Source organism: Lissotriton helveticus, chromosome 4_2 (assembly GCF_964261635.1).
Source record: "Lissotriton helveticus chromosome 4_2, aLisHel1.1, whole genome shotgun sequence".
Lineage (NCBI taxonomy): Eukaryota > Metazoa > Chordata > Amphibia > Caudata > Salamandridae > Lissotriton > Lissotriton helveticus.
In genome coordinates this window covers 106,137,813-107,176,671 of record NC_136064.1, presented here as the reverse complement: position 1 = coordinate 107,176,671, position 1,038,859 = coordinate 106,137,813, and the positions used below count along the sequence as shown (strand labels likewise).

The window sequence follows — 1,038,859 nt, the reverse complement described above, 5'->3', positions numbered from 1 at the left end:
ATAAAATGGATCTACAAAGTGTGGAGATGTGTGTGGTGGCCCACATGTATGTAGATAAACAAAATCAGAGAAGAACTTCAGCAGGAGGTGAAGAACATGCAGGGGTGGACAAGAGGATCTAAAGAAGGGACAGCCCATAATGATATACCTAACAAAATAATAATGTGATTTATAAAGCACGTGGCTACTCCTGTGGAGTGTCCCTGCGCTAGGGGGGGCGGACACAGTGGACTAGCGGTTTCCCAGTGCGATGGACTCCAAGCCAAGAAGCCAGGTCTGTAGCTCTTTTCTGATCAGGAGCTCGGATGGGGCTTGTCGAGTTTCCACAGGTAGGACAAAGCCACCACCTTCTCTGGCCCTTTGGACAACTCAGGTAAATCAGAAAATGAAGGAAAACGTCTGGAGACTGCACATTAGGATATTTCTAAAGACGTTCATGATTAGGAGGACAGACATCATGTACATTCGGAATGAGTCGGCACTCTCATGTGGACACAAAAAGAGCAACAAATGTGATGCCCACAGGGATGCTGATTGACATCATAAAGCCACGCACACATGAGTTTGCGAATAAACAATTACAAGCCCATGGAGTAAATGTAAGCTTACTCCACTTGGAGTTTACATTCTGACAATGGGGGCCACTCTTCCACTGGATTAAGGCTGTGATTGGTGGAGTTGCATCGCGGCATCCATTTGCATTCCATTCTTAGTGAGATCTCTCCCAAGGTCTAACTTCTCTGGGTGGTTTTTGGCCATCTGAATCCCTTACCACCTGATGTCATCTTCTGTGTGGCCTTTTTCTAGGAGTTGTGTCATCAATGGAGTGGTGGTCGCCTTACATCAAACTTGCTTCCGATGTTGGGAGACATGGGTTTCCCTTGTTGGGTTGTCCTCCGTCCTACATAAATCAAGTCTCAAGGCCACCAGATGCAATATATAACATTACAGGAGATGCACTTGATTCATACTGGAAGATTGTCTTTTACTTGGTTGTGGCAAAATACTTTTGCATTAAAACTGAGCTTACACGCCATATATGTTGCACTTTGATGGTGTCGGAAAACTTCTGAGAATCTCCAGGACTTAACTATGAGATCATGCAACGTACAGCAACACGCACCAGACTAAACAATATGGTCTTTGATATTGCGTCCCCGTGTACAGTGAGTAGAACAGTGGTATTTCCAGACTGAGAGTCACCCCATGGAAGGTGGGCCAATAATTATTACCTATTTTCCACCTCTTTGTTTGTATGAAGGACAAACAGTGACACATACAAGTATTTCAGGATTTTGTTTGCCCTGGCCATCAGGAGCTGAGGTCTGGCAGAGAACCATGCCCACTTCATTGCTGCCCTTTTATTTTTGATGGGGTAACCTCTATTAAATATTGCATCAAGAATTTTGCTCCATGAAAGTAATCTTCAATACTTCAGTAATGTATTTTTTGTATTAGTTTCCTACACAGAGAAATGACTATTCTACCCTCTACATGTTTTAGGGTAAGGACAAGGAAGGCTATGGAGTTCTTGTTACACTGGCTTGTGAACTTCAAGTTCTTCTGAACATTATAGATATAACTGATCAAATTGGTGAGTGCTACAGTAGAGATTGTCCATATAAAGAAGAAATTGTTGGTATATCTCTTCCAGAGGCGTATGGAACCCAAAAAGAGGTTCTTGTTGGAAAAACAAGACTATGTTCAGAGTCATCCACAAAAAGGTTAGACAGATTGGGTGAACATTGCCCATCAGTGTCTCTTTACCCTGCAAACAGTAGCGGCCAATGAAGAAAAATAATTGTGAGTGAGCCCAGGAGCGACATAATGGAGGGAGTGGGAACCCCAACAGGTGCCAGTCTTGTATCCAGACCATTGTCAATCTCCTGTTTGGGGAATGTTCATATATAACGCCTCAATGTCCAGAGTGACCAATAATTCAGAATCATTATCAAAAGGAAGGTTTTCTATGAGGTGTACTGTCCCTGACATAGGGTGTCTATAATGGGTACACAATCTTTAATGCAAAGATCAATGTCTTCCCTCATTATTCTATATTAAAGGTTATTTCACTCACTATAAATAAGTTATTTGGCCCAGGCTATAAGTATCTCCCAGACATATTTATACCAGGTTATTTAATCCCACTCCAGGTTCTTTCTAAGGCAGTGCAACCGTAAATCCAAAAGATACCTAGCGTTAACATTCCAAATATATGTGTTGTGCATTGTATGTCTTAGTGAAGGAGGCCTGAGGGTTCCTTTCTCTAAGCTCCGGCCCTGTCCATGTGCACAAGGTTCTGGTGAGGGTGTTTTCCCAGATAGTGGAAGTGTTTTGCTGACATTCCTGAAGCTGGATGGAGAGACCCAGACATGGACGTGGGGACACAGGGGCCCTACTGACATCCAATGTGATCTTTTTACTGAGAAGGTCTGCTGAGAAGTCATCCTGTATCACAGACACTTGGTAGATGGTGGGAGTGAAGGGTGGGACTGCAGTCTCTGTCTACCAGAGTGGGAAGGGTAAAATAGATATATGAACCTCAGCACTCTAGTACAGTTATAATATCAATGCATATAGTTATGTAGCACACATCAGTTTAAAGTACCAGCAGGACATCAATTCAGGTCTTGCTGTATACATTTAATATAAATGAATCCCCAAATTTTGAATCACATGGAGGAAGCTCCCACGGAGGAGCGGGGGACGTTTTTACCAACATTGGGCTGAGGAGGGGAGCAGGCACACGTACTTTCTGTCACCTGCTGCTGGGGCCCTGACGCTGCTCGTTCCCCCTGCCGCCGTAGTTTCCAGCTCCACGGCCGCAGTTGGGGGGGGAACTACAGCTCCCAGCAAGCCTTGGGTGAAGTTCCAGTCCCGCCCACACATCCACAGGATCACCGCGCCCGGAGGCGCTCAAATTGAGGAAGCTCCCACGGAGGAGCGGGGGACGTTTTTACCAACATTGGGCTGAGGAGGGGAGCAGGCACACGTACTTTCTCTCACCTGCTGCTGGGGCCCTGACGCTGCTCGTTCCCCCTGCCGCCGTAGTTTCCAGCTCCACGGCCGCAGTTGGGGGGAACTACAGCTCCCAGCAAGCCTTGGGTGAAGTTCCGGTCCCGCCCGCACATCCACAGGATCACCGCGCCCGGAGGCGCTCAAATTGAGGAAGCTCCCACGGAGGAGCGGGGGACGTTTTTACCAACATTGGGCTGAGGAGGGGAGCAGGCATACGTACTTTCTGTCACCTGCTGCTGGGGCCCTGACGCTGCTCGTTCCCCCTGCCGCCGTAGTTTCCAGCTCCACGGCCGCAGTTGGGGGGAACTACAGCTCCCAGCAAGCCTTGGGTGAAGTTCCGGTCCCGCCCACACATCCACAGGATCACCGCGCCCGGAGGCGCTCAAATTGAGGAAGCTCCCACGGAGGAGCGGGGGACATTTTTACCAACATTGGGCTGAGGAGGGGAGCAGGCACACGTACTTTCTCTCACCTGCTGCTGGGGCCCTGACGCTGCTCGTTCCCCCTGCCGCCGTAGTTTCCAGCTCCACGGCCGCAGTTGGGGGGGGGGAACTACAGCTCCCAGCAAGCCTTGGGTGAAGTTCCGGTCCCGCCCACACATCCACAGGATCACCGCGCCCGGAGGCGCTCAAATTGAGGAAGCTCCCTCCGCGTCGCGGACGCCGGGCGAAGCCCGGGCAAAGGGCGGGCCCTCTGTGGCCCTCAGAGGACCCGAGGAGGACGGGACTGGCCACCCCACTTGGCCCCATCGAAGGAGGAGGTACAGAGACATTAAATCATTCATTCTTTTCCGCTTTGATTAGCCTATTTTCGTTTCCGGATTTTTGCTGTTCAATAACTATGTCCATCTGGGAGGAGTTGAATGCCCTGTGTGGCACAAACTATTCACCGGAGGTATCAACCCCCCCTAAAGTGGGAAGAGACACCGACCAAATAAACCGCACTTCCCTGGATGTACCTTTATCCCCCGAAAAAATCCTTCCTCAGGCCAACATACTGTCCCCGTACTTAATCAGTAAAAGGAAACATGATGAGGCTAATAACGATCAAATGTGCTGTAGCCCCTCATTATCCCCCTCCAATCCAACTCTATTAATGACGGATAAGGCTGAGACTAGAACCAATGACTCTGTGTCGCCGCTCCAATTGACCCTATTGGCTCAAATCGAACGATTGTTAAACTCTGCATTACTACCTCTGGTCACTAAAATTAACGATCTGGGGGACAGGTTGTCCAGTATTGAAAAAACAGTAAAAAGGATTTATCCATTACCTGAAAATACTGCTATACCTACATGTCCTACTTTCTCTACCAACCTCAAAAAGGCAAAGTCCGTTGCAAGCAGGAAAGTTCAAACTCTCGATTCCCCTCTTTCCACACCCACTCCAAGTGGCCGAAATGTTACTTCTAATCCTGTATATGTCCCTCACACAGCTCCTAGAATTATTCAAGAAAGAAGGCATCAAATTAATCTACCCCCTGAAGCCGCCCCTTACGTGACGGTTCTCTCCGGGGTCCCTGCACTTAAACAGGGCAAAATTGAAACACACCAGGACCTGCTGAACAAAGCCATCTTTTGGCTCCAAAATAACAGACTGTTACCACCTACTCTAGACGGTGGAATTTTGAGCGTGAGGAGGGTGGGGTGGCTAGGTAGGTTGCCTAAAGATATTCCGGGGGACTTGATATTAATTAAATTCAAACACAGGAACATTGTCCCCTATTTACGATCTTCTCAGCCCAAAATTGGAGATGGTCCCATCTGTATTTGGGACTTGCATGACTTTTATCCTAGCCCCCAACCTCTGAATTATAATACTTGGTGAAAGGGGACTGTGTGCATTTTGTGTTATTACTCTGATTAGTTGATTCTTTTTTAGTTTGTTTTAAATAGTAGGTTCTCTTTTAACTTTGTAATGAATTGTCGAGTTATTCATGTATGTATGTATTCCTCTCTGTTGCTTTTATGGTTTTAAACTTAAAAACCGAATAAAGCTTATTTGAATTTGAATCACATGTTTCAAATTTTTAAAGCACAGTAACAATGTGGTTAGGAATAGACAGCTTGATATGATAATCCTCCTTTTAGTCGTTGAACCGGCAGCCGACACGTGTTTCGTTTCCTAGAAACTTTTTCAAGGCTGCGATCATTGTGTTGCATGGACAGCGCACAAACTTGATGTAGAAAAGTGTCCAAGTTTCTCATAAGAGAATAGTCTTGCCCTGTAGAAATCTAGATGTAAAGTAGTTCTTTGTTGTAACAGAAGATCACGTTGTCTATAATACGTATTTAATCCACTGGATATTTTCTATTTGGGGTCGTCGTAAGATCGTGGGCTGTAATATGCCCCTTTTGTATTTGGAAACGCCTCACAGCACAATCTTTCCGAGTTTTCACAGAGAGGCTTGGGGTTCAGCACCAGTCTGTCTGTTGCAGTCCCCCCCCCTCTCAAGGATCACCAGGGCTTGTGAGCGGAGAGGAGGGGGCCCTCTGTAGCCCCACAGGGAGGCTTGGGGTTCAGCACCAGTCTGTCTGCTGCAGTTCCTCCCCCCCCCCCCCCCAAAGGATTATCTTACACCAGAATCAACTCTGGAACAAAGTGATTTCAGAGCCCATCTCTGTCAGGGACTCTGGAAAAGCCGCCATTACAAAAGCCGGGGCTTCTGAAAGTCACCACAGGACAACGCCACTAACAAGCATTGGGAAAGGCAACCGGTCGCCGCTGGAAGACCTGTTGACTGTGCTAAAGGAAAATAACACAAAAATGGGTCGGGCGAGGTGGAAGCGATGCAAAGGGTGAAGAGAGAAGCACACGGACGAGACGAAGGAATACTGGGAGCAGCGGTGGTAGAGAACCACACAGGCAAAAGGGATCAGTATGGGTGCTGACGCCCCCCAACACAAGCACACAGGCGAGAGACAGTAACGTGAAGCGGGACGTGCACAGAAGCCCACTGTGCTTCCAACTAACAGAGCAGAGGGGGAGAAGAGAAGCACACAAAGGAGACTGCTGGTTAGCAGTAACACTCATGAAGTGCTGGAAGAAAAAGAAAATGAGCCAATAAACTTATAGCTTTCAAAAGTGCCCACACGCAACCTTAACAGGAGCAAACAAAATCTGTCCAAGCTCTGCCTACACGCACTCCAAACATCCAAAAGAAATGTTTTCAATCAGAAGGTGGCGTCTGTGCGCTTTTTTAATAATTTTTTAATGTGCTTAAAAGCCTTCATGCTTATGGCATCAAGTTTCAAGTTTATTAGTTTAGCACAGTTACTTAAAACTATTGCTGTACAAAGTCTACTTTAGCATGAATATAAAATTTAGTTTTTAGCACATGTATCAAATAAAAACAAGGCTAAAAAGTAATTTACAAGGCTTAGTGGCCAATATGCTTATTGAGGAGCAGTATTATGGTTGCCTATGTTAGCGTTTTGCTATGCTTGGCCGGATAAAATAGTTAAGACAGAGGGTACTGGGCCAAGGGACGGAAAAAGTCTGTAATAAGTCTTTGAGAGGGAGGGGGAGGAAGCATGGCAACCAAGGGGGGTAATAAAAGATTGTCCAAAAGTCTCACAAATTTTCCAAACCTAGCAAGTGCTTGAATGTCAGTAGATGTAAAGCACAAGGCCGAGGCCTCCCAGCACGTCCTGGCGCCCCATTTTAGGAACAAGGGTTTCAAAAGGGACCTCCTAGGGGCTGCTAGTGCCGGGCAGCAGCACAGGAGATGCAGCCATGATTCGGAGTGGTATTTACACAGCCTGCATGCTCCCCCCTCGCTTGTTGGGGCCCATTTATTAAAGGCCGTCGAGCACAGGCCTAGAAGTCGCATAAACATTATGTTCTTCCTAGCCACTTTGCTTAAGTTTTCCTGGCAGTATGCTTGTGGACGCTCAAGAAGATACGAAGAGTTCAAGGGGAGCAGAATGGTTGATGCCTTTAGAGCCTGCAGATCCATGGACTGAGAAATAAGTTTGACTTGCTTATTGATGGTGCTTTTCCAGGCCGAGTATGGAATGGTGACTGAGGGGAGAGATGACTCGTCAATCTCTAACACTCTTATGGCCTTTATAATCTGGGTGTTCCAGGGATTGCCGGGGCTAGACAGGATTCCTTTTAGCTGGAATTTAAGAGTGTTATCACCTGCTTTTAGGGTCCTAATGAAGTATTTCAGGGTATCGGCCTCGCAGTAAAGAGATTGTCTTTGTAGGCCCAGCTCCAGTCGTAGTCTTGCCCGCTGAATAAAACTTGGCAGATGGAAAAGTTTTTTATAGATGGAGATTTGGGCGAGCTCAAGACTAGAGGAGCACGCTCCAGGAAAGGCCTGGTGTCCATAAGTTAATGCAGGAAGTAGAGTGGCTTTAGCCACCTTCAGGATGGCTTCTGCAGAGGGGCTGCTCAGAGTTTGGTTCAGCCGGGTCAGGGAGTATGTAATTGCGCCTGCTCTCTTTTGCAGAGTGGCTAGGTGAGCTGTAGGCCTGGACGTCTCGTTGAACCAGACTCCCAAGTAATTATATTTTACTGTTGTATTAATCCTGGCGGGTCCGATGTTCCATGCCAGCCTTTTCTTGTTCTTACATCTGCCAAATACCAGTACCTTCGTCTTTGCCTGGTTGATTTTCAGGGCATTGGCGGAGTTATATGTATGAAGCATATTTAATGCCCGTTGGAGACCCGATTTTGCTTGGTCCATTATTACAATATCATCTGCATATTGTAATATGTGAAGAGGCTTTTTGGCGGGACCCAATTTTGGCGGGAGAAGATTACTATTCTCCAAGAATGTTCCGAGGTCGGCTGTGTAGAGATTGAACAGCAGTGGGGCGAGAACACAGCCTTGCTTTAGCCCGTCTTCGACGGCAATTCTTGAGGAAAGTGTCTTTGGGCTGGTTTTGATTCGCACCCACGTGTTCTTATGCAGAGAAATTAGTGCACCTAGTAGGTCATGCGGGATCCCCCATTTGTTCAGGTTCCTCCACAAGATGTTCCGAGACACTTTGTCAAAAGCCGCGCTGTAGTCTATAAAGCAGCAATAGAGTGGAAGATGTTTTTTTGTGCAGCTTTTTGACTCAGAGCGGCTAGGGTAATGATGTTCTCTATTGTGGAGGCCGATGCCCGGAACCCAGTTTGGTAGTATGGTAGTATATTATTTTCTTCGACCCATTTTTCCAGCAACCGAAGGAGACATCGAGCGTATGCCTTTGCCTCCAGGTCTAATAAGGCAATGAGGCGGTAGTTAGCCGGTGACGCAGGGTCACCTTTCTTGAATATGGGGCATAGAGTTGAACCTAACCAAGAGTCTGGGAGCTGGCCTGTCGCAAAAACGTTGTTAAATAGGGGAGTCAGAAGGTCAGCCCACTCTTCCGGGGCGCATTTAAATATCCCAGCTGGTAGACCGTTGGGCCCTGGAGCTCCGTCTTTTTTCATGGCTCGCAGATACTTGGTGACCTCGGCTGCAGTGGTCAGTTCGAAGGTTTCTATTTGAGTGGAAGCAGCACGATCTCTTAGTTCTATCTCCGCGGTGTCGCCAGAGTCGCTGCGATATAGATCGGACACGTACAGGGCCCAGGCTTCTTCACAGACTGCATTTCCTCTCGTCTTGTTGGTGGAGCGGAGTTTATTCATATAGTTCCAAAACTGGGACTGACTTTTGCTCTTGAGAAGGGCAAAGATTTTTACCCACTCAGACTGTTCTTTGAGTCTCTTGGTCTCCCGTAAGGATTTCTTGTAGGTCGTCCGCAGCAGTGCCACCTTTTTGGCGGAGTGCACAGTTCCAATCAGATTGTGCAGTCGGACGGCCTTCCTGAGGGTCTTTCTTTGGAAGGCTAGCAGTGGGTCATGGGTTTGCTTCGGGTGTGGCCCGAATGTTCTATGATGGAGCGCGGGCCCTGCCAGAAGATCCTGTAGCTTAGCGATGGAGTTATCCCACCGGTGGTGTGATTCTATCGGGGCAATGTGACTGAAGTTACGCGTTTCGCCCTTGAGCCAGGTTCCCACCTTGGCGGATCCTTGTGAGTCCCATTTGATTCTCCTAACCATAGTGTGCAATTCAACTCGCGTTGAATGCCCCACCTCTGCCGTTTCGAGGGCGACTTGCACTTGCAGGTCCAGTGTGGCCACTATGGGGTTATGGTCACTCTCCAAACGGTAGGGAATTTCCATCCTGGCCAGACGATTACCCAGAAGCGGGGAAAGAAAGATGTAATCAATGGTAGAGATTCTCCTAAATGTTGGCAAGAAATGAGCATCCGGGAGCAGTTCCAACGAGATTTGCTGGGCCGAGCGGAAATTATGGGTTGTTAGAAAAGTGATCATCGCTTCTTGCTCTTTGTTTTTCCTAGCTAAGAGGCCGTTGGATGCGAGGTCTTTGATGTTGAAGTCTCCTAGTAGCAGTACCTCCATGGATGCAAATTCCGCTAGAAGGTCTTCCAGTTGTTTTATCATCAGGTCCGTTGCAGATGATTTTGCGGTTTTTGCTGTATAATGATAAATGTTAATTAGGAAGATAGAGCGTGTCCTGCCTGAAAAAGACAGACCGGTAATCAGAACCGTCTGCCCTGCCGTCAGGTTCCGAGTGATAGGTGTGGCCGTTAACTTGCACCTGTGGCTGATGAAAATGGAGAGGCCCCCTGAGGGTCTTCCATAAGAGTTGACTTTAGCGGCCGGTTGAAAAAGTTCATGATAGCCAAGGAGAGGCGATGGGGATAGAGACCAGGTCTCCTGAAAGCATATTATGTCGCTTTTGTTCAGGAATTCAACGGCTGATTTTGAAGCTAGGGTTGACTTTAGCCCGCTCGTGTTCCAAGTTGTGATAGTTAGTTTGGAATCGGGCCAGTTGGTGTTCTTATTAGGAGGATCGCTGTTGCTGGGCAAAGTTGATTGATGACTCTGGGACTGAGTCTCCGTAGCGCATGTCGTTGACATGGGGGACAGGGCAATTCAATTTACAGCTTATCGTACGTTGGTTTTTATAGCATGCAATGTTTAGGAGATTGTCCGCTTTCGACGCTTCTGGAAGCCAGGCATGGGTTGCGCCCCGGGACCCCTTCAGTAAGCTGGTAAGCTGTTTCGCGGAGGCCTGTGGGAGAAGGACGTGGGGGTATTTTTGTTGTGTGGGGACCCACGTTTCAATGCTCCAGTTTTCAAATTGGTTGGCTTCCTTAAAAATTGCATTCCTAATGGATTCCTGGGACCATGTTGTAATGGTGGCCTCTAAGTCCCCTCTCCCTGGTATTGTGGAGAACTTGACTGACGTAAGGTCTAAGGAGGTGACCCCGGCCAGTGCTGGAATGCAGTTGAACAGGCGGAGGAGATTGCGTCTGTTAAGAATATCATGTGGGCCCTTGTGCTCGTAGTGTGGATAAAATACTAGTTCTGCTCTCTTTTCCGGGCTCCTGGCTGTACCGGGTAAAGGAGCTATTACCGACTGAAGTTGGAAGCGAGCTTCAGGTGGGTAAATAGACCTCCCCGATTGGCTTGTCATACCCGAGGCCTGTGGCACTTGAGGCAAAAAGTACCTTTGCGGCTGTAGGTGGAGGTCACAGCAGGCTTTAGTTAAGTCTTCTAATTGATGAGGCGCACTGCGGTCTGTGGCAATGCCCACTGTTGGGCTGTGAAGAACCGTGTGTCGCGATTGAAAGCAGCGCAAGAACACGCACGCGCCACTAACCTTACTCGGAGGGCCAGCAGAGACGATAAGATGACAGTCCTCACAACTTCTCCCCACAAACACCAAACAATGGGGATTCCACCACGGTCTGCGTGTGTGAGGAAAGAGGTCGCGAGGTGGATGGGCAAAAGGACTTCTGAGGTTTCTCGAGAATCTCTGGTAAAAGGCTACACAGGAAGTCACTGGTACTGCAGCACTGCAAGGGGAGGAGAAGACAGAGGACAGGCTATTAGTACCACCAGTCGTTGTCACTTGTTCTCCAATCCCCCCTGTCACTGCACTCACCGTTTTCCCCTTCTTCTAATGCCGTGAAGGACTCTGGAAGTCTAGGTAGGAGAGGATAGTCTAAAGGTATGAGAAGTTGACTCCACTTCTCAATAGCAACATCCACCTCTTTCTGAATAATGATGCAGTAGCGGTTTATCCGACTACGAGACGTTAAAACGTCACGTCTAGTAGTAACCGCAATACTCCTTGCGGTAAATAAGAATTTCAAGGTTATTAATCCTGAACGTAAACGCCACTTATAAGGCGGAAAGAAAGACCTGCGAGACCCCGAGCAAGCCACAAAGTAAATACAGTACAGAACGGTCGGAATGCAAAACGACCAAGCAAGAAAGAACAAGAGACAAGTTTAGGAGGCGAGCCCGCACTCCTCTAAAATACTTGCATTACAGGACACGGCTTGTACCGGCAGATCCACGCCAACACTGACCACGCAGGCTCTTCGTCGACGGGCTGGACACACAGTCTCTGACCGCGCAGGCTCTTCGTCGACGGCTGGGAACACTCTCTGACCGCGCAGGCTCTTCGTCGACGGCTGGGAGCACTCTCTGACCGCGCAGGCTCTTCGTCGACGGGCTGGAAACGCAATCCCTGACCGCGCAGGCTCTTCGTCGACGGCTGGAAACACTCAGAGGGCAAAGAACTGGAAACAAGTGAAGTGCTCAGAATCAACATTGACAAGCACCGTTCTGGGATATGGGAGGGGGCTATATAGATTCCGCCCACTTCCCTGATCTCTGGCGCCGCACGGCCTTCTGGTATATGTAGTGCTTCCGTGAGGGACGCCCTACAAGGATTCTCTTTCTCATCATTGCGCCTGCATGCGTGATCGCTACACCGTGTTCGTGATTTCTGCCATTCTCTGGGGTTGAGGTGGACTATTCCGGTCTTCCATTATTGCTTCAGTGAGCTGTGCGGGGTTGTTCTGATTCCCAGCGCTGTAGTCTTTGGTACTTGTTCCTATAGATTTGTTTGGCAGTAATACATTTACTGTAGTTGAGGTGTGCACTTCTGAGGCTCTTGTGATCCCGGAGCTCCCCGGGGTTGATGACCCATGCTGTTCGCTGGTGCCCATTGAGCCAGCGGGGGACTTACTTTTCTTGTTGTGTTTTATTTCAGGTTTTACAGGTGGGTTGAAAATGGGGAAGTAGGGGAGACCCCTTGATTTATTAACTGGTAGACTGGGTGCCACTAACCCTTCATGCCCCGATCTTCTTTTCAATAAGCGTTGTTTTTTAGATTGTTTTTTTAGTTTTTTTCTTTCCCGCCTTGACAGTGAGGTTTTCGTTGGAGGCTTAGGAACGCTGTGAATCAGGTCCGTGTGGGTACTGTTGGGGCGGTCGGTGGTTGAAACTTGCGTCAATGTGGTTTCGGTAAGATCCAAACCCGCTGAGAGCGGGCCGGGGCTGGTCCTTAATGAAAGGCTGGACAAACTTTTAATAACTTGGTCGGCACAAGGGGGTGTATTTTTTCTCACAGGGCATGGGCCAGCTGGTGCGGCGGAGCGTAAAGGGTCTACAAGGATAGGTGAAGTTTGAAACTCTTGCATGAGCGTAGGCTGAGATGTTCCTTGTCTGCTGCTGTGGCACTCTACGCTGTTCAGGATTGCGCCCATGATTTCAGGGAGGGACGCGAGTTTGTTGATTATTGGGCTGCAGGGACAGGAACTCCGATTGCCCATTGTCCCCGCCAGGTCTTCGAGGGTGCGTATCCTGGAGCCCAGGTCCAACAATGTTGATGCCAAAGTTTGCATTAGATCGATCTGCAGCTCCATTTTCTGCGACTACCATAGCGTAGCCTTGGCAATCGCGTCTTGTTTGGCATGGAGGGATGTCAGTGAGACCGAAATGGAGTTTATGGGGTCTGGCAGAGTGAACACGGATGATTCCTGGTCCTCTGGAGGGTTTCTGAAGAAGTTTGAGGAGGGACTGAAGCCTGGTGAGTGGGCGAGTGATTCCTCAATTCTACAGTGATTCCTCAATTCTACATGGCTTATGGCATCAATGCACATAAAAAAACATATTTCCTTAAATGCCATTGTGCTTATACCTTACAAAGAAAGAAAAATCGGTTTTCCAAAGCGCACCTACACTAACTGGACAAAAGAAAGCGTCTGTGCACTTTTGAAACATATTTGTTTATTTCCTTAAAATGCACAACACTTGTACTTTTCAATCAAATACCTTTCCAAAGCGCACACACGCTCCCATTGCAATCGCAAACAGTTTGGTTACGCTTTGCCAACATGCACGATACCTTTAGGGTGCCATATAACCTCAACAAAACAAAAGATAAACACGCTGCCTTTCTAAAAACGCACGCTCGCTTTACGACGTAAAAAGAATATACATAAAAAAGATTTACGATGCCTTTAGGGTGCCACAAAACCTCGCCGAACAAAATGAAAGATAAACACACTGCCTTTCAAAAAAAGCACAATGCACACAAAGAGGTTAGCTTTGACAAAGACAAGCAGGAAAGAAAGAACTAAACAGTGCCCAGCCATGAACAGATAAGTACCAAAGCATAAATATACCAATCTGTATTGAAGAATGAGTGGATATATAAGTGTCTGGATGGAGGATTTAGTAGCTGTGTGACTGTCTGTTTAAGTGAGTAATTAAACATGTCTCACTAAATACAAAAGTTACTAACTAAACTGTGTGAATGTCTGTATCACTGTCTCTGTTGATGTGTAAACTGTTGCATCAGTTGGTCACTAACTACATGAGTTCCTATATTAATTATTGATTAGTTGGCTGAGTATTTGTATGGGAGACTGAGTGCGTGTGTGGTTGGGTTGGGGGTGTGTAACTGTGCATAGGTGTGCGAGTGGTTGATTGACTAGGTGCACGAGTTAAAGAGCACATGTGGAAACAGTTGTTTGGGTGAGTGAGTGTGTTTATGGGTGTGTTGGTGAGCGAATATATGTCTCAGTGGTACATCTCCAACAAAGTACAAAAATAAAAGGCAGTATATGTGAGAGTTTGTGTATATAAAAAACTATACATAAGTGTCAGTGATTGTGAGAGTGACTGTATGGATGAGTGTATACTTGTAATAGTGATTTAATAACACACTAACTATGAGTTACTATCCGTATGAATAAATGAGGTGGTGTGTGTGTATAACTGTGCACGTGACTAAATGTAAGTGTGATTGATTCTTTGCATGAGTGAGTAGGATGACTGCATATTCATAACCGACTAGGATGAGTGCTGGTGTGTCAATGTCTATATAGGTGTATGAGTGCATTTGATAGTGTTCTATTGATCAGTTACTGCATGTATGAGTGATTCTGTGGGTGAATGAGTAGATGTGTGTGTAGACCTAGGAATCAGTGAGTGGGTATGTAGTAACTGGTATTGCTGTGTCAACTTTTTAAAAAATGGTACTCTGTATTTTACAGTGAGTGATCAAAGGTTATACTAGTGTGTGATGAGTTGCATCAGATTGTCACATGGATGAAGTCATCGGTGATGTCATTTGAGATGTCATCAGTGATGTCACTGACCATGTAATGAATGATGTAATATGTGACATCATCAGCAGTGCATTGCAGGGGCGCAAGTTAAGGTTAGCTGAACTAACTATAACGGAGGAATTTCTATGGTTTGTATGAGTGAAATGTCCAACTAACTATAACGTCCCTGAAAAAGATGTTTTTTACAGTGAATTTCTAAGTTGTTTTAAATGCTAATTTCTAACTATAATGTGCCTGAAACCTATTGCAATAAAGCTGTTTCTGCTGATCTCAGAGACCATAGTATGGGGTCCATGTACAACAACAATCTGCGTTTTAATATGGATGGCATCTACAGGAGAGATGGTGTACATTTCACAGATTAGGGAAACAGAGTCCTTCTCAACAACGTAAGACTCTGCATCGGCACTTACATGTAGCTACAAAAATCTCCCAATAAATACAAAGGCTCTTTTTAGAGCCACCCAAGATCCAAGCATATAACCTAGGTTTATAATTAAAAAAATCTTATTTTTTTTTGCTGGGAGTCGCACACCCAGCGCGACTAGGAGTCACACCCCCCCACATTCACACCAGGGGGCTGCGCAGGGAGTCACGCACCCCTCGCGTTCACACCAGGGGGCCACACTGGGAGTCGCCTATCCATAATTTATATTCGCCCCGGGGACCCCCCCTTACCCCCCCCGGCCTATCCACTTTTATGGGGACCGTGGGAGGAGCCCCAATGCCCCCACGGTCCCGCCGGCTCCCCGCGTCCTGCGAGAGCCGGCATTGCTTTTCCACATGGGGAGCTGCTGACATGCAGGTCCCTGTTCGGAAAAGCAATTCTGCTTTGGATTTTGGAAGAGAGCACAGGTTTCTCTGCTCTCTCTTCCAAAATCCAAACCAGAGTTTGCTACGGTAGGGCAGGAAACGTGCTCCTGCCCTACAGTAGCAAACAGCAGTGTCTCTGGGTGAGCACCCCGGGACCCAGCAGGAGCCAGCCCTGGGGGTGGCAGTCCCCAAGGCCATCAAAGCTTCAAGAAGGGGGGCATCTCAAAAGTCAGTGCCGCAGGGAGGAGGTGGTACCCAGGGCATGTAGGGGGCTTGATTCCCCCCCCACACAGGTAATTTTATTTTAAAGAACAAAGCCCTAGGGAGGTGGCGGTCACCGGGGCTTTGGGGGCCCCAGAGGGCTCCCGCTTTAGATTTCCAAAATCCCCCAGGGACCTGACCCACCCGGAGGCCCTAAAATTATCGAAGCGAGGAAGCCCTCTCTTCGGTTTTTGGAAATTTTTTGTCTGGATCCGCGCACCCAGCGAGCATTCCGCTGTTTTTTAAAAATGTAAATACTTTTTTGGGCACTGGGGGTCCTTGTGGGACCCCCTGAGCAGGCCTAAAGGTGTTTCTACCCTGTCCCCTTTTTTTTTTTCACCTTTGTTTACCTGTTTTCTTCTGACTCGGTTCTACCGTGTCACAAAATGGCTGCCAACACTTCCTGGTTTGGAGTGTTGACAGCCAATTAGAATAATGCTCGTGGTCGGGAAGGTTTGCAGATCCACCGCGCCTCTAAATATCGAAACTTTTATTTTTTGATTTTCTCAGCAACTACTGAATGGATTTACACCATCTAAGAAAAAGAGTTCTTTCTGAAACAAGGGCTACCTTTATGCCAAATTCCGTTCAACAGTTCGAGCTGTAGCCGTGTCTAAAGTTTCCTATGGGAAATGCATTTTTCGACCTCTTTTTAAAAAAAATTCTCAGGAACTACTGAACGGATTGACACCATTTAACAAAAAGAGTTCTTTCTAAAATAAAGGTTTTGGGACCCTCCTTTTTTCTCGACCCCCCGCTTGCCAAATCACCCCGAAACTTTTAAGATAGGAGCTGACCAGAGCGGGCCATAAGTTTTGAAAATTTCACGTAGATTCGTCAACCGGCGCCAAAGTTATTAAGAAAAGAAAAAATGCTTTTTGAATAGAGAGTATTAACTACCACAAGGAAACTGCAATAAATTTGCATGGCATGCTTTTGATTTCTTTCTTCAGAACACATTACTAATCCCAATACCCAACATCATGACTGGATTAACCACTAACCTTGGGTTCTGGAGTAGTGTGCTTAACGCCTTGTTCGGGGGAGTAGTAAGCGCTATATAAATGCAATTACAATGTACTCACCTAGCAGTTCAAGAACGTCCCGCACCCTGAGTATTTGTGTGAAATTTTGGGAGTAAAAACAATACAGGAGTTCTGGGAGACTGTTTTTGAGGTACTAAAACTCATTTAAGATAAGAAAAATTCTTCCTTAACTGTTTAGTTGGTTGCAGCATTTTGGCTTGTATCTATAAAGGTGGGCTGGAGGGAATGGCTCATGGTGGTCCTGAATATTAAGTTGGCGATGGATCTCTTCCTTATGCTTCGTATTATCATGAATTACAACGCTCCTTCCCTTATTCAGTGCTTTGATTGCAATTTCTTTTAATTCAGAAGAACATGTTTGTTTGCCAAATTGATGTTGTATGGAATCCATGTTCTGATATTTTTAAGGGAGCTAAGCCTTTGAGAACCAGGTGGAAACACTGAATTAGATGGAAGAAAGGTCTTAAATCAGGTATGTACCAGTTCCAAAACAAAAACAAAAAACTTAACCTCACCCTTTTGGAAAATTGCAATCTTTCTGTTTGTAGTAAGAAAAAAAGTCCGTTTATTACTATTTGTTTTCGTTATCACATAACCGAACCTTCCTGGAAAATGGGCCAGCAAGACTGACATCCCACAGACTTTCCTTTCACTCCCTGCATCCACCTGGACACTTCCATAAACCCTCTCCCTGTGCAGTCAGAGAAAGAAAAGTAAACAGATGTTACTGAATAATCAGCAATGTGTCAGAAGAGACAGCCTGACCTCTGACCTTGGAACGCGCAGCACGTGTGACGAGATAAACAAGGCATTTAAAGGCTCCCTTGCTGCTGGTTCACCTGCTGGACTCCAGCATGGTTATTTTGGGGGGTGCTGCAGCAGCCCCCCTCCCCCCAAAGGGGGGGGAGGGCTACGTTTGGAGAAACAGCTCTTGCAGCCATGCAACAGTAAACAAATACAACATGAACTCATACACCAGAGACCCTGGATAGATTATGGCCAGATGTATCAAGCAAATTCTCATTCGCAAAGGCCGAAATTCGCAGAATTTCGGCCTTTGCGAATGCGAATTTGCTAAATGGAATGTATGAAGCAAAATCTGGTGCAAAATAAGGAATCGCAAAATTTGCGATTCCTTATTTTGCAATTGCATTTTAAGGAATCGCAAATTTTGCGATTTCTTAAATGCAATGTATGATGCAAAATAAAATTGCAAAATGCCCTTAAGGAATCGCAAATTACCACCAACTTCTAGCACATTTTTGCATTTTTCAAAGTGCCATGTGACGCACATACATGCCCTTAGGGCATGTATTTGTGCCACATGTGCACCCATGCATATTTCAGGGGTGCAACAGGGCCTCCTTTGGACACCCCTGCACCCTTGAAATTATTATCAATTTTCGATTAGCAAATTGCGAATTGCAAATTGAGAATAACTTCCCTTTCATTCCTATGAGCCTCCTGGCCCATAGAAATGAATGGGAAATTATTCCTGAATTGTGATTAGCAATTTGCTAATCGCAATTAAGGAATTTTAAGAAATCGATAAAAAATAGCGAATTTCTACATACATCCCAATTTGCAATTCCCAAATGGCGATTTCTAAAAAATCGCTATTTGGGACTCGCAAATGATGGGAATGATACATCTTCCCCATTGTTCTTAGACACAAGGGTCCTTCATTGTGATGCTGGCATAGAAGCAACAACTGAACTAATGCAAACATTCAACGAAGGGAACTTCAGTATTTCCAGCAGCGACTGAATGACACCATCTAATGGGATCAAATGAAACGAGTGGGCAACATTGCAGGAAAGTTCAGAGGAATTACATGCAATGCAAATACATCATTTCGGGCCATATGTATCAAGGAACAATTTTGCGATTCTGTAATAGCGATTTTTAAGAAATCGCTATTTCAGAATCGCAAAATGGTATGTATCAAGAAAAATGCAACTTTTTAGCGATTTCTTGATATTCCTTAATTGCGAATTCCAAAGGACACCCTGTTGCACCCCTGAAATAAGCATACGTGCACATGTGGTGCACATACATGCCCTCAGGGCATGTATGTGCGTCACATGGCACTTTGAAAAATGCAAAAATGTGCATTTTTCAAGGAATTCGCAACTTACCACCAACTAGAAGTTGGTGGTAATTTGCGATTCCTTAAGGCCATTTAGCAAATTTGTTTGCCTTCTTACATTGCATTTAAGGAATCGCAAAATTTGCGATTCCTTAAATGCAATCGCAAAATCAGGAATCGCAAATTTTGCAATTCCTTATTTTGCATCGGGATTTCCTTCATACATATCATTTTGTGAATTTGCATTCGCAAAGGCCGAAATTCTGCGAATTTCGGCCTTTGCGAATGCGAATTTAAATTATACATATGGCCCTTCGAGTTATATTTTAGCTTGAAATGCATCCTCGTGTTAATGTGTTTTAATGAGGTCAAAAACCACATTTGCAGCTAAGAGCAGAGCTGGCCACGTTTTGATCGTCCACGTGTTTCGTGAGCTGTAATTGTCATGAACGACAATATTGTAAATTATTTTGTCCACCCTAAGCGTGGAAGGGTATACTCAGATGTGAGTCCCTTGCTCATTGCACCATCAGGATTCAAGCAAGCCGGGCCGACGACGCCTGAAATGGCAGAAACCGGTCCCCGGAAGCTTGTTTCCTTCCCAGTGTAAGAATTGGCTTTTGTAGTCTGGTCTGCCCTGTTCCCATGATGCACTGGGCCAGGGACAGACTAATTTGCATACAGCCAGGTTCTGAAACTGGGATGGTGCAATGAGCTAAAAAACGGTGTTGGATCTAGCCCTGATCTCTTGACTGGGTGAGAGTACTCTGCTTAATTCAGAGACTCTGTCCATCACCACCACCCCTTGTTGTAAAGTAATTGTCATGAACAGCCTCGGAATTACGCGGTTGAATTGTGTAATTTAGGGGATTTCATGCAACGAGCGTAATGTGATATTCCCGAAGTGACACACGTGACGCTGGTGTCATTTCAGTTTCAGGGTAGCCTCAGCAAGAGTGATGTAATCGAAGATAAATTGAATATAGGTCAGTACCAAGGCAGCTGGAAAAATCCAGCGTGCACCGCGTTCCCAAAGAAAAACAACACGTTCAACGAGAATCTGCGTTTTTCAGCGGCCTCAGTGATAACCGGCAGGTGCTGTATCTATTTCAAATTGCAACAAGTTCATTAAATTCTAATTATTTATGTCATGAATTGTAAACTACAGGTAGATTAGAAAGATATCATTTCTTTTTAACTTGATATTGAACATGAAAGGGGATACTACTTTATTATTATTACAATTGTAATGACATTTATTGCGGCTAGAGAGTTAGAATAAGGTTAACTATTTTAGTTATTGAGACGTGCACAGAGTCAGGGTAAGGTGCAAGGAATGACAATATATATTAAATGGATTTAAAGAAACAGTCACAGTAATTATTTGCGTCAGAGGTACAGGGCAAAGTGAAGCTAGGGAGACCTAAAGAGGAGCACGTAGACCCGGGTGTAACCCGCCGCGCGTCATAGTTTTACGTAGTAATAAGGGAGAGTGATGCAGACACCCTTCTCCTTTGCCCAGGTTCATAGGTCACTGAAGGTTTTCCTGGCAGACAAAAAACATCCAATGATAATAAAAAAACACAAATACTTTATTAAAATTAAAAAAAAGTTACATAAGCTCTCTGTAGGAGAGTAGAGTCTGCTTCCTATGGTCACCCCCACTTTTTGCTGTGAAACTCTGGTTATTCGACTTTAGTGTGGCTCTGGGCCTGCTAATCAGACCCACAGCCCAGCTGTTCCCTCTCTAAATTGATACCATGTGCTTTAGGTACATACCTGATTGGGTATTGGGTCACCTTTGTGAGCCCCTGTATAGTGTACCCTAGGTACTCAGGGCATAGGTGCATCCAAGGTCTACCAGGGGCTGCAGCATGTATTATGCCACCCCTGACTGGCCTTCCAAACTGACACCACAGGCTGATCACTCAGCTTGGGTAAGGTGGTGTAATCACCCCCTACTTAGATTTAGTATACCTATATCTACCCATATACATAGACACATATGCACCTATAAGTCACTCCTATGGCAGGCCTTGACAATCATGAAGGCAGAGTGCTTGGTTTTATGTGAGAGGGTACTCTGGCATGAGCTGAGCCCCTCTGCAGCTTTCAGAACCATGTCCTTATAGCTGTTCTATGATATAGCCATACCATATACTCTTAAGTGCCTTATAATCCTCGTGGTTAATGCGAACTTTGGTTTGGCTTTATCAAAACATGTCGTGTAAGGTGTCAAACACTTTGGAATACTACACGCCCCACCAGTCCTGGCGGCGGGGGGAGCATTCCACCCTTCTAGAGGGAGAAGACATGTAGTTAATGGTAAACCCGGTTAAAGTTAAACAGAGCCTCAGCATCACAAAATGGATGCTGCTGCTGCCACAGACACGAGTCTGACCTCCTGCTGCTGTACGAAACTCCGGCAGGGGCGGCCTGGACAATAGGTTTCCTGTCCAGGGAGGTGCCAGCACCTCCCCAGACAGGCTGTAGTGTATTGGGGCAGGGAGGGTTGAAGGGAAAGATGCTTTTCCAGACACTGCCTGGGGCACACAAGGTGCTCCATGCATAGCCCAGTTCAAACTAGTTGCTTGGGCACTCCAGCCCCGCTCTGGCACAAAACTGGACAAAGGGAAAGGGGTGTAACCACCCCCTTCCCAGGTCCACCCATAGGAGGGACCCAGCCCCTAAAATCAGTATAAAGATAGGAGCTGTGTCCCCAGGACTTTAGATTATCCTGGAACGAAACTTTGATACAGAACTCTTGGACCTTCGATGTTCTATTTCGACTAGAAGACTGAAGACATCTCCCTTGTGGTCAAGGAGTGACCACCCTGTGCAAACAGGCACCACTAGTAACTTGCTGGTCTGCTTTGTCGATGCTCCCGCTGGAACCCGAAGACTCAGCGACACAGGAACTGGACTTCCAGAGTTCTCCGACCCACATCCACAGCAAAGCTGAGACCCGTGGCGGACACGAGAGACGTGGGACCGGACACCCTAGACATCCTGCATTTTGCTAACAGCTCAACTACCGAGGTACCCTCGCAGTTGTGCATTAGGGTACGAGAAGCCCCAGACCTGAGCACCATTTGCACTGAAGCTCAGCCCTCCACACTCTAGGAGTACCACGTGGGGCCCGCTCTTGCATTTCAGCTCGACGCGTCTTCCCGGTTGCTATCCCATTGGCTAGTTAGCCCCCTGAAGACAAACCTTTAAAACCAAACTGCTTTTATGGTTGCTCCAGCTTCCCTGCAAAGGAGAAGCTCCTCAGACCTTGCTGGTCTGACCCGAAGCCCATCTTCACTTCCTGCGTGGATTGTGTTTGCCAAGGCTTGTTGGGTCCAACCCGGATACCGATGCCGCAGTCAACTAGATCCTTTGTGGGACATCTCGAATCCAGCTCCTGGTTGTCGTTGACACCTCCTGGTCCTTGTGGCTGCAGAGACAAACATCACCTTCACCTGAGATCATCGCGACATCGCCTGGTTCCTTCCTGGTACCTTCCTGGTCACTGGCTAGTGACCCAGACTCTGTCCCTTCTGCTTTCAGGTTCTTCACTTTCCTCGATCCACCCTTGGATCCACCCGGACACTTTTCCTCTGGTCGCCTGCAGCACTTCTTTGCAGATCTCCATAGAAAATGACTACGAAACCCGACACCAAAAGGCACCTATGCACCCGGCTTCCCTGGGTGAGGTAACACGAGTACTCCGGTGCTCCCGTGGGTCTTGACTCCTGAAGTGTCCTAGTCTAAAGGGATTTTGCCGTAGTTCATCCAGAAGTGCCTTTAAACAGTAACTTTGTCACTTCTTCATTCTCCATTATAAGTCAATAGTAACTCGTGATTGTGTTTAGACACTGCACGCGTCTCCCGTGGGCCTCTTACTTCCTAACCTTTGGTTGTTTAGTGTAGACTCAGCGATTCCCTAGGCCCTAGGCCTACTCACTATTTCAGTAGTGGTTCTTATACCACTTACTTAGTATATGGTTTGTGAGGCACCTAGGGCATTACTGTATTTGTGCAACTTATCCTATGCTAATTGAGTAACTTGTGATGTACTTCGATCTCTGACCTCATAAATAAAGAGTGCAGAGGGGTTGTATTAGAAATAAATACATATATATTTGATATATACCTTGTGTGGTGTCCTTTCATTTGGTAATCAAGGGATTATAAGTGGTAAAACAGCTTGCTTCACATGCTCTCTGCAGTCTTAGCCTATGACTGCTGGTCCATGCTACCACTAGGATAGCTTGTCTATAAGGTTGACTGTACAACCACCATCAATAAGGGTCGATTAGACTGGTGCAAGGTGCCCACTAGAATAGTAGACATAATATGCCAGGCTAACTTCTCACACTCTCTAGATCTGTTCCACATGGTCCTAGAACCATTCCTAGACAGGTGGCAGCACAGAGCGAGTCAGAGCACAGTATAAATGCAGAAGGGTGATTGGAATTCAGACACCTCCGCACCCCAGCTCTAGCTTCATAGCAAACGCTTCAGTAAGAGGAAGCAGCCTTTACACCGCGGCTCGAACCACGCTGTGCCTTTACGTCAAGGCTTGAACCACAATGTGCCTTTACCCCGTGGCTCGAACCACGCTGTGCCTTTACACCGTGGCTCGAACTATGCTGTGCCTTTACACCACGGCATGAACCACGCTGTGCCTTTACACCGCGGCTCAAACCACGCTGTGCCTTTACCCCGTGGCTCGAACCACACTGTGCCTTTACACCACGGCTCGAACCAAGCTGTGCCTTTACACTGCGGCTCGAACCACACTTTGCCATTACACCGCGGCTCGAACCCCGCTGTGGCTTTACACCGCGGCTTGAACCACGCTGTGCCTTCACCCCGCGGCTCGAACCACACTGTGCCTTTACACCGTGGCTCGAACTATGCTGTGCCTTTATGCCGCGGCTCGAACCACGCTGTGCCTTTACACCGTGGCTCAAACCAGGCTGTGCCTTTACACCGCGGCTCGAATCACGCTGTGCCTTTACCGCATGGCTTGAACCACACTGTGCCTTTACCCAACGGCTTGAACCACGCTGTGCCTTTACACCGCGGCTCGAACCACGCTGTGCCTTTACACCGCGGCTTGAACCACGCTGTGCCTTTACATCGTGGCTCAAACCACTCTGTGCCTTTACACCGCGGCTCAAACCACGCTGTGCCTTTACACCGCGGCTCAAACCACGCTGTGCCTTTACACCGCGGCTCAAACCACGCTGTGCCTTCACACCGCGGCTCAAACCATGCTGTGCCTTTACACCGCGGCTCAAACCACGCTGTGCCTTTACCCCGCGGCTCGAACCACGCTGTGTCTTTACACCGCGGCTCGAACCACGCTGTGCCTTTACACCGCGGCTCGAATCACGCTGTGCCTGTACACTGCGGCTCGAACCACGCTTTGCCATTACACCGTGGCTCGAACCCCGCTGTGGCTTTACACCGTGGCTTGAACCACACTGTGCCTTTACACCGCGGCTCGAACCAGGCTGTGCCTTTACATCGCGGCTCGAACCATGCTGTGCCTTTACCCTGTGGCTCGAACCACGCTGTGCCTTTATGCCGCGGCTCAAACCACGCTGTGCCTTTACCCCGCGGCTCGAACCACGCTGTGCCTTTACGCCGCGGCTCGAACTACGCTGTGCCTTTACACTGCGGCTCGAACCACACTGTGCCTTTACCCCGTGGCTCGAACCACACTGTGCCTTTACACTGCGGCTCGAACCACGCTGTGCCTTTACACTGCAGCTCGAACCACGCTGTGCCTTTACACTGCGGCTCGAACCACGCTGTGCCTTTACATCGTGGCTCAAACCACGCTGTGCCTTTACACCGCGGCTCAAACCACGCTGTGCCTTTACACCGCGGCTCAAACCACGCTGTGCCTTTACACCGCGGCTCAAACCACGCTGTGCCTTTACACCGCGGCTCAAACCACGCTGTGCCTTTACACCGCGGCTCAAACCACGCTGTGCCTTTACACCGCGGCTCAAACCACGCTGTGCCTTTACACCGCGGCTCAAACCACGCTGTGCCTTTACACCGCGGCTCAAACCACGCTGTGCCTTTACCCCACGGCTCGAACCACGCTGTGTCTTTACACCGCGGCTCGAACCACGCTGCGCCTTTACACCACGGCTCCATCCAAGCTGTGCCTTTACACTGCGGCTCGAACCAGTCTCAGAGATCATAAAGGAGGTGCTGGATGACGGAGGCAGGGTGATGTTAGTCATGTTAGACTTATCGGCGGCCTTCAACACCGTCCCCCATGAGGATCTCCTCATAAGACTTCATAACATCGGTCTTGGGGGGACGGTGCTGAACTGGTTCTGTTCCTTCTTAGCCAACCGCCGGCAAACGGTCTGGGCCCCTCCTGGATCTGCCAAAATGCCGCCATTGGGAGTCGGAGTTCCTCAGGGCTCAGTGTTGAGCCCAACTCTATTTAACATCCTCATGACCCCTCTGGCGACCTTGGTGGAGTCCTTCGGGGCCCAGATCGTCTCATATGCTGATGACACCAAGCTTCTCTTCACCTGCCGTAAGAGCGAAGAATTCGAAGGGGAAAGTATCCGTGAGTGCCTTGGGGCTGTTTTTAATTGGTTCCATCTGAACAGCCTCAAGTGCAACTCGGACAAATCTGAGATACTTTTCTTTGGATGTCCCCTGGAACCGGACTGGCATGACTGGTGGCCTGTTGATATGTTCCCTCCGGCTCAGGCGTCCATGTGGGCTAAGAACCTGGGAATTAAAATTGATAATGGGCTTACGCTTAATTCCCAGGTGGCTACCCTTACTGGAACCTGTTTCGGCATCCTCCTGATGCTCCGAAAGTTTTTTCCTCTTTTGTCCCAGGAACACCGGAGAATAATTGTACAGGCCCTCATCGGATCCAGATTGGATTACGCCAATATTCTGTATTTGGGCCTCCCAGAATACCTTCTACAGCGCCTACAGGTGACCCAGAACGCGGCAGCACGAGCAATTTTCGGCTTGCATCGTCGAGCCAGTGCCTCAAACCTGCTGCAATCCCTCCATTGGCTTCCCATACGGAAGAGGATAAACTTTAAGGCTCTGACTTTGGCTCACAAGGCACTGCATGCCACAGGTGCTAAATACCTACAGAAAAGGTTGACCTTTTACCGGCCGACGCGATCTTTAAGATCGGAGTCTTTGGCCTTGGCCGCGATCCCGCGTATAAAGAGGGCACGCCTGGGAGGGCGATCTTTTATATACTTGGCCCCTCAGTTGTGGAACTCCCTTCCTCTGTCGTTGCGAGCCACATCTAACCTGTTGGCCTTTAGGAAGGGTCTTAAGACTTGGTTATTTTCGAACTAGAGCTCTACTGTCTCTCCTTTGTGTTTCTGGTCTGTTATGTTTTTTTTGTTGTTTTTCTTCCTTGGGCCTGGAGCATAAAAGCGCCGGGACACTCCTTTGGAGTAGCCGTTGCGCTATACAAGACCCATATATAACATATATAACATAACATAACTTTGCCATTACACGGCGGCTCGAACCCCGCTGTGGCTTTACACCGCGGCTTGAACCACGCTGTGCCTTTACACCGCAGCTCGAACCTGCTGTGCCTTCACCCCGCGGCTCGAACCACACTGTGCCTTTACACCGTGGCTCGAACTATGCTGTGCCTTTATGCCGCGGCTCGAACCACGCTGTGCCTTTACACCGCGGCTCAAACCACGCTGTGCCTTTACACCGCGGCTCGAACCACGCTGTGCCTTTACACCGCGGCTCGAACCACGCTGTGCCTTTACACCGCGGCTCGAACCACGCTGTGCCTTTACACCGCGGCTCGAACCACGCTGTGCCTTTACACCGTGGCTTGAACCACACTGTGCCTTTACCCGACGGCTTGAACCACGCTGTGCCTTTACACCGCGGCTCAAACCACGCTGTGCCTTTACACCGCGGCTCAAACCACGCTGTGCCTTTACACCGCGGCTCAAACCACGCTGTGCCTTTACACCGCGGCTCAAACCATGCTGTGCCTTTACACCGCGGCTCAAACCACGCTGTGCCTTTACCCCATGGCTCGAACCACGCTGTGCCTGTACACTGCGGCTCGAACCACGCTTTGCCATTACACCGTGGCTCGAACCCCGCTGTGGCTTTACACCGTGACTTGAACCACGCTGTGCCTTTACCCTGTGGCTCGAACCACGCTGTGCCTTTACGCCGCGGCTCAAACCACGCTGTGCCTTTACCCCGCGGCTCGAACCACGCTGTGCCTTTACGCCGCGGCTCGAACCACGCTGTGCCTTTACACTGCGGCTCGAACCACACTGTGCCTTTATACCGCGGCTTGAACCACGCTGTGCCTTTACACCGCGGCTCAAACCACGCTGTGCCTTTACACCGCGGCTCAAACCACGCTGTGCCTTTACACCGTGGCTCAAACCATGCTGTGCCTTTACACCGCGGCTCAAACCATGCTGTGCCTTTACACCGCGGCTCAAACCACGCTGTGCCTTTACCCCGTGGCTCGAACCACACTGTGCCTTTACACCACGGCTCGAACCACGCTGTGCCTTTACACTGCGGCTCGAACCACGCTTTGCCACTACACCGCCGCTCGAACCACGCTGTGCCTTTACATCGCGGCTCGAACCACGCTGTGCCTTTACATCGTGGCTCAAACCACGCTATGCCTTTACACCGCGGCTCGAACCACGCTGTGCCTTTACACCGCGGCTCAAACCATGCTGTGCCTTTACCCCGTGGCTTGAACCACACTGTGCCTTTACACTGCGGCTCGAACCACGCTGTGCCTTTACACTGTAGCTCGAACCACGCTGTGCCTTTACACTGCGGCTCGAACCACGCTGTGCCTTTACATCGAGGTCCGAACCACATATGCGTCTTTACGTTACAACGACTTACCTTTAGGAAAGCGGTGTGGGACTGGTGTTGGACTTTAGGTCCAACACTATCCCTTCTGTTGCGAAGACTGGAGTGAGAATAGTAAAATATAATATTTCGAAGTCCAGCGCTTTCCCTAAGACAAGTCGTTGTAACGACTTATGTGGTAAAGGAATGCATTGTAAAGACGCATTATTAGTTCCGATCGCATTTTGAAGAGAGGTGTAGTAAATGCCTGCGTGGTTGCAACATACAACCTTCAGTGAGTAAGGAGTTTGCGTTACGATATCAAAAGTTCCTGGTGTGGCATCACCAAAGCACTGGGCATCAAAGGACAAAGAATGTTGTGTAGTAAGTGCAGCCCAGCTTCTGATGGCCATCTCAAGCACAATGCACCCAAAGACTGAATGCCTCAGACGACTCTCAAATTTTAATAAAGAGGATATGATGAAGCAAGGTAACTTATCAAAGATTCACCTACAATAAAATCTGCAAAGTAGGTAATTTACCACAATGCTTCAAGACGGGACACAGTAAATCAACAAGGAGCTAACTCCTGATAGTACGGGTGATGTGCCCTGGTCCTAATGCTGAGAGGGGCTGCGGTTTACACCCTCATCGGTTTCCTGGGATCAGATGGAGGTAGAAGGATGTCATCGTAGCCTCAAAGGCTTGTGGTGGCTGGGCTCTCTCTAGACCTGCGAGGGCTCGGCCCCATGTCTCTAGCGGATGGCGTACAGAAGAACCAAGGAACGAGCTTCCACGCTCGACCACTGGTCTCAAGCCCTCAAAACCCGGTGTGGGAAGAACGTTACAGAAGGTGTAGGAAGAAGAAGGGGCGACCAGGTCCAGAAATAGCTTGGGAAGTCTCAATGGAAGGGAGAAAACAAGGATTCCCCCACTTTGGAGATGGCGCCAGTTGGACAAAAGTGGGGCGTTCTTTAAATGCTGGTTCAACCATTTCACCTAGCTTTTCAAACAATGGGCAAGTGTTGGATGAGATCAGGGGTGGTCACATTGACAAAGGTGAGCTGCGAGCTCCAAACATTAGCTATCTGGAAGGACACTTAAAGAGGGGGTGTGAGGTGGGCCAGCAAGGTACAGCTTAGGGGGGCTCTCATTGGTTTAGATGTAGGACTGGGTGGTCCATGACATTAGACCTATACGTGAGGTACTGAGTGGAGAGGCTCATGGAGCGTGGGAACTCTCCTGATGAATCAATACTGCAAGATGGATAGGGAAAGCAAGACGGGGTTCAAACACCGTGTTACCGGAAGAAGCCACCGATACATGGTCAAGGCAAGCGAGCGACTCAAAGGTCTCACGGATTCGCAGATCCACCACTGAAGGAAGATTGTTCTCCTACCTGGCAGCCAAAACATGGAACTCACTCCCTGCACGCCTACGACTGACCCAGGACCATCTCACATTCAGGAAACACGTCAAGACCTGGCTATTCGAGCAGTAGCAGCATTCCCCCCCCCATCAATGCCTTGAGACCCTCACAGGTGAGTAGCACGCTCTATAAATGCATTGATTGATTGATTGATGAGATGAAACAGAGTCCACCTGAAGTGATCTGGCACGGGTTGCCATAGGTGACTCCCAATTTAAAGTGTGGAACAAAACTTTAAGAATCATGAAACCACAAGCCCCCAAAGAGAACACTTTGTAGACACAGCTCCAAGTAACCTGGAGGGGAACAGGGCGCACACGACAGACTCAGCTCTTAGCTGGGATTGGGGTTCAGAAGCTCCGCTCATTTGCATATGGCTAGGAAGGTGCCAGGGACCAGCGTGTAAATTACTTGTTCGTGCCTCCAACATCACAGCGCAGTTAATACAAGCATTTGCAATGCAATTGGTCTCGCCTTTGGGACCTTATATGTATTTAGCTATGCAGCACATTAGCCTGGGTGCTGAAACATCTACTGTTCCTTAACAAGGAGGGGAAGTAAGCATCAAACTGCGAGACACCCCCGGTATGGAAATATGGAGAAATGGTATAGTCCAAAGCTCTGTTTTTAATATAAAATCAGGGCCTCAGGGTGGTCATATCAATGAAAATACAAGATTTGAAAAAAATATAATTGTCTACGGGTGCTAGTGGAAAACAATTTCTATGGACTGGAATCTAGAGAATGCTAAAGTGATTCTGGTATTTTACTGACCTCTGCTGGCCGTTTTCAAGAAAGTTAAATATAGGCAGCTGGCAGAAAAATAAAAAAATAAGAAGTCTGTCAGCAGAAAGCAATTCTGGTATTTTACTGGCCTCTGCTGGCAATTTTCAAGAAAATTAAATATAGGCAGCTGGCAAAAAATAAAAAAATAAAAAGTCTGTCAGCAGAAAGCAATTCTGGTATTTTACTGACCTCTGCTGGTCGTTTTCTACCAAGACAGTTAAATAGAGGCAGCTGAAGAGGAAAAAAGGACGCTAAATGGAAGCAGACAAGTCCTAGGGCTGATCTCCAGAGCCCACAAAGTACATACAAATAAGAATGTAATAAGTATATACTAAAACATATACAGGAGATCTTGAATGCTCAAACTAAAAAATGTAACTGAGAAGTCTGCAGTAACCAATTGTTCGTATTCACATGCGGGTGTCTCATTAACCGGAAACAGTCCATACTGCTCTCTTTGCAGCGCGTGTTGTCTGAGATGTGTCTGCTACAAGTGTTATCTGTAGAGCACGTTTCCACTATAGTTGCAATCTCACCTCTCTTTTTACATATTTGGTAGCTGCAGGCAGGAGCCTGCTTACGTTGTATGAATGGTTGCAGGCCAGATCCTGTATGAACGGTTAGAAGAGGCTGTGATTGGAGAGTAGTCTAGATGGAGAGTGGGTGTTGGACTTAGCCCTCTCTGAAGGGTCACTCCCAAACATTTTGCCTACACCGTTCTATTTTCCAAATTTCGTTTTTGTTGGCATTAGGACTCTGTGCACTTTACCACTACTAACCAATGTGAAAGTGCTTGTGCTTTCTCCCTAAAATATGACACAAATTGCTTACACATTATTGGCATATTTAATTTACTTGCGAGTCCCTAGTAATTGGTACCACATGTACCTATGGCCTGTAGGTTAAATGCTACTAGTAGATCTGAAGCACTCCTTGTGCCACTTACTAAAGTAGTCTTTTAAAACATGCCTCAGGCCTGCCACTGCGGCATGTGATCCAATTTTAAACACCCCTTTTGGCCTGGCAAAATAAACTTTTGCCAGACTGAAATCTTCCTTTTTAACACATATAAGCCACCCCTAAGGTGGGCCCTAAAAAGGCCATTGGCAAGGGTGCATTTTATTTAAAAAGTATTACATGTTTTTTTAAGTTTTACATCTGGCAGTGAAAAGCACATCAATTTGTGTTTCACTACTGCAGGCCTATCTGTCCTGTTAGATAACATTGGATTACGTTAATACATTTAGTAAGAGCCAAATATGGGTTGGGAATAGATAGGAATGTCAAGTTTGAATTCAAATGAATTGTAATATAAAGATTTTAAGCCCCAATTCTGAAAAATTACACTTTTAGAAAGTTGACACTTTCTATCCTAACCATTTGGTGCCTGCAGCCTGTGTCCTGGGGCACATGACTGTAAATAGCTTGGCAGTTGGCCTTTGTGTATTCCTCCCAGACAGAGAGGCCCGTGAGGACATGTGTTGGCAGGATGGCCCATCCTGCAAAAAACGGGTGGTGCAGAGCTGTTCCATGCCCCACTTATATTTAAAAGGGCTGCTTCAAGCGCACACACACACAAAGGGGCATGGCACTGATCTTTTGTAACCCTAGATTGCTTGGAGCTGTGACATGGGAAGGGAAGAACTTTCCAGAGCCAGATGAGAGGGTATCCAGTTTGCTCTCCCACTTCAAAGGCTGGCACCAGGTATAACTGATGGACCTCCTGAACCATCTATTCACTACACTCCTGGATCTGCGGAAATGACTGCCCTGGTACTTAAAGCCTGCCTTGTTCTTTAGGGGACTGTCCTGCTGCTGCAAGAGGACAGCCCTGCTGATTGAGGCCTAGCTTGTTCTCCAGAGACCTGCCCTGTTGCTAGAGACCTGCCCTGCTGTCTTTGAAGCAAAACAGAACCTGTTCCCTTCATCCCAAGCTAAACTGAGTGACTCCAAGGGTCGGCTGGCTGTCCTCCTGTTCTATGCTACAGGGACAAAAGCTCCAGACACCTACCGGCAACTGCCCAGTCTACCTGAGCCCTGCTTGCCTCTGGTAGAGGGAGTCCTTGATTCCTAGGAGGTTCCACCCCAGGTCCTGGCATCAGAGTGCCTTCCTCTGGAAGAAAAAAGGAAAACCTGAAGTGTTGGGCTCTTCACAACCAAGAAGACAGCCAACGTGAAGCCAGTCGAGACCTGCACTACAACTGCTAGTGACAACCGGCAATGCAAGACCTATACTTTGTGCTAAAGTAATGACAGCTCATGGCGACCATCAAAGTGAAGCTCCAGCAATGACTGTCTGCGATGCCTTGCAAGTTATTTATGCTAGAGCGATGACCGTCCACGAAGTCCGACCTGTTCTTCGTGCTACAGCAACAACCATATGCTACGCTCTCTCTTCTCCTCATGGCCTCCTCCACCCCAAACTGCACTCTTCACGCAGACTTTGAGAAGGTAACATTTTCCGCGTGACTAACCTGGTCCCTGTATCCGGCCCACACTCCTTCACGGTCGGCCTGAACCAGTCTAGCAACAAGATGACTGGGAGAGGCGCTATACTTACCTAAAAGTTCAAAATTGCACACCTCTAGTTCTACTGATTGGATTTTTGTCATTTATTGGTATCATTTTATTTATTACATTTTACTCTATATTTCTAAGTTGGTGTGGGACTTTTATTGTGTTTCTCTTTATTACTATTTGTGAGCTGCATAATTGCCTCTATGTCAAGCCTGACTGTTTTTGTGTTAAGCTACCAAACGGTGAATCACAGAAACATGTACTTTGTGGTTCACCCTGACAGGGATTGTAGTTGTTGCTTGAGAAGGGTTTGCACCCCGTTAACCAATAACCCAATTTCTTCCAGTGAGGCTCCAAGGAGTGTTGGGAGAAGTCTGCATGTCAACTGCTTTGGGACATGCTTGTGTTCTGAACAGTGTGAGCAGCACTGAATGTTGACAAACTTTCCATACATATATCCATAAAATGCAGATGTGTATCTCTTTGCATACTCATTTATAGGCTCAATTCTAGTAGTGCCTGCTGGGTAGTGTTTAGTTATTTAGTGCTCAGGCTAAGAGTGAACAGAAAAATTCCCTTTTATACTGCTCTCCTGTACTTTGGAGCTAGGCCGCTACTAAATCCAATAACTAAAACAAGTAGTAGCAAAGCCAAGCATTCTTGCCTTGGTGAGCTGGCTCAGGGGTTGCATTTATTTTATTGTGGGAAAGACATTGTCGTTGTTCAGCCTTCGTTGTAAAGGCTGTTTCCCATTTTATTTTGCGATGCAAGCATATATCACAAACATAAAAAGAAGTAAAACAAAAGCATGTGGGCACCAAACAATGGTGATTATATACTCACAGTAAAAACAGAGAAAAATTAAAGAAAAAAAGTTTCAAAAAACTTGCGCCCTCCAAAATATGGTTATTATACACTTGCAGTAAACCGTTCAAATGCAAATAACTGTTGCTTTAATTCTAATATGCGTGCTTTCTGTCAAGTTGGGGGGCTTAGAGCAGATATAAAAGCCCATTTTGCACGGAGGGGGGCAGAAGGATGGAGAAAACGGACAAGAGGGGGGCGGAAACAAAGCGAACTGACAATTGGAGGGGGCGGGAGGATGGACAACACGGACAAACGGAGGGGTGCGGGAATAAAGGAAACTCTCTTACTCACGTGATGTTTATTAAGAAGAAAAATCAGCGGTGGCGAGGTTGGAAACGAAACGGCCGTCATTGTCGCGCTGCCTCGAAAGTGAAAGTGGGCGTGGCTGCTGAATGAAGCACATGCTCGTTCAGAAGTTCAGAGAAACTCAATAAGGAAAATAGAACAGGTCCGGTGCAACAACCAAGTAAAGGGGCCAGTAGCCATGGGAGGAATCAAAGGACGACATAGACGTACTAAGGAGGGACTAACAAGCTTCATAATCAATCAGAAGACAGCATTTAGAAGGACAAGCACAAGCCAATGAAAAATATGGGTGGGGTAGTGGGCGGGGCTTCTCTCCCTTACTGAACTACCCCGGATCAATCCCAGAGCAGAGCTTGCGCGCTGGCTCAGGGCTCGACCTAAAAAGCTGCAGAAAGCACCACGGCTAACCTTAACAGTAACAACGAGGGAGAGGCTACAACTTACAACTGAGTGACTTGGTTTTAGAAAAGCAGAGCAAAAAACAGGGAAACTCTACAGGGAATTTCTTATTTGGTTCTCTTGCTTTTCAGACGTTGGCTAGTTGCACCAGGTTTTGTTGTAGACAAGAAACATACGATCGAATAATAAAAGTAATTAAAAACTAAAACACACGCAACTTTGTTACAACAGCAAACTCACACGGATTATTATGTTTTGAGGCAAAAAATGGTTTAATTCTGAGCTTTATTGATGAATTTGGATGTTTACAATCAGTTCAGAGCACAAATTACAACCAGCAAATCCCAGACCATAGACAACAGATCTTTATTGGCAGAGATGGCACAGTACCACCTCAAAGCTTAGATGGCCAACTCCTAAAACTTTCAGCGGCCTGGCATCAGAGATTCGAAAATGTAATGAATGGTTGTCTACGACACCCAACACAAACATCTAACAAAGAGATCAACTCTTGACTCTCGCTGAGTTAGCAAAATGGATCACCAAGGACCTCTCATGCCTCAAAGCCACCAGCAGATCTCTTGCATGCATTTCAAGGAAGAAACTAGACACAGGCAGCAAACCTTAATATTCCCACCTGATATGGAGTCAAGAAGAAGACACTGACTCTGCAAGTAGACTGTCAGGAGAGGAAGTGACCTTAGGTACAGGTGCAAAAAATAGTGAACCTAGTGAGGGGAGAGAAGTAGGTACAGGTAGGAGAATCAGGGAATTAGGAGGCGAGCTGGCGTGGGACATACACGCCTATGAATTGGCACATAGCCAAAAGAATACCTGGCCATGATTGTATCTGTCCTGCAGCATGGTACCTGAACATCATGCCACCAACTACACATCTGCAAAACTACCACCAGGAAGTCCAAAGAGGAATACCTCTTTGTTAGATTTGGGGGTCTCTAGTTGGCACAGGTAGGTACTTGTGACAAATAGGGACCCTCTCCTCTAGTCAGGGTAAGGGGGATTACACTCCTAAAATAACCCCTGCTCACTCTCTAAGTAGCGTGGCAAGAGCAGTCAAGGCTTTACTTCAGAGGCGTTGTAAGTTAAGCAGTTGTGACCACATACAGTAACCCAGTGAAAACACTACAAATAGACACCACACAGGTTTTATATCAAAAATAGGTATACTTTATATAGAGTTACCACAAGACCACAAATGACAAAAATACACACTATGATTACTTTAAGATAGTAGATTTAAGCTTAGTTCAGTTCAGTTCTTAGATGCGACACTCTGCGTCAATGTACCTTAGGGTGCGTTGCGCTTCCACGACAAGCAATGTCGTAGAGATGGGAAATGCGGCAAAGTTCAGGTGCAAAGAAATAAAGACGTAAAGATCTTGCAGGTGCGGCACGATTCTCGGGGATGCGAGAAGTTCTCGGTCTGATGCGTGGACTACAGCGGCAACATCCAAGATCCGACGGCAGCAGCTCCAGCGACGACACTCTTCTCCCACGATGCGTGAAGCTTCCGCTCGATGCGACAACTACAGCGGCGACATCCAAGATGCGACGGCAGCAGCTCCGACGGCGGCGCACTTCTCGGGGATGCGAGGTGCTCTTGGCCGATGCGGTGCAATGCAACAGTTCCAGCGGCGACACCCTCCTTTGGAGTTGCGACGGCAGGCACCGTGACGGCGGCACGCTCCGACCTCGTTGCGAGATTCTTCTCCTGATGCGGTGCAGTGCGACACCTCCAGCGGCGACACCCTCCTTCTTCGGAGTTGGGACGGCAGCAGCAGCAACGGCGACACGCTTCCTCTTCGTTGCGGCACGCTTCTCTCCGATGCGGTGCAGTGCGACAGTTCCAGCGGCGACAGCCTCCTGTGGAGATGCGACAGCAGGCACAGCAACAGCGACGCGCTTCTTCTCATTGAGTCAAGCTTCCAGCTCCTTGTGACACGCAGTTCCTCAGAAGGCCCAAAACAGCAGCACATACTTCCAAAAGAACTCTGGGGAGCTAGGGGTTTAAGTCTGTGGTCCCTGAGACTTCAGCATGAGGCAAGCTCTTTTCCAAGCCCTTGGAGATCCTTCACAAGTTGAAAGCAAAGTACACAAAGTTCCTTTCTCCTTCCTTCGGCAGTAAGGCAACCACTGCAGGCCAATGCCCCAAGCAGCACTTCAGTTTGGGAATAGTCTCTCCTCAGTTTCTTCAGGTTCCTCTCCTCAGTAAAGGTTTCTTCTTGTAGTCCAAAAGTGATCTAATTTCATGGGATCAGGGTCCCAATATTCATACCCCAAAATCCTCTGTTTTCTGAGCGGAGAGGGGCCTGTGCCTAGTCCAAACCAGTTCCTGAGCACTTTGTTTACCAGACTTCTCCTTTCTTTTCACAGTGTAGGGCAGAGACATCAGACGCCCCACAGGAAGTGGAGCCAGCATTGTGGAAGGCAAGTACAGTCCTGGAGCACTTGACAGGACTCCTTCTCTTCTTTCAGTGTGCAGGGCAGAGACATCAGCCGCTCTCCAGGAGGTGGAGCCAGCCTTGTGGAAGACAGGCACAGCCCTATTCAAGGTTCAGGTGCAACTCCTCCCTCCCATCTAGATGCAGATCTCTCTATTCACCACTGGGTGACTCAGCCTGTCTCTGGGAATCCCCCAGTCCTGTCACTTCATGAAACCAAAACACACAAGGTGATGGACGGAATGTTGCACAATGGCAAAACATTCACCCCCACTCACAGATCTGGGTTTAATCCATCGTTGTTTTGCTCACCAAGCCCCCCCAGTTCAGACATGGCCATATGCAAATAGGCCTTGACCCTGTGCCTCATGGGAACAGTCCATGAGGCACAGGGTCAAGACTGATTTGCATATGGCCATGTCTGAACTGGGGTGGCGTAGTGAGCAAAATAACGATGGATTTAATACAGATCTGTGACTGGGGGTGAATGTTTTGCCATTGTGCAACATTCCGTCCATCACCTTGTGTGTTTTGCACTTCATGAAACCAGACATAGGAATACACATCCTAGCAGAGGCAGGTTTGAATGGTTAGACAAGCAAAAACCTACTTTCTAAAAGTGGTATTTGCAAACACAGAATATCAAAATAAACTTCACTAAAATATGTATTTTATTAGTCCAGGCATACTAAACTCGAATTTCTACCATGTTCTCTGAGCCTGTTATGATTATAAGATGTAACAATTCTAACAGCCCATTCTGGCCTATGGAGAACAGGTAGCCTTGCAATAGTAAACAACTAAAATGGCTGTAATTCACTATTAGGACATGTCACACACATCAGGGCTTGTCCTACCTTATCCTTACAATGCACCCTGCCCTTGGGCCTACCATAGGGGTGACTGATATGAAGAAAAGGGAAGGTTTAGGGTCTGGCAAGAGGGTGCACTTGCCCAGTCAGCATGACAGTACCAGACTGCATGCAGGCTCTGCAATGGCAGACCTTAGACACATTTTACAAGGCTGCTTCTGTGGGTGGCACAACCAGTGCTGCGGGCCCAGCATTTGGATTACACGCTCTGGCACACTCAGTGCACTAGACTAGGGTCTGACAAGTAAACCAAATAGCCAAACATGGAACCACTGATTAATACATCAATTTACAATAGGGAGCACTTGCACTGTGGCTCTGGATAGCAGTGGCAGAGTGCCCAAAGCATCTAACACCAGCAAAAATACATGAGGCAACAGCAAAAATGGAAGGGAGACCCACGCCAATGGTGCCAGGTCTAAAGCTCTTCTTGCACCTATCCTTTGCAAAAGCCCTGGGAAGGACATTTTCAGAATTGAAGAAAACAGCCTACTCAGTTAAAATGTGCTGCTGTCAAATGTTTTCATACATTTGCTGTTCATTTCCTGTCGAAGGCCAAAGAACTACCCTGTCGAAGGCCAGAGAACTACAAACTACCACATCAAAGGCCAAAGAATCACTCTGAAGGCCCAAAAAAACCACCCTGTCAAAGGCCCAAAAAACAGCCTGTCAAAGGCCCAAAAAAATACCCTGTCAAAAGCCCAAAAAAACAGCCTGTCAAAGGCGTAAAAAAAAATCAAACCGGAGAAGGCCCCAAAAAAAGAAAACAACCTGGCTAAGGCCCAAAAAGCACCCCGTCAAATGCCAAACAACCATCCCAGTCAAAGGCCAAAGAACCACCCGTCAAAGGCCCAAGAACCACCCTGTCAAAAGCCAAAGAACCACCCCGTCAAAAGCCAAAGAACCACCCCATCATTTCAAAGAATCAGCCCGTTGAAGGCCAAAGAATCAGCCCGAAGGCCAAATAACTACCCTACCAAAGGCTAAAGAGCTGCCATTAAACACACTACACTCTCAATCAGAGCTGAAAACCAAAACAAGAGCCCATGGGTGCCTTAGGCCCATCTTGGAACAATCCTTTAAAGAACTTGTATATCACACAACAAAATATCTGGCCCGGCGACCGAATTGTTAAAGAAATCATAGATATTAAATCCATTCCATAACCTGCACAAACAATTATCAGTGCCACCTACACCACAGGGACAATGTGAAATGACATTAAATGTAAATAATTCCATGGCATGGCATTTTAAGAAAGGTCTGGTCAGGACACACAATCCTGCTAACTACAGACCAACTGCAAACAGATACTTCCTGGCCAAAGAGATGGAAAAGGGATCCCTCCTCATTTAGCTTCAACCAAAGTTCCTCCTTTTCTGAACCTAGCAGGGGCGATTCCTTACCCAGGACAGGGTGAATCTGATCCGTCTACTGCTCGAACTTGCTGGAGGGTGCGCATTCCAGAAATCGCGTCAAAAGATCACCTCGCTGCTTTACTTTCACGTTGGATAAGTATTTATCCCTGATATGCCATCTTCTCAGGGTTAGTAGAGAAGGACTCACATCCCAGGTGCTTACAATGTGACTGCACCAGGACAACTTCATTACGCTGCCCCCAAATTGTTCGCAGGGCGTTGAGATAGTCTGCCAGCTGTGGGTTTGTGCAAATCAGTACCCAGAACAGTATGGGTTTGAGGGCTAGCGCGTTCAAAATGTTATGTTATGTTATACTAGATTTGTAAAGCGCGCAGCTACTCAAAGTATCCCGGCGCTAAAAAAATCGATCTCATTCCCAAATCCATCCTGAGGGGTACCATTGGGATTAAAAAGCTCAACATGGCGTTCGCATATTAGGAGAGGGTAGCAGTTTTACAGTTTATTTATTAGGATTTGTTACTCCGAAGAGTTCCGCATAAAAGAAAAAGATACATCTAAATATCAACAATTCACTTCATAGAAAGCGAGACAGTGAAGCACTAAATTCATCATATCCCATCATATAAAAACAAGGAACAAGCATTGGCATAGCCAATAGGTCTCGCTTTTGGGACCTTATAAGTATCGAGTTATCCAGCACAATATCCTTGGTGCAACAACATCAACCGTTGGATGGCTAAACACTTATAAGGTCCCAAAGGCGAGACCTGTTGGCTATGTCAATGCTTGCAAACACTGTCACAATAGCCTCAATTAGTGTGGCACGATGTGATCGAAAACTAATGCACAAGATATTGTGGTGGTAAATTAACATAGCATCTTCTGAGCATGAACTCAAACACATGTCAGCAAATCTACCAGCCTTGAGAGCTGCCTTCCAAACCTGAGCCCTTACTCTATTGTCGGAAGCGAAGTATAGTCGTGGGGATGTAGCTGCCGGGCTACAAGGGAGAGAAACATGGAGGGAAAGTAAGCACCAAACTGCGTAGCACGCCATATATGGGGACACATGGAGAGAAATATTGCCTTTCAGCAGGAAATGGTATAGTCCAAAGCAGCTATTTTTAATTTAAAATCTGGGCCTTCGGTGGTCATATCACTGAAAATACAAGATTTAAAAAAATATTTTCTACAGGAAGACAATTTCTATGGACTGGAATCTAGAGAATGCTAAAGTGATTCTGGTATTTTACTGACCTCTGCTGGTCGTTTTCCATCAAGAAAGGTAAATAGAGGCGGTTGCCAGAAAAATAAAAAAAACAGAAAGTCAAGTAAATTCTGTTTCAGTCATCGATGACAACGAGCTGCAACACATATGTGTTTAGGTTTTTACCAGGTGCTACAGCCAAAATGTTATTCAATTAGTTACAACAATATTTTCTTGAAAATAGAACCAGTCAATGTTTCTTTGGAGGCATCCATTTAAAGAGTGACACCAGGGATTGTTTATCATGGCAGCGGTGCACAGGAGCGGCCACCGAAGACATCAGAATCTTGTTTGACTGAGCTCACAACAGGAAAAGGGGTTACGATTGAATGTCAAGTCAAGTTATCAAGTCAATTTAATTTTATTTGATTTAGTTCTCCACTGAGAACCACAAATATTCAGTACATAACATAACATTTTTAAACAATTTTGTTAAAAAGGAAGGTTTTTGGTTCTAATACAAAGTTAAAATAGGTTTTAAAAATGTGTATAGATTGTAGCAGACAAACTCATTTGGAGGAGCCTTACATAGTATGATCAATTCCTTTACCGAGTTAATTCTACATTTTGTATAGATTGGTTGTAAAAATCTTTTCCTTGCCTTTACCACTTTCGCATTTGGGCAAATGAACAACAAATGTTCCAAGTCCTGCTCCCCACCATTACACAAATTACAGATAGTACTTGATTGGTTATGATTGAATGCATTTATGAAGATCTAAGTAAACAACACACCAGGCTACCGTACAACATTCATAATGTGGTCGTGGTGCAGGAACAAGTTTCTCCAGTGTTTAAAGCTCTTAAAGAGACATTCATATCAGTGTTTTAGAAGGAGCCAATCAGTAGTCACACAAACCTTATTCTAACTTTAAAAAGTGTGTGGCCCAGTCTCATCCATTTAATTATGTGTTGCGTGCACATACATTTGTGTTATCATGACATGGAGACCCCATTCAAGACACTGGGGGTGACCCAGGGCTTTAAGTGGGATAAAAATAACTGGCGGGGGGGGGTTCTCTCAAAGGGACATGGGCGAAGTAATTAAGGCATGGATGTGACCTAACAGATAGGGGGGGGGTCGACCTAAAATCTGGGAAGCCGGGTACAAGTCTCTGCAACGACACTCAACATCCTGTGATTCTGGGCAAATCACTTAATATCCCCATGCCTAACAAAAAATTAATGTGTCCTAGTGTAACGCAACTGGTGCTATGTAAAGCGCTCTGATACCCGATACCTTTCGGTCAAGTGTGTGCTATATAAAACTCCAAAAAAGGGGAAAAAACATAAATGCTAAAAAACTGTGTTTAGCATAGTGTGCCGCCCGACTGGTATTTTGCTGGTTCTGTCATTGCATCCAGATATATATTACAACACGTAACATTATACCTACTACAAGCCAGCACTATTGGCTTTGTCAATGCTTGTTAGTTGCATAAGATAAATAAGCAACAACAATGTCTTTGTTGTAACGAATAGTGAAAATGCTTCCGTTCTGAAATGATTAGAATGTGAAAGAACTATAACGAGTCTCTTTGAAGTTAACTCAAAGGCAGTGAAGGGTGGTACTGCTGCAGAGTTATGGGTTTTTTGCACCTTGAGTATGAGGGCGAAAATGGAGAGGCCGATAGGGACCCGTCTGGGCACCTGCTTTTTAGTACCGGCACACCTAAAGCCCTTGGATGCCCAAGCAAAAGGAGTGTCACTACGGTATGGAGGGAGGGTGACCCCAATATGGGAAGCTTATGGCTTGTCCGAAGAGTGAAAGGGGCACAGGGAGCGAGTGTGCCACACTCCAGATCAGCTCAAGCCTTGGAGCCGCACCAGCTCACGACAGTTTCCAATGGAGAACATGTGATAGAATTGTTGAATTGTTGAAGAGGGATGGGCACACCACAGAAACTATCCCTTTGAGCAGAGGTGCACATGTAGAAGCGAACTCGCAGTAGGTGACTTTAGACAGGAGAGCGCCTTGGGACGAAGCCAGAGGTCTGGGGATGCTTCCTGAGATTAATGCAGTGACTGTTTGACAGCAGCAGGAGCTGCAGCTGTATCTCACCCCATGTTCACATGGTGCACACGCCTCAGAGTTACTAGGATCTGAGGTTTTCTTTGGTCCCCTGAAGAGTACACAAACAAGGCACACATGCATGCTGTGTAGGGGGTTATTAAGGGTCTGGGTGCGAGTTGGGGGGTGAAAGTAATCATCATTAACCACGCACTGCTCATCAGTCCAGCCCACCTTGCCTGCATTCTGCTGGGACATCCCTTCCCTGATCTCAGGGGATGGAGCTGCAGCTGCCACCCGGGAGGGGTGGCTGGGCGACTGGCCGGGCCGCAGTGACACCCCACAAGCAGCACCTCACAGTACTGCTACTATACAGGATGGAGGCTGAACCCATGCGTCAAAGCGCATGTGCAGGAGGGGGACACTGCCCTGATGTGCATGCTCAGGGCAAGATGTCAAGTTCTCTTCTGTTTCAATCCATCCTCTGTGATTAATAGTATCTGTATGATTGACTTTCAAAATGTGCACTAAAATTTGCTTTTGCATTTAAGTATGTATGTGCCCTCTTTGCTTCGCGCCAATGTGCAGTGCTCCTACGTCGACTTGATGTTGTCCTCGCGAGATAAAACCTCAATTAAATAAATACATTAAATAGCAGCATTCCCTTGCAAGTCCCAGCCCGAATTACCTCCGAGTGAGGTCAGCGTCGAGGTATCGGCGCGGGCAGCCGCCGCCGCCTGCTAATTCCTGCCGATGCGGAGCTGGCAGCCTCCATGAAGAGCTGCCCCATTAGTGCTGTGCACACGTGTTCACGGGGAGACTGTAGGCCGCTAATGGAGGTGCGCAGGAACAGAGCAGGGTAATTACATCAAATTATAACTACCCATTTCCAGGCAGCGCTACGACTCTGACTGGAGAAGGGTGCGAGAGGTGAGCGCAATGACGGCAGTGGAGGGAGAAAGAATACGCGGGGAAAAAAAGGCAGAGAGAGAAAAATAGGGGGGCAGGGAAAGAAGAGACGGCAAAATAGGAACATAAGTGCGGGAAATGGAAAGTCGAAGTTTAAAAGTGGGGAATGGTGCAGAGGAAAATAAAAGATTGGTGAGAGAGAATGGCGAGAGAGAATGGTGGGGCAAACTGAACAGAGCTCTGATTAAACAAGACGCACGGCCGCGAGACGCGCTCTGTGGCGGGAGGGGGAGCAGGAGATGAGCCTGTGAGTGGTGCGCGCGGCAATATAGGAAAGCCAGGGCGCTGAAAGCTGGCGGGTGAACGCAAGCGCTAGGCCGTGTGCCAGCACTTTTAAAATCTCTAACTAAATGTCTCGCAGACAGCGCATGCGCTGGCTCAGGCGAGACCTAAAAGCGTATATATGGGAACCATTCAATAAACTTTCAAGTGCCAAGAGGATTGATCCATAATAAATCAGATTACAATCGATGGGTTCTTAGGGGACCTTTACGAAGAATGCAATCTAAGGCCATCATAAAAACTTTCAAAATTAAAACCATATAATAAAGTGCGGGGATTTGTCAATTCACAATACAGTACAAGATAACCAGCAGCATAATAACCGTGCAAGAATATTTAAAACTTCACAGAAACATTTTCTGCATACAGTACTCGATAGCTAGCAGCAAAAAAAGGTTGGAAAAGTACGAGTGCTCAGAAACATACGTAGTAAATCAAGCAATACTGTTCTAATAAACATTTAAAAATTGTTTAAAAAAGCTAAAAATGTTATAACAAACAAGTTCAGATGGAGGTGCCAGCAAACAGTTACGGGCCTCTTCTGCTGTGGTGATTTTGTACTTTAAAAAACAATTCCTTACGTATGTGCGACGTACTGGTTGTAATGTGGGGCAAACAAATAGGACATGATTTAAGTCTTGTATACAGGAGTTACATAAGTGACAAAGTCTTTCCTGTCTAGAAATGCCCTCCCAGGATCCTGTTACGATTCTTAGAGGGAGTAAATTCAGTCTAAGCAACAGAATAACTCTACGTACTCCATGTTTAAGATTCTATAAAACATCAGGGCTAGATGTAGGTAAAGCATATTTACCGACTCTTAAATACCGAATTTTACCGATTCGGTATTTAAGAGTCGGTAAATATGAAGGAGGGACATGTAGGACAATCCAGATTTTTTTTACCAAATCGGTAAAATTCGGTATTTACCGATTCGGTAAATACCGACCGGTAATGCCCATTCATTCCTATGGGCTTTGAAGCCCATAGGAATGAATGGGCATTACCGATTCGGTATTTACCGAATCGGTAAATACCGAATTTCACAAGGGTGCAGGGGGTGTCACTTTGACACCCTCTGGCCCCCCCAAAACAGGCTTGGGTGCCATGTGGCAGGCATACATGCCCTAAGGGCAGGTCTGCCTGTCATATGGCATAGGTGTGCATGCACACATGTGCATGCACACCGGAATCGGTATTTTACCATCAAATTGGATTTGATGGTAAAATACCGATTCGGTAAGGCTTGTGGGACTCAGAAGAGTCCCACCTACATCTCAAATTTACCGAATCTGTAAAAATACCGAATCGGTATTTTACAGAATCGGTAAATTTACAGATTCTGTAAAATGAATGGCCCTACATCTCAGAATCAAATTACCGGTCGGTAACGGCCGAATTCGGCCGTTACCGACCGGTAATTGGCCACCTACATCTGGCCCATGGTTGGTTTTTTTTGTAAATACTACTCCCCATAATACAATCATTATTACTATTCTCTGCGCACATTATAACCCCTTCCATGCTCGTGACAAGCTCAGCTCATCATGCAGTACAGTGCTCCTGTGCTCATGACGAGCTGAGCTCGTCATGACCACACCCGTTTTTATTGCTGTCCAGCACAGCAGGAGAATCTCCCTAGCAGCGATGCGGTTAGTATCTCTTTCGCAAGAATCCCCATAGGTTTTTTTTATTCTGATTTTCAAAGCACGTTTACAGAGTACCGCCGCACTATCCATATCCAAGCCGAACATTGTCATGGCTTTTAAATGATTCCTAAAAAGAGCACTCTTTTCTTTTCATGCGGACAAAGATTTCCTCACATAGTGCTACCCGTAACAAATTCTCGAGCTGTTTACTAGTGCGTTGTTCCATCTTGAGCACGCAGCCATAGATAGCATGGATAGGAGAGGGTAGCCCAGAGACACTTATCGAACCTTATTCTAAATAGTCATAGTGGTTGACATATCTTAAATGTGCTCTTTACATTACTCTGATTTCTTAATTTCTTAAACTGAATCTTTTGTGTATTCATCTCATGGTGAAATAAATTTCTAACCTTTTTAGCAGCTTTTGCATTGACAACTCGGTACAAGATAGTAAAACATAGTGTCCGTGAATAAAAGAATCAGGAACTTCTCTCCCTCAATAGATGGGACTTCCAGATTTAAAGATATTGTCAATGTCACTGATAAAGAGATTAAATAAAAGTGGTGCAAGGGGGCAACCCTGCCGTGCCATGCTATATCGAAGTTGGATCCCCTCTAGATGCCAAATCTCACAGGAGCCGAGATGCCCCGATACAGTTGCCGTATTGCAGACAAGACTTGCCCGGGTGGCCCTGGTCCATCAGGGACTGCCGTAAGATGAATCTGTCGACTCAATTAAACCCTGTTTTTAGGTCTCTACAAGTCACATAGAGGCAGATTCTTCATGTGGCTGCAGATCATGGTGCTGTTATACCGTCTCATGCCCTGGTCGACTGCGTTTTGGGTCTTTTATTGGGTTGTAATCAACTGGATCACTCTGGGGGTCTTTTTTTACGAAAAGGTACAATTATCGCTGACCCCAGGATCCTGGCACTAGTTTGTGCCCCATGCAGCATTCTAGACCTTTGACAGACATTGGAGCCCAGGTTGTCCCATCTTCACGATAGATGTTGCTCGAGACTTGGTCAGCCAAGGTGCTTTCTTTGGCTTCTGGCTAAGGATTGCTGATCGGAATTCACACTGAGCAAACTCGGGGATTAGGGCCCCATTTGTACCTGCAGATGTGAATTTAGCTTGTAATCATGAGGCCCGACGATGGACCACAGTGGGGTTTTGGGAGGAAGATAACATTGCAGGGCTTTGGGTTCCTGCATGCATAGGATCACACATCGCAGAATAGTGTGTGGTCCATTTAGATGCGGTGATCACAGAATCCAGATTTTGAGATGCAGTCACTACCCCAACTGGCCAACTCCCAAAATGCCCTGCGTTTTTTCTTTTATTGACGGGTGTAAAAGAGGCCAGGATTTCAGGCCCACATACTTCTACTTTTGTTTGATTCAATGTTTGTACTCTTGCCTCGATTCATAAAGGGGGTGGTGATGGACAGAGCATCTGAATTAAGCAGAACACTCCTACCCAGTCAAGAGATCAGGGCTTGATCCATCACCGTTTTTTTGCTCACTGAACCATCCCAGTTCAGAACCTGGCTACATGCAAATTAGTCTGTCCCTGGCCCAGTGCATCATGGGAACAGGGCAGACCAAACTACCAAGCCAATTCTTTACTGGAAAGGAAACAAGCTTCCGGGGACCGGTTTCTGGCATTACAGCCGTCTTCGGCCCGGCTTGCTTGAATCCTGATGGTGCAATGAGCAAGGGACTCATGTCTGAGCATACCCTGCCACTCCTATAGTGGCCCCTTTATGAATCATTGTACTCTTGCCTCAGCAGCTTTTGCCTGCGTTACCCATTTTAGGTGTCATGCCTGCTTCTTAAAGCCGCTGCCACAGCATGCTTTCCCTTGGCGCCTTCAGGGTCGACCCAGTCTATTGCCAGCTTCCTTGGGATGATCCCTGGTCCTTGTTTGCTCTCTTGTCAAGAAGGGCCCAATCAACGAGACTGGCTCAGCGAAGCTTCTGATTGTTGTATTATTTCCGGGGATGGGAGCTCCTTTTGGGCAAGTAACTCCTTTTGCAGAGATTGAAACTACTTTACACTCATAAGAGTCTGAGGAGTTATAAAGAGCTGCAACCCCAAAGATATTATTCCTGTTAGGTTTTAAAAACAGCAGGTTCTGGAGCAGTGAGTGCTTGGTCGAGTGGAGGACTGAGAGTTCGAAGATGGCTACAATTGGGTCATGATTTGTGTTTAAATAGAGAGGCACTTTCCTATTCAATTTGTGATTTGGAACATTTATACCTTCGTTCAAGCCAATACTTATGTTTAATTGGACTTTTTTTAAAACAAGCGTGCTGTAGTGGTAGCACGGCTGACTTGACCGTACCTTCACTAAGACCTACCTAACTCGAGCCCTCAGAGCTCGACCACTGCGCACTATAGCTCTGGTGATTACCACCCTCATATAAAATGTTTTACACCTCTAATCATTACATTAAACAAATTTCTCATTCTTTCTCTCAGTTTTTAATTCGACACAAAGAAAAACTTTTCTCATGATATTTCATCGATAATCTACAATTGGGTCATGATCACTCTCGGTTCTTCTTTGGACCCGTGAATCAGCCACCAATGGCCGGAGTAGGGGGTTTGTTAAAATATAGTCAATGATGCTCTCACGCCTGTCAGAACTGAATGTGCTATGGGCCCGGGTATCTGACGGCACTCACCCGTTGAGGAAGAATAAATCAGCTGTAATCAGAAAGTCGTTAAGTTTCTTGCTCTGCTAGAGCCAAGGATCTCAATGCTTTAGTGTAAGAGTGTGGCGCCCTAGGGTCGCGGTGCAAGCAGCGGCTCAGTGGCGTTGTGAATGCGGTGCTGGCAGGTCATGGTGCAAGCAGCGGCGTCGTCGTAGCTGAAGCGCTGCTGTCGACTGACGAACTGGAGTCGATGGCGCTGGAGTCGGTAGGCCAAGGCTGCGGTGTGGGATGAGAGCACTCCGTCGTGTAACTTTACGAGCGGTGCCCTCGAACCACGATGCAAGCAGCGGCATCGATTTCAACATGGAGCGGTGTCGTCTGGGATACCAAGGTGTCGTCGTGAAGTGAGGCGGTGTGGAGTGCAGGGCTCACAGGTCGCGATGCGAGGAGTGGCTCTGTGGCGACATCGAGCAGGTGTCGTCAGTGAGACCAGGGTCGCGGTGCGACGTTGCAGGGGTGCCCTCTGCGGTGCCTTCAGGACACAAAGTTGGCTGCGGCATCGTAGATGTCGTCCAGTTGCTTTTTCTTCTGTTGCAGCACAAAATACACAGTACCCAGTGCTGAGGGCAGAAGAGCTTGAAGTCTTTGCTGTTCCTGAGACTTCTTGAACAGGGGGCAAGCTCTAACTCAAGCCCTTGGAGAAACTCACAAAAGTAGATTGCAGAAAGTCAAGTCCTTTCACTGCCCAAGTCAGAAGCAGCCACTGCAGGCCTACACAGCAAAGCACACAGCAAAGTGGTAGTTCCTCCTCACAGATTCTCCAGATTTTCTTGGCAGTCTTCTTGGTCCAAAAGAGTTCTAAAAGTCAGGGGTCCTGGGCCCCAATATTTATAACCCAAAATCCTTTGATCTCTTAGGCACAATGTCTGTGCCCAGCCAGAACCAATTCTGCCTTTACTGTTGTAACTTTCTGACAGGAGGTGGAGACGGCATGGTCAGAGGCAGACCAGGCCCTTTGCGGTGCAATGAAATCTCCTACCCCCTTCCCCGATAGCAGCCCAGGTCCAGGTCCATTCAGCCCTTTCCTGACCCACCTAGACTATCTGGAGCCACTCTTGTTCCCCAGCCTTCTGTCATCCAAAACCCAGTAAGGCAATCCATATTCCAGCAGAGGCACACGGGATGACAGAGCAATAAAATACTTCCTAAAAATGCTATTTTCAAACACAGAATATAAAAATCACTTTCACTAAAAAATGCGTCTTTAGATTCTGAGTGCAGGCATACTAAACTTTATTTTCCTACCTAATTCCCAAGGCTAGTTATGTTTATAAGATGACATAAACAAACTCCCCATTCTGTCCTATGGGGGAACAGGTAGGCTTGCGATAGCGAAAAACGAAATTGGCCGTAATTCACTATCAGGACATGCCACACACACCAGGGTATGTCCTACCTTTAACATAAACTGCACCCTGCCCACAGGGGTACCTAGGGCATACCTTGGAGGTGGCTGACATGTACGAAAAGGGAAGGTGAGGGAATGACAAGTGTGTGCACTGGCCAAGTCGACATGGCACTTACAAACTGGGAGCAGACTCTGCAATGGCGGGTCTGAGGTACCTTTTGCGGGCTACTCATGTGAGTGGCACAATCAGTGCTGCAGGCCCACGAGTAGCATTTAATTTACAGGTCCTGGCACACTCAGAGCACTTTACTAGGGACTAACAAGTAAATCAAATATCCAATCCTGGAAACACCAATCCATAACACAATTTACCACAGGAGCACTTGCACTTTACCACTGATCAGCAGTGAGAAAAGTGCAGAAACACTACGCCAGCAAAAACAGAGTCAAAACCGGGAGGTCAAAAAGCAAAAACTCAGGGGAAACACGCCAAAAGATGCCAAGTCTAACAGCCGCCCACACAAGCCAATTTGCAGAGTAAACGAATAATGAAATGAAACAAAAAAAAGTGTTATCCTAGGCTAGCCCCATGGCCTGAGAACAGGCCTGGTGTTATAAATCAGCTTAACGCATTGAGGCCTGGCTGCAGATGGAGGACATCCTTATTAAGAACTGCCAGTGACTTGCAAGAGGCATCTTAAAGTGTGTATTATGACGATGTAACAAATGAATTACAGCACAGTGAATCTTTAAGATTGGCAGGTTTTATCTGTTTCTATTGAGATAGATGATGAATCGAAGAAAAACGTGAAAATAAACTTAAAATCCAAAAACAAACTTAGGAACCTGTCTGCAATACACATAGTACCCATCCAAACTTAGGAGGTGGTAGACGTATTCGGCCACCATCTGTTGGTACAGTCCTGCAGAGTACTTTAGAAAGACCAGCCTAGCCCTGGACTGGATGTATTAGGAATGGGCCCCATATGCCTCAAACGACATACACCAGAGGCAGGGACCCCTCCTGTGGCACACTGTCCAGAGACACTCAGCAGATAAGGGGGGCTTGTACTGCTTCACATCAACCTCTCTTGCAAGGACATGCGGGGGGGGGGGCACCGCCGCCTCAAGGCCACATGCTGGAAATGAGGCAACAATCTGCTTCGCAGCAGCATCACTTGCAATTACCACCCGTCCATGGCACCACTGCCGGGTCCACTCAGCAGACACGGGGTAGGTACCCGCAGCCTCACTGCCCGACCCCTTCAGCAGACACGGGGGTAGGTACCCGCAGCCTCACTGCCCCAAGCGCACTCAGCAGACACGGGGAAGGTACCCGCAGCCTCACTGCCCCAAGCCCACTCAGCAGACACGGGGGCAGGTACCCGCAGCCTCACTGCCCCAAGCGCACTCAGCAGACACGGGGTAGGTACCCGCAGCCTCACTGCCCGACCCCTTCAGCAGACACGGGGGTAGGTACCCGCAGCCTCACTGCCCCAAGCGCACTCAGCAGACACGGGGAAGGTACCCGCAGCCTCACTGCCCCAAGCCCACTCAGCAGACACGGGGGCAGGTACCCGCAGCCTCACTGCCCCAAGCGCACTCAGCAGACACGGGGAAGGTACCCGCAGCCTCACTGCCCCAAGCGCACTCAGCAGACACGGGGAAGGTACCCGCAGCCTCACTGCCCCAAGCCCACTCAGCAGACACGGGGTAGGTACCCGCAGTCTCACTGCCCCAAGCCCACTCAGCAGACACGGGGAAGGTACCCACAGCCTCACTGCCCCAAGCCCACTCAGCAGACACGGGGAAGGTACCCGCAGCCTCACTGCCCCAAGCCCACTCAGCAGACACGGGGAGAAGGTACCCGCAGCCTCACTGCCCCAAGCGCACTCAGCAGACACGGGGGCAGGTACCTGCAGCCTCACTGCACGGTCCACTCAGCAGACACAGGTGAAGGTACCCGCAGCCTCACTGCCCCAAGCCCACTCAGCAGGCACGGGGGCAGGTACCCGCAGCCTCACTGCCCCAAGCCCACTCAGCAGACACGGGGTAGGTACCTGCAGCCTCACTGCCCCAAGCCCACTCAGCAGACACGGGGGCAGGTACCCGCAGCCTCACTGCCCGAAGCCCACTCAGCAGACACGGGGGCAGGTACCCGCAGCCTCACTGCCCCAAGCCCACTCGGCAGACACGGGGGCAGGTACCTGCAGCCTCACTGCCCCAAGCCCACTCAGCAGACACGGGGTAGGTACCCGCAGCCTCACTGCCCCAAGCCCACTCAGCAGACACGGGAGAAGGTACCCGCAGCCTCACTGCCCCAAGCCCACTCAGCAGACACGGGAGAAGGTACCCGCAGCCTCACTGCCCCAAGCCCACTCAGCAGACACGGGAGAAGGTACCCGCAGCCTCACTGCCCCAAGCCCACTCAGCAGACACGGGGGCAGGTACCTGCAGCCCCACTGCCCGGTCCACTCAGCAGACACGGGGAAGGTACCCGCAGCCTCACTGCCCCAAGCCCACTCAGCAGACACGGGGAAGGTACCCGCAGCCTCACTGCCCCAAGCGCACTCAGCAGACACGGGTGAAGGTACCCGCAGTCTCACTGCCCCAAGCCCACTCAGACACGGGGGAAGGTACCCGCAGCCTCACTGCCCCAAGATTATAAGCAGACACGGGGGCAGGTACCCACAGCCTCACTGCCCGAAGCCCACTCAGCAGACACGGGGGTAGGTACCCGCAGCCTCACTGCCCCAAGCGCACTCAGCAGACACGGGGAAGGTACCCACAGCCTCACTGCCCCAAGCGCACTCAGCAGACACGGGTGAAGGTACCCGCAGCCTCACTGCCCCAAGCCCACTCAGCAGACACGGGGGCAGGTACCTGCAGCCTCACTGCCCCAAGCCCACTCAGCAGACACGGGGTAGGTACCCGCAGCCTCACTGCCCCAAGCCCACTCAGCAGACACGGGGTAGGTACCCGCAGCCTCACTGCCCCAAGCCCACTCAGCAGACACGGGGTAGGTACCCGCAGCCTCACTGCCCCAAGCCCACTCAGCAGACACGGGAAAGGTACCCGCAGCCTCACTGCCCCAAGCCCACTCAGCAGACACGGGGTAGGTACCCGCAGCCTCACTGCCCCAAGCACACTCAGCAGACACGGGGGCAGGTACCTGCAGCCTCACTGCCCCAAGCGCACTCAGCAGACACGGGGGCAGGTACCCGCAGCCTCACTGCCCCAAGCCCACTCAGCAGACACGGGGGCAGGTACCCGCAGCCTCACTGCCCCAAGCCCACTCAGCAGACACGGGTGAAGGTACCCGCAGTCTCACTGCCCCAAGCCCACTCAGACACGGGGGCAGGTACCCGCGGCCTCACTGCCCCAAGCCTACTCAGCAGACACGGGGAAGGTACCCGCAGCCTCACTGCCCCAAGCCCACTCAGCAGACACGGGGGAAGGTACCCGCAGCCTCACTGCCCCAAGCCCACTCAGACACGGGGGCAGGTACCCGCAGCCTCACTGCCCAAAGCCCACTCAGCAGACACGGGGGAAGGTACCCGCAGCCTCACTGCCCCAAGCCCACTCAGCAGACACGGGGTAGGTACCCGCAGCCTCACTGCCCCAAGCCCACTCAGACACAGGGGAAGGTACCCGCAGCCTCACTGCCCCAAGCCTATAAGCAGACACGGGGGCAGGTACCCGCAGCCTCACTGCCCGAAGCCCACTCAGCAGACACGGGGGTAGGTACCCGCAGCCTCACTGCCCCAAGCCCACTCAGCAGACACGGGGAAGGTACCCGCAGCCTCACTGCCCCAAGCCCACTCAGCAGACACGGGGAAGGTACCCGCAGCCTCACTGCCCCAAGCCCACTCAGCAGACACGGGGAAGGTACCCGCACCCTCACTGCCCCAAGCCCACTCAGCAGACACGGGGTAGGTACCCGCAGCCTCACTGCCCCAAGCCCATTCAGCAGACACGGGGTAGGCACCCGCAGCCTCACTGCCCCAAGCCCACTCAGCAGACACGGGGTAGGTACCCGCAGCCTCACTGCCCCAAGCCCACTCAGCAGACACGGGTGAAGGTACCCGCAGCCTCACTGCCCCAAGCCCACTCAGACACGGGGGAAGGTACCTGCAGCCTCACTGCCCCAAGCCTATAAGCAGACACGGGGGCAGGTACCCGCAGCCTCACTGCCCGAAGCCCACTCAGCAGACACGGGTGAAGGTACCCGCAGCCTCACTGCCCCAAGCCCACTCAGACACGGGGGAAGGTACCCGCAGCCTCACTGCCCTAAGCCTATAAGCAGACACGGGGGCAGGTACCCGCAGCCTCATTGCCCGAAGCCCACTCAGCAGACACGGGGGTAGGTACCCGCAGCCTCACTGCCCCAAGCCCACTCAGCAGACACGGGGAAGGTACCCGCAGCCTCACTGCCCCAAGCCCACTCAGCAGACACGGGGAAGGTACCCGCAGCCTCACTGCCCCAAGCCCACTCAGCAGACACGGGGTAGGTACCCGCAGCCTCACTGCCCCAAGCCCACTCAGCAGACACGGGGTAGGTACCCGCAGCCTCACTGCCCCAAGCCCACTCAGCAGGCACGGGGGCAGGCACCCGCAGCCTCACTGCCCCAAGCCCACTCAGCAGACACGGGGTAGGTACCTGCAGCCTCACTGCCCCAAGCCCACTCAGCAGACACAGGGGCAGGTACCCGCAGCCTCACTGCCCCAAGCCCACTCAGCAGACACGGGGAAGGTACCAGCAGCCTCACTGCCCCAAGCCCACTCAGCAGGCACGTGGGCAGGTACCCGCAGCCTCACTGCCCGACCCCTTCAGCAGACACGGGGGTAGGTACCCGCAGCCTCACTGCCCCAAGCCCACTCAGCAGACACGGGGTAGGTACCCGCAGCCTCACTGCCCCGAGTCCACTCAGCAGACACGGGAGAAGGTACCCGCAGCCTCACTGCCCCAAGCCCACTCAGCAGACACGGGGTAGGTACCCACAGCCTCACTGCCCCAAGCCCACTCAGCAGACACGGGAGAAGGTACCCGCAGCCTCACTGCCCCAAGCCCACTCAGCAGACACGGGGTAGGTACCCGCAGCCTCACTGCCCCAAGCCCACTCAGCAGACACGGGGTAGGTACCCGCAGCCTCACTGCCCCAAGCCCACTCAGCAGACACGGGGTAGGTACCCGCAGCCTCACTGCCCCAAGCCCACTCAGTAGACACGGGGTAGGTACCCGCAGCCTCACTGCCCCAAGCCCACTCAGCAGACACGGGTGAAGGTACCCGCAGCCTCACTGCCCCAAGCCCACTCAGCAGACACGGGTGAAGGTACCCGCAGCCTCACTGCCCCAAGCCCACTCAGACACGGGGGAAGGTACCTGCAGCCTCACTGCACGGTCCACTCAGCAGACACGGGGGCAGGTACCCGTAGCCTCACTGCCCCAAGGGCACTCAGCAGACACGGGGAAGGTACCCACAGCCTCACTGCCCCAAGCGCACTCAGCAGACACGGGGGCAGGTACCTGCAGCCTCACTGCCCCAAGCCCACTCAGCACACACGGGGTAGGTACCCGCAGCCTCACTGCCCCAAGCCCACTCAGCAGACACGGGGTAGGTACCGGCAGCCTCACTGCCCCAAGCCCACTCAGCAGACACGGGGTAGGTACCCGCAGCCTCACTGCCCCAAGCCCACTCAGCAGACACGGGGGCAGGTACCTGCAGCCTCACTGCCCCAAGCGCACTCAGCAGACACGGGGGCAGGTACCCGCAGCCTCACTGCCCCAAGCCCACTCAGCAGACACGGGGGCAGGTACCCGCAGCCTCACTGCCCCAAGCCCACTCAGCAGACACGAGTGAAGGTACCCGCAGTCTCACTGCCCCAAGCCCACTCAGACACGGGGGCAGGTACCCGCAGCCTCACTGCCCCAAGCCTACTCAGCAGACACGGGGAAGGTACCCGCAGCCTCACTGCCCCAAGCCCACTCAGCAGACACGGGTGAAGGTACCTGTAGCCTCACTGCCCAAGTCCACTCAGCAGACATGGGTGAAGGTACCCGCAGCCTCACTGCCCCAAGCCTATAAGCAGACACGGGGGCAGGTACCCGCAGCCTCACTGCCCCAAGCCCACTCAGCAGACACGGGGAAGGTACCCGCAGCCTCACTGCCCCAAGCCCACTCAGCAGACACGGGGTAGGTACCCGCAGCCTCACTGCCCCAAGCGCACTCAGCAGACACGGGGAAGGTACCCGCAGCCTCACTGCCCCAAGCCCACTCAGCAGACACGGGGAAGGTACCCGCAGCCTCACTGCCCCAAGCCCACTCAGCAGACACGGGGTAGGTACCCGCAGCCTCACTGCCCCAAGCGCACTCAGCAGACACGGGGAAGGTACCCACAGCCTCACTGCCCCAAGCGCACTCAGCAGACACGGGGGCAGGTACCTGCAGCCTCACTGCCCCAAGCCCACTCAGCAGACACGGGTGAAGGTACCCGCAGCCTCACTGCCCAAAGCCCACTCAGCAGACACGGGGGCAGGTACCCGCAGCCTCACTGCCCCAAGCCCACTCAGCAGACACGGGGAAGGTACCCGCAGCCTCACTGCCCCAAGCCCACTCAGCAGACACGGGGGCAGGTACCTGCAGCCTCACTGCCCGGTCCACTCAACAGACACGGGGAAGGTACCCGCAGCCTCACTGCCCCAAGCGCACTCAGCAGACACGGGGAAGGTACCCACAGCCTCACTGCCCCAATCACACTCAGCAGACACGGGGGCAGGTACCTGCAGCCTCCCTGCCCCAAGCCCACTCAGCAGACACGGGGAAGGAACCCGCAGCCTCACTGCCCCAAGCCCACTCAGCAGACACAGGGTAGGTACCCGCAGCCTCACTGCCCCAAGCCCACTCAGCAGACACGGGAGCAGGTACCCGCAGCCTCACTGCCCGAAGCCCACTCAGCAGACACGGGGGTAGATACCCGTAGCCTCACTGCCTTAAGCCCACTCAGCAGAAACGGAGAAGGTACCCGCAGCCTCACTGCCCCAAGCCCACTCAGCAGACACGGGGAAGGTACCAGCAGCCTCACTGCCACAAGCCCACTCAGCAGACACGGGGAAGGTACCAGCAGCCTCACTGCCCCAAGCCCACTCAGCAGACACGGGGTAGGTACCCGCAGCCTCACTGCGCCAAGCCCACTCAGCAGACACGGGGGCAGGTACCCGCAGCCTCACTGCCCCAAGCCCACTCAGCAGACACGGGGTAGGTACCCGCAGCCTCACTGCCCCAAGCCCACTCAGCAGACACGGGTGAAGGTACCCGCAGCCTCACTGCCCCAAGCCCACTCAGCAGACACGGGTGAAGGTACCCGCAGCCCCACTGCCCCAAGCCCACTCAGACACGGGGGAAGGTACCCGCAGCCTCACTGCCCCAAGCCTATAAGCAGACACGGGGGCAGGTACCCGCAGCCTCACTGCCCCAAGCCCACTCAGCAGACACGGGTGAAGGTACCCGCAGCCTCACTGCCCCAAGCCCACTCAGACACGGGGGAAGGTACCCGCAGCCTCACTGCCCCAAGCCTATAAGCAGACACGGGGTAGGTACCCGCAGCCTCACTGCCCCAAGCCCACTCAGCAGACACGGGGAAGGTACCCGCAGCCTCACTGCCCCAAGCCCACTCAGCAGACACGGGGAAGGTACCCGCAGCCTCACTGCCCCAAGCCCACTCAGCAGACACGGGGTAGGTACCCGCAGCCTCACTGCCCCAAGCCCACTCAGCAGACACGGAGTAGGCACCCGCAGCCTCACTGCCCCAAGCCCACTCAGCAGACACGGGGTAGGTACCCGCAGCCTCACTGCCCCAAGCCCACTCAGCAGACACGGGTGAAGGTACCCGCAGCCTCACTGCCCCAAGCCCACTCAGCAGGCACGGGGCAGGTACCCGCAGCCTCACTGCCCCAAGCCCACTCAGCAGGCACGGGGGCAGGTACCCGCAGCCTCACTGCCCCAAGCCCACTCAGCAGACACGGGGTAGGTACCTGCAGCCTCACTGCCCCAAGCCCACTCAGCAGACACGGGGGTAGGTACCCGCAGCCTCACTGCCCCAAGCCCACTCAGCAGACACGGGGTAGGTACCCGCAGCCTCACTGCCCCAAGCCCACTCAGCAGACACGGGAGAAGGTACCCGCAGCCTCACTGCCCCAAGCCCACTCAGCAGACACGGGAGAAGGTACCCGCAGCCTCACTGCCCCAAGCCCACTCAGCAGACACGGGGAAGGTACCCGCAGCCTCACTGCCCCAAGCGCACTCAGCAGACACGGGGGCAGGTACCTGCAGCCTCACTGCACGGTCCACTCAGCAGACACGGGGGCAGGTACCCGCAGCCTCACTGCCCCAAGCGCACTCAGCAGACACGGGGAAGGTACCCACAGCCTCACTGCCCCAAGCGCACTCAGCAGACACGGGGGCAGGTACCTGCAGCCTCACTGCCTCAAGCGCACTCAGCAGACACGGGGGCATGTACCCCCAGCCTCACTGCCCCAAGCGCACTCAGCAGACACTGGGTAGGTACCCACAGCCTCACTGCCCCAAGCCCACTCAGCAGACACGGGGAAGGTACCCGCAGCCTCACTGCCCCAAGCCCACTCAGCAGACACGGGGTAGGTACCTGCAGCCTCACTGCCCCAGGCCCACTCAGCAGACACGGGGGTAGGTACCCGCAGCCTCACTGCCCCAAGCCCACTCAGCAGACACGGGGTAGGTACCCGCAGCCTCACTGCCCCAAGCCCACTCAGCAGACACGGGAGAAGGTACCCGCAGCCTCACTGCCCCAAGCCCACTCAGCAGACACGGGAGAAGGTACCCGCAGCCTCACTGCCCCAAGCCCACTCAGCAGACACGGGGAAGGTACCCGCAGCCTCACTGCCCCAAGCGCACTCAGCAGACACGGGGGCAGGTACCTGCAGCCTCACTGCACGGTCCACTCAGCAGACACGGGGGCAGGTACCCGCAGCCTCACTGCCCCAAGCGCACTCAGCAGACACGGGGAAGGTACCCACAGCCTCACTGCCCCAAGCGCACTCAGCAGACACGGGGGCAGGTACCTGCAGCCTCACTGCCTCAAGCGCACTCAGCAGACACGGGGGCATGTACCCCCAGCCTCACTGCCCCAAGCGCACTCAGCAGACACTGGGTAGGTACCCGCAGCCTCACTGCCCCAAGCCCACTCAGCAGACACGGGGAAGGTACCCGCAGCCTCACTGCCCCAAGCCCACTCAGCAGACACGGGGTAGGTACCCGCAGCCTCACTGCCCCAAGCCCACTCAGCAGACACGGGGTAGGTACCCGCAGCCTCACTGCCCCAAGCCCACTCAGCAGACACGGGTGAAGGTACCCGCAGCCTCACTGCCCCAAGCCCACTCAGCACACACGGGGTAGGTACCCGCAGTCTCACTGCCCCAAGCCCACTCAGCAGACACGGGGTAGGTACCCTCAGCCTCACTGCCCCAAGCCCACTCAGCAGACACGGGGGCAGGTACCTGCAGCCTCACTGCCCCAAGCGCACTCAGCAGACACGGGGGCAGGTACCCGCAGCCTCACTGCCCCAAGCCCACTCAGCAGACACGGGGGCAGGTACCCGCAGCCTCACTGGCCCAAGCCCACTCAGCAGACACGGGGTAGGTACCCTCAGCCTCACTGCCCCAAGCCCACTCAGCAGACACGGGGGCAGGTACCTGCAGCCTCACTGCCCCAAGCGCACTCAGCAGACACGGGGGCAGGTACCCGCAGTCTCATTGCCCCAAGCCCACTCAGACACGGGGGCAGGTACCCGCAGCCTCACTGCCCCAAGCCTACTCAGCAGACACCGGAAGGTACCCGCAGCCTCACTGCCCCAAGCCCACTCAGCAGACACGGGTGAAGGTACCTGCAGCCTCACTGCCCAAGTCCACTCAGCAGACACGGGGGCAGGTACCCGCAGCCTCACTGCCCGAAGCCCACTCAGCAGACACAGGGGTAGGTACCCGCAGCCTCACTGCCCCAAGCCTATAAGCAGACACGGGGGCAGGTATCCGCAGCCTCACTGCCCGAAGCCCACTCAGCAGACACGGGGTAGGTACCCGCAGCCTCACTGCCCCAAGCCCACTCAGCAGACATGGGAGAAGGTACCCGCAGCCTCACTGCCCCAAGCCCACTCAGCAGACACGGGGTAGGTACCTGCAGCCTCACTGCCCCAAGCCCACTCAGCAGACACGGGGTAGGTACCTGCAGCCTCACTGCCCCAAGCCCACTCAGCAGACACGGGGTAGGTACCTGCAGCCTCACTGCCCCAAGCCCACTCAGCAGACACGGGGTAGGTACCCGCAGCCTCACTGCCCCAAGTCCACTCAGACACGGGTGAAGGTACCCGCAGCCTCACTGCCCCAAGCCCACTCAGCACACACGGGGTAGGTACCCGCAGTCTCACTGCCCCAAGCCCACTCAGCAGACACGGGGTAGGTACCCTCAGCCTCACTGCCCCAAGCCCACTCAGCAGACACGGGGGCAGGTACCTGCAGCCTCACTGCCCCAAGCGCACTCAGCAGACACGGGGGCAGGTACCCGCAGCCTCACTGCCCCAAGCCCACTCAGCAGACACGGGGGCAGGTACCCGCAGCCTCACTGCCCCAAGCCCACACAGCAGACACGGGTGAAGGTACCCGCAGTCTCATTGCCCCAAGCCCACTCAGACACGGGGGCAGGTACCCGCAGCCTCACTGCCCCAAGCCTACTCAGCAGACACGGGGAAGGTACCCGCAGCCTCACTGCCCCAAGCCCACTCAGCAGACACGGGGGCAGGTACCCGCAGCCTCACTGCCCAAGTCCACTCAGCAGACACGGGGCAGGTACCCGCAGCCTCACTGCCCGAAGCCCACTCAGCAGACACAGGGTAGGTACCCGCAGCCTCACTGCCCCAAGCCTATAAGCAGACACGGGGGCAGGTACCCGCAGCCTCACTGCCCGAAGCCCACTCAGCAGACACGGGGTAGGTACCCGCAGCCTCACTGCCCATAGCCCACTCAGCAGACACGGGAGAAGGTACCCGCAGCCTCACTGCCCCAAGCCCACTCAGCAGACACGGGGTAGGTACCTGCAGCCTCACTGCCCCAAGCCCACTCAGCAGACACGGGGTAGGTACCTGCAGCCTCACTGCCCCAAGCCCACTCAGCAGACACGGGGTAGGTACCTGCAGCCTCACTGCCCCAAGTCCACTCAGACACGGGGGCAGGTACCCATAGCCTCACTGCCCCAAGCCCACTCAGCAGACACGGGGTAGGTACCTGCAGCCTCACTGCCCCAAGCCCACTCAGCAGACACGGGGTAGGTACCTGCAGCCTCACTGCCCCAAGCCCACTCAGCAGACACGGGGTAGGTACCTGCAGCCTCACTGCCCCAAGCCCACTCAGCAGACATGGGGTAGGTACCCGCAGCCTCACTGCCCCAAGCCCACTCAGCAGACACGGGTGACGGTACCCGCAGCCTCACTGCCCCAAGTCCACTCAGACACGGGGGCAGGTACCCATAGCCTCACTGCCCCAAGCCCACTCAGCAGACACGGGGTAGGTACCCGCAGCCTCACTGCCCCAAGTCCACTCAGACACGGGGGCAGGTACCCGCAGCCCCACTGCCCCAAGCCCACTCAGCAGACACGGGAGAAGGTACCCGCAGCCTCACTGCCCCAAGCCCACTCAGCAGACACGGGAGAAGGTACCCGCATGCTCACTGCCCCAAGCCCACTCAGCAGACACGGGTGAAGGTACCCGCAGCCTCACTGCCCCAAGCCCACTCAGACACAGGGGAAGGTACCCGCAGCCTCACTGCCCCAAGTCCACTCAGACACGGGGGCAGGTACCCGCAGCCTCACTGCCCCAAGCCCACTCAGCAGACACGGGAGAAGGTACCCGCAGCCTCACTGCCCCAAGCCCACTCAGCAGACACGGGAGAAGGTACCCGCAGCCTCACTGCCCCAAGCCCACTCAGCAGACACGGGTGAAGGTACCCGCAGCCTCACTGCCCCAAGCCCACTCAGACACAGGGGAAGGTACCCGCAGCCTCACTGCCCCAAGTCCACTCAGACACGGGGGCAGGTACCCGCAGCCTCACTGCCCCAAGCCTCCTCAGCAGACACGGGAGAAGGTACCCGCAGCCTCACTGCCCCAAGCCCACTCAGCAGACACGGGAGAAGGTACCCGCAGCCTCACTGCCCCAAGCCCACTCAGCAGACACGGGTGAAGGTACCCGCAGCCTCACTGCCCCAAGCCCACTCAGACACAGGGGAAGGTACCCGCAGCCTCACTGCCCCAAGTCCACTCAGACACGGGGGCAGGTACCCGCAGCCTCACTGCCCCAAGCCCACTCAGCAGACACGGGAGAAGGTACCCGCAGCCTCACTGCCCCAAGCCCACTCAGCAGACACGGGAGAAGGTACCCGCAGCCTCACTGCCCCAAGCCCACTCAGACACAGGGGAAGGTACCCGCAGCCTCACTGCCCCAAGTCCACTCAGACACGGGGGCAGGTACCCGCAGCCTCACTGCCCCAAGCCCACTCAGCAGACACGGGAGAAGGTACCCGCAGCCTCACTGCCCCAAGCCCACTCAGCAGACACGGGGGCAGGTACCCGCAGCCTCACTGCCCCAAGCCCACTCAGCAGACACGGGTGAAGGTACCCGCAGCCTCACTGCCCCAAGCCCACTCAGACACAGGGGAAGGTACCCGCAGCCTCACTGCCCCAAGTCCACTCAGACACGGGGGCAGGTACCCGCAGCCTCACTGCCCCAAGCCCACTCAGACACGGGGGCAGGTACCCGCAGCCTCACTGCCACAAGCCCACTCAGCTGAACTGGTGCCTCGCACCCGCCCTTGCCCGTCAGCGCCATCACCCTCATGGTGTAAGGTCAGGACACACCAGGTGTCGCACAACTTCACAGCCACCACCCTCACCGCTGGATCTCGGCTCTCGCTTCACCGTGGGACCCCACAGCCCACCCTGGAGCGCAGAGACAGAGGCCAAACACCTACATCCATTGATGCGCAAGCATCGCGGGGGACCAGAGCCCAACACGTCATTTCAACCCAAGTGCGGGCCTTCACTGGCAAGATGTGTTAAAAATTATAAAAACTGATTGATCATAGAAAGGACTAGTCGGGCATTAATTTAAAGAGTAGCTTTACATACCTCAATGTGCCACTTTCATGGCCAACACGAGCACGGTCACCAGTGCCACAACCCACCAGGCGCTATATCCGTGCGTACGCGCATTCATCATAGCCCCTGGCCACCCCAACCACCGCTTCCAACCAATTGTTACAGCGCCAAGAAGCCACAATACTAACAGTCGCGCGCTGTATACAGGGCGGAGCGCCCCAGGTCAGCAGCTCATCGGATCAGGATTTTTCTATTCATTTTAGGACCAGGAGTCCCGATTTCTAAATTAAATCAAAAGAACTACAAATCCCAGTATTTAAATTTAAATCCTAGCGCGTCCTAGGTACTCGCGCAAGGCCTGGGAGCTCCGTTTAGAAGTGTCGGATACCATGATTGCCATCACTCAGCAATAACGGACACGTATCTGCCTGCTGACCCCAGGACAAGCGCCTCACCTGCAACCGGCCAAGGGTTTCAGCCAAAAACTCTCCATAGAGTTTATAGCCTGGTTTATAATTTTAAAAGTGAAACTACAAGTCCCAAGGTGCCACGGGGTAAAAAGCCAGGCCCGTCTATGTTATGGGGATGTTAGCTTTTATCAAAACCATACTGCCCCCCCCCCCCCCCCCCCCCCGCCAAGTAATTGGTAGACACGACCGCCAAAGAACCAGGAACATAGCACTGCCCTGAAACGAGATGGGAGAAAGGGATACACAAGACATGTATCCTTTTAAAGACACTACCAAAATACCCACACATTTCAGACAATCAGTTTTCCTGTCGAGGCCTGGTCAACTCCCACAGACAGTAATGCATTTTTATTGTCATAAGAGCATCACCTGATACTGTTTAAACCGCCACGAAGCGTCCACCAAGGCACGCAGACACGCACCTTGTCTTCGCGTCACCCTCTCACACCCCGCGGGTAGAAGCAGCAGGACCGAAGGCAGCAGCTCTGTCTGGGACCCCAGAGAAGCCCCTCGGTGGCTCCGACCCCACGTAACCCTGGGACTGCCCTCCGCGAACCACGGCATTCTGGGATCTGTAGTTCAAGGACCTGTCATTGTGAACCAGAAATACAAGCCCCAGAATGCATCTGTTTGCTGATGGAACCAACAGCGCTGGGGGCGGCGCACCGGAGAGGCGGAGTCTAGGCCACGGGGTCGGACTTTAACACTATAGTATGTATTACTCTGCCGTTCAACAGAACTGCGTGCAGTGTGACGTAAACATGTAGAGATAATGTCTTCTTTAACTTAGCCCTGACCAGGCGCGCAACACCCATTGGGCTCACCGTGCTTCAGCCTCCCCCCCCTCGCCTCCTCTGCCCGGGCTAAGATCGTGCTTCAGCCTCCCCCCCCTCGCCTCCTCTGCCCGGGCTAAGATGACACACACTGAAATGATGCAAGAAGGCTGCGCATCGGAGCAGAGAATGTGATTTTTTTAATGCTTTGAGAGGCCCGGCAGCCCGAGCCAGACAGCCAGCCTCTGAACAGTTTCCTCGAGTGAACCCCCCTGCCCTCACCTCTTGTTTTCCTTTAGAGTGGCGCAGAGGAGAAATCCTTGCCTGAAGGCAGGGATTCACCTAAGCACTTGATGGGTTATAAGCATGGGGTGTGAAGTGCACAGCAGGGGGGAAGGCATGGCCAGTGCAGGTGACGCTTTTCTTTTGTATGGGAATTTCTGCTGGTGTCAAAGCCCAGGGTGTGCTGTCTGTGCACTTGTATAGATGTCTATTCCATACAAGTGCACAGACAGCAAACCCTGGGCTAAGACACCAGCAGAAATTAATTTACAAAGGAAAAGCATCACCTGCACTGCCATCCCTTTCACCCTGCTGTCTGTGCACTTGGATGGAATTCACATCCACCGCACTGCTCACCAGATAAATGGTGAACAGGGCCATGGAGCTTTCTATTTTCGCATCCAAGGGCAGCAGCGAAGAAGCAGAGGGGACCCAGGCAAGGAGAATCCAGGAGACCTATCTACTCTGAGACCTTCGAGGGGCTGGATGCCAGGACGCAGTGCTGCTGATCAGCCCGACTCCACAGTATAGTATCAGAGGAGCAGTCAGAAGTTTTTTATGTAAGTTCCAGTACCTTTAATGCATTTTTCAGCACATCATTACCTTTTGGGGGTGCTAGTGGGTAACTTTAGAGTTCAGAGTGGGTGTGGGTTTTAGGGAGCCAGTGAGTAATTTTATGGTTCATGGTGGGTTACAAATTGGGGTGCCAGGGTTTAATTTTAGGGTTCTGAGCGGGTATGGGTTTTGGGGTTCCAGGGGGCAATTTTAGGGTTTAGGGTGGGTATGGGTTTTGGGGTGCCAGGGGTCATTTTAGGGTTCAGCGTGGGTATGTGTTTTGGTGTGCCAGGGGTAATTTTAGGGTTCAGGGAAGGTGTGGGTTTTGGGGTGTCAGCGGGCAATTTTAGGGTTCAGGGTGGGTATGGGTTATGGGGTGCCGGGGGAATTTATGGTTCAGCATGGGTATGGGTTTTTGGGTGCCAGGGGTGGGGGGATACTTTTAGGGTTCAGGGTGGGTGTGGGTTTTGGGGTGCCATGCGATTAATTTTAGGGTTCAGCGTGGGTATGTGTTTTATAGTGCCAGGGGTAATTTTAGGGTTTAGGGCAGGTGTGGGTTTTGGGATGTTAGGGGGCTATTTTAGGGTTCAGTTTGGTTATGGGGTGCCAGAGGGGAATTTATGGTTCTGCATGGGTATGGGTTTTGGGGTGCCTGGGGTAATTTTAGAGTTCAGGGCGGGTATGGGTTTTAAGGTGTGAGGGGGCATTAACCGATCCTGATTATCTTCCATTTTAGCTCCGCCCCATTGATTAACATTAGCCACGCCCCTTCTTTTGCCATGTTAGCCCCCCCCCCGAAATGAAGACCTAGTTGCGCCCCTGGCCCTGACCCTATGGTAAATGGCATTAAGGTGCAGGACACTGCGGCTGCTTCTACCTCCCTGTGGGCTCCAGGCCCCTGAAGGCCCTTGTCTCTACCCCTGGGCTTTTGAGGTTCAAACACGTGCATTCTGGGAGCTGTAGTCTTGGTTCAATACAACAGAACCAATGACACTGCCAGACCGAAGCTGATGACGCTACAAGGAAAGCCCAGGGCTGGAAATGGGGTGTCCTGTCGTACCACATAGTTCATGAAGAGGCTGTAGGAAGCTGCCTCTATATAGTGGACCAAAAGAGGTAAACAGCGCAGAGAGTCCAGGCAAACCCCAAAGGAAGTACAGAGGTGCAAATGACACCTCAAATGCTCTCTTCTGTGGCAGTGAGGGCGAGCAGTTACGTATGTGAGAGGGCAGTGCTGGGCATTTATTGTATGCACAAAGGCCGTACGTACGTGAGACATAAAGAAATCCAACACCAATTTATAAAAATAACACAAACTTTTATATGAACGCAGATACCAAGATCATTGGAATCAGGTCAGCACTTTTCGAGTTATGAACTTTTACACTTTTTAAAAGTTGATAGTGCAATATTTGGGTTCAAACCCTTAACAGCGACTTACCCGACTGTTCTCCTGGACTTATGGTGAGTAGGGGGCAAGGTCTGGGGCCACACCAACAGGTCACGTCGGAGCAGGGGCGCAACTAGGTCTTAATTTCGGGGGGGGGGCTAACATGGCAAATGAAGGGGCGTGGCTAATGTTAATCAATGGGGCGGAGCTAAAATGACAGATAATCAGGATCGGTTAATGCCCCCTCACACCTTAAAACCCATACCCGCCCTGAACCCTAAAGTTACCCCTGGCACCCCAAAACCCATACCCATCCTGATCCCTAAAATTATCCCCCCCTGGCACCCCAAAACCCATACTCACCCCACACCCTAAAATTACCCCCTGGCACTCCAAAACCCATTACCACCCTGAACCCTAAAATCACCCCCCTGGAGCCCCAAAACCCATACCCGCCCTGAACCCTTAAATTACCCCTGGCACCCCAAAACCCATACCCACCCTGAACCCTAAAATTACCACTGGCACCCCAAAACCCATACCCGCAGTGATCCCTAAAACTACACCCTTGCCCCCCAAAACCCATACTCACCCTGAATCTTAAAATTACCCCAGGCACACCAAAACACATACCCACGCTGAACCCTAAAATTAACCCCCTCACACCCTAAAACCCATACCCGCCCTGAACCCTAAAATTACCCCTGGCACCCCAAAACCCATACCCATCCTGATCCCTAAAATTATCCCCCGGCACCCCAAAACCCATAACCACCCCACACCCTAAAATTACCCCCTGGGACCCCAAAACCCATTACCACCCTGAACCTTAAATTACCCCTGGCACCCCAGGAACCATACCCATGCTGAACCATAAATTCACCCCTTGCCCCCCAAAACCCATACCCACCCTGAACCTTAAAATTACCCCAGGCACCCCAAAACCCATACCCATGCAGAACCATAAATTCCCCTCTGGCACCCCATAACCCATACCCACCCTGAACCCTAAAATAGCCCCCTGACATCCCAAAACCCACCCCTGCCCTAAACCCTAAAATTACCCCTGGCACTATAGAACACATACCCACGCTGAACCCTAAAATTAATCTCATGGCACCCCAAAACCCACACCCACCCTGAACCCTAAAAGTATCCCCCCCTGGCACCCTAAAACCCATACCCACCCCACACCCTAAAATTACCCTCTGGCACCCCAAAACCCATACCCATGCTGAACCATAAATTCCCCCTGGCACCCCATAACCCATACCCACCCTGAACCCTAAAATTGCCCCCTGACACCCCAAAACCCACACCTGCCCTGAACCCTAAAATTACCCCTGGCACACCAAAACACATACCCACGCTGAACCCTAAAATGACCCCTGGCACCCCAAAACCCATACCCACCCTAAACCCTAAAATTGCCCCCTGGAACCCCAAAACCCATACCCAATCAGAACCCTAAAATTAACCCCTGGCACCCCAATTTGTAACCCACCATGAACCATAAAATTACTCACTGGCACCCTAAAACCCACACCCACCCTGAACTCTAAAGTTACCCACTAGCACCCCCAAAAAAAAAATGAACACTACAAACTTACATTACAGTTGCATATTTGGAGGGGACTGTCCTCTTTGACTTCTATGCATGTAAGTCAAGAACAACATTCACAGTAACCTAGATATGCAGGCAGTAGGTAATGCTGTGCTGAAAAATGCTTTAAAGTTACTGGAACTTACATAAAAAACTGCTGCCTGCTCTTCTAATGCTATACTGTGGAGTCTGGCTGATCAGCAGCACTGCGTCCTGGCATCCAGCCCCTCGAAGGTCTCAGAGTAGATAGGTCTCCTGGATTCTCCTTGCCTGGGTCTCCTCTGCTTCTTGGCGTCACTAGGGGGGGCGGGGGGTGCGGACCGCACCGGGTGACACCATCGCATGGGGTGACACCTTCGATGCTCTCTGGAGGGTCTCCTGCCTCGCTTACAACCCAAAACGCCTATGTACACCAACTAAAAATAGGGAGGCAGAAAAAGAATGATATCACCGGTCACCGCCATGGTCCAAATCTAGAGCTGCGGAGCTCAAGTCAAGTGTAGCACTGCGCAGCTCGCATCTGACGCTGATGCTGCATGGCTCACATCCGAGTCTGGAGGTGAAGCACCTGCTGTGGGTCTCAGGGCCGGGCCGACGTTGCAAAGCTCAGGGACAGCTCTGCATCGGGCTTTGGGCATGAGTTGTCTGTGTAACAGGCCCAGGGCTAGAAGAGGAAGAGAGAGAGCGCTAGGAAGAGACACAACAACCGGCCCGGATTAAAAGTTATACACACTTCAATTCAGCACAGCAACCTCCCCACCCATTCCTTCCTTCTCATTGTAGGGATTGCATTTAGATGTTGTTACGAGATATAAAAGTTGTGTTAAGTGTGCGTATAGTGGACTTCGATTAATTTACAGTGATTTTTTATTTTTATTTAAAGAAGATATTACTGCCTTGAGAAATGTGGTTATAACTGTTTTCTGCGCTGGAAAGCGTTTGCCTGGTATCATTAGCAAAAGATGCATACTTTTAGGAGCTCATAACTAGTTTTGACATTAATTCATTTGGAATTACCAATACCACATTATTAAGTATTTACCCATTTCCACATTACCTCATCGTTACCAGTTGGAGAGATAGAAATCGGACCTTACATGCAGTGTTGAAGTGTGCACAAAAGTTTATTACACACGTTCTACTTTCTGACCAATTTTCCTAATGCAAACGTTAAAAAAAATTCTTGCAAAATGTGCGTGGTGAAAACAATTTAGGAGTTTGGGAACTCCACAAAACTGGTAGTCCGACTCCCGCTTCAGGAGGAAACCCCTTTCCACAGGAATTGGGAATACAACGGGACACGGAATATGCCCTAAAGTCGACTCTCAAAATCCTGATTGCTAAAAGTGAAGCAACAATTACTGAATTAATAAAACGTTGTACCGCCCTAGGAATATATGTGTACACAGCTGGTGCTACAGGGGATTCACATGCCACCTGATAGTTAAGTGGCATAGCAGGGTGCCAGTGGCCCTATAGTGTGAATGCAAATGGGCCCCCAGACCAATGCATGTGTGGGAATATCCTTCATTATTCAGGATGCAGTGGGCGCCCAATGGCCCTGGTGCTACCGCACCGGCTGCGCCATTGGCAGATTTCTAGCTCATTGGAGAGGCTTATGTCAATCCTGCTCAGACAACCAGCCTCCTTATTCGTGTGGGATAATTCATGTGACATTACATTGCTCACTAGCACCTGTTTAATTGTAGTGTGTTTCAGCAAAGTTTCACACCTTGGAGAGCAATAGGCCCTACTTATTATCTATAGGGATATATTTACTCTGCCCACTGCTGCCGCCTATGCGTAACTAGTAGTTAACAGGTGCAATATACCACACCTAATCTCGCTGCTGAGTGAAGCTGAAACGACTTCATTACTTAGGCACCCTTAACACACAAACATCACAACGCACACAGGTGACAACACACGAGTGCTATTTCATTCAAAATAAGCATTTACATCTATGTATTGCCTTTGTTAATGTTTACTCATTATTTTAGTGTCCCCTCCCACGAGTTCTGTCACCTGCTGCAATGGTGCAGCAGGTGCATTGACACCGATGCTCAGTGTGTGATGGACTCAGTTTACCCTTAATTATTTATTTGTTTTTCTACCAAAACAGGTGGTGGGTGTGGTCATTTTACTTCTTACATTAGGGCACCCGGCGCCCTTGGGAGCCGCAACTCTGTTGTAAAAAGGTGGTACGCTTGGAAAACTGATTAAAACTTTCTCCTAATAGAATAAACAATACTGCTGCTGACCTCACGGGAAAGAAATCTTCAAACATACATTTCATAACTGAATGTTTTGTATGGGAAAAAGCAGATTTCAAGGCAGTGAAGTGATCGTAAAACGTGCCGCAGATCTCTAAATGGCAGCTTCTTCCACTGAACCCCCTGTGCCAATTAAGGAACCAGTGGCTCCGTAGGGAGTAGGGGGGCATTTACTTGGAATCGAGCCTGACAGCTGTGCACGCATCTAAAAACTGCCACTGACAAAATATAGCTCAACAATGGGCGTTTTCTCCTCCGCGAAGTGCAATCATTGGCACTGGTGGACTCGAAGGAGGTCCATCATGGATTTGGGATAAGTCGTGAGGGGGTGACACCATGAGTTACCCGCACTAGGTGACACCAACCCTAGTGACGCCGCTGCGCTGCTGCCCTTGGATGCGAAAATAGAAAGCTCCATGGCCCTGTTCACCATTTATCTGGTGAGCAGTGCGGTGGATGTGAATTCCATCCAAGTGCACAGACAGCAGGGTGAAAGGGATGGCAGTGCAGGTGATGCTTTTCCTTTGTAAATTAATTTCTGCTGGTGTCTTAGCCCAGGGTTTGCTGTCTGTGCACTTGTATGGAATAGACATCTATACAAGTGCACAGACAGCACACCCTGGGCTTTGACACCAGCAGAAATTCCCATACAAAAGAAAAGCGTCACCTGCACTGGCCATGCCTTCCCCCCTGCTGTGCACTTCACACCCCATACTTATAACCCATCAAGTGCTTAGGTGAATCCCTGCCTTCAGGCAAGGATTTCACCTCTGCGCCACTCTAAAGGAAAACAAGAGGTGAGGGCAGGGGGGTTCACTCGAGGAAACTGTTCAGAGGCTGGCTGTCTGGCTCGGGCTGCCGGGCCTCTCAAAGCATTAAAAAAATCACATTCTCTGCTCCGATGCGCAGCCTTCTTGCATCATTTCAGTGTGTGTCATCTTAGCCCGGGCAGAGGAGGCGAGGGGGGGGAGGCTGAAGCACGGTGAGCCCAATGGGTGTTGCGCGCCTGCGTCGGAGGCTCTGGGGCGTCCGGGGGCAGAGGGGGGTTATGGTGTCGGGTGTCCCATTCACTTCAATAGGAGGACGGTCCGTCAGAAAGCGGCTGCAAGGGGGGCCCAGTCCGGGGAAACCCCCAGAGGGGCTCGACCCTAGAGACGCTCAGGCACATAGGGACACTGCCTGCGATGTAGGTCAGTCACTCCTACTGCAGGCTTTTAGCCCTGACGTAGGGAGCACTGTATCCTGTGTGTGGGTGTATCACCATGAGGAGATCTGCCCCTACCATGTCCAGGCTATTCTGTGACGCTGTAAATGCACAGGGAAGCCATAAGGACTATACAGGCTCGATACTTGTCAACACGAGCTTCCTAGCTCCATAATGACTTCACTGATTTCTTAGGTGTTTGGTATCAAACATCTCGTCTTAATAAATCCTCACCAATGCCAGCGGCGGATTTATTAATAAATTCACACAGGAGACCCTTTAGAGGGTCGTCTGGAACCCTCCCAAGCACTGCCGTGGTTCCTGGCTTGTATTTGTCAGCCTGCCACTACAGGCAGTCTCTCACACAACTGTGTATCACACACACTCACATCACACACACCGACACAAAGGCACTACCCAGGCAGTCTCTCACACAACTGTGTATCACACACACTCACATCACACACACCGACACAAAGGCGCTACCCAGGCAGTCTCTCACACAACTGTGTATCACACACACTCACATCACACACACCGACACAAAGGCACTACCCAGGCAGTCTCTCACACAACTGTGTATCACACACACTCACATCACACACACCGACACAAAGGCAGTCTCTCACACAACTGTGTATCACACACACTCACATCACACACACCGACACAAAGGCACTACCCAGGCAGTCTCTCACACAACTGTGTATCACACACACTCACATCACACACACCGACACAAAGGCACTACCCAGGCAGTCTCTCACCCAACTGTGTATGACACACTCACATCACACACACCGACACAAAGGTACTACCCAAGCAGTCTCTCACACAACTGTGTATCACACACTCACATCACACACACCGACACAAAGGCACTACCCAGGCAGTCTCTCACACAACTGTGTATCACACACACTCACATCACACACACCGACACAAAGGCACTACCCAGGCAGTCTCTCACCCAACTGTGTATCACACACACTCACATCACACACACCGACACAAAGGCGCTACCCAGGCAGTCTCTCACACAACTGTGTATCACACACTCACATCACACACTGACACAAAGGCCCTGCTCAGGCAGTCTCTCACACAACTGTGTATGACACACTCACATCACACACACCGACACAAAGGCCCTACCCAGGCAGTCTCTCACACAACTGTGTATCACACACACTCACATCACACACACCGACACAAAGGCACTACCCAGGCAGTCTCTCACACAACTATCACACACTCACATCACACACACCGACACAAAGGCCCTACCCAGGCAGCCTCTCACACAACTGTGTATGACACACTCACATCACACACACCGACACAAAGGCACTACCCAGGCAGTCTCTCACACAACTGTGTATCACACACACTCACATCACACACACCGACACAAAGGCACTACCCAGGCAGTCTCTCACCCAACTGTGTATCACACACACTCACATCACACACACCGACACAAAGGCGCTACCCAGGCAGTCTCTCACACAACTGTGTATCACACACTCACATCACACACTGACACAAAGGCCCTGCTCAGGCAGTCTCTCACACAACTGTGTATGACACACTCACATCACACACACCGACACAAAGGCCCTACCCAGGCAGTCTCTCACACAACTGTGTATCACACACACTCACATCACACACACCGACACAAAGGCACTACCCAGGCAGTCTCTCACACAACTATCACACAGTCACATCACACACACCGACACAAAGGCCCTACCCAGGCAGCCTCTCACACAACTGTGTATGACACACTCACATCACACACACCGACACAAAGGCCCTACCCAGGCAGTCTCTCACACAACTGTGTATCACACACACTCACATCACACACACCGACACAAAGGCACTACCCAGGCAGTCTCTCACACAACTATCACACACTCACATCACACAGACCGACACAAAGGCACTACCCAGGCAGTCTCTCACACAACTGTGTATCACACACTCACATCACACACACCGACACAAAGGCACTACCCAGGCAGTCTCTCACACAACTGTTTATCACACACTCACATCACACAGACCGACACAAAGGCACTACCCAGGCAGTCTCTCACACAACTGAGTATCACACACTCACATCACACACACCGACACAAAGGCGCTACCCAGGCAGTCTCTCACACAACTGTGTATCACACACTCACATCACACACACCGACACAAAGGCACTACCCAGGCAGTCTCTCACACAACTGTGTATCACACACTCACATCACACACTGACACAAAGGCCCTACCCAGGCAGTCTCTCACACAACTGTGTATCACACACTCACATCACACACTGACACAAAGGCCCTGCCCTCTCAGTGTCTCCTGCCACCGTGTATCAAAAACTGACACCACACACTGACACAAAGGGACTGCTCAGGCAGTCTCTCACACAACTGTATATGACACACTCACACAAAGACCATGCCCAGGCTGTTACTCACACAACTGTGTATGACACACTCACATCACACACACCGACACAAAGGTACTACCCACGCAGTCTCTCACACAACTGAGTATCACACACACTAACATCACACACACCGACACAAAGGCACTACCCAGGCAGTCTCTCACACAACTGAGTATCACACACTCACATCACACACACCGACACAAAGGCACTACCCAGGCAGTCTCTCACACAACTGTGTATCACACACTCACATCACACACACCGACACAAAGGCACTACCCAGGCAGTCTCTCACACAACTGAGTATCACACACACTCACATCACACACACCGACACAAAGGCACTACCTGGCAGCCAAGACCTGGAACTCCCTCCCCACTCACCTTCGACGTACCCAAGATCATCTCTCCTTCAGGAAGCAACACAAGACCTGGCTGTTCAAGCAGTAACACACCCCCTTCCCCCAGCGCCTAGAGACCCTCCCAGGTGAGAAGCGCGCTATATAAATGCCGTGATTGATTGATTGATCGATTGATACCCAGGCAGTCTCTCACACAACTGTGTATGACACACTCACATCACACACACCGACACAAAGGCAGTCTCTCACACAACTGTGTATGACACACTCACATCACAAACACCGACACAAAGGCAGTCTCTCACACAACTGTGTATCACACACTCACATCACACACACTGACACAAAGGCACGACCCAGGCAGTCTCTCACACAACTGTGTATCACACACTCACATCACACACACTGACACAAAGGCCCTGCTCAGGCAGTCTCTCACACAACTGAGTATCACACACTCACATCACACACACCGACACAAAGGCATTACCCAGGCAGTCTCTCACACAACTGAGTATCACACACTCACATGACACACACCAACACAAAGGCCCTACCCAGGCAGTCTCTCACACAATTGAGTATCACACACTCACATCACACACTGACACAAAGGCCCTGCCCTCTCAGTGTCTCCTGCTACTGTGTATCAAAAACTGACACCACACACCGACACAAAGGCCCTGCTCAGGCAGTCTCTCACACAACTGTGTATGGCACACTCACATCACACACACCGACACAAAGGCCCTGCCCAGCCAGTCCCCCACGCCACCTTTTTTACCAGGGGCAATGATGTTCCACCGCACCCGACTAAAAGGAGGACACTCATAGCCTCCCTCACCCCCTCTGATTATCACACAGCCACTCACTGTAAGGAGGGATCCTTCCACAAACACAAAGAAACTCTAGGGCCAGATCTATCTGAAAGTGTCACACAGGACATGGGCCACCGGGCACCGCTTTTAAAGACCACAGTCCATTGGTTCATCTTATTCTGACATTAATAGGACTTATTTTTCTGTCTCGCAGTGAGATGTTACGTCTCACCCTTTCAAAATCAACATCATTTTTACTCAGGTGTGACGATGACCACACCTGAGCCTTCGAGCGACAGGTATCACACTCCTTATGAAAACGTGTATTCATTTCTCCGTTCAGAGACCCATGGCCTTCTTTCATCGCCATCGCCCCTTCTACCGCCATCCTGTCTTCCATAGTCAGGGACATAGCTTCAGGGGGTGGGTGGGCGTGGGGTATGACACACCCGATATAAATACATTCTTGGCTTGGTAGTTGGGTCTGAGGGTCTCTCCTGTCTGTGCCAGTTTTTTGTCATCCTGATTTCACACACAGCTAGATTCATCAAAGACCCGTTTTGCGAGTCTTTAATAGCGATTCATAAGGAATCGCTATTAAGGACTTGCAAAACGGGATTCATGTAGGAATTGCAAAAAATATTGCGATTCCTACATGTTCCTTATTTGCGATTAGCAAATTGCTAATCGCAAATAAGGAATAACTCCCAATTCATTCCTATGGGCCTACAGGCCCATAGGAATGCATGGGGAGTTATTCCTTATTTGCGATTAGCAATTTGTTAATCGCAAATAAGGATGCGATTTCAAGGGTGCACCCTTGTAGCACCCTGTAGCACCCCTGAAATGTGAATTTACACTGATGCTGTGCACCCACATGTCCAAAGGACATGTGTGTGTGTAACATGCAACTTAGAAAAATGCATTTAAATGCATTTTTCTAAGTTTTCGCTATTTACCACGAGGTTTGACTTCGTGGAAAACAGCGGTCCTAAATAGCGAATTCGCAATTTTTAAATGTTTCATGAATAGCATTTAAGGAATCTCTAATAGAGATTCCTTAAATGCTAATCTTCGCAAATTTGCGAATTCTTTATTAGCGATTTTTGCATTTGGGATGATGAATCCCAAATGCAAAAATTGCACTCGCAAAGGGCCAGATTCTCAGAATCTGGCCCTTTTGCGAGCGCATTTCGCTTGATGAATCTGGCTGTAAGAGATTTGAAATTGTTCATTTTTTACATCATGAACTTAAATATATTTTGGGCCAGATTTACAATGCTTTTGCCTTAGGACTGTGTCACTTTTTGACGCAACCCTGACACAATAACCTTTTGGATATTTACGAAGCCATGCAAATGTCAATTTGAGTGGCTTTATTAGAAAAAGTTACGCAACGCAGTTCATTGATCTGTGTCATGTTATTTTGCACCAAGTGAGTGTTCCATGGTGGTACATGGGTGTTCCTGTGCATCCATCCATGAATTATGACGCAAACCCATACTTACAAAGAGTTTCAAACATGGATTTGCACCACAATGGAACGCCTGCCTGAGAAAGGCATAATGAGCAGAAATATCTTTATTGCTCTTTGGTATTGCCTCTTTGATTTTGTGCTGCATTCCACAGCCCGCATGCAAAGAGGTAAGAGCCTCCAAGGATAGTTATTGTGCAGGAAGGTCACCCTAGATAGGGCTCTTCTGCCAGGTATATCATGGTTCCAGTGGCACAGGAGCATGGCATGGCATGGCACAGGAGCCTGGACCCACATCTGGGTGTACCCGCCGCACTTAGGTCATTAAATGCAAAAACAAGGTGATAGATGGAACGCTTGAAATGATGAGTTTGGACTCAGCCAGATGCGAATCAGTCTTGACCCTGCTCCTCTTGAGGTGACATGTTGTGCAAAATAAGGATGGATTGTGATGTGGCACAAGTAATTACCAATGGCTGATATTAATTCAAGCATTCCATCCATCACTTTTTTGTGTACTTTAGTGTGTCATCCTAAGAGGGACAGGTACTGCCCAGATGTCGGTCCCGTGCACACCGTGGCACTGGAACCAAGCTGTACTCGGCTGATGAGCCCATAACTAGGGTGACGCCGGTTCAGAGTTGCTTGTGTTCCTGTTCAGGGAAGACCTGGATTTGGCAGTTTGGGCTAGACGTTTCTGGTTAGGGCAGGATCAAGACTGATTTGCATATGCATGGGTCCAAACTGAGGTGACATGGTGTGCAGAATAAGTATGGATTGGGATGCGGCCCGAGTAATTACCAGTGGCTGAGATTAGTTCTAGCATTCCATCTGTAGAAAAGTAGGATCTGCTTTCATGGTCACCCCCACCTTTTGCTGGTGTCATTATATTTTACTGACTAGTCTGGCTGGGATCCTGCTGATCAGGACCCCGGTTCTGTGCTTCTTCCCTAAATTGGAAGTGGTGAGTGTGAGAAGTTAGCCTGGCATATGATGTCCACTATTCTAGTGGGCACCTTGCACCAGTCCAAACGACCCTTATTGATGGTAGGTTTAAGACAACCTTTAGAGAAAGCTATCCTAGTGGCAGCTGTGGAGAGCAGCCTTCAGGCTAAGTCTTGAAGGAATGTAAAGCAGCTTGTTTTACCAGTCTATAATCTCTTGAATAATCAAATGAAAGTACACCACACCAGGTATATATATATAAAATATATGTATTTATTCTAAACACATCCCTCTAGTCTCTTTATGAGGCTAGAGGCAAAAGTACAATACAAGAACTTAAATAGCACACAGTAAATTAGCTCAGTACATGTTTTGCCATAGGGGCTACACAAACCATATACTAAGAAAGTGGTATAAGAACCACGTAGAGCAAAGAGACAATGCCTAGAGCCTGTAGAACCACTAGGCCAAACAGGAACCACCCAAGGTAGGGACGCAGGAGACCCACGGGGGACGCGTGCAGTGTCTAAACACAGCCACTAATCACCATTGACTTCTATGGAGGAAATTCAAGTTACAGTTTAAAGTTTAAGGACGCTTAGGAGTGGACTGCGGTGGAACCCCTTTAGAACTAGACACTTTGAAAGTCAAGACTCACGGGACCACCGAAGTACTCATGTTACCTCACCCAGGGACGCCAGGTGCATAGGTGTCTTTACATGTCGGGTTTCGTCGTTGATTCCAATGGAGAGATGCGCAAAAGTGCTGCAGGCGACCAGAGGAAAAGTGTCCAGTGGATCCAAGGGTGGATCGGAGATCTGAATAACCTTTATTAATTTGTTACAAATTATTGTGTTCATGATTTTAAGACTTGTATTATATTTTTCGTATGATTGATTTTTCTTTGTTGACATAATTTATATTATATATATATATTAAAAAATATTTTAACTAGACCTACTCACACTATTTCGTTTCACATGACTATTCTATTGTGTTAAAAACAGCTGGTTGGTTTAAGTGCCTTGGTTGTTACTTCTCATGCTGAAAGCAGAGGGTACAGAGTCTGGGTCATTAGCCAGTGACCAGGATGGCGACAAGAAGATGCCCGCCGATGTCGGGTGCTTTCAAGTGAAGTAGGTGAAGCTTGACTCTTCGGCCACGAGGACCAGGGGGCGTCGACGACAACCAGGAGCTGGATTCGAGTTGTCCCACAAAGGATGTCGAGTGCTGCAGCGTCGGTATCTGGATTGGACCAAAGAAGCCTTGGCAACAGCAACCCACACAAGATGACAAGATTGGCTTTGGTGCAGACCAGCAAAGTCTGAGGGACTCACCCTTTGGAGGGGAGTCAGGGCACATCTGGAGCAACCAGGAATGCCCAAGAAACAAAGGATGGTCCTTAGTGGGGACCCACTAGCCAACGGACTAGGGATCGCAAAGGAGCCTCAAGCGGAAATGCTGAAAGCGGGCCCACGGAACACTCGAGGAGTGTAGGCCCACAATCTTCGATGCAAAAGGTGATCAGGGCTTGGACTACAATTAGCCCAATGCACAACTTCGGGAAGTCAATGCACTAGCAAATGTGCAGGATGTCCAGGAGTTCCGATCCCACGTCTCTCGTGATAGCTACAGGTCTCAGCTTTGCTGGGGACTCGTGTCAGCCTCAGAGATGTCTGGAAGTTCGTGTCCTGTGTCGCGGATTCTTCGGGATCCGGCGGGAGCCTCGAAAATACAGATCGGCAAGATGCTTCTTTGGTGCCTGTTTGAACAGGGGAGTAACTCCTTGACCCCAAGGGATATTTCTTCCATCTTCCAGTCGATATGGAACGTCAAAGGTCCAAGATTTATGTTTCAGAGTTTCGTCCAGGGTAAAAAGTCCTAGGGACTGGGTTCCTATACCTATACCAATATTAGGGGTTAGACTAACTCTCGGGTCCCACTTATTGGAGGACTTGGGGAGGGGGTGGTTACACCCCTTCTCCTTTGTCCAGTTTCGCCCCAGAGCTGGGGCTAAGTGCCCCAGCAACCGGTTTCAACTGGGAAATGCATGGGACACCTTGTGTGCCCCAGGCAGTGTCTGAAAAGCATTCACTGAATGCAACCAACCCTGCCCCAATACACTAAAGCCTGTCTGGGGAGGTTCTGGCACCTCCCTGGACAGCACACCTATTGTCCAGGCCTCCCCTGCTGGAGTTTCATCCAGCAGCAGGAGGCCAGACTCATGTCTGTGGCGGCAGCAGCATCTATTTTGTGATGCTGGGGCTCTGTTTAACTTCTACCGGGTTTACCAGTGTGTACATGTCTTCTCCCTCTAAAAGGGTGGAATGCTACCCCCACCGCCAGATCCGGCAGAGGGGTAGTATTCCAGCGTGTTTGACACCAAACACGACATGTTTTGATAAAGCCATTCCAAAGTTAGCATTAACCGCGAGGATTATAATGCACTTAAGAGCATATGGTATGGCTATATCACAAAACAGCTATAAGAAAGGGATTCCAAAAGCTGCAGAGGGGCTCAGCTCATTCTAGGGCACCCTCTCACACAAAACCAAGCACTCTGCCTTCAGGATTGTCAAGGCCTGCCATAGGAGTGACTTATAGGTTCATATGTGTCTGTTTTAAAAGGTAGGTATAGGTATACTATATCTAAGTAAGGGGTGCTTACACCACCTTACCCAGGCTGAAGTAGCAGACCTGTGGTGCCATTTTGGAAGGCCTGTGGTGCCATTTTGGAAGGCTTCCCAGGGGTGGCATACTACATGCTGCAGCTCCTGGTAGGCCTCTGGGGTACCTATGCCCTTGGTACCTAAGGTACCATATACTAGGGACTCACAAGGGTAACCCAGTAACCAATCTGGAGTGTACCTAATGTACATGCAATCAATTTATAGAGGAAGCAGCTCGGCTGGGGTCCTGGTTAGCAGGGCCACAGCCAGACTAAAGTCGATAAACCAGTGAAACACCAGCAAAAAGTGGGGGTAACCATAGTAAGCAGATCCTACTCTCCTACAGTGAGTACGTAGGTACATCCCATATTGGCACAAAGGTACCCAGGGCATAGGTACACCAAGGGTCTCCCATGGGCTGAAGCATGCATTATGCCAGCCATGGGAGGCCACTCAAATTGTAACTACAGGCCTGCCATTGCAGCCTGTGTAAGCTGGTGCTCGCACGCTTCCTTATATCTGAGGTCACTGCACTTAAAACCTATACGTCACTCCTAAGGCAGGCCTTTCAAGTCTGAAGGCAGGGTGCTCAGTTTTAAGGTTGAAGGTGGCCCTGCATGAGCAGGGCACCCCTACAAGCTTTGGAGTTCATTCTCCTGGGTTGTAAGTGCACCAGCCATTAAGATTTATAGAATGTATTACTGCCCATCAGAGGACATCAGTTTCCTTTCCCTCCCAGGTGGTTTTATTACAATTATGGCGGAAACACCATCTGAACCTAATGTTGGGGAGGATGATTCTACGTGTGGCGGAAGTTTGCGAAGACTTAATGTTCTTGACTTGTCCCGGACTGTGTTTTCTTGAACTACCTTCGAACTTTGTGTCTCCTAAGACTGAGATGGTGTTATCGGATAGAGTTCGCATGAAAGATCGGAAGGGTCAAGGATGAGACTGTCTGCCTGGGTCTTGTTCCGGAGCTTTAGAGGACACGGGATTTGCTACCGTAATGCTGGCGGGAGGTTGGGCGGTGTTTTAACGCCTCCCCTGTACTGTTTTATCGATAACTTCGAATTGCTTTTTTGGTTATTATAGGGGTTATTCGTTTCTGGCGGGGGGGAAGGGGGACCGGGGGCCTGTATGCAACTCTCCTCCTCCATGTTTACTAGATTTAGTATTAGTTCGTTGGGGCGACAGGCACACTGCTAGTTGGGGTTAGGTGATTGCCATATGCAGGGGTGCAGGGTGGGGGGATGGGTTTATTATTTTCTTTCTGTTTGTTTTGTATGGTTTTTCCTTTTTTTCAGATCTTCTCTTTAGAGTTCCCTTATTAGCAATATTGACGAATTATCCTGATTTTGTTTTACCTTCCAGTGTCTGGTTGCCATGCTTTGACTACTATTCTGATTTTATGGGTGTGGGGGTTCTGTGGGCCTGCGCTTAAATTGTTTGTTGATTATACGATCATTAATCCTGCTTCATATTCACTAGCGCGGGCGTCTCAGCGATTCTCTGTCACTTTACGATTATCCTGTTTTTGTACCTGTCCGCCTTATTACTATGTTGCATTGTATGGTACCAGATATGTCTATTTCGTTTTTCTTGTTTTAAAATAATAGAAAGATTTACAAAAAAAAAAAAAAAAAAAGATTTATAGAATGGCCATGCATCATTACACAATGGCTATCTCTAAACTAGCTGTAACAAACCCTGCCGTGTTTCGTATCAAACATGTTGGAATCATACCCCTCTACTGTAATCTGTGAGGGAGGTATGATTCCATGCACTGTATCGCTCCTCCGGGAGGCCCCAGTGCTCCCGGTACCAGCCTTCTAGACCCAGACAGCAAACTATGGCTACTGCCGTCCAGAGACACAATTCTGCCCTCCTGCTGCTGAGCCAAGCTCGAGCAGGGGAAAGTAGGACAATAGGTTTCCTGTCACAGGGAGGTGTGACCACCTCCCAGACAGGACTTAGTGTATTGGGACAGGGTGGGGGCGCCTGCCAGCACCACTAGACTGCTTTGAAGGGCACATTTGGTGCCCGCTTTGCATACTCCACCTGAAACCAGTTCAGGAAGCCGTTGGCTCCCGCTCTGGCATAAAACTGTACAATGGACAAGAGAGTATATTCCCCACTGTCCAGCCCCTCCTCTGGAAGGGACCCCAGAATCATCCCAACCCTTTCCTTAGGGTACTTTAGGGCTTACCTGGGGTGGGTCTCTACATTCATTGGGGCACAAGATTCAGATCTGAAACCACTTCTACTTCAAACATCTGGGCACTCTGGACTTCGCTTTGGGAACTAAGACTGCAACTGGGAAGACTTCTGCTGCTCCTGGTCTCGTCGTCCTGCAAGGTCTTTGCCTGTGCTCCATACAGGTTCTTCATAAGGCCTGTGGACATCCAAGACACCCAAAGGAATATCGCTTGGAGTGAAGGAGTCACTCCCCTGCATCTGAAGGCTCCGCAACAAAGCTGACCAGCCTGCTGTTCCTGAGCTCCTACGTACTCCGAAAGTTTCAGCAACATAGGTTGTGGTTCTGCAACTCCCTCAAGGGCTGCACTGTCTTCATGGCAAGTTTGAGGCCAGTATTCCTCATCGGAACAGCCAGAGCAGTACCCCTGCACACTGCGTCGACTTACTGTTGCCGAGGCTTGTTGACTCTCTCCTCCAGAGATCTTCGGGCTCCAAAAAGCTCCAGCCTCAAGCATCTCCTGCAGCCAAGATCTTCGCCTGCACCGCATCCTTTGTGTTGGACTTGGCCCTTATGGCAGGTTCACCCCTAAACTTCTTGCTTTAAATGGTGAATTGGTGATGGTGATTTTTGGTCTGCGCACTTTCACTGTGTCCCAGTGGAAAGTGCGTGCGCACTCTGAGTGCGTGGAGTGAGGTTGGCCTGCCCTCCCATAGGAATGCATGGGGAATGTATGTGTCCCTGGTAGTTCCTGATGTGTGGGGAGTGCAGGCTCGAGTTTGGTATGTGTGAACTTGTGAGAGTGAATGCTGCAAAATGGTGTATGCGGCATGTATGTGTCTAGTGGGGAAGTGCCACTTCTAGACATGGCTGTGTGTGTGCAGTGAGGGTGCTGGAGCGTGATTGGCTGGAACTGGCTGGCATGCCAGGCTCCAGGAAGGCTGGATGGGTCTGCCCGGTGGTGAGTGGGAGATTAGCATGCTGATGGCTGGGGAGGAGTGTACCTGTGTCCTGAATGAGGCTGGGTTTTCCCCTGACAATGCTGGCTCCACCCCCCCCTGTGGTGCGTCTAACGACCCTAGCCCTGCCAGTGAATAGAGTGTGCTGATGAGCACATCAAGGGTGCTCCAAAACCAGCTGCAACTGGTTTCCCTCCACCCTGTACCTACAGACAAAGGGATTTACAGTATAAGAAGGGGCTGTGTCCCCATACATTTTGTTCTCTTCCAGGATCCTGAGGGGGCTGCTGTTGTTGCTGGGCCAGAGGACCGCCACTTGGACTGTCTCCCTGCCTGGAGACCCAGTGAGCTGGCTCTGGGTCCAGCCTTGCCCCCCCGCCTGCCTAGGAGGACTTTTACTGGGCTTGTTGGCCCCTAGCACCTGGGAGCGCTTTTGATTGCCTTTTAGCGCTTGAGAGCGCTTTATTTCTCCCTAAGCGCTGGGAGCGCTTTATTTTTACTGCCCAGCGCCTGGGGGCGCTTTATCCTGGTTGCTAGCGCTGCTAGCGCTTTGTTGCCAAGCCGGTGCCCAACCGGCGTTTGCTCCTTGTTCGCTGAGCCCTTCGAGTGCCCACCTCGAGTGATTGTTTATTTTAAATGAGCCGGTGCCCACCCGGCATTGCCCCGTGTTCGCACCGCCGAGGAGAAGCCAGAAGGAGCCGTCGGCGTCTTAGCCAGGCTGCGCTGGGATTGGCCCAGCCGGCTGAGCCTCCCGCCGCGTCACCGGGGGAGGAGCCGGAAGTCAGGCAAGCTGTGGAGGGACAACGTGACGCGGACCAGGAGAGAGGAAGCCGGAAGCTGCCTGCCGGGGCTCCCATGTGAAGGGAGAGCCCCGGGGTAAATCAGCAGAGGTGCGGCCGCCGGCGAGGCCCCAGAAGAGGGGAGCCCCGCCCGCGGCACCTGAGGAGCAGCCGGAGCACCAGGGACGATCCCCGCCAGAACCTGGTGAGTGCTGGTGCTTTCAAAGAGGAGAGGGGGGCGTCGGGACACATTGCCGGTGTCCGCCCCGCCCCCTCTCAGTAGCGCGACCTCCGGGGGCATTGCATTGTCGCTTGAGCCCCGAGAGGCTCCACCCGGGCTATATTGTTTGGAGCCACGAGGCTCCTGGGGGGCATCTTTAAATTCAGAGAGCCAGGAGTGGATCACGACGCCGATTGCCCTCCGAGCCCCGAGAAGCTCAAAGCGCCGCATCTTTGTTTGATCAGCGCCACGGAGACTCGGGGCATTTCTGTGATTTATGAGCCCTGAGAGGCTCAGGGGGCACCAGTTGTTACAGAGCCTCGAGAGGCTCAAGGTGCCAGATTTGTGTCAGAGCCACGGAGGCTCTAGGGGGGGCATTTGTAAATAGGAGCCCCGAGGCCCCAGGGCCCCCTTCTTGTGTTTAGAGGCCAGAGAGGCTCTTGAGGGCCCAGTCAGTGGCGAAGAGCCTGCGAGGCTCCCAAGTTGGCCCCCCTCAGTAGACACAGCTGCCCATCACTTTGTGGGCAGCTGCCACGTTTAGGCCCCCTGACACTGGGACACAGGGCGTCCTAGCCCCAACAAGGCCAGTTGGCCTAGGGACAGTCACAGGTGGTGACTTAAGTGAGTTTGGCGCAATTGTTCTTGTTCTTACACCTCTGAATGTATTGTTGATGCATCATGTGTTTTCCTTCCTTACACCGCTGAATGTATGTTTATGCATAATGTGTTATGTGCTTACACCCCTACAGGTATTGTGATACTTAGGTGGTTGTTTTTCTCCTAGTTCAGGTGGTGCTAGTGAGGTCCTGGTTACCAGTAGTTACTGGTTGTGTGCTCTATTTTTATAATTTGTGCTACAGTGATTTTACATTCTAAGTGCTATTTCTAAAAGTGTTACTTCTAAAAGTGCTGATTCCTGACAGTGGTCCAGGTGGCCCTGTCTTGTACATATCCCCTGTAAATTCTGCCCGTGCCCCTGGCACATTGTAAAGTGTGTGTTTTATCTAATGTGTTTTGGTGTAATACAAAGGCTATTTTTATATAACCTTGTGTGGAGTTTCCTTTGTGGTGGGCCTTGGGTGTTGTTGCTGGGGTGCGTGCGCAAATACTTAACTCACATCGCCTCCAAGTTTAGCCTTGCTGCTCGCGCCACGTTACCTAGAGGGTGAGTTGGGGTTATCTTGGCGTGTAACTCCCTTGCCCTGACTTAGGAGTGGTGGTCTCTGACTGACTTTGGCGAAAGCCCTGGCCAGCCGGGGATCCCATTTCTAACACTTTGCACCGTGGGCCTTCATCCTTTGGTGAGCTGCTCGAGGTCCTCTTATGACTTCTGTGCCCCCGTCCTGTGGGTCCTCTTGAGGATTTCTTTGGCTCAAGTGGGCTCCCCTGATTGCTCAGGCCGGTTTTGACTTACCTGCTTGTGGTGAGTCACTTGGACCTTGCCGGTCCCGACACTGCATCTTTTTCTACTACTACATTGGTTACTGCTGCCAAGGCTTGTTGGGTGCCCCTGTCGGACACTGACCCCATGGCTCTTGACATCCAACATAGGACAGCTCGTGAATAGTTCCTGGTCTCCCAGGGTATCGCCTTGTCCACACAGCTGCAATTTCAAGGGCACTGTCAACTCTCTTGCAGCCCCGACATCGGTGGGCATTCGTCTTCCATGCCTCCTGGTCACTCCTGAGTGGCGTAGCCTCTGTCCGGTCCTTCTTCTTTAAAATTGCAACCGCACTTACCCATTGACTTACATTGAGCACGCTGTCGTGTTCCCACTCTGCACGCGGCCTCCGTGGGGTTCCTAGATACTCACCATGGGTGGTTCCTTGGGACCCCGGCACTTCTACGCCTTCTGGGTATAGTCTTGACTCGAGTTGCGATTCGCATCCCTCTATTTTAGTATATGGTTTGGTCTCCCCCTGGTGACCACTGTGTATTCATGCTGCTTACGTAATCTATTGACGAAGCATTGTGTGCATTGTGTTAATATATCCGGGTAGGAGATATTGCATTGTGTTAGTGAGTGTTTATAATAAATACATCTTTTTATAACTACACTGTGTGGTTCTTTTTCACTTAACCTACACCATAAGATTAAGTTCTGGTAAAACAAGCTGCTTTACACTCCTTCTTGACCAAGCCTTACGGCTGTTCTCCACAGCTACCAACTAGAGAGATTTCTACAGTTGCCTATGTCCAGTAAAATCAGCACAAGGGTTGTCTGCATTAGTGCAGAGTGCTACACTTACATAAGTGAGAACCATATGCTAAGCCAGCCTCCTACACCATCCATTACTTTTTTGTCTACGTTAGAGAGTCTCAGGCTTCCAGGCAGACTACTGACTGCTACTGGCAACGAAACACCCAGAAGGTGACGGGACAAATGCTTATTACATCATCGAACCACTGGCAATCCCTAGAGGAGGCATTCCAAACTATTGTTTTTCATCCACGGTGCCACTCGAGACAGAGGACCTGAGTTAGGATTTATCAGACAGAGTAAAGGCAGACAGGGCGGCAGGGTACTTTACTGCCCTTACTTTGCCCACATCTCTATACGTTGGGGGAAACTGCTATCATGGCGGGTCCTGTCAATGCAGGAACAGTATAACAGAAGGCTCCATCAAGCATGATAGCTGGGCGTTAAACTTTTGCAAGCTTTTATTCTTTAAAAACAGATTTCCCTTTTTTGCCATCCCTCACAGTAAAAAAATACATCTGATTGTGGGCTCTAAATAGGGCGGTCAGGCGGATGGCTTTCTTCCGATGGCACCTACTCCTTTGGGCAATGAATGACGTTTTAAACTTACAGAGCAAATTTTACTCTGTCAGCGTAAAACTTGTGGTCTACCCGACTCCATCGCCTATGTAACAGAGTACCTGTCCACCAAACTCTAAATCGGCCACAGAGGCAAACCTCATGAAAATCAGTTCTGGCCCTTCCCCTCATGGTCACAGTCCTTCCAGAATCTTGGTCACCTCACCCAATCACCCTGTGGCCCACTGCTTTTTTAGTTGGGAAATTTGAGATTCACCCCCTCCCCATACCCCTTCCCCCCTCGCCCCCAGAATTTCAATGATTAAGCTATGCCACTGCAGCTAGTTTCAGTCCAAAGGGCATGATCTCTTTATGATTTGGCCACACCTACAAAGGATTGAGCCCTCTCTTTCAGTAGGATGTGTTCAATCCCAGCGTTGCCTGCCAGTGGATGGACCCAGACCCTCCCTCTGCCAGCCAATGAATGGAGGCCAGTCTTAACAATCCACCCAATGAATGAACACCAGCCTTCACAATCCACCCAATGAATGAACACCAGCCTTCACCATCCACCCAATGAATGCACACCAGCCTTCACCATCCACCCAATGAATGAACACCCGCCTTCACAATCCACCCAATGAATGAACACCAGCCTTCACCATCCACCCAATGAATGAACACCAGCCTTCACCATCCACCCAATGAATGAACACCAGCCTTGTTTTAACACAAATGAATTCAAATGAGCCATATTCTTCCTCCCATGAATGGCCAATAAGCACAGCATGATGAAATGCAGCTGCCAGAGCCATTCTATCTGTCATGAAGACCAATGTCTATAGGATGAATGGATGCTGGAATTACTTCAAGGGACTTAAGTCTGTTTTATTTCTCATTAAATATTTGTCTGGAACAAAGTCCTCCATCTTTACAGGATAATGTCTCACCGCCCAGGGGCAGACCTCCTCCTGGGTCCAGCTCTGACCTCCTTCAGCGATTCCTCTCTTTCTTGCCCACATCACTTATCTTGGATTTCAGAGACTTCACTTCCTTCTTGATTGGTCCTTCTTGCTCATCCGCACCATACTTCACAGAGCTTCTCCCCTAGAGGAAACACAGAGGGTGTTTAATGAGAGAGTGAGAGCTGCAGCGGAGCAGTGTCCGGAGCCTGCACGCAAGCCACAGTCAGCACTGATATTATAATCTTGGGGGCCGATTCACAGAACTAACTTAAGACAAAATCCTAAACTTACTACTTTTGGTATTCACAGAAGTTAGGATTTTGTCTTAAGTTTGTCTTAAGACAAACTTAAGACAGACTTAAGACAGACTTCAGATAAACTGAAGAAAACTGAAGACAGACATAAAACAGACTTAAGACAGACTTAAGACAAAATCCTAACTTAAGTCTGCCTTAAGTCTGTCTTAAGTTTGTCTTAAGTCTGTCTTTAGTCTGTCTTAAGTCTGTCTTAAGTCTGTCTTAAGACTGTTTTAAGTCTGTCTTAAGTTTGTCTTAAGTTTGTCTTAAGTCTGTCTTAAGTCTGTCTTAAGTCTGTCTTAAGACTATTTTAAGTCTGTCTTAAGTTTGTCTTAAGTCTGTCTTAAGTTTGTCTTAAGTCTGTCTTAAGTCTGTCTTAAGTCTGTCTTAAGTCTGTCTTAAGTCTGTCTTAAGTCTGTCTTAAGTTTGTCTTAAGTCTGTCTTAAGTTTGTCTTAAGTTTGTCTTAAGTCTGTCTTAAGTCTGTCTTAAGTTTGTCTTAAGTTTGTCTTAAGTTTGTCTTAAGTTTGTCTTAAGTCTGTCTTAAGACAGAGGAAGAGGTGTGGCGCCGCGGCCAGGGCGACTGACTCCGGAATCTGGGGATCACGAGTCGATCACGGCGCCGGCGGCAGGTTAGCCCAGCACCATGTGACTCTGGGCAATAGCTCGCTTAATCTTCCCAACGGCCCCCAGCGCCTAGAGACCCTAACGGGTGATTGTGCGCTTTACAAATGTGGATATTATATTATTATTATATTAAGACTGTCTTAAGTTTGTCTTAAGTTTGTCTTAAGTCTGTCTTAAGTCTGTCTTAAGTCTGTCTTAAGTCTGTCTTAAGTCTGTAAGTCTGTCTTAAGTCTGTCTTAAGTTTGTCTTAAGACAAACTTAAGACAACATCCTAACTTCTGTGAATACCAAAAGTAGTAAGTTTAGGATTTTGTCTTAAATTAGTTCTGTGATTTGGGCCCAGTGTCCCCAAGGGCAGTGAGAGAGGGCCGGGCCCACCCAGTGCTTAGTGTGTAAAGCAAATAAGTGTCGGGGCCCTCATAGAAATGCCACTGCAGCTTGAACCACCCATTGCCCCTGCCAGCTCTGCCAATGACAGAACCAACACAACTAGAGAAGAAGTGGAGAAGTGTGGCTCACTGGTTAGAGGAGGCAGACCCGGAAGCAGAGGTCAGCCCGGGACCAGGGTTCAATTCCCGGCTCGGCGGGGTCTTGAGTCCTAAAAATGTCCATGGACTCGACAATTCTCGCTCCGGTGCCTACTCGATTCACGGGTTCACACTCTGCGACTCTGGGCAATAGCTTGCTTAATCTCCACAACGGCCCCTCGCGGCGGGATGCCTGGCTTTCACCTTGCGGATACCCTGCCGGGGTTATCTCACAGGGGAATACCAGGACGGGTTCCCTAAGCAAGCGCTTAGAAACCGCTTGGTGATTTGCGCTATATAAAATTCCTGTACATTTACATTTACAACTACTAACCATCACACTCCTACAAGTGTGACTATTCCAGGCGCCCAAAACTATAAGAATGGCCCAGGGGGTCGGTATTAGCCATCTTTAATGTACATAGAATTAATAACGAACTGTTGTTGCGCTCATCTCTAAGTTAGACAGACAGTGCCACCATGTGGCAGACTCTCATCACACCGGGGGGCGGGGGGGGGGTTTCGTCCTTTACAAACCAGGTATGGACGATAACAATACTAGTTTATGGAACAGAAAGTACCTGGTTTATATATTTAACCGCTTTTTTTTATTTTATGCAGAAATCAAAACGATGACCGAAAGGTTCATATGTTCAATGTCAACCATTTACATTTTTTTGAAAACATATAAAGAATACATTTGCACTTTTTATCTGAGAATCAATACTTCTTGCATTCACCAAAAACAATTTTTGTAAAACACACATACATGAGGCATGTGTCATTAATTACACAGTGTAAGAAATGATAATGATCCAAAAACAACAAACATCATGCAGAATTCATCCAATTAATTCTGAAGGAATACACCAGCCAATAATTTCAAAAACACAAGAACTCCATTCGCCGAACAATAGGTGATTGTCACGGAGTTACTTAAAGCTACATGGGCTATTCTTTTTAACCCCTAACGGGTGCTTGAATCATTACACACCCTAATTTTGGAGCATAGAGTTAATTACACGCCCTATGTAGCACATATATTGGAAAGGCCGACGCGTTTCTAATCCCTGCAGTTTCTTGCGGGATTATCATAAGGGCACTGGGACACGGTGTAACCTGAAACATGAAATTAAGAGGACTAATTAAAATCTTGTTACTTTTATAACCAAATATTTAGGTAACTGAAGTTCATGAGATCGCCTCACATTGGTGAATGTGGGGGACCCTCTTCCAAGTAGGATCTAAAAACTGTCAAGGACAACTCTTGTTAGTTTACAGGACACTATTTCTAATGAAATTTCATGTAAGGCATCCTCGAGGCTAAGACAGAATACTACTCAGGCAGGATACTAGCGGCGGAGTCCCAGTCCAAAGAGATCTTCGCTACCGTTCATGAACTGGTAGCATCCGACAGAGCAACGGCTAAGATTCCCCCCTCCCAACATCTGTGCAACTCGCTCAATGAGTTTTTCATCGAGAAGGTTGCGCAGATCAAAATTAACATACCACCTCCTTCGTCAACATTTGTCAATACCTCCCCCCATCAATTGCATCTAAATTGGCCAGCATTCCCCTGCTGACCAAGGACTCACTTCTTCCTCTGCTCCGACGGGTGAAGTCGGGTTCCCCCCTGGATTTTGGTCCCGCCCACGTCCTAAGAGAGATTTTCTCGGCTTGCCCTATCCCCCCAACTTACCTTCCTCAATGATTCATTAAGTAATGGTGTTGTCCCTAGCTCCCACAAATCAGCGATCATTATCCCGATTCTAAAAAAAGCTGGCGCTGATCCCCTATCCCCATCCAATTACCGCCCCATTTCCCTTTTGCCCTATTTGGGAAAGGTCCTAGAAACACATGTCACCAGCACTTTGAGCACCTATGTGGAGGCAAACCACTGCCTCTCTCCCTGTCAGGCGGGCTTTCGACCTCTGCACTCCACGGAGAAGGTAGTGATCTCAGTGATGGACGGACTCCGCGAGGGTATTGACACCAACCTTTTGCAAGCCCTTGTCCTGCTGGACCTGTCCGCCGCTTTTGACACGGTGGATCACTCCATCCTCCTCACCCGTGTCAAGGCGGTGGGCATAGAGGGGTCAGCCCTCTCTTGGCTTAAATCTTTCCTGTGCGACAGGGCACAGGCTGTCCATCTCGCTGGCTTCACTGCCTCTTCACGAAAGGTGGAGTGCGGCGTCCCCCAGGGCTCTTCTCTATCCCCTCTTCTGTTTAATTTATACATCTATCCCCTCATTTTTATGTTGCAGCAACTCGAGGTCACGGTGTTCAACTACGCCGATGACCTCCAGCTAATTTTCAATCTCTCCCACTCCCCTTCCTCTGCCCAGAACTTTCAAACTATTATGTTATTCATTCAGGACTGGATGAACTGCAACCACCTCAAACTCAACCCTGACAAGACTGAGCTGGTCTTGACAGGAGGTGGTTGCAGCCTCTGGTCCCCTTCCTTTTGGCCCCCTTCACTTGGTGTCCCCCCACTCCCAGTTCCTTAAAGTTAAAACCCTCGGGATCTTCCTCAATTCTCAACTTTCTGTACACCCCCAGGTCAGTTCGGTGGTATCCTCCTGTTTCTTCTCCCTCCGGACAATTAGGAAAATATCCCGCTTTTTCTCCCTCCCCGCACTTAAAATAATTGTGATGGCAATGGTGCTCTCGCGCCTCGATTATGGGAACATAATCTATAATGGCGCGCCGGCCTACGCTATCCACCGCCTGCAACTAGTGCAAAATCAGGCTGCCCGCCTGATCCATGGGCTGCCCAAATTCCACCGGGCTACCCCACTGCTGAAGTCGCTGCACTGGCTGCCTGTGAAAGAGCGGGCCCTATTCAAGCTAGGTTGCCTCACTTTTCAGGCCAGGATGGGCACTGCCCCTGAGTTTATTTGCTCAGCCATCAGGCCCTATTTGCCGGGCAGAGAACTCCGCTCTACCCATATGGCACTCCTGGTTACACCCCGTTTCAAGAAAAAGAAAGCTGGCGGGGCAAAATTCGCGGCCCTTGCACCTGTTTTTTGGAACTCCCTCCCTATGACACTCAGAACCTCATCCTCCTATTTGGAGTTCCGGAAAAACTTGAAAACATTCTTATTCTCCAGAGCCTTCGCTGCCTAGTTTGTCCTTCTGCTGTTGCCGCTGGTCGTAGTCCTTATGCGCCATGAAACCGCTGGGTATAAGTGCGCTCAATAAATGTTTTTAAATTCAAATTCAAATTCAAGCTGCTTTGGGTTTTAATATGAAGCACTTACTCTGCGATTGATGGTTTGGAGGTCGCCTGGGGCTCACTTTCACTTATATCGCCAGCGTGGCTTTTAGCTGCTTCATTCACTTATATTTCAATCTGCCAATAACAAACAATGCACCCCTAATTACAACTATGTTTGATGTTTTAAGGTTTAAGTTACCCCAAGGTTTCACACAGTTCGGAATAAAACTTACTCGTGTGCGAAGGCACGCAGATTCAAGTGCTCGATTTACGCGTTCATCTTGAATTTTGCTGGGCAGAGGGAGAAGGACCGGGAAAGAAGGGAAAACAAAGTCCTCGTATATACTCCGACGCTTGCCGCGCACCGCGCTTATGCTCGCTAATGTTGTGCCTTAATTAGCAAAAGTAGACTTACTTCGTTAATACGGTATCGGTTTTCATAAGCAATCCATCATCACTGCATAGCAGTCAGCCGTCGCACTGTGGGCTACTAATGTGCAAGCTACGGCCGGAAATCCACCTTAGCCCTATTCATGCAGATGACGGAACCGCTCCGTCATCAGCCGCGGTGGCGCAGTGCTGATTTCGCGCTGATCATGGCCCGGCCGCCGCGCCTGCGCGGCACTGATTTCGCGCCTGCGCGGCGCGTTCTATTAAGGAACTGCTCCGTCATGAGCACAGCTCAACCGCGGCTGGTGACGGAGCGGTTCCGTCACCCGCATTCACCCGCCACGCGGCCCCTCCGCCCCCTTAGCGCTGCGGCGGAATAGCCGCCGCAGCGATGTGGTTAATCATCTAATCTGATGGTTTGTGGGGCTTGTAGTCTTGTTCGTAATTCTGACCGGAGTTCTCCAAACGCTGCCGTTTCTAAAAGCAATGAAACCGGGCCACGATTCATTCCCCTCAAACCTGCTGAATATCAGGACGAGTTGGAAATGAAGATATAGGGTTTATTTTGTGTGTAAATTATATCGTAAGGCATACATTTATTACAGTGCACCAGTCTGACACATGGTGCTAGTTCGCCACAGGTCGGGTGCAGTCTCTGTTCCCGGCAGAAGGAGGCAAATTCCCCACTTATGATGCTCACTGTCCTTAGTGAGACTATGGGCCGCGTTTTATTTTGGCAGTCCCCATTGTTTGAAAAACGGCTATATTATAATTGCGGAAATGTGCATGAAAATTAAAGTGAGCATCCATTGTAGTGATGATGCTAGTGACGACCTCCTGTAACATGAAGTTTCACAATGAAATGAATATAATTGTCTCTAGTCTGAATAATTTATGACTTCTGTGATTTTTACACAGGGAACCCAGAGCTTCCAATTAAAGGGCCTATGGCAACTCATTCAGACCATCTGATACACAGTTGAATTTCATAATCAGATATGCTTCTTTATTATTCAGCAAAGCCTCGACGTCTCCACCCCTCGGTGGTGGTTTTATGACGGATAACACTGTGGAGAGGTGTGGCTCACTGGTTAGAGGCGGCAGACCCGGAAGCAGAGAACGGCCTGGGACCAGGGTTCAATTCCTGACGCAGCAGGGTCGTGGACCAGGGTCAGCGGACTCGATAATTCTCGCCTCGGTGCCTACTCTAACCAGGGATCACACTCAGCAACTCTGGGCATTAGCTTGCCTCATCTCTACAACGGCCCCTGAGGTTCAGTGAAAATCGTTACGGTGTTTTGGGCATTGCCGAATATGGACGAGTTTGGTATCTATGAACCGTAAATGGCGAGTTCGGTAAGTGTACGCGTTTTCACTACACTACCTGGCATGGTTCGCCTCATTTACGTGTTTCTACATCTGAACCCTTGGGTTCCATTTTGGATACGGCATTCATTTTGTTTCTTGCCCTCACGTAGTCAGTGAACAGGCAAGTGTCCGCATCGTGACCTGTTAGTTCCCAAGCCATACGGAAGACGCATATTCCTTTCATGCGTCTTTATGACCGGAGGAATGACACTGCAGAGGCAAATGGCTCAGCTTGAGGGTAATCTTGTCGTACCGGCCTATTGTTTCAGCCATGCACGTGCTGAGATCAAGCTCTTTGATCCTATGATCATGTTTCCAATATTACCCCCACACTCTTTCTTTAGGTGTGCCTGACTTCCTAGCAGCTGTTCTTGTCTCTTTACTCTTGCTCATTTACAACTCAAGTGGAATGTACCTAATGATGGGAAGATGTGCTTTTACAGTTGGAACTGGTGATGTTAATGTAATTATGTTCCGGGGTTCTGAATACATGAAAGCGATCCTTTTGAATAATTTAGTGTGGGAACTGAGCTGTAACCTTTTGCTTACATATTGTGCAATGACAAGATCTTGTATAAAAGAGAGCGAACCACAAACACAATTTGAAGCAGACTCTTGGAACCTACACTCTGTTGTACTTCCCATGACTTTTGCATCCCTGCAGTAATAAACGCTGATCTTTGACGCCGAAGGAAGTCTCCCGTGTCTCTGTCTTTAGTGCGCCAGAACAGGTATCCCACGAAGGTTTAAGGTGTTGTTCCCTGGCACCGCTGGGCCTTAAATAGTCCAGTCCTTCAGTTGGCGCCCAACACGGGGCGACATCGGCGGTACCGGTCCAAAGCCTGACGATTGTGAGGAACTTCGTGTGAAATCTCCGAGGAAAAGGTGCACCCCGCTTCATCGATCCTGTTGTCGAAATAAGTGGTCCGAAGATTTTTCCCGCGAAGATTCCCGCCTCTTGACGGCTGCGACGGACCGATGCCCTGACTGTCGACCTGTTTTCGACGCCTGGCATAGACCTTTCGTACAGCGAGACGATAGACGGGCCTTCCTGGTGACGCCATTGAAGCTCTCAGTTAAGTATTTGTGGGTCGCTCCCAGTCCTTAGTTGTTGTTTCAGCTTGTTGAAGCTTTGTTGTTTGCATGGTTCCATTGCATTTGTGGTTCTTAGTTGTTGGTCCTTAGTTTTTATTTGACAATTGCAATTGCCAAAAACCGAGGGTTTTGTGTTCCACGAAGGATTAGTGCTTCGGTAACCCTTGAAGTTTGATACTAGGTTAGTGTGCACGATGCCTAGCCATAGTGGATTTCTTGGTCTCTTTAAATGTTGCAACAAGGATTCCCGGTTGGAGGACTCGTGTCCGATACCTCCAGTTGGAACTCCGATATATGAGCTCTATAGTCGACATGGTGTGAGTCCTATTATTTATAATAAATATTGGGTCCGTTACACGAAAAAAGATGGTGTCCTTAGTTGGCCACCGCATGGAAGTTTTGAACTTACGATTTTAGATAATCTTGAAGCTAAATTATTCAAAAGGAAAGCTAGACCAGCTATGTTTGATTCTTTTCGGTTGTGGCGTAAAGAGGCCAAGCAGAAAGAAATCAAACAGCTTAAAAAGGATCGAAGAGAAGGTTTCGTTCCGATAATGCAAGTTGTACAACAATGTCAGCGAGATAAAGAAGAAAAAGAAATAGAAGTTTCCACTAGACTACATCATATGAGGATAGACAAATGTTATCCGGTTTTTCCAACTAGTCAGGATAAGAAAGAAGAGGATTCGAAGGAGGATCCCCTGTTAGCGTATTTGATGAAATCGCCACCTCCTTATGCACAGGGTGCTACGGCCCCTGTAGTTCCTCCTATAGTTCCGCCTGTTGTTCCTCCGGTTGTCCCTCCTGTTGTTCCGGCGGCTGCGGGTCAGCCCGTTGTTGGTCCCACGTTTGTCGCACCACCTGTCTCTATTCCTACTGCTCCTTTGACTGTACCCTCTCTGCCTCTTGTCCCTGCCACCCCGACTACCTTGCCTGCTTCTGCTGTGTCTGCCTTCACTTCAAACGTTGTGGCTCCTGCTCTCCTTTCTCCTTCTGTTCGTAATCGTATCCCTAACATTGTTGCTACCCTTTATTCACCGCTTTCTGGTCAGTTATTTCCATCCGATACTTCTGAAACTCCCCAAAGACGGAGTCAGATCCCTAGTGGGAGGGAAAAAGAGACGCTAGTGACAATGGCACATAGGTGGATAAGACATCCTGCCAACTACCCTCCACGCATGGTTTTTGAGACGTTTTCTTAGTTTAATGAGCCTACACAGAGATTCGTGTTCGAAGAAATGTGTAACTTTTTGAGGGAAGAATGGTATAATAACGATTTAGATAACGTACCGCCCGATATGGTTGAACTTCAGAGTCAATTTTCGAGCGGTATGATTGTAGGTGGAGATGTACGACGTGCCTTAGAGCGACTGTTAGCCCTTAGGTCGACAGTGCATTCTCGAGTGGCGTTTGATGACGACTCTGAGAATTGGAAAGCGGCTCCTGGTCAGTACCCTATGAGAGAGGTTCCGCCAGTATGGATGCCAGGTGATCCTGGTGCTGCCCCCCCGATCCCTCCGCATTTCCAAAGAGTTTGGATACACCTCCCATGGAAGCGATCAGAAGTCTTACAAGTCAAACAGTCCTTACCTGATCCACGCAAGAATCCGGCGGGTTACTACAAGGAGTTGTCTCAATTAGTAGATGCTACTATTATGAACCTTGCCGACATCGACATGCTGTTTGGAAATGTTGTACCACAGCCCGTTTGGGCGAAAATTCGTCAGGAAAATCATGCGAATGAGTTAGGCGGCGATTGGGCTGCAATAATAGCGGCTGATGGCCGACAAGTTGGTGGGGCTAAGCCAGAGCAGGTAATTTCGGATCTGCCCCAGAGAATAATTACGTTCATGAAAACGCTTATGCCGGCGATGAGGGTAAACTGGGATAAATTAGCAGCTTGTAAGCAGAAGAAGGACGAGAGTGTCTCCGGTTTCTTTACTAGATTCGAAGAGGCATTTGTCGATCATAGTGGTCAGGATATGGGCACTGAGGGAGGCCAACGGTTGTTTATTGACAAATTCGTGTTGAATTTGTTGCCAGAACTATGCAACAAATTGAAAAATTCAGAAAGTGCATGGGCTGTTTCAACCACGGAACAGATATTAGCGACGGCTCAATATTATGAGAATAGGGAAAAAGAAGAAAGTGATCGTGTAGATAAGAAAACGAAGGAGCTGAAAACGAAGGTTTTGTTGCAGCAAGCGTATCCTCCGCGTTCAAATCACACTGATTTACAACAGCAATATAGACCACAATCACAATCCTCCAGAATACAGTCACGTCCTGACTCCTCTGACTTTAGATCTATGCTTGGGTATAACCAATGTGCATATTGTAGAAGAGAGGGACATATAAAATACGACTGTCCCGCTTTGCGTGACCGTCTGAATGGTGTGTCATCACGAGGAAGCCGTGGTGGTCCTCAGCAGGCATCTCGAGGTAGAGGCCGCGGTACCATTCACAATCAGAACGATCGCCCTCAGAATTCATCAGATACGAATAATTGTTTTGACCAACGAAATGCGGGGTCAGTTAGATCTACACAATATCATGTGGACGATTACTACTTTGAACATGAGACTGTTGCAAACGATCATTACTAGGACAGCCACCGACAAAGAGAGGGAGTAGTATCAGTTCCGGTTGATCAGAGCGGGCCTTACGTCGCAGTTGCTACATCTGGCGTAGTCGAGCCTTTTCTGTTAGACACTGGTGCAACGAAAAGTTCCATCATGCATTCGAAACTCCCTGGCGCACCTTTGTCTGGCTTAACAAATGTTTCCGTTGGATTCTCTGGCGCCCCGAAATCCTGTCTCGAGCCCTTTGCCCCTCACTATCGGTCCTCGTGAGTTGGAGGCTCCATTGATTCTATCTACTGGTTGTGGTGAGAATCTTTTGGGCTTGGATTTGTTAAAACGGTTATATGCGACATTGTACTGCTCCCCTGAAGGAGTGGAGCTTACATTAGGTCGAAGAGTAATCTCTCCTATGTACTTGTCGATCGATAAACTCCCACCGGAATTGAGCTCCCTTCCTGCGTCTCTATGGGCCACAGGTCCCAATGACGTGGGTCTCTTGGACATCCCACCCTATATGATCAAGCTGAAACCAAATGTGCGACTGCCACGTATACCACAGTATCGTATCTCCATTGAGGGAGAACGGGCGCTATTAGCGATTGTACACGACCTGATCAAAAAGGATGTAGTTGAAGAAACTTGAGGAAATGTGTGTAATAGTCCTGTACTACCAATTTTAAAATGCACTGATCCATCTAAACCTCCTGTGTACCGTTTCATAATCGATTTGAGAGAGGTGAATAAAATCGTGATTCCACAATTTCCCGTGGTCCCTGATATCACCACTTTGCTAACCCTGATTCCAGCTTCTGCCTCCTGGTTCACGGTGATCGACCTAAAGAATGCTTTCTTTAGTATCCCGATTGCTGAGGAAAGCAGAGACCTATTCGGATTCTCATTAGGTGGTCGCAGTTTTAGACTGAAACGTGCACCACAGGGCTATTGTGAGAGTCCGTCTATCTACAGTCAAGCCCTTAAAAGTCAACTTGATTCATTTGTGTTACCGGCAGGCGCAGCCTTGATTCAGTACGTTGACGACCTGTTGGTAGCTGCTGATACCGAAGATATTTGTAGAACTACTACAGTATCGTTGTTGCGGCATTTATGTGACTTACATCACAAGGTGTCACCATCAAAGCTGCAATATTGTTGCCAAGAAGTAACCTACTTAGGTCACTTATTGTCAAAAGAAGGGAGAAGGTTGACCCCAGAGAGAATTGCAGCGATTTCTCGAATGACTGTGCCTAAAACTCAGCGAGATGTACGTGCCTTTCTAGGTATTACGTCATACTGCAGACAATGGATCCCAAATTTTTCACTCTTGGCGAAACCATTGTTAGCTCTCACCTGCAAGGATGTTCCGACTCCTTTGCCATGGACTGAAGAGTGTCAAAAAGGTTTTTCTGAATTACGTGATGCGTTGTGTTCAGCTCCTGTGTTAGGTACTCCTGATTACAGTAAGCCGTTTACACTGTACGTTCACGAGAGGGATGGTTGTGCGTTGAGTGTTCTGGCGCAACAATTTGGTGACAAACAGCGTCCCTGCGCATATTTTTCTTCGACCTTAGACCCAGTAGCTAGAGCTTTGCCGAGTTGTTTAAGAGCAACAGCGGCAGCTGCGGCGTCCATTCGACAGTCCGCAGGTCTGGTCATGGATAATATGCTTACGGTGATGGTTCCGCATGCAGTTGACACTCTCAACATTTGACGGGCGCAAGGTTGTCTGGGTATGAGCTGACGTTACTGGCTAGTCATATACGGATAAAAAGGTGTAATGTGTTGAATCCAGCAACATTATTGCCGATCAACACAGAGTCAAGTGATGTAGCATCACATGACTGTTATCTAAGAACTGAGGAAGAAACGAAGGGTCGTATCGACCTAAAAGATACTCCATTGGTAGATCCCGATGGTACTTTGTATGTTGACGGTTCCTGTTTTAAGTTACCGAATGGTGATGTGACGACTGCGTATGCTGTAGTGACGTTGAGTACGATTGTGGAAACTGCGAGATTGAGTCAGAACTCGGCCCAGGCAGCTGAGTTGGTCGCCTTGACAAGAGCGTGTGTGTTGTCCAGAGGAAAGCGGGTGAATGTGTTTACAGACAGCCAGTATGCTTTTGGTGTGGCACACAGTTTTGGGCGATTGTGGAAAGAAAGAGGATTCTTAACGTCGCATGGCACGAAGATTCAGCATGGACAGCTTGTGAATGACCTTTTAGGTGCACTCACATTGCCTAAGCAGGTGGCCATAATTAAATGTAGTGCGCATCGAAAAGTGACGGATGATGTTGGTCGTGGTAATGCGTTTGCAGACGAAACTGCTAAAGAGACAGCTAGAAATCTGACAAATCGAATGTACGTTGCGAATTCAGTAAGATGGCCAGCAGAAACTAGCATGTGTGAGGACACAGTGGAGAGTGTGAAGGAAATACAGAATGAGGCCACTGAAATGGAAAAGACTAAGTGGAAAGAAAGCACGGGAAAGTTAGACGAGAATGGATGTTGGGTTGACTTGTCAGAGAAACAGAGATGGATGTTACCGGATGCATACGTGCTTGCTGTTGTTACAATGGCACATGGCACAGCACATATTAGCTCGAAGGGCATATGCAAGTTGTTGTCTCCTGTATGGAAGAATGATGGGATTACTAAATGTACAGAGAGAGTGGTTAAGAATTGCATGGTATGTTTGATGCATAATCCCGGCAAGGGCACCCCCACTCCACCTGGTCATTTTGCCCCTCCTACATGTCCTTTCGAAGTTATCCAATTGGACTTCATCCATATGGAGAGATGCAACAATTTGAAGTATGTGTTGGTTGTAATATGTGCGTTCTCCAGATGGATTGAAGCTTACCCTCTTAAAGATAATACTGCTCTATCCACAGCTAAAATTCTGCTCAAAGAGTATTTCCCCAGGTACGGCATGCCTCAGATTGTATGGTCGGACAACGGAAGTGAGTTTGTGGGAAGTGTGATGAAGAGTGTGTGTCGTGGTTTGGGTATAGTACAGAAATTCCATAGTGCTAATCATCCCCAGTCAGCGTGTTTGGTGGAAGGATACAATGGCACCCTGAAACTAAAACTTGCTAAAGTTCAGGCAACAACTGGTTTATCATGGCCCGACGCTCTGCCTCTAGCTCTCTTATCGACCAGGGCTACTGTACACTCTCGAGTAGGGCTCATCCCATATGAGATTGTGTTCGGCCGTCCTGCGAACATTTGGGGGGTTCCAAGGCCTAAAGAATTGAACAGACTTGAATATCCAATGTTAATCGACTATCTATATGATCTGACTGCTAAATTGAGTTTGATTCATCAACAGGTCTTTGAGGCTCTGCCGTCACAAACAGAGGGTCCTGGTCATCGGCTGCAACCAGGGGACTGGGTCCTCACCCGTAACTTCGGACGAAAACGAAACCTTGAGCCGAGGTTTATGGGACCCTTCCAGGTGCTACTGGCAACAAGGACGGCGGTTCGGCTGGAGGGACGGAAGCATTGGGTACATGCCACCCACACCAAGAAAGTCCCGCTTCCTTTGCCGGCGGATACTTGGATAAAAAAGGGCTTTTCCTCGTCCGAGACCGACGCTCCACTACGCTTTGTCCCATTCAGCGAAGCTCAGCTCATATCTGACACCCTTGTTGACTCCCCTCAAACAATTTCCCTTCCTTCAACACTGGGAAATACAAGTACTGAACAATTGCCTGGACCATCGAACACTTGTTCGCCATCCAATCCACTGTTTGAAGATCAGACTCAACCCGGGAGAAGTCGATACTTTCTTCGACCGCGCGTTAAGGACAAATAAAAGAGTTCTGTTTTTATTCCCTTTTTGAAATTTACAGTACCCCTTACCGTTGTCATGAACACTGTGGACATTATATAGTGTATATACCTTTTCTTTTCATGCAGCAAAGAGACTATTATTGACTTTGATTCTAATTCATTTAACCTATCATCTGGGTTGACCGTAGGGCCGTGCGGGTACTTCCTCCTGTTTAGCAGCTATCGACACTAGGTCGGTTTCTTTTGTCGATTTCTGGGAACTCCTGGGAATTGGCAATCGCTACTCAGAACGAAGTGCGTCAAGAACGTCACGGACGGTTTCGTTTAGAGGATGGACTTCTCGAAGCTGTCGGAAAAAGAGAGAATGTTGGCGCAAGGATCAGAAGTGTTTCGTACAAAGTGTTTTCTATTTCAGATCTTTATGTTGTTCCTAACCGTTTCAATGCTACTGGTGGGTGGAGTATATTTTGGGATTCAATTATTATTACCTTCCATTTCACCTACTCCTCCTTTCTACAACCTGAATTTCGCTTCCACCGTTTCTCCACATTCTTTTCACTTACTGCCCCAACATGAGCAAGTCAGACGTGCGGAATTTAGAAACAATTCCTTTGTGCAACTTTTGCATCAGCATCAGTTGGTGGTAAATACTACAAATTGTTGGGTGTGTGGGCTAATGCCGCATACCATGGACAGGGGTATTCCATATTTGGTTCTCCCGTACAGCCCCCAAGGGTCAGTTCGGGCATTCCAAATCATGTTCCGTAGTGCATTAGATTCCTACCCCCATCGAGAGCCACGCTCAGCAAGCTTTGGTCCTGGCCCGTACCATAAGTCTCTGGCGACAGCGATTGCTGATCTAGATAGAGACATTTTTGATGCTACGCTCATCCCAAAGGAGGAAGTGCAGGCCTACAAGTACCTTAGTGAGGCTGAGTATAGTATATCAGTGGGTGATAGACAGCTTAAAAGCTCACCTCTAATATGGATTGTACCTCACCTAGGCCACTTTTGTCTGCAAGGTCGTGGCCGAAATCGAAGAGCCCAGCTTGGGAAGAGTGCTTGTGTGGATACTTACGTTCTACCGATGCTTTCTTCCCCTGTCCTTCTGACTGCCAAGGGTACCTATTTTGTATGTTATGACCGAGCATATACGTGGTTACCACACGACTTCTCAGGTACCTGCTATATTGCAAATCTCTTGCCCCCGACTTTCACTGTTGCCGCCGACTATCACAAAACCAGAGTTGTGAGAGGTGTCATTAGTAAAGAGGATACTTCCGGTCAAGAAGCAGGAGACTTCTTCAAGGGTTTCCTACCGTTTTGGGGCCCGATGGTCAATAGCAGGAATCTGAGACAGTTAACTCGTGTAGTAGAGTCAACTGCTAACATAACTGCAAGTGCCCTTGGTAATCTGACAGCGGAGCTTCAAGCGGACAGGCTCATGACGTTACAGAACCGTATGGTTCTAGACGTTGTTCTAGCGGATAGAGGTGGTGTGTGTAAGGTCATCCATTCGAGCTGCTGCATATTCATACCTGATAACGCTCCAACGGTTTATCAAGCCATCTCCCAGTTGCACAAAATCTCGGAGTCCATACACGTGGACGAGGGAGATTGGACGCTTCTAGGATGGTTTTGGGGTCTAATGTCAACTTGGGGTTGGAAGATTCTGATGATTATAGGGGTTGTCATGACATTTCTGTTCACGTGTTGTCTTTGTGTACAGTGTGGTCCTGCCTTATGTGGCCTTTGTGCTACAACGTGTATAAGAAGGCCATCTGTTTCCAGAGAGGCATTGATGGATAGAATAATGTTTCAGCAACACCTGAATGATCTGATGAATATCGAGATCGACTCCGATTTCGACTAGTGCTTGCCTACATGAGGGCAAAAGGAGCGTCTGAGGTTCCGTGAAAATCGTTACGGTGTTTTGGGCATTGCCGAATATGGACGAGTTTGGTATCTATGAACCGTAAATGGCGAGTTCGGTAAGTGTACGCGTTTTCACTACACTACCTGGCATGGTTCGCCTCATTTACGTGTTTCTACATCTGAACCCTTGGGTTCCATTTTGGATACGGCATTCATTTTGTTTCTTGCCCTCACGTAGTCAGTGAACAGGCAAGTGTCCGCATCGTGACCTGTTAGTTCCCAAGCCATACGGAAGACGCATATTCCTTTCATGCGTCTTTATGACCGGAGGAATGACACTGCAGAGGCAAATGGCTCAGCTTGAGGGTAATCTTGTCGTACCGGCCTATTGTTTCAGCCATGCATGTGCTGAGATCAAGCTCTTTGATCCTATAATCATGTTTCCAATATTACCCCCGCACTCTTTCTTTAGGTGTGCCTGACTTCCTAGCAGCTGTTCTTGTCTCTTTACTCTTGCTCATTTACAACTCAAGTGGAATGTACCTAATGATGGGAAGATGTGCTTTTACAGTTGGAACTGGTGATGTTAATGTAATTATGTTCCGGGGTTCTGAATACATGAAAGCGATCCTTTTGAATAATTTAGTGTGGGAACTGAGCTGTAACCTTTTGCTTACATATTGTGCAATGACAAGATCTTGTATAAAAGAGAGCGAACCACAAACACAATTTGAAGCAGACTCTTGGAACCTACACTCTGTTGTACTTCCCATGACTTTTGCATCCCTGCAGTAATAAACGCTGATCTTTGACGCCGAAGGAAGTCTCCCGTGTCTCTGTCTTTAGTGCGCCAGAACAGGTATCCCACGAAGGTTTAAGGTGTTGTTCCCTGGCACCGCTGGGCCTTAAATAGTCCAGTCCTTCACCCCCCACATTCGCCGGGGATGCCTGGTTTCACCTTGGAGATACCCAGTAGGGACCATCTCACAGGGAAAGCCAGGACGGGTTCCCCAGCGGTCTACAGCGCCACAACGCCTCAGGGCAGCAGTGCGCTTTACAAGACACATACATTACATAACACTGTCCATACAAAGTCTTTTTCAGAATGACCATTTTCAAAAAAGTGAGGAACCATCGGTGCTGTCAGAATTCTTTGTTTTATTCGTGGCTTGTGCTGTGTCATTCTCAGGTGGACTTGCTGTGTGGTTTTGCCAATATATACTTTCGGGCACGGGCATGTGATTGCATACACCACGTTGCGGGTTTTGCAGTTTGTGAATTCTGTATGTTTCCATTTTTCATTGTTGAACGCAAACAATGAGCCCTCCCTGGGGGACAAGAGCCACACTTATGGTGGTCCACTGAACTTTCTTTGGCATCTTTTTACTTGTCAGGTCATTAAGTGGAGTCACAATGGACCCATAATTCTTGACAAATTTCCTATAGTACCCAGTCAGGCCCAAGAAAGCTCGAACCTGAGTCTGGGTGGTTGGAGGAGCCCAGTCCTTGATGGCCTGTATCTTGCTCTCCAATGGTTGAACCTGGCCTCCACCTACAAGGTGGCCCAGGTACACAACCTGACTCTGCCCTATCTGGCACTTGGTGGCCTTGATAGTGAGGCCTGCCTTTTGCAGGGCCTCCAAAACTTTCCTCAGGTGGATCAGGTGATCCTCCCAGGTGGAGCTAAAGACAGCAATATCATCTAGATATGCTGCACAAAAGTCATCCAACCCAGTGAGAACTTGGTTCACCAACCTTTGAAAAGTGGCAGGTGCATTTTTCAAACCAAAGGGCATCACCACAAATTGGTAATGACCTCCTGGGGTAGAAAATGCTGTTTTGGCCTTGGCATCCTCAGCTAACCTGATCTGCCAATAACCAGCTGTTAGGTCAAATGTACTCAAGAACGCTGCAGAAGCCAACTTGTCTATAAGTTCATCTGCCCTAGGTATTGGATGGGCATCTGTCTTAGTGACAGCATTGAGACCCCTGTAGTCTACACAAAACCTCATCTCTCTCTTACCATCCTGGGTGTGAGGTTTTGGCACTAGAACTACAGGACTAGCCCAAGGGCTCTCTGAGGGTTCAATGACTCCCAATTCCAACATCTTTTGAACTTCTTTCTTTATGCAGTCCCTGACGTGGTCAGGTTGCCTGTAGATTTTACTCTTGACAGGCAGACTGTCACCAGTGTCCACCTCATAGGTGCACCAGTTTGTCTGACTGGGTGTCAGTGAGAACATTTGTCTAAAGGATTGAAGAACCTGTTTGCAATCCTCTTGTTGATGTTCAGAGAGGCTGTCAGAAAAGACTACACCATCTACTGACCCATCATCAGGGTTGTGAGTGAGCAGGTCTGGGAGAGGGTCACTCTCTTCCTCCTGCCCCTCATCTGTGTCCATGAGCAAGCCCATGTCCTCCCGGTTGACAAATGCCTTGAGCCTGTTTACATGAAGCACCCTGTGGGGGCTCCTGGGAGTTCCCATGTCCACCACGTAGGTGACTTCTCCCTTTTGTTCCATGATGATGTGGGGTCCAGACCATTTGTCTTGGAGAGCTGCTGGGGCCACTGGCTCCAACACCCACACCTTCTGTCCTGCATGATAAAAAGTTAGGACAGCCTTTTGGTCATGCCAAGCTTTTTGAAGTTCTTGGCTGGCCTCAAGGTTTTTGGATGCCTTCTCCATGTACTCTGCCATCCTGGAGCGGAGACCAAGTACATAGTCCACTATGTCAAGCTTAGGCTTTTTGAGAGGTAACTCCCATCCTTCCTTCACAAGACATAGGGGTCCTCTTACAGGACGTCCAAACAGAAGCTCAAAAGGACTGTAGGCAACCCCCTTCTGTGGGACCTCTCTGTAAGCAAACAGGAGGCAGGGTAAAAGGATGTCCCATCTTCGCCTAAGCTTTTCAGGTAACCCTTTTATCATCCCTTTCAGGGTCTTGTTGAATCTCTCAACAAGCCCATTGCACTGTGGGTGATAGGGTGAGGTCAATTTGTAATTTACTCCACACTCCTTCCACATTGCAGTCAAGTATCCTGACATGAAGTTTGCACCTCTGTCAGAGACAACCTCCTTAGGAAACCCCACTCTGGAGAAAACTCCAAGTAGGGCCCTGGCCACAGCAGGTGCTGTAGTGGTCCTTAGGGGAATAGCTTCTGGATACCTGGTGGCATGATCCACTACCACCAGTATAAATCTGTGCCCAGATGCTGTTGGGGGGTCCACTGGTCCAACAATGTCTATCCCCACTCTCTCAAAGGGTACCCCCGCCACAGGTAGTGGTATAAGGGGGGCCTTTGTTGTGCCACCTGATTTGCCACTGGCTTGGCAGGTGACACATGAGCGACAAAACTCTTTGGTGTCTTCAGACATGTGAGGCCGAGCCTGTCCTAAGTCTTGTTCTGGCCTAAGTGACCTGCAAGGGGAATCTCATGGGCTAAGGTGAGAAGGAAACCTCTAAGAGACAAGGGGATGACCAGCCTCCTGGTAGCACCAGGCTTGGGGTCTCTTGCCTCAGAGTATAGGAGTCCATCATCCCAGTATACCTTGTGGGCACCTGTAGCATTCCCTGCAGTCTCAGCAGCAGCCTGCTGTCTGAGGGATTCAAGGGAGGAACAGTCTAACTGTGCCTGTCTCAAGTCTGCCCTGGAAGGTCCCCCTGTCCCAAGAAACTCAACCTGTTCAGGTTTAAGCTCCTCTAGGACAGTTCCTTCTGGGGTCTTTGGGTAAGCCTCCTGTGAGGGCTGATCCTCAACCTGAGGCAGGGGGGGAGGCTCAGCCTTACCCCTACTGCTCTTTCTCTTGGGTAGTGTCTGGTCCATTCTTCCAGGATCCAGCACTTGTTCAGCTGGGCATTTCTTGGCCTGTGACCTGGTCACAGCAAGGACATGTGAGGAGAGACCTAGCATTTCGACATAAGTCCTGTACTCCACATCTGACCACAGTGAGGATTCCAAATCATTGCCCAAAAGACAATCTACTGGGAGGTCTGAACTAACTACAGCCCTTTTGAGGCCAGTTACCCCTCCCTAGGAGAAATTAACAACTGCCATACTGTGATTGGTAGTGACATTGCTAGCATTGGTCACTAGGTAATCTGAACCTAGCATGATCTGGTCAGGGTCCACAAATGTTGGTGTCACCATGGTGACACTGGCACATGTGTCCCTGTAGGCCAGAGCCATTTTTCCATTGATTAAAGGCGTTTGCCTGTATTTGCCAGAGTACTAGGACTTACAGTAGGGGTCATATCCATGTCCCCAGTACAAACAAGAACTGCCTGAGTAGGAATTCTGACTAAGTCAGAACCCACCTCGGTTCCCAGGGTTAACCCAACTATAGCCTTGGGAGGTACACTACCACTACTAACTGCACTAGGGGATGCAGGTGTCTTAGGGACAGTAGTGGTAGGAGTTTGGCCTTTCTTGGTGTACTCACTAAACCAGTGAGTCTTACTTTTACAGTATTGGCACCATGGTTTCTTAGGACCATCATTCTTCTTCTTTTGGGAATTCTGGGACCCACCCTCCGTAGATTGTTGGGGCCCTGTTGAAGACTTCTGGTCATTTTGCTTATTCTCATTATTACCCTTCTGGTCTGCTTTCTTCTGGCCACCACCCTAGTTCTGGTTCTGCTGCTTGACCCTGGTTCTGACCCATCTGTCTGCCTTCTTTCCCAATTCTTGGGGAGAGGTCAGATCTGAGTCAATCAGGTGCTGATGCAACAACTGGTTCTGACAATTATTTAAGATTTGCTCTCTCATAATTAGATTATACAATCCTGTGTAATCAGAAACTTTACTTCCCAGTAACCAGCCTTCCACGTTTTCTGGGTGTCTCTGAACATTAACCTGTACTGTTCAGTTGTTAAGCCAAACCCATCAATCAGTGCAGTTTTCAAGACTTGGTAATCATTAGCATCCTCATCTCTAACAGTGAGGAGATTGTCTCTACCTTTACCTTCAAAGGAGAGCCACAATATAGCTGCCCACTGACTCTGGGGTACCTGCTGTACTTTGCAGGCCCTCTCCAGAGCAGTTATCCACTTGTGGATATCATCTCCTGTCTTATAGGAGGGCACTATCTTGCTCAGGTTTCTGTTATCAAAACTCCTGTCTTTATCCCTAGGGATATTGCTGCCACTAGTGGGTGCTAACCCACTCAACTGTTGCTCTCTAGCAAAGGCAAGCTTCTCTTTGGCAAGGGCAAGTTCTTCCCTTTGGATCCTCAGATTAGCCTCCCTCATCTTTGCTTCATACTCTCTCCTCTGAGGGGAAGTCATTCTCCTCTGAGCAGATGCATGAGAGGCATGGGAGTGCACAGATCTGTTGGAGTCCCTAGAAGGAGATCTATCTCTCCTAACCCCAAAGTTAGGCCTGCTTGTGGATGGCACCGGGGCTCTCCCAGTTCCTTCCCTATGTAGGTCTAAGTTGGCCCTTGTAAGTCTGCTGACTAAAGGTTGCCCATTTTCTGCCTCATCCTCAGATACATCCCCTTCTTCCCTATCTTTATTCTCTGCTTCAGGGAGGTCGGAGTCTGGATCACCAGGTGTACCTTCTAAGGGGGGCATGCTCCCATCTGGGTTAGAGGGGCCTGTGTTAGAAGCCTTTCTAGCATCATATGTCTCTAAGAGACCTAACAGAAAAGGAGTGGTAGGGTTAGAACCCTGTTTCAATTTCCTGGAGGTACACAATTGTCTCATCTCCTGGAAACTGAGTGCTGCATATCTGGAAAGGACCTGTGCAGGGTCACTAACCACTAGGGGAGTCTCTGAAGTCTCTCCATGGGTAGACATGCTTTCTAGTGAGGTGCAAGTGATGCACCTACCTACACTATGGGTTTTCCTACTGATCCCTGGCTAAGAGTTGTAGTCAGGGTGTGCTAGGCCCTTTCTACTACAACAGCTGGTTCAGTAGAACTCAAGAGTATTTCTAAGCTTGTTATATGTACCTAGAGTACCTTATGTGATCTTTCAAATGATATTTCAAGATTATATCTGGTAAAAACAACAGCAAGCTCAAATCCCAACCGCTGCACACCAATGTGAGAAGTTGGCCTGATATATGATGCTCACTAGTTCTAGTGATCACCTTGTATCAGTCCAAACAACCCTTATGGTGATTAGTTGTGAGTCAACCTTATAGACCAGCTATCCTAATGGTAGCATGGACAAAGCATTCTTAGGCTAAACTCTTTTGGCATGTGAAGCCAGCTGTTTTACCACAATATAACTCCTTGACTACCAGATGAAAGTACACCACACAGGTTGTTATAAAAATAAACAATATATTTATTAATAACAAACACCTCTGAACTCTTTATGAGGTCAGAGGGCTAAGCACATGACAATCTCTTAGGAAAAATATGATAAGTTGCACAAAATTACAATGGTGCCCTAGGGGCACGACAAACCATATACTAAGTAAATGGTATGAGGAAGTCGATAGAAGGAATGGAGCTGTCCAGAGGCTGTAGGATCGCTGGGACTACGCTACCCTACCTTTAGGTAAGTAATAGGAGGCCCACGGAACGCGTGTGCAGAGTGTGAACTCACACGCGAGATGCGTAACAACGTCTATGGACAGTACAGTTCAAGAAAAAGGTAAGTACGGACAATCCTGACTAGTTAGGACTACAACGACTGTGGAACTGGACACTAGGAGAGTCAATCTACCCTTGAGCACTGAAATGCTCTTGTTACCTCACCCACGGGCTGCGGGTGCAAAGTCGTGTCGGGTTCCGGCGTTGAAGTCTATGGAGCCTGGAAGAAAAGATGCTGCAGGCGACCAGGAGGAAGATGTCCGGTGTGATCCAAGGGTGGATCAGAGATGCTGAAGACCTGTAAGCAGAGGGGACAATGTTCACAGTCACTAGCCTGTGACTGGAGTGGAACCAGGAAGGAACCAGATGTCGTCGTCGCGATCAAGTGAAGAGTGGACGCTTAACTCTGCAGCCACGTGGACCAGGAGGTGCCTTCGACGACCAGGATGGAGGCACGAGCTGTCCCATGCAGGCTCTCGCTGTCGGAGGTGTTGGTTCCGGATTCGGCATCAACAGGCCTTGGCAAAGGCAACCCACGCAGTGAGTGGAAAAGGCGTCTGGTGCGGACTAGGAGAGTCCGGGGTGCTTCTCTTTTGGAAGGGAGCAAGGGCCAGTCTGGAGCAACCAGACCAGCAGTGAAGATTTCAAATTTCGTCGTCTAGGAGGCCACTAGCCAGCCGGCAAGTGACCAGACAACGCTTCGAGCAGCAAACAAGCAGAAGGGCCCCACGCAGATCTCGTGGAAGCTGGAGGGCTGATCTTCGGTGCAGGTGCTGCTCGGGGCTGGGGCTTCTCAATCCCCAAAGCACTTGTTCGAGTTTACCTCGGGAGTCGTGATGGAAGCGAAGTACAGGTTCTTTCAAGATGGCCGGTCCCACGTGTCTCGTCGCACCCACGGCTCTCAGCTGTGCTGCAGATGTGAGTTGAGGTCGGAGAGGTCTGGGAATCCGGGTCTCGTCGGGCTCTTAAGTCTGGATCCTCAAGGGAAGACGACAAAGTGAAGCCGCTGGACGCTTGATGGTGCCTGCAGTTGCAGGGTGGACACTCCTTGCCCACAAGGGAGATTCTTCAGTCTTCTGTGGAGCAGAACGTCGAAGTCCAGAGTTTCTTCTTGTAAAGTTGTTCAGGATAATCTAATCTGGAATGGGACCAGCTCCTACCTTTATTCTCCTAAAGGGGGCTGCACTACTGACTAGGTCCCTCCCCTGGGTGGGACCAGGAAGGGGGGTGGCTACACCCCCTATCCTTTGTCCGGTTTCGCGCCAGAGCTGGGGCAGGGATGCCCCAGCAAATGTTTTGAACCGGTGTATGCACAGGACACCTTGTGTGCCCCAGGCATGTCTCATTCCTTTTAGGCCTGTCCTACCCAATACACAAAATCCTGTCTGGGGTGGTGCTAGCACCTCCCAAGGCAGGAAACCCTTTGTCCAAGCCTCACTCGCTGGCAGGACTCCCAGCAGCAGGAGGTCAGACTTGTGTCTGTGGTGGCAGCATCCATTTTGTGGTGCTGAGGCTCGAGTTAACTTTAACCGGGGTTCACAGTTACATACATGTCGTGTCCCTCTAGAAGGGTGGAATGCTACCCCCGTCGCCAGAATTGGCGGGGGGGTAGTATTCCAAATCATATGACACCTTACTCGACATGTTTTGATAATGTTATACCAGAGTTAGCATTTAACCGCGAGGATTATAATGCACTTAAGAGTATATGGTATAGCGTTATCATGTAACAGCTATTAGGACTTGGTACCGCAAGCTGCAGACGGGCTCAGCTCATGCCAGAGCACCATCTCACATAATTCCAAGCACTCTGCCTTCAGGATTGATAAGGCCTGCCATAGGAGTGACTGATAGGAATATATGTGTCCATTTTAAGGTTAGATATAGGTATACTATATCTACAGCAAAGGGTGATTACACCACCTTGCCCCAGCTGTCGGGCAGCCAGTTGTGTCAGTTTTGGATGGCCAGCCAGGGGTGGCATAATACATGCTGCAGGCCCTGGTAGGCCCTGGGTACACCTATGCCCTGGATACCTAAGGTACTCTGTACAGGGACTGATAAGGAGGCCCAGTACCAATTGGTAAATGCACCTAAAGTACATGGTTGTCAATTTAGAGAGAGAACAGCTAGGCTGTGGGTCTGATTAGCAGGCCCACAGCCAGGGAAAGTCGTAAACCAGTGAAGCAAAAAGCAAAAATCTGGGGTGACCATTGGATTGCAGACCCCACTCTCCTACAGACGCTAGCTCGAATGACAGATTTCATGGAAGGACGCTAGCGTGAGTGACAGATTTCATGGAAGGACGCTAGCCCTAGTGTCAGATTTCATGCAAGGACTCCAGCCCGAGTGCAGATTTCTTGGAAGGACACTAGCCCGAGGGACAGATTTCATGGTTGGACACTAGCCCGAGTGACATATTTAACGGAAGGACGCTGGGCGAGTGACAGATTTCATGTAAGGACGCTAGAGCGAGTGACAGATTTCATGGAAGGAAGCTAGTGCAAGTGACAGATTTCATGGAAGGACGCTAGCCTGAGTGCAGATTTCATGGAAGGGCACTAGAGCGAGTAACAGATTTCATGGAAGGATGCTAGCTCGAGTGACAGATTTCATGCAAGGACTCCAGCCCGAGTGCAGATTTAATGGAAGACACTAGCCCGAGTACAGATTTCATGGAAAGACGCTAGCGCCAGTGACAGATTTCATGGAAGGACGCTAGCCCTAGTGTCAGATTTCATGGAAGTACGCTAGCCTGAGTTCAGATTTAATGGAAGTACGCTAGCCAGAGTGACAGATTTCATAGAAGGACGCTAGCCCGAGTGACAGATTTCAATGAAGGACGCTAGCACGAGTGACAGATTTCATGGAAGTACGTTAGCGCAAGTGCAGATTTCATGGATGCACGCTAGTGCAAATGACAGATTTCATGCAGGGACCCCAGTGTGAGTGACAGATTTCATGGAAGGACGCTAGCCTGAGTGCAGATTTACTGGAAGGGCGCTAGACAGAGTGACAGATTTCATTGAAGGTCGCTAGCCCGAGTGACAGATTTCATGGAAGAACCCCAACTTAAGTGACCGATTTCATGCAGGGACCCCAGCGCGAGTGACAGATTTCATTGAAGGACTCTAGCCTGAGTGCAGTTTTACTGGAAGGACGCTAGCCAGAGTGACAGATTTCATAGAAGGTCGCTAGCCCGAGTGACAGATTTCACGGAAGTACCCCAGGGCGAGTGACAGATTTCATGGAAGGATGTTAGCGCGAGTGACCGATTTCATGGAAGGACGCTAGCGTGAGTACAGATTTCATGAAAGGACGCTAGCCAGAGTGACAGATTTCATGCATGGACCCCAGCCCGAGTGACAGATTTCATGGAAGGACCCCAGCGCGAGTGCATATTTCATGGAAGGACGCTAGCGTGAGTGACAGATTTCATGGAAGGACACTAGCGCGAATTACAGATTTCATAGAAGGACACTAGCACGAGTGACAGATTTCATAGAAGGACGCTAGCACGAGTGACAGATTTTATGGAAGGATGCTAGAGCGAGTGCAGATTTCATAGAAGGACACTAACACGAGTGACAGACAAAATGCAAGGACCCCAGCCCGAGTGACAGAATTGATGGAAGGACTGCAGGCTGCATGATGTTTGTGTTTCCTCACCCCATGATGAGCTAATATGGAGGTGGCTGAGAACATGGACCCCTCATTCGTCTTCTTGGTGTCGGCACGTTTACGGAATTTTTGACGAATCTTCTCCAGGCCGTCGCACTGTGCTTGCAGAGTACCTGTGAAGTGGAAAGAAGATAGAGAGAGTGTCATGGAAGGCGGGAATGGTCACTGGCAGGACAAAGAAAAACAGGATGAAAGAAGAAAAGATTGTGATACAAGATAGGAAAGAAGGAGTAAGAAAAAAAGAGGGCATGAGAGAGAAATGAAGAATACAGGAAAGTAACAGAAATTAATAGAAAGAAAGAAAGTACAGAGGCAAAGGAGAGAGTGGGAGTGAAGGGAGGAAGGTAGGAAACTCAAAGGAAGTTATAGCAGGAAGGAGGGGATATAAAACAAGGAGGAGGAAGAGAAAATGAAAGAGAAATAACAGCAAAGAAAGAAGAGAGAAGAATGACAAAGGGACAAAGGTTGAATAACAAAGGAACTGATAGAATGAAAGGTAACAGAAAACGTATGAGTGAGAGAAAAATGAGGAAGAAAAAGGAAAGGAAAAAGGAGAGAGCAGAATAAAAATAACAGAGAGAGAGAGAGAGAGAGAGAGAGAGAGAGAGAGAAAGGGAAAGCGAGAGAAATTGAGAGAGAGAGAGAGAGAGAGAGAGAGATGAAGACCAGAGAGACGAAGAGATTGAATGAACGTGGAAGAGAAGAATTGAACATGCAAGGGAGGGAGAGTGGCTAAAGAGAGGAGAAAATAGGGAGATAAGCAAAAACAAAACTGAATGAATTGTGGTGAGGATGAATCAAAAGAAAAGAGAATAAGATAAAAGTATGTCAGAGAGAGAAACAAACCAAACCAAGGAGGTGAGAAAGATGGCAAGGGTAAGGATTTTCATTCTGCAGTCAGAGTTCCAACCCAGGGTAGATCTTTGCCATTCCGGATTAGTTTCGGGCGCTGACAGCCAATAAGCAGGAAGGTGTTTTCCCACCATAAATAAAGGCAGCTAAAGTCCTTGCTTCACTTCATTTGCAGCAGACGGGAGCTTAACTAAAGAGGGTGATTTAGTGCATGATGTATTGTCTTGTGAGTTTGTAATAACAGAACAATTGTGGCTCCTGACGGACTCTGTAGAACTGTGACGTAAGCGTTAAGAGAGTAGCGAAGTGAATGCAGATTTAGAATGTTGAGTTTGAGTACATGCAATGATGGTGCCTGAGGGGGGAGGAAGAGGAATGCGTACTTGGCGCATCCTTGCCGGTATATCAGTCAGGTCCATTTGTTGATGGGAAAGTGGAAAGCAATGATTTCACTTTTCTATTGGATACTGGTGCTACCGGTTCTACTGTGAGAACAGCAGACATCCCAAACCTACCCCTCTCGGGAGATGCCATCCAAGTGGACGGAGTTACAAACCAGCAGATTAGAACCCCAATTATAAAACCTATGGAAGTCCAAATTGGAACCTTCAAAGATATGTATAAATTTGTAGTATGTGATTCAAGTCCAGTGAATTTATTAGGCAGAGATCTTTTGTGTAAAATGAACTGCACAATTTATTGCACACCAGATGGTGTTGCTTTTCAAACCCCTGACGAAGATATGATGTACAAAATAATGTTAGCTAAACAAGGCACAGAAATAGATGAAATGTATTCATTAGTGATAAACGATGACTTACTAGAAGAACTGAAAACGACTGTGAATCCAGAAATATGGGATTTTACCGGAAAAGAAATAGGTCTAATGGTAGATGTAGACCCAGTGAAAGTGACTGTGAAAGAAGGTGCAGTTTATCCTAACACCCGACAATACAAAATAAGTCCAGAAGTCAAAGCAGGAGTAGCTTCTGAGATTGATGGCATGATTAAACAAGGCATTCTAAAGGAAATAATTAGCAGTCCTTGTAATTCACATATAATAGGTATCAAAAAGCCCAGCAGGAAGTACAGGATATTGCAGGATTTAAGAAAAGTTAATAAAATTGTAGTACCATGTTGTCCTGTAGTGCCAAACCCAGCAGTGATTCTGTATCAGATCCCCTGGAATGCTGGATGATTTACTGTAATTGATTTATGCCAAGCCTTTTTCTCGATTTCTTTACATCCTGATAGCCAGTATATTTTTTCTTTTAAATTTGAGGATTGTATTTTGGCATGGAATCGAGTTCCTCAAGGGTATACAGAAAGTCATTGTATTTTTAATCAGATTTTGAACAAGTGCCTAGAAAAGTTAGTTATGCCCCGAAAACCAGTCCTAGTACAGTATATTGATGATTTACTTGTGGTAACAAAATCCAGAGACGATTGTGTCACTGATTCAATTGCATTGTTAAATCATTTGGCCGATGGGGGACACAAAGTAACTCCAGAAAAATTACAATTTTGCAAAACAGGAGTAAAATATTTAGGTCACCAAATAGAAAGAGGAGTGAGGAAAGTGACCACTGAAAGAATTAGAACAATAACACAAATGCAATTACCCAAGATGCAGACAGAGATCAGAATGTTCCTTGGAGTTGTGGGATACTGTAGACGGTATATTGAAGGGCTTTCCCTATTAGTGAAGCCCTACCAAAGAGAGTAAAAGACCCAATAGTTTGGGATGATGAAAGTGTAGAAGCATTTGTGAAATTACTAAACTGTCTGTGTGAGGCCCCAGCTCTAGGTATGCCTGACTATACAAAAGAATTTGCACTGTTCAGTTGTGTGAGAGGGGGTTGTGCACACTCAGTCTTAACACAGAGAGATGGATTAAGCTGACGTCCAGTAGCATATTTCTCTGATCCGTTCGATCCTGTGGCTTCAGCATTACCTGGCTGCTTAAAAGCAGTTGCTGCTACCTGTATGGGCATAGAACAAAGTGAGTCAATTGTGATGGGACATCCAGTGAAGGTATATGTTCCACATTCAGTCGAGATTTTGTTAACAAGAACATGAACACAGCATCTCACTCCTAGTCGGATGACTAAGTACGAAAGAATAATTCTGGGAGCAGAAAATGTGACTGTAATCAGGTGTACTTTGGTAAATCCAGCTACATTATTACCAGACTCCAGATGTGAAGAAGTGAAGGAAGAGGTAGAACATGACTGCGTAGACGTTACAGAGATGTGTACTAAGCCACGTCCTGAAATACAAGAAGAACCACTAAAAGAGCCAGAACACAAACTATTTGTTGATGGCTCATGTTTAAGGCTTGAGGAAGGCGGACTGAGTGCAGCCTATGCTGTATTCAAATTAACTGGGGTTCTTGAAGCATCCTGTTTTCCCCGAGTCAAATCTGCACAAGCAGCCAAATTGATAGCTTTAATAAAAGCATGCAAAATTGGGAAGAATTGGAAAGTGACCATATTTACTGATAGCCAATATGGTTACGGGGTTTTGCATGATTTTGCCCAGTTATGATTGCAGAGGATATTCATGACTTCTTCAGGATCTCCTATTCAAAATTTGAAATTTGTGAAAGAACTATTAGAAGCAATACAATTGCCAAAAGAACTAGCAGTGTTCCAGTGTGCTCCTCAACAGTCAGAAAATGACTATGTGACAGCTGGTAATCGTTATGCTGACCAAGTTGCTCAGTATTGTGCTAAAAACAAAATGTCAATAAACAGAAAAATGGAAACAAGTGGAATCAGCTGCCAACTTATGTCATTTTCAGCTATCGAAACATGGGAAGAGGTGAGACAGTTGCAGGATGAAGTGGAAGAAAGTGAAAAGGAAAATTGGATAAAGCAGGGTTGTGCACGAATGGAAGCAGATGGTGTATGGGTATACCATGATGGCAGACCAGGTATGCCAGATGGTTTGCTCTCACAAATGGTGAGAATCTACCATGGAGGCACTCATGTAGGCAGGAACGCTATGATACGACAAGTCAGACAAGATTGGTACAATCCCAGATTTAGGGCAGTCAGGGAGAGTCTCTACCAGAGATGTTTAATTTGACAGCAAATAAATCCAGGAAAAATGACAGCGATAAGTTGGGGAAGAATTTGGAAAATAGAAGGACCTTTCGTAAGACTACAGTTAGATTTCAAGTTATTACCACTATGCAGAGGATTAAAGTACATCCTTGTAATCATTTGTTTGTTTTCACGGTGGGTGTAAGCATACCCCACTAAAAGAAATGACAGTATAACTGTTGCCAGATTATTATTGAGGGAACTTATTCCATGCTTTGGTTTTCCAGTAACTTTGGAATCAGATAGAGGATCTCATTTTAATAATGAAATAATTTGAATAATCTGTGAAGCATTCAAAATTAAACAAAAACTGCACTGTGCATACCGCCCAGAGGCTTCCGGAGTGATAGAACAATTGAATGGCACAATAAAATCAAGACTGGCAAAGGTGTGTGCATCCACCTCAATGAGTTGGCAAGAGCCATTGCCTCTTGTTCTGATGGGACTCAGAAGTATTCCTGACAGAAACACAGAACTGAGTCCCCATGAGATTATCATGGGAAGAGCAATGAGACAAGTATTTATACCAGGACATAGATTGCTGAATATAACTGATGATCTGGTATTGAATTATTGCAAAGGATTGGCTGACCTAGTGCGTTCTATTTCTCACCAGGTTGGAGAAGACGCTGTGACAAGGCAGCTGGATCAAGCACATGATTTGAATCCCGGAGGCTGGGTGGTAGTAAAGAACCACACCAGATTGTCATGTCTAGCATCAAGGTGGGATGAACCACGGCAAATCATATTGGTCACCACCACAGCAGTGAAGTATGCAGGGTTTCCAAACTGGACTCATGCCAGTCATACCAAAAGGGTGCCAGCCCCTGATGAAGAAAGACCACAACTGACTCAAATAGTTGAGGCTGCTGAAGGTTGTGCAATCGAAGAATCTGGAGCAAGAGACTCTAGGGAGATTGACAAAGAACAACGGAGCACAAGTCAGGAGGACTGGATACCAGTGGTTGACATACCTGAGGTCTGTGTCAAAACACGGAGTAGAACAAGACTAGAGAAACAGGAGAATAGTGAGGACCAGACATGTATAGACGAACATGCTCAGGAAGAATTGAACAAAGAAACTGGAGACTCTGAGCAGGACCAGATAGCGACAGAAGAGCATACTAAGGGACATATATCAACCGAAAGACCTGAGCAGGGACAGACAGGTACAAAAGAACACGTTCAGGCGACTGAAGCCGCAACTGTAGTAAGACCTGAACAGGACCAGTTAGAAGAAGAAGAACGATTTCAGGCAGAAAAAGCCACACAGACAAGACATGAACAAGGAAAGGTAGAGAGAAACTCTGAAGACGAAGAAAATCAATTTGTGCCACAACATAACGAGAATAAAAGAGCTCTTGAAAGAGACTAAGAAGGCGAACGTGCAGTGCAAGTTAAAAGGGTCAGAAAAGGTGATAATTGACCAGGTGGAATCAAAAGGTTAAAATATCATTTGAGAAAAACAAATGAAGACCCGGAACAAGAGAATGAGGTTAGAAGTCAAACTCAGTCTGAGCAGTCAAATGCAAAAAACATCCATTGAAGTCCAAGATTAAAGGTATTGAACAATAAGTTCCAGGGACATGAGTGGCCCTATGTGATCCAGGAGGAATTTGAGAATTTAGACTTAATTGATGAATCTGATGAAGACGTAAATGCAGAAAAGATTGACGAAGGGGAAGTGAGGCCTCCTTGAAGTACTCAAAAGATTCTGATTCATAACTAAAAGAAAAAAGAGTAATCTTCTTGGGTCAAAATGGCTGAGACCAGGGTTGCAAAAAGACCAAAGTGAAGTTGTATAAAGAAATGTTGTAGGGCTTGCATATGTAGTTGATTACTAGTGAATTTAGTATGGCTATTTTTAACAATAGCAGTTCCTTATCTTATGATAATAGACAAAAAGAATGACACTAACATTAATGAAAAGACGGCTAACATGAAAGAAGAGAGAGTAGAATTAGAAGCATCAGATGAGGTAGATTTCCATCAAACAGTAACAGATAACGACACCTCTTTAAACGTTTTTACAAAGTTGTTGTTTCAGTATGTAGACACAATTTGAGATTAGTGACTGTCATGTTTGTATGAAATTACCTGCCTCAGTAGCAGAGGGGGTAACGTACCATCATTTACCATTAACATATGGAATATCTTGTTGTGTAATGTCAAGCTTATTTTATAGAACTGGAAAACTACAATATTATTATTCTAATATAGATGTAGCATTCACAGCAATACCTATTCGAAAGAATATGAATCCAGTATGTAGTAGTTTAGATGCACAGTTTAAGGGTGAATTTTTCTTAACAATGAAGTCATTAGGTGTAGAAAAGGCACATAAAGACAACCTAACATGTTCATTACGTGAAGAAGAGAAAGTGTTTTTTAATTTAGTTGAAGAGAGAAGGCACGATTTCCAAAGAAAAGCTACTGAACAGAGACATCATATTCCATCATGGCCATCAGCTGGCAAAGATCATGCTGAGATGGCCCTAGATTTTGTGAACACAGGGAAAATATGCCTCTATAGATTAAAGACAGATTACAATAACAAATGTATTGGTTCCGGTGAATGTGAATATAACTTCCTAATTTTGGGAGGCTGGGGACTAAAAGGATGAACTGATCCTGTATTTCCTGGAATTTACTGTGTGTTTGGGAATGAAGCTTATTATAAGCTGCCTGCCAAGTGGTATGGGAGTTGCTATTTTGGAATAGTTTTTCCAAAAATATATCGTGTAAAGAGAATCACTGGAAGCAATGAAAACGCTAATGAACTAACACGAAGAAAGAGAGCTAGTTTTTCAGAAATAATAGGAGACATATTTAGTACATTGATACCTTCAGTGGGAGTAGTATTATATTCACACAGAATCAGTCAATTGTCAACATTGGTTGATCGTCTTTCGACTGATACTGCTGGAGGTTTCTTGATGATTAATATAGAAATAGTTGAAATTAGGTCTATGGTTTTGCAGAATCGACTTGCGCTTGATACACTATTGGCCAAAGAGGGCAGAGTCTGTAAAATGTTGAAAGTGCAATATTGTTGCACTTACATTCCGGATAAAAGCACAGAAATTAAAGAATATTACAAAAATTCAAGAAGTATTTAAACCACTGGCGGATGCTAATGTATGGGAAAGACTAACAAAAAGTATTTCTTCAGTAGGGGCACGGTTTTCTAATATAGGGAATAGTTTCTTAGGACAAGTGGTTTTACCTTTAGTAGGTATAGCAATAATAGTTTTATCGATAGCAATACGGTGCAAGTGTTGTACAAATAAACTGAGAAGAAGGAGATATGAAATAAATGGAAAAGGAACCAAAAGAAATTATGAAGAGATACAGTTAGAGGAAATGAAAGGAAAGCTATATGAGCAAATGAAAGGGTTAAAGAATAAAGATGAGGGCAAGAACGAAGAAGGAAAAGAAGGCGAAAAATGCTAAAGCATGGCATCTGATTAGGGATGGGTAATTTTGTGATGGCTTTAAAATGCCATCAGAGAGGGGATTGATGGAGCAAGGACTCAGAGAAAAGAGGCTTGCTTGTACGCAATCCTCTCATATAACTTCTAACCCAGTACTAAACCTGCATTGTGAAAATTAATATGCACAACAGAAAAATACAAAAGAAAGTGAAGCTTGCATATGTGTTTTACTAATAAGTAACTTGAGTGAGATTCTAAAATGGCCGCCAACTGAAAAACTTTAGTGCGCATGCGTCTACTGCATCTACGTAGTATGACGTGCTGTCGCTTGGAGGGAATTTCTTGCGCTTGCGCAGTTGCCATTAAAATGGCTGCTTTGAAACTCACATGCTTGCCACCTGCTTGCTGAAAACTAAAACCAGCTATTTTACTAGTGCTAACGCGGGGAGAGCATTAATAAGTAAATGGGATTAGAGTAGAGATAGGTGGTATACAATTAAACCATTTATTTTTTATTTTAATATTTGTCTTTTTAACTATGTCAGTAGTGCTTATTATGGGTCTTTTACATGGACAATAGTCTGTTCCCTCCCGTTTTACTGCACATGCGTAGTACAATCGAGCTGGAAGAAGCGATGTCATCTTGAACACCGTCCAAGGTTAAGAAGGGATACTTTTTCTGAGAAACGAAACAACAGTCCACTGACACGGATGGGAACATGTGAACTATTATAATTTTTGACAATTATGATGTGAATACGGTTGGGAAATAAAGTTTGAATAAAAAATTAAGTGGTGAGATTTAAAACAAAGAACTGAAAGAGTATATTTGAAAATAAGCATGGTGTGATAATCACCTCCCCTTGACTCCAATCAAAGTTGGTATTTTTGTAAGTTTGAAACATTAATGGGTGTTACAAGGATACAGAGGAGTATAATTGAGGTACTTCTTAGTTAGTTAGTTAGTCAGGAGACGGAGATGCTGAAGCATGAGACCGGGATGTTGTCGGAGTGACGAGAGATGCTGAAGAAGAATCGAATTTAGAACCATTTACCTTAAACTAATTTATTTAGGAGAAGAACGCGGAAGAATCTCGAAGAGGAAGAGAGTGTCAGAGATGGGTGCTACGCAAGCGTCGGTGATAGAGATGTCATCTGTCCTGTCCTGATTCCTGAAGCTTTGTTCGCCAGATCTTTCCTGGGGACCCTTCCCAGCTCCTAGGCCAGGGAGTTGGTTTTCAAACCTTACTGGGTAATTATAATTATATCTGTGTATGCGCTTATTTACTTTTCTCTCTATCTTCTCCCTTCTATGCAGTGTCATTGCAAAGGATAAATGAATGCATTTAATTGAGAGTTTGATTGAATTTTCCTTCCTATGAAAAACAGAGCCTGTTCTGTACTTGGTAAGAGGTTCACATGAAATTGATCTAAGATTAGGATTTAAAATATTTCCCGACTGTGTGATCATTTCCAATAAGCAAATAGATTGAATTTATGTCATTTCACCATCAACTAGTTCAACTAATGGTTCATTGACCAGAGGAAAGAACTTTTTTATCAGTGAAAGGTTAGTTAGGAACCAAAGATAACTAATCTTGATATGGTAAGAAATTATAAAACATGACCCAAGCGGTTATTGCCAGTTTGTTGTGAATTAATTTATGGGCCTAGGTGATCATGTGGTGTTAGATTATCTGTTGCAGGTAAGCCGCTGGATCAGAGGCCTGCTTGAAGCCCTCTCCTACCCTCTGTCCAGGCTCCCGAAAAACACCCTGTGTAGAGCAACAGTTTGGGGCCTATCCTAAGAGTCTACCGGTGGTGGTGGAGTGGTGTCTACGGTACCCACCACTCAATCAATCAATCAATCAATCAAACATTTATAAAGTGCTGAAAATCACCCGTGAGGGTCTCAAGGCGACAGTACTTGTCCACTTCTGACCTACCCTAAGCAATGGCCCTTTATTGAAGTTATGAATGTACCGTACCCTGGAGCTCCTGACTTGGGGTGGCCAACATCGGGAGGATCGAGTGGAAAGCTTTCTCAGTGGGTGTCCCTAATGAAGTGAGAAAACAAAAGAAAACGTGTTAAATCCAGTTTTATACACTGCAGGAAGTGCAAGAAGAGCAACACAAGATAAGTTCAGATTGGAGAACCATCTCTGATACAGTGGTGGTACCACCCATAGCCACCCACATCTGAGGGGCCGAGGAGGTAAACACAAGATTTCATGCCCTGATGCTCGCAGGGGGTGTCTACACTGAACCACTAGATAGCATGAGTGCACAGGAGGGGCACCCCTTTACGACCATGGCCTACAAGGTCTGACCAAAGGGGGTGAAGTAACTGAGACCACAGGAAAGCTAAGAGAGTCAGCACACTGAAGGGTCAAGAGTAGGTCTGTGCCCTACATGTTGTTATACCGCACTTGTTGGTAAGTGGAAGACACAGATAAGTCTAAGGGTGTCATGTAGCTCCTGAATATCCTTATACCGTGTTAAGTTAGCATAGGCGCATTAGAGGTTTAAACGCCATTTTTCCTTTTTGTAACTTCTGCACACGACACTTAATTGTTGACTTAGCTTTCAACCTAGTAGTTCGCTGTGGTTTATATGAGAATAATATGTTATTGCTCTGATATTAGCTTTGCTTAATAAACTATGTCTGCACAGAGAGTGCTGAAGCTTCAGGAACAACACGATACGGAATTGTTATGAGGTCTGATCTCCACGCCTTCATAGTCATAACATAAGTGCAGCTTCTGCCAACTCTGGGCTTGAGGCGGGATTTATATTGCTTTGCTTGGGGCACAATAAACACACTTGATGCGGTTCACATGAAGAGAGAGCTGGTGTATGCTGATGTGATTCCTTCATGCTAGGAAACTAAGGTATGGGCCCGCCCTGATTCAACCCAAAGAGACCTTCTTAGCTAATAATATAATATGTGTGTTAGGGAGGGTGAGAAATAAGTGTTGTTAACTCTTATTCATTTACAGCATGTTACCATGCTGTCACCATTCGCTTTTTATGGATTAGTAACTATGCTGGTAACTTTGCTACTGATAATATGTTTACTTGTATTATCTAAGATACTGCGCCTGAGAAGACGGCATTAGTAAATAAACATTTCAAATGCTCATGTGTTCTTCTTTACTCCATGTTCTGGTTTGTAATGACAGTATAACGAAAGAGTGTTCATGAGTTCCACGTATCCTGAGGTACTGTAAGTTCATGTTCTGGTTTGTCTAAACATTGGAAGTTTGATAAGACCAATGAGACACTGTAGCTAGCTCGGTAAGGGGTAAGTTGGGTACTAAGGTGAGTTTTGGGTCACCCTAATTCGCCGAGGTTCCAATCCTCTGTGCACAGTTCTGTGTGAGAACAGAAACACTGCGACATGGCGCCCTCCCCCACTCTTTGTCCACTGCGAGGTTAGGTCCACTCTCAATTCCGGGTACTAACTGGCCTGCGTTGGGTGGTTTTACCCCGCACCCGAATCACGGGGCTTGTACCCTTGCAGAAATTCGCAGGCTACATGTAGTCTCAATTTCCGTGATTCGTGCATTGGTACAATACATAGGTCGTCATCTCCCGGGTGGTCCCCCGGGGGGTCCGGCCATTCAAACGGAACGTGGTGGTTTACGGCTCAATCCAGTTATGGTAAATTCGGTTTTTGGTCAACGCCCTGATAATAAAGATGATTTTCCTTTTTGGCTGGCCGAGAAATTTGACCAACTGGAAGCCGTGTTTCCCAATTCTACTCCTGCTGATAAACATAGAATGTTGACGATTACTTTACCTAAGGATATCACTCCCGAGCTCGTTGACTGTGAAAGTTGGGGTAAGACTTGTGCGGCTGTTTATGCGAGGTGTTTCGGCACCCCGTCTATGGCTGTACTGCCTACGATCATAAAACGTGTTCAGGATGATCACGGTCCAGAGGCAGCGGTTGAATTGGGTATGCGCCTGTGTGGTTCTTTTGAGATTGTAAGTGATCTCATACTCTCCAACATCAAGGGAGATGCTGTGAACTTCCAGGTTTTTAATGCACTGGCAGCGTTACCCGATGCCGAAAAGCCCCGCCAGTTGGCGAAGATTGTGGTGGCCGCTTATAAAACTATCGGTCGCACAAGTAAGGGTTTGAAGTACTTCGCGGTTAAGGAGAAGAAACAACCACAAGTGCAATCTGCTGCGGCAGATGTACAACCAAAGTCCAAAAAACAGAATTGGCCTCAGAAACAGAAACAGGGGAAGCAACAGCAGCAGACTCAGGAATCATATCCTGCGTCACAGGTCCCTGCGCCGGCTGAGAAAGTTTATGATTTGCGCGATCGCGCGATGATTAAATCACCTGATCGATTTCAGGTTTCTGATCAACGCTCTCCTCGTTCCTTTCAGGACTCATCGGCCCCGAAGACCGGTGGAGGAGGAGGCGGACGGGGACGTGGTGGCCAGCCCCGCCAGACAGAAGGCGCATGGAAGCAGGAGGATTCTACGCCAAAGAGACCGCAGTTTGCGAAAAAGAAAGTCGCAGCCTTAACAGCGCATCGATATGCCACAGATAGTGAGAACGCGGCTTCGGAATCTGACGTGGGCTCTGACCTTGCTGGACAGCGCGGCGGAGATAACCATAGTCAGAGAGGCGCTGCATCCACTACTGAGGGTGACAGCGACTGATGTTTACGTTGTGATAGAAACAGCGGATACGAGACTTGCTCCCCCTGAAAGACTTTATGAAATTGTCCTGTTAATTGAAGGTGACATACAGCGTACCGTTAAAGGTGTATTTTGGGAAAATCTGTCTTCTACATATGATATTTTGCTTTCGGAGGCTGACTGGCCCCCACCTTTTGTGCTCGCGGCGCCTCGAGGGGAGGAGGTAATCCTCCCCAGTTTCGCGAACACTGTCTCGTTAGAGCATGCGCAGCATTTTGCAGAAGAGTGGGCTCGGGCTCTCGCACCGGCTCTGTACCGTAACCAATGTGGTTGGGATAAATTGTCGCCTTGCCACGAGATCCCGTTGCGGTCTGAGCCGCAGCCTCAACCTCAATATCCCATACGGCGTGAAGCAAAAGCTTCCGTCGCTGAAATCCTTGTGCAATTGGAATATCAAGGAGTTATTGAAACGTGTGTGTCACCGATGAATAATCCCCTTTTTACTGTGACCAAACCTGACGGATCATATCGTTTGGTATTGGATTACCGGCATTTAAACTCGCATTGCCGTAACTGTGCGGTACAGAATACTCACGGCTCTGCCCTAGTGGATAGTCTAGTGCGTAAGCGTTTCAAAACAACGCTTGACATATCCAACGGTTTCTATGCCCATAGATTGGATAGCCTAAGCTCCCAATGGACAAGTTTTACAAGCGCTGGTGTGCAAAAACGCTTCCGGCGACTCCCAATGGGCTACAAGAATAGTCCTGGTGTTTTCACCTCCAGAATTGTTACTCTTTTGGAGAATATCGACCCGGATGCATGTTCGTATGTGGATGACATTTATCTGACGGACGACGAAATTTGGATGCATCTGTGTCGAGTGAATTCGGTTATTTGTAACTTTGCTGATATGGGTTACAAGTTTAATTTTGCAAAATCGCACATTGCAGAACATACAGTGTTGTTCCTCGGCTATGAGCTGAACAATGAAGGTAGAGGTTTGGCTCCTCACTTCTTGGAAAAATGCGCTCAATTGCGCACTCCTACAACACTGAAAAAATTACAGTCTTTACTGGGCTTTTTGAAGTTCGGAAGGACATACATTCCGGAATATGCCCAGCGTATCAAGCCGTTGTATGCATTAATACAACCTACTTTCTCAAAATCATGCTGGCTGCCTGAGCATTCAGCCATTTTGCAATCCTTGCAGGCTGATCTGCTCGCTTCTAAATATTTACTGACTCGTGATAACCACACCAACCTGGTAATAAGAATAATTCCTGGGACGGTGGGTTTCACGTACCTCACTTTTAATGAAGGAGACACAGTACCTATTGCTTACAAGTCACACTTGTACACTTCGGCTGAATTGCGGTTTCCCACTGTGGAAAAAGTTTTGACTGCTGTGCAGATGGCGATTCTTAAGGAACGAGCACTGTCACAGGGGAAACGCATGTTAGTGGTAACACCCTGTCCTCATTTGGAGGCAGTCACAAAAGCCAGTGTACCAAATTCAAAAGCTTTGCACCCTCGGTGGATTCAATGGGCTGCGTCCTTGACGTCCACAGATGTCACGTTTATTTTTGACGCCTCATTACGGTCACAGGGGTACTTGCAGTATGAGTTCGTTCATCCTGCTCCTCTATCTATGCGGCCTTTGGAGGACTTCCATTGCATCATTTACACTGATGGTTCGGCGCAGGTTGCGCATGGCTCTAAACATGCCTACGTTTCCGCATGCGCCATTGTGGTCGGTGCTATGTTGAACGAAGAGTTCATTTCCAGTGAAGTGCACACCTTGCCCCTAGGAGACTGCACCGCACAATTGGCAGAGCTTCGTGCTCTTTTACTAGCGTTGGAGTACGCAGATCCAGGTGTTTCTACTCTCGTTGTAAGTGATTCTTACTACTGTGTCCAGTCTTACAATGAAAACTTGTTCTTTTGGATTCAGAATGAATTTCGTGATTCCAAGGGTAGCACAATAAAACATAAGATGATCTGGGTTCGAGTGGCAGAACTTAAGGATAGGTTACCACTCGTTTATGTAATTCATACTCTTGGCCATCAGCGCGTGGGAGTTCACGCTGTCGGTAACTCGCTTGCAGATGAAGCGGCGAAATCAGCAGTATCTACATACTTAGTTGCAGCAGTTACTAGATCTAAAACCAAGATTGATAGCGACATCTTGGCAGCAGTTGCTGCCTCTGAGAAGGGAGATAAACATCCTTTGGGATTCCCTTCAAAGTACAAATACCACTTAAGTCCCGAAAAGGTTCCTTTTGTGACAATTCCTGATGTTGGGGAACGGCTGATTCCCAACTCGGATCGCAGGGCAGACTTGATTACAGCGGCACATGAAGGTGTGGCGTCTGCGCATGCGGGCGTCTCGGCCACTGTATCTCAATTACAACAACGTTTCTGGTGGCGGGGACTGTACAAACAGACGCGTGATTATGTTCTTCTATGTGACATTTGCCAGCAGATTAAACCTTCGACTGCTACACGTCCGCCACAGACACAGTTGTACATTTCTAATAAACCACTTGGTTGTGTTTATTTAGATCACTGCGGTCCTTTTTCATCTGATACTGCATATAAGTACATCTTAGTAGCAGTTGACTCATGCACACGCTTTGTGTGGGTATGGCCACATCGCAGCGCTAATTCACGGACTGTCATTAGAGATTTGCGTGTCTTTATAGGGATTTTTGCCTGTGGTTACTTCCATTCGGATCAGGGTCCGGCTTTCGCCTCTAAGGCGTATAAGGATGCCATGACTTCGTTGGGGGTCCAAGTCAAGTTTTCGTCTCCCTACAGACCTGAGGGTAACAGTGTAGTTGAGCGAATGAACCGTGATTTAAAGCAATCTTTGACAGCCCGAGTTATAGGCACTGGCAGAAACTGGCTGTCTCACCTCTATGGCGTGCAGCGTGCTCTTAATAATCTCCCTAGAAGGTCTCTGGGTGGGCGGACCCCATACGAAATGCTCTTTGGCATCAAGATGTACGTCCCTGACCTTGACGGTCTAGACTGTGTGGTTCGCGCCAATTCCTTTGACGCAGATGAACATTGCAATGTTTTACAGAATTTACAAAAGACCAGAGACAGTCTTGCAAAGGAACATTTGCCCTCCACGTCGGATGATGCGTTGCAGATCCCGGTAGTTGGCTGGCTACCCCAAGTTGGCGAACTGGTTCGAGAGAAGATCGATAACAAGAAAGAATTTGGTCCTTCCTATCGAGCTCCGGTTCCAGTCCTTGGAGTGAAGGGCACAAGAACAGTCATTTTACCACCACTTCCTGGTCGTAAGGAAAACAGGTTTATTTCAATTGACAATGTCAAGATACACAGAGTGGCCGATTCTTCTTAGCATGACACCGGCTGTTTCCTGTCCTTCCATTGTGAGAAATTCAGTTTTGCCCACTGCTTCTAATATTGAACCTGAAGTGGCCATCGAATTACCTGCTGTTTCCAGTCCTTTGTTAAATAATTTACCCGGAACTAACATTGATGACATAGACTATGCCTACCCCACTGATTTGTCCATGCCTGACCTGCAAGCACGTTTAGCCACGGAATCCAGATTTTCATTTGACTCTGCTTCCCTTGCCTCGAGGAAACCCTCTCGTATTGCAGTTTATGCTAGCCTGTTTAAAAAACATTTTTTGATTCCCCCTTGGACATACATTTGGCTGGTCCTTTTTTCAGTTTACCTTTTTATGTCAATTGGTTTTGTGTTTTATTTTTTTCGAATCATCAATGGACACTATGTCGAGGAAAGAACTTGCATTACTCATCTAAATGGAACTTTGGCCCCGCTTTCCTCGTCACATTCTACACACAGATTTAAAAGAGACTTAACTTTGGTTAACATCACAGCATGGCCTGTCCTTGATGGAATAGTGTGGGACGCAGTTCGGTTTCAAATTCATGGCCCAACGGAAGTCGTTAATGTTCCTAATGTGCTTAGAGTGAATATGGGGGATGTAGTGAAACAAAACATTCGTTCTGATGATTGGGATGTTAATGCAGTAGAAATGTTATTTTCTGATTTGCAATACTATGCAGCCTTTGATGCTGAAGATTTATATTTAGACTCTGCTAATTATGGTGATTTATTTTGCTACCAACATTACGGAAATCACTTCTTACATAAAACATCATCCCGGAGGGATACTGTTAATTTTACACAGTGGGAACATTGCCCAGCACCTACACAAGGCAGTTCTGAAACATTTCTGAAAAAGTATACCTATTTCACTGACTTTAACCAGTCCAATCCCGAGTCCTTTTATTTTAAATTTCTGAAAAAGCCAATGTCCAAGGTTAAACTTACCGATACTAAATTGTTGTATTCGAAGGCCTTCCTTGATCAATTAGTTACTGGAGGCTACGAGTTATGGAAAGAAACAATAGACCTTAAATCAGTTTGGGGTTCAAAAGCCTGGCAGGTACAAGGCACAGAGGCTTTGCACCGTGCATGTCTCATCCCGAATCATATGTTGTTTCTGAATGGAATAATTTCCCAGACCACATGCTTTGGATTGGCTACTTCTAAAAAATTAAACACCCCTACTATGCCGGAGCTAGAGGAATATGAAGGTTGGAGTAACTTTACTCGTTTGTCCATTAGAGAATTACAGGCCCTTGTCCGTAATTCTTCCTTTAACATTTCCAGTATGAATCCAAAAGGTTGGCTGCTTTGGCACCGTAGTGCTGACTCTTGCCAAAATCGATTTTTGGGTTTAACTGACGGTTTTATGACTGTTAGATCTAATCCCCGGTTTGACTTAGCCCACACTGTCACAACTTATTCTGTAGGCAAATTGTGTCAAAATTGGCTGAAACATTCGACGTTATCTGCAGTTAAAGGTCACCTTTCCCAACTGAATGCAGACGTGGATTTGAATGATTTCATTAAAGGCCCGGCTAGTGGCAGGTCGAAAAGGTGGATATATGCCGTTTACAATGAAATTTGGAAACTTTCTCAGATTGAGGCTGCTACCCGCCTTAGGGCTATTGATCAGGCAAATCTTGAAAAGGTGCTTGCAGTTGTTGACAATAGTATTAACGTGCTTTCATCTAGAATTTACACATTGGATAATATTGTGTCGTCAGTAGTCGATATTGTGCATGATGAAGTATCAGTATTATACCATGGTCAGAATCAATTACGATCAATCATGCAATTTGCATGGACCCTTCAGACTCTGAAAAATGGTAAAGTTCCCTGGGGGTACATGAACGTTTCTTCGCTCTTTGCACCGTTTAATTTGACTGACAAACAACGCTTGCTTTCAATGCGTGATGCTACCTTTAGTATGTTGCATATTGAGAGATTGGAATCCTTGCCCTTTTCCGTGGCAGAGGCCACTGCTGCAACGTGGCTTATCCACGGTTTAATAACGCTGCCTTTTGCTTTATATAAATTTTCGAATTGTATGAAATATGTACCAATTGGTCGTTATGAACCTTTAGGTAGTGGTTTCCTTCATGAAGTCTGGTCGCTTCCATACACATATAGATGTTTCAAAGATGATCAAGAAGTTTATCTAAATGGGGAGGAGTGCACTGAGACGCCTGATCATTCATTAATGTGTAGACACATACAGTTACACGGTTCATGCAACAAAGACCGACCAAATATGGCTTGCGTTTTGCAAGGCACGCCAGTCCCTGCTATCATCCCCACGTTTAAACTATTAGAAAATGGTAGTTATTTAATGCTCAATAATGAAGACTGTTGTGGGTTAATTAAAGGTATAGCTTTTATCGTAACAGTAAGTGAACGGGTTATTTGCTGCAGAAATGTTCTGTATCCTCCCACACATGAACATAGGGAGTATTCCATCTGGCCACAGATACCAACCTTGGGAGCAGAATTCAGCGGCATGGCAAGAATAAGGGCTCTTTTGTCCCAGAGAGAGGTGGCCTTGAGCTCGGCCCGTGAAACTTTCGTGCTTCACATTGCAAACACCCGTACAGAGGTTCAGGCTCTTTTAAATACTGATTTGCCTTTGCATTTCGGAGAGATGGTTCGTACTATCTTTAACGCATCCTCCACGAAAGGCCTGGCACTTTTTTTAAAAATTGTTAGCAGTGGTCTCGTGACTTCCTTTGAAAAGATTTTTGGAGTCATCCCTGCTTTCTTCCATTCTATTTTTTCAACGTTGTTTGGAGGGTTCCCATTTTTACTTGCGTTAGCAGCGGGCGCTCTAGTGGTTTTCGGTATTTTTAAATATGGATGTCCTTCCTGTGCAAGACCCCGCCCAGCACCTGCTGACGCTGTTCCGCAATCGCATGCTTGAATATTATGGCACACTGCCGTTAGCGATATTGAGCACGGCATATGGATTATCTTTTCGATTCTCCTATTTCACCTGTGTCCAGCCTGTATTTCACTGCCTGACCTGTGATTTCGATTGGGCCATTGATTTGTGTCTCTGCGGACCGGTTTCTCCTGACGTCGACTTTGATCAGCTAATGTGTCCTATCGTGGCTCACGAGTTGGTTTGTCCTGGCGGAAGGATTATGGCCTTAGCAGTGGTACATGGACTAATTGGTCCCTGGAATATACTGTCGGCAGCGCAACAATTCTTGGAACTGAGCTTTCTTGAAAACCCACCGAGCTGTCCTCTGATAGTGATAGAGGATCCGGTGCTTGGAGAACACGTATGTTCTTTTCAACTTTTAAATTGGATGGCTGAACTGTTTTCGGATGAAGACGGTGATTTCTTATTGGAGGCTGTTGCTGCTTATTTTGCATATACAGTTATGTCATAGACACTGCCTCAGATTGACATGCTGAGCACTAGCATTTCATTGACTTTCTTGACTTCGTGGTCAAGTTTCTTATTTTTCCTTGCCTATTGGCTTGAGCCACTATATTGTTTTTGGCTATCTTTTGGCTTATGAACCATGCTCATTTAATGTTGCATTCTGCTCTCATGTGATGGCACTTCTGTTATCCTAATTAGTCCGTTCTCGGATCATGGGGGGGTGTCATGTAGCTCCTTAATATCCTTATACCGTGTTAAGTTAGCATAGGCGCATTAGAGGTTTAAACGCCATTTTTCCTTTTTGTAACTTCTGCACACGACACTTAATTGTTGACTTAGCTTTCAACCTAGTAGTTCGCTGTGGTTTATATGAGAATAATATGTTATTGCTCTGATATCAGCTTTGCTTAATAAACTATGTCTGCACAGAGAGTGCTGAAGCTTCAGGAACAACACGATACGGAATTGTTATGAGGTCTGATCTCCACGCCTTCATAGTCATAACATAAGTGCAGCTTCTGCCAACTCTGGGCTTGAGGCGGGATTTATATTGCTTTGCTTGGGGCACAATAAACACACTTGATGCGGTTCACATGAAGAGAGAGCTGGTGTATGCTGATGTGATTCCTTCATGCTAGGAAACTAAGGTATGGGCCCGCCCTGATTCAACCCAAAGAGACCTTCTTAGCTAATAATATAATATGTGTGTTAGGGAGGGTGAGAAATAAGTGTTGTTAACTCTTATTCATTTACAGCATGTTACCATGCTGTCACCATTCGCTTTTTATGGATTAGTAACTATGCTGGTAACTTTGCTACTGATAATATGTTTACTTGTATTATCTAAGATACTGCGCCTGAGAAGACGGCATTAGTAAATAAACATTTCAAATGCTCATGTGTTCTTCTTTACTCCATGTTCTGGTTTGTAATGACAGTATAACGAAAGAGTGTTCATGAGTTCCACGTATCCTGAGGTACTGTAAGTTCATGTTCTGGTTTGTCTAAACATTGGGAGTTTGATAAGACCAATGAGACACTGTAGCTAGCTCGGTAAGGGGTAAGTTGGGTACTAAGGTGAGTTTTGGGTCACCCTAATTCGCCGAGGTTCCAATCCTCTGTGCACAGTTCTGTGTGAGAACAGAAATCCTGCGACAAGGGCCTGGCTTTGATCTTGGCGGATAGTTTACTCCATCACAACGGTGAGGGATATTCCGTCTGCTTAAATATAAATCCCACAGGATATAATGAGATTTATATGTCGGCGGTCGGGATATTTATCATCGGTGTGATGGAGTAACCCGTCCACCAAGATCAAAATCAGACCCTAAGTTCCGTGTTGTGTTGTAAATCCCCATACACTGCGGTAAGGACAAAGAATACAGTCTCCCTGAATCTTGACATAGATATTGCGCGTACACACAGATTCCACGTGGACAGACGCTGGCTCTATACATAGTGTCCTAAAAAGAAGTACACTGTGCAGAGATTCCTGAGAATCCCCAAATGGTAAACAGAGGTGCAAGCAGATGGTTCTAATGCTCTTTTTTGTGGTAGTGTGGGCGAGCAGTGAGGCCTATCAGAGGGTGGTACTAAGTGTAGGAAGCTGGCTCTGTATATACTATCCCAAAGTAAAGTACAGTGTTCACAGATTCCAGGGGGTCCCCAGAGGTTTAGCAGAGGCTAAATTAGATAACCACTAACAGCCCTCTTTGTGGTAGTGTGGGCGAGCAGTTAGGCTTATCATGAGGGTGTGTTAAGCATTTATTGTATTCACTCAATCAAGACTGATACACACACTCAGACAGAATCCAGACCAGTTTGGTAGGTATAAAAAAGGTATACTCATGTTTTATTTCTAGAACCAAGCAGGACTTGGCACAGGTAGGTAAAATGTACTGGCAATTGGAAACCTTTACAAGGGAATGCAGCTAGGAATGAATTTGCAATTGATACAGGTTTGTATTGGCTTTTAAAACAGTTTCAATTACATAGAAATTACTGGTGATTACTTTCATGTTACTTTTAGATTACATCGACTACTATGAGACATATACTTAGATATCACACTGTGGAACCTACAATACAAGGTAAGTAAGACTTTTTCGAGTTTAAAACACAGTTACTTTTCTTTCATAGAAAACACAGGTCAACACATTATTAGGAACAGAAATTCGTAAAATTGGTTCCTATGGGGAAAATAGTGTTAAAGGTTTACAGGTAAGTAATCAACCTGAAAGTACGACTTTTGGGGGTTAGGACCAGGGTTCCCTAAGGTCCAGTTAGGCACACAAATTGCACCACCAGGGGCACTGGGGCAGCCAACTGCAGAGTGCAGGGGCCCAATGTTAGGTCAGGGGCTGCTAATGAACAGGCCACTCAGGTGTGGGAGCAAAGCTCTTGGATGTAGGATCATCCCTGCAGGGGCAAACAATCAGCACAGGAGCTGCACCACCAGCGGCTTGGGCGGGCCGATGCAGAGTGTCAAGAAGACGTCAGGAGCCTTGTGGGTTGCAATGGAGATCTCCGGTTCCAAGAAAAGGCTGCTGGCATGAGAAGGGAGGCTTCCTAAAGACGACTACCAGAAGGAGAACTAAGTTGGGCTCTTTGGGGATGCTTGGACACCGTTGGTTGGGCCACCCAAGGCCATAGGGCGTCGGGTGCAGGGGTGTCTTTTGAAGTTAGTTCTTCTTACCAGTACTAGTAGGGGGGACCCTTCCGGTTGAGGCTGCAGGGGTCAGCTTGAAACTCATAGTAGGTCGGGGATCACCAGATGCCAAGTCAGGATCGTTGGGGAGACCTCCTTGTGGTGTTGGGCCACTTGTTCTCGGGCCGTGGGAGCCGGGTGAAGTTTGGTGCAGAACCGACGAGCCGCCTGGATCCGGGTTCTGTGTTAGAAGTCTTTGTCGAGCAAGACTTTTGTTCACGGGACACAGAGTCTTTAAGGTGGGTGCAGGGGAGGTCATCCCGGCTCTGGGGGGCTGCTGGCTGTTAGACACGCCGGGGATTCTGCTGTAGACAGGTCAGATTTGGGACACGCCGCTCGGACTGGGGCCAAAGCAGATGGTGTCCTCTTCTTCCTAGGTCAGCACAGCTCTTCGGTCCTTCTTTTTTCATCCTCAAATCTGCAGAGGCAAGGTTCAGGTTCGCCCCTAAATACTAAATGTAGGTGTGTTCCAGGGGTGTGCAGGTTGGGACCAATGGGTCCCTACCTTGGGATGAGTACACCCCCTATTATGCCACCGTTCAGTGGGATGGGGCATGACCCTCTTCCCAATTGGCTGGGTCTACTCATCTTCAAGATGGAGGGGACTAAGATGTGTGTTTCACCTCACCTCCCCCACCTGAGGGGTGGGGTTGGCAAAGGTGGGCACATCTCTCTTCCTAACTCGGTTTTCCCACCTATTCTGCTGCCCAAAGAGGGAGTCAGAATCGGTGGGAGTCAATTGCTGGGGGCAGCAACAGGCAAGGACACTTCTTACAAAGGCGGCAGGCCTTTGAAGCTTTCCGTTCATGGACCCAGCCCATCCTAGGGGAAGAGGCATGACACCTCTGCCCAGGATGGGCTTTGTTTCTGGACGATGAGAGCGGAGATTCCCTACCCAGGGATCCTGTCTAGGGGTGGAAAATGGCGAGAAGCCATTCAGGAACCCCACTAGGGCTGGTCGTTTTTCAGGGGCCATCTCTAAAATGCGCTCTGAATGCCTTTTACATTAAATCCTACAATGACATCAGTGCGGGTTTAATGTGCTGAGAAGATTACTACCAAACTTCCCAGTTTTTGTAACGCCATTATGGAGCAGTGGAGTCATAATGACAAACTCCTAGACCATATAATCTTTATGGCTATACTGTACTTACAATGTCTAAAAATGGACTTAGACACTGAAGGGGTACAGAGCTCATTCCACTGTACCCTCACCAGTGACATATTGCACCCAGCTAGAGGGTTGGCTTACCTATGCTAGGGCAGTAGATTGTAGGCATGGCACACAGGGATGTGTGCCATGTCGACTCTTCACTTTTCTCTTCATCAAAACACGCATCCTGTAGTGGCAGTGTGTGTGTGTTGAGGTACAGGGCCTCTAAGGAACGTATGACGTTACAATGCATACTTTTACAACGCATTTTTTACAACGCAACATCCTTTACCACGCATTCCATTACAACGCATGCCATTACAACAAATTTTCTGAAACTACCTTTACAACACATTCCATTACAACGCATACTACCTTTACAACGCATACCATTACAACGCATACCATTACATTGCATGTATGGTAAGTATTGGATAGTGTAGAGGTAAAAATTACTATTCTAACTCCAGGGGAGTGCAACAGTAGGGTAAGTGTTGGATAGTGTAGGGGTAAAAATTACTATTCTAACTCCAGGGGGTGCAACAGTAGGGTAAGTGTTGGATAGTGTAGGGGTAAAAATTACTATTCTAACTCCAGGGGGTGAAACAGTAGGGAAAGCGTTGGATAGTGCAGGGGTAAAAATTACTATTCTAACTCCAGGGGGTGAAACAGTGGGGTAAGTGTTGGATAGTGTAAGGGTACTATGCGTTGTGATGGTATGCATTGTAATGGTATGCGTTGTAATGACTGCGTTGTAATGACATGCGTTGGAGTGGTATGCGTTGGAGTGTCATGCGTAATGGTTGCGTTGTAATGGCATGCGATGTAATGGATGCTGCGTTGTAAAAGTTTCGTTGTAATGGTAGTGCGTTGTAAAAGTTGCATTGTAAAGGTGTTTCCCGCCTCTAAAGGTGGCATAATAGGTGCTGCAGCTCTTAGAGGCCTTCCCTGGACACAGTGCCCTGGGTACCCATGGTACTTTTACATTAGGCTTACCTGTGGCCAGAGATGTACCAGTTGTAGTTACAAAGGTACATCTTTGGGCAAGAACGCAAGCCCTGGAAACCTGATTGGCAGGGACCCAGGGCACACCAAGTCAAAGTTCATCCAGTGTCAGGCATACACTGGGGGCTGAACATGCAAAAAGGGGCACTTTCCTACGCTAAACATTTGTTGTATTCCACAGAGGCAATAAATGAGCCACACACTCAAGAATAAATCCTAAGACCAATTTATAAAAATATTATCGATTATTATAGACTTTTTAAGACCAAGAACACAGTTCTAAGGTAAGTACTTTCAAAGTAACGAATTTGCAAAGTTCGGAAAGGATATTACTTTTGTGCGCAAATACAAACCATAGGAAATAATGGGGGAAAAGTAGAACAATTCATATACAATCATGCAATACTTTCATAAAGTTCACCTTCTCATTTTATGTCGATGTCAGGACCAGGTCCAAAGTTCCAGCAGGAGAAGTTCGGGAGCGTCCCGGATTGGCCGGGAGCAGAGTGCTGACGGTCTTGGAAGCTAGTGTACAAAGACAAAGGGTGCCACTTGAAAATACACTGCACAGGAGCACTTACAGGTAAGTCTGGTGGGTCTCTGTGGGGAGAGGTTGCAATGGCTTGGGGACCAGAGGCGCACAGCTGGGAAGTCAGTGCCGGGGCCGCTGGGGCTGGGTGCAGAGCAAACAGGTCAGCCGGGCGTCGTACGTCTTGAGGTCCTCTTGGTCAGGAGCAGGCAACTTGGAGAGGCGATCTTGGGACAGCTGGGCCACTTGGGAAGGGGGACTCAGGTGTCTCTGTGTCCCTCGATGGGTGCTTCCTTCTGGTGCTTCGGGAGTCTGGTGTGGACTCTTCTTCTTGGTGTTTTCCGCTGGGGATCCAGTAGCCGGGTATATTGGTACGCCACGGCTCTGGTAGGTTCTGGTGTCTCCAAAATTGGTGAGGAGACAAATCTGATCTTCTGGAGCTCTTGTACCTTTTATTCCTTCGGTGCTGTGTCAAGGTCATCGGAAAGCAGCAAGTCGACAAACCACACTACACGCGATTGGTGCCTGTGGAGTGCAGGGCAGTGATACCTTCACTCCAAGGGAGCTTCTTGGTGATTTCCTGAAGGCTGGAGGTGCTGCGGGGTTCTTGGATTCCTTTCAGATTCAGGACGACACATCAAGCAGCAATTGTCGAGTCCTGGAATCTGCAGGCAGGGTTTGGCGCCTTTTTCTTCTGCAGCAGGGGCTTCAGTTCTCGTGCAGCGGGTCTTCTTTCTCCTGGCCTTCTCTTGTCCATTGAATCTGATGTTCAGGTCTCGGGGTGCCATCTAAATACTAAATGTATTCATGTTACAAGAAGAGACAGGTAGAAGTCTATGTGCTACATATATGATGGTGGCAAACAAGTCCAGGACCACACCAGTGCTTGGTAGGGTTTATGGGGACCCTCTAAAAGGGTCTTCTGTGTGAATTTATTAATAAATCCATCAGTGGCATCAGTGGGGATTTATTAAGACAAGATGTTTGGTATCAAACATCTTAGAAATCAGTGAAGCCATCATGGAGCTGGGAAACTCTTGTGGAAAGGTATCCAGCCCATGTGCTCCTTCCCTGTGCATATCTCTGAAAAGACTCGACATTGTAGGGTGAGAGGACCACTGAACCACGCTGGCTCAGACCAAAGCTGTGAAAACCTCAAAGTATAGCTTAATTTGGATCTTTCATTTGGTCATCATACCAAAGCAATAACCAAAAACACCCATCTCCATGTGATGATGCCAAGGAATCCTCGAGTTGCTCCAACATCCTCAGTGAATTGAATTGAGGCGCTTTGGTGCTATTGAAATGAGACTACTGTAAAGTGATGACTCCTAGGAGATGTTCTGCCAAAAAGGCTCTGGAGGCATTACACTGGCTGCCCATCAAAGAGCGGATCCAGTTTAAGGTGCTGTGCATCAGCCCCAGGATTGTTCAGGGGAATGGACCCAGCTTCCTGCGCAGCTTGCTTACACCGTATGTGCCTACTAGGCTTTTGAGGTTGCAGGGTGCTGCCTTGATGCATGTCCCCAAGATCAGAAGGGCGAGAATGGGAGGCAGATCATTCCGCTATCTGGCGGCGCGTAAATGGAATACTCTTCCCTTCAAGCTCCGTAGGGAGCCCGCGGAGACGGCTTTTCGGAGGGAGCTTAAAACCTTTCTGTTCCCAAAGATGTAGCTTGTCATAGGGTCAGCTTTTGGGGACTTGCTTGGGCCACTGGAAGCGCGGGGACACACTGGCTAGTGTAACCAGGTGCTATATAAGCTCAATATTATTATTATTATTATTATTATTAAAGTGGTCTCCACTGGAGCACCAAAGAAAGAGGTGCAGAACCAAGAAGCCGGATCACCTTTGCACGTTGTGTCCGTTCCACAACTGCATTGGCTGCTGATGGCACTGTCAATAAGGTTTAAAGCTCTCTGCACCATCATTAGATCTTGGTTGGGAAGGGACCCCAAATATCAGCAGTCCTTGTTTGTAAACCACACCGAGGAGAAACCTCAGCTCCTGCGAGCATGATCTGCATGGTGAGACCAAGTCCAACGTGAAAAGACACGGTGGGAGCTGAATCTAAGGCATGGGAGAAAAAACAACTCAACTTGGCACATTTAAAATAGAAACTGAAATCTTCCCTCTTTATAGATGTGTTTCAACCATCCAGGAAAAGACTGGAATTACTGCCGCCTCAAAGATGGGACTAGACCTCATGGAAGCATAAATACTCAGACTGTGCACCCACACACGCTCTCACACTGTGCACAGAAGGTGCTTCGCAGCACGGACGCTAGTCATACGTGGCCCGTGATAATGCCAAAGCGGCATCCTGCCAACCTCTTCGCCTCCCTTTGAACTGCACTCACATTCGCGAAGCACACGCGTCACACAGACTTCTACTTCAGATACTTCTCTGCCCAGTTTATATCTGCTTGCAATAGCACATGCCATTGTTTTTATACACTCTTAAAGTACTACCAAACCTTTGCATCATTTCACATTAATGCACATTTTAAATGGCTCCTCTCACAACTGAACACCATTTCTACTACCGAGCTCTTCCCAAATGTGAAAGCTGCAAATCTTCCCTTCCCACAGTCTGATCCTTCCAGCCTGAGACTTTCAAGCCTCTTGTTCTCTCCACCAGCTCCATCTGTTCACTTCTCCATTGCCTCTATCCATACTGCCATCCAATGCTTAATTTGTAAAAAACATTAAGAGCCAGGGCCATGTCAGGAGGCCACTGCAGCTGGCACCACCCACTGCGCCTGCCAGCGCTGCCAATGACAGAACTACTCACCATCACACTCCTACAAGTGTGACAATTCACACTATTCCAGGCCCCAAAGCAATAAGAATGGCTTGGGTGGCAGGTGATAGTCATTTTTTAATCTATATTGAATTACTAATTAACTGTGGAGAAGTGTGGCTCACTGGTTAGAGGAGGCAGACCTGGAAGCAGAGGTCAGCCCGGGACCAGGGTTCAATTCCCGGCTCGGCGGGGTCTTGAGTCCTAAAGTGTCCATGGACTCGACAATTCTCGCTCCGGTGCCTACTCGATTCACGGGTTCACACTCTGCGACTCTGGGCAATAGCTTGCTTAATCTCCACAACGGCCCCTCGCGGCGGGATGCCTAGCTTTCACCTTGCGGATACCCTGCCGGGGTTATCTCACAGGGGAATACCAGGACGGGTTCCCTAAGCAAGCGCTTAGAAACCGCTCGGTGATTTGCGCTATATAAATTCCTGTACATTTACATTTACATTACTGTTGTTGTGGTCATCTCTAAAGGATGTATGTCATTACCACACAACTTTCACAACGCAAGTCGTTACAACGACTTGCGTTGGGGGGTGCTGCATGGAGAAGTGTGGCTCAATGGTTAGAGCGGCAGACCCTGAAGCAGAGGTCTGGCCCGGGACCAGGGTTCAATTCCCGACGCGGCAGGGTCTTGGGTCAATGTCAGCGGACTCGATAATTCTCGCCTCGGTGCCTACGCTAACCATGGGTCCCACTCTGCAACTCTGGGCAATAGCTTGCTTAATCTCCACAACGGCCCCAGCAACGCCGGGGATGCCTGGCTTCACCTTGGGGTGCACTCTCACAGGGAAAGCCAGGACCGGTTCCCCAGCGGTATACAGCGCCAGGACACCACGTAACGAGGTAACAGTGCGCTTTACAAGTATACATACATACATACATAGTGAATAATTATGGTATGTTATGTTATGTTATGTTAACAGTTTGTGTGAGCGCGACAGCAGCCCCAGCAAAGAGGCGTCCCGGCGCTGAAGATTAACAAGTGCCATACCGAAGAGGTGAAAAGAGCTGGGGCAGGCAGTCCTAAAGAGGGGGGAACAGATGGGTCTTAACGGCTTTCCGGAAGGCAGACAGGTTCTCCATAGAGCGAATGTTCATTGGTAGGGAATTCCAGAGCTTAGCTCCCAGCACCCTGAAGGAACGACCGCCAATGCGACAGAGGTTTGTGCGGGGTACAGACACTAGGTGTTGGCCCAATGATCGTTGCCACCGCTGTGGCACATAAGGTGTCAGGAGCGGGCGTAGCAGTTCTGGGCACCTGGATTTAAGAATCTTAAACGCCAGGGTAAGAGTTTTGAACTGAATACGAGATTCAATAGGAAGCCAGTGCAGTTTCCTGATAGTGGCTCTAGCAGAACATCTGCGGGGGAGATCCACCAAAGATCTTGCTGCCGAGTTCTGAACTCGTTGTAATCGTGCTATCTCCGCTTTATTAGCGCCCAGAAGTAAAACACTGGCGTAGTCCAATCGAGAAAGGATTGTGGACTGAACAATGAGCTGCCGGACGTTTGAGTTAAAGAATTTCAGTATCGGGTTAAGACTCCTCAGCAGGCCCACCCAAGTAGCTGCAACTCTTTTAGTGTGGGTCTGGAAGCTGAGCGAGGAGTCTATCCAGACTCCTAAGTTTTTAACCAGGGATTTGGGTGGTGGGATGGTGCCCAAAGAAGAAGGCCACCAATGCTTGTTCCAGTAGACGGTATTCTTCCCGACAAGCAGCACCTCTGTCTTGCCCGCATTGAGCTCCAGGCAGTTGTCCGTCATCCACTGGGCTACTGCAGCCAGCCCCTTCCTAAATCTCAAGGCCGAAGTAGATGGTCCTTCGCTGAGAGTGATGACCAGCTGAGTGTCATCTGCATATGACACCAGCATAAGGTCCCACTCTTTGGCCACTACCGCGAGTGGCTGAACGTAGAGATTAAAAAGGGATGGACTAAGTGCAGAGCCCTGAAGGAGTGGGACTGGGAGAGATATGGGGGAGCTGACACCCTGAAGGATCTATTCTTCAACAATGAGCGAAACCATTCCAGGGCGAGACCGGTAATCCCCACTGTTGCCAGACGATGTAACAGAATGTCATGTGATACCGGATCAAAGGCCGCGCTGAGATCTAACAGAATCCGCGCAGCACTCTGACCGGCATCAAGAATCGTCCGGAGGTGTTCGGTTGTGGACAGTAGGGCAGACTCAGTGCTGTGGCCAGGTCTGAACCCGTTTTGTGATGGGTCCAGGAGGTTGTTTTGATGCATATATTGGGACAGCACGTTGTTTACATGGGCCTCCTCAAGTTTAGACACCCATGGGAGTAGAGAGATAGGCCTAAAGTTTTCTAGTTTGGAAGGATCCAGGGTAGGCTTTTTAATGATGGGAGAGACCCGTGCCTGTTTCCAAGCAGTAGGGACACTGGCCGAAGAGAAGGATAGGTTGAGTATAAAGGCCAGGGGTGGCAGGAAGTGCGCTAGAGACTCAGTAAATTGCGCCGGTCTCATGGGGTCTGCCGGAGAGCCAGACTTTACTTTCCTGCAGAGTTTAGTCAAATCATCGTATGAAATTTCTGGTACGAGCGCCAGCGTAGTGCCACCAGTATTGGGATTAGTGGGGTTGAGTGGATCCAAAGAGTGCTGCGGAAATGATCTGTATATTTTCTGCACTTTTTCTACAAAGAAAATGGCAAGATCCTCGCACTGCTGCGCGGAGATGATGCTGGAGACAGGGGTTCTATTACTCTGGAGTTCTTGCACCAGTTTGAAGATGCATTTGGTGGGATTAGGGCTGGAGTTGATTTCTTCTGCATAGAAAGAGGCACGAGTGGAGCAAATTACTTTGTGATAAAGTTTTTGTTTAGCCAGGTATAGTACTTTGTCCCTGTCTTTATAGTCTTTTCTCCAAATTCGCTCGGCCTTCTTACATTCTTTTCGCATGCATCTCAGAGTGTCATTGTACCATGGGTTGGAGGGGGATCTGCGCCCCTTGGTCCATTTAGCTGGAAGAAGGGCATCTAATCCTCTGGTAATCCATTCGTGGAAGGCTGCTTATGCCGTATCGATGTCCATATTATCCTCACAATGGAACACTCCTAGAGTAGTGTGGAGGTCTTTAGTTTTAAGTTTATGCCAAGGCCTCTTGAAGAGCCAGGTCGGCTCATCCTTATTATATATTTCCCTGACCATCATGGAGATTTTGACTAGGTAGTGATCTGTCCATCCCATAGCCTTGGGCGTATCCGTCCTAGCTTCCGGGATGTTGGTAAAGACGGGGTCTAATACATGTCCAGCCGAGTGCGTAGCAGTCTGGAGTAAGGAGTCTAGTTGTAGGGCCGCTAGATCCGCCAGGAGATTTTTGATAGTAGGGTCATGGGTCAAGTCAAAATGAAGATTTAAGTCCCTTAATATTGTAAAGTTAGCCAAGCCCACAACCAGGGAGTTGGCCACCTCAAGAAGAGATTCAATGAACTTAGAGGCAGGTCCAGGGGGTCTATAGATGTAGAGCCCTGACAATACAAAGTGTGGGCCTATAGCGATTTTAAATCGAGCGCCTTCACAGCCCCAAATATCTTCCTTGGTGAAGGAGCAAGTGTATTGATTTTTATAGATAACTGCTATGCAGCCACCCCTAGCGTCCCTATTTAAAGTCCTAATCCCATAGCCGTCTGGCAGCGTAAGATTCAGTAGACTAGCCATGTCGTCGCGAAGCCACGTTTCACATATAAAAAGAACATCAGGAGACTCATCAAGGATGAGTGTGTTTACCTCTAAGTAATGTTTTGCGAGGGACCTAACATTCAGTTGGAGAATGGTAAGAGGGACTTGTCTAGGCAAGCCTAACCTGTGTCCAGGCAGGCAAGGTCGGGGTGCTGCAAAGTCACACGACTTACATTGTAAGCATGTCTCTCCAAGGTAGCCTGGTAGCTCATCACAAGTCTGCCCAGGGTTCAGGGCGAGTAAGAGCTCCTTATCATAGTGGCGAGTTTCCCGTAGACCTTGGCCAGGGGGACAGGCGAGAGGCGATGTCTTGGCGATGACGGGCGTAGACAGGCTTGCCTTTGGCGCGCCCGCTGCGCCCGCCCGCTGCGCCGTCAGGGATTGGTATTCATTTTAAGGAGGAAAGGAGGGTGGGAGGCAGCCGCAACTAGAGCGCTACCCCTTCCTCACCCAAAATGGCGTCCACCCCACGCTCGCACCAGCGTCAAATCGGCTGTGCGGGGAGTGAGTGCAAGGTAGGAGCAGTGTCTACAAGTGCAAATTAGCAAATAATACAAGCACGAGTTGTCGAAACATTAAAATACAATTTAAAACGAGCGTGTGCAAAATGCTCTAAACAGAGGGAAATTCGTTTTTTCAAAAGAGCGCGATAAAGTAGAGTGCCCACCAAGTTTAGCGGCCCCCGGCTTCCGCCTCAGGGGTAAAATACACAAGAAATCTGTGTGGCTCGGTTTTAGGCAGCTTATGTAGTGAGGGTCAGCGGGAGGCAGCCGCAACTAGAGCGCTACCCCTTCCTCACCCAAAATGGTGTCCACCCCACGCTCGCACCAGCGTCAAATCGGCTGTGCGGGGAGTGAGTGCAAGGTAGGAGCAGTGTCTACAAGTGCAAATTAGCAAATAATACAAGCACGAGTTAGCGACACATTAAAATACAATTTAAAACGAGCGTGTGCAAAATGCTCTAAACAGAGGGAAATTCGTTTTTTTAAAAGAGCGCGATAAAGTAGAGTGCCCACCAAGTTTAGCGGCCCCCGGCTTCCGCCTCAGGGGTAAAATACACAAGTAAGTTTAATTTACTATTCCAACTCCAGTCCCCGTGGATAGTAGGGAAGGTTTTGGATAGTAAATTAACTATTCCCTATCCTAGAGCGCCCTCCAGCGCAAGTCGTTGTAACGACTTGCGTTGTAAAAGTTGCGTGGTAAAGGTACTGCGTTGTAAAAGTCGTGTTGTAAACGCTGTTCCCCAGCTCTAAATTAGTCAGACAGTTCCACCTTGTGTTAGACTGTCACATGTTCTGGTGTTTACCAATAAGTGCCGGTGCCGAGCACCTGAAACCACCAGCTCAACTTAAGCCCTGCTCCCCGGCATTACTGTTGTACCTCTCAACCGGCTATCTCCCTGTCTCTCTGACTGCTCTTTCTAGTAGCCTGCTGGTCTAGTAGCACAATCCCCACCCACTCCACTACCTGTTGTGGTGGTTCAGGGCTCAGTCTACGGCCCTCATCTGTTCCCTCTACACCTGCCCTGGTGTATCATCTCAGCATTTGGTTTCTCCCACCATCTCTATGCAGATGACACTGACAGCTCTCTCTCTCCCTCCTCCATTCATACATAGAAAGATAAGATCCTGGGTCTGACGACCTCATTTCTTTCTGACAGAGTTCAAATAGTTGCCCTGGACCAATATGTCTTCACCCCTTTCTCTCTTCCTTGCGGGGTCCCTCAAGGGTCCTCGCTCAGTCCAACTTTATTTAACATTTATGTAACAGGGCTTGTTTCATTGATTAAAACATTTGATGTCTCCCTTACCTTGTATGTCGACGAGACACAAGTTGTCGTCTCAGCCTACAACAATGACTCCAACATCTCCACCCGGTTCCATGAGTGTCTGCGGGCGATCAGTCCATGGATGAATAAACATCGCCTTAAGCTGAACTCAGGAAAGACTGAGGTCATTGTGTTTGTTGGGTGGCCGGAGGAACTAGGATCTCCCCTTATTCCCATTACTAAGGCAAAGAACTTAGGAGTTGTAATTCACAACAAACTGAATTTTGGAAGCCAGGTTAGTGCTGTTGTCTCCTCAGTTTCCTTCACCCTGAGGATGATTAAAAAAATGTCTTCCTCTTACTCCAGTTAACACAAATAAATGGTTATCACAGCCTTGGTTCTGGCTAAGCTAGACTATTGTAATGAACTAGTTGTAAATTTGCAGGAACAACGCTTAAAAAGACTTTAGGCTGTTCTTGAGTCTGCCTAAATTTCAATCAGTTTCCCTGGAAACCTACAAGCTGGTTGCAGTCAGAAGCATTCTTAAATTCAAGCCCCCTTGTGTAGCCCACAAGGTCCTACATGATACATGTCCTAAGTTTCTTAGACCTTAACTGGTACGAACACAGTAAACTCCTGCGCTCATCTGGGGCTAAGAAGATGCTGAGTCCCAGATTTCACAGGACGAACTTTGGTGGTAGGAGTTTTGTCACAGGAACGAACAAGTTTTGGAAGGACCTTCCTTCACATATTAGGGCTTTACCCTCCCTGGCTTCATTCAGAAATGAGTTTAAGACTTGGCTTTTTAAAAACTAATAGGGTCATTCCTAGTTGTGTTAGAGTGAGATTAGCGCCAAGACACCTTCGGGTATTCAAGTGCTCTACAAATCCCTTTAACATAACATAACATGACATCTAACTATCTGACTTATATTTACCACTGGGTGATTCTACAGTTCTTGCTAGAGCTGTGGTTTCCATCTTCATCTACACCTCTTACCCAATGCTTCCCAAGTCCCTCCCGATGCAAAATCCACACATTCACCTCCAACTGCCCCCCACCCCCGTTAAAGCACTGACCCCCAGAAATGAGGGATGAAACACAGAGAAATGGCTAGATAATAGAATGTGGCCCCATTCTTTTAGCTTTATAGTGGCAGAGAAGTTAAGGTCTTGAAAGGGGAACCGTTGTTATCTGTTATGTTATTCTGCTTACAATGAACAAAACTGTTTTCAGCAAATCGGTAACAAAACATCATTGAATAGTCCAGTCTAAGAGCCTGACTTAGAGTTTGGCAGACAGGGTACTCCATCACAAACATGTCCACCAGACCCTCGTGCACCAGCTCAAGTATGAGTTGGCAGACCATCAGTTTTCTGATGGTGGCACCCGTGCTGGCCCTGCCATCGAAAACATATTCTACAGCCCGACTGAGTAAGGCCCATTGGAGTAAGGACAGCAAACCACCAGCCCAACATAGAGCAGGCGGTCTATTGTTCTTTTTTAATGTCTGTCACAAACAGAAAAAAATTGTGACTTCCCAGGGTGAAGTCTCCCAGAGGGTGAGGTTTATTACTTTGTTGTTCTTCAGAAACAAACTTTTGCTCCAGCTTTGTGAATTTGTTTCTGAAAAACAAAAAAGTTCTGTGTGCGGCCATCAAAAACATGGCGGACAAGCAGGAAACTTTTTGTGCCTTCACAGGAGCCACTATGACACCGACTCTGGTGAAGGCACAAAGATCACCGCAGGAGCCATAAATAACAAGGGATTCTCCAAAGAGCCATAAATAACAAGCATTTGCAGTGCAATAGGTCTCACATTAGGAAAGTTTGAGCTATTGGTATTGCAAAAGACACATTTTTTATTTATGTGTTGGTTTTGAAAATTGCTAAATTAATAGCTTTGTAATTTACAATGCCAATAGTTATAACTTTCGCAAATGTGAGACCTATAGCATTTGTAATGCAATATGTGTTGTATATACGTGACTTAGATATATGGATATTACAAATAACAATGGCTTTTAATATTTTTAAATAATTAATACCTAAATAAAAGTGTCAGGCTTGTACTTGTCCTTTAGTGACGTAGGATAACCAATTTAGCAATGCCCAATGCAATTGCCAATCATCTTACATGTCTTGTTAGTGCAGGTAAAAATAAAACATCATGCAGCAGCGCCATGCAGGCAGGGGGCGTATGAAGGGCAGCTATCAAACAGCCCCATACCTAAAGCCAGTATTCGTCAAGTTTCGTGCCGTCCCACAGATGTGCACCATATTACTGTTGTGTTCTGCGCCTCTCCAATGTCAGAAATCATTACAAAATTTAGCCCTGCATAGTTTCTCTGGCGACCAGTGCCAGCGGCGGACAGTCTTCAAAAAGCTATATTTTAGCAAGCTTCACTGAACCCTTTGACGTAATCTGCTAGTCTGGTTTCCCACCCTCCTTCACGCAGTGTTTCCCCCCATGTGAACGGTGTGTAGGTTGGGCTGGGGAAAACACAGTGATTAATCAGGGTGGCAGATAACCTCTAGTATATGGACACAATCTGTCACCTCGCCCTTGGATTGTGTTAGCCACGAAAGACAACAAGAACAAGCCTGTTGGCTTTGCCAATGCAAGTTGGGCCCGTTCATTCCTATGGGATGTTCAAAGCAACTGTATTTTTCGATTATGCTGTTGACTGTGACTGCAATTATGTGGCTGTTTTCAATCATTCCAAACAAAAGTAAGCTAATGCACATAAACAGACTATGCAGGTGTGTATGCACAATTCAGATGTTTCATATGCACTACGTCTCACTCCTCGCACACGTGACGCTTGCTTAGGAAGTACTCTACCCGAGCCCGGCAAACACTGGTCTGTCAACAAGACACCTGAATAAGAGCACTTGAAGATACGTTCAGCGCCTCCCACACGAAGGCGGAACCCATGACAAGTGGAGCAATGGTGCGCGCCCTGGGGGGTGTTTCAAGTGCGGCTGAGAGCCGGCCTTCATTTACGCAATTAATCTTCTTCTTAGTCACGTCATGGACAAACATGGCGCTGCAGTGTGAGAACAAATACTTCACTGACTGTACGGCGATTGTTGCAAAGATAGGGAAACATTGTTAGGTGATAGAAAACTGCAGACTTCATTTATGATAATCTGCTGTGATAAAAACTGTCATATCGGCGTGGGCTCAACATCCTGTGATTGTGAGCAAATCACTTATCTCCCTGTGTCTAACCAAAAAAAAACATGTGTGTTATTTATTTATGTTTATATAGCGCAAACTTTACCCAACGATGTCAGAGCGCTTTACACTAAAATGTTACATAAGGAGATTTACAAACTTACACGTTACAGATACAAACGGGATAGTTCAAGAAGTAATAAAATAAGAGGTGGCACTGACAAAAAAAACACTCGGCATAGAATACATATTTACAGCATTGTAAGAACTTGTGTAACGTACCTGGTGCTCGTGTAAAGTGGTCCAATACATTCGGGACGCGTTCGCGCTGTATAAAACCGCAAAAGAACAAAACAAAAAAGAACTAGAAGAAAAACAAAGGAAGGAGACACAGGAAGTCAGGCGGGACTGCCCGGGACTGGCTGCTTGAGGGCGGGGTCACCAGCACAGGCAGGAAGCGGACGGGAGCCTACCCCGTGCTCCTGTGACGAGGAAGGAGCCAGCGTCTGACCCAGCGGGGCTCCCGTGCTAAGGAAGAGCCCCGCCTGCTGCTGGGCCCGGACCACTGCCGTGAGGAGTCTGGGGAGAGAAGTGGAGGGGTCTCGAGGCACATTGCCGGTGCCTTCCCCCGCTGCCTACCAAGCTCGTGCAGCCGCCACCACCGCGGGACGTGAGGAGTCCGACAGACCCGGTGAGTGGGGTGGGGGTGAGGGTGTGTGTGTGAGCCCGGTGAGTGGGGTGGGGGGGGTGTGTGCGTGTGTGTGTGTGTGTGTGTGTGTGTGCACGCGAGCGTGTGTGTCTGTGTGTATGTGTTATCCACTTGCTGCCAATGTAGGGCAGGAGATGTGCATGGCGAGTGGGTGAATGTGAACGCTCACATGGGGGATTCTCCTGCGCGGGCCCATCCCCTGTCTCACATTCCCAGGAAGTGGATGACAAAAGATGCTTTGCTGGACGCAGCACTTCGCGCTGCTTACACCAGCTCGACCTAAAAAGGGGCCCTGCAAAATCAGAAAGCTGGTGGGCCTATATCTCCCTAATAGACGTCATAGATCCAGCACTGAGCGCCTATTAAAAACAACCGGAATAAAAAGCCCGATGGGGTGGAAGATCTTTTTCCCATCTGGTACCCAAGCTATGGAATTCACTACCTCAGGAACTCAGATTGCTGGTCACAGAATCGACCGTCAGAAGAAATTTGAAGACCTGTTTGTACCACCAGTTCTGCTAATCTCCTCTCCTGCAGTCTGTACCGTATTTTATGCTTAGCGCTGGGAAGCCTTTGGGCAGCCATGAGCTCTACAAATCCCTATAAAATAACATAACGTAGGTCTGTTGGTGATCTATTAACTTGGTGGGCGGCAGTCTGGCCTGGGTGGAAGAGGAGATGACCTCCACCACTCTGATGGACATTGGGCCACCCTCCAAAGTATCAAACAGCTGCTTAGTATGTAAGACCTATTGCAGCTCAGGGCACGCGTCTATGATCATCGTACCTTGTTGAGATTTAATTTTTTGAGTTTTAGTGGTCTATAATTCCCAAACTGGGCACTTACTACTACTATAAGAAGCACACACGCACACACAGAGACACACAAGACATTTGAAATGCCGAAACTCGTAGGTTTTCTGTCGTTTGAATTCACTGTCTAAGGAACTGATAACATGAACAAGAGTGTTCAATAAAGAAGACATTTCTTGTAAATTGGGAGGAGTGCGGTGAATGTTCCCGGTAAACCGGGAGTTCTTGTTTAATATATATATATATATATATATATACATTCACTGAAAAAAACATAGGTTTCACACCAGTTATAGTTAGCTGGAAATTTTACTCGCATAAAACCATTGAAATTCCCACGTTATAGTTAGTTGGACTCACTATAACTTGCACGTCTGCAATGCACTGCTGATGACATCACATATTACATCACTCATGACAGTGTTTTTTTTTTTTAATTGAGTGGTTAACTGGCTTATTAAGTGTATCTTAGTGAATACATATATTAGGGAGTAATGTTTAAATATTTAAATATATGCATGAGTGATGTAATATGTGACATCATCAGCAGTGCATTGCAGACATGCATGTTATAGTGAGTCCAACTAACTATAACGTGGGAATTTCAATATTTTTATGCGAGTAAAATTTCCCGCTAACTATAACTGGTGTGAAACCTATGGTTTTTTCAGTGAATTTCAAAGGTTTTTTAAATGCTAATTCCTAACTATAACTGGTGTGTAACCTATGGTTTTTTCAGTGAATATATATATATATAAAATGTCTATGGCAAAATGAAACCCCTCATTTTGTTCCTTTTCAAATTAAATGTATTAAGTGTTACCACTTTATTCCAATCAAGATGACTTCAGGTGTGCCATACTTTTGCCATAAGTAAGACTGTTAGCGTTCTAGTTGTTCTTTAGAACACTCTGGGACATTCTGTCATTGGGCTATAGTTGGGCTACATCTGGCTGATATTTGGGCTAAATTTGGGCTCTTTTGTCTCTGGTGGCCATCCTGGAAGACTGCATATCAGAGGATTTGAGAAGTCACTCAAAATGTGCCCTAATTTTTCTTTCTTCAGCACTAATCATAATTTCTATGGCAAAATGAACCCCCTCATTTTGTTCCTTTGCAAATTAAATGTTTTAAGTGTTAACACTTTATTCCAATCAAGATGACTTCAGGTGTGCCATACTTTTGTCATAAGTAAGACTGTTAGCGCTCTAGTTGTTCTTTAGAACACTCTGGGACATTCTGTCATTGGGCTATAGTTGGGATACATCTGGCTGATATTTGGGCTACATTTGGTTTTTTTTGTCTCTGGTGGCCATCTTTGGGCTACATTGGGCTACATTTGGGCTCTAACATATATATAGCCCAATGTAGCCCAATATATATTTTTTCAAAGTAAATTTTCGTAAAAACCACTGGAGCATATATCTTGAGACATAGCAAAGGCACATCGGGGTACCAGTCCCTACAATTTTGCCAAGTTTGGTGGAAATCCATTCAGCCGTTCGGGCTAAAAGTGAGTCCAACCGCCCTATGGAAATTAACATGGGGAAAACACGTTTTGGGACCCCCTTTTATCTCGGCCCCCGCTTGACGGATCCCCCCGAAACTTTCAGGGAAGGAGCGGAGCGCAGCGAGGCAAAGTTAAGGAAAATTACAGGCAGATCCCTCATTCGGCGCCAAAGTTATTTCCAATAGAATGTTGCGGATTTCCTATGGAAAACAATCCTAACTATAACTACCTACTGGTGACCGCCAGTAGGTTATATATATATATATATATATATATATATATATATATATATATATATATATATATATATATATATATATATATATATATTTGCCACACAAGGTTATCCCTTATTGAAGACGCCTCACACGGAGAGTTAAAATCACCTCTTTATTTGCGGACTGCAAACAGAATGTCATTTCCTCACGGCTCCAGATGCAGCCATACGCGTTTCAGAATTTTCATTCCTTCCTCATTGGCACATTCAGGAAACAACCGCAGCTTTAGGGGGGATGATTAAATACTCATTCAGTCCCGCCCTCATGGGCGTGGGCAAACTGCCTCCTGGAACTTGTAGTTTCCCCCAAGTTATTGGGTGCTGTTGTATTCGTGAATGAAAAAGTCAATAACCCCAGTGGGTTGGCGCCGATTTTAGAACGACACTCAAGATGCATTTAAACTGTCCCGCAATGTGTGACTCTCCGTTCTTAACACACCTCGTGGTTACGAGATGCTGTGGACTACAGATCTGCATCTCGTAACCACGAGGTGTGTTAAGAACGGAGAGTCACACATTGCGGGACAGTTTAAATGCATCTTGAGTGTCGTCCTAAAATCGGCGGCAACCCACTGGGGTTATTGACTTTTTCATTCACGAATACAACAGCACCCACTTGGGAATAACTTGGGGGAAACTACAAGATCCAGGAGGCAGTTTGCCCACGCCCATGAGGGCGGGACTGAATGAGTATTTAATCATCCCCCCAAAAGCTGCGGTTGTTTCCTGAATGTGCCAATGAGGAAGGAATGAAAATTCTGAAACGCGTATGGCTGCATCTGGAGCCGTGATGAAATGACATTCTGTTTGCAGTCCGCAAATAAAGAGGTGATTTTAACTCTCAGTGTGAGGCGTCTTCAATAAGGGATAACCTTGTGTGGCAAATATATATATATATATATATATATATATATATATATATATATTCACTGAAAAAACCATAGGTTATAGACCATATATAGTTAGGAATTAGCATTTACAAAACCTTATTTTACTCACACAAAACCATTGAAATTCGCATATATAGTTAGTTGCACTAACTATATATCGCGCATCCGTAATCCACTGCTGATCATGTCACATATTACATCATTCATGACATGGTCAGTGACATCACTGATGACATCACTGATGACATCTCAAATGACATCACTGATGACATCACTGATGACATCTCAAATGACATCACTGATGACATCACTGATGACATCACTGATGACATCTCAAATGACATCACTGATGACATCTCATTTGACATTACTGATCACATCACTGATGACATCATTCATGTGATAATACAATGAACCTCTTCAGACTCTAATATAACCTTAGATACACTCAGTGTAAACAGACACTCACAGACTGTCACTCATCCATGGAGTTACTCACACACCTAGTCAGTCATGCAAAGAATCAATCACACCTCCATTTCCTCAACTATACAGTTATACACACCTTACTTATTCAAACATATACTAACACATATTTACTCTCTTATACAATCCCTGATACAAGTTCACAATGATCCATACAGCCACTCACACATTCACTGGCTCTTATGCACAGTTATTTATATATGTCAACTCTTACATGTACTGTGTTTTACATATGTACTTACTTTGACATGTAGCACTGAGATATCCATTCACTCACCAATACACTCATGCACACAGTCAACCGCCCATACAGCTGTTTCCACATGCAAATTTGAACCCATACATCTAGTGAATCAACTGCTCACACATCTATGCACAGAGTCATACACCTCCCAGCCACCCACACACACACTCAGTCTCCCATACAAATACTTGGGCAACCAATCAATAACCCATATAGTTACTCATATAGCTACTGATCAACACATGCAGCAGTTTACAGAACAACAGACATAATGATGCACAAATTAAGACAGTTTAGTCACTAACCCATGCACTCAGTGAGACACATTTAATCACTCACTCATACAGTCAGTCATGCACCTACTAAATCCTTCATCCAGACACTTATACATCCACTCATTCTTCAATATGTAAGACATATTTTAACTTTACAGAAACATACAGTCACTGGATGTTGTCATCAGTGATGTCATCAGTGATGTCATTTGAGATGTCATCAGTGATGTCACTTACCATGTCATGAATGATGTAATATGTGACATGATCAGCAGTGGATTGCGGGTGCGCGATATATAGTTAGTGCAACTAACTATATATGCGAATTTCAATGGTTTTGTGTGAGTAAAATAAGGTTTTGTAAATGCTAATTCCTAACTATATATGGTCTATGACCTATGGTTTTTTCAGTGAATTTTCAAGGTTTTGTAAATGCTAATTCCTAACTATATATGGTCTATAACCTATGGTTTTTTCAGTGAATTTCAATGGTTTTTTAATAGCAAATATCAAAAGCTGTAAAATGTATTCTTCTTTTAAAGGAAAAATATATTTTATATGTATTTAATATAATTTTTTTATGTATATACATTTTTTGAGGGAACGAATTTATCAACTATCATGCTGAAGAAGAGTGTGGGGGAAAAAAAACAAAGAGGAGGACTAAGAGGAAAGAACAATCAGTTCAAAAATACAATTGCTTTAAAGCATGAAGTGCTTTTCCACACATTGAAATGAAATGAAATGAAAAAGAAACTTGATTAAGCGCTCTGTGGCCAAGCGGCTTCCTGGCGCTGGGGGGGGGGGGGGAAATCGGATTCTACACTGCAACCAGAGGAACTAGCCGGGGAAAGCCTGGAGAAAAAGAAAAGTTTTTAAAGCTTTGCGGAAGGAAGAGTAAGTGGGGATCGATCGAATGGATAATGGAAGACTATTCCAAAACTGGGGGGCCAAAACCGAGAAACGGGTGCCGCCGATTCGGGCTTTACGGTAGCGGGGGACTTGAAGAAGGAGTAAAGATGACGAACGAAGAGTGCGAGCTGGGATGTAGGGAGTGATCAAAGAAACAATAAAAAGAGGGGCGGAATGAGTGTAGGCAAGAAAGGCTAAGCATGCTAATTTGAAAGAGGAGCGAATGCGTACAGGAAGCCAGTGAAGGGACTTGAGAACAGGCGTGATGTGAGAGAATTTGGGGAGGTGAAAAATGAGCCGGGCGGCCTGATTTTGGATGGCCTGAAGCCGGCGCATTTCAAAGGCAGGGATACCGGCATAGAGGCCGTTCCCGTAATCAAGGCGGGAGGTGATGAGGGCCGTGATGATGGATTTGAGGGCGTCGGTGGAGAAGAAACGGGAGATTTTACGGATGAGACGGAGGGATAGAAAACAAGATGAAATTACGGAGCTAACTTGGGAATGCATGGAAAGGTCATTGCTGACCTTAATGCCAAGAGTGCGAACAGAAGAAACTGGGAGAGGGGGGGTTCCAAGAGAAAGGGGCCAGTGAGTTGGGGACCAGGGATTAGAGGGACCACCTGTGAGGACAAGCTCCGTCTTGTCAGGATTCAACTTAAGGTGGTTCGTGATCATCCAGTCCGAAATAAAGACTAAAGTGGAACTGAAAAAGGAAGAAGAGTCAGGAGTAGAGAGATCAAAGATGAGCTGGAGGTCGTCAGCGTAATTATACACGGACACCCCCAGCTCACGGAGAGAAAAGATAAGGGGGTAGATATAAAGATTAAAGAGAAGAGGGGAAAGAGAGGAACCCTGGGGAACCCCACACACAAGAGGGCGGGGGGGAGCGGAAAATCCAGCAAGTTGGACTGCCTGGGACCTATCCTGGAGAAAGGACTTCAGCCAGGAGAGTGCCACTCCCCTAATGCCGGCTGCGCTGACACGGTCGAGAAGAATGGCATGGTCAACCGTGTCAAACGCAGCCGACAAATCGAGGAGTACTAACGCCTGGGGGAGATTGGAATCAGCCTTTCCCTTAAGCTCATCCAAGACAGCGGTGACAACAGTCTCGGTGGAGTGGCCCGGGCGGAAGCCCGCCTGGTGGGGGGCTAAGAGGCCATGCTCCTCAATGTGTGAGGACAGGCAGGATGTAACATAGCTTTCCACGATCTTCCCCAGATAGGGAAGGAGGGAGATGGGCCTAAAGTTGGAGGGAGAGGAAGGGTCCAAGCCAGATTTTTTTATTATGGGGAGAACGGTGGCGGTTTTGAAGGAAGAGGGAACAGAACCGAGGGCCAAGGACGAATTGAGGAGTGTAAGCGGGGGTCCAGAACAGTGAGCAAAGAGGATTTGGAGAATCCGAGCCGGAGCGCAGTCAGCTGGTGAGCCCGACTTGACCTTAGCAAGCAGAGCGGAAAATTGTGCAGCAGAGATGGGGGGGAAGTGATCTAACAAAAAAGGCGGTGGGGGGAGGAGGGGGATGATCTGGGTTAGAGAGACTGCGGGAATGTTAGCTTTAATGGTGGCGATCTTATCAATAAAATAATTGTTGAGTGAGAGACAAAACGGTAGGGATGGGGCAAAACTAATATTAGTGCGATCAGATGTGGCAAGTTGTTTTACAAGTGAAAAGATCTCTCGAGGTTTATTTAAAGAACGGGCAACTTTTTCAGAGAAGTAATCTGTTTTGGCCAAAATAATGGCTTTTTTATAACTGTTAAGCAGTGATTTGTATTTGGTTCGGAGAAGGGGACAGTAGTTGGGCCTCCAATGACGCTCCGATCGCCTAAGGTTGAGTTTAAGCTCTTTGAGTTCACTAGTGAACCATCTGTGGGCCTCGTGGGGCCGCACAGTTTTGATGTTCTTAAGAGGGGCGACGAGGTCACAGGAGGAAGAAAGCCAGGCATGAACAGCGTCGGCTTGAGCTTCAAGAGGGAGATCCGTCATGTCGGGTACTGTGGAGGCCAGAGAAGAAGAGAGAAGAGAGAGGTCTGTCTGGTTCCAACAGCGATTCAGAAAAGGGGGTGGTGAAGCGTGGAAGGGTATACTCAGATGTGAGTCCCTTGCTCATTGCACCATCAGGATTCAAGCAAGCCGGGCCGACGACGCCTGAAATGGCAGAAACCGGTCCCCGGAAGCTTGTTTCCTTCCCAGTACAAGAATTGGCTTGGTAGTTTGGTTTGCCCTGTTCCCATCATGCACTGGGACAGGAACAGACTAATTTGCATATAGCCAAGTTCTGAGCTGGGATGGTGCAGTGAGCTAAAAAACGGTGATGGATCAAGCCCTGATCTTTGGACTGGGTAAGAGTGGTCTGCTTAATTCAGGCACTCTGTTCATCACCACCCCCTTTTCTGAATCATTTTGTCCACCATAAGCGTGGAAGGGTATACTCAGATGTGAGTCCCTTGCTCATTGCACCATCAGGATTCAAGCAAGCCGGGCCGACGACGCCTGAAATGGCAGAAACCGGTCCCCGGAAGCTTGTTTCCTTCCCAGTACAAGAATTGGCTTGGTAGTTTGGTTTGCCCTGTTCCCATCATGCACTGGGACAGGAACAGACTAATTTGCATATAGCCAAGTTCTGAGCTGGGATGGTGCAGTGAGCTAAAAAACGGTGATGGATCAAGCCCTGATCTTTGGACTGGGTAAGAGTGGTCTGCTTAATTCAGGCACTCTGTTCATCACCACCCCCTTTTCTGAATCATTTTGTCCACCATAAGCGTGGAAGGGTATACTCAGATGTGAGTCCCTTGCTCATTGCACCATCAGGATTCAAGCAAGCCGGGCCGACGACGCCTGAAATGGCAGAAACCGGTCCCCGGAAGCTTGTTTCCTTCCCAGTACAAGAATTGGCTTGGTAGTTTGGTTTGCCCTGTTCCCATCATGCACTGGGACAGGAACAGACTAATTTGCATATAGCCAAGTTCTGAGCTGGGATGGTGCAGTGAGCTAAAAAACGGTGATGGATCAAGCCCTGATCTTTGGACTGGGTAAGAGTGGTCTGCTTAATTCAGGCACTCTGTTCATCACCACCCCCTTTTCTGAATCATTTTGTCCACCATAAGCGTGGAAGGGTATACTCAGATGTGAGTCCCTTGCTCATTGCACCATCAGGATTCAAGCAAGCCGGGCCGACGACGCCTGAAATGGCAGAAACCGGTCCCCGGAAGCTTGTTTCCTTCCCAGTACAAGAATTGGCTTGGTAGTTTGGTTTGCCCTGTTCCCATCATGCACTGGGACAGGAACAGACTAATTTGCATATAGCCAAGTTCTGAGCTGGGATGGTGCAGTGAGCTAAAAAACGGTGATGGATCAAGCCCTGATCTTTGGACTGGGTAAGAGTGGTCTGCTTAATTCAGGCACTCTGTTCATCACCACCCCCTTTTCTGAATCATTTTGTCCACCATAAGCGTGGAAGGGTATACTCAGATGTGAGTCCCTTGCTCATTGCACCATCAGGATTCAAGCAAGCCGGGCCGACGACGCCTGAAATGGCAGAAACCGGTCCCCGGAAGCTTGTTTCCTTCCCAGTACAAGAATTGGCTTGGTAGTTTGGTTTGCCCTGTTCCCATCATGCACTGGGACAGGAACAGACTAATTTGCATATAGCCAAGTTCTGAGCTGGGATGGTGCAGTGAGCTAAAAAACGGTGATGGATCAAGCCCTGATCTTTGGACTGGGTAAGAGTGGTCTGCTTAATTCAGGCACTCTGTTCATCACCACCCCCTTTTCTGAATCATTTTGTCCACCATAAGCGTGGAAGGGTATACTCAGATGTGAGTCCCTTGCTCATTGCACCATCAGGATTCAAGCAAGCCGGGCCGACGACGCCTGAAATGGCAGAAACCGGTCCCCGGAAGCTTGTTTCCTTCCCAGTACAAGAATTGGCTTGGTAGTTTGGTTTGCCCTGTTCCCATCATGCACTGGGACAGGAACAGACTAATTTGCATATAGCCAAGTTCTGAGCTGGGATGGTGCAGTGAGCTAAAAAACGGTGATGGATCAAGCCCTGATCTTTGGACTGGGTAAGAGTGGTCTGCTTAATTCAGGCACTCTGTTCATCACCACCCCCTTTTCTGAATCATTTTGTCCACCTTAAGCGTGGAAGGGTATACTCAGATGTGAGTCCCTTGCTCATTGCACCATCAGGATTCAAGCAAGCCGGGCCGATGACGCCTGAAATGGCAGAAACCGGTCCCCGGAAGCTTGTTTCCTTCCCAGTACAAGAATTGGCTTGGTAGTTTGGTTTGCCCTGTTCCCATCATGCACTGGGACAGGAACAGACTAATTTGCATATAGCCAAGTTCTGAGCTGGGATGGTGCAGTGAGCTAAAAAACGGTGATGGATCAAGCCCTGATCTTTGGACTGGGTAAGAGTGGTCTGCTTAATTCAGGCACTCTGTTCATCACCACCCCCTTTTCTGAATCATTTTGCCCACCTTAAGCGTGGAAGGGTATACTCAGATGTGAGTCCCTTGCTCATTGCACCATCAGGATTCAAGCAAGCCGGGCCGACGACGCCTGAAATGGCAGAAACCGGTCCCCGGAAGCTTGTTTCCTTCCCAGTACAAGAATTGGCTTGGTAGTTTGGTTTGCCCTGTTCCCATCATGCACTGGGACAGGAACAGACTAATTTGCATATAGCCAAGTTCTGAGCTGGGATGGTGCAGTGAGCTAAAAAACGGTGATGGATCAAGCCCTGATCTTTGGACTGGGTAAGAGTGGTCTGCTTAATTCAGGCACTCTGTTCATCACCACCCCCTTTTCTGAATCATTTTGTCCACCATAAGCGTGGAAGGGTATACTCAGATGTGAGTCCCTTGCTCATTGCACCATCAGGATTCAAGCAAGCCGGGCCGACGACGCCTGAAATGGCAGAAACCGGTCCCCGGAAGCTTGTTTCCTTCCCAGTACAAGAATTGGCTTGGTAGTTTGGTTTGCCCTGTTCCCATCATGCACTGGGACAGGAACAGACTAATTTGCATATAGCCAAGTTCTGAGCTGGGATGGTGCAGTGAGCTAAAAAACGGTGATGGATCAAGCCCTGATCTTTGGACTGGGTAAGAGTGGTCTGCTTAATTCAGGCACTCTGTTCATCACCACCCCCTTTTCTGAATCATTTTGTCCACCATAAGCGTGGAAGGGTATACTCAGATGTGAGTCCCTTGCTCATTGCACCATCAGGATTCAAGCAAGCCGGGCCGACGACGCCTGAAATGGCAGAAACCGGTCCCCGGAAGCTTGTTTCCTTCCCAGTACAAGAATTGGCTTGGTAGTTTGGTTTGCCCTGTTCCCATCATGCACTGGGACAGGAACAGACTAATTTGCATATAGCCAAGTTCTGAGCTGGGATGGTGCAGTGAGCTAAAAAACGGTGATGGATCAAGCCCTGATCTTTGGACTGGGTAAGAGTGGTCTGCTTAATTCAGGCACTCTGTTCATCACCACCCCCTTTTCTGAATCATTTTGTCCACCATAAGCGTGGAAGGGTATACTCAGATGTGAGTCCCTTGCTCATTGCACCATCAGGATTCAAGCAAGCCGGGCCGACGACGCCTGAAATGGCAGAAACCGGTCCCCGGAAGCTTGTTTCCTTCCCAGTACAAGAATTGGCTTGGTAGTTTGGTTTGCCCTGTTCCCATCATGCACTGGGACAGGAACAGACTAATTTGCATATAGCCAAGTTCTGAGCTGGGATGGTGCAGTGAGCTAAAAAACGGTGATGGATCAAGCCCTGATCTTTGGACTGGGTAAGAGTGGTCTGCTTAATTCAGGCACTCTGTTCATCACCACCCCCTTTTCTGAATCATGGTTCCAACAGCGGGCTGTCAGATTTTTAGAGAGAGGGGTTTTTGCATAAGAGGGGAGGGGAATATTAAAAGAAATTAAAAAGTGATCCGACCAGAGACAAGGAAGGGTGGAAAGAACGGAAAGGGGGCGACGCAGAGACCAAATTTGGTCCAAGGTGTGACCCTTAACGTGAGTGGGGGAGAAAATGTGAGGAATAAAGTTTAGTGACTGGAGAGTCGCAGAGAAGTCTTTGGAAGCTAGACTTTCTCTAGGATCATCGGGCCAGTAATTAAAGTCCCCTAGTAGGACAACTGACGAGTTGTTTACTGCCAAAGTGGCCAAGATGTCTTGTAATAGGGGAACAAATTGAGGCATGGGCAAAGGGGGCCGATAAACAAGGACAAAAGTGAGGGGGTCGATGAGATTAGTGGACCGAGCGACCAGAAAATCCACGTTGGATATTGGAGGGTGATCGAGAAGCTGAAATTTCAGCGTGGATCGGATAATCATTGCCACGCCGCCACCGGCTTTTCCGGCCGGACGGTCCATGCGGAGGGCATAATGTGTGTCAGGAAGAATAGCTAGGAGGTCGGGAAGTGAATCTATAGAAAACCAGGTCTCCGTGAGGAAAAGATAGTTGGGACAGTCTGAGGATAGGAGGTTGAAAAGTTCAATTTGGTGCTTAACTGCTGACCGGGTGTTAAGCAGTAGAGCAGAAGCTACGGGGAGTGACGGTGTGAAAGAAGGGGTTTCCTGATAAACCGCAGGGGAGGGAGTGGGGGGAAAGGAAGAGGGGGATGAAGATGGACAAGGAGACGCAGAAACACCGAGTGCATCAAGGCGTGAGGCTAACGAAGGAGGGAGGGGAATAGGAACCATGAGTGCAGATAATTGTACATTGTAAACATTTACATTTAAATAACCCATATTAGAACATACAAAATATCTACAGAGGAGATGGTGTACATTGAATTTTAGACTCTTCATTGGTATCTACATGTTGGTACTTACATCACCCACACCACACAACAGCTCTATTCAGAGCTACCCTACCTCAAAGCACTTTAAAATATTATTTTAATATTTCCCTTGGTTTTCCCCTTGTTACGCTTTCCGGAACGCTACCCGGTGCGCGGACCGGGCGCTAACCGTGCGAAAATTTGAAAAAAAAGGTTTTTTTTTAACATATATGGGCCTCCTCAACCACCCTCAGAAAACCTAGGGGGTCAGGATATGTCTCCCGTGCCCCCTTATACCCATTCCCAACATTGTTTATCCTCCATCTTGTGACTAAATTTGTCCGAAACACAAGATGGCGGACTCCCGTTACGCTACCGGTCAGCTACCCGGTTCGCGTACCGGGTAGCGCTTCCACCGTGAAAAATCGAAAAAAATGTATTTTATTTTTTTGCCCCGCGGGGCCCTTTAATAGCCCCCACATCAATCCTAGGGGGTCAGGAGGGGTCTCCCTTGCCCCCTTTCATTCATTTCCCCCTTCGTTAATTTCCACCGCTTGTCTCTCGATCCTACCGAGAGACAAGATGGCGGCCGCTCCGGACTGTTTAGAATGTTGACAGTCACCGGAGAGCCAATCCGCTTCTCCTCGCGAAGTTCCGTTACGGGTCTGGTACGCGAACCGGGGCGCTAACCGGGACGCTGTCACAGATATACTCATTGGAAAACTCAATGTTAAAAACACGTTTTGGGACCCCCCTTTTGTCTCGGCCCCCGCTTGACGAAACCCCCCAAACTTTCAGGGGACGCTCAGAAACAAAATGTGCCATTTTCCTGAAAATTTCAGCCAATTCCGTCCATCAACGCCAAAGTTATTCAACATAGAATTTTCAGAAATCCCTATTCAAAAAAATCCTAACTATATATACCTACTGGCGACCGCCAGTAGGTAAGATATATATATATATATATATATATATATATATATATATATATATATATATATATGAACAGAACCCCTCCTGAACAGAGAGCAGAGGCCACAACAGGGAAAACCTTTGGAAGCAGCTTTATTTTCTTTTACTCTCTTAGAATGGCGAATGCATTTCGGCTGCTGATACAGCCTTCCTCAGCGCCCAAATAACAGGAGGTTCTTGGCAAGCTGCTGGTAAGTCCTGCCTCCTTAGTTATAGTCTCAGGTTCACTCCGCCCCTTGTGTGTCAGCTCACCTGGTGTGATTCCGGTATCCTTGTGGACTGCATTACCCAGAATCCAACATCTTGTTACCAGGTAGGTGACGTGAGGGGTATTTGGCAATTAAATCTTGGCATTGCGCGGAGGTGCACGGTCTAAATATCCGCACATTAGAACCAATGTCCTGCTGAAAAATTCTTTTGGAGTGAGCTTCCTCCGGTCCCCGTCTGCCACTTCAACCTTACAGTCCGGACATGTGTAGAGGGGACAGCTTGCCGTTGCACGCCGTCCTGGATGAGGTCTGAATACCTCAGCACTACTATCCTCTTTAGTTCCGTGCTTCAAGGCAGACTCGGAAATTCCATTACCATGGAAGAAGACGAAGGCACAGCCGTGTCAGTTTTTTCTCCGAGTCTTTTTAGGAAGTGGAGGCCTCTGTAGAGCGTCTCTGACAGACGCTGAATTTATGAACAGAACCCCTCCTGAACAGAGAGCAGAGGCCACAACAGGGAAAACCTTTGGAAGCAGCTTTATTTTCTTTTACTCTCTTAGAATGGCGAATGCATTTCGGCTGCTGATACAGCCTTCCTCAGCGCCCAAATAACAGGAGGTTCTTGGCAAGCTGCTGGTAAGTCCTGCCTCCTTAGTTATAGTCTCAGGTTCACTCCGCCCCTTGTGTGTCAGCTCACCTGGTGTGATTCCGGTATCCTTGTGGACTGCATTACCCAGAATCCAACATCTTGTTACCAGGTAGGTGACGTGAGGGGTATTTGGCAATTAAATCTTGGCATTGCGCGGAGGTGCACGGTCTAAATATCCGCACATTAGAACCAATGTCCTGCTGAAAAATTCTTTTGGAGTGAGCTTCCTCCGGTCCCCGTCTGCCACTTCAACCTTACAGTCCGGACATGTGTAGAGGGGACAGCTTGCCGTTGCACGCCGTCCTGGATGAGGTCTGAATACCTCAGCACTACTATCCTCTTTAGTTCCGTGCTTCAAGGCAGACTCGGAAATTCCATTACCATGGAAGAAGACGAAGGCACAGCCGTGTCAGTTTTTTCTCCGAGTCTTTTTAGGAAGTGGAGGCCTCTGTAGAGCGTCTCTGACAGACGCTGAATTTATGAACAGAACCCCTCCTGAACAGAGAGCAGAGGCCACAACAGGGAAAACCTTTGGAAGCAGCTTTATTTTCTTTTACTCTCTTAGAATGGCGAATGCATTTCGGCTGCTGATACAGCCTTCCTCAGCGCCCAAATAACAGGAGGTTCTTGGCAAGCTGCTGGTAAGTCCTGCCTCCTTAGTTATAGTCTCAGGTTCACTCCGCCCCTTGTGTGTCAGCTCACCTGGTGTGATTCCGGTATCCTTGTGGACTGCATTACCCAGAATCCAACATCTTGTTACCAGGTAGGTGACGTGAGGGGTATTTGGCAATTAAATCTTGGCATTGCGCGGAGGTGCACGGTCTAAATATCCGCACATTAGAACCAATGTCCTGCTGAAAAATTCTTTTGGAGTGAGCTTCCTCCGGTCCCCGTCTGCCACTTCAACCTTACAGTCCGGACATGTGTAGAGGGGACAGCTTGCCGTTGCACGCCGTCCTGGATGAGGTCTGAATACCTCAGCACTACTATCCTCTTTAGTTCCGTGCTTCAAGGCAGACTCGGAAATTCCATTACCATGGAAGAAGACGAAGGCACAGCCGTGTCAGTTTTTTCTCCGAGTCTTTTTAGGAAGTGGAGGCCTCTGTAGAGCGTCTCTGACAGACGCTGAATTTATGAACAGAACCCCTCCTGAACAGAGAGCAGAGGCCACAACAGGGAAAACCTTTGGAAGCAGCTTTATTTTCTTTTACTCTCTTAGAATGGCGAATGCATTTCGGCTGCTGATACAGCCTTCCTCAGCGCCCAAATAACAGGAGGTTCTTGGCAAGCTGCTGGTAAGTCCTGCCTCCTTAGTTATAGTCTCAGGTTCACTCCGCCCCTTGTGTGTCAGCTCACCTGGTGTGATTCCGGTATCCTTGTGGACTGCATTACCCAGAATCCAACATCTTGTTACCAGGTAGGTGACGTGAGGGGTATTTGGCAATTAAATCTTGGCATTGCGCGGAGGTGCACGGTCTAAATATCCGCACATTAGAACCAATGTCCTGCTGAAAAATTCTTTTGGAGTGAGCTTCCTCCGGTCCCCGTCTGCCACTTCAACCTTACAGGCGGTCGCCAGTAGGTATATATAGTTAGGATTTTTTCTCTATGGGATTTTTGAAAATTCTATGTCTAATAACTTTGGCGTTTGTGGACGGAATTGGCTGAAATTGTCAGGAAAATGGCACATTTTGTTTCTGAGCAGCCCTTGAAAATTTGGGGGGGGTTCGTCAAGGGGGGGCCGAGAAAAAAGGGGGGTCCCAAAACGTGTTTTTAACATTGAGTTTTCCATAGGGCGGTTGGCCTCACTTTTAGCCCGAACGGCTGAATGGATTTGCACGAAACTTGGCAAAATTGTAGGGACTGGTAGCCCGATGTGCCTTTTGTAGGTCTCAATATATGTGCTCCAGTGGATTTTGAGAAATTAACGTTTAAAAAAAGATATATATCTGTAACAGCGGACCGGGCAGCGTCCCAGGACGCGTACTTTTCGCGCAACGGAGCTTTGTGAAGCGAAGCTGTTTGGTTCTCCGGCGTCTGTCAACATTCCAAACAGTCCGTAGCGGCCGCCATCTTGTCTCTCGGTAGGATCGAGAGACAAGAGGAGGCGAAAGCGAAGGGGCAAATGACCATAAGGGGGAATAGTAGATCCTCGCTGACCCCCTAGGTTTGATGTGGAGGTTTTAATAGGGCCCCGCGGGGCAAAAAAAATAAATAATAATAATAATCGAACGGCTGAATGGATTTGCACGAAACTTGGTAAAATATTAGGGACTGGTAGCCCGATGTGCCTTTGCTAGGTCTCAATATATGTGCTCCAGTGGATTTTGAGAAATTAACGTTCAAAAAAAGATATATATCTGTAACAGCGCTCCGCTTCGCGTACTTTTCGCGTTACGGAGCTTTGCGAAGCTGATTGGTTCTCCGGCGTCTGTCAACATTCCAAACAGTCCGTAGCGGCCGCCATCTTGTCTCTCTGTAGGATTGAGAGACAAGAGGAGGCCAAAGCGAAGGGGGAAATGACCATAAGGGGCATAGTAGATCCTTCCTGACCTCTTAGGTTTGATGTACCATTTTGCCAAGTTTGGTGTAATTCCGTTCAGCCATTCAGGCTGTAGACGTATGTAAATGTCCTATGGAAAATTGCATGGGGAAAACACATTTGAAAGTGTTGAAATTTAGAACCAATTAAAATGTTACTTTGGTTTTGTATTTGTGTGTGATGAAAGTTAATTGGTTATGTATATATGTCAAATGAGAGGAAACCACAGCCATTTTGTGATACTACTGTCTGAGGTACATTTGTGAGGAATTTTTGGTGGTGAATTTCTGGTGTTTGATTTACACAGTACTAACACTTTTCCTACTTTTAAAAAGGTGAGTTGTTAATTTGTAAGGGGAACTATGTTGTACACTTGAAGATAATTTGAAAAATGTTTTCTGTTATTTATTTGCAGTCCTTCTGTTATACTAAATACTTGATAAAGTTAGTTTTATATTATGTATTACTAAAAACGATAAATGAAAGTGATTATTTTTTTCTGCAATTTACAGCAAGCAATTTCAAAATAAAATGGCTCACAATGAAGAGACCGTGGCAATTTCTTTTGAATTGTCCACTACATTGATTGAAATTGAGAGCACCAATAATGAAATATTGTCACAAGGAGGACATGACTTGTATGATTCCATTAGATTGATTGAAATGGACAGCACCAAGAATGAAATATTGTCACAAGGAGATGACTTGAATGATTCCACTACGTTGATTGAAATTGAGAGCACCAATAATGAAATATTGTCACGAGGAGATGACTTGAATGATTCCACTACATTGATTGAAATTGACAGCACCAATAATGAAATATTGTCAGAAGGAGGAGATGACTTGAATGATTTTTTTGATCAATCTCTTGATGGCGAATTTATCGAGTGTTTGGAGACCATAGAGTTACAAGAATCATTATTGCAGACTTTTCATGAGGACATTGCTGATGAGGACATGTTACTAGTTCTTTCAAATTTAGAAAATTCTGAAGAATAAATTTATATTTAGAAATCAAAAATTGTTTGAGACATTATTCATTTTTATTTTTAATTTATGAGGTTGTAGCGAAGTGATTGTAGTATAAAATGAGACTTATAGTATAGAGTGCAACATTTTTATGTTACATGGTAAGTTTACTCATATTTACTTCCCTTCTGCCACTATATTATCTCCAATGTGTATTTGACATCTCTTCTTCATCTACGGCCTCCTTTCTCTCACTGTGTGTCTCCGATGCATCTTATCGCTGCTATTTTGTGTAATTACAGAAGAGAGTAAAATAAAATAGTTCGGAACGTGAAAAGGGGGCAAAGTAGAGTACTCCTCACCCCCTAGGCCTTTTTAGGCGGTCCCAAAAGGATCAGTTTCTGCTTTCCTGAGAGATTATGGTATGAGTTCCATATACCACAATAACTTGCATTACAACATGCAAGATATCTATCTCCTATTACCAACTTTTGGAGATATTCGCGCTAAGTGCGAATATCTCCAAAAAGTAACACCTGCCCTGAGCAGTTCTTAGCCATGTTATCCAATGGGAGGTGGATAACATGGCTAAGAGCATTAGCTCAGTAATGTATGAATATCGCTGAGTTTTTAGCGATATTCATGCATTGCGGTCGTTTATTATCGCATTTGTGATAAACCTTGATAATAGCAAGGTTTATCTTCGATAATTTCTGACGATGCTTAGCGGTAAAAAATTCGTTGGTAAGCATCGTTAGCGATAAATATCGCTTAACTTTGGTAATATGCCCCAACGTCTGTTAACGTTCGATTCGAAGGAAATGAGGAAGTGTTGAAAAACATTGTCTGCGCCATCTTGCCTTTTTTGAAATGCCACACTTTTGTCGTGCACGGCAGCCATTTTAGATGTCTTGACCAGACCCACTCTCTGCACGCTGTCGATTCGTAGCATGGCTCCTCACCCTCGCAAGCATCTTCCCCAGGCACTGGTCACCCCCGCTCTCTGTCTTATGCATGGGCAATAAACCTCCCCCCATCTGCGCTGCTCTTCCCTGAGAATCACACTCTGTGCCCGCCCGACACCTCCCTTTCGCCCTATTCACTACCGCACCCTCTGACACTCCTCTTCCTCTGTGTCCGATTGTCCAGGCTATCAGCTAGCCCTGCAGATGTAGTTTATGGCCCCAGCTGTAAAGAATCACCCCTCTTCAAAGGAGTTATAGTAGATCAAGGCCCACACCCGATGAGATCCGTCACACCACACGTGTTCCTACTATCTGAAAACTATCCTGTATTGTGATTGGGGAGGGGACCGAGCCTGAAGCGGAAGATTCCAGGAATGACTCTTTGTACATCAAAGTTTTTACAATTATGTGTCACATTAAAAATATATAGCACTCCAACAAAGTAGTAGGAATATAAAACTTTAATAACATATAAATATATACAACAAAACAAAAACAGTAAAAACATTTAAACAACGAAGAGACCGTGGCAATTTCTTTTGAATTATCCAATAGATTTATTGAAATTGACAGCACCAATAATGAAATATTCTTGTCAGTAGCGGTCTGTTGTGCGAATAGTTCCAAGGCAGCAGAACGCGCTGAAATCTAGATGGCACGAAAGTGATGTCTAGCAAGTTGCCGCCCAGCAAATAACGGCGTGGGGCGCCGCGGGGGTGAGTGAGTCCAGTAGGCACCACAGCTATTCTTACCGGCATTGCAGAATTACTGCTGGGGACAATGCCTGTGCTGTAGCAGGGTCACAGCAGAAACAAAAAGGATTCTGTTGAAGATGTTGTTGGTTTTCAATTTGAAAACAGTTCTGGTGTCAACTGCTATGCTAATGTAGTGGTTAATGTTTTGTTTTCTCTAGAAAATGTAAAAGAGGGGGAGGCAGTCCAAAGTTCCGTTAAAAGGGCAAAGGAAAGGATCGGTGGTTTGAACTATCAGTCAAAAAGGGGAGGGGGTGCAACAATTTTTCCTACCGGGTCACACTGTGCTTTCACCGGAAGTGAGGTCTGCAGGATTCTAGTAATTCAAAGTGAGGCTGGCGCCGACGTCCCGCGGATACAGTTTCGTCACTCCACGGGTGATCATGGCAGTCATTCCCCATCGGGGGTCGGAGACTCCCGCGGCTCCTCTAGAATCTTCAAGGTCGTGGAGGACTACGGTGGTGGAGTCAACCAGTGACCGGGCCATTTCTTTATGCTGGGCCCGCTCTTGCCAGGTCGACCGCCATTTTGAGAGTTCGGTAGCTACTGGCGATCGCGGGGTCAAATGAGCGGACGGGCTCCACCCTGCCGGGCGAGACGTTGCAGCATGGCCACAGTGGAAGAACTCTTTTCCGGGCGCCTGGAGCGCTGAGGGTGCAGCTGGGAAGCCTCCACTGGGGAGGCGGGAGAGGCCTGTTCGCACCGTCTCTCCCTCCCAGTGCACCCCACGGCGTCTCGCTTGAGATTTGTTATGGCCGGACCAGGCGATGAGGACGAGGGGGGGGGGGTCGGAGGCATGTGCAAGACATCCCCCCCCAGGGTTGTTGCAGCAATTATACAAGAAAGAAGAAGTGTCCCGTCCGTCTTCGGGCCGGGCTTCCGGTAGATGTCGGCCGGACGCCCCTGGCTCTGGCCCCATGAACGGGTTTCTTGGTTTATCGGCTGCAGCCGGATCCCGTCGGCCTCGGCCCCCCGACCGTTGGTGGCCGGACCGGAAGAGCATGTGGCGGGACTACCTGCAACTCTCAAGGGCCACCGCGGCCGGACTGGGAGAGAGAGGGGAGGGTCGAGGAGACATTCCCCCCCCCTGCAACTGTTCAGCGTTGTAAAGGCAATCCCCTGGCCGGGTCCCGCTGGTCTCGGCCTCTCCTCCGGCTACACCCTACGTTAGGATCTCCTGGCCGAGGCGTGGCAGCAGGACCTGCTTTATATGGGCTGCTCCCGGCTGGGCGTAGCCGGAACCCTGCCCCACCATGGAAGTTTCCAGAGTGGGGGCGGATGTTCTACTGACTTGCATTTTCCCTAGTCTATCGATTTTTTTGGCGTGGCAGGCGGTGGGACAGCGAGGGGTGATTTGGTTTCTCTTACTGTTTTTCTGGTCTCTCACCACTGGCATATTTTAACGTTTTCTTGTTTCTAGGACATTAATAGGTTTTATCATTACGTTATGTTATCGTTTCTTTGTTCGTTGTTTAATAAAAGTTCATGTTCATCAGTGGCCTACTGATTTTCGTTTTCCTATTCTTTTCTTTCCAGGTTGTTTCATGCTAAAGTTTCTGTTAACAGGATACAGTGATCACTTCGTTATTATTGCATATGTCCTTTTCACTAGGGGTGCTCTCTGGTCGGGCCAGATGACGTATGTCTAGTAAATGGTCCGGGTGAAACAGGTGCATCAATCAGTGGGGAGTAGATAGGCATGACAGATTACAACGGGGGAGAAAGGTCCGCATTACGTACCCTTTCACTACTTGCAAAGATTTTCCTACGTTTATTTGCAAACAGGGAATACCTCCAAAAAGAACTAATTCCCAAACAGTCAATGTTCGGACAATCAATCAATCAATGAGGAATGAAATAGGTACGACGTGTTAAAGGCTTGCGTTACCTACCCTTCACTATCTGCAAAGGGAGAGAGAATATTCCTATTCTTCCTCGTTTGCAGGCAGAGAAGATCCTTAAGAGAACCAACTTCGAACAATTCAATGCTCGATTCAAACAATCAACAAGGGGTACTGTGAACACAAATGAACGCCGCTTATGTACATACGCATTGCTATTTTCAACAGGTTGTTCCTAATGTTTCTATTTTAGCGAGGTCAAAAAGAGATCCCATTAGTGGCCTACTGATTTTGCTCGATTCCTTTTGTTTTTTTACACGGTTTTTCGCTATCTGCAAAGACTAAACAGAGTATTTTGACTCTGTGTTTGTTTGTAAATAGAGAATGAACCAAAGAGAACAATCAATCAAATGGAGAGAGAAGCAGGCACGACGGATTACAAAGGGGGCAAAGGGCTGCGTTAACTACCCTTCACTATCTGCAAAGAGAGAGTACTCCTAATAGAAATGAGGGGTGGGGGGCAGCATTCAAAGCAGATCAGTGTGCATAAACACGAAAATGTTTTTACTTACCACGTACTTGACATTCGACAGCTTATGATATTTGCTATTAAAAAACCATTGAAATTCACTGAAAAAACCATAGGTTATAGACCATATATAGTTAGGAATTAGCATTTAAAAAACCTTATTTTACTCACACAAAACCATTGAAATTCCATATATAGTTAGTTGCACTAACTATATATCGCGCACCCGCAATCCACTGCTGATGATGTCACATATTACATCATTCATGACATGGTCAGTGACATCACTGATGACATCACTGATGACATCTCAAATGACATCACTGATGACATCACTGATGACATCTCATTTGATATCAATGACCACATCACTGATGATATCATTCATGTGACAATACAATGCATCTCCTCACATTTTAATATAACCTCTGTTTCACCCAGTGTTAAAAAGAGTATAATTTTTGAAACCATTGACACACCAATACTAGTTACTACATACGCACTCACTGATTGCTACGTCTACACACACCTTCACTCATTGACCCATACAATCATTCATACATACAATCACTCATCTTTACAACACTATCATATGCACTCATACACCTATACAGACACTCACAGTCTGCCACTCATCCATGGAGTTACTTACACACCTAGTCAGTCCTGTAAAGAATCAATGAGACTTCCATTTTCTTGTCTATACAGTTAAACATAGAGCACCTTACATTTTCAAACATGTACTAACACATACTTACTTTCTTATACAATCATTGATACAAGTACAGATTGATCTGCACAGAGTCACACACCTCCCAGCTAGCCACACACACACTCAGTCTCCCATACAAATACTTGGGCAATCAATCAATAACCCATATAGTTACTCATATAGCTACTGATCAACACATGCAGCAGTTTACAGAACAACAGACATAATGATGCACAAATTAAGACAGTTTAGTCACTAACCCATGCACTCAGTGAGACACATTTAATCACTCACTCATACATTCAGTCATGCACCTACTAAATCCTTCGTCCAGACACTTATACATCCACTCATTCTTCAATATGTAAGACATATTTTAACTTTACAGAATTATACAGTCACTGGATGTAGTCATCAGTGATGTCATTTGAGATGTCATCAGTGATGTAATTTGAGATGTCATCAGTGATGTCATCAGTGATGTCACTGACCATGTCATGAATGATGTAATATGTGACATCATCAGCAGTGGATTGCGGGTGCGCGATATATAGTTAGTGCAACTAACTATATATGGAATTTCAATGGTTTTGTGTGAGTAAAATAAGGTTTTTTAAATGCTAATTCCTAACTATATATGGTCTATAACCTATGGTTTTTTCAGTGAATATATATATATATATATATATATATATATATATATATATATATATATATATATATATATATATATTACATTTCTATGGCAAAATGAAACCCCTCGTTTTGTTCCTTTTCAAATTAAATGTATTAAGTGTTACCACTTTATTCCAATCAAGATGACTTCAGGTGTCATAAGTAAGACTGTTAGCGCTCTAGTTGTTCTTTAGAACACTCTGGGACATTCTGTCACTGGGCTATAGTTGGGCTACATCTGGCTGATATTTGGGCTACATTTGTTTTTTTTTGTCTCTGGTGGCCATCTTTGGGCTACATTGGGCTACATTGGGCTACATTTGGGCTCTAACATATATATAGCCCAATGTAGCCCAATATATATTTTTCAAAGTAAATTTTCGTAAAAACCACTGGAGCATATATCTTGAGACATAGCAAAGGCACATCGGGCTACCAGTCCCTACAATCTTGCCACGTTTTGTGGAAATCCATTCAGCCGTTCGAGCTAAAAGTGAGTCCAACCGCCCTATGCAAAACTCAATGTTAAAAACACGTTTTGGGACCCCCCTTTTTTCTCGCCCCCCGCTTGACGAAACCCCCCAAACTTTCAGGGGACGCTCAGAAACAAAATGTGCCATTTTCCTGAAAATTTCAGCCAATTCCGTCCATCAACGCCAAAGTTATTCAACATAGAATTTTCAGAAATCCCTATTCAAAAAAATCCTAACTATATATACCTACTGGCGACTGCCAGTAGGTAATATATATATATATATATATATAACATTTCTATGGCAAAATGAAACCCCTCATTTTGTTCCTTTTCAAATTAAATGTATTAAGTGTTACCACTTTATTCCAATCAAGATGACTTCAGGTGTGCCATACTTTTGTCATAAGTAAGACTGTTAGCGTTCTAGTTGTTCTTTAGAACACTCTGGGACATTCTGTCATTGGGCTATAGTTGGGCTACATCTGGCTGATATTTAGGCTACATTTGGGCTCTTTTGTCTCTGGTGGCCATCTTGGGAGACTGCATATCAGAATTTTTTTAATGAAATATAAGAGGATTTGAGAAGTCACTCAAAATGTGCCCTAATTTTTCTTTCTTCAGCACTAATCATAATTTCTATGGCAAAATGAACCCCCTCATTTTGTTCCTTTGCAAATTAAATGTTTTAAGTGTTAACACTTTATTCCAATCAAGATGACTTCAGGTGTGCCATACTTTTGTCATAAGTAAGATTGTTAGCGCTCTAGTTGTTCTTTAGAACACTCTGGGACATTCTGTCACTGGGCTCTAGCACCCCAAGTACAGGCTTGTGTGACATGTGGCACACATACATGCCCTAAGGGCATGTCTGTGTGTCACATTGCACAGGTGTGCATGCACAGATGTGCATGCACACCTGAATTCGGTATTTTACCACACAATAGGATTGTGTGGTAAAATACCGACTCTTAAGGGCCTGTGGCACTCTTTGAAGTGCTAGCTACATCTAGAATTACACAATCGGTATAATTACCGATTCGGTAATTTACCGAATCGGTAATTTTACCGAATCGGTAAATATACCGATTCTGTAACTTTAAGCCCCCTACATCTAAAAACCCTAATACCGGTCGGAAACGGCCGAAATCGGCCGTTTCTGACCGGTATTAGGGCTCCTACATCTGGCCCATAATCCCTTAAGGATGGCTTTTCCACAGGCAGGATTATGATGTTGGTTTCCTACAGCCTTTCCATGTCGGCCGTTCCGACATGAAAAGGCTGTCAGGAAATGACATTGGGGGCCCCTAGCAGGGCCCCCTTATCCCTTGGCCCTCTGCTTCTGTGCTTGGTGGGCATCTATGGTGCCCCCCTGAACATCCCTGCACCGCATGGCAGGCACCATGAGGTGCCTGCCACACCATAGCAGCGTTGTTCACAAACTCCCATTTCTCAATGGGAGCTTGTGCTGTCTGTGGCTTCCGCCCGCTGAACAAGCTCCCATTGAGAATTGGGAGTTTGCGACCACAATTTGTGCGGCCGCATCCAAATAATGCAATGCGGTCGGAACCGCTGACCTGAGGTCAATTGGTTCCCAATTCGCAGTGATGTCAGTCGGAAACCACTCCGACCGACATCGTATTCAGGGCCTTTGTGTTTTAAAATTTGTCATTTTACAATTCTCCGTTTTGTGTGTATGTACTTTATTAATCTTTCAATATTATTTGATTTCGCGAATTGTCGAAGACACCCCTGAGCAGGTGTCATGAACCCCCAGGGGTCAGAGGGTCACAGGTTAAGAACCACTGGACCATTGAAGCTATCAACATCAGCAACAAACATCTACTGGACATAATAACACAAATATTGAAATGAAACATGTGATTAACAAGTAATTTCCATATCTCCTATAGAATGAACTAAGGATAATTCAGAGGCACATTTTAGTGTTACTCCATACCTACATACTCATAGCTTCATACTCACTGTTATGTGAATTAGGTAACAGGCTCCCAGTATTTGGGTGGGTGGTCTAACTAATTTGATCTCTGGTGGGGAGCTGCGTGTGAACTATCTAGCTTCCCTGCTAATCACCTAACAGACACAAAAGACCTCTTAGTGGTTGGTGTATGACCTACCAGGCTCCCCTCAAATCACCTAACAGACACAAAAGATCTCTTAGTGGTTGGTGTATGACCTACCTGGCTCCCCTCAAATCACCTAACAGACACAAAAGATCTCTTAGTGGTTGGTGTATGACCTACCTGGCTCCCCTCAAATCACCTAACAGACACAAAAGATCTCTTAGTGGTTGGTGTATGACCTACCTGGCTCCCCCCAAATCACCTAACAGACACAAAAGACCTCTTAGTGGTTGGTGTATGACCTACCTGGCTCCCCCCAAATCACCTAACAGACACAAAAGATCTCTTAGTGGTTGGTGTATGACCTACCTGGCTCCCCTCAAATCACCTAACAGACACAAAAGATATCTTAGTGGTTGGTGTATGACCTACCAGGCTCCCCCCAAATCACCTAACAGACACAAAAGACCTCTTAGTGGTTGGTGTATGACCTACCTGGCTCCCCCCAAATCACCTAACAGACACAAAAGATCTCTTAGTGGTTGGTGTATGACCTACCTGGCTCCCCCCAAATCACCTAACAGACACAAAATATCTCCTAGTGGTTGGTGTATGACCTACCTGGCTCCCCCCAAATCACCTAACAGACACAAAAGATCTCTTAGTGGTTGGTGTATGACCTACCTGGCTCCCCCCAAATCACCTAACAGACACAAAAGATCTCTTAGTGGTTGGTGTATGACCTACCTGGTTCTCCTCAAATCACCTAACAGAGACAAAAGATCTCCTAGTGGTTGGCTGTGGGACCTATCTGGCTCCTTGCATATCACCCAAGAGACGCAAAAGATTTCTTAGTGGTTGGCTGTGTGACCGATGAAGCAGGGTCTAGTTTTACCATATAATGCCCCAGGCCCCTTCTGTCTACCTCTGGAGCATGAGAGTCTCAAATGTCCCCGCAAGCCCATGAGAAAGGGTCATGCTAAATTGTCTACACTGCCTTGAGCGTCCACAGAGGCAGAAGGCCTTATACCTTCTGTAACTTTAGATGTATCTCTCTTGTAAAGGCCACTAACCTCAGGTCACTGCCTTTCTGATAAACACGTCTCGAGCCCCGGTACTCTACGTGCACATCTTAATGTACACCATGATGATGAAGGAATAACAGGTTGCATCTGTCATCTAGAAGAACAGGATGGGCTAAGAGCAGACGTGAGGGCTAACCGCAACTTTCTGCAACTTCTCACCTGATGTTTTGCTAGCTTTTGATACTTAAGACAGTGACATGGCTGAAAATAAACTATAAGCTTTTGATAAACTTTGTACCTTTCTGTCAGTCCTACTTTCTAAACTTTCCAAGAAGTGACGCAAATTGTTTTCAATAAAATGTCTTGCTTCTGTTATATTCTGCAGTCAAACACCTGCTAATGATTTGATTCTGCTGTCACCAGTTCCTCATTAAAACTGTATAAAAGGACTGTGCACTGACCAGCTCATTGATAGCCTCATACAGTGTCATCCAGGCTGAGGTGCTCCCAGCTAGCTGATTGATTTATTGATTGATTTAGCAATAGATAAGGTTATACTGCCTCATTGCATTTTGAAATTCAAGTTCTCTTTCTCTCTCTCTCTCTCTCTCTCTCTCTCTCTCTCTCTCTCTCTCTCTCACTCGCTCTTTGAATTGCTGTGATTTAATATTTGCAAGATTGCATGCTTTTATTATTGATTAATAATGTTTGTTTGACATTTCTTACTTGTTTGAATAAAGTGCAACTCCTGACTCGATCCCTGCTTCTCAGAGTGTATTTTGTTATTTCAGTGTTTGTTTCTGTTGGTGACAGAACCACCCTCTAACACCTACTTGGCTCCTTGCGAATCACCTAAGAACCACAAAAGATCTCTTAGTGGTTGGATGTGTGACCTACTAGGTTCCTCTCGAATCCCATGGCATACACAACAGATCTCTTAGTGGTTGGGGTGTGTGACCTACCTGGCTCCCCTCTGATCACTTGGCAGACATGGTAGACCTCTAGTGGCTGCAGGATTTTTGTGGCACTCTCAAATGGTGTCTTGGACACAAAGAGGAGCTTCAGACTTCCATGGATGTCACACAGGTCAACGGTTGCTGCAAGAAAATCAGTATCACCAAGCTTGTCAGTAACAATTGATAAAACAGTAGAGAGAAACTCTGCTTCACTACAAATCTCCTAATTTCAATAAAAAAAGATGAAAAGAGATATTCTGCAGTAAAAGAAAATGATGTCTTCCGGATAAGGTTTAATGGAAAGAACACTGGAATACTGGATGTCGTATTTGTTTTGCGTCATATACTAAACATTATGTAAGTTTGAAAGATTGAATGGGGAGGAAGTTCAGGTCCATGAGATGGGGAAGCACCATCCCACAGGAAGTAGCAAAAGCATCATCCCACAGGAAGTAGCAAAAGCATCATCCCACAGGAAGTAGCAAAAGCACCATCCCACAGGAAGTAGCAAAAGCATCATCCCACAGGAAGCTGCAAAAATATCATCCCACAGGAAGTAGCAAAAGCATCATCCCACAGGAAGTAGCAAAAGCATCATCCCACAGGAAGTAGCAAAAGCATCATCCCACAGGAAGTAGCAAAAGCACCATCCCACAGGAAGTAGCAAAAGCATCATCCCACAGGAAGCTGCAAAAATATCATCCCACAGGAAGTAGCAAAAGCATCATCCCACAGGAAGTAGCAAAAGCATCATCCCACAGGAAGTAGCAAAAGCATCATCCCACAGGAAGTAGCAAAAGCATCATCCCACAGGAAGCTGCAAAAATGTCATCCCACAGGAAGTAGCAAAAGCATCATCCCACAGGAAGTAGCAAAAGCATCATCCCACAGGAAGTAGCAAAAGCATCATCCCACAGGAAGTAGCAAAACCATCATCCGACAGGAAGTAGCAAAATCATCATCCCACAGGAAGTAGCAAAAGCATCATCCGACAGGAAGTAGCAAAAGCATCATCCCACAGGAAGTAGCAAAACCATCATCCGACAGGAAGTAGCAAAAGCATCATCCCACAGGAAGTAGCAAAAGCATCATCCCACAGGAAGTAGCAAAAGCATCATCCCACAGGAAGTAGCAAAACCATCATCCGACAGGAAGTAGCAAAAGCATCATCCCACAGGAAGCTGCAAAAATATCATCCCACAGGAAGTAGCAAAAGCATCATCCCACAGGAAGTAGCAAAAGCATCATCCCACAGGAAGTAGCAAAAGCACCATCCCACAGAAAGTATCAAAAGCATCATCCCACAGGAAGTAGCAAAAGCATCATCCCACAGGAAGTAGCAAAACCATCATCCGACAGGAAGTAGCAAAAGTATCATCCCACAGGAAGTAGCAAAAGCATCATCCCACAGGAAGTAGCAAAAGCATCATCCCACAGGAAGTAGCAAAAGCATCATCCCACAGGAAGTAGCAAAAGCATCATCCCACAGGAAGTAGCAAAACCATCATCCGACAGGAAGTAGCAAAAGCATCATCCCACAGGAAGCTGCAAAAATATCATCCCACAGGAAGTAGCAAAAGCATCATCCCACAGGAAGTAGCAAAAGCACCATCCCACAGAAAGTATCAAAAGCATCATCCCACATAAAGTATCAAAAGCATCATCCCACAGGAAGTATCAAAAGCATCATCCCACAGGAAGTAGCAAAAGCATCATCCCACAGGAAGTAGCAAAACCATCATCCCACAGGAAGTAGCAAAACCATCATCCGACAGGAAGTAGCAAAAGCATCATCCGACAGGAAGTACCAAACGCATCATCGCACATGAAATGAAATGAAAAGAGCATTTTGTAAAGCGTGGTAGCTACCCTGAGGCGTCCTAGCGCTGCGGACAAACGCATAAGAGGGGGCATAGGGAGCCTATTCTAGTTGTTAAACAGCTGGGTTTTAAGCTATTTCCTGAAGGCCAACAGATTGTGTTCCGCATGCAGGTGAAGGGGTAGGGAGTTCCAGAGTTTGGCCTTGTTGTGGGAGAAGGAGTGTCCACCACATCTGACTCTCTTGATTCTAGGTATTGTGAGAAGCTGTGAAGAGGTAGACCTTAGCTGTCTGTTTGATTGGTAGGGAGTGACCAGGGTATGATTGATGGTGGCGCCTGATTTCCAAAAGGCTCTATGTGCAATGCACAGGCCCTTGAATACGATTCTGTCTTTGACAGGGAGCCAATGAAGCTTTCTGAGGTCTGTTTGAACTGTGGTACGACGCGGGATCTGGAGCAGGGTACGTGCTGCGCAGTTCTGGATAACCTGTAGCTTGTTCAAGGTGGACTGTGGAGCCCCTAGATAGAGGGCATTTCCAAAGTCCAAACGTGATAGGATTAGGCCTTGGATCATGATCCGTCTGGCATTAAAGGGAAGGAGGGGGATGATTTTTCGGATGAGCCTGAGTAGGCCGAAGGAGGTGGCTGATAACTTTGCTGCTTGGAGGTTGAAATTGAGAGACTCGTCCGGCCAGATGCCAAGGCTCTTGATTGTGTCTTTGGGCACATGGGGGGGTCCAAGACAAGTGGGCCAGAGGTGATTGATGTTGAGATTGGGGCGGTGACCTAGTAGTATTAGCTCGGTTTTGTCTCCGATTAGTTTGAGACAGGAAGATGTCATCCAGGAGGCCACTGCCTCCAAGCGTCCCTGAGACTATTGGGGACGGTGTGAGAATGACTCAGAGCCACCACTAGCTGAGTATCGTCTGTGTAGGTGACTATTTTTATCCCGAAGGGACGGACGATTTCAGCGAGGGGGCTCATGTATATGTTGAAAAGCGTAGGACTTAAGGAGGAGCCCTGCGGTACCCCACAATCGAGAGGTTTACTAGTGGAAGCAGTGTCACCCTCAAACACTTGGAAGGAGCGCTCCTTCAGGAAGGATTCGAGCCATGAGATTGCTGTTGATGAGACTCCTAGGTTGGTGAGCCGCCGTAGTAGTATGCTGTGGTTTATCGTGTCGAAAGCGGCACTTAGTTCCAGTAGGATGATGGCTGCCGTACCTCCCTGATCCGTGATCTTTCTTGCCTCTTCTGTAACATTGATAAGGGCAGTCTCAGTTTCGTGCAAGGGTTGGAATCCTGTTTGAGTAGGGTCAAGCAGCTGGTGGGTTTCTAGGAACTCCGTCAGAGTCTTGTTGACGTGTTTCTCCAAAATCTTACTAAGCCAGGGCAACAGGGATATCGGTCGGTAGTTCCCTGGAAGGTTGGGATCTAGGCTGGTTTTTTTTAGGAGAGCTCTGACTATGGCCCGTTTCCAAGGAGGCGGGACAGTTCCGGTGGCTAGCGAGGTGTTGAGTAGTTCTAAGATGGTGGGTAGGATGTGCGTGGTAACTGCCAACCGAGAGCGTGGTGGGGCTGGGTCATTGGGAGATCCGGATTTTACTTGGAGCATGATGGATTTTAATGTGGGGGGTCAAGTGAGAGAAAGTTTGTGAGTGTCGCTGTAATGTGGGGTTGTGACTCTGAAGGGATGATTACTGGGGCTGGGGCTTGAGTGTGGGGGAAAGAGGTGTATATGGTTTGTATTTTATTGTAGAAGAATTCTGCCAGGTCGTTACAGCGGGATTGGGGATTGAGGGCGATTTGGAGTTTTTCAGGGAGTTTGAGAAGGGATTTTGCGATTTTATAGATTTCCTTGGGTTTGGAGGCAGCATCATTTATCTTACTCTCATATAAAGCTACTTGCGCAATTCTAATTCCATTTTTATAGGTTTTTATTGCGGTTCTGTACGCAGTTTTCCTGGTGAGGGAGTAATCTAAGCACCAATTTCTCTCTAGTTTTTTGCATTGGCGTTTCTTATCTTGTAGGTTCTGGGAGAACCAGGGGGCGCTCTTGGTGATGCGCTTCGGTTTCGTAACTTTAGTGGGGAGAACGGAATCTAGAGAGTTTATAATCCAATTGTTAAAGTTCTCGTTGGCTGTAGAGGGATCCGTATTGAAGGCCGGTCTGGAGGAGTCTAAAGATATTGTCCATTCTGCTTGGGGGAGTTTGGACCAGTTCCTTCCGAGTGGCTATATTGGATGCTTGATGGGGGATTGGCAGTTCGGGCTGGACGGTTCCCATGAGGCACAGGGTCAGACTGATTTGCATATGGCCATGTCTGAACTGGGGTGGCAGAGTGGGCTAAAGAACGGTGATGGATTAAACACTGATCTGTTGACTGGGTGTGAGTGTTTGATTGATTCAGATGCTCCGTCCATCACCACCCCCTTTTGTACTGATGGGGGGTTGGGCATCCCCATGAGGCAGGTATTCAAAGGTGGTCCGTCCATGGCAGGGTCAGAGGGTTTCCCACTGAGAGGTCTGGGCAGTTGGTAAAAATGGGGTCTAAGAGATGGCCCTTGGAATGAGAGGGTTTTAGCACTAATTGTTGGAGCTGTAGTGCGGCAAGACTGGAAATTAATTCTAAGGCGTTGTTATCTCGAGCATTGTCAAGGTGGATATTAAAATCTCCTAGGAGAGTGAAGTTAGATGAACTGCAGACTAGGTTGGCTATGGAGGCTGGCAGGGAGTTAAGGAACTGTCCTAGGGTCCCCGGCGGACGGTATATGAGTATCCCTGATAGGGTGCTTGTGGGTGAGATGTCTACGGCAAATGAAAGACTTTCACAGTTGGATATTGGGTGGGGGGAGCTGCGGCGGATATAGTGTTCTTTATAGATGTTAGCTAAGCCGCCTCCTCTACCAGTTGTACGGTCTTCTCGCACAATTTGGTATCCTTCGGGTAGGGCCTGGACGATGTCGGGTCTGACTCGAGATGGAGCCATGTTTCGGTTAAAAACAGGGCGTCAGGACTATATTCTTCTAATAACAGTGAAATTTCAGTGGTGTGCTTGGGGAGGGATCTACAGTTTAGCAGGAGGAAGCTTCGCTGTGTAGGTTTTGTTGGGAGGACAGTGGGGAGCTGAAATCCACAGTGAGGGATGTTTGGTTCTGATCTAGTAGATTGCACATAGTTGGGCATGGCGGCGGGGCCTTTCCTCTGAGTTTGTACAGTGAGTCGGGGCTGTATCTTCTGATTTGGATAGAAAAAGGAACAGGGGTCGTGGCCCCTGGCCCCGGTCGGCCGCGGACGGGCACAGACGGTATTGCCTTTGGTGCGCCAGCGACGCGCCCGCTGCGCACGTCCGCTGCACTTCTTGATGTGCATGGGTTGATGTAGTGGTTGGGCTGACAGCTGCAGGCAGTTGATTGGTCGCTTGGAAGTAGCATAAGCATCATCCCACAGGAAGTAGCATAAGCATCATCCCACAGGAAGTAGCAGACTCTGGAGCCCTCCTGGAGAAAAGCAGAGAGCACGAAACACACAAATTCTTGTTTTTAACATATTCCTCCTGCACAGTCCATTCAGGTCTCCAGTTAAAGCAAGTATTTAGGAGCCATGGACCGAGGGACACAGACCAATCATAATGTGTGGTGACGTACAATTCTCAGAGGCCACACCCCCTGGTGGCACTAGAACAGGGCGTGTTGCCACAGGGTCATGATGCCCTGGCCCAGGGATGGATACTCAGAGACAGGGAGGCGATATGCTGGATGGAATATATTGATGCATTCTGGCTCAAGGGTGGAATGTTCCAGAACAGAGATGGACTGGCAGTAGCATGATGTGTTGTCTCTGGATGTGGCGCTGCTTCCAGAGCGTTATTCCTAATGATAAGGCTAGTGTGACCTTTCACCTGTGACATATATTCTTGTTTCTAACATGTGACTATCCTGTCCTCCCTCCAGGGCCATGCACAAGGCCTATAATGTGTTGGATTACTTTGCGCATGTTCGTTGTTCAAATTCACTATTTGCGCTAGTGTGCCTATGATATGCCCAAACGTGACGTCAGTAGGTATTACTAATACAACTCTGCCTGCAAAGAACATACGACACGTGCATTAGGCTCGTTCTTAGGCTACGGTTCTCACCACGCGCCCCCTGACCAGGAGACCTTCTCACGCATCCTTGGTCCATCCAAGCAGAGCGAGGACCAAGGGCTTCAGGGAGCTGCTAATGCCAGGGGGTCTGACCTTGACTTTCCCACCCTGATACACTCTCCAGAGCCCCGTTGCTGGTAAGCACCATCTCTGAGCCCAGCTGCGCCATCTACAAAGCCTACCTGCCTACCTCAGAGACAAGCTCACTACCTCAGAGAAAGAAAAGAAAGGGGCTCTTGAGGGGGCTGTCCTAGCCTGCACCTCTCGGTTCCTCACACCCACCCATCAGACCATCACAGGGAAGCAAAGGTCAGCAAATAAACCCAGAGGAGAGGTTGAGCATGTCATGCTCCAGAACAAAGAGATACAGCTGCTGCAAGATTTCTACCATATGGTTTTTGATGCATGCAAAAGAAATAAAAATGAATTTTCAACCCGCATGATGTGCACTGCACTGTGTGCATGTGAGTGATACTGACCATGGCCATTTATGTAGCATCAACATACAAAAGGGGATGGGTGGAATGCGTGCAATACGTCTAGCCACGGGCAGTCGCTTGGGTCGCATGCCAAACCCTTGTTCTTTTGCGCACCATACCACCTCAGATTACACCCAGCCACAGGCAGATCAGTGCAGCCCGAACTGCCAGGCCAGGTCCTCCCTGAACCAGACGCAAGCATCCCAGGACGGGTTCACCCAAGTTATGGGTTCATCATACGGGTACAGCTTAGCTCCAGTGGCATCGTGAGCACGGTACCCACTTTTGGGTATACCCTTGCCCTTATGGGGGTACATCAAGCACAAACAAAGGTGATGGGAGGAGTTCTTACAATACGTCTAACCATTGGAAATCACTTGGAGCAACACGCCATCCCATCGTTTTTTTCCCCCATGCCACCTCAGATTAGACCCCCGAGGTGCAGTGGGCGGAATTGATATTATTGTGTCTGTTGGTTGGTTGTTGAGCTCCAGCCCCTGACAGCGGTGGCTGCTCGCCCTCACTACCCTGGGAGTCAAGTGCAGAAGGGCGTGTACTTGACATAGTTTGCAGAGCCATAATAGGACTGCCGGGTACATCAGTGGCAAGTTAGCTCCGCCCCCGGGGTGAGGCCCAGTAGCTTCTGCCTTCCCCATGGCCGCCCAATCGGAACTGACAGTGTCTTAACACCTTCAATGCTCATGACAAGGTCAGCTCGTCATGCAGCCAAGCTGACCATGTAATTTCAATGGAAATTAGAGTAAAAGTGGGAATTGCCTTAGCACCAAAGGGGTTAATACCCTGACTACTCTGCAATCAGCAAGGAGAATTGCAGTCGAAACGCTTATTGCAAGAGACATGCCAGTTAAGGAAGGATGGGTATAGGCTTCACTCCAGGCACCTCTGAGCCAATAGTCCTTGGCAACAAAAACTGCACAGGTAAGAAGAATCCCAACCTCGTGATTGGGCTACAGGGAGAATGATGGGTAAGTATTATCCGACCATTGTGATTGGGGTCCATGGAGAATGATTCCACCAATGCTAAAGAGAGGAAATGGCTTGCACTCAGTGGGCCACAAGGGGAGGCTTTGCCCGTTGCAGTTATGAAGTTCTCCAAATATGGGGAAGAAACACTTTGTAGTATCATAGAAAGTGATGATTTTAACATTTGCCCCTTACTGCTGTGAAGGGACCTGAATAAAGTGATGACTTGAGTGAGATTTGTCTGTCAGGGATGTATGACGTTACAACGCACACTTTTACAACGCATACCTTTACAACGCAGTTTTTACAACACGACATCCATTACAACACAGTCCATTACAATGCATGCCATTACAACGAAATTTTAAAAACTACATTTACAAAGCATTCCATTACAACGCATACTACCTTTACAACGCATACCATTACAACACATTACATTACATTGCATGTTTGGTAAGTATTGGATAGTGTAGGGGTAAAATTTACTATTCTAACTCCAGGGGGTGCAACAGTAGGGTAAGTGTTGGATAGTGTAGGGGTAAAATTACTATTCTAACTCCAGGGGGTGCAACAGTAGGGTAAGTGTTGGATAGTGTAGGGGTAAAAATTACTATTCTAACTCCGGGGGGTGCAACAGTAGGGTAAGTGTTGGATAGTGTAGGGGTAAAAATTACTATTCTAACTCCAGGGGTTGCAACAGTAGGGTAAGTGTTGGATGGTAATGTTATGCGTTGTAATGGTATGCGTTTTAATGACTGAGTTGTAATGACATGGGTTGTAGTGGTGTGCATTGTAGTGTCATGCGTTGTAATGGTTGCGTTGTAAATGCATGCGTTGTAATGGATGTTGCATTGTAAAAAATTTGTTGTAATGGTAGTGCGTTGTAAAAGTTGTGTTGTAAAGGTTGTTTCCCATCTGTCAGTGTTGTAGGAGAGCTGTAGCTGCAGCTCCACCAGAAAGGCTTGGATGGAAGACACAGGACCGATAGACATTTGGACAAGAGAAGTCACCTTCTCCTGCTTCACTAGACCTGCTTTTGGAGGTAATACGTGCCTCAAAACCCTTTATGGAGGAGACAAATTCCAAGCTTCAATATCTAACTGACAGATGGTCCCGAATAGATGAGAGACTTGTTGTAGTGGAGCAAAGTGTGTCTTCCTAAAGTGATGAATTGAGTGAGATTGGTCGGTCAGTGTTGTAGGGAAGCTGTAGCTACAGCTCTACCAGGAAAGGCTTGGATGGAAGACACAGGACTGATAGACGTTTGGAAGAGAAAACATCCAACTGAGACTTGAAACTCCTATTATTTAGCGGCGATCAAAACCGATGGAAAAATTCACTATCTTCAACTGGACAAGAGACTTGTGAGATCAATTAAGGAAGTAGAACTTTGCCCTACAGCTCTTCGTCATCATGGTCCCGTCATGTGTTTGGCAGCATCGTAGCTAAGACAAGAAGGCTAGAGGCTTGGGGCATCTGAACCATTCGCTACCGACAACTCCATTTGTAAACCAGGACGCCCCTTCGCTGGGGCAGCTGTGCGCGATACAAAAATTAATAACATAACATAACATAAAGTAAACCATTGGACAGAAGATTAAGGACTATCGCTAGAATAGCATCACAGATGAATCAATCCAGTTGGATCAGACTCTGGAAGCAAGACTCAAAAAGATGAGGGAAGCGGTCTACAAACCATACTAGAGTGAGTGGAGCTTCAGTGTCCACACTCAACAATCACTCACTCTACTATGTCCTATAATTAACGCCCTGTCCCATGCCCTCGCTCCATACAGGGGATCGGGAAGAGTCCACACATAGAATGGTTGGGAGGAGGCGGGCATTGGTTGTAAAAGAGGACAATAAATGTCTGGGACGACCATGAAGGGCTGGTATAGTTAGCAGCAAATGTGTGGGAGAAGAGGTGTGGAAAGGTTGGTAAAAGGTGGAAGTGGTTGAGTTAAGGCCAACAAGTGGTTGGGATCGGGGGCAGAGAATAGTTGGGGTAGGAGGCACAGAATAGTTGGGGTAGGAGGCACAGAATAGTTGGGGTAGGAGGAAGAGCATAGTTGGGGTAGGAGACAGATAATAGTTGGAGTAGGAGGCAGAGAATAGTTGGGGTAGGAGGAAGAGCATAGTTGGGGTAGGAGGCAGAGAATATTTGGGGTAGGAGGCAGAGAATAGTTGGGGTAGGCGACAGATAATAGTTGGAGTAGGCGGCAGAGAAAAGTTGGGGAGTAGGCAGAGAATAGTTGGGGTAGGAGGCAGAGGATAGTTGGGGTAGGAGGCAGAGAATAGTTGGGGTAGGAGGCAGATAGTAGTTGGGGTAGGAGACAGAGAATAGTTGGGGTAGGAGGCAGAGAATAGTTGGGGTAGGAGGCACAGAATAGTTGGGGTAGGAGGCAGAGAAAAGTTGGGGAAGGAGGCAGAGAATAGTTGGGGTAGGAGGCAGAGAATAGTTGGGGTAGGAGGCAGAGAATAGTTGGGGCAGAGGATAGTTGGGGTAGGAGGCAGAGAATAGTTGGGGAGTAGGCAGAGAATAGTTGGGGTAGGAGGCAGAGGATAGTTGGGGTAGGAGGCAGAGAAAAGTTGGGGAGTAGGCAGAGAATAGTTGGGGTAGGAGGCAGAGGATAGTTGGGGTAGGAGACAGATAGTAGTTGGGGAAGGAGGCAGAGAATAGTTGGGGTAGGAGGCAGAGAATAGTTGGGGTAGGAGGCAGAGAAAAGTTGGGGAAGGAGGCAGAGAATAGTTGGGGTAGGAGGCAGATAGTAGTTGGGGAAGGAGGCAGAGAATAGTTGGGGTAGGAGGCAGAGAATAGTTGGGGTAGGAGGCAGAGGATAGTTGGGGAAGGAGGCAGAGAATAGTTGGGGAAGGAGGCAGAGAATTGTTGGGGAAGGAGGCAGAGAATAGTTGGGGAAGGAGGCAGAGAATTGTTGGGGAAGGAGGCAGAGAATAGTTGGGGAAGGAGGCAGAGAAAAGTTGGGTAAGGAGGCAGAGAATAGTTGGGGTAGGAGGCAGAGGATAGTTGGGGTAGGAGGCAGAGAATAGTTGGGGTAGGAGGCAGAGAATAGTTGGGGTAGGAGGCAGAGAAAAGTTGGGGAAGGAGGCAGAGAATAGTTGGGGTAGGAGGCAGAGAATAGTTGGGGTAGGAGGCAGAGAATAGTTGGGTAGGAGGCAGATAGTAGTTGGGGTAGGAGGCAGATAGTAGTTGGAGTAAAAGGCAGAGAATAGTAGAGCAAGGGCAGCGCTACATCGAGGTGGGCTCCAGGTTTTAAAACATCTAGACTCTGTTTTTTCTGGCACCACACCATGTCACAATTGAAGCCACTGCAACAACATAATCAGAGGGAATCGTACCAACCATCCTTTATCCGGCAAACAAATCAAACTAAGAACTAATGCCACTTGCGATTCTATGAACCTGGTGTATCTACTGAAGTGCCCTTGCGGTTTACCATACGTAGGGAAAACGGAAAGAAAGCTCAAAGTTCGTCTAACAGAGCATAAAAGCACAATAAGGAACAAGAATCTGAAATCTCCCTTAGCTGCTCATTTCATCTCATCTCAGCACAATATCAGCCAGTTAAGATTCCTTGTACTAGAGGTTGTCCCGAAGAGACCCGGCGTTGATAACCGGAAAAAATTACTACAGCGTGAACTTTTTTGGATTAAATTGTTGGAATCGTGTCAACCGAAAGGACTCAATGAACGGATTGAATATAGTTGTTTCCAGTGAACACGCCTTCCTGTTTTTCTTACTTGCCATACCTGGTCACTACTCTTCTTTTTTCTTCACTTGCCACATCTGGTCACTATTTTTCTTTACTTGCCATATCTGTTCCTGTTACATTCCCCCTTTCTGTATTGATGATCCTTTTCCTTCACATGTCATACCTCTTCTACCTTCCATCTAAAGACCTCCTACTTTTCCCGCATGTTCTGCCTTTTGTTAAACTTTCTCTTGCATCAACTTTCTTTTTTCCACATTCGGTTTTTCACATTCTATATTTCCTGTTTACCTTTCCGCTATGAATATTTTAGTATATGGTGTACATGTCTATTGTTTCTGTTTTGTGAGTTTTGCGTTACCATCTTCTAAACATTGACTACCAGTTTATCTTAGTTTTCAATCTCCCCTATCCAAAATGGCCGACACTTGTCGTGTTACCATATATTATGAGGGTCATATACCATTGTTGATTATTTTTTATTTTTTATTTTCGTTTTCCCACTTTACTGTCATTTATATTGGTCATTTCGGTCTGTCACCCTTCACGGAGCCTCGGGGCCCTTTTGACTTTTGTAACTCACACCCGTAACTCTTGGTTCACCATAGCCTTTTTTTCACGTTCTTTGTCCGCTTTCTATGTTGCACCACCCGCTTCAATAACACTCCCTCTTTTCCGTATACTACTCTTCACGCCGACATTCGCCTCCGAGTGTGGTTACTTGAACGTTTGGGTAAGAATTGCTTACTGGAATCTCTGTTTTGGATAATTTTCCGCCACTTATACTACGAGCACAAGTCGGGTGTTTTATTGGTGATTTCTACCTGCAACTGAGATATTTATCGGTGATTTCTACCTGCAACTGAGATATTTTTTTATCGTACACATTTTTTATCGTTCATTTTATTATAATGCATGCAGAAACAAATGTGGTTTACTTTGTGGTACCTTCAGTTTAGACCTTTGCCGTCACTTAGATATACGTTTTAGCGTTCACGATCCCACTGCACTTTACCTCCTTCCGCTTTTATGTCACCCTGTCACACCAGGTTTCTACTCCTCTAGTCACCTTTATTTACTTTGAGGGTAAAGTCCCCTTCCTGAAACAGTGTTTGTTTCCCCCACAGATAAAATTGACTCCCCTGATGAAGGGACACTTGTCCCGAAATGCATTGTGATTTTGGTATTTTGAAACGTTTGTGATGGATAAAAAATCGATTATTTTCATCTGAGTCAGTATGATCATAATACATGACTTCTCTGAATAAAGTTTTGATGAACTTACTGGACCTTTGAACTAGAGTAATTTTGATAAAAAATACTAGAGGATTGTTTGACCTCTCCAGGAGCACCTTCAGGATTCAGTGTGGGAATCCCCCACACTTCCCAGCTCTAGTTTAAAACATCTAGGCCAGATCCAGGTTTAATAGGGATTCGGCTTAGTAAAGATCCTGACAAAAAAAATGTCTAATTTTTCATCTATATTTAGACCGCGTGTCCTAGTGACTTACACCCATGGAAGCCTTCCCATGCAAATAAAACAAGCACACACAAACTCTCTCATACACACACAAGCACGCAGACACACACACGTGCAGCAGGTGCATTAAACAAACAAACCTGATCAATCAGATAATACAAAGACCACAGCCGGAGGCACTCAGCTGCTTGACCTGACTCGGAGAAATGGGAGCCTGTAAGTGGCAGCAGATGACACAGTTTCCAAGTCATGTACTCAACACATCCACCTGTTTATTCACAACTTTTCTCAAAGTCCTTCTGCTCAACACACAGATGCTGGGACAGGCCTGAGGTGCTTCAAGAATGTTGCCTAGTTTTCTTCCCTTTCAGTTCCCCCTTTGTTTGTTATGCCATCTTTTTGAGTGGGGTGTGCTGCTGTGTTTGTGGCAAATCTCAGACTTACACCCCTGAATTTTGCTACCAAAGCAGCTCCCCTGCCTACCAGGCACTAGGCCCCTCCCCCACCAGTTAGTGTGGCAGGCACAGCTCTGTAACTCACCTACCTTCCCTGGGGAGCCCCACTTTCTCCTTCACATAGTCCAGAAGATGTTTAATGGCGCTGTCCGGGTTTACCAAGAACTCTTGATTCTCTGAGGAGAAAAGACATGAACATTGCACTGTTAGTATCACAGAGCTTCTTCTGGGAGAGAAGTGGTCATGTGACCCTGTCTAAGGTGCTGGCAGCGGATGTAGGCTTGGCAGTTCGGGCTGGACTGTTCCCATAAGGCACAGGGTCAGACTGATTTGCATATAGCCATGTCTGAACTGGGGTGGCTGAGTGAACTAAAGAAAGGTGATGGATTAAACCCAGATCAGTTGACTGGGGGTGAGTGTTTGATTTGTTCAAATGCTCCGTCCATCATCCCCTTTTGTATCGGCAGCGGATGTATGACATTACAACGCATGCTTTTACATCGTATGCCTTTACAACGCAAGTATTACAACGCAGTCCATTACAAAGCATAGTGCTTTGGGGTGCTGGATAGTGAATAGTTTAATTTACTATTCCAACTCCAGTCCCCGTGGACACTAGGGAAGGTTATTGGATAGTAAATTAACCTATTCCCTATCCTAGAGCGCCCCCCAGAGCAATGTGTTGTAATAGTTTGCGTTGTAATGGTTGCGTTGTAAAGGCTCTGTGATGTAAAAGTTGCGTTGTAAAGGTTGTTTACCGCTGGCAGCATCTGTCTGACTGCTAATGTACTGCGCCCTGCACTGACGTCCAGTACCTGCTGCTACTGCACAACCAAATGGAAATAAGGAAATGGGGAGTGTCCCTAACAAGGCGGAGTAGCAATTTAGATTATTATCGGGTGTGGTTGTGAGATCTCACCATGTAATATTTACGCCTGGGCTGAATTTTAATAACACAGAAGTAATCAGAGTAATTTCAGTAATTACGCATTACTCTTGTGATGCAAAATTACCAAAATTACTCAATTACACCAGCTTGAGTAATTATGCGTAATTTGGGGCAGAATTCCTACCACCGGAGCACAGAAAACACGGACTAACAGAGAGAAAACGGCTGCCGGCTTCTGCTGTCCTGTAGCCTTTAGTGCTGTCTTCCTAATAAAAAAATGCATCCTTGGACATAGTTTAGGTTGAGGGTGCATTTTGTACTAAGAAAATACCACTAAATGCTGGATTACCCTTCTCATATAATTACACATAATTACGAGTAATTTTGCAGTAATTACAAGTAATTACGCTAGAGAGAATTACGAACGTAATTCCTACCTCTATTGATATTATCATATTCTCTATTAGGTCCCGTTAGGTACTTTAACAAGATTCTCAGCTAAGTGATGGGAAGCTATGGCTCTGAGCAGTCAAGTTTAGCTAAAGGAACCAGTGTAAAGCATTTAGAAGTACCAAAACATTACTTCCCCTCAGAAATCTTTAAACGTACTCTTCGATGTTCTTACCTCATTTGGGAAGAACTCGGGTCTCGTTATTAATTGGACTAAATCCTGTGTCTACGTTTTGGCTGGTGGTCTCCCCCCATTGCCCCGTAGATTTCCGATTCAAGTAATGGAGACCGGTTTTAAGTACTTGGGGATATATGTCTCTTTGGACCCCACCGTTCGCTATGAGCGCAACTTGTTGCCCCCTCTTCAACGGCTGAAGCTGGATGTTACACGCTGGCGTCGTTTGCCACTGTCACCGCTTGGTAGTGCGGCTCTCTTTAAAATGATGTCGCTGCCTATATTTTTGTACGCACTCCAGAACTCGTTTGACCCCGTTCCCTCTCGTTATTTTCGGGAGGTGGAGAGTTTGCAACGGCAACTGATTTGGGATGGCCGTGCACGTGTTGCTCTGTCTAAGCTCACGCTTCCGTGGTACGACGGCAGCATCGCCCTTCCTGACATCAGGCGCTATTACTGGGCCTCCCAATTAAGTGCGGTCAATCACGCAACGTATGTTCCCGGTCCCGCCCACGCCTTCGTAATGGATAAACACCTTCTGCCGGGGGGGGGGGGGGAACTTCAACAGGGTGCTGTATTCCAGGAGGCTCTGTGCGGCACTGACTGGACCCACTAGAGTCGCTGTACGTGTGTGGCACGACGCGAATGCGGCCTTGGGATGGAAGGATAGATTCACTCGCGCGACCCCCTTGTATGACTCTGAATGCCTGGGTAACTTATGGCGAACGAAAGGATTTGATAAATGGGATATGATTGGAATCACTAAGGTGGGGGATCTTTGGTCTAAAGGCAATGTCAAGACCTTCGAGGCGCTTCAGACGGAATATGAACTAGGGGACAGAGAATTCTTCAGATACGTTCAGGTCCGACATGCTCTCCTGTCGCTCTTTGCGGTGGGTACAGATATCCCTGAGTCCTCACCCCTTGAGGATCGTATTCTGGATGGATATGTGCCTGACAGCACTATTTCATTAATTTACAAGAAGCTGATCTATAATAGGGCTGACCTGTTCGTGCGCCTGAGGGCCTCATGGATTGCCGACGGTCTAGAATTAGATGATGAGGATTGGCAGTCCGCTCTGTCCTCGCCAAAAGAAGTTGCCATACCCGCACGCCTTAAGATCCTTCACCGTGTGTATGTCACTGGCCCGAGTCTGGTGCGTATGGGTTACTCTTCTGATGATTTGTGTAAGCGTGGTTGCGGTATGACTGGTACCTTTCTCCACATTTTATGGGAATGCCCGGAGGTGGTTGAGTTTTGGTCCCGTGTGCATGTCGTCATGGAGAGGGTCACCGGGGTGGCGCTACTGCCCGAGGCCAGGCGCTGCCTCCTGAATGTTTGGGAGCCCAACGACTACAATACGGCACAGATCACCTGGGCGACCCTTGGTAATATGATCGCCAAAAGAGACATTGCACAGCTCTGGGGCTCCCGTAGGCCTCCGACCGTAACATTGTGGGCAGAGAATGTGGACTGGTGCATGTTTCGTGAGAAGACTGTGTATTTGTCGCGTGGAAGGCCCAGGAAGTGGGGCAGAATCTGGTCACAATGGAATGCATACCGTGGTAATATATGCACTCCCCCACGAGATTTGTCTCCTGATGATACTTTGTCTCCCTGATTGACATTCCGACTATTAATTAAATTGTATTTCTACTGGTTTCCTCGCTCCCCCCCCCCACGAGACATCGCGACTGTGTTATGTATGTTATAATGCTAAAGCGCCGGGTACATGGACTCATGGCTGTATTTCCAATTTTTTCTTGCCTTGTGTAACTTGTTATTGTTTCTGTTAATTTTCAATAAAGATTTTCAAAAAAAAAAAAGAAGTACCAAAACAGATATTACATAATACAATAAAAAATTACACCGAGTTGTAAAAATAGAGTGTATTTGTATCTTATTGTAGACATCAAAACAATAAAAATCTATTGAGTGGAACCAGAGATATGATTTTTCAAAGATAAGTGAACTCCTTTAACTTCAGTCTATTGGATGCAACGAATCATTACAAGCAGTTAGTCGCCAACGGGCTAAAACACCTGTTAGAATCGTCTTGGACCAGCCACAATGTCTTGGGGCCAGTCACCGGGGCCACTCAGGTCCAGGGGACAGTTATTATTTTGCACACAATACCACCTCAATTTGGAACCAGCCAGCTGTAAATCATCCTCCCTGAGCCAGAACACGAGCAGCCCAGGACCGGGTCTGTCCTACTTAGGGCCCATCAGCTAGGTGTATCTTGGCTCCAGTGACACTGTGTGCACAGCACCCAGGTCTGGACATACCCGTCCCACTTAGGGAGACACACTAAAGTATACAAAAAAGTGATGGATGGAAAACTTGAATTCATATCAGCCACTGGTCACTTTTCAGGCTGCATTCCAGTCCATCACTCTAACCCCACCATGCCACCTCAGTTTGGAAATAGCTGAATGAAAGTCAGTCTTAATCTGCTCCAGTACAAATAGTCCAACCAAAACTGCCAGGCCCAGTCCTTCCTGAACTGGAGCACAAGCAAGCCAGGAGCAATTTTGACTTGATTTGGGCTCAGCAATTAGGTATAGCTTGGTTCCAGAGTCACAGTGAGCACAGAGCCAAGGTCCAGGCATACCTCTCGCACTTAGGGTGTCGGCTGCAACAACAAGGTGATGGATGGAATGCTTGAATTAAACTCTGCCACTGGCAATCACTCAGGCCTTGTGTTGCTTCTGTTGCAGTTCAGGGAGGTCCTGGCCTGACAGTTCAGTTTGCACTGTCCCCATTGGAGCAGGGATGAGATTGATTTGCATATGGCTGGTTCCAAACTGAGGTGGCATAGTGGGCAAAATAACGTAGACTAAGTATCAGCCAAGAGTTATTACGAGTGGCTAAGATTAATTCAAGCATTCCATCGATCACTTTTTTGTACACTTTAGTTTGTCGCCCTAAGTAGGGCGGGAATGCCCAGGTATGGGTCCCGTCCACACGGTGTCACTGGAACCAAGCTGTACCCGGCTGATGAGTCCATAACTAGGGTAAAAGAAGTCACAGGTTGCTGGTGTTCTGGTTTAGGAAAGGCCTACCTGGACAGTTTGGGCTGGAATTTTCTGATTGGAGCAGGGTCAACACCGATTTGTATGTGGCTGAGTCCAACTCGAGGTGGCATGGTATGCAAAATAATGATGGCCGGGGTATCAGCCCAGAGCAATTATGAGTGGCTGTGATTAATCCAAGCATTCCATCACTTTTTGTATACTTTAGTATGTCACCTTAAGTGGAACAAGAATGCCAACACGTGGGTCCTGTTTGCACAATGTCACTGGAACCAATCTGTACCCGGCTGATGAGCCCATATTTAGGGCGACTCCGGTTCTGGGTTGTTTGTGTTCCGGTTCAGGGAAGGCCTGGCTTGGCAGTTTGGAGTGGACTGTTCTGAATGGAGCAGGGTCAAGGCTGATTTCCATATGGATGGGTCCAAATTGAGGTGACATGGTGTGCAAAATAAAAATGGATTGGGATGCGGACTGAATAATTACCAGTGGCTGAGACTAATTCAAGCATTCCACCCATCACTTTTTGTATAATTCGAATAATTAAATATGTACACCCTCAATTTAATTCCCATTCAGACATGACTTACCGTTTAGGGAACTGATGACAAACCAAAAATAGTGGAGCAACAAACAGCCTTGTGTGAATCCTTCCGAAGCTAGAATCATGGCTGACTCTCCCCACCTGCCTTGATGCTGGTAGCGGGTCCGGGTATAAAAGTGCATCCCTGTCACCGATGCAGCACAGCGGCCTGTGTGCTGTCTCCTCCTACTACGGTCAGCAGCGCCAACTGCTTTCAGCAGCAGCAGTAATCATGCCACAGGCTGGACTTTCAGCAGTACCCTGGCACACCTGATGGCTTCCCTGGTAGGGTGGCACAGGCCACCTCCATCCGTGGATCATGAGGGAGAAGGCTCTACCCCGCGTGGGTGGCAGAGGGCCCCCTCCATCAGTGTATCATGAGGGTGAGGGCACTACCCTGCGTGAGTGGCTGAAGCCCCCTCCATCAGTGGATCATGAGGGTGAGGGCTCTATCCCGCGTGGGTGGCTGAAGCAGCCTCCATCAGTTGATCATGAGGGGGAGGGCTCTACCCCGTGTGGGTGGCTGAAGCCGACTCCATCTGTGGATCATGAGGGTGAGTGCTCTACCCCGCGTGGGCGGCTGAAGCCACCTCCATCAGTGGATCATGAGGGTGAGGGCTCTATCCCGCGTGGGTGGCTGAAGCAGCCTCCATCAGTTGATCATGAGGGGGAGGGCTCTACCCCGTGTGGGTGGCTGAAGCTGACTCCATCAGTGGATCATGAGTGTTGGACCCGGCCTCATGCCGTGGTCCTACCCCTCCCGCATGGCAGGCCCAGGACGACATCAGCCCTCCACCGGGCTTTGGGCGGCCCCTTCGGCCCGACCCCGCACGCCCCAACACCACCGGTCCGGCTACCATCCCGGACCTCCACCACCGGCCTGGCTCCAGCGTAGGCCCATCACGACCTAAGCACGAGGCCGTGCCCGACTCCATCTTGGGCCCACCACGTCACGAACACGTGGACTCGGCCCCGACCCAGGCCCCAGCGAAGCCCCGACATCGAGGCACCAAGATCCACCCAGGTGGTCGAGTAGCCACTCGACAGATCCCGGAGGAAGAGGAGTTTAGATGGGCCTCCAGCCGTCCCCGGACGCCTGGTATCGATCGCCCTCCGACCTCCCTGGGCGCTGGCTCCACCCCCCTGCTGGGTGTCTGGACACCATCATCCCGGCCCTTCTGGCCCCCAAGCGTGAGGGTCCGGACATCAAAGGACCCCCGTCCTATATCTGGGGCAGCCCCGGAGTAGGACGGCAGTTGTATCCTGGACTGGAAGCCCTGCTGACGCTGTCACGGCCGACACCAGACGAACTCATTGCCTGTAACCTGAAGATACCCTGAGAGCCTGCTGGCGCTGCCGCGGCCTACCTTTGCTGAATCATCTTAAGAGCCTGCTGGCGCTGCCGCAGCTGAACCACCTTGAGAGCCTGCTGGCGCTGCCGCGGCTGAACCATCTTGAGAGCCTGCTGGCGCTGCCGCGGCTGACCCATCTTGAGAGCCTGCTGGCGCTGCCGCGGCTGAACCATCTTGAGAGCCTGCTGGCGCTGCCGCGGCTGAACCATCCTTAGAGCCTGCTGGCGCTGCCGCGGCCTCCTCTCCGTTAAGACCACCTGTCGAGTCCTGCTGGCGCTGCCGCGGCTTGACCTCTCAGAACCCCCGGCTCGAGGATTGAGAGCTGTGCGCAGGGTATCCCTTCCTGCACCCATATTGAGACTGTCCCGCTTCCCTTTTACGAGACTCTACAGATCCCTCGATCTGCCTGTATATACCGCTGAGAACCAGTAACCTTTATTCCTGATAAAGCCTAAGAACTTAATCTCTTGTGTGGTGTCCGTTTGTAGTGTTGTGGTTACTCTGCTGTATGATCCTAGGAGAGGACCCTCACCCAGGAGGCCTCTCGGTAACGCTCGGCTACTTCTCGACGGAGGGGTGGACCTAGGGGTGGTCAGTCAGACATCTTCTGCCTCCCCCGGGACTGCCTTTCTAACAATGAGTGTGAGAGCTCTACCCCGCATGGGCAGCTGAAGCCGCCTCCATCAGTGGATCATGACGGTGAGGGCAAATCACTAACAAAATCTCGAAACACATATTATCGACCTACAATTATATCGATACAAAAATATCGATAACATTAATATCGACATCCTATACTTATTTGAAAAGTAAGAAAAATATCGGCTATACAATATCGATGTACATTTATATCAATATCACAAATATCGCTAACATACATGTCGAAATACTAAAATATCGACCTCCATTAAAAAAGATTTAGGGCCTCATGTAGGTAAATAGTATTTACCGATTCGTAAATACCGAATTTTACAGATTCGGTATTTACGAATCGGTAAATGCTATGTAGCTAGAAAATCAGTAAAAAATACCGAATCATTAAGATTCGGTATTTACCGAATCGGAAATTATCGATTCGGTATTTGCCATTCAATCCTATGGGCCTCCAGGCCCATAGGAATGAATGTCAATTACCGAATCGGAAAATTGGGAAAAAGTCAAGGGTGGCTGGGTGTCACTTTGACATCCTATTGCACCCCTGATTAGTGCTTGTGTGCACATGTGGCACACATACATGCCCTAAGTGCATGTATGTCTGTCACATGGCACAGGTGTAAATGCACATATTTGCATTTACATAGGGATTCGTTATTTACCACCAACTAATAGTTGGTGGTAAATAACAAATCCTTTAAGCCCAGAAGCACTGTTTGAAGTGCTATCTACATTTCATTTACCGATTTGGTAAATACCGAATCGGTAAATGATGATTCGGTAAATACCGAATTGGAAAATACCGATTTGTTATTTACCGATTCGGTAAATATGCCCCCTACATAGGAAAAGTCTATTACCGGTCGGTAACGGCCGATTTCGGTAATAGGCCACCTACATCTGGCCCTTAGTAGGTAAAAAATATCGTAAACAAAATTATCAACAACATTAATATCGGAAAATTAAAAATATCGACAATATAAAATAAGAATAAATACAAATATAAAACTACCTAAATATTCTTTTTTTTACTAAAAACATAAAACATAAATACTACTTAATAATAACACTTTTGCTACATTAATAATAAAATTAACACACAAATAAAATCACTAAAATATTATTAACAACATTACTACAATAAACATTAATAATATTAAATATAACTATTACAATGCAATAATACAATATAATATATAACAAAAAGTATTTAAATAAATATAATAAATTATACATGCAATACTACTAATTAGCGTTTTCCTTATTTGGAAACTAAGGGCCAGATGTAGGTGGCCTATTACCGGTCGGTAACGGCCGAAATCGGCCGTTACCGACCGGTAATAGACTTTTCCTATGTAGGGGGCATATTTACCGAATCGGAAAATAACGAATCGGTATTTTCCGATTCGGTATTTACCGAATCATCATTTAAACGAAATGTAGGAAGCACTTCAAACAGTGCTTCTGGGCTTAAATGATTCGTAAATAACGAATTCCTATGTAAATGCAAATATGTGCATTTACACCTGTGCCATGTGACAGACATACATGCCCTTAGGGCATGTATGTGTGCCACATGTGCACACAAGCACTAATCAGGGGTGCAACAGGGTGTCAAAGTGACACCCTGCCACCCTTGACTTTTTCCCAATTTTACCGAATCGGTATTTACCGATTCGGTAATTGACATTCATTCCTATGGGCCTCCAGGCCCATAGGAATGAATGGCAAATACCGAATCGGTAATTACCGCATCGGTAAATACCGAATCTTAACGATTCAGTATATTTTACCGATTTTCTAGCTACATAGCATTTACCGATTCGTAAATACCGAATCGGTAAAATTCGATATTTACGAATCGGTAAATACTATTTACCTACATGAGGCCCTTACTACCCAAAAAAGTTGTAAAAATACAACCTAACCAATAGAAACACTGCAAATTCAAATTAACCAATAACATACAAATTGCAACCTCCAAAATACTATATAAACAGTTAAACATCAAACACATGACACACCAAAAAAAAAGAAAACTACAGAAGTAAAAACTCTCAAGGCTTCAACTGCACATAGAAGAAAATCAACATATACCCAAGAATCAACTCAATTAAAAGTAAGTAAATTAAACTAAATAATACTAACAGCTAACATGTAAAAAAAATAACATACAGAATCTAAACATTAATAAATATCTTCGTTCTATTTTCTCTTACCACTACAGGAAACTTTACAACAAACCAACAGACAACAGAAAACAGCAAAAATGTATACAAATAACAAAGTAAGGGGTCGATTACGATGGTGGATGGAAGGACGACTGCCGGCCTGGAGTAGGCGGAAAATGCCTTTTTACAGTCCGCCAGCCGCGGTCAGTCCGTCCGCCATATTAGGATGGGAAGCACTGTCAAATGTCCGTACGCCGCGGAAGAGCACGCACCACTGCAGAACTACACCCGACCCCGCGGCGGACGTAACCAATCCAGAGACACCGCCGTACGGAATGACGTCTCCGACCGTCCTATAAACCACGATGGCGGAAACCACACATCAAATCGTTGTGGAAAAACAACCTGCCTGAACACGGCAGATTCACCACAGCGGAAACACAACACATTGCAGAGATACCCACCACAGGAAGATCGCCGTCATGGACCCAGCGCTACACGCATTTCCGATACTCTTCGTGCTCCACCACCAGCAAGTCATGGACCGTCGCTGCCGACGACGCAGGTACGCCAACACACCAATTGCTGTCGGAAGGGGAGTACCTTCCGGGGCCGTGACGTGGGGAGGGGGAGGTTCATATTGGGGAAACAGCATTTACGATAGCACCAATATATCAACAATGCAAGGAGACAACCAGGAATGACAAAGACGAACCACTACACACGATTGACTTGCTTTATTGCACATAATAGGGGTATAATCCTAGAGTAGCCAAGAGCAGGGGCACTGGGTAGAACAGAGCAGGTACATCAGAGGCAGCACATGAGAGGGCACAATGCAGTATCAGAACAGCAACAGGGCAGTGTCCATAACAGAGCAGGTACATCTGAGGCACCACAAGTACGTGGGTCAAGCGCCCCGTCCCATGGACATTAATAATGTGAGGGTGGTTACAATGGACAATCTAGACACCAAGTTCAATGACATGTGAGTGATGGGAGCTACACCTCACAGCACAGAATCTGGTGGACTGCTTGACCTAGTCGCCTCGGACACACTGCCAGCACCAGAAACAGGAGTGTGAGACACAGCCACCGCTCTATTGACTGACATATGAACCATAGAGCCAGACACACTGCCAGCACCAGAAACAGGAGTGTGAGACACAGCCACCGCTCTATTGACTGACATATGAACCATAGAGCCAGACACACTGCCAGCACCAGAAACAGGAGTGTGAGACACAGCCGCAGCTCTAGTGACTGACACATGAGCCATAGACCCAGACACAGGCCAGCACCAGAAACATGAGTGCGAGACACAGCCACAGCTCTAGTGACTGACACATGAGCCATAGACCCGGACACACTGCCAGCACCAGAAACAGGAGTGTGAGACACAGCCACAGCTCTAGTGACTGACACATGAGCCATAGACCCAGACACACTGCCAGCACCAGAAACAGGAGTGTGAGACACAGCCACCGCTCTATTGACTGACACATGAGCCATAGACCCAGACACACTGCCAGCACCAGAAACAGGAGTGTGAGACACAGCCACCGCTCTATTGACTGACATATGAACCATAGAGCCAGACACACTGCCAGCACCAAATACAGGAGTGTGAGACACAGCCACCGCTCTATTGACTGACACATGAGCCATAGAGCCAGACACACTGCCAGCACCAGATACAGGAGTGTGAGACACAGCCACCGCTCTATTGACTGACATATGAACCATAGAGCCAGACACACTGCCAGCACCAAATACAGGAGTGTGAGACACAGCCACCGCTCTATTGACTGACACATGAGCCATAGAGCCAGACACACTGCCAGCACCAGAAACAGGAGTGTGAGACACAGCCACCGCTCTATTGACTGACATATGAACCATAGAGCCAGACACACTGCCAGCACCAAATACAGGAGTGTGAGACACAGCCACCGCTCTATTGACTGACACATGAGCCATAGAGCCAGACACACTGCCAGCACCAGATACAGGAGTGTGAGACACAGCCACCGCTCTATTGACTGACACATGAGCCATAGACCCAGACACACTGCCAGCACCAGAAACAGGAGTGTGAGACACAGCCACAGCTCTAGTGACTGACACATGAGCCATAGACCCATACACACTGCCAGCACCAGATACAGGATTGTGAGACACAGCCACAGCTTTAGTGACTGACACATGAGCCATAGACCCAGATACAGGAGTGTGAGACACAGCCACAGCTTTAGTGACTGACACATGAGCCATAGACCCAGATACAGGAGTGTGAGACACAGCCACAGCTTTAGTGACTGACACATGAGCCATAGACCCAGATACAGGATTGTGAGACACAGCCACAGCTTTAGTGACTGACACATGAGCCATAGACCCAGATACAGGAGTGTGAGACACAGCCACAGCTTTAGTGACTGACACATGAGCCATAGACCCAGATACAGGAGTGTGAGACACAGCCACAGCTCTAGTGACTGACACATGAGCCATAGACCCGGACACACTGCCAGCACCAGAAACAGGAGTGTGAGACACAGCCACCGCTCTAGTGACTGACACATGAGCCATAGACCCAGATACAGGAGTGTGAGACACAGCCACAGCTCTAGTGACTGACACATGAGCCATAGACCCAGACACACTGCCAGCACCAGAAACAGGAGTGTGAGACACAGCCACAGCTCTAGTGACTGACACATGAGCCATAGAGCCAGACGCACTGCCAGCACCAGAAACAGGAGTGTGACACACAGCCACCGCTCTATTGACTGACACATGAGCCATAGAGCCAGACACACTGCCAGCACCAGATACAGGAGTGTGAGACACAGCCACAGCTCTAGTGACTGACACATGAGCCATAGACCCAGATACAGGAGTGTGAGACACAGCCACAACTCTAGTGACTGACACATGAGCCATAGACCCAGACACTCTGCCAGTACCAGAAACAGGAGTGTGAGACACAGCCACCGCTCTATTGACTGACACATGAGCCATAGAGCCAGACGGACTGCCAGCACCAGATACAGGAGTGTGAGACACAGCTACAGCTCTAATGACTGACGCATGAGCCATAGACCCAGACACACTGCCAGCACCAGAAACAGGAGTGTGAGACACAGCCACAGCACTAGTGACTGACACATGAGCCATAGACCCAGACACACTGCCAGCCCCAGATACAGGAGTGTGAGACACAGCCACAGCTCTATTGACTGACACATGAGCAATAGAGCCAGACACACTGCCAGCACCAGATACAGGAGTGTGAGACACAGCCACAGCTCTAGTGACTGACACATGAGCCATAGAGCCAGACACACTGCCAGCACCAGATACAGGAGTGTGAGACACAGCCACAGCTCTAGTGACTGACACATGAGCCATAGACCCAGATACACTGCCAGCACCAAATACAGGAGTGTGAGACACAGCCACAGCTCTAGTGACTGACACATGAGCCATAGAGCCAGACACACCGCCAGCACCAGAAACAGGAGTGTGAGACACAGCCACAGATCTACTGACTGACACATGAGCCCTAGACCCAGACACACCGCCAGCACCAGAAACAGGAGTGTGAGACACAGCCACAGCTCTAGTGACTGACACATGAGCCATAGACCCAGATGCATGAGTGTGAGACACAGCCACAGCTCTAGTGACTGACACATGAGCCATAGACCCAGACACACTGCCAGCACCAGAAACATGAGTGCGAGACACAGCCACCGCTCTATTAACTGACACATGAGCCATAGAGCCAGACGCACTGCCAGCACCACATACAGGAGTGTGAGACACAGCCACAGCTCTAGTGACTGACACATGAGCCATAGACCCAGATACAGGAGTGTGAGACACAGCCACAGCTCTTGTGACTGACACATGAGCCATAGACCCAGACACACTGCCAGCACCAGAAACAGGAGTGTGAGACACATCCACCGCTCTATTGACTGACACATGAGCCATAGAGCCAGACACACAGCCAGCACTAGATACAGGAGTGTGAGACACAGCCACAGCTCTAGTGACTGACACATGAGCCATAGACCCAGATACAGGAGTGTGAGACACAGCCACAGCTCTAGTGACTGACACATGAGCCATAGACCCGGACACACTGCCAGTACCAGAAACAGGAGTGTGAGACACAGCCACCCCTCTGTTGACTGACACATGAGCCATAGAGCCAGACACACTGCCAGCACCAGAAACAGGAGTGTGAGACACAGCCACCGCTCTATTGACTGACACATGAGCCATAGAGCCAGACACACTGCCAGCACCAGATACAGGAGTGTGAGACACAGCCACAGCTCTAGTGACTGACACATGACCCATAGAGCCAGACACACTGCCAGCACCAGATACAGGAGTGTGAGACACAGCCACAGCTCTAGTGACTGACACATGAGCCATAGACCAGATACAGGAGTGTGAGACACAGCCACAGCTCCAGTGACTGACACATGAGCCATAGACCCGGACACACTGCCAGCACCAGATACAGGAGTGTGAGACACAGCCACCGCTCTATTGACTGACACATGAGCCATAGAGCCAGACACACTGCCAGCACCAGATACAGGAGTGTGAAACACAGCCACAGCTCTAGTGACTGACACATGAGCCATAGACCCAGATACAGGAGTGTGAGACACAGCCACAGCTCTAGTGACTGACACATGAGCCATAGACCCAGACACACTGCCAGCACCAGAAACAGGAGTGTGAGACACAGCCACCGCTCTATTGACTGACACATGAGCCATAGAGCCAGACACACTGCCAGCACCAGAAACAGGAGTGTGAGACACAGCCACCGCTCTATTGACTGACACATGAGCCATAGAGCCAGACGCACTGCCAGCACCAGATACAGGAGTGTGAGACACAACCACAGCTCTAGTGACTGACACATGAGCCATAGACCCAGATACAGGAGTGTGAGACACAGCCACAGCTCTATTGACTGACACATGAGCCATAGACCCAGACACACTGCCAGCACCAGATACAGGAGTGTGAGACACAGCCACAGCACTAGTGACTGACACATGAGCCATAGACCCAGACACACTGCCAGCACCAGATACAGGAGTGTGAGACACAGCCACAGCTCTAGTGACTGACACATGAGCCATAGAGCCAGACACACTGCCAGCACCAGATACAGGAGTGTGAGACAAAGCCACAGCTCTAGTGACTGACACATGAGCCATAGACCCAGATACAGGAGTGTGAGACACAGCCACAGCTCTTGTGACTGACACATGAGCCATAGACCCAGACACACTGCCAGCACCAGAAACAGGAGTGTGAGACACAGCCACCGCTCTATTGACTGACACATGAGCCATAGAGCCAGACACACTGCCAGCACCAGAAACAGGAGTGTGAGACACAGCCACAGCTCTAGTGACTGACACATGAGCCATAGACCCAGATACAGGAGTGTGAGACACAGCCACAGCTCTAGTGACTGACACATGAGCCATAGACCCGGACACACTGCCAGCACCAGAAACAGGAGTGTGAGACACAGCCACAGCTCTAGTGACTGACACATGAGCCATAGAGCCAGACGCACTGCCAGCACCATATACAGGAGTGTGAGACACAGCCACAGCTCTAGTGACTGACACATGAGCCCTAGACCCAGACTCACCGCCAGCACCAGAAACAGGAGTGTGAGACACAGCCACCGATCTACTGACTGACACATGAGCCCTAGACCCAGACACACCCCAGCACCAGAAACAGGAGTGTGAGACACAGCCACAGATCTACTGACTGACACATGAGCCCTAGACCCAGACACACCGCCAGCACCAGAAACAGGAGTGTGAGACACAGCCACAGCTCTAGTGACTGACACATGAGCCATAGACCCAGATACAGGAGTGTGAGACACAGCCACAGCTCTTGTGACTGACACATGAGCCATAGACCCAGACACACTGCCAGCACCAGAAACAGGAGTGTGAGACACAGCCACCGCTCTATTGACTGACACATGAGCCATAGAGCCAGACACACTGCCAGCACCAGAAACATGAGTGCGAGACACAGCCGCAGCTCTAGTGACTGACACATGAGCCATAGAGCCAGATACAGGAGTGTGAGACACAGCCACAGCTCTAGGTACTGGCACATGAGCCATATACCCAGACACACTGCCAGCACCAGATACAGGAGTGTGAGACACAGCCACAGCTCTTGTGACTGACACATGAGCCATAGACCCAGACACACTGCCAGCACCAGAAACAGGAGTGTGAGACACAGCCACCGCTCTATTGTCTGACACATGAGCCATAGAGCCAGACACACTGCCAGCACCAGATACAGGAGTGTGAGACACAGCCACAGCTCTAGTGACTGACACATGAGCCATAGAGCCAGACACACTGCCAGCACCAGATACAGGAGTGTGAGACACAGCCACAGCTCTAGTGACTGACACATGAGCCATAGACCAGATACAGGAGTGTGAGACACAGCCACAGCTCTAGTGACTGACACATGAGCCATAGACCCGGACACACTGCCAGCACCAGATACAGGAGTGTGAGACACAGCCACCGCTCTATTGACTGAAACATGAGCCATAGAGCCAGACACACTGCCAGCACCAGATACAGGAGTGTGAGACACAGCCACAGCTCTAGTGACTGACACATGAGCCATAGACCCAGATACAGGAGTGTGAGACACAGCCACAGCTCTAGTGACTGACACATGAGCCATAGACCCAGACACACTGCCAGCACCAGAAACAGGAGTGTGAGACACAGCCACCGCTCTATTGACTGACACATGAGCCATAGAGCCAGACACACTGCCAGCACCAGATACAGGAGTGTGAGACACAGCCACAGCTCTAGTGACTGACACATGAGCCATAGAGCCAGACACACTGCCAGCACCAGATACAGGAGTGTGAGACACAGCCACAGCTCTAGTGACTGACACATGAGCCATAGACCCAGATACAGGAGTGTGAGATGCAGCCACAGCTCTAGTGACTGACACATGAGCCATAGACCCAGACACACTGCCAGCACCAGAAACAGGAGTGTGAGACACAGCCACCGCTCTATTGACTGACACATGAGCCATAGAGCCAGACGCACTGCCAGCACCAGATACAGGAGTGTGAGACACAACCACAGCTCTAGTGACTGACACATGAGCCATAGACCCAGATACAGGAGTGTGAGACACAGCCACAGCTCTAGTGACTGACACATGAGCCATAGACCCAGATACAGGAGTGTGAGACACAGCCACAGCTCTAGTGACTGACAAATGAGCCATAGACCCGGACACACTGCCAGCACCAGAAACAGGAGTGTGAGACACAGCCACCGCTCTATTGACTGACACATGAGCCATAGAGCCAGACACACTGCCAGCACCAGATACAGGAGTGTGAGACACAGCCACAGCTCTAGTGACTGACACATGAGCCGTAGACCCAGACACAGGAGTGTGAGACACAGCCACAGCTCTAGTGACTGACACATGAGCCATAGAGCCAGACGCACTGCCAGCACCAGATACAGGAGTGTGAGACACAGCCACAGCTCTAGTGACTGACACATGAGCCACAGACTCAGATACAGGAGTGTGAGACACAGCCACAGCTCTAGTGACTGACACATGAGCCATAGACCCAGACACACTGCCAGCACCAGAAACAGGAATGTGAGACACAGCCACCGCTCTATTGACTGACACATGAGCCATAGAGCCAGACACACTGCCAGCACCAGAAACAGGAGTGTGAGACACAGCCACCGCTCTATTGACTGACACATGAGCCATAGAGCCAGACACACTGCCAGCACCAGAAACAGGAGTGTGAGACACAGCCACCGCTCTATTGACTGACACATGAGCCATAGAGCCAGACACACTGCCAGCACCAGATACAGGAGTGTGAGACACAGCCACAGCTCTAGTGACTGACACATGAGCCATAGACCCAGATACAGGAGTGTGAGACACAGCCACAGCTCTAGTGACTGACACATGAGCCATAGACCCGGACACACTGCCAGCACCAGAAACAGGAGTGTGAGACACAGCCACCGCTCTATTGACTGACACATGAGCCATAGAGCCAGACTCACTGCCAGCACCAGATACAGGAGTGTGAGACACAGCCACCGCTCTATTGACTGACACATGAGCCATAGAGCCAGACGCACTGCCAGCACCAGATACAGGAGTGTGAGACACAGCTACAGCTCTAGTGACTGACGCATGAGCCATAGACCCAGACACACTGCCAGCACCAGATACAGGGGTGTGAGACACAGCCACAGCTCTAGTGACTGACACATGAGCCATAGACCAGATACAGGAGTGTGAGACACAGCCACAGCTCTAGTGACTGACACATGAGCCATAGACCCGGACACACTGCCAGCACCAGATACAGGAGTGTGAGACACAGCCACTGCTCTATTGACTGACACATGAGCCATAGAGCCAGACACACTGCCAGCACCAGATACAGGAGTGTGAGACACAGCCACAGCTCTAGTGACTGACACATGAGCCATAGACCCAGATACAGGAGTGTGAGACACAGCCACAGCTCTAGTGACTGACACATGAGCCATAGACCCAGACACACTGCCAGTTCCAGAAACAGGAGTGTGAGACACAGCCACCGCTCTATTGACTGACACATGAGCCATAGAGCCAGACACACTGCCAGCACCAGATACAGGAGTGTGAGACACAGCCACAGCTCTAGTGACTGACACATGAGCCATAGAGCCAGACACACTGCTAGCACCAGATACAGGAGTGTGAGACACAGCCACAGATCTAGTGACTGACACATGAGCCATAGACCCAGATACAGGAGTGTGAGACACAGCCACAGCTCTAGTGACTGACACATGAGCCATAGACCCAGACACACTACCAGCACCAGAAACAGGAGTGTGAGACACAGCCACCGCTCTATTGACTGACACATGAGCCATAGAGCCAGACGCACTGCCAGCACCAGATACAGGAGTGTGAGACACAACCACAGCTCTAGTGACTGACACATGAGCCATAGACCCAGATACAGGAGTGTGAGACACAGCCACAGCTCTAGTGACTGACACATGAGCCATAGACCCAGATACAGGAGTGTGAGACACAGCCACAGCTCTAGTGACTGACAAATGAGCCATAGACCCGGACACACTGCCAGCACCAGAAACAGGAGTGTGAGACACAGCCACCGCTCTATTGACTGACACATGAGCCATAGAGCCAGACACACTGCCAGCACCAGATACAGGAGTGTGAGACACAACCACAGCTCTAGTGACTGACACATGAGCCATAGACCCAGACACAGGAGTGTGAGACACAGCCACAGCTCTAGTGACTGACACATGAGCCATAGAGCCAGACGCACTGCCAGCACCAGATACAGGAGTGTGAGACACAGCCACAGCTCTAGTGACTGACACATGAGCCACAGACCCAGATACAGGAGTGTGAGACACAGCCACAGCTCTAGTGACTGACACATGAGCCATAGACCCAGACACACTGCCAGCACCAGAAACAGGAGTGTGAGACACAGCCACCGCTCTATTGACTGACACATGAGCCATAGAGCCAGACACACTGCCAGCACCAGAAACAGGAGTGTGAGACACGGCCACAGCTCTATTGACTGACACATGAGCCATAGAGCCAGACACACTGCCAGCACCAGATACAGGAGTGTGAGAAACAGCCACAGCTCTAGTGACTGACACATGAGCCATAGACCCAGATACAGGAGTGTGAGACACAGCCACAGCTCTAGTGACTGACACATGAGCCATAGACCCAGACACACTGCCAGCACCAGAAACAGGAGTGTGAGACACAGCCACAGCTCTAGTGACTGACACATGAGCCATAGACCCAGACGCACTGCCAGCACCAGATACAGGAGTGTGAGACACAGCCACAGCTCTAGTGACTGACACATGAGCCATAGACCCGGACACACTGCCAGCACCAGAAACAGGAGTGTGAGACACAGCCACCGCTCTATTGACTGACACATGAGCCATAGAGCAAGACACACTGCCAGCACCAGATACAGGAGTGTGAGACACAGCCACAGCTCTAGTGACTGACACATGAGCCATAGACCCAGATACAGGAGTGTGAGACACAGCCACAGCTCTAGTGACTGACACATGAGCCATAGACCCGGACACACTGCCAGCACCAGATACAGGAGTGTGAGACACAGCCACCGCTCTATTGACTGACACATGAGCCATAGAGCCAGACGCACTGCCAGCACCAGATACAGGAGTGTGAGACACAGCTACAGCTCTAGTGACTGACGCATGAGCCATAGACCCAGACACACTGCCAGCACCAGAAACAGGAGTGTGCGACACAGCCACAGCTTTAGTGACTGGCACATGAGCCATAGACCCAGACACACTGCCAGCACCAGAAACAGGAGTGTGAGACACAGCCACAGCACTAGTGACTGACACATGAGCCATAGACCCAGACACACTGCCAGCACCAGATACAGGAGTGTGAGACACAGCCACAGCTCTATTGACTGACACATGAGCCATAGACCCAGACACACTGCCAGCACCAGATACAGGAGTGTGAGACACAGCCACAGCACTAGTGACTGACACATGAGCCATAGACCCAGACACACTGCCAGCACCAGATACAGGAGTGTGAGACACAGCCACAGCTCTAGTGACTGACACATGAGCCATAGAGCCGGACACACTGCCAGCACCAGATACAGGATTGTGAGACACAGCCACAGCTCTAGTGACTGACACATGAGCCATAGACCCAGATACAGGAGTGTGAGACACAGCCACAGCTCTTGTGACTGACACATGAGCCATAGAGCCAGACACACTGCCAGCACCAGAAACAGGAGTGTGAGACACAGCCACAGCTCTAGTGACTGACACATGAGCCATAGACCCAGATACAGGAGTGTGAGACACAGCCACAGCTCTAGTGACTGACACATGAGCCATAGACCCGGACACACTGCCAGCACCAGAAACAGGAGTGTGAGACACAGCCACAGCTCTAGTGACTGACACATGAGCCATAGAGCCAGACGCACTGCCAGCACCATATACAGGAGTGTGAGACACAGCCACAGCTCTAGTGACTGACACATGAGCCCTAGACCCAGACTCACCGCCAGCACCAGAAACAGGAGTGTGAGACACAGCCACCGATCTACTGACTGACACATGAGCCCTAGACCCAGACACACCGCCAGCACCAGAAACAGGAGTGTGAGACACAGCCACAGATCTACTGACTGACACATGAGCCCTAGACCCAGACACACCGCCAGCACCAGAAACAGGAGTGTGAGACACAGCCAAAGCTCTAGTGACTGACACATGAGCCATAGACCCAGATACAGGATTGTGAGACACAGCCACAGCTCTAGTGACTGACACATGAGCCATAGACCCAGACACACTGCCAGCACCAGAAACATGAGTGCGAGACACAGCCACCGCTCTATTGACTGACACATGAGCCATAGAGCCAGACGCACTGCAGGCACCAGATACAGGAGTGTGAGACACAGCCACAGCTCTAGTGACTGACACATGAGCCATAGAGCCAGACACACTGCCAGCACCAGATACAGGAGTGTGAGACACAGCCACAGCACTAGTGACTGACACATGAGCCATAGACCCAGACACACTGCCAGCACCAGATACAGGAGTGTGAGACACAGCCACAGCTCTAGTGACTGACACATGAGCCATAGAGCCAGACACACTGCCAGCACCAGATACATGAGTGTGAGACACAGCCACAGCTCTAGTGACTGACACATGAGCCATAGACCCAGATACAGGAGTGTGAGACACAGCCACCGCTCTATTGACTGACACATGAGCCATAGAGCCAGACGCACTGCCAGCACCAGATACAGGAGTGTGAGACACAGCTACAGCTCTAGTGACTGACGCATGAGCCATAGACCCAGACACACTGCCAGCACCAGATACAGGGGTGTGAGACACAGCCACAGCTCTAGTGACTGACACATGAGCCATAGACCAGATACAGGAGTGTGAGACACAGCCACAGCTCTAGTGACTGACACATGAGCCATAGACCCGGACACACTGCCAGCACCAGATACAGGAGTGTGAGACACAGCCACTGCTCTATTGACTGACACATGAGCCATAGAGCCAGACACACTGCCAGCACCAGATACAGGAGTGTGAGACACAGCCACAGCTCTAGTGACTGACACATGAGCCATAGACCCAGATACAGGAGTGTGAGACACAGCCACAGCTCTAGTGACTGACACATGAGCCATAGACCCAGACACACTGCCAGTTCCAGAAACAGGAGTGTGAGACACAGCCACCGCTCTATTGACTGACACATGAGCCATAGAGCCAGACACACTGCCAGCACCAGATACAGGAGTGTGAGACACAGCCACAGCTCTAGTGACTGACACATGAGCCATAGAGCCAGACACACTGCTAGCACCAGATACAGGAGTGTGAGACACAGCCACAGATCTAGTGACTGACACATGAGCCATAGACCCAGATACAGGAGTGTGAGACACAGCCACAGCTCTAGTGACTGACACATGAGCCATAGACCCAGACACACTACCAGCACCAGAAACAGGAGTGTGAGACACAGCCACCGCTCTATTGACTGACACATGAGCCATAGAGCCAGACGCACTGCCAGCACCAGATACAGGAGTGTGAGACACAACCACAGCTCTAGTGACTGACACATGAGCCATAGACCCAGATACAGGAGTGTGAGACACAGCCACAGCTCTAGTGACTGACACATGAGCCATAGACCCAGATACAGGAGTGTGAGACACAGCCACAGCTCTAGTGACTGACAAATGAGCCATAGACCCGGACACACTGCCAGCACCAGAAACAGGAGTGTGAGACACAGCCACCGCTCTATTGACTGACACATGAGCCATAGAGCCAGACACACTGCCAGCACCAGATACAGGAGTGTGAGACACAACCACAGCTCTAGTGACTGACACATGAGCCATAGACCCAGACACAGGAGTGTGAGACACAGCCACAGCTCTAGTGACTGACACATGAGCCATAGAGCCAGACGCACTGCCAGCACCAGATACAGGAGTGTGAGACACAGCCACAGCTCTAGTGACTGACACATGAGCCACAGACCCAGATACAGGAGTGTGAGACACAGCCACAGCTCTAGTGACTGACACATGAGCCATAGACCCAGACACACTGCCAGCACCAGAAACAGGAGTGTGAGACACAGCCACCGCTCTATTGACTGACACATGAGCCATAGAGCCAGACACACTGCCAGCACCAGAAACAGGAGTGTGAGACACGGCCACAGCTCTATTGACTGACACATGAGCCATAGAGCCAGACACACTGCCAGCACCAGATACAGGAGTGTGAGAAACAGCCACAGCTCTAGTGACTGACACATGAGCCATAGACCCAGATACAGGAGTGTGAGACACAGCCACAGCTCTAGTGACTGACACATGAGCCATAGACCCAGACACACTGCCAGCACCAGAAACAGGAGTGTGAGACACAGCCACAGCTCTAGTGACTGACACATGAGCCATAGACCCAGACGCACTGCCAGCACCAGATACAGGAGTGTGAGACACAGCCACAGCTCTAGTGACTGACACATGAGCCATAGACCCGGACACACTGCCAGCACCAGAAACAGGAGTGTGAGACACAGCCACCGCTCTATTGACTGACACATGAGCCATAGAGCAAGACACACTGCCAGCACCAGATACAGGAGTGTGAGACACAGCCACAGCTCTAGTGACTGACACATGAGCCATAGACCCAGATACAGGAGTGTGAGACACAGCCACAGCTCTAGTGACTGACACATGAGCCATAGACCCGGACACACTGCCAGCACCAGATACAGGAGTGTGAGACACAGCCACCGCTCTATTGACTGACACATGAGCCATAGAGCCAGACGCACTGCCAGCACCAGATACAGGAGTGTGAGACACAGCTACAGCTCTAGTGACTGACGCATGAGCCATAGACCCAGACACACTGCCAGCACCAGAAACAGGAGTGTGCGACACAGCCACAGCTTTAGTGACTGGCACATGAGCCATAGACCCAGACACACTGCCAGCACCAGAAACAGGAGTGTGAGACACAGCCACAGCACTAGTGACTGACACATGAGCCATAGACCCAGACACACTGCCAGCACCAGATACAGGAGTGTGAGACACAGCCACAGCTCTATTGACTGACACATGAGCCATAGACCCAGACACACTGCCAGCACCAGATACAGGAGTGTGAGACACAGCCACAGCACTAGTGACTGACACATGAGCCATAGACCCAGACACACTGCCAGCACCAGATACAGGAGTGTGAGACACAGCCACAGCTCTAGTGACTGACACATGAGCCATAGAGCCGGACACACTGCCAGCACCAGATACAGGATTGTGAGACACAGCCACAGCTCTAGTGACTGACACATGAGCCATAGACCCAGATACAGGAGTGTGAGACACAGCCACAGCTCTTGTGACTGACACATGAGCCATAGAGCCAGACACACTGCCAGCACCAGAAACAGGAGTGTGAGACACAGCCACAGCTCTAGTGACTGACACATGAGCCATAGACCCAGATACAGGAGTGTGAGACACAGCCACAGCTCTAGTGACTGACACATGAGCCATAGACCCGGACACACTGCCAGCACCAGAAACAGGAGTGTGAGACACAGCCACAGCTCTAGTGACTGACACATGAGCCATAGAGCCAGACGCACTGCCAGCACCATATACAGGAGTGTGAGACACAGCCACAGCTCTAGTGACTGACACATGAGCCCTAGACCCAGACTCACCGCCAGCACCAGAAACAGGAGTGTGAGACACAGCCACCGATCTACTGACTGACACATGAGCCCTAGACCCAGACACACCGCCAGCACCAGAAACAGGAGTGTGAGACACAGCCACAGATCTACTGACTGACACATGAGCCCTAGACCCAGACACACCGCCAGCACCAGAAACAGGAGTGTGAGACACAGCCAAAGCTCTAGTGACTGACACATGAGCCATAGACCCAGATACAGGATTGTGAGACACAGCCACAGCTCTAGTGACTGACACATGAGCCATAGACCCAGACACACTGCCAGCACCAGAAACATGAGTGCGAGACACAGCCACCGCTCTATTGACTGACACATGAGCCATAGAGCCAGACGCACTGCAGGCACCAGATACAGGAGTGTGAGACACAGCCACAGCTCTAGTGACTGACACATGAGCCATAGAGCCAGACACACTGCCAGCACCAGATACAGGAGTGTGAGACACAGCCACAGCACTAGTGACTGACACATGAGCCATAGACCCAGACACACTGCCAGCACCAGATACAGGAGTGTGAGACACAGCCACAGCTCTAGTGACTGACACATGAGCCATAGAGCCAGACACACTGCCAGCACCAGATACATGAGTGTGAGACACAGCCACAGCTCTAGTGACTGACACATGAGCCATAGACCCAGATACAGGAGTGTGAGACACAGCCACAGCTCTTGTGACTGACACATGAGCCAAAGACCCAGACACACTGCCAGCACCAGAAACAGGAGTGTGAGACACAGCCACCGCTCTATTGACTGACACATGAGCCATAGAGCCAGACACACTGCCAGCACCAGAAACAGGAGTGTGAGACACAGCCACAGCTCTAGTGACTGACACATGAGCCATAGACCCAGATACAGGAGTGTGAGACACAGCCACAGCTCTAGTGACTGACACATGAGCCATAGACCCGGACACACTGCCAGCACCAGAAACAGGAGTGTGAGACACAGCCACAGCTCTAGTGACTGACACATGAGCCATAGAGCCAGACACACTGCCAGCACCATATACAGGAGTGTGAGACACAGCCACAGCTCTAGTGACTGACACATGAGCCCTAGACCCAGACTCACCGCCAGCACCAGAAACAGGAGTGTGAGACACAGCCACCGATCTACTGACTGACACATGAGCCCTAGACCCAGACACACCGCCAGCACCAGAAACAGGAGTGTGAGACACAGCCACAGCTCCAGTGACTGACACATGAGCCATAGACGAGACACACTGCCAGCACCAGAAACATGAGTGCGAGACACAGCCACCGCTCTATTGACTGACACATGAGCCATAGAGCCAGACGCACTGCCAGCACCAGATACAGGAGTGTGAGACACAGCCACAGCTCTAGTGACTGACACATGAGCCATAGACCCAGATACAGGAGTGTGAGACACAGCCACAGCTCTAGTGACTGACACATGAGCCATAGACCCAGACACACTGCCAGCACCAGAAACAGGAGTGTGAGACACAGCCACCGCTCTATTGACTGACACATGAGCCATAGAGCCAGACGCACTGCCAGCACCAGATACAGGAGTGTGAGACACAACCACAGCTCTAGTGACTGACACATGAGCCATAGACCCAGATACAGGAGTGTGAGACACAGCCACAGCTCTAGTGACTGACACATGAGCCATAGACCCAGATACAGGAGTGTGAGACACAGCCACAGCTCTAGTGACTGACAAATGAGCCATAGACCCGGACACACTGCCAGCACCAGAAACAGGAGTGTGAGACACAGCCACCGCTCTATTGACTGACACATGAGCCATAGAGCCAGACACACTGCCAGCACCAGATACAGGAGTGTGAGACACAGCCACAGCTCTAGTGACTGACACATGAGCCATAGACCCAGACACAGGAGTGTGAGACACAGCCACAGCTCTAGTGACTGACACATGAGCCATAGAGCCAGACGCACTGCCAGCACCAGTTACCGGAGTGTGAGACACAGCCACAGCTCTAGTGACTGACACATGAGCCACAGACCCAGATACAGGAGTGTGAGACACAGCCACAGCTCTAGTGACTGACACATGAGCCATAGACCCAGACACACTGCCAGCACCAGAAACAGGAGTGTGAGACACAGCCACCGCTCTATTGACTGACACATGAGCCATAGAGCCAGACACACTGCCAGCACCAGAAACAGGAGTGTGAGACACAGCCACCGCTCTATTGACTGACACATGAGCCATAGAGCCAGACACACTGCCAGCACCAGATACAGGAGTGTGAGAAACAGCCACAGCTCTAGTGACTGACACATGAGCCATAGACCCAGACACACTGCCAGCACCAGATACAGGAGTGTGAGACACAGCCACAGCTCTAGTGACTGACACATGAGCCATAGAGCCAGACACACTGCCAGCACCAGATACATGAGTGTGAGACACAGCCACAGCTCTAGTGACTGACACATGAGCCATAGACCCAGATACAGGAGTGTGAGACACAGCCACAGCTCTTGTGACTGACACATGAGCCATAGACCCAGACACACTGCCAGCACCAGAAACAGGAGTGTGAGACACAGCCACCGCTCTATTGACTGACACATGAGCCATAGAGCCAGACACACTGCCAGCACCAGAAACAGGTGTGTGAGACACAGCCACAGCTCTAGTGACTGACACATGAGCCATAGACCCAGATACAGGAGTGTGAGACACAGCCACAGCTCTAGTGACTGACACATGAGCCATAGACCCGGACATACTGCCAGCACCAGAAACAGGAGTGTGAGACACAGCCACAGCTCTAGTGACTGACACATGAGCCATAGAGCCAGACGCACTGCCAGCACCATATACAGGAGTGTGAGACACAGCCACAGCTCTAGTGACTGACACATGAGCCCTAGACCCAGACTCACCGCCAGCACCAGAAACAGGAGTGTGAGACACAGCCACCGATCTACTGACTGACACATGAGCCCTAGACCCAGACACACCGCCAGCACCAGAAACAGGAGTGTGAGACACAGCCACAGATCTACTGACTGACACATGAGCCCTAGACCCAGACACACCGCCAGCACCAGAAACAGGAGTGTGAGACACAGCCACAGCTCTAGTGACTGACACATGAGCCATAGACCCAGATACAGGATTGTGAGACACAGCCACAGCTCTAGTGACTGACACATGAGCCATAGACCTAGACACACTGCCAGCACCAAAAACATGAGTGCGAGACACAGCCACCGCTCTATTGACTGACACATGAGCCATAGAGCCAGACGCACTGCCAGCACCAGATACAGGAGTGTGAGACACAGCCACAGCTCTAGTGACTGACACATGAGCCATAGAGCCAGACACACTGCCAGCACCAGATACAGGAGTGTGAGACACAGCCACAGCTCTAGTGACTGACACATGAGCCATAGACCCAGATACAGGAGTGTGAGACACAGCCACAGCTCTAGTGACTGACACATGAGCCATAGACCCAGACACACTGCCAGCACCAGAAACAGGAGTGTGAGACACAGCCACCGCTCTATTGACTGACACATGAGCCATAGAGCCAGATGCACTGCCAGCACCAGATACAGGAGTGTGAGACACAACCACAGCTCTAGTGACTGACACATGAGCCATAGACCCAGATACAGGAGTGTGAGACACAGCCACAGCTCTAGTGACTGACACATGAGCCATAGACCCAGATACAGGAGTGTGAGACACAGCCACAGCTCTAGTGTACGACAAATGAGCCATAGACCCGGACACACTGCCAGCACCAGAAACAGGAGTGTGAGACACAGCCACCGCTCTATTGACTGATACATGAGCCATAGAGCCAGACACACTGCCAGCACCAGATACAGGAGTGTGAGACACAGCCACAGCTCTAGTGACTGACACATGAGCCATAGACCCAGACACAGGAGTGTGAGACACAGCCACAGCTCTAGTGACTGACACATGAGCCATAGAGCCAGACGCACTGCCAGCACCAGATACAGGAGTGTGAGACACAGCCACAGCTCTAGTGACTGACACATGAGCCACAGACCCAGATACAGGATTGTGAGACACAGCCACAGCTCTAGTGACTGACACATGAGCCATAGACCCAGACACACTGCCAGCACCAGAAACAGGAGTGTGAGACACAGCCACTGCTCTATTGACTGACACATGAGCCATAGAGCCAGACACACTGCCAGCACCAGATACAGGAGTGTGAGACACAGCCACAGCTCTAGTGACTGACACATGAGCCATAGACCCAGATACAGGAGTGTGAGACACAGCCACAGCTCTAGTGACTGACACATGAGCCATAGACCCGGACACACTGCCAGCACCAGAAACAGGAGTGTGAGACACAGCCACAGCTCTAGTGACTGACACATGAGCCATAGACCCAGACGCACTGCCAGCACCAGATACAGGAGTGTGAGACACAGCTACAGCTCTAGTGACTGACACATGAGCCATAGACCCGGACACACTGCCAGCACCAGAAACAGGAGTGTGAGACACAGCCACCGCTCTATTGACTGACACATGAGCCATAGAGCCAGACACACTGCCAGCACCAGATACAGGAGTGTGAGACACAGCCACAGCTCTAGTGACTGACACATGAGCCATAGACCCAGATACAGGAGTGTGAGACACAGCCACAGCTCTAGTGACTGACACATGAGCCATAGACCCGGACACACTGCCAGCACCAGATACAGGAGTGTGAGACACAGCCACCGCTCTATTGACTGACACATGAGCCATAGAGCCAGACGCACTGCCAGCACCAGATACAGGAGTGTGAGACACAGCCACCGCTCTATTGACTGACACATGAGCCATAGAGCCAGACGCACTGCCAGCACCAGATACAGGAGTGTGAGACACAGCTACAGCTCTAGTGACTGACGCATGAGCCATAGACCCAGACACACTGCCAGCACCAGAAACAGGAGTGTGCGACACAGCCACAGCACTAGTGACTGACACATGAGCCATAGACCCAGACACACTGCCAGCACCAGATACAGGAGTGTGAGACACAGCCACAGCACTAGTGACTGACACATGAGCCATAGACCCAGACACACTGCCAGCACCAGATACAGGAGTGTGAGACACAGCCACAGCTCTAGTGACTGACACATGAGCCATAGAGCCAGACACACTGCCAGCACCAGATACAGGAGTGTGAGACACAGCCACAGCTCTAGTGACTGACACATGAGCCATAGACCCAGATACAGGAGTGTGAGACACAGCCACAAATCTAGTGACTGACACATGAGCCATAGACCCGGACACACTGCCAGCACCAGAAACAGGAGTGTGAGACACAGCCACAGCTCTAGTGACTGACACATGAGCCATAGAGCCAGACGAACTGCCAGCACCATATACAGGAGTGTGAGACACAGCCACAGCTCTAGTGACTGACACATGAGCCCTAGACCCAGACTCACCGCCAGCACCAGAAACAGGAGTGTGAGACACAGCCACCGATCTACTGACTGACACATGAGCCCTAGACCCAGACACACCGCCAGCACCAGAAACAGGAGTGTGAGACACAGCCACAGATCTACTGACTGACACATGAGCCCTGGACCCAGACACACCGCCAGCACCAGAAACAGGAGTGTGAGACACAGCCACAGCTCTAGTGACTGACACATGAGCCATAGACCCAGATACAGGAGTGTGAGACACAGCCACAGCTCTAGTGACTGACACATGAGCCATAGACCCAGACACACTGCCAGCACCAGAAACATGAGTGCGAGACACAGCCACCGCTCTATTGACTGACACATGAGCCATAGAGCCAGACGCACTGCCAGCACCAGATACAGGAGTGTGAGACACAGCCACAGCTCTAGTGACTGACACATGAGCTATAGACCCAGATACAGGAGTGTGAGGCACAGCCACAGCTCTTGTGACTAACACAAGAGCCATAGACCCAGACACACTGCCAGCACCAGAAACAGGAGTTTGAGACACAGCCACCGCTCTATTGACTGACACATGAGCCATAGAGCCAGACACACAGCCAGCACTAGAAACAGGAGTGTGAGACACAGCCACAGCTCTAGCGACTGACACATGAGCCATAGACCCAGATACAGGAGTGTGAGACACAGCCACAGCTCTAGTGACTGACACATGAGCCATAGACCCGGACACACTGCCAGCACCAGAAACAGGAGTGTGAGACACAGCCACCCCTCTATTGACTGACACATGAGCCATAGGGCCAGACACACTGCCAGCACCAGAAACAGGAGTGTGAGACACAGCCACCGCTCTATTGACTGACACATGAGCCATAGAGCCAGACACACTGCCAGCACCAGATACAGGAGTGTGAGACACAGCCACAGCTCTAGTGACTGACACATGAGCCATAGACCCAGACACACTGCCAGCACCAGAAACAGGAGTGTGAGACACAGCCACAGCTCTAGTGACTGACACATGAGCCATAGAGCCAGACACACTGCCAGCACCAAATACAGGAGTGTGAGACACAGCCACAGCTCTAGTGACTGACACATGAGCCATAGAGCCAGACACACCGCCAGCACCAGAAACAGGAGTGTGAGACACAGCCACAGATCTACTGACTGACACATGAGCCATAGAGCCAGACACACTGCCAGCACCAGATACAGGAGTGTGAGACAGAGCCACAGCTCTAGTGACTGACACATGAGCCATAGAGCCAGACACACTGCCAGCACCAGATACAGGAGTGTGAGACACAGCCACAGCTCTAGTGACTGACACATGAGCCATAGACTCAGATACAGGAGTGTGAGACACAGCCACAGCTCTAGTGACTGACACATGAGCCATAGACCCGGACACACTGCCAGCACCAGAAACAGGAGTGTGAGACACAGCCACCGCTCTATTGACTAACACATGAGCCATAGAGCCAGACACACTGCCAGCACCAGAAACAGGAGTGTGAGACACAGCCACCGCTCTATTGACTGACACATGAGCCATAGAGCCAGACACACTGCCAGCACCAGATACAGGAGTCTGAGACACAGCCACAGCTCTAGTGACTGACACATGAGCCATAGACCCAGATACAGGAGTGTGAGACACAGCCACAGCTCTAGTGACTGACACATGAGTCATAGACCCGGACACGCTGCCAGCACCAGAAACAGGAGTGTGAGACACAGCCACCGCTCTATTGACTGACACATGAGCCATAGAGGCAGACCCACTGCCAGCACCAGATACAGGAGTGTGAGACACAGCCACAGCTCTAGTGACTGACACATGAGCCATAGACCCAGATACAGGAGTGTGAGACACAGCCACCGCTCTATTGACTGACACATGAGCCAAAGAGCCAGACACACTGCCAGCACCAGATACAGGAGTGTGAGACACAGCCACAGCTCTAGTGACTGACACATGAGCCATAGACCCGGACACACTGCCAGCACCAGAAACAGGAGTGTGAGACACAGCCACAGCTCTAGTGACTGACACATGAGCCATAGAGCCAGACACACTGCCAGCACCAGATACAGGAGTGTGAGACACAGCCACAGCTCTAGTGACTGACACATGAGCCATAGAGCCAGACGCACTGCCAGCACCAGATACAGGAGTGTGAGACACAGCCACCGATCTACTGACTGACACATGAGCCATAGACCCAGATACAGGAGTGTGAGACACAGCCACAGCTCTAGTGACTGACACATGAGCCATAGACCCAGACACACTGCCAGCACCAGATACAGGAGTGTGAGACACAGCCACCGCTCTATTGACTGACACATGAGCCATAGAGCCAGACGCACTGCCAGCACCAGATACAGGAGTGTGAGACACAGCCACAGCTCTAGTGACTGACACATGAGCCATAGAGCCAGACGCACTGCCAGCACCAGATACAGGAGTGTGAGACACAGCCACACCTCTAGTGACTGACACAAGAGCCATAGACCCAGATACAGGAGTGTGAGACACAGCCACAGCTCTAGTGACTGACACATGAGCCATAGACCAGATACAGGAGTGTGAGACACAGCCACAGCTCTAGTGACTGACACATGAGCCATAGACCCGGACACACTGCCAGCACCAGCAACAGGAGTGTGAGACACAGCCACCGCTCTATTGACTGACACATGAGCCATAGAGCCAGACACACTGCCAGCACCAGATACAGGAGTGGGAGACACAGCAACAGCTCTAGTGACTGACACATGAGCCATAGACCCAGATACAGGATTGTGAGACACAGCCACAGCTCTAGTGACTGACACATGAGCCATAGACCCAGACACACTGCCAGCACCAGAAACAGGAGTGTGAGACACAGCCACAGCTCTAGTGACTGACACATGAGCCATAGAGCCAGACGCACTGCCAGCACCAGATACAGGAGTGTGAGACACAGCCACAGCTCTAGTGACTGACACATGAGCCATAGAGCCAGACGCACTGCCAGCACCAGATACAGGAGTGTGAGACACAGCCACCGCTCTATTGACTGACACTTGAGCCATAGAGCCAGACGCACTGCCAGCACCAGATACAGGAATGTGAGACACAGCTACAGCTCTAGTGACTGACGCATGAGCCATAGACCCAGACACACTGCCAGCACCAGAAACAGGAGTGTGCGACACAGCCACAGCTCTAGGTACTGGCACATGAGCCATAGACCCAGACACACTGCCAGCACCAGAAACAGGAGTGTGAGACACAGCCATAGCACTAGTGACTGACACATGAGCCATAGACCCAGACACACTGCCAGCACCAGATACAGGAGTGTGAGACACAGCCACAGCTCTATTGACTGACACATGAGCCATAGAGCCAGACACACTGCCAGCACCAGATACAGGAGTGTGAGACACAGCCACAGCTCTAGTGACTGACACATGAGCCATAGAGCCAGACACACTGCCAGCACCAGATACAGGAGTGTGAGACACAGCCACAGCTCTAGTGACTGACACATGAGCCATAGACCCCAAATACAGGAGTGTGAGACACAGCCACAGCTCTAGTGACTGACACATGAGCCATAGAGCCAGACACACTGCCAGCACCAGATACAGGAGTGTGAGACACAGCCACAGCTCTAGTGACTGACACATGAGCCATAGACCCAGATACAGGAGTGTGAGACACAGCCACAGCTCTAGTGACTGACACATGAGCCATAGACCCAGACACACTGCCAGCACCAGAAACAGGAGTGTGAGACACAGCCACCGCTCTATTGACTGACACATGAGCCATAGAGCCAGACACACTGCCAGCACCAGATACAGGAGTGTGAGACACAACCACAGCTCTAGTGACTGACACATGAGCCATAGACCCAGGTACAGGAGTGTGAGACACAGCCACAGCTCTAGTGACTGACACATGAGCCATAGACCCGGACACACTGCCAGCACCAGAAACAGGAGTGTGAGACACAGCCACCGCTCTATTGACTGACACATGAGCCATAGAGCCAGACACACTGCCAGCACCAGATACAGGAGTGTGAGACACAGCCACAGCTCTAGTGACTGACACATGAGCCATAGACCCAGACACAGGAGTGTGAGACACAGCCACAGCTCTAGTGACTGACATATGAGCCATAGTGCCAGACGCACTGCCAGCACCAGATACAGGAGTGTGAGACAGAGCCACAGCTCTAGTGACTGACACATGAGCCATAGACCCAGATACAGGAGTGTGAGACACAGCCACATCTCTAGTGACTGACACATGAGCCATAGACCCAGACACACTGCCAGCACCAGAAACAGGATTGTGAGACACAGCCACCGCTCTATTGACTGACACATGAGCCATAGAGCCAGACACACTGCCAGCACCAAATACAGGAGTGTGAGACACAGCCACAGCTCTAGTGACTGACACATGAGCCATTGACCCAGATACAGGAGTGTGAGACACAGCCACAGCTCTAGTGACTGACACATGAGCCATAGAGCCAGACGCACTGCCAGCACCAGATACAGGATTGTGAGACACAGCCACAGCTCTAGTGACTGACACATGAGCCATAGACCCAGATACAGGAGTGTGAGACACAGCCACAGCTCTAGTGACTGACACATGAGCCATAGAGCCAGACGCACTGCCAGCACCAGATACAGGATTGTGAGACACAGACACAGCTCTAGTGACTGACACATGAGCCATAGACCCAGATTCAGGAGTGTGAGACACAGCCACAGCTCTAGTTACTGACACATGAGCCATAGACCCGGACACACTGCCAACACCAGAAACAGGAGTGTGAGACACAGCCACCGCTCTATTGACTGACACATGAGCAATAGAGCCAGACACACTGCCAGCACCAGATACAGGAGTGTGAGACACAGCCACAGCTCTATTGACTGACACATAAGCCATAGACCCGGACACACTGGCAGCACCAGAAACAGGAGTGTGAGACACAGCCACCGCTCTATTGACTGACAGATGAGCCATAGAGCCAGACGCACTGCCAGCACCAGATACAGGAGTGTGAGACACAGCCACAGCTCTAGTGACTGACACATGAGCCCTAGACCCAGATACAGGAGTGTGAGACACAGCCACAGCTCTAGTGACTGACACATGAGCCATAGACCCAGACACACTGGCAGCACCAGAAACATGAGTGCGAGACACAGCCACCGCTCTATTGACTGACACATGAGCCATAGAGCCAGACGCACTGCCAGCACCAGATACAGGAGTGTGAGACACAGCCACAGCTCTAGTGACTGACACATGAGCCATAGACCCAGATACAGGAGTGTGAGACACAGCCACAGCTCTAGTGACTGACACATGAGCCATAGACCGAGATACAGGAGTGTGAGACACAGCCACCGCTCTATTGACTGACACATGAGCCAAAGAGCCAGACACACTGCCAGCACCAGATACAGGAGTGTGAGACACAGCCACAGCTCTAGTGACTGACACATGAGCCATAGACCCAGATACAGGAGTGTGAGTCACAGCCACAGCTCTAGTGACTGACACATGAGCCATAGACCCGGACACACTGCCAGCACCAGATACAGGAGTGTGAGACACAGCCACAGCTCTATTGACTGACACATGAGCCATAGACCCAGACACAGGAGTGTGAGACACAGCCACAGCTCTAGTGACTGACACATGAGCCATAGTGCCAGACGCACTGCCAGCACCAGATACAGGAGTGTGAGACACAGCCACAGCTCTAGTGACTGACACATGAGCCATAGACCCAGATACAGGAGTGTGAGACACAGCCACAGCTCTAGTGACTGACACATGAGCCATAGAGCCAGACGCACTGCCAGCACCAGATACAGGATTGTGAGACACAGCCACAGCTCTAGTGACTGACACATGAGCCATAGACCCAGATACAGGAGTGTGAGACACAGCCACAGCTCTAGTGACTGACACATGAGCTATAGAGCCAGACGCACTGCCAGCACCAGATACAGGATTGTGAGACACAGCCACAGCTCTAGTGACTGACACATGAGCCATAGACCCAGATTCAGGAGTGTGTGACACAGCCACAGCTCTAGTGACTGACACATGAGCCATAGACCCGGACACACTGCCAACACCAGAAACAGGAGTGTGAGACACAACCACCGCTCTATTGACTGACACAGGAGCAATAGAGCCAGACACACTGCCAGCACCAGATACAGGAGTGTGAGACACAGCCACAGCTCTATTGACTGACATATGAGCCATAGACCCGGACACACTGCCAGCACCAGAAACAGGAGTGTGAGACACAGCCACCGCTCTATTGACTGACAGATGAGCCATAGAGCCAGACGCACTGCCAGCACCAGATACAGGAGTGTGAGACACAGCCACAGCTCTAGTGACTGACACATGAGCCCTAGACCCAGATACAGGAGTGTGAGACACAGCCACAGCTCTAGTGACTGACACATGAGCCATAGACCCAGACGCACTGCCAGCACCAGAAACATGAGTGCGAGACACAGCCACCGCTCTATTGACTTACACATGAGCCATAGAGCCAGACGCACTGCCAGCACCAGATACAGGAGTGTGAGACACAGCCACAGCTCTAGTGACTGACACATGAGCCATAGACCCAGATACAGGAGTGTGAGACACAGCCACAGCTCTAGTGACTGACACATGAGCCATAGACCCAATACAGGAGTGTGAGACACAGCCACCGCTCTATTGACTGACACATGAGCCAAAGAGCCAGACACACTGCCAACACCAGATACAGGAGTGTGAGACACAGCCACAGCTCTAGTGACTGACACATGAGCCATAGACCCAGATACAGGAGTGTGAGACACAGCCACAGCTCTAGTGACTGACACATGAGCCATAGACCCGGACACACTGCCAGCACCAGAAACAGGAGTGTGAGACACAGCCACAGCTCTAGTGACTGACACATGAGCCATAGAGCCAGACACACTGCCAGCACCAGATACAGGAGTGTGAGACACAGCCACAGCTCTAGTGACTGACACATGAGCCATAGAGCCAGACGCACTGCCAGCACCAGATACAGGAGTGTGAGACACAGCCACCGATCTACTGACTGACACATGAGCCATAGACCCAGATACAGGAGTGTGAGACACAGCCACAGCTCTAGTGACTGACACATGAGCCATAGACCCAGTCACACTGCCAGCACCAGATACAGGAGTGTGAGACACAGCCACTGCTCTATTGACTGACACATGAGCCATAGAGCCAGACGCACTGCCACCACCAGATACAGGAGTGTGAGACACAGCCACAGCTCTAGTGACTGACACATGAGCCATAGAGCCAGACGCACTGCCAGCACCAGATACAGGAGTGTGAGACACAGCCACAGCTCTAGTGACTGACACATGAGCCATAGACCCAGATACAGGAGTGTGAGACACAGCCACAGCTCTAGTGACTGACACATGAGCCATAGACCAGATACAGGAGTGTGAGACACAGCCACAGCTCTAGTGACTGACACATGAGCCATAGACCCGGACACACTGCCAGCACCAGAAACAGGAGTGTGAGACACAGCCACCGCTCTATTGACTGACACATGAGCCATAGAGCCAGACACACTGCCAGCACCAGATACAGGAGTGTGAGACACAGCAACAGCTCTAGTGACTGACACATGAGCCATAGACCCAGATACAGAAGTGTGAGACACAGCCACAGCTCTAGTGACTGACACGTGAGCCATAGACCCGGACACACTGCCAGCACCAGAAACAGGAGTGTGAGACACAGCCACAGCTCTAGTGAGTGACACATGAGCCATAGAGCCAGACACACTGCCAGCACCAGATACAGGAGTGTGAGACACAGCCACCGCTCTATTGACTGACACATGAGCCATTGAGCCAGACGCACTGCCAGCACCAGATACAGGAGTGTGAGACACAGCTACAGCTCTAGTGACTGACACATGAGCCATAGACCCAGACACACTGCCAGCACCAGAAACAGGAGTGTGCGACACAGCCACAGCTCTAGGTACTGGCACATGAGCCATAGACCCAGACACACTGCCAGCACCAGAAACAGGAGTGTGAGACACAGCCATAGCACTAGTGTGTGACACATGAGCCATAGACCCAGACACACTGCCAGCACCAGATACAGGAGTGTGAGACACAGCCACAGCTCTATTAACTGACACATGAGCCATAGAGCCAGACACACTGCCAGCACCAGATACAGGAGTGTGAGACACAGCCACAGCTCTAGTGACTGACACATGAGCCATAGAGCCAGACACACTGCCAGCACCAGATACAGGAGTGTGAGACACAGCCACAGCTCTAGTGACTGACACATGAGCCATAGACCCCAAATACAGGAGTGTGAGACACAGCCACAGCTCTAGTGACTGACACATGAGCCATAGAGCCAGACACACTGCCAGCACCAGATACAGGAGTGTGAGACACAGCCACATCTCTAGTGACTGACACATGAGCCATAGACCCAGACACACTGCCAGCACCAGATACAGGAGTGTGAGACACAGCCACAGCTCTATTGACTGACACATGAGCCATAGAGCCAGACACACTGCCAGCACCAGATACAGGAGTGTGAGACATAGCCACAGCTCTAGTGACTGACACATGAGCCATAGAGCCAGACGCACTGCCAGCACCAGATACAGGAGTGTGAGACACAGCCACAGCTCTAGTGACTGACACATGAGCCATAGACCCAGATACAGGAGTGTGAGACACAGCCACAGCTCTAGTGACTGACACATGAGCCATAGACCCAGACACACTGCCAGCACCAGAAACAGGAGTGTGAGACACAGCCACCGCTCTATTGACTGACACATGAGCCATAGAGCCAGACACACTGCCAGCACCAGATACAGGAGTGTGAGACACAACCACAGCTCTAGTGACTGACACATGAGCCATAGACCCAGATACAGGAGTGTGAGACACAGCCACAGCTCTAGTGACTGACACATGAGCCATAGACCCGGACACACTGCCAGCACCAGAAACAGGAGTGTGAGACACAGCCACCGCTCTATTGACTGACACATGAGCCATAGAGCCAGACACACTGCCAGCACCAGATACAGGAGTGTGAGACACAGCCACAGCTCTAGTGACTGACACATGAGCCATAGACCCAGACACAGGAGTGTGAGACACAGCCATAGCTCTAGTGACTGACACATGAGCCATAGTGCCAGACGCACTGCCAGCACCAGATACAGGAGTGTGAGACACGGCCACAGCTCTAGTGACTAACACATGAGCCATAGACCCAGACACACTGCCAGCACCAGAAACAGGAGTGTGAGACACAGCCACCGCTCTATTGACTGACACATGAGCCATAGAGCCAGACACACTGCCAGCACCAGATACAGGAGTGTGAGACACAGCCACAGCTCTAGTGACTGACACATGAGCCATAGAGCCAGACGCACTGCCAGCACCATATACAGGATTGTGAGACACAGCCACAGCTCTAGTGACTGACACATGAGCCATAGACCCAGATACAGGAGTGTGAGACACAGCCACAGCTCTAGTGACTGACACATGAGCCATAGAGCCAGACGCACTGCCAGCACCAGATACAGGATTGTGAGACACAGCCACAGCTCTAGTGACTGACACATGAGCCATAGACCCAGATTCAGGAGTGTGAGACACAGCCACAGCTCTAGTGACTGACATATGAGCCATAGACCCGGACACACTGCCAGCACCAGAAACAGGAGTGTGAGACACAGCCACCGCTCTATTGACTGACACATGAGCCATAGAGCCAGACACACTGCCAGCACCAGATACAGGAGTGTGAGACACAGCCACAGCTCTATTGACTGCACATGAGCCCTAGACCCAGATACAGGAGTGTGAGACACAGCCACAGCTCTAGTGACTGACACATGAGCCATAGACCCAGACACACTGGCAGCACCAGAAACATGAGTGCGAGACACAGCCACCGCTCTATTGACTGACACATGAGCCATAGAGCCAGACGCACTGCCAGCACCAGATACAGGAGTGTGAGACACAGCCACAGCTCTAGTGACTGACACATGAGCCATAGACCCAGATACAGGAGTGTGAGACACAGCCACAGCTCTAGTGACTGACACATGAGCCATAGACCCAGACACACTGCCAGCACCAGAAACATGAGTGCGAGACACAGCCACCGCTCTATTGACTGACACATGAGCCATAGAGCTAGACGCACTGCCAGCACCAGATACAGGAGTGTGAGACACAGCCACAGCTCTAGTGACTGACACATGAGCCATAGACCCAGATACAGGAGTGTGAGACACAGCCACAGCTCTAGTGACTGACACATGAGCCATAGACCCGGACACACTGCCAGCACCAGAAACAGGAGTGTGAGACACAGCCACAGCTCTAGTGACTGACACATGAGCCATAGAGCCAGACGCACTGCCAGCACCATATACAGGAGTGTGACACACAGCCACAGCTCTAGTGACTGACACATGAGCCATAGAGCCAGACACACTGCCAGCACCAGATACAGGAGTGTGAGACACAGCCACAGCTCTAGTGACTGACACATGAGCCATAGAGCCAGACGCACTGCCAGCACCAGATACAGGAGTGTGAGACACAGCCACCGATCTACTGACTGACACATGAGCCATAGACCCAGATACAGGAGTGTGAGACACAGCCACAGCTCTAGTGACTGACACATGAGCCATAGACCCAGACACACTGCCAGCACCAGATACAGGAGTGTGAGACACAGCCACCGCTCTATTGACTGACACATGAGCCATAGAGCCAGACGCACTGCCAGCACCTGATACAGGAGTGTGAGACATAGCCACAGCTCTAGTGACTGACACATGAGCCATAGAGCCAGACGCACTGCCAGCACCAGATACAGGAGTGTGAGACACAGCCACAGCTCTAGTGACTGACACATGAGCCATAGACCCAGATTCAGGAGTGTGAGACACAGCCACAGCTCTAGTGACTGACACATGAGCCATAGACCAGATACAGGAGTGTGAGACACAGCCACAGCTCTTGTGACTGACACATGAGCCATAGACCCGGACACACTGCCAGCACCAGAAACAGGAGTGTGAGACACAGCCACCGCTCTATTGACTGAGACATGAGCCATAGAGCCAGACACACTGCCAGCACCAGATACAGGAGTGTGAGACACAGCCACAGCTCTAGTGACTGACACATGAGCCATAGACCCAGATACAGGAGTGTGAGACACAGCCACAGCTCTAGTGACTGACACATGAGCCATAGACCCAGACACACTGCCAGCACCAGAAACAGGAGTGTGAGACACAGCCACCGCTCTATTGACTGACACATGAGCCATAGAGCCAGACGCACTGCCAGCACCAGATACAGGAGTGTGAGACACAGCCACAGCTCTAGTGACTGACACATGAGCCATAGATCAAGACACACTGCCAGCACCAGAAACAGGAGTGTGAGACACAGCCACAGCTCTAGTGACTGACACATGAGCCATAGAGCCAGACGCACTGCCAGCACCAGATACAGGAGTGTGAGACACAGCCACAGCTCTAGTGACTGACACATGAGCCATAGACCCAGATACAGGAGTGTGAGACACAGCCACAGCTCTAGTGACTGACACATGAGCCATAGACCCAGACACACTGCCAGCACCCGATACAGGAGTGTGAGACACAGCCACAGCTCTAGTGACTGACACATGAGCCATAGAGCCAGACACAGGAGTGTGAGACACAGCCACAGCTCTAGTGACTGACACATGAGCCATAGACCCAGATACAGGAGTGTGAGACACAGCCACAGCTCTAGTGACTGACACATGAGCCATAGACCCAGACACACTGCCAGCACCAGAAAGAGGAGTGTGAGACACAGCCACCGCTCTATTGACTGACACATGAGCCATAGAGCCAGACACACTGCCAGCACCAGATACAGGAGTGTGAGACACAGCCACCGATCTACTGACTGACACATGAGCCCTAGACCCAGACACACCGCCAGCACCAGAAACAGGAGTGTGAGACACAGCCACAGATCTACTGACTGACACATGAGCCCTAGACCCAGACACACCGCCAGCACCAGAAACAGGAGTGTGAGACACAGCCACAGCTCTAGTGACTGACACATGAGCCATAGACCCAGATACAGGAGTGTGAGACACAGCCACAGCTCTAGTGACTGACACATGAGCCATAGACCCGGACACACTGCCAGCACCAGAAACAGGAGTGTGAGACACAGCCACAGCTCTAGTGACTGACACATGAGCCATAGAGCCAGACACACTGCCAGCACCAGAAACAGGAGTGTGAGACACAGCCACAGCTCTAGTGACTGACACATGAGCCATAGAGCCAGACACACTGCCAGCACCAGAAACAGGAGTGTGAGACACAGCCACAGCTCTAGTGACTGACACATGAGCCATAGACCCGGACACACTGCCAGCACCAGAAACAGGAGTGTGAGACACAGCCACCGCTCTATTGACTGACACATGAGCCATAGAGCCAGACACACAGCCAGCACTAGATACAGGAGTGTGAGACACAGCCACAGCTCTAGTGACTGACACATGAGCCATAGACCCGGACACACTGCCAGCACCAGAAACAGGAGTGTGAGACACAGCCACCGCTCTATTGACTGACACATGAGCCATAGAGCCAGACACACTGCCAGCACCAGAAACAGGAGTGTGAGACACAGCCACCGCTCTATTGACTGACACATGAGCCATAGAGCCAGACGCACTGCCAGCACCAGATACCGGAGTGTGAGACACAGCCACAGCTCTAGTGACTGACACATGAGCCATAGGCCCAGATACAGGAGTGTGAGACACAGCCACAGCTCTTGTGACTGACACATGAGCCATAGACCCAGACACACTGCCAGCACCAGAAACAGGAGTGTGAGACACAGCCACCGCTCTATTGACTGACACATGAGCCATAGTGCCAGACGCACTGCCAGCACCAGATACAGGAGTGTGAGATACAGCCACAGCTCTAGTGACTGACACATGAGCCATAGACCCAGATATAGGAGTGTGAGACACAGCCACCGCTCTATTGACTGACACATGAGCCAAAGAGCCAGACACACTGCCAGCACCTGATACAGGAGTGTGAGACACAGCCACAGCTCTAGTGACTGATACATGAGCCATAGATCCAGATACAGGAGTGTGAGACACAGCCACAGCTCTAGTGACTGACACATGAGCCATAGACCCGGACACACTGCCAGCACCAGAAACAGGAGTGTGAGACACAGCCACAGCTCTAGTGACTGACACATGAGCCATAGAGCCAGACACACTGCCAGCACCAGATACAGGAGTGTGAGACACAGCCACAGCTCTAGTGACTGACACATGAGCCATAGACCCAGATACAGGAGTGTGAGACACAGCCACAGCTCTAGTGACTGACACATGAGCCATAGACCCAGACACACTGCCAGCACCAGAAACAGGAGTGTGAGACACAGCCACCGCTCTATTGACTGACACATGAGCCATAGAGCCAGACACACTGCCAGCACCAGATACAGGAGTGTGAGACACAGCCACCGATCTACTGACTGACACATGAGCCCTAGACCCAGACACACCGCCAGCACCAGAAACAGGAGTGTGAGACACAGCCACAGATCTACTGACTGACACATGAGCCCTAGACCCAGACACACCGCCAGCACCAGAAACAGGAGTGTGAGACACAGCCACAGCTCTAGTGACTGACACATGAGCCATAGACCCAGATACAGGAGTGTGAGACACAGCCACAGCTCTAGTGACTGACACATGAGACATAGACCCAGACACACTGCCAGCACCAGAAACAGGAGTGTGAGACACAGCCACCGCTCTATTGACTGACACATGAGCCATAGAGCCAGACGCACTGCCAGCACCAGATACAGGAGTGTGAGACACAGCCACAGCTCTAGTGACTGACACATGAGCCATAGATCAAGACACACTGCCAGCACCAGAAACAGGAGTGTGAGACACAGCCACAGCTCTAGTGACTGACACATGAGCCATAGAGCCAGACGCACTGCCAGCACCAGATACAGGAGTGTGAGACACAGCCACAGCTCTAGTGACTGACACATGAGCCATAGACCCAGATACAGGAGTGTGAGACACAGCCACAGCTCTAGTGACTGACACATGAGCCATAGACCCAGACACACTGCCAGCACCCGATACAGGAGTGTGAGACACAGCCACAGCTCTAGTGACTGACACATGAGCCATAGAGCCAGACACAGGAGTGTGAGACACAGCCACAGCTCTAGTGACTGACACATGAGCCATAGACCCAGATACAGGAGTGTGAGACACAGCCACAGCTCTAGTGACTGACACATGAGCCATAGACCCAGACACACTGCCAGCACCAGAAAGAGGAGTGTGAGACACAGCCACCGCTCTATTGACTGACACATGAGCCATAGAGCCAGACACACTGCCAGCACCAGATACAGGAGTGTGAGACACAGCCACCGATCTACTGACTGACACATGAGCCCTAGACCCAGACACACCGCCAGCACCAGAAACAGGAGTGTGAGACACAGCCACAGATCTACTGACTGACACATGAGCCCTAGACCCAGACACACCGCCAGCACCAGAAACAGGAGTGTGAGACACAGCCACAGCTCTAGTGACTGACACATGAGCCATAGACCCAGATACAGGAGTGTGAGACACAGCCACAGCTCTAGTGACTGACACATGAGCCATAGACCCGGACACACTGCCAGCACCAGAAACAGGAGTGTGAGACACAGCCACCGCTCTATTGACTGACACATGAGCCATAGTGCCAGACGCACTGCCAGCACCAGATACAGGAGTGTGAGATACAGCCACAGCTCTAGTGACTGACACATGAGCCATAGACCCAGATATAGGAGTGTGAGACACAGCCACCGCTCTATTGACTGACACATGAGCCAAAGAGCCAGACACACTGCCAGCACCTGATACAGGAGTGTGAGACACAGCCACAGCTCTAGTGACTGATACATGAGCCATAGATCCAGATACAGGAGTGTGAGACACAGCCACAGCTCTAGTGACTGACACATGAGCCATAGACCCGGACACACTGCCAGCACCAGAAACAGGAGTGTGAGACACAGCCACAGCTCTAGTGACTGACACATGAGCCATAGAGCCAGACACACTGCCAGCACCAGATACAGGAGTGTGAGACACAGCCACAGCTCTAGTGACTGACACATGAGCCATAGACCCAGATACAGGAGTGTGAGACACAGCCACAGCTCTAGTGACTGACACATGAGCCATAGACCCAGACACACTGCCAGCACCAGAAACAGGAGTGTGAGACACAGCCACCGCTCTATTGACTGACACATGAGCCATAGAGCCAGACACACTGCCAGCACCAGATACAGGAGTGTGAGACACAGCCACCGATCTACTGACTGACACATGAGCCCTAGACCCAGACACACCGCCAGCACCAGAAACAGGAGTGTGAGACACAGCCACAGATCTACTGACTGACACATGAGCCCTAGACCCAGACACACCGCCAGCACCAGAAACAGGAGTGTGAGACACAGCCACAGCTCTAGTGACTGACACATGAGCCATAGACCCAGATACAGGAGTGTGAGACACAGCCACAGCTCTAGTGACTGACACATGAGCCATAGACCCAGACACACTGCCAGCACCAGAAACAGGAGTGTGAGACACAGCCACCGCTCTATTGACTGACACATGAGCCATAGAGCCAGACGCACTGCCAGCACCAGATACAGGAGTGTGAGACACAGCCACAGCTCTAGTGACTGACACATGAGCCATAGATCAAGACACACTGCCAGCACCAGAAACAGGAGTGTGAGACACAGCCACAGCTCTAGTGACTGACACATGAGCCATAGAGCCAGACGCACTGCCAGCACCAGATACAGGAGTGTGAGACACAGCCACAGCTCTAGTGACTGACACATGAGCCATAGACCCAGATACAGGAGTGTGAGACACAGCCACAGCTCTAGTGACTGACACATGAGCCATAGACCCAGACACACTGCCAGCACCCGATACAGGAGTGTGAGACACAGCCACAGCTCTAGTGACTGACACATGAGCCATAGAGCCAGACACAGGAGTGTGAGACACAGCCACAGCTCTAGTGACTGACACATGAGCCATAGACCCAGATACAGGAGTGTGAGACACAGCCACAGCTCTAGTGACTGACACATGAGCCATAGACCCAGACACACTGCCAGCACCAGAAAGAGGAGTGTGAGACACAGCCACCGCTCTATTGACTGACACATGAGCCATAGAGCCAGACACACTGCCAGCACCAGATACAGGAGTGTGAGACACAGCCACCGATCTACTGACTGACACATGAGCCCTAGACCCAGACACACCGCCAGCACCAGAAACAGGAGTGTGAGACACAGCCACAGATCTACTGACTGACACATGAGCCCTAGACCCAGACACACCGCCAGCACCAGAAACAGGAGTGTGAGACACAGCCACAGCTCTAGTGACTGACACATGAGCCATAGACCCAGATACAGGAGTGTGAGACACAGCCACAGCTCTAGTGACTGACACATGAGCCATAGACCCGGACACACTGCCAGCACCAGAAACAGGAGTGTGAGACACAGCCACAGCTCTAGTGACTGACACATGAGCCATAGAGCCAGACACACTGCCAGCACCAGAAACAGGAGTGTGAGACACAGCCACAGCTCTAGTGACTGACACATGAGCCATAGAGCCAGACACACTGCCAGCACCAGAAACAGGAGTGTGAGACACAGCCACAGCTCTAGTGACTGACACATGAGCCATAGACCCGGACACACTGCCAGCACCAGAAACAGGAGTGTGAGACACAGCCACCGCTCTATTGACTGACACATGAGCCATAGAGCCAGACACACAGCCAGCACTAGATACAGGAGTGTGAGACACAGCCACAGCTCTAGTGACTGACACATGAGCCATAGACCCGGACACACTGCCAGCACCAGAAACAGGAGTGTGAGACACAGCCACCGCTCTATTGACTGACACATGAGCCATAGAGCCAGACACACTGCCAGCACCAGAAACAGGAGTGTGAGACACAGCCACCGCTCTATCGACTGACACATGAGCCATAGAGCCAGACGCACTGCCAGCACCAGATACCGGAGTGTGAGACACAGCCACAGCTCTAGTGACTGACACATGAGCCATAGGCCCAGATACAGGAGTGTGAGACACAGCCACAGCTCTTGTGACTGACACATGAGCCATAGACCCAGACACACTGCCAGCACCAGAAACAGGAGTGTGAGACACAGCCACCGCTCTATTGACTGACACATGAGCCATAGTGCCAGACGCACTGCCAGCACCAGATACAGGAGTTTGAGATACAGCCACAGCTCTAGTGACTGACACATGAGCCATAGACCCAGATATAGGAGTGTGAGACACAGCCACCGCTCTATTGACTGACACATGAGCCAAAGAGCCAGACACACTGCCAGCACCTGATACAGGAGTGTGAGACACAGCCACAGCTCTAGTGACTGACACATGAGCCATAGATCCAGATACAGGAGTGTGAGACACAGCCACAGCTCTAGTGACTGACACATGAGCCATAGACCCGTACACACTGCCAGCACCAGAAACAGGAGTGTGAGACACAGCCACAGCTCTAGTGACTGACACATGAGCCATAGAGCCAGACACACTGCCAGCACCAGATACAGGAGTGTGAGACACAGCCACAGCTCTAGTGACTGACACATGAGCCATAGACCCAGATACAGGAGTGTGAGACACAGCCACAGCTCTAGTGACTGACACATGAGCCATAGACCCAGACACACTGCCAGCACCAGAAACAGGAGTGTGAGACACAGCCACCGCTCTATTGACTGACACATGAGCCATAGAGCCAGACACACTGCCAGCACCAGATACAGGAGTGTGAGACACAGCCACCGATCTACTGACTGACACATGAGCCCTAGACCCAGACACACCGCCAGCACCAGAAACAGGAGTGTGAGACACAGCCACAGATCTACTGACTGACACATGAGCCCTAGACCCAGACACACCGCCAGCACCAGAAACAGGAGTGTGAGACACAGCCACAGCTCTAGTGACTGACACATGAGCCATAGACCCAGATACAGGAGTGTGAGACACAGCCACAGCTCTAGTGACTGACACATGAGCCATAGACCCGGACACACTGCCAGCACCAGAAACAGGAGTGTGAGACACAGCCACAGCTCTAGTGACTGACACATGAGCCATAGAGCCAGACACACTGCCAGCACCAGAAACAGGAGTGTGAGACACAGCCACAGCTCTAGTGACTGACACATGAGCCATAGAGCCAGACACACTGCCAGCACCAGAAACAGGAGTGTGAGACACAGCCACAGCTCTAGTGACTGACACATGAGCCATAGACCCGGACACACTGCCAGCACCAGAAACAGGAGTGTGAGACACAGCCACCGCTCTATTGACTGACACATGAGCCATAGAGCCAGACACACAGCCAGCACTAGATACAGGAGTGTGAGACACAGCCACAGCTCTAGTGACTGACACATGAGCCATAGACCCGGACACACTGCCAGCACCAGAAACAGGAGTGTGAGACACAGCCACCGCTCTATTGACTGACACATGAGCCATAGAGCCAGACACACTGCCAGCACCAGATACAGGAGTGTGAGACACAGCCACAGCTCTAGTGACTGACACATGAGCCATAGGCCCAGATACAGGAGTGTGAGACACAGCCACAGCTCTTGTGACTGACACATGAGCCATAGACCCAGACACACTGCCAGCACCAGAAACAGGAGTGTGAGACACAGCCACCGCTCTATTGACTGACACATGAGCCATAGTGCCAGACGCACTGCCAGCACCAGATACAGGAGTGTGAGACACAGCCACAGCTCTAGTGACTGACACATGAGCCATAGACCCAGATACAGGAGTGTGAGACACAGCCACCGCTCTATTGACTGACACATGAGCCAAAGAGCCAGACACACTGCCAGCACCAGATACAGGAGTGTGAGACACAGCCACAGCTCTAGTGACTGACACATGAGCCATAGACCCAGATACAGGAGTGTGAGACACAGCCACAGCTCTAGTGACTGACACATGAGCCATAGACCCGGACACACTGCCAGCACCAGAAACAGGAGTGTGAGACACAGCCACAGCTCTAGTGACTGACACATGAGCCATAGAGCCAGACACACTGCCAGCACCAAATACAGGAGTGTGAGACACAGCCACAGCTCTAGTGACTGACACATGAGCCATAGACCCAGATACAGGAGTGTGAGACACAGCCACAGCTCTAGTGACTGACACATGAGCCATAGACCCAGACACACTGCCAGCACCAGATACAGGAGTGTGAGACACAGCCACAGCTCTAGTGACTGACATATGAGCCATAGAGCCAGACGCACTGCCAGCACCAAATACAGGAGTGTGAGACACAGCCACAGCTCTAGTGACTGACACATGAGCCATAGAGCCAGACGCACTGCCAGCACCAGATACAGGAGTGTGAGACACAGCCACAGCTCTAGTGACTGACACATGAGCCATAGTCCCAGATACAGGAGTGTGAGACACAGCCACAGCTCTAGTGACTGACACATGAGCCATAGACCCGATACAGGAGTGTGAGACACAGCCACAGCTCTAGTGACTGACACATGAGCCATAGACCCGGACACACTGCCAGCACCAGAAACAGGAGTGTGAGACACAGCCACCGCTCTATTGACTGACACATGAGCCATAGAGCCAGACACACTGCCAGCACCGGATACAGGAGTGTGAGACACAGCCACAGCTCTAGTGACTGACACATGAGCCATAGACCCAGATACAGGAGTGTGAGACACAGCCACAGCTCTAGTGACTGACACATGAGCCATAGACCCAGACACACTGCCAGCACCAGAAACAGGAGTGTGAGACACAGCCACAGCTCTACTGACTGACACATGAGCCATAGAGCCAGACGCACTGCCAGCACCAGATACAGGAGTGTGAGACACAGCCACAGCTCTAGTGACTGACACATGAGCCATAGACCCAGATACAGGAGTGTGAGACACAGCCACAGCTCTAGTGACTGACACATGAGCCATAGACCCAGATACAGGAGTGTGAGACACAGCCACAGCTCTAGTGACTGACACATGAGCCATAGACCCAGATACAGGAGTGTGAGACACAGCCACAGCTCTAGTGACTGACACATGAGCCATAGAGCCAGACACACTGCCAGCACAAGAAACAGGAGTGTGAGACACAGCCACAGCTTTAGTGACTGACACATGAGCCATAGACCCAGATACAGGAGTGTGAGACACAGCCACAGCTCTAGTGACTGACACATGAGCCATAGACCCAGATACAGGAGTGTGAGACACAGCCACAGCTCTAGTGACTGACACATGAGCCATAGACCCAGATACAGGAGTGTGAGACACAGCCACAGCTCTAGTGACTGACACATGAGCCATAGAGCCAGACACACTGCCAGCACAAGAAACAGGAGTGTGAGACACAGCCACAGCTTTAGTGACTGACACATGAGCCATAGACCCAGATACAGGAGTGTGAGACACAGCCACAGCTCTAGTGACTGACACATGAGCCATAGACCCAGATACAGGAGTGTGAGACACAGCCACAGCTCTAGTGACTGACACATGAGCCATAGACCCAGATACAGGAGTGTGAGACACAGCCACAGCTCTAGTGACTGACACATGAGCCATAGAGCCAGACACACTGCCAGCACCAGAAACAGGAGCGTGAGACACAGCCACAGCTCTAGTGACTGACACATGAGCCATAGAGCCAGACACACCGCCAGCACCAGAAACAGGAGCGTGAGACACAGCCACCGCTCTATTGACTGACACATGAGCCATAGAGCCAGACACACTGCCAGCACCAGATACAGGAGTGTGAGATACAGCCACAGCTCTAGTGACTGACACATGAGCCATAGACCCAGATACAGGAGTGTGAGACACAGCCACACCTCTAGAGACTGACACATGAGCCATAGACCCAGACACACTGCCAGGACATGTCCCTGTACAGTGACCAACAAATACCATGCCAGCATCTGAGACATGAGAGTGGCGGACACACACATTGCCAGTACCTGAAACACGAGAGGGCACAACTGACACAGTGCTACTACATGAGGCATGACAGCGAACAACAGACACAGTGCCACTATCTGACACATGAGAGTGAACTGCAGCTGACCCACTAGGACCACTGAAATGGTGAGCCACAGGGCTGTATGGGCCAGGAGGCAGGGTGGCTCTGGGAGCTGGTGACAGCTGTACTGGAGTGACATTGGGGTGGTCAGGTGTCACTGGTGTGTGTCTCCGTTTCTTTGGGATATGTAGGGGCACACAGGACATGACAGGACTGGTAAGTGGTGTGGCCTCATCAGAAACATCACCCATCAAAGGTGCATCATGTGCTTGTGGGGGTCTGCTCTCTGGGGACGTGCTGGACCTTGCTTGACGTTTGCTGTGGGCCTGCCTTCTGCCCTCTGCATCATGTGTAATGGGGGTTGCAACAACAGTGTACTCCTTCCTCTGCTTCGGCGGGGTGTGGATGGGAGTAGAGGTATGGGGGGACTCCACCGCTGACACATGTGTTTTACGTTCCTTCAACAACATCAGCCTCAGGGCAGCCAGGGGTGATGTATGCCTGTCCTTGATGGAGCTCGTGTCCATGCGAGAACCCTTGGCCCTGGGAGGTGCCTTGGCCGTAGGAGGTGTCCTGACTCTGGAATGTGCCTGATCCGTGGGCTGTGCCCTGTTGACTTGTCCTTTGTAGTGTCCCTATCCATTGTAGTGTACCTGTCCTTTGTAGTGTCCTTGTCCTTGGGAGTGTCCCTGGCCTTGGGAGGTGCCCTTTCCTTTGAGGTGTGCTTGTCCTTGGGAGTGTCCCTGGCCTTGGGAGGTGCCCTTTCCTTTGTAGTGTCCTTGTCCTTGGGAGTGTCCCTGGCCTTGGGAGGTGCCCTTTCCTTTGTAGTGTCCTTGTTCTTGGGAGTGTCCCTGGCCTTGGGAGGTGCCCTTTCCTTTGTAGTGTCCTTGTCCTTGGTAGTGTCCCTGGCCTTGGGAGGTGCCCTTTCCTTTGTAGTGTCCTTGTCCCTGGGAGTGTCCCTGGCCTTGGGAGGTGCCCTTTCCTTTGTAGTGTCCTTGTCCCTGGGAGTGTCCCTGCCCTTGGGAGTACCTTTTGAGGGGGATGCCTGTGTTACATGTGAATCCCTGTCCCCCAACACCCCTTGAGGATCCTGTGTGTCAACTCCAGGGTAGCTGATGTCGTGTTCGGTGAAAGATTTCCTTGTCCTAGGGGATGGTGTCTGTGCCCTCCGTGCCCTGCCTTGCGGCCTGTGGCTGCTTCTAGTGCAATACCCAGAAAATGAGGCCTGGTCTGAAATCTCACTCTCCCCTGACACATCAAGTGGTGTCGATGGGGGAACTGAAGTAGTACCTTGTCCATGCGACTGTAGAATGGCTGCAGACACTGTGTTTGCCACTGACTGAACTGTTCTGTAGAGACCAGCAACATCGCCATGCATCCCCTCCATGAATGCTACCACCTGCCCCAACTTCCTATCGTGGTCTTGGAATGCATTGATCATGTTGATCTGCCCTACACACAGCTGTCGCAGCAGATCAACAGCCTCTGCACAAAGTGCACTTTGTGTCACAAGGGCAGGGGCAGCGGTGCCTGCACCGAAGGCAACTCTGCTCCCCCTACTCTGGCGAGCACGAGCAGTACTTGTTGCAGTTGGTGGCAGTGTGGGCCCTGTGTGCTGTGTACCGACTGAAGGTGTTGATTGCCCACTCCCTGTGTCTACCAACAGTGCTGACTCACCACCACTGTCTGAAGATGAGGACGATGGTGTCTCCACATGTGAGTCCTCAGGGACAGTTCTGTCCCCCTCTCCGGGGCTGCTTTCTTCAGTCTCAGTCTGCGTGTGTGTGATCTCGGATCTGGATGCATTGCCACCACTCATCTCCGTCGTCTGTGGGTCAGTGCCCTCTGCCAAAGCTGAAAGAGAGAAAAGAGGTTTACCTAAGTGCCACACTCACGTACTGAAGGTTACAAAATCAAAACTTTCCTCACAATCGACTAACATGTAGCACCCATCGTGCACACGAACTATCCCTACCAGACATCCTCATGACAAAGAACCGGGGGTGCCTGTGAAACATGTACATCAAGCAAACAGGGCAAGTGCAGGCAGACCACCACATATGTGATGCCATGGGCCCACTGACCTCAACGGCATGTCCTGGGACCCTGCACTGCAATGCAACTGGTATGTCCACGTGGCGGACATGGATGCTAACGCTCACTCCGCTAATGGCACCAACATGCAATTGCAGCAAAACATACGCACCACGGATGTCACTACTGTGTGTGAGCACCAATACATGCATGCACTCACAAGTCACAGACACATACAGTCTGCCTACCGCTAGTTTGCTGTTGATCCCCTCTCAGCCGGGCGGACAGATCAGGATGCGTCACAGCTATGATACGGTGCTTTAGAGGGGTCATGGTGCGTCATGCAAGCCGGGTTGATCTTGGAATCAGCCCCAGTGTCATCTCTGCCACATTCTTGCTGAGCCTGGAGATGTCGTCCCAGCGCTTGTGGCAGTGTGTGTGTCGTCTATTGCACACCCCCACTGCCCGTACATCACGTGCTATGGTCCTCCACACGGCCTTGCGATGGTGCAGCTTGACCTATCATGATGGGAGACAAGAGGGGAACGTCAGTGGACAGTTGGACATTCACAAACATAGGAGCAACACGTATCTTTCAGCAGCCATGCACAGTACAACACATGTGAAGGTCCCACAGCACACCGCCAAGATAGCAGAAGCCAGGAGTCAGTGACCACCTCATGCACACCAACATGTCCCCCACTGCACTTACCACCTGCCCGGGGGCACCGTAGAGCCGTTCATAGTGGCGGAGCACACCGTCCACAAGGACATCCAGCTCCGCTGCAGTGAAGGGACGAGACCGGATCTCTCGCACTCTCGGCATGGCAAGGTCCTGGACTGTGGCACTACAGCAGCAGTTGTTGGATAGCTCAGCAGCAGCAGGTCAAGGTGATGGGTGCAGGCAGCCGATGTTGGATAGCTCAGCAGCAGCAGGTTGAGGTGATGGGTGCAGGCAGCAGTTGTTGGATAGCTCAGCAGCAACAGGTCGAGGTGATAGGTGCAGGCAGCAGTTGTTGGATAGCTCAGCAGCAGCAGGTCGAGGTGATGGCTGCCGGCAGCAGTTGTTGGATAGCTCAGCAGCAGCAGGTTGAGGTGATGGGTGCAGGCAGCAGTTGTTGGATAGCTCAGCAGCAACAGGTCGAGGTGATAGGTGCAGGCAGCAGTTGTTGGATAGCTCAGCAGCAGCAGGTCGAGGTGATGGGTGCAGGCAGCAGTGGCTGGAAGCAGTGTATGTGTGCTGCTGAAATTCACACATTTATAGGGCCCTGAGCTCACATCAGTGGCACACGTGTGCAGCAATTGGTTTTCCCGGGATGGCTTATTCAAAATGAACCAATGAGTGGCCCTGGTGTGGCGGTGCTCGGCTTCCGCTATTTTTGAATGCGCTTACGCGCCCCGCGTTACCTGTTTCTATTGGCTACATGTGCACGGACCGTCATGGTCACACACCGGCAACCGCATGTGCGCGCTACCGCGATGGTGCATTATTTGAAATTAATCACTCACTGGCGTCGCTATGGCGGAGCACGCATTCCGCGGGGGCAGGGCAGGCTAACACATACATTTGAATGTGCAAGTGGAAATGGCAGTTGGTGCCCCCCTTACAGTCACATTGCAGCACCCACCGCAGACTGCCGGCCCTGGACGGTCACCCACCGCTGGCCATGGCAGGTCACCCACCGCCGGGTGCTGGCCGGTCACCCACCGCCGGCCCTGGCCGGTCACCCACCGCTGGGTACAGTCTAAAGCAACAGATGGTGAGGTATTACCATCGCATAGCCCATGTAGCAAATAGTGAAGAAAAAGATATATTCTTGAGTGGCTTCAAGAGAACCAGAGACAGCTACCACCTAACACTGTCAGGAAACAGCAACTACGGAGTAATTGCTGTTATAATAGAACAAAACACAGATGGTTCCCTGAGCACAAATGCACGTATCTGTTAGTATTACAGATAATATTTGTTCACAAATAATTGTCCATATCAGCGTATCCAAAGTATGAAAAGTTCTTATTTTTATTTTCTTAATCCATGGATGTTCACGAAGACTTGTGGATACAGCATTACAGTCTTGATACAGTACACAACAGCCAAACGCCAACACGTGTTTCGTCAAGGGACATTACCCAATGACTTCTTCAGGGCTGTAACAATAAATATGTACCCAATTATAAACCCCATACAACGGGGAGCCAAGTCTTATCATAAAATATCTTCACCACGAGCTCATGAAGAATATCAAGAAAAGAAAACACTTCACCAAAGAAAGTGGTGAATATTAAAAAGAAAATGAAATGAACAGGAAAAGGATACCCAAAAGCTACCAAAATATAAAGCCAAAACGTGCCACCATACAGGGAACACCGTGACCGAAAAGAAACAAGTGAAAAACACACCTCACAAACACAAATACCACAGTTGATAGTTACAATCCCGTTTGTGGTTTAAATATTAATCAGTGCAATGTTTTAAGGATGTACTATGCGCTAAAAAACCAAGGTACTTAAGTTCCTATACCTCTTAAAAGTAATCAGAACTCACCCTGAAACGTTCTCACTCTTAATGTCATACAAACAGGATCAAATCAAGGACCTTTATTATTTAATTCTCTATAAGAAAGATTAAAACAATACAAGTTATTCAGACTTGTATATCATCTTATTGCAAGTGATTTTAAAACAACCTAATCATACAAATAAGTAATCAAGCTCTCTTACCCTTCAAATGATTTCTCAACTATCCCAATAGTAACTGTCTTCCTTAATTTAATTTCTTGATAAATAACTCCAGGCAATGTCAGCCTTCACACTATGGAACCATCATTAGTATCTGAAAATTAAACCGAGCAAAGAAATTGGTTTGTACCCAATTCCAGATGACACCGTATGCATGCAAATGCTTATTCCAAGGAACACTATTAATATGCCATTTTACGACCAGGGAACTTTTTACCGTTAATATGTAATCACGGCATCGCATGATAGGGATAGTATCAATAATAACGATTTGAGCGTCCAAACAGTGTGACATAATGTACACCCAGTTTCCATGTCATCAGGAAGTCTAGGTTTCACTGCCTGGATAAAACCGGGGGGGCCCTGCCATACTCACCCGGCAAAGTATGCAGAATAGTGATTGCCTGCTGCATGCTCCCCAACCTGGCCTTACGAAACAATATTGAACTGATCATGGACCCTGCAGACCAACAGGTTGCTCCGCCTCCCATCGCACCCATGTCCAGTGATGAGGATAGTGGGGAGGAAGAAGGTGTGGACCAGAGGCGTGAGCTCATTGCTCGCTACTTTCCTTGAATGTGAGTAACTACCTCTTGTGCTGCTGTTCAATGCGTGACGTATGTCTGCTGGAGATGGTTGGATGTGGTGTGTGAATGCTGCCTGTTATGTTATGTTTGCACATGGGTGTGGGTCATGGTGTACGAGCAATGCTCCCTGATGTGTGTCCTGTGATAAGCTTACTTTGTGATGATTGTGGTTTGTGGGATGTTGCAGTACGTTCTTTTGTGATGGTTGTGATTCAGTTTCCTGACCTGTGCTTGTTGTTCTCTATTTGTCCCTAGGTCACTCACACCGAGCCAGAATTCTAGACAACATTGATCCCTGCACCTGCTGATGACAAAAACTGAGATATACCTGTATATAAACATGGAGATCACACAGCATTGAGCGTTACAGTGAATTTTATTTACAGGGTGTGGATAAGTGTTTGTGCATATTTACAAAAAGGTGGTGGTGGAGAAGAGTGAGTTGAAAGTCATGTCAGATGAAAACACCGATAGGGACACCACATTGTATGATGTACACCTAGTCCAACAGACGTGTGACAATGCTTGGCAATGTGGGACAAGATAGTTCGCAGGGTCAATGCCAAGCTCAAGGAAGGCTGAAGTCATTTTCGGCCCCTCTTCGGGCAGGTGGATGGGGCATTGCCACTGCTCTGTGCTGGGTCCAGCCTCGGACGGCCCCTCCGTCTTGGAACCGGAGCAGACCCAGCTGTGAGGGCAGGTTGTTCAGGGTCCACCTCCCTGTCAGTGGCCTCAGGTGATGGTGGCGGTGGTGTTGGTGACCTGTCCCGCTGGGCACTTGGGGGAGGGGGAGGTGGTGTGGCGCGGGATAACCACTCCCTCCAAAGAGCAGTTTGCTGCCCCATGAGGTCCACAATTTGGCCCATACGGGTGTCCATGGACCTCAACAGCTGGCAGGTCTGTTGCAAATCTTGATGTGCCCGATCAGCCTGTGCCTGCGACCGCTGGTGGGAGGCATTCACTCTGGAAATGGCTTCCAGGGTCTCGTTCCCAGGATGGGCTGGGCCTTGCCCACGACCTCCCCTTACACCTCCACTCCTGTTGGTGAGCTGTGGCCTCACCTGTGTCCTCCCACATCCACTCTCCCTGCTTGCCTGAGACGTTGATGGCCCATCAACGTCCGATGGGTCAGGCAGGGTGGCACTGGCAGGGGTGGTGGTGGTGGTGGTAGCTGCACTGCTCACAGTGGCAGTTGTTTGTGTAGTACCACTGGCCAAGGTGGTGGAGGCTGGGAGGTCCTGGGAGCCTGAGGGCCCTAGAAGTGTGCTTGGCCCAGCATCGTCCTCTGCACCCGAGGTGACCTGCAAGCTTGAAGGGGGAGATGCACTGATTACCAAATGGTGGGCGGACTACATCTTGCTCTGGGATGGGACTTGTGGGCCTGTCGGGAGTTGTAGTGCAGGACCCCCCCACACACACCCACCCTCCCAGGAGACATGTGGGCCTGTTGGGAGTTGTAGTGCAGGACCCCCCTCCCCCACACACCCCCACGCTCCCAGGACACATGTGGGCCTGTTGGGAGTTGTAGTGCAGGACCCCCCTCCCCCACACACCCCCACGCTCCCAGGACACATGTGGGCCTGTTGGGAGTTGTAGTGCAGGACCCCCTTCCCCCACACTCCCCCACCCTCCCAGGACACATGTGGGCCTGCTGGGTGTTGTAGTGTTCGCTGCTTGACCACAGGCGACCATGGGAAGGTGGGGGGCAACATTTGTGGTTGATCATGGTGGGTGCATTTGAGCCCTGGCCTTCACATTTGGGTGACTGTGTGATTCACATGCATGGATTGGAGCCTGGGAGATGTGTCTTAGCAGTTGTGCAAGGCAGAACATGACAGTGTGATAGTGGTCATTGGTATGTACTTACCAGCCTCAAGTCCCTCTTCTATTCCGTCCAGGCTCTCAGGGTGCAGTATGCCAAGCACCTTCTCCTCCCATTCGGTAAATGGTATGGGATCCGGGGGAGTGCCGCCACCAGTGTGGTGTGCCCGCAGGTGATTCTTGGCCCTGATGCCCTTCACCCTTGTCTTGAGGGCGTGCCACCGCCTCTGGATGTCGTGTTTGGTGCGTGGCACGGTCCCTGAAGCATTGACTCTGGTCACTATCCTGTCCCACATGGTGGTTTTAGTTGCCAAGGTGGTCTGCTGGACTAGGGTACCAAACAAATGTGGTTCAACACGGATGATTTCATCCACCATGACCTTCAACTCACTCTCTGTGAACTTGGGGTTTTTCTTGGGTGCCATGGTGTGTGATGTGCAAGGTGGTGGTGTGGGGTGTGCAGGTGTGTGGTATGTAGGGATGGTGCTGTGAGGGTTGGTGTGGTGGGTGTGTTGGTGTGCAGGTTGTATGTGTGTTTGTGTGTCTCTGTTGTTTCTGATGTTCCGCCTCTTTGTTCCAGCTGTGCTGTGATGCAAAGGATTGTGGTAATGGGAGGGATTCCTTTTATACTCTGTGTGGTGGTTGTATCCCAATGGTTTATGGCGGTCAGGTGTTTTGTGGGTGTGTTGACTTGGGTGCTCTTGTTTGTGCTGGGGGATGTCATTGGAGCGTGTAGTTGTTGGAGGTGGGTGTTCCAGGTGGGTGTGTCTTCTGTTATTTTTTTTTTCCTATTTACTACCGTCCGCCATTTTTGCTTCGGTTTGTCTGCAGGGGTGATGTTCGTTTGGTCCTTCTGCAGCCAAGCTCCGTTTGTCGATGCTTTTTTTCTGCGGAGGTCGTGGAAGTTGGTGAGTTCCGTTGGGATGGCGGGGTTATCCTAATCGTGCGTCCGGAACCTCCGAAGGTATGGCGGCGGTTGAGCCTGTTTCAGCGGCCTTTGCGTCCGCGGCGGATGGTGTTTCTGTGGTTCCGTCCGCTTGCGGCGGTCTTTGGTGTGATCCGTCCGCCGCGGTCGGTACGTGTTGACAAAAATATCCTAATCACACCGGCGGTTTATCCGCGGAGCGGTCAGGAGTATTTTTGTCGCGACCATGGCGGACGGAACCCGTTTCCGTCCGCCATCCTAATAGGCCCCTAAGTATTTACCAAACCTTTTAAAACAAATAGACTAAAGAACACAAAGTCAAAACCAATAGCAACACCGCTAACCACCCCTTATAAAAATACAGAAACAATTAATACAAAGAAATTTACTTTAATTTTTCAGACAAAGAAAATACAGAAAGAACATACCACAAATGAAGACTAAACACCATCTAACTCAAATACATAAAGACCAAAAATGTAAGTATATAGTATAACAATGTTTTATATTTAAATTAAAACACATACAAACATACTTAATAACAATAATATATATTTTTTTTATAGATTAACAGACAGCAAAGTGAATGGAGGAGCAGAATTTATAACAAGCCAGAAAGGAAAAATGTTACTATGCTATATGGGATACACTTACTCACAGGAAAAACAATTTGGATTAAACGTTAACTGGAAATGCTGTAAATACTATTCAAATAAATGTTACGGTTGTGCAACAACAAGGGAAGCAACAGTACTATATACTAGAGAACATAACCACCCACCGACCGTGACAGAAATTGAAGTCAGATCTGCACTAGAAACAATAAAGGAAGCTAGCACAGGTTCTCAAAAACTCACAGGTGTTGTTTTAAAAGAAAAGATTCCCAAAATCCCTAAAACAGCTACTACACAAATGCCAAGTGTAGCTTCACTAAAAAGAACTATATCACATACCAAAAAAATTAGTACTACTTCCATTCCAATTCCTAGAACATATAGCGAAGTTATTTTAACTCCTGAACAAAGTATATCTTTAAACAAAGAACCATTTGTCATTTATGATAACCAAAGCCATGACAAAAGACTAAAAGGGCCTAGTCCGCCCGCCATACCCTCGGGAACTGGGACAGCCCGCTGAGGATGCGGGGGTCCCACACTACCAATTTGCATGCGCCTGCCACACTTGCGGGTGCATAGAACATCTGCAACATTGCAGCGGGCGGTGCAGAGAGCACCGCCCGCCGCAATGCCATAGAGGCAGATTGTGCATTTCAATTCACAACGTGACAGGTACCGTGCGGTGCCTGCCACGTTGTTCATTGAAAGGCAGGGGGGTACCATAGGTACCCCCCAAGTGCACCCACCCGGACTCCCTGGGGGCCTGCAACGGGCCCCCTAAGCAGACTCCGCATGCCTTTCTGTGGCGGCAATGCCGCCATGGAAAGGCATGTTCAAGGCCACATTGTAATATGGCTGGCGGTGTTTTTCAGACACGCCACCATATTGAACCCTTTTCCGCCCGGTCGACATGTCGACCAGGCGGAAAAGTGGCAGACGGTCTTTCCGGTCTTTCCATCCGCCGCGGACCCCCCAGCCATTGTAATATGGCAGGGGGTCTTTTCTGCAGGGATGGCAGGCGGATTGCCCCCGCCGGGCTGGTGGTGACTACCGCCGGCCCGGCAGGGGCAATCCGCCCGCCATCCTAATGTGGCCCATCGTATTTGGCACTGCAACTAATCTTATAAAACTACAAGAAAGTCAATATTGGATGATGGCTGGGACTTTTACAATATGTCCCAAACCCTTTTTCCAACTGTATACAATACATGGGCTACATCAGAATTGCAATATACACTTCACACACTACTCATAACAGTATGTCTCGTATAGATTAATTTTTTAGCTATATGCTGACGACGTTCTTATTTATGTAGCCTCCCCACGCGCATCCATCAATAGCTTGCTCCATGTCATTACTAACTTCGGGAAATATTCGGGTTACTCAATTAACTGGTCTAAGTCAGTGTTATATGTGTTACACGCCCCCTCGCCCACCCTACCCCGGGGGTACTCCATTACCTTGGCCCCGATAGTTTTAAATACCTTGGCATCTTCATTACCCCTGATCCTAAATTGTTTCATGACCACAATCTAGTGGGCCCACTAAAACGACTACATGGGGATATATCCCACTGGGGGTCACTGCCATTGTCCCTCCCAGGCAGAGCCGCCCTGTTTAAGATGTTAGCACTCCCTCGATTCCTATATGTTCTTCAAAATTGCCCCTTTTCCATTGCAGACTCTTATTTTGACACTCTGGAGGGAGAACTTCGTCTCTTATTATGGGATGGAGGGGCACCTTGTATAGCCCTCCACACGCTCACAAAGGGATGGTACGATGGGAGCATTGCCCTTCCAGACATGCCTTATATTATTGGGCATCCCAGTTGGTAGCCACAAATTATTGGATCTACGGCTCACCTTCGAATCCAGCCTTTCATCTAGAGAGATGTCAAACGGGACGGGAGGGTTACCAAGGGGCACTATAGTAAGAGTACTCGGACTCGATACGTGGGTCCAATGGCCCAGACAGTAGTCATTTGGCATCAGGTTAATAGGTGTCTGGGTTGGACTGATAAATTCACTAAAGCCACGCCACTGTTGTCCTCACAGGGGCTTGGCTCCCTCTGTTTTCAATTAGGATTTGATAAATGGGACACCATAGGTATATCTACGCTGGGAGACTTGGTCCACCGAGGGAAGCTTTTAACATTTACAGACCTCCAATAGAAATATACACTCGCTGAGGGAGAAGTTTTTCACTATTTACAGATTAAACATGCCATTCTCACAAACATACCTGACCTCACCTCCCTTCCTGAAGCCTCTCCCCTTGAGGACAGACTGCTCTCCGAACCCCTCCAGACAAAGGCTATATCATGCACTTACCGCAAACTCTGTAATAATTTGCCTGACCCCTTCCACTTCCACGTGACAAATTGCAGGGCGACTTGGGGCACCTGGAGGATGAGGAATGGCAGGCGGCACTTATGTCCCCCAGAGAAACGGCAATAAATCATCGCTTCCGGCTGATACAGCTGAAAGTTCTCCATAGGACTTATATGTCTGGACCCCTCCTGGCCAAGATAGGCCGACGTCCTGATGCTTTGTGTTTGCGGGGCTGCGGCCAGAAAGGCACCTTCTACCACATTTTATGGGACTGTTCTACGATTCAAATACTGTGGAAGCGGGCGACTCGGAAAATGGTGGATGCTCTGGGGAAACCCATCCCATTATCGCCTAGGGGGGGCTCCTTAATATCTGGGGGGCCACGGATCTCACAGAGATAGAACTCCAGTGGGTGGCTCTGGGATACCTACTGATAAAACGTTCAATAGCGATGCACTGGGGCGCTCCTACACGGCCATTACTGGTGGGATGGGTGGAGGAAATGGACAGATGTATGATTGCGGAGAAAACCATCTATAAACTCAGGGGCTGCCCCAAGAAATAGGACAAGAAATGGGGACACTGGAATGCCTACAGAGGGGAGATTTGTAGTCCTCCCACCGCTGACGTGGCCATGGACAGAGCTGGACCGCTAAACCGCTGTACCCGCTGAGATATTGTGATTATTAAATAATATGTATATCGTATTGATCCTTGTGTATCATTTGTATTATTGACTTGCTGACTCTGCTCTGCTTTATTTCAATAAAATGTTATTTAAAAAAAAAAAGAATTGCAATATACCATTACTTTACGCATTATTGACCAATAAAAATAATTCCACATATATGGAGTTATTAAATACAATAAAACAAAAACAAATGACTTTTCCCCTGAGAAAATAATCCTGGATTTTGAACACTCAATGCTTAATGCTATCTTAAAAACACATCCCCATACCTGCATCCAAGGCTGTTACTATCATTTTAATCAGTGCCTATGGAGACACATGCAAAAATCAGCACTAAGCATAGAATATGCAACTAATTCTTCTTTTGCATATCAAATAAAAAAATTAACAGCATTAGCTTACGTCCCTGAGATAGACGTCGCAGAACATTACAACATCTTAATAGACAGTAACTTTTACAAACAAAATGAAGCTAAACTAAGTCCACTATTGGACTAATTTGAGGACACATGGGTTGGCATACTACACAGGTCTGGCCAGAGAAGAAACCCTAAATTTTTAATATCCTGGTGGAAGCACATTAAGGTGCCGATTCCGATGTCAGACGGACCTGAGTCCGTCCGACATTGGACAGGAGCCATAACCGACCGACCTGCTGTCGTCGGTTACGGCCCTGCTAGTACGATGCAACCGAACAGGGTTCGGTCGCATTCGTATACTTTACAATGCAAGCATGCATTCCGAGCGGAATGCATGCCTGCATTGTTGAAAGCAAGGGTGCAGTTCATCCCTGCACCCTGTGGCGGCACCCCAAGGTGCCTGCCAACGGGTGCAGAGATCAACAGAGGGGCATCATAGGTGCCCCCAGGCCACCATTTGGCGGCCTTGCACCCATGGGGGCCCTGATGGGGGCCCCCAGAGACAGTTTCTGACTGCCTTTTCGTGCCGGAGAAACCGGCATGAAAAGGCAGTGAAAAACTGCCATCGTACTCCCTCGGTCGTAAAGAGGCGACCGGGGGAGTACTGGAGAATTTCCGGACGGCGGACAGGCTCTCCAAGCCTGTCGTCAGCCATCCGGAAATCCGAGTCGGATTCCTTTCTGACCGAGCCCATCAGAATGGCTCGGTCGGAAAGGAATCCGAGCCACAAGTTCCGGTTCGGTCGGAAGGGCTACGACCATCGTTCGGACCCCTTCCGACCGAAATCGGAATCGACCCCTTAATGGAGAATCCAAAACTAACAATGCAGTCGAAGGATGGCATATTGCCTTCCTTCAATCAACAGGCAGAACAAAACCAACACTTGAAAAATTTATACAATGCCTAAAAAAAGAACAAAGCTATCAAGAGTTGCGAATGGAACAATCCATAACTCAATTAACTCCCAAAACATCTAAACAAACAAAACAAAGGCATATATATCTAGAACAACAAGTAAAATTGTTCCCCAATACAAAAGGCCTGGAATACCTAAACATAATATCCAAATCTCTCCTTTAAAACATTAAAACAAACAAATTACAAATAACTCATCTTTCAAACGTAAAATACAAGTAAAATTAATATATTTTATCACAAAAATAATTATTGTGTGCAATATATTTTGGAGATTTTTTATAAAATATATTAACACACATTAATTATATTTGTAATAAAATACAATGCAGCAATAATAATAAAAACATTACCCACCCATAATAAATACAAATAAATAAACTTACCAAACGTATTCCAAAGGCTGTAAAATCCATTTCTGCCGACATAATCCAACAAAAGCTTGCCCCCAAAAAATGAAAAAAATACAACTGTAGCAAAAATCCATAACCCACGTAAGAAAGGTCCCTTAAAAATCCATAAAAAACCCGAAAATGTTTAAAAGAGTAAAAAGCACTCCAGGAAAACTGAATAATTTAAAGAAGTGTTAAAAATATATTAGTTAATAAAACTAACAAACACTTCTTTTTTTTTTAAAACGACTCCTTCTGATACGAACAACTACCGAAAATAAAAATTGTCAAAACAAAAGCACATACATTCCCACCCACTTAAAACAACACAAAAACACTTACTAACACCAATACTAACTTTAAATGTCATAAAAATATACTTTAAACACTGTAATCCTAACTCCCTAAACAGGCCTATACAACGGTAACAATGCGTAAAAACACCACACGTAATTATAACACATAAAACCGGCGAATACCACTAATTAACTTCTAACTACACTAAACAGTATCTAACTGGTTTCAAAATTGATATAAAAGTTACTTAAAACATATAAAATAAACCTTACCTTTAGCGCTGTGAAGTGTCTCCCAACCGCGAGCTTCTCTTCAACCAAAATGACACAAAACGACATAACGCAAAATAGAAGACCCAAAACATAATAAAAAGGTTAACATAAAAATATATCATTTAATGCATTAACATTTTACTTTACATATGAAAATAAAATAGTAGAATTTTTTTATTAAAATAAACATTGTAAAAAAATATACCTGTTGTAAAATTATAAAAATAAATATGATAAAAATAATATTTATTATTATAATTAAAAAAAGAAAAATAAACAAAACTGTACAAGAAAAACTTACAAATGTTTTACACTTATTATATAATTATTCTTATTTTAAAAAATGGTTTTCACTGCAAAATTATGTTTACAAAAGTAATATTAATATTATAAATATTATTAATAATTTAAACATTTAATATGTATACACAAAATGTATTAAAATGTACATTTTATGTAAGAAATTGTCACTTTCTTTGTATAAATGTATGAAATACCTACTACTGTATTAAATATAATTTGTAAAAAATGTATACATTTTTGTTTATAATTGAAATATACTTTGTAAAATGTTAAAAATGTTGGAAATGTGCATAACATATGTTCCAAAATATATGCAGTAATATATTTGTATTAAATAAAAATATAAAAAATATTTTTCTGTTTCAAATTAATAAATAAATAAAAAATATAACAACTACAATAACAATTGTATTATTTCTATTTATGTTTACTTTCTTTACATTACAAACATTTTACATACATAAAAAAGTATTTATTCTTACAAACATTATACAAAAAATTTATATTCAATATATTAACTCCTATTCCCCAACTTTTAAATACAAAAGTATCTTATAATTTTTTTTATAACAAATATTAATGTATTAAAAATAATATTAAATTAAAGTATGAACTAAACATTAAACACAAATAACTTACTATTCCCACTCCAGTCTTTATTAAATTGGGGTAGGTGCTGGACACTTAACAAAAATAATGTACTATTACCACTCCAGTCTATATTAAATTGGGGTAGGTGCTGGACACTGATCAAAAATAATTTACTATTCCCACTCCAGTCTATATTAAATTGGGGTAGGTGCTGGACATTAAACAAAAATAATTTACTATTCCCACTCCAGTCTATATTAAATTGGGGTAGGTGCTGGACAATAAACAAAAATGATGTACTATTCCCACTTCAGTCTATATTAAATTGGGGTAGGTGCAGGACACTGATCAAAAATAATTTACTATTCCCACTCCAGTCTATATTAAATTGGGGAAGGTGGTGGACACTAAACAAAAATGATGTACTATTCCCACTTCAGTCTATATTAAATTGGGATAGGTGCTGGACACTGATCAAAAATAATTTACTATTCCCACTCCAGTCTATATTAAATTGGGGTAGGTGGTGGACACTAAACAAAAATGATGTACTATTTCCACTTCAGTCTATATTAAATTGGGGTAGGTGCTGGACACTGATCAAAAATAATTTACTATTCCCACTCCAGTCTATATTAAATTGGGGTAGGTGCTGGACACTTATCAAAAATAATTTACTATTCCCACTCCAGTCTATATTAAATTGGGGTAGGTGCTGGACAATAAACAAAAATGATGTACTATTCCCACTTCAGTCTATATTAAATTGGGGTAGGTGCTGGACACTGATCAAAAATAATTTACTATTCCCACTCCAGTCTATATTAAATTGGGGTAGGTGGTGGACACTAAACAAAAATGATGTACTATTCCCACTTCAGTCTATATTAAATTGGGGTAGGTGCTGGACACTGGTCAAAAATAATTTACTATTCCCACGCCAGTCTATATTAAATTGGGGTAGGTGCTGAACACTAAACAAACATAATTTACTATTCCCACTCCAGTCTATAATAAATTGAGGTAGGTGCTGGACACTAAACAAAATAATTAACTATTCCCACTCCAGTCTTTATTAAATTGGGGTAGGTGCTGGACACTGATCACAAAATAAGACGCAAATGAGAGTGACAAGTAAATCCAACCAATGGGAAGCAATGGGCGGGCTCAAAGCCACTTTATGTTCTTGACAAGGCACACTTGAATTCAGACCATTTATGGCTTTGCGGGTTCCTAGTGAGAGTGTGGGTAGTATGGACACATGTAACTTGTCCTGCAAGCTACAGAGTGAAACAGTACAGCATATGATGTTGTTCTGTCAAGCATATAAAAACGAAGAGGGCGGTGGATACGGCCCCTATGTAAATATCTTGGTGTACGGAGGTATCTGGAGGTGCAAAGAATTCTGAGGAGCTAAGCGTCTACTTATATACTTTTAGCTGTAAGCAGTTATCTATCTTCAGTCGCCAATATAAGGAAAGAGAAAGGCCTTAACTTTAATTCAGTGATTTTTAACACTACTTTAAACTAGACTGATATTTGCCATGAAAGCCCTTGCTTTGTGGGAACCTAGAAACTAAGACAAGCTTTTCACTTTAACTAGACAACTGTAGTAGAATAAGTATCTTAGCCGTGATCTCCTATTTGCACACATCCAATGTACAAGATGTACTTTGTTCTACGCATTCCAGATTCTTAGGAGGTCATTAGGATGGCGGGCGGACTTTGCCCGCCCGCCTTCCTCGTGGTAATAGGAACCGCCCGCCATAAGGGCGGGGGTCCCGTGGGGGATATTAGGATGTGCCCACCACAGTGGCGGGCACATCCTGTATTTTTAGCATTGTGGCGGGCGGTGCTCTCTGCACCGCCCGCCACAATGCTAAAAATGCATTACATCATTTGCATTTACAAAGCGGCAGGCACCGCACGGTGACTGCCGCTTTGTAAATGCAAATGAAGGGGGGTACCACAGGTACCCCCTGTGTGCACCCCCCTACTCTCCTTCACTCTGGGGTCCCGCACGGGGCCCCCAGAGTGAAGTCCGCCTGCCTTTCCGTGGCGGCCACGGAAAGGCATTGCCAAAAGCCCATCATAATATGGCTGGCGGTGTCTGATAGACACCGCCACCATATTATTCCTTTCCCGCCCCGGCCGCAAGGCAACCGGGGCGGAAAAGCGGCGGACAGTCTTTCCGTCCGCCGAGGTCCCCCCCGCCATACTAATATGGCGGGGGGGGGGGAAACGAGAGTGGATGGCGGGCGGATTGCCCCCGCCAGGCTGGTGGTGCCCCTTAGACTAGGAAGTTTAAACAAACGTTTTATGAAGATTTTAACAATGGATTGATCTAATAGATTAAACTTTTTTTCTTATGTAATTGAAATAATGGCTTGTTTTTATGTTTGCATGTTTTATGGAATAACCTTCCGAAATAAACATTATTGAATGAATGGTAAGGCACAACATACCTTGCAAGAGAGGGTGTGTACTCTCTAGTATGATCGACCTAAAAAGGGAATTACAATCCATTATAAAGTCCAATTTTCGCCAGATTGGATCTGCTACAAGAGTTGCTCATTTGGTAAAGAAGAGTTTGTCACTGGGAATAGGATGTCCCGTTGGAATAAGAGCCCCATCCCAATAGGGCATCCCATTGATAACGGGTCCTGCAGTTATTGTAAGCTTGAGTAAAAATGGTGTGTGGCCTGGTGGTGTTTGTAGTTCATAGCCACATTGACTGCTCATCAGTCAAATGTTGCTCCTTTGCCCTTTGCCGTAACCCCTGGTAGGCAGCGCCTTCTGTAGCACACTGTGACTTATACCCATAAACACAAAGGTCACAAAAGCCTTAATCACCAGCTGGCTGGACTACGGCAAAACACTGCATGCAGGAACCACCACCCAATGCATGAGAAGACTCCAGACGATACAAAACTCAGCGGCCAGACTGATGCTCAACCTGCCGAAACAGACCCGCATCACCCCCCACCTTGGGAACCTCCACTGGCTCCCCGTCCAGAAAAGATGCCAATTTTGAGATATTGACACACACCTACAAAGCCCTCCCTGACCAAGGACCAACATACATGAACCACCGCCTGAACTTCCACCAGCAACCCAGAGACCTCCGCCCCGCCTCCCTCGCCCTCCTACTGCGCATCCACCGTATCCACAGCAGAGGCCGTTCCTTCTCCCACCTCGCCGCCAATTCCTGGAATGGCCTTCCCCTCCACCTCCGAGCATCACCCTCCCTGGCGGACTTCAGGGAGAGACTTGACCTGGCTTTTTCGACTGAGCCCAGTAACGCAGTGCCTGGATACCCTCACGGGTGATGTCACGTTTTACAAATACTGATTGATTGATTGATTTACCAATTCAACGGTACAGGTAGGGCACCCCCTGCAGACTCTTGGCGAGCCCTTTACTTACCTCCTCAGACAGCATACAACAGCATTCACATAGAGCGATGGACCGATCTGTAGGAAATACGGTGTTAATGGTAGGCTGCGGCCTCTGACAGGCCCTAGAGGTACAACAGAAGCACTCACATGACCAACTAAACTCAGGCTCCACCAGTTTTTAAAAGTGACTAGCCTGTAGGAACACCTTTACATTTCTATGTAGGCCGCACCCAGGCCATACCATCTGTGGGCGCATCTTCTGGATGCCGACAAAGCACTGCCTTAGGCCTGTTCAACTCTCAGCCAATAGAAGCAGACTCTAGTGGACTCTAGCGTCTAGGGCTGGTGGACTCACCTCCGTGCTGTATCACAATGAACATGTTCCGTTAGCGTGACTTTCTATCGGCGACTCGCTTTAGCCTCTGTTGAGGTAGCCAGGCTGAAGCCAGTCTTGGGATCTTGGTATCTCGCAAGCTTTGTGATGTCACCTGTCAATCTTCTGCTACATGTAGCACAAGAGGACCATGGGAAAACTTCCTGCAGTGTAGGCTCCTCTCGGACCTACTGAAATGATGAATGGACAATAGTTTCTGCCATCAGGAGAGTTGTCATTAGTTGTCTTCTATCAGAGTGACTGTCCCTGGGATCCGTAGGTACCCTGAATCAAATCCTATACATCTTCCCGTGACACCCACATGGGAAGAAAAAAGATGGCCTGTCCACTTCTTCTTTTCCTAAAAACCAACAGATTCAACAATAGCGGGTCGAAGACTAGAAATCCTCAAGAGGAAGGGGCAAGGGAATGGAGTATAGGGGTCTGTATAAAATATGAAGTAGGACGTGTTCGCCGTAAACACTTTAAGGGCCAGATGTAGGAAGCCAAATAGCAACCGCCGAAATTCGCAGAATTTTAGTCTTTGTGATCGCAATTTGGCTCTGAGCAATGTAGGTAAGATTAAACCTACTCGAAAAATAAATAATTGCAAAAATTGCGATTCATTATTTTGCAATTGCATTTAAGGAATCGCAAATTGCGATTCCTTAAATGCGATGTAAGTAGCACAAAAGAAAGTGCACTTTAGCCTTAAGGAATCGCTAATTACCATTATAGGGATTTCCTTTAAAAAAGCACTTTTTTACTTATTTTAAAGTGCCATGTGGGACACCTTTATGCCCTTAGGGCATGTATGTGCACCACATGTGCACACATGCACATTTCAGGGGTACAACAGAGTGTCCTTTTGGAACCTTTGCACCCTTGAAATTGCGCCCGGAATTTATGAGTGCCTCTTGGTGACTCGCAAATTGCGGGCGCAAATCCTATTCATTTCTATGGGCCTCTTGGCCCATAGGAATGAATGGGATGGTATTCCTTGATTACGAATCTCAATTTGCGATTTGCAATTAACCCCTTCCATGCTCATGACGGAACGGTTCCGTCATGAGCTACGGTTGAGCTGTGCTCATGACGGAACCGTTCCGTCATGACCACACCTGTTTTTATTACGGCCCAGCACCGGAGGGGGAATCGCGGTCGCGCTGAAAAGGTTAAGGAATATTAAGAAATCACAAATATTTTTGCGATTCCTACCTACATTCAATTTAGCGAGTCTTTAATAGCAATTGGGTAAAAATCACTATTAAGTGGGTATCAGAGTCGACTTCCAGAGACACCGAATCGTTCATTTAGCAGCCCCTAAAGCAGTGGAGAGACATCTATTAACATGTGGGTGTTAACCCCTAACATCTTTCCTCCCCACTGCAGGTGTGTGTTTCCTTTTCTTACTTGATTGTTGTTTTCCTCTTTTTTCACTTTTTAGCTACCAATTAGTAATTGCTTTAACCCAGCGTGGCGACTGGTCCGTGCATTTTTATTGTGCATCTCTTGTTACAGTAATGAGAAATACTCAATAAAGGATGGGACTCTCATCATTCTGTAACTTTCCTTCCACATGTTCCATTGCACTCGACCCAGAGAGCCAAGCTACTCCCTGCCTTTTCTGAAGAGTGACAGCATGCACCCCAGGCTTCTTCCAAAAGAAGGCAGAGTTTGAAAGTCAGAAATACTCCATGGCACAAGGGATTGCACTCACAGCCCACTGCCCAATCAAGGAATAAGTACTTAATTTACATATCGGGGAGTGGAACACAAAAATAAATAGGAGATCCTAGTATCTACTCTGGGTGAGATATGCTCCCAAATACTGTTATAGCACTTCTGCATTGTAGCACTACAATACACATAACAAGTGGTAAAACACAAGGACCAAGGCAGTAGACCAGGTCAAGCACTACGGTTCATCTAGTTCTCAAATCAGGATGGTGCAATCTCTTCCCACACCCTCTGCCACAGGATGTACAGAATAATGAAAATACAAACAGCAAAATGGATGGTGCACTCAAATGAAGTCAAAATAGAAATAGTAGTGTAAAGTTTCTTCTTCTTTATTCAAAAATTATTCGTGAAACATAGGCACAGCCAACGCGTTTCGTTCCTCTTGCCTCTTAGGAACTTCGTCAGGGCGAATTTTGATAAGTAAAATCAACTTGAATCAGAGGTAATCATATGGTGTTGAAACAAAATAACCGTTTGAGTTCATCGGCAATCAGCGCCCAGTCAGGGTTGGTATAAAGTATAATGACCTCGTGCGCTCCTCAACCAGGGTTCTATCAAAGTTAGCACGGCGTTGGAAGCGTTAGATCTCATGGAAAAGACCTCTGAAGTGAGGAAGACCGTCGGGTGGGTCTCGCTTCGCCGGTCCGGTTGTGATTCGAAAGTGTATAATGAGGAGCCCAGAGCACCTGAAATTAGTCGTTTGGTGCTAGAGCCACTGAATTCACAGAAGGAGGCCTCCGAAGTAAGGAGGTCAAGTGAGTCGTTCTTTCGCTGCTTGGTCCAATTGTGGACCGAACGTGTGTAGCGAAAAGCCCTTAGTGCCTGCAGCCGAACTGTGATATGGCACTCGGATCCCAAGTTTCCGCATAGACGGCGTTCCGCAGGACGCCGTCTATGGGATCCGAGTGCCATATCACAGTTCGGCTGCAGGCACTAAGGGCTTTTCGCTACACACGTTCGGTCCACAATTGGACCAAGCAGCGAAAGAACGACTCACTTGACCTCCTTACTTCGGAGGCCTCCTTCTGTGAATTCAGTGGCTCTAGCACCAAACGACTAATTTCAGGTGCTCTGGGCTCCTCATTATACACTTTCGAATCACAACCGGACCGGCGAAGCGAGACCCACCCGACGGTCTTCCTCACTTCAGAGGTCTTTTCCATGAGATCTAACGCTTCCAACGCCGCGCTAACTTTGATAGAACCCTGGTTGAGGAGCGCACGAGGTCATTATACTTTATACCAACCCTGACTGGGCGCTGATTGCCGATGAACTCAAACGGTTATTTTGTTTCAACACCATATGATTACCTCTGATTCAAGTTGATTTTACTTATCAAAATTTGCCCTGACGAAGTTCCTAAGAGGCAAGAGGAACGAAACGCGTTGGCTGTGCCTATGTTTCACGAATAATTTTTGAATAAAGAAGAAGAAACTTTACACTACTATTTCTATTTTGACTTCATTTGAGTGCACCATCCATTTTGCTGTTTGTATTCACATAACAAGTGGACCTATGGCCAATGTTAACCTATGGAAGAAGGGTTGGGGTCCTGGCTAACTATATGAGAGCTTGAGTCTCTAGTCTTTTTCTATAGCGAATGAGTGACTGGGGTATTTATTAGTGAAGACTCACCCAGGGGCTTCTTGGCACTAGGACGGATCTACTTAAGCTGAGTGAAAAAAGAACTGGGCTTGTGCAAAAGGTCAGTGCTCAAAGCTTGACAAAAAGAGGCCTGGTTTGTCATTCGGCAAGGAGAAAGTGGAAGGTGGTCCCACAACTTTAGAACCAGGACAGAAAGTGCTCTCCTTCTCACACGGCTCTGCCTATAGGGAGCAACAGTTGCCATAAAATGGGAAGCCAAACTGAGGAAACGTGAAGGGGATACTGTGGAATTCATTCCTGAAGGCAGTAGCTCCTATGCCTTCTGTAGGAAGCTGGCTCTGCATATACTATACCAAAGTGAGGTATAGAGTGCACATAGTCCAGTGGAGCCCTAAAGGCAGGCAGAGGTCAAAGTATATAGCACCTTCCTCTCTATTTGTGGTAGTGTGGGCGAGCAGTAAGGCAGTATCAGAGGACTGTGTTAAGCATTTGTAGTACACACTCAGCCAGCAAGTGAATTCACGCACTCAGACTGAACTTCAGAACAATTGGTTTTGTATAAAAATATTGTTTTAGTTATTTTATTTCCTAGAACCAAGCAAGCCTGGCACAGGTAAGTTGATAAATACTTTGCAGTAAATATACAGTTTGAAAAGCAGTTGTAAATGTACTTTAAAATGGATACAGTTTGAGTTACTGGTAATGCAATACTATGAAATGCTGTACATACACTTTGTATCGATTTTGTAATAAAATTTACAGGTAAGTTACTTTTGTGTTACTTTTTAGATTACTTTTTCTACTCAGTGTGATATGCCTAGATATCACACAGGAACATTTCCTAGAGAAAAGGTAAGACAAGTCAGTTAGTTTCCAAACAAATCAACTCCACATGTTTTAGAAAAAAACAATCAATAGGTTCCTATGGAGAGAAATGAAGTTAACGGTTACCAGGTAAGTAATCAGTCTTTGGAGTTAAGCTTCTGGGGTTAGAACAAAGGTTCCCCCAGGGTCAAGGATGCACTCTCGTTACACCCTCAGAGACACTAGGGCGGCCAGCTGCAGAGTGCTGAGGCCCAGTGTTATCCAATATGGGATAAGGGGCCTCCAGTTGGTGGCTGCTGACGAGCAGGCCTCTTGGTTTTGGGAGCAAAGCTCCTGGACTTTAGCTTGGGGCAAATGGGGAAACAAAGTAGCACCAGGTGTGCACCCTCAGCGGCACTGGGGTGGCCGGGTGCAGGGTGCTGTTTCAACGTCGCGCACCCTGTTGTTTTTAATGGGGAACATCCAGTTTGCAAAGGCACTGCAGGGTTGGGGACGAAGGTCTTCTGGGTGCGACCACCACTTCGAGAGGTAAGGTGGGAAGTTGGGCGTTGGTAAGGCACCGTCAGTTTGGCCACGCAAGGCTGTGGGGTGTCGGGTCCAGAGGTGCCTTTTGGGGTCGGATCTTCTTAACAGTTCCTGGTCGCGGTTGGGAGGACCTTTCGCATTTAGGCTGCAGGCGTTGCTTGGAGGCTTGAGGCAGGTCAGGAGTCCTTAGATCTCAGGTCAGGATCGCCAGGGGGACCTTCTCGTGGTGTTTGCCCACTCAAGCTCGGGCCGTGGACAGCGGGTGCAGAATAGTGCAGATTTGTGGTTTCCGGCCAGGGCCAGGGATTGAAGATGAACAAATACGGTGTTCGCGGGAGACAGAGTCTTTGTAGTTGAAGGCAGGAAGGTCCTCCAGGGTTTTTGAGGTTGCTGGCTGCAGGACTCACCAGGATTTTGCAGCAGCAGGTTCGAGGTAGAGACAGGCCGGCAGGGCTGGGGCCAGGTCAGTGGACATCTTCCTCTTGTTAGCTTTGGCACAGCTGTTCAGTCCTTCTTGTTCATTTCTTGTTGCAGATTCTGAGGAAGTATAGTTCAGGGGTACCCCTAAATACTAGATTTAGGGGTGATACAGGTAGTTAAAAGGTAGGGACCAATGGGTCCCTTCCCTGGGGTGGGTACACCCCCTATTATGCCACCCTCCAGTGGTAGGGGGGCAGGAGCCTGTACGTGGTTGGTTGAGTCCCCCATCATCAAGATGGCAGAGACTGGGAGATGTGCTTCACCTCGCCTCCCCCACCTGAGGGGAGGAGTTGGCAGAGGTGGGCACACCTTTCTTCCTCACTTGTTTTTCCCGCCAGTTCCGCCCAAAGTGAGGTCAGAACCAGTGGGGACCAGTTGCTGAAAGCAGCAAGTGGCCAGGGGAAGCTCACAAAGCTGACATGCCTTTGAAGCTTCCCCTTTGTGAACCCAGCCCATCCTGGGGGAGGAGGCTTGGCACCTTGCCCCAGGATGTGCATTGTTTCAGGCCCCAGAGAGCAGCAGGCTCTCGACCCAGGGGTCCAGAAATATGTCTGGTGGTGGACACTGAAAGAAGCCACTCAGCCTGGACACTAGTGGTAGGTTAGTTTTCAGGGGGCATCTCTAAGATGCTCTCTGTTTGCATTTTACAATAAATCCCACACTGGCATCAGTGCGGGTTTAATGTGCTGAGAAGTTTGATACCAAACTTCTCAGTTTTCAGTGTAGGGTTGTCCATGCGATCATTCGCCGCCGAGGAGATTCACCTCAATCCTGCCCAGGTGCTGCTCCATGGGATCCCACGGAGCAGCACTTGGGCAGTATTGAGGCGAATCTCCTCGGCGGTGAATGATCGCATGGACAACCCTTGATGCTGGCTCATGGGGCACGCTTAATTTCTGACCAATAGACCACATTGGGTCATCTTTTTCTTTTGAAAAAGGGCCTACTCAAGCCCCAGTACAAAATAGAGTAGCCTATTTTTGCTACCCTATTTTAGGACAATAGGCATACTACATTTAGTGAGTTACCTGAGTATTTCTAGTAGGGACTAACAGAGGTCCTGATGAGTAAAGCAGTAGGGGACTGCTTATGAAACATGTTGACCAAGTAGGGCGCATTACAGCCCTACCACGCCCCCTTTTTAACATTTCCAGCAAAAGAAGCTAATAAATCATTTTTTTCTATTAGCCAGGACATTTTTAAAGTTATTTTATATTCACACACTTAAGTCCCTTCACATTCCTAATCACTTACACAACCATCACATCACACATAGCCTATTCTCAATAAAAACCTAGTGCTCCCGCGTAGTTCGTAGGTCGCAGCACGCCCCGCCCCGTAGAGGGACGAGAAGACCCCCATGATGAAGCATGACACTAAGGGATTCTTAGTGTGTGAGGGGTATTTTAAAAACACATAGTGCTTACCTTTACCATCAGCAAAGAATAGCCCTCCACTCCCCATTTGTTTTTTTATAAATAAAATTCATTAAAAAAATTATAATTTTCTGCACGCATTGATAGAATCCCATTGTTTGTATATATAAGAATGGACTTAGACACTGTAGGGGTACAGGGCTCATGCACCTGTACCCTCACAACTGGTATAGTGCACCCAGCTAGAGGGGTGACTGATGTATGCCAGGACAGTGGGTTGTAGGCATGGCACACAGGGATGTTTGTCCTGTCGACTCTTCACTTTGTTCTGCACCAAGACATGCAGCCTGCAAAGGTAGTAGGTGCGTGTAAAGGTACCGGACCTCTACGGGTGACACAATAAGTGCTGCAGCCCTTTGAGTCCTTCTCTGGTCACAGTGCCCTGAGTACCTGTGGTATCATTTACCAGGGGCTGACCTGTGGCCAGAGATGCCAATTGGGTTTAGGCTTGAATGCAGTTTTAAGGAATGAACATAGGGCCCGATTCACAGAACTAACTTAAGACAAAATCCTAAACGTACTACTTTTGGTATTCACAGAAGGCCTTTAGTAGTAGTAAAGTTAGGATTTTGTCTTAAGTTTGACTTAAGACAAACTTAAGACAGACTTAAGACAGACTTGTGACAAACTTAAGACAAACTTAAGACAGACTTAAGACAGACTTGTGACAAACTTAAGACAGACTTAAGACAGACTTAAGACAGACTTAAGACAAACTTAAGACAGACTTAAGACAGACTTAAGACAGACTTAAGACAAACTTAAGTTAGGATTTTGTCTTAAGTTTGGAGACTTTGACAGTCCCCCCATAGAATCCCGCTAGGTAAGTCAAGTTCCGCCCTTGCCAGCTAGCCTCCGCCTAGTTCAGCAGACTCAAACACAGTTTGTTTGGTCAAATGCTAATCTTCCGTTTTTTTCACAGCACCGCGTTACAGCTTCAAGTCTACGTGAGCACACCTTAGACTTCTTTTACTTCTTTTCACCTCTGTTACTTGTTACCCACCCATGGGCACTTCTGACTTCGTCTGGGTGAGCCCATAATTTTCCAACATCATCGTGGTACCCCGGCATTTTAATCCATACTCACCAGCCTTTACCGCCTCCCCTACAAGTCACCATTTTCCCTACTTTTTTCACTTTTTTCACTTGCTCCTGTTGTTTTAAATTCACTTCTGGGAAATGTTCATATTTGCTTTTTACGTTTTGAGAATGTAACGTTGATATAAATGCAGTTCGTTCTTACTTTCAGAGCTCCTTGAGAAAGGGTAATGCACCCAAAATGCATTGGAGCAACGATGACTTTGTGTAAAGCCATATGACTTGGATGCTATTAATCCATCAATGAAACATTTATGAAAAGATCAGATTAAATCTAATAAATTCTGGAAATTCAACGGAGTCTGTTGTTTTGAACTAGAGGGAGTGCCCAAATACTGGGATGTGCGCACTGACCGTGTTCACACATCTATAGGTTCATCTCTTGGCGTAAACGGACGGTTACGCCACCAGTTGGAGCACCTTTAAAATACCTATACATCGCAAAATTCCCCACAAAAGAACACTTCTACCCCAGCACCGCTGTGCATTGCCTGCCCCATTCATTTGAGGGAAGATGTTCCCAGTCCTAACAGAAGTCGATACCAGACAAAAGTTAAAAGACTGGTGTTACATCATGGGTGACTTGTGTACAGGGTTCAACAATGAGGGATTGACTGCAGCATCATAGGAGTGAACTCTCTTAGGCTTCACCAATGAGGGTTTAAATGCAGCATGAAAGGAATTATGCAACCTGTAAACTGTTTCAATTAATTAGTTGTATATATCAATATAATGATCGTTCTTGCACTAGCCACTTAGGATATACGTACATGGAATTTTACTTTTTAAATCATTATGACGTATTTATATATTTGCACTAGCTATTTTGGATATATGTACATGGAATCTTTATCTTTTTTTTTTAACAACTCTTTTTATTGATTGACCGCACACAAACGCAGCACTCCGTACCCCGGAGGAACTACCATAGATATAACATAGCATAGTCAGCGATCCAAATAACATTTCATGACATAACCCCGAACCCCCCACTCACCAACCCCCCCTTGTGGCCCACACCTCCCCAACCCGGACCCCCCCCGCACAATGTCTCATTATTTCCGTAGAAAGCTTTGCAAACATATGTCCGTGTGTACGATATTGCCCCCTCACCCCTTTCACCCCAGTCCCTCTGTGTCTCATATCTGTGTAGGCGGTTCCAGCCATATTCCCCTGTAGTCCGCCAATCTTTTCCATATTTTGTAATGTTTCCTAAGGCAACCTGTGGCTTCGAAGATCGGCCGCTCTAACCCCATACAAAAATCCAGGCCCTTCTTCCATACTACTAATTTGGGAGCCCGGGGGTCCTTCCAAGCCTGTGCCACATCCCTCTTTGCAACTGTAAGACCCAGTAAGAGTAGGTGCCTCTTGTACACATTGCCACCCACACCTTCCAGGACGTGAAGGAGCCCGAGTTTAGGGGAACGAGGCAGATCCCAGCCCAGCACCTCAGACAGGCAGTCCCACACCCCGGTCCAAAATCCAGCCAAACCACTACAGCTCCACACTGTATGGAGGAAAGTGCCCACCTCATGACCACATCTCAGACATGCAGGGGATTCAATCAGACCCGCTCGTCACAGTCTCTCCCTGGTATAGTACGCCCTATGCAGGTACTTAAACTGGATAAAGCGCAGGCGCATGGCTATAGCTGCTCCCCTAGGGGCCTCGAGAGCTTCTCACCAATCTTCCTCCTCTAGGTCCCCCACATCCCCCACCCAAGAGTCCCGCAGAGATTGTAGAGAGGAGGAGCAGTGCGTGACCAGCGTTTGGTAGATGCGGGAAATATTTTTCTCTGCCAGATCTCCCATGAACACCTTTGCCTTTGCCTAAATCGGGCTGAACTCGGGCAGGGAGTCTAGTCCCTCCAGCGTGGGTGCCAGGGCATGGCGGAACTGCAAGTACTTAAAGAACTGTGTCCGGGGCATACAATATTCCTCACTGAGCTCCTGAAAGGATTTAAGGGTCGTGCCCTTCAGGACATATCCGAGTGTGGAGATTCCAATAGTAACCCAGCCTCGGAATCCCGGTAGTGACGCCAGCGCCGGCAGCCGCCCATTGTGCCAGAGCGGGGTCTCCTCCGTAAGCTTACCCCACCCGCCCATACGACGCAGCGCTTGTCTCCAAACTTGGAAAACCACCTGGGTAGCCCAGGGCAACCCCTTCCTTAATCGCACGAGTAGAGAATCGTATGTAGCGTATCGGGGTCCATCAAATATCGCTCGAGGGCATATGCTGGGTCCCCCCTGTCTCCATACCACCATTCATTCAAGACAAGAAGGTGGGATGCCTGGTAGTAGGACAAAATATCCGACGTTGCCAGCCCCCCACAGTACGTAGACAGAAAGCAGGTGCGCAAGGCCACTCGCACCGCCCTCCCCCCCCCACAGGAACTGACCCAATGCCGAATTGACTTGCCGAAACCATGATGGCGAAATCGAATAAGGATGATTCTGTAGCTGGTACAGAAGGCGCGGAAGGGCAACCATCTTAAAGATAGCTGATCTGCCATAGAGGTTGAGGGGCATGCGAGACCAGGACTTCATTTCCGTCTGAACCCGGTCCCAGACCGGCGCCATGTTCCGTTCCCAAGCAATAGCGGGCGTAACTGTCAAGAACACTCCCAAGTACTTAAGGCCTCCTGTCGCTACCTGCAGTGTCGACGCCGACGGTCCTATCCCACCATGGTCGCCTAGCGCCCAGAGGGTAGACTTGCGCGGATTCAGATACAATCCCGACACCTCACCAAATATCCTCATGATTTCCAAGTCTCTTGGCCCCGTTCTATTCCCCTCCCTAAGGAAGAACAGGACATCGTCCGCATACAATGCGATCCTATCCGACGGGCCCGCCTCCCATTCGAATCCTTGCAGTTGTGCGTCGATCCTGACCCACGCCGCTAGCGGCTCCATGGCAAGAGCGAACAGGTATGGCGAGAGGGGGCACCCCTGCCGGGTGCCTCCCCCAATGGGGAAGGCCGCTGAAGTAGTACCAGCCACCCTCACCGAAGCCGTCAAATCTGTATACAGCAACTTCAGATACGACATAAAATGCGGCCCAAAGTTAAGGCGCGGGAGTAGTGCAAAGAGGTAGACCCAACTCAGGGAGTCAAAGGCCCTATCTATGTCCGCTAGTAACAACGCCGCCTGGACCCCAGTTTTCCCAATCACCTCAACTGCTACCTGCGCGTGTCTGATGTTATGGCTCGTCGCTCTACCGGGTATAAACCCGGCCTGATCTGGGTGACCCAGCTCCGTGATATAGGGGAGAAGCCGGTTCGCAAGCGCCTGTCTTTATCTTTTTTAATCATTGTGATGTATTTATATTCTGTGCTTTTATGGCTACTATTGTATCTGAATAAAGTTGAACTGACTGACTGACTGAAAGGAATTAACTCTCTCTGTGGCTGGTGTGAAGCCGGAGCAGGCAGCAGCGCTTGAGTGGCTCCAGAGGGCACTTACCCCACCAGCTATGCTCATGTTTATCAAAATGGGCCTCTCGTCTCTCTTGAAATAATCAGTTCTTGTTGCCCTGTCCCCGTGGAGTACCGTCAAGGACTTTGCATTGGCATGGATTGCTTCTTACCACCTTTATCTTGACACAGTTCTTTAACAGTACGATTCCTGAGACTCTAATGTTGTTCATAGAGCTAGACATTTCTTGTACAAAACAGAATACCTAGAACAGTCTTGAGAACTGAAGTCAAAGGACTCTACTTTCTGGTCCTATCCAGCCGGGCAGTCAGACTGTCAGGGTCACACTTTGCAGGCTGCACATCAACACTACTTGGTAGCAGGGCACAAGTCCTAAACAAGCATTTGCAATGCAATAGGTCTCGCATTTATGAGAGTTTGAGCTATTGGCATTGTAAATCACAATGCCTTTTATTTAAGTGCTGTTTTTAAAACAGATAAATAAAAGGCATTGTCATTCACAATGCCAATAGCTTAAACTCTTGCAAATGTGAGACCCACTGCATTGCAAATGCGTTTATGCTAGGAGAGAGCAACAGCAGGCAGGACAAAGGTATTTGAGAAAATAGTGCTCAGTGGCTGTAATTAAAGCTTACCGAGTAACAACATACGTAGCAGTGGGTGTCGCCATGGGAGGTTACAAAATGAGACAGGACTATTGACCAATGAACAGCCACAATTTACAGTGGGCAATGGCACAAGCCAATGAAAGTATGGGCGGAGCTTCAAGTCCCTACCTGAATACAGCATGACGTTCAGCGCATGCGCTGCCAGGCTCGACCTAAAAACCTAAGAGTATTTAAAGCCTTGCCCAAGGCTGTCAGAATGCAATGTGCTGCCAGGCTGATGGTACAAAGTGTGCGCTATACAAACGTCATTTTACAGTAATCATAAAAAGCTGTCCTTAATACCAACAGTGGTGTAATTGCGTTGCTATTTATTGGACACAATAAATAACAATACTAAATAGCATGCTATCTATCAAATGCGACATATAATGCAATTTTTTCCATCCAAATGGAACATGAAATACAGGTTTTGGCACTCCCTGCACAAAAATCCACATGCTCTATTATTCACCACAGCTTTTTTTTAACCTGGTCATTTTAAAAAGGTTTGACCTGCCGAAATTTGTCAGGTGAAAAGTCCGACAGTTTTTTACCACATACTCATAAATGCAAACAGCGCCAGGTGTCACAATTTTACGAGGCACTCATAATTGTAGCATTCAAGCCTCATTTCAAATTAAGGATAAAATAATGGGGGGGATAAACTGCACAAATTGTATTACTACTATCTGTTTTGCATGTTGTTATCCATAGGACATCAGTGTAACTGTGATCAGAAATTGAACAACAAGAAAAATGTTCCAGCACATGCCCAGAAAGCTGTGACGTCACTCACAGGGGTCACTCACAGGGGTCAGTCACAGGGGTCAGTCACAAGCACCTTTCACATGGCACCAGTCACCTGTCGCTTCTACTGTATTAAATTCAAGGGACTATCTTTTGGGATTGATGACATTAACCCAATAGTGTTTATAGATCCTGATGAATTAATAACTCAGGATGTTTTCGCATTTGAATCACCAGAAAATGTCTTTTTTGATGATTTTAATGTTTTTATATTGTTGGGGGATTGTTTATGTGATTATATTTTTGCTTATGTTTTAATAATCTCTGATATCAAATTGTGAAAATAAAATTTTATATTTTCTTAATATTGGTAGCCTTAATTTTTTGCTTGTATCCACAGCTGGTAAGGGAATGTATTTTTGGTATGGAGATGAATGTATGGTAGAAGATGACTATGAGTGAGGTATAATCCAAGGGAATTATTTATATTACACCATTCACCTGTCACCGCATCCCATGTGGGAAAAATCGAGAAAGCAGGAGCAAAGGAAATCTAAAATAAACCGAAATGTAAAAGCAAATACATATCATGCATGTATGCATGAAACAATAACAATACATATTTGAATTTTAGGTGGCTCTTTGGGGTACCAAGATAAACTCTCAATGAAATTTGCGAGGTATATATGACTGTTAGAAATGGGATTTCCAGTTGGCTAAGGCTTGCGCCAAAGCCAGGCAGAAACCACCACTCTAGTCAGGGCAAGGGAGTTACACGCCAAAGATAACCCCTGCTCACCCTCTAGGTAACGTGACACGAGCAGTAAAGCTAATCCCGGAGGCAATGTAGGTTAAGTATTTGCGCACGCACTCACCAGCAACAACATCCCAGGCCGCCACAAAAGAAACTCCACACAAGGTTATATATAAAAATAGCCTTTGTATTATACCAAACACATTAGATAATAAACACACACTTTACAATGTGCCGGAGGCAAGGGCAGAATTTACAGGGGATTATGTACATGGGACAGGGCCACGTGGGCCACTGTCAGGAATAAGCACTTTTAGAACTAGCACTTGGTAGAATTAGCACTTTGTAGGAATAACGCTTAGCACATAGAACATATAATAACTGTAGCACCAAATAACAAATGTAGTACACAACCAGTAACCACTGGTAAAAGGTAAGTACCACCTACGCAATCCTAAACACCTTAGGCAAATATCACGCAGGGAACCATGAACTCACTAGAATCACCTATACTGGGAACGCACCCTCCTAAGCATAAAAATACATTTAGGGGTATAGGCATAAAACATTGTATATGACATAACAATCTCATTAGGCAGGTAATCACAATTGCGCCAAAAAGTACCCAGAACTGACCCCAGGCCCACCTGGCATCTCAGGGGCTGAAACGCCCTGTGTCCAGCAAAGTCAGGGCAGGCTGCGCAGGCAGCCAAAGAACAAGCCTAAACGTGGCAGCTGCCCACTAAGTGCTGGGCAGCTGGAAAGTAGGAAAATGCGGCCTGGGCTCGCAGTGGCCCTCTAAACAAATGTGTCCCCTTCGTGGGAGCCAAGAGGCTCTGAAGGAATGCTGCCCGCTGGAGGAGCAGCCCGCTGCCAACTGGGGCAGCTCTACCCTGTGCAATGCCCCCAAATTGGTGGAGCCTCTCAGGCTCTAAATAAACAAAAATGGCCCCCTTGAGCCTCGAGGGCTCTGAATACAAAATGCCTCTCTCAGGCACAAAACCAATGCCCCCCTTCGTCGGAGCGGCCCGCTATCAAGTGGGGCTGCTCAAGGAATCTGCTCGGGCCCCCTCGGGGCCTTTAAAGATCAATGCTGCCCCAAAATCTAGATAGCCGCCGCAGGAGGGGGGCGGGCACCGGCAATGTGCCCCGACGCCCCTTTGGACAACAATGGCCCCGGAGCTTCCCCCTGGCCCGTCAACACTCACCAGGCTCTGTTGCGGGGAGGCTCCGACGTCGCGGTGTGGCAGCCTGCGGGACTCCCTCCTCCCTACGGGGGTCCCGCCGGCAGATCGCTGGGGTCGCGGTACCGCTTCACTCCTCCTCAGCACCGGAGCGCGAGTGGGCTCCCGTCGGCTTCTGGATCCTTCCCTCGGGCTCTCGTGGGCGCGGGGCTTCCTTCGGGACAGCTGAAGTCCCGTCCCACGTCAGGAAAGGCACCGCCTGACTTCCGGGTTGACGCGGGCAGCTCGGCGGCCCCTCTCTGCAAACGCGGTGGAAAAGCAGGGTGGGCTCCTGCGGTCCTCTCAGCAAATAGGGGAATCCCCACGCCGGGGGGGGTCCCCTTGAAGACTACGACAGCAGGGTGGGCACCCGGTAAAATATTGAGTCCCTGGCGGGGTGGGCACCCGTCAGGGGTTTTAAGACAGTATATTACGCGGAGTAGGCTCCCGCTATTTAAATAAATGGAAACACGGCAATGAGCGGGGTGGGCACCCGCGCCGATCATCAAGGAAAAGGGGGGATCCCTCTCCCTCCCCAGCAGCGCAACGCTGCAGAGAGCCTCCACGAACAAATCCAGCACTCCCAGGTGCCGCAGGGAGAAACAAAGCGCTCCCAGGCGCTATAGGGCAAAGCTCAGGCACAAAGTCCCTATGAAGGCAGGGGGGGGGCAAAGGCTGGGCCCAGAGGCCAGCTCACAGGGCCCTCCAGGCAGGGAGGCAGTCCCCAGTGGCGATCCTCCTGGCGCCCAGCAGCAGCAGGCCCCCTCCAAATTAGGATCAGCAAGAGAACATTTACATGGGGAAACAGCCCCTCTTTTATACACCAAATCCCTTTGTTTAGGCTTCAGGGTGAAGGGAAAAACCAGCCGCAGCTGGTTCTGGACCACTCTGTTGTGCTCAGCCACTCTTCCCATTCACTAGTCAGGCTTGGGTCATCAGTCGCACCACAGGGGGCGGAGCCAGCATTGTGTAGGGAAAGCTGTAACGGTTAGCAACCCACAGATATCCCACGTAGAGAAACCCTAAGCCACTAACCTTCAGGTACTGGCCGGCGGGGACCACAGCGTGAAGAATAGTATCCCAGTTCCCCAATAATGCCCACTCTCCCTGCACTATACACATGCAAGGGACAGAAGGCACTCCAGGAAAAAGGGAGAGAACAACGAAGGCGGATGTTGTTGCGAAGTACCCCTCTTGGTCTGGTCACAAGGGAAGGAGGTCTTCAAGTCACAACAATAATAAATTAACAGGGGAGTTGCCCAAAAGGATTCTGGGTGATGTAGTATCGGGACGGTAATCCCGAGACTCAAGAGTTCTTTGACTACTAGGTATCCTGTAAGGATTACAGGGGTGACTTCGAAAGCACCTGCTAGTTACTGTCACTGGAGGTAGTAGACGAAGTAAGTCAACAACAAACTGTTGCTCCCCCTCTGGACTAAGGAAAGAAAAGGAAAACAGTTTCTCTAGCACGGCCGTGCTTAACAGGTTCCTACCTCTAAGAGTTCGAGTAGGAAATGATGCGGCGTCCTCCTAGCGGGAAGGCAAGCGTCCGCGCACATATGTGTCCGGCGTCCTCCTAGCGGGAAGGCAAGCGTCCGCGCACCACTTGATCCGTCGTCCTCCTAGCGGGAAGGCAAGCGTCCGCGCACCACTTGATCCGTCGTCCTCCTAGCGGGAAGGCAAGCGTCCGCGCACCACTTGATCCGGCGTCCTCCTAGCGGGAAGGCAAGCGTCCGCGCACAGGCTCTCTCTCTCCTGACTCGAAGGCAAGATTGATAAGCACTGAGCTACGCAGGAGAAGTGCTTATGTCTCTGGTCCCACAACCACTTCCGGGTCGCCCGCGCCCAGGTCCTTCTGGGAGTTGTAGTGCCCTTGTGGTTTCCGCGTATTGCGGACCTGATTCGACCCCTCGAGGTCAGCAGCGCTACAGAGCCCCCTCTTAAGGACTGCCGACTCGGCGGTCGACCCGGTTTCCCCGGATACATCTCGTGGAAGCGGCCCACCAACTCTGGACAATGGAGATTCTGCTCAGGTTCCCATGTCCGTTCCTCAACACCAAACCCCTTCCAATGTACCAGATACTGAACCCTACCCCGGTAGAGCCTTGAGTCTAACAGGTCCTGCACCTCATATTCCTCCAACCCGTCTACTATCACTGGAGGGGGATGATCAGGCAGTCTCGTCCCTACGGGACAGGGCTGGAGAAGGGACACATGGAACACAGGGTGGATATGCCAGGTGCGAGGGATAGATACTCTCATGGCCACAGGGTTAAGCACTTCCTCGATACTGTAAGGACCTATGTACTTGGGTTTAAGCTTGTTAATACCCCTGAGATGGATATACCTCGTGGAGAGCCATACCTTGTCCCCCACCTCGTACACCGGCTCTGGGCTGCGTTTCTTGTCCGCATGTCTTTTCTGCGTTGCTTGTGCAGCTGACAGATGATGGATGGCGTCGACCCTTACAGCATGCAGATGAGCATGGTGTTCTTGGATGCTCGGCAGCTGGGATGCCGCAGGCCATTCAAAAGGAAGAATGTTCGGGTGATATCCCAAAAGACAAAAGAATGGGGAGCAGCCCAAGGTGGAGTGCTCGGTGTTATTATAGGTGAACTCCGCCATCCACAAGAGGGTGACCCAGTCCGTAGAGTTCTGCAGGGAAAAACATCGCAGGTACTGTTCTATGGTCTGGTTGAGGCGTTCCGTTTTTCCGTCAGTTTGGGGGTGGTAACTCGTTGAGAGCCGGGCATCGATGGTCAACGTTTTGCAAAGGGCTTTCCAGAAACGGGATGTAAACTGCGAACCCCTGTCGGTGATGAAGACGGATGGGATGCCATGGGCTCTCACAAGATGTTGCAGGATCACGAGCGCCAGGTCTGCGGAGTTTGGTAGCCCCTCCAACGGGACAAAATGGCCCATTTTGGTCAGATGGTCAACGAGAACCAAGATCGTTGTCTTTCCTTGACACAAAGGCATTTCAACAATGAAGTCCATTGATACAGTGTGCCAAGGTTTGGGGGGAATGGGAATCGGGCGGAGCAACCCAGCTGGTCGGTTATGTATCGCCTTGCTTTGTGCACACACTGAACAATTCCGGACGTATTTCTTTACGTCATTTCTGAGGTCGGGCCACCAGAAAGACCGTTCTATGGTGGCAATAGTTTTATATACACCCCAATGTCCTCCTAGCACAGTGTCGTGAGCCCACGTAAGTACTTGCATCTGTAGACCAGGGTCCGGGACATACAAGGCATGGTGATGATACAAAAGGTCGTTGTTTTGTGTTCGCCCTAGGGGTTCTTCTTGGAGCCAAGTTGGAAAATCGACGTCCGTCAAAGACACCCTAACGTCCTCGAGGAAATCAGAGGATGTGAGCAAAGCGATGGTGCCTTCGGGAAAAGCACCCTCAGACAGGATGGAAGGTGGTTCACTGTTGTCTGGGGTGTCTGAGTCAGGGATTTCCAGGTTCCTGGAAAGGGCGTCGGCCTTCCCATTTTGAGGGCCGGGACGATACTTGATCACGAAATCATAATCCGAGAAGAAGAGTGTCCATCGGAGTTGTCTTGGCGTGAGGGCCTTCGCCGTTTTCAAGAACAAAAGGTTCCTGTGATCCGTGTATATCTCAAAGGTGTGTCGGGCCCCCCACAAGTAGTGTCTCCATTCTTCACAGCCTCTCTTGATGGCTAGCAATTCTTTATCCGTGATGGAATAATTGATCTCGCTTGGGCTCAGTTTCTTGGAGTAATAGGCGACGGGGTGTATTTGTCCAGTTGTTGGATGACGCTGGGACAAGACCCCTCCCAGAGCGTATTGAGACGCATCGGTTTCCAGTATGAATGGTAGTTGGGCATCCGGATGTCGCAAAATGGGGGCTTGAGTGAATCGCTCCTTGAGGGTGCGAAAGGAGAGGTCTGCTTCTTCCCTCCACTGGAATGGTACGTTTTTTCGCAGCAGACAGGAGATGGGATGGATGATCCTAGAGAAATCTTTTATAAATCTCCTGTAGTAATTTGCAAATCCCAAAAAACTCTGCACGGATTTGACGTTCTGTGGCGTAGCCCAGTTCTTAATGGCCTCTACCTTCCCATTTTCCATCTGGAAACCGTTAGCGTTGATCACGTAGCCTAAAAAAGACACCTCAGGGACATGAAACAGACACTTCTCAAGTTTAGCGTATAAATTGTTTCGTTGCAGGCGTTCTAACACTGCAGTGACGTGTTGTACATGGTCTTGCATGGTCTTTGAATAGATGAGTATATCGTCTATGTATACCATGCAGATGGTATCTAACAATCCCCTTAGCACCTCATCCATGAAATATTGGAAGGCGGAAGGGGCGTTGCATAGACCGAATGGCATCACCCTATACTCGAAGAGCCCAAACTTGGTGCGGAATGCGGTCTTCCACTCGTCGCCTTGTTTTACGCGCACAAGATGGTAGGCCCCACGAAGGTCCAGCTTGGTGAAATAGCGGGCTCCTTTGATTTGATCCATCAGCACAGAGATCAAAGGAAGGGGGTACCTGTTTTTGACCGTGATGCTATTCAGTGCTCGGTAATCGATACAGGGTCTCAATTCATCGCAGTCCTTTTTCGGAATAAAAAATAAAGGGGATGATGCAGGGTAAGTAGAATGGCGAATGAATCCGGAGGCCATGTTTTCATCAATGTATTTCCGCAAATACTGGTTCTCCTTCTCTGCTAGTGCATAGACTCTACTGCAGGGTATCGCAGCCCCTGGTAGAAGATCGATACAGCAATCGTACACTCGATGCGGGGGTAATCTTGTTGCCTGCTTTTTGTCAAAGAGTTCATGAAAGCCCTCGTATTCTTTGGGTAAGGAGTTGGCCTTCTTTGGGGCATCCTCACAGGAGACGGCCAAATGATGTGCCCAAGGGATCTCATTGTTGTCAGTTGCCACCGGGATACTCGTGCAACAGTGTTCTTTGCAGTAAGCCGAATTCATCGTCACCGTTCGTGCTGACCAGCTCACATCAGGATCGTGGAGAGTCAGCCAGGGCATGCCTAGGATGAGGCGGAACTGTGGCGCCGCTATCAAGTCAAACTGGATGAATTCTTGGTGTTCTTCATGCTGCATGCGTAGAGGCACCGTATGTTTGGTTACTGGCCCTGAGGTCAAGGAAGAGCCGTCGACAGCTTTGACGTTTTCTGGCTCATTCTTCCGCTCCCACGCAATCCCAAGGGAGGCTGCATACTCGAGGTCTATATAATTCCCTGTGGCTCCCGAATCCAACAGGGCTTCCACGTGAGTGACATTGTTCCCGGCTATAAATAAGGTTACCGGCATGTTTATATGGGCCACTGCTGGCATCATAGTGTTGGCAAGGAGAGAGGAGATCGATGTCTGTCTCACGTCCAACCCAGCGACCTCTGTCTGGGCCGGACTTTTTAGTTTTCCGACGTCTCTCTGGTTCCCAGGATAACGGGTTTTCGTGGCCCTGCGTTTCTTTCGGGTGGTTGGGCCCTGGCTCGACATTCACGTATGAAGTGCCCCCCTTTACCACAATAAAGACAAAGCTTCATTCTTCGTCTGCGCTCTCGTTCTTCCGTTGTCAGAGGGCCTCGGATCCCACCGATCTGCATCGGCTCTACCCCCTCTGGATTCTTTGAGCCTTCCTCTGCTGATGGTTTGGGTTTGGGGTACCATCCTTTCATGTCGCTCCGATTCCGGTCTCCCCGCCTTTCCAGAAGGCGATGGTCGAGTTGCACGGTAAGATCTATCAAGTCCTCACAGTTGGCTGGCATTTGGACTACTTGAGACAAGACGTCCTTTAACTCGCTTCGAAGTCCCTGATAGAACAAGGAGGTGCGCTTCTCCTGTGGCCAGTCGGTTTCCACCACTAGTCTGTTGAACGCGGTGATATAGGTCAATAGGTCTTGCGACCCCTGGCGTAATGTGATGAGTTCTCTGTCCAAGGACAACATATGAGTCTTGCGGTCGAACAACCTCCGGAGGGCAGAACAGAAATCAAGGAAATGATGCAACACCGGATCATTCTTCTCCATCAACGGTATTGTCCAACGAGCCGCGTTCCCACTCATATAGGACATCATGAATGATGTTTTGGAGGCATCGTCCTGAAACACCGCAGGCTTACATAAAAAGTGGAGCCGGCATTGATTTAAGAATGTCTCAAATTTCTTCGGATCCCCATGAAAGCGTTCAGGTGGAGCAAGAGGGATCCCCGTGTTCTGTATGACATGCACCGCAGGAGTGTGGTCGGTGGAGGACTGAGGTATGGCATTAGGGACAAAAAACCCACCCCCAGATGCTCCCTGGGGAGGGGCTTGCGTGACTGGATGCCCAGGGGGGAGTAGAGTCGCTTCCCTTATGTAAGATCCTGTTCCCTGTCCTTTACGCACCATGCCCGCTACCTCTCTCCTCATGGTATTCATTTCTTTCTTCATCTCTTGGTTTTCGGCACGCGATGCGTGTACCTCGTGTTGAAGCGCGTTAATGCTTTCTACCAACGAGGCTAACATAACATTTGGCTCCATGGTCCGGGCTCGGCTTGTCTACTTGGGCTTATCAATCTGTAACGGTTAGCAACCCACAGATATCCCACGTAGAGAAACCCTAAGCCACTAACCTTCAGGTACTGGCCGGCGGGGACCACAGCGTGAAGAATAGTATCCCAGTTCCCCAATAATGCCCACTCTCCCTGCACTATACACATGCAAGGGACAGAAGGCACTCCAGGAAAAAGGGAGAGAACAATGAAGGCGGATGTTGTTGCGAAGTACCCCTCTTGGTCTGGTCACAAGGGAAGGAGGTCTTCAAGTCACAACAATAATAAATTAACAGGGGAGTTGCCCAAAAGGATTCTGGGTGATGTAGTATCGGGACGGTAATCCCGAGACTCAAGAGTTCTTTGACTACTAGGTATCCTGTAAGGATTACAGGGGTGACTTCGAAAGCACCTGCTAGTTACTGTCACTGGAGGTAGTAGACGAAGTAAGTCAACAACAAACTGTTGCTCCCCCTCTGGACTAAGGAAAGAAAAGGAAAACAGTTTCTCTAGCACGGCCGTGCTTAACAGGTTCCTACCTCTAAGAGTTCGAGTAGGAAATGATGCGGCGTCCTCCTAGCGGGAAGGCAAGCGTCCGCGCACATATGTGTCCGGCGTCCTCCTAGCGGGAAGGCAAGCGTCCGCGCACCACTTGATCCGTCGTCCTCCTAGCGGGAAGGCAAGCGTCCGCGCACCACTTGATCCGGCGTCCTCCTAGCGGGAAGGCAAGCGTCCGCGCACAGGCTCTCTCTCTCCTGACTCGAAGGCAAGATTGATAAGCACTGAGCTACGCAGGAGAAGTGCTTATGTCTCTGGTCCCACAACCACTTCCGGGTCGCCCGCGCCCAGGTCCTTCTGGGAGTTGTAGTGCCCTTGTGGTTTCCGCGTATTGCGGACCTGATTCGACCCCTCGAGGTCAGCAGCGCTACAAAAGCCCAACCCTATTCAGGTCCCAGGTGCACCCCTCCCTCACATTAATATGCAGATCTCTCCACTCACCACCAGGGCAGACCCATTCTGACTCATGGAGCCAGGCACACCAGCCAGTCACAGCCAATCACAAGCCAGACAGCCAATGTACCTTGTGGTGTATTTATTATGGGTACTGTATCGATCCCCCTGTTTCTGACCCTTGTCTGGTTAATAATTAACTAGCAGCCATTCAACTGCACAGAAATACGTTATCTGATTAGCCACACAACGGCACAGAAGCCCGTTATCTGATTAGGTCATAGCGCATGCCATCTCATTAGGCAAGCACTATTCCTCCAGCCCCCTAATAGGCATACGGTGTTCTCAAAACAAATCAAACCTACCACGATCTGGGAAATCCCCACAGCCATTGTTTTGATTTAGCCGAGAACTTCAGTAAAGAATGTGCGAACGATCAAGTTCGTATGACATCCTTATTGACGTATTTATGTCCATCCTTACGTCAATCCCGGCACCTTTCAGGTATAAATAATACCGACATTGCCTTAAGCAAACACACGAGGTGGTGACAAGATTGGAGCAGCGAGACTTGCCGAGGAGCCCAGCTGACAGCGAAGCCCACAGACGCTGCCCCTCCTTTCTGACGCGCTGAGAGAGAGAGACGCTGCCTTTTCTCCTGCCGAGAAATCCAGCTCTGGCGCTTCCAAGCAGCCCTCGCAGGCAGCTGGAATATCAAGACCTGAGATAGAGATACCAGCCCTCCAGCCTTCTAAACTCCCAGGTACTGAACTGAATCATCCTTTGTAGAGAATTCTTGAAGCAGACCCTTGGCAAAACAAACTTAACTTAAACTGCTACTTATCTACTCCCGCCACGTATTAGGCTTAGGTCAGGTACATTGGGGTAGGCGTAGTTAGAAGCACCAGTTGAGTACGATTAGTCAATGTATATATGTATGTATCTATTTTATCCATTTTAAGTATCATATGGCTAAGAAACCATATCAATGCTTTTACAGTATTATTTTATAATTCTGTTATTACTGTATGCACTTTACTTACCTCTAAGTATTGCAATAATAGCGATTCATTTCTCTTGTATGAGAAAAGAGACTGATCAATAAATAACATCTTTTTATTGAACACGCCCGTCTCTTCCTTTTCTCTACAATCTGGTGAAACTAAGAATGCACTGAACTGACTGAGTAAAATAAGTTGTCTTTTGTTTTCACACGACTCTAGAGATACACTCTTGATTAGGGGAGAGCAAAGTTGTCATGTTCTATGGTTGTCAGAAACTAAATCCCTTCTTGTCTATCCAGGGAGGTTAAACTCCTCCTTGTCTATTCGAGAAAGTTTCTAGTGAACTCTGAGCTAGCTGGCAAACACTAAACTTTAAGTCTAATATCGTCAGTAGAAGACCTAGTTAACCTCTGTCCTACGTCTATACTATTGAAGATATTATTCCAATGCGCAGAGCCTATTGGGATAATAGGAACTACACTACATGGCGCCCAACGTGTTTGGATGGGCGATAAATCTAACGTAAGACATTAGAGTAACTCAGTCGTGCTTTTTCACACAGACCCCTTTTCCCCATAATACTCCAAAGACGTCTGGAGTGGGTAAAAGGTTAAATCCGCCAAACTTAGTAGGAGGAGACTCCTATGTATGGTTCTTGGTTTATTCAACGTTGAAGGATACACTGTTCCAAAATATTGTGCATCTAATCTTTGTTTCCATAGAAACCTGATCTGCAAATAAATAAAATAACCTTCTTGACATTAAAATGTCACTAGAAGAAGAAGAAAGGGAGACAGTTAGAATAGCAGCTGAACTCCTAGCAGCTGACAATACTCTGCTGCAAACAGACCCAGATGCAATACTCATCCCGGTCAACATAAGAAAATCTATAACCTTAAAACTTATAGAAAATGGGCTGACACCGAGAGGTGGTACAGTCATATTCGTAATCGAGGCACACGAATATCGGCAGACAGAGGTATTCTATTCATGGATAAACTTTCCAGCAGCAAACGCTGTAACAAAGGACTTCCACTATTACAAAACAGAGGAACCTCCTAATGAGTACACTCCTTTCGAGGAGGTGGAAATACCACTCAAATACCAAGAGCACATGCTCTGGTTTAATGGCGCCCTAAAACATAATAATCACATCACCAGGCTCGGTCCACTAGGTAGACCAGGAGCAACTTGGCCGGTCCTATCCGGATACACACCACATCCAGACATTGAAGAAATGTCTGCACCAGATATTTTGGCACAGCTAAAACAACTAATTAAAATACACAGACAATTAGTCCAATATGTAATGCGGACTTCAACAGTCCTACCAGCTATTAAAATTCCACAGCTGATCCCTCACCAGGGGAACACAAATAAAATTACACCACAGAACATACAGTCCTGTCTAGGTAAAGTACCCGCAAAACGGGAACAAATTCCATTCTGGTTAGCACAAAAAATCACTCAAATAGAGGCGGTATTTCCAGATACCTCCCCGGTTGAGAAACACAGGATTCTGACTATCTGTCTTCCAATGGGAATCGCAACACATGTGGAAGACTGTGACACTTGGGGTACAGTCTTTGCTTCCATTTACACAAAAACACATGGTGTTCCATCCATGTCAGTAATACCAGATGTGCTAAAACAAATTCAAGATGAATACGGTCCAGAACCTGCTTTAACTCTTGGTAGGAAATTACTAAAAGACTTCAAGCAGGTCTCGGCAATATTATTAGCCAATATAAAGGGAGAAGCAGCAAATGTGGAGATTCGCCAGAGATTGAAAGAGACAGATATAGCAGACCAACCATTTGAAATTGCCAGAATCATAGAAAAATCCTATGAAGAACTAGGAAGAGATAGTTTGGGTGGAAAACCGGTGAAACCCCAACTTATTGAAAAACCTGAAAAGGTATTTATTAAAAATAATCTAAACACTCACAAAAAGAGCTGGGATGGAAATAAACAATCCACTCCTAAAGAAAAAAGATTCCAGTCCAGAGGAAGATCTCCTCGGCGGAGAGAAAGATCTCCGGACCAAGGACACAAGTCTCCCCAGAGGGAGCCCTCTGAGAAAAAATACAACCTTAGAAATAGGGATAATCTGAAGAAACCTGATAGATATCAAGATATTGATACACGTCCCTCTCAATCTTTTCAGACTTCCTCGCAGAAATCGGAAAGGAGAGGACAGTCAGAACACAGGGAAGAGCACGTCAAGTCCAAAGACAAGGAACCTGCTCATCAAAATAAAAAATTACAGTTTCCAAAAAAGAAGGTAGCCAGTATTAAAGTAATCAACCATGCCAAGAATACTGAGGACACAGCTGAAAAACGGAGAATGGGCTCAGACAATGCTAGACAGCGCAGCAGAAGTGAGCTTAGCTCGCAAGATCCTTATGAATCATCTGGAGACAGTGGACACGAATGAATACATTCAGGTGGAAACTGCAGATACCACAGTTAGCAAACCTCATAAAATATATGAAATAACATTGTGTAGAGAGGGGGATAAGACTAGGAAAATACGTGGTCTCTTTTGGGATAATCTCTCCAAGGGCTATGATATCCTTCTAGCTGAAAGAGACTGGCCACCAGAGTTTGTCAGGGAGTGCCCTCATGGCGAAGAAATAATTATGCCTGCCTTCTCAAATCATATTCCAATTCATAAAAAATATACACTTGCAAGAAAGTGGGCAGTAGCCCAAGCTCCTGCATTATATAAAAACCATGTGGGATGGGATGAGGACTCTCCTCCTCACAAAATCCAGTTAAAATCACAACCTACTGCTCAGAGGCAGTATCCAATTAAGCAAGAAGCTAAAAAACGGGTAAAAGAGATCCTAGATCAACTTGAATACCAGGGGGTGATTGAAACTTGCACCTCACAAATGAATAATCCTTTGTTTCCTGTCTCCAAACCAGACAATTCATATCGTCTTGTTTTGGACTACAGACATCTTAACTCTTATTGCAAAACCTTTGCAGTACAAAACTCACATAGTGCTGCACTAATGAATAACATAGTGCGCAAAAAATACAAAACAACATTAGACATCTCCAATGGATTCTTCTGTCAAAACATAGCACCAGAGAGCAGATATTTGACCGCGTTCTCAATAAATGGCGCGCAAAAAAATTTCTGTCGTTTGCCCCAGGGGTTCAAGAACAGCCCAGGATTATTCTCAGCAAGAGTAACAGAGTTACTACAAATATATGATGATGAGGCATTATCTTATGTCGATGACATCTATCTAACAGATGATGACTTGGATACTCACTTGAAGAGAGTGAACACCATAATACTTGGGTTCGCAGCAGAGGGTTACAAATTCAACTTTAAAAAGTCAAGAATTGCCCATCTAACAGTCCTGTTTTTAGGATATGAACTATCAAGTGAAGGCAAAAGCCTGGCTGACAATTTCCTAGAGAAATGTGCTGTAATCCAAGCACCTAGAACACTAAAAAACTTACAATCAATTCTAGGTTTCCTAAATTTCGGAAGAACTTACATTATAAATTATGCAGAGAGAGTTAAACCTCTCTATGATCTTATAAAACCAGATTTTAAAAGAATCAATTGGACTCAAAAACACACAGAAATTTTGAGATCTTTACAAACAGATATGTTAGTTAAAACAAAATTACAAACACGTGACAACACACGCAACCTTGTGATTCGAGTCATCCCAGGAAGATGCGGATTCACGTACCTGACCTCTAATGAGAGAGAAAAGGTACCAATAGCATACAAATCACATTTGTACACAGAAGCTGAAAAAGGGTTCAGCATTAAGGAAAACATTGTTCATGCGGTTCAGACAGCTGTAGCAAAAGAGAAATACCAAGTCGACGGTAGACAGGTTACAGTCAGAACAGCAGAATCAGCTTTTGAGGCATTAACAACACCATGTAATTTACCGACAACGGCACTGAATCCAGAATGGATACAATGGGTAAATTCTGTTGCTACAGACAAAGTAAAATACTATTTTGACCCGGAAATGAAAGAATTAAAATTTCTAGAATATGAGAGAGAATACCCTCTGCCAATCGACATTCTGCCTTTACGACAGTACGCCTGTGTAATATATACAGACGGACATGCTCAACCCTCAGTTTGGGGAGAGCTGGCTTACAACGCCACATGCGAAATTGTAAAAGAAGTGTGGCGCGGAGGTAAATTAAGACCTCTACTTACAAAAACACACTCAGTGGAAAATAATTCAGAACAACAAACTGAAATAATAGCGTTAAAAATGGCGCTAGATAATGCCGATCGCGAATTCCCGACACTTATAGTGTGCGATTCGTATTACTGCGTCAAATCATACAATAACGATTTACAGAAATGGAATCAAAACGGTTACAAAGATGACACAGGTGCAACAATAAAGCAAAAAGTGCTTTGGGAACAAGTAGTTCTTTTACAGAAAGAACTACCAAAAACTCACGTGATACACTCACTGAGTCATCAGCGTGATGGTGTTCACGTTGCAGGGAATTCATTGGCTGAGACAGCCACAGCGGTAGCAACTAAATCGGCTTCCGTAGCTACAAAAAAGCGTGCAGTAAAATACATTGACGGAGAAACTGTGCTGGCAGTAAAAACGTCATCAAAAGGCGACTGCTCAGCGCTACCGATCAATTACCCACTCAATTATACATACATAATCGATGCAAACTCAGTCCCTTTTGCTCGAATCCCTGGAGTGGGGGATAGAGTAATTCCAAACACGGACAGGAGAGGCTTGTTAATAGCAGACGCACATATGGGTGAGGGTCTCAGACACCTTAAGCTAAAAGATTCTCTGGAAGCATTACAATCAGTGTACTGGTGGCCAGGCATGAGCCTGCATCATCACATTTTTGTAAAAAACTGCCCAGACTGCAATAGAGATCGCAGTGGCGAGAGAAACGGTTTAATACCATGGCGTTTCACTCCAGAATGTATCAAATCAACAAAAAGAATAAAAAACCAGTATGAATAATGCGTCACATTTAACATATAAAGACTATTTTCACTTATAGTGTAGACCCCAACTTTTGGCTGACGTCTGAACTGTTATAAAAGATTTGCGAGTCTATAATGGCATATACGCAAGAAGCATGTTACGTTCTGACCAAAATCTTCACTCTAGCTCTAAAACAGCTTATGGGGGGTGCCTGGCCAGAATGAACATTGCATTGCGGGACTCTTCTCACTTCCTTCCTGAGGGAAACGGGATGGTGTAAAGAAAAAACCAAGGCATAAAGCAATCTATAACATCAAAGGTATTAGGTTCGGGAGCTGGGTGGGTCAAACATTTAATAAGTGTCCAACGTAGTCTAAATAACCTGCCAAGAAATTCTCTGAAAGGACTCAGTCCGTACGAACTATTGTTTGGGACTAGAATGTTAATCCAGGACTTAGATAGTCAGACTTCAGTGGTTAAAGAAAAATGTTTTGATATCAAAGATCGCTTGGCTATTTTACAGGACTTAAATGAAACAAGAAAAGACCTGAGCAACATAAAGTTGAAACAGCAGCCAGCAACCACTGAAGAAAAACCACCTGTCCCAGCAAGGCCTGTCTGGATTCCAAAAGTCGGGGATCTGGTCAGAGAAAAGATCGCGGTAAAGAAGGAATTTGGGCCTTCTTACAGAAAAGCAGTTCCTGTCTTGTCTATCAACGGGACAAGATCAGTAGTACTACCGCCCCTTGCTGGTAAAAAGGAGAACCGAGTCATATCCATCGACCTGGTTAAACCACAATCATGTGGCCGATAACAAATAGTAGGCCAAGTGGACTCCCAAGAAGTAGCAGAACACCAAAGTTTGCTACATCCACAGAGGTTCCATCTGAAAGACTGATCACATTTGGAAAATCTACAGTGAAACTACAAGGACTATGCAACAAAGCAATGGAACTTGAACCTCTTAAAACCCAAATCAAAGCTTTTCATCAAGAAACAACTACCTACGATGATGTAACTACAGAGTTTTCTAATGAAACAAAGCAAAAGCCAAAAGCAAAAAGTAATCCAGAAGCAATTGGAACAATTGACAGAACAGCATCCGGCTACTTCATCAACTTCGATGATTCTTCAGAAGGACAAAGCGAACCAGAAGTACAGCCCTCAACAAAAACTTTTAAAGACAAAGCAAAGGAACTTTTTCAGCAACTAAAGAGAACCTATCTGACTTCTCCATGGATTGAAATTTGGGTGACATTAGGTGCATTTATCCTCATACTTTGGCTCATCATGGTACTCTGCTTGGGACATTTCATTGAGGGAAAATATGCTAAAATGGACACAGCAAGCCAGAAAATCAACTTGGTCCTTAAACCACACACAACTTCACACGTCAAGAAAAGAGAACTTTCTTCAGTGAACTTCACAGCCAATCCTATACCAGGCGGTGTAGCATGGGACAATACTGATTATGAAATCTATGGCCCGGTTGAAATCCTGAAGTATCCACACCAATTTAAGATCTCGTTAAGTGACTTTGTAAAACCAAGCACATTTGCTGATGATTGGGACTTTGAAAGTATTAATGATATGATGTCTGACCTAGTAATGTCTGCTAAGTTTACAGAACATGATTATTTACAGGGTTCATCTAATTATGATCAAATGTTCTGCTATAACCACTATGGTAACCATTATCTCCATAAATCTGCACAACCTAGAAATGTTTTAAATTATAACCAATGGGAACATTGTGCTACTCCACCAAAGGGTAGTTCCAAAACATTTTTTGATAAATATTCATACTTTTCAGGGTTTAACACAAGTAATGCAGAAACATTTTATTTCAAATTATCAAATAAGACAGGTATGAAGACCATGCTTACAAACACAAAATTGATATATTCAGATTCATTTTTTGAGCAAATGAATACATTTGGTTTTGATTTCTGGAACAATAACATTGAAACAAAAACTGTTTGGGGTACAAAAGATTGGGAAGTACAAGATATAGAATCATTGTTCAGAGCCTGCATGATCCCAGAACAAATTATATTTTTGAATGACACCATTCAACAAACTACCTGTCTTGGCTTAGCCAAAATTAAAGACTTAAACAAACCGTCTATTCCAAAGCCAACAACGAATAGTAATAACTCTATAGATGTTGAGATAGACGTAAACCATATTTTAAACCAAAACAGAACACATCCTGATTGGAAACAATGGTTGATCTGGCCCACAGACACAAATAACTGTCAAGACAGATTCCTGAACAAAATACAGGGGTTCAAATTGACCAGGCCAGACCCTAGATATTCCCAAAGACAACATCCAGGGATAGTAACTACTTACAGTGTGGGCAAGCTCTGCCTTCAATGGCTACAAACATCCACACTGGCAGAAATTAAGCAACATCTAACTTTACTTCAAGAAGGTGCTGACTTGCGTGATCTCATTATGGGACCACGCAAACAGCGTCAAAGACAGCAGAAAAAATACGGGAAATTGACCGTATTAATTTGGAAAAATCACTTTCTGTTGTGGACAATGGGTTAATGACTCTGTCCTCCAGAATATATTCACTGGACAGTATTGTATCTTCAGCAATCGATATAATATCGCAAGACTTACTGATGTTACAACACGGTCAGTCCCAATTGCGTTCTATTGTACAGCTTGGCTGGACGTTACAAAATCTGCGTTCAGGCTATGTGCCTTGGCGTTTAATCAACACAACGTCACTATTTAATATCTTTAACCTTACTGATAAACAAATCAGTTTGGCACAGAAGGGTGCTGACTATACAATTCTGAGCATTGAAAAACTTGAGAGATTACCATTGACAATGTCAGAACGACCTGTCATTGAATGGATAATACATGGGATAATAAATATTCCGATAACAACTTTCCAGTTTCAATACTGCCAAAAATATATACAGGCAGGCCAGTATGAAAGGTTGGGTAAAGGATACATTAAGTCAACATGGAACTTGCCCTATACACACGCATGTGTTAGTAATAAAGGACGAAGTGTGTTCCTTAGTGGCAATAATTGTGAAAGGTCACTAAGCGGTACACTTCTGTGTCAGGGTATTAGTTTACATGGAGCATGTGAAGGGAACTCAAATAACCTTTCATGTCACCAGCTAGGCACACCTGCAACACAAATAGAACCATTCTTTATGAGACTCTCGAACGGGAGTTACATTCTAATTGTAGATCGCAGATGTTGCAGTCTGCTGCCCGGAAAACCTTATCTCATAACCGTGACTACGAAGGTCATGTGCTGTGAACGAGTATTGTACCCGAACGATGCCCGAGACAGGGGGGCAAGGTTGTGGCCCAGTCTGAAAATTTCTTCTATTCGAATTGATACTTTAAGCAGAATGAAGACAGTGCTCCTACAGACGCCAACCATGTTATCATCATCAAAAGAAACATATGATCTCCAGGTTGCAAGGACAACGGCTGAGATTCATTCACTGTTATCAACCAATTCCCCCATACATTTCGCAGAAATACTGAGCGAAATCTTAAATATTTCTGATACAAGCGGAATCGCGAGTGTATTTAAGACAGTGTTTTCGGGAGCTTTAACCCCATTCAAAGCCATCCTGGGTATTTTTCCTGATTTTGTCCATTCCATCTTTGGCGGACTTCCTCTCCTTTTGGGACTAGTGGCAGGCATCCTATTTTTGATCCTGTTACTTCGCTATGGCAAACCACGTCACAGACAACACACCAGCGATAATGGAAGAAACAATCCGAGCTATTGGCTACCGGGACCGCATAACTAAAGTCCTTGGACTAGCACGGCTACGAGATTTGAACATGACTTGGTTTCTTTCATTCAGACCGATGTGGCAAAGTTGTGTTATGCCTGTATTAAGGTGCTTGCTATGCGGCGAAGAATGCGTGTTGGACACCTGTCTGACACTACAATCGGATGTGCCAATGGACGCAGAGACTTTGTTGGGTCCGGTAACGGCTCATGCATTGTGCTGTCCCCAGCGGCTACCAATCCTGATGACGGCATTCGTGGAGACTTCACCACTACGATTGAAGAGTTGTGAAGTACAAGATGAAAGCAGCATCGATCAGGTACAACCTTCTGTCAGCTATGCTGATCGAAACATCAATGAAGGCAATCATGCTCATGAATGCATGTTACAAAATTTATGCGAGTTAGTGGAACTTTCACAAGAAGCAGTTGACAGTTTTTTCGAAAGTCTCAACAATATGATGTTTTCACCAGAGCAGAAAGAATGACTTTGAGCAAACTAGCACACGGCGTTCCCTACACCCTGTATTTGGCCTTCAACAGCAAAAAGAAATTTTCTCACCAGTTTTTACAGAGAGCGAGACATTTTTTCACCTTCCATTCCAAAATATTTACGAATTTTTTGGGACACTTATCTTCTGCTTAAAGTAAGACTATTCTTAGAGAACAACATTTCTATATTTAGCTACTCAAGACACATTAGCTACCCTCTAGCATGTTCACGAGTATTATGATTTTGTGATGAGATGGTCTCGACTTTTTCTTCTGTATTAAGAGCCATTTCATGTGTAATTTCCGCATTTCATTCATGCTGATTTCAAAATATGCGTTTAGATTTAGCATTTATTATACTGCTTGAAGTGCATATAGTAACTATACTCATCTTTTCGTGTATTTCGCATTTCCAAATTTCAATATGCAAATGATTGTATTTTGGGGTGGTTCGGTATACACATGCACTACTAGTATGTTTACTATGCCTAGACTTGTAAATATGGACATAGACTACGTGGAGTGGGTGTGGTGTATTTATTATGGGTACTGTATCGATCCCTCTGTTTCTGACCCTTGTCTGGTTAATAATTAACTAGCAGCCATTCAACTGCACAGAAATCCGTTATCTGATTAGCCACACAATGGCACAGAAGCCCGTTATCTGATTAGGTCATAGCGCATGCCATCTCATTAGGCAAGCACTATTCCTCCAGCCCCCTAATAGGCATACGGTGTTCTCAAAACAAATCAAACCTACCACGATCTGGGAAATCCCCACAGCCATTGTTTTGATTTAGCCGAGAACTTCAGTAAAGAATGTGCGAACGATCGAATTCGTATGACATCCTTATTGACGTATTTATGTCCATCCTTACGTCAATCCCGGCACCTTTCAGGTATAAATAATACCGACATTGCCTTCAGCAAACACACGAGGTGGTGACAAGATTGGAGCAGCGAGACTTGCCAAGGAGCCCAGCTGACAGCAAAGCCCACAGACGCTGCCCCTCCTTTCTGACGCGCTGAGAGAGAGAGACGCTGCCTTTTCTCCTGCTGAGAAATCCACCTCCGGCGCTTCCAAGCAGCCCTCGCAGGCAGCTGGAATATCAAGACCTGAGATGGAGATACCAGCCCTCCAGCCTTCTAGACTCCCAGGTACTGAACTGAATCATCCTTTGTAGAGAATTCTTGAAGCAGACCCTTGGCAAAACAAACTTAACTTAAACTGCTACTTATCTACTCCCGCCACGTATTAGGCTTAGGTCAGGTACATTGGGGTAGGCGTAGTTAGAAGCACCAGTTGAGTACGATTAGTCAATGTATATATGTATGTATCTATTTTATCCATTTTAAGTATCATATGGCTAAGAAACCATATCAATGCTTTTACAGTATTATTTTATAATTCTGTTATTACTGTATGCACTTTACTTAACTCTAAGTATTGCAATAATAGCGATTCATTTCTCTTGTATGAGAAAAGAGACTGATCAATAAATAACATCTTTTTATTGAACACGCCCGTCTCTTCCTTTTCTCTACAATCTGGTGAAACTAAGAATGCACTGAACTGACTGAGTAAAATAAGTTGTCTTTTGTTTTCACACGACTCTAGAGATACACTCTTGATTAGGGGAGAGCAAAGTTGTCATGTTCTATGGTTGTCAGAAACTAAATCCCTTCTTGTCTATCCAGGGAGGTTAAACTCCTCCTTGTCTATTCGAGAAAGTTTCTAGTGAACTCTGAGCTAGCTGGCAAACACTAAACTTTAAGTCTAATATCGTCAGTAGAAGACCTAGTTAACCTCTGTCCTACGTCTATACTATTGAAGATATTATTCCAATGCACAGAGCCTATTGGGATAATAGGAACTACACTACAACCTTTTATACACAGACAGGCCAACTTCTAGAAGTGGCACTTCCACACCAGACACAATAACATATTATTGCACAGCATTTAATCACACGAGTCCGCACATACCAAACTCAAGCCTGCACTCCCCACGCATCAGGAACTACCAGGGACACATACATTCCCCATGCATTCCTATGGGAGGGCAGGCCAACCTTACCACACACACGCACTTTACCCTGGGACACAGTGGTAAAGTGCGCTGAAGCCACAAATCACTAACACCAGGTCACAATTAAAAGCAAAACGTTTAGGGGTGAACCTGCCAGAAGGGCCAAGTCCAACAATGACATATACAGTGGATTAATGTGGTAGGATTGATATATTTTTTCCAGTACTGTGCAAGCAGTGTGTCAATAATATACAGCCATCTGGTAACCCTGGGTGATTGCGTCACACAGACATGGCCGCTTCGCAGTTATGCGTGCCCATACCACATAATCTGTAGTCTCAGTAACCCCATTAAAAAGGCATGTCTGATTGAACGCAAACAGTGATATGCGTTATCGCTTTTATTTTTCAAAAGTCTAGCTCGTTTATGAAATTTTGTAACTGTTACCATGTTTGTATTTTCCTGCTAAAGCAACTGCATGCTTCCGAAAACTCTTAACTAGCGTTCAAAAGAAGGAGCCCACAGAACATTAATCGCCATGGAAACAGGCTTGCCAGCTGTGTCTTCCGCATGAGATAAGCGGACAGATATTAACTTTGCGGTGAGAACATTAAACACCACATAAGTCACGGAGGGTGATTTGACAATGAAGGCCCCGGATGTGACTGAGGAACCACCTGCAGCGAGTGGCGAGTGGTGAGTGGCTGACATTGTCGGGGTTCCTAAGAGCAAGGGTGTGATCAAGGGGGTGCGGGGGCTAGACAATATATCAATATAATGTTGCTTCACGTCAAGCCAAGGAGGACTTGTCAGGGAACCCATCTGAGTTCCTGTCCTTGCCGGAACTTTGGTCCCCTTGGCACTGTACGCTACACCCTGGCATCATTAGGTAGGCTTACAGCGACAAGAACAAGGGAAGGGGAAGGGAGGTGAGGGAGGAAGGAAGGAAAGAAGGAAGGAAGGGAGGGGAGAGGAAGGATAGAGGAGGGGAAAAGGGAAGGGAAGAGACGGGAAGGGGAAGGGAAGGGGAAGGGAAGGGAGGAGGAGAGAGGGGGGAGAGAAGAGAGAGGGGAGGGCACACCCACTAACCATGGCATCTTGGAGAACGGTAGGTCGACCATGGATGAGTGTTGCAGAAAACAAAAAGAACACAAGCAGCATTTCTGACCCCAACCCATCTTTCTTCTTCACACAACAATCTAGGGCCGCATAATACCCCCCAAAAATTATATGCGATGAAAATGACACTCCTCATGTCCGGAAGTTCCCAGAAAACCTCACAAGAGGACCAAACATGTATGATTTGCTCGGTGAAGAAAATATACTGAAGTCTGGAAGTGATGTACAGTACACTTTAACTCTCCCATGATGCCGTAGTCGGGAGACGCGAAGGTTGGAGTGATCTCTTCACTGCTGGGGGAGGGGATGTTTATGCACCCAACTGACAGCTGGTAACACAAGAGAGTGATCCGGGTACCTGGTATTCTTATTCCTTGGCTCTGTTTATTTACATAAAGTTGGAGTGATCTAACGGTGCGGAAAAGATGCAGGCGGGGATCAGATCCCACCTGCGGTTTGTCACTAGCCTCTTCGAAACAGAGTAAGAGTGCCCAGCTCTGTGCAAGGCCCTGCACCCCCATTCACCACAGTCCGTGGGATGTGGGCCCCCCAGGGTCCCCTGATGCCCACAGGAAAAGAACACAGCATAAACGTATGGGGACGAAAAGGGTATAGCATCTTTATACCGATGACGAGGCACCTAAGCGGTTTACTTATGGTACCACCCTACTCCTTCCATAAAAGCTCAGGTTTACAAGTGGCTTGGTGCTATTGGTGGACTTTGACAAAATTGCTCATTACCTGAAACTCCAGAGTGCACTTGGTGCCCAGAGCGATCTCTTCATAGAAGCACTGCTTGTCGTTGTCAGGCAACTCACATGTGATCGCCGAGGCAACAGCGTAACCCAGAACAAGCGGCAGTGAAAGCGAACGCAATTGTAAAAAAGAAACACACGCCTGCGAGTGGTGCCACAGCAAAACATGTGTTTTCAATAATCGCACCCATGTCTGGGCATGATAATTGAAACCACATGGCCTTTGGTGTGCGTAATAGACACCAATAGGCCATGGGCGGAGCAATGCACCCGCCTTTGGCCAATTGACTGCTGTCTTTTATAAAAAGACGCACGCAAAGGCCAATAGAGTGGCATAAAAGGAATCACACACGCACGAGCGTGTGCAATTCCTGACTCGATTTTGAAACCCCATACAAAAGGTCTCTCGCTGCGCAAGCAATGTTGCGCACTGCATCGCGAGGCGCAAAACCTAAAAAGAAGTGGGCGGACTAACCAGGTTAGGCAGTATGAAAGTGAAATCATGACGCTTGCCATCACAGCTCATGATATCACGACGTGTGACATTGCATTTGACATAACAGGAAGTGACCTCACTGGATGTGACCTCACAAGAAGTGACAACAGATATTAAGACCTCATACATGTTTAACAGGTATATCATGTGTACATTTAAGCAAATTATGAGATTTAACAAAGGAGATTTGCCATTGGGGTTGTGCTAAAAAAAGTGTCAAAATCCCAATGCAAATTCTGGGCCTCAACTAATATATTTATTATTTTAAACCCTATCACGAAGAAATTGGCAATAAGGAGAAGCATGGCAGTTGATCTGTTCTGCTTAATTGGTTGGAAAAGTCTGCAATTTTAAAATATTTTATGGGTTAAGGCATCTTCTGCAAAAGGTGGCCAGTAAATCTCATGGAATAATAATAATGGTGAGATAACTCTGGAGGGGAACGAGTTTGTTGGAGAGATCTGTGTTTTGTGAAGTCACAGATTTGAATCAAAGTGGCACAGAGGATTAATGTGTCTCCTGCAAAGCACATCACGTAACATGCAGATGACAGATTTTCATTGTATGTAGATAGTAAAGTGAGTTATCGCTTTTTACACAGAGATCCTTTTGTAACCTGCAGCTCATAAATTGTAATCTGTGTAATATAGCACAGTGAGCTTTGAAGGACACGTGACTCCTACACCTTGTAACCATGTCTCATGTAACTCTTCTTGTACATTGATTTACACATGTACATGATTTATTGTCAGTGTATAATGTGTATGTTATGTAAAGAGCTATTGGGTTGCCTAGCCCTATAAAAGAAATAAAATAGTGCTATTGAAGTTGTTGTGTAAATTTTGTGACAGACCAACACACCTGACATTCTTACAGTGCATGCATCTCTTATATTCAAGGACTACACAAAGGCAAAAGCACGCCTCTCTTAGTACCCGTGAAACGATAACAAGCTGTTGTGCCTTTGTGTCCCCTCTGTGGCATTTACATTCAAGTGTGAGGTTCCAGTCAGCCTCCAGTCAGGATATTCAAACAAAAGGAGGCCTGATGGCCGTGTAACTTCGGCCCAGCTGGGGGTGAAAAAAAATCTCACTTGCTGCCTGCACGTTGCTGCTGGGAATTGAAAGTAGACAACGTACAGGCGCTGGTGAACGTGTCCTGGTGTCTGGAAATTACACTGGGACTGGTTCAGCATATTTCTGTGGGGCCCAAGTTCTTGGCAGGGGGGACGGCATCCACCCAGTGAAAATAGAATGTATGTCACTACAACGCATGCTTTTACAACGCATGCCATTACAACGCAGGTTTTACAACGCAAGTCGTTACAACGACTTGCGTTGGGGGGCGCTGGATAGTGAATAGTTTAATTTACTATTCCAACTCCAGTCCCCATGGATAGTAGGGAAGGTGTTGGATAGTAAATTAAATCTATTCCCTATCCTAGAGCGCCATCCAGCGCAATTCGTTGTAATGACTTGCGTTGTAAAAGTTGCGTCGTAATGGTAGTGCGTGGTAAAAGTTGCGTTGTAAAGGATGTTTCCCGTGAAAATAGTGGGTGGATGCCGTGTACCTTCGATTGTGCCCTGCTTGGTAGCCTGTTGGCTGGGGAAGGGTTCATGGCCAACTCAAGGTAGCCAAGTGGGCCTTGCCGATGCCTTGTGGTCTGTTGGGTCTTCCTCTGTGACCGGGTCATTCAGAGGCTTCAAAGGGCTGAAGCTCACTCCCTGCTCTCTGATAGGGATTCAAATTCCTCCAGGTAAAACCACAGGCTGAAATAATGTAGAAAAAAATGTATTAAAACATATGGACTGATACAGGACTTTTAACCTGCTTTTCATCTATAGAAATCTGCTTTATATGTAATATTATAAATGCACTCAATGTCTGTTGTGCCGCTGGGTTTACTAACTTCAGTTCTAGCATATTTAGAGCACGCGATGGGGCACCGGGTATTTACTGATTTGTTTTTTGTAGCTACATACCTAATTATGGTCGCTGTTCCTAAATCAGTATTTCTTAGGTCTGTAATTTTCATATACTGCCTGTCCCAGGGCTAAGAGGCACACTGTCCTGCTGGGCCCACAAATGAAAGACTGGGGCCCGAGTAGAAGGCCTTCTTGCTTTACCCAGGCACTAAGACACATTTTCATGTTATAAAGACTGAAAAAGCGCATAACTGCCACTGAAATGGGGCTTCCAAGCGCTAAGGTGATACGTGCTCTCTGCTTCACTGAGGGTTCTGAATAGCACGCTTAGGCGCTCTAAGCAGGGCTTCCAGGCATAGAGTGACCAACCGTCCGTAAATTTCACAGACCATCCGTAATTTGGACCTCACGTCTGTTGTCTGTGAGGATCCCTTTTACGGACGCCTTTTGTCTGTAATTCTGTAGAAGGGAAGTTGTTAAGATCTATATCTTCTCTTAATACCGCTTGTTCAGCAGCTGCCTGCAGACTTGAATATGGCCTTCGCAGTAGTTGGGTGCAGGGCCTAGCAGCTGTAGTACGGTGGGTTGCCAGTTTAGCTAGAGGAGAAATGGGTTCATTAAGAAATCTTATGAAGGTTGAACTGTTGGGCAGCTTAAAGGAGTACTCGCAAATTGTTAAATATTTCAGAAAGGCGGCCGCCCTTCTCCAAATGGAAGAGAGCACACTTTTTACTGTTTCCGCTGCACAGTTAAAATCACTTCTGAAAAAGGCATCTTGGGACCTTAGCTTTAAAATGGACAAGGAGGCTATTTATCTTAAAAAGGGAGCTAACCATCTTACTGATTTGTATGTTAGGAAAACTATGCAACCTTAAGTCGCCTGGAATCTACCACATGGCATTCGGCGATTTTGGTTCCTCCTAAGACAGGATTTGTTGCCACTAAATAATCTATTGGCAAAGTGGTATGGTACTCCAGCAATTTGTAACTTTTGCAACTTGTCCACCCAGGATCGCTCGCACGTTCTCTTTATATGCCCTGTATTGCGCCCATTTCGGCGTAAGTGGTTAAGATATGTATGTCTGCAATTGGGTATTTTAAATGCTAACTCTTTTCTACTCGCATTGTATAACCCCCTAAATGAAATTTTCTGTTTTAACATTTTTAACTTTTTAAAATGTTTTTTAGCTATTTATTGATGGCTTTTGTAGTAAGTTATGTTATGTTATGTTATTTGTATACTTCTATAGCGCACGGCCAATCCACTGGAGTATCCCGGCGCTTTAACGAAGGCACCCAACCGAAGAAGGGAGGAACATAACACTAAAAGAAAGCGTGCAAACACCAGAAACAGCATCACAATTAAGGGAAGAGCCAGGTCTTTAGGGCCCTACGGAACAACAGAAGACTAGAGGTCTGTCTTAAAGAGATTGGAAGATCATTCCAGGCAAGAGGAGCCAAGTAGCGAAAAGACCGTCCTCCTGCTCTTGCCCGTTTGATAATGGGAACACTCATTTTTGATAAGAACGAGGATCTGAGAGATCTAGGGGGGTTATACCAAGACAGTCGTTTGGAGATATATTTAGGACCTATGCCATGTAGGGCCTTGAAAGTCATGGTCAAAGTTTTGAAAAGAATCCTTTTAGCAATTGGGAGCCAATGCAGTGTGGAGAGAAGATCAGTGGCTCTGGCTTTTCTTGGAAGACCAAAGATGGCTCGGGCTGCAGAATTCTGGGCGATTTGCAGACGCCTGACCAGATATTTAGGAAGTCCCAGAAACAGAATATTTGCATAATCCAGCCTAGAGCCAATCAGTGCCTGGACAATAATTTTTCTGTGTTGAATAGAGACTAGAGGGAGAAATTTACGAAGCATCCGCAGGATGCCGAAACATTTCCCAGTGAGAGATGAAATATGTGGTCCGAAAGATAGCTTGTTGTCAATCACCACTCCCAAATTTTTAGCTTTCACAGACGAGCTAGTGGGAGGAAACATGTCTTGCGGCCACCAGGTTTTCCAGTCAGGCTCAGATGAGCAGCCAAAGAAGAGCAACTCCGACTTGTCGGAGTTGCACTTCAGCCCATGACGTCCAAACCACTCAAAAACAGCACTCAAACAGCCCTTGACCTGGGCACCATCAAACTGGCCATCCTTGTTACTTACAAAGAGGAGCTGGGTGTCGTCAGCATAGCTGACAATCCGGGTGCCGAAAGACTCCGCTGTCGCCGCCATGGGGGCCATAAAGATGTTAAAGAGGAGAGGGCTCAGGATGGAACCTTGAGGGACCCCCACTTCAAGCGGTGACATTTCGGCGGAGAAGGGAGGCGCCCAGATTGTCTGTCGGCGGTCGGCTAAGAAGGATTTGAGCCAATTCCACACCGTTCCCCGCAGACCAAAATCCCAAAGTCTGAAAAGAAGAAGTGCATGGGGAACGGTGTCGAACGCTGCCGACAAATCCAGCATAATCAGTACCACTTTTTTTCCAGCATCCAACTCCTCCCTGATGGCATCTGTGACTTCAAGGAGCGCGGTCTCCGTGCTGAAATTTGCACGGAAGCCAGATTGGGTGCTATGCAATAGACCCCTTTCCTCGATGAAGTTGGAAATGGATCTGTGAGCAAACCTCTCAGTCACTTTCGCCAGAGCAGGGAGTAAGGAGATGGGTCTGTAGTTTGCATGGACTGAAGGGTCGAGCGCTGGTTTTTTGATGAGTGGCAGGATCATGGCGCTCTTCCAAGCTTTGGGGACTACCCCGGAAGAGAGCGACAGATTCAAGATGGGGTTTATCAGGTCATTTAATACAGGTGCCATATTTGCTAGACACTTAGCAGGGCAAGGGTCCTGTGGAGATCCAGATTTAAGACTTGTCAGGATAGCAAGAGAACTCTCATGATCTAATAAGGGAAAATCGCACAGAAAAGGACCATGGTCTGGTAGGGGACACCCCAGACTTGTCGTGTGCTGCTGAAAAGTAGCCTGCAGAGATGATTGAATAGAGGTAATTTTCTGTACAAAATATACAGCTAATTCCTTCAGCCAGGCAACGGAGTGAGCATGGGTCGGAGTATAGGCAGAGGGAGAGGTGAAATCTTTAACCACCCTGAAAATTTCCTTGCAAGAATGCTCCGCTTCATTTATTCTAGATTCCAGATAGGATTTTTTACCTTCCCAAATTAATTTATGGTAGGCTCGAGTCAGCGTCTTAAAATGTAGCTTCTCCGTATGATCATAAGATCGCCTCCAAGCTCTTTCTGCTTTCTTAAGATCTTGTTGTGCTTTTTTTTAGATGAGGTGTAAACCAGGGGGCGGAAGTTCTCTTATCTGCAGAATTATGTTTCTTGGCCGGAACCAAGCTCTCTAGACGATCAGTAAGCCAGTTATGAAAGAGAACAGTGTAATCCTCTACATTGTCAGAGGTGGGACACGGGAAGTTAGTTAAAGCATTTGATAGCATCTCTCTAGTAAGAAGGTTGAAAGATTTAGAGAGAAGCTTTAACGACCCAGCTGGTTTGGACCGTGATGAAGCCATGACAGAGATGTAGAAAGTGATCAGAAAGTGATCTGACCACAGAACTGGCACGGGAGGGTCAACACAGATAGGAAGAGTAGAAAAAATCTGGTCCAGCGTGTGGCCTTTATTATGAGATGGTCCTGCCACATAAGGGGATAGGCCAAGCACGGAAGTAATATCTAACAGTTTTAGAGTGTCCGGGTCAGAGCTATTGTCCATGTGAATATTTAGGTCACCTAATAGAAAGCAATGATTAGACCTAAGGCATGGTGTTGATAGGGCTGCCTGTAGTTCTTCCAAAAACAGCCCCACCGAGCCTGGTGGTCTGTAGACCAGAATACCAGTACAAGCCTGGGAAGATGAGAGCTGGAGAGTGAAGCCTAATGCTTCACATCCCTGTATATTATCTACAGAGAACGTACGACATGCAATATTCTTATTAACTATGATAGCCACTCCTCCGCCTCTACCCGATGGCCTATCTTTCCTATAAATGTTATAGGCAGAGGGTACGGCATTTGCCAAGTCGGGGGAAGAAGATTCAGACAACCAAGTTTCCGTAAGGAACAGACAGGATATCTTTGAATCCTGTAACATATTCCAAATATCTAAAGCGTGGCCGGGTAAGGATCTGGTGTTCAGTAGTAAACATTTATGCTGGGTGGGTGGACAAACCTGCATAAAAGATTTCCGATCAGGAAGGCGCCATCCACATGACATACACCCTTTCTTCAGAGCCCGCCCTCCCGGGAATACATGATGGCAGTGACCGCACGGGGGGCGGAAGGAACGAAGTTCGGGGCTGGAATAGGTAAGAGTACTGCGACACATTATGCCACTAGCGCAGGCAGAGGATATATGAGAAAGCCGTCGGCTCCGTCCGCCTCCGTGCCGCGGACTGGCGCAGACTGGCTACTCTTTGGCGCCTCTTCGGCGCGTATGCGGCACTACCGCTGCGCGTCACCGCTGCGCTAGTCAATGAGAGGTCTTATAGATTAGGTGAGGGTGGAGACTAGTCCGTCAAACCTCTCCAAGATGGCTGGCCAGGATGGAACAGCCAGGAACCAGGAAGTGGTGTCGCATCAACCTCCCTCCACGACAATCAGCACAAAAAGCTGTGGTGGACCGGGGAGTAGCGAGCAAAACGCAAATAGGAGCTGAGCAATAGTTTTTCAAAACAGAATGTCACATTTAAAAACACAATATCACATTATCACACTCAAAGATATTAAAAGGGTATTTAAAAGATCAGTATAGCGAAAATATAATGTTTGCAGTAATCTTTGTGTAAGTATAGCGCTAACGCTACTATCTTCGTTTGGTCAATGGTCGCGCGCGAGAGACTCCCGCCCTCAAATAGTCAGGGCGAGGGGGAGACTAGTCCGTCAAACCTCTCCAAGATGGCTGGCCAGGATGGAACAGCCAGGAACCAGGAAGTGGTGTCGCATCAACCTCCCTCCACGACAATCAGCACAAAAAGCTGTGGTGGACCGGGGAGTAGCGAGCAAAACGCAAATAAGAGCTGAGCAATAGTTTTTCAAAACAGAATGTCACATTTAAAAACACAATATCACATTATCACACTCAAAGATATTAAAAGGGTATTTAAAAGATCAGTATAGCGAAAATATAATGTTTGCAGTAATCTTTGTGTAAGTATAGCGCTAACGCTACTATCTTCGTTTGGTCAATGGTCAAAGTGAATCTGAGTATTCTATGTTTTGTAAACTTTGTAGATGTCTGTCTTGCATTGAATGGATTTTGTATTGTGTATGATTTTTATGTGGACCTCCTCGGAGTTCCAAAACATACTAAAGAATTTAATTGAATTGAATTGAATTGTCTGTAATTTTGGGCCTTGCAGGGAACAGAGCTGATCTCCTGCAAGAGGCCTCAGCTCCCTGATGGGGCCGCCTCTCACTCCTCTGAGCACAAGAGCAGCCCTACCCGCCCATTGTCATACAGTGTGCGGCTGATGATTGTCACATACAGAATGACAATGGGCCAGTCTGGGCTGGCACAGCATGTGGTGGCCTCCTCCTGCCTTGGTCCAGGGCAGGGCATTCTGTCACATGGAAGTGCAAAAACGCCCATGCTGCTGCTACATGAGAATCCAGTTAATCAAAAGAAGGCGGTGAAAGAAGTTCAAAGGAAAGGATTATAGTTCTTTCAGGGTCTCATTGTGAGAAGTTGGCCTGGCATATGCTGTCCACTATTTATAGTGGGCATCTTGCACCAGTCCAAACAACCCTTATTGATGATAGGTTTAAGACAACATTTATTGAAAGCTATCCTAGTGGTAGCTGTGGAGAGCAGCCTTCAGGCTACGTCTTGAAGGAGTGTAAAGCAGCTTGGTTTACCAGATTATAACCTCTTGAATGTCTAAATGAAAGGAGACCCACACATGGTATATTTCTAATATATGTATTTATTACTAAACACTCTCTAGTAATCTCTTTATGAGATTACAGAGGAAAGTACACAATTTAAATGCAAAAGAACCAGTAAATAGCACAATATACACTGGGCCCCAGGGGGAAACGAAACCATATATTAGGAAAGTGGTATAAGAACCACCACTTAACTAGACACATGGCCTAGAGCCTGTAGAATCGCTGGGACACCAAGACACCACCCACGGTAATGACACAGGGGACCCACGGGGGACGTGTGCAGTGTGAGAACACAGCCGCGAGCTCCATTAGCTTTTATGGGGAAAGTCACGTTGGAATTTTAAAGTTAAAGGACACTTAGGAGAGGATTTTGAGCAAACCCCTTTAGACTTAAGGAGTTCTAGGGCCAACATCCACAGGAAGCCGGGTGCATAGGTATCAAATGGTGTTGGGAATCGTCGTTGATTTCAATGGCGATATGCTGCCAAGTGCTGCTGCCGTGGAGAAGAAAAGTGTCCGGTGTGATCCAAGCCTGGGTCGAAGATCTGAAGAACCTGAAAGCAGATGGGACAGAGTCTGGGTCACTTCCCAGTGACTAGGGGCACGGTAGACAAATGACCACCAATGTCGGGTGTTTCAGGTGCGAAGAGTTGAAGCTTGACCCTACAGCCATGAGGACCAGGAGGCGTCGACGATGACAAGGAGCTGGATTCGAGCTGTCCCACGAAGGATGTCGAGTGCTGCGGTGGCGGTACTCAGATTAAACAAAAGAAGCCTTGGCAACAGCAACCCATGTAGAAAGAGAAAAGATGCTTCGGTGTGGACCAGCAAGGTCCAGGGGACTCCCCAAGCGATGGAGAGTCAGGGCACGTCTGGAGCAACCAGGGAAGCCCAAGGAAAGTTAAAATTGCCTTCTCTGGGACACACCAGTCGACGGACCAGGGATCGCGATGGTACCTCGAGAGAAAATAAAAAAGGCCGGCTCACGGAACACTTGCGGAGTGTAGACTGGCAATATTTGGTGGAAATGCTGCTCAGGGTCTGGGCTACAAGTAACCCAATGCACAACCTCAAGGATTGACGAGAAGCATATGCACTTGCAAATGTGCACAGTGTCCAGGGGTTCCAGTTCCACGGTACCCACGTGGGCTAAAGGTCTCAGCTTTGCTTAGGACTCCGGTCGGCCTCCGGGAAGTCTCGAAACCCACCTCTTGTGTTGCAAATTCTTCTGAGTCTGGCAGGAGCTTTGGAGATGCAAACTGGTCAGATGTGTCTTTGGTGCCTGCCACGCAGGGGAGTAACTCCTTTACTCCAAGGGAGATCCTTCAGTCATCTAGCGCTTTGTAGATTGATGAAGTTCCCAGGTTCAGTATTAGAGTTTTGTCCAGGTGTAATCTAAAATCCTGTTGCCAGGGGTTTCTATCTTATGCCCAAGGAAGGGGTGGGACAAACTCTGGTGACCCACCTATCGGAGGGTTTGGAAAGAGGGGTGGCTACACCCATTTCTTTTGTCCAGTTTCGCAGGGCTGGTAGCCCCTGCAACCGGTTTGAACTGGGCTATGCACAGGGACACCAAATGTGCCCCCAGGGCAGACTTCAAGGCACTCTTAGAGTGCACCCACCCAGCCCCAATACACTAAAGCCTGTCTGGGAGGTGGTTACACCTCCATGTGATAGGAAACCTATTGTCCAGGCCTCTCCTGATGGAGTTTCATCCAGCAGCAGGAGGCCAGACTCGTGTCTGTAGCTGGCAGCATCCATTTTGTGATGCCAGGGCTCTGTTAGCTGGTTCCGGCTATACTGGTGCTGTCATGTCTCTCCCTCTAGAACTGTAATTGTAATTGTAATTTCTATTTGTAGAGCGCGTTATCACCATACGGTCTCTGAGCGCTGTGAGAGGGTACTGCCTTAGCCCTGGTGGGAGTAGAGTAAAATTACAGTGTGCCCCATGCCGCCTGAAATAGTATAGTCTTGAGCTTTCTCCTGAACGGAAGCAGAGAGTGTTCCTTTCGTACATTCTCAGGCAACTTGTTCCAGATTTGAGGGATACAGGTGGAAAATGCTCTTCCTCCCATGGAGGACAGACAAGAGCGGGGGCAGACCAGCAGACTGGCTTCCGATGACCGTAGCATTCTACTTGGGTTGTACTAGGCTAGGCTGTTCTTAATATAACTCGGGCTTGGCCATAGATGACTTTGTGTTTGATGCAAAGGCTCTTGAACTTTGTCCTCTGCCTGATTGGGAGCCAATGTAACTGGCGTAGGAGAGAGGTGACATGCGTTTGTCTGGGCACTCTGAAGATCAGTCTGGCAGCATTGTTCATTACTATCTGTAGTCTTGCTAGTAGCTTTCCCGGGAGGCCCAAGGTTGGGATCATACTCCCACACCAGTTACTGGTGAGGGGGTTTGATTGCAAAGTGTTTGACACCAAGCACGACATGTTTCCATGCAGCCATTCCAAAGTTAGCATTTACCAAGAGGTTATAATGCACTTAAGAGTATATGGTTTGGCTGCATCACAGAACAGCTTCAGAGAATAGATTCTGAACGCTGCAGAGGTGTCCTGCTCATGCATGGGCACCCTCTCACATGAAACCCAGCACCCTGCCTTCAGGATTGTTAAGGCCTGCCATAGGGGTGATTGATAGGTTTACATGTGCAGTGATGTAGGGGGTATAATGAACCTATATCTCAGTAAGGGGTGCATGCACCACCTTACCCATGCTGCAGTAGCAGGCCTGTGGTGTCATTTTGGAAAGCTTCCCAGGGGTGGCACAATACATGCTTCATCCACTGGTAGGCCTCTGGCCTACCTATGCCCTGGGTATATAGTATACCATATACTAGGGACTTATAAGGGTACCCCAGAATACAATCTGGAGTGTACCTAAAGTACATATAATCAATTAATTTTTTTGTGTTATAATTTGTTATTGACATTTTGAGAATTTCATCATAAGTGCAATAAAGTTAATAATAACTTACAATTTGAATGATATTTATTTATTTATTTATTTGCTGGTTTTTATAGCGCTTGAATCGACTCCAGATGGAGTATCTCTGCGCTTTTGGTGCCGGCTAAACAGGAGATGTAGAATGGAGCAGATGCTAGATCTCATTTTTAAACAGAACGGTTTTCAGTTGCCTTCTGAATTTTAAGTGCTCAGTACACTGTCTTAGGGACAGAGGGAGTCTGTTCCATAATGTGGAGTGGTGTGGCTCACTGGTTAGAGGCAGCAGACCCGGAAGCAGAGAACGGCCCGGGACCAGGGTTCAATTCCCGACGCGGCAGGGTCGTGGACCAGGGTCAACGGATTCGATAATTCTCGCCTCGGTGCCTACTCTAACCAGGGATCACACTCGGCAACTCTGGGCATTAAGCTTGCCTCATCTCTACAACGGCCCCCCACAAGTCGCCGGGGATGCCTGGTTTCACCTTGGAGATACCCAGTAAGGGACCATCTCACAGGGAAAACCAGGACGGGTTCCCCAGCGGTCTCCAGCGCCACGATACTCCGGCAAGGAGTCGCAGTGCGCTTTACAAGTACACCCACATATAGGTCCTGCAATTGACAACGCTTTATTCCCATGCCTCGCTTTCCTGGCACGGGGCACCACTAGGAGCAAATTATTGCTTGATCTCAGTGTACGAGATGGAATGTAGGGAATAAATTTGTTTCCAAGATATGCAGGCCCTTGTCCATGAAGACATTTGTGGATCAGGCAGCCTATCTTGAATTTTGTTCTTTGCCGGATCGAGAGCCAGTGTAGTTGCTCAAGGAGGGGTTTAGATGGAGTTCTTGGCGGAGCATTCAGAACTAGGCGAGCCGCTGTGTTTTTAATGACCTGGAGCTTGGCCAACACGCCTTCATTGGCAGAAAGCAGCAGGCCATTACAGTAGTCGATCCGACTTAGCACGAGTGCCTGCACTAGCGTCCTCCTAAAGGAATCTGGCAGTAGAGGGAAGACCTTACGCAACAGGCTGATGGTATGGAAGCAAGAACCCGAGATGTAGTTTGAGTGCTGTTTTAGTGATAGTTCTTGATCCAGACGGACCCCCAGGTTTTTCACTATATAGGTTTTATAACAGCCTCTCGTTGGAGGTGTAAGGTCCAGGTGCTGCCTGCAGCAGGATCACGGCCGCCGGCATTTTCCACGGCTTTATCCAGAAACCCGCGGATCATTCACAGAAGTGACCGCACCGCGGCGACGGCCATCAAGCCCTCCCCGCTCAACTGCATATTGATCTCCATTCGGAGCAATAATTTCCAAAATCGCAAGCACACCGCCCACCGGTCCTGCGCACGGCCACAAGTAAAGCCGTGGAAAAGTTTTATTCGTAAACGCTACACGGGCTCTCAACAATCAAGCCCAAGCAATTCACAAACCCTTTTTGCATTACCCAAAAGTCCCTGCGTCGCTGGCAGCACCTGGACCTTACACCTCCAACGAGAGGCTGTTATAACCCAGGCAAAACTATTACTTAAGTCCTGAAGATTATCCCCTTAATTAATTGAGCGAGGGATCGAAACGTCGACACCTATGAGTGGCCATACATTAAAAGCAATGTGTATTTGAATTTGTATGAACTACTCCAGGCGATACTGTCAAACTCTTGATTTGCAACAGTACCCTGCCTGCTCTTTTCCTTTGCCTGAAACACCCCTTTCACTCTATTCTATTTTTCCTTTTCTCCCGGTACGGCACAGGAGTGTGTCTTACTGCAATGTACTATTGTTGTAGAAATGTATTTTGATTGAATATCTTTTATCTTTTGATAAATAAATTCCTTGTCCGGCTGGACAAAGAAGATATATATATAGCAGCCTATTGTGTTCTATATAATAATTGTTTTTTATTTTCAACACTGCTAAGGACCTTTGTCTCCAAAAACGTAACTGATACCCATGGTCCATAGCTACCCGCTGGGTCCCCCTTGTTTCTTGAAAATCAGTTTGGAACACAGTTGTCAACCATTCTTCTTGTGAAGGAGTAGATGGAAATTTCCAATGGCGTAGAATACATATTTTTGCTGTGGCCATTGCTGTGTGAAAAAGACGACATTGGGGTTTGGTGAGTTTTGGAGATAACTTAAGGTCCTGAAGGATAATAACAGCAGGAGTGAACGGAAGGTGTAAAGGCATAGTAGAAGATAAGATTTTTCCCACATATGCCCAGAAAGGTTGAATCAACGGACAATCACATATAATGTGTGCTGAGTCACGTTTGGTGTTATCACATCTCCAGCAATTGGCATGGGAAATTAAAGCAGCTTTCTTTAATCTTGCAGGAGACCAATGCCAATCATGAACAATCTTAAATAGACAAAATTTAAGTCGAGCTTCACGGGTTCCTTTATCTAGATTCTCTATCATTGTCTCCCATGCATCAGTTGTGTAAGAAACTGAAAGTCGTGGCTGCCATTTAAATTGTAGTGTCTGTGTTAGAGGTTGAGAAAAAAGATGTGTTGTAAAAACTCTGTATAAACCAGATATCACTCCGTTTTATGTTTTCCCCAGGTATTTAGGTATGATACTATCTGTGAATTTGACATCACCGGAGAATGTGAACCTAATTGTTGTTCCAAACATTGCTTGAGCTGGTTATATTTTAGGAATTGATGTGATGGAAGACCGAATTCCACTTGTATTTGTGTGAATGTTTTAAAGTCATATAGAGTTAATCAAAAAGAGACTAGCTCGAAATAAGTAAAGATAACAAAAATTAATTTAATTTTTAAGGACTCAAGTATGCTTTGTCACGGGTTAGTGGCACCTGGTAGGTGTGCTCATGAAGCCCTCACCCACCAACCTAGTTGGTGGCATGCTTCATCATCGGGCCCACCCAGTGACATCTAGCGTGTCCCGGGTGTGCTTCGACGCCTGATTACAGCGGAGCAGGTATGTCGCTGAGTGTGCGGTGAAGAGTGTTATGGAAAGTGAGTTTAAAACGGCTTGGCGGATATCCCAGTGCCCGAAGGCAAATTATACTTTAATAGCTGGGTCACCGTCAGCGGTTAAAAATAAGGCTGTTGGATGTTAGAGGCGGGTTACGACCTCCCACATCCTGGGATATGTCAACATGTTTCAGCCAGTGCCTTATGACTATGCTGGCTTTCTTCAGGACAGATAAAATACGTGTGTGTGATTAAAACTAGTGGGTGTATATTTCAGACTATGTGTATACACGCCCTAAAGTGTTTTTCTATATGTGAGTGGGGAATTCCCATCTCAAAACACGCTAGTTTTAGAAATGTGCTACTTCAAGGTTGAGAAGTGGCAAGGGTTGACCAGAATTGTTGGCCAGAGCCTGCTGTGGACCTGTAGTGCCTCCTTCGCAGAACCGGTTCTATATAATTTGCCTTCGGGCACTGGGATCCCCGCCAAGCCGTTTTAACTCACTTTCCATAACACCCTTCACCGCACACTCAGCGACATACCTGCTCCGCTGTAATCAGGCGTCGAAGCACACCCGGGACACGCTAGGTGTCACTGGGTGGGCCCGATGATGAAGCATGCCACCAACTAGGTTGGTGGGTGAGGGCTTCATGAGCACACCTACCAGGTGCCACTAACCCGTGACAAAGCATACTTGAGTCCTTAAAAATTAAATTAATTTTTGTTATCTTTACTTATTTCGAGCTAGTCTCTTTTTGATTAACTACATATAAACCGGGGGATATGGACTAGCTTTCTGGTCCTCTCTCTCTCTCTTGATACACGAATAGAATGTTTTAAAGTCACCATTATAAAAAATTTGATCTAATGTTTGAATACCTGCTTCTTCCCATAATGGCCATGATAATACCTTCTTATTAATACGAACACATGAATTATTCCATATGGGTGCCTTTTCATGTATATGGGAGTTTAAACCTAATAAACGGTGTGCTCTTTGCCACGATTTGGACATGGCTGACAGGATTGGGTTTGTGGGTTTTTGACGTGCAATTTTAGTGCCATAAAGTGCAGAAATATCAGAGCCCGAAGATAAAAGATGGCGTCCTAAATGGACCCATTGCGGAACATCACAGACTCCCGGTAACATACATGATAATTGAGAAATCTGCAATGCTAAGTTATAATGTTCAATGGATGGAAGGCTCATACCTCCAGAAGAATGGTGAGCCTTTAATTTAGTCACAGCCAAACGAGGTTTCATTGAGCACCATATAAAAGTGTTTTTTTTCATTTCTTTTTATTAAACAATATAACAACACAGAAGAAAATTAACTCTCAGGTGAATGCAATTAATTCCAAAGCATGGATCAGATTAACTCAATACAAGATCAAATAGTGACAATCAACAATGGGGTCAAGGGGAATCCTGTGCGTCAGAGTCTGCTCTCGACATGTGTGGTTCACAAATCTCCCCTCGGTGAGTATTCCACGCCATATAAACGTTTTTATTTTGGAATCTATGAGTCTCAAAGTAGACAAGGGAATATGGAGAGGGAGCATACCTAAGGTATATAGAAAACGAGGAAGTGTAACCATTTTAATAGCTTGAACTCTACCCCACATGGAAAGATTCAAAATGTTCCACTTATCAAAGTCACGTTGCATTTGAACAATCAGTGGGTTCAGGTTATCTGTAATAATACCTTCCATACCCTTATTCACTAAAATACCCAAATATTTAAGACGTGAGGGTTGCCAATAAAAGGGGAAGTCGTGTATAGCAGCTTTAGTGGTTCCATCAGAAATAGGTAAGGCTTCACTCTTGTCCCAATTTATTTTATAACCTGAGAATGAAGAAAATGTGTCTATAATTTGAAGCAAAGATGGCAATGAATTAGGGAGGTCAGTTAAGGTGAGTAATATGTCATCTGCGTATAGATAAAGTTTTGATTCACTTATAGGCAGGGGTATGCCTGTAACTGCTTCTGATTGACAAATCGTTGCTGCTAAAGGCTCCATTGCTAAAAGAAAAAGAAGTGGGGATAGGGGACATCCCTGACGTGTTCCTCTTTGGATCGGAAATGATTCTGGTAGGAAGCCTCCACAATTAACTTGTGCGGAAAGATTATCATATAGTAGTCGTACTTTCTGAATAAACTGGTTTCCAAGGCCAAAATGTTCGAGCACTTTAAAAAGATAGTCCCATTCTATGCGGTCAAAGGCCTTTTCAGCATCTAGTGATAAAGCTAATGCGTCTTATGGGAGGTTTTAAGCATAACATAGGGTATGCGCCAGTGTACGTAAGTGATTCCTAGAGGAACGTCCTGGAACAAATCCTACTTGAGTTGAGTGAATTAAGGAAGGTAATACCTTCTTAGGTCTCGGCGAGACCTATTGCAGCCGAGTTCGCTCTCAAGGGAGGACAGAGCGGTGCACGACGCGCACACACACAGGCAGGCAGGCAGGCACGCGCCAGACACACATAGACAGACAGACAGACACACGCACGCACACACACGCACACACGCACACACACACACACACACACTCCCTCTCTGCCCACTCCCTCTCTGCCGCCCCCCCTCTAACCCCACTCACGGGCTCTTTCCCTCCGCAGCGGGTCAGTCACGGCAGCAGGCAGACTCGGTGTCTTCTCCGGCGATCTTTAGCTGATGTGCACGCCCACGCTGTGTCTCGTGCGCGCCCACAACGCTATTTCGCGCCCGTTGATCCTCAGCTTGTGATTACTACTCCTTCTAACCCGGACGGGGGCTCCTCGTCCTCTCAGGCAGGGGCTGCGCGCTGCTGTGCACGTGTGCACGCGCCCTGGCGACGTGCGTGCCCCTCACGCCCGACCCCAGGTCTGCCCAGTAGAACGGCGCTCACTTCATCCCTCTGTGAGGCAGAAGGTGAGTGCAGAGTGCGCAGAGTGTGAAGTAGTGAGTGCAGAGTGAGTGTGCATAGTGTGAGTGCAGAGTTGTGAGTGCAGAGTGCAGAGTGAGTGTGCATAGTGTGAGTGCAGAGTGCAGAGTTGTGAGTGCAGAGTGCAGAGTGAGTGTGCAGAGTGTGAAGTAGTGGGTGCAGAGTGAGTGTGCATAGTGTGAGTGCAGAGTTGTGAGTGCAGAGTGCAGAGTGAGTGTGCAGAGTAGTGAGTGCAGAGTAGTGAGTGCAGAGTGCAGAGTAGTGAGTGCAGAGCGCAGAGTGTGAAGTAGTGAGTGCAGAGTAGTGAGTGCAGAGTAGTGAGTGCAGAGTGCAGAGTAGTGAGTGCAGAGTGCAGAGTAGTGAGTAGTGAGTGCAGTGCAGTGAGTGCAGAGTGCAGAGTAGTGAGTAGTGAGTGCAGAGTGCAGAGTGTGAGTGGAGAGTGTGAGTGCAGAGTGTGAGTGCAGAGCAGTGAGTGCAGAGTGTGAGTGCAGAGTAGTGAGTGCAAGTCTGAGTGTGAGTGCAGAGTGTAAGTGCAGAGTAGTGAGTGCAAGTCTGAGTGCAGAGTAGTGAGTGGAAGTGTGAGTGCAGAGTAGTGAGTGCAGAGTAGTGAGTGCAGAGTAGTGAGTGCAGAGCAGTGAGTGCAGAGCAGTGAGTGCAGAGTAATGAGTGCAGAGTAGTGAGTGCAGAGTGGTGAGTGCAGAGTGCAGAGTAGTGAGTGCAGAGTAGTGATGCAGAGTAGTGAGTGCAGAGTGCAGCATAGTGAGTGCAGAGTAGTGAGTGCAGAATGCAGAGTAGTGAGTGCAGAGTGCAGAGTAGTGAGTGCAGAGTACAGAGTAGTGAGAGCAGAGTGCAGAGTAGTGAGTGCAGAGTAGTGAGTGCAGAGTAGTGAGTGCAGAGTAGTGAGTGCAGAGTAGTGAGTGCAGAGTGCAGAGTAGTGAGTGCAGAGTAGTGAGTAATGAGTGCAGAGTAGTGAGTAGTGAGTGCAGAGTAGTGAGTAGTGAGTGCAGAGTAGTGAGTAGTGAGTGCAGAGTAGTGAGTAGTGAGTGCAGAGTAGTGAGTAGTGAGTGCAGAGTGTGAGTGCAGAGTGTGAGTGCAGAGTGTGAGTGCAGAGTGCAGAGTAGTGAGTAGTGAGTGCAGAGTAGTGAGTGCAGAGTGTGAGTGCAGAGTGTGAGTGCAGAGTGTGAGTGCAAGTCTGAGTGCAGAGTAGTGAGTGCAAGTGTGAGTGCAGAGTAGTGAGTGCAGAGTAGTGAGTGCAGAGTAGTGAGTGCAGAGTAGTGAGTGCAGAGCAGTGAGTGCAGAGTGCAGAGTGCAGAGTAGTGAGTGCAGAGTGGTGAGTGCAGAGTGGTGAGTGCAGAGTGCAGAGTAGTGAGTGCAGAGTAGTGATTGCAGAGTAGTGAGTGCAGAGTGCAGCATAGTGAGTGCAGAGTAGTGAGTGCAGAGTGCAGAGTAGTGAGTGCAGAGTGCAGAGTAGTGTGTGCAGAGTACAGAGTAGTGAGAGCAGAGTACAGAGTAGTGAGTGCAGAGTAGTGAGTGCAGAGTAGTGAGTGCAGAGTGCAGAGTAGTGAGTGCAGAGTAGTGAGTGCAGAGTAGTGAGTGCAGAGTAGTGAGTGCAGAGTGCAGAGTAGTGAGTGCAGAGTAGTGAGTGCAGAATAGTGAGTAGTGAGTGCAGAGTAGTGAGTAGTGAGTGCAGAGTAGTGAGTAGTGAGTAGTGAGTGCAGAGTAGTGAGTGCAGAGTAGTGAGTGCAGAGTAGTGAGTAGTGAGTGCAGAGTAGTTAGTAGTGAGTGCAGAGTAGTGAGTGCAGAGTAGTGAGTGCAGAGTAGTGAGTAGTGAGTGCAGAGTAGTGAGTAGTGAGTGCAGAGTAGTGAGTAGTTAGTGCAGAGTAGTGAGTAGTGAGTAGTGAGTGCAGAGTAGTGAGATGTGAGTGCAGAGTAGTGAGTAGTGAGTGCAGAGTAGTGAGTGCAGAGTGCAGAGTAGTGAGTGCAGAGTGCAGAGTAGTGAGTGCAGAGTAGTGAGTGCAGAGTAGTGATTAGTGAGTGCAGAGTAGTGAGTAGTGAGTGCAGAGTAGTGAGTGTAGAGTAGTGAATGCAGAGTAGTGAGTGCAGAGTAGTGAGTAGTGAGTGCAGAGTAGTGAGTGCAGAGTAGTGAGTGCAGAGTAGTGAGTGCAGAGTAGTGAGTAGTGAGTGCAGAGTAGTGAGTGCAGAGTAGTGAGTAGTGAGTGCAGAGTAGTGAGTAGTGAGTGCAGAGTAGTGAGTAGTGAGTGTAGAGTAGTGAGTGCAGAGTAGTGAGTAGTGAGTGCAGAGTAGTGAGTAGTGAGTAGTGAGTAGTAGTGAGTGCAGAGTAGTGAGTAGTGAGTAGTGATGCAGAGTAGTGAGTGCAGAGTGCAGCGTAGTGAGTGCAGAGTAGTGAGTGCAGAGTGCAGAGTAGTGAGTGCAGAGTGCAGAGTAGTGAGTGCAGAGTACAGAGTAGTGAGAGCAGAGTGCAGAGTAGTGAGTGCAGAGTAGTGAGTGCAGAGTAGTGAGTGCAGAGTAGTGAGTGCAGAGTAGTGAGTGCAGAGTGCAGAGTAGTGAGTGCAGAGTAGTGAGTAATGAGTGCAGAGTAGTGAGTAGTGAGTGCAGAGTAGTGAGTAGTGAGTAGTGAGTGCAGAGTAGTGAGTAGTGAGTGCAGAGTAGTGAGTAGTGAGTGTAGAGTAGTGAGTAGTGAGTGCAGAGTGTGAGTGCAGAGTGTGAGTGCAGAGTGTGAGTGCAGAGTGTGAGTGCAGAGTGCAGAGTAGTGAGTAGTGAGTGCAGAGTAGTGAGTGCAGAGTGTGAGTGCAGAGTGTGAGTGCAAGTCTGAGTGCAGAGTAGTGAGTGCAAGTGTGAGTGCAGAGTAGTGAGTGCAGAGTAGTGAGTGCAAGTGTGAGTGCAGAGTAGTGAGTGCAGAGTAGTGAGTGCAGAGTAGTGAGTAGTGAGTGCAGAGTAGTGAGTGCAGAGTAGTGAATGCAGAGTAGTGAGTGCAGAGTAGTGAGTAGTGAGTGCAGAGTAGTGAGTGCAGAGTAGTGAGTGCAGAGTAGTGAGTGCAGAGTAGTGAGTAGTGAGTGCAGAGTAGTGAGTGCAGAGTAGTGAGTAGTGAGTGCAGAGTAGTGAGTAGTGAGTGTAGAGTAGTGAGTGCAGAGTAGTGAGTAGTGAGTGCAGAGTAGTGAGTAGTGAGTAGTAGTGAGTGCAGAGTAGTGAGTAGTGAGTAGTGATGCAGAGTAGTGAGTGCAGAGTGCAGCGTAGTGAGTGCAGAGTAGTGAGTGCAGAGTGCAGAGTAGTGAGTGCAGAGTACAGAGTAGTGAGAGCAGAGTGCAGAGTAGTGAGTGCAGAGTAGTGAGTGCAGAGTAGTGAGTGCAGAGTAGTGAGTGCACAGTAGTGAGTGCAGAGTGCAGAGTAGTGAGTGCAGAGTAGTGAGTAATGAGTGCAGAGTAGTGAGTAGTGAGTGCAGAGTAGTGAGTAGTGAGTAGTGAGTGCAGAGTAGTGAGTAGTGAGTGCAGAGTAGTGAGTAGTGAGTGTAGAGTAGTGAGTAGTGAGTGCAGAGTGTGAGTGCAGAGTGTGAGTGCAGAGTGTGAGTGCAGAGTGTGAGTGCAGAGTGCAGAGTAGTGAGTAGTGAGTGCAGAGTAGTGAGTGCAGAGTGTGAGTGCAGAGTGTGAGTGCAAGTCTGAGTGCAGAGTAGTGAGTGCAAGTGTGAGTGCAGAGTAGTGAGTGCAGAGTAGTGAGTGCAAGTGTGAGTGCAGAGTAGTGAGTGCAGAGTAGTGAGTGCAGAGTAGTGAGTGCAGAGTAGTGAGTGCAGAGCAGTGAGTGCAGAGTGCAGAGTGCAGAGTAGTGAGTGCAGAGTGGTCAGTGCAGAGTGCAGAGTAGTGAGTGCAGAGTAGTGATTGCAGAGTAGTGAGTGCAGAGTGCAGCATAGTGAGTGCAGAGTAGTGAGTGCAGAGTGCAGAGTAGTGAGTGCAGAGTGCAGAGTAGTGAGTGCAGAGTACAGAGTAGTGAGAGCAGAGTGCAGAGTAGTGAGTGCAGAGTAGTGAGTGCAGAGTAGTGAGTGCAGAGTGCAGAGTAGTGAGTGCAGAGTAGTGAGTGCAGAGTAGTGAGTGCAGAGTAGTGAGTGCAGAGTAGTGAGTGCAGAGTAGTGAGTAGTGAGTGCAGAGTAGTGAGTAGTGAGTGCAGAGTAGTGAGTAGTGAGTAGTGAGTGCAGAGTAGTGAGTAGTGAGTGCAGAGTAGTGAGTAGTGAGTGCAGAGTAGTGAGTGCAGAGTAGTGAGTGCAGAGAAGTGAGTGCAGAGTAGTGAGTGCAGAGTAGTGAGTGCAGAGTAGTGAGTAGTGAGTGCAGAGTAGTGAGTAGTGAGTGCAGAGTGCAGAGTAGTGAGTGCAGAGTGCAGAGTAGTGAGTGCAGAGTAGTGAGTAGTGAGCGCAGAGTAGTGAGTAGTGAGTGCAGAGTAGTGAGTAGTGAGTAGTGAGTGCAGAGTAGTGAGTGCAGAGTAGTGAGTGCAGAGTAGTGAGTAGTGAGTGCAGAGTAGTTAGTAGTGAGTGCAGAGTAGTGAGTAGTGAGTGCAGAGTAGTGAGTAGTGAGTGCAGAGTAGTGAGCAGTGAGTGCAGAGTAGTGAGTAGTGAGTGCAGAGTAGTGAGTGCAGAGTAGTGAGTAGTGAGTGCAGAGTAGTGAGTAGTGAGTGCAGAGTAGTGAGTAGTGAGTGCATAGTAGTGAGTAGTGAGTGCAGAGTAGTGAGTGCAGAGTAGTGAGTGCAGAGTAGTGAGTAGTGAGTGCAGAGTAGTGAGTAGTGAGTGCAGAGTAGTGAGTGCAGAGTGTGAGTGCAGAGTGTGAGTGCAGAGTGTGAGTGCAAGTCTGAGTGCAGAATAGTGAGTGCAAGTGTGAGTGCAGAGTAGTGAGTGCAGAGTAGTGAGTGCAGAGTAGTGAGTGCAGAGTAGTGAGTGCAGAGCAGTGAGTGGAGAGTGCAGAGTGCAGAGTAGTGAGTGCAGAGTGGTGAGTGCAGAGTGCAGAGTAGTGAGTGCAGAGTAGTGATTGCAGAGTAGTGAGTGCAGAGTGCAGCATAGTGAGTGCAGAGTAGTGAGTGCAGAGTGCAGAGTAGTGAGTGCAGAGTGCAGAGTAGTGCGTGCAGAGTACAGAGTAGTGAGAGCAGAGTACAGAGTAGTGAGTGCAGAGTAGTGAGTGCAGAGTAGTGAGTGCAGAGTGCAGAGTAGTGAGTGCAGAGTAGTGAGTGCAGAGTAGTGAGTGCAGAGTAGTGAGTGCAGAGTGCAGAGTAGTGAGTGCAGAGTAGTGAGTGCAGAGTAGTGAGTAGTGAGTGCAGAGTAGTGAGTAGTGAGTGCAGAGTAGTGAGTAGTGAATAGTGAGTGCAGAGTAGTGAGTGCAGAGTAGTGCGTGCAGAGTAGTGAGTAGTGAGTGCAGACTAGTTAGTAGTGAGTGCAGAGTAGTGAGTGCAGAGTAGTGAGTGCAGAGTAGTGAGTAGTGAGTGCAGAGTAGTGAGTAGTGAGTAGTGAGTGCAGAGTAGTGAGTAGTTAGTGCAGAGTAGTGAGTAGTGAGTAGTGAGTGCAGAGTAGTGAGATGTGAGTGCAGAGTAGTGAGTAGTGAGTGCAGAGTAGTGAGTGCAGAGTGCAGAGTAGTGAGTGCAGAGTGCAGAGTAGTGAGTGCAGAGTAGTGAGTGCAGAGTAGTGATTAGTGAGTGCAGAGTAGTGAGTAGTGAGTGCAGAGTAGTGAGTGCAGAGTAGTGAATGCAGAGTAGTGAGTGCAGAGTAGTGAGTAGTGAGTGCAGAGTAGTGAGTGCAGAGTAGTGAGGGCAGAGTAGTGAGTGCAGAGTAGTGAGTAGTGAGTGCAGAGTAGTGAGTGCAGAGTAGTGAGTAGTGAGTGCAGAGTAGTGAGTAGTGAGTGCAGAGTAGTGAGTAGTGAGTGTAGAGTAGTGAGTGCAGAGTAGTGAGTAGTGAGTGCAGAGTAGTGAGTAGTGAGTAGTAGTGAGTGCAGAGTAGTGAGTAGTGAGTAGTGATGCAGAGTAGTGAGTGCAGAGTGCAGTGTAGTGAGTGCAGAGTAGTGAGTGCAGAGTGCAGAGTAGTGAGTGCAGAGTGCAGAGTAGTGAGTGCAGAGTACAGAGTAGTGAGAGCAGAGTGCAGAGTAGTGAGTGCAGAGTAGTGAGTGCAGAGTAGTGAGTGCAGAGTAGTGAGTGCAGAGTAGTGAGTGCAGAGTAGTGAGTGCAGAGTGCAGAGTAGTGAGTGCAGAGTAGTGAGTAATGAGTGCAGAGTAGTGAGTAGTGAGTGCAGAGTAGTGAGTAGTGAGTGCAGAGTAGTGAGTAGTGAGTGCAGAGTAGTGAGTAGTGAGTGTAGAGTAGTGAGTAGTGAGTGCAGAGTGTGAGTGCAGAGTGTGAGTGCAGAGTGTGAGTGCAGAGTGTGAGTGCAGAGTAGTGAGTAGTGAGTGCAGAGTAGTGAGTGCAGAGTGTGAGTGCAGAGTGTGAGTGCAAGTCTGAGTGCAGAGTAGTGAGTGCAAGTGTGAGTGCAGAGTAGTGAGTGCAGAGTAGTGAGTGCAAGTGTGAGTGCAGAGTAGTGAGTGCAGAGTAGTGAGTGCAGAGTAGTGAGTAGTGAGTGCAGAGTAGTGAGTGCAGAGTAGTGAATGCAGAGTAGTGAGTGCAGAGTAGTGAGTAGTGAGTGCAGAGTAGTGAGTGCAGAGTAGTGAGTGCAGAGTAGTGAGTGCAGAGTAGTGAGTAGTGAGTGCAGAGTAGTGAGTGCAGAGTAGTGAGTAGTGAGTGCAGAGTAGTGAGTAGTGAGTGCAGAGTAGTGAGTAGTGAGTGTAGAGTAGTGAGTGCAGAGTAGTGAGTAGTGAGTGCAGAGTAGTGAGTAGTGAGTAGTAGTGAGTGCAGAGTAGTGAGTAGTGAGTAGTGATGCAGAGTAGTGAGTGCAGAGTGCAGCGTAGTGAGTGCAGAGTAGTGAGTGCAGAGTGCAGAGTAGTGAGTGCAGAGTACAGAGTAGTGAGAGCAGAGTGCAGAGTAGTGAGTGCAGAGTAGTGAGTGCAGAGTAGTGAGTGCAGAGTAGTGAGTGCAGAGTAGTGAGTGCAGAGTGCAGAGTAGTGAGTGCAGAGTAGTGAGTAATGAGTGCAGAGTAGTGAGTAGTGAGTGCAGAGTAGTGAGTAGTGAGTAGTGAGTGCAGAGTAGTGAGTAGTGAGTGCAGAGTAGTGAGTAGTGAGTGTAGAGTAGTGAGTAGTGAGTGCAGAGTGTGAGTGCAGAGTGTGAGTGCAGAGTGTGAGTGCAGAGTGTGAGTGCAGAGTGCAGAGTAGTGAGTAGTGAGTGCAGAGTAGTGAGTGCAGAGTGTGAGTGCAGAGTGTGAGTGCAAGTCTGAGTGCAGAGTAGTGAGTGCAAGTGTGAGTGCAGAGTAGTGAGTGCAGAGTAGTGAGTGCAAGTGTGAGTGCAGAGTAGTGAGTGCAGAGTAGTGAGTGCAGAGTAGTGAGTGCAGAGTAGTGAGTGCAGAGCAGTGAGTGCAGAGTGCAGAGTGCAGAGTAGTGAGTGCAGAGTGGTCAGTGCAGAGTGCAGAGTAGTGAGTGCAGAGTAGTGATTGCAGAGTAGTGAGTGCAGAGTGCAGCATAGTGAGTGCAGAGTAGTGAGTGCAGAGTGCAGAGTAGTGAGTGCAGAGTGCAGAGTAGTGAGTGCAGAGTACAGAGTAGTGAGAGCAGAGTGCAGAGTAGTGAGTGCAGAGTAGTGAGTGCAGAGTAGTGAGTGCAGAGTGCAGAGTAGTGAGTGCAGAGTAGTGAGTGCAGAGTAGTGAGTGCAGAGTAGTGAGTGCAGAGTGCAGAGTAGTGAGTGCAGAGTAGTGAGTGCAGAGTAGTGAGTAGTGAGTGCAGAGTAGTGAGTAGTGAGTGCAGAGTAGTGAGTAGTGAGTAGTGAGTGCAGAGTAGTGAGTAGTGAGTGCAGAGTAGTGAGTAGTGAGTGCAGAGTAGTGAGTGCAGAGTAGTGAGTGCAGAGAAGTGAGTGCAGAGTAGTGAGTGCAGAGTAGTGAGTGCAGAGTAGTGAGTAGTGAGTGCAGAGTAGTGAGTAGTGAGTGCAGAGTGCAGAGTAGTGAGTGCAGAGTGCAGAGTAGTGAGTGCAGAGTAGTGAGTAGTGAGCGCAGAGTAGTGAGTAGTGAGTGCAGAGTAGTGAGTAGTGAGTAGTGAGTGCAGAGTAGTGAGTGCAGAGTAGTGAGTGCAGAGTAGTGAGTAGTGAGTGCAGAGTAGTTAGTAGTGAGTGCAGAGTAGTGAGTAGTGAGTGCAGAGTAGTGAGTAGTGAGTGCAGAGTAGTGAGCAGTGAGTGCAGAGTAGTGAGTAGTGAGTGCAGAGTAGTGAGTGCAGAGTAGTGAGTAGTGAGTGCAGAGTAGTGAGTAGTGAGTGCAGAGTAGTGAGTAGTGAGTGCATAGTAGTGAGTAGTGAGTGCAGAGTAGTGAGTAGTGAGTGCAGAGTAGTGAGTGCAGAGTAGTGAGTAGTGAGTGCAGAGTAGTGAGTAGTGAGTGCAGAGTAGTGAGTGCAGAGTAGTGAGTAGTGAGTGCAGAGTAGTGATTAGTGAGTGCAGAGTAGTGAGTAGTAAGTGCAGAGTAGTAAGTGCAGAGTGCAGAGTAGTGAGTGCAGAGTAGTGAGTGCAGAGTGCAGAGTAGTGAGTGCAGAGTAGTGAGTAGTGAGTGCAGAGTAGTGAGTAGTGAGTGCAGAGTAGTGAGTAGTGAGTGCAGAGTAGTGAGTGCAGAGTAGTGAGTGCAGAGTGCAGAGTAGTGAGTGCAGAGTAGTGAGTGCAGGGTAGTGAGTAGTGAGTGCAGAGTAGTGAGTAGTGAGTGCAGAGTAGTGAGTAGTGAGTGCAGAGTAGTGAGTAGTGAGTAGTGAGTGCAGAGTAGTGAGTAGTGAGTGCAGAGTAGTGAGTGCAGAGTAGTGAGTGCAGAGTAGTGAGTAGTGAGTGCAGAGTAGTGAGTGCAGAGTAGTGAGTAGTGAGTGCAGAGTAGTGAGTAGTGAGTGCAGAGTAGTGAGTAGTGAGTGCAGAGTAATGAGTAGTGAGTAGTGAGTGCAGAGTAGTGAGTAGTGAGTGCAGAGTAGTTAGTAGTGAGTAGTGAGTGCAGAGTAGTGAGTAGTGAGTGCAGAGTAGTGAGTAGTGAGTGTAGAGTAGTGAGTGCAGAGTAGTGAGTAGTGAGTGCAGAGTAGTGAGTAGTGAGTGCAGAGTAGTGAGTGCAGAGTAGTGAGTGCAGAGTGCAGAGTAGTGAGTAGTGAGTGCAGAGTAGTGAGTGTAGAGTAGTGAGTAGTGAGTGCAGAGTAGTGAGTAGTGAGTGCAGAGTAGTGAGTGCAGAGTAGTGAGTGCAGAGTAGTGAGTAGTGAGTGCAGAGTAGTGAGTGCAGAGTAGTGAGTAGTGAGTGCAGAGTAGTGAGTAGTGAGTGCAGAGTAGTGAGTAGTGAGTGCAGAGTAGTGAGCAGTGAGTGCAGAGTAGTGAGTAGTGAGTGCAGAGTAGTGAGTGCAGAGTAGTGAGTAGTGAGTAGTGAGTGCAGAGTAGTGAGTAGTGAGTGCAGAGTAGTGAGTGCAGAGTAGTGAGAAGTGAGTGCAGAGTAGTGAGTAGTGAGTGCAGAGTAGTGAGTAGTGAGTAGTGAGTGCAGAGTAGTGAGTAGTGAGTAGTGAGTGCAGAGTAGTGAGTAGTGAGTGCAGAGTAGTGAGCAGTGAGTGCAGAGTAGTGAGTAGTGAGTGCAGAGTAGTGAGTGCAGAGTAGTTAGTAGTGAGTAGTGAGTGCAGAGTAGTGAGTAGTGAGTGCAGAGTAGTGAGTAGTGAGTGCAGAGTAGTGAGTGCAGAGTAGTGAGTAGTGAGTGCAGAGTAGTGAGTAGTGAGTGCAGAGTAGTGAGTGCAGAGTAGTGAGTGCAGAGTAATGAGTGCAGAGTAGTGAGTGCAGAGTAGTGAGTAGTGAGTGCAGAGAAGTGAGTAGTGAGTAGTGAGTGCAGAGTAGTGAGTAGTGAGTGCCGAGTAGTGAGCAGTGAGTGCAGAGTAGTGAGTAGTGAGTGCAGAGTAGTGAGTGCAGAGTGCAGAGTAGTGAGTAGTGAGTGCAGAGTAGTGAGTGCAGAGTAGTGAGTAGTGAGTGCAGAGTAGTGAGTAGTGAGTGCAGAGTAGTGAGTGCAGAGTAGTGAGTGCAGAGTAGTGAGTGCAGAGTAGTGCGTGCAGAGTAGTGAGTAGTGAGTGCAGGGTAGTGAGTAGTGAGTAGTGAGTGCAGAGTAGTGAGTAGTGAGTGCAGAGTAGTGAGTAGTGAGTATTGAGTGCAGAGTAGTGAGTAGTGAGTGCAGAGTAGTGAGTGCAGAGTAGTGAGTGCAGAGTAGTGAGTAGTGAGTGCAGAGTAGTGAGTGCAGAGTAGTGAGTAGTGAGTGCAGAGTAGTGAGTAGTGAGTGCAGAGTAGTGAGTAGTGAGTGCAGAGTAGTGAGTAGTGAGTGCAGAGTAATGAGTAGTGAGTAGTGAGTGCAGAGTAGTGAGTAGTGAGTGCAGAGTAGTTAGTAGTGAGTCGTGAGTGCAGAGTAGTGAGTAGTGAGTGCAGAGTAGTGAGTAGTGAGTGCAGAGTAGTGAGTAGTGAGTGCAGAGTAGTGAGTGCAGAGTAGTGAGTAGTGAGTGCAGAGTAGTGAGTGCAGAGTAGTGAGTAGTGAGTAGTGAATGCAGAGTAGTGAGTGCAGAGTAGTGAGTGCAGAGTAGTGAGTAGTGAGTGCAGAGAAGTGAGTAGTGAGTGCAGAGTAGTGAGTAGTGAGTAGTGAGTGCAGGGTAGTGAGTAGTGAGTGCAGAGTAGTGAGTACAGAGTAGTGAGTAGTGAGTGCAGAGTAGTGAGTGCAGAGTAGTGAGTAGTGAGTGCAGAGTAGTGAGTGCAGAGTAGTGAGTGCACAGTAGTGAGTGCAGAGTAGTGAGTGCAGAGTAGTGAGTGCAGAGTAGTGAGTGCAGAGTAGTGAGTAGTGAGTGCAGAGTAGTGAGTGCAGAGTAGTGAGTAGTGAGTGCAGAGTAGTGAGTAGTGAGTGCAGAGTAGTGAGTAGTGAGTGCAGAGTAGTGAGTGCAGAGTAGTGAGTAGTGAGTGCAGAGTAGTGAGTAGTGAGTGCAGAGTAGTGAGTAGTGAGTGCAGAGTAGTGAGTGCAGAGTAGTGAGTAGTGAGTGCAGAGTAGTGAGTAGTGAGTAGAGAGTAGTGAGTGAAGAGTAGTGAGTGCATAGTAGTGAGTGCAGGTGCAGAGTGAGTGTGCAGAGCAGTGAGTGTAGGTGCAGAGCAGTGAGTGCAGGTGCAGAGTGGTGTGTGCTGTTGAGTGCAGAGTGCTGTGTGCTGTTGAGTGCAGAGTGCTGTGTGCTGTTGAGTGCAGAGTGGTGTGTGCTGTTGAGTGCAGAGTGCTGTGTGCTGTTGAGTGCAGAGTGCTGTGTGCTGTTGAGTGCAGAGTGCTGTGTATTGGCAATGTAAATGACAATGCCATTTATTTAGTGAGTGCAGAGTAGTGAGTGCAGAGTGCAGAGTAGTGAGTGCAGAGTGCAGAGTAGTGAGTAGTGAGTGCAGAGTAGTGAGTAGTGAGTGCAGAGTAGTGAGTAGTGAGTGCAGAGTAGTGAGTAGTGAGTGCAGAGTAGTGAGTAGTGAGTGCAGAGTAGTGAGTAGTGAGTGCAGAGTAGTGAGTGCAGAGTAGTGAGTAGTGAGTAGTGAGTGCAGAGTAGTGAGTAGTGAGTGCAGAGTAGTGAGTAGTGAGTAGTGAGTGCAGAGTAGTGAGTACAGAGTAGTGAGTGCAGAGTAGTGAGTAGTGAGTAGTGAGTGCAGAGTAGTGAGTAGTGAGTGCAGAGTAGTGAGTAGTGAGTGCAGAGTAGTGAGCAGTGAGTGCATAGTAGTGAGTAGTGAGTGCAGAGTAGTGAGTGCAGAGTAGTGAGTAGTGAGTGCAGAGTAGTGAGTGCAGAGTAGTGAGTGCAGAGTAGTGAGTAGTGAGTGCAGAGTAGTGAGTAGTGAGTAGTGAGTGCAGAGTAGTGAGTGCAGAGTAGTGAGTAGTGAGTGCAGAGTAGTGAGTAGTGAGTGCAGAGTAGTGAGTAGTGAGTGCAGAGTAGTGAGTGCAGAGTAGTGAGTAGTGAGTGCAGAGTAGTGAGTAGTGAGTGCAGAGTAGTGAGTAGTGAGTGCAGAGTAGTGAGCAGTGAGTGCAGAGTAGTGAGTAGTGAGTGCAGAGTAGTGAGTGCAGAGTAGTGAGTAGTGAGTAGTGAGTGCAGAGTAGTGAGTAGTGAGTGCAGAGTAGTGAGTAGTGAGTGCAGAGTAGTGAGTGCAGAGTAGTGAGAAGTGAGTGCAGAGTAGTGAGTAGTGAGTGCAGAGTAGTGAGTAGTGAGTAGTGAGTGCAGAGTAGTGAGTAGTGAGTAGTGAGTGCAGAGTAGTGAGTAGTGAGTGCAGAGTAGTGAGCAGTGAGTGCAGAGTAGTGAGTAGTGAGTGCAGAGTAGTGAGTGCAGAGTAGTTAGTAGTGAGTAGTGAGTGCAGAGTAGTGAGTAGTGAGTGCAGAGTAGTGAGTAGTGAGTGCAGAGTAGTGAGTAGTGAGTGCAGAGTAGTGAGTGCAGAGTAGTGAGTAGTGAGTGCAGAGTAGTGAGTAGTGAGTGCAGAGTAGTGAGTGCAGAGTAGTGAGTGCAGAGTAATGAGTGCAGAGTAGTGAGTGCAGAGTAGTGAGTAGTGAGTGCAGAGAAGTGAGTAGTGAGTGCAGAGTAGTGAGTGGTGAGTGCAGAGTAGTGAGTAGTGAGTGCCGAGTAGTGAGCAGTGAGTGCAGAGTAGTGAGTAGTGAGTGCAGAGTAGTGAGTGCAGAGTGCAGAGTAGTGAGTAGTGAGTGCAGAGTAGTGAGTGCAGAGTAGTGAGTAGTGAGTGCAGAGTAGTGAGTAGTGAGTGCAGAGTAGTGAGTGCAGAGTAGTGAGTGCAGAGTGCAGAGTAGTGAGTGCAGAGTAGTGCGTGCAGAGTAGTGAGTAGTGAGTGCAGGGTAGTGAGTAGTGAGTGCAGAGTAGTGAGTAGTGAGTGCAGAGTAGTGAGTAGTGAGTATTGAGTGCAGAGTAGTGAGTAGTGAGTGCAGAGTAGTGAGTGCAGAGTAGTGAGTGCAGAGTAGTGAGTAGTGAGTGCAGAGTAGTGAGTGCAGAGTAGTGAGTAGTGAGTGCAGAGTAGTGAGTAGTGAGTGCAGAGTAGTGAGTAGTGAGTGCAGAGTAGTGAGTAGTGAGTGCAGAGTAATGAGTAGTGAGTAGTGAGTGCAGAGTAGTGAGTAGTGAGTGCAGAGTAGTTAGTAGTGAGTCGTGAGTGCAGAGTAGTGAGTAGTGAGTGCAGAGTAGTGAGTAGTGAGTGCAGAGTAGTGAGTAGTGAGTGCAGAGTAGTGAGTGCAGAGTAGTGAGTAGTGAGTGCAGAGTAGTGAGTGCAGAGTAGTGAGTAGTGAGTAGTGAATGCAGAGTAGTGAGTGCAGAGTAGTGAGTGCAGAGTAGTGAGTAGTGAGTGCAGAGAAGTGAGTAGTGAGTGCAGAGTAGTGAGTAGTGAGTAGTGAGTGCAGGGTAGTGAGTAGTGAGTGCAGAGTAGTGAGTACAGAGTAGTGAGTAGTGAGTGCAGAGTAGTGAGTGCAGAGTAGTGAGTAGTGAGTGCAGAGTAGTGAGTGCAGAGTAGTGAGTGCACAGTAGTGAGTGCAGAGTAGTGAGTGCAGAGTAGTGAGTGCAGAGTAGTGAGTGCAGAGTAGTGAGTAGTGAGTGCAGAGTAGTGAGTGCAGAGTAGTGAGTAGTGAGTGCAGAGTAGTGAGTAGTGAGTGCAGAGTAGTGAGTAGTGAGTGCAGAGTAGTGAGTGCAGAGTAGTGAGTAGTGAGTGCAGAGTAGTGAGTAGTGAGTGCAGAGTAGTGAGTAGTGAGTGCAGAGTAGTGAGTGCAGAGTAGTGAGTAGTGAGTGCAGAGTAGTGAGTAGTGAGTGGAGAGTAGTGAGTGAAGAGTAGTGAGTGCATAGTAGTGAGTGCAGGTGCAGAGTGAGTGTGCAGAGCAGTGAGTGCAGGTGCAGAGCAGTGAGTGCAGGTGCAGAGTGGTGTGTGCTGTTGAGTGCAGAGTGCTGTGTGCTGTTGAGTGCAGAGTGCTGTGTGCTGTTGAGTGCAGAGTGGTGTGTGCTGTTGAGTGCAGAGTGCTGTGTGCTGTTGAGTGCAGAGTGCTGTGTGCTGTTGAGTGCAGAGTGCTGTGTATTGGCAATGTAAATGACAATGCCATTTATTTAGTGAGTGCAGAGTAGTGAGTGCAGAGTGCAGAGTAGTGAGTGCAGAGTGCAGAGTAGTGAGTAGTGAGTGCAGAGTAGTGAGTAGTGAGTGCAGAGTAGTGAGTAGTGAGTGCAGAGTAGTGAGTAGTGAGTGCAGAGTAGTGAGTAGTGAGTGCAGAGTAGTGAGTAGTGAGTGCAGAGTAGTGAGTGCAGAGTAGTGAGTAGTGAGTGCAGAGTAGTGAGTAGTGAGTGCAGAGTAGTGAGTAGTGAGTAGTGAGTGCAGAGTAGTGAGTACAGAGTAGTGAGTGCAGAGTAGTGAGTAGTGAGTAGTGAGTGCAGAGTAGTGAGTAGTGAGTGCAGAGTAGTGAGTAGTGAGTGCAGAGTAGTGAGCAGTGAGTGCATAGTAGTGAGTAGTGAGTGCAGAGTAGTGAGTGCAGAGTAGTGAGTAGTGAGTGCAGAGTAGTGAGTGCAGAGTAGTGAGTGCAGAGTAGTGAGTGCAGAGTAGTGAGTAGTGAGTGCAGAGTAGTGAGTAGTGAGTAGTGAGTGCAGAGTAGTGAGTGCAGAGTAGTGAGTAGTGAGTGCAGAGTAGTGAGTAGTGAGTGCAGAGTAGTGAGTAGTGAGTGCAGAGTAGTGAGTTCAGAGTAGTGAGTAGTGAGTGCAGAGTAGTGAGTAGTGAGTGCAGAGTAGTGAGTAGTGAGTGCAGAGTAGTGAGTGCAGAGTAGTGAGTAGTGAGTGCAGAGTAGTGAGTAGTGAGTGGAGAGTAGTGAGTGAAGAGTAGTGAGTGCAGAGTAGTGAGTGCAGGTGCAGAGTGAGTGTGCAGAGCAGTGAGTGCAGGTGCAGAGCAGTGAGTGCAGGTGCAGAGTGGTGTGTGCTGTTGAGTGCAGAGTGCTGTGTGCTGTTGAGTGCAGAGTGCTGTGTGCTGTTGAGTGCAGAGTGGTGTGTGCTGTTGAGTGCAGAGTGCTGTGTGCTGTTGAGTGCAGAGAGCTGTGTGCTGTTGAGTGCAGAGTGCTGTGTGCTGTTGAGTGCAGAGAGCTGTGTGCTGTTGAGTGCAGAGTGCTGTGTGCTGTTGAGTGCAGAGTGCTGTGTATTGGCAATGTAAATGACAATGCCATTTATTTATGATTTAAAGAAAAAAAAGAAATGTCATGAGCAATGCCAATAGCTCTACCTTTAATGATGTGGAGACCATTGCATTGTAAATGCTTGTTAAGATGAGAAGCCAAAATGCTAGCAAATATTTTGATATCACAATTCAGGAGTGAAATGGGACGGAAACTGGGGCAAAGCAAATGGTCCTTTCCAGGTTTAGGGAGTACTGCAATTATTGCCTTGTTAGAAAGAGGATTTAAGGAGTTATCTCGTTCAGCTTCTTGAAAAGCAGAATATAGGGAATAAATTATATTATATAAAGCCCAACGATAGAATTCAGCTGGAAAACCATCTTCCCCAGGGGCTTTATGGTATGGCAATTTAGATATTGCTTGCGCAATTTCATCCCTGCTAATTTCTCCTTCAAGAAAAGCCCTTCCATCATCAGAAAGGTATTGTTGGAAGGGGGCGATCTCCGAGGGCCAGGTTGTGCTCACCCGGTCACCCCAAGATCCACCTCTCCCACAGAACTTGCCGAGTCTTGATTGGGAGGTCCCCACCGGGGAGGAGTTCGGGTCTAGGATCGTACACACAGAGCTCACACCACACTACGAACAGACACCACACCGTTGGATTCTAGTAACAAGTTCTTTATATAGCAAATAACGAAGGAAGCACTCTTTTATACACAGTGGTCAAGGGACCACAAAGTCTTGGAGGATTCGGGAAGGGGGAATCGGGACAGTCTTTTAGTCTCTGGGTCAGTACGCGGCGTACCCTACGCACAGCTCTCAATCCTCGAGCCGGGGGGTACGGGACGATGGTCGTACTGGCTGCCTCACCTCCGTCGAGTCGGCTCGGTCGTGATGGTGTTCTCGATGGTCCAGCCGGACCAGAGTACTCCTCGAGCCGCGACGAGGTCGGCAGGGCTCGATCTGGAGAGGTTCGTGAGGAGCCGCGACAGCGTCAGCAGGGCTCTGGTGGTCTGAGAGGTCGAGCCGCGACAGCGTCAGCAGGGCTCCGGTGGTTGCAGGTTCAGCTTGAGCCGTGACAGCGTCAGCAGGGCTCCGATGGTTGCAGGTTCAGCTTGAGCCGCGACAGCGTCAGCAGGGCTCCGATGGTCTTAGAGGTCGAGCCGCGACAGCGTCAGCAGGGCTCCGATGGTTGCAAGTTCAGCTTGAGCCGCGACAGCGTCAGCAGGGCTCAGAGGTTCAGGATGAGTCTTCTTAGGGTCAGCCGCGATCAGATCAGCAGGGCTTCAGGTCCAAGATACCACTCACTCGCTAGTTGTCGGGCGGGCCCAGTTATAGTCCCTTGGCTCTTTGATCTCCGGACCCTCGCAGGCAAGGGTCTCCTGCCCGGGGGGGGGGCTGGTCATTGGTGAGGTCCGGCGGTTGGCTCTTTGATCCCTTTGAAAGATGGGTCTGGGAATTCCCCGACGCCCAGCGGGTCTGGAGCCAGCACTCGGGGAGGCCAGAGGGGTGATCGAAACTGGCCCACAGGGGAGGGCCAAAGGTGTGACAGAAACCAGCCCCTCAGGGGAGGCCGGAGGTGCCCTCGAAACTCCCTGGCTTATCTCACTCGGGGAGCCCTTTACCCCCCAGCCGGGACTGGCGCGCCTTTGGAGTCTGGGTTTTGCTGGGGCCGGGGTCACGCTCGGCCCAGGGAGACAGGGATGTCGGGAAGGGAAGATGGCGTCCGGGCCTTGTGGGGCATGCAAGGTTAGGCGCTCGGAGCCGGGCGTGGAGCGGGAAAGGCAGGCCTGGTCGAGGTTCTAGGGGGATCTAGGTTTCACTGGAGTAGGACGACCAGGCTCGGGGTGCAGGCTACACTAACGGGGAGGCTGCGCAGGGGACTCGGGGCACAGGCCTACGCTCCCAGGGTGTGGAGGGACAGAGGCGAACCACGCCACGAGGCCGGGTCCAACACGTATGGAAGATGTATTTTTGAAAGAAAGTCGTTTAGTCTATCTGTGTTAACTTGTGTGTCTGGTGTGTAGAGGGCCGTATAAAAGGAAGCAAACTCATTCACTATGTCCTGTGGTCTTGTAAGAATTGGACCATGAGATGATTTAATAGCTGGGATAGCCATGGCTGCTTCTCTTTGCCTTAGTTGTTTTGCTAATAATCGACCTGCCTTTTCACCTTGTGTTGGACCCGGCCTCGTGGCGTGGTCCTTCTCTGTCCCTCCACACCCTGTGAGCGTAGGCCTGTACCCCGAGTCCCCTGCGCAGCCTCCCCGCTAGTGTAGCCTACACCCCGAGCCTGGTCGTCCTACTCCAGTTAAGCCTAGATCCCCCTAGAACCTCGACTAGGCCTGCCTTTCCTGCTCCACGTCCGACTCCGAGCGCCTAACATGGCATGCCCCACAAGGTCCAGACGCCATCTTCCCTTCCCGTCATCCCTGTCTCCCTGGGCCTAGCGTGACCCCGGCCCCAGCGAACCCCAGACTCCAAAGGCACGCCAGTCCCGGCTGGGGGGTAAAGGGCTCCCCGAGTGAGATAAGCCAGGGAGTTTCGATGGCACCTCCGGCCTCCCCTGAGGGGCTGGTTTCTGTCACACCTTTGGCCCTCCCCTGTGGGCCAGTTTCGATCACCCCTCTGGCCTCCCCGAGGGCTGGCTCCAGACCCGCTGGGCGTCTGGGAATTCCCGGACCCATCTTTCAAAGGGATCAAAGAGCCAACCGCCGGACCTCGCCAACGACCAGCCCCCAGGGCCGGAGACCTCTGCCTGCGAGGGTCCGGAGATCAAAGAGCAAAAGGACTATAACTGGGCCCGCCCGACAACTAGCGGGCAGTTGTATCTTGGACCTGAAGCCTGCTGATCTGATCGCGGCTGACCCTAAGAAGACTCATCCTGAACCTCTGAGCCCTGCTGACGCTGTCGCGGCTCAAGCTGAACTGTACCCATCGGAGCCCTGCTGACGCTGTCGCGGCTCAAGCTGAACTGTAACCACCGGAGCCCTGCTGACGCTGTCGCGGCTCAAGCTGAACTGTAACCACGGAGCCCTGCTGGCGCTGTCGCGGCTCAAGCTGAACTGTAACCCTCGGAGCCCTGCTGACGCTGTCGCGGCTCAAGCTGAACTGTAACCATCGGAGCCCTGCTGACCTCGTCGCGGCTCGAGGAGTACTCTGGTCCGGCTGGACCATCGAGACCACCATCACAACCGAGCCGACCCGACAGAGGTGAAACAGTCGGTACGACTATCATCCCGTATCCCCCGGCTCGAGGATTGAGAGCTGTGCGTAGGGTACGCCTCGTACTGACCCAGAGACTAAAAGACTGTCCCGCTTCCCCCTTCCCGAATCCTCAAAGACTTTGCGGTCCCTCGACCACTGTGTATATAAGAGTGCTTCTTCATTTATTGCTTCTATAAAGAACTTGTTACTAGAATCCCGCGGTGTGGTGTCTGTTCGTAGTGTGGTGTGAGCTCAGTGTACGATCCTAGACTCGAAGTCCTCCCCGGTGAGGACCTCACAATCAAGACTCGGCAAGTTCTGTGGAAGAGGTGGGTCTTGGGGTGACCGGGTGAACACAACCTGGCCCTCTGGGATCGCCCCTTCTAACATTGGTGGCAGCGTCGCGATAAGAGCCTACGTCTAGGGATCGTACAGCACTGACACACTACCCAAACGAAGAACCACAATGAGCATCACGAGCGACAAGACCACCTTCCAGATGGAGCTTCTGGGAGACTATTCACACCGTGAGCTCAAGCAATTCTGCAAAGATCTCCATATCCCGTCAACGGGATTAAACACCAAAGAGGACTTCCAACAAGCTCTAACAGCCTGGGTGGAGACCGGAGCCCAACCTCCAGCACCGACAGAAGCCGATGGAGGGGGAGCACCCCTGATCGAAACCCACGCCCCAGAGCAAGAAAGAGCAGAGTCCCCGACGCGGACTCACAGCACCGAGAGAGGTCTGTCTCGAGAAGAGATGACCGACCGAGAACGCAACCGAAACCACGAGGTAGAACTAGCCCGTTTGAAAATGGAAGGAGAACTCAAGCTGGCCGAGAAGAAGCTAGCCATCGAGCAGCTGCGGCTGCAAGGAGAACTGGAGGAGAAGAAACTCCAGCGAGAACATGACGGAAAGAAGCTCCAGCTGGAGCACGAGCGCAGCGTATTGGAAATAGAACTAAAGGCCCGGAACGAAGACAACCGAACAGCAGCTACCCGGGAGTCTGTTCCCCCGGTGGAACCCAAGGTCCACATCCCCAAGGATGTGGTCAAAGAATATTACAAAAACGATGACATTCAGCAATGGTTCAAGGCCTACGAGGTCGCCATGACCTCCCATCGAGTTCCGCAGAAAGATTGGGGAGCCGGGCTGTGGGGTCGATTCCTGAGTGAGGGGAGAGATACCCTACTCGACCTACCGCCTGCCGAACAGACCTCCTACAGCCACATGAAAGAGGCCCTCCTCACAAGGTACGGGCTCACCCCAGAAATGTACCGCCAACGCTTCCGAGAATGCAAGAAGATCCCCGGCACCACATGGGTAGAATATGTCAATTTCTACAGCCGGGCCCTGGAAGGGTGGATCAAGGGCAGCAAAGTATCCACCTTTGAGGGACTCATCGACCTCATTGCGTATAAACATTTGTCCCTGAATTGCTTTGTGGAACTCCGGCAGCACCTCCTGGACAGCAAGTTGGCTGACCCCCGGAAACTGGCCGTCGAGGCCGATCGCTGGGTGAGCACTAGAGTACCCCGGGGGCCCGGGGGAGACTCTGGCCAAAACGAACAAGGACCATCCCGCCAGAGGGGAGGGGGGAATCAGAATAGACAGAGGGGATCCCAGGTAGGGTCCCCGCGCAGTCCCCCCAGAAACCAGCCTGGCACCTCGCCTCCCACTGCGCGCGCAGGGTTCCCCCCAGCTAAGCCAGGGCCCCGAGTCAGCCAAGCCTGCTATCATTGCCAGCAACCAGGGCACTATGCCAATGACCCCCGCTGCCCCTTGCTCAAGAAGCCCGCCGCTACAGGGCCCCCAGTGCGCCACATTACCTCCGTAGCCCTAGAAGAGGAGGGGGAGGAAGAGTTCGAGGGGGCTGATCCAGCAGCTATGATGCTAGTCTCCCTGGGTGATAGAGAGATGGTTCCGGGAGCCTCCCTACCCGACAACACCGAGAAGTACCGACAGCAGGTGACTGTCAATGGCCACCACATAGGGGCGCTCCGAGACACTGGAGCCAGTATCACCGCCGTCAAACGGCACCTAGTCACCGAAGCCCAGATTGTTCCCCACATCTCCTGCAGGGTGATCGCAGCTGATAACTCCGTCCGCACCTGCCGGATAGCTCAAGTCCCGTTCGAATGGGGGGGCGTCTCCGGTAAGTTACGAGTAGCGGTCCGCTCAGACATGCCCGTGGACTGCCTGCTCGGCAACGATCTGGAGAACTCCCCATGGCAGCGGGTTGAGAAAAGGACCCACTTGGAGATGGTGGGCCTGCCCGAGTGGGCCTGTGTGAGCACCCGGTCGATGACCGCCCGAGAGGCCACCCCCGAAGGGGCGACCCTAGAGGCAGCACCGGATACTCCCGAGGACCCCGAGGTCCCTGAATCCTCTGAGACCCCCGACGCAGGGCCCCTCGGCCCTGGCGTCGAACCGACCCCGAGCCTGGACGACCTTCCTGAGCTGGCCCAGTGGCGCCAGGAAGGAGGACCGTGCCGAGAAGAATTCTGCCTAGAACAGACCTCCTGTCCATCCTTGGTTGGGCCACGGCAGCAGGCCGCCGCCCAGGCCGCCGGTGACCAGTCCGGCTCCCACTTTGTCTATTGGGAAAACGGCCTCTTGTATAGCGAACAAAAATCCGCCGAGCTATGGTCAGCCCGAGTGCTGGTGGTACCCCTACGCTTCCGCGGCTTTCTCCTGAACCTGGCCCACGATGTGCCCCTGGCGGGACACTTGGGCCAAGACAAAACGTATCACCGCCTAGTCACCCACTTCTACTGGCCGGGCATGCGCTCCGATGTGGAGGCCCACTGTAAGTCCTGCCCCACGTGTCAGTCCAGCGGAAAGAGCGGGGGGAAGCGCAAGGCTCCCCTCCAGCCCTTCCCCGTGGTCAGTACCCCCTTTGAAAGGGTGGGAATCGATATCGTGGGCCCCCTCGACCCCCGGACCTCCTTGGGTCACCGCTTTATCCTTGTCTTGGTGGACCATGCCACCCGATATCCCGAAGCCATTCCCCTCCGAACGGTGACCGCCCCCGTGGTGGGGCGGGCCCTCATGGCCATCTTCTCTCGGGTGGGATTCCCCCGGGAGGTCGTCAGCGACCGAGGGACCAACTTCATCTCCAAGTACATGAAGTCCCTGTGGCAGCAATGTGGGGTGACGTACAAATTTACCACCCCATATCACCCCCAGGGTAACGGTCTGGTTGAGCGATTCAACCGGACCCTCAAGGGGATGATCATGGGTCTCGAAGAGCCCCTGAGGCGTAATTGGGACGTCCTCCTTCCCTGTCTCCTCTTCGCATACCGCGAAGTCCCACAGAAGTCCCTGGGGTTCAGCCCCTTCGAGCTCCTCTGTGGGCACCCCGTCAGGGGACCCCTCACCCTGGTCAAGGAAGGGTGGGAGACGGCGGCCCCAGAGCCCCCTCCCGATGTGTTTCGATACATTCTGGCCCTCCGGAACCAGACGAGGAAGTTCAGAGAACTGGCCGAGGCCAACCTCGAGGCCAGTCAAGAAGAAATGAAACGGTGGTACGACCAGAATGCCACTCTGGTCGAGTTTCAGCCCGGACAACAGGTCTGGGTGATGGCCCCAGTGGAGCCCTGTGCCCTGCAAGACAAGTGGACCGGGCCCTTCAAGGTAGTGGAGCGCAAGAGTCAGGTGACCTACCTCATCGATGTAGAGTCCCCCAGGAACCCCTTGCGGGTCCTTCACGTGAACCGCCTCAAGCCCCACTTCGCCCGGTCCGAGTTGAGCTTGCTCCTCGCCACGGACGACGGGGAAGAGGAAGAAACGGAGCCTCTCCCCGATCTCCTGTGCGTGAAAGAAAAAGATGGCTCCGTAGAGGGGGTGAGTCTCTCCTCCTCCCTCTCTCCCGAGCAGCGCGAGGACTGTCGCCAGTTGTTGGGACAGTTCTCGGACCTCTTCTCCCTCACCCCCGGCGTCACCAACTGGTGCGTCCATGACGTGGACACCGGGGACAGCCCACCGGTACGACACAGAGCCTACCGCGTCCCTGACCGAGTCCGGGCCTGCATTAAGGCCGAGGTATCAAAGATGCTAGCCCTCGGGGTGGTCGAAGCCTCTGACAGCCCATGGGCTAGCCCCGTGGCCCTGGTTCCGAAGGCGGCCGCCCCCGGTGCTGTTCCCGAGCTAAGGTTCTGCGTTGACTACCGCGGGCTCAACGCAGTCACCAGAACTGATGCGCATCCCATCCCCCGAGCCGACGAGCTCATCGATCGCCTCGGGGCTGCTCGCTTCCTTAGCACGTTCGACCTGACTAGTGGCTACTGGCAGATCGCCCTCACCGAGGGAGCAAAGGAAAGATCCGCGTTTTCCACCCCGGATGGTCACTACCATTTTCGGGTGATGCCCTTCGGGATGAAAAACGCCCCTGCCACCTTCCAGCGGCTGGTGAACAAGGTACTGGCAGGGTTGGAGGAGTTCAGTGCTGCGTATCTGGACGATATCGCAGTGTACAGTTCCCACTGGCCCGAGCACCTCCAGCACCTCTGGGCGGTACTGACGGCCCTGAGAAGGGCCGGTCTCACCATTAGCCGGGCTGAAGAGAGGTGTTACCTCGAAACCGGGCCGGTCCTCGGATGCTTGTTTCCGTTCTGGGAAGGACATGGCTTTTGTAGTTCGGACTGGACTGTTCCCATGGGGCACAGGGTCAGCGCTGATTTGCATATCGCCATTGTCTAACCCAGGGTGGTGTGGAGTGGAAAAACGATGGATTTGGGCCCAGATCTTTGGACTGGGGTGAATGTGTGACATTGATCCACATTCTGTCCATCATTGTTGTGTTTGCAGTCTCACCATTAAGGCAAGCAAGTGCCAGATCGGACAAGGGTCCGTAGTCTACCTCGGGCACCAGGTCGGAAGCGGCCTCGTAGCCCCCCTCCAGCCCAAGATCGATGCCATCGTGGCCTGGGAGGCCCCCACGACCCAGACGGAAGTGCGGGCGTTTCTAGGGCTCACGGGGTACTACCGACGGTTCATCAAGGGGTACGGCAGTATCGTAGCCCCCCTCACGGAGTTAACCTCCAAAAACCAGCCGAAGAGAGTCAGCTGGACCTCTGCCTGCCAAGAGGCGTTCGAAACTTTAAAAGACGCCATGTGCACTGCCCCCATCCTACAGGCCCCCGACTACTCCCGAGAGTTTGTAGTCCAGACGGACGCGTCCGAACATGGCATCGGAGCCGTCCTGTCCCAGGTGAACGAGAGCGGCCTAGACCAACCAGTGGCATTCATTAGCCGGAGGCTACTCCCTCGAGAACAAAGGTGGAGCACCATCGAGCGGGAGGCCTGCGCGGTGGTTTGGGCCCTGAAGAAGCTGAGGCCCTACCTGTTCGGTACTCACTTCCGGGTCCAGACCGACCACCGACCTCTCCGGTGGCTAATGCAGATGAGAGGGGAAAATCCCAAATTGCTGCGCTGGTCCATCTCCCTCCAGGGGATGGACTTCACTGTTGAGCACCGGCCTGGTTCTGACCACGCCAACGCAGACGGCCTGTCCCGATTCTTCCGCCTCAGCGAAGAGAACCCCCAAGAGGATGGGTAGTTCTCCCCGCCTCAGCTGGGGGGGACGCGTGTTGGACCCGGCCTTGTGGCGTGGTCCTTCTCTGTCCCTCCACACCCTGTGAGCGTAGGCCTGTACCCCGAGTCCCCTGCGCAGCCTCCCCGCTAGTGTAGCCTACACCCCGAGCCTGGTCGTCCTACTCCAGTTAAGCCTAGATCCCCCTAGAACCTCGACTAGGCCTGCCTTTCCTGCTCCACGTCCGACTCCGAGCGCCTAACATGGCATGCCCCACAAGGTCCAGACGCCATCTTCCCTTTCCGTCATCCCTGTCTCCCTGGGCCTAGCGTGACCCCGGCCCCAGCGAACCCCAGACTCCAAAGGCGCGCCAGTTCCGGCTGGGGGGTAAAGGGCTCCCCGAGTGAGATAAGCCAGGGAGTTTCGATGGCACCTCCGGCCTCCCCTGAGGGGCTGGTTTCTGTCACACCTTTGGCCCTCCCCTGTGGGCCAGTTTCGATCACCACTCTGGCCTCCCCGAGGGCTGGCTCCAGACCCGCTGGGCGTCTGGGAATTCCCGGACCCATCTTTCAAAGGGATCAAAGAGCCAACCGCCGGACCTCGCCAACGACCAGCCCCCAGGGCCGGAGACCTCTGCCTGCGAGGGTCCGGAGATCAAAGAGCAAAAGGACTATAACTGGGCCCGCCCGACAACTAGCGGGCAGTTGTATCTTGGACCTGAAGCCTGCTGATCTGATCGCGGCTGACCCTAAGAAGACTCATCCTGAACCTCTGAGCCCTGCTGACGCTGTCGCGGCTCAAGCTGAACTGTAACCACCGGAGCCCTGCTGACGCTGTCGCGGCTCAAGCTGAACTGTAACCCTCGGAGCCCTGCTGACGCTGTCGCGGCTCAAGCTGAACTGTAACCATCGGAGCCCTGCTGACGCTGTCGCGGCTCAAGCTGAACTGTAACCATCGGAGCCCTGCTGACCTCGTCGCGGCTCGAGGAGTACTCTGGTCCGGCTGGACCATCGAGACGACCATCACAACCGAGCCGACCCGACAGAGGTGAAACAGTCGGTACGACTATCATCCCGTATCCCCCGGCTCGAGGATTGAGAGCTGTGCGCAGGGTACGCCTCGTACTGACCCAGAGACTAAAAGACTGTCCCGCTTCCCCCTTCCCGAATCCTCAAAGACTTTGCGGTCCCTCGACCACTGTGTATATAAGAGTGCTTCTTCATTTATTGCTTCTATAAAGAACTTGTTACTAGAATCCCGCGGTGTGGTGTCTGTTCGTAGTGTGGTGTGAGCTCAGTGTACGATCCTAGACTCGAAGTCCTCCCCGGTGAGGACCTCACAATCAAGACTCGGCAAGTTCTGTGGAAGAGGTGGGTCTTGGGGTGACCGGGTGAACACAACCTGGCCCTCTGGGATCGCCCCTTCTAACACCTTGTTCATAATGTCTCGTTTTCATTTTTTGAAGGGCAAACTCCACCTTAGATGTGAAAAGCCCATTTAGCGCCATTTGAGCTTGCTCTAGAGATTTATGATTTTGCAGTGTTGGTGCTATGGTATATTATCGGGTATATGACTGAATGTTCTGTTCTAATTCTAGTTGACGTGCAGCATTTAATTTGTTGGCTAATGCCACCTCGCGCATTAATTAACCTCTGATAGTAGCTTTAGCCACAGCCCATATCACTTTACTTGAGGCTACCGAACCCTGATTCATAGAAATATAGTCTTGAAAAAATGTTTGTAATTGATGTTTACCCACCTGGCCGCCAAGACCTGGAACTCACTTCCGACCAATCTGCGCCTGACCCAAGACCACCTCTCCTTCAGGAAGAAGCTCAAGACCTGGCTGTTCGAGCAGTAGCGGCACCCCCCCCCCCTCCCAGCGCCTTGAGACCCTACGGGTGAGTAGTGCGCTCTACAAATGACCTGATTGATTGATTGATTGACCCTCTGGAGACTTGTGTCTTTGTATGTTCATGCGCCATAGTTTACGCCCTGGTCTGGGTATGCCAACTTCAAGGGCTAAGAGGACCGGAGAATGATCAGATAATGCTGCTTCCAAAATACAAGATTCTTGAATGGATTGAACTAATCTTTGTGATACTAAGAAATAATCCAAACGAGAGAGGGTACCATGCGCTGGAGATGAGAATGTGTACTCAGTGTCTGACGGATGTGAAAGACGCCAGTGATCAATTAATCCAATATCAGCTAAGATGTCATCCATTAATGCCCTGTCAGCATTATTATATTTATCTAAGGGTCCTGTTCTATCTAAAATTGGTTCCCTTACAATGTTCCAGTCGCCACCTATGAGATATTGTGATGCACCTATCTCAACTAACAAACGATTTAAATGAAGAAAAAATTATTTTTTTGATCCCGTTGGAGCATAAACAGAGCCAACACAAATGTAGGTGTCTCCAAGACGTAGCTTGGCAAATACATAACGACCTTCAGGATCTGTCCATGTTTTTGATATTGTGACTTGAAGAGATTTACGGATTAGAATTGCTACTCCACATTTGCGTGGGGGGCCTGCGGTTGTATGTTCATCCCTTTGTATCCTACTGTGAATTACTTTGCCGACCAATCTCTACAGAGTTTCTCTGACTCCAATGTATCCAAATGAGTCTCTTGAAGTAATGCCACATTTATCCTCTTGGATTGAAGATATGACAGTACTTTCTTTCTTTTGATGTAGTGAGCAAGTCCATGCACATTCCATGTAATCACAGAAAGAGGGCGTGTGTTGGGCGTGCTGGACATATTTATGAGGTGCCAATGAGTTTAAGTAGAAAAGAAGAAGAAAGAGAAAAAAAAAGAAAAAAAGAATAGTTAACCTGAAACCAATATGTGCAAATATGATCACAAAATATTATTAATAGTAAACTTCGATTGGTGTAAATACACCGTTCTACCTGCTAGAAAGGAAAAGAAGACTACAGATCAAACAGTATATATCTTTCGTCGGTGGGTCTAAACCTCAATGCGAGACGCAGACTCCGCAGGGGAGAGAACCACATGTGGTAAACAGATTATGAAAAGAACCAAGCCATGGATTTATAAAGTCCATCTAGGAGATTTGTATATACAAATACAGTATGAGATATACAGGGTGTATTGAACAACAATGTAAGAGGAAAGGAAATGAATCATATCCATCAGCTGTAATAACTGGACTAACACAGTAATACAATTATCTTAATACATAGCATGCATATATACTCATCTAGCTGGAAGAAGCAACAGTGGAAGGTTTAGCATCAGATACTTTAGCAAAAGACGTGGATGACTTCAGAGGTGATCTCGATTTGTCTCTGGTATTTTCCTGTGTGAGTACTTCTACACAGCTGACCACTTTATCTCTGTCAGACTGTTTCTTAAAGGTACGGACGTGTGATCTACCAGTACGGTGGGTTTTCGGATCATTTTGTAATTGAAGTGGACTGTTCATAGTTGTTTCGGTCACGGGCGGCGGTGTTAAGTCCATGTGTTGGTCCTCTAAACTGTCCAAGAAGCGTACCAGATCTTCAGGCTCTGTGTAATCTCTTGATTTCCCATCCATTGTGATCCACATTGTAGCAGGTTCTAAAAGACCATATTTAATATCCCATTTCCGAAGTCTTGGCCTAAGTTGCAGGAATGCTTTTCGTTTGCCATTGGTTTCAGTGGAGAAGTCCGCAGCAATAAATACTGCTTTTACAAGTCAAGTCATTATACTTTTATTCGACACATGTATCATAAAAAGTACAAACATGAAATACATACATAATTATAAAAACAGTTCATTACAAACACAATTACAAAACAATTCATTATTTTAAAAAACATCTAAGAATTATGTGGAAAAATTGACTTGATAAGCATTTTTTAAAATCTTTGTCCTAATGATCCAGGCACATGATAAGAACTTTGCAACCCCACAAATAGTAACCATGGAAGAGGTGTCAGAAATAAGAATACGCAAAGCTGATTTGTAATCTCTAACCCCAAGAATCTTTAGAACTGGTTTTAACCATTTCTTCCTAGGTACAATATATGCCTTACAGGCAAAGAGAAAGTGGCCTAATGATTCCTCGGGGTTTGTACACCCTGGACACATTTTATCCTCTTCCCTCCTATTGTTCCATCTAGATGTAAAAGTTTTGAGGGGGAGTGTTCCATGTCTAAGTTTAAGGTATAGAGTCCTCTCCCGAGGAACCTGGATGAAATCCAAAAACAATTCCAGTTTTAGGGTGCATTTATGGGTCAAAAAGGTCTCAGTCAGATGACCCCAGTTTGGGTTCTGTAGCGCCTTGGTCTCTATCCAATCCCAATATAATTTTTTCACCACTTGTTTTGGTGGAGGTGATTGGGATACCCAAGCGTCGCTTAAACCCACACTTGCTACAAGCTTTTTTAATGCATTTATCCATCTGATTTTGCCTGAGGTGTTTAATTTTAATATTTCATCTAACACAAGGGCATAATTAGCTAATTCGGGGGTCCTCCTCAAGCGAACCCAATATAAGAGGGGACGAAGTTGGAGGATATCCCGAATAGACTTTCTTCCCAGGTCTAAGAATAAAGGTTTAAGTGGGGTAGAGGATGGGAGCGACACCAAGTCCCTCATAAACTTGTTCTCTGATCGGACAAGGTCATTGGTATTCTCATTGCCCCACAGTTCCGAGCCATAAACAGCTGAGGCAATTGCTTTCCCCTCGTAAACTGATAAGGCAGGGGCAACTGGTCTACTTATAGAGAGGCGTTGGTTTTTTAAAATAGTGCCGGAGACCCTTTTAAGATTTAAAATCATTTTACATATATGGGATTCCCATTTTAAATGATTATTAATCCTAACGCCAAGATAGTCAAACTCGTCAACCACCTCTAAAGGAGATCCATTCAAGGTAACGTGGATATTCCTATACTTCCTCTTAGCGGTCATGACCATTAATTTGGTCTTGGTCGTGTTTATTGTCAGTCCCCGTTCCAGACAAAAAACACTAAACTGGTCAAGAAGAGTTTGGAGACCTGTGGGGGTTTTTGATAAGAGGAGGGTGTCGTCGGCAAAGAGGAGGGATGGTATTTTCTCCCCCGCCATAATGGGGGCATCGGCCGGTGTATCTTGCAGATGCTTCACAACCCCATTTATAAAGAGGGAAAATAAGGTAGGGGCCATCACACACCCCTGCCGCACCCCTCTATTAACAGGTATACTCTTAGTGAGTTGCCCCTGAACCCCCCAGCGTATCTTTGCATATGTACCCTCATGGAGTTTGATGATAAGATTTAGCAGATAGGGTGGGAAACCCATGTCCAGTAGGACATTCCAAAGTTTAACACGGGGTATTACATCAAAAGCAGTTTTAAGATCAATAAAAGCCAGGTAGAGGCTCCCTCTGGCTAATGACACTGTTTTCCAGAAAACTGCACAGAATCTGAAGACTTGGTCAATGGCCCCAACATTGTTTCTGAATCCGGCCTGAAAGTGGGACAGAATATTTCCTTCCATAAGCCAGCCCTCAATCCTATTTACAATTACCCTGCCAACTACTTTTTGAATAACATCAATTAAACTAATTGGTCTGTAGTTGGCAGGGTCTTCTCTCTCGCCCTTTTTAAAAACGGTAACAACTTCAGCACCCTTCCAAGAGTCCGGTACCTGATGGCCTAAATGAATAAGATTCAAAACATTTACAATAAAATCAGCCCAAACCGGTGGATTAGACATCAATAAATCACCCGGTATTCCATCCGGGCCAGGTGCCTTACCCGGTTTAATTTTAAGGATTGCCTCTTGTACCTCACGGGGCGAAAACAGTACATCAGTAGAGCCATCGTTCCCATGGACCATACAATCAGTACCTAGTGTAGGGGATACTGGCGGAGCTTCTAGGGAGCCCACGCCATATAAATTTGAGAAGTGGGAATACCACTGGGACTCAGTAATATGGTTTGGTATGGGCTCAGCGCCTCGTAACGTTAATCAATTTCCAAAATGTAGTAACATTTTTTCCATGAGCCGCTTCTTTTAGAGCCTGCCAGTGTTCCTCTTCCCAATCTTTTTTGGCTTTCATAATACTAGTGCGGTACTCATTTCTAGCTAATCTAGCAGCTGGGGCATCCTTATTTTTAATAGCTAGTAAAATTGCTTTCCTTTTCTCTCTACAGGAGGCAGTATACCAGGGGTTCCCCTTTTTTTCCATGCATTTAGACAAATGACAACCCTTTGTTTTTTTCGAGAAGAACATGCTGATCTCCCCTATTAAGTCTTTATACTTAGTTGCCAGCACCGACCCCTGGAGCTGAAGTGCAATTTGATTTACTGGGGCCAAGGCAGATGAGGCATCCAGAACTAGAACCCTAATATTCTCAAGTGTCCCCTCATTGCACCTAACCACATTCCATTTAATCCTGCGATTACAGTTAGAGGGGACAAGTTCTTTAGTAACCAGCCCATTGTGAACCTCCTCACCACTGTTGTCTCCCCAGAACATACCCATGCAAAGGGGATTATGGTCGCTATCAATCCTCTGTCTGACCTCCATATCAACCAGGTTAACCCATGACCCTACATCCAAAAGGATGTAGTCAATCCGTGACGGAGAACCTAATCGATTGAAGGTCATAGCGCCCATACGATCGGATGTGGTGCGGCCATTTAAGGCACATAGTTCATGTGCAAACACCAGAGCATTCAACTGTATGGATCGAGCCGACCATTTCTGAATTGGGTCCAGAGATAGGGATGGAATTAACTGGTTTCCTGGCTTATTGTAGCAGCCCAAAAATTCATCCTCATCGAGAGGCTCGAATGTACAATTAAAATCGCCTCCCACTAATACTGAAGATTTAGAAGGGAGGGCAGAGAGCGTGTTGTCTAGCAACTCCAGTGTTGGAGACAATTGGCCCCCTGGGAGCCCCCTTGCATAAATACAGAAAAGTTCAAAAGCCTTCCTGGCAGTCTGCCTTTTAACAGTTATATGTAGAATATCATTACAAGGGACATGATTCACAGTGATTTTACAATTCAGATCTATCCTAATCCAAATGAGTAATCCTCCCGATGGGCGCCCCCTCCCAAGCTGTGTTGCTGGGACAAAAAACGTAGAATAGCCCTGTTTGTGTTGTGGCTCTATACACCAGGTTTCTTGGAACATGCAAATATGGAAATCATCTACAAAGTTGTTCCATTCCGGGTCAGGCAGGTTTTTCTTGAGGCCGGCTATGTTCCAGGACAAGATTTTAACAAGGGAAGGGGACAACATAGGTGTATCCATGGCGGCCTGAGTGTCAGCATCCCTTAACAAAGGCTCTGGAATAGTACTACACTGATCCGGTACTTCTTCCATAATAGGAACGATAGAACCACCATCTACATTGGAAAGAACCCCACCACCCCCGCCATCTTCAATGCACTGGGGTGATGGTCAGTCCACTTCTTCCAACCCACCAAATCGGTTGTGACAGGGAAATAAGGGGTAATTAAGCTGTGGGCCCCACCCTTCTCCCTTGAAGTGTGAATCCCCCTTCCACTGGTGCGCCCTCCTCCTATGGACTAAGTTCCATCCTTCCTCTGCAGGCATTCCCCATTGTTGTGGATTCTGGTATATACCACCTCTACCCAAGCCTTTCCTAGTTGGCCTCATCCAACTCCATCTAGCATCCTCGTGGCCCTCCTGCATATAAAAAAAAGACAGGGGTTTGGCTGCTACCACTGACTTACTATCACAGGGAGGAGTTGAGCATATAAATTCTACAATTCGTGGGTCCTCAAACGTGATGACAATACAATCGCCCTTTATACTTTTCTTCTTCCCACCTACCCAAGGAGCCCGTTCCACCATAAGTATGTTCTTGTTTAGGCCGGGTGGTGGAGGGTAGTTTTTGTCAAGCCAGTGGCATATTTTATTTTTAATCGCCCAAAAGGGCTCAGAAGTGGATATTGGCAGCTCAGGAATCCCTGTCAGAACAACCACATACGGACAAGCGTCTGGCGGTAAATTAATGTTGCGCCGCAATGTGGTTCTTCTAGACTGGGACTGTGGAATAGTAGGGACTGGATTATCAGGGGTCTTTTTAGTGACTGCCTTTCTATTTACTGCACTTGGACCTGTAGTGGAGGATTTGGTTTTATTCACTGTTATGGTTGCTGTCAGGGAAGGAGCTGGGAGGGTAATTGCGGGTGCTGGAGCACTCCCCGTGGGTAGATTTGTGACATTAATCCCAGTGTTAATAACAGGCGGTGAAACCACTGAAATAGAGGGGCCAGGGGTAGTCAGCCTAGGGTCTTGTAGCGCGAGAATAGTAGCCAATTGTTGTTCTATGTTGGTAAGCCTATTCTCCAGGGGTGAAAGCAAAGATTTTAGCAAACTAGACATAGATTCCATTAAGGAGTCAAGCCCGTCTCCTGAATTAGATAGAGAGTCATTGCTTCCGCTCTCATCCAGAAGACTGGCCAAACTGCTATCAGGTATTGTGTCATCCGGAACCCCTAAAGTTAGCAAATGGGGGGTAGAATCTAAGGGGTCAGACTCAGTTTGAACAGAGAGTGCCTGAAGAGTCACATCATTTGCTATCGTCACATCTATATTGTCCCCCCCGGAGTTGGAACCCATAGCCCCTTGCGAAGTAATGGCGGGATTGTCCATGGGGGGATCTGTTGGAGTCACATCAGTTGAAGTTAATGTAATGATATCTGACCCAGCCGTAGTGGAGGGGTCAGTGGCATCATGATTAGCTATCATGGGAACATGGGGAATATTAGAGGGTAGTATGCTCGTAACAGGGGCATTGGTAGAAATTAGTGGTTGACTGGTAATAGGAGTAGAATCATTAATGGAATTCCCAGCTAAAGTAACAACAGGGTTTATCAAACCTGGCGGCGGGGAATGCACCAATGCAATGTTGCCCAATGAGGATCTTTTTGCGTGGGCAAGATCCAATGATACTCTCCTTTCCATGATAGAAATGCCCTCATCTATCAGAGAGTGTGTGCGAGAAATAAAATTATCTAGGGTGCCAATTACTTTTTTAGTTTTATCGTTTCCAGCTCTCTGGCTCCTAGTTTTACGAGTAGACATCTCTGGGAGGCAAGAAAAGGAAACAAACTATAATAAAATATCACAACAGATGGTCCAAAGATAACTATAAGGGCAAGGGGAGCAAACAAACTGCTCAAAAGAGAAGTGACCCCACTAGTTTCAATCAAAAAGGCAACTATAACAATTAATACGAACCAATGGTACAAGAGACTAATAAGGGTGCGCCCAGGCCAGGCACTGCAGGCCACGGAGGGCCACAGAGGGCCCGCCCTTTGCCCGGGCTTAGCCCCGGGCGCTCCCGCGCAGCGAGTAGCTTCCAAGTTTATAGTCTGATGCCTATAGGGCGGGGTGGGGGCGGGGCGGTCAGGGAGAGCGGGGCCAGGTGACACGGCCAGAGACACCGGGACTCCTGGGAAAGCGAGTCCCGGGTCGCGCTCGCAGCCCTGCCGCCTCACCGTCTCACAGAGCCCCACAGGAGCAGCTGGGCGTCAAATCCACCGGAGAGTCAGGCAGGTGAGCAGCGAAGCGGGACCCGCGCAGCGGGTACCGCGAGTTGTGGGTGGTGGGTCCTGGAGAAAACAGAAACGCCGTCTTCCGAGTCCGTTAAAGCAAGAGAGTGTCCCACTGGCGAGAGATCCTTCCCTCCTTTTCACCTGGGGCTGCTAGGGGCGGGGCGGTCAGGGAGAGCGGGGCCAGGTGACACGGCCAGAGACACCGGGACTCCTGGGAAAGCGAGTCCCGGGTCGCGCTCGCAGCCCTGCCGCCTCACCGTCTCACAGAGCCCCACAGGAGCAGCTGGGCGTCAAATCCACCGGAGAGTCAGGCAGGTGAGCAGCGAAGCGGGACCCGCGCAGCGGGTACCGCGAGTTGTGGGTGGTGGGTCCTGGAGAAAACAGAAACGCCGTCTTCCGAGTCCGTTAAAGCAAGAGAGTGTACTTTATGGCCTTCTAAGTCATAAGGACCATGTTTACGAGCAGCTGTTAATATTTGACGAACCTGCTCATGACGCAGGAGACACGCAATTATTGGTCTGGGTCTAGATTCAAGGGTTGAAGTTGAAGTTCTTGATCGAATCCTGTGAGCTCTCTGCAACTCAAGGGGATGTTCAAAAGATATGTTCAGTAGCCTCGGTATCAATGTTAGTAGCAGACTCTTCACATCATTATTCATTTCCATTTTTTCTGGAATTCCATAAAAGCGAACATTATTACTTTGGGCCCTGTCTTCCAAATCAATTACTTTTTGTTTTAAATGCCAGATATCTGGACCCCAACACTCTGCATTATCTAATCCTTCTTCCAAAAGGGTGGTTCGTTTATCTAGAGTTTCCACTTTGGTATGAAAAGAGTTTAGGTCCATCCTTATTGACGTCATTTCTGTCGCGAGATCTGAGATTTTGACATCCACAGATCCTAATCGTTGTCCCACAGCAAAGATCTCTTTTAAAATAAGGTCAATAGAAGCAGTATCTTGTGGGGCAGTAGTAGAAGTGCCCTAATGTAAAGTGTTCCCTACTACTTGTAACCAAATATGATATCCAGTCGCCTCACAAGGACATATGGACAGACTTTTTGGATTCTCAAAAATTATGGCTGCATGTTTTCAAACAAGGGGTGCTGAAAAACAGTCTATTGGAAGTGTCACTCTGCTTTCCCCTGTTTATCTAAGTTCGCTCTGCACCCTTTGCTGGTAGGACTTTCCTTGTCTTTTTTAATGTGTGTGAGAAGTTGGCCTGATGTGCAGTGCTCACTATTCTAGTGATCACTATATATCAGTCCAAACAACCCTTATTGATGATTGGTTGTAAGTCAACCTTATAGACCAGCTATCCTAGTAGCATGGATACGAGCAGTCTAAGGCTAAGACTCTAGAGGGCGTGTTAAGCCAGCTGTTTTACCATCACATTACCCCTTGAACACCCAGTGAAAGGACACCACACAAGTTGTTATGAAAATAAACAGTGTATTTATTTATAACAAGACTACCCTGCTCTTTATGAGACAGGGAGCTAAGCACACAACAAAACTCTTACGAAAATACTTAAGTTAGCACGTTATACACAAATGCCCGAGGGGCACGAAAAACCATATACTTTAAAAGTGGAATGCGAATTACTAGCAGGTAAGTAACAGTTCTAATAGGCTTTGGAATCGCTAGGACTGGACTAGGGAATCGTTAGATTACTACTAGGAGGCCCAGGGGACTCGGGTGCAGAGTGTGCACTCTCACGCGGGATGCGGGACAAAGTCTATGGAAGCTAGAATTCACAAAGTTAGTGTTCACGGGCGAACCCGACCTGGTAGGGAGAAAACGACAGTGGATCCTGACCCTTGGATAGTGAGGCTATGCTGGGACACCGGAGTGCCGAAGTTACCTAGCCCAGGGGCTGCAGCTGCATAGGTCTGAACAGACGTCGGGGATCTCGTTGCCGGACCAGGAGCCTGGAAGGAAGAAGTTGCTGGCAGGCGACCAGTGAAGAAAAGTTCGATGGATCCAAGCCTGGATCAAGGAAGAAGAAAACCTGAAAGCAGAGGGGACCAAGTTCTTGAATCACTAGCCAGTGATTAAGTGGGCACCAGGATGGCACCGGGCGAAGTCACCGCAGTCAGGTGAGTGGGAGCTGCTGGGCTCTGCAGTCTCTCGGACCAGGAGGCGTTGTCGGCGACCAGGATGGAGGTGCGAGCTGTCCCACGAAGGTTCTTGCTGTCGACGTCGCTGGACCCAGGATTGGGCAACAAGTCTTGGCAAATGCAAGGCCCACGCGGTGGACCTAAAATGGCGTCTTGGGCGGACCAGGAGGGTCCAGGGTACTTCTCCGATGGAGGGAAGCAAGGGCCAGTCTGGAGCAACCAGACCAGCAGCAGAAATGTCGTCGGGCGTCGTCAGGAAGGCCACAAACCAGCGGGCTAGTAGCCAAACAACGCGGTGAGCAGTAAAAAGCAGAAGGGCCCCACGCAGATCGTGGAGATGCTGGGGGGCTGCTCTTCGGTGCTGGAGCTGCTCAGGGTGGGGGCTTCTCGGACCCCAAAGCACTCACCAGGAATTCACTCGGCGGGCTTGTTGTTCAGAAGTCGTGCAGTCTTGAAGATGGCCGGTCCCTCGAGGTCTCGTCACACCCACGAATCTCAGCGTGACTGATGATGTAGGTAGAGGTCAGAGGTGCCAGGGAAGCCGGTTCTCGTCGAGCTGGGCAGTCGGATTCCGGAGGAAGGACTTGCAGCAGACCGCAGTGTTCTGTAGATGGTGCCTGCGGATGCAGGGTGACTACTCCTTAGTCACAAGGGAGAAATCTTAGGAAGAAGTCTTGAGTTCCTTTCGTGGAAAGTAGTTTCAGGATTCAAAGATGATCTGATTTGGAAGGGGGCCAGTCTCTACCTTTATCCTGTAAAAGGGGGCTGGCACGCGACTAAGTCCTGCCCTAGGGGTGGGACTAGGAGGGGGGTGGTTACACCCACTTCCTTGGCGGGATTTTCCCCAGCACAGGGTCTGGAGTGACCCTGGAACTGGTTCCAGCCAGCCTATGCACAGTGAGCACCGGGGTGCCACGTGCAGTCACCTTCCTCTAAAGCCCTGCCTACCTACAATACACAAAACCCTGTCTGGGACGGTGCTGGCACCGCCCCTGGCAGGAAACCCTTTGTCCTTATCTCCTGCTCTGGGAGGACTCCCAGCAGCAGGAGGGCAGACTTGTGTCTCGGTGGCAGCATCCATTTTGTGGATGCTAAGGCTCTGTCTGACTTTTAACCGGGTTATAGGTTACATGCATGTCGTGTCCCTCTAGAAGGGTGGAATGCTAACCCCGTCGCCAGAATTGGCGAGGGGTTAGTATTCCAATTCGTATGACACCTTACTCGACATGTTTTGATAAAGCGATACCAGAGTTGGCACATAACCGCGAGGATTATAATGCACTTAAGAGTATATGGTATGCGATATCATGGAAACGGCTAAGGGATGGATCCCGAAAGCCGCAGACAGGCTCAGCTCATGCCAGAGCACCATCTCACACGATTCCAAGCACTCTGCCTTCAGGATTGTTAAGGCCTGCCATAGGAGTGACTGATAGGAGATCTGTGTGTCCATTTTTAGGGTTAGATATAGGTATACTATATCTAAAGCAAAGGGTGATTACACCACCTTGCCCCAGCTGTCAAGCAGCCAGTTGTGTCAGATTTGGATGGCCAGCCAGGGGTGGCATAATACATGCTGCAGCCCCTGGTAGGCCCTGGGTACACCTATGCCCTGGGTACCTAAGGTACACTGTACAGGGACTGATAAGGTGACTCAGTATCCAATTTAGATATGTACCTAAGGTACATGGAATCCATTTTACAGAGAGAGCAGTAGGCCTGGGGCCCTGAATAGCAGGGTCCCAGGTCAACTAAGTCAGAAAACCAGCAAAACACCAGGCAAAAAGTTGGGGGCAACCATAGTCAGGGTTCTACCTTCCTACATAACCCCCCCCCAAACGAAAGGAGATAAGGCTAGCCTTGCCAGGTAAGCCTATATTGCCTGAGTGGCCATATAAGGGAGTACCAGCACTGGCATGGTTGCCCCCTATCTCATGGTCCACTAAGCAATCCCTCACCCTAAGGGTGTCTGAGGGTCTCCACCATAGGGAATCTCTACCTGTGGTGTGTTTTGGCAAAGTAAAAGGCTGGTGCTGAAATGGAGTACTGAAGTGAGGCTCCACTAATTTTGGGCTCAGCTTCCTCCAATCATTTTCCACCATATAGGCCTTTCTTTCCAAGACTGAGTTGTTTTGGGCTCTCAGGGTCAACCTCTGGCTACCTACAGCTGGAGGTTGGGTCCCTCTGTTTGGCTTACTGGAGGGACAGGTCAGGTTTGGGGCCCTCAGGTCCCAGGTTTGGCTGTGCCCAACAGTGTCCATCTGTGGGAGGTCCCTAACTAAATTTAAGGGGGATCCCTCAGGAGTCTGTTTTATTTTCACTTGGCTAGGATTACTAGCTTCAGTGCCCTTAATCTGCTGATTGGGGAATTCTTTTGGACAGGGGGCCCTTTGGGGTCCACCACTGGCCTCCCTGACCTCTACAGCCCTGGGCTGACTGAGGCAGGGTAGAGAGGGGCAGGTTACCTGCTCCAGACTGGGTCCCACCTTGGAAGGGTCCACTGACATCAGGGGTTCTGCCAGGCTAGGCCTGACTACCTCTGTGGCAGTTTCTTCACAAGGGGTCAGATCAGTTCCCTGAGGAGGCTGATCCTTTCCTAAAGTCTGGTGGGAGGGAGATTTCTCTTCCTCCTCAATACTCTCTGTCTGAGTGGAGTGATCCATAGTTTCAGGCTTCACAACACTGTCATCTGTCTGAGTTTGAGCTGTGGCCATCACAACTCTCCCAACCTTTTCAGGAGGGGGCTCAGTTTGGGTGTGGGCTGTTACCATGACAGCCTTGACAACCTGTTCTGGGAAGGAAGTTGTCTGAGATTGGGTTGTGACTGGCACAACCCTCCTGACCTGTTCAGGGAGGACATCTTGGACTGGGGCTGTGGCTATCACTGCCCCACTAACCTTACCATGGGTATTTACCATTTTAGAATGGGTTTCTTGCTCAACTTCAGCCCAGGCTGAGAGCTCTAAGTCATTCCCCAGTAGGCAATCTACAGGCAAGTTTGGTGACACTGCCACTCTCTTGTGGCCAGTGACACCTCCCCAGCTGAGATTGACCACTGCCATGGGATGATCTCTCTGTACTCCATCAATATTGGTCACCTGGTATGTGGCACCAGGTAAAAGTTGCCTTGAGGGGACTAGACTCTCAGTCACCATAGTGATGCTAGCCCCTGTATCTCTATAGGCCTCAACTTTTATACCATTGATGAGGGGCTCCTGTCTGTACTTGCCCAAAGTGTTGGGACAAGTTGTGAAGTTGGCAAACCCCATGCCAGTCTCACAGACAAGAGTATCTAAGTCAGGGGACCTGGTTAGGCCAGAGTCCCCAGGAACTCCCAAAGTAAATGCACCCAAATTCTTGGGGGCACTCCCACCACCTGGGGGATTACTACTAGTAGTAACAGGAGGTTTGGGAATGTTACTTGGGGGTATGTTTTCCTTATTGTTATTCTTTGGGCAACTGCTGTCAGTTTTTAAATGACCCACCTGTTTACAGGGATAACAATAAGGTTTCTTTTGGTTATTGGAAGGATTCTGGGACCCACCCCCCTCAGAGGATTTTTGGGGCCCTGATGTGGTTTGATCTGTAGATTTATTCCCACCCTTCTCTTGAGGCTTGGTTGATTCCTTCTTCTGGTCACCACCTTGGTTCTTGGGCCTAATCCTGGTTCTGACCCATTTGTCTGCCCTCTTACCCAATTCTTGTGGAGAGGTCAGATCAGAGTCTACCAGGTGCTGGTGTAATAACTGGTTCTGACAATTATTTAAGACTTGCTCTCTCATAATTAGATTATACAATCCCTTGAAATCAGTAACCTTACTACCCAGTAGCCAGCCTTCCAAAGCCTTAGTGGCACAATCAACAAAGTCTGACCAGTCCTGAGACTGAGTTTTCTGGGTGTCTCTGAACAGCAACCTGTACTGCTCAGTGGTTAAGCCAAACCCATCAACCAGTGCATTTTTCAGGACCTGGTAATTGTTAGCATCCTCCACTCTTGTAGTGAGGAGCTTATCTCTACCTTTACCATCAAAGGAGAGCCACAGTATAGCTGCCCACTGACTCTGGGGAATGCACTGCACAGTGCAGGCCCTCTCCAGAGCAGCCATCCATTTCTGGATATCATCCCCTTGCTTAAAGGGGGGCACTATTTTAGTCAGGTGTTTAGTGTCTAAACCCTTCTCTCTATCTCTTGGGAGATTGCTGCCACCAGTGGGAGCTAACCCACTCATTTTCTGCTCTCTAGCAAAGGCAAGCTTCTCTTTGGCCAGGGCAAGTTCTTCCCTTTCAATCCTCAGTCTAGCTTGTCTCATCCTTGCTTCATGCTCTCTTCTCTGAGGGGAAGTCAATCTCCTCTGGGGAGAGTTCCTTCTCCCCTGAGAAGAGGCATTAGAGTGCAGAGATCTAATGGAGTCCCTAGAAAGAGATCTATCTCTCCTAACTCCAAGGTTAGGCCCACTTCGGGTTAGTACTGGGGGTCCCCCAGATCCTAGCCCAAGTAAGTCTAAGTTGGCCCTGGTTAGCCTTCTGACTACCTCAAGACCTTTGTCTACCTCATCCCCAGAGAGTTCCTCTTGATCCTCCTCCTCAACTGCAGTAGCAATGTTGGGGAGATCTGGATCCCCAGAGGTTCCCTCTAAGGCTGGCATGTTCTCATGTAACTGAGAAAGCTTTCTGGCATCATATGTCTCTAAGAGACCTATCAGAAAGGGAGTGGTGGGGTTAGACCCCTGCTTCAGTTTCCTGGAGACACAGATTTGTCTCATCTCCTGAAAACTGAGAGCTGCATATCTTGAAGTGACCTGTGGAGGGTCAATACTGACCAGGGGAGTCTCAGTAGATTCTCCCTGGGTAGACATGCTTTTCTAGTGAGGTGTAAGTGGTGCACTTACCTACACTGTATGTTTGCCTACTGATCCCTTGCTAGAGTTGTAGTTTAGGGTGTGCTAGGCCCTAGGAGCTACAACAGCTGGTTCAGTAGAACTCAGAGTATTCTAAGCTAAGTTATATGTACCTTTAGTACTTATGTGATCTTTCACAAGATATTCTTAGGGCATGTGTGGTAAAACAACAGCAAGCTCAAATCCCAACCGCTGCTCACCAATGTGAGAAGTTGGCCTGATGTGCAGTGCTCACTATTCTAGTGATCACTATATATCAGTCCAAACAACCCTTATTGATGATTGGTTGTAAGTCAACCTTATAGACCAGCTATCCTAGTAGCATGGATACGAGCAGTCTAAGGCTAAGACTCTAGAGGGCGTGTTAAGCCAGCTGTTTTACCATCACATTACCCCTTGAACACCCAGTGAAAGGACACCACACAAGTTGTTATGAAAATAAACAGTGTATTTATTTATAACAAGACTACCCTGGCTCTTTATGAGACAGGGAGCTAAGCACACAACAAAACTCTTACGAAAATACTTAAGTTAGCACGTTATACACAAATGCCCGAGGGGCACGAAAAACCATATACTTTAAAAGTGGAATGCGAATTACTAGCAGGTAAGTAACAGTTCTAATAGGCTTTGGAATCGCTAGGACTGGACTAGGGAATCGTTAGATTACTACTAGGAGGCCCAGGGGACTCGGGTGCAGAGTGTGCACTCTCACGCGGGATGCGGGACAAAGTCTATGGAAGCTAGAATTCACAAAGTTAGTGTTCACGGGCGAACCCGACCTGGTAGGGAGAAAACGACAGTGGATCCTGACCCTTGGATAGTGAGGCTATGCTGGGACACCGGAGTGCCGAAGTTACCTAGCCCAGGGGCTGCAGCTGCATAGGTCTGAACAGACGTCGGGGATCTCGTTGCCGGACCAGGAGCCTGGAAGGAAGAAGTTGCTGGCAGGCGACCAGTGAAGAAAAGTTCGATGGATCCAAGCCTGGATCAAGGAAGAAGAAAACCTGAAAGCAGAGGGGACCAAGTTCTTGAATCACTAGCCAGTGATTAAGTGGGCACCAGGATGGCACCGGGCGAAGTCACCGCAGTCAGGTGAGTGGGCGCTGCTGGGCTCTGCAGTCTCTCGGACCAGGAGGCGTTGTCGGCGACCAGGATGGAGGTGCGAGCTGTCCCACGAAGGTTCTTGCTGTCGACGTCGCTGGACCCAGGATTGGGCAACAAGTCTTGGCAAATGCAAGGCCCACGCGGTGGACCTAAAATGGCGTCTTGGGCGGACCAGGAGGGTCCAGGGTACTTCTCCGATGGAGGGAAGCAAGGGCCAGTCTGGAGCAACCAGACCAGCAGCAGAAATGTCGTCGGGCGTCGTCAGGAAGGCCACAAACCAGCGGGCTAGTAGCCAAACAACGCGGTGAGCAGTAAAAAGCAGAAGGGCCCCACGCAGATCGTGGAGATGCTGGGGGGCTGCTCTTCGGTGCTGGAGCTGCTCAGGGTGGGGGCTTCTCGGACCCCAAAGCACTCACCAGGAATTCACTCGGCGGGCTTGTTGTTCAGAAGTCGTGCAGTCTTGAAGATGGCCGGTCCCTCGAGGTCTCGTCACACCCACGAATCTCAGCGTGACTGATGATGTAGGTAGAGGTCAGAGGTGCCAGGGAAGCCGGTTCTCGTCGAGCTGGGCAGTCGGATTCCGGAGGAAGGACTTGCAGCAGACCGCAGTGTTCTGTAGATGGTGCCTGCGGATGCAGGGTGACTACTCCTTAGTCACAAGGGAGAAATCTTAGGAAGAAGTCTTGAGTTCCTTTCGTGGAAAGTAGTTTCAGGATTCAAAGATGATCTGATTTGGAAGGGGGCCAGTCTCTACCTTTATCCTGTAAAAGGGGGCTGGCACGCGACTAAGTCCTGCCCTAGGGGTGGGACTAGGAGGGGGGTGGTTACACCCACTTCCTTGGCGGGCTTTTCCCCAGCACAGGGTCTGGAGTGACCCTGGAACTGGTTCCAGCCAGCCTATGCACAGTGAGCACCGGGGTGCCACGTGCAGTCACCTTCCTCTAAAGCCCTGCCTACCTACAATACACAAAACCCTGTCTGGGACGGTGCTGGCACCGCCCCTGGCAGGAAACCCTTTGTCCTTATCTCCTGCTCTGGGAGGACTCCCAGCAGCAGGAGGGCAGACTTGTGTCTCGGTGGCAGCATCCATTTTGTGGATGCTAAGGCTCTGTCTGACTTTTAACCGGGTTATAGGTTACATGCATGTCGTGTCCCTCTAGAAGGGTGGAATGCTAACCCCGTCGCCAGAATTGGCGAGGGGTTAGTATTCCAATTCGTATGACACCTTACTCGACATGTTTTGATAAAGTGATACCAGAGTTGGCACATAACCGCGAGGATTATAATGCACTTAAGAGTATATGGTATGCGATATCATGGAAACGGCTAAGGGATGGATCCCGAAAGCCGCAGACAGGCTCAGCTCATGCCAGAGCACCATCTCACACGATTCCAAGCACTCTGCCTTCAGGATTGTTAAGGCCTGCCATAGGAGTGACTGATAGGAGATCTGTGTGTCCATTTTTAGGGTTAGATATAGGTATACTATATCTAAAGCAAAGGGTGATTACACCACCTTGCCCCAGCTGTCAAGCAGCCAGTTGTGTCAGATTTGGATGGCCAGCCAGGGGTGGCATAATACATGCTGCAGCCCCTGGTAGGCCCTGGGTACACCTATGCCCTGGGTACCTAAGGTACACTGTACAGGGACTGATAAGGTGACTCAGTATCCAATTTAGATATGTACCTAAGGTACATGGAATCCATTTTACAGAGAGAGCAGTAGGCCTGGGGCCCTGAATAGCAGGGTCCCAGGTCAACTAAGTCAGAAAACCAGCAAAACACCAGGCAAAAAGTTGGGGGCAACCATAGTCAGGGTTCTACCTTCCTACAATGTGTAGCAGAGGTTAAGCTGTCAAATGAAGAGAAATACCTTAGGTTTGAAAGTTCTCATATGCTTCCCCTGCACCCTATGAGAAGTACAAGAGTGATGCAAAAACACACAGCAACCTTTCCACTTCAAGAAACGGAATGCCAATTAACTCATCAGAATCAGGTTGTGTTTCCTGACAGAATGAGTCATTTTTCACAGACTTCTGGAATTCTAACAAATTATGACTGCATGTCTTTAAAAACAGGGGTTGCTGAAAAACAGTCATCTGGCAATCAGAAATGTCACCCAGCTTTCCCCTGCTGTGTTTCCTGACAGAATAAGTAGTTTTATTCACAGACTTCTGGGATTCTAGCCAAATTCCCTTTACACTCTCTGCTAATAGGAATCCCCATGTTATGTAGCAGAGTCTATGTTTCTCCTGTGTCATGTGAGAAATACAACAGCAATTCAAAGACAATTCAAAAACACACAGCAGTCTTCTTTCCACTTCAAGAAAGGGAATTTCTCTAAACTCTTTCGAAGCAAGCTGTTTCCTGACAGAATGAGTTGTTTTTCACAGACTCTCTTGCAGCTACAGAAATGGTGCTCTATTTTCCCTCCACACAACCTGCTCTGCTGACAGGAAAACACCTGCCCTTCACCTCTGCCAGTGTGGAGAGTTCAACCAAAGTTCAATAGTAATTAAATTCCCCTGAAGTTGCCTGTGTGTTTAAAAGCAAGGAAAGTCACTTATCGCTTGAGCAGCTGACTGTTTCCTGACAGAATTATTTGTGAATCTCAGCTGAAGGAAAGAGGGGGGGGGGGGCTTCAGGATTTCATTTAATTGAAGAGCTGGTGAACTGAAATTTCTCATGTGAAAAATAACCTCCAAGTAACCACGCTGTTGTCTCATTCATGTTCCTTTCATTCTGGCTCCAAGGACACCTGTTGACAGCTGAATTGAAGAATTCTCCCCTCCGGAGCCCCGGAGCTCTACACAGAGGCGGCCATTTCAGTCAGTGGCCAGACTCCGCCCCTCCATATAATAAATTTATGGTTTAAATCTTTTATTGAATTTTCAAAACAAGAAAAACATACAGACCACATTTCCCCATCAAATGGAACAATGCTGAGCTCTTCCTGTGCGACCCAACCGAAGGTGTGCGGCAGTGAGAATAATGACAACGCCAGACTTGTAGGGTCTCTGCAAAGGGGAAATATTGTCTGCCCCCCCACCCCCCTCCTTGTCCACAAAGCAAAAGAAAAGGGAAAGGGGAATCACCACGCCACTAAGGGAAGGCAGTAAGCCGAACATCAGCCCTACGTCTTGCGCCTGCGCGTCGGGGCCCTCCGCTCCTCGATCGGAGTGTCTGCTAGGCGCAGTAAGCGCAAGTAGCGAGGGCAGCTCAATTCCCTAAACTCCCCTGTGAGCAGAGTTAGAAAGGGTCGCCAATGTTCTGCAAACTCCTCTCCCCTTCTCGCCTTCGCCAGGGACAGCTTCTCCATCCCCAGAACCATCCAAAGCCTGTGGAGCCAACCAGTATGCGGGGGTGGTAGTGTGGTCCTCCAGTGTGCCAGGATGTTCTGCACGGCAGCCCCCAGTGCAATCGATATAAGCCTCCCCCTCCTAGACTTCAAGGGGTTCATCAGAGCATTAGGGAGTCCTAACAGAATGTACGTGGGGAATCTAGGGAGCTTAGTATCCAGATGTGAGTCTATGTCATCTAAAATCAAGCTCCAGTATGATTGCAAACGGTCACAGCTCCAAAGTAAGTGCTCCAAGGTGCCAAGCCCCCCACCCCCCTCCAGCAGCGGCAACTAATGCGGGGATCCCATTGATGTAGGCGCTCAGGTGTATGGTACCAATAGGTGGTCACTTTGGTCAGGGTTTCAGTGAGGCCCATGTGGTAAGCCGAGTGTCTGGCCCTATGGTAGATGCTACCCCATTCTTTGTGCGTGAGTGATCTCCCCAGGTCCCGCTTCCACCTGGTCCTTCCTGCATTATGTGTGTAGATGTTTGTGAGGAGGAGCTGTTGGTACAGGTCGGAGATCAGCTTCTTATCGGAGGTGCGGGTGACCAGCCACTTTTCATACGGGGTGAGGGAACGTTGCGCGCCCGGTCTGAATTCTGGCTGCAAAGCCCAATGTCGGACCTGCAGATAGGGTAGGCGATCAGACTCCGGTATACCATAGTCCTATTTCACCCGCTGAAAGGGGAGGATACCGTTTAAGTCAAACATATGTCCCAGGGCTCTGCAGGGCGAACGCCTCCAGGCCACAAATGCCAGGCCCGGGGAAAAGTCGGGATTATCGAAAAGCGGGATCATCGGGGAGGGAAACGAGGTGAGTTCGTGTCGGACCGCCACCCGGTCCCATACCTCTAGGACGGTGCTTGTAATCTGTGATGCGTATAGATTGGGAGGACGGTGGCATCTGGGAAGAAATGGAACCCCCTGTAAGGGCCTGCCAGCAACGGCCTGGTCTTGAAAAAGCCAATTCTTGCCCGATTCCAGCTGGTACCACTCCACCAAGGTGCGGAGCTGTGTCGCTTGATAGTACAGAAGGAGGTCAGGCACACCAACCCCACCGTGGGCAGGCGGGAGTATTGCAAGCGCATGCTTGAAGCGCGGACGGCTACCGTTCCAGATAAAGCGCGCCAGGTCAGACTGTGTCCGCCGGAGCCAGTCCATCGGGGGGCGCAGAGGGAGAGTCTGGAATACGTAAAGGATTTGTGGTAGCAGGGTGATCTTAGTGGCTGCTATCCGTCCCAGCCAGGAGAGCGAGTGATGCTTCCATCTCCGGATTTCGTCGCTAAGGCGCGAGCGGAGCCTGGCGTAATTCGCTTCTGCAGTGGCTTGGACGGTTGGGGCCAACAGAACTCCCAGATAGGGGATTGTGGTATTAGACCATTGCATATCAAATTCGCCTTGAACCTCGGTGAGTGTCTCCGACGACAGGGAGATATTCAGGGCTTCTGATTTCTCCATGTTGATCTTAAACCCCGAGGCCAACGCAAAGGTATGGAGTTCGATAAAGAGTGCTCGGAGCGATTGCATCGGCTCCATAAGGGAGAGAAGGATATCGTCCGCGTATAAACTGATTCTATGCACGTTGCCGCCAAAGGGGATGCCCTTGATGAGGGAATGCTGCCTGATCCGTTGCGCTAATGGCTCCATGTACAGGGCAAAAAGGATGGGGGAGAGAGGGCACCCCTGCCTGGTGCCCCTGCCGGGGAGGTGTGTCCATTGACACGTACCGTGGCGTTGGGCCGGCGATAGCAATTCAGTATGCGGTTGCGGAGAGCCTCACCCATACTGAAGTGTTGCAGCACCAGTTCCAGATAGGGCCAGTGCACCCTATCAAAGGCCTTTTCGGCATCGATGGTAAGAAGCATACAGTCTGGCCTCTTCCGTGACCCGGCCTCGATGAGGTGGAGGGCCCATTTGGTATTATCGCTGGGGTGCCGTTGAGGAATGAAACCTGCTTGGTCTGGTTCCACCAGCTGCTGCATATACGGTGCCAACCTGCTCGCAAGGATGCCCGTGTAGAGCTTGAGGTCCAGGTTTAAGAGGGATATATTGTCTGCCCCCCCCCACCCCCCTCCTTGTCCACAAAGCAAAAGAAAAGGGAAAGGGGAATCACCACGCCACTAAGGGAAGGCAGTAAGCCGAACATCAGCCCTACGTCTTGCGCCTGCGCGTCGGGGCCCTCCGCTCCTCGATCGGAGTGTCTGCTAGGCGCAGTAAGCGCAAGTAGCGAGGGCAGCTCAATTCCCTAAACTCCCCTGTGAGCAGAGTTAGAAAGGGTCGCCAATGTTCTGCAAACTCCTCTCCCCTTCTCGCCTTCGCCAGGGACAGCTTCTCCATCCCCAGAACCATCCAAAGCCTGTGGAGCCAACCAGTATGCGGGGGTGGTAGTGTGGTCCTCCAGTGTGCCAGGATGTTCTGCACGGCAGCCCCCAGTGCAATCGATATAAGCCTCCCCCTCCTAGACTTCAAGGGGTTCATCAGAGCATTAGGGAGTCCTAACAGAATGTACGTGGGGAATCTAGGGAGCTGAGTATCCAGATGTGAGTCTATGTCATCTAAAATCAAGCTCCAGTATGATTGCAAACGGTCACAGCTCCAAAGTAAGTGCTCCAAGGTGCCAAGCCCCCCACCCCCCTCCAGCAGCGGCAACTAATGCGGGGATCCCATTGATGTAGGCGCTCAGGTGTATGGTACCAATAGGTGGTCACTTTGGTCAGGGTTTCAGTGAGGCCCATGTGGTAAGCCGAGTGTCTGGCCCTATGGTAGATGCTACCCCATTCTTTGTGCGTGAGTGATCTCCCCAGGTCCCGCTTCCACCTGGTCCTTCCTGCATTATGTGTGTAGATGTTTGTGAGGAGGAGCTGTTGGTACAGGTCGGAGATCAGCTTCTTATCTGAGGTGCGGGTGACCAGCCACTTTTCATACGGGGTGAGGGAACGTTGCGCGCCCGGTCTGAATTCTGGCTGCAAAGCCCAATGTCGGACCTGCAGATAGGGTAGGCGATCAGACTCCGGTATACCATAGTCCTATTTCACCCGCTGAAAGGGGAGGATACCGTTTAAGTCAAACATATGTCCCAGGGCTCTGCAGGGCGAACGCCTCCAGGCCACAAATGCCAGGCCCGGGGAAAAGTCGGGATTATCGAAAAGCGGGATCATCGGGGAGGGAAACGAGGTGAGTTTGTGTCGGACCGCCACCCGGTCCCATACCTCTAGGACGGTGCTTGTAATCTGTGATGCGTATAGATTGGGAGGAAGGTGGCATCTGGGAAGAAATGGAACCCCCTGTAAGGGCCTGCCAGCAACGGCCTGGTCTTGAAAAAGCCAATTCTTGCCCGATTCCAGCTGGTACCACTCCACCAAGGTGCGGAGCTGTGTCGCTTGATAGTACAGAAGGAGGTCAGGCACACCAACCCCACCGTGGGCAGGCGGGAGTATTGCAAGCGCATGCTTGAAGCGCGGACGGCTACCGTTCCAGATAAAGCGCGCCAGGTCAGACTGTGTCCGCCGGAGCCAGTCCATCGGGGGGCGCAGAGGGAGAGTCTGGAATACGTAAAGGATTTGTGGTAGCAGGGTGATCTTAGTGGCTGCTATCCGTCCCAGCCAGGAAAGCGAGTGATGCTTCCATCTCCGGATTTCGTCGCTAAGGCGCGAGCGGAGCCTGGCGTAATTCGCTTCTGCAGTGGCTTGGACGGTTGGGGCCAACAGAACTCCCAGATAGGGGATTGTGGTATTAGACCATTGCATATCAAATTCGCCTTGAACCTCGGTGAGTGTCTCCGACGACAGGGAGATATTCAGGGCTTCTGATTTCTCCATGTTGATCTTAAACCCCGAGGCCAACGCAAAGGTATGGAGTTCGATAAAGAGTGCTCGGAGCGATTGCATCGGCTCCATAAGGGAGAGAAGGATATCGTCCGCGTATAAACTGATTCTATGCACGTTGCCGCCAAAGGGGATGCCCTTGATGAGGGAATGCTGCCTGATCCGTTGCGCTAATGGCTCCATGTACAGGGCAAAAAGGATGGGGGAGAGAGGGCACCCCTGCCTGGTGCCCCTGCCGGGGAGGTGTGTCCATTGACACGTACCGTGGCGTTGGGCCGGCGATAGCAATTCAGTATGCGGTTGCGGAGAGCCTCACCCATACTGAAGTGTTGCAGCACCAGTTCCAGATAGGGCCAGTGCACCCTATCAAAGGCCTTTTCGGCATCGATGGTAAGAAGCATACAGTCTGGCCTCTTCCGTGACCCGGCCTCGATGAGGTGGAGGGCCCATTTGGTATTATCGCTGGGGTGCCGTTGAGGAATGAAACCTGCTTGGTCTGGTTCCACCAGCTGCTGCATATACGGTGCCAACCTGCTCGCAAGGATGCCCGTGTAGAGCTTGAGGTCCAGGTTTAAGAGGGATATCGGCCTATAGGAACTACAGCGCGTGGAGTCTCGGCTAGGTTTGGGTATGACCGTTATCGCCGCCTCCAGAAGGTCCTCCGGAATGGCGCCGGGTTGGTCGCAGGTATTAAAAAGGTCCCGTAACAGTGGGGCAACCTGGTGGCAAAACGTTTTATAAAAGGCCGCCGAGTAGCTGTCTGGGCCAGGTGATTTCCCCAACTTGAGGCGAGATAGCGCCGAAATCACTTCCTCCAGGCCAATGGGCCGATCGAGGAACTCCGCTTGCGCCTCGTTCAGGGACGAGAGGGGCGTGCTTCCCAGGTATTCACGACCAGCCTGGAGGTCGAGTGCGTCACCTGCATATAGAGTTTCATAAAAGTCCCCAAAAGCCGCGGCTATGTCGACACCGTCGATGGCGAGGTCTCCCCGACTGGCCTGTATGGCTCTTATACCCTGCCTTTAGCGCTGCTCTCTCAATTTACTCGCCAATAGCTTCCCGCAGCGATCACCCCCACTATAATACACAGGACGGAGGCGGAGAGCAGCATATTCCGCCCTGTCTTGGTCTAGGGCTGGCAGCATCTTCCTCTCCGAACAGAGTTGGCGCCACGCACGGGCTGCCCCCGTACGTTGGTGCATCTGCTCCAACTCCGCTACCCGTTGGGTGATTTCGGCCCTCTTCTGGGCGCACTCCCTGTTGTTGGCTGTGGCAATAGAGATGAACTCTCCCCGCAGGACTGCTTTGAGCGCAGCCCATTGTGTGGCCTTTGTGGTATCAGTGTTGGCATTGTGAATTAGAAACTGGGTGATGGCGGCTTTAATCCGCTCTACTACGGTAGGGTGCTGGAGTAAGGCATCCCGAAGGTGCCAATGTCGAGGCAGGGCAGGTGCGTTAGGGAGGAGGAAGGTGGTCAATACCGGGGAGTGATCCGACAGGGAGGTCGGGAGGATATCAATATCTTTCACCCGAGGCACCAGCTGTGAGGAGCAGAGGAAATAATCAAGCCTAGCGTAGGATTTATGAGCTGCCGAGTATAGGTGTATGCCGTGGAGTGTAGGTGGAAGTGTCTCCACAGGTCGACTATGCCAAGGTCTGAGAGATGTGCGTGGCCCGCTTTGAAAAGTGATCCCACCTGCCCCGAGCGTTGACAAGAACGATCTGCCGTGTTGTGTAGCACTAAATTGAGGTCGCCCCCCAGTAGCAAGTGTGGTTGAGTGTTCGCTGTGGCTGTCTCTAAGGCTGTGTGTAGGAATGTTTCCTGACCTTCATTAGGCGCGTATATGGCGCCCACTAATAGTGTCTACCCAGCAATCAGAAAGCGGTGTATCAGCAACCTGCCCTTGATCTCTGCCTCCCTCTGCAAAACTTGACCCCTAAAGGATTTGGACACCAGGATCGCCACCCCTGCCACCTTCTTAGATGCGGATGAGAAAAACTGCAAGGGGAAGGCCCGGGATTTAAGTCGGTGGTGGTCCTTCGGGAGCAAATGCGTCTCCTGTAGGAGGCAGATGTCTGCTGTGGAGTGCTCTAGGGGGGAAAGTATCGCCTTGCGTTTGATAGGGTTGTTCAGCCCCCTCACATTAAGAGAGAGGGTTTTCAATTGGAGAGACGCCATAGGTGAGTAGTAGGATCTGCGCTGCACTGAACAAGGCGCGAGGAAGCAAAAGGAAACTCAAAAATAGGTGGACAAGGAGGATCCCCCCTCCCCCCTTCCCCCTCCTCCCCTCTCCCCCGACCCCCAGAACAAACCCCCAAGTTCCCCCCACCCCCCAACCCCTCCCCCAACGCCCCTCGCCCAAACCCCAACCAGAATACCCCCCCAGTCCCCACCCATCCCCAACAAAACCCCTTCCCACGCCCTTCCAACCCCAACCGAGGAACCCCAATTGTTCAAAATAGTCCCGGACCAGTCACTACCTCGTTCAGGCCCGTGGTGTAAGTCAATAAATGGAGACATGGCACTGGCGACCCAAGTGGCCCCCGCCCCTGTCAGACCCGCATGTCAGTAAAGCGTGGGAAATGAAAGCCCCCCCCTGTTCCTCATGGGGACGTGTATCAATCAGCTGTGGCAGTGTCCTTAGACACCTCGTGGATGGCTGCTGCCTGCTCCTGTGCCATCGTGGTCGGGTCTGGTCTGTGTACCATCTTAGGGGACCGTCTGCGCCATACTCGTTGCCATCCTTCCCCCGTGGAGCGCGGGGATCTCCCCTGTGAGGAACCACCGGCTTCTTCGCTACCTGCCGATTTCTCAGGCATGTCGATTCCTAACAAGGCACATGTGCCTCTCAATGATCGAAGTTGCTGTAAGGCGCCATTCCACTTGAAAACAAGTCGGAAGGGGTGACCCCAAGAGTATGGTATTCTCTTGTCTCGTAGGAACGTGGTGGCAACCCCGAAGGCTTTCCTTTTCTGCAGGGTGATGGCTGAGAGGTCCTGATAGAGTGCCACTGGATGCCCCTGGTAGCGGAGAGGCTGTTTCTGGCACGCCTCCTTCATTATACGTTCCTTCAATGGAAAGTCAGGTAGGAACGCTAGAATATCCGGTGGAGGAGCGGGCGCTCTGCGTGCTAATCCCACTCTGTGCGCCCTGTCAATGTGGATTGTGAAGCCCTTGCCCTCCCCGAGGATCTCCCTGAACAGGCCCTGTAAATAGGAGGTGACGCTGTCCCCTTCTGCTTTAGATGGCACACCACGGACCCTTATGTTGTTCCTACGGGAACGGTTTTCAAGGTCCTCCGCGTGGGCCTGTAGATCCAACTGTTGCTCCTGTAAGCGTAACACTTCCTGCTGCAGGTGTTCCACCGCCTCGCTCCGCGTCTGATCAGCATCTTCAACTGCGGCCACGCGTTCCCCCAAGCCAACAACATCCCGGCGTAGCTCACGGTACTTGCCGTCAGATCCTGTTTCAAGGTTTGGAAATCTTCCCGTAAGGAGTTGAACAGGGATTCCAGAAATGCCTTGGTGATGGGGCCTCCCTCATTGTCTTTGGTTGCCGCAGTGCTCGGCGGGCTCTTTTCCCTTTTAGTGGCCCCTTTTGTCAGCATGTCCGTTATCGTGCGGTCAGCTCGGCGCGACACTGTCGACATGGCGGTCCAAGCACTGGGCCTCGCTGTGGGACGGTGTCCGAGAGCCCCCGACGCCTCTAGCCCTCCGTTGCACTGGGTACTCCGCCGCGGCGTGAGCCAGCCGTCACTGCAACAGGCACACAGCACCTCACCTCCCAGTCAGGGAAAGATCACGGTCTTGGTCAGATAGGCCCCGGCTGTCGCAGGCCCGTGGGGAAATCGCTCACTCTCAGGCCTTTCTCTTCTCTCTGCTTGACCATCGAGGGGAGTGGACGATTGCACTCTTCTGGTGTCTGCTCAAGGGCCGGGCCCTCCCGGGTGATGTGTGCACCGGTGGCCCGCAGCGATGCCCCTGTCGTCGCTCCCGATTGTAGCACTCCAACAGTCCCCCTGCAGAGAGGCGCCGTCTGGTAGGCCCGGGTGCCTTGCTTCTAGCTGTGGATTGGCCCCTTAACCCCGCCTGGCCTCCTCGATTTTCGGTAGTGGACATTTCAGAGATCTCTCAGCAGCCACCGCTACACGGCCCCGCCAGCCCTGCCGGGCGACCGCGGGCGCGAGGGGGCGGGTGGGGCCCTGCTAAGCTGTGTCGGGCCCCGAGGCAAGGGGTCTGCGACCGTCCACCCTGTCCTGGATGTAGACCCAAGAGGCCTGGGCTGCAATTCCCTCTGGTGCGCACTCCGCAGTGACCATGTGTGACCAGCCTCTGAAATGTAGGCCGCAAAAGCCGGGGCCTCAATTTTCGTGGGGCTCTGTGCTCTCAGTCGGGCTCTCTCCCCTGACGTCCTCTCTTCCTCGCCCCTGTGCCGCCCTTGCAGGCCCTGGCTGGTCTAGGGGGAGCTCCGGTCACCTTCCGCTCTTCGCCCCCAGGGCGCTGGCTGTGTCCACTGTCGGCCCCACCGGGGGTAGGCCCCAAAGCATGGGCCTCGATTTTCGCGCTCCCGCGTTTGTGCCCGGTCTAGTCGGGAGCGCTCCCCAGCCTCTCACCTCCTTTCCTGGGGCCGATGCCTTCGGCTACGCAGCCGGCTCTGGCGCTCTGGGCCCGCACTGCCTCCGCTGGCTCCACTCTCGGCAGACGGCGCGGCAGGCGCAGTTTCCCCCGGGCCCGACTCACCCTGGGTGCGTGGCGTGTGGCCAGCGACCGCGCTGCCAGGAGCAAAGGATCACGCTGGGCTGTCGCCGCGGTCCCCCCTCTCAGGACGAAGCTACGGGGACGCGTCGGCGGGGGCTCTAAAATGCGTTGTCCGGGGGGGTCAAAGAGCTTATTATGGGTCAAAACTGGGGCCGGGGGCCTCACGGACCTGCGTCCATCACGGTCGCCATCTTGGCCACGCCCCCATATAATCAATTTAAAGGGAAAGTAGATAGGATGGGGTCCTGAATAGCAGGATCCCAGCCAAACTAAGTCGAAAACCAGCAAAACACCAGGAAAAAAGTGGGGGCAACCATGAAGTCAGATTCTACCTTCCTACACTCATCATTTTAGAACTGATGCATTTTCAATATTATATTCAAGGAAGCCATGGTTGATGCTTTTTTTTTATCTCATGCAACTAGCAACCATTGACAAAGCCAATAGTTCTGGCTCGTAGGTGTAACGTTACTTGTTCTAGGTGTAACATTATTTGTTGTATTATATATCTGGATGCAATGACAGAAGCAACAAAAATACCAGTCGGGCGGCACACTATGCTAAACACAGATTTTTAGCTCAGGTGTTTTAAGACACTCTCTTAATTACATCGAACACCCCCTTTGGAGAGAGACACCCCTAGTTTTTTCATCCCACTTAAAGCTCTGGAAACATCAGCATGTCACAGCTGCCTCCTGTCCAGGCACTGTGCATCATGCATGACTCATGCCTTCCACTTTTTCAGACTGTCTATGTGCAGGGACATAGTGAACCCTCCCCCACCTCACCCCTTGCATTAGGAACTACAGCAAGGGTGGAGTTCTTGATGGGTCTCTTCTGCCTGCAATTCTGCAGACAAAGGCTCAGCTCAAAATGAATGTGAAAAGGTGAGTGTGTAAGTTAGTGAAGGGATGGATGGATGAGTGCAATGATGGATGGATGAGTGAAAGGGTGGATGATGGACGAGTGAATGGGTGGATGTATGAGTGAAGTGATGGATTGATGAATTGATAAGTGAAAGGGTGAATGGATGGGGGCGTGGCCAAGCATAAGCAACGAGCTTCGAGGCCCGAGCCATTAATCCGGTACTATCCCTGCCTAAACCCTCTATAAACAGCCATCAACTGTCCTGAGAATGACTGTGGGGAGGTAAAGTCACAGCTGACTGAAGTTTCCCTGCGGTCTGGAGCGGATCCGGTCTCCCGGCGAGGGCGGCTGTGCAGCAGCCTGGCCTGCGCCATCCAGCGTCCGGTCATATGCCTGACATCCCAGAGGAGCACCAGTGACAGCAGAAGAGCAGAGGCAGCCATTGAGCCCCCCACGACCTGCAAAGAGAGTGCCTGGACCCGCGGCCTGGAAACACTGGGCCCGATTATCCCCATGGCACCCGCTGGGCGCAGCCGGACCCCAGACCTGGCTTGCTCCCCAACGGGGTCCCCCAGGTGGATGCACTAAGCTGTGACGGCGCCCCGATAACCGAGAGACTGTATGGCCCTGGGCGGCGTGACCTGAGCGGGTTGGGCGGCGCCAGCCACGCACTAGACTGGAGCCGATTCCGAGGGCGAGTCTACAGGCCACTGAACGCACGTTGAGGGCTGTCTGGCCCTTCAAACATAATTAGTGGCTTCAGGCTCCACAAACTATTATTGGGGACTATTGACACCATTGACGAGGGCTTCCTGGGATGCATTCCAGGATCAGCGGCACCCCCTTGGTGTTGAACCCCTTCCGGCGGTCCGGGAGTTATGAGGCAGAAAGGAGTTGGCAACGGTACTATCCTTACCTCAGCAGCGCCCTTCGAGCCAAGGGTGCAGGTTTTTTTCCAGTGTCAGGAGACCAGGAAAGCTCTCCCTACAAGTAGAACCTCCCCCTGATTTTGTGGCCTGGTGCAGGCGGCAACCGGCGATCCGGTGTCACCTACACCACCGGATCCGGGTCGCGTTGTTCAGGGCAGAGACCCCACACTGTGTCTGGCTTGGATGGTCAGGAGGAGCCCTCAGAGAGGAGTGGTGGCACCAGTATCCTTGGCGGAGTGTTTGGGTAGATTTCCCTTCGTCTTGCTTGGATTGAGCTGAACAGGAGGATTGGGAAGCTGTGAGCAGGCCTCGGCTGGGAATGTCTGTACTCGGACTAGGAGACAAGGCAAAGTTTTGCCATAACCCACTTCCCCTCCTCTATATCTACTAGCAACACGCCCCATTGGGTGCCCCGGAGATCATGAAGCGGTTTGCTCATGGAGTGAAACCCTACGTTGCCCGCCCCTAGGGGCTCCGGTGCGGGTAAGACAGCTCCTACTGTGGCGGAAAGTGGGTCTATTGAGGCAAAGCTTGGCATTGTGGCTTTCACTTGCTGACCCTACGCCGAGGTGGAAGCCGACAGCTGGGGAGGGAGGAGGCCCTGCCGACTGCTGGAAACCATGGGAGGAGGTCTCGACGTGAGGCGACCAAGTTATTAACAATAACCCACGGATTACATCACAGGGAGGTCTCTGTGGAAGGAGGCAAGTTGGAGTAATCACCCTTGGGGCTGATCCAGTGCGGAACTCTCACATCTACTTAATTTAACCACTGGCCTGGCAGTCCCGTTATAGATAATGGGGTGCATGAAAACCAAATCCGAGGCCTTATCGGTGGGTGCAAGATTGAGCTCTCCATGCTCTAGGACCTCTCCAGCAAGGTCTGTGCAAGATGACAGTGACATGCTCCGTCCAGACAAACTAAACATGATTCTTCTAGAAATACAGGAATCCCGAGAAGCTATTGCCAAACAACTGGGGACAATTTCTACTGACCTTAACCTACTAAAGGATGACCATAAGAAATTAGCAGACAGTGTTAAATCCACTTAGGTAACTTTGGATCTAACAGTGCCCAAGGACAGAAAGAATGAAGCCCAGATCTCCCAAATGCGTCGTCAAATTGACATCCTACAGGCCCGGGCTGAAGATGCCAAAGGAAGGTCTCTGCGAAACAATTTGCGATTAGTGGGCTTCCCAGAGGGCATTGAGGGACCGAAGCGCACACTGTTCATCGAGGACTGGCTAAGGAAGACAGTGGCTCCCACGGGGCTGTTTGACTTGTTTACAGTGGAACGAGCGCATCACATGCCTGCCAAAAAGCCTATCCACAGTGCAAACCCCAGGCCGATAATAGCCAAGATTTTGAACTCTGGGGACCGAGATCTCCTTTTACAAAATGCTTGCACTAATGGTCCAATTTCGATCGACAATGCCAAAGTATCGATATTTCCAGACTATGCGATCGAAGTTCAGAAGAGGCCCTCATCTTTTTGCGACTCTAATCATGTGCACGTACTGGGGCCTGTCTTTTGTTCTCTTGTTTCCCGCAAAGTTAAAAATAGCGCTTCTGTTTATTTGACACCCCAGAGAGTGCCTGGGAGTGGTTGGACAGAAAATTCCCTGACTCAGGTGGAAGTGGGCACTGGGTCGGATTGTGGCAGAAATCACAAAAGTCGCAGGGACGACTCAGAAGAGGACTCACCACCCAAGAGGGATCCTCCGGGGCTCCATCCCCACAGGCAGTACTGGAGGGTAGACCGGAGGCCCTCTGCAGGGCCAAAACCATACGGATTGTCCGCCCTCCAATCACCACCAGCCCCTTGGTGGAGGCAACATCAGACTCGGTGTTAGACGGGGACCTGGAGGGTCGGCCGAGCACAGTGATCGCACAGACAGGTAACTTCCCCCCCACAGATGGACACCACACAAAGTTCAGGGTAACACCTTTTATAGGCACTTCTGGGAGTAGAGTGGTACGATGCAAGGCAATCAGGACACGATGATCCTCTCAATTCTAGTCTCTAGTAGGGGAAGGGGGTAGCGGGACAGTCTGGGTACCCACGGGTACGGGGGTGTAACGGTGATGGCTCACAATCCTCGAGCTCGGTGTTCGGAGGGGTCAGACCGCGGCAGCGCCGGCAGGTCCCGAAGAGGTCGTAGGTGGCAACGGGCCGCGGCAGCGCCAGCAGGTCCCAACGAGGATGAAGGTTACAACGGGCCGCGGCAGCGCCAGCAGGTCCCACGAGAATGCAGGTTGCAACGGGCCGCGGCAGCGCCAGCAGGTCCCACGAGGATGAAGGTTACAACGGGCCGCGGCAGCGCCAGCAGGTCCCACGAGGATGAAGGTTACAACGGGCCGCGGCAGCGCCAGCAGGTCCCACGAGGATGAAGGTTACAACGGGCCGCGGCAGCGCCAGCAGGTCCCAACGAGGATGAAGGTTGCAGAGGGCCGCGGCAGCGCCAGCAGGCAGGACAATAGTTCACAAGGCAGGGCTGTGGCAGCGCCAGCAGTCCGTCAAGGATGAGTTCGTCGCGGTGTCTCTCAACTGCCCTCCTGTCCTGGGGCTGCCTCAGTTATAGGTCTGGCGCCCTTTGATGTCCGGACCCTCGCTCTTGGAGGTCGGGAGGTCTGGGATGAGGGAGTCCAGACACCCAGCAGGGGGGTGGAGCCAGCGCCCGAGGAGGCTGGGGGTGCTCGGCACCTGGCGGGGAAGAGCCATCGACACTTCGTACTCCCATTGACCTGCCAAGTGGGCCGTTCACCTCCTGGGTGGAGGGTGGTGCCGGGATGTCGGGGCCTGGCCAGGCCCAGGGTTGGGGTCGGGCTGAGGCCGCACGGCCGCGTGGTGCCGTGTCCAAGATGGCGGCTGGGCCGGGCAATGGTGCTGACGGTGGCCCGGGCCCTGTCCTGCGGGGAGGGAGCGAGCCCCTCATGTGGCCTGTCCAACATGCGTCCCCCCCAGCTGAAGGCGGGGAGAGTCACCCATCTTCTTGGGGACTTTCCTCGTCGAGGCGGAAAAAGCGGGACAGGCCATCCGCGTTGGCGTGGTCTTGGCCGGGTCGATGTTCCACAGTGAAGTCCATCCCCTGCAGGGAGATGGACCAACGTAGTAGTTTCGGGTTTTCCCCCCGCATCTGCATGAGCCATTGCAGGGGTCGGTGATCGGTCTGGACCCGGAAGTGGGTGCCGAAGAGATAAGGCCGGAGGTTTTTGAGGGCCCACACCACGGCGAAGGCCTCCCTCTCGATGGTGCTCCAGCGTCGTTCTCGGGCCAGGAGCCGTCTGCTGATGAAAGCCACTGGCTGGTCAAGTCCTTCGGGGTTCAGCTGGGAAAGGACTGCCCCAACGCCATGGTCGGAGGCATCTGTTTGGACGATAAATTCCCGGCTGTAGTCGGGGGCCTGGAGCACCGGGGCGGAGCACATGGCGGCCTTCAGCTTCTCGAAGGCCGCTTGACAGTCTGGGGTCCAGTTGACCTTCTTTGGTTGGTTTTTGGAGGTGAGTTCCGTGAGGGGCCCTACGATGCTGCCATAGTCCCTCACGAACCGTCGGTAGTAGCCTGTGAGTCCCAAGAAGGCGCGGACCTCGGTCTGGGTGATGGGGGACTGCCACGACTGGATGGCAGCGATCTTGAGTTGCAGAGGGGCCACCAGACCGCTTCCCACCTGGTGCCCGAGATAGGTCACGGACCCCTGGCCAATTTGGCATTTGCTGGCCTTGATCGTGAGGCCAGCTCGTTGGAGGGCCTGTAGCACCTCTCGGAGGTGGTGGAGGTGGTCGGACCAGTGGTGGCTGTACACAGCGATATCGTCCAGGTAGGCGGCGCTGAATCCTTCGAGTCCTGCCAGGACCTGGTTTACTAGCCGCTGAAATGTTGCTGGCGCATTCTTCATGCCGAATGGCATGACCTTGAAGTGATAGTGGCCATCAGGGGTAGAGAATGCCGATCGTTCTTGGGCCCGGGGTGTGAGACCGATCTGCCAGTAGCCCGCTGTCAGGTCGAAGATGCTGAGGTAGCGGGCAGCTCCCATGCGGTCGATTAGTTCATCTGCTCGGGGGATGGGGTGTGCGTCTGTTCTGGTGACCGCATTCAAGCCCCGGTAGTCGACGCAGAACCGGAGCTCCGGCGTGGCGCCGGGGGCGGCCGCTTTGGGGACCAGTACCACTGGGCTGGCCCAGGGGCTGTCTGAGGGCTCGATGATCCCGAGTGTGAGCATCTTGGCCACCTCCTCTTGGATGCAGGCCCGTACCCGATCTGGTACGCGGTAGGCCCGCTGGCGGATAGGGGGACTGTCTCCAGTGTCCACGTCATGTAAGCACCAGGGGGTGACCCCTGGGGTGAGGGAGAACAGGGTGGAGAACTGGAGCAGGAGGACTCGGCAGTCTTGGCGCTGTTCCAGGGTGAGGGCCTCCGAGAGTCGGACCCCGTCCACAGAGCCGTCCTTCTCCCGTGACCGTAGGAGGTCAGGAAGGGGTTCGGAGTCCTCCTCGGTTCCATTGTCGGTTGCCATCAGGAGACTGAGTTCGGAGCGTACAAAGTGGGGTTTCAGTCTATTAGCGTGGAGGACCCGGAGAGGGTTTCGGGAAGATTCCATATCGATGAGATAGGTGACAGGGCTCTTGCGCTCGATTACTTTGAAGGGCCCCATCCATTTGTCTTGCAGGGCGCATGGTTCGGTGGGAGACATTACCCACACTTGTTGGCCGGGTTCAAATTCGATGGAGGATGCATTTTGATCGTACCACCTTTTCATGTCCTCCTGACTGGCCTCCAGGTTTGCTTTTGCCATCTCTCTGAACCCTCTGGTCTGGTTGCGGAGGGTTAGGAGGTACTTGAAAACATCTGGAGGGTTCTTTAGAGGGGGCATTTCCCAGCCTTCTTTGACTAGGCTGAGCGGGCCTCGCACCGGGTGTCCATACAAGAGTTCGAAAGGGCTGAAGCCGAGGGACTTCTGGGGGACTTCTCGGTAGGCAAAGAGAAGGCACGGTAGTAGCACATCCCACTGGCGACGGAGGGGCTCTTCCAACCCCCCAATCATCCCTTTGAGCGTGCGGTTGAACCGCTCAACCAGTCCGTTCCCTTGAGGGTGATAGGGGGTCGTGAATCGGTAGGTGACCCCACACTGTTGCCAGAGGGACTTCATGTATTTTGAGCTAAAGTTCGTACCCCTGTCGCTGACGACTTCCCGGGGGAAGCCCACTCGAGAGAAGATCCCCATCAAGGCTCGACCCACTACTGGGGCTGTTATCGTACGAAGGGGGACCGCCTCAGGATAGCGGGTAGCGTGATCCACCAGGACCAGGATGAAGCGATGTCCCTGTGCTGTTCGGGGGTCCAGGGGCCCCACAATGTCTATTCCCACCCTTTCGAACGGGGTGGTCACCACGGGGAATGGTTGTAGGGGTGCCTTGAGGTTGCGGCCGCTCTTCCCACTGGCCTGGCAGGTCGGGCTGGACCGGCAATGGTTGGATACGTCATTTCTCATTTTGGGCCAAAAAAAGTGAGTCACCAGGCGGTGGTAGGTCTTGTCTTGGCCCAGGTGCCCGGCCAGGGGGACATCATGGGCTAGGTTCAACAGGAAGTCTCTGAAGTGGAGGGGCACCACCAGCACTCGCCCGGCCCCCAGTTCTGCGATTTTCTGTTCGCTGTACAAGAGATCATTGTCCCAATAAACCCAGTGGGCCCCGGTGGTGTCTCCTTGGCTCTGGGCGAGCGCTTGCTGTCGCAATCCCTCGAGGGAGGGGCAGGTCTTTTGCTCCTGCCGGAATTGTTCCTGGGTGGGCCCCCCTTCTTGACGCCACTGAGCCAGGTCGGGAAGTTCGGGGGGCTGTGTGGACCCCTCTGGGGTGGGGTCCGGGTGGTCGGTCTGGAGGAAGTCTTCTTCTGGAGTGATCGAGGGCGGAGGTGCTGCCCATTCTGGTTCTTCTGGTCTAGGGATGGTGCGGGTGGCCATGGATCGGGTGGTTACGCACGCCCAGTCCGGGAGACCCAACATCCCCAGATGCTCTCTTCTTTCCACAGCGGCCCACGGGGAGCTCTCGAGATCGTTCCCCAGGAGGCAGTCTACGGGGGCATCGTCACGGACAGTTACTTTCAGCATGCCGGACACTCCTCCCCATTCGAAGGGGACGCAGGCCATCCGACACAGGCTCTCCGAGTTATCTGCCGATCGGACGGGGCAAAGTACGTTTGGTAGGATTTGTTCTGGGGTCACCAGGTGACAGCGGACGGCCGTCACACTGGCCCCGGTGTCACGCAGGGCCTCGGCCTTGCGCCCATTGATGCTCACCCATTGGCTGTACTTCCGAGTGTTGGCGGGCAGGGGAGTCCGCGGGACCATGTCTCTTCCTCCTAGGCATGCCAGGGTCATGGCGGCGGGTTCCCACTCGAACTGCTCCGACTCATAGGTCTCCGTGTCTTCGGAGACTTGTTCTTCTCCCAGGGCGGCGGCCGCCATCTGGCGGGGCCCGGGGGCCTGGTTCTTCGGGCAGGTCGGGTCACTGGCATAGTGGCCGACTCGCTGGCATCGATGACACGTCACGTTAGCTCGGAACCCCGGGCGCATCGGGGGGTTTCCCCGGCCTGCTGGGGCCGGGGTGGCGTTAGTGGGTGCGGCCGGGGCGGCGTCTCTGCCCCGGCCCGGGCCTCCTCCTCCTCCTCGGGGACGATGGTGACCTTGGTTGGTTCTGTTCTGCTCATTCGGCCCACTCCGGGCCACTCGGGTGCTCTCCCACCGGTCAGCCTCGGTGGCGAGCTGCCGGGGTTCAGTCAATTTACTGTCGAGGAGGTGCTGCCTGAGCTCGACAAAGCAGTTGTTGGAGAGGTGCTCCCACACAATGAGATTGAAGAGTTGTTCGTAAGTGGTTACGTTGTTACCCTTGATCCACCCCTCGAAGGCTCGGCTGAAATAGTTCACGTATTCCAACCACGTCGTACCTGGGATCCTGGTGCAGTTGCGGAACCTCTGGCGGTACATTTCGGGTGTAAGTCCATATCGACTGAGGAGGGCGGCCTTCATGTGGTCATAGGACGTCATTTGATGGTCCGGAAGCTGCAGCAGGGCATCACGACCCTCGTTGACGAATCTCCCCCATAGACCGGCTCCCCAGTCACTTCGAGCGACCCGGTGGGCGGTCATGGCAATCTCATAGGCCTTGAACCACTGCTGTATGTCGTCGTTCCGGTGATATTCTCGGACCACATCCTTGGGGATGTGGACCTTCTGCTCAGTAGGACCCGGGGAGTGCGGTTGCTCGGGCACCCCTAGGTTTTTGTTCAGTTTGCGTATTTCTATCTCCGCTAGTTTGCACTCGTGCTCGTATGCCAGTCTTTTTTCTTCGAGGTCTCTCTGTCTCTGTTTTTCCTCTCGCTCTTCTCTGAGCCGTAAGTGTTCTAAGTTTATTTTTTGTTCCGCCAGTTTCAATTCTCCGTCTAATCTGAGTCGTGCCAAGTCTAACTCGTGTAATCTATTTTTTTCCCGCTCTTGGATCTCTTCATGGGAGGGGCCTGTTCTCCGTTCCTCCGTCCGGGTGGTGTTGACTTCCGGGGCTGCGGGGTCCCGGGGGGTTGCGGTATTTTTCTCTGTCCAGGCCTCTAGGGCGTTTTTGAAGTCTTCTTTTGTGCTTAGCCCGGTGGTAGCAATGCCTAAGTCCATGCAAAATTGTTTGAGCTCTCGGTGGTTGTATTCTTCCAGCTTTTCCATCTGGAACTTCTCCGCCGATCCGCTCTCTTTGGTCGTCATTGTGGTTTTAGTCGTAGGGTGAGTTACTGTCTGTACGGTACGCGTTGGTTCGGATCGCGCCGCTAGCCACCAATGTTAGACGGGGACCTGGAGGGTCGGCCGAGCACAGTGATCGCACAGACAGGTAACTTCCCCCCCACAGATGGACACCACACAAAGTTCAGGGTAACACCTTTTATAGGCACTTCTGGGAGTAGAGTGGTACGATGCAAGGCAATCAGGACACGATGATCCTCTCAATTCTAGTCTCTAGTAGGGGAAGGGGGTAGCGGGACAGTCTGGGTACCCACGGGTACGGGGGTGTAACGGTGATGGCTCACAATCCTCGAGCTCGGTGTTCGGAGGGGTCAGACCGCGGCAGCGCCGGCAGGTCCCGAAGAGGTCGTAGGTGGCAACGGGCCGCGGCAGCGCCAGCAGGTCCCAACGAGGATGAAGGTTACAACGGGCCGCGGCAGCGCCAGCAGGTCCCACGAGAATGCAGGTTGCAACGGGCCGCGGCAGCGCCAGCAGGTCCCACGAGGATGAAGGTTACACCGGGCCGCGGCAGCGCCAGCAGGTCCCACGAGGATGAAGGTTACAACGGGCCGCGGCAGCGCCAGCAGGTCCCACGAGGATGAAGGTTACAACGGGCCGCGGCAGCGCCAGCAGGTCCCAACGAGGATGAAGGTTGCAGAGGGCCGCGGCAGCGCCAGCAGGCAGGACAATAGTTCACAAGGCAGGGCTGTGGCAGCGCCAGCAGTCCGTCAAGGATGAGTTCGTCGCGGTGTCTCTCGACTCCAGGATACAACTGCCCTCCTGTCCTGGGGCTGCCTCAGTTATAGGTCTGGCGCCCTTTGATGTCCGGACCCTCGCTCTTGGAGGTCGGGAGGTCTGGGATGAGGGAGTCCAGACACCCAGCAGGGGGGTGGAGCCAGCGCCCGAGGAGGCTGGGGGTGCTCGGCACCTGGCGGGGAAGAGCCATCGACACTTCGTACTCCCATTGACCTGCCAAGTGGGCCGTTCACCTCCTGGGTGGAGGGTGGTGCCGGGATGTCGGGGCCTGGCCAGGCCCAGGGTTGGGGTCGGGCTGAGGCCGCACGGCCGCGTGGTGCCGTGTCCAAGATGGCGGCTGGGCCGGGCAATGGTGCTGACGGTGGCCCGGGCCCTGTCCTGCGGGGAGGGAGCGAGCCCCTCATGTGGCCTGTCCAACACTCGGACTCTGGGGTTATTGTCGCATTGTTCCCTTCGGAAACTACGCGACTGAGCGCTGACCCGCTAGGCTGAAAAACTACATACTATTGGGTAATGGTGATGGTACCACACTTATATTACAGTTATCAGGCATACTAATATTGGTGTCACTGCTTGGGATCATTGACGGACATGTCGGTGTGTTACACAACTCAGATGTATCTTCCAAAATGCATTGGTTATAATAGGGATTTGCCAGTTGATGGTATATGTTACTTTGAACAACTATCGACAGGGATGGAATGATATGCTATATATTGCCTTTATCTAGGGCCCGGGCGGTACCGTACCGGATACTGCGTTATTACAACACCACTTAATTGTCACACCAATAGTGCACCCTATCAGCGAAAGCACTGGTTTCATTATAACATTTGGTTCTTAGTTTAAAGTTACTGTTTTGGTCAGATGATGTTGTCTCATTGGACCGTGAAATGGGAAGCTGATTATCTAAACTGCTTGGTGCTGGTCTGTTGGACTGCTGGGTTGAGGGTTCCTGGGGGGATTCTGGAGGGAAGCTTCCTCTATTACAAAATGATTTTACATGGCTACATTGGTTGACCATTATACTCTCATAACTTGGAATGTACAGGGTATGGGCTCAGTCTGCAAACGCTATAGAGTGTTGGCACAGTTACATAGACGGTGGGCGCAAATAGTATACGTGCTGGAGACGCACCTGGTATCATCTGAACTCCCCAAATTACAGAGGAGATGGAGGGGGCAGGTCTAAGCAACTGCCTACTCTGCCTTTTCATGTGGCGGAGCTGTGTGGATATGGGCGGGGGTTCCCTTTTCTTTGCAGGATAGCAGGATTGATGAGCTGGGCAGGTATATGTATTACTACTGGGTACATTGGACGGGAAGCAAATATTCCTTGGGTCACAATACTGAACAGGAGGCATTTCTTTCTCGTCTTACAATAGCCCTGGCAGACTGGTCCCAATTCCACTGGTTGTTGAGAGGAGATTTAAATGCGGTCCTGGATGTTGTGTTGGATTGCTCACACCCCCGCTGCCAGGAAAGGTAACATGCTAGCAAGCCTGAGCCCTACAATGCTGGATGTCAGGTTGGGAATTGGCGGACATTTGGCGTTTGCATAACAGAAATATGCATGAACACTCTACAGTTTGCACTCCCAATTAGACAGATTTATTTGTACACCAACCCATCTCTCACATGTAGCACATACTACCTATTAAGGCAAGACCATCTTGGATCATAATCCCCTTGAGCTGGTCCTTAATTGGGGCCGGACCCCATCCCTAAACCCAACATGGCGCCTACAGCCCCAGTTTCTGGAAGACCAGGTGTTTAGAGACACTATAGCCACGGCATTCACATCCTACTTCAAAATCAATGAAGGTACAGCTACGACAAGGTCGATCAAGTGGGAAGCTTTTAAAGAGTTGCAGTGGCTGGAATATTGGCTGGCTGGGCTTCACCTATCTGAAATTGGGTATACGCCCGCACAATTACGGCGTGGAACACTGCAGACACTGATTTCCCCAGAGCCTGGAAGGCCGAAAGATATCCCTGTGTTACTCCGAATAGCGCTTCATTATTGGAAACTTGCTTTGAAGTGCACAAAAGTACCCACTCAATATGCTCCGACCATGCCCCTATAGGACTCCCAACACCACATAACCCTTTAACTGCGCATAGGTTGGCACGACTGTGGGCTCCTTATTCACTGATAGGCAGCTAATGCCCCAGTCTGAAGTGGTACATACATATGGAGTCCCGAGACCGCTATTTTTGATACACGCTAGCATTTTACATTTAGTTTGCAAGTATTGGCTAGTCAAGTTCAAGTTCAAGTTCATAAGCTTTTATTCGATTTGCACATACAAATCATACAAGCATAGTAAAATACATAGATCATGATATTAATACACCATAAAAACACAAATAAGAAAGGAGAGTAGGAAACATATGAAAAAGCTAGTGTACAACAGTTAAAAAGTTGGTTTTTAAAAACAACAGACTAGTACGACAATATAAAACGTTCATAAGTGTACAGACAGGAAATCAAAAAAGTTAGCTTAATGAGCAGTTTCCTGGCAGCTGTACTTTCCGGTAAAATAATTCTGGACCTTTTGGACATCAATGAATAGAATTATTCCTTAATTACAAAAACTGTTATAGGACTTGGAGAACTTATATATACAGACAGGAATGTATAAGGTGATTGCAGCATAATACAATTCCTGGCAGCTGTATATCTCGGGTACAGACAGGTAAGTATAAAAAGATTTTACAGTACAATACTTTTCCTGGCAGCTGTACACTTCAAAATGTAGGTGGCCAAAAAAAAATATATATATCCTCGTTCTCCAATGAGGATAATAATGTCAAAGCAGTTTTTGTGGTACGGGTATTATACTTTATAAAAATTGGTTTGAGGTATTTTACCCTAAGGAAATGGAAAAATTTACAGAAGAGTAAAAAATGGCAACAACTCTGGCGTGAGGTACTGTCACACGGGCAGGGTGTCTCAGATCTGGCTTTCTGGTTCGGGAACGCAACCAGATGATGAACGATACCCAGTCTGACACGAGTTAATACAAATTGATGGGAGGAACGAGTCACATACACAAGGTAAGATTGAAGCCCCGGGGTTAGATTCAGGTCCTTATAAAATTTTACGGTGGCTAACTTACCAAATGTTTTGTCTCGCTCTACCTTTTGGAAGTTTAGGAACGTTGACTTAATTTCTTTTTTGGAAATAGAGACTGCCACTTCTGGCTCGAGAAACACATCAATATTAAAAAGAAGATGATACCAGAAATGAATGTATCTCAACCATTGTATACGTGAAGAGTGGTCCAAACCTATACAATCAAGAATAATATCTTGAGTGAATCGAGTCTCTGGCTTAGCCCAAATAGAACGCCACAATAAGAGTGGCCGAACTGCTGCTAAGTCAGATATAAACTCGACCCCAACCTCTTCGTGAATCAGTTGGACAGAGGCGGAAGGGGGGACACATAACAACCTCTTTAAAAACTTGTTTTCATCCTTTTGTAGGAATGGTCCTTCACTATGGCCCCATACACCTGCCCCATACAGTGCAGAAGAGACACAACAAACATTATATATATTCAACATGTCCGGGATGCTTCTCGAACCAAGTTTAGAAGCAAATCGGAAAATGCTGCTAGTGGACCGCAGCATTTTTAATCTAATGGAATCAAATTCAGAGATCCAAGTCCCACTATTGTTGTATGTAATTCCCAAATAGCAAAAGGATTTAACATGTGTCAGTTTATCTTTGTCCAGGAAGAAGGTGTGCTTTGACTGTTTTGCTACAAGGCCGCATGACATAACATAAGTCTTGGATTTGTTCACACGAAGCCTCCTATTTTTGATAAACAACATAAAATTATCAATTAAACGCTGGAGGCCGATCTGCGTGCGAGATAAAAGAACAGCGTCGTCCGCATAAAGTAAAAGTGGGACGGGTTTTCCTCCAATCGAAGGGGCGTCTGCTGGGATGTCAACCAGGGTACGGTCAACACCATTAATAAAGAGGGAAAATAAAAGAGGGGCCAAAACACATCCCTGGCGTATGCCCCGTGAAACTTTAAAAAACGGGGGTGCATTCGCCTAGGGTGCCATAGCGGACTTTACAGGAAAGTTTTTCATAAAGTCTAGCTAAAAAATAGATAATTTCCCTCGGTGCCCCAGCTTCTAGCAGGACCTCCCAAAGAATAGCATGGTTAACTAAATCAAACGCGCTGCTCAAATCAGCAAAACATAAAAAGAGGTTGCCATTTTTGGCCACAGTATATTTGTTGATTAAAAGGTCCAGATTTATGCATTGTTCCAATGTGCCCATGCCTTTCTGGAAACCGTATTGGACTCTGGTTAAAATATTCGATTCTGTTGCCCAGATTTCTAACCTTTTGAGCAGAATCCTACTCATTACCTTTACAGAGGCGTCCAACAAGGAAATTGGCCGATAATTGGAGGCCTCTGATTTGTTACCTTTCTTATGTAGGGGAATAATAACGGATTGACCCCAGGAAGGAGGGAAATTGGTTTCTGCCGCACAATTGAATATCCTCACCAGGATGGGGACCCACAAATCTGGTTCGTCTTTATATAGGTCCAGCGGGACCCCGTCAGGGCCAGGGGCCTTACCTCCTTTGCTGTTGGAGAGTCCTTCATGGCCTTCTTCTAGTGTTATTCCCAAGGGGAGAGGTGGCCAAGAGGTAGTCGCAGGAGACAGTGACTCAAGGGGTAACCCTTCTGGGTTGAAGATATTAGAAAAGTGTGTGACCCAATCACTGCATGCAACATAAGATGTTAATTCAGGGACACCATCTTTATTGAGAAATGGGCTATTAATTATTTCCCAATATAGTTTGCAGTTTTTGGTCTCGGCTGCTTCTTTTAGCTTATCCCAAGCCTCGATCTGTAAAACCTTTTTTCTGTTATTAATTGCTGTTTTATAGCTGGACCTAAGGTGTTTTATTCCCTCGCTATCACGTGGTTTAGAGCCTAAAGCCTTCTTAAGTTCCCGGAGGGCAAGTATACAGGGTTTGTCAAACCACCCCTGCTTCAGACCACTATTGGATGTCGGGACCTTAGTAAAAATACCATCAATAATGCTGTTAATGGTAACAAGGTGTAGTAATAGGGAACCAGGGTTACTTTCCTTATCTAGACAAGAACTAATTTGGTTTTTACAGCTGATTAAGACCTCCTTCTGCTTGGCCTTGGAATTAATTCCAGTCCATCTGATCCTTAAACCATTCGGTCTGATGGGTACTAGGTCGGTAGAGCACTTTTCTCCTGGAGTTGATGGAGTACCATGCCCCAGGAGGGTAACACAAATGCTATTATGGTCACTGAGACTTTCTTCATTTACATATAAGTTAGTAAAGTCTCCACTACTAGACAAAAGGATATGATCTATAAATGACCCCGCGTCCCTTCCTGTAAAGGTAGGGCATAAAACTGCCTGAATGTTTTTGTTACAGTTTAACAGGGTCAGGTCTAGCGTAACTAGCATATTGTTTAATGTAGAGCCATAATTGCAATGTGGAAAGTGGAGGAAATCCTCCCTCTCTCCCAACCCCCCCCATTGATTGTGCATAGCTACTCCAAGACCACAGGTGTTCCCGTTAGACAAATAACAGGGCTGTAAGTTGAAATCCCCTACCCAGATAACCTCTGCCTTTCTTTTCGAAATGCCCATAGCCCTGGCGATTTCCTTTTCGAGAGGTGGTAAGATATCTCCTCTAGTGGCGTCAAAGATATTGTTGTAGAAATTTACTACAACCAGGTCAATACCTTTTCTGCACTCCACCCTTACTACCTGACTGTGGGTCCCAACTGTCGTACTACTTCTAACAATGCAATTACACAGCTTGTTAGACAGAAGCATCAGGAGGCCCCCCTTGGCTCTGCCTGAGCTGGATTTAGTAGCTTTAAGGCAGTGGGATGTGTACCCTTCGACGTTAATATGGTCCAAACACCACGTTTCCTGGAGGAGGATTAGGTCAAATCCTTCCCCAATAAACCTGGTCCAAAAGGGTGAACCTAGTTTACTAGCAATGCCAGCAATATTCCAAGAAATAAGGGAAAGTCCAACAGGTTTACTAGTGTCGACAATAGCCGGCTCTGGCTGGATAACATAGGATAAGGTTGAACTATCTTCCTGAATGCTGGTAGCTGAGCCTAGTCTAGGGGCGTCAGTAAATATACAAGCATCAGGACCATTGCTACCGGGTCCTTTACACATGTTGGAAATTGAGGTAGTACTGATGAAGTTATGAGAAGAGGGGGAATCTATAGGACTTTTCTCTTTTTCCATAATTAATTGTCTGCCCGCCAGATCAGCAAAAGATATGCAGACCGGCGTACATGGTACAGAAACTCCTGCCTTTACGGGTAACTGACAATCAAGGGCTAAACCTGACTGTTCGGAGACAAACTGACTGGAAGGTAAAGGAGCACTATGTCAGTCAACCATCTCCAGGCAGTCATACCTGTTACTGGTAGGAGTGCCTTGCCATCCATTCCCCATAGGGTGGCCTTTATTGGGGTACCAGGGGCGCGATGGCCAGTCCCTGTTCCTGTTCTTTTGTGTCAACCAGGGACCTCCATAATTCCACGGTTGTTCATGAGGAATAACCCAATTGGAAGCTGGTGTTGGAGCATAAAAATTAAATAATGGAGGATAGAAAAACGAGAGCCTCTGGGTATCAATTCCTCCTTTCTTCTCCAGCTCTGGCCAAGAACAAATGTGATTCACCGAGGATGCGTCTACACATGTAATGATGACGCAATCCCCCTGAATGCTCTTAGGGCTCGACCCCACCCATGAAACCCTACGAACAGAAGAAATTCTACAGGTGTTAGCAGACTGTAAAGGCCTATTAATGCTAAGCCATTGAAGGATTTTGTTCAGAAGGGACCAGGAGGGTTCATCGGTACCTGGTGGGAGTTCCGGGACTCCCGTTAGGATTACCGTGAAAGGAGAAACCTCCGGTGGAAGGTGTACCGGACGTTTGGGCCTGGACCCCCTCTTGACGTCTGTGTGTTGTGGTTTTTGTGGGATTATTGGTTTTGCTTGGTGCGGTTGCAGAGACCCCTGTATTGTGGTGGCGTTGGCAACTGATGGTATAACTGCAGGGGAAGGTTGGATAGGGTTTTGTAAACAGGTTGTATGAGACTGGGATGCAGTGGCAGCTGGTGGTAAAACTGCAGGGGAGGGTTGAGTAGGGGTTTGTAAGCTTGTTGTGAGGGGCTGCGATGTAGATTTCGATATAGGTGTAACATTAGATTTAAAAGGTACACTCTTATTCAGGGCAGAGACTAAAGTGGTAGTTGGAATCTCATTATTTTTCGCCTGTGCTATGGATGTAATCAATGAGCTGGATGAATTAACCAGAGTGGACCCCAGGCTAGTTACCGATGGAGCCCCTCCCGTTTTAATAGTACACACCCCAGGCTGGTTGGATACTTTAGAAAGGAGAATGGCAAGTTGCTTTTCTATTGCCATAATGCTCTTCTCTAGGGGTTGGAGATGATGTTTTAATAGATCCCTAAAGCTGGCAAGAAGTTGTTGTGATGGATCACTATCTGGCCGGCTGGTTTCACCTTCCAAAATATTTACATTGACCAGCTTTGAACCTTGTGGGATAGATGGAACCAATGCAACAAAGTTATTACTTGGGAGGACAGTCTTAGAAGGTGGGGTATTGAGCCCATTATTAGGTCTGATAAAATTGGGATTTGATTTAGAACTCCCCTTCATATGATCATCCGGCTGTTTCGAGACAGCGCCTTCTCTGGCCCCTCTTAACTTGTTAGCCTGGTCTAGGTCCAGAGACGGATTTTCAGATAGAATATGTTCTAGATCAGGAGTTGTCTCAAGGTTCTCCGTTAAATCCATTTCAGATGACAAATTGGTGGCTGACAAGTCCACAGCGCTAGGGATGGTGTGTACTTGCGCTGTGGTGCCCGATTGAATTAAAATGGGAATCGGAGTAAGTGATGGCAGAGGTGTTAAGGCAGTCGCTATGGGTCCCAAAGAGGATCTCCTGGCAATCGCAAGGTCCTGTGAGACCCGTCGTTCTAAAACGGCGATATTCTGGTTAATGGCCTCAGTAGTTTTAGAGATGAATAAATCGATGGGGCCGGTAAATGATGCAGCTTTAGAGGCAGTTTTACTTCTTGTTCCCCTAGTCATGGTTATTACTCTGTGGAACTCCCAATTAAACAGTCAAGGGACCGACGTTAATAGATGGTGAACAGTACCTTATAGGGGTGACACCCCGGAAATGAGATGACAGGGGGGTGGCCCAGCCCAGCCTGTTTCAGTCTGGAACGGGCTGAAACGGGCCCGCCCTTGGCCCGGGCTTCGCCCGGCGTCCCGCGAGACGGGGGTGACAGCCAATTTAAGCGCCTCCTGGCGCGGATTGACGCGGAATGCGTCGCTGTGATTGCTGGGTAATGTAGTTTTTCACCCACGTGCCGGCACCGCACTCCGCTCGGCGGCCAGACCAAGAGTTAGAGCAGGGGTCCGGCGGCGGGAGGCGGGTGGCCAAGGGTTCACAATGCAGCGTTTTCCTTCACCTCAAGCTGCAGAAAGGATTACCAGCGGCGATTTTGCTATTAGGTGCTTCCCCCCCTCGACCGGGGTGACAGCCAATTTAAGCGCCTCCTGGCGCGGATTGACGCGGAATGCGTCGCTGTGATTGCTGGGTAATGTAGTTTTTCACCCACGTGCCGGCACCGCACTCCGCTCGGCGGCCAGACCAAGAGTTAGAGCAGGGGTCCGGCGGCGGGAGGCGGGTGGCCAAGGGTTCACAATGCAGCGTTTTCCTTCACCTCAAGCTGCAGAAAGGATTACCAGCGGCGATTTTGCTATTAGGTGCTTCCCCCCCTCGACCGGGGTGACAGCCAATTTAAGCGCCTCCTGGCGCGGATTGACGCGGAATGCGTCGCTGTGATTGCTGGGTAATGTCGTTTTTCACCCATGTGCCGGCACCGCACTCCGCTCGGCGGCCAGACCAAGAGTTAGAGCAGGGGTCCGGCGGCGGGAGGCGGGTGGCCAAGGGTTCACAATGCAGCGTTTTCCTTCACCTCAAGCTGCAGAAAGGATTACCAGCGGCGATTTTGCTATTGGCTAGTCAAACAGTGCGAGCACCCAACATTCCATCTATTGCAAGCGTTACACATAATGGGACACTGGAGACATTTGGTCAGATGGCTCTACAGGGGACTGGAGAACATTTGGAGGCTTCACGTTCACCCCTTCGTCAAAAAAGGGAGGTAGATATTAATTGTGCGCTCATAGTCAAGGAATGGGCAATAGTCCTTGAGTATCCAAAATGGGTATCCCGAAATGTACGGTTCAATTTTATACAACTGGCCCTGTTGCATAGGGCATATCTAATACCGGATAAGGTCCATGGGATGTACCAAAATGCCTCCTCTAACTGCCCTTGCTGCAGTCTGCCCAGAGCCGATTTGACTCATATGTTATGATCCTGTTCAGAATTACGAGAGTACTGGCGAGAGGTCACTGATAGTGTAACTCAACTAGCTGAACGACCCAAGTGGACAACAGTAGAAACATGTTTGCTAGGACTATCCCCCCTACCACGGAAAGCAAAAGTGTTGCGCCGGTTCACAGACCTCTCTTTAATACTGGCTAAAAGACTGCTTATGCAGCTATGGAAGTCTCATGCGGCTCAGAGAAAAGGATATTGGGGGGGAGGAAGTAGTACGAAGGGCCCAAACAGAAGGAGAAGCTCTCAAAAGGGAGGTGTATAGAGGGCTTCGCAAGAAACCAATATCGCTAGACTGGTTTCAACTGTTGGAACAATTCAAATGTAATGTCTCTGTTAATTAGGGCGGAAGTGGTCTGCACCACCTTATGTAATTGGTTAATGCATTTGTAAGTAAAGTGTCATAAATAGGAATGATGCCACTGTGGTTGTCTTCTGTTTCATTGTCTACATTCCTTTAAACCCCCCCTCCTTCATTCCCTTCCCTCCACCAACCCCTTCGGCTCCCTCCTCCCTCCTCCCCCTATTGTTCATATAGAGCCCACAGCGGCCTATCCTCATAAACAGCGGTAAGAACCGCACGGACCAGCATTTACAATCGAGAGTTAATGGGAATGTTCTTTTTTTGGGTGGGAGGGGGGTTAAGTTGAGCGTACTGCTCCAAATCGTTCCTTGTTTTAAGAAAAACAATATCAATCACAGATTCTCGCATTCCCAGATCTGGGTTTTATATCATTGAATGTTCCTAGTGAAATATATGTGTTGAGTAGAAATGTTACACTTTCAATAACATATGCTGTATGACTACAAAGTACAAAATGTATAATGCTCCTTGATAATATGTGATGCAATAAGAAAAACCAATACAAATATGTGGAGAAAAAAAAGGGTGAATGGATGGAATGATGAGTGAAAGGGAGGATGTAAGGGTGGATGAGTGAGTGAAAGGGCGGGTAGATGGACAGAAGGATGGATAGATGAGTGAAGGAGTGAAAGGGTGGATGGGTGAGAGAAAGGATGGATGAATGAGTGAAAGGATGGATGGGTGATAGGTTCACTGGATAGATTCAGGAGTGGATGAGTAGATGGATGGATGGAAGGATAGATGGCTAAGTGAAAGGGGGATGGAGAGAGAAAGGGAGGATGGGTGGATAGATGACTGAATTGGCGAATGGGTGGAAGGATAAGTGACTGGGTGGATAAATGAGTAAGTGAAAGGATGGCTGGATAGGTAAATAGCTGGATGGATGAATGAATGGGTGGAAGAGTGGATGGATAAGTGTACGGATGGATGAGTAAAAGGGTGGAATGGGGATGGATGAATGAAATGATGGATGAAAGGATATGTGATGGATAAGTTTGTGAATGGTTGAATATGGACATGGATGGGCACACAGATGAAGGACAGATTGAATGGTGAAAGACTGAATGATGGATGAAGTATGATTACACCTTGTAGGCCCCATTATCTTAAGCGATACAAAAGGGGATGATGGACGGAGCGTTTGAGCAAATCAAACACTCACCCCCAGTCAACTGATCTGGGTTCAATCCATCACCATTCTTTAGCCCACTCAGCCACCCCAGTTCAGACATGGCCATATGCAAATCAGTCTGACCCTGTGCCTCATGGGAACAGTCCAGCCCGAACTGCCAAGCCATGCCTTCCCTGGACCGGAAACAAGCTTCCAAGGACCGGTTTGTGGAATTATAGCCATCCTCAGCCCGGCTTGCTTGAATCCAGTGGCAAAGTGAGCAAGGGACTCACGTCTGAGCATACCCTGCCACACTTAGGGCGAACAAAGCGATACAAAAGGGGATGATGGACGGAGCGTTTGAGCAAATCAAACACTCACCCCAAGTCAACTGATCTGGGTTTAAGCCACTGGATTCAAGCAAGCCGGGCTGAAGACGGCTGGAATGCCAGAAACCGGTCCTCGGAAGCTTGTTTCCGGTCCAGGGAAGACATGGCTTGGCAGTTCGGGCTAGACTTTTCTCATGAGGCACAGGGTCAGACTGATTTGCATATAGCCATGTCTGAACTGGGGTGGCAGAGTGGGCTAAAGAACGGTGATGGATTAAACCCAGATCTTTTGATTGGGTGTGAGTGTTTGATTGATTCAGATGCTCTGTCCATCTCCACCCCCTTTTGTACCGCTTTTGGCCGCCATAAGTGTGGCAGGGTATGCTCAGACGTGAGTCCCTTGCTCACTTTACCACTGGATTCAAGCAAGCCGGGCTGAAGACGGCTCGAATGCCAGGAACCGGTCCTTGGAAGCTTATTTCCGGTCCAGGGAAGACATGGCTTGGCAGTTCGGGCTGGACTGTTCCCATGAGGCACAGGGTCAGACTGATTTGCATATAGCCATGTCTGAACTGGGGTGGCAGAGTGGGCTAAAGAACGGTGATGGATTAAACCCAGATCTTTTGACTGGGTGTGAGTGTTTGATTGATTCAGATGCTCCGTCCATCACCACCCCCTTTTGTACCATTATCTTAAGCAACATTTCCTATAGATTGACTTTCACATTTATATGAGTCACTGTCTCTATATAATATGTGTGTCATGTAACGCACTCCGACACTCTGCCCTACATACTTGGGATGAGTAGCACTATAAAAGAAATTAAATACACATGAGAGAGGGTCTACATGAAGATGAGGGGCGTCACTGGAGGGTGGTAACAAGGGCGGACTGGCAGGACTGGGCATAGGGTGTTTCCCTGGGAGGCTGGAAAGGTGGGGTTGGGGCGGTTTTGTTACTACAAGAAGACCTGCACATTTGCTCAAAGGTGCGCACATACTGAAAAACCATGAAGTGCACAATTGGCTCAACGTAATATAAACTTATTTTGACTTGTACTTAAGTGGTTGTGTATTCACTCACTTATATACTATTGCGCAACCTCCTCTGACGTGTCTGTAGAACTTACCTTTTGTCCTGAATTTTTGTCTTGAATTTTGACCCTTTGTCCTGAATTTTTACACTCACTGTCCTGAATTTGCACCCAAGCCAGTTGGTCACCCTTTCCAGGCACACACCTCCCTTATGGAATTCCAAAGCCTTCTGCCCTTTTAACTGTTGCCCATTCATGAGGTGTCACACTATGACAGCCTTTTCATCAACCAAGGCCACTGGGGGTCCATTGACACTGTTGCTCCTGGAGAAGCCACAAACCTCCAGACTGGGGTTAACCACGACGATTGAGCGTCTTCGATTGCTCTGGTCTCCCGGCTGCGTGACGTATGATTCACAAACAAACCCGGGCCCTGCCAGTCCATCTCTTCGATGTACACGGATTGTTTTGCCATTAAAAAAGATGGCCGCCGCTGCCCGGCTTCAGGCGCAGTGCACGGGCCGTGACCCCGCCGGTGTGCTGCTCTGCCTTTGACTGCCCAGCCTGCTGACGTCACCGCCCGCCGCAGCCAGTGGTGAGACTGTTTTGACGGGTGACATCCCGAGCGATCAGATGTTGACGCCGTGCGTGCTCGAGCTCGCCGTGCGCTGTGACGTCGCAGCGGGCGCGCGCCAGGCTCCCCGGTCGCCCGGACTGGAAAGATGGCGGCCTTTGGGATCCTCAGTTATGAGCACCGGCCTCTGAAGCGGCCCCGGCTGGGGCCGCCCGACGTCTACCCGCAGGACGCCAAGCAGAAGGAGGTGAGGCCGCAGGGAGGGGAACAGGAACCGGGGGGGGGGAGAGAGAGCTCTGGCTGGCAGGAGTGGAAGACCAGGGCAGGGGGCAGAGTCCAGGGCAGAGACCTGGGCAGAGCATCTGTGCACGAGCTCAGGGGAGGGGGAAGGGTCCAGGGCAGTGCACGAGCTCAGGGCTGGGGTGCAGAGCAAGGTGCTCTAGAGCAGTGTGAAGAACCTGCAGGGAGGCTGTGGCATTGGAAGGACACTGGAGTGTGGAAGGGGGCAGGCTGAGGCAGTGAGTGGAGGGGAGGCTGGGGCAGTGGATGAGAGGCTGGGGCAGTGGATGAGAGGCTGGGGCAGTGAAAGAGAGGCTGGGGCAGTGGAAGAGAGGAGGCTGGGGCAGTGGAAGAGAGGCTGGGGCAGTGGAAGAGAGGCTGGGGCAGTGAGTGTATGAGAGGCTGGGGCAGTGAGTGGATGAGAGGCTGGGGCGGTGAGTGTATGAGAGGCTGGGGCAGTGTGTGGATGAGAGGCTGGGTCAGGGTGAGTGGATGAGAGGCTGGGTCAAGGTGAGTGTAGGCTGGGTCAAGGTGAGTGTAGGCTGGGTCAAGGTGAGTGTAGGCTGGGTCAAGGTGAGTGTAGGCTGTGTCAGGGTGAGTGTAGGCTGTGTCAGGGTGAGTGTAGGCTGTGTCAGGGTGAGTGTAGGCTGTGTCAGGGTGAGTGTAGGCTGTGTCAGGGTGAGTGTAGGCTGTGTCAGGGTGAGTGTAGGCTGTGTCAGGGTGAGTGTAGGCTGTGTCAGGGTGAGTGTAGGCTGTGTCAGGGTGAGTGTAGGCTGTGTCAGGGTGAGTGTAGGCTGTGTCAGGGTGAGTGTAGGCTGGGTCAAGGTGAGTGTAGGCTGGGTCAAGGTGAGTGTAGGCTGGGTCAAGCAGTGGAACATTGGTTGAGGTAGTGGAAGGGAGGCTGAGGCAGTGGGAGAGCGGCTGAGGCAGTAGCGAAAGGTTGGATCAGTCAAAGTTTTCATCAGAGAAAGGGGGTTTATGGAGTTCAAATCAGACTGCAGTACGATAAAAAACGGGCATCACAGAGGCCTTTACAATGATGGGGTGCTGAGGCAGTGGTTACAGTTTGGAAAAGCGCCTCGATCAGTAAAGGGAGACTGACGTTGAAGGAGAAAGAGCCTGGGGCAGGAGAGGAGAGCCTGGGGCAGGAGAGGTGGACTGCGGCAGGAGAGGAGAGGGCAGCCTGGGGCAATGGAGGAGATGTTATGGCATTGGAAGAGAACCTGGAACACTGGGAGTAAAGTCTGTAGAATAGATTGATGTGGCAATGTAAAGGGTTTCGTGGAAGGAGACTGAGTTAATGGAAAAAGGTGTGAGCAGCTTAGAAAGCTGGTTTATAGGAAGGAGGTGGGAGCGGTAAGGCTTGAGGGCAGGAGCGATAGATGAGGCCTGTGCCAGAGACGGAAACATGTCCTCTTCTCTTGAGTGTCAGCTGAAGTCCAGGCTACTCAGGACTCTTAAGAGGCTGTGTACATAGCCTCTGATGTGCGAGAACGGTTCTTTGTTAGACTGTAGAGAACGGCGGCAGGTTCCACCGCTTTGCTCATTGTGGCAGTTTAGAAGGAAGGATCAGAACGGTTCAGAGGCTGCAGGCTCTGGGTGCAGGCCCTCTGGCTGCAGGCTCCAGCTGCAGGCCCTCTGGCTGCAGGCTCCAGCTGCAGGCCCTCTGGCTGCAGGCTCCAGCTGCAGGCCCTCTGGCTGCAGGCTCCAGCTGCAGGCCCTCTGGCTGCAGGCTCCAGCTGCAGGCCCTCTGGCTGCAGGCCCTCTGGCTGCAGGCTCCAGCTGCAGGCTCCAGCTGCAGGCTCCAGCTGCAGGCTCTAGGCTCTAGCTGCAGGCTCTATGCTCTAGCTGCAGGCTCTAGGCTCTAGCTGCAGGCTCTAGGCTCTAGCTGCAGGCTCTATGCTCTAGCTGCAGGCTCTAGGCTCTAGCTGCAGGCTCTAGGCTCTAGCTGCAGGCTCTAGGCTCTAGCTGCAGGCTCTAGCTCTAGGCTCTAGCTGCAGGCTCTAGGCTCTAGCTGCAGGCTCTAGGCTCTAGCTGCAGGCTCTAGCTGGAGGCTCTAGCTGCAGGCCCTAGCTGCAGGCCCTCTGGGGTTGAAGGCCAGTTAGTGGGCTTCAGAGATGAACAGCAGCAGTGAGGCTTAGGCGAGAACCACATTCCCAGCCACGTTGACTGTGTTTGGAGTTTTAGGATTACGTTTTTTTTAGTGGTTTGTAGCTCGTTGTGGGGACCTGTCAGAATCCGTCTTGGAGTAGTTGAGCTTTCATTAGTGGTTTGTGGCTTGCTGTGGTTGCCTCTCGGAAACACTTTCGTGGTAGTTGAACACTTTTTAGTGGACTGCGTCTTGCTGTGAAACGTGGGAACTCACACATTTAAAGGAATACGGTTCCCTTTTTTAATTCATACTTTTTAACGAATATCTATTTCCTTGTTCAATTTGATTTGTATTATTTATGTAGATTGACCTGTAATTTGTCACATATAATGTTTAAAAAGTATCAAGAATGTGTCCTTTAGAACTGTTCAAACGTTCGTGAGCTCAAAGCTGCATAGTCTGGGAAAGCTGTCACATCTGTGTATAACGCCAACTGTCGCCTCTAGTTGTCCATCCATTATTTTTTTAAATTATTTTTATTTAAACCAAAAAATAATAAATGCTACCACATTTCGTCATAGTTGCACGTCACTACATTTCCATGATCATATTGCAGCATAACTGACGAAACTCTTGGTAGTCTGGTAGGTGGCCAGCCATCCAGGTGCCACCACTGCTAGGTTAAACATAGTTTATCTGGTGAGTTGTGACTGGTGGGGATGTAGGCTGAGAGCCATTGTGATACCGTTTTGATCAATGCCATGCTTGGTAACAGAATGTTGATGGGTGACCATGCATAGGGGTGCCGAGACATCAAGCAGGCTAGCTCTTCTTTTTAATGTGTTCTGCCACCCAGAACATGTCCGCTGTGGGCCGGAAGAGAGAGGGCGCACATCAGATGGACCCTCCACTTCTCTGTGTTCTGGGTATTGCTGCGAAGACACTAAACCGTAACAGCCCCCTCTGCCGTCTCTGCTCCATGTTCTATGTGCGTTGAGCTTCCCTGTTCACTCGTGACGTCGTGGTTGACTCTAAGCCTTCAGTTGACCATCTGTTGTTCAAATAAAATGCTGTTGCCTACAGATCTCGCTGTTATGACCCCAAGTGAGGGCGCTGAAGGGAAGCAGGCACAGGTGCATGATATTGCCAGCTTGAATATTGTACATGCACTTTCGCGCCTCTGTTGTACCGATACATTATCATAATATCTCTTTGGGGCTGCCTTGACAGCACAGCTGCCTATTGTTACTAATTCTTTCACTTCTACATTAGGTTTAGGCCTTGCTCCCGGAGAGTATTACCCGCTCACCTCCTGATGAGTGTATTACTAGCCTCCTCCGAAGTGCTCCTCTTGCAAAACATGAGCTTCGATTTTATATCTCAAGATCAGACCGAATCATCACACTTTGAATTCTATATCTCGTGGATGCATTCGATAGAGAAAGTAAACCGGTTTTGTTTTTCTTATTTTTTCTCTACAGTAGGCGTTGGATACATATTTTAGCCAGTGATCCAAATGCAAGCCAGCCTTATGGATTAGCCAGTGCTTCTTGTAATTGCTGTTGTATGTTTATAATGTCATGATGCTTTTACATCGTTTGTGTATTACTGTAACATTTTGAATTCGTGGAAAGTGATGTTTTTGAATTGATGCTGGAAAAGCACCCCAGCCAGCAAATGTCATGCGGTGGTTGCCACAGACTCTCTCTAGCTTAACAGCGATGCCGCTGGGTAACATATCCCGAAGGCCACAATCCTATTAGACTGGTAGAAGTTAACTGGTTAGGTTTTAGCGCAGTGACATGCTTGGGACAAGATATTACATTACTATTTCAAGAACGATGGTTTAAGGCACACAGTGACAAGCAACAGAATGTATTTTCTCCCTCTTCTTGCTGCAATTATATTGCTGTACTTTTATGTTGTAGTGCCTATTATTGATGGCATGATGTAAAGATGTCACTTGCAAGACATTTTGTTAGCTTATATACAAGGCCATAGGAATTAATTATGCAATAGTGCGGCTGATGCCATTTTTGGATAATTACAGATTTGCCTCATTTGCCACACAGCCCAACATCTGCTGCATAATCTAAATATTTTAACAAAAAAAAAATAGTTTTGAACTCACGGTTTAAAAGTTACTAAAAATTCAGTGACAACTGATTCCCTTCGCAAAGCTTTACTGGTCACCTTTCTGCTGCTTAATGCTATATTTGGGTATTAAACTGGTACGAATGAGGTGCAACCAATGCCCAGACAGTGTTTTCCAAATGTAAAAATGACAAAATGAAGGAAATACTATTTCAAAATGTGCCGCTTTATGCTGCATAATTTGGGTTTTCTTGCTGCATAATTTACTCAAGCCTGCCACATAATGTTGCCCTCTCCTGCCACATAATTCCAGTGGACCTGCTTATAGGGGGCTTAGAGCCCATTCACTGCCTACCATTGGTTGACTTCACCGTCACTGTTATTTGCAGGCTCCTGTGTGGCCAGCGCATGCCGGCATCACTTCTTCTTCAATGTGGAGTGGCGTGGCTCACTGGTTAGAGGCGGCAGACCCGGAAGCAGAGAACGGCCCGGGACCAGGGTTCAATTCCCGATGCAGCAGGGTCGTGGACCAGGGTCAGCGGACTCGATAATTCTCGCCTCGGTGCCTACTCTAACCAGGGATCACACTCGGCAACTCTGGGCATTAAGCTTGCCTCATCTCTACAACGGCCCCCCACAGACGCCGGGGATGCCTGGTTTCACCTTGGAGATACCCAGAAGGGACCATCTCACAGGGAAAGCCATGACGGGTTCCCCAGCGGTCTTCAGCGCCAGGACGCTTACGGGCAGCAGTGCACTTTACAAGTCCCACACATTTACATTTACATGTGTTTCTCCCTCCCCTGGAGTGTGGACCAACTCCTGCTTTGATTCTTTGAGTGTCCTTCCTCTGCTCACGCTTTCTACCCACACAAATTTTTTACTTGTACATGCAGCACTCCCCAATAGTACTTATGTTTGTAGGCTGTCTACACCCAGTTTCTACTCTGTTATTGTTTGCCCAGTTCCCCCCTCTCCTGTGCTGTTGCTTGACCTGTAACCCATTTCCCCACACCCACTTCCCTGATGTTGCTGACCCCGCCCTCGGTGTCACTTGGCCCCCCATGCCAGAACAAAACTCCATAACTCGGCCATGTCATACTGCTTTTCCCCCCAGATTTTAGTCATGCTGCACAGCAGCGGTGGTGCTATACATAATGGCCAAAACACATTGACAAAGTCAATAGGTCTCACATAGGTGAGACCTATTAACTTTGCCAACGTTTGTTTTTCTGATGCTGCTGGCTCCTCTCCACCCAATACCTTTGCCCAAACCGAGCTTCCCAGTGCTCTCCTATTCCTCAACCTCCTGCTTTGCTTTGGGGGGTTGGAGGGGGCTCTTGCCCCAAACCCCCTTTGTAAAGGCTGTGCTCTTTCCTCAGTACCTCATTAAATCATATATGCAGTGTGAGGCCTGAGGCAGTTCGGATCTCCCGTCTGTCCTACACCTCTTTAGCTATGTACTCAATGATGTGGTCAATTCCTTATCACAGTCCTGCATTTCACGTGGCCAAAGCCTTCACATTCATTTTTTCTCTGGTAAGGTACAGCTCCACCAGAGAATGTCTTCTTGCTGTTCAGTGGCTCCATGCCTCTCTCCATGTCCCTTCCAGGTTAGACTTCCTCAACGATGCTTATTGTGAACTGTGATCTATTTCCTGGGGCGCCTTGTGAGCTCAAGTGTAGCCATATCTCTTGGCCAATAGTGAAATAAAATAAGAATGACCATGTGGTTTGCCGTTCATTTCAAGGTATTATGATTTCATGCCTGGGCTAATCCAGTGTGCAGCATCAGCTGTTCCATCTTGATAAACATGGGATCAGCAGTAGGGTGCATAATGGGAGTAGATGATGTTATCTTGTGACCAGTTCTCTGCAATCTCGCTAAACATTTGTGACGTGGTTCGTTGATTTGTCACTGTTTCCTAGCGATTAAGTGTGCTAGGCGGAATGTGATAAGTATAATAATTGTGCTTTGATATATTTACCCTGTACATTGGTTTCTCAATGTTTCTTATTGCAAGGGATAGAAGCAGTTGGGCCCAGGCAGCAGAGAACGTCTCAAAAATTGAAACCTCGCCCACCACAGGGCAGTCGTATTCCTAACCCAAAAGGCCAGATTTCTTGTTAGATATAGAATCCAGTATCAGACAACGTTCCAGTGCTAAGCTAGTTGGGCCACTTCCGATGTGGTGGTCAGCAACACTAGATGCAGTTCAAGGTGAGACCAGATGCAGGTTTAGCTGGTCTGCACAGTATTTTTTTGTTTAGAGGGTGGGGCTACAGGTGTTAAGAAAGGACTTAGCACCCATATTTGTTTCACTGTAGGTTCTGAACTGTTTCTCGTGTGACTGATGCAGGGGCAGTAGTTTGGAGAAGTGAGTTTCCCTCATACAAGGATTACCTCTTGATTCCTTCCGACCCCTGACGAAACTTACAGTAAGAGTTGTAGCCTACTTTCAAACTGCGATTTCGTGGGAAGTTCCAGATGTAGAACAACAGATCTAACGGTTCTCGAATCAGGACAACCTCTTTAATCAACAGGATGTTGAAGACCTCGAGTGAATGACAAGACCCTTGCACCAGTTCCAGGCTGGAGACTGATCGATGCCTGCTCCCACAAAAACAAGGCAGTCAAGCAACAGATGAACGTGGCACCAACATGGCATTTTCCTTAGAAGGTCCATGACACCCAGACAATGCAAGAGTTGCTAAAATCAAGAGATGGTTAGCTGAGTGCAGACTCCTGTGCCTTGAGGACAGTCTCTCAGCACTTGCCTTTATCAAGATCCCAACAACTGTGTCTGGTCATTTCCAGAGCGGCCCAGCTCTAATCTTTACAGGGCAGCTTCTCTTATGACCATGGAATGGTGGGAGACTGGTGCCGACAGCGCGTGGGGAAGAGGTCTTTAAGGATGGTTTCGTGCTGCAGCGCCTCTTCTGAAGTCCACATGTATGGACGGAGCTGGATCAGCAGAGTGTACTCATCTTCAATTCAGAGCTACAAAATAGCAGTAATTCTGTGGGAGCATGGATTACCTCATCCGTTTGTCTCTCTTGTAAGGGTTTCCATGGGTAAAGCATTAGCCATCAGTGAAGTTAAGAATACCTCCATGCTTCCACCGCAGGCAGGTGTCCTTTAAATACACTGCATTCTGTTCAAAATTGGTATTATGGCTCTTAACTTAGGCAAGTTTCATTTACTTTTTGTTTATCTGAATACATTTAAGAACTTATGTGACGCAGTAGGTATGTTCAGTCACCTATCCCAGTAAATGGTACTACAAGCTCCCATGTGCCTGGTACAAGTAATGCCAGGTTCCCTCTGTCAAAATCCATTGTCCATAAAAGAATAACGCCAGCCTCCATGTACCAGATATAGGTATTGGTAGCTGCTCTAAGCCAATAGTACCATCTTCATATGCTCAATAAACTGTATATGTTTCCAGCCTCTGTATGCCCGTCAAGTTATTACTTCCATCCACCTGCTAGCTTGCTAGGCCAAGAGAGTACCATTTGTATGCTCAATAACATCTATATAATGAACTCTATAATTGCTCAAAGCCCTATAATAGTTACTTCATTCATACACATACCCGGTACCAACTAGTCCCAGCTCCCCCACTGCAGTAAAGTATGTGAAGTACGGAGTTCCAGACCTTGTTATTGTGGCTCAACAAGGAACTGGCCGCCCCTTTCCACAGTTGTGCTTGTTGCATGCCCACTGTGGAAATGAGGCATGCATAAAGTGCTTAGCCCACCATCCTGCCCACAGTATGTTTTAGTTGTATCTATTCGCTTCATACCACTGCAGCAACTAGGCCGACTGGTAGCATGATACTCCGTGTGTGTTTGAATGAACGAGTGTGGGTTTCTGGGTGTACCCATATAAAAAGTGTTTCATTACTGTGCTCTTACCATAGTTGGCACTACGTCTGTGTGGTGTAGTGAAGCGAATGTAGTGAGCTTATTGGGTGCACGAGTGTGGACTTTTACACATTACCCGACCAAGGAGGGGAATGCTTAAAAATGTATTGACCTGTAACAACAAAACAAAAAAATTGTTCCATTTGATGTGATGCAGCAAGGTGACGGGTCATCGCACGTTTCTCATTATAACAGTGTCTCGGAGTATTTTAGGGCTCATATTTTTGCAGGGTTTGTCTTTTAGCAAGGCTTTGATTATGCCACCTTTATGATTCTATTTATGGTAAATCTTTCAATATTTACAGGCTGTCAGTATGCTGAGGCACAGTTTATGAATGGGCTCTCTTTGGGCCAGCTTTCAGAACATGGTAGGCCTGACCCTCTGACAGCACTTTAATTATGCTGACGTTCTGGCATAGGAGAGAGAGTTCAAGATGTGATTGGTCTAACTGTACCATTAGCTCTTTTACTTATTTGTTTTTTGAAGAAGGATCTTGTGAATTGCTTTGGAAGTTTACTTTCTAGCGTTCGCTGGATTCCAGAAATGTTCCTGTAAATAAACCCTAAAATACAAACTAAGGGTCATTAAGACCATCCATTCTGACCTTCCCCAATTGACCATATTGTGTAATTTATGGGCAAATTACATCATCTTAATATGTCTCAGATCCCTTGTTTGTTTGTCATGTAATTGTGAGTGTATTGCAGGCACTAGATCAGTGGTTCTTAACCTTTTAACTTCTGTGGACACCCACCCTATCATTACTGGAACCTTGGAACCCCTAGTGAATCATCATTGGTATCTGGCGACCCCCACTGAGCCCTTACTGGAAGCCGGGGCCCTGGCCTAAACATTTTCAATGATTTGAACCGCAAAACAATGCGCAAAAAATACAGAGACAAGAATTCATCAATTACGTGGGCAAATAACGAAATATTTAATTTAATTCCCAAGCCTATTAAAAAAAAAAAGACATTTTAATGAGCAGTTTGGAGCACTTTTAAATTGAATTGAGGCCACTTGTTCTCCATACTGTATTCTGTTTGATGCATTTGCGCTGCTCCCACAAATCTATATGAGGACATTAACTTAATTTTTACCTTCCAATTAATTACACATCCTTTCTGCCTCTCCCAGGAGGCAGATGGGGGCAAAAGACCCTTATCTGCCCCACGGGGGGCAGTAGGCCCACTAGGAGCCAGGGATTTTGTTGTTTTATTTATATGTAGGGGCGCTTGGCTGGCGGTGAGTGTGGATGGCGCTTGGCTGGCGGCGAGTGTGGGTGGTGCTTGGCTGGCGATGTGCGTGAATAGCGCTTGGCTGGCAATGTGCGTGGATGGCGCTTAGCTGGCCATGTGCTTGGATGGCGCGTGGATGGCGCTTGGCAGGCGGTGTGCGTGAATTGCGCTTGGCTGGTGGTGTGTGTGGATGGTTGTGTGCATGTACTGACTCTTGGCTCTGGGTTCCTTCTGGTTCTTGGTGAACCTACAAGTCCTATATATATATATCCCCCAACCGGAAAGGTCCAACAATATATTGCTTTCAAACATCTGTCATACTTGGAGAAAGTTACAGGTGAAAACGTTGGAACAAATGGCTGTTTTTTTTCAACTCATTTTCAATTTTTCTTATTTTCAACTGTTAGTTTCTATAAAAAAAACCTTGAAGGATCTACTCAAAAGACCCCTTGCTCCCTCAGAATAAGAGTGTATCTCTAGAGTCGTGTAAAAACAATAGACAGCTATTTTACTCAGTCAATCGTGCATAGTTAGTTTCACCAGAGTGCAGAGAAATAGAGAGACGGGCGTTTTCAATAAAAGGTGTTATTTATTGAGCAGCCTTCTTTCTCATTCAAGAGAAATGAATTGCCACGATTGCAATACTTAACATGAAGTAAAGTGCGTACAGTAAAAGGAGTATTATAAAATAATACTGTAAAAGCATTGATATGGTTTCTTAGCCATATGATACTTTAAAATGGATAAAATATATACATACATAAATACATTGACTAACGTACTCAACTGGTGCTTCTAAATACGCCTGCCCCGGTGTACCTGACCTAAGCCTAATACGTGGGAAGGAGTAAGTAAGTAGCAGTTTAAGTTAAGTTGGTTTTGCCAAGAATCTGAGTCAAGAATTCTCTTAAGGGTTTAGTCAGCTCCGTACCAGGAGGTCTGGTATCGCTCTCTCAGGACTCGATATCCCAGGAATCCACAAGGGTATCTGGAAACACCGGAGCTGGATTTTCTCGGCTGGAGAAAAAGACACCGTCTTTCTCAGTGCGTCAAAAGGGAGGGGCGGCGTCCGTGGGCTCTCGCATCAGCTGGGCTCTCGGGCAAGTAGATAGCCGCTCTGCTCCAAAACCACCGTGTGTTTGCTTAAGGCAACATTGGTATATTTATACCTGAAAGGTGCCGGGTTTGATGTAAGGTTGGACATAAGACGTCAATAAAGATGTCACTAAGAACTGGCCGTTCTTTCAGTGTTCGCAGGAGTTCTAGGACAAATCAAAAACGAAGCATGGGGATTTCCCAGGTTGCTGGAGGTTTGTTTTGTTTAAAGAACTCGTTGTACTCTCTAGGAGTCTGGGGAAGTAGCCTTGCTTAATTTGGATTGCCTGGGCTACGACTAAATATGGATACGATTCTTATGCCTTTATAAGGATATTATTTATTACAACCACATAAGAGCATAAATCAGGAATATTGAAATAGGGTCCTAGATAGAAATACAACACCCACTCCACGATCTAATGTCCCTCATTACTAAAACTAAGCAATAGTAAACATATAATGGTGCATGTGTTTTCCAACCCACCCCAAAAAACATAATTCGCATTCGAAATGGTATATGGTAAATACACGAAAATGAGTATTGGTACTGTACGCTTTTCAAGCAGTGGTATCATTCAGTTAAAAATGCATATATATATCAGCAAAATGAATTGCGAAAATTACACATGAAATGGCTCTTAATACAGAAGAGAAGGTCGAGACCATTCCATCACATAATAATACAAATGCTGTACATGTGCTAGAGGCTGAGGTAAAATATTGTCTCTAGAGTTCCTAAAATAGAAGCTCTGTTCTCTAAGAATAGTTCTACTTTAAGCAGAGTACATGTGCCAGAAAAAAGGTAAATATTTTGGAAGTGAAAAAGAAATAATTTCGTTTTTCGGGGGAAAAAAATAGTTCCAAATGTTTTCAGTAGCTTTTGTTTATTAAAGCTGAAGGCCGAATTCAGAGTTCAGGGAACGCTGTGTGCTCGTTGCTTTAAAAGTTATTCTTTCTGTTCAGGGGAGAACATAATTTCAGACAGACTCGCAAAAAATTGGTCTACAGCATCAGGTGTAAGTTCGACCAAGTTTGAAAATGCTGTAACAGTGCAGTCGTGAGAATTATTGCTATCATCGATGTCAGGATCAGCAATGCTCACAGAAGGTTGTACCTGGGTGATGTTGCTCTCATCTCGTACTCCACTGCCACATACTCGTAGTGGTGAAGTCTGAACGAATGCCGTCATCAGAATGGGTAGCCGCTGGGGACAACACGATGCATGAGCCGTTACAGGACCTAGCAAGGTAACTGTATCCATTGGTACTACTGATGGTAGTGTAAGACAGACGTCCAACACGCATTCCTCTCCGCATAGCATACATCGAAGCACAGGTAAGATGCAATTTTGCCAGATTGGTCTGAATGAAAGAAACCAGGTCATATTCAGATCTCTTAGCCGGGCTATTCCGAGGACTTTAGTTATGCGGTCCCGATAGCGTATAGCTAGGATCGTTTCTTCCATTGTTGCTGAAGTTTTGTCTGCGACTTGGCTTGCCATATCGGAGCAGAAGAATCAAAAATAAAATTACTGCTACGTGTCCCAAAAGCAGAGGTAGGCCGCCAAAGACAAAATTGGGGAAGATGCCCAGAACTGTTTCAAAGGGTGTTAACAGTCCAGAAAAAATTGTCTTAAATACATGTGCGATGCCACTGGTATCTGACATGTTTAGGATTTGGCTTAGCATTTCTATGAAATGCACGGGGCAATTTGTTGATAAAAGGGAATGTATCTCTGCCGTTGTCCTTGCAACTTGCAGATCATACGTTTCTCTGGACGAGGTCAAAGGCACGGTTGTCTGTAAAAGAACAGACTTTATTCTGCTTAAAGTATCAATTCGAATAGAAGATATTCAAAAAAGGCCACGCCGCCTCCATGTCTGGAGTGCTGTTAGGATACAATACTTGCATACAGCAAGTGACCATGGAACTAACGCTGACGAGATAGGCTTTCCCTGGCACCATGCCACAACAGCTGTGGTCATTTATTAGAATATAGCTCCCGTTAGAAAGCTGTCTAAAGAATGGCTCTATCTGTGTTGCAGGAGTGCCGTGCAGGTGACATGAAAGGTTATTTGAAGACCCTTCGCAGGCCCCATGCAAGTTAATACCTTGACACAGAAGTGTATCGCTTAGTGATCGTTTACAATTTTTACCACTAAGAAATGCATTCTTTTTCTTTTCACTGTAACATGTGTGTGTATAAGGTAATTTCCATGTTGACTTGATGTACCCTTTACCCAACCTTTCATACTGGCCTGCTGGTATATATTCTTGGCAATATTTAAATTGGAAAGTTGTTATCGGAATTGTAATTATTCCGTGTATTATCCATTCAATGACAGGTCTTTCTGACATTGTCAATGGTAATCTCTCAAGTTTTTCAATGCTCAGAATCGTATAGTCTGCTCCTTTTTGTGCCAAACTGATTTGTTTATCAGTAAGGTTAAAAATAGAGAATAATGACGTTGTGCTGATTAAACGCCATGGTACGTAGCCTGAACGCAGATTTTGCAACGTCCAGCCAAGCTGTACAATAGAACCTAATTGGGACTGACCATGTTGTAACATTAGTAAGTCCTGCTCTATTATATCAATAGCAGATGATACAATACTGTCCAGTGAATATATTCTGGAGGACAGTCGTTAACCCATTATCCACAACAGAAAGTGATTTTTCCAAATTAATACGATCAATTTCTCGTATTTTTTTATGCGGTTTCAATTTGCATTACTTTCGAAGCTTCGTTGTACGCAGCTTATATACCGGCCGCTAAGAAACGTTTTTTACGCTGTTTGCGTGGTCCCAGTTTGAAATCACTCAAGTCAGCACCGTCTTTAAGTAAAGTCAAGTGTTGCTTAATTTCAGCCAGTGTGGATTTCTGTAGCCATTCGAGGCATAGTTTCCCTACACTGTATGTTGTAACTATCCCTGGATGTTGTCTCTGGGAGTATCTTGGGTCTGGCCTGTTCAGTTTTAACCCCTGTATTTTGTTCAGGAATCTATCTTGACAGTTATTTATGTCTGTGGGCCAGATCAACCATTTTTTCCAATCAGGATGTGTTTTGTTTTGGTATAAAATATGGGATACGTCTATCTCCATATCAGTAGTGCTATTACTATCAGGTATGGGCTTTGGAATAGTCCTTAATTGGGGCTAGGCCAAGACAGGTAGTCTGTTGAATGGTGTCATTCAAGAATATTATTTGTTCTGGGATCATGCAGGCTCTAAATAACGCTTCTAAACCTTGGACCTGACATTCTTTTGTACCCCAGATGGTTTTTGTTTCAATGTTGTTTTTCCAGAATTCAAAACCAAATGTAATAATTTTTTCATAAACAGTATAGCAGCCATTAGCCCGACAAGATGTGGCTGCGCGTGCCATTTTTCCACATTGTGTATAGTTTTACGATCCGGCCTCATCCGGAGCGGCTGCTAATTGCTTTTCCAACAGTTCTGAGAAAATTAATTTGCGCAGCACCTCGAACACCGCCTCGGCGCGCCAGCTGGGGTGGCAGCAGGTGCCCACGGGGGGCGAGATGTACCCGAGAACTGGAGCCGAGGGTGGGACTCGCAGAGTAATTACAATAAAATACAGCAACTCGAGGGGGCAAAGATGAAGTATTCCTCAAGAACCCACGAGAATGCATACACCAGATGCGAATTTAAACCCACACCCGGGATCTTTTTCTGACATCAGTTCAGTCACTTCTTACATCTACTGATACTGACAGGTATTTAGGTAATAGCGAATTAATGATTATATTCATTGACCGGTATGCAGATGCCCGGAGTGTAATACGATATTTATTACCACTGCTGAGTGTGGGGAGGAACCATGAGAAGGTCATGAATATTGAATTCCGCTCCCTCAACAATCGCTCTTCATACATGGTTCACATAGCGCTCCTTTTTCGTGCACAAAAGTCATAAATGAAGGTATTTTTACCAGAACATCGAGACAGAATGGGTTAAATGCGCGAAGCAAAACGGGACACCGGAAAGCATTTGAGCTTCATCAGAGTACTGTTCTCCTGTTCGATCACTGCAACCTGCATGAGGCAGTAAGCAGTGTTTTCCCACATTAATTAGGCGGAACTCTTGTAACAACCTGAAATTTCAGCTTTGCGCCTGTACTAGTGAATACATGTACAGTGGAAAGCCCCGTTGTTCTAAAATTGTGGCAGAAAAAAAGCATTTCGTTACAACAATTAACGACCAGAAGGACAACTTTGTCTGGTGTGCTGGCTTTAAATGAGAAGCTCAGAAGCTCCTGTGTATTACTCTTTACCTTCTGTCTTTGTACACCTCACAATAGAGTTGTCAGTAAGTCACATGCAAAGCTATCCGTACTACACCCTCACGCACCCCCACCCTCAGCCCCCTCACTCTCCCTCACACCTCACCCCCCCTCACCCCTCCTCACCCTCAAACACCCTCACCCTCAAACCCCCTCAGACACCCTCTCAAACTTAAACACCCTCACTCACCCTTACACGCCCTCACCCTCACCCCCTCACCCTCACACCCCCTCACCCTCACACCCCCTCACCCTCACACCCCCTCACCCTCACACCCCCTCACCCTCACACCCCCTCACCCTCACACCCACTCACCCTCACACCCACTCACCCTCACACCCACTCACCCTCACACCCACTCACCCTCACACCCACTCACCCTCACACCCACTCACCCTCACACCCACTCACCCTCACACCCACTCACCCTCACACCCACTCACCCTCACACACCCCCTCACACACCCCCTCACACACCCCCTCACCCTCACACCCCCTCACCCTCACACCCCTCACCCTCACACCCCTCCACCTTCACACCTTCACCCCCCCTCGCCCCCCCACCCCCTCACCCCCCCCACCCCCTCACCCCCCCACCCCCTCACCCCCCCACCCCCTCACCCTCACACCCCCTCACCCTCACACCCGCTCACACACCCTCTCTCACCCTCTCTCACCCTCTCTCACCCTCTCTCACCCTCACACACCCTCACACACCCTCACACACCCTCACACACCCTCACACACCCTCACTCACCCTCACTCACCCTCACTCACCCTCACTCACCCTCACTCACCCTCACTCACCCTCACTCACCCTCACTCACCCTCACTCACCCTCACTCACCCTCACTCACCCTCACTCACCCTCACTCACCCTCACTCACCCTCACTCACCCTCACTCACCCTCACTCACCCTCACTCACCCTCACTCACCCTCACTCACCCTCACTCACCCTCACCAGCATAGCATAACAAAACATAGCATAACAAAATACAGCATAGCATAACAAAATACAGCATAGCATAACAAAACACAGCATAGCATAACAAAACACAGCACAGCATAATAAAAAAGCACAGGATAGCAAAAGATAGCATAGCATAATTATTCCCAACTCTCCTTATTATTGAGCAACATCTGACAGTTTACAAATAATCTTTATACACCAATTCAGAGTTTTCGGAAAAATGTATGCAACGCATTGTCATACACAATGCCAATAACTCAAACTTTATTGCTGCGAGCCCTATTGCATTGTAAATGCTTGTCTTTCCACTACCGCATTTCCCTCAGGATGGAAGGGACAAGAGTACCGCAATGCAATGCCCATGCTGGCCATGGCTTCCTTGTAAGCCCTAGAGCTAAACTCAGGACTCTGGTCAGAATGTAGCATGCCAATTGCGTATGTGCCGATAAAGACTCGCAAATCTTTTATAACAGTTCTGGCGTCAGCCGAGCGCTGGGGCCACATCCAAATGAATCTCGTGCAGGAATCCACTGCGACCATGATATATTTATAGTTGCCATCCCCTTGTAAGGGACCCCAGTGGTCCAGGTAAACACAAGCTAATGGTTTATCTGAGATTAGAAGGGGCGTCTGCGCTGGTCGTTTCACTGTTGATACTTTCATTCTTTGGCATATTTCACATTCTAGAACATAGTTCCTAGTTTGTTTTCTCATGCGTGGCCACCAATATCTCTGTTTTAATAACGATATTGTGGCGGAAACACCAGCATGTGCAGAAGCTAGCCCTTCGTGTGCCGCTATAATTAGTCCTAACCTGTGTTCCATGTTTGGAATTGCCCTATCCCCCACTCCAGGGATTCGAGCAAAAGGAACATTATTCGCATCAGTTATGTATGAGTACTTTACTGGAAAGCCTTTTGGGAGTGATTTTCTATCATCTTTTACTGAAGCACTGACAGCTTGCATTACATCGCTGTCTATTTTTGTTTTTGACCGGGTGATAGCAGCTACGGAAGCCGTTTGCACAGCTGCCTTCGCGGCTTCATCAGCCAATGAATTCCCCGCAACGTGAACGCCATCACGTTGATGACTCAGTGTATGTATCACGTGAGTCTTTTGTAGTTCTTTCTGTAAAAGAACGACTTGTTCCCAAAGCATTTTATGCTTGATTGTGCCACCCTTTGCATCTTTGAAGCCGTTTTGAACCCAGTTCTGCAAGTATTCATTATAAGACTGAACGCAGTAATATGAATCGCACACTATTAGTGTGGGGAATTCGCGATCGGTATTTTCAAGCGCCATCTTAAATGCTAGTAGTTCAGCTCGCTGAGCTGTACAATCTCCTAGAGATTGGGTTTTAGTGACCAATGGTCTAAATTTTCCTTTGTGCCAACGACCTTTAACAATCGCGCACGCAGCACTGTAAGCTTGCTTACCCCCAACTGCGGCTTGTGCTGATCCGTCTGTATATATTATACAGCCGTAATTTTCTAGAGGCAGGATTTCGGTCGGCAGAGGACATTCATATTCATATTGGAGAAATTCTTGTGTTTTTAAATTAGGATCAAATTCGTATACCACGTCTGTTGCAGCAAGAGAATTAACCCATTGTATCCATCTAGGATGTAGTGCTTTAGCATTTGGAATGCTTGCCTTTGTCACTGCTTCTAGGGCAGGTATTGGTGTAACGATTATTATTCGTTTACCTTGTACTAGGGCTCTTTCTTTTGCTACAGCAGTCTGAACCGCTGTTCGAATTTTTTCAGTAGAACTGAATTTCATTTCAGCTTGTGTGTACAAGTGTGATTTGTAAGCTATTGGTACCGTTTCTCCCTCATTAGAGGTTAGGTACGTGAATCCGCATCTTCCTGGGATGACTCGGATTACAAGGTTGCGTATGTTTTCGCGTGTTTGCAATTTTGTTTTAGCTAACATGTCTGTTTGTAATGATCTTAAAATTTCTGTGTGTTTCAAGTCCAATTTATTGGTTTGAAATCAGGTTTTATTAATTCATAGAGAGGTTTAACCCTCTCTGCATAATTTAGAATGTATGTTCTTCCGAAATTCAGGAAACCTAGTATTGATTGTAAGTTCTTCAGCGTTTTAGGTGCTTGGAGTACAGCACACTTCTCTAAGAAGTTGTCTGCTAGGCTTTTGCCTTCACTTGATAATTCATATCCTAAAAACAGGACAGTTAGATGGGCAATTTGTGACTTTTTAAAGTTGAATTTGTAACCCTCAGCTGCGAAACCAAGTATTATGGTGTTCACTCTTTTCAAGTGAGTCTCCAGGTCATCATCTGTGAGATAGATGTCATCGACATAAGATAATGCTTCATCATCATATATTTGTAGTAACTCTGTTACTCTTGCTGAGAATAATCCTGGGCTATTCTTGAATCCCTGTGGGAGTCGACAGAAGTTTTTTTTGTGACCCCATTATTGAGAAAGCGGTCAAATACCTGCTTTCAGGTGCAATGTTTTGACAAAAGAATCCATTAGAGATGTCTAATGTTGTTTTGTATTTTTTGCGCACGATGTTATTCATTAGTGCTGCACTGTGTGAGTTTTGTTCTGCAAATGTTTTGCAACAGGAGTTTAAGTGTCTGTAGTCCAAAACTAGACGATATGAATCGTCTGGCTTGGAGACAGGAAACAAAGGATTGTTCATTTGTGAGGTGCATGTTTCAATCACCCCCTGATATTCAAGTTGATCTAAGATCTCCCTGACTTGTTTTTTAGCTTCTTGCTTAACAGGATACTGCCTTTGTGCAGTGGGTTGACATTTTAACTGGATTTTGTGAGGAGGACAGTCCTCATCCCATCCTACATGATTTTTATATAATGCAGGAGCTTGGGCCACTGCCCATTTTCTTGCTAATGTATATTTTTTATGAATTGGAATATAATTTGAGAAGGCAGGCATAATCATTTCTTCGCCATGAGGGCACTCCCTGACAAACTCTGGTGGCCAGTCTTTCTCAGCTAACAGGATGCCATAGCCTTTCGAAAGGTTATCCCAAAAAAGACCCCTTACTTTCCTAGTCTTGTCCCCCTCTATACGTAATGTTATTTCGTATATTTTATGAGGTTTGCTAACTCTGGTATCTGCAGTTTCCACTTGAATGTATTCATTCGTGTCCACTGTCTCCAGAAGATTCATCAGGATCTTGCGAGCTATGGTCACTTCTGCTGCGCTGTCTAGCATTGTCTGGGCCCACTCTCCGTTTTTAGGTTTCGCCTCGTCGAAAGCTGCGCCGCAGGCGAAAACTTTTGAGAAGAGTATGTGGCTTGGTCACCGCCTCTCACTTCCATTGGCTAGCTCCATAAATGGAGGCTAGCCATTGTAAGTGAGATCTGTCCGTCATGGTCCGAGGCGATTCGTGGGCGTTCCGGCGATGTTTTTCTCATCCTGCCCCTTTTAGCACATCATGCGGCGGTGGGCGGATGTTAATTATTTTTTTTGGTGCTTGCGGTTATCGTCATTGTTGCCTCGTTCTCCTTGAGCATGGTGAGCAGTCCGAGCCTTCCCCGGGAGACAGACATGTTCTTTAAACAACCCAGACAGACATGTTCTTTAAACAACCCAATGTGACATTTTCCCAAATAAACCGATTGTTTCTCTAATTACTTGTCCAATTGTCGGGACAGGAATTGTAATGCCGCGGCACTGACTGCATTAAAGGGGCAGGGAGATGGAGTTCCCGTGATTCAGCAGGGGTGCGAATCTGTTTGTAATCTGAGGTATAATGTATGCATTCGGAGGCCTTAATTGCCTTTTCTTCCCTACGGTTCTGTCACCTAACCACATTCAACGCATTCCTGTGCTCGGCAGATTACAGCCAATCAGCGCATGCAGATGAGGGCCTTTGTCTCATCCTTGCCAAGGGCAGTGGTTAATGAAGAGAGGAGAGGGGGCAGGGGAGATAGCGCCCGAGGGCGGAATCCGCAGATGAATCTCAAAGCCATTGTGGCTTCAAAGGCGCCAGGATGGAGGGGTGACGCGGCCGCCTCTCGCAATCAAGGTCAAGAATCAGGAGGCCCTGAATGTGCAAATGTCGGAGACAAGGCCCCCTCAGCTGTGTGATTTACAAATAAGAAATGGGTTTGAACTACTGGGTTTTGGTCACGTAGTCACAGAGAGTCACTTTAGTTAGTACCAGAGACCCCCGTTTCAATAATTTGTGCCCCGCCCCCCTCTCACAGTGTACCAGCAAAATACAACGCATCCCAGGGACATGCCCCGGTCACTCACTGTGCTTCTGCTGCGCCGAGGTATTCCACGCCCTCCCACCACCCTCCACACACGCAGCTACCAATTGTGAGCGTGTGCAGAGAGCAGCTGTTTCCTTCGTGGCTGGCCGGGCTGTGCCCCTCAACTGGTCACGTGCCCCTCCTGTGAAAGACCTAGCAGCCACTCCGAAATTCCAGTTATGCATGCATTTCTATCTCGAAATCAAGCGCCCGAATACCATTGTCATATTATGTATATTTATATTGAGCTTTCGATGCCCCTTGAAACCCCTTGTGTACAGTTCACCGAGTCTGCACGCCCTCTTTGCCGCAGGTTCAAAAGCTGCAGCATATTGTTTCAAAGGTGCAGCATACTTGGTACAATAAGTGCCAGATTTGCAAAGGGTCGTGCAAAGTGAGGCAAATCGGTGCAAACCCTTGAAAGGGTAATTTTTTTCCAGCGTATTTTGCGCTGGAAAGGTGCAATTTTTTCAGCATACATAGTGCATTGCGCTGTCTTCAGAGCTTTAAGTGGGATGAAAACATTTGAGGGTCTCTCAAAGGGGCGTGCCCAATGTAATTAGGGGCGTGTCTTAAAACTGTAAGCTAAAAATCTGTGCTTAGCATAGTGTCGCCCGCCTTGTATTTTGCTGTTTTTGTCATGGCATCCAGATTTATTATACAATAAGTAACATCATACCTACAAGTCAGGACTATTGGCTTTGTTAGTTGCATAAGATAAATAAGCAGCAACTATGGTTTGTATATGATATTAAAAAAGCTTCCACTTAAAGCCCTGTTGACACCAGGACAATGTTATATATATATATATTTTTTTTAAGCGTTCAAAACTGCTTTATTGCATAGGTAATAAAGTACACAGCTTCATGCGCCTACAACCCTGAGGCCGGCAGCGTGGTAATCAGTTATAACACAGCCTTGTGACCGGCATCCCGGAGGCCCGGCAGCGTATCACAAGATCAGGCGACAGGAGTAACGCATCTAGTGTTGAAGAACACCGGAGGATGTACTGCAGTAGAACAGTGTTTTCGTTTTTTTCGTTCAAAAACTTCCCAACAATAAACAAACCATGAGGCTTTATAAACACACTTGGAGGTGGAAGTCCGAGCCGACAAAGTAATGCAGATAGTCACGATCTCACTCAAATACATAGTCGTACAACAGGAGTCATGGCGGCATATAATAAACGCTAGAGTCGGCTTCATGCATGGTGTCACGGAGTGTCATCGAGTGTGAGGGAGGTGGGTACATGACGTGGGTGGCATGGAAGGGCCCTGGAATGGGCGAGGGGGCAGGCGTCAATGTTAGAGAGTACAATGGCGATGAGCGACATGTGTGGCGCGTTGGGCAGGGAGGTGACCCACGGCACGGGAACCGGGATACAACCTTTGTCATATAGAAGGTGAAATGTATGTATGCTGTCAGGTATTGTGGCCCCACTCTGAGTCCCAGCAGTGCCGCTAATCGCTAGTATGGTCCCCCTCAGGAGCATCGTCGTCATCCGTCTGCAAGTAAATAGCTCACTAGCGGGCCCCAAATATCTTTAGGTCGACTCATGATCGGCAACAATTCAGCGAAGGTAGTGTGTTCCTGACAATAGGTAAAGTCTGCCATCAATTTGGGCGCTCTGCCTCGGCCCCAGCGACACGCCACCCGTCTCCTAGCCAAGAGCAGTGCAGTATCAACAAATTTTCGACAGGATTTAGGAATATGCGGAGTATGCCCGAGAAGCGCTAACAACGGGTCCATAGGCACGGTTACCTTTGTCATTGCCGTGAGGGCGTCAGTCACCTGTTGCCAGTAATGCTGTACTAGGGGGCATCCCCACGCCAAATGCAGGAAGCCGGCATGTTCGGCACGGCAGCGCTCGCACCGGTCATTATCCGCCAAGCCGAACCTACGTTTCCTCACTGGTGTATAATATACCCGTTGCAGGAATTTGTAATGTATGATCTGTAGTCTACTGCTAGCGGATATACGAGACGTAAGGGCGCAGCAGTAGTGCCATTGCTCATCAGTGAGGTCAGCAGGCAGTTCAGCATTCCAATGTATCCGGGCACCTGCCTCAGGCATTGGAGCCGCAGTCCTGATTTGACGGTAAAGGCCAGAGACTAGATGTGCCCCGTCCTGTGAACATAGCAAGAAATGAAGTGGAAGTAGGATCTCAGGCTCAGCGGGGAAATCAGGTAGGATGTCCTTCATCCCTGCGCGCAGGCGTATGTAATGGAGGACTTCTAGCGGGGTACGGCTATGAGATGCAAAGAACAGTTCTGCAGACTTGAACTGACCGTTCGAGAACAGGTCGCCCCATCATGCAACCCGCACCCTTTCACACAGGGTGCGAAAGCCCCGTTCCTGCAGCAGAGCGAGGTCAGGATGAAATGTCAGCGGTAGCTTGGGTGAGTACGGCAGCCGGCAGGACATGCTCTTGGCAATACGGCGCCATGCGTCTAGTGTACAGGATACAGAGGTGTTCGACGTAGGTATGGATGATTCCGAGCAGTGGAGCAGTCCGTTGAGCGGAATAGGATGTACGATCCAATCTTCCACCACAATGTGAGGCATGAAGGGGGTGGGAACCAGCCAGTGGTAGGCATATTGCGCTTGTGCGCATTGATAATACGCCTCAAAGTCAGGGATATCAAAGCCTCCCTTGTCATATGGAAGGGTAAGCGTGGACCATTTTAACCGTGGGTTCTTACCCCCCCAGAATAACCGGCGTAGTTCCGACTTCAGGGTTTTGAGGAAAAAAGCGCCAGGAAAATAGGTAATATTAAGGAAAAGGTATAGGAAGCGGGGAAGGACCACCATTTTGATAAGGGATGCCCTGCCGGCCATGGAGAGTGGCAAGGTTATCCAATGGTCCACTGCGGCAGCAAGTTTCGTGATTGCTACTCCATAATTGGACCGTAGTGTTTCGCTCCTATCACGGGAAATTTGTATGCCCAGGTACCGAAGATCAGTCCGACACCACTCCAGCGGGTAATCAAGGGGAAAGTCGGCAACCGCTTCCGTTAGAGGGTACAATTGCGACTTGGACCAATTATTGTGTACACCTGACATCCTGCCGAATACAACAAATTCTCGGAGTAGTGGGTTGAGATGCAAATCAGGGTGTTTGACATAGAGAGTGATGTCGTCAGCGTAGAGAGACGCATCAATTTGATGCTGCAAGCATTGTACCGCCCCCTCCCGATGCAGCTGACGGAGGCGACAGGCAAGTGGTTCGACAGCTATAGCAAACAAGAGGGGAGATAGTGGGCATCCCTGACGCGTGCCTCTAGTAATGTCGATAGGGTTTGAAAGGCGACCATTTACAAGAACTTTTGCCGTGGGTCGAGTATAGAGCAAGCGGACCCAGGATATGAAGAGTGTCGGGAACCCCATGCTAGCTAGGACAGAGAATAAGTAAGGCCATTCGACCGAGTCGAATGCTTTGGAGGCATCAAGGAAGACGGCTGCGACTGGCATATCGGGGTGTACTGTGCGGAGCAAAGAGAATAAAGTGCGAAGGTTATGTGAGGTAGAGCGGCCAGTTACAAACCCACATTGATCGGGCAGTACGATCCTGGACATGAGTAGGGATAGGCGAGTAGCCAGGACCTTAGCAAGAATCTTGACATCGCAATTTAGGAGGGAAAGCGGGCGGTAAGAATTGCAGGAGCTGGGATCTTTGTCGGGCTTCAAGAGGGAAGTTATAACCACCTCCCGCATGCAGCCAGGGAGGACGCCGTCGCCCGGCGATTCCTCGTAAACCTCTCGGAGGACAGGGGCCATAATATCTATGTATGCTTTATAGAATTCAGCAGGGATGCCATCGAGGCCGGGAGCCTTGCCGTTCTTGAGGGACATAATGGCCTCGCGAATTTCATCTAGTTTAAAGGGGGCCGCCAGAAACGCCCTGTCTCCGTCGCTGAGCCAGCAGAGCGCCACATCACCCAGATAGGCAGCGTAAGGTGTATCGGCCACAGTGTCAGAGGTATAAAGTGTGTGATAGTGAGATGTAAAGGTATCGAGCAGTCCATCCGAGTCCCTGACTGTGGTCCCGTGAGCGTCAGTAAGTTCAAGTATGGTGTTGCGATCCCGTGGGGCCCGCGTAAGCATCGCAAGTGCCCTCCCTGGCCTATCTCCCTCACAGTATTTCCTGGCCTGCCAGTGTTTCCCCCGGAACTTAGTCTCCCTGTTAGCCTCCTCCTCATACTTCGACAATGTGTCCCTAAAAGCAGCATGTGTATCAGGGCTACCGTCTGCCACCATACGAAGCTCCAATGCCCGCAGCTCCCTTTCTAGTGTATGAATGGGGTTTTGAATATCCCGCAGGACCCCAAAGCTTTTGGAAATGCAGTATCCTCTAACGGTCACCTTAAAGGCCTCCCAGATGTGTTCAACCGAGTCCACTGATCCCCTATTTCTGGGAAAAAAAGCAGCTATCTCTTCACCCAGCTCGACTCGGAACAGATTATCTAACAAGGTCTCAGGCTGTAGTCTCCAGTGTGGTCTGGGGCAATCCCACCCAGGTATGCGGAGGTGCAGCAGTACGGGACTATGGTCAGAGTATGTCCTTGGCAAATGTGTCACCCTTAACACCTCTGCAGTTATCCCCCTGGCAAGGAGAAAGTAGTCCAACCGCGCCCATGTGCCCGTGTGCGAGGTAAAGTGTGTGCCTTCCCTCCCAAGGGGATGTAAGTGCCGCCATATGTCCACCAGTTCGCCCTCTGCAATCATGCCTTCCAGCGCCTCCCTAGCCCTAGGCTTGTAGTGACTTACCCCATCTGCCCTATCCAGTCGTGGTATCAATGCCAAATTAAAGTCACCACCCGAGACAACATGGCGAGATCCTACGTCCATGATTTTGCCCCAGAGTGTGGTAAAGAAAGCGGGTGTATCTACGTTAGGAGCATAGCTGGCAACAAATGTATATGTGTCACGACCCAGTCTGCCCCAAAGGAGAGCATAACGCCCCTCGTTATCCACCAAGTCCCCGCATTTATGAAATGGTACAGTACGAGCAAGAAGAATGGTGACTCCTCTCGCGTAAGTGGAATAAGAGGAGAAGGTACGGACTCCGGCCCATTTGCTCGCAAAGGTGGTCCGCCACTGCGGTGACAAGTGGGTTTCCTGCAACATGGCCACCTGGACATGGTGTCTATTGAGATAAGCAATGACATTCCGACATTTTTTAGCATCATTAAGCCCTCTAACATTCCATGACATGCAGGTCAATTGTGCATCAGCATTCAAGGCAGCCATAGACGGAAAAATAACAATTCAACCAATCGTAGCCTGTGCGATGAGACTGAGCCCACTCTAAGTAGCTGACATAGGTAATCTTGACAGTGCAGAACTCGAACAATCATTCCAAGTAAGAAAAGCCTCCCCCCGAACCAACCCAACCCCCCTCCCACCCCAGCATCCCAATCATGCCAGCAGCCACCATTCCCCACCCACTGTCCCTCCCCCCACCCCCTCCCCCCCTTCAACTGCAACATCTGAACATTACTCATGGGGAGCACCGTGAGGGAAACAACAGCAAGGTCACACAACCACTTCTCCCGCCAATGGCCTCCCATACTATATGACCTTCGGTGGAGGCCAGGGCAGGGACAGTGGTCCTTGGAGTACATTACCACTGGAGAGGTCAGCAAATCCCAGTCTGTAATCGAAAATCCATGCCTTCAGCACGCCCCGAACGGGGGCCGAAAGAGGTCGTGGAAGATGGCATTAAGACCGGACTAGGCGAAGCCATGGTATCAGTGTTCATTCGCTTCTAAGAGCGGGTTTTCTTCCTCCGGATCCGCCTCAGCATTCCGGCCGCCCCTCCGGGCCCTACAAATTGTTTTTAGATAGTCTTCAGCTTTCTGTGGGTTGGTGAAAAAACGATTCTTCCCCTGGTGAGTGATGCGTAGCTTCGCCGGGTAGAGCAAGGCATACTCCACCTGGGCCTCTCGCAGTTTCTTCTTCACTGGTATGAATTTGCGGCGCTCTTCCTGCACCAGCGGGGTAAAGTCAGGATATATGGAGAAAGTGAGTCCATTGTACTGCAGGGTTTGTTGGGTCCGGGCAGCCCTAAGTGCTACATCCCGGTCGCGATAATTGAGCAATTTGTCAAAGATTGGCCTGGGCGACAGTCCGGGCTTGGGCATAGGAGCCAACGACCTGTGCGCTCGTTCGACAATGAATTGGGGAGAGAACGCGTCCTCCCCTACCGCCCCTTTGAGGAGCTTCTCGATATAAAGTTCCATTCTGCCCGTGTCCGTGGACTCCGGAATGCCCGTAACGCGTATGTTGTTGCGTCGGCTACGGGCTTCCAAGTCCTCGTTCTTGGCTGCTATGAGGCATAGCAAGTTGTCCATGTGGGCCAATTGCGTGGTATGGAAGGAGGTGATGTCATCATTGTCTGAGATGCGCTGCTCAGTGGAGGTTATCCTTTCTTTGTGCTGGTCCACCTTATGCACCAGGGCGTCCAGCCGAGACGTCATCCCATCACCTTTTTCCACGACCGTGGCAAACCCCTGTCTCATCTCCTGAAACAGGCGGTGCAGGTCAAGGTCCTTGGCAGGGGAAGCAATGGCAGACGAGTTCGCATCGCTGGGCCCTGGGTCAGTAGGCACCGATTTGGCGCCCTTCCTCGCGCCATCAAAGCTTATTTTAGTCTGGCGGTTTTCGGGGCGCACCATTCCGCCCACCGGTCACCTTCCGCCCGGCAGTCCACTCTCTGCTCCCGCAGCTCCGTAAGGCGTTAGTTGCGAGGAGGAATAGCGCTGACAGTAACCACCGTTCACCACAGTCAGCGCCTCACCAACCCATGCAGTGGCCGTAAAGCTGAGGATAGGCAAAGCAGAGATTAGGGATTACGTTCTGTTCACAGGCCTGCAGACACGGAGGAAATGTGTGGTAGGGAGAAGCACAAGGAGCTCCACAGTGACCATAGATCAGGGGAATGCCATGTGGGGTACACTCTGAACTGTGAAACGCCGCACCGCTGCCCAGTCCGGAAGCCAATGGTGGGGGGCCAGCAGCGTGGATCCCAGGAAGAAGCAGGCCAGGAGCAAACTCCCCGACAGCAGAAGCGCGGGGCAAAGCGGTCAGTTGAAGCCCCGATAGTTGGCCACGTTTATCGCAGCAGGCCGTCTCGGCAGTGATTACGGTCCGGGGTGCGAGGTAAGAAAAAACGCTGTCAAGCACCCCAAAGACTAGCAAGCCCCGCAGGCACGGGAAAGGGCTCCCGCAGGACGGGAGTGCACATCTCTACTCACCGCCGATATCCGGGCAGTCGGGCCGCCGCCGGTGCTCCGCACCTCTCAACGGGGCAGCAGGACCCCGGGCAACCTCCACCGCCGCAGATGTCTGGACCGCGCTGAGTTGAAAGGCGCAGGTCCCCAGAGGTGGATCCGTCAGAGGCAGGACAGATATGTCGGGTGAGCACTCCTGGGTGACGGCCCGCCCTTGCAGTCCCCTGCGATCCGCACAGGTAGCAGGGAGTACAGGACCGGGACTATCCCAGGCGCCAAGGCAGCGGGCGCGAGTGGGGCCTGTAGCCTCGTGGCGAGCAGCGGCCTCTTGTAGTCCCCGCTGGCCGGTCTCCGCGCTCAGCAGTCTCGGGGGATCTCTGCGGCAGATTTTCGGACGACGATTGCACCGGTCCAGTAAGCGCAGGAGGTCCAAGCTTCTGGTCGAGTGTAGAGGGTCACTCGCTGCAGCAGATGGCGAGTAGCAGCATTGATTTATTCACCATTGGCAGAGGATATATGTAGGATAGTGCTCCAAGGAACGGGAGCTACACAGCTAGGCAGCCATTCCGTGTGCGCGCCCTCTAGCGCCCCACACCAGGACAATGTTGGTTCAACGAGAGAAAACTGGGCGTGCTACCTTGGGGTTTGGGGGTGGAGGGGACTGTACTTTAAGTGAAGTTCAGGTATACAGTGATGCGTATTAAACTAGATTTGACGTTAATGAATTGTATAAGATCATAAACTTGTAGAATTCCTGCGCTCAGTTTATCAACGCCGCCACACGTTCTCATTAGAGCAGGACGTTGGATTTACTCTCTATCACTGTAGCTAGCATTGCGTAAATCGAATAGATAAGCTAAAATAAGAACAAGTAAATGGTCTTATGAAGTACTCTGGTGCGGCTGCAATAAGACGGACGCCAGCCCACAGCAGCTAAAAAACTGTCTGTGTGTGCGCCCGGGAAGTTTGGCTGACACACATGACGAGGTGGGGAGGGGAGTGGGTGGCTGAAGCCCTTTGAGCTCTATGGGCGTTGCGGAGCTGCTGATTACAGAGCCACACACCCAGATACACACCTCCGTGGTCACATTTATTCCTCAGACAGCACACTCTTCGCATGCTGCTTCTACCTTGGACTGGACAGAGAGATACAGACTGACCGGGGAGGCTCGCATTCACCTTCCCCAAAGTACAGTCTCCAACTGGTGTTAAGTTGCCCGTAAAGCGCTTTTACGAGGAGCGGCGGCCGCCGAGAGCGGCGCTGGGCCGAGCGCGCAGCCTGGCCTTGCGGGGGCTTTGATGGATTGTGAGCGCATCTGAGCGGGCAACCTTTTCCTTTCAGACAGCCTACCTCCCGAGGCTCTTTCCTAGAACGGCCTTATGGCTTCAAATGCTCTGTAAGGACACGTTAATTAAACTGTAAATAATCATACTGTCCGGAGCAAAATTGAACAATTACCCTAATCAAACAGAAGTTAATAACGGCCCGCGATAGCCCCGGGCTATCACTTTTGTTAAGCAGGCTCCCGTTCAACCAGAACAGCTTTTGCCCCGGCCCAACATATGTGTTACATATTAAAACAAGTATTGTTATTAAAATGATACTGCCCTCTGGGACATAATGTATCATTAAGTGTATTTGTCCTTGAAAGCAAATTTACCGTCAAATCTTTCAGAAATATGCAAACGTTTTCCTTCTCAAATGGATGGACTGAAATTAAAGCGAATTTCTGAGGCTATTCGGCTTTCCGGGGCAGCGCCTTCTGCACACATTGTTAATCTACAAATTTGTATAAACATTTCTGTGGTCGTCGGTACTCATAACAGCTCCCTACATTAAGACTCACACCTTAGTCCTACATTTTTAGAAATATTTAAATTGTCTATATGCGCGCTCACATCTAAACACATATCGACTTCCTAGTATAATATCCTAATAATATGCACCTAAAATATAAAATAGCACTTCTGGACACTTGAGTTATTTAAACACACGTGTAAAGAAAGCGTATCAGTAATGCTTCAGAAAAATCGCAGATTTTTTCTTCATTTTGAATTATACCATTTTTACCGTTCGTGTCTGGTATTTCATGTTTGTACTTTTCAAATGTGTAATACTGCTAGGTGGGTTTGTAATTTTACTACCTCTCTTTTACTCTCATTATATTATCACTCGTGACATCATTGCGGTGTACACGTGCCCTTCAAGTTCCCGATTATGGGATGCTCCTGTTTGCTCGCATTTTACCTGTTCTTATGTGGACGCCGATTGCATTGTTATTACCAATAGTGTCTGGCAGTGATAAGCAACCAGTTACCTAGGGAAAGCTGTCTTTGTACCGGGGCCGGCAAGGCTCCTCGTCCCCAGCATGGTGTGAGCAGACACAGGGCCCCCTGGGGCTGCCACAGGCCCGCCCAATGCTGGAGCATGTGCCCTTGGGACCCGGACGAATCAACATTTATGGGGGTCTGGAAAAAGCCGAACAGAGGCGAACACGATCCAGCAGTTAGCCAGGCGACGCCTGTCCGCTCAGCCATAATTACTAGCTTATTCTGTAATTATTCCCCACTTTTTAATTATTCAAGGCCAGGGCAGGACTCATTGTGACCGGCTCTTGCAGGGGCCGCATGGTCACATGAACTGTGTGGGTGTGTGGGGGGCTCTGTGTGGGTGGGCTCTGTGTGTGTGTGTGGGGGGGCTCTGTGTGTGTGGCCCTGTGTGTATGTGGGGGGGCTCTGTGTGTGTGTGTGGGGGGCTCTGTGTGTGTGTGTGTGGGGAGGGCTCTGTGTGGGGGGCTCTCTGTGGGTGTGTGTGTGGCATTTGCGAGAGATTAAGCTATTGGCATTGTAAATGACAATGTCATTTATTTATCTGTTTTCAAAACCAACACATAAATTAAAATGTTGTCATTTACAATGCCAATAGCTCTAACTTTTGCAAAGGCGAAACCGTTGCATTGTAATTGCTTGTTCAGTTGTGTCCTCAGTATCCTCGGCATGTTTAATTATTTTAATACTGGCTACCTTCTTTCTTGGAAATTGTAATTTTTTACTTTGATGTGCAGGTTCCTTGTCTTTGGACTTGACGCGCTCTTCCTTGTGTTCTGACCGTCCTCTTCTTTCCGATTTCTGTGAGGAAGTCTGAAAAGATCGAGAGGGACGTGTATCAATATCTTGATATCTATCAGGTTTTCTTAATTTATCCCTATCTCTAAGGTTGTATCTTTTCTCAGAGGGCTCCCTCTGGGGAGACTTGTTTCCTTGGTCCGGAGATCTTTCTCTCCGTTTGGGAGACCTTCCTCTGGACTCGAATCGTTTTTCTTTGGGAGTGGATTGTTTATTAACATCCCAGCTCTTTTTTGGAGTATTTAGATTATTTTTAATATAAGTTTTTTCAGTATTTTCGGTTAGTTGGGGTTTTACTGGTTTCCCACACAAAATATCTCTTCCTAGTTCTTCATAGGATTTTTCTATGATTCTGGCAAGTTCAAAAGGTTGTTGTTCTGCTCTATCTGTTTCTTTCAGTTTCTGGCAGATCGCCACAGATGCTGCTTCTCCTTTTATGTTGGCTAATAATATATATCCGAGACCTGCTTGAAGTCTTTCAGTAATTTCATACCCAGAGTTGAAGCAGGTTCTGGACCGTATTCATTTTGAATCTGTCTTAACACATCTGGTATTACCGCCATTGACGGAACACCATGTGTTTTTGTGTAGATGGAAGCAAAGACTGTGCCCCAAGTGTCACAGTCCTCCACATGTGGTGCGATCCCTATTGGAAGGCAGATAGTCAGAATTCTGTGTTTCTCATTGGCTGTAGTATCAGGAAATACTGCCTCTATTTGAGTGATTTTTTGTGCTAACCAGAATGGAATTTGTTCCCGTTTTGCGGGTGTTTTACCAAGACATGATTGTATGTTCTGGGGTGTAATTTTGTTTGTGTTCCCCTGATGAGGGGTCAGCTGTGGAATGTTAATTGCTGGTTGGACTGTTGAAGTCCGCATTACTTATTGGACCAATTGTCTATGTATCTTAATTAGTATTTTTATCAATGTTTGGATGTGGTGTGTAGCTGGCTAGAACCGGCCACGTTGCTCCTGGTCTACCTAGTGGACCGAGCCTGGTGATGTGATTTTTATGTTTTAGGGCGCCTTTAAACCAGAGCAGATGATCTTGGTAATTTAATGGGATTTCAACCTCCTCGAAAGGAGTGTATTCATCCAGAGGTTCCTCTATTTTGTAATAGTGGAATTCTTTTGTTACAGCGTTTGCTGCTGGAAAGTGTATCCATGAATAGAATACCTCTGTCTGTCGATATTCATGGGCCTCTACCACGAATATGACTGTACCACCTCGTGATGTCAGTCCATTTTCTATAAGTTTAATAGTTATAGTTCTTCTTATATTGACCGGAATGAGTATAGCATTCGGCTCATTTTCTTGGAGACTTGTGTCATCCGCTAGGAGTTGAGCTGCTATTCTAGGTCTCTCCGCTTCATCATCACTTTCCACCATTTTACTAACAGAAAGTTTTGTTGCAGATCAAGTTTCAAGGAAAACAAAGATTAGGTGCACAATATTTTGGAACACTGTATCCTTCAACGTTGACTAAACCAAAAACTATACATAGGAATCTCTTCCTACTAAGTTCCGGCGGATTTTAACCTTTTACCCACTCCAGACGTCTTTTGTAGTATTTACGGGTAAAAGGGTTCTGTGTGAAAAAGCACGACTGAGTTACTCTAGTGTCTTGCGTTAGATTATCGCCTTACCAAACGTTGGGCACCATGTAGTGTAGTTCCTATATTCCCAATAGGCTCTGCGCATTGGAATAATATAAACAGCAGTGTAGACGTAGGACTGAGGTCGACTAGGTCTCTACTGACTATATTAGACTTAATTAGTTTTGCCAGCTAGCTCAGAGGTCACTAGAAACTTTCTCGAATAAACAAGGAGGAGTTTAACTTCCCTGGATAGACCAGAAGGGATTAGCTTCTGACAACCATAAACATGACAACTTTGCTCCCTCAGAATAAGAGTGTATCTCTAGAGTCGTGTGAAAACAATAGACAGCTGTTTTACTCAGTCAATCGTGCATACTTGGTTTCACCAGAGTGCAGAGAAATAGAGAGACGGGCGTTTTCAATAAAAGGTGTTATTTATTGAGCAGCCTTCTTTCTCATTCAAGAGAAATGAATTGCCACGATTGCAATACTTAACATGAAGTAAAGTGCGTACAGTAAAAGGAGTATTATAAAATAATACTGTAAAAGCATTGATATGGTTTCTTAGCCATATGATACTTTAAAATGGATAAATTATATACATACATAAATACATTGACTAACGTACTCAACTGGTGCTTCTAAATACGCTTACCCCGGTGTACCTGACCTAAGCCTAATACGTGGGAAGGAGTAAGTAAGTAGCAGTTTAAGTTAAGTTGCTTTTGCCAAGAATCTGAGTCAAGAATTCTCTTAAGGGTTCAGTCAGCTCCGTACCTGGGTAATAGAAAGCAGGAGGTCTGGTATCTCTCTCTCAGGACTCGATATCCCAGGAACCCACAAGGGTATCTGGAAACACCGGAGCTGGATTTTCTCGGCTGGAGAAAGACAGCATCTTTCTCAGTGCGTCAAAAGGGAGGGGCGGCGTCCGTGGGCTCTCGCATCAGCTGGGCTCTCGGGCAAGTAGATAGCCGCTCTGCTCCAAAACCACCGTGTGTTTGCTTAAGGCAACATTGGTATATTTATACCTGAAAGGCGCCGGGTTTGACATAAGACGTCGATAAAGATGTCACTAAGAACTGGCCGTTCTTTCAGTGTTCGCAGGAGTTCTAGGACAAATCAAAACAGAAGCATGGGGATTTCCCATGTTGCTGGAGGTTTGTTTTGTTTAAAGAACTCGGTGTACTCTCTAGGAGTCTGGGGAAGTAGGCTTGCTTAATTTGGATTGCCTGGGCTACGACTAAATATGGATACGATTCTTATGCCTTTATAAGGATATTATTTCTTATACCCACATAAGGGCATTAATCAGGAATATTGAATTAGGGTCCTAGATAGAAATACAACAATATCTTTGCCAGTCTGGAGGGTGAGACGAAGGTGGTCGGCCTGTCCTTGCAGCATATAGAACTGTCTGTTCTGCCATAATGCCAGCATGCAGATCGGATAGCCACAGTCAAATGGGGGGGGGGGTACTGCTGATTTCCAGCACATTTGAATTCTACGCTTGGCTAAAATGAGTGCCAGGTAGAATTGTTAGTGGCTTTGCACACTGCCGTACGGAAGGTTAACCATAAGAGATAATGGAGACCATCTGTTTGTAGTGTAGTATCAAGGGCCTCGGAAAGTACTGCAGTTGTCTCGTTCCAGTAGTGAGTCAACTGGGGACATGTCCATACCATATGAATAAAATTGGCTTCAGTGTCTTGGCAGCGAGGGCAAGAGCTTGACGCCCCTTCATATAGGTGTGCCAGTCTACGCGGAGTCTAATAGGCATGGTGAAGATAATTTAACTGAGCATATTTGAGTCTGCCATTCATGGAAATGCATTTCGGAACTACTAAGCTCTATGTCCATTGTGTGTGTAAGTGTAGTGGATAGCGCCTTGTCCCAGTTGGCACTGAGAGCAGTGACTTTCCTCTCTCCGCTCGTAGAAAATTGTATAATAGAGTAATGACGTGGTAGCCTACCCCGTGTATGAGCACCACCGGAAGGATTTTGGTTGTATCTGGTTTGTCATGTGTTCTATGCCAAATGGTGTGTAAAGAATGAGTTAGTGATGCATAAAGGAGGAAAGAACCCAGCGGTATACCATAGTCATCCACCAGATTTTCAAACGTACTGAGCTTTTTAACGACGAAGAGGTATGTCCATGTTGTGAGATCTGAGTTTACCCATGCAGTGGCCTCTAACCTGGAGCGCAGTTTCGTACAACCCGGCATCCCCCAGAGAGGCTATTCAGGGGAGAAAGGGCGTGGGGTGCAGGGGTTGTAATGGCCTTTCTTAAACAAATAACTGTTCTAGCACACTCTTGCAGTGCGCATAAGAATATTAACAGTTCCTCAGGGGATCACTTCTTCTGAGCCCTGTAACCACTCCAGCACCGCAGGGGGGCAAATCCCATCAGTCCAGTGGGCCAGTTCTGATATATTCTGTCCAGCCAGCCAACGAGTAGGCCACTGTATTTAGGCGGCGGCATAATTATTTTTATGATTCAGGATACCCAGCCATTACCCTATATTAGTGTAATTAGGAGCGTTTGCATATCTTGAAAACATTTACAATGCAAAGGAATAAAAAGAGCCGAGAAAAATATAATAACCTAGAGAGAAGGAGCATTTTTGAGATAGCTATGCATCCCTTGGGGAGAGCGGCAGTGCGGTCCAAAATGGAAGGAATAATCGTGCATTAGTGATGGCCTTTCCTATGTTACCCTCTAGTCAATCCTTTTTGGAATGATAAACCAGGATCCCCAAATATTTAAACGTATCACAGATCCACGGAAGTATAGTATTTGGAAGTGCCCATAGTTGGGCTGGAGAAAGAAATGTCAGTGAGAATAAATGGGATTAGTCCCAATTCACCTTTAAGCCGGATACATCTCCGAATTGCCACAGTAGCTCCATGAGGCTTGGGAGCACATGATGTACTCTAAAAGGCACACCAGGGTATCATCTGTGTACATAAATATTATATGCACTTGGTTGCCTGCTAATATACCCCAAACGTGGCAATCTGACAAAGCGTGCAAGCCAGTGGCTCCATTGCAAGTGTGAAAATAATTGAGGATGGGGGCATTTCTGGCAGGTGCCACATCCAATATTTAAAGGGTCAGAAAACATTAACCCGGTTTTTACTCGAGCCATAGATTAGTTTTCATAGCTGGGAAACCCACTTGTGGAATTTAAGCCCCATTCCAAACCATCTAAGAACCTCCATTAGGTAACCTCAACCCAGGGTGTCAAATGCCTTCTCAACGTTGAGGGATGCAACCCAAGGGATGCAGCACGAGTTGTGCTTTAAAAGTGGAGTGAAACTCCAATGGCCAGCCATCCGATCCGCCCCAGGGAACTTACCACATGCCATTTGTTTGATCGCCTTTGACATTTCCATTTCAGTAAGCGGAGCTTCCAGATCTGCCTGCTGAGAGGCCTGTATACACGGGAGAGTCATTCCATCTAAACAGGACGGCATCAATGCTGTATCCTCTCCTTGTGGGGTTCTGTATAAGTTAGCGTAGAATGTATGAAAAGCCCCGTCAATTCTGTGTTGAGAGTCGTACCGGAATTATCTCTGCTGTCAGTGATTGGGTTCCTTGGTGAAACAGAACAGAGAAGCCATGCCAAAAGTCTACCTGCATTATCGCCCTCTATGTGTTTCCTCGCCAAGTTTTCCCTGTAGCCTAGTGCGCCCAACTTCTCTAAAGTGGATTTATGTCCGAGTAGCTTTGTGCCGTATGCTGTCCTGATTGTGTAGCTTTGAAGTACAACTTTGAAAGAATCCCATTCGATATCGATTCATGAAGCTGAGACCGCGTTATCTTGAAAGTAGAAAGAGATATTATCTGAAAGAGCAGAACGTAATACAATATCACAGAGTGCCTCTGAGGGAAGATGCCATGTGGCTATTTTTGATCTCTGCCCCAACGCAATTCTAATTGCAGGGGACCGTGATCTGAGCGAGTGTGTCCAAGATATTTGTGAAACTGCATCCTGACTACAGTAAAATAGATCTATCCTAGTGTGTAGGTCATGAAGACCCAAATATTATGAGTACTCCCTGGCCATAGGATGCAGGCTGCGCCAGGCGTTCTGTACCTGTGTTGGTGGTCCACCTTTGTAGATGTTGTGTAAGAGAGATTGATTGTTTCCGCCGCTCAATACCTGGTGCGCAATCATAGTCTAAGTCTGGGGTGCACTTGAAGTCCCCACCGAGTAACTGAGTGCCAGAGTGTTTTATAATGACGCCGGAGTTAAAGAGTGTAAAAAAGAGGCCAGGTTCACATTGAGGGTATATAGCGATATAAGGGTTAGGGGGAGACTGTTCAGCAGCACCTCCAACACCACATATTTGCCGTCTGCATCAATTTTGGTATGTACCACCTCAAGGGGCACTCCTGGCGCCACCTAGATTAGAACTCCCCAAGCATATCTAAAGTATGTGGTCACTATCAGTATCCCCTTCCAACTCCTGCACATTTCTGTTAGGTCAGGGGCAGTCCAAGGTGTCTCCTGGAGGAGCGCTATTTGAATCCGGCGTCTATATAAGTATTGGTGAACGCGGTACCGTTTTGTGTAGCCTGCCAGCCCACGTACATTCCAGGACAGCAACAGAAATGGGTTTTTAGCCACTACCACTTTGGGCATTGCAACGTATATGTGTTGATCTTTTGAACTCCTCACCACATCTAAACCCCCCTCCCCAATTCCCAGCGCATGTCACACCATACACAGACATATAATGAAAAACTATGTGAAAAATGAGTAAGAAAATATAGAATTAATTTCCATTCCCCGTTCCCACGTAAGTACACCAACGGGCGACTAGCCATTAGCTGTATTGTATTGTATTGTAATTGCATTTATATAGCGCTTACTACCCCTGACAAGGCGTCAAAGTGCTTTTTCTGCGAGTAGCACATTACTTCGGAACCCATAAAAGATTAGTGTTGAATTAGTATAGTAAAATAGGAAAGTAAGTTGAGTGGTGGATAGGTTAGTCATTTATTTGGATTCAGAAGGGTAGCGGAGGGATAAAAGTGGGAAAAAGGTTAGCATTTATATAGCGCTTGTTACCCCTGATGGGGTGTTGAAGCGCTTTTATCGGTGAGTGGCACGCTACTCCGGAACCCATAAAGGATTAGTGGTGAATTAGTATAGTGACAAATGAAAGTAATTGAGTGGTAGATATTAGTCAGTTATTTGGATTGAGAAGGATAGTGGAGGGATAGAACAGTGAAGAGTCAAAGGTAGGGCACAATTGAGTTGGGTAACAACAAACATCTGTTATTCAGCGCCAAGATACCCGTAGTGGTGAACGTGCGCTTTACAAATACACATGTTATGTTAAGAGTTTCGAAAGGCTTGTTTTGTGGGATCGGTATAGTAAAAGAGGTGTCAGATGGTGAAAGGAGGGGTACAGTAGGGGAGTGTCTAGAAATGGCTATTTTGGAGATCGTAGTAGTGGTATGGGGTTTGGGATGTATGAGGGTGGATCTAGAGGATATATTGATAGAGGTATTGGGTGAGAAATTGGGTAGTGCATTGGAAAGAGTAGTAGAAAGAAGTTTGAGATGAGTCAGAGAGTTGAGGTAGAAGATATATTGAGAGGTATAGGGTAAGAAATTGGGTAGTGCATTGGATATGCTGAATTAGAAGAAAGTAATAAATATATAGATCCATAAGTACATAGAATATAGATGCATAAAGGAAGTAAGTATATGTAGATTAAAGAGGCATTCAATAAACTCTGGTTTTCAAGTGTTGTACTTAAAATCTTTTTTTATTTTATTAAAAAAACATAATTATTCTACATGTTTATATAAAGCAATACACATATATAGGTACATATCTATAGTACAAATAAATGCTTATATACAGAGGGATATGCTGTATATTTCTGTTTGCGTGTGCTTATGTAGGGAAGAGCCAATTCTTGAGTAGTTTTCTTAAGATAAAGTGGTTGTCGGTAGATCTTATGTTGGGGATTAAAGCGTTCCATATTTTGGCTGCTTGAACAGAGCAGGACGTGCCACCCATGTTTTTAGGTCTCGCCTGAGCCAGCGCATGCGTTGCTCTGGCAAGACATTTAGTTAGTTGGGCTTTAAAAAGCAAACCACAGGTTTTTTAGTGGCATAGAGCGTGCACTTACGTGCACGAGCAGAGGCGCCATCTGGCTTTCCTCTCGCTCTCCCTAGTGTGTGCACCTCGCTCCGCCTCTGTCTAACTCGCGTTTCAACGCCCCTCCCCACCACAGAGCGCATCTCGCTGGTCTTGTTTTCCGTGCTTCTTGTTTTACCAGTGCAGTACCCTCTTACTAGCTGCCTTCCAAATGCCCACTCCTTGCACACCGCACAGAGCATCCCCAGAGTCACATTGAGTTATGCAGGGAGAGAACCTCCCTCTCTGACCTCATTAAACCGATTCATACAATCACATCTTCCGAGTTCTTTCACGTAAACTGGCAGCATTGGTTAAAAGCATCCCATGTAATTATCCAAAGGTACCTTATGTTCCCTCCTCTTCGGTTCATGATACAGGGAGACGTCTTCACCGCACATTTAACAAGTAGCAAACACAAGGTAATGCTTCCCATCTCTCTTGACTTTATCTCTTTCTCAATGTGTCTCCTTTAAATACATCTCTTTGCCCTTCACATTACCAGTGTTTCTCTATACAATCCTCCAATGTCTGAACTCTTGTCTTCCGCCTTTCAGAGTGTCTACAATGTAGCTCCCACTGCCCTACACCCTCTCTGTGTCCCTCCTGTTGTGGAAAAGTAAATTTTGCCATGTTCTGTGTCACTACGTGTCATCCATCATATGTTATGTGTGCATGATTAAATATGCATATGCATTCCCCATGTTCGATTAATGACGCAATTATAGTTGTGTCCACCTCTAGTATGCCAGTTTCCAGTCCTCGTGAATACTACGAATATCAGGCCTATGTAAAGCTACGTTGCCACGTTTCTCAGTGTGCACGTTATTCTATTATAAAGTCCTCGTTTCTAGGCCTCAAAAGGGCCTGGACACCAGATTCAGCTCCTGTCTCCTGAAGCCTCGCTGAGGAGCGATACAGCCCCCACCTGTATCCTCGACCCTTCACTTACTCCCTGCCTCGCAGTGCCCGGCCCAGCCTGGCTCAGTCTCTGAGTCTGCCAAGAATATGTTATGATTCCAGTTATCAGTTCAGTCCTCCTTCTCTGCATTCCTAAACTACTGAACTGCATCAATAGTTTCCGTCATTGTCTAGCCTTCACGTCTCCACGTTAGAGAAATACTGCATTTAATGGTCATTTAATATTCTTCATCACGCACTACATGTAGAATAATGCATGGTCCAGTCTTAGAATCAAGTTAGCCTTTCCCCTCCTAACTTCTAGTTTATATCAACATGTTCTCTAAACATCAGATACTAGATACTGTTTAGGTACATGTCGCCCTGACTCTCCAGACTTCAGTCTCTGCTCCTAGCACAGAGTTCATAGCCCCCAGCTTCTCCTAGTGATACGTCATTGCTAGTTTGCGCGCACCACCAGGTTAGAGGTCCCGGCTCCTCAGGTAGCCCCCTCCATGGTTTCCGCCCCATTCATGACATATTCTGTTACGTTTGCATCACATGTCTATGTATACGCCCTGTTACACCTCTTTTCGCCCTTATCTTTCGCGACTGCTACGCGTCACGCCTTCTACTCCACCCACTGCTACGCCTACTGCAATGTAATGCTATGTGTTTGCGTTATGTATATATGCTCATGTATTGTTATTAAAAGTCAGCGCGCTCATCCCAGACCCAGCCCCAGCAGCTGCTGGGCCCTGTCATCCTATTCCTATGCAGGTTGTCCTGTTCCTGTCCTTATGCTGTATTAAACCTGCAAAACTCCTACTACCTCGAATCTTGACTCTTATTTATTGAGCTATCTGTTATGATATATGTCTAGTCAAAAAGAGAGGTATTATTTATTTATTTACCACATAATGGCGCCCGAATAGGGACTTGCCCTTTCCCCACGCGTCGGTGAAGCCACGCCGACCCCCTGACCCTCTGCAGTCGTGACGGAACTCTTCTGTGCACCGGCAGATATTTCTGCTTCAAGTATCCCTCAGGCCCACGGAGGAGACGGAGGAGGCGGTCCAGTATCCAAACGAGACGGTGGAGGAACGCGGCGAGTCCCGACCAGAGCCCAAGCCGAGAGTCCAAGGTCCGAGGTATCCGGAGGTCCACCCGTAACTGAAGTCCGAAGTTCGTCGTCCGTCGTCGTAGCAGTCCAGTCCAGTCCGAGGCCTTCCGTTCTTGCTGCCCGGTGAGTACCATTACTGGGGTAGTATCTAGACAGGGTCAATCTAAATTGACTCTGGTCCGTGGGTTGGTGGTACACAGACTCACAAACGAAGTGTTCACCTAGGTGGATACGGGTCTTGATGCGTCCCTTTATGGGACCGGTATGTTCCGTACTGTTTCAGCAGTGCATCCAGTAACTCTAGTCTGTTCCGTTCTCGAGAAATTCTTGTGTTTCTGTTCTCAGTATTCCAGGTAATATTCTGTCCGAACTGTTATGTTATGATGTTGTTCAATGTATTTCCAATGTCGTGGTATGCCTGAATTGTTCTCCAAATTGTTATTGTTTCTCGTGTATTGTATTGTGTTCCGATTCAAGTTTACAATGTCTCTCTTTTCGAGATTACGTCAGCTAAAAACTAGAAAGGGTTTGTTAGAAGAAGCAGTTCCTGTTCCGCCGAGGGACAGTCCAGGTCATTTTATGTATCAGAAGCATGGCATAAGCGCCATATTGTATCTAGATTTATGGGTAGAGTATACCAAACAGTTAGAAGAGAAGTATAGATGGCCCGTATCGGGTACATGGGATGCCGAGTGCATCATGCGAGTAGAAGAAGCATTATGGAAAAAGAAAGCCAGACAGTCACAGAAAGATGCCATCGAGTTATGGCGCAAAGAAGCTCATAAAAGAACTGAAAAGGAAATCAGAAAGTCAGAATTAAGTAGAGAATCCTTAGAACGAGCACAAGAAAAAGAACTAATCGAGATTGGTGAACAAGTCAAAGCCGAACAGTCAGACAGACAGAGGCATGCCCTTATTAGGGGTATGTATCCTCTCCTTGCCGAGGGCTTGCCAAAAGCGACCCCAGAGGCATCCAGTAATTTCCCGCCACCATTAGTTCCGACCAAGCTACGCCACAAACAGACCGCAGCTGATATTTTTATTTCGTCCTATTTGGACGACACAGTCCCAGAATATGCAAATCCTGTTCGCGTTCCGCCAGTCCCTGTAAATCAGGCACTTCCCGCTCCTCCAGACACCGGAGTACCTGTTACGGTACCCCCGGTCCAGCCCGCCATACAAGTCCAGCCTACATTTCCATTTCCCACTCTGCCAGGACGAAGAGCCTCAGTAGACCTAGACTCCAGTTTAGGGGCCGCAGGGGGAGGTACTCCTCAAACCCCGCCGCCACACAAGCGTTTAACGACAGCCGAATTACATGCACAAGCGTCACAGCGTACGCCTAGACATCAGACTGTAGCAGAAATAAGAAAATCCCTTGCCGAATGCGGCTATGATCCAGTCCCAGGCGAGGATAATATGGTTTTATATTCATTCCGCGTAAGAAAGGTGGCCGAGTATCTAGTCACCTTACCGAATATGAAAGAAGATCTAGACAGAATATATCGTTTCATCCGTACAGGGGATGATCCAGAAAGTATTAGCGAGGCCATGTCTCAAAGGAAAGCCGAGATCCAGCTCATGATATTAAAGTTTCTGATCAATTGTCTAATAAGAGAACAAGATTACCCGTCTAAAGATCAGGCCGAAATGAAAATCCTGACAAGGTGGAGTGATAATATAGCCGAGGGTAAGCACAAGACCGTCGGTGCTATGGAGAGTATGTACAAGAAAATCCGTAGAGAAATAATAAAGATACACGAACAACGTAGAGCAGCACAAGTAAGCGAGAAAGAAAGTAACTCTGATACTGAAGAGGTAGAGGACGAGAATCCCGCCAGAATAGCGTATGTAGGAAAATCTAGATTTCCAGATCGCCATTTACGCCTAGAACACAAGTCTACTTTCCATCATCCAGCACCAGAACAAGTTTCTCTAGAACAAGTGTTTCAAGCTACCGATCACATTCTGAAATCACAAATCGGTTACAGTGAGTTAAGTACCATGCATGAACAAGAACTAGCCCGATCAGCAGTCCGATGGATTACTGATTCTACCACTTTTCCAGACGAAATAGTGGCACAAATGTTTCTGAAACTGCCCCCAGCCGAGCAACGACTGGCGGGTATGTATATGATTCAGCACCTCATCACATTGTATGAGGGTCAGCACTCTGATCCAGGCCCGTTACATGATGTCCTGAACGAGTTACTCCAGTATAGATGGAAAGGTCTAGGTACCGATTTAATTAGTGTCATTCTAGAACAGCGTCACAAATATAGAACGTTTCTGAACCCGCATTTTGTTCATGCCTCACCCCCAGAAAGTAAACCATTTTACATGGAGAGACAGAATCCGTTACGAGAAGTCCACCCAGTTAAAGGAACGGGTGGCGAAATGCAGCGAGTGTTTGTTTACACTCCAATAACAAAGATGGAACTCCTCGAGATGAAGAAATTAATTCCCTGTCATGACAAAGATCCAGCAGGGTTCCATAGAGAATTAAAAGACATGCTCCGTATGGGAGAATACACATATCCAGATATAATTAAAATGTTAAAGGTTCTGCTGCCCGCAGGGGTGTATGAAAAGCTCAAGGAAAAAGAATGGGAGGTGGGAGAGAAAAAGATCGATTGGGCAGTTCTAGAAGCTGAAGACAAGGCACGAGTACCAGGTACCGGTCTTGGAGATAAATGTAAAGAATTACCAGAATTATTAATACAAGTTTTACCTAGATTATTGACAACTAGAAAAGTAGACTGGGATGCAATCTCAGCCTGTAAACAGAAGCAAGACGAGGATATTGGTGATTTTTATTCTAGATTTGAAAAGTGTTTTAGTATCAACAGTGGCCTCAAGACAAGTAGTGAGTCATACCCTCACCTTTTTGTTACTAAATTAGTCGAGAATTCAAGCCCACAAATTAAAAATCGAGTTCTGAAAGTCGAAAGTACCTGGCAAGCTAATACCCCGTCCCAGATGTTGCAAATGCTTCAATACCACCAGAACAGAATCAGGGAAGAGCAAGAACATGAGAGAAAACGTATGAAAGACACGAAAATGAAAGTACTAGTTGCACAATCTGTTCCTCAAGACAGTCAGAAGAGGGGTCCGAATCAAGCCAGTCATCCTGCAGCTCCCGTTAAAGGGAACTGCAATTATTGTAAACAGCCAGGTCATTTCATAAATGAGTGTGCAGTTCTGAAACACAACATAGCTACTGGTAAGACTAAAGAAAGACCACGTCCGCCTAGACAAGAACAAGTTTCACAGATTCCTCAGCCACAGAATGCACCACAGACAGTTACCGCACCGCAGCCTATTGCTGCAACACAGCATGTTACATCGCAGATGTACCAGTATGCACAGTCTGAGTATCCAGAGTACCAGCAGTATTCATGAAACAGCCTAGAGAGGGAGGTAGGCTTGCCTCTCATCGAGATACCTGTAGATCAAGAAGGTCCCTATGTTCACAGTCAAGTATTAGGGAAAGACAGAAAGTTTTTGATTGATACAGGGGCAAGTAGGACCACAATTAGTCACGCCGAAGTTCCAGGGGCTCCGCTCTCAGGCTCAAGAAATGTTTCCCTTGGATTTTCAGGAAAACCTATCGTAAATGAGATTTCAAAGCCAGTTACTCTAGAAGTAGGTCCATTGTCCCGCACTACTGATCTGTTACTTACTAAGTCATGTCCAGAAAACCTATTAGGCATTAAGACACTGAAAGAGTTGGGTGCAGTTATATGCTGTTCCCCAGAGGGAATACGACTGTTCCTACGTGACTTCAAGGGTCACTATGTATTACGAGATTTTGATTCTAGACTGTCTAATGTTCCGCAGCACTTATGGGCGCAAGGTCCAACTGATGTAGGTTACATGCAAATCACACCCTATCGTGTGACTCTCAAGCCAGGTGTAGTGTTACCACGAATCAGACAGTACAGATTGCCACCTGAGGCTGTAGCAGCCTTATCCAAAATTATTGACGAGCTTATGGCTCAAGGAGTGGTTGTAGAAACTGACTCCAATGTATGTAATTCTCCGATCATTCCAGTCATGAAACGTACTGATCCAAATGCACCCCCAGTATATCGATTAGTTATTGACCTACGAGAGCTTAATAAATGTATTATTCCTCAGTACCCAGTTGTCCCAGACATCTCTTCCCCATTAACGGCCATTGATTCCGAAGCCACGTTCTTCACTGTTATAGACCTCAAGAACGCATTTTTCAGTGTCCCTATTCATCCAGACAGCCAGTTCCTTTTCGGATTTTGTTTAAATGGAAGGAGCTATATGTTTACACGAGCTCCTCAAGGTTTCACAGAAAGCCCTAGTATTTACAGTCAAGCACTCAAGAGACAACTAGACAACATTCACATGCCAACTGACACTGCCCTGCTCCAGTATGTCGATGATCTACTGATCACAGCCCGTTCTGAACGTGCTTGCGAGCGAGCATCCCTTACAGTTTTGTATTTCCTAGCCGAGATGGGGCACAAGGTGTCCCCTTCTAAGCTTCAATTCTGTGTCCAGCAAGTGGTCTACTTAGGACACTTACTGTCCAAGAGGGGTAGGCAGTTGACACCAGACCGTATCCAGTTAATAGCGAGTCTTCCTCAGCCCAAGACCCAGAAGGAGGTACGTGCTTTTATCGGCCTCACTTCTTACTGTAGACAATGGATTCCCCAGTATGCATTTCTAGCCAAACCACTGATACAGTTAACGACACAGGAGGCAGCCGTATCGACTGTCCTCCCTTGGACATCTGAACATACACTTAGTTTCAATGAGTTAAAGAAAGCCCTATGTCAAGCTCCAGTTCTAGCGACACCGAACTACAGTAAGCCTTTTACACTTTTCGTCACTGAACGCGAAGGTACAGCATTATCTGTTCTCACACAAGATCAAGCAGGACAATACAAGCCCTGTGCTTATTTTTCGAGCACATTAGATCCTGTAGCCCAGGCTCTGCCTGCGTGCCTCAAGTCAGTTGCAGCCACAGCACTAGCTATCAGACAAAGTGATTCCATAGTCTTAGGACACTCCTTGACAGTACAAGTTCCACATTCTGTGGAAGTTCTTTTAAACCGAACACAAACTCAGCACTTGACAATTGCACGTTTGACAGGTTATGAACTGACACTGTTCCAGCCACACATAGAAATCAGACGCTGCAACATCCTGAATCCTGCTACACTGTTACCATCAGTTAATTCAAATCCTGCCACACACGACTGTGTGGAAGTGGTTAACATTACGACAAAGCCAAGCCAAGACAAGATCTGACAGATATTCCGTTATTAGATCCCGACCTGACACTTTATGTGGATGGTTCATGTATGAGAACTAGTACAGGAGAACTAGTCGCCGCGTATGCAGTGACTACTGACACCGAAGTTATTGAAACACACCGTATTGATACCCTGTCCGCTCAAGCAGCAGAGCTAGTTGCTCTGACACAAGCCTGTATACATGCCAAGAACTTGAAAGTTAATGTTTACACAGATTCACGCTACGCATTCGGAGTTGTACACGACTTCGGAGTGCTCTGGCAGGAGAGAGGTTTCATGACTTCTCATGGAACCAAGATTCAGCATGGTCTCCTTATTCAAGCTCTGTTAGATGCCATACATTTACCGACATCTATTGCTATCATGAAGTGCAAAGCACATACGAAAGTTACTGACATTATTTCTCAAGGTAATGATCTAGCAGATCGCACAGCCAAGCTTACAGCACAGACTCCAGACATTCAAGTTAATCCGACACAGACACATGCTCCAGATCCGACTACATGTATGACAGTTAAGGACCCTACACAAGATGTCATAGATATCCAGTTACATGCTACTCCCGAAGAAATCAAGAAATGGTCCGAACAAGGAGGGGTCCAGACAGATCAAGGATGGTTAACGAAGGGTAGAGCCACATGGTTTCTCCCCGACTCTATGGTTCAAGTCATTATTAATACCGCACATAGTCCAGCACATTTAGGAGAAAAAGCTATGTTAGACAGTATCCAGAACATTTGGTTCAACAAGCATTTACGAGCTGCAGCCAAGCAGAAAGTCCGTACCTGTATGATATGTTGTCAGTTTAATCCAGGTAAAAGTGTCCCGGTGGAACAAGGTGGATTCCAGCCCCCTGACCACCCTTTTGAAGTCCTCCAGATGGATTATATTCAGATGGAGCGATGTCGAGGTTTCAAGTATGTCCTTGTAGTTGTATGCGCTTTGTCCAGGTGGACAGAAGCATATCCAGTCCCAGATTACACAGCCGCGACCACTGCCAAGCAGTTGGTTCGTGAGTTCTTCCCTCGTTATGGACTCCCTAGAGTCGTATATTCTGACAACGGCCAGCCATTCTCATCTGAACTCATGAAGCATGTTTCCCTTTTGTTAGGATACCAGTGGAAGTTCCATTGTGTACGCCATCCTGAAGCAGCCGGTCTCGTAGAGAGACATAACCAGACCCTGAAAATCCGTATTGCAAAAGTGTGTAAAGAAAAAGGTGTGGACTGGCTAGTAGCACTACCAGTCGCTTTGTTTTATATGCGCATGGTCGCACATTCCAGATCAGGTCTGTCCCCGTATGAGGTCGTTTTCGGCCGCCCCCCTAACATGTGGGGTACTCCTAGACCCCGAAGTATTACCGATGTTTCAAGTAATATGCTGACAGATTACCTAGCTTCCTTGATGTCTGCCCTCAACTCATGTCGTTCACAGGTTGCCGCCGCATTTCCAGACAATACCGAGGTGGCACCGCATGAAATCGTTCCAGGATCCATGGTGATGGTCCGCAACTTTGACAGATCAAGTCCGCTGGAGCCTCGTTGGAAAGAGCCCCGACAGGTCCTCCTCACCACCCGTACAGCCGTGAAGTTGGAAGGACGCAAAGGCTGGGTACACCTTTCTCATGTCAAACTTTTTAATGGACTGAAACCCGTCTTAAAGAACATTTCCCAGGATTTGAAGGATTGCCAAAGCATTGTTCTCAAGGACTGTCCCGCAAAAGACATTGCTACAACCCCTCCCCTGTTAGAGAAAACTCCACAACAGGAGTATAAACTAAAACTCCGGTCTAGTAAAATAAGTCAGCCAGTTTGATTGTCTAAGTCCTCCCCTAGGTGAAACGGTTAGACTGTTTCTGACATGTATAAAATAGACCCCCATAGTGAGAGAGTTAGTCAAAACTCAATCCGATGTATCGTTTTTCTATGTTTCATATTATTTCTCAGCCTTATGATTTCCTGCACCAGTTATGCATTTTTCTTGTATTTCCCAGTTCTTCATGTAAATAAGTCTGCTAATGCTACAGTAGAGCACACGTTTAGTGATCTGCCTCCTCATGAACTCTCTTACCGCCTCGCTATGCGAAACAACTCATTTGTCCGCATGTTACATTACTCACACCAGACCAGCAATGCCACTAATTGTTGGGTGTGTGGTCGACTCCCCCCTTTCCAGACACCGAAGGGAGTTCTGCCACTTTTTCCTTATCCATTTTCACATAATGGTTCGTGTGGAGCATGGTCCACGTTAACGTCATCCTCAACAGATATGTCTTTTCTTAACAGTACATGTTTTCCAGACAAGCAAGGTCTCCCCCACAGAACAGGTTTAGATCTAGAAAATGAAGTGTATAATTTAGGTAATTATTCGTCGAATTTCATGGTCTTGAATGTTCAGTCTGATACTACTCCAGACTTACCTGCTATTTCAGTACTGCCAGTCAAAGGCGAATTATGTGTCCGAAATTATGGTTCCATACACGTAGGACATAGTGATTGTACTACTATTGTCAAGTATAGTGACAGTGGGAAATCTATTTTCAAAGCTTCACGTCATTCTTATTTTATTTGTGGTCAAACCGCATATGTTCGTCTGCCCCTCGATTGGGAGGGAACCTGTTACATTGCCTTCCTACTGCCACCAGTTTTCCTAGCCCCACCTGATTATCATAGAAACACACATCTAGTACACGTTAGACATAGAAGGGAGTCCCCAATTGTCGATTATACTGAAACTGCTCTAGAACAGTATACAGATTTCAACAAAGGTTTCTTTTTCTTTATAGGACCTATCCAGAATAGTAAGCTAATCCGTAGGTTAACCAGAACCCTCGAAGCAGTAGTCAATGAGACTGCTTCTGCTCTAGGTAACTTAACCGAAGAGCAATCTGCTATGAGATTTGTCGTTTTACAGAATCGTCTCGTCCTTGACGTCATACTGGCCGATAGGGGCGGGGCCTGTAGAGTCATCGGATCTAGTTGCTGCATTTTCATTCCAAATAACGCGCCGTCTGTTTATTCAGCTATAACCAGACTCCATAAAATTGCCCATCTGATACACCAAGATCCAGGCACCTGGACATGGTCCGGTTGGTTCTGGAATATAATTTCCGCATGGGGATGGAAAGTCTTGTCCTTTCTAGGTATTGCAGCAGCGATCATATTCAGCTGCTGCCTCTGTATACAATGTGGCCCTGCGATTTGCGGCATTTGTGCTACCTCTTGTATTCCTAGTCCCAAGCCCCGTTCTAAATCCCGTTCCAGGATAATTCGAGACGAGCAAATGATACTGTATGAAATGATAGATGGTATCATGAAAATTGATGTTTCCTGATGGAAACGTAGTGACAAGGAGGGAATGTGGAAAAGTAAATTTTGCCATGTTCTGTGTCACTACGTGTCATCCATCATATGTTATGTGTGCATGATTAAATATGCATATGCATTCCCCATGTTCGATTAATGACGCAATTACAGTTGTGTCCACCTCTAGTATGCCAGTTTCCAGTCCTCGTGAATACTACGAATATCAGGCCTATGTAAAGCTACGTTGCCACGTTTCTCAGTGTGCACGTTATTCTATTATAAAGTCCTCGTTTCTAGGCCTCAAAAGGGCCTGGACACCAGATTCAGCTCCTGTCTCCTGAAGCCTCGCTGAGGAGCGATACAGCCCCCACCTGTATCCTCGACCCTTCACTTACTCCCTGCCTCGCAGTGCCCGGCCCAGCCTGGCTCAGTCTCTGAGTCTGCCAAGAATATGTTATGATTCCAGTTATCAGTTCAGTCCTCCTTCTCTGCATTCCTAAACTACTGAACTGCATCAATAGTTTCCGTCATTGTCTAGCCTTCACGTCTCCACGTTAGAGAAATACTGCATTTAATGGTCATTTAATATTCTTCATCACGCACTACATGTAGAATAATGCATGGTCCAGTCTTAGAATCAAGTTAGCCTTTCCCCTCCTAACTTCTAGTTTATATCAACATGTTCTCTAAACATCAGATACTAGATACTGTTTAGGTACATGTCGCCCTGACTCTCCAGACTTCAGTCTCTGCTCCTAGCACAGAGTTCATAGCCCCCAGCTTCTCCTAGTGATACGTCATTGCTAGTTTGCGCGCACCACCAGGTTAGAGGTCCCGGCTCCTCAGGTAGCCCCCTCCATGGTTTCCGCCCCATTCATGACATATTCTGTTACGTTTGCATCACATGTCTATGTATACGCCCTGTTACACCTCTTTTCGCCCTTATCTTTCGCGACTGCTACGCGTCACGCCTTCTACTCCACCCACTGCTACGCCTACTGCAATGTAATGCTATGTGTTTGCGTTATGTATATATGCTCATGTATTGTTATTAAAAGTCAGCGCGCTCATCCCAGACCCAGCCCCAGCAGCTGCTGGGCCCTGTCATCCTATTCCTATGCAGGTTGTCCTGTTCCTGTCCTTATGCTGTATTAAACCTGCAAAACTCCTACTACCTCGAATCTTGACTCTTATTTATTGAGCTATCTGTTATGATATATGTCTAGTCAAAAAGAGAGGTATTATTTATTTATTTACCACACTGTCCCTGTCTGCCTGCTGCCACCGCATCCTTGCTTTGTGCCTGCTCACTGCCTGTTCCCCTCTTACCCTTGTTTAATAGGCATGTGCATATATGTCTGCCGGTAGTTTCTTCTGTGCACAATTGCTTTGTGGATTTGCGTGTTGTTGCTTTGCGTGCATTTGGTTTTTATGATTGCTCGTGTAATTTGAGTGTATCTGGGGTGCTTGCGTTTGTATGTGCACATGTGTGATTCGAGAATATGTATATCTACGGTGCTCGTATGTGCAGCCGTGTGATTTGAGACTGTGTATATCGGCATGCTTCTGTTTGTATGTGCACAAGTGTAATACTGTGTGTATATCTGGGCTCTTTGTATATGCACGAGTATAATTTGTAAGTGTGTATATCTGTGGTGCTTGTCTTCTTTCTCCCCGTGTCTGGTCTTTTCGGTCAGGGCCCCTTCTCTGCCAGCCCACATCCTGGCCCCTCCTTTTCTGTGGCAGCTTCTGCTCGAACACTTTCAAGCCCACACCTCCCTGAAATCAAAGACGTACAGTGCATTTGTTGAGCGTTCATGGAAAATATCATCTGTTAGCAGGCTCCCCCCTCTGGAAATACCAGCAGCCTTGAGGGATCAGATCTGGTGCTCGGAAGGAGGTGCTTTCCTCAGTTGTTTGACCCCATATGCCTCCACTTCCCCTCCAAGTGAATACAAGTGGTCCTCAGGGCCTGCAGCCGGAATGGGCGAAGCAGAGGCACTGCAGACACTTGGTTCTTCCTCAGGAGGAGCTACAAGGTGTTTCACTCGAAGCACACAGGCTTCAGGCATGGAGCAGGAGGTCTGAGTCGTCCTGCTGCCAGCAGTGCTGCTGGGCTGTGCTGGTGAGTCCGCTGTGCACTGGTCTTCTTGTGTGGTGCTACCTATTGCTTGTATAGGGCACATTTGCCATGTGATAGCAGTCTGTTGTAGTGCTTAATATGCTCATAGTTCTATTTGTGGTGCTGAGGAAGGATGAAACTACCCAACTTATGTTATGTTATTTGGTTTTGTATAGTGGACTTCTGCCACTGGGGTGGCCTCACATTTCATCCAGAGTTTATGTAATTGCCATATTATTTGTGTAGCGCTTAGAATACTAATGGTACTAAGGGAGTGGAGCAGGGGTGAAAGTGCACTGCTTGCTATGTTACTCAGTTTTTGCATAACGCACTCCTGTGGCTGTTATGGCCTCATAGCGTTATTAACTGTTCCCTCTTGTTTTATACTGATGTTATCTCATATTGGTAGGATAGTGCTTAGATAACTCATGACCCTTTTAAAAGCAACTGGTGAGGACACAAAGGACATGGTTATTTTATTTGTCTGTTCCATACTCCAGCCATTGCCAAAGCTTTACAGTACCCTCAAAATCTGGCATCTTAATTCTCCCCTAATATCTGTATGTTACTCGTATTATAATCCACCTACAATTTCCTAACCTCTACCCTCCCGTTGTTAATTATATCTCTCCCCAAACCAAAACAAACAAAAACCCTTATAGCAAACAACCATTAGAACAGGCAAGATAAAGTTGCCAACATTCCCCCTAAAAAAATTTTTTATATACTTTTTTCATTAAGGTTGTTCAGTTATACATAATATTAGCTTAATTATAGATAAGGTAACACAAATGTTTATAATACTTTTTTATTATAACTTCACAACATGCTGCACACAAGCCACATTACTCTACAACATAGTTTTAACACATTAGCCAAGCCAATGCTTGTTTTTCTTGTATCTTGGGATTTTGAGGCGAGGTGCCACTGCAGAGCGGAGGTTCCTATGTTGAACGTGTTTGGTGATTTTATTCCTGATGAAGAGCGGTCCCATTCCATGTATCGATTCGTGGGTCATTAAAAAGCAGCTTGAACGTGGATCTTCTGGCACCCAGTAACTAATGCATGGCTTTCAAGGCAGGGGAGATGTGGTCTCGCGGTTTGATATGCAAGAGTAGTCTGGCAGCCGAGTTCTGAATCTTGGCTGTCGAATAGTCGTTAAAGGTGATCCGTGGTAGAGGTTATTGGTGTTGAGTTTGAACAGAACAAGGGAGATGGTAGCTTGGACCTTGTGAGGAAATGCCAAATGGGGGAAGATTAGTTGCAAAGTTTTTATAGTAACAAAGCTTGATCTTGCTAGTTTGTCCACTTGGGCATTCATCAATAGCTTGGATTCCATGGTCAGTTTGAGGCTTCTTACTTCGTTCGATACTTTAGGCGGTGATCCCAGTTCATCAAGCCAGGCTGCAAGCAGGTCATAATGTTTCCAATCGCCACACATGAGTATTTGTGTTTTGGAAGCATTCAATTTGAGATAGCTCCAAGTCATCCATTGATCCACGGCTCTGAGACAACTGAAAATTGCTGAGTTTCCAATGTCTTTGGGGCATTCCAGTTGAAGGAGTATTTGTGTGTCATCTGCATAGTTATCGCATGTGCGGTGAAATTGATTGATCAGTACCGCTAATGATTTCATGTAGATGTTGAAAAGCATGGGCGAGATGATAGAGCCTTGAAGGACCCCAGCTTTTGTGGAGTACCGTTTGGATGAGAAAGGTGGGGTATGGATGACATTAGTTCTGTCACGAAGGTAGGATGCTATCCAGTCTAGAGCAGTTCCCTCTATGCCGGCTTCGTAGAGTTTTTGTATCCGAGTGTCGTGGTCAACCGTGTCAAAGGCAGCTGAGAGGTCCAAGAGGAGTAGCGCATCAACCTCGTTGCAGTCAACTGTGTTCCTTTTTCAGGTCATCTCAGATGGCAAGGAGTGCAGATTCTGTGCCTCTTCCCGGACAGAATCTGGTTTGGAAGTCTAAAAGTAAGGAGTTGTGTTCAATGAACTGTGGCATGTGGGTGAACGCTGCTCTTTATATCAGTTTGCAAAGGAAAGGTCCATTTGTAATAGGTCTTTAGTTGTCAGGGTTCAGCGGGTCCAAGTTTGTTTTCTTCAGTAAAGGGCGTATGTATGACTTTTTGAGTTCTTATGGAAATATTCCCGTAGTTAAGGAATCGTTGATTCTTCTTACTGAAGTGGCAGCAGAGGTGGTTAGAAGAATTGTCTTGAAAGTTTGCGGTGGACACTGGTCTGAAGGGCTGCTGGCAGGCCTGCTTGCTTTGACCATGTCCATAAATTCATCATGTGAAATGTGTTGGAAGAAATGGAGAGGTTGAGTTAGAGTATTCCTGGATTGTTTTGTAAAAGGGTTAGTGCTGGTGCTTTGTCTCTGTTTTAAGTAGGAGTCCAACGTGTCTGCTTTGTCCGTGTAATGATTTGTCAGTTTGTCTGTGAAATCTTGAGTTACGGGATGAGTTCCTTCTAGGCAATTTGGTTTAAGAAATTCATTGAGTATTTTATAGAAATCTTTATTTGCACATATAGCATCTTGATTTCTTTCTGAATAGTACATTTTCTTTGCTTTTTTGATAGCAGACTTGTATAATCTGTTAATTTTCTGTAGATGAAGTTTGGTTTTTGTTTTGAGCCAGGCATGTTGCAGCTTTCTAATATGCAGTTTTGTGTCTTTCATCTCGGTCTTTCTCCACAGTGCTTGTTTTCTTTTGTTCTATTGTTTTGAGTGGTATCGGGATATCAAAAGCTTCCTTTAGCCACTCATATCGTTTTTGAACAGAATGTATTGTTTCCTGATCTTTACTGGATGTTAGTTGTATTTCTAAGTGTTCCAAATTTAGTTTGTTCCACTGTTGATAGGCGGATGCATGTAAGATGGTTTTAGGTGAGTCGCTTAGTGTTTTATTTTGGAAAGCAAGCAAATGGTGGTCTGACCATGTGACTGGAGTTATAGTTTGAAAGGTAACTAGTTCAGTATTCGCAAAAATGACATCTACGAAATGTTCAGCTATGTGTGTGGGTTTGTGGACAATCTGATGCGGTTTCAGTGCATCCAGGCTAGTGATTATTGTTTTTGGATGGGTCATATTGGGTTTGTCAAAGCAAATGTTGAGGTCACCCAGAAGGCATAGGTTGGAGTGTATTGTTATCAGGTTTGAAACTGTGTCTAGAAGTGTGTCTGGGAATATCGCCTTGCTAGGTGGAGGTCTGTAAAGGAACAGGAAGTTACAGGAGGAAGACGGTGTAGGATTGCGTATGGAGAGAAGAGCCTTACAATTCTTTATGGAGATGTTGTCAACTTTAGTGATATGTAATGTTTACCTGAACACAACAGCTAGGCCACCTCCTTTTTGCCTATACGATTTCGGTGATTGTTTGATAGCATAGAGGAACAACTTCATGCAGGACTGGAGCCATATCATCTCCCAACCATGATTCATTTATGACTAGTATGTCTGGTTTTGTGTCCGTTAGAAGGTCGTAGATCTGAGGTTTGTTTTATGGTTCAAATTTCTTTATTGAATTTAAACGCGTAATTACTTCCATGTACAGTTAGCTGTCATCAAACAAGATCGAAACAGTACAACCGGGCAATGCCAGCTGAGAGCATGAGTTCAGCGTTTGAGACAGTATCGGCCAATGGCTCGTGCATGGAATAAAAATTGTAAAAAAAAAAAAACAAAGGGAAAAGAAAACAAATGGAAACCCCCTCCCTCCTCCCGTCCAGTGCTCCCTGTCCCCCGCTAACTCTCCTATGCTAATCCCTCAGTGACCTGTTTAACAGTCTGACTTCCATGGTTCTGTGAGACGCAGCAGCCTAAGATATCGAGGACATGTGACTTCTCGGAATTCGGTGGCCAAGAGTGATAGAAATGGTTGCCACAGGTCGTCATATGTGGATCCCTCTCCCGCCATAGTAAGTGACAGTTTCTCCATCCCGAGCACGTGCCATAATCGGTGAAGCAATCCTACAAATGAGGGTATAGTGGGAGTACGCCAATGTGTAAGTATATTTTGAACCGCTGAGCCTAGTGCGATAGCCATCTGTCTGCCTCTGCAGGATTTTAGAGGGTAGGTCAGGGGATTAGGGAGACCCAGTAGCACATAAGCTGGGAAGCGCAGGATTTCCGTCTCGAAGTGCTTGTCTATTTCATCTAACACTTGAGCCCAATAGGACTGAATATGTATGCATTCCCACAAAAAATGTACCAGGTTGCCAATCTTGCCACAGCCACGCCAGCAAGTCGCCTCTCGGGTGCGGTCCATCGCATGTAATCTGTCTGGGGTATAATACCAATATGTCACAACTTTCGTGAATGTCTCTGTGAGCCCCATGTGGTATGCAGAATGTCTGGCCCTATAGTAGATCTCCCCTCATTCTTTGTGACTGAGGGTCCTGCCCAATTCTTTCTCCCATCGCTCCCTACCTCGATTATGTGTGTACACCTGTGTGGTCTGCAACATCTTGTAGAGGTCGGAGATGAGTTTGGTGTCAGTCGTGCGGGTGATGAGCCATCTTTCGTGTGAGGATAAACGTCTATCTGCGCTAGCGCTGACCTGCGGGTGTAGTGCCCAATGCCGCACCTGTAGATACCTTAGTCGTTCAGTCTCTGGGAAGGAGTATTCCTGCCTAAATTGGGAAAACAGAATGACCCCCTCCGCTCCATACATGTGGTACAAAAACCGGCAACCAGCAGGCCTCCAATGTGCAAAAGCCGCTCCTTCTACGCCCGGGGTGAAGTCGGGGTTATCGACTAACGGGGTGAGGGGAGACGGGATGGTTGTGTGTGATATTGGTGGCGTCCCACACCTCAAGAGGAACCCGGGTTATGTGCGAGGCATACAAGTTAGGGGGCTTGTGTGGCTTGCGCAGGAAATGAATTTCCTGCAATGGTCTTGCCGCCACCGCCTGATCTTGAAACAACCAATGTTTCTCTATTTCCCATCTACTCCATTCAACTAAGTATCGCAATTACGCCGCTTGAAAGTACAGTCGGAGGTTGGGGATTCCCAGTCCTCCCATCTCCGGGGCAAGCGTCACCAGAGTTCTCTGCATTCACGGCTTTCGGCCAGTCCAGATAAACTGGGCCAAGTCGGATTGCGTCTGTCGAATCCAGCCAACAGGCAGTCGGAGAGGGAGGGTACAGAAGAGGTAGAGGATCTGGGGCAAAATTGTTATTTTAACCGCTGCGATCCTGCCTAACCAAGAGAGATGGTAGTGCTTCCACCGGCCAACCTCACGTCGGATTTTCCCGCGAAGGATGGCGTAGTTGGTGACAACCATAGCAGGGAGGGAAGAGGCCAACTGTATCCCCAGATATGGGACGGTAACCGCCGCCCATTGAATGGGGAACAGTCTCTGCAGATGTTCCCGGGTGGTAGGGCACAACGAGAGATCCAAGGCTATCGACTTGTCCGTGTTCATTTTGAATCCGGCCACCCGAGCAAAGGTGTCCAGATCTGCCATGCACGCTGGTAAGGCTGTCCTCTGGGTAGTTAGTGAGATCAATACATCGTCAGCATATTAACTGATTTTGTGGATATAGCCATCAAACTTGATCCCTTCAATTGCTGGGTTCTGCCGCATTTTCTCGGCCAGTGGCACCATGTACAGGGCAAAGAGAAGGGGCGACAGTGGGTACCCCTGCCTTGTGCCCCTTTCAATGGTTAAGCTAGCGGAGGTATATCCATTCACTCTGACCGTGGCCGTAGGGAATCTATAGCAATTAAAAATAAAGGTGCACAATTTCTCCCGTATCCCCACCCTCTCCAGTACTTGCTCCAGATAGGGCCAATGAACGCGATCGAACGCCTTTTCGGCATCTATGGCCAGCATCATATATTCCCCTTGAGTAGCTTTCTGTATACAGTGGAGAATCCGCTTGGTGTTATCTGACGTCTGGCGTTCAGGTATAAAACCCCGCCTGATCCGGGTCGATGAGACCTGGCATATGAGCGGCCAGAATCCCTGTATACAATTTAAGGTCAACATTGAGAAGGGAGATCGGGCGATATGCTCCGCATTTAGTTATATCCTTCCCAGGTTTAGGGATAACAGCTATGGAGGCTCCTAAAAGGTCCCTCGGTATCGCCCCTGTTTCAGCAAATGAATTAAACAGTCGAGTGAGGATTGGGGAAAGCTCCGCGCAAACAGTCTTGTAGAAAATAGCGGGGAAGCCGTCCGGCCCTGGGGCTTTCGCCAACTTAAGGCGAGAAGTAGCGGCGATGACCTCCTCCGTTTGGATGTTTCTATCTAGTTGATCGGCCTGGGATGTTGTCAGTGAGAGCAGGGAAACCGAGTCTAAAAAGGCACCTCCCTCAGAGCTATCTGCTGGGCACCCAGCGTAAAGAGTAGCGTAAAAATCACAGAATGTTTCCGCAATCTCAGCGTCCTCAGATACGCAAGTCCCATCAGTCCTGACAATCTCTTTGACCCCTTGTTGCTGACCAACCTCTCGCAACCTATTGGCCAACAGGCGCCCACACCTGTCGTCCCCGTCCACCCCCCCCCCCTGGTATAGTAAGCGTGTCGAAGTCTTTAGGCCGCATATTGTGCTCTGTCTTGGTCAAGCGCCGCTAATTGGTGGCACATAGTCTTAAGCTGTCGCCACACTCTCTGGGCTCCCGTCCTTTGGTGCATTTGCTCTAGTTTCCGGACGCGTTGTGTAAGTTCATCGCGCTTGCGCTGGCGTTCCCTATTGTCAGCAGCCGAGAGGGCAATAAATTCCCCCCTAACCACCGCCTTCAGGGCTGCTCACTGGATTGCAAGGGTCGTTTCTGGGTTTGCATTATGAGAAAGGTAGTCCGTAATGGTGCCTTGTATGTGCTTCACTACATCAGTCCTGTGTAAGAGAGTGTCCCTAAGACGCCATACCCTGGATGGGCGTGATGTGGGTGGAAGGGTTAGAGTGGCGATTACCGGGGCATGGTCCGAAAGTGAAGCTACCCCCATCTCGACTGTGTTCGTAAACCCGCGGACTGGGGCCAAAGCCAGCAGATGATCTAGTCTTGCGTAGGTCTTGTGTGTATTAGAGTAATGAGATTATTCCCTTTCCAGGGGATGAAAACTGCTCCAAAGATCGTGCAGGCCTAAGTCATGCAGTCGCCCGAGTCCCTCTGCCGACAGTGCACCTACTTGTTGAGTGCGTTGACGGGATCGGTCCAAAAGGTTGTCAAACACAAGGTTTAAGTCTCCCCCTAGGATGATGTTATGGTCCGACGTGGCTGTGGCTTCAGTAAGAGCAGTCTGTAGGAACTTCTCCTGGCCTTCATTCGGGGCATACAGGGAGCCAACAGTAGTGAGGTTTGTTTTAGAGAGCGATCAAGCATTTATTAGTTGACAGTTTAGAGAATGTGCTTTGGTGACAGCAAGACTTTGTTTTGTAGAAGAGTGATCAGTATTATGTGGGTTAGTAGCAGGTGTGTTTTTAGTGCTGGTATTATCTGTATTAGGATAGTAATTGTGTAGCTGTTCTGGAATGTGTTTCTCGTCCAGCTAAGAAGGCATTTTGATGGGTCTGCATGCCTAGATGGTGGAGACGGTGATTGCAAGTGAGTTGGTGTGCTGTGTTGTTTTATAGTGCAATATGAACAAAGCTATCTGTCTATAACTGTATTCGTTCACAAGTGAGGATGGCTAGATGACCGTAGCAGTTTCCCATTGCAAGCAGGCACTCAGTCCTCAACCAACGCATCAACATTAACATTGCTTCAATATTACTGTTGCTTACCACTCAACAGCAATTATAAGTGTAAAACCTTTATACCAAAAGTCTTCCCAAATCTTGAACTGCATCCTATATCAAGTCCTCAGCTGATTGAGGTGTAAGGAGCCAATGGTTCAACAATCTGCTAGTCAGTCACGTCTGGGGATTTATCTGGCTGAGTCTTTGTTTCAGATCTTGTGAGAGAGGAGGCCGCCACGCATCGCTCCATGTCAGCCACAGCCTGAGCCCTCTCCTCAACCGCCTGTTCCATAGTTGGGCAGTGAGGGTGGCGTCTGTTGCAAGGCCTACAGTGTCTCTGTACTTTCTATTCAGTAGGGGGGGAGGGGGGTCTGTCGCAAGCCCGGTGAGGATGTGATGCAATTGCGCTCAAACCAAAACCAGGAATCTTTTGGTGTAGAGTAAAAGGAGGTGGTGCCCTTATGTACAATCCTGAGTATGACTCAGAATTGCAGAGCATATTTAATGCTGTGTTCTCGAAAGGCATTTGTTGACTGCTTTGAAGGAGGACCTGCGGTGTTGAACATCTAAAACGTAATCAGGGTACATGTGCACTTGAGCATTTTCGACAGTTCATTAACTCTTGTCCTATGTTACCTGCAAGATGTGATCTCTGTCTCTATAGTTGAAGAGACGGACAACCACTGGTCGTGAGGAGGGACCCGGAGGGGGAGGTATATGAGTGCCATTTTTCTTGCCTTGGTATGCCCCCACTTTTTTTCTGAACTGCTGATGTGCTTGACTGAGTGTGCCCAGGGTCCCTGCCAATCCGGTACCCAGGGCCTGTGTTCCTTCCCTAAAATCTGTGTTGAAACTAAAACCCAATTGGCATCTCTGGCCACCTATCAGCCCCATGTATATGGTGCCCTAGGTACCCAGGGCATGGTGTCCAGAGAAGACCCCTAAGGGCTGTAGCACTTATTGTGCCACCCTTAGGGGCCCTGTACCTTGGTACCCACACACTGCCTTTGCAGGGTGAGTGCATAGGTACAGAACTAAACAAAGATTCGACATGGCACACATCCCTGTGGCCATGCCCGCGAACCCACTGCCCTGGCATACATCAGTCACCTCTCTAGCTGGGTGCCCTATGCCAGTGGTGTGGGCACAGGTGCATGAGCCCTGTGCCCCTACAGTACCCAGGGCCAATCCTGGACACTGTAAGTGCAGTGATGCCATTAAGAGTATATGGTGCTGGGAGGTTGTCATTACGAACTCCAATGCACCATAATGACTACACTGAAGACTGCGACAAAACTTGAAAAGTATTCCCTGGGTTTTTGATCTTTATGTGGAAAAGTATTGTATTACTGTGTATCCGAGATAAAGAAGCGCTCACTCTTGCATTCACTCTTGGTTCCCCTTTGATATAGCAATAGTATGTTATGTCCCTTCTGATAGTAGAACCACAAAGGCAAAATTCACTTGGCATAGAACTATTTATTATAATTAATCAATGTAAAAATAAATCAGTATCAAAAAGGCAAATATGTATCTTTGTTACTCCTTCCTACATGTGGTTGCGGGACTTCCAACACGGTAAGCCCCACCCCTCCTCTCCCTAGGTATAGGCCCAAATTACACACTACCCCGGTAATCTTGATAGAGATGGAAAGTGGCGTTCTTCTTAACGCTCGCTCACTTATCAAAAACAATGTCATATTTAGGGATTTCGTTTCTGTCAGAAAGCCTTTTATGGTCTTTGTTACCGAAACCTGGGCCAAGGAATCCTCCGGTCCGGATCTCATCGAAGCAATACCGGAAGGCTACTGCCTGGCCCGTCATGATAGACCCGGCCGGGTGGGCGGAGGACTCGCAATTCTATATAGGGACCATCTCCACTGTCCTACGGTTGCCATTACTGACTCTAAGGATAGCTTTCAAGCCCTCTCCTTTGCCATAAAAAGTGGCCACAGAGCCCTCCTAAACGGTATCTTGGTATACCGCCCCCCAGGCCTTCGTACCAATTTCGGCCAACAGTTGCTCCAAGTCCTTGAACCCTTTTTCGGCCAAAAAGACTTTACTATTTTAGGAGACTTTAATTTCCATTTAGAAAGGTCTGACAGCAAGGATACCCTTTCTCTGCTGGACATTATGTCAGCTTGCGGCTTTAACCAGCTGGTCAAAGGGGCCACTCACCGAGCTGGGCATACGCTCGATGGTATTTTTACCAATGACTAGAGGCTATCAACTGAGGAATCTATCCCTCTGTCATGGTCTGACCACTTGGCTGTCCCATTCCTACTTAGCTATCCCCATACATCTGCGCCCCCTAACATACCTAGCAAACAGGAATTCCGTAGGAACTACAAGGACATCTCAAATAATTCCCTCTCCCGGTGGGCATCCAGCTGGTGTCCATCACCGGAAGAAAGTGCCTCCACAGCTGCAATGCAGTTTGATAGAACCATGATGGAAGCTCTAGATGAATTAGCCCCTTTACAACCCTGCCGACGTACCAGGAAAAGGCCCTCAGCCCCTTGGTTCTCTGAGCACCTTAGACTCTTGAGACAGGAGGTAAGGAGACAGGAGCGCCTCTGGCACACAGGATGGGACCTAAAAGATAAGGAAGCTCATAAGATCTTGCTAAGAAAATACAAGGCCGAAATTATAAAAGCCAAACAAGAGCACTTCTCGACCCTGACAACTTCATTGTCCTCCCCTAAAGAGCTCTTTAGGGTTGTAGATTCTCTTATAACCCTCCAAACCCCGGATCCTGTAGTGGCGTCCCAAGAGCTTTGTAATAACATCGCCTCTTTCTTCCAGACAAAAATATCAGACATCTACTCTGCCTTGGAGTCACAAACATTGCTCATGAGCGGGCCCCCTGTTTTAGGGGCTATGGATCCCGCCCCGGTAGAAATATCTTTCCCGGGAACCCTAGACTCTTTTCCCCCTCTCTCTGTGGACACGCTTGATAGCCTCCTTAACAAAACTAAATCAGGCTCTCCTCTGGATGTGTGTCCCCTAAGGATTCTTAAACAATGCAGAGAAATTCTCCTGCCTCCTCTGGTAGACATCATGAATAGAGCCATGAGAGAGGGCGTCTTTCCCATCCAATGGAAAAGTGCGGTTGTAAAACCTCTTCTAAAAAAGCCCTCCCTGGATCCGTCGGTCCTAAAAAATTTCCGGCCCATTTCTTTACTCCCTGCTCCAGCAAAAATGCTAGAGGTGCATCTCAATGCACACCTTGCCGCTTTTGTTGAGAGCTCGGAATGTCTCGATCCCTCCCAACATGGTTTCAGGAGGGAACACAGCACTGAGTCAGCCCTCACCATAGTGTTGGATAATATCCGCACTCGTGTTGATGAGGGCCAGACCACCCTCCTGATCCTTCTAGATCTGACAGCGGCCTTTGATACCCTCTCTCCCTCAGTACTAACATCTCGGCTGAGGGAGATTGGGGTGCGTGGAGCAGCCCTGGATCTTCTCACGCCTTTCCTCACCCATCGAGTGCAAAGAGTGAAGCTGGGGGAGTATCTATCTCCATCCCTTCCTGTGCAATGTGGGGTCCCTCAGGGGTCGGCCCTTAGTCCGACCCTATTTAACATCTACGTGACCCCACTTGCCAGGCTTATTAGATCCTATGGGATGGAGATAGTTTCCTATGCGGACGATACCCAGATCCTGGTCTCTCTCTCCCACGCTAGCGTCCCGACTGCCCCCAATTTTAGATCTTGTATGGAGGCTGTCGGTAAATGGATGATCCTAAATTCGCTCAAACTAAATGGAGAGAAGACTGAGGTGATGGTGTTCGGAGGGAAAGAGGAAGTATGGTCTTCCTGTTGGTGGCCAGACTCACTAGGAGCCTGTCCCACCCCCACCTCCTCCGCAAAAAATCTGGGGGTTATGATAGACCCTGCCCTTGACATGGGTAAGCAGGTCAGCCGAACCATCTCTACCTGCTGGGGCATTATCCATATCCTTAGGAGGATCAGGCACTACCTTTCCTTACAGGCAAGGAAACAGCTGGCTGTTGCCCTTATCGGCTCCAGAATGGACTACTGTAACGCGCTGTATGCGGGCTTGAAAAAGAGCCTTCTGCAGCGCTTACAGGTAGTCCAGAATGCCGCTGCAAGGTTTGCTCTGGATCTTCCCAGGCGCACCTCAGCCACAGCGGCTAGAAAGCTGCTACATTGGCTCCCTATTGAGGCGCGGATCCATTTTAAGACCGTATGCTTGACATACAGGGCTTTGGCCAGAAATATCCCCACCGGTCTAGGATCTATCCTGTCCCGCTATTCTCCCGCCAGGAGTCTCCGGTCCTCCGGCAGACTCCTGCCAGCGGCCCCCCGTTTCAGGAGAGTGAAATGGGGTGGCAGGGCTTTTTCCACCCTGGCGCCCAAATGGTGGAATGCTCTTCCTCTGGAAATAAGATCACTACCCACCTTTCAGGCATTCAAAAGGGCTTTAAAAACACACCTTTTTGCGCAAGCGTACCTGTAGTAATGTAGCGTTCCCCCTTTTGATCTGTTTTGTTAGGCGCCTTGATGCCTTCGGGTTATTGTTTGCGCATTATAAATTTTATTCATTCATTCATTCATGATAAACGTTCCATTTATTAATACAGTGCCTAATGCTCGTTTGTTTCACATTATATATGACACATACTTGTTTGATGCAATTAAAAACAACATATATCTACACAATGTAGTAAAAAAATGTTGATTTAAAAACCCTCTGTTAGGGATGTCGACGCGTTTCGGTGGATAAGGCTTTTTTACCCCACCTTCTTCAGGACAATTAACAATACATGGATCTGTGAATACAAAAATCCAATGTAAGACAAACATCCTTGTCAACAATTGCACGTTGATGTTACATTTATTAATGTTCTTGCTTAGGATCTTAGTACAGTAGCTAGTATTGTGCTATTTGCCTATTGTGGTTTTACTAAAACTGTTTGTCAAGCCCTCCCTCCTGGTGGGTGTCTGCACAACTACAATTAACTTAAGGGGCTTTGTGTATGCATTCGCTCCCATTCATCTTAAGACATCAACATTCATCCTCTTTACCTGAACATAATCAGGTCTGTATCCGTTATTAACTTTAGGATATGTTGTTATTCAGAGGTCTCATTCAGTTTGACTCCAAGCAGACCTATGGGTAAACATATATTGCATCTAAGGTTATTAGGTGTATTACCCTTTGTGGAACAAATTTATTTAAATATACCAAGTTGTTTTATTTTTGGTACAATCTCACATGAATCATACCTGAGTTTGTTTATGACGGTATCCTTTCCTTTAATGGGGATACGATGTGCTTCATACCATTTCTTAAAATGATTTTCTATAGGTCGATTTAATCAATTACGACCTGTGGAGATATATACAACCATTGCTCTACATAGGCCCATTATTACATTTAAGGTCATCTATACGTGAACATATTTAATTAAAACCCACCTGTACTTCCTAATCCTTCAATTTGGACCGGTGTTGCCCCAGTAGTTCCTTTTCTATTAAAGAGCAGTTGCTGCAAGAAGAAATAAGGTCCATTGTCCCCATTGTTCTTTTCTATTCTCTCTTCCTATATAGGTATGATCATGGCATATAAACTCACCTCGTGTTTTTGTCAATTCACGGGTGTCGATTCCTTCTTTGGGTTTTGATATCTTTTTCCTCTAACAAGGTAGGCATACGTTTAAAATTATTGTGTTGCCTATCGCTAGAATAAACACAAACCCAACTATTAGTCTTGTATTACATCCTTAATGTTGTATTATTATGCTCATAGTTATCATCATTCTCACCTGTGGGCATGTTACACAGACCTCCGGTTCACTTTTCAGTTAAGTTCCAGAACGGGGTAATTTTTTTCTTTAACCCTCTCCTTGTTATCTATGGTGGAAAATACACAGTTTCTCAGTCTCTTAATTCGACGTTGCATCAATTTCCCTCAGTTACCTATTCTACTTTTGCCTCAAGCACTAGTCATCATATCGGTGTGTTGCACCCTTGTACTAGCAGTATGCAAAGCATTTTATACTTGCTTAAGAAAGCCCAACAATCGGTAAATTTCAGCCACGTTTTGGTCTAAATTTAGCGCGTGCGGTTCGATACACAATTCCATCTATATAGGACTGCGATATTGCTCCGGCTTACCTATTGACGTTTTCTTATTATGCTCCCACCGGTCTCCGCGTTATTAGGAAAAAATGTGGCCGCTCGTCATGCTAATTTTATACTTCCGGTTGACGTCACTTTATTTACAAACACGGGACCTCTCACTCGCCCATGTTACTATGGCCGCCATCTTGGAGTGTGATGGTATTACTCCTTAGTCATGCTATCCTCGTAACCTTCTGATTAAACTATAGATTGTTAGCGAGTCCTTTATTTGATTTCCCTTCGGTCCCTCATATATTTATTATCCTGGTCTGATGCCTTTATTTATCTATGTTATTGCGATCAGCTGGTATAAATATCATATCGCTAACATGTTTGAGTCCCCTTGGCGGGTATTTGCCGTTACTAAGTTTGACTCAAAAAAGTTCTTTATTATAATTATTAGCTACGAAACGCTATTCCTCGCTCTTATAGGCTAGAAAGGGGCATGTTTATTATTACCTTATAGAGGATCCTTTCTTTTGGGCCCCAGTAACTGTGTGTAGTCTCACCATATCGAGTCTTGCCTATCAATACGTTACCTTTTGTAAAGAAAACGAAGACATTCTTTATTATTTTATTAGGACTCTATCTTATACACCATAGTCCTTTTCAATTCATCTGTACATTCTTTCCCATTCCTCACGATTATTGAGGCCTTCAGTGTGGGTTTTGAATGTACACATGTAGAATTGTTCTCGCATTTTTCTTTTCCTATCTAGGTTGCCTCCTCTTCTTGATAACGTCACTTTTTCTAAAATACACCAGCGTAGCTCCTCCACTGTGTGATTACATTCTATCCAGTGATCTGTTAAGGGGGCAATTTTCATCTTTGTTCTAATTGCGGACCTGTGTTCGTTCAGTCTAGTCCTGACCTCTCTGCTCGTTTCCCCTATGTAACCAAGGCCACAGGGGCACACGATTAAATAAATCACATTTTGGGTTTTACAATTAAACATATTCTTCACATTGTGGCTACCATTATTTAACATGATCTTTTCGCCAGGGATTATCGATTTACAATTCCCGCATGTGCTGCATGGGTATGTACCAATTAATTTTTTATTTGTCATGATGCCTACTTGGTGGGTCTCATTTTTGTCTCTGTATGTTCTCACCAATCTATTCCTGATTGTTCTATTGCGTCTGTATGAGAACAATGGCTTTTGTATCTTTACCGAATTGTTCTCCTGGAGATAACTCCAATTTCTATTTATTATATTTTTTACTTTATTACTAATCACCGAGTAATTAGACACAAAGACTATTTGATCTACGTTATCTCCTTCTCTTGTTTTGCCCTCAAATAATGCCTCACGATTATAAAATTTAGCTCTTTTGTATGCTTTCTTTGTGATGTTTTTAGGGTATCCCCTGTTGTTCAATTTGATTCTCATCTTCTCTGCATGGATTTCAAAATCTTTTTTGTTCGTACAATTTTTGCGGAGCCTCAGAAATTGTCCGAAGGGTATGTGGTCCTTCTGGCATCGTGGGTGGTCACTGTTATAGTGGAGCATCGTGTTGCATCACATTTTTTTTACTAAATTGTGTAGATATGTTGTTTTTAATTGCATCAAACAAGTATGTGTCATATATAATGTGAAACAAACGAGCATTAGGCACTGTATTAATAAATGGAACGTTTATGATCATACTGTCCAAAGACACATATTTGCCTTTTTGATACTGATTTATTTTTACATTGATTAATTTCAATAAATAGTTCTATGCCAAGTGAATTTTACCTTTGTGGTTCTACTATCAGAAGGGACATAACATACTATTGCTATATCAAAGGGGAACCAAGAGTGAATGCAAGAGTGAGAGCTTCTTTATCTCGGATACACAGTAATACAATACTTTTTCACATAAAGATCAAAAACCCAGGGAATACTTTTCAAGTTTTGTCGCTTACTCTACCCAGTTCCCTTGGGGCCAGAGGGTACTCTCTTTTCTTTATAAATACACTGAAGACTGACAAGTTTGGTACCAAACTTCTCAGCACATTAAACCCACACTGATACCAGTGTGAGATTTAATGTAAAATGCACCAGAGGGCATCTTAGAGATGCCCCACTGAAAACCTAACCGACAATCCACGTCTGCAGAGGCTGCCACACAGCAGACATGTTGCTGGACCCCTGGGTGTAGAGCCCCCGCTCTCCTGGGTCTGCAACAAAGCACAACCTGGGCGAGGTGCTATGGCTCCTCCCCCAGGATGGACAGGGGAAACCTCAATGGCATACCGCCTCTGAGAGCTTCTCCAGACCATTAGCTGTACCCAGCAACCAGCCCCCCACCAGTCCTACCCCCACTTTGGCGGGAAGACTTGCAGGAAAAACTACGTCAGGAAGGGGGGGGTGCCAACCTGTGCCAACTCCAACCCTCTGGTGGAGGAGGCGAGGTGAAGCACGACCCCGGGCTCCGGCCATCTTGTAGATGGGGAGTCCTGCCCAATCCCAGCTAAGCCCCTGCCCCCCTCCCACAGGAAGGGAGCAGGCTAGGGGGTGTACTCACCCCAGGACAGGGACCCATTGGTCCCTGCTCTGGCCCTACCTGTAACGCCCCTGAACCTTCCTTCCTCAGATCCCGATATCAAAAAGAAGAAAGAAAATCAAGAAGAGGAAGACCCGCCGTGCAGCTGCTAACAACAGGACAACAACAACTGACTTAGCCCCAGCCCTACTGGCCTGTTGATCCTGGAACCTGCTCCTGCCTAAACCCGGCGACCTCCGCGGACAGCAACCTTGGGACACCCAGAGGACCTGCCTGCCGTGACCCTCTTGACGATTGGGACTCCCATCAGCAGAGGCTCTGCTGCAACAACCCACCTGGTGCCCACCAGGAACCTCCGGACCAGCCCTCTCTGCACCAGCCGAGCCCGGGCTGGGCCAACCCGAACCAAGACCACGAGGACGTCCCCCCGGCGACTGGGACCCGAAGTCCAGTGCCCAAAGAACCTCCTCGACGAACCAGCAGACGCCTGCAGAATCAGAACCATGGGCCACCCCGACCAGCCGAGGGTAAGCTTTTCTGACCCCCAAAGACACCCCTGCACCCGGCGCCCCACGGCCCCCTGTGCATCACTTTGGGGTACCTACCTGTGCTCCAACATCCCAACTTACCTCTCGAAGTGCTGTTCGCCCCTGGGGAGTCACCGTCCCCGAGCCTGCAGCCTTTGTTCCTTTTTCAAGATCCTCATTGGATAACATTGAGCGCCCGACGGCTCAAAAGCACCCTGCACCCAGCCGCCCGAGTGCCACTGGCTGCGACCTCTTTGCCCATCTTACTTCCCCCCCCCCCTTGCCCAGAGCAAGTGACCAAGAGCCCAGCTCCCAGAGCCTCGTGGCCTGCTAGCCAGCAGCCACCAACCGATGGCCACCTTTCCCTCATTGGATAACATTGGGCCTACCTACCTCTGCACCCGGCCGCCCCTGTGCCGCTGGGACTGAACTAACTGTACTCACCTCACCCTGGGGGACCCCTGAGTCCAGAACCCTAACTTCACCAACCAAGTACTCACCTGGAAACCGGTAATTCACTTACCTGCCACTGGATAACATTGACCCATTTTGACTCGAAAATGTTCAAAGTGTGAAGTTTTGAAAACTGAAAATATTCCTAAAAAATCAGCCAAAGTCAGAATTCGAAAATACTCACCTGTGATCAGGAGAGAAGCCAGTACTATACCTTTCAGCCCAGTACTGAACCGCAAAAGTAATCCCTAGCGGATTTACTAGTAACCTGTATTTTCTCCATAGGAACCCATTGTCGGCTTTTCTATGAAATTTCTTCTGTCTACTTTTGAAAACTTGAAATATTCTTTAAAAATCACACTAAATACTGAAACGCAATTACCTACCTGTTTTCAGTTAAGCCCCCAGTCCTGGCCCTAGGAGACTAGTGCTGGGTTACAAAAGTGACGCGAATGTACTTTACCTGTAACCTGAATTTCCTCCCATTGGATAACCTTGTCAGAATCACCTTGAAAAGTTTCTAAGTGTGAACTTTTAAAACCGCTTTGAATTCAGGAAAATTCCTCACAGTAACTAAAACGTTTTTGCTAATCTGGTTTCAGCTTAGACCCCAGGACTGAATCTAAGATCTAGTCCTGGAACTACCAAAGTAATCCATAAAGTAATCAATTGTACTTTTCTATGAAAAACCCATTGAGCTCAATGCTAGTGTGTTTAAGAACTGTGTTGCTTATTATCTATCCTGTAATTATTGTATGTACAAACTTATTGCTCCTCTGCAAAGTATTTACATGACAGTACTTGTACCTTGAAAAGTATATTTTTATAACTGTTGGTTCTAAAAATAAAACAATATCTGAAGATATAACAACAATTGGCCTGGAGTTCAGTTCTTGAGTGTGTGAAACCTTTTGCTGACTGAGTGTGTACAACAAATGCTTTACACTGTCCTCTGGTGCTGCATTACTGCTCGACCAAGCTACCACTTTGGAGAGGAAGGTCAGTTCTGACTTTAACCTCTGTTATACCTCTGGGGTTGGTGGACTCTATACACACTGTACTTCCTTCTAGTCCAGTATATCTAGAGGCACTTTCTCACAGGAGGTCTCTTAGATACTCTGTGAGCACTTTCGAGGGAGAAGAAGGATGACTGTTTTCCCAAGCAATATCATGTTTGCAAATCAGTCCTCAATGTATTGTTCCATATTTGGGCCCTCTGCCTCTTCTGGGAGGCCCACGATCCTTGCATTGTTCTGCCGTCATGATCATCCACCCTTTTATGGAGATATTCAATCTCTTCCTGCATGACCTGAAATGCGTTTGTCAAAGTCCACTACTATGTGTCTTAAAGTTATCATTGTTGACTCCGTGTTTTTGACTCAATCCTTTAGTTTCTTGTGATCTTCTCGGGAGAGGCCCATGTATTGTATTGTATTGTCTATAGCATTTATAGAGCACAACAAACACCCTACGGTTACCCTTGCACTAAAGGTATGTGAACACAGACCAACGTGGAGCACGAAGGACAAAACCTAAAATAGACAGTACTCTGAAACGACAGGATCAATTTCTGGGCAACAGCCATGTTTTGATCCTTTTCCTAAACAGGGACAAGGTACTACATTGTCTGATTTCAAGTGGCAATTCATTCCAAAATTTCGCGGTGGCAATACAAAAAGATCTTCCTCCCAGTCTGACTCTGTTGAACCTGGAGATCTTTGCCAGACAGGCAGAAGAGGATCGAAGGCTCCGGGTGGGAGTATTACAGACCAATTTCTTCTGTAGCGGCTTAGGACGAGTCCATGCAGAGCCCTAAACCCTATACAAACTGGTTTGAAATATATCCTTTGCTGCACAGGGAGCCAGTATAGCTCAGCTAGGCATATTGAGGCAGAAAACCCTCGTGGTCTAGACAGAGCTAATTTCACTGCCGTATTCTAAACACGTTGCAGTTGCTGAATCAGATATTTGGGCAACTGCAGCATTAAGGCGTTGCAATAGTCAAGTCTGCTCAAAATAACGCCTCGTACTATCAAGGCTCTGACAAAGATGGGAAGCAATGGAAGGATCTTTCACAATGCTCTAATAAGAGCAAAACAGCACCCCACCGTCTTATTCACTTACGTCTCCAGTGACAGGTTGGCATTGAACATGACTCCCAAGTTTTGCACCGTCTTAGCTGGCGCCAGGGGGGTAGATGAACCAAGAGGCCAAAAATTGTGAGGAAGAGGCAAAGGGACCTTCCCAACTGCGCAGTGTAGAATTTCGGTCTTATCCAAATTAAATTGTAGAGAATTATTTTGTAACCACTGCTCAGTGTCGTGCATGCACGCATGAAAATCCTCCAATGCATTAGGTTGGGTTCCATCAAGAGCTAGAATGATCTGGGTGTCAACAGCATAGTTTATCAATTTCACATTATGAGCCCGAATAGTATTGATCAGTGGGCTCAAGTAGATGTTAAATAAAATTGGGCTGATGGCAGATCCTTGTGCAACCCGAAGGCAGATGTTAGTGAAGGCTGATTGAAAAGGTGGAAGAGCCACTGCCTGACACCTGCCAGATAGATTGGCTTCAAACCAGTCCAGGGCACACTACTCCTGCCTCCTCTAAAAGGGTCAGCAAAATGCCATTGTTAATCTTGTAGAATGCGGCAGACAGGTCAAGCAAAATAAGTAATGCCGATTGTCCCCTGTCTGCCAGGAGACGAATATCGTCCATCACGGTCACCAAAGTGGACTCTGTTCAGTGTTCTGGACTGAAGCTAAATTGTACATCTGCCAGGCGGTTGTTACGTTCTAGGAATGCTGACAGAGATTTGCTGACTTAACGTTCGAGGATCTTCACTGGATAGGGGAGGAGAGAGATGGGCCGGTAGCTACCCGGGCAGGTTGGGTCAAGAGTGGCCTTCTTCAAGAGTGGTGTTACCACGGCCTGTTTCCAGCCAGATGGTACAACTCCGCTGGATAGCGATTGATTGCAAATCTGTCGGAGCCTGGGAAAAAGTTCAGAGGCAAATTTCTTCCAGATTTTATGTGGAAGGGAGTCCGAGGAAACACCCAATGAGAACCCCCCAAATTCCTCCTCCAACGGGGGCTCAAAGTGATCAAAGAGAATCAATTTACTAGTCCCTTCACCAGTGTGTTTTCCTGCACAGGACACCTCTCCCACACCATCAATCAAGGTTGCTTCTCCATGGGTCATAGCTTCTTCCCCTCCGGAAATGTTGGTTTTAAGCCAAGTAATAATAGTGCTGATTTTTTCGTCAAAAAAGTTTGCTAGACTGTCACAGAGAGCTTGTGGAGGCTGGATCTCGTTTTGTGAGCACTGGGGGTTCGTGATGTCTTCAACTATTTTGAAGATGCATTTGGACTTATTTAACGAGTTCAAAATGACCTCTGCAAAATATTCCTGTTTAGTCCCCAAAAAAATCTTTTTTGTAGAGTGATATGGCCGCTTTTCAGGCGATCTTATCCTCATCTACATAATGCTTTCTCCATTTTCTTTTTGCCTGTTTAAATTTTAATTTCAAGGCTTACAGTTTTTCATTGAACCACGTGGCAGTGGGTCTACCTCTAATTTTACAATTTTTCAGAGGGACTATTTGATTAACAGTTGCAGAGGTCCTCATAATCCTCCTCCACTGACCTAAGTACATCAAAATCCCCTTGATAGCGAATGTTGATGACTGTATTGCCTATACCAGTATCCTCTTCCAATCCTTACTTTGGAAGCTCCTGATATCCCTCAGAACGGAGGCTCCTCGACTAGGGTTGGACGTCAGAAATTTGGCCAGATGGTGATCAGTCCAGTCTACAGAGAGCACCTCCATGTGTCCAGTAACCCTTTCCTCACTAAAAACAAGGTCGAGCTTGTGCCCCAAGGCCCTGTTACCCCCTGAAATCGTCCTAGACTTTAGCAAGAATAGAGAAGGGTATGGTATCCTATAACTAAAGTCTCATTTAGCCAAAGATTGAAGTCCACTGCAATAAGCAGTCTCGAGTGGGTGAGAGCCATATTATTAAAGACATCGATCAGCACCTGCAATTGAGATAGTTTGACTGCACTAGGGGGCCTATAGCACACTATGCCATCCAGGAGGTGCCCCCTGGGGTCTTTTAGAGAGAACCCCAGGAGCTCAAATCCCTCCACTGCGTCAATATCTATAGGGACAAAATCCCATCCTTCTTTTAACAGAAAACCAACCCCACCTCCTCTACCTGCAGCTCTAGGCTTGTGAAATATCTTATAGCCTGGGGGGACACGCCAGTCCTGGTTCAAGAACGGAGTCAGGAAAGGTCCAAGTCTCAGTCATGATTAGCATATCAAGGTGATGCGCTTCAATAAGTAATTGAATCTCTGTAGCATGTTTAGGAAGTGATCTGACATTAAGTAATCCGCAGACCAGAGCCTCCTTCCTAATGAAAACGGACTTCAGGCTGACAGTATCCTCAAATACAGGCAGGCCAACCCCAGCACCACTGTTCTCGCCTATCTCCCGCAATGCCCGGCTAGAATAACAGAGATTCCTGGCATCACGGGCAGCATGGCTGGCGCTGTGCGTGGATTGTGCGCGGACGGGCAAAGACGGGCTTGCCTTTGGCGCACCGCCAGCGCATCCGCTGCGCTCCCTCGATCTTGCTGGCATAAATATCCAGTGTTGGCGTCAGCTCCACCTTACACCCGTTCGGATTGGCAACCCTGGGGGAGTGGCACCAGGAAGCAATACAAGGCTTGTAACGCCGGTAGCGCTATTCGCAGCGCAATGCAAGTTTTAAAAAACAATTTCAAATTCAAACCAGTGCAGGCTAAAAGGTTAAAACAATTTGAGAACAGCTCCCTATGCGCTGGGCAACACACACAATCCTAGTGAGTGCTCCCGCGATCTTGCCGACATAAATATCCAGTGTTGGCGTCCGCTCCACCCCTCCCCGTTCTGATTGGCTACCCTGAGGGAGTGGCACCAGGAAGCAACAACAAGGCTTGTAACGCCGGTAGCGCTATTCGCAGCGCGATGCAAGTTTTAAAAAACTCTTTCAAATTCAAAACAGTGCAGGCTAAAAGGTTAAAACAATTTGAGAACAGCTCCCTATGCGCTGGGCAGCATACTCAATCTATGTCTATGCTTAAGACTTATGTTTTGGGTTCCAAGGTTCTTTTTTTATACATCTTTTTATTGAAAAGAACATGTTATACATTACATTAGACCACCATTGACCTTACACTAGAAGTGTCAGTCGTCTTCTCATAACAAGGCACATACTTGAGTGTTACCCATTTGCACTGTCTCCATACCTCAGCCTCCCTTGAGCAATCACTCTAATCCTCCTCTTCGTCAGATATTGAAAGATTTCCTTGGGCTACTGGAGCTGTGCATAGGAGGCCTCTATGTTCATTTCATTTATTCCATACCCTTCCCCACTTCTGGGGGCAGCCTCTGTTTGTGTAGATCATCTTTTTCGGCTACCGTACACCAATCCACATCTCTCTCCCAATCTTTTAGGGCTTGTGTCACTTCAGCATCGTTCTATATCGTGCTATATTTCGCTTGGCAATCATAAACCCCAATGTTACTTCCATCTGTTCTCCCCTCCCCAGATCCATCACATCCCATATATTGAGCAGGCACCATTTGGCCGACAGTTGCAATCTCGTCCCATGCATCTTATTCAAACTCTTTAGTATTCCATCCCAATAGGATAGAATTTTCGGACAGTTCCATATTATGTGAAAAAACGTGCCCTCCTGACCACAACCGCCGAAACAGAGTGGGTCCTAATGCTTCCCCATCTTAACCAATGTGGTGCAGAATATATATGCCCTGTGTAATATTTTTAGCTGTATAGGCGGAAGCGGGACCTGATAGCTACTTCTCTAGGGGAGGCCAGGGCCTCGGGCCACTCGTCTTCTTGTATGTCTGGTATATCTCTTTCCCTGTTTTCTCGCAGTTGTGTTAACATATCAGATGTGTTATTCACAAGCTTCTTGTATGTTAGCGATATCGGTTTTTGGGGCATATGTTCCTCGAGAAGGCTGTTTTCTAGTGGTGATTATTCTGGTAAGTTTTCCTCTTTGGGAATCTTTGCCTGCAGAGCATTTCAGAGTTGTATGTAATGAAATGCCTCCGTGGGGGCTAAACAGAATGTCTTCTGCAGATCTACTAATGGAATTATTCCCTTTCCTGAATATATATTACCCACCCGTGAAATGCCCAGCAGGTCCCATTTATCAAACCCATGTCTCTTGCCCATGTCCCCCAGCAGATCAGATACCCATAAGGGTGTAGCTGAGGTCATCTTGTTTTCCATCCCAGCTTATTGAGTGTTGAATGCCACGTTTCAATCGTTAGGGCCGTAGGCCCCTCCGAGTGGTTAGTTTTGGATTTAGTGCATAGTGTTCATAAGCGTCCCCCAGGTTGTAAGACCAAGCGATCCATGCGGAAGGCTGGTTCCGTCATAGGTTGGTGTTGCCATTGGTTGATCGCTGTCAATTGCGCCGCCCGTAAGCGTGTTTGGATATCTGGAAGCGCAATTCCTCCATTGTACCATTCGAGGGTTAATTTGTTAAGGTTAATTTGAGGGACACCCCCATCCCACAATAGTGTTCTTACCTTACCCTGTATGGCTGTAAAATAGTTATCAGGAACCAGAAAGGGAGTGTTCTGTAAAATATATAAAAAAACGTTGCAGGGCCATCATTTTAAAGAGTGACTCCCTACCCAGTAAGGAGAGGGGGCGTGAGCGCCAATGTTGCACATCTTCCTTTAATCAGTGCGTGCACATTTTTGATGGTGAATAAATCTTGGTGAGGCGTGACGAAAACCCCTGAATATTTGACTCCCTCCATCACTACTTGTGCCTCAGTTGTTGGGCAAACGTGGTGTTGGTCCATATAGAACAAAGATTACTGATTTGGACCAATTGAACATGAACCCGGAGTATCTCCTGAATGTGGCAACAATATTTAGAATTCTAGGGATAGAGGACCAGGGCGAAGCCACATAGAGAAGAATGTCGTCGGCGTTTAATGATAATTTATCCTCCCAATCTGCCATCCAACGGAGGCCTCGTATCAGTGGGTCACCTAGTATCCATGCCGCCAATGGCTCCAGGACCAGTGCAAACAGGAGGGGGAGAGGGGGCAAACCTGCCTGGTTCCCTGATGAAGCGGAAATATCTGCTATACTCTCCCATTCACCACCACCTGCGCTAATGGAGGTGTCTCCAGGATTCTGACCCAGTCCCGGTGTTTAGTAGTACCATTATATGTGGCCACTCGATGGTGTCAATGGCCTTTCCTGTGATTTGTGATTGTATTTGTAGAGCGCAACGGTCGCTCCAGAAGGAGCATCCTGGCGCTGTTTCTGGGGGTATACAGTTATTTACGTAAGCAGAATTAGATGGCGGCCATGACATAGTCATCTGGAAGATTAAAAATCCAGGTTTTCAGTTGCTTCCTGAACTTGGATTCTAGAGTTTGGGATCTGAGGGTTTTAGGCATGGAGTTCCAGGCTTTGGAGGACAGATAAGTCAAGGTTTTGCCCCCTTTGGTTTTGAGGTTGAACCTAGCTATCTTTATTTGGTTGTCGTTGGAAGAACGTAGAGTCCTGGGAGGGTTGTAGTGGGGGTAGCGCCTGGTGAGGTATTTAGGGCCTGTGGAATGGAATGCCCGAAAGGCGATGGTTAAAATTTTAAAGAGTATTCTTTTGTGCAAAGGTAGCCAATGAAGAGTTTTTATGGCATCCGATGCAGAGGTTTTCCTGGGCAATTTTAGAACTAATCTGGCTGCTGAATATTGTACACTTTGCAGTTTTTTTGTGTAGATTTTTTGACTCCTGCCATCAGACTATTGCAGTAGTCTAAGCGGGCGAGTATTAGAGCCACTGCTACCGTCTTTCTTGAGTCCGTGGGCAGGAAGTCGAAGAATTTTTTAAGGGATTTAATGATGCCGAAGCAGCATCCGGCAACCTTCCTGACATGTAGGTCAAAGGACAGCTCAGTGTCGAACAGGACTCCAAGATTCCTTGCTGTCGTAACGGTCAGGGGAGGAGCGGTGGAGCCCTCTGGCCACCAACGGCTGGGACAGAAATTGACATTTTTTCCCATTGGGAGGATTTCGGTCTTGCTGGCGTTACATTTGAGGTGATTTACTTCCATCCAGAGGAAAACTTCCTTTAGACAGTTTTTGAGATTCAGTTCGGCATTTATAGAGTTGTCCTCTAGCGGCACGATGAGTTGGGTGTCATCGGCGTATGAGGTAACTAGTATGCCAAATGATTCAATCAGAGAGATGAGTGGAATTAGGTAAACGTTAAAAAGTAGAGGACTCAGAATGGATCCCTGAGGGACTCCAAAGCGGACTTTCTTCTCTTTGGAAAGGAAGGGGCCCAAGGCAATGGTTTGGGATCTGTCTGTTAGGAAGGATGTTATCCACGCGAGAGCCACGTCTGAGATACCTATGTCCTTTAGTCTGCCTAGCAGTATAGAGTGGGAGATGGTATCGAAAGCCGCTGTGAGGTCCAGTAGAATCAGCACGGAGTTCTTTCTTTGGTCCTGAAGCAGCTTTATGGAGTCTGTCAGTTCAATTAGTGCTGTTTCTGTGGAGTGATGAGGGCGAAACCCTGATTGTTGGGGGTGGAGGATGTTGGAGGTTTCTATGTGGCTTTTTAATTCTCTGTAAACCAGTTGTTCGGTGATTTTACCCAAGACCGGGAGGAGTGATATTGGACGTAGATTGGAGAGGTCTGAGGGTGATTTATTATGTTTTTTCATCAGTGGTTTTACAATACCTTGTTTCCATTTTCGTGGCACAGTGCCTGTGTTGAGAGGGGAGTTTACGATCTTATTTATAATAGGATTCACCACATCAATTAGCTGATGTAGGATTCTAGGAGGGCAGGGGTCTGAGGGTGCGCCTGATTTACAGGCTAGGATTACTTCACGAGTTTGGGCTAAACTGACCGGAGTGAAAGTTTTCAAAAATCCAATGGAGTTTTCTCCCTGTTTGGAGGGGGTAGCGGGAAGTGGGGTTAGATGTGTGGGAAAATTTTTCTGTATTGAGTCAATTTTCTCCTCAAAGAAGTCCGCTATTTGATTGCAGAATTCTTGGGATGGGGGTATTTCAGGCTGAAGTGCTCTAGGATGGGTAAAGGTTTTAACTATTGAAAACAAAGTCTTTTGTTTTTGTTTGGCTTCTTTGATAGCGTTGTTATAGAAATCTTTCTTGGCAGTTTTTATGTTGGTATGATAGGCCTTCCTCAGCTGGATGTAGGAGTTTCTGTCTGCCGAATTGTAAGTTTTGCGCCAGTTGCGTTCACCTTTTTTACATAACAGATGGATTTTAGCTAAATCTGGAGTAAACCAGGGGGCATTAGTTTTGCATCTTTTCTCCCTTCCTCGGGGGCGTTTGGGTGGTGCACGTATTTTAATCTCGTGTTGTATCCAGTTTTGGAAGAGTTCTGAGTCGTGATCTACAATTCCCGTCAGACTGGGGGTCTGAGTCTGGATGATAGGAGTAAGCTTAAAATTTTTCTCTACCTTTTTCCAGTTAACATGATTATCAAGAGGTGGCTTGGATATGATAGAGATCTGGGGGCGTGGGACTTTGATGCAGAATGGGATCAGACTATGGTCGGTCCAGATAAGGGGTACTGGAGATTGGGTTTCTAGGAGGGGAAAGTTCGTACATACCCCATCAAGTATGTGTCCAGCTTGATGCGTGGGCTGTTTGATCAGTTGTTGAAGATTGAAAATTTCCAGGGTCTGATGGAAATTAAGAGCCTGAGGATCTGCTATGGAGTCGAGGTGCAGGTTAAGGTCCCCTAGGAGAGTAAAGTGTGGGTAACGAATGAGGAACTGACCTAAAAAGTCACTGAGAGAATCAAGGAATCTTGTTGCACTGCCCGGGGGGCGGTAAATTATTCCTCCTGAGAAGGAGGAGGTCTCGTTTAGTTTAATGGAAAATTGCGATTCTCCTATTTACATGACCAGAGAATCTGGATTTCATTAAAGACACGGAGGCTAACATTATGCATACAACTTTTAATGTAGTCCAAGCATAGCCGCATATGTCACAAAGCAAAAGTTCCAACTTAGAATACATATGAATCAACAATAGCATGAATCACTAGGCAATCAGCCTCTTTTAAATGTGGTGACAATGAAAAAGGAAAAGTCCAAACAAATCCAATGAAACATCAAACTTGAAGAAGGATGACGGAAGAAAACACCATCCACGATTGATCCACAGGTGTGAAATCAAGAAGACAAGTTATCTGCAAGGCAAAGAAAGGTTGTTAATAAATCCCAATAAAAGTATTAAGGACAAGAATAATAAACAATCATCTAAATAACAATTCCTGACAAAGGAAAGGATGTAAGTAATCCTGCAAAGGAAAATAATGTTTGTTTGTAAGTAAAAAATTCAAATAAGCATATCATAACATATATTATATATATATTATATCATTTAATCAACCACCCAGGGAAGGGTGGGAGGGATAATGTTAGCCTCCGTGTCTTTAATGAAATCCAGATTCTCTGGTCATGTAAATAGGAGAATCGCAATTTCATTACAAGACCGGAGGCTACCATTATGCATGTTGGTAGCCATGTAAATCAACATCAGACATGTGAGAAACAGGTTTGCAATAATGATGAGCAAAGGTTCTAGAATTAGACCAATCAGCAGCCTTTAGAATATCATCTAACTTACCACCTGAGCAGAATGACTTACTGGCCATTGCGCCTCTAATAGAATGTGGTTTAAAAATATTCAGATTGATTCCAGGAAGTTTCATGACTGTTTTAACCCATCCAGCAATAGAGCTAGAAGAAATTCCTTTATGGGGTTTAACAAAAGAGAGGAGTAACTGAGATACATTCAAAGGACGAAGAGAGTTCATTCTCACATCATATTCTTTCATACATTGAACAACACAGAGTTTAGTGCAAGTATCAAAACGAGGATAGAAAATAGAATCTGACATGGTTTTAGTTCTTCTATGTATTTCAAATTTGACTCCAAACATATCGTAAGATCTAAAAGAAATATCTAGAGCTTTAACATCAGAGACTCTAATGCATGAAATTAAGCAAAGAAGAGTAGCTAATTTGATAGAAAGATTCTTCCTGCTGAGAAGAGAATTAACTGGCCAAGAACAAAAAAGGTCAAGAATTAAATTAACATCCCGAAGAGATTGATAGCTAGGTTGAGGAGGTCTTCTAAGTCTGATACTTTTAAGTATTCTACAAATATTAGGATTTTTACCTACCGTTTTATTGTTAATTAGAGAATGTCCTGCAGAAATAGCAGATCTAAAACAATTGAGAGATCTGTAACTTGAACCTCTATCGAATTGTTCTCCAAGAAAATTAACTATATCAACAATAGGTGCCTCCACGGGATCCAAGTCCCTTTCCAAGCACCAACGTGACCAGACTTTCCAAATGTTGTTGTACCCGTAATGTGTTCCAGGGGCCCATGACTCTCCAAGGAGAGTTGAAGCTGTTGACGAAAGTCTAGCGAGATCGTTAGACTTGGGATGGCCAAAAAGGAGTTACTAGGACAATTGAGGATCGTTCTTGTCTCACTTTCTGAAGGAGTCTCTGGATCATTGCAAATGGAGGGAAGGCATAAGCGTTGATCCCTACCCAAGGTTGGAGAAAGGCATTCACTGCTAGAGCACCAGGATCGGGCATCCAGCTGAAATAAGATATCAATTGGGTAGTCCATCTGCTCGCAAATAAATCTATTTGGGATGGGCCCCAGAAATGATTGAGGGAGTTGAAAACAGAAGCGTTGAGCTTCCAGTCGCTGTAATCCAAGATGAATCTTGAATTCCAATCTGCGCAAAGATTGGATTTCCCTGGAATGTATTCTGCTCTCAGAGAGATTTTGTGTTCTAGGCAGAAAAACCAAAGCTTCTTTGCTAGAATGGAGAGGTCTTCTGACTTGGTCCCTCCTAGACGGTTTATGTAAGCAACGGCAGACATATTGTCCATTTTCAATATGACTGATCTTCCTTGAAGAAAGCGTTTGAAGCTCATTAGAGCATAAAGTCCTGCAGTTAATTCTAGATAATTGATGTGGTGCAGGGACTCTTGTTGGGACCAAATTCCTCCAGTGTTCTGGTTCTGTAGACAAGCACCCCAGCCATGAAGGCTGGCATCCGATTCTAGAATAAAATCTGGTGCTGAACCAAAGATCGCTCTCCCATTCCATGCATCTAGATTGTCTAAACACCATGTTAAGTTCTAAGATTGCATCTGGGTTTAAGGAAATTCGATCTCCGTACCAAAGACCTGACCTGAGAGCTCTTGCTTTTATTCTCTGAAGGGCTCGATAATTCAGTGGTCCCGGAAAAATGGCCTGAATGGAGGAAGATAGAAGGCCTAGAAGTCTTGCTAGTTCTCTTAGGGAGAGATTTTCTTGTTTCAATACATGTCTTATCTCCTTTATTATTTTGGCAATCTTCTTGGGAGGGAGAAGGAGAAGACATTCTGTTGTGTCTACTGTGAAGCCCAGGAACTCCATCTTCTTTGAGGGGACTAGAATGGATTTTTCCCAGTTTATGATAAAACCCAGACTTTCTAAGAGGTCTATAACTGTCTTCAGATCTTTGATGATTTGAGCATAGTCTTGAGAAAGAATCAGGATGTCGTCTAAGTAAATGATGAGACAAATCCCTTTTTCTCTTAGACATGAGGCAACTGCTCTCATTACCTTGGTGAAACACCATGGGGCTGAAGAGAGGCCGAAGGGGAGAGCCTGAAATTGAAAGAGATGGTTTTTCCAAATGAACTGAAGCAAGGGTTGGTGTTCCTTTGTCATGGGAATTGTAAAGTAGGCGTCCGTCAGATCTAATTTGACTAGCCAGTCTCCTTCTAGTAAGAGGTCTCTGAGAAGATGGATGCCCTCCATCTTGAAATGACGGTAGACAAGGAATTTGTTGAGTTCCATGAGATTTATAACCGGTCTCCAACCTCGTCTTTCTTTTCCACAAGGAAGAGAGTATTTATGAATGTCATAAATTCCTTGGGTACCTCTTTTAGCATTGAGGAAATTTCTTCTTCTATGATTTTTTCTTGATCTAGTGTAAGGGGTGTCGGTCTTGGAAGAGAGTACTGTATTGGAGTCTTGGTGAAATCTATACAAAAACCTTGAACGGTGTTCAGAACCCAGGGATCTTGTGTGATAATTTTCCAATTGTGGTAAAAGAATCTTAGTCTGCCACATACTTTTGGATTCAAAGAAAGGGAAGGGGAAGGAGTACTCACTTGAGGGGTGGAGTCAGCAGGTGCTCCTCGTGCTCGGAATTCTCTGGAGCGGAAACCTCTTCCTCTGGGTGGATAAAACTGTGGTTAGTTGAGTGGTTGGTACCCTCTACCAAAATTGCCTCTGTTTCTTGGGAAGGGGCGTCGATTAAAGCGGCCGGAAGATTGCCCCCTTCTTCCAGCCCTTCCAAAAAGGTTGCTGTTGTAGTTAAAAACTTTTTTCATGTTTTGATGCGCTCTATCTAAAGCGGTAAAGGTTGATACATATTAAAACTTCTCCAAAAAGTAAACCTTTTGGATTAATGGAGGTTTCTTTTTCAGCCATATCGATTAATTTTGGACTAATTTTATTGAGGACTACTCTTCTTCTTTCACAATTAAGTCCTGCGTTGGCATTTCCTAAGAGGACAAGTGCTCTTTGGCTCCATCCTCGAATGGAGTGTGTGTCAAGAGGGGAACCATTAAGGTAACTCTCCTCAGCTGCGTCGATTATTTTAGTAAGTGGACCTAGGATGTCGAGAACTTTATCTTGGCAGAGCTTAAGCGACCTTTCCAAGCCTTTGCGTGGGTCTCTTCTTAATTTAAAAAGATAAGTAATTAGTTCCGGATCAAGGTTAGGAGTTTGACAGACTTTACCTTCAATTGAAGGTCTAGTGCATTCTGCCCTCAAAAGATTGCAAGTTTCCCTTTCTAAAGGGTTCCTAATCCATTTAGATATGAATTTAGAAACGTGCTCATGTGGAGTCCACTCTGAGCTTCTAGGATGTTTAATGTTAAAAGGGGAGAACATTTCTTCCCCTAAACGGTCCAAGATACTACCTTTTGAAGATGAAGGACCATTGTCGTCATTCAAGAGAAAGGAATCAATATCTTGATCGTCCTCATCTAGGTCAAGAATATATTTGTCAGGAAATTCTGAGCCATCAATATCACTTGGATCATTATCTAGAGCACTTTGGTGAATTGTGCCGCGAGGGACACCCATCAAATTTGTGCCGCTAAGGACACCTTTCAGATTTGTGCCGCTAAGGACACCTTTCAGATTTGTGCCGCTAAGGACACCTTTCAGATTTGTGCCGCGAGGGACACCTGAGGCAAATTAGGTGCGAGGACCTCCTGTAAAATTTGAGGTGCTACGTCCTCCCGTGCTCTCTGGGGTATAATCAATATTATTACTTTTTTTTATGCCTCTTACCCCTTTTTTCGGTGAGATCATTAATCTCAGCTATGTCCAAGTCAGATAGGTCATCATTATCATGGATCAAGGGTCTCTTAGATGACATAACTTGGGAGAGAGTAGAAAACATACATGATTTCATCTCCTTGTGGATAAGTTTTTTGATGGCATCATTATTAAAATCAGATTCAACAGTAATACTGTGAATTGAATCAGAATCTGACTCAGACATATTTTGAATTGAAAAAATAAATATATAAGAATGTCTGAAGCTTATATAGAATTCTTATCCTTTCTCTATAAACTTTCTATATATGTACAGCCTTTTTTTTTATATGTTTATAGTAATCTTTTCAATATATATATTTATATATATCCTCTCCCTTTTTTTTAATTTTTAATTTTATTTTTTAATATTACCTTCAAATTACTTTGTAAATATCAATCCTAATAGACTGATTATGGGAGGGAGGCGAGGGTAACACGGATAAATAATTAGATAAATTCACAAAGCGTCGTACCTCACAAGGTTTTGACAAAGTCTAAGGTATTGGGCACAATTATGAACGTCTGGGAGATTGTTCTGAAAATAAAAGCGGGTCACTGTGTTTTTTGAATAATTCGCGCGCGAGAGGAAAGAATTATAACTTTAAAATAAAGACAACTACAGGAAAGGAAAGCGGAAGCCAACCTCCGTAAATTGGAGGTTGGGGGTCTGGGTATAAGGAGTAAAAAAGTGTTACTCTACCTTATAAGATGGTATATAAAACAGGTACATTGTATATATGTGTTAATCAGTATATAGTAACAAATATAGATTAATAATTAAATACAAGTCTTAAACATGAAATTACAATATTATAAAGAGCTAAGTAAGGAGGTGACTTATCTTGCTTGGAGCCGCATTTAAAAGAGGGTGATTGCCTAGTGATTCATGCTATTGTTGATTCATATGTATTCTAAGTTGGAACTTTTGCTTTGTGACATATGCGGCTATGCTTGGACTACATTAAAAGTTGTATGCATAATGGTAGCCTCCGGTCTTGTAATGAAATCCGAGTCCTTCTATGCCTTTGAGGGGGTCTAGGTTGAATGTATGGCATTTAAGGTGGTTTCTTAACACCAATGCCACTCCCCCGCCTCTCCCCTTCAGCCTGTCCTGCCTGAAAATGGTATAGCCTTGTGGGAGGGCGATGGCTAGGTCTGGATTACTGTTATCAGTAAGCCAGGTTTCGGTAATGAGGATGCAGTCAAGATCTAAATCGAGGATAAGATCTTTGATGTCTTGGCGGTGGTTGCACATGGAGCGAGCGTTGATCAGCCCTCCTTTAAAGTGCGACAATATGTCGACCAAGTCGTCTGGGGAGGTCTTTGTCGTGGCTGGGGACCCTGCAGAGCTCCACCTACAGAGCTTGCAGCTAAAGGGCCCTTTGATGTTGCTCATTTCTACCTTGCAAGTACAGCTATTTTCTATGCGTAGACTATGAAGAAAGTCAGGCTGGTACCTTATAGTGGAAGGGTCTTGACCTGAGCTTCCTGCGCCTGGCGCGTTCTTGGCGCGGACGGGCGCAGACGGGCTTGCCTTTGGCGCGCAAACGGCGCTCCCGCTGCGCTCGTCCGCTGCGCTTCTTGTCCATGCACATATTTAACGGAGGGGGGGGCGTGGCCAGCGAGCCCGGCGGCGATGGCGGCCGCTAGAGTAGCTGTGAGCGTGACAGCGTCTAAATCGGCTGTGCGCTAAGTGCAAATGGGCTTCTGCCTCGAGATCAGTCAAAAGAGGTATGCTTGGTATATTTTAAAATACAATGGAAAAATGACAATCAAAGTTTTAAAAACGTAAATACAATGCGTACCGCCAGCTCCCGGCTTCCGCCTCAGGAGTGGGATCAAAGGTCTCTAAGGACGCTTGTAGTCAGCGCCTTTTAAGCAGGGCGAGGGGGGCGTGGCCAGCGAGCCCGGCGGCGATGGCGGCCGCTAGAGTAGCTGTGAGCGATAGGACTACTACATCTTCTTGGATCCTATTTATGCGTCCTAAAACCATGTGCAGATGACGCATATTGAGAGCTGTGTTTCTTCCTGGCAGAACCCGGATTAGTCCGGGTGTACAAGCTGGGAAATTATCGGAATAAGGCGGAGGGCCAACAGATTGGCCAGGACTTTCGCCTCTGCGTTAAGTAAGGATATGGATCGGTATGATCCACATCGATCTGGTGATTTGCCTTCTTTGTGTATTACTGCAATTGATGCCAGTCTTTGGTTTCTAGGTAGAACACCCATCTCCTCACTCTCTTTATACATTTCAAGCAGATGGGGTACTGTATACTTGGGGCCGATTGCGATGTAGGACGGACCGGAGTCCATCTGACATCACTCTGGAGATGGAACCAAATGGCCTCCTGTCGTCGGTTCCAGGCCAGCAATTGGCATGCGACCGAACCCTGTTCGGTCTCAATCCTATACTTTGCTATGGGAACATGCATTCCGAACAGAATGCATGCTCCCATAGCAAAAAGCAGAGGTGCCATTCAACCCTGCACCCCGTGGTGCCTGCCACCGGGTGCACAGATCAACAGGGAGGCACCATAGGGGCCCCCTAGGCTGCCTTTTGGGGGTCTTACATCCATGGGGGCCCTGCTGGGGGCCGCCAAAGCTGTTTCCCAATGCCTTTATGTGCCAGAAAGGCTGGCACAAAAAGGCAGTGTGGCACAAAAAGGCAGTGGGAAACTGCCATCGTAATCCCTCAGACGGAAAGATCCAGCCAGGGGATTACTGCAGGGTTTCCGGATGACAGACGGACTCTCTGAGCTCGTCGGAAGCCATTCGAAATCCGAGTCGGATTCCCTTCCGACCGAGCCTATCGAAATGGCTCTGTCGGAAGGGATTCCGAACAGTAGATAACAATGCGGGTATAAGGGTTCCGACCGACAGTCGGAGCCCTTCCTACCCACATCGTAATCGGGCCCTTAGTCGTGATTTTGTATCATTCAATTGGTATTCCATTAGGACCCAATGCCTTCCCCGATGCAAGCGCAGCTATGGCTTGCGTCCCCTCCTCGGGGGTTAAATCCTCATTTAGGCGTTTATCTGCAGTTGTTAGTATTGGTTGGGGTCTGTTTTTAAGGAGTTCCAAGGCGTCTTGAGTAGTAGTAGTTGTCCTCTCTGAAGAGTAAATATGCTCATAGTGGGAAGCAAATGTTTCTGCTGTTTCTTCGGGATCAGTTTATCTTTCAGCCCTTGACTGAATAGATGCAACCCAACGGCTTGCTCTCTCCCTCCTCTCCAGCCAAGCGAGAAGTCTACCCGCCTTATTACCTTGTTCTTATATCCGGTGTTGCACTAGTTTAATTGTGGCCACGGCCACCTCTGTAGTTAGGTCCTTATATTCTTGTTGTTTAAGGGTCCACAAGTGCAGTTTGTCATCATCGTCTACTCTAGTCAATTGTGCTTCTAATTTTAGGATGTCGCGTTCTAACTCCTCTACCTCTTTTCTTTTATCTCTCTTGTGTCCCTCCATCAGGGAGAGGGCCTGTCCTCTTGTTACCGTTTTATACACCTCCCCTAGTGTCACTGCTGAGGTCACCGAGTTTATGTTATCACTGAAGTATTGTTTCATCGCTTTTGTAAGCTCTTTCTTAAAGCTCGGCCTCTTGAAGTGAACAGGGTTAATGGCAATAGTGTCCCTTCTCATACTATATCTCATCCAGATTGGGGAGTGATCCGAAATCCCCCGAGGTAGGTGTCTTGCGTGTCTAAAGGCAGATAGTTGTGGTGCTAATGAGACTAGTAGGTCAATACGTGAGAGGCTGCTGTGAACACTTGAGTGGAAAGTGAATTATCGACTAGTTGGGTTAAATGTTCTCCAAATACTGACCAGTCCCAGGGCATTGAAGAACTCTGCCAACCTTGTTTGCGTCAAGTGTGACATTCTTGCCAGTAGTTGATCTAGTGTCTTTTAGTATCATGTTGAAATCCCCGTCCATGAGTAAGTGTCCCATGGGTAGTTCTAACACAAGTGTCCCCAGGTCTGGGAGTGTTGCGGTGTGTAATGTCGGAGGAGTGTATATTGAAAGAATATTAATCATTTCTCCCTCCCTTTTGTCCAGAAATTGCTGCATATCTGCCCACCTTGTCTTCCCACGTGTTCTGTATGATAATTGGGAAATGCTTCCTGAGGAGAATGCCCACTCTTCTGGACCCAGATGTGAATCCCCACGTGCTACCATTTTATATCCCAGCTGTCCATTGCCTTGCATGCATTGCCAAATAGGTGTGTTTCTTGCAGGAGAACGCCATCTGGGGAGTGTCTTTCCAGAAACTGGAGTACTACTCCACGTTTAATTTTGTCCCCTAGGCCATTTATGTTCCATGACATTAATCTGATTTCCGGAATAACACGATTAGCCATGCTTGAGAACATTCATGGTGTCCATGCACTGGGCCCCTGGTAAATCTACCTTACTTCTTGTGTACTGCTCTTGGTGTAGGCGTCAGGTATGCCTGTTGCGTTATTCCTTGTAGGATTATGTTGGTGTCTCAAATGTAATGTGTAAACATTACAATTCAATTACCCCCACCCCTAAAACTTTACCCCACAAATAAACTCCCCTCCCTGCATCCCTGCTTGACGAGGCCATTGTTGCCCGCCACCAAATTAGCAGAGCTCCTGTCGCCCCCCCCCCCAACTTCGTAACCTTTTTTAGAGGAATGAGGACCACCTCCCCCACCGGCACTCCCCCCTTGGAGAAAATCATCTCGTCTCCCAGGCCCCAAGGATGGGACAACAACCATGTCACCCATCGTTACTCTCACCCAGCCCTCGGTTGTGTCTATTCTCAGTCTTCATCTTGGGAACCTCTTAGGAGCTTCCTGCTCACTCATGGGCCTTGTTTCTTTGCATACAGCCGTAACGTGTATTTCCGATTGCAGAAGTCCAGGTCAGTTCCACCACTTAGTCCCCATGGTGAGTTGTGGATAACTCCTCCCCTTGGTTTCTAACCATGGTGTTGTGTATAGATGATGTTGCATAGTTTGCAGATGAAGACCAGGCAATAAATTGTAATCCTTATAAAATACCAACGCTTGCGTCTTCACCGATTGTGGGATTTAGAGAGACTCCTTAACTTCCAACTTCAAGAGATTCCATGACCGGTTTGTCAGGTTCCAGCTATCACTAACTCTGAAAAACATTACTTGAAAGGGGGAGAAACAGCTGTTTTCCCTTTTTCTTCAAAGGCTACAATATGGACTGTGGGCTAAGAAATATCTACCTAGATGCAACCGCCAAATTATGGGGAATCCCTCGACATGGTGCCCATACTCCAAAATTCAGTTGCACACTATCTCATGATTTTAAAGGAATGTTAACCCCTCATCAGGATCCTGAATGGCACCCATTTACCCGACTGACATTAGTTCAGAGCTTAGCAAATAGAATGTATAGTTACATGCATTGTGAGTTCCCGCACATGAGTCTTTGTATGCAGTTGGGTGTGGAAGTAGATATTCCTGAGAGTGTGCCACAGACGTACTGCAAATTTGGCAGGAAGGGGAAAGGGGCATATCCAGGCTTCACGACGGAGTTGTTTTACTCCTATATTTAGATAAGTGCTGCAGATGTTGCAAGGTGTTTTCCCAAGTGTATTTCTGTTGATCCACCAGTGCGATCCTTATCACTATTTTAAGGTGCCCTCATCAAACACAGAACACATGATTTTGTTTCAGAGTACACTCCCCAGGTGTTGTATGAAGAGTAGGTTTGGGACTTTAATGTTGCCAGAACAGACTACGTCCACGCTTGCAACACTTGCCCTGCATCCCTTTAGGGATGTAGATGTGACAAACGAAATGTTACAGATTTTTTAGACAAATTAGGGTAGGAGTGTCAAGACTAATTTAATGGGGTGTATCTCATATTCAGGTATTTTATTTTTGTCATTATGTACTATTATAATTCTTGTCTGATTTGCAATAGATTGGTGCACAATATAGTCTAATCCAAATAAAATACCAGCAATAGTGTGCACACTGATTTTGTGGGTTCCACACTACCTTATCTTCCAATTATTGAAGGTCCTTTGACAGTTTGGTCCGGTTTCAAGAACATCTAAATGTCATGATTATAACACAGAGAAAGGAGTGGGAAATACCTGTCTGTGTTGCCTCTCTCTGCAAATGTCACCATATCCTCTAACACAGTGGTTCCAAAACTTTTGACTCCCGAGGACCCCCATTGAGTGACCACTGGAAGCCGGGGGCCCCCAAGCAATTTGTATGAGTTAAATTTCAAATATTAAAACAGTAATTGGAAAAAAATACACACCTGTGCCCACAAGACAAATACTCAAAGTACTAAGGATTTTGGGGCCAGATGTACGACTGTTTCATTTAGCGCCTCGCAATTGGCAACACATTGCGAGTGGCAAATTGCGAGTCGCTAAATGAAAAGTACAACAGTGTGTTTAACACTGTTTGGGATTCTCATTGGGGTCACAAATTGTCAGGTTCATTAATATTAATGGGCCCGATTCACAGAACTAACTTAAGACACAATCCTAAACTTACTACTTTTGGTATTCACAGAAGTTAGGATTTTGTCTTAATTTTGTCTTAAGACAAATTTAAGAGAGGCTTAAGATAGACTTAAGTTAGGACTTTGTCTTAAGTCTGTCTTAAGTCTGTCTTGAGACAAACTTAAGACAAAATCCTAACTTCTGTGAATACCAAAAGTAGTAAGGTTATGATTTTGTCTTAAGTTAGTTCTGTGAATCGGCCCCAATGAGCCTCTCGCAATTTGCGAACCCATTGGGAATGCCAGCCCTCCCAGCGACGGTGGCCTGCTGGGCTCTGCAGGCCACCATGTCTGGGGCTGCTTTTAAATAAAGCAGTTAAAAAAAAAAACGCAGCCCGTTTACCATGCATTTAAAAAAAAAAAAAACAAGAAAATGAAACTATTTCGTTTCATTTTCTAAGGGCAGGCAGAAGTGCCTGGGACCACTGCCTGCCCTTAAAAAATAATTAATTTTGCATGCATTTGCAAAGGGGAAGGGGTCCCTGGGGACCCCTTCCCATTTGCGAATGCATTACCATATACCTGAAGTAGGTGGTAACTGCGAGTGTTTTGTGACCACAAAACATTTGAACATGGTTTTGAGACTCGCTATTTGGAAGGGAATGCCTCTTCCAAATAGCAAGTTGCAAAACCTGTTTAGCGAGTCGCAAACAAATTGCGACTCACAAAATAGGCAATGTACATGGCCCAATACGTTTTTGCAGGTGAAAGCGGGTTCACAAACCCGTTCGCGCATATAAAAACGGATCGTACATCTGGCCCGTAATAATTTATGTTGAAGTAACAGCCCCTCTGTCACATGTATTTCATTTTATTTTATAGCACCTCTCGTACCATTGTAGGATGTCAGAGCACTTTACATCACACACATATAGAGACATTGAATCATACATGTAAATCAGTGTGTATATAAAATGTTTAAAAAGAGTGCTTGGTCTGAAAAAACACAAACTCAGGATTCAGAACATAACACAGTGGCTAGCACTGACTTAAACATTAAAAATGTATTTCCACCCAAATAAATCTTTCTAGCAGCATCAGGATAATGAATAACTGGGAAAAAACATAAGTTACTAACTGGTACCATGTAGTCTGCAAGCAGCTCTTTGATGACAGTTTATAGGTCACTGTTCTAGATTACGATTGTCACTTATGAAGTGCACAGTAACGAAAGAATCTCTGTGACAAAAGCAGTAACCACGAACCTATGCACATAAAATGCTGCTTTTTAAAATGCATGTTGCACGTTCTTTGCAGTAGGCACATTAACCCTCTGTGCTACATTAGGTAAGTCAAAGCTGCCACTGAACAAAACTCTCCTCAGCTCCAGCAGGTACATTAATCACTGGCTTTATCTTGACACTTTTATTGTTGCTGGAAAGCTGCTAATTATACAAGAAACTTTTCTGTGCTTTTAAAACTGTTGCCTGCGGACCCCCTGGGAATGTGTCACGGACCCCTGGGGGTCCGCGGACCACAGTTTGGGAAACACTGCTCTAACAGATAAGGAGCTCTACCCAGATGACCCCCAAGTTATAGGGGTCTTGCAACAGGCTGTAGTTGGAACAAGTAAGGGGCGAGGAGTGTTAGATGGTAATGGAGCTCATGCAATCATTTCTGGAATGGAAATGAGACTCCCTCGTTTGTTTTTTTCTTGACCGTGTTGGTAATAGCATGCAGCCGTAGCATGTGTACTCTTTGGTTCACCCTGGAGTCACTGCGGTGTTATGTGGGCCCTACCTGGCCTGTTAGCACTTTGACATTCTTAGTGCTTATGGTGGCCCTGATAAAGTGCTGGCATGATGGGGCTTGGGTGCTTGTTATAACAGGCTGTCTGCTTCTTTCAGGATGAGTTGACTGCCGTCAATGTGAAGCAGGGTTTTGCCAATCAGCCTGCAATAACTGGTGATGAACACGGAAGTGCCAAAAATGTCAACTTTAACCCGGCAAAGGTGAGCATGTTCCACCATCGCTTTTTAATACAATACTTCAGCATGCAGCATGTACTGAAACTCTGTCCTAAAGAGCCCAGCTAAGAAATGTCATCTTCTTTTCCAGATAAGTTCAAATTTCAGTACAATCATCACAGAGAAGCTGCGGTGTAACACACTTCCTGATACTGGACGAAGGAAACCACAGGTGAACCAGAAGGACAATTTCTGGCTGGTGACCGCACGCTCCCAAAGTGCCATCAATAACTGGTTCACTGATCTCTCTGGGACCAAACCACTCACTCACTTGGCTAAAAAGGTATGTTCACCTTGATCAGTGTGTGCATGCGATAGGATCTTCACTGCCCTTCGTATCTAGATGCGAAAGGGTCAGTGAGCTGATTCCATGAATTGTCACAGTCGATCTGGTCTCTGTCATGTTGTGGATGGAGCTTGTGTGATTGGAAAGTCATGATGACCTGTGGAAGGCAGGTTTTTCCTCAAGCTCTATCTTCCTCTTTAATGCAACATTTGGACTCTTTGGAAAAATATTTTATCTTAGCAAATTTTTAGTTCAAATAGAGGCCACCAGTATTCGGTCTCACCTTCCCTGATCCTTCTGACTTGCCTGCATATCTCCCATAAATCTTCAGCTGTATCTGTAGATATCACAATTGTCCAGGTGGGCATGCTAACTGTACAGATCTTTATCTCTTTCGATCCTCCGAGCCTGCCTTCTAATTCCTCTCTCTAATTCGGTTACAACCTCCCATACCTGTCTCGAGTGTTGCTAACTGATTCTCAAGACATGTCTCCTTACGGCCTCTTCTGTTAATATCTTGATTCACCAGCATGTTTGCTGACTCCTCCACAGAGTCTCCAGAGGTGCCAACAGTACCCTCCCCTGAATCTTAAACTCTTTGCTGCTTCCCCCTTCTGTTATCCAGATGTATTTGGTTGGCTCCTTGTCCTTGTACTATTCCACTTACAGTATTCTCTGGGTATACTTGCTGGTTCTGCTTATCTGGTCCTTTAGGTTTGCCATTTACAGTACCTTCTAAAAGTAACACACCTACATAAATTAGGTTGTACTAAATATATCACCTGTTGGTGCTGGAAAAGGTCCCACCTACAGCAGCAAACTGAAAAAAAGGTAATTACCCAACAACTGCTTACTTGGGGTTTCTCATGGTGCATTGCAAATACTGTCATTCTGCCTTGATATCCCTCATATCCTGGACTGAGTGATTGGTCACACCTTAAAGTTGGAGACTCAGAGAAATGCCCTTCTGCATGCCCAGGTGCTGGCCTCATATTATTTATTGCTACATGAGGTTTCATGACTTGGAGCCCAAACAGTGCCCCCCCCTCCCCCTTTACCCATCCGACCTGTTAATGGCACATAATACCACCACCAACCTCTAGAAGCTCTGAAGTTGTACCTCTTAAGTAGGGTGGTAATTTTCTTTTCCAAGCCACATGGCCAGACTTTGCCAAACCTAGCTGTGAGAATATGGTTGTGTGTATACATCGTAAAAGCATCCAAAATATATGCAAGTCCAAGGTTTCGCTGTACGTTAGGGACTGGAGCACAGTAATACACAGTCACCAGGCAGTGGTGCAGCATTATAACAGGCAACAACCTGTTTTCATGATTGTGAGCAGGCTCCATTTTGTAAAAACCATTGCTGAATTCTTTTTGGCTAAAGGCAATGGGACTTCACATGAAAAACCTTTTGCGGTGACCATTTGTCAGTCTTGGGACCTAGTGGTGCTGTTTGTGAAGAATTGAAGTGTAATGCAACAGAGAAGCTAACTGGACGTGCATACCAGCAATGCAGGGACGTAAAACTCTTGTAGGTAGAAACAAACTGGGTCATGTGAAAAAAGAGACTTTCAAAATATGCACAGATTATTTGTTCTCTGTGGGATAAAGAGCAGACAAGCATATAACCGCCAGTTTTGTGAACACTTTTGTGTCCTGAGCAGACAACCATAGAATAGCCAGGTTTGTCAACACTTTTTTGTCCTGAACAGACAAGCCTATAACAGCCAGGTTTGTGAACACTTTTTTGTCCTGACAGACTTTTGACGAGTTGACGAACTAATTGAATACATAATGAAAATATATAATTAAATAGATATACATTTTGTGTCTGATCTGCATGGATAATAATTGCAAGACTAGAACAGAGGTCAGCTGAACGTATCAGTGTTTAAACAGTAGGTTGCGACTTGGGAGCATTTATGCAAGAATTTGACATTCACTTGAGCTGCACAGCACATATAGTTGTAAAGAGATTGCGAGTAAGTAAGCATTTCACAGGTGGTTTGCTGGAAAATATGGAAATTCATATTTTATACTTTAATGGTATTTTTCTTACTGTAATGTGAAACATTTTGAATGAGCCAACCATGTAAAAGGTTTAATGGGTTAGGGTGTATTGATGGAGCTCAGGGGAGTATGACTCTCTTGAATATCTAGAGCGGGCTTTTCCGACCAGTAGCGCATGAGCTGCTGTTAGCCCCCCAACTACCAGCATGAGGCTCCTCCCTGTGCAGCCCAGCCCATTAAATTAGAAACTTTGGCCTGGTTTAGCTAAGATATGTTTACACAATTAGAAAATGTGTGTATTTTCAGAACTCACTAGCTGACATTTGTAGAAAAGACATGAATTTCCCAAAATTATTTCATGCTGATATTTCAATGATAAAGTATGCTGCCTTGGAAAGACTTGTAGCTAAAATTATTACCGTGGTGATATTGACATTGCTTCTTTGGCTGTTGTGTTATCCATGATGTGGCATTTTTTGACAAATCTTATGATGCACTGAGGTCCTTGCTACTGGTAATCTTGCACAAGGACTCCAGTAAATGTTTTCTTGTCTGACGGTTTGACTTTTATTAAACATAAGTAGCTTTAATTACAGAAAAGGTCGGTGATTCCTCTTGAGCTAAAGGGTATGATGTGGTAGTGTCAATAAAATAGTGGCAAAACATTCATACTCAGTGTTTTTATTCTCTCACAGTAATGTTTAGCATGTTCAAAGTTTACAGGTGTGTGAAATTGGATTGCTATTTGAGGTGGGTAACCAACCCACCTCAAGAGCAGTCGCAGTAATTGTCAGGGTGAACAGTCAAAGTCAATACAAAGACAATACAAATCACAATCTGGATTAGAAAATAGAGTAAAATGTAATAAACAATGTGACACCAAAATGACAAAAATCCAATGAGGGCAACTGTAGATATGCATTTTTAAATTAAGTAGAAATGGCGCTAAAAAAGCACAAAGCGCCAATGATGGTCATTGGTCGCGGTAGAGTCATTGGTCACAGTAGACCAGGACCTAGGTGCAGTTTGACTCCGAGTGCATAGGAGCACGGATCGGTTATACCAACCAGGTTCGTTCTGGTCAAAGATTTTACCTTCTGACTTAGTCTTTTAAGGTCCAATCCACCACAGGATTACACTTCTAATAATGGCGCAATGGGTGCTGCAGTTCACTGGTGGCAACTAACCTCCAGGCCCTGGGACACTTGGCATCATATACTAGGGACTTATTGTTCAGATATATATGCCGAATAGGAATATGCCAAATAAACCATGTTTAAAGGGAAAGCAGAGGCACTTCACTACTGGTTAGCAGTAGTAAAGTGCAGAGTTCTAAAGCCAGCAAAAAATATTGGGTCCAGTAAAAGGTGGAAAATACAGGGGTAACCACGCCAAAAATATGCATTTCCTATAGCAGTGATAAGTTTTCGTTCTTACACGTACATATTGGAAAGTACTTCATCAAAATGCAGTTGCTTTTCAGAGGTATTTGTGAAGCGGATAGAGTAGAATTGATCCCCTTCTTGACAGACTGTATAGATTGTATATTCGTTTGTGATATGCATCACTATATTAGAAAACCGAAGGAATAAGAGAAAAGTTTGGGTTTTGGATATTGGCTGTTGGTAATGACTAGGTCAGCATTTTTCCACAATTGTGTCTGGGAGGCGGGTAGTTTGGGTGTGGCTTCTGTACTTTAAGAACCTTGCAAAACTGACAGGTGTGGTAGATTGTCAGGTGTCATTTAAAGATGAGGTATTTACAGGGTGAGAGGTTTGAGGAGGAGAGTGTGTTTGTTTCATGGAAACCTCTTCATCATTTCGTCTTTTGACGCAGTAGAGTGGTGTTGACCAGCTCTGCAAGAGGCACAAATCCATGGCGGTTTTGTGGTTAAGCTGGTTCTTTCAACAGGGGGTTTCTTTCAAGTGGTGTGGCTTGTCATTTGCTTTTACCCAGTTGTGAAAAAAGCATTTTAAACGAAGTGTGTGAACTGGTTTAGGGGGGTTGACTGGCATCACATGATTGTAATCATGTTTTGACTGATTTGGTTGTTGGTGGTTGTAGAATTATTTAATGTGCTTGTGATTTAGAGTTTTTCAATTATTGTGTGTTTTATTAGCTTTTTTGTGTTTCATTTGTCTTTTGGGAGGATGTTGTGTTTTTGACTGTTTGTGGCTAGTTAATTTATGTCTGAATTGTGTTTATGGTTAATACATTTTCTAAACACATATACTAAAAATAATTCTACGAGGATAGGCTCCATGGCCAATAGGCCTGTTACTGTGTTTTTATGATTGTTTATTGGAGGGAGGGAGATTGTTTATTTGTTCTCATAATTTATGGTGCGTTTGCATCTGCGCGCGTACTTAGTGGGCTAAATAATAGTACAAAATTAATGAAAAATAAATATGAATGAAAATGATTTGATGTAGAAGCTTATCAGATAGTCGATTTATTTGCAAGAGAATTCATCAGGCGGGGGTGAGTTTTTTCTGGGACGGACATAGACCTGCAAAAAAGTGTAAGATAAGGGGAGAGAGACTATAAATGCCTTCAAACCTGAGACTTTGCCAGTGGAAATGAAAAAGAGAAATATGGTTGTGTGAGCTGAAAGAGAGAGACCAAGGAGGGTATCAATATAAGAAACTAACACTGATTGAAGAGGAGCAGGACACTGCTGGAAGACCAATACATTTAAAGACTAGTATTCAGGACAAGAATACAGTGTAATACAAACATATGCTCCTAATAATAGAAAGCTGGAAGCAGCAAGTATGGAAAACGGAAGAGAGGAGAAAGAGGAATGAAAAATGCTACCAAAGATTTTAGATGGTGTGTGCTGGTGAAACAATAGATGCCAGGAAAGGCATCAACTGTGGGATGCAAACTGGATCCTAGATTATCTTTTAGGCAGGCTAAGGCATATTAAGTGGCAAAGCACTTGTGTACACTTGTCAATGGGCTAGTTAGAAACAGTTGAAATGCAGGAAGTGGTTTAGCAAATGTTAACAGGCGGTTAGATGGAGGGAATTAGGGTGTCCTAATTATGTATATAGATTTTGTTATCCATTCTGAGATGGCGCTTTGCATTTCTATTACCAAAGACAAAAAATCTGAGCAGTTCAGTGCTTAGAGCAAACTAAACGTTTTTCTTAGGCTACTATATCACACCTGTACATGAATAAGGAGGAGGCTGCCAAAATGTAGTTTAAATGAACCACAGGTATCACTTTGCGGGAATGTTTTCAATTCCACAGGGTTTTCAGGTGCAGTTTTAAGTGACATTGTTCTTAAACTAGAGGCAATTGTTTGAAACTTCCTTACATTTATAAATAAAGACCCAGGTACCTAGATAATGTTCCTGAATATCTGTCAGTCCGAAGCAGTGACTTTGAAATGCAGTACTAGCAGACGGTCTCCAACTATAGGCAAAATCTACTTAAAGCAACTTCTGAAAAAATGTTGGGCTGCCAAAGAGCCTAATGCCACATGTATACCAGAGTCCAGGCATGCAACTTTGCAATGGAAAGTCTGGTGCAGCAATAACGCAATATCCCGTGGTCTGGGTTTGCATGTGAATGAGGCCCAAGATAGTTCATCCCAGTTGTTACCTATAGGGTGCTGTATGCCAGTAACGCCTTAAAGCTATAGATGGTATTTAAACAGCCTTTTCACACACTGCAGTCGGTGCAGCTGAGATTGCAAAGTGAAGATGTTAAAACATATCTGTGGTGCGAAAATATATGTAACATTTACTTCTGTGCTCTCATTTCATAATGCTCTGCTGCCATATACTGGATAAATTCAGTGGATTTAAGTTTCAACTGAAAATCTGCATCTGTCTTGTGGATTTTAACCAGCAGTTGTCTGTTTAAATCCCAAACCGTAAATATGTACCTTTTAAATATGTTAATGTTTTTCATAAGTAAACATTTCTACAGTACTTGTCCCCCCACCTGGAGAGCGAGAGAGACTAAATACATATAGATTACATAGCTCTGTGGCCCTACCGCCCTCTCAAAGGCCTGTATGTTGGAGTCCCATCAAGCTTGACTTACCCCTTCTTTCTTCTGTCATTGATGAAAGATTATGAGAATGCGAGTGAAAATACCAGTCGCACTTCTTGTTATTAAGTCCTTAATTAAGTTAATCACAGTGCGGAACCATGTCCGAATGCAGTAACGGAAATAAATCTGGTCTATTTTCCCATATTATGTCACTCTATCCCTAAACCACATCACTAGACTACGTATTGAGTGATTCTAATTAAGCACACAGACCTGGGCTAATATGACTTCCAAGCAATTGGAACTATTTAAAGTATCTAGAATATTGAAGGTATTCAAATTCTTTTATAAGTCATTCAAAATCAAAATTCATAATTTAAAAAATGTTTGTAAATCATAAATGCTGTTGCATCTAAATCATGCCTTAATTGATGTTAATGTGTTTGTTACTCAATGACTTTTCATAAAAACTACTCTTTCCAATTATCTTTTCTTGTAAATCAAATCTAGAAACAAACCTCTATAAATAATAGTTAATAATACAAGATGGGACTCTTCTTTTTTTTATACTGACAACCTCTGAAGGAAGCATTGTGCCTACTCCGGGCTAGGGGACTTAATCCCCACTTTGGTGTGTTCTCCCTCCCTTTCTTTCCCCCTTAAACTTTTGTTTACTGTTATGTTGTTTCCCTTCTGGAGCCTACAGGTATGTCTGTTTACTATATCCACCTTAGTTGTTAATTATCTCAATGAAACAAGGTCATGAAAAAGTAGGAAAATCATTAAACATGAAAAGTCATAACGTTTATTACATCCTCTCAGGTTAACCATATCTAATGTGTTTCGCTATGTAGTAAATGTCAGCTCCAGTCACTACTCTTTATAAAGTTTCTACAACTTCTAATAATTTTGTATCTTAACTGGTTTAAGTTGTTTCCCAATGTGTTGAAATGTACAGCTTCCTGCTCCATTTTTATTGGTCATTCCATCTTGCCTATATGTTAGACTTGTTATTTCAAAAAGTGGAAAAACTGGGCATATGTTTTGTGGAGTTTTTAGCTGGTGTGTGGGTATTGGCAATTACCTCTTTTTAAGACATTACTACTTTGAGCAATTTAAACATAATTACATGTCTTTTTAGGTTTTGCCTACAGAAAGGTCTAGCTGTATGTTCTCAAGGACCTATAGTCTGTAATACAGTCATACACACTGAGCTTTGGGCCAACCCTTTGCTAAGTACTGAATGGCTTGCTTGTCTATCTCAGTTCATTGAACTGATTCAGCAATTCTTGTTTTAGTTCCACCAATCGATAATTTCCGCTTTTGTTATTGGGTGGGATGAATTTTTGCACTGCTGATACCATGAAACATTGTTTTGTCTTTTAACACTCCATGGGAGTGCATGACTTGCCAAGCTCTTCCAAATATGTTCAATGATTCCCTTTTCTCAATTCTACTTCTTTATTTTTTCCGAAGACCCGGCAGTTGCACGCTGTTACTGGGCTACTCGCTTTTATAAAATATTTGCAGCATTCTTGTGCATGCTCTTAATTTACTATTCCAAAATGTTCATCACCTACTTGGAAGAGTAAATTGAGAACAGAGTGTAAAACTAATCATTCCAGATTTCCGCATGTGCTTGCGTATGCACTGTTGCCCATTTTGGAATTATTTTGTTACGCTTTAGAAAAAAAAAATCTAGTGCGTCTTCAGCAATGAACATGCAGAGGTGGCTAACTTTGAATGGTTTTGGCCATAAACTGTGTCAAAACAAACATGCATTAGCACAGTCAGTGGCTCTATATATGCCAGCACTTAAAAGGCTTTGCCAATGTTTGTTTGTTTGACTTATCATGGGTGGACGTGGTGATTTTGCTGAATACGTTGCAAGTTACCTTTGGTTCTTACATTCTAATTCCAACGCAGGTTCCCATCTTCAGTAAGAAGGAAGAAGTCTTTGTCTATTTGGCGAAGTACGCGGTGTCTGTTATGAGAGCTGCTTGGCTGATAAAGATGACGTGCGCTTACTATGCTGCCATTACTGAGACTAAAGTGAAGAAACGGCACGTCATTGATCCGTTTATAGGTAACATTTCAGCTTCTGTATACCTCCACAGCACTTATTGTGATTTTTAAAAAAATTTTGTTCCTCCGATAGCAACTAAACGCATTGTTAACCTGTGTCACACCTGTCTCACAAGAAATGATTAATTGCATCAATGTGGCCATCACGGTGAACCTTTTGTTCTCTACAATAATTGATTGATCTTACTCCACAGTTCAGATCACCACTTTCGCTCCTGCCCTCATATATATTGATTGATTGCATAAGAAACCTCTGCGATCTTTGTTCAGTCACCTGACTTCTCGTACCCTGCAAGAATGACCAGCCCCAAGCCTGCTCTCTTTCCCTCTGTTTGTCTCCTTATATTTAGTCTGCTGCCTCATAAGCTAACCATTCCCAAGAGAGGAGTGTTTGTCTCCCTGACTTTAGAAGATTCATCAACCAATGACAACTCTCACCCCCCTCTGCTCATGTTCCCCCAGATCTCCCCTGCCGCACCACACTGATTGCCTCATGCCAGTTATCCGGCCTCTCCTTTCATTCCTCCATCCCCTCTTCCTTACAGTTCAGTGTCATCTTCTGACTAGATCTCTATGGTTTCCCCTTATTCCTTGCACCAACAATTTATCATATGCCCCTTCGTAGGTTACCGGTCATCCTCTCGTGCTTCCCTCCATGTTCCCCCCTTCACAGGTAAGTCAGATCCTGAGCACTTAATCACCGCCCCAAATCTTCCACTGAGCACATTATTCGGAGGAGCCTGGATCGCCCCTTACTTGTACCACACACTTTGCATGCCAGCACCTTGGTTTAAGGTAATTGGGCCTTCTTCCTCATTCCACGGTGCCGTGTCATCTAGGGTAACTACATTTACTCTTCACTTGGGCTTTCGAAAGGAGTCCTTAGTCTTCTTTCACCACCACTACAAACTAAGAGTTGCTCTGTATAGTGGCTAAGTCACTCCTTGGCCTTCTTGGTCTCCATTCTGCCTCTTGGTTCTCCATCTCAAGCCTTTATTGAGATTTTCTCTCCTGTCCATTTCCCCCTGCCTTGTGATATTCTTTTCCTATCCAGACCTCTTATTTCATTTCATCTTTCCTTGTAACACTTCCCTTTTCAGACTTTTACCTTCTGTCCTCCTATTCTCCTAGTTCTTTATTCAGTATCTTGTTTTTTTTGTGCATTTTTTTAGCTCCCTCATTTTTTTCTCCTCACCGGCCTGCTTGCCATCTTGAATAATCTGACTTCTGAGACCTTTCCCAAGTCCCCTCATTCACCTTGCTGTTGCTTTTTAGAATGGACTCAGATCATCACCAAGTACCTCTGGGAGCAGCTGCAGAAAATAGCCGAGTATTATCGCCAGCAGTCCAGTCCTGGCTGTGTCTCTCCCTCGGGGCCAGTGCCACCTGAAGTCGAGCAGGCGCTTAAGCAGTGGGAGTACAATGAGCGTCTTGCCATGTTCATGTTCCAGGTATGTGGTAAATGATACAAAATTCAAAGGTCTTTGCATTGACATACTGTGTGGCCATTTGTGGTTTCTAATGTGGTGGTTGATCATCGTAGGACCTGTTAGGGTTTTGTTGTCAGCAGTGATGGTGTGACATAGGCATATTTCGACATGTGCATAATCTGCATGAAGAATTGTCTTTTGGAGTGGATGGAAAACTGTACTGACGCTGCATGTGTGAAAAGAGCTGTAATACAGGCGTTACATTGTTGGTTCTGGCTAAATCCCAGTCTCTGATCTAATTTGTTTAACGTCCATTGTCTCACAAAATACAAAAACCAGATGGCTTCTAGGAAGCATTAGGAAGCTGGATGTGCCATTGGCAGATACCAGTGTAAAACTTAAAGGTTGGAAATTAGAATGTTGCGTTGCTCCTGCAGTCTGCCATCTTTCCAAGGTCAACAAAGTACATATCAGTGACATGAAAAATGGTAGCACCTCTTATGTATAGTCCTAGCAAATGACCGACTGTGCAGATAAAAATAATATATGAAAATAAATTATTAATCTGCTCTTTTGGAATCTCTTCCTTCAAGTAAGGGATTGAGGCCTTTGTGACAGGAGAGCATGACTCTGTGCCTTGCAACCTCTCTGCAAGAGTGAAAGCCTATGCTCGTATGGATTTCTCAGTAGGTTTATATGTTGTGAATGTACCATGACCCAGTGAGGTATTGTAAACTACTTTCAAATGTATCTAGATGCAGTGGTCGATTTTTAGTTTCCTGATTAAAATGTCATTGTGCCCAACTGCTAATGACCACATGTATCCCGTAGACTCTCATACTTAATACTTTACTTTAAGTAAGTTCTGCTGACTTGATGCCCTCTGCAAATGCATGCAGAGGCAGTTAAAATCGTGCCCTTGAAATACGGTCTACTACCTCTTTAACATGTAATGGAAGAGGATCCCATGTTTTTATTCAACATTACCTTTGTATGTGTGCCTTCTTGTTTGTTTGCCGTGCTGGGGTTCTTTGTGCAAGTGTGAGACAGACTGGCCTCCTTGAAAGGAGCTAATCTTACACTGTTAGCCATAAATTAGACTGCCTATTTGTTTTAATCTAATGGATTTGAAACTGATTTGCAGTTCTACCTCTTTGTGTAACCTATTGTAGGAGAGTGCCCCTTTTTGCATGGTTGCCCCCCACTTTTTGCCTGATGACGCTCTTTGACTGTGCCCTGGGTTACTGCAAACCAGGGCCAATGTTATTTACCTAAAACTGTACTGTGGACCCCCAAATTGGCACCTCTCTGGCCACCTGTAAGCCCTTAGTACAAAATACCCTGGATACCCAGGGCACTGTGACCAGTGAAGGCCTCTAAGGGCTGACAGTTGCTCCACACTTACAACAGTCAATGAAATCCTATGGAGAAAAATTAGGTTATAGGTTTGCAGGTGAGCAATCGGTCTTTGAGATTGAGTTTCTGGTGTTAGAACAAGGGTTCCTCCAGATTCAAGGATGCACTCAAAAGCACCATCAGCAGCACTAGGGCGGCCCTGTGCAGAGTGCTGAGGCCCAATGTTAGCCTATGGTATTAAGGGAGGGGTCGTCGGTTGGTGGCTGCTGTCGGGCAGGCCATGGTGGGTGGTCTCGGGCAGGCTACAGAGTTGAGGGAGAAAAGCTCCTAGGGCAAAGGAGATCCAAGTTCGCACACAAGGTGCACCCACAGGGGCGGCCGGGTGCAGGGAGCTGGATTGGCGTTGAATGCCCTGCTGTTCTCAATGTGAGATCTCTGGTCGTAACAAACACTGCAGGTTCAGGCAAGAAGGCTTCCTGGAGGCGACCACTGGTTGAAGAGGGAAGTTGGAATGTTAGGGTTTGCCTGGTCACCGTCGTTCGGGTGCAGAGGTGTCTTCAGGCATCAGGTTTCCTTACCAGCTCTGGTCTTGGGGAGGGGGGGACCCTCCATATAGAGCCTACAGACATTGTCAGGAGACTTGAGGTAGGTCATTTCTCCAGATCCCAGGTCAGTGTCACTGGGGCACCTCCTCATGGTGTTGGGCCATGGGCGATGAGTTCAGACTGGTGCAACTCGCGGTTTCCGCCAGAGGCAGAGTCTGGTTGTTGAGCAAGTCCGGTACTCACGTGAGACTTTGTAGGGAAGGCAGCACAGGTCCTCTGGGTTCTAGGGGGCTGCTGGCTGCCGGACACGCTGGTATTCCGCTGGAGCAGGTTGAGGTCAAGACAGACCGGTAGGGCTGGGTCCAAGGCAGTTGGTGTCCTTCAGCACAGCTCTTCGGTTCTTCTTCTTCTTCTTCTTCTTGCTTGTCTGAGGAGGCAAGGTTCGGGGTTGCCCCTAAATACTAAATTTAGGGGTGTTTCAGGTAGTTACAAGTCGTAATGACCAATTCGCAGACCAAATACTCTTTATGGCTTTACTGCACTTACAATGTCTAAGCATGGACTTAGACACTCTAGGGGTACAGGAGTCATGCACCTGTACCCTTACAGTAGTACACACAGCTAGAGGGGTGTCTTACTTATACCATAGGCAGTGGATTGTAGGCATGGCACACAGGCATATCTGCCATGTTGAATCTTCACTTTTCTCTGCACCAAAACATGCAGCCTGCAAGTACAGTGTGTGTGTCTGTCTGTTTGTCGGTCTGTTCAGGTACAGGGCCTCTAAGTGTGGCACAATAGGTGCTGCTGTCCTTCGAGGCCTTCCCTGGTCACAGTGTCCTGGGTACCCATGGTACCTTTTACAAGATACAGTTTTAGGGAAAGAACATAGGCCCTGGGAACCTTGTTAGCAGGACACTCTTAGTCAAAGAGCATCAACATCAGGCAACAAGTGGGGGACAACCATGCAAAATTGGCACTTTTCTACAGAGGTCTCTTAAAAAAACTGCTACTCAATCTTATTGGAAGTGCCATAAAAAAATATAACAGGCGGGCAAGTACCAACCGTTTCGCCACCACAATTCATCCCACGAGAAAAAGAGGAAGGCTGCACCGAAAGAGTAGAGCACTTCTGGCCAACGTTGGAGCAAGGCCAAGATTGCCAGCTATCGGTCGTTGTTGGCATGATATAAGCGAACTTCCAGATATTTCAATGTGTCCAATTGCTGTTTCAATTAAGTAACTGGAAGAATTGTGCATCAGATAGGAGTCTCAGAGAAGAGGCCAGATTTATTCTAATTATTCTGAAGACTGGACACCCTTCCAAATCCCTCGATTAGGGTGATCATGACTCAGACATTGCCTTCATTCTCTCGCAAATAAAGGAGGGCGTCATTTGCATATAGAGATTATGTGACCCACTCCCATCCATGTAAATGCCCCACTCCAGACCCTAGGCCCGGAGTGCACATGCCATCCATAGCTAGGGTGAATGTAACCGGAAATAGGGAAAAACCCTGAGATGTGCCTCTACATATCTGTATAGGGTCTGAAATCACAGTTCTGTACTTTACCAGGATCAGTGTATAGCAGGTGAACCCACAAAATGAACCTGCTCCCAAGCACAGCCTGCGCAGCACTGCCAGCAAATAAGGCCACTCCAAGATATTAAATGCCTTTTCAATATCATGAGCGACCACCCAGGGGGCGAGCTCGCAGGTCGTGCACAGCGCATTATCAAAAATAGGTGGTGACGTTTGACTGGTGTTTCTGTGGAAATTATTATGTTGATAATGAAGTATCCAGTCACTCGGAGGGCCAGGAGATGACTTAGTCAGTGGGTTCTGAGAGGGGCACAAGATACATTACGTGTACACCATTTATTGCAGCAACTGTTCTCAAAAGATAACATTGCACTGTGATAGGGGAGATACTACTGATGTTGGTAATTGACTAGCACCTGAAGTAGGACCACTTTGGTATCTAACATCAGGGCCCTAATTGTAAAGGAGGGGTGGTGGTCTAATTGTTTTAGTGCTGGTGACAGTTCCTGGAGCACCGTGTGGGCCCGTTAATTAAGCTTATAATCCAGGAGCACTTCTAAATTCCAACTCTTAATTCATAGCAGTTGTAGCGGTGATTTGAACAGGTCAGGAAACTGAGAAACCAGCCTCTGCTAATAATACACTTCACTAATACATAGTGTCAGCCAGAAAGTCCATCGAGGAGCAGGATGGCACAGCTGCCACCAGAGTGGGAGGGTTTTAGAGCATATTACACACTTGTTCCTTTTGTCTCTTCATGTAGGATGGGATGCTCGACCGTCATGAGTTCCTTACGTGGGTCCTGGAGTGCTTTGAAAAGATCCGTCCCGGAGAGGATGAATTGCTTAAATTACTTCTGCCTTTGCTGCTACGGGTGAGTCTTTTGATGTAAACCGCCTGTCTCTGGTAAGTCTTAATCTGTTTGTTAACTTTGCTGCTTTCTTATCTATCCATTCTGCTGCTTTTGAGCTTGAAGTTGTGTTTGACAGTGTCCATTGACTTCTGGACAGGAGACCATGCCTGAAAGCAAACTATGTTGATGGCAGGCTCTGTGCTTCTCAATAGGTCTTGGGTATCTGTCCGTGCTCTGCTGACGCCTACATCTGCTCTGAAACATTATCTTAGTTCTCCGACTTGGGATTTCTGCTTCTCTTTGTTTATGAACTAATCCATGGTCTATGTTTTCTACTTCTGGTACACTTGTGATGCATGCAATGTTTATTCTGTCCATGTGATTGCTTCATTTCTCTCTTGCAGTACTCTGGGGAGTTTGCTCAGTCTGCGTACCTTTCCCGCCGTCTCTCATACTTCTGTACACGGAGGTTGGCCATGCATCTCGAGGGCACCGGCGGACACCAGTCTCATATTATATCTGCACAGGCAACCAATACCATGCCTTCTACACCCACCCCTCAGCCGTCCTCTGGAAATGCACCACAATCTCCCTTCAGTGATCTGCTGATGTGTCCACAGCACCGACCAGTCGTATTTGGCCTCAGCTGCATGCTACAGGTATTTGGGACCTTGGTTCGATACAGTGGGCACCTTGATACCCCATTATAGTTCTGATTCTGTTCTAGGCAACTCCACAGATACCACATCAGTTGCTCTTCTCTAGCTCGATTAGCAGTTTATGCCTCTGAGATATGTAACATTTGTATTTGTCTAGTTGATTCCCACCTCCCTAAAGTTAGTTTAATTTTCATCATTGCATAAATTACTTCTGGCCGAGATAGACTACCTTAGGCGTGTAAATCATTTGATGTGTAGAATAAATGAAATGCTTTGCAAGGCCCATATTGTGGCATATCCTAGAGGCTCCGTGGTCACCGTCACTGATTTACTTTGTGGGAGGGGTCTTTTGTGGTCTAGAGCCTGACACAGAAACCTCTTTTGGGAAAGATATGTCATTTGAATTGGAGCCGGTGGGCTCACGAATCATCTAAAGAGATGCATGCAGATATATTTGGAGCCTGTACCTTGGCAACTGTGAACAAAAGTGAATGTAATGTTTTTACCAGCATCCTGACAAGAGAACTACGTTTTGCTTGGATGTTATCTAAGGATTTGGGTTTACATGTCTGTAGGAAGCTGGCTCTATATATACTATACCAAAGTGAGGTATAGTGTGCACAGAGTCCAGTGGAACCCCAAAGGTAGGCAGAGGTAAAAGTAGATAGCACCTTACTCTCTAGTTGTGGTAGTGTGGGCGAGCAGTAAGGCTTTATCAGAGGACAGTGTTAAGCATTTATTGTACACACAAATGATGTCAGGCACTCAAACACTGAACTCAGACCAATTTGTTTGTATCAAAAATATTATTTAGTTGTATTTTTATTTCTAGAACCAAGCCAAGCCTGGTACAGGTAACTGTAAACGTACCTTGCAAGAATAATGCAGTTGGATACAATTGAATGCAGTTGGATGCAGATGAGTCACTTGTTCATAACCAGTTCAAATTACTTTTGAAGTTACTCTACAGATTACTTTTCTTACTCAGTGTGGTATACCTAGATATCACACTGGAACATTTCCTGGATAAAGTTAAGTAATGCAGTTTGTTTTTCAAACACACTTATACGATATTTCATAGAATTCCCAGCTCCACACTTAGAACTTTTTTCACAGAAAAGCAGTCAATGCAATCCTATGGGAGGAAATGGAGTTATCGTTTTTTAGGTAAGTACTTGGTTTTGGGAGTTGGATTTCTGGGGTTAGAACAAGGGTTCCTCCCGAGTCAAGGATGAACTCTCAAAGCACACTCAGCGGCACTAGGGCGCCCAGGTGCAGAGTCCTGACGCCCAAGGTTATCCAGTGAGGGATGGGGGTTTCCGGTTGGTAGCTGCTCACAAGCAGGCCACAAGGCTGAGGGAGCAAAGCTCCTGGAGTTAAGCACAGGGCGAAGGGGGGGGTTCAAGTTAGCACCCAATGTGTACCACAGCGGCACAGGGGAAGCAGGGTGCTGATTTGATGTCAGGTGCCCTGTTGTTTTCAGTGGGAGTTGCTGGTTTTGGATTTTGGCTGCAGGCTCGGTCCAGGAAGTCTTCTGGAAGGAACCAACAGCTGGGCAGGTAAGTTTGAGGGCCTGGGGTTGTAGGGGCACCTCAGGTCCTCTTCTCCAGGGCGCAGGGCGGCTGGATGCAGGGGTGTGTTTTTCGGTCGGATTTCACCTTACCGGGTCACTCATGGTTGGGGGGGTCACCATGAAGAGGCTGCTGGTGATGTTGGGGGAGTCCGGGAGGGGTCAACCAATGATGTACTCGGACTCTGGAGTGCTGGAGGACCTTGCTGGGACTGGTGGGCCACTCGGACTCGGGCCGTAGGCGACTGGTGCAGTGGTGGTTCCAGGCGTCGGGTTTCTTTGCCTTCACCAGGCTCAGAGACTTTCTTTGGAGATTGTTTTGAACAGAGCGGCTGTTCACAGGAGATCCAGTTTTAGTTGACGGCAGTCAGTCCTCTCAGGGGTTCTGGAAGTCTCTGGCTGCAGGATAGGGTGACTTTTGGCATAGGATCTCTGAAAACTACAGATGGGCCGGTAGGACTGGGACCACGTCAGTTGTTCTCAGCGGTCTCCTCTGCTGGGCGTCTTCTTTCGTCCTTCGTAGGATGCGGGAATCTGGAATCTTGGTTCAGGGCTGCCCCTAAATACTGTATTTGGGGGTTGTTTTAGGGGTCTCTAAGTCAGTAGCCAATGGCCACTGACCTTAGGGTGACTACACCCTTGGTGTGCTCACCCCACGTGGGGGAGGGGGCACAATCCATAATCCTGATTGGGGAGGGCTACTCTAATTTGTCCCGCCTGTCTTCCAGCTGAAAAGGAGGTGAGAGGAAGGGGGCCTGCTCCTGATAGCAGGAGAGGCTGGGGATCGTGTTACAAAGGCTGTTAGAAATGGGGTTTCCAGTTGGCTAAGGCTGCGCCAAAGCCAGGCAGAAACCACCACTTTAGTCAGGGCAAGGGTGTTACACGCCAAAGATAACACCTGGTCACCCTCTAGGCAACGTGACACGAGCAGTAAGGCTAATCCCGGAGGTAATGTAAGTTAAGTATTTGCGCACGCACTCACCAGCAACAACACCCAAGGCCCCCACAAAAGGAACTCCACACAAGGTTATATATAAAAATAGCCTTTGTATTATACCACACACATTATATAGGAAGCACACACTTTACAATGTGCCATAGGCACGGGCAGAATTTACAGGGGATATATGTACAGGACAGGGCCATATGGACCACTGTCAGGGATAAGCACTTGGTAGGACTAGCACTTGGTAGAATAATAATTAGCACATAGGACATATAACTGTAGCATAAAATAGAAAATAGAGCACACAACCAGTAACCACTGCTAAGAGGTAAGTACCACCTACGCAATCCTAACCACCTTAGGAAAATATCACGCAGGGAATCATAAACTCACTAGCCTAACCTATACTAGGAAAAACAACCTCCTAAGCACCACAATACATTCAGAGGTATAGGCACGAAGCTTGGCACATGATGCATGAAAACACATTCAGAGGCGTAGGTAAGAAGGCATTACACATTAGGCAGGTAATCACAAATTGCGCAAGGATCACATAGGGCCAAAAACATATACCCCACGCCAGGGCCCAACACATCAACTTTCCCCCAGGCCAACCGGAATCTCAGGGGCTGGAACGCCCTGTGTCCAGAATGTCAGGGCAGGCTGCGCAGGCAGCCAAGAAAGATTGTGCAAGGTTTCTAAACGGAGCAGCTGCCCACTAAGTGCTGGGCAGCTGGAGAACTGAGCCTGGCGCCAGCGTGCCTCCTGGCTCTCCTTCTGGGGATCTTAAATAAACAATAGGGCTCAAAATAACTCTGTGCCCGGGAGCCTCGTGGGCTCTGAAGAACAATGCCCCCTTCGTTGGAGTCCCGCTCGGGGGACTCAAAATCATAAACTGCCCAGGAGCCTCTCGTGGGCTCTGAATGAACAATAGGGGCAACAACCAACGTGGGAGCCTTCTGGGCTCGGAAAACAGATGTGGCCCCCTGCGAACCTCGTGGGCTCTAAATAAAGATGACCCCTTCGTTGGAGTACCTCTCAGGGGACTCCGAAAAATAATGCCCCCCGGGGTCGTTGGAGCCTCGACGGGCTCGAAATACACAAAATGCCCCATTGTGCCCCCTAGAGCCCTCGTGGGCTTTAAAGAAATGCCCCTGCACAGGTGGAGCGGCCCGCAATGGAGGCCTGCTCAGGAGACAGGGGGGTCAGGCGTGGTGCCTCACACGGCACCGCACTTGGCACAGGGAGCTCCCCCTCGTCTGTGGGGACTCCCGACTTCTCAACAGGATGCCCCTTCCTCGGTCCTACTCGCCGGGGGACTCCTCGTGGTCTGGTCCGCAGGAGAGCTCCCGCTCCTCGGGGCCCTCCCTCCGTATTCTTCGGCGGCACTCCGGGGCTCCCCTTCGCTCTTGGGAGCCTCGGGGGACAGACGCCGGCTTCCTCTTCCGGGTCACAGGAGCGCGGGGTGGGCTCCCGTCCGCTTCCTGTTGTAGCACCTGCACTTCCGGGTCGCCGCAGGTAGCGCGGCAGCCCTCCCAGTCCCTGCAGGCAGCGCTATGGGCAAAACGAGGGGTAGGCACCCTCTTTCCAGGTTTTAAAACAGCGCGGGGTGGCACCCGCTCCAATAAACAAGGAAACGGGGTGGGTACCCGTATTAAGGCACAAACAAAGTCGGCAAATAAGCGGGGTGGGCACACGCGCCGCAACTTGGCCAACCGGCTTGGCAAAATGCAGGGTGGGCACCTGCCTTGAAAATAGCCCAAAAGGGGGTATCCCCACACCGGTGAATCCCTCTAGGAAGGGATCGCCACACCAGCGGCGCCACACACTATTTTGAGGGGGAGGCCAGCACTCTGGCAGGCCACCCAAGTCCCCCAGGGACAAAGTCCAGAAAGAAGTGACGGCAGGGGGGGCAAAGGCTGGGCCCAGGGGCCAGCTCACAGGGCCCTCCAGGCACGGAGGCAGTCCCCAGTGGCGGTCCTCCTGGTGCCCAGCAGCAGCAGACCCCCCTCCAAGTTAGGATCAGGTAGAGAACATTTACATGGGGTCACAGCCCCTCTTTTATACGCCAAATCCCTTTGTTTGGGTCTGCAGGGTGGGGGGAAAACCAGTCGCAGCTGGTTTTCGAGCACTCTGTTATGCTCAGCCCCTCTCACCATTCACTAGTCAGGCTAGGGTCATCAGTCGCACCACAGGGGGCGGAGCCAGCATTGTGTGGGGAAAGCCCAGCCCTATTCAGGTCCCAGGTGTCCCCTCCCTCACATTAACATGCAGATCTCCCATTCACCACCGGGGCAGACCCATCCTGACTCATGGAGCCAGGCACACCAGCCAGTCTCAGCCAATCACAAGCCAGACAGCCAATTTACCTTTTATACGCAGACAGGCCAACTTCTAGAAGTGGCACTTCCGCACTAGACACATTTATGCCGCACACATCATCGCGCAGCATTCACTCTCATGAGTTCGCACATACCAAACTCGATCACGCATCAGGAACTAACATGGACGCATACATTCCCCATTCATTCCTATGGGAGGGCAGGCCACCCTCACTACACGCACACACTTTACCCTGGGACACAGTGGTAAAGAGCGCAGATGCCCAAAATCACTAACACCAGGTCATCATTAAAAGCAAAAAGTTTAGGGTGAACCTGCCAGAACGGCGAAGTCCAACAAAGGCTGCAAGGCCTTTGAAGCTCCCCTGTCACAGATGGCTCTTCCTGACCTGGGGGAAGTGCTAACATCTCCGCCCAGGAAAGACGTTTCTCGGCCCAGGGAGCGAAGGTTCCCACCCTAGGGGTCCAGAAACATGTCTTGTGGGGGCAGGCTAGTGTTTACCAGTCAGGTAACCCACCAGAGGCCGGTTGTTTTTCAGGGGCATCTCTAAGATGCCGTCTGAGTACATTGTATAATAAATCCCTCAGTGGCATCAGTGAGGGGTTATTATGCTAAGAAGTTTGATACCAAACTTCCCAGAATTCAGTAAAGCCATTATGGTGCAGTGGAGTTCGTAATGACAAACTCCCAGGCCATATACTCTTTATGGCTTACTGAACTTACAATGTCTAAGAATAGACTAAGGAACTGTAGGGGTACAGTGGTCATGCCACTGTACCCTCACCAGTGGTATAGTGCATCCAGTTAAAGGGGTGTCTTCCCTATACCATAAGTAGTGTGCCATGTTGAATCTTCACTTTTCTCTGCACCGCAATATTCAATTCAATTCAAAATTTATATAGCGCGCTACATACCCAGAGGGTCTCAAGGCGCTTGAAAAAGGGTGGGGGATTACTTGTCAAATATCCAGGTTTCAGGTTGCTTTCTGAATGCTAGGTCGTTCTGAGTGAGGCGAAGGTGAATGGGCAGTGAGTTCCAGGTTTTAGCCGCCAGGTAGGAGAAGGATCTTCCTCCCATGGTGGTTTTGTTGATGCGAGGTACAGCAGCAAGGGCTTTGTTGGAGGAGCGGAGCTGGCGGGGGGCGGTGTAGAAGGACAGTCGTGTGTTGAGGCATTCGGGTCCAAGTTCGTAAAGTGCTTTGTGTGCGTGGGTTAGTAGACGGAATGTTATCCTCTTATTGACGGGGAGCCAGTGGAGGGATTTCAGGTGACCAGAGATGTGGTCGTTACGCGGGATGTCTAGAATGAGTCTGGCTGATGCGTTCTGGATGCGTTGGAGTTTTTTCTGAAGTTTTGCGGTGGTACCGGCGTATAGGGTGTTTCCGTAATCCAGGAGGCTAGTAACCAGTGCGTGAGTGACCGTTTTTCTAGTTTCGGTGGGGATCCAGCGAAATGTTTTTTTGAGCATACGAAGAATGTTGAAGCAAGATGATGAAACGGCGTTGACTTGTCTGGTCATCGAGAGTGAGGAGTCCAGGATGACGCCCAGGTTCCGTGCGTGGTCTGTCGGGATGGGTGCTTTTCCAAGGGCCTCTGGCCACCAAGAGTCGTCCCAGGCAGAGGGGGAGGTGCCTAAGATAAGGACTTCTGTTTTGTCGGAGTTCAGTTTCAGACGACTGTGCTTCATCCACTCGGCTACTTCTTTCATTCCTTCATGTAGGTTGGTTTTGGCGGTGTTAGGGTCTTTGGTGAGTGAGAGGATCAGTTGAGTGTCATCAGCGTAGGAGATGATGTTGAGGTTGTGTTGGCATGCGATGGCCGCGAGGGGGCTCATGTATACGTTGAAGAGGGTGGGACTGAGTGAGGATCCTTGTGGCACGCCGCAAATGACTTCATTGGCCTCTGATTTGAATGGTGGGAGGCGGACTCTCTGAGTTCTTCCGGCAAGGAACGAGGTGATCCATTCCAGTGCTTTTCCTTGTATTCCGATGTTTTTGAGGCGTTGTATCAAGGTGTTATGACAGACTGTGTCGAAGGCTGCGGAGAGGTCGAGGAGGATGAGGGCGACTGTGTCTCCATTGTCCAGTAGAGTTCGAATGTCGTCTGTTGCTGCGATGAGTGCGGTCTCAGTGCTGTGTTTGGCTCGGAAGCCGGACTGTGAGGAGTCGAGGGATTTGCTGGTTTCGAGGAAGGCGGCGAGCTGGTTGTTGACAGCTTTCTCGATGACTTTGGCCGGGAATGGAAGGAGCGAGATGGGGCGGTAGTTTTTCAGTTCGGTGGGGTCAGCTGTGGGTTTCTTCAGAAGGGCGCTAAGTTCGGCGTGTTTCCAGCTTTCCGGGAAGGTGGTGGAGTTGAGGGAGCAGTTGATGACGTCTCGGAGGTGTGGTGCTATGATGGAATCTGCTTTATTGAAGATGTGGTGAGGGCATGGGTCTGTGGGGGATCCTGAGTGGATGGAGTTCATCAGGCGGATGGTGTCCTCAGTGGAGATTGGGTTCCATTCATTAAGGATGTTCAAGGGGGTGAAGGTGCGGCAGAAGGTTGGGTGGGTTGGTCTCCGGGTTGGTTGTCGAAGCTGTTGTGGATGTCTGCGATTTTGTCGTGGAAGAACGAAGCTGGGGAGTCGCAAAGGGTTTGAGAGGGAGTGATGTCGTTGGAGTTGGCAGCGGGGTTAGTAAACTCTTTGACGATGTTGAATAGTTCTTTGCTGTTGTGGGCGTTGTTGTCTAGTCGGTCTTTGAATGCGGCTTTCTTGGCAGTCCGGATCAGTTGGTGATGTAGACGGGTGGCGTTTTTGAAGGCGTCCCTGGTGCTGGTGTTTGGGTCTTTTTTCCAGGCCTTCTCAAGGGAGCGACAGAGTTTCTTGGATTTCTTAAGATCATCGTTGAACCAGGGGGCGTTTTTGTTGCCTAGTTTTTTTTTTTCAAAACCGTGTTTATTAAGAGTTCAATCAAGATTCAGGACAGCCCTCCACAGTCAGGAGGAGACCGTCAACAACACGTACAGATAAAAGCATGGTAGTGAACTCAGAGTTTTGTAGAAACAAAAGGGGCACGCCCCAAATCCCCCCCAACCCACCCATCCCCAACAGTATCCCCCAACACCCCTTCCCACTACCCACCCCTTATCCCACCCTAACCCAGTGCACGTGATCGCAAGTCAGCAACAGGAGACGGAAATCGAAGTCAGAGTCGGCTAACAGCCTAGGGCCCGGGGTCCACATCGAGGGCCAGTACATCATCAATATCAGCTGGGGGATCGAGGTCCAGACCCCTGTAGTCTGCCCACCGCTTCCAGATCTTATAGTGTTTCCGGGGGCACCCCCTGGCCTCAAATACGGGTAATTCTAAACCCATCAGATAGTCTAATCCAGCCTTCCACGCACTTAGGGGGGGGGCACGTTCGCTCTTCCATGCTTGGGCCAGATCACGCTTAGCTACCACTAGTCCCAACAGCAGTAGGTGGCGTTTGTAAATGTTACCCCCAACATTTTCCAGAATATGAAGGAGACCCAGCCTAGGGGTACGGGGAACGTCCCACCCCAGTACTTCCGACAGGCAGTCCCACACACCCGCCCAGAATCGGGTCAGCCTCTCACAGGACCATACGGTATGGAAGAGCGTCCCCCTCTCAGTACCACACCTCAGACATTCAGGGGCAGCTATGAGGCCCGCACGCCACAGCCGCTCCCTAGTATAATAGGCCCTATGGAGGTATTTAAATTGAATGAACCTAAGACGGACGGCTATAGCTGCGCCACGAGGGGATTCGAGGGCCTCCCGCCAATCGTCATCATCCAATGGGCCAACATCATTCTCCCAGGAGGCCTTCAAAGTCGAGAGGGAGGGGGAGCAGTTCACGACCAGGGAGCGGTATATCTGAGAGACTTTCTTGTCGCCCAGGACTTTGTTGCCTAGTTTGATTTGACGTTTTTTAGGTTTTGCCTGGCGAAAAGATGCGCTCTGCGCATCTTTTTCGCGCAGGCGAAATCCTGATGAGTTCTGTAGTGTGGCTTTGGGTCGGCCCTCGTCATTCATTGGCTGGCTCCATAAATGGAGCCTAGCCATTGGACGAGGGGCCTGTCCGTCAATGCCGGACCAGATTCGGGGGCGTTCCCGCGTTTCTTTGGCTTTTGCCGACGTCACGCGACGCCGGGAACGCCCCCGATTCTGTTCCGGCATTGCCGGCACCTCCCTTGCTCCCCCTCCCGCTTGTTTCCTGGTGCCCGCCTTCGTGCTCCGGCCGGCCGTCGTCAGCGTCTCTCCTCCCCCTTTCCCGCCCCCTCCCGCTTGTTTTGGTGCCCGTCTTCTGCTCCGGCCGGCCGTCGTCAGCTCTCTCCTCCCCCTTTCCCGCCCCCTCCCGCTTCTCTCTGATGCCCGCCTTCCGGTGAGACACTGTGATGAATGCCACTGAAAGCCCTGGATGGACTGGGCTGGGTCCGGGTCAGTCTGCTCGGTAGTGGGCTGACTAAAGCGTGAACGCTTGAAAACAGCTTGAAACATTGAAAGAACATATTTGAACCAGCCTTTGACAATAAATTATGACGTAATGCAGCTAACACAAATGTAACGTGTGAAACTGCAGACTGTTATGTTCAGCCAGAGTGGAGCTTCAGAGTGGAGCTTCAGAGTGCAGAGTGGAGCTTCAGAGTGCAGAGTGGAGCTTCAGAGTGCAGAGTGGAGCTTCAGAGTGCAGAGTGGAGCTTCAGAGTGCAGAGTGGAGCTTCAGAGTGCAGAGTGGAGCTTCAGAGTGGAGCTTCAGAGTGGAGCTTCAGAGTGGAGCTTCAGAGTGGAGCTTCAGAGTGGAGCTTCAGAGTGGAGCTTCAGAGTGGAGCTTCAGAGTGGCGCTTCAGAGTGGCGCTTCAGAGTGGCGCTTCAGAGTGGCGCTTCAGAGTGGCGCTTCAGAGTGGCGCTTCAGAGTGGCGCTTCAGAGTGGCGCTTCAGAGTGGCGCTTCAGAGTGGCGCTTCAGAGTGGCGCTTCAGAGTGGCGCTTCAGAGTGGCGCTTCAGAGTGCAGAGTGGAGCTTCAGAGTGCAGAGTGGAGCTTCAGAGTGCAGAGTGGAGCTTCAGAGTGCAGAGTGGAGCTTCAGAGTGGAGCTTCAGAGTGGAGCTTCAGAGTGCAGAGTGGAGCTTCAGAGTGCAGAGTGGAGCTTCAGAGTGGAGCTTCAGAGTGGAGCTTCAGAGTGCAGAGTGGAGCTTCAGAGTGCAGAGTGGAGCTTCAGAGTGCAGCTTCAGAGTGGAGCTTCAGAGTGCAGAGTGGAGCTTCAGAGTGCAGCTTCAGAGTGCAGAGTGGAGCTTCAGAGTGCAGCTTCAGAGTGCAGAGTGGAGCTTCAGAGTGCAGCTTCAGAGTGCAGAGTGGAGCTTCAGAGTGGAGCTTCAGAGTGGAGCTTCAGAGTGGAGCTTCAGAGTGGAGCTTCAGAGTGGAGCTTCAGAGTGGAGCTTCAGAGTGGAGCTTCAGAGTGGAGCTTCAGAGTGGAGCTTCAGAGTGGAGCTTCAGAGTGCAGAGTGGAGCTTCAGAGTGGAGCTTCAGAGTGCAGAGTGGAGCTTCAGAGTGGAGCTTCAGAGTGCAGAGTGGAGCTTCAGAGTGGAGCTTCAGAGTGCAGAGTGGAGCTTCAGAGTGGAGCTTCAGAGTGCAGAGTGGAGCTTCAGAGTGGAGCTTCAGAGTGCAGAGTGGAGCTTCAGAGTGCAGAGTGGAGCTTCAGAGTGCAGAGTGGAGCTTCAGAGTGCAGAGTGGAGCTTCAGAGTGGAGCTTCAGAGTGGAGCTTCAGAGTGGAGCTTCAGAGTGGAGCTTCAGAGTGGAGCTTCAGAGTGGAGCTTCAGAGTGGAGCTTCAGAGTGGAGCTTCAGAGTGGAGCTTCAGAGTGGAGCTTCAGAGTGGAGCTTCAGAGTGGAGCTTCAGATTCAGAGTGGAGCTGCAGAGTGGCGCTTCAGAGTGGAGCTGCAGATTCAGAGTGGAGCTGCAGAGTGGCGCTTCAGAGTGGCGCTTCAGAGTGGCGCTGCAGAGTGGCGCTGCAGAGTGGAGCTTCAGAGTGGAGCTTCAGAGTGGCGCTTCAGAGTGGAGCTGCAGAGTGGCGCTTCAGAGTGGCGCTTCAGAGTGGAGCTGCAGAGTGGCGCTTCAGAGTGGAGCTTCAGAGTGCAGAGTGGAGCTTCAGAGTGCAGAGTGGAGCTTCAGAGTGCAGCTTCAGAGTGCAGAGTGGAGCTTCAGAGTGCAGCTTCAGAGTGCAGAGTGGAGCTTCAGAGTGCAGCTTCAGAGTGCAGAGTGGAGCTTCAGAGTGGAGCTTCAGAGTGCAGAGTGGAGCTTCAGAGTGGAGCTTCAGAGTGCAGAGTGGAGCTTCAGAGTGGAGCTTCAGAGTGCAGAGTGGAGCTTCAGAGTGGAGCTTCAGAGTGCAGAGTGGAGCTTCAGAGTGGAGCTTCAGAGTGGAGCTTCAGAGTGGAGCTTCAGAGTGGAGCTTCAGAGTGGAGCTTCAGAGTGGAGCTTCAGAGTGGAGCTTCAGAGTGGAGCTTCAGAGTGGAGCTTCAGAGTGGAGCTTCAGAGTGGAGCTTCAGAGTGGAGCTTCAGAGTGGAGCTTCAGAGTGGAGCTTCAGAGTGGAGCTTCAGAGTGGAGCTTCAGAGTGGAGCTTCAGAGTGGAGCTTCAGAGTGCAGAGTGGAGCTTCAGAGTGCAGAGTGGAGCTTCAGAGTGGAGCTTCAGAGTGCAGAGTGGAGCTTCAGAGTGGAGCTGCAGATTCAGAGTGGCGCTTCAGAGTGGAGCTTCAGAGTGGCGCTTCAGAGTGGCGCTTCAGAGTGGCGCTTCAGAGTGGCGCTTCAGAGTGGCGCTTCAGAGTGGCGCTTCAGAGTGGCGCTTCAGAGTGGCGCTTCAGAGTGGCGCTTCAGAGTGGCGCTTCAGAGTGGAGCTTCAGAGTGGAGCTTCAGAGTGGAGCTTCAGAGTGGAGCTTCAGAGTGGAGCTTCAGAGTGGAGCTTCAGAGTGGAGCTTCAGAGTGGAGCTTCAGAGTGGAGCTTCAGAGTGGAGCTTCAGAGTGGAGCTTCAGAGTGGAGCTTCAGAGTGGAGCTTCAGAGTGGAGCTTCAGAGTGGAGCGTGGAGCTTCAGAGTGGAGCTTCAGAGTGGAGCTTCAGAGTGTCAAGAGCAATGCCAAAAGCTCTAACTTTAACAAAGGCAAAACCATTGCATTGTAAATGCTTGTTCAGGGGTGCTAGGCTGTCGGCGCTGTTGGTTAGCCATTGGGTGAGGTTAATGGCTGCTTGGTTGGGGTTCGAAGAGTGGGCAGGGGGGTTTTGAAGAAGCGATGAGGAGATCTGGTCGATGGTGATTTTGTTCCAGTTTCTTCGCAGAGTAGGTTGAGGATGGTTGTGGGTTGCGATCTTATTGTAGATGAAGTGAACGCAGCTGTGGTCCGTCCAAGGGAGAGCTGTGGTGTGGCTGAAGGAGATATGTTTGCTGGAGGTGAAGATAGCGTCGAGTGTGTGATCTGCGTAGTGAGTGGGGGTATTAACAAGTTGTTTGAGTCCGAGGTTGGCGAAATTGTCCAGAAGGGCGGTGGTGTTGCTGTCGTTGCTTTTTTCCAGGTGAAAATTGAGGTCTCCCAATAGAATGTAGTCCTCGGAGGGGAGGGCGTGTGGGGTGATGAAGTCAGAGATGTCTTCACTGAATTGTGCACGTGGTCCTGGTGGCCTGTAGAGGAGGGTGCCTCTGAGTGTGGTCTTGGGGTCGGTGTGGATCTGGAAGTGAAGGTGTTCGGCGCTAGCGAGGTTGACGTCGGAGCTGGTTGAGATGCGGATTGAATTCTTGTGGACGATAGCGATGCCTCCTCCTGTTTGCTTGTTGCGGTCTTTTCGGATGATCTTGTAGCCTTCCGGGATGGCAATGGTGATGTCTGGGGCTGAGGAGGCGTTCATCCATTATTCAGTTAGGAATGCGACGTCCGGAGAGATGGTGTCTAGTAGATTCCAGAGGTCGATGGCGTGTCTGTGGACCGAGCGGGTGTTGAGCAGGATGCACTTCAGGTGGTTGGTGTCAGGTCTCTGTTTGGTGTTAGTGGATGAGGAGTTGGTCTTGGTGCCGTCATACTTGCAGGAGTTGCATGTGAAGGGTCCATGGGTGTGTCCGGGGGCGGCTTGGGCGCAGTTGGGGAGTCGGCCGGGGTTAAGGGCTAGGAGGGTGGAGGCGGTGTATGTAATGCGGGTGGGGTGGGTGGGACGGGGGCCAGGGGGTCTGGCGCTGGGCGCGGGCTTGGCGCGGACGGGCGTAGACGGGCTTACCTTTGGCGCACCTTCGGCGCGACTGGGGCGCGATCGCTGCGCGTGAACGCTGCGCGCAAAAGCATCTGTCATATATGGATAGTGGAGGGGGAGGGGCGAGGGAGGGTCAGCAGGGAGGCGGGAGCACCACAGGGGGCGGAGCCAGCATAAACAACAAAATGGCAGCAGCCGTAAACAACAGTGGTCAGGAGCAGTGAGCACAATAGAACAAGCACACAGCAGCGCTATAGTAACAGCGCGTTAAAGCAGAGTGCAGCGCTATTAAAATGAGGCAAAATTAAATGCAGACACTGCGCAGCAAGCGTCTAATCACAGGCACAATGCGGCGAGATTACAAGAAGTTAAAGATCACAAGTAGCGTCTAGACACTATGCACAGTGCGGCGCTATGAAATTAGGCTAGATGCAATGCAAAGCTAAATGAGCTAAATGATGTAAGCAAAGCCCAGGCAGCGTGGAGAAAAGCGCTACGATACCAGGAGGAATTGCGGGGAGCGGCCGATTCTGTGCAGGACAGGACGGTCACCTGTCGCAGCCTGCAATGGCTGTGTGTGTGTGTTATGGTACAGGACCTCTAAGGGTGGCACTATATTTGCTGCAGCTCTTAGAGGCCTTCCATGATCACAGTGCCCTTGGTATCCATGGTACCTTTTACAAGGCACTGTCATGTTGCCGATTGGGGGTCAAAGGTACAGTTTTGGGAAAGAATACAGGCCCTGAGAACCCGATTGGCAGGGACCCAGTGCACAACAAGTCAAAGTGCATCAGAAATCTGGCAAAAAGTGGGGAGTTACTGCAACAGAAACCCAGCTTCCTACAATGTCCGCCCCAGCCTCCGTGTTTAAATGAGGTTGTTTAGAAGTCTCAGTGTAAGGAAACAGGCTTTTTGCAGGGTACCCCCGACCCCCACACACACAAAAACACACTTGGCCCCCATTTTGACAACAGATACAGGTGTAATGTTTTTGAAGCAGCCTGAGCCCTGCTAAACAGGACTCCGTGCAAGTGCTTTGACCCTTGAAATGGTGCATGTTTAGTTGGCCTGTCCCCAATTGGCATAGCCTAACTTACTTCTAGGTCCCAAGTATATGGCCCAGTATATGGCCTGTAATTTAGAATGCCCTTGCATCCCCCCCCCTCCACCCTCATTTCCTGGGAATGCAGAACTTGTGCCACCATGAGTGGGACAAGGTAAAACATGGCCCCCAGTCTACCACTGCAGACTGGAATTACCGTTTTAACTGCAAACTTGACAATGCCATTTAAGGTAATGGCAAAGCCTAAACCTTACTGGTGGGCAAAGTGCAACTTTAGAAGTTGACACTTCAGTTGGCCCAGGTTTCCAGTGCTAGTTTACTGTTGTAATTGGGGTCTGTCCTGCAGACAGCCTTCTGCCCTCATGGGGAATCGTGCTAACGACTCCCAAGGCCGGTAACGGAGAATGTGTCACCTGTGTGTCTTCCTCCCTGGGGGAGTTGTTAGCCCAAAAGGCAAGCTTCAAAGGCGAAGTCGCCTTTGAAGAACAAATAAGGAGCACTTGCGAGAAGGGCCCCTCTAGTGTTTAGGTAAACATGCTGACACTAGGGGCAGGCGGGGAGAAGGCAGTTGTCAAAGTTTTTTCCAGTGACTCATGTTAGCTACACCTCTGGGGGTGGATTAGGGGCTCTGAGTGTCAAGAGAGGGGTCTTGCCATGTTGGGAGTAGGAAAAATGGTACATCCTAGGCTAGGCAGATGCCACACTTCCCAGGAACATGGTCAGCATGAGTGAGGGAACCTGATATGCCATTGGCTACCAACCGTATCCTACCCTGAGGGCATTTTCGGAAGATGAATAGGACACCTCTGACTGAATGAGGACTGCCTTGCTGCGCAGAGTGACCAGAGCAGAGAGGCTACACGTTTGATGGCTGCACCTGCTGACTTTCAAAGAGAGGGACTGTGCCTGTGATGTCCTGCTCAGAGAGGAGTTGTCTTCATTGCCCAGTCAAGCCCAGCGAATCCAAAGGCCTGCAGACTGGCCTACTTTTGCTACACAGGGACACAACAGCTGAAGACGCCTGCTGGGGTAATTTGGTTGCCCAAAGTCTTCAAGCCGCTACTCCGCAAATGGTGGTCCATTGGCGACTGGACTACGGCCAGTTCTGAGAGACGACTTTGTGGGACATCCACACTACAACCAAGATCCCTTCACCCTCTTTGAGGACCAAGGAATCCCGGTAGGAAGACCTTGTAGGACTCTGGCTGGAGTCCTTGCGGATCAAAGTCTGCTGTGTTGAAAGTGAGTTGTTGCCGGATGGCTGTGAGTCCCTCAGTGGAGTATGGCAAACTATTAAACTGCTGGGCTGGGTGGACCTGGATCACCTTGTGCTGCACATGGGCTGATATTTCCTTTAACATTCAGGAGATGGAATAAGGTCAGCATTCCTCACAACAAATCTCTCTTAAGGGCGACGCTCTGTCCTCTGTCGGGGTGAAGGTTAGTGAGAATGAGATAGATGATAAGCTGGTGCCTACATTCTCTTGGAAGGCCTTCTGCTGTCTGTCAGGATGGAGTGACTCTGCCATCTGTCTTTTCTGATTTTGGAGTGTTGCCTCCCTCTGGGTTGAAGATTTTGTCTTCATTTCTGTTGCGATTCCTGCTACCAATACTTTGTGGGCCTTAATCTTTTCTTATTGCGATGTTGGTCGTCTTCTCACAGTCGTTATGTGCAGAAGGTGCCTAGATCTCCTCATCTGTACTTTACAAATTACGAATAGAGACTTGACATAACACTGCAATGAAGCGGTCTGTGTCCCATCAGTACTTAAAGGAGTTTTCCATTAGTCATCCTAATTTAGCAGCGCATTGCTCTCCAAGTTCTGGCAAGCATTAGCCTCCAAACAAATGGGTTAACAGTCCTAGAATAGTTGGAGTCTAATAGCCGTACACACTCAGAATTGTTTGGGAACGTTACTTTGCATTATAATTAGAGATGCTACCTCCTAGTCAGACTATAAATTACAATAAAATGGCGTTTGCACAGTTGCTTCTGCGGGTGCATCCCGGCGCTAACAGCAGGACCACCCTAGATAATAGACTGGCATCCTAAACAATCGACCTAAGCATTAAGCAGGTGGGATCTTCACGCCTCTCCTAAAGATCTCCTCCAAGGGAGCGAAACGAAGGAATGGCAACATCGAATTCCAAAGTTTAGCTGTCAGAAGAGTAAAGGATCTTCCAGAGCGCCTAGCCCTGTGGGCCCTCGGGATCTTGGACATGGTCTGAATTGTGAGTGAAGCAAACATTACATGGTCAAATGGAGTTTGACAGTTTTACTTGCTTCCCCAGCTTTGAAATCTGTTCATTGGGACCTACCTATAGGTCTGGTCCTATATTTGGTTTGGTCTGTTTCTCTAAAACTCAATACAAATTTCTGAACAAAAAAAATTAAAGCTATTCACAGACAGATAAGTTAATGGTTCTGTGTCGGTTAAGGAAAACCTATTTACTTGCGACTTTGTTTCCCATGTGTAGACATCTTTCATGCAAATAGTATGTAATTCACATTTGCAATGACACGTGTCAACTTCTTTTTTTTATTATTTTTGAGTAAAGATCCATGGCAGCATGAAACGAATCGATCTCACTGAATTTGTATCGAAGCCTTCATTACTATCTTGAAACATTGCACAAGCCCCGCCTAATACCACCCTTCAACCATCGTCATTATTATTGTTTTCCTTTTATGAATGTCAACATTTCACAAGCCTGAAGTGTGATGTAGCCGCCCTGGTCAGATAATGAACTGCTGCTTGTTCTTCTGTTTCAGAGTATTGTACTATGTTGCCCAAGTGCCCTGGTCTGGCACTATTCACTGACAGACAGTCGAATCAAAACTGGCTCTCCACTAGACCACCTGCCCATCGCACCGTCCAGCCTTCCCATGCCAGGGGGCAACACCGCGTTCACACAGCAGGTGAGTGCGATATTTCCTAAAGAGCCTGGACCCCATTTGACTATTTATTGGAGTTGTACCTGCCCATTGCTGCCTAGAAATGCGGAAGGGTATTGTTGAAGGATTAACATGATCTGCAGGCTACTTGTTTTAAACCATGTTAGTTGTGTATTCCTTGGGGTTTTTAACATTCACCACCTAACTGCATTGAAGTACTAATTCTGTTGTTACATGACATGCATAGTAACAACCGTGATGTGCCTCAGATCCAGTGCAGTTACCATGGCTTTAGTGCACAAAACCGGTTGACAAACTGTGGGAGGGTCGTTCTTGAGTTTGTATCGGGTAAACTTGTATCTCCCCAGAACTAAATCTTTAGGAGATTTCCTTACTTAGAGAAAATCCTGTCTCCCGCTATCCATATGTGACACTCCACCCCCACTTCCAGCTATGGCCCTTCTTCACTTTTCTCTTCTGAAGCTTGGGGAGGTGAAAGATTTTTTCTGGAGTCGATAAACACAGCATCTGTATCTGCCATCCAGTGCCTGAGCGAACAGGTATTCATAAACTCAAATAATGCATCTTGATTGTGTGCCATTCCTTGACATGTGAAAACCTACACAATGTCAGGCACTCTTTCTGATGCAGGATACAGTGTAAAAACCCTACAAAACAAAATTTCGCACAACTAACTGAGACGACGATTAGTCACAAGGGCCAGACTCCTGAGATGAGTGTAGTCGGGTACTGTCTTTGTGACTGCGAAAATCTGCAGAAGAGGAGTCCTGAGCATTGACGCATCTCCAAAGTGCTTTCTCAGGAAGTTAGTGGGGGTGTTTTGCAGAATGGTTGCTATTTTGTAGGTGGTTTTGTCGAGTGGAGCTTCAGTGCCTGGTCACATAGAGGAAAACCGTTCTTCTTTTTGGTCCGTTTTATTTCTAGAGTTGCTGTTTGAGAGCAGCTTTCTCTCCTGACTGACTGTTCAGCTACATGGATTACTTTTCCATGTGACCAGTTTGTCCCCTAGATATTACACAGGGCTTTGGTTGTGAATGTCTCTCCAGGGAGTAGAAGGTGATTGCTTGGGTTGGAACACCTCCCACCTTCAGATGAGTCCCCATTATAGAACCTTTCGAAACATTTGGGGCCCTTGTGGTACTACTGAGTAAGCTTTCGGAGCCTCTGTTTTTCTTATCTCATATACTGCTTCTAAGGAGTTTAGGGGTGAATTTCTTAAGAGCCCTGTGTCTGCCGTTTGAGACACCTTACTGGGGCTCACAGAGTGAAAGCTAGTTTCCAACACTTTAAGGGAGTTTGATAGCAGACACCTACTAAAGCCCACACCAATCCTCCACTGGCACCATCTAGCCATTAGCTGATATTGTTGAGCTGAGCTGGAGGCTTTAGGGGACTTGAGAAGCGCTGTCACCCCAAGGGGTAAATACGTTGTCTCCTCTTCCTGACATCCATGGAAGAGTATAGTACCAGCAGTAGCTGGTCAATAGCCTCACAGCCTTCTCCCAGCACACTTTTGTTTTCCCTCCCCTGTTCATTTCTTGATATATATTTCCCACTCATGTTTGGCAGTTAAAGTGATCATGGTGTCACTTTTCTGGGTAGGGCAGAAACCTTTCACATTTCTGATCGTCTCATTAGAGCAATACTCACCGATCCTAGAACCCCATTAACAATGGGTTCCTCTAAGGGAGTCAAAGGCCAAGAATATGTCCTTCCTCTGCATGCCTTCTCTGTCTGAAGGCAGCCTACTAAGTTGCATTTCTATGTGTCTTAAATGGCAGTCCTGAAAATTGCCCAAACCTATTCTCCTAGATCAAAACCAATCCTCAGAAATACTTCTGACCGCAGAATCCTCAGCTTTTAGCATATCACCAGGTGCCGGACTGGATCCGGAGGTATCTTCCAACAGGGCTCCCTGTGCCAGTAGGTGGTGCTCTATGATTCTGCGGTGACTAACGCTCCCAGAAGTGACGTAGCAGAGCCACATATGAGTGTCACCCCTGTATGTTGAAATCATTTATTTTATTTCAATGCCCTTTGATGTGGATCTGGAGCTCCACTCCTAATTTTTTTTTTCTTCTGGGGACTTCAATTTAGTTTCACAGTGTGCTTGGGAATGTTCTCTTAACTGCATGCAACATGCTTTTCGCAGTGCCAACATTGCAGGAAGTAGATGCCTGTCATGGACCTGCACGAGGTCTGCTGATGGTGGACTCTATGTAGTTAAACATATGAAGATGTCCCAGTTGAAGAAGAGGCCCTGTTCTGGTTGCTGGCCAGATTGTGGTCCTAAGCAGGAGGTCGCACTTGCAGAAAACCCACTTCCTGCTTGAAGTCTTCAAGTAAATAGAAGTCAGTGTCTCGTCATAAGCTTAAGAAGGCCAAGTGGGTCTCCGCACCATCCCTCCACTCAAAATCTAGCGAGAATGTGCATGGGTATTGTGACAACCATTGCGCTCTCCCAATTTCTCCTGAATCGGCACCAATCCCACAATTTGCCCCAATGTCCCACACTGTCTTCAACACCAAATAACAGCCATCAAAGAGGCCATGCTGAAGGTTTTTTGTGCAATTTCAGCTCTCTGGTGCACCTTTGGGCCTTAGTAGCACTGCAGGGATGTCCAGACAGACTTCTGCCTATACCGCGGTCTGCCCCCTCTGGTCCCGCTACCGGGCCCGCACTGACTCCAGTATTGACTTCTACTCTGGTGCCAAGATCCATACCGGTTCCTTCTGACCTGATGCAGGCACAGACTCCGCCAGTGCTGGTCTCTGACTGATCCTGTGGCTGTTTTTCGACTCTGAACTGATGTTGGCCTGCTCCAGACCTGTGTCGTACTATAAAATTACAAAAGCACAAACGGTGATTATACAACATCTGAAACGATGCCAATATCAGCAGAGGGCTCGCTATCTTTTCAGCTACGATTTGGACCCAGTGCCGGAGTCCAATGACTCTCTTTTTGCAAAGACCCTCAGGACACAACTGATGATGAGGAAGGGGACCATTTGCTGATGCATTATATTTAGAGGTACAAAAAAACAGTGGTTGGTATGACACCTCTCCCCGAGCTAGACTGTCCGCTTGGGCCACCAACTGAAGAAAGTCTTTTGTTTGCAGTGGTGGTTCAGAGGGGAGTTGAAACAATAAAATTGCACTTGCCCACAATTGAGACGAAAACAAATGTAAATGTGGACCATTATTGCCTTTTCTTGAAGCCCTAACTGGCACCGTTACGGCTACTTGGTCCAAGTCATGCCCTTGCTTGCTAGTCATTGGACTTGGTGTAGGTGACATAGACTGGTTCCTGTTGACCCTCACTTCTTGGCCAAGCATCCTACAGCAAAGATCCTAATTGTTCAAGCATCAACGAGTAAGATCAGTCTGAATTTCCTTCTGGACAGTGGAAAAGGCTTGATGGTTTCAGGAAGAGAATGTTTTCTTTGGCTAGTGTAGCTTTGAGACCTACAAATGCACTTTCTTTTGGGTAAGTACATTCGTGCATTATGGGATATAGCTAGTGATATCTTGGCAGCCGTCCTGGGGGACGAAGTAGCTCATTGGCCCAATGGCTACATGATGATCAAGATGCAGGCATGTATGTGCTCTGAGCTGGCCTGGACACTACAGACTCCATCGGCATAGTTCATCGCACCAGCATCGTGCTCAAAGGCCTTGCCAGAAAGAGATCGACTAAGTGTCCTGGAGATGTGCAGGCATCTCTAATGGACATGCCCTTCGATGCCTTTAAGCTGTGAGGGGAACTCTGGTACTGTTCAAGCAGAGTCACGCCACAGTACGATCTCTGTGGTTATTGACACCAGCGAACTCATTTCCTCTATCTGGCCATTGAAAGGGGCTAGGTCACAGACCGCGCCATCCCTCCCAACCTGTACTGCATCAACGGACCCAGTGCTTTCGCAGCTGCAGACATGTCACCAGTAGAAACCATTCAAATCAGCAGGGACAGCAATCCATAAACTCTTCCTCCCACTCTGCTCCGGTCATGAAGCCACCTTAGTTTGCTCTCGCATGCTCTTGTCTGGCTGAGAGAAAGCAGAATACGGCATTTTCTCCCCACCCAGAGATTAATCACGTTGGACAGGTGGTGTTCGAGGTGGTTGGTTCAAAGGGGTTGTACCCTGCCCTCCAACTCCTCTGCACCTCACGTTCCTCTCGCAATGGAACAACCTTTGAAGGTGCATTCTGTGATGACATCAACCTGCTATTATCCAAGGGTTCCATCGAGCGGATATCAGACCTGTGAAAGAAGAAGGATGACACTTGTGTTATTTCCCTGTTCTATCGAAGGATGGAGACTACAGGCCTGTTTTGGGTCTCTGTCCGCTGAACGCCTTTTTGAGCATGGACAAGTTCAAAATGCTTTTGATGCAGGAGACTGGATAGCGTTTTTGTACTTGATGTACACTCATTTCCAGCAATCCCTCTTGCAGTCCCACGGGTATCTCCCCTTGTTCGAGGTAAGCCAGGAACACTTTCAGTTTACTATGCTCCCCCTTTGGCCGTACCTCGGCTGCACGGAGTCCTGGCTATTAACTGTAATATCCTGATGTTTTGATATCGGCTATAGCTTTCAGTGAAGATGGCTCTGAGGCTTTCTGGCCGTGTGGATCATCCTCATACTGGATACCTAGTGGCACATGCACACCCAGTAGGGGACTCAAAGGTCCCAGTGAGCCCCGAATCAAAGCTATCCTTCCAAATCCACTCAGATCTTGAAGGAGCTGGCTCAGGACCTACAGTGGTTGCTTGCAGCTGACATCCTTACTGTTGGCAGGCCCCTATCCCTTCCCCACCCAAAGTTTACCGTGGTGGCAGGCATGTCGCTGCTGGATTGGGAAAGCCAACTGAGAGAGATGGAGATAAGAGGCCTCTTGGGGAGTGCTGGCTCTTTGTCGGTCTTGGAATGCTCTTTCTGGTGGATACTCTTATCGAGCTGCAAATGTCACACTGTCCTTCCTCTTCCCGCTCGGTGTAGTGCCCTCTTTGCATCTAAAAAAATCCTAAATTAGTTATCCTTCTGACTCTGAAAGCTTGCCTACCATTCGTCAAGGGGAGGCTGGTATAAGACCTCACAGACCACACAACCGCCATGTGGTACTGCAAAAAGTAGGGCTCCTTTGACGTCCACGGCCTGGCAGCATCCCTGAGTCCCAAAGCAGACATTCAAACACACAAAAGGTGCTCGCAATAAGTCTAACCACAGGCAATTGCTTGGGGTAGCATTCCAACCCCTGCGGCCTGAGCGATTGCCAGTGGCTGAGATTAATTGAAGCATTCTGCCCCTCACCTTATTGTGACAGCTAACACCCTAAATATCATAGGTATGCCCAGCCATGGGTCCCATGTTCACTGGACTAAAGCTACAGCTACTGATGAGCCTCAAGCAGGGCAAAATCAGTCTGGGGATGCTGGTGGTCCCTTCTGGAGAGGGCCTTGCCTGACATTCGGATGGACTGTTCCCTTAAGGAGCAGGGTTGGTACTGATTTGCATAAGGCAGGCCTTTGTCTAGAGTGGCATGGTCAGAAAAAATGATGGTGCCGCTACCTCTCCTGCCTCGAGTTCTAGGGGAAGATTAAAAAGTAGTGGCCCAAGTCATTTTCTTCGCCCTGTACTGGGCCTTTAAAGGGTGGTACCCAGAGCTCCTGAGTCGGAGCAGGTGTCTTCTGATCATATTTTCGCTTTTGGAAAACCTGCTGTCTCATTAACATTGGAGGGTCCTGCATCCGAGTCTCCACAATCTTTCTATCCAGGCCTGGTGATAGCCGGGGCAACTAAATACATTTGACTTGCTAACCAAGGTGGTTGATTTCAACCTTGTGGCCAGGGATGCACTGGGAAAATGTGTTTCTTGTTATGGTACTTGAAATATAAACATCTTTAAAGCCAAAGTTTCTGATGTTCTTTTGTTTGTACTTTTGCTAGCCCACCAAGGCCTCTCAGTGGGCACAGTTTAAAGTTATTTGGTAGCACTTTCAGCCTGTCTGTCCAGCCATTTTTAAGTGACCGGTTATGATGCATGATATAAAATAGTTTATACACGTTTCCCACCCTAACAGTTTGTTCTTTCTCTGTGGTACTTGAATTTGGTCTTGACATTTCTCACATGCATGACTTTTGAGCTTATGCACAGCAATTATTTTAAGTCTCTTAACCCTGAAAACTGTCTTCCTCATTGCAATTTCATCTGCATGCTGCACAGTTGACCTGCAGGTGCTTTTGGTGCAGCTGCCCTGCACCACCTTTTCCCAGACTTACTGGTACTGAAGACCTGGGTTGCCTTCAAATCAAAAATTGTGACTCCCGTCTATGTTGGCCAGTCTTTAACTCTGCAAGCATTTTCTGCCCTGGCTCACTAGTTACGAAGACACATTTTTGTGAACACGTTTCTTGGTGATGTGCAAATTATTAATATTGTGCTGAAACCCCATTTCCTGTTTATGCGCAATATAACATAATCAGTAAAACTACGTTAGTGGTAAAGTTTTGTGGTAATTTCAATGGAAAATGTGGTATCTGTAAATGCCAGTTCGCTACCACATCATTCATAGTAATGTATTTATGATAAGTGAGTTTGTAAACATGAACTTGAAATATTCCTGCTCCTTACCGGATGACAATCCTATTAAGAGGCGAGCCAGGGATCATGTGCACCCTATATGTGGGCTCGATTCCTATTATACATGCAGCAAATGTTTAATCTAGTGAAGGGTTTTTCTGTACAGCAGATCTAGTTAACTGGCATATTTGAAGGTGCTCTCTTATATGATAATAAAGAAAAAGGCAGGTCAATAAGACAAAATATCTGCCTAGGATGACCCAGTTTGAGACCCTTTCATGAGCCAAGTACACCACAGTTAGGTCGAGTAGATTATTCAAGTTACTAGACCTGCAGGTCTAGTATCGTTTTTATGATTTTTCGAGGCCCTGGTCCGGATATTCCAATTCAATGTTTGTGTATCTCGTTATTTATTATTCAGTGTTTTGTCCAAATACAAAAGTGATTACCCAAGAGCGCACAGTTTGTCATAAGGGGCGGCTGCGATTGTATAATAATTGAGTTTTTTTTAAATTAAACTATCTATCTATCTATCTATCTATTTATCTATCTTCTGGTTCCATAGTGGTTCTAATGGTGAGATATAGGGACTACTCTCACCAAAGAAATGCCACTGTGCAGTGGAACCTGCCCATCCTTTAAATACAGAGCTCACAACCAGCAAGTTTTGGCGAAGTGGTGAAGCCAAGATTACATGTCAAGTCCACTACTGCCAGAGCTAAATCTTTCCACTATCCCATGTCTAGCTGGGGAGTAACAAAGCAAGTTTCAAAATAGCACCAGTGTGTCGGTCACATGAAACACAAGCTGGGCTATGTCAGTGGCAGGATGAGCTTTGAGACTAGCATGCATTTCAGCTGGCAGTATTGAATTTTGTAGCTTTTGGGCCTCAGGGGCCGATCTCGGGACACCTTCCGTGAGGGCTCTCTTGATAGGCTTCTATAAGGGCATCATGTAAGGCTTGAAGGCTTGATATAGTGCTCCGTCAGCCAGTGACCAATTTCTTTCGTGCTCGTTAACAGCGACAGATGTGTTCTTCCTTCCTGGGACTCCTTAGGGTAATGCAGTTGACATTCTCTGGAACAGTGGACACCTTAAAATAACAGTACAACGTTCCTCTATCCATGTTTTGGGCACTATAGCTGAAGCACAAGCGCGGAGATACCCCTTCGGGGGTCGAGTCCTGTACTATACAAAAAAGAAATCCATCTGTATTGCGTGTAGAATTAGAACCGTGAGAATAGTCCCTCTCTTGTAGTGTTCAGTGTGAACAAAGCATTTCACTGTCTGAATGTTCCTCCTCTGCTGTCTTTCGCCTCTTCTACCGACACAAACAGTCTAATACGGCTAAACATGCCTGTGCATATGAATGTGAAAAGGAGCTGGAAGATGTCATCGGATAGTACGGGACAACACCTTCCACAGTTTTGTAATTTTAGACATTGCACATTTTGTATTGATTATCATGTACTTTTACGTTGCTCACATTTACAGAATGATATGTAGGTAGATCATTTAATTTTTCAAACATTGCAAATTTTTCGGTCACATAATTGAAGCTGTTATTAGAACACATCTGTGTGTTTTAGAGATTCCAGTTTATCCACTAGACCAGTGCTTCCAAAACTTAAGAACCACGACCCGATTTTTAGAATGATAAACCTTTGCAACCCCCCCTAGCTTCAATGTACACGATGTGGGCGGTTTTTACTTTTTAACATCTTTTATGTAAGCATTGTTTGGTCTCACTGTCCTTTACAGACATCACATTTTCCATTGAAATGGACATTACATGTGCGCAGACATTCAGTTTTACTGATAAAACTATATATATGCACACAAATGATGTGTGAAAATAGTTTCATCGAATATTTATCATTTGTGCATCTTTTCTTGATTTGTTTTGATCCTCTTAAAATCCGTTTCCATCACACTTCAGACTTACAAATAAATGTGCTTCCATTTTGCTTTCCTAACTTCTGAACATGTACAGGTCAAGTACAGCCATTTACATTTTGTTGTGTGTTACAAAAAGACATCTGACTGCCTTTCCTTCCAGACTCCACGTCCCCTAGCAAGACTGTCACATAATTGACGTTACATGTGTTTCTCTGACTTCAAAGTGAGAAGTTTGGACACACAAATCCCCATGTTAATCAGTAGGCAGCACTTTGTCAGAAGGCACAGCATGACATTTGACCTCGGTCTTTGAAGAGCAGCAAAGCAGATAAGATAAATACAGAATTTGAAGGCATCTTTACTTATTGCCTGGACTTTGTGACCTACCAAAAATCTGCTCTCTTGCTCCACTGGTTGGGAAACACTGCCCAAGACTGCATGTTCAGTGTGAGTGAGAAAGAGATGTGTGAGGGTCATTCCAAGGTAGGTGTAAGAGTGAAGGTGCATAGTATGTAGCGATAGTGAACTCTATTATACAGTGAACCTGGCACAGCTTCTGTTTTTCACTAAAGTATTCTTCTTTTCGTTTCTAGGTGAGAGCTAAGTTGCGGGAGATGGAATTGCAGATCAAGGAGCGTGGGCAGGCTGTGGAGGTCAGGTGGTCTTTTGATAAGTGCCAGGAAACCACTGCAGGTACGCTCTGCAGTCTGATTGTCATACTGTTTTCACTATGTGCCATTCAGCTGTGGACCCTTGGATGGGGTCTCTAGTAGGCTCTATGATACACCATTAAAATGTGCATTGATTCTTTGCCATTTGATGTTGCTACTAAAGGTAAACCTAAAGATGTTTTGGAAAGGGAGCAACTTCCAGAATAGTTTGTTGTCTAACTCAGGCCACCGCTGGAAATAGATGGATGATGGTCGAGGTGGGGCGGTTTACTGTATGATACAATAGTGACGTTATAATGATGGCTGATACGCCTTTTAAATCAGATTTTTCATGTTCCTTAAATGACTTCTGTGGTGGACCCTTCTGGTAATTTTTACCTGGCTCCTCAATTTTTACCTGCCTGTTATTGCCTATTCCCGGCATTTGTTTAGCTGCGGACCCTGCATGCATCAATTAATGTGGCTGGGTGTCCCGCTCTGACCATGAAGTGGTTTTTGCTTCTAAGGCAATCATTACAAATGTCATAGTTATTTTTAAAAATCCTGTAAAGTGACCTTTTTTCTCTTTCACATATTCATCTTCTCTTTTCTCCAGGATTCACTATCGGGCGTGTGCTGCATACGTTGGAGGTTCTGGACAGTCAAAGCTTTGAGAAGTCCGATTCCGGCAACTCCTTGGATTCGCTTTACAACCGTATCTTTGGGCTCGGCCCAAGCAAGGATGGCCATGAGGTGAGGAGTGCAAAAGGAAAAACAAGGAGCTAGTGGGTCACCTTGAGGTGCGCAGGTAGATACATCTTAGTGGGAAAGACTATACATGAGATGCAGCAGATGGAAGTTTGAGTGACAGCAGAGAGTTTTAGACACCTTGGGAAATATTCTAGTAATTTGATTTCCTGATGTTCGGGATGAATAAGAACGCCACTGCTGCACAGTACTACACATCTCTTCGCTTGAAACTGTGGTAAATAAATAAATAATACCTCTATTTTTGACTGGATATAACAATAACAGATAGCTCAATAAATAAGAGTCAAGATTCGAGGTAGTAGGAGTTTGCAGGTTTAATACAGCATAAAGGACAGGAACAGGACAACCTGCACGGGCAAGATCTGGGATGGCTAGCCAACAGGGGGGCCCCGACAGCTGTCGGGCAGGATCTGGAATGAGCGCGCTGGCTTTTAATAACAATACACAAGTATATATACTAAAACAATTGCATTACAGTACATACAATAGGCGGAACAGTGGGTGGGGCCTGTAACAGTCGCGAAAGATAAGGGTGAAAGTAGGTGTAACAGGAGGCGTGTACATGGACATGTGATGTAAACGTAACAGAATATGTCATAAATGGGGCGGAAACATGGAGGGGGCTACCTAAGGAGCCGGGACCTCTAACCTAGTGGTGCGCGCAAGCTGACAATGACGTGTTACTAGGAGAAGCTGGGGGCTATGACTTCTGCGCTAGGAGCAGAGACTGAAGTCTGGAGAGTCAGAGCGACATGTACCTAAACACTATCTAGTATCTGATGTTTAGAGAACATGTTGATAGAATCCAAAAGTTATCAGGGTAAAGGCTAACAGACACTAAGACTGGTGCATGCATTATTCTACATGTAGTGTGTGTTGAGGAATATTAAATGACCATAAATACAGTATTTCTCTTACATGGAGACGTAAAGGCTAGACGATGACTGAAACTATTGATGCGATTCAGTAGCTTAGGAATGCAGAGAAGGAGAGCTGGACTGATAACTGGAATCATAACATACTCTTGGCAGACTGGCAGGCAGAGCCAGGCCGAGCCGGGCACTGTGAGGCAGGAAGTAAGTGAAGGGTCAGGGATACAGGTGGGGGCTGTATCGCTCCTCAGCGAGGGTTCAGGAGACAGGAGCTGAATCTGATGTCCGGGCCCTTTTGAGGCCTAGAAACGGGGACTTTTACTGAATTAACGTGCACACTGAGAAACGTGGCAATGTAGCTTTACATAGGCCTAATACTCGTAGCTTTCACGAGAACTGGAAACTGGCATACTAGAGATGGACACAACTGTAATTGCGTCTTTAATCGATCATGGGGAATACATATTGCATATTAATCATGCACATATAACATAAGATGGGGAACACGTAGGGACACAGAACATGGCAAAATTTACTTTTCCACATCCCCTCCTTGTCACTACGTTTCCATCAGGAAACATCAATATTCATGATACCATCTATCATTTCATACAGTATCATTTGCTCGTCTCGAATTTTCTTGGAACGGGATTTAGGACGGGACTTGGGACTAGGAATACAAGAGGTAGCACAAATGCCGCAAATCGCAGGGCCACATTGTATACAGAGGCAGCAACTGAATATGATCGCTACTGCAATACCTAGAAATGACAATATTTTCCATCCCCAGGCAGAAACTATACTCCAAAACCAACCGGACCATGTCCAGGTGCCTGGATTCTGGTGTAACTGATGGGCAATTTTATGAAGTCTGGTTATAGCTGAATAAACAGACGGCGCGTTATTTGGAATGAAAATGCAGCAACTAGATCCGATGACTCTACATGCTCCTCCTCTATCGGCCAGTATGACGTCGAGAACGAGACGATTTTGTAGCACGACAAATCTCATAGCAGATTGCTCTTCGGTTAAGTTACCTAGAGCAGAGGCAGTCTCATTCACTACTGCTTCAAGGGTTCTGGTCAATCTACGTATTAACTTACTATTCTGGATAGGTCCTATAAAGAAGAAGAAACCTCTATTGAAATCTGTATACTGTTCTAGAGCAGTTTCAGTTTGATCGACAATCGGGGACTCAATCTCCCTTCTATGTCTAATGTGTACTAGATGTGTGTTTCTATGATAATCAGATGGGGCTAGAAAAACTGGTGGCAGTAGGAAGGCAATGTAACAGGTTCCCTCCCAATCGAGGGGCAGACGAACATATGCGGTCTGACCACAAACAAAATAAGAATGACGTGAAGCTTTGAAAATAAATTTCCCACTGTCACTATACTTGACAATAGTAGTACAATCACTATGTCCTACATGTACGGAACCATTATTTCTGACACATAATTCGCCTTTGACTGGTAATACTGAAATAGCAGGTAAGTCTGGAGTAGGATCAGACTGAACATTCAGGACCATGAATTTCGAAGAATAATTACCTAAATTATAAACTTCATTTTCTAGATCTAACCCTGTTCTGTGGGGAAGACCTTGCTTGTCTGGAAAACATGTACTGTTCAGAAGGGACATATCATTTGAAGATGACGTTAACATGGACCAGGCTCCACACGAACCATTATGTGAGAACGGATAAGGAAACAGTGGCAGAACTCCCTTAGGTGTCTGGAAAGGGGGGAGTCGACCACACACCCAACAATTAGTGGCATTGCTGGTCTGGTGTGAATAGTGTAACATACGGATAAATGAATTGTTGCGCATAGCAAGACGATAGGATAGTTCGTGAGGAGGTAGATCACTAAACGTGTGCTCTACTGTAGCATTAGAAAACATATTCACATGAGAAATTGGAAAACATAAATGAAATGCATAGCTCGTGCAGGTAACCATCAAGCTGAGAAACAATATAAAACTTAGAAAAACGATACATCGGATAGAGTTTTGACTAACTCTCTCACTATGGGGGTCTATTTCATACATGTCAGATACCTGTCTAACCGTTTCACCTAGGGGAGGACTTAGACAATTAAATTGGCTGACTTATTTTACTAGACCGGAGCTTACTTTTATACTCCTGCTGTGGAGTTTTCTCTAACAGGGGAGGCTTGGTATCAATGTCATTTGCGGGACAGTCCTTGAGAATAGTATTTTGGCAGTCTTTAGGTAAAATGCAGTTCTTGGCAAAAGTTTTAGGTTTTAGTCCGTGAAATTTCTTGACGTGAGACAGATGGACCCACCCCTTACGGCCCTCCAACTTGACGGCAGTACGGGTGGTTAAGAGGACCAACTTCGGCTCCTTCCAGCGAGGCTCCAGCGGACTTGAACGATCAAAATTCCGGACGAGAACCAAGCTTCCTGGAACGATTTCATGCGGTTTCACCTCGGTATTGTCTGGAAATGCGGCGGCAACCTGTGAACGACAAGAGTGTAGGGCAGACATCAAGGAAGCTAGGTAATCTGTCAGCATATTACTGGAAACATCTGTAATACTTCGGGGTCTAGGTGTACCCCATACATTCGGGGGGCGGCCGAATACGACCTCATAAGGGGACAGACCTGATCTGGAATGTGCGACCATGCGCATATAGAACAGAGCGACTGGCAGGGCAACTAACCAGTCTACACCTTTCTCTTTACAAACTTTGGCAATACGGATTTTCAAGGTTTGATTATGTCTCTCTACGAGACCGGCTGCTTCTGGATGGCGTACACAATGGAACTTCCACTGGTACCCTAATAAAAGGGAAACGTGCTTCATTAGTTCAGATGAGAATGGTTGGCCGTTATCAGAATACACGACCCTAGGGAGTCCATAACGGGGGAAGAATTCACGAACCAACTGCTTGGCAGTGGTCGCGGCTGTGTAATCTGGGACTGGATATGCTTCTGTCCACCTGGACAAAGCGCATACAACTACAAGGACATACTTGAAACCTCGACATCGCTCCATCTGAATATAATCCATCTGGAGGACTTCAAAAGGGTGGTCAGGGGGCTGGAATCCACCTTGTTCCACCGGGACACTTTTACCTGGATTGAACTGGCAACATATCATACAGGTACGGACTTTCTGCTTGGCTGCAGCTCGTAAATGCTTGTTAAACCAGATGTTCTGGATACTGTCTATCATGGCTTTTTCTCCTAAATGTGCAGGACTATGTGCGGTATTAATAATGACTTGAACCATTGAGTCGGGGAGAAACCATGTGGCTTTACCCTTCGTCAACCATCCCTGATCTGTCTGGACCCCTCCTTGTTCGGACCATTTCTTGATTTCTTCGGGAGTAGCATGTAACTGGATATCTATGATATCTTGAGTAGGGTCCTTAACTGTCATACAAGTAGTCTGTTCTAGAGTGGATGTCGGTGTCTTGTTAACTGGTATGTCTGGGGTCTGAGCTGTAAGCTTGGCTGTTCGATCTGCTAGATCATTACCTTGAGAAATAATGTCTGTAACTTTCGTATGTGCTTTGCACTTCATGATAGCGATAGATGTCGGTAAATGTATTGCATCTAACAGAGCTTGAATAAGGAGACCATGCTGAATCTTGGTTCCATGAGAAGTCATGAAACCTCTCTCCTGCCAGAACACTCCGAAGTCGTGTACGACTCCGAATGCGTAGCGTGAATCTGTGTAAATATTAACTTTCAGGTTCTTGGCGTGTATGCAGGCTTGTGTCAGAGCAACTAGCTCTGCTGCCTGAGCAGACAGGGTGTCAATACGGTGTGTTTCAATAACTTCAGTGTCAGTAGTCACTGCATACGCGGCTACTAGTTCTCCTGTACTTGTTCTCATACATGAACCATCCACATAAAGTGTCAGGTCGGGATCTGGTAATGGAATATCTGTCAGATCTTGTCTTGGCTTAGTCATAGTGTTAACAACTTCCACACAGTCATGTGTGGCAGGATTTGAAGTAACTGACGGTAACAGTGTAGCAGGATTTAGAACGTTGCAGCGTCTGATTTCTATGTGTGGCTGGAACAGTGTCAGTTCATAACCTGTCAAACGTGCAATTGTCAAGTGCTGAGTCTGTGTTCGGTTTAAAAGAACTTCCACGGAGTGTGGAACTTGTACTGTCAGGGAGTGTCCTAATACTATGGAATCACTTTGTCTGATAGCTAGTGCTGTGGCTGCAACTGACTTGAGGCACGCAGGCAGAGCCTGGGCTACTGGATCTAGTGTGCTCGAAAAATAAGCACAGGGCTTGTACTGTCCGGCTTGATCTTGTGTAAGAACAGATAATGCTGTACCATCACGTTCTGTGACAAAAAGTGTAAAAGGCTTACTGTAGTTCGGTGTAGCTAGAACAGGAGCTTGGCATAAGGCTTTCTTTAACTCATTGAAACTAAGTGTATGTTCAGATGTCCAAGGGAGGACAGTCGATACGCTGCCTCCTGTGTCGTTAACTGTATCAGTGGCTTGGCTAGAAATGCATACTGAGGAATCCATTGTCTGCAATAAGAAGTAAGGCCGATAAAAGCACGTACCTCCTTCTGGGTCTTGGGCTGAGGAAGACTCGCTATTAACTGGATACGGTCAGGTGTCAACTGCCTACCCCACTTGGACAGTAAGTGGCCTAAGTAGATCACTTGCTGGACACAGAATTGAAGCTTCGAAGGGGACACCTTGTGCCCCATCTCGGCTAGGAAATACAAAACTGTAAGTGATGCTCGCTCGCAAGCACGTTCAGAACGGGCTGTGATCAGTAGATCATCGACATATTGGAGCAGGGCAGTGTCAGTTGGCATGTGAATGTTGTCTAGTTGTCTCTTAAGTGCTTGACTGTAAATGCTAGGACTTTCTGTGAAACCTTGAGGAGCTCGTGTGAATTTATAGCTCCTTCCATTTAAACAAAAACCGAAAAGGTACTGGCTGTCTGGATGAATTGGAACACTGAAAAATGCGTTTTTGAGGTCTATGACTGTGAAAAATGTAGCCTCAGAATCAATGGCTGTCAATAGAGATGAGATATCTGGAACAACTGGGTACTGGGGAATGATACATTTATTGAGTTCTCGAAGATCAATCACTAATCGATATACTGGAGGTGCATTTGGATCAGTACGTTTCATGACTGGAATGATAGGAGAATCTAGGTAAAACTTGTATCAATAATTCTGGTAATTCTTTACATTTGTCTCCAAGACCGGTACCTGGTACTCGTATCTTATCTTCAGCTTCTAGAGCTGTCCAATCGATCTTTTTCTCTCCCACCTCCCAATCTTTTTCCTTGAGTTTTTCGTATACCCCTGCGGGCAACAGGACTTTTAGCATTTTAATAATATCTGGATACGTGTATTCTCCCATACGGAGCATGTCTTTTAATTCTCGGTGGAACCCTGCTGGATCTTTGTCGTGACAGGGAATTAATTTCTTCATCTCTAAGAGTTCCATCTTGGTAACTGGGGTGTAAACAAATACTCGTTGCATTTCACCATCTGGTGTCCTAACTGGGTGTACTTCTCGTAACGGATGCTGTCTATCTATGTAAAACGGTTTACTTTCTGGAGGTGAGACATGAACAAAATGCGGATTTAAAAACGTTCTATATTTGTGGCGCTGTTCTAGAATGACACTAATTAAATCGGTACCTAAACCTTTCCATCTATACTGGAGTAACTCGTTCAGGACATCATGTAACGGACCTGGATCAGAATGTTGACCCTCATACAGCGTAATGAGGTGTTGGATCATATACATACCCACCAGTAGCTGCTCGGCTGGGGGCAGTTTCAGAAACATTTGTGCCACTATTTCGTCTGGAAAAGTGGTAGAATCAGTAATCCATCGGACTGCTGATCGGGCTAGTTCTTGTTCATGCATAGTACTTAATTCACTATAACCGATTCGTGATTTCAGAATTTGATCGGTAGCTTGAAATACTTGTTCCAGAGAACCTTGTTCTGGTGCTGGAAGATGAAAGACTTTCTTGTGTTCTAGGCGTAAATGTCGGTCTGGAATTCTAGATTTACCCACATACGCTATTCTGGCAGGATTCTCGTCGTTTACCTCTTCACTAGAAGTCATTTTCTTTCTCGCTTACTTGTGCTTCTTTGCGTTGTTCGTGTAACCTTATTATTTCTTTACGTATTTTCTTGTACATACTCTCTATACTATTGAGTGTCTTGTGCTTACCCTCGGCTATATTATCACTCCACTTTGTCAGAATTCTCATTTCGGTCGGATCTTTAGTCGGGGAATCTTGTTCCCTAATTAAACAATTGATCAGGAACTTTAATAGCATAAACTGGATCTCGGATTTCCCGAGAGACATGACTTCAGCAATACTTTCTGGATCTTGTCCTGTACGAATGAAACGATACATTCTGTCTAGATCTTCTTTCATATTCGGTAGGGTGACCAAATACTCGGACACCTGCCTTATACGTACGGAATATATAACCATACTATCCTCGCCTGGGACTGGATCATAACAGCATTCAGTAAGAGCTCGCCTGATTTCTGCAACGGACTTATATTTGGGCGTACGCTGTAACGCACGTTCATGTAACTCGACTGGTCCTAGACGTCTACTTGGCGGCGGGGTACCAGGAGGACCTCCTCCCGCGGCCCCTAAACTGGAATCGTCGACAGATACTCTTCGAGCTGGCAGAGTGACTGATGTGGCGGGAATTTGTACTACGGGCTGGACCGGGGGTACCGTAACAGGTGTTGTAACAGGTGCCCCGGTGGCTGGAGGACCATGAATCACATTATTTACAGGAGCTGGCGGAACAGGATTTGCATATTCTGGGACTGTGTCGTCCAAATAGGACGAGAGAAAAATATCAGCTGCGGTCGGTTTGTGACGTAGCTTGGTCGGAACTAAGGGTGGCGGGAAATTACTGGATGCCTCCGGGGTTGCTTTTGGCAAGCCCTCGGCAAGAAGAGGATACATACCCTTAATGAGGGCATTCCTCTGTCTGTCTGACTGTTCGGTTTTAACTCGTTCACCTATTTCGATTAGTTCCCTTTCTTGGGCTCTTTCTAAGGATTCTCTACTTAATTCTGACTTTCTGATTTCTTTTTCGGTTCTTTTATGAGATTCTTTGCGCCATAACTCGATGGCATCTTTCTGTGACTGTCTGGCTTTCTTTTTCCATAATACTTCTTCTACTCGCATGATGCACTCGGCATCCCATGTACCCGATACGGGCCATCTGTACTTTTCTTCTAACTGTTTGGTGTACTCCACCCATAAATCTAGATATAATATGGCACTTATGCCATGCTTTTGATACATAGAATGACCTGGACTGTCCCTAGGCGGGACAGGAATTGCTTCTTCTAACAGACCTTTTCTAGTTTTTAACTGACGTAACTTGGAAAACAATGGCATGACTGGGCTGGAGTCTAGACACAATACAATACACAATGAACACAATAATTACACCACTTTCATACCACGACATGGAAATAAATGAATGACATTTAAATTAACAGTTTTGACAAAATACTACCTGGAATACTGAAAACAGAATACATGAATTTCTCGAGAACAGAACGGACTAGAACAGAAACTAGATGCACTGCTAAAACAGTACGAAACTTACCGGTCTCATAAAGAGACACGTCAGGACCCGCATCCACCTAAGTGGACACTTCGTGTTGGATCTGTGTACCCCAAACCCACGGACCAGAGACAATGCAATTGACCCTGTCTAGATACTACCCCAGCAACGGTACTCACCGGGCAGCAAGAACGAAAGGCCTCGGACTGGACTGGACTGCTACGATGACGGACGGACGAACTTCGGACTTCTGTTACGGGTGGGCCTCCGGATACCTCGGACCTTGGACTCTCGGCTTGGGCTCTGGTCGGGACTCGCCGCGTTCCTCCACCGCCTCGTCTGGATGCTGGACCGCAACCTCCGTCTCCTCCGTGGGCCTGAGGGATACTTGAAGCAGAAATATCTGCACGTGCACGGTATGGTTCCGTCACGGCTGCAGAGGATCAGGGGGCTTGCGTGGCTTCACCGGCGCGTGGGGAAAGGGCAAGTCCCTGTTCGGGCGCCATTATGTGGTAAATAAATAAATAATACCTCTATTTTTGACTGGATATAACAATAACAGATAGCTCAATAAATAAGAGTCAAGATTCGAGGTAGTAGGAGTTTGCAGGTTTAATACAGCATAAAGGACAGGAACAGGACAACCTGCACGGGCAAGATCTGGGATGGCTAGCCAACAGGGGGGCCCCGACAGCTGTCGGGCAGGATCTGGAATGAGCGCGCTGGCTTTTAATAACAATACACAAGTATATATACTAAAACAATTGCATTACAGTACATACAATAGGCGGAACAGTGGGTGGGGCCTGTAACAGTCGCGAAAGATAAGGGTGAAAGTAGGTGTAACAGGAGGCGTGTACATGGACATGTGATGTAAACGTAACAGAATATGTCATAAATGGGGCGGAAACATGGAGGGGGCTACCTAAGGAGCCGGGACCTCTAACCTAGTGGTGCGCGCAAGCTGACAATGACGTGTTACTAGGAGAAGCTGGGGGCTATGACTTCTGCGCTAGGAGCAGAGACTGAAGTCTGGAGAGTCAGAGCGACATGTACCTAAACACTATCTAGTATCTGATGTTTAGAGAACATGTTGATAGAATCCAAAAGTTATCAGGGTAAAGGCTAACAGACACTAAGACTGGTGCATGCATTATTCTACATGTAGTGTGTGTTGAGGAATATTAAATGACCATAAATACAGTATTTCTCTTACATGGAGACGTAAAGGCTAGACGATGACTGAAACTATTGATGCGATTCAGTAGCTTATGAATGCAGAGAAGGAGAGCTGGACTGATAACTGGAATCATAACATACTCTTGGCAGACTGGCAGGCAGAGCCAGGCCGAGCCGGGCACTGTGAGGCAGGAAGTAAGTGAAGGGTCAGGGATACAGGTGGGGGCTGTATCGCTCCTCAGCGAGGGTTCAGGAGACAGGAGCTGAATCTGATGTCCGGGCCCTTTTGAGGCCTAGAAACGGGGACTTTTACTGAATTAACGTGCACACTGAGAAACGTGGCAACGTAGCTTTACATAGGCCTAATACTCGTAGCTTTCACGAGAACTGGAAACTGGCATACTAGAGATGGACACAACTGTAATTGCGTCTTTAATCGATCATGGGGAATACATATTGCATATTAATCATGCACATATAACATAAGATGGGGAACACGTAGGGACACAGAACATGGCAAAATTTACTTTTCCACAAAACACGTGGAACAACAATGGTTTTGCTCACCTTGTTTCTGGGTTACCAAACCATGCATACTGTGTTTGCTTTTCTTGAAATCAGGGCGCAAAATTACAAAATTTTTCAAGTAAATAAAATAATGTGAACAATGTGTGTCAATAGGACCATGAATCCAAATGTGACTGTAATGTTGTCCTAATGACGCAGGAAGTCTAGGTAAGAAGGCAGGAAGTGTAAGCACAGGAAAAGACACCCCTTGCTGATATAGTCAGAGCCCCTGGCATCAACATAGTATCCTACACCTCCTGCTTTAGAGAAACTTCACTGCTTGGATGAAAAACAACTGCCTCCAGCTCAACACAGATCAAACCGAAGTCCTAATTTTCAGCAACAACCACTCCCACTGGCATGCCTCTTGGTGGTCCTCTGAACATGGCCACCCAACCACACCTGCGGACCATGCCAAGAACCTCGGAATCATCCTGGACACCAACTTTTCCATGAGCAGACAAATCAACCGCATTTACTGATCATGCTTCAACATCCTGTGAATGCTTCGCTTGATTTTCAAGTGAATTCCCCTGAACTCCAAAAGGATGATCACCCAGGCTCTCTTCACAACTAGACTTGATTACAGAAACTCCTTCTACATTGAAATCCCAGCCCATGTCCCTTGCGACTCCAAACCACCCAGAATGCAGCCGCCGGAAGACTCATACACGCCATCCCGCATAATAATGCTATCTCTCCACACCTCAACAATCTCCATTAGCTCCCAGTCCAGAAACGTTGTATATTCAAGCTACAAACTTTGCCTAGAAAGCCCTCCACAACACCGATCCAGCTTACCTCAGCAACAACTTCTACAAACCCACCAGACACAATCAATCTGTGTCCCAGGCAAGAGCATACCTCCCTCTCATCAAGAAAGCCAGAAGCGGAGGACATTCCTTCCCATACCTCGCAGCCAATACTTGGAATGACCTCCCGAAACACCTTAGAACACCCCCCCACCGATGCGCCCCTTATGGACTTCTGAAGGAACCTCAAGACATGGCTCTTCCAGACAAAGCATGCAGTATCCCCTACTCCCCCCAAGACCTGCCCTACTCAGCACCTGGGTAGCCTCAGAGATGATTAGCCGCGCTCTGTAAATTAACATAACATAATAAGACGGCCCGTCCCTAACAGTCCTCTTGAAGTTGTACTGGGCATAGAACATAAACTAGGTCATTTTATCTCTCATGAGATAGAAAAGGTCATTCTTACCCTTGGAGAACCTGATGAGACCTTTGAAAACCTATTGAAAGGGAATAACCGCCGCCAGAAAGTAAAAAGAAAATGTGTTGTGAAATAGGATACTTGTCCTTAGCACACGCCGCTGATGAGTCAGAAAGAATGTGGTTGCCTTAGGCTCCCGGGAACTGCAGCAGGCTGCATTTACCCTAGAAGCAAGAGCAGCTATATTTCTTTGTGATGCTGCGCTTATGTGATAATTATTGTGCATTTTGAAATACTGTTACAGGAAAAGGTAGAAAAATATTTAATTAACCAAAATAATAGTATTTTCAGGGTCATGGCCAGGAATTAAGATTATGTATTTGGAATATATATTCCTATTTTCAGGAAATTAATATCCGCAAAGCTTTTTTTCTACAACTCATTCTAAAGCCTACAAGTGTTCTGCACAGGAATGGTGCAAGACTTACATGGGGCCTTGGAAGGACCCTGTTCTAGCCTCTTCCACTTGGAGTAGCCTCTCTCCTCATCTTTTAGTGCCTATTGTGACCTTTGCCCTATAGCACAAGGCAAGGGCAAGTCATTTTAGTGCTACTCAGATGTGGCGATAAGATGTCTTACCTTGAAGAGCAGAAGCGAGGGAGTGGAGCACAGGAACACGCCCAATGCCTCAGACTTCTTTGGCACAAGTGTCAATTCTGTCCAATCAGACTGCATTCCTGCAAGCTTCACTGAAGGGAATGACCTACTTGGAATCCAGTAGACCCTGTTATCCATCCATACACACCACCTACATCAGGCTTGGGGTTCCGTTGTCTCACTCGTCCATACTTTTACTTTTTGTAAATAGGATTACACCAGCTCCTCTCCAGTCCTCTGGCACCTCCTGTGTAGAACCTCAGACTGCCTGTCAGTCCAACACTTGAAGAAGCAACAAGCGTACGAATCCTAACATCTATAGGAAAATCTGTTCACAAACGATGTACTTTGCACAGAAACTCTTGCTTGACTACATCCAGATTACATTTTACTGGAACTTTGGGATTTGTAAATGTCCAGCCCCCACTTCTCTTACAGACCTGATAAACTTTGCACAGTATGAATTAAATGTAGTCTGGTTCATTTTGGTACAGTTTGACAGCTACGTTTGGTTTGGTGGCAGCATGACCCTTCTGTATTTTGTAAAATGAATGCTACTGTGCATTTATGTTAACCCTCATTGGCGAATAACCTACTGGGTACTTGTGGTAGGAGAACAGTAATTGTTTAGCAGTAGTGTGACCGCACGTCTTCACAGTGTACAATATGTCTGTTGTGGAATGAGAGGGTGAGACCTTCTGGCTGCTAGTGTGATCCATGGTGTATTCCTGCGATGTTTTAAACAGCAGTACATCTCCCGCTCCCTGAGCTTCTTCTCTGTTTATGATTAGTGTGATGGCCATTCTGCCTTCCTGCAGATCTCCCCGGACGATGATGCTGTGGTGGCCTTGCTGTGTGAGTGGGCAGTCAGCTGCAAGAGGTCTGGGCACCACAGAGCTATGGTAGTGGCTACGCTGCTGGAGAAGCGGCAGGCTGAGATAGAAGCGGAGGTAAGTGGCCTGCAGGCTCCTGTTTGTTATAATGTTATGCACATTTGTTAACTGCTTTATTCTTGTATGGGCCATTAGCACCTGCACAATTGGAGCATGCTTTACAGGTTGGGATACTTGCTGGACGTAGGAAAATTTGGTCTGTTCAACTTCTATTGGGAAGTGTTTCATATTGAAGAGGACTCGTAATTGATATTGGCCAGCGAAGTTAGAATATACTGTTGTATAGATAACTGTGGAAATGGATTTTCAAGAAGGTATTGCTTACGTACTCTCTCCTAAAAGCCCATTCTGCCGATGCTATGCACCAGAGATCTCATTTAGAGTGTGGCGTTGTGATTCCCTGTATTAGTTAGGGCAAATGAGAGAAGCCAGACTTCCTCCACTCATGGAGATGTGGACACTGAGCTGGCCCAGCTGCTGGGGCACATGGCGAAAGACTGCCTTCCTGCCAACCAGGAGCTCACAAAAACGTAGGTCAGAATGCTTCACTCACTGGTTACAGCCGGATAATGGATCAGGAGGCTCAGTGGTGTCTTTAAAATTATTACATGAGTGATATGAGCAGGCCCTACAGTGTCTTCCATGAGCATCAACAAACTCCTTCCCTCTGGAGGGAAAAACTGACCGCACTGGTGGGGCCACTGTCCAGTTAACTTCTTGGAGTTGAGGAAAGATTGTTTTTTGGGTGGAGTAAGTGAATCTGTCCTCTGAGCAGCAAAATATAGGTCTATGCCTGGCCACTTTGTCAAGCTGTTGTTGCTGAATTTAGGGTTGAATTCACTGTCTATCCATGCTGTGCATTTGGGAACATCTGACTGGTAAAATCAAGAACTTCGGCATGTCCAAAAAGGTTCAGGAGTGTATGAAGACAGATGTGGTCACGGTGCTGGGTGGGCCTATGAATGCCTGAGAGCTCCTGTTGTCCATGGCTACCCAAGGTTTGTTTATGATCAAGCAACGGTCAGAGGACCAGCAGTTGTGCCTCAACATTGTCACTAACACATATACCATTCCCCTTCCTTGTGTGCGGTTAGCTCATGGACAAAGTATCTCACTGCTTTTGATTTGAGCAGGTGTAACTTGCATACCTCTGTGGCATCTTGAACCAAAGAAGATTCAGAAGATGGCGGAGTACCTCTACAAATGAACGTGCATGAATATTCACCCAAGTAATGCCCAGCATCCTCTATCGAATAGGATAGCCTGTACTGGTTCTCCTCACTCATTTCCAGCTAACATAAGCTTGTTCAGGTGGGCACCTACACATCCCAAAATATCACCTCTGGATTTACCTTCGGCTCCATACTGTCCCCTGTCTAATTTTCAATGAGTTGAAGACACCTCTTTAAAGAGCAGTACACAGCTCCCAGTATCCTACTACTTCTCCCATCACTTGTCTGCGTCCTTGTCTTGGACCGTGTACTATTCTCTGCTGCGTTTTGGTTAGGTTCACAGTATACAAATGCCACATACATGCATGCGGTGTGGTTTAGAAGCATTCTGTCGCCTATATGGATAGCATAGCTTTAAAGGCATTGGAGCAGCTCCTTGAAACTGGTGCTCTTCTGACTTTTCCTGAGCAATTTGACTGGGTCAATCTCATGGCTCCGGGGAAGTTACCTGGCGCCCCTGAGTCTTGGCGAAGAGGACCAAAGTTGTCTTCCCCTCCCCCACTGAGCACCGCAAGGCCTGCTGTACCCACTGGCGGGTTCTGCCTGACTGGGTACTTGGCCCGAACCTGCAGCCTCCTTTTACAGAGACTGATCGCCATTAAAGCGCATGGGGCTCCTGACGCCTTAATGCTGCTTGTGGTGTACTGCTGGTGCTGCCTTGGACCTTGTTCACCACTCACCGTAACTCTGAGATTGGGCCTTTAAGTTGATGTGATGTACCTGTTTGCAGAGTCTCCCGTGGAGTAGCGGAGTCTCTCCCCAGCATCCTGCAGGCACCCAAGAATTGCTGCGAGCCATCCGGACTGCCAAAAACCATACACCGGAAAGCACCACTGCACCCTTCACTCCAAGTCCAAGTTGAAGTGGGCCAACAGTGCCAGCGTGGTCCTCCAGCCCAACAGAGACCAAGCCCACCTTGGATATTCCCACTGTGGACTTTCCGGCGCCGCCTGCAGCTTCTTTGTGCAGGCCCCTTCAACCGCGACTGCTCCCGGTGACAAAAACAGAATGCCTAAGGACACCTCTGTACCCGTCGCCCCTGGGTCCTGGAAAAAAGATTCAAAGGTGCCCCGGTGTCCCCGGACATCACACGAGTTAAGCCTCCTTGCTGGTTCTGCTCGACTGGTCCCCCAGGCCAAGCCTGCAGTCTCCTTGTGACCAGACCGATTCTCCTTTGAAGTGAATGGGGCAACTGACGCTGTAATGCACCTCTGCACCTGCACACCCAAGAGCACCCCTAGTGAGCTGTTGGTGCTGCCTTGGACCTTGACCTATACTCACCTTAAGTCCAGTAGATTGGTCCCGTAAGTCTCTGCTAAGTACCTGGATGCTGCGTGTGTTTTTTCTGCTTCGCTTACACGTTCCGCAGAAGATTTTCAATTCCAATTTAAAGAATCAAAAATCACTCAAAATTTCACGATGCTGAAAAATACATCTGTGCACCCAGACGGCCCAGTGCCTCCCGAGGGGACCAGTTGAGGCTGTCTTGGACTGTGCTCCATATTCACCTCCGGTCCTGAGGAAGGGTCCCATGAGTTGTTGTTAAATAACCGTATGCAACATATGTTTTCTCCATAGCTTGACATCGCTGCAAAGTACTTTAATCACGATTGAAAGTATCAAATAGGTGTATACTTCAAACCTGCGTTTTTAGATATTACTTACCTGATCAATTTTTTTCTGGTGCCTAAACATAAAAAAATGATACTTGCTATTTGTAAAAATTGGTGTGTATAGTCTTGAGTCGTGTTGTCATTTATTAATCATTGTGTGTATTTTGTAAATGTCTTACACTCCTCTCGACCATACTACCCCCAACAGAGCACTTTGGGATTGCATAGTATAGGAAGCTGGCTCTGTATATACTGCACCAAAGTCGGGTATAGTGTGCACAGAATCCAGTGGATCCCCAAAGGCTTACGGAGGTAAAAGAATATAATACCTCACTCTCTTTTGTGGTTGTGTGTTTGAGCAGTCCGGCTTATCAGAGGACAGTGTCCAGCATTTGTTGTACACACTCAGGCAAGAAATGATGTCACTCACTGAATCCAGACCAAATGTTTGTATAAAAAGTTATTTTGTTTTATTTCTAGAACTTAGTAGCAGGTAAGTTAAACTCATCATACAATGTTACCTTTCAAAAAACAGTCGACACTGGTTTTGTAGGAACATTCAGATGACTTTTGCAGTTGAGAAAACGGTTGGTAAATTGTTGAAAAACATGTGAAATTACTTTTAGATTACTGTTAAATTACTTTTTTAGTTTGGCATGAAACACACTCCTACACAGTTTAAGCAACACAGGACATTGATACACAGGTAAACTCTTGTGAAGGCACTAAGTTGCAGTAGAAGACAGTTAAACAGAAGAATATTAAGAGAAACCCCACCATTCAATCCTATGGAGAAAACAAAGTGTTAAGTTTCCAGGTAAGTAAACGATTTTAAGATTGGAGATTTGGGGGTGTAAAACCAAGTTTCCCCAAAGTTCAGATTGGCACTCAAATGGCAGCAGCATTAGGGCGGCCGGGTGCAGAGGGCAGGGCGCCAGTGTTAGCCAATGGAGCTAGGGGGCATCTTGGTTGTGGGCTGCTCACGGGCAGGCCTCTAAGTCTTGGGACTCAAGTTCCTGGGGCTAAGGAACGCGCAAAGGGGGTCCCAGGTTGGTACCAAGTCCACACCACCTGCAGCACAGGGGCCACCGTGTGCAGTGTGCTCAGGAGGTAACGAGAGCCCAGTGCTTTCCCATAGTGGATGTTGATTGCAGAAAAGGACTGCAGGTTGGAGCCAGAAGACTCAATGAAGAGTTGCTGGACACCAGGACACAGTCAGTAGGGCACCTCAGGGGTTGCGTGTGCAGGGGTGCCTTTGTGTTTGCTTCTTCTCACTGGTTCCAGTCGCTGTCGGCAGGACCTTTCAGAATGAGGCTGAAGGCATCGAGTAGGTCGGTAGAGCTACCAGGCCAGTATCGCTGGGGGTAACTCACTGGGGTGTTGAGCCACTCTGACTTGGGCCATGGACTTGGAGTGCAGAGTGTTGAGGATTCGCGGATCCGGCTGGAACTGGAGTCCGCTCTTGAGTTGGTGTTGGACAAATACAGTGTCCATTGGAGATCAGAGGTCTATAGGAAGGCAGGGCAGGTCCCCGGGGTTATTGGAGGCTGCTGGCTGCAGGACACGCCAGGTTCAGCTAGCAGAGGTTTCAGAGCAGGAGACAGGCCAGTAGGGCTGGGGCCAAAGCAGTTGTCTTCTTCCTCTTATGCAGCATGGTGCTTCGGTCCCCTTTCTTCTTGTCACGTCAACTCTGAGAAGGCAGGGTTCAGGGGTGCCCTGATACAGGTGTGGGCATTGGGACCAATGGGTACCTTCCCTGGAGTGTCTACACCCCCTAAAATGCACTTTCCAGTGGGAGGGGGGCATAGACCTCTTCCTGATTGGAGGGGTTCCCCCATCGCCAAGATAGCGGGGACTGAGAGGTGGCCTTCACTTTGCCTTCCCACCCGAGTGGTGGAGTTGGCAAAGGTGGGCACACCTCCCTTCCTGGCTAGGTTTCCTGCTGTTTCTCATGCCCAAACTGGGGATCAGAAGCTCGTGAGAGCCAGTTGCTGATAGCAGCAAAAGGATGGAGGCAGCCAACAAACGTAGCTGGCCTTTGAAGCTCCCTCTGAGGACCTCTGCCCATCCTGGGGGAGGAGGCATGACAGCCCAGGATGTTCTTTGTTTCCAGACCCAGAGAGGGGAGGGCTGTCTCCCCAGGGGTCCAGAAACCTGTTGTGGTGGCATATGGCTGAGAGCCAGTCAGGAACCTCACCAGGGTTACTCGTTATTCAAGGGACATCTCTGAGATGCCCTCTGAGTGCATTTTTAATTTAATTCCACACTGGTATCAGTGTGGGTTTAATATGCTGGGAAACTTAATTCCAAACTTCCCTGGCTTCAGTAAAGCCATCATGGAGCTGTGGAGTCTGTGTTGACAAACTCCCAGCTCATGCCTTCAAAATGGCTTCACTGCACGTACAATGCCTGTGAATGGCTCAGACACTGTAGGGGCATATTGCTCTTGCAGCTATGCCCTCACCTGGGTACGGTGCACCCTGCCTTTTGGGCTGTAAGGCCTGCTATAGGGGCGATTTACCCATGCCACAGGCAGTGTTGGTGGGCATGGCACACAGGGATGTGTGCCATGTTGACTCCTTACTTTAGTGGGCACCAAAATACCCAGTCTGCATTGGCAGGGTGGGAGTGTTAAGTTGAGGGGTCTCTGAGGGTGGCATAATACATGCTGCAGCCCTCAGAGGCCATCTCTGGCCACAAGGTCCTTGGTAATAGGGGACCTTTTACAAGGGAATTACATGTGGCCCAGTGGTGTGCCAATTGTGTGTTCAAAGGTACAGCTTTGAGAAAGAATGCAGGTGCTGGGGCCTGGTTAGCAGGATCCAATCAAGCACTCCGTCAGGTTGGCATCCGGTATCTTGCAAAAACTTTGGGGATATCCATGCAAAAAGGAGTTTTTTCCTACACAGGACCACTCCTATCCCTAGCTCAGAGTCCTCAGTCTGCACAATGAACTGCTTGGAGTAGTCTGGAGTCTTGGTGCAGAGCACATTGCCTCTTTCAGGGTGTCAAAAGCCTTATGACCGCTAACTGTCCAGTTGACCTTTGTGGGCATTTTCTTGGAGGTGAGTTCTGTGAGGGGAGCCACAATGGACCCATGTCCCTTCACAAGCCTCCTGTAGTACCCAGTCAAGCCAAGTATTGCCCTGATTGGGTCTGAGTTGTTGGAGCCTCCCAGTCCAGGATAGCTTGGATCTTGGGTTGTAGGGGTTGCATTTGGCCTCCACCAACAAGGTGGTCCAAGTATACAACTGTGCCTGCCCTATCTGGCACTTGGATGCCTTGATAGTCAGGCCTGCAGTTTGCAGGGCTTGTAAAAGCTTCCCCAGGTGGACCAGGTGACCCTGCCACGAGGATTACACTACCTGACGAAGTCCCGGTGACTCCTGAATCAGCCTATTCGCAGCGTTCTTGGAAATCATTGAACATAGTGTTGATGTTAAAATCTAGTGACTAACTTATAAACACTATAAACCATTTGGTGTTATATCTCTGCTTGAAAATACAACATTGTCCAATTTTTGTGTGAGTAAAATAGTTTAACCTGAGTTCTACCCATCCAGCATAGTGGTGGAAGAGTGCTTATTTTGGCATGGTGTGCAGTCCTGGGACCTGGAAATCATTGAGTCCCTTGTGAATTCCTCACTGTATGACCGCAAGCTAGAGGAAAGCGTGAAACCACTTGTCCAACAGCTGAACGGGACCGTGATCTAAAATGCACCAATACATCTAACTCTGAATGGTTGGACTTCAAACCCATTGAGATGCAGTAGTTCCATTGACGTCACAATGCACCCACACCCCGAGCTCCAGGGGACCCACTAAAGCGCTGTGCACGGATGGCAGGCCCTTGGGTCTGGGGCTTGGGAGCCCCACTCCATGTACTTTGCAGGAGGGCCCCCCTTAAGTTTCATTATGTCACTGAGTGGCACGGCCAAAAAAGGAGAATGCATAAACTAATGCCTTGAAATACTACTATGCTTAGTAAGGGAGGAGTGAGAATTCGTTGCAGGTGATGCGACGGACAAACTCTACCAGGAAAGTTGTTCTTGAAGTTATTGCTTATGATTGGGGTTCCGTGCATCAATTAACAACAGGGTGCACTTATGTTTTTTAAACCATGCTGCAAAATATAGAACATGCTGGGGGGTTTTTTGTTTTCTTTTTTTGCTTATATTATTAATAAATGTCAAAGTGAAATGTGTGTGTTATATGAGGTGAGATGTATCTGCTGTTGAGACTTGTGAAATAAGTGAAGTTTTGCTACATGCAGTGTTTCTGAATTCCTGATTGAAAACTATCACTTAAAAAATAAATGCTTCTCAATGCACTGCTATAATCTGATGTACTAAGATGAAACAGTTCTGCCTGTTAATGAAATACACTTTTTGAATTTTGAAGAGACTTAATAATATTTGTACATGTTCACTACAAGAGTTCTTTAAAAATGAATGTGTTCCTAAAGTTAAGTTCAGCACTGCAGGACACCCTAATTGCTTCCTTTCTTTAACTGGAATGAATCTTTAAATACATGTTTGCCCATCTATTTAACATTGTTTTACTGTTAGTGCAGATTTGAGTAAACAGCAGTCCAGTGCTGCTGTTGACACGGAGGGCCCATATTAAGGTCAGGAGGACTGCATGCGGCCCCCGGGCCATATTTTTAGTATCACTGGTCTGGAAGCATACCGGAGAAGCTCTGAAGAATTGGACAAAGGAAAGAGAAAATGTTACTGAAAACACCGAAGATCACCGGAAGCCATGAGAAACATCGAAGACCGAGGGGGGGGGGGAGCCTTTTTGACCCCAAGGGGGGACCCTGCCATTCAAGACCACTTGGCTGGAGAATGCTGGTGAGAGGGGCAGCTAAGGGACATGGAAAAGATCCCCCTTAAAATGTTGTCACAGCTGACTCCACAAAGTTTGCAACCGGGCCTCCCTAAGGATGACAGTGCCGGAGAATGCAAAGCTGCAACATATTCGTACCTAAGACTCTCAAGACAGAACTGAAACATCATTCAATGGCTGATATCCCCTTACCTTAAGAATCCCTGTAGGGGCCTGGGCTTCTCCCATGAGGACCGAATGTCAAGGAAGCAGAACCAGCACAAGGATGAGGGTCGTACGCTGAAGGCAGCACCATAGATGTTGAGAAAGCAGAATCTACGAAGAAGGTGGCGAGAGATGCCGAAAAGGCCAAGTAGCAGAAGGTAACGAAAGCCCCTAATCCCTCGAAAGCCACCGCTGTGTCAATTTGAAACAGTCAACGACTGAATGCCGCCACAAACACAGAGCCACACTGGTCCCGACCAGAGGACACCAATGGGGGCAAACATTTGAGCCAACTTTCGACGCTAGCGGGTGCAAGTGAGGGAGCGAAGGAGAGAACCAAGGAGCTGAAAATCAATGAACCGGCTGCCTCCAAGAGGAAACCCTCCTTGATGACAGATTCTGAACGATCGCTCAAGGTTGAATGAAAGAGACGCCAGCTCGAGGCTGACATTACCGCACTTCCGCAACGGAGGAAGGAGTTTGACGACTGAAAGGTATTCTGCATTCCTTTAAAGTCCTCCGAGTCCTTGGAGTTGGATGACGACCTACCAGACATTGATGTGCCCTCTATGCCTGGCCCGCACGATGAGGAGCAAGAAGTTCTCTTCGATTACTAAGAGGATGTATGCACTACGCTGGTGAGGCAATGCCAGTTTGGAAGTGCGAAGCAGGATCTCAACGTCGATATCCCCTAGAAGGGGAATACTGCAGCTACTGCCAGCAGGCAGATGGTCTCAGGTATCACCCTCAGGAGACGCACATGGCTGAAGAACTCTGGATTTAAGGCAGGTGTGCAGGCATTCATCATCAACATGCCTTTTACACGGGAAGCACTTTTCTGGACTGCCGTAGACTAGGCACTCCAACAAATAAAGAATGATAGTGGGACAGTGAAAGTCATAGGGGCCTTGTAATTCAGAGTGTCTTTCAGAAGAGGAGACTTCTCCAACTGGAGGCCAACAGGCAGGACAGGTTTTTCAACATCCCCACAGCAACAACAGCAAGGTTTTAGCCAACAGGCCACACACTAGCCCCCACAACAACAATGGTTGCAGCCGGTTAGGCAGCCCTTCAGCAGGAAGCCCAGAGGGGGAGCATAACCCGCAAAAGGGGACCACTAAGCAAGTGATGCTATTTACCCAGAGCTCCACCACATAGCATGAGTGGGAGAAGGGGGTGTAATAGGAGGAGTTCTCTAGGGGTGGAGGTCAGTCACCTCAGACAATGGGGTCTTAAACATAATAAGACACGGTTGTGGTGGTAGAACTCACCAGAACAACTCAACATGTTTCTCCAAAGACAAGGCCCTTAAAGGAACAAGAACTCGTACAGTTGCAAAATAGAAGTTAAAGAACTTTTTTAGAAAACAAGCCATAGAGAGAGTCACCCCAATGGAGTCAGGCAGTGACGTCTACTCAGTTTGCTTCCTAGTACCAAAACAAGACTTGATTCGGAGACTAATACTAGATCACAGATACCTAAACAAGTCCTACGAAAATCTCAATGCTACAAGAAGTAATCCCACCTCTAAGGAAGGGGATTACAATGCAACCCTAGACCTAAAGGACGCTTACCGACACATAGCAATGAACCAGAGGCACAAAAGGTAACTCAGATTTTGCAGCGTGAATCTTTCTGGATTCACTATGCTGTGCATATTCCGCAATCTGGTGGTTGGGTCCGGAATCGTAGTCTTTTTTTCTTGTCGTAGCCCAGGTGGGCGTCGACGTCCCACCATTTGGTATACCTTCGGTGACGTCGGCATGCGTCCGGCGGAAGCTACCACCCTTGGGCGCCATCTTCAGATTCTTTTTTCCGCCGTTGGGGGGGGGGTGGTGTCTGGATCGTCGCGCGAAGCTCCAGAAGTTTTGGAGGAGGAAAGGAGAAAATAGAGCAACTCTTCAACGGTGAAGACCTGAGAAGATCGAGAGAAGAGGACCTTTAGAGAAGAGACGACGAAGAAAGGAGAGAACTTCGAAATCTTCGACGTCCTTGGAGGAATGCGCACACAGGTGGCCCCCTGAGCGCAGGGATGTACAAGACGCCCTTTAAATTCTGCAAGAACTGCCACCACAAGTTCGCACAGAAGGACCAGCACCCAGTCTGCAACCTCTGCCTGCCAATCGACCACGAGAGCAGAGACTGCAACGCATGCTCCGTCTTCAAGCCGAAGACACTCCGAGTTCGAGAAAGACAGAGGACGGCTCACCACACGATGCAGGGCAAGGGCCAAGCCCAGACGCTTTATGAACTTGGCCTCTCCACCGACGACTAGGACAACATCGCCGAAGGCCCAGATGACTTCACGGTCGCTGAGACCGATAAGAAAACGCCTGATAGGGTAGGAGAGTCTACGACCCCGAAAACTCCCACAGGGCCTCGAAAACCAGAGGCAGACTCCCGAAAGTCTGAGCCCAGAGCCTCGAAAGGAGCACCGGCGCCGAACAAATCGACGACCGAAGCTGCATCCTCCGAAAAAGAGCCCAGCGGATCCTCCGAGAAGGACTCCCGGAGGCCGAAGACCAGCGAAAAGCAAAGGTCATCGAAGCAAGCCCCCGAAAAAGGGCCTTCGACTTCGACGTCGAAAGAAAAGGAGCCGAAGAAAGTTTCGTCGCCGCCGCCGAAAAGAGCGGCCGAAACGCTCGACGACGAACAGGCCGCAGAGATGCAGAGAAAGAGAAGAAGGCTCGAGGCCGAAATGGAGAACATCCTTCAGAGAAAGAAGGACTTCGATGAAAAAATGAGAAGTTACATGATCCCCTCGAAGCCGGCACCGACCGTCGCTGAGGTACAGGAGCTCGAGGAGTTCGACGTCGAAGAGCCGCCGAAAACTCCGGAACCTTCGGAGCACGAAGAGGAGGAAGACCTCTACTACACAGAAGGGGATTACGGGGAACAGCAGTCAAGCCACGGCTCAGGTTCCTCGACGGCCCAAGACCAGGAATGGCAGGACATAGAGGCCGAAAACCCAGAGGAGGCGGTGGAAACATACCCCTCGAGGCCTTCGCCACCGGATGACATTGGGGCATACAATGAGGTGGTCAAAAAGGCGGCAGCAGCTTATGGAGTTAAGCTGGAAGAGGAGAAGCCAAAAGCAGACTTCCTGCTCGAGACATTGCTCCCCATTCAGACAAGAAGCCAGTTCTTGCCCATGCTCAAGAGTATATCAGACCAGGGGAACGAAGCCTTCAAGGACCCGGCTACATGCAGATCAGTAACGCCGAGGACGGAGAAGAAATACTAATTCTCCTCCCAAGACCCAGCTTACATCAAGGGATCCGTCACAGCAGATTCTATAATCGCTGCAACGGCCAGGAAAAGGGCAAACGTCCCAACAACGTCTGGACCTCCACCTGACAAAGAAAGCAGGAGGATGGATCTAACTGGCAGGAAAATTGAGAGGAACGCCGCAACGCACTGGCGGATGGCGAACTCCAACGCCCTCCTGAATAGGCATCAATACCAGCACTAGGATGAGATGGGACAGTTGCTCAAGCACCTCCCGGAACAATACCGTGAGAGGGCATCACACCTTGTGGAAGAGGGGAAGAGCATTGCCAATTCGTGCCTGAAGACAGCCTTGGATGGGGCAGAAACATCCAGCAGACTGATGGCTATAGGCATCACAGAGAGAAGGCAAGCCTGGCTCAGGATCTCGGGGTTCAAGGCTGAGGTTCAGAACAACATCCTGAACACACCCTTCAACGGTGAAACACTATTCGGAGCCCCAGTTGATGAGAAGCTCACCCAACTGAAGAAAGACAACGAGACGGCAAGGTCCATGGGGGCCCTGCAGTTCAGAGGGATGAGAAGGGGCACTCCTACACGGAGGCCGAACGGCAGAGGTGGAAGTCAGCGAGGAGATTCTCACCAGAGTTTCCACCAGGGGCAACAGTGACAACCAAGGCCACCAGGGCCAGCAGAGGCAAAGCTGGAACTACCAAAGCAGGGGCCAGTCCTTTCGGTCAAGAGGAAATGGACGGGGCCAGAGAAGGAGAGGCTGTGAACAACCCCCCTCTAAGTGACTTCACACGGGAGAAGGGGCTCCACCACCCAAACCCTCTGGGGGAGGAGCACGGAAAAACAAAGAGGAGAGGGCTACACGGACAAGACACAAAGGAACATGTAACGCCGGTAGGAGGAAGATTGAGATGTTTTCTCCAGGAGTGGAGAAAAATAACATCAGACAAGTGGATACTCAATATTATGCAGTTCGGATACTGCATAGAGTTGGAAAAGAGGCCACCAAACAGAAAACCAAAGAAAAGACAGCACTCTGGAAGAGAGCTGCAACTACTGCAAGAGGATGCCCAAGAACTCCTCCTCAAAGCGGCCATCGAACGAGTCCCTTTCAAAGAACGAAACAAGGGAGTGTACTCAAACTACTTCCTAGTGCCAAAAGTGGACGAAAGTCTAAGACCCATCCTGGACCTACGGTTCCTAAACAAATACGTCAAAACTCAAAAATTCAAGATGACGTCCCTACAAGAGGTCATCCCACAGATAAAGGCCGGGGACTTCTTGTCCACCATAGACCTCAAAGATGCGTACCTGCACATCCCCATGAACAGGCAGCACAAGCACATGCTAAGGTTCACAGTAAACAAGGATCACTACCAATTCACGACCCTGGCTTTCGGCCTAAAGTCCGCACCAAGGGTGTTCACCAAATGCCTCGCGGCAGTGGCCGCACACCTAAGAAGAAAGGGGATACACGTGTACCCCTACCTCGACGACTGGCTGGTAAAGGCAAACTCTTACAGGACATGCAAAGAGCATGCAGAACAGGTGACAAGAACGCTAGCAAGCCTGGGTTTCTCCATACACTGGGGCAAATGCTCGATGGAACCAGAGCAAGTGAAGATCTTCCTGGGAGCCCAGATCGACACCGTCCAATGCAGAGTCTTACCGAGCGAAAAGAGAACGCTCAGCCTACTGAGGGAGAAACGTCACTACCAGAAGGGGAGAGCTCTGACAGTGAGGACTGTGAGCAAGATCTTGGGGATGATGGCATCATGCATACACCTGGTCCCCAATGTACGCCTACAAATGAGACCACTCCAAGAGTGGCTGCAACAGCAATGGTCACAAGCCACAGGAAGTTGGGAGGATCTAGTGGTTGTAACGCACAGAGTGCAGGAAGAGATAAGGTGGTGGAACAAGGAGAGAATAACAGAAGGGAAACCTCTTACACCACCGGACCCAACAGTGACCATCACCACAGACGCATCCCAGAAGGGGTGGGGCGCACACATGAACAGGCTCAGAGTGAGGGGTCTGTGGAGCCCTACAGATGCAGTCAGGCACATCAACTACCTGGAACTGAAAACTGTGTTGCTAGCCCTCAAGGCTTTTCAGAAACACCTGTACAACCAGAAGGTGCTAATACAAACAGACAACACCACAACGATGTTTTACATAAACAAACATGGGGGAACTCAATCGTTCCCTCTGTCAAACATGGCACAGGAGATCTGGAAATGGGCTATACCACTAAAAATAGACCTGCCAGCCATACACCTGCCAGGGAAGGACAATGTAGAAGCGGATTGGCTCAGCAGGCAGACTTCAGCGTCCCACGAGTGGGAACTCAACAGTCAGGAAACAGAGAGACTATTCGGGAAATGGGGCACGCCAACAATAGACCTATTTGCAACACACCGGAATGCAAAATGCCAATACTTTGCATCCAGGCAACCAGAGGCACTGTCCCAGGGGAATGCCCTATGGATAAGCTGGTCAAAAACATTTGCCTACACTTTTCCTAAATGTGGTACTGACGGAGCTCATGAAAGCACCTTTCGAACCCATTCACAAAGCATCACTGCAAATGTTAACAATGAAGACGGCTTTTCTGGTAGCAATTACCTCGCTACGAAGGGTGAGCGAACTGCAGGCACTCACACTGCAGGAACCCTACATCCAGATACACAGTGACAGTCGTGATGAGAACAGACCCACACTTCATGCCAAAGGTGGTGTCAAGGTTCCACATGAATCAGAGTATTCAGATCCCTAGCTTCTTCCAAAACCCCACCACAAGCGCTGAGGTCGCTCCACACCCTAGACGCAAGAAGGGCTGTGATGCACTACATTGAAAGGACGAAGGAACACAGTAAAACAAAACAGTTCTTCGTATCCTTCGCAAACAGTTACATGGGCAAACCAGTGACTAAAAACACCATAGCTCGATGGATCGCACAGACAATACAATTCTGCCACAAACAAGCTGGCCAGGAGCTAACAGGAGGGGCACAGGCCCACTCCACCAGGAAGAAAGGAGCAACAATTGCCTTTCTGGCCAACACACCAATCCAGGACATATGCCTGGCGGCAACATGGGCTTCAGTGCACACTTTCACTAAGCACTATTGCGTGGATGTAAAAATGAACAAAGAAGCACAAGTAGGACAAAAGGTGCTTCAACATATATTCAACAACCAACGCTCATCTTCCACCCAACCGCCACAAAAGTAACGAAAACCGCTACAAAATCTATGCACAGCATAGTGAATCCAGAAAGATTCACGCTGCAAAACGAATAGTTTCTTACCTGTCGGTGTAGTTTTGCAGCTTGAAGATCTTTCTGGATTCACTAGCGAACCCACCCGCCTCCGCCAGAAAGATGAGGCTGGAGAAGAGGGTGGAAACACATAGGAAAGAAAGCAAGTTGAAGCATTACAAGATACGTGAAAGGATACGTGGAAAGAATTACGTTGAAAAAACGATTACAAGATACGTGAAAAGAGTTACGTTGAAAAAACGATTAACAAACATAGCCATGGATTCACTGCAAAGACAAACAAGAAAAAAGAGACTGAAAAAAGAATCCGAAGATGGCGCCCAAGGGTGGTAGCTTCCGCCGGAAGCATGCCGACGTCACCGAAGGTACACCAAATGGTGGGACGTCGACCCCACCTGGGCTACGACAAAAAAAAAAAAAGAGAGAAAAAAGACTATGATTCCGGACCCAACCACCAGATTGCGGAATATGCACAGCATAGTGAATCCAGAAAGATCTTCAAGCTGCAAAACTACACCGACAGGTAAGAAACTATTCGTTCTCCTTGGACAAGGCACACTACCATACGATGTTGACGAAATGCGTGGTGGCAGGGGCAGCTTATCGGAGAAGACAGGGTATACATGTCTGCCCATATCTAGACGATTGGCTGGTGAAGACAAACTCTGAATAAAGATGCCACTAAGACGTGTAAACAGTCATCGCCATGCAACTATGCCTCTGCTTCACCGTAACCACGAGAAATAGTCACCGCTCCCAGAGCAGGGGAAGAGTTTCCAGGAGGTGACACTTATAGGAAGCTGGCACTGTATATATTATCAAAATGAGGTATAGTGTGCGCAGAGTCCAGTGGAACCCCAAAGGTAGGCAGAGGCAAAAGTAGATAGCCCCTTACTCTCTAGTTGTTGTAGTGTGGGCGAGCAGTACGGCTTTATCAGATGACCGTGTTAAGTATTTGTTGTACACACTCAGTCAGCAAATACAGTACACACTCAGACTGAACTCAGACCAATGTCTTTGTTAAAAAAATTATTTAGTTAGATTTATTTTCTAAAATCAAGCAAGCCTGGTACAGGTAAGTGCAAATTATACTTTTCAAGGCAGGTTGAACAATACAAGCAAGCTAAATGAAAATGACTTTGTTACAGGTTTGCAAATACTTTCAATACAGTGGAAATTACTGTTAGATTACTTTTCAGATTACTTGTGTGATATGCCTAGATATCACACTGTGACATTTTCTAGAGAAAAGATTAGTAAAGCAGTTTTTAGATATTTGCAGTTTTTCAAGTTCTCACACAAAATCCGCTCCACAATTAGAACAATTTTCACAAGAAAGCAGTCAATGCAGTCCTATGGGGGGAAATGAGGTTCTCGGTTTCAAGGTAAGTGGGAGTTAGTTTTCTGGGGTTCCGCTGGGTAAGAATACACTCTCAAAGCCCCCTCAGCTGCACTAGGGCGGCCGGGTGCAGAGTGCTGAGGCCTAATGTTATCCAATGGGGGATAGGGGGCCTTCGGTTGGTGGCTGCTGGCAAGCAGGCCACAGGGTTGTGGGAGTCAAGCTCCTGGTGCTACGCTCAGGGCAAAGGAGGATCCGAGTTAGCACCCAAAGTACACCCGCAGGGGCGGCTGGGTGCAGGATGCTGGTTTGGCGTGGTTGCCCTGTTTTCATATGGGATTCTACGGTTGCAACACAGACTGCAGGCTCGTGGGCGAAGATCTTCTGGAGGTGAGTTGGGATGCTCGGGACACTGTTGTTGGGCCAACCAAGGCCATGGGATGTCTGGTGCAGGGGTGTCTTTAGGCTTCTGGTTTTCTTACCAGCTCCGGTTGCGGTCGGGGGGGATCCTCCAGAAATGGGCTGCAGGCATCAAGTGGGGATTCTAAGCAGGTCAGAGATCACCAGATCTCAGGTCCGGATCACCTGGGACACCTCCTTGTGGTGTTGGGCCACTCGAACTCAGGCCATGGGCGTCTGGTGCAGACTCACAGATTTAGCCAGAGTTTGTTGGTGAGCAAATCCGGTGCTTACGGGAGACTTGGTTTTGGAAGGCAGGGCAGGTCCTTCAGGTTCTTGAGGGCTGCTGGGTGCAGGACACACTGGAATTTCGCTGGAGCAGGTTTGAGGTGTGGATGGGCTGGTTAGGCTGGGGCCAACTCAGTGGGCGTCCTCCTCCTCTTAATTCAGCAAGGCTTCTTTGGTCCTTCTCTTCTTCTGTCCATTTTCTTCTGGTCTGTTCTTGTCTGAGGAGGCAAGGTTTGGGGTTACCCTTTAATACTAGATTTAGGGGTGTTACAGGTATGTAAAGGTCGGGACCAATGGGTCTCTTCCTTGGGGTGGATACACCCCCTATTATGCCATCCTCCAGTGGGAGGGGGCCATAATTTTCTCTCTGGTTGGCTGGGTCCTACCATATACAAGATGGCGGGGACTGAGAGTTGTGCTTCACCTCGCCTCCCCCACCTGAGGCATGGGGTTGGCAGAGGTGGGCACACTTCCCTTTCTCGCTTGGTTTTTCTGCCGATTCTCCCGCCCAAAGTGGGGTCCGAACTGAAGGGTGCCAGTTGCTGGAAGCAGCAAATCGCTGGGATAGCTCACAAAGGCGACAAACCTTTGAAGCTTGCCACTCATGGACCCTGTCCATCTGGGGGAGGAGGTTTTGCACCTCATCCCAGGATATGCATTGTTTCAGACCCCCGAGAGCAGCAGGTTTTCGACCCAGGGGTCTAGAAACCTGTCTCGTGGTGGAAGCTGGCGAGCAGCTTCTCAGCCAGGACACTAGTGTTAGGTAGTTTTCCAGGGGGCATCTATTAGATGCCCTCTGAGTGCATTTTTCCTTAAATCCCACACTGGCATGGGTTTGATGTGCTAAGAAGTTTGATACTAAACTTCCCAGTTTTCAGTAAAGCCATTATGGTGCGGTAGGGTTCATAATAACAAACTCCCAGCACCATATACCCTTAATGGCATTATTTGACTTACAATGTCTAAGAATTGGCATAGACACTGTAGGGGTACAAGGCTTTTGCACCTGTACTTTCAGAACTGGTATAGTGCAGCCAGCTAGAGGGGTGGCTGACCTATGCCAGGGCAGTGGTTTGTTGGCATGGCACACAGGGATGTGTGCCATGTCGACTCTACACTGTGTTCTGCACCAAAACTCACAGCTTGCTATGGCAGTGTGTGTGTGTAAAGTTACAGGGCCTTAAAGGTGGCACAATAAGTGCTGCAGCTCTTAAAGGCCTTCCCAGGCAACAGTGCCCTTGGTACCTATGGTACCATTTACAAGTGACTGACATGTGGCTAAAGAGTGCCAATTGTGTTGTGTTTTAATGCAGTTTAGGGAAGGAACATAGGCCGTGGTTACCTGTTTGGCAGGAACCCAGACCACACTCAGTCAAAGTGCATCAACAGTTTGGCAAAAAGTGGGGGTAACCATGCAAAAAGAGGGCAGTTTCCTAAACCACTAGGCTCTAGAACAGCACATGCATATCAACAGCAATAGCAGAGCAACCCGCCTCTTCCAGAAGGGGCAGTCTCTGACAGTGAGGGCTGTCATGAAATTGATGCACCCCCTCTTCTAGCAGGCGAGACTTCATATGCGACCTATACAGGAATGGCTCCGCAACAAATTGTCACAAACCACGAGAAGCTGGGAAGATCTAGTAGTTGCCACAGCAAATGCTCAAAAAGAGCTAGAATGGTGGAACCCAAAGAATGTGGAGATAGGGAGACCTTTCAAATGACCAGCCCCCATGGTGACCATAACAAGGGAGGCGTCTCAAAAGGGTTGGGAGCACACATGGGCAGTTTAAAGGTCAGGAGACTCTGGGGTCCAGCGGATGCCATAAAGCACATAAACTACCTATATCTCAAGAAGGTCTTCCTATCACTGAAAGCATTGCAGGCGCACGTGACAGGACAGACAATGCTTATCCGAACTCTGAGGAAATACATATTATATGGTGTGGTTGTGCGACCTCACCGTGTAATTCTTTTACCACCCCTTTAGGACCCTTAGGTTTTGCCTGTCAAACCTTCAGCTCAATAATGGGTAGGTGTGACTCTGAGCAGTGAACAAATGTAAAGCATTTAAACAGAGCCAAAACAATTGAAGAAGAAATCCTCAAGACACCAAAGAAATTCAACACCAGTTTATAAAAATAGACTGTATTTTATAATAATTTAAGCACTAGAATGAAAAGATCCCACAGAGGGTTCCAGAGATGGGGATTGTATGGATTGAAATAATAAATCGCAGCATTTTCACTCAACCGCCAACAAGCCCTGGCAAATTCAGCAAATTAAACGAAAACTTAGATAAGTGTCAATGCAGTTGGGTAGAAGTACTTGGAGCAACCAGCTCTGGCAGGTTGCTTATCAGGGGGATGAGTAAGGTCCTCAGAAACAGTTACTTGCACATAAAATGTAGGCTGCATGGCGGCAGTGGTAGCGACATGAAGGCTTTGGCTTCCAACTTGCTCCAGCAAGCTGCTTCAGTTGTCGTGTTCCTGCGCTGTGAACAGGAGGCCAGTCAGCTGGCCCTTGGAGTCTCTTGGCTTAACTGGGCTCTGGAGACAGCTTCTTCATGAGCAGGACAAGGCCGGCACAGGCCCTATCTTTGCTAGCCACTAGGTGCAGTCTGCAGCGATGCAGCCACTTTTTGCTGGTCCCTTGGTGCAGCAGGGCAGTCCCCCTTCGGTCCTATTAAGTCGATTGAGATGTGGGTGCCAGTGCTGCCCCTTTTATACTTGGAAAATGCCCTTAGGGCAGGATGCGATTGGTAGCCAATGGGGTACCCTCCCACCTGGTGACCTCTTCCTGTGTAGAGTAAGATATTTGGCTATCCTAGAATGCACCATTCTCAAGATGATGACACTCCTCTCTTGGTGTTCATACCGCCCTAGCCCCCACCCATGTGGTGTGGCTACCTCAGGACTACACGTTCATGGGGAAATTGGTTTGGCAAGTGGTTTTCCCTCTTTGCTTCTCATGCCAGTCTGTCTAGCTAAACAATGGGGCACCACTCTTCCCTAGTGTGACACATCTACTGTTCATAGGTGGCTTCTCCTTTGAAGCCTGCCTTTTGTAGCCACACGCAAGTGGCTTTCTGCAGCAGGGCGGTAACACCTCCCCAGTCTGCAATCCCTCATCGTTCTCCTCCCTGGGAGTCTTTGGCATATCTCCCTGGGAGTCTTTGGCAGAAAGCGGTCCTGTGGAGCTGACCCCATATGCGCCCGGGAATTCACAGGAGTTTTAAAGGAAACTAAGTGGCAGCTTTGATGAAGCTGCACACTGCAACGAGTTACATTAATCTCGACTTGAGAAACAAGTGGGGCTTAATGTATCAAAATGTTTGATACCTTGGAGTGCCCGCTTTGGTTGCACCTATTCAGGAGTGAACACAGCTGAGGGGACAGTGTGTAATTCTGTACTCGACAATTTCCACAGTAAAAAGTTTTTCTTTTTGCATGTTTCCTGTAAGGACATGTATGTGTCCTGCCTTTGTCATGTGTAGCAACTTGCCTTAGTAATCTTTAAGCCTCCCAGAGGTGTGACTTACACAGATGTACAAAGGAAGTATTCACCTTGCCATTGGTTCCAATGGCAAAGTCGGGCTAGTATTGCACGACTTCTCTGCCAGCCTGCATTGGTGGAATGGGGGACTTTTTTCACTTGATGGATGGTCTGGGTGGCACAACCAGTGCTGCAAGCCTTGGGGTACCCCTCTAACTTATATCCCTTGGGTACCAGGTGTAGGAAGCTGGGTACCGCCCCACACACACTTTTTGCCTGGCATCTGATGCACCTTTGGCTGAAGTGTACTGTGTTCCTGCTAACCAGGTCCGCAGTGCCAATGTTCTTTCTCCAAAAATGTACAGTTGTTTTCCCAGTTAGCAAAACCTTTAGCACCCTCTGTAAGCCCCTAGTAAATTATACCCCTGGTATTTAGGTCCTGAGGTGCTAAAGAGGGTCCCTAAGGGCAACAGCACAAATTGTGCCCACCTAAGGGACCCCTCGCCAAGCACATGAAGACTGCCATTGCAGGCTGCATGTATTTGGTGCAGACAAAAGTGAAAACTAAAAATGTCACACATCCCTGTGTGCCATGTCCCCTACCACGGCATGTAATATTTGTAAGTCACCCCTACGGCAGGCCTACAACCCTAAGGCAGGGTGCTGAATATTACATATGAGGGCATATCTGCAGGAGCAGATATGCCCCTGTGCTGGTCAGTCCTATTACTGCCAGTACAAGTGACCAGGGAAGCCATTTTAAAACTTGTGCTGGACACTGGAATAAACGAGTTCCCCTGTACACGATGGCTTCACTGAAAATAGGAATGTTTGTATCAAACATCTCGTATTGGCAAACCTACACTGATGCCAGTGTTGGATTTACCAATACATGCACCCAAAGGGCACCTTAGTGGTGCCTCCTGAAAACCTTCCAGCCTGTGGTGTGCTTGCTGACTGGTTTCTGCCTGCCTGCCACCCAAGAGGCTGTTCTGACCTCCTAGGGTGAGAGCCTTTGCTCTCTGGAGGCCCATAGCCAAAGCATGTCCAGAAAAGGCGGTGTAACACCCCGTCCGGGATGACCTGTTAATACGTCTCCTTGCGCTGGGGGGCTTCAAAGAAACTGCTGCCTTGGAATGCAAATCTGGCTCCCTTCACAAGAGTCAGCCATCCAGCCCCTGCCCGTCTAGATCCCCCTTGGCACCTGGACAGGGCGAAAAATTAGCTAGTCATGTAGTGTGCCAGCTCCAGGCTAGTACCACCTTTAAGGTGGGCTACTGTGACCTGAACACTATTTTTCAGAAGTAGCCTTCTTTGTGATAGCATACTTAGGAATTCTGGGACAGGGTTGTGCACACGATCGAGTGAGTAGTTGTGCATTACAAGCCACCTGATTGATTGACTTCCTACAGGAAGTGGTCTTATAGGGGGCATAGTGGCCCCAAGAGTCAGTAGCCCATTGGCTACAACCCTACACTCCCCTTACGTCCCTAAATTAAGTATTTAGGGGATTGCCTGACACCAGAGAAGCAGATCCTGATGGCTTACGAAGAACAAGGACACAAAGAGCCACAAAAGCAGAAGACTAAAGAGAGCACCTGACTTGGCCCCAGCCATGCTGTCATGGCTGCCGCTCTCTGCCAAACCTGCGCCAAACACAACTCGTCCTGCAGCTGTGTGCCTCCCAAAACCCGGGAGGACTCCCTGCCTTCAAGAAAGACCACTACCTCCTGAAGAATAGCTGAAATGTTTGCCACGTCCTGCAGAAACTCCAAAAGATAAAACACTGAGGCTTCCGGATCTGCCAAAACCAGATACCCGAAGTCACCACTGCACCCGTCGCATCTGGCCTGAGTTGAAGTGGGCCACCGGTGCCAACAAGGTTAACCAGCACACGTGTCCATCGTGGTTTCACCCATCCTAGACTCCCCGACTTCGCCTACAGCCTCTGCTCGCAGGCCCCCTCCACCATGACTGCCCTATGATAAAAAACCTGACGCCTAAATACACCCCTAAATCGTTGCCTCTGGGCCATGGAGAAGAGGACCAAAGGTGTCCCCCCGTCCACGAACATCGCAAGGCCTGCGCCCACTTGCTGGTTCAGCCTGAATGGCTTCCTAGCCGGAGCCTGCAGACTCTTTTTACAGTGATTGATTCCCTTTGAAACACATTGGGCTCCTGTTGCTGATTTGCACCCGGCCACCCTCATGCAACTGGCGGTGTACTGTTGGTGCTGTCTGGAACCTTGCCCGCCACTCACCTTAACTTCTGGAGATTGGCCCTGTAAGTCGATGTACTGTACCTGTTTGCAGAACTTGTTCTTCCTTCCATAGGATAACATTGCAGAAATTGCACTGTTCACTTTTTAAAGTGAAACTGATTTATATTTAAAAAACGTACTTACCTGAATGATTTTGTTTGATGCCTGAACCTATATAAAGGTACTTAGTGTTTTCATCAATTGGTGTGGATCTCCTTCTTGAGTCGTGTGTGTATTTGCAAATGTCTTGCACTGCTCTGTGTTATGCCTAAGGCTGCTCGACCGCACTATCCCGTAATAGAGCACTTTGGGATTGCATAGCAAGCCCCTGTGCCCTAGTAAGGGAATCCCTGGACTCTTTACACGGTATATCACATTTTTGATAGATCGCATAAAGAGACAGTTTCCTACACCGTGATGTTATAGACTAGGGACTTTCAGGTAAGTTAGCCATTTCCAATAGGTATAGCCAATGCGACATAAACTTTAGGCTCAGTGCACTGGCACTGAGGTCTGGTTAGTAGGCCCCAGTGCACCCACAGTCGAAAAAATCAGCAGCAGCAGTTGAAAAACGTCGGGGTGACCATACAAAGTGAGGCATTTCCTTAGACACACACGGATCACACAACAATAATGTTGAACCTCAGCAAGCAGGGAGGAACATGATCCTTCCTGTTGTTGAGACTAGCGCAGGAGATACGGAAATGTGCAATCCAATGGAACATTACCCTAGTGAGAATACGTCTCCCAGGAAAACAGAACACAGAGGCAGTCAGATTAAACAGTTAAGAAAATACCTCCTACGAATGGGAGATAAAACTTGAAGTACGGGACAGCGTGTTCAAATTCTGGACCTATTCGGAAGTCCAGAAAGCGCAAAATGCAAAGACTTCTTTCCTCGGTTTCCACACCGCCAGTCCAAGGGGAATGCCCTGTCAGTGGACTGGCCAGTGTCATTTTTTACGCCTTTCCACTGATTCTCCTGATCTAAAGGGTACTGGACAAGGCTAGACAGACCACAATGTCACTCATGTTGGCAGCTGGCTCTCTGTATAGTGTACCAAAACGAGGTGCACTCTGCAGAGTCCAGGTATCCTTACTTAGTGTACAGGGGCTTGTTCTTGCAATCACAAGATGCTCGATTTGTGGTAGTGTGGTCGAGCAGCCCTAGGCTTATCAGAGGGGAGTGTTAGGCATTTGTTGTACACAGTCAATAAATAAAACACACTCTCAATAACGAAATCTGACACCAATTTAGAAAAATAATATATTTTTATATTTATTTAGACCCAAAGATCTACAAGAATAGAATAGGTAAGTGCTTTTCGAGGTAACGATTTTCAGGCACTTAAAAAATACAGCTGTCAAATTATGAAGCATGAGCCTCAAACGTGATAATTTTATCCTATGTGATAAACATTCACTGCACAGGTTCACTTGCAAGCAACTTACATGGAAGTTCTTCCGGACTTAAGTTAAGTAGGGGCCATGGTCCTTAGAACTACCAGCAGTTTCGTGTTACTTGCCCTGGTGTGTCCTGGTGCAGAATTGCTAGTTGCAAGGGTAGCCTTGAACACTACAGCTGAAGTCTATAGAGAAACATGTAAACCGAAAAATGCTGCAAGCGGGAACTTGGGGGACAAGTCTTTCTGAACCCAAAGGGGCTCAGTGCTTGAGGGTTTCTGGGGCAAGGATGCACTGTTGGTAGGACCGAGCTCTGTCTGGGGGCCCCGGGAGAAGAAGTGTTTTGTCTGGTGGGTCGCTTGTGTTGGAGGATCTCACTTTTGGGGTCGAACTGGAGATGGGGACAACACAGGACAGCAGGGCCACTCTCGGTGATGCTGAAGCCCCTCGTCTGTAGGTCGGTCTTGGCAGTGTTGGTGACTGGGCTGGACACGGAACAAGGCTTGGTGGGGAGATGGACATAACCTGGAGCACGATGACCTCCTCCTGTGCAGCTGTTGAGTTGGTGGACCCAGTGGTCAGCAGATCGGTGAACTGGACGCTGCGGTCGTGCCTGCAGGGAAATGGCTCCTCCACTTAAGGGAGATGCTGACGGGTTGTGAAGTGCTGGTAACCCTCTGAGGCTTTTGGAGATTGCAGGACGAATCAGGTCTTTGCAATTGTCGATATAGAAGCAGGCAGCCAGGGTTTGGCACCAGGTCCACAATTAGTGTTCAATTCTTCCGGTCTTCAGTTCATCTTTGCCCTTCTTCCTCTTTGGTCAGGTGAATCTGAGTTCCTGGTGTCAGAGGGCCACCTAAATACTGAATTTTATGTTTAATATGGGGAGTGAAGTGTAGTAGCCTCAGCTCTTTAATATTTATGTTAGCCCTTAAGCTGCTATTGCTGAACAAGCCGGGCTAACAGTACACTCTTATGCTGATGACACCCAGCTTATCTTTTCACTTTCCACTAAATCCAATAATAACACTACTCTGCTGAGATCCGGGTTGACAAACATCGCAGATTGGATGCACACCAACAAATTAAAACTTAACGGTGGAAAAACCGAGCTTCTTCTCTTCGGTAGCAACAAAACCCTCTGGGGCCCTCAACATTGGCCTACACAGATGGGATCTCCTCCGTCTCCTGTGCAATCCGCCCGGAGTCTTGGCTTCATGGTCGATGACCAACTAACCATGAGGCAACAAGCTGGTAAGGTAGCTTCTACCTGTTTTGTCATCTTGAAGTGGCTGAAAAAAATCCTGTGGATGCTTCCGCCACCTACCCAAAGAACTGTAATCCAAGCTCTCGTAACATCTAGACTGGATAATGGAAATGTACTGTACTTGGGGGTAGGTAAGGAAGTGTTGCACAGGTTACAGGGGTACAAAACTCTGCCGCAAGACTGCTTTGCAACCTTCCAAATAGAACATCCATCTCAGCCTCATTACGTGATCTTCACTGGCTCAGGATTGAGAACCGTGTCAAATTTAAAGCTCTGTGTTACATGCATAGGATCAATTCTGGGGTAGCACCCCATTATCTGAAGGCCTTAGTACATCAATACTGCCCTTCTCGCCTTCTCCGATCCTCTAATCAGCATAAATTTAAAATTCCAAGGATTAAAAGAGTCAGAATGGGTGGACGTTCCTTTTCCCTCTTGGCTCCAGCACTCTGAAACTCTCTGCCTTATCATTTACGCACGGAACCACATTATCACAAATTTCGCAAACATTTAAAAACGTGGCTTTTTAATCAATAGACTCATCTTCCAGACTGATCCATTTGTCTTCTCTTTTTTTTGCGTTCTTAGCGCCGGGAAACCTTCGGGTAGCTGTTGCGCTGTATAAATTTAATTATAAATAAAATAGCCAATGGTCTACTTGCCCTTGGGGTCACTACACCCCTTGTATGACTACTTCCTGTGGGAAGAACTCTGTCCTGGAGTTCCTAATTCCATCAAAAACATAATGTGGAACCCTTCTTACGGGGAGCACATCAGGTAACCCATCTTAGGGGTGTGACTAGCCTGGTGGTGCAAGACGCCTACTGCAAAGCAAGTTTCCCACCTGTCCTGGTGCCAAATGGGTGTCAGGGCAGGTGGTGGCATCTCCCAGGTCTGGGGAGGCCATAGTTGCACATCAAAGGCGGCTGAGACTTTAAGACCATGGCTTTGATATGCTAAATCACTAGCCATCCTGCTGGAGGCGGTGATAACACCTTCTCCGGAGACTACTTTGTTTCCTGACCTCAGAGAGCACAGGTTCTCACCTCCATGGTGTCAGAAACCTCTCTGTGGTGGCAGGCTGGATGATACCAGTCAGCCAGCTCACTAGAGGACTAGTAGGATTCAGGTGGCTCTTCTAAGGTGACCGCTGGGTGCATGTCATAAATGCAATACTGGAATCAGTATGTATTTATTAAGACCGTGTGTTTGATACAAACACCATAGGTTTCAGTGAAGCCATCATGTAGCTGCGTAACTCATAATGACCAGTGCCCGATGCATCTACTTTAAACATCTTCCCTGTTCACTTGTACCATCTAGTAATTGAGCTAGACAGCACAGAGGCCTATCTGCTCATACAGATTTGTCCCCTCATGTAATATAATGCTCCTTGCCTATGGGCTACAAGGCCTTCTGAAGGGGTGGCTTACATATATCACATGCAGTGACTTTGGCAGGGCACACAGTGTGCCATGTCTTGTTTTCACTTATGGTTTGCGTAAAGACACGCAGTCTGCAATTGCAATTTGTATTGGGGCCCCTTAGGGTGGCATAATACATGCTGCAGCCCGCATGGACCCTCTGTAGTACCTCATGCCCTAGGTTCCAGGGGTACCACTTACTAAGGACTTACAGGGGTGATAAAGCATGTTCCAATTGTCTGACTATTAGGCTATTTCCCTTGTTTTACCAGAAAAACACTGGCACTGAGGGCAGGTTAGCAGGATCTCAGTGCACATCAGTCGTAAAACATCAGTACCAGTGGCAAAAGTGCTGTTGACCATGACAAAAAGGGGCACTTTCCTACAACTCCTACCCCTCAACCTGTAATGAGCCAGACAGATATTGTATTCAGAGCGTCTAGAAATGTCCAGAGGACAAATGAAACCAATCAGAAGAACACAGGACATGCTAACCATGCAAAATTTAAGAGTGTGCCCCCAGAACCAGCCATGCTTGGCCTAGCGGTGTAAGTATCAAACACTTCGAATTTGGTGCAGCTTCTCTTCCCCACCCCGCCTCGCAGGACAATGACCGTCTGAAGAAGGCTAGAAAGGCAAGAACTAGGAACCACGAACATCTAGAGACCAGGAGAGAGCACGACTGTGCTAACATACCTCTTACAACTAATGGACAGAGGTCTGACCTACACATCATTAAAGCTCCACTTGGCTCCACAGAGTCCTGGAAGGATCAAAGCGGTTGGCGGCACCAATACCAGTGTAGAACCTGGACTCAGTACTCACACAGCTGATGACAGAAATTTGAGCCCATGCAAAAACGAGATTCCTAATAGCCATCAAGTCGCTTTGCATAGTCAGCGAGCTAAAATGATCACCATCGAGGAGCCATCCCTCCAAATCCATTAGGATAAAGGTTTTGTATTAGCAAACCCTCAATTTCTACCAAAGGTAGTCTTGGAATCCCACTTTAATCAAAGCATTCAACTATTTGCTCTTTTTTCAGGATCCAAAGTCCTAGGCCGAAAGGGCAATACATACCTTGTACGTGAGAAGAGCACTAATGTACTCCCTACTAGATACAAACACAATTTGGAAAGGAAACCAATTTCTTGTCTCCTTCACCAGGTCAAGCAGAGTTATGCTGGTAATGAAGTGAACAATTGTACGAGGGATAGGGAAAACTGTCCAAAACTGCTACACACAAGCAGGATCAACTTTGCCCTCACATTCCAGGTGACAGTCAAACTGAAAGAAGGCCGCATTCCTGGCAAACGTACCCATTGGCGACAACTGAGTGTATAATGTCACCTTGGTATGGCTGTGCTCCGGGGCAGTGTAACAACATCCTAGCAACACTCCCCGACAGCCTTCTTACCCCATTGTCGGCTTGAGGTCCTTTACTTTTCTGTACATACTAGAATGTGGCTGCTGATTTCCTGCTTTCATGGTAATGTTTTTTCTTCTTTTTAGAGGTCTGGTGAGTCTGAAGTAGTGGATGAAAAAGGCTCGATCTCCTCTGGATCCCTGTCTGCAACCAGTGCGCCAGTCTTTCAGGACGTCCTCATGCAGTTCCTGGACACTCAGGCTCCAGTGCTAAGTAAGTCATCAAGAAAACACTCCCTAGTTAACTTGGGGCCAGTAGTAGGGATCCTTGTAAAAGGGCTGTACTGTGCTGCTATTTCTTGGAGTCCTGTGACAGTAAGTGGTGATTAAATAAATGTAAGAGACCACAAACGACTGCTGTTGTGATAATTGGTGGAAGCTTGGCATTTGATATAAGATGGGCCAACGTTCCCTAGATTGGTGCTGGCCTTTGGTTAATTGTGTTTTACAATTTGAGAAACCCTCAACGTTTTAGTGAAGCAAATGCAATCACACATTCACTGCCTGCTACTTTGTGTAGGCAGACATGCTGGTATCTCTTCCAGGAGAGGAAAACCTGTTGCAGAACTGGTTTTCCTGGAGGTGTGACTCATTATCATGAGTACACCGAGGGGTGTTCTAGGAGCTCCTCATGTGGGAAGAAGGATTTTGCCATCTTGGTTTAGGGTAGAGAGGTGACCAAACCCCAGAAAGTGATGTCAAGTGGGAAGTGTTGACTCATGGGAAAGGTAACCACCTTGGCTAGTAAGTCCTCCCCTCCCACAAACATGACAATGGCGTAAAAGTGGCACCCAAGACACACAGTCCTCAGCTACTGGACTGAATGACGGACAAAAGGAGGGCTACCTTAATGCTCCCTGGACCCAGCACAGAGAGGCTGCACCGAGGAAGGACTGTGCCTGTTGTGCCCACTCGCGGAAGAAGCTCCACTCGCGGAAGAAGCTCCACTCGCGGAAGAAGCTCCACTCGCGGAAGAAGCTCCACTCACGGAAGAAGCTCCACTCGTGCCGAGGACTGAAGGAAGACCCCGCCCCTCAACCCCTCCCCACACCGTTGCTCCCTTGACTCCTGCAAAGAGAGACTGACCAAACTGACCAGAGGGACTCTCTGAGATGTCGGTCTCTACACTGGCCACTTGTGGAAAAGTGATCCACTTGTGCCAGGACAGAATGAGTGACTCCCATGGATACCCTCCTGTTCAGCATCAGGCACATAAAAGCTGGAAGAGACCCCTGGCCCAGGATCTCCTTCCCGCTGCTGGACGCTGAAATCTCTGCTGTGGACCGAGTCCTGAGATCTCCCCAAATTTATGGGGGCTGCGGCCATCATCGGAGTGGACCCTGGTCCTCCTGCTAGAAAGAGACACTCGCCTATGAGCAACGGCTGAAGACCGATGTAACTGGAGACCAGTTGATCAGTGGTGACTGGAGCTGCAGTGGACTCCACTGGACACCATGGAAGGTAGAGTCCCTGAAGTTCAGCGACCCCAGCGTGGTCCCTGGAATACTCACTGTACCTCTTCCACAGCTGCAGCATCCTACGTTCCCAGCATCAGGACCACTTCTTTACTGGAAACATGAACCAGAAGAAATCTTCTATGAGAACCCTGAAACTTCTGGACTACAGGTAACTGTCTCCCTGGACCTAAGTGGTCCCTGTGATTCTTCCCCAACTCGTTGTGGCCTGTCCAACCGAGGATTGGTGGGAGTTGTATCCTGTTGGCTAAGGAATTGCAACGCCCATTAGAAAGATTTAATGGAACTCTAAATAATTCACTTACATTTTAACATTCATAGCTCAGGTTGCCCTTAGTAGATTTCTGTCATTTTAGTGTCAATTTAAAGAAAATACACTTTATTTCTATGAATTGGTGTCCAATTTTTTTATTGTATTGTTTTTCTTACTTACCTGTTTTGGTACTTCTAAATGCTTTACACTTGCTCCTTTGATTTAGCCTGACTGCTGTGTGCCACTGCTACCCAGGACTGACCTACAGGTTTTATTAAAGAAACCTAACTAGACCGTATAAAGATGATGACAATATTACATGACGAAATCTCACAACCCGCCACAAAATAATTCACTTTTCTACACTGGTTAGAGGAAGTCTGAGACCAAAATATAGATTTAGCATCCAGGGACTTCAGGCAGGGTAAAGGTAACTTTTAAAAAGTTACTTTTCTGTAATATTTTGAACAAATCCGATTTCACCATTGAATTGGATTTTGAACGGCTATTAAAAATAATTGTTTATGCAGTATGAAATCTCTTCTAGATTACATGCTGTGCACATTCCACCATCTAGTGGTTGGAGATGGAAAGTCCTACTTGTTTTAACTTTTCTTTCTCTCTTGCTCTCTCTCTCTAGCACTCTCGCTCTCTCTTTAGCGCTCGCGCTCTCTATCTTGTGCTCTTTCTCGCTCTCTCTCTCTCGCTCTCCTCCTGAGTAGACCACATGCACCCTTTTCTGGAGTTTCTGGATTTTGTTTGGTTACCCCTTTTCCACGTCTGAGTAGACGCCAAAGATGATTTACTAGGGTGTCTGTGACTTTCTTCGGGTTGCACTTTCTCTGCTATTGGTTGTACCCCATACACCTTTTACTATGATGACTGTCATTTTCCTTTAAGTTGCATCCCCTCTGCTGCTTGGTAGATCCCATATACCCTTTACCAGTATGTCTGTGGATTTCCTTTGAGGTAAGCCATCTCCGATGTTTGGTGAGCCCTGTTGACCCCTTTCTGAGGCGTTTGTGGCTTTCCTCAGGGTTGCACCATCTTCATTCCTGGTCAACCCCATATGCTCTTACTAAGTTGCTGTGCATTTTCTTTGAATTGCCTCTTTCACCGCTTCTTGGTGGACCCCATAGACCAGTACACTGAAGTCATATTTACTTCCTGTCCAACTTAGGGTGTTGCGCACAAGTATAAAAAAGTGATGGATGAAATGTTTGAATTAATCTCAACCACTAGTGATTACTTAAAGCCGAATCTCTGTTCATCATTTTTAGCTTGATTCAAACAGCGTTGACATGGTGGGCAAAAGAATGAGTTGGAATGCTACCCTGAGCGCTTGCCAGTGGTTAGACTTCTTGCAAGCATTCCTCAGATCACTTGTGAGTTTCATGTACTACCCTAAGTGATACAGGTATGCCCAGACCTGGGCCCCGTACTCACTCTGCCACTGGAACCAAGCTACACCTGATCTTGAGGTGCTTGTGTTCCTGTTCTGGGAGGATCTGGCCTGACAGTTTGGCTGGACTGTTCTATTGGAGCAGGGTCAAGACTGTTTAATAGGTAAAAAGCCAGTGGGTTGGAATGTTACCCTAAGCGATTGCCAGTTGTGAGGTTTATTATAATAATTTTCTACCAACCCCTTTTGTGTGTTTTTAATTTTGTCAGCCTTTGTCTGCGAATTCAAAAGTCTGTCATCTGAAAAGTTTGACCTCATGCTGGTTACCTCCTGCTGGTTACCTCCTGCTTACTTTCTGTGTCTGTTAGAGATTTCTGTAAGGAGTGCCTCCGGGCCTGGGTTATTCTCACAACCCAAAGTCATGTGTCCCTCTGAAGAGAGTTTCACTCGAAGGCCTTGTATGAGAAGCAGGCAAAATGCATTGAACCATCCATGAACGGAAGCTCCAGACCTAGCGCTCCCTGACTATCAGCTTTCTGACAACCGAAGAAACGCAAGAACACAATAGATCACTATCGGCCATGGGAAGAAAACTCTCCATGGAGAATACTTCATCTTCAGCCTTACAGCAATCAACTTTGGTCAAGTTATGCACTGCAGGTTTACTAGTAGGAGAATTTAAGGCCTTTAAGAAGCTTGTTTTGACCATCTTTGCCTGCCTCTGAAGTTCTGCTATTGGTCGTCACAGTACATAATGTCCATTCACCTATGTTGGCGGCTCATGCCCAGGCGCCATACTCTGCTGACTACGGAGGCGTTGGGGAAGCCCATTGTTTGTGCTGCTTTACTCTGTGCTGGCAGCCGGGGGGCTAGGAGCCCAGGACTGCAACATCCAGCCTCCTTTGCGGCCACTTCGCCACCGACGTCACCCACAGCGCCAGGAGGCGAGCCCGTCAAAGCCCGGATAAGGCTGGGCTGGGTCACCCCCCTAAGGTCTGCTGCAGAACTCTACCGTAGCCACCGTGGAGAAGTGTGGCTCAGTGGTTAGAGGCGGCAGACCCGGAAGCTGAGATCGGCCGTGGACCAGGGTTCGATTCCCCGCCTCGGCGGGTCTCGGGCTCTAAAATTCCACGGACTCGATAATTCTCGCGCCGGTGCCTACTCGACTCACGAGGTCACACTCTGCGACTCTGAGCAATAGCTTGCTTAATCTCCACTACGGCCCCTCGCGGCGGGATGCCTGGCTTTCACCTTGTGGATACCCTGCCGGGGTATCTCACAGGGGAATACCAGGACGGGTTCCCTAAGCAAGCGCTTAGATACCGTGTCGGTGATTTGCGCTATATAAATACATGTACATGTACATTTACATTTACCACAGACCACTTCCCAAGGTATAGTGTTTCCTTTTCATATTGAGGCCTTGAGAGCTGTGGCTGGTCAGATTTGCCTGGTTTAGTCCACGCTTGCCTGCTCTGCCAACTTTATTTCTGCGTTTGGTCCATATCCTCTTTCCAGTTAGGCTTTCATAATGGGCAAGTGTGATAAAGTGCCCTCTTTCTGCATGGTTGCCCCCACTTTTTGCTAAATTACTGATGTTCTTTGACTGAGTGTGCCCCTGGGCTCCTGCTAACCAGGTACCCAGGACCTAAGTTTGTTCCCTAAAACTGCACTGATGCCTAAACCCAATTGGCATATCTGGCCCCAGATCAGCCCCTGGTAAATGGTACCCAGGGCACTGTGACCAGAGAAGGCCTCTAAGGGCTGCAGCACTTATTGTGCCACCATTAGAGGCCCTTTACCTCTACACACATACAGACTGCCTTTGCAGGCTGGGTGTTTTGGTGCAGAACAAAGTGAAGAGTCGGCATGCCTACAAACCTATGCCCTGGCATAGATCAGTCACCCCTCTAGCTGGATGTACTATACCAGTGGTGATGGTACAGGTGCATGAGCTCTGTACCCCTACAGTGTCTAAGTCCATTCTTAGACATTGTAAATGCAGTGCTACCATTAAGAGTATATGGTGCTTGGAGGTACTCATTACGAACTACACAGCACCATAATGACTACACTGAAAACTGAAAGGTTTGGTATCAAACTTGTCAGCATATTAAACCCACACTGATGCCAGTGTGGGATTTAATGAAAAATGCACACAGAGGGCATCTTACAGATGCCCCCTGAAAACGAACCTACCACTAGTGTCCAGACAGAGTGGCTGCTTTCAGCTGCCACCACCAGGCATGTTTCTGGACCCCTGGGTCGAGAGCCTGCTGCTCTCTGGGGCCTGAAACAATGCACATCCTGGGACAAGGTGCCAAGCCTCCTCCCCCAGGATGGGCAGGGTTCACAAAGGGGAAGCTTCAAAGGCATGTCACCTTTGTGAGCTTCCCCAGGCCACTTGCTGCTTTCAGCAACTGGTCCCCACTGGTTCTGACCTCACTTTGGGCAGGAGAACCGGCAGGAAAAACAAGTGCGGAAGAGAAGTGTGCCCACCTCTGCCAACTCCACCCCTCAGGTGGGGGAGGTAAGTTGAAGCACAGCTCTCAGTCCCCGCCATCTTGCAGATGGGGGGACTCAGCCAACCAGGTTAAGGCATATGCCCCCTCCCACTGGAGGGTGGCATAATAGGGGGTGTACCCACCCCTAGTAAGGGACCCATTGGTCTCAACCTTTTACCTACCTGCAACGCCCCTAAATCTAGTATTTAGTGGCACCCCTGAACCTTGCTTCCTTAGACAAGAAACCAGAAGAAGAAAAGAAGAAAGACTAAACAGCTGTGCTGAAGCTAACAAGAGGAGGATGCCCACTGACTCGGCCACAGCCCTACCGGCGTGTCCCCACCTCGAAGCTGCTCCAGCAAAATCCCAGTGTGTCCTGTAGCCAGCAACCTGGAGAAACCCGGAGGACCTGCTTGCCTTCCATTCCAATTAATCTGTCTCCCGTGAACACCGGATTTGTTCATCAACAGACTCCTTCCCAAGGATCTGCGTGTCTGCACCACTCTGCACTTGACACTTGCTGCCCACGGCCGAGTGCGAATGGCCCCAACACCATGAGTAGGTCTCCCCGGCGATCCTGACTCGGTAAACCCTGACCTGCATCAAGCCTCCAGCCGACGCCTGCAGCCTCTAACCGGAAGGTCACCCCTGAGCGCGACCAGGAGCTGGTAAGAAGATCTGACCCGAAAAAGCACCTCTGCATCCTACGCCCAACGGCTTTGGATGGCACAACTAATGGTGCCTAACCAACCCCCAGCGGTAGTCGCACCCAGAAGACCTTTGTCCCCGAGCCTGCAGTGTGTTTGCAAACCAAAGAAATCCCATTGAAGCAACAGGGCACCTGATGTCGAAACAGCACTCTGCACCCGGTCACCCCTGTGCCGCTGAGGGTGCACCTTTTGTGCTGGCTTGAACCCCCATTTGCTCTGAGCCTACATCTTTGCTCCCACAAACGATTTGCTTGCTCGTCAGCAGCCACTAACCGGTGGCCCTCTATCCCCCATTGGATAACATTTGGCCTCAGCAGTTTGCACCCAGCCGCCCTAGTGCCTGCTGAGGGTGTAACAAGAGTGCATCCTTGACCCTGGGGACCACTGAGTCTAACCCCAGAAAACCAACTCCCACAACAAAGTACTTACCGGTTAACCGATCACACTATTTTCCTCCTTGGGATAACATTGACTGTTCTTTTATGAAAAGTTTCTAAGTGTGGAGTTGGGAAATCTAATAAATCCTTTAAAACTGTAACTAAATAACCTACATGCTTTTACTTACCTGTTTACAAGAAAAGTCCCAGTGTCGTATCCAGGTATACTGCACTGTTTAAGAAAAGTATTCTGAAAAGTAACTTATATGATATTTTACTAAAATTCCTATACAAAGTATATGCACTGAATTCTGAAAAGCTTTGCATTATCAGTAACACTACTTTAATCAAATCTGAGTGCACATACAATTGCAAATCGAACTATTTACAAACTGCATTACTACTGTAAAGTATTTATTGCTGGCTTGGTTCTAGAAGATAAAATAACTAAAAGAAGATTTTCATACAAAACCAATTGGTTTGAAGTTCAGTTCTTGAGTGTGTGATATCATTTGCTGACTGAGTGGGTACAACAAATGCTGTACACTGTCCTCTGATACTGCCTTACTGCTCAACGAAGCTACCACTATTGGAGAGTAAGGTTCTATCTAACTTTAAGCTCTGCCTACCTCTGGGGTCACCTGGACTCTATTCACACTATACCGCACTTTGGTATAGTATATACAGAGCCAGCTTCCTACAGGTACCTTCTAGAAACCTGCTAATCTCTATTTGTTGTTGTGCAACAGGCACCTTTCTCCTCAACCATATGTAAATGTTGTACTTTTCCACAGAGCAGGGTTTGGGCCTTTTCTCTGTGGCAATATGGTGAATATATCCTCTAGCTTGGCCGCTGCTTTAGCGCAGAAGGAAGGTGCATCTCTTTTGTGCCACAATATGGTTTCTGCTGCTGGCCTTTAGAAGTGTCACGCTGCCTGTGTAGATAGACCCCGAGAGTTGCTGACCCACTCAATAGTTGTGTGACCAGTTCTTGAAAATCGGAGAGTTATGGATAAATTCAAAGCATTGCCATTTCTTCAAGAAAGAGAAAGGCAAAGAGAAAAATGTGCAGCGATCCCATTGGGGGTCTTTCTTCAGAATGACTCTGCTTATCTCTTTGGAAGTTTAGAGGGATAGAACTGTGAACTTATCAATGCACTGAACCTGTTCTAATTCTCTTTGCAGCTGATCCGAATTGTGAGAGTGAGAAGGTGGAGTTTTTCAACCTGGTCTTGCTGTTCTGTGAGCTGATCCGCCATGATGTTTTCTCTCACAACATCTACCTTTGCACTCTGATCTCACGTGGCGATTTGGCACTAGACTCTCACGCGCCGCATCCTCGCTCCCCTTTTGATGACACAGGAGAGGACCAGGACCGAAAGGAGCCAGAGGGGAACAGCAGCATCAAGCTGGAGGTAAGGATGGGTTGTTTGGTTTTATTCTTATAGACCCCAGATCTGCAGGCCTCTTGTATATTTGACTGAGCTCTACTGAAAGAGCTCATGATGCTGGAGCAAAGCCCAGGGCCATTCCTGGGCACTGTAAGTGCAGTGATGCCATTAAGAGTATATGGTGCTGGGAGGTTGTCATTACGAGCTCCACAGCACCATAATGGCTACAATGAAGACTGACAAGTTTGATACCAAACTTCTCAGCACATTAAACCCGCACTGATACCAGTGTGGGATTTAATGTAAAATGCACCACAGAGGGCATCTTAGAGATGCCCCCTGAAACCTAACCTACAATCCACGTCTGGACTGAGGGGCTGCCGAGGCTGCCACACAGCAGACATGTTGCTGGACCCCTGGGTGGAGAGCCCCTCTCTCTCCTGGGCCTGCAATAATGCACATCCTGGGCGAGGTGCTAGGTCTCCTCCCCCAGGATGGGCAGGGGGAAGCTTCAAAGGCATGCGCGCCTTTGTGAGCTTCACCAGGCCACTTGCTGTACTCCGCAACTGGCCCCCACCAGTTCTAACCCCCATTCTGGCGGGAAACCCTACGTCAGGAAGGCGGGTGTGCCAGCCTGTGCCAACCCCACCCCTCAGGTGGGAGAGGTGAGGTGAAGCACGACCCCGGGCTCCGGCCATCTTGAAGATGGGAAGCCCTGCCCAATTAGAGAAAGGCTCCTGCCCCCCTCCCACAGGAGAGGAACAGGCTAGGGGGTGTATCCACCCCAGGACAGGGACCTATTGGTCCCTTCCCTTGCCCTACCTGTAACGCCCCTAAACTTAGTATTTAGGGGCACCCTGAACCTTCCTTCCTCGGATCCCGATAAGAAAAGAAGAAAGAAGATCAAGAAGAAGACCCGCCGTGCAGCTGCTAACAGGACAACTCCAACTGACTTGGCCCCAGCCCTACTGCACTGTCGATCCTGGAACCTGCTCCTGCTTAATCCCGGCGACTCCTGCGGACTGCAACCTTGGGACACCCGGAGGACCTGCCTGCCTTGACCCTCCTAAAGACTGGGACTCCCATAAGTAGTAGCTGTTCTTCAACAACCATACCCCTGGTGCCAGCCAGGAAGCAGACCAACCCACTCTGCACCCGCCGAGCCCGGCCCGTGCCCGAGTGATCCAAGACCACGAGGACGTCCCCCCAGCGACTGGGACCTGAAGTCCAGTGCCCAAAGACCCTCCTCGACGAACAAGATGACGCCTGCAGCCTTAGAACTATGGACCCCTCCAACTGCGAACAGCTGAGGGTAAGATTTCCCGACGCCCAAAGACACCCCTGCACCCGGCGCCCTGCGACTCCCTGTGCCTCCCTTTAGGGTACCTACCTCTTCTCCAAGATCCCAACTTACCTCTCGAAGTGGTGGTCGCACCTGAAGAGCCACTGTCCCCGAGTCTGCAGCCTTTGTTCCCTTTTTACCTTTCCTATTGAATAACATTGAGCGTCCGACGGCTCAAAAGCACCCTGCACCCAGCTGCCCGAGAACCTCTGGCCGTGCACCCTGCGTCCGTTCCTACTTCCCCATTTGCCCTGAGCAAGTGACCAGGAGCCCAGCTTCCACAGCCGCGTGGCCTGCTAGCCAGCAGCCACCAACCAAAGGCCCCCTGCCTCTCGTTGGATAACATTGGGCCTAACTACCTCTGCACCCGGCTCCCCCTGTGCCGCTGAGGGTGTACCAACTGTACCTACCTGACCCTGGGGAACCCCGGAGTCTATGCCCAGAACCCTAACTTCACCAGTTGAGTACTCACCTAGAAACCGATAACTCACTTACCTGCCATAGGATAACATTGACTGGTTTGTCTCCAAAAATCTTGTGTGAAGTTTTGAAACTCTAAAATATTCCTATAAAATCAGCCGAATACCGAATTCCGAAGTACTCACCTGTGATCAGGAGAGAAGCCATTACTGCACCTTGTAGCCCAGTACTGAACTGCAAAAGTAATCCTAACCGGGTTCACTAGTAACCTACATTTTCTCCATAGGAATCCATTGTCTGCTTTTCTGTGAAATTTCTTCTGTCTACTTTTGAAAGCTTGAAATATTCCTTAAAAATCGTACCAACTACTGAACCGTAATTACTTACCTGTCTTAAGTAGAGATCCCAGTGCTGGACCTAGGAGCCCAGTACTGGATTACAAAAGTAACGAGAACAAACTACCTGTGACCTGAATTTTCTCCCATTGGATAACATTGCTAGATTTTCACTGAAAAGTTTCTAAGTGTGAACTTTTAAATTACCTTTATATTCCTTTAAAATCATTGCAATACCAAAACGTTTTTACTAAACTGTTTCCAGTTTAGACCCCAGGACTGAATCTAGGACCAGTCCTGGAATTACAAAAGTAATGTACAAAGTAATCAACTGTATTTGTGTAGAAAAACCCATTTAGCTCAATGCTAAATTGTGTTTAGAAGTGTGTTGCCTACTGCAACCCCTGTACCTATTGTGTTTACAAAGTCTTTACCTTTCTGCAAAGTAATTACCTGAGATCACTCATTATTGAGAAAAGTATATTTTGATACCTGTTGGTTCTAAAAATAAAACAACTATATCTTTTGATATAAAAACAATTGGCCTGGAGTTCAGTCCTTGAGTGTGTAAAACCCTTTGCTCACTGAGTGTGTACAACAAATGCTTACACTGTCCTCTAGTACTGCCTTACTGCTCGACCATTCTACCACTTTAGAGAGTAAGGTCAGCCCTGACTTTAACCTCTGTTAGACCTCTGGGGTTGGTGGACTCTATACACACTGTACCTTACTTTGGTCCAGTATATTTAGAGCCACTATCTCACAGGGGCCACATGCAAAGATCAGGAGTGTGCTTGTGGCCTTCAGACTATGGATCTACAGGGACATTGTAATATAGGTTATACATCAGCGCTGGCTTCAGGGCACTGTAGCTGCAAGTAAGAAAACCCCCCACAAAAAACGCTATAATGCAGTCAAGGATGGCCGTGTCAAAGCTTTTTTATCTTTCCTTTCAGCCATTTACAATATGGCTAAAAAAATTGGCATAAACAAGACCTATTGGCTTTGCCAGTGCTTGTTAATAAGTCTCCCCTAAGGAAGGCAGTGTGTTAAATATTAAAAAGAAGGTAATATTTCTCCTGTGCTGGACATGCCATGACAGTGAAAAATAAAAAGTGCCTTTTTTCACTGTAGCAAGGCTGGTAGCCCCTTTGGCTAACATGGAGTTGCTCTGGTCATCGCTCTAAGTGGTAAATTCAATTTAGGACTTCTAAAGATCAAATTAATTGTTGCTTGAAACCCGATTCATTGCTAAAGTTGGATATAAAGTAATGTTTAAAGCACAGGTGACTATAGAAAGGCATCACTTTGTTGCCCACTCCTCTGGTAGCTATTCCTGAATGTCTTCAGTTGTCACCCGAGACAACCGGTTGCCCCCACTTCCAGGAAGTGTAGAGCACTTCCAGGAATAGGAAACAAAGAGAAACTGTTGGTGGGAGGCGGTGTGACGTCCTCCTGCAGGATGGCAACTGGGTGGTGACCACAGATGGCCGGCTGCAAAGAGCGGGCCATCTGTGGCCAACGCATCAGTGAAGCACGTGCGGGTCGCATCTCAACATGCCTGCTCCTTTGTGTAGGCAGACAGACTGGCTCCTCCTCCCGACGGGAAGAACCCGTTGCAGCACTTGCTTTCTAGGAGGAGGGGCTCATTGTGCTAGGTACACCATAAGGGTGTGCCCAGAGCTCCACACAAGTGGCGAAGAATTGTGTAAGCGTGGTTTTGGGTAATGAAGTGTATCCTGATCTTGTTTGGTGGCCAAACCCCCAGGAAGTGATCTAAAGTGGGAAATTGTTGCCTCGTGGAATCTATTGCTCCATTGGCTAGTGAGTCCGCCCCTCCAACAAACACGAAGAAGACCTAAAAGTACACCCGGACACACAGTCCTCAGATCACTTCTGGACTGAAAATTAGACAGAAGGACTGCCCGCTGCATCCAAGACCTAGCAAAGAGTGGCTACAACAAAGACAGTACTGCACCTGCTGCATCCAGGGGACCCACAAAGAGAGCTGTGCCTGCTGCGCCCACTCGTGGACGAGAGCTCCACTTGTGTCACGACTGAAGAAGGGACTCCAAGGGCTAGTTGGCTAACTTCCTGGTCACCAAAAGCTAAGGAAACGTGCACCCCTCAAGTGCCCAGCTGTTCAGGAATGTTGAGGTGTCTTCTGGGATACTGGGTCCTGACCTTCCTCAGGTCTCTCCACGTCAGTAGGACCCATAGCCGAAGTGGGCTAGTCTCCAGAAAAGAAAAAGATTTACTTGTAAGCAACCACCAAGATGGCTGTAATCGGTAGACAAGTTGACCGGTGGTGACTGGACCTGCACTGGACCCCTCCACTGCATTTGGGATATCGAGGCCTGAGACGACCCTTGACAGTCCTGGATTCCAGGGTGGCCCCAGGAACAATCACAGCTTCTCTTCACCATCTACAGCATCCTGTATAGCCAACATCAGAACCACTTCTTATTTGGACCGCAGTGAAGGAGAGAAGTGCACAAAGCTCTCTGAGACTGCTGGACTAGTCCGTTAACTCTCCCTGAACCAGAGTGATACCTGTGACTGGCATCCAGCCCATGGTGGCTTGCCCAATAAAAGGTTGGTAGTCGTTCTGTCCCGTTGACTTTTAACCAGCTACGCCCTTTACAACCACTTTTATACTTTAAAATGTTTTACTTCCCTTTGAAAAGTCTTTGTCGTTCTGGTGTCTACTCAAAGACAAAAATATCCTCTTTTTTATAAATGGATGTCAAATTGTTTTGTGTCATTGCATGAAGCTGGCTCTTTGTATAGTGCACCAAAATGAGATCACTGTGCAAAGAGTCCAGGCAACACTTATTGGTTTACAGAGGCACAAGTAATAATCCTAAATGCTCCCCTTTGTGGTAGTGTGGGCGAGCAGTTTGGGCTTATCAGAAGGTAGTGCTAAGCATTTGTTGTACTCGGAGGCAATAAATGAAATGCACACAAAAATAAATCTCAGACCAGTTTAGAAAAATAACATGTATTTTCATATATATTTCAACACCGAGAACTTCAGGATCAAATAAGTACTTTTCTAGTTATTGATTTTTACAGGTAAATAAAATGTTAACTTAAATGCGTCTTTACGCTGTAATGCTTTTGTAGGGGCAAAAAGACACATACTGCATACAGTTACTTGCAATAGGCTTCCGGGGGCCCCCTTCAGGACTTAAGGTGGCAGGGAGCCAAGGTCCAAAGAACCCCCAGCAGTTAGTCTTTACCTCCCTTGGAGCTTCCGAGTGCAGAAGTGCTGGTCGGGTTGGTAGCTCTGCGCGCTCCACCAAAGGAGGAGGGAATCTAGAAACCGGCTGCAGTGGGGGACTTGGGACAAGTCCGGGAGCTCCCAACAGGGTGCTCAGTTCGGGAGGGTGCTGGAATCAAGGAATCACAGTCTGTTCTTGGGAGCTGGGGCTGGGGCGCTCGGTTGCAGAGTGGTTAGGTCAGCTGGGCTTGTTCCTCGTGGTTGTCTGTCTTGCTGTTGAGGGGAAGAAAACTAGACAGCTGGGACACTCTCGAACTGGGTTTCTGCGGTGCTGACGTCGCTCGGTGGCTGCTCGGTCTTGGAGTCCAGATTGGACTCAAAACAGGCTTTGGTTGCTGCAAGGGATCCCTCACCCTGGGTATTGGTACCATGAATGTCAAGATGGATAGAAGCTTGAACTGGAAAAGATTACCAACAACTATTTGCATTACTGCAAATTTGTCTGTCCTGGAAGAAGCAGTTGTTTATAATATGTAACATAGCTAAAGCTAATATACTAATACAAACAATTACCATCTGCCAGTCTGGAGAAAAAGTTGTGCCTAAAAACGGGGGCAGTCCTGGTGATGACACTGATAGGTGGCCTTTGGGACACACTGTTTACTGTAGGGGGCCACTAATCCAATAGTAGATCTGCAACCAGACTTTGAATACTTATTTTTTTGTGTTATAAACTTTTGTGATCTATGATTGAAGATTGGCCCCACTGAGTGCTTATGAAGTACTATAAAATGAAACGCCTAAGGCACTATGTTGAGCATTATGTAAAGGAGCAGCCCTTCCCATCACTTTGCTTGAAATTAATGATGCCTCTGTTTCTCCTCAGGACACGGGTCTCTCCGAGTCAATGGACATGGATCACAACTCCAGTGCACTTTTCGACGAAATGGAGAAAACAGACTTTGCTGTAAGTTTACTTGAATCTGACAGACCGCTCTATAGGGGAGTGTTTCTGTATGCCTGCCCTGTCTGCAATAGGTTATGAAATGGTGTATATATGGATATTCTGACTCAGTCAGTCAACATTCTATATTTGGCTAAGAATAGCCAGAAAAGCACAAACGGAATATAATAAAAACAGACAATTCATTACATCATAGATACAAATTCTGTTTGAATTCATGGGTATTCTGGACTCCTTTTTGTGCTGTTTCATTCTTAACAGGGTAATCTGAAGGAAAGCAGCCAACATAGGCATGCTTTGTCTGTTGGTTTAACTGTTATGTTGAGCACATCATAGTCCTTGTACGTCATCTTGACTGAAATGTTCGGAGTTCAGGGAAGTACAAGCTATAACCTTCCACTGTCATTCTACAAACAAGTAGCATGTTGTCATAAGTTGTACTGATAGAGATCGCAGGTCACCCGACCAATATTTTCACCACTTAGGTTTCGGGCCCATATATTTCATTTCACCATATACATTGATCAGATGACTATACAATCTACTACCAATAATTGTGAGTCCCTTCCTGCTATTTCCAGTGTACCCGACTTACCATCCACCGATACGGGTACCTATAACCACGATGGGTCAGGGAGCTAGCTGTAAAAGGAAAGGCAGCAAAATACAAAACCCAACATAAAAATGATTTCAATGTTTCATCAAATGACCACGGACAACTGGGAAGTTTTAAGATTCTTTATCTAAAATTCAATTTTGGAAAATCATAACATTTACAGGAAAAACCCCAGTCAATAATCGGAATTTTTACTATGGAAACAGTTTTCATGAATATGAATGGGAAATTAGGAATCCTAACAGCTATAGTAAGGGTGTAATGTGATCTCTAGTAAAGTACTTCAGTTAAATGTTAAGAGGAAATTATAGACCACGTCAGGAAATTGCAAACTGCAATGTAGAAAATGATTTCTAAAAGGTAGGGTAACATAGGAACACGCTATGAAAGTAAATGCGAATAACTTTGATATGCAATGGTTGCGGAAAAGCATGGAAATGATCATATGCAAAGGTATGTCTTTATTGAAGCAAAGACGGAAAAATAGAAAGGTGCAGTTTAGAGTTTTCGGAAAGATATTTACCTAGACTGGTGTGAAAACCAACCCTGGCCACGGGTCAGTTAAGGACAGGAAATACCCCAAGGAATAGCAGTCATCAATGGGACAGCAGGTGCAGTATGGACACCTCAGGACAGGACAGGAAACCCAGATTAGGATCAGGACAGGACCACCAGGATACGACCAGCACCCGCAGTTCGGAAGCAACGCCTGCGCTCCACCCTCTCTGCAGCTATCAGTCAGAACCCCGATTGGGTTAGCGAACTCCCCAGCAAAGTGCTCCGCCAGCACTTAAGGTTTAGTAAAACCTTAGTCTATTGTCAGATTCGGACAGAGTGCTCCGCAGCGCTCTGTATATTCAGTCACCTATTGAGTGCGTTGGGTCAGTGACAGGTCAGCTATTCGGACAAGTCGGACAATTTCTCTAGCTAAACCTAGGCTAGATATACTCTTTTGGGTCAGTGTACCACCCCCCAATGTTGCAAAGTGTCAGAATCCCCAATTTCGATTGGTCCTAAGGTAGGATGGGTTAACACACCAATCAGAACAGACTTACTCAAGTCCAAATTTGCATTCTAAGGTACCGCCTAGCAAGATTGGGGTTCCCATGAGAGAATATGCAGAATACAATAGAAATAATGTCATTGTATCAAATCAGGAACATGATTTCTCTATCCTCCTGGGTCAGAGGTGGCGTTCTCAGGAGCATCTTGTCGGTGACTGCCAGCTGGCTGAGTTCCACCGCTCAAGGCTATGGCTGCCTGGGCTACGCGGTCATGCGCAGAAAGGACCCTCAAGATGGCTCTCGACCCAGTTGGACCCCCCGTTTACCATGGTACATGAAAAGTAAGCGAAAACAAATTAAAACATAGAAATAAATGAATAAACTACATAACATGAGTGTGTACTTGTGAATTATCATTATAAAATATACTATGCAATTATTTATTAGTGCAACAGACAGAATCACAAAAAGCAACGGTGCAAGCTTCACCTTGCTTATTAGAAAGCGCGGCCATTTTATGGCTGTTACGCATGCGCACCCTTTCCCTCCAAATGTGACTGCGTCGTGTCACGTGATTATGCCTAACGCATGCACAGAATAAAATTTCGAGCAGCTTCCATGTTTTAAAGACAAGGGTTATTCGTATTAGTGAAACACATAGGCAAGCATCACTATGATACACACGCACATTCAAAATACATACATTTAGTAAAACAAACAATTGGAATTATGGGATTATAACAAATTTTCGAGGTTCTTGACTCAAGCAAGTCGCGATGCGAAATCTTGCTCTATCAGTACATTCTATAAGTTATATTGATTGTCTGTTTCTTTCATAGTCTGTAACACTTTGTGATCGATTGATAGCCACGATGGGCACTGTATAAATATTTGCCATTTGTGATCAGAAGATGCATACTCGTCTTCTTTTTATGTGACAAAACAAATTACTGTTAATATTCAGTGGAAGCGTGCTAGGATGAAACTCCTCTGCTTGGATTTGTGAGGATGTGACTCCCTGGACGTGTATGTTTCTAAACTGCTGTATGTTTTTTTTCTGCTAGTAAACCTGAGAATCTTGCTGCCTTACTGATGTTTCTACCTTTAACTTTATGTTTTACTTAACATTCAAGCTCTGCTCTGATGTCAAAGGTCACTCAAAAGTGGATGCTTTGTGTGAAAGTGACTATTATCCTCTCTACTCTGGCTATGTGGTGACAACATAGTTTCTAGTCACACACCGACCCTTTTACACGAGCCCCTCTGAGGCAACTGCCTCCAGGCTCTGTTCATTCTAGCTTAACTTTAATCTTTGGCGACCTTTTTGTCAGGCGTATGTATGAAGTGTGTCTGTACTGAATGGGTAGTGGATGGGTTTACGGTGTTGTAAGTGCACTTTTAAGTACTGGAGTCTATTATACTTCACGAAGGCTGGTGTTTTGGATGGGCCAGCTCACACATTCACATCTTCTGGCGCCTGCCCTAAAATGATGTGCCCTGGGAGGGAGAGGATGAGAATGCCTACCCTTGCCCCTTTGATGTGGTCCGCTTTGCCCATCCAGAGCGAAACCAGTCTGTAGGAAGCTGGCTCTGTATATACTATACCAAAGTGAGGTATAGTGTACACAGAGTCCAGTGGAAGCCCAAAGGTAGGCAGAGGTGAAAGTAGATAGCAACTTACTCTCTATTTGTGGTAGTGTGGGCGAGCAGTAAGGCTTTATCAGAGGGTAGCGTTAAGGATTTGTTGTACACACTTAATCAGCAAATGATGTCACACACTCAAGACTGAACTCAGACCAATGTTGTTTGTATAAAAACATTATTTAGTTATATTTATTTCTTAAAACCAAGCAAGCCTGGCACAGTGAAGTGATTTATACTTTGCAGTAACAGTTTGAATTGCATTTGTGTATATATTTTGGTTTGTTTGCAGTAGAATTACTGGAATTGCAATACCTTCAAATACTGTGCATATACTTTGTAATGACTTTTCAATAGGATGTCATGTAAATTACTTTGCAGATTACTTTTCTTACACAGTGTAGTATACCTGGATACTGCATTGGGACATTTCCTCTAAAAGGGTAAGTAAATGCGTTTTGGTTATTTGTACACAGTTATATAGACTTTGATAGATTTTTCAACTCTACACTTAGACACTTTTTAATAGAAAACAGTCAATGTTATCCTTTGGAGGAAGTAGAGTTATCAGTTAACAGGTAAGAACTTTGTTGTGGGGTTGGTTTTCTGGGGTTAGACTCGGGGGTCTCTCAGGGTCGAGGATGCACTCTCAAAGCACCCTTCAGCGGCACTCTGTCGTCCGGGTGCAGAGTGCTGAGGCCCAATGTTATCCAATGGGGCTTAAGAGCAGGCCACAAGGGTGTGGGAGCAAAGCTCCTGGACTTTAGCTCAGGGCAAATGGGGGCTCAAGTTAGCATCAAAGGTACACCCTGAGCGGCACTAGGGTGGCTGGTTGCTGGTTTGTCGTTGGGTGCCCTGTTACTTTCAATGGGGATTCTCCAGTTTGCAAACACACTGCAGGCTCGGTGAAGGAGGTCTTCTAGGAGCGGCCACCACATGGAGAGAGGTAAGTTGGGATAGTGAGGGTTGGCTAGACACCGTTGTTTGGGCCACCCAAGGTCGTGGGGCACTTGGTGCAGGGGTCTCTTTTAGGTTTGAATCTTCTAACCAGCTCCTGGCCACGGTTGGGGGGGACACTTCGGATTGAGGCTGCAGCCGTCGGCTGGAGGCTTGAGGCAGGTCAGGGATCACTGTATCTCGGGTTCGGATTGCCGGGGAGACCTCCTCGTGGTGTTGGGCCACTCGAACTCTGGCCTTGGTGACGTGTGCAGAGTGGTGCAGACTCGCAGATTTTTCAGGAGCTGGGGTCTGTGGGTGAACAAATCCGGTGTTCACGGGAGACCGTCTTTTCCTTGGAAGGCAGGGGCAGGTCCTCGGGGTTCTTGAGGTTGCTGGCTGCAGGACACACAAGAGTTTTGCTTCTGCAGGTTTGAGGTGGGGACATGTCTTTAGGGCTGGGGCCAAGTCAGTGGGCATCCTCCTGTTCTTCGCTTCGGCACGGCAGTTCGGTGTAAGAAAGTGGCTCTGTATATACTGGACCAAAGTAAGGTACAGTGTGCATAGGGTCCACAGTCCCCAGAGGTATGGCAGAGGTTAGAATTCGAGATAACCTTACTCTCTAAAGTGGTAGCTTGGTCGAGCAGTAAGGCAGAATCAGAGGACAGTGTAAAGTATTAGCTGTACACACTCAGCAAATTGTCTCACACACCCGGGAACTGAACTCTAGGCCAATTGTTTTGCATATAAAAATATATTGTTGCTTTATTTTAGAACCACAAGTAGGTATAAAAATACTGTCTCAGAATGAGATGCTACAGTTGAATGCTTTCAAATAGCATTAGACTTTTGAATGCAATTATTACAGTTGTTGCAATATGCAACACAAGTTAAACACAATTATAACATTGAGCTCAATGAGAAGTTTTAAGTAAATGCAATAAAATCACTTTACAAATGTTTTTCTTTCTCAGGGCTGGATCCTGGATTCAGCCCTGGTGCATTTCCTGTAAACAGTTGAAAGTAATCGTTTGTGTTACACAGGCGATTTTTGAGGAATATTTGTATGTTTTGAAAATCGACAGAAGAATTTCTGGCAAAAACCAGGCAATGTTATCCTATGGGAGGAAATAAGGTTATCGGTCTTTGGGTAAGTACCCGACTGTCCGAGTTAAGGTTCTGAGGTTAGACTCAGGGGTTTCCCAGGGTCAGTTAGGTACAGTTGTTACACCCTCAGCGGCACAGGGGCAGCCGGGTGCAGCGAGAGAAGGGCAATGTTAGCCTATGGGAGGAATGGGGCCTTTGGTTGGTGGCTGCCAGCAGGCAGACCACGCAGCTGTGGGAGCTGAGCTCTTGGTTACATACACAGGGCAAGTAGGGAAGTAGGATAGAACAGATGCTGCACTTCCAGTGACTCTTGGCGGCTGGGTGCAGGGTGCTTATGGGCCGTCAGGGGGCCCAATGTATTTCAATGGAAAAGCTGGAAGTTGAACAAAGGCTGCAGGCTCGGGGACGGAGATTCTTCAGGTGCGACCACCACTTAGAGAGGTAAGTTGGGAAGCTGTAGGTTAGGTAGGCACCCCAGAGGAGGGCACAGGGGGCCGCAGGGCACCGGGTGCAGGGGTGTCTTTTGTTGTTGAGAAAATCTTACCCTCAGCTGGTCGCGTTTGGAGGGGTCCCTGGTTGTGAGGCTGCAGGCGTTTTCAAGAGCATCGAAGAGGGTCCTTGGGTGCTGGATTCGTGGTCACAGTCGCCGGGGGGGACGTTCTCGTGGTCTTTGTTCACTCACGCACAGGCCGGGCTCGGCGGGTGCAGAGTGCGCTGGATTCGCGGTTCCTGGCTGGCGCCAGGGGTTGTTGCTGTTTGAGCAGAACCACTGCTTGTGGGAGTCCCAGTCTTTGGATGAGCAAGGCAGTCAGGTCCTGTGGGGTTTCCGAGGTTGCTGACCACCAGAGACACCGGGATTTAGGTCGACAGGCCTGTAGGGATGGGGCCAAGTCAGTTGGTGTCGTCCTCTTGTTAGCAACTGCACGGCAGGTATTATTTCTTCTTGATCTTCTTCTTGTTTCGGAATTGGGATCTGAGGAAGGAAGGTTCAGGGTGCCCCTAAATACTAAATTTAGGGGCGTTACAGGTAGGGAAAGGTCAGGGACCAATGGGTCCCTTTCCTGGGGTGAGTACACCACATATCCTGCCACTGTTCAGTGGGAGGGGGGGAAGTAACCTAGTCCTGATTGGGTAGGGCTCCCCATCCTCAAGATGGCGGTAGCCCGGAGTTGTGCTTCACCTCGCCTCTCCCACCTGAGGGGTGGGGTTGGCAGAGGCTGGCACACCCCCTTTCCTCACTTAGGTTTTCCCGCCAGCCTTCCCGCCAGAGTGGGGGTCAGAACCGGTGATACAGCAAGTGGCCTGGAGAAGCTCACAAAGGCGGTATGCCTTTGAAGCTTCCCTTGCCCATCCTGAGAGAGGAGACCTAGCACCTCATCTCAGGATGTGCATTGTTGCAGGCCTAAGAGAGTGGATGACTCTACCCAGCGGTCCAGCAACATGACTGCTGGGTGGCAGCCTAGGCGGCCTTTCAGTCCGGACACAGGATGTGGGTTGGTTTCAGGGGGCAACTCTAAGTTGCCCTCGGTCGTGCATTTTACATTAAATCCACACTGGCAGTGCGGTTTTAATGTGCTGAGAAGTTTGATACCAACCTCTCAGCACCATATACTCTTAATGGCAGCACTGCACTTACAGTGCCCAGGAATGGCCCTGGGTACTGTAGGGGCACAGGGCTCATGCACCTGTGCCCACACAACTGGCATAGTGCACCCAGCTAGAGGGGTGACTGAGGTATGCCAGGGCAGTGTGTTTGTGGGCATGGCACACAGGGATGAAGTTTTTGAAACTAAAAATATTCCTATAAAATCACCCCAATTCCGAAGTACTCACCTGTGATCAGGGGAGAAGCCAGTACTGTACCTTGTAGCCCAGTACTGAATTGCAAAAGTAATCCTTACCAGGTTTACTAGTAATCTGTATTTTCTCCATAGGAATCCATTGTCTGCTTTTCTACGAAATTTCTTCTAAGTGTCTACTTTTGAAAACTTTAAATATTCTTTAAAGATAATACGAAATACTGAAACACAATTACTTACCTGTTTTAAGTTGAGACCCCAGTGCTGGCCCTAGGAGCCCAGTACTGGATTACAAAAGTAACAAGAACGTACTTTACCTGTAACCTGAATTTTCTCCCATTGGATAATATTGACAGATTTTTATTGAAAAGTTTCTAAGCGTGAACTTTTAAAACCGCTTTATATTCCTGAAAAATCACTACAGTAACTAAAACGCATTTACTGAATTGGTTTCAGCTTAGACCCCAGGACTGAATCTAGGATACAGTCCTGGAACTACCAAAGTAATCTACAAAGTAATCAACTGTACTTTATTAAGAAACCCCATTGAGCTCAATGCTATAGTGTATTTAGAAGTGTGTTGCCTACTGCAACCCCTGTATCTATTGTGTTCACAAAGTTTATTGCCTCTTTGCAAAGTAATTACATGAGTACTCATATCGAGAAAAGTATATTTTGATACCTGTTGGTTCTAAAAATAAAACAACTATATCTTTTGATATGAAAACAATTGGCCTGGAGTTCAGTTCTTGTGTGTGAAACCTTTCGCTGACTAAGTCTGTACAACAAATGCTTTACACTGTCCTCTGGAGTGTGTACAACAAGTGCTTTACACTGTCCTCTGGTACTGCCTTACTGCTTGACCAAGCTACCACTTTTGAGAGTAAGGTCAGCCCTGACTTTAACCTCTGTTAGACCCCTGGAGTTGGTGGACTCTATACACACTATACCTTATTCTGGTACAGTATATATAGAGCCACTTTTTCACAGTTTCGTTCTGCACCAAGACACTCTGCCTGCAAAGGCAGTGTGTGTGTGTGAGGGTACAGGGCCTCTAAGGGTGGCAAAATAAGTGCTGCAGACCTTGGGGGCCTTCTCTGGTCACCGTGCCCTGGGAACCTAGGGTACCATTTACCAGGGGCTGACATGTGGCCAGAGATGCCAATTGGGTTTAGGCTTCAATGCAGTTTTAGGGAAGGAACACAGACTCTGGGTACCTGATTGGCAGGAACCCAGGGCACACAATCAAATTACACCAGCAATACATTAAAAAGTGGGGGCATACCATACAAGAAAGATGGCACTTTCTCACACACGGTACTTCTTCTTCTTGGTTGTTACTTGTCTGAGGAGGCAAGGTTCGGGGGTGCCCCTAAATACTAGATTTAGGGGCATTACAGGTAAATAAAAGGTTTGGACCAATGGGTCCCTTCCTTGGGGTGGGTACACCCCCTATTATTCCACCCTCCGGTTGGAGGGGGACATATGCCTCACTCTGGTTGGCTGGGTCCCCCATCTGTAAGATGGCGGGGACTGAGAGTTGTGCTTCACCTAGCATCCCCCATCTGAGGGGTGGGATTGGCAAAGGTGGGCACAGTTCCCTTTCTCACTTTGTTTACCCGCCCAAAGTAGGAGTCTGGTCCGGTGGGGACCAGTTGCTGAGAGCAGCAAAAGGCTTGGGGAAGCTCACAAAGGCGGCAAGCCTTCTTGGACCCTGCCCATCCTGGGGGAGGAGACTTGGCACCTCGTCTCAGGATGTGCATTGTTTCAGGTCCCCGAGAGAAGCAGGCTCTCGACCTAGGGGCCCAGAAACATGTCTGGTGGTGGCAGCTGAAAGCAGCTACTCAGCCTGGACACTAGAGGGAGGTCGTTTTTCAGGGGGCATCTCTAAGATGCCCTCTGTGTGCATTTTACATTAAATCTCACACTGGCATCAGTGCGGGTTTAATGTGCTGAGAAGTTGGATACCAAACTTCTCAGTTTTGAGTTCAGCCATTATGGCACTGTGGAGTTCGTAATGACAGACTCCCAGCACCATGTACTCTTCATGGCAGCACTGCGCTTAGAATGTACTTATACACCTTAGAGGTAAAGGGCTTATGCACCCTCACCACTGGTATAGGGCACCCAGCTAGAGGGGTCACTGATGTATGCCAAGGCAGTGGGTTGTAGGCATGTCACACATGGATGTGTACTGGTTATGATGAGATAGATCTCATCTAGTTGCGCACTGTTCACCTGGTGTAATCCTGCACCTTAAACATTTATCAATGTCAACACAAAAATGATTATGCAATCAGTTATTTTAATTTCATATACTGATTCATTTGTAATCAAGAAATGAAACATTCCATACTTTGATATAAACTCAATTCAATTTAACACATTTTCTTCCAATACAATATTTTCAAGAATCAACATTTGGAAATCATGTTATGACCCCTCATAATTCATATCATATGATTGTTTTGTGTGTTCATGCCCAATGCATTTCGGCACCAGATAGTGCCTTCATCAGGGGCTGATCTGCAATGAAAACGAAACAACAAGACCTGTAAGTGTGCTATTTTAAACATATGTCATGGGGGTGTGTATTGAAATGAACTTATTTCATACCTCTCGTGATTGTTAATGTATTCAGTCAGCTAAAGGACGAAAAATAAAGAGCCAGTGATGCACCACGATATAGAAACGTTGTGTAAAATATATAATCAAGAAGTTTACCACTAGAAGATCAAAAAATAGGTGGCTTACCCTATGCTTTTAGGGGCTTGATAACCTATAGATACAAAGTAGCAACCTAAACGTTAGGTTTTTAATCATTCGTATCATACTCGTATGATCACAAATACAAAATAATGAGTAAATAATCCTACCTTCGCTGTGTAGATTATGCCGATCTATAAACATATAATATGGCGTTAGATGCTGTTGTAAAATCTCAAACGTTACGGTATTTTAACCGATTCCAAAACCACATACCTTAAGAGTGGTTTGTTCGTTTCCTAAATTTAAAAAAACGGAATGTTTACAACAATGAATGGACCCGAAAGAAATAACAAAGTGTCCATATTCATTTTACACGGGTAGCGTTAAGTGAAATACCTGAAAAAAGCGTCGCCAGTATTCCGAACAGTGTACTCAGACCGCGTCCTCCGTTTAAGTTCGAATTAACCGCGCCATTACTTATGTTTATCGTTTACGGGCAGCGCGTATTGACCGGCACTGAAAAAGGACTAAGTGAAAAGTGCTTTCTATTTTCGGCAGTCGTGATCCGCCATCTTTAAGAGTAGACTGTTCGTTTTAAATGAATGTGAAGTTATCTTCGAAAAATACCATATTGCTTTAAATATCGGGATGGATGCTATGCCAACAGAATTATTATTTCTCATGCGCAATGTACCCTCTAAACTTTATTCGACACAGGGATGTGTGCCATGTCGACTCTTCACTTTGTTCTGCACCAAAACACGCAGCCTGCAAAGGCAGTGTGTGAGGGTACCTGTGGTACCATTTACCAGGGCCATTTACCAGGGGCTGACCTGTGGCCAGAGATCCCCATTGGGTTTGATCTTCAGTGCAGTTTTAGGGAAAAAAACATAGGCCCTGGGTACCTGATTGGTAGGAGCCCAGGGCACACTCAGTCAAAGCACATCAGCAAATAGTGGGGGCAACCATGCAGAAAGAGGGCACTTTTCAGAGTTATTCCTACACAAACGTCTGCCTGTTGTTAAACTAAGTTAAATTATGTTCTTTGAATGTCAAGGGGTTTAACCATCCATCTAAAAGAAGGAGGATATTGGTTTATTGCAAAAAATTGAAATGGGACATGATCTTTTTGTAAGAAACTAAAATAGATGTAGGGTGGGTGCATGCCAATACGTGGGTGCATGCCAATACGTATAGGTTCCTGATACCACACTTCAGAGAGCCCTGGAGCCCCCCTTTCTCTCTCAACGGTGGGACTGTGAGTTACCCCTTCCCTGTCGCAACACTCATGGTGCCCCCCGTCCCTCTCACGTCACGCTAGTCCTGATGAAGACCCCACTAGTAAGGCTAAAGACACCTACGGACAAGGGGTCGAAACGTCGACTCTAGAATGCCTGCCAACAACCGTTCAACAGTGATTCAATAACTGTGACTTTCCGTGTTTTATGGCATTGTGTCTATGATGTTTTGACTTAGGCTAATTGGTATATAAGGATCTGTATACCTGAACTGCTTGTGATTTGTTGTCACCACCATTCAACTACCCTACCCATCACTAACTACCTTACACCTCCCCTTCCCTCTTGGGCACCACTCATGTGATTTATTAGGTTGAGGCTACCATCGCACTGCGTAAGCAGTGGGCGGAGCCGAAATTTGTGTTGTGTAGTATGGGGGCCTGAACACGCCCCTCTTCTCCATTGGCTGGCCTCGTAAATGCTGGCCAGCCATTGGAGGAGAGGAGCGTCACTCAGTTCAGGGCCCGCCTTGATGCAATTCGGGGGCGTTTTTCTCTTTTTTTTTTTAAGCCCCACCCCTTTTCTAGCACCGGCACTTAATTATCAGGGCCAGGTCTACACATCTGCTGCACCGGCGCACGTCACACATCGATGTTTTTTCAAATGTACTGTGTCTGTACTCAGTGTGTGCAGTGCAGCCGCAGCGTGTTCACTGTGTGTCAGTCACGGCGGTTAATAGTGAGTAGTTGCGATTGTGTGAGACTCTTTAATAACCAAGCCTGCCCTGAGGCTGAGATTAAGTGCAAGAGAAGATTAAGATATGAATCAATATAGGTTTATCATGGCGGCCGCGGTCCTTAGTTCACACTAAAGTGCAGTGTTGACTGTTGCAGACCGTGTTGCCACTTGCCGGTGGGCGTGCCGCGGGACACAAACACTTCGGGCGGGCTTGATGTTGGTTCTGATGGGGGGTAGGGGCTGTGCACGCAGTGCGTGGCAGCGTGCGCAGATTTTTTCACAAGTCCACGCCCCACCGTAACCACCGCAGCTCCCCACGTCCGTCCATGAGCCATCATCGTAGTTGAAGTCAGCCGCTGCCCGACGACGACATTTGAGCCTGGCCACTGTGGACAGGGCAGCCTGTGCAGTCATTGATCACAGACCAGTACTGTCTGGTAACAAGAAGCACCAGGCCGCAGCTGGCCACCTAATTGTACAATCAGTTAGCAGTGCAGCCAGTGGGTGTCCCTGCCGACCGGCCCACCAGTAACGGTAAGACGTTAAACAGTAAACTAGCTAAGCTAAGCAGTCTAACTACTAGCAATGCCATTCCAATACTGTCTGTGCCAAAACCAACGCTCTGTTTTTTTTTTGGTTGGGTGGTGCAGTGATTGGACGGTCCGGTTGTAAGAACACCTGCGTGGTGAGAGGCAGTTCGTCTCCGAGTCCGGTGGCTACGTAAGATACAATTAGGATGCATCCATTTGATTCCTTCATTCAGAATCACTAGTATTAGCCCGCCGACACGCCCGCCGGCCGTAGCAGTACACGGTGTACACTTTTCATATCTGGATAGGGCCTGCCGGCGCCGCAGTAATGGCCTGCGGGTTTAAGTAAGTTAAAAAAAAAAAAAAAGCCCGAAGCCCTACTGGCCCAGCCCCTGGCTCGCAGACGTCTGTGCGCTTAATCGACAAAATAAAATAAAGTCAAATATGTAGTGTGGATTATGCTGGGCGAAAAGCCTGCTTCTTTCAAGTATAATTTCCCACAACAAACAATACTTCTGAATGCCCAGGTGAGACAAATCAATTGCACGAGATATGAGTTTACTAGATGTTGTTTTCAATGTTTTGACACTCTTTGCTGAATGCGGACAGAATAACAATTTCCATGTGTTTATCTAGCCGGGTTTATAAAACTATGGAAATACCTCAGAAAGGCTGTTCAATAGTGAAACCCATTGTGGTTGAAAATTGCCTATTCGTCTTTCAGACTTCAGTGTAAACTACTTTAACTCCAAACATACCAGCTGGCGCGCAGCACCGCACTAATTAGTTTCCAGAGCACAAAACAGTCTGGTTTCACTTTCTGAGGCCTTCCCATAAAGATGTATTTATAAGAATTACAATGGTTTTTGGTGGCCCCAAAAGGTCCTTTTGGGGCCACCAAAAACCATTGTAATTCTTATAAATACGTTAACCCCAGGTTTTATTAATGGGGTACCCTTGTTTTCTCTAATTAATTTTTCCCATAAAGATGGGCGCAGGCAGCAGCATTCGTTCCCTCTTCCTTCCATCACAGGTTCTGAACTAATTAAGGAACAAACTACTGGTGTGTTTGCAGTGTGTTCCAGAGTGTCAGATACGTTAAGTAAAAGTGTTGCTGTTTGACTAAAATTTAACTAAGGAGCAAGGGCTCTTGGAGAGAGCAGAAAGTACCGGGGGGGGGGGGCCAGGGGTGCGGGGGTCGTGGGTCACCACCACAGGGCCTGCCAAGGAGACCAGGGTTCATGGCATTAGCCACAAAGGTGAGGAAAAAATATCTGTGTATCTGTGTCGTGTGTCATGTCACCATAGGCATTGGCGTGTTAGCAAGGTTCTTCTTCTGGTCTGTTATTTAGGAAGAGACAGCCGGCTAAAGCAGCTGTCAATAAGATCAAGTCTACTTTTTTTTAGGTTGAGGCTACCGTCGCACTGCGTAAGCAGTGGGCGGAGCCGAAATTTTATGTGTGTAGTACGGGGGCCTGAACACGCCCCTCTTCTCCATTGGCTGGCCTCGTAAATGCTGGCCAGCCATTGGAGGAGAGGAGCGTCACTCAGTTAAGGGCCCGCCTTGACGCGATTCGGGGGCGTTTTTCTCTTTTTTTAAGCCCCGCCCCTTTTCTAGTGGTGGGCGTTACACCCTCCCTCTCGCCGAGGTCCCAGTCTGACCTAAACACGCCCCTCAACTTAATACCTGGCAAATGGAAGTAGTGTCTTTAGATAATCATGTCCCGCCCCAGCTACATTTGAGGAGTCCCTGCTCTTATTCCCCATTTGAAGCTCTGGGCCACAGCTGCGCTCTCTAGCCAGGCCATAACAGTGGAAGCAAAGCACCATGGGAGCATGGGGATTTGCATGACACTTACTCATAGTCGCAAATATATCAACATTTATTTCATAACACTGGCATTTACAAGATCCACGCCTGTGTTACCTGGCAATCGAAGTGAAATCCTGCTGGAAGATTACGTGCTGGATTAAAAGGTATGTGTGTGTTTTGCTAACGTAACGTGTGCCTGTCGCCTTTCACACCCGTGCTGATCCATTGCAGGAAGTCACATACACGTGCTGTGCAGTCACGCGTGGATTTTCGCAAGTGTAGATTTTCACGTGAGTGCATCTGAGCACAAGTGCAGGGAGCGGCTGAGAATGTGGGTGGAATGTCCTGATAGTTTGGGGCAAACTCTGAATGTACACATTTGTGAATCTCCTCCAACCCCTTCCTACTAGGAATGGGAATTTACTTCTGACTAGGATGGAGGAGACGAAAGCACCCCAAAAACGGACCACCAAAGGGGGAGGGTCGCTCCAGGGGAAAACTAGTTTTCTCAATGAGAAAAAAAAGGTCAAAGTTAGCCTGTCCCTTTGCACTGCTCGGTAGATTTACACGTGAGCAAATATATACGTGTATGTTTACTCAACCAAAGATGGAATGCACAGAAGTTACCCTAGGTGCAGCCGAGTTTAGCCTGACAAGCCTTGAAGTGCAGGTGCGCACCTGACAACCTTTGTGTCGCCTGACTCGACGTCCTGTGAAAACAAGCTGCACAGGGGTGCTTGGAAGGGGCCAGTGTTTGTTTACAATGAAACTGAAGCAGTGAAACAGGTGTCCTGCTAAAGGCAGCTTTGAAAAAGCAATTATTTTTCTTTCCGGCGTTGACTTTATCGGATCGAGTGCAAACACAAACACTAACAGCGAAGGGGCCCTGAACCAGCAGGGGAGGCCGGCACAAAAATACCTGCAGTGCAATATCCACACAATTGTCCCAGATTGGCTGGGAGCTGTAGCTTATTTTGGATCTGGGTTCCCAGCTGCCGACTTTGGAACTGGGGAACCAGGTTCGAATCTCGGCGCTGCCTCATCATCCTGTGATTCTGGACAAATCCTTTTTCTCCCTGAGCCCCAAAAAAATGAAGTTAATCTGACGTTGTGTGATGTAATTTGGTGTTGACGTAACGCGCTCTAAATTCCTTGGGCGTAAACTGTAAAAAAAATAAAAATAAATGAATAATACAGTTAACCCTCCACTTTGTGAATTCCTAAAATTTATAAATCTATTCTACACCCTTGTAGGGTCGTAACCGCCTAGTTTCAATGTACAAAAACAAATTATTTAAAAGAATAGGTCCAAAAGATACTAGAGAGAGTGATCGCTGATTCCACATCGCGCATGAATTCAAAGGGCTCCTCATTTTACCCTAGTTCTGTGTTCCTTCTCTTCTCTCTGGGCGTGGTGTTGTCAGTTAGAAGAGATTCACTCATTGAAGTGGGAACTCCTTTTTAGGTTGAGGCTACCGTCGCACTGCGTAAGCAGTGGGCGGAGCCGAAATTTTATGTTGTGTAGTATGGGGGCCTGAACACGCCCCTCTTCTCCATTGGCTGGCCTCGTAAATGCTGGCCAGCCATTGGAGGAGAGGAGCGTCACTCAGTTCAGGGCCCGCCTTGATGCGATTCGGGGGCGTTTTTCTCTTTTAAGCCCCGCCCCTTTTCTAGTGGTGGGCGTAACACCCTCCCTCTCGCCGAGGTCCCAGTCTGACCTAAACACGCCCCTCAATAGAAAAAATGATGGCCGTTTCTCCGAGCCATTTGTGAATGACCTCGGAGAAACATGGTGGTGTGGAGCGCTCCTCCCTTGCCTTCCGAGATCGTAAGGCAAGAGAGGAGCGCTCCACACCACCATGTTTCTCCAAGGTCATTCACAAATGGTTTGGAGAAACACCCGTCACTCCTACTTCCTCATGCCGCATCCCTCATTCCTTGGTCCTCATTCCGCATCCCTCACTCCTAGTTACTCATTCTGCATCCCTCATTCCTTGGTCTTCATTCCACATCCCACATCCCTCACTCCTAGTTCCTCATTCCGCATCCCTCACTTCTTGTTCTTCATTCCACTTCCCTCGTTCTTTGGTCCTCATTCTGCATTCCTCACTCCTAGTTGCTCATTCCGCATCCCTCACTTCTTGGTCTTCATTCCGCATCCCTCACTCTTAGTTCCTCATTCCGCATCCCTCACTCTTAGTTCCTCATTCCGCATCCCTCACTCTTAGTTCCTCATTCGGCATCCCTCACTCCTAGTTCCTCATTCCGCATCCCTCACTCCTAGTTCCTCATTCCGCATCCCTCACTCCTAGTTCCTCATGCCGCATCCCTCATTCCTTAGTACTCATTCCGCATCCCTCACTCCTAGTTCCTCATTCCTCATCCCTCACTCCTAGTTCCTCATTCCGCATCCCTCATTCCTTGGTCTTCATTCCGCATCCCTCACTCCTAGTTTCTTTTGCTTCCATCCTACTTGGGCTGAGACTGCCAGTTTTTTTAAGTCAATTTGCCCTGTAGGTGGGGCAGGCGGTTGTAAACTCACGAAGCACCTGGGAATACGTTTCTGTATCTGGGGGGAGCTGCCCTTGTTATTTCTTGCCTCTGTACGTTTTTTTCTTGCCTCTGTGTGGCTCTGTGTGTGTGTGTGTGGCTCTGTGTGTGTGTGTGGCTCTGTGTGTGTGTGTGTGTGACTCTGTGTGTGTGACTGTGTGAGGGTGGCTCTGTCTGTGTGAGGGTGGCGCTGTGTGTGTGTTCGTGTGGGTGGCTCTATGTGAATGACTGGGTGGCTCTGTGTGGGTGGCTCTGTATGTGTGTGTGGGTGGCTCTGTGTGTGTGGTGGCTTTGTGTGTGGCTCTGTGTGTTAGTGCAAATGCAATAGGTCTCACATTTGCGAGAGATTAAGCTATTGCCATTGTAAATGACAATGCCATTTATTTATGTTTTAAAAACAAAAACATAAATAAAAAATGTCATGAGCAATGCCAATAGCTCTAACTTTAACAATGCCGAGACCATTGCATTGTAAATGCTTGCTAATTATGTGATACTTTTTTCTCGTGAATTCATATTTGTAAAAAGTACTTCCACCAATGTGACTAAACAACATTGGCTGTAAATCAATCACCCTTTTGCTTTTCTGAAATTGCTGAAAACTTCCTTGATTTATGTTTTTCCCTAGTTTATGTAAATATTTTAATACATTGGACCTCTCTCTTGCATACCATTTAGCACCCAGGTCCCAGTGATTCCGGGTTTACCCTTTTTTGTAACAACTGTCTTTAAAGTTAAAGTAAACATTTTCTCAATATCTAGGGGTCTTTTCATTTGTGGGACATAAGGACGGGATTTGTTTCCAAAACCAATTAAGTCTCCTGCTGGCTTCTACTTTTTTTGTTTTGTAAAGCTACATATTTAATAGTAGTTCAGCACCCTAAAAGAAATCCACATGGGTAGTCATCAGGTCTTCAAAACTGAAAAATGTATATTAATAGGTTTATGCAATCCCTCTTGCACTCTTCGATATTCTGTGTTTGTGTTCAGAGACAATAGCTGTGATGGGGAACCAAGATAACTGGTAATTACGTTTTCTCTTTCTATGATATCTGTACCTGAGATGGATTAGCAGGGCCATCTCTATATGCATTTTTTTTCTTTGTCTCTACTCGTTTTTGGGAGGAATTGGAGGTATTTTGACATTTGAAACTGTTCTCTTGTTCTTCAGATGTTTTCGCCTCCCATGCACTGTGAGTCAAAGGCCAGTCCTTCGCCAGAGAAGATGGATTCTGAGAAGGATATGAAGCCTGTAATAAAAGATAAGATGATCGATGGGACATTGGCATCATTGTACGATCAACCAAGGCACATCCAGTATGCAACGCACTTCCCCATTCCACAGGTATGAGCTCGGTTGGTTCTTTATTGAAACAAAAACACACCGTTGGTGGTGCCCCACCCTAAATTCACCTAATACCAAGAAAGTTATAGAAACCTGCGTAACTATACTCAGACCGACATAAATATATATGTAGTTTAGTGAAGCATCGCCATATTGCCCTCTGTCCACTTTATGACTCTTTCAAGTCTTGACGTAAAGCTTGGTTTGCTGACCTTCTGCGAGCACTGGAGATTCTTGTTCTTGTCCTCTGGGTGAGAGGCTTCCGATCTAGTTATATTAGTTTAAGTTGGTGTTGCCACCAGGACTTGGAGAACACAGTATCTTGCATGCAGTCGTAAACTAGGACTAGAAAATATATCCCTCTGGAAACCGCTTCAACTCTAATCCACATCTTAACCAGGACTACTGTGCCTTGAAGTTATTTTTTAGAACTAAACCGGTATGTGTAGTAGAGTTAACACATAAACAGTATTTGTGCAACTAAACTACCTTATGTCAAATCATACTTGGCGAGGTCCTACAGCGTCATTGGTAACGATAATCAGCCCACATCCAAGAATCAATGGGCAGTCTTAGAGGTAACACCAAACGTCTTTGTGTACTTAAGGATATATAAAGTAACAGGATTACACATTGGATAAGGCAAGTGGGTCCTGATACCCAGACTCCACTTAGCATGTACCTGACCACAACAGCCTGTATCCCGAAACACTTGACCGACGGTGAAGCGCTGTGGCCTAGATGGTACTGATAACGTTGCAGCTGGGAGTTGAATTGACAAGTTTCTTTTCTCTTGCCTTTCACTAGGAAGAATCCTGCAGCCATGAGTGCAACCAGCGCTTGGTGGTTCTCTTTGGTGTGGGGAAACAGCGAGATGATGCCCGGCACAACATCAAGAAGATCACCAAAGATATCTTAAAGGTGTTGAACAGGAAAAGCACAGCAGAGACTGGTTAGTATCAGCTGTTGTTTTGCTCTGTCATGCAGCAGTGTGGAGAGATGCGGCTTGCCATGGCACCTCATTCTTTTTCCCCAATGAATGGAGACAGTTTACGAACGAAAGAGTTTTTCTCCTCTACGTACCGGTGTATGATATCTTGTTGCTGAGTGTGACATGCCTTGTTAGTGCCAGCAAGAGAAAAAGCAAAGTGGGGTGGTATTACGGAAGTGCCCCCGCTGCGGAACAAGCATGTGCACCCGCTTTGCTCAGCCCTGGGGCACTTTGGTATTACAGAGAGGGCCACATACACTTGTGAGGCCCCTTCTGTAATACTGATGGCGCTGGTGCCAGCGCGATCACCAGAGGGTGTTTCCATCATTTGCAAGGGGACATGGCACCAATGAAATTAGGAAACCTCTGCGCTGTATTGTAGACATGGGTGCAGAGGCAAATAAGCTGTCAGAATGTGTGCTGGCTGCCACTGTACCCCCTGATAGCCCTCTTGAGGAGGCAAGGGACTGTATGGACCCCCAGACATCTCCTTGCAACGAGTGAATACACCCGCCTGTAAGGCGATCTGTAATCGCCTTTAAATGTGCAGGTGGGTTGCCGCCTGCACAGTGAAACACCGAGCTGCTGCGTCAAAGTCACTCCGTATTTCATTTGAATGCGCTGCCCCCAGGGCAGCACGACTTCGCAGCTGCTGTGGGGGCAGCGCATTCAGTATAATACAGTGCATCTCCTTGTTTACGCAGGTCGCACTGTTTGAAAGGTGCGCCATGCGCAAACAAAGGGAGCACACAGTATTCTGTAATATGACCCCTGGGGAGGAAGTAGAGCCTGTTGTGCTTCCCTTTTGGTGCAACCAGCCATTATTGATAGTCATCTGTAGGTATGTATGGATCAGACATTCTTTGTATATATGTTAACCGGTTCCATGCCATGGACATAACAGACACGTCCATGGCTGCAGCGCTGTTGTGCCATGGACGTAACCGGTACATCCATGGCACACCAACACGGAATCCCTCTGCTGCTTTCAGCAGAGGTATTTCCTTTTTTAGGTCAAGCCTGAGCCAGCGCACAAACGCTACTCTGGGGATGATCTGTGGCAGTTCAGGACGGAGAGAAGCCCCAGCCCACATTTTTCATTGGCTTGTGTCTTTGTCCTTTGTAAATGCTGATGTCAGATTCCTTAATAGGCTTGTTAGTCCTTCCTTAGTACTGCCATGTAGTCATTTGTATCCTTCCACGGCTGCTGGCTATTGAGTTTCTCCTACCTCAAGCACAACAACGTGCTTTGCTTACATGCAGCTGGCCGCTCCTGCTTTCACTTCCCCATGACACCGATTACCTGTTTTTCAACTACCATATGTTTCCCGGCACCATTACATTTAAGCTGACATTCATAATGGCCTTTTAACTCACTTTGTAATTTTCTTTGGGCCCCCACTTAGTTTAGAAGTGCATCCCTGTCGTCAGGTGTATGCCCGCCCCCTATCAAACCAAGTTTTTAGAGGGCGAGGACTGGTCAATGATGAAGCATGACACCAGGTAGTGTGTGAGACCAGTCCGTCACTTTTTGTGAGATGCCAACACTCACAGCCAAAACACTGCATTTTCACTAAGTGACACAAATACTGGTAGCGGCTCGTGGTGATATACAATTCCCCACCCCTCCCAAACATTTTCCACAGTCTTTCTGCCCCCCCGCCCCAAGAGTTGCAGATGGGGGCAGAAAAAACACTAGACCCCAGGAATTATTTTTTGTGAAAATGTAGGGGTGAGGCCTTCCCTAAATGAGCTTTATAATGAACCCCACCTCTCCAAAAATGTGCAGTCTGTCCCCCCCCTCCTACCCCCCACCGGTTTGGGACAGAAAGCCCGCTAAGCACCAGAAATATGTTTCTGAGCATTTCAGGGAGTGGCCACATAGGCAAGGGTTGCTCCTCCCTTTTTTGTGAACACATTTTGGCAGCTTCGCCCCCCCCCCGGCGAAGGTTTCTGTGTATGTGTGAGACCTGGAGGAATGAGGATAGGAAATTTGTGTCTGCCTGACGATCCCACAACTTTACTACACAGTAATGTGAGGAAAATGTGTTTTTCTGGGGAAGGAAACATTGGCGGATCCATGCAAGCTACACCTCCCTCGACTCTCCTGGTTATCTAGTTTTCAGAAATGCCTGGGTTAGGTAGAGTTCCCTTGATGGCTGTCGAGCCCTGGACCAAAAACTTGGATGACTCCCATGCAAAATCAGGTTATCTCGTGATAAAAAATGTTGATGTCTCCACAATAAGTTTTGGGCCATTTCCTGTTAGAGGCACTAGGTCTACCCATGCAAGTGGGGTATCATTTTTATCGTCCGAATTGGGGTGTGTGGGAGGAATGCTGGGTGGGTGAAAGTTTCAGGCTTCCCTCAGGTGCCCGAATTTGCGTTTTGCGCTGTTTTCTGTTGTGGGCATGTGGAGTAGGGGTATGGGCGGACCGAAATAATAGGCGTGGAGGCCGGATATAATGCGCTATGTTCAGCTGTTTTTATTGTTTTTGTACCAGGGTAGGTAAGAGGGGTTGAGAAAAGGTGAGACTGGATGTCTTGAAGTCTTGTTTCCTGGTGTAGTTGGCACAGGGTTGTCCTCCGCTGGGCAGACCGTCGGGATGGGGAGATCGTCGGGTTTGGCTTCTGGTCCACGGACCGGATTCGATGTCGCCTCGAAGGGAAAATGAGAGAGAGAAAAGGGCGGTTAGCCCTTCTTGTATTCGGACCGTCGGAGTACTACCGCCAACACCCGGGGTGTGATGGGGCCAAAGAGAACGTGAGGGCGGAGGACGGAAAGGGGGCTCAGAGGGGGGGGAAGAGAGAGGAAAGGGTAGAGCGCGCTGTGGTGGGGGAGGAGTGTAGGGGCTGTGATACACACAACTAGGTGAAGTGACAATGGCTAAGCACTATATACAGTGCAGAGGTGTTCTAATAGTGGGAGATACTATATACAGCAAAACTACACTATGTACAGGGAGACACGGAGAAAAGGTAACAGTGTACTCACGTGCCCCGCCGCAACTCTCCAGCGAGTTGCGGCCGCTCTCCAGCAACCTCCGGAGGACCCCACCAGTCTTCGGTCCAGACGTCCTCCTCCTCCTCGGCTCCGACTTTTCTGTGTGTCGGGCTGACGATGGGGGTGGGACTTCCGAGGTCACGGGAGTTCACTTCCGGTACGTTGCGTCACCCCGCTGGTCGTTCCGTTTCCTGCAGGGGAAGAAAGAGAGGAGGAGTCCTGGTCGTCAGGGACGCGAGAGGGACATTGGTTAAGGAATCCCTGCTCGGGCGCCGCCCTGTCGAGGTGAGAGGCGCTTCCCTTCCACATCCCCTTTCCCTAGCTGTCTTTCTTGTGGGGGTTTGAGGTGGAGGATAGCGAGAAAGATAGTCCGCATTGCCCTGTTCTGCCCCTTTTCGGTATAATGTTTTGAATCGGTACGGTTGCAGGGATAGGAACCACCGGAGCACTCGGTCATTGTGGCCCTGGTTTCTGGCCATCCACTCCAATGGGGCATGGTCTGTATATAGAATAAATTCACGCCCCTCCAGATAATATCAACGGCTCTCTACAGCCCATTTAATGGCCAGGGCCTCCTTTTCAACCACGGCATAATTCATTTCCAGAGGGAAGAGCTTCCTGCTGAGGTAGAGGATAGGCCTCTCCACCCCTGTCTGGTCTTTCTGGGACAGGACGGCTCCCAATCCCTGGTCTGAGGCATCTGTTTGCAAGATAAAGGGCTGTGTGTAGTCAGGGCTAATCAGGACTGGCTCAGACACCAGGGATTGCTTGAGGTCGTGGAAGGCTTGCAACATCAGGGGAGTGGGGTGCTGTAGTATGGCCTCTGTTCGTGTGCTTTTCTTCAGTAGGTCAGTCAGGTGGACAGCGGTTTGGGAAAAGTTGGGGATAAACCTCCTATAGTACCCTAACAGCCCGAGGAAGGCACGGAGGTCTTTCTTGGTTTGTGGAAAGGGGATGGCCTGGATGGCCTTTATTTTGTTGTCCTGAGGTCTGATGACGCCCTCCCCAAGCAGATACCCCAGGTATTTCACAGATTGGGCAGCTAGAGTGGTTTTGGTGGGATTGATAGTGAACCCGTGTTTCCCCAGGGATGTGACCACTTGTTTCAGGTGGGACAGGTGTTCTCGCCAGTCGTTGCTATAAATGACAATGTCATCCAGGTAAGCTCCTGCGTATTGGGCATGCGGTTGTAGGACAATGTTCATGGCCCTCTGAAACGTCGCAGGGGCCCCATGAAGCCCGAAGGGCATTACTCTGAATTGGAATAGGCCATCCGGCGTGGAGAACGCAGTTTTCTTCTTGTCTTCCTGTTTAAGGGGGATCTGCCAGTATCCCTTGCAGAGATCCAAGGTGCTGATATATCTGGCTTTGCCTATATTTCGTCTACCCGTGGCAAAGGATAGGTATCGAAACTTGAGACTTTATTGACCTCTCGAAAGTCTATGCAGAATCTCGTGGAGCCATCTGGTTTGGGGACTAGGACTATGGGCGAGTTCCAGCTACTGATAGACGATTCTATGATGCCCATTTGCAACATCTGCTTGGTCTCTTCCCTGATGACGTTTCGGCGTGCTTCAGGGACCCGGTAGGGCCGTTGCCTCACGGTTTTCCCGGGTTCTGTGTGTATGGCATGCTCAATGACGGTTGTGTGCCCTGGTAGGGAGGAAAAGACCGCCTGTATCGGTGATAGGGTTTTCCTTAGCTCTTGTCGGGCAGATCGGGGTCCAGACAGCACTCAAACGGCAGGGTCTCCCCGCGCTGTATGCTGGCTAGTACCGGCTGTGGCCCCTCCCACTTCTTCAGGAGGTTTACGTGGTATATTTGTGTCTGGTTGCGGTTGTGGTCCAACTCAATCTCGTATGTGACGGGAGTCACCTTTCTTAATACAGGATATGGCCCTTGCCACTGTCCTAGTAACTTGTGGTCGGAGGAGGGAATGAGGAGGAGTACTAGGTCTCCGGGTCCAAAGGTCCTTACCTTGGCTCCCCGGTCGTACTGGCGTTTTTGGGTCGCCTGAGCGGTCATCATGTTTTGCTTTAATATTTCCCTGATTTGACCTAGGTGCGTTTTAAGGTTTGCTACGTATTCCGGTAGAGGCCGGGTGCGATCGGACTCGGCCTCCCAAGCCTCTCGGGCCATATCCAATAGGGTCCTGGGTACCCTCCCATACAAGAGTTTGTAGGGGGAGTATCCCGTACTGCTCTGGACTTTGCATCTGATTGCAAATAGGGCTAAGGGCAACATTTCTTCCCAGCGACGGCTCTCCAGTCCTAATAGCTTCTTGAGGGTGGTTTTCAGGGTGGCATTATACCGCTCCACCAGCCCGTCGGTCTAGGGGTGGTAGGCAGAGGTCCTTATCTGTTTGATGCCCAGGTGGGAACACACCTGGCGCATAAGGGAGGAGACAAACGGGGTACCTTGGTCTGTCAATATTTCACGGGGAAAACCCACCCGGGTGAAGATGGTGACGAGAGCTTTAGCTATGTTCTGGGTGTTCTGGGTGGTCGGGTGGCGTAAGGGAATGGCCTCAGGAAAACGTGTGGCGTAGTCCACGAGGACAAGAGCGTATCTACACCCGCTCCTTGAGGGTAACAGGGGGCCTATGAGGTCCATCCCCACCCTACTGAAAGGGACGTCGATGAGAGGGAGGGGTTGGAGGGGTACTTTCGGGGGCCGGTATCGACTATTCTTCTGGCATACCGGGCATTCACGGCAGTACTGGCTCACTTGTTTGTACACACCAGGCCAGTAGAACTTTTCCAAAATGGTCTGTCCTCTTTTATCATCTCCGAAATGACCCCCTAACAAATGGCTATGAGCCAGGAACAGTACTTTGTCACGAAAGGGACCGGGAACGAGTAGCTGAGGGGTTTGTTGGGGTCCGCCCTTCCTGTATAGCAGACCGTTCTTTTTGAAGAAGTAAGGACATACTTGTAACGGGTCTTTGTTTTCCAAGGCACACCCCCAGGCGTCCTATAACACCGGGTCTTCTTGCTGTGCAGCTCGGTATTCTCGATCGGATTCCCAAGGATGGTTGTCCACCTGGACTGGATAGGCTGTGGTATGGGACCTTTTTTCTTTCTTCTTTTGGCCTCTAGATTTCGGTACTTTAGTTGTTGGCTCTACGGGGGGTGGGTTCCGAGAAAAGGGAGCTTCAGTCCACCACCGTTCCAAGGAGTCTGTGGCATCTTGTAGCAGATGCGGAAGGCTGCTGTAGTCGCTACCCAGGATGACTTGTTCCGGTAGGTTGGGCACCAGCCCCACTGTGAGCGGGCTTCCCTCATCCGTGGTGTGTTGTACACGGACCCTGGTGGTGGGATATCTCTTAGTGTCACCGTGTACACATTGAATGTCCACTGTGCCGGTCACAGGCCCAATAGGGGTTGGCATCTCCTGGGGCCTCAGAATGCTTTGTCGGCAGCCTGAGTCGGCGAGGGCCATCATGGGGTGGCCGTCGATCTTCACATGACAACGGAAAGGAGGAGGGCTGGCATCCGTGGTGAGGCACACATAATTCCTAGCAAGCCCTACCTCCATGGGCTCTTCCTTCTGCGGGCAAAAGCGGGCAATATGTCCATGTCCTCCGCAGTGGTAACACTGTGGTCCGGGAGGACTTGGTCGAGGCAATACCGGGAAGGGAAACAAGGGAACAGGATCCGGTTTTCGGGGCACGGTGGGTCTTTGGGGCCGGGGTTGACTTCCATGAGGAATACGGGGAGGGTGTTCGTCCTTCTTCTGGAGTTCTTGTGCTCGGCTGTAAGCACTCGCTATTTCGACGGCACTGTCCAGTGTTAAACGGGCGTGTTGTCGCACCCACTTCTGGCTAGCGGGATGGAGAGAGGCTAGGAATTGTTCCAAATAGATTTTGGACATAATGTCCTCCTTTGAGGCCGTGGCAGGCTTCAACCAGCGGTTGGTCAGGTCCTGGATGCGGAATGATAAAGCCCGGGGCGTCTCCTGGGGTCCTTCACGGGCTTGCCTCAGTCGAACCCTATGTGTCTCCTCATCGATCCCTAGACGTTCCAGGATACAGGTCTTTATGTCCTGGTACGGCGTCTGCCCCTGTACGTTGGCCTGTTGGTAGGCTGCCTGCAATTCCCCCGTCAGCAGAGGTCCCAGGTAGTGGCCCTAGCGATCGGCCGGCCAGGAAGCGGCTTGTGCCAGGCGTTCAAAGTTTGTAAAAAAGAATTCCGGGTCTTCTCCCGGGACATACTTTTGTAGGACTACAGAGGGTAGAGAGGCCGCTGGTCGCTGCTGTCCCATGACGTCAGCCAACCTCCCGAGGGCCTGGTCCTGAATGGTGCCCTGATCCTTCAGGACGTCATGTAGCTGGCCACGATCGTCTTCGGCCGTTTTGAGGAAGCGTTCCATCATCTTCCCCAGTAGCTCTTGGCTCTCCGCCAACTGTTTCACCGCGGCCTCCATGCTTCCGGTTAATCCCACTTCTGACACCAGATGTGGAGTAGGGGTATGGGCGGACCGGAATAACAGGCGTGGAGGCCGGATATAATGCGCTATGTTCAGCTGTTTTTATTGTTTTTGTACCAGAGTAGGTAAGAGGGGTTGAGAAAAGGTGAGACTGGATGTCTTGAAGTCTTGTTTCCTGGTGTAGTTGGCACAGGGTTGTCCTCTGCTGGGCAGACCGTCGGGATGGGGAGATCGTCGGGTTTGGCTTCTGGTCCACGGACCGGATCCGATGTCGCCTCGGAGGGGAAATGAGAGAGAGAACAGGGCGGTTAGTCCTTCTTGTATTCGGACCGTCTGAGTACTACCGCCAACACCCGGGGTGTGATGGGGCCAAAGAGAACGTGAGGGCGGAGGATGGAAAGGGGGCTCAGAGGGGGGGGAAGAGAGAGGAAAGGGTAGTGCGTGCTGTGGTGGGGGAGGAGTGTAGGGGCTATGATACACAGAACTAGGTGAAGTGACAATGGCTAAGTACTATATACAGTGCAGAGGTGGTCTAATAGTGGGAGATACTATATACAGCAAAACTACACTATGTACAGGGAGACACGGAGAAAAGGTAACAGTGTACTCACGTGCCCCGCCGCAACTCTCCAGCGAGTTGCGGCCGCTCTCCAGCAACCTCCGGAGGACTCCACCAGTCTTTGGTCCAGACGTCCTCCTCCTCTTCTGCTCCGCTCCTCGAAATCCCTCCGCTCTCCGCCTCAGGTTCTCCGCACGCTGTCTCCTGCCACGAGTCCACCGCATTGAAGGCTCTCCTCTCTTTGTCGTCAACTTTTCTGTGTGTCGGGCTGACGATGGGGGCGGGACTCCCGGGGTCTCCGGGGTCATGGGAGTTCACTTCCGGTTCGTTGCGCGACCTCGCTGGTCGTTCCGTTTCCTGCAGGGGAAGAAAGAGAGGAGGAGTCCTGGTCGTCAGGGACGCGAGAGGGACATTGGTTATGGAATCCCTGCTCGGGCGCCGCCCTGTCGAGGTGAGAGGCGCTTCCCTTCCACAGGGCACTAAGCCTACCCACACATGTGAGGTACTATTTTTATCGAGAGCCTTAGGGAAACACAAAATAGTAGAACAAATGTTATTACTATTAGCCTTTCTATGCATTTCTGCCTTACAAATGTAAGACAGTGTGTAAAAAGAAGTCAATTTGAACAATACCCGCTAATTCCCATGCTTATATAGGTACCCACAATTCAGAGATCCATAAATAACCACTGCTTTTGTTTTTTAATTTCACAAATAAATAGGTTTACTTGATACTGATTTTTCACTCAGCTACTGGCTCTGGGTACCTTCTTGGTTTATCTACAAGCCTCGTATATACTCACAAACAGAAGGTTTATTGCTTTAAAAAAATTACTATAGTTAGAAGAGGGTTACAGGTGAAAATGCAGGCACAAATGGTTGTTTTTTTCAACTAAATTTCAATATTCTTTTATTTCAACTGTTACGTTCCATAGGAAAACCTTGAAGATCAGCACAAATGAACCCTTGCTGATTCCGAATTTGCTCTTCTGTTCAGAAATGTATAGCTATCTGGGATCCATTATTGGTTTCACACTGATTTCTGCCACTAACTGGAAGGAGGTTGAAGCATAAAAAATAAGAAATATAGGCTATGTACCACTAAAATACCAAAAGTGTGTAAAAAATGTTGGTTATCTGACAACACTGCCTGTTTCTGAAAGGTGGGAGGATGGTGATTTTATCACCACAAACCGTCCGTTGATACCATTTGCAGAAAAGAATCAGACACTTTCTTCTGCAGCACTTTTATCCCATTTCCCCCCCAAAAACCCAGATGTAGCTGTATTTTGCCTAATTTCTCAGTCCCCTTTGAGAAAATCCACAAACCCCTGGTACCTTTAGAACCCCGGGATGTTGGACGAAAAGGACGCAAAATTGGGCGTTGACACCTTATGTGGACAAAAAGTTATGGTGGCCTAAGCGCAAACTATCCACGCGCACGCGCGTGGGGGGGGGGATGGGGTGGAGGGGAGCGCTGTTGGCGCTATCAGTGATTGGGTTAACCCCGTCGCTGCTTCTGTCGGCCAACGTCCATGCTGCACACGTCTGTTGGCCGACGCGGCCCAGCCTACTCTATCATTCCGCCGCACCGCGGAGGAATTGCCGCCGCGGTTAATGGCTGGGTTTGGAGATCAGTTTGAAATTAGAATTAAAGAGATTTTTTTAGTTTGGATTTTCCAAGGGTTGAGAAATTGTCCAGGGAAGCTTCAAATGTCAAGGAGGCAAGTATAAGCTTAAAAGTTGTGGTCCCACAAAGGGAAGAACATGCATGATTTTGTTATTTAATGATGATGGCAAAGAGGAAAGTGAAAACGATACCAGCATCACCAATCCGACTAACTATTCATGAAGGAAGAATGTGTGTCACCTGGACCAAGCCAATCTCTGACCTTGTAATCAGTCACTTAGGTATACCAAAGAGATGGTAGGAAAGAAGTGAGAAGACCTACTACACATAAGTGTTATGTTGCATTGCGGGCACAGTTTGTACACAGCAGGACTTACCAAAGGATGTAACAACGGACATCACTGTTGTTAGATACCTCATATACATAATCAGTTGTAAACTTTAACATCCATCACTAAGAGTGAGCTTATCGCATAATGTTTCAATACCCATACTTTAAAGGTATATAGACTGAAGGTGGTTATGTACACCAATACCCAATTCGTTTCAAAGGTAGTGCCTCACTTCCATATGACCTTGTCTATTCAGCTACCTATTTTTTTAAACAGCCATAAGGCAAGGCACAGATACATTCCACATATTAGATATAAGGAGAGCAATTATGTATTACACACAAGAAGCAAACTATTTCTGAAAGACAGGACAATTATTTGGCTCACATGCACCGCATGGCATAAGACTGCTGGTGTTCAAAGGGAACAATAGCGAGATGGGCAACCATCCAAATCGCTGTTCCCTAGCAGGGAAAACTTTAAGTGAAAGACAGAGGTCTCACTCCACTAGGATAACAAGCATTGGCATAGCCAATAGGTCTCACTTTTGGGACCTTATAAGTATTTAGTAATGCAGCACAATATCCTTGGTGCAACAACATCACCTTTTGCATGGCTAAACACTTATAATGTCCCAAAGGCGAGACCTATTGGCTATGCCAATGCTTGTTTAACAAATATATTCAAAACATTACTTAATTGTTGTTTTCATAGACGCTCGGGGACTTCATTTGCATTTATGTGTTATCCAGTAACTTCTTCTCGCCTGAAACAATCAACACGTCTTCTATAGATATCTATTAAGCTTTTGATCTATTCTATAGAAAACAAAAACGTAACTTTAAAAAGGAACCCCAGGTTGAGATGGTGCTATGAAACCTAGAGCGAATGGCAGATTCATATGTCCCGCAAATTCAAACTTAATTGCATTGCACATTTTAAATATTAGCAGAGAAAACAAGAAAACAGTGTTCATGCCTAAAATATTTCATATTTCCAGTCGTATAGCCTGTGCTATTTCCTAGTGCAGAACGGTTGCATTTAACACGTCAATATTAATTTTAAGTAGATTTGGCTACTGGGTGGTTTAAAACACCATATACTTTAATCATGTCCCTGTCTAGTTCTCTGTACTCTTGAAAGCAGAAACAAAAAGCTCTCGGGTATAACATGTTCTGTTTTCTTACCAACAGTAACAAAATAAGCACCAGGAACACAAAAGACCATTTTATTGATGGTAACATACACAAGCACTGCCACATAATTGAGGACAGCAACCGCACAAAAAGAATGTTGCATTTACAAGAGGTCCATACATGGGCTTCTTTGCATTTCCTGTTGAATGCCAATAAATTGAACATTGATAGTTTACATTTTTAGAAGAAACCCAAAGCAAATGTTGGCATAAAAGTTTGAAAAAATTACATTTGGGAAGACGACAGGCTCCGTGCAACAGAAACCGCTTTGTGAAACGATGCCACCAAACGCACAATAGATTTAATGTGGAAATCACAAACAACTGTAACGTTGAAAATATGATCTTTTAACATAGCCACAATTGCATATATGCAGTTTACTACAATTTAAAATTTCCAAATCTGTATGCTCTTACAAGAACATTTAAAAATTCATTTAAACTTAGACCCACTTGACTTCCCCGAGGCAAGCCAGCTCCAGGCTATATTTACCTGTAGCAAAAAGATGGGACCTCCTTGCACCGGGTGGCCTCGCTACTTTCAGCCATCTCTGGCCAGTGTCTAGCGGCAATTCCAGCCGACAACATGAAATACACAAAAAAATACATATTTGGATAAAGAATAAGCTTGAGTCCAAGATCGGAGCCTGCAAGCGACGCCTTGCCTCCCACTGACACAGGAAGGGCTTCTCCCTGTTGGCTGAGCTTGCGGACCTGTTCCAACAGAGGTTTGCAGCATCCGGCGTTCACAGGCGTCCGCTCCAGTCCAATTGCATTTCCACTGAACATCAAAATCGGTCGCCAGGGACAGGTGGGTCTACATGCAGGAAATTCTAAACGAATAAATGTTTCAGTATTGGACAAGGGATATTGGTTGAATCGTGGCTAATGCTGAGTGGCACGTTTTGTGCTGAGAGGGGGCATTACTTAGAATGGAAGCTGGTGAATTCCTGTAAGATTTAAAGAGGGCATAGGCCGCGCTGCCGTGAAAGTGACACAGCCGCAAGTCCCCGAAAGTGAAAGTTATCGCGGTCGCATGGCGGCTGCGCGCTCTCATGCACAGGTGCACGCAAGCTTGAGGCCACCAAAAGCCTGCGGTGGCACTTTCAAAAGCTGCCTACTAAATGTCTCGCAGACAGCGCATGCGCTGGCTCAGCGAGACCTAAATAGGGAGGGGATTGGCATTCCTGGCAAATGTTTCAATTAACAAAGTATGCTGAACAGCCGCAAGGCCATCAGTACACACAGTCAGGAAACCCTATTGTGTGGATGTACATTCAAGCAATAAAGCACAAGAAAGTCAAACAGTTTTAAGACATTTACTTTCGGTTAATATCTTTCTAACCATTTGGTCACAGTCGGCTATTAAAGCTCCTGGGTCTGGTAATCTGTCCCCTCCAGTGGCAGCACCAAGATTTGCCTCGCCTCTTTGAATTAGCTTGTAGTGCGGGTGTTTCTCCCACAAGAGAAAACAATGCGAAAGGGATGAGCCCAATTATATTTCGAATCATGGGAGACAAGGATGTCTGTAATAGGTTTGAAGGTTCGCCTTTTGACAATGTGGTTGCTGAGAGATCCTGAAAATGGAGGAGTGGTGCGGCATTAAGAAGGACCACCTTGCAGTGCTTTGGACATAATTGTTTCCTTGTCTAAAACGTAGTATATATGAGCCAGGACTTTGTGTGTTTGCGTCCTAGCTCTATGCAAGGTGATGACTCTGTATGCTCTGTGCATTATGGTGTGTTCGCTATTTGTTCTATCAGGGTTGGCATCGCAGAGACCCCTGAAATATTGTAACAGGTCAGGGATACTTATGGGAACAATTTGTATATGACTATTGGTGCAATGGAACCTGTTTTCAAGGTACTCACACTTTTCTGGTAGGAGGATATGTTGGTCTTCAAGTTGGAGTATTCATTGTTGTAGAACTTCACTTTCCTCCACTTATTTGTCAGTGAGAACACTATTTGGGCTACACTTTCATTGATGTGTGGCATGTAAGTCATGCTGGAGTCAGTTCTTGGGTCCTCCCTGAATTCCTGGAAGAATTGAATGATCAAGTCTCTGCTAGTGACAGATCCTCATCTTTGAATTTACATTGGGAACACTGCTGGAAAGGGTTTTTAATGTTAGGTTCTTTCTTATTGTGGCCCGCATGTTTATTCACGTGTTTAGAGGCTTGCTGTCCAATCACAATATTTATAGCGAAGAGAGGATATCCTGAGTTACAGGGCGTCAGTGTTAATGCAGGACAGACAATCTTTATTTAAAGAGTCTTAATGTCCCCCCAAAATCATGGGTGGCTAGTGAGTTTTAATCCATAGATGAAAAAATGTACCTCTGTCGCCTGATCACAGTGCAAGTATCCCACGAAAGCAGGACTCAAGGAGGAGGGGCCATTCACAGGTGATGGCAAGAACTCTCCCTTAGTGCTGGAGCTGTGTGTCATAAGGCAGGTGTGTCTGTCAAGATTGACTGTGACTCTCCAGGGTATATTATACACTGAGGGTGCTCTGATTCTAGGCGGATTGAGGACAAACATCCTAGGTGCCCAGGGAACCATGCGTTCGGCAGTGTCAGGGTCGTTCATCCAAGTCACTTTTCGGCCTGTGTCATAGACACCTCTTGGCCAAGCTACAGGTACTATAATACCCTGGGTGTGAGTGGGTCCAATTTGGGAGCCACTCTCTGCGCCTTGGAGCGCCACAAGGTGCTCCCCTCTATGAGTCCATCTTGTTCTGGATATTGCACTAATTTGGAAATTTGGGGGGGGGCTTACTCTGGTGGGGGGAATGTGGCTATGTTACCAATGCTGCTGCCCAGCCTCTCAGGTCGGAGACCACCCAGTACGAGTGACTCTGTTCTGAGAAATTCTGAGCAGACAGGCCTCTGCTGGTATAACTTGTCTAACCCTGCTCCTTCCACTCCAAAGGGTGCCCTGCTAAGGAGGGCTGGGGCTCCAGAGTGGCCTCAAGCAGCCACAAGCATCGAGTTCCAAATCCTGCATTGCAGGTATGAGATCTGGGTCACAGTAAGGCAGGGGTGCACATCTGACACCCGCAGGCAGTTTCTCCTCCGTTCTGTACAGTGCTGTACTGCTTCTGTGCAGGAGAGCAAGGTGGAACCGCACTCCTGTATACGTCCCATGTTCCCGTCAGTGTGCGGTGAGGGTGGATGGCAGCCATGCCCGAGAAGCTCCAATTGTTAGGACGTGGCTGCCATTTGCAGAGAATCTGGTGTGCATGAGCGAGTCACTTACATACAGGCAATTGGTGATGGTGCAGGGATATGATTGGCCCCTACCGTCTTCATCTGGCTCTTGTATGGACCCAGGTTTCAGTAGAGGATACTTATGAACTGCACAGTATCAACAAAATCTCTGTGGCATAAGTAGTAACCCACATAAAATCTTGTGCTTAGATATGCCTGGTACATATTCTTTGCAGCAGGCATATTAACCCTACACGGTTCCTTAGATAAGTGAAAACTGCCACTAACAAAACTCCTATTTCTATCCCGCAGGTACATTAATAAATTAACAGAGTTAACTTCAAACTTTGATTGTTTCTGGAAAACTGCTGAATATTCAATAAACTTTGCAGTGCTTTTAAAACTGCTGCGCTGCTACAGAACTGGCCCCGCTAACAAAACCTGGTTTCCATCCTTCCAGCCTCCCAGGGAAACGCCCGCCCGTTGCCCAAGCCCGGTACAGCCATTCCTGCCTTGGTGGTGTTTAAAACAGACAATGTCTTGTTGGCCAGTCCACCACCACTGGACAGCGTGGGAATGCTGTGGTGGGTACACAGATGCATTGTTCGATATAAAACCATGGAATTAATATGTTCACGTTACCTAAAAACGGCTTGACCACTAGAAGGGTTGAACCTGCAATGGGTGCTCTTTAGCAATCATTTCTGACGTTTTGCAGCAGGGAATCTTGTGTCAACTCCAGAAACCGATTATCTTATCTTACTTTACTTATTGCTTCTATTAGAGGTTTGCTCAGGGCCCGCAGCTCACAGGAGTCAGAACGACCAGCATCACCACAAGGGGATTTTCTAGTCGAGGTGATGTGATGACTCAGTCAGTCTCATTTTCACTCTACCTGCCCCGCGGCCTGCCCAATGTCCAACTCACAGAGTGAAAATTAAGTGAATCTAACCACTCACAGCCCGGTCCTGAACTTGTGTTTATTCTAGTCAGTCATTCCAGAGTCTAGACACCCAGCACCTATGAGTCTGACTCGACTGAGTCTGCGCCATGTCAGCACGGCTTTTACTGCCATGCGGGGGATGGGCAATAACTTTTGCCAGCGCCTTCATCATTTATAGCGCTTTCGCCCTGTCAGTTTAACTTCCATGTGACCCGGTCGGTAGTCCCAAACCCGGTGGTAGGTGTACTACACCAGGCGCCACGTCCTCATCTTGGGTAGTGTGCAGCAAGTACACGCTTCCACTTACACGTGCTGATAGCTGCAGCACATGTAGTTAGTCACTGTTCAATCATGCCTACCCATGCTGTGCACTCTTTATGCTCCTTCGCTCTTCTTTCTGGCCCAGGCCTGCAGCAGATACATACAATGTATCAAATCATGGACTGCTCTATCCGGCCCATCTTGGCCTCGCTTGGGGTCACCATAGCAACAAGTGAGATGAGTTCTTTCCCCCATCCAGGCCCAGCCTGCAGGCCATCATGTCTATGCAGGCAAAGCTTCAGTAAAGTAGTGCAATCAAGGGCTGCTCATGCCACCAGAGCGCTGGCCAAGGCTGACAAACAGTGAGGTGTCGCAAGCAAGGTATCAGGGGTCACATCGGGTGTCATGGAGTTACAGTTGCGACCCCAAATTGACATCCATAAGCACTTGTGTACTGACCGGTGTGTGAGCTAGAACGGTACATTATGGATGCTTTCATTGCTTTTCTTTATTGGCTGTTATTGGTTTTTTTCTTTCATTCAAGGTGGAGAGGAAGGCCAAAAGAGGAAAAGGAGCAAGCCGGAAGCATTCCCTACAGCTGAAGACATATTTACTAAATTTCAGCAGCTTTCCCATTTTGATCAGCACCAAGTCACTTCTCAGGTTGTTCCAAACTTCTCCTTGTCTTTTGGTTTAACAGTATTCAGCTTAATTTAACATTTTTGTTCCTGTGTTTAAGCGTTCTTCATTCCTAATCTGTTAAATGCAATATCACTGAAAAACAAGCATTATCACCGACAAAAGCATTCATGTTTCAATCGAGATTACAGAAGTAATGCTTCAAGTGATGTAACCAATGAGGGGTGGCAGTTATATCGTAGACATACTCACTTGACACTCCTGTTGTAAATTCTAGGGAGTTTGCAAAGTAGTTGCCTCATTCCCACCCCGCCTCACCGTACTAACACCGTCTTTTGATATTTATTGCACTTTGCAGTTAAATCTAAGTAGCATTAATAATACAAAAAATATCCAGGCAAAATTATGGCCTTTTGAACACATGTTGTGAAAGCCAGGAGTGAACCCACAAATCTGTACATTTTTTAAATTATACAAACTTTTGAATTCCTCAAGGGGTCATATGTAGATCGGTATCACTTAAGGTTCCTCCCCCCCGCCCAAAAAGTATGAAAAATAAATTATTAAATTGACAAGATTTGTTATCCCCTCCGAAGTCAGGAAGACTGTCACCCACGCACTCATAACCAGCAGACTGGACTACGGTAATGCCCTCTACGCTGGAATCAACAAAACCATGCTACACAAACTCCAGACCATCCAGAACACTGCAGCCAGACTCGTCCTCGGAACCCCACGACATGAACACATAACCCAGCACCTACAAGACCTCCACTGGCTCACCGTCAAGAAGAGAGTGACCTTCAAGATACTCACCCAGGCCTACAAGTCCCTCGACAACATCGGACCCAAAAACCTCAACGAAAGAGTCTTATTCCACGTACCCTAAAGAAACCTCCGCTCTGCCGACCTCGCCCTAGCAGAGACTGCGCGCATCCGCAGAACCAGAGTGGGCAAAAGAGCCTTCTCCTACGTTGCGACCAAGGCCTGGATCGAGGTCTCAGTCAACATCAGACGCTCCCCTACCCTGCACACCTTCAGAAAGCCTCAAGACCTGGCTTTTTCGGCCAATCCGGGCTGCTTCCCCCCAACCCCAGCGCTTTGAGTCCCTCACGGGTGAGTAGCTTGCTTTAAAAGCCCCTGATTTATCTCCACGATGTATTAACAGTATAGGATCTGTAATCCTGTGGTACAGACTGCAGGTGTTCCAAACCGCTGCAAAGAAGGGAGAGCAAGAGCCTGTAGTCCCCTAATCCCCTTGAAGCGTGTATTCCTCATTTCTCTTTAATAGAGTTTGTCTCAAGCAGTGCCAGACATCCGTTTGTTGTCTCATACTTTGCTCCATGCCTTTGTTTTGCAGAAGAGACAGATGGTACACATTGTGCATGCTTTGTGTTCTTCTAGATTGTCTGCATAAATCTCCTTACTACGTTTGTGGTACCTGAAGATGAAATTAACATAATTGATCCCCCTGCTGATTGATATGTTCTGCTCTTCTCGTAGGTGTCTCGTAATGTCCTGGAGCAGATCACCAGCTTCGCTCTTGGAATGTCCTATCATCTACCACTGGTGCATCACATCCAGTTCATCTTTGATCTAATGGAATACTCCTTGAACATCAGTGGTCTCATTGACTTTGCCATCCAGGTAGGAGGAGGGATTTCAATCGGCTATTCAGGCTGTGAGTGGTTCAGTACTCCAGAGACGGGTCTTTGGAAGCGGGCATAATGATAGAAGTGCCAACATAGCATTATAACTTAAAGCATGGGCGTTATTTTTTTGGTCTCTAGACAGATGTTACCCTTCAATAATTGCCAGGTATGGACTTTTAGGTCGTTGGTATGGTATCACCAATAACCACAAAACTGTGGCTGAGGTGCCATGGCCTATTGTAACAAGTAGAAAGTAGAACTGGTTATCCTGGGTAGACTTTTAATGGCTGAACATCATGAGTACTGCATTGCGTATTGTATGTGAGCTATGCATCTTGGGGGAGTTGTTTGCTGCTTGGCATCCACAACTGGTAAAATGAAGTTATTTGTTGTGAACCCTGACTATAACTTCCCTTCAACTTGTGTGCTTTCCTAAATGTATACTTTATAAATCTAAGTTGCAATGTAACACTATCCCTTTAACACATTTATTTTGGTGAGTTTTCTGTTTCTAATTGTCTAATTTCTCTATTGCTGTCATTACTTGCTGAGCATGTCTTGTTAATTTGGCTCATGAGTACTGTTCTAAGGCATAGTCTTTAGATAGCCCTGTGCACACCGCCCTGCCCGCAGCATCCAGAGTACACGATGGCCTTTGGAAACGCCCTGTCATCTGCCAACCCTCATTACTAAATACAATATCCCGTGCCCAAGTCTCATGCCAGCCCTGTAATACCCATGTGGTCAAGTTCTTAGGCATCTTTGTGCAGATTTTATGCCTGGCCTGTGAGCATGCCTCGCAGACACTGTACGTGACCTTTGGCCATTCTGCTCACAATATCTGCAAGACACGGTCACAGGGCATGAACTTTGACCATAACACATTCACAGTCAGTGTGCCCCGTGTACCGTGAGGATATGCCAAGTTATCATGCTCCATATCTAGTACTCAGTTGGACCCACCATGCCCACACCCCAACATTTTAAAACTATTTGTAGGTTTTCTGACCAGTGATTGTGGTTTTGCGACTCTAGGAAGCGGTTTTCTTTTTTCTTTTCTGCTTCTCAAAACCTCTTTTCACCTATTGGAGCTAAACCGTTTCTCCATAATCTGCAGTCTCGCCGAAGGTGCTTTTGCTTTTATCAAAAGATCACTGACAGCATATAGGGTAGATTTAAAGTGTCTCACTTTCCATAGGGAGAATTTCTTGCAGTGCATTGAGATTCGTGGTTCTGATGTACCTTCATTTTTCCTGTATTCTGGCTGCAAGATTTTATACCGGACCTAGTCTGTGGAAGTCTGGCTATTTCCCCCTTAGCCTTTCATTTTGTTTGTGGGGAGTGTGACGGAATAGGACTCCAACTGTAACAAGCATGTTGAGATTGCACCTCTTTTGTCTTAAAATGTACAACAGTAGTGTGTCAGTTAAGTGTGAACATTGTCTGTTAGTCCATGTAAAAGCCACCTAACCTGTTCTCCAAAAGTAAACTGCCTTGTAAACTTAATGTAGTCATTGTAATAAATATTCTTCCCTTACACAGAGTAACTGGGCATCTTTCATAAACAATATTACAGTGGTGGATTCTCAAGACCCACCAAACCCTCTGGATACTTAACATTGCCTATTTCAGTAAAACAAAACTAGACAAAAGATTGAAGAAAAGTAGCAATGAAAGAATAAGCATTATTTACATCAGCAAGGAGACAGCGTAAAACTTAAGTGCAATATCCCAAGATGAAAAATCATCCAGCACTTTTGAAGCTGTGCATTTGTGCTCCTTATCTATTCACAGGAGACTAAAAACGGCAGCAGGGAGAGACATGGGAGGAACTCTGTAGCCTAAGATTACGTTTCTATTGAGATGTCTCTTCCTGTGTCGCACTTCCACCAAGCTTGGTAAAATAAATTGGATGAGGATGTAACATTCAAGAGGAAGCAATAAAAAATGAGACCTATTGGGAGTGGTTAAAGCAGTCAGAAACATATCTCCGTGCCCACGAAACATGAGCACACTAAGGAAAGTACAAATGTAATGCATTGTCCATCTGCTTCTGAGTTGCCGAATTAGTATGCATCTGCTGGGGGACATTATTGGCTGGTCAGTGAAAGTCTTGTAAGGGTGTTACTGTAAACTGGGACGGGAGATTGTGTGATTTAGACTTGATGACTTGGGTATTATATGAAGTGATTCTTTGAAAATTACATGTTTTGAAGAGTGATCCTGTGACTCATTTCTGAACCAATTGTTTATTCTTTCTCTCCCCTGATTGACTACAGCTGCTGAGTGAGCTGAGCGTAGTGGAGGCGGAGCTGATCCTAAAATCATCAAATCTGGTTGGCAGCTACACCACCAGCCTCTGCCTGTGTATTGTAGCTGTTCTACGGCACTACCACTCCTGTCTTATCCTTAACCAAGACCAGACTGCCCAAGTCTTCGAAGGGTAAGGCAATCACTAGCCTCTGGCTGAGACTTGAGGGAACGTTTTTAATGTGTGAGGAACAATGTGAGGGAACCAGAGCCGTCATGTCTGAGAAGGGCAGTGAAGAGGGCATAGTTATTGTAAGAAAGTGCCACTTTCTGACATGGCCACCACCACTTTTTGTTACAGACAAAAAGGCCGCCAGAGTGCAAAAACTTTAAAAATGTAAATCGGCACATTATGCACTGTGCTCATGTTCCTTCATCCTAGTACTGGACACACACAAAAAAGTGACAGGATGTCCTCGCAGACCACCAGGTGTCATGCTTCATCTCAGGACACTCATCGCTCCTCAAAACCCAGTTTGATGAAGATTGGGCCTAACCCTGGAGTCAGGGAGGCACTTCTAACTAACAATGGATATGTGAAATAAGGTAGAAACCAATGTAGAACATCAATATGACTTTTATACTGGATTGGGTACCACTTGATCTTAAAAATATAGGTTGGAGAGAAGGGGAACTAGTACCCTATCACCACTCAAACCATGAACATGTTTCTGCCTGTTGGCTCACAGGAGTCCACAGCTTTCCTCAGGATGGGACACGGAATCCTCTCTTTACATACAACCACTGTTCATTCCACTGTTAGGTAGTCAGACATTTGTCGCCGCATTATGTTCTCTTCTCCTTATGTACCCTATAATTGGGTCATCTGTGCCCCATGAAGGAAGGGATCAGGAACCCCTGTAATCGCACATACACCAAGGTTCAATCCTCATTCAGTCACTTACTACTCTCTGCTCCTTCCTCTCGATGATATCATCAGGAGGAAGGAGCTGAGAGCAGTAGTTGCCCCAATTTTGCCCAACTTTTCTACCCCTCAGCCGGCGAAACAGACTCCCTCAAAGACGCATAGAGCCCAGCCAACCTATCTACTCTGCACCCCTGCATCCCATCCCAGGTACCCGAAAACCAGTTGTGCCCCCTTGATCCCAGGACCCTTGTATCCCGAGTCCCCCTTTGGAAACTCCCAGACTTGTCCCCCCTCTGCAGCCTGGGTCTAGGTGGCCCCCCTTCTTTCCACTGGCATAGCGCACAAAACTGCCAATCTGACTGGCACTTCTGCACTTGGACGCCCCAGGCAGGTATCGAGTGACTGCTGGTGTAATTTGGACCATGGCCCCCTACCACCCTAAGTCCAGGAGGAGACCGCAGAAACAGACTGTGAATAACTGTATGCAGCATATGCCCTTTCTCCATAGGAAACCATCGCTACGTAAAGACGCATTTAAGTGTACTTTTTACTTACCTGTAAAAATCGGTATTTAAAAAAAAGTACTTGATAACGAAGTTCCTTGTAGCAAAATTTACATACAATTATAACTTTTTTTTCAAAATTGGTCTCATATTTATTCTTGAGTGTTTCATTTATTGCCTCTGTGACTGTAAAACATGCTTAGCACTGCCCTCTGACAAGCCTAACTGCTCGACCACACTCCCACAAAAAGAGCATTGGCATCATCTAGTACCAGTAAGGGCTCCACGGAACTCTCTGCACAGTGTAGTTTGTTTTAGTACACAATATAAAGAGCCAGCCTCCTACATTAGTGGCAGCGGCGGGATACGAGACTGCATTTACTGGATCCACGTTGTCAATCAGTGACTCCTGCTTCACTCAACTGCTGTGCAATGGCAACTTGAAATGAAAAACGCCTCAACACTTAATCAGGGGTAGCAAGCACTGTATAAATGCAAACTGTTTCCTCTTCTATTCCTCCACTGTTCTTCTCAATCCAAATAATAGACTAGCATAGCCACTGCTAAAATTAATTTCATATTTCACTATACTAATTCACCACTAATCCTTTTTGGGTGGCGGAGTAGCATGCTACTTGCGAAAAAGCACTTTGACGCCTCGTCTGGGGTAATAAGCGCTATATAAATGCAATTACAATACAATACAATTGGCTCTGTGACTACAACAAATGCTTAGCACTACCCTCTCAGAAGCCTAAACTGCTGGCCCATACTACCACAAAAGAGAGCATTTAGTGTGCTCTTTTTTGCCTGTAAGCCAATAAGGGTTGCCTGGGCTCTTTACACAGTTTTCCTCGTTTTGATCCTCTATATAATGAGACGGCTTCCTACATTGGTGGTTCAGCAGTGGGATACAAGACTTTCCATTGCTAATACCACTTAGTCAACTCCAAGACGTAAATCCACAATTGACATTAGTTAAAAAAATATTTTTTGAATTTTTTTAATTGTTTCTAAATTTGCTGCTTTGAACTGTTGGGGATTTGGTCAAGTCCCCCAGTGCAATTGCATTAGAATTTTAAAAAGTATCCTAGACTTCTAAAAAATAGACTGATAGATTTTTTTTCTAACTTTCTAAAAAGGTCCCAGCCGATCTAATACCATGTCTGAGTCGGAGGGTACTAGCCAGGCACTCAACCTGGGTCCCTACAAGAAGCTTAAGTTGGCTCATGTTACGGACCTTTGCAAAGCATGGAACCTTGCCATAGGGTCTAAATCTAATAAAGCTCATCTCCAGAATCTACTTGCTGAGCATGATCGAGCCATGACAATAGCAGAAACCCCTTAATGGGCCAGGCGTTGGAGATGTCAGTGAGGATGATGAATCCTCCGATTTCCCAACTGACAGCACCCCAACCTCTGGTAGTACCTCAGATGACCTAGACGAGCAAGATCCTGATTTGTATATAGTGTACCAAAATTAAGTACTCTGTTCAGAGAGTCCAAGAATCTCTTACTTGTGTACAAGGGGTTGCTTTAACACTGCCAAGGTGCTCTATTTGTGGTAGAGTGGCTTAGGCTGATCAGAGGGGAGTGCTGGCATTTGTTGCACACAGTCAATACATGCGAGAGACACTCAATAAGGAAATCCGATACCAATTAAAAATAATAATATATATCTTTATCTTAATTCAGACACCAAGATCTTTGCGATTAGGTAAGTACTTTTCGAGTTAGCGATTTCCAAAAACACAGGAAATACAGTTGTCTGATTTGAGGCATGAGCCTCAAACTCAGTAATGTTACCCTTTTGGAGAAACATACACTGCATAGTGGTAGTTGCAATCGGGTTACAGTGTTGTTCTTCTGGACTTAAGGTAAGTAGGAGCCAAGGTCCTTAGAACCATCAGCAGTTTTGGTTACCTGCCCTGGTGTGTCCGGGTGCAGAGGTTCTGGTCGCAAGGTTAGCCTCAAACGCTACTGCTGAAGTCAATGGGTAAACCTGTAACCAGAAAAAAGGCTGGATATATGGACTCTGGGACCAGTCAGGCAGGACCCAAAGGGGGCTTGGCTCTTGAGCGTCTCTGCAGCAAGGGTGCACAGTCGGTAGGCTCAGACTCAGGCTGTGGGGCTCAGTTGCAGAGGGGTTTTTGTCCAGCAGATCTCTTGCGTTGGAGGCTCTAATTCTTTAGGTAGACATGGAGAGGGGGGCCGAAACAGGACCACAGGGCCGCTCATGATGATGGCCTCTCAGATGCTGACGTTGGTTGGTCTGCACAATCCAAAGAGGCACGGAGGGGACTACAAGCCCCAAGGTATTTCACGGCTGCCGCCGCTGCTGACATTATTTCCTGCACAGAAAAGGCTGCGAAGGCTCCCGCTGTACGGGGGCACAATCCAAAGAGGAGCGGGGGCTAACTACAAACCCCAAGGTGTTTCGTGGATGCTGCAGCTGCTGACATCTGTTTTCCACGCCTGGAGGTGCAGGAAAGTCTGCGAAGGCTCCTGTTGCGTGGGTCGCGCGTGCCCGGAAGAGGCCGGGCCGGGCCACCCCCTTTCTTCCGGCGCAGTACATTGGAGTCTACACCATTTCTGCAGGTGGTGAGTGGTTACTCAGGCAGCTGCTTCCCAGCATTACTTAACAGTCCATTGGTTTGTTTGTTTATTGCTTGATGTTTTATCCTCTCTGAGCGTGGGGAAGAGAAATGCGGAAGCAACTAACGGGGGCGATAAAAGAGGAAGAGCTAGTATGTCAATCCTGTCCTTTCTGAACCAGGCCATGGGAGTATTATGAGAGGAGATCACCAGCGCTCAAATAGAGCTGGCTGTGAATCACCAAGTTACATCTCCAGGGTCTGAAGAGCGAGACATTCCGACCGAGGGAACGGTCAACCCCAGGAACCTCAAAACCTGTCCACCTCCTGTCCCCCCTCTAAAGACACCGACATCTTAGCGAGCCCTTCAAATGTACAGGACTCATTGCCTGCATCGAGGAACCCCATGACGAAATGTCCTGTGAAAACATGCAAACTTGGGGCAAGACGTTAAACATCCGCACTGGTGTTGCCCGTATCCATTAAGTTGACTAAGAAGACCATGCTTGAGCGAGGGAAGGCTCCACCCACTCCAGAAATGGACAACAACGTAGCCAGCAGGAGTGACGTCCCAGAAGACAACATCTTGGTATCCTTCAAAAACTTGGAAACCCCGATTACCACAGCTCTAATTGCACTTAACACACAGATTTCCGTACTTGAGAAATACAGTGGGATCACTAAAGGGGTCAGTGGATATCCTACACTCAAGTATAAGCAGTTGGCTCTCCGACTTTCAGAATAACTTTTTAAATACAGGTGTGAGTACTACCACTCGTGACAATATTGACAGTTTAGGGGCTGGAGCAACCGCCCAGACTCAGTCCCTATTGACAGTTCCATCACAACCGTCCTTGCATGCCTGTATTCATAATAAAATCAGCGCCCCCCAGGACATTGGAGGCTAACCCCGGGTGGCAGGTGCCTGGTATAGCCCAAACAATCCATCGGGGAAGTTTTAGTAACCGAGACCTGCCCGTTCCTACCACATTTCAAAACCACTCGTCAGCGTATCGCCCTTCAAACATCACCATCCAGCTGCCCCCGGCGGCCACACCTTACATTGTTGTGCTAATGGATGTGCCCCTCTGAGGAAGGGCGTAGAGGAGAACTTTGACCAACTCAAAAACGAAACCGTACATTGGCGGGTAACCAGGACAAGTGCCTCACATCCCCTCACATAGATGCTGGCAGAAGAAAGTATAATGGTCTGTAGGGTGGGATGGATAGGCCAAACTCAGAAAATGGTAACGGGAGACTGCAGAACAGTGAATTTCCACAATCCAGTGCAGGCGGGTTCAATTTCCCATGTCCCAGGATTAAATGGCGCATCAGTGGATCGTATATCTGCTTTCTCTCTGGGCTTTTTCTACCTGCACAAAAATGATGATGGTGGGGTCACGAGACACTGGAATTTGCCTCAAGGAAAGACGCGTCGCGGCCCACCAAACTTTCCCGTCGTATCGGACACCACTGCCCTACCTTTAAGTAACCGTTTTCGTCCGCTGTGGGAGCTCGATGATCTAGATTGACTGCACCCTATTCCTCTTATAGATACCCAGGCCTTTGTTAACACATATAAGTACCCTGTGTTTTTTATCCAAGACTTTATCAAGGTCCTTTGTTGGAATATCGCTGGGGTCCAGAGCAAAATCTCAGATAATGATTGGTTGGGCACACTGAAGAACTTTAGTTTTATTTGCTTACAGGAAACGTGGGACACTAAGGATTGCTTGTATCTTGATGATTTCTCCTCCTATTCAGTTTTAGATTATCGCTTCTCCAGTAGGCAAGCTAGAAGCGATCTCACAACCTTAAACAATCTTAAGTATAACTGTAAAGTTCAGGATATACATTCCAAATGGAAAACAATACTGGGAACCCTTTTAACCTTTCCTAGTAAATGTAGACTGCTCCTTATTCATTTTTACAATGCATTCCCATCGAATAACGAGACAGATGCTATTGCCAGGTTTAATATATTTATGGGTGAATTATTCTGTCGGAACCCCCTTTTACTTTGATAATGTTGGTGGGAGATTGTACCTTGCATCCGTGTTGCTCCTGCTTTAGCAATAAGGATCCAGATTTTGAGGGGCCGTTTGAAAATCAGGCACACTTTAAACCCAATCGCCAAACGGATGCTGCAAACATCCTTATATCGTAGTATAATTTGGTGAATCTACTGGTAAACAATGAATGTCACCCGTATGTGAGCCTACCCATGTTTAAGTGTGGGGGGGGATTGTATCATGATTGATTATACTTTTGTTTCAGGTTGGCTCCTGGGCACACTCATAGAATCTGAAGTTTTAAGACACAATGAGTGATCACAACCCTTTAACAGAATCATTTACTGGGATAATAAAGCACTGAGTCGAACACCCCTCTACCACGAGCACTTTACATTGACTGATCAGAACTGAAGGGTAAAGTGGGCCAGTATTGTTCCATCGGCTTTCGCCCAAAATCTGATTATTTCATGTTATGTTGATTTCCATACCTGTCTGTCAGAAGTAGTCGCCACAGAAAAGTTTGACACAATTTACCAATATCCGTAGGTTTGAGTCTGCACTCCTCATAACTGCCGCCTTACGATTACCTGTGTGTAAAGATGGTTTGATAGACAATGCTCCAGAACCCATTAGGACCTCTGGAACCTTTTGCATGCCAAACACAACTGTCAAGAAAAAGTCAAAAATGCAGGGGCAGCGTTAAGAAAGGCCTGTAAGAAACGTAAAGTTCCAATCAAAGAAGATGCTTGGGATAGGCTAGAAATGGCTAGTCTGCAACGTAACAGCATTGGTTTTTGGGGTGTTTTCAGGTCTTCTCTCTTTCACAAATACCATCTCCCCAATCAGGCCTGTAACATTTCATCCCAGGCCAGTGTGGACCATTTCAAGGCCTTCTATAGCCTTGAAGCGGAGCTGGAGCCTACAGAACGTCTCCGGACAGAGTATAACTTAATATTTAATTTGTCTGAGGTTAAAGCTATCTATCTTACATTTGCCTTTAAATAAGGCACCAGGGCCTGACAGGGTACGGGGCGACCAATATTGACACTGCATTTAAACTCTGCTTTATCAAGCAATTTTCCATGACCTTGTCTCAGTCTATAATAGTTCCTGTTTTTAAAAAAGGGCAATAGCTCTGAATCCGGCCTGTTTTAGACTCAATTCCCTCATAGAATCGGAGGTGAAAATTATTAGTAGGATTTTATTAAATCGCCTCACGGAGTGTGCAGAGGAGCGAGGCTTCTTGTCTGACCTTCAGTATAGGTTTTGCCCAGGTGGGGAAACAGTAGAGCAGACCATAAACCCTTATCTTTTAACTTGTAAATATACTAAGGCCAAGAAGGGGGCCATCCATCTGGCCTTCATGACCTTAACTCGGCCTTTGTTGGAGTTAACCGCTCTAAGCTTTGGTCCATGATGGAACAAATGGGTGTGGCCGTAGTCTTAATTAACTTCTTGCGTGATTTTCTCAATGGTCTTTCCGCTAGTGTTAGGTTTGGTCCCAATGGGGAAATGCACTGAGCACTTTGAGCTTCACAGAGGGGTGCCGCAGGGCTGTATTTGTGCTCCTTATTTATTTATCTTTTATGCTAACAATATGTCTGTCCCCAGAGTAGAAGGCCGTCCTATTCCTGCCTTGTTCTAGGCGGACGAAACCATTTTAATGGCCCGCACTGCAAAAAGTCTGCATAAGCTTCTTATTCTTTTTATTAGTTTTGTGAATAGCCTTGACTTATCTACAAACTTTTTTAAATCGCACGCTATAAAGTTTGGCTCATCAAATGCGAAATATGTGATAATGGCCAACATATATGAATGCTGGATAAGTTTAAGTAGCTGGGGTTGCAATTGGATTTCAAGTGTAACTGGCATTTACTCATAAACCGGAATGTCTCTTCTTTTAGCAGGACGATATTTGGTATCCGGGATTTTTCCGCCGATTGGGGCACACTCGTATCCAATCGGTTTTGAACATCTGTAGAGCCAAAAATATACCCTTAGTGTGTTATGGTAGTGAAATCTGAGGATACTGCCAAGTCGCTGAAAACAAGTTTTTAAGGAGTCTCCTGGGAGTTTGCCAAAGTACACCTCATGAAATTGTATGGATTTTTTAATTGATCAACTTCGCTTTAATCCACTAAAACCTTGGAACTCAATTTGGACAAAGAAGGAATTGAGCTTTAGTAGACTAGTTTTGCAAGATCGTTTACAACTTGAAAGGTCCTTACAGATTCAATGGCTGGCGTATGTGGGGTGTAGTTTGCGGGCCATAGGGCGGCCAGATATGTTTACCAACACTTTAAATATAAGTCTAGCTGATGGAAAATTGGTTGAAACCGCTCTTGGGGATAAGTTGATGTCCGAGCGTGAGGATGTCGCCTTAGCAAAACACTGTATGCGACATTCAATATTGATGAAAACAGTCGGTAATATCGATCTGTATCTGACTTTGAACATGTCTCGCCACCAACTCCAACTGCTGGCTGACTTTAGATTACATTTATTTCCTCGATTGGTTTCTTTGAATCATGGCTGTTTTAAGTACTCACATTTGCCTTTTTTCAATTGTGATAACATATCGACCAATGATACATTACATGTGGTTATGCTTTGTCCAAAATACAGTACCTGTGATACATGTTCATCCGCCCCATTTTATTACCGCTGAGTTTTAATCAAGTTAGACCAGCCTTACTTTTCTTATAGTTGCTGATTCCCCTTCTATTTGTTTTTCTTGTACGTTTTCTGCTGGGAGTCCTAAAACATGAATGATTATGGCACTGACATATATATATTTTTTTAAATGACTGGCCTTTTATTATTTTAAACATATAGCCGAGTAAAGATTATGAATGTCTGAATTTATGAACCAGATCAAAAGACTATTGGAAAACAGTTAGGCAGTAATGCAGAGCAGACCCGTAGTTGAGGTTTTTGCATTCCTTTCTCCTTAACTTTCCTCTGTGTTAAAGCAACCTTGTAAAAATAATGTACGGATGTTATAAATGAAGTATATCATGGTCTAATGATTATATATATATAATATATATATATATATATGAGAAATTATTTCAAAATGTTTTCTTCACTTTAGTTAGATTTTAATTGTATTTTTCTGTATCTTTTTTTATTGTATTTTTATGGTCTAATTTATTTAGATCAAATACAGTTAGGTGTATTGCTGGTCTGCCTTGGCAGTGCTGGTGTCCGGGCTGGACATTAAACAAGCCTTGGCTACAGCAAGGGTTTTGGTACTCCAGGTATTGGTGCAGGGCGGCTCCTGAGGGTCCTAGCATCTTCAAACTTGGTAGAGAGACCTTTCTGACCACCTGGAATACGGTAACCTCCTCTTGGGGTGCAGCTTACTTGGTGGACACAGGGGTCAGCAGAATGGTGTACCGGGTCGATGCAGTCAGTTGGCTTCAGAGAATTGGCTCCTCCATTTCAAGGGAGATGATGGCTGGTTGGCAAAGTGCTGGCAGTCCTCCAAGACTCTGGGAGGTTACACAGCTGGATGACGAGACAACTCTTTGAATTTGTCGGGACAGGAGCAGGCAGGGTTTGGCGCCAAAGTCCACATTTAGTTCACAGTTCTCATGTGCTTTGCTCTTCATTGTCCTCCTCCTCCTTTCAGGCAGGCGAATCTAAGTTCCTGGTGTCAGGGGTGCCACCTAAATGCCTAATGTAGGGGTGTTAGGGGAGTAGCCAATGAGCTACTTACCCCTGGTGTCACCACACACCATTTATGACCACTTCCTGTGGGGTGTGGGCATAACCCTGTCCCAAGTTCCTAATTCCACCAAAAACAAGATGGTGAAACCCTTCTTTTGTGGAGCACATCCGGCAGCCCACTTTAGGGGTGTGACTAGCCTGGTGGTGCAACACGCCTACTTGCATATATAATTTCCTGCCTGTCCTTGTGCCAAATAGGCCTCAGGGCAAGAGGTGGCATTTCACAGGTCTGGGGTAGGCTGGGGTCGCATATCGCAGGTGGCTGGAGCTTTGAAGCCCCCGATCTTGAAAACCTAAATAAATATTTTGTGTTGGAAAGCTGTCTTCATGTGGATTTTTTTGGCAGAGTAGTGGTTGAGCAGGATGATACCACATGCAACAGTTTTGTTTCCCACTTTTTGTTGCTTTCCTGCTCTTTCCCAGGGAGGCAGAGGCAACATCAGCAGCAGTAAACTGTGGTAGCCATTGTCCATAGTAGCAGCACACTCCATGCATTGCTGCTTTAATTGCACGTGGCTTTCAGTGGTATAAAAAAAAACTAGGGGGGGCGGTCTCTCTAAAGGCTGTGGCTGATGTAATTAAGGGTGTGGCTTAAAAACACGGTAGCTAAAAATATGTGCATAGAATAGTGTGCCGCCCAACTGGTATTTTGCTGCTTCTCAATGCACCCAGATATGTAATACAACAAGTAACTTTACACTTACAGTAAACTAAGACTATTGGCTTTGTCAATGCTTGTTAGTTGCATAACCTAAATAACCAACATCTATGGCTTGGTTGTATATAATATTGAAAATGCTTCAGTTGTGAAATTATGAGCCAGTGAAACAACTATAACGAGTCTCTTTGATGTTACATCAAAGGCAGTGAAGGGTGATACTGCTGTGGGCAAAAATGGAGAGCATCTCAGCACCTGCTGTTTAGAACTGCTAGTGCTGAGCACCGGCACGACCCGACCCATCGGTGGTAATTGGTCTTCCGTGCCTCCTGGTCACTCCCATGTGGCATAGACTCTGTCCCCTCTGCTTTCAGGTGCTCGTCTTCAAGAATCCACACTTAGATTCCTCCAGACTCTTTTATCTTCTTCGCCAGCATCATCTTCACTGAAGTCCTCCATCGTGGTCTACGGCGGTTTCCGATGTCACTTCTCACCTATGCACCCAGTTTCCCTGGTGTAGGTATCCTGGCTCCTGGGTTATCCACGGGTGGGTTGACTCCAACCTTCCATTTTCCATGTTTTTTTTTCCAGGTCCTCTGGGAAGGGTCCTTCTTGAAAACTGCAACCGCGACTTCCCCATTGAGTTTCATTGAATACACCTCTGTGTTTCCACTCTGCACACAGCCTCCATAGGGTTCCTGGGTACTTACCTTGGGTGGTTCCTTGGGTCCCCAGCTTCTGGAGCAGTCTTGACTTCGATCACAGTTCAAATTCCACTTTATTAGTATATGGTTTGGTCTCCCCCTGCTAATGTTTAGGTCGTGCCTGGAGTCGGCTCGCAAGCATTGCTCTGGTGAACATCTGCTGTAGTTCAGTATGTGAGGGAAGCTCCGCCCACTCCCCCGCCCATATTATTTATTGGCGTGTGTCTTTGTCCTTCGTAAATGCTGCCTTCGGATTTGTTTATATGCTTGTTAGTCCCTCTTTATTACAGCCATGTCGTCATTTGTTACCTCCCATGGCTACCTGGTCCCTTTACTTCGAGTTTTACACAGTACGTGTTATTTAGACTGTGAGCACTATTTTCTTTACTGAGGTTCTGCTACTGCCTTCTCCACTCCCCCCTCCCTCCCCTTCTGTGTTTCCTCACCCCCTTCCCCCACACTCCTGTTGTCTGTGCGTTCTCAACCCCTCCCCCTGCCTGCACTCCTGTTCTCTGTGCCTTCTCGCCCCATTCCCCCCTTCCCCACCTTTACTCTCGTTCTCCTTGCCTTCTCGCCCCCTCACCCCGCCGGCCCTCCTTTTATCCGTGATGACCACCATTTGCAATGCAATAGGTCTTGTGTAAATCCGAGTCCTATTGCATTGCAAATGCTTGTTAAAATTAAAATGACCACAAGCTGTTTCCTATCAAAGATGGCCACTGCACTGGTAATTCCTCATTTGTTTGCACCCTAAGTGTTTATACACCCACTTCCGGTTCAGAGCTTCAGCTTGTCTCTTGGCAACGACGCTAAAGAGGCAGAAATGGCAGAGGAGAAGCTGCAGGAGGTGAGGAGGAAGGGGCTTGGGCCGGTAGACTCCAATAGTGTAAAGAGGGACACCTCACGCACTAAAGAGGGAGAATAAAGCTACACTAAAGATAAGCACAGAGAAAATCCGTGCACCGCAGAGTGAACCGCACATTGCACACAGTGGCATAAACACTACTCGCTGCATAGGGAAAAAAAACACGCAAAATGTGTGGTGGTGCTGGGAATGGAAAATAAGACACTCTGAGAACATTAGGGAGGAAGACGGCGGGATATGAGGGTAGAGTCATTGAATTTCCTAATGCATATTTATTCATACCTTCCTCATAGTCCTCAAAGAAAACAACAGAAATGAAAATGCGATAGTAAAGTTGCCTGGCTTACCTTTGGGAAATGAGGTACTGGGTTTTTAAGAACCGGCACAGAACCGGTAACCCAGCGGTGCCAGGGGATCAACACCCAGAGACCTCGGGTTCTCCTGAGTCAGACCTACAGAAACTCGGAGTCTTCTAGGTGAAGTCAAAGATTAGTTTATTGGCTGCAACCAAGGTGACAGGGTCCTAGAAGTACAATTTGAGTATATTCAGGAGACTGCACACTTTCACGAAGTCAGGCTTCCCTTCTTATACATAGTTTTCAGCCTTGGGCAAAACATTCCTTGGATTCGTGGTATTTCATTTATGGTTACTGATTACAAAAGAAAAGCAGAGTCATGATGACATGTACATATTTCACGTCGTGCTGCTCATAACTAATCATCCGGCAAGGCCCAACATTTCATCAGATATCGCTGGACCCCTAATAAAAGCGGTCACCTCCCCATCATAAAGCAAGTGAGGAAAAGGAGTGGAGAAAGATGTGAGCGAGATATGGCAGGTGTGCGCGCTGAAATGGTTTTATGGCTGGTTGAGCCTAGATGCTATCTTGCTCGGCCACTGGGAGGGAACTGACCTAACGAGTTTGGCCTGGGGCAATGGTTCTAACTTGTACTGGGGTCAGGGAGAAGTCGATTAAGGAGCATGTGTCCTTGTGGAATCAAATTCAGCAGGATTAAGGCCTATGTAAAGGGCAACATGTAGCTAAGGGTTTAGAATGTAAATGACGATTTCGAGGTGAAATCGTCACTCGAATACGCCGAAAATACATGTACTTGATGTACTCGTCATTCTCGGTCTTTTGATACCAAATTCGTTCTATTTCGACAAAGTTTTTATTCTCGAGTCCAGTACTATTATATGAATCCAGATTTTCAGAACCACAGACCCTCCTTTTGCCCTTACATAGGCAATTAATCTATCCTCATGTTAATCTGAGTCCAGATCTATATTCCTAAAGTCTTTGAGATGTTGCTGCAACATCATTCTAGTGCTGAGCTCATGTCTTGACACAGGCTTCCTTACACATAATGTAGCGCAGAGGCCACATATTGCAGGAGCACACTGTATGCATAGACAGAACAGGAAAAGAATGGCTAAGACCATCCCAATGACCATCAGAATTTTCCATCCCCAGGCAGATATCAGTTCCCAGAACCATCCCATTAACGACCAATCTCCTTTATCCACATGAATAGATTCGGAAATCTTATGTAGTTTGGAGATGGCCTTGTACACTGTTGGAGCATTATCTGGAATGAAAATGCAACAACTGGACTGGATCAATTTGCATACTCCACCTCGGTCCGCAAGTATTACATCCAAAGCGACCCGGTTCTGAAGGGTCATAAGTCGATCCGACTGGAGCTCAGCAGTCAGGTTACTAAGGGCACCAGCAGTTTCAATCACGGTGGATTCAACTACCCTTGTCAATTGCCTTATGTTTCTGCTGTTAGCCATGGCTCCCCAGAACGGCAGAAAACCCATTGCAAAGTCACCGAATTCTTGACCTGCAGTGTCTTCTTTACTCAAAACACCTCTAACTACCCTTGTCCGATGGTAATCCGCCGCTGCTGTGTAGGTGGGAGGTAACAGGAATGAAACAAAACATGAGCCCGAGAAATCAGGGGGCAACCATGTATAGGCTCTATCATGGCAGATGAAATAAGTACCCTTAGCGGCTAAAAAGGCAGGGGAAGTCTGAGATCCAAAAACATACGTTTCTGTACAGACACTCTTCCCTAGCTGAGCTCTGGGATTCCTACCAATACCTTGCAGACACAGGTGACCTTGATGGGGTACGATCCAGATAGGGGACGATCTTTTGGCTTGCTGTTTCTCACTTAATGTAATGCCATATCCGGTCACATTCCAACCTACATATGCAAGTATCTCATCATCCGGGGTATCTTCGTAAGAAGTTACTTCCTTGATCATGTCAACTATACCCTTGACTAGGGCGCTAGTCTTGAGGTTGTCTTTTACAGAACGTAGGGGTTGGATTTCTCGTGCATATATGAACATTGTCCTATATGCCCATACTGACCCATTGCGACTAAATGGCAGGACCAAATAGGGGATACCTCTATCCGTGGTGTGGGGCATGAGACCACACACCCAACAGTTGGTTGTGTTCATTACAAGTTGGTGTTGGTGTAATAACTGAACGAAGGAGTTATTAATGAACTCTAATCTCCTATTTGATTCGTGGTCAGGCAAAGGGTGGAAAGAATGAGAGGAAACAGTAGGGGGAGGTATGGGTGATGTAGTGGGCGCAAATGTCACATGAAAAGAGAATAAAACATAGCTTATCAAAAAGACCATTACGCTAAATAGCATAAAAATACACATTATTATAAAAATTTTCTTCCTTATTGTCTTCAAAAGTCTCTGCTTAAAGTTCATTTGTTTGGCAGGCCTCTCCACATCAGGAAACTCCATCCTCTCTAAGGTGCTGCCCGCGGTTGTTTCTGCTAAAGGATGCTTCCGTCAGTCTAGGGCAGCTCCCTTGGACTAACCGGAACCAGCGACCTAACGTAGTCAGCTGCACCCAAAAGTCTTTAATCAACCACGACCCTAGCAGCGGAACCCGGATGGCGGTTCAAGAAAAACAAAAATAAGCAAGTTACCTAGATGGGAGAATCTGCACTTTCAAAAATAGGATTTGGGAAAAAACGCATTTTTTATTAGTCCACAGGTTTTTCTCTCGGATCATAAAATAAATCACTTTTACTTTAGTCTGTTTTTCTTGGTCGTAAATTGTAGCGCCTTTTCCCGGGTAATGTCTGGTCCAGAAATAGTAGTTCAGGTTCCACAGAGTTTAATTGTTCTGGTGGTGGCGCAGATTCTTGAAAAATGTTCCCACTTTCACAATCAGGATTGGCTTCTTTTACACGTTCATCAGTTGTGCGCTCTGAGTCAGTGCCTCCTTTTCGGACCCATTGGTCGTGTGGCAGAGGGAAGGGTATCTTCTTACAATGGATCCCGTGGACCCAATTGGCCTTCCCCTCCACCCTAACGGTCGACCTTGTAGACAGGAGGACGAGGTGAGGCCCGGTCCATCTGGGCTGGTCGTTTCTTGTCCTCTGGAAGTTTCGGACAAGCACCCAGGAACCGGGGTCAATGGAGTGACCCGGTGTCTCAGAGACCGGAGGCAAGGTGTTGGGAACCTGTTGATATAAAACACGCAATTTAGCCGTCAATTCATACAAATAGTCAAGCAAAATGGGGTGTTGCAGCTCGCTAAACTTTGTGGGCCTAGGCACTCCCCATATGTTGGCTGGCCGACCAAAGATTATTTCATAGGGGCTGAGTTTCACTCGCGAATGCACAGTCATTCTGGTGGATAGGAGTGCTAAGGGTAGAGCGTCAGGCCATTTAAGACCTGTGCTCGCTTGGATTTTGGCCAATTTAAGTTTAAGCGTGCCATTGTAACATTCCACTAATCCAGCTGATTGGGGGTGATTTGCAGCGTGGAACTTCTGTCTAATGCCTAGCCCTTCACACACTCTTTTCATCACACAGCCCACAAATTCACTTCCGTTGTCAGACCAGACCATTCTAGGCATTCCGAACCTGGGGAAGAACTCTTTCACAAGGGCTTTCGCTGTGGACAAGGCAGTATTGTCCCTTAGGGGATAGGCTTCCACCCATCTTGAGAAGGCACAAACAACCACGAGCACGTATTTTAAGTTGTTGCACCTCTCCATGTGTATGAAATCTAGCTGCAAAACCTCGAACGGATACGTAGGAGGTGCAAAATGACCAGCTGGAGTTGGGGTTCCCCTACCAGGATTGTGCTTCAGACATACCATGCAATTCTTGACAACATTCTCTGCACACTTGGGAATCCCTGAATTCTTCCACACTGGGGCCAACAACTCGCAAATCCCTTTCGCGCTGATATGGGCCATCCCATGAGCCATTGTAACCACTGCAGGCACATATGCATCGGGTAACAACCATCTCTGTTGCTCTGTCGATTCAATCCAACAACCATTTGCATCCATTCTCCCTGTACTTTCTCTCCACATGCTTAACTCTTTCTCCGTGGCCTCAGCTTGGATGGACTTCACACTTTCTATCGTGTCTTCACATATTCCAACATCACCAGTCCATCTTTCTGGGCTCGCAACATACATTCGGCTCATCATATTCTTTGCAGTTTCCTTAGCAGTTTCATCAGCAAATGCATTTCCACGACCAACATCATCAATCACTTTCTTGTGAGCACTACATTTCACGATCGCTACTTTCAGGGGCAACGTCAGTGATTCAAGAAGCTCATTCACCAACTGACCATGCTGAATCTTAGCTCCATGCGAAGTCAGGAACCCGCGTTCTCTCCACAATCGTCCAAAACTGTGAGCCATTCCAAAAGCATACTGACTGTCGGTGTAGACAGTCACTTTCATTCCTTTAGATAACACACATGCTCTCGTCAGTGCCACGAGTTCAGCGGCTTGAGCTGAACCATGTGGTATTCGCGCAGTTTCAATGACTGTGTGCAAAGTTGTGACAGCATATGCTGTAGTCACGTTACCATTTGGGAGTTTAAAACATGAACCATCCACCCATAATGTACCATCACATTCAGCAAGAGGAGTGTCGGACAAATCAACTCTCCCTTTCGTCTCTTCCTCTGTTCTAAGGAAACAATCGTGCTGTTCTGAAGCATCCGATTCCTCTGCAATTGGTAACAATGTGGCTATGTTCAAGGTACTGCACCTTTTTATGTGCACATGGCTCGCTAGTAGCGTCAATTCATAACTGGACAGTCGAGCACTAGTTAAGTGCTGTGTCTTGGTCCTATTTAACAATGTGTCTACTGCATGCGGGACCATCACGATTAGTGTATTATTCATTACTAGACCTGCAGACTGTCGAATAGAAACAGCTGCTGCTGCTGTGGCCCTTAAATAGCTTGGCAATGCTCGTGCTACCGGATCCAAAGTTGACGAAAAATAGGCGCATGGCCGCTGTCTATCTCCGTATAACTGAGTCAGTACAGACAATGCACAGCCCTCCTTCTCGTGGACATATAATGTGAAAGGCTTACTGTAGTTGGGGTTACCTAACACAGGGGCCGAACATAATGCTGTGCGTAATTCGAGAAAACTTTTCTGACACTCATCAGACCAAGGAATGGGATTGGGTGTATTTGTACACGTTAGTGCCAATAAGGGTTTGGCTAATAACGAAAAATTTGGAATCCACTGTCTACAGTACGATGTAATGCCCAAGAAAGCACGTACTTCTCTCTGTGTTCTTGGCACATTCAATTTTGCTATTGCCTGAATTCTTTCTGGGGTCAGTTTCCTTCCCTCCTTCGATAAGAGATGACCTAAGTAGGTCACTTCTTGTCGGCAATATTGAAGCTTGGAAAGTGACACCTTGTGATGCAGATCACATAGATGACGCAGTGATGTCAACGTGGCCATTTTACATATTTTCTCAGTATCCGCAGCTATGAGCAAATCGTCCACGTACTGTACGAGAGTGGCACCTTTGGGCAAAACCATTGTGTCAAGCTGACTTTTCAGAGCTTGACTGTATATTGAGGGGCTTTCACAGTAGCCTTGAGGAGCGCGTTTAAAGCGGAAACTGCGACCTCCTAAACTAAAGGAAAAAATATCCCTGCTTTCCTCAGCAATCGGGATACTGAAGAAAGCATTCTTCAGGTCAATCACCGAAAACCAGGATGCAGATGCTGGAATTATAGTCAATAATGTTGTAATGTCTGGGACAACTGGGAATTGTGGCACCACTATCTTATTTACTTCTCTAAGATCAATCACGAATCTATACACAGGTGGCTGAGAAGGGTCAGTTCGTTTTAAAACAGGCAGAACGGGACTATTGCAAACATTGCCTCATGTTTCTTCAATTACGTCTTTTTCAATCAACTCGTAAACAATCGCTAGCAAAGCTTTTTCGCCCTCATTGGATATCCTGTATTGGGGAATTCGTGGCATTTTGACATTCGGCTTCAATGTTACAACATACGGTGGAATTTCTAAAAGACCTACATCATTCGGACCAGTAGCCCAAAGAATATCTGGTAGAAGTGCCAATTCTGCTGGAAGTGCATTTCTCGACAAATACATGGGAGAAACCACTTTATGACCTAAAGTAAGTTGTACTCCTGAGGGAGAACAGTACAAAGTCGCATACAATCTTTTTAGCAAATCTAATCCTAGCAAATTTTCACCACGACCTGTTGTCAAAATAAGGGGTGCTTCGAATTCACAAGGACCAACAGAAAGAGATAAAGGGTCAGAAATAGGATTTCTAACCGGGGCGCCAGAAAAACCTACGGAAACGTTCATTTCGCCAGACAAAGGTGCGCCAGGGAGTTTGGAGTGCATAATAGAACTCTTTGTAGCACCAGTATCCAACAGAAAAGGTTCTGACACACCCGATGTAATCACCTCAACGTAAGGTCCACTTTGATCTACTGGAACTGAAACAACTCCCTCTCCTTGTCTAAGGCTGTCCTAGCAATCATTATTCTCCCACTGCTCATTTTCTGTGTAATACTCATCAACGTAGTATTGAGCTGTCCTGTCAGATACGTTATTTTGCTGGTCAAACCTGTTCATAGAGTTTTGTGGTGGAAGGGGACGTGCGTCCTGAGGGGCGTTTCCACGCCCTCTACCTCTAGGCGCTTGCTGACTACCACGACCTCTTACGCCAGAAATTCCATTTGCACGTTGTGGTAGGGCAGGACAGTCATATTTGTAATGACCCTCTCGTTTGCAGTATAAACACTGGTTGGGACCTACGCGGTTTTGATTGTAATCGAATCTTTGCAAGTTTCTCTGAGGCTGCTGAAAAGTGTTCTGGTAGTGATTCGGACCATTATTATTTTTATTACCACGACCACGTGGCGGATAGGCTTGCTGTAGTAAAACCTTCGTTTTGAGTTCTCTAGTTTTCTTCTCTACTTTATCTTTCTCATCTTTGTCTCTATTCTCGTAGTACTGTGCGGTAGCTAATATCTGGGCTGAAGATGAGACTGCCCAAGAACTTTCCGAATCTCTTAATTTCCTACACAAATCTGGAAGCAGATTGTGCACAAATTTATCGACAAACAGTCTCTGACCACCTTCTGTGGTCATATCTTGACCGCTGTGGTCAATGAATGTTTCTTCAAATCTGGTGAAGAAATCTGACACAGTTTCTTCTTTCTTTTGCTTGCATGCAGATAACTTATCCCAATTTACGCGTATTGCAGGCATTATCGTTTTCATGTAATCTACTATTCTACCAGGTAGTTCCGCTATCAGAGGCTCAGGCTTGGCACCACCAACTTGGCGTGCATCTGCAGCAGTAATATTAGCCCACGTGTCACCTAATTCCTGGTCATGATCTACATGACGAATTTTTCCCCATAACGGCTGTGGGACAACATTCCCGAATAACATATCGATATCGGCCAAATTCATTATACATGACCCAGCAGTTTGCGACAATTCTTTATAGTACCCTGCAGGATTTTTACGCGGATCTGGTAATGTTTGTTTGAGCGCTAAAACTTCAGCTCGCTTCCATGGGACATGTACCCATACACGGTGAAAGTGTGGCAGGACAGGTGGGACAGCTGTCGCGTCACCCTCTCTCCACTGTGGGGGAACTTCTCTCATAGGGTATTGTCGTGCCTTTTTCCTACTAGATGCACTAGATTCCGATGGTGACCCAGAACTGCTTCCCTTACTTCGATATGAAAATAGCATTTCAACTGCTTTTTCCACATCGGGACCTACAATCATACCCTCTCCAAATTTAAATCGTACACGACACATCTCTTGTGGGATGCATTCTTGATCATTGTCTTCTAAATCTTCGCCAAGAAAGACGCACATCTGTTCGAACACATATCTCTGTGTCGCTGCTTCCCATTGATGGAAGACTTCCATGACAGACTGTAAATCATATTTTGCAGTGTCCAGGACCCATTTCCGAGCTAAACTATTCAGGGAATCTCTCTCTTGATAATCAGGCAGTTGACTTCGCAACTGTCTTCTTCCTATGTTAGGGGTCAAAATCATAGAGGGGGCATTAGGAGATGTAGAAAGTACAGTAGGCAAAATCGTAGAAAACACAGGTGAAACAGAAGTGGTCGGTGGGCCTGGAGGAGGCTGCACCGAAGAAGTAGGAGCCAGCTGAAGAGCAGCTGGTGGGTGCTGTGGAAGAGCCGGAGGTGCAGCTTGTGCAACTAAAGGTTGCGGGGGTGCTGTAGCATTCTGCGCATAGGGGGGTGGTGAAGTTAATAATTGCAACATTAATGGATCTTTTTCACGCTCTTTTGCGGTCCCTTGCTGAAGAGACGGCAAAACTGGATAACACTTATCTATTGCCATTTTACGTTGCCTGTGCAACTGCTCGTTTATCTGCTCTTCCTCATTATCTTTAAACTGCACGGCAGCTTGCATTACTGAAAGTCCCCCTTCTCTCTTATTTTTCTTAGCTAATTTAATTTCTTTTTGTTTGGCTTCTTTGCGCCATAAGCGGAAAGAGTCAAACATCGCCGGCCGGGCTTTCTTTTTGAAGAGCTTAACTTCAAGGTTGTCTAAGATTTCAGAATCAAAGCTACCATATTGGGGCCATTTTAAAACACCATCTTTCCTAGTGTATTTAATCCATACCTCGTTGTAAACGATGGGGCCTACCCCATGTTTAACGTATAGCTCGTAAGTCGGAGTTCCAACTGGAGGAACCGGACATGAGTCCTCCAATCGGGAGTCCCTATTATTACTACCAAGACAAAACCAATTCCCGAGTCTAAGACTAGGCATCCTCGCTCTCTAGTCTAGTTCCAAAACTTCAAAGGATTTATCGATTACGATATTTCTCGTGAATACACGAGTCCTTCGGTTATGGTGCTTGCAAGAACCAATAAAAACCTTTTGTATCTCCAAGATACCACAAAGTAAGTCCAACTAAGGACTGGGAGACGCTCCACTTATACTTAACTGAAAATATCGATGGCTTCACCAGAAGACTCGTCTCAGCGTTTCTCTCTACCGAAAACTTCAAGGGTCCAACATCAGGGCGATAGCCAGGGCAGCAGTCCTTGTAGCCGTCGGGAAGCGGGGAACCTCGCAGCAAAGACCTTCGGACCACGTCGACATGCAGGGGTCGATGAGGTGGTGGGCCCTCCTCCGGAATTTTCACACGAAGCTCCTCACGATCTTCAGGCTGATTGGTACCACTGGAATCGCCCCACGTTGGGCGCCAAATGAGGTATTGGGTTTTTAAGAACCCGCACAGAACCGGTAACCCAGCGGTGCCAGGGGATCAACACCCAGAGACCTCGGGTTCTCCTGAGTCAGACCTACAGAAACTCGGAGTCTTCTAGGTGAAGTCAAAGATTAGTTTATTGGCTGCAACCAAGGTGACAGGGTCCTAGAAGTACAATACGAGTATATTCAGGAGACTGCACACTTTCACGAAGTCAGGCTTCCCTTCTTATACATAGTTTTCAGCCTTGGGCAAAACATTCCTTGGATTCGTGGTATTTCATTTATGGTTACTGATTACAAAAGAAAAGCAGAGTCATGATGACATGTACATATTTCACGTCGTGCTGCTCATAACTAATCATCCGGCAAGGCCCAACATTTCATCAGATATCGCTGGACCCCTAATAAAAGCGGTCACCTCCCCATCATAAAGCAAGTGAGGAAAAGGAGTGGAGAAAGATGTGAGCGAGATATGGCAGGTGTGCGCGCTGAAATGGTTTTATGGCTGGTTGAGCCTAGATGCTATCTTGCTCGGCCACTGGGAGGGAACTGACCTAACGAGTTCGGCCTGGGGCAATGGTTCTAACTTGTACTGGGGTCAGGGAGAAGTCGATTAAGGAGCATGTGTCCTTGTGGAATCAAATTCAGCAGGATTAAGGCCTATGTAAAGGGCAACATGTAGCTAAGGGTTTAGAATGTAAATGACGATTTCGAGGTGAAATCGTCACTCGAATACGCCGAAAATACATGTACTTGATGTACTCGTCATTCTCGGTCTTTTGATACCAAATTCGTTCTATTTCGACAAAGTTTTTATTCTCGAGTCCAGTACTATTATATGAATCCAGATTTTTCAGAACCACAGAAAAACCCCGACACTTTATAAAATAGCCAAGTGCGTTAATAAACTGCTGTAGACCGCATGTGTCAGGGTGTAATACTGGTTATGGTTAGTAGGGTGGCTAACCCTGAGAAGTTTTGCATGCGTGTAGACATCAGAATACCTGGTTTGTGGGGTGTTAGTGGGAGGCTATGAGTGGAACCCTCTCTTCTAAATCCAGCCTTTTTAAACGACTTAGCTGGACTGGATATTGAATTTATAAGGTGTGGTTACTATGAACTCGTGGAGTACTGTATTGAATATTCTAGAAGTCGCCTCTAGAGTAAACGTTGATTGCCCACTGTAGCCTCCTTTGTAATACAAGTTTACAACATGAATAATTCCATAATCCAAATGCCATAAAATACTCTCAAGCCTTGAAATAACAATGGTAAACAACAGCAGGCACCAGGAATGCTGCTGAGTAACCACCCACTGCCCCAGCATCCAAAGAAAAGGTCTCACAATCTATGTATGACTTTTTCCAGTACTGAAAATATTGCAGAATCTTCAGAACAGTCTCAATACATATAGCAAGTGCTACAAAAAACCTTCTCCAGGACCTCAAAGTGAGCAAGTCACGGGGGTGCGCAGACATGGTCATTCGATGTAGTTCACTGTGCACGTTTCAGCATTGGAAGTATGGAGACTTGGCATCTAATGTCGGCTTTAACACTATGTTGGAAATAAAAATGAAATAAAAAATGTAGGCATGGCCTGGAACATTTCTCGGGGCAGTGGAGCCCCTCTTGAACTTGCAATGAGAATCACTGCCACCACAGGTGCGGCCAATTTGAAAACCGTGGATCCAGGAGTCATGGTTTTCAATCCGGGACTCCCCATTTGGCCAAAGCGTGTGCTCTTTCGTCAACCTCTAAACCTATTCCTGTGCAAGATTGAGGGCATAGAGCCAAGGAGCCCTCGCCTCCAACGACCCCCGCGCTGGCCGACTATCCCCGTTCGCAATAACTCCCACCGCCCCCATCGTATCCTCAACCCACTGTCGGACCGCGACCTATGCTCTCTTCTACGCTCTTATGGCCCAGGTCCGGTAAAACACATATCCAACACACACATCCCCATACCCACAATTCTTACAAATCCTCTGAGGCTCCCAACCATTAACAACAGAGGTTCCGTCCCTAACAACCTCAGAAAAGTCCCCCTCACACTAGAAGGCTCGACCACCCTTCTCACTCCCAAACTCAAATGCATCCTACTCAATTGCAGATCGGCCCAGAGACACTCCTCCGACATCGCTGATCTCGTCTCAGCAATGGATCTGGACCTAGCCATTCTGACTGAAACATGGCTTACTGAAGCCTCTACCCCGATTATGGACATACTAGTCCCCCCAACTATCACATCATTAGACTGGACAGGCCTGGCAAGACAGGCGGGGGAATTGCATGCATTTTTAGGAGCAACCTCTCCGTTACTAAAGCCACCTCCCCCTCCCCTACCTCCTGTGAACTCCTCTGCCTCGACATCACCAGCGAGGGCAAACAAGTTTGTGCTTTACATCTCATCTATCACCCGCCTGGTGACAACCTCATATTCACCCAACAACTCATGGACATGATCACATCCAATGCCGGTCGGCAGACCACCCAAGTCTATCTGGGTGACTTCAATCTCCACTGGAACGATCAGAAAGACACAGTGGTGAATAGTCTCAAAACTTTCCTTAATGCGCTTGACCTCACCCAAATATGCGATAGACCAACACACGACAAAGGCTCGATACTCGACCTCATCATCGCCAAAGAGAACTCTACCCAACTGGAGGCGATCCAACCCTGCGACTGGTCAGATCACCACATTATCACCTTCTTTGTCAACGAAACAGTTAAACCTAACCCGACTCAACCAACCAAATCCAAAACATGGAAAAGGGACATGAAGAATCTCAACCCCTCTACCCTGCCTCCCCACATCGGCAATCTCCTCCTTCCCCCTTCAGGTGCCTCGGATGTTCAATCACTGACCGACCACTACCTTGACTCTATGAATACAATAGTCAATGAAGTCGCCCCATTGCAACTGAAGAGAGTCTCCACCAAAATTTCGAACCCCTGGTATGACGATAGACTCAATGACGACAGGCGTGCTATGCGAATGGCAGAGCGCACCTGGAGATCTGACCCTTCATCACTGCATCTCAAAAGGCTTAAGAACAAGAGAAATGCCTACTTCAGGAAAATAAAGCGCACAAAGTCGGACTTCTTTAGCCGCCAGTTGGACCAAGCAAAAAACAGGCCAAGAAAGCTGTTCGAACTAATAAAGACTCAAACAAAGACACAACCCTTACAATCAAACAGCACAACAAGCGACACCCCACACTGTGAAGCCTTCTCTGCTTTCTTTAAGCTAAAGACTGACAACATAAGAAATGACCTCATCATGGATGTAAGCCGATTCCCCATCCACACCAGAATGTCTAACACTCAACCTAAAAACAAGGCATCATGGCTGCACTTCGATACCTACTCGGAAGAAGCAATACAAAAACTGCTCTGCACCTTGAAGCCCTCCAACCACCACACAGACCCTCTACCTGCTAATGCTGTAAAAGACTACATCCCCTTGCTCCTCCCTCTTTGGACCAAAATCATCAACAGCTCCCTTCAACAAGGTCTCATTCCAGACTCCCTCAAGGTGGGGCAAGTCACGCCTATACTCAAGAAACCTACAGCTGATCCGTCTGACCTAAACAATTACCGTCCCATCACCAATATTCCCACCCTGGCCAAACTGCTGGAGAAATGTGTCCAACTCCAACTAACAAAACACATTGACCAATTTGACCTCCTCAACCCTCATCAATTAGGCTTCCGAGCGAAACATAGCACGGAAACAGCTATGACACACATAATTGATGACGCCCTCCAAATCCTTGATCGCAATGAGTCTTGCCTCCTCATCCTTCTTGACCCCTCTTCAGCATTTGACACGGTCAAACATGAGAACTTGCTGGAGCTGCTAAGCACTAGAATGGGTCTATCGGGAACTGTTCTCAAATGGTTTTCGCCCTTCCTTCATAACCGGTCTCAGAAGTTCAAGATCGACAATGTGCTATCTACACCTGTGCCTGCAGATCTAGGTGTTCCACAAGGATCCTCCCTCTCCCCCACACTGTTCAACCTCGTCATGGAACCGCTCGCCACCTTGCTCCAAGCATCCAATGTTCAATTCCATATGTACGCCGACGACACACAACTTTACCTAAAGCTACAATCCCCGGAAGATATCAAACATCTGAATTCCACACTTATTAACACTCAATCTTGGCTGGCCGATAATCACCTCAAACTAAATGCTCTGAAAACTGAGTTCCTACTCATCTCACCCCCGGCGAAAATTTCCACCACCCAAACCTGGCTCAATAACCTAACAGCACTCAATGTCCAACCTACCATCGTGGATTCGGCGAAATCCCTTGGCATCACACTCGACGCCAAGCTCAACATGCAGCAGCACGTCAGCAAAGCCACAGAAGGAGCTAATTTCCAAATCAATACACTGAGGAAACTTAAACCCTTCCTCCCTGCCAAAGACGTCCAAACTGCTGTACAAGCTTTAGTCATCCCTCGAATAGACTACGGAATTGTGGCCCTCAGCGGACTCCCGCTATCCACAACAGCACCCCTAAGAGCCTCCTTGAACACTGCCGCGAGACTCATTACTGGCTCAAGAAAACATTCGCATATATCCCCAGACTTAAAGTCTCTAAAATGGCTGCCTTTTGAAGCCAGAATACAGCTGAAAATTGCAGTTATGAGACACGCGGCCGTGCACCACAATGCACCCAACTACCTCGCTCAAAAGTTGTCTATATCAGGAGGTTCGAGATCCAATAGAAGTACAAAAAATCTACTCCTGAAACCCCGTAGATTCCGGAAAGAGAAAACATACAAGCGCTCCTTCTCAGGAATGGCACCCAGGATCTGGAATGCGCTCCCTCCTGAAACCAGGCTTATCTCCTCCACTGCACTCTTCAAGAAAGAGGTGCAAACCATCCTTCTGGCCAAGATCTCCTGAACTTTATAGGTGCTGGATCAGAGACTCTGCATCGCTTTGTATCATTGATCACCTTGTCTTTTGGCACTATACTCTTACTTGATTGTGACACTACCATGCTACTCTCTTACTACCGACCAATATATGATACACTCTAGTTTATTGAATAACCCTCCCGATGCCCACACCCCGTGTTCTCTCTATCCTAAGAAATTGGTATAAGCCATCCACACATCCAAGGTTTACCTGAACCCTACTGTAGTGGGATCAATGACCTGTGCTGTCTTATATTATTTGTTACCTGATTGTATATTGATATGTTTTCTGTACCTTACTGTTATCCTATTATGTTAGTGACTATTCTACTGCTCCCATTAACTCTGTTCACTCCTGCTGCCCCTACCCCTGTCTCTGTGAAGCGCTCTGATATCTGTAAGGATCTTGTTCGCGCTATATAAAACTTTGAATAAATAAATAAGATAAAATCAGCTCATAAGTTTGTGGTTCGAAAAAACTGGACTGGATTTCTCCCCTAGGATGTGGAAGGACATAGCCCAGTGTCATGATCTGCTCACTAAAATGCAGTATTGTGGTAATCCTATAGCTTTTGGAGCAAGCAGTACTGTATTGCTGCCTCAGTTGACATACTTTACCAAATCCTACCTTCTCCTTCTCTCCACTACTCTGACAATAGGAGAGCACTTTCAAACTGGCTCAATGGATGAAACAAACTCCAAAGGCATCTTTCCTGGGCTGGGCTGGCCACCTACTATGGTTTTGCCATTTGGCCAGTATTTTTACATCCTGGCGTTAATTTGATGTCATGGTCAGTAAAACAACTTGGTAAATCAGTTCGGTATTTTTTCTCTTTGAAATATAATTTTAAAATAATAAATAGAAATCCCTTTTAAAGTAATTGGGAGCTATCTAAAGTATTATCAAATGAAGTATTTGGGAGCTATCTAAAGTATTATAAACCAGAGCTATAATTGCCACGTTAAAAAGTATAGCGAGGCTTTGGCACACTCATTTATTTAACTATCAGTTTTTTTGGACCTGTGCTTTTTTGGATATTCATCGTACCCAAATAAAGATTTTTTTTTTAAACTATCAGTTCTTGGCCCTTCCAGAGCAGCAAAATGTAAACAAATGATCAATATTTTTTCCAGAGAATGGCAAATCTAACCCCCAGCATGGGTTCATTCTCACATTCAAGGGTGTGTAGCTGCGGGTGTCCACATACATCTGCTGCATTGTGCATGGACCCCACCAGGCTGGGGCTCCTCGTTCCCAGCCATAGAGGCGCCTCTTCTACAGCTCATACAGCTCTGGAAGAGTGAAAGTCGGACACCCTACTTAGCTGATCGAGGTGGCCCACCTGGCAGCTCCAAACTCTCTTGTCCTACGAGTTGCCAAATGAGTGACATTTGGTGCCATGTAGCAGGATTAAAGACTGAAAAGTGGGACGACCCTGCAGATAACATGATGGCTGGCCACCCTTTCAGCAAGATAGGTTGATAATGTATGTTGTACAGAGATTAGTGTTTAATCTCTGATCTCAAATAGGAATAATCATGATATATCTTAAGTGGGTTAATATATCTGCTGAAGAACACTGCAAGAATCCGAGGTTTGCGTTTGTGGAAATTGTAGAAATTTGTGGAAATTGTTCACATCGGTAAAATATTTGTTGTGGAGATTATTATGTAATGGGCAGGTCACAAATGCCAGTTCAAGTGAAGTGCCTTAAATGCTTATGTATGCCCTGCTGCGTATAACATACATTCATACGTTTATTTATTTGCAGGTTTAGCACTTAGTGTTTTGTTCCATTATGTTTGTTAGTACTTGTAGATAATGGAGCAAGAACAGGTCTCATTTAGCATAAGGCATTAGTGCATTAGTGTAGAGGTGTGGTGTAGCGGCCAGGGCAGCTGGCCTCGGTGCACAGGGCTCACGGTTCGATCCCCGGCTCCAGCGGCGGCTCAGCTCAGCAGCATGTAACTCTGGGCAATAGCTCACTTAATTTCCACGACGGTCCCCAGCGCCTTGATACCCGTAAGGGTGTGTAGTTTGCACTTTACAAATATGAATTTACATTTAAATTTACATTAGTTTGCTATTGCAACCACTAATGTGATGAATATAAGGCCATAGCATTTTGCTGGTGTTTACTCTGTGCTGTTGACTCTACATTATGGCTTAGGTAATGTGGAAGAGTATTTCCTTACTGCACAAACAGCCACCTTAGATCTGCGGGCAGCAGAAGTTGGTCCTTTACTCTGGGAGGGGTTTCACACTGGAGACTCGCCGCTCCCCTTGGTGCACTCACCCACCTCCTCCTACTGAAAGGGGCTCTCCTCCGATAACTTTCCTAACACAGTACAAGGCAGACAAGTTGGCATTGTGTTACAAAGTTAAATGTACATTGTAAAATAAGTAGATCCAATAATCGTAGGTATGCTTAAGTTGGTTTATTAATCATAGTTGGTAGAAAGGAAGGCCCCACCGGGAGCAGCATCCAGCTGCTCAGCCCCACTCATACAAACTGACCACACATTCAAACCATGCATACACGAACATTCTAATGACATCACACACACAGGCTGAGCAGCAGAGAAGGAGAAGACCAGAATATAACACATTGCCAATACTTGTGTGTTTTTATTAGGCAATCTGTACTGGAGCACAGGATGATTTGCTGGGGTTGTTCCGTAACGCACTTCTGGCATACAAATAGTTCTCCGGTCCTTAATCGAGATGGCTTTCTGTTTTGCCAGCACTGCCACAGAAACATCCTATTGCGCACCATGGGACGATAACACTGAAAACGCATCAAAGCAGAGGGACAAAGCACATACACACACTGTGTGGAGAAACCCACCTATACGGCACATACAGTCTGTGCACACTTTGCCATTTAAGCTCTTTTTTTTTTTTTTTTGAGTTCAAGAAAATTTTATTGATGAGAATAATGGTAAGAATAATGAATATAAAATACAATACAAGTGATACAATCGATGCAATAGAGGTATGCAAAAAGGGCTAAAATTGATAGGTAAACCAAGAGAATATATATAGAAAATGAACATTAGCCTGTGAGAGATATAGATTTCATTCAAGTAAAAGCCTCTATCAAGGCAATAAAACAAACGTATCACTATCAAATGTGGAGAAGGGGATAGGGGAGGAAACAGAAAAGAAGAAGAGAGGAGAAAAGGGAAAGAGTAAAGAGAGGATGAGTAGGAAAAGAAGACAGGAAAGAGAGTTTGCCATTTAAGCTCTAAAATTATGTTGCATTGTTGAAGAACATTTCTACATGTTTTAATATAGAAATGTAATCAAAATGAGGGTCTGACCAGCGTCGAGTCAATGGGGCACTACTTGGTCTACAGAAAGACAATTTCACAGTTCATGCACACTGCAGGGTCACAACTGGGTTTAACAAACATTTGCAATGCAATAGGTCTTGCATTTACGCTAGTTTGAGCTATTGGCATTGTAAATGACAATACCTTTTATTTATGTTTTGGTTTTTAAAACATAAATAAAATGCTTTGTCATTTACAATGCCAATAGCTTAAACTTGCGTAAATGCAAGACCTATTGCATTGCAAATGCTTGTTTTTGCTAGTTACCTGTTCTCCTTTTGAAATGTTGTGTGTATTGTGTTTATAAGTCCCGGTGATACCAATGTGTTTGTGAGTGCGTATAATGAATAGAACAATTTGTTTTTTTTAACTACACTTTGTGGTTCTTCTTTTGTTTAACCTACTCTACATGATTAGTACTGGCTTAACACTCCTTCTGGACTAAGTCTGAAGGCTGCTCTCCATAGCTACCACTGAGAGAGCTTTCTAAAGTGTCTAAAACAACTGAAATCCCATAAGGGTTTTCTGGATTACTGCAGGGCTCTTCACTTAGATAATTGTGCACAATATACTGAACCAGCCTCCTACTTTTTTTTTAAAGCTCAAATGACACAGATTTGCACCAGATAACAAAAAGGGTTCTTTCTGTACCAAGAGCTACCTCTGTGCCAAATTTGGTGTAATTCCATCCATCGGTTTGGGCTGTAGTCGCAATTAAAATCTCTATGGGAATTATTTTGAAAACACTTGACCCGCCACCCCCTCCCCCCTTTTCTCAGGTCCCCGCTTGATCGCCCCAAATCTTTTCATGCACAACAGTAATCACCAGGCACTTTTTTGGGAAAAGTTCTTGAAGATTCGTCAACCGGCACCAAAGATATAGTCAAGTCAAAAAACCCTTTTCCTATGGAAATATGGTCCTAAATATATATACCAACTGCTGACTGCCAGTAGGTAACATAGATACATATAGATCTAGCAATGATATAGGTTTTCCTAGATTACAGTACTCGGATGGGAATATTCAATACTTTGATTTAGGTAAAGATTCCTACGATGCTGAGCTAGGATTACGAGCAAGCTTTTGAGATTACGAGTAAGAAAACAAGTTACTTACCTGTAACTTTGGTTCCCCAGTATTGGTAACTTTCATAGATTCCCATGCTTTGTATCATTCCCCGTCGTCGGAATGGGCGCCTCGGTAGTATGAAAACCATAGAAACAAAAGAGAAGCCTAGGCCTCATCTCATTTTGTATCCTATCACCCTCTTTTTGTAAAAAGAGACCAAACTTTTTCCAGGACCAATCAGAGCAGCCTCACCCTCTGGAACCTTCCTGAGAGTGCTCAGAGCCTCAGATTTTCGTAGCCGTTGTGCAAACCGCCACTAACTCTGTAACCAGGCTGAGCTTTCCCCGGGGAGGCGGGCGGGCGCATGGGAATCTATGAAAGTTACCAATACTGGGGAACCGAAGTTACAGGTAAGTAACTTGTTTTCTTGCCCCAGTATTGGAACTTTCATAGATTCCCATGCTTTGTATCAGAGTAGCTAGCAGTAAATCACGAAGAACACATTTTGTACGTACATGGCATCACAGACCCATATAAGCAATACATAAAGCATAGCAAAACAAACAAAATGTGCTCACCAGGCTGGAGGGATCGTAGGGAAAGCTCACCTCTCAATGAAAAAGATTCCGCAGGACTGCTTGACCAACAGCCGCGTCGTCTCGTCCTGCAGACTCCAGGCAGTAGTGTTTCGTGAAGGTATGAGTACTGCTCCACGTTGCTGCCCTGCATATGTCCTTAATGGCCACTCCTGAAAAGAGAGCCACAGATGATGCCACTGATCTCGTGGAATGTGCCCTGACTCTTCCATCCAGTGGCTTGCCAGCTTCCTGATGACAGAACTGAATCGCACTGGAGATCCAGCGGGAAATGCCACTCTTTGCCAAAGGCAATCCCTTTCGTGGTGCACTGTAGGACACAAACAACTGAGTTGTCTTCCGAAAAGGACGTGTGCGCTCCAAGTAAAACTTTAAGCATCTCTGAACGTCCAAATAATGGAGCGTGCGTTCCGCAGGAGTAGAAGGGTGCGGAAAGAAAGATATCAGAATCAAGGGTTCATTCAAGTGAAACTCCGATGGTACCTTCGGTATAAATTTTGGATTGGTCCGAAGGATAAGAACCTCCCTTTTAAATTGCAAAAATGGATGCACTATGGAGAGTGCTTGAAGCTCACTCACCCGTCTCGCTGATGTGAGAGCCACCAGGAGGGCCAGCTTCCAAGACAAGAACTTTAAGTCTGCTTTGTGCACAGGCTCAAACGGAGCCTTCATGAGCTGCGCCAAGACCAGGTTGAGCTGCCACACTGGTGGAGGAGGACGAACTGGAGGATACATTCGGAATAATCCCTTCAAGAATTGTTTGACAACCCTAGAGGACCATAAGGACGGACCCGAAGAATTGCGTCGATACCTCGATATGGCCGCCAGATGTACCTTTACAGATGAATGTGCCAACCCCGACTTAGCCAGAGATAGTAAATATGGCAACAATTGATGGGGTTGGGAAGTGTAAGGATGGAGACCGTGACGTTGACACCACAGGCAGAATCTTTTCCATTTCGCCTTGTAAGTCTTATTGGTACTTGGTGCTCGGGCATGAGCTAAGACCTCCCGGCATTCCTGAGAGAGCATTAGATGACTGAACTCTCTGTGTTCAGGAGCCACGCTGTCAAGTGGAGTGATGTCGGATTCGGATGGTAAACCTGCCCCTGATTCCTGGACAACAGGGACGGAATGGGTTGGAAGTGAATTGGAGGAGCTCGGGAGAGCCTCAGAAGCTCGGTGTACCAGAATTGTCTGGGCCATGCTGGAGCAATTAGAATCATCTTGCAGGGCTCCGCCTTCAATTTCCTGAGGACTCGAGGAATAAGGGGAATTGGAGGAAAAGCGTAAAAGAATGTGCTGTACCAAGCCATCGAAAGAGCGTTCCCCAGGGACCCCTGATGGTGAACTTTGCTTGCGTAGAACCCGCATTTGGCGTTCTCCGGTGAAGCAAAGAGGTCGATGGTTGGTGTCCCCCAGACTGAGAACACCCTGTCCAGAATGGATTGATTCAACTCCCACTCGTGAGTCACCTCCGTCTGTCGACTCAAGGCATCCGCCTTGACATTGAGAGTTCCCGCCAGGTGTTCGGCTTTCAGAGTGATGTTGTTCAGAATCGCAAAATCCCAAATCCGTTGAGCTTCTGCGGACAGGGTCTGCGATTTGGTACCTCCTTGTTTGTTGACGTAGTGCATGGCCGTCGTATTGTCCGTCCGGACCAGCACTGAATGGTTGCGAACTCTGGGCAGTAAAGCTTGCAAGGCCAACCGAATGGCCGTCAGTTCCAGGAAATTGATATGGCACTGGCGCTGTCCTGGACTCCAGTGGCCACTGACTTGAAGCTCTCGGAGAACTGCACCCCAGCCCTCCAGTGAAGCGTCTGTGGTCAGTACCATGGGTGAAGGTGAACTCCTGAATGTTAGACCCTGGGCGATATTGCTTTTTAGAAGCCACCATTCGCTCGCCTGTCTCATCGCTGCTGTCACCACCACCTTGTCGTTGAATGACCCCTCTGCCTGGCGCCATTGCTTGTCTAGCTCCTCCTGCAGAGGACGCATTCGCAGCCTGCAATGTGGTACCAATGGTATGCAGGATGACATCGACCTGAGAAGGGATGTGTATTGGCGGACCGACAGGAATTGTTTGCGGCAGAGTAGTCGAGCCGAAATCATCAACTTTTGTTGTCGTTCCTCCGAGGGACGAGCTGTACATTGCGTGGTGTCCAACACGGATCCCAGGAATCTGGCCGTTCTGGAGGGCAGCAGGACTGACTTGCGTTCGTTCAGCTGAAGGCCCAGGCAACGGAACAAATGGATGCAAGTTGCCACTGCTTGAGAAGTTTCCTCGAAAGATGGTGCCTTGACGAGCCAGTCGTCTAAGTAAGTAAAAACTTCTAAAGATTGTTTCCGAAGAAAGGCTGCAACCGGCGCCAACACCTTGGTGAACACTCTTGGTGCCGACCGAAGGCCGAACGGAAGCACCTTGAATTGAAAATGGCTCTTTCCCACTGTGAAGCGTAGGTATTGTCTGTGAGCTGGATGTATCGGAATATGGAAATACGCGTCTTCTAAATCCAGCGACGCCAAGTAGTCGCCTGGATTCAAGAGAGGAAGAATTTCCTGGAGAGTGACCATCCTGAAGGAGAGCTTGACGAGATAGGTGTTGAGCTCCCGCAGGTCTAGAATGGGGCGCCAAGTGTCTATGGTCTTCCGCACGAGGAAGAACCTTGAATAGAAACCCCGGCCCCGCTGAGACAGAGGCACCGGTTCTATCGCTCCCTTGAGGAACAGTTGATGGGCTTCGAGGTGGAGTTGTCCCAAATGTCCCGTGCGGATGGTGCCCGGAGCTCTTGTCGGAGGAAGGTCTTGGAACTCCAACACGTGGCCACTCTCTACAATTTTGAGGACCCATTGGTCCGATGTTATTGATCTCCAGCTCTCCAGACACAGAGAAATCCTGCCCCCCACTGATGTGACTGGGAGGGAAGGAGCAGTAGGTAGAGCCGGAAAGCCGCTATTGACGCTTGGTGTTGTCCAGTCCCTGCCGGGTCTGACGGACCCGCGACTGATGGCGAGAGAAAGACGCCGATTGACCCTGGCGCTGATTGGAGTACTGGGGCTTATAGGACTGAGAAGGCTGAGAGGAATATCTCTGTTGGTTCCCTCTGTATGATGTAAATCCTCTGCCTCGTGCGCCCCTAAAGGGGACTTTCCGGTAGGTGAGGGACCCTAAGGCCTTTGCAGTGTCCGTGTCCTTTTTGATATTTTGCAGAGCATCGTCCACATGCTTGCCAAACAGCATCTCCCCATCGAATGGTAGATCCAGGATTCTATTCTGGACCTCCTGGCGAAACCAGCTGGCCCTCAACCAGCCCTGGCGCCGTAGTACTGCCGAGCCAGCTAAGGCTCGAAATGCTGTGGAAGCAATATCCATTGCACAGTCTATAACCTCAGCAGAAGACTTTTCCCCCTCTATAAGCACCTTCTTGGCTTCCTCCTTTATGGGTTCTGGTAACCGCTCCACGAAGGGTTCCATGTCGCACCACATCTGTCGGTCGTATCGGCCGAGGATGGCAAGAGCATTTGACGCTCTAACAAGCAAGCTGGCCATTGAGGAAAACCGCTTCCCCACGTTATCTAGGCGTCGACCGTCCTTATCCGGGGGTGTGGTCAAAGGTGTGGACGGATTCTTGGACTTGCTTTGAGCCACCTGAGAGATGACTGAATCAGGCTTCGGCTGACCAAGAAGGCAAGCAGGACTGCCGTCCGGAGCCTTATACTTCTTTTCCAGCCGCGGGAGGACTGGAATCACCGTGGCCGGATTTTGCATAATTTTCATCCCTTCCTCCCATACGTGTTCAATGATGGGAATAGACTTGACCGATCTCCTGTGTTGTTCCTTAAAGTCATAAAGGAAACATTCCGATTCTTCTCTCGAAATCGGCAATCCAAATCTTTTAGCTGCCCTTTCCATCAGGTGATGAAAACCCCCTATATCCACTGGAGGGGAGATGGACGTGTCACGACCAGCAGCGTCCGGATCTTGTGGCCCACTGTCTCCTTGATCCAAATCTGGGTCTTGCAACGGATCAACCAAGGGATCCACCTGTATCACCTCCTCATCCGAAGAGGTATCCTGTTGGACGTCATGAATGGGTGCGGGATCCGGAGTGCGGACCCGGACCGCAGGTGCAACCGGTAGTGGCGAAGGGGGTGCCACTGGAAGACTAATAGCCTGCTGCACTTGTGACTGTGTAGGAACTGCAGACTGTCCAGAAGGTTCAGACGGAAACCTCTTCCGATAATCCTGCAGCATCATCTGCAGATCAGATATGAGCGAAGAAGGCATGGCTACCATGCCCTGGCCCAAACTCGGAGTGTGTCGCTCCTCCCGAACATATGGATACGACTGCTGGACACCAGCATGTTCGTAACACTCCTCCGTGTCTGTCTCCTGCATCTTGACGTTCAAGTCAGAGGGACTATAGGCAGGACCATAATCATCGTCCTCAACTTCAACTTCATCCTCCTCAGATTCATCGTCCAGAAGCATAGTAGGTGGATGTGAAGGGACCCGTCGCGGAGAAGTCATCTCCGGTGTAATCTTCATCTTCTGCGTCGAAAAAGGCATCTTTTGCCCCGTCGACGGTCCCGTCGACGATGCCGTCGTCGACGGTGTAGCAGTCGTCGACGAAGATGTCAACGGACTTCGTAGACGAACTCGTCGTCATCAACATCGTCGTCGACGTCGAGGTTGTTGTCGTCGACGTAGTTCTCGTCGTCACCGCTGCCATCGACAGTACCTTGCTTGCCGTCGTCGACGTGGAAGATGTCAGCGCCGACGAACTCGGGACCTTGAATGACGACGAAGTAATCGTGGAGGGCGCTACCGTCACGGAGCCACAGAAACGGCGGGAATCTTAACTGAAGAAACGGTCGACGACGTACCTGGTGTTTTCGTCGTCGACGGGCGCTGTTTCTTCTCCGGCCCAGATCCTGAAGTGACTGAAGAGTGTTTGTCACTAGATTTGGACTTTTTGGACGGAGGGGGAGACAGAGGAACCAACCTCCTTTATGTCTTTTAAAGCTGCACCCACTCCAGCAGCCTGTCCCTGCCTCTCCTTTTCACTTCCGTGAGGAGATTGAAGGGGACCAGCCCTCTCAGACCTATCAGAGATCTTGTGAGGGGCCTGAAGAGAGGGCTGAGATGTAGAAGCTCCTGGAGGAGACCTACCCCTCTTCCTAGATCTGTGAGAGGAAGCACAAGACGTGGAATCTTCCTCCTCCGAAGAGAGCACCTCCTTGCGAGTCTTCATTTTTTGAAGCCAGGTTAACAGACGACCTTCCCTGTCCCGAAGAGTCTTGTTGGAGAAGGTTCTGCAGATCTTGCACTCTGTGGCCTTGTGGTCAGGATATAAGCAGTAAATACAATTGTCATGCTTATCCTCCACAAAAAGACGTTTTTTCCCACAAGAGGCACAGGCCCTGAACAAGGCCTTCTTCTCCTTGTCAGACATGTTGATTTTCCAGTAGAAACTTGAAGAAATCCAGAAGTAGAATGAAAAGCTGAGCAGAGCTCAGTGGAGACTCCCTAGCACAACGTGCGGTAGAAAAATCTGAGGCTCTGAGCTATCTCAGGAAGGTTCCAGAGGGTGAGGCTGCTCTGATTGGTCCTGGCAAAAGTTTGGTCTCTTTTTACAAAAAGAGGGTGATAGGATACAAAATGAGATGAGGCCTAGGCTTCTCTTTTGTTTCTATGGTTTTTATACTACCGAGGCTCCCATTCCGACGACGGGGAATGATACAAAGCATGGGAATCTATGAAAGTTCCAATACTGGGGCAAGCTACATTTCCTTGTGAGACCAAAGGGTTGGTTTTGAGATCACGGTGTACACATAGCAATCTGAACATTTCATATGCTGTCTTTATGGGTTGGGAGGGAGGGTGGGGATATTGTGTAGCCATGGAAACTTAATCTGAGATGCTCTGACCATTTTGAAACTAGCGAAATGCATGAGGGCTTGCAATACACGTGATATTCTGAGGATTTCTGAGCCTTTTTATCTGAGACTTTGTGGCATAGTGGGCATATGAACAGGTTATTTCAGGGGTTTTAGACTTAATGTTAGCCAAATGTATGGTGTGCATGTGAAGGGGCGAGTGGGCAAGTGTTAGCCTTTGTTTGAAAAAGGGAGAATTGTAGTCTTTGGAGGATGAACGTGTGTATGTAGTAATCTCAAAATATCCGAGCTAGATAGTGAAGCAGCATTCTGAGTGAGATGTCAGTATTTACTTAAGATTACACTTTAAATCCAATTAAGTCAGGATCTAGACTACAGGATTACTTCCTATGCCAGTAGACAAATATTTGCTATTTGTACTCATTTGCATTAGATTGATCATTAAAACCACTGCTAAACCAAGGCACCATTTTTTTTCTTGACACATGAAGTCTTCATTAGGCTGGCCTTTAATGTTGTGCAAACATCTATAATCCTTGTGCACTCTCTGCATGGTTTTAGATTTGGGGGTTTTCTCCTTGGTTCAATTCGGCATTGCCTTCCCACAATTTGTACCTTGGGTTTATTCCTGTCCTTTTTTGTTTGTTTTTTGTGCAAAATATCTAAATAATTTCATGTAATTTGTTTAAAGAAAGGTCTCACCAAATAGTTTTCACACATTATGTTCTGTTGCACTTCTGGTTGTTTTAAATTTATCGTTTGCACTGTTTCATAAGTTCAAATGACGTGGATGAGAACACGGTTGTGCTCACCTCACTACATCCTTGCAGGCTGTTTCCGTTCAAGGCTTCTTTCCTTGTGCATCTTGTGCCAGTGCTCATCCGTCTCCTTGTACATGGTCATTCACCCCATAGTGGTGAACCTAAGCTCCCTCCTTTAGTCAAGAGGCAACGCCTGATACCAGTGCTAACCCTTGTACTTTATTAGGCAAATACAACAGGGGCAACCCTATTACTTGAACCAGGAGCCAAGTAACACTGGAATCCAAACAAGGGTTCAAGTATAACCCTCAAATAATTAAAAAATCCAAAAAGAAGACATATAAGAAACAATGCATTAAAATGCATTGTCATTTAAAATGGCAATAGCTCAAACTCTCGCAAGTGCGAGACCTATTGCATTACAAATGCTTGTTTAGGACTTCCTTGGGCCAGCTCATTTACGAAAAAAGGAGCTGTTATTTGGTCATGCAGTTGTCTACTTAGAAGGATGGGATGTGACTGAGACAACAGTAGGGAAAAGAAGGCGTGGGCATCTTGCATGCACACACAATGCATGAACCCCAAAACATTGCACACATAGACAAGCACGGATAGGTAAACACATACTCTGCACCCTCACATGCTGTGCATATGTAATATAATAGAACAATGACTCAACTGGTAGATCAAGCAGGGGACTGTTCAAAATTGGTATCAATCACAGAACACAGGAAAGGGACGTGGGAGACCAAAGTAAGGTGAAAAGGTTGGTCGGGGTCAAACAACAGTATTTACAATACACTGGTACAATTTCTTTGTTTGTAAAGAGACCCTTTGATTGATTACCGCAAATGGCATTGTGAAGTCGACAGCGTTTCAACCTGTATAACTACAGGTCATCATCAGGACGATGGTTACAGGGTTCTTGGAATGAGCTATGAGGAGCGAGAATCCAAGGGGTTAGTCTAGGATGCGTCACTAGTAGGGCACAGCGTTCAGGGCTGGAATGAGGTCTTGTGTAAGAATAATCAAAGGAGGGCGGCGGGTATTATGCCGGGCTGGAAGGTGAATACAGCGGGCTGCAGGAATGAATCCAAGGCGAGGGAAGGTTAGTCAAGTTGTATCCAAGTTACCGGCATAAATCGGGCTTGGGGGGGACGAGTAAAGTGTCACTCTTTAAAAACAATGAAATTGTACCGTGTATTGTATATACTTTAGTTTGACCCCCACTGTATATAATTTCCACGCCGCCTCACGTTGTTTTATAATCACTTGTGTCACTGCGCCGTTTACTCACTGCAACACTTCCAGTGCGCAATTGTTGTTATGGTTACTGCAATTTAGTTGTAAATTTGTGCTTCTATATATAAATAACCTTTTCACCTCACTTTGGTCTCCCGTGTCCCTTTCTTGTGTTCTGTGATTGATACCAATTTTGAACATTGTTTGGTATACCAGTTGAGTCATTGTTCTATTGTTATATTACCTACTCGGTCTCAGCTGGGATAACAGGTTTACTCCTGTTTCATTTTTCGTGCATATGTAATGGCACATTCTTCACACACAGACTGCACAGACCTACAAATGCTGTGGGCACTTTCCTCTGCAATCTGAGGAGCCAGAAAGTGGGAGAAGTGTTACACAAGCAATCAACCTCACATGGCTGTGCACAGACATAGCATGGGACAGGCACAGCATAAATCCACGTGATCCAATTATTAAACCATTCTAGTACCTAGAGGCATTTCAGAGTGGTGTGCGTTCTCTACTAAATATTTACACAATTTCCATGCATCCTACCATAACCCAATATCACAACCTTTCATTGTGATCTGCCTTTATTTCCGTTTGTGCCCTAGAGATGCAACCGCATGCGCACGTTTGTGCTCGTCTGTGTTTGCATTAAAGCCCGATCTCTGGATTTTACTGGAGCTTGTTAAATTTAATGCCCCTGGTATTACCAACACTAGTCCCACCCATTATGGTGCCAAACATTGAAAGAACGTGCCCTGTGCTGGCTCCTTCACTGATGTCAGGATGAAAGCAGCAGAATGGACAGGTTAGGACGCAGACTTGAAGTGTATTTGTGTCATTATCAAAAGCTGGAAACCGGACTCAGGGGAGCGTGGCTCTGGTACTTTGAAGGGAGAGGGCACTCCCTTGACCTACCTCTATTCAGATGGCCATAAGAACTTGAACATACCTATGCTTTATCGTAACATTTCTCATAACCAAATTAATTTACATAGACACAGCCCATGTGAGCTGATATAGGCCAAAATCATATCGATATTCATACAAGGTTAACAATGAATTAATGACAGCATAATATGTTACTGAAATTATAGTAAGCAAAAGAGTACACCACCACCAAACAGCCCTACGTGGATTATTACATGCTTAGATCTTCGTCCAGAGGGTTGGGAATTAAGGGACTGTTAGCCTTAGTTTGATGCTATTAAAACTCCACCCCATCTAAAATGAATAGCTCTCCACCCCTTGCTGGTGACTGCCACCCCGCAAAATATAAATAGGAGCCTGGAGGTAACAGGCTGGCACTGCTAGCGCTCACCCTTTCTGGGTCATAGCAGAGCTTTGTACACTTTAGGGCAAGATATGGGGTTTTCTGAACTCCCAGGCTGTCCCAATTACAAGGATCACCGGATGGAGAGGCCTGATGAGACACTGGCACACACAGTGTACCTCATCGGCAATGCCAGCCTGAAGACACTGTGGCCACCGTGAGCAGGGCCGAAAGGGATGATGACCCCGCTGCTCTCCCATACGCTTCTACCCTTACAGCACCCAGGGGGCGGCACCCCTGCCTTCATGACCAAAATAATTCACGTTACAGGACATGCACTTTAAGTCGCAGGCTATATAGAGAACGCGACAGTAAACGGTCACATAAAAAGAACATCTACTATGGAAATAAGCCTCTGGAATTGCGACACTCATGCTCAATGTACACAAATCCGTAGTCCTTTTCAAAATACCTTCAATGACTGTTTTAAATTAAGCAAGTCGTATAGTTCTGCTCCCCTGGTTCATATCACTTTCAGGATAAATATAATCAGAGTATGACTAGGTTAAGGGTTAACCGCCTGAACAAAAAACATTGAAGCATATGTGCCTAGAAGCATCTGACCTTCAATGAGCACTTTGAACAAGCTCTTGACGAGCAGCCCACCTCTCTTTCCTTCTTTCATGGAGTTGCTTCCCTGTGAAATGGATCCAAAAAAGAAGCCTGCGAGTGGTGTGCGCATGCGCGCCACAGCGATACACGAGGTTTCAATTATCCCGCCTGTGTCTGGGCACGATAATTGAAACCACATGGCAGCGGTGCACGTGACAGACACCAATAGGGCATGGGCGGAGCAATGCGCCCGCCTTTGGCCAATTGCGTGCTGTCTTTGCTACAAAGACGCACGCAAAGGCCAATAGCATGGGCCAAAAGGAAAAAGCACACGCACAAGCGTGTGCGATTCCTAGGTCCGTTTTTAAACCCCCTACAAGAGGTCTCTTGCTGCACTACAGTGCTGCGCACTGCAATGCAGGCGCAAGACCTTAAAAAAGGAGAAGAGAGAGAAGAAAAGACAGCCCAATATTATTTGGGCACAGGATACCGATATATACAATATTTCAAGGAAGTAGAACATTTTTGTTTATTATTATTAACAAAGTTTCTCCATCTGAGTTCTTGACTGTAATGCTGGTGGGAACGGGCAAAGCCAAGAGGGGCAATTAGGTGAGCTAATCGCCTGTGATCTCCTATAGCAGTCCGGTTAATTAATTCTTCACTAATTACATCTACTATTTTGGACCCGTGGAGAACAGCTCATTTAGTCCTGTCTCCTTCAATTGCTTTTGAAGTCCTCTGAACTACTTTATCAAATTTGACCCGTGAATTGTCATAATTCAATGAGGCTTTTTTCAATACCGAACGGTTCAATCTGTTTCCGTACGGCGTTTTGGCTCTTCATGTGATTTCTCATCTGTATTAGTTCCTGGATAAATCATTTAATGTTTTATTGAAAATTGCTCAGAAGCTCCTAAGTTTATTGTCTTGTCCTGATGATGACCTTCTAAGTTCATTTTTGGTTGAAACACCATTGACGCTTTAATGTGGCCCTAAATGAAGAGGACGCATTCTTTTGCTGTGTTCTGTTTCTGTTTTTTCTGAACCCCCCCTTGTATATTGTCCCTCAACCACTTTGTTTGGTTATCCACTGTATTTTTTGTACTGTTTGTGTAAACCTATGATCGTCACCCTAGTACTTTGACATCTAGCCCTAGGTGTGGAGTTGCAGCCCTTACTTCAAGCTCGGGGCAGCTTCCAATGAGTGTGCAGCACGTTTGTGCACTAGTGGACAGAGTAGAGTCTCACTGTGTGCCTCTGTTCAGGACCAGCAAGCAGCACATGAGGGTCACAAATAGCCGTCTCCTGGTGCTCTTTTGGCTTCCACCAATGCAGCTCTCTGAACAAATGTGGGCGCACCAAAGCATACCCATTAGCTGTAGCAATGCCACATTTCAGTACCTTGCAAAACATAGTCACCTTTCCTGCTTCCTCAGTATATTATCCTACAATTCGGCTTCCTGAGGACAAAAACATGGCCATTAAATCTTGCCTGATGGAGTGAACTGAGCTAGAGAGTAGCTGAAGGACTCAAACAATGAGGTAGTAGTATCAAGGAATTTGTTTCCTAGAAAAAAAAAGTCCACAGTTTCAGAAAGCTCTACACAGAAAGCAGATTAACTGGAACATGATGTGCCTGAACTAGTTGCCAATTTAGTTTTGGGCATGAATTAAATAATCACCCTTTTTATCCTTAGGAGATGACATGCTGCAGTCTTCGAGGGCATTATTTGGCTCTCCAATATCAGTCCCATTACTGTAGCCTTCCTGGAAGATATGAATGTGTTCACAGCGGCTATTGAAAATGGCTAGATACAACAGAGTGTTTGACTTGAGATAAACATGTCTTGGTGACTGCAGTGGTATGGTCTACAGTGGAACCAGCAGCATCAACAGAGCTGTCCTAGTTTGTCACTGTTATTGTGGGCGAGCAGCGCTAACCCTGAAATTCTGACTTCCAATGAATTTACCAATGAATCTTAAATCAGCAGGTTTGTTGACTTTGTGGGGTTCTGTTGTAAAACGTATGTTGCATCCACCACTCAGTCTGCTATAGTAGTGGTAGTTGAATCAAGAGTTCATGTTCTCTGTGTGTGTGTGTGTGTGTTCGTGTGTTCATATTGCCAGCCATCGTTGTAGGTATTTTCACTGCTTCCCACTTTTTCAGGGCTCTTTTCAATGGGAATTATATGTATAATTTTACATTTTACTAAATTAGCTTTGTTTTCCACCCTTTGCAGGTTGTGCGGAGTTGTGAAAAACAGCATGAATCGATCGGATGGTTCCTCAGCTGAACGATGTATTCTGGCCTATCTGTACGACCTGTACACCTCGTACACTCACCAGAAGAGTAAATTTGGCGAGCTCTTTAGGTGAGTGTCCTTTCTATCAGTACTTTAGATCATGGTAAATGAAGGCTGTAGCCAGAAACTGCAGACAGAAGATGTCTTCTTGGGATACAGTCCTAGAATAGCAATGGTTGAGTAGACCATTATTGTTCAAATGAGATGGATTGGCTCCTGTATTAGAAGGGGTGACTAGTCTGGTGAAAGGGAACTGGACAAATGTAGAAAGCTGGCTCTGTATATACTATACCAAAGTGAGGTATAGTGTACACAGAGTCCAGTGGAACCTCAAAGATAGGCAGAGGTAAAGTTAGGTAGCACCTCACTCTCTTTTTGTGGTAGTGTGGTAGAGCAGGAAGGCGGTATCAGAGGACAGTGTTCAGCATTTGTTGCCATGTCGACTCTTCACTTTGTTCTGCAACAAAACACGCAGCCTGCAAAGTGTGTGTGTGTGTGTGTGTGTGTGTGTGCGTGCGTGGGCATCTAAGGGTGGCACAATAAGTACTGCAGCCCTTTGAGGCCTTCTCTGGTCACAGTGCCCTGGGTACCTGTGGTACCATTTACCTGGGGCTGACCTGAGATGCCAATTGGGTTTAGGCTTCAATGCAGTTTTAAGGAAAGAACATAGGCCCTGGGTACCTGATTAGTGGGAGCCAAGGGCACACTCACTTAAAGTACATCAGCAATTCAGCAAAAAGTTGGGACAACCTTGCAGAAAGAGGGCACTTTCTCACACACACATCCTAGCTCAACACTAGATGGCAGATTTATGCACATGTGAATCTACAGCACCACATGCCACAAACAGATGCTTACTGGATAAGGAACATGGTCTTTTCTGCTTTATGCCTTTCTGCATTTACCTAACTAACTGTTTTCGTTCACACATTGTGTTGCAATTCCTCAAAGGTTTAGTTTACTTCCCTCCTAAACCCTTCGTGATGCCTCAGTGGGACCTCGGTTTGGTCCTTCCTTTCCTTATATTCACCGTCTTTCTCATAGCGATAACTTCAGCTCTGCACAAGTGATTTTCAAGCTTTAGGGGTCCAGCCGCACTACACATCTTTCTTATTTACGGACTGGCTGATGCCTGAAGTCTAGAACGGCCTTTCTACCAGAGATTGTGACTCCCTTTCATATTGGACTGTCCATCACTTTTCCGGTGTTATTTACCCCTCAAAAAAGGAGGAGACTCCATTGTTTGAACCACAGAATGGCTTTGAGCTTTTATATCAATCGATAAAAAGACCATCGAATGGATGACCAACTCTTAGTGGTGTTCACTGGGACAAAAAGCAGCAAGGCACTGCAGAAACTGACTTTGTTCTGAATGATAATCCTCTTCATTATCTGCTACATGTTGGCGTAGAAGCAGCCACCAGAAGGATCAGGGGCCTTGTGGTCACCTAGTGATGCAGAACACTTAGACAGGTGTATGGGATGGAATGGATTTTATTAGGTATGCAAATACCAGTATGTCTGGTTGGGCTAAACAAGAGAAAGGAGGAGCAACAAAAGAAAAGGAAAAAAAAGGCCAGGAGGATTCCTTAGGGTAGAGTTCAGTCGCTGCCTGAAGGAGGGGGGGGGGAGTATACCGTCACCTTTACCCGGGAAGGTGGTAGTGCAGGATCTTTAGGGACTAAAAGTGAGTTTTTTTGTTTTGTTTAGTGTACACTATCTGCGGTGTGATTATACACCCAGTTTCCTTAAGAGGCACTTGCCTGGAGCCAAGGCCCTCCTGGGTCGTGGCAGAGGGAGTCTCAACGCCCTCCTCTTTTCCGGGTCGGCTAGACTAACGTGTTGACTCTGGGCGGTTCCGGTTGTCGCGTGAGGTCCTCTTCGCTTGTCTGGGCTCCTTCTCATTTCTCGGGGGTCAGTTGTGGTCTTTCGGGCTCGGGCTCCTTTCTCGGAACGACGAACTCCGCTTCTCCCTTCTCCGGGTCCTCTTTTTTCCCGTCCTGCTCTTCACTAGGAGCGTACGCCGCGCTCGGCGCGGCGTCTAAAACTCTCCACTCCCTTTCCTGGCTACTTACAATGGGCTCCATATTGGTATCCCGCTATGGAACAGCCTGCAATACTCAGGTGTTTATTTATTCTTGCTGCTGAACAGAGAAATGCTTCTTCAGCGCCTATTATAAGGTCCTGTAACAATAGATGAACAAGAAATCTAAGCAATGAAAGACAATAAGGACAAAGAGGGACTGCGAAGCTCAGTGACAATGCTGCTTGTTACTTGTTAAATTCCAGCTTCACATGAAAGATCATGCTGCTCTTGTGGTAGGTATGCACTGCACTCTACTGCAAATGTGAGAAAAGTTGTGCGATTATAACGAACATGCATGCATATATTGTAGATCACATATTGCAACACATACCCTAAACTGAACTAGGGCACACCTCGTGGAGGAGTACAGTGAGGACAACCTTGCAGTCCCACACTTGATGAGGCCAGGAGAAATATATGCATTAACCATTTAATTCAAAGAAATGGTGGAAGAGTTCAAATGGTAAAGAACAGTACCAAAGTACCCAATACTTACTTCATCCGAGGTTACACCCTGCTCATTCACCTACTGGAGCATCTCCCGACGGTGTAAGGGACCTGGAGCTGTGATTATTAATGGAGTATCCTAGTATCTGCCCATAATGAACGCGCGATCCTCATTGTGGCGGGGTCATGGGGTGCACTAGACTGATGTGAAATGTAGTACTGCACACCATTCGATGCTGAAAAGGTGCTGCCCAATAGAATGTATCATGGCTTGGTGCGCGGCCCAGATGAGAAATGTATTGTAGAGCACCCGCCAATGCCGCAAATAGCATAAGTGTTTTTAATTACGAAACAAAATATTGGAAAATTCTTGATAAACAGTGTTGAAAAAAGGTTCCAGACTCTTTTCAACATCTGAATGGTGACCGCGCCACAAAGCAGATTACACATCCATTCCTGGCTGTTCCTAGGAAACTACATTTATACATCTCGTGGATCCCATACCCCACCCGTCATCCATAAGTGTCATGAGTATCGTGGTCCTATTTTGACTATAAGCCAGACAGGGACTTTAGCGTTCCCAGGATTAGGAAGTTCTCCAAGTGCGGGACCTCCTTTTTATGTCTAGTTTGCTTGCTGTAGTGCCTGTCATATGTGGGAGGGTTCAAATTTAGACTGCCCATGGTTTCCTTTCATCCCTCGACACCCCAATAGTAGAGAATCATAGGTTGTGTCCTGGGTATTTGGCATCAGTGCACACAATCACGAAGCACTAGTTCCTTGAGAGAAAGGTCCAACAGGAGGGACATTTCGGCGGTTTGGTCCTGCAGAACTTTTTAACCAGTGATTCCACAGACCTACCACAGGGTCGGTGCTGCTTTGGTACCTATTCTACAGATGAAGAATTTGCGGCTAAACATATCCATCAAAAGAAGTAGTTTTACCTTCTGTAATGTTCTTTGTTGTAGATAATCTAACCATAGATGCCTCTACACCTCCACCATTCTCTGTAATGAACTCTTTTCCTTACGAAAAGGTCCCAACTTGGAGATCTGCACTCTAGCACTAGCAGTTGGTTTTTGTGCTTCGCTTCCGAGTGCTCGGACGGCGTGTACACGCAGCTCCAGCCCGCTCTTTCAGACTGGAGACGAAGCGGTGTGGCATTATGCCTCCTACTGACTTGTAGGGGCAAGGCCAAAAAATATTCTGGTCCTTGGGGATATTCTACAAGCAGGGATTCTGCGATTAGAGTTGCCAACATAAAGCTCGTTACTGAAGGTAAGTAATTTGTTCATTACATACTGGTAGGACAGATGCTATCTTCAGGGGCCAGGAAAAGAGTAGAAAATATGTGAAAACCTGATGATCATTAATTGCATCGCAGACCTATATCTGTAAACTATTTGTTTTAGTTTTATCCATTTAAATTCTGTTTGAAATAAAGCACTGACTAGTAGGTGACTGTTGGTTCTTTACTGTCCTCCCTCTGCATGCCTTGCTCACATCTCATCATCTTGCTTGTTACCTCCCAGTGATTTCTGCTCCAAGGTGAAGAATACCATCCACTGTAACGTGGAGCCGTCTGACTCCAATCTGCTGTGGGAGCCTGAGTTCATGATTGACGCAATTGTGAATCCATCAGCTCACAACTTCAGCTACGCAATGCTGGGCAAGATCCTGAATGACAACCCAGCCAACCGCTACAGCTTTGTGTGCAACGCTCTTATGCATGTGTGCGTTGGGCACCATGACCCGGATCGGTAAGTACTCCGCACAGTACTGCTTAATGCTTGTGAGTACTTTGCCTGGGTGCTCAGTGATGCAGGTATGCTTCTCAAACTCTTAGTCTCATAACTCCATCTGCATTCTGCATGTCTTCATGAACCTGTATGTGCACACACTCAGAGACTGAATTCAGACCAATTAGGCAAGTATCAAAAAGGTATACGTATGTTTTATTTTAAGAACCAAGCAGGACTTGACACAGGTGTAGGAAGCTGGCACTGTATATACTATACCAAATTAGGTATGGGGATACAGAGTCCAGTGAAAACACAAAGGCAGGCAGAGGTAAAGTAGATAGCACCTGTAAGAAAGTGGCTCTGTATATACTGCACCAAAGTAAGGTACAGTGTGTACAGAATCCAACAGTCCCCAGAGGTTTGGCAGAGGCTAAAGTTAGATATAACCTTACTCTCTGATTGTGGTAGAGTGGTCGAGCAGTAAGGCAGTATCAGAGGACAGTGTAAAGCATTTGATGGACACACTCAGTCAGCAAAAGGTCTCACACACTCAAGAACTGAATTCTAGGCCAATTGTTTTGTATATAAAAATATATTGTCGTTTCATTTTAGAACCACAGGTTGGTATAGAAATACTTTCTCAGAATGAGATGCTACAGTTGAATACTTTCAATGAGCAATAGACTTTTGAATGCAATACAATCTTAACACAATAATAACATTGAGTTCAATGGGAATTTCAAGTAAACTGCAATATCATTTACTTTACGAATGTTTTTCTTACTCAGGGCTGGATCCTGGATTCAGCCCTGGTGCATTTCCTGAAAACAATTGAAGGAATGTGTTTGTTAAACAGGCGATTTTTAAGGAATATTTGTATATTGCAAAAATTGACACTTAGAAGAATTTCTGGTAAAAACCAGGCAATGTTATCTCATGGGGGAAAATCCGGTAATCGGAAAATCACAGTTGTAATGACTTTTTCTGGTAAGTGCTGAGTGTGAGAAAGTGCCATCTTTCTTGCCTTGGTATGCCCCCACTTTTTTCTGAACTGCTGGTGTACTTTGACTGTTTGACTGTGTGCCCTGGGTCCCTGCCAATCAGGTACCCAGGGCCTGTGTTCCTTCCCTAAAAAGAAAAGCTATGCTGAAACAAAATACCCAATTGGCATCTCTGGCCACCTGTCATCCCTAGTAAATGGTACCATAGGTACCCAGGGCATGGTGACAAGAGAAGACCCCTGAGGGCTGCAGCACTTATTGTGCCACCCTCAGGGGCCCTGTACCCTGGCACCCACACACTGCCTTTGCAGGCTGAGGGCCTAAGTACAGAACTAAAACTAGAGTCGACATGGCACACATCCCTGTGTGCCTTGCCCACAGAACCCACTGCCCTGGCATACTTCAGTCACCCCTCTAGCTGGGTGCCCTATGCCAGAGGTGAGTGCACAGGTGCATGAGCCCTGTGCCCCTACAGTACCCAGGGTCATTCCTGGGCACTGTAAGTGCAGTGTTGCCATTTAAGAGTATATGGTGCTGGGAGGTGGTCATTTACGAGCTCCACAGCACCATAATGGCTTCACTGAAGACTGACAAGTTTGGTACCAAACTTCTCAGCACCTTAAACCCGCACTGATGCCAGTGCTCCGGCCATCTTGCAGATGGGGAGCCCTGCCCAATCCCAGCTAGGCTCCTGCCCCCCTCCCACAGGAGAGGAGCGGGCTAGGGGGTGTCCTCACCCCAGGACAGGGACCCATTGGTCCCTGCCCTTGCCCTACCTGTAACGCCCCTAAATTTAGTATTTAGGGGCTCCCTGAACCTTCCTTCCTCAGATCCCGACATCAAAAGAAGAAAGAAGATCAAGAAGAAGACCCGCCGCGCAGCTGCTAACAGGACAACATCCACTGACTTGGCCCCAGCCCTACCAGCCCTACCAGCCTGTTGATCCTGGAACCTGCTCCTGCCTAATCCCAGCGACCTCCGCGGACAGCAACCTTGGGACACCCAGAGGACCTGCCTGCCTTTACCCTCTCGAAGATTGGGACTCCCATCAGCAGAGGCTCTGCTGCAACAACCCACCTGGTGCTCACCAGGAAGCTCCGGACCAGCCCACTCTGCACCAGCCGAGCCCGGGCCGAGCCAACCCGAACCAAGACCACGAGGACGTCCCCCCGGCGACTGGGACCCGAAGTCCAGTGCCCAAAAACCCTCCTCGACGAACCAGCCGACGCCTGCAGACTCAGAACCAGGGGCCACCCCAACCGCGACCAGCCGAGGGTAAGCTTTTCCGACCCCCAAAAACACCCCTGCACCCGGCGTCCCGGAGCCCCCTGTGCCTCCCTTTGGGGTACCTACCTGTGCTCCAAGATCCCAACTTACCTCTCGAAGTGCTGGTGGCCCCTGGAGAGTCACCGTCCTCGAGCCTGCAGCCTTTGTTCCTTTTTCAAGATCCTCATTGGATAACATTGAGCGCCCGACGGCTCAAAACGCATCCTGCACCCAGCTGCCCGAGTGCCGCTGGCTGTGACCTCTTTGTCCTATCCTACTTCCCCCCTTGCCCCGAGCAAGTGACCAGGAGCCCAGCTCCCAGAGCCGCGTGGCTTGCTAGCCAGCAGCCACCAACCGAAGGCCCCCTTTCCCTTATTGGATAACATTGGGCCTACCTACCTCTGCACCCGGCCGCCCCTGTGCCGCTGGGACTGAACTAACTGTACTCACCTGACCCTGGGGGACCCCTGAGTCTATGCCCAGAACCCTAACTTCATCAACCAAGTACTCACCTGGAAACCGGTAATTCACTTACCTACCATTGGATAACATTGACCCATTTTGACTTGAAAATTTTCTAAGTGCCAGGTTTTGAAAACTGAAAATATTCCTATAAAATCACACAAAGTCCGAATTCGAAAGTACTCACCTGTGATCAGGAGAGAAGCCAGTACTGTATCTTTCAGCCCAGTACTGAACCGCAAAAGTAATCCCTAGCGGACTTACAAGTAACCTGTAATTTCTCCATAGGAACCCGTTGTCTGCTTTTCTATGAAATTTCTGCGGTGTCCACATTTGAAAACTGCAAATATTCTTTAAAAATCGAGCGAAATACTGAAACGCAATTACCTACCTGTTTTGAGTTAAGCCCCCGGTGCTGGCCCTAGGAGACTAGTGCTGGGTTACAAAAGTAACGCGATCGTACTTTACCTGTAACCTGAATTTTCTCCCTTTGAATAACATTGTCAGAATTACCTTTAAAAGGTTCTAAGTGTGAACTTTTAAAACCGCTTTATATTCAGGAAAATTCATCACAGGAACTAAAACGTTTTTTGCTAATCTGGTTTCAGCTTAGACTCAAGGACTGAATCTAAGATCTAGTCCCGGAACTACCGAAGTAATCCATAAAGTAATCAACTGTACTTACCTGTGAAAGACCCATTGAGCTCAATGCTAGAGTATTTCACAACTGTGTTGCTTACTAGCTAGCCTGTAATTATTGTATGCACAAACTTTATTGCTCCTCTACAAAGTATTTACATGAGAGTACTCATATCTTGAAAAGTACATTTTTATAACTGTTGGTTCTAAAAATAAAGCAACTATATCTGAGGATATAACAACAATTGGCCTGGAGTTCAGTTCCTGAGTGTGTGAAGCCTATTTGGACTCTATACACACTGTACTGCATTATTGTCCAGTATATATAGAGCCACTTTCTCACACTGGGCACCAAGCTCCAGCACTGTGATCTCTCCTGGTAACAGGTGAGTAATTGCGTTTTCGTTGATAGATATTTTTAGTGAATATTTCAAAGTTTCAAAACTCGACAAGAATTTCCAAGTGAAAACCAGTCAACGTTACCCTATGAAGTGAATGTAAGTTATCGGCTTTCCAGTAAGTACTCGACTGGCAGAGTTAAGGTTCTGGCCAAGACTCAGGGGTCTCCCAGGTTCAGGTAGGTACAGTAGTTACACCCTCAGCGGCACAGGGGCAGCCGGGTGCAGAGAGAGTAGGCCCAATGTTAGCCTATGGCGGGTAGTGGGCCTTTGGTTGGTGGCTGCTAGCAGTCAGACCATGAGACTGTGGGAGCGGAGCTCCTGGTCACTTACTCAGGGCAAGTGGGGAAGTAGAACAGAACAGTTGGTGCACATCCAGTGGCACTCGGGTGGCTGGGGCAGGGTGCTTTTGGGCCATCGGGCCTCTAATGGATTTCAATGTGAAAGCTGCGAGACGAACAAAGGCTGCAGGCTCGGGGACGGAGATTCTTCAGGTGCGACCAACACTTTGAGAGGTAAGTTGGGTAGGCACCCAGGAGTTGGGCGCAGGGGGCCGTGGGGCGCCAGGTGCAGGGGTGTCTTTTGGTGTCGGGAAATCTTACCCTCAGCTGGTTGCTGTTGGCGGGGTCCCTGGTTGTGAGGCCGCAGGCGTCGTCAGGAGCATCGAGGAGGGTCCTTGGGTGCTGGATTTGTTGTCACAGTCGCCGGGGGGAATTCCTCGTGGTCTTTGTTCACTCAGGCACAGGCCGGGCTCGGTGGGTGCATTTCACTGTACCTGGCTGGTTCCAGGGGTTGTTGCTGTTTGAGCAGAACCACTGCTCGTGGGAGTCCCAGTCTTTAGTTGAGCAAGACAGTCAGGTCCTCTGGGGTTTTCGAGGTTGCTGACCACTGGAGACGCCGGGGTTTAGCAGGAGCAGGTTCGAGGGTCGACAGACCCCTAACTTCCCAACTTACCTCTCAAAGTGGTGGTCGCACCCAAAAGTCCTTTATTTCTCTGCCTGCAGAGCTTTTGCAAACCGGAGGTTCTCCATAGGAAACCACAGGGAGCCCAACTTCAAAACAGCACTCTGCACCAAGCCGCCTCAGTGCAGCTGAGGGTGCACCTTTTGTGCTACTTTGTTTCCCCATTTGCCCTGACCTAAACCCTAGGAGCTTTGCTCCCACAACCCAGTGGCCTGCTTGCCAGCAGCCACCAACCGGAGGCCCCCTACCCCTCGTTAAATACCATTGTACCTCAACACTCTGCACCTGGCCGCCCTAGTGCCGCTGAGGGTGTAACAAGAGTGCATCACTGACCCTGGGGGACCTCTGAGTCTAACCCGGGAACCTTAATTCCCACAGTCCATAACTTGCCTTGAACCTATAACCTGTTTTTCCTCCATAGGATAACATTGACAATTTTCTCTCAACAATTTTGTGTAGAGTTTTGAAATCTAAAAATATTCTTTAAAAATCACACGAATAACCAAAACTTATTTACTTACCTGTTTGCAGGAAATGTCCCAGTGCTGAATCTAGGTATCCAGGACTGAGTTAGAAAAGTAACGTAAAAAGTAACTTACCTGTAATTTACTAAAAAAGCCTATTCATTTCATGTACTGTATATTGCAACCTATTGTATCCCCTGTAAATTAAACAAAGTACAATTCCTATTGCATTTTCAAACTGTTCTACAATCAGCAACTCATTACTGTAAAGTATTTCATGCTTACCTGTGCCAGGCTTGCTTGGTTCTAAAAATTAAACAGTATATTTTTCTATACAAAAACAATTGACCTAGAGTTCAGTTCTTGAGTGTGTGAAACCTTTTGCTGACTGAGTGTGTACAACAAATGCTTTACACTGTCCTCTGATACTGCCTTACTGCTCGACCACTCTACCACAATCGGAGAGTAAGGATGTATCTAATTTTAACCTCTGTCAAACCTCTGGGGTCACCTGAACTCTGTGCACACTGTACCTCACTTTTGTGTAGTATATACAGAGCCAGCTTCCTATAGAATTTACTTGCAATGCAAGGGAGGAGAATTGTTTCATCCAGAACCGCACACACTCCGCTTGGCAGCATAGCCTATGAGGACATAGAGACTCATCCTCTTGCCTGAAATAACCATGTCGGTGTTAAGGAAAGCTAGAAGACCATCCATAAGGAGGTGCTGCAGTGCAACATGGAACACACAAAGACCGTGTGCACCAGGCTAGTGCCCGAAATCAACTGGGCACATTGCACAACCATCCTAAGATATCAGATTTATTCAATGAAATTCTCTCCTACTCCTCCCTTCAAATACCTTTAGCTGCCATAGTGGCTTATTCAAGAGGTGTAGTAGGCAGAAGCTTCTTCCAAACACCAGTCATTAAGAGATTTCTGGAAAGTACCAGGAGATTGTCACGCCTGAGGCAGCACCCAGACCAATGTGGAACCTTCATATAGTGCGTACTCAACTCATGTAACCACCGTTAGAGTGGATGGACAGTGCAGAATTAAAACTCTTGACCGTAAAGACTCCCTCTTTGGTGGCTGTCGCTACAATAAATGCGCGAACTGCTAGCATTCACAGTGCAGCTTGTTACCTATAAATTTACAAAGTAGTATTGGGAAAAAATCCACACATCCATCCAAAGTTGGTCTCATCCTTCTACATTGATCAAACCATACAGCTAGCAGCTTTCTTGCAGCAATCGAAATCTTGAGCAAAACGACCTCTTAACACACTAGACATAGAAAGAGCCGTCATGTATTGCATACAGGAAATAAAACTTATCAGGAAGGGAAATCAGTTTTTTGTTTCTTTGCACAGGCCTCAAAGAATAACCAGTAAGCAAAGGGACTGTAGCAAGATGGGTAGTCCAGACACTGGAAAATATGCCAAATGCCAGTAGTAGATCTCTTGGAAGGAAAACTACAAGCACATTCCTCCCGAAAGAAGAGCGCAAAACTCAACTTCAACGTTAATGTCTCCATTACGTATATATATGCAGGATGGCTACATGGTCCTCAGCACACATCTTCACCAAATACTATTGTGTAGCTATCCAGGGAAGCAAGGAGCCACAGTTGGAAAGAAAGTACCAAAACACTGTTTTCAAATACAATCTCTTTGCAACCCAAACTCCCAGGAGGAGTAGAACCGCCACAAAGTCAGTGCACAGCAAGTGAATCTAGAAAAGATTCATGCTGGAAAACTGAGTCCACTAACCAGGCTTATATTCAATCCCATTGTCTCATACAGAATCTTATAGATTGCTTACCTTAGAATCACCCCCACGAGTCAGACTGGATCCGGAAAGATTTTCCGTCAGCAGTACCGCTGCGCGTCGGAAGGTGACGTCGGTCGGCTCCTCATTAGTCATCTTGGTCGCCGGGATGACGTCGCGGCAGCTACTTAGACGCCACCCTCGCTTGCTGACGTCAGTTCTTTCTTTTTCCGCTCCAGCCAGCGCAGATCCGTGAAGAGCAGTACCTCAGACATTTTTTGACTACATTTTTCTTGACTTTTGTCAGCGTCTTTTCAAGTCTTCGACTCCGTAAGGTACACAAGGGATGCCCGGTTTTAAGGCCTGCGAATCCTGCCATCGCATGATGTCGGGGACGGATCCGCACTGCCTGTGTCTTTTCTACCTGGGGCGCGAACATGACCCCAAGTGGTGCTCCGACTGCCAGTTGTTGATGCCGAAGGCTTTGCGGGAGTAGTCCTGAAAGCTGCTCGAACACCGGCAGTTGGCTCCACGCCGTTTGAGCTCCCGGTCCAGAGGGAGGTCAAGGGACCGGTTGTGGAGCCATCGACATTCCGGCTCGAAGTCCTCCAAGTCTTCGCACTCGGTGTCGGGTAAGTCGAAGCATAAGGGTAAGTCGAAGCATAAGAAGAAGTCGAAGAAGCATTGTCGCTCTTCTACTTCTCCTCGTCGACCAGTCTATCCGATGCGTTGTACCACTCCCGCGGCTCCGTGCGCGGAGCCTTAAGGGCCGGCTCCGAGCTTCCCTTCCCTCCCTTTCCGGGACCCTGAGCGACTCCCATCCAGCTTCGTACGTTATAAGAGGCGATGCACACCATCTTTGGACGGACCGACCCTGTTGGCTCTCCTTCGGGCCCCACGGACTAATTTGGGGGGCCTAGGTCTTCGGTGCCGGCGGCTCCAGCTCCGGCACCGCAGGCCCCTCTTTAATCCAGGCCTGTATCCGGATCGTCGCCAGTTGACCTCATAACACCTCCACTGGCACGCTTCCGATGGCACCACTACCGTGCCAGACACCAATCGCCCCCACCGCCCCCCCACCCCACGGCATCGACCCCAGCCTCCTTCCCGACTTGGACACAGAGCCGGACCGGTGTCAGTGTTGACGGATGCCTCCCTTCTGGGATGGGGCGGCCACATGGGAGAGGCGGAGATCAGAGGCCTCTGGTCTTCAGCGGAGTCTGGGTTCCACATCAACCTTCTGGAGCTCCAGGCGATTTGTCTCTCACTGAAGGCATTCCTTCCTTCTGTCCGGGGAAGAGTAGTACAGATGTTCACGGACACCATCGCCACCATGTAGTATTGCAACAAACAGGGCGGGGTGGGGTCGTGGACCCTATGTCAGGAGGCCCTTCGCCTATGGACGTGGCTGGAAAGTCAAGGCATTTCCTTGGTGGTTCAACACCTGGCAGGTTCTCTGAACGCCGGCTTGGACAAACTAAGCCACAGGTTCACGAATGGTGTCTTTACTCAGAGGTGGTGCAAGGTCTCTTTCAACAGTGGGGAGAGCCTTGGTTAGATCTATTCACCACCGAAGAGAACTCGCAATGTTTGCAATTATGCGTGTTGGAATTACCAAGGCTGCACTCGCTCGGCGACGCTTTTTGACACGAGTGGAGTTGCGCTCAGTTGTAGCCTATCCCACTTCTGCCCAGAGTGCTGAAGAAGATCCGGCGCGACTGGGCCCACGTCATTCTTGTGGCTCTGGATTGAGAATGAAGAGTCTGGTATCCCGAGCTACTCAACATGGCCATCGATCCACCGATCAGACTGCCTCTTCGGGAGGATCTTCTGTCACAGCAGCAGGGGAACATCCTCCACCCAATCCTGTCCAGTCTCCACCTCCTCATCTGGAGATTGAGCGGCGGTAGTTGACGTCTTTCGACCTGCCTCCTGAAGTTTGTGATGTAATCTTGGCAGCTAGGCATCCCTTCACAAAGACAGTATACGCCTGCAATTGCAACAAATTTGAGGCATGGGGCACAGCAAAGGCTGTGGATCCCCTTTCTGCCCCTCTTTCTGAAGTACTTTTGTTCCTTCGCTCTTAGGCCCAGCAGGGCTCTGCCCTGGGTACTATCAAAGGCTACCTTTCTGCCATCTCTGCTTTCCTTCGGCTGCCAGATCAGCCTTCTCTTTTCAAGTCCCCAGTAGTTAACCGTTTCTTGAAAGGCTTAACGCATCTTTTTCCTCCAATTCCATTCGTTAAGCCTCAGTGGGACTTGAATCTTGTGCTGACTTATTTGATGTGCGCTCCCTTTGAGATGCTTCATAATTGTCCTTTACGTCTTCTAACTCTTAAGACTGCTTTCCTGGTAGCCATCCCTTCTGCTAGAAGGGTGAGTGAGCTCCAGGCTCTTTCCTCAAAACCACCTTTCCTATCTGTCCATCAGACAAGGTGGTTCTCAGGACTCGTCCATCCTTACTTCCTAAGGTGGTCACTGCCTTCCACATCCGGCAGACCATTACTTTGCCCACTTTCTTTTTGCCTCTGCATCCTTCAAAGGAAGAAGAGAGGCTCCATCGTCTGGACCCAAAACTTGCACTTTCCTTCAATCTGGATCGCACAAACCAGTTCCGGGTGGATGATCAACTGTTTGTTCGCTACGTGGGTGAAAAGAAGGGTCGGGCCAAACACAAACGCACCATTTCTTGGTAGGTTGTGATGTGTATTGAGGCTTGCTACTGTCTAGCTAAAAAGGATATTCCAGTGGGGCTGTGAGCTCACTCCACCAGGGCGATGGCATCACTGCACACGTTCACCAAACACTACTGCCTGGACATCCAAGTCCGGAGAGACGGCTTATTTGGCCGTCCTGTTCTCCAGGACTTTCTGGTGGGATCTTGGTTTGTAGACCCACCATCGGGGTTGGTATTGCTGGGGTATCTATTCTAAGGTAAGGAATCTAACACTAACCTGTTTCTTTCAGATGCACAAGTTACTTACCTTCGGTAACGATATATCTGTAAGAAACATTAGTTAGTTATAGATTTCTTACCACCCCACCCATCCTCCCCGTTCTGCAAACTGATTTCTAGGGTTAAGGACATCTTGTCAGGGCCCTAGTTTTGTGCATCAATGGTCAGTGTCTTGCATGGGTCTGCGTTTCTGGCGCGGAAAGTCGTGTACAGAACGGACGTCAGCGCGCGAGGGTGGCGTCTAAGTACCTGCCGCGACGTCATCCTGGTGACCATGATGCCGAATACGAATGCGGAGCTGACCGACGCCACCTTCCGACGCGCATAGGTCAGCGGACGAAAAATCTTTCCGGATACAGTCTGACACCTGGGGGTAATTCTAAGGTAAGGAATCTACAACTAACTAATGTTTCTTACAGATATATAGTTACCGACGGTAAGTAACTTGTGCATTTGGCAGCATTGCTCCAACAATGTATTGGCATTTAGAGAGAGTCTAAAATACATTCTTTTGCTTACTTATTTAAATGTAAAAGATTCTGTGAATGTTGTCAGCAGCAACACTTGTTTCTTTCTTAGTACTAGTGTGGTGTTGTTGCTGTATTGTCTTGTCTGCTTGTATTAAGTGGTATGATGTATTGATGCCATCACTGTTCTTTGATTTTTAAACATCCTTATTATGTATGTGGTTGTTCTAAATGTGACATTAAAGGGACCAATCTCCTTGATTTCTCCTCTTGTGCCATAAATATAATCTCTTCTCCCTAGGGTTAATGATATTGCCATCCTGTGTGCCGAGCTGACGTGCTCCTGCAAGTCTCTGAGTGCAGAGTGGCTGGGCGTGCTGAAGGCTCTGTGCTGCTCCTCCAACAATGGCACCTGTGGATTCAATGATCTTCTCTGCAATGTGGATGTAAGTCTGAGACTCAAAGCTGCATCTCTAGGGTGATGTGCATGTACGGGAGCATTGGCTTGTCAGTGTCACTTCCTTAAGAGTACTATCATGATAAACAAGTCTGTTTATACTAGAGGTGGGCGGAATTTGCGTAGTCGCTTTTCGCAAAGCTCTGCGAAACAGTAAAAAATTTCTGCGAGCATGCAAAAGTTCAGCGAACACGTGGAATTGCTTGTCCTCCCCCCCCTGTTCGTGATGCATTTTTCCTGTTCGCGAATGCTATTTGCGTATTCGGGGAGGAATATCTTGCGAACACACATTTTGAAAGCGCAAGCAAGCGAAAAATTCTGCAAAGCCGCGGATCGCAGAATTTTTGGCAATTCCGCGTTCTTTGCGGAGCGCGAAATTATCCAAATTCCACGAGCGGTACGGAATTTACCACCCAAGCCTAGTTTATACGTCTTTTTTCTGTCATTTGACAGTGTTGTGGTCTTCAGCAGGGCTACTGCTCAGTGGGGTTTCTGTTCCCTGATGCAGTCCATGTACCTTCATTTTGGATGTACATGGATATCAGAGTTGTTTATGACTTTTTTTAAGAGACTTTTTATTCACTGTTTTAAGTAATATTTTATCAGTCTCTACTCCAACACACTACCTGGAGATTCTTAGAGTTCAGCTTTCAGAGTAACATTTCCTAGAGCTGAGCTGTGTCTCTCTGAACAGTTGCAAATATCCTGTGCTTTGCTCCGAAGTGGAGCAGGTATCCGTGAGAGTTGTTTATCAGATTCTCTAGTACAGAGTGAATTGTGGGAATTACCACTAGTTCCTCGTCTGCCATATGTTTTACACAAATTCAAAAGGGTACTTTCATCAAATATTCATTCTGCTTGAGGGTTGTCCCGTGTTGTTTCACTAAATAGATAAGAATGAGTAATTGTTGTGAGCACATAATTCTTCACACCACCTTTTCATCATATTTAATGCTCATATTTTCCTTTGGGCAGTATGGTCAGTCTCTTTTTTATTTTCATTTACTGATCCAATGTGGATTGGTAAATTAAAAAAACAAAATTGTGGCGGGAAATAATAGGAAGAGCAGGGCTTAAAGCTGGTTGGGGTTGAAGGTCATAGAGGTCAGGGTCAGAAGCAACACGGAGGGTGGCAGGACAAGTACACAACATAGGAGTGGAAGAGCAATGTAGATCACGAGGAAACAGAAGCATACGGGCGATACAGAGCGTGACATGGAGCAGGGAGAATCTCACGGGCGAGAAGGGGTGTGATGCACCCAAGGGCAAGAGGTAGCGGTGGTTAGGATATGGTGCTTGTGGGGAAGTGGTGATTATGTTGTATTGGTGGTTAGAGTACGGTGGTGGTAGGGTAATATTAGTGGTTTGGTGAGGGTGGCCGGGTTAAGGTGGTAGTTAGGAGGGGCGTTGGTTAAGGAAGGGTAGGTTGGTGGTGCTGCTTAGGGAGGGAGGTGATGCTTAGGATAGGGCTGTGTTGGGGGATTGTGGTTATGGTGGTGGTTTTAGTTAGGGAGGTGGGATAGTGGTTTGGTGGGGGTGGTGGCAGGATGGGGTGGCGAGGGTGGTTGAGATGGTGGGAGCAGTGCTAGGATGATGGCGGTCGGGGGTGCTGTGGTGGGGGTAGGGTGGCTGTACACATCATGACACAGGAAGGGAGATGGGTGAACCAGCAGCGATAAGGAGGATGCAAGAAGAAGGAAAAATAAGTTTCTCAATCCCAGTTTGTGCTGTGGAACTACACTAATCAAAAAAAGAGGGAGTGTTTACTTGATCAATTCTCCACTGAAGGGAGAAATAAAGCGAAACTGGGCCCGCTAACCAGCAAGTAAGAATGCAGCGAAGCAAACGAATGGTAAGCAGTGGGCAGGCTGCAAGCCCTTTTTAGTTAAGAAAATGTCTTGCAAGCAGCAGTGCATGTGCTGTCTCCGGTGAGACCTAAAAGTGCAATTAGTGCTGCCACTGCTGGTTGACCTGCTGTAGGCAAAGCTGCAGTATGCACACTTCAAAGGAAAACTGTTTGACTCATTTGAAAGGCTGCTTCTCATGTTACCAAGTCACCTGTAAAGTGTATCTTGGATCCCACAAAGTCTATGCGCATGAGTAGAAGTGAGACATGTCAAGTGTATAGCTTATTATTTCTCTACAATAATAGATTTCAGATGTAGAGGGGATCTTGACCCTCACCAGTTATCAGAATAGAGGACCACATGGTGTATCTAGGTTCCTGGCAGGAGGACAGTGGAGGTTAATGACCGGGACCTCAGATAATATTGGTTTGAGGAATGAGGGGAAAGGAGCAAAGACTGATACCAATCCACCACAAAAGCACCGCAGGAAGCCAGGAACATTCATTGTTCATGTGTCTGGTTTGGGCCTAGCATTGAAGCGGACCCACTTTCTGGCAAGTTGGTTTCTCTATCCACAACACGTTAGCTCCTTGACCCATGAGGTGGCACGGGATCAGGATAGTTTGACCGTTTGGAGAAGGTATGTAATTTCATAGGAGCTCCAGCCAAGGAGAGAGTCTACCTTGAACCTGGAAAACGATTTCTAGAGTAAGTATTTCCTGGATTGTGTTAGCCTTAAGGCAGATGAATCAGTGAAAGGTTGTGAGTGGTTCATTGTGGGAGTAGGGCCCGCCATCAACACCTGTTTAGTAACTACTGTAACCTAACCTGAGGTTCCAGCCACCTAGGAACCAAAACATCACTGTAATTGGAGGTAAGTGCAACGGCCTTTGATTCTTCTCTTGCTTATATTAAGCTGTGGTTTTGATTTTCAAAGGGTCAAGAAAGCCTGCTTCCTGTAGTCCACCTGTAATTTGGCACAAGAAATGAAAACTTCTAGATGAACCGGTGGATCATTGGGAAATGCACTTGTACCAGACCCATGGTTGAAGGGAGGGGTTGCTCTTGTTTCCCACTTGTTTCTATGTGCCTTGGTGTCCTGGAAGTTGATTATAGCAAGGGAGTTGGTTCCCACTTGTTTCTCTGTGCCTTGGTGTCCTGGAAGTTGACTATAGCAGTTTGGGAGCTTTACAAGTGACCATAAAGAACAAAATTATGCATTCTTCCATGTTAGAATTGGACCTTTGGCTGGGACCCTAAAGAAGAGTACCTCCAGAAGAGTTCTTGAAAGCTTGGGAGTATTTGGAGCATCCACTGAAGAGCAGAAGTTAGTGCTGCAAGTTCTGAAAGCATGACTTTCGTTTTTACTAGTCTCTGGAAACAGTCATTTGCTGCTGCAAGTAACTTTGCTTTGAGTGAAATACATTTTTCTAAAAACTAAATTGCTTCCATGATTATTCAGCAACAGGGTATAAGTGAACTCTTGTTTGTTTGTGCTGATAAATGAATACACTGTACAGGCTAATTTGGCAATCCATATATGAAAAATTACACTAGCTGCCTCTGATGGATTTTCCTATTTCAATAAACACAGACGGACTCGTGTACTTCTGTTAACTGTGATGGTTTCCAACCATTTTAGCCGAAACCACTGATAGCAAGATGTCAAACATTTAAAACTCCTATTTAAGAAATTAGAGAAAGAATAGCAAAAACATTGTTGACATTTAGTATATATCTGAAACACACACCTAGTAATAGATTCCTTACCTTAGAATTACCCCCAGGCGTCAGACTGGATCCGGAAAGTTTTCGTCATCAGTACCCCTGCGCATCGGAAGGTGGTGTCGTGCTGCTCCGTGTCAGTCGTTGGCATCGTGGTCACCGAGATGACATTGCGGCATCTACTTAGACGCCACCCTGCGCGTGCTGAAGTCAGTTCTTTCTTTTTCCGTGCTAGCAAGCACAGATCTGGAGAGAGCAGTACCCCCAGTCACTTTTTGACTGAGTTTTTTTAGGCCTTTTAGTCTATGGTACCGTAGGATACCCGGTTTCAAGTCCTGCGGGGACTGTCATCATTTGATGTTGGTGACAGACCTGCACCACGTGTGTCTCTACTGCCTGGGGCGCGACCATAACCCCACGTCGTGCCCTGACTGCTGGGCCTTGGCACCGAAGACTGTGTGGGAGTGGTCCCGAAAGTTGCTTTAAGTCTGGTAGTCGGCTCGGCGCCGTCAAGGTCCCGGTCCCGTAAGAGGTCGGGGGATCGGTCGCGGAGCCACCACCATCGTTCGTCGGGATCGAAGTCTTCGCACTCGGGGTCAGGTAAGGCAAAGCATCGCAAGAAGTGGAAGAAGCGCCATCGCTCTCAGACTTCCCGTCATGCGACACAGCTTAAGATGCGGGTAGTGGCACCCCCACGGCTCCGGTTAAGCCTATGCAGTCGCAGTCTGCCTACCCGCACTTCCGGGTCTGCCAGCGACTCCGGCCCAGCTGCAGGAATTTGTCAGCCATGGCCTGCCCCTTTGCACCGTCGGGCCCGACTGGGGGCCCTCGCTCTGCATTGTCATCCTCTCTGGCATCACGGTCAGCTTTGCCCCGGAGTCGCAGGGACCGCAAGGATCCAGGCCTGGATCCCGGTCGTCGCTGGTTGACTTCGTGACACCTCCACCAACGTCGACCCCACCGGCACCACCTCAGACGTCGCCCGTGCCCCCGGACAACGACGTCCCCGGTTTCCGCCCTGATGTGGACACAGCACCGGAACGGCGTCGCTCAACGCCTATTCCGACACCGATGGGGCCTCGCTACCCCTATGTCCAGCCACCTTATTTCCGGCCTGTTGATCAGCCTTCGGAGGAAGGAGAGGACTGGAAGTGTTCTGAGGACCCTCTCACCGCACAGTGTGAGGTTGACCCGGACTGGGCAGAAGAATTGGGGGATGCCAGTGGTCTTAATACCTCTCCTGACCTAGGCATGTTATCTTCTCCTACCGTGGCTACGGAGGAGGGTGCGAGTTACGCTGTGGTGAAGCGTAAGACGGCCAAAGCTCTCCACCTCCAACTCCCTACAGTGGCCGTCAGGAGTAACCTCTTGACAGAATTGCTTCAGCCGGCAGCTTCCTCTGTGGAGCTACTGCTGCCTTTTAAGGATGCACTTTCAGTCGTTCTTCTGGGCACCTGGTCCAGGCCCAACACAGGGGCTCCTGTGGATAGGAACATGGCCCAGCGCCATCGCCTGGCTCTGGGCGACCCTATTTTCCTTTCCCAACACCCCACCCCGGAGAGCTTGGTTTTCCAAGCCTCTGCGTCCCCAAGCACATTCCTTTCTGCACCCCCGGACAGGGAATCCAAGAAACTGGAACAGTTCGGTAAGAAAACATTTTCTTCCGCAGTTCAGGGCTGCGGTCTGTGAACTCCGCATGCCTCTTGGGCCATTATTCCCACTCTGTGTGAGATACGGTGGCACAAGTGCTGCCTCAGTGTCCGGAGGAGGCCCGGACAGTGCTCTCTCAAGCTATTGCTGAAGGGAGAGACGCAGCGAAGTTCACGATTCCTTATCGTCTTGACACTTCCAACTCGCGGGGTAGGGCGATTTCCACGACAGTGGTGCTCCGTCGCCACGCCTGGCTGAGGACTACTGGGTTCTCTGGGGATGTCCAGAACACTCTGATGGACATGCCCTTTGATGGCGGTCACCTTTTTGGCAACAAAGCAGACAGTGCATTGGAGCGCTTTAAGGACTCACGGGCTACGGCCAAGTCCTTGGGCCTTTCCGCCACATGCCCTCATCCACCTTCTGTTTTTCGCGGCCACGGAAGGGGCACCACACCACGTTCGCTTCAGAGTCACTGGTCTGCACAGCAACAATATCAGCGCGGCCGCGGAACCCGCCGAGGCGGGTCAGGGGGCCTGTTGCCGGGTCAGTCCACCTCCACCCCAGCCACCACTGCCTCCAAACCGTCCTAGTCCTGTCTTTTAGGCCCATCAAACACCAGTGGGCGGCAGGATTCGCCATCACCTCCCCCACTGGCGCACCATCACTTCAGACAGGTGGGTTTTACAAATAGTCCGAAAGGGCTACTCCCTCCCCTTCGAGACTACCCCTCTGGCCATGTCACCCCAGTACCACCGCATGTTGGGGGATCACTTGGCACTTCTTCAACAGGAAGTCGCGGCCCTCTTAGCCAAGGGGCCATCGAGCGCGTACCTGCGCCAGAAATAAGATGTTGTTGTTACTCCCACTAGCTTCTGGTGCCCTAGAAGGACAAGGTCCTGCGTCCTATCTTGGATCTCAGGACCTTCAATCACTTCCTCCGGAAGGATAAGTCCAAGGTGTTAACTCTGGCTCAGGTCTTGTCTGCCCTCGACCCTGGAGACTGGATGGTGGCGTTGGACTTGCAGGACGCAAATTGCCACATTCCCGTCCTGCCGACCCACCCGCGTTAACTACGGTTTACGGTAGGCCACGAGCACTTTCAGTTTACCATGCTCCTCTTTGGCCTTACCAGCGCCCCTCGGGTGTTCACAATAGTGATGGCGGTTGGTGCAGTTCATCTGTGCAGATCAGGGGTTCCAGTCTTCCCCTATCTCAACGACTGGCTATTGAAGGCAGGCTCGTCCCAGACAATAGTCTCCCACCTCCAGACTACAGCCGACCTCCTGCATTTGCTGAGGTTCTCCATCAATGCGCCGAAGTCACACCTGATTCCCTCTCAGAAGCTCCTCTTCATCGGAGTGGTTCTGGACACGACGCACTTTTGGGCCTATCCTACTGAACGGTGAGTCCAGGATATTCCTGCTATGATTCTGATCTTTCGGCCTCTATCCTGGGTTTTGGTCAGTGTGAGAAGTTAGCCTGGCATATGATGTCACTAGTTTTAGTGGCACCTTGCACCAGTCTAAATCGACCCTTATTGATGGTGGTTGTAAAGTCAACCTTATAGACCAGCTATCCTAGTGGTAGCATGGACCAGCAGTCCATAGGCTAAGACTTCAGAGAGCATGTGAAGCTGTTTGTTTCTAATTATAATACGTTGAATGCTAAATGAAAGGACACCACACAAGGTATATATCAAATATATATGTATTAATTTCTAACACAAACCCTCTGCACTCTTTATGAGGTCGGAGGTAAAAGTACATCACAAGTTACTCAATTAGCATACGAGAAGTTGCACAAATACAGTTTTGCTCTAGGGGCCTCACAAACCGTATACCAAAATAGTGGTATAAGAGCCACTACAGAAATAGTGAATGGGCCTAGGGAATCGCTGGGGCTTTACTAAACAACCAAAGGTTAGGAAGTAGGAGACCCACGGGAGACGCGTTCAGTGTCTAAACACAGCAGCGGGTTACCATTGACTTATAATGGAGAACGAAGAAGTTACAAAGTTACTGTTTAAGGGCACTTCCGGATGGACTACGACAAAACCCCTTTAGACCAGGACACTTCGAGAGTCAAGACCCACGGGAGCACCGGAGTACTCTAGTTACCTCGCCCAGGGAAGCCGGGTGCATAGGTGCCTTTTTGGTGTCTGGTTTCATCGATGTTTTCTATGGAGATCTGCAAAGAAGTGCTGCATTGACCAGAGGAAAAGTGTCCGGGTGGATCCAAGGGTGAATCGAAGATCTGAAGAACCTGAAAGCAGAGTTGGACAGAGTCTGGGTCACTAGTCAGTGACCAGGAATGAACCAGGCGATGTCACGTCGATTCAGATGAAGAAAGTGAAGCTTGTCTCTTCAGCCACGAGGACCAGGCGGTGTCGACGACGACCAGGAGCTGGATTCGAGCTGTCTCACGAAGGATCTAGTTGACTGCGGTGTCGGTATCCGGATTGGACCCAACAAGCCTTGGCAAACGCAACCCACGCAGGAAGTGAAGATTGGCTTCGTGTCAGACCAGCAAGGTCTGGGGCACTTCTCCTTTGCAGGGAAGCTGGAGCAAGCCTGGAGCAACCAGGTCAGCAGTTTAAATTCAAAAGAAATTCTTTGAAGGGCTAACTAGCCAACGGGCTAGCAACCGGGAAGACGCGTCGAGCTGAAATGCAGGACAGGCCCCATGCGGCACGGGTGGAGTGTGGAGGGCTGAGCTTTGGTGCAAAGGGCGCTCATGTCTGGGGCTTCTCGTACCCCAATGCACAACTGCGAGTTACCTCAGGAGTCGTTGCAGTTAGCAAAATGCAGGATGTCCAGGGTGTCCGGTCCCACGTCTCTCGTGTTCGCCACGGGTCTCAGCTTTGCTGTGGATGTGGGTTGGAGTCAGAGAAGTCTGTAAGTCCAGTTCCTGTGTAGCTGAGTCTTCGGGTTCCGGCGGGAGCATCGACAAAGCAAACCGGCAAGTTACTTGGTGGTGCCTGTTTGCACAGGGTGGTCACTCCTTGACAACAAGGGAGATGTCTTCAGTCTTCTAGTTGGTATAGAATGTCGAAGGTCCAAGAGTTTAGTTTCAGAGTTTTGTTCCAGGATAATCTAATGTCTCTAGACACAACTCCTATCTTTATACTAATCTATGGGGCTGGATTACCTGCTAGGTCCCTCCTATGGGTGGACCTGTGAAGGGGGTGGTTACACCCCTTTCCCTTTGTCCAGTTTCGTGCCAGAGCGGGGCTGGAGTGCCCCAGCAACTGGTTTGAACCGGGCTATGCATGGAGCACCTTGTGTGCCCTAGGCAGTGTCTGGAAAAGCATCTTTCCATTCAACCCACCCTGCCCCAATACACTTCAGGCTATATGGGGAGGTGCTAGCACCTCCCTCGACAGGAAACCTATTGTCCAGGCCTCCCTTGCTGGAGTTTCGTTCAGCTGCAGGAGGTCAGACTTGTGTCTGTGGCAGCAGCATTCATTTTGTGATGCTGAGGCTCTGTTTAACTTTAACCGGGTGAAGCAGTAACTACATGTCTTCTCCCTCTAGAAGGGTGGAATGCTCCCCCTGCCGCCAGGACTGGCGGCGGGGGTAGTATTCCAAAGTGTTTGACACCTTACACGACATGTTTTGACACAGCCAAACCAAAGTTAGCATTAACCGCGAGGATTATAATGCATTTAAGAGTATATGGTATGGCTATATCATAGAACAGCTATAAGGAGATGGTTCCGAAAGCTGCAGAGGGGCTCAGCTCATGCCAGAGTACCCTCTGACATAAAACCAAGCACTCTGCCTTCAGGATTGTCAAGGACTGCCATAGGAGTGACTTATAGGTATGTATGTGTCTATATATAAGGTAGATATAGGTATACTATATCTAATAAAGGGGTGATTACACCACCTTACCCAAGCTGAGTGATCAGCCTGTGGTGTCAGTTTAGATGGCCAGCCAGGGGTGGCATAATACATGCTTCAGCCTCTGGTAGGCCTTGGATGCACCTATGCCCTGGGTACCTATGGTACACTATACAGGGCTCACAAAGGTGACCCGATAAACAATCTGGTATGTACTTAAAGTACATGGTATCATGTAAACCTAATAACCTCATAAAAACCTCCTCCTGAAACCTCGTAGATTCCGGAAGGAAAAAACATACAAACGCTCCTTCTCAGGAATGGCACCTAGGATCTGGAATGCACTCCCGCCAGAAACTAGGCTTATCCCCTCCACTGTACTCTTCAAGAAAGAGGTAAAAGCCATCTTTATGGCTAAGTTCACCTGAACCCTATTGTTACCGGAACAATGACATTACACGGCTACTATATTATCGGCTACCTGAGTGTTTATCTGTGTTATACTCTTGTTTGATTGCTACTGGATTGAAGTCATTGCACGGATTCTATATTACTGGTTTCCAGACTGTTTATTAGGGTTTACACTATGATTTGATTGCTCTACTAACTTGCTATCCACTTACTACTGACTACTATACTGTTCTCAACAGTGTGTTTACTCACCCTCTGGGGGGCTATAATCTTATTCGACCGCTACTGGAGCAAAGACATTGCACGGCCTGTTTATTATTGGTTTTCTGATAGTTATTATTGTGTATACTCTTATGCGATTGCTACCCTACCTTGCAACTCACTCACTACCGAATATTATATTGTTTTCAAGAGTTTGTCTACCCTACCTCCTGGTTCTGTAAAGCGCTCTGATATCTGCAAAGATCTTGTCCGCGCTATATAAAACTTTAAATAAATAAATAAATAAATCAATTTAGAGAGAGAACAGCTGGGCTGTGGGTCTGATTAGCAGGCCCACAGCCGCACTAAAGTAAAAAAAACTGAAAATCACAGCAAAAAAAGTGGGGTGACCGTAGGAAGCAGACCCTACTCTCCTACAGTCAGGATGACCCTGAGGCTGCTGGGCCACATGGCCTCCTGCATCCTGCTGGTCACTCATGCCTGATGGCATATGCGGGCTCTGCAGTGGGACCTGAAGTTCCAGTGGGCGCAGCATCAGGGGAACTTTTCCGATTACGTCCATATCTCGGAGGGCACTGTCCAACAGCTGCAGTGGTGGCTCACGAACCAGCATTGGGTCAATGGCAGATCCCTCTCCCTTCCCGAACTGTAGCACTCAGTGGTGATGGATGTATCCCTCCTGGGATGGGTGGGCCACATGGGAGAGGTGGAGTCTCCGGCGGATTTCAAGCTCCATATCAACCTTCTGGAGCTTCAGGCAATCCTACTTGCACTGAAGGCATTCCTTCATCTGCCTCTGGACATGGCTGGAACATCAGGGCATTTCCCTGGTGGTTCAACACCTGGCAGGTTCACCGAACGCCAGGGCCGACTAATTCAGCCGCAGGTGCTTTATGCATCACGGATGGCGTCTTCACTCTGATGTGGCACAATGTCTCTTTTAACAGTGGGGAGAGCCTTGGTTAGATGTATTCGCCACCAAAGAGGACTCGCAATGTCAGCGGTTCTGCGCTTTGAAATTTCCAAGGCGGCACTCGCTAGGCGACGCTTTTCGTCAGGAGTGGAGTTGCGGCCTATACCACTTCTGCCCAGTGCTAAAGAAGATCAGGCGGGACCGGGCCCAAGTCGTTCTTGTGGCTCCCGACTGGGCTCGAAGGGTTTGGTATCCCGAGCTACTCAGTTTGACCATCGATCCCCCGATCCGACTGCCTCTTCGGGAGGATCTTCTGTCGCAGCAGCAGGGAACGGTACTCCACCCGAACCTGTTCAGTCTCCATCTCTTTGCGTGGAGATTGAGCGGCGGCAGTTGATTCCTTTCGACTTGCCTCCTGAAGTCTCTGATGTTATTCTGGAAGCCAGGCATCCCTCCACTAAGTTGGTATATGCCTGCTGGTGGAACAAATTTGTGGCATGGTGCACAGCAAAGACTGTGGATCCCCTCTCTGCCCCTCTTTCAGAAGTCCTACTGTTCCTCCTATCTTTGCCCCAGCAGGGCTCTGCTCTTGGCACTATCAAGGGCTCCCTTTCTGCTATTTCGGCCCTTCTCAGGCTCCCTAATCAGCCCTCTCTTTTCAAGTCCTCTGTTAATAGATTCCTTAAAGGCATTATTCCTCTTTTCCCTCCTATTCCCTTTGTTATGACACAGTGGGACTTGAACATGGTTCTTACATATTTAATGTGCACTCCCTTTGAGCCTCTTCAAAACTGTCCTCTTTGTCTCCTAACTCTGAAGACTGCTTTCCTGGTTGCCATCACCTCTGCTAGGAGAGTGAGTGAGCTCCAGGCTCTTTCTTGAAAACCTTGTTTACTGTCTGTCCATCTGGACAAAGATATGCTCAGGGCACGGCCATCCTTTCTGCCAGAAAGGTTGTCACTGCCTTTCACATCAGGCAGACCATCACTTTGCCCACCTTCTTTCCGCCTCCGCATCCTTCTAGAGAGGAAGAGAGGCTCCACTGTCTGGACCCAAAACATGCACTCTCATTTTACCTGAATCGCACACAACAGTTCCCTCGTGGATGACCAGCTGTTTGTTGGCTACTTTGGCGCCAAGAAAGGTCGGGCCGTACACATGCAGACTATCTCCAGAAGGGTTGTCTTGTGTATTAAAGCCTGTTATTCTCTAGTAAAGAAGGAGCTTCCTGTGGGGCTGCGCACCCATCCTACCGGGGATACGGCTGCCACAACAGGATTGGGACGTGGTGTCCCCTTACAAGACATCTGTCAGGCAGCTACGTGGGCCTTGTTGCACACTTTTACTAAGCACTATTGCCTGGACAGCCAAGTCTGGAGACACGGTTTCTTTGGCCGTTCTGTTTTCCGGGACTTCCTGGTGTGACCTTGGTTCGCAGACCCACCACCGGGGTTGGTATTGCTGGGGTATCTATTCTAAGGTAAGGAATATATCACTACGTGTTTCTTTCAGATAGACAAGTTACTTATCTTCAGTAAAGATATATCTTGTAAGAAACATTAGTTAGTGATAGATTCCTTACCGCCCCACCCATTCTCCCCGTTCTGCAAACTGATTTCTAGGGTTAAGGTCATCCCTTTCAGGGCCCTAGTTTTAATGCACCAGTGGTCAGTATCTTACATGGCTCTGCGTTCCTGGCGCGGAAAGTCGTGTACAGAACTGACGTCCACACGCGAGGACGGCATCTAAGTAGCTGCCGCGAAGTCATCTCGGTGACCATGATGCCAACGACTGATGCGGAGCCGCACAACTTCACCTTCCGACGCGCAGGGATACTGCTGACAAAAACTTTTTGGATCCAGTCTGACACCTGGGGGTAATTCTAAGGTAAGGAATCTGTCACTAACTAATGATAAATAATAAAAAAAAAAAAAAATAATAAAAAAAGATATTTAGTTACCAAAGGTAAGTAACTTGTTCTTTAGTGCATTTCTTGTGTATGTGCCATAATAATAGCACCAGTGCTGCCTTTGGAATAGTTTGAAGGAAATAAGGTAGTCTGATAGTCTTAATAATGAGACAAAAAAAATGCAGCATGCTCAGAAACCAGCAGCTTCCACCGCTCAACATGCTTTCTGCTAGCTGATACTTCTAATTGCAGATTCCTTACCTTAGAATATACTCCAGGTGCCAGACTGGATACCCAGAAAATGTTTCCATAGCAGTGTTCCGGTGCACCACTAGGTGTTGTGTGACTCCATGCTGACTCCATACTACCCTGGAAGTGACTGAGCTCCATGTAAGCGCTATCCTTGTGGGTTGATGGCTGCTTCTAACTACAGATTCTTCACCTTGTGAATATTCTTCAGGTGTCAGACCATATTCTGAAACCTTTGAAGCAATAGTCCTGTGCGTGGGTAAGTGGCATTGGTTGGTTCTGCACCAACTTTGTTCTGCCCTTTAAATGATGAGAGGAGCTGCATATAAGAGTCACCCATGCTCGCCGACATCAATTCCTTTCTTTCTGTGCCTTTAGACGATCAGGAGCTTCTCCCTCGTCTTTTCACCCTACTTGTCATCAAACATTTATCAGTGTCCTTGGGAAAATGTCACCCCCTAAAACAACAGGTATGAGAAAGTGCCTCTTTTAGCATGGTTAACTCCCACTTTTGCCTGGTTTTGATGTGGTTTCAATTGTAGGTCACATGGTCCCTCCCAACCAGGTCCACAGTGCCAGTTCTTTATCCTCTAAAACAAATCCACCATTGGTACTTCTGCCCCTCGTAAGTCTCTAGTAAATTGTACCCTGGGCACCTAGGGCCTTGGAGCTGAAGAGGGTACACCTGGGACCCCCCTCACCTTGACTGGAAGACATGCCTACAACCCACTACCCTGGCATAGGTCAGGTGCATGAGCACTGTACCCCGACAGTGTCTAGACCAATTCTTAGACATTGTAAGTACAGTAATGCCTTTAAGAGCATATGGTGCTGGGGTTGTGGCTTTGCCGCAAGAGAAAATGGCGGCGTCTTAGCCGAGCTCCGCTGAACAAAGGATGAAAAGCCAGTTATCTGTTCAATATCTGGCCACCAAAGATATGGTGCTAAGTTCGAAAGTGTTGAGTCTATGATCGAGTGTGGAGAGCCGATCCGTGAAGTAAAAAGCCCAGAGAACAATGGGTGAGAGACCACTCGGTCGTAGGGGGAGAGAACTGGGAACTCCAGTCCCACCAAACAATGAGGAGCCGGAGTGCGGTGAGTGACGCAGTTACGGCAGAGCTGGAGGGAAGCTGTACCGAGGTATCGCTCCTGGGACCCCCTGGCACAACATACCTGGGCCCGCCGCCTTTCAGGCAACGGATGCCCATACATGCCACATCTGGTGCGGAGGCCACGACCCAGGAAGCAGGAGGTAAGGAGAGGCCGAGCCCCACAGGATAACAAGGGAGCGGTGTGTGAAGAACTCGCCCGAGGGCTGAAAAGATTACTTGCGGAGAAGTCACTCCTTGGTCCCTCGGTGTAGCTGGGCCGGGCCGTGCTCTGCACAGTGGATGCCTCACCTGGTGCGGGGACCGCGATCCCAGGAAAAAGGAGGTGCCAAACCAGAACCACACAAAATGCTGTTGGAATTTATTTTATTTTATTTATTTTTGAAAGTTTTATATAGCGCGAACAAGATCTTTGCAGATATCAGAGCGCTTTACAATGCAGTGAATACCAACAAGAGAGTGAAAAGCAGGTCATTAGGGAGTAAAATAGTACAGGTACAACAATAATGCAAATATTACAAATACATGAGTGCATAGATAGTCAGGTAAGACAAAAATACAGGTAAAATACCTAATCGTAGGGATCGAGCGGAATAATACAGATCAGTGCAGAGTCTTTACAGATCCACATTAATAGGTCAGATGTATTTGGCCATGAGAATAGCTTTTACTTCTTTCTTAAAGAGTGTGAAGGAGGAGATGCGCCTGGTTTCAGGAGGGCGTGAGTTCCAAATCCTGGGTGCCATTCCTGAGAAAGAGCGTTTATAAGTTTTTTCCTTCCGGAGGTTTTAGCAGAAGATTGATTGGGCCTCTAGTGTTTCTAGAGCCGCCAGAGATTGACAGCTTCTGAGTGAGGTATCCGGGAGAGCTCAGGTGTACAGCCTTGTATGTCATGCAGGCTATTTTCAGATGTATTCTGGCTTCAAAAGGCAGCCAGTTCAAGGATTTCAAGTCAGGGGAGATATGCGAGTGTTTTTTTGACCCAGTGATGAGTCTCGCTGCAGCGTTTAGGGAAGCTCTTAAGGGTGCAGTGGTCGTTAGCGGGAGACCGCAGAGGGCGATGCTGCCGTATTCAATTCGTGGGATTACTAGTGCTTGTACTGCAGTTTGGAAGTCTTTGGCTGGCAGAAAGGGTTTAAGTTTCCTCAGGGTATTGATTTGGAATTAAACTAGGGACAACGGGAGAGGAGTTGGCCTAACGGCTAGGGCGCTCGACCTCGGACCTGGGGATCTGGGTTAGAGTCTCGGTAACGACGCCAAAACCTCCTGTGATTCTGGGCAAATCACTTAATCTCCCCGTGCCTAAAATGAAAGTAACTGGAAACGTAAAAAATGTAACGTAACTGGATAAATATGTAAAGGGCTCTGATACCTGATTTGGTTCGGGTCTAGTTCGCGCTATATAAAACTCTGAAAAAAAAGAAAGAAAAAAAAACACAGTGACCTGGGCAGCGGTAAAGGGGAGCAGTGCATTAGCCGCTGGGTGGAGGGAGAGGCCATACGGAGGTGACTCCCCAGTCCCCTTGACAGAACAGCATGTAAAGGGTAGAGAGAGCCCTTCGGAGGGCAGTATATGCCATGCATAACCATGGAAAGATACTCAAGCGGCCATGGGCTAAGGGCGAGGTCAGATGAGGACCGCAACAGGGTCTAAGTGAACACTGAGATACGCCTTAAAAGAGAGAAGGGCGTAGCAGCAACTAGAAGAGTGTCAGACTACAGCAAGCATTCGATCAAGGGATGGATCAGTTGAAGACTAAGACGCAGAGAAGACGCAGAGAAGGGGTTGAGCAGTCCCAGGAGGCATGGAGGGTCTAACAGGCAGATAGCAGAAAAGGTGTAGCTACTTATTGAGCGAGCCAAAATCAACGCTGCGTATGACCAGCAAAGGCACTCAGGAAGTGCAGGAGGATAACTACGCTTAGGCCTCGACTCAGCAGTGGCAATTTGTAAGATCCACAACCCCCCAGAGCCCCCCTCCCCCATGGCCGACACTGGAGAAACAAGTCAAAGACATTTAATGCTCAGAATTTTCAGGGTGGACATATCAGACCGAATGGTGAGGCACCAAGGGTGTGAGATACCCTAAGGATCAACCGGGAACATAATGGGAAAGCCCAGTAGCGTGGGCGCCCTCCAGTCCAACAAAATGGACAACTATGCAGTACCTAAAAATCTGGCAGTGTCACAAACAGAAGAAACTGCGAAGCATACATTGGGAGCAATTATGGAGGCTATCCAAGACCTAAAAGGAGCACTAGAGCCTAAAATTGACTCATGCTGATCGAAAAGTACCTAATCAGATTTGACCTACATAAACTCTCCTAGAAAGAAACGACTGCAGAGACAAATGTAACACTGCTCCAATCAACCACCGAGCGCATAGAAGCTCAAGTGCAGACGCCCACACAGTAGGCTACGGAAATGGCTGCGAAATTGGAAGACCAAGAAGGAAGAGTGAGGAAAAACAATATCAGGTTGGTGGGGGTCCCGGAGGGGGCGGAGAGATGGAGTGTGGCTCTCTTCTTAGAAAACCTCATCATGAAAGTTTTGAAGCCATTGAAAATTTCCAATTTATTTTCTATCAAAAGGGTGCACCGTGCACCGATACCGCTGCCCAGACATGGCCCCCTCCACGTCCCCCCGCCCCAGCGACAAATATAAGAAAACCGCAATGCAATACTTCAAGCCGCCAGATCCATGGGAAACATCCGATTTGAAAATGTGTATATTCCCTTTTTCCTGGACTTTACCCTACATGTGTAAAGGCAAAGAAGGAGCTGTGAAACGGGAACTGAGAGACCGTGACCTCAAATATATGATGCTGTTCCCAGCTAATCTACGTGTAATAGGAGTAGGCAAGACATGGTACTTTAGCAACTCTGGAGGAGGCATGGGAATGGTTGGAGAGTTGGCGACCTGCAGCTCGAGTAAGAGGCAAAGGTGGGACTTATGGACATGGAGAATAGGACCAAGAAAAGCGCACGACGAGTCAGGAGCCATGTGTATGAGAAGAGATTGAAAAGTTGGCTCCCAGAGCGAGTGGAAAAGAAAGGGAGTAAGAGGCAGTAAACAAACAGAAGTAAGGTAAAAATGGGCCCGACTCAGGACACTGCTGGTGGGATCAGGAGGCTACCTTGGCACATGTAGTGTCATGGCAATGGACGCGACTCATAAGAGATAAGATATTTAGCTCAGTACAGGGATATAAAAAAAAATGCTTGTGTGAAGGATTTTGTCCCGAGGGTGCAGTTTTCGGTGCCCGTTACTCCTCCGTGGTAAACCTACATGTGAGCAGCCGAGATACCCCTGGTTATAGTTGTTTGATATATGTTCTAGGATGACAGGTGCTCTGCGGGTTGGGAAGTTGGGGATGACACAACCTTAGTGGCAGGGTAATAGGGTGGGGGGAGGTGAGGGGGTTGGGGCTCAGTTGTTAGTTTATACAGATACCTTATTGGTGAAGTTTAAAGCTCAGGGAGAATGAAAGGGAGATGGCAGATACCGAACAAGAACACAAGGCAGCGTAAAGAGGCATGAGCATGCCACATTCAGTAAACGATTGGCTCAGAGACTTTACTACTTTCAAACTACATGACATTGATGACTCATTTGAGAGTGTGGTCCTGAAATGTGAATAGACTTAATGGCAAGTTAAAACATTAAATGCTCTTACAGTACATCAAGCAATACTTGCCGGGCACTGTTCTGTTTCAGGAAACAAACTTAAAAAGCAACCAATGTAAAGCTCTGACTGAATTTATACCTTATTGGAGCATGCAGGGTACACTACAAGATCCAGGGCAGTGGGGGTGCTCATCAGGAAAACCGTTCCATTTATTCAGGGGAGGGTACGGACAGATACATTGAGTAGATTTGTAGCGGTAAGTAGGACATGGGAAGGGAAAAGGCTAAACCTGTGATCGATCTATGATTGTCCAGGGTTGCAGGCCACCACACTAGAGAAGCTGGGCCCTCTGCTACTGGAGCTCCTGGAAGGGTGCTTAGTTTTAGGAGAAGACAAATTATACAATAGCCTTAGAAATGGATGTTACCGGACGGGCAGTAACAGGCAGAAGAGTGGGCCCATTGGGGGTCTTCCTATGTGCAATGGGACTGGGCAGCACCTACCTACCTGTAACGCCCCTAAATCTAGGATTTAGGGTCACCCCTGAACCTTGCTTTCTCAGACAAGAACCTGCAACAAGAAAAGAAGGACCGAACAGCTGTGCCGAAGCGAACAAGAGGAAGACGCCCACTGACTTGGCCCCAGCCCTACCAGCCTGTCTCCACCTCGAACCTGCTCCTGCAAAATCCCGGTGTGTCCTGCAGCCAGCAACCTCAAAAACCACGGAGGACTTGCCTGCCTTTAAGCACAAAGACTTTGACTCCTGTGAACACCGGATTTGTTCACCTGCAACCTCTGGCTGGACACCGCAAACCCCCCCACTCTGCACCCGCCACCCATGGCCCGAGCTCGAGTGGGCAGACACCAGGAGGAGGCCACCCCGGCGATCCTGACCTGAGATCCGGGGACCCCTGACCTGCCTCAATTCTCCAGCTGATACCTGCAGCCTAAATCCAGAAGCCCCACCCCAACAAGGATCTGGTAAGAAGATCCGACCCTAAAAGGCACCCCTGCACCTGACTCACTAACGCCTTGTGTGCCCAAACCAACGGTGCCTAACCAACCCCTAACTTCCCAACTTACCTCTCGAAGTAGTGTTCTCACCCATAAGACCTTTATCCCCGAGCCTGCAGTGCCGGAGGTTCTCATTTGTAACCAACAGGGCACCCGACGTCGAAACAGCACCTTGCACCTGGCCGCCCTAGTGCTGCTGAGGGTTCACCATTGGTGCTAATTTGTTTCCCCATTTGCCGTGAGCTAAAGTTCAGGAGCTTTGCTCCTACAACCCAGTGGCCTGGTTGCCAGCTGCCACCAACCAGAGGCCCCTATCCCCCATTGGATAACATTGGGCCCTCTGCACTCGGCCGACCTAGTGCCACTGAGGGTGTAACGAGAGTGCATCCTTGACCCTGGGAGAACCCTTGTTCTAACCCCAGAAGCTCAACTCCAAAGACTGATTACTTACCTGGTAACCGTTAACTTAATTTCTCTCCTTAGGAATCCATTGGCTGTTTTTCTCTGAAAAATGTTTTAAGTGCCGAGTTGATTTGTATGGAAACCAGAAAAATAACAATTGTGCAAAACCAATTTTACTTACCCTCTCTCTAGGAAATGTCCCAGTGTGATATCTAGGCATTTCACACTGAGTAGAAAAAGTAATCTATAAAGTAATATCAAAAGTAAAATAAAAGTAACTTACCTGTAATTTTCATTGCAAAGTCGATACAAAGTATATGTACAGCATTTCACAGTTTTGCATTACCAGTAATTCAACCTGTTACCATTTCAAATGTACATTTACAATTGCATTTCAAACTCTATATTTACTGCAAAGTATGTATTCACTGACTTGTGCCAGGCTTGCTTGGTTCTAGAAGATAAAATAACTAAAAAAAATAAATATTTTTATACAAAACCAATTGGTCTGAAGTTCAGTGTTTGAATGTGTGAAATCATTTGCTGATGGAGAGGGTACAACAAATGCTTAACACTGTCCTCTGATAAAGCCTTACTACTCGGCCACACTACCACGAATAGAAAGTAAGGTTCTATCTAACTTTGCCTCCACCTACCTTTGGGGTTCCACTGGACTTTGTGCACACTATACCTCACTTTGAGATAGTATTTACAGAGCCAGCTTCCTACAAGCAGCATCTCCCAGGGAGTGTAGGAGCCACTCCTCTGCATCTGTAGGGACTGACTGCACTTGTCTGGAACTCTGTTTTATTGACCACCGGGAGGTCACTGTGGCTCAAGGAGGTCAGTCCAGTCTCTCCAGCGAGTTTTGAGATGAAAGACCCTCCAGGAGCCTCACATCACCAATACCCTGGGTACCAGAACATTTGCTGCATCTAAGGCTTGTTGAGTGTCCAGCCTGGATACCACTGACGCCAAAGCCGGCCACCCGACAAGGGACTTCAGGATCAACGAGGCTGCACCAAGAGTAACCCTGCTTTTCTGTTCTCGTTCCATCTCCAGCACATCCAAGTAAAGTGAGAGCCTCCAACACAAGCGACCCGCTGGACAAAATTCCTCTGCACCCGAGCGCCACTGCCAGAGTTCACGTAAACCAACAGTGTCCCCTCTCCCCAGAGACCCTCAAGGGGCGAGCCCACCCTTTGGGTTCTGCCAGACTCGTCGCCAAGTCCCCACTTGCAGCCTTTCTTTTACAAGTACCTTGCCATTGATAGTAACAAGTAGTGCTTGAGGCTACTGATGTGACCAGGACCTGTGCACACTCAGGGCAGGTAAAACCGAACTGCTGGTGGTTTCTTGGACCCGAAGTACTTTAAGTCCCAAAAGGCACCCTCAAATGCTCGCAAGTATATGTATGCAGTGTGTGTTTCTCCCATACGTAACATTGCAGCGCTCGGGGCTCATGCCTCCAAAACTCTTATTTGGAGCATTTTAGTGTTTTACTGTAAAAATCGTTTCTCTGAAAGTACTTACCGGATTCCACTGATCTTGATGTCTTAAAATATATAAAAATTCGTATTTTTCTCAATTGGATTTGGATTTCTTTTTCAGTGTCTTATTTATTGACTTTGTGTTCAACAAATGCTCAACACTCCCATCTGTTAAGCCTAAGCTGCTCCACCACGCTACCACAAATAGAGCACTTAACCCCCTTGTAAACCAATAAAGGCCGTCTGGACCTTTAGCATGGTGTACCCCTACATTGGTACACAACATAAAAAGCCAGCTTCCTACAGTAGTCTTACAAAATCACCTTGCAACCTGCTGCACAGATCTGTCAAAAGCACCCTTTTGACAGGTAGAAAAAACAGATTTTAAGCCCTAAACGCATCCTTTTGTCCGCAAAGTAGGGTGCAAGAGGGGAATATGTATCACTTCAGAAATGCCATGTTTCCCCAATGACTAGGCCCAAAACAACATTGTCACTGGTCAGAACAGTTGCCACATAGGATAAGACAACGGATAGAATATCCACTTGAATCTACTCTATAACTTTTGACCTTTTGTACTGCCTACAGACTCCATTCAATATATAATATAATGATAGTGTTGGATGTTTATTAAATAGATGGGAAATGTAACTTTTAGAAAGTTAACTTTGCCCTTCCTAAAGCTGCTGGAACCTAATTGACATTAGCTCTCCGGCATCTGCCCAGCCTTTCTTTTGCCAGGATTAGGTGTGAAAACTGCCCCAAGAGCAGACAGTGCCCTTGGAGCGGGACGATATTTTATTTTTCTAGCAGGAAAAACAGTAGTTGTGCCTCTGAGGTGCTTGCATTATCACAAGCAAATGTTAGATGAGACTTGGAAAACCCCAGCTTTTGTCTCCATAGTCAGGCTGGTACCAAACCCAGTACGAAGAAGGCTACGCCTAGAATCGATTTTGAGTGACCACAGAGGAGGGGCTGCTTATTACCCTGGCCAAACCTCAAAGCCGAACCCCCACCCTGCCTTCAACCCTGCACTTTCAGAAGGTGCACAAGAACGGGAGAGGGCTGGACCGGTCTGTCTGTGATCTGTGAGAAGCTCTGAAGGATGAATCAGCTTCGCCTTGTACCTCAAAGAAGTGGATTCCAAGGGTCAGGTACCTGACCTTTGTGTCTAAAGGGACACACAAAGCTGCAGGAAGCCTTCTCTCTATAATTACCATCTGGCCTGTGCAACTTGACCTTGGACTGGACTTTGCTGATGGCTTTGGCATCTGGCACCCTGAGAGTCACTGGGTGCCTACTCGGAGGTCCTGGGGCTTAGAAGTGTACTCCTGTGGTTGATTGGGCTCCAGTTTAGAAAAGTTTGAAATCTTTTTCTCCAGAGCCAAAGGGAGACTTACTTCAAAAAGTATCCAACGGTAGTTCTACGGCATCGGGGTGCTTTTAAGATTCGTCCCAATGAAAGGCTCAAGCATCTCCAAACACATTGACAGTTTCTTTGTTTTGTCAAGCAAAAAACTCAAAAGCTCTAAAACTTTATGGAGCCAATCTGCGGCATGTGTCCGACCAGCAGTTTCCCTGCGATGGCTAAATTTCCGATTTGTCTCGCAGGAGACCACTTTTTTTTCCTAAGGAAAATTTGTGGCCTTTTTTTAACTAGAACTTTGGAATGTTATGAACTTTTTGGCTTGCAGACTTGCATCTGGACCAATCCACTTGATGTGTCTGTCCAGCGCACCCTCACAGTCACCTCAAATCGAGCCCAGGTTGTGTAACTTTCTACTGTGTATGCACTGTTTAAAAACTTTTCATGTGTACTTTGCTGACTACTTTGTGTCACATTACCAGCTATAAAGCATAGGTTTATTTAATTTGATTTTTATGACATTTAGCTGGCGGAGGCCTTATGCTTTGAAGTGGACACTTGTCCACCCCAAATGATTACCCGCTTTCCTACACACTGTATGAGAAGCTTAATTCTCATCTCTGGGACTACCTGTGTTATACATTTCTTTTCTAACCCCTCATTTCCTTCCAGGTGAGTGACCTGTCCTTCCATGATTCCCTAGCAACGTTTGTGGCTATCCTCATTGCACGACAGTGCTTGTTGCTGGAAGACCTGATACGCTGTGCTGCCATTCCATCTCTTCTCAATGCAGGTCAGTGTGCCATAATGTCCTTGCATGACCACTAACCCGGCCTCTAGATCCTCATAGCTATTACTCCTAGCAATCTTGCCCCTCCAGATCTGTCTCTTTAGTTCCTTTTGTCTGTGAGCTTTCGCCCTAGCTTTAATCAAAGCTTCATCTGTCCTCCCGGCCACACTACATCAAGATTGCCAAAATGTTCCTGCCTGTTCCTTTAGACATATCTCCACAGGTCAGCATTGTCCAGTCTATCCTCTCATACAGGTCTGCACAGTTCAACATTGCCTTGCTTGGTCCTTCACACATTTCTCCACAGGTCAGAATTGCTGTCTCTCTTCCTCCAGACATATCACTATAGGTCCTAAGCATTATCCGGTCTGTTCTCTCCCGTGGTGCCCACCACATACAAAAAGTGGTGCGGTGGGTGGAGGAGACGCAGAAGGGGGAACACAGGGAGGGGGATTTTAATAATAAATGTAAAAAACTAAAGATTTACCTGAAGCTGCCGGTCGCCTCTCACATTGTATTATGTTATGTTACTTTATTTTTGTATAGCGCAAATCACCACTGGTCTCCAAGCGCTTTTTAAAGAAAGGAACACAACAGAAGCCACCGGTGGTCCGCCTGCTACCGAACTGACAGTTTAGATTGAGGCTGTTACCCTTTTAAACAGCCTCATTACATTCTTCTTCCTAGTCCCTGCAGGAACTGGGACAGGTTCACAGACTCCCTGTCCAATCCCCGTGCTTCTCTCATGCTATGAGAGCAGTGCAGAGATTGGCCTGAGCGGGCTAAAAACACGCTAGCTCAGGCACAGCGAGTCTGGGCTGTTTCTCTAACCCGACTGTTCAGAAACCTAAGTGTGCATGTGTGTCTGGCCAGCCTGGGCCGGCCAAACACACATGCGCACTTAGAGAGTGCACTCCACTCCTACTCTCCCCTCCCATGGCCCAGCCCCGCCCCGCCCTTTCCTACACACGCTGGGTGAGCCAGCTGCTGAAAAATAACACAATGATAGAACATTGTTGTATTTTTCAGTTGCTAGCTCTGAGCCAGTGGGGCTACACACCTCCGCCAATGCGGAGGAGCCGCCCCTGTCCTGGTTCTTTCAGCCCTGCCTCCTAGGTTTTCCCAGCATTTCCCAGCCTGATGCTTCAGTCCTGTCTCTCTGGTGTTTACATCATTGCTCTCCAGCTCTGGTTGACCTTCATTCTAGAGCTTCCAGAGGACCTAGTGTGGTCTTTCTATGTTGTGCATTCATCATTACCTCCTCTGGTTTGATTAATGGTTTTGTGTTTTTGTGTGTTACTTTTGCTGCTGTTCCTTTAGTGTGAGCTCCTTGGTACCACCTAGCATTGCACCTCTGTTTCCCCAAATCTGGACTCTTCCAAACTGATTTGCATGCTGCTCTCTAGCCTTGTTGCCTCTGTACCCCTAGACCACTCGGGGTCCTTCTGGTATCACAACCATAGGTTTCACAGATATTGGTGATTCACAAGATAGCCCCCATAGTTATCTTAGTGTTTTTCCTGTTTACATGCTTTGGCATTTTTACATACTATTTCCCTACTGTTTCTGTTTTTCCTGTCTCCTCTAGGCTCTCACCACTCAAGCAGTTTCTAAGCATGGTAGTCCCTCACAAGTTTTGTCTTAAAACAAACATTTATTTTTACAGCATGCAGTGAACAGGACTCTGAGCCAGGAGCACGTCTTACCTGTCGTATCTTACTCCATCTTTTCAAGACTCCGCAGCTTAATCCATGCCAACAAGATGGAAGTAAGTACCATTCTTGACGGGGCCAGGATGCCATAAGATGAGCCGTGCTAGGCCATTGATGCACACAGAAACTGAATGACCTTGCTGCTTTTGCAACATGGATCTCCTCCTAGTTCACATGGTGTGTGTTAGCCTGTCCTCCATTGAGTCATGTTTGTAGGGAGAGGTGAGGAGTTGGCCTGACTGCTAGGGCGGTCGACCTCAAATCTGGGGAACTGGGTGTGAGTCTCGGCAATGACGCTTAACATCCTGTGATTCTGGGCAAATCACGTAATCTCCTCGTGCCTAGCAAATATGAATGTGTCCTCATGTAATGCAACTGGTGCTATGTAAAGTGCTTTAATACCTGATTCGGGTCAAGTTCACCCTAATTAAAACTCTTTTAAAAGAAAAAGATGCTTCTGATGCTGTAGGAAAATTTACTTTTGTCTTTACACCATTGAACCATGTGGAAAGTGCAGGCCTTTTTAGGTCTCCGCTAGAAGAGCGCGAAGCGCGTTCTCGCCAGAGAACTATAGCTGTCGGCTCAGCCGACAACGAGTGGAGACAAGAGCTGGCCACGCGCGCAGCATTGTCAATGGTAGAGGCAGATTCAGACGCGCGCCTTCGGATTGGGTCGCGCGCGTCGGAATCCGACTCTGCCATGCGCCCCTGGAAGCACTCACGCTTCCGCCTCTCCCTCAGCCGGTCTCCAAATGGTGGTCAGGATAGCACATGCTCCTCCCCCCGGCGCGTCACGAGAGTTCTATGGCTGCCCATCCGCTGTCTAAGTCTCCCCTGGGTCTCTCCTGCCACCTTCTGCACATTGCACCCGTCGCCTCCCTCCTGCTCCTCCCCCGGTGCAAGCAGCAGCTCCAAGAAGCCCCGTTGTATCTTCACCATGGCCTCCCCGGTGGCCGAGGAGCTCTTCCCGCTCCACGGACTTCTGCCAAAGAAGGAGACGGGTGCCGCCGGCTTCCTCACCCGATTCCCAGAGTACGACGGCTGCGGGACGGTTATTGCTGTGCTGGACACTGGCGTGGACCCTGGGGCGCCGGTTATGCAGGTAACAGAACGTGCATGAAACGCAGGGACGAGAGCAGATGTAGCGGGTGCAACTGCTGCCACACTTCCTCACATCCGTGATTTTTGGGTCACAAACAGAAGAAGCAATACACGGTTCCAAACGCAGACGCCGGCAAGTGTAGCTGGCTTTGTTCCGCTCCTGGAGGGCGTTTGGTAAAATGAGCCTTTCCAGACTGCTGAGCACTACACAGTACATCATTGCTACATGCGGGATCTGCCCAACTGAACATTTCTATGTACTGAAGGTTTATTACCCAGTATATTGTTTTCTATCCCAATGGCTAGGTTTCAGTGTAGTCCAGGCACGCAGTGATGACGAATGTTATCACTAGCTGGGGACGCGCCCTGTTTTTGACACAGCTACCCAGTCACCGCCAGATTTGTAGTTCCAATGTAACATTTTTAAGTAAGGACTTCAAAATGATTCCACCCTGAAAGTGCCACTGGTAAAGTATTCGGAATTGACTGACAGTGTCATGATCTGGGGTCTGCTGGCAACTAGTGTGTTAACATAGCTGACCGTGGGACATTGTTATGTGTGTCTTTTGCACCCCTTATGTCCCCATTTGAGTAGTTTTTTTTATTATCACCAGCAGTTGAAAAAGTAAACGTTTTTCGACTGTGCACGAAATCAGTTGTTTTACCTTGGAGTGCATACCTCAATGCTCGCATTCATTCTAGGAATAGTAACAGTAGACGTGCATGATGGGGCAGTGGGAAATCGAATTGGATTAACTACTGTAACCTGACTGGTGACAAAATCAGATTTTTGAAGTTGCCTTGTGACACTTCATCATACCATTAGTACGTGTATATGTTTTTAAAAACTTCTATTTCTCTGACTGCAAAGTTAGAGGAGTTGACACTGTTGCTGGAGTACAGGGAGAGCGAGATATGTTGTTCTTTGTAACCTACCACAAAATGTAAATACCTGTAAATGAACTGTATGAATTTAGCAGTTAGGAAAGCAAACCATGAAGCTTTTTTTTGTAATTCTGATATGTGCTGGAAATAGAGATTTTTAACAGGATCAAGACAAATAAGTCAATACCAATATTAGGAGATCTGAGTATAGTATAAGACTCCTTTATACACAGCCATAAATACAACTAAACTTTAAGTGTGTACAAACAGATCTGCAGCCTGTAAATGTAGTGCTCTATGAAAAAAGGAGATCGAATAGTGCAAGTGAGTACAGTGATACAAAGTGATCAAAAAGTTAGACGATAGACACTATGGCGATCAGTCAAAGGGGTAGTACACGATTGACTGATCAAAACAACAGATTAATTTTGTGTTGTAAACTGCATCAAATTGACCATCTTCTTAATCATAATGCGTTTTCACCCATTGATGTCAATGACGTTTTGACCCATCAGAATTTAGAAGGTCTTCATCAGGATAGTAACTATTTGCAGAGCTATGGGTTGATCCCAGGTCACTTGTGAGGAGGTGTCTTAGGAAATGGCGTGGCAGGTTCTGAATTCAAGAAAACATAGGCTTTAACCTTTTTGAGACAAAATGAACATAGTCATTTTAATCTTATCTCTATTCACTTTGATGACCTACTCCTAAATGCTTTGCCTCACAAAGATGTTTGGTACCTTCTTTTGGACCTGATATTCTTTCTAATATACATGTTCACTGCAGTGCTTTAACATCCAGCTTTTGAATGTTGGGCATAACTGTTAAGAAACTCAGTGACTAATTTTGATATACAATGTGGTCAGGTAAGTTGGTAATGGCTGTGTACTTAATTTTGGCTTGAGGCGCCTAACTGATATTTCATGACAATTTTTTTTGAACTCACTTTATTTGGTTGAATAATTTTATATAGTGTTTATCCTCTGTCTACAACCTTTTCTGTATTAAGAGCTTCGTACATTCAGTGAAATTCATCCTGAGCTTCAAATACTGTTAGTGTTGTAATTATGACAAAATCAGAAAAAATTACATTAGCGGCCACCTTATGCAAAAATATCAGCAGTGATCAACTCAGTCATCAGACAGGGTTGCCAGCAGTAATGGAACCAAGAATTGACAAAGCCAATATGTCTCGCCTTTCAATTGCTTTACCTGACCTTTTTACTTTGATAATAAGTTCTGCTGATATTGTATTGTATCGCCAAAAAGTAAAAATAAATGCTTGTTGGCAGATGCGGAACAGCATTAGCAAAAATGAAAACAGGGCACAGCAGTATGATGACATTTCGTTTTGCACGCCTAGCCCAGAAGGTCCATGTATGCATCTTCAGGCCTTGAAAAATCATTAAAATGTAACTAGGCTTGCAGGTCTAGTGACTTAAATAATCTACTCAACCTAATTGTAATGCTCTTGACCCATTAACTGGTTTCAAACGCTGTGATCCTGGGCAAATATTTTAATTGTTAGAGCCGCCATTTTCTTCATTATCACATAAGAGAGCACCTTCAAATCTGTGAGCTCAGCATGTCTGCTGTACAAAAAACTCATTTGATTTAATAGACTAAACTTTTGCTCCATATATAATGCAAATCGTGCAACATATAGGATACACATGACCCCTGAGTAGCTTCTTAGTTCATTAACAGCATTGTCATCATGGCGGGTGAAGGAATGTTTTTCAAGTTATGTTTAAAAACAATCACTTTTAACTGAGTTTGCTAAAGTGAATTTGACGTTTAGGGAGTCAAGGTTGTTTATCCATTCTTGGTTGAGTTTGAGGTGGTTGAGAGTTAGCCAATTTTCTACTTTTGAAAGACTGGAGTTGAGACTCAGGATGTAATTGAGGGAGGAGATCTCGAGGTACCGTAGGGTGTCGTCCGCATAGAGGTGGTAGGCGATGCTTGCTTGTTTTAGAATCACTCGGGGAAACCACCACATCACTCGGGGACACCACCACATCACTCGGGGACACCACCACATCAGCTAACCAATCACAAACAATATTTATATACCAATTGCAAATTAAAAAAAAAATGTATGCAAAGCATTGTCATTTACAATGCCAGTAACTCTTAATGCTGCGAGACCTATTGCATTGTAAATGCTTGTTCTTTTCATGTTAAGACTTTGGTAGATTATACAGGCGTAACTCTGGCTACAGAGAAGTCTCTTACGGGAGCATAATTGAGGGTTATTTAGTCCGAGTCTTTACTCGTATGTTTATTTTGCTTCCTGTGGATACCAATGCTGCTTTACTCAGAGAGAGTACTCCAGTTTCTGTCACCTGAGACTCGAGGTTTACGTGCACATTTTGTTACCCCTTTGTCTTTCACTAAACGATAATGAGGCAGTGTGTTGAATATGTCTGTCCTTACTGCCTTTAAAGGTTAAGTAAAGGAAATTGAGAAGCTTTATGCTTGACACGTTGTGCTAGCTATCCAGATACTTGACACGCAGTACTGGCTGTGAGTAGGTTGTGAATCGATTGGTAGTATTCACAACCTCCTTTTTTAATTCTATATATGTTTTGTATGCAACAAATAGGAACAAAATTAAAGGACCTAGTCCTAGTTGCAGAATAGAATATGTGTTATGTGTTAAATGTTGTACGTTGAGTCACATATAATTTTTGTACACTGCATCACGCACAATCTTTTCTTTGGGTTTAGGACACGTTTCCGTTATAGCTTGATGGTACCAATGATGATAACAGGGCCATCCTGGTGAGTACCAGCCAGGGGTCCCATTGGTGTTTGCCCGTGAGGTGCCATCTCGCTTTCTCACCTTTTTTCTATGTTACACTAGGTGAATGTGGGCTTTGTAAATGTTTGTTAAGTCTATCAGAGTTGGGCTATTTTAATAGTGGCAGCAGACTGAGGCATCCCCTACCCCAAATTCATTGCAAGAGGGGAGGCATGTTGTAATTTTGGTGCAACTTGTGATGCCGCAGATTTCTTGACAATATTGTTTCTGCCTTGAGCACTAGGACATCATTATTGTTGTGACGCAGTACTAGCTATCCAGATACTTGACACGCAGTACTAGCTAACCAGATACTTGACACGCAGTACTAGCTAACCAGATACTTGACACGCAGTACTAGCTAACCAGATACTTGACACGCAGTACTAGCTAACCAGATACTTGACACGCAGTATTAGCTAACCAGATACTTGACACGCAGTACTAGCTATCCAGATACTTGACACGCAGTACTAGCTATCCAGATACTTGACACGCAGTACTAGCTATCCAGATACTTGACACACACAGTACTAACTATCCAGATAATTGACACACACAGTACTAGCTATCCAGATACTTGACACGCAGTACTAGCTATCCAGATACTTGACATGCAGTACTTGCTATCCAGATACTTGACACGCAGTACCAGCTAACCAGATACTTGACACGCAGTACTTGCTATCCAGATACTTGACACACAGTACCAGCTAACCAGATACTTGACACACAGTACCAGCTATCCAGATACTTGACACGCAGTACTAGCTAACCAGATACTTGACACGCAGTACTAGCTATCCAGATACATGACACGCTGTACTAGCTATCCAGATACTTGACACGCAGTACTTGCTATCCAGATACTTGACACACAGTACCAGCTAACCAGATACTTGACACGCAGTACTTGCTATCCAGATACTTGACACGCAGTACTAGCTATCCAGATACTTGACACGCAGTACTAGCTATCCAGATACTTGACACGCAGTACTAGCTATCCAGATACTTGACACGCAGTACTAGCTATCCAGATACATGACACGCAGTACTAGCTATCCAGATACATGACACGCAGTACTAGCTATCCAGATACATGACACGCAGTACTAGCTATCCAGATACTTCACACGCAGTACTAGCTATCCAGATACTTCACACGCAGTACTAGCTATCCAGATACTTCACACGCAGTACTAGCTATCCAGATACTTCACACGCAGTACTAGCTATCCAGATACTTCACACGCAGTACTAGCTATCCAGATACTTCACACGCAGTACTAGCTAACCAGATACTTGATACGCTGTACTAGCTATCCAGATACTTGACACACAGTACTAGCTATCCAGATACTTGACACACAGTACTAGCTATCCAGATACTTGACACACAGTACTAGCTATCCAGATACTTGACACACAGTACTAGCTATCCAGATACTTCACAAGCAGTACTTGCTATCCAGATACTTGACACACAGTACTAGTTATCCAGACACTTGACACGCAGTACTAGCTATCCAGATACTTGACACACAGTACTAGCTATCTAGATACTTCACAAGCAGTACTTGCTATCCAGATACTTGACACACAGTACTAGTTATCCAGACACTTGACACGCAGTACTAGCTATCCAATTACTTGACACACAGTACTAGCTATCCAGATACTTGACACACAGTACTAGTTATCCAGACACTTGGACACGCAGTACTAGCTAACCAGATACTTGACACGCAGTACTACCTATCCAGATACTTGACACGCAGTACCACCTATCCAGATACTTGACAGGCAGTACCACCTATCCAGATACTTGACACGCAGTACCACCTATCCAGATACTTGACACGCAGTACTAGCTATCCAGATACTTGACACGCAGTACTAGCTATCCAGATACTTGACACGCAGTACTAGCTATCCAGATACTTGACACACAGTACTAGCTATCCAGATACTTGACACACAGTACTAGCTATCCAGATACTTCACAAGCAGTACTTGCTATCCAGATACTTGACACACAGTACTAGTTATCCAGACACTTGACACGCAGTACTAGCTATCCAATTACTTGACACACAGTACTAGCTATCCAGATACTTGACACACAGTACTAGTTATCCAGACACTTGGACACGCAGTACTAGCTATCCAATTACTTGACACACAGTACTAGCTATCCAGATACTTGACACACAGTACTAGTTATCCAGACACTTGACACGCAGTACTAGCTATCCAATTACTTGACACACAGTACTAGCTATCCAAATACTTGACACGCAGTACTAGCTAGGCACAAACTTGACACGCAGTACTAGCTATCCAGATACTTGACACGCAGTACTAGCTATCCAGATACTTGACATGCAGTACTTGCTATACAGATACTTGACACACAGTACTAACTATCCAGATACTTGACAAGCAGTACTAGCTATCCAGATACTTGACACGCAGTACTAGCTACCCAGATACTTGACACGCAGTACTAGCTATCCAGATATGTGACATGGAGTACTAGCTAACCATATACTTGAGATGCAGTACTAGCTATCCAGATACATGACATGCAGTACTAGCTATCCAGATACTTGACAAGCAGTACTAGCTATTCACATACTTGGCACGCAGTACTAGCTATCCAGATACTTGACACGCAGTACTAGCTATCCAGATACTTGACACACACAGTACTAACTATCCAGATACTTGACACACACAGTACTAGCTATCCAGATACTTGACACGCAGTACTAGCTATCCAGATACTTGACATGCAGTACTTGCTATCCAGATACTTGACCCGCAGTACCAGCTAACCAGATACTTGACACGCAGTACTTGCTATCCAGATACTTGACACACAGTACCAGCTATCCAGATACTTGACACGCAGTACTAGCTAACCAGATACTTGACACGCAGTACTAGCTATCCAGATACATGACACGCAGTACTAGCTATCCAGATACATGACACGCAGTACTAGCTATCCAGATACTTGACACGCAGTACTTGCTATCCAGATACTTGACACACAGTACCAGCTAACCAGATACTTGACACGCAGTACTTGCTATCCAGATACTTGACACGCAGTACTAGCTATCCAGATACTTGACACGCAGTACTAGCTATCCAGATACTTGACACGCAGTACTAACTAACCAGATACTTGACACGCAGTACTAGCTATCCAGATACATGACACGCAGTACTAGCTATCCAGATACATGACACGCAGTACTAGCTATCCAGATACTTGACATGCAGTACTAGCTTACCAGATACTTGACACGCAGTACTAGCTATCCAGATACATGACACGCAGTACTAGCTATCCAGATACTTCACACGCAGTACTAGCTATCCAGATACTTCACACGCAGTACTTGCTATCCAGATACTTGACACACGGTACTAGTTATCCAGACACTTGACACGCAGTACTAGCTATCCAGATACTTGACACACAGTACTAGCTATCCAGATACTTCACAAGCAGTACTTGCTATCCAGATACTTGACACACAGTACTAGTTATCCAGACACTTGACACGCAGTACTAGCTATCCAATTACTTGACACACAGTACTAGCTATCCAGATACTTGACACACAGTACTAGTTATCCAGACACTTGGACACGCAGTACTAGCTAACCAGATACTTGACACGCAGTACCACCTATCCAGATACTTGACAGGCAGTACCACCTATCCAGATACTTGACACGCAGTACCACCTATCCAGATACTTGACACGCAGTACTAGCTATCCAGATACTTGACACGCAGTACTAGCTATCCAGATACTTGACACGCAGTACTAGCTATCCAGATACTTGACACACAGTACTAGCTATCCAGATACTTGACACACAGTACTAGCTATCCAGATACTTCACAAGCAGTACTTGCTATCCAGATACTTGACACACAGTACTAGTTATCCAGACACTTGACACGCAGTACTAGCTATCCAATTACTTGACACACAGTACTAGCTATCCAGATACTTGACACACAGTACTAGTTATCCAGACACTTGGACACGCAGTACTAGCTATCCAATTACTTGACACACAGTACTAGCTATCCAGATACTTGACACACAGTACTAGTTATCCAGACACTTGACACGCAGTACTAGCTATCCAATTACTTGACACACAGTACTAGCTATCCAAATACTTGACACGCAGTACTAGCTAGGCACAAACTTGACACGCAGTACTAGCTATCCAGATATGTGACATGGAGTACTAGCTAACCATATACTTGAGATGCAGTACTAGCTATCCAGATACATGACATGCAGTACTAGCTATCCAGATACTTGACATACAGTACCAGCTATCCAGATACTTGACACGCAGTACTAGCTATCCAGATACTGGACACGCACTGCTAGCTATCCAGATATGTGACATGGAGTACTAGCTAACCATATACTTGAGATGCAGTACTAGCTATCCAGATACTTGACAAGCAGTACTAGCTGTTCACATACTTGACACACAGTACTAGCTATCCAGATACTTGACACACAGTACTAGCTATCCAGATACTTCACAAGCAGTACTTGCTATCCAGATACTTGACACACAGTACTAGTTATCCAGACACTTGACACGCAGTACTAGCTATCCAATTACTTGACACACAGTACTAGCTATCCAAATACTTGACACGCAGTACTAGCTAGGCACAAACTTGACACGCAGTACTAGCTATCCAGATACTTGACATGCAGTACTTGCTATCCAGATACTTGACATGCAGTACTTGCTATCCAGATACTTGACACACAGTACTAACTATCCAGATACTTGACAAGCAGTACTAGCTATCCAGATACTTGACACGCAGTACTAGCTACCCAGATACTTGACACGCAGTACTAGCTATCCAGATATGTGACATGGAGTACTAGCTAACCATATACTTGAGATGCAGTACTAGCTATCCAGATACATGACATGCAGTACTAGCTATCCAGATACTTGACAAGCAGTACTAGCTATTCACATACTTGGCACGCAGTACTAGCTATCCAGATACTTGACACGCAGTACTAGCTATCCAGATACTTGTAAATGTAAATGTAGGTGTACTTATATAGCGCAAACCTGTCACCCAAAGGGCATCCTGGCGCTTGCTTAGGGAACCCGTCCTGGTATTCCCCTGTGAGAAACCCCGGCAGGGTGTCCACAAGGTGAAAGCCAGGCATCCCGCCGCGAGGGGCCGTAGTGGAGATTAAGCAAGCTATTGCCCAGAGTTGCAGAGTGTGACCCCGTGATTCGAGTAGGCACCGGAGCGAGAATTGCCAAGTCCGTGGAATTTTTGAGCCCGAGACCCGCCGAGGCGGGGAATCGAACCCTGGTCCACGGTCGATCTCAGTTTCCGGGTCTGCCGCCTCTAACCACTGAGCCACGCTTCTCCACTCTTCTTGACACGCAGTACTAGCTATCCAGATACTTGACACACAGTACCAGCTATCCAGATACTTGACACGCAGTACTAACTATCCAGATACTTGACACGCAGTACTAACTATCCAGATACTTGACACGCAGTACTAGCTATCCAGATACTTGACACGCAGTACTAGCTATCCAGATACTTGACACGCAGTACTAGCTATCCAGATACTTGACACGCAGTACTAGCTATCCAGATACTTGACACACAGTACCAGCTATCCAGATACTTGACACGCAGTACTAACTATCCAGATACTTGACACGCAGTACTAACTATCCAGATACTTGACACGCAGTACTAGCTATCCAGATACTTGACACGCAGTACTAGCTATCCAGATACTTGACACGCAGTACTAGCTATCCAGATACTTGACACGCAGTACTAGCTATCCAGATACTTGACACGCAGTACTAGCTATCCAATTACTTGACACACAGTACTAGCTATCCAGATACTTGACACACAGTACTAGTTATCCAGACACTTGGACACGCAGTACTAGCTATCCAATTACTTGACACACAGTACTAGCTATCCAGATACTTGACACACAGTACTAGTTATCCAGACACTTGACACGCAGTACTAGCTATCCAATTACTTGACACACAGTACTAGCTATCCAAATACTTGACACGCAGTACTAGCTAGGCACAAAATTGACACGCAGTACTAGCTATCCAGATATGTGACATGGAGTACTAGCTAACCATATACTTGAGATGCAGTACTAGCTATCCAGATACATGACATGCAGTACTAGCTATCCAGATACTTGACATACAGTACCAGCTATCCAGATACTTGACACGCAGTACTAGCTATCCAGATACTGGACACGCAGTGCTAGCTATCCAGATATGTGACATGGAGTACTAGCTAACCATATACTTGAGATGCAGTACTAGCTATCCAGATACTTGACAAGCAGTACTAGCTATTCACATACTTGACACACAGTACTAGCTATCCAGATACTTGACACACAGTACTAGCTATCCAGATACTTCACAAGCAGTACTTGCTATCCAGATACTTGACACACAGTACTAGTTATCCAGACACTTGACACGCAGTACTAGCTATCCAATTACTTGACACACAGTACTAGCTATCCAAATACTTGACACGCAGTACTAGCTAGGCACAAACTTGACACGCAGTGCTAGCTATCCAGATACTTGACACGCAGTACTAGCTATCCAGATACTTGACATGCAGTACTTGCTATCCAGATACTTGACACACAGTACTAACTATCCAGATACTTGACAAGCAGTACTAGCTATCCAGATACTTGACACGCAGTACTAGCTACCCAGATACTTGACACGCAGTACTAGCTATCCAGATATGTGACATGGAGTACTAGCTAACCATATACTTGAGATGCAGTACTAGCTATCCAGATACATGACATGCAGTACTAGCTATCCAGATACTTGACAAGCAGTACTAGCTATTCACATACTTGGCACGCAGTACTAGCTATCCAGATACTTGACACGCAGTACTAGCTATCCAGATACTTGTAAATGTAAATGTAAATGTAGGTGTACTTATATAGCGCAAACCTGTCACCCAAAGGGCATCCTGGCGCTTGCTTAGGGAACCCGTCCTGGTATTCCCCTGTGAGAAACCCCGGCAGGGTATCCACAGGGTGAAAGCCAGGCATCCCGCCGCGAGGGGCCGGAGTGGAGATTAAGCAAGCTATTGCCCAGAGTCGCAGAGTGTGACCCCGTGAGTCGAGTAGGCACCGGAGCGAGAATTGTCAAGTCCGTGGAATTTTTGAGCCCGAGACCCGCCGAGGCGGGGAATCGAACCCTGGTCCACGGTCGATCTCAGTTTCCGGGTCTGCCGCCTCTAACCACTGAGCCACGCTTCTCCACTCTTCTTGACACGCAGTACTAGCTATCCAGATACTTGACACACAGTACCAGCTATCCAGATACTTGACACGCAGTACTAACTATCCAGATACTTGACACGCAGTACCAGCTATCCAGATACTTGACACGCAGTACTAACTATCCAGATACTTGACACGCAGTACTAACTATCCAGATACTTGACACGCAGTACTAGCTATCCAGATACTTGACACGCAGTACTAGCTATCCTGATACTTGACACGCAGTACTAGCTATCCAGATACTTGACACGCAGTACTAGCTATCCAGATACTTGACACGCAGTACTAGCTATCCAGATACTTGGCACGCAGTACTAGCTATCCAGATACTTGACACGCAGTACTAGCTATCCAAATACTTGACACGCAGTACTAACTATCCAGAGTCCCAGATACTTGACACGCAGTACTAGCTATCCAGATACTTGACAAGCAGTACTTGCTATCCAGATACTTGACACGCAGTACTAGCTACCCAGATACTTGACACACAGTACCAGCTATCCAGATACTTGACACGCAGTACTAACTATCCAGATACTTGACATGCACTACTAACTATCCAGATACTTGACACGCAGTACTAGCTATCCAGATACTTGACACGCGGTACTAATTATCCAGATACTTGACACGCAGTACTAGCTACCCAGATACGTGACATGTAGTACTAGCTGTCCAGATACTTGACACGCCATACTAGCTATCCAGATACTTGACACGCAGTACTAGCTATCCAAATACTTGACACGCAGTACTAGCTATCAGATACTTGACACGCAGTACTAACTATCCAGATACTTGACACGCAGTACTAGCTATCCAAATACTTGACACGCCATACTAGCTATCCAGATACTTGACACACAGTACCAGCTATCCAGATACTTGACACGCAGTACTAGCTATCCAGATACTTGACACGTAGTACTAGCTATCCAGATACTTGACACGCAGTACTAGCTATCCAAATACTTGAAACACAGTACTAACTATCCAGATTCCCAGATACTTGACACGCAGTACTAACTATCCAGATACTTGACACGCAGTACTAGCTATCCAGATACTTGACACGCAGTACTAGCCGTCCAGATACTTGACATGCAGTACTAGCTATCCAGTTACTTGACACGCAGTACTAGCTATCCAGATACTTGACACACAGTACCAGCTATCCAGATACTTGACACGCAGTACTAGCTATCCTGATACTTGACACGCAGTACTAACTATCCAGATACTTGACACGCAGTACTAACTATCCAGATACTTGACAAGCAGTACTAGCTATCCAGATACTTGACACACAGTACCAGCTATCCAGATACTTGACACGCAGTACTAGCTATCCAGATACTTGACACGCAGTACTAGCTATCCAGATACTTCACACGCAGTACTAGCTATCCAGATACTTGACACGCAGTACTAGCTATCCAGATACTTGACACGCAGTACTAGCTACCCAGATACGTGACATGTAGTACTAGCTGTCCAGATACTTGACACGCCATACTAGCTATCCAGATACTTGACACGCCATACTAGCTATCCAGATACTTGACACGCAGTACTAACTATTCAGATACTTGACACGCAGTACTAGCTATCCAGATACTTGACACGCCATACTAGCTGTCCAGATACTTGACACGCCATACTAGCTATCCAGATACTTGACACGCCATACTAGCTATCCAGATACTTGACACGCAGTACTAGCTATCCAAATACTTGACACGCAGTACTAGCTATCCAGATACTTGACACGCCATACTAGCTATCCAGATACTTGACACGCAGTACTAGCTATCCAAATACTTGACACGCAGTACTAGCTATCCAGATACTTGGCACGCAGTACTAGCTATCCAGATACTTGGCACGCAGTACTAGCTACCCAGATACTTGACACGCAGTACTAGCTATCCAGATACTTGACACGCAGTACTAGCTATCCAGGTACTTGAAACACAGTACTAGCTACCCAGATACTTGACACGCAGTACTAGCTAACCAGATCATAGGACGTTAGTGTACTGCAATCAGAGGATTGTTTTATTTGAATATGACGAAGGTCATCAATTTTATGTGTCTCCTATAAAGGCACTTTGAGCCACCGTCTCCTAAGAGACCGAAGATATCAAAGATGACCGTGACCCATGAACTCCAGAGCCCCACTAGGCACCTTTGTGCCTTAGACTATGGACACAGACCTCACATTTCACGTCCCTCTATCTTAAGATCACCACCATCTTTGATACCTCTTGGATCTGATGATTACATCAGCTTCGCAAGCACATTGGACTCAAAATTTCATCTGCCTCTAATCCAGCTAAATGGTATCCTCTCTACCACATCACTTTCCAATTTGCATAGCTTTGGAAAGATTTTTATTTTATTTTTTGTTTCTTTTTATTGAAAAATATATAAACAGCAAGGCAAAGAAATATATTACACAAAGTACCAATTTAAACGGGGAAGGAAAAGACAATACAACGAAATCAGCAATCAATGTATGGAAGGGGAGGGGGGAGGACAGAGGCAAAATCAATGCACATACAATAAAGTAGTCAGAATGCGGGGTCAGGGGGAAAGTGGGACATCAGTGTTATCTATTATGGGTGGTGTACATATATCCCCACGGTAACCATTCCAAGGTCCCCACACTCTACACCACTTCCGGGGCCGACCCAGGGCCAAATACACCGTTTTTTCCCTGAACATGCACCAGTCTATGTTTTCCTTCCATACTTCAACTGTAGGTGGCCTGTGGGATCCCCACAATTGAGCAATGTCTCGCTTGGCAATCATGGCCCCCAGGGTCGCCCACTGTGTCTGAGCTGCATTATAATCCGTGGATTCCCAAACATTCAACAAACATCGTCTAGCTTCCGGCAAGAGGGCAACCCCCGTCACTTCCCTCATTACATCATGCACCCCGCTCCAGAAGGCAGCGACCTCATGACATTCCCAAATAATATGGAGAAATGTCCCTATCTGCCCACATCCTCACTTACACAAACCCTCTTCAGAAAAGCCCATGCGAACCAAACGGGGGCCGGTGACGTATATCCTATGAAGAATCTTAAGCTGAACCAGTCTGAGTCGAGCTGGAATTGCGACCTCTTTAGGAGAGGAGATCGCAGATTGCCAGCCCTCGTCATCCAGCTCAAGGCCGTCACGGGTCCACAAGTCCCGAAGATGCAATAGGAGGTCCGACCTATCATTTATAAATTTTTTGTAGACTAGGGAAATAGTACTATCAGGCACATGACCGTCCAACAATCTATCTTCGAGCGGGGATGACTCCGGAATTACCACCCCCACTGGGAAAACCGACCTCAAAGCAAGGCGAACTTGAACATAACGGAAGTACTCTGAATCACCTAATTCAAACTCCTTCTTTAACAATTAAAACTATTTTACCCGACCCTTAACCCAGAGGTCTCCCACCTTACTAATACCAATGAGGTCCCATTTATTGAACCCCTTGATCTTCCACAGTTTACCAAGTTTATCAGAACCAAAAAGCGGGGTCGCTCGAGTCAAGCGGTCTTTCTATCCCATCGAACTAGTTGCGTCCTGCCACAGACGTACTGCTGTCTTGGTTGGTCCAGACAGATCCTTAACCACCGATTTAGAGTACAGCGGCCTATAGTAGTTACCCCCAGGTAACAGCCATCTATCCATGGCAAAAGCGGGGTTCAATTCGGGACCATGCATACCATGATTAATGGCTCCCAATTGAGACGCCCAATAGTAACGTTTTATATCAGGGAGAGCGATACCCCCGTCGTACCATGGGAGCGTCAGTTTAGCAAGCGCAATACGAGGTCTGCCGTCCCATATCAACTTCCTTTGAAGACCCTCGACTGCACGGAAATAGCTAGCCGGAACTATATCAAGAGGGTTTTGGAGAGCATAAAGAAAACGAGGCAGAGACATCATTTTAAAGAGGGCCGCACGACCAAGCGGCGAAAGCGGAAGCTTACGCCAACCCGCGACGTCTTGCTTCAATCTAGACAAGGGTGGGAGGAGATTCTGCGGGGTCCAATGAAATATAGATATCGAGGTATTTAAACCCCGTTTGTACAATCTGGATGGGACAATTATTTGGAAGAAGAGGGACATCACCTGAAAGGATGTATAGATAGGATTTTGTCCAGTTAATAATAAGGCCTGAGTTCCTACCAAATGAGTTTAAAACATCGCACAATCCTATCAATGACTTTCGGGGCGAAGTTAAGTACAGTAAGATATCATCTGCATAAAGCGAAATTCGATCTTCAAACTCAGAGGACCACCAAATCCCCTTCATCGAGGGCTCCCACCGGATCCATGCGGCGAGGGGTTCGAGAGCTAGGGCGAACAGGAGCGGCGACAAAGGACAACCCTGACGAGTTCCCCTCCCAAGACCAAACGGAGCAGAGACTCGGCCATTCACAACAATTTGCGCGAGGGGGTCCTCATAGAGTAGCCTCACCCAGCCAATAAAACCGGGTCCAAACCCAAACTTAGTCAACGCGGCCCATAAATACGGCCATTCCACGGTATCGAAAGCCATCGTGGCATCCAACGACGCCAAGATGGCCGGCTCAAGCAACGTCGTAGCTCTCGCGAGAACACCATGCAGACGCCTAAGATTCAGGGCAGTGTTTCTATGCGGGATAAAACCGGATTGATCCGGATGTATCAACTCGCTAATAACAGTGATCAATCGGTTAGCCAGTACTTTCGCGAGGATCTTTGGTTCGGCATTTAAAAGCGATATAGGTCGGTACGACGCACACCTATCTCTCGGCTTCCCTTCCTTGTGAATCACCACAATGGTCGCTAAACGCTGATCACGGGGGAGAGAGCCACACTCCAGAGACTCCAAAAACATATCCCGTAGATAGGGAGCCATCTTGTCAGGCCGCAACTTGTAAAGTTCAATAGGCAGGCCGTTGGGACCCATTGCTTTCCCCGAACGCAGGGAACGAATTGCAAGAGCCACCTCATCAGCTGTTATTGCGGCGTCCATTTGTTCCCTATCGACATCAGAGAGACGCTGTAAAGCAATATCACGCAACAATTGATGTGAGTCCTCTTCCGGCCTGTCCGACACAGAGGAGTACACTGTTTGGAAGTGATCCGCGAAACACTGAACGATCTCTTTGGGGTCTGAACCCCGAACACCACTATCTGTCTCGATCACAGGCACCACCCGACTAGCTCTATCTTTCTTATCCAGCCACGCAATCAATTTACCAGCTTTATCTCCCACATCATACAGACGTCCCTGCTGTTCCCTACTCATGGCCTTAGCCGCGTCAGTAACCAATGCCCTGTACTCTAGTTGTTTTAGTCGTAGAACATGTGTCTTAGCACGGGTGACCCCCCGCTCCAGGTCAAGCTCTAAGTCCGCCATCTCTGTCTCGATCTTAACTACCTCCTCATACCTCCGTTTCTTAACACCCGCTATTAACGACAGGGCCTGACCCCTGAGGACGGTCTTGAAGGCCTCTCAAAGCGATACCGCTGACGAAACAGAACCCTCGTTTTCCAAAAAATACAGGTCAAGAGATTTTACCAGGGCAGCACGAGTTTTAGGGTTTCGGAGATACCAAGGGTTAATCGGGGTAACCCGTCCCTCTGTCCTGGAATCCAACTCCATCCGAAGCCATAACGGAGAGTGATCCGAAATACCCCGAGCCAAATGCTTAACCTCAGTGATAGAAAGAGCCTGTGCAGCCGGTACCAAAACATAATCAATCCTAGAAAGGCTACCGTGAGCGGCCGAATGGAACGTATACTGCCGCTGAGCAGGATGTAACATTCTCCAGCAATCTACCAGACCCAAAGTGTCAAGGAAATAGTGAAGCCAGTTCTGTGCTCCCCTTAGATCGCTGGGTGGGTGTCGATCAACCATACCGGAAACCACAGCGTTAAAATCACCACCTGAAAGCAGTGACCCCTCTGGGAGAGTGAGGATAACCCGCCCCAAGTCCGCGAAAGTAGTCGACTGCAGGCCAGGGGGGACATATACAGAGATCAGGGAAAGGGTTCGGCCCTCCCACCTACCTGTAAGAGCGACATAGTGCCCTCTATCATCGAGGACCGTGGCGTCAATCTCCAATGGGAGAGAATTCTTAATGAGGATACCAACCCCTCTGGAGCTGGAGGAAAACCCAGCATGTGTGACCAAACGATACCCCTTCCTATTGATAGCATGACAAGTATTGCCAATCAGGTGCGTCTCCTGAAGAAGGACCACATCAGGGGAATAACGCTTTAACAGTTGCAGCACCACCCCATGTTTTATCCTATCCCCCAGCCCATTCACATTCCAACTCATTAGTGTCAGCCCTCTACCCTCCATCCCGAAAAAGAAAGAGCTTTGGAAAGATTTGATTGTGATTAAGGCTTCCGGTTTTATATATTTTTTAAACATTTCCATCTGTATTTATCCATTTTTATTTTTCTACCCATCATATCAGTATTTTTCCGTATTTATTTTGTGTTTTGTGAATAAATTAAGTTGTAAAATCGTATAGTTCCACATTTATTTAACTGATACAAACTGATACAAGCACTCCTACTTTGATGCCTGTCGTGTTGTAACAAATAAAGCAGCCACAAATGACATAATACACCCACATGTAACTTTTATGATTATTTTATAAAAATATGTTGCTATGTTGACATGGGAAGGTAATGAAACGTAATCTTGAATTTTTTAATTCCCCTGTGCTGTTTTATCTACTCAGCTGTTGGGCTGGAATTCATGGAAGACAGCACAGAGAGCCCCTTAAAAGAAACCCAATTATCTGTAGTTTTCTGCTTCTAAAAGAAATGCAGACAGGAAGCACCGTGTTTTCTGTCCATATTTATCTGTAAAAATCAGCAAAAACTGGAAGCCTTAATACGCTTCAAAACTGGTAAATCTGAATGCTGTCAGACTTTTGGTGTTAAAATTTCTTGCCTCATTATTTGAAAAAAAGTCCTTTGCTTGGCTTTTGGAAGGTGTGCGGTCATGCCTTTGCATGTTTTTATGTAATCCCTCTGTTTTTCCACTAGTGAACCTGACAGTTATGCTTGATATCAATATCAACATCCAGCTATGAATGCTCCCAATGTGTACCCCTATACTGAGAGTGACTCTCGGCTCTAGTCATGTGGTGGCTGGCAGTGGTGGCAATGTGATTCTAGTTCATGGACATACACCTTTTTACCTCGACCCCGTGTGTGAGGTTTATTCCCCTCGTCATGTCTGGGATGTATGAGAGATGTATAATGTGTGTGTCACACATCACCTGTTATATTGTGGGGTCAGTTAGTATCTCCGATGCACAGAGTACTGCTCTTTGTGTTGGGCTGACGTCCATATTCAACATCCCAGCTGGCATTTACCTCCATGTCCCCTTCATGAAGCCTGTGTATCGGGCCTGTGAAAGGGGTCTCCCCCACAGTAGATTTCTTCTGCCTGGACTACGCTCAGTCTCCCATTTCCTGTGTTTTAGAACCCGTTTGGCAATTGGGGAAGATGTGGGTTTTCAAAGCTGTTTAAGTCATCATTCTCGCCTTTACTGTTCCTGAAATATGACCATTTGAAGACTGTAAGCTTACACAGCTGAACAATCGAGAGTGCAGGGAGCACAGACTCCGTGAGCGGGCTGCACGAAAGAGTCTGCACTCTGATACTCCCATGCTCTTCTCCCAAAGACTTTACACTTTGTGGCAAGCAAGTGTTCATAAACAACACTACCTGCCAGAAGTATGCACTCGAGCAAAGTGTCCCTGCGTATGCTTCCCAGACTTAAGTCCCTCTGGAAAGAATTAGGCGGGACAGCACTCCTGAACCTTCACTGTCTTCTCTCCACTGGTAGGCAGACCCACTCTGTGGCTGAGTTGAAACGTTGCGCGGTGTACAGGTGGCTGTGCTTGGGAATCTTGATTTTAACGATTAACACCTCTGAGTCGGTATTGAGGCAAAATCTTATTGGAGTAAATAGTGAACCCTGCAGTCCTGTTAAAAAGGGAAGGGGGTTCTAAGAGTACAACTGCCAGTACAGAGAACTGTGGGAATAATGATAATCAAAGTGAAATTCACTCAACAAGGCTGACAGATATGCATCTTAATGTTATTTACTTGTAAAAACTACCATTTGCATAAAAAATAATAGACATTTTAAAATGTACTCTGGATCCCTCAAGGCTAATTCCAGTGTATACCTTCACGGAAGAGTCCTGTGATGGTCCTATTCTTTGTTGAAGCTCTAGCTGTGGCTGAACATTGACTTTGAGTGTTATTGATTGTGTCAGCCCATCTCTTGTGCGAATCTAATACTCATCGCCCCATAAGAAAAAAAGTGCCAAAGGAAGTATTGCAGTAGCATTGTTGTCCGTAGGAGACAGTGGTAAACTAAGATTCTCACACATGATGCTAATCAAGAAGCAGCGACTGCCTACAGCACCTCCGGAAATGCTGCACACTTGGTTCTTCTCATACAGTTCAGGGATTTCGATTTTAGTTTTTAAATTATTTGAGGTTTAACATGGCTTGACAGCTCTGCCTAATCTCTCTGTAAAACCGTTTGGGTTGCACATTTGCAGAAATGATTCGCTTGTGTGTATTAGTGTAGACTCTACATAGTAGAGCAAGATTTCTGTGCTGCTATGCACCTGTGCTAACCTTGCTGCAGCCTGTTTTCCTTGTACTCACTGTAGTATGCATACAGACTGTTCCATGCTTTCACTTTAGACTAGCATTTCTTGCTTCCTTTTCCAGATAAACCTACAGTGGGGATTCGCTCCTCCTGCGACCGCCACCTGCTTGCTGCCTCCCAGAACCGAATTGTGGATGGAGCTGTGTTTGCTGTATTGAAGGCTGTCTTCGTTTTAGGTAAGTCCTGTGTGTTTAATTTGAAATCAATTTAATCAGCATCACCCCAAAGATGTTGGCTTAATGTAGCTCTAGTAATCTTTGAAAATATTCATCCATCAAGGCCCACTTCTTTTCCAATATCACAAGACCTATGTTGGCTGATAAGTGTGAGAGAGTGCCTCTTTTGCATGGTTAGCCCCCTCCCCACACACACTTTTTGTCTGGTTTTGATGTGGTTTCAATTGTAGTTCACCGGGTCCCTGCCTACCATGTCCCATGTGCCAGTGCTTCCTATCTAAAAACAAATCCCAAATTGTTACCTCTACCCCCTGTAAGTCCCTAGTAAATGATACCCTGGGTACCTAGGGCCTGGGGACTGAAGAGGGTCCCTTGAGATCCCCCTCACTGGGACCATGCTGCTGCCCTTTCAGCCTGTGTGCCCCTGTGAGGGAGAAAACAACAGTAGACATGGCACCCTGCCTGGGTGCCATGCCAGCTAGCACTGCCTGGCAGCATAGGTAAGTCACTGCTCTAGCTACTACAGGTGAGGGCATATGCATTAGCATATCTGCCCCTACAATATTTCTGGTCCTTTTCCTAGTATTGTAAGTGCCAATGAAGCCATTGAGAGTACATGGGCTTGAAACTTGACGACCCGAGTTCCACTGCACCATGATGGCTTCACTGAACACAGGATTGTTTGCTACCAAACTACTCCGCTCAGTAAATCCACACTGATGACAATGTGGGATTTATTGAGCCATGTACTCCGAGGGCACCTCAGAGGTACTCCCTGAAAGCCTGCCAACCCTGGCGTGGTCTCTGACCAGCTGTAGAGAGCCAGACATGTTTCTGGACCCCTCTGGGACCAGAAACAATCCACATCCTGGGCAGAGGTGTCAAGCCTCCTCCCCCAGGCAGGGCCAGTGCTCAAAGAGGGGAGCTTTAAAGGCCTGCCACCTTTGTAATGTGACCCCCCAGCCTCTGCTAGCAGCAGATGGCAGCCCCCGGTTTATACCCCCACTTTGGGCGGAAACACTAGAGAAGAATAGGATGTGTGCCTACCTCTGCCAATTCCATCCCTAAGGTGTGGGAGGCGAGGTGAATCATATCTTTCTGTCCCAGTCATCTTGAAGATGGGGTGGGGGGCCCTCCAATCAGGTCTAGGTATATGCCCCCCTCCCACAAGAGGGTGGCATTTTAAAGGGTATAGTCACCCTAGATAAGGTGCCCATTGGCCCTATCTGCTACTCCCCTAAATAAGACTCTACATTTAGTATTTAGGTGGCTCCCCCAGACCTGGAAACTAGATCTGTGATGAGAAAAAGAAAAATGACGACCCCTAAGAAAAGACTGAAGACCACTTCCTTGGCCCCATACTTAACCTGCCTGTCTCCAGCTTCTGTGAATCTGCAACCTGTCTTGCTGCCAGCGACATTTGAATCCCCTAGGAGGACGGCTGCCTTTGCAAAAGACTCACAATTTCCCGTGGACAGCGGACCTGTCCAGAAGACACCTACTCCAAGGACTCCGGATCCTGACGGATACACGTCTCCTGCCCACTCTGCACTGGACGCCCATTACCCAAGTCTGAGTAGCTCACCTGTGCAGTGAAGTCTCCCCAGAGATCCTCACCTAGTGTCCAGCGTTGGCATTGCCTGACTGCTCATGACCTCCACAATGTCGCCTGCAGTGTTATCCAGACCGGCCCCAGTAAGAAGACTCAGACGTCAAAAGGCACCCCAGCCCCAGAAGCCCCTGGGCCTTGGTGAGCTGCTCCAAGGGTGCCCCTATGACCCCCTACCTCTCCACTTACCTCTGCTGTAGTTGGTCTTCATCTTGCAACCTCCGTTGCCATGGCTGAAGCCTCTTTGCCGAAAGAAGAATCCCCATTTAAAAGTATTGGGTGTCCGAAGTTGAATCCGGCCTCCCCTGTGCCGCTGGTGGTGTACGTTTGATGCTGCTTTGTACCCCTTCTGTGTTTAACCTAAACCCGCAAAACGATCTACTTGCCTGCAAGTAGTGTGGGTCCAGGCACCACCTGGCTTCATTGGAAAGCATTGGTCCAAACTTCGATTTTGACCTCTGCACCCGGACGCCCCTGTGTCGCGAGTGGTGCAGTTTTGGTACTCACCTAACCCATGGCCCTTGCTAACTTTTGGTTCCAAAGACTGGAATTGTAAGTTCAGATCTTACCTGTTTAACCGCAAAACTGTTTTCCTCATAGGATAACATTTAACAGTGTTGAAAAGTTTCTAAGTGTCGATTTTTCAAAGTCAAAATTATTTATAAATAAAAGTGTACTTGCCTTACTAGGAAGATCTTGGTCTTAAAATAAAATACAAACACAAAATAATTTTCAAAAATTGGTCTGGATCATCTCCTTGAGTCGTGTGTCCAATATTGATTGTGCAATAAATGTCTTACACTCCTCTGTGTTAGGCGTAAGGCTGCTCGCTCCCACTACCACTAATAGAGCGCTTTGAGTCCTGTCCATTTTTGGGGAACCCTTTGACTCTGCGCGGTATTACCACCTAGTGAGACATCATGTACAGAGCCAAATTCCTACAAGGACCCTAACTGCTGGACCCGACCGGTAACGGTCTCCCTGTACCTAAGTGGTCCATGTGACCTGTCTCCCAACTGGTTGTGGCCATTCCAAGAGCAGTCACATTGGCCTTTTACCTCAAACTGCTAAGTTTCTTACAATGATTTTTGTACCAAAAAAATGTACTCACCTCTAAAAACCAAAACAAAAAAAATATGTACAACATATGTCCGGTTTCTCTCAATAGATTTTTCTTGTTTTAATTACTAAAATGGTGAAAATATCCTCTACTTTTATATATTGGTGTTGGATTTGTATTGTTGTGTTTCTTACTTATAGACCGTGTTGGTACTCTTGTTCTTTTGATTAAGACTGGCTGCTCTGCGCCAAAGCTACCCAGTACTGAACTAAGGGTTTATTAAAGAACTTAACTGTCCCTGAAGGAGATGGTGTCATTATTACATGGTGAGGTCTCTCAACCACTACATAATAATCCACTTTCCTACAAATGTCAATTTGAGACTGGATTTTAAAGTTGTTGTACCTTTCATGTGTTAACACTTGGACTCCTTTTACTCCTGTACAATCTATCATTCGGATTAGAATTGCCAGCCCCTTTACCCTTCAGCCCCTTTACCTTTCTGCCTCTTGGCTGCTTGGCAGCCTGGCTGTCTACCTTCCAGAGGGTCAGCCATTATGTGACATGCCTTTCTTTTTTGCTGCAGGAGATACCGAACTGAAAGGCTCTGGCTTCTCGCACACTGGTGGAGCTGAAGACCTCACAGAGGATGACCTGGGATCTAAAAAGCCAGGAGGACGGGCAGTTTCCATTGAAACGGCAAGCCTGGACCTGTATGCGAAATATGTACTTAGAAGCATCTGTCAGCAGGTGAGTTACGCCCTTCTCAGACACTCCGTGCTTAGGAATATTTTTTAAATGCCACCCTGACCCAAATGTTAGCTTGAAAAATGCATCGTCATCCTCAGCATAAACACACAAGTGCCAGGCCTTCTTCAGAAAAATAAACAAATAAGAGTTTCTCAACTTTGGTCACTCTCGTCAAGGTGCAGATGGAGCGCCTACTCACTTAGTCTTCATCTCTTCATTGATAGTCCTAAAGGTTAGAATAATTCCCTGCCGCATGTGGGCATCGTAGACACTTACTGTGAGAAAGTGCTCTCTTTCTTGCAAGGTATGCCCCCACTTTTTGCTGAATTGCTGATGTTCTGTGACTGTGTGTGGCCTGGGCTCCTGCTAACCGGGTACACAGGGCCTGTGTTCTATCCCTAAAACTGTATTGGAGCCTAAACCCAATTGACATCTCTGGCCACATGTCAGATCCTGGTAAATGGTACCATAGGTACCCAGGGCACTGTGACCAGAGAAGGCCTCTAAGGGCTGCAGCACTTATTGTGCCACCCTTAGATGCCCTGTAACCTGACACTCACACACTGCCTTTGCAGGCTTCGTGTCTTGGTGCAGAACAAAACAGAGTCGACATGGCACACATCCCTGTGATGGCTCGTCCGTTCCACACCTCCATGTGAGTGAGCCACCCGGCTATCTCCTCCCTCGCTTCCGAGGTAAGAGGAACGATCTTTGTGTAAGGACGTCCTTGACGCAGGTGGAAAGCTTTCAGGCACTGCAAAGCTCGATAATGCAGGGGACCCAGAAAGATTGCCTGTATGGAAGAGGACAACAGCCCCACCAGGCGGACAATCTGACGCAGGGACGTGTGCGACCTGGCCATGGTCCGACGAAGTTTGTGACGGATTCTCGCCATCTTTCGAGATGGAAGGCTCAAGGACGCCTGGACCGAGTCTACCACGAAACCCAGAAACACCACCTTTTGAGAGGGAATGAGGACCGACTTTGTTTCGTTTACCACGAACCATAGAGACTGCAATAGGTGGACCGCTTGAAGGAGGTGGGCATGTAAGGCCTTAGGACACTGAACTATGAGGAGAATGTTGTCCAGGTAAACGATTATTTGAATGCCCTGACCCCAGAGAAACTCCACTGCAGGATGGAGCACCTTGGTGAAGCACCACAGTGCCGAAGACAGACCGAACGGAAGGATGGTTAACTCGTAAACCTGGGACCTCCAACGGAACTGAAGAAACCGCCCATGGGGGGGATGAATTGCTATCACCAAATATGCGTCCTTTAAATCGAGACACGCCATCCAATCCGAGGGCAAAAGAACATCCCGCAGGAGGTGAATCCCTCCATTTTGAAGTGGCGGTACACTACCCAACCATTTAACTGCTTCAGGTTGATGACAGGGCTCCGACCTCCGTCGGGTTTGTCTACCAGAAATAAATTGCTTAAGAAACCTTTGCGATAAACAACTAATCGGCGGATGGCTCCCTTGACCAAAAGCGATGATTCCATCTCCTCGTCGATCAGTTCTGCATCGCAGGCCGAAAAACAAATTGGTTGGGGTCGCTCCTCTTGACAAGGCTGACCGCAGAACTCTATATGGAATCCTTGGACAGTTTGAAGGACCCAGGCGTCTGAAGTTATCATCCGCCAGGCGGCTCACTGGGTGATTTGGCCTCCGAGGAGGCCAAATCACCCAGCTTGGGATCCAACTTTATCAACAAGGAGCGGCGACGCTCCGTGGACAGCGCGCAATTCGCATTGCCCAAGAAAATGATCGTGTGCTGAGCCCAGCCTGGAAGAACCTCCGGGGAGATAACCGACCAGGAAACTTTAGCCTCCTCGGCCAAGTCTAAAATCTTATTCATGGGACCGATTGCATCCAAAAGTTAATTCTGACAAGAATGCCACGATCTATCAATACCTTTACGTGGGTCCTTTACAAACTTGGCCACAAAAGTGGCCATTTTGGAATCAAGCTCCGGTGTCAACGCCACCTTATCCTCTAATGTAGGTCATGGGCATTCCGCTCTAAGGCAACTCCTAGCCTCCTTCTAAAGAGGTTTACGAAGGCGCCCCCCAATGAATTTCACCACCTTCTCCCCAGGAGTCCAAGCGGCAGGCCGGGGAGGCACAATATCATCCGGATTCAACATACCGGAATCCCCTGCCGTCGAAGAAGAGGGAACACTGACCGGCCGCCACGACCTGGAAGTCCCAGCCTCGTCCTCCGTGTCGTCCAGGGAGTCCCCATCCGTATCGGGAGACACCGAGTCCGTGCAAACGCATCCGTGTCTATCCCTTCAGCGCGCTTTTTCTTAGGAGGAGGGGCTTCAACCCCCTCGAGAGGGGTGGGAGGCACCAGAGTGCCCAAGTGTGCCATGGCTAGCCTTGCACACTCAGCAATGATTCTATCCGATAGACGTTGCTCCATGGGGCCTGCCACCTCCTGGACCACCCTGTAGATAGAGGATTCCACAGCCTCAAAAAATCATCATCGCATTGGAAGTAGGACTGTGACTCCTCTTCCTCATATACATTGTCCTGTGTAGCCATAGTAACAACACACACACACAGGTGGTGACAGAAGAGACAAACTCAAACAGTGAGTCACCGAATCAATTGCACAGGCTGGGAGTTCCAGCACAAGAAATTTGGGCAGACCGAAGGACTGCTATAGGGCGTGCACCACACCCCGCGCACAGCAAGTGTAAAACCCAGTCTGCCCCCAGTTAACATAAATGCCAGGGCGCCGCGATCGACAACCAAATATGCGTGCTAGCGCTAAACATACAGAAAACCCTGTGCACAAACAAATTAATGCCCTCAGGCCGCAACGCATAATTACCGCAGTACGGCGGCGTTGAGAAGCAGGCGAGCAGGACAATACAGACCCGACAGAGCGGGCGTATGAGGCAGCGGCTGGACAAGGCTCCGGTCTCGTGACTGCCACAGCGCGGTCTCCTCGTTTGACAGGAGACTCGCTGCGGGATCAACGAGACGGACCGTCCACCTAGCGGGCGATCTCAGGAGCCTGGCCGCGTAGGAATGGAAAGAAACATTCCCGTGGCCGAGGAATCTAGATAAAAGGCACAAAAATCATGCAATAAATGTACCCATAGCCACAGAATCCCCGGGAGGGCGCTTGTTAACCCCGCGCTCCCAGGGAATATTACAGTAAGCGTAAGCACAAACACATTGTGAGGCCACAGTAGAAAGAACACCTAACCTGGCTGCGAAGCAGCGAAGAAAGAAGAGGTGTTGACGTGTGAAGAGGATTACATGCCTTGACTGGATATGGAGAAAGGACTACTGTTGGGACTTCTCTTTGACTGATGGGAGTTGTTGTTTTTCCTGTTCCTGATAGTTTCTCTTTGGCTGCTGTGGATTTTATTTGTAATAATGCGAAGAGAGATGACCGCATAATCCGAAGCCTCCAGTCCTGCCATAGAATCCATTTTTCACAAGTTTTAGGTGATATATTAATTCGACATGTCCTTTGACGGACAAGAAGCATGTTTCATTTGCCTTTTTAGCCAAAATTCTACTCAGGGCGCAGTCCTTATTTATAAAGTGCTATTCTTGTGGTAGGAAGAAAGCAGCCTTAGACCCTCGTCAGGTCTGTGTGTGTGGTGGGCCTCTAGTCTCTCATTCCACTAAGGAATGCAAGTTCTACTCCAATAAGTCCAAAAGGACCCTCAACAATAAAGAGGGCATCAGTCTGAGAGGGAAATTGGAGAACATGCTTGTGATGGGCAAAAAGAGCAAGTCCTCCAAGGAAGCATCTGCGTGCACTGGGACATTGCTTGTGACTCAAAGGACTCCCCAAGAGCCAAGCTCTAAGGAGAGAAGGTCCAGAAAGATGGAGAGGAAGACACCCCTAGCATCTGGATTTCAGTCCAGATGCTAACTTATTTGGAGCTCTTGGAGACACTCCAAGGGAAAGTGTTTCTTTTGGGGGCAAGTGTCTTCCTTTTTAAGTGTCAGCAACTGGGCTTTCCTGCTCACTGTTCTTCCTGCCAACAGAAGCCCCACCCACCGCAGAACCTACTTACTGCAGGCCTCAAATTGACCACATTGGTAGGCACCTAAGCACTCAGCTTGCCATTTCACAGTGACCTCCTGTTTCGGTTTGTTCCAGCCTGAACCAATTGCTGCCTTTTGACCAAGTGATACCGCCGCTGCCTGGGTTTCCTGCCCACTGTTATTCCCACCAATAGAAGCCCCACCCACCCCAGAACCTGCGTAATATAGGCAAGAGCAGTTACGCGCAGCGAGTGTACCGCTGGTGCACCAAAGGCAACCCCATCTGCACCGGGACCGCGCCCAGCTGCAGGAATCCTAGCCCCACGACCATCCAATGCAACACCGCAACCACCACCAGAGCCTACGTTTCAAGTTTTTGTTTCAAGTTTATTTATTTGTAGTTTGTTATAAGCATTGCAACACAAAAATATTTCATTTCAAAACGGTATATACGTATAAAACTCCATACTTCTACAAGCATTATATTTAAAATTATTTTTTAAAACTACACTATAATTATGCAAATTTACAAATCCAGTGTCAATTTCTTAACCACATTATGTCCGACTGTGCACATATCATTTATTATCCAAGGTATCTAATTTAAGTCTGTACTTTCCTTTATATATAAAAAATTAATACGTGTGAATAAGGTTCTTACAGCTCAAAATAGGGCTCACTATACTTAACAATGAGCTCCTCCTGATCCTGCATTTTCCCATGTGGCTGAGTAGTGTGTGCGGTTTAATTTTTTTTAATAACTGTTTCCGGACCTAGCTGGTACACAAAAGACCTCAGAGAGTCTAAGCCACACTGCAAACAACTTGAGAGAAAATGGAGACTCGACAAAAACATGATCGCAAGATCCATATACAAAGCCGGTCTCAACCTCTACCACAAAAAAGTACAAGAGGCAAAAAAAAGGCACTTGCTTTCAGACTCTAAGCCAGCTGCAGCAACGTTAAAGACCTCTTCCCCATAGCCAAGGAGTTCTCCAATCCCGCAACAACCAACAAAGACATCATCTCATCCCAAGAACTCTGCAACGACCTCTCAAGCTTCTTCGAACAGAAGATTGCCAAGATCTACAACACATTCCACCCACAGCATACTGATATGAACACCCCTTCGTTTGGTTTGTGGTTCGGTCCTGGTTCTTGATTTTGTAGGCTGGCAGGGTTTGGCTGTGATGATGTACAGTTTGGAGGCTAGGTTGAACCATGTTTCGGTCAGGAAGAGAAGGTGGTTGTGCTGCTGTTGATAAGTTCCCAGATCTCGATGGTGTGTTTCCTGAGGGGCTGGTGCCTCCTTCACCTCCTTCATCCCCAAAGAGCAGCTTAGCAGCTGGAAGTCCCTCTCGAACAAAGAAACCACCGCACTAATGAATACCATTCACTTAACCCCCTCAGATCCACACTCCCACTTCATATACAACCTTAGAAGAATCATCATCTCCACACTGACCGCCATCATCAGCATCTCCATAAATACCGCCACCTTAACAGTTTTTCTGGAAAAATGCAGAAGTCAATGCCCTATTGAAGAAACCAACACCTGATCCTAACACCCTCAGCTACCATAGACCCATCTGCTCTTTCCTTTCCTAGTTAAAGTCCTGGAGAAAGCCATCAATACACTACTCACAGACCACCCAGAACTCCATCAACTCCTAGACCGCTCTCAATCTGGCTTTTTCACCTGGCAGAGACCGTTCTCATTGCGGCAACTGATGACAGAAGAGGCATCCTCGACCGAGGATAAACGGCTGCACTCATCCTCTTCGACCACTCTGCAAATTTTGATACGATCTCCCACAAATATATCATCAGAATACTTCATCACTTTGGTATCTACAGACTTGCCCTCCAGTGGATATCCTCCTTCATCACAGACAGAACTCAACAAGTTAGACTTCCCCACTACAACTCAGAACCCAATAAACTCCTCTGCAGAGTCCCTCAGGATCGTAGCTCAGCACAACACTCTTCAACATCTACATGATGCCCCTCGGGACATCGTTAGAGCCTATGGCATCAATATAGCATCCTATGATGATGATGATGATGATGATGACTTGCAGCTTATCCTCTCCCTTACTGACTAAACGATCACCGTGAACGCAAACTTCGCCTACTGCATGAGCAGTGTCTCCAGCTCAAATCAGGCAAAACCGAAGGCCTAATCTTTGGCAATGAGTCCTCCCCCTGGTTGCCTTTAGGTGACTCTCTAAACTTGACCCCCACAACCTTTGCAGATCTTGCCAAGAACCTCTGGTTCATCCTGGACCCCAACCTCTCCATGAGCAGGAAGGTCAACGCCATCAACTCATCATGCTTCCACATCCCGTGAATAGTACTGAAGATTTTGAAGTGGATACCACTGAACCCAGATGAACGGTCAGCCAGGCTCTTATCTCAAGTAGACTTGATTTATGGAAACACCCTCTACATCGGAATCCCAGCCCATGTCCTATGCGACTAAACCATCCAGAACGCCGCCGCCAGACTCATCTGAACATCTAATGAAAGATCCACATCTCTCCCTCCCTACACAATCTCCACTGGCTCCGAGTCCAGAAAAGATGCAAGTTCAAGCTACTCACCCATGCATGTAAGGCTCTCCACAGCACCGGCTCAGCTTAGCTCAAGCACCGCCTCAGCTTCTACCAACTCACCAGACACCTTCGATATATGTCCCAGGCAAGAGCACACCTCCCTCGCAACAAGAATCCCTGAAGCGGAGGACGCCCCTTCTCATACCTCGCAGCCAAGATGTGGAACAACCTGACTAAACACCTCATAACCTCCCTCTCCGTCTTGGTCTTCTGAAGGATGACTCTTCTAGACGAAACAGGTATGATCTCCTCTCCCCTACAGGTCTGAAGCATTTGCTGTGCACACTCAGGCAAAACAATGTCAGACTGAATCCAGACCAATGGTTTGTATAAAAAGTTATTTTGGTTTATTTCTAGAACCAATATATACTTAGTAGCAGGTAAGTTAAACTCTTCATACAATGTTACTTTTCAAAATGCTGTGAACACTGATTTTGTAGGAACATTTGGATTCCTTGTGCAGTTGAGAAAAGGATTTGTAAACTGTTCAAAAATGCTTGCAATTACTTTTCAATTACTTCATGATTACTTTTCTAGTTTGGCATGAAACACACTCCTAAAACAGTTTAAACGGGACCCCAGAACCAAGCCAACCACTGTGGGTTCCTTACTTGTGAACACCAGCCTGCCACCACGCAGGGTTGACCCCTCCAGGACTCCTCAACATTGTCTACAGCCTCTGCCCTGAGACATCCCCTGCCCCCTTCCCAATCGCGAGTGCCCGGTATGGTGAAACCCGACCTCAAAAGGCACCCCTGCATCCGGCCGCCCTGAGCCCTGGAGAACAGGACCGGAGTTGCACCTACGTCCCTGAGCCCTCCAACGTACCTGCCCAACTGTTGGTTCCTCCTGGAAGAATTCCTGACCGAGCCTGCAGCAAAAATCCAATATCAGCAACCCCATAGGTTTCCATTGGGCTCCAGACACCTGCTAAGCACCCTGCACCCGGCCGCCCCTGCACCACTGGTGGTGTGAACTTGGTGCTAACATAGGACCCTCTGTGACCAACCTTAGCCATAGGAGCTTGGCTTCCAAGAGAGAGTGGCCTGCCTGAGAGCAGCCTCCAACTAAGATGCCCCCAAGCCCCATTGGTTAACATTGGTACCCAGCACACTGCACCTGAACACCCTAGAGCCTAGTGGAGGAGTGTGGCTCACTGATTAGAGCGGCAGACTCTGATGCAGATGTCTGGCCCGGGACCAGGGTTCAATTCCCGACGCGGCAGGGTCCTGAGCCCAAAATGTCCACGGACTCGATAATTCTCGCCTCGGTGCCTATTCTAATCATGGGGTCCCACGCTGCAACTCTGGGCAATAGTTGCTTAATCTCCACTACGGCGGCCCACCCCGCTGCGGGATGCCTGGCTTTCACCCTGGGGATACCCAGTAGGGGTTATCTCACAGGGAAAAAGCCAGGACGGGTTCCCAAGGCAAGCGCCTTGATGCCTTCGGGTGATACGTGCGCTATATAAGTCGCAATACATTTACATTTACTAGAGCCGCGGGTGGTGCCCCTTGAGTGCTAAACGAAACCTTGGAGAACCTTGCACATACCCCCTGAAACTCTATCCCTAAAACTATTTACTTACTGTAAACTTGACACTATGTTTTTCTCCATAGGACTGTATGGTGGGTTTTCTCAGAAAAATTGTGTTGAACTGTCTTGTACTGCAACAAAAGTAACTTAGTGCCTGTAAACAAGTTCACCTGTTTACTAATGTCCTGTGTTGCTTAGACTGTTAGGAGTATGGTTCATGCTAAACTAGAGAAGCAATCTCGAAGTAATCCAAAAGTAATCGAACAGTAATTTTAAGTACTGTTGAGCAGTTTACCAAGGGTTTTCTCAACTGTTAAAGTAATGTAAATGTTCCTACAAATCCAGGACTCCCTGTTTTACTGAAAGTAACAATATATGAAGAGTTTAACTTACCTGCTACTAAGTAACTCTTGGTTCTAGAAATAAAACAACAAAATAATAACTTTTTATACAAACACTTGGCCTAGATTCAGTCTTTGAGTGTGTGACATAATTTCTTGTCTGAGTGTGAACAACAAATGCTTAACTCTACCCTCTGATAAGCCTGATTGCTCAACCACTCTACCACAAAAGAGAGCAAGGCGTTTTCTACTTTTACCTCTGGAGATCCACTGGACTCTGTGCACAATATACCTTACTTTGGCTTCCTACAAATCACTTGCAGTAGGAGGTTAGGATTGATGAAAATCATGTTTAACTATTGATTCGTGACCAAATTTGTTTTTGTGACTGTTTTCCATCATACTCTCATTACCCATCCTCTCTCATTTTGGCCTTTTCCCCTCTTCTTTTACTCCGCCCTCTTTTTCTTTACTTTACCATTTTTGGATGGTTTTAAATTAAGTGATGGACCTAATAGAAGTGTTCTTGGGTCTCGATGTGCTATGAATCTGAAGCTGTGCTAGAGTCATTCATTACTTCTCATTAAAGCTTCTAAGCGTGTTGGTGCAGACGCTCGAAGATGCTAGAAGGAGCCTTAATACAAGCCTCGGGATGAGGTACTTCATTGAAACAGATCTACAAGTTAAACTCTAGATATACTGGGTTTGGATTAGGAGGGCTTTGGGTTTAGTTTTGAATTCCGAGATTTAGTAGGATAGTGTCGGGGATTGGCAGCAGCGCAAGCATATATTCGCCACTAACCTTTGCTCAGGATGTCCGGCAGAAACGACGTTGGATGCTAAGTCCCCCAGCCCTACCAGCTACGGATTCCACAGTGAAGGATCACTCACTGTGTGAACACATACCCAGCAGGGAAAGGGTAAGTGGATAAAATAAAAAACAGGTAATGGTGAATCTTGAGGATCCCTCTGGGTCTGGTCTAATGGCGGCAGGGGATAGACAAGGGCGCTCCACCTGTCCAGGAGAACAAAGGAACAACGTTACCACCACTGCCTCTGAGTCTGAGAACACCGCTAACCCCCCCTTGGTTTCTGAAGCTTACCAGACTCACACACCACCCAGGCCTTTGAGATAGTACAAACAACGGAATCCTGCGGGACAGAGAGCCCTCTGACTCCTCAGGTATAAACGCGTCCGGAGGATGGTAGACTGTTCCTTGGCTACGAGGTTCCAGACCCAGGCCTGTAGCGGACAAAGTACATAGACTGTGACGGCTGTTAATGCACAAGCCGAACACAGCCTGAACTCCAGGGAAGTATAAGGGTGCTCAACACAAAATAAAGAAAGAGTCTCTGTCTCTCGTTCAATGCTTCCCACTCGGAACGTCTGAAGCACTACGTCTCCCAGAATGCCTCTCTGGGGAGTAGCGGACTGAAAGGAGGCAAAACCCCGTCTTCATAGCAGACGAGTTCCCCTCTCGGAATCATCAGGGGGCAACCAGGGTCCAAATACAAGCAAGCGCAAGGCACCAAACGATTCCCTAGCTAGCTATGGTACCATGCGAACACAGGGTTTGAAACGGAGGCGGGCCCGCCTCCGTTAGGCAAAAGTACTTATCAGTATGCAGATAGCAGGTAGCAGGATGAAACGGCTTCAGCTCCTCTGCAGTCTTCGAGCTTCTAGCTGAAATCCGGCGGGGAACACCATCCGCCCTTCCCACGGCTTCCGGATCGATTGACAAGCACCTTTCTGAAGGAAGGGAGGTGCCTATGAATGCTTGGTCTCGTGGCTCCGCCTACTTTTCCCTGGGCATGCTGGTTCCTGTAGTTCGTGTGGCCTGTTCTACATATTCTCCCAGGCGCACTACAGCGACGGGGATTTCTAAGGTGACCTGTACCCAGCCCCCAGGACCCAGCAATCGCTACAGATAGCACAAGAGCCTATATTTGTCAGTCACTGCTCCTCTTTTCTTTTCACTCTGTGTATCCAAAAGGGCGCAAACAGACATTGTGATGCTGGCTTTCGTGGTGGCAATGGATATTGTAGGAAGGTAGATCCCTGACTATGGTTGCCCCCAACTTTTTGCCTGGTGTTTTGCTGGTTTTCTGACTTAGTTGACCTGGGGCCCTGCTATTCAGGACCCCAGGCCTACTGCTCTCTCTGTAAAATGGATTCCATGTACCTTAGGTACATATCTACATTGGATACTGAGTCACCTTATCAGTCCCTGTACAGTGTACCTTAGGTACCCAGGGCATAGGTGTACCCAGGGCCTACCAGGGGCTGCAGCATGTATTATGCCACCCCTGGCTGGCCATCCAAATCTGACACAACTGGCTGCTTGACAGCTGGGGCAAGGTGGTGTAATCACCCTTTGCTTTAGATATAGTATACCTATATCTAACCCTAAAATGGACACACAGATCTCCTATCAGTCACTCCTATGGCAGGCCTTAACAATCCTGAAGGCAGAGTGCTTGGAATCGTGTGAGATGGTGCTCTGGCATGAGCTGAGCCTGTCTGCGGCTTTCGGGACCCCTCCCTTAGCCGTTTCCATGATATCGCATACCATATACTCTTAAGTGCATTATAATCCTCGCGGTTAAATGCCAACTCTGGTATCGCTTTATCAAAACATGTCGAGTAAGGTGTCATACGAATTGGAATACTAACCCCTCGCCAATTCTGGCGACGGGGTTAGCATTCCACCCTTCTAGAGGGACACGACATGCATGTAACCTATAACCCCGGTTAAAGTCAAACAGAGCCTCAGCTCCACAAAATGGATGCTGCCACCGAGACACAAGTCTGCCCTCCTGCTGCTGGGAGTCCTCCCAGAGCAGGAGATAAGGACAAAGGGTTTCCTGCCAGGGGCGGTGCCAGCACCGTCCCAGACAGGGTTTTGTGTATTGTAGGTAGGCAGGGCTTTAGAGGAAGGTGACTGCACGTGGCACCCCGGTGCTCACTGTGCATAGGCTGGCTGGAACCAGTTCCAGGGTCACTCCAGACCCTGTGCTGGGGAAAAGCCCGCCAAGGAAGTGGGTGTAACCACCCCCCTCCTAGTCCCACCCCTAGGGCAGGACTTAGTCGCGTGCCAGCCCCTTTTTACAGGATAAAGGTAGGAACTGGCCCCCTTCCAAATCAGATCATCTTTGAATCCTGAAACTACTTTCCACGAAAGGAACTCAAGACTTCTTCCTAAGATTTCTCCCTTGTGACTAAGGAGTAGTCACCCTGCATCCGCAGGCACCATCTACAGAACACTGCGGTCTGCTGCAAGTCTCTCCTCCGGATCAAGACTGCCCAGCTCGACGAGAACCGGCTTCCCTGGCACCTCTGACCTCTACCTACATCATCAGTCACGCTGAGATTCGTGGGTGTGACGAGACCTCGAGGGACCGGCCATCTTCAAGACTGCACGACTTCTGAACAACAAGCCCGCCGAGTGAATTCCTGGTGAGTGCTTTGGGGTCCGAGAAGCCCCCACCCTGAGCAGCTCCAGCACCGAAGAGCAGCCCCCCAGCATCTCCACGATCTGCGTGGGGCCCTTCTGCTTTTTACTGCTCACCGCGTTGTTTGACTACTAGCCCGCTGGCTGGTGGCCTTCCTGACGACGCCCGACGACATTTCTGCTGCTGGTCTGGTTGCTCCAGACTGGCCCTTGCTTCCCTCCATCGGAGAAGTACCCTGGACCCTCCTGGTCCGCCCAAGACGCCATTTTAGGTCCACCGCGTGGGCCTTGCATTTGCCAAGACTTGTTGCCCAATCCTGGGTCCAGCGACGTCGACAGCAAGAACCTTCGTGGGACAGCTCGCACCTCCATCCTGGTCGCCGACAACGCCTCCTGGTCCGAGAGACTGCAGAGCCCAGCAGCGCCCACTCACCTGACTGCGGTGACTTCGCCCGGTGCCATCCTGGTGCCCACTTAATCACTGGCTAGTGATTCAAGAACTTGGTCCCCTCTGCTTTCAGGTTTTCTTCTTCCTTGATCCAGGCTTGGATCCATCGAACTTTTCTTCACTGGTCGCCTGCCAGCAACTTCTTCCTTCCAGGCTCCTGGTCCGGCAACGAGATCCCCGACGTCTTTTCAGACCTATGCAGCTGCAGCCCCTGGGCTAGGTAACTTCGGCACTTCGGTGTCCCAGCATAGCCTCACTATCCAAGGGTCAGGATCCACTGTCGTTTTCTTCCTACCAGGTCGGGTTCGCCCGTGAACACTAACTTTGTGAATTCTAGCTTCCATAGACTTTGTCCCGCATCCCGCGTGAGAGTGCACACTCTGCACCCGAGTCCCCTGGGCCTCCTAGTAGTAATCTAACGATTCCCTAGTCCAGTCCTAGCGATTCCAAAGCCTATTAGAACTGTTACTTACCTGCTAGTAATTCGCATTCCACTTTTAGAGTATATGGTTTTTCGTGCCCCTCGGGCATTTGTGTATAACGTGCTAACTTAAGTATTTTCGTAAGAGTTTTGTTGTGTGCTTAGCTCCCTGTCTCATAAAGAGCCAGGGTAGTCTTGTTATAAATAAATACACTGTTTATTTTCATAACAACTTGTGTGGTGTCCTTTCACTGGGTGTTCAAGGGGTAATGTGATGGTAAAACAGCTGGCTTAACACGCCCTCTAGAGTCTTAGCCTTAGACTGCTCGTATCCATGCTACTAGGATAGCTGGTCTATAAGGTTGACTTACAACCAATCATCAATAAGGGTTGTTTGGACTGATATATAGTGATCACTAGAATAGTGAGCACTGCACATCAGGCCAACTTCTCACAGATATAAATAAAAGAAATGTAAATCCAGTACTTGTATTGCGCACAAATCACCGCCGAAGGGCTATCTGGGCGCTGGGGGCTGTTGGGAAGATTAAGCAAGCTATTGCCCAGAGTCACATGGTGCTGGGCAGACACCTGCTGCCGGAGCCGGGGATCGAACCATGATCCCCAGCGTCCAGCCTCAGTCGCCCTTGCCGCGGTGCAACACCTCTCCCCTGATGAAAGCAGAACCACAAGAGTTGTATGATAAGTGACTTGGGCGTATTGCCACTCTGTGAGATCAAAGGAACAGTGAAGAACAAGAAGTCTCAGAAAGCATTTGGAATCTTTCACAGAAAAAAGATCATTACGTTTAACAATGTGGACTGGACGAAGTGGAGGTGATAAAAAGGCTATATGAACTCGAAAAAGTATCAGATGGATGAAGGGAAGCAATGGAACGGAGTTATCCGGGGTTAGGGGGAATAGTTGGAAACCGTGTCGGCTCAGTGATTAAAGCAAGGGCACAATATTGTGGCTACAAATGGTCCTGGAGGTCCTTCTTTCCTGTCCAATTGTGTTTTCTGTATTCTGCTGTACAGGACAGACCCATCATATGAGATAACATACAAAATACCAATCCATGATTCAGTATTGTGCAGGACATGGTGCTATACGCAGTGTTAGCCTATGAAAGGCTCAGGCCGAGGTCTCTTGTAGAATGATAACCTGTGTAATGTGTTGTATTTACCTTTGAAATGTATCACGTGTATATCCTGTCACCTTGTTTGGTGAGCAGCAGTGCATTGAAGTTTGACATGTAATGGGGTCAGTTCACTAAGGACCATCTCCTTGCCAGACCTGTGCGGTGCCTGATGCTCCATTCTTGAATCTCTCTGCAGGAATGGGTGGGTGAGCGATGTCTAAAGAGCCTCTGTGAGGACAGTAATGACTTGCAAGACCCTGTGCTGAGCAGTACCCAGGCTCAGAGGCTGATGCAGCTGATCTGCTATCCTCATCGTTTGCTGGACAACGAGGAAGGCGAGAACCCTCAGCGCCAAAGGATTAAACGGATCTTGGAGGTAGGATGGCCTGTTACGATGTAAAGTGCTTGGTTCAGGTGTGGCTCAAGGGACAGGTAAACATGAGTGAGGTGGCGCTTCACATCAGTTATTACATAGTATGTGGGGTGAATAGCTCACCGTGCTGTCAGACTCATTGCATTCACTAAGACTCTCTTATGAACTGCTCATGACTCAGGATGATCCTCAACTCTCCAATCTTTCTGTTGCTTTGCTGCATCAGCATTTCTTACTTTTCCATAGCACAAGAGTGCATGAGAACTCCTGAAGAACTCTTCTTAATCCTGCTGTGATGCTTCTGTTTCACCTTCTTACGCCAAGAAGCTTGTTAGGCTCATTTAGCACTTTTTAAATGTATCTACAGTTCTCTTCCAGGGGATACTCATTAATAGTCATAAGCACTGAATTATCTCCGCCCATGAGCGGGAACCCGGAACACATAACAATATACATATATATGTGTAAATATATCAAAAAGTACATTGTACTAAAATAATTATACACATATACATGTATAACAACCATAATATGCAGCCTAACATATACACATAGGCTAATAAAGCCAACCTTACACACGTTCTGAAGCATGAAAATATGCTAAATATAAATGCAATAAACAGGCATGAGCCCAAAATGCATTTCATAACCATGAAAAACTTTTATTTTCATCAAAGAACCTGTTGTAAACAGTTATTAGCCTAAAAGGCTGCATATGAAAAATTGTCTGTGTACAGAAAATCAGACTGGCACCCTGCCTTTAAGGCCCCAGAGAATCTGCACACTTTGCCTTTAAGGCCTCTAGGAGAACTCTGTTCCCATCATGCACCACAGGTGACAGTTAGGTCAGTTCTTTTTTCCGGCTTGTTCTGTGAGGAACCTGGAACTTGAGCTCTGCTCATTTGTAGTATTTTCTGTCAGAAGTTGGTTTTTTCTTACCTTTTTTTTTGACAAAAGAATATTTTGGTGGTGTTTTCTATCTTGTTCTGACTAACTGTTGGTATTTTTTAGTCAGAATGCCACCTTTATTTTACAAATGTCCTTCCTGTGGGAAGAAGATGTCAAAAACGGATCCACACTCTGTTTGTGTGGTGTGTCTTCCAGCTTCTCATAAGGTGGAGGATTGTTATCACTGCCTCAACCTTTCTAGTAGAACTTTAAGAGAAAGGGAGAAAATGAGGTTGCTGGGCCTCCTGGAGAGAGAAAACCGTGGTGAGAAGAGTTCCAAGGGCTTATTCTCCTCTTCCAAGCCATCTTCTCATCCTAAACGTCGAAGATCAGCGTCTCCAGAAGGTAGATCTAAGAAAACTCGACTCCAGGGAGCGTCGCCGTCAAAAAAGACATTGTCGACGTCGAAGAGGGCTCCGTCGACGTCGAGGACTTCGCCGGCGAGGCAAGGTTCAGCGTCGAGGTCGCCGTCGAAATCTTTTTCGACGTCGAGACATCTGGTGTCGATTGCTGTAAAGACGACGTCGGGGGTGCCATGTCAGACGTCGAAGGCTCCATGTCAGACGTCGAAGGCTCGTGAGAAGTCGACGTCGAGAGAAGAGAGGCGTCCGACGACGAAGGTGTCGACGTCGAAGGATGGTGTGTCGACGTCGAAGGATGGTGTTTCGACGTCGAAGGATGGTGTGTCGACGTCGAGGAAAGTGTCGATGTCGACGTCGAAGGAGAGACCGAGGTCGAGAGAGAGACTTACGATGTCTTTGAAGAAGAGGTCTAAGTCGAGAGAAAGGACGACGTCGAAGGAGTCGACGTCGAGACCTAAAAAGAGAAGATCAAGGTCTCCATCGCGACATAGGTCGATGTCGAAGTCTGCTTCGGGCTCGAAGCATGGAGTGTCTAGGTCTCCCCCACCCGAACATGGGTCGGCGTCGAGACTATCCAGACTGGCCTCTCGGACCTCAATTAGGTCTTTGTCGAGGTCAGACATCAGTCCAGAACATTTGTCTTCTCCGCGTGACCAGCAAGACGACAGGTCTGCGGTGGGACAAGAGGTAGTGCACCAGGACTCGTCTGTGGTGGCTCATTCGGGCTCAACCTCAGGACAGGTGTCGGATGATAGACAATTGGTGCCCAGACAACGGACTCCATCTGGCTCATTGTTGTCTGAGCACAGTGTAGTTTCCAGAGCCTCCAAGTCTTCAACTGGACTGAATATTGTGCAGGTGTCACCTGAGGCTTCACCTGAGCGTGTAGGGCGGCCTATTAACTTGTCACCGAGGTGGCTGGAAAGCCTGAGACATTGGAAAATGCGTCCAGATGCAAGACTGATGGGGATGAGGGCTCCGGTCCCTCAGACGGAGCTGCATAGAAGATCACGCTCTAGATCCTTAGTGAGAGAGAAATCACGTTCACGGGAACGAATGAGGCAGCGATCGGCAACTCCTCCGAGGCGGAGTAGGTCTCCTTCCTCATCTTCTACATCTTCGAAGTCTTCTTTAAGATCTTCCTATAGAGACTATTCTCCCACAATCTCATCTACTCCCCCTTCCAGAGTGTCTCCAGTGGATGATTTGGGCACATTTAATGATGTGTTGTGTCGTGGGGCGAATAAGTTCAAGATCAAGATGGCAGTTCCTCAAATAGCAACGTCAGTCATCTTTGAAACCCTACATCACAAGACGACTGGTAGACCTCTTCTACCGTTAGTGCCCGGATTAATAGAACCAGCAATGAGAACTTTCTTAACTCCGGCCACGGTGGGTTCTGGTCCTTCTAGGATTGCTAAGAAGTACAGGGCTCCAGCAGAGGATCCTTTATTTTTGCGTTCTGACCCTCCTCCGGATTCACTTATTGTGGCGGCAGTCAGAAAAGCACATTCTGCGGCATCTACCTCTTCTGCTCCACCTGAAAAGGATAGTAAGAGTATGGATTCCTTGGGAGAAGAATGTGCAACACCTCAGGTTCGGTCATGAGAGTGGCCAGTGCGTCAGCCTTATTGGGTCGCTATGATCGTCTGCTTTGGGACTCAGTGACTCGTTTTGCAGATAAACTCCCTAAGGAGGATCAGAAAGACTTCCTGGAAATAGTAGAAGAAGGAGGATTGGTGGCGAACCAGAGTATTAGTGCGGCTGCTGATGCGGCGGATCTGTCAGCTCATGGTTATGCACATGGTGTTTGTGCTAGACGTACGGCTTGGCTTCGCCTTACGGGACTTAAGCCAGAGGCGCAGAGAAAGATGGTGAATTTACCTTTCAATGGTTCGACTCTATTTGGCTCTCACGCTGACGACGAAATGTCTAAAATGAAAGTGGAGTTGGACACCCTGAAAGCTGTCGGTCTTGAAAAGAAAAAAGAATTTCGACGTCGGGGTAATTTTCGTCCCTTTGACAAAAGATCTTTTCTGCAGAGGGGCCATCAGTCGAATTGGTCCTCGCAAAATCAAGGCCAGAATCAGCAGAGGTCGCAATTTCAACAGCGACGACCTGGGCGAGGCAGAGGCAATGGAAACAGGCAGCAATCCTCTGCTACCAAGCAGCCTCAAAAGCAATGAACGGATGCTTCCTCCACAACCGTGTGCCACTCCGGTTGGAGGAAGTATTGTGTGGTATCTGGACGAGTGGAAGCAAATCACAAAGGACAGATGGGTGCTGAGTATTATTCAGAGCGGGTACCTTTTGAGATTCAAGAAGCCCCCTCCTGTCATTCACCCCTTAAGGATGGTTCAGTGGAATATAAGGCGCTTGCAGCAGGAAGCGAACGTTCTTCTGAAGAAGAACGCCATAGAACCAGTACCATCTCAACAGAGAGGTCAAGGCCTGTACTCTCGATTTTTTCTCGTACAGAAAAAAGGTCCAGCTACGGAGTTCAGACCCATTCTGGATCTGAGAGTATTGAATAAATTCATTCGGAAGGAGAAATTTCGAATGCTGGCTCTTCATCAGATTTTCCCTCAATTACACAAAGGGGATTGGATGTGCTCCATCGAACTGAAAGATGCGTACTTTCATATTCCGGTATCCAGAAAGCATCGCAAGTTCCTCAGGTTCCAAGTAGGGGTTCATCATTACCAGTACTCAGTACTCCCTTTTGGCCTGAGATCAGCTCCCAGAACATTTTCAAAATGTATGGCGGTAGTGGCAGCTTGTCTTCAAAAGAGACGGATTTTCATATATCCGTACTTAGACGACAGGCTTCTGAAGAGTTCATCCCCATCGCTACTAGAAGAACATCTATCGATATGCCTCCAACTCATGTGCAAGTTGGGTCTGCAAGTCAACTACAAGAAGTCCATAATGAATCCCACCCAGAAAATCCACTACCTGGGTGCGCAGCTGGACACAGAAAACGAAAACGTGTGTCCTTCGGAGGAGAGATGGTCATCTATCAAGGCGAAGTGCGTGCTTCTCCTCCAGTATGCTCGTCCGACAGTTCGGCAAGTATCCTCTCTCCTGGGGTCCATGGCATCATGCATATTCATCGTGCCAAACGCACGTTTGCAGATGCGTCCTCTGCAGCAGTGTCTGGAAGATCAGTGGAAACAGAGTACGGGACGCTGGGAGGATCGATTTCATCTCCAACAGTCGGCAAGAGATTCCATTCGGTGGTGGATGAAGAAGGCACACTTGATGAAGGGAGTTCCTTTTCATCAGGACCCACCAACGCAGACTCTCATCACAGATGCCTCTCTCCTTGGTTGGGGGGCACATATGGGCCCTCTTCAGGTACAAGGGCTATGGTCAGACTTCGAGAAAGGATATCACATCAATCTACTCGAACTCAGAGCGGTCCATCTTGCTCTCAAGTCCCTGGCTCCATCTCTACAGACTCGGTCCCTCCTGGTGCAAACAGACAATACAACTACCATGTATTACCTAAACAAGCAGGGGGGTACCAGATCCAGGACTCTGTCCATAGAAGCCCAGACCATCTGGCATTGGTTACTTGCAAGGGACCTGTCCATAACAGCAGTTCACCTACCAGGAAGTCTCAACTCAGAGGCGGACGGCCTCAGCCGAGACTTCGTCGAAGCGCACGACTGGGTTCTCAACGGAGACGTCGCGCACAGCATTTTCCAGGCTTGGGGAACACCAGACATCGATCTGTTCGCAGACGCGGCAAACACAAAATGCCCCGTCTTCGCGTCCAGGTTTTTCCCAGAAAGGGTCTCAAGGGAATGCCCTTTTGATAGACTGGTGTCAAAATTTGCTGTACGCCTTTCCACCGACACCGTTGATACCAGCAGTGATCAACCGGATGTACAAGACCAACTCCAGAATGATACTGATTTGCCCGGAGTGGCCACGCCAGTGGTGGTTCCCAGATCTCCTCCAGTTGTCCATCAGGCCACACAGGAGATTGCCTTGTCGCCCGGATCTTCTGTCCAAGCAGCAGGGGCGAGTGTTTCACCCGAATCTGCCCTCCCTGCGCTTGGCAGCATGGCTCCTGAAGTCATCCAGTACGGACATTTACAGCTGAATCCGGAGTGTATGAACATTCTTAAGGAGGCAAAGCGGCCTTCTACAAGACAATCCTACGGATTTAAGTGGAAACGCTTTTACCTCTGGTATCAGAGTAAAGGTCTTGATCCTATTCATGGTCAAGAACAGGTGATCTTGCCTTATCTTCTTTACCTTGCTGAGTCTGGTTTGCAGTTTAGTTCTATCAAGGTCCATCTTGCTGCAATAACGGCTTATAGAAAATCGCCTACACAGATATCGTTTTTTCGGATGCCTGTGGTGAAGGATTTTCTAGAAGGGTTAAGGAAGGTTTTTCCTCCAGTCAGGTCTCCTTCTCCACCTTGGGAGCTTAATGTGGTATTGACTAAGTTGATGGGTCCACCATTTGAGCCCATACATAAAGCTTCTTTGCAACACTTATCTTGGAAGGTAGCATTCCTGGTAGCCATCACTTGTGTTCGTAGAGTGAGCGTGATTCAGGCTCTGTGTTGCAAGGAACCATACACAGTTTTTCATGGAAACAGAGTGGTGCTTAGGACTCATCCTGCTTTTCTACCAAAGGTGGTGTCGGATTTTCATGTGAACCAATCCATAACATTGCCTACTTTCTTTCCAAACCCTTCGAGTCCGGCTGAGCGGACTTTGCATTCATTGGATCTAAAGAGGGTTTTGAAATTTTACTTAGATAAAACAAAGTCGTTGAGACACACGGACCGTTTGTTTGTGAACTATGGTCCTACGGATACTGGTTTGGCAGCATCCAAGAGATCCATTTCTAGATGGATAGTGTCATGTATCCTACTGGCTTATCAGCTAGCCCACAAGTCTTTATCAGGTAGACCTAGGGCTCATTCTACGAGAGGGAAAGCTGCTACCACAGCTCTCCTTAGGAATGTGGCTATGTCAGAGATATGTAAAGCAGCTACTTGGCGTTCAGTGCATACGTTTACACGTCATTACTGCTTGGATTCTGATGCACAGGTTGATGCACAAGTGGGACAAGCATCACTCAGAAATTTGTTTGCTGTTTCTAGTTAAACACGGTGTTGTTAAAAGTGCATCTATGCATTTATCTGTTCGCCCGCTTCTAGTGGGTATGAGCTTGCTACTCTATTCAGTGCTTATGACTATTAATGAGTATCCCCTGGAAGAGAAGGATTAGTTACTTACCTGTAATCCTAGTTCTCTTCCAGGGGTATACTCATTAAAGTCATAAGCACCCTCCCGCCTCCCCGGGCGAGCAGTAGCATTTTTTCAATATGTATTATGAAGTTTTTAAGTGTAGATTCCTGCTAATAGTTTACTGTACCGTACAAAAGAACTGACCTAACTGTCACCTGTGGTGCATGATGGGAACAGAGTTCTCCTAGAGGCCTTAAAGGCAAAGTGTGCAGATTCTCTGGGGCCTTAAAGGCAGGGTGCCAGTCTGATTTTCTGTACACAGACAATTTTTCATATGCAGCCTTTTAGGCTAATAACTGTTTACAACAGGTTCTTTGATGAAAATAAAAGTTTTTCATGGTTATGAAATGCATTTTGGGCTCATGCCTGTTTATTGCATTTATATTTAGCATATTTTCATGCTTCAGAACGTGTGTAAGGTTGGCTTTATTAGCTTATGTGTATATGTTAGGCTGCATATTATGGTTGTTATACATGTATGTGTATAATTATTTTAGTACAATGTACTTTTTGATATATTTACACATATATATGTATATTGTTATGTGTTCCGGGTTCCCGCTCATGGGCGGAGATAATTCAGTGCTTATGACTTTAATGAGTATACCCCTGGAAGAGAACTAGGATTACAGGTAAGTAACTAATCCTTGCTGTCCACATAGCCATTCTGGTCTCGTGTGAGACTTTGTCTGGATTCCCCGTGTGAGATGTGCTTAGTATCTGAATCCAGTATGTTGGGGAGTGAGTTCAGCTGTTGCAAAACTCACACGACTATATACAATACCATAGTAAATATTGCCATTATAAAATTGTATATATATTCACTGAAAAAACAAAGGTTAATGTACTATTATAGTTAAGTGTGATAAAAAGATCTGTTTTTGTAGAAATTCACTGAACTAACCAAAGGTTAAAGTAACGTTATAGTTTGGTGAAGGTCAGTGACAACATTAATGTTTTGAACAAAATAAAAAAAATAGAAAATCACTAGTTAGCACTCACTATAACTTGTTCTCCCGACATGCACTGTCCCCTTGTATTTATTTTCGTTTAACCCGTTTACTGCGGCGGACATTCCGCCACGGTGCGGGCGTTCCAATGGGTGGGCGGGCCTGCGTCGGCCAACAGTCGTGCACAGCACCCCAAAGGTACGGGTTAACACTTCAGGATAGGAAAGTCCATGAGTCCTGTAATGAGTGATAGCAAAATTTTTCTGTTGTTGCTGACAGCTGGAGTCTGACTTCTGCGGTAGCAAATTGACCCAAGGTAGAAAGCTCAAAAGCTCCTTGGGTCAGTCGGAACACTCCATTTTTAAGTTGGCACTCCTGCAAGAGTCTCTGGAGCCTCTTGCGGACTCAACCGTCCAGATAACTATATTTTTTTTCAACCTAATTTTCTTAAGAACTACTGAACAGATTTACACCAAATGGCAAAAAGTACAATCTGTGAACCAATATCTAGCCTCCTGCCCAATTTGGTGTAATTCCTTTAAGCAGTTTTGGCCGTGGCTCCCTTCTTAAATATGTCTATAGAAAATGCATGGGTTTTTCTTGTTTGGGACCCCACTTTTTCTCTGCCCCTGCTTGATGGACCAACCTTAAACATTTGACGCACAAACTAATATAAATGTAGCACCTTTTTGGAAAGTTTCAGAGAGATTCGTCAAATTAGTAAGCAACATGTGGGCAATCAGCCGGAGACTGCTGGCACAAGGAGTGGGTTATAGGAAGACTTTTATTCAATCTCTCCTGATTCAAAAAGAAGTAGAGATAACTCATCTAGTCTTGTTGTTCCTTATCGTCAGGTTTATGTGGTGACTCTGTAAATGGTTTGTCCTCCGCTTCCGTTCAGTTGAGGTCGGATTACCATAAAACAAAAATTAAAGAGAAGAGGAACAACCGTCACTCTGGGATTCTTTATCACATGCGTGGTATGGGGAAAGGAGTGAGGGAAGAACACCCTAACCGCCACCAAGGCCGCAAGAGACGTTTGTGTGTATAAAAGAAAAACGCCCGTCTAGGGGGTCAACGTCTCATGGTTCTCCTCCCTCCCCTGGGTTGCTGTCAGTTAAGGGAAACCCCTTACTCAACCAACCCAGCACTCGAGCACATACCTCTGGGAGCCACGCTCCTCCGTGAACGTGGCTGGCGTTCTCATGGTACCAGATCGGCTCCGGCTCCCCTTCGCGAGTTCTTCCTTGACGGCTCCGTTGAGGTTTTGGTGTGTTCTGCTCTCCGTATTGCAGCTGGGCTTAGTCAACGTCCTCCCTCTGTTCGTCGGTTTCACTCCGGCTCCTTCTCTGCTCGTAGCGTCCATAGTACCAATACGTGACGTCCCTCTCATTCTCCTCATTCGTTAAGAAGGCCACCTCCTCGCCATCCAGTTATTCCATAGGCGCGTGTGACCCGGTCATGTGGGGCGCCTGCTTTTCCAGGAATTGGGAAGGAGTTGTGTTAAAGCGACCGCTACAATCCGGACCAAACGTATCCCATGGTGACTGAATGTAAAGCACAGGAGAAACGTAACGAGGTAGCTGGTCACCCTCCTCCTCTCTCATCGGGTCCCAGGTTGGCACATCGTGACACAACCCAAACACATTTGCCTCTGGAACAGCTGACCTACCGAACTATCGCTTAGGGTGCGGGGGTGTTGTATCATATCTATCTATCTACCTACCTACCTACCTACCTTCCCTCCCTCCCTCCCGCAGAACTGTAGGAAGAGGCCACACGGGGAACTCAGGAAAAAAGCCTTTAATGGACAGGCAGGTAAGGCATAATGCATTTCGACATTGTAGTCTTCCTCAGATGCCACTGCTGCACTCAGAAACAGCCCCACGCCTCCACTTGTATCCACTATATATCAACATATCAGAGAACTCTGGGTTGTTCCCAAATTTAGATGGAGAACAGCTCCTGTATAGAGCATTATGCAACACTGAATCTGCTCTCTCCAAATGTCTGTTTTTCAGCAAAGTTTTGAAGCATAGGATTAGTACAGTGCCATCCACATTGAGCTGTAAAATGACAACATTATTTCACCACTCCAGGGACAGTATTACAGCTTTGAATTTGTAAATACCAACCTGGAATAAATAACAACAACCCAAGACACATGTTTTGTTGTCATTATAGCTCTTTAGAGAGGTTTATCTTTTTCCAGATGCAAGGGAGTACCTAGTGTAAGTCATAACAATACCCTTTCAGGCTTAGAGTGCTGCATAGATTTTGCAAAAAAGAAGTGGAGAACTCCGGGTTGTTCCCAAGGTTAAGTGGAGAGCAGCTTCTTTATAGAGCACCCGTACAACACCGACGACATTCTGAATCTGAATACTTTAAATGTCGGTTGTTCTTGTAAAGCCTAGGAATAGCACAGTGCCATCCACGCCGAACTAGAAAGGTATTTACATATACACACACACACATAGATGCACACACCATTTTACTGTGCACTCTTTGGACACAGGTCAGTCCCTTGTAAATGGTACCACCGGTACCAATGGCACTGTGGCCAGGGAAGGCCTCCAAGGGCTGCTGCACTTATTGTGCCACCCTTAAAGGCCCTGTACCTTTACACACACACACACACACACACACACACTGCCTTTACAGACCACATGTTTTGGTGCAGATCAAAGTGAAGAGCCGACATGGCACACATCCCTGTGTGCCATGCCTACAGCCCAGGCATAGGTCAGCCACCCCTCTAGCTGGGTGCACTATACCAGTGGTGAGGGTACAGGTGCATGAACCCTGTACCCCTACAGTGTCTAAGCCAATTCTTAGACATTGTAAGTGCAGTAATACCATTAAGGGTATACTAGGAGTTTGTCACTACGAACTCCACAGCACCATAATGGCTTTACTGAAAACCCGGTGTGCCTACCATTGCCAACACCACCCCTTCAGATGGGGGAGGCGAGGTGAAGCACTAATCTCAGTCCCCGCCATCTTGCAGATGGGGGGGACCCAACCAACCAGAGTGAGGCATATGTCTCCCTCCCACTGGAGGATGGCATAATAGGGGGTTTACCCATTTCCATGGAAGGGACCTATTGGTCCCAACCTTTACTACTGTAACACCCCTAAATCTAGAATTTAGGGACACCCCTGAACCTCCTCAGACACGAACCGACGAAGAAGAAAGACTGAATAAGCTGTTCCAAAACTAAGAAGAGGGACGCCCACTGACTTGGCTCCAGCCCAACCAGCCTGTCCCCACCTCGAACCTGCAGAAGCGAAACTCCGGTGTGTCCTGCAGCCAGCAACCTTAAGATCCCCGTGGACCTGCCCTGCCTTCCACAGAAAAGACTGTGTCCCGTGAGCACCGGATTTGCTCACCCACAGACTCTAGCTCTGGCCAAATCCGCAAATCTGCACCACTCTGCACCCGACACCAACAGCCTGAGTTCGAGTGGCCCAACAACACAAGGAGGTCTCCCCGGCGATCCTGACCTGAGATCTGGGATCTCTGACCTGCCTCGAATCTCCCAGCGAAGCCTGCAACCTCTTTCTGGAGGATTCCCCGACCCCGACCGAAGCTGGTAAGAAAACCCTACGCCTAAAGACACCCCTGCACCCGAAGTCTCACTGCCTTGGGTGGCCCAGCTGACTGTTTCCCCGCATCCCCAATGTTCTCCAATGGGGGGAGAGGGAGCCTCCGGTTGGTGGTTGCTCAGGAGCAAGCCACTAGATTGTGGGAGCAAAGCTCCTGGTGTTAGGCTCAGGGCAAAGGGGGATCTGAGTTAACACCCAAGGTACATCTGCAGTGGCGCTGGGGCGGCTGGGTGCAGGGTCCTGTTTTGGTGGACTTACAGTGCCCAGGAATGGACTTGGGCATTGTAGGGGTGCAGGGCTAATGTCCCTGTACCCTCACCACTGGTATAGAGCACCCAGCTAGAGGGGTGACTGATCTATGCCAGGGCAATGGGTTGTAGGCATGGCACACAAATGTGTGCCATGTCGAGTCTTCACTTTGTTTTGCACCAAAACAAACAGCCTGCAAAGGTGTGCCCTGGGTACATGTGGGACCATTTACCAGGGTATGACCTGTGGCAGGAGATGCCAGTTGAGTTTGGGTACAGTTTCAGGGAAAGAACACAAGCCCTGGGAACCTGATTGGCAGGGACCCAGGGCACATCAAGTCAAAAGTGCATCAGTGGTCTGGCAAAAAGTGTCGGGTGGAGGGGTTACTGTTATGGTGGGCCTGGGGGTTGACATGTTGCATCGCTCAAGGGTGCTCGGTAGGAGGGTCTTGAATAGGATCTTTCCCAAGTGTGCATGTCATCATCATAAACTTTATTCGATCTATAAAAATAGACCACAAAATTGGAGTAAAAATAAGACACATGATACAATAAATAAACAACATATTATCCAATACATTCTAAAAATGTACCCTAAAAACTGTATCATATTTTGTCAATGACCCCTGGTCTAAGACACCCCGATGGTAATTTTGCATTTTGAGCTAAAATCAAAATGGTGGGGAGGAGGGCAAAGACCTCAACTAAGGTTCTGCTTTGTGATCCTACCTACCAACTCTTACATTGAAATGAATGTAGAAACTTTACACAGTATTTACAGCATACACTCATAATTGTCAAGACGACGATAAAATATATTAAAACCATACTGTATACAGTTTCTAAAAAACGTATGGCGATGCGGAGCATCAAACCTGGCCTCCTTAAATTACAGAAGTCATGAGACTGGCTAGGACCATGAAAATCAAGGCGCTCATTATGCATCGTAAATGGACATTAACGGGACAGAATGTCGAGCCCGGCCCCCTAGGCTACATGGAAAGTGAGGCAAACAATAACAGCTGATACAGTAATTTACACATTTCATGACAATCCTAGGAGGCCACGGGTAAACCAAATAGATTAATCACAACTGAATCTGAGCCTGACCGCAGACCCTAAAAAACCTAGAACATGTAGTACTGAACTGCTGGAGAGCATTTATTTAAAAAAGTGGGTCTAATCTGCCTAACATTTGCCTTTTTGGTAGGACTTCCTCGTAAAAACTACAGAACAATATAAAATGCGTCATGTCTTGTGGAGACTTTGCGTTGCAGCCACAGGGAGGAATACTTCGGCCCCTATGTGCTACCCTTGGGAGGACTAAAAGATAATGAAAAGGGTCCAAGCAAAACCTGGTCAATAAAAATCGATAATGGGTACTTTTGAGCCATAAAAGATCAGGCTCCGTGTACAGCACAGTTTCCAGTAGAAAGTTCCTACGCACGCTGGGCTTCCTCAGCTTCACTTGTTCCCTGTCCAGCTGCTGCTCTTTAAATAATTTCTCCTTCACCCAACACTGGTCTCTTCTACACATTTTCTCCGGGTTGGTAAATAGATTGGTCCTTCCCAAACCCATGGTTGGGCCTACAACTACTAGTAGTATTTCCTAGTTGGATTTATGCCCCGAAATACACAACGTTCATGTTGCGTTGATTAATTTGTGTGTTAAATACAAACACTCAGTGTATTTACTGTGAGTCAGCGCTGCCCCAATGCCTTACACATTGCCTCTGCGGTACGCCTGACTGCTTAGTGGCGAGCTACCCAAGGGTGAGAATAGGTTGTACAGTGTGTGTAATCACCCTCCCCTGATGGCAGTGGTAGGTTCTGGCTGGGGCCTCGATTTAGCCAACCAGAAAGTACCAGTTCCAACAGCTCCCCTGTTCCTTTTTGGCGTAATTAAATACCATCTCCCATCAAGGGCTACTGATCAGATTTGCTGACTGTAGGGTAAGGGACATGTCCCTCTGATGGATCCAGTCTTATCCGGAAAAGAGGGGACAGGTTGTCTGAGCTGAATCCTATCTCTTATCCTCTGAAATGCTCATAGGGTCTTCTCTTAGTCTGACACTTTTTAATGTGTACATGGCCCCTATAGCTACCATTGTTGAGGCATTTGGATCTGAAAGAGACACGTTAGTGATAGATTCCTTACCTTAGAATATCCCCAGGCGTCAGACTGGATCCGGAAAATTTTGCGTAGCAATACCTCTGCGCGCCGGCAAGCGTCGTCCGCGGCTCCGCGTCCATCGTCGGCGCCGGAATGACGTAGTCGGACTACTTAGACGCCGCCCATGCGCGCTGACGTCGGTTCTTCTTTTTTCCGCGCCAGCTAGCGCAGATCCGGAGAAGCTCTACCCCTTAGTCATTTTTTGACTAAACTTTTTTGATCTTTTGATCATTTCTCTACTCGAGTCTTCACTCCGACGGTGCCGGTAGGGATGCCCGGGTTTAAACCCTGCTCCAAGTGCGACAGACTGATGTCGGTTACCGACCCCCATCGCCGGTGCCTCAAGTGTTTAGGCCTCGACCACGACGACCGCACCTGCTCTGACTGCCGGGCCCTGACGTCTAAAGCTAGGCGGGAGTGGTCCCGCAAGCGACTCGAGCTTCGGCAGTCTGCCCCTCGCCGCTCCAGGTCCCGGTCCCACAGGAGGTTGAGGGACCGGTCGCGGGGTCGGAGTCCTCGCAGCTCCGGAAGTGGACATCGGTCGTCAGGATCCAAGTCCTCAGGTAAGAGGCATGAAAGGTCGGAGAGACGTCATCCTTCCTCCGACCCACCCCGACGCTCGCACGATGTGGCCGGGGGTTCGGGTGACACCACCCACGTGGCTCCGACGGAGTCGCAGGCGTCGCCGCCTGCCCCACACCTTCGGGTCCCTGGGCATGATGCGACTCCAGAGGAGGTCGAGCGGTACCTCATGGCCATGAGGTCCCTCCCTCCTCAGCCGGGTCCCGTGGCGCCTCCGGGCCCTACGGGATCGGCTGGAGGGCCTAGCGGGTCGGGTGCTTCGGCCCCGACGCCGACTTCGGTCCCGGCGCCGCAGGACCTCACTAGATCCGCTTCCGGATCCGGGTCGTCGCCGGTCGACCTCACAACCTCACCGGCGCCGGCCCTGCGGGTGTCGCCCCCGGCGCCCACTATGGATGCCGTCCCCAATCCTACCTTCGGTCCGGCTCTGGCGCCGGAGCGGCGCCGCTTGGCGCCGCTCCCGACGGCCTTCGGAGATTTCTATTTCCACGAACCAGCCCCGTCTGTTGACCCTGATCTGCAGGAGATGGGTGATGGTGATTGGGAGGGGTCTGTGGACCCTCTGGCACAAGAGTGCCAGTCTCAACAGGACTGGACATATGAGCTTGGGGAGGCCAGTGGAATTGACACTTCGCCAGACACTGGATTTGTCTCCCCTCCCACCGTGGCTACGGAGGAGGGGGCTACTTACAGTGTAGTGTTGACGCGGGCGGCCAAGGCCTTACACCTTGAGCTGCCCGTCGCGGCCGTGAGGACTAACCTCCTCACTGAGGTCCTTAAACAGCAGGCAAGCTCCACTGAGCCTCTCCTGCCGTTTAATGAGGCCTTGTGTGACGTTCTTGTGGGCACTTGGTCCAAGCCCGCCACAGGTCCGCCTGTGGATAGGAACGTGGCCAGACGCTACCGCCCTGCCCTGGGCGACCCTTGCTTTTTGTCCACCCATCCCACCCCCGAGAGCCTGGTCATCCAGGCCTCCACTTCCCAGACCGCATTCCCGACGGCTCCGCCCGATCGGGAATCCAAGAGGTATGAACAATTCGGGAAGAAAGTGTTCTCGTCCCTGAGTTTGGGACTGCGGTCTGTCAATACCGCATGCCTCTTGGGCCGCTACACCCACACCCTGTGGGACACAGTCGCGGACGTGCTGCCACAATGTCCGGAGGAGGTCCGGGCTAAACTCGCCCAAGCCCTTGTGGAAGGCCGAGATGCAGCGCGATATTCCATCCGGTGTGGGCTGGATACCACAGACTCACTGGGCAGGGCTATGGCAACGACAGTGGCCACGCTTGGTTGAGGTCCGCCAACTTTTCGGCCGATGTCCAGGCCACTCTTCTGGACATGCCGTTCGATGGCCGTCGCCTCTTTGGCGACAAGGCAGACCATGCGCTTGAGCGTTTTAAGGACTCCAGGGCTACGGCCAAGTCCTTGGGCCTCTCGGCCACACGCCAGCAATCGGGTGCCTTTCGCTCCTTTCGTGGCCACGGAAGGGGCGCCCCCACACGTGCTGCCAGCCACGCACCGCAGAATGTTCAACAGCGCGGTGGCGGCCGTGGAAACCGCCGAGGCGGCGGTCGGGGACAATGCCGAGGCCAGTCCACACCTTCCCCCGCAACTCCTGCCTCAAAACCTTCCTAGTCTGTGTTTTCAGGCCCATGTGACGCCAGTGGGGGGCAGGGTTCGCCATCACCTCTTCCACTGGCGCACTGTCACGTCGGACAGGTGGGTGTTGCAAATTGTCCGAAGGTGCTACTCCCTCCCCTTCGAGGCGACCCCTCCAGCCATACCACCGCAATTCCACCGCGTGTCGGGGGATCACTTGCAACTTCTGCAAGAGGAAGTCACGGCCCTCTTGGCCAAGGGGGCCATCGAGCGTGTTCCTGGGCCAGAAGTAGGGTGCGGTTGTTACTCCCCACTACTTTCTGGTACCCAAGAAGGGCAAAGGGGGCCTATGCCCTATCTTGGACCTACGGAACGTCAACGGCTTCCTCCGGAAGGAGAAGTTCAAGATGCTGACTTTGGCTCAGGTCTTAGCTGCCCTGGACCCTGGAGACTGGATGGTAGCGTTGGACTTGCAGGGCGCTTATTTTCACATCCCCGTCCTACCGACCCACCGGCGTTACCTGCGATTCACGGTAGACCACAAGCACTTTGTTTACCTTGCTCTCCTTCGGCCTTACCAGCGCCCCACGGTTGTTCTCGAAAGTGATGGCGGTGGTTGCAGCTCATCTGCGCAGGTTAGGGGTGTCAGTCTTCCCCTACCTGGTTGTTGAAGGCGGGCTCGCCCCAGACAGTCGTCAGCCACCTCCAGACTACGGCCGACCTCCTGCACTTGCTGGGGTTCTCCATCAACGTGCCAAAGTCACACCTGTGTCCCTCTCAGAAGCTCCTCTTCATCGGAGCAGTTCTAGACTCGGCGCGGTTTTGGGTTTATCCTCCCGAACAGCGGGTTCGGGATATTCAGGCTCTGATTCCGATCTTTCAGCCTTTATCCCGAGTCTCGGTCAGGTTGACGCTGCAGCTTCTGGGGCTGATGGCCTCCTGCATCCTTCTGGTGCATCACGCCCGGTGGTGGATGCGGGCTCTGCAGTGGGACCTGAAGTTTCAGTGGGCCCAGCATCAGGGAAACTTGTCCGATAATGTCTTCATCTCAGAGGGCACTGCAAGACAGTTGCAGTGGTTTCTCACGGACCGCGATTGGGTCAGTGGCAGATCCCTCTTCCTACCCCACCCGGAGCACGTGGTTGTGACGGACGCGTCCCTCCTTGGCTGGGGGGGCCACATGGGAAAGGCGGAGATCAGAGGCCACATCAACCTTCTGGAGCTGCGGGTGATCCGACTTGCACTGAAGGCATTCCTCCCCTCTGTCCGGGAGAGTGAAGTGCAGGTGTTCACGGACAACACCACCGCCATTTGGTACTGCAACAAACAGGGCGGGGTGGGGTCGTGGACCCTATGCCAGGAGCTCTGCGCCTCTGGCAGTGGCTGGAACATCAGGGTGTGACCCTGGTGGTTCAACACCTGGCAGGTTCTCTGAATGCCAGGGCGGACAAACTCAGCTGTCGGTGCATGATGGATCACGAATGGCATCTGAACTCGGACATGGCGCAAGGTCTCTTTCAGCAGTGGGGAGAGACTTGGTTAGATCTATTCGCCACAGAAGAGAACGCGCAATGTCATCAGTTATGCGCGTTGGAGTTTTCCAAGGCAGCACTCGCTTGGAGACGCTTTTCGTCGCGAGTGGAGTTGCGGTCTATTGTACGCCTTTCCGCCTATACAACTTCTGCCAAGAGTGCTGAAGAAGATCAGGCGCGACTGGGCCCAGGTTATCCTTGTGACTCCGACTGGGCACGAAGATACTGGTATCCCGAACTACTCAGCATGTCAGTCGATCCCCCGATTCGTCTGCCTCTTCGGGAGGACCTTCTGTTACAGCAGCAGGGGACTCTACCCGAAACTGTCCAGTCTCCACCTACAAGCTTGGAGATTGAGCGGCGACAGTTGAGGCCATTTGACTTGCCTCCCGAAGTCTGTAATGTCATTCTGGTAGCCAGGCGTCCCTCCACAAAGTCGGTATACGCCTGCAGGTGGAACAGATTTTTGGCATGGTGCACAGCAAAGGCTGTGGATCCACTCTCTGCACCCCTTTCTGAGGTTCTCCTCTTCCTTCTTTCTCTTGCCCAGCAGGGCTCTGCTCTGGGCACTATCAAGGGGTACCTTTCTGTCCTTTCCGCCTTCTTAAGGCTACCTGATCAGCCTTCCTTGTTCAAGTCCCCAATTGTAAATAGGTTTTTGAAGGGCATCACACACATGTTCCCTCCTGTTCCTTTTCGTGATGCCCCAGTGGGACTTGAATCTTGTGCTTACTTACCTGATGTGTGCTCCCTTTGAGCCGCTCCATAACTGTCCTCTCTGTCTTCTTACTTTGAAGACTGCTTTCCTGGTTGCCATCACCTCTGCCAGGAGAGTGAGTGAGCTCCAGGCTCTTTCTTCTACTCCTCCGTTCCTCTCTGTCCATCCGGACAAGGTTGTGTTGCGGACGAGACCCTCTTTCCTACCCAAGGTTGTCACGGCCTTCCACATCGGGCAGTCCATTACCTTGCCCACCTTCTTTCTGCCTCAGGAAGAGAGGCCCCAGCGTCTGGACCCAAAACGTGCGCTCTCTTACTATCTGGATCGCGCACGCCAGTTCCGGGTGGATGACCAACTCTTTGTTGGTTACGTGGGCGCTAAGAAGGGAAAGGCGGTGCACAAGCGGACCATCTCTCGGTTGATCATCTTGTGTATCCAGGCGTGTTACTCCTTGGCTAATAAGGAGCCCCCTGTTGGACTAAGGGCTCATTCCACACGGGCCACGGCGACTACCTCTGCCCTGGGCCGAGGAGTGCCCTTGCAGGACATTTGCCAGGCAGCTACGTGGGCCTCGCTGCACACGTTTGCAAGACACTATTGCCTGGACAGCCAAGTCCGGAGGGATGGCTTCTTTGGCCGTTCCGTCCTCCAGGACTTTCTGGTGTGATTTTTGGTTCGCAGACCCTCCACGGGCTTGGTATTGCTGGGGTTTCTATTCTAAGGTAAGGAATCTATCACTAACATGTCTCTTTCAGATGCTCAAGTTACTACTTGTGTAACGATATATCTGTAAGAGACATTAGTTAGTGATAGATTCCTTACCGACCCATCCATCCACCCCGTTCTGCAAACCGATATCTAGGTGTAAGAGAGCGGGTCTGATAAACAGGCGTGGAGGCTGTAGTGGTGGTTTAAAGGAAGAAGGTTTATTTAAAGAAAAGGATGGTGTGATAGGAACTTTGAAGGTTTCTTCGAAATGGTCTTCTTCTTCTGAGGTGTCTGGGGAAGTGTCAGGTGATGAGGGGTCCCGTGTGGTCTTCTCCTTGTATTCTGGACGTGGTAGGTCTCCCCGGTGGCTCAATAGAGAGAGAAGGAACAAACGAGGGGTCCGTGAGAATAACTATAATGAATTCGGAGAGACGTCGTTTCCCTTCACCACACCTTTGTGTCACTATCAGTCATTATAAGGGTGCTGGAGCATGCACATAATAGAGAACTTTTACAGTAGAATTTAGGACTTTGTTTATGGTGCTTGGGGTCGAACAATCAGAGTGCTCACCATGTGCTTAAGAGGAGGTATTACGGGTGTTCATCTATTGCCCAATGCAAAGAACAGTGCGCTGCGCAGACCTGTTTCGAGTGTGTCTCGCTATATTTATCACGCTCTAGCACTGTGAACCCAAAACAAAGCAACATACACCCGCTCTAAACAGTCCCTCCTCCTACTGTTCCCACTCGCTACCCGCTCAGTTTCCCACCCGCTGTGAGAAGTTGGCCTGATATATAATGTTCACTATTCTAGTGAGCACTTTGTATCAGTCCAAACAACCCTTATTGATGATTGGTTGTAAGTCAACCTTATAGACCAGCTATCCTAGTAGCATGGATACGAGCAGTCTAAGGCTAAACTCTAGAGGGCGTGTTAAGCCAGCTGTTTTACCATCACATATACCCCTTGAACACCAAGTGAAAGGACACCACACAAGTTGTTATGAAAATAAACGTATATTTATTTCTAACAAGACTACCCTGGCTCTTTATGAGACAGGGAGCTAAGCACACAACAAAACTCTTAAGAAAATACTTAAAGTCGCACAATTTACACAAATGCCCGAGGGGCACGAAAAACAATATACTACACAAGTGGAATGCGAAATTACTAGCAGGTAAGTACTATTCTCATAGGCTTTAGAATCGCTAGGGCTAATCTCCTGAACCTTCAGATTGCAAGTGGGAGGCCTAGAGACGTCGTGTGCAGAGTGGGAACTCTCACGCGTAAGGCGGGAAAAAGTCTATGGAGGCTAGTAAAAGCAAAGTTAGTGTTCTCGGGCGAACCCTACTAGGTAGAGCTGAAACGACAAAGGATCCTGACACTTAGATAGTAAGACTATGCTGGAGCACCGAAATGCTCAGGTTACCTAGCCCAGGGGCTGCGGCTGCATAGGGCTAAAAAGACGTCGGAGATCCTTGTTGCAGTCTATGGAGCCTGAAGAAAGAAGTTGCTGGCAGGCAACCAGTGAAGAAGTTCGTGGTGATCCAAGCCTGGATCAGTGAAGATGGATACCTGTAAGCAGAGGGGACCAAGTTCTGAATCACTAGCCAGTGATTAGATGGGCACCAGGATGGCACCGGGTGAAGTCACCTCGACCAGGTGAGTGGGCGACGCTGGGCTCTACAGTCTCTCGGACCAGGAGGCGTTGTCGGCGACCAGGATGGGGGGGCGAGCTGTCCCACGGTGGTATCTGCTGTAGACGTCGCTGGACCCAGGATTGGGGCAACAAGTCTTGGCAAATGCAAGCCCACGCGGTGGACTTAAAATGGCGTCTGGAGTGGACCAGGAGGGTCCAGGGTGCTTCTCTGATGGAGGGAAGCAAGGGCCAGTCTGGAGCAACCAGACCAGCGGTGTTTGTCATCGAAGTTCGTCGTCAGAGGGCCACTAGCCAACGGGCAAGTGACCTGGACAACGCGGTGAGCAGCAAAGAGCAGAAGGGCCCCACGCAGATCTCGTGGATGCAAGGGGGCTGAACTTCGGTGCTGGAGCTGCTCAGGGTCGGGGCTTCTCTTACCCCAAAGCACTCAGTCGAGGGTCACTCGGTGGTCGTGCTGGACAAGCGTCATGCAGTCTTGGAAGATGTCCGGTCCCTCGAGGTCTCGTCACACCCACGAATCACAGCTGGGCTGATGATGCAGGTTGAGGTCAGAGGTGCCAGGGAAGCCGGTTCTCGTCGAGCTGGGCAGTCTTGATCCGGTGAGGAGACTTACAGCAGACCGCGATGCTTGGATTGTGCCTGCTGCTGCAGGGTGACTACTCCTTAGTCACAAGGGAGAAATCTTGAGAAGAAGTCGAGAGTTCCTTTCGTGGAAAGTAGTTTCAGGATTCAAAGATGATCTAATTTGGAAGGGGGCCAGCTCCTACCTTTATCCTGCAAAAGGGGGCTGGTACGCGACTAAGTCCTGCCCTATGGGCGGGACTAGGAGGGGGGTGGTTACACCCCTCTCCTTTGGCGGGCTTTTCCCCAGAGCAGGGGCTGGAGTGCCCCTGGAACTGGTTCAAGCCGGCCTATGCACAGTGAGCACCGGGGTGCCACTTGCAGTCACCTTCCTCTAAACCCCTGCCTACCTAGGATACACAAAATCCTGTCTGGGACGGTGCTGGCACCGCCCCTGACAGGAAACCCTTTGTCCAGGCCTCCGTTTGCTGGAAGGACTCCCAGCAGCAGGAGGGCAGACTTGTGTCTCGGTGGCAGCATCCATTTTGTGGAGCTGAGGCTATGTCTGACTTTAACCGGGGTTACAGGTTACCAACATGTCTTCTCCCTCTAGAGGGGTGGAATGCTACCCCCGTCGCCAGAACTGGCGAGGGGGTAGTATTCCAAAGCGTATGACACCTTACACGACATGTTTAGATAATGTCAGTCCAAAGTTACCATAACCGCGAGGATTATAAGGCACTTAAGAGTATATGGTCTGACGCTATCATGGAAACGGCTAAGGGATAGACCCCGAAAGCCGCAGACAGGCTCAGCTCATGCCAGAGCACCATCTCACACGATTCCAAGCACTCTGCCTTCAGGATTGTTAAGGCCTGCCATAGGAGTGACTGATCGGAGATCTGTGTGTCCATTTGAGGGTTAGATATAGGTATACTATATCTAAAGCAAAGGGTTATAACACCACCTTGCCCCAGCTGTCAAGCAGCCAGTTGTGTCTGTTTAGTTAGTCAGCCCAGGGGTGGCATAATACATGCTGCAGCCCCTGGGAGACTTCTGGGTGCACCTCAGCCCTGGGTACAGGGACTTGGAGAGGGCCCAGTTTCAATTCAGTACCTGGGTACAATTTGGAATAGAGAGAACAGCTAGGCTGTGGGTCTGATTAGCAGGCCCACAGCCAGGGAAAGTCGTAAACCAGTGAAGCAAAAAGCAAAAATCTGGGTGATCATAGGATTGCAGACCCTACTCTCCTACATGACCCCCCCCCAAACTTTGGGACAATAAGCTAACCATGACCAGGTGAGTCTTCTTGCTCTAAGTGGAAATACCTGGAGAGCCCATCAGCATTGCCATGATCAGTACCAGGTCTATGCTCCACTGTAAAATCCATCCCCTGTAGGGAAATGGACCACCTAAGTAGTTTGGGGTTTTCACCCTTCATCTGATTTAGAGGGGCTTATGGTCGGTCTGAATCTTGAAGTGAGTGCCAAACAAGTATGACCTCAACTTCTTCAGGGCCCAAACCACAGCAAAGGCCTCCCTCTCAATAGCTGACCAATTTTTCTCTCTGGGGGTCAGCCTTCTGCTAATAAAAGCAATGGGCTGGTCGTTACCATCAAAATTCAGCTGAGATAGAACAGCTCCCACACCCAACTCAGAAGCATCTGTTTGGACAGTGAATGTTTTGGAGTAGTCTGGACTCTTTAGGATAGGTGCTGTGCACATGGCCTGCTTTAGGTCATTGAATGCTTTCTGACAGCTTGCTGTCCACTGAACTTTCTTTGGCATCTTCTTACTTGTCAGGTCATTAAGTGGAGTCACAATGGACCCATAATTCTTGACAAATTTCCTATAGTAACCAGTCAGGCCCAAGAAAGCTCAAACCTGAGTCTGGGTGGTTGGAGGAGCCCAGTCCTTGATGGCCTGTATCTTGCTCTCCAAGGGTTGAACATGGCCTCCACCTACAAGGTGGCCCAGGTATACAACCTGTGTCTGCCCTATCTGGCACTTAGTGGCCTTGATAGTGAGACCTGCCTTTTGCAGTGCCTCTAACACTTTCCTCAGGTGGACCAGGTGATCCTCCCAGGTGGAACTAAAGACAGCTATATCATCAAGATATGCTGCACAGAAGTCATCCAACCCAGTGAGAACTTGATTCACCAGCCTTTGGAAGATGGCAGGTGCATTTTTCAAACCAAAGGGCATTACCACAAATTGATAATGCCCACCAGGGGTAGAAAATGCTGTCTTGGGCTTGGCCTCCTCAGCTAACCTGATTTGCCAGTACCCAGCTGTCAGGTCAAATGTACTTAAGTAGTTGGCAGAAGCCAATCTATCTATAAGTTCATCTGCTCTTGGTATTGGGTGGGCATCAGTCATAGTGACTGCATTGAGTCCTCTGTAGTCTACGCAAAACCTCATCTCTTTCTTACCACCCTGGGTGTGAGGTTTTGGCACTAGAACCACTGGGCTACCCCAAGGGCTATCTGAGGGCTCAATGACTCCCAGCTCCAACATTTTCTGCACTTCTGTCTTGATGCAGTCTCTGACATGATCAGGCTGTCTGTAGATTTTACTCTTGACAGGCAGGCTGTCTCCAGTGTCAACTTCATGGGTACACCAATCAGTTTGACTGGGGGTCAGAGAGAACATATGTCTAAAGGATTGCAGAACTTGTCTACAATCCTGTTGCTGATGTTCAGAGAGGTTGCCACAAAAGACAACACCATCTACTGATCCATCATCAGGATTCTGAGTGAGCAGGTCTGGGAGAGGGTCACTCTCTTCCTCCTGTCCCTCATCTGTGGCCATGAGCAAGCCCATGTCCTTCCTGTCGACATATGCCTTGAGCCTGTTTACATGGAGCACCCTGAGGGGGCTCCTGGGAGTTCCAAGGTTCACCAGGTAGGTGACCTCTCCCTTTTGCTCAATGATTGTGTGGGGCCCTGACCATTTGTCTTTGAGTGCTGCTGGGGCCACTGGCTCCAGCACTCACACCTTCTATCCAGGCTTGTACACAGTCAGGACAGCCTTTTGGTCATGCCAAGCTTTTTGAAGTTCTTGGCTTGCCTCAAGGTTTTTAGATGCCTTTTCCATATACTCAGCCATCCTGGAGCGGAGACCAAGTACATAGTCCACAATGTTTGTTCCAGGCTTTTGAGAGGTCTCTCCCATCCTTCCTTTACCAAACAAAGGGGTCCTCTTACAGGATGCCCATACAGAAGTTCAAAAGGGCTGTAGCCAACCCCCTTCTGTGGGACCTCTCTGTAAGCAAACAAGAGGCAGGGGATCAGGACATCCCATCTCCTCCTGAGAGGTTCAGGTAGTCCATGAATCATCCCTTTGAGGGTCCTGTTGAATCTCTCAACAAGCCCATTGCACTGTGGGTGATAGGGTGTGGTGAACTTGTAGTTGACACCACATTCCTTCCACATTGCAGTCAGATATCCTGACATGAAGTTTGCACCTCTGTCAGAGACAACCTCCTTAGGGAAGCCCACTCTGGAGAACACTCCAATTAGGGCTCTTGCCACAACAGGTGCTGTAGTGGTCCTAAGGGGAATAGCTTCAGGATACCTGGTGACATGGTCCACCACCACCAGTATAAACTTGTGCCCTGATGCTGTCTGGGGTTCCATTGGACCAACAATGTCAATCCCCACTCTCGCAAAGGGTACCCCCACCGCAGGTAGTGGTATGAGGGGGGCCTTTGTTGTGCCACCTGACTTGCCACTGGCTTGGCAAGTGACACAGGAGCCACAAAACTCCTTGGTATCTTCACTCATGTGAGGCCAGTGAAAGTGTGTGACAAGCCTGTCCCACGTCTTGTTCTGGCCTAAGTGACCTGCAAGGGGAATTTCATGGGCCAAGGTAAGAAGGAAACCTCTCTGAGACAAGGGGATGACCAGCCTCCTGGTCGTACCAGGCTTGGGGTCTCTTGACTCAGAGTAGAGGAGTCAATCATCCCAGTATACCTTGTGGGTACCTGTGGCATTCCCTGCAGCCTCAGCAGCAGCCTGCTGTCTGAGGGGTTCAAGTGAGGGGCAGTCCAACTGAGCCTTTCCCAGGTCTTCCCTGGAGGGTCCCCCTGAGCCCAGAAACTCAACCTGATCAGGTTCAAGCTCTTTAGGCTCAGTTTCCCTCAGTTCCTTGAGATCAGCCCCCTCAGAGACTTGATCCACAACCTGGGGCAAGGGGGAAGGCAATGCCTTAACCCTACTGCTCCTCTTCTTGGGAGGTGTCTGGTCTATTGTTCCAGGATCCAGCACCTGTTCAGTGGGGCATTTCTTTGCCTGTGACCTAGTCACAGCAAGCACATGTGCTGGCAAGCCTAACATTTCCATGTGAGTCCTCTGCTCCACTTTTGACCATAGGGATGTTTCCAAATCATTGCCCAACAGACATTCTACTGGGAGGTCTGAACTAACCACAACCTTCTTTGGGCCACTTACCCCTCCCCAGGAGAAATCAACAATTGCCATACTATGGTGGGTAGTGACATTGCTGGCATTGGTCACTAGGTACTCTGGACCTAGCATGATCTGTCCAGGGTCCACAAAGTTAGGTGTCACCATTGTGACACTGGCACAAGTGTCCCTGTAGGCCTGAGCCATTTTTCCATTTATTAACCCCTTCGACGCTGATGACGAGCTGGGCTCGTCATGAGGTAGCCTCCTCGCACGCTCATGACGAGCCCAGCTCGTCACGTAAAGTGCGCTTTTGAAAAAGTCAGCGTACGAGCGGAATTCCGCCCGCACGCATGCGGATAAAGGTGTCTGCCTGTATTTGCCCAATGTATTGGGACTTGCATCAGGGGATATATCTATATCCCCTGTACAGACAAGGACAGCCTGAGTGAGTGTGCCAACTAAGTTGTCAGACCCCTCAGTTCCCAAGGTTAACCCAACTAATCCCTTGGGAGGTGCACTACCACTACTGACTGTACTAGGGGGTGCAGTTGCCTTAGGGGCTGTAGTGGTAGGAGTTTGCCCTCCTCTTTTGGTGCACTCACAAAACCAGTGAGACTTACTTTTACAGTACTGGCACCACCTTTTTGACTGGCCTTCTTGAGTCTTCTTTTTCTGCTGTGAAGCCTGACCCCCACCCTCTTTGGTTTGTTGGGGACCTGTTGAAGACTTCTGGTCATTTTGTTCACTCTTGTTACTACCCTTTTGGTCTGCTTTCTTCTGACCACCCTGGTTCTGAGTCTGGTTCTGCTTGACCCTTGTTCTGACCCATCTGTCTGCCTTCTTTCCCAATTCTTGGGGAGAGGTCAGATCTGAATCAACAAGGTGCTGATGCAACAACTGGTTCTGACAATTATTTAAAATCTGTTCTCTCATGATCAGATTATACAACCCTGTGTAATCAGTAACCTTGCTACCCAGCAACCAGCCCTCCAAAGCCTTAGTGGCACAATCAACAAAGTCATTCCAATCCTGAGACTGAGTTTTCTGGGTGTCTCTGAACAGCAACCTGTACTGTTCAGTGGTTAAGCCAAACCCATCAACCAGTGTGTTCTTCAGGACTTGGTAGTTGTTAGCATCCTCAACTCTTGTAGTGAGGAGCTTATCTCTACCTTTGCCTTCAAAGAAGAGCCACAATATAGCTGCCCACTGACTTTGGGGGATGCACTGGACAGTGCAGGCCCTCTCCAAAGCAGCCATCCACTTTTGGATGTCATCCCCTTGCTTAAAGGGGGGCACTATCTTAGTCAGGTGTTCAGTATCTAAACTCCTTTCCTTATCTCTAGGGAGATTGCTGCCACCAGTGGGAAGTATCCCACTCATCTGCTGCTCTCTTGCAAAGGCAAGCTTCTCTTTGGCCAGGGCAAGTTCTTCCCTTTCAATCCTCAGATTAGCTTGTCTCATCCTTGCTTCATGCTCTATTCTCTGAGGGGAAGTAAATCTCCTCTGTGGAGAAATCCACCTCCTCTGGGAAGAGGCATTAGAGTGCAGAGATCTATTGGAGTCCCTAGAAGGAGATCTATCTCTTCTCACTCCAATGTTAGGCCTTATTAGGGTCAGTACTGGGGGTCCCCCAGCTCCTCCCCTATGTAGGTCTAAGTTGGCCCTAGTGAGTCTGCTGACTAACTCAGGATCCTTGTCTGCCTCATCCCCAGAGACTTCCTCTTCTTCCTCCTCCTCAACTGCATCATCAGTGTCAAGGAGGTCTGGATCACCAAGGGTACCCTCTAGGGCTGGCATATTCCCATCTGACTGAGAAGCTTTCCTAGCATCATATGTCTCTAAGAGACCTATCAGAAAGGGAATGGTGGGGTTAGACCCCTGTTTCAGTTTCCTGGAGGTACACACTTGTCTCATCTCCTGGAAACTGAGAGCTGCATATCTTGATTTGACCTGTGGAGGGTCAATAACCACTAGGGGAGTCTCTGAAGACTCTCCATGGGTAGACATGCTTTTCTAGTGAGGTGTAAGTGGTGCACTTACCTACACTATTTGTTTGCCTACTGATCCCTTGCTAGAGTTGTAGTTTAGGGTGTGCTAAGCCCTAGGAGCTACAACAACTGGTTCAGTAGAACTCAGAGTATTCTAAGCTAAGTTATATGTACCTTAGTACTTGTGTGATCTTTCAAATGATATTCTTGGGATACGTGTGGTAAAACAGCAAGCTCAAATCCCAACCGCTGCTCACCAATGTGAGAAGTTGGCCTGATATATAATGTTCACTATTCTAGTGAGCACTTTGTATCAAACCAAACAACCCTTATTGATGATTGGTTGTAAGTCAACCTTATAGACCAGCTATCCTAGTAGCATGGATACGAGCAGTCTAAGGCTAAACTCTAGAGGGCGTGTTAAGCCAGCTGTTTTACCATCACATATACCCCTTGAACACCAAGTGAAAGGACACCACACAAGTTGTTATGAAAATAAACGTATATTTATTTCTAACAAGACTACCCTGGCTCTTTATGAGACAGGGAGCTAAGCACACAACAAAACTCTTAAGAAAATACTTAGTCTCCAATTTACACAAATGCCCGAGGGGCACGAAAAACCATATACTACACAAGTGGAATGCGAAATTACTAGCAGGTAAGTACTATTCTCATAGGCTTTAGAATCGCTAGGGCTAATCTCCTGAACCTTCAGATTGCAAGTGGGAGGCCTAGGGACGTCGTGTGCAGAGTGGGAACTCTCATGCGTAAGGCGGGAAAAAGTCTATGGAGGCTAGTAAAAGCAAAGTTAGTGTTCTCGGGCGAACCCGACTAGGTAGAGCTGAAACGACAAAGGATCCTGACACTTAGATAGTAAGACTATGCTGGAGCACCGAAATGCTCAGGTTACCTAGCCCAGGGGCTGCGGCTGCATAGGGCTGAAAAGACGTCGGAGATCCTCGTTGCAGTCTGTGGAGCCTGAAGAAAGAAGTTGCTGGCAGGCGACCAGTGAAGAAGTTCGTGGTGATCCAAGCCTGGATCAGTGAAGATGGATACCTGTAAGCAGAGGGGACCAAGTTCTGAATCACTAGCCAGTGATTAGATGGGCACCAGGATGGCACCGGGTGAAGTCACCTCGACCAGGTGAGTGGGCGACGCTGGGCTCTGCAGTCTCTCGGACCAGGAGGCGTTGTCGGCGACCAGGATGGGGGGGGCGAGCTGTCCCACGGTGGTATCTGCTGTAGACGTCGCTGGACCCAGGATTGGGGCAACAAGTCTTGGCAAATGCAAGCCCACGCGGTGGACTTAAAATGGCGTCTGGAGTGGACCAGGAGGGTCCAGGGTGCTTCTCTGATGGAGGGAAGCGAGGGCCAGTCTGGATCAACCAGACCAGCGGTCTTTGTCGTCGAAGTTCGTCGTCAGAGGGCCACTAGCCAAAGGGCAAGTGACCTGGACAACGCGGTGAGCAGCAAAGAGCAGAAGGGCCCCACGCAGATCTCGTGGATGCAAGGGGGCTGAACTTCGGTGCTGGAGCTGCTCAGGGTCGGGGCTTCTCTTACCCCAAAGCACTCAGTCGAGGGTCACTCGGTGGTCGTGCTGGACAAGCGTCGTGCAGTCTTGGAAGATGGCCGGTCCCTCGAGGTCTCGTCACACCCACGAATCACAGCTTGGCTGATGATGCAGGTTGAGGTCAGAGGTGCCAGGGAAGCCGGTTCTCGTCGAGCTGGGCAGTCTTGATCCGGTGAGGAGACTTATAGCAGACCGCGATGCTTGGATGGTGCCTGCTGCTGCAGGGTGACTACTCCTTAGTCACAAGGGAGAAATCTTTAGAAGAAGTCGAGAGTTCTGTGGGAGTTCGGGAGGTTTTCCTAATAGATCCACAGACACCTGGATAGAGGGCAAAGCCGGTTTTATTGTTTTGTACAGTTTTCGCTGTTGTACTGGTATACGATAGAACGGAAGGGGATTCGCTGCGTCTTCCGTCGCCTCCCGTTCCAGACCCCGCCTCCTGATCTCGCGGTGTCTTCTGGGAGTCGAAGTCCAGGCTTCCGCCGTTGTGGCCCACGAGCCGGGTTCCGATGGAAAACAAAGAAAAAGGGAGACCAATATTACTGGGTTGTCCACTACTCGAAATTCCACACAAGGAGGGGGTGGGGAGGGAACACTCGTGCTCTTTAAAATCCCGCTATCTTGGAGGTGCTATGTGAGGGGGGGGTGACTCCGGGGATTACCGTGCACGGTTTGGCTCACTGGGGTGAATTCCGCCTCCTCCCGGCCCAACCCAGGAAACGTGACCGTACCTGTCCTAGCCACACTTCCCGAGAAGCGTGGCTGGGCGATCCGCCTTCCCGTGGGCCTCCTGGCTTGTCGCGGGTGTCTCTCTCCTGCTTCTCTGCTCCGTCGCTGTGTCTCGGTCCTTCTCGCTCCGTCGGGTCTCCGCTCCTGCACAGCTCCTCCGCACCTCTCCACTCGCCTTCGTCCTCCTTCTTCGTCTCGTCCTCCTCCGCGCCGTCCTCTCGATATCTCCAGTCCTCTCCTTCCACGCTCGTCCTCCGCTCCGCTCCGCCTTCGCTCTCCAGTCTCCACTCGCCACCTCCGGGTGTATCACACACCTGTCTGAGTTCCTGGGGGTGTTTTACCTCGTCGAAGGGGGCCGTGCTTGCATCTGGATCGGCCCATTTAAAGAAACAGTCTTCCTCAGTGTCGGTCCCAGGACTGCATACGATGTCTGCAGTCTTCCAGGTATCCGTGTGCTGCGTAAAGAGAGGAGATACATGAGTAGGTACAAGGGGGGGGTCCGGGACAGGGACCCCCCCCGTTACAAGTTCCTTTCGTGGAAAGTAGTTTCAGGATTCAAAGATGATCTAATTTGGAAGGGGGCCAGCTCCTACCTTTATCCTGCAAAAGGGGGCTGGTACGCGACTAAGTCCTGCCCTATGGGCGGGACTAGGAGGGGGGTGGTTACACCCCTCTCCTTTGGCGGGCTTTTCCCCAGAGCAGGGGCTGGAGTGCCCCTGGAACTGGTTCAAGCCGGCCTATGCACAGTGAGCACCGGGGTGCCACTTGCAGTCACCTTCCTCTAAAGCCCTGCCTACCTAGGATACACAAAATCCTGTCTGGGACGGTGCTGGCACCGCCCCTGACAGGAAACCCTTTGTCCAGGCCTCCGTTTGCTGGAAGGACTCCCAGCAGCAGGAGGGCAGACTTGTGTCTCGGTGGCAGCATCCATTTTGTGGAGCTGAGGCTATGTCTGACTTTAACCGGGGTTACAGGTTACCAACATGTCTTCTCCCTCTAGAGGGGTGGAATGCTACCCCCGTCGCCAGAACTGGCGAGGGGGTAGTATTCCAAAGCGTATGACACCTTACACGACATGTTTAGATAATGTCAGTCCAAAGTTACCATAACCGCGAGGATTATAAGGCACTTAAGAGTATATGGTCTGACGCTATCATGGAAACGGCTAAGGGATAGATCCCGAAAGCCGCAGACAGGCTCAGCTCATGCCAGAGCACCATCTCACACGATTCCAAGCACTCTGCCTTCAGGATTGTTAAGGCCTGCCATAGGAGTGACTGATCGGAGATCTGTGTGTCCATTTGAGGGTTAGATATAGGTATACTATATCTAAAGCAAAGGGTGATTACACCACCTTGCCCCAGCTGTCAAGCAGCCAGTTGTGTCTGTTTAGTTAGTCAGCCCAGGGGTGGCATAATACATGCTGCAGCCCCTGGGAGACTTCTGGGTGCACCTCAGCCCTGGGTACAGGGACTTGGAGAGGGCCCAGTGCCAATTCAGTACCTGGGTACAATTTGGAATAGAGAGAACAGCTAGGCTGTGGGTCTGATTAGCAGGCCCACAGCCAGGGAAAGTCGTAAACCAGTGAAGCAAAAAGCAAAAATCTGGGTGATCATAGGATTGCAGACCCTACTCTCCTACACCCGCTCAGTTTCCCTAGAGTCGATGCACTCACCGACCCTGCTGTAACTCTTCCCAGAGTCACGGCCGCTCTCCAGCATCCACCGGACACCACCAGTCCTCACACCAGCTGTCTTCGTCGAGGTCCGGTTCATGGGCTGGCTGGAACTCTTCAACGGGTCCCGCGTCTTCCTGCACCGGGTCTCCAAGGGCTCCTGCCTCTTCAACGGGTCCCGCGTCTTCTCTCTCCGTCTCTGCCGAAAAAGTCCTTCCTCCGTCTTCCGCGTGAACCCCTGTTTGTCCCGCCTTCGCCTCTTTGTAGGCGTCTCCTGTTCCTGCGTTGCTGTTTCCGGGTGATTCCTCCTGTACTTCCGGGTCATTCTTTCCACCGCGTTCGAGGGTCTGAGGAGAAACAGCAGAGGATCGTGGTTGTTGTAGGCCGCCTTGATGTTTGAAAAAGGTATGGTTCTGTAGTAGGGGATCTCTGTGTATAGTCATAATCTAGTGAATAGTCCCGCCCATGTGCGTGGACCCCGGCAATCAAAAATAATCTCTTAAGTTGTCAAAAAATTGCAGAACTGCAAAGACACTTAAGAGAAAATTTAAAGACAAATAATGCAGCCTATATTCACAGGCTACACTGTCCAGTACTTCAACTAGAAATTCCACCAAAAATCCACAAACAGCAAAACCTGTCCAGATTTCCCTTGCCTTTACTGCAAAACCCCTCAGAAATGATAGAGAGGAAGGCCTGGACAGACAAGCCCCATAGGCTGCCATTATGTGGCTTAAACAGGATACTGTGCCTTTAAGGAAACCTTCTAGAACCTTCTCCCAGTATCCCAGAATGCATAGCAGGTCCCACTGACTTCAGTTCTTTTTTCCGGCTCCTGCTTACAGGACCCTGGCATTGAGCTCTCCCTTGTTTCAAGGGGTTATTGCATGTTTTGGCACTTTTGCATTCTAAAAGTGTTGCAGTTTACTTTCTTGGTTTTCTCTTCTCTTCTGTGTGCTGCTTCAGGTGTTTTAGGGCTCTAAAATGCCTGGCCTCTTTGTGAAGTGTCCAGCATGTGAGAGGAAGAAGGCCAGAGGTGATCCACATGATATCTGCATCGTCTGCCTCCCTGAAGATCATGTCCCTGAGGAGTGTGTCATCTGCCAGCAGTTTACAACTCGCACTCTGAAGGAAAGGGCGAAGATCAGGCTGTCTGGCCTTGAGGAGAGGCGCCTGCAGGCTGCAGGTGGGTCTGGGCAGTCAGGGAAGGTTCCCTCTGCCTCTGCTGAGGCCTCTGGGGGGCTCCCCAGAGGCAGGAAGCCCAGCAAGCGATCCCGGTCTCCGTCGACGTCGATAGCGTCGACGACGACGTCGAGAGGGATGACGGCGGTGTGCTCCCCTTCTCCCCGGGGCTCCGGGTCGAGACATCGGGACGACTCGACGTCGAAGCCACCGTGGACGAAGCCGCCGTCGACGTCGAGGGCTTCATACCGACGTCATGGACATCGGCGCTCGCCGTCGAGGCGACACCGCCGGTCGACGTCGAGGGGATCCTCGACGTCGAGAACATCCAGACGACGACGACGGCGACGCTCGTCGTCGAGGAAGGACCGTTCGACGTCGAGGAGGCGTGCGACGTCGAGGAGAAAGAGGTCGACGTCGAGAAGAAAGAGGTCGACGTCGAGGAGTCGGCGCTCGACGTCGAGGAATCGGCGTTCGACGCCGAGGAAGAAGAGGTCGACGTCGCGGAGGCGGCGTTCGACGCCGGAGTCAAGGAAACGCCCTTCGACGCCGGAAAAGCGACGCTCGACGTCGAGCAGACGGAGGTCGACGTCTAGGAGTCGGTCTGGCTCTCCAAAACGTCGCAAGAGGGATTCTAGTCCCAGGAGTCACACTGCTTCCAGTGGGGGACGCAAGAGGAAGCGGTCTCCGGCTGAAGGGGCGGGCTCTCAGCTCTCTTCGCCTAAAGGATCACAGGGCACGGTGTACTCTGCGGTGTACACTCCTTCTCGGCCTCGGTCGACGCATACACCTGTTCCGAAGGAGGTCACTCCTCCTCCTCCTCTGCCTCAAGAGGATCCTCCGACGCTGCCTCCACTTCCAGCGGACGACCCGCCGCCACCGGTCCCTCCGCGTGGGCCGGCACCGCAGCCGGAGGTGCCTCCGCCGAGGTCCACTTCGCTGCCGTTTTTGCCTGTACCTCCTAAGGGGACCCCTAAACCTGCGCCCAAGGAGGCTCCGAGGAAGACTCCACCACGGAAACCGGTGGGGAGGCCACGGACTGGCAGGTCTCGCTCTCGCTCTCGCTCTGGGAGACGGGACAGGTCGCGACACAGATCGTCCTCGCGGTCGAGACGCCGCCATAGGAGGCGCGAGTCTCGCTCCCGCACGGGATCCTCTGGCTCCAGGGATCGTTCTCCTACCCTGTCGGGATCACCGGATACGAGGGTGTCCCCTATTGATGACCTGGTGGCGTTCCAGGATGTCCTCTTGAGGGGCGCTGCGAAGCTGGGCATACCCCTGACAGTGCCCACGCCGAAGACGTCCGTGATCTTTGAGACGTTGCACCAAAAACACTCGTCTCGCCCTCTCCTCCCTCTGGTACCGGGCCTGGAGGAACCAGCTATGGACCTTTTCCTCACCCCAGCGGTGGCAAAGGCGGCGCCATCTAGGTTGCTGAGGAAGTACCGGGCCCCGGATTCGGATCCGGCTTTTCTGAGAGCGGAACCACCTCCGGACTCCGTCATTGTGACGGCGGCACGCAAACAACATGCCTCCGCTCCGTCATCCACGGTTCCCCCGGATAAGGAGTCCAGGTGGATGGATTCGGCAGGGAGAAAGGTCTGTGGAACTGCCGCCACCTCCATGAAGGCTGCGAGTGCCACGGCGCTGTTGGGTCGGTACGCCCGCGCCCTCTGGGACTCCCTTGAGCGTTTTGCGGAGCACTTGCCTCGTGAACAGCGTGAGGATTTTCAGGAAGTGCTGAGTGAAGGGATGCTGGTGGCCAACCAGATCATCAGTGCGGCAGCGGACTCTTCCCTGTTGGCTGCTCATGGGTTTTGCCATGGGGTCAACCAGAGGCGTCACGCCTGGCTCCGTCTTACGTCCCTGAAACCGGACGCACAGCAGAGGGTGGCCAACCTGCCGTTCTCTGGCAAGTCTCTTTTTGGACAGCATGCGGACGACGAGATGGCCCGCATGAAAGCGGAGGCCGAGACGCTCACGGCGGTGGGCCTCGAGAAGCCTAAGGAGACGAAGAAGCCGTACCGCTCTTTCCAACGGCTGTCCGGTGGACAAGGCCGTGGAAGTGGCCAGGCTTCGGGACATTCGCAACAGCAACAACAGTTCCGTAAGCCGTTCCAGAAGCGCCAGAGGGGCAGGGGAGGCCAGCAGTCGGCTCCGACGCCCAAGGGCCAGGCTGGGTCTAGGCCCTAGGAACTTACTTCCCCCGGATCCGTTACCCACTCCGGTAGGGGGAAGCATCCAATTTTTTCTGGCAGAGTGGAGAAAAATTACTCGGGACAAGTGGGTGCTGAATATTGTTTGCAATGGATACAGTCTTCGGTTCACCAGCCCGCCTCCATCGATTCCTCCGGTCAGCTCGCGGTTTCAGCTGCTAGAGCTCCAGGTGGAGGCCGATACCCTGTTAAGGAAAAGGGCGATAGAAGACGTGCCTCTGTCCCAGAGGGGAAGAGGCCTGTACTCCCGGTTCTTCCTGGTTCGCAAGAAGGACAAGAACGAGTTCAGGCCCATTCTGGACTTGCGACAGGCAAACAAGTGGATTCGCAGGGAAAAGTTTCGCATGCTGTCGTTGCATCAGATTTATCCTCAGTTGCAACAAGGGGACTGGCTCTGTGCCATAGACCTACAGGATGCATACTTCCATGTGCCCATTGCGCGCAAACACAGGAAGTTCCTGCGGTTCCAAGTCGGCACCAATCATTATCAATACACAGTACTCCCATTCGGACTGAAGTCTGCGCCGAGAACATTCTCGAAGTGCATGGCGGTGGTGGCGGCGCACCTGCGGAAGAACAAGGTGTTTGTCTACCCGTACCTGGACGATTGGTTGATCAAGGCATCCTCCTTCTCGGAAGCGCGAGCACACTTCCAGAAGACGTGCGTTCTCTTGGACAAGCTGGGGTTGCACATCAACATGGCCAAGTCGGTCCCGACTCCGGTCCAATGCATACAGTACTTGGGAGCCTCCATCGATACGCTGTCAGCAAGCGTGCCTCCTTCGGAAGAGCGACGATTACCTCTCCTTCGGAAGGCTCAGGCTCTTATGTCGACTCCATCTACAACAGTGAGGATGGTGTCTTCTCTACTGGGTTCGATGGCCTCTTGTATCTTCCTGACGCCGCACGCACGCCTGCACATGAGACCGTTGCAGGAGTGCTTGGAGGACCAGTGGGATCAGAGGACAGGATCCTGGGACGACAGGATACGTCTGTCTCTGCATGCTCTTCAGTCTCTGAAGTGGTGGTGTTCGGCGGAGAATCTCCTCAGAGGGGTTCCTTTTCACAAGGACATTCCCACGCAGACTGTCGTGACGGATGCTTCTCTCCTGGGATGGGGAGCGCACTCCGGGACTCTGCAGATTCAGGGAACGTGGTCTCCGGTGGAGGCCACTTATCACATCAACTTCCTGGAACTCAGAGCTGTTCACTTGGCACTGAAGGCTTTTCTTCCGTCCTTCCAGACCAGCTCCCTGCTTGTGCAAACGGACAACACTACCACGATGTACTACCTCAACAAGCAGGGGGGCTCGAGATCTCGCACTCTGTCACAGGAGGCGCAGACGATCTGGCACTGGCTCCTGGCCAGGGGGCTGACGGTGACGGCTACCCATCTGCCAGGTGTGCAGAATGTTCAGGCGGACGAACTCAGCAGACTCATTCAGGAAAACCACGAATGGGTCATAAACGACGAAGTGCTGGGAGAAGTCTTCGCAAGGTGGGGAACTCCGGACGTAGATCTGTTCGCCACCGCCGAAAACAGCAAATGCCGAGACTTCGCCTCCAGGTACTACCAGCCGGGGTCGCTGGGGAATGCGCTATGGATCAGCTGGTCGAACAGCTTTCTGTACGCTTTTCCACCCATTCCCCTGATTCCGGCGGTACTCATCAAGCTGGCCCGGTCCAGGGCTCGGATGATTCTCATTGCCCCGGAGTGGCCCAGGCAGTGGTGGTTCACGGACCTGCTTCACCGATCTCTCCTTCCTCACATTCGGTTGCCGTGCAGGCCGGACCTTCTCACGAAGTTCGGGGGGGCGGATGTTACACCCCAGCCTCTCGTCTTTGAGTTTGGCGGCATGGCTCCTGAGATAGTGCAGTATGGACATCTGAATCTGCCCGCGGATTGCATGGACATACTGAAGGAGTCTAAGAGACCTTCCACTAGGACTTCATATGCTTACAAGTGGAAGAGGTTTTGTATCTGGTGCCAGTCTAGGAACCATGACCCTACGACCTGCAAGGAAGATGTCATCCTTCCTTACCTTTTACATTTGGCGCAGTCTGGCCTTAATGTTCATTCCATTAGGGTTCATCTTGCTGCATTGACTGCCTACAGGAAATGCCCTTCACAGACTTCTTTTTTCCAGATCCCTGTGATCAAAGACTTTCTGGAAGGATTGAAGAAGGTGTTCCCTCCTGTCAGGCTTCCCTCGCCTTCATGGGAATTGAATGTGGTGCTGTCCAGATTGATGAAGGAGCCTTTTGAACCCATTCACAAGGCTTCGTTGCAGCACCTGTCCTGGAAGGCGGCGTTCCTCGTGGCCATTACATCGGCCCGCAGGGTGAGTGAAATTCAGGCGTTGTGTTGTACTGAACCTTATACTGTCTTTCATGCTGCTAAGGTTGTGATGCGTACTCACCCTAAATTTCTTCCCAAGGTTATTTCTGATTTTCATGTCAACCAGACCATAACTTTGCCTACGTTTTTTCAGAATCCTTCCTCTCCGGCGGAACGATCTTTACATTCCCTGGATGTGAGGAGGGTGTTGAAATTTTATCTGGATAAAACCAAAGATATTCGTAGGTCAGACCAATTGTTTGTCAATTATGGATCAGTCAGAACGGGTCTTGCTACCTCTAAGCAGTCCATTTCTAGGTGGATTGTGTCCTGCATTCAATTGTGTTACCAAAAAGCTAATAAGACCTTAGGAGGTAAGCCTAAGGCTCATTCCACCAGGGGCAAAGCTGGCACGACAGCCTTGCTCCGTAATGTGCCGATTGCAGAAATCTGCAAGGCCGCCACTTGGAAGTCGGTTCATACCTTTGCTAAGCATTACTGCCTGGACTCTGATGCCAGGGCAGACGCTCAGGTTGGGCAGGCTTCGCTGCGGAATTTGTTCGCACAGTAGTGGCGTCATGTTCTTTCTCCACCGCCGCTTTGGTGTGGGGATGGGCTTGCCATTCTATTCACTAGATTATGACTATACACAGAGATCCCCTACTACAGAAGGAGTAGTTTCTGTTCTGTAACTCCAGTTCTGTAGTAGGGGTATCTCTGTTATAGTCATAAGCGCCCGCCCTCCTCCCCGGTGGAGAATTGTTCATGTAATTAATGCTACAGGTCTGGCGTTTTACGCCTTCAAAAAGAACTGAAGTCAGTGGGACCTGCTATGCATTCTGGGATACTGGGAGAAGGTTCTAGAAGGTTTCCTTAAAGGCACAGTATCCTGTTTAAGCCACATAATGGCAGCCTATGGGGCTTGTCTGTCCAGGCCTTCCTCTCTATCATTTCTGAGGGGTTTTGCAGTAAAGGCAAGGGAAATCTGGACAGGTTTTGCTGTTTGTGGATTTTTGGTGGAATTTCTAGTTGAAGTACTGGACAGTGTAGCCTGTGGATATAGGCTGCATTATTTGTCTTTAAATTTTCTCTTAAGTGTCTTTGCAGTTCTGCAATTTTTTGACAACTTAAGAGATTATTTTTGATTGCCGGGGTCCACGCACATGGGCGGGACTATTCACTAGATTATGACTATAACAGAGATACCCCTACTACAGAACTGGAGTTACAGAACAGAAACTACTCCTTCTGTCTTATTTCAGTCACTTTCTCACACTAGGGTTAAGGTCATCCCCTTTCAGGGCCCTAGTTTCATGGCACCAGTTTTGGTTCTATCATGGCTCTGCGTATCTGGCATGGAAAAGCTGTGTATCAGAACTGATGTCAGCGTGCATGGGCGCCGTCTAAGTACTCCGACGTCATTCCGGCGCTAACGACGCCGATGACGGACGCGGAGCCACCGCCGACGCCTGCCGACGCGCAGGGGTATTGCTACGCAAAATTTTCCAGATCCAGTCTGACGCCTGGGGATATTCTAAGGTAAGAAATCTATCACTCACTAATGTCTCTTACAGATATATCGTTATACAAGTAGTAACTTGTGCATTACGGATTATATCTTTTGCAGATGACCCACAATTTCGTTTCTCTTTCGGGGATAACCGTATGGGGAAACAGTCAGCATTTAAACACTGCTTTCTGGAAGTGGTTAAACGGATGGATAAGAACCTTCTATGCTTTAATTCTACTCAAGCAGAGATTCTTTTGTTCAGTGTGAAGGGGTCTAGTTGGTCGGATGTTTGGTGACCTTCCTTTGAACTGGTTAGAGCTTCATCTCCCTCTATGGTTGCGAGAAATCTTTGAGTCCAATTTGACAACAGGTTTTCTTTTTGTCCCCATATTGCATCCCTAGCAGGGATTAGCTTTTTATGATTGCGTTCTTTGAAGAAAAAGTTTGTTCCGCTTGAGTTGCGTAAAATCAAAGCACATGCGAGGATCATGCCCCATCTGGACTACACAAATGCTCTGTTCTTAGGCTTTCCGGTCTAACTAACTAAATACCTTGAAATGGTACAACATGCTGCTGCCAGATTAATTATGAATGTGCCTAGGCAAAACCTTTTAAGGACACTAGTAAAAGAATTACAGCTGCTCCTGATTGGAAAAACTGATCCTCTTGAAAGTGGTGAGCATTATGTTTTGTTCCTTTTAGGGGGCAGCTCCTAAGTATGTAGGTAGAAGGCTTTATCCCCTATGTGGCCTCTCAGAACCTTAGATCTAAAGATGCCTCCTGATCTCTGTAACGAGTTCTTTGGCAAGATCAAGGCTGGGTGATCTTTCGCCTGCCAGCAAAAGCTTGGAATGTGTTTATGCTTTTCCTACGTCAGACCTCTGACCTGCAGTTTAGGAAACGAAGACGTGGCTATTTAGTAAATAAGAGTGGTGGATTGTTTGTCTTTGCCTCTAGCTCAGGGACACCTGGTGGGCAGCTGTGTACTTTAAAAATCACACTGTATTGGGTTGTATTGCAGATGGGTAGGGGCACAGTCTGTGTAGCCTGCAACCAGACTTGTGCAACAGGCCACACTTTCTGGTGTATCCTGATGCCTTAAAACTTTACTAAGGGGCTTCCTAGTGTCAATTTGTCTCTATTTATAGTGCATGGCATACCTCAACAACATCAGACACATGTTCGGCATGTCACCCACATACTGAATGGCTCTTTCAGACAGGGCAAGAGGAGCACATAGATAGTCCTAGATACCCTACACCACGTGGCGTTTTTATTGATCTTGAAGAAATCTTTCTTGGTACTGGAAGAAGGAAAAGGCATTACTGGGAGCACTTGTTTGGTTATTGTATGGTGCTTTCAAAACTACCAATGCTTTGTTTTTAATATTATGAGTTTCCTCAAGTCTGTTTCATTCTCTCTGTGTCGGGTACCCTGCAGTATCTCCTGTGACCTTTTCCTGGTCATCTTTACCATTAGTAGAATTATTAGTGTGAGTCAACGGAGCTGATTTTAAATCTGAGATCTCATGTGTGCATTGCTTGGGCTATAGAGTAGTTCTGTCTCCAAAATGTTGTTCATCTGTGGTGGGGTTGGCAAAGAGTTTTGTGCAAATAAAATATCTTGAGTGGAAGGCCTTTGATCTTTCCATTTTATTCTTGCCCACTGTTTTGGCTTAAGTTCACTTAAGTTACTAGTGCAGTAGAAACACATGCAAATTATAGATCTTATTTCTCACCCTTTTCCCAATGTATGAGGCTGTTAAGATGTTCAAGACTTTTGTTGGTTTCTGATCTAGGCAGGAAAGTGTGCAGCAAGTCTCCATTTTGTTTGATTGGTAGTTCAAACATATGGCCATGATATCCAGAGTATTTAAGATCATGCCAAGATAGTATATTTTGTCATGTTCATTGTTATCCAGAGAATTGTTGCCATTGCAAGTGCTGATTGTAAATTCCACATATCTCAAGTTGTGGCCCAAGTGATGATATTTGTGCAAGTTACTTAAAAGCACAAGGACTGTCTGATCGACTATTAAATTCTCTACTATGATTTGTTTGCCAAATCTGAATTATTTCTCTGTGATTTTTTAAGACCATATACATTGTGTCCATAGCCCGCAGACGAGTAGTGAAGTAGGCAGGATAGGGGGAGTTCAACATGGGGCATGTGATGTGCATGATTAATTGTCTGAGTGGCAAATGGTGGGGACGAATAGTGAGAAAAAAAAAAATGGGACCAAAAGTGCTTTAAAGCACTCCCTTTAATACCAATCAGTTCTGTATTATTTTCTATTATACCTTCACAAGACACAAATCCCACTCCGCCTGCCAAAAAGGGTCAGTGTCCTGGCAGCTCTTACTGCTTATTGCTTGTTACTTGCCACATAAACTCAGGCAAGTCTGCGTATCATTCTCTTGAACATCTGACCTTTGACTACCCCCGCCAGCCACCCCACAAGCAAGATGTTTTCTGGCTCTCACAGGTTTAGAGACACAGCAACCACTGACAGCATGGAGGGGCACAAGCATGTCTGGTCACTCTGTGATTTGCTGGAGCAATGCGTTCACATTTGTGTTTTCTTTGCACAAACTGAGTAGATATAGGTCAATGCTGATATGAGCGGGATGTATTTGAATGTCACTGATTCACACTCACTGAAAAATAATGAAAGTTCTATGTGCATAAATGAGAACCTAGCTGTGTAGATAGCTCACTCTAATATGGATTGAAAGAGCTGTCTTCAAAGATGGCTGGTGCATTGCATTTGCATTGGATTTGAAGGGAGATTCGCCAAATTACAGTGAAAGCCTCACCCTTATTCACTGCTTTAATGGCTTGTGTTCTTTATTGCAGAATTTGGACCAGTGGACGATGCGGCAGTCATCTCTGGAGCTCCAACTAATGATTAAACAAACAATCGCTAATGTAAGCTCATCTCGTCTTGGAGTATATTCTCATATGCTATAGCCTGATAGTTGTTGTTTTAAAAGGGGGTACATATATGCTTAAGACAAACTAATTCTGTTTTAGATTGTTGGGTGTGTTCTTGATCCAAGAATATGTGTGGGTAGGGATTGGGAAAGTGGACTAAATTGGTATTACCAACTGCAGGATATAATTTCTGGCGCTGTTAACAGATGGGAATTTGAAAGATGAGAAGTTATGGAAATTGTTTGTGTACCATGCTGGAGGCTTTTTTTTTCTTAAAGACTTATATTTTTGTCTTGTGTACATTGACTAGGGTTGATGGTTGTATAGCTTACAGGGTCTTACTAGCCTCATTGGTTACCCCTGGGTGTAGAAACTATGTGTGATGCACAGATGTTTACATTTGTGCTTGGACCATCCTGGTTTTTGATGTCCGCCCATTACTGTTACGAGGTGCATCAACGCTCTACTCTTTAGTATCACAGGTTACGGTCTATTTTTGGAGTGCACAGGAAGCTGAGATGAATGGAAGCCTGAGAAGTCCTGCTCATGCCTGTGCAGAACTGTTCTGGTATTGAGCATCCTAGCCCTGAGCTTTCCTGAGTTTTTGCTCTAACTTGTGCGCTCTTCCTTGTCATCCTTTTACCCTCACACTGACGCGCTTGTACTGCCACTGTATTCTGCTGCTTTTAGCCAACGAACCGAGAAGATAGCTTGCTCTTCTACTTGGAGGGTCATTGCCACAGCCTCACTCCCTTTGTTCACCCAGCCTGCCTGTCTCGTGCTGGTTTCTACTGTGTGAGGCAAGGTGCGGGTGCCTTTTCAGAGGCAAAGCTTCCTTCCAGCCCTTTAAGGAGCAGAAGGCTGGATAGTTTCAGCTGGGTGGACGTTTGGGCGACACTGTTGGTAAGTGGTTTGCTTTTTGCCCTTTGCAGGCATAGTTTGTGGCTTAAATGGTTTGTTTAGTGGGACTTTAAGAAGGACAGTACAAGCAGAACACCAGGATTTGCTCCTGGCAATCGTTTTCCATTAGCCTATCCTTTCAGATCCGGGTGGTGCTGGTTGGCTCCACGCAGTTCGCCCATATGTTGATTGCAGAGCGTTTACAACAGGAAAGGTAGGAGTCGAAAGCCAGTCCTTAGAATTGTTGTAGTGTTTTTTGTCCGGGAGTATAGTTTTTGGCACTATTTTCTTGAAATCGGTGTCTCCAAGTATTTACTCTCAATTTATTTATTAACGCAAATCACTCCTTAGAACAATTGGAGCGTTGTATAGCCTGGACTCTTTTTTTTTTTTTTTCTTTTATATTTTCTTGAAATCAGTGTCTCCCAGTATTTACTCCCAATTTATTTACCACCTTATTACTTGCTTCTTTTAATGGGGATGTCTCAAAATTAAAGTCAAATCACAGACTCGACACTAAAGAAAATCTGCATAAGCTAGCTGAGTCTTTGCATTAAGGGATAGCTCTAGACACGGTTGGGCCCTTCAAATGGATTCAACCTTTATCGCCACATTTCTTACAACACCCCCCACCAGCCAGAACTCAGTCCTCCACCAGAAAAGCAAATTTGGATAAACCTGCCGACGCTTGCTTGAACACTATAATGTGTTGATCACAAGCAGCAGACAACCACATTTGCAAAGCAGTCATTCAAGACTGTTTTGTACTAGGGTCAAAACAAAAAGACAATATCAATCCCAGTATTTAGTCGAATAACTCGGCGGTTAATTCCAGTTTGTCTGAGCATACCTTTTCAAACCCCAAATCCACCCGACAACTGCTATTACAACTGCATAAGTGAATACTTTGTGATCTAAAATAATTCAGCAGCAACTCTTCCTAGGAAATCTCAAATCAATGCAACCCAGCACTCAAGTGAATATAACGCATCAACCCTACCCTGAGCAAAACCACTTTATTAGTTAACGCTATACCAAGTATAACCAGATGCCCAGAATTTTCAAAGAATATATCAACTAGTACTGAGCTCACCATCCCATACCTAGCCTAGGTCAGGCAGGAAATGAAAAATCAGATTAAACCAAATTTCCTTCAAATGACAGAGTGAAATGGTGCATCAATTCTGGGATTGTTTCAGTGGTACCAAGTGAAGGATGTCTTCCTTTTATCAGCAAGCATTGCTTAAAAATAACTGAGAAAACTGAACAAAAAATCGACTAACCCTAAGGTAACTTTGTCTATCGAAGCAAACACACATATCAATAAATCAAACCTTTTCCCACTATTTAAACACCACAAACAAAGTCAACTTGTTCATCACAGCGGCAACTTGATTGCCCTAAACAGTCAAAATCTTTTTGATTGTTCGACACAAAAGTAGGATGATCCAACTTGGATATCAAATGCAAGGGCACACTCAATTGCACACTTAACTTGCCTTCTAGCAACAGGCAAATACAAAAAAATCCAGACTCATTAACAAATGCTCCAAGGCCTGTAAATGCCACCAGGGAGTCTGATATCTCCTAAACTGATCACTCAACTATAGCTGACAGATTTCACATTCTTGCCAGAACATTCTCTAGCACTCAAACTATTATCCCAACCATGCCAGCTGTTGAAGCTCCATTAAATCACCATTTAACGGCAGTAGTGATTCTGATCAGCATAGAGTAGCAGATGATAATTCAAAACCCAAGGCATTTGAGATCCCTTCGTGATACTTTTGCGACAAAGAAAATGTTTTTTTCCAGCAGATCTGAATAAAAAGCAGATGAAAATTCATCCCCAGATCACACTGATCTCGAACGCACCTCTTTAGAGTAAACTCCAAACTACGAATCAAAGGGACTCCTTGATATTTGAAATCTCCAAAATATCTTGAAATTATTCAATCACCTCTGTGAAATGAAAGATATAAATCTCAGTAACCTAACAAGTGTTAGCTTCTTTCAAGGCATGATTCCTAAAGGCGAGACAACTCAAACTACCTGGTTGACGGATATCATTCCACATAAAATCTGGGCCAGGCAGAACGACCTGGCAGCATGTATCAAAGGTGGCTAAATTAAAATATCCATACGTATATTAAGATATCCAGTATATCGGCATGATCAATCTTTTCCCTTCGGATCATTTAATAAAAGAACCCATTTTAAGAGCCCGGCAGATTTAACAGTCAATTGAATTCTTCCCATCACTGTTAATAAAAGCACATCTACGGAGTGTCATATCAACATAACATCTACACCAGATCAACACATCGCCAGAATATGACAGCAGTGACAAAAGAATGATCTTGTTATTTGTTCATGGAATATTGCAGGCCTTGAACAGCATACTAACTCCACTGAAGAAAATGTAAAAAACCTTTTAAAACCATCAACATGTGATGTATCTTCTAGAAATATGAAAGCCTGACTCCTCTAACCTATCTAATTTCCAATCTCTATCTTTTTGCCAGCAAAAGCTCTATGGGCTGTCCGAGTGGTGGTTTATTAACTCTAATACATAACAATCTACACTTAAAAAGTATTAAAATATTTTCGAAATCAATATATGTGCTCATAGTTCTTCTAGCTTGTAGAAGTCAAAACCATCTCTTGTTAGTAAATGTTTACTTATTGCTGATGTTAAATAAAAACAAGTCTAAGTTATATTTCATTCAGATTAATTAAAGACCATCGTGGAAATATTTTCTAGGATCAGACGATCCTTAATGACAACTTCAATGGTAACTTATTAGTGTGTAGCATGTGTTGCATTGAAGCCTTTGTCAAGTATCAGACCTATTCAATAGGAAGGCCGTAAAAAGTAACAACCTGTTGAAGCTACAATTCTTATCAGGCTACCGTACACTGAAAGGTAGGTTCTCAAATGACCAACCAGCAAACCAACATTAATTACAACAAACTCAAAAAGCATAACCAACAATGGTCTGGCTCTGCCAAATTCCATCTCTGCAAGAAATTTCTTATTACTTTTAAGAAGGAGAGCAATCTCGATTCACAGCATATAACACTATATTGTAATCAGGGTTTTCATCTGCTAAACAAACAGTCTCTTGTAAAGGCTGCCTAACCTCATACATTATAGGACAATGAAATGGAATGTGGGTTTTTGTTCAAAACTATCTTTGCCATCGAGAGTTTGCGCATCAGAACTCGTGAAATTGAATTATTACGATCTTTACTTCCCAACTGGAAAACATTGTTAAACTTGATTTTCTCCTTTATTTCCACTAAAATTACTAAGAGGTCTATTCGTCAATACAATTGTTCCAATTGATTAATCATCTTAGCAAAAAGACAACATTGAAAGCAGGTGAGACACTGTCTAAAGAATCCGGGATCTTTACAACAAGACTCTTATCAAACATGAAAAGGTCCATTGTAAGTGATCAATAAAACAACATGATATCAAGAAGCTACCTGGACTCAGCTAATCTGGCCATTAAATCAAATAATGCTAAATCATGTAGGTTCTGATGGGTCAGGGAAGAGAGGCATGTAGAGCTTCAAAATGAATGAGCTCTATTCGGTCTGTTGAAACACTTCCTTAGCCATAATCAGAAAAAGAAATTATGATGTTTATTTTAAAAAAAACGTAGGTCTTTATCTTTGGCCCAAATGCGATACCTATCGATGTATAAAATCCGATCCTGTCCTATGAAGTTTATTACTTTACCAGTTATTTTATGCAAGTGCTTGTTATGCTAGATTGATTAGTACAGCACACTAATGAAACGAATAGAACAAGTAAACAAAATACGATGACTTGGATTTAATAATCAATGATAATGTATTGTGCTTTAATCATATTACAGCCAAGAAAACAAAATCATGCATTATTACTGAATCTTTAAAGAGATTTTCAAATGTCTGTGGAGGTTGCACAATTGGACTTTCAGTCACAGCTGTCAACTCAAATCTCATTCCTTCACTTCTATATGCATCTTTAGTTCTCAAAATAAAGACAGTCAGCTGCATAAAATCTATGAGAGAGATAAGATCCAAACTGAACTTGCGCTCGACCACTCCTCACTGCAAACTACATCTTCAATAGTCTTTAGCCTCGCTGACAGCTTTGTAGAAAGGAACTCTGTTAAATGATGTTTATAATTGTGGAAGAGACACTGCATACCCCTTAAAAATGCTAAAGCTGGAAGAACTAAAATTAATTGTTGCCATTACTACAGATGTGAGCGAGTCTACTAGTCATTGAAAAGGTTATCCTTGAGAACCAGCTACCATAGCTATCCACCCCCTACAAAAATGACTTGGTCCGAGTGTAAGGTGCCCAAGGAAAATACTCGAGCTCAATAGTAGAATGAATGTATATAGGTCTACATGTGGCCAAATCATTCAAACTATATAATGGATAGTTATTTCACAACACATTGGGAATATTTACACTCCAACCTAGAGGCTGTATGGAAAATCAGGTGTTTAAGCTTTAGGCTGATGTATATCCTGATTGCCCAGTTTGAGGGATCATGGAATGTGCAACGCCTGCTGTCAAGGAAATACAGGCTTTACGCCTACAAAGATGATTCCATTGGTCCAATTATTTTGTTCATGCCCAACTTTTAGTTACCTTGAATTTTAATTGCTGGAGTGATGTATCCGTTTTTTATGATTTTAGTATTATAATTAATATATTTTCTCTACTGTAAGAAAGTGCCCCTTGTTGGCATGGTCACTCCCACTTTTTGCCTGATATTTTGATGCAATTGTGACTGAAGAGCATTGGGTCCCTTCTATCCAGCTCCCCGGAGCCTGTGCTCTTTTACTAAAACAAGGTAACTGTTCAATTGTCCCGCAATTGGCCAAACCTTTAGCACCTCTAAGTCCCTAGTATATGATACCCCGGTACCTAGTGCGCATGGGTACTAAAGAGGACCCCTAAGGGTTGCAGTATGTATTGTGCCACACTAAGTGACCCACAACCAAACTCTTGCAGACTGCCATTGCAGGTGGTGTGAAATGGTGCAAACAAGTGTAAGTCGCCCTTACAGCGGACCTTATAGTCCTAAGTCAGGGTGAATTATATTACATGTGAGGACAAATCTGCAAAAGGAGATATTCCCCTGTTCGGTCTAGTTCGATTACTAGATAGTACAAGTGACCAAGGAAGCCAGCTCATGTATATGTATCGGGCACTGGTCATTACGAGTTCCCCAGCTACATGATGGCTTCACTGTAACCTGTGGTGTTTGGTATCAAACACCTTGTTTTAATCAATCCACACTGATGCCCGTAGTGGATTTATTAAAGCATTGCACCCAGATGGCACCTTAGAGGTGCCGCCTGAAAACCTACCAGCTTCTTAGTGTGCTGGCTGTTAGGTATCGTTCAGCCTTCCACCACAGACATGTTTCTGATCCTACTGTCTCTGAGCCCAGAAACAATGCCTGCTCCGGAGGAAGGTATTCACACCTCTCCTCCATCAGAATGGCTAGTGAAACTGCCATAGACTTCAAAGCCTCTGCTGCCTTTGCAGTGTGACCTTGCCCTGGGGCTCATTTGACACCACAACAGGTGGGAAATTAGCTATTCAAAGAGGTGGGGTGCACTACGAGGCCAGTTATACCTCTAAGTCGGATTGCCTGATGTGCCCCACGAAAGAAGGGTTCCACCATCTTGATTTTGGTGTAATTTAGAACTCCGGATAGGGTTATGCCCACTTCCCACAGGAAGTGTTTATGTAGGGGATGTAGAGAGCCCAAGGGTAAATAGCCCATTGGCTACTAATCTTCACTCCCCTTAACACTCCTAAGGTGAGGATGTAGGTTGCCCCCTGTCACCTGACAAAAGAAGAAGGACGAACAAGAGCTAAAGAAGTGATAACTGGGGATTACCGATGGACCTTGGCGCCAAACCCTACCTGCGTGCCCGGCAATTGCAACAGCCTGACTCATCCTGAAGCTGTGCATCCTCCAAAAGTCTCCGAGGTCCACCAGCACTTCGCCAAGCCGTCAGCATCTCTCTTGAAGTGGAGGAGCCACTTTCCTGCAACTGCAGGCACCGACCACATTGTCAGGTTTATCACTCTGCTGATCCCAGGATCCACGGACGCAACACCCACCCAGGAGGTGGTCCACATGCTACAGGATGTCAGCTCCGTCTCCCAATCAATTGTGAAGATGCTAGGACCCCCAGGAGCCACCCTGCACCAATACCTGGGGTACCACACTCCTTGCATTCCCCCCTCTAGAGGGGGGAATGCAAGGAGTGTGGTACCTGTGTGAGATCTGTGAGTGCCTTTAAAGTACAGGCCCAGCTGACCAAAAACCCTCTGCATCCAAGCTCCCAGGCCTGGCTCCACGAACACCAGCTGTGCCCTCTTACTCCGAAGACCTTAACAAACCGAGACCCCCACCCCCTCCCTGGGGAGCTCCCAGACTTGTCCCCAAGCCCCCCTCTGCAGCTTGTTTCTGGGTGGTCCCCCTCTCCGCCTAGGCTGTAGCCCACAATGCTACCAACCCGTTCAGCACCCAGACACTGCAGGGCAGGTAAACCCAAACTGCTTGTGGTTCTTGGGACCGTGGCCCTCTAGCACCTTAAAGACGAGAGGGGACCCCTGAATATGATTGCAAGTAGCTGTATGCAGTATACATTCCTTTTGCTATAGGAAAGCATTAGATCGTAGAAACAAATTTGTTTGACATTACAAGTGCTACTACATTTACATTTACTTTTACATGTTTTGTTTTTCTTCATTTCTTACAAACGTATGGATTTTGACACCAATAACACTGTGCTGATTTAGTTTCTGCTCTCCTCTCATGTTGCGTGGTCGATCTTTTGACTAGCTATTGATGATTATGTATATTGTAAGGTGAGACTACTTGTAGGGATTTTGAAGCTGTAGTTGCTCCCCTTTTTTAATCTATAATGTGTGTTTCCATGATGTCCCTAACTTCTCCTTATTTGAAAGACTGTCTTAAGGAGGTTTTGCTTGTTAACCTGGAAGTGACTGACTTGTGTGACTGCTTCTTTGTTTCTTCTTGGAGTTTGTTGTCTTTGGGGGTGGTTGTTGGGCAGTGAGGCACTTAACTTGTGGATGTCTTCTGATGGTAGTGGCATGCTGGTGAGACTATGGAGGTGGCCTTGTTGAATTATGCAGTTCTTATGTGTGGGTGTCTGCAGTGGTTGTATGGCCATATATTCTGATAAATCGATTGACTGGATTGTGGTATATGTGATTATTTTGTGTTGAATACTGTAGATCAGTTTGTATTGCCATGTTGTCTTGCTCAGGACCTTCTCTGTTTGCTCAGGAGATGAATTCATTGTTGGAGAATATCGCCAAAGCTACGATAGATGTATTTCAGCAATCCGCCGAAATCAACTCTGTGAACGCTGCTGCCAACGGAGGCTCCACCAGCTCATCTTCCATCAATAATAAAGCGAAGCCCATCCTTAGGTAGGTATCTGCCATTTGGTGCCCCGGAGACCCTTCGACCAGCGGTGCTACTGATTGTTGTTGACTCATACCTATCCGTGATCTATGCTGGACGTATAAGGAGACTGCTCTCCCACACTTTTACCACTGTAATAACACCCCTCTTTTCCTTTCACTCTCTTCATGAAGAGATCTCCAACGAGAGCTTCTACTCTTTAACAAGAAGGGTTTCATTTTCTTCCTTCTCCTTCCACGCTGCGGGTTAGAGTACCCCTCTGTCTGCCTTCCCTTAAATAAACAGCCTGTTTTAAGTGCAGATGAACCCGATGAATAGTCACTCTGTTCTTGGCTATGCATCATGTATTCTTTTAGGTGTGCCTTCTATACCGGCAAGCGCTGTCTGTTGCGAGGTACATTATGGCTTACCAAGAACATAGAGGGGCTTGGAGCCTGTCCATTGCTTACCAGTGGTTGGCTTTCTGTGTCACTCCTATTTGCCTGCTTATTATTAGTGTCCCGGCTTGTCAGTCTTGTGTTGGTCCATCCCATGGAGCGTTGCCTCTTTACAGCCTCTTTGATTGGCTGGCATTCCAGCTTCCTGTTCACAAACTTGTTTTTTCTTTGGGATGAAGCACTCCGTTAGATTGTGTAATTTGTTGTGTTTAGTTATCCCTTATGCATTTCTCTCCCCTGCACTCTGTGTTGCTCTCTGTTGCCTGGTTGCTGCTCCCACACTCTTCCCCCTTGCACTCACCCGTATGCTTCTTTCCATTCCTTTCCCTATCTGCACCCTCTGTTTCTTCTGCTCCCGGCCTCCCCGTTGCTTACTTATTTCTTCTAGCCCTTGCCCCATTGCTTTCGCATCCGCACCCGTGCTGCATCTGCGTTATCCCACCCCCCACACTCTCCAGTGTTTCTTTGCAGTGTGGCTAAAAGACAATGGCACATCCAATCTGTTTCAAAGGTGAGACCTGTTGTCTTTGCTAATGGCTGTTTTTTTATAGCCATAAATGTTAGAACATTTGTGGCTGCATGTGATATCCCAAAACAGATTCATGTACAGTGGGTGTCTCACTTTAAAAAAATGATTTTGTAAAGTAAACATGCATACTTAAAGCAACATTTCCAGGTTATTTTTAATTTTTATTTTTTAAATAAAAAACAAGGTGAAATTATAGTCTGTGAAAACCCCTTGTCTATAAAGGCTTATTTTAATTCCATTTGGAAAAGGAAAACAAGCTGTAAATGGTGCACACAGGCCTCACTGGAGCTTCATTGTCCTACCATGCCGTTCGGTTTCAATTAGGGCTGCTCATTTTCCCTTTTGTGGAACAAGGACTCCAAACACAGTAACTGCCTTACGTTTTTATTTTTTCTGAAATGTTTTACATGATTTTTCAATGTATTCGCATCCAAAGACATCTGAAAAAGTTTCTCAGTGTAGTGTCTCCTCAGCTGCTCTTCTCATGTGGTTCTCATGTGGTGGCTAAAGGTTTTGGAAGGAACACAGTGTCTGCCATACCATCGAGGAGCTTGACATACGCCTGGAGATGCCATTTAGGGCGTCAAAAGACAGAACTAACAAACGTCTTCGGCAGCATATCTGTACCCCAGCAAAAGTGCCAAATTTGGTGGCACCATCCTTGGAGGTTGTTGCGATCTTCTCTGAGACCCCTTGGGTTCCCTCTGAACCAAGGGTCCGTCTTTGCCATTATTGAACTCTTTAATGTTATGACTTTGGCGCAAGAGGGACACTGATGACCTGTTTGCCGTCAAGCTCTTGCCCCACTTGATACTGAATCAGTGTTGGCCTTCGAGACACTGCTGGGGTGTCATGCCATATTACCATAACAAATTCAAGGATGGAAGCTAGAATCTGCGCACAGTCAGACCAACTAAGACTTCCTAAAGGTCAAGACCCCATTCATCAGGGAACTCTGTATGTATGTGGGTGGTATTTCTGTAGAGCAAATCTAGCCTAAACAAGTGGAGCGCTGTAGAGGGTCAAAGACCAGCATAAAGTCAGTGAACAATAGGAGAGGTAGCAGGGTAAGTAAGTAAGCAAGTAAAATGGTTTATATAGCGCACAACTACCAGAAGGTGTTTTAGCGCTGGCGGTGACCGATCGGGTAAAGAGCTGTAGGCAAGAACTAACCGCTACACTTAAATGAAAGATTCAGTAAAAGCGAGGTCTTCAATTGCTTCCTGAATAGTAATAGACTGGATTGGCAGCGTAGTGTTCAAGGTAAAGAGTTACAGAGTTTTCCCTCACAATAGGAGAACATCCTTCCACCCCATCTAGTTGTCTTTATTCTGGGAACAGTTATCATTTTAGTTGGGCTAGGTTTTAAATGCCTTCTGGGGGTATACCAAGCAAATCGTTTTTAAGTGTACTGGACCTCCCTGGTGAAGCACTTTATGGACCAATGAATGTGCCTTAAAAATTATCCTCTTCCTGACAGGTAACCAATGCAGGCCTTGCAATGATGCGGAGATAGGTGCGAGCTTAGGAATTTGTAAGAGCCTTCTGGCCGCTGCCTTTTGTAAGGATTGCAGTTTTTTCACCTGTTGCTTTGGTGCCCCCAGATATAGGGCGTTGCAGTAATCAATCTTGGAGGTCACAGTGCCACCATCATGGCCATTTGTAGGTCCTGTGGGATTAATGGAAAAATCTTCTTAAGCAGAAAGAAACCCGAAGAGGTGATTTGATTTATTTGTTCAGAGAATCCATTTAGTCTCAAAGACATTCCCAGATTTCCAGCCTTAGGGATATGGCTGTGTCCGAGGCTGGCCTGGTATATGATGTCCACTAATGTAAGTGTGTACATGCAACAGTGGTCCCATGCATACAAAAGATGAGTAAAAAGTAAATATAGACAGAGTCAATCTATATTGCGAGTGACATGTCCAGCCGGACAGTGGTCTTCAAGGTTTACTCAATATACAGATTAAAAGCACAAGGAATACCTTCCACAATTCAACCAGTGCGGTACACAAGCCTGTGCCCGGCACTGACAGAACAGGTACAGAGGTGAACAAGGATAGCAAAGAAGGGCTTTTTAAGGCAAAAGAACGTTTTCTGTCGAAATACAAATTGTACAGATTTTGTAAACATAACACCATTACATCACATAGTAATCACGTTTAGTATTAGGTGCTAGATAGGTCGACGGCGTTTCGGACCCCCTAGTAAATCATGACATCATAAGACAAAGAAGGTGCAATGCCCGCACCAGCAAGGTCCAGGGGACTCACCACAAGCAGAGGAGTCAGGGCAGGCCCTGAGCAATCCGGGGAGCCCAAAAGAAGCAAAGATGGACCCACAGGCTGGAGGCACTGGAATCGCAAGAGGACCTTGAGCAGCTCACTAAAATATGTGGTGCAAACGATGCGATGTGGATGAAGACTTGTTCACTGGAGGTGCTTTAGGTTGAGGCTACTTCGAGCCCGAATATCTTGCTAGTCGGAAGCCAAAAAGCCTTTGCAACTGCAAGTCAACGGTGTGCACAGGGGTTCCGTACTCTCGGCTCCCACAAGGGATACTGACCTCAAACTTGGTGAGAGGGCAGGGCAGGTTTCGAGAGCTGTGGAGAACCACCACCTGTGTTCTAGAACCTTTTGGAGTCCGTAGGAGCTCAGGATCAGCAGACCAGTCAGCTTAGTTGCAGCGCCTGTGAATGCAGGGACTCCGTCACTTCAAGGGAGATTCCTTCCGGTATCTTGGATGCCCACATGCCTTGGAAGGTGTCTTTATGGTGCACAGGCACAGACGATGCAGCAGACTGAAAGGGGGAAAAAGTCGAGCCCAAACGAAGTCCAGAGTAACTAGACGGTATAAGTAGAATTGGGGTCTGAATTGAATCTTGTCCCACGACAAATTTAGGGACCTACACCCAGGTAAGCCCTTAAGTACCCTAAGGAAAGGGTTGGGACGATTCAGGGGACCCTCCCCGGGCAGGGTCTGGACAGGTGGAGGTTACTCCCATGTCCTTTGTCCAGTTTTGCGCCGGAGCAGGAGCCAACGTCTCCCAGGGTTGGTTTGACCTGGATTATGCATGGGGACACCAATGTGCCCCTCATTCAGACTGAGTGGTGCTGGCATGTGCACCCACCCGGCCCCATAACACCAAATCCTGTCTGGGAGGTGGTCGCACCTCCCTGTGACAGGTTGCCTATTGTTCTACCTTCCCCTACTCGAGCTTGGCTCAGCAGCAGGAGGGCAGAAACGTGTTTCTGGTTGGCAGCAACCATTGTGTGCTGTCCGGGTCTAGAAGACTGGTACCGGGTGTACTGAGAGCCTAATGGAGGGCTCTTCCAGTGCTTGGAATTATACCTCCCACACCGCTTACCGTGTGGGGGTACGATTCCAACCTGTTTGATACCAAACATGATAGGATTCGTTGCAGCCGATTTTGAGATGTTCATTGCTTAATTACATGGTGCCCCTCTATATAGTATATATGGCTGCTTCACTTACAACCCAGGAGAATGGACTCCGTAGGCTGTAGGGGTGTCCTGCTCATGCAGCGCCACCCTCACACTTAGAACCAAGCACCCTGCCTTCAGGATTGCAAAGACCTGCTATAGGGGTGTCTTATAGGTTTTAAGTGCAGTGACCCTAAATATAGGAAACCTATATCTTTAGTAAGTGGTACTAGCACCAGCTTACACAGGCTGCAATGGCAGGCCTGTAGTGCCATTTTGAATGGTCTCCCATGGGTGGCATAACACATACTTCAGCCCATGGGAGACCTCTGGGGTACCTATGCCCTTGGGTACCTTAGTACTCTATACTATCCAATCTGGGGTGTACCCAAGTACTGAACATAACATTTTAAGAGAGAAAGCAGATGGACTGGGGGTCCTGATTAGCAGGATCCCAGTCGGACTAGTCAATAACAGCTCAGCACCAGGCAACACGTGGGGGTAACCATTAAAGCAGATCCTACTTTCCTACAGGCTGGTTAATGCATTCGGAAGTAGTAGTTTTTAAAGAAGTGAGACTTCAACTCCTTCCTAATTTAGAGCAGTTCTGGGACGGACATAGGGATGTTGTCCCAGATCCTTAGTACATAGATGGAGAAGGCCTGTTGTCTTGTTCTTTTCTTGTTTATACTTTTTAATCTTCATTTGAATGGTGTCCTGGCTGCAGGTGTCCTGAGAAGCACCAGAGATGGTGATCTTGTCTCCAGATAACCGGGGGTGCGCTATGATGTCTTTGTAAATGATTCAGCTGGTTTTAAACGTAGTGCCAGGTGACAAGGGGGAGACACTGGAGATCCCTCAGGATGGGTGTGACACCAACAAAGGGGCAGACAATTTGGGCCTTTGCTATAGACTCCGAACATGTTCAATACAGAAACATTACCAACTCCTGAGAAAAGGCTGAGGCACGACACAGATGATGCCTCTGCTGAAGTTATCCTAGCCAATCTAAGGCCAATTCTGAATTCCTGAAATGTCCTATATTAAGAATGATAGGGGAGATTCTAGGGTGCTCTCTGAAAGAAGTAGACCGTATCCACCTGGAAGGTCGATCGATACATGATACCGTTTTGTAATGGATCTGTAGGAGGGACACACAAAATAACCGAGCCCCTTCAGGAAGCGTGATGTTCCTGCAGCTCAGCTGCTCTGCAAGGAAAAGACAAAGACCAGGGACAAGCATTGCTTTGTTTGTGCAGGCACAGAGATGCTTGCCTGCTTTACCACTGGTTCTCCCTCAATGGATCCTTCATAGATTCCCATGCTTGAGATATTCCCCAACATGAGGCAGGCAACACTCAGTAGTTAATGTTAACATATCATCAGTGCAGCAATTGACAATGAATACAAACCTCCATAGACGAAAGTCAGCCCATCCACATAATTTTATGGCCTCTCCAATCAGTTGGAGAGGCTTTGGGTTCCCATCGTCCCCTGTGGCTCACTTTAATGACTCCACTTCCACACTTCAGCTCTGTTTTTTCTGCCATTTATTGTGTTTTTCTTGTAAAAAGTGTTAATTGTCAAAAACGTTATTTTGTGATTTTTAACTTTATAGTCTTTGCATTGTCAGCTGCTTAAATCTCTAATGTTGCTTTGATTCTCTCCGACCTCAGTGCTTTGGAGCGGTCTGGTGTGTGGCTTGTGGCCCCTCTGATAGCCAAGCTTCCCACATCAGTCCAGGGTCACGTTCTAAAGGCTGCAGGTGAAGAGCTGGAGAAAGGCCAACACTTGGGATCCTCTTCCAGGAAGGAGCGGGATCGGCAGAAACAGAAGAGGTAAATTACCCCTTCGCTTTGACGAAGTAGAGGTAAATAGGTGCTTCGTTCGCTGGTGTTAACTTTTGTTTTCTCCTCCTTGACAGCATGTCCCTTCTGAGCCAGCAGCCCTTTTTGTCCCTGGTGCTGACTTGTCTGAAAGGACAGGACGAGCAGCGTGAAGGCCTTCTAACTTCACTCTACAGCCAGGTGCAGCAGGTAAGGGAAAACCTTGTCGGCATGGCCATTGTTAAAGCTCCATGTCTCCTCCATTGCATGCGTGGCGTGTAATGACTGGCGCTCTACAGCATGGCTCCAGGTACAAGCCGATTTCCTGTTTTACTGCAAGTTGCACCTTCTATGAACTGGAAGCCACTGCATGGACCTCCTCACCACCATCGTCCAACAACGTGGGCTCAGCATAGTATCTTACGCTGACGACACCCAGCTCATCCTCTCTCTCACGAAGAACCCCGAAGACACCACGCTCCGCTTCCAAGAAGGGATGAAATACGCCGCAGCTTGGATGAGGGACAGCTGGCTAGAACTGAACTCGTAGAAGACCGAAGTCCTCGTATTTGGACCCTCCCCCACTGGGTGGGACAGCTCCTGGTGCCCCCGCCCTCTGAAGACCACCCACCCACCCCGACGGACCACGCCCGGAACCTAGGCATCATCCTAGACTCCTCACTCACCCTCAAGCGCCAGTTCAACACCGTAGCCTCCTCCGGTTTAAACTCCCTCCGCAAGACCCTCAAGTGGATTCCCCTCACCCCCCTTTCTCCCCCCCCCCCCCCCACCGAATGCAGAAAGACCGTCACCCACGCACTCATAACCAGCAGACTGGACTACGGCAACGCCCTTGATGCTGAAATCAACAAGACCCTGCTACACAAACTCCAGACCATCCCGAACACCGCAGCCAGACTCATCCTAAGAACCCCACGCCACGAGCACATGACCCAGCATCTACGAGACCTCCACTGGCTCCCCATCAAGAAGAGAGTAATATTCAAACTACTCACCCACGCCTACAAATCCCTCCACAACATCAGACCCAAATATCTCAACGATAGTGTCCTTCCACGTACCCAAAAGCAACCTCTGCTCCGCCGACTTCGCCCTGGAAAAGACCCCTCTCATTCGCAGAACCAGAGTAGGCGGAACAGGCTTCTCCTACGTAGCAGCAAAGACCTGGAACAAGCTCCCAGTCAGCATCAGACGCTCCCCCACTCTGAACACCTTCAGTAAGAAACTCAAGACCTGGCTCTTTGACTGACCCGGAGCACCCCCCCTCACCACCCCCCACCTTCCTCCCCAGTGCCTTGAGACCCTCACAGGTGAGTACCAGGCTTTATAAGCCCCTGATTGATTGATTGAAAAAGGGGGCTGTGCCCCCTATGAGGATGGGTATGACCCCAACACCCAAATTGTTTTGTTCTAATGAATTTGTTCAGGGCATGCACTTATACATTCAATATGAATTAATCAGGCCACCCTAAGGTTAAGGTTAATGCACCAAAAGGCAACAGTGTTCCTGGCACTTCCTGATGTACCAATCCGGTTACCGCATAGCACAAGCAGGTATGGAGGGTCATATCTGCGGCAGAGTTAGCGCACTGGACTGCTTTATGATACACATTTGTATCCAGTGAAAGGAGAGGTCGTCAATCTTTTGGGATTTTTTTTTTTGTGTGCATTTTTGAGTTTTGTAACTGGCATGCCAAGTGCATCCCTGAGCTCTTTCCTCCATAATATCGAAACCAAATCAGTGCAACTGAAACCCCTCGCATGTTGAAACTCCAATTGTAGCACCAGTAGGAATACTTTGGAGAGGGCTTCAGTTTCGTTTCCCGGGACACATCAGCAGTTACCACGCAGAAAAAACAGGTCTCAGTGTTGAACTAAAGAACAGCCCTTCGCTCTAAGGAGCTACATTAGTGTTTGGAGTTGTACTTCTGGCCCAGAACATGCTTGGCATAGGGGCGCTAAAGGTTATTCAGGTGTGCACCCTGCATTCTACTTTTCGAACCCACAGCACCATCTTGAGTAAGTCTTTGTGCGCTCGATTCACTACCTTGAAAGAGTTAAGTGTTAAAACAGAGCAATTCTGTTATTATGATATGTTATTTGTATTTGTTGAGCATGGCGTGCAACGTGTCCTGGCCCTTTAGAATCCGCTAGTCAACATCCACTCCAGAATGAGGTACAATCTACTGAACATGGCAGGGAGCGGCTGACATGCCCAAGGCCAACTTGAGAAATCAGCAATACCCTTAAAACATGGAACTTCAACATCTCTTGTTAATGAGCAAAGTTTAAGTAATATTTTAAATTTTGTCACACAGAACTGTTAGTTTAAAAGGAGAAGTTTACACTGGCTGATGTTGTCTCCGTTTACAGCATGAGCTCCATCTCTGGAAACTTCTACCTTCTAGTGTCCAATTGCAATGGCCTTTAAAGGCTGTCCTGCAGTCCATAGGCAAGATCTCAGCACTGGTGTCATATGTTCCTGTCTGGACAGACCAGCCCAGCCTAGTTAGAATACATTCTAGTTGTGGCCCCAGGGCACCAGTGGTAACTAGCATGATGTGCTGTGATTCATGCCCAGTAACCTCTGATTGCCCTGGGACCCTGAGAAAAAGCCTCACGTTACCTTTTTGTTTTTAGATTTAGTTAGGATACAGTACAGTTCTTGCAGGACTAGTCTTCTTCAGCATCTCTTTATCCTCCCCAACTAAAGAGGGACATTTTACATGTCCATCTTTTTTGTTGTTGGTTTTTTTGCTGAATTTAAGGAATCCGTCTTGGGCCTTAAACTGTGACAAGTCATAAGCTTGAGCTTTTATCTGGAAAATATGATATTTAATAGGACCTTACTATAGATTCAGGTCTCAACTTCTCACGTCTTATTTTGGGAAATCTATCCCTCCCGTCTGTCAATCTGTGGCAAGTGGAGTTGGAATTTGAGTGTTGTTTCTCTTGAGTCATCTAGTGCGATTTGCCAGGGGGCTGGCATGTTTCATGAACCATATGTCTTCTCAGAATGTGATTTTTGGATTACTTGTGATGTTGAAAGGTTTTCACTTGAATTGCAGACTTGTCTTCCTCTTTCTTAGATCGTCACAAATTGGCGGGAAGATCAGTACCAGGATGACTGCAAAGCCAAGCAGCTGATGCACGAAGCCCTGAAACTGAGGCTGAACCTGGTAAGGACCGGTCTTATTTAAGGGCAGCAGGCAGAAGTCTGGCCTCTGGGCCTCCAGTGATGACTTGTCAGCGATAGCATGGCTACTTACTAAAACTAGGGCAGCGATTGCTGGCTGTAGTGCATAGAACACAAAATTAAAATACAACATGTGCCTAGTTAGTGGCTCTTTCTCCATACAGGTGCTGCTTTCACACCTGGTTACAATAACAGTAAAACAGGTCTCCCAATGACTAGATGGGGTCTAGTGTTTACCCTGATCTTTGGAATGTAGTCCCTGAATGGAATTGTTTTGCTGTGTGAATGTTTCTGGCTTCATCTGCTGTGCAATTATTACACCATCTAGTGGTTGGAGCCGGAAAAAATCCATAAAGCCTTCCAGCTCCAGCTGCAAAAGTACTCCTACAAGTTAGCAATCATTTAATTTGCTCATCACCTTCAACTCCGTTATTTGTGTCCTTATCATTAAGGGACCGCTTTTTTCTCCCACTCGGGCCGTTCTGTCGTCTCTAATTAAGACGCTACTAGACCTTAGAGACGATAGGGGTTGTATTATATGGAGTGGCTCTGCAACCTCACAGTGCGCAACACTTGCCAACTCCTTTCGGACCAGTAGGTCTTGTTTACTAAATCCTTAGCTCAACCCTGGGCAGCTGTGGCACTGAGAGGAGCACGTGAAAAGCATTTCTCCAGTATTAGGGTGTCTTTCATAGATTCACATGCTTGAATATTCCCCGTCGTCGGAGAGGGAGTCCCACGGTAAATAAAATAGCAATAACATACTAATAATATGTATATGTAACACATAACAGATGAAATACATGTTAGAAAACAGGCAGAAAATGTCTAGACATAATTCCTCATAGGAATACATGAACAGAGAAAAAAAAACACTTGTAGCCTATTCCTGTCATTATGTTGGTCCAAACTGTAGCCAATCAGGCGCCAGCAGCCCTCCAGAACCTTCTCCTCAGAGCTCAGCACCTCAGATTTTCTACCGCACGTCGTGTGAAGGAAGTCTCCCTGAGCTCTGCTCAGTTTTCTTCATTTTTCTTCACTTTTTCCTTAATAATATCACAGTTTTGTAATGTCTTCTTACATGAAGTTTACCTTCAGACCTTGCGTCACTTGTGGGAAGCGGAGTCCTTTTCCTGTGAACCCTCATGAAGAGTATAAGGACCAGCACTCTGCCTGTCTCTGACATGGTAGGTGGAGAAGGGGTTGTTCTTGTGCTTAGACTATACCCCCCTTCTGATGTGGGAGGATTTTTTTGTTTGTCCTGCATTAAGGTTTTAAGTGATGCTTCTCCTCTACTTCACCAGCTGAAGTAACATCACAATTAAGGAGTCTCTGGCCTTCTTTGAGTCTGTGCCTCCCACATTTACGCCCACGAGATTTACTCTAAGGCGTCTAGACTCACTCTGCGCACTTTTCTACGTGAACATGTGCCAGCTTGTCGACGATACGGTCGATGTACTCTCTGACGACAATCTCTGCCGTCACTGGTGCTCTGCTACGACAATGCCTCCAGGCATTCGTCGACGACAGTGAGGACAGTGCCCTCTTGTCGACTGAAGGCTCGTCGACCACTGGGAGTTTTCGTCGATGGAAAATTTCTTTGACGGTGGCCTCGTCAACGGAGTAGCCTCGTCGACGGTAGCCTCGTCGACGGTAGCCTCGTCGACGGTAGCCTCGTCGACGGTAGGCTCGTCGACGGTAGGCTCGTCGACGGTAGGCTCGTCGACGGTGGCCTCGTCGACGGTAGGCTCGTCGACGGTAGGCTCGTCGACGGTAGGCTCGTCGACGGTAGGCTCGTCGACGGTAGGCTCGTCGACGGTGGGCTCGTCGACGGTGGGCTCGTCGACGGTGGGCTCGTCGACGGTGGGCTCGTCGACGGTGGGCTCGTCGACGGTGGGCTCGTCGACGGTGGGCTCGTCGACGGTGGGCTCGTCGACGGTGGGCTCGTCGACGGTGGGCTCGGTAGACGGTGGGCTCGGTAGACGGTGGGCTCGGTAGACGGTGGGCTCGGTAGACGGTGGGCTCGGTAGACGGTGGGCTCGGTAGACGGTGAGCCCCGTGGACGGTGAGCCCCGTGGACGGTGAGCCCCGTGGACGGTGAGCCCCGTGGACGGTGAGCCCCGTGGACGGTGAGCCCCGTGGACGGTGAGCCCCGTGGACGGTGAGCCCCGTGGACGGTGAGCCCCGTAGACGGTGAGCCCCGTAGACGGTGAGCTCCGTAGACGGTGAGCTCCGTAGACGGTGAGCTCCGTAGACGGTGAGCTCCGTAGACGGTGAGCTCCGTAGACGGTGAGCTCCGTAGACAGTGAGCTCCGTAGACAGTGAGGTCCGTAGACAGTGAGGTCCGTAGACAGTGAGGTCCGTAGACAGTGAGGTCCGTAGACAGTGAGGTCCGTAGACAGTGAGGTCCGTAGGACAGTGAGGTCCGTAGGACAGTGAGGTCCGTAGACCGTGAGGTCCGTAGACAGTGAGGTCCGTAGACAGTGAGGTCCGTAGACAGTGAGGTCCGTAGACAGTGAGGTCCGTAGACAGTGAGGTCCGTAGACAGTGAGGTCCGTAGACAGTGAGGTCCGTAGGACAGTGAGGTCCGTAGGACAGTGAGGTCCGTAGGACAGTGAGGTCCGCAGGACAGTGAGGTCCGCAGGACAGTGAGGTCCGCAGGACAGTGAGGTCCGCAGGACAGTGAGCTCCGCAGGACAGTGAGCTCCGCAGGACAGTGAGCTCCGCAGGACAGTGAGCTCCGCAGGACAGTGAGCTCCGCAGGACAGTGAGCTCCGCAGGACAGTGAGCTCCGTAGGACAGTGAGCTCCGTAGACGGAAAGCTTCGTCAACATTCAGCTTCGACGCCAGTTGACTTCGTTGACGGATGACCCTGTCAACTGTTGGATTCATCGGCGGTTGAGCCCATTGACAGTTGGTTTCACACACTGTTGACTTATATGCACAGTGCTTTTGTAGACGATTTATTTCGTCGACGGCAGCTTTCCGCTACATCGACGTGGGGGCGTGTAGGCTTTTTACTTCCGTATGTATCAACAATGGGAGAGGTAGGGAGAATCGAGGACACTCTCTCAATCCCTGGTTAAATGTACTTCAACAAAAAAAGAGAGGTCTGGTCAGTCACAGGACTGCCACAAATTTGGAGCAAATGAAGGAAGGGTAGCACACACACTCAATTTGAGTAGGAAGGCCCTCACACACCGACCTGGTCAGTGTCATGCTTCATCATCGGGCCCCACCAAAGAGGCCGAGTGCCTCTTCGGTGTGCTGCGACGCCAGAAATACTGCGGAGCTGGTCGTGTGGGGAGGGCGTGATGTGAGTGAAATATAATTAAAAGTGCCTAGGAGGGTATCAAAAAAAGAGTTTTTAATGAGTGATCCCTAAGACACAGGTAAGTGGTATATGTGTCTGAATTTACGTGCCAAGGTTGTTAGGATTTGGTTAAATTCAGCTAAATACCACACAGTTAATTAATCAGTCAACATGTTTCTGCCATACTAGTGGTATAAATTCACCAAGGCATTCTTCAGGACTATACCCCGGCGGTATGGACACTCTAATAGTCCACCCTAACCTGGGGACGTGAAAGTGAAAAAAAGAAAAGGTGAAAAAAGTGCTTAAAATTAGAAGAGCGTGATGCTCATTCTAAAGAAAAAAGCCCCAAATTCAGGGGTATTTCAGCACTTTAAAAGAGGGCGCTACTAGCACCATGGGTCTCGGGAGGAGGATTGGAGCGCGCCTGGCACATCGCCCTCAGCGCTCGCAACCCGCTTTTGAACCTTCAAAAATCCTCGGAACCGGACCCCGACGATGGCACTTTTTTCACCTTTTCTTTTTTTCACTTTCACGTCCCCAGGTTAGGGTGGACTATTAGAGTGTCCATACCGCCGGGGTATAGTCCTGAAGAATGCCTTGGTGAATTTATACCACTATTATGGCAGAAACATGTTGACTGATTAATTAACTGTGTGGTATTTAGCTGAATTTAACCAAATCCTAACAACCTTGGCACGTAAATTCAGACACATATACCACTTACCTGTGTCTTAGGGATCACTCATTAAAAACTCTTTTTTTGATACCCTCCTAGGCACTTTTAATTATATTTCACTCACATCACGCCCTCCCCACACGACCAGCTCCGCAGTATTTCTGGCGTTCCGGCTTTTTACTTCCGCCATTATTCTTCTTGGACAGCACATAGCCGTATGAGCATGTTTTTTCTTCAGATCAGAATTATGTATTTCTGACAACAAGGCTGCCACGCCCTGTACCAGGGCGGGAATACGTCTTCTCTTGCAACTGGAGTTCTATTGCATTCACCTTCGGTGTATATTGGAGGTTTTTTTTCCCCTCCTTATGAAGAGAGCGGCGAATCGTTTTCCCCTTTCCCCTCGTCCTGGGGAAACCACAGAAACAAGTTTGTTCAGTCCCTATCATAGACTTTATTTAGAAAGAAGGTGTTAAACTCATGCGGAGGCCAAACTCTGTGCCGGCGTTTTTTCCACGCCTCGACATGAAATGTGAAGCTCCCCACTATTCACCTGTTTTTCTAGTCTCTCAGCCTACCCTGACTCAGTCATTACTCAGGCGGCACAGCGAGTATCTTGCAAGCCAGTTGGGCAGGTATGCCGCCAGATGTGCTCTTGACATGTTGGCGCTAGTAGAACTTATTCCAGAATCCTCCAAGCCTCACGCTTTGAAGATCTTGCAGGAGGAGGAAAGAGAGAGAGAAGCGCATCAGAAATAATACTCTCTGCAGCGGACATTGCGTGTACAGGTTTTCGACAGCGCGCAATAGGGGCAGTCTGGCAAAGACAATTTTGCTTCGATGCTACGTCTTTCGCAAGGAGGTTCAGACTTCCATACTTCACTTGCCTTTTGATTGAGGATCCCTTCTGGCCAGCATGTTGATGAGGCACTGCAGACCATCTTAAAGAACACAGATACTGCCCGCACCCTCGGGATATAGAATCGCAGCCTTTTCCTGGTGCCGAAGACGTAGATCCACGTCCTTTTTTTCAAGGGAGTACCATCGAGTATTGCCTCCTACAATCAGAACCAACTGCGTTACTCAAATCAAACGCAATCACATGGGCAAAGTACCAACAGGTCCTACATAGAAAATCATCGTACAGCCGAGGCAACTCTTCTAAGAAACAATGAACTACCTTGAACCCACCTTTATTTCCTCCAAAAACGTCCCCCAGGTGGCCTCGCCAATACTGGTTCACCAAACTTCTTCTCTCAGAGTACGATCCATTACAGGTTCGACCAATACCGAATCTCCTTCCCTTTCAGAATGGTCAAATTTGCCATCCGGATCCGGCTTCTCTAAAATTAGCAGCTTGGCGTCTGAGCACCTTGAATTAGCTCATTAGGCTATCTCGGCGGATTGTATGGAGGTACTGGCTTCCGCGAGAGCACCTACTAAAATAAAGACGTACAGACTGTAATGGAAAAGAATCTGCATTTGGTGTTAATCTTCTGGGGTTCACCCATTTCATGCAACCTCCGGACCAGATATATATATATTACCTTTTTTCTTGCACTTGGCAAGATCAGGCTTATCTCATGCAACGTTGAAGGTCTTTTTGGCAGCCATTTCAAGGTAACGTCAGGATGGGTCCATCTCTCTTTATTCTTCAAGAATACAACAGTTCTTTAAGGGACTATTCAGAATGTTTCCTCCTGTACGTCGTCCGCCTCCATCATGGCATTTTCAATGTAGTATTAGCACAGCTCATTCGCCACCCATTTGAGCCAATTTTAGGGTGTATTTCAAGTTCTTGGCATAGAGCGTTTCTCTTTTGCTAGCATTAACTTCATCTAGAAGAGTCCGTGATGTTCAAGTTTCAATCACGGTGGATTCAACCACCCTTGTCAATTGCCTTATGTTCCTGCTGTTAGCCATGGATCCCCAGAACGGCAGAAAACCTTTTGCAAAGTCCCCAAATTCTTGACCTGCAGTGTCTTCTTCGCTCAAGACACCTCTAACTACCCTTGTCTTGTGGTAATCTGCCGCTGCTGTGTAGGTGGGAGGCAACAGGAATGAAACAAAACATGAGCCCGAAAAGTCAGGGGGCAACCATGTATAGGCTCTATCATGGCAGATGAAATAGGTACCCTTAGCTGCTAAAAACGAAGGGGAAGTCTGGGCTGCAAAAACATACGTTTTAGTGCAGATACTCTTCCCTAACTGAGCTCTGGGATTCGTGCCATTACCTTGCAGACATAGGTGACCCTTATGGGGTACAATCCAAATCGGGGAAGATCTCTTAGCTTGCTGTTTCTCACTCAGAGTAGCCCCATATCCGGTTAAGTTCCATCCTATGTATACTAGTGTCTCATCTCTCGGGATAGTCTCATAAGAAATACCTTCCTTAATCATGTCTACTATACCCTTAACTAGAGCACTATTTCTAGGATTGTCTGTTACAGAACGTAGGGGGTAGATTTCGTGTGCATATATGAACATTGTCCTGTATGCCCACACAGAACCATTGTGACTGAATGGCAGGACCAGATAAGGGATACCTTTATCCGTTGTGTGAGGCATAAGACCACACACCCAACAGTTAGTTATGTTCATTACTAGTTGGTGTTGGTGCAAGAGCTGAACAAAGGAGTTATTAATAAACTCTAATCTCCTAGCTGATTCGTGTTCAGGAAGGGGTTGAAAAGAGTGTGGGGAAACAGTAGAAGGAGGAGGTATGGGCGGTGTAGTGGGTGCAAATGTTACTCGAAAAGAGAATAACACATAACTTATTAAAAATATCATTACACTGAATAGCATGAAAATGCACAATATCAAGAAGCTTGTCTTTGTTATTACATTACACATCCTGTGTTTAAAGTTAATTTCCTTGGCAGGTCTCTCCATCTCGGAAAACTCCATCCTCTCTAAAGTGCTGCCTGCGCCGGGAGGTTGATTCTGCTACGGAATGCTTCTGTCAGTCCAGGGCAACTCCCTTAGACCAACCAGAACTGCTGACCTAACGTCGTCAGCTGCACCCCAAAGACTTTAAGCAATCGCGGCCCTAGCACGGAACCCGGATGGCGGTTCGAAAAACAAAAATAAGCAAGTTTCTCAGATGGGAGAGCTGCACTTTAAAAAATAGTACTTGGAAGGAAAAAAGAATTGCTTTATTTGTCCATAGGTCTCGGCCTCAAATTGTAGCGTTTTTTTCCCGGGTACTGTCTGATCCTGAAACAGGAGTTCAGGCTCTGTAGTGTTCAATGTAATTGACGGTGATACTGCTGGTTGCAAGATATTGTCACTCTCTTGTTCAGTTAGTGTTCCTTTTACACGTGCATCACTGAAAGGTAGGAAACGTGGCACGGTTTCAGATTCTGAGTCAGCGACACCCTTCTGGACCCACTGGTCATAAGGCAGAGGCAAAGGAATCCTTTTACAGTGGACCCCGTGGATCCAGTTGGCCTTCCCCTCCACTCGGACTGCCGATCTTGTGGAAAGAAGGACGAGGTGCGGTCCGGTCCACCTGGGCTGGTCGTTCTTCGTTCTCTGGAAGTTCTTGACCAACACCCAGGATCCAGGGTTGATCCGATGTCCTGGAGTCTCAGAGACCGGAGGCAGGGTGTCGTGAACCTGTTGATGCAAAACACGCAATTTAGCCGTCAATTCATACAGATAATCAAGCAAAACAGGGTGTTCGAGTTCACTGAACTTAGTGGGTCTAGGCACTCCCCATATGTTGGCTGGGCGGCCAAAAACAATTTCGTAGGGGCTAAGTTTCACTCGTGAATGCACAGTCATTCTGGTGGACAGGAGTGCTAAGGGTAGAGCGTCAGGCCATTTAAGACCTGTGCTCGCTTGAATTTTGGCCAGTTTCAACTTAAGCGTGCCATTGTAACATTCTACTAAACCAGCTGATTGGGGGTGATTTGCAGCGTGGAACCTCTGTTGAATGCCTAGCCCTTCACACACTCTCTTCATCACTCGACCCACAAATTCACTCCCATTATCACTCCAGACCATTCTAGGCATTCCAAACCTGGGGAAGAACTCTTTCATAAGGGCTTTAGCTGTGGATAAGGCAGTGTTGTCTTTTAGGGGATATGCTTCTACCCTTCTTGAGAAGGCACAAACAACAACGAGTACGTATTTTAAATTGTTGCACCTCTCCATATGTATGAAATCTAGCTGCAAAACCTCGAACGGGTACGTAGGAGGTGCAAAATGACCAGCTGGAGTTGGGGTTCCCCTACCAGGATTGTGTTTCAGACACACCATGCAATTCTTGACCACATTCTCCGCACACTTGGGAATCCCTGAATTCTGCCATACTGGAGCCAACAACTTGCAAATCCCTTTCACGCGGATGTGAGCCATTCCATGAGCCATTGTAACCACTGCAAGCACATATGCATCGGGTAACAACCATCTCTGATGCTCTGACAATTCAACCCAACAACCATTTGCATCCATTCTACCCGTACTTTCTCTCCACGTGCTCAACTCTTTCTCTGTGGCCTCAGCTTGAATGGACTTCACACTCTCTATCGTGTCCTCACACATTCCAACATCACCAACCCATCTTGCAGGGCCTGCAACATACATTCGGCTCATTACATTCCTTGCAGTTTCTTTCGCGATTTCGTCAGCAAATGCATTTCCACGACCCACATCAGTCAGTCACCTTCTTGTGAGCACTACATTTCACAATCGCCACTTGCAGAGGCATGGTCAGTGATTCAAGAAGCTCATTCACCAACTGACCATGCTGAATCTTGGCTCCATGCGAAGTCAAGAACCCACGTTCTCTCCACAATCGCCCAAAACTGTGAGCCACACCAAATGTATACTGGCTATCGGTATAGATAGTCACTTTCATTCCTTTAGACAACACACATGCTCTGGTAAGTGCAATCAATTCTGCTGCTTGAGCTGAATTATGTGGAATACGTGCAGCTTCAACGATTGTATGCAAAGTCGTGACAGCATATGCTGCAGTCGTGTCACCATTCGGAAGCTTGAAGCATGAACCATCCACCCATAATGTACCATCACATTCAGCGAGAGGAGTGTCCCTAAGATCTATTCTCCCTTTCGTTTCTTCTTCTGTTCTAAGAAAACAATCATGCTGTTCTGAAGCATCTAATTCCTCTACAATTGGTAACAACGTAGCTGGGTTTAATGTGCTACATCTTTTTATGTGCACATGACTCGCTAACAATGTTAATTCGTAACCTGACAATCGAGCACTGGTTACGTGCTGTGTCTTGGTTCTATTTAACAACGTTTTTACTGCATGTGGGACCATCACGACTAGTGTATTGTTCATTACTAGACCAGCAGACTGTCGAATAGAAACAGCTGCTGCCGCTGTGGCTCTTAAACAACTTGGCAACGCTCTAGCTACTGGATCCAAAGTCGACAAAAAATATGCACATGGACGCTGTTTGTCCCCAAACAACTGAGTCAACACTGACAATGCACAACCTTCCTTCTTATGGACATACAATGTAAAAGGCTTACTGTAGTTGGGGGTCCCTAACACAGGAGCCGAACATAATGCATCACGCAATTCGGAAAAACTTTTCTGACACTCTTCAGACCAAGGAATGGGATTGGGTGTATCTTTACACGTTAATGCCACCAAAGGTTTGGCTAATAACGAAAAATTTGGTATCCACTGTCTGCAATATGATGTAATGCCCAAGAAAGCACGCACTTCTCTCTGTGTTCTTGGCACACTCAATTTCGCTATTGCCTGAATTCTTTCTGGGGTCATTTTCCTTTCCTCCTTCGATAAGAGATGACCTAAGTAGGTCACTTCTTGTCGACAATATTGCAGTTTGGAGAGAGACACTTTGTGGTGCAAATCACACAAATGACGCAACAATGACAACGTGGCTTCTTTACAGATTTCCTCAGTATCAGCAGCAATAAGCAAATCATCCACATACTGAATAAGGGTAGCGCCATCAGGTAAAACAATTGTATCAAGCTGTGTTTTAAAGCTTGACTATATATTGATGGACTTTCACAGTAGCCCTGAGGAGCGCGTTTAAAGCGGAAGCTTCGTCCTCCTAAACTGAAGGAAAAAATATCCCTACTCTCCTCGGCAATTGGGATGCTGAAGAAAGCATTCTTCAAGTCAATCACCGAAAACCAGGAGGCAGAAGCTGGAATCATAGTCAATAATGTAGTAATGTCGGGGACAACTGGAAATTGTGTCACAACTATTTTATTGACCTCTCTAAGATCAATCACGAATCTGTACACAGGTGGCAGAGAGGGATCAACTCGTTTTAAAACAGGCAGAACAGGGCTATTGCAAACGTTGCCTCTTGTCTCTTCAATCACATCTTTTTCAATTAGATCGTAAACGATCGCTAGCAAAGCTTTTTCACCTTCACTAGAGATTTTGTATTAGGGAATTCGTGGCATTTTAACATTGGCTTTCAATGTTACAACATATGGTGGTATTTCTAAAAGGCCTACATCATTAGGACCAGTAGCCCAAAGAATATTAGGGAGAGATGACAATTCTGTTGGAAGTTTGTCTCTCGACAAATACATTGGAGAAACCAATTTCTTACCCAGTGTAAGTTGTACTCCAGAAGGAGAACAGTACAAAGTTGCATACAATTTTTTTAACAAATCTAATCCTAGCAAGTTTTCACCACAACCTGTTGTCAGAATAAGGGGTGCTTCGAATTCACAAGGTCCAACAGAAAGGGACAAAGGGTCGGAAATCGGATTTCTAACTGGGGCGCCAGAAAAACCTACAGAAACATTCATTTCGCCAGACAAAGGTGCGCCAGGGAGTTTGGAGTGCATAATAGAACTCTTTGTAGCACCAGTATCCAACAGAAAAGGCTCTGACACACCTGATGTAATCACCTCAACGTAAGGTCCACTCTGATCTACTGGAACTGAAACAACTCCCTCTCTTTGTCTATGGCTGTCCTAGCAATCATTACCTTCCCAATGCTCATCTTCTGTATAGTAATCATCCGCATAATACTGAGCTGTCCTACCAGATGCGTTATTCTGCTGATCAAACCTATTCATAGAATTTTGAGGTGGAAGAGACTGTGTGTTCTGGGGGAAATTTCCACGTCCTCTACCTCTAGACGCTTGCTGAACACCTCTACCTCTTGTGTTTGAAACACCATTTGCGCGCTGTAACAGAATAGGGCAGCTATACTTAAAATGACCCTCTTCCTTGCAATACGAACACTGATTGGGGCCTACAGGGACACGTGGCTGAGTATACTCGACTCTTGGCGAGTTCCTCTGATACTGTTGAGGCTGTTGATAATTATTTTGATAGTTACTCTGACTGCTATTATTCTGGCCACCACCACCACGTGGCGGATACGCTTGCTGTAACAAAACCTTAGTTTTCAGCTCCTTAGTTTTCTTTTCTGCTCTATCTTTTTCGTCTTTGTCTCTATTTTCGTAATATTGTGCAGTAGCCAATATCTGTGCTGAGGAGGAAACTGCCCAAGAACTCTCTGAATCTTTTAACTTTTTACACAACTCTGGAAGCAGATTGTGCACGAATTTATCGATGAACAAACGCTGACCACCTTCTGTGCTCATATCTTGACCACTGTGGTCGACAAAAGTCTCTTCAAACCTGGTGAAGAAATCTGACACTGTTTCATTTTTCTTCTGCTTACATGCAGACAACTTATCACAATTTACACGTACTGCAGGCATTATCGTTTTCATGTAATCAATTATTCTACCAGGAAGTTCAGCTACTAAAGGCTCAGGCTTAGCACCACCAACTTGTCGGGCATCTGCAGCAGTAATATTAGCCCATGAGTCACCTAATTCCTGACCATGATCTGTATGACGAATCTTACCCCATAAAGGCTGTGAAACAACATTCCCAAATAACATATCGATATCGGCTAAATTCATGATACATGACCCTGCAGTTTGTGACAACTCTTTGTAATACCCTGCAGGATTTTTACAGGGATCAGGTAATGTCTGTTTAAGGGCTAAAACTTCAGCTCGCCTCCATGGGACATGTACCCATACCCGCTGGAAATGAGGCTGAATAGGTGGGTTGGCATTTGCATCACCCTCTCTCCATTGTGGGGGAACTTCTCTCATGGGGTACTGTCGTGCCTTTTTCCTACCATGCTCAAATAGCGACTGAGAAGGGCCCCCCTTACTCCGATATGACAACAATATCTCAACCGCTCTCTTGACATCGCGACCTACAATCATGCCCTCTGCGAAATTGAACCGCACACGACACAACTCTTGTGGGTTGTATTCCAGATCATTGTCTTCCAAATCCTCACAGAGAAAAACACACATTTGTTCAAAAACGTATCTCTGCGTCGTTGCTTCCCATTGACAGAAGACTTCCATGACAGACTCTACATCATACTTTACAGTGTCCATAACCCATTTATGCGCTAAACAATTCAGTGAATCTCTCTCTTGATAGTCAGGCAGTTGACTTCGCAACTGTCTTCGTCCCATGTTAGGGGTCGTAGTAGGCGACCCGAAAAGAGGTGAGAAAATATTAGTAACAGTATTGGCCATTCTCTGTCGAACGGAAGGAGAAACTGACGGGAGAACGGGCGGAAAAACAGGGTGTGGCAAGGCAGGGGCAGAGACAATAGCAGAGGAAGCATCAGGAGAAATAGAAGGAGCACTAGGCAAAATCGTAGAGGGCGCATTAGGAGAAGTAGAAGGTGCACTAGGCAAAATCGTAGAAAGCACAGGTGAAATAGATGTGGTCGTGGGCCTGGAGGAGGCTGCACCGAAGGAGCAGGAGCCAGCTGAAGAACAGCTGGTGGGTGCTGTGGAGGAACAGGAGGCACAGGTTGCACAACTAAAGGTTGTGGAGGAGCCGTGGCATTTTGAGCATAGGGGGGTGGCGAATTTAATAAATGCGACATTAAGGGATCTTTTTCAAGCCCTTTTGCTGCATCTTGCTGAGGAGGTGGCAAAACTGGATAGCATTTATCTGTTGCCATTTTACGTTGCCTGTGCAACTGCTCACTCATCTGTTCTTCTTCATTGTCTTTAAACTGCATAGCAGCTTGCATTATCGAAATTCCCCCTTCTCTTATTTTTCTTCGCTAATTTAATTTCCTTCTGTTTGGCTTCCTTACGCCATAGGCGGAAAGAGTCAAACATCGCTGGCCGGGCTTTCTGTTTAAAGAGTTTAACTTCGAGGTTATCTAGGATTTCTGTATCAAAGCTACCATATTGGGGCCATTTTAAAACACCATCTTTTCTGGTGTATTTGATCCACACTTCATTGTATGTGATGGGGCCTACTCCATGTTTCGCATATAACTCGTAAGTTGGAGTTCCAACCGGAGGAACCGGACATGAGTCCTCCAATCGGGAGTCCCTATTATTACAACCAAGACAAAACAAATTTCCAAGTCTAAGACCAGGCATCTTCGCTCTCTAGTCTAGCTCCAAACTTCAAAGGATTATCGATTACGATATTTCTCGTGAATACACGAGTCCTTCGGCTTTGGCACTTTCAAGTTCCAAATCAAAGCCAACTAAGGACTGGGAGACGCTCCACTTATACTTAACTGAAATATCGATGACGTCACCAGAAGACTCGTCTTATCGTTTCGCTCTACCAAACTTCAAGGGTCCAAATCAGGGCGATAGCCAGGGCAGCAGTCCTCTGTAGCCGTTGGGAAGCGGGGAACCTCGCAGCAAAGACCTTCGGACCACGTCGACATGCAGGGGTCGATGAAGTGGTTGGCCGTCCTCCAGAATTTTCACACGAAGCTCCTCACGAACCTCTGGCTGACTGGTACCGCTGGTATCGCCCCAAACGTTGGGTGCCAAACTGAGGTACCGGGTTTTTAAGAACCGGTATAGAACCGGCAACCCAGCGGTGCCAGGGTACACCCAAATACCTCGGGTACTTTCCTGATTCAGACCACAGAAACTCAGTCTTCTAGGTGAAGTCAAGGATCGATTTTATTGGCTGCAACCAAGGTAACAAGCGTCCTAGAAGTACAACACACGGGATGTATATTCTCAGGAGACTGCTCAAATTCACAAAACCAGGCTTCTCTTTTTATACAAAATATTCAGCTTCAGGCAAACATTCTGGAATTTACAGTATACTATTAACATTTTTCGTTACAAGGGAAAAGCAGAGTCATGATGACATGTCCATATTTCACTTCGTCCAGCCCAAAATAAATTACCCGGCAAGGTCCGGTATTTCCATCAGATATCAGTGGACCCCTAATAGAAACGGGCACCTCCCCATCATAAAGCAAGTGAGAGAAATGAGCAGGGAAAGATGGTAGCAAGATTCGGCAGTGTGTGTGTGCGATAAGAAGGTTTTATGGCTTGTTGAGCCTTGATGTTATCTTGTTCGGCCACTGGAGAGGAACTGACCTAACAGGTTCGGCCTGGGGCAATGGTTCCAACTTGCACAGGTCACAGGAAAGTCGATTAAGGTGTACGTGTCCTTTGGGATCGAATTTAGCTGGATTAAAGCCTATGTAAAGGGCAACTCACAAAATGGCTGCCATACATAAAATGGAAGCCGAGGGTTCAGAACGATAATGACGATTTCGAGATGAAATCGTCACTCGAATATGCTGAAAATGCTTGTACATGGTGTACTCGTCATTCTCGGTCTTTTGATACTAAATACTTCATGTTACGATGAAGCTTTATTCTCGAGTCTAGAATTATTACACGAGTTCAGAATTTTCAGAACCACAAGTTTTCTTCGGATATTACTGCTTTCTATTCCATATTCAAGCATGTGAATCTATGAAAGACACCCTAATACTGGAGAAGAACAATTGTTACTTACCTGTAAACAGGTGGTTCTCCAGTATTGGTGTCTTTCATAGATTCACATGCGACCCACCCTTCCTCCCCTCAGAGGCTCTCTTCTCCTCATAGACTCTGTGGTCACTCTTGTGCTACGAAAACCTGAGGTGCTGAACTCTGAGTAGAAGGTTCTGGAGGGCTGCTGGCGCCTGATTGGCTACAGTTTGGACCAACATAATGACAGGAATATGCTACAAGTGTTTTTTTTCTCTCTTCATGTATTCCTATGAGGAATTATGTCTAGGCATTTTCTGCCTGTTTTTTAATATGTATTTCATCTGTTATGTGTTACATATACATATTAGTATGTTATTGCTATTTTATTTACCGTGGGGCTCCCACTCCGACGACGGGGAATATTCAAGCATGTGAATCTATGAAAGACACCAATACTGGAGAACCACCTGTTTACAGGTAAGTAACAATTGTTCTTCAACAGCACCAAATCAATCGAGGAAGAAATCAACAAGGCAATTATAAATAAATCCAACACTAATTTATAAAATATAGATTATATTTTTATGTAAACTTAAGCACCAAAACTGGAAAAAAAATAACAGACGGTTTCAGAGATACAGACTTTACAAGTGTAGAAAGTTCTCCTTTTTGACATACTCACACTCACTTTGTGCCTGGTAACTGAGTCGTTTCGCCTGGAAGTGCACTGGTTCCCTGCGAACTAGGTCCCTAGTGCCATATCTCTTCCCCACAACTGTACAGTTGTTTCCCCAATTGGCAATACTTTTAGCACTCTCTGCAAGCCCCTAGTAAATGGTACCCAGGTAACCAGGGCAAGGGAGCTAAAGAGGGTCTCTAAGGGCTGCAGCACGAATTATGCAACTTTAATAGACGCCTCACCAAACACACGCAAGACTGCCACTGCAGGCTGCGTGTCTTGATGCAGACAAAAGGGAAAACACGACATGGCACACAGCCCTGTGTGCCATGCCTACAGACACTGCGTGCACACGCGCCTTACAGCGCATTGGGCAGGGTGCACTATGCTGCATGTGTGGTCATAACTGCAAAAGCAGATACGCCCCTGTGTAGTCCAGTCTAATTACTGCCAGTACAAGGGCCCAGGTTACCCATTTTAAGTATATTTGCTAGGTACTGGTCAAAAACGAGATTTACGGCTACATGATGGGTAAAGATGTTTGGTATCAAACACCTTGCATTAATAAACCCACATTGAATCCAGTGGTGGATTTATTAATGTATGCACAACCCACCAACTACTTGAGTGATGGCTGACCGGTGTAGACCAGCTTCTCACCAGAGACCAGTTTCTAACACGGCCCCCCGCCCCACTCACCACCCAGTTGAGAGCCTATGCTCTCAGGATGTCAGAAACAAAGACTGCCTTTGAGGGGTTGTCTTACACACCCCAAACAAGATGCAAGACCCCTGACCAGGGCCCATTTGACACCTGGACAAATGAAGTTAGTAGTCAAAGAGGCATGTCCACCGTCCAGCTAGTTCCACCCCTAAGGTGGGCTGCCTGATGTGGATGTAAAATGTAAAAGTCTTCCATCTTTTTGTGGCAGAATTAGGAACTGCTGGACAGGGTTATGCCTACTTCCCATCGGAAGTGGTCATTAGAGGGCGTAGTTATCCCCAGGAGTAAGTAGCCCATTGGCTACTTCTAGCCTACACTCCCCTAACATCACTAAAAGTAGTATTCAGGGGGGCCCCTGGCTCCAGGAAAGCAGATCCTGCCAACGTGAAAGAAGAAAACGGACTCTGAGAAGCCACAAAAGCAAGATCATAGGAGCAGCTACTTACTTGGCGCCAACCCTGCTGGCCTGCCTGCCTGCTGTCCTCTACCATTGTGCCAAAGTCGACACATCCTGTATCTGCTGTACCTCCATAAGCCCAAGAGGACTGTCAGCTTTTCTCCAGAGACCCAGGAACTCCTGTGGAGTAGTGGAGCGGTTTCCCTGCACGCACCCCCAAGACATCTGTGAGGACTCCGGATCACCGAAACCCGGAAAGCACCACTGCACCAAGCGACTTAGCCCGAGTCGAAGTGAGCCAACGGTGCCAACTTAGTCTCCAGAGACAAAGCCCAAAAGTTGAGGTTAACAGCTGTTGACTTCCCGACGTCGCTTGTAGCCTCTTTTTGCAGACCCCCTCTATCACGAGTGTCTCCAGCGACGAAAACCCAACTCCTCTAAACATCTCTGCACCCAACCACCACGGCCCCTGGAAGAGAGGACCAAAGCTGTCCCCACAGCCTGAGCATCGTGAGACCCGAGCCCACGTGGCAGTTCAGCCTGACTGCCCTTCCAGTCCCTGCCTGCAGCGACTCTGTGACTGGACAGATCCTCATTTCTTACACAGGGCACTCAATGCTGTATTGTACCTCTGAGTGGAGAAGTGTGGCTCAGTGGTTAGAGGCGGCAGACCCGGAAGCTGAGATCGGCCGTGGATCAGGGTTCGATTCCCCGCCTCGGCGGGTCTCTGGCTCAAAAATTCCACGGACTCGACAATTCTCGCTCCGGTGCCTACTCGACTCACGGGGTCACCCTCTGCGACTCTGGGCAATAGCTTGCTTAATCTCCACTACGGCCCCTCGCGGCGGGATGCCTGGCTTTCACCTTGTGAATACCCTGCCGGGGTATCTCTCACAGGGGAATACCAGGACGGGTTCCCTAAGCAAGCGCCTTGAGACCCCTGGGTGAAACGTGCGCTATATAAATCGAAATCGAAATACACCCGGCCGCCCCTGTGCTGCCTGAGGTGACCTGTTGGTGCTTCCTTGGACCTTGACTCATACTCACCTTGCGTCCTGAAGATTGGTCCCTTTTTGGAAGCTAAAAACATTTCTATCTCAAAACCTGATTTTGATGATCTTGGTGCTAAATATTATATAAAGATGAGCATTATTTTTCTTAGTTGGTGTGGATCTCCTTATTGAGTCGTGTGTACCAGTGTATGGACTATTGTGTGTATTTACAGATGTTTAACACTCCTCTCTGATAAGCCTAAGGGTGGTCGACCACACTACCGCTTAGAAGAGCACTTTGGGACTGCTAGAGCAATCCCCTGTCTACTTATAAGGAATACCTGGACTCTTTGCACAGTATACCTCTTTTTGGCATGCTATACAAAGAGCCAGCTTTCTGCAACTAAGTATTGTAAGGCAACACTATATACTTAACTTTTTACTTAGCTGCAAACCTGCATTGTCAAATTCAATTCATTTGAAACTTCAAAACCTTTTCAAGAACATTTTTGGTATGTATTAATGCAGTTACTTTAGGTGACCACCTCTGACAGGGAGCCAGGCGCGGGGAGCAGCAAAATCCACAGAAAGAAGTTAACTACTGGATTCTGAAGATGCTCTGCGGTCGTCGGGGGTCTTACTGGGGCTTCTCCTCGGCTCAAAGGCTTGGTGAGTTGACGTCCTCTCGAGCTGAGTAGAAGTCCAGACGGCACTGGACTACCAGTCGCTCGGTACAGCGGTATGCTTCTTTTGGCAGTTACTTGCCTATGGACGACCTAGCTTCACTCCAGTGACTTTCCCTAACCCAGCCTACTCGGAGACAGCCTTTGAGCATCGGGTCTTGGTCCCATGGGCTGCTTGGCGATGAGGAGCAGCGAATCTGAAATCGGGGCTACCAACTCACCCCAGCAGGCTTCTTCAGGTGTTGTGGCTCAGTGCTGTGAACAGGAGGTCAGCCAAATGACCTTGGGATTCTCTTGGCTCGGCTGGTTTCAGGAGTCGCCTTCTCCTAAAGCAGGACACAGCAGGCACTGTCGCACACTTTGGCACCCATGTAAGTCGGTAGTAAATGGTACCACAGGTACCTATGGTATGGGTACTAAAGAGGGTCCCTAGGGGCTGCAGCATGTGTTATGCCATCCTAAGGGACCACCATACAAATTGCATAAAGACTGCCATTGAAGGCATGTGTGACATGGTGTAAACCATATGTGAAAACAGGGCATGGCACACTCACTGTGTGCCATGCCAACGTCGCTGCATATAATATTTGTAGGTCACCCCTTCAGCAGACATTATAGCTCTAAAGCTGGGTGCATTATATTGTGGGGACACATCTGCATGAACAGCTATGCCCCTTTTCGGTTTAGTTCAATTACTAGATGGTACAAGTGAACAGGGAAGCCATCTTAAGTTTATGTACTGGGCACTGGTCATTCCGAGCTCCCCCAGCCACATGATGGCTTTACTGAAACCAATGGTGTTTGGCGTCAAACACTGTGTCTTAATAAATCTGCACTGTTTCAAGTACTAGATGTATTATGACATTCACCTAGAGGGCTTGCCACCATTGACAACTCCCCCCCCCCCCCCCCCCCCTATGCCCCCCCCCCCCGCCCCCAACCCCACCCCTTTTCAGGTGAGAGCCCGTACTTTCTGCAGTCAGAAACGTTGCCTGCTCTGAATGAAGGCATTCACACCTCCCCCAGCAGGGTAGCTAGTGATTTAGCATACCAAGGCCAGGGGCCTCAAAGCCCCTTCTGCCTTAAATATGGGACCCCGACTTCCCCCAGACCTGGGAAATACAACCCCCTGCCCTAAGTCCCATTTGACACCAGGATAAGCAGGAAATTAGCTATGCAGAATGTGTGTTGCACCCCTAGGCTAGTCACACCGCTAAGATGGACTACCTGATGTGCTGCACGAAAGAAGGGTTCCACCATTTTGTTTGTGATTGAATTAGGAACTCTGGGATAGGGTTATGCCCACTCCCCACAGAAAGTTGTCATATAGTGGGTGTAGTGACCCCAGGGGTAAGTAGCCCTTTGGCTACTACCCTTCACTCCCCTTAACGCCCCTTAATTCAGTATTTAGGTGAATCTCGACACTAGAACCCTAGGTTTGCTGGACTAAAGAAGGACAAAGAAGAGCTCGAGAACTCTGGAGTAGCTCCGGTGCCGTCGCGATACGATCCGTTACGCAGCGCTCAATCACTGGCCCTTATCAAGGTGATATTAGAAGAGACCACTTCACCAACTCTTCAATACGAGGACAAAGTGCGACTTACATCTTATAAACATATCTGCCCTGACGAAGTTCACTTACGAACGAAACACGTTGGCTGTTGTTTTATATCTTTGAATTTGGAGTTATTTGAATAAAGCTTGTCTTTCTACGAAGGAACTGATTGGGCTTCATTATTGATTTGAGAATACCTGGTTAGTGCAACACTCCATTATCTTGGAACTCTGGACTAGCTATGAACTTGGCGCCAAACCCTGCCTGCTCCTGTCTCAACAGTTGTACAGACCTGACTCGTTCTGCAGCTGTGCATCCTCCAAAAGCCTCGGAGGGCTTCCAGCACTTTGCCAGCCAGCATCTCCCTTGAAGTGGAGGAGCCAATTCCCCGCAGCCTGCAGGCATCGACCGCATCACCCTGCACATCAGTTGAAAATAATCTGCACCAGTGGCAAAAGGTTGGGGTGACCATGCCAAAAAGGGGCACTTTCCTACACTCACCAAGACCAATCTAAGCTGCAGTCCGAGTCCAGTGTTTGGTCCCAGTTCAGCCGTTACCTGTCCAGGAGTGGCCACATCTGCTCCAGAGGCCAGTTTTCATTGTGATCCAAATTAACTGGTAACTCCCAAAGAAAAACAAGAAATTGAACCAGGACTGTGCATCCTCTCACCACTCTCATTTGCCTGAGTAGGCGCATGGGCTGTGCCAATACGTTCGCTCTCATAATATTCAAATTTTCCACAACTGGTTCTGGCAGAACCCTAGTTTCCTGGGCTGTCTGCCACTCAACAACAGATTGAAGAGTTCCACGCAACCATGCTCCAGCTCTTCAGATCTTTTCCGACTCTCTCTGGTGCGCATTCGGGATCCAAGATGCCTTCCATCTGGAGGACCGCCAGTAGGTTCGCCCTTGTCACCAGTTGGACTCTCCAAGCCTGCCTCTGGTTCTCGTCTGGCCCCTGCCTCGATCCTCCTGGTCCACGCCAAACCCTGTAACTTCAACACTAGTACCAAATTCATCAATGCTGGATGAAGAGATACCCATAGTACTGCCCAACTTGGAGGTGGTCTGACCTCAACAGAAGCCACGTCCGACAACAGTTGTGGCGCCCTCTCCCTCTGCTAGATCTGCTGCCGCCACAAGGAAGACAATCTAACCTACACTCTTCTTTTGGGCACTGACTCGGACAGGGATTGTGATTTGCATGATAAGTTTGTTAAGCCCTATCAAGATTACCATTGGTATGGTGGCTTACAGTATGTCAGCAATCTTGTTACCGCCCCTGAATCCAGCCACAGAGGAATCCACTTCCTCCACCATGTTAATGCATAGGGTGGACAAAGTGCTTGACCTCCTGCTCCCCACCTTGGAGATCAAGATTAATATATTGACATAATTTCTCCAGCTGTGGCAGACATCTCAGCCCCTTTTGCCATTTAATGAGGCACTGATACATTACTGCGGCTTGGGCCAAATCTTGCTCCGGCCCTACAGTCAACCGACAAATTGCCAGACACTCTCCCCTGGGCGACACTCTGCACCCTTCCCCAAAGGTTAGTGCTGCAAGCATCCACGAAGATGCTTCCTACTACTACTCCCGATAAGGTGGATCCTTGGGCGTTCCTTCCTACATTCATGAAGCACTATTGTCTAAACAGTCGGGTCTGCCAAGAGAGGTATTTTTCCCACTCTGTTCTACAGGACTTTGAGTTAATTCACAGGCTCGTTCCAAGCAGTTACTGCTTTGGTATCTACTCAAAAGGTGAGGAATTGAGGGGGGTCGTAGCCAAGATGGCGACTGCTGAGACATGCTTCTCTGTCTCTCTGCTCGCGCTCTGGGCCAGCCCTGGATAACGCCCACAAAATAGTGGGGCTTTGGTCTCTCTTGCCTGGTGACTGACCCCCGACACCCAGCGGGGCAGGTACTGCATGAGTGGTGGCCCTGTGAGGGTCAAACTGGTGACGAGCTGGGGCCTGCGGCTGCGTGGGCTGTGTGCCCTGCGCGGCCTGCTGGGGCTGCCTGCTGTTGGCTGTGCGCCCTGCGTGGAGCACCAGGGCTGAGCACTGCTATCGGCTGCTGCCTGAGCTGAGGCCGTGAGACATGTCTGGGGCTGAGACGCCAAGACATGCAGTGGAAGGAGGTGAGGCACTTCGGAGCCAACCTGGGTCCTGCGGTGGCCGCGGCCTGAGTCTTCCGATTGCGTCGAGGCCTTGAGGGTCCCAGCGCTCCTGGTCCTGTGGAGCAGTGTTTCTGGCAGCCCTCCAGTGCTGTCGAGCGGCTCCAGAGGTTTATCAGTGGTTGCTGGGGTGAAGGAGCGGTGCAGCCAGGGCACCGCTGTCACGCAAAGAGAAGGTGGGGAAAGTGGCGCCCTTGAGGAGGCCAGGCTGCCGGGGCCCGAGGCAGTGACGGGAGGGACCTCTGTGGACCCGCTGCTGCAGGGCAGTAATAGGAACACACCCTGAACTGAGCCACAACCGAAATGGGCAAACTGGGTCCCACAGGAACGGCTTACATCGAGGCCTTGCACGGGGGTGGGTGGGTTGCAGCTCGGCCCAGACCTGTCACATTGGCCTCGCTGGTCTGCCTCATGTGCGTCTGGGGGATGCCCTGCTGCCCTTCGGACATTCTCTGGATGGCGCAGCTGGGGGCCCTAGGAGTCCTACACCCTGGGGCGTTCCTCTGATCCCGGGACACTGCGTTACACGAAGACTCAACCTCTATACCTCAGCAGACTTGTGACTTTTGGTCCACCTCGCGGTGAGCCCTGGACTGCAGTGGTGGCACGGATACGATGGCCACTGGATAGGGGAGGAAGGACAGGTCGGTGAAGGACATGCTACTCAAACCACCCAGCTCTTTCCCCGAAGGACCCACTCCACAGCAGAATACAGACAATCCTGTGGACCTGGGCGGACCAGAGGCTTTGTTCTGTCGTTCCTTCGAGTCCTTGTTCTCATCTCTAAGTGAAGACCTCTAGTCTATGAAAAGGGACCTCTCGAACGACCTGAGAGAGATCCATCGGGACCTGGACTCCCTGGGTGGCAGAGTGAACACCCAGGAGGACCACCAGACCAGCAGGGACGAGGAGATTGAGTGCCTCCAGCAGGAGGTACTCCGTCTGGGCGATCAGACTCAAGATCTCCAGGCCCACAGGGAGGACTTGTAAAATCACTCCCAGCCCAACATCATGCGGATTAGGGGCATTATTACCGGAGCTGAGGACACAAACATATAGACCTTTGTTCCCAATATCTTCTGCGCAATCCTAAGAGAGCAATCAGACTTTGAAATCCAATTGGACCTCACCTACCTGGTGGGCCCCAGAAGACCAACTCTGGCTGATCTCCTGATGTGTGTCCATGACTTTCCACTCAAGAAACACATCCTCCAAATTGCCAGGGACGACCCTTTGCTTCAGTTTAGAGGCCAAAACCCCATGTTATACCAGGACCAGACTGCGTCCACCCTTCAGAAATGAAAGGCCTTCCGTCTGGTCACCTCCCATCTCCGGGCCTCTGGCATATCCTACTCCTGGGGCCGCCCATTGAGACTGATCTTACCGTTCCGGAGGGAGCTTCGTCAAATGCTCTCTGTGGAGGAAGCATGCAAGCTACTGGGGATTGGGGCCACTTCCCTGGATTGCACCCTGCCAATTAAGCCGGGCCAGGGTCTCTGGAGCGGCCACGGCTGGACGACGATCAAGCTTTCAACTCCAGGATTTTACCCTGACCCCAACACCATGGCCATCCTGGAGTCCCTTGCGGAGGACCTCTGGCCCCTCACCATCATGAGCTGGTCGAGGTGGCAGTCCCTGATCTGCATTGTCCCTTTTTCTTCTTCCTCCTGTTGAGGATCCCTTTCACTACTGAACATGGGTCCCACCTTTCCGGACCTTTGGCACCCATTGCTTTACCTGTTGAGCTCGGAGCTTTGCTGCCCCAAATACCTACGCCTTCTACGGCTTACGGAGCCTCCGACTAACCTGGTCTAGAGCCATACTGATGATCCAAAGCATCCCTGGGGTTCAACGCCCCCTTTTTTCTTAAACATGGTTGTAAGAAACTGGCTCTATATATACTGCACCAAAGTGAGGTACAGTGTGTACAGAGTCCAGCAGTCTCCAGAGGTTTGGCAGAGGCTAAAGTTAGATATAACCTTACTCTCTAAAGTGGTAGCTTGGTCGAGCAGTCAGACCGTACCAGAGGACAGTGTAAAGCATCTGATGTACACACTCAGTCAGCAAATCGTCTCACACACTCAATAACTGAAGTCTAGGCCAATTGTTTTGTGTAAAAAAATACTGTTTTATTACTAGAAACAAGCAAGCCTGGTGCAGGTAAGCATAAAAATATGTTTCAAAAGTAAATTATTTGTATGAACACAGTTCAAATTAGCAGTGTAACTTGTACTGGTTTTGGTTACAGTTGTAAGAAAGCAGTTTCAGGTATAGTACATTCAATTGAATGGGCTTTTTAAGTAAAATGCAGTTAATTACTTTTCAGATTACTTTTAGTAACACAGGACTGGATCCTAGATTCAGCCCTGGGACATTTCCTGAAAACAGGCGAGTAAATGCGTTTTGGTTAAAGGTATGATTTTTAAGGAATATTTTTGTATTTCAAAAGTTGACACTTAAAAACTTTTTCACATAGAATCACCAATGTTATCCTACGGTAGGAAATTCACTTAGCGGGTAAGTTAGGTTATCTTTACTTTTTCTTAGTCAGTGCTGGATCTTGGATGTAGCACTGGGACATTTCCTGAAATCAGTTGAGAAAATGCGTTTTGGCCAGGTACCTACTCGCCTCTCCGTGCCTCCTCAGCGGGGAGGCACGGAGAGGCGAGTAGGTACCTGGTGATCAAACCGCGCAGTAACTAATACGTTACATTTTGAGGTTTTTTTTCCTTCCCTCCACCCCGTGAAGCCCTAAAGACCCATAACAGGAGTCTTTTTGCTTTTCTCACCCCCAGTTGAGTGTGAGTATCCGACTGTGACAGTTTTTTGTCAACAGTCTAAAGGAATTTAGGACTGGCAGGTCGTTAGTGTGTCCTGACCACCCACTTTCCTTCTTTTGGTCCTGATGAAAACCCGGTACTTACCTACAACGGGTTGAAACATGTAGACCTGACCCACACATAGGTCATAATATACCTCTCTGTATCCACACACTTGATTTTAGTATTGTCCAGTAACTTGCAAATAAAATTCTTTTTCACACAAGGATACCAGGACAATTTTTAACATTTTTTGTTCACTTCACACACAAAATACCCGCTCCACTGTAATTCAGGTGTCGCAGCACACCCTGATGGCATTCGGCTGTCAGGGTGGACCCCGATGATGAAGCATGTCACCAACCAGGTTGGTGAGTGAGGGGTTTTTAAATAAAAGAAGGACTCTCTTCCTTTTGTAGTCATCTCACTCAGTTCGTATTTTCAGCCTTAGATGGTACTCCTCTTCTGTTTTTGTAAAACTTTGGAACTAGGGGACCAGGAGTACACTCCGTTCGCTTTCCGCGAATTGATCCCTTACTCTCTCCTTGTTTAACTGTACACAGGGATGTGTCCCATGTCGACAGTTTGTTTTGGTCTGCAGCAAGACACGCAGTCTGCCAAAGCAGTGTGTTTGTGTCATGGCACAGCGCTTCTAAGGGTGGCACAGTAAGTGCTGCAGCCCTTAGGGGCCTTCTCTGGTCACAGTGCCCTGGGTACCATTTACCAGGGGCTGACATGTGACCAGTGATGCCAATTGAGTATATTTATTTTTTATTTATTTTATTTTAGAGGTTTTATATAGCGCTGGCTGGACCCGGGGGTATCAGAGCGCTTTACATTTTAGGCTTCAATGCAGTTTTAGGGAAGGAACACAGGCCCTGAGTACCTGATTGGCAGGAACCCAGGGCACACCCAGTCAAAGCACATCAGTAATTCAGCAAAAAGTGGGGGCATACCATGCAAGAAAGAGGGCACTTTCTCACAATGGTTTCACAGGGAAAGGGTTGGGATGGGGAGGAGTGGTTGGGACTGGGGTCACGGTATTACCTTAAGAATGCATATATTCATATGCCTTTGTTGTTAGATGCTGCTGTTCGGTATATTCAATAATAACAAGATTCCAACCTAAAAGGTTAGCAATCGGCTGCTAGAAATCTCTATCAGACGAACAAGTTACTTAACTTTGGTAACGCTTTTTGTGGTAGAGACTCCATCTACCTGCAGATTTCTCACCAACATTCCTGTCCTCCCCATTCTGTGATTGGACTCTGCCCATTAATAAGATCCCAAGTTTAGGGCTCTGCTCACTAGTCGCATCAATTTTCTTTTCAGGCTCTGTGTGAGGGGCTTGGACACTCACAAGCATCTGGTGTCGGCATACAAGAGTGGCCCCTCTGTGGCCCCTCTATCGCCCCTGCATGTCATTTTAGAAGCAGAGCTGTACCACCCAGCGGTACGCAGAGGCCTTACTGAAAAGTTTCTGGATCCAGTCTGATGCCTCGGAAATATTCCAAAGGTGAGAAATCTACTGACAGATAGTCTCTAACAGAAAGAGCATTACTGAAGGTAAGTAACTTGTTATGCAGGAAATATTTTGTATTGATGTACAAACCACTCTTGTTTCTCTGCCAGCTGGCTCGAGGCCTCAGCGCAGAGTCTAGTTGATTCCTGCTTCTGAATGGGTTGTGCTATTATGTTGTGAACAGTGACAATATGACAGACTTGATGTCTTGCTCTTTAGCATTTCAAATCTCTTCTTCTCTTCATACCATAAAACAGCGTTTCTTTCCTCTCCTGGCAGGTCGGCGGCATGTTTGACACAGTTCAGCGCAGCACCCAGCAGACTACCGAGTGGGCGGTGCTGCTTCTCGACATCATCAGCAGCGGCACCGTTGACATGCAGTCCAATAAGTACGGTACCTTCTAATTGTGTTTTGTTCTCCCTATCGACAGTGTCGCATTCTTCGCTGCGCATGCCCTTCCTTCCACTGCTAATGCAGCCATCTCTCTTTCGTAGGAGCCCTCCTTCTCTAAGTTCAGTCCGCATCTCCACTTTTTCCATCGGGCTCCCATCTACTTAAGAAAACTATTCCTGATCTCCTCTATTATCCCATCACTGTCATTCTTTTGCTGTTGAAACATCCTGCATTTTACTTAAGTAGTAAGATCTCACTGGAACCTAAGTAGCATATTTCTGATGGATACATATCGTTTGAATATCCCCACGCACCAGCATTCCACAGAAACATTTTCGATCGCTCTCCCATATCGACAGGGAGGTGTCGACACTAGCCCGTATCGGCATGAGCCCCCTCGTGACATCACTGGACCCATAAAGAGCCCTTGTCGAACTCTATTCAAGAATATTCCAATACCTTTGCCCAAAACCTTGTTTACGCGCCTCCAGAGGCTCCTGATTCGCCTGGCATGGGCGGGTAAACAACCAAGAGCATGCTGGGAGAGACTCGCTGTGCCATACTCAATGATGGGACCCCACACTCCAGATTTAGAAACCTATTATAGAGCAGCCTATGTACGTACGCACATTACTGGGTTTATTTATTTTATTTATTTTGAAAGTTTTATATAGCGCGAACAGGATCCTTGCAGATATCAGAGCGCTTTACAAAGCAGGGAATACCAACAAGAGAGTGAGGAGCAAGTCATTAGGGAGTAAAGTAGAACAGGTACAACAATAATGCAAATATTACTAATAACTGTGTGCATAAATAGTCAAATAAATCAATAATACAGGTAAAACACATAGTCGTAGGGATCGAGCAAAATAATACAGATCGGTGCAGAGTCTTTACAGATCCAAATTAGTAGGTCAGGTGTATTTGGCCATGAGAATAGCTTTTACTTCTTTCTTGAAAAGTGTGATGGAGGAGATGAGCCTGGTTTCAGGAGGAAGTGAGTTCCAGATCCTGGGTGCCATTCCTGAGAAAGAGCGTTTATAAGTTTTTTCCTTCCGGAATCTTCGAGGTTTTAGCAGAAGATTGTTTGTGCCTCTAGTGTGTCTAGAGCCGCCAGAGATTGACAGCTTCTGTGTGAGGTATCCGGGAGAGCTCAGGTGTAGAGCCTTGTGTGTCATGCAGGCTATTTTCAGTTGTATTCTGGCTTCAAAAGGCAGCCAGTCCAAGGATCTAAAGTCAGGGGAGATATGCCAGTGTTTTTTTGACCCAGTGATGAGTCTTGCTGCAGCGTTTAGAGAAGCTCTTAAGGGTGCAGTAGTCGTTAGCGGGAGACCGCAGAGGGCGATGCTGCCGTATTCAATTCGCGGGATTACTAGTGCTTGTACTGCAGTTTGGAAGTCTTTGGTTGGGAGGAAAGATTTAAGTTTCCTCAGCGTATTGATTTGGAAGTTCGCTCCCTTAGTAGCCTTGCTGATATGATGCTGCATGTTGAGATTGGAGTCGAGAGTTATGCCTAGAGATTTTGCTGAATCCACTATGGTGGGTTGGACATTGAGTGCAGTTAGCTGTTTAAGCCAGGTTTGAATGGTAGAGATCTTCGAGGGAGGTGAGATCAGAAGGAACTCTGTTTTCAGAGCGTTGAGTTTGAGATGATTATCGGCAAGCCAGGATTGGGTGTTTCTGATCGTTGAGTTCAGGAGTAAAATGTCATTGGGGGATTGTAATTTGAGATATAGTTGGGTGTCATTATGCGTACATGTGAAAAAGTACATTGGATGCTTGTAGCAAGGTGGTGAGAGGTTCCATAACTAGGTTGAATAAAGTTGGTGATAGGGAGGATCCTTGGGGGACGCCTAGCGAAACAGGTATAGGTGAGGACATCAGGTTGTTACTCTTGAATTTCTGCGACCTGTTGTGTAAAAAGGAGGTGAACCACTTGAGAACAGTCCCAGATATACCCATTCTTGTGTTCAAGAGTTCGTGTAAATTCTCATGTTTGACAGTGTCGAATGCTGAAGAGAGATCAAGAAGGATGAGGAGGCAGGTATCATTTTGATCTAGGATTTGAAGGGCGTCGTCAATTATGTGAGTCATAGCAGTTTCAGTACTGTGTCCTGCTCAGAAGCCTGATTGATGAGGGTTGAGGAGGTCAAACTGATCAATGTGTTTAGTCAGTTGTAGTTGTGCGCATTGTTCCAATAGTTTGGCGAGAGTGGGAATATTGGTAATGGGACGGTAGTTGTTTAGGTCGGAAGGGTCGGCGGTAGGTTTCTTTAGTAAAGGTGTGACTTGTCCAACTTTGAGGGAGTCTGGGATGGTTCCTTGTTGGAGCGAGCTGTTGATAATTTTAGTCCAGAGTGGAAGGAGCAAAGGGGTGAAATCTTTGACAGCGTTAGCAGGGAGGGGATCCGTGAGGTGATTGGAAGGTTTCAAGGTGCTGAGCAATTTGCCTATTTCTTCTTCTGAATAGGTGTCAAAGGAAGACCATGTAGCATTGTTTTTTGGTTCGGTGGGTGTTATGCAGTTGGGTGTGGCGAAGAGGCTTGCGTCATTGCGGAGATCAATCTTTATGTTGTCAGTTTTTTGGGTAAAGAAAGCGGCGAAGTCTTCACAGGAGGGTGGTTTATGGCCCAAAGGACTTACCCCATCTGTGGCTGGCACTTGAAGCTGTGGGATCGCAGACGCTACCATAAGTATTATTTGGGACAACAGTCCATAAACAACAATTAAGTTATGCTAAACACAACAGTATACTCCTGGCAAAGATTATTGGAACGTCAGGCAGGATCTTTATTACACTCTCCACGAGTGCCATTAAATTGGTGCACTTTGTTTTCTATGGGAAGGAGAGCGGCTCGCGGATGGCACTGAAAGAGCTAGGTTTACACACCATGGGCGACCTTTTTGCGACTGGGGTCATGCACAATTGGGTAGCAGTGAGGACGCAAGTGTCAATCCCATCGCCCTTACACAATTCCATTATTATGGGGCTGATACACATTGCGTGAACTGCTAGGTGATAAACTCCTGGGGCCTTTGGAGATGTCAGCAGTAACATCTCTTCTCCAAACATCTATGGCTCACAAATTAGTGACTAGACTGTACGCACATGCACAAGAAGCTCGTCGACAAAATGTATCCAAGGATGGAAAAGCATGGCAAAATGAACTGGGAGTAACTATAAGTGATCAGCAATGGCAGTACTGTTGCTCGTTAACGGACACGGTCTCTTTAAATAGTAGACACAGATAGTTACATTTAAAATATAGTAATAGATTGTACTACTCGCCAGTCCGATTGTTCCGCTACGAGATAGTGCTGATTGTCAGCACTTTGGCATGGCAGAAGCAGATTTTGTTTATCTTGCCTGGTTATGCCCGGGGCTGCAAGAGTTCTGAACACCTGTAATCAAAGAGCCTAAGTCAATTACTGATATAACATTAGAATTGACCTCGCTTGTAGCGCTGTTAGGGTATGTCAGAGAGATACAGCAGGGTGTGAGGCATTTGGTGGGCATTGGTTTGCTATTAGCACGATGATGAATTGAATTGCGTTGGGCCCGAGGCCCATTAGCAGTCTTGAAGGAATATCATGCTGATATGACTTACTGTAACACACAGTCTAACTGTCGTGAGCTCCTTCCACCCCAGAGCCGCACTAGGGAAATATGGGGCCCTGATCAGGCTTATATGGCTGGGATGAGTGTCGACATGTTACCCTCCTGCTACTCTCCATTGAACTAAAGGAAAATCGGAGATATTACGTTCACTCAGGTGTGTGGTAGTGTGTGCATGCAATGAATATATCGACTTCGCACCTTCAGAGTCACCATCCAGGAGATTCAGAAGAGAACTCAATTATGGAACTTACTTATTCAACCCTGTGCCTTTTTGTATGATATAATTTCAAAACTGTATTTGATAACCCCGACTCTAAATTACATCAGTGCAGGTTCGCCATTATGTGCTACCTGATTGTACCTGCAGCTGCATTTATGTATTTGTTGTTAGCGAAGACATGCTGTACTTTTGAACCGTCATAAATAGTCACCCCCCTGCCCTCCCCCTCCCCCCCCCCCCAAAAAAAAGAGCCCCCATCGGCCTGCTGACGTCAGTTTGCTTTTTCGACGTGTAACTTTTTTTCACACCCTTTTGTTGAATCTTCAACATTTTTTTTCGCCTAGAAGTGTTTTTGGGGAAGATGTCACCACCTCAAAAGTAGAGTTTTAAACCTGTGTCAGATGTCTATTACTGATCCTCATGACGCAAGTTGGAAAGTTCCCCTTTTTGCATGGTTGCCCCCCACTTTTTGCCTGATGTTTGACGCTTCTGGACTATGTGTGCCCTGGGTTCATGCTAATAAGGTACCCAGATCCTATGTTTGTTCCCTAAAACTGTACCTTTGCTCCCACATTGGCACTCCTCTGGCCTACATATAAGTCCCAAGTTAAGGGTTCCAGGAGAACCAAGGGCCTTGTTGACAGAGAAAGTCTCTGAGGGCTGAAGCATATATTTTGCCACCCTCAAAGACTCCGCCCCTGACCCATACACACTGCCAGTGCAGTCTTTGTGCCAGGGGGAGACCATGAAACTACAAGTCGACATGGCACACATCTCTGTGTGCCGTGCTCACCGAAAACATTCTGTGGTATAGGTCATTCACCCCTCTAGCAGGCCTAACAGCCTCTAGCAGGCCTAACAGCCCTAAAGCAGGGTGCACTATACCACAGGCAATCCGTATTTGTAAAGCGCGAACTACTCACCCTTGCTGGTCTCAAGGCGCTGGGGACCGTCATGGAAATTAAGTGAGCTATTGCCTAGAGTCACATGATGCGGAGCTGCCGGAGCCGGGGATCGAACCGTGAACACTGTGCTCCAAAGTCAGCTACCCTGGCTGCTGTACCACACCTTTCCACATGCAATGACACAGTGGCAGGAGTCCTGGGCACCTACAGCACCTGTGCCATTCACAGGTATTATAAGTACAGTCAAGCCATTTTAGACCAAGATCTGGGAGTTTGGCACCCTGAACTCCACAGCTCCATGATGGCTTTACTGAAGACTGAGAAGTTTGGTATCAAACTTCTCAGCCCATTAAACCTACACTGATGCCAGTGTTGGATTTAATATAAAATGCACTCAGGGGGCATCTTAGAGATGCCCCCTGAAAAACTACCTAACTCTAGTGTCCTGGCTGAGTGGCTGGTCGCCACCTGCCTCCCCCAGACATGTTTCTGGACCCCAGCTCCAGCTCTCGGGGTCCTGAAACAAAGAACCTTTTGGGCAGAGCTGCCAAGCCTCCTCCCCAGGATGGGAAGGGTCCACAAAGGAGAAGCATCAAAGGCTTGCCACCTTTGTTAGCTGACCCTGCCTTTTGCTGCTACCAGCAACTGGCACCCAGTGGGTCTAACTCCCACTTTAGGAGGGAGAATCGGCAGGAAAACCACGATATGAGGAGAGGTGTGCCCACCTTTGCCAACTCAACCCCGTCAGGTAAAGGAGGCGAGGCAAAGCACAACTCTCAGTCCCCGCCATCTTTAATATGGGAGCACCCAGGCAACCAGAGAGAGGCTTATGCCCCCCTCCCACTGGAGGGTGGCATACACTCAAAGACTGAACTTCAGACCAATTGTTTTTGTATAAAAATATTCTTTCAGTATTTTATTTCTAGAACCAAGCAAGCCTGGCACAGGTAAGTGATAATTACTGAGTAATGCAATTGAAATACAGTTTGGATTGTAATTGTAAATGCACTTTGTTTTGACTTGCAGTATTGTTTCTGAGAGATACAATGCTTTGTAAATACAGTACATCTACTTTGTATAGGATTTTCAATAAAATTACAGGGAAGTTACTTTGGATAACTTTTCTTACACAGTGTAGTATACCTGGATATTGCACTGGGACATTTCCTGTAAATAGGTCCGTAAAATCGTTTGTACAATTTTAAAGAATTGTTTTTTTTTGTAAAATTTTTATTTTCAGTTTTAAAGAAACATTACACACAAGAAATTCACCAAGGTGCAATACAATTCCTCTCGGGGAGGACCTGTCAGGGAGCAGAAAAGCAGAAAGCATCAAATTTGTAATAACATAGGCAAAGTCAGTCCTTGGCATGCGCCTACGGCTGTAGTCTCTTAACGTAACAGATCTGCCAAAAGGAAAAAAGGGGTTCAGTATAGAGCAGAGCTGCCACATCCATAGAACGGCATAACCAAACAACCAGGCCAGATATCCTCGTTATGTACCTCGGTGAACCATAAACCGATAAACAGAACTCCCCCCCCACCCATTCCCTCCCCCCATGGTGGCGACTCAGTCAATCCAAAACTCCTTCCGACAACAAAATTAGATCTGAAACAGATGAAGTGACCTCAGGGATGCGGGGCAGACAGCGGACGGTAAGCCCTTAGACAGGAAATTCACCAATGGACCCCACTGGAATTGGAAGTTCTTAAAGTTACCCAAGAATATGTCCGCCATTCTCTCCAAACTCAGAAGTTTCCACAGTCGTGCGTGCCACAGCGAAATTGCCGGTGCCTCCTTTTGTTTCCAGGCAGCTGCCAGTGTAATCTTGGCAGCTCCCAGGCAAAGCCACAAAATCTTCTTGTCTGCCCTTGTCTGGTGCTCTAGGCCGGGTTCTCGGAGGCCTAGTAGGACGGAGGCCATCGAATCCTCTATGGGATACTGCAGAATATCCCTAATGTGCGAGAGAATCTCTTCCCAATAGGGCCGAATCACCGGGCAGTCCCACCAGATGTGGCGAAAGTCCCCAAGAAACCCACAACCCCTCCAACATTTATCGGAAGCGGCCGGGTAAAAGCGATGGAGCCTGGTCGGGCATAAATACCATTGCATAAGAGTCTTAAGGTGGGCTTCCCTGAGGTGGAGCGAGTGATTAAACTTCGCGATATCCCGCCACAATGCTGTCCATTCAGTGTCTGAGATATCTCTCCCCAGCATCTCTTCCCATTGCTCCATATATCTAGGCCTAGGCGAGACCGCTGATTTAAGCAGGAGCTGATACAGGAAGGAAATGACCCCCTTCATTGCAGACGTCCGCAGTAGGAAAGCCTCGAATGGGGAAGGAGGTCTCGTGGCCGCCTCCAGTACCCCCGGCGACGTGGCCCAATGGAGCAGTTGTGCATGACGATATTGGTCATTCTGGGGAACCCCATAGTCCCTCACGCAGTTAGCAAAAGTGAGGGGAACCTGACCATGGAACAGGTGGGTCAGAGCCCTACATCCCCCCTCTCTCCATGCATCGAAGGTCCCCTCTCGCTGCGCCGGCGGGAAGGCTGGGTTGTAGTGCAAGGGCGTGAAGGGTGAGGGGAACGTAGTCCAACGGTCGTCCCCAGCCAGGGTGTCCCACACCCTCAGGACAGTACCCGTAGGTGTACTAATATAGGCGTTCAGGGGACGGTCCTTCTTAGGCTTCCAAGCCAGATCCCACACCGACCTCCCCGCCACACTCCGGTCCATGTGCAGCCAATGCTTCTCCGATGTTTGCTGTGACCACTCTACCAATATCCTCAATTGTGCCGCTTTGTAATAAAGCTGGAGGTCAGGAAGTCCCACACCGCCCTCGGACCTCGGCCTACGTAGTAGTGCAAAGGACAAGCGTGCTCGGCCCCCTTGCCACACAAATCGCAATATCTGCGTCCTAAGACGCCGAAAATAGTCGCCGTCCAAAGAGATGGGCAGGGCCTGAAACAAATACAAATATTTGGGAAGGAGGACCATCTTTACAGCATGGATCCTACCCAGCCAGGACAGAAATTTAGGTTTCCATCTGTCCAACTCGGCTCGAGTCTTTGCCAACAAAGAGGGGAAATTGGCCGCGAATAGTTTGCCCACAGTAGGAGTCAAGTGGACCCCCAGGTAGACAATCGAGTCAGTAGCCCAGGCTAAGGGTGTCAGAGTGCGCACGCGTTCCATGTCCGTCGGCGATAGAGTAAGATTCAGGACATACGACTTGCTGTAGTTAACCTTGAAGCCAGCCACCTCTTCATAGTTCAGCAAGGCCTCCCTAATACAAGGCAGCGAGCGTTCTGGGTCCGCAACGGAGAGAAGTACGTCGTCCGCGAAGAGCGTGATTTTGTGTTGCTCTCCCGTGAACGGAATGCCCCGTATGCCCTCATGTTCCCTCACCGCCACTGCCAAGGGCTCAATGCTCAGCGCGAACAGGAGAGGGGAAAGGGGACATCCCTGCCTAGTGCCTCTGGTATGCGGGAAAAATGCAGACAAGTGGCCATTGACTCCCACTCGAGATCTAGGACTGCAGAAGTTGGCCTTAACCATGGTGATGAACTTTTCCGAAAAGCCAAAAGCCGTCATCGTATGAAACAGGAAGCGCCAGTCCACACGGTCGAATGCCTTTTCGGCATCCAACCCTACCAGGACCGCCGGAATGCGAAACCTGTCCGCCTTTTCAATGAGATGTACAACTCTGCGCGTATTGTCGTGTGTCTGGCGCCCCTTGATAAACCCGGACTGGTCAGGGTGTATGATCGCCGGCAACAGATCCTGCAGTCTATGCGCCAAGATCGCCGAATACAATTTCGCATCCAAGTTAAGGAGCGCTATTGGGCGAAACGAGGCACACTGGGTGGGGTCTTTCCCCGGCTTCGGTAGGACCGTTATAACCGCCTCGGCCAGGGAACCCTTCGAGGAGCCGGACTCAGCCATGCTGTTAAAAAGAATCACCAAGAAGTCACAAAGTTCAGAGGCGAATGTCTTATAGAAGACGGCAGTATATCCATCCGGCCCAGGGGCCTTGTGCAGTTTCAGATTCTTAATAGCCCCGAGCACCTCCTCCCTGGTAATTGGAGCCTCCAGGACGTCGTTCCACTCTTTGGACACCTGGGGAAGGGTCAAGCGCTGCAGATACTGCCTCTGAGACCTCGCGTCCAGCTCGTCTCCAGCATAAAGGTCTGTTTAAAAACGGCCGCCTTTTCCTCGTCCCGGTGATGCAACCCTCCCGTAGCGTCCCAAATCCCTCCGATATACTCACGCTCCCGCCTATCCCGCAGTTGCCGTGCCAGATGTCTTCCCACCTTGTTACCGCAGGAATAAGACTGCCTGCCTAACCGCAATAGCGTCAATTCGGCCCTGTTGTTGTAATGGGCTCTCAATTTCCCACGAACTGCGGTCAAAGGCCGGAGGGTCACTCTAGAAGGGTTGAGCTTGTGAGCCTGTTCAAGTTTCGTCAATTCGGTCTCCAGAGCTTCCCTGTCCTTGCGCCGCGCTTTATTAAGAGTCGCATTGAGGCCCAAGCAAGTGCCCCTGATGGACGCCTTCAATGCATCCCAAGTGTTGGAGACCGAGGTGTCCGACACTGGGTTCAGCTCGAAAAATTCCTTGATGGCCTTACGTAGCGCCTTACTAGAGACATCGTCCCGCACCACCGAAATCGGGAAGTACCATTTCCGCTGCCCATCACCAGGTGATGACCACCGGAGGCTAAGCACCAGCAGACTGTGGTCAGAGACCAAGAGCGGAAGAATGACGGAGTCAAGGACATCACCTCTAAGTGCCTGGCTAAGAAAAATGTGGTCCAGTCGGGAATACGAGTGGTGGACATGTGAGAAAAAAGTGTAATCTCGGGAGGTAGAGTGGAAGAAACGCCAGCCGTCCACCAGTCCCAGTTCACCCACCAACTGCTGCGAGGAAGGAGAAAACACCCCTGTATGTGCCCTATGGGTCCCAGAGCTATCCACATTCGCATCCCACACTAGGTTAAAGTCCCCCAAGAGGAACAGGTTCCCTTCTGCAAAGTCACCCACACGTTGCAACACACCTTGCAAAAATTAATTTTGACCAGCGTTGGGGATGTATACCACTACGAAAGTACATAGTCTCCCTCGGACAAGCCCCTTTACCATCAGCCAGCGTCCATCCTTATCACTACAGACATCATGAGGCTGGAAGTGCAGCGTAGAGCGAAATAGGAGAGCCACCCCCCTATCCTTTGTGGACGCCGAAGATCTATAGATAATGGGAAATGCCTTATGTCGAAGGCGCAGCTCGTCCTTACGCGCAAGGTGGGTCTCCTGAAGCCCCACAACATCCAACTGATGATCAGTCACATACTTCCATACCTTCTGCCTCTTCTGTGGTGAGTTCAGGCCCTTAACATTCCATGTCCCTATACTAACAGGCATGATGACCCCATAAACCAGAACTCTCTATAGACAGCACTGGGGCCCCCCACCCCACAGTCATCCATCCGTCGTGCAAAAGTAACATTGACAACAGTGACAGGCGACCCAAAGACCCCTCCCATGCCGCACCCGCCCGACCATCCGCCTCCCGTAAAACCTCCAGCGCCGCAGCCCGCTCCCCACACGCCACACGTACTCCCCTCCAAACCCACCACATGCGCCACAAATCGCTCCAGTCGCCACCAACATTTCCCACCCCAGCCCCCCCAACATTCCATCCCCCCCTGAAAGAAAAAGGAACAGTGACGTAAACAGAACAGAAACATTGAAGATAATACTCATCAGTCCCAGCTGTCCAAAGTTCGCGGAGATCCGACCACTCCGGGGACAGTGTAGGGAGACCATCTCGGTATCTCCCATGGTCATGGTCTGGGAAGTCTTCTCCAAAAGTACATCCATTCTCCCAAACCAGGGGGGCCGATGTCCCCTCCAGCACCGATCCGCCATCAATCAATTCTCCGTCATGCCGCTCCCGAACTGGCCTGCGACACCGGCAGTGTCGCTGAAACTACTGAAGCCACTGCGTTCCCCCTTTCCTGCTGGCTGGAATTGCGGTCCGGGCGCCCCCGAGCTGGGGAGGACCCCACTCTGTGCCAAGAGGAGGATCGACGGCGCCGCCGAGATGGGGATGCATTCGACCCCTGGGACGGTGCCACATCATCCAAACCCAAGAGATCCTTCGCCTCCTGGAGGGAGCGTATCTGCACCAGTCGGTTCTGCCACCTGAAGATGATCCTGAAGGGGTGACCCCAAGAATATGCGATGTTGCGTTCCCGCAGAAGGGAAGTCACCGGGCGAAAATCTCTCCTTTTTTGGAGCGTAGAAGCTGCCAAGTCCTGAAAAAGCTGAGGACGATGGTCCCTAAACTGCAGCGAAGCGATGGCCCTGGCTTTACGAAGGATGCGCTCCTTCACTTGAAAATCATGAACACAGACAAGGATGTCCGGGGGCGGCCCCCCCCCCCCTCCTGGGCAATCCAACTCGATGGACTCTATCCATTTGGATGACCTTCACATCCTCTTCGTCCAAGATCTGCAGAAACAGTTCCTGTACATAGCCTCGCAGGTCTCCCGCCTCGCCATCCCAGGGCACCGCTCTAATGCGGATGTTATTCCGACGGGATCGGTTTTCAAGGTCTTCCGTGTGTGCCTGCAAGTCCAAGTTTTGTTCCGTGAGACGGAGGACATCCTGTTGGAGTAAGTGTACATCATTGGCCGTGTTCAAATCATGGTCCTCTAGAGTCGCCACTCTCTCGCCAATTCCATCAACATCCCTTTCTACCTCTCGGAGGTCGGATGCCAGCTGCGCCCGCAGCTCGGAGATATCCTCCTTGATGGAAGCAAAAAGTTTGGTCATAAAGGCCTTGGTAGCCGGGGCCTCATCATCGGACATTCTCGGCGACCCACTGGGACCCGGGGAAGCCGGCTGCTGTGAGGATTTAGCCGCTCCGTCTTTCACTACACGCCCCTTGCGGGCCTGGTTAGACATAGCGCCGGGTAACCTTCTCGGGGCGGATTTTCCACCAGTCACTTCCAACGCCAATCGGTATGGGGACCGGGCTCGCAGGCGTAGTAGTCGGCCCCGCAGGGCAGCCCAACTCGGCGCCCTCCTCTCCGCACCAGGCCGAAGGCCCCCAGAGAGCCCCCGGACGCCGAGACCCCAATCGGCAGGAATGCACAAAAATCAAGGAACAGGGGGTCCCCAGTCCCGATGGCAAGTCCCTGAGAAGACGGTGCAGCGGGGCAACACAGACGCCAGTTATCCAGGCGCTGGCGCTAAGCACTCAAACGACCAGGGGAGCCAGACAAAATGGCGTCGTCACGCTCCCTGTCCAGACCGCCTCCAGACCACCAGGTGTACTCCCCCAGCTTCTCCTCCAGTCCTGCACCAGTCCACAGCTCATGTCCGGGGCCTGCACAATCGAAGCCTCATGGAGAGGCGCGGGGCTCCCCCAGACCCCCCAGTCGTCCATGCACAGCAAGCCGGTGGCCAGTCTCCTTCGACCCACACACCACCTAGGCCGGCGCTGGCTGCAATTCCCAGGGCTCCTCCGCACTGTAGTAAGCCGAGCCTGCTTCAATGGCACCCACCCGGCTCGGGCTGCTGGCCGTCAGCTACTCTCCCCCTCTAGACCGGTGCGCAGCTCCACGCGCCGTGGCCGGGCCCCCCTGCGTGTCTCAGAGGCGTGCAGCGTCCGGAATGCGCCCGGAGCCTCCACCACCCCTCCGGGCCGGCATTACTGGGCCTCCGTGCTCCTCCGAAATCAGGCCCTCTTCTCACCTCCTGCCTGAAACACCACCGGTGACCTCTGATAGGCAGCGCCTCCCTCCGCTGACCGCGCGGCTCGCTCCAAGCAGCCGGTGTTTAGGGAGGACCTCGGGCGGGCGGCGGGCGAGCCCCCTCCTCCGTCGCGGTAACACCGAACTTCCGGCCGGCCTCCAGAACAAGCGAGGCCGGGGATTCCAAGGCCTCACAGCTCCCCTGCTCCTTCCGCCTCTACGTGCGGCGCAGCGCTCCGCTGACGGCACCGGACCTCTCCGCACCTCTCCGCACTTCTTCATAGACCTCCGCCAACAGTCCGGGGGCCGATCTGTGCCAGTGACACCGAGCTATCAGCAGCTATGATGGATCGGCGCCGGAGAGGCACAGAGAAGCGTCTTACTCCGACGCCATCTGGCCACGCCCCCAAAGAATTGTTTTAAGGTTTTTAAACACCAAACCTTTTAAAGAAAAACAGTCAATGTTGGAGGAAAATAGTGTTATTGATTTTAGAGTAAATATTCGGTAGTGGGAATTGAGGTTCTCTGGCTAGACCCAGGGGTCCCCCAGGGTCAGGGATGCATTCTTGTTGCACCCTCAGCTGCACTAGGGCAGCCGGGTGCAGAGTGTTGAGGCCCAATGTTATCCAATGGGTGATAAGGGGCCTCCAGTTGGTGGCTGCTGACGAGCAGGCCTCTTGGTTTTGGGAGCAAAGCTCCTGGACTTTAGCTCAGGGCAAATGGGGAAACAAAGGAGCACCAAAGGTGCACCCTTAGCGGCACTAGGGCGTCCAGATGCAAGGTGCTGTTTCAATGTCGGGCACCCTGTTTGCAAACGGGAACCTCCAGTTTCCAAAGGCACTGCAGACCGAGGACGGAGGTCTTCTGGGAGCGACCACCACTTTGAGAGGGTAAGTTGGGAAGTTAGGGGTTGGTTAGGCACCGTCGGTTGGGCTCCCCAAGTCCGTGGGACGTCAGGGCATGGGTGCCTTCTAATGTGGATCGTCTTACCTGCTCCCGGTCACGGTTGGGGGGACCTTCCAGATTTAGGCTGCAGGCATTGGCTGCAAGCTTGAGGCAGATCAGAGGTCTCCGGATATCGGGTTAGGATCTCCAGGGAGACCTCCTTGTTGTGTTTGCCCACAAGAAGGCAGGCAGGTCCTCTGGGGTTTTCGAGGTTGCTGGCTGCAGGACACACTGGGATTTTGCAGGTGCAGGTTTGAGGTGGAGACAGGCCGGTAGGGCTGGGGCCAATTTGGTGGAAGTCTTCATCTTGTTAGCTTTGGCGCGGCTGTTCGGTCCTTCTTCTTTTCTTGTAGTTTCTCCTGGTCTGCGGAAGCAAGGTTCAGGGTTGTCCCTAGATACAAGATTTAGGGGAGTTACAGGGAGATAAAAAGGTTGGGACCAATGGGTCCCTTACCTGGGGTGGGTACATCCCCTATTATGCCACCCTCCAGTGGGAGGGGGGCATAAGCTTTTCCCTGGTTGGCCGAGTCCCCCATCTGCAAGATGCGGGGACTGAGAGTTGTGCTTCCCCTCGCCTCCCCCACCTGAGGGGTGGAGTTGGCAGAGGTGGGCACACCTCTCTCCTCACTTGTTTTTCCTGCTGGTTCTCCTGCCCAAAGTGGGTGTCAGAACCACTGCTGAAAGCAGCTAGTGGCCTGGGGAATGCTCACTAAGGTGGCAAGCCTTTAACACTTCCCCTTCATGAACCCTGCCCATCCTGGGGGAGGAGGCTAGGCACCTTGTCCCAGGATGTGCATTGTTTCAGGCCTCAGAGAGAAGTAGGTTCTCGGCCCAGGAGTCCAGAAACATGTCTGGTGGTGGCAGCTGAAAGTAGCCACTCAGCCTGGACACTAGTGGTAGGTTAGTTTTCAGGGGGCATCTCTAAGATGCCCTCTGTGTGCATTTCTCATTAAATCCCACACTGGCATCAGTGTGGGTTTAATGTGCTGAGAAGTTTGATACCAAACTTCTCAGTTTTCAGTGTAGCCATTATGTGCTGTGGAGTTTGAAATGACAAACTCCCAGCACCATATACTCTTAAAGACGGCACTGCACTTACAATGTCTAAGTGCCTTAGACACTGTAGGGGTACAGGGCTCATGCACCTACACCCTCACCACTGGTATAGTGCACCCAGCTAGAGGGGTGACTGACCTATGCCAGGACAGTGGGTTGTAGGCATAGCACACACACATGTGTGCTATGTTGACTCTTCACTTTGCTCTGCACCAAAACACCCAGCCTGCAATGGCAGTGTGCGAGTGTGAAGGTACAGGACCTTTAAGGGTGGCACAATAACTGCTGCAGACCTTAGAGGCCTTCTCTGTTCACAGTACCCTGGGTACCTGTGGGACCATGTACCAGAGGCTGACATGTGGCCAGAGATGCCAATTGGGCTTAGGCTTCAATGCAGTTTTAGGGAAAGAACATAAGCCCTTGTACCTGATTAGCAGGAGCCCAGGGCACACTCAGTTAACCCCTTGGAGCGGACGCGATTCTGCGCCTGTGTGGCCGTTTTAATGAGTGGGCGGGTTCATGATGGCCCCCAGCCGTAATCAGCACACGCCCACCGTGATGCATGACTGACGGGGCCGTCATCAGCATGGAAGGGGTTAAAGCACATCAGCGAGTCAGCAAAAAGTGGGGGCAACCATGCAGAAAGAGGGCACTTTCTCACAGTTACTTATGAGCCCTTTCGACTTTTCTCGGCTTACCAGATCAGCCTTCTCTGTTTATAGTTTTGAGGTTCATTAAGGGCCTTGAAAAACAATGACCTCTCACTCTCTTTAAAATGCACCAGCGGGACTTTAATTTAGTTTGACCCTATCTAACTTGTTATCTATTTGAACCCCTTTGAAGTTGTCACTTGGGACCTCTAACCCTTAAGACTATTTTTCTTATTGCCATAACATCTACAAGGCGAGTTAGTGAGCTTCAAGCCTTGAGTGTTAAACCTCCTTTCACAGCATTCTTTCCTGATAGGTTGGTATTGAGAACCAGCGCTCCTTTCCTGCCAAAAGTGCTCACTCTGTTTCATTTGGGGCAGTCCATCACTGTGTCCACATTCTATTATCCTCTTCATCCAACCAGAGTGCTTCATCAGTTGGACCCTAAAAGAGCAGTCGGTGTCTACGTGGCAGGACACAGGAATTAATACTGGATGATCAGCTTTTTATCGGGTAGGTTAAAAAAAATGAAGGGCAATGTAATTCAAAAAAGGAAATCTGTTGAGATGAATTATCCTCTGCATCAAGATGTGGTACACTATCGCGCACGAGGAGTCTCCTGAAGGTATTCATGCTCACACCACTAGAGCTAAATCTTCTACTTCTGTGTTGGCTAGAGGGGTTCCGTTGGCGGATATTTGTAAAGCAGAGATTTGGGCTTCCCTTCACACTTTTGCAAAGCATTAATGTTTAGAATCCTAGGTGAGGGATGACGGTCACTTTTCTTGTTCTGTTTTGCAGGATTTTTGTACAGACCAGAAGCACACACCTCCCAGTGTGGGACTGCTTAGAAATTCTATTCAAAAGGTGAGAAATCACAGGTAGTTGTATCCATCAGAACATGTTACTTTCCTTTAGTAATGCGTTGTCTGGTGGATACAATATCTACCTGTGGATTCCTCACAGCCCACTCTCCTCCCCATTGCGTGACTGTATATACTAAAGGAAGAGTGATTGCTCGAACGTTGGGGTTTTTTGTACTCACAATACCTGTGTTCTCAGGTTGCTGGAATCTTCCATCATCGTTTTTCCTTAAGCAACTATTATTATGTTTTTTCACTGTGAATCTTTCCCTGGATTCGTATGATGTGCATTGTTCTGCCACCTAGTGGTTGGGCTTGGATTAGTTCCCTTTTATCTTCCCCCCCCCCCTTTCCTTCTAAGAGCATTGTCCACAATTTTGTGCCTAGCGAGGTCAGACGCATGCCCCAAGAAGTGCCCTTGCGTTGCCTCCATCTTCAGATTCTTTTCTTCTGCCGTTTGGTCTGGACAGCAGGTCCACAGTTTCAGATCAGCAACCACTGAAAGCTGGAGTAAATCAAGCAAGAAATACCAGGGAGAAGAAAAGGCCATGACTCTGGCATCAGATGTCAAGACAGCGCAGAAACATTGGCAAGCACCAGAAAAGCAGTTTTTTCTTTTCACTAAACCATCAGCCATGCAGTCAGAGAATGTGAGGTCTGGTAGTGGCGCCTTTTCCCTCACCCGTGCAAGGGATGGAGAAAACACTTTAGTTTCTGCCCAAAGTGCCGCCACAAGCTTGTGCAGAGGGACCAGCAGAACCACAAGTCAGAGGGCTGCAGAGTGTGCAAGGAGTTCCTCCCAAGAACACTCAACGTACGAAAGAAGCATAGGTGGGCCTGCTATGCAATTTTACAGTTAAAAGCAGGCTTCTTGAACTGGGGCTGTGGCTCGATGCAGAAGTCGTTGAAGAAGCAGAACCGACTCAGGCAGGGCAAGGAGGTGGATGCAGAGGCGAATACTTACTCCCAGTCACAGAGGGACGAGAAAGGATGCAGAGAGACTCCGACACGTCCTAAGACAGACACCCAAAGGTTTCAGACTCAAAGACTCGGAGGCAAGCCTCTGCATTAAAGACAATCGAAGGCTAGACCAAATATAAAGAACCCCCTGGGTCCAAGACAAGAATACAAAGGGAAGAGAAACCTTTCGATACTGACTCTGCTTCATGGGGGGCCTGGAATCAGAGATGAGATGAGGGCTAGAGATCTCCCAGCCCCAGAGAAATGACCGCTCTCAAAGCTCAGTGCCAAGCAGCAATTGCTGTTTGTCAAAAACCGAGGAGGCGGCTCGTAGCTGAAATGGAGACGCTCCTACGGAATAACACTTTCAATGATTCCCTCAAGGCCTTCTGAATTTCTGTAAAACCCGCTATAAGGGTAGTCAAATCAGAAGACCAACCAGAGATAAAACCCCCACATACCCCCGAACCCCAGTAAGAGGAAGAACAGAAGGATTTCTACCAAGAGGACGAAGAGTATAGGCAGGTTTTATCTGAGACAAACCATTAACTGGACATATATAGGAAGATCTGGACGCAGATGCCCCTGAGGAAGGGTTCAGATCCTATTGCTTGAGGTCCTTAATCCAATATCCTCTTGCTTTATAACACACTAATCAAAAGAGCTATAAGCACATGTAGACTGCAGCTAGAAGAGGAACAGCCAGAGGCCAGTTTTGGACTGGAAATGTGATATCTTGGACTCAAGAAGATGCAGTATTTACCCATGCTGCTCAGCATCCCAGGGCAGGACACACAGCCTTCAAGGAGCCAGCATTGTTGACACCAGTCACTCCCACAATAGAAATGAGCAAGCTCCCCCACCCAGGACCCGATTTGCATCAGGAACGCAAACCAGCTTATTCCATCATAGAAACCGCGCCTCTACCCCTCGTCCTCTGGACTACCACTGAATAAAGAAGGAAAGAGGATAGAGACTATTGAGATGGTTGGGAGGAAGTATGAACAGCAGCCACACAGTGGAGAAATGTGAAATCCAATGCTACCATTAAAATGCAACCACCAGTGCTGGGGTGGGATTGAGGAGCTAATGCACCATCTCCTACCACCAGTACAAAAATATGGCCACGCTTGTGATCCAGAAAGTTAAGGATATCGTTAACACGCATACAATCAGCCCTGGATAGAGTGGACACGGCCAGCAGGCACCACCTTGATGAGGCATGCTTGGCTGAGGGTGTCAGGGCTCAAGGAGGAGGTCAAAGGCTCCATTATGAACTGTATACACAGCTTTTGAGGATTGTCTTCAGCACATGAAGAAAGCCAGATGGCCAAAGCAATTGGAATGGGGGGGGGGGACCCCAGTTCAGATGATCCTTCAAGAGGTGTTTGTGCCTGCCAGAAGGCCAATCGGATGGGAGGGCTTTAAACTGTCCCTACAACCAAGACAGGTACCTACAGCGCATCACTGCCCAAACATAAAGTGCATTATGGCAATATCAGCAGTAGCAGACGCAGCCTTTTCCAGGTAGATCCAGAGGGAAAGGCCAGACCGTGAGATTGTCAGCAAAGAACTCCAAGGCAAACTACTACGATTACTCCCCTCCAACACGTTGGTACTGAATGTAATAGAACTTGGATATTGCATAGAACTATGAGACAGAACAAACATGAAGCCAAAGAGGCAGTTTTGCAAAGAGCAATAAGAAAAACGTGCAAGAGTGTGGTAAAAGAACTACTGCTGAAACAAGCAACTGACAAGCAAGAGAACACAGCCAAGGCATGTACTACGTATACTTCCTAGTCCCTTAGAAGGCCCTGACAGTGAGTCCCATCATACACCTAGGGTTCCTAAACAGATTTATAAAGATGCAGAAATTCCACATAGCTACACTGTAAAAATGTATGCCGCTACTAGAGGAAAAGACTGCATGGTGGTCATAGACCTCAAGGACACATACTTTCATTTCTTGTTAAACAGTCTCGCTGGACAAGATTCCATTTGTAGTGAAACGTATTAACCTGCATCTTGCTGATTATTGAAAACTGCAAATCTTGAGATAGGCTATCCTCTAGACTGAAATGAGCTTTCTATTCTCCCTTTGAGACTGAGATAAGCTTGCTCTTCTCTCATTGAGACTGAGATGAGCTTGCTATTCTATCTTGGACAGTGAGATGAGCTTGCTATTCTATCTTGGACAGTGAGATGAGCTTGCTATTCTATCTTCGACAGTGAGATGAGCTTGCTATTCTATCTGCGAGACTGAGATGAGCTTGCTATTCTATCTTCGAGACTGAGATGAGCTTGCTATTCTATCCTCAAGATGCAGATGAGCTTGCTATTCTATCATAGAGACAGAGACAATCTTGCTTTGAGACTGATATGAACTTGCTATTCTCTCTTCGAGACTGAAATGAGCTTCCTATTCTCTCCTCGAGATGGAGATGAGCTTGGTATTCTATGCATGAGACTGAGATGAGCTTGCTATTCTATCCACGAGACTGAGATGAGCTTGCTATTCTATCCTCGAGATGGAGACGATCTTGCTATTCTATCCTCAAGAACGAGATGAGCTTGCTATTCTATTCTTGAGACTAAGATAAGCTTGCTATTGTATCCTCAAGAGGCAGATGAGCTACCTATTCTATCTTCGAGACTTAGATGAGCTTGCTATTAGATCCTCGCGATGGAGATGAGCTTGCTATTCTATCTTTAAGATTGAGATGAGCTTGCTATTTTATCTTCGAGACTGAGATGTGCTTGCAATTCTATCATGGAGACTTAGATGAGCTTGCTATTTTATCTTTGAGACTGAGATTAGCTCGCTATTTTATCCTAGAGACTGAGATGAGCTTGCTATTTTATCTTCGAGACTGAGATGAGCTTGCTATTTTATCTTCGAGACTGAGATGTGCTTGCAATTCTATCATGGAGACTTAGATGAGCTTGCTATTTTATCTTTGAGACTGAGATTAGCTCGCTATTTTATCCTAGAGACTGAGATGAGCTTGCTATTTTATCTTCGAGAATGAGATGAGCTTGCTATTTTATCTTCGAGACTGAGATGAGCTTGCTATTCTATCCTGGAGACTGAGATGAGCTTGCTATTTTATCTTTGAGACTGAGATGAGCTTGCTATTCTATCTTTGAGACTGAGATGAGCTTGCTATTCTATCCTGGAGACTGAGATGAGCTTGCTATTTTATCTTCGAGACTGAGATGAGCTTACTATTCTATCTTTGAGACTGAGATGAGCTTGCTATTTTATCTTCGAGACTGAGATGAGCTTACTATTCTATCCTCAAGAACTAGATGAGCTTGCTATTCTATCCTTGAGACTAAGATAAGCTTGCTGTTGTATCCTAAAGACGCAGATGAGCTACCTATTCTATCTTCGAGACATAGATAAGCTTGCTATTATATCCTCGCGATGGAGATGAGCTTGCTATTCTATCCTCGAGACTGAGATGAGCTTGCTATTCTCTCATTGAGACTGAGATGAGCTTGCTATTCTCTCATTGAGACTGAGATGAGCTTGCTATTCTATCTTCAAGACTGAGATGAGCTTGCTATTCTATCTTGGAGACTGAGATGAGCTTGCTATTTTATCTTCGAGACTGAGATGAGCTTGCTATTCTGTCTTTGAGACTGAGATGAGCTTGCTATTCTATCATTGAGATGAGCTTGCTATTTTATCTTTGAGACTGAGGTGAGCTTGCTATTCTATCCTCGAGACTCGGATGAGCTTGTGATTATTAGTGACCTTCATGCGACGCAGAAGGAAATGTTACTTGTAGTCCTATTCGGGCATCATAGGTATCCATACTAAAGACTCCCTTCTCCCCATTTGTTAGTTATGTCAACAGCAATCAATACTTCTGTTAATTCACATTTCTGCTTATCTCCTCCAAAAAGAAATGAGGCTGTGAGGCACAGTGCCAGTACAGAGCATGCTGGCAGATAGAACCTTCTGATTCCTTGAAGGAGACGAGCATGCTTGTAAACTTTGCACACCTTCCAATGAACTGGCTTATTTTCTTCATGTCTTTCTCTATTTTATAGGGATTTCAATGTCATATCTAAGAGTTTAGTGCACAGTGTTCAGTAGATGCTTCGGTGTTTTTTTGTATTGGGTATAGATGGTTATTACTGGAAAGAAAATGTTGATAAGAACTGGCATGTGATATTGTTTTTTTTTAAAGTTATGTCGAGGTCCCTGCATGCACGTGGAAGTATTCCACATATATGACTTTAGTGACGAGAAGTACAATGCTGAACTAGTATTACAAGTGCGTAACATTTCCTTTTAGTGAGACTCCCTTTTCTTCTCTGTTTCCGCAGCGAGCTCTTCACTACTGTACTAGACATGCTGAGTGTGCTCATCAACGGCACGCTGGCAGCAGATATGTCCAGCATCTCTCAGGGCAGCATGGAGGAGAACAAGCGAGCCTACATGAACCTCGTGAAAAAACTCAGGGTAAGAAAGAACCGCTTACCACTCTCCCTTACTGACCGGCCTCCTCTGCAGCGTGCTGTGCATCTGAGAGTGATGTATCTGTTTGTAGTTATGCAACCAGTGGTTGTGTACTGAACTGCATGTCCTCGGTTGTAGGAGGTTCTGTATTCAGATTTAGCCAATATTTATTTATTTTTATGTCTTGATTTCTCTCTCTGGCCTTTGTCTCCTGGCTTCATCTGTATCCACGCTTGCTTTATTCCTGGCTGCATTTTGGCTTCCTCTAATGATCCCTGTCTGGCCAGCTTGCATTTTTAAAAAATTTTGTGCTATTCCCCTTGCTTGCTTTTGTTTACCTCTGCTCATATATCATTCTGCCATGGTTTGTGTTCCCTTCATTTTCTGTGGTCTTATTTTTCTCTCTGCTCTCGTTGTTGCTTTTCTAAAATATATTGTAAAACAGCCCCTTTGTTATTCACAGTTGTCTTTTGGTTGTTCTTTGTACTTGTCTGGAAAGTCTTCTCTTCCTTTGTCCTTTAGTTATTCCCTTTTTTCTGGTTTCTTATGTTTCTTTACATTTTACTGTTTTGTCTTTTCCCTTGACCTCCTCTTGTTGTTTTATCTACACTCTCTGCATGTTTTGGCTTTGTTTTTTTGCTTCAATTGTTTACTTACTAGCTTGCCTTTCCTTGATTTATTTTTCATTGGCTTTCATGCCCTTTTATTTGCTCATTCACTCATTCTTCACAGTTGATGTGTTTGTCTTATCTTGGGCCTCAAGTTCTTTTTCCTTTGGCTCATATCTTTTAATTTTTTTCATGTGTCCCTTCTTTCTGGTGATTTGTCTTTGAGTGGAAGTGTTCTTTTTCCTCGTCTTTCATATAGTCCCTTTGTCTCTGCTTTCTTTGATTCTCCCCCCTTTCCTTGTTTTTATTATCTTTTATATTTACCCTGTTCAGCACTAGTTCTAAGGCATGGCACAATTATAAAACCATGTGTACAGTCAGCAACTTTGCCCCTTATTTTCTTTCTGACTCTCCCTGGGTCTCTTCTGGGGCCTTTTTTCCTGCTCTCCTTCCCCCTGCTATTCTAGCTTTCCCTGCCATCCCTTGCAAGGTGGGTCTTGTTTTTCTTGCCATCTTTCTCTCAACCATCCCTAAGTTGCTTACTTTTTACCTCCATTCTGTGCCTCCCATTTTCCTTCTTTCTTTACCTCTCCTGTCCCTTCCTTGGCTCTTTCTTTGTTGTCTTTCTAGGTTTTCCATTTCCTTTTTTTCTTAATACTTCCTTTCCTTCCTCAGCTTTTCTCTTCCTTCTTTCCTTCCTGACTTTCACCTTCCCATCTCTTTCCTCACTCTCCACTTCCCTTCCTTACCCTCCCTACCATGCTGCCTTGGCCCTGCCTTCCCATTCTTCCTTCCTCAGCTCCCTCGTATCCTCATTATGTGGCTCTACTTCCCTTTCTTGGCTCTCCCCACCTTCACTGTTCCCCCATATACCTTCAACTTTATTTGCATGATGAATTATTTTCCGACCCTTCTTACCCATCTTGTCCTGCTCTCTCTAACTAATTATTTGTTATATAATCCCCTCTTTCTATTTTATTTTCGTTGTCTTATTTGTATATCTTTCTCCTAGCATCCTTATTCTCTGCAGGAGCCTACGCGTACTCTGATTTTGTCATTCCTCTCTTTAACCCTCTTCTACTTACCCTTTCGTCTTTGCCTAACCAAGTTTTCTTGTCTTATTGTTTAACGCCTGTTAACTTGTTACTTACGACATTATGCAGAAGGAACTTGGAGACCGGCAGTCTGAGAGCTTGGAAAAAGTGAGGCAGCTTCTCCCTCTTCCAAAGCAGACACGTGATGTCATCACGTGTGAACCTCAAGGATCGCTTATTGACACCAAAGGCAACAAGATTACGGGTTTTGAATCCATCTTCAAGAAAGAAGTGAGTATACCAGTACTCTGAGCTCGTCCGAGCCTCTCTTAGCCATGCTTAGCGATTGCTGTAGTGAGACTTGTAGGTTATTAAAAAATATATGACGAAGATGGAGCGGCCTTGTGTACTGTGATATCCTCACATGCAGGGGTGCACTTAGGGTGAAATCCGCTTGGTATAAGACTCCTCAGCCCATAGGGGAAGGAATATGTCTGAAGCAGTAAAACACCTCCATGCTATAGTTTGGGGAGTGAGCTGCCGTACTTGGGCTATGTTGGACCTTGTTGCACACTGCTGTTCCATTACGGAAAGTGTTTCTCCGGTGCTAAGCAACCCATAAGAATGTGTTTTAAAAGCATTTTAATATATGTAAGTTGCGATATTTGTATTGTTTGCTAAATAATTGTTTTTGCTTATTGCTTACTTTTTCAACTATTGCATGTATTGATATTACCAGGTTCTCAGAAATCGAATTGCTGTTTTATGTAGAGCCAGGATGGGTGAACGAGCCTTTTCCCACGTCGCTGCAAGGAAGTGGAACGAACTTCCTGTGGCCCTCCGACTCACAGAATGCCACCTGGCATTTAGGAAACAACTAAAAACCTTCCTCTTCCCCCACTCCGATTAAACCACCCCACTATGCCCACGCCCACACTGTAGCAGTCTCAGCGCCGTGATATCCCTTTGGGATGATTGTTAGCGCTCTATAAGAAACCTAAATAAATAAATAAATAACATATAGATACACTCACAGCAGTCTTGTAGCAGAGTACAGCAACTCTCACCCCTAAGTGTTCACTGGTCTGGGGAGCATCCCTCTTTGGAGAAACCACCTTTACACCCAATCCCATGTTTCTGTTCACAACGGTGCCCACGTGCTCTGGATGAGTGTCCCAAATCCCCTAATAATGGATCCAGGCCCCCTCTCTTACCAAGCCCCACAGATAGTCCTCAGTGTTCCAGATGCTTGGTTTATGTACTTTTTTTGTCCTCTACATGTTTACATAGTGCTCAATGTTACTGAATCTGAGATTTTTCTTTAGGGTTTGCAGGTGTCCACCAAGCAGAAGATCTCTCCGTGGGACCTCTTTGAAGGCCTGAAGCACTCTGCGCCTCTGTCCTGGGGTTGGTTCGGGACTGTGCGGGTGGACCGGAAGGTGTCCCGCTTTGAAGAACAGCAGAGGCTTCTCTTGTACCACACGCATTTAAAGCCTCGGCCCAGAAGCTACTACCTCGAGCCACTGCCCCTCCCACCAGAGGAGGAGGAACCACACACACCTGTCCCCTTGGAGCCCGAAAAGAAAGTAATTGAGCCGGTGAAGCCTGAGAAGGCACAAGCTGCGACTGTAACGGAAGAGAAACGAAAGAAAACAAAGAAGAAAAGAGCCCCGCCCCCCAAGCAGGAGGTAAGCATGTCTCTCTGGCAACATCGATTGCTTCTGACCCCACCTGATGTTTGCGGTACAAGGTCTGCACATGGTTTAACTTGATCATGCCCACCACTATTAACCATTGGGAGAAATCAGGTCTAATGTTGGAATTTAGAAAATGTGCAGGTCAACTGGGATAGGTGAGCACTGGGACTTGATCATCAAGTACCAAACGTACCTGCTCCTGAATCGTTCCTTCCTGGACCAGAAAAGGAGGATATATATTTGAATAAACCTTTCTGCTCGTACGTTGGCATCTCCTAGGCTTTAATAGAGTAATTGGAATCACATTTTTGTTACTATGAATTCCTCAGACTTTTATTGACTCTTCAGAGCTAATGGGGAGAAGAGTTGGCCTAACGGCTAGTGCGGTCAACTTCAAATCTGGGGAACCGGTTTCGAGTCTTGGCAATGACGCTGAACATCCTGTGATTCTGGGCAATTCACTTAATCTCCCCATGCGAACAAAAATGAATGTGTCCTTATGTAACGCAACTGGTGCTGTGTAAAGCGCTCTGATACCTGATACCGGGTCAAGTTCTCTCTCTCTCTCTCACTCACCCACCCACCCACCCACCCACTCACTCACCCACCCACCCACCCACTCACTCACTCACTCACCCACTCACTCACTCACTCACTCACCCACTCACTCACTCACTTACACACATATCCCTTTTTGATCATGCCTTTACTCCCAGCTGCAGAGTAGACATAAAGTGATCCGATCTCCCATCGCTTCAGGCTCTTAATGAGGCATATTTATAGCTATGTCTGCTGTAGTCCGATATCCTCAGCTTCCACTGAGGCATGTTGAAACCTTGTACCAATCGGCAGCTGCTTCCGTTCAGGTGTATTGTTAGACGTTAGTCTTCAGTTAGAGCATGCCCTAAGAGCAGTTTGTCAGCTGCTATTTAATTGTCAGGCTTTACAACATTCTTCACTCACAACTGCAAGATTACATTCCTTGTATGGACTTTAATATGCATGACCCCCATGCTGTCGTAATGTATAGATTTGTATTGAGATTATATTTGCATCTGTTGGAAGCTTGACCTATGTTTGTTTCTAGTGGATAGTTGTACCTGCTACTCTGCACTTCTTAAGTCTCGCCTAGCCGTCAGACATGAAAATGCTTCCCCTGCCCCGATAGGTGGCACTTCAACTCGGTCTTGGCTTCTGGATCCACCCCTACACATGACATCAAGGAGTCGTAAGGTGCCACCTCCGAACATTTATTTCCAAATTATTACACTTGCAGTGTTTTCAGGGTTGTATACCATGACCATTTCAGGCTTTAAACCCTCTTGAGCACAAGACGCTGCTTTTGCACCCTCCAAACATCTGTAACTGGTGCCTGAGGCCCAAGCACCACTCCAAATTGTGTGCTAAATGTGGCCTTGTGCATGCCAAGGCAGTCGAGGAGCAGGAGGCCCAACTGTTCATGTCATGGGCTCAGGACGAAGCTCCAAACCCAGGTCTGGCTCTAGATCACGCTCCGGCTCACATACACCTGCAAGTCATGTAAGCGGGCTGCTTCAAAGATGCAGACTAAGCAATGCAAGAGGAACTTGTTGGCTTTTTGATGTTGATCTCGCTCAAGAGATGGGTCTGCCCGTCTGCAGCATTGTTCCTTACCCTGGTCACAGTGTCTTCTTTCAAGCCTATCTTGGTGGGGCTCTGCCCCAGCACTAGCTGTGTCAATGGAGCCTCCCACTTTCTTCCTGCAGTTTCCAGCCTCTCGAACTGATTCCACATAGTTTGTGGTTTTCACCCAGAGTTGACACTCTTTCGCTCCACCCTGGCTCCCTCAGGTGTATCTGGGATCCTACGAAGCAGCCTTAGTCCCGGTCTCCTTCCCTGGCACCAGTCAACGCATTCACCTCTTATCTGATGCAATCCTTGCCGGTTGCGGCGCTGTCCTTGATGCCACCAACATGGACTTCGCATCTGCTACATCACATAGCTTACTTCTGAAGATGAAGGCTGTTTTTGGTGTGATCACGATGCAGAATACAGCTGTTGGTGAGGGGGTGGAGGATAGTCCTTGCCTCGTGATAAATACTTTGGCCGGCTGGAGGGGCTAGCTGGTTCTGATTTTACTACAGTCAGATGCTGAACATCAAATAGAGAAACATCCATGACCGCAGTGAGACAGCAACATTCTTCTCCCCTAACCCCACTGCGACAGGTGCTGGGGACTAATTAGTCCTGGAGAATACCAATGGCCTGGACACCTCCCCTGAGGTGTTCCCAGAGTGTCCTTCCGGGGCGCCCACGTATGCAATTGCCTCATTTACGGATGTCCTTCTCAAGGCTGCACAGGTTGTTCAGATCTTTTTGCCTGTAGAGCAGAGCAAGGCTAACAGAAACGAATAAGCTGGCATCTCCCCTGATTGTCCCTCAGCGTCCTTTTCACAAGGCGTTGATGGACCCCATTTTGCCAACTTGGGACAAGACACCGTCTGCCCCTGTGGTAAACCACCAGCCATTGTCTGGCTTCTGCTCATGAGTCTTGTGATCGAGGTGTTATCCTTCTTCACAGAGCTCTGACTGGTTACATTCAACTCCTATGGGCAGGGATTTAAAGAACTTGAAGCAATGAAGAAAACAATCTTCCCTTCAGGGAGCCTCCCACCTCATTCCACAAACGCCACTGTTGCCTCCTAGCCACTTTCTCCTGTGCTCAATTGGAAATTGCGTTGATGGTTTTTTCAAATCTCCTGGACCATTACGGTAACCATTTTGTTAATGTTGTGTGCACTGGATAACACATGGTCTATCAGATCCTTTGTTGTGACCTTGGCACACTGGATTCAGTGGTGCAGCTTATCCATCCCTTGCCTTGTCTGGACACATTCCACTGGCTTTTCCAGGGATGTCCAATTGAAACTGATGGACATGCCCTTCAATGGACTGTGCCACTTTCGAGAGAAAGCAGGTTCAGCCCTTGAGCTCCTTCCCTAACGAGATATTGCCTCCTATTCCCCCTGTAATCGCTGTCACTTCAGATGTCCATGCTTGCATTCTGCAACAGGAAGTTCTTACTCTGTTCTTTGCTACCCGTCACCCCTCAAAAGAAGCGGAAAGGTTTCACGGGATGAACCCCAAAAAAAGAGCTTTAAGCCTTTATATGGATCGTACAAGGACTATCAAATAAACAATCAACTTTTTGTGGGGTTCTCTGGAGCAAAGAAAAAGGAATGCTGGGCACAAGAGGACCCTTTTGAGATGAATCATCTTCTGTATTTAATCCAAGAAGTAGTCTTTGGAAGGTCTTTAGAGCTCATTCCACCAGGACTTAGGCCGCTGTGTTAATATACGGATTGCCTGGCCTTGACATCAGCCAGACTACAACATGGGCGTCACTACATACGTTCATGAAGCACTACTGCCTTGGTCGTCAGGCCCTGCAGAGAGGTCATTGTGCCCACTCCGTGCGGCAAGACTAGATAGATTTAGAGATCCAGCCTGCACTCTCCTTCCCACCCTTTTGAACTTTTTACTGTAGATTATGCTTTTCTTTCTCTTTCGACGTCATCCTTTGCCTCCCCACTTCTCCATTGCTGCGTATGTTCCCTTTCTTTCCTCATGTATATTCTTCTGTCCTTGCTTCCTTGGTATTTCACACTTGTCCCTGGTGTTCTTTTATTTCTTGTAGGAATTTGGAATGACTCCAGGTCGAGGCATGCCCTACACAGTGGGAATGGCGTCTGACCTGATGCATCATCAGAATCCAAATGCCATTTCGAGAATGCCATATGGACAGTCACCTGTGGGCCTCTACACACAGAATCAGCCTCTTCCAGCAGGTCAGCATAGCTATCCAGCTTGTAGAATTTGAATGTATTTTTAAAGGAAGTATGAAAGTCACTTCAAATGGTATTGTAAGTTTCCTACTTTTAGGAGAGGGACAGATCACCTACTCATGCAGCTTCTAATGCCCAAGATTGACTTAGCAACCCAGCACAAAGGTGACCACCATCGTGTGCAGCACACACGTGGAGTCTAGTGCGATCCAGCACTCACCGGTCAAGACACACTTGTGAGAAAATAGTCCCTCCCACTGACTCTCTCACTTTCTTACTCTCTTACATTCCATGCATGACTTACACTTCATCTCAAAGAAGCCGCATTATGGGAGACCATACAGAGGAAGCCATTGGCCGTCTCTCCATCAGGAAGCAAGATAACGGTGAATTATATACTGCCACCGCACAGTCTCATCGCTTGGGTAGAGTGGACAGTAGTCACCCTGGTCAATGGGGGTACACTTTGCATGTCCCTTCGACATCCATGCCCAGCTCTGATGTCTCACAGTTGTGAAGTAAGAGAACTCACAGTGGCCTTGAATGATTGTTGAGGTCACTGGGGGAAAAACACACTTGGCAAGGTAGAAAACATACAAAGGCCAGGCGGTAAACTTTACCAAGCCTTTTAGAGTACTTTTATGCTACAGATTTCTCACCCTCCACCGCAACTCAAACATCCTTATCATTATAAAGTTGAGATTTTGGCTTCTGTTTTTATGCAACTTCATCTTTATATTGCAAAAATAGTTCTCCTCTGTTGGAGGGCAGTCCAACCCTATATCACACATGATGAGATAACAAGGTTATCTTATTATAACCAATGTTGGAAATGGGATCCCTGATCGGCCGAGGCTTGCGCCAAGGCCAGGCTGAAATCACCATTTCTAGTTAGGGTAGGGAAGTCACCCGCCAAGACAACCCCTGCTCACCCCCTTGGTAGCTTGGCACGAGCAGTCAGGCCTATCTCAGAGGTCATGTGTAAAGCATTTGCGCGCGCACCCCCAGCAACAACCTCCCGGGACCCCCACAAAAGGACTCCACACAAGATACAAAGGAAAATAGCTTTTGTATTGTTGAACACACTTAGACAGGACAACGCAACGTACAAGGTGCCAGGGGCACGGGCAGGGTTTACAAGGGACTATATACAGGGCAGGGCCCTGGGACCACTGCCAGGGATATGCACATGATGGAACTGGCATTAGAACACATAACCACTGGGAGCTTCCTAGAACTAGCACTAGAACACATTACACCCAGGAGCTTCATGGAACTAGCGGATAACAAGGATCTTCCCTTTCCCCCACACTGTTCAACCTCGTCATGGAACCACTCGCCACCTTGCTCCAAGCATCCAATGTACACTTCCATATGTACGCCGAGGACACTCAACTTTACCTAAAGGTACAATCCCCGGAAGATATCAAACTTCTGAACTCCACACTTAGAAACACCCAATCGTGGTTGGCCAATAATCACCTCAAACTAAATGCTCTGAAAACTGAGTTCCTTCTGATCTCACCTCCTGCGAAAATTACCACCACCCAAATCTGGCTCAATCACCTAACAGCACTCAATGTCCGATCCACCATCGTGGATTCTGCGAAATCCTTAGGCATCACACTTGACGCCAAGCTCACCATGCAACAGCACATTAGCAAAGCAACGAAAGGAGCTAATTTCCAAATCAACACATTGAGGAAACTTAAACCCTTCTTCCCAGCCAAGGACTTCCAAACTGCTGCACAAGCCCTAGTCATCCCCGCATAGACTATGGAATTGTGGCCCTCAGCGGACTCCCGCTATCAACAACCGCACCCCTAAGAGCCTCCCTGAACGCTGCAGCAAGACTCATTACTGGCTCAAGAAAACACTCACATATATCCCCTGACTTGAAATCCCTGAAATGGCTGCCCTTTGAAGCCAGAATACAGCTGAAAATTGCCGTTATGACACACTCGGCCGTACACCACAAGGCACCCAACTACCTCACTCAAAAATTGACTATATCAGGAGGTTCGAGATCCAATAGAAGTACAAAAAGTCTACTCCTGAAACCTCGCAGATTCCGGAAGGAAAAAACTTACAAACTCTCCTCAGGAATGGCACCCAGGATCTGGAATGCACTCCCTCCTGAAACCAGGCTTATCTCCTCCACTGCATTCTTCAAGAAAGAGGTGAAAGCCATCCTTATGGCCAAGTTTACCTGAACTTTATTGTTGTTGGATCAGAGACTTTGCACCGCTTTTGTATCATTGGTTACCTGATTGTCTAATGGTATTATATTCTTACATGATTGCAATCCTATTATGCTACTCACTTACTACCTACTACTATATTGTATACATTAGTTTGTTGAATCACCCTCTTGATGTCCCTACCCCTTGTTCTCTGTAATTCTAAGAAAGTGGTATAAGCCATCCCTATAGCCTAAGCTCTCCTGAACTCTACTGTAGCTGGATCAAAGACTTTGCACCGTCTTATATTACTGTTTACCTGATTGTTTATTGGTATTTTATCAGTACATGACTGCTATCCTATTATGCTATTGACTATTATACTGTACCCAATAGTCTGTTTAGTCACCCTCCTGTTGCCCCCACCCCCTGTTTCTGTGAAGCGCTCTGATATCTGCAAAGATCTTGTTTGCGCTATATAAAACTTTGAATAAATAAATAAAATAAATAAATGAAAGGGCTGAGACACTTTGCTGTCTTCTAAACTGCTGTAGTGGTCCAGTCTTTGTCCTTTCTAAGAAAGCCTTGTACACGGCACCGCCTGTGACTTGCTTGAGAGATTAGGAAGCACAAACCTATTTCAGACGTCAAAGTGGGGATCCCTTTGGCTTCCAGTGGAGAGCAGTATTTCATTTTAGTCGTATTCACTGTGCAAAGATAATTGTATCTTTACTTCAAGAGGCCCATACATATTTCATGTGCTACAAACGCCACACTACGTTTATTTTGGATTGTAAGTTACATTTATTATTTTTTAGGTCTCCCCTAGGGAGCGCTTGCGCTGTCTCTTTGTTACACTCTGTATTCAGGTATTGACTTCAAGGTCTGCCCGTATTTTGATTTGGCTTGTGGCATTGTCCTTTTTCAATGTTGTCTTCTGATTTGTTAATAGGCTTATTAGTCCCCCCCCTTAGTTACCTCTCTTTACTCTGTTGTTGCCTTCCATGAGGACTGGCCCTCTTGCATGTGTTCTTACTCTAGAGTTTTCATTAGCAGTTCAGAGAACTATTTACCTAATTACGTACACAGCACTCGCGTGACGCCAGCTTCAGCAAAGCTTTTTTTGGAGGGGGTTGGGGGGAGGGGTGTTGTCACGTGTATTCTCGCACTGCATCTGCCTGCAGTTCCCTTTGAAATCGCAGAAAGACAACAATAAATAGCTGGATTTCAACATTGTTTTACTGAATTTTTAATACTTGACATGTATCTGCATTTTATTTTTGGATGGCACAGAGAGCACGCGCCAAGACTCAAACTACGTCCCCAGTTCCAAACTCCCCAGGTTTGCATGTAATGCCACATTGTCTCTCCGAATGAATCAGCTTTTTTACAGGGGTTTATTTCTGTTTCCCTCAGTCACACTCCCACCATCTAGCCACCCTTAACCTCTTCCTCCCATTTGTTTCCCTGTGTGTCCCCATGAGTGCATGAGAAGGGCGATCCCTTCATTACACAGAAGTGTGCTGTTAGGAGGTGGACGCAGGGGATTATGTGCATAGCGCTTTATTCCATTTCAAGGCCCCAAAGCGAGGAGAGCGTTGCTCTAAAAAGAGAGCTTATCATGAAGGTAAGAACATTATAAATACTGTTAGAAATGGGATCCCTGGCTGGCCAGGGCTTGCGCCAAAGTCAGTCAGAGACCACCACTCCTAAGTCAGGGCAAGGGAGTTACACGCCAAGATAACACCTGCTCACTCTCTAGGTAACGTGGCGCGAGCAGCAAGGCTAAACTTGGAGGCAATGTGAGTTAAGTATTTGCAGCAACAACGCCCAAGGCCCACCACAAAGGAAACTCCACACAAGGTTATATAAAAATAGTCTTTGTATTACACCAAAACACATTAGATAAAAACACACATTTTACAATGTGCCAACAGGCACGGGCAGAATTTACAGGGGATATGTACAAGACAGGGCCACCTGGACCACTGTCAGGAATATGCACTTTTAGAAGTAACACTTTTAGAACATAGCACATAGAATGTAAAATCACTGTAGTACACAACCAGTAACTACTGGTAACCAGGACCTCACTAGCACCACCTGCACTAGGAGAAAAACAACCACCTAAGTATCACAATACCTGTAGGGGTGTAAGCACATAACACATGATGCATAACATACATTCAGAGGTGTAAGAACATGGCACATGACGCATTAAAACACATTCAGAGGTGCAGGGGAGGAAAACACATGATGCCTAAAAACATTCAGAGGTGTAGCAATAACAATTGTGCAGTAATCACATTGGCACATAAATCATAAATGCGCCAGAATCACATTAGCCACAACCTGTGGCAGTCCCTAGGCCAACTGGCCTCTAGGGCTAGGATGCCCTGTATCCCAAAGTCAGGGGGCCTAAACGTGGCAGTTACCCACAAAGTGCTGGGCAACTGGTGAAAATGGTGGGGACAACGTTGGAGCCTTCCAGGCCCTGAACAAATAAACGGTCCCCCTGAGCCTCTCAGGGCTCTAAAAACACACCTAGAACAATGGTGCCCCCGGGGAGCCTTCGCGGCTCGAACACAATGCCCCTTGGACGTTGGAGTCCCCCCTCTGGGGACTCGGGATCGCAAACGGCCCTCTGGGGCCTCGGGGCTTCAGCAATATTGCCCCCTTGAGCCTTTCAGGCTCAAGCACCCAATGCGGCCATTGTTGGAGTTCCTCTCTGGGGAACTCGGAATATGCAAATGCCCCCAGGAGCCTCGGGACTCTGCAACAGATGTGGCACTTAAGAGCCTCTCGCGGCTCCAACACTAAGATGCCCCCTTCTACTGTAGGGTCCCACTGGGGGGACTCTGACTTAAGTAGGGCCCCACGGGCCTTTTGACACAACGGCCCCTTGCTCTGGAGGGGAGGGGCGGGCACCGGCAATGTGCCAAGACGCCCCCTCCTCTCCTTCTTGGGTGCACTCACCGGTCTCGTGGCAGCTGGCTGGAGAGCTCCCGCTCCTCGGGACTCTCCTCGGTCGCAGTCTCCTCTGCCCGGCGGCTCTTTTCCGACGGACTTTGCTTCTTTTCGCCGGCGGCCGGGGCTCTCACTTGTGAGAGCCTCGCCGGCCCGATGCAGCAGGTGCCTTCCTTCCTCTCGGGCTGCGGGGTCGGGACTTCCGGTCAGGCCACGCTCTAATTGGCCGGCCTGACAACCACTTCCGGGTCGTCGCGGGCAGCGCGGCGGCCCGTTTCAGGCACTCTAGGCGGGGGAATAGTTAACCGAGGGGTGGGCTCCATCGAGTTAAATTAGAAAAATATAAAAACAGCGGCAAATCACTGGGGCAAATGCCGGGTGGGAACCGGCGTTTCCTCACTCGAAATGCGGCGTGGGCAGCCGCTAGAGACAAAATAAAGCCCTCTTAAGCGCTGGGGCCCCAAGATCAAGCGCTCCCAGGCGATTCAGGGAAATGAAGCGCTCCTAAGCGCTAGGCAGGTGTATACAGCGCTCCCAAGCGCTGGCAGGAAATCAAAGCGCTTCCAGGCGCTGGAGGCTCCAAAAGTACAGCAAGAGCCCTTCAAGAAATGCAGCAGGCAGGGGGCAAGGCTGGGCCCAGAACCAGCTCACTGGGTCTCCAAGCAGGGAGACAGTCCAAGTGGCGGTCCTCTGGCCCAGCAACAGCAGCAGCCCCCTCAGGCAGGATCCTGGAAGAGAACAGTTTGTGTGGGGACACAGCCCCATTTTTATACACCACATTCCTTTGTCTGTAGGTGCAGGGTGGGGAGAAACCAGTCGCAGCTGGTTTTGGAGCACCCTTGATTGCTCAACCACCCCTTCCATTCACTAGGGAGGCTAGGGTCGTTAGACGCACCACAGGGGGCGGAGCCAGCATTGTGTGGGGGAAAGCCCAGCCTCATTCAAGACACAGGGGCACTCCTCCCCAGCCATCAGCATGCTAATCTCCACACTCACCACCGGGCAGACCCATCATGACTCAGGGAGCCTGGCATCCCAGCCAGCTCCAGCCAATCACACGCCAGCACCTTCACAGCACACATAGCCATGTCTAGAAGTGGCACTACCACACTAGACACATTCATGCCGCATACATCATTTCTCAGCATTCAATCACACGAGTCCACACATACCAGACTCGAGCCTGTACACCCCACGCATCAGGAACTACCAGGGACACATACATTCCCCATGCATTCCTATGGGAGGGCAGGCCAACCTGACTCCACGCACTCAGAGTGCGCACGCACTTTCCACTGGGACACAGTGAAAGTGCGCAGAACCCAAAAATCACCATCACCAGGTCACCATTAAAAGCAAAAAGTTTAGGGGTGAACCTGCCAGAAGGGCCAAGTCCAACAAATACGGTCAGAAACGATGGCACATCTAATCACGTTGCAAAGACACAGCACCATGAGAGGACAGGCGCATTCACTTCAAACGTGCAGAGCCTCGCATCCGGAGTTTCTCTTCTGGGGACCCTCCCTACCAGCCCTCACAAAATCCCCACACCTCATCTGGGGCCCCTCCCTGCCATACCTCACAGCACCCCCACACCGCATTCCCTTCAAACTGGCAGAGCCTCGCATCCGGAGCCCCTCTTCTGGCGCCCCCTCTTCTGGGGCTCCTCTTCTGGGACCCCTCTCTGTAAGCCCTCACGGCATCCCCACGCCGCATTAATTTCAAACTCGCAGACCCTCGCATCAGGAGCCTCTCTTCTAGGGCCCCTCCCTGCCAGCCCTCACAACATCCCCACGTCGCGTTCACTTCAAACTCACAGAGCCTCGCATCCGGAGCCTCTCTTCTGGGGCCCCTCCCTGCCAGCCCTCACAACATCTGCATGCATCTGGAGCCTCTCTTCTGTGGCCCCTCACAGCCTGCCCCACGCTGCATCTCAAGCTTCTCTTCTGCCCCCTCCCCCGCCTTTATGCCAGCCCTCACAGCATCCCCACGCTGTGCATAGCTTATGTCTCTCATCGGGTCAAACATCTTTTCAGCCTGCCGTGTGCCTCGCTCCCATGTCTTCTCTGTCATTCTCCATGTGTTACTAAAGCTCGTCTTTCTTGGTTCCTACATGTATATTTCTGGTCTACTATAAAAGCAGCGTGTAACAGGTCAGGTTAACGCCAGTTGACTCCTGTTATGCACCAAGGGGCAGGGAATTCTCCTAGAGGTATTTTCCATATGGATTGCAAAAGGTAAAGCAATCTGTTTTTTTTCGTCCACTTCATCTCACTAGCAGCACCTCACGTTTTTTCCTTTCTTGGTTGTATTCGTTGGAAGGTATCAAACCACACCCACCATGAGTCGGGGTACTGAAGGGCAGTCACGCTGGTCATCACGTTGAATAATGTAGTTAAAGTTCAGAGTGCTGTTGGAGACCTCTTCCATGAGTGGATGAACCGAGACAGGTGAAAGGAAGTCATTGCCTTTGTCCTTTCATGCAGGTCTAATCAGGAAGCTTCTGTGAGGTTTCACATTTTGAGAATGAGTTTTTAAGTTTCAGCAGTTATTCCAAAAGCAAACAATAACCAAGCACCAAAACATTAACCAACACCTCCTCGGGACTGGACATGGCCATCATCATCCCCCAAGGATACAATTTCTCCAGGAAGGACCACCTGAACCGCTCGGGAGATGGAATCGCCATCCTCCACAAATCCACTCTCCGCCTGAGCACACTCCCCGATGAGCCCACAGACCTGATGGAACACCTTCACTTCAAGATACTGGCCAGCCCTACCTCCACCCTCCGAGGAACCCTCATCTACCGACCCCCTGGACCCCGTGGACCATTTGCCGAATCCATCACCGACATCTCCCCGCATGCCATCGCGTCCACCAACTACACCCTACTGGGAGACCTCAACTTCCACCTCGACAAACAACTGGACCCCAGCACCACATCCCTACTGGACAACCTCCACAAAATTGGACTCCGCCAGATCGTGACCGAACCCACGCACTCAGCAGGACACACCCTCGACCCCCTCTTCACTACAGGAAACTCCATCACCTTCAGCAACACCACCGAACTCCCATGGACTGACCATCGATGCGTCCACTTAAACTTCAGAACACCCACCACTCACAGACACCCACACCTGCTCCCACGAAGAAATTGGACCAGAATCACCGACGACCAGCTAACCTCATCACTCAGCAACTCCACCCCTGCTGTCGCAGAAAACGACGACCCCAACGCTGCAACCCAAACCCTGCACAGATGGATCACAGACAGTGCCAACACCTTAGCCCCCCTCAAGAAAAACACCACCACCCACGCCTAGAAAGCTAGATGGTTTACCACCGAACTTCGAAAGTCCATATGCACCCGCCGCCGCCTCGAAAAGGACTGGAGGAACACCAAATCCACAGAAGCGCACAACAACTTCAGAGCCGCCACCAAAGTCCACCACCAACTCATCAGAAAAATGAGGAAAAATGCAATTCAAGACAGAATCTTCACCCTCGCACACAACAGCAAAGAACCCTTCAACATCAACAAGGAGTTCGCCCAACCTAACAGCGAGTCCACCAACATTCCACCCTCACAAGACCTCTGCGACAAACTCAGCACCTTTTTCCACCACAAAATCAAGAGCATCTACGACAACTTTGATGAAGACAACCAACACACTGAACCCTCACTAACCACCCAGACACTATGAAGGCAATGATCGACAACTTAACAGCCCTCACCACCGAAGACACACTGAAGACGATGAACCCCATGGACCCCTGTCCCCACCACATTTTCAACAGAGCCGCTGACACCATTGCACCCATGCTCCGCTACACCATCAACCACTCCTTGGCAACCGCATCGATCCCCGAAGACTGGAAACACGCCAGGATCAACCCCCCTCCTCAAGAAACCCTCGGCGTACCCCACCGACCTCAAAAACTACAGACCCATCTCCCTGCTCCCCTTCCCAGTGAAAGTCATTGAGAAAGCCATCAACAGCCAACTCGCCACATTAATCGAAAAGCACAACATTCTTGACTCCGGCTTCAGAAAAAACCACAGCAGGGAAACCACCCTCCTCGCCGCAACAGATTACATCCGCACCCTACTGGACAAAGGAGAAACAGCAGCCCTCATCCTCCTTGACCTCTCAGCGGCGTTCGACACAGTCTCTCACTGCGTCCTAATACACAGGCTCCACGAAGCAGGGATTCAAGACAAGGCCCTCGAATGGATAAGCTCCTTCCTCTCCGGTAGACCGCAGCGGGTCAGACTCCCCCCTTTCCTCTCGGACCCTACACCTACTTCCTGCGGAGTCCCCCAGGGGTCATCCCTCAGCCCTACGCTCTTCAATGTCTACATGGCTCCGCTCGCCCCCATCGTCCGAACCTACGCACTCAACATTGTGTTATACGCAGACGACACCCAACTTATCCTCTTCCTATCCAACGAGCCCAACACCACCAGACACAATTTTTGAGAAGGCATGGAAGCCGTCTCCAAATGGATGAAAAACAGCTGCCTTCGACTAAACACCAACAAAACAGAAGTACTCATCATGGGCCCACACCCTGACGCCTGCAACGACACCTAGTGGCCCCCCGCCCTCAGAAGTCCGCCCACCCCCACGGACCACGCACGCAACCTGGGAATCAGCCTGGACTCCGAACTCAAAATGGACCACCAGATCAGCGTCGTCTCATCCTCCTGCTTCCACACCCTCCGCCTCCTACGCAAGACCTTCAAATGGATCCCCCTCGAACACAAAAAGACCGTTACTCACACACTGGTCACCAGCAGACTCGACTACGGCAACGCACTCTACGCCGTAACAAACAAAAACCTCACACACAAGATACAGAACATCCAGAACGCCGCCACAAGACTGGTCCTCAACCTGCCAAAACACTGCCACATCAACCAGCATCTGCGCACACTCCACTGGCTCCCCATCGAAGCAGGAGTCACCTTCAAGACGCTCACCCACACTCAAAGGCCCTCCATGACACCGGACCAGCATACCTGAACAGCCAACTCAAATTCCACACACCCCAAAGGACCCTACGATCAGCCCAACTCTCCTACGCCGTGGTCTCCCGCACTAGAAAGACCAGATCAGGCTGTGGCCCCTTCCTTGTGGTCAGAGCCTGGAACGCCCTCCCTCTCCACCTCAGACAGACAACATCGCTCCCCATCTTCACAAGAAACCTCAAAACCTGCCTCGTCGACAGACCCCCCCTCCTTGATGGACTGGAACCTGCGAAAACCCCCTCCACCAGCGCCTTGAGACCCTCACTGGTGAGTAGTAGCGCTTAACAAACCTGTGATTGATTGATTGATTGCACGCCCTTCAGAGACTACATTTACATGCATGTATATAAGATATACTGGAAATAGGACAGAGGATTCGTGTGGAACTCCCACAATGAGTTGAACGATTAAAACCTGCACTGCCCTCTTCATTTTACAGATTACGGCCAAATTATGCAGAAATGCGTTCAGCTCCGTTAAATTTACTTAAAGCTGTCGAAAATTGATGACCTAACCTGCACTTTAATTGTCACTTTCACATCTATTGCCTTCACAATTAACAAAGCTGCAGAATTACGGATTTGCCGCATAATTATCTGCTGCTTATTTTAGATTTTAATCAAAAAATTTCTATCTCAAAAGGCTTAAAATTGCAGCTGCACTTGTTGCTGCGAAACATCTTATGCAAAGGTTGACTGGTCACTGTTAAGTTGCTTCCTAGTGTATTTGGATGTCAAACTTGTACGGATAAGGTTAAACCTTTGCCGAGACAATGTTAATGTGTGAATATGCCAAAGTTATGTAAGTCACACATTTTGCTTTTTCTTGCTATAAAATTCATTCAACCCTGCCCCATAATTTGTTCCTCTCCATACTGCAAATTTCAGTGGCTTTAGCTATTAATCGTTTGACCGCAGTGCCAGTACGAATACACTGGTAAGGCTGCAGTGTTTCCCACTACTCCGGAGGCTGTAGTTGATGGTTTTCCAGTCCTATGAAGTTAAACGCCCATTTAATGGAGCTTTCTTTCTGATAGGAAGAATGTCCTGTGCTGACTGAGACTCAAGTGGCAATTAGCACTTCTGGTGCATATTACCAGCCCAGTTTCCATTACTCTAATGCTAGAAAGGCACACTTATGAAATTATCGGATGGGAACTGATGTGTGCGCCACAATACTCCATGCATTATACCCAGCACAACAAGTTATTTCAAATTAGGACTCAGCCACAGTTACATTAATATTCTTCTCTTCCTCTAGAACACTGCATTGTTGTTGCGGCTTCCTGCCATATTGGGTTCGGCTTCCAGCCATATTGGGTTCGGCTTCCAGCCATACTTGGTTCGGCTTCCAGCCATACTGGGTTCGGCTTCCAGCCATATTGGGTTCGGCTTCCAGCCATATTGGGTTCGGCTTCCAACCATATTGGGTTCAGCTTCCAGTCATATTGGGCTCTTCCCACTGTGGCGAGTGTAGTGGCACAACAGTGGTGCTATTCACTCCAGCCTATCTATAGGGCTTGAATACTGATGGATCCCGCACTTTCATTCTGAATGTCAACAAGAAGTCCTGCTTGTAGAAATGTTCTAAGGTGGAAGTGAAAACGGCCTATGTTTTTGTAATTCCGTATGGCTTAAAACTATTCAAATAAAAAGTAATAGCTCTAAACTCAAACTCTAAAGTTTAACTGCAGATGTTAAATGTGCATCAGAATAAAATCTATGGTAATCTGATTTTTTGGTTTTGGTGATTGGACTAGTCCGAGTGTAATGATGTTTAAAGTACCCAGAGCCACTGCTTGCGTTCAGTGAACACATAAACAATCTTTATTGGCGGTGTGATCAAAATGGTAAGGCGGGTTTTGCAGCGTGAATCTTTCTAGATTCACTATACTGAGCATTATTCCGCGGTCTAGTGGTTAGGTCCGGAATCGTAGTCTTTTTTTTCTCTTTTTTTTTTCCGTAGCCCAGGTGGGCGTCGACGTCCCACCTTTTGATGTCCTTCTTGTGACGTCGACACGCTTCCTTCGGAAGCTCCCACCTTTGGGCGCCATCTTCCGATTCTTTTTTCCGCCGTTGGGTCTGGATCGTCACAGCGAGGTTCCAGAGTTTTTGGGAGAAAAGAAGAGGTAAAAGACACGAAAACCACTGAAAAAGATTGGAGAATACATGTCCAAGCAAGACCACTGAACCGGGTTGATGAAGACTAAGGAGAACATCGAAAACTTCGACGTCCAGGGGAGAATGCTCACATAGGGGGCCCACTGAGCGCAGGAATGGACAAAACACCTTTCAAATTCTGCCGCAATTGCCACCACAAGTATGCGCAGAAGGACCAGCATCCGGTTTGCAACCTCTGCCTGCCGGTCGACTATGAGAGTAAGGATTGCAACGCCTGCTCCGTTTTTATCCCGAAGACGCTCAGGGTAAGAGAAAGACAGAGAAGAGCCAACTACAACATGCAGGGCCAAGGTCCATCTCCGTCGCTCTGGGACTTGGGCCTCTCCAGTGGGGAAGAGGACAACATCGCTGAGGGACCAGATGATTACACGGTCTTAGAGACCGATGCGAAAACAACAAGGAGGTAAGAGAGACGTTGACCCCTAAGACCCCGACAGACTCTTGAAAATCAGAGTTGAAGTCCTCGAAAGGAGCACTGGCCCTGAAACATTTGACGGACGCATCTGCATCCAGGGACAAACAGCCCAGCGTATCCTTCGATAAGGACTCCCAGTCTGCGAAATCCCTAGACAAGCCTAGGTCGTCGAAGCACGTCCCCGAAAAGGCGCACTCAACGCCGAAGTAAAAGGACCTAAAGGCAACCCTCGACACCGAGCAGGCCGCCGAGATGGAGAGGAAGAAGAGAAGGCTCGAGGCTGAAATGGACAACATCCTGCAAAGGAGAAGTGAGTTTGACGCTCTGGTGAAAAGGTTCACCATCCTGTTGAAGCCGACGACCATCGTCGAGGTCGAGGACGAAGTGGAGTTCGATGCCGAAGAGCTGCCGAAAACTCTGGAGCCCCAAGAACACCAAGAGGAAGAGGGCCTGTACTATTACGTGGGAGAAGGCGAGGAAGAACGGCAAACAAGTTTGGGCTCGGCATCCTCGGTGGCGCAGGACCTGGATTGGCAGGACCTCATTGCCGAAAGCCCGGATGAGCCCGTGCGTACCGATCCTCCGAGGCCTTCGCCGCCAGATCACATTGGCATCTACAATATGGTCATCAGGAACGCGGCAACAGCATATGAGGTGAAACTGGAGGAAGAAAAACCAAAAGCCTGCTTCCTCTTAGGGACACTGCTTCCAACACAAACTAGGAGTCAATTCCTCCCCATGCTCCAGAGTGTCCTGGACCAGGGAAGGAAAGCATTCAGGGAGCCATCAAACTGCAGGTCTGTCACACCTAGGACAGAGAAGAAGTACAAACACTCCTCTAAGGATCCACCGTACATACAGGGATCCATCACAGCTAACTCCCATCATTGCAGCAACAGCCAGAAAGAGGGTTAACGTTCCCACAAACTTGGGCCCACCACCAGACAAGGAGAGTAAGAGGATAGGAAAGGAAGAACTGGAAGGAAAATAGAGAGGAATGCAGCAGTCCACTGGCGCATTGCCAACTCTAATGCCCTACTCAACAGACACACGTACCAGCATTGGGATGAGGTCGGACAGCTACTCAAACAACTCCCTGAGCAATACCAACAGAGAGCAGCACACCTGGTGGAGGAAGGCAAGAACATAGCAAACTCTTGTCTAAAATAAGCCCTGAATGCGGCAGACACATCCAGCAGACTCATGATGATTGGGGTCACAGAAAGAAGACATACCTGGCTGAGAGTCTCAGGTTTCAAGCCGGAAGTCCAGAACAACATTCTGAACACTCCCTTCAATGGAGAAACACTGTTCGGAGCGCCAGTGGACGAGAAACTGACGCAACTCAAAAAAGAACATGAAACTGCAAGGTCCATGGGGGCTTTGCAATTCAGAGGAATGAGAAGGGGCAACCCGATATGGAGGCCAAACGGAAGGGGGGAAAACCAGCCAGGGACACCACATCAGACATTCCAGCAGAACTATCAGGGCAACAACCAAGCGCAGCAGGGCCAGCAGCAGCAAAACTGGCAATACCAGCCCAGGGGCCAGTCCTTTTGCAGGAGGGCGAATGGACGATGACAAACAAGAAGAGGGGGGCAGCAACCCACCTCAAAGTGACTCTGCTCCACCAAACGTGCCCACCCACAGAACACCTCGAAGGGGGGGCACAACAAAATAAGCAAAAAGCTTTACACAAACTAAAATCAGGGATCAATGAACATGTAACACCAGTAGGAGGCAGACTTAAACACTTCTTCCTGGAGTGGAAGAAAATAACAACAGACAAATGGATACTGAACATCATACAGTTCGGATATTGCATAGTACTGGAAAAGAAGCCTCCAAACAGGAAACCAAAAAGAAAGGCGTGCTCAGCAAAAGAACTAACGCTACTCCTAGAGGACGCACGAGAACTTCTCCACAAGGAGGCGATAGAAACAGTGCCATTCAAAGAAAGAAACAAGGGAGTGTACTCCAACTACTTCCTCGTGCCAAAAGTGGACGAAACATTTGACCCATACTGGATCTACGGTTCCTAAACCAATACATAAAAACTAAAAAATTCAAAATTACATCCCTACAAGAAGTCATCCCGCGGATAAGAGACCGATATTTTATGTCCACCATCGACCTCAAAGATGCCTACCTACACATTCCCATGAACAGACGACACAAACATCTTCAGAGATTTGCCATAGACACGATCAGTTCACCGCCCTAGCCTTTGGACTAAAATCCACACCAAGGGTCTTCACCAAGTGCCTCGCAGCAGTAGCAGCGCACCTGTGGAGGGAAGGGATTCATGTATACCCTTACCTCGACGACTGGCTAATAAAAGCAAGTTCCTACAAGCAATGCCAAAGACATGCACAGCGGGTCACACCGACGCTGACAGAACTAGGATTCTCAATACACTGGGGGAAATCCTCAATGGAACCCGAACAAGTGAAAATCTTCCTAGGCGCACAGATCAACACCATACAGAGCAATGGGTTCCCCAGCGACAAGATTACACTTGCCCTGCTGAAGGAGACGCGCCACTACCAGAAGGGGCGAGCTCTGACAGTGAAGACAGCGAGCAAGATAATGGGGATGATGGCGTCCTGGATACACCTGGTCCCCAATATACGGCTCTACATGAGACCATTCCAGGAATGGCTCCAACAGCAATGGTCACAAGCTACAGGGAGTTGGGAAGATCTAGTGGTTGTAACACACGCAGTGCAAGAGGAGATAGCATGGTGGAACAAGGAGAACATAACAAAGGAGAAGCCTTTAACACCACCAAACCCAACAGTGACCATCAACACAGACGCATCTCAGAGGGGACGGGGAGCACACATGAACCAGCTCAAGGTGCGGGGTCTGTGGACTCCAACAGATGCGATCAAGCACATCAACTACCTAGAACTAAAGACCATGCTCCTCGCCCTGAAAGCCTTCCAGAAACAACTGTACAAGCAGAGAGTGTTGATACAAACCGACAACAATATTCTACATCAACAAACAGGGAGGAACACAATCAGTCGCACTATCCTACCTAGCGCAGGATATATGGAGGTAGGCCATCCAAAATAGACCTACTAGCTATACACCTACCAGGAAAGGACAATGTGGAAGCAGACAGGCTCAGCAGACAGACATTAGCATCCCACGAGTGGGAGCTCAATGCACAGGAAACGCAAAGGCTATTCAAGAAGTGGGGGACACCAAAAATAGACCTATTAGCAACACACCAGAATGCAAATTGCCGATACTTCGCATCCATGCAACCAGGGGAACAGTCCCAGGGGAATGCGCTATGGATAAGCTGGTCAACGACATTTGCCTACGCTTTTCCCCCGATACCACTGATGCACAGGGTACTCAGCAAATGCAGAACCAGCAACATGACACTGATTCTGGTGGCACCACAGTGGGCTAGGGGTTCTCACAAATAGTGGAGATGGCACAGGGACTCCCTCACAGGTTTACAAGAAGAAAAGACTTGCTCACCATGCAAAACGAGAAGGTACTTCACCCAGAGCCAGAGAGCCTCTGCCTGGTGGCATGGCTCCTGAAGATGTAGAATTTGCACACCTGAAACTCCCAGAGAGCACACTGCGGGAGGCAAGGAGACCTACCACACGGAGGTGCTATGTGGCGAAATGGAAAATATTCACACAATGGTGCATCAGGAAAAAGCTACACAAGAAAATGACCAAGGAATCAACCGTGCTAAAATATTTAACACACCTGCTAAAGGCGAACCTAAGCTCTACCTCGCTGAGAGTACACCTAGCAGCGATAGTAGCCTACACAAGAGGAGAGATGGGAAAGAACTTCTTTACATCCCAAGTAGTAAAGAGAGAAAGATGAGACCTGAGGAGAAGGGAATACAAAGACAATTGCAATCAGACTCTTTAGAAGAGTCAGTTCTGGAGTTCCTTGAAAAAGAAGGAAGAACCTGAAATGATTGGAAAAGGATGAATATACAATGATACAAGAACAAGAAAAAAAGAATCCGAAGATGGCGCCCAAAGGTGGGATCTTCCGCAGGAAGCATGCCGACGTCACAGGAAGGACACCAAAAGGTGGGACGTCGACGCCCACCGGGGCTACGAAAAAAACTAGAAAAAAACTATGATTCCGGACCCAACCACTAGATCGCGGAATAATGCACAGCATAGTGAATCCAGAAAGATCTTCAAGCTGCAAAACAACACCGACAGGTAAACTATTCATTATCCTGTACATCCTTTGTACCAAGTTCATAAATATGTGCCGCTCATTTTGCCGCATACATGATATTTTATTGAGTTCCTAGATAGGATTGCAAATTTATACGATAGGGTGATAGGGCCATGTCCACAACTAAGATTGTCAATTGGGTGTCTTGCAGCCAATCAAGTGTCTTAATTAACAACATACTTTTAGATCGAATCCCAAGGACACAGATCTGGTGTTTAGCTCTTATTTGTTTTTTTCTCATTACCAAAGGGCAAAGTTATCCACACAGTACCACGTCAGAAATTAACCTCCAATCCACACCACATGATTTGATATCAAACCACATAATTCAACTCAACAACACAATAACACAACACACCATATGCCACCACATACATACATGCACCACATATTCAGTTTTCTGTTACTAACCTGCTGGTAATCTTGAACATTAATACTAGAGCACTGTTATCCAGTGCCATGTTTGTTGTATGTCCTTAAAATATGTTGATATTGGCTTAACACCTGATTAGCACATGTAACTTTCCTATAAGTCTATAGCATATGGTGCATAAGTACATCCATATCATGGAAAGTTACAGGCCACAGCTTTTGTCCCCCGTAGTCAGGCTCTTACCAAACCCAGTGGAAGAAAAGCTATGCATAGAACCAGTTCTGAGTGACCAGAGAGGACGGGCCTACTCAGTACTCTGGACACACCCATGGGTGGGCAAACAGGCTCTGCACAAGGGGAGAATAGTTTCCTCATCTTGGATGTTGAGGGTGAGGGCCTCTGTAGGATTGTTTGCAGTGTGGCAAACAAGAAGGCGTGGAAAAATGAATGGATGGGTTGCCCCCGGTTACTTCAACCCTACTGTTTATGGAGTGACCAGAGGTCACCCCTCCCGCTAGCTAGTGGCAAGCATAAATGTGGCATCCCCCTCTGAACACTCTCTGGACCTGCTGAAGATCAGAAGAGGACGGGCCTGCTGTTTGTGAGCTGAGAGTAGCCATGAAGGACTGGACCTGCTTCCTCTTGTACAGGACAAAGAAGTGGACTCCCAGAGTCTGTTTGCTGACCTTATGTGTGGCTACAGGGACACAGCAACATGTAAAAGGCCTTTTCCTGGAAGCACCCAGCTGACCAGTCCTGGGATGGAATTCGCAATTATTCTCTGCCTGACACCCTCAGAGTCTCTTGAGTGCCCTCCCCTGAGGTTCTGTGGGCCTTATGAGTGTACTCCTGTGGTTGTTTGGGCACAGGAAGAAAGTTTGGAAACTTTTAAATCTTTTTCCTCCAGAGGTGTAGGGGGACCATCAATAAATGTTTCTGACCAAGCAGTTCCATTGCATCTGATTGAATTTCAGCTTTGCCCTAGTTAAGACTGTCAGCACCTCTGAAAAAATGACTAAGTCCCATTCTGCGTTGAAGCTTAACAAATGTTCAGCATGAAATTTCCAAAGCTCCAGGGATCCAGTGGCAGCAACCTGCTTCAAGTATCTGTGCTTTAGTTATTGATGGTGGCTACAATTTCTGCCTTCCACTTTATTCTCAAAAAGTGACAAAGCCCCTTTGCACATTAATACTCAGAAACGTTTTGACTTACAGGCTTTCAAAGGGACCAATCCACTTGGTATATCTAACCAGGCCTCCATTGCGGCCTCAAATCGCACCTGGGCCCCGATCTACTGCATCCCAAGGGTATATCATTGGAGCTTTTTGGCTCTATTTTTGCTTAAATCTGTCTATTGTTCCCCAGATTTTACTCTTATGTGTTTCTCTTTATTTTACAATTGGTTGTGGGATGTTTTTGCGTTTTCGTAACTGTTTCTACAGTGTGTGGAATGCTTTGATACTTTACACTGTGCCTTTGGTTTAAGCCTGACTGCTTCATGTCCCGTTCAGGGATCGAGCACAGGTTTGTTCAGTTTCATTTGTGTGACATTAAGCAGGTCAGCATAGCTGTCCATTTTGCAAAATGTATTTTTAAAGGAAATATAAAAGTCACTTCAAATGTTATTGTAAGAGTTTCATTGTTTTGTGAGCGGGACCTACACATTCAGCTTCCAGTGCCCAAGATTGTGCAGCAGGCACATGTGGAGTCCAGGGAATCCTCACACTCCTGTCAAGGCAGCAGTCACTCCCACTCACTCTCTAGCAGGTGGTAGCCTTATCCCTTGAGGTGGATGCTTGCCCTCAGATGATAGTCCACTTTCCCACACTATGATTCTAGGGTAATACTCCTGAGTGGAGATTGTGCTTTTGACATTAAATGACAGTCACAGAAATGTCATCCCACTCTAAATAAGAGCAGCAAGATGTTTGCTTTTTTGTTCTGTACTCTTTAAGAGCCAAGTGGCTTTGTTGTTTCGCTCTCTTGATTTGGGTTGATCTTGTCCCTCTCTGACTTTTCTTCTCACTGCAGGGGGTCCTCGCCTGGATACCACTTACAGACCAGTTCGGATGCCACCAGGGAAGATGGTGCCGAATCGGCCACCCTATACTGGAGTGCTGCCTTCTGGGATGGGTGGCATGATGGGCCTTGAAACCGCGTACAAGCCACCAGTCTACAGGCAGCAGGCTCCTGTGCCGAATATACTGCGCCAGCAGCTGCAGGCCAAGCTGGTAAGATGCGCCTCTGCTTATGATCTCAGGACAGTGTGTGGGATAAGGGATGGGTGGTGTGCACTACTCTGATGCCTCTGCCACTGATTGAGCCTCTGTTGCTTTACATGAGCCTCAGTTTAATCACTTAGTTGAGTCACTCACATAGCTGGAGTCCACCCTCTGAGAACACCAAACCTGCAGTAATTCTATCACCGCAATAAATTAGCTTTCACAACCAGAGCACTGGCAAATCACTTGCCGTGCCTTCAGACTACCAAATGTGAATGTATATTCTACTCTGCCCAGAAAACCACTCAAGGACAAGAGTCTGTTTTGGCGGGTTTGTGGTACTTCCATATGAGCTCACTCTGCTGGAACCTTGGCTGTCCTAGTATAGAGCATGGCCTCTTCATCACACGGGGAACCAGATTCAGCCTTTATGATCAGTCCACCAGACCACTCTCCTGAGAGAGCACATTTCCATGCTAGACCTTAGAAGGCCCCAAAAGACCTTAAAAGAATGGTGTCTGAGCACCAGCAGGTGGACCATAGCGGTGGCAAATGTGGGTTAACCTTGAAGGCCTCTCCACTAAAACCCCTATTGAAGCTCACCGTGAGTCTTTTGGGCAGGCCTACGAAGGAGCACACCCTATAGCAACAGGGACTCTGTCATTGAGGTCACAGGACCCTTGAGCAGGGAGGCTCTAGGGCGGTGTGACCAGTGAGATCGCAATGAGCGCTGACTTCGGGTGGGGGCGTTATGTTTGCGAGTATATTATGTTTCTAAAAGCACTTGCATCCTTCCTGGCCTCCAGCAATTTTCGGCAACAATAAAAATGTCATGATAACTCCAGTGATTAATGTTCTCCCTAGAGAGAGATGGAGTTTTGTCAAGTGGAAGTTTTGACTTGTGGAAGTTTTGACTTGTGGAAAGGTAGCGCAGAGGGTTAATGTGCCTGCTGCAAATATCTGAAAGAAACACGTTAGTTAGATTCCTTACCTTAGAATATCCCCAGGCGTCAGACTGGATCCGGAAAGTTTTCGTCAGCAGTACCCCTGCGCTTCGGTAGGCGTCTTGATCGCCGGGATGATGTAGTCGGAGTACTTAGACGCCGCCCTTGCGCGCTGACGTCAGTTCTTATTTTTTCGGCGCCAGCAAGCACAGATGCGGGAAGAGCTTGTACCCTTAGTCACTTTTTGACTAACTTTTTGGTCTATTTTGACTATCTTTTTCGAGTCGACTCGACTCCTGGTGCCGGTAGGGATGCCTGGATTTAAACTGTGCGACGCCTGTCACCGACTGATGCCGGTGACCGACCCCCACCGCCGGTGTCTCTACTGTCTAGGGGCCGACCACGATGACAAGTCGTGCCCCGACTGCTGGGCCTTGACCTCGAAAGCCAGGCGGGAGCGGTCCCCTAAGCTTCTCAAGCTCCGGCAGTCGGCTCAGTGCCACTCAAGGTCCTGGTTGAGGAGGAAGTCGAGGGATCGGTGGCGGAGCCGCTGCCATCGCCGCTCGTCGAGCCATCACCACTCGTCGGGCTCTAAGTCCTCCGGTAAGTCGAGGCATGGGAAGAAGTCGTCGAAGAGGCGACATTGCTCTTCTGACTCCCCTAGCCGGTCGTGCAACTCGGCCGAGGGTTCGGGTGGCACCACCCACGCGGCTCCGCCGGAGCCACCGGCATCGCATCCAGCTCCACACCCTCCGGTCCCTGGGCTCAATGCGACACCTGGCGAGAGAATCAAGACTTCCTCGTCGCCATGAGGACTCTCTTTCCGCCATCGAGACGCGCCTTCGGGCCCCGCGGGTACGACTGGGAGTCCTATCGTGCCGGTGGCATCGGCCCCAGCGTCGTCAGCGACTTCAGTCCTGACGCCGCAGGACCCCCCGGGATGGATCCCGGTGGACGCCAGTCGACCTCCTGACTCCTCCGCCGGCGCCGATCCCTACGATGCCACTCCCGGCGCCGTCCTCGGATGACGACGTCCCCGGTTTCAGCCCCTGTCTGGATCCGACGCCTTGGCTCTTGAGCTTCCTGCTGCGGCCGTGAGGACTAATTTACTCACCGAGGTGCTTCAACCACCAGTAAGCTCTTCGGAGCCCCTGTTGCTGTTCAATGAGGCCCTTTCGGACGTTCTGATGGGCACTTGGTCCAAGCCCTCCACATTGCCCCCTGTGGATCGGACGTGGCCCTATGCCATCGCCCGGCTCCGGGCGACCCCTGCTTTCTATCCGTACACCCTACCCTTGAGAGTCTGGTGATCCAGGCCTCTACGTCCCAGACCGCATTCCCGACTGCTCCCCCGGATCTGGAATCCAAAAGGCTTGATCAGTTTGGGAAGAAACTGTTCTACTCAGTCAGCTTGGGATTGCGGTCCATTAATACCGCATGCCTTTTGGGCCGTTACACCCACTCTCTGTGGGATACGGTGGTGGACGTGCTGCCTCAGTGTCCGGAGGAGGCCCAGGCACGACTCACGCAGGCTCTTGCTGAGGGGCAGGAAGCAGCACGGTATTCCATCAGATGTGAACTTGATACCACGGACTCGCTGGGCAGAGCGATTTCCACGACGGTGGCCATCCGTCGCCACGCCTGGCTGAGGTCCGCCAATTTTTCAGGGGATGACCAGAACATGCTCATGTACATGCCCTTCGATGGCCGTCGCTTTTTTTGCGACAAAGCACACAGTGTGCTTGAGCGTTTCAAGGACTCCAGAGCTACGGCCAAGTCCTTGGGCATGTCGGGCCAGCGCCAGCAGACTTCTGCTTTTCGTCCCTTTTGTGGCCAAGGAAAGGGCGCCACCACACGTTCGTCCAGCCACAGGCCGCAGAACCAACCTCAACACGGACGTGGTAACCGCCGTGGCGGTGCAGGGCGACAAAGGCCCGGTCAGTCCACATCCACTCCCGCAGCATCCGCCTGAAAGCCTTCCTAGTCCGAGCTTTCAGGCCCATTCAATGCCAGTAGGAGGCAGGGTTTGCCATCACCTACTCCACTGGCGTACCAGGTGGGTGCTGCAAATCTTCCGAAGGGGCTACTCCCTCCCCTTCGAGGTGACCCCTCCAGCCATGCCAGCGCAGTACCAGCACATGTCGGGGGATCATTTGCAACTTCTGCAGGAGGAAGTTACGGCCCTCTTGGCCAAGGGGCCATCAAGCGCGTTCCTGGGCCAGAAGTAGGGTGTGGTTGTTACTCCCACTACTTGCTGGTTCCCAAGAAGGGCAAAGGGGGCCTGCGCCCCATCTTGGACCTCCGGAGCGTCAACGGCTTCTTCCGGAAGGAGAAGTTCAAGATGCTGACTTTAGCTCAGGTCCTGGCTGCCCTGGACCATGGAGACTGGATGGTTGCGTTGGACTTGCAGGACGCATATTTCCACATTCCCGTCCTGCCGGCCCACAGGCACTACCTGCGATTCACGGTAGGCCACGAGCACTTTCAGTTTACCGTGCTCCCCTTCGGCCTCACCAGTGCCCCTCGGGTTTTCACGAAAGTGATGGCGGTGGTCGCAGCTCATCTGCGCAGATTAGGGGTGCCAGTCTTCCCCTATCTCGACAACTGGTTGGGGAAGGCGGGCTCGCCCCAGACAGTCGTCTCCCACCTCCAGACTTCGGCCGATCTCCTGCACTCCCTGGGGTTCTCCGTCAACGTGCTGAAGTCACACCTGAGTCCCTCTCAGAAGCTCCTCTTCATCGGAGCGGTTCAGGACTCGGCGCAGTTTTGGGTTTTTCCTCCCAAGCAGCGGGTTAGGGATATTCAGGCTCTGGTTCCGATCTTTCAGCCTTTATCCCTAGTTTCGGTCAGGCTGACGCTGCGGCTCCTAGGGCTGATGGCCTCCTGCATCCTGCTGGTACATCACGCCAGGTGGCGGATGCGGGCTCTGCAGTGGGACCTGAAGTTCCAGTGGGCACAGCATCAGGGCAACCTGTCCGACCACGTCCTGATCTCGGAGGGCACTGCAAATCAGTTGCAGTGGTGGCTCACAGACCGCAATTGGGTTAGTGGCAGCTCCCTGTCCCTTCCCCAATGGGAGCACATAGTGGTGACGGATGCGTCCCTCCTGGGATGGGTGGGCCACATGGGAGAGGCGGAGATCAGAGGCCTCTGGTCTCCGGCGGAGTCCCGGCTCCATATCAACCTCCTGGAGCTGCGGGCGATCCGGCTTGCACTGAAGGCATTCATTCCCTCTGTCCAAGGAAGTGTAGTGCAGGTGTTCACGGACAACACCACCGCCATGTGGTACTGCAACAAACAGGGCGGGGTGGGGTCGTGGACCCTTTGTCAGGAGGCTCTGCGCCTCTGGACATGGCAGGAACACCATGGCATCACCCTGGTGGTTCAATTCCTGGCAGGTTCCCTGAACGCCTTCATGCGTGGAGATTGAGCGGCGACAGTTGAGGCCATTTGACTTGCCTCCTGAAGTCTGTGATGTCATTCTGGCAGCCAGGCGTCCCCCCCCCCACAAAGTCGGTATACGCCTGCAGGAGCAACAAGTTTGTGGCATGGTGCACAGCAAAGGCTGTGGATCCACTCTCTGCCCCTCTTTCAGAGTTTCTCGTCTTTCTTCTCTCTCTTGCCTAGCAGGGCTCTGTTCTGGGCACTATCAAGGGCTATCAGCCATCCCAGCCTGCCATTTTCAAGTCCCCTGTTGTAAATAGATTCTTGAAAGGCATCACGCACATGTTCCCTCCTGTTCCTTTCGTGATGCCTCAGTGGGACTTGAACCTGGTTCTTACTTATCTGATGTGTGCTCACTTTGAGCCACTTCATAATTGCCCTCTTCGTCTTCTGACTCTCAAAACTTCTTTCCTGGTTGCCATCACCTCTGCCAGAAGAGTGAGTGAGCTCCGGGCTCTTTCATCTAAGCCTCCTTTCCTCTTAGTCCATCCGGACAAAGTTGTTCTGAGGACTCGTCCTTCTTTTCTGCCCAAGGTTGTTACTGCCTTTCACATCGGCCAGTCATTACCTTGCCCACCTTCTTTCCGCCTCCGCATCCCTCGAAAAAGTAAGAGAGGCTCCACCGTCTGGACCCAAAACGTGCGCTTTCCTTTTACCTGAACCGCACACAACCGTTCCGGGTGGGCGACCAACTCTTTGTTGGCTACGTGGGCGCTGAGAAGGGACGGGGCGGTGCACAAGAGAACCATCTCTCGATATGTCGTTTTCTGGATCACGGTCTGCTATTACTTGGCTAAAAAGGAAGCTGCTGTGGGGCTGCGCGCCCATTCCACTCGGGCCACGGCGGCTTTTACTGCCCTGGGTCGAGGAGTCCCCTTGCAGACATTTGTCAGGCAGCTACGTGGGCTTCGCTGCACACGTTTGCCAAGCACTACTGCCTGGACAGTTGAGTCCAGAGAGATGGCTTTTTTGGCCGTTCCGTTCTCCAGGACTTCCTGGTGTGATCTTTGATCGCAGACCCACCACCGGGGTTGGTATTCCTGGGGTATCTATTCCAAGGTAAGGAATCTAACTAACGTGTTTCTTTCCATTGCACAAGTTACTTACCTTCGGTAACGATATATCGGTAAGAAACATTATAGTTAGATTCCTTACCGCCCCACCCATCCTCCCCATTCTGCTAACCGATGTGTAGGGTTAAGGTATCTCCCTTTGAGGGCCCTAGTTTCATGGCGTCAGTGTCTGTTTCTTGCCTGGCTCTGCCTTCCTGGCACGGAAAGCTATGTACAGAACTGACGTCAGCGCCCGAGGGCGGCGTCTTAAGTACTCTGACGACGTCATCCCGGCGATCACGACGGCGGACGCGTAGCCAAAGACGATGCCTACTGATGCGCAGGGGTACTGCTGACAAAAACTTTCCGGATCCAGTCTGACGCCTGGGGATGTTCTAAGGTAAGGAATTTAACTAACTAATGTTTCTTACAGATATATTGTTACCGAAGGTAAGTAACGTGTTCAACATGTACCATGCAGATCACAAAGGGCATATAATGTAAATAAGCCAGTGGGGTTACTGCTTTTGTCAGAGAGATCCTAATGTTACTTGCAGTTTTTAAGTCAAAATCCTAACATTGAACAATGAGCTATTGACTGCAAGGTATAAATGACAGCGTTATGGTTTTTCCTCCTGTCTTTGATTATCCTAATGTTGCAAAAAGGGTTCATTTGGACAGAAGTCAATTCTGGTTATTAAAGAGAACACCCAGCTATGGTATTACGTTCTAAATTCAGAGTTTGTGTTTCTCCAGATCAATCACTATTAAACTATACTGCCTACTTTCATGATTGTCATGTGACTCCTAGTCCTTTGTCTTATGTAACATTACCTATTAGGATTTACACATGTATGATTGATTGTCTCTGTGTAATGTGTGATATAAAGTATTCTGACACCCTACACTGGCATCAGTGGAGCTATAAATCAAATTAAATGCATCTGAGCGAGAATGTGGTAATGGAGCCTTGAGTGGCACTGTTAAAGAGTGGTAGTGAGGGAATCCGTGGCAGAGCGAGTCATTGGGGGACCAACATGGTCGCACAAGTCCCCACCAGCACTAAAGCCGGCCAATTTTACTTCCTACAGTTCTAACACCAAATCAAAAATGTTGATTTGAAAACCCCTTGAATCTCAAGCATACCTTCAAGTCAATGTATGAATTAGCAGTGGTCTCGGTTACTCGAAGTCTGTTTTTACTTATGTACAATCTTCATTTGTTGCAATGGTGTCTTGTAATTTTGTACTCTGTGTTGTGTTTTTGCACTTAACATAATTCTGGCGAGTAAAGAGACCACTCACCAGAAAGATTTTCCTACGTCTCTTAGCATGTGCTTGTGGGATACTGGTGAGAGGATTTACGTTAAAACAAATGACAAAGTATTAATGTCATCCTAAGGGAGCCTTTTGAAATTTGCAATTGTATCCATGGCGTGCGAGGTTTTCTCTTGTGTAATTTTATATTTTAAATGATCCGCCCATCGTTACCTCAACCGGATCTACCCCCTTTATGAAGCAGAACTGGAAATTGTATTGTGCACTCATCTGGAAACAATCAGTTAATGAGGAGTAAATAGTTATACATCTTTGTGAGACCTGCACCTAGCTTTTCCATCCAATGTGACACATGTAATCCATTTAATACAGTTTTAAAATATATGGACTTATTTCATTTGTATATGTATCTTTTTGTCCATGTTACTGATATCCACGTTAGGTCTCTTCAGTGATGCCAAATAAGATCAATAGTCCTGCGATGTCACTTTCTGTGATGTCACCTCTTGTGATGTTACCAAGGGCGGCTCTTCCACTAGGACAGGGGAACGTCGCCCCACTGCTTTCTTGCAGTGCGAGAAGCAGAAACCCAAAATGCTAAAACTACCATTTTATGTTTCTGCTTCTCGCACTGCGAGAAAGCAGAAGTGTTTGGTTGGGGGTGGGCGGGATTGCTTTAGGGCAGGGGAGGAGTGGCTTGCCCACTGCTAAGTGTAGAAAACAAGGACCCCCTGATAAGGATACAGTTCCTGGGTCAGGGCAAACAGTATATGGTAAATAGAAAACCCAGGCAACCCACAAATACTGGCAAAGTTAAAAAAACGACAATAATGAGTAATAATAAGGCACTGAGATAACATAGAGAATTCAATTTAATAAATTTGATAAAAAGGTGTCATGAAACAGTTCATTGACATAATGATAGATTAAAAAACACAATAAAAATATTTCTTTCAGTAGATATATCATTTGTACATCCAATTTGTATTAATAATGTTCCCAATGATACAGAAGAGAGATGGTTTCCCTCTACGCGTTTCGACACGTTGAATGTGTCTTCCTCAGGACACTACCATCATGTTTCTAAAATCAAATAAACAATATTAAAAAAAATATTCCTCTATGTTGGACAGTGCACCATAAATAATACATTTTTCTCTTTTGAACCTTAAGGCCAGAGATATGATAGCTTAAACATGATATACTGCATTATATCAGTTCATTGTCTTTTTTAGAAAGTGGCTATTTACAAGGAATAATGCAATTAGAACATTTATCATCTCATCATGTTTGGACTTAATGAGAAAAGAAGTATAGAGATGCCAAAGAAAGAATAGAGTTTGTGCATAGATACACAACAGAAAAAATGAAACAAACTGATCAAGCTCCAGTCGATAGTCTAAATATATACACTCTTATTACAAAAGTCAGGGTTTCTATTTTGACCTATTTACATGTGTTCTCCCCAAGCCTATTCTATGGTGCTGTGAGACACAGAAGGCGAAGGGTAACTAGTTACTAAAGAGTACTATATTGCCTATCTTTGGTAATGTACAAAAGAGTGATATTGAAATGTGTATAAAACGGCAAAACTTACCAACACCTGTATCTTCGGATGTTGAGGCCACAAGCTTTGATAATAAAACTGATCAAATTCTAGCAGCAGAACCTTTGTGTCTGAGTATGACCAAAAGAAAAAAACAGAAATGCAAAGATAAGCCAAGATAATGAGCCGTAAAGGAGAATGACCACAACCAGATATTTAACATGTCATGTCCATCAACTGGTTCATTCTTGCAAGTATCTTAAGATGACTGATAATGGTATTAGCTGATGGAAAAGACTGCTACTTGCGTAAGTGTATGCAAAATCATTTAAACCTGTGTATCGGAAATAGTTTATCAACAGATAAGCTAAATTCCGCGCATGACTGTATTAAAAAAATTTCACAGAATAAATGCTATGCATGTAAAGTTAAATATGGGCCGTTTTTTTGGCAAGAAATACCTGGGACACTGCCACTGGATGATACAGCCACTCCTTGGGCATGGCTATAATAACGGCCTATTACCGCGATAGGCCGGTTATGGTAAAAACATCCTGGTTTACTACAAAAGACACAGATATATATTATTAAGTTATATAATTCCCTCAAGGTGTACAGCATTAACATTGACAGATTCAGAGAACCTATTTGTCTTATACCTGATTCTCAAGGGAATCCGTTTGTTTATTCAGGAAATGTTCGTACTTCAGATTTCAGATTTGAAAGGTCGGAGCAGGGAGTTCTATAGTGGGGTGTTCTATTGCAGGAAAACGTCTATAACCACTTCAAGAAGCTGTGGGTAGATGCAGATCTTTTGTTAATCTATGCATATTTTAAAAGAAGGCTAATAACATCATGGCTCAATCTGAAATGTGCTTGAGGAGGTTATCATTTACCTCATTGTGGTTTGCAAAGCAAACGGCTATTGATGGAATGTGTATGTCACTAGGACCCGTGGTTGTTCAAGCACTGCGATAAAAAATAGGGTTCCGGTTACCTAAAAAATGAGACAAACTAGGTGTGAGACATTGCCACAAACCCATATTACGGGTTTCTTTTAGTTTTGTCGATGTGTTCCATTTACCTGATATGGTGTAGCGAGCAGACCGGCTGTTAACGAACTATAAACGCAGCTGGGGCCTGTAATTGTCCAGGTGTGGTTGTAGGGGATAAAATACCGGTTATCTGAAATTGGAAAAACAGACGGGGCATAAAACATTGCACCAAACCCATGACTCGTGTTGCTCGCCGTCTATCTCGTAGTAGAGAAGGGTATACGGCCGTACCTGTGTTAGAATACGCGTTGCCGGCTGGAGTGGCGTCTCGTGTTCCGTCAAAATGAATCAAACTTGATACCGCTCATGTGATTCGCTTATATATCCCGCATAGGTATAGGTGACTAGGGCGGCCCATCCCGCCTTTTAAAGTGATATACATCCATTAATTGTTGTTTAAAGAAAAAAGATGCGTAACAGCATGTGATGCCCTCGCTCTTGCCCAGGGGCACACAGCAGTCAGAATTCCAATATAGGAGGTGGCGGGAAAATAAAAGACCTCATGAATATCCATGGGTGGCTATACTTATAAGTAATGTATATCAGTAAGCCATGGGAATCAGATACCAAACTGCAAATGAGGGGGGGGGGTGTAAGAGAAGGGGTTCACATACAGTATGGTTTCATGTAATGGCATTTTCCCAGGGTAGTTCGTTGTTTAACCTGTTGGTAAAAGTGCCCAGGGAAAATATCCAGAATACTTCTTTCTTTTTCCGGATTCTGTCTCCGCCATTGCTGTTTGAAATGTGGATTTTCTCAAAGATCCGCCATTTGATATCTGCTGGAGAATGTTTGAATTCAGAAAAATGGCTAACTAATGGGGCTGTATATTTCAGTGTTTCAATAGCAGATCTATGCTCGGTCAGTCGTGTTTTCATTGCTCGCGACGTTTCCCCTACATAGCCCAAGTTGCATGGGCATATGATCAAATAAACTATGTTGCGTGTGTTGCATGTCCATAATTCTTTGGCCTGAATATTAAATTGATTAAAGACAAATGATTCTCCTGTGAGGATGCTGTCACATGACTGAAAAGAACCGCATCGTGAAGTGCCTCTCACATAATTGGTCCAGTCTATTGATTTCTGTATGAAAGGGGGGTTGCTAGTCAATTCCGTATAGCGTGATCGAACTATCAGATCCTTTAGGTTCTTGTTACGGCGGTGTGCAAACATTGGTTTTTCTAACTTTTTTTGTGTGTGATCCACATTTAGCAGATTCCAGTTGGCATTAATGACTTGTCTCACAGTGGCATCTAAAGTGGAGTGCTTAGTTATGCACACCAATTTGGGTTCCTGCTTTTGTTTTTGAGACTTGAGTAAAGCGTCTCGATCGTAAAACCGTGCTCTTTTGTATGCTTCCTTGACGAGGCGATGGGGATAGCCTCGTTCAAGGATTTTTTTCTTCATTGTGGTAGATTGATTATCATAGTCCTTCAAATTAATACAGTTCCGTCTTACCCTGAGGAACTGGGAGAACGGGATACTGTCCTTCTGGCTCCTCGGATGGTAACTGGTAAAATGAAGGAGGGTATTCCTCGCCGTAGGTTTGGTGAACAAGTCCACCTCAAGTATGTTGGAGTTGTGTTTGATGTAAATATCCAAAAACTCTACTTGTGATGAGTTGATGTGGGCAGTAAAGCGAAGGTTGGTGTCAGTGAGGTTGAGCCAACTGAGAAATTCTTGTAAGGTCTGTTCCCCATTGGTCCACACAAAAAAGATGTCATCAATGTAACGGTACCAATGGGAAACAGACTCAAAGAAAGGGGCAATTTCGTTGTAAATGTATTTAGATTCGAAGAGCGCCATGTATATATTCGCTATCGATGGAGCCATGGCTGCCCCCATGCTCACACCCTTCGTTTGTTGATACATATAGCCACCAAACTCGAAGACGTTCTCTTTAAGAACTATAGGAAGACATTCACAAATGAACGATTTGGAGCAGGGTATATGATATTCATCTATGAACCACATAGTCGCATCTATGGCTTCTGATTGAGGGATGTTGCTATATAGCGATTCGATGTCTAATGTGACTAGAATGTCACTATATTGATTGCCCACTGCTAAGGGCGCGGATTGTTTGGTCCACACGGCTATAATGCTGCTCACATTGCTAGATTCCTTTAGGAAGGAATATACGTCCCATGACACCACAGTAAGGAGTGATGCAGCACTATTAGAAGGAAAGTGAATCCGCTGGCACCACAGGAAGGATTCACTTAGCCCTGCTACAATTAATGTAATCAATCTCTTTACCATAATCTTTTATAAAGCACTACAAGAATGACAATACCTTCTAGCGCTATGTGGCCCTCGGAAAGAGGTGCTGATTGCATACCCTCTGTATCTAAGCCACAAGTGCCTTTTGAGATGGACCAAATCAGTCATGCGCACTCTTGCCTTTCTCCATGTAGGCTGTAATGCAGCCTTCATGGAGAAAATGGCCTCCCCATAGGCGCCTGGCTGGTCAGCGTCCAGACCAATCACAACGCTGCCATTGCAGCATTGTGATTTGCTTAGGGGAGGGGAGGTAGGCTTCCTCCTCCTGCCAGACTCAAGAAAGCAGGAGAGCAGGTCAGGAGCAGAGACCACGCGAGACCCGGGAAGGTAAGTTAATTTTATTTTTAAATTAACCACTCCCCTCCCACTTGAACCCTGTGAGACCCCCCACCCGTGAGTTATGCCGGCCGCTATTGGATGTTACATGCAAATTATAGGGGCCTCACATTTTCCCTTTCTCCCGAGGCCACAGAAGTTCTAGGACCGTGCTGCTACAGAGCTGGGTCATGAACAAGGACGCACGGCAGCCATAAAGGATGAAGGGGGCTTTGTCTGCTTGCCATCTGGAGGCACAATGCAGAGGATGTTCCAAATCCAGTGGGTTCACACCCAGACCATCATATATCACAAGGGTGAAGTGGCACAATGCGGATGATCAAGGCGGGGGTTTCTGACTCTTCGACCATGTAGATACATTGGTGGATCTCTCCGAACAGCAGCTTTGATGATCGTATTCATACTATTCACTTGATCTTTTTGTGCTATTCATCGGGCTTCCTGGGGATTGTAGGGATGGTCACAGCAGTCGCAGTAGCCAGTGTTTAGAATTTGGCTACCTCTGAATGGACCCAGGTGAATAATAAGGTTGTATGTGCAACTTACTTGCTGCCATACAGCGCAACTGCAGAGGAACCCACTCTGCTGCCCCTTTATTAGTCTGATGATTCAGACCCCTGCAGGGACCCACAGACATGCTGTCCTCGACATGTGTTGTGCCAAGACACTCCTGGGCCCTCCAGTTCATGTTCACCCCAGTAGGATCTTGTGTCGTAAGTGGCTGTAGGACCTGTGGGTCGTATAATCACAAAATCTCTGAAATTAGTAAGTAGCACTCTCTGGCCCCCAGACCTGTAATTGAGAATGTAATAATTCTGAATTAGTAACTCTCTGATATTGTGTTTTAGGCTGATTTACAATTTACAAACACAGTGTGATGATCTCTGTACCTCTTGGGTTTCCATTTGAAAGCCAGAAGAGTCTTAGAGTGGTTTGTTACCCAAAGAATCCTCCTTCTGTTGTTCACCTTGGTGGTCTGGATCTGCTGTTCATCGGGTTCTCTTTTCCCAGCCAGCAGGTACAAATGTCATCATAGTTGCCTCCTGTAGTAGCAAGCATTCCTTTCCGTACCCCGTGCTGGACAGCCCAGTTGGAAATGTTTTTCCTGGCTTCATTCTGCTTCAGTGAGGTCTTAGACGTTGGCCAAGTAGAGGGTCTCACTGGATGATATTTGTATACTTTGTTTAGTTTTAATTCTAGGGATCTATATTGCTAGCTTCACCAGAGCTGCTTGACTCAGAAACCTTTGCTACAGAGTACTCTGCAGAATTGGACAAGCATGCTGACCCCCTGGAGAGCCCTCTACCAATGACAAACTCTTCTTTGTTGCACTTGAGTACGAGTGAGCTCCCACCACTGGGGGCTCGTGGCATTAGTCCATACATCATGCATTCTATAGCATGATGAAGAGCTCTCCCTGCCACCCTCGTCTCTGGGTATATTGGGGTAGAATTGTCGCATGCGCTCCCAGTGTTTAGTTGAGTGGGAATCACGTTGCCAACATCCTGTCGCTGTATGAAAGGAGCTCACATGGTCAGCATTCCAGAGCGCCATGAAAAGAATTGACTTGACCACGGTTATATAAGCACTAAGTCAGGAGCCTCTCTCTACTGATGTTTTATAGTGCTTTGAAAGGAGCTCACTGCTAGCGTTCTGTAAGCACTGTCTCAGGAACTCACGTTGCCAGCATACTTTAGAGCAACGGGTGTAAGTGGGGTCTCGCTACCTGCATTCTCCAGCTCCCCGGGGAGGATCTCGCACTGCCAGAATTGTATAGTGCTTGGAAGGATGTCACATTGCCAGTGTTCCAAAACTCAGTGGAAGGAGATGAGGCTGCCAGCATTCCATAGCGGTGGGACACTGTGAATGAGCTCACAGTCAACAATCTAACACGCGAAGGGTCTCTCAATGGCATTGTTACATAGTGTTATACTAAGTGCTCACGTCCGCCTTCCTTTCAGTAGCTCTGGGATCATGCGAGTGAGTGCTCATGGCAGCTTTCTGTGGTAGCACCATGGCAGGAGCTCAGACTGCCAGCATCCTATAGCACTATGGGAAAAGATGACATTGCGACGTTCTATAGCGCTATCTTTGAAGTTCACTCTGAAGTTGTTTCTGTAGCATGAAGCACTATTGGAGAAACTGGCTCTGTAATATTCTGTCAGTATATGCCAGTAATTTATAGCACTTTGAAGGAACTCACAATGGCAGTATTTTATAGCGCCTTCAATGCCAGGGTTTTAAGGCACTGTGAAGAAACTCGCTGCCAGTGTTTTATAGCACTGTGAGGGATCTTACAACAATGTGGCAGTGTCCTACAGCAGTGTGAAGGAGCTCACACTGGCAGTGTCTTACAGCACTGTGAAGGAGCTCACACTGGCAGTGTCTTACAGCACTGTGGAGGAGCTTGCAATGCCAGTGTCTTACTGCACTGTGAATGAGCTCACACTGGCAGTGTCTTACAGCACTGTGGAGGAGCTTGCAATGCCAGTGTCTTACAGCACTGTGAAGGAGCTCACACTGGCAGTGTCTTACAGCACTGTGGAGGAGCTTGCAATGCCAGTGTCTTACTGCACTGTGAATGAGCTCACACTGGCAGTGTCTTACAGCACTGTGGAGGAGCTTGCAATGCCAGTGTCTTACAGCACTGTGAAGGAGCTCACACTGGCAGTGTCTTACAGCACTGTAAAGGAGCTCACAGTGGCAGTGTCTTACAGTACAGTGAATGAGCTCACACTGGCAGTGTCTTACAGCACTGTGAAGGAGCTTGCGATGCCAGTGTCTTAAAGCACTGTGAAAGTGCTCACACCACCTGTGTTTTAGAGCACTGTGAAGGAGTTCACACTGCCACTATCTTAAAACACTGTGAATGAGCTCACACTGCCACTATCTTAAAACACTGTGAATTAGCTCACACTGCCACTATCTTAAAACACTGTGAATGAGCTCACACTGGCAGTGTCTTACAGCACTGTGAAGGAGCTTGCAATGCCAGTGTCTTAAAGCACTGTGAAAGAGCTCACACCACCTGTGTTTAAGAGCACTGGGAAGGAGTTCACACTGCCGCTATCTTACAGTACTGTGAATGAGCTCACACTGCAAGCATTTTCAGGCAGTCTGGAGGAGCTGACTCTGCCAGTATCCACAGCATTATGAAGGAGCTCACACTGGCAATCGCTCACATTACAGTGAGGACGCTCATGTTGATAGTATTTTATAGCACTGCGAAGCAGCTCAGAATGCAAGGGTTGTATTGCTGTGTGAAGGAACTCACATTGCCATTGTCGTATGCAGTGAAGGAGCTCACACTGGAAGTATAATACATCAGTATGAAGAGCTCACAATGCCAACGTTTTATAACACTATCGAGGAGCTCAGACGGCCAGTATCTTACAGCACTGTGAAACACCTCACACTGCCAATATCGTACTTCTCTGTGAGGATGCTCACAGTGCAAGTTTTTATTGAACTGTGAAAGAACTAACAGGGCCAGTATCTTGCATAGCTGTGAAGGAGCTTACACTGCCAGTATCTCACAGCCCTATGAAGGCGCTCACAATGGCAGTATTATATAGCGGCGTGAAGGAGCTCGCAGTGCCAGTACCTTACTGCGTTAAGGAAGCCTTGCACTACCACTATCTCACAGCACTGTCAAGGAGCAAACACTGCCAGTATTTTGCATCTCTGCGGAGAAGCTCACACTGCCAGTTTCTTATAACACTGTGAAGGAACTCAGCCTTCCAACTTTCTTCCTAAATAAGTCCAACTGCAGTAGACGTAGTCTGTTCCAAAGTTGGTGCTCCATCACTTCCTGGGGAGAGCTAGCACCGCAGTAGTGTTCGCAGTGCCAATAAGAAGCTCTCATTGCGCTGTGGTCGTGACTGCATGTCTTTGTCCTTTTCTGCATGGGCAGGGAATGCTGGCACAGCCTATCCGTCAGATAACCCCCACTTATTCATATGGAGCCATGCCCTCTCAGGTGAGTGGTATGTTAGTTGTGTTCCAGGTCTGTAGAGGAGATAGAGGGCAGTAAACTTTCCCTTCCACCCACCCTCTTTGTAGAACACGTCTGTATGTGTTAGTGTGCTCAAGTAGTTCTATTCCGTACTCCTCTAGTCTGGGAGTAAACAGAGAATATGTACTTGTAAAGGATGTAATTGGGGCAGGGGGGGAATAACCCATAGAGCGAAAGAAGGGTCACCCAGAGAGAGCTTGGTGGAGTAAACGTTTGTTTTTATTGGGCTGTCTTTCAAGGAAAACAATAAGAGTCTCGTGTCTTGAGACAACAAACAAAGTCTTAAGTCTATATCCGGCCAGCTTTAGGTCCTTCACTGTAGGGTCCCAAGGTGTAGTCCAACAGAAAGTCTTCAGGCTTCGAAGGTACTCAAAAGAAGAGAAAGAAGGAATACCCTAGGTTACTGGCGTGACCGATAATCTGGTTATGTCAGGAAGGGGGACGGGGGAGTGAAGGGATCACCAGGGACCGCAACCTATTGTGCAATGCAGACTCGTGGACGTGATAAGGCTCGCACACACTCACGCATGTCCCGTGACCACCCTCAACCGCCCCTACCCGTTCCCTCCCTTTGTGAAGAATACTCCCCTTAGTTTCGCCCGTACCTTGTGGTGCCACGCTTCTCCTCGTGAAGTGTGGCGGGGTGAAGCGTGGTCGCGTTAGCCTCCCGGCTTTTCCTTCTCTGGCGGCGACGTGGCTTCGCTGTCCTCTCTCCTCTCCTGGGGCGGCGACGCAGCTTCCGCGTTCTCCCGGTGTAAGTCGAAGTCCTCTCGAGGCTCGCAGGAGGCTTCCTCCTCTCCTGTGCCGGTCGCACCGTTCTCTTCCGGGCGTTGCGTTATCAGTGCCTCCGCTGGTCCTGATTGGAGAAACGAGGATGACGTCATCTGAGGAGCTCCCTCCTCCGGGTAAGCCCAGGCTGCCTTAAAGGGAGCGTATCCGTCCTGTGTACGCCGGGGTGGAAAGGAGTAGGGATTAATGTCGGTACCAGACTCGTGGCAGGCAGGGACCCCCTGACAGTACTGTAGCAAAAAATAGCAATCTTCATCTGTGCATGGCCCTGACAATGCCCGGGGTCAGCCTTTGCACCTGCTGACTTCCCCTCAGGTCAGTCTCTTCTCTATCCATGTCAACTAGACGGAAACTGCGCATGCTTGCAGGTTCCAGTAACCTAGTTGTTGTTTCCTGGTACCTCAGTTCCCTTTTTAATCTAGAGATTTTCTCCAGAGTCTCTTTCCCCCCATATTTCTTTGTTCAACAGGAAAAAACGAATTTAGCAACCTGGACAAATGTGCAAGTCAGTTCATGTCCAGCGCCTTCCCTGACATTGCCGGCTATGTTAGCGTTTGTTGAGAAAGTGGGAGTGAAAGGACCAGAGGGAAGACATGAGACAGTCTGGGTCACAAGTGCAGGAGGGAAGAGACTAGGAAGCATGGGAGTGCCAGAGCAAATATCAGAGGGTGTCCGAGTGCGTGAGAGAGAGAATGGAATTTAGTGACCCAGAAACCGTTGGATTGATTGAACTGGATCAGGAAGAAAGCTCCTATAGGGGTTGAGGCAGGCTATTTAAGTCCAATTGCAGTAGAAGCAATGTGTTCCCAAGGTTGGTGCTCCATCGGTTCCTGAAGAGAGCTTCTTATCTGGGTCTCCAGAAGAGAGTTAGGCGGACGTGGGAAATAGTAAAGTTCAGTTTTCTGTGGCAAAATCATATAGTAAGCCCCTCCCATACCTTTTTCAGGCCAGTTATTTCATAGCCTCTTAAAAGCGAGGAAATGGCACCTTGTACATCTGAGCATGAGGGACTTATCAGCTTCCAGAAACTCCTTTCCTTTGTAGGTCGAACCTGGGTAGCGCATGCACTGCTCTGCAGCATGCTCTATTGGAGTATGCGCTTGAAGTCCTGCCCACTCGTCGCCTGTATTTTTGATTGGCTTATGTCATTGACCTTCGTAAATGCTGGATTCTGATTCGTACATACTCATGTTAGTCCCTCCTTAGTACCACCTTGTCTTCATTTACAACCACCCATGAGCTCTTGCCCCTTTACTTTCGTTGTTACACGGTCTGCTTTGAGTTAGTGAGCACTATTTTCGTTAATGCTCTTCCCCTATTGCACCCAAGAGCTCGCAGCATCCACCCACTTTTATTTCAATAGTAATGTTTTTTTAATCAAATTACAGCGTGGTCCACTTTATAGCGGCCCCACTTATTTCATTATTTAATACACAGCACAATCCTCTTTAACTTTAGCCGCCGCGCTACAGAACCTTTTGAAATTACTTATTTGTTCTACTTTGGGTGAAAGCGCCATACACGTTTTCACTTTCATGTTGGCCGCGCCCCTTTGTTTAGAGGCTGCTCACTGTAACCTGATTATGCGAGCAGCATCTAAAAAAAAGAACTTGGCTACCATTATAGTGGTCTCGCATTTGCAAGACTTTAAGCTCTTGGCATTAAAAACAATGCCTTTTATATATGCGTTCCTTTTAAAAACACATAAATAAAAGACATTGTAATTTTCAATGGCAATAGCTTAAACGCTCGCAAATGCGAGGCCTATTGCATTGAAAATGCTTATTTGGAAGCAAATAGGTTAGTTGGGATACCACTTGATAAAATATGCGTATCCCACTCCCAGACCTCCTTTTGTCTAATTCAAGAAAGCTAGTGCTTTACACTGTTTCGAGATGCACACCTAACTCAGCCTTCACACTTTCTTCCTAAAGAAAACTGAAGGAACTAAAAAAAAAAAAAAAAAAAACTAAATCTCCTCCTCATCCTTCTTGACCTCTCGTCAGCATTTGACACGGTCAAACATGAGAACTTGCTGGAGCTGCTAAGTACTAGAATGGGGCTATCGGGAACTGTTCTCAAGTGGTTTTCGTCTTTCCTTCACAATCGGTCTCAGAGGTTCAAGATCGACAATGTGCTATCTACACCTGTGACTGCAGATCTAGGTGTCCCACAAGGGTCCACCCTCTCCCCTACACTGTTCAACCTCGTTATGGAACCGCTCGCCACCTTGCTTCAAGCATCCAATGTTCAATTCCATATGTACGCCGATGACACACAACTCTATCTAAAGTTACAATCCCCGGAAGATATCAAACATCTGAATTCCACGCTTATTAACACCCAATCTTGGCTGGCCGATAATCACCTCAAACTAAATGCTCTGAAAACTGAGTTCCTACTCATCACACCCCCGGCGAAAATCTCCACCACCCAAACCTGGCTCAACAACCTAACAGCACTCAATGTCCAACCTACCATTGTGGACTCGGCGAAATCCCTAGGCATCACACTCGACGCCAAGCTCAACATGCAGCAACACGTCAGCAAAGCCACAAAAGCAGCTAATTTTCAAATTAACACGCTGAGGAAAATTAAACCCTTTCTCCCGGCCAAAGACTTCCAAACTGCTGTACAAGCTCTAGTGATCCCTCGAATAGACTACGGAATTGCGGCCCTCAGCGGTCTCCCACTAGCCACAACAGCACCCTTAAGAGCCTCCCTGAACGCTGCCGCGAGACTCATTACTGGCTCTAGAAAGCATTCGCACATATCCCCAGACTTAAAGACTCTAAAATGGCTGCCTTTTGAGGCCAGAATACATCTAAAAATTGCAGTTATGACACACGCGGCCGTGCACCACAAGGCACCCAACTACCTCGCTCAAAAGCTGTCTATATCAGGAGGTTCGAGATCCAATAGGAGTACAAAAAATCTACTCCTGAAACCTCGTAGATTCCGGAAAGTGAAAACCTACAAGCGCTCCTTCTCAGGAATGGCACCCAGGATCTGGAATGCGCTCCCTCCTGAAATCAGGCTGATCCCCTCCACTTCACTCTTCAAGAAAGAGGTGAAAACCATCCTTCTGGCCAAGATCTCCTGATCGTTATAGATGCTGGTTCAGAGACTCTTCATTGCTTGTATCACTGCGCAATATCCCCTGGCACTATACTCTACTTGTTGGGGGCACCACTACGCTACTCTCTTACTACCGACCAAGATGTGATACACGTTGGTTTACTGATTCACCTGTACACCTCTGTAGTGGGATCAATGACCTGTGCTGTCCTATATTACTTCCTTACCTGACTGTATATGGATTGGTTTTATGTATGTTTTTATTAACCTTGTTATTACCATGCTATTGACTATTATGCTGTTCCCATTATCTCTGTTGACTCCTACTGCCCCTACCCTGTCTTTGTGAAGCGCTCTGATATCTGTAAGGATCCTTTTCTGCGCTATATAAAACTTTGAATAAATAAATAAATAAATAAATAAATAAATGAACCTGAGTGGAAGGTACCCAGGGCACATCAAGTCAAAGTGTATCAGTAGTCTGGCAAAAAGTGTGGGGGGTATGTTACTAAAACAGAAACCCACTTTCCTACCGCTCCTCCACCGGATAAAGAGTCCAAGTTAATTGATGCTTCTGGCAAGCACGTACGGCTCAAGCTGCCAATCACTGGCACATTGCAAATATGCAAGTCCTGTTAGCCAGATACGACAGGGCTCACTGGGATGAAATGGAGCAGCTGCTTCAATGTCTTCCAGGTGAGCATAAAACCAGAGCCCAGGACTTAGTAAATGATGGTAAACCAATTTCTAACTTTTCAATAAGGTGTGCGTTGGATGCTGCTGATATCGCAACTAGAGAGGTCAATACCAGCATCCTTCTGAGAAGATCTGCTTGGTTGAGGATCTCCGGATTTAAGCCCGAAGTCCCACACACCCTTGAACAAAAAACATCATTTCGGACCTGATGTTGATCAGGCTTTGGAAAAAAAATAAAAAAAGGGCACAGTATTTCGCCAAATCTATGCGAGCGCTCCTGTTCCCTTCCAATAGAGGTTCCTTTCGTCAGTCCTTTTACCGAGCAGGTTCTAGGACCACTCCCTCAGACCAAAATACATCCACCTTTAAGCGTAACAACCAGTCATCTCCTTGAAGAGACTTATTTCAAGGAGGTTACAGAGGGAACAATTCTAAGGGTAGAGGAAAAGGCAGCACGCCCGTAATTCCCCTTCCCCTAATTAACAGTGTTCCCCACACTGTCCCCCGACTATACCACTCTTGTCGGGGGAAGAGTGCAACAATTCCTCCCCATTCCAAAGTCCATAACTACAGAAAAATGGGTGTTAGGAATTATCTAACATGACTATTGCCTGGAGCTTATCACCATATACTCTATGTATTTTCTAATTCCCAAAAAGGATGACTTATTGAGACCTACTCTAGACCTCCGGAAACTAAACCTCTACATACTGTCGGAACATTTCCACATGGTGACACTTCAACAAGTGCTCCCACTCTTACAACAGGGCGACTTCATGTGTACTCTAGACTTAAAAAAGACACATATTTCCACATTCCAATTCACCCTGCTCATCGTAAATATCTCAGATTTGTGATAGCGGGTCAACATTACCAATTCAAAGTACTACTGTTTGGAGTCACGACTGCTCCCAGAGTATTTACCAAATGCCTGGCAGTAGTCGCCGCTCATTTGAGAAGACAGCACATCCATGTCTTCTCATACCTGGACGACTGGCTCATCAGAACCAGCACTTACCATGAGTGCCTCCAACACACTCAAGCCACAATCTACTTGTTACACCCACTAGGATTTACAGTGAATGCGTTGAAGTCCCATCTGCAGCCTTCCAGCACACACACTCATCTAGGAGCCACCATAGACACTCGAAGAGCTCTACCCTCTCCCAATGCACCCAGATTGTTCAGTATTCAGTCTCTTCTCACTCAGTTTCAGCCCAACCAATCATTACCAGCAAGAGTTTTCATGCAACTGCTAGGAATGATGGCGTCCTGCATCGTGATTGTCCCCCATGCAAGACTTCACATGCGTCTCCTTCAAGAATGCTTAGCAAGTCAGTGGAACCAGTCTCAAGGTCAATTGATCGATCTAGTGTTGGTAGATGGCCGTACCCATCAATCTTTGCAGTGGTGGAACCCACAAAATGTATTAAAGGACTGCCCTTCGTCGACCCTGTTCCACAGAGAGGGCTAACAGCAGACGCATTGTCCACTGGTTGGGGTGCTCACTAACTCAATCACACAATCCAAGGACTGTGGAGCCTAAAGCACAAGAGTCTTTATATAAATCACCTACAGCTACTAGCAGTGTTTCTAGTGCTCAGAGCCTTTCAAACTCACCTCATAGACCATGCTGTCCTAGGCTTCATGGACAACATGACAGCTATGTACTACATACAAAAACAGGGGGAGGGGCACACACTCTCCAACTGTCACCCATAGCCCAAGTCATTTGTAAATGGGCTATACACCACAAGATTTATCTGCTGACAGAGCATCTTCCAGGAATAAACAATCAGACTGCAGACCACCTCAGCAGACAGAAGCAGCAAATACACGAGAGGGAACTTCATCCTCCGGTTCTCCTCCTATACTTTCAAGAATGGGGATTTTCCCACATAGACCTGTTTGCCACAAAGCAGAACGCAATGTGCCCAAGCTTCTCGTTCAGGTTCTCACACCCTCTCTACAAAGGCAATGCCCTACGGATGAACTGGTCAGTGATATTTGCTTACGCTTTTGCACCTCTACCACTCATTCCGCTGGTAGTTCGGAAGCTCAGGAAAACATCCTTCACACTAATTCTCATAGCTCCCACATAGGCTCGTCAACACTGCTGGAGCTGTCAGTAGTTCCACACCAAAAGCTGCATCTCGCCTCCAGTCTCCTTACTCAGAGCCATGGAGAAATCAGGCATCCAACTCCCAATGAAGTCAACCTGGCCATCTGGCTCCTGAGGTCATAGATTTTGGTTATTTACAATTACCACCAGACTGTATGAATAGCCGAAAAGAGGCTAGCAAGCCTCCTACTAGGGCATGTTATGCAGCAAAATGGAAACGGTTTATCTATTGTAACAAAAACAATATCAATCCTCTCGATGCTTCCATACAGATCATCATCTGTTACCCGTTACATTTACTGCAATCTGGACTAGCGTACACATCCATTGGATTACATCTAGCAGCAGTAGCTGCATACTTACAAAACAGACAACACTTATCTCTTTTTAGAGTACCAGTGATTAAAACCTTTATGGAAGGAATAAAAAGAATGATACCACCAAGAGTCCCACCTGCACCAGTGTGGAACTTAAACATAGTCCTTACAAGGCTGATGGGTCCACTATTAGCACCAATGCACAAAGGTCAGTTACAACTCCTCTCAGGTTTTCAGGTTTTTAAAGTCTTTATTTCGATTAAAACAAAATCATAAAAGACAGGTAGTAACAGACATTAATTAATAATAAGTACATATTCATTAAGTTCATAAGATTGGCATTAAATGGCATAAAAGACAGTCCTGAAACATTTTTGCTAAAAAAGGAAAGGGTTTGCAAATAAATTACGGACAGTAATTTATAAGAAAAGCAGAAGGAAACAATCCAGTTATATAGTATTAAATGGGTCAAGGTAATCATTTACAGGAGCAAGTAAGCAGACCAAAAGATACTCAGACAAAAATACATCACAACAATCTCAAGGATTAGGCTTATGTTTTGACCTGATTATCCAGGCCCATCCCAGGTATTTGGCCAGACTCACTGTCACAACCTCTGAGGTTAGTTTTTAATACACAAATGGCCTCTTCAGATTTTCTAATGGGCAGGCGCTGGAACAGTGGTTTTAGCCATTTGGCCCGCGGTGCCGAATATCTAGGGCAAGCAAGCAAAAAGTGGCCCACTGTTTCCTTATGGCCTGGGCACCATCTACAGTGGTCCGTGGTACCAGTTGACCAATTTTTCGTGAATGTGTTCAGTGGCAATGCTCCCACCCGGAACTGGTGGTAGAGTTTCCTGTCCAAAGATTTAGAGACTATATCTCAATATTGTTTGCGGGATGGGTCCAACTTGAAAGACAGGAACCTACCCGTGAGGTTGGTGGAACTGGAAGCATTGACTCTATTCTGGCGGAGCGTAGCCCAATACAATTCTTTAAATGCTAGTTTAGATGGAAAAATACTGGTGGTAGGGGATGTCCAAAGCTGCTCTAGCCCCATGTCCGTCAAAATGGATTTTACCATTTTGAACCATGGGATTTTCCCCGAACCCCTAATTGACCTAACTTCTGCTACCTCATTTGCAAATAATGTGAGGTCAGGGGATGTCCATAAGCGCCTCCAGCAAGCAACCAATCTGAATCTGGCCATCTCATTGATCGGGGGGCATCCCAGGTCCAAGCAGAGGGGGATACAGGGGGACGACTGTGGCAGGCCCACCAGGTTTCGCAAAAATTTACACTGTATTTTAAACAGACCCGTAAGGTCCATGTGGCCCCACAGATCTGCACCATATAGGATTGCTGGGTTGATTTTGGCATCATAAATCTTAAGCGCTGGGATAACCCGCTTAGTGATAGATCTTTTTTGTTCACTTAATAGGCAGCCAGTGAGTCGGGCAAGCTTGAGATGTTGTGCACCGACTTTAGGCTTTCCATCTCAGGCGGCTGTCTAGAGTGACCCCCAGATATATCATATTCTCCACCTGATCCAGTTTGACGCCACCCATACTAACTGTACTCCGGACAGAGCGGTTCTTTGTTAGGACCATAAACTTGGTTTTTCCCCACGTTCACCTTAAGGTCGCTGATGGCACAGAACTCCTCAAAGCGGTCAAACGCCCGCTGTAATCCGCTTCGTGTTCTGGAGAGGAGTAGGGTGTCATCAGCAAAGATGAGCATTGGGAATCGCTGTCCTCCCAACATTGGGGCATCCGTCGGAGTATCCTTAAAAAATGTGACCACTTGGTCAATAAACAATAAAAAAAGAGTTGGTGCCAGGACACACCCCTGACGGACACCTCGAGTTACTGGAAAGTGTTCCGTCACTTGACCCTGACCTCCCCATCTCACCCTCGCAAAGTTATCCTCATGCAGTTTGGTTATTAAGTCAAGCAGTTCCTCAGGTATTCCCAAACTCCTCAAGACTCCCCACAGTTTATCCCTCGGGACTAGATCGAACGCGGACTTCAGATCAATGAACGCTGCGAAGATGGTACCACCGCCAAGCTGAACCACCTTCCAGTAGATCAGACAGAATCTGAACACCTGGTCGATGGTGCTCGTTCCTGATCTGAAGCCCGCCTGCATTGGGGATAGTATATCCTCTAGTTCGATCCAGCCTTGGACCCTACCCAGGACCATACGTGCAATAAGTTTTTGTATGGAGTCGATGAGACTAATCGGGCGGTAATTACCTGGGTTAGACCTACTGCCCTTTTTATAAATAGGTAGTATCTCCGCCCCCTTCCAAGATTTGGGTATACTCGCACCAGCAGCTATAGAATTGGCCACCTTGGTAATATAAGGCGTCCACAGAGCGGGGTTGGCTTTGAACAGGTCGGCTGGTATAAGATCCATGCCCGGCGCCTTCCCTCGCATGGTAAGACCCAGTGCCAGCTCGACCTCTCTTTCTGTGAAAATAATGTTCTCGCCTTGGATAGGTGGGTGGGGTGCCATCCCCAAAGGGCTTGGAGATTTGGAATTCTCGGCACAAAACTGGGTCGAATAAAAAATCACCCATTCAGAGGGGGGCACGTGGTTTGCATGGATGCGTGCATCCGGGTCCTTCCCCCACTTAACTATTTCCCAAAATTTAATAGAATTATTGGATGTGGAAGCTTCCAATAAATCCGACCAGTGCTTGTCCTCCCACTCCCGTTTTGCTTCCCACTGTGTTTTCCTATAGGTTAGTCTAGCCGCTTTCACTGAACCCATGATCTGAGACTTAACTGCTTTTATGAGAAGTGTATGGGCTTCCCTACATTTTTTATTATACCATTTCTGGGGACGGGTAGGTATTTTAGTAATTCCCTGGTGACCTGGTTGTGAAAGCAAGGATTTTAGGTCATCAAAACAACGGTCATGGAGGTTTATGATATGATTGGCCGCTTCGAGGTTATCCCCCAACTGGTCATATGTCAACATCTCGTTATATATATTGTTAACCATAGTGTTGACCTTATTCCTTAATGTTTCGTCCTCCACAATTTTGGACCATTTTAACCTCTTCCTATCATTTGTTAGGAGGACGTCCCCAGTCTGTGAGGTACCGAGGTTCTCAGATCTCACAAGGCCTGGTATCCTTAATTGCAGAGATAGGGGGTTGTGGTCACTTTCTGGGCGGGATAGTACTTCCATGTCCACCAGCAGAGGCCAGTCTCCTAGTTTTAACAGGATGTAATCGATACGGCTTCTTCTTAGCCCGTTATCAAATGTGTAATTGGCTTCCTGGTCTGATCTTGCACGGCCATTGCAGGCCCGAAAGCCCCAATTTAGGCAAAAAGCCATCCAATTCACTGCTGCCTCAGTTGCAATTACCGGTTTAGTGGACAGCAGATCGGGAATACCCCATACTACATCCTCCGCGGAGCCCCAGTTATCCCCTGGGTCGATTAACGGCTCGAAGGTACAATTTAAGTCTCCTCCGAGAAGGATAACACGGTCGCTATCTAGGGCTGCCAAATTGAGGTCCAATACTTCCAACAGGGGGGGGAGCGGCCTCCTGGCAATCCTCGAGCATATATGTTAATCAGGATCAATTCCCGATAACCGGTCTTACTTAACTTGATAATGAGGAGGTCCGGGTCTTGTACTGTGAATTCCAGAGGGTGATATCCCAAGGATTGTTTCACCCAGATCAATAAGCCCCCTGAGGCTCGCCCTTTAACACTTCTAATTGCGGGTTTGTAGAAATGTATGTAGCCCTGCCTAAATATTGGTTCGGTTGCCCAGGTTTCCTGGAGTAGGATGATGTCAAATTTATCCATAAACTCCAGCCAGTCTTCAGAGTGGATGCGACCCTTAACCCCAGCAATATTCCAGGACACAAGGGTAAGTGTTTCTAAGGTGGAGACCACAGAAGGGACCACCAGATCCAAAACTGCAAGAGTGCCCTGTCCATTCTCACCGTCCCACCCATTTTCGATTTTCCCAATGGTGTTCTTGTTTTTTCCGGTCCTCAAAGGGACTCCCACTACCCTCGATGGTGATATGGAAATCCCTGTTGATACTGGGACCCCCATACACTCTTCCACTATTGTTACAAACTGCGAAGACTCCTCACTCGGCCTCACAGCCAGAGACCCAAGATTTTCTATGGGTTCGGGTAAGCAAGACCAAGTTTGAAGTCAATCAATGGCCTCAAGATCAGATAAAGGGCCAAAATGATTAAAAAGGGGTGGGAATTGCGGGAGTTGGGGTGTCCTTATCATAGGGTAGCTCCTAATGGTGGGTTGACCATGTCTAGGGCCCTTAAATATAGAACTCTGCCTGTGTGGGTAAAAGTATGATAAGCCCAAGGTCTGGACATCCCCCTGCCTGGCAAACCTAGCTTCTCTGCGAATCATATCCACCACCCAAGGGTCTTTAAACTAAATTAAGATACAATCACCCTCCAGATCTTTGGTGCCATGGCCCACCCAATCAACTCTTCTTACGAACAGGATTTCAGTTGGCGAAGAAGGAGGTAAGGGTCGATTTTTATTTAACCAAAAGGTCACCTTATTACGCAAGTCACCGTAGGTCTCCCTCTTGCCAAATTGTAGGGGGGCTACACCAGTCAATACAATTGTATATAGTGCGGCCTCCATAGGGAGGTCAGCCCGTGGGGTAGTGTACCTGGGATGTTTTTCTGCCATAGGGTTTGTAGTACTACGATGATTAACTAAAGGCCCATGGGGAGGATGCCGGGGGATATTTAAACTTGGTTTTGCCAAAGGGAGTGGTTTGGTGGGGTGGGGTCTAGCAGTATTTGGTTTATCCGGTTTGTCCGTGGGCTTCGTCATATGGGTATGTTGAGACGAGACCTCGGATACTTTGCTTGAGATGATTTTAGAATCTCCACCCCTCATTGGTCTATTGGTATCTGGCCCTGAGGGTTTGTGATTAATGGGGTTACTAATATGAGTATTAGGAATGTTTGTTGTCTTTGGGACTGGGTGTGAGGATTTAACCCCCCCTGGGCTCGTGCCAGTTAGAGATAATAGCAAGGCTGAATTCGTGTTCACTACAGCCTCCAGTGAGTCTATTTTTAAGGTCATTAACCTAGTCCGCTCTAAAACAGGTAATAAAAGATTTTTCATCAGAGCCTCAATTTTTACCAACAGCGATTCGTCACTGTTTTGGCACGTTGGGCATGGGTTCGAAGATCCTAAGGAGATAAGGGAGGGACATAAAACATTTGGAAATACACTGGGACATTGTTTTTCACTGGGATGGCCAAATGCTGATATGGGGTTGCCGGTAATGTCTTTTAATTTAGTCATTTTACGTTCTCTCTCCCCCATATGGCTCAGGTCATGCTTTCTCTTCCTCGTTACCATGTCTGTGGCTAAAGAATCTATGTGGGTTAGCATATTAGACACAGTCTTGGGAGAGTCAGGAGATGAGTGGGTGGATTCCGAACTGCATTCGGACACTAGACTAACCTGGGAAGTGATTTCCCCACTTGCCTCAAGATCATCCAGGTAGTGTTCGGCATAAACTGGTGTGCGTACAGAAAAATCAACCCCCTCACTATCCATATGAACTATTGCCTCAGTAGTATCTGAATGAATACAGTTAAAAGCTGCATGTGTTTGTGCGGCAGGACTAGGGATCGTGGCCAACCTACCCAGCGAAGAGCGTTTTCCGCTGATTAGGTCGATTGAAAGTCGTTTTTCCACCATTGCGATTTCTTTTTCTAGAATTCCCGTGGCACATGTGATAAAAGCATCCAATGGGCCCGATACCACTCCTTTGGGTGTTTGGATTTGGACTGTGCGTGTGTTGCCTGATCTTAGAGACATAGTATCTAATTGGCACCAGCTATGGGTTGTAGCGACTAGACCCTCTCTTTACACAAAATGTAGTAATGACTTAATAGCCCTCACAGTCAATAAAATGTTTCTTGTGTCCAAACACTCTCTGCTAGGGAATAGGTTGAAGGTAACAAGTCCGCCTACCTTACATGCATCAAATAGGTGCAGGGATTATGGGCCAGGGCCGTCCTCTGCCATCCTCGAACGGCCTCAAACGGCCCGCTCTTAGCCCGCTCTTAGCCCCGGGCTGCGTCCCGCGCTGCGGGAGAAGTAATCCCAGTTATAGGAATGCTTGAGGGCAGTGGGCGGGCCGACAGGGAGAGCGGACCGGAAGTTTTTGACGGTCTTGCAGGGACTCCTGGGTAATGGAGTCCCTGGCACGCTCGCAGCCCTGCAGCCCTCAGCCAAGGTTGGTTTAGCCCCCGGTGGATGTCTCAGTCAGCTGCCCCTCTCGGAGTCCGACGATGCGGCACCCGCGGAGCGGGTGCGGCGAGGTCCGGGGTCAGTGCACGTGGTAGCCGACCAAGGGTAAGCGCGTCCTGGCAATGCGCTTCTGCAAGTAAATTAATGTCCCCACTGCAAGTAAATTAATGTCCTCTCATGGAAGGTTGCTTTCGTCATAGCAATAATTTCACTAAGGAGAGTTGATGAACTTCAGGCATTAATTGTACAAGAGCCCTTCTTTCAGATTCATAAAGACAGATTGGTTCTTCAAACAAATTCTAAATTTCTTCCTAAAGTAGTTTCTGCCTTTCATATCAATCAGTCAGTTGATTTACCTGTGTTTTTTCCTCAACCTGATTCTGTAGGAGAACGAGCTCTACACACACACTTGATGTTAGAAGAGCTCTACTATATTGCGTGGAAAGAACAAAGGAATTTTGCAAAGCATCTCTTTGTTGCTTTTTCTCCACCACATATAAGCAATCCCATATCTAAATCAGGCATTCCAAGATGGATCGTGAAATGTATCCCGACATGTTATAGGAAAGCAAAAAGAACTTTGCTAATACCTCCTAGAGCGCATTCCACTTGCAAAATAGGGGCTACTATGGCCTTCTTAGGAAATATTCCCCTAGCTGACATCTCTAAATCAGCAACATGGTCTACACCGCACACATTCACCAAACGCTTTTGTGTAGATTTGTTAGCAAGCCAACAAGCTAATGTAGGCCAGGCAGTACTTAAAACAGTTTCAAACAACAACTACAGTCTAGCCACCGCTTTCGGAGTATACTGCTGTATAGTCTATGCAAAGCATGTGATCCACAGCTCACATGCCTCGAACGGATAATGTTATTTAACCAGTTAGCATCTGTTCTTGGCATGTAGAGCTGTAGATTCACATGCGCCCACACGCCTCCCGGTCTCCTGTAGTTGTTGCAGTTCTTAGTTTACATACATACGCATGGACATCTCTATTCTACATTTACTAACTCCCTTCTCACCCTCTCCAAGAAAACAATCTAACAATGGAGTAAATGACCATGCGCACTATCACCAAAAGGAGGAGTCACCTTACCTCATGACTGGAAAAGACTTCTTATAAGAAAAACAACTTGCAAACATCTAGACCCAACACTAGAAGGCAGGAGTATGCAAAGCGTGTGATTCTATTGCTCTAACTGCCAAGAACAGATGCTTACTGGGTAAGTAACATTATTCTTCACATCCACCCTAGCATCTCTCTGCCAGCACAAGATTGAGAACTAGAGCGACCTGTTACCAGCAACAGGATATACTACTCCAGCCTGCCTGCCATTTTCGTACATCAGTCCACTTGAAACGAGAAGGGAGCAGACACTGAAACTGGAAGCTCCTCTCACTCAAGAACCTATGAGTGGTGCGTGCAGTTTATATTTCTGTCCTCTGGACCAGCAGATGAAAGGGATCTTTTCAACTTTCTGAAGAAATTGAGTACCATTGTTATCTGCCTCTGTTGGACTGATGTGCTACATTTTCTACCAATAAGTAAATGCTTGTGTTTGTGGAACTTTTATTTCCAATGTTCTCCAAGTTTCGAAGACTCTGTGTGCATAGTTTGAGAGGCTGCATCGTCTAAGAATTTATTGCCGACATTTCTTGTGCACAGTTTCTCTGCTAACCAGTGTTTTTTACTCAATTTTGTAAATGACGCAGTGGATGCATTACAAGCAAGATGATTGTAGCCACAGTGATATCATAGTGTCCACCTTGTTACTTGGCGTCAGGAATTGTTGTTGGCTTGGTGTTCTCTTGACAATCTGAATAATTCACTATATCTCTGGTTGTCTGAAGCATGTATTACCAGCTCAGGCTCTTTCTACATGATGAGGCATTCACAAGTATAATGCATAGGAACAGATCAAGAGCAACGTAGCCTTCTTCGATACCTAAACGTTTTTATGTTGTAACTCCATTCCATACTTTTGTTTCCCCTCTAGGGATACACCACATACGGCTCCCAGCTGAGCCTTCCGCAGCACCCATCCCAGCAAGGCTCAATGGTCCCTCCAGCCTATTCCGGACAACCATATCAGAGCCCTCACCCTTCCGCAACTCCAGGACTGGTGGACCCACTACGGCAGATGCAACAGAGGCCAAGTGGCTATGTACACCAACAGGCTCCCGGATACACACACCCCATGCAGACGACACAAAGGTAAGGCAACTTGTAAATATTCATATACTCAGTGTTAGAAGAGTTGACTGGTATGTAAACCCTGCAGAGATACAGGCAGTTCTTGATTATAATCAAGCCAAGCAGTCAAGACAAAAGAGACAGCCATCAGAGTATTTAAAGGTTCTCCCACACGCAGCAGGAAGGTGCAGTCTTTGACGAAGCACACCCCCTGCAGACAAAGCAAAGATACAGGGACCTCTTGAATATTCCCGCACCACTCAGACAACCCAAATATCCAGGCATTGGCATGCAGTCAGAGACCCATTTCGCTGTCAGACATGCCAAAGAAAGCCCAGTCTTTCGGTGCCGCCGGACTGGCAGACGGCACAGAGGCACCAGGTCCATCTCCTTTCACCCTGCTACAATGACCAACAAACCGCTTTAGTTTGTCTTCAGCACGTAAATGCTCAACCAATGGGGGCAGAATTCAACCTTTCCTCCCATTTTGGAAATTCATCACGTCCAACAGATGGGTCTCGCTGATTGGTCACTACCCTTTCTTTCCTTCCTGCTCTATATACCGCCCACAGCAGAACACATTTTGGAAGAGCAGCTGTCTATAATGCTGCAGGATGTACACCTGTTGCTCTCCAAGAGGTACCGTAGAGCGGGTACCGGATTCAGAGAAAGGCAGGAGTTACCTCCGATATTCCCTCGTCCCAATAAAAGTATGGGCAGCTCAGGCCTTTCTTGGACCTCCAACCACCCAGTGACAAATAATGGGAGAACAAATTCAAAATGCTCAAATCCTTTCTACCATGGACCTGGGAGACTAGACGGCGCGGTATGTAACCATTACAACGAAACTTTTACAACGGACTACTTTTACAACGCAACTTTTACAACGCAGGAACCATTACAACGAACTACCATTACAACGCATTTTTTTACAACGCAATACCTTTACAACGTAAGTATTGGTAAGTATATTATTATAGTAAAAATGTTATAAGTTTGGGTTTTTGGGTAAAGGGGTATTTTTAGGGTTCAGGGTCAGTTTTGGGTTTTTGGGTAAAGGGGTATTTTTAGGGTTCAGGGTCAGTTTTGGGTTTTTGGGTAAAGGGGTATTTTTAGGGTTCAGGGTCAGTTTTCGGTTTTTGGGTAAAGGGGTATTTTTAGGGTTCAGGGTCAGTTTTGGGTTTTTGGGTAAAGGGGTATTTTTAGGGTTCAGGGTCAGTTTGGGGTTTTTGGGTAAAGGGGTATTTTTAGGGTTCAGGGTCAGTTTTGGGTTTTTGGGTAAAGGGGTATTTTTAGGGTTCAGGGTCAGTTTTGGGTTTTTGGGTAAAGTGGTATTTTTAGGGTTCAGGGTCAGTTTTGGGTTTTTGGGTAAAGGGGTATTTTTAGGGTTCAGGGTCAGTTTTGGGTTTTTGGGTAAAGGGGTATTTTTAGGTTTCAGGGTCAGTTTTGGGTTTTTGTGTAAAGGGGTATTTTTAGGGTTCAGGGTCAGTTTTGGGTTTTTGTGTAAAGAGGTATTTTTAGGGTTCAGGGTCAGTTTTGGGTTTTTGGGTAAAGGGGTATTTTTAGGATTCAGGGTCAGTTTTGAGTTTTTGGGTAAAGGGGTCTTTTTAGGGTTCAGGGTCAGTTTTGGGTTTTTGGGTAAAGGGGTATTTTTAGGGTTCAGGGCTAAGTTTGGGTTTTTGGGTAAAGGGGTATTTTTAGGGTTCAGGGTCAGGTTTGGGTTTTGGGGTACATGGATACAGGGTAAAAATAAATTAAAAATAATATTAAATTAAAATAAATTATATTAATTTTAATTAATTACATTTAAAAAAAAATATTCATCATCATTTTAACTTTATTTCGGTTTGTTTATGAACCATAAAAGTACATCGAAAATAGAAAAATACATTTACAAGAATAGACTAATACACAGTTACATCTCATTTTAGATATTTGCAATAAAACAGTTAGCGTGCGGTTTATAATGTGACGATAAAAACACTAAGACAGTAAAATACATGGAATAAAAGTTTAAAACACGGTGGAAGGCTAGTTATTACTGAGACAAAACAGTCTACCTACATTAAAGTAGGTTACTACTACCGAATCAGTCTCCGTCTAATTAACCACATCGAAAACAAAAATTTAGCAATAGCAGTAGCTATCAGTGCATTAGTATCAGTTTTTAAAATTCTAAAATACTCTATATAGTTCCTGACTCCTAGGTTCACACATAGCTGTATGATCCATTTTTTTCTGCTAACAGAATAAGCAGGACAAAACAAGATCACATGGATTAGGGATTCATTTGGATCATTGCAACCTGGACAAGGACGAACTAAACCCATTTTCCATTTATCGGTGTAAGAGTGGAGGGGTAGTGTACCATATCTGAACTGTAAATACAGTTTTTTTGCTAAGACAGGTTCTATAGTGTCTAATTCCTTCTCAAAACTGTAGACATTCTTGGAATCCAGAAAGCTGTCAGTGAGGCTAGAAGGCCTGGCTGATCGAAGGACCTCTTCTAAGTTGTAATGTTTTATAGACTCAGCCAGGGTTCCCTTGGAGATAGATTTGCATGTGTCCTCCGGGTTAGACCAGAGATTCTCCATGCCGATCCTAGACGCCTGCCCCCTTATAAAGGCTAGCCACTTTATCCTCCCTGCACCCGGGCGTGCCATCACAATCTTTAGTTCTTCTCTATAGCACTCAAGCTCCGGGACACTCCACAATCTACGCCAATAGAGGAGCGGGCGTGAGGCAATTACTTCTGCAATGGGCCTCAGATTTATATCCAAAATATTATATAACTACCAATACAAGGATACAGGGTACAAATAAAATAAAAATATTAAATTAAAATAAATTATATTAAATTTAATTAATTACATTAAAAAAAATATTATATACTTACCAATACTTACGTTGTAAAGGTATTGCGTTGTAAAAGTATTGCGTTGTAAAAAAATGCGTTGTAATGGTAATTCGTTGTAATGGTTCCTGCGTTGTAAAAATAGCGTTGTAAAGGTATGCGTTGTTAAAGTATGCGTTATAACGTCATAACGTCATACATCCAGACGGCGCCCTTGGATACACAGGGTTCGTATTCTCATATACGGGTCCTGCTGTCCCACAGGCATTAGTTGCATTAGTAGGCCAGGAGCATTTTCAGTTTGTCTTTCAGCCTCGCCAGTCTACCTTTGGTATTTGTGAAAGTGATGGCAGTGGTTGCGGCTCATCTTTGGAGGATTAGAGTTCCTGTATTCCTGTACCTTGAGGACTAGATGTTGAAAGTAGACTTGTTATAGTCAGTTGTGGACCGCTCCAGACTCTGGTGGAACTCCTAACATCTTTGGGCATTCCCATAAATCAGTCAATGTCCCTCCTGGTTGATTCATAGATGCTTCCCTTCATTTTGACAATCCTGGGGGACACTGCAAAGTTCAAGGCTTTTCCTCTGCCGCAGCGAGTCTGGGACATTTGGCTTATGATCCCAATATTTCCAGGCTTGATCTGGATGCCGGTGCGGGTTGCTCTTGGGCTTCCTGGCTTCTAAGCCTCAAGTATCCACTTTGGCAGCTCCTCCAAGTGGAGCTCGGGGGCCTCTGGTCTTCAGTGGAGGGCCATCTCCACATCAGCGTACTGGAGCCAAGGACTATCTATCTGGTCCTGGAGGCTTTCCTGCCCTGCATAGGGGGGAGACTGGTGCAAGTTCTCACTGACATCACTGCAATGTGACACTGCAAAAAGCAGGGCAGTGTGTGTTCTTGGGTCTTGTGGCAAGAGGTGTTGCTTCTCTGGAGGTGACTGGAGCGCCAGACCATCTTGCTTGTCGCCTAGCAGGGTTGATGAATGCCAGACTAGACTAACTGAGCAGATATTGTCTGTCAGATCAGATCACATGTGGCATTTACATTCTGATGTGGTGCAGAGTGTAGTTGACCCATGAGGGGAACCGTGCTTAGATCTTTTCAGCACTGTTGACAATGCTCTTTGGAGCTGCTGCAAGATCCCTTGTATGGAGATGTATTCTGGCAGGAACAGAACAAGGGATCTCAAGAAAATAAAGATTGGGCCCAAGTCTTCCTAGTGGCCCTAGATTGGGCAGGAGAATGAGATGCCTGGAGCTCCTGAGCATAAATATCTGTCCTTCAATCAGGCTACCACTTCGGGAGGACCTTCTGTCTCAACAGTAGCACAGGGTCCTACACCCAACTCCGCAACGTACACCTCCATGTATGTAGATTGAGCAGCGACACGTGATTGCATTCGATTTGACATGTGAATTGGCAGAGGTCATTCTTGCTGCTGGACACCTCTCCAAAAAATCAATTTCCACCGGTTCCGAGGACAAGCTTGTAATGTGTGGTGACGCCAGGACATTGACCACATACAAAGTTGTCAAACATTGGTCTCTTTGTTTTGTATTTAGCCATCAAGGCTTTGCAGTGGCACTGCAAACAGTTATGTCATTCTTTTCAGCCTTTCTGTGTTTGCATGATCTACAGTCCTTGTCTAAATCACCTGTTGTAAATATTATGTTTGACACCCAAGTTCCCTCCTAAATTGTTTGTGATGCCACAGTAGGGCCTTCACTTGGTTTTAACCTTCCAATGTGTACACTTTTCAAGCATTTGCAGAGTTGCTAAGTTCATCTCCTGAACTTGAAGACTGTCCTCCTCATGGTGATTTGTCAGCTCATCACGTTAGTGAACTGTAGACCCTTTCAATGCTGCTTTGCTACATCCCCTTCTTTCCAGAGCATTTGGGGCTGAGGACTTGGGCGGCCGTGTTACCGAAAGTTGATCACTTTACTATTGTTCTGTGCTTCCTCTCGCCCCTTGAAAAAGGGGGAGAGGCTTCATCAGTTGCACCCCAATAGGGTTTTAAGTTTTAACATTGATTGTACCGAGGATATATTTTTTTTAGCAGTTAAATGAACAGTCGTGCAGAAGAGAAACCTGCTAAAGTGACAAGTCCTTTGCTTTAAGATCTGCAATGCACTGGCCAAAAGCAGCCCCAGAAAGTCTAAGCCTATTCCACCTGGGCCATGGCCACTACCACTGCATTGACGCAAAGGGCGCCTGTCCTTCATATCTTTCAGACTGTGACGTGGGCGTCTATGTATTCCTGCTTTGACAGGCAGATCCAACAGGAAGAACACTTTGCCTGCCCCGTTTTGACTTTGGTGTGATTCCACACCACACAACTTTGGGGAGGCACTGCTTTGGTGTCTGTTTTAGGCTGAAGAACCTGCACTTAGTAATATGCTAAAGAAAAACAAGTTATTTACCTTTGGAAATGTTTTTTCTGGTGATTATGCCATCTACCTTCAGATTCCTCACTGCCATCTCTCCTCCCCATTCTGTGGAGTGTCTTCTTTTACCATCTGAATAGGTCCCAACTTAGTCATCAACACATTTTTACCACCAATTGTTCATGCTCCATGTCTGAGGGCGCAGAAAGAATGACAAGAAACTGACGTCCACATGCATGGGGGTGCTTAAATGGGGGTTAGCTCTTTCACTATTTGGCAATTTGGAAGCAGCGGAGGATTACTATATTCTCTAGCCGCAGTCTGGCACCTGGGAGATATTCTGAGGTGAGGAATCTGTGTTTTTTTTTAATGTCCACCAGAAAGAGCTTTACTGAAGGTAAGTAACTTGTTCATCTTGTTCTCTGTGTGGGATTTCGCTACCCTTTACCGTAGCCCCACTTTTGCTTCATTCCACTCCAAGACTTGACCACGACAAGATCTACTGCTATGTTTGCTAATGTCACCCAAATATACAGCTGATTTGATAATAAGTTGGAGGGACGTAGTAAGATCACCAATTTTCTTGACCATACATAATAGCGGGTGAGAGGCAGCTTCCTATGTCTGAATGGAGCAAAACAAAATCCATAATCTTGGATGGTCAAGATGCTGCCTGCCATAAAGTGGCCTACCAGTTTATGACTTGCTCCTTTCCCAGAATGCAACACAATGGGGCTCTATTTTAACTTGAATCTCATACATCTTGAAAATTAAAGCTATTGTCATGGAGATCAACCATGCTTATTCTGCAAAATCATTCCTACCTTTCAAACCTCACACTAAATTAAACTTAAAAAATGTCTTGTTTTGGGATGGATTGACTATTGTAATGTTGTCTACACAGGCCTGTGACATCAAAAATTAAGCTTCTATGGTTTGCTTGAACTTAAGTAAATGTGCTTGTGGCAACCTGCCTTTGAAAACACTTTGTCACCTAGTAGATGAGAGGATTGAATTAAAAACACTTATCCTGAAGACCAGTTGGCGCAAAGGCCCATCACATTTACAAAACTTGCAACCACACCACATCTCTACGGCACGACTGATCTGCATCAACAGACCTGATCCCACCTCACTCCTTCAATGATCAGAAACGCATTGAGCAAACCCATAGAGAGTGATGAGGTGTATTGCTTCGGCCTCCCAAATAATAGAAAATACCACACCCAACACTGAGGCACACACAAGGCAAATAAATAAAAACACCAGGAAAGAGATTTCACTCATAAAATGAGGCACATCAAAAGACCGTTTTAAAAATAAAGTATGAGGTTTTATTTGTGCAACCCTCTAACAAAAATGATTCCCATATGTCAAATGAAAACCACATATAAATGCATAAAGAGGTGTGTGTAACAAACAATAATAACACACATATAAGTAAGTAAATGCGACAGTTAAATGCATGAAATAAAATACGTGCAGCTAATAATACTGGACGTCCACTGAAAGAAATCAGAAAGATATATACTTAAAACATCAGATGATTATAACCACGGTAGACTTGAATGTGCACACAGACACTCGCACACATCACAATGCCAATAATCAAAAGAAAACACCTCATATGTTTATAACCACTGGAGACCTGCATGTGCGCACAGACACACTCGCATCACAATGGCAATAGAAGAAATACATCACAGATCAAGTATCCTATATTCTTGCCAACTTACCTGGAGGAACCCATGACAGCCAGGCAGAAGTTCCGATCTGGACCCTAAAAATGTTCCCTGCGGCAACTCGTCTGTTCCACAGCAAGCTCCTGTCTGAGCGCCAAAAGTCCCTTCCTTTAATACCTTTTACTCAACCTGAGGAGAAGGTTCTAGAAATCTCGCACCTTTTCTTCTATTACGAAAAACCAAGCTGACAGTACCGCTCTCTGTCAAGGTCAAGACAGAAGCTGGCCAGGCCACTGTACTTTGACTCTGGGACAGAGCTGTACATTCCACACATTTCTCTGGCAACAACAATCTCTGCTCTGAAAGGTACCAAGCACGCATCCCAACCCACATAATACCTCAGTGAAGCTTGCGAAAGTCTCCAAAAGTGTAGAAAACAACCTTGAACCTAAATACCCTAAACAACTTGAGTGATCTGGGGGCCTGCCTGTGTGCGCAAAGCTCAAGCTAGACAGAGTCAGAATTCAAGATGGCATGAGGGCATGTGAAAGCCAATTGTAAGAACTTCATAATACTTCCCAGTGTACAACACAATGCACATTTGTCCACCACGGCCTATAGCATCACACACTTCACTTCCCAATTTACAACATAATGCACATTTGAGCAACACTGCATATAACACTACTCTCCAAGACCGAGAAGTACATTTCACACCTCTCTCTCATGCTTTCAAATGCACATCTCACACGTTTCGTTCCTGGAAAGGCCGTAACAAGCGAACAGTCCTCCTCTGAAACTATAAGGAGACACAAAAATCTTGAAGAAAAAAGGCACGGGCAGGAAAGATGATGTTGTACATTCAAGAAAACACCTTCAATCAATTAAAACAATGGTAGTAAAAGGTCCTCGCATGGTCCCAATATATGGAAGGGCCTCTGGCACTACATGAGGTCACAGGCCTGGCATACACTAAACACATTATCAGAGCCAATCCCATCTACCTTGAATTCAGAAAAATGCTAAAAATGGAGATAGCAAGCAAACCTTTTCCCAGTATTGTTGCATTAAACCACAGTGACAAGGATTGGAAAGTTTAAGCCACCCCATCTGACCTTTTGTTTTGTTTTGTAAGACCTGAATAGAAGATGTGATGGGCATTCACTTCAGACTGATCTTATTACCAAGGGAAGTGGTCTAAGTGCACAAAATGGGACTCCCAGACTTGTTGAATGCTTAAGATCACATCTAAGGGGAATAGATGAACCATTACTGTGCAGAGCCAGTAGGCAGTCTCCTCACAGGGATACCATTAAAAAAGGCCCTTGCACTGGACTATTTCTGCTGCCATGTTAATCGCATCATTGCCTATGTTAAGTGGGCAGTGGCTACTCTAACTTAGAATGGGGGTACACTTTGAGAACCCCCTGGTACTGATCTGAGCATATGCAGCACCTCCAGTGGGGCTCCCATGATTGTTTACCACCCTGGAGGAAAAACGTGATGCTTATTGAAATGGTCTGATCTCTATTTGGAATGTAGAATACCAGATGCCAAAGGCGCCTGAATTCCTGCAGGCACATAGTCTCATTTCTTGTGCCGCCACAGCATGAATCCCATATGAAGAACACAGACTCCCAGGCCTCTCCTCTTGTGTTCTTAAGAAGGGGAGGGATACGAAAATTAATTGAGGGCACACTCATGAGGTAGCTAGGGCCTTTGCAAATCAAAGGGTGTGAGATATGCAGAATTTAGCTGCTACAACTCTGGGACGCATTTGCATTCCATGTAGAAAGGTGTTCAATGTTCAATTGCATCGCATGGTAACCTATGTAGAAGACGTATGGAAGACCAAACTTAACTTACAAAGTGTCCACTTTCACTAAGTTTTGACTCCCGCCTTACCTTGTTAGATTTTAGAATTCACAATTGAGAAGTAAGATATACAGGCCTTATACTTTGATTTGATTACAATGGTACATTGTACTATCTTGGCACTATGCAGCATGTGCCGTGTAAATGGTTATTAATGGAATCGAGCCTATAAGTTTACGAGTTACAGTAGGTTAGTAGGCATGATTGTTTATCTGACTTCTTCCTCTCGCTCATTTTTCTGTCCCTTGCTTCACAGATTTGCACACCAGCAGATGCAGCAGGCCCCCGTGATGACCGCAATGAGCCACATGTCCAATCCAGGGGTCCAGGCGGGCGTCCGGCCTGTTCAGATGTTACCTGAGCAGCAGCATGCATACCTCAGGCAGCAGATGCTGAGGGTAAGTGTATTCATATCATGTAAGCCAAGGGGGCCGTTAGTGTGGAAACAGAACTTAAATATGATTTAGGAATATAGTGGTACCTGTTGCAGTAAAAGATTTTCAGTGTTGCATGGCTTTGTCTCGATCACTCTAGCATGCCCAGATTAAAAGTGCTAAAGCTGAATACTTTGAGGCTACATTGACGCAAGCAACTATCAAATCGCAGGCCCTATTCAAAATAGTAAATGACCTATCTAGGCCGGCCTGTGTAGCCAACAACATTCCAGCTTCTCAATCTCTTTGCGACTCACTAGCGAAAGCGTTTGAGGATAAAATCGCGAATATTTTGAGCGGCCTCTCTACCTCAGATACTCCCTGGTTGCAGTCTGTGGCTACCCCTGTATTGTCTCATACTGTAGCTAGGTTGGAAGAACAAACTGCTCATCGGCGGCTGGAGAGTTTTTCTCTCCCCCCGTTTGCTGAGTTCTGTGCTTTAGCCGGTGGGGTGTCCTCGGGCTCCCCTCTTGATCCACTCCCGCATAAACACTGGAAATCCTTTCAGGATGAACTCTTCTGGCCTTTATACTCCATCTGTCACCAGTCTTTTAGTACTGCCGAGTTTCCCGATAGCTGGAAGCTTGCAGTAGTCTCCCCCCTCCTGAAGAAATCCACCCTTGACCCCACCTGCCTGTCTAACTATCGGCCAATCTCGTTGCTTCCCTTCCCAGTTAAGATCATGGAGAAGATTGTGACCCGGTCTCTCTCCAGCTTCTTGGAAAATAACACCTGTCTGGATGTGGCCCAGTTCGGCTTCCGACCGGTTCACGGCACGGAGTCGGCGCTGGTGGTCGTGTTGGACACTCTTCGATCGCGGGTCGACAGTGGTCGTTCAGCCTTTTTAGTGCTGCTTGACATGTCGGCCGCGTTCGACACGGTCAGCCACTCCATTCTTATCAACAGGCTGGTCGAGGCCGGGGTAGCAGGACTTGCACGAGATTGGTTAATTTCCTACCTACAGAATAGACACCAGGTGGTGGCTCTTCCTCCTTTTCGCTCGGGTATCAGGAGAGTGGGACAGGGTGTTCCTCAAGGGTCAGCAATTAGTCCCATCCTGTTCAACTTATACCTCTGCCCCTTGATTGCCTTGATTAAATCTTTCGGCATTTCAGTGATCAACTATGCCGATGACACCCAGCTCATCTTCTCCCTAGAAGGGGAAGATGCTGTGTCCACAGAGACCTTCCACCGCTGCATGAATGCCACTGCTGACTGGTTAAAAAACAACTCACTCCAGTTTAACAGCACTAAGACTGAGGTACTCCACTGCTCATTAGACCGCGTTCCGCGCTCTCTACCATCTGATCTTTGGCCTTCCTCGTCTTTGGGCAATGTGGTGGCGGCGGTCTCCGCTCGCAACTTGGGAGTCATGTTTGATTCTAACCTTCAGTTGGACAGCTTTGTGGACAAAACCATCTCCACTTGCATGACAATACTTCGCACCCTGCGGAAAATCCTTCCTCTGCTCCCGATCCATGCTAGGCCTGAGGTGGTGCGCGGCATTATCCTTAGCAGGATAGACTATTGCAACGCACTGCTCCTGGGGGCTCCTGTCACCTTGACCAACAAACTGCAGCGTATTCAAAACATGGCTGCGAAGCTGGCTCTTTCTAGGCCTCGTGCTGCCTCTTCCTCCCTTGCACTTAAAGATCTCCACTGGTTGCCAGTTCAACAGCGAGTCCTTTTTAAAGCATCCTGCCTGGTTTTTAAAGCTCTTTATTATAAAGAACAAGGGTCCTTAGAGCAAAAAACAAATGAAGAGAAGCAATAAATATAGACCAAATGGAAATATATTGTATGGGGAAATGTCCAGCCGGACAATTTTATTTCCCTGATACAAAGGTAATTATAAAACCAATAGAACACTGAGTGTGATAGAAGCGGGACACCGGCCGGTGTCCGGCTAACACACTAAGAAGACATACAACATACAAAATAGCAGGCAATAACAGGACATCTGATTAGAATAAAACATAAACCAGACAATCTAGAGTATACACATATGCAAGAAAAAAGTATAAAACAATTTATGCATTTAGTGTAATTTGTCGACGACGTTTCGAACCATACTTAATAAAGGTTCATCCTCAGGACAGAGGGTAATTGCCTTGAAATTACACATTCGCAAATATATCACAATTGTGTAGCACTCAGTTAGGGAAGATTTCTTGTATTTGTTAATTTAATTTGCTTGGAAGCAAAGAAACATAATGGATCTTTGAGAGTGCCCTCAGTAATGGGGTCCGAAAAACGATGGTCTCGGTATCCTGGTCTGGTAATACAGCTTGCAAGACCTCAATGGGGATTCTTGCTGGCACCGGGAATCTGCGCCTTTGGTTTTTAAAGCTCTACATGACCTAGGCCCAGTCATGATAAACAACCTTTTTTCTTGGTACCACGCACCGAGACTTTTGCGTTCGTCATCTGCTTATTTGGCGGTCGTTCCGAGGATACAAAGGCTCCGGATGGGGGGTAGATCCTTTGGCTATGTGGCTGCCAGGTTTTGGAATTCTCTCCCCTTGTCCCTGAGAAGCCAGAAGGACCTATGTCTATTCAAGAAAAATTTAAAAACCCACCTATTTCCTAGATCAGTTTAAAATACGTAATTGTGTAGGTGGTCAGTAGAGTCAAAAGCGCCAGGATACCCTCGGGGTGACAGCTCGCGCTATACAAGTGCATAAATACATACATACAAGTGACGCACGTGGACCCAAGCATTGCAATCTAGTGGCTTAGTTTCCTTTGCATCATTGTAGGCATCTTGTCATTGGATGTGTTTTGTTTGGAATCGTGTGTGGTTTTCAATTCCAGGTATCAGGCTTGGATCTCGTATACATTTATGTAATGAATCTCAAGCTTTAACTTTGAAGGAAGATTTCTTGGTTCTGGTCAGGACCATACTTCCCTGTTTTAATATCATGACATGAACTGGGGGTTTTGCTCCATATTGTGCATCATGCTCCTGCCCTCGCTCTGCTATCCAATTCTCACATCACTAGGGTGCTGCTTAGGTCCTTCTCTGATCCCTCCTCTTATTGCATACAATCAAAGAAATCTGAAAGGTGTTGGTCGCTGTGCATTACTTCATGTGCTAATTCTCAAACCCTCTCCTCACTACTTTAGTTTATATCTGCTCTTCCTCTATATTTTCCCTTTCATGTGGGCTTCTCAATAAATATGATTTAAAAAGCCAGTTGCTTAGACTTTGTTGAGGTAAAATCTATGCATGTTGCTCTTATGGGGCTTTGTATTGAGAGGAATTTGCATTAGCATTCTGGAATGTGGGTAAGAACCACTTGTACACTGTGAAGTTGATCCACAGTTGAAAACCCCCTAAGAAGCAGTTTAGTGCACACAGTGATTATGTAAAAATGGCCTCTTTTGGAGAAACAAATAGGGGTGGTAGGCTGTGCTATTAAGCACCAGAACCATCCAATGTTTTCAAGAAATTAATTTAAGTCTTGTTGACATTCTGACTAGATTTTCAGAGTTGTTGCGTTATAATAACATAGCTTAATTGTAACTGGTGTCTTGGAAGACCTTCTGTCTTATTTCAACTTATTCATCCAGTGAGTGGTGAATTCCATTTAGAAGAGGTGTTTAAGAATCTGGATATTCACTCTAGGTGATGCGTGGGAGGCTGATAGAATGACACTTTCCCCACTCTCATAGACTGAATGAGGTGGCTAAAAGTTGAATATAAATTGCAATGCAAGTTTGTAGATGCCTACAAGTCAAACATGCATTGGTGACTCATGGGGCCACACTGAAACGAGGAAAGATTCACCCTTAGAAGACTAGTTAAACCTACCCAGGCAGTGTTGCAGGCATACCTGCTATTATGATAGATAAGCAGAGCCATTTGATCATCTTAAAAAGTAAATGGGAAAACGCCTGGGCATGATTGAGAATTAGGGACAACCTTTAGGAAAACAAAAACTTGAAGGGCCCCATTTGGGTTACTGGTGGTCTTTGATGCAACAGACCTGATCAAATATCCGAGGCTCCTTACAACTTTTGGGGGTTGAATAGTTGAACCACACATATGGACAGTGGAGAGGATGACCGCTGTGAATGTATAAGAGCATGTGGTAGGCAGTAGAGTGAATCAGTCATAAGGTATCTGTGCCTCTTTCCAGGTCCACCTGGACTAACAAGTAGCTGTCTGATCTCAAACTTGGAGAGTGGGCTTACTATCAAACTCATCCTCTAGTTACATTGAATGCCAGTTATGATAAATTGTTGCCACTGGTTCGGCTATACAGCGCTGATGGATGAGAAGAAACAGCAATAAAAGAAAAATTCTGTCCGTTGAATTAGACCCTATATTTTGCACCTTTAATGCTAGTTTAGCACAGAGGCTTGGAGCTCTGAAGAAGGCCTGTGTATTTCCACTCTTGGGGGTTAGGTGACCGCATCATCTGTAAGGGACTATTTTTTTGAGGTTTTCTGTGGTCTTTTGGCATGTCTGCCAGTTCCATACTTGTGGTTGATGGGTCCTATAGTTGCTTAGTTGTCGTAATGTTTCTCAACAGTTTGTAGTCCTCTTTGCAGCAATATCACCCAGTAGTGTGACAGGGAGTGATAGGCTTTCTCATATATTTGCATTTAGTGTGGAACATTCCTGTTCAAGTGTGTTTAACATTTTAATTTCAAACCACACATGCAGCATCTAGCCTCGTTTTCACCATCTAACCTATCTGATCCAGAGATCGGCTGCACAGTTTAGAACCAAAGAGGGCTCTTGGCAACTACAGTTCTTGATCAGATGGAAATCTCCCACCAGGGCATTGTGTTGTCTTTTGGTTCTTTGAAATCAATTAGAAAACAACTCAAAATGCATCATCACTTCTATTAAGAATTACCTTTTGGAAGGTATCAAGACTCGACCTAAAGGAATTATTATTTACACAAGGGAAGGTACTTGTTCTACTCCTTTGTCAGTGATCATTCTGTTCAGAAGATCTGTGCCGGTGCTCAGTTGGTCTTCCTTGCATGAATCTGCAGAGTAGAGTTGACTATATTTTGGCGGGTGACAGAAGGGACAAGAGGTTGGTAAACATCCTGGTCTTTAAAGCACGTCGAAAGATGGCTTCTGACTCGACAGAATGCAGAGCGAGTGGCAGAGCATTCCAAGTCTTGGGGGTGATTCCTGCAAACGCTCTGCCACCCATTCGAGACAGGTGAAAGCTGGGGGTAGCTAGAAGACGTAGATGGTTGGATCTGAGAGTCCGACTATTTTGATAGTGCTTGAGTCGAGCTCTCAAATAAGCGGGGCCACAGCCTTGGTACGCTCTAAATGCCAGAACAAGAGCCTTGAATGAATTCGATCCTCTTAATCACTGGGAGCCAGTGGAGCTTCCTCAGATGGGGGTGATGGAGTGTCGATATGGAATTTTGAATATCACTCTGGCCGCCGCGTTTTGAATTATCTGTAGACGTCTGATCTGATACATTGGTGCCCCGAGATAGAGGCTATTAGCGTAGTCTAGGCGTGAGGTGATTAAGGCGTGGATTATGGTCCGGCGGGATTCCAAGGGGAGAAAGTGGAGGAATTTGCGAAGCATATGGATTTTTCCAAATCAAGAATAGACCTGTCTAATTAAGGTAATGCAGGACAAATCATTCTCAAACCGGAAGCCCGTGTTCATGGCAGAGTCCACAGGCTTGGGAGGAGGATTCAGCTCGGATGGCCACCAGAGCGAATGGCCACCAATTGAGTGTCATCCGTGTAAGAGATCACCCTCACTCCACAGGATTCAACCAAAGACACGTGGGGGTAAAGGTAGACGTTGAAAAAGAGGGGGCTCAGCGCCGACCCCTGGGGAACCCCACAGCACAGGGGTTTCTCATCAGAGCTAAAAGGAGAGAAACGTGTTGAGTCCGACTGTTGAGATAGGATCCAATCCAGGACAGAGGAGTGCTCTGAATCCCCAAGTGATGTAATCTATCAAGAAGGATAGAGTGGGAGACCGGATCGAATGCACAGACAAATCAAGGAGCACAAGCATAGCTGCTTTGCCTGCGCCCACTCTGTAGGAGAGTAGGCCCTGCTCCTATGGTTACCCCCACTTTTTGCTGATGTTTCACTGTTTTTTCGACTTTAGGCTGGCTGGGGCCCTGCTATCCAAGACCCCAGCCTAGCTGCCTCCTCTCTAAATTGACTCCAGGTACTATAGGTACACACCAGTTTGGTTACTGGGGTACTATTGTGAGTCCCTAGTATATGGTACACTAGGTACTAAGGGCATAGATACCCCAGAGGCCTACCAGGGGCTGCAGCATGTATTATGTCACCCCTTGGAAACTTTCCAAAATGGCAACACTGGACTGCTACTGCAGCCTGGGTATGGTGGTGCATGCACCCCTTACTAAGATATAGGTTATCTATATCTACCTTTAATCACTGACACATGTAAACCTATCAGTCACTCCTATGGCAGGCCTTATCAACCCTGAAGGCAGGGTGTTTGGTTTTGTGTGAGAGGGTGCCCATGCATGAGCAGGACCCGTCTGCAGCTTTCGGAATCTATTCTCTGAGGCTGTTCTGTGATGCAGCCAGACCATATACTCTTAAATGCATTATAACCTCTCGGTAAAGGCTAACTTTGGAATGGCTACATGGAATCATGTCGTGTTTAGTGTCAAATACTTTGGAATCCTACTCACCGCCAGTCCTGGCAGCAGGGTTGAATTCCACCCTTCTAGAGGGAGAGACATGTCCTGGCATTACAAAATGGATGCTGCAGCCACAGACACGCATCTGAGCTCCTGCTGCTGGACGAAACTCCAGCAGGGGAGGCCTGGACAATAGGTTTCCTGTCACAGGGAGGGGTAACCACCTACCAGACAGGCTTTAGTGTATTGGGGCTGGGTGGGTGCACTCTGAGAGTGCCAGAAAGTCTGCACAGGGGGCACATTTGGTGTCCCTGTTCATAGCCCAGTTCAAACCGGTTGCAGGGGCTACCAGCCCCTGCTCTGGCGCGAAACTGGACAAAGGAAATGGGTGTAGCCACCCCTCTTTCCAAACCCTCCCATAGGTGAGTCCCCAGAGTATGTCCAACCCCTTTCTTCAGTATAAGTAAGGGACCCCTGGCAACAGGACTTTAGATTACATCTGGACAAAACTCTGAAACTGATTCCTGGAACTTCGACGCTCTACTAAAGATTAGAGGACGGAAGAATCTCCCTTGGGGTCAAGGAGTGACTCCCCTGCTAAAGCAGGAACCAACGAAGCATCTTGCCGGTCTGCAATTTCGAAGCTCCAGCCGGACTCTGAAGCATTTTCAAAACAGGAAGAGGATTTCCAGACTTCTCAGAGGCCGACCCGAGTCCCCAGCTAGGCTGAGACCCGCAGCCCTCGTGAGTGACGTGGAACCGGAACTCCTGGACACCGTGCACATTTGCTAGTGCATTGACTTCTCGACATCTCCTGAAGTTGTGCTTTGGGTTACTTGTAGCCCAAGCCCCGAGCACTATCTGCACCGAAGATTGTGAGCCTACACTCCACGAGTATTCCATGAGCCCGCTTCTTGCATTTCCACTCAAGGCTCCTTCATGATCCCTGGTCTGTCAACTGGTGGGTCACCTTGAAGGCAAATATACTTTTCATTTCTCTGATTCCTGTGTGGGTTGCTGTTGCCAAGGCTTGTTGGGTCCAGTCTGGGCACCAACACCGCAGCACTCGACATCCTTCGTAGGACAGCTCAAATCCAGAACCTGGTCATCGTCAAAACCTCCTGGTCCTCGTGGCTGAAGAGTCAAGTTTCACCTTCTTCATCTGAAATCACCCGACATCGGTGGGCATCCCCCTTTTGTGCTCCTGGTCACTGGCAAGTGACCCAGACTCTGTCCCCTCTGCTTTCAGGTTCTTCTCATCTTCGATCCAGGCTTGGATCACATAGGACACTTTCCACTTGGACGACAGCAGCACTTTGCAGCAGATCGACATTGAAAACGACGACGAAACCAGACACCAAAAGACACCTATGCACCCGGCTTCCCTGGGTGAGGTGACTTGAGTACTCATGTGCTCCCATGGGTGTTGACCTTCTAGTTCTAAAGGGGTTTGCTCCAAGTCCTCTTCTAAGTGTCCTTTATCTTTAAATTTCCAACCACTACTTTCCCCATAGAAGTTAATGGTGATTCGCGGCTGTGTTCACACACTACACGCATCCCCCGTGGGTCCCCTGTGTCACTACCATGGGTGGTTCCTGGTGGCGATACAAAAGGGGATGATGGACGGAGCGTTTGAGCAAATCAAACACTCACCCCCAGTCAACTGATCTGGGTTTAATCCATCACCATTCTTTAGCCCACTCAGCCACCCCATTTCAGACATGGCTATATGCAAATCAGTCTGACCCTCTTTTGTATCGCTTGGTTCCTGGTGGCCCCAGCGGCTCTAAAGGCTCTAGGCCTAGTCTCTATGCCAGTCGTGGTTCTTATACCACTTTCTTAATATATGGTTTGGTACACCCCTAGGGCTCAACGTATAATGTGCAAATTGATTGTGTGCTATTAAGTTTACTGAATGTACTTTTGTCTCTAGCCTCATAAAGAGACTAGAGGGATGTTTTTAGAATAAATACATATATTTTTTATTACCTACTGGCGGTCGCCAGTAGGTATATATAGTTAGGATATTTTCTCTATGGGATTTCTGAAAATTCTATGTCTAATAACTTTGGCGTTCGTGGACGGAATTGGCTGAAATTTTCAGGAAAATTGAACATTTTGTTTCTGAGCAGCCCCTGAAAATTTGGTGGGGTTTCGTCAAGGGGGGGCCGAGAAAAAAGGGGGGTCCCAAAACGCGTTTTTCCCATTCATTTTTCCATAGGGCGGTTGGACTCGCTTTTAGCTCGAACGGCTGAATGGATTTACATGAAACTTGGCAAAATTGTAGATATGGTTTGCCCGACGTGCCTTTGCTATGTCTCAATATATGTGCTCCAGTGGATTTTGAGAAATTAACGTTTAAAAAAATATATATATCTGTAACAGCGCTCCGGTTAGCGCCCCGGTTCGCGTACCTGACGCGTAACGGAACTTCGGGAAGCGAAGCTGATTGGCTCTCCGGTGTCTGTCAACATTCTAAACAGTCCGGAGCAGCTAACCGGGCAGCTAACCGGCAGCGTAACGTGAGTCTGAGGATAAGCTGATTGGCTGTCAACATTGTAAACAGTCCGGAGCGGCCGCCATCTTCTCTCGGTAGGTTCGAGAGACAAGATGTGGTGAAAAACGAAGGGGGAAATGAAGGAAAGGGGGCAAGGTAAACCCCTCCTGACCCCCTAGGATTGATGAGGGGGATATTAAATTACCCCGCGGGGCAAAAAAACATTTTTTTACGGCAGCGTAACGGGAGTCCGCCATCTTGTGTTTTTGGAGCGTCCGGTTCGCGTACCGGGTAGCGTCCCGGTAAGCGTAACAAGGGGAAAACCAAGAGAAACCGTAAAAAAAAAAAAATTAAGGGAATAGATTTCCAGCAAACTTGGCAAAATTGTAGGGACTGTTTGTTTGATGTGCCTTTGCAAGGCCTCAAGATATGTGCACGTGTGGATTTTCTCTAATTAAGGTTAAAAAAAAAATATATATCTGTAAGCGTGCTCCGGCGCGCTTACGTTTCGGGTTTTGTTTGCGCTGCAGAGCCGATACGTCACGGTTATGCGACGCGTCATGAGGCTTCTCACGTGGCTACGTGATAAGTCACGTAATAAAGAATATATTTTACAGCTATAGATATTATTAAAACCAATGAAATTCACTGAAAAAACCATAGGTTATAGACCATATATAGTTAGGAATTTGCATTTACAAAACCTTGAAAATTCACTGAAAAAACCATAGGTTAGAGACCATATATAGTTAGCTGGACATTTTATTGACATAAAACCAATGAAATTCCATATATAGTCAGTTGCACTAACTATATATCGCGCACCCGCAATCCACTGCTGATGATGTCACATATTACATCATTCATGACATGGTCAGTGACATCACTGATGACATCTCAAATGACATCACTGATGACATCACTGATGACATCTCAAATGACATCACTGATGACATCACTGATGACATCTCAAATGACATCATGACACACCAATACCAGTTACTACATACGCACTCACTGATTCCTACGTCTACACACACATTCACTCATTCACCCATACAATCACTCATACATAGTCACTCATTATTACAACACTATCATATGCACTCATACACCTATGCAGACACTCACACACTGCCACTCATCCATGGAGTTACTCACACACCTAGTCAGTCCTGTAAAGAATCAATCACACTTCGATTTCCTCATCTATACAGATAAACACAGAACACCATACTTTTTCACACATATACTAACACATACTTACTCTCTTATACAATCACTGATACAAGTACACATTGATCTGCACAGTCACACACCTCCCAGCCAGCCACACACACACTCAGTCTTCCATACATCCACTCATTCTTCAATATGTAAAACATATTTAAACTTTCCAAAACCACAGACACTAGATGATGTCATCAGTGATGACATCTCAAATGACATCACTGATGAAATCACTGATGACATCTCAAATGACATCACTGATGACATCATGACACACCAATACCAGTTACTACATACGCACTCACTGATTCCTACGTCTACACACACATTCACTCATTCACCCATGGTGTATGAGTGCATATGATAGTGTTGTAATGAGTGACTGTATGTATGAGTGATTGTATGGGTGAATGAGTGAATGTGTGTGTAGACGTAGGAATCAGTGAGTGCGTATGTAGTAACTGGTATTGGTGTGTCATGATGTCATCAGTGATGTCATCAGTGATGTCATTTGAGATGTCATCAGTGATGTCATTTGAGATGTCATCAGTGATGTCATTTGAGATGTCATCAGTGATGTCATCAGTGATGTCACTGACCATGTCATGAATGATGTAATATGTGACATCATCAGCAGTGGATTGCGGGTGCGCGATATATAGTTAGTGCAACTAACTATATATGGAATTTCATTGGTTTTATGTCAATAAAATGTCCAGCTAACTATATATGGTCTCTAACCTATGGTTTTTTCAGTGAATTTTCAAGGTTTTGTAAATGCAAATTCCTAACTATATATGGTCTATAACCTATGGTTTTTTCAGTGAATATATATATATATATATATATATATATATATATATATATATATATATATATATATATATATATATATATATATATATATATATATATATATAAATATACCTGGTATAGTTCTCCTTTCATTTGGTCATTCACGAGATTATAGACTGGTAAAACAAGCTGCTTAACATTCCGCCAAGACTTAGCCTGAAAGCTTCTCTCCACAGCTACCACTAGGATAGCTTTCTATAAAGGTTGTCTTTAACCTTCCATCAATAAGGGGTCGTTTGGACTGGTGCAAGGTGCCCACAAGAATAGTGGACAGCATATGCCAGGCCAACTTCTCACACATGCATTCAAATATGGTCTCAGAAACTTCTAGAAGGGCGGTCTCCGTACTATAGCCAGATCTAAACCCGGACTGAGAATCATGGAAAGGTGGTGGGATGCAAGATAGCTGGAAAGTTTTTCCTGAACTATCTTTTCTAATATTGTAGCTGGTGCAGGTAGAAGGGAAGTTGAACGGTAGTTTTTAAGAATGGTGGGGTCGGCATTCGGTTTTTTAAGACTAGGCACTAGAAGGGCGTGTTTCCAGGCTGAAGGGAAAAAGCCGGTGCTAAGGGAAGAATTACAGATCTGGTTCAGTGAAGGATTTATGAGGGGGCCTCAGATTTTGAAAAACTGAGCAGGACAGGGATCCTTGGGTGAACCTGATATGCTGGCTAGGAGTTTCAAAAGTGAGGCATCAGGAGAAATAGCATGGAATGAGGTCAGAGTATCATTGTTAGCCGCTCCAGCAACCGAAGTAGGAGGGTGAAGAGGTAGAGCGAACATGGAGTAGATATACAGAATTTTGTCTTGAAAAAAGTCTGATAGCCCCTTACATAGGTCAAGAGTAGGAGGGACTACGCTTGAGTTGACTTTGGAATGATGAAGTCCTTAACAATTTTGAAAAGTTTTAGCCGAGTTGCCTGCAGAGCGGATTTTGTTAATGTACTACGCTCTCATCGTGGAGCGTTTGAGTTTGTTAAAAAAAATTGTGAGGCTTTGTAAACTAATTTCCCTGTGGGGTCATAAGATAACTTCCAGGCGTGCTCCAGTTTCTTACAGCTGCTTTTCTCTCAACGGAGCTCAGAGGAAAACTAGGTGGCTGATGGATTCTGTCTGGAGGAATTCAAGGATTTAAGGAGCCTAGGAGAGCCAACTGTTAAAGTTTAAAGAGTCAAGGTCAGGGTCACCTGACAGCTGCAGGGGGAAGCAAGAAAGTATAGGAGTTCATGCTGGTGATTTGGAACCATTTCCTTCTGTAGTCCAAGTTAGTGCATCTTCACTTAGTATTCCTCCATTATGTTATCCAAGATAGTTAGATCTATATTCCTTAGGTAAAGTCGATACATTTCATGCTGGGAAAATAGTGTATGTTAGAAGGGGCGATCTCCGAGGGCCAGGTTGTGCTCACCCAGACACCCCAAGACCCACCTCTCCCACAGAACTTGCCGAGTCTTGATTGTGAGGTCCTCACCGGGGAGGACTTCGAGTCTAGGATCGTACACACGGAGCTCACACCACACTATGAACAGACACCACACCGTTGGATTCTAGTAACAAGTTCTTTATATAAGCAATAAACGAAGGAAGCACTCTTATATACACAGTGGTCGAGGGACCACAAAGTCTTGGAGGATTCAGGAAGGGGGAAGCGGGACAGTCTTTTAGTCTCTGGGTCAGTACGAGGCGTACCCTACGCACAGCTCTCAATCCTCGAGCCGGGGGATACGGGATGATGGTCGTACTGGCTGCCTCGCCTCCGTCGAGTCGGCTCGGTCGTGATGGTGGTCTCGATGGTCCAGCCGGACCAGAGTACTCCTCGAGCCGCGACGAGGTCAGCAGGGCTCGATCTGGAGAAGTTCGTGAGGAGCCGCGATAGTGTCAGCAGGGCTCGGGTGGTCTTAGAGGTCGAGCCGCGACAGCGTCAGCAGGGCTCCGATGGTTACAAGTTCAGCTTGAGCCGCGACAGCGTCAGCAGGGCTCCGGTGGTTTTAGAGATCGAGCCGCAACAGCGTCAGCAGGGCTCCGATGGTTACAAGTTCAGCTTGAGCCGCGACAGCGTCAGCAGGGCTCAGGTGGTTCAGTTCCTTAAGGCGAAGAAGGAGCCGCGACAGCGTCAGCAGAGCTCAGAGGTTCAGGATGAGTCTTCTTAGGGTCAGCCGCGATCAGATCAGCAGGCTTCAGGTCCAAGATACAACTGCCCGCTAGTTGTCGGGCGGGCCCAGTTGTAGTCCTTTCCCTCTTTGATCTCCGGACCCTCGCAGGCAGAGGTCTCCTGCCCGGGGGGCTGGTTGTTGGCGAGGTCCGGCGGTTGGCTCTTTGATCCCTTTGAAAGATGGGTCCGGGAATTCCCAGACGCCCAGCGGGTCTGGAGCCAGCACTCGGGGAGGCCAGAGGTGCGATCGAAACTGGCTCACAGGGGAGGGCCAAAGGTGTGACAGAAACCAGCCCCTCAGGGGAGGCCGGAGGTGCCATCGAAACTCCCTGGCTTATCTCACTCGGGGAGCCCTTTACCCCCCAGCCGGGACTGGCGCGCCTTTGGAGTCTGGGGTTCGCTGGGGCCGGGGTCACGCTAGGCCCAGGGCGACAGGGATGTCGGGAAGGGAAGATGGCGTCCGGGCCTTGTGGGGCATGCAAGGTTAGGCGCTCGGAGCCGGGCGTGGAGCGGAAAAGGCAAGCCTGGTCGAGGTTCTCGGGGGATCTAGGTTTACTTGGAGGGGGACGACCAGGCTCGGGGTGCAGGCTTATGCTCACAGGGTGTGGAGGGACAGAGGCGAACCACGCCACGAGGCGGGGTCCAACACGCGTCCCCCCCAGCTGAAGGCGGGGAGAACTACCCATCCTCTTGGGGGTTCTCTTCGCTGAGGCGGAAGAATCGGGACAGGCCGTCTGCGTTGGCGTGGTCAGAACCAGGCCGGTGCTCAACAGTGAAGTCCATCCCCTGGAGGGAGATGGACCAGCGCAGCAATTTGGGATTTTCCCCTCTCATTTGCATTAGCCACCGGAGAGGTCGGTGGTCGGTCTGGACCCGGAAGTGAGTACCGAACAGGTAGGGCCTCAGCTTCTTCAGGGCCCAAACCACCGCGAAGGCCTCCCGCTCTATGGTGCTCCACCTTTGTTCTCGAGGGAGTAGCCTTCGGCTAATGAATGCCACTGGTTGGTCTAGGCCGCTCTCGTTCACCTGGGACAGGACTGCTCCGATGCCATGCTCGGACGCGTACGTCTGGACTACAAACTCTCGTGAGTAGTCGGGGGCCTGTAGGATGGGGGCGGTGCACATGGCGTCTTTCAACATTTCGAACGCCTCTTGGCAGGTGGAGTTCCAGCTGACTTTCTTCGGCTGGTTTTTGGAGGTTAACTCCGTGAGGGGGGCTGCGATGCTGCCGTACCCCTTGATGAACCGTCGGTAGTACCCCGTGAGCCCTAGAAACGCCCGCACTTCCGTCTGGGTCGTGGGGGCCTCCCAGTCCACGATGGCATCGATCTTGGGCTGGAGGGGGGCTACGAGGCCGCTTCCGACCTGGTGCCCGAGGTAGACTACGGACCCTTGCCCGATCTGGCACTTGCTCGCCTTAATGGTGAGACCGGCCCTTCTCAGGGCCGTCAGTACCGCCTGGAGGTGCTCGGGCCAGTGGGAACTGTACACTGCGATATCGTCCAGATAAGCAGCGCTGAACTCCTCCAACCCCGCCAGTACCTGGTTCACCAGCCTCTGGAAGGTGGCGGGGGCGTTCTTCATCCCGAAGGGCATCACCCGGAAACGGTAGTGACCATCCGGGGTGGAAAACGCGGATCTTTCCTTGGCTCCCTCGGTGAGGGCGATCTGCCAGTATCCACTGGTCAGGTCGAACGTGCTAAGGAAGCGAGCAGCCCCGAGGCGATCGATAAGCTCATCGGCTCGGGGGATGGGAATGCGCATCGGTTCTGGTGACTGCGTTGAGCCCGCGGTAGTCAACGCAGAACCTCAGCTCGGGAACAGCACCGGGGGCGGCTGCCTTCGGAACCAGGACCACAGGGCTAGCCCATGGGCTGTCAGAGGCTTCGACCACCCCGAGAGCTAGCATCTTTGATACCTCGGCCTTGATACAGGCCCGGACTCGGTCATGGACGCGGTAGGCTCTGTGCCGTACCGGTGGGCTGTCCCCGGTGTCCACGTCGTGGACGCACCAGCTGGTGACGCCGGGGTGAGGGAGAAGAGGTCCAAGAACTATCCCAACAACTGGCGACAGTCCTCGCGCTGCTCGGGAGAAGGGAGGAGGAGAGACTCACCCCCTCTACGGAGCCATCTTTTTCTTTCACGCACAGGAGATCGGGGAGAGGCTCCGTTTCTTCTTCTTCTCCATCGTCCGTGGCGAGGAGCAAGCTCAACTCGGACCGGGCGAAGTGGGGCTTGAGGCGGTTCACGTGGAGGACCCTCAAGGGGTTCCTGGGGGACTCTACATCAGTGAGGTAGGTCACCTGGCTCTTACGTTCCACCACCTTGAAGGGCCCTGTCCACTTGTCTTGCAGGGCACAGGGCTCCACGGGGGCCATCACCCAGACCTGTTGTCCGGGCTGAAACTCGACCAGAGTGGCATTCTGGTCATACCACCGTTTCATTTCTTCTTGACTGGCCTCGAGGTTTGCCTCGGCCACTTCTCTGAACTTCCTCCTCTGGTTCCGGAGGGCCAGAATGTATCGAAACACATCGGGAGGGGGCTCTGGGGCCGCCATCTCCCACCCTTTCTTTACCAGGGTGAGGGGTCCCCTGACGGGGTGCCCGTAGAGGAGCTCGAAGGGGCTGAACCCCAGGGACTTCAGGGGGACTTGGCGGTATGCGAAGAGGAGACAGGGAAGGAGGACGTCCCACTTACGCCTCAGGGGCTCTTCGAGACCCATGATCATTCCCTTGAGGGTCCGGTTGAATCGCTCCACCAGACCGTTACCCTGGGGGTGATATGGGGTGGTAAATTTGTACGTCACCCCACATTGTTGCCACAGGGACTTCATGTATTTCGAGATGAAGTTGGTCCCTCGGTCGCTGACGACCTCTCGGGGGAATCCCACCCGGGAGAAGATGGCCATGAGGGCCCGCCCCACTACGGGGGCGGTCACCGTTCGGAGGGGAATGGCTTCGGGGTATCGGGTGGCATGGTCCACCAAGACAAGGATAAAACGGTGGCCCAAGGAGGTCTGGGGGTCGAGGGGGCCCACGATGTCGATTCCCACCCTTTCAAAGGGGGTACTGACCACGGGGAAGGGTTGGAGGGGAGCCTTGCGCTTCCCCCCGCTCTTTCCGCTGGACTGACACGTGGGGCAGGACTTACAGTGGGCCTCCACAGCGGAGCGCATGCCCGGCCAGTAAAAGTGGGTGACTAGGCGGTGATATGTTTTGTCTTGACCCAAGTGTCCCGCCAGGGGCACATCGTGGGCCAGGTTCAGGAGAAAGCCGCGGAAGCGTAGGGGTACCACCAGCACTCGGCCTGACCCTAGCTCGGCGGACTTTTGTTCGCTATACAAGAGGCCGTTTTCCCAATAGACAAAGTGAGAGCCGGACTGGTCACCGGCAGTCTGGGCGGCGGCCTGCTGCCGCGGCCCAACCAAGGATGGACAGGAGGTCTGTTCTAGGCAGAATTCTTCTCGGGACGGTCCTCCTTCCTGGCGCCACTGGGCCAGCTCAGGAAGGTCGTCCAGGCTCGGGGTCGGTTCGACGCCAGGGCCGAGGGGACCTGCGTCGGGGGGGAAGCTCTCTCCGGGGAACAGCTCAGGGGTCTCAGAGTTCAGGGACCTCGGGGTCGCCGGTGCCGCCTCTACGGTCGCCCCTTCGGGGGTGGTCCTTCGGGCGGTCATCGACCGGGTACTCACACAGGCCCACTCGGGCAGGCCCACCATCTCCAAGTGGGTTCTTTTCTCAACCCGCGGCCATGGGGAGCTCTCTAGATCGTTACCTAGCAGGCAGTCCACGGGCATGTCTGAGCAGACCGCCACTCGTAACTCTCCGCAGACGCCCCCCCATTCGAACGGGACTTGAGCTATCCGGCAGGTGCGGACGGAGTTATCGGCTGCGATCACCCTGCAGGAGATGTGGGGAACAATCTGGGCTTCGGTGACGAGGTGCCGTTTGACGGCGGTGATACTGGCCCCAGTGTCTCGGAGCGCCCCTATGTGATGGCCATTGGCAGTCATCTGCTGTCGGTATTTCTCTGTGTTGTCGGGTAGGGGGGCTCCTGGGACCATCTCCCTATCACCCAGGGAGACTAACATCATCGCTGCGGGGTCCGCTCCCTCGAACTCTTCCTCCCCCTCCTCTTCTAGGGCTACTGAGGTGATGTGGCGCACTGGGGGCCCTGTAGCGGCGGGCTTCTTGAACAAAGGGCATCGGGGGTCATTGGCATAGTGCCCTGGTTGCTGGCAATGGAAGCAGGCTTGGCTGACCCGGGGCCCTGGCTTAGCTGGGGGGAACCCTGTGCGCGCTGTGGGAGGCGAGGTGCCAGGCTGGTTTCTGGGGGGACTGCGCGAGGACCCTACCTGGGATCCCCTCTGTCTATTCTGACTCCCCCCTCCCCTCTGGCGGGAAGATCCCTGTTCATTTCGGCCAGAGTCTCCCCAGGGCCCCCGGGGTACTCGGGTGCTCACCCAGCGATCGGCCTCGACGCCAGTTTCCGTGGGTCAGCCAACTTGCTGTCCAGGAGGTGCTGTCGGAGTTCCACAAAGCAATTCAGGGACAAATGTTCATACGCAATGAGGTCAATGAGTCCCTCGAAGGTGGATACTTTGCTGCCCTTGATCCACCCTTCCAGGGCCCGGCTGTAGAAATTGACATATTCTACCCATGTGGTGCCGGGGATCTTCTTGCATTCTCGGAAGCGTTGGCGGTACATTTCTGGGGTGAGCCCGTACCTTGAGAGGAGGGCCTCTTTCATGTGGCTGTAGGAGGTCTGTTCGGCGGACGGTAGGTCGAGTAGGGTGTCTCTCCCCTCACTCAGGAATCGACCCCACAGCCCGGCTCCCCAATCTTTCTGCGGAACTCGGTGGGAGGTCATGGCGATCCTCGTAGGCCTTGAACCATTGCTGGATGTCATCGTTTTTGTAATATTCTCCACATCCTTGGGGATGTGGACCTTGGGTTCCACCGGGGGAACGGACTCTCGGGTCGCTGCTGTTCGGTTGTCTTCGTTCCGGGCCTTTAGTTCTATTTCCAATATGCTGCGCTCGTGCTCCAGCTGGAGCTTCTTTCCGTCATGTTCTCGCTGGAGTTTCTTCTCCTCCAGTTCTCCTTGCAGCCGCAGCTGCTCGATGGCTAGCTTTTTCTCGGCCAGCTTGAGTTCTACCTCCATCTTCAAACGGGCTAGTTCTAGCTCGTGGCTTCGGTTGCGTTCTCGGTCGGTCATCTCTTCTCGAGATAGACCTCTCTCTGTGCTGTGAGTCCGCGTCGGGGACTCTGCTCTCTCTTGCTCTGGGGCGTGGGTTTCGATCCGGGGGGCTCCCCCTCCATCGGCTTCTGTCGGTGCTGGAGGTTGGGCTCCGGTCTCCATCCAGGCTGTTACAGCTTGTTGAAAGTCCTCTTTGGTGTTTAGTCCCGTTGTCGGGATTTGGCGATTTATGCAAAACTGCTTCAGCTGCCGGTGTGTATAATCTCCCAGAAGTTCCATCTGGAAGGTGGTTTCGTCGTTGGTGATGCTCATGGTGAAGTAGTGTGGCTCACTGGTGTGAAGTAGTGTGGCTCACTGGTTAGAGGCGGCAGACCCGAGAGCAGAGGACGGCCCGGGACCAGGGTTCGATTCCCGGCGCGGCAGGTTTCTGGACCAGGGTCAGCGGACTCGATAATTCTCTCGCCTCGGTGCCCACTCTGATCAGCGTTCACACTCGGCAACTCTGGGCATTAGCTTGCCTCATCTTCACTAACGGCCCCACCAGACCGCCGGGGATGCCTGGTCTCACCCTGGAGATACCCATTAAGGGACCATCTCTCAGGGAAGCCAGGAAGGGTTTCGCAGCGGTCGAAGCGCCTTGGGACCCTACGGGTAAGTAGTGCGCTATATAAATGCCTATACATACATGGTTGCTCTTCGTTCGGGTGTTGTCAGTACTGTACGATCCCTAGACGTAGGTTCTTATCGCGACGCTGCCACCAATGTTAGAAGGGGTGATCTCCGAGGGCCAGGTTGTGCTCACCCAGACACCCCAAGACCCACCTCTCCCACAGAACTTGCCGAGTCTTGATTGTGAGGTCCTCACCGGGGAGGACTTCAAGTCTAGGATCGTACACACGGAGCTCACACCACACTATGAACAGACACCACACCGTTGGATTCTAGTAACAAGTTCTTTATATAAGCAATAAACGAAGGAAGCACCCTTATATACACAGTGGTCGAGGGGCCACAAAGTCTTGGAGGATTCAGGAAGGGGGAAGCGGGACAGTCTTTTAGTCTCTGGGTCAGTACGAGGCGTACCCTACGCACAGCTCTCAATCCTCGAGCCGGGGGATACGGGATGATGGTCGTACTGGCTGCCTCGCCTCCGTCGAGTCGGCTCGGTCATGATGGTGGTCTCGATGGTCCAGCCGGACCAGAGTACTCCTCGAGCCGCGACGAGGTCAGCAGGGCTCGATCTGGAGAAGTTCGTGAGGAGCCGCGACAGCGTCAGCAGGGCTCGGGTGGTCTTAGAGGTCGAGCCGCGACAGCGTCAGCAGGGCTCCGATGGTTACAAGTTCAGCTTGAGCCGCGACAGCGTCAGCAGGGCTCCGATGGTTACAAGTTCAGCTTGAGCCGCGACAGCGTCAGCAGGGCTCAGGTGGTTCAGTTCCTTAAGGCGAAGAAGGAGCCGCGACAGCGTCAGCAGGGCTCAGAGGTTCAGGATGAGTCTTCTTAGGGTCAGCAGCGATCAGATCAGCAGGCTTCAGGTCCAAGATACAACTGCCCGCTAGTTGTCGGGCGGGCCCAGTTATAGTCCTCCTGCTCTTTGATCTCCGGACCCTCGCAGGCAGAGGTCTCCTGCCCGGGGGGCTGGTCGTTGGCGAGGTCCGGCGGTTGGCTCTTTGATCCCTTTGAAAGATGGGTCTGGGAATTCCCAGATGCCCAGCGGGTCTGGAGCCAGCACTCGGGGAGGCCAGAGGTGCGATCGAAACTGGCTCACTGGGGAGGGCCAAAGGTGTGACAGAAACCAGCCCCTCAGGTGAGGCCGGAGGTGCCATCGAAACTCCCTGGCTTATCTCACTCGGGGAGTCCTTTACCCCCCCAGCCGGGACTGGCGCGCCTTTGGAGTCTGGGGTTCGCTGGGGCCGGGGTCACGCTAGGCCCAGGGAGACAGGGATGTCGGGAAGGGAAGATGGCGTCCGGGCCTTGTGGGGCATGCAAGGTTAGGCGCTCGGAGCCGGGCGTGGAGCGGAAAAGGCAGGCCTGGTCGAGGTTCTCGGGGGATCTAGGTTTACTTGAAGGGGGACGACCAGGCTCGGGGTGCAGGCTTATGCTCACAGGGTGTGGAGGGACAGAGGCGAACCACGCCACGATGCCGGGTCCAACAGTGTACATTAGAAGAAGTAGTTGTGTACCTTTCCCAAAGGTTCCTTGCTGTATTATCTCGTTGCATAGTAGTCTGAAATGTCTGGTAACTGAGAGATACAGGTATGCCATCATGTTGAGTTGAACATGCACAGCAAGCGTGCAGCAAAATGTATATGCATGGTGCTCACAGATACTATTAGTGTGAAAATATATTCCAATTTCTCACCCCAGTTACTGGGCAATGTAAAAGAAACCATATACTTCAGAAAGAACATACCGAAGGTACAGAACATTTCAGTCTTCTTGAAACCCTACTGACAGATGAAGGACAGCGATTCCGCTACCTTTGTCAAGGTGATATGTAAACATTGAGTTTGATTGTTCAGATAATAGCTACATGCGGTTATGTTGAGAGCCCTTGAACTTCACTAGTAACAGAAGTGTACAGTTCGTTATTTGTAAGCCTTTGTGTGTGATGCGGAGTGCTGCTTGCGCTCCTGCCGGCCCCTCGGCCAAACACTGCCTTTATAATTGCCCTCTATGGCGTAAGGTGCCTTCTTTACTCTTTTCCTGCACAGGAAGTTTGGGAAAGGGCTTTGTGGTCCCTGGAGCCCTTCTTGTTTGTGGACTGAGTTGAACAGCCCTATCAATGGATCTCCTGCACAATGGCTGCTGTTTGTGACCTTGAGACAGAGACTTTCCCAGAGCAGTGCAAGATACTCTATTTACTCAAAACTCAGTGACACTCAAATGTTGATGGGAGCAGGACTTATCTTTTTCATAAGTGTGTCCCTACTTGGTTGGTCATAGATTTTGACCGGCGTCGACTACTGTCCCGGGAGACCTCCCTTCGACGCCGATCTCGATGTCACCAGCGCCGCGCGCCTCTGACGCCTGCTCCAAGAATGAGGTCTGGAAAAGAAGCACAGAGGTTAATGGAAGAGGAAGAGTAGCAACAAAAGCATGAGGAGGCGGAGGAAGGGGAGATTGTGGACCCTGAACAGGATTTCGAAGGTCTGTAGGAGGCTAGTGGCCTGGATACTTCTCCTAAATGGGAACTCTCATCTCTGAAAGGTCTTCCAATGCAAGAGGTGACATATTATCACACTGTGGTCAGGAAAGCAGCGGATCTGCTGTAATTGCCTCTTCCTACAGCAGTATTTCACAAGATGGCCGCCTGGTAGGAGCTCCCGTTGAGACTGAGCTCCCAGTGCTCGGGATCCCATTTAGGGCTTTATCCCTGTTAGCACCCATCAGTCCTCACTAAAAGTAACTGGAAAAATAACAAAAGTAACTGGAAAACAACAAAAGTAACTGGATTGCCCGGATTGCCCGCTTACCTGATCGACGGAGGTTTGAACCTGCAAAGCCCAGAGATCGGCTACTGAACACTCGCCTTCAGGCACCCCCATCGCGCGGCGGGACTGTGAGGCTGAAACTCCAGGAGCCTGCTGAGCCTGCACTTCCCCACGGATCATCGCTGCAGCAGAGGAGTCCCTGCGGCGTCGGAGGGCTGAGAGAGGCCCCCCTCCCGTCCGTTCCATGGCAGAAGACGCTGGTTGCTATGCCGGGACTACAAAGGGACGAGACCACGACAACTGATCCGTCCGCCCGATCCACTGCACCGGAGCACATGCGGTCTGATACTGGTCTGAGCGGATGAGGTTTCCGAGAGCCTGCCTGCACTGGCTCCTACCCCGCGGATCATCGCTGCGGCTGGACACGACAAGCCCCCCCAACGCGCTGCCGGGACTGAGCGGCTGAGGTTCCGGGAGCCTGCCTGCACTGGTCACAGCAGAGGAGTCCCAGCGGCGTCGGAGGGCTGAGAGTGGCCCCCCTCCCGCCTGCTCATAGGTGCAGGTCGCTGATTGTTCTGCCTGGACTGGCCAAGGTGACAACGCCAAGGTGCCTGAACTGGCCAGCACGAGGCCACGACGGCGGACCCTCCCGCCCGCTCCACAGCACTGGAGGCTGAATGCGGGACCAGGAGGGACGCCGGCTGAGTGGAGCCTGCCCCTGGCGGCACCGGAGGATGGATGCAACCGTAGGTGTGGCGCCGCTGCCCGGAGGAGCTGCTGAAGTGAGCCATGGGACCAACGAGAGCTAGAGAGCCGACAGGAGCCTGCCCCCACCGGCACCGGGAGTGGATACTCGGTAATGAGTTTCCCCACAGCTCAGGGATCTGAAGGTTTGGAACCCCTATGGTAAACATTTGAGCTCACGTCGCCTGGAAGATCTGGAGCCCTGAGGCAAACACACAGCGCACATATAGCTGCTTTCGGAAGGATATGCGTCACACCTGGATTAAAACATTGCAGCCTCAAATATTCTGCTGGCAAGCCCAACACGCTTACGGAGGCATAAGGTATTTATTTCACCCCACCCGCCTGCTCACATTTTTAGACTACCTCCTTTGTGCAAAATGGCTGGGGCCATAAAACTGCTCAAATTTTTTAAACTACCTCCTTTGTGCAAAATGGCCGGGGCCATAAATCTGTAGAAATAAAGCCCCCTCCGGTACCTTTGATGTCCACGAGGCTCCTCAGCCTAACTCCCCCACACAAGACCACCAGAAATAGAGATTAGACTCCCTCCCAGCAAGCTATGAGCAGTGCTTGCTCAAATAGAAAGTGAAACTGTCCTTCCCTGGGCTCAAAGTAATAGCAGCAGACAGAGGACTAATACTTCTATCTTCCCCATCGGTTCGGCCATCTTAGTCTGCCTATCTTTGGGCGACCATCATGGACTAGTCATTTCTACCATCGGACCTAAGGCCTTTTAGATTATTCTTATCGGCTGCACAGTTTACACAGCTTGATGTTCTCACGTCGTACTATGATAGAGTGTGTGCCTTTTTACAGTGGTATTATATTACTATATTCCTAAGTGTATCCAGCACATTTCACTTTTCTGCACCTATTGCTACCTCATATATTTTTGCCTTTTACAATGGCATTATATTTTTATTTTTATATCCCTAATTGTATCTTGCACGTCCCACTTTTTCGTCACCTGTAATGCACCGATTGCTACCTCATATTTTTTGCTGCTCACTAATGTCACTTGTTTCATATAATCTTTGTTTGCAATTGTATTTTGCTACTGACTCATGTACCTCACATATTTTTGACTATTCACTATTGTCACTTTCGACTTAGTTATTTTACTGTCTACACAGTTATTTTATTCCAGTAAATGGTCAGTATAATATTTCTACTTTATTCTGCACTTGGTTGTAACCCACATCGAATTCACTTTTATTCCTGTAATGTACCGACGAATATCTCATATAGACTTGGCACATGATGTAACCTGCACCCATTACACTGTTCTTTCCCGTATACACGGATTACTACCTCATATATTTTAGTTGCCCATTGGTGTCACCCCTGCTCCATGTAACTTACTGTCTGCATTTGTATTCTGCTCACATATATATAATTATTGTGCACCTTACATTTGTGCAACTGACACCGTGCAAGTCTTAGTCCTGTATGCACTGATTACTACCTCATACACCTTGGCCGCTCACTAGTGTCACTTCTGTTCCATGCAACTGGCTATTATTGTCTGCATCTGTATTTGGCTCCAGTATAGCATTTTTATGCACCCTACACTTGTGCAACCTGCACCCATTTCAAACCTTATTCCTGTGAACACCGATTACTACTATTGTATTCTGCTCACATATATCATTATTGTGCGCCTTACATTTGTGCAACCGACACTCATCTCAAGTCTTAGTCCTGTATGCACTGATTACTGCCTCATACACCTTGGCCGCTCACTAGTGTCACTTCTGTTCCATGCAGCTGGCTATTATTGTCTGCATCTGTATTCGGCTCCAGTATAGCATTTTTATGCGCCCTACACTTGTGCAACCTGCACCCACTTCAAACCTTATTCCTGTAAGCACCGATTACTACCTCATATACTTTGGCTGCTCACTAGTGTCACTGTTTGGTCCTTGCTACTGGCTATGAATGTGCACCCTCCCACACCTACCTACACTCTCATCCCAACATGGAACCCATCGGCAAGCACACATATAGAATCAACTACCCACCCGCACTCACCAAAAAAGCCGCTAAACGCTTTAAACACAACTTCCTGAGGTCCCACCCTGAAACTCCCTTTGCAGACACCTACTTCTCACCAGTCAATGGTATCCTCTTCCATACCACATGCAGAGTCCAAAGGAGAAAATCGTTCCTCACCTTACTCACCGTCTCCACCTCCAGGAAATTCGCGCATGGCCTAAAACTCGCCATCACACCATCCCAACTCTTCCCGGGCAGAAGCACCATCACTATCTACAATAACGGGATTATCCTAATTCAATCCACAGACTGGAACTACTAGACAACCTGTTCCCCACGTTCAAACAACACCTCGCCAATCATCGGACCCCCGCTCATAGCACCTTCAGTCCTATCACCCTTGACTTCACAGCCCCCAACCACAACCCTTCTAACCTAGCTCAACCCCAAAACGACACGCACCCTTCCTCCAACCCCGGCACCTTAGACATTCACCCACCTAATGTAGCTACCTCACACTCCTCAATCACAGTCTTAGATCCCTCGCCCACATACTCCAGCGGCACCCCCTCCCCCCCACCAACCTCACCTTGACCTCCACTCATACCACTCCCATTCCTGTCACCCCTGACACCACAGCCTCAAACCAAAAACATTCTAACCTAGCCCAGCCCCAAAACGACATGAACCTCTCCTCTACCCCCGGTACCTTAGTCATTCACCCACCTACTGTAGTTACCCCACACCCCTCAAGCACAGGCATAGATCTCTCCCCCTCATACACCAACCACCTCACCCCTCCCCCTCATACACCAGCCCTCATTCCCATTCCTTTTACCCCTGACACCACAGCTCCCACCCGCAACCCGCCTAACCTAGATCAGCACCAGACCGACACGCACAAAGACAAACCCCACCCTTTATCCCCCCATCCTCAGCCCCCACTTCCACCCATTAACTAATCACACAGAACACACCACCTACATTAACTTAACTCCACCCCCTCAAAAAAGAACCATCTACAATCCCACTTCCCCCCCATTCTCACCCCCCACTACCCAACTTACACCCCCATCACCACTAACATACGCCCATCCTCCACCCTGCTCTCTCCGCCTACCACCAATACTCTCATCCATACCACCAACCTCCCCCCTATGTCATCCACACCCAATCCTCCCATCCCCACCTCCAACACATATCCCACTCTGGACTACATTACGGCCTCCCTCCACCAGCTCAAAGAAGACATTCACACCTTCAAACAACAACTACTCTGCACACACTCCAGTCACCCCCCACCCAACACCCTCCTCCAGATCAAACAAGACATTCACATCATCAAACAATTACTCTGCACACACCCCGGACACCCCTCACGCGCATCCAACATCACCACCCCTCCCAACTGGTCCTCCACCCGGGCGGCTAACTCTCGCACTCAACTCCCCCCGCACTGGACCTCAATCCCTGTTCACAATCGCGAAAACCGCCCCATCGCTCCCGCAACCCTCTCTCGGACCTCGACACAATCACCCTCCTCCGCTCCTACGACCCAGCTCCCCATAGCAACACACCCGACACTCTCCTCGCCATTCCTACGATTCACTCAAATCCCCTTAGACCCCCACACACTGAACAACAGAATCGCTATCCATAGTAACCTGAGTAAAGTCCTCCTCGCTCTAAAACCCCCTCCCTCCCTCCCTCGACACACCCCGTCTCAAATGCACCCTCATCAACTGCAGATCAGCCTCTAGACACTCCTCCGCAATCGCTGATCTCATTTTAACATTGGATCTTGACTTAATCATCATGACTGAAACGTGGCTAACAGAATCTTCTACACCTATAAGGGACATTCTGGTTCCCCCCAACTACCACATCACTAGACTTGACAGGTCTGGCAAAAAAAAAGGTGGTGGAATCGCATGTATATACAGGAGCAACCTCTCTGTCTTGAAAGTAACCTCCCCCTCCCTACCCTCCCCAACCTCTTGTGAATACATCTGCCTCGATATTATCAGTGAGGGCAAACCGATATGCTCTCTTCACGGCATTTACCAACCACCCGGCGACAACCTTACCTTCTCCCAACAAATCATGGATATTATCTCAACCAACTCTGGGCGACAACTCACACAAATATACCTTGGTGACTTCAACCTCCACTGGAACGATCACAATGATGCGGTGGTAAAAGGTCTGAAAAATGTCTTCAACGCCCTTGACCTCACTCAAATATGCAACAGTCCGACTCACGAGAAAGGCTCTATCCTCGACCTTATCTTCAAAGAGGCCTCTATCCAACTCGATTCTATCCAACCCTGTGACTGGTCAGATCATCATATTATCACATTCTTCATTAATGAAAAAGTTAAATTTAACCCTGTTCAATCCTCCAGGCCCAAAGTCTGGAAAAGAGACATGAAAAAACTAAACTCAAACTCTCTACCCCCCAACAGCTGCAACCTATTACTTCCTCCTACTGGCGTTACGGACGTCCAATCCTTGACTGATCACTATCTCAACACTATGACCTCAATAATTAATGAAGCCGCACCATTGCAGCTAAAAAAAGCCTCCGCAAAAATTTCCAATCCTTGGTACGACGGGAGTCTCAATGACGATAGATGTGCCATGCGAATGGCAGAACGCACCTGGAGATCAGCTCCCTCTGCACTGAACCTAAAAATCCTGAAGAAAAAGAGAAATGCCTACTTCAGGAAAATAAAACGCTCAAAATCAAACTTCTTCAGTCTTCAGCTCGACCAAGCCAAAAATCGTCCGAGAAAGCTGTTTGAGCTTATCAGAACACAATCCAAGGAACAACCCCGACCTCTCAGCACTATGCGCGAAGCACCCTCCTGCGAAGACTTCGCCTCTTTCTTTATCCAAAAAACCGACAACATAAAGAATGACGACCTCATTGACGCAAGCATCTACTCCAAACCCCACTGCATAGCACCCACTAAACCAAAAAACAATGCTACATGGTCATCCTTTGTCACCTACTCGGAAGAAGAAATTGGCAGACTGCTCAGTAATCTGAAACCATCCAATCACCTCACAGACCCCCTTCCGGCTAACGCTGTCAAAGACCTTACCCCTTCGCTCCTTCCACTCTGGACTAAAATCATTAACAGCTCACTTCAACAAGGGACCATTCCAGACTCCCTCAAAGTTGGACAAGTCACACCTTTACTAAAGAAACCTACAGCCGACCCCTATGACCTAAAGAATTACCGTCCCATTACCAATATTCCGACTCTTGCCAAACTGTTGGAAAAATGCGCACAAATACAATTGACTAAACACATTAATCAGTTTGATCTCCTCAACTCGCATCAATCAGGCTTCCGAGCAAATCACAGTACAGAAACTGCTATGACTCACATAATTGACGACGCCCTTCAAATCCTAGATCAAAACGATACCTGCCTCCTCATCCTTCTTGATCTCTCCTCTGCATTTGACACCGTCAAACATGAGAATTTACTCGAACTGTTAAACACAAGTGTGGGTCTATCTGGAACTGTGCTCAAGTGGTTCACGTCCTTTCTACACAACAGGTCGCAGAAATTCAAGAGTAACAACTTGATGTCCTCGCCAATACCTGTATCGCTAGGCGTACCACAAGGATCCTCCCTATCCCCAACTTTGTTCAACCTTGTTATGGAACCTCTCACCACCTTGCTACAAGATTCCAATGTACCCTTCCACATGTACGCTGATGACACCCAACTTTATCTCAAACTACAATCACCCAAAGACATCATGCTCTTGAATTCTACGATCAGAAGCACCCAATCCTGGCTGGCCGCTAAGCATCTCAAACTCAATGCTCTTAAAACAGAGTTCCTTCTGATCTCACCTCCTGCGAAGATCACTACCGCACAAATTTGGCTTAAACACCTAACGGCACTCAATGTTCAACCCACCATCGTGGACTCAGCAAAATCTTTAGGCATAACACTTGACACAAATCTCAGCATGCAGGAACACATCAACAAAGCAACTAAGGGAGCAAACTACCAAATCAACACCCTAAGGAAACTTAAACCCTTCCTTCCAGCCAAAGACTTCCAAACTGCGGTACAATCACTAGTCATACCTCGAATAGAATACGGCAGCATCGCCCTCTGCGGTCTCCCCCTAGCTACTACGGCACCCATAAGAGCTTCTCTAAACGCCGCAGCGAGACTCATCACTGGATCAAAAAAACACTCACACATTTCCCCTGACTTCAGATCCCTGAACTGGCTGCCTTTTGAAGCCAGAATACAACTGAAAATCGCTTGCTTGACACACAAGGCTGTCCACCTGAGCTCACCTGGATACCTCGCTCAGAAGCTGACGATTTCTGGAGGCTCCAGAAACACTAGAGGCACAAACAATCTTTTGCTAAAGCCCAGAAGATTCCGCAAGGAAAAAACCTATAAACGCTCCTTCTCAGGAATGGCACCCAGGATTTGGAACTCACTCCCTCCTGAAACCAGGCTCATCCCCTCTACCATACTTTTTAAGAAAGAAGTAAAAGCTATCCTCATGGCTAAATGCACTTGAATTATTACTGGGGATTAACTTCAAAGACTCGATTTTGAGCTGTACTACTTGTTCAAACCTTTTGCATTTTTGTATGACTTGTGATATTGACTTACCTGATTGTTTATGTTACCACTTATTTGTATTTTTATCATTATTGATGTATCTGTCTGTCTATGCTCCCTCGTATACCACCTCCACCCCAATGGTTATTCACTCACATGCTCGTACCCCTCATATGTAAAGCGCTCTGATATCTGCAAAGATCTTGTTCGCGCTATATAAAACTTTCAAAATAAAATAAATAAATAAATATTGAAATCTAATATTTTGACAGAGGTGCTCCATTCCCCTTCTATCTCGGAGCCTTAACTCCCTTTCAACGAGGCTTTGACTGAGCCCTTCCTTGATGTGTTGTAGAAGCCGATGACTGCTCCAGCGATGTTCAGGTCTGGGGCAAAAAGGGATAAGGTGGCTCTGAGGGATCCTGCTTTCCTGTTCACTCATCCATCACCAGAAAGGTTGGTCGTCCAGGCTTTGTGCTCCTCGAAGTAGTCCGCAAGGTCATTCCCATCTACATGTTCAGATAGGAAATCCAAATGCATGGAGCCATCTGCGAAAATGGTATTCTCTTCAGGCAGTATGGCTCTCAAATCCACAAATGCTACATGACTCTTGGGTCGCTACATCCATGCACTTATGGACTTGGCCAGGAAAGTGCTCCCAAAACTACCGGAGGACGTTCAGGATCAATTTTCAGAGGTTCTAATGGATGCTCAAGCTGCGTCCGGCCAGGTCATACAGTCTGGTCTGGAAACTGCTGATTTGATTGCCAGGGCGATGGGATCATCTGGGGCAACCAGTAGGCATGCTTGGTTATGGGGTTCAGTGTTCTCCCCTGATGTCCAAGCCACCTTGTTAGATCTGCCTTTCAACTGATTTCGCTTGTTTGTGGCCAAAGTGGACTTGGTGCTATAGCGCTGTAAAAACAGTAGAGCCATTGGGTCTCCAGTCTCAGGCCAGGGGCCTTGGATATCGCACTTTTCATGGTTTTGGCGGACAGGTAGCTGCTGCAACAGCAGGCAAGTTCCCTGTACTGATCTTACAGGGAAAAGGGCAGAGGTAGTCTGCGGGTGCAGCACGGCAGCTAGAATCCTCCTCCTCCTCTTTTGACCCTCCAACTGGTTCGTCAGTGAAGCAGCTCTAGCTCCACCATCCTAGAGCATGCTTGTCAAGTGGGAGAACTGGTGTCCCATTTTCTACAACATTGGAGGTCTATTACTACAGATCTCTGGGTGTTGAACATCTTAGAGAATGGGTATACCCTCCCCTCCTGGGAGTTTCCCCCTCCTTACCTTCCCCGTCAGGGTTTGTGCTTGGAAGAGCACCTTCTGCTTCTCCAGCAGTGAGTTCTGTCATTACTGCAAAAAGATGCGATCAAGGTGGTTCCAGAACAGAAAAGGGGTCAGGATACTACTCCAGGTACTTCTTGATTCCCAAAAAGGTCGCTTGAGGCTGATCCTAGACCGCAGAGTCTTGAATTTTTACCTCAAACAAGAAAAATTCAAGATGTTGATGGCTCGGGTTCTTCTTGCACTGCAGAAGTAAGAATGGATGGTGTTGATCGATTTGCTGAACGTGTTTTTTCAATCCCCATCCTAAAGTTGATGCGACTTTAGGATGGGGATGTTTTACGGTGGAGTCTCAACACCACCAGTTTGCGGTCCTTCCGTTCGGCCTTACTTCGTATCTTGGTTCTTCACAAAGGTGATGACAGTGGTGGCAGCACATCTCAGAAGATCTGGAGTTCCTGTTTTCCCCTGTCTGGATGACTGCCTGCTCAAAGCGAAGCTGCCAGAGATGGTGCTGCATCATTTGCAAGTAACAATGCAACTGTTGTTCAAATTGGGGTCTTCAATAAATGTACCCAAATCTCACCTGGTGCCCTCTCAGCGTAACCTGCTCATAGGGGGCAGTACTGGACACAACGGTAAGTCATGCCTTCCCGCCTCTGCAGAGAATTCAAGACATCCAGACCATGATCCCTCTTTTTCAGAATGGAGTGGCCGTTCCAGTCCTGAAGGTTTTTGCGCCTGCTCAGTCTTTTTGCTTCCTGCATGCTGTTGGTCAACCATGCACGCCGGTATATGAGGACCCTCCAGTGGTGCCTCCGCAGGCAGTGGTTTCAACACAACTGAGATCTCAGAGGTGATCAGAATCTCCAGAGAAACTAAGGCGGAGTTGTTATAGTGGAGTGTTCCAGGCAACCTGTCTCAAGGGAAGCAGTTTCAACCTACTCCTCCGGTGGCCACAGTGGGGACGGATGCCTCCACTCTAGGGTGGGGAGCTGATCTGGAGGTCAAAGGCCTTTGGTCTCCAGAGGAGAGGTTGCTTCACATCACTTTCCTGGAATGTGGTCCATCAACAAGCAGGTAGGAGTAGGGACGGATCTTCTTTGCAGAGGGTCTGCAACTCTGCTCAGGGGCTCAGACCCATCAGATTTATGTGATCGATAATCATCTAGCCGTAGAACTGAATGTGCGTGCGGACAGTGTCGGCAGTATTTGGCCGATCATGAGTTCCTTCTTCATCCTGAGGTAGTCCTTCACATTTTCAGGACATAGGGGTTTCCTCAGTTGGAGCTGTTTGCCACTTACGAGAAATCACACTGCCCGTCGTTCTGCAGTCTCCAATATCCGATGCAGGGAGCGTTGGGGGACGCGTTTCAGTCAGATTGGGGGTCACGCTTTTTTACACATTTCCTGCCATAATCTACATTCCTCCAGTTCTGAGAAAGATTCGCCAAGACCGGACCCAAACCATATTGATCGCCCCGGATTTGCACCCTCTGCTCCATCTCCCTTTCAGGGCAGACCTCCTCTCGCAGTCACAGGGGCAAGTTCTACACCCCCAACTCCAGAGGCTGCACCTTCATGCCTGGAGATTGAACGGGGCAACCTGAGTTCTTTCTCTCTCCCACCGGATGTGGTGAATGTTATTTAATCGTCCAGTAGACACTACACCAAATCTGTCTATTTTGGTAGGTGGGCCAAGTTTGTTAAATGGTGTAGAGAGAGTCGATTGATCTTTTGCAGGCCCATTTGTCGGAAATTGTGAGCTTCTCTCTTTCAGTAGCTCAACAGGGTAGTGCAGTAGCTACTATTAAAGGCTACTTGTCTGTCTTGTCGGCTTTTCTCTTTTTACCTGATCAACCCTTGTTGTTTTAATCGCCCGTAGTTATGCCATTCATTAAAGGTCTCACAAGTAGGCTTCCTCCCACTCCCTTTATCTTGCCTCAGTGGGATTTAAACTTGGGTCTCACTTTCTTAATGGGGTCTTCCTGTGAACCTTTACATAGTTGTCCCTTAAGGTTCCTCGCGTTTACGGCAATATTTCTGGTTGCAAACACTTCCGCTAGGAGGGTGAGTGAGTTGCAAGCTCTTGGCTCCAAGCCTCCATTTACATCATTCCATGCGGAGAACATGGTTCTTAGGACCAGAGATGCTTTCCTGCCTAAGGTGGACACTCCTTTCCACCTAGGGCAATCCATCACTTTACCCACTTTCTACCCTCCCCTCTCATCCTTCTAAGGAGGAGGAGAGACTTCACTGCCTGGACCGTAAGAGGGCGGTTAGCTTCTACCAGGACAGGACCAAGGACTTCAGGTTGAAAGACCAACTCTTCATCAGAAATGTGAGCAAGATGAAGGGCAACGCTGTCCACAAGAGAACTCTGTCCAGGTGGTTCATAGTCTGTATCAAGATCTACTACGCCTTTGCCAAGAAGGACCCTCCTTAAGGGATTTAAGCTCATTGTAACAGAGCGAAGTCTTCTTCTTCGGCTTTAGCTAGACATGTCCCTGTGGTGGACATCTGCAAGGCAGCAACTTGGGCCTTCCTCCACACTTTTGCGAAGCACTATTTCTTAGATTCAAAGGTGAGAAGGGACGGCAATTTTGCACGTTCCGTGCTGCAGGATTTGTGGTATAGGATGGCAAGCACCCTCCACCCGGAGCGGAACTGCATGGGGATTCGATTCAAAAGGTGAGGAATCCCAGGCAGATGTAGCCATCAGAAGAATAAGTTACTTACCTTCGGTAATGCTTTTTCTGGTGGATACAGTATCTGCCTGCGGATCCTCACTGACCCTCCTGCCTCCCCGTTGCCTGCCTGCTTATCCTGAAAAATATTCACTGTATATTTACGTGATTTATTGTTTAAATCATGTGAGGCTTGACTCTAGGAAATGTAAATGATAAGAAATTTCCGGGTTTTACTATGTTTGTATACTGTGTATACTTGTGTAGTGTGTCGGTTCACCTTCGCCTCGAAGGCACAGATAAAATGCGTGGAACTGACATCAGCACGCCAGCGAGTTCTTCTTTTGGCTCTGATGATGGCACGCAGAGTAGCGTGAACAGCCGTTCCATTGCGACTTCTTCGTCAAGGCGGAGAGCTAAGAAGAAAGGTATCTGTGAAATGCTGCATATGGGGGTAATTCAAAAGGTGAGGAATCTACAGGCAGATACTGTTTCCACCAGAAAAAGTGTTACCGAAGGTAAGTAACTTGTTCTTTGGGCACAGGTGGATTTGGCCTTTGAAGGATTCAAGGAAAACAAGGCCACTGCCCTCTCTCTCGGCTTTGCTCCACTACTTTGGCAGTTCTCCCTTCAGGAGCGCCCCTTTTGATGCTTCAGGAGGGGCTACCAGCATTCCTGGTCCAACCTCTAGAACCGGCCTGCACCTCTGACCTAATTAAATTTCAGAATATGTTAATAATAATCGGCTGGACCACAAAAGATTCTTAAGATTTTACATCTTTAGCTCCGAAGACCATCAGATGGACGGTCAGATTTTGCTTGGTTCAAAGAATGGTAACGTGTGCACAAAAAGACGTTAGGAAGCAGCCTGCTGAAGGCCTGCAGGCTCATACCGTCAAAGCCAAGACTGCTACCCCTCTTCTTGACATCTGTCAGGCCTTAACATGGACACCAGTGCACATGTTCATGAAGCACTACAGCATTGACAGCAAGGGCATTCCACCTGTTTGGTTCTACTTGACTTCTTGGTCTGAGCCCACTCCACCGACCCTGTTTTACTGCTTTAGCATTAGTCGCACCCTAATCACGCGACTCTATGATGCCGGCATCCGCGACAAGTCTCTGGACTCGATCTACTCCTTTGTCAGCCAAACACAGTGAGTCAGATTACCTCTGTTCTTCTCAGAACCTACAGAGATCAGTAGGAGAGATCCAGTAGGATGAGGGCTGTGATTTAGCCTCGGTCGAGGATGTCATCGGTGGCAGCGTGGAGTGTGGTCTCGGTGCTATGGTTGCTTCGGAAGGTAGATTGAGAGATGTCAAGGATGTGGTTCCCTTTGATTAACTCTGAGAGTTGGGGTTTGATGGCCTTCTCGATGACCTTGGCTGGGAAGGGTAACAGAGATATGGGTCTGAAGTTCTTAAAGTCGGCTGGGTCGGCGGGTCGCTCCTTTAGAAGGGAGGTGATCTCACTATGTTTCCAGTCGGGGAAGGTGGAGGTCTCGATGGAGCAATTGATGTTGCAGCGAAGTTCGGGGGCGATGGAGGTGGCTGCTCTCTGGAAGATGTGATACAATTGTTCAATAAAGCAATACCTAGACGCATTAAGAAAAGATCCTTTACTATTCTTCAGTGTTCTTCTGTCAAGTGGGCATACATCCAGACCTTTGACTAAGTCTCCTCATCATATAGACAAGTTACCCAATCATACTTTACCAGGTGAATGCCTTTTTTCTGCTGGATTCGTTTTCGATGTTCCTTAACTTCACGTATTTTTCTTGATCCAGCTGTGACTGGGGGTGAGTGTCTGAAAAGTTTCAGTGCTCTGTCCATCAACTTCTTCTATTTGCTTTGTTCGCCCTAAGTTGGCAGGGTATGCCCAGATGTGGTTCCTTGCTCACTTTGCCTCTGGATTCAAGCTAGCGTGGCCGAAGATGGGTGTTACCCCGAAACCGATCCCAGGATGCTTGTTTCCGGTTCAGGGAAGATCTGGCTTTGCAGTTTGGGCTGGACTGTTCCCATGAGGCACAGGGTCAAGACTGATTTGTATTTAGCTGGGTCTGAACTGAGGTGGCGAAATGACATAAATAACAATGCTGGACTCAACCCAGATCTGCGACTGGGGGCGAGTTTCCAAAATGTTTCTGCGCTCCATCCATCATCTCCTAGTGTTTGCATTGTATTAATATACCCATGGCCTGGACTTCACTGTTTGTCATTTTTGTTTTCATTGTATATAATATGTGAATTTACATAGTATTTAGTCTTATAGTCTTTTTAAAAAATTCCTTTTTTATAAATAAAATGAATTGTTAATTATAATTTGTGGTACATTGAGTCGATATTTATCTCCTTTGATCTATGGTCTTATCTTTCTTTGAGACCAAGTAGTTGCCCAGGTATTGCTTTATTGAACAATTGTATTTTACCTGTCCTAGGAACAAATATTAGTAACAGGGGGTCCTTTTTTTGCATTGTGGAAGATGTGATATGGGCAAGGGTCTGAGGGGGCTCCAGAGCGGATGCTCTTCATGGTCTTGAGTGTGTTGACTGGGGTGAGCAGAGTCCAGTTGAGCAGGATCTTTTCGGGTGCGGCGTGGTTGCGTGCAGTGGTGTCTGGCATGGTGGGAGGGTCTTGCGTGTCGAAACTGTTGTATATCAGCTTGATCTTGTGGTGGAAGATGGTGCCTAGTTTGTTGCTCGCCACTGTTGTGTATCAGCTTGATCTTGTGGTGGAAGATGGTGCCTTGTTTGTTGCTCGCCACTGTTGTGTATCAGCTTGATCTTGTGGTGGAAGATGGTGCCTAGTTTGTTGCTTGCTTGAGGGGTGCCAGATGATCGGCGCAGTTGTAGATTCATTGGTGGAGGTGTTAGCGTCATTACTGTGTCCAGTAAGGCACCCTCCCTCCCAGTATGATGATGCCATCCTAGGCAGCAATGACCATAATGTACACGACGTCTAGTGAGAGGCCTTGGGCCTGGGATGCAGGCCCTCTGGCCTTAATCTCTCGCTCACTGGCATTCTCTCCATTAATATGGCTCTGCAGTAACAATGTTATTTTCATGGAAAGAAATGGGGGTTGTGTTTTTAGATGACTAATTACTTTGGAGAAAACTTAATTCCTCATTTAATTTTATTAGCAGCAGCAGCAACAGCAGCAGCAGCAACAACAACAGCAACAGCAGCAACAACAGGCGCAGCAGCAGCAGCAGCAGCAGCAACAACAGGCGCAGCAGCAACAGCAACAACAGGCGCAGCAGCAACAAGCACAGCAGGTGACAACAGTGCCTCAAGCTCAGGGTCAGCCTTCTGGGCTGGGGATGCAGACCCTTCCCCCTCAGCAGCCCATGGTAAGTGTGTAGCCAGACTCACCAGGCTCTGGACATCCTCCTCAGTCGGTCATATTCCCCCACTCAGGCTTCCTCCTTCAGAGGGAGGTGTTTTATAGTTGAGATAGTTTCTCTTCTTCCTTCTTTAGAGCTGTCGCCCTTTTAATTGAAGACTTTTTTGTTTCTTGGTGAATAGCTCGAAAGAGGGCATTAAATGTCAAATGAGACATTGCCCACTGGGCAGATCTGATCTGCAAGTTTTAGAAACACTTTTTAAGCCCTTGTTTCTGCATGAAACATGTTTCTATATGCATCGATTGTTTTGAGGCCTGCTGTCTTAGAGCTCTGTCTGGTTACCCTGCCTGGCCACAAGAGAAGATTGCAATCTTTAACTGGTGCCTAAGAATGAAAGTGTCAGTCTGCCTCAGTGCCATTTTCTGTTACCTCTATTTGAAGACTGTTTCAGATTCTGGGCCTCAATACCACCCCCCTGAGACTGTAAAGATATGGGTAGTGCCCAATTAGGGGACATGCTGCCTCTTGTATTGTTTATGTCTCAAATATTTCTACTCCTACATCCTCAGCTCCAGGCCCTTGATTTCTACAGTTCATGGCTTGCTCTGGTCTTCAGAGGAATGAGAATGAAACTGGAATGGTATGCAAGCTTGTCACATACCCATGTTGCATGCCTGAATAACTTGCCTGTGTCTGGTCTACGGCCGGGACGATTGGAGTGTGGCCAAAGGCTCTGTACTATCTTGGGTATTTCTCTCTGTTCTACATAAGATTTGTTTTTTGTGCAGTGGGACTTAAACCACTGTGTTTTTTCAAGGCAAGTGTATTATTCCTTTTCCAAAGTTTTTTGAAGGCCAAACTTCTTTTTGCAGGACACTCTTTGGTCCATTGCCTCTTGAAATGTCAGGGTGTTTTCACAAGAACATATTAGGCCCAGGAAGTGTTCTCAGAGTCATTGATCTATCTGCACTAATAAGAGTTTATAGGGGAACGTGCCAATAACCCCAACCTATGGTCAAAATGTTAAATTCCCATGTTGCACACTGTTTCCTAAAGTGTTTAGTGGCCTACTTTTACAAAGATAACCTAACCAAAGTTATGCTGTGTCATCCTCTCAAGTCTAGATTGTATCTCAATCGCTGTCTCGAGATATGGGGAGCATTTGGTACTTCATTAGTAAACTGCATCCATGATGTCCAAACGCGTGGCACAAAATTGTTGAAAAACAGATAGTGAGTGCAAACAAATTGCCTCAGTGTGGACAACTGAGGACCTGCACACGTTTGTCGATAGAAAGTCCTAGACCTGACATTAACTGCCACAGAAGGACTGCTTTTGAGGTGCTCACCTTTTTAAGTACAGCTCCAAACCTTCACCAAGTGTCCCCAGGGCCTAGTCTTTCAAGGAAAGATACCCTGGCACCTGTTAGGAGCCCAACTGCCCCTGGTTCTTCTGGCGGTGGGAACTCCCACACCATCAGTGTAAAGATTCATTGGCCATGTTCATGAGTCTTAACCCCAGAGGCATTTGGGGGATAGGGCTTCTGATAGATACATTGTGAATACACATTCCAAGCTTCAGATTGGTCTGGAAACCTTTTCTGAGCAGTGACTGCGCACCTCAGAATGGTCCCTCGCTTCTCCATTCGTGATATCCCCTCTGGATCTGATGTCACCAGGCTGTATTAGATGCTAACCAGTACTTTTTCATCAGTTCCTATATTTAACACCTCATTGAGACAATCTGGAGCGCATCCTTTGTGTCTCCCTGACAAATTCAACATCAACTATGTCAAATATCTCCTCAAAAGGTTTCAGGTTTCAAGCCTTGCAGGCTGCATAGCACAATTATGTCCCTTTCAAACTCCCACGATGACTATATGTGGTATCTGGGATCCAGACCTGATGACCCCAGTATGTTGGTTCTCACCATACAGCCACCTCTTCCTCGCCGACCGAACCTGTGCTCACAGAAAGGTGGTAAAGTTATCTACCCAATGCCAAGACACTGCTGCTATAAACATGGAGGTTCAGCTGTGCCAGTGAGAGTCCCTTTGGCTTCAGGATGGGGTTGCAGACATCATCTTGGTTAGCAGGTAGTCTGCAACTAAATCTATACAGGCCGCTGGACAGTGTACATATATTGATGTCCGTTTGATGGCATCAATCCTTTTAAACAGCACCTTTCCAATGTCTGCAAGTTTGTCCCCCTCTCAGGTGGGCTTGGTGGTGGCTACAGTTAAGGGCTTTGGGGTAACCCTGTCTGCTTTCATGTGTTTGCGTGGTAAACCCACCGTATGTAGATCTCCAGTGATGTTCTCAAGAGGTTGGGTTTATCCCTTAGTTTATTGTTCACTAGTAAGATTTGAACCTTGCCACAACTTTTTTGATGGATCTCTTCTCTCTTCTTGAACTGATGAACAGTTATCTGGTTCAACTCCTTACTGTAAATTAGATTTTGTGGCTAACTATTACTTCTGCTTGCAGAGGTTGAAAGATTCAGGACCTATCAGTTCTCCCACCCTTCAGAATTTTTACCAGGATAAACTGGTTCTCTTGGACACTTCTAACTGGAGATTTCTCATCCGTAGTACCGAGAACCTTTCACAGCAGTGCTCCTGCACTGTGGTAGGTGGCAGTGTGGCTCCACCTTGGTCTTGTTTTGACCTGGAAGTGACGGGGCGGAGACCCTATAAAACCTACCCCTGCACACCAATGTCAGTTCCTTTCTTTACATGCCTTTGAACACTGATAGGGTGCTCCATTCCCGTTTTTTGTCAGTGTCAGTTTTGAAACAATTTCTAATGTTCAACGGAAGCATGTCCTCAGCCAAGACTGCAGGCTTAAATCCATGCTGTCGCTGCCCTAAACCTATGTTGGTGACGGACTGCGCAAGATGTTTCAACTCAGCACGGACAAGACAGAAGTGCTGATCTTCGAGAACACCTCCCTATAGAACGACTCCTGGTGGCATCCTCCCCCCCCCGAACTAACTAGGACCCTCGCCCACTCCGACCGACTACACCCTCAACCATGGTATCCTTCTGGACAGTAAGCTCATTATGAAAAGCCAGATCAACTGTTTCATCTGCTTACTACATCACCCTTTGCATGCTCTTTAAGATCTTCAAGTGGCTCCTCTTCGACACCAGACAGACCGTGACCCAAGCCCTTGAAACCAGCCGACCAGACTGGGGCACCGCACTCGACTTTGGAATCTCCACGCACCTCCTCAAGAGACTGCAGACCATACAGAATTCAGTGGCCAGACTCACCCTTGACCTCCCCAAGCGGACCCACATCACCCCCACCTCAAGAAGCTCCACTGGTTCCCAAAGAGATGTCCGTTTGAGATGGTGATCAACACCTTCAAAGCCCTTCACAGCCAAGGACCAGCATAAGTCAACTACATCCTGAAGTTCTACCTTCTTTCCAGACACCTGCGGCCCGCCTCGCTCCTCCTGGCTCACACCCCATGCAGCAACAGTGGAAGCCGCTCCTTCTACTGTGCCGCGAAGTCCTGGAACAGGCTCCCATTTCACCACCGGAGCTCAACCTCTCTGCCGGAATTCAGTAAGGAACTCAAGACCTGGCTGTTCAGCTGAGCCTGCCAGAGCATCGGTCTCAGCGCCTGAATACCCTCTCGGTGATTAGCCAGGCTATACAAATTTGGATTGATTGATTGATTCATGTTTGGCCCTGGGTTACAACTCCGTCATGACAGGAATGTGACCTCGTGCACCCACAATGTGTTTCGGGAACATGATGCGAAGCTGTACGTTACAGAACATTGAAAGAAGCCATGTAAACCCATCTCTAAGTAGAGCATGCACATGTTACCACTGTAGAGGCAGATGCTGCGACAGAGTCCTCTTTGCGGTTGAGCTAAGTTGAAGTCCAAATCGAAACGGGAACTCAAGAAGGTGAAGCAGGACACAACCGCATCCCCCCACACTCTAGCTAATCAGAAGTCACAGGGGTGTCAGGTGCCACTGATCTTGCTCTCAGTCATATGCCGATCTCCATGTCAGACCCTGAGCCGAATCCACATTGACCCCAACCAACCTCACACTGACTCCAATCCAGCACAACCGGTTCCTGTACAAGCTGATTCAGACAGAACCCATCCTTTGCCACTGAGACTTCCTCAGCTGCTCCCCTAGCTTGTCGGTTCAGACTCAGGCCATAGTTTGTCACCACTTTGAGATGATGAGGATGGTTTAGCTCCACATTATGATTACTACCCCTTGTATATGGATTTACAAAAGGCCAGTGGGCTTCATACTAATTCTGATATAGAGTGTCTTTCCCCTCCTTGGGCTATCCACAGAAGAGAGTACTTCCTTTGTGGAAGTCATCAGTCGTGCTGCTGGATTTACAACTTCCTCCTGTTGAGGTTGAAACAAATGTGTTTCCTAAAGTCCTTCAGACTGAGCTGACCTCTTCTGAGCACTTACTGCCATTCAGTGAAGTCTTAACGGACACCCTTATGGGCATTTGGTCTAAGCTTTGTTCTTGCCCACCAGTGAACAGGCATGTGGCCAGGTGTTGTAGACAGGTGCCTGGCTACCCTGATTTTCTTACTGAACACCCTCCTCCTGAGTGCTTGTTGGTCCAAGCTTCCACTAGCAAGATGAATCCCAATTCATTCCCCATGACACCTCCGGACAGGGAGTCACAAATATTTGAGGTGCTTGAGAAACGTTTGTTCTCTCCATCTGGAGGAGATTCACAACCAATCTTGGGGAAAACCTTAAGTGGATCTCTCTGCTTCTCGTGAGAATACCAACTGCCCAAGTTTGGTGCCTCCCTCCATCCTCTGAAGGTAGTCTTCTGGGATACATTTAACTTGAAGTGGAAGTTTCCACTTCAGTACGTGTTTTCTTCCTTATCTGGGATTCCTTGTGTTCTGTGAGGATTCGTCAGACCCAAGTCATCCTCATCGCCTCATTGGCTCCCCATCGAGAAGAGAATCACTTTCAAGCTTCTCACCCACGCAGCCTTCCTCAACACCTGCCCTGCCAACATGAACCACCGCCTCTCATTCCACGCACCCAGAGACCCCTGCGCTCAGCCCAGCTTTCCCTTGCGACGGTGCTGTGCATCAAGAAGGCCAGAGCGAGAGGCCGCTCCTTCTCCCTCCTTGCGGCCAAAGCATGGAACACCCTCTCTTCACCTCCACCAGACATCAGCTCTTTCAAAGTTTCTGAAGGACCTCAAGACCTGGCTCTTCACCGAATCACCATGAGCGTCCGGCAACTGCTCGAACCCTGGTGGGCCCTGGAAGACATGGTAGGCCCTGGAAGACCGCAGGACCTACTTGGCCTCTCAACTGTACTCCATAAGCGCCAAGGAGCTGTGCGCACCCTTCCACCCCCCAGTGCCTTGAGACCCTCGCGGGTGAGTAGTTGCGCTTAACAAACCTTTGATTGATTGTTTGACCTTCTGTACCTCTCTCTGTGTGTCTCCAATTTGTCTCCCACTCACAGTAGATCTTCTCTTCCAGTCTTGAGGTTGTTCCAATGCCTTAGTGTCAAGTGCTTATACCTTCCTGTATGGAGATTAAGCAGGGCCATATGAGATGTTTTCACCTCCACCGAAGGTGTTCAGCGTGATTCTTGCCCCACACCCCTTGACTAAGTCAGTCTGTTCCGGGAAATGGAACACATTTTTTGCATGGTGTTCTGAGCAACATGTAGCTGCTGTGAAGGCAACCTTGACCAACATTGTCAAGTAAAGTTTATCCTTAGCCCAGCAGAGTTGCTCCGTTGGTATGGTCCAAGAATATAGTATGGCCTTGTCTTTTAATTCTCTGGTGGTTGTTCGTTTTTTGAAGGGCGTGAGTAACAAGATTCTACCAGTTCCATTTAGAATGACACTATGAGCCTTAAACTTGGTTTTAACGTTTCTGATAGGTGCTTTGTTTGAGGCACTTCTCAGTTGTCAGCTAAGATTGCTATCTCTAAACCTGTCTTTGTGCTTGCTGTGATCTCTGCTCCTCACTTTAGCGAACCTCAGGCCTTGAATGCCAAGCCACAGTTCATATGCTTCATTCCGTATAGGCTTGAACTTTAAACAAAAGCAACTTTCAGCCCTAAGGCAGGAGTTCCCATTCCATCTAGAACGGTCTCTCACATTGTCCACTTTTTATCCACCACTCCACCTGACCAGGGAGGAGGAGCGGTTACATTTGCTGTGCCCCATGGATGTGGTTTGTTACTATATTGACCTCACAAAACAGTTCAGGTCTAACTACCACCCCTTTATTGGGTGCTTGGAGAAACAAGAATGGAAACACAGTTCATAAAAGAACTCTACCTCAATGGATAGTATTTGTTCTTTGCAAATGCACAACATTCCACCAGGTTGACCTCTTCCACTGCGTCCTTTGCAAAAAGTGTGTCCGAGGTAGACCATTTAAAACCTTGAGTTCGGCGGACGGGTTATTCCATCACAAACGTAACAAATATCCTGTCTGCCGTATTACAAGTGCATTATATCCAATGGCACTTGGACTATAGCAGACAGAAAGTCCTATGCTTTCAAAAAGTTGCAAGTATGAAAAAGCTGTGTATGGGAAAATGTATCCAGCCTTGCTAAAAAAACCTGCATTTTGCCATAAACTTAATTTTTGAAAGAGACAGTTAGTTATAGATTCCTTATATTAGAATTACCCCCAGGCGTCAGACTGGATCCGGAGAATTATTTCCTTGGCAGTACCCCTGCATGTCGGTAGGTGGCGTCTATCGAATCCGGCGTTGTGGTTGCAAGGATGATGTTGCAGTGTATACTTAGAAGCCGACCCTCAGCGCTGACGTCAATTCTTTCTTTCCCCGTCCCAGCGTCCGGAGAGAGCTTATCCCCTTAGTCATGTTTTAAATAAGCTTTTTTTAACTTTTGACGACTTCTTTTTTCGAGTCATCCATTCCTGGTGCATGAGGGATTTCCCATTGTCGGACCGGCTCCAATCCTTGCGAGGTCGGTCACAAACAGATGTCTGTGACAGGCCCACATCTCGTGTGCCTCTGGTCTCTGAAGTGCAACCATGACCCGAAGTCGTGCTCCCACTGTCTGGCCATGAATCCGAAGTCTTTGCGGAAAGCTCTTGGAGGCCCGACAGTCCGCTCCTTGTGTCTCCCGCTCAAGGAGAAGGTCTTGAGTGGTTGACTGTTCGCGGAGCCACCACACCTTGTACAAGTCTTCGCACTCCTCAGGTAAGTTAAAGCAGAAGAAGAAGGCAAAGAAGCACCATCGCTCTTCGCCTTTTACCCGTCGGTCGCCTGTAGCGATGCGGGATCCAGAGCGTAGTTGCTCTAAGGCTCCGTCGCCGGTGCTTGATTCAGGTAAAACTCCGTGCCTTCCCCCATTTCCAGGAGCCAAGGCATCCCCTTCCTAGCTTTGTACGTTCTACTACGCCCTCCACCTTGTCTTTGGGCAGCCCAACTCCGCTGGTGCACCCTCTGGCCCCACAGAGCTGGTCGGGGTCCCTGGGCATTCGATACCGGCGGCTCTGGAGGGTCCCCATGGATCCAGGCTTGGATCCGTATCAACACCGGTCAACCTTACTCAACCTTCCCCGACGACGATGTCCCCAGCGTCAGCTTTGCCCCCAGCCAACGCCGTCCCTATCTTCATCCCGAGATGGACCCAGAGCCAGACCGACATTGGATCCAACACCAGAGGGTACTTTTGTTCCCTTGTTCATCCCAGGTGTTCCCTACCGCCCTGAAGGTGGTGATGAGGACTGGGAAGGGTCACTGGACCCTTTGGCAGACCAGCTGGAAGAACAGAACTGGAGAGAGGACTTGGGTGACGCCAGTGGTCTGGACACTTCCCCAGACCTTGGCACGCTTTCTCACCCTACCGTGGCTACGGAGGGGGAGTGTCCTATGCTGTGGTGATTCGTAGGGCAGCCGAGGCCTTGGGCCTGGAGCGCCATTCAGTGGCAGTCAGGACTAATCTTCTGAGAGAGGTGCTTCAACCTGCAACAACTTCCTCAGAACCCCTCTTGCCCTTCAGTGAAGCCTTACGGACGTCCCTCTGGGAACTTATTCCAAGCCCAACACAGGGGCTCCTGTGGAACGCACGATTGCCTGCCGCCACCGCCCAGCTCAGGATGATCCCATTTTCCTCACCCAACACCCTTCACCCGAGAGCATGGTTGTCCAAGCTTCTTATTCCAAGGGTGCATTCACTTTTGCTCCCCCAGACAGGGAATCCAAGAAACTGGATCTTCTTTGGAAGCTCATGTTCTCTTCCTCCAGCTTGGCACTGAGGTCCGTGTATACTGCGTGCCTCTTGGGCAGATACTCCCATACAATACGGGATATGGTGGCACAAGTGCTGCCTCAGTGCCCGGAGGAGGCCCGGGCTGTTCTCTCCCAAGCCATGGCAGATGGGAGACATGCAGCAAAATTCATGATTTGCTGTTGACTAAATACCTCCGACTCACTGGGCAGAAAGATTGCCACGTCGGTAGTCCTTAGGCACTACCCCTGAGTGAGGACATTTGCAAAAGAAACAATTTATGGACGGAATGCTGGACAGTCCAAACATTCACCCGCAGTCACAAGGATCTGGGTTTAATCCATCATTCTTTTGCTCACCACACCTCCCCAGTTTGGACCCAGCCATATGCAAATCAGTCTTGACCCTGTTCCTTGTAGGAACAGTCCAGCCCGAACTGTAAAGCCAGATCCTCCCTGTACGGGAAACAAGCATCCTGGGACCGGTTTCGGGGAATCACCCTTCATTCGCCAGGCTAGCTTGAATCCAGTGGCGTAGTGAGGACAGGACCACCGTCTGGGCATACCCTTCCCATTTAAAGCTACGCATGCAAAAGAAACAATTGATGGACGGAATGCTGGACAATGCAAACATTCACCCCCAGTCACAAGGATCTGGGTTTAATCCATCATTCTTTTTTATTTTTGAAATCTTTTTATTTAACATAGCTCGTAGTACCATGACATAGTAGACGGTGTTCAAGAAACAAATTAAAGAATAGCGTTGTGGTGAACAAAAATAGCACATCCGCACACTAGTGGGATATACCATTACATGATTACTCTCCAAATCCCCTATATTTTCGCCATGGCCCCCAAAGCTTTTTCCATTTCATTATACAGCCCCTTCTCTTATATATAGTTTCCTCAGCCCTTTGGCACCAATCAAGGTCCCTCCTCCACTGTTCCCATTGCAGGGCATCTGAGATCTCCACCTCCTGGCTAGGGACAACCAAAGTTCAACATGTCTCGACCAATATGTGTCTCCCTTGATGATCAACAACAGCCACTTCATCGTGTCCGTAACCTTGGTCCAGAAAGGGACTATTTCAGGGCTCTCCCATAATATATGTTAGAAAGTGCCTTCCTCTTGGCAACCCCGTATGCACAGGGCCAATGGGCTCTTGCCCCACTCATATAGATGTGTGAGAGGGTAGTATATATGGTGGAGGATTTTCAACTGTACCAATCTAAACCTGGGACGGATTGCAATTTCATGCAGGCTCTGTATAGCATCTTGCCAATCCTCATCTTCGAGGACACCAACGTCTCGGGTCCATACCTCCCGGAGCTTCACCAAAGGGTCTGGCATATTGTTTATGAACTTTCGGTAAATAGTGGATGTTGGCTTCTCTAGTATGGGGTCTAATAGTAGCCTATCCTCTAGGGGGGAATACTCCGGGATGGAGGAGTCTCTGCCAATGTGGGACCTAATGGCGTGTGTAAGACATATGTAGTGGTATTGTTGTGAGTCCTGTAAGTCGTACTCCTTTTTAAGGTGGGCAAAGGAGCGGAGGACAGATCCTTTCCAAAGGTCACCCAAGTATTCTATACCGATCAACCTCCAACCCCCAAAACTGGTCAATCGCGACACCTCCCTCAAATGATCCCCAAGCCACAGGGGGGTTCTACCTGTCAGTCTGCCTGTCCACCCCAGAAACTTGTTTGCTTCCCTCCAGCATTGAACCACCACTCTAGTGTGCGCATGCCAATAATTTCACAGCTTCCGAGCATAGAGCAAATGCTCGCTATGTCCTAACGCCCCCGGCATGACTAATCTATCGACTCTATAAGCCGGCGGCTCGAATCTGTCTGCTTATACCAAATCATGGACAACCGGAAGCTGTGAGGCCCAGTAATATAATCGCACATCGGGGAGCGCCAGTCCCCCGTCATACACCCCTCCACTGAGTTTATGGAGTTCTATTCTGGGAGTCCCACCATTCCACAGCAAGGTCCACACCACCTGAGAGATACACGCAAATACTCCCTGGGGGACAGGGTACGGTGTATTCTGGAGAATATAGAACAGCCTCGGCAGGGCTTGAATCTTAAATAATGCTGCGCGGCCCATGAGAGAAAGCGGTAATGAACGCCAGTGACTAACATCTGCCCCAAGACGAGCTAACTGGGGCTCAAGGTTTCTGTTGAAAGATTCCCCAACGTCTCGTGTGATGTAATCCCCCAAGTACTTAAACCGGTCCGTGGCTACAGTGGCTGGAAATCCAGTGGGGACCCGTGGTTGGGACCAGATTAAGGAAAAATCACAACTTCCCCCAATTAATGGTGTATGCTGAGTAGCTGCCGAATAACTCAGAGGTGTAGTGCCTACGCGATCGAGTTGTAAGGCCGCACCATATGTAGGATAGTATCATCGGCGTATAGGGAAATACGCTCCTCCTAGTCATCTGTAAGAGCTAGGCCCCAGAAATGCCCGTCCCTCCTGATCCAATGACCCCGTGGCTCCAGGGCCAGGACAAAAACGAGGGGAGACAGGGGACAACCCTCTCTGGTACCCCTCTTAAGGGGGGACACCCTGGACATAGTACCATTCACTCTAACCCAAGCCACCGGCTGCTCATAGAGGCGGCGCACCCAGCCGCAGAAGGTCGGGCCAAAGCCAAATTTCTGGAGCACCATAAATAGGTAAGGCCATTCAATACTATTGAATGCCATTGAGGCATCAAGCGACATCAATGCCGTCTGCGCGTTCCCAACATCCTCCGTCATGTACAGTACTCCATAGAGGCGACGCAGGTTGTGGTGGGTGCTCATACGGGGCATGAACCCAGACTCGTCAACATGTCCGGAAGAACAGCCCGTTCCGCCAGGGCCTTGGCCTCCACATTGAGTGAAATAGGGTGGTACGAAGAGCATTTATGCGCCGTCTTCCCGGCTTTGTTATTCACCACTATTGTGGCTTCCCGCTGATCGATGGGAGCATACCAACATCTAGATCCTCTGAATACATCCGGAGAAGGGGTTTGGTAATGACGTTTGCCTGCCTCTTGTAAATTTCTCTCTGGAGCCCATTGGGTCCAGACGCTTTCCTGGATTGGAGCATATTAAGGGCCTTCCCGAATTCATCACCCGTAAGGTCCGCGTCTAGGCGGTTGCTCTGTTCTCGGGAGAACTGGGGCAACGCGAAGTTGTGCAAGAATTCAGCACAGTCACTCTCAGTTCTAGTGCACACTAGTGAGTATACCCTATCGAAATAAGGCGCAAACGCCTCCGCTATTTCCATACTAATGAATACTAGAGACCCCTACCCGTCCATCACCTCTGCCACCCATGAGCGCTCCCTGTCCCGCCTCTCGAGCCAAGCAAGCAACTTGAGGGATTGATCTCCCACATCATACAGCCGACGCTGTGTGGCCAGGGCATATGCCCTTGCCTCCTCCTCAGCTAGGGAACGAAGCTCCCTCTGTTTGAGTGTCAGTCTGTGACGGAGATCAGCCGAAGAGGCTACATTGGCCTCGCGCTCCAATTGTTCTATGTCCTTTTCAAGATGACTAATCTGTAAGAGCTTCTCTTTTTTCTGGGCCCAAAGCAATGCCTGAGCCTGCCCTCTCAGCACCGTTTTATATGCTTTCCACAACGTTTCATGGGAGGCCACTGAGCCCTGATTTTCTTATAAATAAAGCCGCAAGCCCTCTAGGAGTTTATCCCCAATAGTCTGGTCCCTGAGTCACCACAGGTCTATCCTCGGGAAGGAAGCCCTGTTAATAACCGGGACCAGAAGTGTGACACCCACCGGTGTGAGTTCAGAGATCCCGCGGGCCATAATGCATGGGTCAGCAATGGCACCCACCTGGTCGGTGGGGTGAAAAAGTAGTCAAGTTTGGAAGATGTCCTGTGTCGAGCTGAGTAGAAAGTGTATTGCCTACTGGAGGGGTGATATGTGCGCCACAGGTCACTAAGGCCCAATGCCGTAACAAAGCCCTCTACGCCCCCGTCCCCCCTGCAGCTGAGCCCCTCCCCGGATCGGTCCATGTCAGCATTCATAACTGCATTAGCTTCGCCCCCCAACAAAAGAAGCCCCTGGGGAAGATCTGCCAGAAAAGAGCCCAGTCGTGGTAGCACTGAGGAGTGCAGGCCCGGCGGGACATAGCAGGAGCAGAAGACTACTGTACGGCCCTCCCATTTCACCGCTGCCGCGGCCAGGCAAGCCGCGGCCAGGCAGCCCGCGTCATCTGACCACGTGGCCAACCGAACAGCAGGCAGGCCGTTACATAACTAATCCATCATTCTTTTGCTCACCACCCCACCCCAGCCATATGCAAATCAATCTTGACTCTGTTCCTTGTGGGATCAGTCCAGCCCAAACTGCCAAGCCAGGTCCTCCCTGGACCGGAAACAAGCATCCTAGGACTAGTTTCAGGGCATCACCCTGCATCAGCCAGGCTAGCTTGAATCCAGTGGTGTAGTGAGCAAGGGACCCACGTCTAGGCATACTCATACCTCTTCAGGTGACCTATGCAAAAGAAACAATTGATGGACTGAACGCTGGACAATGCAAACATTCAGGGAGGGCCTGGCCTGGCAGTTCGGGCAGGACTGTTGCCATTGGGTGCGGGGTCAAGCCTGATTTGCATAAGGCTGGGTTCAAACTGGAATGGCATGGTAAGCAAACAAATGATGGACTTAGGCCCAGATCTCTGTACTGGGGTTAATGTATGACATTGTTCTGCATTCTGTCCATCAACTGTTCTTTGTGCCTTTGTCACCCCGAGTGAGACGGTTATGCCCAGACGTGGGTCCCCTGCTCTCCATGCCACTGGAATCAAGCTGTCCTGGGTGATGAGGGGTGTACCCCGAAACCGGTCATAGGATACTTGTTTCCAGTCCAGGGAGGACCTGGCCTGGCAAATCGTGCTGGACTGTTCCCATGGGGCACAGGGTCAAGACTGATTTGCATATGGCTGGGTTCAAACTGGAATGGCATGGTGACCCAAAAAACGATGGATTTTGGCCCAGATCTCTGTACTGGGGTGAATGTATGACATTGTTCTACATTCAGTCCATCAACTGTTGTTTTTGCATGGGTGAGGACATCTGCCTTTTCGGAGGATGTTCAAGCAACTCTGCTGGACATGCCCTTTGATGGTCGCCGCCTTTTTGGCGATAAGGCAGACTCAGTGCTCGAGCACTTTAAGGATTCCTAAGCTACGGCCAGATCCTTAGGCCTCACAGCAACTTCTCATCCACCACAGTCTGCATTTGCCTCTTTTGTGGCTACTGAACGGACACCCCACCACATCCGACCCATTCTAGCCACCGGTCCAGGCAACCTGCCCAGCTGGGTCAAACGCTCAAGCGATTGACCCAGTGACACGAGTCTGGAAGCCAGCTGGTGGGCCTATGCACCCTCCCAATCCCCTGAAGCCCTCTCCACCCCCCCCCCCAGAACCCTCCGACCCCCACCAGCAGCCTCCAAACCCTCCTAGTCTGACCTTTCAGGCCCATCAGCCGCCAGGGTTGGCAGAATTCGCCATCACCTCCCCCACTGGCAAACCATCACGTCAGGCAGGTGGGTTTTGCTGATAGTCTGAAGGAGCTACTCCCTCCCTTCGAGACTACCCCTCCTTCCATGCTACCATCTTTCGATCGTATGTCAAAGGATCATTTGGCACTTCTTCACGAGGAGGTTTCAGCCATCTTGGCCAAGGGAGCTATTGAAAGGGTCCCTGCACCAGAAGTAGGTTGTGGTTGCTATTCCTGCTACTTTCTGGTGCCCTAAGAAGTACAAGGGCCTGCATCCTATCCTAGACTTCAGGACCCTGGAGACTGGATGGTGGCGCTGGACTTGCAAGACACCTATTTTAATATCCCCGTCCTGCCAGCCCACAAACGCTACCTACATTTCACAGTAGGCCACGAGCATTTTCAGTTCACCCTGCTCCCCCCTCGGGTGTTCACGAAAGTGATGGGGGTGGTTGCAGCTCATCTGCCCACATCAGGGGTTCCAGTCTTCCCCTATCTCGACGACTGGCTGTTAAAGGCGTGTTTGCTCCAGGCTGTCGTTTCCCACTTCCAGACAATGGCAGACCTCCTGCACGCACTGGGGTTCACTTATCAACGTGCCGAAGTCACGCCGGATTCCCTGTCCGAAGCTCCTTTTCATCGGAGCAGTTCAGGATACAGCGCGGTTTCGGACCTATCCTCCCGAGCAGCGAGTCTGGGATACTTGGGCTATGATACCGATGTTTTAGCCTCTATCCTGGATTTCGTTGAGAATGACCCTGAGGCTGCTGGGCCTCATGGCTGTTGAAGGCGGGCTCGTCCCAGGCTGTTGTCTCCCACCTCCAGACTACGGCGGTCCTCCTGCATTCACTGGGGTTCACTATCAACTTCCAAAGTAACACTTGGTCCCTCTCAGTTGCTCCGGAGCTGTTCTGGACACAGTGTTGTTTCGATCCTATCCTGCGGAACAGCGAGTCTGGGATATTCGGGCTATTATATCAATGTTTCGGCTTCTATCCTTGATTTCAGTGAGAATTACCCCGAGGCTGCTGGGCCTCATGGCCTCCTGCATCCTGCTGGTGGATCATGCCAGATGGCATATGCGGGCTCTGCAGTGGAACCTGAAGTTCCAGTGGGTGCAGCTTCATGGGACTCTCTCCGACTACGTCCAGATCTCGGAGGGAACTGCAGTGGTTGTTAATCAACCAGGATTGAGTCCGAGGCAGATCCCTCTCCCTTCTCCAACCAGACCTCCCAGTGGTGACTGATGCATCACTCCTGGGATGGGGCTGCCATCTGAGAGAGGTGGAGATCAGAGGCCTCTGGTCTCGGTCTCCACATCAACCTTCTGGAGCTCCGGGCGATTCATCTGGCACTGAAGGCATTCCTCCTCTCCCTCAAGGGGAAGACAGTGCAGGTGTTCACAGACCACACCACTGCCATGTGGTACTGCAACAAACAGGGCAGGTTGGGGTTGTGGACCCGTTGTCAAGAGGCTCTGCATCTCTGGCAGTGGCTGGAACATCAGGGCATGCATGACCCTGGTGGTTCAACACCTGGCAGGTTCTCTGAACGCCAGGGCGGACAAACTGAGCCGTTGGTACCTGGTGAATCACGGACGACGTCTTCACTCAGAGGTGGTGCAAGGTCTCTTTTTTTGCAGTGGGGCGAGCCTTGGTTAGATCTGTTTGCCACCGAAGAGAACGCACAATGTCAGCAGTTTTGCGAGTTGGAGTTTCCAAGGCGGCACTCGCTCGGTGATGCTTTTCATCGCGAGTGGAGCTGCGGCTTCCTGGATTCCTTTCCACCTGCACCACTTCTGCCTCAAGTGCTGAAGAAGATCAAGCACAACTGGGACCAAGTCATTCTTGTGGCCCCGGACTGGGCAAGAAGAGTCTAGTACCCCGAGCTCTTGAGCTTGGCTATCGATACTCCAATCAGACTGCCCCTTCGGGTGGAATTTCTGTTGCAGTAGCAGGCGAGGGTCCTCCACCTGAACCTGTCCAGTCGCCACCTTCTTGTGTGGAGAATGAGTGGCGACAGGTAACAGCTTTTAATCTTGGCAGCCAGGCGTCCCTCCACTAAGACAGTGTACGCCTGTCGATGGAACAAGTTTGTGGCATGGTGCACTGTAAAGGCTGTGGATCCCCTCTCTGCCCCTCTTACTGAGGTTCTTTTGTTCCTTCTATTTTTTGGCCCAGCAGGACTCTGTTCTGGGCACTCTTAAAGGCTATCTGGCAGCCATTTCTGCTTTTCGTCGGCTACCAGATCCGCCCTCTTTGTTCAAGTCCCCTATTATTAACAGGTTCTTTAAGGTCATTATTCACCTTTTTCCTCCATCTCCTTTCATAATGCCTCAGTGGGACTTGAACCTTGTCTTGATTTACCATGTGTGCTGTTCCTTTAAGCCTCTTCACAACTGTCCTCTCAGGCTTCTTATCTGAAGACTACCTTTCTTGTTGCCATCACCTCTGCTTGCAGGCTCTTTCTTCTAAGCCCCCTTTCTTCTCTGTGCATCTGGACAAAGTGGTGCTTCGAACAAGACCCTTGTTCCATCCAAAAGTAGTAACACCTTTTCACATGGGACAAACCATTAATTTGCCCACCTTCTTCCCACCTCTATACTCTTCCAAGGAGGAGGAGAGACTCCACCGTCTGGACACTAAACCTGCGCTGTCCTTCTACCTTGATGACCGCACTAAAGATTTCCGTGTGGATGATCCACTTTTCATTGGCTATGTGGGTGCCAAGAAAGGGCAGGCTGACCAAAAGTGCACAATCTCAAAATGTGTTGTCCTTTTTTTATAAAGATTTGCGACGCTTTATCTAAAAAGAAACCTCCCGTGGGGCTGCGGGCTCATTCCACTAGATCTACGGCAGCAACTACTGCTTTGTCATGTGGAGTCCCACTTATTGACATCTGCCAGGCAGTCACGTGGGCAACTATGCACACATTCAGCAGACATTACTGCCTGGAAAACCAAGTCCTGAGGGACGGCTACTTTGGCCGTTTTGTCCTCCAGGACTTTCTAGTGTGAACTTGGTTCCCAGACCCTCCTCCGGGGATGGTATTGCTGGGGTACCTATTCTAAGGTAAGGAATCTATAACTAACTGTCTCTTTCAGATGAACAAGTTACTCACCTTAGGTAGCAATGTATCTGTAAGAGACATAAGTTAGTTATATATTCCTTACCGCCCCATCATCCTCCCCACTCTGCGAACTGACTTCTAAGGATAGGGACTCCCTTACTGGGCCCCAGTTGTGGCGCACCAGTGGTCAATGTCTTGCATGGCTCTGCGATTCTGGTGTGGAAAGTCGTGTCTGAACTGACGTCAGCCCGCAGGGCCGGCGCCTAAGTAGACAATGTGACGTCATCCCGGTGACCACGACGCTAACAAATGCAGAGTCGACAGACGTGCTGTGGTACTGCTAAGAGAAAAAAATCTCTGAATCTAGTTTGACACCTGGGGGTAATTCTAAGGTAAGGAATTTATAACTAACCTGTGTCTCTTACAGATACATGGTTACCGAAGGTAAGAAACTTGTTCTACAGCATTAAGACCTCACTGCCTCATTATTTCAGCTGTGGGATGATGTCCTTTGTTGTTTACAAGGGACATGTTTGTGGAGAGGCACCGGCTGGGCATGCACAAATTCCTGTATTATGCCTACATGCAGGTAAATATACAGTCCTAATGGTCCTCCAGCACATCGGATCCCCGGAGCTAGTACGGTGGGTAAAGTTTCCTTACTAGATTGTGTTCTCAGTGGGTAATAGTGTGCCGGAGTTGCCATGCTTGGTTTAGTTTCTTGTCTCTCAGTTTTGTAAGGTATCTTGTTTTGATCTTTTATTTAAGACCTGAGTTGGAAAACATCTGTAGAGCCTTCTGTCTTTCACCTCAGGATGCCTTTCCAGGATGAGAAACATGATCCTTGGTCTCAGAATTGGCCCGTTCTCTTCGCATTCAGGGCCTCAATAAATTGCATAAACTCCAGGAGTTTAGAGCCGTTGGATTCATGCTGCTAGTGTTCCTTTGGGAGCGGCGATCAAGACTGGTGCAGATGAACAGTATGAGTTTCATTGTTTACATCCTCGAGCAGTAGGACACTAGATCAATGTGAAACATCCATCTAGCTGCAGATTGCTTAACTTTTGAAATCTCTCCAGGCGTCAGACTGGATCCGTAAATGTTTCAGCAGTCTCTCTGTGCACCGGAGACGTTGCCTTACAATTCTGTGATGATGTTGACTCCGGTTGTGACATAAGTGGAATCCCTTAAGTCCCCTCCGACGCACGGATGTCAGTTTCTTCTTTTACGCGCTGCCTTCCTCAGGCCTTTTCTGGCCTACTTCAACAGTTTTTTTCAGCTGGGAATGGTGTGCCTTTTTCACATGTAGTCCGGTTTTAAGCCTTGTGGGTCTTGTACTCTAAATGTCGGCAGCAGACCCGCATTTCATTTGTATGTGGTGTTTGGGAGAACACCACGACTCCGAGAATTGCATCTCCTGCCATAGGCTGAAGACGAAGGCGCTCAAGGAATGTTGCATGAAGTTACTGGCGGCTCATCTGTTGCGGTCCTGGGAGTCTTCACTGCCTCGTTTTACCAAAACTGAGGTCCATTCACAGGGCTGTTCCAGGAGCTGATGCTGGTCTCCCGGGCGTCTCTCTCCAGAGAAACCAAAGGTAAGCGCAGGCGTTAGAAGTTGCGACACCCCGACTTCACTGCATGGAAACTCTGTCTCCCACGCTCCTTCTGCTTGCCGGTTGAGGAGGCCTTACACGACTCCACCCCACGTCTCCCTGTCTTTCCAGGAGATGGGACCCGGATGAGGGAGTACTATAACCCTCTACAACTCATCTTTTGGCCTCCGCCTTCCTCTGGAGCCCTTGGGTCCCAGGGAGGTGAGTGGATCTATGCCGGTGGGTTCGCCCTCATTGGTGCCATCTGAGTCGTTGGGTCGGCACCTGCCGACTCCGCTTTGGCACCGGTGCACAGCCCTTCACGGATTCCAACTTTGGCATCGGTTCTTGTTCACCCAACGTCTGCTTTGACGTCAGCAGCGCTGATCGAAGTCACTCCTCTTCTTATCGCTGTTGAAGCGTCGTCTTGTCAGCTTATATCAGCGTCTGGTGCAGAGACGATAGAGCAAACAGAGGGAAATGTGGCATTTTCACTTTCTTCTCATGGTAAGACTTCTGGGAGTCACCTTGTGGAGGGGGAAACAAGGGAGTCTGGGCCATTTCAGGCCCTTTCTGACATTATTCCACCTCAAGTGGAGGATAGTTGGATATCTTCACTTGGTGAGGCTGGCGTCTTCCCCAGCATCGGGTCTACTTTCCCCTCCTAGTCTCACTACTGAGGCAAGTTCCTCCTTTGCTGATATGTTGAGGAGGGTAGCCGCAGTGTTGGAGTAGTCACTGCCGACAGTGGAGAATTCCAAGACCCTCTGATTGATGTCCTTTCTCAAGGTCAGACGGGGGAAGAACCTGCTCTTCCATATAGTGAGGCTCTGTTCGGCATATTGTTGGGAATCTGGGTTAAGCCTGATTGAGGGGTCTCGTGGGTCATGCTATATCTCAAAGGTACCTGCCTTCTGCTGGAGACACAGTTTGTCTCCTCAGGCATCCTACAACTCATAGTCTGGTAGTTCAAGCTGCCTCAGCGTCACAGGATATGGATTTTTCGCCTAAGACTCCCTTGAATAGGGAGTCAAGATGCATGTGGCAAGCACATCTTTTCTTCTACTAGTTCTGCTTTAAGGTCCTCAAACATGTGTTGGGTTCTTGGGTGTTTTTCCCCAAGCTTTGTGGGATTCTTTGCAGATTATGCCGCCATCACTTCTGGATAACCTACATTCTGATGTTGAGCAGCTGATTAGAGACGGCCATCAGGCAGCTAAGCTAATAATTAGATATAGAATGGATACTACTGATTCAGTAGGTCAGACCATGGCATCTTCGCTGGCGCTATGGTGCCATGCATTGTTAAGAACTTCATGTTTTTCAAAGGCTGTCCAGGCGACTTCCAGGCGACTTTTATCGATATGCCCTTCGACGACGCCCATCTTTTTGGTGTTCAGGCCGACTCAGCATTAAGGCACTTCCGTGATGGGTGAAATGATACAGATTCCTAATGCCTCTTTCTCTGTTTGTGTTCTTTAATTATCCCAGTAGTTGTGTTGTAAAGGTGATACAGGATTTTTATTTTTTTGAGGGACTATCCTTGTTAGGGCATTGACATGTCCACCTTTTGGTTACACCAAATTGGTGTTCCTACGAGTATCAGATGTTACTTTTTCAATACTGTTTTAACAGTTTGTGGTAAAGGATGCCTGAGGTATGTGTAAGGAAGTGGGTTACTGTTGCAGTAACCCCCCACTTTTTGCCTGATACCTGATGCTCTTTTCCTTGGTGTGTCCTTGGTCCCTGCCAATCAGGTACCCAGGACCTGTGTTCCTTCCCTAAAAACTGTACTAAAGCCTAAACCCAATTGGCTTCTCTGGCAACATGTCAGCCCCTGGTAAATGGTACCCTAGGTACCCAGGGTATTGTGACCAGAGAAGACCCCTAAGGGCTGCAGCACTTAGTGTGCCACCCTTAGGGGACATGTACCCTGACACACACACACTGCCTTTGCAGGCTGAGTGTCCTGGTGCAGAACTAAACAAAGAGTCGACAAGGCACACATCCCTGTGTGCATTGCCCACAAACCCAATGCCCAGGCATACACCAGTCACCCCTCTAGCTGGGTGCCCTAGGCCAGTGGTGTGAGCACAGGTGCATGAGCCCTGTGCCCCTGCAGTACCCAGGGCCATTCCTCTCCATTGTGAGTGCAATGATGCCATTAGGAGTATATGGTGCTGGGAGGTTGTCATTACAAACTCCACAGCACCACAATGGCTACTCTGAATACTGTCAAGTTTGATATCAAACTTCTCAGCACATTAAACCCACACTGATGCCAGTGTGGGATTTAATGTAAAATGTACTACAGATAGCATCTTAGAGATGCCCCCTGACACCTAACCTACAATTCACATCTTGTCTGAGAGGCTGCCTTGGCTGCCACACAGCAGACATGTTGCTGGACCCCTGTGTGGAGAGCCCCCGCTCCCCTGGGCCTGCAACAATGCACATCCTGGGCGAGGTGCTAGGTCTCCTACCCCAGGATGGGCAGGGGATGCTTCAAAGGCATTCTCCAGACCACTTGCTGTACTCGGCAACTGGCCCCCACCAGTTCTGACCCCCCACTCTGGCTGGAAACCCTACGTCAGGAAAGGGGGTGTGCCAGCCTGTGCCAACTCCACCCCTCAGGTGGGAGAGGCGAGGTGAAGCACGACATTTTGGTTTCTCTATTAAGCATTTGTTATTATCTGAAAGAGACTATTAGTTATAGAATTCTTACCTTAGAATTTTCTTCAGCAGTACCCCTGCTCGTCAGTAGGTGTCATCAGTCGACTCCGAGTTCGTCATTGGCATCGTGATCGCCGGAATGACGTTGCGGTGTCTACTTAGACGCCGCCCCTGCACGCTGACATAAGTTCTGTCCATTTCAGCGCCAGCCAGCACAGATTTAGAGAGAGCAGTACCCTTAGTCACTTTTTGACTAAAGTTTTTTCAACATTTGTCGATCTCTTTTTGTCTCGTTCGACTCCTGGTGCACTTAGGAATTTCCCATCGACGTACCGGTTTCAGACTTTGTGACTCCTGTCGCATAATTGATGTCAGTCACGGACCCACACCTTGTGTGCCTCTGGTGCCTGGAGAACAACCCGAAGTTGTGCTTTGACTGTCTGACCGTGAACCCGAAGTCTTTGCGGGAGCGGTGTCGAAAGCTTCTAGAGGCCCGGCAGTCCGCTCCGCGACGCTCGAGGTGCTGGTTAAGAGGGAGGTCGCAGGACCGGTCTCGAAGTCAGCACCATCATTCATCTTTGAAGTCTTTGGGTAACTTGAAGCACAAGAAGAAGGCCAAGAAGCACCGTTGCACTTCTCCTTCTCCCCGTCTGTCGGCTGACGCAGTGCCGAAGGTCATCTTCCTTCAACTCTGCCCGCGGAGCCTGCTGGGATGGCTCTGAGCTTCCGGGGAGCCGGAGCGTCTCCGGCCCAGCTTCGTGCATTTTACGAAGCCCTCCACTCCATTCTAGGCAGCCCAACTCCGCTGGCGCGCCTTCGGGCCCCGCAGACTCGGCTGGAGGTTCTAGGCCTTAATGCGACGTCTCCGACCCCAACGCCGCAGGGCCTGGATGCGGATCGGTGCCAGTTGATCTCACAACACCCTCCCCGGCGCTGATTCCTCCTCCGACGCCTTTGACGCCGGTTGTGTCCCCAGCCTCCCCCTCGACTTAAACATCGGCCAGTACTTTTGTACCACTGTTCTATCCTGGCATTCATTTTCGCCCTGAGTGGCAGCCAGAGGAGCGTGAGGAGGACTGGGAGTGGTCTGTGGACCCTCTGGCAGACCGATTAGAAGAGCCAGACTGGAGAGAGCAGTTTAGTGATGCCAGTGGTCTGGATACTTCCTCAAACCTTGGTATGCTTTCTCCCTCTATCGTGCCAACGGAGGAGGGAGCGTCCTACGCTGTGGTGTTGCATAGGGCAGCTGAGGCCTTGGGCCTTGATCTTCCTACGTTGGCAGTTCGGACTAACCTCCTGACTAAGGTGCTTCATCTGGCAGCGGCCTCTTCGGTGCCCCTGCTGCTGTTCAATGAGGCCCTCACCAGCATCCTTCTGGGCTCTTGGTCCAAGCACAGTGGCACCTGTGGATAGGATGATTGCCCAACACCACCGCCCGGCCCCACTTAACTCTCCCAACAACCTACCCCTGAGAGCTTGGTGGTCCAAGAATCAACCTCCAAAGGGGCATTCCCTACTGCTCCCCGAGACAGGGAATCCAAGAAACTGGACCATCTTGGGAACAAGATGTTTTCTTCCGCTAGCTAAGGACTACGATCGGTGAACACTGTATGTCTCTTTGGCCACTACACCAACTCTGTGTGGAACACAATTGTGCAGGTGCTGCCACAGTGCCCGGAGGAGGCCCGGACTGTACTCACCTGTGCGCTTGTAGAGGTTCGCCATTCGATGTGGGCTGGATACTGCTGACTCGCTAGGTAGAATGATTTCTACATCAGTAACCTTGAGACACTACATCTGGCTGAGGTCCACGGGCTTTTCCTGGGATCTCTAGTCGGACCTTTTGGACATGCCCTTTGATGGTGGTCACCTGTTTGGCGACAAGGTGGACAATGCGCTTGTGCGCTTCAAGTACTCTCGACCTACGGCCAGATCCTTTGGCCTCGTTGCCACCTCTCGCCCGTTCTTTCCACCTTTTGCCCCCTTTGGGGCTATAGAAGAGGTGCCCCACCATGTTCCACCCAGGGCCACAGGCCGGCGCAAGCTATTAAGCTTCTGCGCTGCCCAGGGACGCGGGACCCTGCGTCGTGGGTCTAGGGTCCAGCGGGCAGGCCAGTCCACCAGTGCCCCCTCTGCATCAGCCTCCAAGCCTTTCTAGTCAGACCTTTCGGGCCACCAGTTGCCAGTGAGTGGCAGGATTCGCCTCCCCCACTGGCACAACATCACGTCGGACAAGTGGGCTTTGCAGATGGTCCGAAGGGGCTATTCCCTCCCCTTCGAGACTACCCTTCCCTCCCTGCCATCAACACTCCATCGCATGTCGGAGGATCACTTGGCCCTTTTCTGTCAGGAAGTTATGGCTCTCTTGGCCAAGGGAGCCGTGAGCAAGTCCCTGTGCCAGAAGTAGGTTGAGGTTGTTACTCCCACTACTTCCTCGTGCCCAAGAAAGACAAAGGCCTGTGTCCTATCTTGGATCTCAGGGACGTCAACAGCTTCCTCTGGAAGGAGAAGTTCAAAATGTTGACATTGGCTCAGGTGTAATCTGCCCTCGACCCTGGAGACTGGATGGTAGCATTGGACTTGCAGAACGCTTATTTTCACATCCCTGTCCTGCCGGCTCACAGGCTTTACCTACGGTTCACGGTAGGCCACGAGCATTTTCAGTTTACCGTGCTCCCCTTTGGCCTTACCAGCGCTCCTTTGGTGTTCACAAAAGTGATGGCGGTAGTCACAGCTCATCTGCACAGATCAGGGGTTCCAGTCTTCCCCTATCTCGACGACTGGCTGTTAAAGGCGAGTTCGCCCCAGGCTGTCAATTCCCACTCCCAGACAACGGCAGACCTCCTGCACTGGCTGGGGTTCACTTATCAATGTGCCAAAGTCACACCTGATTCCCGCTCGAAAGCTCCTTTTTGGAGCAGTTCGGGATACCGCGCAGTTTCGGGCCTATCTTCCCGGTCAGCGAGTCTGGGTTACTTGGGCTATTTTACTGATGTTTCAGCCTCTATGCCAGATTTCGTTGAGAATGACACTCGCGGTGGTGGTGGTGGTGGTATTTCGGAGGAAATGTGTGTCTTACTGTGTGTTGCCTCCGAAATTCGCTCTTGGGCGTTTGTTATACTTTTGCGTGGCTGCCCTGTCACGATGGAGAGCACCCTCACAATGCACAGGAGGTGAGGCTGTGGGCTGGAACTGTGTCGAGCCCGTTTGCAGCACAGCGAGCCATCACAACTAACACTTGCCCCCAAGACTGGGTCCTACTTAAGGAGATTATTGGAGATATTTCCCACAGGCGACACACCCGCTCAGGGGAGATTCATATTCGTTGCAGGACTACGCATCACCTAATGCTTATGTCCAAAATGGTAACGCCCACTAATGGGGCCATTCAGTGAATAAAAATGGTGGATTCATTTGTGCAACGTTTTCATGCTGCCTGTGTTTTCCAGCCCCGAAAAAGAAGCGTCAAGCTTTGAAACGCGTTGGCCCACTGCATTCAGGGATTGGGAGCAAGTGGTGAATGGAGACACGCCGGAGGGCTGGCTTACTGTGTGTTGCCTCCGAAATTCGCTCTTGGGCATTTGATATTGATCTAGATATATATATGTATATATGTATATCTTCCTGTTCTTTTAATAAATGGGTTTGTTCATCTTGGTTTTAATGGGAACGAGAGTTGTAAGCCCTTCTTTTCTGGAGTTAGGAATGATTTCCTTCAGATCTTTATTTACTGATGTAGAGAATGCAGGTTGCATGGCATTTGCATTGCCTTTGGTCCTTCAAGTCCAAGGGCTCACTTATCCTTTGGTGGTTTAATACTATTGTCTGTCTGTTGTCAGATGTCTTCTGTTCCCCTTGAAGCTTTTGATTTTCTGTGCCTGCTGGGTTATTTATTTAAATACATATGTCTGGTCGGTGGTGAATTTCGACCAGCTGTTTCTCTTTGAGAGCTTTTGTAGGATTAGTTTGCAGACCCTTCTCCGGTGGGTATAGCTATGGTATTTAATTCAAAAGTTAAGGAATCTGGGGCTGGATGTCTGTCAAATGAACAAGTTACTTGCCTTCGGTAACATTATCTAGTAGAGGCACAGTCTAGTCGCCAATGTACATCAGCGCTCCCCATCCCATGTAGACACATGCTTATCCCCCACAGACCAGCGGCGTCCTTCATACATGCTCCACGAGGATGAAGGAGAGGGTTTGAACAGATGTTTTCCAGAGGCGGACTTGTTGGCAGTATCCCCACTTGGATATATGTGAAAAAGCCTGTACTGTGAGTGGAACACAGGTCATCCTCAAAGCCAGTCACCTCGTAGCCAGGCATGAGGGCAGTATCCACTCGAGCTCGAAGAGGGGTGCATCGTGGGTGTAGCCTTGATAGCAGACCATAGCTGTGACGTCTAATAGAGACATCCAGCAGCTCATATTGTCATGCTCACTGCAGACAATTGCGCATGGTTGTCCAGAAACATACAAGCAAGGAGGCACTGATTCCCAACGTCTGCATTCAGACAGTACATATACTGGGGTAAGCATACATCGCAGGTATTTCAGGATGGGCATATGTTTCAGTGGACGAGCCTCCTACATACCCGGGCACTAGAGTCAGCAGGGTATCTACCCATTGGGTGGTAAAGGCCATAGTCAGCGATGCAGGAATGGATGCTTTGGTTATAAGGACTGAAGGGCAATGCCTGGTGACCTGCATGAAGCAGTCTCTAAAATGTGGAGCATCTTCAATGGGATCCATGAATTAGTCACAAATTATCACAACTAATCAAGTCCACTGATGAAACACATCAAAGGTCAAGGGAGTGAAAGTAAAATAGGCGCCTTATCAGGGGCAGACACATGTTGAGGGACTTTTTAGGCAATTCTACTCCTACTGAATGGAGAAGTCATGTTATATTGAACATTTTTCCATACAAAAGTCCAACCCAAAGGATGTTCGAGGCAGGATAGGCCTAAATGCTACCCACAAAGGCCAGAGAAATTCATAATTATGCCTGATGGATAACCAAATTTTTCTTTAATTGCTGCACAGTAGTTCGTTATTTATATTGCACACCGAGGCCTTTTCAAAAAGTATGTTGGATCGCCGTTATGTACCCAGAAATGACTTTATTCATTCTCAGCTGGCTCAGTCGGTCAGTACTTCATCTGTGCAAGCAAAGCAGAGATTTTTAGACACTGCATCAGGCTGGGCAAGCAGACCTTAACATTGAAATCCAATGTGAGATGCTTCTGCTCCAGATCAAGGTAACATAATCATGGCTGCAGCTCAGAGAAGAAAGTGAGTTTCTTTTAGTACCTATACATGTGAATCATGCACATGTGCACAAAGATTATCTGGATGATTCCCCAATCAACCCAATTAATAGTGAATCAAGCTCCTATCCTGTTGAGGTTAGACTATGGTAATATTCTGTATCTAGGAATAGATAAGGCCTCCATCCGATGACTACAGGTAGCTCCGAATTCTGCTGCTATCCTTCTGTATCGTCTTCCAAAACTTGGTTCGGTCTCAAACCTCCTTCGTGCACTTCTATGGCTCGCAGTTACAAAGAGAATACAATTTAAAGCCTTGTGCTATTGGTACAAAGCCGGAGTAGGACCACAATACATTCATTATTTGGTGGTGCCTTACCATCTAACTCTTACGCTGAGATCACTCAATCAGACCTTGTCTATTGTTCCTAGGATTCGTTTGCCCCTTATGGGAGGCAGCTCCGTCACATTTCTGGGCCCGAAATTGTTGAACACCCTCCCGGAGCCCTTGAGACACTGCACTTCACTTCTAGCGATTCGTGAAGACTTGAAGACCTGGCTGTTTTAACCTGACAATATAGACATCTCTACCTCTGCTCACCGCCGGGGAACCCTTTTTGGGTAGCTGCTCGCTTTATAAGATGATATAATAATAATAATAACACTTAGCTTTGACTCATAGCAAGATCAGTAAATAATTCACCTGAGCTCTGTCCAGATGTATAGAAGAAAGTGGCTTGTATTCTGTTTTCTTATGGCTACTTTTAACCGCAGAGTCTTCACCTATAGAATATCCCCAGGAGCCAGGCTGTATCTGGAAGATGTCAACAGGTTTGCTCCCTGGCACCTGTAGGTGGCACAGTGCGGCTCTGCGTTGACTTTGTTCCACCATGGAAGAGGATGGGCCCATGTAAAAGCTCCTCTTTTGCCCATTGACATCAGTTCCATTCTTTCTGCACCTTTGTATTTGGATCCGGAGCTCCATCCCAACCTTTGCTCATCCTTGACATGTTTTGTGCTAAGATTCTTTCCCACCTCCCCACCCACCCCATGTATACAAAGGAATCATGTTCACTCTGAAAACAACAGAGTGTAGGCCTTGTAAGGACTGTCTATACCAGAGGTAAGTGACAAATGAAGGTACGTCTCTGTTTGGGTTCGGTGCACAACTCCAATTCCTGCAAGGAGTCCTGCAAGGAGTGTGCCCTCATGAATCCAAAGGCTATGTAGGAATGTGAAGTGAAGCTGTACGTCACCAAACTCTGAAAGAAGTCACAAAAATCCCACTTGAAGTTTGGGGCACAGACCAATTACCGCTCTTGGGGCCATTGCCACAACACGCTGCATTGCTGTTATAGTGTTCTGGTAAGTCAGTGGAAGCACAAAATAGCTAAATGGGATTTGTCCCAGTCCCATCACTTTCAACCTGCGAAGTCACAAGGACGTCAGGGTGCCTCACTGTCGTCCCTGGTCCCATAACGAGGAACCGATTCCACAGCTGATTCTGATGCATCTCAAGTTTACTGGGCCATCTGCAATGTGGGAACAGATTAAGACCTTTAAAGAGGCCATGTTATGCATCTGTGGCACACTTCATGCTCCGTCTAACACACTTTTGTGCCTCAAGGATTCACAGAAGCCTTCAGTCGGGTTACCATCAGTCAGTCTGCCGTCGGTGCTCTCTGTGCCGCCTTAACCCATCTCTGGTTGTGCTCCAGTGCTGGAGCCAACTTTTAGTCTGGCAGCAAGAGCCACACCAGTCCCCTTGACATAGACTCCAGCCCCGGTGTCTACGGATGGCTCTGCCCCAATTGTCATTTCAGTCTCTGAGCTGAATTCGCCATGGTCTCATCTCAGTCATACTGACTTAGCCGGTCCCTCTCCTATGCAATACTGACAAAGCAATGTCTTTGCCTCCGATCCACAGCCCAGTGCTCCAACTGCTTTTCAGTGCCAACTTTGATTGGAGTTAACCAGCCAATGGATTATTTCCCCCCCATACTCTGATGATGACATATTTAATTGGACTTGAGTTGGGTACTTCCCCGGACACTGGGCTGGGTTCTCCCCATGGGCCATCAATTGAAGAAAGTGCCTTCTTTGCCATGGTAATGAGACGGGCAGCAGAGTTGTTGGATTTATAGCTGTGGAAATCTGATAGAGACTTCTAGCTGCAGATTCCTTACCTTTGAATTTCCTAGGCGTCAGGCTGGATCCGGAAACTTTGCTGAGCAATACCCCTTGCGCGCAACATCGGGTGGCTCCATTCAGTTCCACGTGACGTCGGTAGCGTCGGTTACGATGTTGCGGTGCCTATATAGGCGCCAATCAGGCGCTCAAACGTCAGTTCTTTTCTTTCCTTGCCAGTTAAGAGCTGATCCGGCAAGAGCTACCCCTCTGCTGCTTTTTGGCAGGCTTTTTTCTTGACTTTTGTCAATATTTTTGTATTCAACGTCGTGTGCGAGGGATGTCTTTGAGAAAGACAGGTTTCAAACCATGCAAGACATGTTCCCGCATGTCGGTCACGATCCCCGCCGAATATGTCGGGGTGTCTTGAACACAACCACGATTCAAAGTTGTGTTCAGACTGTCGGGCGATGGCTCTGGCTCTGAAGACCTTGAGGGAGCGAACGATCAAGTTGCTTGCGGCCGGGCAGTCAACACAGTCGAGCTAGACTCCGAGGAGGTCACGGTCCCGTTAGAAGAAGAGGAGGTCGCCGGACCACTCACTGAGCCCTAAGTCCTCTTCCTCCTATTTGAGATCCTCTGGACACTCAGAGAAGAGGCACAAGAAGAAGGCGGCCAAGCGGACGTTGTCTTTGCCTCTACTGACGTCTGTCGTTGAGAAAGTTAAGGAGCACCAATGCTCTAGGCTTGGTCCTGCGGAGCCAGAGCCTGATTCGTCTTTGCGCCTTACACCCTTTCCAGGAGCCGGAGCGCCTTCAGCTCAAATTTAAGAGTTTTACGAGGCCATGTGCCACGTATTTGAGCGTCACGACCTCGTTGGTGAGGCCATGGGCTCCGTGTGGTCGATGGAGCCCCACTGGGTCCGACGCAGCCTGCTCCGGCCACAGTGCCCGTGGGGCCTCGGGGATCCGGGTCATGCCGGTCGTGCCAACGTGACCTTTCCCGGTATCTAATCCATAGTCGGTGCCTACGACTTCGCTGATGTCCGTCGGTGGTGCAAGCCCCATACTCAACCCCTACAAAACGGAGCCGGAACGTCGTAGAGCAACCACCGATTCCAAGGTTGACAGAACCCAGGGGTTATATGTTGTCGCCAGAGCACTTTTTGGCCGTGCTGGTCCCAGGAGAGGAATGGGAGGAGTTTGGAGACCCTCTTGAGAACCAGGATGTCTCTGAGGAGAGAATGGACTGGTATGGGGAACTTGGGGAAGCCAGTGGTCTGGATACCTCCTCAGACGCTGGCATGCTCTCTCCGCCTACAGTGGCTACGGAGGAGGGGGCATCCTATGCCATGGTAGTTAAGAGGGAAGCTGAAGTCCTAGGACTGGAGCTGCCCTCAGTGCAGGTCTGGACTTTTCTCCTGACCGAAGTGCTTCAGCCTCGGGCTTCCACTTCTGAACCCCTATTGCCCTTTTATGAGGCACTTATGGACATCCTTCTAGGAACTTGGTCCAAGCCTAGCACAGGGGCTCCTGTAAACAGGACAATCGCACACCACCATCGCTCAGCTCCGGTCGACCCAAAGTTCCTCAACCAACACTCCACCCTAAAAAGTTTGGCGGTGCTGGCCTCTACGTCCCAAGGCACATTCCCTTCCACCCCTCCTGATAGGGAATCCAAGAGACTGGACTCATTTGGGAAGAAGATGTTTTCTTCCTCCAGTCTGGCATTGCGGTCGGTGCTTATTGGGCTGTTTCTCTCTCTCTCTTTGCGCAGGTGCTACCACAAGTCTCAGAGGAGGCCCAGGTTGTGCTCTCCCAAGCTGTCAAGGATGGGAGAGATGCGGTAAAATTCACCATAAGGTGTGGATTAGATATGACCGATTCGCTGGGTAGGTCAATTTCAACAACTGTGACCTTGAGACGCCACACCACGCCTGGCTTCATACAACTGGCTTCTTGTGAGAGATGTCCAAGCCAATTTGATGGAACCTGCCATTTGGGGGAAATGACAGACTCAGCCCTGGTCAGGTTCAAGGATTCTCGAGCTACGGCCAGATACTTGGGCCTCTCCTCCACTCCTTGTGGCTAGTGTTCCTTTTGCCCCTTTCATGGCAACGGAAGGGGTTTCCAACTGCGTAAGCCTTATACAACCCACCATCCCACTCAGACTACCCAAGCTGTGCGTGGACGCTGTACATTCCGTCCTCGGAATCGAGGCCAGAAGTCATCTACCACACTGCCCCCAGCAGCTGCAGCCTCCAAGCACTCCAAGGCTGATTCTGCAGGACCACACTACTCCAGTAGGTCATCATCTCCCCTGATGGAGATCTATAGCAGTCCAGGAGGGCTATTCTCTTCCTTTCCTTTCTTTTCCTCCTCCTATTCTGCCAAGTCTGGAACGGCTGGCAGAGGATCATTTAAAGTTGCTCCAAGAGGAAGTTACAGCTCTTTTGGCCAAAGGAGCTATAGAAAGGGTCCCAGTTTCAGAGGTAGTCAGTGGCTGTTATTCCCGCTACTTTCTTATTCCACAGAAGAACAAGGGCTTTGGCCCATTTTAGATCTTCAGTCCGTCAATCTCTTCAAAAAGGAGAAATTTAAAATGCTCACTTTGGCTCAGGTCTTGTCTGCCCCAGACCAAGGAGACTGGATGGTAGCGTTGGACCTGCAGGATGAGTGTTTTCACATTCCCATCCTGCCAGGCCACAGGCGTTACCTCCGGTTCAAGGTAGGCCGCGGGCACTTTCAGTTTACCGTGCTTCCCTTTGGTCTTACCCGTCCTGCACGGATATTGAGGTTATGATTCCGAAATTTCAGCCTCTATCCTTGATTTTGGTGAGGTTGATTCTGTTGGGGCGTATAGCCTCCTGCATCCTGTTGGTAAGACAAGCCTGGTGGCACATGCGTGCTCTGCAGTGGGACCTGAAGTTCCAATAGGCACAGCATCGGGGAAATCTCACCAGCGTGGTTCTGATCTTGGAAGGAACTGCACAGGATTTGCTGTGGTGGTTAACGAACCGGGATTGGGTCAGCGGCAAACTTCTCTCCCTTCCCCAACCAGATTTCACAGTTGTGACGGATTTGTCACTTCTGGGGTGGGGGGGCCCTCGGGAGAGGTGGAGATCAGGGGTCACTCATCTCCGGTGGAGACGGGTCTCCACATAAACTTGTTGGAGCTCCGAACAATTTGGTTGGCATTGAAAGCATTTCTTCCCTCAGTAAAGTGGAAGCTGGTGCAGGTGTTCACGGACAATACCACTGCCATGTTTTGCAACAAGCAATGCGGGGTGGGGTCGTGGACCCTTTGTCGAAAGGCCCTGCGTCTCAGGACATGGCTGAAACAGCAAGGCATAACACTGCTGGTTCAACGCCTGGCAGATTCTCTGAACGCCAGGGTGGACAATCTCAGCTGTCGATGCCTTCAGGATCACAAATTGCGTCTCCAGTCAGAGGTGGTGCATGGTCTCTTTCAGCAGTGGGGAACACCTTGGTTAGATTTGTTCGCCTCCGAAAAGAACACGCAATGTCAGCAGTAATGCATGCTGGAGTTTCCAGGGTGGCTATCGCTCGGCAACGCGTTTCGTCCCCAGTGGAGCTCAGGCCTGTTGTACGCCTTTCCGCCCATACCAATCCTACCCAGGGTTCAGAAGATGAGCGACCGGGCCCAAGTCATTCTTGTGGCACCGTACTGGGTAAGGAGAGTCTGGTATCCAGTGCTTCTGAGCATGAGTGTCAATCCTCCGATCAGGCTGCCCCTTCAGGAGGATCTTCTGTCGCAGCACTAGGGGAGGGTTCTCCATCCAAACCTGTCAACTCTGCGCCTCCATGCGTGGAGATTGAGCGGCAGCAATTGATGGCTTTTGACCTTCCTCCTGAAGTCTGTAATGTTATTCTGATGGCCAGGCGGCCCTCCACTAAGATTGAATAAGCCTGCTGTTGGCAGAAATTTGTGTTATACTGTACAGAAATGTCCATTGACCCTCGTTCTGCTTCTTTCTTCTGTTTTTATTCATTCTGACCCTTGCCCAGCAGGGTTCTGCTTTGGGTACTCTCAAAGGTCACCTCTCTGCTATGTCTGATTTTTTTGCAGCTGCCAGACCAACCTACTCTCTTTAAATCTCCTATTGTAAATAGATTACTGAAAGGGCTGGGCCATTTATTTCCTCCTAAGCCCTTTGTTATGCCTCAATTGGATCTTAATTTGGTCCTCACTTACCTGATGTGTGCTCCTTTCGAGCCTTTGCACGATGTCCCCTCCGGCTGTTGACCATCAAAACCGCCTTCTTGGTGGCGCTTACATCGGCCCGGAGGGTGAGTGAATTGCAGGCATTATCCAGCTCTCCTCCTTATCTTATGTCCTTTCCGTACAAGGTGGTGCTTCGCACCAGGGCATATTTTTTGCCAAAGGTTGTGACCCCATCCATCTGGGTCAGTCTATCGCTTTGCCCACCTTCTTCGCTCCCCCACATCCCTCTAAGGAAAAGAAACGTCTCCACCGGCTGGACCAAAAAAGAGTGTTGTTGATGTTCTACCTTGACAGCACAAAAAAGTCCTCGGTGGATGGCCAACTCTTTGTGGGTTATGGGGGAGCGAAGAAGGGAAGGGCAGTGCAGAAAAGGACCATCTCCCGCTGGTTCGTTCTCTGCACTAAAATCTGTTACGCCTTTGCGAAGAAGCAGCTCTCTGAGGGATTAAGGGCCCACTCCACCAGGGGAAAGGCTGCAACTGCGGCCTTGGCTCGGCGTGTCCCAGTCCAAGACATCGGTCAGGCAGCAACGTGGGCATCTTTGCACACGTTTGCAAAACATTATTGTCTTGATGGTCAAGTTTGCAGGGACGGGCACTTTGCCCGTTCAGCCCTGCAAGACTTCTTAGTATAGTTCATTAGTCCGCAACCCACCGCCGGGATGGTATGGCTTGGGTATCTCATTCAAAGGTAAGGAATCTGCAGCTACAAGTCTCTATCAGATGAACAAGTTACTTACCTTTAGTAACGCATTTTTTGGTAGAGGCTCTATCTAGCTGCCCTGCCCATTCCTCCCCGCTTTGCGGACTGATGTAGTAGGACTAGGGTTGTTTCCCCTTTCAGGGCCCTAGTTTTTGCACACGACTACATCAGTTACTTCGTGGCACTTCGCTTCTGGCATGGAAAATACAAAAAGTACTGACGTCCTTGCCCCTGGGTGGTGCCTATATAGGCACCGCAACGTCATAACGGATGTCTCTACCAAATAATGTGTTACCAAAGGTAAGTAACTTGTTCGTCATAACTAACATACTGACAGACATTTTGCAACCTGGACAATATCATCTGAACCCTTACTTTGATTTAATGATCACTGACTGTCACTCTTATGAGCACTTGGTCTATGCCTTGTTCCAGTCCACCAGTGAAGAGATGGGAGTGTCAGACTATCCAGACTTCTTGACGCTGCACCTTACACCGAACAGTTTGATGGTTCAAGCTTCCACCAGTAATGTCAACCTCAATTCATTCCCCACGACTCACCCTGACAGAGTCCAAACGAATCAAGGCATTCATGAAGCAAATGTATTACTCGGCCTGTCTAGCCCTCTGGTTAAGACCTCAGTCGAAGCCGACTCTTTGCTAGGGAGATATTCCCATACTTAGAGACATGGTTGGTGAGATCTTACCAGCAGTCCTCAAGCAATTTCGGGCAGCCTAGTTTACAACATCCAGGATGATCAGAATACTGCAAAATATATGATCTTTTCTGGGCTGGGCACTGCTAACTGCCTGGGCAGAGCAGTTGGCTCTAGCTGGTGTCCAGCGGCAAGCTTGGATAAGATTCTTGTGCTTCACTGGTGACATGCACGCCTCTCTGATGTACATCTTGTCCAATGGATCTTGCTTGTTTGGCAAGAGGCAGATTCAGCGTCAGCGCTTTTAAAGAATGCCGGGCCACAGAGCGTTCCTTAGGTCTTTCAACCCCTCTATAATATTATCAGCAACAGTTTCGCCCCTTTCAAAGCTACTCCACAGGTACCCTAGTCCTTTTAGGGGCGGGATCAAGCAGACTCTCCAGGTCAGCAGAGGCAGCGCACTTCCACCCCTGCGGCATCGCCCTCCAAGCTGCTTTAGTTTGTGGCACACAACCACCCTGTGGGAGCCAGGAGCAGACATTTTTTCTAAGTGTGGCAAAAGTTAATATCTGGCAGGTAGGTCCTTCAGATCATTCAAAAAGGCTGTACCCTGCCATTCCTTCCAGATCCACTGCTCCTCCCGCCCCGCCCACCTCTGAGTATCTTTCAGAGGAGCATCTCTCCGATTTACTCCGCCCCCTCTGTCTTTCAGAGGAGCATCTCTCCATCTTTACTTCAAGAAGTGCAGGTTATTTTGGCCAAAGGAGGCATATAGAGTGTTTCAGCCCCAAAAATAGGATCGGGCTGTTAAACCTGCTATTTCCTCGTGCCGAAGAACAATGATGGCCTTCATCTCATTTTAGATCTCTGCCTCTGTACACCTTCTTAAGGAAGGACAAATTCAAGATGCTCATGTTGGCCCTTATTGTGTCTGGCCCGAATCCTGGTGACTGCATGGCAGCTTTGTCCCTGCAGGATACCTACCTGCGTGAACTCGTCCTGCAGTTTCATAAATGCTGCTGGAGGCTGAAGGTGTGCCAGGAGTATTTTCAATGTGCCATTCCTTTCAGGCTTCAGAGAAAACTGCAAAAGTGGTGGCTGCTCAACCGAAATCGGACAGATGACATACCCCTGTCCCTGCCCTTCCCAGCTCTGATGGGGAGGATGGATGCCTTGCTACTGGGAAGATGAGATTGACTGGCAGAGGTGGCGGTCAGAGGTCTCTGATCTCTAGGGGAGACCTGTCTCCACATCAGCTTATTGGAGTTGTGGGATGGTCGGTTGGTGCTGAAGGCCTAGTTACCGCTCATTCAAGGGAGTCTAGTTCAGGTTCTCAGGAACACCACCTCCATGTGGTACTGCAACAAGAAGGGCAGGGAGGGGTCCTGGGTCCTTTGCCAGGAGGCACTTCATCTCTGGAGCTGGCTGGAGCACCGAGGCATTCCTATCCTTGTGACCTGCTGGTGGGATCTTTGAATGTCTGGACGGACAATCTCAGCCGAAGGCACCTCATCGATCACAAAACGTGTTTACACCCAGAGGTGACACTCTGCATCTTCCAGCAAGATAGGAGAATCCTGGCTGGATCGCTTTGCTACCGCTAGGAACATGCAGTTTCAAAACATATGTGCACTAGAGTTTCCAAGAAGGCTATCTCTCGGAGACCCACTGCAGCTATAGTGGAGCATGGTACTTAAATACGCCTTTCTGCCTGTCTGTCCTTCCCATTTTCAGAAGTAGGTCAGGAATGGCTGGGTCCAAGTCATTCTAGTAGCTCTGCATTTGGTAAGCGGAGTGTGGTATCCTGAACTTCTTCATGAGGCATCTATCCTCCGATCAGGCTACCACTTCTGGGGCATCTCCTGTTGCAGCAGCAGGGCCGGGTCCTGCACCTGGGCCTCCGCAGTCGGCCCCTCCATATATGGAGATGGAGCAGCAGCTGTTGACTGGGTTTCATCTTACTCCTGCAGTGGTGTGTGTCATCCTGTGACTGCCAGGCATCCCTCTACAAAGTATATCTACACCAGGCTTGGGGACAAGTTTGAAGCCTGGTGCGGCACCTGCAATACTGACCTGTTCCAGGCTAAAGTGTCGGAAGACTTGGTGTTTGTTTTGACACTGGGCCAGCGAAGTTTTGCAGATGGCAACGTTAAAGATTATTGTCGGCCTTTGTTTGTTTACTGCACCAGCTGTCCTTGTTCAAAGCACATGATGTGATAAGGTATTTAAAAGATGTGACTCATTGTTTCCTCCAAACCCTTTGCTATGTTGCAGTGGGATCTTAATTTGGTCCTCACTTTCCTCACACACCATTGAAACACATGCACAGATGCTCACTTCCTCTCTTGACTCTGAAGACTGCGTTTCTGGTCCCTGTAACTTCGGCTCATCGCCATGCTTTTTCCAGACTCAGTGGTGTTGAGGACTCCGGCGGTCTTTTTGCCAAAAGTCAGGACTACTTTTCGTGTTTGACTATCCATGTCTCTCCCAACGTTCTTTGCTCTGCCTCAACCCTTGAAAGACAGGGAGAGCCTCCTTTGGCTCGATCCCAAAAGAGCTTTAAACTTTTACATTAATCACACTAAGGAGCATTAGGTGGATGACCAGCTCTTTCTGGGCTTCTCTGGGACAAAGAGGTGCAATGGGCGTGTAGAAAGCGTCTTTTTCAAGGTGGATAGTCCCCTGAGGGTTTGAGGGCAAAGACTGCCACCAGAGTGTTGGCACACAAGAGGGCCTGTCCTTAGCATCCGTCAGTCCACAATATGGGCTTAAGTGCACATGTTCACAAAGCACTACTGCCGTGGCAGTCTGGTCCGAGAGGAAGGCCATTTCATGCGTTCTGTCCTGCAGGACTTTTTCGTCTGAGCCATTCCACTAACCCACCAACCCGGGAGGTACTGCTTTGGTATTGAGTCTGAGTAAGAAATCTGCGGTTAGAAGTATCCATCAAAAGAACAAGTTACTTACTGTCAGTAACGCTCTTCGTGATGTATACTTTACCTGCAGATTCCTCATTGCCCCCCGCCCCCTGTTCTGTGGAATGGTACTTATTGAGTATTCCATAGGGTACTCAACTCCTCGTTGGAAACTGGCATTGTGCCACCAATCTGAAATCAGGCTAAAATTCAGCCTCTCCTGAAAAAAAACCAAATGCAGACCTATCTCCCTGCTCCCGGCTTTCTCCAAAGTCTTGGAGAAATATGTTAACAAAGTACTCATTGAGTATGCGGAGAATCACACTCTTCTGCACCCCACGTAATCCGGCTTCAGGGCCAATTACAGCACATAGTCGGCCCTGCTGGAAGTGACGGAACATCTCAGAAACCATTTGGACCATGGGGGTAGAACAATACTCATCTTACTTGTTCTGTCGGCTCCATTTGACACCGTTCCCCACGGGATGCTCCTAGACAGACTGAGGAACATGGGCATTGAGAGGAGAGCAATAGCCTGGATTACTTACTTTTTGGAGGACAGAGAACAGGTCATCTGGACACCCCCTGTTTTCCGCCTCTATGCCTAGCATGCAGGTTGGAGTCCCGCAAGGCTCCTCCCCAAGTTCAACTCTGTTTAATCTATATATGTCACCTTCAGCATAATTGGCAGAGGAACTTGGTGCTAAAATAATCTCTTACGCCGATGATACGCAGCTAATTTTGACATGCAATAAAGGCGCAGACTTCAACGGGGAGGCTGTTAGATCCTGCCTCACTAAGGTTTTTAGATGGCTGAAGGAGAACCAGCTTAAGTTCAATCCCGACAAAACGGAGCTTGTCTTCCTCTGCCAACCGGCTGAGAGGAATTGGAGCCTGTGGTGGCCTGCAGATCTCTCCCCTCCCAGGATTGCCCAATCTACAGTCAAAAACCTGGGTATGTACATCGATAATGAGCTCTCAATGCGGTCCCAGATCCAGGCCCTAGCAGAACTTGTTTTAGCTTATTGCAAATGCTGAAAAATTTCCTGCCGCTCCTACCCCTGGATTCCAGAAGCTAGTGGTGCAGGCGCTAATCATCTCCAGATTGGACTACGCCAATATCCTCTATCTGGGACTACCGGGCTCCCTTCTTCAACGCCTCCAGGTAGTTCATAAATTCAGCAGCAAGGGTGATTTTCTAACTGAAACCAAGGTCGCAAATGACCCCCCATTCTACACGGTCTCCCAGTGAGGGATCGGATAAAATGTTAGGCCGTGGTTATTTTCTTCAAAGCCCTCCATGGCATGGGCGCTGTCCACCTTAAAAAAAAGAGCCAGCCGATACACACCGACTTAGACCGTCCTCTGCCGATCTGGCTTGCATCCCTAGAACACGGCCGGTCCTCAGAGGTGGCAGGTCCTTTGGCTTCTTAGGAGCCCACGCCTGGAATAAACTGATCGAAGCTCTGAGAGTGTCAACAGCTCTCTCCTGCTTCAAAAACCAGCTGAAAACATGGCTTTTTAAGAACTAAAGCCCCCTTGTAGAACAGCCAGGTGTGAACGGTTAGCGCCGGGACACTCCAGCATGAGTAGCTGTGCTCTAGAAGTACCAGTCATTCATTCATTCATTCATTCATTCAGTGGTCTCTTTTTCCATCTAAAAAGATCCCACATTAGAGATCTGAACACTGGTGACTTTTGGGGTCTGCACTTGAGGATTGACATCGACATGCAGGTTTGGTGCTTATATCTGGCTCCATCGTCTCTTCCGGGGAGGAACAAAGTCATTGCGGAGCCACCTGGCGCCATCTACTGTCATGCATGGGAGCAGTTCTCCTTATGTCTTCTGGGTCCAGTCTTAAAGGTCAGGAATTTGCGGTTTGATAGAATATTCAACAGAAAGAGTCTTACGGAAGGTAAAGTAACTTGTTCTTCCGAAGTAGTGAAAACTTTCTACAATAGTGTCCTTGTGTTTGTTGGGATGCGTGCATTTCCAGTATGCAGTGTGATAAGAACCTTTGCTCTAATTGATCCACCCATCCTCATTTCTATGTCGTTGCATGCGACATTTAGTCCAGTACCCCTAGAGACATGTGGTGGGTATGCAAACCGATAACAGAGAGTTTATAACGCTAGCCATGCCGCTCTGTCACCTTGAATTACTTAATCATGTAGCATATGTCCCAGGACCATCTTACTATTTGATTCTGTTCTACTGAAATAATATCAGAGGTGACTCCATACTTAGTGTGTACTGCAAGTCAACATGTTTGGTTGCAGTGTGTCAGAATCTGGTTTGATGCCTCTCAGTGTCTTTAATATGAGTAAACGAAGTCTGTCTGTTGGGCTACTTTTGAAACTTGCCAGGTGTGGTTTGTGGGATTTCTTGATGTGGATGTAGCAGCATGTGGATGTGTAACGTCTGTTTGTGTTTCAGTTCCAGCGGCAAGGACTGCAGCAAACACAGCAGCAGCAGCAAACGGCTGCCCTGGTCCGACAGCTACAGCAGCAGCTGTCTAGTAAGTATTTTAATCACCTTCAGTTCTCTCCATTGTATTGTCCCATCTGCAGTCCGCTCTGAAACCATACTGTCTGTCCAGTGATGTGGCGCTTATCAGTGCGCGGTAGGTGCTCTGACTCCGAAGCCTAAAAGTGTGAGTGGATCAATGTACCCCAATAATGCTTTGTGCGATCCAACCAGGTGTTGGGGGCCGTTTTACTTGCGTGCTATAGTTCTCGTGACACGTTTGGTGCACCACAGTGGCTTGTGGCTTTCAGCCACCATGGCTTACCGTGCAACAGCTAACATGTCACTTTACCGTGCAACAGCTACCACTGCACGTTACTGTGCAGCAGCTCCCGTGGTACCTTACCACACAGCAGCTACTGTGGCACCTTATCTGCAGCAGCTACTGTGGCACCTTACCTGCAGCAGCTACTGTGGCACCTTACCTGCAGCAGCTACAGTGGCACCTTACCTGCAGCAGCTACAGTGGCACCTTACCATGCAATAGCTACCGTGGCACCTTACAGTGCAATAGCTACTGTGGCATCTTACCACCCCGCAGCTACCCTGGCACCTTACCGTGCAACAGTTACCGTGGCACCTTACCATGCAACAGCTACCGTTGCACGTTACCATGCAACAGCTACTGTGGCACCTTACTGTGCAACAGCTACTGTGACACCTTACTGTGCAACAGCTACCGTGGCACCTTGCCGTGCAACAGCTACCGTGGCACCTTGCCGTGCAACAGCTACTGTGGCACCTTACCGTGCAACAGCTACTGTGGCACCTGTCAATGCACAGTGGCTTCCCTTCTGGTATCTCCACTTGTCTCTGTGGGTGAAATGGCCTGGGTTGCAGGTCAGACCTGTCTTTTGATACTGGTAGCAGAAGCGAACGCGGCAGAAGGCAGAGAGGGTTCACTGGGACGAGGCAAATGGACCATAAGTTTTGGGCCTCAATCTTTCACTTATTGGCATACACTCCATGGTCGTCTAAGTCATGGGAGATGCAAGCAGACTGTTACACAATCATACAGAAAGCCCTTTCTGACCTCTGAGGGGAAATGGAACTACCCTTTGAGGCTCAGAAGAGAGTTTGTGGTGAGGAGTTTGCATATGCTGAAAAGATATAAAGAAAAAATCCTGGTGGGAAACTGCAGGAGACAAGGATGAGCTGCAAGTGGGTGACACTGTTACTGTGGCTGTAGTAGCTGACAGTGTAGGACAGACTGAGACATTTAGGATGTTAAGTCAAGGTGAGATTTAGATGTGTGCTAGTCCTTTCCATGTTGGTAGAAGAGTGATTGGTGTTTAAGTGGTCGAGATAGAACCTGTTGGGGGTTGAAGAATTGTGTTAAAAATGCTACACTGATGCACCTGTTTGTCCTTTGATTCGGGAAACGTGGGGCCTAGAGAAAATGGTCCAGTCATGTTAAAGTACTAGTAGAGCAACTATGTCCGTATTCATGCCTCCCTGGGAAGGAGTGCCAGTCTCAAGAGAGTCCATGAAAGGTGCAGTTGCTGATATAAGTGATTGTTCAATGCAAGTGAGCTGTAAATCACATGCTTTGCATACTCCTGCCATCTAGTGTTGGGTCCAGATGTTTGCAAGTTGTTTTTCTTCGAAGAAGCCTTTCCAGTCACACGGTAAGGTGACTCCTCCTTTCGGTGATAGTGCACATGGGCATCGACTCCATTGTTAGATTGTTGTTTTTCGGGCATGAAGTGCTGCACTCTGTTTTGAAGCTGTTCTTCGGGTTCCCCTTGGTGCGCAATTCTCTATACCCGCGTCGGTATTGTTTCGTACGCGTATCCCACTTCTCTGCGTGTCGTGTCGCTCTAAGGCAAACTTTATTTTGATCAGAAGACTCGTGAAAGGCAGTCGGGCCTAACCGCGTCGGTCCACCTCGCAGTCGATGGATTGGACTCCATTCAAAATCTGGCCTCCGTGCCATGCAAAGTATCCGCTCACTGACTTGCATGAAGTATGAGACTTGTGCTTGTCTCTGGAGCACAAGGAAAAAGATGGCGACGCTTGCAGATGGTTTCGATCCAAGAAGACACTACGCGATCTTGGGGCTCGACGTCGTGAAAAGCAGAGTCAAAACATCGAATACCCACCGGATATCTACGGTAAAGGTTCCAAACATGAAGAATTCGATGCACAAGGGGCCTAAGAGGAACAGGAAGAGCAGTGCTTATCTGTACCTAAATTGGACTCGGAGATGGAAGAGGACATGCTGCAGTGACAAGGTTTCACCAGTACCGAATACCCATTGTCCCAAAATCCAATTCCACTTAAGCAAAAGGCTTCAGTCCCACCTCCGCCTCTGGACCACGGTCGGCACTGAGACGATGTTTCCGACGCCCCGCCTCTCACCTCGACACCGAAACCCATTGTCAAGCCTTCCAGCTCGGGATCGAGCCGGCCAAAGCCTGGCACAGAGCCGAATTCTTTGAGCTCAAAACCAAAACCTGCCTTGTAGCTCAATCCCTCGGCGCCGAAAAGCAAATCAGCTTCGGAGCCGAAGCCCTCGAAGCCGAAAAGCAAATCAGATTTGGAGACGAAACCTTCCGTGCCGAAAGGTTATTCCATCCCAGTACCGAAATACTCTGCACCAAAACCAAAAGATGCTCCTCCGAAGTCACAGGATCCAATTCTTGACTTACCAGCCCCCAACTCATATCCTAAACAAAAGGAACTTTACATTAATCCTGAAACAGGACATCATCTTATCAAACTGCCTCACAAACCCAAACCTAAGTCAGAGGACCTACATTATAAGATTCCTTTAAAGAAGAGAAATGTCTGTACTAACTCTTCCCCCCCCCCCTCCTCTTCCACCATGTTCCCCTACACCTTCACCACCTTCTCCAGTATTGGAACATTTACTTACTCCACCACACATTTCTCCACCCTCACAGCCTGATGATGATGGAGACGATGGAGAGATTCAGTTACCTGTAGATTCTTGGAAAGACCATACCGTTGATCCACCTACAGATAACGATCCAGACCTTTGGCCTGCAAAGCTTTCCCCTCCTGACGACAATGTAGGTTATTTCGAGTTGCTTGTCAGGGCTGCACAATATCATGGGGTGCAACTACATGAAGAATCCTTAGCAGAGGAGTTCTTGTTCGAAACCCTGTCTAGTACACACAGATCTAGTCCGAGTCTTCCCATGCTCAAAGGCTTGATGAGACACGCGGATGACGTCTTTAAAGACCCTGTCCATGCTCGCATTCTGACTCCCAGAATAGATAAAAAGCATAATCCTGCCCCTTCTGATCCACCCTTCATTACAGGACAGTTACCCCTAGACTCACTTGTTGTCTCCAATGCCCGTAAACGGGATAATTCACAAACCTCTGGGGACCCCCCCCCCCCAGACAGAGTCAAAATTAATAGACATCTCTGGCACATTGCTAACACCCAGGCCCTAATAGTCAGGTATGATAGAGCGCACTGGGACGAAATGGATCAATTGCTCCAATATCTGCCAGATGAGCAAAAAACGAAAGTACAGGATTTAGTACAAGAGGGAAAGCTCATCTCCAGTTTCTCTCTTAGATGCGCTTTAGATGCTGCTGACACCGCAGCTCGAGAGATTAATACTAGTGTGCTACTAAGGAGACGCACATGGTTAAGGATTTCCGTGTTCAAACCTGAAGTCCAGCGGTTCATCTTAAATACTCCATTTGATAAAGAGCATCTTTTCGGGCCTGCAGTTGATCTATCTCTGGAGAAGATGAAAAAGACACTGAGGTAGCTAAGTCTATGGGAGCCCTACAGTCTCCTTCAACCCGGGGTTCTTTTCATCGCACCTTTTACATCAGGGGGTCCAAAACTACATTCACGGACACAATTGTTTCCTCCTATAAGGGCAACAATCAATCTTCCTCCACAGGAGGTTTCTTGAGAGGAGGATATAAAGGGAACAATGGCAAAGGCAGAGGAAAGACTTCCACCCCGTAACTCCCCTTTCACTAACAAACAGTGACTTAACTACCCTTCCCCGATCATTTAACACCTGTGAGGGGACGACTTCTGCAATTCCTCCCTATTAAGCAATCTATAACAGACAGCATGGTTATTGCCTGGAGCTTACTACCAATCCTCCAAACATCCCACCTCGTTCTCACAAATTGTCACCAGAACACTTGCACCTCCTCAAACAGGAATCCCAGTCTCTCTTGCTAAAATGGGCAATAGAGCCTGTACTGTTACAATATCAAGGGTCAGGCATATACTCCCTCTATTTTCTAATTCCCAGAAAGGGTCGCTCGTTAAGACCTTTTCTGGACCTCAGAGAACAGAACCACATACTGTCAGAACATTTCCACATGGTGACACTTCAACAAGTGCTCCCACTGCTACAAAAGGGTGGCTTTATGTCTACTCTGGACTTAAAAGATACTTATTTTCACATTCCAATTCACCCCGCTCATCTCAAATATCTCAGTTTTGTGATAGCGGGTCAACATTACCATTTCAAAGTACTACCTTTTGGAGTTACCACTGCTCCCAGAGTATTTACCAAATGTCTGGCAGTAGTCGCAGTTCATCTGAGAAGACAGCATATCAACGTCTTCCCCTATCTGGATGACTGGCTCATCAAAACCAGAACCTACCACAAGTGTCTCCAACATACTCAAGCCACAATTCACTTATTACACCAGCTAGGGTTTACAGTGATTGCGCTGAAGTCTCACCTTCAGCCTTCAAACGCAAAGACTTATTTGGGAACCACCATAGACACTCAAACAGCTTTCCCAGAGTAGACATAATTCACAGTTTTCAGTCTCTTCTCACTCATTTTTAGCCCAGCCACTCGTTACCAGCCAGAGTTTTCATGCAACTGCTGGAAATGATGGCCTCTTGCATCATAATCGTCCCCCATGCAAGACTTCACATGCGTCCCCTTCAAGCATGTTTAGCAGGTCAGTGGAACCAGTCGCAGGGTCTGTTGACCAATCTAGTGTTGGTAGACGGCCGCAGACATCGCTCTCTGCAGTGGTGGAACACACAAAATGTATCCAAAGGGCGGCCCCTCATTGACCCTGTATTACAGACCGTGCTAACAGCAGGCGCACCGTTCACTGGTTGGGGAGCTCAATTACAGGAGTCTAAAGCATAAAAATCCCCATATAAATTACCTAGAGCTACTAGCAGTCTTTTTAACGTGCAAAGCCTTTCACATTCTTTTTGTAGTCAAAGCTGTACTAGGAGTGGGTATTCCTCCGATAGACCTGTTCGCCAGAGCAGAAAACGCAAAATTCCCAAGCTTCGCCTCCAGGTTCCCACACCCGCTCTCCAAAGGCAATGCCCTGTGAATTAACTGGTCAGGGATATTTTCCTACGTTCTTCTGCCTCTCCCACTCATTCCACTGGTAGTTCGGAAGCTCAGACAACCATCCCATGATGCAGGAATGACATACAGGCAAAAGACTCTACATCAGTTCTTAAACGTGGCCATGCACGCACATCAAAGGTCCAGCAGTCTTTAAACACTGCAGCTGTACCCTTTTGGCATGATATATTCATCACTTTGCTGACAACATCAACGTGTTTGCTCAACAGAATCTACAAAAAGGTATTTATCTACCCCAATTGACTATTCACATTTTCTAGAAAAAGCCTCCTTTGTACAAAATGGCGGGGGCCATAAAACTGTAGCAATAAATTCCCCCAACCTGTACCGCCTGTACCACCGCTACTCACGAGGCCTCTCAGTTTAACTCCCCCACACAAGACCACCAAAACAGAGATAAGACTCCCTCCCAGCAAGCCAGAGCTGGGCTTGCTCAAATAGAAACTGAAATAGCCCTTCCTGGTCTTAAGCAACAACAACTGACAGAGGACTATCGGCTATATCTCCCCTATTTGGCGGCCATTTTAGACTGATACTTCTCTTTCTTCGGCGGCCATCCTGGACTAGCCACTCTCACTTCTTGCCCAGACCCTAAGAACTGACTTTTCTTTCTATCAACTACCGCACACCTACATAGCTCTGTATCTAAACACTATAATTAAGTATCTGCCTTTTATTGCAGTACTGTATTTTTATTTTTAATTTTCTATTTTTGTATTTCTACTTTATTATACACATTTGTTGTACTTCTATTTGTATTCTGTGCACTGCTGTACCCTGTACCCACGTCACTTTATCTTCACTTGTAATTCACCGATTACTACCTCATATATGTGTGATTAAGTATCTGCCTCTTATTGCAGTACTGTACTCCTACCTGTACTTTGTAGAATTTTTGTACCCTGTACCCATGTCACTTTATCTTCCGACTATTACCTCATACATGTGTGATTAAGTATCTGCCTCTTATCGCAGTATTATACTCCTACCTGTACTTTGTAGAATTTTTGTACCCTGCACCTATGTCACTTTCTCCTCACAGGTAATGCACCGATCGCTACCTCATATTTCTTTTGGATGCTCGCTAGTGTCATTTATGACTCAAGCAGCCTCTGTCTGCACCCATACTCTGTTAGTATTATACTAGTATTTGTATTTGTAGTGTATATGTATCTTCGTGCGATTAAGTGACTGCTCTATATTGCAGTTTTATACCTCTACTAGTACTCTATACACTCTGCGTAAACTGCACCCATTTCACTTTTCCCTCACCGGTTCGGCACCAAACGCTACCTCATGCTGCACCTGCACCTATCTCACCTTTATCCCTATCATTCACTGTTCGCTACCTCATTTATTTGGTTCTTACACTTACACTCCTAGCTTTATTTTGAACATTTGTAATGCACTGAATGAGAATACTTTTTTCTGCATTTGACTGTTGTTTGTAATTGTTTTTTGTTACTGGCACATGTACCTCACATATTTTTGACTACACACTACTGTCACTTTCGATTCAGGTACTTTACTGCCTGCATAGGTATTCTATTTTATTCCAGTATATTATTTATATTATAGGCTATCACTAGTGACACTCACTAGTGTCTTCCCTGGCCCTGTAACTAGCGGCTGACAGTTTGTACTATCGGCCTATTTCCTACCCCTAACACCACAGCCTCTATAAAATGGAGCTCAACGGCAAGAACACTTTTAGAATTAACTACCCCTCCACTCCTCTCTCCAAAAATGCCACTAAACGTTTTAAACACAACTTCTTGAGGTCACACCCTGAAACACCCTTTGCTGACACTTACTTCTCACTGGGCAATGGAGCCCTGAATACTGATATCATCTTCCACACCTCACGCAGAGCCCAATGGAGGAAAACTTTCCTATCCCTACTCACAGTCTCCACCACCAGGAAAACAACTCATGGCCTAAGTCTCACCATCACACCTTCCCACCTCTTCCCTGGCAGGTCTACCATTACCATCTACAATAACGGGATTGTCCTAATCCAATCCACGGACAAGAACCTGGAATTACTAGACAACCTGTTCCCCAAGTTCAAAGAGCACCTCTCCAAGCTGCGGACCCCCACCCAGAACTCCGCCAGCACTATCACCCCTGACGTCGCAGCCACCACCTACTACACCTCTACCCCTAGCACCCCAGTAAATGGCCCACCTGCTGTTAACGCCCCCCACTCCCCAAGAACAGTCACAAATAACTCCACCGCACATACTTGCAGCCCCTCTAACATGACCCTTCTTATCCCCACCCATATCCCCTCCATCCCTCCCCCCCCGGACAGAACATCCCCCACCCACAACACACCACCATCTGAACAAGCCACCGCCCAAAGTTTATCCACCCCCCCTCCCATCCCCCCCACGACAGACACCTCTCCCTCCCCATCTCCCTTCCCACTCCCACCCACGAGTCTCTCACACCTGACAACAACTCCCACCCACAACACGCCTACATCTGAACACACCATCACTCGGAGTTTATCCACCCATCCCCCCCATCCCCCCCACGGCAGACACCTCTCCCTTCCCTGCTCCCTCCCCACTCCCACTCACAACTCTATCTCCCTCCCAACAAAAGATACAGAACATACCTCCTCCCTTACCTTAGCATCCCCCTCTCTCCCACCTCCTATTCTCAGCCCTCACTACCCTCCTGTCTCCCCCACTGTCCTCAGCCTTCACTCACTATTCTACTCACCGGCTCCGTCTCCCACTGAACTCACTACCTATGCTTCCCACCCACCGCCTGTCTCACCTACATCACCCACACCCCTCGCCCACAAACACGTCCACTCCTTGAATACCATCCCACTCATTAGCTCCGCGGAACCCCTCAACAACACTAGTATACCCCCCCCCGATACCCTGCCTGCTCACCAGCTCACTACTCAACCACTCACCAACGGCTCTCTCCACCAACACCTTCCCCAATGACCCTCCTGACCGGACTTTATCCACCCTCCAACAAGTCAAAGAGGAAATCTTACAAATCAAAAAAGACATCCACGCAATCAAAGACCTTCTCTCCTCACAGCCCAGTCTACCTCCCACCATCCCACTACCCTACAAACGACGCACACTCCCTGCATACCCTCGCCCCCGACGACACCAGCAATGGCCTACTATCCCCGTGCGCAATAATTCCCACCGCGCCCGTCGTGTTCTCAACTCCTTGTCGGACCGCGACCTATGCTCTCTCCTACGCTCTTATGGCCCAGGTCCGGTAAAAGACTTTTCCAACTCACACATCCCCATACCCACAATTCTTACAAACCCTCTAAGGCCCCCAACACTCAACAACAGAGGCTCCGTCCCTAACAACCTCAGAAAAGTTCCCCTCACACTAGAAAGCTCGACCACCCTTCTCTCTCCCAAACTCAAATGCATCCTACTAAACTGCAGATCGGCCCAGAGACATTCCTCCGACATCGCGGATCTCGTCTCAGATAGGGATCTGGACCTAGCCATTCTAACGGAAACGTGGCTCACTGAAGCCTCCACCCCGATTATGGACATACTAGTCCCCCCCAATTATCACATCATTAGGCTGGACAGGTCTCCTGGCAAGACGGGCGGGGGAATTGCATGCATTTTTAGGAGCAACCTCTCCGTTACTCAAGTCACCTCCCCCTCCCTTTCCTCCTGTGAACTCCTCTGCCTCGACATCACCAGTGAGGGCAAACAAGTCTGTGCTTTACATCTCATCTATCACCCGCCTGGTGACAATCTCATATTCACCCAACAAGTCATGGACCTGATCACTTCCAATGCCGGTCGGCAGACCACTCAAGTCTACCTGGGTGACTTCAATCTCCATTGGAACGATCAGAATGACACCGTGGTGAATAGTCTCAAAACTTTCCTCAATGCGCTTGACCTCACCCAATTATGCGATAAACCAACACACGACAAAGGCGCGATACTCGATCTCATCATTGCCAAAGAGAACGCTATTCAACTGGAGGCGATTCTACCCTGCGATTGGTCAGATCACCACATTATCACCTTCTTTATCAACGAAAAAGTTAAACCTAACCCTACTCAACCAATCAAAACCAAAGCATGGAAAAGGGATTTGAAGAATCTCAACCCCTCTACCCTACCTCCCCACATCGGCAACCTCCTCCTTCCCCCTTCAGGGGCCTCAGATGTTCAATCACTGACTGACCACTACCTTGACTCTATGAATACAATAGTCAATGAAGTCGCCCCTCTGCAACTGAAGAGAGTCTCCACCAAAATCTCTAACCCCTGGTATGATGACAGACTCAATGACGAAAGGCGTAATATGCGAATGGCAGAGCGCACCTGGAGATCGGACCCTTCAGCACTGCATCTCAAAAAGCTTAAGAACAAGAGAAATGCCTACTTTAGGAAAATAAAGCGCACAAAGTCGGACTTCTTCAGCCGCCAGTTGGACCAAGCGAAGAACAGGCCAAGAAAGCTGTTCGAACTAATCAAGACCCAAACAAAGGCACAACCCACACAATCAAACAGCACAACAAACGACACCCCACACTGTGAAGCCTTCTCTGCTTTCTTTAAACTAAAGACTGACAACATAAGAAATGACCTCATCATGGATGTAAGCCGATACCCCAACCACACCAGAATGGCAGACACTCAACCTAAAAACAAGGCATCCTGGCAGTACTTCGATACCTATTCAGAAGAAGCAATATACAAACTGCTCTGCACCCTGAAGCCCTCTAATCACCTCACAGACCCTCTACCTGCTAATGCTGTAAAAGACTTTATCCCCTTGCTCCTCCCTCTCTGGACCAAGATCATCAACAGCTCATTGCAACAAGGCCACATTCCAGACTCCCTTAAGGTGGGGCAAGTCACGCCTATACTCAAGAAACCTACAGCTGATCCGTCTGACCTAAACAACTATCGGCCCATCACCAATATCCCCACCCTGGCCAAACTGCTGGAGAAATGTGTCCAACTCCAACTAACAAAACACATTGATCAATTTGACCTCCTCAACCCTCATCAATCGGGCTTCAGAGCGAAACATAGCACGGAAACAGCTATGACACACATAATTGATGACGCCCTCCAAATTCTGGATCGCAATGAGTCCTGCCTCCTCATCCTTCTTGACCTCTCGTCAGCATTTGACACGGTCAAACATGAGAACTTACTGGAGCTGCTAAGCACTAGAATGGGGCTATCGGGAACTGTTCTCAAGTGGTTTTCGTCTTTCCTTCACAATCGGTCTCAGAGGTTCAAGATCGACAATGTGCTATCTACACCTGTGCCTGCAGATCTAGGTGTCCCACAAGGATCCACCCTCTCCCCTACACTGTTCAACCTCGTTATGGAACCGCTCGCCACCTTGCTCCAAGCATCCAATGTTCAATTCCATATGTACGCCGATGACACACAACTCTATCTAAAGTTACAATCCCCGGAAGATATCAAACATCTGAATTCCACGCTTATTAACACCCAATCTTGGCTGGCCGATAATCACCTCAAACTAAATGCTCTCAAAACTGAGTTCCTACTCATCACACCCCCGGCGAAAATCTCCACCACCCAAACCTGGCTCAACAACCTAACAGCACTCAATGTCCAACCTACCATCGTGGACTCGGCGAAATCCCTAGGCATCACACTCGACGCCAAGCTCAACATGCAGCAGCACGTCAGCAAAGCCACAAAAGCAGCTAATTTTCAAATTAACACGCTGAGGAAAATTAAACCCTTCCTCCCGGCCAAAGACTTCCAAACTGCTGTACAAGCTTTAGTCATCCCTCGAATAGACTACGGAATTGCGGCCCTCAGCGGTCTCCCACTATCCACAACAGCACCCTTAAGAGCCTCCCTGAACGCTGCCGCGAGACTCATTACTGGCTCTAGAAAGCATTCGCACATATCCCCAGACTTAAAGACTCTAAAATGGCTGCCTTTTGAAGCCAGAATACATCTAAAAATTGCAGTTATGACACACGCGGCCGTGCACCACAAGGCACCCAACTACCTCGCTCAAAAGCTGTCTATATCAGGAGGTTCGAGATCCAATAGGAGTACAAAAAATCTACTCCTGAAACCTCGTAGATTCCGGAAAGTGAAAACCTACAAGCGCTCCTTCTCAGGAATGGCACCCAGGATCTGGAATGCGCTCCCTCCTGAAATCAGGCTGATCTCCTCCACTGCACTCTTCAAGAAAGAGGTGAAAACAATCCTTCTGGCCAAGATCTCCTGATCGTTCTAGATGTTGGTTCAGAGACTCTGCATTGTTTTATATCACTGCTCACCCTATCCCTTGGCACTATATCTACTTGTCGGGGGCACTACTACGCCACTCTCTTACTACCGACCAAGATGTGATACACGTTGGTTTACTGATCCACCTGAACACCTCTGTAGTGGGATCAATGACTTGTGCTGTCCTATATTACTTCCTTACCTGATTGTATATGGATTGGTTTTATGTATGTTTTTATTAACCATGTTATTACCATGTTATTGACTATTATACTGTTCCCATTATCTCTGTTGACTCCTACTGCCCCTACCCTGTCTTTGTGAAGCGCTCTGATATCTGTAAGGATCCTGTTCGCGCTATATAAAACTTTGAATAAATAAATAAATAAAATCCCTCACAATAATTCTCATAGCTCCAACATGGGCACGTCAACCCTGGTTCACCACCCTGCTGGAACTATCAATATTTCCACACCGAAAGCTGCATCTCAACTCCAGTCTCCTCACTCAAAGCCATGGAGAAATCAGGCATCCAAATCCCAAAGAAATCAACCCGGTGATCTGGCTCCTGAAGTCAGAGTTTGGATATTTACAATTACCACCAGACTGTATGAATATCCTAAGAGAACGTGGAAACCCTCCTACAAGGGCATGTTATGCAGCAAAATGCAAACAATTTGCTATCTATTGTTACAATAAAATATCAATCCTCTCGATGCTTCCATACAGATCATCATCTGGTACCTGTTACATTTACAGCAATCTGGACTAGCGTACACATCCATTGGATACATCTAGCAGCAGTAGCTGCATACTTACAAAACAGACACGTATCTCTATCCCGAGTACCAGTGATTAAAGCCTTTATGGAAGGATTAACAAGAATGACACCACCAAGAGTCCCACCTGCACCAGCGTGGAACTTAAACATAGTCCTTACAAGGCTGATGGGTCCACCATTAGCGCCAATGCACAAAGGTCAGTTACAACACCCCTCATGGAAGGTTGCTTTCCTCATCGTGGTAACATCACTGAGGAGAGTTACGAATTCCAGGCATTAACTATACAAGAGCCTTTCTTTCCGCTTCACAGGGACAAAGTGGTTCTTCGCACCAATCCTACCTTTCTCCTTAAAGTAGTGTCTGCCTTTCATTTCAATCAGGTGAGTAACCTATGATCTTTCCTCAGCCTGATTCTGTGGCAGAGCAAGCTCTACACATCCTTGATGTTAGAAGTGCTCTACTTTATTATTTTGAAAGAACAAAAGAATTTTGTAAAACAAAACTACTTTGTTGCTTTCTCTCCACCACGCAAAGGCAATCCCATATCTAAATCGGGCATTACAAGATGGATTGTAAAATGTATCCAAACAAGTTATACGAAAGCAAAAATAACTTTGTTAGTACACCCTAGAGCGCATTCCACTCGCAAAATAGGGGCTACTAGGGCCTTCATAGGGAATATTCCCCTAGCTGACATCTGTAAGGCAGCAACATGATCTACACCGCACACATTCACCAAACACTATTGTGTAATGTATTAGCGAGGAAACAAGCTAATGTTGGCCAAGCAGTACTTAGAACACTGTTTCAGACAACTACAACAACTACAGGTTAGCCACCGCTTTGGGAGTAATCTGCTGTATAGTCTATGCAAATCATGTGAATTACGGCACACATGCCTCCGATATTTGTTACTTACCCAATAAGCAACTGTTCTTGGCAAGGAGAGCTGTAGATTCACATGCGCCCACCCGCCTCCCCCATCTCCAGTAGTTGTTGCAGTTTCTCAGTTTATATACATACCCATGGACATCTCTAATCTACACTTACTCTGCAGTAAAACAATCTAACAATGGAGTTGATTCCCATGTGCGCTATAACCGAAAGGAGGAGTCACCATACCTCGTGACTGGAAGACTTCTTCGAAGAAAAACACCTTGCAAACATCCAGACCCAACACTAGATGGCAGGAGTATGCAAAGCACGTGAATCTACAGCTCTGCAGGCCAAGAACAGATGCTTACTGGGTAAGTAACATTATCCTTTTCGTTCCTAGTCTATGAGGACTAAGATCGAGGCTAAGCTCACCTTTCTTCCCCCTCATCATTTTCATCTTATAAAATAGCACCACTCAGGGCTTGATGGGTGCATCAAGGTAAGTGGATCGTGGAAGTGGGTGGAGTCGACGTTTGTCATGCTTCCGCAGTTTGGGATTGTAAGCTCCTCAACTGCTGGAGCACCTACTCACAGTCCTGTGGGAGTCCTTCTCGTATGCATGCCCGAAGACTACACGAGTTACCAGTGTGAGTAACTTTAATGTGCACATTACTCCAGCAGCCCCAGTTGGCCTTGTGACTGTTTTTCAACAGTGCATAACTCTGTGTTTTTATCCAACAGATACGCAGCCTCAGCAGAATGCCAACCCGTTTGGACACTACTGAGCTTCGGAGCACGCACCAGGCCGAAGAGGAAGCTGCGTTACTGTGAATGCCAGGGTGGCGGCTCATTGCACGGGAGTAGGATGGGTCTCGCCACCTTCTCTAGTGCTGCACTTGCCCATGAACTCTGTAATATATTTCGGCTCAGCGCCACTGCCTTCCAGTGTGATCAGCGGACGCAACGAGAGGAGCTTTTATTCTTGTAAAAAGAAGAGACATTTGAATATTTAGTTCCTGCAGACGCCCATGGAGATCACGCTGTGCTTTAGTCCTTCTGCTTTTAATATGTTTTTAGTATTTTGTTAAAATAATTGAGTAAACGTTGTAATATTTTGTACTTTATTTATACAGATGAAAACATGTACTGCACATCTTCTCAACAAATACAAAGAGCTTACTTTGCGCGAAGGAACAGTGTGCGGAGTGACTTGTTTTCTTGCTAGCTGGTCTGATATAAATCATTATGCCTACAAGGTACCCTCCTACTAGCCTGGTGCTGCCCCCCCATCCCTATCAGCAGCATCATTCCTCTTTGCATAGCCCTCATGCATCTTCTGTGATACGTGATGCTAGACGCGCCCATGCATTGTGAACATCCATGGCACTTTTAAACTGTTGTTTCATAAAGATTCACCTGTGCAGGTAAGATTAGCATGTTTACTCCAAATGGATCACTGTGCTTTTGCTTGACCATGTAACAAATGCAAACAATTTCTCATATCTCATAACAATGTCATGCAGCTAGGTCCAGCAGCAGACTTTCTGATGGATACTTCTCACTGCAGATGCCTCACCTTGTGAGTACCCCAAGGAGCCAGAGTGGATCTGAAGTGTTTTTTTCTCTGCAAATCCCATGTGTGCTGGTTAGAGGCATCGTGCTTCTCAAGATCAGTTCCGTCACACCTTGGAAGTGACATCGGGTCACTCAAAACCACATTTTACGCACATTAAATATTTTCTTTCTGAACATTTCATTGCGAATACAGAGCTTACTCTGCTATTTGTGTCACCTGAGGGGAAGGAATTGTCCATAAAAAAAGATTTATATATGTTCGAGGCATGTGGGCTGCTGAATTCACATCTTATGCATAGATCGCCGCCTAGTGTTGGGTCCGGATGATTGCACATTGTTGTCCTGGAAGAGTCTTCGAAGTATCACGAGATAGGTGGCTCCTCCCCTGGACTACAGTGCGCATGGGCATCCTCTCCATCCTCGGATTGTTTTTTTCCGCCATTGGGTTCGGATGTACTTTCGTAACTCGCGTTCGGAATCGATATAAAACACTTTTTTCAAGGCCAAAAGGCCTTAGGGACGTCTGTATTGTCTTTCGTTCGGTGCCACGTACTTGTTCCAGTTCTTCAAGCCGGACGTCGAAGGCCGATTGCCTTTTTTCGACATCAAAGGCCCCATCAACGATCTACGATGGAACGGAGCCCGTTCAAACGGTGCCCCGTTTGCAACTCAAAATACCCTCACATCGATGTTCACCCGGTGTGCAATAAATGTCTATCACCGGACCACGATGAGGCCAGCTGCATGGCCTGTTCTCGATTCAGGTCGAAGAAAACGCTTCGACGCGCAGCGAGACAGTTGGCGCGGAAGACAGCGCCCGACCCAGAGAACATCTTCGAGGCTGAAGACGAAGAGGGCGTAGAAGAAGAGGATCCTGATCAACAGTCGGATCCTGCGTCGGAGCAAAACTCAAACTATGATGAAGACGAAGACTACGTCCATGATGAAGACGTCTGTGAGAAGTTGGCCTGATATATAGTGCTCACTATTCTAGTGATCACTTTGTATCATACCAAACAACCCTTATTGATGATTGGTTGTAAGTCAACCTTATAGACCAGCTATCCTAGTAGCATGGACACGAGCAGTCTTCAGGCTAAACTCTAGAGGGCGTGTTAAGCCAGCTGTTTTACCATCACATATACCCCTTGAACACCAAGTGAAAGGACACCACACAAGTTGTTATAAAAATATAGGATATTTATTAATAACAGTTCTACCCTGATCTCTTTATGAGTCAGGGAGCTAAGCACAATACAAAACTCTTACGAAAATACTTTAAGTTGCACAATTTACACAAATGCCCGAGGGGCACGAAAAACCATATACTACAAAAGTGGAATGCGAAATACTAGCAGGTAAGTAACAAGATCCAGAGGCTTCAGGGTCGCTAGGGGTACACTACTGAACCTTCAGATTACGAGCAGGAGACCTAGGGAGATCGGGTGCAGAGTGTGCACTCTCACGCGGGATGCGGGAAGAAGTCTATGGATGCTAGCTTTCGTAAAGTTAGTGTTATCGGACGAATCCGACTAGGTAGACTGAAAACGACAAAGGATCTGGACACTTGGATAGTGAACCTGTGCTGGAGTACCGAAATACTCAAGTTACCTAGCCCAGGGGCCGCGGCTGCATAGGGTTCAAGTGACGTCAGGAATCCTCGTTGAAGTCTATGGAGCCTGAAAGAAGAAGTTGCTGGCAGGCGACCAGTGATTAAGTTTGATGGGATCCAAGCCTGGATCGGAGTTGAAGATGACCTGAAAGCAGAGGGGACTCAGTTCTTAATCACTAGCCAGTGATCAGATGGGCACCAGGATGGCACCGGATGAGGGCACCTCGACCAGGTGAGTGGGCGACGATTGGCTCTGCAGTCTCTCGGACCAGGAGACGTTGTCGGCGACCAGGATGGAGGGGCGAGCTGTCCCACGAGGGTGTCTGCTGTCGGCGCTGCTGAAACCAGGATTGGAGCAACAAGCCTTGGCAAAGGCAAGCCCACGCGGTGGACTCAAAATGGCGTCTGGAGTGGACCAGGAGGGTCCGGGGTGCTCCTCTGTTGGAGGGGACCAAGGGCCAGTCTGGAGCAACCAGACCAGCGAAGAAAGTGTCGTGGATCGTCGTCAGGAGGGCCACAAGCCAGCAGGCAAGTAGCCGGACAACGCGGTGAGCAGTAAACAGCAGAAGGGCCCCACGCAGATCTCGTGGAGGCTGGGGGGCTGGACTTCGGTGCTGGAGCTGCTCAGGGTTAGGGCTTCTCAAACCCCAGTGCACTTACTCGAGGGTCACTCGGGGGTCGTGCTGGTGAAGCGTCGTGCAGGTCTTGAAGATGGCCGGTCCCACGGGTCTCGTCACACCCACGAATCTCAGCTGGGCTGTATGATGTAGGTAGAGGTCAGAGATGGCGGGAAGACCGGGTCTCGTCGAGCTGGGCAGTCTTGATCCGGAGGATGGACTACAGCAAACCGCGAGAGCTTCGATGGTGCCTGCTGGTGCAGGGTGGCTACTCCTTAGCCACAAGGGAGAGTCTTCAGAGAAAGTCAAGAGTCCTTTCGTGGAAAGTAGTCAAGATTCAGAATTATCTAATTTGGGAAGGGGTCCTGCTCCTATCTTTATACTAAGAAAAGGGGCTGGCACGCGACTAAGTCCTGCCCTATGGGTGGGACTAGGAGGGGGGTGGTTACACCCCTCTCCTTTGTCCGGTCTCTCCCCAGCTCAGGGGCTGGGGTGCCCCAGGAACTGGTTTGAGCCGGCCTATGCACAGTGAGCACCGGGGTGCCACTTGCAGTCACCTTCCTTTCAGCCCTGCTTACCTGGGATACACAAAATCCTGTCTGGGATGGTGCTAGCACCGCCCCTGACAGGAAACCCTTTGTCCAGGCCTCCGTTGCTGGAAGGACTCCCAGCAGCAGGAGGGCAGACTTGTGTCTCGGTGGCAGCATCCATTTTGTGGAGCTGAGGCTGTGTCTGACTTTAACCGGGGTTCACAGTTACATACATGTCGTGTCCCTCTAGAAGGGTGGAATGCTAACCCCGTCGCCAGAATTGGCGAGGGGTTAGTATTCCAATTCGTATGACACCTTACTCGACATGTTTTGATAAAGCTATACCAAAGTTAGCATTTAACCACGAGGATTATAATGCACTTAAGAGTATATGGTATAGCGTTATCATGGAACAGCTATTTGGACTTGGTTCCTCAAGCTGCAAATGGGCTCAGCTCACGCCAGAGCACCATCTCACATAATTCCAAGCACTCTGCCTTCAGGATTGATAAGGCCTGCCATAGGAGTGACTGGTAGGAATATATGTGTCCATTTTAGGGTTAGATATAGGAATACTATATCTAAAGCAAAGGGTGTTTACACCACCTTGCCCCAGCTGTCGTGCAGCCAGTTGTGTCTGTTTGGGTGGCCAGCCAGGGGTGGCATAATACATGCTTCAGCCCCTGGTAGGCCCTGGGTACACCTATGCCCTGGATACCTAAGGTATGCTGTACAGGGACTGATAAGGTGGCCCAGTACCAATTGGTAAAATGCACCTAAGGTACATGGTTGTAATTTAGAGAGAGAACAGCTAGGCTGTGGGTCTGATTAGCAGGCCCACAGCCAGGGAAAGTCGTAAATCAGTGAAGCAAAAAGCAAAAATCTGGGGTGGCCATGGGATTGCAGACCCCACTCTCCTACAACGTCGTCGAGGTAGGAGACGACGCACAAGCCATTGGAGCCGTCGATGACGACTCAAGCGATGAGCAAGGCCCAACCGCAGTCGCGGGGCCCGATAATGACACTGTACCTTCTAAGGCTCAGGTCGAGGCATCGCCGGAAGGCCTTAGCCAAGGTCTTCATCTACATTCTATAGCCCCGCTTCAAGGCCCGGCTAAGAATATTTCTAAAGAGCCATCGGTCGATCAACCACAGTCAGTGGTGAAATCGAAACCGAAACCAACAGAAGATAAACCGAAACTGATAACAACAGTCATCGGATCGACGACTTCGAATCCAATCAAATCGAAGAGTGTCATCGACCCCTCTGGGTCAAAAGGGGGTGTCGGACCGAAGATCGGATCGCCAAAACCTGTATCTAAAGTCAAGCACGTCACGCTGACGCCGTCGACGTCCAAGTCCAAGGATGGCGACACTGACAAAGGACTCAAGGCTCAGAAGACTATCGATCCGAAGCTTCCGGCCTACAAACAACTAATGGCCAAAGCCTTCGAGTCGAAAACCAAACTCGACCCGAAAGAGCATAGCAAGTCGAAGCGGAAGAGCGTGCCTGCTGCGCACCAAGAGCTCGAGGTGACGCATGGCCACGAACAGCATCCTGATAAAACGAAGTCGGTCGGATCGAAGGCGGCGCCAACCTCAAAGCAGGTCAGTCCGTCTCCAAGGCCTACGCCACCAATAAAGTACGGACTGCCTCCGACTGCGCGCCCTAAGGCTCTCCAGCTACAAAAAAGCACCAAGACCACAACAAAATCGTCGGTGGCCTCAAGGACACAGCCCATGGAAGAGGATGTGGTGTTCCAAGCGCCATCATATGATAATCAGTCGAAACTTTTCATCGACTCCGATACTGGAAGACTCACTATTTATAAACGTAAGATCATTCCAGAAAACCCTATGGAGTCATACAGGATACCACTCAGAAAGAAAAGGGACTCTGCTACCTCACCTGCTCTTTTTGAACTTATCGAGTCCTATGGACAGAAATACACCTATTCTCCCACACATACCACTGAGGATGTGGGTGAAGGATACAATGAGGATGAATTTAATTATCATATTGACACAGATCAAGAGGAGTCTCAACGCTGGACTGACCCTGTTGACCCTGGTGAGCCACACGCCACACCTGACACTCAGTCCTATACAGTCAAAACCTCGCCTACTGAAGATACGGCTGCGTTTAACGCATCAATTGAAAGCACAGCCAGTAACCATGATGTCGAAATGCACGCTGACCCGGTAGAAGAGGACTTTTTGTTTGATACTTTCTCAACTTCGGAAAGATCGGTAAAAACATTACCTATGCTTAAGGGTGTCCTTAAACACGCTGGTGACATTTTCAAAGAAACCACGAGGGCACGGGTTGTAAACGCCAGAATTGAACGGAAATACAGGCCTGCGCCTGTAGACCCTACGTACATCAAAGGCCAGCTCCCATTGGACTCCTTGGTGGTGGCTAATGCTCGTAAGAGAGCGAACTCTCAAACAAGTGGTGATGCTCCTCCTCCGGACAAAGAATCCAAAATCTTGGAAGCTTCTGGCAAACGTGTGGCGGCTCAAGCGGTAAATATTTGGAGAATCTCAAATACACAGGCCCTATTAGCCAGATATGATAGGGCTCATTACGACACGTTAGAGCAGCTACTACAACACCTGCCTGACGCTTATAAGGAGGGAGCAGAAATGCTAATACAGGAAGGGAAGCTAATTACAAACGCATCCATTAAATGTGCGCTAGATGCGGCAGACACAGCAGCTAGGGCCATCAACACCCGTGTGATGCTCAGAAGGCATGCCTGGCTCCGCATCTCTGGTTTCAAGCCAGAGATCCAAACAACTTTACTCAATCAGCCGGTTAACCCTGACTTTCTATTTGGTCCCGATGTAGACACGACCCTAGAAAAAATTAAGAAAGACACTGAGACAGCCAAATCCATGGGAGCTCTGCAGTCACAGCAGTTCAGGGGCGGTTCCTTTCGTCGCTCCGGTAACAGGGGAGCTTCTAGAGGTCAAGCATCACAGCAAGCCCAATACAACAAAGGAGGAACACAAACCACCTATAACAAGAGCAATAGGGGTGGATACCGTGGGAACAGCACCAAAGGCAGAGGACGAGGAAATACTAATACCAGATCCTCCGCCACCAATAAACAGTGACGTCTTGTCACTGCCCCCAGACCATATAACACCGGTCGGGGGAAGACTTCAGCAGTTCCTGCCAGTCTGGCAAGGCATTACCACAGACAGGTGGGTGATACAACTTATCCAATACGGCTATTGTCTAGAACTAACCTCCACTCCACCCAACATACCCCCAAGGCACCGTCCTATGTCCGCAGAGCGCATGCACTTATTGCAGCAAGAAGTCGTATCCATGCAGCAAAAAGGGGCCATAGAACTCGTGCCTTTAGAACAGGGTACAGGGGTGTACTCACTGTACTTCTTTATCCCAAAGAAGGATGGGTCTCTCAGGCCCATTCTGGACCTCAGACCCTTGAACCAATACATCTTGTCAGAACATTTTCACATGCTCACTTTGCAGCAGGTTCACCCATTACTCAGTCAGGGGGATTTCCTAGAAACCCTAGACCTGAAGGACGCATATTTCCACATTCCAATTCACCCAAGTCACAGGGAATATCTCAGATTCACCATAAACAACCAGCATTACCAGTTCAAGGTCCTGCCTTTCGGGGTCACTACGGCCCCCAGAGTGTTTACCAAGTGCTTAGCGACGGTAGCTGCGCACCTTCGGAGACAACACATCCATGTCTACCCTTATCTGGACAACTGGCTTATCCAAGCAAAGTCAGCCCAGCAATGTGCCAGCCACATGTCCCGCACAATTCACCTCCTGCACAGTCTGGGATTTTCACTAAATTACCCAAAATCTCATCTTCAACCCGCACATGTACAACAGTACCTAGGTGCGGAAATAAACACCCTGACAGCAACAGCACAGCCAAATTCAGCAAGAATCAACAGCATGCAATTGCTGATTAAAAAATTCAGACCCCATCACTCACTCCCAGCGCAAGTGTTTATGCAGCTGATAGGCATGATGGCCTCCTGCATCTTTATAGTCCCCCACGCGAGGTTACACATGCGTCCGCTTCAGGAGTGCTTGGCACGACAGTGGAACCAGGCTCAGGGACATCTAAAGGACCTAGTGTTGGTGACAGGTCGTGCACACAACTCTCTGCATTGGTGGAACACACAAAACCTTTGCAGGGGACGACAGTTCCAAGAGCCTGTACCACAGAGGAACAGACACTCCTGAGGCACAGCCGGGAGAGACACTCTGATTTTAAAAACTGTACTTAGCACCTGTGTTTTTATACTCATTATTACTTGGCTGCTTACTTGTTAAGATCTCCAAATACCCAGGTTCACGGGGGACTCTCCCGCGCAGCGGATCTTAGCGCTGCTGCGGGCCGGGTAAAGCATCGCCGCCAGCATTCACGAGGCCACGCCCCTTTTTACCCTATAACAATGTGCATTCATCGGACGCGCAGCGGACGAGCGCAGCGGGCGCGCCGTCAGCGCGCCAAAGGCGCGCCTAAGGCAAGCCCGTCTGCGCCCGTCATCACCTGCACATCGCCTCTCGCCAGAACCCCTGGCCGATGTCATCTGGGCACGATACACTATGGTAGGGAGGAACTTATGGCATTTAATCTCGGCTTTCCCCCTGCCTAACCAACCCTCCTATTTTTGGAGACTCTTCATGGGATTGCCCTGCCTGTGGCTCTTTTATTATCCCGCCCCCCGCACTTTTGAAATGCGTTCATCAGTCTAAATCCCAGACACAGCTTAAAATACTACAGCTTAATGTCAGATCCTTGGCAAAACATCATGCCGAAGTCTGATCTTATCTCTGAAGAACACCCTGATATATTGTTTGTGTGAAACCTGGTTAAGTGATGACCTGGTAACGGTCATCAACCTAGCTTTACCGCTTGGTTACTCCATGTGTACACTAAACAGGGCGTCTAGGGGAGCGGGGATAGCAATCGTTTTTAAATCACATTACACTTGCATATTTAATAAAGCGCAGGTGGTAGACTGCGAAGCGGCGCATTTCCAGGTAGCTGTGAGTGCACAGTACTCACTATCAGGCCTCCTTATATATCGTCCTCCGGGCATTGCAAATACGTTAAAAAAAATGCTTCCCGAGGTTGCTAGTGAGCTTGCAGCAGGTTCTGCTAATTTTAGCATTTGTGGTGATCTTAATCTCCACCAGGACCAGGCTCGAGAGAACGCTACCTTTGTAGCAGATCTTGCTGCTCTTGAGCTGGACCAATTAGTCCCTGGAGCTACACATTTAGCAGGACACCTGCTGGACCCATTATTTACTAACCTTCACTCTGTTACTATGAATCAACCATCTCCCATGGGTTGGACAGACCACTACCTGATTAGATGGTTTGTCCCCTCATTGAACGCCCTAATAATGGGACACCTAGGTCGATTTTTAAACGGCCTTGGCATAAGTTGAAGCTGGACGAGTGTCATCACTTTCTTAATACCAACCCTCTAGACAACCATCAAGACTACGATCGCTTCTGCGAATGGATCTTGCAAGGTTTGGATGCCCTTATTCCAGCAAAATGGGTGAAAGGTCGCAGTTCTACCTCTAATCCTTGGTACAACAACTCTTTAACCACTCTGCGGAAAGCCTGTAAAAAAGCTGAACGCAACTGGAGAAAAGATTACCTACCAGAGAAAAAAAGATATTACTTAACAATGGTAAAATCTTACCATAAAGCAGTCTGCAAAGCATGCACATCATTCTATGCTATGGAGATTAGCTCCAGCTCTAATCCCACTAAATGCATTTTTAAAATCCTGAAAGATCTCAGGACAAGAAAAGTTGGTACCTCAGTGGTAGCTCCAAAACAATAGAGGAAGTGAAGAGGTATTGACAGAATCACCCTCCAATTCGATATGCATAAACAAAGAGATTCTATCAATGTGTGGTGAATTGAATTTTTTATATTTATTTTTGTGGGTGGTGAAAAACTTAATTAACTCTCTCTTTGGGTGGTAAAGATGAGAGCACAATGTGCTTGTTAAAATAACCCTCACACACTAAAAAAATCCTATAGTGTCATGCTTCATCATTGGGGTCTTCCCGTCCCTCTACGGGGCGGGGCGTGCTACGACCTGACGAACTACGCGGGAGCAATAGTATGGTGACAAAGGCTATGTGACAGTGCAAGGTGGGTGGTGTCAGTGAAGTGTAGGGACCTAGTAATGTGTGGGAATTAAAAAAGCTAAAAATCCTCTGGCTAGTGGAAAAAAACAATTTATTCACTTCCCTAGCTGGGGACGTTAAGAAGGGGGTTTTGAGGTAGAGCAATTAGCTACTACCTGGTCTACATGTTTCGTAAGCAGTCTCCTACTGCTTACTCCTCAGGACCTTCTAATGGCCCCTACTAGAAAAAGCTCAGTTTCTAAGTATGAAATGCCTATAGTCCTAAAAACTAGCAGTAAAAATCCACTGGTAGTTTTAGCTTCAGGGCATGAGCTGGCCCAAGGGAAGCAGAAATATATCAAAAAAGATGACCTGAATCCGGTCTCTGTAAAGAAAATGGGAGAAAAAGGGAGAGAGAAAAGCACAAAATTTTTACTGTGATTTATCTTCAGGCACAACTTATTATTAGCGCCACAAGTCCCACTTGTCATTCATATTTGCCCGTTTGATAAAGAATATACTTAAGACTTTATGGACAGAGAGATGGTTCAATCTGCCATCCCCTGAATGTTCGTTCTTTATGTGGGGCAACACAATGTTCGGGCAAAAAACGAACATTCAGGGGATGGCAGATTGAACCATCTCTCTGTCCATAAAGTCTTAAGTATATTCTTTATCAAACGGGCAAATATGAATGACAAGTGGGACTTGTGGCGCTAATAATAAGTTGTGCCTGAAGATAAATCACAGTAAAAATTTTGTGCTTTTCTCTCTCCCTTTTTCTCCCATTTTCTTTACAGAGACCGGATTCAGGTCATCTTTTTTGATATATTTCTGCTTCCCTTGGGCCAGCTCATGCCCTGAAGCTAAAACTACCAGTGGATTTTTACTGCTAGTTTTTAGGACTATAGGCATTTCATACTTAGAAACTGAGCTTTTTCTAGTAGGGGCCATTAGAAGGTCCTGAGGAGTAAGCAGTAGGGGACTGCTTACGAAACATGTAGACCAGGTAGTAGCTAATTGCTCTACCTCAAAACCCCCTTCTTAACGTCCCCAGCTAGGGAAGTGAATAAATTGTTTTTTTCCACTAGCCAGAGGATTTTTTGCTTTTTTAATTCCCACACATTACTAGGTCCCTACACTTCACTGACACCACCCACCTTGCACTGTCACATAGCCTTTGTCACCATACTAGTGCTCCCGCGTAGTTCGTCAGGTCGTAGCACGCCCCGCCCCGTAGAGGGACGGGAAGACCCCAATGATGAAGCATGACACTAAAGGATTTTTTTAGTGTGTGAGGGGTATTTTAACAAGCACATTGTGCTCTCATCTTTACCACCCAAAGAGAGAGTTAATTAAGTTTTTCACCACCCACAAAAATAAATATAAAAAATTCAATTCACCACACATTGATAGAATCTCTTTGTTTATGCACCTCAGTGGTAGCCTCTATGACTCAATGCGACGAATTGGCAAATTTTTTCATCAATAAAGTGCGCTCTATTTACTTGTCTTTTCCTGCCCCTGCACCCTCAACCTTTGTCAAACCCACAGTCGAACCTAGGTTTTCCCTGACATCCATTCCGCCCCTTTCAGAGGACGAACTCACTCGTCTTAGCGAAAAAATTAAGTCGGGCTCTCCCTTGGACCCCTTACAACCATCTCAATTTAAGGACTCTCTTTTAGTCTTTAAGGGGCCTCTTTGTAACATAATTAACAGTTCCTTAGCTGCTGGAACTGGACCGACTTCCTGGAAACACGCTTGGGTGTCTCCAATTTTAAAAAAACCTAATGCCGACCCCAATAAACCGGAAAACTTCCGACCAATATCCCTCCTGCCCTGGGTGGCAAAAATAACGGAGGCCCATGTTAACAATGTACTGACCCAATTTGTGAATAATAACTGTATTCTAGACCCTTCTCAAAATGGGTTCCGAATGGGCCATAGTACAGAAACGGCCCTTCTGGCCACCACGGAGCAGATCCGGTCTCTTGTGGACAGAGGTCAAAGTGCGGCGCTGATTTTATTAGATCTCAGCGCCGCCTTTGACACAGTGTCCCACGAGATTTTACTTCAGAGACTCGAGGAAGCAGGGATAGCAGGCCTGGCCTTGGAATGGCTCAGCTCATTCCTGACCAACAGATCATTCCGAGTCTCATTACCCCCATACACATCCCAGACCCATGCCATCGGTCAAGGGGTCCCCCAGGGCTCGGCCTTAAGTCCACTTCTCTTCAACATATACGTCCAGCCTCTAGCTGCGGTCGCCAAGCAATGGGACCTCACGATCGTCTCTTACGCGGACGATACGCAGATAGTGGTCACCTTGGCGGACGGTGCCTCACCCTCGGCCTCCAAATTTAAAGACGGCATGACAGCAGTGGCCAATTGGATGGCAGCCAATTGCCTACAGCTAAATGCCGGAAAAACGGAGCTTCTGTTGGTGGGTAAGCACGTCAATCTATGGAATGATCAATTCCCATACCAAAAAGTGAAGTCAAGAACTTGGGGGTCATGATGGACTCTTCACTTTCCTTTCAGGCACATACCAAGCAGTTAGCCGCATCGTGTTTTGGTATCTTGCGTAGCTTAAGACCCATTCTAAAATACTTTGCCCCCTCGGTCCGTCAACTCATCGTGCAAGCTACCATCATTTCACGTTTGGACTACTCCAATTCTCTTTTTCTGGGGGCAAACAAAGCAGAGATAACAAGACTGCAACGCATTCAAAATGCGGCAGCCAGAGCCTTGGTGGGTTTGCCACGTTTCTGCTCAGTTTCTGGTACTATCGTAAATTGCATTGGCTCCCCATTGACAGACGCATTCACTATAAATCACTTTGTATTTCCTTTAAGATTCTGAAAAGTGCTAGCCCAGCCTTGCTGAGCAACTTGATTTCACACTATGTTCCGTCGCGCTCCCTTCGCTCAGCAGAGCTACATACGGTGCCCAGAATTAGGCTTTCCAGGACAGGAGGTTGGGCTTTTCGATACCTTGCGCCCAAGCTCTGGAACTCTCTTCCGGTTCACATCCGCGCTTTGAATTGTTTGATATCCTTCAGAAAGGCTATTAAGACCTTTCTGTTCCCATCACCTTAGTCTCTTCTGGTAATCTCCTGGCTGGCCCATATTGCTATTGTCTCCTCATATGATAGCGCCGGGACGCCCCTTAGCTGGGGCAGCTGTGCGCTTAATAAAACGGTTAACATAACATAACAGATAGTGCTGACAACGGACGCATCTCTCCAGGGCTGGGGAGCGCATGTCCTCCATTATACAGTGCAGGGACTATGGACGACGCAGCAGCAGAACATGCACATCAACCTACTGGAACTGATGGCAATCTTCATGGCGATGAAGGCGTTCAAATTGCATTTGTGCAACAAAGTCGTGCTGATCCGGACCGACAACATGACTGCAATGTATTACATCCAGAAGCAGGGAGGGACACACTCTCCACAATTGTTACACCTAGCCCAGAGCATGTGGAAGTGGGCCATTCAAAGAAACATGTTCCAGGCAAGGACAACCAGATGGCAGACCTGCTCAGCCGGCACAGCCATCAAATGCATGAGTGGGAGATACATCCCTCGGTGCTACAACCGTATTTCCAGCAGTGGGGTCATCCAGAGATAGACCTATTCGCCACAAAAGAAAACGCAAAATGCCAAACCTTCGCCACCAGGTTCCCACACCCGCAGTCTCAGGGCAATGCGATATGGATGAACTGGTCAAACAGATTTGCGTATGCTTTTCCTCCAGCACCGCTCATACCGCTGGTGGCGCGCAAACTGCGGCAGCACTCGATGACACTCATCCTAGTTGCTCCAACATGGGCAAGGCAGGCGTGGTACACCACGTTCCTAGAACTTTCAGTGGTGCCTCACCAGCGACTGCGACTCACTCCGAGCCGTGGAGAGATTCAGCACCCAGATCCGCACCAGTTGAGCCCTGCAATATGGCTCCTGAGGTCATAGAGTTTGGCTACCTAAATCTGCCCCCTGATTGTATGAACATTATCAAGGAGACTAGAAGGCCTACGACCAGGGCGTGCTACGCGGCAAAATGGAAGCGTTTTGTTATTTATTGTTCCAATAATAAAATTAATCCGCTCGATGCATCAACGCAAAACATTATATGCTATTTGTTGCACCTACACAGATGCAATATGGCTTATAGTTCCATCAGGATACATTTAGCTGCAATGGCAGCTTATCTTCAAAACAAACAGCACCTTTCCCTTTTCAAAGTGCCTGCCATTAAAGCTTTTATGGAGGGTCTCAAAAGAGTAATTCCTCCCAGACACCCGCCTTTACCTGTCTGGAATCTAAACATAGTGTTCGAGGCATGTGGGCTGTGGAATTTATATCTATGCATAGATCGCTGCCTAGTGTTGGGTCCGGATGATTGCACATTGTTGTTCTGGAAGAGTCTTCGAAGTATCACGAGATAGGTGGCTCCTCCCTGGACTACAGTGCGCATGGGCACCCCCTCCATGCTCAGATTTTTTTTTTTTCGCCATTGGGTTCGGATGTACTTCTTAACTCACGTTCGGAATCTGTTATAGTTACTCTTTTTTTGAGGCCAAAAGGCCTTAGGGGCGTCGGTATTGTCTTTCGTTCGGTGCTTTTCAGCTTTCCCGTACTTTTCACTCGACTTCGGAAGACTTTTTAGTCTTCGACGCCAAAGGCCCGTCGACGATCGACGATGGAACGGAGCCCGTTCAAGCGATGCCCCGTCTGTAACTCGAAATATCCCCACATCGACGTGCACCCGGTGTGCAACAAATGTCTCTCACCAGACCACGACGAGGCCAGCTGTATGGCTTGTTCTAAGTTCAGGTCAAAGAAAACTTTCAGTCTTTGACGCGCTGCCCGACAATCGGCGCGTGAATCGGCGCCAGACCCTGAAAACATCTTCGGGGGTGACGACAGCGCGGATGTGCAGGAAGACGACCCGGAACATTCGGACCCCGCATCGGAACACGACTCCACCTACAACGAGGACGAGGAACAACTCTACGTCCAAGATGAAGACATCATCGAGGTAGGAGACGACGCACTACCCCTTGGAGCCGTCGACGACGACTCAAGCGAGGAGCTAGGCTCAACCGCAGTAGCGGGGCCTCATACAGACTCTTCCACGGCTCAGGTCGAGGCATCGCCGGAAGGCCTTAGCCAAGATCTACAACCCCGTTCTCTAGTCCCGCTTCAAGGCCCGACTAAGAACATTTCAGAAGAGCCATCGGTCCAAAGACCACTCTTGGTGGAGAAAACGAAACAAAAAGCAAAAGACCCAAAATCGAAACCGAAACTGTTGGAAACAGCCTTCGGATCGAAGACTTCGGAGCCGTCCAAGTCAATAAGGGTGCTCCACCCCTCGGAGTCGACAGGGGGTGTCGACCCAAAGATCGGAGTGACAAAAACTGTGTCTGCTGTTAAACACGTCACACTCACGTCGGCGTCTAAGCCCACCTCCAAAGATGGCGACCCTTCGAAAGCACTAAAGGCCGTCGAGCCGAAGGTCCAGAAGCCGCAACTGGTCAAATCCTTCGAGCCGAGGACAACCAGCAGCTCAAAGGACCAGGCCTCCGACACCAGCACTAGCGTTCCCGCTCCGCGGCAACGCGTCGAGTCGACGAAGTTGCACAAGCAGGCGGACCAACCGGAGGTCGGCTCGAAGTCAAAGTCTTCGACGCAACTTGGTCCGTCACCGATGCCTTCGACGCCTATCAAGTTTGGACTCCCCCCAACGGCGAGACTCAAGGCTGTGCACCTCCAATCAACTACCGGCTCATCCAAGTCTGCGTCAGTAGCTGCACCCGACCTCCCTCGGACCAATGATGTTCAGTTTCAGCCTCCAAGCTACGACGAACAGTCAAAGTTGTACATTGACTCAGAATCAGGCAGGCTCACCGTCTACAAACGGAAAATCCGACCTGAAACACCTATGGAAGCATACAAAATACCACTCAAGAAAAAGAGAGACTCCACTACCTCTCCAATTCTTTTTGAGCCTATACACCCTTATAGGCAAAGATATTCATACTCACCCACTGCAGTCACTGAGGACGTCGATGAAGGTGACAATGAGGAACAGTTTAACTACCCTATGGACACAGATCAAGATGAGTCCCAGCCATGGGCTGACACTGTTGACCCTGATGAACCTCACATCACCCCTGACACTCAGTCATATGCGGTCAAAACTTCCCCTGCTGAGGACACTGCTGCGTTTAACGCACTCATTGAAAGGGCGGCGCATAACCATGATGTAGATATGCACGCTGACCGTATGGAGGAGGACTTCCTTTTTGATACATTCTCCACATCTGAGCGATCAGTAAAAACTCTACCTATGCTCAAGGGTGTGCTCAAACATGCAAGTGACATTTTTAAGGAGCCCACTAAAGCACGGGTGGTAAACCCAAGAATTGAACGGAAGTATCGGCCTGCGCCCGTGGACCCTACTTACATCAAGGGCCAACTCCCACTGGACTCCTTAGTGGTGGCTAATGCTCGCAAGAGAGCGAACTCGCAAACAACGGGTGATGATCCTCCTCCGGACAAAGAATCAAAAATCTTTGAAGCCTCTGGAAAACGTGTGGCTGCTCAAGCAGCCGATATTTGGAGGATCTCCAATACACAAGCCCTGTTAGCAAGATATGACAGGGCACATTACGACACTTTAGAGCAACTTCTTCAACACCTTCCAGATACTTATAAGGAGGGAGCAGAGATGCTTATACAGGAGGGCAAGTTAATCTCCAACGCGTCCATTAAGTGCGCGTTGGATGCAGCCGACACAGCAGCTAGGGCCATTAACACTAGCGTTATGCTAAGGAGGCATGCCTGGCTCCGCATCTCTGGATTGAAGTCAGAAATCCAAACTAGCCTGCTCAATCAGCCTGTCAACCCTGACTTCCTTTTTGGTCCAGAAGTGGACACCACTCTTGATAAGATTAAAAAAGACACTGAAACTGCGAAATCCATGGGGGCTCTGCAGTCTCAGCAGTTCAGGGGCGGTTCCTTTCGTCGCTCCGGTAACAGGGGAGCCTCAAGAGGACAAGCATCGCAACAAGCCCAATACAACAAGGGGGGCACGCAATCCACCTATACCAAGACCAATAGAGGTGGATACCGTGGAAACAGTGCCAAAGGCAGGGGTCGTGGAAACAATAATGCCAGATCCTCCGCCACTAACAAGCAGTGACATCTTGTCACTGCCCCCCGCCCATACAACACCGGTCGGGGGGAGACTCCAGCAGTTCCTGCCAGTCTGGGAAAGCATAACAGACAGTTATTATACAACACGGCTCTTGTCTAGAGCTCACTTCCACTCCAACCAACATACCCCCAAGGCACCGTCCTATGTCCGCAGAGCACATGCACTTATTGCAGCAGGAGGTCGTCTCCATGCTACAAAAAAGGGCCATAGAACTCGTGCCTGTAGAACAACAAGGAACAGGGGTGTACTCTCTGTACTTTTTGATCCCAAAAAAAGACGATCCCTCAGGCCCATCCTAGACCTCAGGCCCCTAAACCATTATATCCTATCAGAACACTTTCACATGCTCACTTTATAGCAAGTTCTGCCATTGCTCAGTCAGGGAGTTTTCCTAGCAACCTTAGATCTGAAGGATGCCAGCTTCCACATTCCCATTCACCCCAGTCGCAGGAAATATCTCCGGTTCACCATCAACAACCAGCATTACCAATTCAAGGTCCTGCCTTTCGGGGTCACGACTGCCCCCCGAGTGTTTACAAAGTGTTTGGCGACAGTGGCCGCGCATCTTCGGAGACAGCACATCCACGTCTATCCGTATCTGGGCGACTGGCTAGTACAAGCGAAGTCGGCCCAGCAGTGTGCCAACCACATGTCCCGTACAATACACCTCCTACACAGTCTGGGTTTTTCTCTCAATTACCCAAAGTCTCATCTGCAGCGTGCACACGTACAGCAGTACCTAGGCGCAGAGATAAACACGCTCGCTGCCACAGCGCACCTCAACTTAGTGAGAGTCAACAGCACGCAGGTGCTGATTCAGAGATTCAGGCCACAACAATCACTCCCAGCACAGGTGTTTCCATCAGCTAATCGGCATGATGAACTCCTGCATCTTTATAGTCCCTCACGCGAGGCTACACATGCGTCCGCTTCAGGAATGCTTAGCACGCCAGTGGAACCAGGCTCGAGGACAGCTAAAAGACCTAGTGTTGGTGACCGGTCGTGCATACAACTCTCTGCATTGGTGGCACACAAAACCTTTGCAGGGGACGACTGTTCCAAGAGCCTGTACCACAAATAGTGCTAACAACGGACGCATCTCTCCAGGGCTGGGGGGCGCACGTCCTCCATTATACAGTGCAGGGACTATGGACACGCAACAGCAGAAAATGCACATCAACCTACTGGAACTGATGGCAATCTTCATGGCGATGAAGGCATTCAAGTTGCATCTCTGCAACAAGGTCGTGCTGATCCGTACGGACAACATGACTGCGATGTATTACATCCAGAAGCAGGGGGGGACACACTCTCCACGGGTGTCACACCTAGCACAGTGCATGTGGAAGTGGGCCATTCAGAGGAACATGTTCCTCATGGCGGAACACCTCCCAGGCAAGGACAACCAGATGGCGGACCTGCTCAGCAGACACAGCCATCAAATGCACGAGTGGGAGATACACCCCTCGGTGCTCCAACCATACTTCCAGCGGTGGGGTCTTCCACAGATAGACCTGTTCGCCACACAAGAAAACGCAAAATGCCGCACCTTCGCCGCCAGGTTCCCACACCCGCAGTCTCAGGGCAATGCGATATGGATGAACTGGTCGAACAGATTTGCGTAAGCCTTTCCTCCAGCTCCACTCATTCCGATAATGGCACGCAAACTGCGCCAACACTCTATGACACTCATCCTGGTTCCTCCAACGTGGGCGAGGCAGGCGTGGTACACCACGTTCCTAGAGCTTTCCGTGGTTCCCCCCGAGCGCCTCAGACTCACACCCAGTCTCCTCACTCAGAGCCATGGCGACATTCAGCACCCGGATCCGCAGCAGTTGAGCCTTGCAATATGGCTCCTGAAGTCATAGAGTTTGGCTACTTAAACCTGCCCCCTGACTGCATGGACATCATAAAGGAGGCTAGATGTCCTACCACAAGAGCCTGCTACGCGGCCAAATGGAAGCGTTTTGTTATCTATTGCTCCAATAATAACATAACTCCGCTTGATGCTTCCACGCAGAACATCATATGTTACTTGCAGCACCTATACAAGTGTAATCTAGCGTACAGTTCCATCAGGATACATTTAGCGGCAATGGCAGCTTATCTTCAAAATAGACAGCACCTATCCCTTTTCAGAGTGCCAGCCATTAAAGCTTTTATGGAAGGCCTAAAAAGGGTCATACCTCCAAGACACCCGCCTTCGCCTGTCTGGAACCTCAACATAGTCCTCACCAGGCTCATGGGCCCACCATTTGAACCTCTTCACTCCTGTGAGATACAATTTCTCACGTGGAAAGTGGCTTTTCTGGTGGCAATTACGTCGCTAAGACGAGTTAGCGAACTGCAAGCGCTCACTATTCAGGAGCCTTTCATACAAATACATGCTAATAGGGTTGTGCTGCGCACCAACCCTAAATTCATGCCCAAGGTAGTGTCACAGTTCCACATCAACCAAACTATTGAACTACCTGTTTTCTTCCCAAATCCTGATTCGGTGGCAGTGTGGAAAAGTAAATTTTGCCATGTTATATGTGCCTACGTGTTCCCCATGTTATGATACATGTGCATGATCGATATGCATGTATCCCCTTTCTGATCGATTAAAGACGCAATTCCAGTTGTGTCCATCTCTAGTATGCCAATTTCCAGTCCTCGTGAAAACGAATATTAGGCCTATGTAAAGCTACGTTGCCACGTTTTACAGTGTGCAGGTTAATTCATTGAATTGTCCCCGTTTCTAGGCCTCAAAAGGGCCCGGACTCAGATTCAGCTCCTGTCTCCTGAACCCTCTCCGAGGAGCGATACAGCCCCCACCTGTATCCCTGACCCTTCACTTACTTTCATGCCTCGCAGTGCCCGGCTCGGCCTGGCTCTGCCTCCCAGTCTGCCAAGAGTATGTTATGTTTCTAGTTATCAGTCCAGCCCTCCTTCTCTGCATTCCTAAGCTACTGAATCGCATCAATAGTTTCCGTCATGGTCTAGCCTTTATGCCTCCATGTAAGAGAAATACTGTATTCATATTCATAGAATATTCCTCACACACACACTACATGTAGAATTATGCATGCACCAGTCTTAATGTCTGTTAGCCTTTGCCCTGATAACTCTTGGATTCTATCAACATGTTCTCTAAACACTAGATACTAGATAGGCTTTAGGTACATGTCGCTCTGACACTCCAGACTTTCGTCTCCTCTTCTAGCGCAGAAGTCATAGCCCCCCAGTTCTCCCTGGTAAACACGTCATTGTCAGTTTACGCGCACCACTAGGTTAGAGGTCCCAGCTGCTCAGGTAGCCCCCTCCATGTTTCCGCCCCATTTATGACATATTCTATTACGTTTACATCACATGTCTATGTATACGCCCTGTACACACCTCTTGTTACACCCACTTTATGCCTTATCTTTCGCGACTGCTACAAACTCCGCCTACTGCTACGCCTACTGTATTGAATTCAATGTATTTTGTTTAACTATTTAAACCAATGTACTGTTATTAAAAGGCATGCGCATCATTCCCAGATCCTGCCCCGGCAGCTGCCGGGCCCCTGCCATCCCATCCCCGTGCAGGCTGTCCTGTTCCAGTCCTTTATGCTTAATTAAAGCCTGTCAACTCTAGCTACCTCGTATCTTGACTCTTATTTATTGAGCTATCTGTTTATATTGTATCCAGTCAAAAATAGAACCGGTAATTAATTATTTATTTACCACATAATGGCGCCCGAACAGGGACTTGCCCTTTCCCCACGCGCCGGAGAAGCCACGCAGGCCCCCTGATCCTCTGCAGCCGTGACGGAACCATACCGTGCACGTGCAGATATTTCTGCTTCAAGTATCCCTCAGGCCCACGGAGGAGACGGAGGTTGCGGTCCAGCATCCAGATGAGGCGGTGGAGGAACGCGGCGAGTCCCGACCAGAGCCCAAGCCGAGAGTCCAAGGTCCGAGGTATCCGGAGGCCCACCTGTAACTGAAGTCCGAAGTTCGTCCGTCCGTCGTCGTAGCAGTCCAGTCCAGTCCAGTCCGAGGCCTTCCGTTCTTGCTGCCCGGTGAGTACCGTTGCTGCGGTAGTATCTAGACAGGGTCAATTGATTTGTCTCTGGTCCGTGGGTTTGGGTACACAGATCCAACACGAAGTGTCCACTTAGGTGGATGCGGGTCCTGACGTGTCTCTTTATGGGACCGGTAAGTTTCGTACTGTTTTAGCAGTGCATCCAGTTATTCTAGTTTCTGCTCTAGTAAAGTTCTGTTCTCGAGAAATTCATGTATTCTGTTTTCAGTATTCCAGGTAGTATTCTGTCCGAACCGTTATTTTTAAATGTTGTTCCATGTGTTTTCAATGTCGTGGTATGAATGATTTGCTTTTAATTATTGTGTTCATTGTGTATTGTATTGTTTCTAGACTCCAGTCTAGTCATGCCTCTGTTCTCTAAGTTACGTCAGTTAAAAACTAGAAAAGGTCTGCTCGAGGAAGCAGTTCCTGTCCCGCCTAGGGACAGTCCAGGTCATTTCATGTATCAAAAGCATGGCATAAGTGCCATATTATATCTAGATTTATGGGTGGAGTACACCAAACAATTAGAGGAAAAATATAGATGGCCTGTATCAGGTACGTGGGATGCCGAGTGCATCATGCGAGTAGAAGAAGTATTATGGAAAAAGAAAGCCAGACAGTCACAGAAAGATGCAATCGAGTTATGGCGCAAAGAATCTCATAAAAGAACCGAAAAAGAAATCAGAAAGTCTGAGTTAAGTAGAGAATCCTCAGAAAGAGCCCAAGAAAGGGAATTAATCGAAATAGGTGAACGAGTAAAAGCCGAACAGTCAGACAGACAGAGAAATGCCCTCATTAAGGGTATGTATCCTCTTCTTGCCGAGGGCTTGCCGAAAGCAACCCCGGAAGCACCATGTAATTTTCCGCCGCCATTAGTTCCGATTAAGCTACGTCACAAACCGACCGCAGCTGATATTTTTCTCTCGTCCTACTTGGACGACACAGTCCCAGAATATGCAAATCCTGCTCTGCCAGCTCCTGTAAATAATGTAATTCCTGTTCTTCCAGCCACCGGGGCACCTGTTACAGCACCTGTTACGGTACCCCCGGTCCAGCCTACAGTACAAGTACCCGCTACATCAGTCACTCTGCCAGCACGAAGAGTATCCGTCGACGATTCCAGTTTAGGGGCCGCGGGGGGAGGTCCTCCTGGTACCCCGCCGCCACACAAACGTGTAACATTAGTCGAGTTACATGAACGTGCGTTACAGCGTACGCCCAAATATCAGTCCGTTGCAGATATCAAGCGAGCTCTTACCGAATGCCGTTATGATCCAGTCCCAGGCGATGATAATATGGTTATATATTCATTGCGTGTAAGACGGGTGACCGAGTATTTGGACACCCTACCGAATATGAAAGAAGATCTAGACAGAATATATCGTTTCATCCGTACAGGAGACGATCCAGAAAGTATTGGCGAAATCATGTCTCTAAGGAAAGCTGAGACCCAGCTCATGCTATTAAAGTTTCTAATCAATTGTTTAATAAGGGAACAAGATGGTCCGACTAAAGATCCGACCGAAATGAAAGTCCTGACAAGGTGGAGTGATAATATAGCTGAGGGTAGACACAAGACACTCAGTAGTATAGAAAGTATGTACAAGAAAATTCGTAAGGAAATAATAAGGTTTCACGACAAACGCAAAGCAGCACAAGTAAGCGAGAAAGAAAACGACTCTTCTACTGAAGAGGTAGACGACGAGAATCCTTCCAGAATAGCGTATGTAGGTAAAACAAGACTTTCCGACCGACATTCACGTCTAGACTACAAGAAAGCTTTTCCTTCTCCAGTACCAGAACAAGGTTATCCAGTATTGGGGTATCTTTCATAGATTCACATGCCTGAATCATTCCCCGTCGACGAGGCGGGAGTCCCACGGTAAATAAAAAAGCAGTGCAAAAAGCACTTTGTAGTAGTAGTAGGCCCTAGGAATAGGCCTGAGGCCTAAATTATAGTAGCCTATCTACCTCATTATGTAAAAAAGACCAAAGTCTTTGCTCCAACCAATCAGCTCACAGCACCCTCTAGAACCCTCTCTGCAGAGCCAGCTCTCCTCAGATTTTCACCGCACGTCGTGGGTGAAGGGAGTCTCCCTGAGCTCTGCTCAGTTTTTTCTTCAGTTTTACTTCTTTTTGGATTACATACTTCATTTCTCTGACCCAATTAAGGCGGTACTATGGCAGAATGGCAGTAACCAAGGTAATAGACTATGATTTATGTCTAACCTTTTCTTCAATCACTCTCACGTTCTGAGAGTTGAGGCCGTTTTGGGTCAGAGACTTTTACCTGCCACTTCTGAGGAGGATGAGGAAAGGTCGCAGGGAGAAGTCGCGCCAGGAGCCTACTGAGGGCGCGCATAAAAACCTGCCACTTCTGAGGAGGATGAGGTGAGGTCGAAGGGAGAAGTCGCGCCAGGAGCCTACTGAGGGCGCGCATTAAAGCCATAAGATTCACCTTGAGTCTTTATAGGCATTTCTAACTGAGGATACAACTCCCTTTTTCAACCCTGACACTACATCAGGGACGACCTTTTGACCGGACATTAGGAGTATATAACAAATATCTCCATGTTCTAATATTACTGCCTCACCAAACTGATCCTCATCTACGATGATCGTCGACGACGGCCTCTTCCTCGATGGTCGTCGATGATGGCCTCTTCTACGGGGGTTGTTGACGACCGCCTCATCTACGGTGGTCGTCGACGACAGCCTCGTCTACGACGGTCGTCTACGACGATCAGCGACGACGGCTTCGTCTACGACGGTCGTCGACGACTGCATCGTCTACGGCGGTCGTCGACGACGGGCCTCGTCTACGGCGGTCGTCGACGACGGGCCTCGTCTACGGCGGTCGTCGACGACGGGCCTCGTCTACGACGGTCGTCGACGACGGTCCTCGTCTATGACGGGCCTCGTCTACGACGGGCCTCGTCTACGACGGTAGTCGACGACGGGCCTCGTCTACGACGGTCGTCGACGACGGGCCTCGTCTACGACGGTCCTCGTCTACGACGGGCCTCGTCTACGACGGGCCTCGTCTACGACGGGCCTCGTCTACGACGGTAGTCGACGACGGGCCTCGTCTACGACGGTCGTCGACGACGGGCCTCGTCTACAACGGGCCTCGTCTACGACGGTAGTCGACGACGGGCCTCGTCTACGACGGTCGTCGACGACGGGCCTAGTCTACGATGGTCGTCGACGACGGCCGCACATTGATGACGGCCTCATCTCTATGACTGCTGATCTTTGATAGTGTCATCTACAATGGCAATGCCTAGCTTCGACGGACATCTATGACAGCCTTATCAAGGTAGCTTCATATACATATGGCCTCATTTGTGCATGGTCTACAATACACATGGCACCATCTATGCATGGTATCATCTATGGCTGACCATCATTCAATTGCCTCATCTACGGAGGATATCACCTATTTTAACCTCATCTATGATGGTATTGCTATGACTGTCTTCTATGACAGCATCATTCTCTAACAATGGCCTCGTCTACCAATGGCCTCGTCTGCCAATGGCTTCCTCTGTAAAGGGCTTGCTTGAATGATGGCCTTGTATGCCAATGGCCGTGTCTAATAATGGCCTCGTCTACCTATGACCTAGTCTATCAATGGCTCTGTCTCAGTGGTTTTATCTACCACTGGCCTCATCTCCTGATGTTCTCATCTACCGATGGCCGCATCTACCGATGGCCGCATCTACCGATGGCCGCATCTACCGATGGCCTCGTCTACGAAGGGCAAATGGCCCCATTTGTTACCCTCATCTACGGATGCCCTCACTTATGAATGCTTAATCTTCAATGGCATTGTATATGGCTGTCGTCTGACAGCCTTGTTTAGAAGGGTTGCTCATGACGGTCATCTATGACGTCGTGCTAGTCTGCAATTACCCCGCTTACATAACCATGTCTACGACAAAGTCTATGATGAGATTGGCTGAGATGGCTTCAGCGGTAAGAGCATCATATATATTCTTAATGTAGTGGGCAGCAGCTAGATTATGACTGCCAGCTACAGGCAAACAGAATATATCCTTCATGGTTTCGAGGAGGTATGCATCACGAGAGTGGTACGTGTAATAGACTAAGTCTATTCCAGCAGTGTTCCTGCGCATAGAATAGAAATTATGTATACCTACTAGCAGCCCCTCCGATCTGATAGGCCATCGTTCGACCAGATTAAGTAACTTCACAGACTGTTCATTAGCAATCTAAAATCCTGCAATACCTATCTCCACACCGCCTTACAAAGAAGGATGTCGTCTGAACCTTATTAAAAAAAAAAAAAAAAAACTAATTTCTCTACTTTGGCAGTGGCCTCTAGTAGAGCTGACAATCTTTTATCCTTCATCGGTTTTTATGATCGTCCAATGTGGTCGACATAGCGAATTTCAATGACCTCATTCCTGAGAACCGAAGGCGGGATGCAGGAAAGATTCTGTTGGAAGGTGCACGCCAGGAATGGCTTAAAGCCGCTACCTTCAGCCCTGAGCGAAGTTTCTAGGCATGGCCTATGATGAAGAGTTGTCGGTTTGCTAAACATTTGAATGAAGCCCCCTTAGTTATAAAACCGGGCACTGATAATGCACGATCATTAAGCACCCTTCAATATGGGCACGGATCTTTCAGAGAAGCGGAATAAAGGGGTTTTCATCAAGAGAAACATACCAAACCCAATCGGATGAACAGTATCAATCTCAGTATAGTCTTGCAGCCAGGCATCTTTCCGTAGATAGTCTGTCTACTTTCTCCCGAAGGTTTCAGGTTTTTGTTTCCAAGCAACAAGGAACTATATCGGACCAATGTGTTCTAAACCTAGTAACCAATGGCCACTCCCTGGAATTCATCAATCAGCCATATCCTACTCCGCCCAGGGGTCCCCCTCCCCCTCGTTTTTCATAACACTTGTTATTTAAACAAAGGATATTTTATGGCTTCTCTGGATGGAGAGGGTGCGAATTTCCACATACTTGTCCATCCCAAACAGCACGAATATCTTCGCTTTCACGCGGCTGCCGCCCATTATAGGTGCGTAGTGCTCCCGTTTGGGCTGAGATCGTCACCAGGAGCCTTTCACGAAGTACTTGGTACTAGTGGCAGCAACATTGAGATCTTGAGGAATGCAAGTGTTCCCCTGTCTAGGCGATTGGCTGCTTACAGGTCCTTCTGAACATGAAATCAGGATTGCCACAGTAGATGTACCCATCTCATTTTTTCTCTGGGGCTGATTCTCAACGACAGCAAATTGCAGTTAGGTCCTCTCCAAGTAAATGTATTTTCTCGGAGCAGGTCCACAATCCACAACAAAGCATTCTTGTCACACGACCAACAGTTGTGTTTTCAAAAATGGGCAAGGTTAACTTCATAAGGTCAGTTTCAGTTCAAATGTTTGTTTCGTTCCTGAAGATGTGCTCTTCAGCGATACATCTCATTTCATTAGCATGGTTCAAAATGACACCTTTTCAGATAGAACTACAGTTTCAAGATCAATAACCTATGGGTTCGTTCGACGATACCATCAAGGTTACGCCGTGAATGATCAATCCTGTACATTGCTGGTCGCAGACAGAGAATATAGCCCAGGGTCGCACGTTCCTGCAAACCATTCCATGGTTAATTTTAACGATTGATGCCTCCATTGAAGGATGGGAAGGTCATCAGCAGGATTTGCAGAATTCGAGGAACATAGTCTCAAAGACGACAACAACAGATCAACAGGCTTGAGCTCCACAACGCTGTTCTGTCCCCCCTAGCATTCCTCTTGAGGATTGAGGGTTCGTCTGTGCCAGGACAGACCGCAAACACCATCCGCATGTATTATATCAATACACAAGGAGAAACAAAATCTGCTATGCTCTCGCACGAGGTTCAGGATTTGTGCGAAGGAGTTGCATTGCACAAGATGTCTTGAGAGCCGCACATGTCAGGGCTCTCTACAATGCTCTGAGCATGTCTCAGTCGGACTGTCACGAGTGGACGCCGGGAAAGGGACAGGTGAACCCAGTTTTTCCAAGTTTGGGTTAATCTGGCACGGGATCCCTTTGCATTCAGAGAGAACAAGGACGGCCGATATTATGCCAGCAGGTTTCCTTAACAGGAATCAAGAGGGAATGCCCTGTCCATGCTAGGGTCAGGGGTTTGTGCGTATGAGTTTTCCCCCAATACCATTGGTTCCGAAGGTGTTCTGCAAGATGAAGCTGCAAGGTTACCATCTGATTCAGATTGCACCCCGTTGGCCAATTTTGGTTCTCGGAACGTCTGCTATTGTTTATATATAGACAAGCCCATTCGGCTGCGGCTTGGGCCTACGATATTGGCAGGGGACGGAGATCAAGTGGTTCGTCCGGATCCACAGTCATTACTATTGCACGCACAGCTTATCATTTATTAGAGTTCAAGGGCATCAACGTTTCAAAGAACTGTTGTGAAATGTTGGCAAATTCTCGTGCCCGAGGCACAATCAAGGCTTCTCGCCTCAAATGGAAGCGATTTTGCGGTTAGTGTGAGGTGATAGCCATTCACTCAATTACAGTTACTGCAGAACAAGTTCTCCATTATCTGCTCTTCTAGCCAAGTCTGGGCTTAGTTTTTCTTCAACAAGCAAAATGCGTCTTGCTGCTCTTTCCAGAATTAGGAAAAGTTAAAAATTTTCTTTTTTCTGCTCTTCGGCGCTTGTCAGACAGTTTATGAAAGGGCTTTTCCGAGCCTTTCTCTCCAGTGCGAGCGCCCTCCCAGGGTGAGCACTCTGCATTGCTAGTGCAGCTGATGCAGTGTACATTTGAGCTGATCCATAAACCAGCTCTCAGATTCCTCACCTGGAAGGTTGCTCTTTTACTGGCTCTTACTTTGGAAAAAAGGGTTCGTGAAATCTAAGCTTTCACTAGAAGGAACACCTTACTTTTACATTTTCCTCGGAACTATGTCACCCTTTGGTCGAATCCTGGGTTCATTTCTAGGGTACCGACACAATTTCACTCTAACGAACCGGTAAGATTAAGGACATGCATGTTTTCTTTCCAAATCCTTCAACCCCAGCGGACAGAACATTGCATTCTTTAGACATCAAAAGATGCTTAAACTTCTACTCCAGAGAACCAAGACTTTTAGAAAATCAGATCATCTGTTTGCGACTTATGGCCGGATTACATTGGTTATAGTGGTCACTTAAGCTACGTTTTCTAGCTGGATAGCCTCTGCCATCCAGTTCTGTCACATTAAGGCTAACCGACCATTGATAAGGTCTGTTCGATCTCATTCCACAAGAGCTGTGGCAGCGTCTGCAGCTTTGTTTGCAGGTGTGACGCTTGAAAACATTTGCCGTGCTGCGACATGGAAGAATGTCCACACGTTTACAAAACATTACTGCCTACAATCAGCAAAGCAGAATGATGCGGCAGTGGGCCAAACCGTTTTTTACGCCACATGTTTCCATAGGAGTACATTCAGGTTCTAATGTTGGCTTATTTCTGAAAAAGTACATACAATTCAAGTTGTTGTTTATGATATACAGACATATGTTATCATATACTGAGTTTCTATGATACTGAGGTTCCTTTCCTGTAGGAAATTGCATGATTTCTATGTTGGTTCGGAAGATGACTTGTTAATAGGTCAATCTCTAGGCGATTGTTGGTTGTTAACGGTACATTCATGGGGGTGCACTACAATAAGTCTCCCACCATCCGCAACCGACTTTGCCAGGTTTACTGCTTGCTATTCTGATTCAGGCATGTGAATCTATGAAAGATACCCCAATACTGGATAAGAAAACAAGTTACTTACCTGTAACTACGGTTATCCAGTATTGGTATCTTTCATAGATTCACATGCACCCACCCTCCTCCCCGGAGAGTCAGTTCTCTAAGATTGGGATACTTGTTCCCACTTGTGCTACGAAAATCTGAGGAGAGCTGGCTCTGCAGAGAGGGTTCTAGAGGGTGCTGTGAGCTGATTGGTTGGAGCAAAGACTTTGGTCTTTTTTACATAATGAGGTAGATAGGCTACTATAATTTAGGCCTCAGGCCTATTCCTAGGGCCTACTACTACTACAAAGTGCTTTTTGCACTGCTTTTTTATTTACCGTGGGACTCCCGCCTCGTCGACGGGGAATGATTCAGGCATGTGAATCTATGAAAGATACCAATACTGGATAACCGTAGTTACAGGTAAGTAACTTGTTTTCTTCTCTAGAACAAGTATTTCAAGCTACCGATCACATTCTGAAATCACGAATCGGTTATAGTGAACTTAGTACCATGCATGAACAAGAACTAGCCCGATCAGCAGTCCGATGGATTACTGATTCTACCACTTTTCCAGATGAAATAGTGGCACAAATGTTTCTGAAACTGCCCCCAGCCGAGCAGCGACTGGTGGGTATGTATATGATCCAGCACCTCATCACTCTGTATGAGGGACAGCATTCTGATCCAGGTCCGTTACATGATGTTCTGAACGAGTTACTCCAGTATAGATGGAGAGGTTTAGGTACCGATTTAATTAGTGTCATTCTAGAACAGCGCCACAAATATAGAACGTTTCTGAACCCGCATTTTGTACACGTCTCACCTCAAGACAGTAAACCATTCTGCATAGATAGACAGCATCCGTTACGAGAAGTACACCCAGTTAGGACACCGGATGGTGAAATGCAACGAGTATTTGTTTACACCCCAGTTACCAAGATGGAACTCTTAGAGATGAAGAAATTAATTCCCTGTCACGACAAAGATCCAGCAGGGTTCCATCAAGAATTAAAAGACATGCTCCGTATGGGAGAATACACGTATCCAGATATCATTAAAATGTTAAAGGTCCTGTTTCCTGCGGGCATATATGAAAAACTCAAGGAAAAAGAATGGGAGGTGGGAGAGAAAAAGATAGATTGGACAGCTCTAGAAGCTGAAGATAATTCACGAGTACCAGGTACCGGTCTTGGGGACAAATGTAAAGAATTGCCCGAGTTATTGATCCAGGTTTTGCCAAGATTACTAGCCACGAAAAAGGAAGATTGGGATGCAATCTCAGCATGCAAACAGAAACAGGATGAAGATACTAGTGATTTTTATTCTAGATTTGAAAAATGTTTTATAATCAACAGTGGTCTGAAGACAGGTAGCGAGTCATACCCTCATCTTTTTGTTACTAAACTAGTCGAGAATTCAAGTCCACAAGTTAAAAATCGAGTTTTGAAAGTCGAAAGTACCTGGCAAGCTAATACTCCGTCACAAATGCTCCAGATGCTCCAGTATCACCAGAATAGAATCAGGGAAGAGCAAGAACACGAAAAGAGACGTATGAAAGACACGAAAATGAAAGTATTAGTTGCACAATCTGTTCCACAAGACAGTCAGAAGAGGGGTCCGAATCAAGCCAGTCATCCTGCAGCTCCCGTTAAAGGGACATGCAATTATTGTAAAAAGCCAGGTCATTTTATAAACGAGTGTGCAGTTCTGAAACACAACATAGCCACTGGTAAGACTAAAGAAAGACCACGCCCGCCTAGACCAGAACAAGTTACCCAGACTTCTCAGTCACCACAGAATGCACAACAGACAGTTCCAGCATCGCAGCCCATTGCTGCAACACAGCATGTTACACAGCAAATGTACCAGTATGCCCAGACAGAGTATCCAGAGTATCAACAGTATTCATGAAACAGCCTAGAGAGGGAGGTAGGCTTGCCTCTCACCGAGATACCTGTAGATCAAGAGGGTCCCTATGTGCACAGTCAAGTATTAGGGAAAGACAGAAAGTTTCTGATTGATACAGGGGCAAGTAGGACTACTATCAGTCATGACGAGGTTCCAGGGGCTCCGCTCTCAGGCTCTAGAAATGTTTCCCTTGGTTTTTCAGGAAAGCCTATTGTGAACGAGATTTCAAAGCCAGTTTCTCTAGAAGTTGGTCCATTGTCCCGAACTACTGATTTGTTACTTACGAAATCGTGTCCAGAAAATTTGTTAGGTATTAAAACATTGAAAGAATTAGGTGCAGTAATTTGCTGTTCCCCAGAAGGAGGGGGTCCCAGGGAATGAAAAACAAACAATATAACTCAATATACAAACGCAGTCACATAGACATTAAATCCAATCTCCATGTTTTAATCACAGAGGAGATGTATGACAAATAATGACAATAATCACGTAATTGTGAAAATGGCGGAGCGAGGCCCCAAGGAGGGGGAAGGGGGGGGGGGGGGGGGGTTGTGGGGTTTTTCGTGATAGTGTGAGGATATAGTGATAAGGACAGGGTAAGGTGAGCGAACAATCAATGTTTCAAATAGCAATAACGAATGGTTACATATAACGTACAAAAAAGGAACACAAGTACTTTAGATATCAAGTTAAATAGTATCATACTCCACATAGTACAATATATGAACAGTGAGGCCATGGAGTTGACAAATTAGAAAGAATGTTTGTCGACGTTTCGACCCTCTTATTTATGCAGGTCCTATTCAATCCTTGCAGCGGGGTCTTCTTCAGGACTGGGGGGATGGGGCGGACCACCTAATACAATGTATATAATTTAAGGTATTATTATGCTCATTGAGTAAAGAATTAAATCATAATTACTCAAGCGGAAAGCAGCACACGAAGTAGTTTAAAAATGGAGGGAACATGCACATATGTGGTGATTTTAATTAATACGGTGACCCCTAAACCAGGAGTACCTGAAAACGCTATGGTTTGGCCACACCGCGAGTGATAGCGTGAGCCATGGGCGCTAAACTACGATATTAAGCGTCATATGAAGTGGAATAACGCACCGTTAATGGTGATCAGGGACGGCGAGATAAGTGATCCGTTACCAAGTGGGTTGACATGTCAGATTCGGACTAATTATCTTACACCGAGAATATGCCATGCAGATCAGGATTATTACCTAGCTTGATACAGTTTTCACTTTGAGAGAGGTAATTGCGGGGACATCCTGGTTGATGTTCCTATAAGGAATAAATATACAAACATTGGTCCAAAAAGCCACTTGCTACCGGCAAAAGTAGCCATAATCGTGGCGGCAGGCAAGTGAGTCAAAAATGAATGAACCGGGAGGTACTCACCCCGTCAGTTCGGAACAATCGATCAAAGTTTAGGGCATTCGTCAGGGATCTCTGTGGCGACAAAAAAGAGGAGTAATGTATTTTAGCGGGCAGTGCTCACAACATCGCTTAGCCTAAAGCGAACGGCGAGACAGAACACACGCTTACCGAGGGCTGAATGAATCAGGCACAGAGTCCGCTCGAAACCGCAATGGCGTTCCAGAGCCTGTCGAGTCATTAAGTTCCTATGGAAACGTGCTCACGTGTCTCCCACAGTGGCACGAAAAGCAACGAAGGACTGGCTTGTTGTTAGCCGGTTGCTAGGAGACCATTCGCTGGAAAACTACTGAGCTCGAGTAGTATTCGGAAAGTGACGAACAAGGGGTCCACGTGAATGGGAGAAGAATAAAGCCGCATTGCCCGCTAGTTGGGTGTAGACCAAATTGAACATTAAAGTTCAAAAATGCATGCGTGTCATGTTAGTTGGTTCAAAGCCAGTTACATATGTTTATAACTAATTGTTGTAAACATGAGGTCAGGACAAATTAATATAGTAAGCAATCAATTGACATTCGGCGTACCTCACACATGCGGGTAAAGGCCGGTAAATCAGTAATTCATAAAGCTTGAATAAAATAAATCAGACACAATAAAATGAAACAAGCATCTGAAATTCACTGGTAAGGGCAACCAATAAATTACTGGCATATCCCTCAATTGCGAGAATCCGCCATACACAGAGTGTTATTAATGACATTTACCATGTTTAGAGAGCGCATACACAAGTATAGAAAGTTCAAGTCAATACCGCACATACGCTGGCGTACCTCTTACATAAGGGTAAAGGCCACAGTATAGCACGTTTGACAGGATTATATGCTCAAGACAGAGTGGCCAGCTGAGAGAAAGAGCTATCGTGCTCATTAAGCCCCTTATCAATGGAGTTGAAAAAGAACATCCATTTCAACTCCCGGGTGTTCAGGATACTAGAGATGTTCCCACCCCGGGGTCCCAGTGTTGCTTTTTCTATTACTACCCATCTGAGACTTTCAGGTTGGTGCGATGATGTAGTGAAATGTTCAACCAGAGGAGCCCCCTGTACCTCACACCTGATTCTACTCATGTGTTGGAGAATTCGCATTTTTATTTTCTGCTGAGTTTGACCAATGTATATTTGGTGACATGGGCACAGTATAGCATAAATGACGTTAGTTGAGTTACAGTTCGTCTGTGCCTTCAGTTTAATTTTCAGATGTCCATGCTGGAATTCCTTTCCTTGGATCGTGGTCTCACAAGCTTTACAGTTCCCGCACTTCGAATGACCGGTGACCGGTGGCAAGTTCCACAGACTAGCTATCGTGGGGTCCTGGGGTGTCGGTAACAGGGATCTGATCACAACATCCTTCACACTCTTAGCTTTTTTAAAAGCGTGCAAGGGTACCGACGGTTGGTCAATGTCGTCCGCTACCAACTGCCAGTGGTGGTTTATTATCTTCTTAATTTGGTTACTTTTCGTGTTAAAGGTGGTAACACATACAATCCTATTCTCCTGTAAAGTTCTGTTGGAATTGGGTGATAGCAGTTCCTCACGAGGATAGAACCAAGCCCTCTTCTTCGACTTCTTGACTAGACGTCGCGGGTACCCTCGTGCCAACAATCGGTTGGTGAGTTCCTCGGATTCCATCTGGTAATGTTCGCGGTCCGAGCAGTTCCTGCGTATTCGCAGAAATTGCCCAAAGGGCAAGTTGTCCCGGAGGGCTCTAGGATGGTGGCTGTCGTAATACAACAGAGAATTCCTCTCTGCTGGTTTGCGGTAGAGTTTCGTGAACAGGGCCCCTGTATCCTCGTAGATGGTCAGATCTAAAAAATTGATCCTGTGCTGGTCGGATTCTATTGTAAACTTCAAGAAGTCTGATTGAAGATTGAGCCAACTGAAAAAGGACAACAGATCTTCCAAATTACCGTTCCAAATCATAAGAATGTCATCAATATACCGCATCCATAGCCCAAGGCGGTCTCTGAATGGGTTAACTGGATTCAATATGGTGTCCTCTTCGAATGCGGCCATATATAATATGGCTACATCCGGCGCAAAGGGAGCCCCCATCGCTACACCCGATGTCTGGATGTAAAATTTGTTCTTAAAAATGAAGAAATTTTTGGTCATTGCAATACGGAGAAGTGATATAATAAACTCCGTGGGCACTTGGACCGGTGCCGGACGTCGGTCTAGGCAGCGTTTAATCACATTCAAAGCTTCTTGTTGCGGAATCGAAG

General features: G+C 48.0%; 1 protein-coding gene and 1 long non-coding RNA gene across 10 annotated transcripts; one reads left to right on the top strand and one right to left on the bottom strand.

Annotated features, from left to right (window-relative positions):
* Nucleotides 1-390,202: 390,202 nt before the first annotated feature.
* Nucleotides 390,203-1,004,940, top strand: MED12 (mediator complex subunit 12). 9 transcript variants are annotated; one of them, XM_078640220.1, is made up of 44 exons: nucleotides 390,252-390,420; nucleotides 481,472-481,576; nucleotides 481,683-481,874; nucleotides 489,824-489,983; nucleotides 490,608-490,655; nucleotides 491,258-491,433; nucleotides 495,621-495,731; nucleotides 496,115-496,369; nucleotides 513,290-513,436; nucleotides 522,508-522,607; nucleotides 523,181-523,317; nucleotides 536,159-536,317; nucleotides 564,066-564,192; nucleotides 571,885-572,114; nucleotides 578,297-578,377; nucleotides 596,227-596,400; nucleotides 597,208-597,352; nucleotides 613,497-613,615; nucleotides 615,095-615,238; nucleotides 617,523-617,686; nucleotides 661,054-661,185; nucleotides 665,182-665,409; nucleotides 676,079-676,223; nucleotides 698,687-698,807; nucleotides 700,471-700,572; nucleotides 721,502-721,615; nucleotides 724,871-725,034; nucleotides 739,204-739,383; nucleotides 780,778-780,849; nucleotides 789,099-789,244; nucleotides 795,325-795,486; nucleotides 795,573-795,684; nucleotides 798,585-798,674; nucleotides 825,288-825,397; nucleotides 846,719-846,854; nucleotides 848,623-848,784; nucleotides 849,819-850,181; nucleotides 853,867-854,017; nucleotides 873,433-873,632; nucleotides 904,860-905,077; nucleotides 914,109-914,250; nucleotides 950,740-950,871; nucleotides 990,394-990,475; nucleotides 1,004,488-1,004,940. In XM_078640220.1, the coding sequence occupies exons 1-44, from the start codon at nucleotides 390,322-390,324 to the stop codon at nucleotides 1,004,529-1,004,531; spliced, it is 6,381 nt and encodes a 2,126-aa protein (XP_078496346.1). In that variant the 5' UTR covers nucleotides 390,252-390,321; the 3' UTR covers nucleotides 1,004,532-1,004,940. The 9 variants fall into 9 exon arrangements, with proteins under 9 accessions (XP_078496345.1, XP_078496342.1, XP_078496341.1 ...); XM_078640214.1 differs by having other exon boundaries at nucleotides 390,253-390,420; nucleotides 536,186-536,317; nucleotides 950,737-950,946; XM_078640212.1 differs by having other exon boundaries at nucleotides 390,253-390,420; nucleotides 950,740-950,946.
* On the bottom strand, nucleotides 453,706-455,178 carry LOC144752060 (uncharacterized). The gene is made up of 7 exons (XR_013594022.1): nucleotides 455,127-455,178; nucleotides 454,775-454,862; nucleotides 454,585-454,689; nucleotides 454,428-454,497; nucleotides 454,236-454,338; nucleotides 454,035-454,119; nucleotides 453,706-453,778 (listed from the first exon to the last, which is right to left on the bottom strand). It is a non-coding gene; the product is annotated as an uncharacterized LOC144752060 (long non-coding RNA).
* Nucleotides 1,004,941-1,038,859: the final 33,919 nt, after the last annotated feature.

Bases quoted from the DNA above. Each gene is read 5' to 3' on its own strand.
- MED12 (XM_078640211.1), top strand. From the start codon at position 390,322: ATGGCGGCCTTTGGGATCCTCAGTTATGAGCACCGGCCTCTGAAGCGG. The intron at 481,577-481,682 runs GTGAGCATGTTC...CTTCTTTTCCAG, and splicing joins TCAACTTTAACCCGGCAAAG to ATAAGTTCAAATTTCAGTAC. The intron at 481,875-489,823 runs GTATGTTCACCT...ATTCCAACGCAG, and splicing joins TCACTCACTTGGCTAAAAAG to GTTCCCATCTTCAGTAAGAA.